Genomic DNA, 1,153,433 nt, shown 5'->3' on the forward strand with positions numbered 1-1,153,433 from the left:
AGCGAAGAAACAGGCCTCGTATCCTTATCTATTTGGATGCGGTTGCCGGCCGCATTAGAATCAGCTGTTTCTCTGTGAAAGCGAAGAAATTAAGCAAAGGACCTAGAGTTATTTAGTAGGTTGCGAGCCCCGGCCACCTCAGTTTCATTTACTCTCTTTCTCCATGTGAGTAAAGCAAAGGACATTTACTAAGTATATGTAAATAGTTTAAAAAGGGAAAAAAGTAATTTGCGCCCGTTATTAAAATAAACTGAATCTTACTTCAAGGAACTTCAGTCGTGACAAAGACTTTAAGGAACAGTAGGGCCTTTTACCAGAAAGATTCCAGGAGTTAGTTCCAGGACTTCTTGGGGGCGCAGCGACAATTACTCTGACGGTGGAGACAGGAGCACAGGAACTTTTGATAACAGTAAGGCTACATGTCTGAGTTGGAATCAGACAAACTCTATTAAAGCAACTGTGAAGAGATTCTTTTCAGCAGAAGTCATTAAATGTTTAAAGCTGAGCACAACTGGGGAATCAACCTTCTGAGTACAATTCCGTTGGTGAAAGAGTTTATTCACTAAGGTGCAAGTTCCAAGGCATCTCAGAATTGTGTATTTTGGTTAACTCTGCGGAAATAGACTGTTTGCAGAGTAAGCTATTAACTTTGTTGAGATTTCTCAGTTCTGTGCAGCACATGAAAATTCCATCCTCTGGGCAAGGAGCAGAGGATTAACAAGTACCAGGTTAACTGTGTATGTTACCAGATCTGGAAATTGAGAGAAATTGTAAATTCTCCAGCATGGGGTCTGGCATGGATTCACATGCTCATGAATATTCCCCGTCATCAGGCTGGGAATCCTCAGTAAAAAAAAATCAGTATCAGTTTCGTTTCTGATCCGTCTTTCGTAGTAGTAACCAATCACTGATCTCTGCGTCATACTGACCACAGCCAATGACTGCCATCTCCCTAAGCCCCGCCTCTGGCAGCCATCTTCAGATTTTTACCGCACGTTCAAGTGTTGGGATCCTCGTGCTATTGCTCTCGAGCGCTAGTCCTTTTTTTGCACTTTTTCTTAGGAAAATTTTCTCTTTTTCGGTCATAAGAGCCTCAAGCTCCACCGTTTCTTTATCCGATCAACGGGGACCCATGTCGGATTCTTCTACGCCCCTCAAGGGTGAAGATTTCGTCGAGCCACGCTTTTGGAGGACTCCAGAAGTTTCTCGGGCCCTTCTCGAGCATGGCCCAGGAGAAGGGAAACTCGACGCCCGGAAAGCTGTTCAGGGTCTGCCCTGGATGCCAGCTTCAGAATGTCTTTAAGGAGGACGAACACTCCCTTTGCCTTTACTGCCTGCATGAAGACAAGACGCATGTGGAGAAGGACTGCGTTTTGCAGCAATATGTTGGAGCGGACCATAAAGGACCGCCATCAGCGTCTCGCCAACTGGCTGGAAGGAAAGAGCCCGTCAGGCGAGAAGAAGAAGAAGAAGTCCGAGCGGTCTTCTAAGACCTTTGAGGGCGCCCCGGTGATGGGTGTCCAACAGAAGGCCAAGCACCGCGAGTCCGCTGGCACCGGGATCGCCGAACGGTCAGACTCTACGGGCACCAGGCAGGGCGCATCCTCCCCGGCGCCATCAACCACGAGCCAACGCTCTGGCTCGGGTAAGAGGAAGGCCGAGCACCCGGCGAAGCTCCTGGAGAGACCCCCGTCGTGCTCGAAGGCCCCATCGGAGGGGGAGCGAGGTGGTGACCCTCCCCCCAAGGAGAAGGCGGTGAGCGCACCTAAGGTGGTGAAAGCCTTGATCCATCCGGCCAAGGCCTCTATCGAGACAGTCGCGGCAGGCCTGGCTCAGCCTGTGGAGGCTACACCAGTGGTGGCGATCTCGGGGCCCAGAATCTCCCTGCCACCGCGGAGGGAGTCCTCTTTCATGCCCATCGACAGGACCCCCGTGAAACCTCCGACGGAGAAGAAATAGGGGGGCAGGAGCTCGTCGTGGATTCAGCCTCAACCTCTCAGGAGGAGCTGATCGAAGTCTTAGGCCACGGCGCTGGCGTGGAAGAAGACCATCCTGTCGGAAGGGACCCCGACGTGGGAGACGACGAGAACGTCGAGGGTGCCGACGGGGCTCCTGATCGCCCATCGGAACCCCCTCAACCAGTGCCGCAAGACAACTCGGCTGCCATTTTGTTGGCTATACAGTCCTTATGCTCGGATATAAGGACGAGACTGCCGTTACCACCAACGGAGGAACCGCTCCCGACGGGGGACCCGGAACCAGGCGCTTCTGGGGGCCCTCCTCTTAAGAGAAGGATTCATCCTCCACCTCCTTTTCAACCATCGCGCCCTGCTCAGCCCTCCTCCCCGTCCACGACACGTGGGGATGATACGGGGACTGACACGGCCGCGACGGGTACAGATGACGAGGTTTACGACGAGGATCTCCCGTCGTCACTTCCCACCCGGGCTTCCCCGCCCGACGAGATTGGATCGTTTCACGCCATGATCGCCAGGGCATCCAAGCTTTTCCAGCTCTGCCCGGAAGAGAAGAAGGAAGGTTTCCTTTATCAACGGCGCGAGACCAAGAGGAAGACGGTCCTCGCAGTGCCTCTACTGGACGATATCTGGGATGAGGGTCTCTCCCTCCTCAAGAACCCATCCACAACGCCGGCTAGAAGGGATTGGTACGAGAAGAAGTACCGGGTCCCGGACGCGGCCCCCTTGTGCCTTTGGGAACAGCCGACCCCGGACTCGGTCGTCTCCGCGGCGGCCAGGAAGAAAGCGGGGGGGGGGGGTGGGGCGCGGCCTCTACGTCAACCTTCCCGCCGGACGGCGAGGGAAAGAAATTGGACACGATGGGACGCAGAGTCATCTCATCGGCAGCGACGACGATTAAGGCTGCCAACGCCTTGGCTATCGTAGCCTGCTACGACAGGGAGTTGTGGTACAAACTCACCTCCCTGCTGGACTTCCTACCAGACGACAAGAGGGTGGAGGCCCTAGAGATCTTGCAGGAAGGGGAAGTGGTGTCGGACCACGCCATTACAATAGCGACGGACATCGCTGACACTGGATTTTGCCAGTTGGGCAACGGCGTGTGCCTGAGGCGGCATGCATGGCTCAAGGCTACTGACTTCCGTCAGGACGTGCAGACCAGAGTCTTGGACATGCCGTTCGATGGGAGCAACCTGTTTGGGAAAACAGTGGACGATTCCCTACAAGCCATCAAGGCGGACATGGAGACGGCCCGGGCTCTTGGTGTTCTCCAGCAACGACGGCCGCCCTTTCGGAGCGGCAGAGGCAAACAGGGTGCCTCCAAAGGTTCCAGCGGCGGATTTTCTACCTATCGTCAAGCGGCCCGTTCGTCGTCACAGGAAGCCTACAGGGGACGAGGCAAGTCGGGCGGACCCCGCCGTCGTCGCCAAGGAGGACAAGGCGGCAAAGCCTCGTCGAAGCAGGACTGAACCGGCCTTGGGGTCGGGCCCCCACCGAAGCACCCCGGTGGGAGGCCGGCTGGCGAGCTTAGTCAGCATGTGGGAGTCCATCTCCACCGACCGTTGGGTGCTAGACGCCCTGGCTCAGGGTCACGCGCTCGAGTTTCTAAAGAGGTGCCCGCGCGTCCCCCCTGTGGCCAGGAAGGAACATCACGTCCCACAACTTCTCTTGGAGGTAAGGGCGATGCTCAGGAAGGGCGCCATCGAGCTCGTCCCAAAGAGGCTTCGGGGCTCCGGAGTTTACTCAAGATACTTCCTCGTGAAGAAGAAGACGGGAGGATGGCGTCCCATCCTGGACCTACAACGACTGAACAAATTCATGAAGGCACAGAAGTTCCGGAAGGTCACCCTCCAACATGTCCTGGGTCAACTGGAGGAGGGCGATTTCCTGTCGTCGTTGGATTTGGAGGATGCCTACTTCCATATCCCCATCCTAAAGGGACACCGAAAGTTTCTCAGATTCATGGTCCAAGGCCGTCACTACCAGTTCAGAGCCCTTCCCTTCGGGTTGAGGTCGGCACCCAGGGTGTTCACCAAGTGCCTCGCACCGGTGGCGGCGCGGCTGCGCCTAGAGGGGATCCACGTCTACCCCTACCTGGACGACTGGCTCATCCGAGCAAAGACGAAGGAGCTCGCCGTGGAGCACACGGCAAGGACCGTCCAACTACTCACGGACCTGGGATTCTCCATAAACTACGCCAAGTCCCACCTGGTGCCCGCACAAGACGCACTGTTTCTGGGAGCGAAGCTCGACACAGTGTCGCTTCTGGCCTCTCCGTCGGAGGAAAGGACGAGGGCCATCCTGGGCAAGGTGCAGCGGATGCTGGTTGCGGATGCGGCCAGGGTGAGGTCCATCAAGTCCCTCCTCGGAATGATGTCTTCTTGCATTTATCTCATCCGCCTGTGCAGGCTCCGGATGCGCCCGTTGCAGGAGTTCCTGGACGCGCTCTGGATCCAAACGACGGGCAGCTTCGAGGAGAGGATCACACTCGACAAGAGTTTCCGACGAGCGATCCGGTGGTGGGGCACCCGTGCGCATCTGACGGCGGGCATGGACTTCCAGACCCCGGGCCACCAGAAGACAGTGACCACGGATGCCTCTCTGGAGGGGTGGGGAGCGCACACCGAAAACCTGCACGCGAGGGGTCTTTGGCTGCCGGCAGAGAGGTCCCTCCATATCAACGTCCTGGAACTCCGTGCAGTGTTTTGGGCCCTCAGGTCCTTTCTTCCGTCCCTCAAGGGCAAGGTGGTGAGGATCTTCACCGACAACACCACCACCATGTTCTACATCAGGAAGCAGGGCGGTACCAGATACCCAGCCCTGTCCAAGGAGGCACAGGATCTGTGGCATTGGGCCGTCGCCCTAGGGATGTTTCTGGTGCCGTTTCATATGGCAGGAAAAAAAACACCACCGCCGACTCGCTCAGCAGAGAGCTGCGCTCGTGCCACGAGAAGGAACTACAACAGGATCTAGTGGACCGCCTCTTCCGACGGTGGGGCACAGCCCAGATCAACCTGTTCGCGACGGCGACGAACCCCAAGTGCCGGAGGTTCACCAGCAGGTTTCCCCAGCCGAGGAGCATGGGCGATGCTTTCTCGTTCCCCTGGGAGGGCCTGTTCCTATATGCGTTCCCTCCATTGCCGCTGCTGATCCGGCTCATCAACCAGCTCAAGAGGTCACGGTGCAGGATGATCCTCGTCGCACCTGCGTGGCCGAGGCAGATATGGTTCCCGGGCCTTCTGGACTTGTCAGCGTCCCCGTCAATCAAACTGCCAGTGGACGCGGATCTTCTCTCCAGGGAAGGAGGCGCCATCCGCCATCCTCCATCACGACCCGAAGTCGCTGAACTTGCAGGCTGAAAGGACTTTGCACTCGCTGGATGTGGCTAGAGCGCTGAAGTTCTACGTGGACCGCACAAAGTGTTTTCGGAAGACGTCACAACTTTTTGTGAACTTTGGACCCGTCAATCAGGGGAAGGCTCTCTCGAAGGCTTCCATTTCCAGATGGCTCTCCGGCTGTATCATGTACTGCCATCGGTTGGCAAACCGACTGCTGACTGGCCGTCAGAGAGCCCATTCCACCAGAGCGATCGCAGCTACCACGGCGTTCCTATCTGGCGTGCCCTTGCTGGACATCTGCAGGGCTGCTACGTGGAGGTTGACGCACACCTTCACGAAATTCTACTGCGTCGTCCAGGGTCGGCCAAGCAGTGCTGCGCAACCTGTTCGCCTAAGGTGTGCCTGGTGAGGAGGTAAGAATTGCTTAATGTTGAGTTTTGATGTAATGCTTAATGTTGAGCCTTTGCCACCTCCCCTGGTTGTGCATGTGTGTACTGCTATGTATTCTTTTATTCATGAGCATGTGAATCCATGCCAGACCCCATGCTGGAGAAGGAACAAGTTACTTACATGTAACTGTTGTTCTCCAGCATGGGTCTGGCATGGATTCACATGCGAACCATCCCGCCTACCCCTCTGCGGCTCTTCACTTGGTCATACTGCCTCTACACGTGCTACCAAATCTGAAGATGGCTGCCAGAGGTGGGGCTTAGGGAGATGGCAGTCATTGGCTGTGGTCAGTATGACGCAGAGATCAGTGATTGGTTACTACTACAAAAGACAGATCAGAAACGAAACTGATACTGATTTTTCTTTACCGAGGATTCCCAGCCTGACGACGGGGAATATTCATGAGCATGTGAATCCATGCCAGACCCATGCTGGAGAACAACAGTTACAGGTAAGTAACTTGTTCCTTACTCACTGTAGTGACAAATGTACTCTTTGTCCATAGTCCCATTTCCTCCATACTGTATGAGCGTCCCTTTCAAGGGATGGGAGACGGAACCTTTTTCACCAAAAAAACCTTTTTCCGCTTTAAATTTAGAGGCGCGCAGGAGTGCGGCCCAGGAAGCATGTGTTCAATGACTCTGCCCCCCGTCGCCACACCTCAGTCCCCATTGACGCGTCGACAATAGATTTAACATAATGACACCAGTATTATTAGGGGGGGAGGTTGGTGGGACGTATGGAGGAAAGGTGTCAGGCTGAGAGAATTCCTGTGTCCGCGGAAGCTGCTGAACCCCCGACAATCCCCCTGAAATGTAATTCTCAGAACCAGATTAAACTCAGCTCTGTTAACTACACCTCAAAGGGAAAGGGGGAAGTGGATAACATAATAAACACCAGGTTAGCGACGTCTAGACTAGCTGATGCTGAACCTGGTTCTTCTCCTAAAGTATCTTAGAGAACATTGGAGGAATTGCTGAAAATATCTTTCTACCTCTTTTCTTGAGTTTCTTGAAATAGACAGCAACTTCTTTGTATTAAAAAAACCATATGAGCCTTGAGCATTGCCTTTAACACTGTATACTGTTCCAGTTGTGATAGGCTTAAATGAATGCTGTTCTTCATTCCATTCTTTTCACTTAACAAGCACACGCTATAATAGAGTACATTGTTTCTTGAAGAACGCGCACACTTGACCAAAAACACGTAGAAACTTTTACCGTGCACACGCTAAAATACACACGTGCTGAAGAACACACGTAGCAGTCTTTTGTCACGCACACCCGCTGAAGAACACACGTGCTAAAGAATTCACGCACTGAAGAGCACACGCGCTGAAGAGAGTTCACGTGACAGTAACTCCACGCGCACCAGTTAGACACTCGCAGGACTCCAATCGTACGCGAGTAGGTAAACACGTCACAAGGGCTAAATACGTAGCGCTCACAAGTTAAACTTTGCGCTTACTTTCAAATGAAAGTCAAAATTCACGCACCCTTTTAAATCAGTAAGACATTACAGTTCAAAACTTGAAATTACTTTTTCTTTCCTAAAATGTCTCAAAGAAAATCTGAGCAACAGATTTACATATCCAAATGAAAGTCACTTAACTTTAGAATGGTTTTCAAAGAACTTCAGAATCTCTCCTGTCAACCTGGATACATCTCCTGAAAACCCCCAAAAGAGTAGCTGCTCGACTGCAAGGACTTCGAAGTTCAAATCCAGAAGGCCCAAGACTTCGGCAGGAGCAGCTACAAACACGTCCTCTCAGCTGGGGCTACGACGATGAAAGGCAAAGAGTGACAGTTTAGAATGTTCATTGTTGTCCTGCTGTCCTCTCTAGCCAATTAAAGCTTCCATTGGGAAACTCCATCTTGTCTTGGGCCAGAACCAGGATTCTGTATTGAGAAGTTTAGGCCAAACCAACCAAAGTAGAAAACTTCCAACCCACACAAAACTAATCTACAATCAAATAAAGGGGAATAAATAAAGGGGACTATGGACTAAGAGTATGTTAGTGACTACGGTGAGTAACTTATAAGTACTCTTACCACCCGTCCCCTTTCCTCCCTACTGTATGGGTGATTACAACTGAATGTAGCCCCAGGGTGGAGAGGAGACCCTCCTTAAGCAAATAGGTTCCTGAGAACCGCCTGTCCGAAGGCCGAGTCTGATCTAGAGCAGCATCCAAACATTAATGTTTACAGAAAGCAGAGTGAGAGGCCCAATTGACCGCCCTGGTTATGACTTATCAAGGGACATGGCGCTGGAATGCGATGGCCGTTGCCTTGGCCCCGACTACATGGGCATACATGTTGGCCGGAAGTGGCTTGTGCTGGCCCTCGTATGCTTCTTTGATGGCAGAGGCCATCCAGCGGGATATGGAGGCCTTAGAGGCCTGATAGCCTGGCCTTGAGCCTCCGAAAGTGACAAAGAGGGCATCCGACTTGCGGAAGCCCTTGGTTATGTCCAAGTAGAATTTTAGAGCACGACTGACATCCAGGCAGTGGAGCACTCTCTGTGCTTCGTCCTTGGGGAAAAAAAGTTTGAAGGACTATTTCCTCGTTCAAGTGGAACGCCGACGGAACCCTGGGCAGAAATGCCGGGTGCGTCCGCATTACTACCATGTCCTTGTGAAAGGTGGTATATGGTTCAGAGGCGACTAGCGCCTGGATCTCGCTGACTCTGCGAGCCGAGGCAAGACCCACTAGTAAGGCCGTCTTAATGGTGACCAGCCTGATATCAACGGACGCAATTCGAGCCGAGGCAAGACCCACTAGTAAGGCCGTCTTGATGGTGACCAGCCTGATATCAACGGACGCAATTGGCTCAAATGGTTTGTGCGCCAGGGCGCCCAAGACTATGTGAAGGTCCAACACAGGGTGCGGTCTCTTGACGGGCGGGTAGAGCCTAGCGAGACCTGTCAAGATGTTTCTTGACTATAGGGTTGGATGAGGAGAAAATGCCCTCCTCAGAGTTCCTGTAAGTCCCAATGGCTGTAAGGTATGTGTGGCAGGTGTCCACCTGCATGCCTGAATGCGCGAGGTGCGCCGAAAAGGAAAGCACGTCGTCCAAAGTGCATGCCAAGAGGTCGATACCTTTGGAGTTTGCCCAGTGGCAGAATCTGGTCCATTTGCTTTTGTACTGGGCCCTGGTGGCTTTGCTCCTGGCGCCCTGTATGATCTCCAGGTTGGCTTGTGAGAGTCTAAGGTGCCAAAGCGTTACCTTCTCAGGTACCACCCTGTGAGGGCTAGTTTCCCTGGGGTAGTGTGGATGACTGCCCTCCTGCTGCATCAGAAGATCTGGGCCCGTCGGAAGGTGAATCGGGGGCACCTACGAGAGACTGAGAAGCTCCGAAAACCATGGCCTGGCCGGCCACTATGGAGCTATCAGAATAATGAGGAGTCGGTGAGACTCCTTCATTTTGCAAATTACCCTGTGGATCAGAGGAGTGGGCGGAAAGGTGTAGGCTTTCATACCTGTCCACTGGAGGTGAAATGCGTTGCCTCGCAGCCGGGGCCTGACCTTGCCAGGATGTGAACTGGGGACACTTCTTGTTGTGCCAGATGGCAAAGAGATCCACGTGGGGGTGACCCCACCTGTTAAAGATCTCCTGTAGAACAAGGTTGTTTAGCTGCCACTCATAATTGTACGCCTTCAGCCTGCTTAGCCTGTCCGCTTCCAGGTTGGATTCCCCCGGGAGGTGGACTGCCGTGAGGTAAATGTTCTTTTCTAGGGCTCACTCCCACATGCTGATCGCCAGTCTGCACAGAGGAGGGGATCTGGTGCCTCCCTGTTTGTTGACGTAGTACATGCTGGTCGAGTTGTCTGTCTGGATGAGGACAACCTTGCCCTTGAGAAGCGGGAGGAATGCTCTGAGTGCTAGCCAGATGGAGTTCAGCTCCAAACAATTGATATGGTATTCCTGCTCCTGTCGAGTCCAGGTGCCGTGGACTGAGAGGCCGTCCAAGGTGGCTCCCCAGCCCTCGAGCAAGTAGTCTGTGGTGATGGTGGCCTGTGGGGACGGTGGCTGGAAGGGCTTGCCCGTCCATAGGTTTCAGTCCCTGTACCACCAGGTTAGATGTGGGTGGAGAGATGGAGGGACGTTGGATCATCTCGGATTGAGAGCCGCTCTCCTGGTTCCATGAGGCCACAAAGTGCAGCTGAATCCTCCTCATCCTTACTCTGGTGTGCAGAACGGCTAATAGGACCGCTGCAAGTAGACACAGAAGATGTTGGTAACACCATGCAGAGGTCACCTCTCTGCTGAGGAAGTGCGTTGTGGCCCTCTTGATGGCCGAGATTTTGTCCTTCGACGGGAAGACCCTTGGGCACGTGTCCCAGATGAGGCCCAGGAAGGTCAGAGTCTGCATGGGCTGTGGCTTCTTGCGATTGAGCGAGAAGCCCAGATCGTGTAGTGTGTTCATAAGGGCATGAGAAGAGTGGTGAACTGCTTCCAGAGATGTAGCCCTGACGAGCCAGTTGTCGAGGTCGGGTAGATGTGGAGACCCTGCCTTCTGAGGAGGGCCGCCACAGCATTCATGAGCCTGGTAAAGATCATGGGGGCCGAGTTGAGGCCAAAAGAAAGGACCTTGTATTGAAAATGGTAGCCCATGATCCTGAACCGTAGGAAAGAATGATGGGGCTGCCAAATCGGGACGTGTAGGTACGCGTCCTTCAAATCCAGGGAGCACATCCAGTCTCCCTTGTCCAATGTCTCCGCTATAAAAGCTGGCATAACCATCTTGAATTTTTGCAGGGGTAAGGAGAGGTTGAGGGTGGAAAAGTCCAGCACAATTCTCAGGCCCGCCTGGTTCATCTTCTGAATGGCGAAAATCCTGGAGTAAAAGCCAAAGCCTCGCTGGGAGGCTGGGACTTCCTCCACTGCCTGGCTCTCTACGAGCAACCGGATCTCTGCCAAAAGAGTTGCTGTCCCAACCTGTGGGAGCAGAGGAGAGGTTGGGATAAGAAGTTGGTACCCTGTGGATACTACGGAGAAGATCCAGGGGTCCGTGAAATTCTTGGGCCAGAAATGTGTATGGAGAGCAAGCCTGCCCCCTGGAGACACGTGGACCCGAAGGGGCGCGTCATGCCTTCTAACCCTCAGAGGCTGCCGCTGAGGGGGGACTTGAAAAAAACCCTAATGCCCCCCTTTTTGAAGCCTGTGCCGGCTTTGAGACAGTGAGCTGTCCGGCTGCCTGGATTTGCGTTCCTGGAATCCGCGAAACCCTCCATATGTACGACCCCTTTCCAAGCGCTGCTGAGATTGGATGTACGATTTGGGCGTGGGCTTTGTAAGGATGGACTTTCCCGTTTGAGAGCTGTTTTTCTTATGGTCCAGCTCCTCCTCCGTAGAGGAGTGGCAGAGGGCCCCACCCCCTTGAACGGTAGATCTAGAATGCGCTCCTGGACATCCGGGTTGAATTTTGTTGCCCGTGAGGTATCGATGAGCCACTGTGGATTCCATGAAAACATGCGCCACGCCGCCAGCTTGGCTTCAACTAGCCCTGCCTTAAAGCATGATTGGCTCTCGGTGGGTAGTTCCGGGAGGAAGTCAGCAATTTCCCGCCATAATCTCTGGTTGGCGGCAGCCAGCATGGCATCGGCCCGACGTAGATGTAAAGAGGCGTTGGAATAGAGTTTCTTGCCATATGTCTCCAAGATCATTGCCTCCTTGTCTAGCAGCGCAACAGAGGAAGAGGCCGAGGACGACTGAGGCTTGGAGTATAGTGATGCCGCAGCGATCGCCGAAGAGTGCGGCTGAGGATGGGTCGAAAGCAAGAGTGTATCGCCCTTCACATGCCTGTACTTGGCGTCCAGGCCTCGATTGACCAGCTAGGCCGAGTGGGGTTTGAGCCAGCCCCTCTTGGCCAGGGAGACTACATCGGTCTGCATAGGAATCCCCGATGTGGCAGAGTCGCGTGAGGACTTCAGCCAGAACCCCCTCTGCCGGCTGCTCAACCTCGGGTTGGGGTAAGCACAGGTACTCCACCAGCCCAGCAAGACGTTTGTGGAAGGCCCTGGCTGAGGATGGCATGTCCGATTCCTCCTCCTCGTCCGTATCCTGCGGATCTGGGGGATCCTGTGGAGGAGGAGTAGTAGATGGCGCCAGAGGCCGGGGTACAGGGAACGCAGCCGGAGGCTGAGGAGGTTGCCGAGTTGGCGGAATGACTTCCCTGATGGCGTCTTTGATAACCCCCATCTGAGGTGACTTCATGAGGCCGAGGAACTTCTCAAAGAGCACCTCCTCACTGGCCATAGAGGTGGCAGCGGGTGCCGACGGGGTAGCAGGGAACTGCTGGATCTGCTGCATTCCCTGTCCATATGGACGCCAAGGAAAGCCGCCCTGCGCAACTGAGGGGTAGACTGTAGGCCACGTATCTGGTTGAGTCCAGTCCCACCATGACACTCATTCTTCGCTGAATTCCTGGAATGGTGTCGGACGGGTGACTTTTTCTGGCACGCTCGCCATTTTGTCAAGCTGCTTGCCACGTTCCTGTGACGTGGTGCTCATCCCGCTGGGCACAGCCTCGTCCAAGACTCTTGCGTATGGATCACAAGGCCTACCCTGCTCCTTGAGCCTAGGCCCGGTAGGTGACACCCTCGACCCGCGGGTCGGTAGAACTGCGTTTATATTGCCGGTATTAGAGCGTAGCCCCTTGGACGTATTGCCGGTATTAGAGCGTAGCCCCTCAGACGTATTGCCGGTAAAAGAACATTCCGGTCCCTCAACACTGCGCCCGGGAGGATCCGAGGATCCCTTTGAACCGAAGGCCAGTAGCTGAAGTAGCCTCAGTGCACGTGCCGGTAGAAGGACCTGACCGGTCCCCCCACGCGGGAGAGTCCCTCGGAAGGAGTCTCCCTTGCGGGGTGCGATGGAGACTATAGGCCCTACGTTGGGCCTAGTTCGATGCTTCAGGAAATTCTTGAGATCCTCTGCAGGCGACCTCTGGAAAAGATCCCTCCACCTGGCTAGTCTGTTCTTCAGCGCCTTCGAGGACAGCGAATCACACGCCAAAAATGATTGCCAACCGTGGTCTGGGCCAAGGCAACGTAGACAGAGGGCGTGGGGGTCTGAAGTTGGGAAGAGCCCGTTGCAGGATGGACACCTGCTGAACCCTGTAGAAGTCGACATGCGCCGGGGAGGAGCGTGACGCCTGAGGACAGAGTACCTGAATGATAGAAAAGACAAAAAAAGAGAAGAAGTATCCGTACATGGAATTACATGGCTGAAGTCAAACCCAGGAGCGCTGGTGAATCATCGACGCGGAAAAGGGGACTGAGGTGTGTGGCGCTGGAGGGCGGAGTCAGGGCAGCGGCCGCTCCCTGGCCCACACCCCACCCTGGGCCGCACCCCACGCACCTCTAAATTTAAAGGGGAAGGTTTTTTCTGGTGAAAAAGGTTCAGTCTCCCATCCCTTGGAAGGGACGTTAGAGTATGTAATGTAGATGTCTGTCCTAATCTTTGCTTCCCTCCATTGCTGCAGATCACCCTGAAGGTCCTGAGGTCCGGAAGGAGCCATTACTTTGCTATTTTCTCCATTTCCCCTTTCCTTGGGGGTGTGGAGTATTTAGCTGTGATTAAAAGTGGTTGAGTGTTCCACACCTTTGAGGGTCTGTCGGGGTTCAGCAGCTTTCGCAGATCGACGGTCAAGATTCAGCCTGACAGAGAGTAAGTAAGTTACAAGCACAATTCTCCCATCTCAAGTTATGGTTATTCAAACTAATTGTGTTTGTTTATATAGGATAGAGACAGTTCGGAAGTTAAGTAAAAGGAAGATTTACTTAATCACAGACTCCAATACAACTCATCTACAAGAGACATTGAAAGAGACTAGTATTTCAAGATATTTAATACAAGAAAGTAAGAAACACTCCTCTGGGCATTCAGAAAAGGATAACAGGTACTAATGATTCTTAGGGATTGATGTTAGGGGAAGACTCTTTTTCACCCCTGCAGATCTTCATGCAGATAAGGCCAGAAGTTTGTTGTTTTATTCACGTCCCCGTTTTCCCCAGGGGTGTCAGATTCACCTCTTGTGTTAGTTAGCTGAGACTGAGATGCTCTTTTGGGTCTGTGGGGTTCAGCAGCTCAGGACTGGACCGGACAGGCGGAGATCACAAAGGGATCCTGCCCCACACAGACCGAGTGCATCACCACCCACCTCATGGAGGACTTCAACACGCTTGGTCACCCAAGTAACTGAGGTTGTATACTTGGTTTCAGCAGTCATTTGGTCATGTGGGGTATAGTGCTAACTCCTACAGAAATTTGTGATATAGAAGTAGGGCGACAAAGGCGATTGTTTGCTGGTGTTCAGGTCTTCCACAGTCCTTTATGTGAAGAGAGAATCCTAGCTCTGGTGACTGCATCACTGCAAGAAGTTCCAGCGTTGATGAACAGTCCTGATGCATCGACTGGAGTGCGGGTTCGGAGCAAGGCAACATCAGACAATTTAGTTAACTGCAGGCACAGCCACAGGGCAAAAGGGGGTAGTTGTGTTACAAGGTGATTTGTAATGCAGTCACTGGTGAATCCCAGGTTTAAAACACATCGGGGAAAAAAACCTGAAAACAAGACAGAACATCTGAACACAATAGGGACATCAAACCAGTGCGACAGATTAGGGCTTTCAGTCTCACAAAGCGTAAGCACCAGTATTAACGAAGAGTAGCATAGGCAGCGGATTTGGCTATGGCTTTGACATCTGAATGCAATTCATGGCAGCGGGTTGAGTACATTGCTACTTGCTAGCAATCCGAGGGAAAGGAGTTGACAAAGAAAAAGTTACCCAAGTCAGGGAACTTGCGTCCACTGCACACTATGGGAGGCTGGAGAAAGCTACATTTTTCAATGTCGATAAGGTTAAGTTATTCAAGTGAGTATAGTGTATTCAGTGGTCATGCTCTACACAAAGCTTGTATACAAAACAAACTTGCAATTATGTTTTTCAAAACAAAGTTTAATAACGAGGCCAACACGTTTAAAGATTTCCATCTCTTCATCAGGGCAATTCATTGACATGTCTGAAAATAATTAAGATACAAATCTCCGTAAGTATATTGACAAATGATTGAATAATCTCATACAACTATAGGTCAGATGAACAAGTTACTTCTTACCTTGTAACGTTCTTTCGACGGGATGTTCCTCCGACGTATTCCTCATCTTAGATATCTCCTTCCAGCTCTGCTGGCCCCGGAAAATTTTTTCTCTAGAGGGCGCTGCGCGTCGACGTCCTCTGAGTCGATGTCCCTCGACAGCCGCTGTATCGACGCTCGACGTCATCCTGCCTATAAAGGCCGCGCGCAGCGTCCGTTGCTCAGTTCCGTTTTGTAGCCCACAGTATTACTGTCTGGACTAGACTAATCACCCTGAAGGACCGTAAGCTGCAACAACAAGGGAAGTAGAACTGCGGGGATGGATGGGAGGGTCGATGAGGAATACGTCGGAGGAACATCCCGTCGAAAGAACGTTACAAGGTAAGAAGTAACTTGTTCTTCGAAGGGATTGTGTCCTCCGACGTATTCCTCATCTTAGATAGGCTCCCATAGCAGTATTCTATATTCGGAGGAGGGAGTACTGACTTCACGCTGTCTTCTATTGATGAATAGAATGCAGTACAGCCCTTCCAAACCTAGTCTCTTGACTGGAGGAGGAATCCAGATTGTAAAAACGTGTAAAGGTATGGACAGACGACCATGTAGCGGCCGCACATATGTCTTTAACCGGCACGCCTCTTTTGAGGGCCGATGAAGCTGCAATACCTCTGGTCGAATGAGCCCTAAGGTTTTGAGGGGGCTCTTTCCCTGCCAGTTTATAACATTCCAGAATGGCTAGAATGATCCATCTGGAAATGGTCTGCTTAGTTATTGGTAACCCCAGCTTGTGACCTGTGTAACCTACAAACAGCTGGTCTGCCTGTCTTATCCTGGCTAGTCTACTAATGTAAAAACTTAAAACCCTCCTAGGGTCTAGTCTGTGTAACCTCTCTTCCTCTTTCCCCGGGTGAGGAGGAGGATAGAAAGATGGTAGGGTAATCTTCTGAGTGATATGGAATTCAGAAACCACCTTTGGGAGGAAATTAGGCTTCACTTGCAGGACAACTTTGTCTTTGTGAAAGATTGTATGAGGGGGTTTACAAGAAAGAGCTTGTAATTCGCTCACCCTTCTAGCAGATGTAAGTGCTATTAATAAAACAGTTTTAAGGGTAAGGAATTTTAACGAACAAGAATGGAGAGGTTCGAAAGGTGTACCCATCAGGAAAGTTAGTACTAAGTTTAAATCCCATAGGGGAACTTGGAATGGTCTTGGGGGATAAACATTGGTTAACCCCTTTAGAAACTGTATTACCAAGGGTAATTTGAAATAGGATGGTTCTTCCGCAGTACGCTTAAAGATGGATAGCGCTGCGAGATAGCCCTTAATGGTGCCAACTTGAAGGCCTGAATTTGCCAAATATAGTAGGAAGGACAAAACCATTGGTGTACCACATGAAAATGGGTCGATATTCTGTTCTCTACACCAGCTGCAAAATCTGTTCCAACGGCAGCGGTATAAAGGCTTTGTAGCTGGCCTCCTTGCCGAAAGCAACACCTCCATAACATCATCAGGGAGGTCCCAATCCTTGTACCTCAGCCTTTCAGAAGCCAAGCGTGAAGGTTGAGGGTTTTGATGTCTGGATGGAGAACCTGACCTCCCTTCTGTGAGAGTAGGTTCTCTCTGAGTGGAAGTCGAATTGGAGGGCAGATGGACAAGTCTAGAAGGTCCGGGTACCACGTTCTCCTGGCCCAATCCGGGGCAATTAGGATCATGGTTCGCCGGAATCTTCTCAACCTCCTGATCATTTGAGGAATGACAGGGACCGGTGGGAACGCGTACAGAAGCGGAAACTCCCAGTCCACTATGAACGCGTCTCCCAGAGCTCCTCTCGGAGGAAATTCCCTTGAGCAGAACAGGTCGCATTTCCTGTTTAGGCTGGTGGCGAACAGATCTACCTGAGGGGTTCCCCAAAGGGCGAAGATCTCTTGAAGGACTTCCTGAGCTAGCTCCCACTCGTGGGAGACTGTGTTCTGCCTGCTCAGAGCGTCCGCTGTCAAGTTCTTCTCTCCGGCTAGGTGAACTGCCGATAGAGAGATTCCTTCTTGGATTGCCCAAACCCAGAGCTGCATCGCCTCTCTGCACAGGGGTAGTGATCCTACGCCTCCTCTTTCGTTGAGGTAATGCATGGCCACCGTGTTGTCCGTCATTACCAGGACGTTCTTCCCTTGTACAGCTGGCAGGAAAGCCTTCAGCGCAAGTCTGATGGCTCTCAGCTCTAACAGGTTGATGTGTAGTCTGGACTCCGATGGAGACCAACGACCGCTGATGGTCAAGTCGTTGGCGTGGGCGCCCCACCCCGTGAGTGAGGCATCCGTGACTACTGTTATCTCCGGCCAGGGTTGCCAAAACTGTTCTCCTTTCAGAATGTTCTCCTGACCGGCCCACCACTGAAGGTCTCGAGCCACCCTGCCGGGAACCTGAAGAAGATCTGTCATTCTCCCTGAGAATTGTGACCACTGAGTCCTCAGTGCCCACTGGAGGGATCTCATTCTCAGGCGAGCCTCTGGCACAAGGAAAATGCAGGATGCCATGAGGCCTAGCAACCTCAAAAAGTCGAAGGCTGGGAGACGTTGGGCATGCTGGAACTTGGTAACCATCTGTAGAATATCTTGAGCCCTCACCTCTGGTGGCGAGGCTTTTCCCAGGGAAGTATCCAGGATCGCTCCTATGAACTGGAGTCTCTGCGATGGTATCATTTGTGACTTCTTTAAATTGAGGGAGAAACCCAGTCTGTGAAGGAAGTGGCACACGTGATTTAGCTGGATCTGAGCTTGTTCCGAAGAAACAGCCCTGATCAGCCAATCGTCCAGGTAGGGGTAGACGTGAATCCCTTCCCTCCTTAGACTTGCAGCCACTACCGACATTAACTTGGTGAAGACCCTCGGGGCGGAGGTCAGCCCAAATGGCAGCACTCGAAATTGATAGTGAGAGTTGCCAATTGCGAACCTCAGGTATTTCCTGTGTTTGAGATGGATAGGCACATGGAAATAAGCGTCCTGAAGGTCCAGAGATACCAACCAGTCCTGGAACTGAAGGGCCTGGAGGATCTAAGAAAGTGTGACCATCTTGAATTTGTCTTTTCTGAGGAATTTGTTCAATTCTCGCAAGTCCAAGATGGGTCTCAGTCCTCCGTCTTTCTTCGGAATGAGAAAGTAAGGGGAGTACCAGCCCTTGTTCCTCTCCGCTACAGGTACCGGTTCTATGGCACCTTTCTCTAGCAGGTCCAAAATTTCCTGCAAGAGGAGCGGATCTGGAGCTTTCTGAGAGCTGATCCCCGGTGGATGACTCTGAGGTATACGTAGGAAAGGCAGGCAGTAACCTTGGCCGACTGTTTCCAATGCCCAAGCATCTGACGTGATAGCCTGCCATACCGTCAGATGTTGAGTCAACCTGCCTCCTACAGGTGTCCTGTGAGGGGAGTCCTCAGAGTGGTTTTGGGGCGGCTGATGCAGATGCCGATGGTAAAGAGGCACCTGCTGTTGCTGCGGCTTTAGAATATCTACCCCGTCCACCTCGGGTAGTTCTTCTTTGACCCCTTTGAGCCTGTCGTCCTCTACCTCTTCCGAATGCGGAGTAGAAGCGAAAGGGCTTGCCCCTCGCAGAGGTTCCAGTGGGACGAAAAGGAGTCTGACGGATTGCAGCTCCTAGGGATTTTGCTGCAGCTTTTGAAGTTTGCAGTTTCTCTAAACTGTCATCCGCCTTTTTCCCGAACAAAGAAGAGCCATCGAATGGCATGTTCAAGAGCCTGGCTTGCACATCTGGGGCAAAACCCGACTTTCTCAACCAAGCGAATCTCCTGGTTGATGTACTTGCCGCCATTGCTCTGCTGATACTGTCAGCCGAATCAATGCCCGTCTGGAGGGATTCGCACATAGCGTCTTTACCGTCCTGTATAATATTCAGGAACGCATCCCTTTCTTCTCCCTCCGGGATGCAGTCAGCCGGTGTAGAAGCACACTCCCAAAGTGTATGGCTGACCCTAGCAAGGGTGCAAGTAGCATTAACAGACTTTAACGCCATGCTACATGCTGAAAAGACTTTCTTTGCCATAGCATCATATTTTTGTCGTCCCTGTCCTGTGGGACTGTAGGATAAGCCGTCTTGACATCGGTAGAGGATGCTGCTTGTACCACCAGACTTTCTGGGGATGGGCGTTTAGACAAAAACTCTGGGTCTGTGGAAGATACCCTGTACTTTGTAGACAGTTTTTTATTTACTGCTGGTATTACATCTGGGGTTCCCCAGTTTGTCATGATCTTTCTCTGAAGAGCTTTATGAAAGGGCACCACAGGATCCTCTTGTGGGCCTTTGTCAAGAATATCCGTGAGGTCATCTTGTTGGAAAGATTGTGAAGGTGCAGACCACCCCATGAACTCTGTAATCCTGGCCATTAAGGCTCTGTAGGGGGTTTCAGCATGCTCCCCCGGGTCTGGCTTAGCAAACTCCACCTCAGGGGAAGTGTCTAACCCACTTGCCTCATGTAAAGAATCATGAAGATCCTTTAATCTGCGCTCTTCAGAGGAAAATTCCTCTCTAACTGGGGTTACAGGTCCCTGTAACTCAAATGTGTCTTGTTCAGACAAATCACCCTCTTCTAAAATTGAGGATATAGTTCTCAATTGTTCTGAACTCATAAAGGGAGTAAATCCCATTTCCAAGGCAGAGGGTGCCGAACTTGTCATTATTGGCCTCGAAAGCGTCGATGTCGTCGACGCCGACGTCGAAGGCTTCGAGCGTGGCGTCGAAAACAGAGGTGGAGGCCTCGAGGACCTCGACAGAATTGGAATTCTACTCGACAATATCGAAGCCATCGACGTCGAGGGCCTGGGGATAGTCACTGGATGTGTGGTAACCGTGACTTTCCTTGGCGTCGACGCCGGTGTCGAGGCCGGCGTCGAGTCGACAGACCCGTGTGTCGAAGGTCCCCTCGACAACGGCGTCGAAGCCATCAACCTCGACGGGACCTTCGTCGACGGCGTCGACGGAACCTTCGAGGAAGGTTTGGAGGTCATAGTCCTGCTCGAGGGTTCGAAACGCACTCGAGAGGTTTCTTTCGCCGGGTACTGCGACTCGCGGCGTTTTTGACCTTCGGGTCTTTCGACCAGAGCATCGCTCTCGGCAGTCTTCGAGGGGGTCGAGGCCGCTTTCTCGAAGACGCTCATCATATTCTTTCGGAATTCCTCCCATTCAGCCCGGGAACTATGTTTCGTGGGGCAAGGGATTCTTTTTGGCGAAACAGAGGAAGAGGAAGACGGAGAAGGGGATCTTCGACGTCTCCTCTTCGAGTGCTTCGATCTCGAGGAGTGATGAGACCCACTCCAAGACCTGGAGCGCGAATGGTGACGAGGAGACGAATGTCTCGACTTCGTCGACGAAGAAGAAGCTTTAAAAGTCTTACCTTTCTCCAGCTTCCCCCTACGCTCCTTCAGGGCCTTAGCTGAACAATGGTGTTCAGCTCCCAAGCACCCAGACAAATTCTGTGAGGATCGGCCAACGACATCTTTTTCCCACAATCTCGACATTTTTTTAAGCCGGATCGAGGAGTTGTCGGTTCCGACGAGGAAGCAATCGAGTACGGATCGAATAACTCGAGGTAAATAGGATTAATCTGACTAAGAACTGAGCAACGGTATTCCGAGGCACTGAGTAAGCGCGGAAAAACGGAACTGAGCAACGGACGCTGCGCGCGGCCTTTATAGGCAGGATGACGCCGAGCGTCGATACGGCGGCTGTCGAGGGACATCGACTCGGAGGACGTCGACGCGCAGCGCCCTCTAGAGAAAAATTTTTCCGAGGCCAGCAGAGCTGGAAGGAGATATCTAAGATGAGGAATACGTCGGAGGACACAATCCCTTCGAAATTTGTTTCTAGAGGGGACCATAAGCACTGTAATTTATCTTATTATTTCCATGGTCTAATCAGCACCAATGGGTATAAATAAGATTAACAAAGGAAATATTCCACTGCTCCTGGGAATTGAAATGCAGTAAATGTATAAGAATACTCAAAGACTGCAGTGTTTTTACAGGATGCCAGTGGAGACAAAGGTAGAGGTGGGAAGTCTCTCATTGTGTATGTAACGTCTAAAGGGAAAACAAGCTTCTATAAATGAAAGAATAAACAGCGAATCACAGTTCTAAATTCTGTGACCTACGAGTAAAATTAATATCGGCATCAGATGTTGCAAGACCTACGTAATACCCAATGCTATAGTGGCCAAGCATTATGTATGAACTCACCTCCTATTTGGAGTGTCCAGAAGACTGTTAAAAGGCAGGTCTAGAGGCCAGGAAATCAATATTCTACACCTAGTGATCCTCAGCAATTCAAGGTGTGTATCTGCTATATAAAACGGATACAAAAAACAACAAAACGTCACCTGTAAGATGTCCTGGACAAAGATTGTGTGATATCATTATGTTTAATGTGTTTAAAAAGAGTCACCCTGGATACTTACAAAGTTGAAAAGAGAAGACAAGAGCTATAACATCCTGTGATACGTGGCAAAGAAGTCAATAGTCAGGACCTTGTGGTCCTCAACAATCCAGTGAGTGCGTTTGCTATATAAGACAGATAAAGAAAGGACAGGCCTGTGAGTGTCTGTGTCATGGACAGAGATTGTTAAACCTTAATTTGTTAATTATGTGTGGTAAAAATCACCCTGAATACTCAGATTCCAAACGGGAAGACAGGAGCCAGAAAAGTGTTAACATGCATGGTTTTGGCTGCTATACGTTGTGCTTACGTCACTAGAGTCAAAATGGTCAATCTAGGCAATATTGAACGGTAAACCCTGAAAGGCTGTGCTCAGATGATGACACTGCCCGACAGTTGTGAGCAGTCCCAAGAGATGAAATGCTGAAAGGTGAGTGAGGAAAAAGCTTTCCACTCGCTCAAGAGAGTTAGAAAAAACCCACTAGTCCAGCAAAAAGTGTTGGGGGACAAACTAAGGGGGTTGAGAATTACACAAGATGGAAAATCTACATAATGCATGTCTAGTGTCATTTTTAAATAATTTGCAAGGCTTAGTCTGTAACACTTGGTCCAACACTATGACAAAGATGTAGGTCCCAAACCTACCGTTCGTACTTCAGCATGGGTGCAATTCTAACTGTTACCATAGCTATTTTCAAGATTGCATTTTCAGACCAACCGCAACACTCTTAATGGGCTGTGAACACAAAATGTTGCGACCATACATCTTCCCCATACCAAAGAAAGTATCCCAATAAATCAATTGGTGTCTGGAATTTTCCCATAAAGAGAGAATTCATATTGCTTTAGTACTAATCAAACCGAAAAGCATCACAGCGGCCCATTCCCTTTGTTGAAATATATTAGGTTGAGAGCCTATCGTCTTCATCCAGCTGTATGACAAGCATTCCAATCATAGAACTAAGGATAGTTTTTGCAGGATAGGGACAATTCTTACTGTTAAAAAACTGTTTACAGTGTTAATAACAAAAAATACATAACGACAAACATTTTCAGTGAAACCCAATTAACGAAAAGAAAAATCGAAATTTTTTATAAAAGTATATGGGGTGGGGGCGTTAAGGGATAAAAACAAAAACAGTGTGGGACTTGGGGAGGACCCCCCCACCCAAATAACAATTAAAAAAAAGAAATGTTTTCGTTATTTAAGCATCACTAAAAATGTTTGTCGTTATTTATTGGGTCACACATGGAACCAAAACAAAAAAAAAAACAGAGCATTTACAGGGTACGGATTATCTAGAGGCCGTGAACACGGTGTAGATGCTCCCAAAATCAAGAGTATAACGCAAATTTCACAATTTTCAGAATTGAGATATAGGGCCCATCGTTCAGAACAGAAAATGTATTCCTTTAAAGGTTCCTGTTGGAAGATGTAGAAAGCATGCACAGTCCCACAAAAGCAATGCAAAAGTGAGAAATGTCACTAATTCATTTACTTAGTAGCTCTACAAAGGCACATTAAGACAATTGGAAACATTTTCACCAAAATCATCAACACAACTACAAAGGCTAGAAAACAAACATTCTAGTGCTACCAGTCAAAAGAGGACATTGCATCATTTCAAAAGACTTGCATTTTTATATAGCCGGAGTAGTTGCTGCAAGTGCATGCAAAGATTTAAATAAAATAATAAAAGCCCATTGGATTATTGACTAATACAGTTCAGGAAAAATAAACAGTTTCATTACTTGCAAAGACACCCCAATGCTGCACAATAGTCTGACAGTTTTGTGCATTTCCAGTGGGGATAACAAGTGCAACATTACATGTGTGATGACTGCTGGTGACGATGCCTGGTGGACAGAATCTAGGTCCGTCTGACACAAAGAGCGCTGCAAGCACATCTTTTCTGATCTATTCACAGTATTAGCGCTCATCCACTTTTTCTTCCATTTATGTATCCACACAATCCACTGGTCAAGCATTCTCTGCTACATGCGTAAGGAACACACTCCTTTTCAAAGCAGGAATTGCTTGTTCCTTTGATCATTCTTAACTCAGCCGACATACCCATTTCTCTAGAGTGGAACTTCTCATTCAACATATACAATTCACTTGCCTGATTTCAGCAAACTCTCAGCACTAGGCGTTTATTTGATTTTGTGAAATCTGTACTTGAAATGCATTCTCCAATTTTTGTTCATACAGTGGTGCTTGATCAGGCAATTCCATGTTACTCATTTACAACCGTTTCCATTTCTCAAAGGAATTCTGCTTCCTACTTATGATCAGCACAAAACCAATAGATGATTGCAGTTTTCAATTCCCTTTCTATTGAAACAAAAAGGAGAAAGCACACCAAACAAACATGCTCTACTTCTAGCTGCATCGGATCAGGAAAAAGCACACATTTGAAAACGCCACTTTAACGTCAGATTGTTCTGTACAAAGACACAAAAAAGATTGCCCATCTTCCCTCCTTTCAACTTTATTCCCAACTCTCTTAATCAACTGTTGGATTTCATCATCTTCTCACTCAGCTCCATTGTTCTTTCGAATTAGAAAAACAAAGGCACACCAAACACATACAAAGGAGGTTGTCAGGACTGACTAGTTTCATAACAGGAAGAGTAACTAGATTAACATTGTGCCTTTAGGGCTGGCTGGGTTAGTTGTGCTTTCAGAACTGGCTGGTTTAGTAACAGGAAGAGTTTGTTCATAGAATTAACATTGTGCTTGCCCAAGTCAAGATGGAGTGAAAGAAACTTAATCTGATTGGTTAAAGAAACAATGATATGTTTGGTTGCCTGATTGGTGGAGAGGACAATGGGTTTGATTCTTGGGAGATGAGCAAGATTCTAAACTGCCTTTCATCCAGAGAAATTCAGTGGCTGGTTGTGTTTTAGTTAAGCTCCTTAAGTAAGGCCTTTTCTGAGCTCAGAAGATCAACTAAAGAAGTAAGAATTTCATTTGCTGATCCATTTGAAAGAAGAAGTCATCAGGTGGGATCGTTTCTTTAAAGATTTAAAATTGTCACAGTGAACTTTCATTTTTTTAAGAACATTTAAAAAGTTAACCAAATTTCAAAGTCATTTTGAGAAAAGAGACATTTACAGTAGAAGTTATTATTAAGGAAGACAAGTTTGAAGATATGCGTAGGAGTTAAAATGAAATTAATTGCGTGTAATGCTCTTAAAGACTGTTAAATGTGTGCGCGAGCTCGCAAGTTGTTGTTTACGTGTTTTTTGAAGACGCGCGGGTATTCGGAGCGATAGAGCGCGTGTCCAAAAGATTGCGCGAGTGAATTTTAGCGCGTGTCCATTTTAACGTAAATGACGTCTCATGGAAAAGCGCGTGTGGGTTTGCGATAGAGCGCGAGTCCATTTTGGTGAAGCGCGAGTGGTTTTAAGCGCGTGAACTGTTTTACGTGAAATCCATTTCGTCTCTCCGCGTGAGTTCGGTAGCGATAGAGCGCGAGTCCATTTTTAACCAGCGCGCGTGATTTTTATCGCGTGTACGTATTTTTTCATGCGCGTGTGTTTGTTAAGAATCGCGTGTGGATTTTAAAAGCGTGCGCGTGTGTTTGTTAAGAATCGCGTGTGGATTTTAAACGCGAGCGCGTGTGTTGCTAGGATTCGCGTGTGTATTTTTAACGCGAGGACAATTCTTCACGTCTTCTGATTTTTACGTGTTTATCGCACACGCTATTTAAGGAAGAAACTATACGTTCTTATGTAAATAAAGAAAACTATTCACACGCATAAGGAAGCAATATTCCAGGAAGTTGAAGAATGCTTATTTTCTTAATGTAATTTATGCAAATGGACTTCAATATTTCAGAGAAAGACTGCCACTATGAAAGCATTGAAAATTACATAAGGTTAAAGAAAACTCTGAAGCAAGAGGAAAGTTTAGTCCAGAAATGGTGTTTGCAAAAAACCATCACTTTAGAATTCTCGAGAGACTAAGTGGTTTGAACTGATACACAACACAAGAGACATCTACAAGATATCACACACAGATTAATAGCCTCTAAGTCTTTTACTGAGGTTAAGAGGTAATGAGTTTAGAGTTTATTTAGAATACTTTTAGAAAATAGAATTTTCTTATTACATAAATAACCAGGTGTATTTGTTTACCACAGATACCAGAGCCTACCAGACGGTTGCAGGGCTGCAGTGTCTCCGTTGTTATTTTATCCAAATTCCCCTTTCCCTTTCTTGGGGTTTTCAGCTCAGCTTATAATTAAGGGTTGAGAGGTGAACTCCTGGTGATTGTCTGTGGGGCCAGCATCAGCTCCTGTGGAATTCAGTCAAGCCGGACCCTGACAGGATGAAAGGCCCACGATAATATTTTCCACCTGAGCTGATATGGATCCCACAGAGGCACTAGCAAGTTCCATAAGGGACATGTTTTCAGAGTTAAGGGAGGAAATGAGGGCTGTGCGAAAAGAAAACCAGGAATTACAAGTTAAGTTTGAAGAGTTAAACTCCAAGGTTACCCGTAAGGGTGAAGAAATTTCTTTGGAGTCAAGAGATTCAGAAAATACTAGTAGGGAATTACCAGTGTTAATCAGAGAGGATTTGGGTGAAGGAACGAGTCTCAGGGAAGAAGTAGGGGAAGTTTGAATGTACCTATAGGTCCAGTCCCCTTAGCACCTCCAGAGCGTTTTGGGGGAGATGTCAAGAAATGCCAGATTTTCCTTACCCAGTGTGAACTTCATTTCCTTTGTACACCTGAAGCTTTTAATACAGACGCTTCTAAAATAGCTTTTATACTGTCTTACCTTACTGGTGAGGCGGCAACTTGGTCAGTATTATTAGTTGGTCAAGAGAATCCTATACTAAAGAACTTGTTAGCCTCCAAGTTAGAATTTAAAAAGATGTTTGATAGACGCCAATTATCTCAAGAAGTAGATGGAGAATTATTAGAGTTAAAACAGGGAACCAAAGATTTGGTGTCTTACATTACACAGTTCAGATCTTTAGTATTAGAGAGCAATTGGCCAGAAGAGAAGCGATCTTCTTTATTCTATAGAGGCTTGAAGGAGGAATTGAAAGATGCATTATCTACAATTGTTAATAGACCTACTTCCTGTGAGGATTTAATTAATCTTGTCATACAAATTGACTATAGATTAGGGGAACGTAAGGCTGAGCGTAGAAGAGGAGGAGTTGAGCAACCCAGAGTTTTCCCTAGAATTGATAAAGGAAGATTAGAATTTGTAAATAAAGAATTGAGAACTGGGAATGTAGAGAGAGTAAATAAAGTGAGAGGTCCTTTAACTAAGGAGGAGAAGGATAGACGAAGACAGAATAATTTATGTTTATATTGTGGGAAATCAGGACACTTTGTTGGAAATTGCCCTTGGTGTCCAAAGACTTCCGCTTCTCCTAACAGTTCCAGAAATCAACAAGTGGCAAATACTATTCAGGCAGCGGTACCACATATTACTTTGAATGTATCCTTATATATTAAAGAGGAATTAAAGGGAAGTGGTCCATTAGTAATAGATTCAGGAGCCACTGGTAACTTCATGGATTGGAATGTGGTTAAAGATATGAATGTGCCTTATGTGGTAAAAAGTATACCAGAGTATGTGAGAGCGGTGGATGGGTCTCAACTGACATCAGGTTTAATTACACACGAAACAATCCCATTGGAAATGGAAATTGGAGGACACTGGGAGGAAATTGTGTTTGAATTGATTGACACTCCACAGTTGAAAATCATTTTGGGAATGCCTTGGTTGACGTATCATAACCCTCAGATTGATTGGGGAAAAAGAGTGGTGAAATTGGATTCTACTTTTTGTGTTACAAATTGTTGTAGAGAAATAATTCAGGAAAATGTTTCTAGTGGTAATTGTTCAGAAGTAGTGGAAGGTTTGGTGAATTTGGGAACTATAGTACATTCTATAGGGGCTGTAATGGGAGAATTACCAAAATGTTACCATGATTTCAATGATGTATTTAGTGAAAAGGAAGCTAATGAATTACCTCCTCATAGAGAGTATGATTGTAAAATTGACTTAGAACCAGGGGCCCACATTCCTTGCAGTCGCATCTATGCCTTAACAGAAAAAGAAAATCAACATTTGAAAGATTACATCCAAGAAAATTTGAATAAGGGGTTCATCAGGCACTCTCAGTCGCCAGCAGCTTCTCCATTATTTTTTGTTCCTAAAAAAGAAGGCACCTTACGAACATGCATAGGTTATAGGGCATTAAACAAGATAACAATTAAAAACAGATATCCGCTACCTTTAATCTCAGTAATGTTAGACCAAATTCAAGGAGCCTCAGTATTTACCAAACTAGATCTTCGTGGAGCATATCATTTGGTGCAAGTACGTCAAGGTGATGAATGGAAAACAGCATTTAGAACAAAATTTGGTCTTTTTGAATATCAAGTAATGCCATTCGGATTGTGTAACGCTCCTGCGGCTTTTCAATTTTTTATAAATGAGGTATTAAGAGACTTTATTGACATCTTTGTAGTAGTGTACATAGACACATGGCTCACATTTTGCAAAATGGAAAGCAGCACAAAAACAAAATGTAGGTATTCAATGGAAAGCAACTTCTTCCGAAACACACTAGATTTCACAAGTCTGAGAACAAACAAGTTGCGCCCCTACGTCTCCCCAAACTCGAACGCTTCCTCAAGTAATTAACAACCAAACAAAAGAGAAATCATATTTTTGTTTGTACTTATCTAACCACGCAGCGTTGCTTTCCCTCCTCTGCAATATTTTAGGCTGAGAGCCTGTAACCCATGGTCCAGGTGTAGGACAAGTGGTCTCAAACATGAAGATCATTTGCAGCATGGGTGTAATTCTTACCATTAGCAAACAAAACTTCAGGGTTGTATTTTAGACCCATCACGGGGACGAGATTCTCACGAGGCTGTGAACACAAAGACCAACAAGTTGCGCCCTGACCACCCCAACTCAAAATACTATACCCAAGCAATCAATTGACTAACAAAGATGTCCTCTGCATTTTGTTTTTTTTACATAAAGAGAGGAGTGGTTTGTGTTTTTGTACTTATCCAGTCCAAAGAATCAGCATCACTATCCGTCCTTAGAAATATTTCAGTCCGAGAGCATGCAACCGTGGTCCAGGTGTGCAACAAAGATCCCAAGCCTAGAGATCATATTGCAGCAGTTGTGCAATTCTTATTGTTACAAAACAAAATGTCACAAATCCTTTGTAGGCCCATCGCAGAGACCAGATTCTCACGAGGCCGTGAACACAAAGACCAAACGTTGTGCCCCAAACCCCTCTACTCAAATACTACCCCAAGCAATCAATTGGCATCCAAAGAACAACGTAAAAAGATAAATTGTGTTTTTTTCTACTTAGCCAAACAAGCAGCATCGCCTTCACTTCTCACAAATGGTAGTCCTGGTCGAGCTGTATGACAAGTATTCCAAGCAAAGCTGTAACACCCAAACCTAGAATTCATAGCACAGCACGGGTGCAATTCTTACTGTTACCAAAGACATGTTAAGGCCAATCGCAGGCACACAATTTTCACGAGGCTGTGAACACAAATACAAGTTGTACACTGAATGTCCAACCCCATCCAAATCAAGTACCCCCCCCAAAAATCAATGGACACAACAGAAATCCTCACCACTTCTTTTAGTGAGATATTGTATTCTTTATGTACTTATCTAACCATGTAGATTTAAAGCGTTGTTTCCTTTCAATTACATTTTTTAGGCTGCCTTAGTCCAGCTGTTATGGCAAAGATGGAGGATTCAAACCTAGAGGTTGTAATGCAGCATATCCAGGCCCATCGCAGGCACAAGATTCTCACGTGGCTGTGAAAACATAAGAACAACAAGATGTCCGCCTCTACTTGTCCCCCAACACAAATACTATCCAGAAATCAATTGACAACCAAAGGAAAGAGGAATCGTACCTGACCACATTGCCTGTAATCCCGTAGACTAGCTGTATGACAAGTATTCCAATCAAAAATTATAGGTGCAAACCTGGAGACCGAATTGCAGCATGGGTACAATTATTAATGCTACCAAAGCTATTTTCAGGATTAACATTGTAGGCTCCTGGCAGGCACTAGATAATCTCGAGGCTGTGAAAACAAAGACCAACAAGCTGTGCCCCAACTTGCCCCCAACTCAAGTACTCTCACAAGGAATCAACCACCAAATAACTGCCCTTCACTTTTTTATATAAAATTAAGAATTGTATTTTTTGTAAAGCCATCTAGTACTTATCTGAACACGTAGCAATGCATCTTCCCTTCCGCAGATTTTTTTTTTTTTTAGAAACCCTTTCGCACATCCGTACAGCAAGTTGTCCAAACAAAAATGTAGGTCTCAAACATCGAGAGTTTAACGCAACATGCGTGCAAGTCTTAGTGTTAAGCAAAGCAATTTTCAGAATTGAGATATAGGGCCCATCGTTGAGAACGGAAAATGTATTCCTTTAGAAGGTTCCTGTTGGAAGATATAGAAAGCATGCACAGTCCCACAAAAACAATACAACAGTGACAAATATGACCAATTCATTTACTTAGTAGCTCTACAAAAGGCACTTTAGGACAATTTGGAAACATTTTCACCAAAATCATTAACACAACTACAAAGGCTAAAATACAAACATTCTAGTGCAACCAGTCAAAAGAGGACATTGCATCATTTTAAAAGACTTGCATTTTTATATAGCCGGAGTAGTTGCTGCAAGTGCATGCAAAGATTTAAATAAAATAATAAAAGCCCATTGGATTATTGACTAATACAGTTTCATTACTTGCAAAGACACCCCAATGCTGCACAATAGTGTGACCGTTTTGTGCATTTCCAGCAGGGACAACGAGTGCAACATTACCTGTGTGATGACTGCTGGTGACGATGCCTGGTCGACAGAATCTAGGTGCGTCTGACACAAAGAGCGCTGCAAGCACATCTTTTCTGATCTATTCACAGTATTCGCGCTCATCCACTTTTTTTTCCATTTAGGTATCCACACAATTCACTGGTGAAGCATTCTCTGCTACATGCGTAAGGCACACACTCCTTTTCAAAGCAGGAATTGCTTGTTCCTTTGATCATTCTTAACTCAGCCGACATACCCATTTCTGTAGAGTGGAACTTCTCATTCAACATATACAATTCACTTGCCTGCTTTCAGCAAACTCTCAGCACTAGGCGTTTATTTGATTTTGTGAAATCTGTACTTGAAATGCATTCTCCAATTTTTGTTCATACGGTGGTGCTTGATCAGGCAATTCCATGTTACTCATTTACAACCGTTTCCATTTCTCAAAGGAATTCTGCTTCTTACTTATGATCAGCACAAAACCAATAGATGATTGCAGTTTTCAATTCCCTTTCTATTGAAACAAAAAGGAGAAAGCACACCAAACACACATGCTCTACTTCTAGCTGCATCGGATCAGGAAAAAGCACACATTTGAAAACGCCACTTTAACGTCAGATTGTTCTGTACAAAGACACAAAAAAGATTGCCCATCTTCCCTCCTTTCAACTTCATTCCCACCCCTCTCTTAATCAACCGTTGGATTTCATCATCTTCTCACTCAGCTCCATTGTTCTTTCGAATTAGAAAAACAAAGGCACACCAAACACATACAAAGGAGGTACAGACACATGCAACAGATGGCTCACATTTTGCAAAATGGAAAGCAGCACAAAAACAAAATGTAGGTATTCAATGGAAAGCAACTTCTTCCGAAACACACTAGATTTCACAAGTCTGAGAACAAACAAGTTGCGCCCCTACGTCTCCCCAAACTCGAACGCTTCCTCAAGTATTTAACAACCAAACAAAAGAGAAATCGTATTTTTGTTTGTACTTATCTAACCATGCAGCGTTGCTCTCCCTCCTCTGCAATATTTTAGGCTGAGAGCCTGTAGCCCATGGTCCAGGTGTAGGACAAGTGGTCTCAAACATGAAGATCATTTGCAGCATGGGTGTAATTCTTACCATTAGCAAACAAAACTTCAGGGTTGTATTTTTAGACCCATCACGGGGACGAGATTCTCACGAGGCTGTGAACACAAAGACCAACAAGTTGCGCCCTGACCACCCCAACTCAAAATACTATACCCAAGCAATCAATTGACTAACAAAGATGTCCTCTGCATTTTGTTTTTTTTTTACATAAAGAGAGGAGTGGTTTGTGTTTTTGTACTTATCCAATCCAAAGAAGCAGCATCACTATCCGTCCTTAGAAATATTTCAGTCCGAGAGCATGCAACCGTGGTCCAGGTGTGCAACAAAGATCCCAAGACTAGAGATCATATTGCAGCAGTTGTGCAATTCTTATTGTTACAAAACAAAATGTCACAAATCCTTTGTAGGCCCATCGCAGGGACCAGATTCTCACGAGGCTGTGAACACAAAGACCAAACGTTGTGCCCCAAATCCCTCTACTCAAATACTACCCCAAGCAATCAATTGGCATCCAAAGAACAACGTAAAAAGATAAATTGTGTTTTTTTCTACTTAGCCAAACAAGCAGCATCGCCTTCACTTCTCACAAATGGTAGTCCTGGTCGAGCTGTATGACAAGTATTCCAAGCAAAGCTGTAACACCCAAACCTAGAATTCATAGCACAGCACGGGTGCAATTCTTACTGTTACCAAAGACATGTTCAGGCCAATCGCAGGCACACAATTTTCACGAGGCTGTGAACACAAATAAAAGTTGTACACTGAATGTCCAAACGCATCCAAATCAAGTACCCCCCCAAAAATCAATGGACACAACAGAAATCCTCACCACTTCTTTTAGTGAGATATTGTATTGTTTATGTACTTATCTAACCATGTAGATTTAAAGCGTTGCTTTCCTTTCAATTACATTTTTTAGGCTGCCTTAGTCCAGCTGTTATGGCAAAGATGGAGGATTCAAACCTAGAGGTTGTAATGCAGCATCCAGGCCCATCGCAGGCACAAGATTCTCACGTGGCTGTGAAAACATAAGAACAACAAGATGTCCGCCTCTACTTGTCCCCCAATACAAATACTATCCAGAAATCAATTGACAACCAAAGGAAAGAGGAATCGTACCTGACCACATTGCCTGTAATCCCGTAGACTAGCTGTATGACAAGTATTCCAATCAAAAATTATAGGTGCAAACCTGGAGACCGAATTGCAGCATGGGTACAATTATTACTGCTACCAAAGCTATTTTCAGGATTAACATTGTAGGCTCCTGGCAGGCACTAGATAATCTGGAGGCTGTGAAAACAAAGACCAACAAGCTGTGCCCCAACTTGCCCCCAACTCAAGTACTCTCACAAGGAATCAACCACCAAATAACTGCCCTTCACTTTTTTATATAAAATTAAGAATTGTATTTTTTGTAAAGCCATCTAGTACTTATCTGAACACGTAGCAATGCATCTTCCCTTCCGCAGATTTTTTTTTTTTTTTAGAAAACCTTTGGGACATCCGTACAGCAAGTTGTCCAAACAAAAATGTGGGTCTCAAACATCGAGAGTTTAACGCAACATGCGTGCAAGTCTTAGTGTTAAGCAAAGCAATTTTCAGAATTGAGATATAGGGCCCAGCGTTGAGAACGGAAAATGTATTCCTTTAAAAGGTTCCTGTTGGAAGATATAGAAAGCATGCACAGTCCCACAAAAACAATACAACAGTGACAAATGTGACCAATTAATTTACTTAGTAGCTCTACAAAAGGCACTTTAGGACAATTTGGAAACATTTTCACCAAAATCAGTAACACAACTACAAAGGCTAAAAAACAAACATTCTAGTGCAACCAGTCAAAAGAGGACATTGCATCATTTTAAAAGACTTGCATTTTTATATAGCTGGAGTAGTTGCTGCAAGTGCATGCAAAGATTTAAATAAAATAATAAAAGCCCATTGGATTATTGACTAATACAGTTTCATTACTTGCAAAGACACCCCAATGCTGCACAATAGTGTGACAGTTTTGTGCATTTCCAGCAGGGACAACGAGTGCAACATTACCTGTGTGATGACTGCTGGTGACGATGCCTGGTCGACAGAATCTAGGTGCGTCTGACACAAAGAGCGCTGCAAGCACATCTTTTCTGATCTATTCACAGTATTCGCGCTCATCCACTTTTTCTTCCATTTAGGTATCCACACAATTCACTGGTGAAGCATTCTCTGCTACATGCGTAAGGCACACACTCCTTTTCAAAGCAGGAATTGCTTGTTCCTTTGATCATTCTTAACTCAGCCGACATACCCATTTCTGTAGAGTGGAACTTCTCATTCAACATATACAATTCACTTGCCTGCTTTCAGCAAACTCTCAGCACTAGGCGTTTATTTGATTTTGTGAAATCTGTACTTGAAATGCATTCTCCAATTTTTGTTCATACGGTGGTGCTTGATCAGGCAATTCCATGTTACTCATTTACAACCGTTTCCATTTCTCAAAGGAATTCTGCTTCTTACTTATGATCAGCACAAAACCAATAGATGATTGCAGTTTTCAATTCCCTTTCTATTGAAACAAAAAGGAGAAAGCACACCAAACACACATGCTCTACTTCTAGCTGCATCGGATCAGGAAAAAGCACACATTTGAAAACGCCACTTTAACGTCAGATTGTTCTGTACAAAGACACAAAAAAGATTGCCCATCTTCCCTCCTTTCAACTTCATTCCCACCCCTCTCTTAATCAACCGTTGGATTTCATCATCTTCTCACTCAGCTCCATTGTTCTTTCGAATTAGAAAAACAAAGGCACACCAAACACATACAAAGGAGGTACAGACACATGCAACAGATGGCTCACATTTTGCAAAATGGAAAGCAGCACAAAAACAAAATGTAGGTATTCAATGGAAAGCAACTTTTTCGAAACACACTAGATTTCACAAGTCTGAGAACAAACAAGTTGCGCCCCTACGTTTCCCCAAACTCGAACGCTTCCTCAAGTATTTAACAACCAAACAAAAGAGAAATCGTATTTTTGTTTGTACTTATCTAACCATGCAGCGTTGCTCTCCCTCCTCTGCAATATTTTAGGCTGAGAGCCTGTAGCCCATGGTCCAGGTGTAGGACAAGTGGTCTCAAACATGAAGATCATTTGCAGCATGGGTGTAATTCTTACCATTAGCAAACAAAACTTCAGGGTTGTATTTTTAGACCCATCACGGGGACGAGATTCTCACGAGGCTGTGAACACAAAGACCAACAAGTTGCGCCCTGACCACCCCAACTCAAAATACTATACCCAAGCAATCAATTGACTAACAAAGATGTCCTCTGCATTTTGTTTTTTTTTTACATAAAGAGAGGAGTGGTTTGTGTTTTTGTACTTATCCAATCCAAAGAAGCAGCATCACTATCCGTCCTTAGAAATATTTCAGTCCGAGAGCATGCAACCGTGGTCCAGGTGTGCAACAAAGATCCCAAGACTAGAGATCATATTGCAGCAGTTGTGCAATTCTTATTGTTACAAAACAAAATGTCACAAATCCTTTGTAGGCCCATCGCAGGGACCAGATTCTCACGAGGCTGTGAACACAAAGACCAAACGTTGTGCCCCAAATCCCTCTACTCAAATACTACCCCAAGCAATCAATTGGCATCCAAAGAACAACGTAAAAAGATAAATTGTGTTTTTTTCTACTTAGCCAAACAAGCAGCATCGCCTTCACTTCTCACAAATGGTAGTCCTGGTCGAGCTGTATGACAAGTATTCCAAGCAAAGCTGTAACACCCAAACCTAGAATTCATAGCACAGCACGGGTGCAATTCTTACTGTTACCAAAGACATGTTCAGGCCAATCGCAGGCACACAATTTTCACGAGGCTGTGAACACAAATACAAGTTGTACACTGAATGTCCAAACGCATCCAAATCAAGTACCCCCCCAAAAATCAATGGACACAACAGAAATCCTCACCACTTCTTTTAGTGAGATATTGTATTGTTTATGTACTTATCTAACCATGTAGATTTAAAGCGTTGCTTTCCTTTCAATTACATTTTTTAGGCTGCCTTAGTCCAGCTGTTATGGCAAAGATGGAGGATTCAAACCTAGAGGTTGTAATGCAGCATCCAGGCCCATCGCAGGCACAAGATTCTCACGTGGCTGTGAAAACATAAGAACAACAAGATGTCCGCCTCTACTTGTCCCCCAATACAAATACTATCCAGAAATCAATTGACAACCAAAGGAAAGAGGAATCGTACCTGACCACATTGCCTGTAATCCCGTAGACTAGCTGTATGACAAGTATTCCAATCAAAAATTATAGTTGCAAACCTGGAGACCGAATTGCAGCATGGGTACAATTATTACTGCTACCAAAGCTATTTTCAGGATTAACATTGTAGGCTCCTGGCAGGCACTAGATAATCTCGAGGCTGTGAAAACAAAGACCAACAAGCTGTGCCCCAACTTGCCCCCAACTCAAGTACTCTCACAAGGAATCAACCACCAAATAACTGCCCTTCACTTTTTTATATAAAATTAAGAATTGTATTTTTTGTAAAGCCATCTAGTACTTATCTGAACACGTAGCAATGCATCTTCTCTTCCGCAGATTTTTTTTTTTTTTTTAGAAACCCTTTGGGACATCCGTACAGCAAGTTGTCCAAACAAAAATGTGGGTCTCAAACATCGAGAGTTTAACGCAACATGCGTGCAAGTCTTAGTGTTAAGCAAAGCAATTTTCAGAATTGAGATATAGGGCCCAGCGTTGAGAACGGAAAATGTATTCCTTTAAAAGGTTCCTGTTGGAAGATATAGAAAGCATGCACAGTCCCACAAAAACAATACAACAGTGACAAATGTGACCAATTTACTTAGTAGCTCTACAAAAGGCACTTTAGGACAATTTGGAAACATTTTCACCAAAATCAGTAACACAACTACAAAGGCTAAAAAACAAACATTCTAGTGCAACCAGTCAAAAGAGGACATTGCATCATTTTAAAAGACTTGCATTTTTATATAGCTGGAGTAGTTGCTGCAAGTGCATGCAAAGATTTAAATAAAATAATAAAAGGCCATTGGATTATTGACTAATACAGTTTCATTACTTGCAAAGACACCCCAATGCTGCACAATAGTGTGACAGTTTTGTGCATTTCCAGCAGGGACAACGAGTGCAACATTACCTGTGTGATGACTGCTGGTGACGATGCCTGGTCGACAGAATCTAGGTGCGTCTGACACAAAGAGCGCTGCAAGCACATCTTTTCTGATCTATTCACAGTATTCGCGCTCATCCACTTTTTCTTCCATTTAGGTATCCACACAATTCACTGGTGAAGCATTCTCTGCTACATGCGTAAGGCACACACTCCTTTTCAAAGCAGGAATTGCTTGTTCCTTTGATCATTCTTAACTCAGCCGACATACCCATTTCTGTAGAGTGGAACTTCTCATTCAACATATACAATTCACTTGCCTGCTTTCAGCAAACTCTCAGCACTAGGCGTTTATTTGATTTTGTGAAATCTGTACTTGAAATGCATTCTCCAATTTTTGTTCATACGGTGGTGCTTGATCAGGCAATTCCATGTTACTCATTTACAACCGTTTCCATTTCTCAAAGGAATTCTGCTTCTTACTTATGATCAGCACAAAACCAATAGATGATTGCAGTTTTCAATTCCCTTTCTATTGAAACAAAAAGGAGAAAGCACACCAAACACACATGCTCTACTTCTAGCTGCATCGGATCAGGAAAAAGCACACATTTGAAAACGCCACTTTAACGTCAGATTGTTCTGTACAAAGACACAAAAAAGATTGCCCATCTTCCCTCCTTTCAACTTCATTCCCACCCCTCTCTTAATCAACCGTTGGATTTCATCATCTTCTCACTCAGCTCCATTGTTCTTTCGAATTAGAAAAACAAAGGCACACCAAACACATACAAAGGAGGTACAGACACATGCAACAGATGGCTCACATTTTGCAAAATGGAAAGCAGCACAAAAACAAAATGTAGGTATTCAATGGAAAGCAACTTCTTCCGAAACACACTAGATTTCACAAGTCTGAGAACAAACAAGTTGCGCCCCTACGTCTCCCCAAACTCGAACGCTTCCTCAAGTATTTAACAACCAAACAAAAGAGAAATCGTATTTTTGTTTGTACTTATCTAACCATGCAGCGTTGCTCTCCCTCCTCTGCAATATTTTAGGCTGAGAGCCTGTAGCCCATGGTCCAGGTGTAGGACAAGTGGTCTCAAACATGAAGATCATTTGCAGCATGGGTGTAATTCTTACCATTAGCAAACAAAACTTCAGGGTTGTATTTTTAGACCCATCACGGGGACGAGATTCTCACGAGGCTGTGAACACAAAGACCAACAAGTTGCGCCCTGACCACCCCAACTCAAAATACTATACCCAAGCAATCAATTGACTAACAAAGATGTCCTCTGCATTTTGTTTTTTTTTTACATAAAGAGAGGAGTGGTTTGTGTTTTTGTACTTATCCAATCCAAAGAAGCAGCATCACTATCCGTCCTTAGAAATATTTCAGTCCGAGAGCATGCAACCGTGGTCCAGGTGTGCAACAAAGATCCCAAGACTAGAGATCATATTGCAGCAGTTGTGCAATTCTTATTGTTACAAAACAAAATGTCACAAATCCTTTGTAGGCCCATCGCAGGGACGAGATTCTCACGAGGCTGTGAACACAAAGACCAAACGTTGTGCCCCAAATCCCTCTACTCAAATACTACCCCAAGCAATCAATTGGCATCCAAAGAACAACGTAAAAAGATAAATTGTGTTTTTTTCTACTTAGCCAAACAAGCAGCATCGCCTTCACTTCTCACAAATGGTAGTCCTGGTCGAGCTGTATGACAAGTATTCCAAGCAAAGCTGTAACACCCAAACCTAGAATTCATAGCACAGCACGGGTGCAATTCTCACTGTTACCAAAGACATGTTCAGGCCAATCGCAGGCACACAATTTTCACGAGGCTGTGAACACAAATACAAGTTGTACACTGAATGTCCAAACGCATCCAAATCAAGTACCCCCCCAAAAATCAATGGACACAACAGAAATCCTCACCACTTCTTTTAGTGAGATATTGTATTGTTTATGTACTTATCTAACCATGTAGATTTAAAGCGTTGCTTTCCTTTCAATTACATTTTTTAGGCTGCCTTAGTCCAGCTGTTATGGCAAAGATGGAGGATTCAAACCTAGAGGTTGTAATGCAGCATCCAGGCCCATCGCAGGCACAAGATTCTCACGTGGCTGTGAAAACATAAGAACAACAAGATGTCCGCCTCTACTTGTCCCCCAACACAAATACTATCCAGAAATCAATTGACAACCAAAGGAAAGAGGAATCGTACCTGACCACATTGCCTGTAATCCCGTAGACTAGCTGTATGACAAGTATTCCAATCAAAAATTATAGGTGCAAACCTGGAGACCGAATTGCAGCATGGGTACAATTATTACTGCTACCAAAGCTATTTTCAGGATTAACATTGTAGGCTCCTGGCAGGCACTAGATAATCTCGAGGCTGTGAAAACAAAGACCAACAAGCTGTGCCCCAACTTGCCCCCAACTCAAGTACTCTCACAAGGAATCAACCACCAAATAACTGCCCTTCACTTTTTTATATAAAATTAAGAATTGTATTTTTTGTAAAGCCATCTAGTACTTATCTCAACACGTAGCAATGCAACTTCCCTTCCGCAGATTTTTTTTTTTTTTTTAGAAACCCTTTGGCACATCCGTACAGCAAGTTGTCCAAACAAAAATGTGGGTCTCAAACATCGAGAGTTTAACGCAACATGCGTGCAAGTCTTAGTGTTAAGCAAAGCAATTTTCAGAATTGAGATATAGGGCCCATCGTTGAGAACGGAAAATGTATTCCTTTAAAAGGTTCCTGTTGGAAGATATAGAAAGCATGCACAGTCCCACAAAAACAATACAACAGTGACAAATGTGACCAATTAATTTACTTAGTAGCTCTACAAAAGTCACTTTAGGACAATTTGGAAACATTTTCACCAAAATCAGTAACACAACTACAAAGGCTAAAAAACAAACATTCTAGTGCAACCAGTCAAAAGAGGACATTGCATCATTTTAAAAGACTTGCATTTTTATATAGCCGGAGTAGTTGCTGCAAGTGCATGCAAAGATTTAAATAAAATAATAAAAGCCCATTGGATTATTGACTAATACAGTTTCATTACTTGCAAAGACACCCCAATGCTGCATAATAGTGTGACAGTTTTGTGCATTTCCAGCAGGGACAACGAGTGCAACATTACCTGTGTGATGACTGCTGGTGACGATGCCTGGTCGACAGAATCTAGGTGCGTCTGACACAGAGCGCTGCAAGCACATCTTTTCTGATCTATTCACAGTATTCGCGCTCATCCACTTTTTCTTCCATTTAGGTATCCACACAATTCACTGGTGAAGCATTCTCTGCTACATGCGTAAGGCACACACTCCTTTTCAAAGCAGGAATTGCTTGTTCCTTTGATCATTCTTAACTCAGCCGACATACCCATTTCTGTAGAGTGGAACTTCTCATTCAACATATACAATTCACTTGCCTGCTTTCAGCAAACTCTCAGCACTAGGCGTTTATTTGATTTTGTGAAATCTGTACTTGAAATGCATTCTCCAATTTTTGTTCATACGGTGGTGCTTGATCAGGCAATTCCATGTTACTCATTTACAACCGTTTCCATTTCTCAAAGGAATTCTGCTTCTTACTTATGATCAGCACAAAACCAATAGATGATTGCAGTTTTCAATTCCCTTTCTATTGAAACAAAAAGGAGAAAGCACACCAAACACACATGCTCTACTTCTAGCTGCATCGGATCAGGAAAAAGCACACATTTGAAAACGCCACTTTAACGTCAGATTGTTCTGTACAAAGACACAAAAAAGATTGCCCATCTTCCCTCCCTTCAACTTCATTCCCACCCCTCTCTTAATCAACCGTTGGATTTCATCATCTTCACACTCAGCTCCATTGTTCTTTCGAATTAGAAAAACAAAGGCACACCAAACACATACAAAGGAGGTACAGACACATGCAACAGATGGCTCACATTTTGCAAAATGGAAAGCAGCACAAAAACAAAATGTAGGTATTCAATGGAAAGCAACTTCTTCCGAAACACACTAGATTTCACAAGTCTGAGAACAAACAAGTTGCGCCCCTACGTCTCCCCAAACTCGAACGCTTCCTCAAGTATTTAACAACCAAACAAAAGAGAAATCGTATTTTTGTTTGTACTTATCTAACCATGCAGCGTTGCTCTCCCTCCTCTGCAATATTTTAGGCTGAGAGCCTGTAGCCCATGGTCCAGGTGTAGGACAAGTGGTCTCAACATGAAGATCATTTGCAGCATGGGTGTAATTCTTACCATTAGCAAACAAAACTTCAGGGTTGTATTTTTAGACCCATCACGGGGACGAGATTCTCACGAGGCTGTGAACACAAAGACCAACAAGTTGCGCCCTGACCACCCCAACTCAAAATACTATACCCAAGCAATCAATTGACTAACAAAGATGTCCTCTGCATTTTGTTTTTTTTTTACATAAAGAGAGGAGTGGTTTGTGTTTTTGTACTTATCCAATCCAAAGAAGCAGCATCACTATCCGTCCTTAGAAATATTTCAGTCCGAGAGCATGCAACCGTGGTCCAGGTGTGCAACAAAGATCCCAAGACTAGAGATCATATTGCAGCAGTTGTGCAATTCTTATTGTTACAAAACAAAATGTCACAAATCCTTTGTAGGCCCATCGCAGGGACGAGATTCTCACGAGGCTGTGAACACAAAGACCAAACGTTGTGCCCCAAATCCCTCTACTCAAATACTACCCCAAGCAATCAATTGGCATCCAAAGAACAACGTAAAAAGATAAATTGTGTTTTTTTCTACTTAGCCAAACAAGCAGCATCGCCTTCACTTCTCACAAATGGTAGTCCTGGTCGAGCTGTATGACAAGTATTCCAAGCAAAGCTGTAACACCCAAACCTAGAATTCATAGCACAGCACGGGTGCAATTCTCACTGTTACCAAAGACATGTTCAGGCCAATCGCAGGCACACAATTTTCACGAGGCTGTGAACACAAATACAAGTTGTACACTGAATGTCCAAACGCATCCAAATCAAGTACCCCCCCAAAAATCAATGGACACAACAGAAATCCTCACCACTTCTTTTAGTGAGATATTGTATTGTTTATGTACTTATCTAACCATGTAGATTTAAAGCGTTGCTTTCCTTTCAATTACATTTTTTAGGCTGCCTTAGTCCAGCTGTTATGGCAAAGATGGAGGATTCAAACCTAGAGGTTGTAATGCAGCATCCAGGCCCATCGCAGGCACAAGATTCTCACGTGGCTGTGAAAACATAAGAACAACAAGATGTCCGCCTCTACTTGTCCCCCAACACAAATACTATCCAGAAATCAATTGACAACCAAAGGAAAGAGGAATCGTACCTGACCACATTGCCTGTAATCCCGTAGACTAGCTGTATGACAAGTATTCCAATCAAAAATTATAGGTGCAAACCTGGAGACCGAATTGCAGCATGGGTACAATTATTACTGCTACCAAAGCTATTTTCAGGATTAACATTGTAGGCTCCTGGCAGGCACTAGATAATCTCGAGGCTGTGAAAACAAAGACCAACAAGCTGTGCCCCAACTTGCCCCCAACTCAAGTACTCTCACAAGGAATCAACCACCAAATAACTGCCCTTCACTTTTTTATATAAAATTAAGAATTGTATTTTTTGTAAAGCCATCTAGTACTTATCTCAACACGTAGCAATGCAACTTCCCTTCCGCAGATTTTTTTTTTTTTTTTAGAAACCCTTTGGCACATCCGTACAGCAAGTTGTCCAAACAAAAATGTGGGTCTCAAACATCGAGAGTTTAACGCAACATGCGTGCAAGTCTTAGTGTTAAGCAAAGCAATTTTCAGAATTGAGATATAGGGCCCATCGTTGAGAACGGAAAATGTATTCCTTTAAAAGGTTCCTGTTGGAAGATATAGAAAGCATGCACAGTCCCACAAAAACAATACAACAGTGACAAATGTGACCAATTAATTTACTTAGTAGCTCTACAAAAGTCACTTTAGGACAATTTGGAAACATTTTCACCAAAATCAGTAACACAACTACAAAGGCTAAAAAACAAACATTCTAGTGCAACCAGTCAAAAGAGGACATTGCATCATTTTAAAAGACTTGCATTTTTATATAGCCGGAGTAGTTGCTGCAAGTGCATGCAAAGATTTAAATAAAATAATAAAAGCCCATTGGATTATTGACTAATACAGTTTCATTACTTGCAAAGACACCCCAATGCTGCATAATAGTGTGACAGTTTTGTGCATTTCCAGCAGGGACAACGAGTGCAACATTACCTGTGTGATGACTGCTGGTGACGATGCCTGGTCGACAGAATCTAGGTGCGTCTGACACAGAGCGCTGCAAGCACATCTTTTCTGATCTATTCACAGTATTCGCGCTCATCCACTTTTTCTTCCATTTAGGTATCCACACAATTCACTGGTGAAGCATTCTCTGCTACATGCGTAAGGCACACACTCCTTTTCAAAGCAGGAATTGCTTGTTCCTTTGATCATTCTTAACTCAGCCGACATACCCATTTCTGTAGAGTGGAACTTCTCATTCAACATATACAATTCACTTGCCTGCTTTCAGCAAACTCTCAGCACTAGGCGTTTATTTGATTTTGTGAAATCTGTACTTGAAATGCATTCTCCAATTTTTGTTCATACGGTGGTGCTTGATCAGGCAATTCCATGTTACTCATTTACAACCGTTTCCATTTCTCAAAGGAATTCTGCTTCTTACTTATGATCAGCACAAAACCAATAGATGATTGCAGTTTTCAATTCCCTTTCTATTGAAACAAAAAGGAGAAAGCACACCAAACACACATGCTCTACTTCTAGCTGCATCGGATCAGGAAAAAGCACACATTTGAAAACGCCACTTTAACGTCAGATTGTTCTGTACAAAGACACAAAAAAGATTGCCCATCTTCCCTCCCTTCAACTTCATTCCCACCCCTCTCTTAATCAACCGTTGGATTTCATCATCTTCACACTCAGCTCCATTGTTCTTTCGAATTAGAAAAACAAAGGCACACCAAACACATACAAAGGAGGTACAGACACATGCAACAGATGGCTCACATTTTGCAAAATGGAAAGCAGCACAAAAACAAAATGTAGGTATTCAATGGAAAGCAACTTCTTCCGAAACACACTAGATTTCACAAGTCTGAGAACAAACAAGTTGCGCCCCTACGTCTCCCCAAACTCGAACGCTTCCTCAAGTATTTAACAACCAAACAAAAGAGAAATCGTATTTTTGTTTGTACTTATCTAACCATGCAGCGTTGCTCTCCCTCCTCTGCAATATTTTAGGCTGAGAGCCTGTAGCCCATGGTCCAGGTGTAGGACAAGTGGTCTCAACATGAAGATCATTTGCAGCATGGGTGTAATTCTTACCATTAGCAAACAAAACTTCAGGGTTGTATTTTTAGACCCATCACGGGGACGAGATTCTCACGAGGCTGTGAACACAAAGACCAACAAGTTGCGCCCTGACCACCCCAACTCAAAATACTATACCCAAGCAATCAATTGACTAACAAAGATGTCCTCTGCATTTTGTTTTTTTTTTACATAAAGAGAGGAGTGGTTTGTGTTTTTGTACTTATCCAATCCAAAGAAGCAGCATCACTATCCGTCCTTAGAAATATTTCAGTCCGAGAGCATGCAACCGTGGTCCAGGTGTGCAACAAAGATCCCAAGACTAGAGATCATATTGCAGCAGTTGTGCAATTCTTATTGTTACAAAACAAAATGTCACAAATCCTTTGTAGGCCCATCGCAGGGACGAGATTCTCACGAGGCTGTGAACACAAAGACCAAACGTTGTGCCCCAAATCCCTCTACTCAAATACTACCCCAAGCAATCAATTGGCATCCAAAGAACAACGTAAAAAGATAAATTGTGTTTTTTTCTACTTAGCCAAACAAGCAGCATCGCCTTCACTTCTCACAAATGGTAGTCCTGGTCGAGCTGTATGACAAGTATTCCAAGCAAAGCTGTAACACCCAAACCTAGAATTCATAGCACAGCACGGGTGCAATTCTTACTGTTACCAAAGACATGTTCAGGCCAATCGCAGGCACACAATTTTCACGAGGCTGTGAACACAAATACAAGTTGTACACTGAATGTCCAAACGCATCCAAATCAAGTACCCCCCCAAAAATCAATGGACACAACAGAAATCCTCACCACTTCTTTTAGTGAGATATTGTATTGTTTATGTACTTATCTAACCATGTAGATTTAAAGCGTTGCTTTCCTTTCAATTACATTTTTTAGGCTGCCTTAGTCCAGCTGTTATGGCAAAGATGGAGGATTCAAACCTAGAGGTTGTAATGCAGCATCCAGGCCCATCGCAGGCACAAGATTCTCACGTGGCTGTGAAAACATAAGAACAACAAGATGTCCGCCTCTACTTGTCCCCCAACACAAATACTATCCAGAAATCAATTGACAACCAAAGGAAAGAGGAATCGTACCTGACCACATTGCCTGTAATCCCGTAGACTAGCTGTATGACAAGTATTCCAATCAAAAATTATAGGTGCAAACCTGGAGACCGAATTGTAGCATGGGTACAATTATTACTGCTACCAAAGCTATTTTCAGGATTAACATTGTAGGCTCCTGGCAGGCACTAGATAATCTCGAGGCTGTGAAAACAAAGACCAACAAGCTGTGCCCCAACTTGCCCCCAACTCAAGTACTCTCACAAGGAATCAACCACCAAATAACTGCCCTTCACTTTTTTATATAAAATTAAGAATTGTATTTTTTGTAAAGCCATCTAGTACTTATCTGAACACGTAGCAATGCATCTTCCCTTCCGCAGATTTTTTTTTTTTTTTAGAAACCCTTTGGCACATCCGTACAGCAAGTTGTCCAAACAAAAATGTGGGTCTCAAACATCGAGAGTTTAACGCAACACGCGTGCAAGTCTTAGTGTTAAGCAAAGCAATTTTCAGAATTGAGATATAGGGCCCAGCGTTGAGAACGGAAAATGTATTCCTTTAAAAGGTTCCTGTTGGAAGATATAGAAAGCATGCACAGTCCCACAAAAACAATACAACAGTGACAAATGTGACCAATTAATTTACTTAGTAGCTCTACAAAAGGCACTTTAGGACAATTTGGAAACATTTTCACCAAAATCAGTAACACAACTACAAAGGCTAAAAAACAAACATTCTAGTGCAACCAGTCAAAAGAGGACATTGCATCATTTTAAAAGACTTGCATTTTTATATAGCCGGAGTAGTTGCTGCAAGTGCATGCAAAGATTTAAATAAAATAATAAAAGCCCATTGGATTATTGACTAATACAGTTTCATTACTTGCAAAGACACCCCAATGCTGCACAATAGTGTGACAGTTTTGTGCATTTCCAGCAGGGACAACGAGTGCAACATTACCTGTGTGATGACTGCTGGTGACGATGCCTGGTCGACAGAATCTAGGTGCGTCTGACACAAAGAGCGCTGCAAGCACATCTTTTCTGATCTATTCACAGTATTCGCGCTCATCCACTTTTTCTTCCATTTAGGTATCCACACAATTCACTGGTGAAGCATTCTCTGCTACATGCGTAAGGCACACACTCCTTTTCAAAGCAGGAATTGCTTGTTCCTTTGATCATTCTTAACTCAGCCGACATACCATTTCTGTAGAGTGGAACTTCTCATTCAACATATACAATTCACTTGCCTGCTTTCAGCAAACTCTCAGCACTAGGCGTTTATTTGATTTTGTGAAATCTGTACTTGAAATGCATTCTCCAATTTTTGTTCATACGGTGGTGCTTGATCAGGCAATTCCATGTTACTCATTTACAACCGTTTCCATTTCTCAAAGGAATTCTGCTTCTTACTTATGATCAGCACAAAACCAATAGATGATTGCAGTTTTCAATTCCCTTTCTATTGAAACAAAAAGGAGAAAGCACACCAAACACACATGCTCTACTTCTAGCTGCATCGGATCAGGAAAAAGCACACATTTGAAAACGCCACTTTAAAGTCAGATTGTTCTGTACAAAGACACAAAAAAGATTGCCCATCTTCCCTCCTTTCAACTTCATTCCCACCCCTCTCTTAATCAACCGTTGGATTTCATCATCTTCTCACTCAGCTCCATTGTTCTTTCGAATTAGAAAAACAAAGGCACACCAAACACATACAAAGGAGGTACAGACACATGCAACAGATGGCTCACATTTTGCAAAATGGAAAGCAGCACAAAAACAAAATGTAGGTATTCAATGGAAAGCAACTTCTTCCGAAACACACTAGATTTCACAAGTCTGAGAACAAACAAGTTGCGCCCCTACGTCTCCCCAAACTCGAACGCTTCCTAAAGTATTTAACAACCAAACAAAAGAGAAATTGTATTTTTGTTTGTACTTATCTAACCATGCAGCGTTGCTCTCCCTCCTCTGCAATATTTTAGGCTGAGAGCCTGTAGCCCATGGTCCAGGTGTAGGACAAGTGGTCTCAAACATGAAGATCATTTGCAGCATGGGTGTAATTCTTACCATTAGCAAACAAAACTTCAGGGTTGTATTTTTAGACCCATCACGGGGACGAGATTCTCACGAGGCTGTGAACACAAAGACCAACAAGTTGCGCCCTGACCACCCCAACTCAAAATACTATACCCAAGCAATCAATTGACTAACAAAGATGTCCTCTGCATTTTGTTTTTTTTTACATAAAGAGAGGAGTGGTTTGTGTTTTTGTACGTATCCAATCCAAAGAAGCAGCATCACTATCCGTCCTTAGAAATATTTCAGTCCGAGAGCATGCAACCGTGGTCCAGGTGTGCAACAAAGATCCCAAGACTAGAGATCATATTGCAGCAGTTGTGCAATTCTTATTGTTACAAAACAAAATGTCACAAATCCTTTGTAGGCCCATCGCAGGGACGAGATTCTCACGAGGCTGTGAACACAAAGACCAAACGTTGTGCCCCAAATCCCTCTACTCAAATACTACCCCAAGCAATCAATTGGCATCCAAAGAACAACGTAAAAAGATAAATTGTGTTTTTTTCTACTTAGCCAAACAAGCAGCATCGCCTTCACTTCTCACAAATGGTAGTCCTGGTCGAGCTGTATGACAAGTATTCCAAGCAAAGCTGTAACACCCAAACCTAGAATTCATAGCACAGCACGGGTGCAATTCTTACTGTTACCAAAGACATGTTCAGGCCAATCGCAGGCACACAATTTTCACGAGGCTGTGAACACAAATACAAGTTGTACACTGAATGTCCAACCCCATCCAAATCAAGTACCCCCCCAAAAATCAATGGACACAACAGAAATCCTCACCACTTCTTTTAGTGAGATATTGTATTGTTTATGTACTTATCTAACCACGTAGATTTAAAGCGTTGCTTTCCTTTCAATTACATTTTTTAGGCTGCCTTAGTCCAGCTGTTATGGCAAAGATGGAGGATTCAAACCTAGAGGTTGTAATGCAGCATCCAGGCCCATCGCAGGCACAAGATTCTCACGTGGCTGTGAAAACATAAGAACAACAAGATGTCCGCCTCTACTTGTCCCCCAACACAAATACTATCCAGAAATCAATTGACAACCAAAGGAAAGAGGAATCGTACCTGACCACATTGCCTGTAATCCCGTAGACTAGCTGTATGACAAGTATTCCAATCAAAAATTATAGGTGCAAACCTGGAGACCGAATTGTAGCATGGGTACAATTATTAATGCTACCAAAGCTATTTTCAGGATTAACATTGTAGGCTCCTGGCAGGCACTAGATAATCTCGAGGCTGTGAAAACAAAGACCAACAAGCTGTGCCCCAACTTGCCCCCAACTCAAGTACTCTCACAAGGAATCAACCACCAAATAACTGCCCTTCACTTTTTTATATAAAATTAAGAATTGTATTTTTTGTAAAGCCATCTAGTACTTATCTGAACACGTAGCAATGCATCTTCCCTTCCGCAGATTTTTTTTTTTTTTTTAGAAACCCTTTGGCACATCCGTACAGCAAGTTGTCCAAACAAAAATGTGGGTCTCAAACATCGAGAGTTTAACGCAACACGCGTGCAAGTCTTAGTGTTAAGCAAAGCAATTTTCAGAATTGAGATATAGGGCCCAGCGTTGAGAACGGAAAATGTATTCCTTTAAAAGGTTCCTGTTGGAAGATATAGAAAGCATGCACAGTCCCACAAAAACAATACAACAGTGACAAATGTGACCAATTAATTTACTTAGTAGCTCTACAAAAGGCACTTTAGGACAATTTGGAAACATTTTCACCAAAATCAGTAACACAACTACAAAGGCTAAAAAACAAACATTCTAGTGCAACCAGTCAAAAGAGGACATTGCATCATTTTAAAAGACGGGAGTAGTTTCTTACCTGTAACTCCATTTCTCCAGCATTGGTATCTTTCATGGATTCACATGCTTAGAATATTCCCCGTCGTCAGACTGGGAACCCTCGGTACACATATATATAGTCATTTCCAATAGGAAAAACTTCTGCCCTATCCCCGTCTGCGTCCTCTACGGGGCCGCCCACGTACGCCCCGTTGGACGTGATGGTATATAAGCCCCGCCCCCGCGGGTCCCTTCAGATTTCGACCCCTCCAAGATAACGGGGGGAAAACTTGCTTACATACCAATCTTCCACATTGCAGTCCGGGGAGGCCGGAGGGCGCATGTGAATCCATGAAAGATACCAATGCTGGAGAAATGGAGTTACAGGTAAGAAACTACTCCCTTCTCCAGCATTGGATCTTTCATGGATTCACATGCTTAGAATAGATTGTAAAGCAGTAACATTAAGAAGGAGGTGAGAGTGCAATGTAACTTACATTCGTAGAGACACCCCCAAACACTACCGTTTACACCATGTATGTAAGCAACAACTTATTATACTGATACGAAACGGATTTCCGCCATACAATGCTATGTCATATGACTCAGTATGCACCCCTTGCGCACATATCTACCCAACCACTTATGTTTAGGTCAATAAACTATGCACATTCATGTATACACTCTGAAAAACCAGCTGAGGCCAAATAATAATAGGCAGCATTCTTCTTGAAACTTTGGCTTACCTCATTGAAAAAGGTGGCGAAGCACTGCCCTTCCCATTTGTACCTCATCCGCGTGCTGCTTTTCCAGGCAGTAGTGGCGCGTAAACGTGTGCGGAACAGACCATGCCGCCGCCTGGCAGATGTCCGTCAGCGGAATTCCTGCCCATAGAGCCACAGAGGAAGATGTCGATCTCGTGGAATGGGCTCTGGGACGATGTAGTAGAGGTCTCCCGGCCTTGGAATGACACAGGGTAATCGCCGAGGAGACCCAGCGAGCCAGACCTTGTTTGGAGATAGCCTTACCCCTAGCCGAGGGGCCGTAGGCGACGAATAGCTGTCTGGTGGCTCTGATATCTTGCGTTTTTTGCAGGTAAAATTTTAGCGCCCTTTTGACGTCCAGAGTGTGAAGAGCCTTCTCCGCCGTCGACGAAGGAGATGCAAAGAAAGTAGGGAGTACCAGGGTCGAGTGCTTATGATAGACCGACGGTACTTTTGGGATGAATGAAGGGTTAGTTGATAAAATAACTTTGTCCTTAAAGAACCTCAGATATGGAGGGTCTATGACCAGTGCCTGTAGTTCCGACATTCTTCTAGCCGAAGTGATGGCAACTAGGAACGCGAGTTTCCAAGATAGAAATTGTAGAGATGAGGAGGACATTGGCTCAAAGGGAGGCTTCATTAAGGCAGCTAGAACCGTGTTCAGACTCCACGACGGTGGGAACCGTTTTTCCGGAGGGAAGGTTCTAAACAGACCCTTCATGAAATGCTTCACTAGCCTGTCACTGAATAGTGGAGGGGACTGTCTTCTTCTGGTAAATCTCGAAACAGCCGCCAGGTGTACTTTGATTGACGATGATGACAGTCCGCTTTCCGCAAGATGAAGAAGATACGGGAGGATTTGCTCCGGAGTTACTTCCAAAGGTTGTATATTTTGTTGTGTTTGACACCATATACAGAACCTTTTCCATTTGCTTACATATGATTTGTTAGTGGACGGGGCTCTGGCCGCCTGCAGAATCCTTCGGCAATCAGTCGAGACTTTTAGGTTCCCGAACTCCGAGAAGTCAGGAGCCATGCAGTTAAGTTCAGGCTGTCCGGATTGTGGTGCCACACGGTCCCCTCGTCCCTGGACAGGAGGTTCGGTACTTTCCTGAATGGTATCGGCTGTTCCAGCGACAGATGAAGGAGGTCTGAGAACCATGGTTGCCTCGGCCAGCGCGGGGCCACTAGGATGACCCGGCAATTGTACCTGTGGATCCCCTGGATCGTCCTCCGTATGAGGGGAAATGGAGGGAAGGCGTAGAGGAACTTGCCTGTCCACGGGAACGAGAACGCTTCCCCCAGGGAGCCTGTTTGGGGCCATCTGCTCGCGAACTGAGCACATTTTCGGTTTCTTTCCGTGGCGAAGAGATCGATCGACGGGGTCCCCCATCTTTCGAAGATTTCCCCGAGTTGAGTGGAGTCCAGCTCCCACTCGTGTATTTGTGACATAGTCCTGCTCAGGGAATCCGCCTGTAAGTTCTTCGCTCCCGGTAGGTGGTATGCCACTAGGGAGATGTGGTGTTTTAAAGCCCAATGCCAGATCTTTTGAGCTTCCTTCGAGAGGGTCCTGGATCTGGTGCCACCCTGTTTTATCAGGTAGAACATAGCTGTCGTATTGTCCGTGAGCACTCTTACTTTTGACCCCTTGATGTGTGGGAGGAAAGATTTCAGGGCCCATCTCACCGCCCTTAGCTCCAGGACGTTGATATGTAGGCGAGAATCGGTCGACGACCACCTGCCTTGGGTTTGGTGGCGTGACATGTGTGCTCCCCAGCCCGACAGAGAGGCGTCTGTAATGATGGTGTTCTGAAATTCCGGCTCCTGCAGGGGGACCCCTCTGTCCAGGTTGCGCGCCACTTTCCACCATCGGATGGCTTTGATAACTCGTTCGTCGTCGACTATTATCTTGTCCGACCAGCGGCCTGTGGCCTGCTTCCATCTGTCTGATAGGAACTCCTGTAGAGGTCTCATGAACAACCGGCAGTTCGCGACTAGGTGGATGCACGATGCCATGGAGCCGAGGAGAGCCGCATATTTTCTTACTGACAACCTTCTCTGTAAACGAAGTTGGCTTGTCAGGTGTTTGATCTTCAACAACCTTTCCAGGGATGGTTTCACTAGTCCCGTGTGGGTGTCGAATTGAGCACCTAGGAACTTCAAGCTCTTCGAGGGCTTTAGTGAAGACTTTTCGTAGTTCACTGCAAATCCCAGACGCTGTAGCAGTCGCAAGGTGGTCAATAGGCTGTCGTTGGTCGACGCTGGGGAGGATCCCCTCACGAGCCAGTCGTCGAGGTACGGGTAAACGTGATGCCCTTCCTTCCGCAGCCAGGCTGCTACGGGTGCTAGGCACTTTGTAAAGGTTCTTGGGGAGGACTTCAGGCCGAAAGGGAGCACAGTAAATTGGTAGTGTGTTTGGCCGACTAGGAACCTCAGGAACCTCCTGTGGTGAGTGCGCACCGGAATGTGAAAATACGCATCTTGGAGGTCCAGAGACGCCAGGAAATCGTTCTTTTGGACCGATCTGATTACCTCCTGTAGGGTAAGCATCTTGAACTTTTGACTCAGCAGGGTTTTGTTGAGGTCCCGTAGGTCGAGGATGGGGCGCCACTTCCCGTTTGGTTTCTTTACTACGAAGCAGCGTGAGTAAACCCCTAAGCCTCTCTGTGAAGCAGGGACTAACTCGATGGCGCCTTTTTTTAGCATGAGCGCAACCTCTCGACGCAAGACGCTTAGGTGTGGTTGAGACAGGCGTATCGGTGGACGTCTTGGAGGTCTGGATTTGAATCTTAGGGAATGTCCCAGTCTCACCGTGTCCAGAACCCACCGATCTGTCGTAATTGACTCCCATTCCTCGACGCAACTTGACACTCTCCCTCCTAGAACGTCATTGTTGATCTTTTTGTTTTCCCGTCGACGACGAGTAAGTGGGACGTCTCTTAGAGGCCTGGAAATTTCTGCGTCGGGTCGAGGACTGTGAGGCGCGTCTATAGCCTTGGGACGGATATGAAGACCTCCCGAATGTTCTATCCCTGGATCCCGCAAATCGTGCGTTTCCCGTAGCTCCTCTAAAGGGGCGAAAGGAACGAAAGGGCTTACCGCTTTGGAGAGAGCCCAGCGAGCGCGCCGTCTCAGAGTCCTCCTTCATTCCTTTCAAGGCCTCATCCACCTTTTCGCCAAACAGGTGGTCACCTTCGAAAGGCATGTCGACGACCTTATATTGCACCTCGGGTCTGAAGTTGGTGCACTTGAGCCAGGCCTGGCGTCGTAGAACCACTCCGTTGTTAATTTGTTTGAACCCCGAGTCTGCCAGGTCCACCGCTATATTGATAGCATGGTTCGAGGCTTCTTCTCCTTCACGAACCAGGGACATAGCTGATTTTCTGTGTTCTTCTGGGAGGTGGTCCAAAATGGGTGCCAGTCTGTGCCACATCTCCCTGTCATACCTGGCCATGATTGCCAGGGAGTTCGCTGCTTTCACTGTTGACGCTCCCACTGACAGGATCTTCTTACCGAAAGCGTCTTGGCGTCTAGCTTCGGAGTCCGGCGGGGTAGAGCACTTATGCTGGGCCTTTGCCTTTCTCGTCGCCGCCGCTGATACCACCGAGTCAGGCGTGGGTTGCGCAGAGAGGCATTTTGGCGTCGAATCTGGAACTTTAAATTTTTTCTCTACGCGGCCTTTGACCGCAGGTTCCGAGAATGGATGCCGCATGGTTTGGACGCCCTCTTTCCATACGTGGTCCAGTATCGGTATCGAAAAAACGGAACGCCTATTCTTGCCCATGTGGTCAAAGAGGAAGCAGTCCTTCTTTTCTTCTTGTTGGGTCAAACCGAACTCCTTGCAGGCTTTTTCCATCATGGAATGGAAGGCCCCTATGTCATCCGGTGGAGATGGGTGAATGGGACTTTTCGGAGGATCCACCTCCACATCCGAAACCCATGACGGGTCTCTCGACGGCGAGAGGGAGATATCAGAAGCTGACCCCTGTTCAGAGAGGGAGTCCGAGAGCTCACCTTCTTCCTGGACTGTTGGAGCAGTTGGGCCCACGACCGATCTAGTCGGGCGGTGTGAAGGTCCGGGCTCGTCGACGAGGGGAGTCGTCGGAACAGGCGGGAGCCTTTCGTCCAGGGACTTCAAGAGCGAGTGTAAGGAGGAAAGTACCTCCATGGAGAGAGTAGCCTGGGCGTTTGGAGGCTGGGTGAAAACTTGAGAGCAGGTTGCACCAGAAGGAAATCTGGGCCGTAGCCCCAGGTCTTCCGGGCTCACTACTATGAAGCCGTCGTCTTCTTTGGAGGCGATCGAAACTGCCTGTTCTTGTAGCAGTGTGTCGGGTAGCCCCATGTCGAACGTTTCTGGCCTCCAGGCCTGGAACTCCGTCGACGAGGGAATCGTCGTCGACGATGAGCCCGTTTGAAAGGCGGGGGACTGTGATGGAGTGGGCACTTGGATCGTCGCCGTCGTCGTCGTCGACGGAGGGCCTGCAGGTGGCTTAGGCGGTCCCGCCTTCGCGGAGCACTCCCTGCGTTTATCCGCCTCTCTACTCGTAGCTGATCTTTTCTGATCGCTCGAGGAGGATTTTGGCCTGTCCTTATCTTTCTTCGACGAAGAAGAAGAGGAAGATGATTTCTTCGTCGATTCTTTCGATGAGGCCTTAGAGGAATGACTTCGAGGCACGTCCTTCTCCGTAGGTCGTGATTTTTTGGCCGGAGGTTCCGACGGATGTGAGCGTCGGGAGGCTTCTGATGTTTTCGCTGAGGCGATACTGCGCACCGATCCTACCTCCGACTGAGGGTACGCTCCAGCGCCGTCGTTCAGCCACGAGACCAGTCGCCGATTCCGGTCCTTCAGGGTTTTTTGGGAAAACCCCTTGCAGATATCACATTGGTCCGCCGAGTGGTGGGGGTGAAGGCAGTAGATGCAGTCAAGATGGCCATCCCCTTCATAAACCTTCTTTAGACCGCACGTGGCACACGGGCGGAAAAGAGGCTTACCCGACATTATTGCCAGACCAACTAACAAAACTCGTAGGAGTTGGAAGCGGACCAAACAGACAAACTCGCAGGAGTTAGAAACAATCGATAAGTATTTGAAGAAAATACACGAGGAGATCCCACTATCTTTGGAGACGGTTGAAATCTGAAGGGACCCGCGGGGGCGGGGCTTATATACCATCACGTCCAACGGGGCGTACGTGGGCGGCCCCGTAGAGGACGCAGACGGGGATAGGGCAGAAGTTTTTCCTATTGGAAATGACTATATATATGTGTACCGAGGGTTCCCAGTCTGACGACGGGGAATATTCTAAGCATGTGAATCCATGAAAGATCCAATGCTGGAGAATTGCATTTTTATATAGCCGGAGTAGTTGCTGCAAGTGCATGCAAAGATTTAAATAAAATAATAAAAGCCCATTGGATTATTGACTAATACAGTTTCATTACTTGCAAAGACACCCCAATGCTGCATAATAGTGTGACAGTTTTGTGCATTTCCAGCAGGGACAACGAGTGCAACATTACCTGTGTGATGACTGCTGGTGACGATGCCTGGTCGACAGAATCTAGGTGCGTCTGACACAAAGAGCGCTGCAAGCACATCTTTTCTGATCTATTCACAGTATTCGCGCTCATCCACTTTTTCTTCCATTTAGGTATCCACACAATTCACTGGTGAAGCATTCTCTGCTACATGCGTAAGGCACACACTCCTTTTCAAAGCAGGAATTGCCTGTTCCTTTGATCATTCTTAACTCAGCCGACATACCCATTTCTGTAGAGTGGAACTTCTCATTCAACATATACAATTCACTTGCCTGCTTTCAGCAAACTCTCAGCACTAGGCGTTTATTTGATTTTGTGAAATCTGTACTTGAAATGCATTCTCCAATTTTTGTTCATACGGTGGTGCTTGATCAGGCAATTCCATGTTACTCATTTACAACCGTTTCCATTTCTCAAAGGAATTCTGCTTCTTACTTATGATCAGCACAAAACCAATAGATGATTGCAGTTTTCAATTCCCTTTCTATTGAAACAAAAAGGAGAAAGCACACCAAACACACATGCTCTACTTCTAGCTGCATCGGATCAGGAAAAAGCACACATTTGAAAACGCCACTTTAACGTCAGATTGTTCTGTACAAAGACACAAAAAAGATTGCCCATCTTCCCTCCTTTCAACTTCATTCCCACCCCTCTCTTAATCAACCGTTGGATTTCATCATCTTCTCACTCAGCTCCATTGTTCTTTCGAATTAGAAAAACAAAGGCACACCAAACACATACAAAGGAGGTACAGACACATGCAACAGATGGCTCACATTTTGCAAAATGGAAAGCAGCACAAAAACAAAATGTAGGTATTCAATGGAAAGCAACTTCTTCCGAAACACACTAGATTTCACAAGTCTGAGAACAAACAAGTTGCGCCCCTACGTCTCCCCAAACTCGAACGCTTCCTCAAGTATTTAACAACCAAACAAAAGAGAAATCGTATTTTTGTTTGTACTTATCTAACCATGCAGCGTTGCTTTCCCTCCTCTGCAATATTTTAGGCTGAGAGCCTGTAGCCCATGGTCCAGGTGTAGGACAAGTGGTCTCAAACATGAAGATCATTTGCAGCATGGGTGTAATTCTTACCATTAGCAAACAAAACTTCAGGGTTGTATTTTTAGACCCATCACGGGGACGAGATTCTCACGAGGCTGTGAACACAAAGACCAACAAGTTGCGCCCTGACCACCCCAACTCAAAATACTATACCCAAGCAATCAATTGACTAACAAAGATATCCTCTGCATTTTGTTTTTTTTTTACATAAAGAGAGGAGTGGTTTGTGTTTTTGTACTTATCCAATCCAAAGAAGCAGCATCACTATCCGTCCTTAGAAATATTTCAGTCCGAGAGCATGCAACCGTGGTCCAGGTGTGCAACAAAGATCCCAAGACTAGAGATCATATTGCAGCAGTTGTGCAATTCTTATTGTTACAAAACAAAATGTCACAAATCCTTTGTAGGCCCATCGCAGGGACCAGATTCTCACGAGGCTGTGAACACAAAGACCAAACGTTGTGCCCCAAATCCCTCTACTCAAATACTACCCCAAGCAATCAATTGGCATCCAAAGAACAACGTAAAAAGATAAATTGTGTTTTTTTCTACTTAGCCAAACAAGCAGCATCGCCTTCACTTCTCACAAATGGTAGTCCTGGTCGAGCTGTATGACAAGTATTCCAAGCAAAGCTGTAACACCCAAACCTAGAATTCATAGCACAGCACGGGTGCAATTCTTACTGTTACCAAAGACATGTTCAGGCCAATTGCAGGCACACAATTTTCACGAGGCTGTGAACACAAATACAAGTTGTACACTGAATGTCCAAACGCATCCAAATAAAGTACCCCCATAAAAATCAATGGACACAACAGAAATCCTCACCACTTCTTTTAGTGAGATATTGTATTGTTTATGTACTTGTCTAACCATGTAGATTTAAAGCGTTGCTTTTCCTTTCAATTATATTTTTTAGGCTGCCTTAGTCCAGCTGTTATGGCAAAGATGGAGGATTCAAACCTAGAGGTTGTAATGCAGCATCCAGGCCCATCGCAGGCACAAGATTCTCACGTGGCTGTGAAAACATAAGAACAACAAGATGTCCGCCTCTACTTGTCCCCCAACACAAATACTATCCAGAAATCAATTGACAACCAAAGGAAAGAGGAATCGTACCTGACCACATTGCCTGTAATCCCGTAGACTAGCTGTATGTCAAGTATTCCAATCAAACATTATAGGTGCAAACCTGGAGACCGAATTGTAGCATGGGTACAATTATTACTGCTACCAAAGCTATTTTCAGGATTAACATTGTAGGCTCCTGGCAGGCACTAGATAATCTCGAGGCTGTGAAAACAAAGACCAACAAGCTGTGCCCCAACTTGCCCCCAACTCAAGTACTCTCACAAGGAATCAACCACCAAATAACTGCCCTTCACTTTTTTATATAAAATTAAGAATTGTTTTTTTTGTAAAGCCATCTAGTACTTATCTGAACACGTAGCAATGCATCTTCCCTTCCGCAGATTTTTTTTTTTTTTTTAGAATCCCTTTGGCACATCCGTACAGCAAGTTGTCCAAACAAAAATGTGGGTCTCAAACATCGAGAGTTTAACGCAACACGCTTGCAAGTCTTAGTGTTAAGCAAAGCAATTTTCAGAATTGAGATATAGGGCCCAGCGTTGAGAACGGAAAATGTATTCCTTTAAAAGGTTCCTGTTGGAAGATATAGAAAGCATGCACAGTCCCACAAAAACAATACAACAGTGACAAATGTGACCAATTAATTTACTTAGTAGCTCTACAAAAGGCACTTTAGGACAATTTGGAAACATTTTCACCAAAATCAGTAACACAACTACAAAGGCTAAAAAACAAACATTCTAGTGCAACCAGTCAAAAGAGGACATTGCATCATTTTAAAAGACTTGCATTTTTATATAGCCGGAGTAGTTGCTGCAAGTGCATGCAAAGATTTAAATAAAATAATAAAAGCCCATTGGATTATTGACTAATACAGTTTCATTACTTGCAAAGACACCCCAATGCTGCACAATAGTGTGACAGTTTTGTGCATTTCCAGCAGGGACAACGAGTGCAACATTACCTGTGTGATGACTGCTGGTGACGATGCCTGGTCGACAGAATCTAGGTGCGTCTGACACAAAGAGCGCTGCAAGCACATCTTTTCTGATCTATTCACAGTATTCGCGCTCATCCACTTTTTCTTCCATTTAGGTATCCACACAATTCACTGGTGAAGCATTCTCTGCTACATGCGTAAGGCACACACTCCTTTTCAAAGCAGGAATTGCTTGTTCCTTTGATCATTCTTAACTCAGCCGACATACCCATTTCTGTAGAGTGGAACTTCTCATTCAACATATACAATTCACTTGCCTGCTTTCAGCAAACTCTCAGCACTAGGCGTTTATTTGATTTTGTGAAATCTGTACTTGAAATGCATTCTCCAATTTTTGTTCATACGGTGGTGCTTGATCAGGCAATTCCATGTTACTCATTTACAACCGTTTCCATTTCTCAAAGGAATTCTGCTTCTTACTTATGATCAGCACAAAACCAATAGATGATTGCAGTTTTCAATTCCCTTTCTATTGAAACAAAAAGGAGAAAGCACACCAAACACACATGCTCTACTTCTAGCTGCATCGGATCAGGAAAAAGCACACATTTGAAAACGCCACTTTAACGTCAGATTGTTCTGTACAAAGACACAAAAAAGATTGCCCATCTTCCCTCCTTTCAACTTCATTCCCACCCCTCTCTTAATCAACCGTTGGATTTCATCATCTTCTCACTCAGCTCCATTGTTCTTTCGAATTAGAAAAACAAAGGCACACCAAACACATACAAAGGAGGTACAGACACATGCAACAGATGGCTCACATTTTGCAAAATGGAAAGCAGCACAAAAACAAAATGTAGGTATTCAATGGAAAGCAACTTCTTCCGAAACACACTAGATTTCACAAGTCTGAGAACAAACAAGTTGCGCCCCTACGTCTCCCCAAACTCGAACGCTTCCTCAAGTATTTAACAACCAAACAAAAGAGAAATTGTATTTTTGTTTGTACTTATCTAACCATGCAGCGTTGCTCTCCCTCCTCTGCAATATTTTAGGCTGAGAGCCTGTAGCCCATGGTCCAGGTGTAGGACAAGTGGTCTCAAACATGAAGATCATTTGCAGCATGGGTGTAATTCTTACCATTAGCAAACAAAACTTCAGGGTTGTATTTTTAGACCCATCACGGGGACGAGATTCTCACGAGGCTGTGAACACAAAGACCAACAAGTTGCGCCCTGACCACCCCAACTCAAAATACTATACCCAAGCAATCAATTGACTAACAAAGATGTCCTCTGCATTTTGTTTTTTTTTACATAAAGAGAGGAGTGGTTTGTGTTTTTGTACGTATCCAATCCAAAGAAGCAGCATCACTATCCGTCCTTAGAAATATTTCAGTCCGAGAGCATGCAACCGTGGTCCAGGTGTGCAACAAAGATCCCAAGACTAGAGATCATATTGCAGCAGTTGTGCAATTCTTATTGTTACAAAACAAAATGTCACAAATCCTTTGTAGGCCCATCGCAGGGACGAGATTCTCACGAGGCTGTGAACACAAAGACCAAACGTTGTGCCCCAAATCCCTCTACTCAAATACTACCCCAAGCAATCAATTGGCATCCAAAGAACAACGTAAAAAGATAAATTGTGTTTTTATCTACTTAGCCAAACAAGCAGCATCGCCTTCACTTCTCACAAATGGTAGTCCTGGTCGAGCTGTATGACAAGTATTCCAAGCAAAGCTGTAACACCCAAACCTAGAATTCATAGCACAGCACGGGTGCAATTCTTACTGTTACCAAAGACATGTTCAGGCCAATCGCAGGCACACAATTTTCACGAGGCTGTGAACACAAATACAAGTTGTACACTGAATGTCCAACCCCATCCAAATCAAGTACCCCCCAAAAATCAATGGACACAACAGAAATCCTCACCACTTCTTTTAGTGAGATATTGTATTGTTTATGTACTTATCTAACCATGTAGATTTAAAGCGTTGCTTTCCTTTCAATTACATTTTTTAGGCTGCCTTAGTCCAGCTGTTATGGCAAAGATGGAGGATTCAAACCTAGAGGTTGTAATGCAGCATCCAGGCCCATCGCAGGCACAAGATTCTCACGTGGCTGTGAAAACATAAGAACAACAAGATGTCCGCCTCTACTTGTCCCCCAACACAAATACTATCCAGAAATCAATTGACAACCAAAGGAAAGAGGAATCGTACCTGACCACATTGCCTGTAATCCCGTAGACTAGCTGTATGACAAGTATTCCAATCAAAAATTATAGGTGCAAACCTGGAGACCGAATTGTAGCATGGGTACAATTATTAATGCTACCAAAGCTATTTTCAGGATTAACATTGTAGGCTCCTGGCAGGCACTAGATAATCTCGAGGCTGTGAAAACAAAGACCAACAAGCTGTGCCCCAACTTGCCCCCAACTCAAGTACTCTCACAAGGAATCAACCACCAAATAACTGCCCTTCACTTTTTTATATAAAATTAAGAATTGTATTTTTTGTAAAGCCATCTAGTACTTATCTGAACACGTAGCAATGCATCTTCCCTTCCGCAGATTTTTTTTTTTTTTTAGAAACCCTTTGGCACATCCGTACAGCAAGTTGTCCAAACAAAAATGTGGGTCTCAAACATCGAGAGTTTAACGCAACACGCGTGCAAGTCTTAGTGTTAAGCAAAGCAATTTTCAGAATTGAGATATAGGGCCCAGCGTTGAGAACGGAAAATGTATTCCTTTAAAAGGTTCCTGTTGGAAGATATAGAAAGCATGCACAGTCCCACAAAAACAATACAACAGTGACAAATGTGACCAATTAATTTACTTAGTAGCTCTACAAAAGGCACTTTAGGACAATTTGGAAACATTTTCACCAAAATCAGTAACACAACTACAAAGGCTAAAAAACAAACATTCTAGTGCAACCAGTCAAAAGAGGACATTGCATCATTTTAAAAGACTTGCATTTTTATATAGCCGGAGTAGTTGCTGCAAGTGCATGCAAAGATTTAAATAAAATAATAAAAGCCCATTGGATTATTGACTAATACAGTTTCATTACTTGCAAAGACACCCCAATGCTGCACAATAGTGTGACAGTTTTGTGCATTTCCAGCAGGGACAACGAGTGCAACATTACCTGTGTGATGACTGCTGGTGACGATGCCTGGTCGACAGAATCTAGGTGCGTCTGACACAAAGAGCGCTGCAAGCACATCTTTTCTGATCTATTCACAGTATTCGCGCTCATCCACTTTTTCTTCCATTTAGGTATCCACACAATTCACTGGTGAAGCATTCTCTGCTACATGCGTAAGGCACACACTCCTTTTCAAAGCAGGAATTGCTTATTCCTTTGATCATTCTTAACTCAGCCGACATACCCATTTCTGTAGAGTGGAACTTCTCATTCAACATATACAATTCACTTGCCTGCTTTCAGCAAACTCTCAGCACTAGGCGTTTATTTGATTTTGTGAAATCTGTACTTGAAATGCATTCTCCAATTTTTGTTCATACGGTGGTGCTTGATCAGGCAATTCCATGTTACTCATTTACAACCGTTTCCATTTCTCAAAGGAATTCTGCTTCTTACTTATGATCAGCACAAAACCAATAGATGATTGCAGTTTTCAATTCCCTTTCTATTGAAACAAAAAGGAGAAAGCACACCAAACACACATGCTCTACTTCTAGCTGCATCGGATCAGGAAAAAGCACACATTTGAAAACGCCACTTTAACGTCAGATTGTTCTGTACAAAGACACAAAAAAGATTGCCCATCTTCCCTCCTTTCAACTTCATTCCCACCCCTCTCTTAATCAACCGTTGGATTTCATCATCTTCTCACTCAGCTCCATTGTTCTTTCGAATTAGAAAAACAAAGGCACACCAAACACATACAAAGGAGGTACAGACACATGCAACAGATGGCTCACATTTTGCAAAATGGAAAGCAGCACAAAAACAAAATGTAGGTATTCAATGGAAAGCAACTTCTTCCGAAACACACTAGATTTCACAAGTCTGAGAACAAACAAGTTGCGCCCCTACGTCTCCCCAAACTCGAACGCTTCCTCAAGTATTTAACAACCAAACAAAAGAGAAATTGTATTTTTGTTTGTACTTATCTAACCATGCAGCGTTGCTCTCCCTCCTCTGCAATATTTTAGGCTGAGAGCCTGTAGCCCATGGTCCAGGTGTAGGACAAGTGGTCTCAAACATGAAGATCATTTGCAGCATGGGTGTAATTCTTACCATTAGCAAACAAAACTTCAGGGTTGTATTTTTAGACCCATCACGGGGACGAGATTCTCACGAGGCTGTGAACACAAAGACCAACAAGTTGCGCCCTGACCACCCCAACTCAAAATACTATACCCAAGCAATCAATTGACTAACAAAGATGTCCTCTGCATTTTGTTTTTTTTTTACATAAAGAGAGGAGTGGTTTGTGTTTTTGTACGTATCCAATCCAAAGAAGCAGCATCACTATCCGTCCTTAGAAATATTTCAGTCCGAGAGCATGCAACCGTGGTCCAGGTGTGCAACAAAGATCCCAAGACTAGAGATCATATTGCAGCAGTTGTGCAATTCTTATTGTTACAAAACAAAATGTCACAAATCCTTTGTAGGCCCATCGCAGGGACGAGATTCTCACGAGGCTGTGAACACAAAGACCAAACGTTGTGCCCCAAATCCCTCTACTCAAATACTACCCCAAGCAATCAATTGGCATCCAAAGAACAACGTAAAAAGATAAATTGTGTTTTTTTCTACTTAGCCAAACAAGCAGCATCGCCTTCACTTCTCACAAATGGTAGTCCTGGTCGAGCTGTATGACAAGTATTCCAAGCAAAGCTGTAACACCCAAACCTAGAATTCATAGCACAGCACGGGTGCAATTCTTACTGTTACCAAAGACATGTTCAGGCCAATCGCAGGCACACAATTTTCACGAGGCTGTGAACACAAATACAAGTTGTACACTGAATGTCCAACCCCATCCAAATCAAGTACCCCCCAAAAATCAATGGACACAACAGAAATCCTCACCACTTCTTTTAGTGAGATATTGTATTGTTTATGTACTTATCTAACCATGTAGATTTAAAGCGTTGCTTTCCTTTCAATTACATTTTTTAGGCTGCCTTAGTCCAGCTGTTATGGCAAAGATGGAGGATTCAAACCTAGAGGTTGTAATGCAGCATCCAGGCCCATCGCAGGCACAAGATTCTCACGTGGCTGTGAAAACATAAGAACAACAAGATGTCCGCCTCTACTTGTCCCCCAACACAAATACTATCCAGAAATCAATTGACAACCAAAGGAAAGAGGAATCGTACCTGACCACATTGCCTGTAATCCCGTAGACTAGCTGTATGACAAGTATTCCAATCAAAAATTATAGGTGCAAACCTGGAGACCGAATTGTAGCATGGGTACAATTATTAATGCTACCAAAGCTATTTTCAGGATTAACATTGTAGGCTCCTGGCAGGCACTAGATAATCTCGAGGCTGTGAAAACAAAGACCAACAAGCTGTGCCCCAACTTGCCCCCAACTCAAGTACTCTCACAAGGAATCAACCACCAAATAACTGCCCTTCACTTTTTTATATAAAATTAAGAATTGTATTTTTTGTAAAGCCATCTAGTACTTATCTGAACACGTAGCAATGCATCTTCCCTTCCGCAGATTTTTTTTTTTTTTTAGAAACCCTTTGGCACATCCGTACAGCAAGTTGTCCAAACAAAAATGTGGGTCTCAAACATCGAGAGTTTAACGCAACACGCGTGCAAGTCTTAGTGTTAAGCAAAGCAATTTTCAGAATTGAGATATAGGGCCCAGCGTTGAGAACGGAAAATGTATTCCTTTAAAAGGTTCCTGTTGGAAGATATAGAAAGCATGCACAGTCCCACAAAAACAATACAACAGTGACAAATGTGACCAATTAATTTACTTAGTAGCTCTACAAAAGGCACTTTAGGACAATTTGGAAACATTTTCACCAAAATCAGTAACACAACTACAAAGGCTAAAAAACAAACATTCTAGTGCAACCAGTCAAAAGAGGACATTGCATCATTTTAAAAGACTTGCATTTTTATATAGCCGGAGTAGTTGCTGCAAGTGCATGCAAAGATTTAAATAAAATAATAAAAGCCCATTGGATTATTGACTAATACAGTTTCATTACTTGCAAAGACACCCCAATGCTGCACAATAGTGTGACAGTTTTGTGCATTTCCAGCAGGGACAACGAGTGCAACATTACCTGTGTGATGACTGCTGGTGACGATGCCTGGTCGACAGAATCTAGGTGCGTCTGACACAAAGAGCGCTGCAAGCACATCTTTTCTGATCTATTCACAGTATTCGCGCTCATCCACTTTTTCTTCCATTTAGGTATCCACACAATTCACTGGTGAAGCATTCTCTGCTACATGCGTAAGGCACACACTCCTTTTCAAAGCAGGAATTGCTTGTTCCTTTGATCATTCTTAACTCAACCGACATACCCATTTCTGTAGAGTGGAACTTCTCATTCAACATATTCAATTCACTTGCCTGCTTTCAGCAAACTCTCAGCACTAGGCGTTTATTTGATTTTGTGAAATCTGTACTTGAAATGCATTCTCCAATTTTTGTTCATACAGTGGTGCTTGATCAGGCAATTCCATGTTACTCATTTACAACCGTTTCCATTTCTCAAAGGAATTCTGCTTCTTACTTATGATCAGCACAAAACCAATAGATGATTGCAGTTTTCAATTCCCTTTCTATTGAAACAAAAAGGAGAAAGCACACCAAACACACATGCTCTACTTCTAGCTGCATCGGATCAGGAAAAAGCACACATTTGAAAACGCCACTTTAACGTCAGATTGTTCTGTACAAAGACACAAAAAAGATTGCCCATCTTCCCTCCTTTCAACTTCATTCCCACCCCTCTCTTAATCAACCGTTGGATTTCATCATCTTCTCACTCAGCTCCATTGTTCTTTCGAATTAGAAAAACAAAGGCACACCAAACACATACAAAGGAGGTACAGACACATGCAACAGATGGCTCACATTTTGCAAAATGGAAAGCAGCACAAAAACAAAATGTAGGTATTCAATGGAAAGCAACTTCTTCCGAAACACACTAGATTTCACAAGTCTGAGAACAAACAAGTTGCGCCCCTACGTCTCCCCAAACTCGAACGCTTCCTCAAGTATTTAACAACCAAACAAAAGAGAAATCGTATTTTTGTTTGTACTTATCTAACCATGCAGCGTTGCTCTCCCTCCTCTGCAATATTTTAGGCTGAGAGCCTGTAGCCCATGGTCCAGGTGTAGGACAAGTGGTCTCAAACATGAAGATCATTTGCAGCATGGGTGTAATTCTTACCATTAGCAAACAAAACTTCAGGGTTGTATTTTTAGACCCATCACGGGGACGAGATTCTCACGAGGCTGTGAACACAAAGACCAACAAGTTGCGCCCTGACCACCCAACTCAAAATACTATACCCAAGCAATCAATTGACTAACAAAGATGTCCTCTGCATTTTGTTTTTTTTTACATAAAGAGAGGAGTGGTTTGTGTTTTTGTACTTATCCAATCCAAAGAAGCAGCATCACTATCCGTCCTTAGAAATATTTCAGTCCGAGAGCATGCAACCGTGGTCCAGGTGTGCAACAAAGATCCCAAGACTAGAGATCATATTGCAGCAGTTGTGCAATTCTTATTGTTACAAAACAAAATGTCACAAATCCTTTGTAGGCCCATCGCAGGGACGAGATTCTCACGAGGCTGTGAACACAAAGACCAAACGTTGTGCCCCAAATCCCTCTACTCAAATACTACCCCAAGCAATCAATTGGCATCCAAAGAACAACGTAAAAAGATAAATTGTGTTTTTTTCTACTTAGCCAAACAAGCAGCATCGCCTTCACTTCTCACAAATGGTAGTCCTGGTCGAGCTGTATGACAAGTATTCCAAGCAAAGCTGTAACACCCAAACCTAGAATTCATAGCACAGCACGGGTGCAATTCTTACTGTTACCAAAGACATGTTCAGGCCAATCGCAGGCACACAATTTTCACGAGGCTGTGAACACAAATACAAGTTGTACACTGAATGTCCAACCCCATCCAAATCAAGTACCCCCCCAAAAATCAATGGACACAACAGAAATCCTCACCACTTCTTTTAGTGAGATATTGTATTGTTTATGTACTTATCTAACCATGTAGATTTAAAGCGCTGCTTTCCTTTCAATTACATTTTTTAGGCTGCCTTAGTCCAGCTGTTATGGCAAAGATGGAGGATTCAAACCTAGAGGTTGTAATGCAGCATCCAGGCCCATCGCAGGCACAAGATTCTCACGTGGCTGTGAAAACATAAGAACAACAAGATGTCCGCCTCTACTTGTCCCCCAACACAAATACTATCCAGAAATCAATTGACAACCAAAGGAAAGAGGAATCGTACCTGACCACATTGCCTGTAATCCCGTAGACTAGCTGTATGACAAGTATTCCAATCAAAAATTATAGGTGCAAACCTGGACACCGAATTGTAGCATGGGTACAATTATTAATGCTACCAAAGCTATTTTCAGGATTAACATTGTAGGCTCCTGGCAGGCACTAGATAATCTCGAGGCTGTGAAAACAAAGACCAACAAGCTGTGCCCCAACTTGCCCCCAACTCAAGTACTCTCACAAGGAATCAACCACCAAATAACTGCCCTTCACTTTTTTATATAAAATTAAGAATTGTATTTTTTGTAAAGCCATCTAGTACTTATCTGAACACGTAGCAATGCATCTTCCCTTCCGCAGATTTTTTTTTTTTTTTTTAGAAACCCTTTGGCACATCCATACAGCAAGTTGTCCAAACAAAAATGTGGGTCTCAAACATCGAGAGTTTAACGCAACACGCGTGCAAGTCTTAGTGTTAAGCAAAGCAATTTTCAGAATTGAGATATAGGGCCCAGCGTTGAGAACGGAAAATGTATTCCTTTAAAAGGTTCCTGTTGGAAGATATAGAAAGCATGCACAGTCCCACAAAAACAATACAACAGTGACAAATGTGACCAATTAATTTACTTAGTAGCTCTACAAAAGGCACTTTAGGACAATTTGGAAACATTTTCACCAAAATCAGTAACACAACTACAAAGGCTAAAAAACAAACATTCTAGTGCAACCAGTCAAAAGAGGACATTGCATCATTTTAAAAGACTTGCATTTTTATATAGCCGGAGTAGTTGCTGCAAGTGCATGCAAAGATTTAAATAAAATAATAAAAGCCCATTGGATTATTGACTAATACAGTTTCATTACTTGCAAAGACACCCCAATGCTGCACAATAGTGTGACAGTTTTGTGCATTTCCAGCAGGGACAACGAGTGCAACATTACCTGTGTGATGACTGCTGGTGACGATGCCTGGTCGACAGAATCTAGGTGCGTCTGACACAAAGAGCGCTGCAAGCACATCTTTTCTGATCTATTCACAGTATTCGCGCTCATCCACTTTTTCTTCCATTTAGGTATCCACACAATTCACTGGTGAAGCATTCTCTGCTACATGCGTAAGGCACACACTCCTTTTCAAAGCAGGAATTGCTTGTTCCTTTGATCATTCTTAACTCAGCCGACATACCCATTTCTGTAGAGTGGAACTTCTCATTCAACATATACAATTCACTTGCCTGCTTTCAGCAAACTCTCAGCACTAGGCGTTTATTTGATTTTGTGAAATCTGTACTTGAAATGCATTCTCCAATTTTTGTTCATACGGTGGTGCTTGATCAGGCAATTCCATGTTACTCATTTACAACCGTTTCCATTTCTCAAAGGAATTCTGCTTCTTACTTATGATCAGCACAAAACCAATAGATGATTGCAGTTTTCAATTCCCTTTCTATTGAAACAAAAAGGAGAAAGCACACCAAACACACATGCTCTACTTCTAGCTGCATCGGATCAGGAAAAAGCACACATTTGAAAACGCCACTTTAACGTCAGATTGTTCTGTACAAAGACACAAAAAAGATTGCCCATCTTCCCTCCTTTCAACTTCATTCCCACCCCTCTCTTAATCAACCGTTGGATTTCATCATCTTCTCACTCAGCTCCATTGTTCTTTCGAATTAGAAAAACAAAGGCACACCAAACACATACAAAGGAGGTACAGACACATGCAACAGATGGCTCACATTTTGCAAAATGGAAAGCAGCACAAAAACAAAATGTAGGTATTCAATGGAAAGCAACTTCTTCCGAAACACACTAGATTTCACAAGTCTGAGAACAAACAAGTTGCGCCCCTACGTCTCCCCAAACTCGAACGCTTCCTCAAGTATTTAACAACCAAACAAAAGAGAAATCGTATTTTTGTTTGTACTTATCTAACCATGCAGCGTTGCTCTCCCTCCTCTGCAATATTTTAGGCTGAGAGCCTGTAGCCCATGGTCCAGGTGTAGGACAAGTGGTCTCAAACATGAAGATCATTTGCAGCATGGGTGTAATTCTTACCATTAGCAAACAAAACTTCAGGGTTGTATTTTTAGACCCATCACGGGGACGAGATTCTCACGAGGCTGTGAACACAAAGACCAACAAGTTGCGCCCTGACCACCCCAACTCAAAATACTATACCCAAGCAATCAATTGACTAACAAAGATGTCCTCTGCATTTTGTTTTTTTTTACATAAAGAGAGGAGTGGTTTGTGTTTTTGTACTTATCCAATCCAAAGAAGCAGCATCACTATCCGTCCTTAGAAATATTTCAGTCCGAGAGCATGCAACCGTGGTCCAGGTGTGCAACAAAGATCCCAAGACTAGAGATCATATTGCAGCAGTTGTGCAATTCTTATTGTTACAAAACAAAATGTCACAAATCCGTAGGCCCATCGCAGGGACGAGATTCTCACGAGGCTGTGAACACAAAGACCAAACGTTGTGCCCCAAATCCCTCTACTCAAATACTACCCCAAGCAATCAATTGGCATCCAAAGAACAACGTAAAAAGATAAATTGTGTTTTTTTCTACTTAGCCAAACAAGCAGCATCGCCTTCACTTCTCACAAATGGTAGTCCTGGTCGAGCTGTATGACAAGTATTCCAAGCAAAGCTGTAACACCCAAACCTAGAATTCATAGCACAGCACGGGTGCAATTCTTACTGTTACCAAAGACATGTTCAGGCCAATCGCAGGCACACAATTTTCACGAGGCTGTGAACACAAATACAAGTTGTACACTGAATGTCCAACCCCATCCAAATCAAGTACCCCCCCAAAAATCAATGGACACAACAGAAATCCTCACCACTTCTTTTAGTGAGATATTGTATTGTTTATGTACTTATCTAACCATGTAGATTTAAAGCGTTGCTTTCCTTTCAATTACATTTTTTAGGCTGCCTTAGTCCAGCTGTTATGGCAAAGATGGAGGATTCAAACCTAGAGGTTGTAATGCAGCATCCAGGCCCATCGCAGGCACAAGATTCTCACGTGGCTGTGAAAACATAAGAACAACAAGATGTCCGCCTCTACTTGTCCCCCAACACAAATACTATCCAGAAATCAATTGACAACCAAAGGAAAGAGGAATCGTACCTGACCACATTGCCTGTAATCCCGTAGACTAGCTGTATGACAAGTATTCCAATCAAAAATTATAGGTGCAAACCTGGAGACCGAATTGTAGCATGGGTACAATTATTAATGCTACCAAAGCTATTTTCAGGATTAACATTGTAGGCTCCTGGCAGGCACTAGATAATCTCGAGGCTGTGAAAACAAAGACCAACAAGCTGTGCCCCAACTTGCCCCCAACTCAAGTACTCTCACAAGGAATCAACCACCAAATAACTGCCCTTCACTTTTTTATATAAAATTAAGAATTGTATTTTTTGTAAAGCCATCTAGTACTTATCTGAACACGTAGCAATGCATCTTCCCTTCCGCAGATTTTTTTTTTTTTTTAGAAACCCTTTGGCACATCCGTACAGCAAGTTGTCCAAACAAAAATGTAGGTCTCAAACATCGAGAGTTTAACGCAACACGCGTGCAAGTCTTAGTGTTAAGCAAAGCAATTTTCAGAATTGAGATATAGGGCCCAGCGTTGAGAACGGAAAATGTATTCCTTTAAAAGGTTCCTGTTGGAAGATATAGAAAGCATGCACAGTCCCACAAAAACAATACAACAGTGACAAATGTGACCAATTAATTTACTTAGTAGCTCTACAAAAGGCACTTTAGGACAATTTGGAAACATTTTCACCAAAATCAGTAACACAACTACAAAGGCTAAAAAACAAACATTCTAGTGCAACCAGTCAAAAGAGGACATTGCATCATTTTAAAAGACTTGCATTTTTATATAGCCGGAGTAGTTGCTGCAAGTGCATGCAAAGATTTAAATAAAATAATAAAAGCCCATTGGATTATTGACTAATACAGTTTCATTACTTGCAAAGACACCCCAATGCTGCACAATAGTGTGACAGTTTTGTGCATTTCCAGCAGGGACAACGAGTGCAACATTACCTGTGTGATGACTGCTGGTGACGATGCCTGGTCGACAGAATCTAGGTGCGTCTGACACAAAGAGCGCTGCAAGCACATCTTTTCTGATCTATTCACAGTATTCGCGCTCATCCACTTTTTCTTCCATTTAGGTATCCACACAATTCACTGGTGAAGCATTCTCTGCTACATGCGTAAGGCACACACTCCTTTTCAAAGCAGGAATTGCTTGTTCCTTTGATCATTCTTAACTCAGCCGACATACCCATTTCTGTAGAGTGGAACTTCTCATTCAACATATACAATTCACTTGCCTGCTTTCAGCAAACTCTCAGCACTAGGCGTTTATTTGATTTTGTGAAATCTGTACTTGAAATGCATTCTCCAATTTTTGTTCATACGGTGGTGCTTGATCAGGCAATTCCATGTTACTCATTTACAACCGTTTCCATTTCTCAAAGGAATTCTGCTTCTTACTTATGATCAGCACAAAACCAATAGATGATTGCAGTTTTCAATTCCCTTTCTATTGAAACAAAAAGGAGAAAGCACACCAAACACACATGCTCTACTTCTAGCTGCATCGGATCAGGAAAAAGCACACATTTGAAAACGCCACTTTAACGTCAGATTGTTCTGTACAAAGACACAAAAAAGATTGCCCATCTTCCCTCCTTTCAACTTCATTCCCACCCCTCTCTTAATCAACCGTTGGATTTCATCATCTTCTCACTCAGCTCCACTGTTCTTTCGAATTAGAAAAACAAAGGCACACCAAACACATACAAAGGAGGTACAGACACATGCAACAGATGGCTCACATTTTGCAAAATGGAAAGCAGCACAAAAACAAAATGTAGGTATTCAATGGAAAGCAACTTCTTCCGAAACACACTAGATTTCACAAGTCTGAGAACAAACAAGTTGCGCCCCTACGTCTCCCCAAACTCGAACGCTTCCTCAAGTATTTAACAACCAAACAAAAGAGAAATCGTATTTTTGTTTGTACTTATCTAACCATGCAGCGTTGCTTTCCCTCCTCTGCAATATTTTAGGCTGAGAGCCTGTAGCCCATGGTCCAGGTGTAGGACAAGTGGTCTCAAACATGAAGATCATTTGCAGCATGGGTGTAATTCTTACCATTAGCAAACAAAACTTCAGGGTTGTATTTTTAGACCCATCACGGGGACGAGATTCTCACGAGGCTGTGAACACAAAGACCAACAAGTTGCGCCCTGACCACCCCAACTCAAAATACTATACCCAAGCAATCAATTGACTAACAAAGATGTCCTCTGCATTTTGTTTTTTTTTACATAAAGAGAGGAGTGGTTTGTGTTTTTGTACTTATCCAATCCAAAGAAGCAGCATCACTATCCGTCCTTAGAAATATTTCAGTCCGAGAGCATGCAACCGTGGTCCAGGTGTGCAACAAAGATCCCAAGACTAGAGATCATATTGCAGCAGTTGTGCAATTCTTATTGTTACAAAACAAAATGTCACGAATCCTTTGTAGGCCCATCGCAGGGACCAGATTCTCACGAGGCTGTGAACACAAAGACCAAACGTTGTGCCCCAAATCCCTCTACTCAAATACTACCCCAAGCAATCAATTGGCATCCAAAGAACAACGTAAAAAGATAAATTGTGTTTTTTTCTACTTAGCCAAACAAGCAGCATCGCCTTCACTTCTCACAAATGGTAGTCCTGGTCGAGCTGTATGACAAGTATTCCAAGCAAAGCTGTAACACCCAAACCTAGAATTCATAGCACAGCACGGGTGCAATTCTTACTGTTACCAAAGACATGTTCAGGCCAATCGCAGGCACACAATTTTCACGAGGCTGTGAACACAAATACAAGTTGTACACTGAATGTCCAACCCCATCCAAATCAAGTACCCCCCCAAAAATCAATGGACACAACAGAAATCCTCACCACTTCTTTTAGTGAGATATTGTATTATTTATGTACTTATCTAACCATGTAGATTTAAAGCGTTGCTTTCCTTTCAATTACATTTTTTAGGCTGCCTTAGTCCAGCTGTTATGGCAAAGATGGAGGATTCAAACCTAGAGGTTGTAATGCAGCACTGTCAGGTTTCCTTCTCTTATTCAAGTTTCCTTTTCATTATTTATCCTTTTCAGATTAGCTTTGTGTGGGTGGGAAGTTTTCCATTATAGTTGGTTAGGCCTTAACTTGATGATTCAGAATCCTGGTTCTGACCCAAGGCAAGATGGAGCCTCACAGTGACAGCTCTGATTGGCTAGAAGACAATGCTGAACAACAATGAACATTCTAAACTGTCACTCTGTGCCTTTCATCATCAAAACCCCATCTGAGAGGACGTGTTCAGTGGCTGCTCCTGCTTTAGTATTAGGCCTGGTGGATTTTATCCTTCAGATCTCAGCAGTTGAGCGGCTACTTTCTTGGGGGTTCAGGAGAAGTCTTCAGCTGGCAGGAATTCGTTTTGGAAGATAGGAAAAGCAGGAAATCTTTGTGAATTCGCTAAGGAGATAAGTGACTTTATTTCTACTGTAAATCTGTTCATCTTAAATACAGTCTCCTTGAAAATTCGTTAAAAGTAGTGTTTTTCAACTAAAACAATTGAACTATCGGTGTGCGCTTGTGTTTCCAGTGCGGTGTTCCTTAGCGCGAGATTTTGACTGTAACGTGCGTATTCAAGTGAGCGCGTGCTTTCTAGCGTTTGTATTCCGAGCGCGAGCAGAGGTTGGTCTCGTGCCATTTTAAAAGCGCGTGTGTTTTATTGCGCGAGAGATCCTTTTCGCCAAAAGCTATACGCAGCGTGAAAACTACAAAGCGCGTGTGAAATACAAAGCGCGTGTGAAATATAAAGCGCGTGTGAAATACAATGCGCGTGTGATTTTTAGCGCGAGTATACAAAGCGCGTGTGAAGTATAAAGCGCGTGTGAAATACAATGCGCGTGTGATTTTTATCGCGTGTGTACAATGCGCGTGTGAAATACAATTCGCGTGTGAAATATAAAGCGCGTGTGATTTTTATCGCGTGTGTACAAAGCGCGTGTGAAATACAAAGCGCGTGTGATTTTAAGCGCGAGAATCTGTTCGTCGCGTGCCTTGTGAGTGCGCGTGTGTTTTTTCCATCGCGAGTAATTTTGCGCGTGACAATCACTTTGTTGCTTTTGAACTCAATAGCGCGGGTGTTCTTATTTCGCGTGTCTCGCAGGAGAATATTATTGCGCGTGTGGACCATTGCGCGTGTGAATTGTTGCGCGTGTGGATTTTTTGCGCGTGTGGATTACTTGGATCGCGCGTCTTCATCCGTTTGCGCGTGTTCTTCAACCAGGAAGATTTCTATGTGAAGTTCAACGATTAATGGAAATAACCTGCGTGTGCAGTTAGCACGTTTTTTCCTCTTTCTTCAAGGATTCAAAGACTCAAGATAATTATAAATAGTTTGAAAAGTTTTGATATTACAAGAAAGAACATTTTAAAGACAATCTAATTGAACTACCAGTGCAAGTTGGAAAAAAGACAAACAAAGAACTAAAACTTCCAGTTTTGCCTAATGTAAGAAGTTGCTGGGAATTTCTAGTATCGCAAGTAAGAGAGATTTTCAGCTTCTTATCCGCTTCTCTAAGAAATTTCAAGAGAAGAACCAGGTAGGATTCTCAATTATTAGTTAAGGATTAATTACTTCCCATTCATAAGGTTAAGTAAGTGAATTAAGAAAGTGTATATGTTATTCTTTATCCTCTGCAGGTTCAGCACTGATTAGCCTTGACGCAGTCTGCCTGGTGTTGTTTTGTTGTCCCATTCCCCCTTTCCCTTTGGGGTGTAGTTTACAGAGCTGTATTGAAAACTAGTTCTGGGAAATACATCTCAGGGGGATTGTCGGGGGTTCAGCAGCTTCCGCGGATACAGGACCTCTCAGCCTGACAGAATGAAAGGCCAATAATTTAGTCCGCCCGAGCTGTCATGAACCCCGACGAATCCATGGAGATGTTAGGATCTTTGATTAGGGAGTTACGGGAGGAGTTGAAAATTTCTCGGGATGAGAATGCTTTACTTAGTCAAAAGGTGGATGACTTAAGTGTTAAAGTTACACAAATTCAACAGAGGGGAGAAAGGAGAGAGGATGAGGTTTCAGGGGGCGCAGGTTCTCCACCAGAGTTAGAAAGAGAAGATCAGTTACCACACATACAACGGGCGCCTACAGTGGCAGAAGGGGTAAGGAGTATAATTATGCCAGTGCCTTTGGCGTCCCCAGAACGTTATCATGGGGATTCCAAGAGATTTAGGGTGTTTTTAACACAATGTGAATTACATTTTATGAGTAGACCAGAATTATTTCCATCGGATGCTTCTAAGATAACATTTATGTTGTCATATCTTTCTGGGGAAGCATCTGCTTGGGCTGGGTTGTTGGTGAGTCAAAAGCGTGCGGTTTTAGAAAATTATACCAACTTTTTAGAGATATTCCGAAAAATGTTTGATAGAAGACAGCTATCTCTGGAAGTGGATGGTGAACTTTTAGAATTAAAACAAGGTAATAGAGACTTGATTGCTTATATAACACAATTTAAGTCCCTTGTGTTAGAAAGCAAGTGGCCCGTGGCTAAACAAGCCTCGTTGTTTTATCGGGGCCTTAGAGATGAGTTAAAGGATGCCTTGTCTGGAGTAGTTGAACGCCCTCCTACTTGTGAAGGTCTGATTGATTTGGTTATTCAATTGGATTTCCGTTTGAGTGAAAGGAAGGCAGAGAGACGTCATGGTCAGAGTGATGTAAAGTCTATACTTAGAGTAGATAGACCCAAAATAGAGAGTAGACCCAAAGGGAATAATTCATCTCCAAGAATCAGAGGCCCGTTAACAGTGGAGGAAAAGACTAGGAGGAGAGAGAATAATTTGTGTTTATACTGTGGAAGAGGTGGGCATTTTTTAGGAAACTGTCCTTACACTCCCAAGAAGACTTCTTCCTCAGCAGTCAAGGTACAACAGATCGCCAATACGGTGCAGACAGCGGTTCCTCATATAACCATAAATGTATCCTTATTTTTTGATTTGGAGTGTAAGGGAAATGGTCCTGTAATGATTGACTCTGGTGCGACTGGGAATTTCATGGATTGGGGTCTGGCCAAATCGTTGGGAATTCCAATTATTCTGAAGGAGGTTGTAGAGCAGGCTAGGGCTGTTGATGGTACATGTTTATCTTCTGGTCCTATTACTCATAGAACTGGTTCTTTAACTTTGGAGTTATCAGGAGGTCACAGAGAGATAATTTCATTTGAGTTAATTGATGCCCCTTTGTTGAAGATTATCTTAGGCATGCCTTGGCTTACTCTTCATAATCCCCTAATTGATTGGAGTGCTAGGACAATTGACATGCAATCCGATTTTTGTAAAGAGAATTGCTTTTCAGGAAGTCTTTTAGAGGAAGAGGTAAAACAAAGTAATTCTGTATCTAGTTTTCTGGCTGAGACTGGAATTGGAGGTCATGATGTGGGAGCTGTAGTGGGTCAACTTCCCCAGTGTTACAAAGATTTCTGGGACGTATTTGATGAGAAAGTGGCAGGAGAATTACCACCCCATAGATCCTTTGATTGTAAAATTGAACTGGAGCCAGGAACAATTTTGCCTAGTAGTAGGGTATATGCTCTTACTGAGAAAGAGAATGATTATTTAAAAGAATATTTGTCGGAAAATTTGGCCAAAGGATTTATTCGTCATTCTAAGTCACCTGCGGCCTCTCCTTTATTTTTTGTACCAAAACCGGATGGCTCGCTTAGAACTTGCATAGATTATCGAGCAGTTAATAAAGTCACTATTAAGAACCGGTATCCTCTTCCTCTCATCTCAGAAATGCTTAATCAAATACAAGGAGCAAATATTTTCTCTAAATTAGATCTGAGAGGAGCTTACCATCTTGTACGTGTGCAGGAAGGGGACGAATGGAAGACAGCGTTTAAGACCAGATTTGGGCTGTTTGAATATCAAGTTATGCCATTCGGTCTATGTAATGCTCCAGCGGCTTTCCAATTTTTCATTGATGAGGTTTTTAGAGAATTCTTGGATATTTTTGTTGTCGTTTATATCGATGATATTTTGATTTTCTCTTCTGACCTAGATCAACATCAGAAACATGTGCGCTTGGTGTTACAAAAATTGCGAGAAAATCATTTGTTTGCCAAATTGGAAAAAAGTCAATTCCATACCGATTCTGTGGAGTTTTTAGGTTTTATAATTTCACCTAAGGGTTTAGAAATGAATCCTAAAAAGGTGCAAGCCGTTCTTGAATGGCCCCCTCCTACTAAGGTTAAGGAAATACAAAGTTTCTTAGGGTTTGCCAATTTTTATAGGAGATTTATAGAAGGTTTTTCTCGACTGGTTGCTCCTATAACGAGACTTTTGAAAAAAGGAGTGAAATTTGACTGGGACCTTGAAGCAGAAAAGGCTTTTCAAGAGTTAAAACAAAGATTTACTTCTAGTCCAATTCTAATTCATCCAGATCTTTCTAAACCTTTTTTTGTGGAGGCGGATGCTTCAAATTTAGCGTTGGGGGCGGTGCTTTCTCAAAGGAATGAAACTACTGGTCAAATACATCCAGTTGCATTCTTTTCTAGAAAGTTTTCTGCTGCTGAAGTGAACTACACAATTGCTGATCGGGAACTGTTAGCAATAAAGTCCGCTTTTGAAGAATGGAGACATTTTCTTAAAGGAGCAAGACATACAGTAACGGTCCTTACTGATCACAGAAATTTATTGTTTTTAAAATCTGCAAGAACTTTGTCTCCACGACAACTTCGTTGGTCTTTGTTCTTTGCAGATTATGATTTCATTGTGACTTTTAAACCTGGAAGTCAGAACAAAAAAGCTGATGCGTTATCTCGCCAATTTCCTGGAAGTGAAGACAAAGAGATTATAGAACCAGAACCTATAATTGCTCCAGAACGTTTTTTGTTAGCTGGAGCCATTAAAGAAATTGATTTTTTGAATGAAGTTCGTCAAAATATGTCCTTGCAGAAGATGGAGGAGTGGGTGAGACTGGATCCAGCTAGAAAGTTGAAAGACAATCTTCCTTTTTTTGATAATAAGCTTTATGTACCTACTGATGAGTTGAGAGAAAAGGTTTTGAGAAATTGTCATGAATCCATTTTAGCAGGACATCCTGGGTTCAGAAAAACTCTGGAACTGGTTCGAAGAAATTTTTGGTGGGAAAAAATTCGCCAAGACACATTGAATTTTGTTAAAACTTGTGTAGTCTGTGCACAAGCGAAAAGTCAAGTTGGGAAGCCGCATGGTTTATTGGAGCCGTTACCTGTTCCTCCTCGTCCTTGGCACACAATTTCTATGGATTTCATAGTAGATCTCCCTCAAGATAAGGGTTGTACTACCATTCTTGTTGTGGTCGATCTTCTTACTAAAGAAGCACATTTTTTACCAATAGAGGGAGAGGTTACCGCGGAAAAACTGGCTCATAGTTTTTTGCAAGGTGTAGTTCGACTACATGGACTCCCAAGTCAAGTTATCTCTGACAGGGGATCTCAATTTATTTCAAAATTCTGGAGGGCCTTCTGTAAGAAACTTGGAGTGGAAGTTAGTTTGACTTCTGGGTATCATCCGGAAAGTAATGGACAAGTGGAGAGAGTAAATCAAGAATTGGAGAAGTTTTTAAGGTGTTATTTACAAGCTAGAGAGGAATGGGTGGATTTGGTGTGGTTGGCAGAATTCTCTTACAATAATTGTGGAAAAGATGCTACTTCTATGTCCCCTTTCTTGTTGGGTCGTGGGTTTCATCCTCGCTTTCTGAGTTTTGAGGTGTTGGAGGAGGATTCAGGGAATCCTAGAGTGGAAGATCGCTTGTTGATAATGAAAAATAACTTGGATAGAGCAAAAAAGGTTCTGGGAGAAAATAAGTTGAAATATAAGAGATATGCCGATTTGAGAAGAAAAACTGGTCCTGAATATAAGGTGGGAGACTTAGTTTGGCTTTCTACCCGATACCTGAAAATTAAGGGGAAGAATAAGTTCAGTCCAAGATTTGTAGGCCCTTTTGAGGTAGAGAAAATCATCAACCCTGTGGCAGTACGATTGAAATTACCCAAGCAGTTGAAGGTACATCCTACCTTTCATGTTAGTCTTTTAAAACCAGTTTGTTCAGGAGCTAGATTCAGAACACCACCTTCCCCTGTGATTTTGGAGGATTCATCTGAGGAATTTGTGGTTAAACAAATTTTGGATTCTAGGAAAGTGAGGGGAAGATTGCAGTATTTGATTGATTGGGAGGGATATGGACCGGAGGAACGCTCTTGGGAAGATTCAGTTGATGTACATGCCCCCCGTTTAGTTGCTAAGTTTCACGCTAAATACCCACACAAGATAGGCCCAGAGACTGGGCATTAGGAGGGGGGTACTGTCAGGTTTCCTTCTCTTATTCAAGTTTCCTTTTCATTATTTATCCTTTTCAGATTAGCTTTGTGTGGGTGGGAAGTTTTCCATTATAGTTGGTTAGGCCTTAACTTGATGATTCAGAATCCTGGTTCTGACCCAAGGCAAGATGGAGCCTCACAGTGACAGCTCTGATTGGCTAGAAGACAATGCTGAACAACAATGAACATTCTAAACTGTCACTCTGTGCCTTTCATCATCAAAACCCCATCTGAGAGGACGTGTTCAGTGGCTGCTCCTGCTTTAGTATTAGGCCTGGTGGATTTTATCCTTCAGATCTCAGCAGTTGAGCGGCTACTTTCTTGGGGGTTCAGGAGAAGTCTTCAGCTGGCAGGAATTCGTTTTGGAAGATAGGAAAAGCAGGAAATCTTTGTGAATTCGCTAAGGAGATAAGTGACTTTATTTCTACTGTAAATCTGTTCATCTTAAATACACTCTCCTTGAAAATTCGTTAAAAGTAGTGTTTCAACTAAAACAATTGAACTATCGGTGTGCGCTTGTGTTTCCAGTGCGGTGTTCCTTAGCGCGAGATTTTGACTGTAACGTGCGTATTCAAGTGAGCGCGTGCTTTCTAGCGTTTGTATTCCGAGCGCGAGCAGAGGTTGGTCTCGTGCCATTTTAAAAGCGCGTGTGTTTTATTGCGCGAGAGATCCTTTTCGCCAAAAGCTATACGCAGCGTGAAAACTACAAAGCGCGTGTGAAATACAAAGCGCGTGTGAAATACAAAGCGCGTGTGAAATACAATGCGCGTGTGATTTTTAGCGCGAGTATACAAAGCGCGTGTGAAGTATAAAGCGCGTGTGAAATACAATGCGCGTGTGATTTTTATCGCGTGTGTACAATGCGCGTGTGAAATACAATTCGCGTGTGAAATATAAAGCGCGTGTGATTTTTATCGCGTGTGTACAAAGCGCGTGTGAAATACAAAGCGCGTGTGATTTTAAGCGCGAGAATCTGTTCGTCGCGTGCCTTGTGAGTGCGCGTGTGTTTTTTCCATCGCGAGTAATTTTGCGCGTGACAATCACTTCGTTGCTTTTGAACTCAATAGCGCGGGTGTTCTTATTTCGCGTGTCTCGCAGGAGAATATTATTGCGCGTGTGGACCATTGCGCGTGTGAATTGTTGCGCGTGTGGATTTTTTGCGCGTGTGGATTACTTGGATCGCGCATCTTCATCCGTTTGCGCGTGTTCTTCAACCAGGAAGATTTCTATGTGAAGTTCAACGATTAATGGAAATAACCTGCGTGTGCAGTTAGCACGTTTTTTCCTCTTTCTTCAAGGATTCAAAGACTCAAGATAATTATAAATAGTTTGAAAAGTTTTGATATTACAAGAAAGAACATTTTAAAGACAATCTAATTGAACTACCAGTGCAAGTTGGAAAAAAGACAAACAAAGAACTAAAACTTCCAGTTTTGCCTAATGTAAGAAGTTGCTGGGAATTTCTAGTATCGCAAGTAAGAGAGATTTTCAGCTTCTTATCCGCTTCTCTAAGAAATTTCAAGAGAAGAACCAGGTAGGATTCTCAATTATTAGTTAAGGATTAATTACTTCCCATTCATAAGGTTAAGTAAGTGAATTAAGAAAGTGTATATGTTATTCTTTATCCTCTGCAGGTTCAGCACTGATTAGCCTTGACGCAGTCTGCCTGGTGTTGTTTTGTTGTCCCATTCCCCCTTTCCCTTTGGGGTGTAGTTTACAGAGCTGTATTGAAAACTAGTTCTGGGAAATACATCTCAGGGGGATTGTCGGGGGTTCAGCAGCTTCCGCGGATACAGGACCTCTCAGCCTGACAAGCATCCAGGCCCATCGCAGGCACAAGATTCTCACGTGGCTGTGAAAACATAAGAACAACAAGATGTCCGCCTCTACTTGTCCCCCAACACAAATACTATCCAGAAATCAATTGACAACCAAAGGAAAGAGGAATCGTACCTGACCACATTGCCTGTAATCCTGTAGACTAGCTGTATGACAAGTATTACAATCAAAAATTATAGGTGCAAACCTGGAGACCGAATTGTAGCATGGGTACAATTATTACTGCTACCAAAGCTATTTTCAGGATTAACATTGTAGGCTCCTGGCAGGCACTAGATAATCTCGAGGCTGTGAAAACAAAGACCAACAAGCTGTGCCCCAACTTGCCCCCAACTCAAGTACTCTCACAAGGAATCAACCACCAAATAACTGCCCTTCACTTTTTTATATAAAATTAAGAATTGTATTTTTTGTAAAGCCATCTAGTACTTATCTGAACACGTAGCAATGCATCTTCCCTTCTGCAGATTTTTTTTTTTTTTTTTAGAAACCCTTTGGCACATCCGTACAGCAAGTTGTCCAAACAAAAATGTGGGTCTCAAACATCGAGAGTTTAACGCAACATGCGTGCAAGTCTTAGTGTTAAGCAAAGCAATTTTCAGAATTGAGATATAGGGCCCATCGTTGAGAACGGAAAATGTATTCCTTTAAAAGGTTCCTGTTGGAAGATATAGAAAGCATGCACAGTCCCACAAAAACAATACAACAGTGACAAATGTGACCAATTAATTTACTTAGTAGCTCTACAAAAGGCACTTTAGGACAATTTGGAAACATTTTCACCAAAATCAGTAACACAACTACAAAGGCTAAAAAACAAACATTCTAGTGCAACCAGTCAAAAGAGGACATTGCATCATTTTAAAAGACTTGCATTTTTATATAGCCGGAGTAGTTGCTGCAAGTGCATGCAAAGATTTAAATAAAATAATAAAAGCCCATTGGATTATTGACTAATACAGTTTCATTACTTGCAAAGACACCCCAATGCTGCACAATAGTGTGACAGTTTTGTGCATTTCCAGCAGGGACAACGAGTGCAACATTACCTGTGTGATGACTGCTGGTGACGATGCCTGGTCGACAGAATCTAGGTGCGTCTGACACAAAGAGCGCTGCAAGCACATCTTTTCTGATCTATTCACAGTATTCGCGCTCATCCACTTTTTCTTCCATTTAGGTATCCACACAATTCACTGGTGAAGCATTCTCTGCTACATGCGAAGGCACACACTCCTTTTCAAAGCAGGAATTGCTTGTTCCTTTGATCATTCTTAACTCAGCCGACATACCCATTTCTGTAGAGTGGAACTTCTCATTCAACATATACAATTCACTTGCCTGCTTTCAGCAAACTCTCAGCACTAGGCGTTTATTTGATTTTGTGAAATCTGTACTTGAAATGCATTCTCCAATTTTTGTTCATACGGTGGTGCTTGATCAGGCAATTCCATGTTACTCATTTACAACCGTTTCCATTTCTCAAAGGAATTCTGCTTCTTACTTATGATCAGCACAAAACCAATAGATGATTGCAGTTTTCAATTCCCTTTCTATTGAAACAAAAAGGAGAAAGCACACCAAACACACATGCTCTACTTCTAGCTGCATCGGATCAGGAAAAAGCACACATTTGAAAACGCCACTTTAACGTCAGATTGTTCTGTACAAAGACACAAAAAAGATTGCCCATCTTCCCTCCTTTCAACTTCATTCCCACCCCTCTCTTAATCAACCGTTGGATTTCATCATCTTCTCACTCAGCTCCATTGTTCTTTCGAATTAGAAAAACAAAGGCACACCAAACACATACAAAGGAGGTACAGACACATGCAACAGATGGCTCACATTTTGCAAAATGGAAAGCAGCACAAAAACAAAATGTAGGTATTCAATGGAAAGCAACTTCTTCCGAAACACACTAGATTTCACAAGTCTGAGAACAAACAAGTTGCGCCCCTACGTCTCCCCAAACTCGAACGCTTCCTCAAGTATTTAACAACCAAACAAAAGAGAAATCGTATTTTTGTTTGTACTTATCTAACCATGCAGCGTTGCTTTCACTCCTCTGCAATATTTTAGGCTGAGAGCCTGTAGCCCATGGTCCAGGTGTAGGACAAGTGGTCTCAAACATGAAGATCATTTGCAGCATGGGTGTAATTCTTACCATTAGCAAACAAAACTTCAGGGTTGTATTTTTAGACCCATCACGGGGACGAGATTCTCACGAGGCTGTGAACACAAAGACCAACAAGTTGCGCCCTGACCACCCCAACTCAAAATACTATACCCAAGCAATCAATTGACTAACAAAGATGTCCTCTGCATTTTGTTTTTTTTACATAAAGAGAGGAGTGGTTTGTGTTTTTGTACTTATCCAATCCAAAGAAGCAGCATCACTATCCGTCCTTAGAAATATTTCAGTCCGAGAGCATGCAACCGTGGTCCAGGTGTGCAACAAAGATCCCAAGACTAGAGATCATATTGCAGCAGTTGTGCAATTCTTATTGTTACAAAACAAAATGTCACAAATCCTTTGTAGGCCCATCGCAGGGACCAGATTCTCACGAGGCTGTGAACACAAAGACCAAACGTTGTGCCCCAAATCCCTCTACTCAAATACTACCCCAAGCAATCAATTGGCATCCAAAGAACAACGTAAAAAGATAAATTGTGTTTTTTTCTACTTAGCCAAACAAGCAGCATCGCCTTCACTTCTCACAAATGGTAGTCCTGGTCGAGCTGTATGACAAGTATTCCAAGCAAAGCTGTAACACCCAAACCTAGAATTCATAGCACAGCACGGGTGCAATTCTTACTGTTACCAAAGACATGTTCAGGCCAATCGCAGGCACACAATTTTCACGAGGCTGTGAACACAAATACAAGTTGTACACTGAATGTCCAACCCCATCCAAATCAAGTACCCCCCAAAAATCAATGGACACAACAGAAATCCTCACCACTTCTTTTAGTGAGATATTGTATTGTTTATGTACTTATCTAACCATGTAGATTTAAAGCGTTGCTTTCCTTTCAATTACATTTTTTAGGCTGCCTTAGTCCAGCTGTTATGGCAAAGATGGAGGATTCAAACCTAGAGGTTGTAATGCAGCATCCAGGCCCATCGCAGGCACAAGATTCTCACGTGGCTGTGAAAACATAAGAACAACAAGATGTCCGCCTCTACTTGTCCCCCAACACAAATACTATCCAGAAATCAATTGACAACCAAAGGAAAGAGGAATCGTACCTGACCACATTGCCTGTAATCCCGTAGACTAGCTGTATGACAAGTATTCCAATCAAAAATTATAGGTGCAAACCTGGAGACCGAATTGTAGCATGGGTACAATTATTACTGCTACCAAAGCTATTTTCAGGATTAACATTGTAGGCTCCTGGCAGGCACTAGATAATCTCGAGGCTGTGAAAACAAAGACCAACAAGCTGTGCCCCAACTTGCCCCCAACTCAAGTACTCTCACAAGGAATCAACCACCAAATAACTGCCCTTCACTTTTTTATATAAAATTAAGAATTGTATTTTTTGTAAAGCCATCTAGTACTTATCTGAACACGTAGCAATGCATCTTCCCTTCCGCAGATTTTTTTTTTTTTTTTAGAAACCCTTTGGCACATCCGTACAGCAAGTTGTCCAAACAAAAATGTGGGTCTCAAACATCGAGAGTTTAACGCAACATGCGTGCAAGTCTTAGTGTTAAGCAAAGCAATTTTCAGAATTGAGATATAGGGCCCATCGTTGAGAACGGAAAATGTATTCCTTTAAAAGGTTCCTGTTGGAAGATATAGAAAGCATGCACAGTCCCACAAAAACAATACAACAGTGACAAATGTGACCAATTAATTTACTTAGTAGCTCTACAAAAGGCACTTTAGGACAATTTGGAAACATTTTCACCAAAATCAGTAACACAACTACAAAGGCTAAAAAACAAACATTCTAGTGCAACCAGTCAAAAGAGGACATTGCATCATTTTAAAAGACTTGCATTTTTATATAGCCGGAGTAGTTGCTGCAAGTGCATGCAAAGATTTAAATAAAATAATAAAAGCCCATTGGATTATTGACTAATAGTTTCATTACTTGCAAAGACACCCCAATGCTGCACAATAGTGTGACAGTTTTGTGCATTTCCAGCAGGGACAACGAGTGCAACATTACCTGTGTGATGACTGCTGGTGACGATGCCTGGTCGACAGAATCTAGGTGCGTCTGACACAAAGAGCGCTGCAAGCACATCTTTTCTGATCTATTCACAGTATTCGCGCTCATCCACTTTTTCTTCCATTTAGGTATCCACACAATTCACTGGTGAAGCATTCTCTGCTACATGCGTAAGGCACACACTCCTTTTCAAAGCAGGAATTGCTTGTTCCTTTGATCATTCTTAACTCAGCCGACATACCCATTTCTGTAGAGTGGAACTTCTCATTCAACATATACAATTCACTTGCCTGCTTTCAGCAAACTCTCAGCACTAGGCGTTTATTTGATTTTGTGAAATCTGTACTTGAAATGCATTCTCCAATTTTTGTTCATACGGTGGTGCTTGATCAGGCAATTCCATGTTACTCATTTACAACCGTTTCCATTTCTCAAAGGAATTCTGCTTCTTACTTATGATCAGCACAAAACCAATAGATGATTGCAGTTTTCAATTCCCTTTCTATTGAAACAAAAAGGAGAAAGCACACCAAACACACATGCTCTACTTCTAGCTGCATCGGATCAGGAAAAAGCACACATTTGAAAACGCCACTTTAACGTCAGATTGTTCTGTACAAAGACACAAAAAAGATTGCCCATCTTCCCTCCTTTCAACTTCATTCCCACCCCTCTCTTAATCAACCGTTGGATTTCATCATCTTCTCACTCAGCTCCATTGTTCTTTCAAATTAGAAAAACAAAGGCACACCAAACACATACAAAGGAGGTACAGACACATGCAACAGATGGCTCACATTTTGCAAAATGGAAAGCAGCACAAAAACAAAATGTAGGTATTCAATGGAAAGCAACTTCTTCCGAAACACACTAGATTTCACAAGTCTGAGAACAAACAAGTTGCGCCCCTACGTCTCCCCAAACTCGAACGCTTCCTCAAGTATTTAACAACCAAACAAAAGAGAAATCGTATTTTTGTTTGTACTTATCTAACCATGCAGCGTTGCTCTCCCTCCTCTGCAATATTTTAGGCTGAGAGCCTGTAGCCCATGGTCCAGGTGTAGGACAAGTGGTCTCAAACATGAAGATCATTTGCAGCATGGGTGTAATTCTTACCATTAGCAAACAAAACTTCAGGGTTGTATTTTTAGACCCATCACGGGGACGAGATTCTCACGAGGCTGTGAACACAAAGACCAACAAGTTGCGCCCTGACCACCCCAACTCAAAATACTATACCCAAGCAATCAATTGACTAACAAAGATGTCCTCTGCATTTTGTTTTTTTTTACATAAAGAGAGGAGTGGTTTGTGTTTTTGTACTTATCCAATCCAAAGAAGCAGCATCACTATCCGTCCTTAGAAATATTTCAGTCCGAGAGCATGCAACCGTGGTCCAGGTGTGCAACAAAGATCCCAAGACTAGAGATCATATTGCAGCAGTTGTGCAATTCTTATTGTTACAAAACAAAATGTCACAAATCCTTTGTAGGCCCATCGCAGGGACGAGATTCTCACGAGGCTGTGAACACAAAGACCAAACGTTGTGCCCTAAATCCCTCTACTCAAATACTACCCCAAGCAATCAATTGGCATCCAAAGAACAACGTAAAAAGATAAATTGTGTTTTTTTCTACTTAGCCAAACAAGCAGCATCGCCTTCACTTCTCACAAATGGTAGTCCTGGTCGAGCTGTATGACAAGTATTCCAAGCAAAGCTGTAACACCCAAAGCTAGAATTCATAGCACAGCAAGGGTGCAATTCTTACTGTTACCAAAGACATGTTCAGGCCAATCCAAGGCACACAATTTTCACGAGCATGTGAACACAAATACAAGTTGTACACTAAATGTCCAACCCCATCCAAATCAGGTACCCCCCCAAAAATCAATGGACACAACAGAAATCCTCACCACTTCTTTTAGTGAGATATTGTATTGTTTATGTACTTATCTAACCATGTAGATTTAAAGCGTTGCTTTCCTTTCAATTACATTTTTTAGGCTGCCTTAGTCCAGCTGTTATGGCAAAGATGGAGGATTCAAACCTAGAGGTTGTAATGCAGCATCCAGGCCCATCGCAGGCACAAGATTCTCACGTGGCTGTGAAAACATAAGAACAACAAGATGTCCGCCTCTACTTGTCTCCCAACACAAATACTATCCAGAAATCAATTGACAACCAAAGGAAAGAGGAATCGTACCTGACCACATTGCCTGTAATCCCGTAGACTAGCTGTATGACAAGTATTCCAATCAAAAATTATAGGTGCAAACCTGGAGACCGAATTGCAGCATGGGTACAATTATTACTGCTACCAAAGCTATTTTCAGGATTAACATTGTAGGCTCCTGTCAGGCACTAGATAATCTCGAGGCTGTGAAAACAAAGACCAACAAGCTGTGCCCCAACTTGCCCCCAACTCAAGTACTCTCACAAGGAATCAACCACCAAATAACTGCCCTTCACTTTTTTATATAAAATTAAGAATTGTATTTTTTGTAAAGCCATCTAGTACTTATCTGAACACGTAGCAATGCATCTTCCCTTCCGCAGATTTTTTTTTTTTTTTAGAAACCCTTTAGCACATCCGTACAGCAAGTAGTCCAAACAAAAATGTGGGTCTCAAACATCGAGAGTTTAACGCAACATGCGTGCAAGTCTTAGTGTTAAGCAAAGCAATTTTCAGAATTGAGATATAGGGCCCATCGTTGAGAACGGAAAATGTATTCCTTTAAAAGGTTCCTGTTGGAAGATATAGAAAGCATGCACAGTCCCACAAAAACAATACAACAGTGACAAATGTGACCAATTAATTTACTTAGTAGCTCTACAAAAGGCACTTTAGGACAATTTGGAAACATTTTCACCAAAATCAGTAACACAACTACAAAGGCTAAAAAACAAACATTCTAGTGCAACCAGTCAAAAGAGGACATTGCATCATTTTAAAAGACTTGCATTTTTATATAGCCGGAGTAGTTGCTGCAAGTGCATGCAAAGATTTAAATAAAATAATAAAAGCCCATTGGATTATTGACTAATACAGTTTCATTACTTGCAAAGACACCCCAATGCTGCATAATAGTGTGACAGTTTTGTGCATTTCCAGCAGGGACAACGAGTGCAACATTACCTGTGTGATGACTGCTGGTGACGATGCCTGGTCGACAGAATCTAGGTGCGTCTGACACAGAGCGCTGCAAGCACATCTTTTCTGATCTATTCACAGTATTCGCGCTCATCCACTTTTTCTTCCATTTAGGTATCCACACTGGTGAAGCATTCTCTGCTACATGCGTAAGGCACACACTCCTTTTCAAAGCAGGAATTGCTTGTTCCTTTGATCATTCTTAACTCAGCCGACATACCCATTTCTGTAGAGTGGAACTTCTCATTCAACATATACAATTCACTTGCCTGCTTTCAGCAAACTCTCAGCACTAGGCGTTTATTTGATTTTGTGAAATCTGTACTTGAAATGCATTCTCCAATTTTTGTTCATACGGTGGTGCTTGATCAGGCAATTCCATGTTACTCATTTACAACCGTTTCCATTTCTCAAAGGAATTCTGCTTCTTACTTATGATCAGCACAAAACCAATAGATGATTGCAGTTTTCAATTCCCTTTCTATTGAAACAAAAAGGAGAAAGCACACCAAACACACATGCTCTACTTCTAGCTGCATCGGATCAGGAAAAAGCACACATTTGAAAACGCCACTTTAACGTCAGATTGTTCTGTACAAAGACACAAAAAAGATTGCCCATCTTCCCTCCTTTCAACTTCATTCCCACCCCTCTCTTAATCAACCGTTGGATTTCATCATCTTCTCACTCAGCTCCATTGTTCTTTCGAATTAGAAAAACAAAGGCACACCAAACACATACAAAGGAGGTACAGACACATGCAACAGATGGCTCACATTTTGCAAAATGGAAAGCAGCACAAAAACAAAATGTAGGTATTCAATGGAAAGCAACTTCTTCCGAAACACACTAGATTTCACAAGTCTGAGAACAAACAAGTTGCGCCCCTACGTCTCCCCAAACTCGAACGCTTCCTCAAGTATTTAACAACCAAACAAAAGAGAAATCGTATTTTTGTTTGTACTTATCTAACCATGCAGCGTTGCTTTCCCTCCTCTGCAATATTTTAGGCTGAGAGCCTGTAGCCCATGGTCCAGGTGTAGGACAAGTGGTCTCAAACATGAAGATCATTTGCAGCATGGGTGTAATTCTTACCATTAGCAAACAAAACTTCAGGGTTGTATTTTTAGACCCATCACGGGGACGAGATTCTCACGAGGCTGTGAACACAAAGACCAACAAGTTGCGCCCTGACCACCCCAACTCAAAATACTATACCCAAGCAATCAATTGACTAACAAAGATGTCCTCTGCATTTTGTTTTTTTTTACATAAAGAGAGGAGTGGTTTGTGTTTTTGTACTTATCCAATCCAAAGAAGCAGCATCACTATCCGTCCTTAGAAATATTTCAGTCCGAGAGCATGCAACCGTGGTCCAGGTGTGCAACAAAGATCCCAAGACTAGAGATCATATTGCAGCAGTTGTGCAATTCTTATTGTTACAAAACAAAATGTCACAAATCCTTTGTAGGCCCATCGCAGGGACCAGATTCTCACGAGGCTGTGAACACAAAGACCAAACGTTGTGCCCCAAATCCCTCTACTCAAATACTACCCCAAGCAATCAATTGGCATCCAAAGAACAACGTAAAAAGATAAATTGTGTTTTTTTCTACTTAGCCAAACAAGCAGCATCGCCTTCACTTCTCACAAATGGTAGTCCTGGTCGAGCTGTATGACAAGTATTCCAAGCAAAGCTGTAACACCCAAACCTAGAATTCATAGCACAGCACGGGTGCAATTCTTACAGTTACCAAAGACATGTTCAGGCCAATCGCAGGCACACAATTTTCACGAGGCTGTGAACACAAATACAAGTTGTACACTGAATGTCCAACCCCATCCAAATCAAGTACCCCCCCAAAAATCAATGGACACAACAGAAATCCTCACCACTTCTTTTAGTGAGATATTGTATTGTTTATGTACTTATCTAACCATGTAGATTTAAAGCGTTGCTTTCCTTTCAATTACATTTTTTAGGCTGCCTTAGTCCAGCTGTTATGGCAAAGATGGAGGATTCAAACCTAGAGGTTGTAATGCAGCATCCAGGCCCATCGCAGGCACAAGATTCTCACGTGGCTGTGAAAACATAAGAACAACAAGATGTCCGCCTCTACTTGTCCCCCAACACAAATACTATCCAGAAATCAATTGACAACCAAAGGAAAGAGGAATCGTACCTGACCACATTGCCTGTAATCCCGTAGACTAGCTGTATGACAAGTATTCCAATCAAAAATTATAGGTGCAAACCTGGAGACCGAATTGCAGCATGGGTACAATTATTACTGCTACCAAAGCTATTTTCAGGATTAACATTGTAGGCTCCTGTCAGGCACTAGATAATCTCGAGGCTGTGAAAACAAAGACCAACAAGCTGTGCCCCAACTTGCCCCCAACTCAAGTACTCTCACAAGGAATCAACCACCAAATAACTGCCCTTCACTTTTTTATATAAAATTAAGAATTGTATTTTTTGTAAAGCCATCTAGTACTTATCTGAACACGTAGCAATGCATCTTCCCTTCCGCAGATTTTTTTTTTTTTTTAGAAACCCTTTGGCACATCCGTACAGCAAGTTGTCCAAACAAAAATGTGGGTCTCAAACATCGAGAGTTTAACGCAACATGCGTGCAAGTCTTAGTGTTAAGCAAAGCAATTTTCAGAATTCAGATATAGGGCCCATCGTTGAGAACGGAAAATGTATTCCTTTAAAAGGTTCCTGTTGGAAGATATAGAAAGCATGCACAGTCCCACAAAAACAATACAACAGTGACAAATGTGACCAATTAATTTACTTAGTAGCTCTACAAAAGGCACTTTAGGACAATTTGGAAACATTTTCACCAAAATCAGTAACACAACTACAAAGGCTAAAAAACAAACATTCTAGTGCAACCAGTCAAAAGAGGACATTGCATCATTTTAAAAGACTTGCATTTTTATATAGCCGGAGTAGTTGCTGCAAGTGCATGCAAAGATTTAAATAAAATAATAAAAGCCCATTGGATTATTGACTAATACAGTTTCATTACTTGCAAAGACACCCCAATGCTGCATAATAGTGTGACAGTTTTGTGCATTTCCAGCAGGGACAACGAGTGCAACATTACCTGTGTGATGACTGCTGGTGACGATGCCTGGTCGACAGAATCTAGGTGCGTCTGACACAGAGCGCTGCAAGCACATCTTTTCTGATCTATTCACAGTATTCGCGCTCATCCACTTTTTCTTCCATTTAGGTATCCACACTGGTGAAGCATTCTCTGCTACATGCGTAAGGCACACACTCCTTTTCAAAGCAGGAATTGCTTGTTCCTTTGATCATTCTTAACTCAGCCGACATACCCATTTCTGTAGAGTGGAACTTCTCATTCAACATATACAATTCACTTGCCTGCTTTCAGCAAACTCTCAGCACTAGGCGTTTATTTGATTTTGTGAAATCTGTACTTGAAATGCATTCTCCAATTTTTGTTCATACGGTGGTGCTTGATCAGGCAATTCCATGTTACTCATTTACAACCGTTTCCATTTCTCAAAGGAATTCTGCTTCTTACTTATGATCAGCACAAAACCAATAGATGATTGCAGTTTTCAATTCCCTTTCTATTGAAACAAAAAGGAGAAAGCACACCAAACACACATGCTCTACTTCTAGCTGCATCGGATCAGGAAAAAGCACACATTTGAAAACGCCACTTTAACGTCAGATTGTTCTGTACAAAGACACAAAAAAGATTGCCCATCTTCCCTCCTTTCAACTTCATTCCCACCCCTCTCTTAATCAACCGTTGGATTTCATCATCTTCTCACTCAGCTCCATTGTTCTTTCGAATTAGAAAAACAAAGGCACACCAAACACATAAAAAGGAGGTACAGACACATGCAACAGATGGCTCACATTTTGCAAAATGGAAAGCAGCACAAAAACAAAATGTAGGTATTCAATGGAAAGCAACTTCTTCCGAAACACACTAGATTTCACAAGTCTGAGAACAAACAAGTTGCGCCCCTACGTCTCCCCAAACTCGAACGCTTCCTCAAGTATTTAACAACCAAAAGAGAAATCGTATTTTTGTTTGTACTTATCTAACCATGCAGCGTTGCTTTCCCTCCTCTGCAATCTTTTAGGCTGAGAGCCTGTAGCCCATGGTCCAGGTGTAGGACAAGTGGTCTCAAACATGAAGATCATTTGCAGCATGGGTGTAATTCTTACCATTAGCAAACAAAACTTCAGGGTTGTATTTTTAGACCCATCACGGGGACGAGATTCTCACGAGGCTGTGAACACAAAGACCAACAAGTTGCGCCCTGACCACCCCAACTCAAAATACTAAACCCAAGCAATCAATTGACTAACAAAGATGTCCTCTGCATTTTGTTTTTTTTTTACATAAAGAGAGGAGTGGTTTGTGTTTTTGTACTTATCCAATCCAAAGAAGCAGCATCACTATCCGTCCTTAGAAATATTTCAGTCCGAGAGCATGCAACCGTGGTCCAGGTGTGCAACAAAGATCCCAAGACTAGAGATCATATTGCAGCAGTTGTGCAATTCTTATTGTTACAAAACAAAATGTCACGAATCCTTTGTAGGCCCATCGCAGGGACCAGATTCTCACGAGGCTGTGAACACAAAGACCAAACGTTGTGCCCCAAATCCCTCTACTTAAATACTACCCCAAGCAATCAATTGGCATCCAAAGAACAACGTAAAAAGATAAATTGTGTTTTTTCCTACTTAGCCAAACAAGCAGCATCGCCTTCACTTCTCACAAATGGTAGTCCTGGTCGAGCTGTATGACAAGTATTCCAAGCAAAGCTGTAACACCCAAACCTAGAATTCATAGCACAGCACGGGTGCAATTCTTACTGTTACCAAAGACATGTTCAGGCCAATCGCAGGCACACAATTTTCACGAGGCTGTGAACACAAATACAAGTTGTACACTGAATGTCCAACCCCATCCAAATCAAGTACCCCCCCAAAAATCAATGGACAGAACAGAAATCCTCACCACTTCTTTTAGTGAGATATTGTATTGTTTATGTACTTATCTAACCATGTAGATTTAAAGCGTTGCTTTCCTTTCAATTACATTTTTTAGGCTGCCTTAGTCCAGCTGTTATGGCAAAGATGGAGGATTCAAACCTAGAGGTTGTAATGCAGCATCCAGGCCCATCGCAGGCACAAGATTCTCACGTGGCTGTGAAAACATAAGAACAACAAGATGTCCGCCTCTACTTGTCCCCCAACACAAATACTATCCAGAAATCAATTGACAACCAAAGGAAAGAGGAATCGTACCTGACCACATTGCCTGTAATCCCGTAGACTAGCTGTATGACAAGTATTCCAATCAAAAATTATAGGTGCAAACCTGGAGACCGAATTGCAGCATGGGTACAATTATTACTGCTACCAAAGCTATTTTCAGGATTAACATTGTAGGCTCCTGGCAGGCACTAGATAATCTCGAGGCTGTGAAAACAAAGACCAACAAGCTGTGCCCCAACTTGCCCCCAACTCAAGTACTCTCACAAGGAATCAACCACCAAATAACTGCCCTTCACTTTTTTATATAAAATTAAGAATAGTATTTTTTGTAAAGCCATCTAGTACTTATCTGAACACGTAGCAATGCATCTTCCCTTCCGCAGATTTTTTTTTTTTTTTTAGAAACCCTTTGGCACATCCGTACAGCAAGTTGTCCAAACAAAAATGTGGGTCTCAAACATCGAGAGTTTAACGCAACATGCGTGCAAGTCTTAGTGTTAAGCAAAGCAATTTTCAGAATTGAGATATAGGGCCCATCGTTGAGAACGGAAAATGTATTCCTTTAAAAGGTTCCTGTTGGAAGATATAGAAAGCATGCACAGTCCCACAAAAACAATACAACAGTGACAAATGTGACCAATTAATTTACTTAGTAGCTCTACAAAAGGCACTTTAGGACAATTTGGAAACATTTTCACCAAAATCAGTAACACAACTACAAAGGCTAAAAAACAAACATTCTAGTGCAACCAGTCAAAAGAGGACATTGCATCATTTTAAAAGACTTGCATTTTTATATAGCCGGAGTAGTTGCTGCAAGTGCATGCAAAGATTTAAATAAAATAATAAAAGCCCATTGGATTATTGACTAATACAGTTTCATTACTTGCAAAGACACCCCAATGCTGCATAATAGTGTGACAGTTTTGTGCATTTCCAGCAGGGACAACGAGTGCAACATTACCTGTGTGATGACTGCTGGTGACGATGCCAGGTCGACAGAATCTAGGTGCGTCTGACACAGAGCGCTGCAAGCACATCTTTTCTGATCTATTCACAGTATTCGCGCTCATCCACTTTTTCTTCCATTTAGGTATCCACACTGGTGAAGCATTCTCTGCTACATGCGTAAGGCACACACTCCTTTTCAAAGCAGGAATTGCTTGTTCCTTTGATCATTCTTAACTCAGCCGACATACCCATTTCTGTAGAGTGGAACTTCTCATTCAACATATACAATTCACTTGCCTGCTTTCAGCAAACTCTCAGCACTAGGCGTTTATTTGATTTTGTGAAATCTGTACTTGAAATGCATTCTCCAATTTTTGTTCATACGGTGGTGCTTGATCAGGCAATTCCATGTTACTCATTTACAACCGTTTCCATTTCTCAAAGGAATTCTGCTTCTTACTTATGATCAGCACAAAACCAATAGATGATTGCAGTTTTCAATTCCCTTTCTATTGAAACAAAAAGGAGAAAGCACACCAAACACACATGCTCTACTTCTAGCTGCATCGGATCAGGAAAAAGCACACATTTGAAAACGCCACTTTAACGTCAGATTGTTCTGTACAAAGACACAAAAAAGATTGCCCATCTTCCCTCCTTTCAACTTCATTCCCACCCCTCTCTTAATCAACCGTTGGATTTCATCATCTTCTCACTCAGCTCCATTGTTCTTTCGAATTAGAAAAACAAAGGCACACCAAACACATACAAAGGAGGTACAGACACATGCAACAGATGGCTCACATTTTGCAAAATGGAAAGCAGCACAAAAACAAAATGTAGGTATTCAATGGAAAGCAACTTCTTCCGAAACACACTAGATTTCACAAGTCTGAGAACAAACAAGTTGCGCCCCTACGTCTCCCCAAACTCGAACGCTTCCTCAAGTATTTAACAACCAAACAAAAGAGAAATCGTATTTTTGTTTGTACTTATCTAACCATGCAGCGTTGCTCTCCCTCCTCTGCAATATTTTAGGCTGAGAGCCTGTAGCCCATGGTCCAGGTGTAGGACAAGTGGTCTCAAACATGAAGATCATTTGCAGCATGGGTGTAATTCTTACCATTAGCAAACAAAACTTCAGGGTTGTATTTTTAGACCCATCACGGGGACGAGATTCTCACGAGGCTGTGAACACAAAGACCAACAAGTTGCGCCCTGACCACCCCAACTCAAAATACTATACCCAAGCAATCAATTGACTAACAAAGATGTCCTCTGCATTTTGTTTTTTTTTACATAAAGAGAGGAGTGGTTTGTGTTTTTGTACTTATCCAATCCAAAGAAGCAGCATCACTATCCGTCCTTAGAAATATTTCAGTCCGAGAGCATGCAACCGTGGTCCAGGTGTGCAACAAAGATCCCAAGACTAGAGATCATATTGCAGCAGTTGTGCAATTCTTATTGTTACAAAACAAAATGTCACAAATCCTTTGTAGGCCCATCGCAGGGACGAGATTCTCACGAGGCTGTGAACACAAAGACCAAACGTTGTGCCCCAAATCCCTCTACTCAAATACTACCCCAAGCAATCAATTGGCATCCAAAGAACAACGTAAAAAGATAAATTGTGTTTTTTTCTACTTAGCCAAACAAGCAGCATCGCCTTCACTTCTCACAAATGGTAGTCCTGGTCGAGCTGTATGACAAGTATTCCAAGCAAAGCTGTAACACCCAAAGCTAGAATTCATAGCACAGCAAGGGTGCAATTCTTACTGTTACCAAAGACATGTTCAGGCCAATCGCAGGCACACAATTTTCACGAGGCTGTGAACACAAATACAAGTTGTACACTGAATGTCCAACCCCATCCAAATCAAGTACCCCCCCAAAAATCAATGGACACAACAGAAATCCTCACCACTTCTTTTAGTGAGATATTGTATTGTTTATGTACTTATCTAACCATGTAGATTTAAAGCGTTGCTTTCCTTTCAATTACATTTTTTAGGCTGCCTTAGTCCAGCTGTTATGGCAAAGATGGAGGATTCAAACCTAGAGGTTGTAATGCAGCATCCAGGCCCATCGCAGGCACAAGATTCTCACGTGGCTGTGAAAACATAAGAACAACAAGATGTCCGCCTCTACTTGTCCCCCAACACAAATACTATCCAGAAATCAATTGACAACCAAAGGAAAGAGGAATCGTACCTGACCACATTGCCTGTAATCCCGTAGACTAGCTGTATGACAAGTATTCCAATCAAAAATTATAGGTGCAAACCTGGAGACCGAATTGCAGCATGGGTACAATTATTACTGCTACCAAAGCTATTTTCAGGATTAACATTGTAGGCTCCTGTCAGGCACTAGATAATCTCGAGGCTGTGAAAACAAAGACCAACAAGCTGTGCCCCAACTTGCCCCCAACTCAAGTACTCTCACAAGGAATCAACCACCAAATAACTGCCCTTCACTTTTTTATATAAAATTAAGAATTGTATTTTTTGTAAAGCCATCTAGTACTTATCTGAACACGTAGCAATGCATCTTCCCTTCCGCAGATTTTTTTTTTTTTTAGAAACCCTTTAGCACATCCGTACAGCAAGTAGTCCAAACAAAAATGTGGGTCTCAAACATCGAGAGTTTAACGCAACATGCGTGCAAGTCTTAGTGTTAAGCAAAGCAATTTTCAGAATTGAGATATAGGGCCCATCGTTGAGAACGGAAAATGTATTCCTTTAAAGGGTTCCTGTTGGAAGATATAGAAAGCATGCACAGTCCCACAAAAACAATACAACAGTGACAAATGTGACCAATTAATTTACTTAGTAGCTCTACAAAAGGCACTTTAGGACAATTTGGAAACATTTTCACCAAAATCAGTAACACAACTACAAAGGCTAAAAAACAAACATTCTAGTGCAACCAGTCAAAAGAGGACATTGCATCATTTTAAAAGACTTGCATTTTTATATAGCCGGAGTAGTTGCTGCAAGTGCATGCAAAGATTTAAATAAAATAATAAAAGCCCATTGGATTATTGACTAATACAGTTTCATTACTTGCAAAGACACCCCAATGCTGCATAATAGTGTGACAGTTTTGTGCATTTCCAGCAGGGACAACGAGTGCAACATTACCTGTGTGATGACTGCTGGTGACGATGCCTGGTCGACAGAATCTAGGTGCGTCTGACACAGAGCGCTGCAAGCACATCTTTTCTGATCTATTCACAGTATTCGCGCTCATCCACTTTTTCTTCCAATTAGGTATCCACACTGGTGAAGCATTCTCTGCTACATGCGTAAGGCACACACTCCTTTTCAAAGCAGGAATTGCTTGTTCCTTTGATCATTCTTAACTCAGCCGACATACCCATTTCTGTAGAGTGGAACTTCTCATTCAACATATACAATTCACTTGCCTGCTTTCAGCAAACTCTCAGCACTAGGCGTTTATTTGATTTTGTGAAATCTGTACTTGAAATGCATTCTCCAATTTTTGTTCATACGGTGGTGCTTGATCAGGCAATTCCATGTTACTCATTTACAACCGTTTCCATTTCTCAAAGGAATTCTGCTTCTTACTTATGATCAGCACAAAACCAATAGATGATTGCAGTTTTCAATTCCCTTTCTATTGAAACAAAAAGGAGAAAGCACACCAAACACACATGCTCTACTTCTAGCTGCATCGGATCAGGAAAAAGCACACATTTGAAAACGCCACTTTAACGTCAGATTGTTCTGTACAAAGACACAAAAAAGATTGCCCATCTTCCCTCCTTTCAACTTCATTCCCACCCCTCTCTTAATCAACCGTTGGATTTCATCATCTTCTCACTCAGCTCCATTGTTCTTTCGAATTAGAAAAACAAAGGCACACCAAACACATACAAAGGAGGTACAGACACATGCAACAGATGGCTCACATTTTGCAAAATGGAAAGCAGCACAAAAACAAAATGTAGGTATTCAATGGAAAGCAACTTCTTCCGAAACACACTAGATTTCACAAGTCTGAGAACAAACAAGTTGCGCCCCTACGTCTCCCCAAACTCGAACGCTTCCTCAAGTATTTAACAACCAAACAAAAGAGAAATCGTATTTTTGTTTGTACTTATCTAACCATGCAGCGTTGCTTTCCCTCCTCTGCAATATTTTAGGCTGAGAGCCTGTAGCCCATGGTCCAGGTGTAGGACAAGTGGTCTCAAACATGAAGATCATTTGCAGCATGGGTGTAATTCTTACCATTAGCAAACAAAACTTCAGGGTTGTATTTTTAGACCCATCACGGGGACGAGATTCTCACGAGGCTGTGAACACAAAGACCAACAAGTTGCGCCCTGACCACCCCAACTCAAAATACTATACCCAACCAATCAATTGACTAACAAAGATGTCCTCTGCATTTTGTTTTTTTTTACATAAAGAGAGGAGTGGTTTGTGTTTTTGTACTTATCCAATCCAAAGAAGCAGCATCACTATCCGTCCTTAGAAATATTTCAGTCCGAGAGCATGCAACCGTGGTCCAGGTGTGCAACAAAGATCCCAAGACTAGAGATCATATTGCAGCAGTTGTGCAATTCTTATTGTTACAAAACAAAATGTCACAAATCCTTTGTAGGCCCATCGCAGGCACAAGATTCTCACGTGGCTGTGAAAACATAAGAACAACAAGATGTCCGCCTCTACTTGTCCCCCAACACAAATACTATCCAGAAATCAATTGACAACCAAAGGAAAGAGGAATCGTACCTGACCACATTGCCTGTAATCCTGTAGACTAGCTGTATGACAAGTATTACAATCAAAAATTATAGGTGCAAACCTGGAGACCGAATTGTAGCATGGGTACAATTATTACTGCTACCAAAGCTATTTTCAGGATTAACATTGTAGGCTCCTGGCAGGCACTAGATAATCTCGAGGCTGTGAAAACAAAGACCAACAAGCTGTGCCCCAACTTGCCCCCAACTCAAGTACTCTCACAAGGAATCAACCACCAAATAACTGCCCTTCACTTTTTTATATAAAATTAAGAATTGTATTTTTTGTAAAGCCATCTAGTACTTATCTGAACACGTAGCAATGCATCTTCCCTTCTGCAGATTTTTTTTTTTTTTTTAGAAACCCTTTGGCACATCCGTACAGCAAGTTGTCCAAACAAAAATGTGGGTCTCAAACATCGAGAGTTTAACGCAACATGCGTGCAAGTCTTAGTGTTAAGCAAAGCAATTTTCAGAATTGAGATATAGGGCCCATCGTTGAGAACGGAAAATGTATTCCTTTAAAAGGTTCCTGTTGGAAGATATAGAAAGCATGCACAGTCCCACAAAAACAATACAACAGTGACAAATGTGACCAATTAATTTACTTAGTAGCTCTACAAAAGGCACTTTAGGACAATTTGGAAACATTTTCACCAAAATCAGTAACACAACTACAAAGGCTAAAAAACAAACATTCTAGTGCAACCAGTCAAAAGAGGACATTGCATCATTTTAAAAGACTTGCATTTTTATATAGCCGGAGTAGTTGCTGCAAGTGCATGCAAAGATTTAAATAAAATAATAAAAGCCCATTGGATTATTGACTAATACAGTTTCATTACTTGCAAAGATACCCCAATGCTGCACAATAGTGTGACAGTTTTGTGCATTTCCAGCAGGGACAACGAGTGCAACATTACCTGTGTGATGACTGCTGGTGACGATGCCTGGTCGACAGAATCTAGGTGCGTCTGACACAAAGAGCGCTGCAAGCACATCTTTTCTGATCTATTCACAGTATTCGCGCTCATCCACTTTTTCTTCCATTTAGGTATCCACACAATTCACTGGTGAAGCATTCTCTGCTACATGCGTAAGGCACACACTCCTTTTCAAAGCAGGAATTGCTTGTTCCTTTGATCATTCTTAACTCAGCCGACATACCCATTTCTGTAGAGTGGAACTTCTCATTCAACATATACAATTCACTTGCCTGCTTTCAGCAAACTCTCAGCACTAGGCGTTTATTTGATTTTGTGAAATCTGTACTTGAAATGCATTCTCCAATTTTTGTTCATACGGTGGTGCTTGATCAGGCAATTCCATGTTACTCATTTACAACCGTTTCCATTTCTCAAAGGAATTCTGCTTCTTACTTATGATCAGCACAAAACCAATAGATGATTGCAGTTTTCAATTCCCTTTCTATTGAAACAAAAAGGAGAAAGCACACCAAACACACATGCTCTACTTCTAGCTGCATCGGATCAGGAAAAAGCACACATTTGAAAACGCCACTTTAACGTCAGATTGTTCTGTACAAAGACACAAAAAAGATTGCCCATCTTCCCTCCTTTCAACTTCATTCCCACCCCTCTCTTAATCAACCGTTGGATTTCATCATCTTCTCACTCAGCTCCATTGTTCTTTCAAATTAGAAAAACAAAGGCACACCAAACACATACAAAGGAGGTACAGACACATGCAACAGATGGCTCACATTTTGCAAAATGGAAAGCAGCACAAAAACAAAATGTAGGTATTCAATGGAAAGCAACTTCTTCCGAAACACACTAGATTTCACAAGTCTGAGAACAAACAAGTTGCGCCCCTACGTCTCCCCAAACTCGAACGCTTCCTCAAGTATTTAACAACCAAACAAAAGAGAAATCGTATTTTTGCTTGTACTTATCTAACCATGCAGCGTTGCTCTCCCTCCTCTGCAATATTTTAGGCTGAGAGCCTGTAGCCCATGGTCCAGGTGTAGGACAAGTGGTCTCAAACATGAAGATCATTTGCAGCATGGGTGTAATTCTTACCATTAGCAAACAAAACTTCAGGGTTGTATTTTTAGACCCATCACGGGGACGAGATTCTCACGAGGCTGTGAACACAAAGACCAACAAGTTGCGCCCTGACCACCCCAACTCAAAATACTATACCCAAGCAATCAATTGACTAACAAAGATGTCCTCTGCATTTTGTTTTTTTTTACATAAAGAGAGGAGTGGTTTGTGTTTTTGTACTTATCCAATCCAAAGAAGCAGCATCACTATCCGTCCTTAGAAATATTTCAGTCCGAGAGCATGCAACCGTGGTCCAGGTGTGCAACAAAGATCCCAAGACTAGAGATCATATTGCAGCAGTTGTGCAATTCTTATTGTTACAAAACAAAATGTCACAAATCCTTTGTAGGCCCATCGCAGGGACGAGATTCTCACGAGGCTGTGAACACAAAGACCAAACGTTGTGCCCTAAATCCCTCTACTCAAATACTACCCCAAGCAATCAATTGGCATCCAAAGAACAACGTAAAAAGATAAATTGTGTTTTTTTCTACTTAGCCAAACAAGCAGCATCGCCTTCACTTCTCACAAATGGTAGTCCTGGTCGAGCTGTATGACAAGTATTCCAAGCAAAGCTGTAACACCCAAAGCTAGAATTCATAGCACAGCAAGGGTGCAATTCTTACTGTTACCAAAGACATGTTCAGGCCAATCCAAGGCACACAATTTTCACGAGCATGTGAACACAAATACAAGTTGTACACTAAATGTCCAACCCCATCCAAATCAGGTACCCCCCCAAAAATCAATGGACACAACAGAAATCCTCACCACTTCTTTTAGTGAGATATTGTATTGTTTATGTACTTATCTAACCATGTAGATTTAAAGCGTTGCTTTCCTTTCAATTACATTTTTTAGGCTGCCTTAGTCCAGCTGTTATGGCAAAGATGGAGGATTCAAACCTAGAGGTTGTAATGCAGCATCCAGGCCCATCGCAGGCACAAGATTCTCACGTGGCTGTGAAAACATAAGAACAACAAGATGTCCGCCTCTACTTGTCCCCCAAAACAAATACTATCCAGAAATCAATTGACAACCAAAGGAAAGAGGAATCGTACCTGACCACATTGCCTGTAATCCCGTAGACTAGCTGTATGACAAGTATTCCAATCAAAAATTATAGGTGCAAACCTGGAGACCGAATTGCAGCATGGGTACAATTATTACTGCTACCAAAGCTATTTTCAGGATTAACATTGTAGGCTCCTGTCAGGCACTAGATAATCTCGAGGCTGTGAAAACAAAGACCAACAAGCTGTGCCCCAACTTGCCCCCAACTCAAGTACTCTCACAAGGAATCAACCACCAAATAACTGCCCTTCACTTTTTTATATAAAATTAAGAATTGTATTTTTTGTAAAGCCATCTAGTACTTATCTGAACACGTAGCAATGTATCTTCCCTTCCGCAGATTTTTTTTTTTTTTTAGAAACCCTTTAGCACATCCGTACAGCAAGTAGTCCAAACAAAAATGTGGGTCTCAAACATCGAGAGTTTAACGCAACATGCGTGCAAGTCTTAGTGTTAAGCAAAGCAATTTTCAGAATTGAGATATAGGGCCCATCGTTGAGAACGGAAAATGTATTCCTTTAAAAGGTTCCTGTTGGAAGATATAGAAAGCATGCACAGTCCCACAAAAACAATACAACAGTGACAAATGTGACCAATTAATTTACTTAGTAGCTCTACAAAAGGCACTTTAGGACAATTTGGAAACATTTTCACCAAAATCAGTAACACAACTACAAAGGCTAAAAAACAAACATTCTAGTGCAACCAGTCAAAAGAGGACATTGCATCATTTTAAAAGACTTGCATTTTTATATAGCCGGAGTAGTTGCTGCAAGTGCATGCAAAGATTTAAATAAAATAATAAAAGCCCATTGGATTATTGACTAATACAGTTTCATTACTTGCAAAGACACCCCAATGCTGCATAATAGTGTGACAGTTTTGTGCATTTCCAGCAGGGACAACGAGTGCAACATTACCTGTGTGATGACTGCTGGTGACGATGCCTGGTCGACAGAATCTAGGTGCGTCTGACACAAAGAGCGCTGCAAGCACATCTTTTCTGATCTATTCACAGTATTCGCGCTCATCCACTTTTTCTTCCATTTAGGTATCCACACTGGTGAAGCATTCTCTGCTACATGCGTAAGGCACACACTCCTTTTCAAAGCAGGAATTGCTTGTTCCTTTGATCATTCTTAACTCAGCCGACATACCCATTTCTGTAGAGTGGAACTTCTCATTCAACATATACAATTCACTTGCCTGCTTTCAGCAAACTCTCAGCACTAGGCGTTTATTTGATTTTGTGAAATCTGTACTTGAAATGCATTCTCCAATTTTTGTTCATACGGTGGTGCTTGATCAGGCAATTCCATGTTACTCATTTACAACCGTTTCCATTTCTCAAAGGAATTCTGCTTCTTACTTATGATCAGCACAAAACCAATAGATGATTGCAGTTTTCAATTCCCTTTCTATTGAAACAAAAAGGAGAAAGCACACCAAACACACATGCTCTACTTCTAGCTGCATCGGATCAGGAAAAAGCACACATTTGAAAACGCCACTTTAACGTCAGATTGTTCTGTACAAAGACACAAAAAAGATTGCCCATCTTCCCTCCTTTCAACTTCATTCCCACCCCTCTCTTAATCAACCGTTGGATTTCATCATCTTCTCACTCAGCTCCATTGTTCTTTCGAATTAGAAAAACAAAGGCACACCAAACACATACAAAGGAGGTACAGACACATGCAACAGATGGCTCACATTTTGCAAAATGGAAAGCAGCACAAAAACAAAATGTAGGTATTCAATGGAAAGCAACTTCTTCCGAAACACACTAGATTTCACAAGTCTGAGAACAAACAAGTTGCGCCCCTACGTCTCCCCAAACTCGAACGCTTCCTCAAGTATTTAACAACCAAACAAAAGAGAAATCGTATTTTTGTTTGTACTTATCTAACCATGCAGCGTTGCTTTCCCTCCTCTGCAATCTTTTAGGCTGAGAGCCTGTAGCCCATGGTCCAGGTGTAGGACAAGTGGTCTCAAACATGAAGATCATTTGCAGCATGGGTGTAATTCTTACCATTAGCAAACAAAACTTCAGGGTTGTATTTTTAGACCCATCACGGGGACGAGATTCTCACGAGGCTGTGAACATAAAGACCAACAAGTTGCGCCCTGACCACCCCAACTCAAAATACTATACCCAAGCAATCAATTGACTAACAAAGATGTCCTCTGCATTTTGTTTTTTTTTACATAAAGAGAGGAGTGGTTTGTGTTTTTGTACTTATCCAATCCAAAAGAAGCAGCATCACTATCCGTCCTTAGAAATATTTCAGTCCGAGAGCATGCAACCGTGGTCCAGGTGTGCAACAAAGATCCCAAGACTAGAGATCATATTGCAGCAGTTGTGCAATTCTTATTGTTACAAAACAAAATGTCACGAATCCTTTGTAGGCCCATCGCAGGGACCAGATTCTCACGAGGCTGTGAACACAAAGACCAAACGTTGTGCCCCAAATCCCTCTACTCAAATACTACCCCAAGCAATCAATTGGCATCCAAAGAACAACGTAAAAAGATAAATTGTGTTTTTTTCTACTTAGCCAAACAAGCAGCATCGCCTTCACTTCTCACAAATGGTAGTCCTGGTCGAGCTGTATGACAAGTATTCCAAGCAAAGCTGTAACACCCAAACCTAGAATTCATAGCACAGCACGGGTGCAATTCTTACTGTTACCAAAGACATGTTCAGGCCAATCGCAGGCACACAATTTTCACGAGGCTGTGAACACAAATACAAGTTGTACACTGAATGTCCAACCCCATCCAAATCAAGTACCCCCCCAAAAATCAATGGACACAACAGAAATCCTCACCACTTCTTTTAGTGAGATATTGTAATGTTTATGTACTTATCTAACCATGTAGATTTAAAGCGTTGCTTTCCTTTCAATTACATTTTTTAGGCTGCCTTAGTCCAGCTGTTATGGCAAAGATGGAGGATTCAAACCTAGAGGTAGTAATGCAGCATCCACGCCCATCGCAGGCACAAGATTCTCACGTGGCTGTGAAAACATAAGAACAACAAGATGTCCGCCTCTACTTGTCCCCCAACACAAATACTATCCAGAAATCAATTGACAACCAAAGGAAAGAGGAATCGTACCTGACCACATTGCCTGTAATCCCGTAGACTAGCTGTATGACAAGTATTCCAATCAAAAATTATAGGTGCAAACCTGGAGACCGAATTGTAGCATGGGTACAATTATTACTGCTACCAAAGCTATTTTCAGGATTAACATTGTAGGCTCCTGGCAGGCACTAGATAATCTCGAGGCTGTGAAAACAAAGACCAACAAGCTGTGCCCCAACTTGCCCCCAACTCAAGTACTCTCACAAGGAATCAACCACCAAATAACTGCCCTTCACTTTTTTATATAAAATTAAGAATTGTATTTTTTGTAAAGCCATCTAGTACTTATCTGAACACGTAGCAATGCATCTTCCCTTCCGCAGATTTTTTTTTTTTTTTTAGAAACCCTTTGGCACATCCGTACAGCAAGTTGTCCAAACAAAAATGTGGGTCTCAAACATCGAGAGTTTAACGCAACATGCGTGCAAGTCTTAGTGTTAAGCAAAGCAATTTTCAGAATTGAGATATAGGGCCCATCGTTGAGAACGGAAAATGTATTCCTTTAAAAGGTTCCTGTTGGAAGATATAGAAAGCATGCACAGTCCCACAAAAACAATACAACAGTGACAAATGTGACCAATTAATTTACTTAGTAGCTCTACAAAAGGCACTTTAGGACAATTTGGAAACATTTTCACCAAAATCAGTAACACAACTACAAAGGCTAAAAAACAAACATTCTAGTGCAACCAGTCAAAAGAGGACATTGCATCATTTTAAAAGACTTGCATTTTTATATAGCCGGAGTAGTTGCTGCAAGTGCATGCAAAGATTTAAATAAAATAATAAAAGCCCATTGGATTATTGACTAATACAGTTTCATTACTTGCAAAGACACCCCAATGCTGCACAATAGTGTGACAGTTTTGTGCATTTCCAGCAGGGACAACGAGTGCAACATTACCTGTGTGATGACTGCTGGTGACGATGCCTGGTCGACAGAATCTAGGTGCGTCTGACACAAAGAGCGCTGCAAGCACATCTTTTCTGATCTATTCACAGTATTCGCGCTCATCCACTTTTTCTTCCATTTAGGTATCCACACAATTCACTGGTGAAGCATTCTCTGCTACATGCGTAAGGCACACACTCCTTTTCAAAGCAGGAATTGCTTGTTCCTTTGATCATTCTTAACTCAGCCGACATACCCATTTCTGTAGAGTGGAACTTCTCATTCAACATATACAATTCACTTGCCTGCTTTCAGCAAACTCTCAGCACTAGGCGTTTATTTGATTTTGTGAAATCTGTACTTGAAATGCATTCTCCAATTTTTGTTCATACGGTGGTGCTTGATCAGGCAATTCCATGTTACTCATTTACAACCGTTTCCATTTCTCAAAGGAATTCTGCTTCTTACTTATGATCAGCACAAAACCAATAGATGATTGCAGTTTTCAATTCCCTTTCTATTGAAACAAAAAGGAGAAAGCACACCAAACACACATGCTCTACTTCTAGCTGCATCGGATCAGGAAAAAGCACACATTTGAAAACGCCACTTTAACGTCAGATTGTTCTGTACAAAGACACAAAAAAGATTGCCCATCTTCCCTCCTTTCAACTTCATTCCCACCCCTCTCTTAATCAACCGTTGGATTTCATCATCTTCTCACTCAGCTCCATTGTTCTTTCGAATTAGAAAAACAAAGGCACACCAAACACATACAAAGGAGGTACAGACACATGCAACAGATGGCTCACATTTTGCAAAATGGAAAGCAGCACAAAAACAAAATGTAGGTATTCAATGGAAAGCAACTTCTTCCGAAACACACTAGATTTCACAAGTCTGAGAACAAACAAGTTGCGCCCCTACGTCTCCCCAAACTCGAACGCTTCCTCAAGTATTTAACAACCAAACAAAAGAGAAATCGTATTTTTGTTTGTACTTATCTAACCATGCAGCGTTGCTCTCCCTCCTCTGCAATATTTTAGGCTGAGAGCCTGTAGCCCATGGTCCAGGTGTAGGACAAGTGGTCTCAAACATGAAGATCATTTGCAGCATGGGTGTAATTCTTACCATTAGCAAACAAAACTTCAGGGTTGTATTTTTAGACCCATCACGGGGACGAGATTCTCACGAGGCTGTGAACACAAAGACCAACAAGTTGCGCCCTGACCACCCCAACTCAAAATACTATACCCAAGCAATCAATTGACTAACAAAGATGTCCTCTGCATTTTGTTTTTTTTTACATAAAGAGAGGAGTGGTTTGTGTTTTTGTACTTATCCAATCCAAAGAAGCAGCATCACTATCCGTCCTTAGAAATATTTCAGTCCGAGAGCATGCAACCGTGGTCCAGGTGTGCAACAAAGATCCCAAGACTAGAGATCATATTGCAGCAGTTGTGCAATTCTTATTGTTACAAAACAAAATGTCACAAATCCTTTGTAGGCCCATCGCAGGGATGAGATTCTCACGAGGCTGTGAACACAAAGACCAAACGTTGTGCCCCAAATCCCTCTACTCAAATACTACCCCAAGCAATCAATTGGCATCCAAAGAACAACGTAAAAAGATAAATTGTGTTTTTTTCTACTTAGCCAAACAAGCAGCATCGCCTTCACTTCTCACAAATGGTAGTCCTGGTCGAGCTGTATGACAAGTATTCCAAGCAAAGCTGTAACACCCAAAGCTAGAATTCATAGCACAGCAAGGGTGCAATTCTTACTGTTACCAAAGACATGTTCAGGCCAATCGCAGGCACACAATTTTCACGAGGCTGTGAACACAAATACAAGTTGTACACTGAATGTCCAACCCCATCCAAATCAAGTACCCCCCCAAAAATCAATGGACACAACAGAAATCCTCACCACTTCTTTTAGTGAGATATTGTATTGTTTATGTACTTATCTAACCATGTAGATTTAAAGCGTTGCTTTCCTTTCAATTACATTTTTTAGGCTGCCTTAGTCCAGCTGTTATGGCAAAGATGGAGGATTCAAACCTATAGGTTGTAATGCAGCATCCAGGCCCATCGCAGGCACAAGATTCTCACGTGGCTGTGAAAACATAAGAACAACAAGATGTCCGCCTCTACTTGTCCCCCAACACAAATACTATCCAGAAATCAATTGACAACCAAAGGAAAGAGGAATCGTACCTGACCACATTGCCTGTAATCCCGTAGACTAGCTGTATGACAAGTATTCCAATCAAAAATTATAGGTGCAAACCTGGAGACCGAATTGTAGCATGGGTACAATTATTACTGCTACCAAAGCTATTTTCAGGATTAACATTGTAGGCTCCTGGCAGGCACTAGATAATCTCGAGGCTGTGAAAACAAAGACCAACAAGCTGTGCCCCAACTTGCCCCCAACTCAAGTACTCTCACAAGGAATCAACCACCAAATAACTGCCCTTCACTTTTTTATATAAAATTAAGAATTGTATTTTTTGTAAAGCCATCTAGTACTTATCTGAACACGTAGCAATGCATCTTCCCTTCCGCAGATTTTTTTTTTTTTTTTAGAAACCCTTTGGCACATCCGTACAGCAAGTTGTCCAAACAAAAATGTGGGTCTCAAACATCGAGAGTTTAACGCAACATGCGTGCAAGTCTTAGTGTTAAGCAAAGCAATTTTCAGAATTGAGATATAGGGCCCATCGTTGAGAACGGAAAATGTATTCCTTTAAAAGGTTCCTGTTGGAAGATATAGAAAGCATGCACAGTCCCACAAAAACAATACAACAGTGACAAATGTGACCAATTAATTTACTTAGTAGCTCTACAAAAGGCACTTTAGGACAATTTGGAAACATTTTCACCAAAATCAGTAACACAACTACAAAGGCTAAAAAACAAACATTCTAGTGCAACCAGTCAAAAGAGGACATTGCATCATTTTAAAAGACTTGCATTTTTATATAGCCGGAGTAGTTGCTGCAAGTGCATGCAAAGATTTAAATAAAATAATAAAAGCCCATTGGATTATTGACTAATACAGTTTCATTACTTGCAAAGACACCCCAATGCTGCACAATAGTGTGACAGTTTTGTGCATTTCCAGCAGGGACAACGAGTGCAACATTACCTGTGTGATGACTGCTGGTGACGATGCCTGGTCGACAGAATCTAGGTGCGTCTGACACAAAGAGCGCTGCAAGCACATCTTTTCTGATCTATTCACAGTATTCGCGCTCATCCACTTTTTCTTCCATTTAGGTATCCACACAATTCACTGGTGAAGCATTCTCTGCTACATGCGTAAGGCACACACTCCTTTTCAAAGCAGGAATTGCTTGTTCCTTTGATCATTCTTAACTCAGCCGACATACCCATTTCTGTAGAGTGGAACTTCTCATTCAACATATACAATTCACTTGCCTGCTTTCAGCAAACTCTCAGCACTAGGCGTTTATTTGATTTTGTGAAATCTGTACTTGAAATGCATTCTCCAATTTTTGTTCATACGGTGGTGCTTGATCAGGCAATTCCATGTTACTCATTTACAACCGTTTCCATTTCTCAAAGGAATTCTGCTTCTTACTTATGATCAGCACAAAACCAATAGATGATTGCAGTTTTCAATTCCCTTTCTATTGAAACAAAAAGGAGAAAGCACACCAAACACACATGCTCTACTTCTAGCTGCATCGGATCAGGAAAAAGCACACATTTGAAAACGCCACTTTAACGTCAGATTGTTCTGTACAAAGACACAAAAAAGATTGCCCATCTTCCCTCCTTTCAACTTCATTCCCACCCCTCTCTTAATCAACCGTTGGATTTCATCATCTTCTCACTCAGCTCCATTGTTCTTTCAAATTAGAAAAACAAAGGCACACCAAACACATACAAAGGAGGTACAGACACATGCAACAGATGGCTCACATTTTGCAAAATGGAAAGCAGCACAAAAACAAAATGTAGGTATTCAATGGAAAGCAACTTCTTCCGAAACACACTAGATTTCACAAGTCTGAGAACAAACAAGTTGCGCCCCTACGTCTCCCCAAACTCGAACGCTTCCTCAAGTATTTAACAACCAAACAAAAGAGAAATCGTATTTTTGTTTGTACTTATCTAACCATGCAGCGTTGCTCTCCCTCCTCTGCAATATTTTAGGCTGAGAGCCTGTAGCCCATGGTCCAGGTGTAGGACAAGTGGTCTCAAACATGAAGATCATTTGCAGCATGGGTGTAATTCTTACCATTAGCAAACAAAACTTCAGGGTTGTATTTTTAGACCCATCACGGGGACGAGATTCTCACGAGGCTGTGAACACAAAGACCAACAAGTTGCGCCCTGACCACCCCAACTCAAAATACTATACCCAAGCAATCAATTGACTAACAAAGATGTCCTCTGCATTTTGTTTTTTTTTACATAAAGAGAGGAGTGGTTTGTGTTTTTGTACTTATCCAATCCAAAGAAGCAGCATCACTATCCGTCCTTAGAAATATTTCAGTCCGAGAGCATGCAACCGTGGTCCAGGTGTGCAACAAAGATCCCAAGACTAGAGATCATATTGCAGCAGTTGTGCAATTCTTATTGTTACAAAACAAAATGTCACAAATCCTTTGTAGGCCCATCGCAGGGACGAGATTCTCACGAGGCTGTGAACACAAAGACCAAACGTTGTGCCCTAAATCCCTCTACTCAAATACTACCCCAAGCAATCAATTGGCATCCAAAGAACAACGTAAAAAGATAAATTGTGTTTTTTTCTACTTAGCCAAACAAGCAGCATCGCCTTCACTTCTCACAAATGGTAGTCCTGGTCGAGCTGTATGACAAGTATTCCAAGCAAAGCTGTAACACCCAAAGCTAGAATTCATAGCACAGCAAGGGTGCAATTCTTACTGTTACCAAAGACATGTTCAGGCCAATCGCAGGCACACAATTTTCACGAGGCTGTGAACACAAATACAAGTTGTACACTGAATGTCCAACCCCATCCAAATCAAGTACCCCCCCAAAAATCAATGGACACAACAGAAATCCTCACCACTTCTTTTAGTGAGATATTGTATTGTTTATGTACTTATCTAACCATGTAGATTTAAAGCGTTGCTTTCCTTTCAATTACATTTTTTAGGCTGCCTTAGTCCAGCTGTTATGGCAAAGATGGAGGATTCAAACCTAGAGGTTGTAATGCAGCATCCAGGCCCATCGCAGGCACAAGATTCTCACGTGGCTGTGAAAACATAAGAACAACAAGATGTCCGCCTCTACTTGTCCCCCAACACAAATACTATCCAGAAATCAATTGACAACCAAAGGAAAGAGGAATCGTACCTGACCACATTGCCTGTAATCCCGTAGACTAGCTGTATGACAAGTATTCCAATCAAAAATTATAGGTGCAAACCTGGAGACCGAATTGCAGCATGGGTACAATTATTACTGCTACCAAAGCTATTTTCAGGATTAACATTGTAGGCTCCTGTCAGGCACTAGATAATCTCGAGGCTGTGAAAACAAAGACCAACAAGCTGTGCCCCAACTTGCCCCCAACTCAAGTACTCTCACAAGGAATCAACCACCAAATAACTGCCCTTCACTTTTTTATATAAAATTAAGAATTGTATTTTTTGTAAAGCCATCTAGTACTTATCTGAACACGTAGCAATGCATCTTCCCTTCCGCAGATTTTTTTTTTTTTTTAGAAACCCTTTAGCACATCCGTACAGCAAGTAGTCCAAACAAAAATGTGGGTCTCAAACATCGAGAGTTTAACGCAACATGCGTGCAAGTCTTAGTGTTAAGCAAAGCAATTTTCAGAATTCAGATATAGGGCCCATCGTTGAGAACGGAAAATGTATTCCTTTAAAGGGTTCCTGTTGGAAGATATAGAAAGCATGCACAGTCCCACAAAAACAATACAACAGTGACAAATGTGACCAATTAATTTACTTAGTAGCTCTACAAAAGGCACTTTAGGACAATTTGGAAACATTTTCACCAAAATCAGTAACACAACTACAAAGGCTAAAAAACAAACATTCTAGTGCAACCAGTCAAAAGAGGACATTGCATCATTTTAAAAGACTTGCATTTTTATATAGCCGGAGTAGTTGCTGCAAGTGCATGCAAAGATTTAAATAAAATAATAAAAGCCCATTGGATTATTGACTAATACAGTTTCATTACTTGCAAAGACACCCCAATGCTGCATAATAGTGTGACAGTTTTGTGCATTTCCAGCAGGGACAACGAGTGCAACATTACCTGTGTGATGACTGCTGGTGACGATGCCTGGTCGACAGAATCTAGGTGCGTCTGACACAGAGCGCTGCAAGCACATCTTTTCTGATCTATTCACAGTATTCGCGCTCATCCACTTTTTCTTCCATTTAGGTATCCACACTGGTGAAGCATTCTCTGCTACATGCGTAAGGCACACACTCCTTTTCAAAGCAGGAATTGCTTGTTCCTTTGATCATTCTTAACTCAGCCGACATACCCATTTCTGTAGAGTGGAACTTCTCATTCAACATATACAATTCACTTGCATGCTTTCAGCAAACTCTCAGCACTAGGCGTTTATTTGATTTTGTGAAATCTGTACTTGAAATGCATTCTCCAATTTTTGTTCATACGGTGGTGCTTGATCAGGCAATTCCATGTTACTCATTTACAACCGTTTCCATTTCTCAAAGGAATTCTGCTTCTTACTTATGATCAGCACAAAACCAATAGATGATTGCAGTTTTCAATTCCCTTTCTATTGAAACAAAAAGGAGAAAGCACACCAAACACACATGCTCTACTTCTAGCTGCATCGGATCAGGAAAAAGCACACATTTGAAAACGCCACTTTAACGTCAGATTGTTCTGTACAAAGACACAAAAAAGATTGCCCATCTTCCCTCCTTTCAACTTCATTCCCACCCCTCTCTTAATCAACCGTTGGATTTCATCATCTTCTCACTCAGCTCCATTGTTCTTTCGAATTAGAAAAACAAAGGCACACCAAACACATACAAAGGAGGTACAGACACATGCAACAGATGGCTCACATTTTGCAAAATGGAAAGCAGCACAAAAACAAAATGTAGGTATTCAATGGAAAGCAACTTCTTCCGAAACACACTAGATTTCACAAGTCTGAGAACAAACAAGTTGCGCCCCTACGTCTCCCCAAACTCGAACGCTTCCTCAAGTATTTAACAACCAAACAAAAGAGAAATCGTATTTTTGTTTGTACTTATCTAACCATGCAGCGTTGCTTTCCCTCCTCTGCAATCTTTTAGGCTGAGAGCCTGTAGCCCATGGTCCAGGTGTAGGACAAGTGGTCTCAAACATGAAGATCATTTGCAGCATGGGTGTAATTCTTACCATTAGCAAACAAAACTTCAGGGTTGTATTTTTAGACCCATCACGGGGACGAGATTCTCACGAGGCTGTGAACATAAAGACCAACAAGTTGCGCCCTGACCACCCCAACTCAAAATACTATACCCAAGCAATCAATTGACTAACAAAGATGTCCTCTGCATTTTGTTTTTTTTTACATAAAGAGAGGAGTGGTTTGTGTTTTTGTACTTATCCAATCCAAAAGAAGCAGCATCACTATCCGTCCTTAGAAATATTTCAGTCCGAGAGCATGCAACCGTGGTCCAGGTGTGCAACAAAGATCCCAAGACTAGAGATCATATTGCAGCAGTTGTGCAATTCTTATTGTTACAAAACAAAATGTCACGAATCCTTTGTAGGCCCATCGCAGGGACCAGATTCTCACGAGGCTGTGAACACAAAGACCAAACGTTGTGCCCCAAATCCCTCTACTCAAATACTACCCCAAGCAATCAATTGGCATCCAAAGAACAACGTAAAAAGATAAATTGTGTTTTTTTCTACTTAGCCAAACAAGCAGCATCGCCTTCACTTCTCACAAATGGTAGTCCTGGTCGAGCTGTATGACAAGTATTCCAAGCAAAGCTGTAACACCCAAACCTAGAATTCATAGCACAGCACGGGTGCAATTCTTACTGTTACCAAAGACATGTTCAGGCCAATCGCAGGCACACAATTTTCACGAGGCTGTGAACACAAATACAAGTTGTACACTGAATGTCCAACCCCATCCAAATCAAGTACCCCCCCAAAAATCAATGGACACAACAGAAATCCTCACCACTTCTTTTAGTGAGATATTGTAATGTTTATGTACTTATCTAACCATGTAGATTTAAAGCGTTGCTTTCCTTTCAATTACATTTTTTAGGCTGCCTTAGTCCAGCTGTTATGGCAAAGATGGAGGATTCAAACCTAGAGGTAGTAATGCAGCATCCACGCCCATCGCAGGCACAAGATTCTCACGTGGCTGTGAAAACATAAGAACAACAAGATGTCCGCCTCTACTTGTCCCCCAACACAAATACTATCCAGAAATCAATTGACAACCAAAGGAAAGAGGAATCGTACCTGACCACATTGCCTGTAATCCCGTAGACTAGCTGTATGACAAGTATTCCAATCAAAAATTATAGGTGCAAACCTGGAGACCGAATTGTAGCATGGGTACAATTATTACTGCTACCAAAGCTATTTTCAGGATTAACATTGTAGGCTCCTGGCAGGCACTAGATAATCTCGAGGCTGTGAAAACAAAGACCAACAAGCTGTGCCCCAACTTGCCCCCAACTCAAGTACTCTCACAAGGAATCAACCACCAAATAACTGCCCTTCACTTTTTTATATAAAATTAAGAATTGTATTTTTTGTAAAGCCATCTAGTACTTATCTGAACACGTAGCAATGCATCTTCCCTTCCGCAGATTTTTTTTTTTTTTTTAGAAACCCTTTGGCACATCCGTACAGCAAGTTGTCCAAACAAAAATGTGGGTCTCAAACATCGAGAGTTTAACGCAACATGCGTGCAAGTCTTAGTGTTAAGCAAAGCAATTTTCAGAATTGAGATATAGGGCCCATCGTTGAGAACGGAAAATGTATTCCTTTAAAAGGTTCCTGTTGGAAGATATAGAAAGCATGCACAGTCCCACAAAAACAATACAACAGTGACAAATGTGACCAATTAATTTACTTAGTAGCTCTACAAAAGGCACTTTAGGACAATTTGGAAACATTTTCACCAAAATCAGTAACACAACTACAAAGGCTAAAAAACAAACATTCTAGTGCAACCAGTCAAAAGAGGACATTGCATCATTTTAAAAGACTTGCATTTTTATATAGCCGGAGTAGTTGCTGCAAGTGCATGCAAAGATTTAAATAAAATAATAAAAGCCCATTGGATTATTGACTAATACAGTTTCATTACTTGCAAAGACACCCCAATGCTGCACAATAGTGTGACAGTTTTGTGCATTTCCAGCAGGGACAACGAGTGCAACATTACCTGTGTGATGACTGCTGGTGACGATGCCTGGTCGACAGAATCTAGGTGCGTCTGACACAAAGAGCGCTGCAAGCACATCTTTTCTGATCTATTCACAGTATTCGCGCTCATCCACTTTTTCTTCCATTTAGGTATCCACACAATTCACTGGTGAAGCATTCTCTGCTACATGCGTAAGGCACACACTCCTTTTCAAAGCAGGAATTGCTTGTTCCTTTGATCATTCTTAACTCAGCCGACATACCCATTTCTGTAGAGTGGAACTTCTCATTCAACATATACAATTCACTTGCCTGCTTTCAGCAAACTCTCAGCACTAGGCGTTTATTTGATTTTGTGAAATCTGTACTTGAAATGCATTCTCCAATTTTTGTTCATACGGTGGTGCTTGATCAGGCAATTCCATGTTACTCATTTACAACCGTTTCCATTTCTCAAAGGAATTCTGCTTCTTACTTATGATCAGCACAAAACCAATAGATGATTGCAGTTTTCAATTCCCTTTCTATTGAAACAAAAAGGAGAAAGCACACCAAACACACATGCTCTACTTCTAGCTGCATCGGATCAGGAAAAAGCACACATTTGAAAACGCCACTTTAACGTCAGATTGTTCTGTACAAAGACACAAAAAAGATTGCCCATCTTCCCTCCTTTCAACTTCATTCCCACCCCTCTCTTAATCAACCGTTGGATTTCATCATCTTCTCACTCAGCTCCATTGTTCTTTCGAATTAGAAAAACAAAGGCACACCAAACACATACAAAGGAGGTACAGACACATGCAACAGATGGCTCACATTTTGCAAAATGGAAAGCAGCACAAAAACAAAATGTAGGTATTCAATGGAAAGCAACTTCTTCCGAAACACACTAGATTTCACAAGTCTGAGAACAAACAAGTTGCGCCCCTACGTCTCCCCAAACTCGAACGCTTCCTCAAGTATTTAACAACCAAACAAAAGAGAAATCGTATTTTTGTTTGTACTTATCTAACCATGCAGCGTTGCTCTCCCTCCTCTGCAATATTTTAGGCTGAGAGCCTGTAGCCCATGGTCCAGGTGTAGGACAAGTGGTCTCAAACATGAAGATCATTTGCAGCATGGGTGTAATTCTTACCATTAGCAAACAAAACTTCAGGGTTGTATTTTTAGACCCATCACGGGGACGAGATTCTCACGAGGCTGTGAACACAAAGACCAACAAGTTGCGCCCTGACCACCCCAACTCAAAATACTATACCCAAGCAATCAATTGACTAACAAAGATGTCCTCTGCATTTTGTTTTTTTTTACATAAAGAGAGGAGTGGTTTGTGTTTTTGTACTTATCCAATCCAAAGAAGCAGCATCACTATCCGTCCTTAGAAATATTTCAGTCCGAGAGCATGCAACCGTGGTCCAGGTGTGCAACAAAGATCCCAAGACTAGAGATCATATTGCAGCAGTTGTGCAATTCTTATTGTTACAAAACAAAATGTCACAAATCCTTTGTAGGCCCATCGCAGGGATGAGATTCTCACGAGGCTGTGAACACAAAGACCAAACGTTGTGCCCCAAATCCCTCTACTCAAATACTACCCCAAGCAATCAATTGGCATCCAAAGAACAACGTAAAAAGATAAATTGTGTTTTTTTCTACTTAGCCAAACAAGCAGCATCGCCTTCACTTCTCACAAATGGTAGTCCTGGTCGAGCTGTATGACAAGTATTCCAAGCAAAGCTGTAACACCCAAAGCTAGAATTCATAGCACAGCAAGGGTGCAATTCTTACTGTTACCAAAGACATGTTCAGGCCAATCGCAGGCACACAATTTTCACGAGGCTGTGAACACAAATACAAGTTGTACACTGAATGTCCAACCCCATCCAAATCAAGTACCCCCCCAAAAATCAATGGACACAACAGAAATCCTCACCACTTCTTTTAGTGAGATATTGTATTGTTTATGTACTTATCTAACCATGTAGATTTAAAGCGTTGCTTTCCTTTCAATTACATTTTTTAGGCTGCCTTAGTCCAGCTGTTATGGCAAAGATGGAGGATTCAAACCTAGAGGTTGTAATGCAGCATCCAGGCCCATCGCAGGCACAAGATTCTCACGTGGCTGTGAAAACATAAGAACAACAAGATGTCCGCCTCTACTTGTCCCCCAACACAAATACTATCCAGAAATCAATTGACAACCAAAGGAAAGAGGAATCGTACCTGACCACATTGCCTGTAATCCCGTAGACTAGCTGTATGACAAGTATTCCAATCAAAAATTATAGGTGCAAACCTGGAGACCGAATTGCAGCATGGGTACAATTATTACTGCTACCAAAGCTATTTTCAGGATTAACATTGTAGGCTCCTGTCAGGCACTAGATAATCTCGAGGCTGTGAAAACAAAGACCAACAAGCTGTGCCCCAACTTGCCCCCAACTCAAGTACTCTCACAAGGAATCAACCACCAAATAACTGCCCTTCACTTTTTTATATAAAATTAAGAATTGTATTTTTTGTAAAGCCATCTAGTACTTATCTGAACACGTAGCAATGCATCTTCCCTTCCGCAGATTTTTTTTTTTTTTTAGAAACCCTTTAGCACATCCGTACAGCAAGTAGTCCAAACAAAAATGTGGGTCTCAAACATCGAGAGTTTAACGCAACATGCGTGCAAGTCTTAGTGTTAAGCAAAGCAATTTTCAGAATTGAGATATAGGGCCCATCGTTGAGAACGGAAAATGTATTCCTTTAAAAGGTTCCTGTTGGAAGATATAGAAAGCATGCACAGTCCCACAAAAACAATACAACAGTGACAAATGTGACCAATTAATTTACTTAGTAGCTCTACAAAAGGCACTTTAGGACAATTTGGAAACATTTTCACCAAAATCAGTAACACAACTACAAAGGCTAAAAAACAAACATTCTAGTGCAACCAGTCAAAAGAGGACATTGCATCATTTTAAAAGACTTGCATTTTTATATAGCCGGAGTAGTTGCTGCAAGTGCATGCAAAGATTTAAATAAAATAATAAAAGCCCATTGGATTATTGACTAATACAGTTTCATTACTTGCAAAGACACCCCAATGCTGCACAATAGTGTGACAGTTTTGTGCATTTCCAGCAGGGACAACGAGTGCAACATTACCTGTGTGATGACTGCTGGTGACGATGCCTGGTCGACAGAATCTAGGTGCGTCTGACACAAAGAGCGCTGCAAGCACATCTTTTCTGATCTATTCACAGTATTCGCGCTCATCCACTTTTTCTTCCATTTAGGTATCCACACAATTCACTGGTGAAGCATTCTCTGCTACATGCGTAAGGCACACACTCCTTTTCAAAGCAGGAATTGCTTGTTCCTTTGATCATTCTTAACTCAGCCGACATACCCATTTCTGTAGAGTGGAACTTCTCATTCAACATATACAATTCACTTGCCTGCTTTCAGCAAACTCTCAGCACTAGGCGTTTATTTGATTTTGTGAAATCTGTACTTGAAATGCATTCTCCAATTTTTGTTCATACGGTGGTGCTTGATCAGGCAATTCCATGTTACTCATTTACAACCGTTTCCATTTCTCAAAGGAATTCTGCTTCTTACTTATGATCAGCACAAAACCAATAGATGATTGCAGTTTTCAATTCCCTTTCTATTGAAACAAAAAGGAGAAAGCACACCAAACACACATGCTCTACTTCTAGCTGCATCGGATCAGGAAAAAGCACACATTTGAAAACGCCACTTTAACGTCAGATTGTTCTGTACAAAGACACAAAAAAGATTGCCCATCTTCCCTCCTTTCAACTTCATTCCCACCCCTCTCTTAATCAACCGTTGGATTTCATCATCTTCTCACTCAGCTCCATTGTTCTTTCAAATTAGAAAAACAAAGGCACACCAAACACATACAAAGGAGGTACAGACACATGCAACAGATGGCTCACATTTTGCAAAATGGAAAGCAGCACAAAAACAAAATGTAGGTATTCAATGGAAAGCAACTTCTTCCGAAACACACTAGATTTCACAAGTCTGAGAACAAACAAGTTGCGCCCCTACGTCTCCCCAAACTCGAACGCTTCCTCAAGTATTTAACAACCAAACAAAAGAGAAATCGTATTTTTGTTTGTACTTATCTAACCATGCAGCGTTGCTTTCCCTCCTCTGCAATATTTTAGGCTGAGAGCCTGTAGCCCATGGTCCAGGTGTAGGACAAGTGGTCTCAAACATGAAGATCATTTGCAGCATGGGTGTAATTCTTACCATTAGCAAACAAAACTTCAGGGTTGTATTTTTAGACCCATCACGGGGACGAGATTCTCACGAGGCTGTGAACACAAAGACCAACAAGTTGCGCCCTGACCACCCCAACTCAAAATACTATACCCAAGCAATCAATTGACTAACAAAGATGTCCTCTGCATTTTGTTTTTTTTTACATAAAGAGAGGAGTGGTTTGTGTTTTTGTACTTATCCAATCCAAAGAAGCAGCATCACTATCCGTCCTTAGAAATATTTCAGTCCGAGAGCATGCAACCGTGGTCCAGGTGTGCAACAAAGATCCCAAGACTAGAGATCATATTGCAGCAGTTGTGCAATTCTTATTGTTACAAAACAAAATGTCACAAATCCTTTGTAGGCCCATCGCAGGGACCAGATTCTCACGAGGCTGTGAACACAAAGACCAAACGTTGTGCCCCAAATCCCTCTACTCAAATACTACCCCAAGCAATCAATTGGCATCCAAAGAACAACGTAAAAAGATAAATTGTGTTTTTTTCTACTTAGCCAAACAAGCAGCATCGCCTTCACTTCTCACAAATGGTAGTCCTGGTCGAGCTGTATGACAAGTATTCCAAGCAAAGCTGTAACACCCAAACCTAGAATTCATAGCACAGCACGGGTGCAATTCTTACTGTTACCAAAGACATGTTCAGGCCAATCGCAGGCACACAATTTTCACGAGGCTGTGAACACAAATACAAGTTGTACACTGAATGTCCAACCCCATCCAAATCAAGTAGCCCCCCAAAAATCAATGGACACAACAGAAATCCTCACCACTTCTTTTAGTGAGATATTGTATTGTTTATGTACTTATCTAACCATGTAGATTTAAAGCGTTGCTTTCCTTTCAATTACATTTTTTAGGCTGCCTTAGTCCAGCTGTTATGGCAAAGATGGAGGATTCAAACCTAGAGGTTGTAATGCAGCATCCAGGCCCATCGCAGGCACAAGATTCTCACGTGGCTGTGAAAACATAAGAACAACAAGATGTCCGCCTCTACTTGTCCCCCAACACAAATACTATCCAGAAATCAATTGACAACCAAAGGAAAGAGGAATCGTACCTGACCACATTGCCTGTAATCCCGTAGACTAGCTGTATGACAAGTATTCCAATCAAAAATTATAGGTGCAAACCTGGAGACCGAATTGTAGCATGGGTACAATTATTACTGCTACCAAAGCTATTTTCAGGATTAACATTGTAGGCTCCTGGCAGGCACTAGATAATCTCGAGGCTGTGAAAACAAAGACCAACAAGCTGTGCCCCAACTTGCCCCCAACTCAAGTACTCTCACAAGGAATCAACCACCAAATAACTGCCCTTCACTTTTTTATATAAATTTAAGAATTGTATTTTTTGTAAAGCCATCTAGTACTTATCTGAACACGTAGCAATGCATCTTCCCTTCCGCAGATTTTTTTTTTTTTTTTAGAAACCCTTTGGCACATCCGTACAGCAAGTTGTCCAAACAAAAATGTGGGTCTCAAACATCGAGAGTTTAACGCAACATGCGTGCAAGTCTTAGTGTTAAGCAAAGCAATTTTCAGAATTGAGATATAGGGCCCATCGTTGAGAACGGAAAATGTATTCCTTTAAAAGGTTCCTGTTGGAAGATATAGAAAGCATGCACAGTCCCACAAAAACAATACAACAGTGACAAATGTGACCAATTAATTTACTTAGTAGCTCTACAAAAGGCACTTTAGGACAATTTGGAAACATTTTCACCAAAATCAGTAACACAACTACAAAGGCTAAAAAACAAACATTCTAGTGCAACCAGTCAAAAGAGGACATTGCATCATTTTAAAAGACTTGCATTTTTATATAGCCGGAGTAGTTGCTGCAAGTGCATGCAAAGATTTAAATAAAATAATAAAAGCCCATTGGATTATTGACTAATACAGTTTCATTACTTGCAAAGACACCCCAATGCTGCACAATAGTGTGACAGTTTTGTGCATTTCCAGCAGGGACAACGAGTGCAACATTACCTGTGTGATGACTGCTGGTGACGATGCCTGGTCGACAGAATCTAGGTGCGTCTGACACAAAGAGCGCTGCAAGCACATCTTTTCTGATCTATTCACAGTATTCGCGCTCATCCACTTTTTCTTCCATTTAGGTATCCACACAATTCACTGGTGAAGCATTCTCTGCTACATGCGTAAGGCACACACTCCTTTTCAAAGCAGGAATTGCTTGTTCCTTTGATCATTCTTAACTCAGCCGACATACCCATTTCTGTAGAGTGGAACTTCTCATTCAACATATACAATTCACTTGCCTGCTTTCAGCAAACTCTCAGCACTAGGCGTTTATTTGATTTTGTGAAATCTGTACTTGAAATGCATTCTCCAATTTTTGTTCATACGGTGGTGCTTGATCAGGCAATTCCATGTTACTCATTTACAACCGTTTCCATTTCTCAAAGGAATTCTGCTTCTTACTTATGATCAGCACAAAACCAATAGATGATTGCAGTTTTCAATTCCCTTTCTATTGAAACAAAAAGGAGAAAGCACACCAAACACACATGCTCTACTTCTAGCTGCATCGGATCAGGAAAAAGCACACATTTGAAAACGCCACTTTAACGTCAGATTGTTCTGTACAAAGACACAAAAAAGATTGCCCATCTTCCCTCCTTTCAACTTCATTCCCACCCCTCTCTTAATCAACCGTTGGATTTCATCATCTTCTCACTCAGCTCCATTGTTCTTTCAAATTAGAAAAACAAAGGCACACCAAACACATACAAAGGAGGTACAGACACATGCAACAGATGGCTCACATTTTGCAAAATGGAAAGCAGCACAAAAACAAAATGTAGGTATTCAATGGAAAGCAACTTCTTCCGAAACACACTAGATTTCACAAGTCTGAGAACAAACAAGTTGCGCCCCTACGTCTCCCCAAACTCGAACGCTTCCTCAAGTATTTAACAACCAAACAAAAGAGAAATCGTATTTTTGTTTGTACTTATCTAACCATGCAGCGTTGCTTTCCCTCCTCTGCAATATTTTAGGCTGAGAGCCTGTAGCCCATGGTCCAGGTGTAGGACAAGTGGTCTCAAACATGAAGATCATTTGCAGCATGGGTGTAATTCTTACCATTAGCAAACAAAACTTCAGGGTTGTATTTTTAGACCCATCACGGGGACGAGATTCTCACGAGGCTGTGAACACAAAGACCAACAAGTTGCGCCCTGACCACCCCAACTCAAAATACTATACCCAAGCAATCAATTGACTAACAAAGATGTCCTCTGCATTTTGTTTTTTTTTACATAAAGAGAGGAGTGGTTTGTGTTTTTGTACTTATCCAATCCAAAGAAGCAGCATCACTATCCGTCCTTAGAAACATTTCAGTCCGAGAGCATGCAACCGTGGTCCAGGTGTGCAACAAAGATCCCAAGACTAGAGATCATATTGCAGCAGTTGTGCAATTCTTATTGTTACAAAACAAAATGTCACAAATCCTTTGTAGGCCCATCGCAGGGACCAGATTCTCACGAGGCTGTGAACACAAAGACCAAACGTTGTGCCCCAAATCCCTCTACTCAAATACTACCCCAAGCAATCAATTGGCATCCAAAGAACAACGTAAAAAGATAAATTGTGTTTTTTTCTACTTAGCCAAACAAGCAGCATCGCCTTCACTTCTCACAAATGGTAGTCCTGGTCGAGCTGTATGACAAGTATTCCAAGCAAAGCTGTAACACCCAAACCTAGAATTCATAGCACAGCACGGGTGCAATTCTTACTGTTACCAAAGACATGTTCAGGCCAATCGCAGGCACACAATTTTCACGAGGCTGTGAACACAAATACAAGTTGTACACTGAATGTCCAACCCCATCCAAATCAAGTAGCCCCCCAAAAATCAATGGACACAACAGAAATCCTCACCACTTCTTTTAGTGAGATATTGTATTGTTTATGTACTTATCTAACCATGTAGATTTAAAGCGTTGCTTTCCTTTCAATTACATTTTTTAGGCTGCCTTAGTCCAGCTGTTATGGCAAAGATGGAGGATTCAAACCTAGAGGTTGTAATGCAGCATCCAGGCCCATCGCAGGCACAAGATTCTCACGTGGCTGTGAAAACATAAGAACAACAAGATGTCCGCCTCTACTTGTCCCCCAACACAAATACTATCCAGAAATCAATTGACAACCAAAGGAAAGAGGAATCGTACCTGACCACATTGCCTGTAATCCCGTAGACTAGCTGTATGACAAGTATTCCAATCAAAAATTATAGGTGCAAACCTGGAGACCGAATTGCAGCATGGGTACAATTATTACTGCTACCAAAGCTATTTTCAGGATTAACATTGTAGGCTCCTGGCAGGCACTAGATAATCTCGAGGCTGTGAAAACAAAGACCAACAAGCTGTGCCCCAACTTGCCCCCAACTCAAGTACTCTCACAAGGAATCAACCACCAAATAACTGCCCTTCACTTTTTTATATAAATTTAAGAATTGTATTTTTTGTAAAGCCATCTAGTACTTATCTGAACACGTAGCAATGCATCTTCCCTTCCGCAGATTTTTTTTTTTTTTTTAGAAACCCTTTGGCACATCCGTACAGCAAGTTGTCCAAACAAAAATGTGGGTCTCAAACATCGAGAGTTTAACGCAACATGCGTGCAAGTCTTAGTGTTAAGCAAAGCAATTTTCAGAATTGAGATATAGGGCCCATCGTTGAGAACGGAAAATGTATTCCTTTAAAAGGTTCCTGTTGGAAGATATAGAAAGCATGCACAGTCCCACAAAAACAATACAACAGTGACAAATGTGACCAATTAATTTACTTAGTAGCTCTACAAAAGGCACTTTAGGACAATTTGGAAACATTTTCACCAAAATCAGTAACACAACTACAAAGGCTAAAAAACAAACATTCTAGTGCAACCAGTCAAAAGAGGACATTGCATCATTTTAAAAGACTTGCATTTTTATATAGCCGGAGTAGTTGCTGCAAGTGCATGCAAAGATTTAAATAAAATAATAAAAGCCCATTGGATTATTGACTAATACAGTTTCATTACTTGCAAAGACACCCCAATGCTGCACAATAGTGTGACAGTTTTGTGCATTTCCAGCAGGGACAACGAGTGCAACATTACCTGTGTGATGACTGCTGGTGACGATGCCTGGTCGACAGAATCTAGGTGCGTCTGACACAAAGAGCGCTGCAAGCACATCTTTTCTGATCTATTCACAGTATTCGCGCTCATCCACTTTTTCTTCCATTTAGGTATCCACACAATTCACTGGTGAAGCATTCTCTGCTACATGCGTAAGGCACACACTCCTTTTCAAAGCAGGAATTGCTTGTTCCTTTGATCATTCTTAACTCAGCCGACATACCCATTTCTGTAGAGTGGAACTTCTCATTCAACATATACAATTCACTTGCCTGCTTTCAGCAAACTCTCAGCACTAGGCGTTTATTTGATTTTGTGAAATCTGTACTTGAAATGCATTCTCCAATTTTTGTTCATACGGTGGTGCTTGATCAGGCAATTCCATGTTACTCATTTACAACCGTTTCCATTTCTCAAAGGAATTCTGCTTCTTACTTATGATCAGCACAAAACCAATAGATGATTGCAGTTTTCAATTCCCTTTCTATTGAAACAAAAAGGAGAAAGCACACCAAACACACATGCTCTACTTCTAGCTGCATCGGATCAGGAAAAAGCACACATTTGAAAACGCCACTTTAACGTCAGATTGTTCTGTACAAAGACACAAAAAAGATTGCCCATCTTCCCTCCTTTCAACTTCATTCCCACCCCTCTCTTAATCAACCGTTGGATTTCATCATCTTCTCACTCAGCTCCATTGTTCTTTCGAATTAGAAAAACAAAGGCACACCAAACACATACAAAGGAGGTACAGACACATGCAACAGATGGCTCACATTTTGCAAAATGGAAAGCAGCACAAAAACAAAATGTAGGTATTCAATGGAAAGCAACTTCTTCCGAAACACACTAGATTTCACAAGTCTGAGAACAAACAAGTTGCGCCCCTACGTCTCCCCAAACTCGAACGCTTCCTCAAGTATTTAACAACCAAACAAAAGAGAAATCGTATTTTTGTTTGTACTTATCTAACCATGCAGCGTTGCTCTCCCTCCTCTGCAATATTTTAGGCTGAGAGCCTGTAGCCCATGGTCCAGGTGTAGGACAAGTGGTCTCAAACATGAAGATCATTTGCAGCATGGGTGTAATTCTTACCATTAGCAAACAAAACTTCAGGGTTGTATTTTTAGACCCATCACGGGGACGAGATTCTCACGAGGCTGTGAACACAAAGACCAACAAGTTGCGCCCTGACCACCCCAACTCAAAATACTATACCCAAGCAATCAATTGACTAACAAAGATGTCCTCTGCATTTTGTTTTTTTTTACATAAAGAGAGGAGTGGTTTGTGTTTTTGTACTTATCCAATCCAAAGAAGCAGCATCACTATCCGTCCTTAGAAATATTTCAGTCCGAGAGCATGCAACCGTGGTCCAGGTGTGCAACAAAGATCCCAAGACTAGAGATCATATTGCAGCAGTTGTGCAATTCTTATTGTTACAAAACAAAATGTCACAAATCCTTTGTAGGCCCATCGCAGGGACCAGATTCTCACGAGGCTGTGAACACAAAGACCAAACGTTGTGCCCCAAATCCCTCTACTCAAATACTACCCCAAGCAATCAATTGGCATCCAAAGAACAACGTAAAAAGATAAATTGTGTTTTTTTCTACTTAGCCAAACAAGCAGCATCGCCTTCACTTCTCACAAATGGTAGTCCTGGTCGAGCTGTATGACAAGTATTCCAAGCAAAGCTGTAACACCCAAAGCTAGAATTCATAGCACAGCAAGGGTGCAATTCTTACTGTTACCAAAGACATGTTCAGGCCAATCGCAGGCACACAATTTTCACGAGGCTGTGAACACAAATACAAGTTGTACACTGAATGTCCAACCCCATCCAAATCAAGTACCCCCCCAAAAATCAATGGACACAACAGAAATCCTCACCACTTCTTTTAGTGAGATATTGTATTGTTTATGTACTTATCTAACCATGTAGATTTAAAGCGTTGCTTTCCTTTCAATTACATTTTTTAGGCTGCCTTAGTCCAGCTGTTATGGCAAAGATGGAGGATTCAAACCTAGAGGTTGTAATGCAGCATCCAGGCCCATCGCAGGCACAAGATTCTCACGTGGCTGTGAAAACATAAGAACAACAAGATGTCCGCCTCTACTTGTCCCCCAACACAAATACTATCCAGAAATCAATTGACAACCAAAGGAAAGAGGAATCGTACCTGACCACATTGCCTGTAATCCCGTAGACTAGCTGTGTGACAAGTATTCCAATCAAAAATTATAGGTGCAAACCTGGAGACCGAATTGTAGCATGGGTACAATTATTACTGCTACCAAAGCTATTTTCAGGATTAACATTGTAGGCTCCTGGCAGGCACTAGATAATCTCGAGGCTGTGAAAACAAAGACCAACAAGCTGTGCCCCAACTTGCCCCCAACTCAAGTACTCTCACAAGGAATCAACCACCAAATAACTGCCCTTCACTTTTTTATATAAAATTAAGAATTGTATTTTTTGTAAAGCCATCTAGTACTTATCTGAACACGTAGCAATGCATCTTCCCTTCCGCAGATTTTTTTTTTTTTTTTAGAAACCCTTTGGCACATCCGTACAGCAAGTTGTCCAAACAAAAATGTGGGTCTCAAACATCGAGAGTTTAACGCAACATGCGTGCAAGTCTTAGTGTTAAGCAAAGCAATTTTCAGAATTGAGATATAGGGCCCATCGTTGAGAACGGAAAATGTATTCCTTTAAAAGGTTCCTGTTGGAAGATATAGAAAGCATGCACAGTCCCACAAAAACAATACAACAGTGACAAATGTGACCAATTAATTTACTTAGTAGCTCTACAAAAGGCACTTTAGGACAATTTGGAAACATTTTCACCAAAATCAGTAACACAACTACAAAGGCTAAAAAACAAACATTCTAGTGCAACCAGTCAAAAGAGGACATTGCATCATTTTAAAAGACTTGCATTTTTATATAGCCGGAGTAGTTGCTGCAAGTGCATGCAAAGATTTAAATAAAATAATAAAAGCCCATTGGATTATTGACTAATACAGTTTCATTACTTGCAAAGACACCCCAATGCTGCACAATAGTGTGACAGTTTTGTGCATTTCCAGCAGGGACAACGAGTGCAACATTACCTGTGTGATGACTGCTGGTGACGATGCCTGGTCGACAGAATCTAGGTGCGTCTGACACAAAGAGCGCTGCAAGCACATCTTTTCTGATCTATTCACAGTATTCGCGCTCATCCACTTTTTCTTCCATTTAGGTATCCACACAATTCACTGGTGAAGCATTCTCTGCTACATGCGTAAGGCACACACTCCTTTTCAAAGCAGGAATTGCTTGTTCCTTTGATCATTCTTAACTCAGCCGACATACCCATTTCTGTAGAGTGGAACTTCTCATTCAACATATACAATTCACTTGCCTGCTTTCAGCAAACTCTCAGCACTAGGCGTTTATTTGATTTTGTGAAATCTGTACTTGAAATGCATTCTCCAATTTTTGTTCATACGGTGGTGCTTGATCAGGCAATTCCATGTTACTCATTTACAACCGTTTCCATTTCTCAAAGGAATTCTGCTTCTTACTTATGATCAGCACAAAACCAATAGATGATTGCAGTTTTCAATTCCCTTTCTATTGAAACAAAAAGGAGAAAGCACACCAAACACACATGCTCTACTTCTAGCTGCATCGGATCAGGAAAAAGCACACATTTGAAAACGCCACTTTAACGTCAGATTGTTCTGTACAAAGACACAAAAAAGATTGCCCATCTTCCCTCCTTTCAACTTCATTCCCACCCCTCTCTTAATCAACCGTTGGATTTCATCATCTTCTCACTCAGCTCCATTGTTCTTTCAAATTAGAAAAACAAAGGCACACCAAACACATACAAAGGAGGTACAGACACATGCAACAGATGGCTCACATTTTGCAAAATGGAAAGCAGCACAAAAACAAAATGTAGGTATTCAATGGAAAGCAACTTCTTCCGAAACACACTAGATTTCACAAGTCTGAGAACAAACAAGTTGCGCCCCTACGTCTCCCCAAACTCGAACGCTTCCTCAAGTATTTAACAACCAAACAAAAGAGAAATCGTATTTTTGTTTGTACTTATCTAACCATGCAGCGTTGCTCTCCCTCCTCTGCAATATTTTAGGCTGAGAGCCTGTAGCCCATGGTCCAGGTGTAGGACAAGTGGTCTCAAACATGAAGATCATTTGCAGCATGGGTGTAATTCTTACCATTAGCAAACAAAACTTCAGGGTTGTATTTTTAGACCCATCACGGGGACGAGATTCTCACGAGGCTGTGAACACAAAGACCAACAAGTTGCGCCCTGACCACCCCAACTCAAAATACTATACCCAAGCAATCAATTGACTAACAAAGATGTCCTCTGCATTTTGTTTTTTTTTACATAAAGAGAGGAGTGGTTTGTGTTTTTGTACTTATCCAATCCAAAGAAGCAGCATCACTATCCGTCCTTAGAAATATTTCAGTCCGAGAGCATGCAACCGTGGTCCAGGTGTGCAACAAAGATCCCAAGACTAGAGATCATATTGCAGCAGTTGTGCAATTCTTATTGTTACAAAACAAAATGTCACAAATCCTTTGTAGGCCCATCGCAGGGACGAGATTCTCACGAGGCTGTGAACACAAAGACCAAACGTTGTGCCCCAAATCCCTCTACTCAAATACTACCCCAAGCAATCAATTGGCATCCAAAGAACAACGTAAAAAGATAAATTGTGTTTTTTTCTACTTAGTCAAACAAGCAGCATCGCCTTCACTTCTCACAAATGGTAGTCCTGGTCGAGCTGTATGACAAGTATTCCAAGCAAAGCTGTAACACCCAAAGCTAGAATTCATAGCACAGCAAGGGTGCAATTCTTACTGTTACCAAAGACATGTTCAGGCCAATCGCAGGCACACAATTTTCACGAGGCTGTGAACACAAATACAAGTTGTACACTGAATGTCCAACCCCATCCAAATCAAGTACCCCCCCAAAAATCAATGGACACAACAGAAATCCTCACCACTTCTTTTAGTGAGATATTGTATTGTTTATGTACTTATCTAACCATGTAGATTTAAAGCGTTGCTTTCCTTTCAATTACATTTTTTAGGCTGCCTTAGTCCAGCTGTTATGGCAAAGATGGAGGATTCAAACCTAGAGGTTGTAATGCAGCATCCAGGCCCATCGCAGGCACAAGATTCTCACGTGGCTGTGAAAACATAAGAACAACAAGATGTCCGCCTCTACTTGTCCCCCAACACAAATACTATCCAGAAATCAATTGACAACCAAAGGAAAGAGGAATCGTACCTGACCACATTGCCTGTAATCCCGTAGACTAGCTGTATGACAAGTATTCCAATCAAAAATTATAGGTGCAAACCTGGAGACCGAATTGTAGCATGGGTACAATTATTACTGCTACCAAAGCTATTTTCAGGATTAACATTGTAGGCTCCTGGCAGGCACTAGATAATCTCGAGGCTGTGAAAACAAAGACCAACAAGCTGTGCCCCAACTTGCCCCCAACTCAAGTACTCTCACAAGGAATCAACCACCAAATAACTGCCCTTCACTTTTTTATATAAAATTAAGAATTGTATTTTTTGTAAAGCCATCTAGTACTTATCTGAACACGTAGCAATGCATCTTCCCTTCCGCAGATTTTTTTTTTTTTTTTTAGAAACCCTTTGGCACATCCGTACAGCAAGTTGTCCAAACAAAAATGTGGGTCTCAAACATCGAGAGTTTAACGCAACATGCGTGCAAGTCTTAGTGTTAAGCAAAGCAATTTTCAGAATTGAGATATAGGGCCCATCGTTGAGAACGGAAAATGTATTCCTTTAAAAGGTTCCTGTTGGAAGATATAGAAAGCATGCACAGTCCCACAAAAACAATACAACAGTGACAAATGTGACCAATTAATTTACTTAGTAGCTCTACAAAAGGCACTTTAGGACAATTTGGAAACATTTTCACCAAAATCAGTAACACAACTACAAAGGCTAAAAAACAAACATTCTAGTGCAACCAGTCAAAGGAGGACATTGCATCATTTTAAAAGACTTGCATTTTTATATAGCCGGAGTAGTTGCTGCAAGTGCATGCAAAGATTTAAATAAAATAATAAAAGCCCATTGGATTATTGACTAATACAGTTTCATTACTTGCAAAGACACCCCAATGCTGCACAATAGTGTGACAGTTTTGTGCATTTCCAGCAGGGACAACGAGTGCAACATTACCTGTGTGATGACTGCTGGTGACGATGCCTGGTCGACAGAATCTAGGTGCGTCTGACACAAAGAGCGCTGCAAGCACATCTTTTCTGATCTATTCACAGTATTCGCGCTCATCCACTTTTTCTTCCATTTAGGTATCCACACAATTCACTGGTGAAGCATTCTCTGCTACATGCGTAAGGCACACACTCCTTTTCAAAGCAGGAATTGCTTGTTCCTTTGATCATTCTTAACTCAGCCGACATACCCATTTCTGTAGAGTGGAACTTCTCATTCAACATATACAATTCACTTGCCTGCTTTCAGCAAACTCTCAGCACTAGGCGTTTATTTGATTTTGTGAAATCTGTACTTGAAATGCATTCTCCAATTTTTGTTCATACGGTGGTGCTTGATCAGGCAATTCCATGTTACTCATTTACAACCGTTTCCATTTCTCAAAGGAATTCTGCTTCTTACTTATGATCAGCACAAAACCAATAGATGATTGCAGTTTTCAATTCCCTTTCTATTGAAACAAAAAGGAGAAAGCACACCAAACACACATGCTCTACTTCTAGCTGCATCGGATCAGGAAAAAGCACACATTTGAAAACGCCACTTTAACGTCAGATTGTTCTGTACAAAGACACAAAAAAGATTGCCCATCTTCCCTCCTTTCAACTTCATTCCCACCCCTCTCTTAATCAACCGTTGGATTTCATCATCTTCTCACTCAGCTCCATTGTTCTTTCAAATTAGAAAAACAAAGGCACACCAAACACATACAAAGGAGGTACAGACACATGCAACAGATGGCTCACATTTTGCAAAATGGAAAGCAGCACAAAAACAAAATGTAGGTATTCAATGGAAAGCAACTTCTTCCGAAACACACTAGATTTCACAAGTCTGAGAACAAACAAGTTGCGCCCCTACGTCTCCCCAAACTCGAACGCTTCCTCAAGTATTTAACAACCAAACAAAAGAGAAATCGTATTTTTGTTTGTACTTATCTAACCATGCAGCGTTGCTCTCCCTCCTCTGCAATATTTTAGGCTGAGAGCCTGTAGCCCATGGTCCAGGTGTAGGACAAGTGGTCTCAAACATGAAGATCATTTGCAGCATGGGTGTAATTCTTACCATTAGCAAACAAAACTTCAGGGTTGTATTTTTAGACCCATCACGGGGACGAGATTCTCACGAGGCTGTGAACACAAAGACCAACAAGTTGCGCCCTGACCACCCCAACTCAAAATACTATACCCAAGCAATCAATTGACTAACAAAGATGTCCTCTGCATTTTGTTTTTTTTTACATAAAGAGAGGAGTGGTTTGTGTTTTTGTACTTATCCAATCCAAAGAAGCAGCATCACTATCCGTCCTTAGAAATATTTCAGTCCGAGAGCATGCAACCGTGGTCCAGGTGTGCAACAAAGATCCCAAGACTAGAGATCATATTGCAGCAGTTGTGCAATTCTTATTGTTACAAAACAAAATGTCACAAATCCTTTGTAGGCCCATCGCAGGGACCAGATTCTCACGAGGCTGTGAACACAAAGACCAAACGTTGTGCCCTAAATCCCTCTACTCAAATACTACCCCAAGCAATCAATTGGCATCCAAAGAACAACGTAAAAAGATAAATTGTGTTTTTTTCTACTTAGCCAAAAAAGCAGCATCGCCTTCACTTCTCACAAATGGTAGTCCTGGTCGAGCTGTATGACAAGTATTCCAAGCAAAGCTGTAACACCCAAAGCTAGAATTCATAGCACAGCAAGGGTGCAATTCTTACTGTTACCAAAGACATGTTCAGGCCAATCGCAGGCACACAATTTTCACGAGGCTGTGAACACAAATACAAGTTGTACACTGAATGTCCAACCCCATCCAAATCAAGTACCCCCCCAAAAATCAATGGACACAACAGAAATCCTCACCACTTCTTTTAGTGAGATATTGTATTGTTTATGTACTTATCTAACCATGTAGATTTAAAGCGTTGCTTTCCTTTCAATTACATTTTTTAGGCTGCCTTAGTCCAGCTGTTATGGCAAAGATGGAGGATTCAAACCTAGAGGTTGTAATGCAGCATCCAGGCCCATCGCAGGCACAAGATTCTCACGTGGCTGTGAAAACATAAGAACAACAAGATGTCCGCCTCTACTTGTCCCCCAACACAAATACTATCCAGAAATCAATTGACAACCAAAGGAAAGAGGAATCGTACCTGACCACATTGCCTGTAATCCCGTAGACTAGCTGTATGACAAGTATTCCAATCAAAAATTATAGGTGCAAACCTGGAGACCGAATTGCAGCATGGGTACAATTATTACTGCTACCAAAGCTATTTTCAGGATTAACATTGTAGGCTCCTGTCAGGCACTAGATAATCTCGAGGCTGTGAAAACAAAGACCAACAAGCTGTGCCCCAACTTGCCCCCAACTCAAGTACTCTCACAAGGAATCAACCACCAAATAACTGCCCTTCACTTTTTTATATAAAATTAAGAATTGTATTTTTTGTAAAGCCATCTAGTACTTATCTGAACACGTAGCAATGCATCTTCCCTTCCGCAGATTTTTTTTTTTTTTTAGAAACCCTTTAGCACATCCGTACAGCAAGTAGTCCAAACAAAAATGTGGGTCTCAAACATCGAGAGTTTAACGCAACATGCGTGCAAGTCTTAGTGTTAAGCAAAGCAATTTTCAGAATTGAGATATAGGGCCCATCGTTGAGAACGGAAAATGTATTCCTTTAAAGGGTTCCTGTTGGAAGATATAGAAAGCATGCACAGTCCCACAAAAACAATACAACAGTGACAAATGTGACCAATTAATTTACTTAGTAGCTCTACAAAAGGCACTTTAGGACAATTTGGAAACATTTTCACCAAAATCAGTAACACAACTACAAAGGCTAAAAAACAAACATTCTAGTGCAACCAGTCAAAAGAGGACATTGCATCATTTTAAAAGACTTGCATTTTTATATAGCCGGAGTAGTTGCTGCAAGTGCATGCAAAGATTTAAATAAAATAATAAAAGCCCATTGGATTATTGACTAATACAGTTTCATTACTTGCAAAGACACCCCAATGCTGCATAATAGTGTGACAGTTTTGTGCATTTCCAGCAGGGACAACGAGTGCAACATTACCTGTGTGATGACTGCTGGTGACGATGCCTGGTCGACAGAATCTAGGTGCGTCTGACACAGAGCGCTGCAAGCACATCTTTTCTGATCTATTCACAGTATTCGCGCTCATCCACTTTTTCTTCCATTTAGGTATCCACACAATTCACTGGTGAAGCATTCTCTGCTACATGCGTAAGGCACACACTCCTTTTCAAAGCAGGAATTGCTTGTTCCTTTGATCATTCTTAACTCAGCCGACATACCCATTTCTGTAGAGTGGAACTTCTCATTCAACATATACAATTCACTTGCCTGCTTTCAGCAAACTCTCAGCACTAGGCGTTTATTTGATTTTGTGAAATCTGTACTTGAAAGGCATTCTCCAATTTTTGTTCATACGGTGGTGCTTGATCAGGCAATTCCATGTTACTCATTTACAACCGTTTCCATTTCTCAAAGGAATTCTGCTTCTTACTTATGATCAGCACAAAACCAATAGATGATTGCAGTTTTCAATTCCCTTTCTATTGAAACAAAAAGGAGAAAGCACACCAAACACACATGCTCTACTTCTAGCTGCATCGGATCAGGAAAAAGCACACATTTGAAAACGCCACTTTAACGTCAGATTGTTCTGTACAAAGACACAAAAAAGATTGCCCATCTTCCCTCCTTTCAACTTCATTCCCACCCCTCTCTTAATCAACCGTTGGATTTCATCATCTTCTCACTCAGCTCCATTGTTCTTTCGAATTAGAAAAACAAAGGCACACCAAACACATACAAAGGAGGTACAGACACATGCAACAGATGGCTCACATTTTGCAAAATGGAAAGCAGCACAAAAACAAAATGTAGGTATTCAATGGAAAGCAACTTCTTCCGAAACACACTAGATTTCACAAGTCTGAGAACAAACAAGTTGCGCCCCTACGTCTCCCCAAACTCGAACGCTTCCTCAAGTATTTAACAACCAAACAAAAGAGAAATCGTATTTTTGTTTGTACTTATCTAACCATGCAGCATTGCTCTCCCTCCTCTGCAATATTTTAGGCTGAGAGCCTGTAGCCCATGGTCCAGGTGTAGGACAAGTGGTCTCAAACATGAAGATCATTTGCAGCATGGGTGTAATTCTTACCATTAGCAAACAAAACTTCAGGGTTGTATTTTTAGACCCATCACGGGGACGAGATTCTCACGAGGCTGTGAACACAAAGACCAACAAGTTGCGCCCTGACCACCCCAACTCAAAATACTATACCCAAGCAATCAATTGACTAACAAAGATGTCCTCTGCATTTTGTTTTTTTTTACATAAAGAGAGGAGTGGTTTGTGTTTTTGTTCTTATCCAATCCAAAGAAGCAGCATCACTATCCGTCCTTAGAAATATTTCAGTCCGAGAGCATGCAACCGTGGTCCAGGTGTGCAACAAAGATCCCAAGACTAGAGATCATATTGCAGCAGTTGTGCAATTCTTATTGTTACAAAACAAAATGTCACAAATCCTTTGTAGGCCCATCGCAGGGACGAGATTCTCACGAGGCTGTGAACACAAAGACCAAACGTTGTGCCCCAAATCCCTCTACTCAAATACTACCCCAAGCAATCAATTGGCATCCAAAGAACAACGTAAAAAGATAAATTGTGTTTTTTTCTACTTAGCCAAACAAGCAGCATCGCCTTCACTTCTCACAAATGGTAGTCCTGGTCGAGCTGTATGACAAGTATTCCAAGCAAAGCTGTAACACCCAAAGCTAGAATTCATAGCACAGCACGGGTGCAATTCTTACTGTTACCAAAGACATGTTCAGGCCAATCGCAGGCACACAATTTTCACGAGGCTGTGAACACAAATACAAGTTGTACACTGAATGTCCAACCCCATCCAAATCAAGTACCCCCCCAAAAATCAATGGACACAACAGAAATCCTCACCACTTCTTTTAGTGAGATATTGTATTGTTTATGTACTTATCTAACCATGTAGATTTAAAGCGTTGCTTTCCTTTCAATTACATTTTTTAGGCTGCCTTAGTCCAGCTGTTATGGCAAAGATGGAGGATTCAAACCTAGAGGTTGTAATGCAGCATCCAGGCCCATCGCAGGCACAAGATTCTCACGTGGCTGTGAAAACATAAGAACAACAAGATGTCCGCCTCTACTTGTCCCCCAACACAAATACTATCCAGAAATCAATTGACAACCAAAGGAAAGAGGAATCGTACCTGACCACATTGCCTGTAATCCCGTAGACTAGCTGTATGACAAGTATTCCAATCAAAAATTATAGGTGCAAACCTGGAGACCGAATTGTAGCATGGGTACAATTATTACTGCTACCAAAGCTATTTTCAGGATTAACATTGTAGGCTCCTGGCAGGCACTAGATAATCTCGAGGCTGTGAAAACAAAGACCAACAAGCTGTGCCCCAACTTGCCCCCAACTCAAGTACTCTCACAAGGAATCAACCACCAAATAACTGCCCTTCACTTTTTTATATAAATTTAAGAATTGTATTTTTTGTAAAGCCATCTAGTACTTATCTGAACACGTAGCAATGCATCTTCCCTTCCGCAGATTTTTTTTTTTTTTTTAGAAACCCTTTGGCACATCCGTACAGCAAGTTGTCCAAACAAAAATGTGGGTCTCAAACATCGAGAGTTTAACGCAACATGCGTGCAAGTCTTAGTGTTAAGCAAAGCAATTTTCAGAATTGAGATATAGGGCCCATCGTTGAGAACGGAAAATGTATTCCTTTAAAAGGTTCCTGTTGGAAGATATAGAAAGCATGCACAGTCCCACAAAAACAATACAACAGTGACAAATGTGACCAATTAATTTACTTAGTAGCTCTACAAAAGGCACTTTAGGACAATTTGGAAACATTTTCACCAAAATCAGTAACACAACTACAAAGGCTAAAAAACAAACATTCTAGTGCAACCAGTCAAAAGAGGACATTGCATCATTTTAAAAGACTTGCATTTTTATATAGCCGGAGTAGTTGCTGCAAGTGCATGCAAAGATTTAAATAAAATAATAAAAGCCCATTGGATTATTGACTAATACAGTTTCATTACTTGCAAAGACACCCCAATGCTGCATAATAGTGTGACAGTTTTGTGCATTTCCAGCAGGGACAACGAGTGCAACATTACCTGTGTGATGACTGCTGGTGACGATGCCTGGTCGACAGAATCTAGGTGCGTCTGACACAGAGCGCTGCAAGCACATCTTTTCTGATCTATTCACAGTATTCGCGCTCATCCACTTTTTCTTCCATTTAGGTATCCACACAATTCACTGGTGAAGCATTCTCTGCTACATGCGTAAGGCACACACTCCTTTTCAAAGCAGGAATTGCTTGTTCCTTTGATCATTCTTAACTCAGCCGACATACCCATTTCTGTAGAGTGGAACTTCTCATTCAACATATACAATTCACTTGCCTGCTTTCAGCAAACTCTCAGCACTAGGCGTTTATTTGATTTTGTGAAATCTGTACTTGAAATGCATTCTCCAATTTTTGTTCATACGGTGGTGCTTGATCAGGCAATTCCATGTTACTCATTTACAACCGTTTCCATTTCTCAAAGGAATTCTGCTTCTTACTTATGATCAGCACAAAACCAATAGATGATTGCAGTTTTCAATTCCCTTTCTATTGAGACAAAAAGGAGAAAGCACACCAAACACACATGCTCTACTTCTAGCTGCATCGGATCAGGAAAAAGCACACATTTGAAAACGCCACTTTAACGTCAGATTGTTCTGTACAAAGACACAAAAAAGATTGCCCATCTTCCCTCCTTTCAACTTCATTCCCACCCCTCTCTTAATCAACCGTTGGATTTCATCATCTTCTCACTCAGCTCCATTGTTCTTTCGAATTAGAAAAACAAAGGCACACCAAACACATACAAAGGAGGTACAGACACATGCAACAGATGGCTCACATTTTGCAAAATGGAAAGCAGCACAAAAACAAAATGTAGGTATTCAATGGAAAGCAACTTCTTCCGAAACACACTAGATTTCACAAGTCTGAGAACAAACAAGTTGCGCCCCTACGTCTCCCCAAACTCGAACGCTTCCTCAAGTATTTAACAACCAAACAAAAGAGAAATCGTATTTTTGTTTGTACTTATCTAACCATGCAGCGTTGCTTTCCCTCCTCTGCAATATTTTAGGCTGAGAGCCTGTAGCCCATGGTCCAGGTGTAGGACAAGTGGTCTCAAACATGAAGATCATTTGCAGCATGGGTGTAATTCTTACCATTAGCAAACAAAACTTCAGGGTTGTATTTTTAGACCCATCACGGGGACGAGATTCTCACGAGGCTGTGAACACAAAGACCAACAAGTTGCGCCCTGACCACCCCAACTCAAAATACTATACCCAAGCAATCAATTGACTAACAAAGATGTCCTCTGCATTTTGTTTTTTTTTACATAAAGAGAGGAGTGGTTTGTGTTTTTGTACTTATCCAATCCAAAGAAGCAGCATCACTATCCGTCCTTAGAAATATTTCAGTCCGAGAGCATGCAACCGTGGTCCAGGTGTGCAACAAAGATCCCAAGACTAGAGATCATATTGCAGCAGTTGTGCAATTCTTATTGTTACAAAACAAAATGTCACAAATCCTTTGTAGGCCCATCGCAGGGACCAGATTCTCACGAGGCTGTGAACACAAAGACCAAACGTTGTGCCCCAAATCCCTCTACTCAAATACTACCCCAAGCAATCAATTGGCATCCAAAGAACAACGTAAAAAAATAAATTGTGTTTTTTTCTACTTAGCCAAACAAGCAGCATCGCCTTCACTTCTCACAAATGGTAGTCCTGGTCGAGCTGTATGACAAGTATTCCAAGCAAAGCTGTAACACCCAAACCTAGAATTCATAGCACAGCACGGGTGCAATTCTTACTGTTACCAAAGACATGTTCAGGCCAATCGCAGGCACACAATTTTCACGAGGCTGTGAACACAAATACAAGTTGTACACTGAATGTCCAACCCCATCCAAATCAAGTACCCCCCCAAAAATCAATGGACACAACAGAAATCCTCACCACTTCTTTTAGTGAGATATTGTATTGTTTATGTACTTATCTAACCATGTAGATTTAAAGCGTTGCTTTCCTTTCAATTACATTTTTTAGGCTGCCTTAGTCCAGCTGTTATGGCAAAGATGGAGGATTCAAACCTAGAGGTTGTAATGCAGCATCCAGGCCCATCGCAGGCACAAGATTCTCACGTGGCTGTGAAAACATAAGAACAACAAGATGTCCGCCTCTACTTGTCCCCCAACACAAATACTATCCAGAAATCAATTGACAACCAAAGGAAAGAGGAATCGTACCTGACCACATTGCCTGTAATCCCGTAGACTAGCTGTATGACAAGTATTCCAATCAAAAATTATAGGTGCAAACCTGGAGACCGAATTGTAGCATGGGTACAATTATTACTGCTACCAAAGCTATTTTCAGGATTAACATTGTAGGCTCCTGGCAGGCACTAGATAATCTCGAGGCTGTGAAAACAAAGACCAACAAGCTGTGCCCCAACTTGCCCCCAACTCAAGTACTCTCACAAGGAATCAACCACCAAATAACTGCCCTTCACTTTTTTATATAAATTTAAGAATTGTATTTTTTGTAAAGCCATCTAGTACTTATCTGAACACGTAGCAATGCATCTTCCCTTCCGCAGATTTTTTTTTTTTTTTTAGAAACCCTTTGGCACATCCGTACAGCAAGTTGTCCAAACAAAAATGTGGGTCTCAAACATCGAGAGTTTAACGCAACATGCGTGCAAGTCTTAGTGTTAAGCAAAGCAATTTTCAGAATTGAGATATAGGGCCCATCGTTGAGAACGGAAAATGTATTCCTTTAAAAGGTTCCTGTTGGAAGATATAGAAAGCATGCACAGTCCCACAAAAACAATACAACAGTGACAAATGTGACCAATTAATTTACTTAGTAGCTCTACAAAAGGCACTTTAGGACAATTTGGAAACATTTTCACCAAAATCAGTAACACAACTACAAAGGCTAAAAAACAAACATTCTAGTGCAACCAGTCAAAAGAGGACATTGCATCATTTTAAAAGACTTGCATTTTTATATAGCCGGAGTAGTTGCTGCAAGTGCATGCAAAGATTTAAATAAAATAATAAAAGCCCATTGGATTATTGACTAATACAGTTTCATTACTTGCAAAGACACCCCAATGCTGCACAATAGTGTGACAGTTTTGTGCATTTCCAGCAGGGACAACGAGTGCAACATTACCTGTGTGATGACTGCTGGTGACGATGACTGGTCGACAGAATCTAGGTGCGTCTGACACAAAGAGCGCTGCAAGCACATCTTTTCTGATCTATTCACAGTATTCGCGCTCATCCACTTTTTCTTCCATTTAGGTATCCACACAATTCACTGGTGAAGCATTCTCTGCTACATGCGTAAGGCACACACTCCTTTTCAAAGCAGGAATTGCTTGTTCCTTTGATCATTCTTAACTCAGCCGACATACCCATTTCTGTAGAGTGGAACTTCTCATTCAACATATACAATTCACTTGCCTGCTTTCAGCAAACTCTCAGCACTAGGCGTTTATTTGATTTTGTGAAATCTGTACTTGAAATGCATTCTCCAATTTTTGTTCATACGGTGGTGCTTGATCAGGCAATTCCATGTTACTCATTTACAACCGTTTCCATTTCTCAAAGGAATTCTGCTTCTTACTTATGATCAGCACAAAACCAATAGATGATTGCAGTTTTCAATTCCCTTTCTATTGAAACAAAAAGGAGAAAGCACACCAAACACACATGCTCTACTTCTAGCTGCATCGGATCAGGAAAAAGCACACATTTGAAAACGCCACTTTAACGTCAGATTGTTCTGTACAAAGACACAAAAAAGATTGCCCATCTTCCCTCCTTTCAACTTCATTCCCACCCCTCTCTTAATCAACCGTTGGATTTCATCATCTTCTCACTCAGCTCCATTGTTCTTTCGAATTAGAAAAACAAAGGCACACCAAACACATACAAAGGAGGTACAGACACATGCAACAGATGGCTCACATTTTGCAAAATGGAAAGCAGCACAAAAACAAAATGTAGGTATTCAATGGAAAGCAACTTCTTCCGAAACACACTAGATTTCACAAGTCTGAGAACAAACAAGTTGCGCCCCTACGTCTCCCCAAACTCGAACGCTTCCTCAAGTATTTAACAACCAAACAAAAGAGAAATCGTATTTTTGTTTGTACTTATCTAACCATGCAGCGTTGCTCTCCCTCCTCTGCAATATTTTAGGCTGAGAGCCTGTAGCCCATGGTCCAGGTGTAGGACAAGTGGTCTCAAACATGAAGATCATTTGCAGCATGGGTGTAATTCTTACCATTAGCAAACAAAACTTCAGGGTTGTATTTTTAGACCCATCACGGGGACGAGATTCTCACGAGGCTGTGAACACAAAGACCAACAAGTTGCGCCCTGACCACCCCAACTCAAAATACTATACCCAAGCAATCAATTGACTAACAAAGATGTCCTCTGCATTTTGTTTTTTTTTTTACATAAAGAGAGGAGTGGTTTGTGTTTTTGTACTTATCCAATCCAAAGAAGCAGCATCACTATCCGTCCTTAGAAATATTTCAGTCCGAGAGCATGCAACCGTGGTCCAGGTGTGCAACAAAGATCCCAAGACTAGAGATCATATTGCAGCAGTTGTGCAATTCTTATTGTTACAAAACAAAATGTCACAAATCCTTTGTAGGCCCATCGCAGGGACGAGATTCTCACGAGGCTGTGAACACAAAGACCAAACGTTGTGCCCTAAATCCCTCTACTCAAATACTACCCCAAGCAATCAATTGGCATCCAAAGAACAACGTAAAAAGATAAATTGTGTTTTTTTCTACTTAGCCAAACAAGCAGCATCGCCTTCACTTCTCACAAATGGTAGTCCTGGTCGAGCTGTATGACAAGTATTCCAAGCAAAGCTGTAACACCCAAAGCTATAATTCATAGCACAGCAAGGGTGCAATTCTTACTGTTACCAAAGACATGTTCAGGCCAATCGCAGGCACACAATTTTCACGAGGCTGTGAACACAAATACAAGTTGTACACTGAATGTCCAACCCCATCCAAATCAAGTACCCCCCCAAAAATCAATGGACACAACAGAAATCCTCACCACTTCTTTTAGTGAGATATTGTATTGTTTATGTACTTATCTAACCATGTAGATTTAAAGCGTTGCTTTCCTTTCAATTACATTTTTTAGGCTGCCTTAGTCCAGCTGTTATGGCAAAGATGGAGGATTCAAACCTAGAGGTTGTAATGCAGCATCCAGGCCCATCGCAGGCACAAGATTCTCACGTGGCTGTGAAAACATAAGAACAACAAGATGTCCGCCTCTACTTGTCCCCCAACACAAATACTATCCAGAAATCAATTGACAACCAAAGGAAAGAGGAATCGTACCTGACCACATTGCCTGTAATCCCGTAGACTAGCTGTATGACAAGTATTCCAATCAAAAATTATAGGTGCAAACCTGGAGACCGAATTGTAGCATGGGTACAATTATTACTGCTACCAAAGCTATTTTCAGGATTAACATTGTAGGCTCCTGGCAGGCACTAGATAATCTCGAGGCTGTGAAAACAAAGACCAACAAGCTGTGCCCCAACTTGCCCCCAACTCAAGTACTCTCACAAGGAATCAACCACCAAATAACTGCCCTTCACTTTTTTATATAAATTTAAGAATTGTATTTTTTGTAAAGCCATCTAGTACTTATCTGAACACGTAGCAATGCATCTTCCCTTCCGCAGATTTTTTTTTTTTTTTTAGAAACCCTTTGGCACATCCGTACAGCAAGTTGTCCAAACAAAAATGTGGGTCTCAAACATCGAGAGTTTAACGCAACATGCGTGCAAGTCTTAGTGTTAAGCAAAGCAATTTTCAGAATTGAGATATAGGGCCCATCGTTGAGAACGGAAAATGTATTCCTTTAAAAGGTTCCTGTTGGAAGATATAGAAAGCATGCACAGTCCCACAAAAACAATACAACAGTGACAAATGTGACCAATGAATTTACTTAGTAGCTCTACAAAAGGCACTTTAGGACAATTTGGAAACATTTTCACCAAAATCAGTAACACAACTACAAAGGCTAAAAAACAAACATTCTAGTGCAACCAGTCAAAAGAGGACATTGCATCATTTTAAAAGACTTGCATTTTTATATAGCCGGAGTAGTTGCTGCAAGTGCATGCAAAGATTTAAATAAAATAATAAAAGCCCATTGGATTATTGACTAATACAGTTTCATTACTTGCAAAGACACCCCAATGCTGCACAATAGTGTGACAGTTTTGTGCATTTCCAGCAGGGACAACGAGTGCAACATTACCTGTGTGATGACTGCTGGTGACGATGCCTGGTCGACAGAATCTAGGTGCGTCTGACACAAAGAGCGCTGCAAGCACATCTTTTCTGATCTATTCACAGTATTCGCGCTCATCCACTTTTTCTTCCATTTAGGTATCCACACAATTCACTGGTGAAGCATTCTCTGCTACATGCGTAAGGCACACACTCCTTTTCAAAGCAGGAATTGCTTGTTCCTTTGATCATTCTTAACTCAGCCGACATACCCATTTCTGTAGAGTGGAACTTCTCATTCAACATATACAATTCACTTGCCTGCTTTCAGCAAACTCTCAGCACTAGGCGTTTATTTGATTTTGTGAAATCTGTACTTGAAATGCATTCTCCAATTTTTGTTCATACGGTGGTGCTTGATCAGGCAATTCCATGTTACTCATTTACAACCGTTTCCATTTCTCAAAGGAATTCTGCTTCTTACTTATGATCAGCACAAAACCAATAGATGATTGCAGTTTTCAATTCCCTTTCTATTGAAACAAAAAGGAGAAAGCACACCAAACACACATGCTCTACTTCTAGCTGCATCGGATCAGGAAAAAGCACACATTTGAAAACGCCACTTTAACGTCAGATTGTTCTGTACAAAGACACAAAAAAGATTGCCCATCTTCCCTCCTTTCAACTTCATTCCCACCCCTCTCTTAATCAACCGTTGGATTTCATCATCTTCTCACTCAGCTCCATTGTTCTTTCGAATTAGAAAAACAAAGGCACACCAAACACATACAAAGGAGGTACAGACACATGCAACAGATGGCTCACATTTTGCAAAATGGAAAGCAGCACAAAAACAAAATGTAGGTATTCAATGGAAAGCAACTTCTTCCGAAACACACTAGATTTCACAAGTCTGAGAACAAACAAGTTGCGCCCCTACGTCTCCCCAAACTCGAACGCTTCCTCAAGTATTTAACAACCAAACAAAAGAGAAATCGTATTTTTGTTTGTACTTATCTAACCATGCAGCGTTGCTCTCCCTCCTCTGCAATATTTTAGGCTGAGAGCCTGTAGCCCATGGTCCAGGTGTAGGACAAGTGGTCTCAAACATGAAGATCATTTGCAGCATGGGTGTAATTCTTACCATTAGCAAACAAAACTTCAGGGTTGTATTTTTAGACCCATCACGGGGACGAGATTCTCACGAGGCTGTGAACATAAAGACCAACAAGTTGCGCCCTGACCACCCCAACTCAAAATACTATACCCAAGCAATCAATTGACTAACAAAGATGTCCTCTGCATTTTGTTTTTTTTTACATAAAGAGAGGAGTGGTTTGTGTTTTTGTACTTATCCAATCCAAAAGAAGCAGCATCACTATCCGTCCTTAGAAATATTTCAGTCCGAGAGCATGCAACCGTGGTCCAGGTGTGCAACAAAGATCCCAAGACTAGAGATCATATTGCAGCAGTTGTGCAATTCTTATTGTTACAAAACAAAATGTCACGAATCCTTTGTAGGCCCATCGCAGGGACCAGATTCTCACGAGGCTGTGAACACAAAGACCAAACGTTGTGCCCCAAATCCCTCTACTCAAATACTACCCCAAGCAATCAATTGGCATCCAAAGAACAACGTAAAAAGATAAATTGTGTTTTTTTCTACTTAGCCAAACAAGCAGCATCGCCTTCACTTCTCACAAATGGTAGTCCTGGTCGAGCTGTATGACAAGTATTCCAAGCAAAGCTGTAACACCCAAACCTAGAATTCATAGCACAGCACGGGTGCAATTCTTACTGTTACCAAAGACATGTTCAGGCCAATCGCAGGCACACAATTTTCACGAGGCTGTGAACACAAATACAAGTTGTACACTGAATGTCCAACCCCATCCAAATCAAGTACCCCCCCAAAAATCAATGGACACAACAGAAATCCTCACCACTTCTTTTAGTGAGATATTGTATTGTTTATGTACTTATCTAACCATGTAGATTTAAAGCGTTGCTTTCCTTTCAATTACGTTTTTTAGGCTGCCTTAGTCCAGCTGTTATGGCAAAGATGGAGGATTCAAACCTAGAGGTTGTAATGCAGCATCCAGGCCCATCGCAGGCACAAGATTCTCACGTGGCTGTGAAAACATAAGAACAACAAGATGTCCGCCTCTACTTGTCCCCCAACACAAATACTATCCAGAAATCAATTGACAACCAAAGGAAAGAGGAATCGTACCTGACCACATTGCCTGTAATCCCGTAGACTAGCTGTATGACAAGTATTCCAATCAAAAATTATAGGTGCAAACCTGGAGACCGAATTGTAGCATGGGTACAATTATTACTGCTACCAAAGCTATTTTCAGGATTAACATTGTAGGCTCCTGGCAGGCACTAGATAATCTCGAGGCTGTGAAAACAAAGACCAACAAGCTGTGCCCCAACTTGCCCCCAACTCAAGTACTCTCACAAGGAATCAACCACCAAATAACTGCCCTTCACTTTTTTATATAAAATTAAGAATTGTATTTTTTGTAAAGCCATCTAGTACTTATCTGAACACGTAGCAATGCATCTTCCCTTCCGCAGATTTTTTTTTTTTTTTTGGAAACCCTTTGGCACATCCGTACAGCAAGTTGTCCAAACAAAAATGTGGGTCTCAAACATCGAGAGTTTAACGCAACATGCGTGCAAGTCTTAGTGTTAAGCAAAGCAATTTTCAGAATTGAGATATAGGGCCCATCGTTGAGAACGGAAAATGTATTCCTTTAAAAGGTTCCTGTTGGAAGATATAGAAAGCATGCACAGTCCCACAAAAACAATACAACAGTGACAAATGTGACCAATGAATTTACTTAGTAGCTCTACAAAAGGCACTTTAGGACAATTTGGAAACATTTTCACCAAAATCAGTAACACAACTACAAAGGCTAAAAAACAAACATTCTAGTGCAACCAGTCAAAAGAGGACATTGCATCATTTTAAAAGACTTGCATTTTTATATAGCCGGAGTAGTTGCTGCAAGTGCATGCAAAGATTTAAATAAAATAATAAAAGCCCATTGGATTATTGACTAATACAGTTTCATTACTTGCAAAGACACCCCAATGCTGCATAATAGTGTGACAGTTTTGTGCATTTCCAGCAGGGACAACGAGTGCAACATTACCTGTGTGATGACTGCTGGTGACGATGCCTGGTCGACAGAATCTAGGTGCGTCTGACACAGAGCGCTGCAAGCACATCTTTTCTGATCTATTCACAGTATTCGCGCTCATCCACTTTTTCTTCCATTTAGGTATCCACACTGGTGAAGCATTCTCTGCTACATGCGTAAGGCACACACTCCTTTTCAAAGCAGGAATTGCTTGTTCCTTTGATCATTCTTAACTCAGCCGACATACCCATTTCTGTAGAGTGGAACTTCTCATTCAACATATACAATTCACTTGCCTGCTTTCAGCAAACTCTCAGCACTAGGCGTTTATTTGATTTTGTGAAATCTGTACTTGAAATGCATTCTCCAATTTTTGTTCATACGGTGGTGCTTGATCAGGCAATTCCATGTTACTCATTTACAACCGTTTCCATTTCTCAAAGGAATTCTGCTTCTTACTTATGATCAGCACAAAACCAATAGATGATTGCAGTTTTCAATTCCCTTTCTATTGAAACAAAAAGGAGAAAGCACACCAAACACACATGCTCTACTTCTAGCTGCATCGGATCAGGAAAAAGCACACATTTGAAAACGCCACTTTAACGTCAGATTGTTCTGTACAAAGACACAAAAAAGATTGCCCATCTTCCCTCCTTTCAACTTCATTCCCACCCCTCTCTTAATCAACCGTTGGATTTCATCATCTTCTCACTCAGCTCCATTGTTCTTTCGAATTAGAAAAACAAAGGCACACCAAACACATACAAAGGAGGTACAGACACATGCAACAGATGGCTCACATTTTGCAAAATGGAAAGCAGCACAAAAACAAAATGTAGGTATTCAATGGAAAGCAACTTCTTCCGAAACACACTAGATTTCACAAGTCTGAGAACAAACAAGTTGCGCCCCTACATCTCCCCAAACTCGAACGCTTCCTCAAATATTTAACAACCAAACAAAAGAGAAATCGTATTTTTGTTTGTACTTATCTAACCATGCAGCGTTGCTTTCCCTCCTCTGCAATCTTTTAGGCTGAGAGCCTGTAGCCCATGGTCCAGGTGTAGGACAAGTGGTCTCAAACATGAAGATCATTTGCAGCATGGGTGTAATTCTTACCATTAGCAAACAAAACTTCAGGGTTGTATTTTTAGACCCATCACGGGGACGAGATTCTCACGAGGCTGTGAACATAAAGACCAACAAGTTGCGCCCTGACCACCCCAACTCAAAATACTATACCCAAGCAATCAATTGACTAACAAAGATGTCCTCTGCATTTTGTTTTTTTTTACATAAAGAGAGGAGTGGTTTGTGTTTTTGTACTTATCCAATCCAAAAGAAGCAGCATCACTATCCGTCCTTAGAAATATTTCAGTCCGAGAGCATGCAACCGTGGTCCAGGTGTGCAACAAAGATCCCAAGACTAGAGATCATATTGCAGCAGTTGTGCAATTCTTATTGTTACAAAACGTCACGAATCCTTTGTAGGCCCATCGCAGGGACCAGATTCTCACGAGGCTGTGAACACAAAGACCAAACGTTGTGCCCCAAATCCCTCTACTCAAATACTACCCCAAGCAATCAATTGGCATCCAAAGAACAACGTAAAAAGATAAATTGTGTTTTTTTCTACTTAGCCAAACAAGCAGCATCGCCTTCACTTCTCACAAATGGTAGTCCTGGTCGAGCTGTATGACAAGTATTCCAAGCAAAGCTGTAACACCCAAACCTAGAATTCATAGCACAGCACGGGTGCAATTCTTACTGTTACCAAAGACATGTTCAGGCCAATCGCAGGCACACAATTTTCACGAGGCTGTGAACACAAATACAAGTTGTACACTGAATGTCCAACCCCATCCAAATCAAGTACCCCCCCAAAAATCAATGGACACAACAGAAATCCTCACCACTTCTTTTAGTGAGATATTGTAATGTTTATGTACTTATCTAACCATGTAGATTTAAAGCGTTGCTTTCCTTTCAATTACATTTTTTAGGCTGCCTTAGTCCAGCTGTTATGGCAAAGATGGAGGATTCAAACCTAGAGGTAGTAATGCAGCATCCACGCCCATCGCAGGCACAAGATTCTCACGTGGCTGTGAAAACATAAGAACAACAAGATGTCCGCCTCTACTTGTCCCCCAACACAAATACTATCCAGAAATCAATTGACAACCAAAGGAAAGAGGAATCGTACCTGACCACATTGCCTGTAATCCCGTAGACTAGCTGTATGACAAGTATTCCAATCAAAAATTATAGGTGCAAACCTGGAGACCGAATTGTAGCATGGGTACAATTATTACTGCTACCAAAGCTATTTTCAGGATTAACATTGTAGGCTCCTGGCAGGCACTAGATAATCTCGAGGCTGTGAAAACAAAGACCAACAAGCTGTGCCCCAACTTGCCCCCAACTCAAGTACTCTCACAAGGAATCAACCACCAAATAACTGCCCTTCACTTTTTTATATAAAATTAAGAATTGTATTTTTTGTAAAGCCATCTAGTACTTATCTGAACACGTAGCAATGCATCTTCCCTTCCGCAGATTTTTTTTTTTTTTTTAGAAACCCTTTGGCACATCCGTACAGCAAGTTGTCCAAACAAAAATGTGGGTCTCAAACATCGAGAGTTTAACGCAACATGCGTGCAAGTCTTAGTGTTAAGCAAAGCAATTTTCAGAATTGAGATATAGGGCCCATCGTTGAGAACGGAAAATGTATTCCTTTAAAAGGTTCCTGTTGGAAGATATAGAAAGCATGCACAGTCCCACAAAAACAATACAACAGTGACAAATGTGACCAATGAATTTACTTAGTAGCTCTACAAAAGGCACTTTAGGACAATTTGGAATCATTTTCACCAAAATCAGTAACACAACTACAAAGGCTAAAAAACAAACATTCTAGTGCAACCAGTCAAAAGAGGACATTGCATCATTTTAAAAGACTTGCATTTTTATATAGCCGGAGTAGTTGCTGCAAGTGCATGCAAAGATTTAAATAAAATAATAAAAGCCCATTGGATTATTGACTAATACAGTTTCATTACTTGCAAAGACACCCCAATGCTGCATAATAGTGTGACAGTTTTGTGCATTTCCAGCAGGGACAACGAGTGCAACATTACCTGTGTGATGACTGCTGGTGACGATGCCTGGTCGACAGAATCTAGGTGCGTCTGACACAGAGCGCTGCAAGCACATCTTTTCTGATCTATTCACAGTATTCGCGCTCATCCACTTTTTCTTCCATTTAGGTATCCACACTGGTGAAGCATTCTCTGCTACATGCGTAAGGCACACACTCCTTTTCAAAGCAGGAATTGCTTGTTCCTTTGATCATTCTTAACTCAGCCGACATACCCATTTCTGTAGAGTGGAACTTCTCATTCAACATATACAATTCACTTGCCTGCTTTCAGCAAACTCTCAGCACTAGGCGTTTATTTGATTTTGTGAAATCTGTACTTGAAATGCATTCTCCAATTTTTGTTCATACGGTGGTGCTTGATCAGGCAATTCCATGTTACTCATTTACAACCGTTTCCATTTCTCAAAGGAATTCTGCTTCTTACTTATGATCAGCACAAAACCAATAGATGATTGCAGTTTTCAATTCCCTTTCTATTGAAACAAAAAGGAGAAAGCACACCAAACACACATGCTCTACTTCTAGCTGCATCGGATCAGGAAAAAGCACACATTTGAAAACGCCACTTTAACGTCAGATTGTTCTGTACAAAGACACAAAAAAGATTGCCCATCTTCCCTCCTTTCAACTTCATTCCCACCCCTCTCTTAATCAACCGTTGGATTTCATCATCTTCTCACTCGGCTCCATTGTTCTTTCGAATTAGAAAAACAAAGGCACACCAAACACATACAAAGGAGGTACAGACACATGCAACAGATGGCTCACATTTTGCAAAATGGAAAGCAGCACAAAAACAAAATGTAGGTATTCAATGGAAAGCAACTTCTTCCGAAACACACTAGATTTCACAAGTCTGAGAACAAACAAGTTGCGCCCCTACTTCTCCCCAAACTCGAACGCTTCCTCAAGTATTTAACAACCAAACAAAAGAGAAATCGTATTTTTGTTTGTACTTATCTAACCATGCAGCGTTGCTCTCCCTCCTCTGCAATATTTTAGGCTGAGAGCCTGTAGCCCATGGTCCAGGTGTAGGACAAGTGGTCTCAAACATGAAGATCATTTGCAGCATGGGTGTAATTCTTACCATTAGCAAACAAAACTTCAGGGTTGTATTTTTAGACCCATCACGGGGACGAGATTCTCACGAGGCTGTGAACACAAAGACCAACAAGTTGCGCCCTGACCACCCCAACTCAAAATACTATACCCAAGCAATCAATTGACTAACAAAGATGTCCTCTGCATTTTGTTTTTTTTTACATAAAGAGAGGAGTGGTTTGTGTTTTTGTACTTATCCAATCCAAAGAAGCAGCATCACTATCCGTCCTTAGAAATATTTCAGTCCGAGAGCATGCAACCGTGGTCCAGGTGTGCAACAAAGATCCCAAGACTAGAGATCATATTGCAGCAGTTGTGCAATTCTTATTGTTACAAAACAAAATGTCACAAATCCTTTGTAGGCCCATCGCAGGGACGAGATTCTCACGAGGCTGTGAACACAAAGACCAAACGTTGTGCCCTAAATCCCTCTACTCAAATACTACCCCAAGCAATCAATTGGCATCCAAAGAACAACGTAAAAAGATAAATTGTGTTTTTTTCTACTTAGCCAAACAAGCAGCATCGCCTTCACTTCTCACAAATGGTAGTCCTGGTCGAGCTGTATGACAAGTATTCCAAGCAAAGCTGTAACACCCAAAGCTAGAATTCATAGCACAGCAAGGGTGCAATTCTTACTGTTACCAAAGACATGTTCAGGCCAATCGCAGGCACACAATTTTCACGAGGCTGTGAACACAAATACAAGTTGTACACTGAATGTCCAACCCCATCCAAATCAAGTACCCCCCCAAAAATCAATGGACACAACAGAAATCCTCACCACTTCTTTTAGTGAGATATTGTATTGTTTATGTACTTATCTAACCATGTAGATTTAAAGCGTTGCTTTCCTTTCAATTACATTTTTTAGGCTGCCTTAGTCCAGCTGTTATGGCAAAGATGGAGGATTCAAACCTAGAGGTTGTAATGCAGCATCCAGGCCCATCGCAGGCACAAGATTCTCACGTGGCTGTGAAAACATAAGAACAACAAGATGTCCGCCTCTACTTGTCCCCCAACACAAATACTATCCAGAAATCAATTGACAACCAAAGGAAAGAGGAATCGTACCTGACCACATTGCCTGTAATCCCGTAGACTAGCTGTATGACAAGTATTCCAATCAAAAATTATAGGTGCAAACCTGGAGACCGAATTGCAGCATGGGTACAATTATTACTGCTACCAAAGCTATTTTCAGGATTAACATTGTAGGCTCCTGGCAGGCACTACATAATCTCGAGGCTGTGAAAACAAAGACCAACAAGCTGTGCCCCAACTTGCCCCCAACTCAAGTACTCTCACAAGGAATCAACCACCAAATAACTGCCCTTCACTTTTTTATATAAAATTAAGAATTGTATTTTTTGTAAAGCCATCTAGTACTTATCTGAACACGTAGCAATGCATCTTCCCTTCCGCAGATTTTTTTTTTTTTTTTAGAAACCCTTTGGCACATCCGTACAGCAAGTTGTCCAAACAAAAATGTGGGTCTCAAACATCGAGAGTTTAACGCAACATGCGTGCAAGTCTTAGTGTTAAGCAAAGCAATTTTCAGAATTGAGATATAGGGCCCATCGTTGAGAACGGAAAATGTATTCCTTTAAAAGGTTCCTGTTGGAAGATATAGAAAGCATGCACAGTCCCACAAAAACAATACAACAGTGACAAATGTGACCAATGAATTTACTTAGTAGCTCTACAAAAGGCACTTTAGGACAATTTGGAATCATTTTCACCAAAATCAGTAACACAACTACAAAGGCTAAAAAACAAACATTCTAGTGCAACCAGTCAAAAGAGGACATTGCATCATTTTAAAAGACTTGCATTTTTATATAGCCGGAGTAGTTGCTGCAAGTGCATGCAAAGATTTAAATAAAATAATAAAAGCCCATTGGATTATTGACTAATACAGTTTCATTACTTGCAAAGACACCCCAATGCTGCATAATAGTGTGACAGTTTTGTGCATTTCCAGCAGGGACAACGAGTGCAACATTACCTGTGTGATGACTGCTGGTGACGATGCCTGGTCGACAGAATCTAGGTGCGTCTGACACAGAGCGCTGCAAGCACATCTTTTCTGATCTATTCACAGTATTCGCGCTCATCCACTTTTTCTTCCATTTAGGTATCCACACTGGTGAAGCATTCTCTGCTACATGCGTAAGGCACACACTCCTTTTCAAAGCAGGAATTGCTTGTTCCTTTGATCATTCTTAACTCAGCCGACATACCCATTTCTGTAGAGTGGAACTTCTCATTCAACATATACAATTCACTTGCCTGCTTTCAGCAAACTCTCAGCACTAGGCGTTTATTTGATTTTGTGAAATCTGTACTTGAAATGCATTCTCCAATTTTTGTTCATACGGTGGTGCTTGATCAGGCAATTCCATGTTACTCATTTACAACCGTTTCCATTTCTCAAAGGAATTCTGCTTCTTACTTATGATCAGCACAAAACCAATAGATGATTGAAGTTTTCAATTCCCTTTCTATTGAAACAAAAAGGAGAAAGCACACCAAACACACATGCTCTACTTCTAGCTGCATCGGATCAGGAAAAAGCACACATTTGAAAACGCCACTTTAACGTCAGATTGTTCTGTACAAAGACACAAAAAAGATTGCCCATCTTCCCTCCTTTCAACTTCATTCCCATCCCTCTCTTAATCAACCGTTGGATTTCATCATCTTCTCACTCAGCTCCATTGTTCTTTCGAATTAGAAAAACAAAGGCACACCAAACACATACAAAGGAGGTACAGACACATGCAACAGATGGCTCACATTTTGCAAAATGGAAAGCAGCACAAAAACAAAATGTAGGTATTCAATGGAAAGCAACTTCTTCCGAAACACACTAGATTTCACAAGTCTGAGAACAAACAAGTTGCGCCCCTACGTCTCCCCAAACTCGAACGCTTCCTCAAGTATTTAACAACCAAAAGAGAAATCGTATTTTTGTTTGTACTTATCTAACCATGCAGCGTTGCTTTCCCTCCTCTGCAATCTTTTAGGCTGAGAGCCTGTAGCCCATGGTCCAGGTGTAGGACAAGTGGTCTCAAACATGAAGATCATTTGCAGCATGGGTGTAATTCTTACCATTAGCAAACAAAACTTCAGGGTTGTATTTTTAGACCCATCACGGGGACGAGATTCTCACGAGGCTGTGAACACAAAGACCAACAAGTTGCGCCCTGACCACCCCAACTCAAAATACTATACCCAAGCAATCAATTGACTAACAAAGATGTCCTCTGCATTTTGTTTTTTTTTACATAAAGAGAGGAGTGGTTTGTGTTTTTGTACTTATCCAATCCAAAGAAGCAGCATCACTATCCGTCCTTAGAAATATTTCAGTCCGAGAGCATGCAACCGTGGTCCAGGTGTGCAACAAAGATCCCAAGACTAGAGATCATATTGCAGCAGTTGTGCAATTCTTATTGTTACAAAACAAAATGTCACGAATCCTTTGTAGGCCCATCGCAGGGACCAGATTCTCACGAGGCTGTGATCACAAAGACCAAACGTTGTGCCCCAAATCCCTCTACTCAAATACTACCCCAAGCAATCAATTGGCATCCAAAGAACAACGTAAAAAGATAAATTGTGTTTAGCATCGCCTTCACTTCTCACAAATGGTAGTCCTGGTCGAGCTGTATGACAAGTATTCCAAGCAAAGCTGTAACACCCAAACCTAGAATTCATAGCACAGCACGGGTGCAATTCTTACTGTTACCAAAGACATGTTCAGGCCAATCGCAGGCACACAATTTTCACGAGGCTGTGAACACAAATACAAGTTGTACACTGAATGTCCAACCCCATCCAAATCAAGTACCCCCCCAAAAATCAATGGACACAACAGAAATCCTCACCACTTCTTTTAGTGAGATATTGTATTGTTTATGTACTTATCTAACCATGTAGATTTAAAGCGTTGCTTTCCTTTCAATTACATTTTTTAGGCTGCCTTAGTCCAGCTGTTATGGCAAAGATGGAGGATTCAAACCTAGAGGTTGTAATGCAGCATCCAGGCCCATCGCAGGCACAAGATTCTCACGTGGCTGTGAAAACATAAGAACAACAAGATGTCCGCCTCTACTTGTCCCCCAACACAAATACTATCCAGAAATCAATTGACAACCAAAGGAAAGAGGAATCGTACCTGACCACATTGCCTGTAATCCCGTAGACTAGCTGTATGACAAGTATTCCAATCAAAAATTATAGGTGCAAACCTGGAGACCGAATTGCAGCATGGGTACAATTATTACTGCTACCAAAGCTATTTTCAGGATTAACATTGTAGGCTCCTGGCAGGCACTAGATAATCTCGAGGCTGTGAAAACAAAGACCAACAAGCTGTGCCCCAACTTGCCCCCAACTCAAGTACTCTCACAAGGAATCAACCACCAAATAACTGCCCTTCACTTTTTTATATAAAATTAAGAATTGTATTTTTTGTAAAGCCATCTAGTACTTATCTGAACACGTAGCAATGCATCTTCCCTTCCGCAGATTTTTTTTTTTTTTTTAGAAACCCTTTGGCACATCCGTACAGCAAGTTGTCCAAACAAAAATGTGGGTCTCAAACATCGAGAGTTTAACGCAACATGCGTGCAAGTCTTAGTGTTAAGCAAAGCAATTTTCAGAATTGAGATATAGGGCCCATCGTTGAGAACGGAAAATGTATTCCTTTAAAAGGTTCCTGTTGGAAGATATAGAAAGCATGCACAGTCCCACAAAAACAATACAACAGTGACAAATGTGACCAATTAATTTACTTAGTAGCTCTACAAAAGGCACTTTAGGACAATTTGGAAACATTTTCACCAAAATCAGTAACACAACTACAAAGGCTAAAAAACAAACATTCTAGTGCAACCAGTCAAAAGAGGACATTGCATCATTTTAAAAGACTTGCATTTTTATATAGCCGGAGTAGTTGCTGCAAGTGCATGCAAAGATTTAAATAAAATAATAAAAGCCCATTGGATTATTGACTAATACAGTTTCATTACTTGCAAAGACACCCCAATGCTGCATAATAGTGTGACAGTTTTGTGCATTTCCAGCAGGGACAACGAGTGCAACATTACCTGTGTGATGACTGCTGGTGACGATGCCTGGTCGACAGAATCTAGGTGCGTCTGACACAGAGCGCTGCAAGCACATCTTTTCTGATCTATTCACAGTATTCGCGCTCATCCACTTTTTCTTCCATTTAGGTATCCACACTGGTGAAGCATTCTCTGCTACATGCGTAAGGCACACACTCCTTTTCAAAGCAGGAATTGCTTGTTCCTTTGATCATTCTTAACTCAGCCGACATACCCATTTCTGTAGAGTGGAACTTCTCATTCAACATATACAATTCACTTGCCTGCTTTCAGCAAACTCTCAGCACTAGGCGTTTATTTGATTTTGTGAAATCTGTACTTGAAATGCATTCTCCAATTTTTGTTCATACGGTGGTGCTTGATCAGGCAATTCCATGTTACTCATTTACAACCGTTTCCATTTCTCAAAGGAATTCTGCTTCTTACTTATGATCAGCACAAAACCAATAGATGATTGCAGTTTTCAATTCCCTTTCTATTGAAACAAAAAGGAGAAAGCACACCAAACACACATGCTCTACTTCTAGCTGCATCGGATCAGGAAAAAGCACACATTTGAAAACGCCACTTTAACGTCAGATTGTTCTGTACAAAGACACAAAAAAGATTGCCCATCTTCCCTCCTTTCAACTTCATTCCCACCCCTCTCTTAATCAACCGTTGGATTTCATCATCTTCTCACTCGGCTCCATTGTTCTTTCGAATTAGAAAAACAAAGGCACACCAAACACATACAAAGGAGGTACAGACACATGCAACAGATGGCTCACATTTTGCAAAATGGAAAGCAGCACAAAAACAAAATGTAGGTATTCAATGGAAAGCAACTTCTTCCGAAACACACTAGATTTCACAAGTCTGAGAACAAACAAGTTGCGCCCCTACTTCTCCCCAAACTCGAACGCTTCCTCAAGTATTTAACAACCAAACAAAAGAGAAATCGTATTTTTGTTTGTACTTATCTAACCATGCAGCGTTGCTCTCCCTCCTCTGCAATATTTTAGGCTGAGAGCCTGTAGCCCATGGTCCAGGTGTAGGACAAGTGGTCTCAAACATGAAGATCATTTGCAGCATGGGTGTAATTCTTACCATTAGCAAACAAAACTTCAGGGTTGTATTTTTAGACCCATCACGGGGACGAGATTCTCACGAGGCTGTGAACACAAAGACCAACAAGTTGCGCCCTGACCACCCCAACTCAAAATACTATACCCAAGCAATCAATTGACTAACAAAGATGTCCTCTGCATTTTGTTTTTTTTTACATAAAGAGAGGAGTGGTTTGTGTTTTTGTACTTATCCAATCCAAAGAAGCAGCATCACTATCCGTCCTTAGAAATATTTCAGTCCGAGAGCATGCAACCGTGGTCCAGGTGTGCAACAAAGATCCCAAGACTAGAGATCATATTGCAGCAGTTGTGCAATTCTTATTGTTACAAAACAAAATGTCACAAATCCTTTGTAGGCCCATCGCAGGGACGAGATTCTCACGAGGCTGTGAACACAAAGACCAAACGTTGTGCCCTAAATCCCTCTACTCAAATACTACCCCAAGCAATCAATTGGCATCCAAAGAACAACGTAAAAAGATAAATTGTGTTTTTTTCTACTTAGCCAAACAAGCAGCATCGCCTTCACTTCTCACAAATGGTAGTCCTGGTCGAGCTGTATGACAAGTATTCCAAGCAAAGCTGTAACACCCAAAGCTAGAATTCATAGCACAGCAAGGGTGCAATTCTTACTGTTACCAAAGACATGTTCAGGCCAATCGCAGGCACACAATTTTCACGAGGCTGTGAACACAAATACAAGTTGTACACTGAATGTCCAACCCCATCCAAATCAAGTACCCCCCCAAAAATCAATGGACACAACAGAAATCCTCACCACTTCTTTTAGTGAGATATTGTATTGTTTATGTACTTATCTAACCATGTAGATTTAAAGCGTTGCTTTCCTTTCAATTACATTTTTTAGGCTGCCTTAGTCCAGCTGTTATGGCAAAGATGGAGGATTCAAACCTAGAGGTTGTAATGCAGCATCCAGGCCCATCGCAGGCACAAGATTCTCACGTGGCTGTGAAAACATAAGAACAACAAGATGTCCGCCTCTACTTGTCCCCCAACACAAATACTATCCAGAAATCAATTGACAACCAAAGGAAAGAGGAATCGTACCTGACCACATTGCCTGTAATCCCGTAGACTAGCTGTATGACAAGTATTCCAATCAAAAATTATAGGTGCAAACCTGGAGACCGAATTGCAGCATGGGTACAATTATTACTGCTACCAAAGCTATTTTCAGGATTAACATTGTAGGCTCCTGGCAGGCACTACATAATCTCGAGGCTGTGAAAACAAAGACCAACAAGCTGTGCCCCAACTTGCCCCCAACTCAAGTACTCTCACAAGGAATCAACCACCAAATAACTGCCCTTCACTTTTTTATATAAAATTAAGAATTGTATTTTTTGTAAAGCCATCTAGTACTTATCTGAACACGTAGCAATGCATCTTCCCTTCCGCAGATTTTTTTTTTTTTTTTAGAAACCCTTTGGCACATCCGTACAGCAAGTTGTCCAAACAAAAATGTGGGTCTCAAACATCGAGAGTTTAACGCAACATGCGTGCAAGTCTTAGTGTTAAGCAAAGCAATTTTCAGAATTGAGATATAGGGCCCATCGTTGAGAACGGAAAATGTATTCCTTTAAAAGGTTCCTGTTGGAAGATATAGAAAGCATGCACAGTCCCACAAAAACAATACAACAGTGACAAATGTGACCAATGAATTTACTTAGTAGCTCTACAAAAGGCACTTTAGGACAATTTGGAATCATTTTCACCAAAATCAGTAACACAACTACAAAGGCTAAAAAACAAACATTCTAGTGCAACCAGTCAAAAGAGGACATTGCATCATTTTAAAAGACTTGCATTTTTATATAGCCGGAGTAGTTGCTGCAAGTGCATGCAAAGATTTAAATAAAATAATAAAAGCCCATTGGATTATTGACTAATACAGTTTCATTACTTGCAAAGACACCCCAATGCTGCATAATAGTGTGACAGTTTTGTGCATTTCCAGCAGGGACAACGAGTGCAACATTACCTGTGTGATGACTGCTGGTGACGATGCCTGGTCGACAGAATCTAGGTGCGTCTGACACAGAGCGCTGCAAGCACATCTTTTCTGATCTATTCACAGTATTCGCGCTCATCCACTTTTTCTTCCATTTAGGTATCCACACTGGTGAAGCATTCTCTGCTACATGCGTAAGGCACACACTCCTTTTCAAAGCAGGAATTGCTTGTTCCTTTGATCATTCTTAACTCAGCCGACATACCCATTTCTGTAGAGTGGAACTTCTCATTCAACATATACAATTCACTTGCCTGCTTTCAGCAAACTCTCAGCACTAGGCGTTTATTTGATTTTGTGAAATCTGTACTTGAAATGCATTCTCCAATTTTTGTTCATACGGTGGTGCTTGATCAGGCAATTCCATGTTACTCATTTACAACCGTTTCCATTTCTCAAAGGAATTCTGCTTCTTACTTATGATCAGCACAAAACCAATAGATGATTGAAGTTTTCAATTCCCTTTCTATTGAAACAAAAAGGAGAAAGCACACCAAACACACATGCTCTACTTCTAGCTGCATCGGATCAGGAAAAAGCACACATTTGAAAACGCCACTTTAACGTCAGATTGTTCTGTACAAAGACACAAAAAAGATTGCCCATCTTCCCTCCTTTCAACTTCATTCCCATCCCTCTCTTAATCAACCGTTGGATTTCATCATCTTCTCACTCAGCTCCATTGTTCTTTCGAATTAGAAAAACAAAGGCACACCAAACACATACAAAGGAGGTACAGACACATGCAACAGATGGCTCACATTTTGCAAAATGGAAAGCAGCACAAAAACAAAATGTAGGTATTCAATGGAAAGCAACTTCTTCCGAAACACACTAGATTTCACAAGTCTGAGAACAAACAAGTTGCGCCCCTACGTCTCCCCAAACTCGAACGCTTCCTCAAGTATTTAACAACCAAAAGAGAAATCGTATTTTTGTTTGTACTTATCTAACCATGCAGCGTTGCTTTCCCTCCTCTGCAATCTTTTAGGCTGAGAGCCTGTAGCCCATGGTCCAGGTGTAGGACAAGTGGTCTCAAACATGAAGATCATTTGCAGCATGGGTGTAATTCTTACCATTAGCAAACAAAACTTCAGGGTTGTATTTTTAGACCCATCACGGGGACGAGATTCTCACGAGGCTGTGAACACAAAGACCAACAAGTTGCGCCCTGACCACCCCAACTCAAAATACTATACCCAAGCAATCAATTGACTAACAAAGATGTCCTCTGCATTTTGTTTTTTTTTACATAAAGAGAGGAGTGGTTTGTGTTTTTGTACTTATCCAATCCAAAGAAGCAGCATCACTATCCGTCCTTAGAAATATTTCAGTCCGAGAGCATGCAACCGTGGTCCAGGTGTGCAACAAAGATCCCAAGACTAGAGATCATATTGCAGCAGTTGTGCAATTCTTATTGTTACAAAACAAAATGTCACAAATCCTTTGTAGGCCCATCGCAGGGACCAGATTCTCACGAGGCTGTGATCACAAAGACCAAACGTTGTGCCCCAAATCCCTCTACTCAAATACTACCCCAAGCAATCAATTGGCATCCAAAGAACAACGTAAAAAGATAAATTGTGTTTAGCATCGCCTTCACTTCTCACAAATGGTAGTCCTGGTCGAGCTGTATGACAAGTATTCCAAGCAAAGCTGTAACACCCAAACCTAGAATTCATAGCACAGCACGGGTGCAATTCTTACTGTTACCAAAGACATGTTCAGGCCAATCGCAGGCACACAATTTTCACGAGGCTGTGAACACAAATACAAGTTGTACACTGAATGTCCAACCCCATCCAAATCAAGTACCCCCCCAAAAATCAATGGACACAACAGAAATCCTCACCACTTCTTTTAGTGAGATATTGTATTGTTTATGTACTTATCTAACCATGTAGATTTAAAGCGTTGCTTTCCTTTCAATTACATTTTTTAGGCTGCCTTAGTCCAGCTGTTATGGCAAAGATGGAGGATTCAAACCTAGAGGTTGTAATGCAGCATCCAGGCCCATCGCAGGCACAAGATTCTCACGTGGCTGTGAAAACATAACAACAACAAGATGTCCGCCTCTACTTGTCCCCCAACACAAATACTATCCAGAAATCAATTGACAACCAAAGGAAAGAGGAATCGTACCTGACCACATTGCCTGTAATCCCGTAGACTAGCTGTATGACAAGTATTCCAATCAAAAATTATAGGTGCAAACCTGGAGACCGAATTGCAGCATGGGTACAATTATTACTGCTACCAAAGCTATTTTCAGGATTAACATTGTAGGCTCCTGGCAGGCACTAGATAATCTCGAGGCTGTGAAAACAAAGACCAACAAGCTGTGCCCCAACTTGCCCCCAACTCAAGTACTCTCACAAGGAATCAACCACCAAATAACTGCCCTTCACTTTTTTATATAAAATTAAGAATTGTATTTTTTGTAAAGCCATCTAGTACTTATCTGAACACGTAGCAATGCATCTTCCCTTCCGCAGATTTTTTTTTTTTTTTAGAAACCCTTTGGCACATCCGTACAGCAAGTTGTCCAAACAAGAATGTGGGTCTCAAACATCGAGAGTTTAACGCAACATGCGTGCAAGTCTTAGTGTTAAGCAAAGCAATTTTCAGAATTGAGATATAGGGCCCATCGTTGAGAACGGAAAATGTATTCCTTTAAAAGGTTCCTGTTGGAAGATATAGAAAGCATGCACAGTCCCACAAAAACAATACAACAGTGACAAATGTGACCAATTAATTTACTTAGTAGCTCTACAAAAGGCACTTTAGGACAATTTGGAATCATTTTCACCAAAATCAGTAACACAACTACAAAGGCTAAAAAACAAACATTCTAGTGCAACCAGTCAAAAGAGGACATTGCATCATTTTAAAAGACTTGCATTTTTATATAGCCGGAGTAGTTGCTGCAAGTGCATGCAAAGATTTAAATAAAATAATAAAAGCCCATTGGATTATTGACTAATACAGTTTCATTACTTGCAAAGACACCCCAATGCTGCATAATAGTGTGACAGTTTTGTGCATTTCCAGCAGGGACAACGAGTGCAACATTACCTGTGTGATGACTGCTGGTGACGATGCCTGGTCGACAGAATCTAGGTGCGTCTGACACAGAGCGCTGCAAGCACATCTTTTCTGATCTATTCACAGTATTCGCGCTCATCCACTTTTTCTTCCATTTAGGTATCCACACTGGTGAAGCATTCTCTGCTACATGCGTAAGGCACACACTCCTTTTCAAAGCAGGAATTGCTTGTTCCTTTGATCATTCTTAACTCAGCCGACATACCCATTTCTGTAGAGTGAAACTTCTCATTCAACATATACAATTCACTTGCCTGCTTTCAGCAAACTCTCAGCACTAGGCGTTTATTTGATTTTGTGAAATCTGTAATTGAAATGCATTCTCCAATTTTTGTTCATACGGTGGTGCTTGATCAGGCAATTCCATGTTACTCATTTACAACCGTTTCCATTTCTCAAAGGAATTCTGCTTCTTACTTATGATCAGCACAAAACCAATAGATGATTGCAGTTTTCAATTCCCTTTCTATTGAAACAAAAAGGAGAAAGCACACCAAACACACATGCTCTACTTCTAGCTGCATCGGATCAGGAAAAAGCACACATTTGAAAACGCCACTTTAACGTCAGATTGTTCTGTACAAAGACACAAAAAAGATTGCCCATCTTCCCTCCTTTCAACTTCATTCCCACCCCTCTCTTAATCAACCGTTGGATTTCATCATCTTCTCACTCAGCTCCATTGTTCTTTCGAATTAGAAAAACAAAGGCACACCAAACACATAGAAAGGAGGTACAGACACATGCAACAGATGGCTCCCATTTTGCAAAATGGAAAGCAGCACAAAAACAAAATGTAGGTATTCAATGGAAAGCAACTTCTTCCGAAACACACTAGATTTCACAAGTCTGAGAACAAACAAGTTGCGCCCCTACGTCTCCCCAAACTCGAACGCTTCCTCAAGTATTTAACAACCAAACAAAAGAGAAATCGTATTTTTGTTTGTACTTATCTAACCATGCAGCGTTGCTCTCCCTCCTCTGCAATATTTTAGGCTGAGAGCCTGTAGCCCATGGTCCAGGTGTAGGACAAGTGGTCTCAAACATGAAGATCATTTGCAGCATGGGTGTAATTCTTACCATTAGCAAACAAAACTTCAGGGTTGTATTTTTAGACCCATCACGGGGACGAGATTCTCACGAGGCTGTGAACACAAAGACCAACAAGTTGCGCCCTGACCACCCCAACTCAAAATACTATACCCAAGCAATCAATTGACTAACAAAGATGTCCTCTGCATTTTGTTTTTTTTTACATAAAGAGAGGAGTGGTTTGTGTTTTTGTACTTATCCAATCCAAAGAAGCAGCATCACTATCCGTCCTTAGAAATATTTCAGTCCGAGAGCATGCAACCGTGGTCCAGGTGTGCAACAATGATCCCAAGACTAGAGATCATATTGCAGCAGTTGTGCAATTCTTATTGTTACAAAACAAAATGTCACAAATCCTTTGTAGGCCCATCGCAGGGACGAGATTCTCACGAGGCTGTGAACACAAAGACCAAACGTTGTGCCCCAAATCCCTCTACTCAAATACTACCCCAAGCAATCAATTGGCATCCAAAGAACAACGTAAAAAGATAAATTGTGTTTTTTTCTACTTAGCCAAACAAGCAGCATCGCCTTCACTTCTCACAAATGGTAGTCCTGGTCGAGCTGTATGACAAGTATTCCAAGCAAAGCTGTAACACCCAAAGCTAGAATTCATAGCACAGCAAGGGTGCAATTCTTACTGTTACCAAAGACATGTTCAGGCCAATCGCAGGCACACAATTTTCACGAGGCTGTGAACACAAATACAAGTTGTACACTGAATGTCCAACCCCATCCAAATCAAGTACCCCCCCAAAAATCAATGGACACAACAGAAATCCTCACCACTTCTTTTAGTGAGATATTGTATTGTTTATGTACTTATCTAACCATGTAGATTTAAAGCGTTGCTTTCCTTTCAATTACATTTTTTAGGCTGCCTTAGTCCAGCTGTTATGGCAAAGATGGAGGATTCAAACCTAGAGGTTGTAATGCAGCATCCAGGCCCATCGCAGGCACAAGATTCTCACGTGGCTGTGAAAACATAAGAACAACAAGATGTCCGCCTCTACTTGTCCCCCAACACAAATACTATCCAGAAATCAATTGACAACCAAAGGAAAGAGGAATCGTACCTGACCACATTGCCTGTAATCCCGTAGACTAGCTGTATGACAAGTATTCCAATCAAAAATTATAGGTGCAAACCTGGAGACCGAATTGCAGCATGGGTACAATTATTACTGCTACCAAAGCTATTTTCAGGATTAACATTGTAGGCTCCTGGCAGGCACTAGATAATCTCGAGGCTGTGAAAACAAAGACCAACAAGCTGTGCCCCAACTTGCCCCCAACTCAAGTACTCTCACAAGGAATCAACCACCAAATAACTGCCCTTCACTTTTTTATATAAAATTAAGAATTGTATTTTTTGTAAAGCCCTCTAGTACTTATCTGAACACGTAGCAATGCATCTTCCCTTCCGCAGATTTTTTTTTTTTTTTTAGAAACCCTTTGGCACATCCGTACAGCAAGTTGTCCAAACAAAAATGTGGGTCTCAAACATCGAGAGTTTAACGCAACATGCGTGCAAGTCTTAGTGTTAAGCAAAGCAATTTTCAGAATTGAGATATAGGGCCCATCGTTGAGAACGGAAAATGTATTCCTTTAAAAGGTTCCTGTTGGAAGATATAGAAAGCATGCACAGTCCCACAAAAACAATACAACAGTGACAAATGTGACCAATTAATTTACTTAGTAGCTCTACAAAAGGCACTTTAGGACAATTTGGAAACATTTTCACCAAAATCAGTAACACAACTACAAAGGCTAAAAAACAAACATTCTAGTGCAACCAGTCAAAAGAGGACATTGCATCATTTTAAAAGACTTGCATTTTTATATAGCCGGAGTAGTTGCTGCAAGTGCATGCAAAGATTTAAATAAAATAATAAAAGCCCATTGGATTATTGACTAATACAGTTTCATTACTTGCAAAGACACCCCAATGCTGCATAATAGTGTGACAGTTTTGTGCATTTCCAGCAGGGACAACGAGTGCAACATTACCTGTGTGATGACTGCTGGTGACGATGCCTGGTCGACAGAATCTAGGTGCGTCTGACACAGAGCGCTGCAAGCACATCTTTTCTGATCTATTCACAGTATTCGCGCTCATCCACTTTTTCTTCCATTTAGGTATCCACACTGGTGAAGCATTCTCTGCTACATGCGTAAGGCACACACTCCTTTTCAAAGCAGGAATTGCTTGTTCCTTTGATCATTCTTAACTCAGCCGACATACCCATTTCTGTAGAGTGGAACTTCTCATTCAACATATACAATTCACTTGCCTGCTTTCAGCAAACTCTCAGCACTAGGCGTTTATTTGATTTTGTGAAATCTGTACTTGAAATGCATTCTCCAATTTTTGTTCATACGGTGGTGCTTGATCAGGCAATTCCATGTTACTCATTTACAACCGTTTCCATTTCTCAAAGGAATTCTGCTTCTTACTTATGATCAGCACAAAACCAATAGATGATTGCAGTTTTCAATTCCCTTTCTATTGAAACAAAAAGGAGAAAGCACACCAAACACACATGCTCTACTTCTAGCTGCATCGGATCAGGAAAAAGCACACATTTGAAAACGCCACTTTAACGTCAGATTGTTCTGTACAAAGACACAAAAAAGATTGCCCATCTTCCCTCCTTTCAACTTCATTCCCACCCCTCTCTTAATCAACCGTTGGATTTCATCATCTTCTCACTCAGCTCCATTGTTCTTTCGAATTAGAAAAACAAAGGCACACCAAACACATACAAAGGAGGTACAGACACATGCAACAGGTGGCTCACATTTTGCAAAATGGAAAGCAGCACAAAAACAAAATGTAGGTATTCAATGGAAAGCAACTTCTTCCGAAACACACTAGATTTCACAAGTCTGAGAACAAACGAGTTGCGCCCCTACGTCTCCCCAAACTCGAACGCTTCCTCAAGTATTTAACAACCAAACAAAAGAGAAATCGTATTTTTGTTTGTACTTATCTAACCATGCAGCGTTGCTCTCCCTCCTCTGCAATATTTTAGGCTGAGAGCCTGTAGCCCATGGTCCAGGTGTAGGACAAGTGGTCTCAAACATGAAGATCATTTGCAGCATGGGTGTAATTCTTACCATTAGCAAACAAAACTTCAGGGTTGTATTTTTAGACCCATCACGGGGACGAGATTCTCACGAGGCTGTGAACACAAAGACCAACAAGTTGCGCCCTGACCACCCCAACTCAAAATACTATACCCAAGCAATCAATTGACTAACAAAGATGTCCTCTGCATTTTGTTTTTTTTTACATAAAGAGAGGAGTGGTTTGTGTTTTTGTACTTATCCAATCCAAAGAAGCAGCATCACTATCCGTCCTTAGAAATATTTCAGTCCGAGAGCATGCAACCGTGGTCCAGGTGTGCAACAAAGATCCCAAGACTAGAGATCATATTGCAGCAGTTGTGCAATTCTTATTGTTACAAAACAAAATGTCACAAATCCTTTGTAGGCCCATCGCAGGGACGAGATTCTCACGAGGCTGTGAACACAAAGACCAAACGTTGTGCCCCAAATCCCTCTACTCAAATACTACCCCAAGCAATCAATTGGCATCCAAAGAACAACGTAAAAAGATAAATTGTGTTTTTTTCTACTTAGCCAAACAAGCAGCATCGCCTTCACTTCTCACAAATGGTAGTCCTGGTCGAGCTGTATGACAAGTATTCCAAGCAAAGCTGTAACACCCAAAGCTAGAATTCATAGCACAGCAAGGGTGCAATTCTTACTGTTACCAAAGACATGTTCAGGCCAATCGCAGGCACACAATTTTCACGAGGCTGTGAACACAAATACAAGTTGTACACTGAATGTCCAACCCCATCCAAATCAAGTACCCCCCCAAAAATCAATGGACACAACAGAAATCCTCACCACTTCTTTTAGTGAGATATTGTATTGTTTATGTACTTATCTAACCATGTAGATTTAAAGCGTTGCTTTCCTTTCAATTACATTTTTTAGGCTGCCTTAGTCCAGCTGTTATGGCAAAGATGGAGGATTCAAACCTAGAGGTTGTAATGCAGCATCCAGGCCCATCGCAGGCACAAGATTCTCACGTGGCTGTGAAAACATAAGAACAACAAGATGTCCGCCTCTACTTGTCCCCCAACACAAATACTATCCAGAAATCAATTGACAACCAAAGGAAAGAGGAATCGTACCTGACCACATTGCCTGTAATCCCGTAGACTAGCTGTATGACAAGTATTCCAATCAAAAATTATAGGTGCAAACCTGGAGACCGAATTGCAGCATGGGTACAATTATTACTGCTACCAAAGCTATTTTCAGGATTAACATTGTAGGCTCCTGGCAGGCACTACATAATCTCGAGGCTGTGAAAACAAAGACCAACAAGCTGTGCCCCAACTTGCCCCCAACTCAAGTACTCTCACAAGGAATCAACCACCAAATAACTGCCCTTCACTTTTTTATATAAAATTAAGAATTGTATTTTTTGTAAAGCCATCTAGTACTTATCTGAACACGTAGCAATGCATCTTCCCTTCCGCAGATTTTTTTTTTTTTTTTAGAAACCCTTTGGCACATCCGTACAGCAAGTTGTCCAAACAAAAATGTGGGTCTCAAACATCGAGAGTTTAACGCAACATGCGTGCAAGTCTTAGTGTTAAGCAAAGCAATTTTCAGAATTGAGATATAGGGCCCATCGTTGAGAACGGAAAATGTATTCCTTTAAAAGGTTCCTGTTGGAAGATATAGAAAGCATGCACAGTCCCACAAAAACAATACAACAGTGACAAATGTGACCAATGAATTTACTTAGTAGCTCTACAAAAGGCACTTTAGGACAATTTGGAATCATTTTCACCAAAATCAGTAACACAACTACAAAGGCTAAAAAACAAACATTCTAGTGCAACCAGTCAAAAGAGGACATTGCATCATTTTAAAAGACTTGCATTTTTATATAGCCGGAGTAGTTGCTGCAAGTGCATGCAAAGATTTAAATAAAATAATAAAAGCCCATTGGATTATTGACTAATACAGTTTCATTACTTGCAAAGACACCCCAATGCTGCATAATAGTGTGACAGTTTTGTGCATTTCCAGCAGGGACAACGAGTGCAACATTACCTGTGTGATGACTGCTGGTGACGATGCCTGGTCGACAGAATCTAGGTGCGTCTGACACAGAGCGCTGCAAGCACATCTTTTCTGATCTATTCACAGTATTCGCGCTCATCCACTTTTTCTTCCATTTAGGTATCCACACTGGTGAAGCATTCTCTGCTACATGCGTAAGGCACACACTCCTTTTCAAAGCAGGAATTGCTTGTTCCTTTGATCATTCTTAACTCAGCCGACATACCCATTTCTGTAGAGTGGAACTTCTCATTCAACATATACAATTCACTTGCCTGCTTTCAGCAAACTCTCAGCACTAGGCGTTTATTTGATTTTGTGAAATCTGTACTTGAAATGCATTCTCCAATTTTTGTTCATACGGTGGTGCTTGATCAGGCAATTCCATGTTACTCATTTACAACCGTTTCCATTTCTCAAAGGAATTCTGCTTCTTACTTATGATCAGCACAAAACCAATAGATGATTGAAGTTTTCAATTCCCTTTCTATTGAAACAAAAAGGAGAAAGCACACCAAACACACATGCTCTACTTCTAGCTGCATCGGATCAGGAAAAAGCACACATTTGAAAACGCCACTTTAACGTCAGATTGTTCTGTACAAAGACACAAAAAAGATTGCCCATCTTCCCTCCTTTCAACTTCATTCCCATCCCTCTCTTAATCAACCGTTGGATTTCATCATCTTCTCACTCAGCTCCATTGTTCTTTCGAATTAGAAAAACAAAGGCACACCAAACACATACAAAGGAGGTACAGACACATGCAACAGATGGCTCACATTTTGCAAAATGGAAAGCAGCACAAAAACAAAATGTAGGTATTCAATGGAAAGCAACTTCTTCCGAAACACACTAGATTTCACAAGTCTGAGAACAAACAAGTTGCGCCCCTACGTCTCCCCAAACTCGAACGCTTCCTCAAGTATTTAACAACCAAAAGAGAAATCGTATTTTTGTTTGTACTTATCTAACCATGCAGCGTTGCTTTCCCTCCTCTGCAATCTTTTAGGCTGAGAGCCTGTAGCCCATGGTCCAGGTGTAGGACAAGTGGTCTCAAACATGAAGATCATTTGCAGCATGGGTGTAATTCTTACCATTAGCAAACAAAACTTCAGGGTTGTATTTTTAGACCCATCACGGGGACGAGATTCTCACGAGGCTGTGAACACAAAGACCAACAAGTTGCGCCCTGACCACCCCAACTCAAAATACTATACCCAAGCAATCAATTGACTAACAAAGATGTCCTCTGCATTTTGTTTTTTTTTACATAAAGAGAGGAGTGGTTTGTGTTTTTGTACTTATCCAATCCAAAGAAGCAGCATCACTATCCGTCCTTAGAAATATTTCAGTCCGAGAGCATGCAACCGTGGTCCAGGTGTGCAACAAAGATCCCAAGACTAGAGATCATATTGCAGCAGTTGTGCAATTCTTATTGTTACAAAACAAAATGTCACGAATCCTTTGTAGGCCCATCGCAGGGACCAGATTCTCACGAGGCTGTGATCACAAAGACCAAACGTTGTGCCCCAAATCCCTCTACTCAAATACTACCCCAAGCAATCAATTGGCATCCAAAGAACAACGTAAAAAGATAAATTGTGTTTAGCATCGCCTTCACTTCTCACAAATGGTAGTCCTGGTCGAGCTGTATGACAAGTATTCCAAGCAAAGCTGTAACACCCAAACCTAGAATTCATAGCACAGCACGGGTGCAATTCTTACTGTTACCAAAGACATGTTCAGGCCAATCGCAGGCACACAATTTTCACGAGGCTGTGAACACAAATACAAGTTGTACACTGAATGTCCAACCCCATCCAAATCAAGTACCCCCCCAAAAATCAATGGACACAACAGAAATCCTCACCACTTCTTTTAGTGAGATATTGTATTGTTTATGTACTTATCTAACCATGTAGATTTAAAGCGTTGCTTTCCTTTCAATTACATTTTTTAGGCTGCCTTAGTCCAGCTGTTATGGCAAAGATGGAGGATTCAAACCTAGAGGTTGTAATGCAGCATCCAGGCCCATCGCAGGCACAAGATTCTCACGTGGCTGTGAAAACATAAGAACAACAAGATGTCCGCCTCTACTTGTCCCCCAACACAAATACTATCCAGAAATCAATTGACAACCAAAGGAAAGAGGAATCGTACCTGACCACATTGCCTGTAATCCCGTAGACTAGCTGTATGACAAGTATTCCAATCAAAAATTATAGGTGCAAACCTGGAGACCGAATTGCAGCATGGGTACAATTATTACTGCTACCAAAGCTATTTTCAGGATTAACATTGTAGGCTCCTGGCAGGCACTAGATAATCTCGAGGCTGTGAAAACAAAGACCAACAAGCTGTGCCCCAACTTGCCCCCAACTCAAGTACTCTCACAAGGAATCAACCACCAAATAACTGCCCTTCACTTTTTTATATAAAATTAAGAATTGTATTTTTTGTAAAGCCATCTAGTACTTATCTGAACACGTAGCAATGCATCTTCCCTTCCGCAGATTTTTTTTTTTTTTTTTAGAAACCCTTTGGCACATCCGTACAGCAAGTTGTCCAAACAAAAATGTGGGTCTCAAACATCGAGAGTTTAACGCAACATGCGTGCAAGTCTTAGTGTTAAGCAAAGCAATTTTCAGAATTGAGATATAGGGCCCATCGTTGAGAACGGAAAATGTATTCCTTTAAAAGGTTCCTGTTGGAAGATATAGAAAGCATGCACAGTCCCACAAAAACAATACAACAGTGACAAATGTGACCAATTAATTTACTTAGTAGCTCTACAAAAGGCACTTTAGGACAATTTGGAATCATTTTCACCAAAATCAGTAACACAACTACAAAGGCTAAAAAACAAACATTCTAGTGCAACCAGTCAAAAGAGGACATTGCATCATTTTAAAAGACTTGCATTTTTATATAGCCGGAGTAGTTGCTGCAAGTGCATGCAAAGATTTAAATAAAATAATAAAAGCCCATTGGATTATTGACTAATACAGTTTCATTACTTGCAAAGACACCCCAATGCTGCATAATAGTGTGACAGTTTTGTGCATTTCCAGCAGGGACAACGAGTGCAACATTACCTGTGTGATGACTGCTGGTGACGATGCCTGGTCGACAGAATCTAGGTGCGTCTGACACAGAGCGCTGCAAGCACATCTTTTCTGATCTATTCACAGTATTCGCGCTCATCCACTTTTTCTTCCATTTAGGTATCCACACTGGTGAAGCATTCTCTGCTACATGCGTAAGGCACACACTCCTTTTCAAAGCAGGAATTGCTTGTTCCTTTGATCATTCTTAACTCAGCCGACATACCCATTTCTGTAGAGTGAAACTTCTCATTCAACATATACAATTCACTTGCCTGCTTTCAGCAAACTCTCAGCACTAGGCGTTTATTTGATTTTGTGAAATCTGTAATTGAAATGCATTCTCCAATTTTTGTTCATACGGTGGTGCTTGATCAGGCAATTCCATGTTACTCATTTACAACCGTTTCCATTTCTCAAAGGAATTCTGCTTCTTACTTATGATCAGCACAAAACCAATAGATGATTGCAGTTTTCAATTCCCTTTCTATTGAAACAAAAAGGAGAAAGCACACCAAACACACATGCTCTACTTCTAGCTGCATCGGATCAGGAAAAAGCACACATTTGAAAACGCCACTTTAACGTCAGATTGTTCTGTACAAAGACACAAAAAAGATTGCCCATCTTCCCTCCTTTCAACTTCATTCCCACCCCTCTCTTAATCAACCGTTGGATTTCATCATCTTCTCACTCAGCTCCATTGTTCTTTCGAATTAGAAAAACAAAGGCACACCAAACACATAGAAAGGAGGTACAGACACATGCAACAGATGGCTCCCATTTTGCAAAATGGAAAGCAGCACAAAAACAAAATGTAGGTATTCAATGGAAAGCAACTTCTTCCGAAACACACTAGATTTCACAAGTCTGAGAACAAACAAGTTGCGCCCCTACGTCTCCCCAAACTCGAACGCTTCCTCAAGTATTTAACAACCAAACAAAAGAGAAATCGTATTTTTGTTTGTACTTATCTAACCATGCAGCGTTGCTCTCCCTCCTCTGCAATATTTTAGGCTGAGAGCCTGTAGCCCATGGTCCAGGTGTAGGACAAGTGGTCTCAAACATGAAGATCATTTGCAGCATGGGTGTAATTCTTACCATTAGCAAACAAAACTTCAGGGTTGTATTTTTAGACCCATCACGGGGACGAGATTCTCACGAGGCTGTGAACACAAAGACCAACAAGTTGCGCCCTGACCACCCCAACTCAAAATACTATACCCAAGCAATCAATTGACTAACAAAGATGTCCTCTGCATTTTGTTTTTTTTTACATAAAGAGAGGAGTGGTTTGTGTTTTTGTACTTATCCAATCCAAAGAAGCAGCATCACTATCCGTCCTTAGAAATATTTCAGTCCGAGAGCATGCAACCGTGGTCCAGGTGTGCAACAATGATCCCAAGACTAGAGATCATATTGCAGCAGTTGTGCAATTCTTATTGTTACAAAACAAAATGTCACAAATCCTTTGTAGGCCCATCGCAGGGACGAGATTCTCACGAGGCTGTGAACACAAAGACCAAACGTTGTGCCCCAAATCCCTCTACTCAAATACTACCCCAAGCAATCAATTGGCATCCAAAGAACAACGTAAAAAGATAAATTGTGTTTTTTTCTACTTAGCCAAACAAGCAGCATCGCCTTCACTTCTCACAAATGGTAGTCCTGGTCGAGCTGTATGACAAGTATTCCAAGCAAAGCTGTAACACCCAAAGCTAGAATTCATAGCACAGCAAGGGTGCAATTCTTACTGTTACCAAAGACATGTTCAGGCCAATCGCAGGCACACAATTTTCACGAGGCTGTGAACACAAATACAAGTTGTACACTGAATGTCCAACCCCATCCAAATCAAGTACCCCCCCAAAAATCAATGGACACAACAGAAATCCTCACCACTTCTTTTAGTGAGATATTGTATTGTTTATGTACTTATCTAACCATGTAGATTTAAAGCGTTGCTTTCCTTTCAATTACATTTTTTAGGCTGCCTTAGTCCAGCTGTTATGGCAAAGATGGAGGATTCAAACCTAGAGGTTGTAATGCAGCATCCAGGCCCATCGCAGGCACAAGATTCTCACGTGGCTGTGAAAACATAAGAACAACAAGATGTCCGCCTCTACTTGTCCCCCAACACAAATACTATCCAGAAATCAATTGACAACCAAAGGAAAGAGGAATCGTACCTGACCACATTGCCTGTAATCCCGTAGACTAGCTGTATGACAAGTATTCCAATCAAAAATTATAGGTGCAAACCTGGAGACCGAATTGCAGCATGGGTACAATTATTACTGCTACCAAAGCTATTTTCAGGATTAACATTGTAGGCTCCTGGCAGGCACTAGATAATCTCGAGGCTGTGAAAACAAAGACCAACAAGCTGTGCCCCAACTTGCCCCCAACTCAAGTACTCTCACAAGGAATCAACCACCAAATAACTGCCCTTCACTTTTTTATATAAAATTAAGAATTGTATTTTTTGTAAAGCCCTCTAGTACTTATCTGAACACGTAGCAATGCATCTTCCCTTCCGCAGATTTTTTTTTTTTTTTTAGAAACCCTTTGGCACATCCGTACAGCAAGTTGTCCAAACAAAAATGTGGGTCTCAAACATCGAGAGTTTAACGCAACATGCGTGCAAGTCTTAGTGTTAAGCAAAGCAATTTTCAGAATTGAGATATAGGGCCCATCGTTGAGAACGGAAAATGTATTCCTTTAAAAGGTTCCTGTTGGAAGATATAGAAAGCATGCACAGTCCCACAAAAACAATACAACAGTGACAAATGTGACCAATTAATTTACTTAGTAGCTCTACAAAAGGCACTTTAGGACAATTTGGAAACATTTTCACCAAAATCAGTAACACAACTACAAAGGCTAAAAAACAAACATTCTAGTGCAACCAGTCAAAAGAGGACATTGCATCATTTTAAAAGACTTGCATTTTTATATAGCCGGAGTAGTTGCTGCAAGTGCATGCAAAGATTTAAATAAAATAATAAAAGCCCATTGGATTATTGACTAATACAGTTTCATTACTTGCAAAGACACCCCAATGCTGCATAATAGTGTGACAGTTTTGTGCATTTCCAGCAGGGACAACGAGTGCAACATTACCTGTGTGATGACTGCTGGTGACGATGCCTGGTCGACAGAATCTAGGTGCGTCTGACACAGAGCGCTGCAAGCACATCTTTTCTGATCTATTCACAGTATTCGCGCTCATCCACTTTTTCTTCCATTTAGGTATCCACACTGGTGAAGCATTCTCTGCTACATGCGTAAGGCACACACTCCTTTTCAAAGCAGGAATTGCTTGTTCCTTTGATCATTCTTAACTCAGCCGACATACCCATTTCTGTAGAGTGGAACTTCTCATTCAACATATACAATTCACTTGCCTGCTTTCAGCAAACTCTCAGCACTAGGCGTTTATTTGATTTTGTGAAATCTGTACTTGAAATGCATTCTCCAATTTTTGTTCATACGGTGGTGCTTGATCAGGCAATTCCATGTTACTCATTTACAACCGTTTCCATTTCTCAAAGGAATTCTGCTTCTTACTTATGATCAGCACAAAACCAATAGATGATTGCAGTTTTCAATTCCCTTTCTATTGAAACAAAAAGGAGAAAGCACACCAAACACACATGCTCTACTTCTAGCTGCATCGGATCAGGAAAAAGCACACATTTGAAAACGCCACTTTAACGTCAGATTGTTCTGTACAAAGACACAAAAAAGATTGCCCATCTTCCCTCCTTTCAACTTCATTCCCACCCCTCTCTTAATCAACCGTTGGATTTCATCATCTTCTCACTCAGCTCCATTGTTCTTTCGAATTAGAAAAACAAAGGCACACCAAACACATACAAAGGAGGTACAGACACATGCAACAGGTGGCTCACATTTTGCAAAATGGAAAGCAGCACAAAAACAAAATGTAGGTATTCAATGGAAAGCAACTTCTTCCGAAACACACTAGATTTCACAAGTCTGAGAACAAACGAGTTGCGCCCCTACGTCTCCCCAAACTCGAACGCTTCCTCAAGTATTTAACAACCAAACAAAAGAGAAATCGTATTTTTGTTTGTACTTATCTAACCATGCAGCGTTGCTCTCCCTCCTCTGCAATATTTTAGGCTGAGAGCCTGTAGCCCATGGTCCAGGTGTAGGACAAGTGGTCTCAAACATGAAGATCATTTGCAGCATGGGTGTAATTCTTACCATTAGCAAACAAAACTTCAGGGTTGTATTTTTAGACCCATCACGGGGACGAGATTCTCACGAGGCTGTGAACACAAAGACCAACAAGTTGCGCCCTGACCACCCCAACTCAAAATACTATACCCAAGCAATCAATTGACTAACAAAGATGTCCTCTGCATTTTGTTTTTTTTTACATAAAGAGAGGAGTGGTTTGTGTTTTTGTACTTATCCAATCCAAAGAAGCAGCATCACTATCCGTCCTTAGAAATATTTCAGTCCGAGAGCATGCAACCGTGGTCCAGGTGTGCAACAAAGATCCCAAGACTAGAGATCATATTGCAGCAGTTGTGCAATTCTTATTGTTACAAAACAAAATGTCACAAATCCTTTGTAGGCCCATCGCAGGGACGAGATTCTCACGAGGCTGTGAACACAAAGACCAAACGTTGTGCCCCAAATCCCTCTACTCAAATACTACCCCAAGCAATCAATTGGCATCCAAAGAACAACGTAAAAAGATAAATTGTGTTTTTTTCTACTTAGCCAAACAAGCAGCATCGCCTTCACTTCTCACAAATGGTAGTCCTGGTCGAGCTGTATGACAAGTATTCCAAGCAAAGCTGTAACACCCAAAGCTAGAATTCATAGCACAGCAAGGGTGCAATTCTTACTGTTACCAAAGACATGTTCAGGCCAATCGCAGGCACACAATTTTCACGAGGCTGTGAACACAAATACAAGTTGTACACTGAATGTCCAACCCCATCCAAATCAAGTACCCCCCCAAAAATCAATGGACACAACAGAAATCCTCACCACTTCTTTTAGTGAGATATTGTATTGTTTATGTACTTATCTAACCATGTAGATTTAAAGCGTTGCTTTCCTTTCAATTACATTTTTTAGGCTGCCTTAGTCCAGCTGTTATGGCAAAGATGGAGGATTCAAACCTAGAGGTTGTAATGCAGCATCCAGGCCCATCGCAGGCACAAGATTCTCACGTGGCTGTGAAAACATAAGAACAACAAGATGTCCGCCTCTACTTGTCCCCCAACACAAATACTATCCAGAAATCAATTGACAACCAAAGGAAAGAGGAATCGTACCTGACCACATTGCCTGTAATCCCGTAGACTAGCTGTATGACAAGTATTCCAATCAAAAATTATAGGTGCAAACCTGGAGACCGAATTGCAGCATGGGTACAATTATTACTGCTACCAAAGCTATTTTCAGGATTAACATTGTAGGCTCCTGTCAGGCACTAGATAATCTCGAGGCTGTGAAAACAAAGACCAACAAGCTGTGCCCCAACTTGCCCCCAACTCAAGTACTCTCACAAGGAATCAACCACCAAATAACTGCCCTTCACTTTTTTATATAAAATTAAGAATTGTATTTTTTGTAAAGCCATCTAGTACTTATCTGAACACGTAGCAATGCATCTTCCCTTCCGCAGATTTTTTTTTTTTTTTAGAAACCCTTTAGCACATCCGTACAGCAAGTAGTCCAAACAAAAATGTGGGTCTCAAACATCGAGAGTTTAACGCAACATGCGTGCAAGTCTTAGTGTTAAGCAAAGCAATTTTCAGAATTGAGATATAGGGCCCATCGTTGAGAACGGAAAATGTATTCCTTTAAAGGGTTCCTGTTGGAAGATATAGAAAGCATGCACAGTCCCACAAAAACAATACAACAGTGACAAATGTGACCAATTAATTTACTTAGTAGCTCTACAAAAGGCACTTTAGGACAATTTGGAAACATTTTCACCAAAATCAGTAACACAACTACAAAGGCTAAAAAACAAACATTCTAGTGCAACCAGTCAAAAGAGGACATTGCATCATTTTAAAAGACTTGCATTTTTATATAGCCGGAGTAGTTGCTGCAAGTGCATGCAAAGATTTAAATAAAATAATAAAAGCCCATTGGATTATTGACTAATACAGTTTCATTACTTGCAAAGACACCCCAATGCTGCATAATAGTGTGACAGTTTTGTGCATTTCCAGCAGGGACGAGTGCAACATTACCTGTGTGATGACTGCTGGTGACGATGCCTGGTCGACAGAATCTAGGTGCGTCTGACACAGAGCGCTGCAAGCACATCTTTTCTGATCTATTCACAGTATTCGCGCTCATCCACTTTTTCTTCCAATTAGGTATCCACACTGGTGAAGCATTCTCTGCTACATGCGTAAGGCACACACTCCTTTTCAAAGCAGGAATTGCTTGTTCCTTTGATCATTCTTAACTCAGCCGACATACCCATTTCTGTAGAGTGGAACTTCTCATTCAACATATACAATTCACTTGCCTGCTTTCAGCAAACTCTCAGCACTAGGCGTTTATTTGATTTTGTGAAATCTGTACTTGAAATGCATTCTCCAATTTTTGTTCATACGGTGGTGCTTGATCAGGCAATTCCATGTTACTCATTTACAACCGTTTCCATTTCTCAAAGGAATTCTGCTTCTTACTTATGATCAGCACAAAACCAATAGATGATTGCAGTTTTCAATTCCCTTTCTATTGAAACAAAAAGGAGAAAGCACACCAAACACACATGCTCTACTTCTAGCTGCATCGGATCAGGAAAAAGCACACATTTGAAAACGCCACTTTAACGTCAGATTGTTCTGTACAAAGACACAAAAAAGATTGCCCATCTTCCCTCCTTTCAACTTCATTCCCACCCCTCTCTTAATCAACCGTTGGATTTCATCATCTTCTCACTCAGCTCCATTGTTCTTTCGAATTAGAAAAACAAAGGCACACCAAACACATACAAAGGAGGTACAGACACATGCAACAGATGGCTCACATTTTGCAAAATGGAAAGCAGCACAAAAACAAAATGTAGGTATTCAATGGAAAGCAACTTCTTCCGAAACACACTAGATTTCACAAGTCTGAGAACAAACAAGTTGCGCCCCTACGTCTCCCCAAACTCGAACGCTTCCTCAAGTATTTAACAACCAAACAAAAGAGAAATCGTATTTTTGTTTGTACTTATCTAACCATGCAGCGTTGCTTTCCCTCCTCTGCAATATTTTAGGCTGAGAGCCTGTAGCCCATGGTCCAGGTGTAGGACAAGTGGTCTCAAACATGAAGATCATTTGCAGCATGGGTGTAATTCTTACCATTAGCAAACAAAACTTCAGGGTTGTATTTTTAGACCCATCACGGGGACGAGATTCTCACGAGGCTGTGAACACAAAGACCAACAAGTTGCGCCCTGACCACCCCAACTCAAAATACTATACCCAAGCAATCAATTGACTAACAAAGATGTCCTCTGCATTTTGTTTTTTTTTACATAAAGAGAGGAGTGGTTTGTGTTTTTGTACTTATCCAATCCAAAGAAGCAGCATCACTATCCGTCCTTAGAAATATTTCAGTCCGAGAGCATGCAACCGTGGTCCAGGTGTGCAACAAAGATCCCAAGACTAGAGATCATATTGCAGCAGTTGTGCAATTCTTATTGTTACAAAACAAAATGTCACAAATCCTTTGTAGGCCCATCGCAGGGACCAGATTCTCACGAGGCTGTGAACACAAAGACCAAACGTTGTGCCCCAAATCCCTCTACTCAAATACTACCCCAAGCAATCAATTGGCATCCAAAGAACAACGTAAAAAGATAAATTGTGTTTTTTTCTACTTAGCCAAACAAGCAGCATCGCCTTCACTTCTCACAAATGGTAGTCCTGGTCGAGCTGTATGACAAGTATTCCAAGCAAAGCTGTAACACCCAAAGCTAGAATTCATAGCAGAGCAAGGGTGCAATTCTTACTGTTACCAAAGACATGTTCAGGCCAATCGCAGGCACACAATTTTCACGAGGCTGTGAACACAAATACAAGTTGTACACTGAATGTCCAACCCCATCCAAATCAAGTACCCCCCCAAAAATCAATGGACACAACAGAAATCCTCACCACTTCTTTTAGTGAGATATTGTATTGTTTATGTACTTATCTAACCATGTAGATTTAAAGCGTTGCTTTCCTTTCAATTACATTTTTTAGGCTGCCTTAGTCCAGCTGTTATGGCAAAGATGGAGGATTCAAACCTAGAGGTTGTAATGCAGCATCCAGGCCCATCGCAGGCACAAGATTCTCACGTGGCTGTGAAAACATAAGAACAACAAGATGTCCGCCTCTACTTGTCCCCCAACACAAATACTATCCAGAAATCAATTGACAACCAAAGGAAAGAGGAATCGTACCTGACCACATTGCCTGTAATCCCGTAGACTAGCTGTATGACAAGTATTCCAATCAAAAATTATAGGTGCAAACCTGGAGACCGAATTGCAGCATGGGTACAATTATTACTGCTACCAAAGCTATTTTCAGGATTAACATTGTAGGCTCCTGGCAGGCACTACATAATCTCGAGGCTGTGAAAACAAAGACCAACAAGCTGTGCCCCAACTTGCCCCCAACTCAAGTACTCTCACAAGGAATCAACCACCAAATAACTGCCCTTCACTTTTTTATATAAAATTAAGAATTGTATTTTTTGTAAAGCCATCTAGTACTTATCTGAACACGTAGCAATGTATCTTCCCTTCCGCAGATTTTTTTTTTTTTTAGAAACCCTTTGGCACATCCGTACAGCAAGTTGTCCAAACAAAAATGTGGGTCTCAAACATCGAGAGTTTAACGCAACATGCGTGCAAGTCTTAGTGTTAAGCAAAGCAATTTTCAGAATTGAGATATAGGGCCCATCGTTGAGAACGGAAAATGTATTCCTTTAAAAGGTTCCTGTTGGAAGATATAGAAAGCATGCACAGTCCCACAAAAACAATACAACAGTGACAAATGTGACCAATTAATTTACTTAGTAGCTCTACAAAAGGCACTTTAGGACAATTTGGAAACATTTTCACCAAAATCAGTAACACAACTACAAAGGCTAAAAAACAAACATTCTAGTGCAACCAGTCAAAAGAGGACATTGCATCATTTTAAAAGACTTGCATTTTTATATAGCCGGAGTAGTTGCTGCAAGTGCATGCAAAGATTTAAATAAAATAATAAAAGCCCATTGGATTATTGACTAATACAGTTTCATTACTTGCAAAGACACTCCAATGCTGCACAATAGTGTGACAGTTTTGTGCATTTCCAGCAGGGACAACGAGTGCAACATTACCTGTGTGATGACTGCTGGTGACGATGCCTGGTCGACAGAATCTAGGTGCGTCTGACACAAAGAGCGCTGCAAGCACATCTTTTCTGATCTATTCACAGTATTCGCGCTCATCCACTTTTTCTTCCATTTAGGTATCCACACAATTCACTGGCGAAGCATTCTCTGCTACATGCGTAAGGCACACACTCCTTTTCAAAGCAGGAAGGGAGTAGTTTCTTACCTGTAACTCCATTTCTCCAGCATTGGTATCTTTCATGGATTCACATGCTTAGAATATTCCCCGTCGTCAGACTGGGAACCCTCGGTACACATATATATAGTCATTTCCAATAGGAAAAACTTCTGCCCTATCCCCGTCTGCGTCCTCTACGGGGCCGCCCACGTACGCCCCGTTGGACGTGATGGTATATAAGCCCCGCCCCCGCGGGTCCCTTCAGATTTCGACCCCTCCAAGATAACGGGGGGAAAAAACTTGCTTACATCTCAATCTTCCACATTGCAGTCCGGGGAGGCCGGAGGGCGCATGTGAATCCATGAAAGATACCAATGCTGGAGAAATGGAGTTACAGGTAAGAAACTACTCCCTTCTCCAGCATTGGATCTTTCATGGATTCACATGCTTAGAATAGATTATAAAGCAGTAACATCAAGAAGGAGGTGAGAGTGCAATGTAACTTACATGCGTAGAGACACCCCCCAAACGCTACCGTTTGCACCATGTAAGCAACCAACTTATTATACTGATACGAAACGGATTTCCGCCATACAATGCTATGTCATATGATTCAGTATGCACCCCTTGTGTACATATCTACCCAACCACTCATGTTTAGGTCAATAAACTAAGCACATTCCTGTATACGCTCTGAAAAAACCAGCTGAGGCCGAATAACAATAATAATAGGCAGCATATTCTTGAAACTTTGGCTTACCTCATTGAAAAAGGTGGCGAAGCACTGCCCTTCCCACTTGTACCTCATCCGCGTGCTGCTTTTCTAGGCAGTAGTGGCGCGTAAACGTGTGCGGAACAGACCATGCCGCCGCCTGGCAGATGTCCGTCAGCGGATTTCCTGCCCATAGAGCCACGGAGGAAGATGTCGATCTCGTGGAATGGGCTCTGGGACGATGTAGTAGAGGTTTCCCAGCCTTGGCATGACACAGGGTAATCGCCGAGGAGACCCAGCGAGCCAGACCTTGTTTGGAGATGGCCTTACCCCTAGCCGAGGGGCCGTAGGCGACGAATAGCTGTCTGGTGGCCCTGATATCTTGTGTCTTTTGCAGGTAAAATTTTAGCGCCCTTTTGACGTCCAGAGTGTGAAGAGCCTTCTCCGCCATCGACGAAGGAGATGCAAAGAACGTAGGGAGTACCAGGGTCGAGTGTTTATGATAGACCGACGGTACTTTTGGGATGAATGAAGGGTTAGTTGATAAAATAACTTTGTCCTTAAAGAACCTCAGATATGGAGGGTCTATGACCAGTGCCTGTAGTTCCGACATTCTTCTAGCCGAAGTGATGGCAACTAGGAACGCGAGTTTCCAAGATAGAAATTGTAGAGATGAGGAGGACATTGGCTCAAAGGGAGGCTTCATTAAGGCAGCTAGAACCGTGTTCAGACTCCACGACGGTGGGAACCGTTTTTCCGGAGGGAAGGTTCTAAACAGACCCTTCATGAAATGCTTCACTAGCCTGTCACTGAATAGTGGAGGGGACTGACGTCTTCTGGTAAATCTCGAAACAGCCGCCAGATGTACTTTGATTGACGATGATGACAGTCCGCTCTCTGCCAGATGAAGAAGATACGGGAGGATTTGCTCCGGAGTTACTTCCAAAGGTTGTATAGTTTGTTGTGTTTGACACCATATACAGAACCTTTTCCATTTGCTTACATATGATTTGTTAGTGGACGGGGCTCTGGCCGCCTGCAGAATCCTACGGCAATCAGTCGAGACTTTTAGGTTTCCGAACTCCGAGAAGTCAGGAGCCATGCAGTTAAGTTCAGGCTGTCCGGATTGTGGTGCCACACGGACCCCTCGTCCCTGGACAGGAGGTTCGGTACTTTCCTGAATGGTATCGGCTGATCCAGCGACAGATGAAGGAGGTCTGAGAACCATGGTTGCCTCGGCCAGCGCGGGGCCACAAGGATGACCCGGCAGTTGTACCTGTGGATCCCCTGGATCGTCCTCCGTATGAGGGGGAATGGAGGGAAGGCGTAGAGGAACTTGCCCGTCCACGGAAACGAGAACGCTTCCCCCAGGGAGCCTGTTTGGGGCCATCTGCTTGCGAACTGGACACATTTTCGGTTTCTTTCCGTGGCGAAGAGATCGATCGACGGGGTCCCCCATCTTACGAAGATTTCCCCGAGTTGAGCGGAGTCCAGCTCCCACTCGTGTATTTGTGACATAGTCCTGCTCAGGGAATCCGCCTGTACATTCCTCGTTCCCGGTAGGTGGTATGCCACCAGGGAGATGTGGTGTTTTAGAGCCCAATGCCAGATCTTTTGAGCTTCCTTCGAGAGGGTCCTGGATCTGGTGCCACCCTGTTTTATCAGGTAGAACATAGCTGTCGTATTGTCCGTGAGCACTCTTACTTTTGACCCCTTGATGTGTGGGAGGAAAGATTTCAGGGCCCATCTCACCGCCCGTAGCTCCAGGACGTTGATATGTAGGCGAGATTCGGTCAACGACCACCTGCCTTGGGTTTGGTGACGTGACATGTGTGCTCCCCAGCCCAACAGAGAGGCGTCTGTAATGATGGTGTACTGAAATTCCAGCTCCTGCAGGGGGACCCCTCTGTCCAGGTTGTGTGTCACTCTCCACCATTGGAGAGCTTTGATAATTCGCTCGTCGTCGATTATTATCTTGTCCGACACGCGGCCTGTGGCTTGCTTCCATCTGTCTGATAGGAACTCCTGTAGAGGTCTCATGAACAACCGGCAGTTCGCGACAAGGTGGATGCATGACGCCATGGAGCCGAGGAGAGCCGCATATTTTCTTACTGACAACCTGCTCTGTAAACGAAGTTGGCTTGTCCGGTGTTTGATCTTCAACAACCTTTCCGGGGAGGGTTTCACTAGTCCCATGTGGGTGTCGAATTGAGCACCTAGGAACTTCAAGCTCTTCGAGGGCTTTAGTGAGGACTTTTCGTAGTTCACTGCAAATCCCAGACGCTGTAGCAGTCGCAAGGTGGTCACCAGGCTGTCGTTGGTCGACGCTGGGGAGGATCCCCTCACGAGCCAGTCGTCTAGGTACGGGTAAACGTGATGCCCTTCCTTCCGCAGCCAGGCCGCTACGGGAGCTAGGCACTTTGTAAAGGTTCTTGGGGAGGACTTCAGGCCGAAAGGGAGCACAGTAAACTGGTAGTGTGTTTGGCCGACTAGGAACCTCAGGAACCTCCTGTGGTGAGTGCGCACCGGAATGTGAAAATACGCATCTTGGAGGTCCAGAGACGCCAGGAAATCGTTCTTTTGGACCGATCTGATTACCTCCTGTAGGGTAAGCATCTTGAACTTTTGACTCAGCAGGGTTTTGTTGAGGTCCCGTAGATCGAGGATGGGGCGCCACTTCCCGTTTGGTTTCTTTACTACGAAGCAGCGTGAGTAAACTCCTAAGCCTCTCTGCGAAGCAGGGACTAGCTCGATGGCGCCTTTTTCTAACATGAGCGCAACCTCTCGACGCAAGACGCTTAAGTGTGGTTGAGACAGGCGTATCGGTGGACGACTTGGAGGCCTGGATTTGAATCTTAGGGAATGTCCCAGTCTCACCGTGTCCAGAACCCACCGATCCGTTGTAATTGACTCCCATTCCTCGACGCAACTTGACACTCTCCCTCCTAGAACGTCATTGTTGATCTTTTTGTTTTCCCGTCGACGACGAGTAAGTGGGACGTCTCTTAGAGGCCTGGAAATTTCTGCGTCGGGTCGAGGACTGTGAGGCGCGCCTATAGCCTTGGGACGGATATGAAGACCTCCCAAATGCTCTATCCCTGGATCCCGCAAATCGTGCGTTTCCCGTAGCTCCTCGAAAGGGGCGAAAGGAGCGAAAGGGCTTACCGCTTTGGAGAGAGCCCAGCGAGCGCGCCGTCTCAGAGTCCTCCTTCATTCCTTTCAAGGCCTCGTCCACCTTTTCGCCAAACAGGTGGTCACCCTCGAAAGGCATGTCGACGACTTTATATTGCACCTCGGGTCTAAAGTTGGTGCATTTGAGCCAGGCCTGGCGTCGTAGAACCACCCCGTTGTTAATTTGTTTGAACCCTGAGTCTGCCAGGTCCACCGCTATATTGATAGCGTGGTTCGAGGCTTCTTCTCCTTCACGAACCAGGGACATAGCTGATTTTCTGTGTTCTTCTGGAAGGTGGTCCAAAATGGGTGCCAGCCTGTGCCACATCTCCCTGTCATACCTGGCCATGATTGCCAGGGAGTTTGCTGCTTTCACTGTTGACGCTCCCACTGACAGGATCTTTTTACCGAAAGCGTCTTGGCGTCTAGCTTCGGAATCCGGGGGTGTAGAGCACTTATGCTGGGCCTTTGCCTTTCTCGTCGCCGCCGCCGATACCACCGAGTCAGGCGTGGGTTGCGCAGATAGGCATTTTGGCGTCGAATCTGGCACTTTAAATTTTTTCTCTACGCGGCCCTTGACTGCAGGTTCTGAGAATGGATGCCGCATGGTTTGGACGCCCTCTTTCCATACGTGGTCCAGTATCGGTATCGAAAAAACGGAACGCCTACTCTTGCCCATGTGGTCAAAGAGGAAGCAGTCCTTTTCCTCTTGTTGGGTCAAACCGAACTCCTTGCAGGCCTTTTCCATCATGGAATGGAAGGCCCCTATGTCATCCGGTGGAGATGGGTGAATGGGACTTTTCGGTGGATCCACCTCCACATCCGAAACCCATGACGGGTCTCTCGACGGCGAGAGGGAGATATCAGAAGCTGACCCCTGTTCAGAGAGGGAGTCCGAGAGCTCACCTTCTTCCTGGACTGTTGGAGCAGTTGGGCCCACGACCGATCTAGTCGGGCGGTGTGAAGGTCCGGGCTCGTCGACGAGGGGAGTCGTCGGAGCAGGTGGGAGCCTTTCGTCCAGGGACTTCAAGAGCGAGTGTAATGAGGAAAGTACTTCCATGGAGAGAGTGGCCTGGGCGTCTGGAGGTTGGGTGAAAACCTGAGAGCAGGTTGCACCAGAAGGAAATCTGGGCCGTAGCCCCAGGTCTTCCGGGCTCACTATTCTGAAGCCGTCGTCTTCTTTGGAGGCGACCGAAGCTGCCTGTTCTTGTAGCAGTGTGTCGGGTAGCCCCATGTCGAACACCTCTGGCCTCCAGGCCTGGAACTCCGTCGACGAGGGAATCGTCGTCGACGATGAGCCTGTTTGAAAGGCGGGGGACTGTGACGGAGTGGGCGCTTGGATCGTCGCCGTCGTCGACGGAGGGCCTACAGGTGGCTTAGGCGGTCCCGCCTTCGCGGAGCTCTCCCTGTGTTTATCCGCCTCTCTACTCGTAGCTGATCTTTTCTGATCGCTCGAGGAGGGTTTTGGCCTGTCTTTATCTTTCTTCGACGAAGAAGAAGAGGAAGACGATTTCTTCATCGATTCTTTCGATGAGGCCTTAGAAGAATGACTTCGAGGCACGTCCTTCTCCGTAGGTCGCGATTTTTTGGCCGGAGGTTCCGACGGATGTGAGCGTCTTTTCGCTGAGGAGGTACTGCGCACCGATCCTACCTCCGACTGAGGGTACGCTCCAGCGCCGTCGTTCAGCCACGAGACCAGCCGCCGATTGCGGTCCTTCAGGGTTTTTTGGGAAAAACCCTTGCAAATATCACATTGGTCCGCCGAGTGGTGGGGGTGAAGGCAGTAGATGCAATCAAGATGGCCATCCCCTTCATAAACCTTCTTTAGACCGCATGTGGCGCACGGGCGGAAAAGAGGCTTACCCGACATTATGTCAGGCTTTCTCAAATCTGATGTTGTCCCCGGAAGCTGCTGAACCCCCGCAGTCCCCTTTGGATGCTAACCTCTTAACTGGTATCAAACAGTTCAGTTGAGAGCACCCCCAAGGGAAAGGGGGAAAATGGGACAAAATAATAAACTTCAGGTTTTGCTCAGCTTCTTTATCTGTCAACCTGTTGGTGAAAATAACAACAAATTCACTTTAGTCACTAACCTTTGAATTCCTTGTCTCTGACTTCTCGTTATAATATTAAGTAAATAAACACGCCACCATACCTGATTATCCTCTGTGAATAACTTAGAGGACGTGTGTGTGAATTCAAATGAAGAAAACAGAAAAATAGAGTCTCAGATGCTCTTACTAATTTCTTCAATTCGGTTGTGAAAAAGCTGCTAATCTCTCTCAGTTTAATGAGTTAATCTTCAAGCAGTTCCAATGTCATTTACCCAAACAACCCGCTGGAAATATTATACATGTAGTTTGTATTGATGATTTCTAGCTGCTTCAATACCAATTCCAAAAATGACACTCTGGCTATTCAAGTTAAAATGGTTTGTTTCCTGAATATATAAAAGTGTTCATTAATTGGATCTTTTGCTGGCAAAGATGATCGCTCATAAAAGAAGCGTTCTTTTAACCAGAATATGCGCATGCGTGAAGATATTGTTTACTCCTTCTAAAATGGAAGCGCACAAAAACAAGGAAATGAGTTCAAAAATGAAACTGGCATGGGCGCATGCGTAAATGAATAGTATTCCACTCTTCTTAATATGAAGTGTTCAAACAGGAAGGAGAAAGTCCTCAGTTCCGGACACTAATCCTTGAAGAGGCAGCCCAGTGATGATCACGCGCCAGGTTAGAATGTTAGTAAATTAAACATAACGCTTCAGAGTCGCGTGGCTACCACACTGTCACTTGCGCAGACAGTGTAAGATTTCTAACGCTAGTCCGACGCTAATAAAAGCACTGTTACCGAAAAAGGGTACAATACTCAATATTTTATACGGCCGAAAAAACACACGACGCTAAAATGATAAACAGACCTCCACACGCCAACCAGCCAATTGCAAAAAATGTGACGCAGTTCAGTAAATTTAAATACAGTTCTAGAAGTTCAAAAATAGATTCATGAAAGAACGAAATGAACTACTATTTTAACAAAAACTAATAAAAACAGGAACAAGTTAATTAATGGAATTAATATTTAACTCCTGCTTGAAAATCACAAAGATCCATAAAAGATAATGAATTCACTTAGCTTGCTTCTTTCTTTCACCGGAACGTTTTCTAAGTTTCTTCTTAAATCTCCAACACTTTCCAGAACCAAAATAACTAATTTTAGGCACAAGGGCCTAACTAAAGTTTTCTAAATCTTAAGAGCTTCAAACATAGGACCTTCCAGCTGGGCTTCTGACAATGAAAGGCGGTTTAGAATGTTCCAACAATGCCTTTCTGTTACTTCTGACCAATCACTGATCCTTTTGGAAGTCTCCATTTTGACTTGGGAAGCTCTCCACACTCTGCACAGAAAGTTAAGGCCCAAACCATACTTTATGTTAATCATATCCTCATTCTACCACATTCAACCAAATCCCATGAAACCTGACAGTACCCCCCCTTAATGCCCTGTCCCAGGGCCAACTTTAGAAGGATACTTTCTATGAAATTTTGAGACTAATTGTGGTGCATGCACATTCACCTCGTCTTCCCATGTACGTTCCTCAGGTCCGAAACCTTCCCAGTCTATTAAATATTGTAGTTTCCCTCTTAACCTCCTGGAATCTACAATTCTTTTCACCACAAACTCTTCGGATGAATTCTCTAACTGAACTGGTGAAGGTGGATGTACAACTCTAGTCCCCGGAATCACAGGTTTTAATAGACTAATGTGAAAAGTTGGATGTATTTTCAAGGAAGTAGGTAGTTTTAACCGTACTGACACTGGATTGATTATCTTTTCTACTTTAAATGGACCTACAAAACGTGGAGTAAATTTGTTTTTGCCCTTAATTCTCAAATGTCTCGTCGAAAGCCAAACCAAGTCACCAACCTTATATTTAGGACCCAACCTCCTTTTTTGATCTGCAAATCTTTTGTACTTCTGTTTACTATCGAAAAGTACCCTTTTTGCTCTTTCCAAATTTTTTCTCATAGTTTTTAATCGAACCTCAACTCCAGGATTTTCTGACTCTTCAGTAATTTCAAAACTTAAAAACCGTGGGTGAAAACCTCTTCCAAGATAAAATGGAGACATGTTAGTTGAATCTTTAGCACAATTATTATAAGCAAATTCGGCAAGCCAAATCAAATCCACCCATTCTTCCCCTGCCTGTAGATAACACCTCAAATACTTCTCCAGTTCTTGATTTACTCTTTCTACTTGTCCATTGGTCTCGGGATGATAACCTGATGATAAACTGACTTCCACACCCAAATCCTTACAAAAAACCCTCCAAAATCTAGAAATAAATTGAGGACCTCTATCTGAGATAATTTGATTAGGCAGACCATGCAGTCTAACTATTTCTCGCAAAAAGACTTTGGCCAAATTGTCTGCAGTAACCTCTCCCTCCATTGGAACAAAGTGAGCCTCTTTTGACAAGAGGTCCACCACAACTAGAATAGATGTACAACCCTTGTCACAAGGAAGATCTGTAATGAAGTCCAGGGAAATTGTATGCCAAGGACGAGGTGGAATAGGTAACGGCTCCAACAACCCGACTGGTTTTCCGGTTTGACTCTTCATTTGAGCGCAAATAGCACAAGTTTTTACAAAATTTAAGATGTCCTGACGCATTTTTTCCCACCAGAAGCTCCTCCTGACCAATTCTAGCGTCTTTCTAAAACCTGGGTGTCCGGACAGCATAGATTCATGACAGTCTCTTATTACTCTCTCTCTCAATTCCAAAATAGGTAAGTAAAGTTTATTTTCAAAGAACGGCAATCCTTTCTCAATTTTTCGAACCGGATCCTTTCGGACCCATTCCTCCATTTGTGCAATTGACATGGACTTTCGAACTTCTTCCTCAACATCCTCAATTTTCTGTATTCCGGCAGAAATAAAACAGCATGGATCGATAATGGATATCATCTCCTTTTCTGATTCCATCTCACTTCCAGGAAATTGACGTGATAAAGCATCAGCCTTTCCATTAAGCCTACCTGGCTTAAATGTCACTACAAAATCGTAATCAGCAAAGAACAATGACCATCTTAACTGCCTTGGTGTGAGAGTCTTGGCTGATTTCAGAAAAAGCAAATTTCTATGGTCTGTTAACACAGTCACTGTATGTCTTGCTCCTTTTAAAAAATGCCTCCACTCTTCAAAAGCAAACTTGATTGCCAATAATTCTCGATCTGAGATCGTATAATTTTGTTCTGCCATAGAGAATTTTTTAGAATAGTAAGCCACTGGATGAAGTTGTCCGGTCTCTCGATGTCTCTGAGAAAGAACAGCCCCCATGGCAAGATTCGATGCATCCGCTTCTACATAAAAAGGCTGAGATGGATCTGGATGAATTAAAATAGGGGCCGAACTGAACCTTTTCTTTAATTCTTGAAATGCCTCCTCTGCCTCTGTCGACCACACAAATTTGGCACCTTTCTTTAAAAGTTTTGTTATGGGAGTAATCAATCTAGAAAATCCTTCAATAAATCTTCTATAAAAATTCGCAAAACCTAAAAAGCTTTGAATTTCTTTTACTTTCGTTGGTGTTGGCCAATCCGTGATGGCTTGAACTTTGTTCGGATTCATCTCCAATCCCTTGGGAGAAACAATGTATCCTAAAAATTCCACTGAATTAGTATGAAACTGAGATTTTTCTAATTTAGCAAACAAATGATTCTCTTTGAGTCTTTGTAGAACCTTTTCCACATGAATTTTATGCGACTCTAAATCCTGAGAATAAATCAAAATATCATCAATGTATACTACTACGAATATATCTAAAAAATCTCTTAAAATTTCATCCATAAAGAATTGAAAGGCAGCTGGAGCATTGCATAAACCAAAAGGCATCACCAAGTACTCATAAAGCCCAAATCGGGTTTTGAATGCCGTCTTCCACTCATCACCCTCCTGGACTCTCACCAGATGATAGGCACCACGTAAATCTAGTTTTGAAAAAATTGTGGCTCCCTGGACCTGATTCAAGATTTCCGAAATTAGAGGGAGAGGATACTTGTTTTTGATTGTAATTCTATTCACAGCTCTATAATCAATGCATGTTCTGAGAGACCCATCTGGCTTTGGTACAAAAAATAATGGAGATGCGGCTGGAGATTGAGAATGACGAATAAAACCTTTAGCCAAATTTTCTGCAAGGTACTCTTTAAGATAATCATTCTCCTTTTCAGTTAATGCATACACTCGACTACTTGGTAAAACCGCCCCGGGCTCCAAATCAATTTTACAGTCAAAACTCCTATGTGGAGGTAATTCTCCTGCCTCCTTTTCATCAAACACCTCCTTGTACCCTTGATAACACTCCGGAAGATGTCCTAACACCGCTCCTATATTATGTCCTGTAATACCTGCGTCAGTCAGAAAAAAGGAAACCAAACCTTGTGTTTCTTCCCTCCCAGGATTACCTTTCAAAAGGCAATTTTCTAAACAGAAACTAGACTGTAATTCTACCACTCGCCTACTCCAATCAATTTGAGGATTATGCAAGGTTAGCCATGGCATGCCTAAAATTATTTTCAAAATGGGTGTATCAATTAAATCAAATGAGATTTCTTCTCTATGACCTCCAAGTAATTCCATAACCAAGACACCAGTTTCATGAGTTATAGGACCTGATGAAAGAGAAGTTCCATCTACAGCCCGAACTTGTTCCACAACTTCCTTCCTCACTAGTGGTATTCCCAATGCCTTAGCTACTCCCCAATCCATAAAGTTCCCGGTGGCTCCTGAATCAATCACTACCGGTCCATACCCTTTCTTTTCCTCCTTCAAATACAAGGATACATTTACAGTTATATGTGGAACCGCTGACTGAACTGTATTTGCAACCTGCTGTGCTTTTCCTCCGGCTGATGAAAATTTTTTGGGTGTAAAGGGACAATTTCCTAAAAAATGACCGCCCCTACCACAATATAAACACAAATTATTCTCACGCCTCCTAGTTTTTTCCTCTTTTGATAAAGGACCTTTTATTCTAATTTGTTGATCATTCACCCTTGGTTTCACTTCTTTACTACCCACCTCAAGCTTTGAACGCTCTCCTCTAATGACTGACCTCACCTCCCCCTGAGTACAACGACGCCTTTCTGCTTTCCTTTCACTTATACGGTAGTCCAACTGAACTACTAAATCAATCAATTCCTCACAAGAAGAAGGGCGTTGGACTACACTGGACAAGGCATCCTTCAACTCCTCCTTGAGGCCTCTATAAAAAAGAGATGACCTCTTCTCTGCTGGCCACTGGGATTCTAAAACCAAAGACCTAAACTGTGTGATATATGTAACCAAGTCTCTGTTTCCTTGACGCAAATCTAATAATTCACCATCAATTTCTAAGGACATTTGTCTTTTATCAAACATTTTCTTAAATTCTTCCATAAAAAGAGAAACATTTTTTAAAGATAAACTCTTCTGCCTGACCAATAAACCTGCCCAAGTAGAAGCCTCTCCAGATAAATAAGACATCATAAAAGTAACTTTGGAAGCATCAGAAGGAAATAGTTCGGGCCTACTAAGAAAGTGCAACTCACATTGGGTTACAAATGTCTGAAATTTACTTGAATCTCCGTAGTAACGCTCTGGAGCTGCCAAAGGTACTGGCATAACTAATGCCCTAAAACCTCCCTCTGCCCCATCACCTCTACCCACACCTCTCTCCTCACCAACCCTTACCAATTCCGGGGGAAATTCTTCTCTCCCAATTCCCTGCGTCTGTGCCATTTTTTCACTTAACTCATCTACTCGTTGTCCCAATTTTTTATTCTCTTGATATGCCACCTTTAATTCTTCCTGTAATTCCCTCACTAAAACACTTAACGCTTCCATTGAGAACTCGGGGTTCATGACAGCTTAGGAGGACTATTTTTTCGGGCCTTTCATACTGTCAGGCTTTCTCAAATCTGATGTTGTCCCCGGAAGCTGCTGAACCCCCGCAGTCCCCTTTGGATGCTAACCTCTTAACTGGTATCAAACAGTTCAGTTGAGAGCACCCCCAAGGGAAAGGGGGAAAATGGGACAAAATAATAAACTTCAGGTTTTGCTCAGCTTCTTTATCTGTCAACCTGTTGGTGAAAATAACAACAAATTCACTTTAGTCACTAACCTTTGAATTCCTTGTCTCTGACTTCTCGTTATAATATTAAGTAAATAAACACGCCACCATACCTGATTATCCTCTGTGAATAACTTAGAGGACGTGTGTGTGAATTCAAATGAAGAAAACAGAAAAATAGAGTCTCAGATGCTCTTACTAATTTCTTCAATTCGGTTGTGAAAAAGCTGCTAATCTCTCTCAGTTTAATGAGTTAATCTTCAAGCAGTTCCAATGTCATTTACCCAAACAACCCGCTGGAAATATTATACATGTAGTTTGTATTGATGATTTCTAGCTGCTTCAATACCAATTCCAAAAATGACACTCTGGCTATTCAAGTTAAAATGGTTTGTTTCCTGAATATATAAAAGTGTTCATTAATTGGATCTTTTGCTGGCAAAGATGATCGCTCATAAAAGAAGCGTTCTTTTAACCAGAATATGCGCATGCGTGAAGATATTGTTTACTCCTTCTAAAATGGAAGCGCACAAAAACAAGGAAATGAGTTCAAAAATGAAACTGGCATGGGCGCATGCGTAAATGAATAGTATTCCACTCTTCTTAATATGAAGTGTTCAAACAGGAAGGAGAAAGTCCTCAGTTCCGGACACTAATCCTTGAAGAGGCAGCCCAGTGATGATCACGCGCCAGGTTAGAATGTTAGTAAATTAAACATAACGCTTCAGAGTCGCGTGGCTACCACACTGTCACTTGCGCAGACAGTGTAAGATTTCTAACGCTAGTCCGACGCTAATAAAAGCACTGTTACCGAAAAAGGGTACAATACTCAATATTTTATACGGCCGAAAAAACACACGACGCTAAAATGATAAACAGACCTCCACACGCCAACCAGCCAATTGCAAAAAATGTGACGCAGTTCAGTAAATTTAAATACAGTTCTAGAAGTTCAAAAATAGATTCATGAAAGAACGAAATGAACTACTATTTTAACAAAAACTAATAAAAACAGGAACAAGTTAATTAATGGAATTAATATTTAACTCCTGCTTGAAAATCACAAAGATCCATAAAAGATAATGAATTCACTTAGCTTGCTTCTTTCTTTCACCGGAACGTTTTCTAAGTTTCTTCTTAAATCTCCAACACTTTCCAGAACCAAAATAACTAATTTTAGGCACAAGGGCCTAACTAAAGTTTTCTAAATCTTAAGAGCTTCAAACATAGGACCTTCCAGCTGGGCTTCTGACAATGAAAGGCGGTTTAGAATGTTCCAACAATGCCTTTCTGTTACTTCTGACCAATCACTGATCCTTTTGGAAGTCTCCATTTTGACTTGGGAAGCTCTCCACACTCTGCACAGAAAGTTAAGGCCCAAACCATACTTTATGTTAATCATATCCTCATTCTACCACATTCAACCAAATCCCATGAAACCTGACACATTATTGCCAGACAACCAACAAAACTCGTAGGAGTTAGCAGCGGACCAAACAGACACACTCGCAGGAGTTAGAAAAACAATCGATAAGTCTTTGAAGAAGACACGAGGAGATCCCACTATCCTTGGAGACGGTTGAAATCTGAAGGGACCCGCGGGGGCGGGGCTTATATACCATCACGTCCAACGGGGCGTACGTGGGCGGCCCCGTAGAGGACGCAGACGGGGATAGGGCAGAAGTTTTTCCTATTGGAAATGACTATATATATGTGTACCGAGGGTTCCCAGTCTGACGACGGGGAATATTCTAAGCATGTGAATCCATGAAAGATCCAATGCTGGAGAATTGCTTGTTCCTTTGATCATTCTTAACTCAGCCGACAAACCCATTTCTGTAGAGTGGAACTTCTCATTCAACATATACAATTCACTTGCCTGCTTTCAGCAAACTCTCAGCACTAGGCGTTTATTTGATTTTGTGAAATCTGTACTTGAAATGCATTCTCCAATTTTTGTTCATACGGTGGTGCTTGATCAGGCAATTCCATGTTACTCATTTACAACCGTTTCCATTTCTCAAAGGAATTCTGCTTCTTACTTATGATCAGCACAAAACCAATAGATGATTGCAGTTTTCAATTCCCTTTCTATTGAAACAAAAACGAGAAAGCACACCAAACACACATGCTCTACTTCTAGCTGCATCGGATCAGGAAAAAGCACACATTTGAAAACGCCACTTTAACGTCAGATTGTTCTGTACAAAGACACAAAAAAGATTGCCCATCTTCCCTCCTTTCAACTTCATTCCCACCCCTCTCTTAATCAACCGTTGGATTTCATCATCTTCTCACTCAGCTCCATTGTTCTTTCGAATTAGAAAAACAAAGGCACACCAAACACATACAAAGGAGGTACAGACACATGCAACAGATGGCTCACATTTTGCAAAATGGAAAGCAGCACAAAAACAAAATGTAGGTATTCAATGGAAAGCAACTTCTTCCGAAACACACTAGATTTCACAAGTCTGAGAACAAACAAGTTGCGCCCCTACGTCTCCCCAAACTCGAACGCTTCCTCAAGTATTTAACAACCAAAAGAGAAATCGTATTTTTGTTTGTACTTATCTAACCATGCAGCGTTGCTCTCCCTCCTCTGCAATATTTTAGGCTGAGAGCCTGTAGCCCATGGTCCAGGTGTAGGACAAGTGGTCTCAAACATGAAGATCATTTGCAGCATGGGTGTAATTCTTACCATTAGCAAACAAAACTTCAGGGTTGTATTTTTAGACCCATCACGGGGACGAGATTCTCACGAGGCTGTGAACACAAAGACCAACAAGTTGCGCCCTGACCACCCCAACTCAAAATACTATACCCAAGCAATCAATTGACTAACAAAGATGTCCTCTGCATTTTGTTTTTTTTTACATAAAGAGAGGAGTGGTTTGTGTTTTTGTACTTATCCAATCCAAAGAAGCAGCATCACTATCCGTCCTTAGAAATATTTCAGTCCGAGAGCATGCAACCGTGGTCCAGGTGTGCAACAAAGATCCCAAGACTAGAGATCATATTGCAGCAGTTGTGCAATTCTTATTGTTACAAAACAAAATGTCACAAATCCTTTGTAGGCCCATCGCAGGGACCAGATTCTCACGAGGCTGTGATCACAAAGACCAAACGTTGTGCCCCAAATCCCTCTACTCAAATACTACCCCAAGCAATCAATTGGCATCCAAAGAACAACGTAAAAAGATAAATTGTGTTTAGCATCGCCTTCACTTCTCACAAATGGTAGTCCTGGTCGAGCTGTATGACAAGTATTCCAAGCAAAGCTGTAACACCCAAACCTAGAATTCATAGCACAGCACGGGTGCAATTCTTACTGTTACCAAAGACATGTTCAGGCCAATCGCAGGCACACAATTTTCACGAGGCTGTGAACACAAATACAAGTTGTACACTGAATGTCCAACCCCATCCAAATCAAGTACCCCCCCCAAAAATCAATGGACACAACAGAAATCCTCACCACTTCTTTTAGTGAGATATTGTATTGTTTATGTACTTATCTAACCATGTAGATTTAAAGCGTTGCTTTCCTTTCAATTACATTTTTTAGGCTGCCTTAGTCCAGCTGTTATGGCAAAGATGGAGGATTCAAACCTAGAGGTTGTAATGCAGCATCCAGGCCCATCGCAGGCACAAGATTCTCACGTGGCTGTGAAAACATAAGAACAACAAGATGTCCGCCTCTACTTGTCCCCCAACACAAATACTATCCAGAAATCAATTGACAACCAAAGGAAAGAGGAATCGTACCTGACCACATTGCCTGTAATCCCGTAGACTAGCTGTATGACAAGTATTCCAATCAAAAATTATAGGTGCAAACCTGGAGACCGAATTGCAGCATGGGTACAATTATTACTGCTACCAAAGCTATTTTCAGGATTAACATTGTAGGCTCCTGGCAGGCACTAGATAATCTCGAGGCTGTGAAAACAAAGACCAACAAGCTGTGCCCCAACTTGCCCCCAACTCAAGTACTCTCACAAGGAATCAACCACCAAATAACTGCCCTTCACTTTTTTATATAAAATTAAGAATTGTATTTTTTGTAAAGCCATCTAGTACTTATCTGAACACGTAGCAATGCATCTTCCCTTCCGCAGATTTTTTTTTTTTTTTTTAGAAACCCTTTGGCACATCCGTACAGCAAGTTGTCCAAACAAAAATGTGGGTCTCAAACATCGAGAGTTTAACGCAACATGCGTGCAAGTCTTAGTGTTAAGCAAAGCAATTTTCAGAATTGAGATATAGGGCCCATCGTTGAGAACGGAAAATGTATTCCTTTAAAAGGTTCCTGTTGGAAGATATAGAAAGCATGCACAGTCCCACAAAAACAATACAACAGTGACAAATGTGACCAATTAATTTACTTAGTAGCTCTACAAAAGGCACTTTAGGACAATTTGGAATCATTTTCACCAAAATCAGTAACACAACTACAAAGGCTAAAAAACAAACATTCTAGTGCAACCAGTCAAAAGAGGACATTGCATCATTTTAAAAGACTTGCATTTTTATATAGCCGGAGTAGTTGCTGCAAGTGCATGCAAAGATTTAAATAAAATAATAAAAGCCCATTGGATTATTGACTAATACAGTTTCATTACTTGCAAAGACACCCCAATGCTGCATAATAGTGTGACAGTTTTGTGCATTTCCAGCAGGGACAACGAGTGCAACATTACCTGTGTGATGACTGCTGGTGACGATGCCTGGTCGACACAATCTAGGTGCGTCTGACACAGAGCGCTGCAAGCACATCTTTTCTGATCTATTCACAGTATTCGCGCTCATCCACTTTTTCTTCCATTTAGGTATCCACACTGGTGAAGCATTCTCTGCTACATGCGTAAGGCACACACTCCTTTTCAAAGCAGGAATTGCTTGTTCCTTTGATCATTCTTAACTCAGCCGACATACCCATTTCTGTAGAGTGAAACTTCTCATTCAACATATACAATTCACTTGCCTGCTTTCAGCAAACTCTCAGCACTAGGCGTTTATTTGATTTTGTGAAATCTGTACTTGAAATGCATTCTCCAATTTTTGTTCATACGGTGGTGCTTGATCAGGCAATTCCATGTTACTCATTTACAACCGTTTCCATTTCTCAAAGGAATTCTGCTTCTTACTTATGATCAGCACAAAACCAATAGATGATTGCAGTTTTCAATTCCCTTTCTATTGAAACAAAAAGGAGAAAGCACACCAAACACACATGCTCTACTTCTAGCTGCATCGGATCAGGAAAAAGCACACATTTGAAAACGCCACTTTAACGTCAGATTGTTCTGTACAAAGACACAAAAAAGATTGCCCATCTTCCCTCCTTTCAACTTCATTCCCACCCCTCTCTTAATCAACCGTTGGATTTCATCATCTTCTCACTCAGCTCCATTGTTCTTTCGAATTAGAAAAACAAAGGCACACCAAACACATACAAAGGAGGTACAGACACATGCAACAGATGGCTCCCATTTTGCAAAATGGAAAGCAGCACAAAAACAAAATGTAGGTATTCAATGGAAAGCAACTTCTTCCGAAACACACTAGATTTCACAAGTCTGAGAACAAACAAGTTGCGCCCCTACGTCTCCCCAAACTCGAACGCTTCCTCAAGTATTTAACAACCAAACAAAAGAGAAATCGTATTTTTGTTTGTACTTATCTAACCATGCAGCGTTGCTCTCCCTCCTCTGCAATATTTTAGGCTGAGAGCCTGTAGCCCATGGTCCAGGTGTAGGACAAGTGGTCTCAAACATGAAGATCATTTGCAGCATGGGTGTAATTCTTACCATTAGCAAACAAAACTTCAGGGTTGTATTTTTAGACCCATCACGGGGACGAGATTCTCACGAGGCTGTGAACACAAAGACCAACAAGTTGCGCCCTGACCACCCCAACTCAAAATACTATACCCAAGCAATCAATTGACTAACAAAGATGTCCTCTGCATTTTGTTTTTTTTTACATAAAGAGAGGAGTGGTTTGTGTTTTTGTACTTATCCAATCCAAAGAAGCAGCATCACTATCCGTCCTTAGAAATATTTCAGTCCGAGAGCATGCAACCGTGGTCCAGGTGTGCAACAAAGATCCCAAGACTAGAGATCATATTGCAGCAGTTGTGCAATTCTTATTGTTACAAAACAAAATGTCACAAATCCTTTGTAGGCCCATCGCAGGGACGAGATTCTCACGAGGCTGTGAACACAAAGACCAAACGTTGTGCCCCAAATCCCTCTACTCAAATACTACCCCAAGCAATCAATTGGCATCCAAAGAACAACGTAAAAAGATAAATTGTGTTTTTTTCTACTTAGCCAAACAAGCAGCATCGCCTTCACTTCTCACAAATGGTAGTCCTGGTCGAGCTGTATGACAAGTATTCCAAGCAAAGCTGTAACACCCAAAGCTAGAATTCATAGCACAGCAAGGGTGCAATTCTTACTGTTACCAAAGACATGTTCAGGCCAATCGCAGGCACACAATTTTCACGAGGCTGTGAACACAAATACAAGTTGTACACTGAATGTCCAACCCCATCCAAATCAAGTACCCCCCCAAAAATCAATGGACACAACAGAAATCCTCACCACTTCTTTTAGTGAGATATTGTATTGTTTATGTACTTATCTAACCATGTAGATTTAAAGCGTTGCTTTCCTTTCAATTACATTTTTTAGGCTGCCTTAGTCCAGCTGTTATGGCAAAGATGGAGGATTCAAACCTAGAGGTTGTAATGCAGCATCCAGGCCCATCGCAGGCACAAGATTCTCACGTGGCTGTGAAAACATAAGAACAACAAGATGTCCGCCTCTACTTGTCCCCCAACACAAATACTATCCAGAAATCAATTGACAACCAAAGGAAAGAGGAATCGTACCTGACCACATTGCCTGTAATCCCGTAGACTAGCTGTATGACAAGTATTCCAATCAAAAATTATAGGTGCAAACCTGGAGACCGAATTGCAGCATGGGTACAATTATTACTGCTACCAAAGCTATTTTCAGGATTAACATTGTAGGCTCCTGGCAGGCACTAGATAATCTCGAGGCTGTGAAAACAAAGACCAACAAGCTGTGCCCCAACTTGCCCCCAACTCAAGTACTCTCACAAGGAATCAACCACCAAATAACTGCCCTTCACTTTTTTATATAAAATTAAGAATTGTATTTTTTGTAAAGCCCTCTAGTACTTATCTGAACACGTAGCAATGCATCTTCCCTTCCGCAGATTTTTTTTTTTTTTTTAGAAACCCTTTGGCACATCCGTACAGCAAGTTGTCCAAACAAAAATGTGGGTCTCAAACATCGAGAGTTTAACGCAACATGCGTGCAAGTCTTAGTGTTAAGCAAAGCAATTTTCAGAATTGAGATATAGGGCCCATCGTTGAGAACGGAAAATGTATTCCTTTAAAAGGTTCCTGTTGGAAGATATAGAAAGCATGCACAGTCCCACAAAAACAATACAACAGTGACAAATGTGACCAATTAATTTACTTAGTAGCTCTACAAAAGGCACTTTAGGACAATTTGGAAACATTTTCACCAAAATCAGTAACACAACTACAAAGGCTAAAAAACAAACATTCTAGTGCAACCAGTCAAAAGAGGACATTGCATCATTTTAAAAGACTTGCATTTTTATATAGCCGGAGTAGTTGCTGCAAGTGCATGCAAAGATTTAAATAAAATAATAAAAGCCCATTGGATTATTGACTAATACAGTTTCATTACTTGCAAAGACACCCCAATGCTGCATAATAGTGTGACAGTTTTGTGCATTTCCAGCAGGGACAACGAGTGCAACATTACCTGTGTGATGACTGCTGGTGACGATGCCTGGTCGACAGAATCTAGGTGCGTCTGACACAGAGCGCTGCAAGCACATCTTTTCTGATCTATTCACAGTATTCGCGCTCATCCACTTTTTCTTCCATTTAGGTATCCACACAATTCACTGGCGAAGCATTCTCTGCTACATGCGTAAGGCACACACTCCTTTTCAAAGCAGGAATTGCTTGTTCCTTTGATCATTCTTAACTCAGCCGACAAACCCATTTCTGTAGAGTGGAACTTCTCATTCAACATATACAATTCACTTGCCTGCTTTCAGCACTCTCAGCACTAGGCGTTTATTTGATTTTGTGAAATCTGTACTTGAAATGCATTCTCCAATTTTTGTTCATACGGTGGTGCTTGATCAGGCAATTCCATGTTACTCATTTACAACCGTTTCCATTTCTCAAAGGAATTCTGCTTCTTACTTATGATCAGCACAAAACCAATAGATGATTGCAGTTTTCAATTCCCTTTCTATTGAAACAAAAAGGAGAAAGCACACCAAACACACATGCTCTACTTCTAGCTGCATCGGATCAGGAAAAAGCACACATTTGAAAACGCCACTTTAACGTCAGATTGTTCTGTACAAAGACACAAAAAAGATTGCCCATCTTCCCTCCTTTCAACTTCATTCCCACCCCTCTCTTAATCAACCGTTGGATTTCATCATCTTCTCACTCAGCTCCATTGTTCTTTCGAATTAGAAAAACAAAGGCACACCAAACACATACAAAGGAGGTACAGACACATGCAACAGATGGCTCACATTTTGCAAAATGGAAAGCAGCACAAAAACAAAATGTAGGTATTCAATGGAAAGCAACTTCTTCCGAAACACACTAGATTTCACAAGTCTGAGAACAAACAAGTTGCGCCCCTACGTCTCCCCAAACTCGAACGCTTCCTCAAGTATTTAACAACCAAACAAAAGAGAAATCGTATTTTTGTTTGTACTTATCTAACCATGCAGCGTTGCTCTCCCTCCTCTGCAATATTTTAGGCTGAGAGCCTGTAGCCCATGGTCCAGGTGTAGGACAAGTGGTCTCAAACATGAAGATCATTTGCAGCATGGGTGTAATTCTTACCATTAGCAAACAAAACTTCAGGGTTGTATTTTTAGACCCATCACGGGGACGAGATTCTCACGAGGCTGTGAACACAAAGACCAACAAGTTGCGCCCTGACCACCCCAACTCAAAATACTATACCCAAGCAATCAATTGACTAACAAAGATGTCCTCTGCATTTTGTTTTTTCTTACATAAAGAGAGGAGTGGTTTGTGTTTTTGTACTTATCCAATCCAAAGAAGCAGCATCACTATCCGTCCTTAGAAATATTTCAGTCCGAGAGCATGCAACCGTGGTCCAGGTGTGCAACAAAGATCCCAAGACTAGAGATCATATTGCAGCAGTTGTGCAATTCTTATTGTTACAAAACAAAATGTCACAAATCCTTTGTAGGCCCATCGCAGGGACGAGATTCTCACGAGGCTGTGAACACAAAGACCAAACGTTGTGCCCCAAATCCCTCTACTCAAATACTACCCCAAGCAATCAATTGGCATCCAAAGAACAACGTAAAAAGATAAATTGTGTTTTTTTCTACTTAGCCAAACAAGCAGCATCGCCTTCACTTCTCACAAATGGTAGTCCTGGTCGAGCTGTATGACAAGTATTCCAAGCAAAGCTGTAACACCCAAACCTAGAATTCATAGCACAGCACGGGTGCAATTCTTACTGTTACCAAAGACATGTTCAGGCCAATCGCAGGCACACAATTTTCACGAGGCTGTGAACACAAATACAAGTTGTACACTGAATGTCCAACCCCATCCAAATCAAGTACCCCCCCAAAAATCAATGGACACAACAGAAATCCTCACCACTTCTTTTAGTGAGATATTGTATTGTTTATGTACTTATCTAACCATGTAGATTTAAAGCGTTGCTTTCCTTTCAATTACATTTTTTAGGCTGCCTTAGTCCAGCTGTTATGGCAAAGATGGAGGATTCAAACCTAGAGGTTGTAATGCAGCATCCAGGCCCATCGCAGGCACAAGATTCTCACGTGGCTGTGAAAACATAAGAACAACAAGATGTCCGCCTCTACTTGTCCCCCAACACAAATACTATCCAGAAATCAATTGACAACCAAAGGAAAGAGGAATCGTATCTGACCACATTGCCTGTAATCCCGTAGACTAGCTGTATGACAAGTATTCCAATCAAAAATTATAGGTGCAAACCTGGAGACCGAATTGCAGCATGGGTACAATTATTACTGCTACCAAAGCTATTTTCAGGATTAACATTGTAGGCTCCTGGCAGGCACTAGATAATCTCGAGGCTGTGAAAACAAAGACCAACAAGCTGTGCCCCAACTTGCCCCCAACTCAAGTACTCTCACAAGGAATCAACCACCAAATAACTGCCCTTCACTTTTTTATATAAAATTAAGAATTGTATTTTTTGTAAAGCCATCTAGTACTTATCTGAACACGTAGCAATGCATCTTCCCTTCCGCAGATTTTTTTTTTTTTTTAGAAACCCTTTGGCACATCCGTACAGCAAGTTGTCCAAACAAAAATGTGGGTCTCAAACATCGAGAGTTTAACGCAACATGCGTGCAAGTCTTAGTGTTAAGCAAAGCAATTTTCAGAATTGAGATATAGGGCCCATCGTTGAGAACGGAAAATGTATTCCTTTAAAAGGTTCCTGTTGGAAGATATAGAAAGCATGCACAGTCCCACAAAAACAATACAACAGTGACAAATGTGACCAATTCATTTACTTAGTAGTTCTACAAAGGGCACTTTAGGACAATTTGGAAACATTTTCACCAAAATCATTAACACAACTACAAAGGCTAAAAAACAAACATTCTAGTGCAACCAGTCAAAAGAGGACATTGCATCATTTTAAAAGACTTGCATTTTTATATAGCCGGAGTAGTTGCTGCAAGTGCATGCAAAGATTTAAATAAAATAATAAAAGCCCATTGGATTATTGACTAATACAGTTTCATTACTTGCAAAGACACCCCAATGCTGCACAATAGTGTGACAGTTTTGTGCATTTCCAGCAGGGACAACGAGTGCAACATTACCTGTGTGATGACTGCTGGTGACGATGCCTGGTCGACAGAATCTAGGTGCGTCTGACACAAAGAGCGCTGCAAGCACATCTTTTCTGATCTATTCACAGTATTCGCGCTCATCCACTTTTTCTTCCATTTAGGTATCCACACAATTCACTGGTGAAGCATTCTCTGCTACATGCGTAAGGCACACACTCATTTTCAAAGCAGGAATTGCTTGTTCCTTTGATCATTCTTAACTCAGCCGACATACCCATTTCTGTAGAGTGGAACTTCTCATTCAACATATACAATTGACTTGCCTGCTTTCAGCAAACTCTCAGCACTATGCGTTTATTTGATTTTGTGAAATCTGTACTTGAAATGCATTCTCCAATTTTTGTTCATACGGTGGTGCTTGATCAGGCAATTCCATGTTACTCATTTACAACCGTTTCCATTTCTCAAAGGAATTCTGCTTCTTACTTATGATCAGCACAAAACCAATAGATGATTGCAGTTTTCAATTCCCTTTCTATTGAAACAAAAAGGAGAAAGCACACCAAACACACATGCTCTATTTCTAGCTGCATCGGATCAGGAAAAAGCACACATTTGAAAACGCCACTTTAACGTCAGATTGTTCTGTACAAAGACACAAAAAAGATTGCCCATCTTCCCTCCTTTCAACTTCATTCCCACCCCTCTCTTAATCAACCATTGGATTTCATCATCTTCTCACTCAGCTCCATTGTTCTTTCGAATTAGAAAAACAAAGGCACACCAAACACATACAAAGGAGGTACAGACACATGCAACAGATGGCTTACATTTTGCAAAATGGAAAGCAGCACAAAAACAAAATGTAGGTATTCAATGGAAAGCAACTTCTTCCGAAACACACTAGATTTCACAAGTCTGAGAACAAACAAGTTGCGCCCCTACGTCTCCCCAAACTCGAACGCTTCCTCAAGTAATTAACAACCAAACAAAAGAGAAATCGTATTTTTGTTTGTACTTATCTAACCATGCAGCGTTGCTTTCCCTCCTCTGCAATATTTTAGGCTGAGAGCCTGTAGCCCATGGTCCAGGTGTAGGACAAGTGGTCTCAAACATGAAGATCATTTGCAGCATGGGTGTAATTCTTACCATTAGCAAACAAAACTTCAGGATTGTATTTTTAGACCCATCACGGGGACGAGATTCTCACGAGGCTGTGAACCCAAAGACCAACAAGTTGCGCCCTGACCACCCCAACTCAAAATACTATACCCAAGCAATCAATTGACTAACAAAGATGTCCTCTGCATTTTGTTTTTTTTACATAAAGAGAGGAGTGGTTTGTGTTTTTGTACTTATCCAATCCAAAGAAGCAGCATCACTATCCGTCCTTAGAAATATTTCAGTCCGAGAGCATGCAACCGTGGTCCAGGTGTGCAACAAAGATCCCAAGGCTAGAGACCATATTGCAGCAGTTGTGCAATTCTTATTGTTACAAAACAAAATGTCACGAATCCTTTGTAGGCCCATCGCAGGGACCAGATTCTCACGAGGCTGTGAACACAAAGACCAAACGTTGTGCCCCAAATCCCTCTACTCAAATACTACCCCAAGCAATCAATTGGCATCCAAAGAACAACGTAAAAAGATAAATTGTGTTTTTTTCTACTTAGCCAAACAAGCAGCATCGCCTTCACTTCTCACAAATGGTAGTCCTGGTCGAGCTGTATGACAAGTATTCCAAGCAAAGCTGTAACACCCAAACCTAGAATTCATAGCACAGCACGGGTGCAATCCTTACTGTTACCAAAGACATGTTCAGGCCAATCGCAGGCACACAATTTTCACGAGGCTGTGAACACAAATACAAGTTGTACACTGAATGTCCAACCCCATCCAAATCAAGTACCCCCCAAAAATCAATGGACACAACAGAAATCCTCACCACTTCTTTTAGTGAGATATTGTATTGTTTATGTACTTATCTAACCTTGTAGATTTAAAGCGTTGCTTTCATTTCAATTACATTTTTTAGGCTGCCTTAGTCCAGCTGTTATGGCAAAGATGGAGGATTCAAACCTAGAGGTTGTAATGCAGCATCCAGGCCCATCGCAGGCACAAGATTCTCACATGGCTGTGAAAACATAAGAACAACAAGATGTCCGCCTCTACTTGTCCCCCAACACAAATACTATCCAGAAATCAATTGACAACCAAAGGAAAGAGGAATCGTACCTGACCACATTGCCTGTAATCCCGTAGACTAGCTGTATGACAAGTATTCCAATCAAAAATTATAGGTGCAAACCTGGAGACCGAATTGCAGCATGGGTACAATTATTACTGCTACCAAAGCTATTTTCAGGATTAACATTGTAGGCTCCTGGCAGGCACTAGATAATCTCGAGGCTGTGAAAACAAAGACCAACAAGCTGTGCCCCAACTTGCCCCCAACTCAAGTACTCTCACAAGGAATCAACCACCAAATAACTGCCCTTCACTTTTTTATATAAAATTAAGAATTGTATTTTTTGTAAAGCCATCTAGTACTTATCTGAACACATAGCAATGCATCTTCCCTTCCGCAGATTTTTTTTTTAAGAAACCCTTTGGCGCATCCGTACAGCAAGTTGTCCAAACAAAAATGTGGGTCTCAAACATCGAGAGTTTAACGCAACATGCGTGCAAGTCTTAGTGTTAAGCAAAGCAATTTTCAGAATTGAGATATAGGGCCCATCGTTGAGAACGGAAAATGTATTCCTTTAAAAGGTTCCTGTTGGAAGATATAGAAAGCATGCACAGTCCCACAAAAACAATACAACAGTGACAAATGTGACCAATTCATTTACTTAGTAGTTCTACAAAGGGCACTTTAGGACAATTTGGAAACATTTTCACCAAAATCATTAACACAACTACAAAGGCTAAAAAACAAACATTCTAGTGCAACCAGTCAAAAGAGGACATTGCATCATTTTAAAAGACTTGCATTTTTATATAGCCGGAGTAGTTGCTGCAAGTGCATGCAAAGATTTAAATAAAATAATAAAAGCCCATTGGATTATTGACTAATACAGTTTCATTACTTGCAAAGACACCCCAATGCTGCACAATAGTGTGACAGTTTTGTGCATTTCCAGCAGGGACAACGAGTGCAACATTACCTGTGTGATGACTGCTGGTGACGATGCCTGGTCGACAGAATCTAGGTGCGTCTGACACAAAGAGCGCTGCAAGCACATCTTTTCTGATCTATTCACAGTATTCGCGCTCATCCACTTTTTCTTCCATTTAGGTATCCACACAATTCACTGGTGAAGCATTCTCTGCTACATGCGTAAGGCACACACTCCTTTTCAAAGCAGGAATTGATTGTTCCTTTGATCATTCTTAACTCAGCCGACATACCCATTTCTGTAGAGTGGAACTTCTCATTCAACATATACAATTCACTTGCCTGCTTTCAGCAAACTCTCAGCACTAGGCGTTTATTTGATTTTGTGAAATCTGTACTTGAAATGCATTCTCCAATTTTTGTTCATACGGTGGTGCTTGATCAGGCAATTCCATGTTACTCATTTACAACCGTTTCCATTTCTCAAAGGAATTCTGCTTCTTACTTATGATCAGCACAAAACCAATAGATGATTGCAGTTTTCAATTCCCTTTCTATTGAAACAAAAAGGAGAAAGCACACCAAACACACATGCTCTATTTCTAGCTGCATCGGATCAGGAAAAAGCACACATTTGAAAACGCCACTTTAACGTCAGATTGTTCTGTACAAAGACACAAAAAAGATTGCCCATCTTCCCTCCTTTCAACTTCATTCCCACCCCTCTCTTAATCAACCATTGGATTTCATCATCTTCTCACTCAGCTCCATTGTTCTTTCGAATTAGAAAAACAAAGGCACACCAAACACATACAAAGGAGGTACAGACACATGCAACAGATGGCTCACATTTTGCAAAATGGAAAGCAGCACAAAAACAAAATGTAGGTATTCAATGGAAAGCAACTTCTTCCGAAACACACTAGATTTCACAAGTCTGAGAACAAACAAGTTGCGCCCCTACGTCTCCCCAAACTCGAACGCTTCCTCAAGTAATTAACAACCAAACAAAAGAGAAATCGTATTTTTGTTTGTACTTATCTAACCATGCAGCGTTGCTTTCCCTCCTCTGCAATATTTTAGGCTGAGAGCCTGTAGCCCATGGTCCAGGTGTAGGACAAGTGGTCTCAAACATGAAGATCATTTGCAGCATGGGTGTAATTCTTACCATTAGCAAACAAAACTTCAGGGTTGTATTTTTAGACCCATCACGGGGACGAGATTCTCACGAGGCTGTGAACACAAAGACCAACAAGTTGCGCCCTGACCACCCCAACTCAAAATACTATACCCAAGCAATCAATTGACTAACAAAGATGTCCTCTGCATTTTGTTTTTTTTTACATAAAGAGAGGAGTGGTTTGTGTTTTTGTACTTATCCAATCCAAAGAAGCAGCATCACTATCCGTCCTTAGAAATATTTCAGTCCGAGAGCATGCAACCGTGGTCCAGGTGTGCAACAAAGATCCCAAGACTAGAGATCATATTGCAGCAGTTGTGCAATTCTTATTGTTACAAAACAAAATGTCACAAATCCTTTGTAGGCCCATCGCAGGGACCAGATTCTCACGAGGCTGTGATCACAAAGACCAAACGTTGTGCCCCAAATCCCTCTACTCAAATACTACCCCAAGCAATCAATTGGCATCCAAAGAACAACGTAAAAAGATAAATTGTGTTTAGCATCGCCTTCACTTCTCACAAATGGTAGTCCTGGTCGAGCTGTATGACAAGTATTCCAAGCAAAGCTGTAACACCCAAACCTAGAATTCATAGCACAGCACGGGTGCAATTCTTACTGTTACCAAAGACATGTTCAGGCCAATCGCAGGCACACAATTTTCACGAGGCTGTGAACACAAATACAAGTTGTACACTGAATGTCCAACCCCATCCAAATCAAGTACCCCCCCAAAAATCAATGGACACAACAGAAATCCTCACCACTTCTTTTAGTGAGATATTGTATTGTTTATGTACTTATCTAACCATGTAGATTTAAAGCGTTGCTTTCCTTTCAATTACATTTTTTAGGCTGCCTTAGTCCAGCTGTTATGGCAAAGATGGAGGATTCAAACCTAGAGGTTGTAATGCAGCATCCAGGCCCATCGCAGGCACAAGATTCTCACGTGGCTGTGAAAACATAAGAACAACAAGATGTCCGCCTCTACTTGTCCCCCAACACAAATACTATCCAGAAATCAATTGACAACCAAAGGAAAGAGGAATCGTACCTGACCACATTGCCTGTAATCCCGTAGACTAGCTGTATGACAAGTATTCCAATCAAAAATTATAGGTGCAAACCTGGAGACCGAATTGCAGCATGGGTACAATTATTACTGCTACCAAAGCTATTTTCAGGATTAACATTGTAGGCTCCTGGCAGGCACTAGATAATCTCGAGGCTGTGAAAACAAAGACCAACAAGCTGTGCCCCAACTTGCCCCCAACTCAAGTACTCTCACAAGGAATCAACCACCAAATAACTGCCCTTCACTTTTTTATATAAAATTAAGAATTGTATTTTTTGTAAAGCCATCTAGTACTTATCTGAACACGTAGCAATGCATCTTCCCTTCCGCAGATTTTTTTTTTTTTTTTTAGAAACCCTTTGGCACATCCGTACAGCAAGTTGTCCAAACAAAAATGTGGGTCTCAAACATCGAGAGTTTAACGCAACATGCGTGCAAGTCTTAGTGTTAAGCAAAGCAATTTTCAGAATTGAGATATAGGGCCCATCGTTGAGAACGGAAAATGTATTCCTTTAAAAGGTTCCTGTTGGAAGATATAGAAAGCATGCACAGTCCCACAAAAACAATACAACAGTGACAAATGTGACCAATTAATTTACTTAGTAGCTCTACAAAAGGCACTTTAGGACAATTTGGAATCATTTTCACCAAAATCAGTAACACAACTACAAAGGCTAAAAAACAAACATTCTAGTGCAACCAGTCAAAAGAGGACATTGCATCATTTTAAAAGACTTGCATTTTTATATAGCCGGAGTAGTTGCTGCAAGTGCATGCAAAGATTTAAATAAAATAATAAAAGCCCATTGGATTATTGACTAATACAGTTTCATTACTTGCAAAGACACCCCAATGCTGCATAATAGTGTGACAGTTTTGTGCATTTCCAGCAGGGACAACGAGTGCAACATTACCTGTGTGATGACTGCTGGTGACGATGCCTGGTCGACACAATCTAGGTGCGTCTGACACAGAGCGCTGCAAGCACATCTTTTCTGATCTATTCACAGTATTCGCGCTCATCCACTTTTTCTTCCATTTAGGTATCCACACTGGTGAAGCATTCTCTGCTACATGCGTAAGGCACACACTCCTTTTCAAAGCAGGAATTGCTTGTTCCTTTGATCATTCTTAACTCAGCCGACATACCCATTTCTGTAGAGTGAAACTTCTCATTCAACATATACAATTCACTTGCCTGCTTTCAGCAAACTCTCAGCACTAGGCGTTTATTTGATTTTGTGAAATCTGTACTTGAAATGCATTCTCCAATTTTTGTTCATACGGTGGTGCTTGATCAGGCAATTCCATGTTACTCATTTACAACCGTTTCCATTTCTCAAAGGAATTCTGCTTCTTACTTATGATCAGCACAAAACCAATAGATGATTGCAGTTTTCAATTCCCTTTCTATTGAAACAAAAAGGAGAAAGCACACCAAACACACATGCTCTACTTCTAGCTGCATCGGATCAGGAAAAAGCACACATTTGAAAACGCCACTTTAACGTCAGATTGTTCTGTACAAAGACACAAAAAAGATTGCCCATCTTCCCTCCTTTCAACTTCATTCCCACCCCTCTCTTAATCAACCGTTGGATTTCATCATCTTCTCACTCAGCTCCATTGTTCTTTCGAATTAGAAAAACAAAGGCACACCAAACACATACAAAGGAGGTACAGACACATGCAACAGATGGCTCCCATTTTGCAAAATGGAAAGCAGCACAAAAACAAAATGTAGGTATTCAATGGAAAGCAACTTCTTCCGAAACACACTAGATTTCACAAGTCTGAGAACAAACAAGTTGCGCCCCTACGTCTCCCCAAACTCGAACGCTTCCTCAAGTATTTAACAACCAAACAAAAGAGAAATCGTATTTTTGTTTGTACTTATCTAACCATGCAGCGTTGCTCTCCCTCCTCTGCAATATTTTAGGCTGAGAGCCTGTAGCCCATGGTCCAGGTGTAGGACAAGTGGTCTCAAACATGAAGATCATTTGCAGCATGGGTGTAATTCTTACCATTAGCAAACAAAACTTCAGGGTTGTATTTTTAGACCCATCACGGGGACGAGATTCTCACGAGGCTGTGAACACAAAGACCAACAAGTTGCGCCCTGACCACCCCAACTCAAAATACTATACCCAAGCAATCAATTGACTAACAAAGATGTCCTCTGCATTTTGTTTTTTTTTACATAAAGAGAGGAGTGGTTTGTGTTTTTGTACTTATCCAATCCAAAGAAGCAGCATCACTATCCGTCCTTAGAAATATTTCAGTCCGAGAGCATGCAACCGTGGTCCAGGTGTGCAACAAAGATCCCAAGACTAGAGATCATATTGCAGCAGTTGTGCAATTCTTATTGTTACAAAACAAAATGTCACAAATCCTTTGTAGGCCCATCGCAGGGACGAGATTCTCACGAGGCTGTGAACACAAAGACCAAACGTTGTGCCCCAAATCCCTCTACTCAAATACTACCCCAAGCAATCAATTGGCATCCAAAGAACAACGTAAAAAGATAAATTGTGTTTTTTTCTACTTAGCCAAACAAGCAGCATCGCCTTCACTTCTCACAAATGGTAGTCCTGGTCGAGCTGTATGACAAGTATTCCAAGCAAAGCTGTAACACCCAAAGCTAGAATTCATAGCACAGCAAGGGTGCAATTCTTACTGTTACCAAAGACATGTTCAGGCCAATCGCAGGCACACAATTTTCACGAGGCTGTGAACACAAATACAAGTTGTACACTGAATGTCCAACCCCATCCAAATCAAGTACCCCCCCAAAAATCAATGGACACAACAGAAATCCTCACCACTTCTTTTAGTGAGATATTGTATTGTTTATGTACTTATCTAACCATGTAGATTTAAAGCGTTGCTTTCCTTTCAATTACATTTTTTAGGCTGCCTTAGTCCAGCTGTTATGGCAAAGATGGAGGATTCAAACCTAGAGGTTGTAATGCAGCATCCAGGCCCATCGCAGGCACAAGATTCTCACGTGGCTGTGAAAACATAAGAACAACAAGATGTCCGCCTCTACTTGTCCCCCAACACAAATACTATCCAGAAATCAATTGACAACCAAAGGAAAGAGGAATCGTATCTGACCACATTGCCTGTAATCCCGTAGACTAGCTGTATGACAAGTATTCCAATCAAAAATTATAGGTGCAAACCTGGAGACCGAATTGCAGCATGGGTACAATTATTACTGCTACCAAAGCTATTTTCAGGATTAACATTGTAGGCTCCTGGCAGGCACTAGATAATCTCGAGGCTGTGAAAACAAAGACCAACAAGCTGTGCCCCAACTTGCCCCCAACTCAAGTACTCTCACAAGGAATCAACCACCAAATAACTGCCCTTCACTTTTTTATATAAAATTAAGAATTGTATTTTTTGTAAAGCCATCTAGTACTTATCTGAACACGTAGCAATGCATCTTCCCTTCCGCAGATTTTTTTTTTTTTTTAGAAACCCTTTGGCACATCCGTACAGCAAGTTGTCCAAACAAAAATGTGGGTCTCAAACATCGAGAGTTTAACGCAACATGCGTGCAAGTCTTAGTGTTAAGCAAAGCAATTTTCAGAATTGAGATATAGGGCCCATCGTTGAGAACGGAAAATGTATTCCTTTAAAAGGTTCCTGTTGGAAGATATAGAAAGCATGCACAGTCCCACAAAAACAATACAACAGTGACAAATGTGACCAATTCATTTACTTAGTAGTTCTACAAAGGGCACTTTAGGACAATTTGGAAACATTTTCACCAAAATCATTAACACAACTACAAAGGCTAAAAAACAAACATTCTAGTGCAACCAGTCAAAAGAGGACATTGCATCATTTTAAAAGACTTGCATTTTTATATAGCCGGAGTAGTTGCTGCAAGTGCATGCAAAGATTTAAATAAAATAATAAAAGCCCATTGGATTATTGACTAATACAGTTTCATTACTTGCAAAGACACCCCAATGCTGCACAATAGTGTGACAGTTTTGTGCATTTCCAGCAGGGACAACGAGTGCAACATTACCTGTGTGATGACTGCTGGTGACGATGCCTGGTCGACAGAATCTAGGTGCGTCTGACACAAAGAGCGCTGCAAGCACATCTTTTCTGATCTATTCACAGTATTCGCGCTCATCCACTTTTTCTTCCATTTAGGTATCCACACAATTCACTGGTGAAGCATTCTCTGCTACATGCGTAAGGCACACACTCATTTTCAAAGCAGGAATTGCTTGTTCCTTTGATCATTCTTAACTCAGCCGACATACCCATTTCTGTAGAGTGGAACTTCTCATTCAACATATACAATTGACTTGCCTGCTTTCAGCAAACTCTCAGCACTATGCGTTTATTTGATTTTGTGAAATCTGTACTTGAAATGCATTCTCCAATTTTTGTTCATACGGTGGTGCTTGATCAGGCAATTCCATGTTACTCATTTACAACCGTTTCCATTTCTCAAAGGAATTCTGCTTCTTACTTATGATCAGCACAAAACCAATAGATGATTGCAGTTTTCAATTCCCTTTCTATTGAAACAAAAAGGAGAAAGCACACCAAACACACATGCTCTATTTCTAGCTGCATCGGATCAGGAAAAAGCACACATTTGAAAACGCCACTTTAACGTCAGATTGTTCTGTACAAAGACACAAAAAAGATTGCCCATCTTCCCTCCTTTCAACTTCATTCCCACCCCTCTCTTAATCAACCATTGGATTTCATCATCTTCTCACTCAGCTCCATTGTTCTTTCGAATTAGAAAAACAAAGGCACACCAAACACATACAAAGGAGGTACAGACACATGCAACAGATGGCTTACATTTTGCAAAATGGAAAGCAGCACAAAAACAAAATGTAGGTATTCAATGGAAAGCAACTTCTTCCGAAACACACTAGATTTCACAAGTCTGAGAACAAACAAGTTGCGCCCCTACGTCTCCCCAAACTCGAACGCTTCCTCAAGTAATTAACAACCAAACAAAAGAGAAATCGTATTTTTGTTTGTACTTATCTAACCATGCAGCGTTGCTTTCCCTCCTCTGCAATATTTTAGGCTGAGAGCCTGTAGCCCATGGTCCAGGTGTAGGACAAGTGGTCTCAAACATGAAGATCATTTGCAGCATGGGTGTAATTCTTACCATTAGCAAACAAAACTTCAGGATTGTATTTTTAGACCCATCACGGGGACGAGATTCTCACGAGGCTGTGAACCCAAAGACCAACAAGTTGCGCCCTGACCACCCCAACTCAAAATACTATACCCAAGCAATCAATTGACTAACAAAGATGTCCTCTGCATTTTGTTTTTTTTACATAAAGAGAGGAGTGGTTTGTGTTTTTGTACTTATCCAATCCAAAGAAGCAGCATCACTATCCGTCCTTAGAAATATTTCAGTCCGAGAGCATGCAACCGTGGTCCAGGTGTGCAACAAAGATCCCAAGGCTAGAGACCATATTGCAGCAGTTGTGCAATTCTTATTGTTACAAAACAAAATGTCACGAATCCTTTGTAGGCCCATCGCAGGGACCAGATTCTCACGAGGCTGTGAACACAAAGACCAAACGTTGTGCCCCAAATCCCTCTACTCAAATACTACCCCAAGCAATCAATTGGCATCCAAAGAACAACGTAAAAAGATAAATTGTGTTTTTTTCTACTTAGCCAAACAAGCAGCATCGCCTTCACTTCTCACAAATGGTAGTCCTGGTCGAGCTGTATGACAAGTATTCCAAGCAAAGCTGTAACACCCAAACCTAGAATTCATAGCACAGCACGGGTGCAATCCTTACTGTTACCAAAGACATGTTCAGGCCAATCGCAGGCACACAATTTTCACGAGGCTGTGAACACAAATACAAGTTGTACACTGAATGTCCAACCCCATCCAAATCAAGTACCCCCCAAAAATCAATGGACACAACAGAAATCCTCACCACTTCTTTTAGTGAGATATTGTATTGTTTATGTACTTATCTAACCTTGTAGATTTAAAGCGTTGCTTTCATTTCAATTACATTTTTTAGGCTGCCTTAGTCCAGCTGTTATGGCAAAGATGGAGGATTCAAACCTAGAGGTTGTAATGCAGCATCCAGGCCCATCGCAGGCACAAGATTCTCACATGGCTGTGAAAACATAAGAACAACAAGATGTCCGCCTCTACTTGTCCCCCAACACAAATACTATCCAGAAATCAATTGACAACCAAAGGAAAGAGGAATCGTACCTGACCACATTGCCTGTAATCCCGTAGACTAGCTGTATGACAAGTATTCCAATCAAAAATTATAGGTGCAAACCTGGAGACCGAATTGCAGCATGGGTACAATTATTACTGCTACCAAAGCTATTTTCAGGATTAACATTGTAGGCTCCTGGCAGGCACTAGATAATCTCGAGGCTGTGAAAACAAAGACCAACAAGCTGTGCCCCAACTTGCCCCCAACTCAAGTACTCTCACAAGGAATCAACCACCAAATAACTGCCCTTCACTTTTTTATATAAAATTAAGAATTGTATTTTTTGTAAAGCCATCTAGTACTTATCTGAACACATAGCAATGCATCTTCCCTTCCGCAGATTTTTTTTTTAAGAAACCCTTTGGCGCATCCGTACAGCAAGTTGTCCAAACAAAAATGTGGGTCTCAAACATCGAGAGTTTAACGCAACATGCGTGCAAGTCTTAGTGTTAAGCAAAGCAATTTTCAGAATTGAGATATAGGGCCCATCGTTGAGAACGGAAAATGTATTCCTTTAAAAGGTTCCTGTTGGAAGATATAGAAAGCATGCACAGTCCCACAAAAACAATACAACAGTGACAAATGTGACCAATTCATTTACTTAGTAGTTCTACAAAGGGCACTTTAGGACAATTTGGAAACATTTTCACCAAAATCATTAACACAACTACAAAGGCTAAAAAACAAACATTCTAGTGCAACCAGTCAAAAGAGGACATTGCATCATTTTAAAAGACTTGCATTTTTATATAGCCGGAGTAGTTGCTGCAAGTGCATGCAAAGATTTAAATAAAATAATAAAAGCCCATTGGATTATTGACTAATACAGTTTCATTACTTGCAAAGACACCCCAATGCTGCACAATAGTGTGACAGTTTTGTGCATTTCCAGCAGGGACAACGAGTGCAACATTACCTGTGTGATGACTGCTGGTGACGATGCCTGGTCGACAGAATCTAGGTGCGTCTGACACAAAGAGCGCTGCAAGCACATCTTTTCTGATCTATTCACAGTATTCGCGCTCATCCACTTTTTCTTCCATTTAGGTATCCACACAATTCACTGGTGAAGCATTCTCTGCTACATGCGTAAGGCACACACTCCTTTTCAAAGCAGGAATTGATTGTTCCTTTGATCATTCTTAACTCAGCCGACATACCCATTTCTGTAGAGTGGAACTTCTCATTCAACATATACAATTCACTTGCCTGCTTTCAGCAAACTCTCAGCACTAGGCGTTTATTTGATTTTGTGAAATCTGTACTTGAAATGCATTCTCCAATTTTTGTTCATACGGTGGTGCTTGATCAGGCAATTCCATGTTACTCATTTACAACCGTTTCCATTTCTCAAAGGAATTCTGCTTCTTACTTATGATCAGCACAAAACCAATAGATGATTGCAGTTTTCAATTCCCTTTCTATTGAAACAAAAAGGAGAAAGCACACCAAACACACATGCTCTATTTCTAGCTGCATCGGATCAGGAAAAAGCACACATTTGAAAACGCCACTTTAACGTCAGATTGTTCTGTACAAAGACACAAAAAAGATTGCCCATCTTCCCTCCTTTCAACTTCATTCCCACCCCTCTCTTAATCAACCATTGGATTTCATCATCTTCTCACTCAGCTCCATTGTTCTTTCGAATTAGAAAAACAAAGGCACACCAAACACATACAAAGGAGGTACAGACACATGCAACAGATGGCTCACATTTTGCAAAATGGAAAGCAGCACAAAAACAAAATGTAGGTATTCAATGGAAAGCAACTTCTTCCGAAACACACTAGATTTCACAAGTCTGAGAACAAACAAGTTGCGCCCCTACGTCTCCCCAAACTCGAACGCTTCCTCAAGTAATTAACAACCAAACAAAAGAGAAATCGTATTTTTGTTTGTACTTATCTAACCATGCAGCGTTGCTTTCCCTCCTCTGCAATATTTTAGGCTGAGAGCCTGTAGCCCATGGTCCAGGTGTAGGACAAGTGGTCTCAAACATGAAGATCATTTGCAGCATGGGTGTAATTCTTACCATTAGCAAACAAAACTTCAGGGTTGTATTTTTAGACCCATCACGGGGACGAGATTCTCACGAGGCTGTGAACACAAAGACCAACAAGTTGCGCCCTGACCACCCCAACTCAAAATACTATACCCAAGCAATCAATTGACTAACAAAGATGTCCTCTGCATTTTGTTTTTTTTTACATAAAGAGAGGAGTGGTTTGTGTTTTTGTACTTATCCAATCCAAAGAAGCAGCATCACTATCCGTCCTTAGAAATATTTCAGTCCGAGAGCATGCAACCGTGGTCCAGGTGTGCAACAAAGATCCCAAGACTAGAGATCATATTGCAGCAGTTGTGCAATTCTTATTGTTACAAAACAAAATGTCACAAATCCTTTGTAGGCCCATCGCAGGGACCAGATTCTCACGAGGCTGTGATCACAAAGACCAAACGTTGTGCCCCAAATCCCTCTACTCAAATACTACCCCAAGCAATCAATTGGCATCCAAAGAACAACGTAAAAAGATAAATTGTGTTTAGCATCGCCTTCACTTCTCACAAATGGTAGTCCTGGTCGAGCTGTATGACAAGTATTCCAAGCAAAGCTGTAACACCCAAACCTAGAATTCATAGCACAGCACGGGTGCAATTCTTACTGTTACCAAAGACATGTTCAGGCCAATCGCAGGCACACAATTTTCACGAGGCTGTGAACACAAATACAAGTTGTACACTGAATGTCCAACCCCATCCAAATCAAGTACCCCCCCAAAAATCAATGGACACAACAGAAATCCTCACCACTTCTTTTAGTGAGATATTGTATTGTTTATGTACTTATCTAACCATGTAGATTTAAAGCGTTGCTTTCCTTTCAATTACATTTTTTAGGCTGCCTTAGTCCAGCTGTTATGGCAAAGATGGAGGATTCAAACCTAGAGGTTGTAATGCAGCATCCAGGCCCATCGCAGGCACAAGATTCTCACGTGGCTGTGAAAACATAAGAACAACAAGATGTCCGCCTCTACTTGTCCCCCAACACAAATACTATCCAGAAATCAATTGACAACCAAAGGAAAGAGGAATCGTACCTGACCACATTGCCTGTAATCCCGTAGACTAGCTGTATGACAAGTATTCCAATCAAAAATTATAGGTGCAAACCTGGAGACCGAATTGCAGCATGGGTACAATTATTACTGCTACCAAAGCTATTTTCAGGATTAACATTGTAGGCTCCTGGCAGGCACTAGATAATCTCGAGGCTGTGAAAACAAAGACCAACAAGCTGTGCCCCAACTTGCCCCCAACTCAAGTACTCTCACAAGGAATCAACCACCAAATAACTGCCCTTCACTTTTTTATATAAAATTAAGAATTGTATTTTTTGTAAAGCCATCTAGTACTTATCTGAACACGTAGCAATGCATCTTCCCTTCCGCAGATTTTTTTTTTTTTTTTTAGAAACCCTTTGGCACATCCGTACAGCAAGTTGTCCAAACAAAAATGTGGGTCTCAAACATCGAGAGTTTAACGCAACATGCGTGCAAGTCTTAGTGTTAAGCAAAGCAATTTTCAGAATTGAGATATAGGGCCCATCGTTGAGAACGGAAAATGTATTCCTTTAAAAGGTTCCTGTTGGAAGATATAGAAAGCATGCACAGTCCCACAAAAACAATACAACAGTGACAAATGTGACCAATTAATTTACTTAGTAGCTCTACAAAAGGCACTTTAGGACAATTTGGAATCATTTTCACCAAAATCAGTAACACAACTACAAAGGCTAAAAAACAAACATTCTAGTGCAACCAGTCAAAAGAGGACATTGCATCATTTTAAAAGACTTGCATTTTTATATAGCCGGAGTAGTTGCTGCAAGTGCATGCAAAGATTTAAATAAAATAATAAAAGCCCATTGGATTATTGACTAATACAGTTTCATTACTTGCAAAGACACCCCAATGCTGCATAATAGTGTGACAGTTTTGTGCATTTCCAGCAGGGACAACGAGTGCAACATTACCTGTGTGATGACTGCTGGTGACGATGCCTGGTCGACACAATCTAGGTGCGTCTGACACAGAGCGCTGCAAGCACATCTTTTCTGATCTATTCACAGTATTCGCGCTCATCCACTTTTTCTTCCATTTAGGTATCCACACTGGTGAAGCATTCTCTGCTACATGCGTAAGGCACACACTCCTTTTCAAAGCAGGAATTGCTTGTTCCTTTGATCATTCTTAACTCAGCCGACATACCCATTTCTGTAGAGTGAAACTTCTCATTCAACATATACAATTCACTTGCCTGCTTTCAGCAAACTCTCAGCACTAGGCGTTTATTTGATTTTGTGAAATCTGTACTTGAAATGCATTCTCCAATTTTTGTTCATACGGTGGTGCTTGATCAGGCAATTCCATGTTACTCATTTACAACCGTTTCCATTTCTCAAAGGAATTCTGCTTCTTACTTATGATCAGCACAAAACCAATAGATGATTGCAGTTTTCAATTCCCTTTCTATTGAAACAAAAAGGAGAAAGCACACCAAACACACATGCTCTACTTCTAGCTGCATCGGATCAGGAAAAAGCACACATTTGAAAACGCCACTTTAACGTCAGATTGTTCTGTACAAAGACACAAAAAAGATTGCCCATCTTCCCTCCTTTCAACTTCATTCCCACCCCTCTCTTAATCAACCGTTGGATTTCATCATCTTCTCACTCAGCTCCATTGTTCTTTCGAATTAGAAAAACAAAGGCACACCAAACACATACAAAGGAGGTACAGACACATGCAACAGATGGCTCCCATTTTGCAAAATGGAAAGCAGCACAAAAACAAAATGTAGGTATTCAATGGAAAGCAACTTCTTCCGAAACACACTAGATTTCACAAGTCTGAGAACAAACAAGTTGCGCCCCTACGTCTCCCCAAACTCGAACGCTTCCTCAAGTATTTAACAACCAAACAAAAGAGAAATCGTATTTTTGTTTGTACTTATCTAACCATGCAGCGTTGCTCTCCCTCCTCTGCAATATTTTAGGCTGAGAGCCTGTAGCCCATGGTCCAGGTGTAGGACAAGTGGTCTCAAACATGAAGATCATTTGCAGCATGGGTGTAATTCTTACCATTAGCAAACAAAACTTCAGGGTTGTATTTTTAGACCCATCACGGGGACGAGATTCTCACGAGGCTGTGAACACAAAGACCAACAAGTTGCGCCCTGACCACCCCAACTCAAAATACTATACCCAAGCAATCAATTGACTAACAAAGATGTCCTCTGCATTTTGTTTTTTTTTACATAAAGAGAGGAGTGGTTTGTGTTTTTGTACTTATCCAATCCAAAGAAGCAGCATCACTATCCGTCCTTAGAAATATTTCAGTCCGAGAGCATGCAACCGTGGTCCAGGTGTGCAACAAAGATCCCAAGACTAGAGATCATATTGCAGCAGTTGTGCAATTCTTATTGTTACAAAACAAAATGTCACAAATCCTTTGTAGGCCCATCGCAGGGACGAGATTCTCACGAGGCTGTGAACACAAAGACCAAACGTTGTGCCCCAAATCCCTCTACTCAAATACTACCCCAAGCAATCAATTGGCATCCAAAGAACAACGTAAAAAGATAAATTGTGTTTTTTTCTACTTAGCCAAACAAGCAGCATCGCCTTCACTTCTCACAAATGGTAGTCCTGGTCGAGCTGTATGACAAGTATTCCAAGCAAAGCTGTAACACCCAAAGCTAGAATTCATAGCACAGCAAGGGTGCAATTCTTACTGTTACCAAAGACATGTTCAGGCCAATCGCAGGCACACAATTTTCACGAGGCTGTGAACACAAATACAAGTTGTACACTGAATGTCCAACCCCATCCAAATCAAGTACCCCCCCAAAAATCAATGGACACAACAGAAATCCTCACCACTTCTTTTAGTGAGATATTGTATTGTTTATGTACTTATCTAACCATGTAGATTTAAAGCGTTGCTTTCCTTTCAATTACATTTTTTAGGCTGCCTTAGTCCAGCTGTTATGGCAAAGATGGAGGATTCAAACCTAGAGGTTGTAATGCAGCATCCAGGCCCATCGCAGGCACAAGATTCTCACGTGGCTGTGAAAACATAAGAACAACAAGATGTCCGCCTCTACTTGTCCCCCAACACAAATACTATCCAGAAATCAATTGACAACCAAAGGAAAGAGGAATCGTACCTGACCACATTGCCTGTAATCCCGTAGACTAGCTGTATGACAAGTATTCCAATCAAAAATTATAGGTGCAAACCTGGAGACCGAATTGCAGCATGGGTACAATTATTACTGCTACCAAAGCTATTTTCAGGATTAACATTGTAGGCTCCTGGCAGGCACTAGATAATCTCGAGGCTGTGAAAACAAAGACCAACAAGCTGTGCCCCAACTTGCCCCCAACTCAAGTACTCTCACAAGGAATCAACCACCAAATAACTGCCCTTCACTTTTTTATATAAAATTAAGAATTGTATTTTTTGTAAAGCCATCTAGTACTTATCTGAACACGTAGCAATGTATCTTCCCTTCCGCAGATTTTTTTTTTTTTTTAGAAACCCTTTGGCACATCCGTACAGCAAGTTGTCCAAACAAAAATGTGGGTCTCAAACATCGAGAGTTTAACGCAACATGCGTGCAAGTCTTAGTGTTAAGCAAAGCAATTTTCAGAATTGAGATATAGGGCCCATCGTTGAGAACGGAAAATGTATTCCTTTAAAAGGTTCCTGTTGGAAGATATAGAAAGCATGCACAGTCCCACAAAAACAATACAACAGTGACAAATGTGACCAATTAATTTACTTAGTAGCTCTACAAAAGGCACTTTAGGACAATTTGGAAACATTTTCACCAAAATCAGTAACACAACTACAAAGGCTAAAAAACAAACATTCTAGTGCAACCAGTCAAAAGAGGACATTGCATCATTTTAAAAGACTTGCATTTTTATATAGCCGGAGTAGTTGCTGCAAGTGCATGCAAAGATTTAAATAAAATAATAAAAGCCCATTGGATTATTGACTAATACAGTTTCATTACTTGCAAAGACACCCCAATGCTGCACAATAGTGTGACAGTTTTGTGCATTTCCAGCAGGGACAACGAGTGCAACATTACCTGTGTGATGACTGCTGGTGACGATGCCTGGTCGACAGAATCTAGGTGCGTCTGACACAGAGCGCTGCAAGCACATCTTTTCTGATCTATTCACAGTATTCGCGCTCATCCACTTTTTCTTCCATTTAGGTATCCACACAATTCACTGGCGAAGCATTCTCTGCTACATGCGTAAGGCACACACTCCTTTTCAAAGCAGGAATTGCTTGTTCCTTTGATCATTCTTAACTCAGCCGACAAACCCATTTCTGTAGAGTGGAACTTCTCATTCAACATATACAATTCACTTGCCTGCTTTCAGCACTCTCAGCACTAGGCGTTTATTTGATTTTGTGAAATCTGTACTTGAAATGCATTCTCCAATTTTTGTTCATACGGTGGTGCTTGATCAGGCAATTCCATGTTACTCATTTACAACCGTTTCCATTTCTCAAAGGAATTCTGCTTCTTACTTATGATCAGCACAAAACCAATAGATGATTGCAGTTTTCAATTCCCTTTCTATTGAAACAAAAAGGAGAAAGCACACCAAACACACATGCTCTACTTCTAGCTGCATCGGATCAGGAAAAAGCACACATTTGAAAACGCCACTTTAACGTCAGATTGTTCTGTACAAAGACACAAAAAAGATTGCCCATCTTCCCTCCTTTCAACTTCATTCCCACCCCTCTCTTAATCAACCGTTGGATTTCATCATCTTCTCACTCAGCTCCATTGTTCTTTCGAATTAGAAAAACAAAGGCACACCAAACACATACAAAGGAGGTACAGACACATGCAACAGATGGCTCACATTTTGCAAAATGGAAAGCAGCACAAAAACAAAATGTAGGTATTCAATGGAAAGCAACTTCTTCCGAAACACACTAGATTTCACAAGTCTGAGAACAAACAAGTTGCGCCCCTACGTCTCCCCAAACTCGAACGCTTCCTCAAGTATTTAACAACCAAACAAAAGAGAAATCGTATTTTTGTTTGTACTTATCTAACCATGCAGCGTTGCTCTCCCTCCTCTGCAATATTTTAGGCTGAGAGCCTGTAGCCCATGGTCCAGGTGTAGGACAAGTGGTCTCAAACATGAAGATCATTTGCAGCATGGGTGTAATTCTTACCATTAGCAAACAAAACTTCAGGGTTGTATTTTTAGACCCATCACGGGGACGAGATTCTCACGAGGCTGTGAACACAAAGACCAACAAGTTGCGCCCTGACCACCCCAACTCAAAATACTATACCCAAGCAATCAATTGACTAACAAAGATGTCCTCTGCATTTTGTTTTTTCTTACATAAAGAGAGGAGTGGTTTGTGTTTTTGTACTTATCCAATCCAAAGAAGCAGCATCACTATCCGTCCTTAGAAATATTTCAGTCCGAGAGCATGCAACCGTGGTCCAGGTGTGCAACAAAGATCCCAAGACTAGAGATCATATTGCAGCAGTTGTGCAATTCTTATTGTTACAAAACAAAATGTCACAAATCCTTTGTAGGCCCATCGCAGGGACGAGATTCTCACGAGGCTGTGAACACAAAGACCAAACGTTGTGCCCCAAATCCCTCTACTCAAATACTACCCCAAGCAATCAATTGGCATCCAAAGAACAACGTAAAAAGATAAATTGTGTTTTTTTCTACTTAGCCAAACAAGCAGCATCGCCTTCACTTCTCACAAATGGTAGTCCTGGTCGAGCTGTATGACAAGTATTCCAAGCAAAGCTGTAACACCCAAACCTAGAATTCATAGCACAGCACGGGTGCAATTCTTACTGTTACCAAAGACATGTTCAGGCCAATCGCAGGCACACAATTTTCACGAGGCTGTGAACACAAATACAAGTTGTACACTGAATGTCCAACCCCATCCAAATCAAGTACCCCCCCAAAAATCAATGGACACAACAGAAATCCTCACCACTTCTTTTAGTGAGATATTGTATTGTTTATGTACTTATCTAACCATGTAGATTTAAAGCGTTGCTTTCCTTTCAATTACATTTTTTAGGCTGCCTTAGTCCAGCTGTTATGGCAAAGATGGAGGATTCAAACCTAGAGGTTGTAATGCAGCATCCAGGCCCATCGCAGGCACAAGATTCTCACGTGGCTGTGAAAACATAAGAACAACAAGATGTCCGCCTCTACTTGTCCCCCAACACAAATACTATCCAGAAATCAATTGACAACCAAAGGAAAGAGGAATCGTATCTGACCACATTGCCTGTAATCCCGTAGACTAGCTGTATGACAAGTATTCCAATCAAAAATTATAGGTGCAAACCTGGAGACCGAATTGCAGCATGGGTACAATTATTACTGCTACCAAAGCTATTTTCAGGATTAACATTGTAGGCTCCTGGCAGGCACTAGATAATCTCGAGGCTGTGAAAACAAAGACCAACAAGCTGTGCCCCAACTTGCCCCCAACTCAAGTACTCTCACAAGGAATCAACCACCAAATAACTGCCCTTCACTTTTTTATATAAAATTAAGAATTGTATTTTTTGTAAAGCCATCTAGTACTTATCTGAACACGTAGCAATGCATCTTCCCTTCCGCAGATTTTTTTTTTTTTTTAGAAACCCTTTGGCACATCCGTACAGCAAGTTGTCCAAACAAAAATGTGGGTCTCAAACATCGAGAGTTTAACGCAACATGCGTGCAAGTCTTAGTGTTAAGCAAAGCAATTTTCAGAATTGAGATATAGGGCCCATCGTTGAGAACGGAAAATGTATTCCTTTAAAAGGTTCCTGTTGGAAGATATAGAAAGCATGCACAGTCCCACAAAAACAATACAACAGTGACAAATGTGACCAATTCATTTACTTAGTAGTTCTACAAAGGGCACTTTAGGACAATTTGGAAACATTTTCACCAAAATCATTAACACAACTACAAAGGCTAAAAAACAAACATTCTAGTGCAACCAGTCAAAAGAGGACATTGCATCATTTTAAAAGACTTGCATTTTTATATAGCCGGAGTAGTTGCTGCAAGTGCATGCAAAGATTTAAATAAAATAATAAAAGCCCATTGGATTATTGACTAATACAGTTTCATTACTTGCAAAGACACCCCAATGCTGCACAATAGTGTGACAGTTTTGTGCATTTCCAGCAGGGACAACGAGTGCAACATTACCTGTGTGATGACTGCTGGTGACGATGCCTGGTCGACAGAATCTAGGTGCGTCTGACACAAAGAGCGCTGCAAGCACATCTTTTCTGATCTATTCACAGTATTCGCGCTCATCCACTTTTTCTTCCATTTAGGTATCCACACAATTCACTGGTGAAGCATTCTCTGCTACATGCGTAAGGCACACACTCATTTTCAAAGCAGGAATTGCTTGTTCCTTTGATCATTCTTAACTCAGCCGACATACCCATTTCTGTAGAGTGGAACTTCTCATTCAACATATACAATTGACTTGCCTGCTTTCAGCAAACTCTCAGCACTATGCGTTTATTTGATTTTGTGAAATCTGTACTTGAAATGCATTCTCCAATTTTTGTTCATACGGTGGTGCTTGATCAGGCAATTCCATGTTACTCATTTACAACCGTTTCCATTTCTCAAAGGAATTCTGCTTCTTACTTATGATCAGCACAAAACCAATAGATGATTGCAGTTTTCAATTCCCTTTCTATTGAAACAAAAAGGAGAAAGCACACCAAACACACATGCTCTATTTCTAGCTGCATCGGATCAGGAAAAAGCACACATTTGAAAACGCCACTTTAACGTCAGATTGTTCTGTACAAAGACACAAAAAAGATTGCCCATCTTCCCTCCTTTCAACTTCATTCCCACCCCTCTCTTAATCAACCATTGGATTTCATCATCTTCTCACTCAGCTCCATTGTTCTTTCGAATTAGAAAAACAAAGGCACACCAAACACATACAAAGGAGGTACAGACACATGCAACAGATGGCTCACATTTTGCAAAATGGAAAGCAGCACAAAAACAAAATGTAGGTATTCAATGGAAAGCAACTTCTTCCGAAACACACTAGATTTCACAAGTCTGAGAACAAACAAGTTGCGCCCCTACGTCTCCCCAAACTCGAACGCTTCCTCAAGTAATTAACAACCAAACAAAAGAGAAATCGTATTTTTGTTTGTACTTATCTAACCATGCAGCGTTGCTTTCCCTCCTCTGCAATATTTTAGGCTGAGAGCCTGTAGCCCATGGTCCAGGTGTAGGACAAGTGGTCTCAAACATGAAGATCATTTGCAGCATGGGTGTAATTCTTACCATTAGCAAACAAAACTTCAGGGTTGTATTTTTAGACCCATCACGGGGACGAGATTCTCACGAGGCTGTGAACAAAAAGACCAACAAGTTGCGCCCTGACCACCCCAACTCAAAATACTATACCCAAGCAATCAATTGACTAACAAAGATGTCCTCTGCATTTTGTTTTTTTTTACATAAAGAGAGGAGTGGTTTGTGTTTTTGTACTTATCCAATCCAAAGAAGCAGCATCACTATCCGTCCTTAGAAATATTTCAGTCCGAGAGCATGCAACCGTGGTCCAGGTGTGCAACAAAGATCCCAAGGCTAGAGACCATATTGCAGCAGTTGTGCAATTCTTATTGTTACAAAACAAAATGTCACGAATCCTTTGTAGGCCCATCGGAGGGACCAGATTCTCACGAGGCTGTGAACACAAAGACCAAACGTTGTGCCCCAAATCCCTCTACTCAAATACTACCCCAAGCAATCAATTGGCACCCAAAGAACAACGTAAAAAGATAAATTGTATTTTTTTCTACTTAGCCAAACAAGCAGCATCGCCTTCACTTCTCACAAATGGTAGTCCTGGTCGAGCTGTATGACAAGTATTCCAAGCAAAGCTGTAACACCCAAACCTAGAATTCATAGCACAGCACGGGTGCAATTCTTACTGTTACCAAAGACATGTTCAGGCCAATCGCAGGCACACAATTTTCACGAGCTGTGAACACAAATACAAGTTGTACACTGAATGTCCAACCCCATCCAAATCAAGTACCCCCCAAAAATCAATGGACACAACAGAAATCCTCACCACTTCTTTTAGTGAGATATTGTATTGTTTATGTACTTATCTAACCTTGTAGATTTAAAGCATTGCTTTCATTTCAAGTACATTTTTTAGGCTGCCTTAGTCCAGCTGTTATGGCAAAGATGGAGGATTCAAACCTAGAGGTTGTAATGCAGCATCCAGGCCCATCGCAGGCACAAGATTCTCACGTGGCTGTGAAAACATAAGAACAACAAGATGTCCGCCTCTACTTGTCCCCCAACACAAATACTATCCAGAAATCAATTGACAACCAAAGGAAAGAGGAATCGTACCTGACCACATTGCCTGTAATCCCGTAGACTAGCTGTATAACAAGTATTCCAATCAAAAATTATAGGTGCAAACCTGGAGACCGAATTGCAGCATGGGTACAATTATTACTGCTACCAAAGCTATTTTCAGGATTAACATTGTAGGCTCCTGGCAGGCACTAGATAATCTCGAGGCTGTGAAAACAAAGACCAACAAGCTGTGCCCCAACTTGCCCCCAACTCAAGTACTCTCACAAGGAATCAACCACCAAATAACTGCCCTTCACTTTTTTATATAAAATTAAGAATTGTATTTTTTGTAAAGCCATCTGGTACTTATCTGAACACATAGCAATGCATCTTCCCTTCCGCAGATTTTTTTTTTAAGAAACCCTTTGGCGCATCCGTACAGCAAGTTGTCCAAACAAAAATGTGGGTCTCAAACATCGAGAGTTTAACGCAACATGCGTGCAAGTCTTAGTGTTAAGCAAAGCAATTTTCAGAATTGAGATATAGGGCCCATCGTTGAGAACGGAAAATGTATTCCTTTAAAAGGTTCCTGTTGGAAGATATAGAAAGCATGCACAGTCCCACAAAAACAATACAACAGTGACAAATGTGACCAATTCATTTACTTAGTAGTTCTACAAAGGGCACTTTAGGACAATTTGGAAACATTTTCACCAAAATCATTAACACAACTACAAAGGCTAAAAAACAAACATTCTAGTGCAACCAGTCAAAAGAGGACATTGCATCATTTTAAAAGACTTGCATTTTTATATAGCCGGAGTAGTTGCTGCAAGTGCATGCAAAGATTTAAATAAAATAATAAAAGCCCATTGGATTATTGACTAATACAGTTTCATTACTTGCAAAGACACCCCAATGCTGCACAATAGTGTGACAGTTTTGTGCATTTCCAGCAGGGACAACGAGTGCAACATTACCTGTGTGATGACTGCTGGTGACGATGCCTGGTCGACAGAATCTAGGTGCGTCTGACACAAAGAGCGCTGCAAGCACATCTTTTCTGATCTATTCACAGTATTCGCGCTCATCCACTTTTTCTTCCATTTAGGTATCCACACAATTCACTGGTGAGGCATTCTCTGCTACATGCGTAAGGCACACACTCCTTTTCAAAGCAGGAATTGATTGTTCCTTTGATCATTCTTAACTCAGCCGACATACCCATTTCTGTAGAGTGGAACTTCTCATTCAACATATACAATTCACTTGCCTGCTTTCAGCAAACTCTCAGCACTAGGCGTTTATTTGATTTTGTGAAATCTGTACTTGAAATGCATTCTCCAATTTTTGTTCATACGGTGGTGCTTGATCAGGCAATTCCATGTTACTCATTTACAACCGTTTCCATTTCTCAAAGGAATTCTGCTTCTTACTTATGATCAGCACAAAACCAATAGATGATTGCAGTTTTCAATTCCCTTTCTATTGAAACAAAAAGGAGAAAGCACACCAAACACACATGCTCTATTTCTAGCTGCATCGGATCAGGAAAAAGCACACATTTGAAAACGCCACTTTAACGTCAGATTGTTCTGTACAAAGACACAAAAAAGATTGCCCATCTTCCCTCCTTTCAACTTCATTCCCACCCCTCTCTTAATCAACCATTGGATTTCATCATCTTCTCACTCAACTCCATTGTTCTTTCGAATTAGAAAAACAAAGGCACACCAAACACATACAAAGGAGGTACAGACACATGCAACAGATGGCTCACATTTTGCAAAATGGAAAGCAGCACAAAAACAAAATGTAGGTATTCAATGGAAAGCAACTTCTTCCGAAACACACTAGATTTCACAAGTCTGAGAACAAACAAGTTGCGCCCCTACGTCTCCCCAAACTCGAACGCTTCCTCAAGTAATTAACAACCAAACAAAAGAGAAATCGTATTTTTGTTTGTACTTATCTAACCATGCAGCGTTGCTTTCCCTCCTCTGCAATATTTTAGGCTGAGAGCCTGTAGCCCATGGTCCAGGTGTAGGACAAGTGGTCTCAAACATGAAGATCATTTGCAGCATGGGTGTAATTCTTACCATTAGCAAACAAAACTTCAGGGTTGTATTTTTAGACCCATCACGGGGACGAGATTCTCACGAGGCTGTGAACAAAAAGACCAACAAGTTGCGCCCTGACCACCCCAACTCAAAATACTATACCCAAGCAATCAATTGACTAACAAAGATGTCCTCTGCATTTTGTTTTTTTTTACATAAAGAGAGGAGTGGTTTGTGTTTTTGTACTTATCCAATCCAAAGAAGCAGCATCACTATCCGTCCTTAGAAATATTTCAGTCCGAGAGCATGCAACCGTGGTCCAGGTGTGCAACAAAGATCCCAAGGCTAGAGACCATATTGCAGCAGTTGTGCAATTCTTATTGTTACAAAACAAAATGTCACGAATCCTTTGTAGGCCCATCGGAGGGACCAGATTCTCACGAGGCTGTGAACACAAAGACCAAACGTTGTGCCCCAAATCCCTCTACTCAAATACTACCCCAAGCAATCAATTGGCACCCAAAGAACAACGTAAAAAGATAAATTGTATTTTTTTCTACTTAGCCAAACAAGCAGCATCGCCTTCACTTCTCACAAATGGTAGTCCTGGTCGAGCTGTATGACAAGTATTCCAAGCAAAGCTGTAACACCCAAACCTAGAATTCATAGCACAGCACGGGTGCAATTCTTACTGTTACCAAAGACATGTTCAGGCCAATCGCAGGCACACAATTTTCACGAGCTGTGAACACAAATACAAGTTGTACACTGAATGTCCAACCCCATCCAAATCAAGTACCCCCCAAAAATCAATGGACACAACAGAAATCCTCACCACTTCTTTTAGTGAGATATTGTATTGTTTATGTACTTATCTAACCTTGTAGATTTAAAGCATTGCTTTCATTTCAATTACATTTTTTAGGCTGCCTTAGTCCAGCTGTTATGGCAAAGATGGAGGATTCAAACCTAGAGGTTGTAATGCAGCATCCAGGCCCATCGCAGGCACAAGATTCTCACGTGGCTGTGAAAACATAAGAACAACAAGATGTCCGCCTCTACTTGTCCCCCAACACAAATACTATCCAGAAATCAATTGACAACCAAAGGAAAGAGGAATCGTACCTGACCACATTGCCTGTAATCCCGTAGACTAGCTGTATAACAAGTATTCCAATCAAAAATTATAGGTGCAAACCTGGAGACCGAATTGCAGCATGGGTACAATTATTACTGCTACCAAAGCTATTTTCAGGATTAACATTGTAGGCTCCTGGCAGGCACTAGATAATCTCGAGGCTGTGAAAACAAAGACCAACAAGCTGTGCCCCAACTTGCCCCCAACTCAAGTACTCTCACAAGGAATCAACCACCAAATAACTGCCCTTCACTTTTTTATATAAAATTAAGAATTGTATTTTTTGTAAAGCCATCTAGTACTTATCTGAACACATAGCAATGCATCTTCCCTTCCGCAGATTTTGTTTTTAAGAAACCCTTTGGCGCATCCGTACAGCAAGTTGTCCAAACAAAAATGTGGGTCTCAAACATCGAGAGTTTAACGCAACATGCGTGCAAGTCTTAGTGTTAAGCAAAGCCATTTTCAGAATTGAGATATAGGGCCCATCGTTGAGAACGGAAAATGTATTCCTTTAAAAGGTTCCTGTTGGAAGATATAGAAAGCATGCACAGTCCCACAAAAACAATACAACAGTGACAAATGTGACCAATTCATTTACTTAGTAGTTCTACAAAGGGCACTTTAGGACAATTTGGAAACATTTTCACCAAAATCATTAACACAACTACAAAGGCTAAAAAACAAACATTCTAGTGCAACCAGTCAAAAGAGGACATTGCATCATTATAAAAGACTTGCATTTTTATATAGCCGGAGTAGTTGCTGCAAGTGCATGCAAAGATTTAAATAAAATAATAAAAGCCCATTGGATTATTGACTAATACAGTTTCATTACTTGCAATGACACCCCAATGCTGCACAATAGTGTGACAGTTTTGTGCATTTCCAGCAGGGACAACGAGTGCAACATTACCTGTGTGATGACTGCTGGTGACAATGCCTGGTCGACAGAATCTAGGTGCGTCTGACACAAAGAGCGCTGCAAGCACATCTTTTCTGATCTATTCACAGTATTCGCGCTCATCCACTTTTTCTTCCATTTAGGTATCCACACAATTCACTGGTGAAGCATTCTCTGCTACATGCGTAAGGCACACACTCCTTTTCAAAGCAGGAATTGATTGTTCCTTTGATCATTCTTAACTCAGCCGACATACCCATTTCTGTAGAGTGGAACTTCTCATTCAACATATACAATTCACTTGCCTGCTTTCAGCAAACTCTCAGCACTAGGCGTTTATTTGATTTTGTGAAATCTGTACTTGAAATGCATTCTCCAATTTTTGTTCATACGGTGGTGCTTGATCAGGCAATTCCATGTTACTCATTTACAGCCGTTTCCATTTCTCAAAGGAATTCTGCTTCTTACTTATGATCAGCACAAAACCAATAGATGATTGCAGTTTTCAATTCCCTTTCTATTGAAACAAAAAGGAGAAAGCACACCAAACACACATGCTCTATTTCTAGCTGCATCGGATCAGGAAAAAGCACACATTTGAAAACGCCACTTTAACGTCAGATTGTTCTGTACAAAGACACAAAAAAGATTGCCCATCTTCCCTCCTTTCAACTTCATTCCCACCCCTCTCTTAATCAACCATTGGATTTCATCATCTTCTCACTCAGCTCCATTGTTCTTTCGAATTAGAAAAACAAAGGCACACCAAACACATACAAAGGAGGTACAGACACATGCAACAGATGGCTCACATTTTGCAAAATGGAAAGCAGCACAAAAACAAAATGTAGGTATTCAATGGAAAGCAACTTCTTCCGAAACACACTAGATTTCACAAGTCTGAGAACAAACAAGTTGCGCCCCTACGTCTCCCCAAACTCGAACGCTTCCTCAAGTAATTAACAACCAAACAAAAGAGAAATCGTATTTTTGTTTGTACTTATCTAACCATGCAGCGTTGCTTTCCCTCCTCTGCAATATTTTAGGCTGAGAGCCTGTAGCCCATGGTCCAGGTGTAGGACAAGTGGTCTCAAACATGAAGATCATTTGCAGCATGGGTGTAATTCTTACCATTAGCAAACAAAACTTCAGGATTGTATTTTTAGACCCATCACGGGGACGAGATTCTCACGAGGCTGTGAACACAAAGACCAACAAGTTGCGCCCTGACCACCCCAACTCAAAATACTATACCCAAGCAATCAATTGACTAACAAAGATGTCCTCTGCATTTTGTTTTTTTTTACATAAAGAGAGGAGTGGTTTGTGTTTTTGTACTTATCCAATCCAAAGAAGCAGCATCACTATCTGTCCTTAGAAATATTTCAGTCCGAGAGCATGCAACCGTGGTCCAGGTGTGCAACAAAGATCCCAAGGCTAGAGACCATATTGCAGCAGTTGTGCAATTCTTATTGTTACAAAACAAAATGTCACGAATCCTTTGTAGGCCCATCGCAGGGACCAGATTCTCACGAGGCTGTGAACACAAAGACCAAACGTTGTGCCCCAAATCCCTCTACTCAAATACTACCCCAAGCAATCAATTGGCATCCAAAGAACAACGTAAAAAGATAAATTGTGTTTTTTTCTACTTAGCCAAACAAGCAGCATCGCCTTCACTTCTCACAAATGGTAGTCCTGGTCGAGCTGTATGACAAGTATTCCAAGCAAAGCTGTAACACCCAAACCTAGAATTCATAGCACAGCACGGGTGCAATTCTTACTGTTACCAAAGACATGTTCAGGCCAATCGCAGGCACACAATTTTCACGAGGCTGTGAACACAAATACAAGTTGTACACTGAATGTCCAACCCCATCCAAATCAAGTACCCCCCAAAAATCAATGGACACAACAGAAATCCTCACCACTTCTTTTAGTGAGATATTGTATTGTTTATGTACTTATCTAACCTTGTAGATTTAAAGCATTGCTTTCATTTCAATTACATTTTTTAGGCTGCCTTAGTCCAGCTGTTATGGCAAAGATGGAGGATTCAAACCTAGAGGTTGTAATGCAGCATCCAGGCCCATCGCAGGCACAAGATTCTCACGTGGCTGTGAAAACATAAGAACAACAAGATGTCCGCCTCTACTTGTCCCCCAACACAAATACTATCCAGAAATCAATTGACAACCAAAGGAAAGAGGAATCGTACCTGACCACATTGCCTGTAATCCCGTAGACTAGCTGTATGACAAGTATTCCAATCAAAAATTATAGGTGCAAACCTGGAGACCGAATTGCAGCATGGGTACAATTATTACTGCTACCAAAGCTATTTTCAGGATTAACATTGTAGGCTCCTGGCAGGCACTAGATAATCTCGAGGCTGTGAAAACAAAGACCAACAAGCTGTGCCCCAACTTGCCCCCAACTCAAGTACTCTCACAAGGAATCAACCACCAAATAACTGCCCTTCACTTTTTTATATAAAATTAAGAATTGTATTTTTTGTAAAGCCATCTAGTACTTATCTGAACACGTAGCAATGCATCTTCCCTTCCGCAGATTTTTTTTTTTTTTTAGAAACCCTTTGGCACATAGTACAGCAAGTTGTCCAAACAAAAATGTGGGTCTCAAACATCGAGAGTTTAACGCAACATGCGTGCAAGTCTTAGTGTTAAGCAAAGCAATTTTCAGAATTGAGATATAAGGCCCAGCGTTGAGAACGGAAAATGTATTCCTTTAAAAGGTTCCTGTTGGAAGATATAGAAAGCATGCACAGTCCCACAAAAACAATACAACAGTGACAAATGTGACCAATTCATTTACTTAGTAGTTCTACAAAGGGCACTTTAGGACAATTTGGAAACATTTTCACCAAAATCATTAACACAACTACAAAGGCTAAAAAACAAACATTCTAGTGCAACCAGTCAAAAGAGGACATTGCATCATTTTAAAAGACTTGCATTTTTATATAGCCGGAGTAGTTGCTGCAAGTGCATGCAAAGATTTAAATAAAATAATAAAAGCCCATTGGATTATTGACTAATACAGTTCAGGAAAAATAAACAGTTTCATTACATGCAAAGACACCCCAATGCTGCACAATAGTGTGACAATTTTGTGCATTTCCAGTAGGGACAACGAGTGCAACATTACCTGTGTGATGACTGCTGGTGACGATGTCTGGTCGACAGAATCTAGGTGCGTCTGACACAAAGAGCGCTGCAAGCACATCTTTTCTGATCTATTCACAATATTCGCGCTCATCCACTTTTTCTTCCATTTAGGTATCCACACAATTCACTGGTGAAGCATTCTCTGCTACATGCGTAAGGCACACACTCCTTTTCAAAGCAGGAATTGCTTGTTCCTTTGATCATTCTTAACTCAGCCGACATACCCATTTCTGTAGAGTGGAACTTCTCATTCAACATATACAATTCACTTGCCTGCTTTCAGCAAACTCTCAGCACTAGGCGTTTATTTGATTTTGTGAAATCTGTACTTGAAATGCATTCTCCAATTTTTGTTCATACGGTGGTGCTTGATCAGGCAATTCCATGTTACTCATTTACAACCGTTTCCATTTCTCAAAGGAATTCTGCTTCTTACTTATGATCAGCACAAAACCAATAGATGATTGCAGTTTTCAATTCCTTTCTATTGAAACAAAAAGGAGAAAGCACACCAAACACACATGCTCTACTTCTAGCTGCATCGGATCAGGAAAAAGCACATTTGAAAACGCCACTTCAACGTCAGATTGTTCTGTACAAAGACACAAAAAAGATTGCCCATCTTCCCTCCTTTCAACTTCATTCCCACCCCTCTCTTAACTGTTGGATTTCATCATCTTCTCACTAAGCTCCATTATTCTTTCGAATTAGAAAAACAAAGGCACACCAAACACATACAAAGGAGGTACAGACACATGCAACAGATGGCTCACATTTTGCAAAATGGAAAGCAGCACAAAAACAAAATGTAGGTATTCAATGGAAAGCAACTTCTTCCGAAACACTAGATTTCACAAGTCTGAGAACAAACAAGTTGCGCCCCTACGTCTCCCCAAACTCGAACGCTTCCTCAAGTAATTAGCAACCAAACAAAAGAGAAATCGTATTTTTGTTTGTACTTATCTAACCACGCAGCGTTGCTTTCCCTCCTCTGCAATATTTTAGGCTGAGAGCCTGTAGCCCATGGTCCAGATGTAGGACAAGTGGTCTCAAACATGAAGATCATTTGCAGCATGGGTGTAATTCTTACCATTAGCAAAAAAACTTCAGGGTTGTATTTTTAGACCCATCACGGGGACGAGATTCTCACGAGGCTGTGAACACAAAGACCAACAAGTTGCGCCCTGACCACCCCAACTCAAAATACTATACCCAAGCAATCAATTGACAAACAAAGATGTCCTCTGCATTGTGTTTTTTTACATAAAGAGAGGAGTGGCTTGTGTTTTTGTACTTATCCAATCCATAGAAGCAGCATCACTATCCGTCCTTAGAAATATTTCAGTCCGAGAGCATGCAACCGTGGTCCAGGTGTGCAACAAAGATCCCAAGCCTAGAGATCATATTGCAGCAGTTGTGCAATTCTTATTGTTACCCAACAAAATGTCAGGAATCCTTTGTAGGCCCATCGCAGGGACCAGATTCTCACGAGGCTGTGAACACAAAGACCAAACGTTGTGCCCCAAATCCCTCTACTCAAATACTACCCCAAGCAATCAATTGGCAGCCAAAGAATAACGTAAAAAGAGAAATTGTGTTTTTTTTCTACTTAGCCAAACAAGGCTAAAAACAAACATTCTAGTGCAACCAGTCAAAAGAGGACGTTGCATCATTTTAAAAGACTTGCATTTTTATATAGTCGGAGTAGTTGCTGCAAGTGCATGCAAAGATTTAAATAAAATAAAAGCCCATTGGATTATTGACTAATACAGATCATGAAAAATAAACAGTTTCATTGCTTGCAAAGACATCCCAATGCTGCACAATAGAGTGACAGTTTTGTGCATTTCCAGTAGGGACAACAAGTGCAACATTACCTGTGTAATGACTGCTGGTGACGATGCATGGTCGACAGAATCTAGGTCCGCCTGAAACAAAGAGCGCTGCAAGCACATCTTTTCTGATCTTGTCACAGTATTCGCGCTCATCCACTTTTTCTTCCATTTAGGTATCCACACAATCCACTGGTGAAGCATTCTCTGCTACATGCGTAAGGCACACACTCCTTTTCAAAGCAGGAATTGCTTGTTCCTTTGATCATTCTTAACTCAGCCGACATACCCATTTCTGTAGAGTGGAACTTCTCATTCAACATATACAATTCACTTGCCTGCTTTCAGCACTCTCAGCACTAGGCGTTTATTTGATTTTGTGAAATCTGTACTTGAAATGCATTTACATGCTTATTTACAACCGTTTCCATTTCTCAAAGGAATTCTGCTTCTTACTTATGATCAGCACAAAACCAATAGATGATTGCAGTTTTCAATTCCTTTTCTTTTGAAACAAAAAGGAGAAATTGTATCGTCTATGTACTTATGAAGCGTTGCTTTACGTCCAATTACAGGTTTTAGGCCAATAGCTATATGGAAGGAATGCCTAGTGCTGCAGATAAGATTTGGAAGTAGGAGTATGTTACTCCCTCTTTTTTAAGTTAGGAGTAAAATGATTTTTAGGGAGTAAAATTATAAGTGCAATTCCCAATGAGTAAGTTATATGTGGGTAAAGATATGGTTTAACTGAAAAACGGAAATGTAATGATTTCTTTGCACCTAGTTATTCATGCACACATAAATACAGGTTTACTTCTTCCCATCAGGCACTATTGTAGGACTGGGCATGCCAAGCCAACATTATGAGGCGCAAATCTTCTTGCTGCTTCCATAGAAATATTCAGGATTCACATTAAAGGCTCATTAGAGGCACTAGATAAACAAAACAACACGAAGGCCAACAAGCTGAGCTCGACTACTCTCACAAGAAAATAATTAACCTAAAAATTGCTTACGCTATAAACTCAATATTCGCCTCTTTTGCACGCTAGGATAACCAGCGAGAACTTATCTGACCACAATGCATTGCAGCTACCCTTTCCCTTCACAGAAATATGCTAGGACGAGGGCCAACCATTGGTACAGCTGTGCTAATGGTGGAGATCGTAACGCACCAAGTCTTCCTGTTGGTAGATATAGAAGCATGTACAGTCCCACAAAAATAATGCACGTCAGGACATTTTCTAATTCATTTGCAATTCCTAGTTCCCGTTACAGGAGCTGACCGACTTATTTACGTCCCAAAATAATCCATGTATGTATTTATCTAGTAAAAAGTCCAACCCAAGCCAGCCGTAAGTGAAGATTAGATGTTTTTGAAACAGTAAAAAATTACCTGTGCGTGTTATGACTGCTATTCTCCCCTTCATAAACTGTGGCCATGCCTTATGGGCAGAATCCTGGCCTGTATGAGGCAAAGAGTTGCAAGTAGATCTTTCCCAAATCATTCACATTAGCAGCTCGGATGCACTTTTATTACTATTTATCGACACAATCCTTTGGTGAAGCATTCTCGATTACATGTTCATGGCAAATTGTCGGCTGAAGGAGGTACTGCTCGGTCTTTTTATAATTCCTAGTTCAACTCAGTATTTTTATAATTCATAATGCAACAGACATGTGAATTTCTGTAGAATTTCTGTAGAGTAGCATGTTTGATGAATTTTTGTCACTTCACAGGTTACAGCAAACTTTTTCCTCAGGCTGTTTATTTGATTTCATATTTCCGCACTTGAAATTTTATCCAGTTGCCAACGATCCATTATATTTGCTTAGCTAGTGATCTTATTTGATTATTGTACGTCGCTCAAACCCTTATGCACAACATGATGCTGTGAAGTGTGTAACTTCTAAGAGGCCTCCTGTTGGACAGATCATAGAAACTGCATAAGCAGATATATGCACTCAAGAAAACCAGGATTTATGGGAAAGAATCACTTAAACAGCAAGTGCTCACTGCCACATTTTTAATAACGGCTTGTCTATGAATAACATTGAGCCAGCCAATGTGCACTATTGCAAAATTATTTCCAGTAAAGGGTTTCCATCTCTCAGAGATTTAACTGTCAGCAAGCACAAAACCCATTGAAAAAAAAGGGAACAAGGTCACCCAACACACATGTTCTACTTCCAACTGCAGTGTATGAGAAACCTTTAACCCTTTGTAGATGGTCTGCTTATGTGCACCAAAAAATATGCTTCTCGCGTAATCCAGTGTGAAACCTCCTCTCCAGAATACACGAAAAGGGGGTAAAATAAAGGGGGTGCAGGGTAGGAGGAGCACGATCAGCCAAGTGGAGAGAGGGGGACAAACAGTCTGGAAAGGCATGGGTGACAAGGAAGTAGTCGTGGTTTCTGGAATGTCCTCTTGACAAGAGGGTGGGGGAGAAGGGAATATGCAGGAGATAAATGGGTGTCCCCAGAGGCAGCTGGGAGGTAGGGAAGAGGTATAGAAAAAATAAAAACAGTTTTATGCCAACAGCGGTGCATTGCAGATGCATTTTGCAAAGACCTGCAAGCAAGACCAAGGATGTCCTTGCATGGTCGGTTGTTAAGGAGTATAAAAGGTACTCGTCATTTTCTGCTTCAATTGTAGATACTATGGCTTCCTCTGGGCCCAACTAGTCTCTCACAGAGTATCTACTTCAAGAATCTCTTTGGCACCTACCTTTTCGTCAGAAGGTTGGCAGGATACTAATTTTGCGGGTGCTGCACTGGGGACCAAACCAAAAGGGTGTCTTCTCATTCAAGGCCTCTTACTGGTAGACAGTAATACACTGATATCGGCACTGCAAGATCGTTTTCAGTGTGGACGTCTCTGGTGCAATCTAGGATCATTGGTAGATGCAGTTATTAAATTGCCACTCCGACTACTGCAACCACATCAATGGTAGAATAAAACAATCTGAAGGCATCAATCTGTGGGGGATCATGGTTACCTGCATGCAAACTGATAGTGTTACAGCAACGTCCGTCTGACCTAACCAACCAATGCATGGCACAATAATTCTAAAGCCTCGCAATCCGGAATAGTAAAATATAAGGTTGAGGGGCTCAGGTGGTGCTAAGGCGTTAGAGTAAGTAGACCATACAGTGCCTTAGATTAAAGAAAAGTAATTGGCAAAGTCTTCAGCAGAGGATGAGGTGAAAGAGTAGAGTCAAAGCAAGGAGCAACTATGATGGATAGCTCGACAATCCCAAGAACAGATAAAATGGGTATGCATGTGACTTAGCAGAGTCCAGAGGTAGTAAAAGAGTCGCCCATGTGGGAAGTAGAGAAATGAGTGGGGTTTATGCCCAGGGTGCTCATCAGCTGTTTTAGGGGGAGGCAATCTACGGCTGTGGGCATGAGCAATGGAGACTTAGGTCAAAGTGCTGAAATTACTCGCCAGACACCCCAATTCAATTGAGTCAGCAAGAGTTGAAATGAAAGCTTGAAGAAAAGCCCTGCAAGGACTAGACAGCCTACAATACTGTCAGGTCTCAATAGTGGAGGGAAAGTTGAGAGCACTCAGTGTCATGGTTCAGAGGCAGATGGAGGGTGGGCTGGTGCGCTTTGGGAGCAGGGGGAAGCAGTTAGAATATGGTCAGAAAGTAGAGTCCAGTCAGAGCTTGTAGACCTTGACTGATTACAAAAAGCTTTGAGGAGGTGGTTAAGATATTGATAGAAAGAGGGGACCAGAGTGCCAAGCAGAAGGCAGGGCAGCATTTGACAGAAGAGATTTGTTGACCAATGAGCGATACACCCTGTAAAAAGTTTGAATACCACTGCTTTGCCCACTGAAGCTCCTGCTATACTGTGCTAACTCCACTGTTGCCAGACCAGACCCTTTACCATCTACCCTCAGTCATAATTCATACTTTATGTCTAACCTTAGAGCCAGCTCGTCCTTTAAATTACTGGTCCTCCATCTAATCCCTCTAAACTTTTCCAAAAAGCTCTTTATTCCCAGCTTTCTCTCAATATTGACTTCCAGCGCACACCTTTCAGCAACACCTATTTTAACACAGCTCACTTAAATGAATCTGCTTTTAAATGTCTTCTATCCACAATAACAAACGTGTGTTCTTTTTTGCTGATTTTCCGCCATAGACATCAATGGGACACCCTACCATTTGCTATTTTGTTGAACCTTTCCTGACCTTGAGGCAAATGCAGCCCTTTGCTTGATTTACCTTACTAAACCCATCTGTTTAGGGGGCACAGATTACACCCTCAGTGCAGGAGAACAGTTCTCCATAATAGTTTATTTGTCTTGCACAAATATGTGAATAGTAGGGACTTTTTGTCTCCCTGTAACTTTGTGGTTAGTTGCACGTTACATCCAGATGGCCACAAATAGTTTAGTGACATTTCCTTTATAGTCTACTGGTCCCATATTCTCCAAAATGGCTGTGGCACGAAATTTGCACCTGTCCTTTGGCCATCTTGTAGTTTAACTATTTTCCTGCCAAAGAGATGCCAGATTGTATGGTGAAGCCCTTTGCAGAGAAAAAGCTTCTGCTTTCCTGGGTGAAGTGGAAGTCTGTGTGTGTGGATGTTGGGGGCTGGCTGGGTGTGTCTGAATTTCACAGATGCAGTGGCCAGGGGATGTGTGGAGTACTGGACCGCCACATTGAATGGTGCAGACCCTTGCTGAAGGGAGGCAACTCCAGCCCTGATCCTAGATTAAAGGGCAACGCCTTTAGCCATTCAACAGATCATCATTGGTTGGGAGACAAAAGCCCATACGAAGGAGCATCCTGCGAAGAACCAAAACGCATTGCTGGACGATTCACTGGCAGCCCTATCTTCTCTTGCCCGGCAAAGTCCTGCCTCTCTTGCAGATGTGCTAGCCAGAGGTCCTAGTTAGCTACTTTGCTGCAACATTCACTGCCTCGAGTTGAGCTATGGTACCCCGCAGATACTCATTCCCCAACTACAAAAATGTGACTTGAAGCACCAGTTTGTTTCCTCACAGAAGGAACGCAATCCGCACATTTTCTTCAAGTGACCATCGCTGTCTCAACACCTGAATCGCACCCTGGGAGTATTCAATGGTTTCACCGAAGTGACATGTGCATCCACAAACCCATGGCACCCTACAACAGAACCAAGGTACAATTCCATTAAGCCCAGCAATTTCATGAACGGGTGTACATTAAAAGAACGTATCCCAAAAGATCAAACTACAAAATTACAGAGCCCACTTTTTGTAATTCAATCTTTAGGTATTTAACTGTTTGGCACCCGCACTCCCTTTAATGTCCCTGCAACCCCCACTCCCGTTCGGTATTATGGGCTTCGATCTAATCTACTATGTGCATTCAGAAATTTAGATTCGATCTGTCTGTCCATTTCCTGCAGGAACTCCTAAGTGGGTAGAGTGCAAAATACAGGGGGTGAGTTAACAGCTTTTTTTTGCTCCAGCCTCCATAAGGTTGTATGGTTGTAAAGCCTTAGCCCGATCCCTCAATAGTAGTGTTCCAGCCTGGTACCCTCCCTCACGCGTCTCCCCCAAGGTGGCTGGATTGGGAGATTGTTTAAGACTTTCCCACTGTTTTTCCTACAATTTGTAATGCCTACAACTAGTTGTTGGCTCAAGCCACTACTTCTTCAATATTCATGAAGGGATTCCTAGCCTCCTACAAAAAGACTTTGTAAGGACTTTTTAATATTAGAACCTTAATCCTATGGTTCTATTCAGCGCTTGCTAACTTTTTCTCAAATTATTGATTACTTACCTGGTTCCATTTCTTTTATTCACTTGCTTTATTATACTTAAGTAAACAGCACACCAAGGTGACTGTATACATCAGTAGTTAATGTTACGTGTTACTTGCCTGTTTTTTTTCATTGGCTAGTTTTCCAATGCTCATATACATATTTTTATTAATTCTGTATTGAGTGCGCTTAACTGAACCCTTCATCATTCTCACGCTCCCCTAAGCAGTGATCGAAGTGCTCACTCTATGCTTCAGTATCCCACACAGATCAGTTCATGGTCCTCAACCATTCCCCTTACAACGGCCCTTTCATATCCACACTTAACAAATTTGTATTCCCTTCCCTCTCTGATAAACTTCACACCTCTATATTGGAGATCTATGCATTAAACTCCAATTCGCTGCAACGTTTTAAACTCCAATTCGCTGCAACGTTCTTGTAATTCAAAGACAAGTTATATGTCCGTACCGCTTGCCTTCGCACCTGCCCCCCACATAATCAGCCATGAGCACTTGATATTTTTCTTGCTTGCTGTAATCCATGCACATTTATTCAGTCTTCCATACAATCCACCCCTTTTGCTCCTTTGATTACAAAAGAGCAAACAATAGAATAAATCAGAGTTGACGGGAAGCAGTGCGCTTCTTACAATGGGGCGAGTTGGAGGGAGATTCTAACAAGGTTGTGGAAGGGAGTAAAAGGAACAGTCACTGGGGACAATATATAAATGGGCATAAAGATGACAAAGGACAACCAACATTGCAGGTAGGCAGTACAGCCAGCTGTGCTCAGGACCAGACCATAAGTGCTAGAATGGAGGCAGAGGAAGTGAGACAGGCAAGTTAGAGGCAAGGGAAACATGTTAGCTAGTAGGCAGATGAGAGGTAGGTTAAGAGGGTATCTCAGAGGTGAGGTAGGTTTTCAGTTTGGTTGAACAAATTGTGTGGACTATTTATCGGATGTCCATGGGAAAACATTTCTACACAAGTGGAGCAAGAACAGAAAGAGCGGAAGCACAAGTAGAGAAGCTAAACGGGTAGTCGAGACAGAGCAGAGATTACGAGAAAGTTAGAGTTGGATAGATGCAAGCTGTGCTTTACCGAGGATAGATTTGTGAAGCAGGAAAAGAAATTTAAATCTGGCCTTATTTTACATCAGCCATTCAACATGGTGACAGTATGAGGAAGGTGGTGTAAAGCGAGGGGGTTCCAAGAGTCCTGGTAGCTATGTTAATGATCTCGTCCAGAGGCCAGAAAGCATAGTTGGGGGATGCAAGCACAGTAGTCCAGTTTAGAGAAGACAAGAGTGGTTAAGAAAAGTGGGTTGGCGGGGAAGAAGAGTACCTCTGTTTTGGTAGTTTAACAGTGTGTGTGAAGCCTTCCAATATTTAATGGCAGAGAGATCAGAGAATTCAGGACATGAGAACATTTGGGTGGCGTCCACAGAGTTGGCACAAGAACCCAAAGGAGATTAGTGCCCCAAAGTGTGAAGAGGAGCAGAGTCTTGTGGAACACCAAAAGTTAGAGGTGTTGTTGCTCCAAGAGACAGAATGGTGCAAGGTAGGATTCAATTCTGGAACAGGCTTGATCATGAATCCCAAGAAGAGTATAAAGGAGATCACAGTGGTACCAAAGGCAGCAAACAGGTCAAGGAGATTTAGGATAGAGCATGGGTTTGAATGCTTCAGAGGCAATTAGGTTGGACACTTTCACAAGAGCAGTTTCCGTGGAGTGACAGGAGCGGAAACCTGCTTGTAAGGGGTTGCGAAGGTTGCGGGTGTCTAAGAAATTGCTAAGACCCTTTCAAAGTTACCCAGTAGGCTCGGGTCAGCCCCTTGCTTTTTTAGGAGGGATGGCCGTGGCTGTAACAGAGGGAAAGCAAGCCGAGTCAGGAGGACAGCATGAAGAGTTCAGCAAGGTGAGCGGCCACAGGCATGACTAGCTGAGGAGCCAGAGGGATTAGCCTTCATCAATCGAGAGCACTTACTAGTGTGACTGAAGTGGGGGGATAATGGCAGAGTGTAAAATGTAGAAGACGGTTCGAAGTCTAATTTTGGAAATGTTTTCAGCAAATTATTCAGCTACATAGCAACACGCCCGACCAAAAAATACCCAATTTGTCACAATACTCTACACCTAAAAGAATACAGTAGATCACTAAGATCCAACGACAACCTCCTATTGGCACCCCCTCGCTACAAAACTACTAGAGCGGGGGCAGCAGCTTCACTATTCTAGCCCCTAAACACTGGAACACCCTCCCCATCAATATCAAAGAAGAATCCTCCTTCCCTAGATACAAGAAATTGCTTTTAAAAAACTGGTTATTTAACCAATATTAGCACCAAGGGACACGTCGCCGCATACGTAACATGCCAGTGAAAACTGTAAATATTGTCTATCTTGTTGTACCAGCTCGCCAGCTATGCTTAAATTTGTACTCTGTAACAATGTATTACCAATTCCTAAGTTGTCTTGTAACCACGCCGTGATACCAGAAGGTCTGGGCGTGTAACAAATAAAATTTATAGGTCATTAGCTGAGTGTGGAGTTGATGAGACTTGTTTATTTATTGTACATTTGTAAGGCACGTAAACATCAGGAAATTGTTTTAGGAGAGTTAAGGGTCCACTGTTGGCTACAATGATGGTTGGAGGGAGTCAATGGGGGTTACATAGAATTCCCTTTTAGCTCGATCAAGAGTGGACGTGAGAGTTCAGGGTAGAGAGTTGCAGGACGTCCTGCAAGTGGGTACACCTATTTGGGCAGCAGCCGAGGCATGTCTGCGAAGAGAGAGCATACGACTAGGTTGAGGATGCCGAGACTCAGGGGTGAAAGAAAGCAGCGGGAATATGTATGGGCGCAATATAAATATATATCATAGTAGGAATTGGAAGCAGGAGAAGGCAGTCTTGGTGGAAAAGGTACCGGATGCGGAGGGGAGAGAACTGTAGGTCGGAAACTGAATGATCAGATTTGGATGGTGCAACACTTAGTGTCTGGGAGAGAGGTGGAGATGTAGAGAGTTACCTCTTGTATGGTCAGGTAGGTTATGGATAGAGTGGAGAGTGTGGTCACCAGGAAAAGACTGAAGTTCAGATGTAGGGGGAAGGTTTAAGTCACCTAAGAGAATGAGGCGACATTTAGTGGAGAGAATCAAGGCGATGCCCAAGATCAAAGAATGGTCCAGTTGGAACAAGAGGGCAATAGATGGAGATGTGAACCGAGCAAGGCAGGGAGGACAACAGTAAGATTGTGAACACAAAAGAGGTAGGCGGGGACATGGCATTGGAGATTTTGAGAGGCATAGAGGTGGAAAGAGTACTTGTCCAACGCACCCACCTCTGCCAGTCAATCGAGGGGAGCGAACAAAGGATAGTCGAGCTGCCAGAGTCCGATAGCAAGACTGTCTAGGGAAGGAGAGTTGGGGTGAAAGTAGTCCGATTAGGGACATTTTCTTACACATAGACTGAACAATCCAGAGTGCAATATTCAGTTGATGAGGTAAGAAGTAGTACACAAGTTGAGTTTCAGAGGACACGAGGCGAGGTGGATAGGTGTTGGAGGCATAGTTAGCTTGTCATGAAAGAGGAAGAGAAATGAGAGTAGCAAGTTTTAATTTGTGAGTTTTATAATAGGGATAGGAAAGAATAAAGTTAAAGCATGATTGGAAAAAGCAAAGGGAGATGAGCAGGAATTAATGAATTGTAGGCTTAATAGCAGTGTGGAGAGAGTACAGTAAATAGGAAGCTTTGGGTGGTTCTTACACCGGCCCTTCCCCACCATCTCAACCTTCCATTGCACCCCCCCATTCCCTTTGAATGGCCATCTTCGGTTCCCTACTCTTCGTATTGTGGTCTAATATCGTTTTTTTAGGTTACACAAGATATCATCTATACTAGCCACTAAATACCGCTTGATCATTTGTCTGCCGCCCCCCCTCCTTTTTGCAGCGACAGCTCATCTTCCATTGACCTCCCACCTGTAAACATTCACATATTTTCTTGTGTACGTCATAAATATGGCATTTTTAAAAAATGTGGATATAAATGGCAGAAGGGCTTTGGCCATGCAAGTAAATAGGGCACAGGGATTGCCATTACTACCTAGTTAGTAAATCTGATCACCCAGGCGGTCTACTGACCTTTGTAAGTACAACTCTTGCTATAACTTTATCTTGTATCCTATTCTTCTTGTAAATTCATTCCTCACCTGTGTCTGTTTTTGATGATCCAGTAATGTAACCTCAGCTGTACGTAACAAGCCTTGCAATCCTCTTGATGCCCTTGCGCCCTGCTACTCCCGGGTTAGGTGCGCACTATAAATACTAAATACCCAACCCCAGGGGCCCAAGTAGCTCCACATGCAAAGGGGCAGCAGCAACTAGGGAGTACAGGACACATTTCTCACAGAATTAGATGTAGATAACACAAATGAAGAATTCAGTCGGTGGCTGCTAAAGGGAGCACCATGAACTTTAGGGTCTAAAACACCCTGCTGGGCTGGAAAAGGCGGTGGCGACTGCAAATACCCATGCCATGGCCACCAACATATATGCCCGGTTACTCAGATGGTGCTAGGTGCAGGCTCAAATGTCATGGCATTTAAGCACAGGTGCACATGCCCGATAAAGCATCATAACCACCTCACCCTTATCTTAAAAACATGTCAGTTTTAACATGGTCACCATCAGGCTCTTCCCTCCACTTGTTCATGTTTTAATATCAAACTTAGCATATGGTGTAATACATTGTAATTATTTGTAGGAAGTGCTTCAAAGCGTGAAGTCATTCTTAGGCATTGATGTTCGCGAATGATCCAACAAAATATAAACTAGTATGCTAGGCCAGAGTAATTCTGATCCCAACAATATGCCCATGGTAGGGTTGGCCTCTTAGGAAACCACTACAAAACAATGTTTTCCTTTGTGCTCCCCCGCCTCATTAGCCATTTTGGGAGTTGTCTGGGAATTAAAAATCAAACGTCTAGTTTATTTGCTAGATCACTGATTTAGGTACCCATGCAATTTTCATCCAGCCTTTTCCCCACTTTCCATGCTGGGTGTACACTAGAAGTTTAAGGGGATGGAAGCCGACTCCAGTGGCACCATCATAAGGATGCATTCTGGCAACTGGAGGGTGCATTCATACAGTGCCCTCAAAAGCCAATCTTCACTTAAATCACTGCCTGTCAGTGCTTTTGTATCATTGTGCAAACATGGTCTCAAAAGCTGAGCAAATGCCACTTCCAACAACCGCCTTGCAAAAAGCATTTGTTGTGGCTCACTCTTACAAACTCAAATAGGACCTTACGTAGTGCATTGCAATCTTGTCAACTTTGTGCGATAAGCAAAAAAGAAGTGTCTGATGTACTCCAAACTCCATACAGAATGTGCCTGTAGCCCAGGCCGCCATTTGATTGCATTCCTAGGACTGGCCAAATGCCTGCATTTCAACCAAGTTAGAAACATCAAGTGCACTAGTGAACAGTCACTATGTATTAACATAGCCACACGTGGCAAGTCCTAGGCTGTGTTTTAGCAATGTTTAAGACCCTTTCTTCCCCAACTGAGCTTCTGCATAAGAAGACCGACCTTTCCCATTTCAAGATAGAAGGTAAAGTGAATGGGTTGGGACCATTTCAGCCAGGCAACAAGCAGTTACTTCAACATGCAGATGCACAAAATAGCTGCATCAGCGCACAAAATCAGTGTAAGTGATCCCTTCTGGACAGGATCCGGTATAAGCAAGTGGTAGAGGGATCCTTTTTTGGGGCCATCGCCCCATTTGAGTTGCAAAGAAACAAGATACCGACAAATTAAAAGACAAGCTCACTATGGCAATGCTTGCATCAACATTACAGACTGCGATTCGGTCAGTCATTTCTTTCCTGTGGTACACGAAATTCAGCCATCAAGAGCATAATCTAAGAGATCACAAAGTTAGCACCTTGCTCACCAGAGGTAGAATAGGCATTCTTTTTTTTTAGCAAATGCTCACCACCATTCAATATTAATTGTTCAACTTGTGACTGCACAGTAGTAGCATTTTAATATGGGGCAAGGTGTGTGACAATGTGCAGACTAACCAGATTGAGTTTTTGAACCGAAAACACCAAGCTCACATTTTAGAATGCTCTATTGCTGAGGGTGTTTGACAGCCGTGATTGGTCAATCTGTGTGCTATACAACCGACATAGCCCGCAGATTACAGCCCGGAAAAATTTAAGCAAAGCCCACATACGAGACGGTGGCAGTTGATTTCAACATGGCACACAGAACAAACAGTTAACGTTCCATGCTGCCTTTGCAGCATATGCCTGGCGTGGCCCGCCTCATCAAAGAAGCAAACTTCCTTTCATTTTCAGTTGGCAATATCCAGCTGTACTGTGTGCTGCACTGAAACAGCCACGTTATAAGAAAAGACATTGGGATGCAGAAGATTGCTAGGAAGGCACTGGAGAAATATAAGTACCTCACAGTTAGTAATAAAAGCTACAGCTACATAGTTAAGATGGGTAAAATAGCTGTATTACACATTTAAGATTTTTAAATGACATGCAAGTAATTTGTTAAGAAGTCCAACCCTATATTTGCACACACTAAAAGATGAAACATTTTGCATTTATTTCTACTTTAAATGTTTCTCATTTATTGTACTTAAAGCACTGAGGGTGCTCCAATAGCTTTATAGACCTGCAGCTTGGGCCGTACTGGGCGTAGGGTGCTCGGGCCATGCCCCCACTGAGGTTGTCAGTGCTATGCCTGGCTTCTGCGCCATTCGCAGAATGGCCTCCGGCGGGGGCCCCCCTTAGTGCCGACACCCTCATTGGACATGGCAGGGAAGGGGCGGCCACAGCCACCTTGCCTTGCCACGCCCCGAAGGGGTGACATCACTCAGGTGCGACGAGGTTGGCGTCAGCCGAGTCCTATAAAAGGGGACCCAGCACGTGAAGTAGGACTCTTGCCCTCGTGCGGATTTTGTTGCCCTCCCACCCACCTTTCATGTTATGTTTTTGATGTTATGCTTTCTCTTTCAGACATGCCCAGTGGATGTTACATGGTGTTCCCTTTAGAAAGTACTGGCGGACCACAAGGGAACTGCACAGCCATCAGTTTATAATGAACGGCGCCCAGGAGTATTACTCAGGGGAGGCCCTAACTCCAAACAGGGGGGGGGGAGGGGAAGTGCATCAATGGGAAAGATAAAGGAGAGTAACAACGAATACAACTAAGGGAGGGGAATGTAAAAAAGAATCTTAAGAGGAACTGGCTCGGCCAAGGTGGAAAGGTTGGGGGGGGGTGAAATGGGGGGGGTGAAATGGGGGAGGGGAACCTGGGACGTGCGATCGGCTAATGGCGGGTTAGGAGGAGATATGGGGGCAGCTACAAGGGGCCGCTTATGGAGAACTCTGGGTAAGGCATTTGGCAGCCGGTGGGTGGAGGCATAAGCAGAGCAGGGGGGAGAGCTGGGGGGGACCTTGTTAAGCATGGTTAAGGGGAGTATGATGGGGGTGGGAGGGACTTTGGGTTCCGGGGGTAGGTAACTAGGGGTGGGCTCGGGAGAGCAGGAGGGCAGAAAAGGGGGGGGGAGACAGCTAGGGGGTCTAGGGCAGTAGGGCAGCCCCGGGTTTCGACGTAAGGGGGGATTCCAGACAGGAAAAGGGATGCTCGCAGGGGGAACCACAGTGGTAGGAATAGAGAGACCACCCAAGGGAAGGGAAGAAAAGGATATTTAGGGGAAAAGGGAATCAGGATGAGGGCAAAAGGAGAAGTGGACGATCCTAATGAAAGAACAAGAGAAACTAAAAGGAAATGAAAATGCACTTAAATAGAATGGGGGAAAAGAAAATGAAAGAAAAATGAAAGAAAAATTAAAAACAAAAAGGGCAAAAAGGGTAGAGAGGGACAGATAAGGAGGGACGGGGTCCTCAACGGGTCTGCAAGGACCGGAAGGGGCGGGGTTAGGATGCTATTCCTCAGCGCAGGGCAACCCGCTTATAGAATTGTATGCTCCAAGGGCCAAGACCAAAGGCAGGTCAATAAATAGAAGCCATTTCTATTTTGACACCCTAACAGCACTGCATTCTTTTCCAGTTAAGTGAATTTACTTCCTCTGGTTTTATTTGCCCTTAGAGCCCTCATCCTCTCAACTCTCTGGAGGCGAGCCGCTTTTCCAAACAGATTTGGGGTAAATCCCCATCCTCGCAGGAGCCTCCCCCTGGGACAGCCTTGCTGCCTCGCCGAGTCTTGAGCTGTACCTCAAGTTCCAGAAACTCCTTAAGACCTGCCTCTCCATGGCTAACCCTTCTCTTCCAAACATGCTCAGCTTGCTAACTGGTTACATGGTGCAACACAGGTCCCAGGAAAGTCCTGTACTTGCCTCCAGGCCTCTGCTTGGCACTACCGCACTCTGAATTTGCTCCATGAGTCGCAACCACTTGCACTTAAAGCCAGGCCCTTACCTGCCCCCTCCCTCCCTGAGCACTTGCACAATCTTTAACATACTAGCAAGTCTGTCCTCCCTTCGGCTCCCCACCCATGCTTGGTTGTACCCGAAATACTCGAGCATAGGCGTATTAGAGGCAGCCGAGTATGGTAGTTTATTGCATGCCCCCTACATTGCCAGTCATGAACTTGCACGAGCTAAAATGCCTTGGCCTAGTATGCTAGATATTTTGGCCCAAGAATGGTAAACTTTTCCATAGTTTTATTCCCCCTTTGAAGCACTTATTGTGTATAAGCCTCTTACAAATAAACAATTCCATGTGTGGGATCCACTCATGGACTATGCCTCAAATAACCCATTCAATGGGATCACTGCACGAACAGGAGGTAGTCTGATTAACGCCAATCCACACGGGGAGCAGTTGGAGATATCTGGCTGCCTTTACTATAATTGCAAATTAATAACACGCTTCAATACCCAGGTTTCTAAGCACGGACCCGGGGAACAAACCTAAGTTGCTCTGCATTTTGCTTCCAAGGCGAGCGTGTTGCCCGTGCAGTAGCACAACGTTCCCTGGAGGGGACGTCCCCTGCAAGTGAGACCTGTGATGCCCAGAGCCATATTTTCAGAATTGTATAGGGTCCCATTTGCTCGTCACACACCTTTCAATAAGCAAACTCCATCATGGCATTTGTAACACAAAAGCCCACATCTATCTAAATTCTTGTATTGCGCCACAAACCAAAGGGCCCCAGTGCGCACACAGGAGAAGGAAAAAAACAGACAACAGAGAACAAGAACAATCAAAGAAACATAAGACGCAATAGAAGCAAAAGGAATCCAGTACTCATAGAAGCCAGAGTAAAGGTAAAATATGACGAGATACAAGATTCAGTGCAAAGGCACTATACAGGGAAGATGAATATGTCTTAACCTTTGTCAAACAAGGAAGTCTTTCTTTGTTTCTTAAAGATGAACAAGGAGCCACTATTAGCGAGGTGTTTGGGAAGTGAATTCCATAGGGCCGGGCCCATTAATCAAAGCTTGTGCCTCCAAATCTTTTCAAGGTGAATGGGGGTGAACCAGGATAGTGTCGCTGCTTGAGCGCAGAGAACCACCAACTTATTTCTTTTTTAGTCTAGCAGCAAGATAAGATGGAGCTTTACCATATAGGCATTTAAACACAATGGTTGAACCGTTATGTTGTAACCGCTGTTGAACTGGCAGCCAATGTAAGCTACGCCTAGCATCAGAAACATGCACATTTCGCTGAGGCCCATTACAGCACGTACTGCACTATTCTGTATGACCCGAGTACCAATCAGAAGACTGTTGCAGTAATCCAACTTACAGTTAACAATTGCAGCTGCAATCAAAGCATGATTTTCTTTGGACAGATATGGACGTTATCTGCCATAAGAGGATTTACGGTAGTTGGTCTGCCGGGTAAAAGATAACTGTGGGTCAAAAAAGACCGAGTTTTTACAGATTTTGATTTTAGATGCTCACCAGTAAGTTTGATGACAATCTGCGTGTTATCAGCATAGTTGGCGAAATAAATGCCCATAGCTGACAAAAGAGCGCAGGGGAGACATGAGTAAATATTAAAGAGTAAAGGTAAAGACATGAGCCCTGTGGAACACCACATAGCAGTAAGGATGCCATAGAGTAAGCATTGTCCTTTGTTACATTCATGTTCCGTGGACCCAGGAATGATTTAAACCAGGCTGATGCTTCAGATGAGCATTTATCAATTGTAATTAGTATATCCGCCAGAAGTTGATGATCGACTAAATCGAACGCAGCAGATAGATCTAATAGCAGCAAGGCTGTATGGCCTTCATCAACAAGACCAGCAATATAGGATTTTAATTCCAGCAGCGCACTCAGTCCCATAATTAAGACGGAACCCTGACTGTTGGGTGGCTAATATATCATGTCCCTCGAAGGTTTAATATTGACAATACGCAATTTTGTCCAAGATTTTCAACATAAAGGGAACATTGGTGATTGGACAATAATTCCCCGCCCCAGCAGGGTCCAGGTTTTCCTTCTTGAGCAGTGGTGTGACCCAGGCTTCCTTTATATCCTCAGGGACATAGGATTCCTGAAAGGATCTATTGACAAAGGTAGTGATCCATGGGGCAAGAGTAAGGATATGATCTTTGAATAGGGAGGCTGGAAAAACATCTCCTTTGCAGGAGGTAGGTTTAAGTTTAGAGACAAGTGTCAATGACGTCTATAGAAACAGATCTAAAGAAATCTCCAGTATTATCAATAGTATCTATAGCAGATATATTGGCAGAAATGAGTTTGACCTAAGTACTGATATTATTTTGATGAGTTTATTTACAAAGCTGTTGTGGATGTTTTGACACCATGCACTGTCCGCCGGAGGCAATGATGTAGTAGTGCAACCATTTCGCTCCCGAAGAATAACAAAAAGCTCTTTAGAGCTAGATTTAGAAATCTGGGAATTGAGATGGGATTCTTTAGTGGAGCGAATAAGTGACTTGTAGTGTCTGAGAGCATGCTTATAAGTGAAGCTAGACACAGATGGTTGTTTGTGACATTGTCGTTCCAGTTGGCATTTTTTAGAGCGAGCTTCAGTTATTTCAGCTGAGAACGGAGTATAAGATACATTTTCCCCATTTTAGAGGATTTAAGTTGAGCAAGTATTTCAAAAGCATCAAGTGCAGATCTTACATTTGCTACAAAAACTTCAAGTGGCACGGACTTCTCCAAAGATGTAATAGAGGTATGACTGTAGCACGAAAAGCATCTTGTGATTTTGCGTATATTCCTTGACATATCAGGTGGAGCTGACCGATTGTTAGTATGCATCGGTCTGGAAACTTACAGACAAGTGATCTGACCAGATGCATCTATCTACATTGATGTTACTAATAGGAGCATGTTTTGCCATTACCCAATCCAATACATTACCACCTATATGGGTGGGAACCTTGACATACTGGATAAAGGATAATGAATAGAGATTCAGATAGGGAGGCACATGGTACACCCAGTAGATTATCAGCCCAGGGGTTAATATCTCCTAGTATAATAGTGGGTGAGTGAGGCTTACAAGAGTTGCCAATAAAAGCCAACAGTTCTTCAAACAGGGGACTGTTGGTAGGAAGTTTATAAAGCACTACAAAATTAAGACTGTTGGGTCAAACTAAGTTTGATAAAGTCTCACATTGGTCAAAGACTGGTTTATTTTAAGGGCAGTTCTATAAATTACTGCCACACCTCCGCCACATTTTTCCTGTCTATCAGAATGAAAAAAGAACCAGGGGGAGTAGCCATTTGTAGAGAATGAAAGGCAGCATCATGGACCCATGTTTCAGTAAGAGCACATATATCCACTTGTTTCTGTACAATGACGTCCGCAACCTCATGACAATGCTTGACTAAGGAACGTGTATTAAGCAACAAGTATTTCATTACAGTCCCTGTTGGTGTCAATTTACTAGGTGGGTTTGAGGCCAGCCTAATGATAGATTGCAATGGCAAAATCTGCTCACATTCACTAAGATTAAGGTCTAATCAAGTGCGTCGGAACAGGAGCAATACGGCCGCGCATGACCAATAAAAACCTATTTCTACGATTGCGTGAAATAGAAGAGACAAGGTCACAGCGAGACGTCACGTCTGATCAGTTATCAATAAGGAGATATAAACAGGAGGTGGCAGATACAGATACACACCACCACAAACCGCCCCAGACGCGTCCAACGTGTCAAGAAGTACAGTGCAGGACTATAGAACGGCTGGTATTTGTAGTTCTATATTCCTACAGATATACGAACTGCTTCACGTTTTCCCCTTAGGAGGAGCGATTTATAACAGCAACAACAGAGTATAAAATGCAATCTAAATAAAGTCCTGCCACTACCACTGTTGCATGCACGTTAGTGCTTACTGTCCAAAATCTAAAACTGGGCTTCTAACAAACAAGATCTAATATTTCTAATCCTACAGGAAAAAGGGTGGTAATTTTAGCACCAATTCAGCAGGATACCAATTGTAATGAGGCCCAATGTGTCCACATTCTGTATTGTATAAAAATTGGTCTCCACTTATTATGTAGGTAGTGAATTTATATGCATGGACGGCCGAGATTTGCCCAACTAGTATGGAAAACGTGGTCTTAATTAGCATGGAATGTGGTAGTTTGTTTATTTTACCTTAAATGACATTCATCCAAGTGCTTGACTCTGGATTTCAGCAAGTCGCTATAAATAAAGTTTTCAATTATCCGTACTTAAGAGAAACTAGTATAACATTTTACACATTTGGGGCTAGACATGCTAAACCTACCAACCAACTATGGGACTTAAGCATGACTTGGTGTCTTGTGCACCTATAGCAACTCTAGAAAGGGGTTTAAACTAACGTTGACAAGATAGCCGCATTTAGTTAAGTATTACTTGTGCGTCGCCGCACCCAGAAACTTAAGTTTTAAAGCATTCTTAAGAGGGTGGAACAGGAACCCATGTTGTCAGCAATTTTTACAAGACCCCAGACTCATTTTCCCCTCAAGGTCACAGGAATTCAACCCTACATGCCTGGCACGTCAGATGTTTAAAAGTGGATCCAACCGCAGTCAAACCTGTTGGGCATGGCATAGGTGAGCATTAACAGTGAGTGCGTACACGTGCCTATGGGTGATATTAAAACCCCAACCCCCAAGTGACACCCCCTCATGCGACAGAAAAACCAGCAACATTTTTACATGTCCACATCTGGCAGACGTAGTTAAGACCACAAGACATTTATACTAACCCACACCCAAAAATGCAACTCCCCTTTTAACACTAGGATTAAAAGCAGCTCCACCAAAACGGCAAATATTACCCACCCGCCATTCTGATGCAAAGAGCCGGGGTCACCGCTTCCTTACCTGCATGTGCATCAAGAGGGTAGAGACCCTGCGAAACCCTCGATAAACGAAGGCAACTCACAAGCCAGACTTCATGTAACGCGGTCAGTATATGAGGGCAAACTATCAGTGCTCCAATCCACACCTTAGACTAATCTTAGAAAGCTTCATGTCTTATCTGAAAGCAAACACCAGTGAACCACAAAGAAATAGGCGTGAACGCAAGCCAAATGTTACCAACAATTTGAACATTCATTTTAAAGCGACTGCCCACTAGCTCCCCCCAAATAACGTGTTACTGGTCCCCTTTCCCGATTAACGATTGTAGATTCAAGTCAGTATACAATTTATTCAAATGTGTTTGTGAGCCATGCCCCCACAACAGCATTAAGGGTTCATAAGTAATCATGTGTAAATATATATGTCCTTAATACACAAAACGCATTAAGATTTTTAAGTTGGAATTTTTAAGTAGTCAATTTTGTTCACTGGCGTGTGCGCCCAATGTGGGCACACAACCATGTAGTCTTATACTTGTGTAAATTATGAGTTTACCTTTGTAGTCAACAGCGGAGTCCATTTTCCCTTGCCTATTTAAAAAGTACTTATAGGTGACAACTTGGCCTTAAATGCAGCATGAGGCGTTGATGTTTTAGCTGATTTGGTATTGCACCAACTGCTGAAATCAAAAAGAATGTGTTATGCACTGGTAAGGAACAATCCGGTTTTGTTTTCCGAGGGAAGGGCTACAAAACGTGTGCACGTTTACCTTTTCGATTGGCACCAACCAGGTAAGTGACGTTACAACGAAAAATTCCAACTACCTTCCATTACATGCAGGTTGAAGCTACGGTCAAGGCGCCGAATACAAGACTGCTACCAGAGCAGTTTACCTCCATTAATTGATCCACATGAAGAGTTGGAACCATGCGCCCTCAAGTGTTCCCTTAACGCCTAGATCAAGCCAATAGAATTCCCACAACTGTCCATTTTATATACACTGATTTTCCGACAAAGACCAGTACGTCGGTAATGTATGGTACTTCACCAGCTGTTGGAACCAAGAAAAAGAAAAGAGCTGGTTGTTAAAAGTAGAACGTGGCTGTGCGTTTATATTAATTTCAGCAGCAAAACGTATAAACATTAACTTAAACAATCATGATACCACACACTCGCCCTTCCAAAAATAAAGTGAAAGTTCCGTTGTATTCATTTTATTGGAAACGTACCGATGTTAAGTTTAAACGTCTTTACATTACACATTATGTACAGCACATCACAAATGAAAAACGCGTGTTTGATAAAAACATTTGCTAAAGGTCAGCAGATGGACAAGTATTCAAACTCGCTAGTTTCTAAAAATAACTTACTTAATAACCTGAAAGCGGCAAAACGATGACAATGTAGCATTACTGTAACCAAACATTTACTACCATTACAATTGAATTCTCTGGCTAAGAGGTAGGTGGGTTCAAGGGGGAGAATTCTTCGGGACTGAAGGGCAAGTCAGTGAGACGGGAGGCAATAAGCCTGCGAGGACCCTTTAAAAAAAAAAAAAGTGGTGTAAGATATGCCGAAGATCAAATAGTGCAGTTGACCAGGAATGGGAAACTCGCGGGCGGGCGAAGTTAGTTAGCCGTTACCCCCCACTAGACTTATTCAGTAACTGCATTTCCCATTCAAGTAGATTCTTTCAGTAATTCACCCCCTCCAAAGCGGACAATATTTAACATGCTCGGCTCAACCTTTGCAAAGGGTGCTCCAACATCGGCCTTGGTGGTCCATGAGAAGCAGCAATGCCACCTTCAGGTAGGGACAAGTCCTAAAAGAGAGCATAGGTTTAAATAGTGTGCTAGCAACATGAAACCGCAAATCCGACACACGAGAACTCCCGCCACCCACAAAAGCCGGGTCCTCAGAGGCTGGAGACAGGTATTGGGGCATGACAGTTTAATATGAGTCTTGAAAAAACTGCAGCATGGTTTACCAAGGCAATGCCCCACGGGGCCAGGTAGTAACTGAGAAATGGGGAGAACGGAAAAGCACCAGTCCGGGAGTCAGTTCTCAAAAGTTCAGTGGCGAGGCCACATTGCGGTCAATGTTCATAGTGCTGATGGAGTAGTGCTGCGGTGCTCGGCTCAGTTCGTGAAAAGCTTCGATGTCCAAGGTGCTTTCCAGCTTCTGTGCGCGAAGTTCACAAGTTTCCGATGCAGACGCTCGTCGTGGTGTGGGGGCTGTGTGCCCGTGGAAGATGTAGTACCTGCACTGCCTTAACGCCCCCTCCAAATATTGAACAGCACACGTCGGTGGCCACTGTTTCCAAACACGCTAAACGCCCCCCATATTGGAATACTAACGTTTACCACCCACCAGTTTCAAAATTCGCGATAGCCCCCACCCCACAAAAACGGGATGTTCACAATCCGTTCCTTAGCTTGTTAAACAACCACCTCCACAAAGCGAATTCACCCGAATCGGATCCTACGGCAATTAAGACTCGTCCGGGCCCAGATTTACGGCCGGAGGTCCGGTCACCTAGCGCCATCTTGAAGGCTATACGAGCGCGATAACCCGCAAATGAACAAATAATCAGCACACCCATCAATACATACTGCGCCTTCTTATGTTACAACATCACAACAATCGACCGCCTTCATCGTCGTTTGATGCAGCCTGCGCCCGCTCGCCATTTTATAAACACGATTAAGTTAATCTCAAGAAACCGTATTTAAAAAGACTGCCACCCATGCCATGCAATGAACGCCGCTTTAGGAAAACGATACCGCCGTCTCAGTCAGATCAGAAACACCCGGCCACTATTTAGGTGCAAGCCTACGCCCGGCCGCCATTTTAAGGTGCAAGCATACGCCCGGCCGCCATCTTAAGGTACAAGCATACGCCCGGCCGCCATCTTAAGGTGCAAGCATACGCCCGGCCGCCATCTTAAATTGCAGCCTACGCCCGGCCGCCATCTTAAATTGCAGCCTACGCCCGGCCGCCTTATTACGACTCGGGTAAAAAAAAGAATGCCGAAACAGCCCTTGAAACATAACAACCCCACGTATGCTTAAAACGAACGAGCCGCCCGCCTACTGACAAATGACATTGCCTTCTCCCATCAGTAACGTCCAAACGCAATCTCACCAAGCAAACGCGGCCATTTTATTACCCTCGTCTGCCATTTTATGAGCATAACCCCAAACTTAATTTCGCGTTCAAAAAGTCGTGTCATCCCAAACCCCGATCTCATAACCGTTAAACGCACATTAAATCCCGCCTTCATTGCATGTTAAATAAGAATTTACGGCAGTCTAATGTCGCCATTTTATGGTTGTCGCTCGGTACCTCGACCTCTAAGTCAATAAGCACCTTTACTGGATAAGTTAACACTAAAAACAAACGACCCGTTAACGCTGTCGCCACTACGAAAACAAACCACGGAACCAATACGGCACAATTAACCAGAACCCTCCTCCGATGTAAAACGAACCGTCCCGAAAACGTCCTCATGCGAAACTTATCTCGATGTGCCACCCAATCCAATTACGGGTTGATTACACCTCCTAGCCACTCACGAAAACCCCACCCCACCAGCTAACTTACCTAATAGAGTTCCCTGGTCAAACTGCGTATAACACCTATGTCAGTGGCCTTTATAGATTTTAAAGTATCCATCCGCGAAAGAAACATGAAATATAGTCCCGATGGTGATAGGTTAAACTGTGCCTTACTTCCCACACCCCGTCCTCCCATTGGGTATAGGGTGAACGGCCGGGAGCCGCCTCTGTGACTAGGCGGTGATATCACTGTGACGTACCTATTATTGCTGCGTATTGTCTTTCTGTTGACGCATGGGTGCGTGAGTAAGGGCGTGACTGGTTTTGCAGTCTGCGTATGCGGCATTTCTTCCATTTTAAAACTGCCCTTTCCAGGAATTATATTAGGGTTCGCACAAACGAACCGGTCCGGTGTGCAACATATATAATACAAAGACTAGATTTTAATATTCTAATTAACTGTGAAAGCACAGTCATCGGACTGCCATTTATTTATTTTTATTGAACATTGTATTACATCATTTAGTTGTATTCAGCTTCAGACATGCCATTGTATGGATGAGATTAATTTATAGCCATACTTGCCAAACCTTCCGATTCAGGTGGGAGACTCAGGATGCTATTATACAAATTTTTGCTATTTTTTACTTTCCTTCCTAAAATAATGTGATGTCCCCTTTAAAGTTGTAAGTCATAACCACGTCATGATGTGCTGCCCTTAAAAGGATCCTCGCGCCAGCACGTTAGATAGTATGGCGGCGGCGGACTGTGTCTGTTTTTATGTCCCTTATTCCGGCCGAGGCGTCGGCGGGAAGCAGGGAGGGTAGGCCCGGACAGCTAGGCCTCGCTGCGCAGCTCCCGTGGGAGCAGTAAGGACACGGACACTCTTGTGTTGCTGTCCTGCCTCGGAACTGCCTGCGCGGAGCGGTGGCGGGGCTTTTATTAGAACGCCTTGCATCACCGCGTAGCGGGACGCAAGGCGGATATAACATTCCTCCTTTATTTTAACAACAATGACAATAAAACATTTCTCAGCCAACCGGGCTTGCCGCTTTTCATTATTTAGTCTCTCGGTGGGGTCTTCTGCCACTCAGAGGCCCTCATTACGACCCTGGCGGAACGTGTTAAACGGCGCCGTAAAAGGTGATGGCACCGTTCAACCCGTTCCGCCACATTTCGGGGTCCCCTCGCGGGACACGGTAAGCACGTCTGGGGAAACCGGGTCCCGCGAGGGGAAGAGGGAGCAAACAACGGGCCATCTCGTTATGGCCCGTTGTTTGCTCCCTCTCCCATTCCCATTCAGCCCTATCGGGGCTGAAATGGGAATGGGGAAGGACCGGGTCCTTGAGGGAGGAATTACCGGGCCATCTGAACTCAGAATGGCCCGGTAAGTCCTCATTCCGAGGACCCAGACACGGATGCGATTTCGGCGGCAGCCATGCCGCCAATAGCAGCATGGCTACCGGCCCAACTCGTAATGAGGGCCATAGTCTCTGAGTCTGGCCGGGGGCCAGGTCGCAGTTCTTAGGCTATATCTTCCACCTCTGGGTGCAACCCCTGTCTCCCCTCGGGTTGCTCACCTTCACTGTTCGGCTCACCCAGTTCTAGTTCACTCGGTTCCTCTGTCCGGATTTTCATGTCCCTCGTCCCTAGGCGGATTCTCTTCTTCCTCAGGGGGACACTCGCCGTCCGTCCATAGATTATTTGGCACTGCCTTGAACCATGAAACATTTCTCGTTACTTGTCTTTGCCCCCTTTTCGCGGTTATCATGGTGCCATGCCGCCGGTTTATTGTCCATGCGGCAGCGTCATATCAGGTGTCTAGTTTAGATTTAGATGGGTTCCTCACCATGCCCACTTCATCACCGACTCAGTGGTCGGACCGCATGGCATTCCTCTTGTTGCTCATGTGAGCGTTTGCCCCTGTTCTTATTAGTTCGGTGCGCTCGTGGTCGAACGTGTCTGTGCTCCTGCTCGGATGGTGTGGTATGGAGGAGTTAATGATTGTGCCATACATTAGGTCTGCCGGCGGTATTCCCGTTGTGCTGTGGGGTGTAACTCTGTAATTCCGTAGGAATCGGTATAAGTCCACCTGCCATGGGTTAACGTTGACGCGCGACAGGCGCAATACCTTGTTTATTGTCCGCATGTAGCGTTCCACGTCGCCGTTTGCCTGTGGCCATCTCGGCATTATGTGGTGGTAGCGGATGTTGAGTTCCATGAGGTATTTTTTGAATTCTTCACCTTGGAAAGGTGGGCCATTGTCGCTCCTGATTCCCCTTGGGAGGCCATGTGTTGCAAACATTTTTTCGATCGCGGGTATAACCGCCTCTGCTGCTGTGGAATTGATGATCTCGACCTCCGGGTGTCAGGTACTGTTAGGATACAGTGACATAATCTGAGACATTAGGTCTGGGGAAAATTAGTATAGAAAGGTTTTTGGAAGTTATTATGAGTTTAATTTTAAAACAGCCAATTTTGCCCTTAACATTCATTGCAGTCTATGGAGAATGCCCCAAGCCAAGATGGAGGTCCTCAGTCTAAGTTCTGATTGGCTGGGGATTGTTTATAGGGAAGACAATGAACATTCTAAACTGCCTTTCATCGTCTTTGCCCAGCTGAGAGGTCGCATATTAAGCTGCTCCTGCTTAACTTGTTCAGGGGTTTCAAGTTTCAAGCGGTCGAGCGGCTTATTTGGAAAAGCAAACAGGAATCTTGCGGAGATTCATTTTGGCACTGAACAGGAGTAAGAAGATTTCGAGTTATCCAAGAAAAAAGAAAGGTTTCAAAGACTCTCCACAAGATAAGTCCTTTTAAAACTCAAGACTCTTTCTATAATGTCATTGTAGAAGATTTAATCTGATTTTCAAGTTCATATGAAAAATATTTACTAAGAACTTTATTGCTGTCGCATGTTTGGCTTTGTTACGCTACGTTTTCTATCAAGCGCGTGGTTTTTTCGTTAACAGAAGCCTGCGCGTGAGAGACTTCGTTTGAGTATCTAGCGCAAGCTCTTTGGTGTCGCGTGATACTCTTTTGCGTGTGTTTTTTAACCGCGGTTGAACTTCAGCGCGTGTGCTCGCATATTGGATTAAGCGCGTGTGGATTTTTACCCGCGGTTTGTCGTCAGCGCGTGTGCTCGCATATTGAATTAAGCGCGTGTGGATTTTTACCCGCGGTTTGTCGTCAGCGCGTGTGCTCGCATATTGGATTAAGCGCGTGTGGATTTTTACCCGCGGTTTGTCGTCAGCGCGTGTGCTCGCATATTGGACTAAGCGCGTGTGAATTTTTACCCGCGGTTTGTCGTCAGCGCGTGTGCTCGCATCTTGGACTAAGCGCGTGTGGATTTTTACCCGCGGTTTGTCGTCAGCGCGTGTGTTCGCATCCTGGACTAAGCGCGTGTGGATTTTTACCCGCGGTTGAACTTCAGCGCGTGTGCGTGCTTTCGTTTAATCGCGTGTGGATTTTTTCTGTGGTTTAATCTACAGCGCTTCAACGATCTTCACTCAGTTTGGATCCCTATGCGAGTTCAAGAGATTTCTACGTGAGATTTTTGACGCAAGTTTCAAGAACTGTTAATTTAAGTAAAAACACTCTAAAAAGAAATAAATACTTTCCAGAAACACTAGAACTTCCATTTACTTTTAATGAACTTAAGACTTTGTTCAAGCTTCTTGAGTTTAAAGAAGATTACCTGCAAAGTTAATTTCACATTCATGGACCTACTAAGAAGGCTGAATGATCGTTGAGATTCAAGTCAACTAGTAAGGAAGTCTAGTCAGCTTATCACTTCTCTGGGCATATTGTAGAGAAGTTCCAGGTATGGTTTTTTACTTTATTTGGTAAAGGATATTGATACTAAGGTTAGTATAGTGCCTCATGAATAACAAGGTGTATTATATGTTTATGTTTTACCACAGGTGAAGAACCAGCTAGTCTTAGCTTCCAGCCTGGTGTTTGTTAATTTGTCCCTTCCCCCTTTCCCCTGGAAGTGAGGTAAACTGAGCAGTTTATAGTATCAGCTCAGAGTGCCACATTTTGGGTGGATTGTCGGGGGCTCAGCAGCTTCTGCAGACACCAGGATCTCAGCCTGACAGAATGAAAGGCCCAGGGACTGGGCGTTAGAAGGGGGGTACTGTCAGGTACTGTTAGGATACAGTGACATAATCTGAGACATTAGGTCTGGGGAAAATTAGTATAGAAAGGTTTTTGGAAGTTATTATGAGTTTAATTTTAAAACAGCCAATTTTGCCCTTAACATTCATTGCAGTCTATGGAGAATGCCCCAAGCCAAGATGGAGGTCCTCAGTCTAAGTTCTGATTGGCTGGGGATTGTTTATAGGGAAGACAATGAACATTCTAAACTGCCTTTCATCGTCTTTGCCCAGCTGAGAGGTCGCATATTAAGCTGCTCCTGCTTAACTTGTTCAGGGGTTTCAAGTTTCAAGCGGTCGAGCGGCTTATTTGGAAAAGCAAACAGGAATCTTGCGGAGATTCATTTTGGCACTGAACAGGAGTAAGAAGATTTCGAGTTATCCAAGAAAAAAGAAAGGTTTCAAAGACTCTCCACAAGATAAGTCCTTTTAAAACTCAAGACTCTTTCTATAATGTCATTGTAGAAGATTTAATCTGATTTTCAAGTTCATATGAAAAATATTTACTAAGAACTTTATTGCTGTCGCATGTTTGGCTTTGTTACGCTACGTTTTCTATCAAGCGCGTGGTTTTTTCGTTAACAGAAGCCTGCGCGTGAGAGACTTCGTTTGAGTATCTAGCGCGAGCTCTTTGGTGTCGCGTGATACTCTTTTGCGTGTGTTTTTTAACCGCGGTTGAACTTCAGCGCGTGTGCTCGCATATTGGATTAAGCGCGTGTGGATTTTTACCCGCGGTTTGTCGTCAGCGCGTGTGCTCGCATATTGAATTAAGCGCGTGTGGATTTTTACCCGCGGTTTGTCGTCAGCGCGTGTGCTCGCATATTGGATTAAGCGCGTGTGGATTTTTACCCGCGGTTTGTCGTCAGCGCGTGTGCTCGCATATTGGACTAAGCGCGTGTGAATTTTTACCCGCGGTTTGTCGTCAGCGCGTGTGCTCGCATCTTGGACTAAGCGCGTGTGGATTTTTACCCGCGGTTTGTCGTCAGCGCGTGTGTTCGCATCCTGGACTAAGCGCGTGTGGATTTTTACCCGCGGTTGAACTTCAGCGCGTGTGCGTGCTTTCGTTTAATCGCGTGTGGATTTTTTCTGTGGTTTAATCTACAGCGCTTCAACGATCTTCACTCAGTTTGGATCCCTATGCGAGTTCAAGAGATTTCTACGTGAGATTTTTGACGCAAGTTTCAAGAACTGTTAATTTAATTAAAAACACTCTAAAAAGAAATAAATACTTTCCAGAAACACTAGAACTTCCATTTACTTTTAATGAACTTAAGACTTTGTTCAAGCTTCTTGAGTTTAAAGAAGATTACCTGCAAAGTTAATTTCACATTCATGGACCTACTAAGAAGGCTGAATGATTGTTGAGATTCAAGTCAACTAGTAAGGAAGTCTAGTCAGCTTATCACTTCTCTGGGCATATTGTAGAGAAGTTCCAGGTATGGTTTTTTACTTTATTTGGTAAAGGATATTGATACTAAGGTTAGTATAGTGCCTCATGAATAACAAGGTGTATTATATGTTTATGTTTTACCACAGGTGAAGAACCAGCTAGTCTTAGCTTCCAGCCTGGTGTTTGTTAATTTGTCCCTTCCCCCTTTCCCCTGGAAGTGAGGTAAACTGAGCAGTTTATAGTATCAGCTCAGAGTGCCACATTTTGGGTGGATTGTCGGGGGCTCAGCAGCTTCTGCAGACACCAGGATCTCAGCCTGACACCGGGTACCTGAAGTGGTCGTTGTCACACCGCCCCCCGCACAAAAGACACGCCCCTCTATGTCCTCCTCTCAAGCAGCACTCAAAACCACACATCCCAACAGAGGTACCTTTCTGCCTCAACAGGTTCCACATTGTAGGGCACGACATGGCACGCTTGACAAACCTGGAGTTTATCGCCCTTCACGTTTGTGGCAAGTTAATTGGAGGCTCCTTCATCACAAACCATCACGCTGTTCACGGAGGACTGTCCGACACAACACGGCGCGGATCACGTGACTAGTTGCCTAGCAATACTGCAACGCTTTGGTAACTGGCGTCACGTGACCGTTGTCACGTGTTTCCCTACGTCGGATAAAAGGAGTCCAGTTACTGACAGCCTTGCTTCACAGCTGTTCTTTTGGGATCACGTGTTGCTCGCGCTTCGTTCAGGACTTTTTTCACTTTGGACCACGGCTTTTGTACTACGGATTATTCTTCGTCTAAACCCTGTCAACTTTGGAACTTTGGATTTATTTGGCTGCCGAACTGTTTTTCCATAACGGACTGCCTCGTGTCTTGCCCTTAATTGCCTTGGAACTTTGATCATCTGTTGTCGACCTCCACGCTGCTCTACGGACTGCCTTGTGTCTAGCCCTTATTTGTTTTGGACCTCGGTCCTGCCTTAGGTGGTTGCCTGCCAGGACTTTATCAAGCTTCACCCGGACCTGTTGTCCTTAGAACCTCCCTGGGTCCACGCTCCAACTCTCACAGGTATTTCAGTGGTTCAGGTGTTTGTACTCAGATACTGCATTCTGTAACATTACATAACCATATACCTTCCCTTACAGCTCTCCAGGGGTTCTTCCGGTTGTTCCTGCGTCCTGACTCCACGGACTACCATCTTTGGCCCTAACATTCATTCTGACAGGTATTACTGTGGATGTCAGTTTGATATTCGGGGACTGAGGGATAGCCCATACTCTGCACGACCATCAACTTTGTAACAGTCGTCAATTGCCACCAATAGGTAGGTTCCTTCCTGTATTTGGCTGAAGTCTATGCTTATGGCATCCCATCTCGCGGAACCTCGCTCCGCTGATTGAATGGGCTCCGGATTGGGCGGTGGCCCCGTTATTTGACATGGGAGGCAGGTGTTGACTAGCCGCTCAACTTTTCCATCGATATGGGGAAACCATACGCGGTGCCTTATCTGGGCCTTGGTCCTTACTATCCCCTGGTGGCCTTCGTGTGCCAACGCCACTATTTTGTCCTGTAGGCTTGGAGGGATGACGATTCGGGTTCCTCATAGGATGAGCCCTTCTTCTGTGATGGATAGGTCCTGCCGGACTGTGAAGACTCCAGTGAGGAATTCTTTGGCTTCCGCTGTTCTATTGTGGATGTTCCGTAGGAACGACTTCCATTCCTCTAAGATGATTGTGTCCTTCACCAGATTACAGCAAGGGTCACTTTGGCGCTCCCGTTTTATTGCTGCGTTGGGGAGGCGCATGTCTATGCATGTTCTGACCTTCCCCGGTTGTTTGGGCTTCTTGGTGATGACCATGGGAGAGACCCATGGCGTGGGCCCACTAACTTCCTCGATGATGCCCGCTTTCTCCAGTGCCCTTAGTTCTTTTTCCACTTGGCTACGTATGTGGAACAGCATCTTTCTGTATCGCGCTGCTCTCGGTTGGACTGACTCATCGATGTGTAGCCTGATTGACTTTCCTTTTAGGCATCCGATCCCCTTGAGGAGGTTCGGGTATTTCTCGAGAATGTTGTCGACTTCTTGTGAGTCGGTCACTTTGCAAATGAAGCTTATCAACCCCAGGTCCTCTGCTGTGTCTCCGCTCAGGAGGCATTCGATGCCTGCGTTTACCACGTATATTTTTGATTGCAGTGATTTTTTTCCCTTGGCTGATTTTGGTCCGGAATCTGCCTACTATGGGCAGTGGGGTCTTGCACCCGTATGCAAATAGTAGTGTATCCATCGATTTCAGGGCAGGTTGGGGCTGTAGTTTTCTGAACGTCGTCAGTGGCATGACATTCACGGATGCCCCCGTGTCTATGGTCATTAGTATGTTTGTTTTGGCCCTGGATCACTACCTGGCATTTTTGTCTTCTCAGTTTCCTTTTTGGTGTAGTGCTTCCGTTTTTGAGGGCTGAAACTAGGTATACTTTCTTTCCTTTTTTTCCAATGTTCATTTGCAGCTTCCTGTTGGATATGTGCTGCGTCGTCCCCTGTCGAGGAATTGGTGGTTTCGACACGTCGGGCACTGGCCTGTTTTTTTTTCTTTCCTGCACTCTTGTCCTGGGGTGCTTGCGGTAGTTGCTGTGGCACTCCTGACGATCTGCATACCTTGGCGTAGTGGTCTTTTCTGCCACATGCACCGCATGTGGTTCCTTGAGCCGGGCAGTTGCGTCGTCCGTGGCGAGGCCCTCCGCACCACCCACATTCCATGGGTTCCGGGATTCGGTGTTGCCATTTGGAGTGCGTGTTGTTTCCACTGGCCTCGTTCCTCGTGAATTGGCGATTCGTGATATGGGCCACAGTTGCCGTTGTGAGGGCCGGCTGTAGTTTCTGTAGGGTCGTGCCCATGTGGGCCGCCCTGGCATGTACTAACTCCCTCTGGTGGCCAAGTTCAAGGATTCGGGTCAGTGATATTCCCTTCTCGCTCAGCACCATCCTCCTCAGTTTTTCTGAGTGAATCCCATTTATGAGTTGGCGTCCGATTTCCTTCTCTATGTCCGTGAATTCACATGAGATTGCGAGCTTCCGGACTCTGGTGTGGTAGGCATCCAGCGTTTCCTCTTCCATCTGGATGGTTGTGCAGAATATAAATGTCTCATAATCTGGATTAAGCTGGGGCATGAAGTGGGCCGTCAGGGCGTCCTTCGTTTGCTGGTAGATGTCAAGGCCATCCGTGATTGCCAATGAATTGAAGATGCGTAATACTTTATCCCCCACATTCAGTAGTAGGTGCAACCTCATTTTTCTCGATGTAGTAATGTCTTTGCATTCCATTGCCATCTCGGACTTCTGTAACCACAACTGCCATCGTGGGCCAACTGATGACGGGTCAGTGTATGGGTCAAAAGGGTAGAGTGCAACGGTTGATCCACCTTGCGGGAGGGCCTGCGGCGTGGACGGTGACAGGTTGTGGCCATTCTGGAAGGCGTGCCGGGCTTGGGGGTGGACGTGCCTGACGTCATGTTGATAGTCAGTGCGCACGTGTGGCAACCGTTCTCTCACCTTGGGGCGCTCTTGGGAATGTTCTTGGCATCCCCTGCGTGTGTCCACGTGTTGGGCGTGATGTTACTCCTCCCCATCCAATGCTCCCGCTGTGTGGAGTGGATACTATCAGGACTCGTCTGGCAGTGTGGTTGAGATTAGTCCAGGACGAAAGAGGAGAGAAAAAGATTTTAAAAAAAAAAATGTTTTTTTTGGTTGGGGGTTTGGGTGCCCCCGCTGTGTTCCCAAAAATTCCACCCGTGTGAAGGGCTTTTAGTGCTGGGCGGTGGCATCACACGTGCCGTTGTGTTCGCTTCCTCATCGCCAGTGTTATGTCCCTGATTCCGGCCGAGGCATTGGCGGAAAGCAGGGAGGGTAGGCCCGGACAGCTAGGCCTCGCTGCGCAGCTCCCACGGGAGCAGTAAGGACACGGACACTCTCGTGTTGCTGTCCTGCCCCGGAACTGCCTCCACAGAGCGGGGGTGGGGCTTTTATTAGAACGCCTTGCGTCACCGCGTAGCGGGACACAATGCGGATGGATATAACACCTGTCTCATTCATGTGCAACGTGTGATCTCGGCCTGGTATTTGTTAGTTCCGTGTGACCTGGGAACTTTTGGGGGCGAGCCTATGTGATCACATCGCCCCACACAACAGGTGACTGGGGGTTTCGACACCCTGCGATGCTGATGCGGTCGCCTGGTAACTTCTGGTGCCCTGCAGCTGCCAGCGTCGCGTCTCACCTGGTGTGCCTTCCAGTGTTGCCATATACATTTACAATAAGCAGCTTTGGATTTCTTTTTTGCTCAACATCGCTTATATTTTTTTTCAGGTTGGTTTTTGTGTTTTTTGTCCGCCTATTAGCCTTATTTAACGCTTATTGTTGTGCATGTTCACTTAACTGCCATGGCCCCGCTAAACTTCATTAACGTGACCGCTGCTGCTAAGTTTTATTAGCAGCATACGTCGTTGTGAAGTTAATGTTAAAGGGTATTTGTACTGTACACTCGCCACTGGTGTGGTCCCCTGGCGGATCTCAAAAGGAGGCTGTATAATGTTTGGGGGTGTTGTATAATGATGCGTGGGAAACCTTGGTGAGGCTGGTTCGACCCCTTTATTGTGGCTGCAACATTAGCTTTATTACTATCACACACTCAACAGTCCATGAGTCCTGGGGCAACTGGCCCTCTACAATGTTGGATGCTGTGGACAAGGTAATGTCTCAAATGGAAGTGATTCTAGTCCATAAGAGGAGCACCGGGAGTTCAACCTGCTCTGTGCCCTCTGCTCCGGCTTCCGTGAACTCTCTCCCCCCTGCTTCCAGTTCTTGTTCTCGCAAAGTCTCTCTGTCAGGGCCTTCATAGGGGTTGGATTCCTCATGTGGCTTTTCTCCTTCACGATGCTTCTCAAACATGGCTACTCGCTCCATGTTCCATGTGCGGCCATCCTTGGTGCGGACATGGTTGGTTTCTCTATGAATCACTCTTATGGGTTTAGTTTAATTTGTTTATTTATACCGCGCACCGAACCCTAGGGTAACTGGGCGCCAGAGACTTAGAGGTGGTTTCAGCAGAGTAAATACATACAAGCAGAGTATAGACATACAAGCTAATGACAATAAGTGCACATGACCGGGATACATGGTGGTCCATAGGCAGACATAGGATAAGAGTACATTAGTTAGCATGTCAGACAGAGGTGGAGTTCTTGTTGGAGAGCCAGGCCTTCACTTTCGCTCTGAAGGTCCAAAAGTAGGGTTCTGCTCTAAGGTTCAGTGGCATGGCATTCCATTGTTTGGCGGCTAGGACCGGGAAGCTGGATACGCCTGCTTTTTTTAGTGAGAATTTGGGGATGGAAAGACAGTGAGAGTACAGCGTTCTGGTTGGTCTGGTTGAGGTGTGTTTGTTGAACTTAACTGGAAAGTATTTGGGGGCTTCGTTAGATAGGCATTTGTGGACGATAACAAGGGATCTAAGGGTGATCCTGTCTCATACCGGGAGCCAGTGGGAATCATGTCTGAAGCTAGAGATGTGTGAGTGCTGTGGGATGCTCAGAGCCGCTCTGAGGGCATTATTCTGCAGGACCTGCAATTTGTTCAGGTTACGTTCTGAGGTGCCAAGAAAGAGGGTATTACAGTAGTCAATTTTTGAGAGCACTAGTGCTCTGGCTAGTGTAATGCAGCTGGATGGCGATAGGAAGGGTTTGCAGGCATTGATGAGCTTATTTGTATAAGCTGCGGAGGAGGCTGTGGCATTCACCTGTTTTTTGAGCGAGGGAGTAGAGTCTAGATAGACCCCTAGGGTTTTCATTTCTTTTGCCACAGTGATTTGGTTACCATCTATGTTGATAGACGTGTAACAGGGGTCCAGTTTGTTTAGCCGTGGTTGGGAGCCAACGAGAAGGAGCTCAGTTTTCTCGTCGTTGAGGCATAAGCCATGTTCTGCCATCCAGGCTTGGATCTCCAGGTAGAGGTTGTTGATCCGTAACGCGTCCTCTTTATAGCACCCTGATAGGGTGATGAGAACCTGGGTATCGTCAGCATAGTTTGTGTATGTGACACCCAGGTTGTCAAGGCGGTCGAACAATAGCTTTAAGAAGATATTGTATAAGGTCGGTGAGATGCACAAGCCTTGTGGGACGCCACAGAGGATGGGGATGGAGTGGGCTGAAGCCCCTGGTGAAAATTACGGGAGGTTCGGTCGGCTAGGAAGGATTGGACCCAGGCGGTCGCCTGGCTAGAGAAGGCAGTTGAGGCCGTCAGATGTTCCGTGAGGATCTGATGGTCGACGAGGTCAAATGCTGCCGAGACGTCAAGCAGCAGGAGGATGGCTATGTTGCCTTTATCCTTTGCCTCGTCCATCTGGATTTTTAAGTCCAGGAGGGCTGACTCTGTTCCATGCTTAGGTCTGAAGCCAGATTGTCTAAGGCCTAGGAGGTTGTTCTCTTCCAGATGCTTCTGGATTTGCAGGTAGGCCACACTGTCTAAAATCTTTAAGATGTAAGGGACAGTGGTAATTGGCCTGTAGTTGGTTGGGATGTAAGGGTCTAGGTTAGGTTTTTTCAGCAGGGGCATGACCCAAGCCTCCTTGAGGCTGCAAGGGACTAGGCTTGTTTTGAAGGAGGTGTTGATTAGGGCTGTGTTATGATGTAAGTGTAAGTTAAAACAAGTTCATAAAAATGTATTACCAGATCCTAGTTAAACATTGAGCTGCGCTATGAGCTCATTAAGTTCTAAGAATGTTATTCTAAGAATGTTGATGAGTTACAGTAGAGACTGCAGGGAGAGAGCCATGTTGGCACTCGGCTCTCATAGGCCGCTGTCGCTGTAATGAAATAAATTACTGTTTCTTCATCACTGCTGCCTGGAGCCCTTATTTCCTCATTGGCGACGAGGATGGCTCTCAGCAGTGTCTCCGTACTCCTTTGAAGTCTCGTCATAGCGCGGCCTGCATTATTCCACACTCCCGTGCGACAGCGGACGCTGCAGGAAGGTCAGGAGGAGCAGAACAACAGGTCAGCAGGCGCGTCCCCTGGGGGTGTAATCTTGCCTTCCCCATTACTGTATTGACTCTGTCTCAAAGCAACAGTGTTTACTTTCAAGGATCCCTAGCATTGACATTATCGTTGCTGAGCAACCTGCCCATGCAGTTCTGGCAAGTTTCTGGAGCCAGCCATTATGACATGTATCCATTCTGTGGATGAGCAGCCATCACGTTCCAATTCAGACTGATGTAAGGAGGATTGTGACATCATACACAAGGGATTGTACTCATACAAGGCTGATCCCTTTGTCGGCATAGCACAGCACTGTCACTGCTCAGTCTGTGCATCCACTGGGCATACTTGAACTGATCCAGAGTCTATTGGTTGCATCTAGCAAGCCCACTCTTTACCACCTTTTTACCGCTTAAGACATGGCAGCTTCAATACCTCCGCCAATGTCATTTATGAATGAACCTGGACGCCCCCAAGTTAGGTGGGACAGGTGGAAAGACATGTTTGAAAACTACCTGGTGGCAATGGGAGGAGAGAGATTCAGCTCAACTCGCAAAAAGGCATTATTACTTCACAATCTTGGTGTGGAAGGCCGTGCAGTGTTTGATGGGTTAGGCAGGGCACAAGCTGGTGAAGCGGAGGACACAGATGAATATGCCCTTGCGATTAAACAACTCAAGGATCATTTTGAGCCTAAAAAAAATGTTACATTCGAGAGGCACAAGTTCTTTCAGCGTACACAGGAGGCCTCAGAATCCGTGGGATCGTACATAGCCTCATTAAGAACATTAAGCCACTCCTGTGAATTCGAACATCTATCTGACTCGTTAATTAGAGATCAGTTAGTGAGGTGCACAAATAATATTAGGATACAGGAGAAATTGTTGGCAAAAGACATGAAGTTGGATGAAGCAGTGGACCTAGCCAGAAGCATAGAACAAACCTCACAATATGTCAAAGAACTGAAGCCTGACAAACAGAGTACCCAAGCTGTGTGCGCAGTTGATAACAGGAAGAGACTTAATGTCAATACAAGCAGGAAAGGAACATGGGGTGCGAAGTGTACCAGATGTGGCAGTGTGAAGCATGGTCCGAATTACCCTTCGTGCCCAGCAAGGAATGCTGAATGTTTCAAGTGTAGGACCAGAGGACATTTCGCTAATGTATGCAAGAGGTCATCAATAAATCTCTTAGAAACCAGAGACAACGAAGAAGAAGGTGCTCACTCAGCTTGCAACATACCTGAGGTATACTCTTCGCAAGACAACCCCAGACATGTCTTCGAGATTTCGACCATTGGAGGGGGAGACAGCAAAGGTCCAACAGATGTTTTTTGTTACGCTCACCGGACTCCCACGGAGGCGCTGGCCAGGATCGTGCTGCTGTGACCTCTTCTAAGGTGTTGCGCGGGGCTCAGAAGATGGACTGGACCGGACTCCCAACTCCTGCTTGTCCGGCTTGCAAAAGTATCCTTCTTAGGGTCTTGAAGGGCGAGCTCTCCTTCCTGCTTCTGATGCAGGGGCGCGTTGGTATCCAGTTACTTCACTGGATTCTTGGTTTTATGAGAACCAAACTTGCTTGGCTTCCAGGTAAGTTCCTTGAAAGGTTCCCCTTTTGTCCTTGCATCAATATGCTAATGTCAATGGGCCTCATTACGACCCTGGCGGTCCGGAAATAACGGTGGCGGTAAACCCGCCGCCACCGTTGTTTCCGGACCGCCTGATCCCGACCCCTGCAGGCGGGAGGTGATGTTCCCGCCAGGTCTGTCCTGGCGGGTTTAACACCTCCCGCATGCAGGCGGACGAGGAAACACCGGCAGCATTACGAGATGCTGCCGGTGTTTCCATGATCCCCATTTCCATCGAGTCCCATAGGACTCAATGGGAATGGGGATTTACACCATTCCGCCTCCGTGATTCCCGGAAAACCGGGGTTGTAATGCCCAGGTAATTCCGGGAATCACGGAGGCGGAATGGTAATACGAGTCCGGCGTTAACCAGGCGGTTTTACCGCCTCGGTTAACGCCGGACTCGTAATGAGGCCCAATGTCTTTTTCCCCATAGGGGCCGGGGTACGGAATGCCGGGGAAAAGGCACCGACCCGAGATGCGAGGTGCAATCCCTGTAGAAATCAGGTAAGTCTTGATGAGCGTTTTTGGGTAATGTCTTTTCATTCGCTCATTGACGCTAATGTCTTTTTCCCCATAGGGGCCGGGGTCCGGAAACGCCTGGATGCGGCGCGGACCCGAAATGAAGAGGGAATGACCCAACAGGTAAGTCTTAACATGGAGGTTTAGGTTTCCTCATTCCCTTCTCTCTCTCACCTTTGCTCTTGTCTTTTTCTCCCTGGGCGTGGAAGCGTGGCTGTGAATCCGGGTGATCGCTGCTGAACATGGAGGCGCCCTGTGAAGGTGAGTGGAGTGCGGCGCTGCGGCGGTCGATGCCATGTGCTTTTAAATTAAGTGTCTTCCTTTGCAGGATCGTCAGCGAGCTGACTCCGGAATGCGGATCTTGCAGGTAAAGTCTTTTCCTTCCCCTATTCTCTCTTTCTCTTCCTTTGTAGGTGATCAGGATGCTGGCAGGCGTGGCAGAAGTCCGAATGCAGGAGCAAACACGGTGAGCGTCCAGCTGCTAGATGCAGAACAACGCGAAGCATGTGCTGCTCTTCGGGTGTGGTTTAAATAGCCTGTAAAGTAGTTCCAGGTATGTATCCTTCCACTCAGGTATGTATTCTTCCTCAGACCACACCCGAGTGATAAAGTAGTCCAAAAGATAAAGTAGTCCCATTCAGTCCTCAAGAGGGCCTGGATGTAGCAGCACGGTCTGCTTCAGGTAAGTGCACATTAAAACACTTACACACATGTCTTGCTTTATGAGCCTGGCGCCTAAGGCGCCAGGACTGGGGTCGAGAATGAGCCTGGCGCCAAAGGCGCCAGGACTGCATCCAAAAGGCACCAACTTGGGCCCGCTGAGACGTCCTTGGGGAAAATGATGTCTGCCTCTGGGGTTGCTGGGCTGGGCCTGGCTCCTTGGAGGTAGGCATCATGACATTTTTGTAATTGATGGTCAAGAAATACTCATGAAAGTTGACACATGTTCCCCATGGACCATCATTTCTAAAGAGACATTTAAAGATGTTCTAAAAAAGGATGAATCAATGCTGGATCCACCAAGAATTCGGCCCTGCGGCTATGCGGAATCCCCTATTGAGATGCTGGGACAGTTTACTGCAAGTGTGCAATACAGAGGTGGAGAATGCATAGCTGACATTTTGGTTGCAAGAAAGGGAGCCTCCCTTTTAGGTTGGGAGGAACAAAGGAAGTTGAGAGTCAGGGTGCAAGCTAGTGCCACTGAGCCTTTCACCATTGCCGAGATTGATGATATGTGGTCAAGAGAGTTCCCAGAGGTCTTCACCGAAGGTCTGGGCAGACTCAAGAACTTCGAACACCATATTAGACTAAAGAAAGAATCTCAGCCTATTGTTCATAAAGTGAGACATGTGCCGTTAAACATGAGAGCGCAACTATGCAGTGAACTCGATAACTTAGTAGATAAGGGTGTCATTGAACCTGTTGAAGCCACAGAGTGGTTGTCCCCCATTGTTTTAGTGGCCAAAAATAATGGTAAATTAAGACTGTGTGTAGATTTGCGCAGTCTTAATCACAATATTCTGGTGGAGAGACATCCCCTACCCAACATTTCCGAGACACTCTCCACTCTTGGCGAACCCAAATTGTTCTCTGTCATTGATCTCTCTGTTGCCTATCACCAAGTTCCCCTTTCCCGAGAATCGCAACATCTCACTGCCTTTATCACACCTGAAGGCACTTATAAATACAATCGCATGCCATTTGGGTTGGCCTCGGCCGCATCTGTGTTCCAAAAGGTGATGGAGGAAGTGTTAAAAGGGTTGGAAAATGTTAAGGTGTTTCAAGATGACATTCTGATTTTTGCAAGTAATGAGCATGAGCATGACAGAGTACTTAGGGCAGTACTATGCAGACTAAAAGAGGCTGGGTTAACGGTCCAAAGAAGCAAATGTAAAATAAGTGTTGAGGAAGTAGAGTATCTGGGACACAAAGTTTCGAAAGAAGGTATTTCTCCCAAAAAGTCACTCATAGAAAGCATTAGTAATACTCCTCAGCCCAAGACAAGGACCAACTACGTTCTTTCATGGGACTAGCGGAATATTACCATAAATTTGTGAATGGCTTTACATCCATCTCATCTCCATTGAGGGAGTTACTAAAAAAGAACGTGAAGTACACATGGTCCAAACAGTGTCAGGAAGCATTCTTGCAAATCAAAGATTGTATAGTCAAGGCCCCATCCTTAAGTGGATTCATGTTTGGCAGGAAAACGTTGCTTTCAGTTGATGCTAGTACCCTTGGTTTAGGAGCAGTTTTGACTCAGTTTGACTCAGGTAAAACTGAATACACAATTGCATTTGCATCCAGGCCACTTAGAGGAGCAGAAAAAAATTACTCGGTCATTGAAAGAGAGGCACTAGCAGTATTTTGGGCAGTCACGCACTTCAAGTTCTTTCTATGGGGTCGACCTTTTATTGTCAGATCAGATCACAAGCCTTTGGTTCAATTGATGAACGGTTCTGAGTGGGCCAAAGGGTCTCCAAGAGTTTCGAGGTGGATGGTAGAACTCTTGGGTTATAATTTCAAGGTGTGTTACATTCCCGGGAGGGAGAATGTGGTACCAGATTGTTTATCCAGATTACCTGTGTGTGATGGTGAATTGGAGGGAGCACCTGAATTTCAAGATGTGAGCATTGCAGAAATTGAGCATGATGCCATTGATAAAGAGATGTGGATAAGAGCTGGTGAGGAGGATTTAATATTGAATCAAGTTATGATTTGGACCAGAGAAGGATGGCCTCACAAGAATATTGTGGGAAAAGAGTTTGACAGATATTTTGGTGTGAAGGACGAGTTAAGTATGTCTGAGGACTGATGTAAACATAGAAAAGGAAATAGGATAATACCCCCCAGTGGAGTCAGATCTCATTTAGTAAATATAGCACATCAAGGTCACCTGGGCATGGGAGGAACAAAGAGATATTTGCGGCAATATTTCTGGTGGCCCGGGATTGACAGCGATGCAGAGAAGTGTGTTAGGGGTTGTAGAGAGTGTGGTAAGAGTGACAAGACCAAGATGGTTAGAGAAGTACCAATAAATCCTGTCAAAGTACCGAGTGAACCATGGCAAAAAGTTGCAGTTGATTTGATAGGACCATTACAAAACCTTGACAATGGGTATAAATACATTGTTGTGTTAGTAGACTACCATTCCAAATGGATTGAATGGAAGGCTTTGCGTGAGGCAACCACTGCAGAGATGGTGTTATTCTTCGAGGAAGTGTTTTACAGGGAGGGTTTCCCGACAGAATTAATCGCTGATAACGGAGTACAATTCTGTTCTGAAAGGATGTTAACTTTCTTGCAGAAATTTTGCATCAAACACACTAGAACTGCTTTATATCATCCAAGGGCCAACGGCCTCGTTGAGAGAGCCAATAGGTTCATAAAGGGTGGTTTGCAATTGGCCATGGCTTCTAATCTAAGATGGTTTGGTGTAGTAAGAGAAATGATATGGAACTACTGTACCACACCACACTCAGTTACAAATGTATCTCCGTTCATGTCATTGAAAGGGAGACAACCTGGAACAAAACTATGTCCAGGGTGGATGGACTTAGCCAAGAGTTCCAACATTGATCGCGAGAGAATTATGACTCTCATCAAAGAAGCACAGGAGGTGTACAAAGAAAGATTTGATGAGGACAAGAGTGTCAAAAGTAATACCTGGAAAGTGGGAGATTGTATTCTCATAAAGAACCCTAGATTCACTCCCAAATGTGTAGAAAGCAAATACATTGATCCCAAGAAAATATCTGCGGTAAGAAACAATGTAGTCATTGTAGAAGGGGGGGAGTGTTGGTCAATGTCCAGAATTGTGAAATGTCCAGAATGCACGAAGGACAATGCACATGATAAACATGACAATGGTGAACATGACAATGGTGAATTTGCTAATAACAGTATCAGAGACTCTAGTGTCATAGATAAGTGTTCCAAGGATGACAACAATTCAAGGTCTGCAGCAGAGACACATTCAAATAGAGTCAAGAACAAACCCAGCTGGTTTAAGGATTATTATGTGGAGTAAACAGCTGTATGCACATAAGGGATGAGATGTGTTATGATGTAAGTGTAAGTTAAAACAAGTTAATAAAAATGTATTACCAGATCCTAGTTAAACATTGAGCTGCACTATGAGCTCATTAAGTTCTAAGAATGTTATTCTAAGAATGTTGATGAGTTACAGTAGAGACTGCAGGGAGAGAGCCATGTTGGCACTCGGCTCTCATAGGCCGCTGTCGCTGTAATGAAATAAATTACTGTTTCTTCATCACTGCTGCCTGGAGCCCTTATTTCCTCAGGCTGTTATGAAGGGGGCCAGGTCGTTGGCGCCTTCCTGGATGATGGGAGCTGGGCAGGAGTCCCCTTGGCATCTGGATGGCTTGAGACCTTTGATGATGCCTTCCACTTCATTTGTGGACACTGGGGTGAAAGAAAAGGGAGGACATGATGGAGTTTTAGAGGTGGATGGTAAAGGAGCCTTTTCTTTTTTGGCTAGGCTGAGCTTTTTCAGTTCAATTTTGGATTGTAGCATGGCAATTTTGTCTGCCAAGGCTTTTTGGATCCTCTCACACCAGTCTGCGTCTTTCACGCAGATTTCTGAAGGAGGGGAGGGGGACTTGAGTTCCCTGAGGATGATGATTTGTTGGCCTGGTTAGGTGTTTTTTTCCAGGTTGTTTCAGCCGCTCGTTTGGCGTTCCACAGGATTTTTACCTCTGGGGTGAACCATTTGTTCAGATGGGCTGTTGATTTAGCTTTAGTGAGTTTGATAGGAGCGATGATATCTACTGCAGATTCAAGTGTTTTATTATAGAGTTCAGCGAGTTTATCCACATCTAGGTTGGAATAGTTTGCAGAAGTAAGGATCTTGTGGATTAGAGGGCGAAGGGTCAGCCATGACTCTCGTTTCCAGGATGTTTATTTTGATGGCACAGTGGGGCTTTTCTCTCCTGGCTCGTGGGCTGTTCACCATTAGCACCATGGACCGCCCTTCTTCGTCGGAGGTGGATTCCCTTTCTGCGTTGCATTCTGCATTGACATTGCTGACCTTTTTGCTTTGCCATCTACACACAATTGAAAAATGCCTGATCTTCTTGCACACCGAGCACTCTTTGTCTCTTGCAGGACATTCTCTGTCATTGGCTAAGTGTTTGGTACTGGTGCACATGTGGCACTTCAATGGTTCTTTCCTTCCCCACTTCCTGTCTCTTGTGTCAGCGACTGGTTTCTCCTTCTTGGTCCGGAAAGCTATAGCCTGTACCTCTGCAGGGCTGGGTCCGCCTGCCTATTCTTTCCATCTTCCTGCGGTTTCTTCTACCGCCCTCGCGATCTCTACTGCCTTTTCCAGCAGTAACTCTTTTTCTGAAATGAATTTGTCCTGCACCTTCCTGCTGTTGGTATGTACTGTTAGCTTATCGCAGATCAATCCTTCAGCGTTATTTCCAAAATTGCACAGTGCGGCCAATTCGCGTAGTTTGGTCACATAGTCGTCCACTAGTTTGGATGCTCCCTGTTTGCGGCTGTAAAACCTTATTCTGTGCAGGACGGTATTCTCCTTGCTGGCAAATCGGTTGACGATTCTCCTGACCGCCTCCGTAAAACACATTGTCATCTTCACCGGTTGTTAGTTCGGGCGTGAGGCTTGCGAACACACATTGGCCTTCAACGCCTAGTGTATTCAATAACATGGCTCTGCGCCTTGCCGCCGTGTACCCTGCACCGCCTAATGCCTCCAGGTATGTAGTGAATGGGGGTTGCCATTGTGGCCATGGGATGGCAGGCCTACCTGGCGTTCGAAGGAACGGCGGCGGTGGGGTTGCTCCTTGCATGGTGCTGCGTGGGTTCACGCCCTGATCCTCGTTGCCAATTATGTTGTATAATGATGCACAGGAAACCTTGGTGAGGCTGGTTTGACCCCTTTATTGTGGCTGCAACACCAGTTTTATTACTATCAAGCACTCAACAGTCCATGAGTCCTGGGGCAACCGGCCCTCTACAATGTTGGATGCTGTGGACAAAGTAATGTCTCAAATGCAAGTGATTCTAGTCCATGAGAGGAGCACCAGGAGCTCAACCTGCCCTGTACCCTCTGCTCCGGCTTCTGGCGCTTTGCACTCTATTCAGCCGGCACTTCCTTGTTCTCCTGAGATCTCGCGAGACTACAGGCCCCGCGATATCTCTACAGGGGGACAGTGGGAGGGGTTAGTAGGGCATAGTGGGAGTAGGAAGAAGCGCAACAATATTTTATTTATTTTTGCATTTTTAAAGTGCTCACACAGCCCGGGGGCATCGAGGCGCTGTTACGGGAGTTTTTGTCTTAGTTGCGTATAACACGCTTAAATCCTGTCAGGGCTGGCTAGAGTAGTGACCTGAAAGAGTATGTACATAGAATTAACATTGTGGTAGCCCAAGTTAATATGGAGAGAAAGAAACTTAATTTGATTGGTTTAAGGAACAATGCTATGTTTGGTTTGTCTGATTGGCTGAAAGGATAATGGGCTGATTCTGGGGAGGTGAGCAAGATTCTAAACTGCCTTTCATCCAAAGAAATTCAGTGGCTGGTTGTACATTTGTTAAGCTCCTTAAGTAAGGCCTTTCAGAGTTCAGAAGATTTACCAGAGAAGTAAGAGAATCGTTTGCTGAGCCAGAGTGAACAAGAAGACCTCAGGTGGGATCGTTCTTTTTAAAGCTTAAAGATTTTCACAGAGAATTTCCACTTTTCTGATAAGAAGTTAAAGTGTTAAGAAGTTTAAAATTAACTGAGAGAAGTTTACATTTTAAATACAGTAAGCAGACCAGTGTAAAGACTGTGCGCACAAGTTTTAAGGTTATAAATTACATGGAAAGTGTTTCAAGACTGTTTAGCGCGCGCGCGCAAGGCCTCGTGACTTCAGCAACGTCGTTATGGGAGCGCGCGGGTATGCAGCGCGATAGAGTGCGAGCCCATTTTTACAGATCGCAAGTTGTTTTTAGTGAGTGTACAATTTTCGCGTGAGTGACGTTGCGTACGACAGCTGGTGTTTGGTTGCGATAGAGCGCGAGTCCATTTTTACATCGTGTGTGATTTTTTATTGCGTGCATGTTTTACACCCGTACGTGAATTAGTTAAGGTGCGCGTGTGCTGTTAGCGCATGTATGTGTTTTCTCTTTATTACGGTGCGCGTGTGAATTTTAATCGCGTGCACGTTTTACATGCGTACGTGAATTATTTCAGGTGCGCGTGTGCTTTTAGCGCGTGTACGTGTTTTCTCTTTAATACGGTGCGCGTGTGATTTTTTCAGCGCGAGGACAATTTTCACGCCTTGTGAATTCGCCTGTTCATCCAAAAACGTTCGCACTTTTAAAAAGGAAAGATTCACACGCAGAAGCAGGAGTAGCAGCATTCAAGAAAGTTAACGAGTTTCATTTAAGTAACCTTCACGCAAAAGGAATTCAATACTTCATTAGAAAAGACTGCATTGTTTTTAAAAGCATTTAAAACTCAAATCTCATAGAGTTTAATGTTCTTAAGGAGCAAACAAGAATATCTAAGTCAGTGAACTGCTTGCAAGAGTCATTACTTAGGATTATAAAGAGACTTCAATGGCTAGTAACAATATGCTCTAAAGTACTACAATTGTTCTATACTCCATGCAGATAATTAACCTCTAAGTCTTAAACAGAGGTTTAAGAGGTAAAGAAGTTAGAGTTGTTTCCAAAATAATTTAGGATAAGAAGTCTACACTAATGAATAAGTAACTAAGTGTATTTGTTTACTACAGATACCAGAGCCTACCAGACGGTTGCAGGGCTGCAGTGTCTCCGTTGTTATTTTATCCAAATTCCCCTTTCCCTTTCTTGGGGTTCTCAGCTCAGCTTTACTTTAGGGTTGAGAGGTGAACTCCTAGTGAGGGTCTGTGGGGCCAGCATCAGCTCCTGTGGAATTCATTCAAGCCGGACCCTGACAAATCCCCAGAGGTTTCTAAGTGCAGACCCGGGGATTGAACCTTTGTTGCTCTTTGTCGTCTTGCTTCCAAGGCGATCACGTTGCCGCTGAGCTATCCTCCTGGGACAATAAGGCACAACCACAGGAAAGTTAACTCCTATTTGAAATGGGAGTTAACTTTCCTGTGGGCGTGGATACAAGTCCTTACTTTTCACCGGCGTGCGTTTGAATTGCTTGTGCGGAATCTTTCGAAAGCTGTCAGTGGGGACATACGGATGATTACTAACTCTGAAAGGAACAATCTCACCGAAGAGGAGGATGGAGCACACTGTGGAAACAGACACACATTTATCGAGCCTTCGCATCCGTTCTTCTTTCCAGTCTCTCTCGGAGATGGGGTGCTTTTGTCTATTGCAGAGAGTAAAGTGGCCCCTGCGTTCTCTGAGGTGGTAGTTTGTCTGCTCCTCGCGCTTTGAGCTGCTTACTGACGGTCTGTAAACTACAGGGTCGGTGTCTGTATCCAGTGCTTTTCAGAGCTGCAGGAGCAACGTCCTTATGTGTCAGATCCCACTACCCTGAGCAAAATGCACCCTGCACTGCTAACCCCTGCTCCATAAAACAAAAGTGAGAAAATCGTGTTCTCGGTATATGCCAACGTTTCATAGACGTAAGGGAGATTTTTTTTAAAAAAAGCCAAATCGTTAAAATTGCCAATGGTTGTTGGTGTCTGTTGTTTTTCCCAATGGTAGCGACCAGAGCTATCAGTTCTGGAAATTGAACACCTTTACTGCGAGAATCCTCTCCCCCGGTCAAAAGCAGGGAGCTTACCAGGCAATAAAGCATGCTGTCCATACGTGTTTAATGTGTGCCCCCGATTAGAGGCATGGTCTGGTCTTAGTGACAGAGGTGTCGTTCCAGTGCTAGTTTATGTGTTTTAGGTGAATGGAGCGGCGTGTGTATCGAGTGAGAGGGGGCAGCGATAATAAGTGAAGTGTATTGTTTTTATTTTGAAAGCAGTTGAAGACACTTTACCAGGTGTGTGTGTCTTTTGTTGGAAAAAAGGAAGCATTTATGGTTTTTGTACCAAGCAAGGGGATCTCCGTACTAGGTGATGGACAATAGTTGGGTCCACCTAAAAGCAATGGAAAAAAAAGAATAACAGAGAACAGGAATCTCTTATCTATTAATTTCTTTCCATAGGACCCGCCCGATGGGGTTATAACCCCACCTCTGACCCGGCCATCTCACTTACCTAAACCTAGTCAATTCGTTGTTCAACCAGGTCTGGAGGGATAGGTGAGACTAGAGTACTGAGACTAGGAAGAGTATGACTAGGAGTAATGAATTTTACCAGTAAGTAATTCCCCCATTACCTCCACGTCCCTCTTCCTCGTCCCAGTGCTCACATATGAGGAATACCAAAGATATGCATTGAATGACGAATTAACACATTCCAGGAGAAAACGTGCATCCCATTACCGATTCATTGAGAGTAAAAATGCAGCAGATAGCAGGAATCACGTGGTAACACCCACAGACCCTGCAACGAAAGGCACTTGCCCCCGCTCTGCGAAGAACAAGGCAGCAGTGCCACACAAAAGAACTGCCAATAGCCCAGGCAGCCGTCCCACAGAACACCTCAATGGAAACACCCAGCGCCCAAGGGAGAAAGAGCACCAGCAGACAGAAAACAGCCATCCACAACCATCTATGAACGGTAGGAACAGAGGCCATGTACCCCAGACAAAGGCCTCCTAAATCAACAAAGAGACTGTCAGCTTGTCAATAGGGCTCAAGAAGCCAAAAACCAAAGGAGAGCGACTCACTAAGGACCAGTTGGGTGATGGACCAGAGAAGCCACTTACATGCTTTTAAATGCCATATATACAAGAAATGGAAACGAGATATACTACATTTCAGAAACATGTAATTATTGTAAAATATTTTTGTTCTAACACAATATGTCACTTTTCTTTCTCTGTATGTTTATGCTATGTTATGTTTCTTACTTTTGAGACCTACCCACACCGTTTTAGGTGTGCACTTGTTTTTTCTGCTTATGTGGATAGGAGTCAGCTTGTTTTGGGCAGGTTTTTGGAAGGGCGTTCAGCTTATTTTTTCATTCCAACCTGGCAACACTTGTGCCTTCACGCTGTTCCGCTCGTGACAGAGAGTGCTCCTCTCTGGGGATTCCTCGGCCTTAAGGGCGGTGCATGCTGTGTGCTCCGTGATCAGAACTGTAAAAAAGAGCGTGCCCCTCCCTGGGTGTTCCTGGGCCTCGAGGGCAGCAAATAATGTGTACACCGCGAACAGAGCTGAGAAAACAAATCAGATCTTAAGAATACTAAGGTGCTTCCTGTGGGCTCCGTGAACGGACTGGGAAAAATAAACATGGGTGATTATTGCGCACTCTGTGACTAGAGCTGGAAACAAGTTGGTAAGCAGGCGCACCTGCCCGTGAGAAGGACGTAATTAAGGTCTCCGCTGCTCGGATGGCAGGGTTATCTAGCACATGCTTGGAGTGTGTGTCTCTGAGAGTTCCCTCTCCTTGGGAGTGCTCATGTGCATTTTTTCATCTGTATCTACATTGTGGCACACAGCAGCTGAGGCCCCACAAGCCAGTCAAGGAAAAGGAGAGAACTCAGATGATCAGGACCTGCCAGACACTGACGTGTTCATCGTTGCAAGCCTATACAGTTTGCGGCTCCACTCTGAGGTGCCTAGGACAGCTATACAGCACAGTTTTTCAATGGTGAAAGGGCTTTGATGTACATTTCAAGAGGAAAGCTATGCCCTGACTGTTCCCCAATACTTGTACATGCACTCATAAAGCCCTGGCACAGTGAGGCAAAGAGGTGTGGTCAAGAGCCAGATTTGCTCACAGGGACGCAGTTGTCCACCGGTGATTTCAGCTCTGCAGATTGCTTCAGCCCCGCGTTGTGCACACAAAGCAAGTTGCCCTATCGGAGCCTCTCACATCACTCCCATGGTTGATGAAGATAGAGCAGCTGGCTAAGTGCCTCGACAGCAGGGATCACTAACACTGTTAGTTGAATTGGACGTATCTCTGGTCCCATCCAGCCTTGGGCCTCAGTGGACTGCATGGTTGGGAAGACTGGAAATGTATTTTGAGGCTTGTGAAGGCACCATGAAGTCAACACAGACAACATAAATTAAGTTTGAGATACAAACGTATTCAACATAAAAAGGGTTGGAAAAGGGCATATCTTGCACTATTCTAAGGTGGGATTCCTCAAACTAACTGAAACTAAGGATAGTCTGCGGGGATCAAGTCCTAGAAAAAAGTGGGGGACTCATTAACATACCAATTGAATGTGGCATCACCCGAAATTAGCATATGAAGGGCCCCTCTGAAAAAACTGGGGGGACTTCAGTCACCCACGTGTACCCTCGACTTGAGCCCTGATAGTCTGTGTCAGGAAGTCCAAAGCAAATGTTTGTCTGTGTCAAAAACCTATACTTGCCTTCACACCTATATCTGTACATAAAGTGTAGGGATATCAGCATCAAAAGTGAAAAGGTTTCACCACCAGGTTTAGAGCTTCTTCCAGCTCCTAGCATGCAACAGGATTCCCTTCCCCAAGCTTCAAGACAGTTCACAATCCAACAGGGGTTCCCTTCCCCAAGCTTACAAGATAGTTCACAATGCAACAGGGGTTCCCTTCCCAAAGCTTTCAAGTCTTTCAGTGTCTTTAATATTAAATTACCTGGGATACGTCCAGTTCCTCTAATTATCATTCATAAAGTTGACAAAATGAAAGTTTTTTCAATTGAAACACAAAAATTCCATTAACTTTGATTGCTGGTTTCTTGTAACACAAAACTTCCTTTATATTCAATAGACATGTGTCCTCATTCTGGGCACAGTTACACACCCAATACACAATATTTGGTGCTTCTCATAAATTTCTTTACGCACATGTTGCCACTGTTTCCATTATACAGTGTAGTCTGGTTTATGCGCCTGCCAGGCTAAAGGATTTCTCTTAACTCAATCTTATACCCACAAGACTGGCATCAATACTCTTTTTCAACGTTCTCTCAGGCTGGCCAGTGTCTGCTGTGTGATTCATTCGCTGCTTCTGTCCACGTTCATTCTTAAAGTTCAATGAGCCTCATTACGACTCCGGCAGTAGCCAATGCCGGTAGAAAATGCAGTGTTTTTTCCCGGCGCCTGGCTTTAGGGAATCACCGGGGCATTACAGCCCCAGCGGACTCTGAAGCCAGGCACCGTAAAATGTTACTCCCCATTCCTGTTTGAGTCCCATAGGACTAAATGGGAATGGGAAGGACGGAAGCACCGGCAACGTGTGCAACAGTGCCGGTGCTTCCGTTAAAGTCTGTGGGCGGGTGCCGTTCCGCCCGCCAGGTCTGACCTGACGGGCGGGACGGCAGCTGCCCACAGAACTCAGTGTGTGCCGGTCCGGTAACAATGGTGCACACTCGTAATGAGGCCCAATGTCTTTCCAACACATTATTTCTATCAACTTTCTTCCTTGTTCAGTTTTCAATCTTTCAGGTCGGTATTCAAAACTACTACAATCGTTCAGGTCGGTATTCAAAACTACTTCTATCAGGTTGGTATTCAAAAATACTTTAAGTTCAGCACTTCACACATGCCCAGTCATCCTCTCGCCGTACCTGTGCCCCCTTCGCTAGGCAGACTCACCGGCTTCTGCATACATCGGTTCTGTGAGTCCTGCTTTCTGGTCCAGTACAGATGGATTCAGTCGAAATGGCCGAACACAATTTACCTACCCCACCAAAAGACCTAAAATGCATACCACCAAAAGTTTGAATACCAAAAGTTCAAACCTTTTGTGGTATGTATGTTTTGGTGGGGTAGGTAAAAAAACAGAAAAACTAAGGCGGCAGGGGTGTGTTATGTATCATATTGCTGGCTGATGTTATGTATAACATTCTAAAGGTGAATATGAATGATGTAATAGAATGTAGAAGGAGCTGGAAAGTCTGGAATGTGGTGGGAGGCGGAAGGCAATTGAGTTGATGATTAAATAAGTGAAAGACGTACTTTAAGGACTCCTCTGTATACTATATTCAAGTTATACCAGGCATATAACAATGGCGACAAGGGGAAACGTGATTGGAGATGAAGAAGAGGAACGGAAACCTTGAAGTAGAAAGGAAGAAAACGAAGTACAAATAATCAGCAGGAGTACGGAAGGGAACGGAACATAACGAAACGTTGGAAAGCGAAACAAGAAAAAGAACGGTAAGGCGCGCATGTATGAGGCGGCTGCCGTATGAATGGACAATATTAACATAACGGATGATCGTGGATGCATAAATAAAATTGGAAAGGAAGTGCATCTTTTAAACATAAAAGGGTAAACGGATAAAATACATGAAGAGCGAGCAGCAAGCGATGGACGTGTGTGAGTGGATGCAACATTAGAGAAAGGCACCTAAAACGTAGGAAAAAGTGCCGCCATATTGGGACGTAGATGCATATAAAAAGACTGTCATAGCAACGCGTTACACAACATAATAACGAAACGGCACAGCAAAACATCGTTGATACGTGAACACAGAAAAGAAAGGAAATGATCTTCAAGATAGATAATAAGTGAGAACACGGAAAGAAAAAGAGAGAATATATGAAATAAACAAAGCCAACAAAATAAAAATACATTTAAAAGCATATCAATCCTAGTGACAAAATAAAATAAAGCAATATACAGAAGCTTTAATGCAAAATAAAATATAATTATTAATCAAAAGTGGCAAATAAGTGAAAAATAAAAGTGAAAGCACAACAAGAAGAATAAAAAAACCTGTAAAACACACACAAGATGAAGAAACAACAAGATAAAACAAGTCAAACAAAATAACAGTTAAGAAACACACAGACAATAATTAAACATGTCTTCTGAAAATGCGAGTGGGGACATGAGCTCATCCCAACCCACGCTGGAAACAGTCATGTCTGCAAATTTAAGCAATTATCTACGCAGGCCAAATCCATTCAACTTGGAACAACAGGATGACCAGGGACAGAGATGGCAAGAATGGTCAGATGAATTTGAGGAATTTTTAAGGGCAATTGGAAACCAAAATGCCATTAAAAACCTAGTTGGAAAGGAAATGAAAACCATTATTAAAACAATTTCTGAAGAGGAAAAGGTGACATATCATGTTCTGGTGGAAGCAATAAATACTAGGATAATAATTCCACCAAATGGGGATTATGAGAGATACATTTTTAACCAGTGCACACAAAGCCCACATGAAACCATAGCGCAGTTTGCGCTACGCCTCCAGCAAAACGCAACATACTGTGACTTTCACATTTTAATGATGATGAGACAATCAGACTGAGAATTATGGAAGGTTGTGTATCATCGCAGTTTAGAAAACATCCACTAAAAAAACCTCTTCCCTTGAAAGAAGTATTGGAGTTGGCAAGAGTTTAGGAAAGTGTTGACACGCAAGCGGCGAATATGGAAAATCCAAAAAAGACTGGACACTATTGCTGCTGTGGGCCAAAATCAAAATGTACAGTGGCAAAGAAGATATTCCAATGCATCAACTGGGTTAATACCTCGCCAAGACGTAGGGAATAATTGCAAAAATACCATGGAAAGACATTGCCACAGATGTGGATTTGAGTTCCCGCACAGAGGTCAGTGTACTGCCATAGGCCAATGTGCAGAGAAAGAATGCCGTCAGTGCCCATATATAAATCAAATGTACAAACATTCCCAAATCGAAGGTATGAAATTCAGAGGAATATTAATGCAGGAATGTATCCAGAAAAGGAATAGGAAAGACCAAGTGGAAGTCAAAAAACAAATCCAAGTCAACAGGTCCAGCAACAGGGATTTGTTAGAGCTATGGATAATCTACAAATGGAAGACACAAAGCAAATGGAGCAGGAACAAATCCAAGCCTCACAATCATATCAAGATCAAGGACAAGAAAGAATGTCATATGGAGATCTGTATGAGAATCCACCACTAGAAGAAGAGTGCGTGAGTAGTAGGGAAGACCAAGAATATGACAGGTACAGCAAGGAGTATGTGAGACTAATCTATAATACTTCGGATGGAAATGTAGCTATAAAAGTCACAGTGGGCCTCATTACGACCCTGGCGGTAGCTGTGCCCTTATTAAGGGTACTGCTGCCACCGGTAATGATTTTTTACCGGGGCCCAGAAAAGGGCATAAATAACCGGGTCATGCTGACCATAGGGGACCCGGTAATTGCCCTTTCCTGGGCTCCGGTAAAAATGAATCCCCATTCCCATTTGGGAGGATGCTAACAACGCCTGGTCTAACCAGGCATTTCTTAGCGGGACCCGCTGCAGACCTCGTAATAGGGCGGCCCAGAATGAACGGTGCCAGTCCCTTACTGGCACCATTCATTCTGAGGCCGCCTGGGTCCTAATGAGGCCCAGTGAATATAAGTGGACAAAACATACAATTTTTAGTCGACACTGGTGCTACGGTGAATGTGATGAGCGAAAAGGCATATGGAAAGATAGCTCAACTATACCGATTACAACCATCGAAAGCTAATATTTTCCAATGGGGAGCAACACAACCATTAAATTCCAAAGGAAAATTTAAATGTGATTTGATTCATAAGGATAACTGTGTACCGATTGAAATGCACGTCATAAACAGTCCGGCGGTGGGAAGATGTCTCATTAGCTGCAAAACTGCTACGAAACTACGACTCATTAATATCAATTACAGTCAATTGGAAATGATAAAAGGGATGCCTTCACAAAGTCATAAAATACAAACAATGATAGAAGAAACGTGGGATCTGGAAAAGTTAAAAGAAAAATATCCTAAATTATTCAGCGGTGTAGGAAAATTGAAAGGAGAGACGATACATTTGCACATTGATCCCAAAATTCATCTGGTTCCTCAACATCCAAGACAAATAGGTTTCCATCTACAAGTGAAGGTGTCTAAGGAACTGCAACAACTTATCAATAATTATATCATTGAGAGAGTGTCATGACCCTTGCCCCTGGCCCTCACCGGCAAGTCAGCTTCCAGTTAGGGCCAGGTCAAAGGCCTTAAAACCTCATCCAAGACTCTCTTGGAGTCAGTCCTGGCACCTTTGGCGCCAGGCTCATAACCACCATGAAGACCAACATTAGAATGGGACTATTTACTTGGGACTATTTAACTTGGGGGGGTTCAGCCAACATAGAGGCACACACATAGCTCAGTTACAAGGAACTGAGCTATGCGGTCTAGTCTTTTGGGTGTGGCAGGCCTGGGACTATTTTACCTGGACTACTTTACCTGACACTATTTAAACCACACCCAAACAGCAGAATACGCTTTGCGTTATTCTGCTGTGGGCAGCGTAACGCTCACCGTGTCCAGTTCTTTGATGCCATTTTACCTGAAACCAAGGACCTGCAGAGAGAGAAAGAACACAACGAAATTTACCTGGAACAGTATCCTGTCTTCAATCCATCGCTGACTTCAGTTCCACTCACCTGAAGGTACGAACTCCATCATCCGGCACCGCATGCATCCTGGAATACCATAACCTGGAAAGAGGAGAAAGAAAGACAGCATTAGTAAGCGTTTACTCACGTTTCCTCCCGAATGAAGAAAGCCACACAATTCTTACCTGGGTAGTCATCTCCTGGTCGGTATCATTGCTGGAACATTACGGCACTTGGCGAGGAACATCGCAACCTGCAAGTAGAGAAAAGACACAGGTTAGCAAGATAAAAGGCGAAACAGCGCAGCGCATCGCGCATTACTCACCGAACAGCATCGCGCACACCGCGCTTTCGCCTACTGGCCCATGCTCATCTTCAAACTGCATGACAACACCAAAATACCTTTCCATACCTAAAAGGAAAGAAGCAAGACATTATTATTAAAACTAAAAGGAACGGATTCAAGATGGCCGCCGGTGCTGAGTAGACGCACCAACGGCGTTCCCCCGACCCGAAGGCAAAAGGTGCCCACCACCCCGCCAACGGACCAGGGAAGAAAGCCCCATCAGGCATCCTGGGCGTAGAGGACTCGGAGAGCCCTGTGAGAGCCGGCGGTCAGCGCTAATAGCACGGCCTCCGTGACAATCTGTGGCTGCACGGAACGAGCGGGGAAGGAGGGGGACCACGGTCGGACCTCCGGCTGCGACGTGCGCCAGACGTGTGGTCGGCGGACCCCAGTGGCAGGGGTAGGAGGGACCCGGACAGCATCGGAGGTGGCCAGCTGCTGGACCCCAGAGCTCGGAGAAACCCTGCTGTGCTGACAGTTGGAGGAGCAGGGAGCATCCGGCGGTGAGCCTCGGCAGGCAGCATACTCTGAAGACAGCCCCGGAGAGGAGCGAGGCTCCAATACTGCTGCTCCCGCCTGGAGGCAGCGTTCAGCGGTGCAGTCCCCCCGGCTGAGGGGGGGCCCTGGGAGAGGCTTCCAAGCATACGCAGGCCGCCCCCCTGGGGTGGACAAGTCCCGTCTGGTGACAGGTGGAGGACAGATTTTACAGACGGTGAGTGAGGGCCCCTTAAGCCTTTTTGTGAGACGGGAAGCCTCCTGAATCAGAAGACACACAGTGAGAGGTGACGCCATTGAGGGGATCAGGAGGGCCGCCCCGTATGTGGATTATTTAGTGGCAAGGTCCTGGGCTCGTGGGGGAGGAGAAGGGGATCCCCCCGGAAAAGCCTGTGAGAGGAGGACCCAACGGGGTGTATGGGACGATAGGTCCAAGAGACCCCCCTCCCCTGCAGCCTCTCCCCCTTGTGAAGTCCATGGCTCATCGGGGGTTCCCCCTGCCACCAGGGCCCAGGCGGCGGGTGGACCACTGACTGAAGACATTGACCAAACATGCTGTATTAAAGCTAGGCCCTGGAAACCATTTTGTGAAATCAAAATGGTTTGAGCCCTGTGCACCACAGCGCGGCCCCCACCCTTGGAGAGTCTCACTTGTCCCTGCGGCCGCAGCTCCCTGGCAGATCCGCTGAGAGTCCGTTCCCACGAACAGACGGACATGAGCTAGCGCTAGATGCAAACACTGTAACATTCACCTTCCGCAGTGTATCACTGTACTCAGTATGACCCGGCCAGCAGGGCCGGGGTGGAAAAGAACTGTAAAATGGTCCCCCGACAAAAGCAGAGCCCCCAAATACTAATGAGCAAACTACCTGTGATGAAACTCTTCTCTCCATGACCTTTTTTACTAAAACATGTAGCCTCCATGAAGATGGCAGAATGTGTGTTTATATGGCATTCTGGTTGAAGTACCCACATCCCCGTAGCTATGCGCAAATGGTAAAAGTGTCCCGGGGTTTTCATGTTATATGTTTTGCCGAGAAGAATGCACCCCACGGTCCCATGCCATAACTGAACTAATGCTGCTAGAGTGCAAAGGAAGACAAATTTAACCCCATGGGGAGATCATGTAAATGGTGCACGAAAAGGCACAATATGTATGTCTAAGCTCACCATGTGTCACTGCCATCAGTCTCATTGGCCAGTTGTTCCTGCGTGCTCCACCAACCTTGCTACTACCTCATTTACCGCGCATGTATAGAAATGTAACAAAATGTTGTGGTTGCTAAATACTTAACATATAGGTAACGCATTTGAAATGGCCATGTAATAGGCACTAACAATATAGAAAACATAAGCTTTGAAAAGACTCAATGAGTATTTTGTGTATTATATGAATGTTTATGCCTCTTCCACTTAATCTGCAACGCACAAGGAAAATACCATTGTGGGCATATCCAAGGCCATTCCCCCTTCCTCCCCATTGAAGCCTGCCAGACGGAAAGCAGGGCCTGTGCTGCTCGGCTTCACCTCCCCCAATTCGGCTGGAGCCGCTTCAAACATTCACGTTCCCCCGCAGCTCCCAGGGCTGCGGCCAGCCACCCGAATTATTTACAACCCAGCAGTAAACCCTGGCCATAAACGCAGGCCCAAAGGCGCCCTTTCTTAGGCTCCACGACCCACCAGCTCACCCCAGGTTAATGGCCCATGTAAAATTAGGACACCCAATATTATAGCAACACTGTAGAAACACATTCATAATGACTTCTAACGGGACATGATAACTTGGACAGCTCGTCCCTTGCCCTAAGACCCAACCTCGCGACCTATAATACCCGGTCAACAGGACGATGGTAACCATGTATTGATGTATCACCAAAAGACCCCACTCTAGGTGCATTCCTCCTGTGTTGCATTAACCTGTACAATAACCTATTGGAAGATTTACCGGGGAAGATAATATTGCAATGTTGAATGAATGCGGTGTGCGTGGCCTTAGGGCAGAAAGCCAAGAAAGACGTACATCACTGACACTGGTCGCGGCTGGCACAACAACACCGCCCGGATGAGCCCAGCTGACCTGCCCGGCCCGGCCCGGCCCACGTGGGTAACCAGTGACGTCCACCAACCACATCACAGCTGCACCTATAGTTAGTCGTCGCCACCCAATCCCCACGAACTTGTGCCCCCTATAGTGGGTAGGTTCTTATGACGCATGTTGTAAATATATACGCCTGTCTTTGGTATTGTCAGACAGAGCGCTCTCGGAGTTTGCAGAGTCCTTTGCATGCCCTATTTTGACTTACATAAAATCCCATTAAGCTCACCCGCACTTTGTCTTAGCCTTATTCCCATCTTGGGAGAGTTCATTATTGTCTCTCATTGTGGGGAGGATCGTGCTATCTGGGGACGCTCGCCTTCAGTGTTGACCCAGACAGCGTGATGATTATTTTTCCTTAACATACATATCCCTATCGTCCCCTTTGGCACGAAAATCTCCGGTCGAAAAGGGATACGCACGGTGCGCCGGCTCCGGAAGGCTACCCGCCAACGGCGACCGGTACGCTCAGAAGTGCGCACTCAACAGAGAGAGGGTACGGGATCCCGGTTGAAAAATCCCCTTTGAGTACCGCTCGCTGGAGCCGGGGCTGACCGTTGAGCGTACGGCAACACTGCCTGGATGGACCCAGTTCGGAGACTCTCAGTTCAAGACGGGCACGTGAGTATTAAGTGCGAGCGACCATAAAGGGAGCAGGGGAGGAAAACAGGACAGGGAACGAGGTTGTTTGAAAGGGGACACTTTGGGACTACTAAGAACCACTCTAGGCTTTCTTTACTTTTTCTTTGCATATGGCCATTAGGATCAAGAGGTGAAAAGAGATAAAGAGACGGGAACCTAGCTCTGCGAGGGGGTAGAAGGCGGCGCCGCATAGTGCTATCTTGACTAGTACTGGGAATATAAGAAGAAGTGAAAATAAGATAAAGGTGTCTGGTAAAAGGGAGACACAGTGAATACATTAGTGACTGCTATTCTTTCTATTCTTCTCTCTGGGTTTATGGGGAAAAAAAAGGGTTAGTACGGAAAAAAAAAAGGAAAGATAATCTAAGTAGAAAGACGAGTTTATATCAAAACTACAAGACGAATTGATATCAGATTAAGAAAGAAAGGGACAGCTAGCAAGGGAGGAAAGGGATTATAAATTGAGCTGTGAATAGAGTGTTGCCTATGGGTGTGTACGCATCACATGTACCAGAACATATTTATTACGATGTAAAAGTGGTCATAAGTGCATAATTATGGTGTGGTCATGGTAAGTGCGACCAGAAGAAATTTTACAAGGAAGAGCGCAATGCAGTAAAGTGACTGTTTTTTTTGGATAAATTTGCTGAAGATATTGGTGGTGTACGAAGGGTGGTTTGCTTTTGTATGTGCCCCCCAAAAGTATACAGAATAAAGGCTGTGCGCAGCCATTCTTATATTGTTCAGGTGGCGGAAACACACGCAAGTCCCCACACGCAGTGATACACAAATACTTAGATATATCTGGTGATACATCTATATAAAGATATATATATAGATATACATCCGTATCGAGCAACCACGAACTATGGGGGCAGAAACACCATTAGCCCATATTTGTAAGAATCTACCTGGGTATGCTGAACGCATTAAGAAATATCACGATCAGTGGATTACAGAGCTAAAGGGGGAAGGGTTACCCCAAATATGGCCAGAAGGGGGATCGTTTGACAAGAGTGTCCTAGATATGGTAGCGACATGCATTTATTTAAAATACAAGGGGAAGCAGTTACATAATAGGAGAGAAATATTAGACCTATGGAGATTGTTTGAAGAAGTACCCCCACCCAAGAAAAGGGAGTTAGGTACTGATCTGCCATCTACCACTGACAATCCCTTGCTGATACCAAAAGACGACAAGGTGTTGCCAGAAGGGGAGACACCAGTAGAGGTAATTAGGTTGTACCCAATACTAAATAAGCCAGTGCCCGCAGAAGGATACAGTGACCCAACATATGTACCCCCAACAACAGTCACTACGACTCGAGGGCCAACAGCACCCCCACCGTATGAGAGTCATAGAGAGCGCGACCAGGTAAGTACACCAATAGTGAACATAGAGAAACTAACAGAAGACCTAGAGTGCAGGCTCTCTGTAGCAAAAGACGAGCTCTCAAGGATAAAAAGCATATGTGAACAGACTGCGACTAATGCTGCTAGGTCAGAGCTCACATCAAGAGCACAGAGTCATGATAAAACCATTGAGGAAGGGTGGAAGAAGGGGGAGATATTGTTTAGGATACAAGAAGAACCGGCCCGAATAATTGAACTGGAGGAGAGGGGGGAGCGTACTGACGATGAGATAAGGACCACAGGAGGTAGAGAGGAGCTATTGTGTGATATAGAAGAGGACTTAGAGGAGAGTGAAAGATTAAGCATGGCAATGGGAGGAGGAAGTGAGGGGGTGGATGGCGCATGTTCAGGGAGAACCATGGAAGAAGAGTGGACAGGACGACTAAGGAATAGGTTGGGGAAAATGGCGCCACTAGAAAAGAATGGACTGAAGATGAGTACAGATAAGACAACAAAGGGGAAGTTACAACACCCACTAATACACAGGGGAGGAGGGAGGCCGAATTACATACCCTGGGCTCAGATGGATAAGGCCAATCTGTTAAAGCTACTACCACCGCTATCAGGTGGGGCAAGCAAGTGGATATATGCATTTGAGAAACACACAGCCGGGGTACCTCTAGCAATAGGTGATGTAAAAAGTCTGCTAGTATCAGCAGTCGGAGATCAAGCTGACAGAGTATGGGTAAAGGCTGGCTTCCCGGGAGTAATGTTAGACTGCGATCGCCATGATGGTGCCTCTTTTAACACAGTACGTGCAAGGGTGTGGGATGCATTAAGAGAGACATTCCCAGACACCCCAGATTTGCAGTCAGTGATGCAATGTACGATGAATGATGGGGACAATGCTATGGATTACATTTTTCGGGTCCAGGAGATGTGGAGAGCGGAAACGGGCACGCCCTGGTATCAATCAACATCGTTATTTTACTTTATAATAAAGAGAGGGCTCCCTAAAGAGGTACAAAAGGCACTTGACAAAATTGCAGGTATTGAAGCAAAAGGGTGGCCCGAAATACAGAGCATAATAGTTCACCATTGTAAACGAATAAAAGAGAGGGAAAAGGAGATAGCGCAAAAACGATTGGCAGACGAGGCAAAGTTAGTACAGACAAAACTGGTGAAGGTCGCTGCAGCAGTAGCCGCGCTCCCACACAACAGGGAGGGAGAAGAGGAGGAGGAGGGGCTGGTAGCAATACAGGGGAGGATGGCAACAAATTGGGCAGGAGCAGGGCAACGACAGTGGAATGAGCAGGAGCAGAGTGGAGGTCCGCAGTGGCAAGATTGGGACCCTCGAGGGGGACGAGATGGGTACAGGGGTCACAAAGGGGGTGGACAAGGGTACGGGGGAAACGGAGGAAATGGATGGCAAGGTCCCAGAGGTGCGCAGGGAAGCTGTTGGAACTGCGGGAGGTGGGGGCACTTTTCCAGAGAGTGCAGGAGTAGATCAAACAACGGATTTCCAGAGATAGAACACTATGGCAACCCTCACCCGGGAAGCCCATATGGCCTTCCAATGGGGCGACAATAGAGGGAACAAGAACAGGGGTACCTAGAGCAAAGGCAAGCGCATCATTACAGAACACAGAATCACCCACAAAACAACGATACTATGCACTACACCCCAGGCAACCCTTTCGCAACAAATGCCAATGGGGCGCCAGCCCCAGCCCCCTATAGTGGTGTGTCAGTAGTTTCAGGAAGCGTCTTCAGCCAGGGGGGGGACAACGAGACAACCAGCATAGGAGAGCCCACAGAGAACTCTTGCGTGTCCTGTTCTATCTACCACCTACGAAGCAGCGGAGGAACCATTGGTAGGGGCGCAGATAGGAGACAAGCAGTTCATATTCATGGTGGATTCGGGAGCCGAGAAATCATGTATCCGTGAGGGCCGGTTTCCGTTATCTAACCGGAAGTTAGAGATGCAGGGGTTCTCTGGGGCTGTAATTGAAGTTCCTTACACAGAAGATTTGGATGTGACAGTGGGGGGTAAAATGGTAAAGACACCCTTACTGTATTATGAACAATCGCCAATAAACCTGCTCGGAAGGGACCTTCTTAGCAAGCTTAACATGACAATATCATTTACAGAAAGAGGGATAGTGTGCTCAACCCCAGGAATATGCCCATTACGCGTAATGCTGGTGGTGCAGGCTTGGGCAACAGCACCGGAAATACGCGGCATGCCAGTGGACGAAAGAATGTTCATCGAAGGTTTAAAAACACTGGCCCAAGTAGTTCCCGAGCTAAAAAAATTAGAGTGGAGAATACCCACAGAATTTATCTTCCGCCCAATAGTACACCCAGACATAGCACCAGGATCAGTGGTATCCTTAGACCTGCATGCTGTACAGGTATGAGGAAAAAGGATTGCAGTAATTGGGATGGACATAGACGGGTGTGAATGGCGCACTGTACTATGCATCAATGCTGATATTGCCCTACAAGACTTATCTGATGAGGATCTCTTTTCTGATGCGGAGAGTGATGGCGAGATAATAATGGAAATAGCAATGCCCTGTGACATTTTGATTCAGACAAGACAAGTACCCGTCCAGTTGATGGCAGTGGTGGGAACGCCACCGTCCTTTTTTGATGATGACATGCGACTGGTGCCAAACAATTTGTGGACAACAGGCCCCCATGATGTAGGTTTGTTGCATGGAGTGACACCAGTGGTAATAAAACTCAAACAAAGGGCAATTGTGCCCCGAGTGAAACAATACCCATTGTCCCGCGAAGCTAAGGAAGGGATAAAAGAGACAATAAATGCATTGCTAGCACAGGGGATAATAGTGCCCTCAAACTCCCCATGTAACACCTGTATCTACCCGATCAAAAAAGCAAAGGGAGGGGCTTGGAGGATGATCCAAGATTTACGCCCCCTAAATGACGTCATACAAAAAGAATTCCCTTTGGTCCCGAACCCTGCATCCATACTGTGCAGCATACCAAAAACGGCATCACATTTCACAGTAGTTGATTTGAAAAATGCATTCGTCTCCATCCCCTTGGCAGAAGAAAGCAGATACTTGACAGCATTCACATTAGGGGGGAAGAGATACGAGCATTGCAGGTTACCTCAGGGGTACTGTGAAAGTCCAAGCATATTCAACCGCATACTACACGAAGACCTGGGAAATTTATCAGTTGAAAGCACGATCATTCAGTACGTAGACGATTTGCTCGTCTGTGCACAGAGTGAAGAGATGTGCAGAAGAGACTCAGTAACACTCTTGACGCTGCTGGCGAATAAAGGGTACAAGGTGGACAAGGGGAAGATACAATACTGTCAGTCAGAAGTGCTGTACCTGGGACAGCTGATATCAAAAGACGGGAAAAGAATAATACCTGACAGAGCAGAAGCAATAAGGTCAGTGAGAGAACCAACCACAGTGAAGGAAATGCAGTAATTCTTGGGAATGTGTAACTATTGTAGAGCATGGATACTAGATTATGCAGCCTACACCAGGCCATTACTGCAAGCATTCAAAGAGGCCCAGCAAGAGAACAGGAAAATAGAGTGGTCAAAAGAAATGAGTGACTCGTTTGGGTCACTAAAAGAGCTGATCTCGAGTGCTCCAGTACTCGCCAATCCTGATTATGAGCGCAAATTTTACCTGTTCTCACATTGCAAGGGAATTCCTATGACAACTGTACTGACACAAAAAACTTCCCTAGGACACAAACCATTGGCTTACTATAGTGGCACATTAGATGCAGTGATGCAAGGCCACTTCGCATGCGAGCAGTCTCTCGCCGCCGCAGCGTTTGCCATTGAGAAAAGTGACACAATGGTAATGGGGTGCCCTGTCACGTTGTTTGTGGAACACTCATTATTTGCAATACTTGAAAGATCAAAAAGCACATTGACCACACATCGAGCAACTGCCTATGAGATAATATTGTCCAGCGCCAATATTCACGTGGTAAGGTGTAGGACAGTAAACCCGGCAACATTCATCACAGAACAATGCACACTAGAGGACATACAAGAACACAATTGTGCAACATACACAGGAGAAGCGGGGGAGGGCACGGTGGTGTGTGAAAATGCCCTGAGCGAGGGAGAGGTGTACTTTGTGGATGGGTCAGCATCGATTGACATGGACACAGGAGAGAAACATGTGGGACTAGCAGTAGTGACGCTAGAAGAAGGTGAGTATGAAGTAGTAGTACAGTATCGCCTTCCGTCCCATTTCTCAGCCCAAGCAGCAGAACTTATCGCCCTAATAGAAGCATTACATGCAGCTAAAGGATGTGCAGTAACAATATATACAGATTCAGCCTACATGACGACAACAGTACACGGAGGTCTAGCCCGGTGGGGGCGGAGAGGGTTTCGAAGGGCAGATGGGACCCCAGTGCAACATGCTGAACTGCTGAAGGAATTGATTGAGGCCCTAAAAGATCCAACAGTGGTAGCAATAGTGAAGTGCCAAGCACATACGTCCAACACCGACGTTGTATCTTTGTGGAACGCGGCAGCAGACGCTGCTGCCAAGGAGGCTTCGAAATTTTGAGAGACATGGAACAGGCGAGTACCTATTGCAGCACAAAATGAACAAAGAGCTTCCAGAAGGATACAATGCCATGCCCATATCACAAATACTAGAGCTGCAGGAAGGGGCTAGTTGTGATGAAAAGATGGTATGGGAAAAAAGGGGGTGCAGCCATCTGCAACAGACTTATTGTGGCGCCAAAATAACTCAGGAAAAGTAGTAATGCCCATCAAACTGTTAGAGATAGCATTTCAGCAATTACACTTTACAGCGCATAATACTAAACAACACATTGCAGCAGAAATACAGGAAGACTGGTTTGTGCCATGTCTCCAGGAACACATATCTAGATTGACAATGGAGTGCACAACGTGCCAAATATATAACTCTGGGATGACGCTACGGACACTCAGGGGGACAATTCCAAAACCAACAGGGCCCTTCAGAGAACTGCACATTGATTATGCAGACATGGGGGAGAGGTGTAATGGGGCACGCTACATGATAGTGGTTGTATGTCCATTTTCCAGGTGGGTGGAAGCGGGTCCATGTGCGCGACCAGATGCTAAGAGCGCTGCAAAGTTCCTAGTAAGGGAAGTGTTCCCGCGCTGGGGAATTTGCAACGTAATTCGCACAGACAACGGTACTCATTTTGTGAACGAGCTCTTCAAAGAAGTGACCGCGTTATTGGGAATAAAGCATAAACTATGCTCGATTTATCATCCTCAAAGTAATGGCGTTGTCGAAAAGATGAACGGTCTGTTAAAAGGGATATTGTCTAAATTGTGTTTTTCGTTGAAGAAAAACTGGATCTACTGCTTACCCCTTGCACTGTCTGAGCTGAGGAATCAGCCGAGCAAGGATCACCATCTGTCCCCACATGAAATTGTGACAGGGAGACGGATGCACACAGCACATTCCCCACTACGCCAACACTCAGATGCACACAGAAGCGCCACCATATTGGGAGATTAATTCACAGAATACCTGAAGAAGCTAACTAGGGCAGCGCGTGCAATCTCAAGGCAGCTCTCACCACCATTTACAAGAGAAGAAGGGAACACAAGAGTGTCCCTTGCGGAACCTGAAACACAGGTACAATTAATGCCAGGAGAGTTCATTTATGTCCGGAGCTTTGTGCGCCGGTGGAATGCCCAAGGTTCCATGAGCCGTACGAAGTTGTATTTTGTACAACTACAGCTGTAAAAGTAAAGGGGCTCAGATACTGGATACATTTGACAGATGTGCGAAAGGCATATAATAGTGTACAGGAAGAGGTGGATGGGAAGGCACAGACAATAGCAAACAAAAGTAATGAAAATGATGAGTGAACGTGAACAAATGAATGGAGGAGTGTAACTGATAGATAAAACTGAAAGAATTCTATTACAGGTTATTGATCGAGATAAATGAAAAAAAAATGTGTTTAAGTGAAAATAACGGAGTAAAAAATATATATTGTCTGCTCCCTTCTCTGTACATTTCCCCCCCGCCCCCACCACCCTACCCATCTCCCTTTTATGAACTCCTGGTACATACAGTGCCAACAAAAAATGTTTACATTCACGCACTTAATGCACTTTTATATCTCAAACAGGAACTACCATGGCAACAAATGGGCAGCCTGCAACGAATAGATTGGTTAGATATAGAGAAGTTTTAGCTAAAAGATGTAGATATTCGTATGAGTGTGGGTTGTCTGTATGCATGTCCGGTTTTGTCTCCCTCTCCCCCCCACTCTCCTCACCTTTTCGGTAATCCTCCAACTCTTCCGTATTGAGATGCCGACGTGAGCAGAAATCTCTCTTCGTGGTCGAAGATACTTGTCTACCACGAGAGGAAGCCACAGTGAATGCTTGAAACAAGCAGTCCTGGGACTCCTCTCCCGTAGTAGCCGACAAGGGAAAAAGCCTTGACGGCAGAAAAAACCCTTGAAAGGAACGAAGCCAATCCGGAGTCTTCCAAGGAGATTGATGGTACGTCGTCTCCAGTGGTTGCAGAAGAGTAGGTAACCAGCTACTGAGGATTGGAGGAGGTAGACGACAGCTGATGGTGGCAGAAACAAGGTTGTCCTCGCCTCGCAAGAATGAGTAGCGAGAGAGACTCGAGCCGGCAGCGAGAGAGAGCCGCAGGAGCTGAAAGAAAGCCAAAGTGAAGCAAAGGAGAGAAGAGAGAGAGAGAGAGAGAGAGAGGAAGAAGCCTCGCTCGAAGCTAGGAGAGGCGAAGGGAAAGGCACGGACCAAGCCGCGATAAGGAAAATACTAGCGTTCTCACCCAAAGCAGGAAACAAAACACTACGGGGGTTGCAACGCTGGGAGTGAGAGACTGAAATACTTCCCAGCGACCGCCATGTTGCCGGAGAACTAGACCGCGGCTGCACGTAAGTGAAAGCAACGTGCTGGAACTACGGTCTGCGCCGGAGCCTCCAATGCGGAAGTACCCGCCAATCGGCCCGGCTGCGTATGACAATGCATTACATTGTTTTTTACAATACTGTTTGGCTTGGTTACTTATTGGTTTATAGCGTTCATCTCTATCGAGATGAAGGAGGGGGGAGGGAATAACGGGATTAATGTAACAAATCAAACCACAACTGTAAATACTAAAGAAGGTGATTTTTTGGTGTGGGACGGATCTAAACTTGTATGGGGATATTACACGACACCGCCCAATGTTGCTACTTCACCAAATGAAAGACTGCAGGAAAAAATGCGAAACAGCACAACTTCCCCATCAAAAGCATCTAATTACAATGCCCACAGTTTAAATGATTGCAACCCTTCTGTTATATCATGGCTGTACAACACCCCCACCAGCGTGCCCACCCCCACAACAGAAAACACACTGCTTGATAGTATAAAGAAAGAGAATGAAGAGATGACAGTGAGATACAAAGCATTATACAATGAATGGGGAAAGAGAGTTGTTATGTCTGCTCCCTCATTCCCCATGCTTCAGGTACACCCAAAGTATTGCTGCCAAAAGAGTTGCCTATTGTGGATGCCCAATGTCTCCTTCATCTAACGTTGTGCAGAATTAAGAACACCTTCCAGGCACACGAGGTAACTTTTAAAAAGCTGCAGAATGAGAAGACCTGTTATCCGAAAGCGGTAGGAGTGATATGTTTGGAAGAACCATTCTTTATAATACAAGGGACATTATTTTCAGAAAATAAGTGGAAAGATGAAGAAATAATGTGCAAAACTGAAGCGCTGCGAGGTGTGGCACCAGAGAAACTGCAGTGGATAGAGAAAACATGCACACCAGTATGGAAGGAGCACATCTCAAAATTGACTTGGGTGACGGCCATTGAAAAGCCCTTCAAGCTACAGAAAGAAAGAAACTATGAACTGTGTTTCAAGGGAGACGGGAAAGCTATCATGGGGGTAAACAAAAATTGCAACAAGACCCTCACCATCCCGGATATGAGAAAAGGAACAGCGGCCCTCATGGACACTTATTGGGTATGTGGCAACCAGGCATACCTGCACCTCCCACAATCCTGGAGTGGCAGCTGCTCATTGGCCACCCTACATTCCGCACTAATGGTGATACCGGAAAGCCACATTGATGGGAGCAAGAAAATGCGAGAGACCCTTCAGCAGAATGAGGCCCAGCCAACTGCAGAGTCACAAGTATATGTCCTGTCTTCCGGTAACAAGGGGGAGATGCTATCACGAAACAGACGATCATCGAACTACATATCAAAAGCATCATCAGAGCTACTGGCACAGATCCCGGACAGATATCGATTATTCAGCTCTGCAGAGACTTTCTTTGCCTCACTCATCCCTAGCATCCAGGCACGAGCAAATGCAAAATGGCTCCAAATTACACGCTGGGAGCTGATCCAGCTGGCAAACGACACTGAAGAAGGATTTAACGTAATAAAAGTGGAACTGCGAGCACTGCGACTAATGACAATGCAAAATAGGTATGTCTTGGACCTGTTAACAGCGATGGACGGAGGTGTTTGCTGAAAAATTGGAAGTGCCCGCTGCACTTTCGTACCTTCCGAAGACGCAGATAATGGTTCCTTATCACACGTGATCGAAGCCGGACATAACCTAGGAGAAAGAATGAAAATAGAAGGTGGAGCAGAAGCCAGCACATGGTTCGACAACATCTTCTCCGGGGTCCCATCATGGCTGGGAATGACTGTTAAATTTTTGATGCCGACAGTAGTGTTCCTCCTTTTTATTTTTTGTGTGTGCCATGTGGGCCTTCGATGTTGTGCAAACGCAGTACCAAACGGTGCAATGATGATAGTGACAATGGGCAACGCTCGCGGTACGATACAACATATGCAGGAAGTAGAGGTACAAACAGGAACAGAAAACACACCAAGATTCCAGATGGTGCCCAGGTACCACAGCGGAGATGTAGTAGACAGGCTGTGGCACACTACAATTAAAGAGCCCCGTGTACTTGAATGGTATGAGGAGGTGTGGGTGGATTTGGATGAGGATGAAGGTTGTATATATCTGACCTGCACCCCGGACGAGTATGCTAGAAGGGGAGAGAGTCTGCGAGGAGTGTGTAGGGCATGGATGCCCATAAAAGGCACCCCTGCATGGGATGAGGCTGTAGCTGAAGAAGAAGAACGCAAGAGGTTGAGGGAGTTACAGTATTCGTTACTTAAGTAACGAAAGGGGGGAAATGTATGGGAGGATAGGTCCAAGAGACCCACCTCCCCTGCAGCCTCTCCCCCTTGTGAAGTCCATGGCTCGTCGGGGGTTCCCCCTGCCACCAGGGCCCAGGTGGCGGGTGGACCACTGGCTGAAGACATTGACCAATCATGCTGTATTAAAGCTAGGCCCTGGAAACCATTTTGTGAAATCAAAATGGTTTGAGCCCTGTGCACCACAGCGCGGCCCCCACCCTTGGAGAGTCTCACTTGTTCCTGCGGCCGCAGCTCCCTGGCAGATCCGCTGAGAGCCCGTTCCCACGAACAGACGGACATGAGCTAGCGCTAGATGCAAACACTGTAACATTCACCTTCCGCAGTGTATCATTGTTCTCAGTATGACCCGGCCAGCAGGGCCGGGGTGGAAAAGAACTGTGAAATGATCCCCCGACAAAAGCAGAGCCCCCAAACACTAATGAGCAAACTACCTATGATGAAACTCTTCTCTCCATGACCTTTTTGACTAAATCATGTAACCTCCATGAAGATGGCAGAATGTGTGTTTATATGGCATTCTGGTTGAAGTACCCACATCCCCGTAGCTATGCGCAAATGGTAAAAGTGTCCCGGGGTTTTCATGTTATATGTTTCGCCGAGAAGAATGCACCCCACGGTCCCATGCCATAACTGAACTAATGCTGCTAGAGTGCAAAGGAAGACAAATTCAACCCCATGGAGAGATCATGTAAATGGTGCACGAAAAGGCACAATATGTATGTCTAAGCTCACCATGTGTCACTGCCATCAGTCTCATTGGCCAGTTGTTCCTGCGTGCTCCACCAACCTTGCTACTACCTCGCTTACCGCGCATGTATAGAAATGTAACAAAATGTTGTTGTTGCTAAATACTTAACATATAGGTAACGCATTTGAAATGGCCATGTAATAGGCACTAACAATATAGAAAACATAAGCTTTGAAAAGACTCAATGAGTATTGAATATTATATGAATGTTTATGCCTCTTCCACTTAATCTGCAACGCACGAGGAAAATACCATTGTGGGCCTATCCAAGGCCATTCCCCCTTCCTCCCCGTTGAAGCCTGCCAGACGGAAAGCAGAGGCCTGTGCTGCTCGGCTTCACCTCCCCCAATTCGGCTGGAGCCGCTTCAAACATTCACGTTCCCCCGCAGCTCCCAGGGCTGCGGCCAGTCACCTGAATTATTTACAACCCAGCAGTAAACCCCGGCCATAAACGCAGGCCCAAAGGCGCCCTTTCTTAGGCTCCACGACCCACCAGCTCACCCCAGGTTAATGACCCCTGTAAAATTAGGACACCCAATATTATAGCAACACTGAAGGAACACATTCATAATGCCTTCTAACGGGACATGATAACTTGGACAGCTCGTCCCTTGCCCTGAGAACCAACCTCGCGACCCATAATACCCGGTAAACAGAACGATGGCAACCATGTATTGACGTATCACCAAAAGACCCCACTCTAGGTGCATTCCTCCTGTGTTGCATTAACCTGTAGAATAACCTATTGGAAGATTTACCGGGGAAGATAATATTGCAATGTTGAATGAATGCGGTGTGCGTGGCCTTAGGGCAGAAAGCCAAGAAAAACGTTCATCACTGACACTGGTCACGGCTGGCACAACAACACCGCCCGGATGAGCCCAGCTGACCTGCCCGGCCCGGCCCGGCCCACGTGGGTAACCAGTGACGTCCACCAACCACATCACAGCTTTACCTATAGTTAGTCGTCGCCACCCAATCCCCACGAACTTGTGGCCCCTATAGTGTGTAGGTTCTTATGACGCATGTTGTAAATATATACGCCTGTCTTTGCTATTGTCAGACAGAGCACTCTCGGAGTTTTCAGAGTCCTTTGCATGCCCTATTTTGACTTATATAAAGTCCCATTAAGCTCACCCGCACTTTGTCTTAGCCTTATTCCCATCTTGGGAGAGTTCATTATTGTCTCTCATTGTGGGGAGGATCGTGCTATCTGGGGACGCTCGCCTTCAGGGGCCTGGCAGCTGCGGGTCTCCCTTCTGGGTGACTCCTTGGGGACATTGGCTTAGTAAGGGGGAGGAAGGAGAGGAGATCCTTCCGGCACCGGCATATGTAAGGGACCCGGCGGGCAAGTGGTGATTTGGAAAGAGGAGCCCCCGACGGGGGGAGAAGACCAGGGGTGGTCCCTGGGGGAGTTCACCAGGAAGCAGACGAAGGCTGGAAGGGACTGGTTCCCACAGGGGAGTCATGGTCTCAAAAACAAAGGCTAAAGGGGGAAGGGCACCCCTTACTTCGAGTGACATGGCGGGCACTCGCCATTCTTTGTGGCCCCCACAAAACGTTGTTCAGTCCTGATGTCGAAACAGGACTCTTTGGTGAAGTGCATAACTTGCAGGTCAATTTAGCCAAAACCTTTCAAGAACAATTCCAACTTATGCGGTCAGACCTGAATGAGGCTTTGGGGGAGATTCGGCAGGACCTGAGACAATTAGGGGAAAGAACGGATCTCCTGGAGAAGGGCCTCCAAGACATGGATAAGGACACGTCGGCTCACAGTGAGGCCATCGAGAGGCTGGACGTGGCCACCCAAAACCTGGAAACCCAAATGGAGGACTGAAAACAGATCCCGCAGGATCAACATTAGGGTGAAACTGCTGCCTGAAACTGTCAAGGACAAGGATTTAAAAGTGGAAATACAGGCTATTTTTGCAGAAATCGTGGGAGAGGAGCCTCCGGACAAGATTGAATTGGACCGAGTTCATAGGGTGGGAAGGTTACCCAAAGGCGCAGCAGCTAAACCACGAGATGTACTAGCTTCCTTCACCAGGTACGCGCAGAAGGAGGCCGTCCTCCAGACGGCAAGGAAGCGGGAACCCATCTTATACAAGGGTCAGCAAATAGCCCTGTATCAGGACCTGGCAAGCAGTACGTTGGTGAAGAGGAACCAGATGGGGCCCATCCTTAAGGTGCTCAACGAAAAAGGCATTTGTTATAATTGGACTTTTCCATTTGGCCTTGTGTTTGAATGGGAAGGAATTCAAAAGCGTGTTACAACGGTACAGGAAGGAGCAGAGTTGTTACAAATTGATTTCGAGGGTAATCTGGTACGAAACAACTTCCAAATAAGTGATTCCCAGACCCCGCATGAGACCGTGGGAGTGGTCTACAGTGGGGGAGAAGAGGAGAAGGTCTCTTTGCCACTCAAGTGCCTGACTCATAATGTTAGGGGGCTAAACTCCCCTCTCAAGAGGAAGAAATTGGAACAGTTTACTAGTAAGGAAGTGCCTGATGTTCTGGGGCTGCAGGAAATGCACCTATTTTGTAAGGACCAAGGTAGGCTCTGCTTGAGGGGTTTTGATCTAATATTGCACGCATCAGGGCAGACTAAAACTGCGGGGGTAGCCCTGGCCATTAAAAACACGTTCGATTATAGGGTCACAGAGACATTAAGGGATAAGGAAGGCAGGTATTTGATAGCTAAAGGTACATATTTGGATATCCCTTACAACATAGTTGTGGTGTATGCCCCAAATACGGGGCAGGAGCAGTTCCTTAGGCGACTCTTGTCGCTACTGGAAGAGAAAGCCTTAGGGCACATCATCCTGATGGAGGACCTTAATATAACCTGGGATAGGGGGCGAGATAGGTCTGGGGGCCTGGTCAGGGGGGAGGAGCGGTAATGTCTGCGGATTTAAGCGATAGAATAAGGAGAGTGGGCCTGCGTGATGCCTGGTGGGAGCTGAAGGGGGAGGAAGAAGGCTTCACTTTCCTGTCAGGAGTGCATGGGTCCCAGTCGAGGATTGACTACATATGGGTATCAGCGGGCCTGGTGTGCCCTATAGGGATAGCGGACCACAAGACAGTAGCCATCCACATTGTAATGGGACGTAAGGACAGAGGGGTTGGAAATATCCGAAATCCTTACTTAGAGACCCAGTTATCAGAGAGGAAATGAAAGGGAAAATACAAAACTTCTTCTTAGATAATGATAAAGGGACCACGGGGGAAGACATAAGGTGGGCTGCCTTTAAAGCTACGCTTCGGGGGGAGCTCATAGCGTCTTCAGCACAGAGGTTGAAACAAATGAGAATGATGGAAAAGCAACTTGAAGAAGAGGTTGAGCAGGCTAGAGGCAAAAGGCGGGTTCCACCCCTTCTGGGAAGGCTATGAGGGAATATAGGAGGGCGATAGGGCAATTAGAGGTCCTTCGTACTAAAAAGGCTGAGGGAGCGTTACTCTCAGTGCGTCAAAGATTTTACACTAAAGCTAATAGGGCAGATGGGCTCCTGGCACGTTTGTTGCAGAGTGCAGCCTCGAAGAACGCAATTACAGCTTTAAAAACGACAACGGGGGAGCGGATCACGCACTCCGGGGACATCTAGCAAGCTATAGTGGAGTTCTACGAATCCTTTCACACATCCCAAAACCCGCAGTCAGACAGACAAGTGGATTTTCTAAAGAGGGTGCAGCTTCGTAGGATAGGGAGGGAGGAACATGGGGTTCTCAATCAGGAAATCTCGGAGGATGAAGTAAGAAAGGTAATAGGGAACCTGCCGCTAAATAAGGCCCCTGGCCTGGACGGCTACTCTGCTGCCTTCTATAAGACATTTGCAAGCACTCTCATCCCGCACATGACGTCTCTCTTCAACACCTTTAGATCAACAGGTAGGCTAGCCCGATTATGGAGGAGGCTAAGCTAACCCTAATTCTTAAGCCCAACAAGGATCCAGAGTTGAGGACATAATATCGTCCTATCGCACTGATAAATGTCGACGCTAAGATTTACACAAACATCCTAGTAAATAGGTTGGAAGCGTGCCTCGCCGATCTGATCCATCCAGATTAGACAGGTTTTATCTGGGGCAGGCAGACGGCGGACAATATTCGGCGAGTGGCACACCTGGTGGAAAAAGCTCACAAAACAGACACTCCTGCGGTCTTATTGTCATTGGACGCAGAAAAGGCATTTGACCGCGTGGAGTGGTCCTTTCTCTTCCAGGTACTGCAGCAGATGGGCATGGGGTGGGAATTTTTGACAATGGTGCAGGCAAACTATCAGTCACCATTGGTGAGAGTGGCGGTGAATGGCACATTATCTAGGCCTTTTAGGTTGAGCAGAGGGACAAAGCAGGGTGAGGAGCATCCCATTCGGAGGGCACAATGTAGCGGCCTTCGCGGACGACATGCTCCTCACTCTGACGACACCCATCGAATCCATTAGGGCGTGTAACATCATACTGAGCAAGTTTGGAGAAGCCTCTGGCCTAAGGGTGAACATCAATAAATCAGAATTACTAAACCTCACCGTGAAGGAAAGGCAGCGGGAAGCTCTAAGGGCATGTACCTCCTTTGTATGGAGTGCAGGGGGAATTAGATACCTGGGGGTGAAGATTACGGCGAAACTCGGGGGTTGGTATGGGGCCAATTATCCACAATTGTTAAAAGATATTAAGCAGGATTTTCACAGGTGGAGGACCATTAGGATCCTAGGATCTCCTGGTTGGGTCGGCTAGCGGCAGTGAATATGGGTACTCTTCCAAGATTGTTATAACTGTTTCAAGCAATACCCCAGGAGGTGCCAGCAAGCTTTTTTAGGGAGTTGAGGACCCTCACCAATGAATTCATTTGGGAAGGGAAAAGAGCAAGGATTAGTAGGTTTTTGTTGGAGGCACCCAACATTTTCAACAATACTATGAAGCTGCGCAGCTCAGGGTGATTAGGGAGTGGCTCCAGGAAGGGGAAATGGGTCAAAACAAGCTGTGGGTTAAAATGGACAGGGTTGTAGCGCATCGTGGTCTGGCGGAGGTTCTGTGGTTGCCAAAACATGGTAGACCAACACATTTATAAATGAGCGCGGTGACCAAATTGGTAGCAGATAACTGGGACAAGCTGGTGAGAACCAAGGGGATAACAACATTTCCGTCCCCCTTCACGCCCCTTTTCAACAATGGGGACTTCACTCCAGGGATGGAGAAGGGGGCATTTACACAATGGCAGAACGGGGGATGTAGGAGGCTGGCCGATATGTTCAGAGGGGGGGAAATACTATCCTTTGTGGACTGTAAAAGGGAATTTGGGGTGAAGGAGGGAGAAAGGCTCCGGTATGCGCAATTAAGACACTGGGTCTTGAATCCTGAGATAAAGGGGGCGGCGAATAGGGAGGCAACGCCCTTTGAAAAATTCCTCCTGTCAAATGATGGGTCCAAGGGGTTAATCTCGAATCTATATAAGATATTGGATAATGCAACCGTCAGGCAGCAGTGGCTTTACTTGAGGAGATGGGAGGAGGTACTGGGGAGAGAGATGAGCAGGGAGGAGTGGGAAAGGTTGTGGAGAAAGATTCCAAAAGTTGGCTAGAGCTTCTCAGCTGCAAGAAGCTTGGTATAAGATCCTATTAGGTTGGCACTACACCCCAGCTCGTCTGCACAGGCTATACCCGGGTGTTTCCAGGGATTGTTGGAGAGGATGTGGGATGATTGGCACGGCAGGTCACACATGGTGGGGTGCCCGAAACTCGGTCCCTTCTGGAAAGAAATTAAGAGGGCGCATGAGCAGGCCTTTGGTCCTGGGGAGACTCAACCGCCGGAGCAGATTTTGCTGGAGTTGAGGGAAGGCCTTGCAGGAGGAGAATCTAGGGCCCGCGAGAAAGCACAGGTTTTTCTGACATTGGCTGCCATGCTGTTCATTGCGCAGAGATGGAAAAGCACAGAGATTTCCAGGTTGCAGGACTGGCTCCCTAAGATATGGGAGTTCATTGCACTCGAATGGGCGACATACGACACGAATGACAATATTTGCAGCTTTGCTCACGACTGGGGAGAAATCTTGGCTTTCCTCAAGGACGATTTTCGGGTGGTGTGGTGCCCGCAACGTTTAAAACTGTTGGATTTGCAATGAGCTTTGGTGACTGGTACAAGGAAGTGTTGAGCGGGAAGCTGAGCGGATGTGCCTCATTGGGTGGCGGGGGGTGGGGCGGGGTTAGTTGTTTGGGTTTTCTTGTTGTAAATTAAAAAAAAAAAACTAAAAGGAACACAAGAACCGCATATAAAGACTGTAAAGCAGCAAACCTACAGAGTCGCAGCAGGCCTGGATTCCCACAGGGGAGTTTGCACCAGTGAAGTAACTTGGTCCCTGCTCGCCCCCCACATCTACGTTCCCCTGCCATGAGGAGCAGGATGGAGAATCCACCTTTTACAATATTAAGGAGAGGAGAAGGCCCAAGGGGGAGGAAGGAGTTGAGGCCAAGGGAGGTGAGAAAACACAAAGACAATCTGGTGTTGAATCCAGCTCTACTATATTGCAGACCCATCTTTAACCAGAGGCCTTACCAAGGGACCGGGAGAGGGTTCGAGAGTGCAAATCATCCAACCAGGGCCTGGTGGCGTCCCCGTGGATACCAGGTGAGCGTAACAGAACGCAAAGCCTCAATAATATTATCCACCTGGGCGTCATGAGACTTCAGAGACTGACAAGTTAGTTCAGTTGTTGGGACAATTACGCGCTGAAGTACATTCAGCCAAGCAAGAAACCAACGCTCTTAGGAGGGATTTGATTGTTACTAAGAATCGTACCGACGAAATAAGTAAACAATTGCTCCAATCACAGGCAGGACAGACCCCCATTGCTGGTAACATTCAGCCAGCACCTGTACCAACTTCTTCCACCAAACCAGTACAAATAACCTTTCCTGGGGCAGTTCCTTTAGCTCCACCTGAACGATTTACAGGGGACCCCAAAAAGTATGCAACATTCATGAACCAGTGTCGTCTTCATTTCCTTTGCAGACCTGGGGCTTTTCCTATCGACCAAGCGCGGGTTGCTTTTGTCTTGTCATATCTGAGTGGCAGTGCTGCGGATTGGTCGGTACCATTGGTAAGTCAGGTTAATCCGTTGTTACATGACTTTGGGGGTTTCTAGATGGAAATGGAAAAACTCTTTGCTCGTCATACCCAAGGCCAAGCATTATACAACAAACTTTTGTCACTCCGTCAAGGAAGTCAAGACTTGCTTACATATATAGCAACATTTAACAGACTAGTTGTTGAAGCTGGGTGGCCTGAGGAAAAAAGGACCACACTATTTCATCAGGGTCTACGATGGGAACTAAAGGATCTCCTTGCACAAGTGGTTAACCCACCTAAAGACTGTGGGGAATTCATCAACCTTGTGGTCAGGGGAGTTGCTAGGTCTGGAAAAGACCCGGGGCTACGCTGATGTCGAAACTGTTGGGACTGGGGGCTAGCTAATCTTTTGGCTGTAGCTCCTGAGATTCTATCCGGGGCTACAACCAAAAGATCAGGGGCTTTAGCCCCCTTAGCCCCCCCCTAGCAACGCCCCTGCTTGTGGTGCAATTAGATCACAGATTACAAGACCGAAAAGCGGACCGGATAAGGTTAGACACTCGAGCTGTGTATGTCCGGTCAAAGGATAATGTTCCACGTACATTGGAAAACACGGTAGAATCCATGCAAACCGGAGGTGTACGGCACCCATTTAATAAAACTGAAAGAGACAAGAGAAGGCAACAGCAATTATGATTATATTGCAGAAAATCAGGCCACTTCCTCAAAGAATGTCCAGTGAAACCACCAAGGAGAACTGTTGGAGCCACAGAGAAGGAAGATAATAACAAGGACTCGGAAAACTACCAAGCCCGGCAAGCGTAGAGGTCCGCTTGTTGAGCGAGAAGGATGAGCCACAGACCTCACACTTTGCATTACCAGTAATTTTGATCAATCACCAACAACCTTCTCGGATGCATGCTGTCGAAGCATACATAGACAGAGGAGCAGTTGGGAATTATGTAGACCAAGATCTGGCAGCAGAGATGGGGCTTCCCTTATGCTCTAAGTCGACTACTGAAAAAGTTACTACTGTTGATGGCACAGAAATAGCTTCCGCACCAGTAACCCAATGAACAGCAGCACTAACCCTACTGTGTCACGATGTACACCGAGAATCTATTGCGTTCGATCTCATCAAAGCTCCTCAGTTTCGACTAATCTTAGGGATGCCATGGTTGGTAACTCATAACCCTCTAATAGATTGGCATGCCAAGAAGTTGGCCTTTTCCGATAATTGTGCTCGCACATGTTATTACCAAGAAAAGGGGAAAACAGACTTATGTACATCTGCTACTCCCAGTACGGCGGCGATTGTACTAGGTGTGACTAGTACTCTACTAAATGAATACCAAGATTTTCAAGACGTGTTCCAGAAAGAACAAGCCAATAATCTACCACCGCACAGGCCCTACGATTGTCAGATCGATCTCATACCTGGTGCGCAAATTCATTGTAGTCGAATCTATGCACTTACTGAACCAGAAAACCTCCATTTGAAATCTTATCTTGATCAGTACCTGGCAAATGGATTTATCTGCCCTTCTAAATCACCGGCACCCAATCCCTTATTCTTCGTACCAAAGAAGGAAGGAGATTTGAGGACTTGCATCGACTATCGCGCATTAAACCAGATCACAGTAAAAAAACGTCATCCACTGCCCCTTATTCCTGAATTATTGGATCAAGTCAAAGACGCCCAAATCTATACCAAACTGGACCTTAGGGGGGCGTACCATGTTGTTCGAGTGAAGAAAGGAGACGAATGCAAAACCGCCTTTCGTACCAAATACGGCTTGTATGAATACCAGGTAATGCCTTTTGGACGTTGCAACGCGCCTGCTGCATTCCAGTACTTTATGAATGATGTTTTGCGTGAGTTAATCGATGTTTGCGCCCTGGTTTACATTGATGACATATTACTGTATTCTGCTTCAAAAGAAGACCTGTCAGGCATGTCTGCTCCGTCCTTACTAAACTCTGCCAACATAAACTGTATGCTAAACTCGAAAAATGCTCTTTTCATGTCACCGAAGTGGAGTTCCTCAGTTTTATCCTCACACCAAAGGGTATCAGAATGGATAGGCACAAGGTAGATGCCATTCTTAACTGGCTGTCACCAACTTAATTTAAAGGAATCCAGAGTATGTTGGGCTTTGCAAACTTTTACCGCCGTTTCCTCCCAGATATTTCCCAAATAGTGCATCCAACTACATCACTATTGAGAAAAAACAATAAAAAGTTCCACTGGACCGAAGAAGCAGAGAAGGCCTTTTTTCAAGAACTTAAGAAAAAATTCACTTCTGCTCCATTTCTACGGCATCCTCGCCCAGACCACCCTTATATAGTTGAAACAGATGCCTCTAGCATGGCTAGCATGGCTATGGGACCTGTTCTCTCACAAAGGGACCCAGGAACTGGCCAGTTTACACCCTGTGGCCTTCTGGTCACGAAGATTCTCACCTCCCGAACTCAACTATGCTATCACAGACAAAGAACTCTTGGCTATAAAATCAGCTTTCAAGGCATGGCGACACTATCTCCTTGGTGCTAGACATACTGTCACGGTCATAACTGATCATCAAAACCTGCAATACCTAAAAACAGCAAAGGCTCAATCATCCCGTCAAATGCGGTGGGCTCTATTCTTTGCTGAATATGACTGTGATCACCTACCGGCCAGGAGTCCGAAACGGAAAGGCTGACGCATGGGTGTTGATGAAAAGGTATACATAACTCCACATCCAGTAGCCATCATTCCAGAAGACAAACTCCTGGGTCTTACGACAACATTGACACAGGGTGAACTCCAAAACAAGATCCAACTCTTAATGGATCCCACTTTCTCACAAGAGTAGTGTACTCAAGGAGAACATTATACCATTAAAGACCAGTTACCTTATTTTAGGAACCATCTATACTTGCCAAGTAAAGATTTACAAGAGCAGGTTATCTCGGGTTATCACGACTCCCTGATTGAAGGTCATCCTGGAATTGCCAAAACTCTAGCTAAAGTAAAACAAAACTATTGGATGCCCGCATGGCATAAAGATATCATACAATGTATCCAATCTTGCGGTGTGTGTGCACAAAACAAGTCCCAAAAGCAGAAACCAGCTGGTCTTCTCCAACCATTGGAAATTCCTCCCGCATCATGGCACACACTGTCCCTTGATTTCATTACAGATCTACCTCCCATTCAAGGATTCAACACCATCTTAGTAGTTGTAGACTTGTTCTCTAAAGTGGCATACTTTATTCCTTTTAAGGGTCTTCCAAATGCATCCAATTTAGCAAAAGTATTCCTGGAGGAAATCATACGGCTACATGGCTTTCCATCGGTCTTGATCTCGGATCGAGGTAGTCAGTCCGTATCCAACTTCTGGAGGAAATGCTGTTCCATGGCCCAAATTGACATTTTTCTATCCACAAATCACCATCCTTAAACAGATGGCCAAACAGAAAGAACAAACCAAACCCTCGAGCAATACTTATGTTGCATGTTACATCAAGTGGAAAGAAATTGGAAGGACTTGTTATGGATAGCTAAATATGCCTATAATAATTCATTACACACCAGCACTGGACAAACCCCTTTCTACACTATATATGGTAGACATCCACGTACTTCAGAATTGGATCTCCCAACCCCTTTGGAAATGCCAGTGGTTAAACCCTACATACGACTATTTCCCAGGCCTTCAAAGAAGCAGCAGAGCATTTACTCCAAGCCAAGAACAGACAAAAGAAATTTGCTGACCAACATCATAGTAAAGCCCCCGACTATCAAATTGGAGACAAGGTCTGGTTAGCATCAAAATATGTGCCTATAAAAGAGACTCAGACCTTTCGTCCCCGATATCTGGGACCTTATTCTATAGAATCCATAATAAATCCAGTTGCAGTTAAATTAGCCCTACCACCCACTATGCAGATTCATCCTGTGTTTCACGTATCACTCCTGAAACCGGTACAACCCGGCACTCGGGTTACAACACCACCAAAACCAGTATTAGTTGACGGAGAACCAGAGTTTGAAGTAAAGGATATCCTAGACTTATTTACACCAGATCCAAACTATACTACTTAGTTGATTGGAAGGGATACGGCCCTCAAGACAGATCATGGGAACCTAGTGAATACATCCATGCAGCTCGCTTAATTAAAATGTTCCATCAGAATTACCCAGCCAAACCAGGACCAGACAGAAGTGCCACCGTGAGAGGGGCCTTGAGGGGGAGTGCTGTCATGACCCTTGCCCCTGGCCCTCACTGACAAGTCAGCCTTCCAGTTAGGGCCAGGTCAAAGGCCTTAAAACCTCATCCAAGACTCTCTTGGAGTCAGTCCTGGCGCCTTTGGCTCATAACCATCATGAAGACAAACATTAGAATGGGACTCTTTACTTGGGACTATTTAACTTGGGGGGGTTCAGCCAACATGGAGGCACACACATAGCTCAGTTACAAGGAACTGAGCTATGCGGTCTAGTCTTTTGGGTGTGGCAGGTTGGGACTACTTTACCTGAGACTATTTAAACCACACCCAAACAACAGAATATGCTTTGCCTTATTCTGCTGTGGGCAGCGTAACGCTCACCGTGTCCAGTTCTTTGATGCCAGCTTACCTGAAACCAAGGACCTGCAGAGAGAGAAAGAACACAATGAAACATACCTGGAACAGTATCCCGTCTTCAATCCATCGCTGACTTCAGTTCCACTCAACTGAAGGTACGAACTCCATCATCCGGCACTGCATGCATCCTGGAATACCATAACCTGGAAAGAGGAGAAAGAAAGACAGCATTAGTAAGTGTTTACTCACGTTTCCTCCCGAATGAAGAAAGCCACACAATTTGTACCTGGGTAGTCATCTCCTGGTCAGTATCATTGCTGGAACATTACAGTGCTCGGCGAGGAACATCGCAACCTGCAAGTAGAGAAAAGACACAGGTTAGCTATATAAAAGGCGAAACAGCACCGCGCAACGCGCATTACTCAGCGGACAGCATCGTGTACACCGCGCTTTCGCCTACCGGCCCATGCTCTTCTTCAAACTGCATGACAACACCAAAATACCTTTCTATACCTAAAAGGAAAGAAGCAAGACATTATTATTCGAACTAAAAGGAACATAAGAACTGCATATAAAGACTGTAAAGCAGCAAACCTACGGAGTCGCAGCAGGCCTGGATTCCCACAGGGGGGCTTGCACCAGTGAAGTAACTTGGTCACTGCTCGCCCCCCACATCTACGCGCCCCTGCCACGAGGAGCAGGACGGAGAATCCACCTTTTACAATATTATGGTGAGGAGAAGGCCCAAGGGGGAGGAAGGTGTTGAGGCCAAGGGAGGTGGGAAAACATAAAGGCAATCTGGTGTTGAATCCAGCTCTCCTATATTGAAGACCCATCTTTAACCAGAGGCTTTACCAAGGGACCGGGAGAGGGTTCGAGAGTACAAATCATCCAACCAGGGCTGGGTGGCGTCCCCGTGGATATCAGATGAGCGTAACAGAGAGTAGAGGATGGTCCCACACCGTGGGTATCTCCGTTAGTGGTTTTTCCAAAAGCAGATGGATGTCTACGGCTATGTGTAAACATGAGGATACCTAACACAGCAATACTGAGAGAAAGGCATCCAGGTCCCAATATTGAGGACATGATTATTCGTCTAAATCAGGCAATCAGATTTACAAAGCTTGATTTAAATCAGGGATACCATCAGTTGTAAATTGATCCGGAATCCAGACCTATAACCACATTTACCACGCATGATGGCCTACTTAGATATAAGCGATTGAGCTTTGGCATCTTGTCTGCTGCAGAGATATTTCAAGAGTCAATAAGGAAAGTGATAGCACCAGTAAGAAATGCGTTCAACTACGTGATGATATACTTATTCATGGAATTAATCAAAAACAACATGATGAAGCATTAGAACAAGTATGTGAATTACTGCAGAAGAGCAGTTTGACTCTAAATGGCCCGAAATGTGAGGTGAACAAACAAAGTTTGAAATTCTTCAGGCACATTTTCTCAGGAAATGGAATAATGGCTGACCCAGAGAAGGTGAATGTCATTCTTGGATTAGAACCGCCAAAAGATGTGGCAGAATTAAGATCATTTTTAGGAATGACCGGTTATTGTGCTAGGTATGCCCAAATATGCAACATTAACTGATTCCCTGAGACAGTTGTTGAAGAAAGCAGTGGTATTCACATGGGATGAGAAATGCAAAGAGAGCTTTGAGTCGATCAAGAAAGAACTTGTCAGTGACCAACAGTTATCTTATTTTAATCCAGAGTGGGAAACTGAGATTACAGTGGATGCCAGCCCTGTGGGGTTAGGAACGATTTTAGCGCAAGTGGAACCAAGGAAGGAAGGTGCAAGGCACATTGTGACGTATGCAAGTTGTGCCCTGAATAAAAGTGAGCAGGCATACTCACAAGTGGAAAGGGAGAGTTTAGCTGCTGTATGGGCTTGTGAAAAATGTCCTCACATTGTAGTAGGAAAACCTTTTACTCTCATCACGGTCCTTCAAGCCCTGATCTCACTCTTTGGAAATCCAAGAATCAAAATGCCTCCACGTATTGAAAGATGGGGAATACTCTTGCAAAAGTACGACTATGTTATTATACATAAACCAGGAAAAGAAGCTAATCCTACGGATTATTTATCCAGACATCTGAAAGAAGAGCCCGATGTTGCGATGCAAACAGAGGCAGAGGACTATCATATTCATCTATCAATGCTCTACCACCAGCAGTCTCCAAGGAAATGTTTATGGAAAAAAAGTTAAAATGAGCCTACGATTCAGGCAGCAATTCGGCTCACCAGGTCTGGCAAGTGGAGGTGGCTGGACAAGGAGCAAAGTGCAGAAGACGGGGTGGATAGGAAGTATTTTCAAAGGTTGGCGAGGATAAATAGTGAATTGACGGCAACAGACAAAGGAATACTTCTGAGAGGAAGTAGACTTGTGGCACCAAAATGTTTGAGGAAAGTCCTTGTGATGCTTGCACATGAAGGACATTGTGGAGTGGTAAATACAAAGAAGATATTAAGAATCAAGTATGGTTCCCTTGCATGTATGTGATTATTGAGGACATTCTAAAAAATAGTTTTGCATGCCAATTGTCTTCCTCTAATAGTAATGTGACTCTTCTTCAGATCGTGCCGTTACCTGATGGTCCATGGAACAGAGTGGCTATTGATTTTTATGGAACCTTAGAAGAGGGAGGATATTTGTTGGTGGCCATGGATGAATACTCCCGATTTCCTTTGGTGAAACATGTAATGTCAACTGCATTTCATCATGTGGCAGTGGTTTTGGTTAAATTATTCAGTGAATGGGTTATTCCCAAGATAGTCAAAACTGATAATGGCCCACCATTTCAAGGACATCAATTTGGAAAGTTTGCGTTACACCTAGGTTTAAAACATCAAAAGGTTACACCATTGTGGCCCGCAAGCAAATGGTATGGTTGAGAGGTTTATGATTAATTTGAAAAGAGCTTGACAGAAGGCTATTGTAGATGATATGTCATTGCCACAGCTGTTTCACAAATGTTACAAAGCTACCATAATACTCCACATGAAATGACTGGGTACTCTCCATCGAGTTAATGATGCAGTATAAACCTCGAACAAGGATTCCGCAATTGGATGACTATACCCTAAAAGAAGATGATGAGATTAGAGAGCGTGACCTGATGAAGAGGAGAAAAATAAAGGAATGGACTGATCGGAAGAGAAAAGCCAAGGATGATCATATTGGAGTGGGTGAGGCTGTATTAGTGCGACAAAGGTTGCGTAAGAAATTGGATTCAAGATACAGGCCTATGGTTCTAAAAGTGAAAAAAATTAAGGGATCCATGGTTACAGCAGCTGGAGAAGACAATTATGAGGTTACGAGAAATGTCTCATTTTTCAGGTGAATGTTTTAAGAGTATCCTAGTGATGGCTTTAAAAATGGTGAAGAACCTGATACAATGGTAACAGACAATCCTGTGTTGGACGATGTCTTCATTGATGCAGAGGACATTCCTGTCTGTTATGAACAATCTGACTCTGTGAGCAGGGAAGAACATGCCGGAAAGTTGGCAGGCTGCTGGCGGAGCGGTAAGCGGTGGCTCTTTACGGGGACTTCAGGTGAGCACTACAGCTGATGGACGGACTTGTCTGAGGGGTCTGGGGGGGTACAGAGCTTGCTGTCTAAGGCCTCACTCCTTTGCTCCCTTTTCCTTTAAATTTCCGTTCATCAGATCGTTTACATTCCCTCTACACAGCCTTTTGGTAACCGCAAAATGAAATCTAAAAAACTACACCGCTTTACATTACACAGCGATTCTCGCCAAACAGGAAAGCGCTCACACATCCCACAAAGCAAAAAGCGCAATTTAAACACATCTGCCCGCAGCATAAAAGACAACAGGGAGACTATGGGCCTCATTACAAATCGCCCGGTATGGAAACAACGGTGGCGGTAAACCCGCCGCCACCGTTGTTTCCATGCCGGGCGATCACAACCCCTGCAGGCGGGAGGTGATGTTCCCGCCAGGTCTGACCTGGCGGGTTTAACACCTCCCGCCTGCAGGCGGACGAGGAAACACCGGCAGCATTACGAGATGCTGCCGGTGTTTCCATGATCCCCATTCCCATCGAGTCCCATCGGACTGAATGGGAATGGGGATTAACACCATTCCGCCTACGTGATTCCCGGGAAACCGGGGTTGTAATGCCCCGGTAATTCCGGGAATCACGGAGGCGGAAAGGTAATACGAGTCCGGCGGTAACCAGGTGGTTTTACCGCCTCGGTTACTGCCGGACTCCTAATGAGGCCCAATGCATATTGTAGATACACTCAAGCTGAAAATAAAGGATTACTTTTAAAATACTGCGTCCGCTAAAGTGGAGGAGCAAGGAGCTTTTATTCTTGACCACAGCACTCAAAAAGAAGTCGAGTACGTGCCAGACTCTAACATTTCAATTGACTATAACAGCTCTGTATTAAAGCTCTGCAGGGTTATCCAACTGAACTCTATGGGTCCCAAAGATTTTAATCATGACAACATTATAGGAACACATTTATCTCTGAGCCCTAACTTGGAGAAGTTACTCGCAACATCAGAATCATCATCCAGCGAAAGTGACTCAGGGGAAGAAGCTCCGACTGATGGTGTTACTCCTCATCTTGATCATTATAACATTCAACCTTCTACCATAGCTCTACTGAGGGTCCTGGATTAAAAAATGTATGCATTGTTCCAACTATGCAGTAACATGGGGTCTGAGCAACAAGGTCTGAAGGAAGTTGTGGCTAAAGTGGTTGATGTAATTCTTTTGGCTAGCACTGACCCTGCTTCTTCTGATATCCAGTTGGCGGAACAGTCTCTTGTATTGATGCCTGCCTCCCTTCCTCCAACTGATGCAAATCTACCCTCCAAATCGGAGACAGTGGTAGATCTGCCGCTCACAGATGACGGTTCAACTAATTCTCAGGCATTGCCATCGCAATTTGGAGTGGAATTACAGCATGGACCAGCTTATGCTGTGGCAGACACAGAGAGCTGTGCCCTGGAAGCTTTATGCGCAGACATGTTTCTTCTTAACAGCCTTGTGAGCTCCCGTAAGCATAAGCGTCATGCCCCCGTCAGCCAGAAGCCCCAACTTAAAGATGGGAGGAGTAAGCAAGCAGTTCCTCTTAGTGGGGTGGCCAAATCGGGGGAACGCCACTTACCTACCTCTTCGGTGGGTGCGAAGATCATCACTAAGGTTATGGGGGATGGATCGGTTAGATGGGTCTACCTACAGGGCCCTTTGGATAGGTGGTTTAGCCTATGGTGGAGCCCGAACCGCAATCCATGTCAAATTTATTGGTGGCACCCACCAACCTAGAAGCTGTGCCAGGACCAGCCTTACCTATAGCCTCTTCCTCTCGCCCCTGTTTTTTGTTCTCAAATATCTACCCCAGACTTCCCGCCTACTGCATTAGGCACAGCTCCTGGGGGTGCGGTGAGTTCTTCATTGCCTTGCTGCAATTGCTTACAAGCCCCGTTTCGGTACCTAATTGATGTTGACAATTACTACTTGTGAAGTTGATGATAAAGCGTAATTCATAGAATTAAAAGAATAGTCGACAATTGTTAAGTGCAATGAAGGGAGGATGGGATTGTGAGTGGTGGGTGGGCCAGTGGCGTGAGTCTGGGCGAGTGATGGGGAAGTAGTGCAGACACAGTTGGGTAAGGTAAGCAGGTCATTGGCTGTGAAAATAGGGGGACAGGTGTGGAGAGGGTTATCGGGTGAGTGTGTGAGGAAGGTGACTAGCATGGTGGGGGGGTGATACTGGGCAGCTAAGGTATCTGGTCAAGTGGGAAAATACCTAGAAATGTGGTGTGACTGCTGGTGGAATGTCGGCAGTGGGGGAAAGGACGTGTAGGGAGACTCCTAGGGAAGTGGAGTAAATGATGTGGGTGAGGGGTGGCTGCTGCAACTAGGTCTGCTAGGTATCTGGCAATGGGGGGTGAAATCAGGGTAGGTGTGGTTTCAAGGGGGAGGGGGTCTGCTGGGTGGAGGAAGTCTGGCAGAGTCAGGGGGAGTGTCTGCTGGGGAAGTGGGTGAGCAGTATCTGCTGGGAGAGTCTGGGGGCTGGAGAGGAGAGAAATCAGAAGCAAAGAGGAATGTCTTGAGGTGCTTCCAGAACCAGAGATGGTTCTCCTCAGGTTTCAGAGAGGTAGGGAGGCTGTTCCAGAGGGAGGCCCCAGCTGAAGAAAGAGATTTAACACCAACTCGTTGCTTGGAGAACCGAGTGACCCTGAGGGAGTTGGAGGTGGAGGAGCGAAGAGCTCGAGTAGGAAGGTATTTACGAAGAGAGAGTTGGAGGTTTTGAGGACCCAGGCCGCAGAAGGCCTTGTGGAAAATGCAGAGGGTCTTGAACTTAATCCTTGCAGCCACTGTGAGCCAATGCAGAGATTTCAGTGCTGGAGAGATACGATCCCTGGGCTTGAGGCCAAGGACAAGTCTCGCAGTCCTGTTCTGGATGAGTTACGTAGAGTAGAAGCAGGCAGATTTAGAAAGAGGCTGTTGCAGTAGTCCAGCCTAGCGAGAACCAGAGCTCTGGAGACAGTGAGCTTCTGGGGGAAGGAGAGGAAAGGAAGAATACCTCTAAGGAGGTGGAGCTGGTAGTGTGACTTCTTAGAGACGTCAGAAATGTGAGGAGAGAAGGAGAGAGTGGAGTCGAAGATGACCCCAAGGTTTTTAGCCTCAAAGGTGGGAGAAGGAAGAGGGCCAAGAGAGGCCGGCTGGAGAGTAACAGGAAAGGTGGGAGCAGGTGTGCCGATGAGGAGAATCTCAGTCTTACTGGCATTAAGGTAGAGATCGTTGGCGGAACACCACTCCTGGATAGCGGACAGACAGTCAGAGAGGATAGAAGGAGAAGAGGTGGCGGATGGGAGCCTGAAAATGAGCTGAGTGTCGTCCGCATAGCACTGAAAGTTGGGGCAGAGAGCGACAATGCGGTGGGCAAGAAGTGCCAGGTATTTGTTGAACAGCCAGGGAGAGAGGTTAGACCCCGGGGGAACACCACAGGTAGAGATAGAGATAGAGGAGAGTAAGGACCCAATTTGGCCTTTGGAGGGTCGATCCAGGGCCTGGTCAGTGATACCCAGGTTACCACAGAGACGGTTGAACAGGATGGCATGGTTGACCCTGTCAAAGGCAGAAGAGAGATCAAGTAAAATGAGGACACAGGGGGTATTGGAGTCAAGGTTGGGGAGCAGGTCTTCACGGATGTTCAGGAAAGCAGTTTCCATGCTTCTGGCAGCTCTGAAGCCAGACTGATGGTCATGGAGACAACCAACCAATTCCGTATGAAGATTAAGCAGGGAGAATGCCAGCTTTTCTAGGAACTTGCCCAAAAAGGGAGTAATGGAGATTGGGCGATAGTTAGCTGGACAAGAGGTATCAGCTGTGGGTTTCTTGAGGAGAGGTTACACAAGGGAGTGCTTCAGAGGGGAGGGGAAACATCCAGAGGCAAAAGAGAGGTTGCAGAAATCGGCAAGGTCAGGAGCAAGGGTATCAATGTGGTCCTCTGTCTTCGACGGGGGCCTCCCTCTGGAACTGCCTCCCTGCCACCTTGAAACTTGAGGAGAACCATCTAAGGTTCCAGAAGCTCCTCAAGACCTTCCTCTTCGCCTCTGCCTTTGACCCTCTCTCCCCTGCTGATCTGCTTGGTCTCTCAGCACTGCTGCACTTGGCCACTCTCTACATTCGGGCCCAGGTTACCTGCTGACCCTGCCAACATCCTGCACTGCCTCCTGGCCACCCCTTGCACTTGGGCCTGTATCTGTACCCATACAGCCCCCCCAGTCTTTTTCTGCACTTATCAGATACTCCCTATCTGACTAACTTTGCACTTGGCCACTCACAGGCTGTACTACTACTGCTTTGGATCACCTTATTTATGTATTTATTTATTTCTTTATTTGTTTACTTATTATTTATCTTGTCCTCTCCTATGCTTTGCACTTTCCAATTTCTCCCCCCTCCCATGCACTTTTCCCCTTTTCCCTTCCCCATGCACTTGCGCGTTCTCAATGTCACTGGGCCTAGTAAGATTGTTGTTTTTGTTTTCTCCCCTGTTCCCCTCCCTTTACCTGGTCACGCTCTGAAACACCTGTGTACGAGCGCGATATAAATAAAATATCATATCATATCATAAAACCACAGAAAAAGATCTCACTAACATTTACACATGCTCAAAATAATCTTTCCTTTTCTGAACATGTCTGCCAGAGTGGAAGTGACTAGAGCCATGGTCTGGCATGCAATGATAAAATCGTGGCAAAAATGTCACCTGTGCAAAAAATCGCAGCAAAAATGCTGTGGTTTGACCCGGTAAAGGTGTACCGCATTATACCATTTAAGGGCGGTGGACAATTGTTGAAGAAAGAGGTGATATTCACATGGGATGAGAAATGCAAAGAGAGCTTTGAGTCGATCAAGAAAGAACTTGTCAGTGACCGACAGTTATTTTATTTTAATCCAGAGTGGGAAAATGAGATTACAGTGGATGCCAGCCCTGTGGGGTTAGGAGCGATTTTAGCGCAAGTGGAACCAAGGAAGGAAGGTGCAAGGCACATTGGCCCTCATTACGACCCTGGCGGAGTGGGTTTCCGCCAGCGTTATTCGCGGCGGACCCGTCCGCCCTACTACGAGTTCCCGTAGCGCCATGGAGCCTTTCTCCGCCTGGTTTTACCGGGCGGAGAAATCCATGGCGCTAAGGGACCTCGTTGTTAATTGCGCCACCGTACTTTACGGTGGCGTAATTAACGCCTTCCCCACTCCCATTATACCCTATGGGGCAAGAATGGGAATGGGGAAGGGCAAAATGGGGATTGGGGATTTACCGCTCCGCCAAGGTCGGCATGGGGTGGTAAATCCGCCAACCCCCATGGCGCTATCGGCGGCTTTCCGCCGTGCTCCGCGGTGCATTTAGCACCGCGAATTCCGCCAGGGTCGTAATGAGGGCCATTGTGACGTATGCAAGTTGTGCCCTGAATAAAATTGAGCAGGCATACTCACAAGTGGAAAGGGAGAGTTTAGCTGCTGTATGGGCTTGTGAAAAATGTCATCACATTGTAGTAGGAAAACCTTTTACTCTCATCACGGTCCTTCAAGCCCTGATCTCACTCTTTGGAAATCCAAGAATCAAAATGCCTCCAAGTATTGAAAGATGGGGAATACTCTTGCAAAAGTACGACTATGGTATTATACATAAACCAGGAAAAGAAGCTAATCCTGCAGATTATTTATCCAGACATCCGAAAGAAGAGCCTGATGTTGCGATGCAAACAGAGGCAGAGGACTATATATCATATTCATCTATCAATGCTCTACCACCAGCAGTGTCCAAGGAAATGTTTATGGAAAAAAAGTTAAAATGATCCTACGATTCAGGCAGCAATTCGGCTCACCAGGTCTGGCAAGTGGACGTGGCTGGACAAGGAGCAAAGTGCAGAAGAAGGGGTGGATAGGAAGTATCTTCAAAGGTTGGCGAGGATAAGTAGTGATTTGACGGCAACAGACAAAGGAATACTTCTGAGAGGAAGTAGACTTGTGGCACCAAAAAGTTTGCGGAAAGTCCTTGTGATGCTTGCACATGAAGGACATTGTGGAGTGGTAAATACAAAGAAGATATTAAGAAATCAAGTATGGTTCCCTTGCATGTATGTGATTATTGAGGACATTCAAAAAAATAGTTTGGCATGCCAATTGTCTGCCTCTAATAGTAATGTGACTCCTCTTTAGATCATGCCGTTACCTGTTGGTCCATGGAACAGAGTGGCTATTGATTTTTATGGAACCTTGGAAGAGGGAGGATATTTGTTTGTGGCCATGGATGAATACTCCCGATTTCCTTTGGTGAAACATGTAATGTCAACTGCATTTCATCATGTGGCAGTGGTTTTGGTTAAATTATTCAGTGAATGGGTTATTCCCAAGATAGTCAAAACTGATAATGGCCCACCATTTCAAGGACATCAATTTGGAAAGTTTGAGTTACACCTAGGTTTAAAACATCAAAAGGTTACACCATTGTGGCCCGCAAGCAAATGGTATGGTCGAGAGGTTTATGATTAATTTGAAAAGAGCTCGACAGAAGGCTATTGTAGATGATATGTCATTGCCACAAACTGTTTCACAAATGTTACAAAGCTACCATAATACTCAACATGAAATGACTGGGTACTCTCCATCGAGTTAATGATGCAGTATAAACCTCGAACAAGGCTTCCGCAATTGGATGACTATACCCTAGAAGAAGATGATGAGATTAGAGAGCGAGACATGATGAAGAGAAAAATAAAGGAATGTACTGATCGGAAGAGAAAAGCCAAGGATGATCATATTGGAGTGGGTGAGGCTGTATTAGTGCGACAAAGGTTGCGTAAGAAATTGGATTCAAGATACAGGCCTATGGTCCTAAAAGTGAAAAAAATTAAGGGATCCATGGTTACAGCAGCTGGAGAAGACAATTATGAGATTACGAGAAATGCCTCATTTTTCAGGCGAATGTTTCAAGAGTATCCTAGTGATGGCTTTGAAAATGGTGAAGAACCTGATACAATGGTAACAGACAATCCTGTGAAGGACGATGTCTTCATGGATTCAGAGGACATTCCTGTCTGTTATGAACAATCTGACTCTGTGAGCAGGGAAGAACATGCCAGACAGTTGGCAGGCTGCTGGCGGAGCGGTAAGCGGCGGCTCTTTACGGGGACTTCAGGTGAGCACTACAGCTGATGGATGGACTTGTCTGAGGAGTCTGGGGGGGGGGTACAGAGCTTGCTGTCTAAGGCCACACTCCTTTGCTCCCTTTTCCTTTAAACTTCCGTTCATCAGATCGTTTACATTCCATCTACACAGCCCTTTGTTAACCGCAAAATGAAATCTAAAAAACTACACCGCTTTACATTACACAGCGATTCTCGCCAAACAGGAAAGTGCTCACACATCCCACAAAGCAAAACGCGCAATTTAAACTCATCTGCCCGCAGCATAAAAGACAACAGGGAGACAATGCATATTGTGGATACACTCAAGCTGAAAATAAAGGATTACTTTGAAAATACTGCGTCCGCTAAAGTGGAGGATCAAGGAGCTTTTATTCTTGACCACAGCACTCAAAAAGAGGTCGAGTACGTGCCAGACTCTAACATTTCAATTGACTATAACAGCTCTATATTAAAGATCTGCAGGGTTATCCAAATGAACTCTATGGGTCCCAAGGATTTTAATCATGACAACATTATAGGAACACATTTATCTCTGAGCCCTAACTTGGAGAAGTTACTCGCAACATCAGAATCATCATCCAGCGAAAGTGACTCAGAGGAAGAAGCTCCGACTGATGGTGTTACTCCTCATCTTGATCATTACAACATTCAACCTTCTACCATAGCTCTACGGAGGGTCCTGGATTAAAAAATGTATGCATTGATCCAACTATGCAGTAACATGGGGTCTGAGCAACAAGGTCTGAAGGAAGTTGTGGCTAAAGTGGTTGATGTAATTCTTTTGGCTAGCACTGACCCTGCTTCTTCTGATATCCAGTTGGCGGAACAGTCTCTTCTATTGATGCCTGCCTCCCTTCCTCATACTGATGCCAATCTACCCTCCAAATCGGAGACAGTGGTAGATCTGCCGCTCACAGATGACGGTTCAACACATTCTCAGGCATTGCCATCGCAATTTGGAGTGGAATTACAGCATGGAACAGTTTATGCTGTGGCAGACACAGAGAGCTGTGCCCTGGAAGCTTTATGCGCAGACATTTTTCTTTTTAACAGCCTTGTGAGCTCCCGTAAGCATAAGCGCAGTGCCCCCGTCAGCCAGAAGCCCCAACTTAAAGATGGGAGGAGTAAGCAAGCAGTTCCTACTAGTGGGGTGGCCAAATCGGTGGCAACGCCACTTACCTACCTCTTCGGGGGGCGCGAAGATCATCACTAAGGTTATGGGGGATGGATTGGTTAGATGGGTCTACCTACAGGGCCCTTTGGATAGGTGGCTTAGCCTATGGTGGAGCCCGAACCTCAATCCATGTCAAATTTTCTATTGTTTGCACCCACCAACCTAGAAGCTGTGCCAGGACCAGCCTTACCTATAGCCTCTTCCTCTCTCCCCTGTTCTTTGTTCTCAAATATCTACCCCAGACTCCCCTCCTACTACATTAAGCACAGCTCCTGGGGGTGCAGTGAGTTCTTCATTGCCTTGCTGCAATTGCTTACAAGCCCCAGTTTGGTACCTAATTGATGTTGACAATTACTACTTGTGAAGTTGATGATAAAGCGTAATTCATAGAATTAAAAGAATAGTCGACAATTGTTAAGTGCAATGAAGGGAGGATGGGATTGTGAGTGGTGGGTGGGCCAGTGGCGTGAGTCTGGGCGAGTGATGGGGAAGTAGTGCAGACACAGTTGGGTAAGATAAGTGGGTCATTGGCTGTGAAAATAGAGGGACAGGTGTGGAGAGGGTTGTCGGGTGAGTGTGTGAGGAAGGTGACTAGCATGGGGGGTGATACTGGGCAGCTAAGGTATCTGGTCAAGTGGGAAAATACCTAGAAGTGGGGTGTGACTGCTGGTGAAATGTCGGCAGTGGGGGAAAGGACGTGTAGGGAGTCTCCTAGGGAAGTGGAGTAAATCATGTGGGTGAGGGGTGGCTGCTGCCACTAGGTCTGCTAGGTGTCTGGCAATGGGGGGTGAAATCAGGGTAGGTGTGGTTTTAAGGGGGAGGGGGTCTGCTGGGTGGAGGAAGTCTGGCAGAGTGGGGGGAGTGTCTGCTGGGGAAGTGGGTGAGCAGTATCTGCTGGGAGAGTCTGGGGGCTGGAGAGGAGAGAAATCAGAAGCAAAGAGGAATGTCTTGAGGTACTTCCAGAACCAGAGATGGTTCTCCTCAAGTTTCAGAGAGGTAGGGAGGCTGTTCCGGAGGAAGGCCCCAGCTGAAGAAAGAGATTGAACACCAACTTGTTGCTTGGAGAAACGACTGACCCTGAGGGAGTTGGAGGTGGAGGAGCGAAGAGCTCGAGTAGGAAGGTATTTGCGAAGAGAGAGTTGGAGGTTTTGAGGACCCAGGCCGCAGAAGGCCTTGTGGAAAATGCAGAGGGTCTTGAACTTAATCCTTGCAGCCACTGTGAGCCAATGCAGAGATTTCAGTGCTGGAGAGATACGATCCCTGGGCTTGAGGCCAAGGACAAGTCTCGCAGTCCTGTTCTGGATGAGTTACGTAGAGTAGAAGCAGGCAGATTTAGAAAGAGGCTGTTGCAGTAGTCCAGCCTAGCGAGAACCAGAGCTCTGGAGACAGTGAGCTTCTGGGGGAAGGAGAGGAAAGGAAGAATACCTCTAAGGAGGTGGAGCTGGTAGTGTGACTTCTTAGAGACGTCAGAAATGTGAGGAGAGAAGGAGAGAGTGGAGTCGAAGATGACCCCAAGGTTTTTAGCCTCAAAGGTGGGAGAAGGAAGAGGGCCAAGAGAGGCCGGCTGGAGAGTAACAGGAAAGGTGGGAGCAGGTGTGCCGATGAGGAGAATCTCAGTCTTACTGGCATTAAGGTAGAGATCGTTGGCGGAACACCACTCCTGGATAGCGGACAGACAGTCAGAGAGGATAGAAGGAGAAGAGGTGGCGGATGGGAGCCTGAAAATGAGCTGAGTGTCGTCCGCATAGCACTGAAAGTTGGGGCAGAGAGCGACAATGCGGTGGGCAAGAAGTGCCAGGTATTTGTTGAACAGCCAGGGAGAGAGGTTAGACCCCGGGGGAACACCACAGGTAGAGATAGAGATAGAGGAGAGTAAGGACCCAATTTGGCCTTTGGAGGGTCGATCCAGGGCCTGGTCAGTGATACCCAGGTTACCACAGAGACGGTTGAACAGGATGGCATGGTTGACCCTGTCAAAGGCAGAAGAGAGATCAAGTAAAATGAGGACACAGGGGGTATTGGAGTCAAGGTTGGGGAGCAGGTCTTCACGGATGTTCAGGAAAGCAGTTTCCATGCTTCTGGCAGCTCTGAAGCCAGACTGATGGTCATGGAGACAACCAACCAATTCCGTATGAAGATTAAGCAGGGAGAATGCCAGCTTTTCTAGGAACTTGCCCAAAAAGGGAGTAATGGAGATTGGGCGATAGTTAGCTGGACAAGAGGTATCAGCTGTGGGTTTCTTGAGGAGAGGTTACACAAGGGAGTGCTTCAGAGGGGAGGGGAAACATCCAGAGGCAAAAGAGAGGTTGCAGAAATCGGCAAGGTCAGGAGCAAGGGTATCAATGTGGTCCTCTGTCTTCGACGGGGGCCTCCCTCTGGAACTGCCTCCCTGCCACCTTGAAACTTGAGGAGAACCATCTAAGGTTCCAGAAGCTCCTCAAGACCTTCCTCTTCGCCTCTGCCTTTGACCCTCTCTCCCCTGCTGATCTGCTTGGTCTCTCAGCACTGCTGCACTTGGCCACTCTCTACATTCGGGCCCAGGTTACCTGCTGACCCTGCCAACATCCTGCACTGCCTCCTGGCCACCCCTTGCACTTGGGCCTGTATCTGTACCCATACAGCCCCCCCAGTCTTTTTCTGCACTTATCAGATACTCCCTATCTGACTAACTTTGCACTTGGCCACTCACAGGCTGTACTACTACTGCTTTGGATCACCTTATTTATGTATTTATTTATTTCTTTATTTGTTTACTTATTATTTATCTTGTCCTCTCCTATGCTTTGCACTTTCCAATTTCTCCCCCCTCCCATGCACTTTTCCCCTTTTCCCTTCCCCATGCACTTGCGCGTTCTCAATGTCACTGGGCCTAGTAAGATTGTTGTTTTTGTTTTCTCCCCTGTTCCCCTCCCTTTACCTGGTCACGCTCTGAAACACCTGTGTACGAGCGCGATATAAATAAAATATCATATCATATCATAAAACCACAGAAAAAGATCTCACTAACATTTACACATGCTCAAAATAATCTTTCCTTTTCTGAACATGTCTGCCAGAGTGGAAGTGACTAGAGCCATGGTCTGGCATGCAATGATAAAATCGTGGCAAAAATGTCACCTGTGCAAAAAATCGCAGCAAAAATGCTGTGGTTTGACCCGGTAAAGGTGTACCGCATTATACCATTTAAGGGCGGTGGACAATTGTTGAAGAAAGAGGTGATATTCACATGGGATGAGAAATGCAAAGAGAGCTTTGAGTCGATCAAGAAAGAACTTGTCAGTGACCGACAGTTATTTTATTTTAATCCAGAGTGGGAAAATGAGATTACAGTGGATGCCAGCCCTGTGGGGTTAGGAGCGATTTTAGCGCAAGTGGAACCAAGGAAGGAAGGTGCAAGGCACATTGGCCCTCATTACGACCCTGGCGGAGTGGGTTTCCGCCAGCGTTATTCGCGGCGGACCCGTCCGCCCTACTACGAGTTCCCGTAGCGCCATGGAGCCTTTCTCCGCCTGGTTTTACCGGGCGGAGAAATCCATGGCGCTAAGGGACCTCGTTGTTAATTGCGCCACCGTACTTTACGGTGGCGTAATTAACGCCTTCCCCACTCCCATTATACCCTATGGGGCAAGAATGGGAATGGGGAAGGGCAAAATGGGGATTGGGGATTTACCGCTCCGCCAAGGTCGGCATGGGGTGGTAAATCCGCCAACCCCCATGGCGCTATCGGCGGCTTTCCGCCGTGCTCCGCGGTGCATTTAGCACCGCGAATTCCGCCAGGGTCGTAATGAGGGCCATTGTGACGTATGCAAGTTGTGCCCTGAATAAAATTGAGCAGGCATACTCACAAGTGGAAAGGGAGAGTTTAGCTGCTGTATGGGCTTGTGAAAAATGTCATCACATTGTAGTAGGAAAACCTTTTACTCTCATCACGGTCCTTCAAGCCCTGATCTCACTCTTTGGAAATCCAAGAATCAAAATGCCTCCAAGTATTGAAAGATGGGGAATACTCTTGCAAAAGTACGACTATGGTATTATACATAAACCAGGAAAAGAAGCTAATCCTGCAGATTATTTATCCAGACATCCGAAAGAAGAGCCTGATGTTGCGATGCAAACAGAGGCAGAGGACTATATATCATATTCATCTATCAATGCTCTACCACCAGCAGTGTCCAAGGAAATGTTTATGGAAAAAAAGTTAAAATGATCCTACGATTCAGGCAGCAATTCGGCTCACCAGGTCTGGCAAGTGGACGTGGCTGGACAAGGAGCAAAGTGCAGAAGAAGGGGTGGATAGGAAGTATCTTCAAAGGTTGGCGAGGATAAGTAGTGATTTGACGGCAACAGACAAAGGAATACTTCTGAGAGGAAGTAGACTTGTGGCACCAAAAAGTTTGCGGAAAGTCCTTGTGATGCTTGCACATGAAGGACATTGTGGAGTGGTAAATACAAAGAAGATATTAAGAAATCAAGTATGGTTCCCTTGCATGTATGTGATTATTGAGGACATTCAAAAAAATAGTTTGGCATGCCAATTGTCTGCCTCTAATAGTAATGTGACTCCTCTTTAGATCATGCCGTTACCTGTTGGTCCATGGAACAGAGTGGCTATTGATTTTTATGGAACCTTGGAAGAGGGAGGATATTTGTTTGTGGCCATGGATGAATACTCCCGATTTCCTTTGGTGAAACATGTAATGTCAACTGCATTTCATCATGTGGCAGTGGTTTTGGTTAAATTATTCAGTGAATGGGTTATTCCCAAGATAGTCAAAACTGATAATGGCCCACCATTTCAAGGACATCAATTTGGAAAGTTTGAGTTACACCTAGGTTTAAAACATCAAAAGGTTACACCATTGTGGCCCGCAAGCAAATGGTATGGTCGAGAGGTTTATGATTAATTTGAAAAGAGCTCGACAGAAGGCTATTGTAGATGATATGTCATTGCCACAAACTGTTTCACAAATGTTACAAAGCTACCATAATACTCAACATGAAATGACTGGGTACTCTCCATCGAGTTAATGATGCAGTATAAACCTCGAACAAGGCTTCCGCAATTGGATGACTATACCCTAGAAGAAGATGATGAGATTAGAGAGCGAGACATGATGAAGAGAAAAATAAAGGAATGTACTGATCGGAAGAGAAAAGCCAAGGATGATCATATTGGAGTGGGTGAGGCTGTATTAGTGCGACAAAGGTTGCGTAAGAAATTGGATTCAAGATACAGGCCTATGGTCCTAAAAGTGAAAAAAATTAAGGGATCCATGGTTACAGCAGCTGGAGAAGACAATTATGAGATTACGAGAAATGCCTCATTTTTCAGGCGAATGTTTCAAGAGTATCCTAGTGATGGCTTTGAAAATGGTGAAGAACCTGATACAATGGTAACAGACAATCCTGTGAAGGACGATGTCTTCATGGATTCAGAGGACATTCCTGTCTGTTATGAACAATCTGACTCTGTGAGCAGGGAAGAACATGCCAGACAGTTGGCAGGCTGCTGGCGGAGCGGTAAGCGGCGGCTCTTTACGGGGACTTCAGGTGAGCACTACAGCTGATGGATGGACTTGTCTGAGGAGTCTGGGGGGGGGGTACAGAGCTTGCTGTCTAAGGCCACACTCCTTTGCTCCCTTTTCCTTTAAACTTCCGTTCATCAGATCGTTTACATTCCATCTACACAGCCCTTTGTTAACCGCAAAATGAAATCTAAAAAACTACACCGCTTTACATTACACAGCGATTCTCGCCAAACAGGAAAGTGCTCACACATCCCACAAAGCAAAACGCGCAATTTAAACTCATCTGCCCGCAGCATAAAAGACAACAGGGAGACAATGCATATTGTGGATACACTCAAGCTGAAAATAAAGGATTACTTTGAAAATACTGCGTCCGCTAAAGTGGAGGATCAAGGAGCTTTTATTCTTGACCACAGCACTCAAAAAGAGGTCGAGTACGTGCCAGACTCTAACATTTCAATTGACTATAACAGCTCTATATTAAAGATCTGCAGGGTTATCCAAATGAACTCTATGGGTCCCAAGGATTTTAATCATGACAACATTATAGGAACACATTTATCTCTGAGCCCTAACTTGGAGAAGTTACTCGCAACATCAGAATCATCATCCAGCGAAAGTGACTCAGAGGAAGAAGCTCCGACTGATGGTGTTACTCCTCATCTTGATCATTACAACATTCAACCTTCTACCATAGCTCTACGGAGGGTCCTGGATTAAAAAATGTATGCATTGATCCAACTATGCAGTAACATGGGGTCTGAGCAACAAGGTCTGAAGGAAGTTGTGGCTAAAGTGGTTGATGTAATTCTTTTGGCTAGCACTGACCCTGCTTCTTCTGATATCCAGTTGGCGGAACAGTCTCTTCTATTGATGCCTGCCTCCCTTCCTCATACTGATGCCAATCTACCCTCCAAATCGGAGACAGTGGTAGATCTGCCGCTCACAGATGACGGTTCAACACATTCTCAGGCATTGCCATCGCAATTTGGAGTGGAATTACAGCATGGAACAGTTTATGCTGTGGCAGACACAGAGAGCTGTGCCCTGGAAGCTTTATGCGCAGACATTTTTCTTTTTAACAGCCTTGTGAGCTCCCGTAAGCATAAGCGCAGTGCCCCCGTCAGCCAGAAGCCCCAACTTAAAGATGGGAGGAGTAAGCAAGCAGTTCCTACTAGTGGGGTGGCCAAATCGGTGGCAACGCCACTTACCTACCTCTTCGGGGGGCGCGAAGATCATCACTAAGGTTATGGGGGATGGATTGGTTAGATGGGTCTACCTACAGGGCCCTTTGGATAGGTGGCTTAGCCTATGGTGGAGCCCGAACCTCAATCCATGTCAAATTTTCTATTGTTTGCACCCACCAACCTAGAAGCTGTGCCAGGACCAGCCTTACCTATAGCCTCTTCCTCTCTCCCCTGTTCTTTGTTCTCAAATATCTACCCCAGACTCCCCTCCTACTACATTAAGCACAGCTCCTGGGGGTGCAGTGAGTTCTTCATTGCCTTGCTGCAATTGCTTACAAGCCCCAGTTTGGTACCTAATTGATGTTGACAATTACTACTTGTGAAGTTGATGATAAAGCGTAATTCATAGAATTAAAAGAATAGTCGACAATTGTTAAGTGCAATGAAGGGAGGATGGGATTGTGAGTGGTGGGTGGGCCAGTGGCGTGAGTCTGGGCGAGTGATGGGGAAGTAGTGCAGACACAGTTGGGTAAGATAAGTGGGTCATTGGCTGTGAAAATAGAGGGACAGGTGTGGAGAGGGTTGTCGGGTGAGTGTGTGAGGAAGGTGACTAGCATGGGGGGTGATACTGGGCAGCTAAGGTATCTGGTCAAGTGGGAAAATACCTAGAAGTGGGGTGTGACTGCTGGTGAAATGTCGGCAGTGGGGGAAAGGACGTGTAGGGAGTCTCCTAGGGAAGTGGAGTAAATCATGTGGGTGAGGGGTGGCTGCTGCCACTAGGTCTGCTAGGTGTCTGGCAATGGGGGGTGAAATCAGGGTAGGTGTGGTTTTAAGGGGGAGGGGGTCTGCTGGGTGGAGGAAGTCTGGCAGAGTGGGGGGAGTGTCTGCTGGGGAAGTGGGTGAGCAGTATCTGCTGGGAGAGTCTGGGGGCTGGAGAGGAGAGAAATCAGAAGCAAAGAGGAATGTCTTGAGGTACTTCCAGAACCAGAGATGGTTCTCCTCAAGTTTCAGAGAGGTAGGGAGGCTGTTCCGGAGGAAGGCCCCAGCTGAAGAAAGAGATTGAACACCAACTTGTTGCTTGGAGAAACGACTGACCCTGAGGGAGTTGGAGGTGGAGGAGCGAAGAGCTCGAGTAGGAAGGTATTTGCGAAGAGAGAGTTGGAGGTTTTGAGGACCCAGGCCGCAGAAGGCCTTGTGGAAAATGCAGAGGGTCTTGAACTTAATCCTTGCCGCCACTGTGAGCCAATGCAGAGATTTCAGGGCTGGAGAGATACGATCCATGGGCTTGAGGCCAAGGACAAGTCTCGCAGTCCTGTTCTGGATGAGTTACGTAGAGTAAAAGCAGGCAGATTTAGAAAGAGGCTGTTGTAGTAGTCCAGCCTAGCGACAACCAGAGCTCTGGAGACAGTGAGCTTCTGGGGGAAGGAGAGGAAAGGAAGAATACCTCTAAGGAGGTGGAGCTGGTAGTGTGACTTCTTAGAGACGTCAGAGATGTGAGGAGAGAAGGAGAAGGTAGAGTCGAAGATGACCCCAAGGTTTTTAGCCTCAAAGGTGGGAGAAGGAAGAGGGCCAAGAGAGGCCGGGCAGAGAGTATCAGGAAAGGTGGGAGCAGGTGTGCCGATGAGGAGAATCTCAGTCTTACTGGCATTAAGGTAGAGATCGTTGGCAGAACACCACTCCTGGATAGCGGACAGACAGTCGGAGAGGAGAGAAGGAGAAGAGGTGGCGGAGGGGAGCCTGAAAATGAGCTGAGTGTCATCCGAATAGCACTGAAATTTGGGGCAGAGAGCGGCAATGCGGTGGGCAAGAAGTGCGAGGTATTGGTTGAACAGCCAGGGAGAGAGGTTAGACCCCAGGGGAACACCACAGGTAGAGATAGAGATAGGGAGAGAAAGGACCCAAGTTGGACCTTGGAGGGTCGATCCAGTGCCTGGTCAGTGATCCCAGGTTACCACAGAGACGGTTGAACAGAATGGCATGGTTGACCCTGTCAAAGGCAGAAGAGAGATCAAGAAAGATGAGGACACAGGGGGTAATGGAGTCAAGGTTGGGGAGCAGGTCTTCACGGATGTTCAGGAAAGCAGTTTCTGTGCTTCTGGCAGCTCTGAAGCCAGACTGATGGTCATGGAGACAACCAACCGATTCAGTGTGAAGATTAAGCAGGGAAATGGCCTGCTTTTCCAGGAACTTGCCCAAAAAGGGAGTAATGGAGATTGGGCGATAGTTAGCTGGACAAGAGGGATCAGCTGTGGGTTTCTTGAGGAGAGGATACACAAGGGAGTGCTTCAGAGGGGAGGGGAAAGATCCAGAGGCAAAGGAGAGGTTGCAGAAATCGGCAAGGGCAGGGGCAAGGGTATCAATATGGTCCTTAATGGTTTTGGAGGAGAAAGGATGAGAATTTCATAGATCGGACTTGTCTAGCGACCTCATCAGGGGAGAAACGAGGAAAGGTAGAGAAAGAGGGAGGGGGTTAGCTGAGGGTGGGTCAACAAGCAGAGAAGGAGAGGCGAGAGGAGCGGGAGAGGAGGAGAGTGCGGACAAGATGTCCTGGGTTTTAAAGATGAAGTGTGAGGCAAGGTCATTGCAAAGAGCCTGAGAGGCGAGAGGAGGGGTGGATACTGCAGCAGGGTTGGCCAGCTCCTTGCAGATTTTAAAGCGTTTGGCCGTGTTGTTAGATGGCGCAGAGACATACAGGCTTGAATATGGACTCGCTTCTTGGTGCGTACAGAGAGACGGTATTGCCGTTGGAGTAGGCGGCAGGGCAGTTTGTCAGAGGAAGAGCAAGAGGCCCTCCATTTCTTCTCAGAAAATGAAGTTATTAAGTGAAGGAGAGCAGTCCGTCAAATCCAATGCCAGGTACCTTTGCAGAAGAGATGGTGGTGGGAGGGGATCCAATGGTAAGATGCCAGATAAATGGGAACTGAATACGGATAGGGTGGCTAAATGGCATAATATCACACTTACAAAACTTCCGGCAAATACTGTTGTTTGTCTTCGAGTCCAGAACGAGGGTGATGGTATTGCTAATAGCGGAAGAGCCCTCTTGTCTGAACATATGCTTGGTGTCATCTGCTTATGTTTAGAGTACCAAGCGGAAAGGTGTAATGAGGTTCGATTACAGCTTACTGCAGGTTTTGAAAAACTAAGGAGAAAGAACAGTTGTTGACAAGGGCCTTGGAAAAGAAGAATCCTGAATTGATTTGGGACTCTCTATTATTAAGGAAATATAAGCTTCATGTTATAACACCTCGTTCAATATTAATATAACTGATTCAAGATGCTCTGGAATCCCTTCATTGGCTCCCTGTGGTTGCAAGGATTACATTTAAAACCCTTTGCATTGTCCACAAGGCTTTCTGGGGCCTAGGGCCAAATTACCTTCAACTATCCCGCCATAAATACCTCCCTTCTAGAGCCCTTCGCTCCTCTACCTCTAACTCCCTCAGGGTCAGTCGTTTTTCAAAGAAACGAGCTGGTGGTAGATCTCTGTCTTCAGCGGGGGCCTCCCTCTGGAACTGCCTCCCTGCCACCTTGAAACTTGAGGAGAACCATCTAAAGTTCCAGAAGCTCCTCAAGACCTTCCTCTTTGCCTCTACCTTTGCCCCTCTCTCCCCTGCTGATCTGCTTGGTCTCTCAGCACTGCTGCACCTGGCCACCCTCTACATTCGGGCCCAGGTTACCTGCTGACCCTGCCAACTTCCTGCACTGCTTCCTGGCCACCTCTTGCACTTGGCCCTGTATCTGTACCCATACAGCCCCCCCACTCTTTTTCTGCACTTATCAGATACTCCCTATCTGACTAACCTTGCACTCGGCTACTCACAGGCTGCACTTCTACTGCTTTGGATCACCTTATTTATGTATTCATTCATTTATTTATTTACTTATTATTTATCTTTTCCTCTCCTATGCTCTGCACTTTCCAATTTCTCCCCCCTCTCATGCACTTTCCCCCTTTTCTCTTCCCCATGCACTTGCGCATTCCCAATGTCACTGGGCCTAGTAAGATTGTTGTTTTTGTTTTCTCCCCTGTTCCCCTCCCTTTACCTGGTCGTGCTCTGAAACACCTGTGTACGAGCGCGCTATAAATAAAATATCATATCATATCATATCATATCATATCATATCATAAGACCGCAGAAAAAGATCTCACTAACATTTACACATGCTCAAAATAATCTTTCCTTTTCTGAACATGTCTGCTAGAGTGGAGCCATGGTCTGGCATGCAATGATAAAATCGTGGCAAAAATGTCACCTCTCCAATAAATCGCGGCAAAAATGCTGTGGTTTGACCCGGTAAAGGTGTACCGCATTATACCATTTAAAGGGGATGGGGGTGTCCCCCGCTACCCTTAAATGGTATAATGGGTCCAGGGGTTGCAGGAGTGTCCCCTGCATCCTTTACATGGATTGCGGCAGCAAAACCACTGCCTTTTTGCAGCAATATTTGCTGCGATTTTAACACATGGAACCCATGTTCCTTTCCCATTTGCACTACTGTAATGCACTCTATCTGGGCCTTCCTAAAACCCTGACCCACCAAAAACAACTAAGTTAGCAACTGACCACAGAGAAGGAACATTTATGGATTTCCCACAGGGTGCTAATAGCAAAAATCATGCGTTGGTGGTTTCATCAGCCGGTAATGGCCTGGGGTCCAAGTTATAGGTATTGAGCGTGCCCTGGTGCTGTTACAAGCCAGTGCAGCCTCTCTCAATGCGTGATTATTGCTTTTAGCACACAAGGGAAACACATGCGCACTTCGCGGCCTACGGCGGGAGGAAGAAGTGACTGGTTGCCATGGAGATGGTACATTGAGCTTCACTTGGTGCCCCGCATCCATTTCCATGGCAGATGAAGGAAGTATTAGCACCAGTGGCTGAGGAGAGCCATGCAAAGGTAAGGAGGCCTGGGGAGTGCAGGACTTTTTTGGGTTTCGGGCAGAGGTCATGAGGGTGGAGGTTGAAGGTAAGGGTCCTAGGCAATAGGCAGGCTGTAGCTTGCAGGGGGTAGGTGTGTCCGCCACATGGCTTGCTACAAACTCAGGTTTGGATCATGAGATTCTGCCTCGGTTTTAAACAATCTGATTGGCTTAGGCCCACGTCCAGGGTGCTAATAAAGAATATGTCAGGCAGACTTATTTTTTAAATAAAACCTAGAGACCACATTACTACTACTTTAAAATCCCCCAGTGACCTCATGTTCAAGTGAAGATTGAGTCTAAAACCATCTATTATATTCGATTTGCATGTGATGGTCTCACGCCTAGCTATTTTCCACAGAAAATACAAAAAGCATTAACATTCCAGACTCGTCAGTGAAGCCAGCTCCATGACCCTCAACAAGGCCAATGTCAAGAAAAGGATGTTCTGCAGCAGCTGGTGGTACCTTGTGGAACAACCTCCTTATTGGCCTCAGTTATGAAGAGATACACCTACAACTACAAACCTTGGTCTTTAAGAACGCTTTTGACATTCTACTTTGTCCTCCTCCGTGGTCCGTTGACACACTATCCCTGGAATTGGTCCACCTAAGACCCAGAAGTGTTGTATTTTCCATGAGCCAAGATCTCCTCGCCCTCCAACACAGGTTGCTAGCTATAATTATGAACTGAATGATCACAGTCCTCTGCCTTCCACTAACTCTCCATTTGTTCTGCTGTCAGCACTATTGTAAACCACACTTATAATTCCACTCTAGCACTTTGTACCCTTGAATTTCACTTTTCCACTCCCTTTGCACTTACCTCATCTCGAATGTTCTAATGCTGTGAATGATGAGAGTCCACCAACCTCTCCACATCTTGGAGAAGAGGTTGCGGTCTGTCACAAAAAGAAACTACACAGTCCAAAATGTAATACAGTGAAAAGTCAATACATGCACAGGGCCACATCGCAGCTATCATTGTGATTGAACTTGTGTGGAAGAGTACCATTGCTTGGCTGGGAATACTTAGTGCTAGTGTCAATTAGGGAATGATCAATTTAACTTTGTAGAAGTAGTTCCAGGTTAAGAATTATAAAAGAGGGAGGCTTGATTTGTACTTTTGCCTACCAACATGATTATCCTCTCCTAGTGAACGGAGTCCTCGCTTATCCTGGAGGAAGCTGGCTGATTGCTGCGCTCCTGATTCTTACATAATGGATTTTAATGGAGAAGACAAGTGAGGTCGTCTTTACAGATATCATTGTATTAGGAACAGCCCATTCTTATTTGACACACATCTGGAGTAAACAAAGAAACTGGATCCTGAAATCCACTGAGACTCAGGTTCTAGCGATCTTCTTGAAATTGCAGAACATACAACCTAAGGGATTTAAGGTTTGATTTGTTCATGTTTGTAGTCCTTTGAGATAAAAAAAAGTTGATGTCTTTTTGCAGGGAAATCTCCAGGGATGAACTGAACTCCAAAACCACTGCAGAGTGTCATTCCAGCTAATATGATCATACTAGTACCACATTCTTCCAGAGGTTTTTGGGTGGCAGCCCAGAGTAATATGGATTGCCAGCTCTTCAGGTCACTTAGATACATTCATTTTTACAGTACTTTCTTTACAAGGTAAAACAAACAATTATTCCCAATCATAGGCATCACACCCCAATTTGTTTCTGTGTTGTCCCAAAGGGTGATAAGCACGAGACAAGACACATTTAGGGAAGATTGTAGAAAAAAGGACATGTTTCCTGCTTCTCTGCTTTCTTGAGTGTAACTGTTCCAGTCACTACCAAACTTCACACCGCAACCCTGACCTTAATCCGATCTTTAAGGGAGACCAAATATTTACATGCTTATGCACTGAATATCTCTCTGCCAAGCATTACCTTTTCATGTGATGATAGTGCCATATCCTGGATTCAGACCTCCGCTCTAGGGTGAACAGTGCTTTCTTTGTAACACTAAACCTTTCACCACTTGTTCCCCCTGTGCCCACCTCATTCCCCAGATTGATTTACTCCACAACAATACCAATTGATATGATATATCCACATTAAAAGGAGGATAGGATAGCTAGGGGCAGGGAGGATAGCTTAGGGGCAAAGTGCTCACCTTGGAAGCAAGACGACACGGAGCAACACAGTTTCGATACCCAGGTCCGTGCTTAGAAACCTCTGGGTATTAAGCGTGTTTTAAATAACATATCATATCATATGATAAGTCATTTATAACGCAACTGTACACATTTGTTACTAGGCGCGACAAGACAAAGGAAGATACGGAGGACAAGCCAAACGATCTTACTAAGCCTTGTGCCATTCAGATCGTGAAAGTGCGGTAATGCAAAGTGCAGAGGAAGGGAACAGGGAAGTGCAAGGGGGAGGGAATGGGAAAGTGCAATCAGTGCAGCATTGTTCTGAGTAAGTGCAGCCAGTGCAGCGTGGCTCTGGGTAGGTGCAAGGAGGCAGGGGACTGTAGATGTTACAGTTACAGCCCCTAGTGTGAAGCAGTCCTGGAGGCGGTGCAGGGGAAACTGGTCAAAGAGGAGGCGAGTACCCAGTGAGCCTCTGAGGGTAACCAAGCAACCAGTCGGCGCAGCAGACAGGTAGGTTAGCAGGGGAGGAGGAGAGAGAAAGCAGAGGAGATAAGGAAGGTCTTCAGCTGCTTCAGGAACTTCAGGTGGTCCGGCTCAAGTTTGAGAGGGACAGGGAGGCCGTTCCAGAGGCAGGCACCTGAAGGGGAAAGTAATCTATCCCCTACTCTCTGCCTGGAGAAGCGCCTGACCCTAAGAGAGTTGGAGGCAGCAGAGCAAAGGGCTCGATAATGAAGGTATCTAGGAAGGGAGTGTTGAATGTATTGCAGTCCCCAGGCCCATAAGGGCCTGTGGACGATGAAGAGGGCCTGGAACTTAATTCTTGCAGTCACCAGGAGCCAGTGGAGCGGGTTCAGGGCTGGAGAGATACAGTTCCTGAGCTTGAGGCCAAGCATAAGTGTTGCTGTCCTGTTCTGGATTAGTTGCAGAGGGCGGAAAGTAGAAGAGGGCAGCTTGAGAAAGAAGCTGTTACAGTAGTCCAGCCTAGAGAGAACTAGGGCTCTGGAGACAATGATCTTCTGGGGGAAAATTAAAAAAGGAACAGTACCTCTGAGGAGGTGCAGCTGGTAGTGGGCCTTCGTAGGAAGGTATGTGATCTGCAGAGAGAAGGAGAGAGTGCAGTTGAAGATGACACCAAGGTTTTTTGCCTCGCAGGAAGGTGAAGGAAGAGGCCCCATTGAGGGGGGCCAGAGTGAGAGACTGAAAGCGGGGGCAGTGGTCCCGATGGGAAGGATCTCTGTCATACTGGCATTAAGGCAGAGATCGTTGGAGGCGGACCTTTATTGAATTGCAGATAGACAGTCTGGAATGTGCTAGAGCAGAGAGGAGGCTGTAGGGAGCGTGAAGGAGAGCTGCATGTCATCCGCATAACACTGAAAGGTAGAGCAGAAGGTAAATTGGGACATTAATCCTAGTTGTGTTTAGTACTTGACACTTCCAGCCATAACTGCGACTCCCTACTTCATTCCAAAAATAAGTGTTTCATAGGTCCTCTGTCCCCACCACAAGATCACCATTCATCACTGTAAATGAATCCACTGCTCCTCTTCTTCACCGGGGCCCAGAACTTGTCAAATTGGGTCCTCTGTTGAATGTAAAGCAATGGAAATTCAAATGTGGATGTAAAGTTCACTCCAGGAAAAGGTTTAGCCATTTCTTCCCCTACCACTAGGTCCATGACTGTGGCCCACCTCTGAAAGTATGCTTTGTAAATCTCCTGCGCTTTCAATCCCACAAACAAATTATATACAATTGATAATTCTCCCTCTTTCTACCTTCAAAATCACTAGCAGTTAAGACAATCCTAATTTCATGCCCCGCCATCATCCAGCACTCATAAGCGAAACTCCTTCAAAACTTGATATCTGTCATCTTTAGTCAATGGCAGTTCATAGTTAAACAGCAGGAACTCAAAGCTTAGCCTGAAAACACAGCCTCTCTAACCCAAGTGTAGCAAAACCTCCTTCCCCTATTTTAAGAATGTATTTTTTCCATTCAGTTAACGCTTTCCAGCAATGACCTGCTTGTCCTTATAATTTTAATGCATCAAGCCAAGTAGCCATTGCTTTTGTGATATACATGTCTCTTCTGTTCTGTTCTGTAAGTCACCCCTCTATTAGCAAAACATTTGTTAAATCCCAGTATCCCAACGCTCCAGACTCTATTTCCTTCCATGTATACACATTGCCCCTACTCAGACAATCTACAGCTGACCCAAGACACATGCTTGATGGTAGCATGCAAAATAAGGAAAACCACTCTTACTCCGGGACTTTGGAAGCACATGCACCGTACACTACACAGTAAAATTAAGCATCAACAATCTCATAAAGTCCTGATCAATATCCTCTAGCACTCTTGTCAATTATGTTTCAGAGTCACATTTAGGTCAGTTCTTATCTTAATAATTAGATAATTAAAGTCCTCTCTGCAACACCCAAACCACGCACCCCATAAATGGCCCACCTGACAAACCTTTACAAATCTGAAACAAATAGACGAGGTAGGCGACAGCTATATGGGTCACAGGAGAAGCGTGAAGATCTGGCACACGTACACGAGAACAACTATGCAGATCACATGGCAAGCTTACACACACACATAAGAACTACTCTAGAGATAACATAATAAGGTGGTTTAATATATTATACAACACAGATCTGTAACTCTTCATAGCACACATGGTTGTGTTGGTCTGACACAAACAACCCCCACACACACTCTCGCTCTTTCTCTCTGCTACACACGGCACTCAGAATGTGGGTGAAACTGTGAGAAACACATATCACAGAACAACAGCTCCACAGAGCAGGTTTGTGACAATATGGTACAAACAAGCTTTGCCAGTTACTTGAGGTGTGTGAAGATCTGACACCAACATATAACAGACCATAAGCTCTAGAGGTTTCAGAAAATATGCAGTTCTGTGATATAGACCCAACACAAACAGACTGTTCTCAAGGGTCAGCGGGGTGTATAACGATCTAAAACAAGCACACAACACAGGTCAAGAACACTTCAGTCACAGGAGGTGTATAATGAGATTCTTACAACTATTTAGTGAACCACAAATGCCCTTATAAACTCTGATCTTCCTGTTGACTCTGGACAGTGCTCCGTTATCACCACGTGCCAGTCACAGTCATATTTGCACACAGAGTCAACTGTGGGGGTTACCTACTCAAGACTCCAGATCCTTTGATTTAATCCATGATTGTTTTTAGTGTCACTGAATTAATGGTGGTCGACATGTGTCACAGATTCAAGATGATCACTCATGGGATCAGAGATGTATGAATCCAAAGACAGTGGCATTTGACCGAGCTGGGTGAGTAAAAGGGTCAACATTCTTTCAAAGCCTTCACAATTCTTAGCATATGTTAGTTAACAAACAAGGGGCCATGCCAGTAAACAGGATGTGCCTCAGACCCCTTGCTTTTCAGAGACATTGGCATGTCACGGAATCTGCTGATATTAAGACAGGCCATTCACTTCTAATTAATGTGTAGCAGCCTATGAAGTCTGACTGTATAACTTCTATATGGTTTTAAGTGAAGTGGGCTGAGGTTGTGAGGCAAGCTCTCTCCCTCAAAAACCTCTTTAAGCAGCAGTTCATGCTATGCAGTGTTTTGCTCAAGCAGTTTGTGCATCACACTGTTATCTCTTACTAAAGTAAATCTACCTTATTTCTCCAGTGGATTTCTGGGCGCTGAGCATAGAGACAAAAACCAACCTCAGAGCCTTGCCAGTTGGGAGGATGATAGGAAAACACTTCAGCAAACCCATAAATCTGAGTGTCCACATTTACAGAGTCTACAATCCATTGTGTTTCCCTATGTATAAACGAAGAAGTAGGGTCTCTGTTCTGAATGGGAGCTGTGAGAAACCTGAGGGTGTCCTCACTTCTTTCTGCGCATCATCCTCTACTCAGGAGGCCAGGGAAGGGCCATCGCTCTTGGATCCCAACTGTAGGTCTGGAGACGTGAAGGAGGATCACCTGGGTAGAGAAGACTTGGGGAATGGCAGGGGGATGTCCTTGGGTGAGACACGGTATCCCCTATTTCCATTCCATGATGAACCCCTTGCTCCCACCTACATTTTTGAGATATTGCATTCCTTTTCCCTCTGCCCAGAAAAACATCATAAAACCTTCAAAAAATGAGAACCTTAGAAGGACGGTGAAGAAGGGGAGGTCTTCAGGCGAGACAGGGTATCCCCATTTCCCTTATGAGAAGGAATCTCCTCCTGCCCGGTCCTTTAGGGGCCATTGCCAAACCTCTCCCCTTATTTCCCCTCATCCAACTCACTTTAATACTGGGATGAGGAAGAGGCGATTAGGAGTAGTGAACACTAGTAAGACATTTCACCACTTTAGTATTGAGATGAGGAAGAGGCCTGCAGAGTGCTTTAAAGGTCAGGCATGTGTCAAGTGTTACACTAATTGCAGCCAGGCAATTACAGTTTGGGACTCACACCTGCAACCTGTCAAGTGGTTGCTGGTGTATAACAAGGGAGGAGTCCAGCAGCAGAGAGATCAGCAGGGAATCCTGTGTGTGAGGAGGCAGCCGAGGCATACAAGGAGAAGAGGAGTGCATGTGAACCATCACACAGGTACAGATACAGAAGAACCTGTGTGGGCTATAAAGCCAATGGTTCCTGGTGGCGCAACTTGTAATGTGTGGCCTGACAACTGCGCCTAGACCGGGAAACCCCCCAATTGTGAAAGCTAAATAGGTTGCTGAAGTGAAACAAGAGAAAGCAATCTGATTGAACTATTAAGAAATCAGAAGGAGTGTAACAATGATTTGGAGCTGGTTTTGTACATTGAAAGCTTGAGAACCAGTACAAGTTGACTGTCTTGAACTTGGAGAAGGGAGCCCCAAGGTTTTGTGAAACTGTCCTGAACTTGGGGAAAGGAACCCTGAAGATTTGTGGAACTGTCTTGACCCTGGGAAAGGGAATCCCGAGATATTTGTGCAACTATCTTGAACATGGGGAAGGGGAGCTGAATAGTGAGCCAGGAGGTGGAAGACGCTCTGAACTTTCTTTGGAACACTATTTATTTTATTGTTGACATCCCTATACACATTGTTTAGCTTTAGTTGTGAGGACAAGGATAGGTTTTGGATACAGACAGACCTTTAAGTTGAACTTTCTGACACAGACGTTCCTTAGTTTCTTTGGGAAGGGAAATCCCACCTTTGTATAGGGCAATTTAGGCCTTCAACCATCCTGACATTTAACTTAATAAAATGATTCTCTTTGAACTTTTAATCTATTGTCTGTGTCTTGCTTCATGATGCCTTCACAGGGATAACCCACAAAGTCTATGGTGCTATAGCTATTGGTTCAGTAGAAAGCTTTTCATGAACAATTAGTGCATTGCCTACATATTTCAAGTATCCCATTTTTAGAGTTTTTCAATAAAGAACACATTAAAGAAAAAGTTCTGGCAGCAAAGCACGCCTGTCCTTTATTAGTGATTCATTTGATTTCAAGTGGACACATCTTCAGAGTCCTACAAATGCAGGTGTGTGCTTGTTTGCCCCAGAGTTCGGTCTTCTAACACAATGGGTCTCAATCTCAGGATAGTTTGAAAACAATATTTAAAAGCGTACTAGAATAGCACCAGAAATAAATGTTGCAGAAAACAGATGTCCCAAAGGAGTATGGGAAAGATATGGAATGTTGAAGAAGTTTATCAGCAGGATGTTAAAGAAGCACCAAAAGGTTCTTTGGAATATTATTAACAGTTTACACAGAAAGCATTGGAAGTGTTTCACAAAGGACGAGTTCTTCACAAAGGACTTCAGGAATGACGTCCTTCATTGACTAATGGGGTGCTAAAATGAAGTGTCTTTTCAAAAGCTTGCTGGAAGGTTCTCAAGAATAAAAATCCAAAGAATTTAGGGGATGCAGCCTAAAATGGCCTCCTTCATCGCTTCTTCAAAGGTGAATGATAATGGGTTTCTTCCAAACTTACTGGGATGGACATGACCAGGATTAACTCAAAGGCTGTAGAAAATGGGCAAGTTGAAACCTTACTGAAAGGTCCTCAATAAAAGGCATATCCAGTACTTTCAGGAACATCATTGAGGATAGGTAGCTCCAAAACCTACTAGAAGACCCTTGACAGCAGGCATCTCCTATCCTTAGTTGAAGGTCAGCATGAATGGGCAGTTCGAGAACTCATTGAAAGGCCATCGAGAGTGCTTTGTAATTGGCTTCTCAAGAGCTTTATGTAATCGCTGTCCCTCAAGCTAAACTAGAAGATGTTTGGGAACTGCTTCCCCCATGACTGGAAGGTCTTCACGTAACGTTTTTATTCAGTACTGAAAATGCTGCCTCGAAAACATGCATCTTTCCCGCTAAAAAGTAAAGTTCTCTTAAACATGCTCCTGTTGGATGCAGGGAAGGTCTTTGAGCTCAATGCAAAGTCTAAGAATAGCCCTGCTGAGATTTTTCTTCTTGTTCTCTTCAGACATCCGCTTTCTGACATCATCATCGCAACCTAAAATAGAGTAGGGGGCTTTAGATGATCCTCCTTAATATACAATTTAAATTTGACTAACAACACCAAATCAGCAGTAACATCAAACACTTGAGTATTGTGTTTCTTTATTGTCCAACCAGATGTGATATTTACCTAGGGATTTTTTTCTCAACATTCTCGTAATCAGGATTATCATCATCTTCACTCTCACTTGTGTCATCTGAAAGAAATGTACACGGTTTACAAATATCCTTCATGCAGCAACAGCCTCTAAAAGTCAATCCTTCAAACAAAGCTAAATGCTAAACATAGGGGTAGGGGTAAAAGAAAACAAGCACGAGAAATGTATTGGAAAGGTCTCAGAAGCAGGTAATGCTCTAAACCTTACAGGGAGTACAACCCAGGAACCAGCCATCTAAAGCCAAGAGCATAACAATGCAAAAAGTAAAGACCCATGCAGTATTCAGTACAAATACGCTATTGTTATGTTGGCAGTTGATCTGCAATGCTTTCTTGAGCTCATCAGGCCACTGGGGAAACTAACCTGAATTTCAGAATAATTATCCTCCACCACAAATAAGTTCAGCTTACTTAAATCATACACCAAAATATTAATTTCTTTCAAATGTCTACTAATAAGCAAGATTAAGAATTAAGCAACTTTAAGAATTAAGCAAGCTGTACTTATTTGAGAATTAAAGTTAAACGTCTACAGTCACATTAAAACTAACTGGGAATGGATCCCAATTTGGACAGAAATCAGACTAAAAGGAACAAAACAAATCTGGCCTCCTCAAAACTAGAACAGGTACTCAAAGGTATAGGCTTGTTGGACATTTAGCGGACATATGTTGGATATATATTAGGCGGGGGGACTTTTTGTTCTCATGTTCATTACAGCCATAGTCAAATTGATTATAAACCTGCAAGCACAATATTCAACTCAGACCCCAGCAGCTAAAACATTCAAATGCTACCCTATCAGATACCTTACCAATGCTTCTGGGGACCCTTTTGCTTTCCTTGAAGAGAAGTGGGGTCAATAACTCCTAATGTAAGGCTTCTGCTGATACAGCCAATATCATGGCTCAAGCAGGGATTTGTATGGTAATTATGAAGATGCTAATCCTGGAAATAGATGGGATACATATAAGGCGGCTTTGAGAGAGAACATTTTAGCAGCAACTTAAAAAAAACCCAGCACTGACAGCAGGTCAACTATTGAAGCTTTCTCAGCTGGGGAAAAACAGAAAGAAACTAGATCTTGGAGAATGCATAGACAGCTAACTATGGTTAGGGAGCAGCTAAATGTTGTACTTTCTAATGAAGCAGAATGCATGTGTCTCAGAGTAAAACAAAACTATTATTATAAAGGCAATAGACCTGAAGCAGAATACTTTTGTCTCAGAGAAATACACAAATATTATTATAAGGGCAATAGACCTGACCACCTGTTGGCACACAAAGTGTGGTCCAGCAGACATTATGGATATTGCCATGAGGTTTTTTCTGGAGATAGGTAACACATTTCTAAGGAATCTGGAAGTATTTAGATTCTATGAAAAGGAATGCCTTCTGAAAGCCTGCCCAACGAAGATATGGATAGATAGTGTGACGAATCCCAAGATGTCGTCACTTCTCCCCGAGGGGGAGCCCATTCTCAAGAGGCCAGGGAGGTGAGGCTGCTACCCGATAGTCCCCCTGGGAGTGGTACTCAGTGGGAAGATCTTATGGGAAGGGACTTCCCCTCTGAGGACAAGAGAGACCATCTCGGAAAAATGTGGTACACCAACCATCCACCCACACCCTATACATCTTACGATCCCATGAACCTCACCTCCACATCCCATACTTCTATGTATGTCTGTAAGATGACAAGTTTAAAATCCACTGAGACGAGGAAGCGTAGGGATTGCCTGAGGACGACTTCCTTGACAAGTGCTGGGACGAGGAGGTGCGGAACAATAAAGAGCCAAGCTGAGGACTGGAATAAACATTCTAGTTGTTTTTACCCACACATCATAAAAAGGAAAGAAGGACTGAAAAATAGGTCAAGCCATCCCAGGGGGAGCCACGAGCATGGAGACGGCCCAACATGGAAGACAGAAGAGTCGAGGGACCGGGACGCTGGTGAGAAGGCAGAGACGTAACTGATAGTTCCGACATGGAGAGACCAAACTGAAAGCAGAAAAAGCAGAAGCCCTGACCCGTGGGGAAGTCAGCCTGAACGGTCAAGCAGAGACACGCAGACGGTGAGAGCTCCAAGACTACAAAGCCACCACATTATGCCGGAGAGAGAGAAAAGGCCCGGGAAGCCAGAGAACAGGAGAATCCGAGCCTGAGACCAACCGGAGCACACCGGCAGAAACCCTAAAGGTACTAGGGTTACAGGACGGTTGGTGAGGCCATAATAGGGTCATGGGGAGTAAGGAACAGATAAAGACCCAGCACCCGCTCTACAGTGGCAAGAAGGGAAACCCTGGAGGCAAAGAAGCTATTGAGAACACCAAACAGAGAAATATCAAAATACGGGTCTGGAACCCACACCCACAAAAGAAGAGAGCTACACGTCATCTTCTTTGTGGCAGTACCTGGCAAGAGAGTGAACCAGGTCTGCCAGATTACAATAGTAGAGAAACATGGGTCTGGGACCCCCAACCACAAGGAAAGAGACGCATAAGCCATCTTCCTCGCACCAGTACTTGACAGGAGAGGGAACCAACTCTGCTTAAGTTCAAAGACGAGGAAGCCTTGGTCTGGGATCACAAAGTGAGAGAAAAGCCAGGGGATGTGAGTCATTCCCCCCTGGTGGTGTTTAACTGTGCTACATAAGTGAAATAGAGGCCAGGAGAAGGGAGTCATTCTCCCTGGAATTGTTGAACTGTGTTACCAAAGTGAAAAGAGGCCAGGGAAAATGAGTCATCCCCCCTGGTGTTGTTGAACTGTGAAACCAAGTGGAAAGAGACCAGAAGAAGGACGTAATTTGTCCTGGTTATATCAAACTCAGAGGCCAAGATACCAGGATAAAGGAGTCATTCTTCTGGTAACCAAGACCAGGTGACGGGAGTCATTCCCCCTGGTTGTGTTGAACTCTTAAATCAATATACCTGGAGAAGGGAGTCATTCTCCAAAGTTGTAAAGACTTTCTGATACAGACTGTTCAAAGACAGAGAGTGCATTTGCCAAGGAGAAGTGCTTGAACTTTTGCCTTTTGTGTTGGAGGACAATTGTACCCGGGGAAGGGAGCCATTCCCCTCAGAAGACGCCAACACCTGGTAACAAACTTATGTTCCCAGTCCAGAAGAAGAGAGTCATTCTTCCGGACCAAGAAGGTCTACTTTATCTATAGTGTAGTTTTAAGTGTAAGGGACAGATGTAGGGGTTTTGACACAGGACGCTGGACTATAGATACTGACACTGACATTCTGACAGAACCCTTGGTGTTTTAGTTGAGGCAGGGAGACCCCTCTTAGAGTTAGGGAAAGTTATGTTTTCTCTTTATTATTTTACTAATAAAAATCTATAGCATCATCATGCCACCTGTGTGTCAGTCTCCTTTTTCTGCACCCTTACAATACCTAGAAAATATTCCTTTTCCCAGAATCAAAGATCATATTAAAGACCAACTAGAGTACGCCGTACACATAGAAGTGATCCAGAAAGCGATTTAATTGCTTAAAAGAAATAAAGCTGTGTCGGCCCTTGGAGTTTTACAGCAGAATTCTACAAGCAGTTTTCTCCCACTTTGTGCACCCATTCAACCACTCTATTCAATGCTTTTGGGAGGACACCTGCTATTGCTTATTCAACAGGAGAATCCCCAACTTCATTGCTCCCTAATCCTGGAAAGGGTCCCCTCTTCTGTACGTTAAACAGACCAATCACACTTCTAAATGCAGAAACTAAGTTGCTCAGCAAGAACTCAGCAAATAGATTTGCTGCACATAGGGATTGGATGAAAATATCGTATATATAAGACCGAATGCACAAATAGTGTGCATTCGGTCTTAAATCAAATACCTACTACCAAAATACTGAACGAGGGAAGCAGGGGTGTCCCCCGCTCCCGTAGTTTGGTATTATGGTCTGCAAGGGTTCCGGGGGTGTCCCCCGCATACAATACATGTGTTGCTGGGGACCACAAAAAAAAAGTTGGAATTACAATATGCGGACTAGTGGTGTCCACAATTTTGTAATTCTATCTTTTCGTTTACGGTTTTCTGACGTGCATCCCTGCAAATCAACCAGATATTATACTTGCTAAACAATTTGGCTTGCTGACCTAATCACAGAGTCTGCCCTGCTTTACCTCAGTGCTGAGAACACATTTAATAGACTAAAATTGGCTTTTCTTTATCAGGGTCAGTGCATTCCAGAAGCCAAAAGCCCGCATTCAGCACCAATAACACCTGTCCATTCCCATATGTAGTGGGAGCTCAGCCGAAGAAGATGCCTGAATTTGGACCACCATTTTGCCCAGCCTTTTTGACTTCAGCAGCCATCTTGGAAGTATTCATCTCCCTAATTTGCTCTTCCTGCTCAAGTATTTACAAGTCGGCATATCAGGTTTTACCAGCATTTCCCTGTGAAGCAGTGAGCTTTTCAGTGCATCCCAAAAGCAACAAATCTGCAGTCATCACCAACATTATCTGTCCATTATCTGGTGTAACTTTGGCTCAACTGAAAATATCTCTGCATTTGGACCACCATTTCGCCTGGCCCTTGTACATTTAGAAGCCATTTCGTAAAAAGCCAGCTTTTCCGTTGGCCCTTTCAGCCCATATGCCATCCAGTAAATCCTTGTACAGAATTGCCCCACTGCTCGTCGCCCACAGAAAAGGGATATAAAGGTAAGTGTCATGATTTATATCATACACTGTATTCCAGAGCCTAACCTCTACCACATATGCAGTCTAAATTCCAACCTGGTGCTGTGGCATATTTTGCAGCAGGGAATAGTGATGTACCTCAAGCAAGGCTTTGGAGAAAGTTAGGTCTCTGTGCTTTAGTGCAAGAGAAGGTATTACCCCAGAGCACCCGACAGTCTTACCATAGGACAGCAATATTGTTGTGGGTCTAGCTAATGGGTCTATCTATGCATCAACGCTTAATTTTGTGTACATGATAAACAACAGATGCTATTGAAATCTTCCCTACTCAGTTTTGTCACTAACCCAACAAGAGTCTGCACTTGAAAAATAGTCTTTTATTCTTATAAATGGAAATACATTAATAACGCTTTCACTCTCTTGTTTAGCATTTATGTATATGTATTCACTTTTATGAGCATTAAAAATGGAATAATCAAACAATATACAGTTCCTAAAATTAGCAATAAAGTAGGTGAGCAGATACCCAGAATCCTACTCTAATATTCAATGTCTACTACCAATCAACAATGTGTGTGTAACCACTGTGGCCCAATAAAACCTTAAATCATACTCACAAGTGTGCTGCTGTGGATTGCAATGCCAGGGGACAAGTAAGGTTATAGTGACCAACCTCTGTATAACCCATTAGGTGGAAAGGGTAAACATAGCCGTCAAACAATCCATGTCGTATATGGGCAATTAACAAAGAACAATCTAAAACCGATATTCAGCCATGGATCAAAAATATATGTTGGGGAAAGATAGGTAAACATTGATTATTTCAGCCCCCAAAATATTGAAACAGTAAAACAATGTGAATTTGGAAAAAAATGCCCATTAGCAGTTTTCTGTTTAAAGTGGGGGCACCTGAACGCTGTTTGCTGCTTGTTTCTAAAGAAGTTCATCTTTGTAATTTACTCTGCCTCCAATTTATTGAAGCAAGCATTAAAAACTTGATTTGGATGAACTGGTAAAGTGTCAAGTTTAAGGCCCTAAGACTAGAATTACAGTTTTGGCCTAGTCATCAAAGTTTTTGCTTTTCTTTGTAGGTCAAGATCTTGTGGGTCAGCAGTGTCCTCCAGGCCTGGATTCTTTGTGGGCCACAATGTTGTAATTGCTGGTGAAATTTCAGGAACTCCATGATGACTGCTAAAACAGCTGGTTTATAAAGGGTTAATCCCACCCCTGTTCTCTTATTAGCCAATGAAATTCCACCAGATAATGTCATTCTTGTAATCAGTGATAAAGTACAACTGAATATCTTGTTTGTTTGCATTTAAAATGAAGCCAATCTTGTCATTATCAGCTGCTTATGTACGAACTGACAAGTTTGTATTTGTATTTATTGTGTTTATATAGCTCTTTAATCCAAACGCTTTACATTTTAACAACTGGATACATATAACATTATAACAGTAGAAGCAATTTACAATTATGAATCAAACCAACAAAACAGTAAGTAGAGCAATTAAACTGTGAGGGAAGAGGGAAGGGTGAGGAAGGGACGGAGGAGGGAAACAGAAGGGGTATAAGGGCGAGAATGGGGGGGTGGAGGGAAGGGGAAGGTAGAGGATCATAGGGAAGATTCAAGGGAAGGAGAGGGAATGAGAGGCGGGAAAGGTTTCATGGCGGGGAATGGAGAAGGAGAGATTTCAGGGATGTGCAGAAGGAGGAGAAGGTAGGTATAGAGCGCATTGAGAGAGGTAAGGAGTTCCAGTGCAGGGCGGCTGGGAGCAGGAAGGAGCGGAAACCGGAGGGGGCAAACAGGAAAGGAGGAACAGTGAGAAGGAAGTGGTCAGCTGAACGAAGGGAGCGGGAAGGAGTGTAGAAAGAGAGGAGAGATAAGGGGGAGCAAGGTCATGGAGAGATTTAAAGACTAAGCAGGGGAAATTAAATTTAAGTTGGGAGTGAAAGGGAAGCCAGAAAAGGGAGGAAAGCGAAGTAGAAATGGAGTCTCGGGAGGCAAGGAGACAGAGGGTACGAACGTCAGAATGGTAGATAGATTTGGGGGGGCGAGGTGAGAAGCAGGTAATCCAAACAGTAAGGAGGATCAGTAGAAGAGGCGAGAGAAGATAAGGGAGGAGATTAAAAGTTTGGTAGCATGGAAAGTGAGAGAGGAGTGGACTTTGCGAATATTAAAGAGGTGGTAGCGACAGGCGTGAGAGGTAAGAGAAATATGATGGGAAAAGGAGAGGGAGGAGTCAAAGTGAATGCCTAGATTGCGAGCGTGGGCAGAGATGGGAAGATTAGAGGGGGGAAAGTGAATGAAAGGTGGAAGAGAGGGATGGGGAAGAGAATTGAAAGGGAAAAATAAGACTTCAGTCTTATCAGTATTGAGGGAAAGAAAGCGGGATGATATCCAATTTTTAATGGCAGTAAGACAGAAAGAGAGTTTAAGGTGGAGATCGGAAGAGAAGGAAGAGAAGGAAAGGAAGAGTTGGGTGTCATCAGCATAGAAATTGTGAGAAATACCGAATGAAGAGATAACAGGGGCAAGGAGAGCGGTGTAGAGTGAGAATAGGAAAGGGCCAAGAACCGAACCTTGGGGTACGCCGTATTCCAAAGGCAGGGTTGGCGAGTTTGAACAAGATGGGCCTTGACCAAATGATGAAAGACATCAGTACTTCATCTATGACATTTTCGGCTATCAAAGTGTCCTAACGTAAGTGTCCAACCTTGTTTGGTGTTTTATCTATATAAGCCTAGACTTCTCTTTCATGTTTACATAAACATCAAATGTTTTTTTAGCACATGCTGCATTTGTTCTGTAATTTGCAATTAAATATTTTCAAAATAATTATCTTGCTTAATAGAACATTGCATTTGTTTTGAATTAATGCACTCAATGCTGCTATATCTTACTAACAATGCTGACAATGTGACTCATTATAGAACAATAAGGGCATTATTTGTTTTAAAAATACACTTTTATTCCTCTTGCATTCCAATAATATTCATCATATATGTTTATTCTGATAAAAGGCATCAAACTAGCATATTATACACATAAAACATCAATAAACAACAAAAGCCAAGCTTAAAATGCACTCAAATATAAAATCGATCCATTATACGTGTTTGCTCGGAAAGATATGCAAAGAACCAAATATAATGATACAAAAAGCACTTAAAAGAGCCTTTCTTTTCCACATTTTTAAAAGGGCCCATGCAACGTATGGAGAATCAACTAAAAGGACACAAAATAAAGAAGGACGACATTGTCTGAAATTAAAATGCCTAAGCACAGGAAGGATAGTTGTTTTCCTAACGGACTTATAAGCCGAGCAAAACAATACAAAATGCAAAAGATCTTCCTCAGCAACTCCGCACACAGGACAAGTCGATATATCAGGAAAGCCTTTTCCAACTTACACTGTCGTTCCTTAATATAAGACAATTAAATTGTGCACAAGTGATTGGCCAACGTTCAGTTTTATAATGACTCAAACTAATATAAAACTAAATGGAATTGACACTGCTAATGGCTGCGTGCTGTCTATTAGACCTAACACGCAGCTCCTTACACTCGCGCCTCTCACTTGCAGACAAAGCAAACAAATGTTTATACCATTTTTGTTGTTCACATGACAGCAACATACTCGGGGAAAAAGTGCAGATGCATGTGATTGTGGGAGAGACCTACTTATAAAAGAAAGCCAGGGGATACTATGCCCGTTTTCTTTCACCAATAAAGATTTAATAATAAAATGAGCTAGGCCTGCATGGACATTTGACCACAAACGTAGCCAATAAAAAAATCGGAGCAAGTGTCCACTGATCCTCCAAAAATAAACAATCCAAGTTCTGTATGGATGGACAGCAAAATTAGGAGAAGACCCAGGAAGTCCCAATAATTGTTTAAGAAATGTATTTTCCTGGGTCTGTATATCCACCATTTCTGTATAGCCCCAAAGAGGGGCACCATACAAAACTGCGGTCTTAGTCTGGCCCTCAGAAACTTTCAAAACTTCGGAACACAACCTGAATAAACTCCAGGTGCTAAAGAATAATGCGCTCAGAGCAGCATTGAGTATCCCAAGCCATGCTCAAATTACCTCCTACAGACAAAATGCACACTGGCTCCCAGTCCGGGACAGAATAGCCCTTAGATCCTTGGTCATCACTCACAAATGTCTTTCAAACGATGCCCCTAAGTACCTAGCAGACAGATTTAACAAACAGTCATCAACCAGACCTACCAGGTCTAGATACTCTCACTGCCTCAACATCCCTAAATTTGCCTTAAGAAAAGCAGGAGGGTCAAGCTTCCCGGTCCTAGCAGCCAAACAATGGAACACGATCCCGCTCAATCTCAGAAATGAACCTTCCTTCTGGACGTTCAGAGCAAAAATGAAATCTTGGCTCGCCAACAATAAATGTGCTACTGTCTGATTAATATGCCTGTAACCTACTACTACTGCGACCACTATGTAACCCGGTCATCTGCACTTAATTCCTATGTATTGTATTGTATTTGCTCAAAATATGCTTGTTAACTGTTGTAACTCGTCCTAAATCTCTGGTGCCCAGTTACCCCAGGGTTCGGCACGCGATACAAATAAAGAAACTAAACAAACTAAACTAAAATCAAATCCAAAAGTTGACCCTGCAACATGGCCATAAAGTGAAATGATACTGACTCATCTTAAGCTTTTGTTTACGAAGGGGAGCTTGACCGGTTACAACAGTGGAAAAGCACAAGCCCAGGCAATCAAATTCCTTAACCCTGGGTATGACTGCCCCTTTACAAATCATTGGGTACATCTTCACTGACTTGCCCCCCCTTGCACACCCCATCATGGCTGTCTTAGAGGTATTCATCCTCCAATCCAGGTCATTCATAAACCTAACAGAGGCAGAAATCAGCTTTTTTAATGCAATAGGGGTCTGAGCAATCAGGACAGTATCATCAGCATAGGCCAAGATAGGAAAGGCCGTGCTTCCCATTCTTAGGAAGTCAGCCTGAGGGTCCACCAGGACATAGTGTAGTCCATTATTATATAGAGCAAACAGGAATGGTGCTAAAACACAGCCCTGGCGGACCCCTGATTGACCTAAGAAGAATCAGTGCACTGCCCCTTCATCCCCCATCGCACGCAAGCCCGATTTTCCACATGAACTGCTTGCAATGCACCAACGATCTCCGCCGGACAATTCACGGACCCGAGCCCGGCCCAGAGTTTGGCCCTGTTCACTTTATCAAAGGCCGTGCTCAGATCCATGAATGCAAGATACATAGTTTCACCCTTACAAAAAACAGAGTGAGTAATCAAAAGGTACACATTCAGAGCATTATCAACAGTGCCCATCCCAGGTCTAAAACCATATTGTATATCTGAGAGAATAGCCTTTCCAGTAATCCAGGTGACCCAATAGCATTCTCCCAGCTATTTTGAACGCAGTGTCCCGCAAAGAAATGGGTCTATACGAGAGCAGGCTCGCAGGGTCCCCTTTCTTAAAAATTGGAAATATAATGGCAGATTTCCAAGAAGATGTCCAGTCTCCAAAAAGTCATTAAACACAATGGTCAACAGCGGTGCCCATAAGTCAATGCAATTTTGAAAGAGGTCTGCTGGGATAGCATCTGGACCTAGGGCATGATTACGTGCCTGCTTTGTAATCACCAAAGAAACCTCCTTAATCAAAAATAACAAGGATTTAACAGGCTCTTTAGATGCTGTTGAAAAAATCAGAACATTATAAAGACTAGAAAAGTGGCCGGTTCAAGCATTTACATCTAGAAAGGATCCCTTTGTCCTCTTTAAAAATAAGAACCGACAATAGGACAAGGTTATCTCTTATCTACTGCTTAATGCATAGGAAGAAAGAAATGTATTTTTAAACGCATCAAGAGTTTTTGTGGCTTTCAGGGAACACATTAACCCTGTTATGCATTCTGAAAGGTTGAGTAATGTTCTGTATATTTCCAATTGTGTTTGAAAAGAGAAGGCTGTCAAGTCAACAATTCCGAGTGGACATTTATGGAATGCATCCCTGCAAAAGCATGGAATGTTTCATTTATGGCTTAACTGAGACTTTATAGATGTTCCTATTGTCAGTATATAATGCAATGTATGATACACGGATAGGTTCAGTTTGCCCTTCGTGGGCCTGGTATATCTGGGGCTACTCATTTTGCCTTATTGCCATCTTCCATACATTTTCTCATCATAGCAAAACTACGACGTGAGTCCAATTTCTTAAATGTGCGATGACTGTTATGAACTTCCACCCATACATGTAACAATTGCAGCTTGTAAATTTAATTTCTTGTTTGCGTAAGACACTGCTATTTCTTAAATTGCATTCCTTGGTCGCGTACAACCCTGTAATTTCTTAAATCGCATTTCTTGGCAACAAGGACCCACTGATTTCCTAAATTGCATTTCTTTTCTCACCTAGGACCTTGATGTCTCCCCTACTCCTTTGAGCATATCTTGATCTAACGTTGCTCTCCCACCCCTCTTACTAGCCTCCTCATATACCACCCACTGAGAAAACATTCATGGAATTAATGTGCGCCGAAAATTCCCGCGCAGAGGTGCCAAAACGTGCGATTCGCAGTAAAAGTGCGAAAATCGCAGTATAAGTGCGAAAATCGCAGGGAAACCAGCGCACATCGATTCATGGAAGGCCGTGCGCGAGAAAAATATCGGATGTGCGCTGAAAAAGTGCGTGGCGCACGCCGGCACACAGGATATCTAACGGCGTGCACCACGGCCACAGCGAAATCGCACATAGCGCGGCGCACACAACAAAAGTAGGCAGAACACGGGGCGTAACACTCGGAATGGGGAACAACTCATCAAAATGTGGGCGTCACGGGGGAAGTACAGGAGCCAAGTGCGCGGAACGCCCACACGCTCGCATACAACACGTATTCATGGAATCCAATAGGGCAAACCAGCGTACGGTCCAACCAGCGCACAGGCCCAAACACGTCAGCCACAAGAAAGCAGGCGGTAGTGTCCCTGCCCCTGAAATAAATGTGCGCCAAAATGTGCGTCAACAAAAAGCACCTATATACAGCCATGATGAATGTCACATACTGTGGCCCTCTAGGACAAATGACGTGCAAAGGGGTACCCGACAAACACGGACACCCGCTGTGTGAAAAATAGTGTGTGCGTGCATTCTGTGCTGCGCGGAAAGTCCCACACGCGAATTGCCTGGGTCCGTGTATTCCGGGGTGCAGGGGAAGTCCCACACGCGAAATGGCTGGGTCTGTGTATTCCGGGGTGCGCGGGAAGTCCCACACGCGATTGGCCTGGGTACGTGTATTCCGGGGTGCGCGGGAAGTTCCACATGCTAATTCTGCAGGGTACGTGGATTCCGGGGTGCGTGTGAAGTTCCACACGCTAATTCTGCAGGGTACGTGTATTCCGGGGTGCGCGAGAAGTTCCACACGCTAATTCTGCAGGGTACATGGATTCCGGGGTGCGTGTGAAGTTCCACACGCTAATTCTGCAGGGTACGTGTATTCCGGGGTGCGCGGGAAGTTCCACACGCTAATTCTGCAGGGTACGTGGATTCCGGGGTGCGTGTGAAGTTCCACACGCTAATTCTGCAGGGTACGTGTATTCCGGGGTGCGCGAGAAGTTCCACACGCTTATTCTGCAGGGTACATGGATTCCGGGGTGCGTGTGAAGTTCCACACGCTAATTCTGCAGGGTACGTGTATTCCGGGGTGCGCGGGAAGTTCCACACGCTAATTCTGCAGGGTACGTGGATTCTGGGGTGCGCGGGAAGTTCCACACGCTAATCCTGCAGGGTACGTGCATTCTGGGGTGCGCGGGAAGTCCCACACGCGATTTCAGCAGGGTACGTGTATTTCGGAGGTGCCGGGTAGTACTACACGTGAATTGACCGTGTGCGTCCTCCCAGGTGTTCCCTCTACACCCTCCACAGCCCTTGCAGGCAGCCCACACCACAGGGGACTACCCTGCACTCCTGCACATATCCCGCAGGCAGCCCATCCACCATGGCCATGCCCCCCAGCCAACCCACATGTCACCTCGCACTACTGATCACCAACGCGTGTCCCCCTGCACCCCCACCCCCCAGCAGCCAAGGGCACCCTCCACCAGGCCCCCACTCATGTCCCCCTGCACCCCCACCCACCAGCATCCAGGGGCACCCTCCACCAGGCCCCCACACATGTCTCCCACCACCCCGACCCCCAGCAGTCAGGGGCACCCTCCACCAGGCCCCCATCCATGTCCAACTCATGTCTCCCACCACCCCCACCCCCCAGCAGTCAGGGGCAACCTGCACCAGGCCCCCACACATGTCTCCCACCACCCCCACCCCCCAGCAGTCAGGGGCACCCTCCACCAGGCCCCCACACATGTCTCCCACCACCCCCACCCCCCAGCAGTCAGGGGCACCCTCCACCAGGCCCCCACTCATGTCCAACTCATGTCCCCCTGCACCCCCACCCCCCAGCAGTCAGGGGCACCCTCCACCAGGCCCCCACACATGTCTCCCACCACCCTCACCCCCCAGCAGTCAGGGGCACCCTCCACCAGGCCCTCACTCATGTCCAACTCATGTCTCCCACCACCCCCACCCCCCAGCAGTCAGGGGCACCCTCCACCAGGCCCCACACATGTCTCCCACCACCCCCACCCCCCAGCAGTCAGGGGCACCCTCCACCAGGCCCCCACACATGTCTCCCACCACCCCCACCCCCCAGCAGTCAGGGGCACCCTCCACCAGGCCCCCACTCATGTCCAACTCATGTCTCCCACCACCCCCACCCCCCAGCAGTCAGGGGCACCCTCCACCAGGCCCCCACTCATGTCCAACTCATGTCTCCCACCACCCCCACCCCCCCAGCAGTCAGGGGCACCCTCCACCAGGCCCCCACTCATGTCCAACTCATGTCCCCCTGCACCCCCACCCCCAGCAGTCAGGGGCACCCTCCACCAGGCCCCCACTCATGTCCAACTCATGTCTCCCACCACCCCCACCCCCCAGCAGTCAGGGGCACCCGACATCAGGCCCCCACTCATGTCCAACTCATGTCCATCTGCACCCCCACCCCCAGCAGTCAGGGGCACCCTCCACCAGGCCCCCACTCATGTCCAACTCATGTCCCCCTGCACCCCCACCCCCCAGCAGTCAGGGGCACCCTCCACCAGGCCCCCACTCATGTCCAACTCATGTCTCCCACCACCCCCACCCCCAGCAGTCAGGGATACCCTCCACCAGGCCCCCACACATGCCTCCCACCACCCCCACCCCCAAGCAGTCAGGGGCACCCTCCACCAGGCCCCCACACATGTCTCCCACCACCCCCACTCCCAGCAGTCAGGGGCACCCTCCACCAGGCCCCAATCATGTCCAACTCATGTCCCCCTGCACCCCCACCCCCCAGCGGTCAGGGGCACCCTCCACCAGGCCCCCACACATGTCTCCCACCACCCCCAGCCCGCAGCATCCAGGGGCACCCTCCACCAGGCCCCCACTCATGTCCCCCAGCCAACACGTCATCACAATCCAGATCCCAGGCTCCTATGCCCACCAAAATCCCACCCCACGACACCCCAGTCCAAACACCCAACCAAGCTTCACATCCATTCAAAATGGAAATACCCATTACATGATAAATAACAAATAAGCAGTATGCGCATGAGTACGAGTCCGTCAGACCCACACAATGGCAACACATGACTGTGAAAACCCACAATCTGACAGGCATGAAACCAATGAGAGAAGTCCACACATTGAAGTAAGAGTAAGAAAAAAAAATGTATTACAGTGTAAATGAAGTGAATGAAATATAAACAAACAATAATGGCAACAAAAATCAAAAAGCAGCATGTCCACAAAAATAATAAATAACGAAAATGGGACTCCAAAATAACCGCAAAGAAATTGTGTCCAAAGTCACTGTCCAACAAAGCAAATCCAAAGGGAAAGTAAAGTGAAAATCCATTGCTCCATGGTGAAAAAAATAATAAAAGATGAAGGCCCCAAATCCACTGTCAAACTATGTACAAAGAGCAAATCCAGGGTCCATGATCCCAACGATGTAAATGAAACCTAAAATAAAAACTACCTAACTAATAACTATATACAAAAAAGTGGGGCATAGTCCAAGCGCCCCAAATTAAAAAAAAAAAATAAAACCTAACACTAATTAACTATGTACAAAGGCGGCGGGCTAGTCCAGCGGCTCACTCCGTGGTGTCCCGGGCCAGGGGGAGTTCGATGTCCCTGAGGCGGTCCTGTTCCATGGCCACGAGGGTCCGCAGGGACGCCGACATGTCCTCCTCCAACTCCCTGCGGATTCCCTCGAGGCACTCGGCCCGCCTCAGGGCCCTCCGCATGGAGTTCTCCGCCCTGACCATCGTGAGCCACGCCTCTTCCGCCCGCCGCCGCTCTGCACCTATCTACTGGCCCAACCGCTGCCACACGGAAGACACTTCCCGTCCTGGGTCCTCCTGCCCTCCGGCCGATGCCTGCCCCTCTGATGTAGATTGCCCCGAGCCATGATGCCTCCCACGTTGACTCCGCTGCTGCCTCTGACGCAACTGCCTCTGCCAGCATGACGGCATCCAGGCTGATGGAATCCACCGACGCCGTCGTGCACGTGCCCTGCCCAATGATGCCGGCACATCCTCCATCTGCTGGGGTCCAGTTGTTGTGGTGTCCACCCCTGCTGAACCTCTGACTCCCGACTGTGGCAGGGATGGGATCCCCACCAAGCCAGCTGCCTTGGTCAGGCAGGTCCACAGGGGGCCCTGGTGGCATCTGGGCCGGAAGACGGCATGGAGAACGACTGGCGTATAGTCTCCACAGAGGAGGAGAGGGCCGCCAGATTGGCCGACACATGTATGAAACCCCCGACCACGGCTGATCCCAACTGGGCCACGTTGGCACGGTGCTCTTCGTGATGACGTGCAAGCTCCTCCCGGGAAGCATGCACATCATCACGAATGACACCCGTGCGCAACGCGACACCAATCAGGACCTTCTCCATACGGCCACGGGTCCCCTCGTCCGCAGGTGGAGGGGAGTCAGATGACATGGACATCCCCCCTACCTGCGGACGGGACTGGGATGGGGCATCCCTGCTGGTGCATGGTGGCGCAGTCACAGTGTCAGGGACAGTGACATGCACAGGCCCCTCCACGGCGACCTGTGCTGCCTCCTGCCCCTGCACTGTACCACTTGCACAAGCAGGGATGCCCCCACCAGGCCCCATGAGCGCCTCAGTAGCGGCCTCCTCCTCTGTGGAAACCACCAACCTGGATGGCTCCACACCGTCTTCCGCCGTTGCAAGCCCCTGTGGGGGCTCACCCACCCCTTCCGCTGCACCCGTGGGGGCATCCCCACCGCTTTGCTCCACAGCGCCGTCTCCGCCCTCTTCTTCACTTGCCGCTGTGTAGAGGGAGACATAGAACGCAAGCATTAGGGTACTGTACAATGGTCCCCTAGACAGGAAGCAATAGCAGATGAGTGGCACTGTCAAAGATCACTTCCATCATGTCCCTCCACAACACATGGGTCAGTACAGGCAAAACACACGCAGTAACAGGCATGGCACATGCTATGGACATTTGCATAAATGTCCAAGGGACTCTCCAAACATACAATGTTGTTATGGAACTCACATGCATCATGGGTCATGCCTATCACATGCACACATATCAACGTAATTTCATCCATCTGGCCTTGTACACCCCAGACACAGTGGATACAAGGATAACTAGGCAGCATCTGTGAATCTGTACATTGTCACAGACATGTGTCATGCATCCATGGCATTCACAAGTCCCAGACACGGAGGTCAGACACACAGACATGGATAACATACATGTACATGGCATCAGCACCCATTCCTCACCCCCACCCATGTCCAGGAACAGAGACTGGCATGCTCTCATGTGTCCAATCCGCATAGGGCTCCCCATGATGCATTCAAACACATGCACCAACCGTGTGGTTCACACATTACTGGTCTAACATGCATGACCATGATGTCCCTGCACACATACATGCGTACATGGCCTATGTCACACATGCAGGCAAGCATCAGACAACCAGCACACTGCAACATGCCCTGTCTCACACAGCAATGCTTGCCCACTTACCGCTCAACTCCAGACGGGTCTGCCTCGCAAGAATCTGGGCGTGGAGCGCTGGGTCTACACGTTCCAGGACCCTCACCTGGATGGTACTCATGCGGCCCCGGCCCCCCTCCACAAGGTGCCAGGCCTTCAAGAGGGTCCTGGACCTCAAGTCCTCCCAGCGCTTCTTGACTTTCTGGATGTTGCGGGTTGCCACCCCCTCCGCGTTGATGGCAACCACCAAGTCGTCCCAGATCCTGTTCCGTCCTTCCTTGTTGGCGCGTGACGATCCGAAGAGGGCATCATACTGCCCCAGGACTTGCTCCACCAGGACACCAACTTCGGTGGCAGTGAAGCTGGTGCCCCTCTGCCTCTCTGGCCGGGGGTTGCCACTGGTGCCAGATGTTGCAGTGCCCGACATGGCAACCCCAGATGCAGGAGTGGGTGGGCAACTGGGTCCTGGGGCTGGGCTGTGGAGCGATGGTATAGCAGTCGGGAGTCTTCTGTTCCAGCAGGGGTGGACACAGCAACTGGACCCCTGCAGATGGCAGATGTGTAGGCACAAAATGGCAGGGCACGGTGGCAGCAGGCAGGCAGCAGCAGATGGCTCGTGGGAGGCTGCTCGGGGCTCTGGGGGACAGTAATTCGGCCTTCTGGGCAGGAGCGTGGTCTTCCGTGTGCTTACGCGTGGCCAGCTTGATACGGAGTGAATTGGCACGTGAAAATCCTGCACGTCAACCTGAAATTCGAGGAAAGGGCCTTAGCGCGTAAGCACGTCAGCATGCATACGCGATTCCATTGGACCAAAGGCCCTCAGCGCGTAAGCGCGTCTGTGACGTTGAAGTGGGAGAATGGAAGAACAGGCTCCCGTCCTTCACCTCTCGCGCTTGGCCTAGAGGGTCACGGCCCAGACACCCGCCGCGAGAAGAGTTTGTCCATTTACCAGACGACCAGGTACCCTGGTACAGGAACATACGGATGTGTCCACCTGCCTGCCCAAAAGCCCGCACTGGCCATGCCGACCCCTGCGGCTCGGATCAGCTAGACTAAAAACCACACGTCGTTAGAGATGCCATGACGACCTAGACAACGGGAAGCACATCTGTACAAGTATACACACTTAACATTTCCACACCAAGCTACACGAAGAACATACTCAGTGCTCTGACGTAGGCGACAGGCATATTCACGGACGTGCATCTTTATTATTTTTACATAGGCTTTCAGAATGCAGAAACGCAAGATGCATCATGAACTCATCTATAACGCTTGCTCACGCTTCCCTTGAAACCCGTTACCACCATGAGAGGTATAATGGAAACACGATACTGGTCATGGAAATGTATGCTACTATAATCTAAAGCACCTATGAACCAAACAGACTACTTAAGCACCAGGCCCGAGTAGGCCGCAAACAAGAGCTCCCGTGGACGTTAACAAAGCAAGAGTCAGGTTGCTGATCCTGCAGAAAGAACCCGATGGAGCAACCAGCCAAGGTCGCAATGTTGCAAGCCCACATCCAAGAACAAATCATCAAAGGCACGATGTTGCAACCTCGCACTCCGCGTACCAACGTTAAAGTCATATCTACAAATTAAACCAGACACACAGTGGAAAAGCAATATTAATTGTGCAGAATTCTGCCTCAAACACGGTCCCGCCTCACGTGACCAAGCCGAATCTGACGAGATGCCAAAACCCAGGAGAGAAAAGGCGTCTGGGTCCCTCACTACGAGACACAGGCCGAGACACTTGAAAGGCTCAATGGACACCTGCTACAGTGGGAGCGGTCAGCCTTCCACCTATGAATAAATCCTCACATTGTCTGCACGTACCCATATTGAAACATTGTTGCAAACACAGGTACACCGAGAGCTGGGAACAACGGTGGTCCCAGGCTGGGGAGCTCACGGATGCACCAATCAGAACATGGGGCTCTTATCTCAGACGTCAGTAACATTAGCCAATCCTCAGGAGCCTTCATGTAACAATTCTTATGTATCCAATTATAGGGACAACCCAGATATACCACCTGACTACACCTTGTCCACTAATATCATTCTCTATATGTGTACTATACTAACCCTACCACTCGAGCAACCAATTAAGAGTGGCGATAGGTTTTTTGTTAACTTTCTGAAGTGACGCAAGTAGCGCGTCATAATGCAGTAAAAAGGGCCTGCGAGCCCCACGATTGTGTGTGTGTCAGGACGGACGCGTACGCTCCTTGACCCATCCCTGCCGTTTTGTGTAAATAAACAGCAGAGTCGCCTTGCTCCTTGTGTGTGTCTCATACTCTATCTCATCTGGGATATACGGGAGGAGTTGGGGCCTCCCTGCCCGGAGGTCTGCGGACGGCCCGGCCGACCCCGGCAGAATTTCCCCCCGACAAGTTGGAGGCACTGCTGAGATCTGTTTAAGATCAACTTTTATTTTTAGTTTTTCCAGGCACTCCCGTTGCGAGGAGGCCCGGCGGCGCGGCCCCCTCTGCCGTTGCCCCCTTCTGAGGACTGCAGGACCATCGCGGAGCCGCGAGAAGACCGGACAGCGCAATCCGGATATTGGCCCTCGGGAGCCGGTTGAGAAGTATCCCGCCCGCGGTCGGCGAGTGTCCAGACGTGGTCCAGACGAGGGGAGGTGGCGAGCCGCTTGGAGGGTGCACGCAGTCGAGTGGCCCTGCATCGAGAGAACTTGGTGAGCATGACACGCACAACAAGCAATGCGAAATTGTGAGGGAGGGGGAGGAAGTAAATAAGGGAGGTATTGTAGAGATGTGCGGCGAAGGTTTAACTGAGTGTTGCTAATGGAATGAATGGTAGGAAAACGAGTGCGAGAACAGTCGGCTAACGTTACGCGAAAGAGGGGGGCGGGGCACGAAAACATCACGTGCAGCCGCTCGTAACAAGTGAGCTAACGTTACGCGAAAGAGGGGGGCGGGGCACGAAAACATCACGTGCAGCCGCTCGTAAGACACTGATGGTCTAAATTGCGATTAAGTGTGAGGATGGGTGTGTGTGGTTTCCTACGACTTGACATTTATTGATCAATGAGTAGATGAGGTTCCCTATTGTTCGAGCAAGAAACTCGATAGGTAGATGACGTTTCCCTGTGGCCGGTAGCTAGTCACATAGTTGCCCAAAACGGAAGATAATTGGCTGGTTAAGCCCTCCTGTTGAGGGGCGTATCACACGCGAGGCGACGCAGCCTGCGCAGTCCGGTTATAATATTGATGAGATTACCTTGTTCCAGGAGAGACAGGAAGACAGCTGTAGGGTTAGCGGGGTAGATTGTAAGTGTATTTTGAACTTAAAAAAACCATAACAAGAATATACCAGTAGCTCGAAGAAATCGGTGACGTCACCAGTAGGGATTTAATAGGATATCGCTAGCACAAGGAATTTTGGGTCTGAGAGTGGTGGGGAAGAGAAGCACGATAAAGGAGCTGGTACGGAGATAAACTATAAACCAAAGGGGAAAGGGGCGTGGCTGCGCACGGAGAACGCCGGCCACGGCAAGTGTAAACGGGGGAGGAGAACGGAGAAACAGGACGACTGTATAAGATCATCGTAAGGGGTACGCAGCCGCAGGGGGCTGCGTGCGCTTCGGCCGCAGGGGGCCGTAGGGGAAGGAATATAATATAACATCATATTTATTATTATTGCATAATTTGTCAAAAGGAGTGTCGAAAGTCCCCACACTTGCGGGGCGAGGTAAGCAATACAAGGTTGTATATCGTAAACTGCTAGTAAGGGGAAGGGTAACAAGGGGAGTGAATTTATGTCATACGGGAGAGGGTCGGGAGGGTGGGGGAACACCCTCACTACCCCACTACAGCACATATGCACCACACTGCCACCACATAGGGAGAAGTTAATTAAGTACAGCATAGAGTGGACCCAGGGGACAGATAACAAAATGTTAACACCATGGCCGCCTAATGGTAGTTTCGATCCATATGCCCAACATTCACTACTGAACCATCTGCACAATACATACAAGGGGAAGAAGTTGGCAAACCATGTGGAGGTGTTTAACTTATGGAGGATGTTCCAGGGGTCTCGACCAGGACCAAATGGAATGTTCACTATGGGGGAAACACCGGAAGAAAAGGAGATTAAGAAAGAAGGAACGGGTGGGGAAAAGGAGTGCGAAAGCACAAAGAATACGGGGAACGAAAGACAGGGAGGAGAAATGATTGATAAATCAGACGACATAAAAAAGGAACCGAGCAATGGGATACCCATAACACCGGGAGTGAAAACAGAGGGAGGAGGGTTGTACCCTTTAAGAGAATTAGGAGAAATAGCAGGACAGTTAAGGGCGGCTGAAGGATACTCAAACCCGGCATACAGCCCTCCACCATATGTGGCTCATGGGAAGGTACCAATGGGGGACAGGAGGATTAGAGAAGAGCAGACTGTAGAGATAGGAAACGATGAGTGGATAGCTGCACAGATATTGTTGAAATTACGAGGCTCACTAACTGGAGAAGAAAGGGAGGCGGTAAGGAGAACAAACGAGGATAGTGCCAGAGAGAGTGAAATGAGGGGAGAGGAGCTACTACGGCAGAAGGAAGAGATTTTGGAGGAAAGATTAGCAGAACTAAGGGATGAGCAGAATGAACTGATCAAACAACTTGAGCGGGAGGAAAGAGAGAGAGTGAGGAAAAGGAAAGAAGGTAAGGACGAATTGGAAAAATTAAGGGAACGAAGTGAGGAACAAAAGAGAGAAGCTGAAAGGGTAAAAGGAGCAGCAGATAGGGTATCAAGAGTAGTGCTGAGAGAGAAGAAGAAGGAAGAAGAAGAAAAGGAAAAAGAAATGGAAATATGGAGGAGGAGGATAATATCAGAGGCAACTAAGAAATATGAAGAGGGGAAGGTAATAGAGAGTATAGTAGAAAGAGAAAGGGTGAAATGGGAAAGGAAGAAAGAGGATGAAAGGATATTGGAACAGATGAGCAACGAAGTAATGGAGGAGTTGAAAAGGAAAAGGGAGGAAAATAGTAGGGAAATGGAGGAGAGGAGTGAAGGAGGAAGAGAAGAGAGGGGTTGGGAGAGTGAAAGATGGGGAGATGTATATAAAAGTAGAGAGGTAGCAACAACATCAGCACAAAGGGGAACAGTTGGTAACAACGGAAAGGGAGAAAGAGACCTAATAGACTTAAAAACAGTAACAATAAAAGGAAAAAAGGCAGAGTGGGGGGTGCCATTTATGAATGATTTTTGCAGTGAGGAGGAAGGAGGAGTGGAGAAGGATGGAAGGAAGAGTGAAAGGGAAAGCTTAGATAAACTATACCTTACTAGAACAAACATAGATTCGCCCTGGATGAGTAGAAGATGGGAGGAGCTGGAGAGAAGTAAGGAGGAAGTGAAAAGAATAGGGGAAACACAAACCAATGAAACCACGCCACCCACATCACCATCGCACCCTCCCACGTCACGCCCTACATGTTCAACTACCGCGCGCTCTCTGCACAGAATAAAGCTCGCGCCCTCCATGAATGAATTTACACCTTATGCATGTCGGCTTAGGGACCTCCCTAGTCGCAGGCAAGACAGACAAATAAACATACCCATATTGAACACAGGAAATGATGAAAAAAGGGGAAAGGAAGAAGAGGGAGGTAGGAGCAGAGGTAGTAAGGAAGAATTTGAAGTAGTAAAAGAAATGGGGGAAGAGGAGGGGTGTGAAGACTCAACATTATGGAGCGTAAAGGGTGACACAAGACAGAATTTAATGCCACTGCTGGAGAGAGGAGGGGTTAGACCACAGTATGTACCTTGGAAACATACGGATAAGGAAAATATAAAATGTAGGCTCCCATCACTAAGTGGAGGTGCGGGTAAGTGGATATATGAAATGGAAAAACACACCGCAGGACAGAAACTAGCAGTAGGAGATGTGAAGGGCCTGTTAATATCAATATTAGGGGATAGAGCGGATGACATTTGGAAAAGAGCGGGATTCCATGGGGTAACAATAACGAACACATCGCATGATGGGGCACCATTTGCAAACTGCAGACATGCGCTATGGCAGGCACTGAGAGTGCAGTACCCAGACACATCAGACATAGGAGCCATTACTTCCCGTAAAATGGGTGAAAATGAGGATCCTGTTGATTATATCCAGGATGTTCAAGAGAAGTGGCGCATGGAAACTAGAGAACAATGGGACAAAACACCAGCCATATTTTATCATATACTAGTACAAGGGCTCCCAGAAGGAGTTCAAAAACAACTAAAGAAAGTAGTGGGGATGGAAGCAAAACCATGGCCAGAAATACAACTGACTATAGTACATCACTGCAGAACATGGCAAGGAAAAATGAAACAAAAGGAAGAGGATAGGAAAACAGAAGAGGCCAAATTAGTACAGAAAAAACTTACTAAATACACAATGGAAGGGGCACTAATAACTACGCCCACACCAATGGCCCAAAGCCCAACGCAAGTAGTGGCTGCACAAGATCCCGCACAAATAACGCCTCCACAAGGTGTAATACAGCAAGTGCCGCCTCTGCAATTACACGCACCAAACATGGGAGGAGGGTACCCAATGCAAGGAACTGGGTATTATAGTTATAACAGAGGGAGAGGAGGGTTTATGAGGGGGAGAGGATATGGATATAATACCCAACAACAGGCTGGGGGACTAAGAAATAACTACCCCACAGGGCAACCCGTATACCAGGACAACACAGGGAGCTTCCCATGGCAAAACAGGGAACCACCCGTGTGTTGGAGCTGCGGACTATTAGGACACATGTCACGTACATGTAGGGTCAGGCCAGGAACACCAGCATGGAATGAACAAGCACAACCTAGAACATTACAAGAACAGCAGGGCATAAAACAACAGCAGACGTCACAAAAAGGGAGTGACCCACAACAACAAACAACACAACAGCCACAAACCTATTCACTGCCACAACAACAAATAACACAGTACCTGCCACCGCCACAACAACAAGTAGCGTTAATACAACCACCACCCCAAAATGAACGAACACAATTGGGTGGGGTGACGGTGTTGGGACACAACCCTTACACAGGGAATGGCCAATCATTGTACCCCCAATAGGCCAGCCCACAGACGGCCTTGGTGTGTCCCATCCTGTCAGTAACACCTAATAGTGCGGAGGAACCACGCATAGAGGTAACGATAGGTGACAAAAAATTATCATTTCTTGTTGACACCGGGGCAACCCGGTCTTGCATAAGGGAAGGTAAATTTAAGATGTCAGGCGAAGCCATGAACACCCAAGGATTTTCTGGGGCTAAAGGGTTGGTTCCATTTACTGATAATGTTCCCTTATCTATTGGAGATTATGATCTGTCAGTTCCACTCTTGTATTATAGTGCCTCACCAGTAAATATACTGGGGAGGGACATAATGAACAGGTTGAACATGACGATCTCCTTTACAGAGGATGGCATAATTTGCTCTACTCCAGGGATTAACATGCTCGCAGCACGACAGATTTTGCAAGCATACTGTGGACAGACAGCGATTAGGGCGGAGCCAGTAGATGGCGAGATATTCCAATATGGCACTGACATGGCATTTGCATGGATGCCAGGGATAGAAGGGAAAATATGGAGGAGACCAGCAGCCTATCTATTCCGACCAGAAACACCAGTTAATGAACTAGAAGGGAAGGTGTTTGTAGTGGACATTGAGAGCATTATTGCAACAGCTGATTATGTTGCTGTGCACGCCCAAGATAAAGAAGGGAGAGCATGGAGGGCGGTGATAGCACTAGCAGAAGGATGTAGGCTGACACAGGTGTCAGATGAAGAGCTGTTCTCAGAAGAAAAGGAAGAAAATGAAATGGTGTTCATGATGAGTGTAGAAATGTGGCTAAGAGTGGCTCACAAACAAGTAGCACAGAAAATTGCAATGGCACTTGAGGCACCCGCAGGCACCCCAGTCCCATTTTTTAAGGAGGATATGTCAAAGGTGCCCAAATCATTATGGACTATTAGCCCTTATGACGTGGGATGCATAAAAAGCATAGGGGGTGTAAGGATAAAATTGAAAAAAGGTGCCATACTACCAAGAGTTAAACAGTACCCATTGTCAAAAGAGGCAGATGAGGGCATATATGAAACCATAACGGCCCTTATAAACAATGGCATATTGGTCCCCTCAGAATCACCATGTAACACAGCTGTGTACCCGGTGCGCAAGGCTAAAGGGGGGTCTTGGCGCTTCATACAGGACCTCAGACCCTTGAACAACATAGTAGAAGCAGAGTATCCAGTAACAGCAAACCCGGCCACAATATTGTGTGGCATTCCAGCAGAAGCATCACGATTTACAGTGATTGACCTTAAAAATGCTTTCTTCTCAATACCATTACACCCAGACTCACAAGATTTGACAAGCTTCACTTACCGAAATACAAAGTGGAAACATACCAGATTACCACAGGGGTATTGTGAATCACCCTCAATTTTCAATAGAGTAATACAGATGGATTTGGGTAACGTTGAGGTGGAAAGCACAGTGTTACAGTATGTGGATGACATAATAATTTGTAGTACAAACGAAAGCAAATGTAGAGAGGACTCCTTAAAAATGTTGACGATACTGGCAGAAAAGGGGTACAAGGTAGACATGGAAAAGATACAATACTGTCAGGAACAGGTACTTTACATTGGTCAACTGATATCCCAACATGGAAGAAGGATTGCACCACAAAGAGCACAGGCCATCTCAAGCACTCCCGTGCCACAGACTGTGAGAGAACTGCAGCAATTTCTGGGGCTGTGCAACTACTGTAGAGCATGGGTATTTGATTACAGCTCATACATAGGACCCCTGCTTGAGGGTTTGAAGGAAGCAAATAAAGGGGAGAAAAAGTTGGGATGGACTATGGAAATGAGGGAGGCATTTGACGAATTAAAAGACGCGATATCAACTGCTCCAGTACTTGCATCCCCAGACTATGAGCGGCGCTTCTTTATATTTTCACATTGCGACTCAGCCGTGATGAAAGCAGTATTGGCCCAAAAAACTAGCATGGGCTATAAACCAGTAGCATTTTACAGCGGTCACTTAGACCCTATAATGTTAGGCCACTTCTCTTGTGAACAAGGTCTTGCTGCAGCTGCTTTTGCAGTAGAAAAAGCATCAGCAATAACTATGGGGTGTCCAACTACACTATTTGTGGAACATGCACTATTTGCGATATTGAATAAACCTAAGTCCACATTAACGACACAGAGGGCATCAGGTTATGAGATTATTTTGTCTAAAGCTGAACTGGCAATTGTTAGATGTAGCACGGTTAACCCTGCAAGGTTCCTAGCAGAAGTAATTGAAGAGGGAGATTACGCCCACGACTGCACCCAAGTAACTGAAATGTACTCATGTACTAGGAAAGTTGAAGAAAACGCACTAGAGGGAGGTGAGCTTTTGTTTATTGATGGGTCATCAACTATTGATCAAGGAGATGGGATACGAAGGACTGGGGCAGCAGTAGTAAAAATGATGGAGGCGCCGGTGTGTGTGGCTATGAAGTGTGTACAATTACCACAGCATTACTCTGCTCAAGCGGCGGAACTCGTTGCACTAATATTGGCATTAAAGGAAAGTTTTAATAAAAGAGTAACTATATATTCCGACAGTGCATATGTTACATCCACTGTCCACTCAGGGCTATCAAAATGGAGAAGGAGAGGGTTTAGGAGAGCTGATGGCACTCCAGTACAACATGCCCTCTTGTTGGCTGAACTAATTGAAGTAATAAACGACCCCCAAGAACTAGCCCTAGTAAAATGCACCGCACACACCAATGGAGAAGACTACGTTTCAAAAGGAAATGCAGCAGCAGACGCACATGCGAAATATGCTGCATATTTTGGTGAGATATGGAACCCCACAGACTCACAGAGAGGGAGAGGGAGGGGTATAGCGAGGGAGATGTTAATAAGAGAAGGGTACACCCATCTCCCAGCCACACAGATTATGGAGCTACAAGCGGCTGCACCAATGGCCGAAAAAGAAGTATGGGTGAAAAGAGGATGCACAATGTCACCAACCGACGCACTATGGCGCCAGGGTGGCACTGGGAAAGTTGTAATACCGTTGGCACTGTTAAATACCGCCTTAAGCCAATTACATCACCCTGCCCATACAGGCAAGGAAATAATTGCAGCACGAATTAGAGAAGATTGGTTTTGTCCCGAGTTAACCTCCCATGTGTCAAATTTTATCAGCAATTGCCTCACATGTCAACAGTTTACGGCCGGTCATACTCTAAAAGTGATAAGAGGTACAATACCCCGGCCAGAAGGACCTTTTCAGCACCTTCACATTGACTATGTTGATATGATCAACATCTGTCAAGGCAATAGGTATATGATTGTAGTAGTAAGTCCATTTTCTAGGTGGATTGAAGCAGGGCCCTGTTCACACCCTGATGCGTTTAGAGCAGCCAAATTCATAGTAAGGGAGGTCTTCCCCAGGTGGGGAGTGTGCGAGGTGTTAAGATCAGACAACGGCCCCCATTTCGCAAATGAAATGTTCCAGCATATTACATCCCTGCTGAACATTAAACACAAATTTGCATGTGCATACCACCCACAGGCTAATGGTGTATGTGAACGCCTAAATGGCCTATTAAAGGAGGCAATTGCTAAAATACAACAAACAACAAAGAAAAGTTGGTTGTATTGCCTTCCGTTAGCATTGTTTGAACTTAGAAACAGGCCAGGGTCCGACCACCACCTCACCCCTCACGAAGTGGTTACTGGACGTCAAATGCGCCTTCCCCTAACACCAACGTCAAGGGCATTCACCGATAACGAAAGTTCAGCGAATGTGTTAGGAGATGAAATGTATCAATATGTGTCTTCTTTGATTACTAGTGTCGTGTTTGTGTCTCAACAGCTCGAGCGCACACGGGGCGGGTCTACCAGCAATCAAGAAAAAGACGAAAGTACGGAATTGGGAAAGGAGAACTCGTGCAAACTTGCCAAAGGTGACCACGTACTACTTCGCAATTTCAATAGAAGGTGGCACGAGAAGAGGTTCACTGGCCCCCATCTGGTAGAGGACGTATCAACAAGAGCAGTAAAACTAAAGGATAAGCGTGCCTGGAACCACCTACATGACGTAAAGATCTACAAACTGCAGACCCGCCCCAGCGCCAACGACAGGTCCATTGGAAGAACAGCAACAACATCGCCGACAGCGGAAGAAAGTTCCACCACAGACAACGACCCAATTGTTCCCTCGGAGACAATAACTGACGAAGAAGGGGGTGACCCCCATACTGCCCACCCCATGATCACTCGCTCAAAGAGTAAAAATACTTCCGCCATCTGAGCGCAAACCCCCCCCCCATTGACTGCTAAGTACAGTTGTAACTAAAATTGAAGGACATTGCTTGCACCAATACACATGTAAACACGTGAATGTTCTCTTTTTCTCTCGCACATACAGGAACTGCGTAATATTGTATTGTTAAGAAAAGCTAATTAACAAGTTCAGTGTGCAGGTGTAGATGGTGCTGCCAGACGATAACTACCCAGAAGAATTGTCACACCAATTTGTATACGAAATAAAGAGGCCAACATACTTAAAAAGGAGAAGGGTACGTGTATACTACACAGCCTTCCTCCTGGCCATAGAATATTACATGCCCCACCTCCGCCCATACTTGCCGGTCCTAAGAGACCCATCACTTAGAGTAGCGTGGGAGCAGCTCTTCGCCTGGGCACTGAATGACCACTTGATAGGGAGAGCTTAAAGGAAACAAAACTAACATTTAATAACGAGCACTTTTGAGAATTTTTAGGCGGGCAACTGTAACGTCGCAAGAATAAGCTGCCAGGACCGCAGCAAGGTAAGAGCAAAATGCCGGTGAAATTAGCATATGTAATAAAAATAATAGGGATTTTTATGATCACCGGATTCTTGGCTGCCTCTGTCTGGCAGTACAGCTATGCTATTGATTTTATTGCTGCACCCAAACTTAATATACCCCCGTCCCCTGCTGCAACAGGTGTTACGTCAGGTGGTAATCGTAATTTTGCACCCAAGCAAAATAGAGTTAAACGCAGCACGTACTCAGACAATAAAGGTATTGATAATTATGTACAAGATTCAGCACACGTCACAAACAACATATGGTACCAACACATGACCCGCATTGGTAAGCAGACAACTGAGGATAGCTGTTACGTTTGCTCATTAATACCATACGCCATGAGCGCTTCACGAACATTTGTTGCCACAGAAATAGATGAAAAAACAGCACAGTGCATAATATATTTGGCCCTGTTCCAAACAAAAGGAAGATTTCAAGGAACAGTAGTGCACATGACATGGAAAACACGAGATTCATACCCATATGAAAACAACTTCCTCAAGACCTATCTGAGTTATCACAAGACCAGTTTACATGCTGAAGCATTCAGGTACATAACGAGTGGCCCTGCAAAAGGAGAAACAAAGAAGGTAACACTGCAGTATCTACCATGTGATTGGTACGCAACTGAAGTTCCGGGTAAACAAGGATGCTGGGAGAGGCCGCTACTGACGATAACAGGAAAGGTGTTCCTGGGCAACAGCTGGGAGATAGGAGTGGTTGGCAGCAACATGGTAACAAAAGAAACTATCTCAACTATCGAGACACACAATCATCGATGTTGGACGACGTGGATCAAGTATGTACCAATGCTCACGTGGGTAGAAGAAGATGAAGACCCGATAACTATACTACCATTGACTGCGCCTAAAGTATGCTACCAGCATAAAGGAGAGGTGGACGTAGGATATAACACCAATTGTGCAAGCGTGATGGAGTTGCCTGAGGGGGGAGCGGGAACAGCAGTAATAATGGACCATTATTGGGCCTGTGGAGAAAAGGCATATCATACACTGCCTCCCCTGTGGAATGGTGTGTGCACAATGGTACACGTCAATGTACCATCACTAGTGGTACCTAAGAAGCATGTCGATGTGGCGAAATTTCCTAAAATGGATGAAGGGGATAAGAGAAGAAAGAGATCTGCACCACTTCAGAAGGAGCAAGAAAACAGGACCAACAGCAATGATACTGTCCTAAACAGGAGAAAAAGACAAGGAGAGCCATTGACAGGAAATTACCTGTGGGGAAGGTCGGAAACGGAACTAACATCAATACCGCCAGAACACAGACTATTCAGCAGAGCAGCAATGTTCTTCTCCTCAATAATACATCCGGGACTGCAGGCATACGCAAACGCAAAATGGCTCCAAATAACAAGGTGGGAACTAATGATGACCATCAATTCAACAGTAAATGGGTTCAACGCAATTAAAGAGGAGCTGCGAGCTGTAAGGATGGTAGCACTCCAGAACAGATATGTATTGGACCTTCTCACAGCAATGGAAGGAGGAGTTTGTGCAAAAATAGGACAATCTTGCTGCACGTTCATACCTGCCAACGATGCTGACAATGGTACACTGACAGAAGCAGTTTCACAATTGGCCCAGATGCACTCCAAAATGATGGACGAAAGTAACGGTGTAAACAAGGATAAGAGCTGGTTTTCACTATTATGGTCATGGATGCCATCTTGGCTGTCAGATGGACTGAAAATAATAGTGGGATGTGCTATTTTGGCTGGAGCTACCCTGATCATAATTAGATTTTGGAAGGCCCGGAAAGCACGAACGACTGACGAGTTGCTGGAAATGGTGGGAATGCACCCCTTAATGCCAGCAGATGACGGCCAGCATACAGGTGTGATAATACAAGAAAGGGAGAAGTTGCGCACCCAAATCATCACCAATCATCTAGACCCACCATCAGTGAAGATTGAGAACCCAAGGAACCCCAGGAGCTACATAGGAAGATGGGTATACTGTACTCCTGCAGGAACCTGTGAATACATGTATTGGTCATTTGAAGATCATGTAAATCATTATGGACATCTCGGCGGGATAACTAAGATATGGAGGGTAAGAGGAGATAACGAAAAGGATATGTTTGTGGTCGACAAGTCGACCAGAGGGGGGACTGAAGTGGGAGAATGGAAGAACAGGCTCCCGTCCTTCACCTCTCGCGCTTGGCCTAGAGGGTCACGGCCCAGACACCCGCCGCGAGAAGAGTTTGTCCATTTACCAGACGACCAGGTACCCTGGTACAGGAACATACGGATGTGTCCACCTGCCTGCCCAACAGCCCGCACTGGCCATGCCGACCCCTGCGGCTCGGATCAGCTAGACTAAAAACCACACGTCGTTAGAGATGCCATGACGACCTAGACAACGGGAAGCACATCTGTACAAGTATACACACTTAACATTTCCACACCAAGCTACACGAAGAACATACTCAGTGCTCTGACGTAGGCGACAGGCATATTCACGGACGTGCATCTTTATTATTTTTACATAGGCTTTCAGAATGCAGAAACGCAAGATGCATCATGAACTCATCTATAACGCTTGCTCACGCTTCCCTTGAAACCCGTTACCACCATGAGAGGTATAATGGAAACACGATACTGGTCATGGAAATGTATGCTACTATAATCTAAAGCACCTATGAACCAAACAGACTACTTAAGCACCAGGCCCAAGTAGGCCGCAAACAAGAGCTCCCGTGGACGTTAACAAAGCAAGAGTCAGGTTGCTGATCCTGCAGAAAGAACCCGATGGAGCAACCAGCCAAGGTCGCAATGTTGCAAGCCCACATCCAAGAACAAATCATCAAAGGCACGATGTTGCAACCTCGCACTCCGCGTACCAACGTTAAAGTCATATCTACAAATTAAACCAGACACACAGTGGAAAAGCAATATTAATTGTGCAGAATTCTGCCTCAAACACGGTCCCGCCTCACGTGACCAAGCCGAATCTGACGAGATGCCAAAACCCAGGAGAGAAAAGGCGTCTGGGTCCCTCACTACGAGACACAGGCCGAGACACTTGAAAGGCTCAATGGACACCTGCTACAGTGGGAGCGGTCAGCCTTCCACCTATGAATAAATCCTCACATTGTCTGCACGTACCCATATTGAAACATTGTTGCAAACACAGGTACACCGAGAGCTGGGAACAACGGTGGTCCCAGGCTGGGGAGCTCACGGATGCACCAATCAGAACATGGGGCTCTTATCTCAGACGTCAGTAACATTAGCCAATCCTCAGGAGCCTTCATGTAACAATTCTTATGTATCCAATTATAGGGACAACCCAGATATACCACCTGACTACACCTTGTCCACTAATATCATTCTCTATATGTGTACTATACTAACCCTACCACTCGAGCAACCAATTAAGAGTGGCGATAGGTTTTTTGTTAACTTTCTGAAGTGACGCAAGTAGCGCGTCATAATGCAGTAAAAAGGGCCTGCGAGCCCCACGATTGTGTGTGTGTCAGGACGGACGCGTACGCTCCTTGACCCATCCCTGCCGTTTTGTGTAAATAAACAGCAGAGTCGCCTTGCTCCTTGTGTGTGTCTCATACTCTATCTCATCTGGGATATACGGGAGGAGTTGGGGCCTCCCTGCCCGGAGGTCTGCGGACGGCCCGGCCGACCCCGGCAGAATTTCCCCCCGACAACGTGATGGGCGCGGGTGTTTTCCTCATAGCACGTGATGACAGAGCACACGTGGAAACACTGCACGTCAGAGTATCATTGCGTGTAATTGGATGAAAGTGCGCGTACACGCAAATGGCCTGGGTACGTGTATTACAGGGGTGCGCGGGAATTCTCACACATGATTTGCTTGGGTATGTGTATTACAGGGGTGCGCGGGAATTCTCACACGCGATTTGCTTGGGTATGTGTATTACAGGGGTGCGTGGGAATTCTCACACGCGATTTGCTTGGGTATGTGTATTACAGGGGTGCGCGGGAATTCTCACACGCGATTTGCTTGGGTATGTGTATTACAGGGGTGCGGGGGAATTCTCACACGCGATTTGCTTGGGTACGTGTATTACAGGGGTGCGCAGGAATTCTCACACGCGATTTGCTTGGGTATGTGTATTACAGGGGTGCGCGGGAATTCTCACACGCAATTTGCTTGGGTATGTGTATTACAGGGGTGCGTGGGAATTCTCACACGCGATTTGCCTGGGTATGTGTATTACAGGGGTGCACGGGAAGTTTTACACGCTCGCCAACAACACGTATCAATGGAATTGAACGGGGCTAAGGCATGCGCACAAAAAAACGTGCTAATCCGGAAACACGTACGCCAGCAGGAAGCAGGCGTAGGTCAACCTGCGCAGCATAAAAGTGCACGCAAACAACAAACAAGCTCAGACGCCAGGATGAATATACCGTTCCTAGCAGCAGTGGCCGTGGGTTACCAAAGGAGGAGGAGGAGGATAGTGAGGGCCCGAATTTTCACTCCCAGAACCAGCCTTTTTGGGATGCCTGATGACCAGGTATATGGGAGGTACAGGTTTCCACCTCACATAATACTGGACCTGGTGAGAGAGTGGGAGGATGACTTCACATCACCCACCCTGTGCTCCCAAGCACTCAGCCCCCTGGAGAAGGTCCTTGATGTACTGCACTTCTTGGCCAGTGGATCATTTCAGCGGACAAGTGCCATAGTGGGTGGGGTGTCACAGGCTACGCAGTCACGCTGCCTACACCAGGTGTTGGCCATCTAGACTGCACGCCCATCAGTCCGCAGGCACATATACCAGCCCAGGACACCTGCAAAAGGCAGGCTGCCGCCCTGGATTTCTATGGTGTGGCACAATTCCCCAAAGTGCTAGGTGCCATTGACTGCACCCATGTGGCACTACGTCCCCCCAGGGTATCTGAGCACATCTATAGGAACCGCAAGCACTGGCATTCCATCAACGTGCAGGTAGTATGTAATGCCAAGGGAATCATCACCTCAGTATATGCCAACTATCCAGGGTCCACCCACGACAGCTTAATTTACTGAATGTCTACCCTAAGCCGGGACCTAGAAGCTGGGCGGCATGGCGATACATGGCTGCTTGGTGAGTATGAATGCCACTGCACATGCATGCATGTCAGATGCAGAGTTATGTCACTACCCCACTAATGATACCCATCACCTCCTCACCAGGGGACAATGCCTACCCTCTGAGCACCCACATGATGACGCCAATTCGGAACCCCATCACGCCTCCCGAGGTAAGATACAACACAGCCCATATTGCAACCCGGGGCATAGTGGAGCGCACATTCGGAGTGCTGAAGTCACGCTTTCGCTCCCTTGACCGTTCTGGCGGGCAGCTGTTATATGCGCCCCCAGTAGTGTGCAGGATCATAGTGGCAGCATGTGTCCTGCACAATGTTGCAACACGCCGGGGCCTAGCTGTGGACATGGTGGTGCCCCCACATCCCCAACCACATGCACGCCCGCTGCGCATGGGAGGGGAAAGGGCACGGGGTGAGGCAGCCCGTACACAGCTGGTGGCTAATTACTTCACATAGAAATCACACCCCTGTGGAGTGCACACAGCCCTGGCACATACCATCTGATAAGCAATGATGACTCGACCTGACAATTATGACGAACAAAGGGACAGTCAACTGTCAGAACCATAGCAGCCTGAGATTGTTCATGTGGAAGTGTCATAATGTGTGCATCCCTACCTGCACAAACACCACCAATGCAGTGTCATCAAAAGACACACTTCCATACAGCCGAAATGAATACCCATTTGCAAAATACTACATGAGAACAGTGCCATGTCACCCAACCTCTCCCCGGCACGGCCACACAACACACCATGGCATGTCATGCAATGTGAGAGCAAACAAATTAATCCCCACAACATGCCCCAAGTGTCACCAACTACAGTGTCCCTAATGGAAACTGGCCACACATGAAATGTTCACAGTAATGCAGGACCTACAACACACATTACCAAATACTTACCAAGAATACCAATCACCTACACAACCTCCAACCTACCTTAAACATGACAGTACAGACTTAAAAAATTGGTAGCCTCACTACCTGATAATGCCAGCACTTCGAACACTTCCAAGTATACAGTGTTAGCGCCACGCAAGAGTGTAGGTGCACTGCTTACAACATGGACTCCAGTTCCAAGGTAGACCGCCTTGTGAAGACATGAGAAATGGACCTGCAAATTAGGAGGATGAGGTGGATGCAGAGGCACATACCAATACACCATGCAGTGTACAATACAACAATATGCACTATGAATGTATACACAGTATTGACTACAGACTGCCCACACATCAAATGGGAGTCCAATGTCACCATGTACGTCAATGTCACTTGGGCACACCCTTTGCAAGCCCATGGAAACGGGATGCAGGAGGGGTGTGTGTCACACAAACCCAAGCATCTGACCCAAATTCATGACAAGCCTGCATGTGCCCAGCCACAATACAGCGTATGCCCACGGGAGCCACACAAGGCAACACACTGCCCAAAAAAAAAAAAATTAAAAACAAAAAAAAAATCAAAAATGGCCATTAATGGGCCCAGGGGGGTGGGGGAGGCCACCCAGGAGGTCTGAGGACAGGGTGCACACCAAAACCCACCTTTGTGGATCTTGCGAGAAAAAAAACACCTCCATGGGCTCATGGCCTGCACGGCTACCCTATTGTGAGAGAATCACTGCTGTCGCTCTCCTCACCGTCTGCAGCTGCATCAGGAGGTGGTGGCACTATGGGAGGCAGCCCACGCAAATCCTAGTCAGGTGCTCCATGGCAGCAAGCATGCGGGTGTGGAAGGTCTCGTTCTGGAGGATAATTGTGCGTAGGTCCCCATGCAACAACTCACTGGATGCCCGGAACTCTGCCCTAGTTGCCTGCATCTCAGCTGAGAGCTTACGTGTGTGACGCTCCAGCTGCTGTTTGTCCTTGTGTTTGTTGAAGCCTCAAGCTCAACAAGAGTCGCCCTGAGGTGACAGAGTTCCACCCTCAGGGCTTCCCTGTGGCCCTGGGACTCTATGGAAATGGCTTCCCGCAGAGTCGCCAGTGCCGCCCGCCTGTCCCTGTCAGACGCCAACATGTCCTCCCTGTGTGACTGGCAGATGGAGTCTGTTGCCTGCTGTAGTCGGTCCATCAGCCTTTCAGGGGGGACAATGGAAGTGGCCACCCTATCCATGGCCTGAGCCATCATCTCTGATGATGCTGCCTGTTGGGTTGCCATACCGTATATGGATTGCTCCCATGCAGTATTGCCAGGTGGCGTATGGCCACCACGTCGGCGGGCACCACACCTGTCTGGGGCAAGGCGAACTGCGCCTTTCTGTGCCGGCACTGCCTGAGGCTGCAGGACTGCATTCCCCCTCTGATCTGCTGGCCCAGGAACAGGATCAGATGTTGCGGAGTGTGACCCTGCATCCGTAACCACCAAAGGCGTACCTGCCAACACTGACATCCCCATTGAGGGTTCTAACCCTGGTGCAGGTGGGTCAGACAGAACAGAATCCCTCCCAGGAACACTCACCTGCGACGGCACATAGGTCTCATCATCCGAATCGACACCTGAATAGAGCTCGGGGGAGGTGCAGCCAGAGACACCCCTTGAGAGCACGACCTGCAGCAGTTGTGGGTTCTCACCCACCACCACACCACGTCCCTCAGTGGTGGTCGGTCGGCACTGAGACCCCTCCTGGGTCTGCACCATCTCAACAACTCCAGCAGTATCAAGTGCGTCATCCCCTGCAAAGACATAAAAGAAAAGAAATGGAAACAGGCATTAGCACTATGGCCCACAATTAGGGCTGAGAAGCTACAGAAACAGTACTTGATTGACACATGTCCCACATGACTAAAACCCTCCCATGCATGCACCGTTACTGCGTGTGAAGGGGAGGCAGATGGCACACATTGATGACATCAAGATGGAAGATGAACACATTTGATGCATGCTGCCTAGCAGTGGTATCCCACATTGGCCTGTGATTGGCAGGTCAAATACACATGCCATCACACAGATGGCATGTACCCTAGCCATAAAGTGAAGAGGGAGAGGAGGGCACCAATTGTTCATTCAGTCTAGTTTGCTCATGAAATTGATTTTTTCATTGAAATGGTTCAAATGTTTAACCTGGAGCTGCCAGTCCAAAATGGTCCTATAGCACAGGGACATGTCTAAACAAATCATATCCAGGAAGCAAAGTCAGTCCACTGTACCATAGCCATGTGTAACGCTCACCTGATTCCCGCAGAGGCGCCGGTCTTGACTGGGTGAATGCCGTATCTTCAAAGGTGATGTGTAACACACGGTTGGCTCTTTGGGCTGGACCTCTGTGCACTGTATGTCTGACTCGAAGAGTAAGATGTCTGCAGATAGAAAATATGGGATTAATGAACTGGGGTTATTGGGTGCCTCTCTCCTCTTCCCTTTCTCTTCTCCTGTAGAACCCCAAAGGTTAACGCCCTCACCTTAGGTAAGTGAACGCCGAGCTCTCCATCTGCCTCGGGGCAGGGTGCCGTAACCAGTTACACTGGATAAGGGTGCAGAGGACTGCTGTCCGTCGTTAACTGCACGAACGGTAAGTTCTGGGCACTTCAAATGTCTTAAAAGTCTTTTGTAATGCTATCTCTTGTTTTGCAGGGTTCCGGCGATGGCGGATGGCGGGCTGATGAGAGTTGAGGATCGAACCCGCGTGAGGAATAGAAGCGCCTGGAAGCACGTAAGTAAGCGCTTGTAGCCTGCTTCACGATGCGCACTAACTGTCCCTTTTATCTTGCAGGTACAAGTTCGGAGCTTTAGAGAAGCTGAAGGGTGCTGGAATACCCACTGGATTCGGCGTGGGAAGGAGTAATGGCACGTGAGTAATAAAGTTGCCCAATGTCTTTAAACGCACCTTCTTTTGTCTTTCAGATGCGGGATGCAGCGCCGAAGGCCTCCGGAGCGTGCGAAGAGCTGGTAAGCTTTTGTCTTTCAGATGCCGGAATGCAGTGTGAAGACCTCCGGAGCATGCGAAGAGTAGGTAAGCCTTTGTCTTTCAGATGCCGGAATTCAGCGCGAGGCGTTGGTGACAGCCGATGGACCAGGTAAGAGATGCGCTGCCACTGAAGACCGTAGTGCTAACCTGTTCTTTCTTTGTCTTTACAGGTGCTGCTGAAGACTGGATTCCAGGATGGTAAGCCTTTGTTCCCTTAGGCCCAGGATCAGAAGCAGAAGACACGATGAGCGTTCTGCTGCAGAGAATGCAGAATAACGCAAAGCAAGATTCATCCATCGGGTGTGGTTTAAATAGCCTCCTGTAGTGCTTAGGTGTCTCCTTCCACAGCCACGCCTAGGTAAGAAAAGAGTTCCTGCTTTCCAGAAGAGTTCCAGTGTTCTGAACCTAGGGAGTGGCTCCTGCCCCACCCAACAGGAAAAGTAGTCCCAAACAGAAGAGGATCAGGGGTTCAACTGGCAGGTAAGTAAGCAGCATGGTCTGCTGCAGGTAAGTCCACCCAAGCATTATGAGCCCGGCGCTTCCAGCGCTGGGACTGGGCATCTTTATGAGCCTGGTGCCACTGGCGCCAGGACAGGGTCCAAAAGGTCCCAATTGGGACTGGCTGGCACTCGGAACCGGGGTTATGGATCTGCTTCCAAGGGAGTCGGGCAAGTCCTGATCTTTTGGAAGCAGAGATCATGACACCATGTCAGACATGTGACAATAGGACTGAGAAATGCCTAGTAAAAGTGGTGGTATGCAAACAATCTGCCTGAATAAACAGAGAAAAATAAGCAACAATGTTGTGGCAAGATGACACTTCAAGGGCAACTGGCGTGGTGTTGGGCTAGATGTCTAATGTTGGCAGAAGGGATACTGCTATACCCAAATACTGGTTTGCAGAATGTATTGGATGAGGTACATGGGTGACCCAAACCACTCAGGCACACACACCCTCACCTGGCACCCAAACAGAAGCCCTCACGCACACACCATGCACATGGATGACGCACACATGCATGTGCACTCACCGGACAATGCCTCGTAATCTGCCAGTTCTCCCACGCCTTGGATCTGTTCCTCCGTGACGTAGGTCCCAGCAACATGCTCATGTGGAGTGGGTTCTATGTCCTCTGCTGGAGACCCACCTCCAGTCACTAGAGTAGCGGCATGACTTGAGGCCAGCTTATTCTTTGCCCTGCGCTTCAGGTCATTCCAGCGCTTGTAGCATTCAGTAGCTGTGCGCCTCACGATTCTGAGGGCACTTATGATGTCCGCGATGGTCTGCCAGTGTGCCAGATGTTGTGCAGGTGTGGTCTTGGATCCTGCAACAATCACCATTTCGTGGTCATGTGCGGACACATACTCTACAAGTGCATTCAGTTCGGCCTCATTGAAGCTGGGCTTCCTTGACGGGCCGGACTGTGTAGCCGTGTCTGGGGCATCAGCCTCTACTGGACGAGCACTCTTCCTCTTCCGCTTGGAAGGTGGTGGGGATCCTGAGTGTCCTACGCCGCTCTGGACACTAGGGGCAGGAGCCCCGGTGGACTCTGTATTAGGAATGTGGGATTGCACACACAGCATGGGAGTTGGTGCAGGCATTAGCTCAAGTGTGATGGTGTCAGGGGGAATGTCAGCAGGATGGACTTGGACCGACACTGTCCTGGCTGGGTGTGTGAGAGGTGGGGTGGATGGAGCCGCAGCTGCCCCTGCAGCCTCCCCAGCCTGCCTATGCGGGGCAGCAGATGACCTAGCTGCCCCTGATCCATGTGGCCTGATGACACCAACGTGCACCGGCACACGTGGCCTAGACCTGCTGACCTGGAAGTCAGCCATGGAGTCACCCTGTGCCAGGTCTGGTTCCACAGTGGGCTGCTCCAACAAGGGCAGAGCATGGATGGTGTCAGCCACGTTACCCTCAACCGGGGGGGGCATGGGTGTCCCTGACTGGTCCTCCACACATGGGGGCTAGGGGCACCCTGCAAGTCACGGCCACGTCCCCTACCGGATCCACCACGGCCACCACTTGGGGCTCGGCCACCTTTGCCACCCTTACGGCTTGTTCGCCTCCCAGCCATGGCACTGATGTTATTGTGCGTATGGGAGTCACTGTGAACTATTGTCCTGGGCAATTGGGTACCAGATGGTAATCGTACCCTAGTGCTCTAGCAAGGCTGTATGTCACCCCTGGGGAAAGATGACGGGTCACGCAACGCACAGGCACCCCAAAAAAGGGAAGTAAGGTGCACGCAACCCCTCCTAGACCACGTGTGTGGAAAAATAAACCTGCACTACGCTGTGGCACCCAGAAACACAAGAATGAACGTATGCGTGTCACACGCAGCCTAGAATGACCTCTGAAGGGGTATGCGACACACGGGGCAAGCACAGATGTTAAATACGTGCAAGATTTACCGTCTGCCAGGAACAAAAGCGTGAAAAATATGCGTGTGTGCGCGTTGGCAACACCCCCGCCAAAAGAAGAATTGTACGTTGTCTGAGGAGACAGGACAACAGTAGAAGGGAACGCTGTTTGAGGAAACAGGCCCAGGAAAAAGAGGAAAAGAGAAAAAGCTGTCGGAGGTAACAGGGAGTACGAACTTGAAACGCCGTGAAGTAAATCGCGTGTGAACCGACAAGAAGTACAGAGTTCACCCACTCGCTCTCCACGAAAAGCACGTACAAGGAAATGGCGTTCTACACGTACCTTTTATACACACGTCACAGACGCGCATACGCGATGAGGCCATTTCCACCAATTACACGCTTTGACACTCCGACGTGTATAATTTTTTTTACACGCGCCATTCTCTACAGCCATGCGCGTGACGTCATAGATGCGCATGGGGGCCTTTGGGCCAATGAATTAACGTACGTGTGCTGACGCGCTTATGCGCTAAGGGCCTTTCCTCGAATTACACGCAGACGTGCCGGATTTTCACGTGCCAAATCACTCCGTATCAAGCTGGCCACGCGTAAGCACACGGAAGATCACGCTCCTGCCCAGAAGGCCGAATTACTGCCCCCCAGAGCCCCGAGCACGCTCCCACCTGCCATCTGCTGCTGCCTGACTGCCCGATGCCCACGTGTCCTGCCATTTGCTGCCTGCACATCAGCCAGGGGTGCTGTTGCTGTGACCACCCCTGCTGGAACCGAAGACTCCCGACTGGGATACCATCGCTCCACAGCCCAGCCCCAGGACCCAGTTGCCCACCCACTCCTGCCTCTGGGGTTGCCATGTCGGGCACTGCAACATCTGGCACCAGTGGCAACCCCCGGCCAGAGAGGCAGAGGGGCAACAGCTTCACTGCCACCGAAGTTGGTGTCCTGGTGGAGCATGTCCTGGGGCAGTATGATGCCCTCTTTGGAAGGTTGCGCGCTGACAAGGAAGGACGGACTCGGATCTGGACGGACATCGTGACTGCCATCAACGCGAAGGGGGTGGCAGTCCGACTATTCCATCATTTGAAGAAGCGCTGGGAGGACTTCAGGTCCAGGACCCTCAAGAAGGCCCGGCGCCTCCTGAAAGCAGCGGATGCTAAGGGGCGCCGGGGCCACTTGTCGGAAGATCAGATGAGGGTCCTGGAACGCATATCCCCAGCGCTCCACATCCAGGTCCTTGAGAGGCAGACCCGTCTGGAGTCGAGCGGTAAGTGTACATGCATACTGATTGTAAGCTGTGCGTGTGTTGATGTGGCAGGAGTGTGCAGGTTGCACATGTGGTTTTATGTGGCCAAGTATGGCGGGGTACAGGGCCGTGAGGCTGACACATGCGAGGGCTCTCATGTGTGACACATGGATGGTGCTTGTGTGTGTAGGCTTGCATGGCAAAGGATGTGGAAGAATGATTGGCAGGTGTGACATGGATGCTGATCTGAACACTGCGACAGTTGGCGGAGGTGTACACATGCATGCAAGTGTGGTGGTGTGCGTGCATGTGTAGTGCACTCCCTGTGTCACATGTGATGTCTTGCTCACCTTTGCCTGCTCATGCTGTTGTATGTGTATGGATGGTGCTGGCTGTTGCAATATGGCTGTGGTATAGCTCATGTGTGCAAGTTGAAATGACATGTGTGTTGGGGATTGTGATGGCATGTCTGAGGTTTGCCAATGCCACTCATGTACAACTGTCATGTGTTTATGAGTCCATTATACAGTGCCCTGATGCCTGTGTTTTATTTCTCCCTGTCTGCAGCGTCAACTGATGAAGAGGGCGGAGAAGGTGCTCTGGAGCACAGCGGCAGGGGTCGCACCACCAGCCGGAGACGCAAGGCCCGGCTCCCCTCCCAGGTTGTGATCTCGTCGGGGAGTGAGGAGTCCGGTGCCGCGTCCGAGGCCGCAGCTGCCGAGGGGAGGTCCAGGAGGCGGAGGTTGGAGTTGGCCTCCCCGGCAGCAGAAGGGGCAGCTGGGACCCCACAGGGCCCAACGGAGGAAGATGGCACAGAGTCATCCAGGTTGGTGGGGTGTTTGGTGGAGGAGGAGGCCGTGCAAGCACCAGAGGCGGGGTCTGGAGGTGGGGATTCCACTGGTGCTAGTGGTGCAGTGCAGGACCAGGGACAGGTGGCAGCACAGGCCACCCCGGAGGTGCCTGTGTGCAATCCTGTCCCTGCTCCTGTCACTGCATCATCTTGCACCAGCAGGGATGCCTACCTCCAGACCCGTTCTCAGGGAGGGGATTGTCTTACACCAACTGGCCTTCCTCTCCCTGCGGATGTGGCTATCCTGCAACAGGTTGAGCCTGTCCAGGGTGGGGTGGCGTTGCGTCAATGGGCCATGCGAGCTGACCTGCAGTCTTTCCATGATGAGACTGCACGTCTTCTCACATGGCTCGTTGACCGCGTTGACCCACTGGGACAGCTCACCATAGCCGGATTCCTCTGTTTCCTGGACCTTGTTCCGACCCCCTCCTCAACGGAACCCCCTATGCCCCAGTCGTCCTCCATGCCATCTTCCCACCCATGTATCACCTGGGTGCCCTGTGGAGCTGCCTCTGACCGTGCGGCCAGGCTGGTGGACAACGGATCCCTGCCACAGTCGGGAGTCGGACGTCCAGCAGGGGTGGCCACATCAACTACTGCACCCCAGCTGGAGGAGGATGTGCAGGCACCATCGGACAGGGCACATGGACAGCAGCAGCAGCAGCAGGAGGCTTTAGGTGGGAGCCAAGATGGCTCAGGGCCTTCGACATCGGAGGGGCAGGCATCGGCCGGAGGGCAGGAGGACCCAGGACGGGAAGTGTCTTCCGTGTGGCAGCGGTTGGGCCATGCTATAGATGCGGAGCGGCAGCGGGCAGAAGAGGCACGGCTCACGATGGTCAGGGCGGAGAACTCCATACGGAGGGCCCTGAGGTGGGCCGAGTGCCTCGAGGCAATCCGCAGGGAGTTGGAGGAGAACATGTCGTCGTCCCTGCGGACCCTCGGGGCCATGGAACAGGACCGCCTCCGGGACATTGAGCAGGAGTTCGATGATGCCCTGGCCCGCAACATCCAGAAGTGAGCCGTTGGACTAGCTTGCTGCCATTGTATATAGTTAATTAGTGTTAGGTTTTATTTTTATTTTTTTAATTTGGGGCACTTGGACTATGCCCCACCTTTTTTGTATATAGTTATTAGTTAGGTGGGTTTTATTGTAGGATTCATTTACATAGTTGGGATCATGGACCCTGGATTTGCTCTTTGTACATAGTTTGACAGTGGATTTGTGGCCTTCATCTTTTATTATTTTTTCACCATAGAGCAATGGATTTTCACTTTGCTTTCCCTTTGGATTTGCTTTGTTGGACGGTGACTTTGGACACAATTTCATTACGGTTATTTTGGATTACCATTTTCATTATTGATTATTTTGGTGGACATGCAGCATTTTGATTTTTGTTCCCATTATTGTTTCTTTTGAATTCATTCACTTCAGTTACACTGTAATACATTTTTGTTTCTTACTTCAATGTGTGGACTTCTCTCATAGGTTTCATGCCTGCCACAATGTGTGTTTTCACAGTCATGTGTTGCCATTGTGTGGGTCTGACGGACTTGTACTCATGCGCATACTGCTTATTTGTTATCTATCATGTAATGGGTATTTCCATTTGGAATGGATGTAAAGCTTGGTTGGATGTTTGGACTGGGGTGGCGTGGGGTGGGATTTGGGTGGGCATAGGAGCCTGGGATCTGGATTGTGATGACCTGTTGGCTGGGGGACATGCGTGGGGGCCTGATGGAGGGTGCCCTGCACTGCTGGGGGGTGGGGGTGCTGGGAGACATGAGTTGGACATGAGTGGGGGCCTGGTGGAGGGTGCCCTGCACTGCTGGGGGGTGGGGGTGCTGGTAGACATGAGTTGGACATGAGTGGGGGCCTGGTGGAGGGTGCCCCTGGATGCTGGGGGGTGGGTTGCAGGGGGACATGAGTGGGGGCCTGGTGGAGGGTGCCCTGCACTGCTGGGGGGTGGGGGTGCTGGGAGACATGAGTTGGACATGAGTGGGGGCCTGGTGGAGGGTGCCCTGCACTGCTGGGGGGTGGGGGTGCAGGGGGACTTGAGTGGGGGCCTGGTGGAGGGTCCCACTGACTGCTGAGGGGTGGGGTGATGGGGGACATGAGTGGGGGCCTGGTGGAGGGTGCCCTGCACTGCTGGGGGGTGGGGGTGATGGGAGACATGAGTGGGGGCCTGGTGGAGGGTGCCCTGCTGCTGGGGGGGTGGGGGTGCTGGGAGACATGAGTTGGACATGAGTGGGGGCCTGGTGGAGGGTGCCCCTGGATGCTGGGGGGTGGGGGTGATGGGAGACATGAGTGAGGGCCTGGCGGAGGGTGCCCCTGACTGCTGGGGGCTGGGGGTGCAGGGGGACATGAGTTGGACCTGAGTGGGGGCCTGGTGGAGGGTGCCCTGCACTGCTGGGGGGTGGGGGTGCTGGGAGACATGAGTTGGACATGAGTGGGGGCCTGGTGCAGGGTGCCCCTGTATGCTGGGGGGTGGGGGTGATGGGAGACATGAGTGGGGGCCTGGTGGAGGGTGCCCCTGACTGCTGGGGGGTGGGGGTGCAGGGGGAAATGAGTTGGACATGAGTGGGGGCCTGGTGGAGGGTGCCCCTGGATGCTGGGGGATGGGGGTGATGGGAGACATGAGTGGGGGCCTGGTGGAGGGTACCCCTGGATGCTGGGGGGTGGGGGTGCTGGGAGACATGACTTGGACATGAGTGGGGGCCTGGTGGAGGGTGCCCTGCACTGCAGGGGGGTGGGGGTGCAGGGGGACATGAGTGGGGGCCTGGTGGAGGGTGCCCCTGACTGCTGGGGGGTGGGGTGATGGGAGACATGAGTGGGGGCCTGGTGGAGGGTGCCCTGCACTGCTGGGGGGTGGGGGTGATGGGAGACATGAGTGGGGGCCTGGTGGAGGGTGCCCCTGGATGCTGGGGGGTGGGGGTGCAGGGGGACATGAGTGGGGGCCTGGTGGAGGGTGCCCTGTACTGCTGGGGGGTGGGGGTGGTGGGAGACATGTGTGGGTGCCTGGTGGAGGGTGCCCCTGACTGCTGGGGGGTAGTGGTGGTGGGGGACATGAGTTGGACATGAGTGGGGGCCTGGTGGAGGGTGCCCCTGACTGCTGGGGGGTGGGGGTGCGGGGAGACATGAGTTGGACATGAGTGGGGGCCTGGTGGAGGGTGCCCCTGACTGCTGGGGGGTGGGGGTGCAGGGGGACATGAGTGGGGGCCTGGTGGAGGGTGCCCCTGGATGCTGGGGGGTGGGGGTGCAGGGGGACATGAGTGGGGGCCTGGTGGAGGGTGCCCTGTACTGCTGGGGAGTGGGGGTGGTGGGAGACATGTGTGGGTGCCTAGTGGAGGGTGCCCCTGACTGCTGGGGGGTAGTGGTGGTGGGGGACATGAGTTGGACATGAGTGGGGGGCCTGGTGGAGGGTGCCCCTGACTGCTGGGGGGTGGGGGTGCGGGGAGACATGAGTTGGACATGAGTGGGGGCCTGGTGGAGGGTGCCCCTGACTGCTGGGGGGTGGGGGTGCAGGGGGACATGAGTGGGGGCCTGGTGGAGGGTGCCCTGCACTGCTGGGGGATGGGGGTGATGGGAGACATGAGTGGGGGCCTGGTGGAGGGTGCCCCTGGATGCTGGGGGGTGGGGGTGCAGGGGGACATGAGTGGGGGCCTGTTGGAGGGTGCCCTGCACTGCTGGGGGGTGGGGGTGCTGGGAGACATGAGTTGGACATGAGTGGGGGCCTGGTGGAGGGTGCCCTGCACTGCTGGGGGTGGGGGTGATGGGAGACATGAGTGAGGGCCTGGTGGAGGGTGCCCTGCACTGCTGGGGGGTGGGGGTGATGGGAGACATGAGTGGGGGCCTGGTGGAGGGTGCCCTGCACTTCTGGGGGGTGGGGGTGTAGGGGGACATGAGTGGGGGCCTGGTGGAGGGTGCCGCTGACTGCTGAGGGGTGGGGTGATGGGAGACATGAGTGGGGGCCTGGTGGAGTGTGCCCTGCTGCTGGGGGGTGGGGGTGCTGGGACACATGAGTTGGACATGAGTGGGGGCCTGGTGGAGGGTGCCCCTGGATGCTGGGGGGTGGGGGTGATGGGAGACATGAGTGAGGGCCTGGCGGAGGGTGCCCCTGACTGCTGGGGGGTGGGGGTGCAGGGGGACATGAGTTGGACATGAGTGGGGGCCTGGTGGAGGGTGCCCTACACTGCTGGGGGGTGGGGGTGCTGGGAGACATGAGTTGGACATGAGAGGGGGCCTGGTGCAGGATGCCCCTGGATGCTGGGGGGTGGGGGTGATGGGAGACATGAGTGGGGGCCTGGTGGAGGGTGCCCCTGACTGCTGGGGGGGTGGGGGTGCTGGGAGACATGAGTTGGACATGAGTGGGGGCCTGGTGGAGGCTGCCCCTGGATGCTGGGGGGTGGGGGTGCTGGGAGACATGACTTGGACATGAGTGGGGGCCTGGTGGAGGGTGCCCTGCACTGCTGGGGGGTGGGGGTGCAGGGGGACATGAGTGGGGGCCTGGTGGAGGGTGCCCCTGACTGCTGGGGGGTGGGGGTGATGGGAGACATGAGTGGGGGCCTGGTGGAGGGTGCCCTGCACTGCTGGGGGGTGGGGGTGATGGGAGACATGAGTGGGGGCCTGGTGGAGGGTGTCCTGCACTGCTGGGGGGTGGGGGTGAAGGGAGCCATGAGTGGGGGCCTGGTGGAGGCTGCCCCTGGATGCTGGGGGTGGGGGTGCTGGGAGACATGACTTGGACATGAGTGGGGGCCTGGTGGAGGGTGCCCTGTACTGCTGGGGGGTGGGGGTGCTGGGAGACATGAGTTGGACATGAGTGGGGGCCTGGTGGAGGGTGCCCCTGGATGCTGGGGGGTGGGGGTGATGGGAGACATGAGTGGGGGCCTGGTGGAGGGTGCCCTGCACTGCTGGGGGGTGGGGGTGATGGGAGACATGAGTGGGGGCTGGTGGAGGGTGCCCCTGGATGCTGGGGGGTGGGGGTGCAGGGGGACATGAGTGGGGGCCTGGTGGAGGGTGCCCTGTACTGCTGGGGGGTGGGGGTGGTGGGAGACATGTGTGGGTGCCTGGTGGAGGGTGCCCCTGACTGCTGGGGGGTAGTGGTGGTGGGGGACATGAGTTGGACATGAGTGGGGGCCTGGTGGAGGGTGCCCCTGACTGCTGGGGGGTGGGGGTGATGGGAGACATGAGTGGGGGCCTGGTGGAGGGTGCCCTGCACTCCTGGGAGGTGGGGGTGCTGGGAGACATCAGTTGGACATGAGTGGGGGCCTGGTGGAGGGTGCCCCTGGATGCTGGGGGTGGGGGTGATGGGAGACATGAGTGGGGGCCTGGTGGAGGGTGCCCTGCACTGCTGGGGGGGTGGGGGTGATGGAAGACATGAGTGGGGGCCTGGTGGAGGGTGCCCCTGGATGCTGGGGGGTAGGGGTGCAGGGGGACATGAGTTGGACATGAGTGGGGGCCTGGTGGAGGGTGCCCCTGGATGCTGGGGTGTGGGGGTGATGGGAGACATGAGTGGGGGCCTGGTGGAGGCTGCCCCAGGATGCTGGGGGGTGGGGGTGATGGGAGACATGAGTGGGGGCCTGGTGGAGGGTGCCCCTGACTGCTGGGGGAGGGGGTGCAGGGGGACATGAGTTGGACATGAGTGGGGGCCTGCTGGGGGGTGCCCCTGGATGCTGGGGGGTGGGGGTGATGTGGGGGCCTGGTGGAGGGTGCCCTGCACTGCTGGGGGGTGATGGGAGACATGAGTGGGGTCTGGTGGAGGCTGCCCCTGGATGCTGGGGGGTGGGGGTGCTGGGAGACATGACTTGGACATAAGTGGGGGCCTGGTGGAGGGTGCCCTGCACTGCTCGGGGGTGGGGGTGCAGGGGGACATGAGTGGGGGCCTGGTGGAGGGTGCCCCTGACTGCTGGGGGGTGGGGGTGGTGGGGGACATGAGTTGGACATGAGTGGGGGCCTGGTGGAGGGTGCCCCTGGATGCTGGGGGGTGGGGGTGATGGGAGACATGAGTGGGGGCCTGGTGGAGGGTGCTCTGTACTGCTGGGGGGTGGGGGTGCTGGGAGACATGAGTTGGACATGAGTGGGGGCCTGGTGGAGGGTGCCCCTGAATGCTGGGGGGTGGGGGTGATGGGAGACATGAGTGGGGGCCTGGTGGAGGGTGCCCTGCACTGCTGGGGGGTGGGGGTGATGGGAGACATGAGTGGGGGCTGGTGGAGGGTGCCCCTGGATGCTGGGGGGTGGGGGTGCAGGGGGACATGAGTGGGGGCCTGGTGGAGGGTGCCCTGTACTGCTGGGGGGCGGGGGTGGTGGGAGACATGTGTGGGTGCCTGGTGGAGGGTGCCCCTGACTGCTGGGGGGTAGTGGTGGTGGGGGACATGTGTTGGACATGAGTGGGGGCCTGGTGGAGGGTGCCCCTGACTGCTGGGGGGTGGGGGTGATGGGAGACATGAGTGGGGGCCTGGTGGAGGGTGCCCTGCACTCCTGGGGGGTGGGGGTGCTGGGAGACATCAGTTGGACATGAGTGGGGGCCTGGTGGAGGGTGCCCCTGGATGCTGGGGGTGGGGGTGATGGGAGACATGAGTGGGGGCCTCGTGGAGGGTGCCCTGTACTGCTGGGGGGGTGGGGGTGATGGAAGACATGAGTGGGGGCCAGGTGGAGGGTGCCCCTGGATGCCATGGGGTAGGGGTGCAGGGGGACATGAGTGGGGGCCTGGTGGAGGGTGCCCTGCACTGCTGGGGGGTGGGGGTGCTGCGAGACATGAATTGGACATGAGTGGGGGCCTGGTGGAGGGTGCCCCTGGATGCTGGGGGGTGGGGGTGATGGGAGACATGAGTGGGGGCCTGGTGGAGGCTGCCCCTGGATGCTGGGGGGTGGGGGTGATGGGAGACATGAGTGGGGGCCTGGTGGAGGGTGCCCCTGACTGCTGGGGGTGGGGGTGCAGGGGGACATGAGTTGGACATGAGTGGGGGCCTGCTGGGGGGTGCCCCTGGATGCTGGGGGGTGGGGGTGATGTGGGGGCCTGGTGGAGGGTGCCCTGCACTGCTGGGGGGTGATGGGAGACATGAGTGGGGGCCTGGTGGAGGCTGCCCCTGGATGCTGGGGGGTGGGGGTGCTGGGAGACATGACTTGGACATGAGTGGGGGCCTGGTGGAGGGTGCCCTGCACTGCTCGGGGGTGGGGGTGCAGGGGGACATGAGTGGGGGCCTGGTGGAGGGTGCCCCTGACTGCTGGGGGGTGGGGGTGGTGGGGGACATGAGTTGGACATGAGTGGGGGCCTGGTGGAGGGTGCCCCTGGATGCTGGGGGGTGGGGGTGATGGGAGACATGAGTGGGGGCCTGGTGGAGGGTGCCCTGCACTGCTGGGGGGTGGGGGTGATGGGAGACACGAGTGGGGGCCTGGTGGAGGGTGCCCCTGGATGCTGGGGGGTGGGGGTGCAGGGGGACATGAGTGGGGGCCTGGTGGAGGGTGCCCTGCACTGCTGGGGAGTGGGAGTGGTGGGAGACATGTGTGGGTGCCTGGTGGAGGGCGCCCCTGACTGCTGGGGGGTGGGGGTGGTGGGGGACATGAGTTGGACATGAGTGGGGGCCTGGTGGAGGATGCCCCTGACTGCTGGGGGGTGGGGGTGATGGGAGACATGAGTGGGGGCCTGGTGGAGGGGCCTGCACTGCTGGGGGATGGGGGTGCTGGGAGACATGAGTTGGACATGAGTGGGGGCCTGGTGGAGGGTGCCCCTGGATGCTGGGGGGTGGGGGTGATGGGAGACATGAGTGGGGGCCTGGTGGAGGGTGCCCCTGGATGCTGGGGGGTGGGGGTGCAGGGGGACATGAGCGGGGGCCTGGTGGAGGGTGCCCTGCACTGCTGGGGGGTGGGGGTGATGGGAGACATAAGTGGGGGCCTGGTGGAGGCTGCCCCTTGATGCTGTGGGGTGGGGGTGCTGGGAGACATGGTTTGGACATGAGTGGGGGCCTGGTGGAGGGTGCCATGCACTGCTGGGGGGTGGGGGTGTTGGGGGACATGAGTTGGACATGAGTGGGGGCCTGGTGGAGGGTGCCCCTGGATGCTGGGGGGTGGGGGTGATGGGAGACATGAGTGGGGGCCTGGTGGAGGGTGCCCCTGACTGCTGGGGGGTGGGGGTGCAGGGGGACATGAGTTGGACATGAGTGGGGGCCTGGTGGAGGGTGCCCCTGGTTGCTGGGGGGTAGGGGTGATGGGAGACATGAGTGGGGGCCTGGTGGAGGGTGCCCTGCACTGCTGGGGGGTGGGGTGATGGGAGAAATGAGTGGGGGCCTGGTGGAGGCTGCCCCTGGATGCTGGGGGGTGGGGGTGCTGGGAGACATGACCTGGACATGAGTGGGGGCCTGGTGGAGGATGCCCTGCACAGCTGGGGGGTGGGGGTGCAGGGGGACATGAGTGGGGGGCTGGTGGAGGGTGCCCCTGACTGCTGGGGGGTGGGGGTGATGGGAGACATGAGTGGGGGCCTGGTGGAGGGTGCCCTGCACTGCTGGGGCATGGGGGTGATGGGAGACATGAGTGGGGGCCTGGTGGAGGGTGCCCTGCACTGCTGGGGGTTGGGGGTGATGGGAGACATGAGTGGGGGCCTGGAGGAGGCTGCCCCTTGATGCTGGGGGGTGGGGGTGCTGGGAGACATGGTTTGGACATGAGTTTGGGCCTGGTGGAGGGTGCCCTGCACTGCTGGGGGGTGGGGGTGCTGGGAGACATGAGTTGGACATGAGTGGGGGCCTGGTGGAGGGTGCCCCTGGATGCTGGGGGGTGGGGGTGATGGGAGACATGAGTGGGGGCCTGGTGGAGGGTGCCCTGCACTGCTGGGGGGTGGGGTGATGGGAGACATGAGTGGGGGCCTGGTGGAGGGTGCCCCTGGATGCTGGGGGGTGGGGGTGCAGGGGGACATGAGCGGGGGCCTGGTGGAGGGTGCCCTGCACTGCTGGGGGGTGGGGGTGGTGGGAGACATGTGTGGGTGCCTGGTGGAGGGTGCCCCTGACTGCTGGGGGGTGGGGGTGGTGGGGGACATGAGTTGGACATGAGTGGGGGCCTGGTGGAGGGTGCCCCTGACTGCTGGGGGGTGGGGGTGATGGGAGACATGAGTGGGTGCCTGGTGGAGTGTGCCCTGCACTGCTGGGGGGTGGGGGTGATGGGAGACATGAGTGGGGCCTGGTGGAGGGGGCCCCTGGATGCTGGGGGGTGGGGGTGCAGGGGGACATGAGTGGGGGCCTGGTGGAGGGTGCCCTGCACTGCTGGGGGGTGGGGGTGATGGGAGACATGAGTTGGACATGAGTGGGGGCCTGGTGGAGGGTGCCCCTGGATGCTGGGGGGTGGGGGTGATGGCAGACATGAGTGGGGGCCTGGTGGAGGGTGCCCTGCACTGCTGGGGGGTGGGGTGATGGGAGACATGAGTGGGGGCCTGGTGGAGGGTGCCCCTGGATGCTGGGGGGTGGGGGTGCAGGGGGACATGAGCGGGGGCCTGGTGGAGGGTGCCCTGCACTGCTGGGGGGTGGGGGTGGTGGGAGACATGTGTGGGTGCCTGGTGGAGGGTGCCCCTGACTGCTGGGGGGTGGGGGTGGTGGGGGACATGAGTTGGACATGAGTGGGGGCCTGGTGGAGGGTGCCCCTGACTGCTGGGGGGTGGGGGTGATGGGAGACATGAGTGGGTGCCTGGTGGAGTGTGCCCTGCACTGCTGGGGGGTGGGGGTGATGGGAGACATGAGTGGGGCCTGGTGGAGGGGGCCCCTGGATGCTGGGGGGTGGGGGTGCAGGGGGACATGAGTGGGGGCCTGGTGGAGGGTGCCCTGCACTGCTGGGGGGTGGGGGTGATGGGAGACATGAGTTGGACATGAGTGGGGGCCTGGTGGAGGGTGCCCCTGGATGCTGGGGGGTGGGGGTGATGGGAGACATGAGTGGGGGCCTGGTGGAGGGTGCCCTGCACTGCTGGGGGGTGGGGTGATGGGAGACATGAGTGGGGGCCTGGTGGAGGGTGCCCCTGGATGCTGGGGGGTGGGGGTGCAGGGGGACATGAGCGGGGGCCTGGTGGAGGGTGCCCTGCACTGCTGGGGGGTGGGGGTGGTGGGAGACATGTGTGGGTGCCTGGTGGAGGGTGCCCCTGACTGCTGGGGGGTGGGGGTGGTGGGGGACATGAGTTGGACATGAGTGGGGGCCTGGTGGAGGGTGCCCTGCACTGCTGGGGGGTGGGGGTGATGGGAGACATGAGTTGGACATGAGTGGGGGCCTGGTGGAGGGTGCCCCTGGATGCTGGGGGGTGGGGGTGATGGGAGACATGAGTGGGGGCCTGGTGGAGGGTGCCCTGCACTGCTGGGGGGTGGGGTGATGGGAGACATGAGTGGGGGCCTGGTGGAGGGTGCCCCTGGATGCTGGGGGGTGGGGGTGCAGGGGGACATGAGCGGGGGCCTGGTGGAGGGTGCCCTGCACTGCTGGGGGGTGGGGGTGGTGGGAGACATGTGTGGGTGCCTGGTGGAGGGTGCCCCTGACTGCTGGGGGGTGGGGGTGGTGGGGGACATGAGTTGGACATGAGTGGGGGCCTGGTGGAGGGTGCCCCTGACTGCTGGGGGGTGGGGGTGATGGGAGACATGAGTGGGTGCCTGGTGGAGTGTGCCCTGCACTGCTGGGGGTGGGGGTGATGGGAGACATGAGTGGGGCCTGGTGGAGGGTGCCCTTGGATGCTGGGGGGTGGGGGTGCAGGGGGACATGAGTGGGGGCCTGGTGGAGGGTGCCCTGCACTGCTGGGGGGTGGGGGTGATGGGAGACATGAGTTGGACATGAGTGGGGGCCTGGTGGAGGGTGCCCCTGGATGCTGGGGGGTGGGGGTGATGGGAGACATGAGTGGGGGCCTGGTGGAGGCTGCCCCTGGATGCTGGGGGGTGGGGGTGCTGGGAGACATGAGTGGGGGCCTGGTGGAGGGTGCCCTGCACTGCTGGGGGGTGGGGGTGCTGGGAGACATGAGTTGGACATGAGTGGGGCCCTGGTGGAGGGTGCCCCTGGATGCTGGGTGGTGGGAGATGGGAGACATGAGTGGAGGCCTGGTGGAGGGTGCCCTGCACTGCTGGGGGGTGGGGGTGATGGGAGACATGAGTGGGGGCCTGGTGGAGGGTGCCCCTGGATGCTGGGGGGTGGGGGTGCTGGGAAACATGAGTTGGACATGAGTGGGGGCCTGGTGGAGGGTGCCCCTGGATGCTGGGGGCTGGGGGTGCAGGGGGACATGCGTTGGTGTGCAGTAGTGCAAGGTGACATGTGGGTTGGCTGGGGGGCATGGGCATGGTGGATGGGCTGCCTGCAGGACATGTGCAGGGTAGTCCCCTGTGGTGTGGGCCGACCTGCAGGGGCCGTGGAGGGTGTAGAGGGAACACCTGGGAGGACCCACACGTGCAATTCACGTGTGGTGCTCCCCACGCACCCCTGGAATACACGTACCCTGATGGAATCGCGTGTGATACTTCCCGCGCACCCCTGAAATACACGTACCCTGCTGCTTTTGCGTGTCATACTTCCCGCGCACCCCTGGAATACACGTACCTTGATGGAATCGCGTGTGATACTTCCCGCGCACCCCTGAAATGCACGTACCCTGCTGTTTTTGCGTGTGATACTTCCCACGCACCCCTGGAATACACGTGCCCTGATGGAATCGCGTGTGTTACTTCCCGCGCACCCCTGATGTACACGTACCCAGGACAATCGTGTGTGAAACTTCCCGAGAACCACTGAAATACACGTTCCCCGCTTGGCGTTTGCTGTTTGGCAGCCCTGTGAACTGGTCCAGGGTTAGCGCAGCCCTTTGCGATGATTTGGGAATTTTGAAGGCTTTTCCTTGCGCAAGGGCGTTCTTGGGGGCATAACTGGCGCTGCTGCAGGGTCGCTGCGCCACTCTGCGCCACAACTGGTTTCGGAGGCTAAAATCCATGAATATGCTGTGCGGTGAAAAGGATTTTATCGCACGCGGCTGGCGCAGTTTATCGCACGGGGACACTGTGCGCCAGCCGCGTGCGCCACTTTTGTGCGAATTTCAATGAATTGCCCTGTCAAGCTCTTCTTCTCGGATCTTGATCTGTTGCTTTAATTGCTCCCTGCTGATGTCCCTGCTATCATCATTGTTGACCTCAACATCTCTACTATGACTAATGCCTAACAGCTCAAACTTGACTTCATTCTCTCTGACAAACTTTAGTCAGCCTATGTAACCTTCGAACACACACCCAAGCAAACTCTCTCAATCTCATATTCTGTCTTCCACCCTGGCCTCCTCTTTTTCCATAATTGATCCCTCCACCTCTGACCACTCTGTTATTCACTTTACCCTCCCTATTCCTTGCCACCTAATTCAAGCCTACCTCAACCAAGTCAACATCTTGTTTCAAGCTCTCTTGCCTCCATTTGCTCACTCCATTCAACTTGCAGTTATTGAATTCAACCGTGCACTGCCTATTCCCTCTCTACTGACCCTGACAAAAGCTCTCGACACAGCCAAATCTTCCTATCACACAAACTGTATTTATTTTCGCCACTCGCACCCCACAAACTATTCATTACCCTACAGACCATACTTTACCCGTAATAACCACTTCATTTCCTAGCTGTTCTCTGCCAATGACTTTTGCCTTTTATCGCTCTACTAAAATCACCCAAATATGGGACACCTTGTCTATCCGTATATCTCTCCCACCACCTCTCTCAATCTCTTCTCCTACCATCTTTCCCACACTCTCCTGTCTATCTCGCTTCTCCCTCTACTCTCCAAGTGAACCTCTTCCCATCCTTTGCTCTTCCAACCCATTCTGCACTCCATCTATCAACTGACCCCTTTTCACCACAAATTGTTAAGGAACTTGCACATGTCACCTCCGCTCACTTCTCGTTATTGGACAATGCTTCTAAAATCTTCGCCAGTTATCTGGGTGTTAGGCTTGAGCTATGGGCGAGGTGAAAATATATATGTACATATTCTTTAACTAGTTTATTCAATTTACCATAATACAAATATATATCAGAATACATTTCAGTCCTTTAAGAAGTACTATACATAATAAAACGATAATTCTTCCCCCTCCCCTTTAATATAATCTGATGAAACATAGAAGGTTAAATGAATGAGTGAGGACAAGAGGATAGAAAGGAAGAAAAGTGCAGTGAGAGAAGAAAGAGAAAAGGCTTTAGAAAAGGTTTTACAGCAGTTGACCATGTGTTTGTCCTCACAACTATACTTGACAAATATGTGTGGATAAGAGCAAGGCGCACTATATGCTGGCTTTTTAGATTTTGCAAAGGCTTCGACTCCCTTGATCATTCTTTCTTGTGGAGCAAACTCCATAAACTAGGTGTGCCGATTTCTCCTCTGCAGATAATTATCAGTCTCTATTCTAATAAAAGGGCTTCAGTTATCGGCCACTCTAGTCATGGGGCATACATGAATAGTATGATAAACCTCTCCTCAATTAATGATGGCACATTGTACTCACACAGATAATGTCTCTGTGAGCTCAATTCGGTCACCTACTCAAAGACGTATTCTAGCTATAACAAGATTAAATGTCTTGCCATTAAAGGGTCAGATTTCATGGCAATTTAAGACTAGGTATTGTACCTGTGGTAGCGGTGCAATCGAGGATCTACCTCACTTTTTGCTTATTTGCACAAAATTATTAGATCTAAGAAGGAAGTGGCTGAGAAGGCATTTGTAATATTAGAACACCCTAGTGGTGTTTCTGGGAAGCTGATTGGTCAATCTGTGGGCTATACACACTGATATAGCCCGCAGATTGATTACAGCCCGCAAATCGGGTGTTTGCAAAGCAAGCAGCTTCAACGTTGTATTCTGCAACGTTGAAGCTGCTTGCTTTGGTGTATATGAACATTTTCATACACACCAAAGTAAGCAGCTTCAACGTTGCAGAATACAACGTGGAAGCTGCTTCCTTTGGTGTATATGAAGGTGTTCATATACACCACATGGGTGTATATGAACACTTTCACATACATCAAAGCAAGCAGCTTCAACGTTGAATTCTGCAACGTTGCAGCTGTTTACTTTGGTTTATATGAATGTGTTCATATACACCCATGTTCTCAGCAGCATTTTTGTAAAATAACGAATATGTCGTTATTTTACAAAAATGCTGCAATGATTCCAGGATTGCGCACGTTATGAAAAAAACAGACGCAATCCTGAAGGTGCACTGTTGTGCACTACGAGAATGCCCAGGCCCACTTGAGAATATGGGTGGAGCCTGGGCGTCCTGATTTGGGGCAGTGAATCCTGCTTTTTAGCACATTCACTGCGCCAAGTTCAGAATCGGGTCCTGAGGGTGTTCTAATAGCTTTATAGACCTGCAGCTTGGGCCTACCGGGCGTTATGGTCCCTCATACCTCGTTAAAGGCTCTCGCTAGGGCCATTAACTCGGTCTTCAGGGCCCAAAACGCCCGGTACAGCCCTCGCTGCAGGTCTATAAAGCTATAATATTAGGTCAGTCTGCAATGTTTTTTATTCTGTCTTGTGTTGATGTCAATTTTGTAATTGATTTATGTGAATGTGTTTCTGCTTCATTTAAATGTTTGGAAAGAAAATCTTAATTACGTTGTATTACTTGCATGGCTTTTTAAGGTGCTTTCAGCACATTTTAAGTTGATTGAAATATCACTTGTTTTAATGTGTCTAATTAGTGTATGTTTGTATGGAGTGTTTATTTTGCAAACGGCGCAAGCCAAAATAAAGTATTTACTACTTACTGCTACATCTCTCCTCCTTCATCAACCTATGTCTCTCAACTGGTATCTTCCCAGCCTGTTACAAAACAGCCGCCGTCATACATCTTCTACAGAAACCAACTGCGGACCCCAACAACCCCCCCATTCTACAGACCTGCATCTTTACTTTCCTACAACTCTAAAATCCTCAAGAGGGTTGTCTTCAGCTGCATAGTCAAATATCTTGAGGTGCACTTGCTTACTGAGCCCCTTTAATCTGGATTCAGGACCAAACGCTCCACCAAGACGTGCTCATCCATCATTTCCCTTACCACTGCCTGACCTTCACCTCTCCTCAATCCTCATCCTTCTGGACTTTCACCTACCTTTGACAGTGCAGATTATCCCACCCTCTTTCAGACTCTTTCTGAATCTGGCTTCAAGGAAATGACATTGAACTTGGTGTTCTTCTGACTCACTGACGGCTTCATCTCTATCTCATGGGACTACAGTACCTCCTCTCCAATGTTCCGTTCCATAGGTGTTTCTCAAGGATGAGCACTAGGCCCACTTCTCTTCACCTTATATACCTGCTACTTATTTTCTCCTTTGGCCTTAACAATCACCTCTTAACAGATGATACTCAGACATCCTTCTCCTTCCTCTCCTTAATCCCTGCAATTTCTGAAAGCATAACCAACTGCCTAACCACCATCCACCACTGGATTGCTCTGTGCTGCCTCATGCAAAATTCTTCAAAGATAGAGGTCATCTTTCTCCCGCACCCAGTGCAACCCTACTATCCCGATTGCCACCCACTTCCCTGCTGTCCTTCTTACCCCTTTACCTGTGGTTCGCAACTTTGGGGTTCTCTTTGTCAGCAACCTGACACGTCAGTTCCTCAAATCCACTGGCACAGCAGCCATACTGAACCTCCTAAACATTTGAAAAAACTGCTCACACCTCATGCACCACTCACCCAAAATGTTTAACTCTACTACTGTACCAACACTGCCTCAATCCTACTTTGCTGTCTACCACTCTACTCGTTTGCACCGTCAACAAAATCATCAACTTTCAACCCGCACCTTTTTTTTGACCTACAGCTGTCCTCCCCAACCTAAAATTACTAATCTGGGTGTTCTCCACGAAAATTCACCCTCACTTTAAATTCCTGCTACTCTATACATCCATCCATGGTCTTGCTCCCACTACCGCACTGAATGCATCTCATCGTAGGCTCCCTCTCAAACTCATCACTCCTCATCTCTTCACTTTAATACATTAATAATTCTCAGGTGGGTATTTTAAGAGGATTCGTATTGTTGGATCTAAAGGTCCTTATGCTAGATTTATTAACCAATAATTCACTCAAATATAAAGAACTTGACCCTACCAGACATTTATGAGTGATCAAAGGGAGGCGGAATTCAATTCTTGCCTCTATTGGCAGCCAGTGCAAGTTGCGTCTTGCATCTGATCCATGATCTCTCCTATTTATACCTGTGATAACCCTCACCACGCCATTCTGTAGGGTTTGCAATCTTGCACAATCTGTCTTGGTTAACCCACTAACAGGCTGCTACAGTAGTCAATTTTTAACCCTACAATAGCTCTTGCTACAGTCTCAGAGTTGGCACGCAAGATGTATGGGTGGAGCTGCGCTAACACCTAAACATAGCAGGCAGTGGAGGAGACCAAACTACTCACGTGGGCCCGCATATTCAGTTCTGGTCTAAGTACACCCCCAACGTTTTAACTTTTTCTTTAGTCTCAATATCGCATCCTGCCACTCGAAAGTGGGTATAGTCTGTTCCCAACTTCCATATTTTTGCCTCTGTGCCTATCACCATCAGTTCGGTGTTTTCTTTGTTAAGTACCAAACCATTTCTTACAATCCAGGTTTGGATGAGTTTGTATATCTTATTCATGGTTTTTTCATCATCTCGATAATTGCCAGACAGTAGGACGACACATTTAGTGTTGTCAGCATAATTTGTAAAACCAACACTGTTTTCTTCCAAGCGATTGAAGAAGGGCACAGTAAAAATGTTGTAGAGGGAGGGTGATAAACAGGCCCCCTGTGGCACCCCATAAGCCAGGAGAGCTGGTTGAGCTTGCGCATCCTTGCTACAAACTCTGCACCATGGATTATTGTGTACTATTATGTGTTGCATTAAATTTGCTCGTAAGATCCTCTCTTTTACTTACCTTGTGAAGTGTAAGTTGAAGCAGAGCATTGTATTTACTCTGCACGCACTGTACGCATCACTGAACTACATTACCCAGCAAGGTTTGTAGTCCTCTGACGCATGCTTCCCTCCAAACCCGGCGCAAACACGCCGGGGCACAAAGGACCAGCTAGTGTGCGCTAGTCCGCACTGGTACGTGCTGGGAGTGCTCTATTGTTTATCGCCCTCCGTGGATATGGGTTTAGCCGAGGTACTTTCTGCAATCGCTGCTGCAAGAGGTATGTTTGATAGGCATCGACTTGCTCATATGAATATTGATGCCAGTACAAACTCATTGAACACTCCACATGACTCGCTTAACACCTTAAAAGTCTGCAATACGGATTGTGTGGAGAAGGATTTAACCCCTGTTATGGTAGCTCCATCTACTAGGCCCTGCTTGCCCATGTTTGAATCACCGATTGGACTCTCCTGTCACTAACCTTAACACAATCTCTGATACCATAAATAAGTCCACAGCAGGTGCCATCTCTACTGGAGATCCCATTAGATCTAATATCATGACGGATATAACATATGAAGCAGCGTCTTGGAAAACCAAGACCAATCAACTGACTACCTCTCATATGTGCAATTTTGGAAACATGGGCACATGCAGCCACCGGGCCCTCACTCAACTTGGCTATAGCTCCAGGCTATGGGATGATTAGATGTGATAGGAAGGAGGGCAGGGGCGAGGGGGTGCTTTTATTTATAAATTGTCCTTTGATATATGGGAGACTAAGGGACATATCATGGAAGGCGTTGAATCTCTTGGGATTAAAGTCGGAGTAAATGACGAAAGTACATTGAACGTTCTCCTGCTATATAAACACCCCACTTTGTGGCAAATATTTCCAGCTTCCTCCTCTCCTCCCTTAAGACTAATTCGAGTTTTTTGATTATGGGAGATTTCAATCTATGGCTCAATCATAAGGAAGATCATGAAGCAAGTGAGCTACAAAGCATTTTAGAGGAACTCGGATTTGAACAATTTATTCACCAATCAACATATAATTTGGGAAATACATTGGACTGGTAGTGGGGCACAAAATTAGATCAAGAGAAGTATTTGTTCTTCGCTGCTCTTGGTCTGACCATTTTTTCTTACAATTTACAAATCGTAGCGGATTTTCCCATAAAACTTAAATGTATAAAAGGCACCGAATTTTTATCACGCAATTTGAAAAATATTAGTGTGGATAAAACTGAGCCATTAGTACTAACTCTGCTGAATTCTTCCAAAGCAGAAACTCCTGAGAAGCTATCAAGAGTTATCTCAGCTAATCTGGAAATAACTGTGAACACACTAGCCCCATTAAAAAAGAAAACAGCTAAGGCAGAGACTAAGCGTAATGCATGGTTCACGCCTGACATCCAAGGCTTGAAATCTCTGACCCTCAAAACTTTCTATGCCTGGAAAAATATTAAAACACAGGAGCATCTCGGTATATATAAGTCTGCCACCAGTAACTATAAAAGAGCTATCCTAGATGCCAAAAAACATTTCTTTAATAATAGAATAAAAAATGCCCAATCAGACACCAAGGAGCTTTTTAGTAACTTAAAGGAGCAAAAGGCTACAAATCACTCTTTACCTAAGAGGATTATTATAGATAATGATGTCTGGTGTACTGTGAAGATGAAAGATCCTGCGAAATCATTGAAGTACGTGATAGTAATAACTCACTGCCTCCCACGGTTTCCAGCCCGGTGTTACTCACACTGGACGAGAAGAGAAAACAGTGCTTAGCCAATTCTCAAGCTGCCAGACCTGGGAGGTCATGGTCGATTTCAGGTCAAGTCAACAAAAGAACAAAAGAAAACCATCCCCGTAGGCCGTCGAATGGAAGTACTGAGGTCGAGGCTCTGGAAGACAATCGAAGAAAGGTGAAAGGGTTGGTGGCTGATAGACGCCCACAAACTCCAAAGGAAAGTGTCTTAAAGTCAGTGCCAAATAAGGGCCATAAGCTGATTATTGAGAGCTTAGAATCAATAGACAACTTGATTTTGAATCAAGGAACTGTACTTAAGCTACTTCATCTTGTACCAAGTCTACGTTCCATAACTTCAAATGACATAAAAATCGTGGATTTTCCAGCTGAAGGAACGAACGACATGGTGGTGCTCCATCTATCCTCAAACTTATTAATTACATCCATCTTGGAAGAAAATGTAGCTTTGTTTTCACTGGGCTTTGACGTTTACAAATTGAACGAGCCTGAGGCGCCTCAACCATCCTTCAATGGAACCTCGGATGACCAAAGGGAAGCGTCCCCGAGTGTACTTATAGCAACGGTTCCAACAAAAGACACGGCGACGAAGAACTCTCAAGGGCACTCGGCTTTGAAGCAAACAGGTGATCTGAAACAAATTCAACCACAGTGCCCGCTAAGGATAACTCACTCATCAACGAGTGATGGTAGAGTGAATTCTGATGGCCAAAATGCGCAAATAAGAATCACAATTAAAAGAAATGAACTTTCCGATGAAATCAGCAAAGAGAATCATCAAACTTCGAAATCTGTATCTGGAAATCATGAATGGCATTGGCTAGCAGGGGCCTTAAACACAAAAAATGGCCAATAATGCCAGGATCCTGAAGCCCCCATGGTCTGCTGTTTAGCTTCCTGGAACACACAAGGGTTTACACACCTGTTTAATACAATCTGGCTAGACAATCTACACATCGTGTGCTTACAAGAAACATGGTTAAGCGAGATGCCAGTAAATTCGGACTTTGAGATTGCAATAAATCCAGCCATAAAATCGAAACAGGGTCGCCCTATGTCAGGGTTACTAACGATGGTGATAAGAGCATCGGGTTGGCGTATTACAAATTCTGTCAACCATTCCCCCTATATTCAGGAGACGGCTATTGAAAGAGTTGGTGGACATGAGCATACACAAGACAGGATTGTAATACTGAACTTGTATTGGAATCATCTACGGGCAGGAAAAATTGAGTTTATTGACCAGATAACAGGATTAATTGATCATCGAATGGAATCATTAGACTCGTCCAAGATCCTTATTTGTGGTGACCTAAACATCGACCTAATTAAGGAAGCAAACACAGATCTAGGCATATTGGCACAAGCATGGATAATCGAAATGGGTCTACGTAACTTCCAGATGTTGAATGGAAGCACCTGTGGTGACATACCATCTGTTCCCACATGGCATCGTGCGGATTCATCCTCTACCATAGACTACATGTACGTGTCCGAAGCTTTTCATCCTAGGATCCATTCGCTGAGGATCCGTGAAAAAGCAAATAGTGATCATGACATGTTACTCATGAAATTTGTGATACATGGATCAGCCCAAAGGCCTAAGTGGGCACACAAACTCCAGGTCGAATCAAATAGAGTTTGTTTAAGATTGGAGGAGAGTGAAGTCAACGTTGTGATGACCCAGTACTGTCAACTGAATGCAGATCTAGAATACGATCAATTATTGACACAATTCAAAACTGTAAAGGTAGGCTTAAAAAACCCTAACATGGTTCGAGCTCATCACTTCGTTCGCGAGATCCTCATCCAAAAACGAAGGATGTGTGCTGCACTTAGGAGAACTAAGTCCCTTGATGTTGCCATTCGAAAATTGGAAATAAAGGTGGTGAAACAAAAATATAAGAACTGGTTGAAGATGTACAAAAATACCCTAGTGCAAAATGATGCGGAGCAGATGCTAGCCATATTGAGGAACAAACATTCGAGGGACTTCTGGAGACTTATCAATAACTTTCAAGCTCCTCAAATGGCATTGCAGTCTTGCATGGTCTTGGAAGCCGCTTGGATAGCCCATTTTGAAGTCCTTTACAAAGCAGAGGATCATGGAATTATCCCATTGGAAACATCTTTGAAACCGTGGGCTTTGTCGTTTCCAAGAGAGGAAATTGTGTCTATAATTAAGAAGGCTAAAAACTCCCGAGCGCCTGGCCCTGATGGTCTTACCAACTTCACGATCAAACATCCTGAGGTATGGGCATCCATATGCGTAGCTTTATTCGACAGAATAAGTAAGTGCCACAGGACCCCTAAATCCTGGAAATCTGCTGTTATTGTCCCTATATTTAAGAAGGGGGACAGAACATGCCCATAAAATTACAGCCCAGTGGCATTATTGGATACTCTGGGGAAAATGTATGCCACAATGTTGCAGCAGAAATTGGTAGCATGGGCAATCGAGTCTAATCACGTAGACAAAAGACAATCTGGTTTTGTAAAGCAAGTGGGCTGCTTGTTAAATCTGTTACTTCTGAACCTGATGAAGATGGAGGCTATAAAGTCGAACACAAAGGTATATTTGGCCTTCATTGACTTCTCATGTGCATTCGATACCATCGACAGACCTCTTTTGTGGCTAAAACTACAAAGTTGGGGATGTCCAGCTGACTTAGTAGCAGCAATCCGAGAACTACACTCCGAAACCTCCATAAAAATCCGGCTGGATCGGTCTGGAAATCTAACAGCCCCAATCAAAACCTATAAAGGGGTAAAACCAGGATGTCCCCTAGCTGCCGCAATATTCAGCTTATTCATATCTGATATAGGGTTTAGCGATCGACTCAGTAAGTTCTTTTCCACCAAAAGTAGCTAAGGCCCATCTAAGCTGGTTGTTATACGCTGACGATTTGGTCCTGATGGACCTAACACCTGTCGGCCTTCAGAGGAAGCTGAATGTGGTTGCCCAATATGTTGCATCTAACCATTTGGTGATAAACACAAAAAAATGTGAAATTCTGGTGTTAAAGAACCTGAATAATGAAGGCAGAAAAAAATGGAGTCAACTAAGATGGCACCTGGGTCAGGAGGCCATTCAGATAGCCCAGAGCGTAAAATACCTCGGCATGTTAATAAATTCATCAATCAACAATGGTCCATGGATTGCTGAAAAGAAAAGGAATTGCAAGCAACTGGCAAGTCAAGCTGTCATCATGCATAAGAAATTTGGGAAATGTTCACTAAAACCAGTGCTAGCTTTTTACCAGCAAAAAGTAATCCTAGTTTTACTATATGGTGATGAAAACGCCTTGGGTTGCAGTCACGAAACATGGTCATCGCTGGAGCATTGTTTCTGGTCTAAGGTCCTGTCTCTCCCAAGGGGAATTCTGACATCATGTGTGAGATATGAATTGTCGCTCATTTCGCTTCATGCTAGGGTATGCTGGTCTCTGAGCGCGAGCATATACCACAATTTGACATCTTTTACGATCTGACGCCAACAAATAATAGCATGGTGTCACTTTGGTCTAAAAGATGCGAAGAGATCTTGTGTGAATATGGAATTATTCTGGACATGCTGCATAATGACCCGAACGCTGCCAAACTAAAAATCTGGCGTGCGGATTGGGATCAAACTTGCTCACAACGAGCTGGAGCTAAAATGATGAGGGACGTGCCGCTCGATATACAGGCATTTAACGCTCCTCAACGCTACATCGAGTTGTTTCCAGATTCTCAGGCTCGAAGAGTGTTCATGATGCTGCGTTTAAACGTATTTAAAACTAAAGATCGGTTGGCTTCATGGAAAAGTAATAAAATCTCAAATATAATGTGTAGACTATGCACTAAGGATAAGGAAACCCTTAAACATTTGGTGCTATTCTGCACGGCTCTTCGATCAGAAAGGACAATCCACCTGGGGCCTTGGGGCCTAAAGTACCCCTCCTTTTGTGCCGACGATTGGTGGGCCAATATGTTTCAAGGTTTGGACATGAAATTGATATTACCATTAACTCGTTTCCTAATGTTAATCAAAAATCGCCTGAATGCATTGTCGGTTGATGAGTAATGAGGATAGTGACCAGACTGTTTGATAGAGAATATGCGAGGGGTATTCCTAAAGGATGACGTTATTATGTGTTGTGTTTTGTGTTTCTGTTTGTAAACATTTTAAAGGTTTGTGATAAACCGATAAAATTAAAATTAAAAAATAAAAATAAAAAATGTGAAGCAGCAGGCCATGCATGACAAGCTACACACCATTAAGGAAAACATCACTGAGAAAATTAATAACCTAAAAAGTATAGAAATCGCAAGCTCTGATTGGACTTTTGAAAGATCAGCACTTGTACCAATCTTTAATTGTATGCCAATTGCGGTTGAAGAATTGGAATTAATAATTAAACAATTGAAGACTACTAAGTGTAAAAATGACATCCACACAGCAATGATCATCAAAACCTGCTCCCCAACTTTATTAATGGCTATTTGCAAATTCATTAATGCCTCTTTAAAGACGGGAATGGTTCCCCAAGATCTTAAGAATGCCTGGGTTGTGCCCATCTTGAAGAAGTCAGTTCTGTCAGTGGATCTTCCCAACAACTGCAGGCCGATCACAAATACTGCTTTCTTATTAAAGATCTTAGGCTAAGTGGCTTACCAACAAATCTCAGAACACTTCAAAACCTATCCTTTACTAAATGACCATCAGTCGTGGTTCTGAGTTGGTTACGGAACTGAGACGGCTCTCTTGGAGCTTAAATCCAAGTTACTGGCTCGTATAGATCAGAACAAATCCTCCTTACTTATGCTGCTTGATCTTTCTGCGGTATTTGACCTGGTGGACCATTCCATAATTTCCACCAGGTTAAATGAGGTCGCAAATTTTTGCCCACTGGCTATTCAATGGGTCTGTTCGTTCCTTCGCAATCGCGACAGCAGGGTGTTCTGCGGAGAGGCGGAATCCACGCCTATTACCATCACGTGTGGTGTGCCTCAAGGAGCCTGCACCTCTCTGTGGTTCTATAATATCTTTACCGCGCCTTTAATCGCCATGCTGGATCATGAGGATGAGATGTTCACCAACTACGCAGATAACACGCAATGTGTCATCCCGCTGTCTGGCTCGCATTATTTGGGTGAAGCATCTATTCATAAAGTTTTTGCTATCATTGAAACCTGGATGGTTTATAATAAACTAGCGCTCAATAAATCCAAAACTGAGCTTCTAGTGATTGGATCATCGTATTTGCTACAAAAACCTGGTCCAGACTATGATAGCTTTCTTTTAGGGGGTGAAAAAATTGCTCCCCTGAATAAAGTGAAAACGTTAGGCGTAATACTTGATCAGCGCCTCTCTATGAAACAGCATGTGAGCAGCTTAGTTTCATCTTGTGCTTACTATATAAAGCTGCTGGCACACTTAAGACCCCTTATCTCACAAGATAATGCTGCAACTATTGCGAGAGCGATCATAGGGGCAAAAATTGATTATTGCTCAACCCTGCTTATTGGTGTGTATAAAAGTGATAGCAACAAACTTCAAGTTTGTCAAAATGGAGCCATAAGAGTGGTTATGAGGTTGAAGCATAGAGATCACGTTACAGCAGCTAGACGTCTCTTCATTGGTTACCTGTGGAATCCAGAATCTTATTCCGAACTCTGACCATAATATAGAAATGCAGACTAGGACATATGCCCACCTACTTACAGCACCTGCTTCCCGTAATAACCTGTAGTAGAGCCTTGAGATCAAACAACCAACATCTTCTACTCGCTCCTAAATGCAGAAGCGCAAAAGTATCTAACTCAGCCTTCTTTGCCATTGGACCCAAAGTCTGGAATTCGCTCCCCCCAGAGCTGAGAGGGATTGATTCTCTTGAGATAAAAAAAAGTTAATGCCCCATCTTTTTAATTAGACTATTGATATTCTCTTTTGACCCGCACTGGTAACTGGATTGTGAGACTAGATTCTATTTGTTGACTGTTTGTTACGTCTTGTAGTGCCCTCAAGCCCCAGGGTCCATGGCCGCGCTATATAAATAATATAAACTAAAGTAAATAAAGTAAAGTAAAGTGGACTTATTGAGTGCCCCTAACCACACTCAGTTTCCTGAGGCCCTAATTACAAGTTTGCCGGTCTGGAAATAAGTGCCGGTAACAACTGTTTCCGTTACCTTTTCTGGACCGGCAAACTACAAGTCTGCCAGTAGAGGCACTGAACTATGGGACTTACTGTTCCTCTGCCACCCGTAATATCCCGGTATTACCCGGTAATGCGAGTCTGCCGGTAACCCGCTGGTGCTACCCGTGGGTTACTAGCAGACTTGTAATGAGGGCCAAAGCCATGAATGCTCATCCACGTACCTTGATTGGGTTTTGTCTAAGAGCTCTGTGCTCATTATAACTAGCACAGCCTCCTAAAATCTGTCCAGCAGGCCATATTCTAGAAATCCATCATGGTGCTCAGCTGTGAGGATAAGGACTTGGGTACCCAGTGTAGTTCACTGGTGTAGTACTATAGTTCGGTTTACACAGAACACTGAAATGTAAAGGTAATAGGCTGTCTAACAATTACCTACTCTTAGTACAAAATGGAAATGTTCACCATAACTACTCTTGCTGCTCTCAAGGTAGAACATTTGAAAATGTTATGTTCAGAAAGAGGATTACCCTCCGTTGGAGTGAAAGCTGATCTGATACAGAGATTAATGGATAACCATGAATCTAGAATGATTCCTTTATCTGTGGTTAGTGATGCAGTTGATACTGGGGCAGGGCCTAGCTGTAGCAATGGTATTGTGGTAACTGCTAGCATTGAAAACACAGATTAGGACGAGGAGAAGGCACCTGACACCTCTATCACTACTTCTGAAGCTGAAGCTTTGTATGAGTGGAATAAAGAACTGAAGTTTAAGAAAGCAAAGCTAGAATTTGATAGGGTTGAAAGGCAGAACGACAGAGAATTCCGACTAGATCTGGCCAGACTACAAGGGTCTCAAAGCTCCACCAGAGGGACTTGAAGTGGCTCTGGGCCCCCCTCTCATCTAAGATCTATGGAGCATGCATGATGAGAAAAAAGATATCATAGAGTGGGTGACTGCTTGGAACATGCCTTTGAAGTGCAAGAAGCAGGAGAGCCTGACAAGATTGCATGGTTGCTCAGCAGACTCCCCCACAGTGGCTGTAGTACCATTGAAAAGTTGTCTAAGGCTGTCACGATTCGCTTCCTTAGCTCCCATTCCCACCACTTGAGGGCATGATTTGGGGTTTATTCCCTACTGGACTTTCCTTCCGAACCTTATCCTATCGTGCTGTGATGAAGTGGGAGCGCTAAATCCTTATTTTCCAAGCTACTTCCATTCTGGATCCATTCCAGGTTTTTAGCGGTCAGCATGCTGCTTTAATCGAATGAATATGCTTCCCAGAATGCCTGGCCCACTGCTTCATCTCCACCCTTGCAGGACAAGGTTAGGTGGAGGATAGGCAACACCTGTGGCTGCAGGTGCAGCAAGCAGCACACCTGAGGCGTGTGCTCGTTAAGCAGCTTTAAAAGCCTCAGTTTGCTTCAGTCAAGTGCTGGTCACTGATGCAGTGTTCCTGTTTGTGACTGGTCCCTTGTTCCTGGTTCTTAGTTTCTATTTCTTGTTCCTTTTTCCCTGGATTTCAAATTTAATGTGCTTAATTGATTTCTGCTTCCTAGATTCCCTTTCTGTCTTCCTCTGTTAGCAGGCAGCTTTTGTCAGTGCTGTCCTTTTTGGTGCAGCCCAGTTTGCCTGTGTTCTATATTTCCTTGACTTTGCCCTTTGCTGCTGTAAACCTTGATGCTTTAGTCTTTCCTATTTATAGATTTAGCTTCCTGCCTTTTTCCTTGGATAGGTGGGGGAGGTTTGCCTTTGTATTACGTTTTTCTCTGCTCCTGTTCCTTTCCTTTCTCTTGGAACCCATTCCAGGTTTTCCCTTGCACTTCTGCATTCATTTCCCATTGATTATTAGGTGTGGTGTGCTGTTGTAGCTAGCTCCTGTGTGAATGCCTATGTTTTCCTCACTATTCTGTAATCACTATTCCTACTTACCCCTTGTCTTGAGTCTTATGTATTCAGTGATCCTCCCATTGTTGTTATAGCCTTTCTGGGTCCCTGTTTGATCAACAGGGTTTGTGGGCTTGCTGACATTCAAGTGGTATTTCTCGTCCTTGTGAGTACTGTTTTTAAGTTACCTTATTCAATACCACCAAGAGTGTTAGCTCACAGATCCTGTCGTTGCTTGCCCTGTACGTGGGCTTAGCGCTGTCAGTACCTGTAACAGCAATTGTGGGTAAGGAGCTTGCCGACTTTCCTTGTAATCATAAGGAGCTTCTAAGTGCTTACTCCACATTCCTTTTCATATATTTGTATTGTTGTCACACTCTATTTGCACTCCTGGGTTTTAGTATACATCTATCTTGGTTCCTGTGTGCATGTTGTTTGACTCAAAGCTATTCACTGTGTGATCTTGTGCACATTTCCATTGCCATATTCACTGCCTTTGTACACACCTGACAAAGGCTGACAGAACAGACTTTGAGAAAGAAATTGAAACAGGCTCTGCTCTTGAAGTTTGGTAAAACCCCTGCCCTCAAGAGATTTAGAGACCACAAAAAGAAACAAGTGAATGGGCTACGCCTATGAATGACTCTTTGAAAAACACGTGTGTGTGGAATGCAGGGCATAGAGTAACCACTTCTGAGGGTATGGTCAACCTTGTCATGCATGAACATATTTATGCCTCTTGTTCCCCCGGAGCAGAAACAGCACCTGACAGATTTGAAGGACTTAGATCCTAAGATGTTGGCCATTGCTGCTGACCCGCGGTTGTCACATAGAGTGTCCCATAAGGATAAACATGCTTCTGGAAAGCATAAGGAAGGGAAAACCCCAAAAGACAAAGAAAGCAGGCATTCTGAAAAATCTTCTTCCCATAAGGACCATAGAATGTTTAATAGGGGGGTAAACCACATGAACATGAAAGGGCAGAGGGATTCACCAGCCCAAGCAAGAAGGTGGACACTATAAGCCTGCCTACATATAGAGGTCCAGCGGATCCTTTTTAACCTGTGGTGCAAGTGACCAGGTGAATGGGGACCCCAGATGTAAGGGTAAACCCTTAGGGGTCCATTCTCTGAATCTGGCACTTCCTTATGAAGAGCAAGAGATTATCATAGGAGTATCCTTCTCTTCAGACTCTTTGCACTGAGGCATTGGATCTGAAGTGGATTTAGTTTCCCTGGGAATCTAGAGTTGCTGAAGCTCCTGCTTCCATACATGTTAACACCCAGAATTATGTTCAGGCTAGAGTACTGGTAGCTGGTAGCTACATTTAAGCACACTGGGGCCAGTGAAGCTGTGGTGGATTCCACATTGGTAAACCCGGAGGCTCTAGCCAGAGCTCCTCTGAAGCCCAATCAGTTGATTGACCCCCTTCCAACTTAGCTGTTAATAGAGAAGTGGACAGGACACCTTTAAGTGTGAGGAGGAGAGATCAAAGAAATGTTCTGTTAGAGAATGTCGCCAAAAACCTGTGGAGGAGACAGTAGGTTTTTTATGTACTAGGTCTCAACAAAAGGCTGTCTTAGCCAAGTCTAAGAACCAGCTTAGGCCAGGATCACTTGATCATAAAGGCTACCAAGTGCCATATTGGTCAAGGTTCAGTCACCTACCTTGGGCATGAGGCTGGTGGAGGAAAGATTCAGCATCTACTCAGTAAAGTACACGCTATACAAGACTGGGCAACCTCCAAAACCCAAACTGCAGTGAGAGCTTTTCTAGGTCTCACTGAGTAAGACAGGAATTTCATGGCAGACTATAGTACAATGGCAGCTCCTCTGGCTGCCCTGACTACTCCAAAGAAACCAAAGAAAGTCTCTTGGTCTGAGGAATGTCAGAAGGCTTTCCAAGGCCTAAAGGATTCCCTTTGTTAGTCCCCTGTTCTCAGGGCACCTAATTACCAGGTACCTTTTATTGTGGAGACAGACGCTTCTGACTCTGGGATAGGTGCTGTCCTCCCTCAGTTAGATGACAAATGCAGGGAACTCCCTATCTGTTTTATTAGTCACCAGCCTAAGGATAGAAGCCCGGGGGGCAGCTGTGAAGAAGGAGTGCTTTATTGTGTCGCCTCTTAGGAAAATTGACCCTATCTCTTTGGGACTCACTTCATTGTGCATACTGACCATAAACTCTTAAAGTGGCTAATGAACATGAAGAGAGAGAATCATAGACCAGGCGCTCAACTTAGCAATGGTGATGGGCTGTCCAGGATGTATAACCGCTTGTAACAGGAAACCCATCCAGGGATGGATTAGATCCCCCTGTCCTTTGTCTTGGGAAGGTGAGTGTTAGGAAATATTTTATTTTTGCAACTTCTCCACCATAGTTTCATATGGAACCCCATTCTTTTTGCTCTGTTTTTAATCCTGTCCTTTATATTTTAAGGGGAGTGAAGCCTTGATTTTCACTTCCCTTGCCTTTTGGTCAGCTGTCATGGGGAAGCTGATCAGTCCTTCAGACGATCAGTACTGGGAAACATCATTTCCCTTTTGAATTCTGGTATTTTTAACATTGGACACAGCACCTTACAGTGTAGTGAAATAGGATACGTTTTTGTATCCCCCTACCTTTTACACAGAGGATTTTTGGTTACTTTTATATGTGCCTTGCAGCAGTTCCATTTTTAATGTTATTGTATTCTTTTTGGTGTGCACATTCGCCTTTACCACAAATGGCTACTAAACATGGCTATTGCCCTAAAATTGGAGTGCCACAAGATTTTCTCTTATTTTTTAGTCATATTGTAGTTTGGGCATCTTCCTGCCTTCTCAGGCCAGACAAGTCCTTACATGGTCATGTACTACACTGGGAAAGCTGTTGCATTCGCGGCCCAGTGAAGATGTGTGTGTGTGTTGCGCTGGAAGGGGGCTGGGGCTCTCTAGTCCCAGTTCACATTCCTGGTGCCAGAAAGTCTGCTTCTGGGGCGGATGTGAAACCAGTAGTTGTCCCTGATTGGACAACTACTGGCTGTTTGAAAGGTGTAGATCCTTACTACTGGTGGGCTTGGGCTTGCTTCCAGCTCAGGTCTTGGATAAAAGGAGGATCTCTGCAGCAATTCTTCAGATCTTTGAAGAAGAGCAGACCATTGATGACCCAAAGACGACCCCTAAAGTGGCCCAGCATCCATTCCAGTGTCTGGCCCTGTCAAACCTTGCTCATTTCCTGACCTCTGAAGACCCTGAGCGGTGCTTCAGCCCTTGGAATAGTGGCACAAAATAGTCTTATTTAATTATTTATGCATTTGTAGAGCACGCAAAACCCTAAGGCATCAAGGCGCTAGTTAAGAACAAAGGGAGGGTCGGGGGTGGAGGGGCTGGTTGGAGTCTAGGATGGAAGGTGGGTGGGAGGGGGAGGTAGGAGGGTGTTGTAGTACAGATCAGGCAAGTAATTGTTGGCAGAATTAAAGTTCAAATATTCATAGTGAGGTCATCACAGAGTCAATATAATAGATTTGTTTTTAGTTGGCCAGTATGAGGTTTCAGCACGTAGGTGGGGAGGTAGGTTGTGCCACAGCCGAGAGGCAATGACTGGGAAACTTGAAATTCCAGCTCTGCTGCGCTTGAAGCATGGTTGGAGAGTCTGCGACTTTAGCAAAGTCTTGTGTGTCGGGACGAGCTTGTCTCAGAGATTCTCTACGACTGGTAGGGTGGTGCTGAGTTGGAGAGGCAACAATGACTAGTGTAGAGTACTTTGAAGTTGATCCTCTCTCTTACAGGGAGTCGGTGAGCTGCTTTTCTGTGGGTAGCCACATGGTCACATCTGGAGAAACCCATGGCAGATCGAAGGGCATTATCCTGTATGTCATGTAACTTGGTTAGGTTGCGAGTTGCACTAGTCGAGGCGTGAGCCTACTACCGCTCTGGCAATGGTTAGGCGGTCTTGTGAGGAAAGAAGAGTTTGGATGCATTCAAGAATTTTATGGTGTATGCAGCTGTGGGGGGAATGGCATTGACCTGGTTGGTCATGCACATGTTGGAGTTCAGGTAGACGGCAAGTGTTTGGACTGCCTGCAAGACATGAATGGTGCAGGCGTCGATTGTGAAGGCATGGTTCACTTGTTAGAGTTTGGCATGGTGGGCTGGTGGACCTACGATCAGGAGCTCTGTCTTCTCATCATTGAGACAGAGTTGTGATTGGCCATCCAGGTTTGGATAGTGTCGTAGATTATGATGATGTGACTGGAGTACTGTTCATAGTTGCCAGAGAGAGGGATGAGGATCTGAGTATCGTCAGCGTAATTTGTGTAGAATATACCCAGGAAGTCAAGGTGCTCAAATAGTGGCTTTGTATGTATGTTGTGCAGAGTGAAAGACACACAGGAGCCATGTGGGTCACCACAGGAAACCTGTGTAGGGTGGGGCACTACACTGCTGTGTAAACACAGGCTGTTATGTCTTCCAAGAAGGAGGCAATCAATTTACAGGCCATAGAGGATACGTTGGCGGCAGAGGTGAGATGGTGGCAGAAATTCTGGTTGTTGACCAAGTCAAATCCTGCCGATAGATCGAGCAGTAGGAGATGGGCAAGGTTGCCTGCATCTCTGATGTCATCTAGCTGATTCTTTAGTTCCAGGAGGGCCCACACAGTGCCATATCCCAGGCAGAAGCCCGACTGACGTGGGCTCAAGATGTTGTGTTGTTCAAGGTAGGTTTGTATTTGGACATACGCTGTACAGTCTAGGAGTTTAAGAAGGAAAGTTACCATAGAGATGGGCCTGTAGTTAGTAGGAATGGTGGGATCAAGGGAGGCTTTTTTATGAGCAGAGCGACCCAAGCTTCCTTGAGGGCAGGTGGGATGAAGCTGTTGGCAAGTTGATGTAAGCTTTGATGATAGGGATGAGGGCTGTGGTGCAGTCCTTGAAGGTGTCAGGGCAGATGTTGCCTTGGCAGCGGGAAGGTTTCAAATGTGCAATAAGGCTGGCGGTTTCTGCCTCTGACAAAGCCCTGAAGCTAAAGGAGGCAACAGTGGAGGTAGGTGGGGTGAGGGTCTCAATGGGGGGTGGGCTTGAATCCAACTTGTGTGCTTTGGTGTGGATGGAGGCCCTCTTGGCTTTGACTATTGCTTGTAGGGAGGTGATATTATTGGTGAGGGCATCCTGGATGTTTTGGCACCAAGTATCATCTTTGGTGAAGTTGACAATGGGTGCTATATGGGATTCTAGTTAGAGAAGGATGCAGAATAATTAGCATGATTGGGATTGGGCTGTGGTGAGCATGTTGGAGAGGGAAGAGGCTTTGGCAAAAAGGATGGCTTGTTCCTTAGAGAACTGAAGGAAGTTTGACATGTTGACTGGAGACAGAGAGTTAACCCATGTGGTTTCTAGCGGTTCCATGTAATAATGTCGCCGAAAAATTGTCATTTTTTGTGGCAACATTATTGCATGGAACATGCGGGGACACCCCCGCAACACCCATATAATATATGTGGCGATATTAATACCTGATACCGTTTCTAGCATGCTCTTTTTTGGCTCTCATGGTCCGGACATTTGGGGTGAACCAGGAGTTGATATGAGTGGATAGTTTGGCTCTACAAAGTTTGAGAGGAGCGATAGCACCTAAGGTTATCTGGATGGCAGTGCTATAGGTTTTGGCCAGGCTTGTTGGGCCAGAGGGCAGAGTGGCTGTGGCGAGGGTGCAGTCCGCTGCTAGGATGGGTAAGCGATGATCTTTGGCAAGGTTATGGGGGCACCTAGTTCTCGCAGGCAGAGTTGAGGTGATACTCCTCGGGTCATGGTGGGGAGTTGCAAGAAGGTGATAGTATGGTGGTCCGACCAGAGATTAGGGGTAATGGCTATGCTAGTTATGGTGCAATTGGTGTCTGCGAGCCAGTGAAGTGATTGGCCTAACTGGTGAGTTGGGCTAGATATATGTTGGGTGAATCCAAGGAGTCAAGGGAGATGGAGAGTAAGTAGGTGTCTTTGTCAGAGGGGTCATTATGGCCCAAGTTTAGATCTCCAAGGGGGTGGATTTTAGATGTTGGTTTGATACTTGTGCTAATGAGTTGTGTAAGGTCATCATCAAAGGAGGTGGTGAGTCCTGAAGGGCGGTAGATAATATGGAAGGTTATAGTGGAGGACAGTGATATTGTGAACTTGGTGCTGAGTAGGTCGCAGGACCGAGGAGCAATGCTAGTGAGAAATCTAAGAGTAAGTGAGTCTTTGTGAATGAGGGCGACTCCACCTCCTGTGTGTGTTAGGTGGTCTGCATTCTCAATGCCTTCTTGAGGATCCTGTCCTTTAGAGCCTTCAGAAGTTTCCCTGGACTGTCCAGTGGAGTGGGCTCACCAGCTCTCTAGTGGGCTACCTCACCAGAGGTGTGCAATTCTACATTCGTACCCAGAGTTTTGGTGGTCATCAGCGGGTGCCACAAGTCACCTTCTCCTCGAATTCCAGCTTCCTATGTTTAAGGGAACCTGTCCTGGAGCAGCTCCTATGACTGGGAATGGAAGGACGTCTGCAAACAGTGATCATCGCTGGAAGTCACCTTACTCCATCCTGTGAAGTGCCCTAAGGAGGGCAGCATCATTGGAGTCTGCATTCCATTGCCGCCAAGGAATGCATTTTGCAGTTGCACCCTACCGGAAGAATCCTCTAACCCGTAATTCCTGGGCATCTCTCATGGGAACAAAGGCAGAAGATCAAGCACCCAGCTACCCCAGGAATGATCCATAATGATATATAGGAAAATCAGAATTGGGGGGAAAGCAAGCATCAGTGTGTCCCGGTCGATCATAAATAGGGTGGCTTCCTAATATTTACCACCACGCCAGATTCTACAAATCCACCTTAACATCATCTTAAAGTCAGGACATTAAATATGTGGTTTGAGTGTGCATGCTACAGGCTGCCTTTGCAAGGCACTCTTAGTCTGTCACCTCAGCCCCTCCTAGTATTCAGCAACATTCTTATCACCTTGTTGCTTTTTTTACTCCGGTTTTGTCAACATTATCCCCTTGCTGACAAAAAGCGATGAATAGCTTTTTAGTGGACATTTACTCTTTCAGCTCCCTGCTGACTGCTTATCCCATGAGATAATCTGCTACTATTAACTCCTTGCTGAATTCCTTTTTCTCTAACAGGTGACTCATTGTTTTTCCAACTGTAAAATAGGTGCCCCCAAACATCATGTTGAAATTGGCCCACACAAGCTCTCACATCTCGAGCCCTGCACACTCCCAGCAAAGGTGTATTTGTAATAACATTAAAACTATGAATGTGGAGTTCAAAGGCGGCCTTCCAAGCAACAATGTTGGAAATAAATAGTTTCTCCTTTACAGAAGCAGAATGTAGGGGAATTAAAGGCTACATAGAATTGCAGGATATAAATGACATTGATATATTGTTATAATTCTACTATTGAGTGGGTGCAAGTAGGCACACTGACGAGGTAAACAGATATTAAAATGAAACTATTTTTTGTTGCCATTTCAAACATAGAACAACTTGTGACTTAAGAGCTAGGCTGTTTCTACAGTGTTAACTAGAGTAAGTGTTTCCCTTTCCAACATGGCAGCTGCAATGATAACACAGAAAAGGATGAGCTGTAAGTGGAGTGGGTGGGGAAATGTATCAACCATCTTATGGGGGTTGAGTATGTGCATGTAGTAGACAAAGGACATCTGCAAATTGCCATCTTCCCACTTAGCCACAAATGTCAGTCCTACAACTAATAATAATAATAGTAATAATAATTGAAAAAATTGAAAAATGAAAATAATGCAGCACAAAAGTCAAAAAATACAAAGGCATCTTTCAACACTTCCCTCCAACCTAGGCAGTTCCACTGACTCCTACAAAGCGGCTGCCAGTATAACATAGCTTTCACCATGATAGTGTTGTTCTGCGTCACAGAGATGCGGACTGACCCCAGGACTTCTCTAATATGTATCTTCAAAGGTCTGACAGAGAGCTGAAGATCTCCCAGACTTGAAAAGTGATGGATGGTTGGCTTTGAATGAATCGTAACAAGTGACAATTGCTTTGGTTAGTCTTTCATTCTACTATGCATCAAATCATTTGTACAACGCCTTTCCGAGATCAGCGGTCATCTTACATATATTTGAACTGGGCATATATCTAAGATCAAGATTTGTTCTATGGAAAATTGATTATTAGTGTATTCAAGGGTGGAACGAGTTTACCTTAACAGATAATTGTTGAAACAGATGATAACTGGGTATTGTACCAAATGGCCCATTTCAGGAATGCCTTGTTTGGTAGTGGGTTTGAATTTGTGTATGGCCCATAAACTCCCTTAGGGACCGCAAAACACTTAAGGGTGGACATCTTGATAATTGTAAAGGTTCACCACATTTTGACTCAGGAACATATCTTTCTGTGCATGTCACCTAGTGAGGTAAAGTTCCTTTGTTTCACCCACCCTTTCTTAAATTGCCATCAGGTTCTTTCCTACCGGGGAGATCTGTTGGCCAAGTGGCTTGATTGTGTTGCTGTGTACAGTTGTTCCATGGCATACACAGTCTTTGCATCCATTTAGTAATCATGTTGTGGATCTATAAAGCTGGAATCATCACTGTATGTTTCCTTGAACCGAGAGGTTGCTTGCCACCTCCCGCCTTGCAATATTCTTCAGTGGGAATTAGTGCACCACTTTTCTTGGCGACTTGAGATAGAATCTTGGAGAAAATATTCTTGCAGTGGACTGGGATTCCTAGAAGAACTACTGTTTGACGGAGGCAGCAATAGGACGAAAAGCAAAACCAAAGAGCATTTAAGATTATGGGTTCATTACAAGTTTGGTGGAAAATCCACTGAAATACCACCAAACAAATTCACTGTCACTTGGTACGGCAGTATTACTGTCAGATTACAAGTGGCGGTATGGAGTTGTTAGTCTCCATTTATGGGGATTTTGGGGGAATTACAAACAGCGGTAATTCTGCCGAAATGGCTGCATTTTGTCAATAAGGTGGTGGAAATTACCTCCAGCATTTTGGTTTTCCTCCACCCCACCGCCAAAACCGTAGTTGAGCGGTGCGGTAATGCAGTGGTAACTCTGCATTACCACTGATTTCAGCCACACCGCCTGACTTATAATGAGGCCCAATGACATTCATTGATTTGGCAGACATTAGGTTTCTTGTCTTGGGAGGATAGCTCAGGTGCAACGCGCTCGTTTTGGAAGCAGGTTGCCGCAGAGCAACACATGTTTGATCCGCGGGTCTGCACTTATGTGTCTTAAGCGTGTTATAAATAATTAATTATAATTATGAAGCTAAAAGTGTGGTTTCTAATCTTACAAAGGCAGCAGGCTTGCACTCTATATTCTTTACTGATCCAGTAGATAGAATGTAATGTTTTTGGATAATAGCATTTGAGGTGTTTCCTCCAACCGGAAATGCAGTGCACTTCACGAGGTAGAAGAGAGGACCCCTGTCTGTCGTTGCTTCCTCAAGGAGGTAGTTGACCTCCTTGAACACCATACTTGATAAGCGGATTGTGCTAGAATCATTAGAGTGACCAGTGCTTCCCAAGACGTAGGGGACGCAAACCAGTATTTTCATATTCTCTTCTTCCGTGGAACACTTATCTTCGTAACAGCTGAGCCCGTTGCTCAAGCAGGCTCAAATCATGCAAATCATTTCTAAGTAAGTCCTCAAAGAAATTGAAATTGATAAGTAATTAATTTTAGAACAGCAAACAGATAACAGTGTTGTCCAGGATCCCGATTTGAGCATTATGAAGTCCAATAAACAGACCTACAGCCATGGCCCACTGTACACAGAATAGTACAATGCATCAGAACCTAGTGGGCTCTCAAATGTCGAAATGTTCAAAGTTAAATAAGAATAAACCACATTCTAGTCGTAATCTGCTGACTGTGACAGACGCACGCAATGCGGAAGACATTTCCCAGTCCATCCTTATATGTATGGAGAACATCAACAGGTAGCCATTGCTAGCTTCTCGTAAGATTACAATGATGCTCTGCTGGGATTGCTCAAGGTAATTGATTGATTGATATTTTATTTCTATCGCACTCATACACAAGTGTTTCAGAGCGCGAGGAATTAATGGAATTTCACATATGTATACTTATGTCATGTAATGGCACTTGGCCCCTATTGCTGTATCCAATGTATGTCTGTCCCTAGTCTCTGTCCCTGGCATGTGCCAATGTTTAATGCTGCTACATCCACTGGTTTACTCTCTTTCAGACACCCACCTCTATTGTAAAAGCCCACTAGGTAGGGAATACCGCTGCCATCTTCATGGCTTTCTAAGTGGGACATTTCAGATCGAACTGCTATGCCCATTGTTGAAGAAATACAAATACACATTTAGTACGAATTCACACATAGGCTGTTTTGGTGCATAGCAGTCAATTATAAAAGAAAGCCAACATGTATGTCATGACTCCTTAGGACTTTAAATCATGTTAACTAGAACATAACAATCCATAGAAATCCTACAAACAAATTGGTTGTCTCTTCAACAGTTGTATAAAGACCCAAACGTTCGCTGTGAAAATTGGGACAGAATGATATGACGCTGTGGACACAACTTTAATGATTGTCAGATGTGGGTGGAAATAAATTAAGTGCTATATACTTGAACCCGTAGGCCCTTTAAGAGAGGTGGCGGTCTATGGGATGGATGGGGATGCAGATCTTGCTCTCGCACCAATACTCAGACGGACCCAGGAAGTTGGAAAATCTTTAGCTGTTTTATTAACAAGTATCTAAAACAGGGAGTAAAACGGGCATCAACGGATGCCGCACAAGCATTCTCAAAGTGTTTCATAAAAAATGACACTTTTATTACAAAAACCCGTCCTACGTGACGTCATACTACGTGGCAAAATAAGCTAAAACCTACTTGAGATTGTGGTTGGCTTAAGGGGAACATCTATGTATATGTTCTATGGGGTATGGGATCGTGATTGGATCTCTAAGGTCAGGTGGACAGCTATGCCCACCCCTAGTGCAAGTCATCGTCCGTGTCATATAAATACATGTTTCATTGGCTTTCAAACTATAGGGCTCTTTGCTACGTGGCCCTCTACTATTGGTTGGCATGCTTGTACCCTTCTGGAATATTCCACTCACTAGCAGCACGCAAGCTGGTAGCCAGGTGCTGGAGGGTTGGACTTGATCATGCCTCACCAACCAATTAGCCCATCATACATCATCACTCCTGCTGTCTGCCATTCAATTAGTCCTTTGAACTCGGCCTTGCAAGTATCACTGTGTCTGAGAATAAAAGGAAGTGAGAGCATGGTCTTATCTTCTGGTCTCCCTGCACCTCACCCAAAGTCTATTTTCATCTGACCATGTGACAGGAGACTGTGTTTTGAGCCCCATCTTCGCATTTAACACTATTAAATGAATAAAACCTGGCACTTCAAGGGTTTTTCCATTACGCCTCAACAGAAGGTTATCTCGCTTCTCATTTTCATTGTATCTTCTCGAATAGATAATCAGTTTCTTGGCTGCCCCAACCCTTGACACTGGGCCACACAAACCTTCTCAAATCTTCCTTCGCCGTCAGCTGTTTTCTTTAACTTCGCCAAACTTTCAGCTCTTCTGTTCATGAGTTCCTAGTTTGTTAAAATACATTGTAGAACATCCAGATTCTATTCACACACATATATATTGGCGGCACCGCCTACTGTCTATTCACTACGTGTAGACAGCCTTATGATTACTTAGTCTACTTGCGTTACAGCATCTGTACAATTATAAAACGGCTTTGCATTTTCTTCAGTGCTCTCAGCAAGTGCAATCTTCATTTTGCTCATGTAATGTTGCTCAGTTCTTTACTTCACCATCAGATTCTATAAGGTCTATTCACCTTCTTCATTGCCATCTCTTCTGGGTGCGTCATTTCTGCTTCATGTGACGTCACCAGTCTTCTCTTTCATTCATCTTCACACTTCTTCCGGAACTTCCTTCAGAAGACTGTCATTTCTTTGCAGGTACATCATATAGGGTTTTCTCAATGGATACCTTGTTTCGAGGACTCTTTGCGGTATAGGAACCATTACTGGCGTTGCGCATGTCGCAATTTCTGGTTTCCAACATATAGGCAAAATGGGGCGGGACTTCCAGTAGAGGCACTTGGCTCCGTCTCTAAACTACTATCTCTGGAGAAATGCACATGAAGGAACAAAATGACAGGTTAGATTACAAAAACATATATATATAATTTCTAAATTATGGTGCAGTTTACCAAAGTGCCGTCATAGGAACCATATGTAACCCGACTGGGCAACCGGAGAGATAATCCCTGTCAAAGTAAGTGAAGAACTAATTTGCTTGTTTACTATGGCTCTAAAGTAAATTTTGGCCCAACCTGTTCTGTAACAGTCATTACAGCAATCATGTTTTAAAAGGAGGAAAAAGACATTGCTACAAAGGTGCTCATACATGTTATCTTTGTTATTCTGCCCAATCATCTCTGGTTACTATGTTACAGAGTGCACTAGCAGTCCAATAGCCTAGTGGATGGTTACTCATTCTGCAGCTCTGCAGATGTTATACATGTCACCCCCCATGCTTCCTAGTCAGCATAGACACTGGTGACGGATACTGGGAGCTGTAGCTCAGAATGTGTGGAGGGTTGCATAATGAGAAACCATGGGGACCAATTTCATGGAGTTCATATGTCATTCTGAGGTGGCGGCAGTAGATTTGTCCCATGCCAACATTAGAATGCAGTCTGTTACACAAAGTTTGTGTTGGCACTGGAGATGACTGCACCCCAATTCATTCTAAGTACACATGTAGTGTGCACGTTTGATTATGCAAGTGTTGTTAAGTTTTATAATAAAAAATAACCCAGTCTTCATATTCTTCCTGTCATCAGTAATGAAGGGTCTCCATCACGAGGCCTGTTTAGAATGTCAGTAATTATTACATGTGTTGTTTCATGTCACTAGACAGTATCTGTCATGCCGTTTGCACGACGGCCCTGGCGTCTAGGAAGCCGATGGCACCATCTCCGCCATTAGAATGTTCCACATTGACTTTCACTTCCTGTTGTGTCGCGCTAGACTTTTCTGTTTACCTATCTCCTACTTCCGTATTTAACCACGCCTTCTGGTTGGGTTCAGTGCGTTGCAACTTTTGCTGTAACGCTCTGTTTTCCCGTACTGTGACTAGCTTACAGTTTTCCATTGTTTTCTCTGCTTTACCGTTCCCAGTCTGGTGCTGCCGCTTCCTTCCCGCTTCTATTTTTTTTGTCTTTTCTGCCTGCGGTTGGAAGCTCTTCTTCTTTCATTTCTGCCTCTATTTTTCCTTACCGTTTCCTCCGTTTCCTCCTTTTCTCTCCCCTTCGTTTCGGCTCTCGACTCCTCCCTCGCTGGCTCTTCCTGTTCTCCGACCCTGCTCGGGGTTTTAATATACTTCTCTTACCTTATTTCTCTTGTCTGTCTTGTGCCTTCTGTATTCCTTTGTTTCTTTCGGCTCCTTAGCCACTCTTCTCCCGATCCGGGTCTCCCCCCCCCTGTGGAAATCCGCACTAACAGTGTTCTCGTACACCACAGCCTACTAATTTCATCACGTGATCCTGTCTGCAGTCTCAAGAGCAGTCTCTTTATCCTGAATGGGATCAGGATAAAGACAGTTCTAGTGGTGAAAGATCAGACAACCTTGACAGTTTGCAACGCCAAGACAACCCCACAATGGTCACACCTGAACAGGTTCAGGAATTGCTGACTGCTGTTCATAATCTCACTCAGGAACTACAGACCGTAAAGGCTGAGAACTTTGTTCTTAAACAACGTGTGGACAACCAAGAAAGAGCCCGTACTGAACTTCCTCCAATCCCCTTGGCCTCGGGGAAATACGATGGCTTACCACATAAATTTAAAGAATTCATGGAGACGTGCATTATACATTTCACCTTTCGGCCCCAAACATATGCCTCTCATAATGCCCGCATAGGATTCCTCATTTCGAATCTTACCAGAAACGCCTTGGCTTGGGCAACGCCACTAGTTATCAGTGCCAGCCCGCTACTACAAGATTACAGTGGATTTACTGCTCAGTTTAAAGACACCTTTGAGAGACAAGAAATAGCATTGGCTGCTAGCGAACAGTTACTTGACATCCGTCAGGGCAACTCCGATTTGCTGTCCTACATCTCTCGTTTCAAGTGGGTTGCTGCTGAGACCGGATGGCAAGAGACATCCCAGTATGCCATATTCCGCCGAGGTCTCAGAGAAGAACTGAAAGACGAACTAGTACGGGTTCCTAGACCCGCAACCTTGTCAGAATTATGGTCAACCGTCCTACAGCTGGATTTCCACCTTTCCGAGAGGCGGACAGAATGACGAAAAGGCCGAACCTTTCCAACACCCCCTGACCTTTGTTTTGCCACTCCCTCCTCACCTAAACAAACCCAGGAAGAACTCATGCAGATTGGTACCACACGGGGACCCTAACTCCTGATGAACGGAAGAAAAGGAAGGACAATAATCTGTGCCTGTATTGTGGATCTAAACTGCACCTACTCAGAGACTGTCCTGAAGTACCACCACGGCGTTCGGGAAACACCACTCCTCAGAACTAGCAGGGACCTGGTCCCTATATCTCGATGTCAGTTACATCTGTAGCCTCCACTGAGGATAATCGTCTCATGGTCCTGGCCCTTCAACTTTCCCTTCGCCAAAAGACCTATGACGTCATGGCACTACTGGATTGTGGCGCCGCAGGATGTTTTATGGACATCATGTGGGCGGAGAAGACCAGTATTGAACGTCTGGAGCAGAACGAAGACCAAAAGGTGGAAGGGGTGGATGGCAAGCCCTTAAGTTCCGGTCTGATCACCCATACTACACCTCTCATGACTATGAAGTTATTGCATCATACAGAGACAATCCAGTTTGATCTCATCCGGGCTTCCCACTTCCCTGTCATTTTAGGGGTTTCCTGGCTTCCCAGACACAGCCCTACCATAAATTGGAAAACAAACCAAATGTCTTTATCGTCCGACTATTGCCTAAGAACATGTCTTCCTGAGACCAGTTACACCACCATCCAGGTTATTACTGCTTCTCCTACAACAGCCAATACCTTGGGTATCTATACCCTTCCCATCGACTTGGCCCAGTACAGCGAGGCCTTCCAAGACAAAGAACCTCAAGAGTTACCGCCTCACAGACCTGAAGACTGCGCCATAGACTTGGTTCCGGAGGCCCTGGTGCCTTTTGGGCGTATGTTCTCACTTTCCCTTAAGGAAAAAGAGGTTCTCAAGAAATACCTGGATTCCAACTTGCAAAATGGTCTGATCCAACCTTCACATTCTCCAGCTGGGGCATCCTTGTTCTTTGTCCCAAAAAGAGATACAACCAAGCTAAGACCTTGTATCGACTACCGAGGTTTGAACAGAGTTACTATCAGAGACCGATATCCCATGCCATTGATCAAAGATGTACTAGAAGCTGTTCAGGGGGCCACTATGTTCTCCAAGATCAACCTCCGTAGGGCATACCATCTACTACGCATTCGGTCTGGAGACGAGTGGAAGACCGCCTTCAGGACCCCTTTCGGTCCAATCAAGGCCATAGAGAAAAGCTACAGCTAATCTACAAAGTCCCCGTCAGTTAGACCTTCAGAGGATCTTCTTCTACAGGATGGTCTATATATATTCAAACAATGTTTGTATCTACCAGATTCTAAATCCCAACAGAGTGTCTTGAAATGGTGTCATGATGATCCGGTGGCAGGACATAGAGGGGTCAAAGGCACTCTCAACCTTCTCAAATGTCAGTTTTGGTGGTCTGGAATGGAGAAGGAGGTAAACGACTATGTCTTGTCCTGTCCAGTCTGTTGTAGGTCTAAACATAGCACTCATAAACCGGTAGGTTTCCTCCAACAAGAAGATCCACCTAGGAGACCATGGATGGTGATCTCCACAGACTTTATCGTCGATCTACCTCCCTCGGAGGGTTGTTCATGTGTAATGGTTACTGTGGACAGCTTTACCAAGATGGCACATTTCACTCCTTTAGCCGGACTTCCTACAGCTGCAGAAATGGCTTCCATATTTGCCAAAAAGATATTCCGATTACATGGACTACCAGATAAGATCATTTCCGACAGAGGATCCCAGTACGCCTCACGCTTCTGGAAGGAACTCTGTCAAAGATTGGGGATAGAAAGAGCTATGTCTTCAGGGTTCCGCCCACAGACTAATGGTCAAACTGAATGGATCAATGCCTCGCTAGAACAATATCTTTGCTGTTTTGTGAACTCTCAACAGGACAACTGGGTGACTGTTACACTTCGGGCTTCCTTGCAGAATACGACTCCTTTACAAGCTCCTCTGTGGAGCAGATACAGGTTGCCTTGGCGCCTGTACAAACTACGACGGAGTCCGTGTCAGTTGACACGTTCTGTACGTGGAAGACGTACGGCAAGACACGCCCCCATACGGCTTTAAAACCACCGTCTTTCAAGGGGCTTGTTGCTGCTAATTAGCGTTACAAGCTACAGCGGTTGCGTCCGTTTACTCCTTCGTGTTTCCTCTGCACGAATTCCTAATCTGCTTACCTGGTTCTGACCCTTGCCTGGCTTCTGGATTGGCTTTCTACTGACCGCTACGTTTCTGACCCGGACTTCTCCTGTTTTGGCTTGCCTCCTCCTTTATTCCTGTCGTGCTCGCCTGGCTTTTGACCCGGAACGTTATTGGATTATTCTTCCTGCTGCTTCTTGCGGTACCTCATCCCAGCTAGCTGTTACCAGACGCGGAATGACTTTACCCTCCTCGCAGGTGACTTGGTATCAACCACCCGGAACTCTTCCACACCTTATCTGGATGCGTGTGTGCTCAGGTAAATATTTGTAGTTGGCAACTCCATCTCTGCTATTTGTTATCATTTCTCTATGATTTTAACTTTTGCTGGATTTTGGGACATTGAGTGATCTACCCTGTCTTATGAACTTGTCTTCAAGGTCATATAAACGCTTTGCTGATTCTGCACCAACCCGGCACTAGTGCGACCCTCGTGCCGCTCGGGTTTATTTCCCTATACTAACATTCCTGTTTGTTGTTTTCTCCTATCGTTGTTTCCTGTTTCCTGGACTATTATCCGTTCTCATAATACCCATATTTCAGGTTGGTTGTCATTGGTTCAATACTTTAGGAAGTCTCTTTAGAATTCTTTCCACTCACTGTGCTTATTCATATTCTTGTAGATTCACGCCAGGGAAGCTCCACTCCAATACTTACCTAGATATTTCCTGTATTATACTGCTGTTCTGATTGCTTGGTTTATTATCAACACTGTATAATATCTTTGTATTCTTTAGCAGCATTGGTATTGGCGGTGTGTGTTCTCCCCGCTTTTTTATTCAATTGACACCTCTGTCTGTCCCAATCGAAACAGCAGAGAGGAACATTGTAGAAAAGAGCCCCTCTTTGAGGAAGCCTGAGTCTTGTAGTCAGGGGAGCTGGGATGGAAGGCTGAATATTGATTCTTGTACAACCATCATCTCCAAGGTCACTCATTCACGTCTTGGGCCTGCTTCGGAGTGGTGAGTAACAGTGACCTATTTACCCACAGCAGAATTTGCTTATAACAACTCTATTCATAGTGCCACTAAGCTTAGTCCTTTTTTTTGTACCTATGGATATCACCCTTGTTTCTTACCCATGAATACCTTTCCTCCAGCTGATACTCCATCTGTTGATGCATTGCTTACCAGCCTAACCGAGGCTCACAAGACAGCATACAAATCTTTTCAAAACAGTAAGACTCGGTATAGCTCTTCCAGTAATCTCTGGCGTCTCCCTTCTCCTCAATGGCAAAAGGGGAACAAAGTGTGGCTGTCCACAAAGTTTCTTCCCTGATGGTTACAACCTTCCAAACTTACCCCTCGATATTTGGGTCCATATACCATCTTGGACAGAATTAATTCAGTTGCATACAGACTTCGGTTACCCAACTATATGAAGCGCATTCATCCTGTGTCGTTTGCACCCCGGTAAGCCGGGTGGGGTTCCCCTCAGGAGGGGGCATACTGTCATGCCGTTTGCACGACGGCCCTGGCGTCTAGGAAGCCGATGGCACCTTCTCTGCCATTAGAATGTTCCACATTGACTTTCACTTCCTGTTGTGTCGCTCTAGTCTTTTCTGTTTACCTACCTCCTACTTCCGTATTTAACCAGCCTTCAGGTTGGGCTCAGTGCGTTGCAACTTTTGCCGTAACGCTCTGTTTTCCCGTGCTGTGACTAGCTTACAGTTTTCCATTGTTTTCTCTGCTTTACCGGTCCCAGTCCGGTACGCCGCTTCCTTCCCGCTTCTATTTTTTTTTGTCTTTTCAGCCTGCAGTTGGAAGCTCTTCTTCTTTCATTTCTGCCTCTATTTTTCCTTACCGTTTCCTCCATTTACTCTGTTTCCTTCTTTTCTCTCCCCTTCATTTCGTCTCTCGACTCCTCCCTCACTGGCTCTTCCTGTTCTCCGACCCTGCTCGGGGTTTTAATATATTTCTCTTACCGTATTTCTCTTGTCTGTCTTGTTCCTTCTGTATTCCTTTGTTTCTTTCGGCTCCTTAGCCGCTCTGCTCCAGATCTGGGTCTCCCCCCTCTGTGTAAATCCGCACTAACAGTGTTCTCGTACACCACAGCCTACTAATTTCATCACGTGATCCTGTCTGCAGTCTCAAGAGCCTGCACTTACCTGGAGCATTACCTGGAGCATACCCTTTCTTGGATCAACGCTTACCTGGATTCAACCCTTGCCTGGGAAGACCGCCACTCTGCAACAAGAAACAACATTAAGAGAGGTTTTTTTGAAGCACCCGCTTTTTTTCCTCTCTCCGTGGCTTCTTTGGAAAGGAGTCCCTTGCATTCCTGTTCTACCAGGAAGACAGGGTGGCTTCTAACCGCAGATGGCCGTTTCTCTTCACTAAAAAGAAATCATCACGGAGAAAGGGGCGAAGAGACAAGTCATCTCCAGAATATTCAGGTGAGGAGGAATGGGATCAGGATAAAAACCGCTCTAGTGGTAAAAGATCAGACAACCTTGACAGTATCCCTACAGACAAGCAACATTTAACGAAGGCCAGCAAATGGTGACAGTGTGGCGAATAACAAAGTCCATTATTTTGATACTTCTGGTATGCACAATGAATCAGCCCTCTCTCACACAGCACGCATCTTATAATCTAATGTTATCTATATTCAGGCCTAGTGTAGATCTAACCTGCCTCCTGCCTGACCAGAGGTTTCTACCTCTTTTGTGTGGTTATATGTGCTGGATGCCCATGAAATGCATAGCAAGAAGTGACCTCTGAACCAAAGTACCTATTGAGCATTCGGGTTTCGAGATTGTCTCTTACGGTGCCTTACTTTATTTATTTATAAAATAAGGCATATATATATTTTTTTTATTGTTTATAGCTGATAAATCAACTTTACAATTACATTCATTTTTAGTTACATAATATCAAAAAGAGTTTTTACAGTATTAATAACAAAAGGAAAGAAAACAGTAGCAAAAGATGAAAACAATGAAAATGCAAAATACAGAATACAAAATTCCAAAGGCCAATTCATTTCTTTGCATTTGTCTCAGCAGTTTGGTGAATTATTTACATCCTGTCACAATTCTCTTATGTCATTATTAATTTTCAAGAACATCTTCCAAGTAATTCTTGGTTGCATTGCGAACTGACATTTCACGCTGAACTCAAATTTCACTTCCTTTGCCTTGTCTTCAAATCACTACATGGTCTTGCTCCCCCTTATCTCTCCTCCCTCATCTCTCTCTACTCCCCCTCCCGTTCCCTTCGGTCTGCTGACCATTTCCTTCTCACTGTACCTCTGTCCCCTTGTGCCCCCTCCCGTTTGCGCTCCTTCCAACTCCTAGCCCCCCTGCACTGGAACTCCCTACCTCTTGCAATCCGCTCTACCCCCACCTTCTCCTCATTCCGCACCTCCCTTAAATCTCTCCTTCTCCACTCCCCTCCTTGAAACCCCTTCCCTTCCTGCCTCCCCTCCCTCCCTCATCTTTCCCCTTGACCAGTTCCCTCCTCTCTCCCACCTCCCACTCTCTCCCTTCCCCTTCCCTCCTCCTACGCCTCACCCGTCCCCACCCCACCCAGTCCTACTCCACTATTCTCCCTATCTCCCTTCAGTTAATTGCTCTTCTTGCTGTTTTGTTGACTGATTCATATTGTAACTTTGCTTCTACTGTTATATTGTTTACGTTTATGTTTTATGTATTAAGTTGTTCACTTGTACAGCGCTTTGGTGTAAAGCTCTTTATAAACCAATAAATACAAATACAAATACAAATACATACGGTTTGTTGAAAAGAACAATTCCCATATTTCATCATCGTTGAGAGTTGATAAATGGCTGTAGTATTTAGATAAATACATTTCTCTTTTATCAACCAGTTCAGTACACTCCAACATAATGGGCCTCATTACGAGGTAGGAGGTAGCCATGGTGCTGTTAGCACCATGGCTACCCCCTTACTGCATTCCAGGTCCGGGTTCCTGAAATAGGGACTTACCGGGTCATTCCAACCTTGGAGGACCCGGTAAGTCCCCATTCCGGGAACTATTCCCCATTCCCATTCGAGCCCCCATAGGGCTCAATGGGAATGGGGATGGAGCTAATAACGGTAACGCAATTTGCGGTACCGTTCTTAGCTTTGAAGTCCCTTAACGGGTACCTTCCATAACACCTGGTAAAACCAGGCATTAAGGAAGGGACCCGCTTAGAGACCTCGGAATAGGGTGGTAAGGGATTACCGGCACCTGTGTCCTTACCGCTCTACCCCCACCTTCTCCTCATTCCGCACCTCCCTTAAATCTCTCCTTCTCCACTCCCCTCCTTGAAACCCCTTCCCTTCCTGCCTCCCCTCCCTCCCTCATCTTTCCCCTTGACCAGTTCCCTCCTCTCTCCCACCTCCCACTCTCTCCCTTCCCCTTCCCTCCTCCTACGCCTCACCCGTCCCCACCCCACCCAGTCCTACTCCACTATTCTCCCTATCTCCCTTCAGTTAATTGCTCTTCTTGCTGTTTTCTTGACTGATTCATATTGTAACTTTGCTTCTACTGTTATATTGTTTACGTTTATGTTTTATGTATTAAGTTGTTCACTTGTACAGCGCTTTGGTGTAAAGCGCTTTATAAACCAATAAATACAAATACAAATACAAATACATACGGTTTGTTGAAAAGAACAATTCCCATATTTCATCATCGTTGAGAGTTGATAAATGGCTGTAGTATTTAGATAAATACATTTCTCTTTTATCAACCAGTTCAGTACACTCCAACATAATGGGCCTCATTACGAGGTAGGAGGTAGCCATGGTGCTATTAGCACCATGGCTACCCCCTTACTGCATTCCAGGTCCGGGTTCCTGAAATAGGGACTTACCGGGTCATTCCAACCTTGGAGGACCCGGTAAGTCCCCATTCCGGGAACCATTCCCCATTCTCATTCGAGCCCCCATCGGGCTCAATGGGAATGGGGATGGAGCTAATAACGGTAACGCAATTTGCGGTACCGTTCTTAGCTTTGAAGTCCCTTAACGGGTCCCTTCCATAACGCCTGGTAAAACCAGGCATTAAGGAAGGGACCCGCTTAGAGACCTCGGAATAGGGTGGTAAGGGATTACCGGCACCGGTGTCCTTACCGGTGCTAGTAATCCCTTACCAGCTACCTCATAATGAGGTCAAATGTGTCTTAAGGATTCTGTTTGGGTTACATTTTTACAGAATCGACAAAAGCCAAATACACTATGGATTTGTTTTCATTTGCTCAATATCTCTCGAGTTGGCCAAAGATTATATCTAAAATGTACAATTGCTGCTCTCAAGGTAACTGATGGGTAACGGAGCAAATAGGGTTCACATTGCCCACATTGTATTCTTCCAAACGGGTTGTTCTTAAAGTCTTTGGGCCTCATTATGATTTTGGCGGTAGCCATGCCGCCTATGGCCGGCATGGCTGCCGCCAAAATCGGGTCCGGGTTCCCAGAATGGGGAATTACCGGGCCATTCCGAGTTCGGAGGGCCCGGTAATTCCTCCCTCCAGGAACCCGGGCCGGACCTTCCCCATTCCCATTTCAGCCCCCATAGGGCTGAAATGGGAATGGGGGTTTGGGAGCTAACAACGGGCCGATTACGAGCGGCCCGTTGTTTGCTCCCTCCTCCCCTCGCGGGACCCGCTCTGCACTTCTGGTAAAATCAGACGTGCAGAGCGGGTCTCGCAAGGGCACCTCGTAATGAGGCAGTACGGGGTTAACGGCGCCGGCACCTTTACCGGCGCCATTAACCCCTTACCACCTCACTTATAATGACGCCCTTTGTATCTAGAACATTGCTTACGTGTTTTAATCCAATCATGTAAATATAGTTTTTTCTTTGCTCTGTTTGGATCTTCCAACAATGTTTGTAGGGAGACATCAGCCTCTGCCATGATGTTAAATACTGCTGTTTTCCATTTTTTTAGCAAAATCACAATCAGTTGTCAACATAAAACAGGCAAGAGCCGTAAGCAGGGTATTTGGCAATGTTGATATTTGATCGCTAGTGATAGTAAACCAAGCTCATGGCACACAAACACCACTGGAACACATTGAGGTAGATTCAATACCGACTTCCAATATTTTCCCTCGAGTTTTTGTAGGATGTCATTCTAAGGTTAGGCCATGATTCTAGTCCATATGGCAATATCGGAGTTGTTTTTTTGATCATAGTATGTAATAGCAGATGAAATTGAAAATTTACCATACTTATATAGAATGACTTTGGTTTGAGAAATAGCAGTTGTAACTCTTGATTGCAGAAGCTCCAAATGGGCTTCGTTAGAATGTTTGTTATCTATCTTCATTCCCAAATAGGTATACTGTGTTACATCCTCGAGCTCTGCATCCTGTAGTTTCCAGTGGGGTTTGTTTGACCTGCTCCTTGGTGCATTACAAATCATGATCTTAGATTTGGAGATGTTAATCGTAAACTGGTTGGTTGTCATATATGCTGACAATGCTTGCAATGAATTTTGTCGGCCGCTTGGAGTTTTGGAGATTATGATCAAATCATCCGCGTACATTAACGCCGTCACTTTCTCCTGACCCAATCTCGGAGCATCAGTGATCACCTCAGTGAATATCTCAGGCATACCATGTAAGAAAAAATTAAATAAGGCAGAGGCAGGGATACAACCTTGCCTCAGGCCTCTAGTAACTTTGAGTGGAACCGAAAGCATACCTTCTATATTTAATCTAACCTGCATTATAGTATCAGTGTGTAGTTCGTGGATCATGTCCAAGATGGTCTCTGGGCAATCTGCTTTTTGATTAGCAGTTCTCGTGAAATGGAGTCAAATGCTGCATGTAGATCAATGTAGGCCATATAGAGTGGTTGATTTGTTCTGTGATGTTCATGTTTGATGGCATGCAGTGACATGAGATTGACAACCGTCCCCATACCAGCCAAAAATCCCGCCTGATGTGGATCTTGTTTTCTTTCTTTCTTGGTCCATGTATTGAAATCTCGAAGAATGAAGCGAGAAAAGATTTCCCCATTACATCTATAAGTGAGATTGGCCTATAATTGTGAGGTGCCGTGCGATCCCCACTTTTGAAAATTGGTATGACCACCAATGAGCGCCATGATTCCGGTATCGACTTGTTCTCGATGACATTATTGAATATGTTATGTAGTATTTTGGCCCAGCTGCTCGGGTTGGCTTTAAGGGTGGCATTACTTAGCCCATCCGGGCCCGGCACTCGGGAACCGCTTGAATTCTTGATGAAGTCTTCAATATCTTCAACCAGCATTTGCATTTGCCAGGTGAAACAGGTTGTTTGTGATTTAAGAATCTCATTCTCTTCTCCAATTTTATATAGTTCTCCGAAGTGCTGTAACCGCTGGTCTTCAGAAACACTGTTTGTTTGAGCTGCTGTTTGTGTGTTTCCAGCGGTGTTGTTCAGCATTCCCCAGATTACTGCTGTACTTTTGGAATTTAAGGCTCTTAACATATTTTCTCCGTCCCATTAGTATCTCATAGCTTGGCAATTTCGAGTCCAGTTCCTCTAGTGGTACTTAATTGATTTTAGTGCTGCCGCTCTTTCTTCACATGGTAACTTGAAAATTGCTTTTTTATTCCTTAGAAATTCGTCCAAGGAGTGTTTTGGATGCACACCTGTTTTTAGAATTGGGTTGTTATTTGTCTTGAATGACATGACAGCTGGGATATCGACTATTTCCATACATTTCAAGATTTTTTGATATGATGGAATTTAATGTTGTTAGGCGACGGTCACTCCATTGAATATGTGATTCCCCATTGTTGACATGCACATTGGTTTCATAATACTGTCTAGCTTGTATCTCACTAAGTTCCCAGTTCCAAATCAGGGTTAGTATTTTGTGGTCAATATAAGTTTGATCGAGGATTACAAATGTGGTTGCTTGATTATGTAAGGTTTTATCCATATATACAAAGTCAATTGTGCTGTTTGAAGTGCCTCTAGACCACATGGCACTCGGTGGAATGTCTCCTGGTATCGAACCATTGGCCATCAAAGAAGTCCATTTGGATGAATTAATTTGTTGATCTGAGGACTCGTCGAGACATCATAGATTCAGGTCTCCCGCTAGCACAATATTAGTGACTTGCGAGTCCACAGCTACTATATCTAACAATTGCTTGAGGTCTCGAAAGAACTTGGAATCGGTTATGCCAGATGGATTCCTATAGATATTAATTCGCGCTATCACTCGTTTGTGATGGTGGATTTTGACCAATTGTAAAACGTCTTTTGGTTCTGCCCAGGGCTGTATGGTGAATCCTGCACTGAACTTTACAGCAACCATTAGTCCCGACATTGGTCGTCCTTTTGAAGCAGCGATAGCTGGAAGTAATAAAATGTTGTAGTCAGTCCACGTGGGCGTGTGTAGCAGCCAAGTTTCTTGCACGACTAATATATCGTAATCAATCAAGTTGGTTCCTAGCGATCTCTCAAAATGAGCATTCCCACGGATGTTCCAACTGGCCAATTTAATGTTACTGATTGCTTTCAGAGACTCAACTGTACAAGGTAGTTATGCTTGATTTGTTAGGTCACATATTTGTAGCACAGGATTTCAATGAAGTGAGATGTATTTCTCTATAGTTGGTTGATATTGACATTGATATTCTATTTCTATCATGCTCGTACACAAGTGTTTCAGAGCGCGACAAGGCAAGGGAGGGGAACGGGAGAACAAAACAGCGATCTTACTAGGCCCAGTGACATTGAGAACGTGCAAGTGCATGGGAGAGGGGGAGAGGGGGAGGGGAAAGTGCATGGAAGGGGGAGAAGAGGAAAGTGTGAAGCAGAGAAGAAACCGATAAATAACAATAAATAAATAATAAAGGCAACAAATAGTGGTAGTGCAACCAGAAAATTGCAAGTGCTAGGTTTAAGGCAGCAGAGAAGGTAGGTCTGATAAGTGCAGGAAGAAAAGGGGGGCGTGTATGGGTACAGATACAGACCCCAGTGCAAGGGGTGGTCCGGTGCAGTGCGGGAGGGTGGCAGGGTGAGCAGGCACCTGGGCCCCGAGGACAGAGGGTGGCCAGGTGCACAGTGCCAAGAGAGAACAGATCAGCAGGGGAGAGGGGGAGCGAAGGCAGAAGAAAAGAGGAAGGTCTTGAGGTGCTTCCGGAACCAGAGATGGTTCTCCTCAAGTTTTAGAGTGGCAGGGAGGCCCCAGCCGAAGACAGAGATCTACCCCCAGCTCGTTTCTTTGAAAAACGACTGACCCTGAGGGAGTTGGTGGTAGAGGAGCGAAGAGCTCGAGAGGGGAGGTATTTGCGGAGGGATAGCTGAAGGTATTTTGGACCCAGCCCCAAGAAAGCCTTGTGGACAATGCAGAGGGTTTTGAATTTAATCATTGCATCCACTGGGAGCCAATGGAGAGATTTCAGAGCTGGAGAGATACGATCCCAGGGCTTGAGGCCAAGGACAAGTCTCGCAGTCCTGTTCTGGATTAGTTACAGAGGGCGGAGAGTAGAGGCAGGTAGATTTAGAAAGAGGCTGTTACAATAGTCCAAGCTAGAGAGAACCAGAGCTTGGGATACCATGAGCTTCTGGGGGAAGGAGAGGAAAGGCAGAGTACCTCTGAGGAGGTGCAGTCGGAAATGTGACTTTTTAGAGACCTCAGAGATGTGGGCGGAGAAGGAAAGGCTGGAGTCAAAGATGACCCCGAGGTCCTTAGTCTCGCAGGTGGGGGTAGGAGGAGGGCCAATGGAGGCTGGCCAGAGAGTGAGGGGAAAGGATGGTGAAGGTGTGCCGATGAGGAGGATCTCCGTCTTGCTGGCATTCAGACAAAGATCATTGGTGGCACACCAATCTTGAATGGCAGTTAAGCAATCAGAGATGAGAGAGCGAGAGGAGGTGGCAGAGGGCAGCCTGAAAATGAGTTGAGTGTCGTCAGCGTAGCACTGGAAATTTGAGCAGAAAGTGGCAATGCAGTGGGCGAGAGTTGCCAGGTATTAGTTGAAAAGCCAGGGCGAGAGGTTAGACCCCTGGGGAACACCACAGGTAGAGAGGAAGATGGATGAAAGGAAGGACCCAAGTTGGACCTGGGAGGGTCGATCTGAGAGGAAAGAGGTCAGCCAGGCCAGAGCCTGATCAGTGATACCCAGGTTTTCACAGAGACGGTTGAGCAGGATGGTATGGTTGACCGTGTTGAAGGCAGAAGAGAGATCGAGGAGGATGAGGACAGAGGGAATGTTAGAGTCAAGGTTGGAGAGCAGATCTTCACAGATGTTCAGGAGAGCAGTTTCCGTTCTTCTGGCAGCTATGAAGCCAGACTGCTGGTCATGGAGACAGCCAACAGAATTGGAATGAAGGTTAAGCTGAGAGATGGCCAACATCTCCAGGAGTTTGCCAAGAAAGGGAGTAATGGAAATTGGGCGATAGTTAGCTGGACAAGAAGGATCAGCTGTGGGTTTCTTGAGAAGAGGATGCTCAAAAGAGTGCTCCAGAGGGGAGAGGAAGGATCCTGAGGCAAAGGAGTGGTTGCAAACATCTTATCTCAAGAGGCGTTCTCTGGATCTTGTTGGATGATAAATCCTAGGTTGAATAATTCCACTCTAGCCATCCAGATGGCATTAGACACTATGCCTGATGGAATCCATAATCTGACCGCTCTGGCTCATATACATTAGGTAATTCAACTTGGGCTATGTCAACTGTGGTCACTTTACCTAGAATGGAGATGTCTTTGAATATACTTAAGATATTGGCTCGACATAAGGTAAATTGTTTAAATGGAGCTGGCCGGCATGTCATGATGTCTGTGTGTTGGGCCATTTTATTCTTGCTAGTCTCTTTCTTTGCCATTCCGTCATTACGTGTGACCGATACTTTTGTATCTTGGTTTTTTGGCAATCGATTTTTTGTTGGCACTGAGCGGTACATTTTTCAGTCACCTGTTGGGGGATATTGGAGGGTCTATTTGAATTTAATTGAAAATTGCAGCCACAGTGATTACTCTCTGGTTTAGAGTTTTCTAAGTGGTGAGAATGGGACAAAGTTTTCACTGTTTGCAGTGAATTTTCACCAGACTGCGAAGCCAAATAAGCATCAACAGCTTCTTGTATTTCTTGGCTGCGAGCTTCTTTGTCTCTTTGTCCTTCATTGCCTTTGCAGTTGGCATTAGTTTTCCCTCCTTTCTGGTTTTGTTTAGTTGTAGCCTTTTGAGAGGCTGAGCTCTTGCTCACTGTTTCTTCCGCTAATTTTTTCTGCAAAAGCTATTTCAGAAATTAGGTCATCTAAAGGTAAGTGATCTGTTCCAGTGGGCATAACTCCTTGTGCATTTGTATTCTTGGTAGCTTTTGGGATGTTTTTATATTTGATCATGACTGTCAGGCTTGCATTTTGTTTTTGCACTGCAATAAGTTTCTTGATGAATTGGCAAGATGCCGATTTGGTACTGCCACCAGTTGTTTTGATGTTCTTAGATTTTTTTATTTGAATTACTTTTGGTTTAGTGAGTGCTTTATTATTTTTCGGTGCAACATTGGGCACTCGTTCTGCTTGAAAGATGTCATAATTTTGTTGTTTTGTTGGACTTGCCGTTCCGCGAATGCCATCATTCTGCATACGCAGGTTTTGGGTTTCATTTAGTATGATGTGTTCTTCACTGACTGGACGAATCACTTCAGCAAACGCCAGTAAAGTTGACTTCAACGGTCTTTCTTTTGATGATTGAAGCTGTGGCTCACTCTGTGGTGACTTACTCAGAGTACTAGACTCTTTTGGAGCTATTTCAGCTTCTGTTTGCAACTGACCATTTTTGGACATCCAGTCCATAATTTGTTTTATTTGAATTGATTGTAAGGTCAGTTTGTCATCTGATGCAGCAAACAATCTGCTCAGGCTGGTTATAGCTACATTGATTGATGACAATGTAATCTCAAGCAAGGATTGTTGGTTTATTTGTTCTTGCTGTTTCGAGTGCCCGTTGTAACATGATGACGCAGTTGGGCGTCTTGGAGTTGGCGCAACAAAGAAAATAGACACTATGGGGGAAACGCTACCGTCTTGCTGAAACATAGAAGGTGAACTTGAAAGATTCAGATTATCAATTGGTTCAGCAAAACTTGCCTGAATTGAGATGTCAAGTGAAGGTGAGTATGCCAAATCTATCGTGGGAGGCTTAATGTTCTTTTTGGGAGTTGCAAGCTCTTTGCTTTCATTTACAGACATAGAATTCTCGCACGAACAAGCTGAATTATGGACCTGAGAGCGCTTGAATTTGATGCCTTTAGATCTTGTATGAGGCCTGGTAGTTCCAACCTCTAGTTGTTCGAGCCTCTCCTGCCAGGGCTGTCACAGGGTGATGTGAGGCCCAGGGCAAACACTTTTGTGAGGCCCCTTTATTTTTTGCACTTGGCCAGCGGGCGCCACAAACGAGCAAAGTGAGTAATCTCCATTTGAGTTTATGCATGGAAGAACCCATATATGGTTTATTATTATGGCTGCAAATCAACTAAAGCAAAGCAAAGCCATTTTTCTATGCTGAATATTCCAGCCTTATTTTTGTATCATAGCGGGCGGGGCTGGTTAATGTTAAGGGACTAAGCACCCGGAAGCATGACCCAGGTCATGATGCACTTTGAAGTTCACAATATGGAAACAATTGCCAAAAGTTTGGGCTTTTGTGTAGGCATGGGAAAGCACTTGCCAGGCACAGCCATAATGGTATTAACTGGCCATTGATAGTAGCATACGCAAAATGGTGTGACTGTCCTGGGCATCTAATAGCAGTGCCTGGCAAAAGTGTAATACCTAGACACAAGCCAAACCCTTTTGACTTTGCCAATGGTTGGTTTTAACAGGATTTCAGTGAAGGAAACACAGAGTGCTTAGAACTCGAGTGGCTGAAGGCAGGCCTGGTAAAACATGTTGTATGACACGAGTAGCACGGTTACAATTCCAATTGAGCCACTAACCTTTAGAAGACTGCTTTGAAAACACACTGGAGGGCACTTGAGTGCATAGTTCGATGGTAAGACTTGAGAAAGCTAGCTCAAATAGTTCCCATGAAGAGGTGTTTTGGGTGGGGAGGGGCAGGAATGGCCATAGGGATTAGCATGGCCCTGGGCAGTCAATGGGTGGGCACACAACCTACCGAACAGCACCTACAGACTGCCCCTCACCTCATATGCCATTCCTCCCTATCTTCACTCTAATACAACAGTGGTTGGCTTAATTTTCCTGGAGGAGGATTGTAACATTCACAACTCACAAGTGTCCAATGAGGGGACATTTTGGTATGCTGCTCTTTTCAGGTTTTGTCTCACAATCAATTACTTCAATGCAACCATTTTTTCACTGAAGGGGAGGGTTAACATTGCCACCTATTTAGTGAAAATTAGCACAGTTTCCCAGCATGCCCTTGAGAATTCTGGTGGGTCACACAAAAACATTTTTTTAAACAATGATTTGAAATAATGTATTTTGCCGCACAATATGTGATAAACATTTGGTAAAAGCCTTATCATTTACAGTGAATTTGGTAGGTAGTACACAGGCAGCAGTTTAATTATGGAGGCCTAACTGCATAGATGTTATGCCAACTGACTGATACATGCATACAGTAAGGTGCTGGCGACACATGATCAAACTAAGTGTCTCTCCTGTATGAAGAGAGTGCTTTGAAGTCTGGGCAGTAAGGCACTTTATGCAATGCAAAACTATCACCCCGAAGGCAATGGCACAGAAAATGGGCCACTTGGAGTTGGCAAAATAATTCCAGTCCTTTTACCCAAGACTTTGAAAGCAGTATTGAAGGTGCTGTAGCTCCTTGATTCGAATAAAGAAAGCAGAGAACAGGAATTATGGGCCCCTGCCCTTGAAGGTTGACTGGGCCGTTGGTACATTACCATAAAGTCCCAAGTCTAAACTATGCAACAGGACCACAGCCGGATTAAGAGACTGTCACTCACAGTTTGGAACACTGCTAAGGCTCAGTTAAAATGCTGGACTTGCCTAAATCAGTACATCTGTGTAACACACAATTCTTAGCCTGAAAAATGATTCCTCAGCCCATTATGTACATTTCTCTCATGTGGGAGAGTGAGCACACAAAGCACTTTTGTAACCTGAATTGCCTCTAGGCGCTGTACTGCTCTGGTCCTGCTTTTTAATCAAAGAGGCGCGGGCCAGAGAACCACAAAGATGTTAACCAGATCAAGCAAGTGTGGCGTGGAATGTGGTGGGTGCTTCGGGCTTTTGTCACCAATTGCAAATCTGAAAACTTTTGTGAAGAAGATTAACATTATTTGAGCTCATTGGACTTCTCTTCCCTTTGCTTCCAATCTTTTACACCCTCTTCCTGTTAATCTCTATCTCTGTCCCACTGTTGTTACCTCCTGCCCCCCTCCTCACCATTTCTTTTTCAATGGTCTTTCTCCACCTCTCCTTCCTCCATCATTGGTTAACCTCCTCCTCACTTCACTACACTCGCTGTCTTTTCCCCATTTCCGCCACACAACCTTCATCCACTCTATGCCCCTTCATTATACCATTTTCATTTCACTGTCTTTTCTGCATTCTATGCCCCCACACATACCTGAGCTGTTTCCTGTGTTTTACTCCTGATGGTATATCATGTAATTTAAATGAAGGTGAACCTGGAAAGCTCATCCAGCTGTGCAAAAGAATGCTTGCAAACAGGGTGCACCGATGTCGCTGAGGAGTCAAAGCACAGTACAAGGCCAGTCCAGGCACTCAGGAATGGTGGAGGTCGGAGTGGGGTGAGAGACGGCTCTCTACCCTAGGTAATTTGGAGTTTTGTAGTCTTTTGAAACTGACACACTGCTTGGAGTAAACTATTGTTAAGACAAAATTACTTACAGTCGCACAATCGGAAGGAGAGATCGTATCTGGTTCCACAAGGAGGCCACGCAACATGCACAAAACCCTGCAAGGCCCACCCGAGGCCGAGCCGAGCTGATACCTTCACCTTCGCTGCCTGTGCCTGCCTTAGGTTTCGGTCCCCAAATCTTACTTCATTGCCATCTGATGACCTCTCTGTTAATCTCTCTGTGTCTCTCTCGTGTCCCTCTTAACCCCTTCAGTCCAGCTGCCTCTTTCCTCGCAACACTCTCCATTGCTGGAGTTCTGAAATCAGCTCTCTGTTCTGGAAATAGCCACTGACTGTGCACTGCAGCAATATATTTAAGTCACGGCTGCACTGAAGGGCCGGGTCCTCTGGGCAAAATTCGCTACAAAAAGCACATGGGGGATTCGTCATGACCTCTCTCGGAGCTCCCCACACCTGCCTTCTTTCACAGCTCCAGAGAATCTCCATGGGGAAATGAAACTGACGATGTGATTTCCAATACATTCTAGCCCTGGGCCCTGCCCAGGCAGCAGCGTTTCTCAAGGCCACTGCATATACAAACAGACATTTTCATCAAGAAAGGATGACTGGAAGCAGAGTCACTGAATGCAAAGCCAGGCTGGGGCTCAGCTCTCAGTTTGACTGGGCCCTGGGGTTTGTGATCATTTTGATCTGTGCAATCTCGGAACAAAAAAGTAAATAACACTGACTGAGCTTCTTGATATGGGTGACAAGGGCGCGAGGCCCCCCTGAGGGCGAGGCCCGGGGCAGTTTGCCCCCTCTGCACCTCCCTCGTGACGGCCCTGTCTCCTGCAGTCGTTCGGCATTGGATGTTCCTGTAATGTGAATAGGGAACGTTGCGTCAGGAACATCAGCTGTTTGATTCTCTTCGCTCATTTTTGTCGTTCGCGGGGGTGCTGATGTTAGTGAGCTGCTGCTCTGCAATGGTGGATTATTTTTCGTTGGACTGCGACTAATGCAGAAATCTCGGATATCCAGGGAGGCTGGTGGTTTATTGCTCACCGGAGTTAAGGTAACAGATTTCTTTGAGGTACGTCTTTGCAGTGCTGGCGTTGGCTGTTTAGCCGTCTTTGATGTATTTATATAAGTCGGCATATCAGTTGTTAATGTGTAAAGCTGCACCATTTGTTTTCTGTTAGTGAAAGGTGCTTGTATTACTTCAGAGCCTCCCGCTATTTTGCACCAAGGTAGTTGTGGTCTTTATTACGCTGCACTGTTTCACTTCAGTTGGGTCAAATTGAATTGTATTATCAGCGATAATTCTTTTCTTTCGTGCTTCAGGTGCACAATTTATCACAGTGGTCCCCTTGTGGGCAACACCAGAATACGAAGTCTAAAATAGCGTATTGGAGGGGCTGCTCATTATACTTAATGATGGATTAGTACATATAAATACTTTGCAGTACAGTAAAGCAATGAATCATACCAGTTTGCAACATAGAGAGGGCCCCCCCTTCACCAGATGTGGACTCCCTGCTCACTGTGCTCAGAGAGACAAAGCTTCACCTCACTGATAAGGCCCAACACGGCTGAAACACTTGTATGGGGTTGCTTTTGGTACTCTTGTTCAGAGAGGAATTGCCATAGCATTTCGGTGCTGGACTGCCCATGTGGTCGGGACAAAGACTGATAGGCAAATGGATATTTCCCATCTGTGAAAGGTACAGTGAGAAAAAAGCATGTGCTGCAAACTCTCATCTCAGAACAGGTTATCATGCCATGTTCTTTCTGGAGAGGAGCGCCTGCTACCTTCTTTGCAATAACTGTTTGAGCCCTTCCCCATGCCAAAATCATCAATTTTTTCTTCAGTAAAGTTATGGCGTATTAATAATGATTTGTCTATTGTAAATGTGCCATTGGGCTGTGAAGCAGGAGTCTATCTCGATTTGTGTGCCGTGTAGCGTTCTCATAGGCTCACAAGCTTCCCACCTGACTGCCCCAAGGGGTGGAAGTGGTAGAATCTTCACCTGTTCACTAAACAGATGATCAAAAACCTCAGGCTTATGTCAAACCTTAGATTCTGGCCATCATGTTTTAGAATCGTGGCTGCTGATGTCCACAGATGGGTTTTGAAACCCTGTAATACATTCACGATCAAATCAAAGCTCGTGACTTGGTTGTCAAATACATTGTTTCAGGAAAGCAGTTAGTTTGATTCTGGGTTGATTGTTCGTGCCGCATTTGTTCGTGGCCGAACTGCCCTCAGCCTATTTGCTCGGGCCCCGTTTTTCTCATTCATTTTTTTTTGTGCTCGCCGCCAATGCTATGGAAGCGGGGGACACCCCTGCACCCCCGAAACCCCAAAATACTGCACATGGGGGATAGGGAACACACCCGCAGCCCCCGCTCCTCATTTTCGGTTATGTGCAAACAAAAGAGTAAAAGGTCAAAAGGTTCAGGGTAAATTCAGTCAGATGAAGCATGTGAACAAAAAAATTCAAACAAAATGGGTAATACCGTTAGTTCACCTCCAGCAGCCAATCAGCCCATAATGGAATATCTCCACCCACTGGTTCTGAAAACACACTCCTGCCTCAGCATATGAACTCTTTTCGCCCAAGCAACAACCTCTCTTATCCGCCCCGCCCTCCAAAAACAAACCCACACCACAGAAAAGAAAACATTGAACAAAGTCAACATGTCTTCATGTGACCATCAGGAAATACCATAATTAACACTGGCATGTGCTGGCTCCTTCTTCTCTGGAACATTCTCGTACTCCAGATTGTCCCCTGTGGAGGTAGGAAAGTAGACTGTCAGTGGGCAGCGACAGACCGATGTGTACATAGGAAAGGATGCTGCCAGAAAGAGATGGACAGAGGGACCTATGAAAGAAGTACTCACATGGAACCTCCAAAAGCTTCTAATGGAATTGACTGATCTATTTTAGAAGGAGTATTGAAGGAGAGGTGATTGGTCTCAACAGGGGCAATGGAGAAGTGGCCGCATGTGTGCTTTGGCTGGCGACAGGCATGTCCTAGGAGTGTGGAGAGCAGAATGTGCAGGAGAGCAGAGGTTCAGTGGTTAGCAGTGTCAGGTGGAAGTGAGTGACCCTCTCTGTGACGGGCTAGAGTGCGAGCGAGTGAATTGGGGAGATAACCCAGCCCGACTCAAGATCTAAGGCCTGAGATTGCACAAAGTGGATCTCTTTCTGCCGCTTGCTATTTGGTTTATCTGGCTCCTATTCTGTGTCCTTCCTGTGCCTTAGCTACAAATGCAATGTTCTGAATATTTGCACCACCTGAGCAGGTTCAATGGAGAAGTGGCCGCATGTGTGCTTTGGCTGGCGAAAGGCGTGTCCTAGGAGTGTGGGGAGCAGAATGTGCAGGAGAGCAGAGGCTCAGTGGTTAGCAGTGTCAGGTGGAAGTGAGTGACCCTCTCTGTGATGGGCTAGAGCGCGAGCGAGTGAATTAGGGAGATAACCCAGCCCGACTCAAGATCTAAGGCCTGAGATTGCACAAAGTGGATCTCTTTCTGCCGCTTGCTATTTGGTTTATCTGGCTCCTATTCTGTGTCCTTCCTGTGCCTGAGCTGCAAATGCTATGTTCTGAATATTTGCACCACCTGAGCTCTGAGCACTGAAACATCCAAGTTCTGAAGCAACAGTTACTGAGAACATAGAACATTGGTGTATCTGCTAGGTTCAGTAAGATATGAGAACAGTGGTACATAAGCCATGTAATAAAAGAGCTTTTCGCTTATTGTTCTAAATTGTTGGGGGTACTATACATTTCTTGTGCCAGCTGCAAAACAAGTCCCTATCTTGTTTGTGTCCTGCATTTATATCGCTAGCTGTTACCCCATAATGACTCAGCAACTTCAGCTCTTCTAATTTGGCATCTTTACTTCTGCATTTACTACAGGCTACCACATTGTGTAGCTGTTTCCTGCTTTTTATATACTTTGCAATATTATGTTTACTGTGTTCACTTGCATATTTCCTCTACCCACCATCATGCACCTTGATTTCAGTCCATTCCTCCTTGTACTCCGTATACTCCTCCCCTTCTCTAATAGCCTTTAGCAACAGTTGGGTCTACCTTCCAATTCACTCTGCCCCTTGCCATCTCGCTCCATCTCCCTCCTCTTCCCCTGCACCCACCCCCCTCAAACCCGATGTTCCCGTTCTTCCAGGTATCCAACCTCATCTATCTCCATTGCCTACTGCAAAGAAACAGATTGTTCCCTGCACCTTCTGCACTGCTTCACACGGCCTCTAGAATGCACACTTCCTCTGCAACAAGTCTTCCTACATCACTGACCACTTTGACTAGTATGACAGTCAATATTTACTTGTTGCTATTAGAAGAACCTGGATCTTTCCTCATAACTCTGCTACACTAGTACCCCTCCAACCGACTCTGCTGCCTCCTCCCACCCTCACCTTCCTGTTGGGAAGGGTGGTGGAGTGGGGTTCCTTATCGATAAGGCCCTCAACACTTCCCGCGATCCCACCTTACATCACCCCTTCCACTTTTGAATATGCTATTATTCAAATCCTCCCTCCTCCTACTCTCACTGTTCTGGATCTCTGTTGACCCCGTGGCTCTCTCAACATCGTCATCTTGAACTTTCTCCTGGACTCATTTCCTGCAGGCATACCATTTTCATGCTGGCGGACTTCAACCTTCTCAAGCCCTCACTCCACAACCACTTTGATGGGAACTCTCTTGACCTCTCTACTTTTCTCTTCTTCTCTGATCTCTCCATTGACCACCCTCCCTTTGATCACTCCATTGTTCACCTTAGCATCTTGGTCACGCTTTTCACCTCCTCTCATCTCTTCAATTACCAAGAGGAAATTCAACAGAGCTCTCTTGCCCCTAACCTTGCTGATGTGAGGTCCTCTCTCCGGTCTCTCTCCCTGATCCATGTCTCTTCTAATGACCTGCTTTTTCTGACTTTCACTATGCACTTAGGACTCCCTTTGACCAATACTTTCCTGCACCCATAGTCGCACCTTCCAATCCCCAGTCCAAATTCATCTCTGAGATCCAGACCCTCAAAACAAATATGCAATGACTTAAGACACTGGTGCAAATCATGGAGCCACACCCTACTCATAGCCTACAAAAATCCCCTTGAGGCTCTCACCCATGCACTGGGCTCTCCCAAATCCTCCGACTTCACATATCTAATCTCTTAACCTTTGCAATCACCCCCCATAAAGTATCATCTATTCTCCAAGCTGTGATCACACAACACAAGCCAATATCCGCTGCCCCCTCTGTTAATGACTTTGCCCAATATTTTTCTGTTAAAATCTCTAAAATCTGTTGTACTCCCCGAAACATCCTTGTTCTCCCTTCCCACTACCCCTTCTACTCTGAAATACGCCCCCTCCACCTCTCCTATGGAATTAGCACTCATCCTTTGCAGCGCCAACCCAGCTTATGTTCCTATAAACCATATCCTTGACCCAACCGATCACTTCCGTGCCACGTAATAATGCAAACATGTAATTTTGTATATCTGTATATAACTCTTCTTGAGTTGGCACTTGCCCCTCTAGATTAATGTTATCTTTGCAAATCACTGGTTTCTTATATTTGTATTGTTTGCTTTGTCCCTGGCCTATGTCCCACCTAGTATACACTGTCATAAACTGGCTCACCACTTGTTCTCATATTTGTGCTATTGCACAGGCATTGTTCTGGGGAGTGCCTCTGCTATCTGTAAATGTGTTATTGTAAGTCACTTTGTATCGAAATGTACATCATTTTTCTTCAATTAAATACAAATACAGACATAAAACGGGTGAATCCGCTGTCATGGATTGTGAGACAAAGCTTAGGCGCTACCTAACACATGAGGCTGCAGTCTCTGTCAGCTCCAGGGTCGATTGCCAGGACCCCTGCTGCCCAACCTGCAACATACAAAAGGCTCCAATCGTAAGGCAGAAATTACCTGGGCCCCTGTCTAGGCTTGCTGGTGGTAGGCGGCAAGCTTAAATAAATGTTAGGTGCAACTGTTCCAGGCAAGCTGCTTAGGGAGAATGGAGAGCAGTCCCCAGCTCTTGTGCTTTATGGCACTTACGTTTTATAGTGGTTACTGTTTGCTACACAATCAATTTTGCCATTTAAGTATGATCAACAGGATTTCTTAGGATTGCACGAATTTTGTGTGGTGAGGATGCCAGTGAAGGAACCTATTTCTTCTGTTTTAAAGTCATAACTTTAGTTCTAAAAAATTATCTTTATAAAACATTGCTGCAGCTTCCATAATTTAATATAAACCCTCCCACCCAAGTATACTTATTGCATATTGGATTGAGGTTTGTGATTGACCTACATCTTTGCATTATTATTCACGTTTTGAGGACCATGCGCTCGTGTCATGTCCTGCATTTCATTCACAAATGAGCACAGCTTTTTCAGTGGCTCCTAGCATAAAACTTGAAATGTTTTAAACAGATCTTAGTGAATGCAACTCCCAATTATCAAAACTGTTTTACACACACTATATTTTTGCCATATGCTCAAATAGTTCTAAGTTGCTGACGCAATTTTCCAAATTCAAGAACATTCCGTTTAGAAGTGTTCACCTTTAGGTTTTTTGTGACATTTAACTGAGATAAATGTCACCCAATAACAGGAGACCTTCGGAATTGCAGGTTGGCACTACACAATCATTAGCATTTTCCAAAATAGGAATATTAAAATATCAAAACCTTTGGTAGATAAATAACATTTCCAGTTCCTGGGTCATTATATTACAGGATTAAAAATCAGGGCTGCTAAAAGACACACCTCATTTACATCCTGAGAATAAGGAAATACTGGGGTTAGGTCACCAAAAAGTGTATACTGAACACTAAACAAAAGATCAAAAATATTATCCAATATCTATTTGTGTAAAAATTATATAGGTTACCCTTTTTCCAGGGTTCATGTTGATTGCTTGCCACCGCCAGCTGTATTTCAATAAATCTGAACACATAATTTAAAGACTAACCCAAAGTGAGTATAATAATTTCCCAAATAAAATATCTGCTCGGTAGCCACCATTTTAATTTTTCCTATTATGTCCCAAAAAGGAGGCGGCTTGGGATGGTGATACCAAAACACATTGATTAAATGGCAAATGTATAGTGCATTCTCGCTGCTTTCAAAATCAAGTGAGATTTCAATCAAACCCAAAATCCGTTTTTGAGCTTTGTGGACAGCGATACAGATAGCATTTTATGCAGTCTGCATGCATGTCTTTGTAAATTGTAATCTCATTAAATTGTACCCAAAGGATTTTCATATAAATAGTTCAGAGAAAAAATCCTATAAGATTAATGAGTTTATAGAACATAATTATACTGGTAGTGTACCGGCCACAGTGCAAGGTTTTCAAGATGGTACACATTCTAGCCTGGAGGTAGAGCCTTTTTCTTCTTCTTTTCTGTATTGAAGAAACTTGACAGAGGTGCAGCTACTAAACAATCTGACAGTCACAGGTGGCCTGAAGGCGAACTAAATGCATTGACAAATCTGTGAAACACTGCTTCTGTCCTCCTTGGATGAGATCATTAAAAATCTGCCCACCTACACTTTTGATGGGTGATGACTTTGAATCTTCACAGAAAGGTTTTTCTTCTCACATTTTAGAGTCTGAGCTAATTGAGCATTTTGTGTGAGCATGCAGTTTTCTGGAGTTAGGTTTCTAGGATGTTTGCTTTATATCAATAAACCTAAATCTTAATGAATTTCCACTGGTACTTTGTTCAAATTTTCATACATTTGTCTACAAATCAAATCCATGGTGGGGACCACCTTCCCCAGTTTCATTTTCACATAAGTAGTTAATATTAAGCAGGCATCCGACCATAGTTTAAAGATACGATATGATATGATAGGTTATTTATAACACGCTTAATACCCTGAGGTTTTTAAGCGTGGAACCGGGATCAAACCTGTGTTGCTCTGTGTCGTCTTGCTTCCAAGGCGAGTAAGTTGTCACTGAGCTATCCTCCCTATGAAGATCTGATTGATAATGTGTGATCCGTGAAGGCCATAGCTATTTGAAAAGGAATGGGAATTGAGAGCCAGTGTAATTGTGTCATTTCTACTGCCATAAAAATGATGCAAATGCATTCTCACCGGTTTGGCGGATGAGTCAAAATACTCTGTGCATTCTAAATTGACAAAACCGATTCCCTAACCCAAACCTGCAACATTAACCTGCGATGCATAATAGCCTACATTCATAAGCTAGAATCCCACAACCCCACACTTAAACTAGGGGAAACTAATAGATGTGAAGGAATATAAATAGGATTCCATAAATTGTTGTGTCATTGGGAAAAGCAAAGTTCTTTGATCCATTTGTAAATTTAACTTTGTGTAATTTGGAGACAGCTTGCAAGTGGTAGGATTAAGTCTGGAATGTCTAGAATGTCTATTGCTATTCAGAATTAAACATTTAGATATATCATTATGTAAAAGGATATTTGTGTGTGAGAAATAGTGAGATTCAATCGAGCAGGTTATTTCCATTATTGCGGACAAGCTGCCTGTGATTGTGTAATACTGTGGTGACTTCCCCTACATAAAGATTTGGGACCACCTTTAATTAATTAATTTAAATGCATGTGAGTTTGATCCGATCGTTTGTTTGCCCAGAATTGGGGGTGGGACTGTATACTAGAGGACATTAGATCGGGGTGCCCTCTTAATAAAGTGGACATGCATTAACCAAAATATATCTAATGTTGTGAAGTTATTTTACCTTTAATTGACCTCTACTCTCTCTTAGGTTTCTTGCCTGATCGTGAGTGTAGATATTTAAATGTCATTGGTACCCATAAGAGAGAATATTATACACATTCTTGTACACTTTATCACTTCATCACTGCTCATAGGATTACATAGTTCATTGTTTTTTATTAGGTGATACACTTCCATATAACCAGTCCTGTTTCCCTTTGACTTTAGCTGGACATCGGATTACAAAGACCATGGGCCTCTTTACGAGTCTGGTGGTCCGGAAACAAGGGTGCCGGTAAGCTTACCGGCACCCTTGTTTCTGGGCCGCCACACTAGAAGTATGCCTGCCGGGGCCGGTGCGCCCGGCAGGTCTGACCCTGCCGGGAGCAACAGCCTCGGTAGGCAGCGTTGTCATGGAAGCACCAGCACCATTAGAAACGGTGCTGGTGCTTCAGAGTCCCCATTCCTGTATGGGACTCCACAGGAATGGGGACTTATTGAATCCCCCGCCTGACTACCCGCTCTGCTGGGACTTGTAATTTCTAGTGGCACCGGGAAGTCAGGCAGCGTATTTGGTGTTTCGAGGTTGGTGGCAACCCGCCGGTAGCACCGGCGGGTTACCGCTGACCTCGTAATGAGGCCCATGGTCAGCAAACATATATAAACACAGAGTAAGCAAGGCTAGGAGGCAGAGTGGACAAAAAAGAAGACAGGGGGTATAGATATATCTACATGAAAGGGGGCGTTTAGATTGCACAGAAAAGCAGGCAGGCACTTGAAGTAGGGTGTCAGTAAGCACAGACTGCAGGTGAACACAGAGGAAAAGACAGGTTAATCGTGTTACCCAATGAGTCTCTCTCCTGCTCCGGGACATTCTGATAATCCTCTGTGACTGTAGTTAAAAGACAAAGAAGCAATTCAAAATATAGTATACACCATTACATCTTTCACTTTTACTGCTCAGTACTCTCGACGCAACAGTGTCATTAACGTAAGAGCATTTCTTAAAACAGTGCCAATAATGTGAGCTCATTTTTGCCGACGTTTCAGGCAGCGTGCCCACGGACATAAAGGGTAGCAAGAGAGTACATTCATTAATTGATCTCCCCAATTAATTCCATTCATGTATTGGGAGACTTCTAGAAGCTCATATTGGCGTTAACGCTTTGTGTCTGTGTGTGTTCTGACACTATGGCATTGGGAATCTGTGAGAGTTGTGAGATTTATGAAGATGCCATCAAAACGCTCTGCCATTTACACTTTAAACTGCATTCATGTCCCCTCCGTTCCTACTGATGGGTTCCCTTACACCATTGTTTTTGTTGCAAGGGCGAGGCAGCTCTGTTCTGCCAGCAGTGTTCTATGTCTGTGTTGCTGAGGAAGGTTACTCATCTTTTGCTTTACTGGAGATCCGAGGCATGTGTGTGCTGCTCTTCTGTGATTTATATCATGCTATGTTCATGGGTGAACGTACAGACACTAGCCGCAAGCAGGGGTGAGGAGGATCTGCCCACAAAGTCTGCGTACACGTTGTGGCAATTGCAGTCTTTGGTACAATAGAGCTGAACATTCCAAATCTACCAGGTTTGGTTATATAGGTACTCCTCTTTCTAGGGTTCTAAGCAGCAGTGGCGCGGGATGCCCCATCGAACTGCATGTCGGGGGTTGTTTATGGTTGTATCTGGCAGGTTGCTGTTCTAATTGGCCAGGCCACCTGTTATCTTATCTTATCTTTTTATTTATTTATTTATTTATTTATTTATTTATTTACTTCTTGGGTATTTATAAGGCGCCTATACAGCAAATTGTGTTTCAAGGCGCAACAAGGCAAAGAAAGGGGGGGATCTAGGGGTGAAGCAAAACAAAAACGGTCCCACTAGGCCATGTGTCATTTGGATAGGAGGGATAGGAAGTGCAGGTCGGAGCCCCGAGCGCACACATGCTGGGGGGTTGGGGGAAAGGCCCATGGATTAGGGAATGTGGAGAGTGCAGGGGAAAGAAGGTCCTTGGGCTAAGTGCGAGGAACAGGGCTGAATGGGCTCAGAGGTGGAGACCCAGCCAGGCAAGTGCAGGGGGAGGGAGCTCGATAGGGCAAGTGCAGCTAAGGGGGGGAGCTCAGGGGAGACCAAGTGCAGTGGTAGACTTGTCGAGGAGGGCCTGGTACCCTGTAAGAATCAGAAGGAACCAGGCAGCCAGTCAAAGTGAGACAGAAGAGGACATTAGCAGGGGAGGGGGAGAGAGAAGGAGGAAGGGAAAAAGAGGGTATTGAGAAGCTTCCAGAGATCCGGTTCAAGTCGGAGAGGGGCAGAGAGGCCATACCAGAGGGAGGCACCTGCGGAAGAGAGATCTACCCACCACTCTCTGCTTGGAGAAGCGTCTGATCTGCAGAGAGTTAGAGCTAGAAGACCAAAGTGCTCTAGCAGGGAGGTACTTAGGGAGAGGGAGTTGGATGTAGCGGGGTGCCAAGCCCCTGAAAGCCTTGTGGACGATGCAGAGGGTATTGAACTTGATCCTCGCAGCAACCAGGAGCCAGTGGAGAGATTTTAGGGCTGGAGAGATACAGTCCCTGGGCTTGAGGCCAAGGATAAATCTTGCAGTCCTATTCTGGATTAGTTGAAGGGGGCAAAGGGAGGATTTAGGAAGATTGAGGAAGAAGCTGCTGCAGTAGTCCAGCCTGGAGAGGACTAGAGCTCTGGAGACATTGAGCTTCTGGTGGGAGGTGAGGAAAGGGAGAATGCATCTGAGGAGGAGCAGCTGGAAGTGTCCTTCTTGGCACGGTCCGCGATTATAATTATAATTTTATAATGAATTTAATACCAGAAAGTGGATTCTAAGCAAGGCATCGCAATTCAAACCTGTGGTGCATTGTGTTGTCTTGCTTCCAAGACAAAATCGTTACCCCTGAGCTATCTTTCCTCCCCATGTGAGGGGAAAAGGAGACAGAGGAGTCAAAGATGACACCAAGGTTCTTTGCCTCATAGGAGGATGAGGGGGGGCATAGAGGGCAGCCAGAGAGTAGGATGGAAGGAGGGAGCAGGGGTCCAAATGATAAGGATCTCACTCTTACCGGCGTTAAGGCAGAGATTTTTTAACAGCACACCATTCCTGAATAGAAGTCAGACAGTTGGGAATGAGAGAGGAAGAAGAGGAGGCAGTGGAGGGAAGCTTGAAGGAGCTGCGTATCATCCGCAAAACAATGAAAGTGAGAGAAGGCGGAGATCGAATGGGCTAGATGTGCAAGGTAGATGTTGAAGAGCCACAGTGAGAGGATACATCCCCATGGGAAGCCGCAGGTGAAGTATGTGATGAAAGAGATATAAGGGTCCAGTTAAACCTGGCATGGTCAGTCAGATAGGAAGGAGGTCAATCAGTCCAGAGCCAGGTCAGTAACGCCAAGGGTATCACGGAGCCAGTTTATAAGGGTGGCATTATTGACTGTATCATAAGAAGAGGAAAGGTCAAGAAGGATGAGAACGGAGGGACAGTTGGAATCGAGATTTGAGAGCAACTCTTCACTGGTGTTCAGGCATGCAGTTTCTGTACCTGTGGCTCCTCTCAAGCCAGACTGGTGGTTGTGGAGAAAACCAACAGATTCAGTGTGGTAGATCAGCTGGGAGATGACCAGCTTCTCCAAGAGATGGCCCAGGAAGGGGTTAATGGAGATAGCAAAGTAGTTAGCCAGACAGGAGGGTTCAGCAGAAGGCATTTTGAGGAGAGGGTGTGCAAGGGAGTGCTTGAGGAGTGGAGGGAAGGAGCCAGTGGCAAAGGAGTGATTTCGAAAATCAGCCAAGGCTGGAGCAAGGGAGGCAATGTTGTCCTTGGCAGTACTGGAGGAGAAGGGGACCACCTTCTCCTCCAGAGGGATCACCTTCTCGTCCTTTCATAGAGGGGGCTTGTCTAGAGACCTCATATGGGCAATATTAGGCAAGATTCAATGCAGCACCCTGTGGGAGACTGCACCAGCCCTGTCCTCTTGGCAATAGTTGACCCACGTTTGGTATAAGCATGTACTACACAAGTAGGTAGAGTGACTGAGCAACCAGGCTTATCTCAAGAGGGGTCCATGTGAGCTGTAGGGTTGTAACACATAGTTTCACAGTGACAGTAATTCAAATAAACACTTACACTTAAGGTTTCTTGATTAAACAATTATTAATTTACCAGTCAGTTGTATAAACCTTCTTTAGAAGGGAGCAATTATATGTAACCCAAAAATGTATTTCAAAATACACACTCTCAGTTTCTTTAAATCAGTAGATTGCCATTGCGGATGACACACAGCCAATTCCTACACCCTGACGTGACTTAAATAACTAGGACACTGTGGACATTGATATATTACTGGCATATTTAGAGCAATACTGAGGTTAGTGTCAAAAGAGAAAGATGAAGGAATAAAACAATGGTTAACAAATATTCTTAAGCAAGTACATACTTTTTGAACCCTCCAATACAAAGTAAATGAACCCTTTCCCAGCTACACAAGTTATCTAATGTGTGACCTTTGTTGAGGGTTGGGTAAAGCACAGAGTTAGAGGTAAGAAGAGTCTTTCAGGGAGCCAGGACAGCCAATGTTAGTTGAGCAAAAGTCTAGGTGAGCTGACCACTTCTTGCAGGTGGGCAAAAGGTCTTGCACACTGTTTTAGAAGTCTTTGTACAAAATGAAATCACTGTCCACAAGCTGGGAGGCTTGTGAGGGGCAAACCTGCAAGCAACTCAGCAAAAGCAACCAAGACATCTCAACTGATAGCTAGCAAGGCTATACAACAAGAGGTAAATATCCCTTGATTTACAGTACCTTAGGTCTGAAGAAATTGGCTCCAGCTGGCTTCTGTTCCAGTTGTAGTATGGCAGATCCTGTTGTTCCTGGGCCTCAGTCATGGAGACAAGAGGGAGGACGTCTGAGGACTCCTGAACTATGGTTTGAAGGTCAGCGGCAGCAATGGGCAACCTTCAGATCAGCGGCACTTTGCGGTTTCAGCTTCTCGCAAATAGCACCACTGCAGTTCTCGGATACCTTATGGACTTTCCTTGCATCTGGGGTCCGGCACTCTATTGAGGTGGCTCAGGCTTGGTCAGTCCTGCTTCATGGGCATCCGGAGGATCTTCCTGGAGCTCGGGTACGACTTTGTGATCCACAGAGCAGGGTATGGGCTGGTGGAAGCTCCATGCTGATTTTGACAGGTGCTCTGAGTGTCCTCCATTTTGGGATACCCAGGCCCTGCCATTGGAATCACTTGATTCCTGATAGGAGACAAGATGGCCCATGTGGCCTCTTGCTTTCTATTGCCTGTTACCTTGTATTCCCAACGTCGCGGGAAGCCCTGACTCTGTCCCTTCCCCCTGACTGGCTGTTTGGTGGAAGTTCCATATGGTATTGTGGGGAAGTCCAGGCCAGACCGGCTGGAGCCTTCCCAGTGACTGTACGTTGTGGCTACGCCTGTGGGGTGGGACCTTGGTGAATGGAGTGTGTGATGAATACGCATTTCATGTTATGGGTGTCTAGTATCTGGTGTTTGACACAATGACAGAGAGAGCCCTGCCCGAGATTGGGTGTATTGCTCTCCCCAGAGTGCACGGAAACTCATAAATCACCAATGCAATTATAGAGCCAATACTTTGAACGCAGAAGGACGCAATAACTCGCAACACACACTCTTAGAAGATAATCAGCACTTATACGGCTATTAATTCAAAGTTTACGAGCAATCAGTAATAACATGGAAATAACTCACAGAAGTAATATAGACATAAATCACAGACGAAGCAAAGAAGTCAAAAGGAAATACATCACCGTGAGCGTAACTGGATTCCTCATCTCGCCCAGAAGCGGCTGGAAGACCACGGGAACAGCCAGGCCGAGAGCACTACAGCTCACAGGAATGCCGGACGTAAGCGTCCTCCTCTGGCTGACGTCTCACCTGACCACCTCCGGGTTTTCGCATATATACACACTCCAAAAAGGTGTGGCAGTTCTCGAATCTTCTGGAAATGGCACTTGCGCAGTTGATGAGCAGCCGTCGGTTGCCAGCTGGGGCAATCGACAGCCACCCTCAAGGAGCAGAGTGCCTCCCTCCTCTAAAAACACGCTCCACGGAGAACAGTAACAAACCATAACAAAGTTAGCTTTCCCAGCAGAAATGTCCTTGACCGCATACTAGGTTTGGAAAACATGTTTTTCTCAGCACCGTGAATCTAACACTCAGCAAAATGTGTGCAGCTTTTCACTGCGGCATGAAGTAAATATCCATCATGGCTCCGAGCTCTCCCAGAATGCACTGCGCACCAGCGCCATTTTAGTTCAAGCATAACAGTTCCACCCTTGGATATTTACCTTCCATAGCCCGGTGGCAAAGGAGCCGGTCTATGAAACCTACGAAACATTAAAACTAAATTGGGAATACATTGAATACAACAACAACAAGCTATTATGATAGCTAATATAATGAAAATGCAAGCAAAAGCGTATCATAGTGTACCCCAATATCAGGTATCCATAAGAATAACCAATCCCACCAATTCCCAGTACGATCTTGAGACACTTGAGAAATGAGATCCCTCAAACCTCGAATATGACTTTCAATGGATCGTGAATGGTCACTTAGATTAAAACAACACATACCTACAAATGCGTTACACCCTAAATTATGCTTTAGCAATAGATAATCAACAGCAGCTCTGTTCTGCAAAGTTGCTTTTCTAATAACTTGACTATCAAGGAGTAATTCTTCTAATGCCTGAGAAGTATGATTAAGGCTTTTGACTACTAAACATGCTAATTTCATCAAAGATTAATAACCCCCAGCAGCTAAACCCCAAACTCCTACTAATGAAAGGGTTAATGCTAGAACCTCAGCTTCTGATAATAAGTGTACCTGTGAATCACAATCAGGAGATAGACCCACAGATTCGAAAGTTGACCTTTTACCTCGAGTTATCGCTGGATGTAAAGGAAACATCATTAGTCCTAATCGAGTTAAAGCACATGGACCTCCGGAAATGTTAGCTGGAATATAAGTGTATGTGATGTTGCCACATGAAAAGAGCCATCCTGTTGGAAGTTTCACATGATTCAAATGACTGGCAGCTATCACTGTATGATTACAAGACATAGTATTATTTACACTGGTGCATGTGCATGGCACTCGCGAAAACAGTCGCTGCTCAAACCTTGTATGATTGTGCTGTTTGGGTAAATCGATCTGTTGGCATTTGCCAATTTCTTGTGCATTGCATGTCATGAAATAACATACATCACCTTGGGTTATATTATAAGTGATAACACGTGTCAAATTTCTCCATTTGCGATCGGTTTCTTGACAAAACCTACAGTGCTCATAAATGGAAAAAGATTGCCTAATGTCCAAATCTTTAACTAAAGCATCATTGTGTGTGACGCCGAAGATATGTTTTAAAACCGGAACAGGCGTCGGCACTGCTACTAAACACGTAGTCAGTAAAGCTTCAGCATTGGGCACATCAGTAAGACAGAAGTGCGATATGTTGAGCACCAGCTGTGCCAGATATATCCACATATTCTCCGTCTGGGTGATCATAGGAGAATGTTTTCGCCGTCCTGAAAATGCTTCTCGCATGATTGGCATCAAAGTTGTTTTCACTTGCTCCTGACGTGTTTGCCGCATTTCACGAATCCATGTCTTCAGTCTGGCTGGCTTTTCTACATCGGCATGAGGCTGCTTTGGGACAACACTATTCATCACTATCAGTATCCCCTTGATCACTGGCACAGATGTGACATTTTTCGTTGGTAGCAGCAGGCTGTTTAACTCTCCCAAAAGGAGTCCATTTAGTACCACAATTACACCAGCCAGACACAGGATCTACAAGGCAAACCCAGAAAAGAGATATCAGTGTTGCACATCCCTCTCTCAGGTAACATTTGTCTGCGGGCACATATTGCCATTTCTTTCTACCAGACTCCATGACTAAAACTACTTGATCTTTGCCTGATGCAATGACATCTGCGGGCACTGGTGGGCCACTTGGCTTTTCCACCCACACCTTTGCTCCTGGTACCATACTGACTGAAGAGCTAAAACCACAATCCCCACGGGTAGTTAACACTGTAGGAGGCTCCCCCTTCTTAATCATGGATAACTTAACAGGAATAATGATCAATTGGGCCACTCGATCACCCTTGTGGATCGATAACAATTGGTCCCCACTATTCATTATGATGACTTTAATCTCGCCTTGGTAATCAGCATCAATTACCCCTCCCAACACTTGAACTCCCTTCAATGCTAGGCCAGATTTAGGGGCAATCCATCCCATATGCTCTGGGTGAATTTGTACTCCAATCCCGGTTTCAATTACAACTATCCCTCTCGGGTCTAATCTGATTTCTTCATGGGAATGCAAGTCTACCCCTGCTGACTCTGGAGTTGCTCGATAGGGAGCTAAAGAACCTGGAGTAATTTTCCAGTACAATAGTGTTTCCCTGACTGAATTGGGTTGAACCTGTAAAGTAGGAGTCATTTGTCACATCAAAGGAGTTTCATGCTAATTCACAGGTCTATTGTTTAATACTTGCACCGCATCAAACACACGATCATGCCAGCCTGCCAGATTGCCATCTCCAGATTTGCGCAACTGCTCTTTCAGTAACCCATTCATTCGTTCAATTAACCCGGAAGCAGCTGGGTAATATGGTACGTGATACAACCACTCAATGCTCTTTTCCTGACAGTACTCCATAATTAATTTGCCTTTGAAATGTGACCCATTGTCACTTTGAATCTGCAAAGGCACTCCATAATGTAGTATGATCTGATCTAACAACCTGATGGTGTTCAATTGTGTTGCATGGCAAAACCATCAAATATCCTGAGTATGTATCCACAATAGTGCATGCATACTGACAACCTCTACTGATTGGCATGGGACCGATATAATCAATCTGCCAAATTTGACATGGTAATTCTCCTCTTCGCAATGTACCTCGGACAATCTGAGGGATAGGTCTATGCAGTTGGTGTTGGCACACTGGACATTGCAAAATTATCGTTTTCACTACTTCTAAAGGAAGACTGATTCCTCGAGCTTGTGCCCACCTGATAGCCTTTTCTCCAAGGTGCCCACATTTCTGATGAGCCCATTTGGTCAAACCCTCCAAATCGTCTTCCTGAGCCTCTGCATCCAAAGATGAAATCTTGGTGTGTTCGTCTGCAACAGAATTAAACCAACGTTCTAATGAGTCTGTGGCACAATGCGCGTCCACATGATATACAGTGACTTCACTTTGTGATAACATTTCTGCAATATCTTGCCACAGTTCTTTTCCCCACAACTCTTTTGAATGAATCTTCCACCCATTCTTTTGCCAGGTTGGCAACCACACCGCCAACCCATTTGCCAATGACCATGAATCCGTGTACACATGACATCGACCAGGGGTCTCTTGTTTCAATGCCTGGTAAACTGCGTAAAGCTCTGCAAACTGACTGCTCTTCCCTTTCCCTGACGTTGTCAAAATCTTTTTCGTCTTGGGATTGTACGACACTGCTTTCCAGTATCGCTCAGTTCCCACATATCGGGCTGAGCCATCCGTGAACCAAGCAAGCTCTGTTTGTTCCACGGTCAAATCGCTGTAAGGTACTCCCCATTTCACGGGAGACTCACGTTTTTCAGGCACTTCCGATGGTATGTAATCTGAGGGCGGTATGTTGGCTACTTGCTCATGTAATTTTGCAACTCCACCCTTCCCTGATTTGGCTCCGTCTTGAATATACCATTTCCATTTAATTATGCTGGCTTCTTGAGCATGTCCTATTCTATGCGTTTAGGAGAGCTCAGTACCCATTGCATGATTGGTATTTCTGGCCTCATTAATACATCATGGCCCACCGTCATTTGCTCGGTATCAACAAGGGCCCAATAACACGCCAGCAATTGCTTCTCAAACGGAGTGTATGAGTTACCAGCATCGGGCAATTTACAACTTCAAAACCCCAATGGCACACGTTTCCTGTCTTGTTTCTGCCACACACTTCAGTTAGCATAATTGTCTTGTACAGACACATTTAATTCCACTTCGCCTTCCTTCAATGGCCATAAATCAAGCACCTGCTGCACAGTGTCTTTCGCCAGCTCAAAGGCTTTCTGCTGCTCCTCCCCCCACTGAAACTCATATTTCTTTCGTGTCACTTTGTAAAGGGGGGCCAATATCTGCCCTAAATGGGGAATGTGCTGTCTCCAAAACCCAAACAGCCCTATAAACTGCTGAGCTTGCTTTTTGTTTATTGGAGTGGTGAATTCAAGTATTTTCTGTCGGGCTTTTGGCACCATTTCTCGATGCCCATGATGCCACTGAATCCCTAGGAATATCACCGTTTCAGCTGGACCTTGAATTTTACTCGGGTTAATCTCCCACCCTTCCTTCTTCAATCCTTCCATAATGACATCCAACTGACTTTGCACACTATGCTCATCCTTGCCCTGAATCAAAATATCATCAATGCAATGAGAGATTTGTATGTCAGGTTTACACAGTATCTTGTCTAAGTGCTCTGCCACCAGCCGATGACAGATAGTCGGGCTATGTATGTACCCCTTTGGTAGCCTCGTGAAAGTGTACTGCCGTCCACTCTACGAAAATGCAAACTGCTCTTGACACTCTTCAGCAATTAGCACAGAGAAAAATGCATTGGCTAAATCGATCACTGCATACCAAGTCCCCTCAAACTTTTGGACATTCTCAATCAAGGTAATGGCATCTGGGACTGAGGGCACTAAGGGAGGAGTGTGTTTATTCAACTCCTGATAATCCACTGTCATCCTCCATGACCCAACTCCCTTTTTAATAGGTCAGAGAGGATTGTTCTATGCGGTGGTAATAGGGCGTAATACACCCGCATCCACGTACTCTTTGATGGTGTCTGAAATTTTCTTGTTCCCCCCAGGAATGCAGTATTGTTTTATTGCTACCCGCTTGGTTGCCACCGGCACTTGCACTGGGGGCATCTTCAATTTGCCTACGGTAATGGGTGTACAGATCAATGCCCTCACCCCAAACTGGTACGTTTTACCGCCAAGTCCCAAGGTTAACCCTTCCAAAATGTCAAAGGCAATTATATATTCAGGAATCGGGACAGTCAACACTTGGTATTTCTGCCTATTCAATTTGCCTATTTTCATCTCCACTTTCGTTTGTACTGCGGCGGTCTCCTTTCCCCCTAGACCTGTAATAGTAAACTGTTTGCCTTTAAATCGTGTTGGATTGCTATGCACCAAAGAGGCCTCCGCCCCGGTGTCTATCAATGCTCGCACCCCTTGTGTATTTCCTGGCCCCCCAAAAAATCTTAACATCAACATGAGGCCGCCTATCAATTTTTATGCGGGCAGACGCTGCCGGAGCTTGGCCGAAGCCCTAGTCAAACTTCGAATGAGTGTGACTCGACTCCGCCTCTAACATCGCACTCACCACCTTTCTCAAATCAGCGTATATCGGCTGGTACGGGGAAGGTGTCCCCATAGACCCTTCGTCTTGTTCTTCCACAGGGGGAGCAGAAGGTGAGGTGTCCCCCTGTGGCGTGGTGACTACCTGTTTCTTGACCTGTTTATAGTGCTCTTTGGCTGCCAGTCCTCGTTTTTTGTATAATTCATAAATTACTCTGGTTTCGATGCCATCAATTTCTTCGTGTGGCACACCATCTTTTAACAAAGCCAAAAACATGTCTTTTCGGGACACTCAGGAGTCTCTGCTTGTAACGCTCACCTGATTCTCGCAGAGGCGCCGGTCTTGACTGGGCGACTACCGTATCTTCAAAGGTGATGTGTAGCACCCGGTTGGCTCTTTGGGCTGGACCTCTGTGCACTGTATGCCTGACGTGCAGAGTAAGATGTCTGCAGATAGAAAATATGGGGTTAATGAACTGGGGTTATTGGGGTGTCCCTATCTCTTTCCTCTTCTCCTCTCCTGTAGACCCCCAAAGGTTAACGCTCTCACCTTAGGTAAGTGAATGCCGAGCTCTCCATCTGCCTCGGGGCAGGGTGCTGTAACCAGTTTCTTCACTGGATAGGTAGCGCAGGCCTCTTGACTTCAGGGGACTGCTGTCCGTCGTTTACTGCACGAACGGTAAGTTTCGAGTCATTCAAATGTCTTTAAAGTCTTTAGTAATGATGTCTCTTGTTTTGCAGGGTTCCGGCGATGGCGGATGACGGGCTGAAGTGAGTTGAAGATGGAGCCCGTGTGATGAATAGAAGCGCCTGGAAGCACGTAAGTAAGCGCTTGTTGCCTGCTTCACTATGCGCTCTAACTGTCTTTTTATTTTGCAGGTACGAGTTCGGAGCGGCTGCAGGGTGCCGGAATACCCACTGGATTAGATGTGGAAAGGAGTAATGGCACGTGAGTATTAAAGTTCCCCAATGTCTTTAAACGCACCTTGTTTCGTCTTTCAGATGCGGGATGCAGCGCCGAAGGCCTCCGGAGCGTGCGAAGAGTTGGTAAACGTTTGTCTTTCAGATGCCGGAATGCAGTGTGAAGACCTCCGGAGCGCACGAAGAGTAGGTAAGCCTTTGCCTTTCAGATGCCGGAATGCTAACCTGTTCTTTCTTGTCTTTATAGGTGTTGCTGAAGACTGGATTCAGGATGGTAAGCCTTTGCCTTTCAGATGCCGGAATGCTAACCTGTTCTTTCTTGTCTTTATAGGTGTTGCTGAAGACTGGATTCAGGATGGTAAGCCTTTTTCCTTAGGCCCAGGACCGGATGCAGAAGACACGATGAGCGTTCTGCTGCAGAGGTTGCAGAATAACGCAAAGCAAGATTCATCCACCGGGTGTGGTTTAAATAGCCTCCTGTAGTGCTTAGGTGTCTCCTTCCACAGCCACGCCTAAGTAAGAAAAGAGTTCCTGGTAAGAAAAGAGTTCCTGCCTTCCAGAAGAGTTCCAGTGTTCTGAATCTAGGGAGTGGCTCCAGCCCCACCCAACAGGAAAAGTAGTTCCAAACAGAAGAGGATCAGAGGCTCAACTGGCAGGCAAGTAAGCAGCATGGTCTGCTGAAGGTAAGTCCACCCAAGCATTATGAGCCCGGCGCTTCCAGCGCTGGGACTGGGCATATTTATGAGCCTGGTGCCACTGGCGCCAGGACTGGGTCCAAAAGGTCCCAATTGGGACTGGTTGGCACTCGGAACCTGGGTTATGGATCTGCTTCCAAGGGAGTTGGGAAAACCCTGACCTTTTGGAAGCAGAGATCATGACACTGCTATCTTGCCGCCTGCCTTCGGTTCTTCTCTCACTATGCCCCTCTCTCTCCCGTGGCTTGTTATCGCTCTTATCCCACTCCCCTAAATCTGCAAGTTGCCGAATGGCATCCGCTACTTCATCAGTAGCTTTGCCCGTCATGCCTACGAGCAAAGTCATAATGACACTTTTGAATGCGGGTGGCGTGGTTCTAATCACCATGTTTCGAGTTGAAACTGAGAGCGGCACGGCTCCCATGTGATCAGGAGCATCTATGTGAATCGCCTCTTTCATCGCATGCTCTCTGACTTTTTGAATTGCTTCTCTCAACGTATACCACTTCGTTTCTTCGCTAGGCCAATCTGTGGTAATGGGGTATTTACGGTTACATGCTTGGGCTACCAGGTGCAACAAAGACACCTGTGTATCTTGACCATTTGTGTCAGGGGGCTGTCCTGCTCTTAAGACCTCCTGTACATTGGTTTCAATTGACAGGGGTAAAAAACACAGTGAATCCGAAGAATCTACCAACAACCCTGCAGCACCCCATCTAGCAATCTCACCATCCATGTCAATAAAGCTTCCCCTGATTTTTGCCTCAAACGGGTAATAATTTCCCCAACCTCCTGCTGTGTGTAATCCTCCAGCGTGGTTAAATCCACCATTCCGCCAGCAGGATTCTGCGGGTGGGGTCCGGCTCGCCGTCTTCTAACGGGCTTAGCCGTCACTGTTTTCTGTTTCACTTCCATTTTGGGGTCAGACTCATTTGCGGAACTACTTTCTAGACTGGTTGAGTCGAAAATATCACCATCGCACTTATCTGGATCCCAGTCCACACCAGCGGTAGCGATTACAGCTGCCACCTTTCTTTTGTTGACCCCTCCCCGTCTTTTCCTATACTTATACCGGGCTATTCTGACTGCTGCCCTCTCGGCCACAGCCTGATATGTGTCAGCCTTATCTTTAAACAGTTTCATTTGAATCTGTTGCATTAAAGCAGTCTGCCGTTCTGCAGCCAGCTCTCTCTCTAATCGCAAAACCTCATTTTTCATTTCCACCTTCATTTGATGTATTTTCCTATAAGCATGCAACAGAACCCAACCTCGCCTACCTAATGCCGCACACTCTCTGCCACGTTCCACTGGAACTTGTTGCAAGCATGCCATTAAATCAGACGGATCGGCATCTCCCAATCCTTGATCCCATGTTTCACTTAGCCCTGCACCACATGCCCACGCCTGGGCCAATTTATCATATGGACTCTTAGTCCAGCCTGGAATAACAACATCAGAACAGTCACTGCCAGCGGTAACGCTCTTTTTCCTGAATAAACTACTCAAAACAAAACCTATTTATATTTATATATTGTTTCTCTCAACACTGCAATCACTCCCACAGGCACGCACACACCAACAAAGGAAAAAAAATCTTCACGACTCAAAAACTTCACTTTGCAAGATAACCGAATCCTATCTACGTTCAAACAGATTCTTGAATACTCTGAACAACTCATCACAAGTATCCTGTTTGTGACGTCAAAAATGTATTGCTCTTCCCAGAGTGCACCGAAACTCATAAATCACCAATGCAATTATAGAGCCAATACTTTGAACGCAGAAAGACGCAATAACTCGCAACCACACACTCTTAGAAGATAATCAGCACTTATACGGCTATTTATTCAAAGTTTAGAAGCAATCAGTAATAACATGGAAATAACTCACAAAAGTAATATAGACATAAATCACAGAAGAAGCAAAGAAGTCAAAAGGAAATACATCACCATCACCGTGAGCGTAACTGGATTCCTCATCTCGCCCAGAAGCGGCTGGAAGACCCCGGGAACAGCCAGGCCGAGAGCACTACAGATCAAAGGAATGCCGGACGTAAGCGTCCTCCTCCGACTGAAGTCTCTACTGACCACCTCCGGGTTTCCGCATATATACACACTCCGAAAAGGGGTGGCAGTTCTCGAAGCTTCTGGAAATGGCACTTGCGCAGTTGATGAGCAGCCGTCGGTTGCCAGCTGGGTCAATCGACAGCCACCCCCAAGGAGCAGAGTGCCTCCCTCCTCTAAAAACACGCTCCACGGAGAACAGTAACAAACCATAACAAAGTTAGCTTTCCCAGCAGAAATGTCCTTGACCGCATACCAGGTTTGGAAAGCATGTTTTTCTCAGCACCGTGAATCTAACGCTCAGCAAAATGTGTGCAGCTTTTCACTACGGCATGAAGTAAATATCCATCATGGCTCCGAGCGCTCCTAGAATGCACTGCGCACCAGCGCCATTTTAGTTCAAGCATAACAATTGGATGAATGCAGTGTGGAGTGCTGAATGGCAGAGTGCTTGTCCGAATCCACATTCCGTTTTGTGAGTGTCTGGATGGAGAAGAGTGGCCTGATTGCCATGTGAGCCGATTGGCTGCCTGACTGCATGAATACCCTTCTGAATGATTGGTTGCCTGAGTGTGACCCACCAGAGTGAATGGGAGATCAACAGTATATCCGGGGGCCTCTCACTAATGGAAATCGTTCAGAAGCTGACGTTGATACTTGATGCTTACTCTCGAAGCCGAGCCAGAAGAAGAAGGTGAACCGCTGTTCCCTTCAGTGCAATCTGAAAGCTGCTGTGCTTTCAAGACCTGATCCAAGAGAGGACCTAACTAGGAGACCTCTTCCCGAGCTACGAGGGACCATCGTGCACCAGCTGATCTTTGCCAAAGCTTCCTGGACGTCAGACCCTCGAAAGGCTGCTGACCGGAGACGGGGACCGCTGCAGAATCATGAGGCAAAGCACCTGGACATTGAAGTCCATCAGCGTCAACGACCGCTGTTGGCGACCGGAGCCGCAGTGCTCCTTTGCTTAAGAACATTGAAACAAGGACTCCCTTGCTCATCATCGTCGACTGCTTTGTCCTGCCGGAGAAAGCCAAGCCTGCCGACGACTGAGGAGAATCCGCCGGTGGGTTTCCCGCCCCCCGAACACCGTAGAGAGGCTGACGACTCAACACGCTTGCTGGGCCAAAGTTCTTCATTGACTCCTTGTGGCAACGAACACTTGTCGTTGAGGTGCACTGCACGCCTCAGCTTGCAGGACATTTTCCACTGATCATCAACGAGCACTGCAAGAACCATAGCTGCTGCCCCCAGGACAGTGTTCACCCTTTTCTTCACTGACTCTCGACGACCCGTGGCTCCTGCCTTAAAGGGAGTGCACTCAAGAAGGGCCCATCGAAGACTCACCAAAGAACTCTACGAAACCAGGTACTTTGGGGTCATAGAACCTTTGGAAGGAATCAAGACTATATTAAGCATACTTGGGTTGGGCTTGTCAATACGCTTTATTTACAGGTTGCCCAGGTGGGGGGATCCTCGCACAGAACTGTCTCTAGGTTGACGGGTGACTGTTCTGCCATTGCTTGATTTAACTTGCTTTCTTTCTGTGGTCTATCGTTGATTCATCTTACAATCTGATTCGTATGTTATTGGGTCTGTTAGCCGTGGCACATTTTAAAGAAATTGATATTTTAGAGTGGTACCAAGTGGACTTGTATATATTTGCCATTATAGTATTGCCAGAGTACAAAGTGTGTTATTATGATTGTGTATATAACCTTGAACCTTATTTATATAAAGACTGTGTTTTCACTAACATAGTGTGTGGACATTCATTTGTGGGTGCTAAGCCTTGATTGCTCGACTACGTTACCAGTAATAGAGAATCTTGGCTCGGGTGCTCTGTGCCTCTCCTCTGCCATATAGAGAGCAGGAGTACAGACGCCCCCCTTCAGTACTTTGCAAGTGGCATTGGAAATACAGACCGCTCCGAGAGGATGTCAGACGAGTTCGCTTTGGGGTCGATTGGTCCCACCAACCCAAGGGAAGAAGTCGTCCTATGCAGGGCTTCTCTAGTCGTGGCGAATTCTGAGCTTCAGCACTGCAGCAGGGCTTCACCGGGCAAACCAACGGTCTAGGAGTTGCAGGAGGCCTCTCTTCCAAGTTCTTCTTCGGATTCCATCGTCCAGTGGTCTACTCTGCCTTCCAAGCAGAAGACCTTGCCTTTTATGCTGGTTTCTCACATTCAATCGCAGCCTAGCTCTCAATCACATAGCAGGGTGGCTGTCCTCCGAGGACAGCCAGCCGGTCAATCACCTTGGGTGCATTCCTGTAACCAAGGTGATTAAGCACAGGGAGTTTCAGGAACCTCCGCCTGCTTCCTGCCCTACCAGAGATGCTGGAGCCAGAGGCGGGCCCAAGACAAAATGAACAAAGCGGCCAAACCTGGTGATGATGCCTATGGAGTTTGTCAGACTCCAAAACCAAAAGAAACACAGTGTTCAAATTAAAGAAAAATGCATGAGAGAGTGGGAAAAAAGGTCTCACTCTCTCCAGGATAAAAATCCAAAGTCCTAAAGTTCAGCAAAAGTGCTGGGGGTCTCTAAGGTAGAAGGAAACTAGCACATTTCTAAGAATTCTCCCTAACACTCGCCCCCCCCAGACTAAGGGACAGGAGGATTCATTCCACTCCTGGAGGAATCTCCTTACGTTAGTCGATCATACTCTCTGCAGAGACCATCAGCATTTTGGTGATTACACCCTGAACTGTGTTCTATGGTGAAATGAATCCCTTGAGGATGATTGACTATCTTGACCAGCTTGATTTTATATACATTCAATGTGTTAGTTTTATTAATTGTCCAATGTGCTAGTTTTATTAATTGTTAAATATATTGAAAAGTTGATTAATTTCAGCTAAATCAATAAAAAAAATGTAAATAAAGACCATCTTAATAATTTAGGATTCTCCCCTTTCATCTGCATTACCCTTCCCAAGGGTTAGTGGTCCGTTTGAATTAAAAGTTAAAGTTAGTGATCAGTTTGATCCACACAAGTATGGTCTAAACTTCTTCAAAGACCACACAATGGCAAAACATTCACATTCAATTGTTTCCCACCTTGTTTCATGGTCCTTCAGTTTCTTAATGATGAAGCAGATAGGGTGTTCCCTGCCTTTCACATCAAACTGACTCAAAACTGCACCTATTCCTGTATTTGAAGTATCAGTTTGTACAATAAATGACTGGTTGTAGTCAGGAGCTCTCAAGACTGGAGCTTGACAAAGGCTTTTTAGGAAATGTGGGTGAGGAGATCACATTCATGGGAGAAGATATGGTCCCATAGTTCCCAATTAAGTTCCTATAGTAACCTCTGAGACCTAGAACGGCTCTCACTTGGGTTTGAGTAGTAGGGGTGGCCCAGTCTTGTACAGTTTGTACTTTGCTAGGAAATGGCCTTATTTCACATCCTCGTACCTCACGTCCAAGGAAGACACTTTACTCTGACCAATTTGACATTTGCTTGCCTTTATGGTCAGATGGGCCTGCTCAAGAGCCTGAAAAACATATCCAAGGTGATCAGGATGCTCTTTCCAAGTGGGGCTGAACACTGCAATGTCATCCAGGTATGCCATGCAGAAGTTCTCTATCCCATTCAGAACATGATTTACCATCCTTTGAACTGTAGCAGGTGCATTTTTTAAAAGGCATAACCTTAAACTGGTAGAGGCCTCCTGTGGTAGAAAATGCAGTTTTCTCCTTGGCATGGTCTGTCAGAGTTATTTGCCAATAGCCTGATGTTAGGTCAAATGTACTGAGGTACTTTGCTGAACCAAGTTTATCCAGCAGCTCATCTGTCCTAGGTAAAGGATGGGACTCAGCCATGGTGACTGCATTAAGAGCTCTATAGTCCACTCAGAATCTCAACTCCTTGGGTCCTGCCTTTGGCACTAGCACAAATGGACTAGCCCATGGACTTGTAGATGGCTCTATTACCCCGAGATCAAGCATCTTCTTGACCTCTTCCTTTATGTGGGTTCTTACATGGTCTGACATCCTGTAACCCCTTCTATTGACAGGGAGACAGTCACCAATGAGTATATCATGCTGGCCCCAAGGGGTCATGCCTGGTGTCAGTGAAAACAGGGAGGCAAACTGATTTAACAGAACTTTGCACTCCCCCTGCTGTTCCAGAGTCAGATCAGAAGAGAGATTAACTCCTTCTATTGTGTCCATCAAAAGGCTGTCCCCTGAGAAGGTCAGGTAGAGGTTCACTCTCCTCCTCCTCTTGGTCAGATGCTAAGAGCAAAGCTCCCAGTTCTGGTCTGGATACATATGCCTTTTAGGCAGTTAGTATGAAATACCCTAGAGGCCTCCTTGGGATTGCCCAAGTCCACTAAGTAATTGACCTCTCCATGTTTGCCCACAACCTTGAAGGGTCCAAACCATTTGTCCTATAAGATCCTCTGCCTTGTAGGCACCATAACTAGAACTAGCTGCTCTGGTGTAAACTCCACTATATTGGCCTTCTGACCATGCACATTTTTAACCACAGCCTGGCTTGCTTTCAGGTCATCAGAAACTTCTGTCATCATTTGTGTCATTCTCATTCGGAGACCTAACACATAGTCACTGACTCTGACTGGGTTGAGGGAAGGAGCACTCTCCAACCCTTTCTTGATTAGGGCCAATGGACCTCTAACCAGATGACCATAGAGGAGCTCAAAGGAGCAGAAACCAACCGCTTCCTGAGGGACTTCTCTATAAGCAAAGACAAGGCATGGCAGTAGAAGGTCCCACTTTCTTCTAAGGGGTTCCTCTAAAGCATCTATAATGCTCTTCACAGTTCTATTAAACCTTTCCACCAACCCATTGGTTTGGAGATGATAGGCCGTTGATAACTTGTAGGTCACTCCACAGTTTTTCCACATGGCCTGCATGTAGTGGGACATACAATTGGTCTCCCTGTCTGAGATAACCTCCTTAGGAAAACCAACCCTGGTAAAAAAAAAATACCAAGAAGGACCTTAGCCACTGCCTGAGCAGTAACAGTCCTCGCAGGTATGGCTTCAGGATGCCTGGTAGCATGGTCTACCACAACCAATATAAATTGGTTGCCTGAAGATGTTGGAGGGTCTAGAGGACCACCAATGTAACTCCCTACCCTCTCAAAAGGAACTGCCACCACTGGAAGGGGCACCAAAGGTGCCACGTTCATGGCTCCATTCTTGCCAGATGTTTGACAAGTGTGACAACTTCTACAGAATTTATCCACATCAGGCCCCCATTTTGGGCCGGAAGAAATATAGAGAAATCCTTTCTGTTGTCTTCTTAAAACTTCAGTGGCCAGCTAAAGGAATCTCATGGGCTAACTGTAGAAACTGGGGTCTCACCACCTGAGGCCCTACAAGTCTTCTGTAGTCCCCTGGGGTAGACTCAATAGGCTCACTGTAAAGGAGGCCATCCTCCCAGTACAGCCTGTGCTTCCCTGGCTCTTGCCCTTCCAGCTGGGAAGCTGCCTGTTGGCGAAGTCCTTCAAGAGTGGAACACTCTCTTTGATCTCTGCGGAAGTCTGCCCTAGAAGGTCCACCTTCTGCAGGCAAAGTCTGCAGCCCAGGATGGTCTTTATGATCCAGATCTCCAACATAGGGAAGGGCTTCTTCCAGTTCTGTTTCATCAATAGCTGCTTCACCATTCTCTGGTAGATCCTCACACTCAGCGTCAGCGGGTGGAGGAGTCACAGGTGTGACCTTGGACTGTCCTCTCGGGGATGTCCTTGTCCTGTGAACAGGTATGACACCTTTCATTTTTCTTGAGACCTTGGGTTTCCCCTTTATTTCCTTCTTTGTCCTAGAAGTAGAAGGATGTCCTTCCTGTGAACTGGCAGTTATACAAGTTAGCTTTTGCTAACTTCTTGGGATCAATCTCTTTTAAGTCAGCCAAGTGCTGTCTCAGCTCAGGAGAGCAGGCATCAAAAATAGACTCTAACAAAAACAGATTTCTCAATCCTTCAAAAGTGTTCACCCAGTAACCCTTAAACCAACCACCTAAGTTTTTCAAACATTCACACACTCAGGTAGCCCAAGGGGTACTATCAGTCTTTTTGAGGGTCATAAACCTCTTCAGGTACTCGGAAGGAGTTTTCCCAAATCTGTCTATCAAAGCCCACTTAACATTCTCATACTCCAGTCTTTCAAGTTCACCCACCTCCATTACAGCATTAGTTGCAACCTGGGGAAGCCTAGACAAAAGCCAGGGAATCAGATGATTCCCTGTGAGACCCTGAATCCCATGATTGTACCCAAAGGCACCCAACCAATCCAAAATATCAAGTTTCACATCATCCATACTCACTGCTTCATTAGGCAGGTGAGGCCTCTTGGGATTGGAAGACCTAGAGGACTCTGGGAGGGAAACCGTTTCAAGAGACATTATTTTCATTTCAAGAGCATGTTGCATTTCGAAATCCTTGAGTTTGATGTCTTGATGTTTGGCTTCAGCTTGAGCTTGCAACCTTCCAAATTACAATTCAAGTCTCATTGTTTCAAGAGACATATATTCTGGACTCAGTGTTGGACCTTGTGGGGTCCCAGTGACATGGTTTGAGGCAAAAGGGCAGGCTGAGGCAAAGAGGGACTCCTATCATGGGACTCCTCTCGCTCCTCTGACTCTTCTGAGACATTAGAGTTAGACTCTGAATTATCATCCTCATTATCAATTTCCATATTTTCTTGGTTAGTAGGTGTGACAGGCCTACTATCCAAACTTTGGTGTTTCAATAACCTTGCAATCAATTCATTTATCTTTCCTTTAACAGGGAGATTCCTGTCTACACATTTCTTTTTTGTGACAAAATATTTTTATTGAAATATCATACAATCATAAAACCATCAAATACATTCATGTGGAAGCTTATTAGGAATCATTACAAACAATCAACTCAGCGATATTTCATTTTCATCAGAATAAAGTCAACAAAGCATCTAATTCATTAATAACTGGCATCATATGAGAAAGGTTTAACTCAAGCTGAACACTTTTAAAACAAAACACAGACAGAGAGAAGGGAAAAAAAAGAAAAAAAAATCTGTTCCATGTTGTCCTCCAATTAAAACACAGCCTCAGGGTCTAATGACCTCATCCCAGTTCAGCGATCTCCTCGATATTCCCCAGTATCCACATTAGAGGGCCCTTAAGGTTTCAGGAGGTATTTGATCAGGCAAGGTTGAAAAAACATATGTTCCCTCTCGGCAACATGTTCTAGGAAAGGTCCCCAGATTCTTGAGAACTTAGCCGTCTTTCTTTCCAGTGTGGCCGTTAACTTTTCCAAGCCCAGCAAGTCCCATACATTAACCCTCCAGTATGTGATATAGGGGCCTTCAATGTCTTTCCAAAATCTGGCACGAGTGAGCTGGGCTGCCATAAGCAGATGAGTTATGAATTCCGCTTTGGGACCTGACTGAGGGTATGTACCGTTGTCTGGGATGGCTACCAAAACCATTAACAGCGGATCCATGGGGAGAAGAGTACCACAAATGTCTCTAATCTTGGATCTGACCTCCAGCCAGAAAGACTGGATGATTGGGCAATACCACCACAGATGGCTTAGGTCCCCCTTTGCCCCACAGCCATGCCAGCAGGTATCGGGATAATCGGGAATAATTGCATGGAGTTTCTGCAGGGAAAAGTACCAACGAAAACACATTTTAAGCGCACACTCCCTCACCGTGGTGCATCTAGAGTCTTTGTGGGCCCTTCCCCATATCCTTTGCCAGGACTCTTGATCAATTTCTCTACCCAGCTCCCTTTCCCAAGCTGTCATATAGGGCATTTTCTCTTCTCTCGTCTCCTCCTCTAGAAGACGGTAGCATGTAGCCACCCTTCGGGTGAGTTGACCTTCCATCAGCCTCAGCTCTAACCCTGTGGGGGATCTAGTTGCTGCCTTTTTTACACCTGGATTGGTTATCCAGTGACAGAGCTGGATGTATGTAAACCTTTCGGTCTCAGGAAGATTGAATTTTGCTTTGCACTGGTCGAAGGTTAGAGGGGAGTTGTTCTCGTAGAGATCCCTTAGTGTTAGAGGTTTCTCTTTCGACCATAGTAGGAAAGACTTAGGTTGGAGCCCAGGAGTGAAAGCTGGATTTTGCAATACAGGAGACATTGGGCCCAGACCCGACGCGATCCCTCTTTGAGCACAGAATCTATCCCATGCACGGATTGTGGTTTTTGTGGAAGGTAAAAGGGCTCCTCTGTGGATCCGCGTTTCCCGGGGAGAAAGGGCAGATGACTTAGTGGTGTCCCGGTACAGTGTTGCTCGATGTCCTGCCATCTAGGGGGCTCTTTTGGGTGAGACCATCTCAAAATGGCGGCCAATTGGGAAGCACGGTAATATCTAACAACGGAGGGGAGACCCAGCCCTCCCGTCAAGTTGCCTCGGGTCAGGAGTTTGCGTTGGATGCTGGGGGTTTTGCGCTTCCAAACAAAGCGACATATTTCTCTCTGAAGTCCCAAGAGATCCGGTCAGGGATCAGTATGGGGAGGGCCTGGAATGTATAAACAAGCCTGGGAAGTAAAACCATTTTAATAGTGCTTATTCGCCCCAGCCAAGATATTTCCTGAAGCGACCACCTCCCTAGGGATTCTTTGGCTTCTTTTCATAGTGTCGGGATATTGGCCTTTAGCAGACCCGCAAAGGTCGGCATTAGCTGAATTCCGAGATATTTAATGGAGGTGTTCGTCCAGTGGATGGAGGAGAGACTCCGCAGAACCTTCAGGGACTCTGGAGTTTCAGACAAACTTAACCCCATTGATTTGGCCATGTTTATTGTGAATCCTGAAATCCTCCCGAATTGAACAAGGAGGTCCATGAGGGGAGGAGTGAGGTTTGAGTTTCTTTCAAAAAGCAGAGGATGTCGTCTGCGTATAACGCGACATTGTGACATTGGTTCCCAACAGTAAAGCCCTTAATCTTTGGATGTAAACAGATATGCTGGGCCAGTGGTTCAATAGCCAGGGCAAAAACTAACGGGGATAGGGGACAATCCTGCCTAGTTCCTCTGCCCAACGAAATTTGGTTTGACCAGAGTGAATTCATTCAAATTTGGGTTGAGGGAATCTGAAAGTTTGAAAGGATCAATTTAGAAAATTTCTGGCCGAATCCAAAACATTTCAGCGCTAAAACCAGATAATCTCAGGCCATGCTATCAAATGCCCTATGGGCATCTAGGGATAAAAGGGATAGCGGGCCCGGGATAGTGGAGGCCAAGGCCACCAGTTCGACCGCCCTGCGAATATTATCATGTGCCGAGCGTTCCAGAATAAATCCGGACTGGTCTTTATCTATAATAGCTGGGAGTACCTCACCTAAGCGCTGGGCTATCATTTTGCTAAATAATTTTGCATCTGTATTAAGTAGAGCTATGGGGCGGTATGAGGTACACTCGGTCGGGTCTTTCCCAGGTTTCAAAAGTAGAGTAGTGGAGGAGGCTGCCATGGAATGGGTGACTGAGCCCGTTTCCCATAAATGATTAAATATTTCTGTGAGATGAGGTGTAAGCTTGGGCGAGAATACTTTATAGAATTTATTGGTGAAGCCATCTGGGCCTGTGGCTTTGCCCAAGGGGAGTGTCTTAATGGCCGACTCCACTTCTTGCGTGGTTATCGGAGTTTCCAACGACTCTGATAAGGCTTGGGAGATTTGTGGGAGATTTGCTTTAGCTAGGAAGTCTTTAGAGATCTGTGGATTTCCTAGGTGGGGAGCCGATTGTTCAGCAAAGAATTTATCGACAATTTGGAGTTTGCCTTCCTCTGAATAGATGCACTTCCCAGCTTCGTCTCTCAGAGCGTCTATTCTGTTTTGTCGGTTCTGCTTTTTTAATTTGGCAGCAAGGAGTTTGTTCGCTTTATTCCCCTTCAAATAAAAATATTGTTTGGTGAGCAGCATCGATAAAGCCGCTTTACCCATGTGATGTGCTTCTAGCGCCCTCTTTGCTACTCGCATGTCTCTCAGAGACCGTTGAGACCCGGTTGTTTTATGTATCTCTTCGAGCCTGCGAGCTTCTTCTTCCAGTTGTACTCGCAGTGCCTTCCTGGCCCTGCCTGTCTGTACTGCCTGGTCAATCAGATGACCGCTGATTACCGCCTTGGCTGCATCCCAGATTGTTCCCAAATTCACGCCTCCCGTTTTGTTCTCACGAAAGTAGGAGTCTATGGTTTCTCTTATATGTGTGCGCACTAATGGGTCTTCAAGTAGAAAATCATTCAGCCTCCAGGGAGGCTTCTGAGGTGAGGTCTCGTGAAAGGATGAAAACTCAAGATTCATCGGTGCATGGTCAGAGAGAGCCTCAGGCAGAATCTCCACTGCCCTCACCAGTGGAACCAGGGAGTCAGTGATCAGAAACATATCTAACCTAGAGAAACCCCCATGTGTCGCTGAAAAATAAGTGTAATCCCGCTCATTTTGATGACAATAGTGCCAAATCTTAATAAGGGAATGATCACGCAATAAAGTGGTAAGTGCTCGAAAGTTGTTCCTGTCTGTTGAGGATGGGGGTAGAGTTTTATCTATAAGAGGGTTTATAACAGCGTTAAAGTCTCCCCCCAGGAGAATTTCCCCATCCACATGATCAAACAGGGCGTTGGATAGCTTTGCAAAGAACATATCTTGTTTAACATTTGGACCATAAATCGAGACTAGTGTGACTTTGCGTCCATCTAATAGCCCCACCACCAACAGGAACCTCCCCCTCTTCGTCTCGGACCACTTCCAGAGTCTTAAACCGAGTACCTTTGCGTACCAGGATGGCGACACCTAATTGTTTAAGCCCACTGGAGGCAAAACATTTTGTGGGGTAAAATTTGTTATTAAGACGCGGTTCATCCGCAGGACATAAGTGGGTCTCTTGCAGAAATAAAACTGTCGCTTGTAATGTAGCCAATCTGTGAAAGAGCGCTTTGCGTTTTAAGGGAGAATTTAAACCTTGCACATTCATTGTAACACATGTGAGGAACGGCGGCGCCATCTCTGGTTCGGGCCGGTCCCCTTGCCCCGCATCAGGACAGCCCGTCACACCCATTATCTCTCTTTGTGACCTATAATCCAGCTTGGGGGGATCAAACAATCTGCTAGCACCTCTAATTCCATGGGGCGGGGCATGTATAGTTTACAATGAACAAGGCCATGGAGCTGAATTGTCAGGACCAACCGGGAAAAGAGAACATATGAAAAAACAAGGAGAAAAAGGAAATACTGCAGGAATTAATAAAAATAACAAATTAGCATATGTAGCCATCCCAAGAGTCTAGAACTATTTAAGACCCCAGTTACTTCTTCCCAGCTAATAAGCAATCCGCACAGGCGCCCGAAATTGCAGATTGAACTGAATTTTAATCGCCCCAATCCACCTGCATTAAACCTCAGGCGTGTCGGGCATGCAGATGAAAACTTGCAAACAAAGCGAACTAAAAGGCAAAACTACCAAACCAAGCTTTCAAGTAGGAGAAACCCAAACGGGGACCCTCACTCGAAGAGACCCGGACTGGCTTCCAATGGAGAGGGTGAGGGGTAGATCCCCTCTGTTCGCCAAATCCAGGAGCTTGCATCACTTGAGAATTCGGCTCAACCATTCGCCATGTCATCCCCCTCTGACGCTACAGAAATTTTTTCAGGGATCCGAATCTATGGGTTCTCCGTGCCTCCCCCTTCCTGCTGAGGAGATGGTTCCAGATGACGCCAGTCACGGGGCTTCCTCCGCTTATCTCTTGGTGAGGCAGCAAAAGTTAATTCAGTTGAAGCCTGAGAGCAGGAGCCCATAGAGTTGGACCCGACTGCTTCCGCCATCAAGGCACTGGCCTCCTCCTCTGAGGAGATTGCGTGATGTTGATTCTGGAACTCAAAGAGTAGTTTACAAGGATATCCCCAGCGATAACGGATCTGCTTAGATCTCAGCCAAGCCGTAACGTTGCGCAGTCGTCTCCTGTTTGCAAGTGTATATGGAGAAAGGACTTGAAAGAGCTGAAGTGTCGCACCTCTAAATTGCACTGTGGAAGAGCCCCTAGTGGCTGCCATAAGCTTTTCCTTCTGTTGGAAAAAGTGCACCCGAGTAAGGACGTCCAGAAGGAGGCTTCTTTTAAGTTGAGTGGCAGAATAAACACTAAGAGTTCTGTCCAGGAGTAGCTCCTCTGATGAGGGGACCTTTAAGATGGATCTGAACACTGCCTCCACGTAGTCAGGTAATTCCTGATCAGTAACCTGCCGGGGGAACACCACAGAGACAGACATTATTTCTTCTTGACCTATTTTCAAGGTCCGCTTATTTTGCCCAGACCTTCTCCAGATGATCCTCGATGGACCTCATTCTTTCGGTCAACACTTCGACCTCATGTGCGTGCTCACATGTCACATTCTCCAGCTCATTAATCCTGGTTTCCAGGCCTGTAAGGTGAATTGTCAGGTCTGCTAGCGAGCGGGCCAAAGAGTCTTTGGAGGTTTTGATTTAAGATTTGATTTCAACCGTAATTTCCTGCTTGAAAGATCTGAGTAAAGCTTCGAAATCCTCCTTGGAGAGGGCCATGTTCAGATCTTGACCAGAGGGCGGAGGTGGATGTATTTCCGCCACCAGGGTGCGTGAGCAGGGCGAGGTTGTCGTCTGCGGTGACAGAAAAGCTCGAATACCTTGTGTTCTCCGTTTAGCCGCTGTTTTAGGCATTGACAGGACGCGCACCAGTTGATTGTCCCCTCAGTTGTGGCAGAGGGATCTCCGCATCAAGAGTGGGGAGTGAGGAGGCGGGCTTCTTCCTGTCAAGACCGAGGAGAGGATCTCCCACCCGAGGAACCGATCCCAGCGGATTACCTCTCAGCCCAAGACCCCTCATACCTGGGGCTGTGCCATGATCTGAGGTGTTATCACTCCCAACCCAATCCCTACACAATCCCCTTTGCCATCAGGCTGTCTCACTCTTCCAATCTCCCTTCTACCTGCAAACAGTCAATCTTCCTATACGCTGTAGACCTCTTCTCCTCAAGTAGATCCTCTCATCTACCACCTGGTTTTGCCGGGCATGCTTCTACGGCTGGAGGACTATCACAAGTCCGGCAGGCGAGCCGGGCCCTGTGCCCAGGCGAGGGCTTCCACTCTACCCGGGCCACCGGAGCCAGCTGTACAGCGGGCTCTGGGGATGTGCTCCGGCGCCCCGGGCTCGTCAAGGTGTTATTCCTCCAGTGCGCGGTTACATGCGCCCTGCCCCAGCATCCAGCGCTACCAGGTCCTCGCGGTCCCGCAGTAGAAATCAAGCCACGAGGGGCTCCGCTCTCACCCGACGGAGAGTATCGCAGGCCACTTCGTTCCGGCAATCAGCGCCGGCAGGGCTTTGGGAGCACAGCAGGAACTCCTCCTCTGCTGCAGGCGCCGCGGTCCGCCGAGCCAGAGGGTACCGCTGGTCGCTCCGCTCCGGCCACCAGCATCAGCAGGGCTTTGGGAGTGCCGCAGGGGGGAGCGGGCGCTCCCGCAGTGACGATCAGGCCTCGAGGGACTCCGCCGAGCCACGCGCCCGGAGCTCCGTAGCTGCCATGGGTCACGGCTCCCCTCGTCCAAGCCTCCCCACCCCTCCGACGGAGTCCAACAAGCTGGTGGGGGGCCTCAAGACGCCCGCTCTCCCTTCTTTCCGCAGGCGACGCGGTCCACTGTACCAGAGTGTGCAGCAGGCTGCTCAAATATTCAACAGCCGGCGGGAAACCTCCATCAGACGCCGAGCGAAGTTCTCGGCAGGCGTCATTTTTGCCGCTCGTCCTCGGGATGATCTCGAGCAAAAATACCGGCTCCCACAGGCATCAGGGGCTCATCTCGGTCTCCAGAAGTGCCGCGCTGTGCTGTCTCATCCTAGGACACAAATCAGCCAAAAATTTCGGTGTTAGGCCATGTTTAAAGCAAAAATTCGGGCGCCTGCAAACGGAGCTCACGGCAGAACAAAGTTCTGAACAAAAGCAAAGCAAATACTCAGTGTAACAACTCTACAATAGATCCCACCGCTGCTACCAGTGTTAGGCAAGATTGTATGAAGTACCCTGTTGGAGACTGCACCAACCCTGTCCTCTTGGCAATAGTTAACCCAACCTTTGGTGTAAGCATGTACTACACAAGATGGTAGAGTGACTGAGCAGCCAGGCTTATCTCACAAGGGGTCCATGTGAGCTGTAGGGTTTTAACACAGATTTCTTTAGAAGGGAGCAATTATATGTAACACAAAAATATATTTCAAAATACACACTCTCAGTTTCTTTAAATCAGTAGATTCCCATTGGGGATGACACACAGACAATTCCTACACTTTGAGGTGACTTAAATAACGAGGACACTGTGGACATTGATACATCACTGGCACATTTAGAACAATACTGAGGTTAGTGTCAAAAAAGAAAGTTGAGGGAATAAAACAATGGTTAACAAATATTCTTAAGCAGCTGAGTACTTTTTGAAACCTCCAAATGCAAAGTAAATTACCCCCTTTCCCAGCTACACAAGTTATCTAATGTGTGACTTTTGTTGGGGGATAGTTAAAGCACAAAGGCAGAGGTAAGAAGAGTCTTTCTGGGAGTCAGGACAGCCAATGTTAGTTGAGCAAAAGTCTAGGTGAGCTGACCACTTCTTGCAGGTGGGCAAAAGGTCTTGCACACTGTTTTAGAAGTCTTTGTAGAAAATGAAATCACTGTAGAGACACAAGCTGAGAGGCTTGTGAGGGGCAAAGCAGCAAGCAACTCTGCAAAAGCAACCGAGGTAAGTCTCAACTGAGAGCTAGCAAGGATACACAACAAGAGGTAAGTATCCCTTGGTTTACAGTAATTTAGGTCTGAAGATATTGGTTACAGCTGGCTTCTGTTCCAGTTGTAGTATGGCAGATCCTGTTGTTCCTGGGCCTCAGTCAAGGGGACAAAAGGGAGGACATATGGGGAGTCCTCCACTACGGTTTGAAGGTCGGTGGCAGCAATGAACAAACTTCAGATCAGGGGCAGTTCGTGGTTTCAGCTTCTCGCGAATAGCACCACTGCCGTTCTCGGATACCTTATGGACTTTCCTCGCATCTGGGGTCCAGCACTCTGTTGGGGTGGCTCAGGCTTGGTCAGACCTGCTTCATGAGAGTCTGGGGAATCTTCCTGGTGCTCGGGTCAGACTTAAAAATGAGACACTTGATTCTGGTGTTCGTCCCCCTGGCAATCGGATCCTGCAGCAGCAATGGAAGTATAGTCAGCTCCGAGAGGATGTCCAGACGAGTTCGCTTTGGGGTTGATTGGTACCACCAACCCAAGGAAAGAAGTCGTCCTTTGCAGGGCTTCTCTAGTCGAGGTGAATTCTGAGCTTCAGCACTGCAGCAGGGCTTCACCGGGCAAACCAACGGTCCCTGAGTTGCAGCAGGCGTCTCTTCCTAGTTCTTCTTCGGATTCCATCGTCCAGTGGTCGACTCTCTTCTTAGCAAAAGACCTCGCCTTTTATGAAGGTTTCTCCCATTCATTCACAGCCTAGCTGCCAATCACATAGCAGGGTGGCTGGCTGGCCAATAACCTTTGGGTGCATTCATGTAACCAAGGAGATTAAGCACAGGGAGTTTCGGGAACCTCCCTCACTTCCTACCCTGCCAGACACGCTGGAGCCAGAGGCGGATTTCAGCAGTGTAACCCGCCAAGTCAAAACGAACACAGGAACAAAACCTAGTTTGTCACGCAGAGTAAATCTCAAGAAGGACCTTTCCAACAAGAAATGGCAAAAAAGAAGACCAGGGCCATTTCGACAAAATGGGCACCCATGGATGCTTTACTGCAGCTGCAATTGCAGCCTGTGGTAGAAACACACAATGGTAGGAAAAAGTAAACCACTGCCACCAGCCATTAATTGTAGAAAGGGTAACATAAACATGTTACATGAGAAACTAGACAAAGGGGATACTAAGTAACCCCCCCCAGCACCCTATTGTAATATAGTGTGTGCTGGGTCTAGAAATTTACAAATGTAAGTAAAGTCAATTTCACTTCACTGTTCTTGGAAACAGTAGTGTAACCAAGAGAAGGTATTTAAACCTTTGGGAAATCTGTGAGATTTCCCTGTGTCACTGCACTAAAGGTGCTGTGCGACACAATGTAAAAAGATGATGCCTATGGAGCTTGTCGATCTCCAAAACCAAAAGAAACACAGTGTTCAAATTAAAGAAAAATACACGAGAGAGTGGGAAAAAAGTTCTCACTCTCTCCAGGATAAAAACTAAAAGTCCTAAAGTCCAGCAAAAGTGCTGGGGGTCTCTAAGGTAGAAAAGAATTAGCACATTTCTGAGAATTCTCCCTAACAGGCGAGAGAGAGGAGAGTAGGAGGGAAGGGGAAAGGGTGGCCAAGGGAGGCCTGAAAGTGGGTGAAGGAGAAAGGAGGGGTGTAGAGGAGAGTGAGGACAGGATGTCCTGATGTTTGGTTATGACGTGAGAGGCCAGAGCAGTGCAGAGATGCAGGGACAGCAGAGGAGAAGTGGAGACTGCAGTAGGATTGGCGAGTTCGTTGCAGATTTTGAACAATTCAGCCCTGTTGTTAGTGGCCCCAGAGATGTGGGCCTGGATAAAGGCCATTTTCTTCGAGCGGATGGAGAGTTTGTATTGCCTTCAGAGCAGGCGGAACTCCAGTCAGAGGATGTGCTCGAAGCCTGCCACTTTACTCAGCATCTTTGCACTTGCGTTTCAGAGAGGCTATGTCGGAATTATACCAGGTGTTACGGTTGGAGGCAGGTTTGGGGCAAGGATGTCCAGAGTGTCGGAGATGGAGAGGTGAAGGTTAGCAAAGGCTGTGTCAGTGGGAGGGGGAATGAAAGTGGTGGCAAAGGCAGCAACTGACACTCGCTTCATATGTCGAATGCCGGAGAAGATGACTGGCAGGGTGGGTGGAGGCTTAGTCAGGGGACCCAAGAGATCCAAGTGAGAGGACAGGAGGCCATGGTCAGACCAGGAGAGGGGTGTAGTGAGAGGCATGGAGATGGGGATGTCTGCTGAGATGAGAGCATCCAAGGTGTGTCCGGCTGAGTGTATTTTACCGGACGGAAGAAGGGTGAGAGAAAGAAAGTCACAGAAGCTGCAAAAGAGTCCAGCGGCTGCATCAGGAGAGCCAAGGTGAATATTGAAATGTCTGAGGAAGAGAAGCTTGAAAGTGGAGGCCAGGAGAGAAGAGATGAGGTTAGACCACTCTGAGAGGAAGAGGGAGACCGGACCAGGGGTCATGTAGATGGTGGCAAGAGTCAGTGAGGGGATTGAAGAGACACCAAACCTACAGAGGAGGCATTCAAAGAAAGAGTAGGACTGAGTTGGTATTATAGTAGCAGGGACACACTCAAGGAAGATCAGGGCCACTCCACCCCCAGATCGATTTTGTGCCGGGCTTGGAGAGGATCTTGTAACCCTCAGGAAGGAGAGTGTCAAAGGTAGTGACATAGCTGGGTGTGAACCACATCTCAGTAAGTGCAAGGACGTCAAGGCTGAGGTCTTCAAGGAGGCAGCAGATGTCAGGAAGTGTTTAGTGGCAGAGCAAGAGTTGAGGGTAGCTAAGTGGAGCTGGTTGTCACCTTTGAAGGTCTTCAAAGGAGGGGTACAGAAATGTTGTATACCCGTTGGTGGTGGCGAAGGGGTCAGAGGGGTGGCAGAAATTGATGAGAGACAGAAGTTGCCTATCAAGAAGAAGGAGGTTGGCCTTAGAGCTCTGGATCATGACAATGCCATTTTGGTAGACATTAATGATGACTCTAGAGGATGGGAAATATGCCAGGAGAACTTCCCATCAGGTTCCACCATTAATGGGAGAAGAAGAGAAAGGGGAGAGCACTGAGACCCAATGAGAAGTCCAAAGGTCCGGAGAGGGAACGACAAAGAGCATTTCAGTGACAGTCTGTATGGAGGAAGCATTGACATAGGTGTGAGCGATGGGGGCGGCCTGGATTGGAGACGAGGAGATCTTTCATGAACATTGTCCTTCCAGGCAGAAAGTATAGGTGATAGAGTAACAGTTAGAGAAGATAGTGGAGATGGAAAGCACCATGGAGGAAGAGAGCAGAGAGATGGAAGGAGGAGAAGAGATGGAGGGGGAGAATGCACAAAGCATTTATTTTTAAAAAAAATTATTTTTGGATTTTACATGCACAAACAAACACATTTGCACCACCCGGGTGCAGTCATAACAGTTTCAACTTGCCATCTTCACTGCTCTCGTCCGCCCCACCCCTGACGCACATCTTAAAGATTACTTGTTATTTGCTAGTCTCCATTAACTTAGTCTGTTTCGAGCAGCACTCCTCGTCGATACCCGTCCTCCCTCTTTGTTTATGTAGCCTGAGTTTGTGAATCTGAGATCTCAGCGCTATTTAGCAGGTAAGCTATGTATGGACCACAGATGTCGGGTCAGCGTGCATGCAATGGTAGTGTCCGTATAAATTCAGTGTCCATATCCTGACAATATAGAATGTCTTTTTTCCATGCTGCGAGTGTAGGGATTGGGCCCCGGCCCCATGTCATAGAGATTCTCCTGCGTGCCAACACCAATAGCAGGGCTGCTAGTTTCCTTGCTGTGGGCTGTAGGTATTTGGTCAAGCCCAAGAGGGCCACCATCGGAAGAGGGGGCATCACCTCTCCCAGTATGTCGGCCATGGTTTGTAAGACGGAAGCCTTGAACTGATATATCCCGGGGCAGTCCCAAACGAGGTGAAAGAAATCTGCGACGGTGGTGTCGCACCTTTCGCATTGTGCCGACAGTTCTGGATGGTGTCTGTGTCTTTTCGTAGGGGTATAGTAGGTTTGGTGCACAAAATTAAAATGGATTTGCTTGAAGCGTGTGTTTATAGCGACTTTATGGGTTTGTCGAAGAATGTATGTCCAATCCTCTTCAGGTATTGTAGTGTGGATGGCTGCTTCCCACCTTGATTCCGTTCGGGGATCGATAGTTACTGTGTCTGTTAATAGGGTTTTATATAGTAGTGCCACTAGTCTCCCCCCGCCTTCGCCTGGATTACATTATGTGATAGGTCCCATGTCTCTGGTTGCTTAGGGAACGATGGGAACATGCCTTGTATGGTATAGCGTAGTCTGAAATATAGGAACGTGTCGAGTGAAGTGGTACCTCCCCTTTCTTTAGCCATCTGAGGGGTTAAGAATGTGCCCTCAGGGAAGAAGTCACCAAGGGATTGGATGTTAACATTGTCCAGCCATATAAGAAATACTTTTTCGGCTGTTAGGGGGATCCCTGGGATGAATTTGATTGGCAATAGGGGGGAAAACCTTATGCTCACTTCGAATTTCCGTGCAATCTTCTTCCAGATTGCATAAGTGGATAAGACAGTGTTCAGCGTGTTATGTGGGACTGGGATGTGCCTGATAATGACGGCTCTCTGCAAGTTGGGGGATGCGAGGGCTCGTTCCACCTGAACATGCAGACGGATGAAGTGTATTGTGTACCAGTGACTTAAAAATTGTGCCTGGGCTGCCCTTTAGTAGTTCTCCATGTCTGGAAGTGCGAGGCCGCTGCATGATGTAGGTAGTGTTAGTGTTGCGTGGGCTACCCGTGCTGGTTTCCCCGCCCATAGTAGTTTCAGAATGAGGCATTTGACTTTTTGGAAAAAGGATCTTGGGAGGAGTATTGGTATATTTGTAAATAAATAAAGGAGTTTGGGAAGAATAACCATTTTGGCCAGTGAGGCTCTACCCTACAGTGTTAGTGGGAGCGACTTCCACCTATGAACCTGTTCCTGCAGGGAACTTAGCGTTGCCTCATAATTATCTTTGAATATGTCATTGTAGCTGAGGGACATGTAAATACCAAGGTACCGGACCCGTGAGCTTTCCCACTTGAAACCATGATCGTCTGTAAACTTAGTGGTGTTCGGAGTCAATGGGAATACTACTGATTTTGGATGATTGGTTTTGAGGCCAGAGACGTGGCTAAACTTGATCACTTCCCGCTTTATTGGGTTAAGGTTAGTTTGGGGGTCGCTAACAAATAACATGACATCATCAGCATATAGGGAGACCACTAGTTTATGGGGACCTAGCGTAAGGCCTCTGTGTAGTTGGTATGCCCTCAGTCTAGAGGCCAGGGGCACCATCACTAAGGCAAAGATGAGGGCTGATAGGGGGCAACCCTGTCTGGTCCTACGTTCTAATTTGATGCTAGGAGATCTTGTGTTACCTAGAGTGATATAGGATTTTGGGTTATTGTAAAGCAGAGAAACCAATTTATGAAAGAAGTTCCCCAGTCCCATTTGTTTGAGCGTTGCGAAGAGGAAGGGCATTCAACTGAGTCGAAGGCCTTCTCTGCGTTAAGTAAAACAGCTATTGCTTGCTGTGTTGGGTCGAGTGCCTCTATGACGCCGAAGTGCCTTCTGATGCCGTAGGTTGTATTGCGCCCTGGGATAAAGCCGGCTTGGTCGCCCAACACCAGTGCCGGCATGAGGGGAAGTAGACATGCTGCAAAAATTCTGGCTAGAATTTGGTTGTCCAGGTTGATCAGGGAGATCGATCTGTATCATGCACAGTCCTCCAGGGGTTTACCCTCTTTATGTAGTAATATCACATTGGCTTCGCGTAAAGTGGGTGGGAGAATCCCTCGATCTATGGATTCTTCGTAGACCTGGAGTAATAGAGGGGCTATGGTGGTCGCATGTGCTTTATAGAATTCTCCTGTGAGCCCATCGGGGCCAAGTGCCTTGGTGTTCGGGAGATATTTGACTGCTTCTAGGATTTCTTCCAGTGTTATCGGAGCGTTTAGGGGTTCACGTAGTTCATTGGCTACCCAATACAGTTCGGTGTTGTTGAGAAAGTTTTGCAGTGTCTCAGGGTCTAGGCTACTCCTGGAGCTGTATAGGTCTTGGTAGAAGTTACGGAACGCGTCAACTATTCCTTCTTCTGTGTAGACTAAGGTTCCATGTGCGTCTTTGATGTGTTCCACACGGGTAGGTTTTTTGTCGATATTTAGTAGACGGGCCAGTAGCGCTCCCAGTTTCTGGCCCTCACCGTAATGACGGATTTGATGTCTGTGCCCTAGGAACTTCAGCTCACGCTCAGCTTTTTCTTTGAATTTTAGTAGTTTTTCTTTTAGATCATCTTGGGCTGCTGTTCGCTAGAGGAGGTGCATTTAAGTTCCAGCTCCTTTAGGCGTGTTTCGCTCTCAGCCAGTTCACCACGTATCAGTTTTAGGATACTGTTCTCTTTTGCCATGCATACTCGAACAAAGCACTTTAGTGTTTCCCACACAGTGCCAGCAGAGTCGACGGAGGTCTGATTAACCTCCAAAAATGTTTCAATTTCTTGCTGTAGCTCGGCTGCGAACACGGAGTCAGATAGTGAACCTGGCTTAAATCTCCAGTTGAACCTTGGCGCTGTAGCTCCAGATAGCGTGAGCTCTAGCGTTACCATTGAGTGGTCTGAGAAGGATCGCAGGTGGATTTGACCAGGTCCCCAATTGAATGGGCTGTGGGCTGATGCCAGAATATAGTCTATGCGGGAGCTGGTTTTGTGGACGGCTGAGAGGAACATATATTCTTTTACATCTAGGTTGGAGTGTCTCCACAAGTCGATCAGATCGAAAGTGTGGCATATTTCCTTGACCTGGAGGCTCGCTTTAGATGGTCTACCTGTCGTTTTATGAGATTTATCGACTCTGGGGTCTATTGGTGTGTTGAGATCTGCTCCCCAGATGATCGTCATTGTGTTAGCCCTTCCCAGCTGTGCCATGACCCAGTTGAAATTGTTTGGTCCGTTCGTGTTGGGAGCATACAAGTTCACAAGGACAATTTCTTTTTCTGCCAGGAGGCCTTTCACTAGCAGGGCTCTCCCCTTAGTGTCTTTCTTCGATTCGATCAAGCTGAAATTGGCTCTCTTGTCTATTAAGATGGCAACCCCTCTAGCATATGATGAATATGATGAAAGTACCTGTGGCACCCCCAGGACCGGGACCAGTGTTGTTCCGAGGTTGGAAGGAGGTGGGTCTCCTGAAGCATGGCTACGCTGATTTTGTGTCTCCTGAGATATTGGAGGATTCTTCTGGTTTTTGCTGGTAGGTTGCCGCCTCGAATGTTCCAGGTAGCAATTTCAAGCAGTATTACCATAGGATGGGTGGATAGTTGGTGCTGGACTTGACGCGGTCGGCGGGTCTCGGCTGGAGCTTGAATATACTTGGGGATCTAATGGCTCTTATCGATATCAGAGTGGGGTTCAGTAGTGTGGACATGGTGGTTTGTGGTTGAGCATTCAATGGCGTCTTCTTGTTACTCTTGTCCCTCCCTTGCGTGGGCAACCCCCAACTGGCCCACGGTGACCCTTCCCTTATGAACAAAACAGTCAACATTGCTGCGCACAGGGCGCTAGTAGCCTTCCAAGAGGGGAGTGGGATCCCTAGTGTGTAGAACAGAGAATCTGTGGCTCTAGTTTTCAGGTGTTGGCGATGACTTGATGCTCACGCCATTTGTTGCTTATGTGGGGTGGTTTATGGTGGGTCTCTTCTCATCTGGTCTCTTCGCTGCCGTCTCCCGTTATTAGAGGCAGGTCTGTAGCTGGCTCGGTCTAGATAGTCACTGGCTTCTTCAGGTGTATTAAAAAAATGAGTTTTACCTTGTGCTGGATGCAGAGTTTTGCGGGGAAGAGCATTCAATATAGTATTTGATTGTCCTGTAGTCAGCGTTTGACGGCTGTGTATGACCTTCTTTGCGCCTGGACCGCTTGGGAGAAGTCAGTGAAGAATTGGATGTGATCACCCTCGTATTGAAGGTCTCCCTTTTCTCTCGCCGCCCTGAGTATTGCGTTGCTGTCTTTAAAATTTAGGAGCTTTGCTATAATTGGACGAGGATTTGTTCCTGGAATTGGTCTGTTTTTGGGACTCTGTGCGCTCTTTCGATAACAAACAACTGAGAGAGGGACTCAGCTCCAAATAGATCCATGCAGATCTTTTCCACATGCTCTTTCATTTTAATCTGAAGCTGTTGCTCTCTGACCCCGACAATTCTAATGTTATTTCTACGAGAGCATCCCTCTAAGTCTTCGTTTTTGGCGCACACAGCTTTCATCTGGGACTCCAGCGAAGACACCCTGGAGGTGAAGGACGTTGCACCATCATCAAGGTCCGATATGCGCTGTTCCACTGCATCCAGTCTGTCTGCTTGTTTGTCCAGCCGATGCTGGAGTTGGTCGACCTTCGAGGACAGTGTGTCTAATTTGCTACCTAGGCCCCCGATTCCAGCTTTCAGCTCTAGCAAGATCTCTCTGATGTCAAAGTCCAGCGATTATTCTTCCGCCTGGGGGGCTTCTTGTGTAGGTGACGGTGGTCTCCTATTGGGATTAGTTGGTTTGGCGGAAGAGCTGGCTTCAAAATTTAGTTTCCTTTGGGACTTGTCTGTTTTCCCCATAATCAACCCTGAGGTGGTCGTTGCTTGGGTGCCGACTACGTACGATGCTGAGGGTAGTGGCTAGGCGTGGCCACCAGTGTATTGCGGTTACACCAGTGTTGTATGCAGGTTGTGAGGACTGGTTTCTCGGTCTTGCGTGGTTTGATTAGCCTGTACTTCCGATAGGCCTGTGGGTTTGCGCAGGACCCCCTCCGCGGGCGGCGTGGAGTCAAAGTTCTGGGGGCAGCTGACTCTAGAGCTGTCCGTATTCAAAGTGTCACTGTCTGAGTGTTTAGGGTAGTTTGATTGGCCATGTCAATGGCAAGTATTTATGTAGGCCTGTTGAGGTTTCAGTGAGGCGAGGCCTTCAGGTTCTTGAGGGGGTCTTGGGTGCCTGAGAGTGTTGTTCTCTGCCTATGCACGGGCTGTTGTCCTGCGACCTTGTTTGGTAGGCAGGAGGCTCAGGTGGATCTGTGCTGGTTCGTCCGGGGGCAGAGGCCGCCTCTTCTATCTGTATAAGGATTGATCCGTTTGTGAGGCAGTTGTTCCGTGCTTTTCTTTACTGGGTTATGGTCATGTGGTCCAGTAGTGCTGTTGGCCATGTATATCAAGCAGGGTAGAGGGGGTTGCTGTATGGTTCATATAGTGTTGGCGGTATTGGCGTTGTGCTATTCTGGGGACCTGCGTAAGGTGCCTCAGCCACGTGGAGCGGATCCGCTCCGAGTGTGCTGTGGAGCGTCCCTGTTGTCTCGCGCAACTGCTAGTCTTATGCGAAGCAGGCCAGAGCGCCGAGGGGCTGGGCGCAGCAGGCGGCGATTCGGCGGCAGTACGTTTAGTTGTCCGGGGAGCTCCGCACGTCTTGGAGAGAGTGCCAGACCCAAGCGGGCGGGGTGGGCACTCCACCTCCACTGTGTTGTTCGTGAGGTGTTTGTGGCGGCTGTGGTCCGCCGCGCAGGGGCCCGCTGGGGACCCATGTGTGATGACTCCACCAGGGGTCCACTGCGGTAGTGAGTAGCCGCTATTGCTTGGGGCGTGACCGTCTAGGGGCTGTGTCGGCCTCGGAGCGCTTCTACCTTGGCTTCTTCTGGGGCTGGTTCAGGCACAGCTACGCCGACTCCCCACTTTGCGAGGGGCTGATGGGCGGGATCCACCGCAGGAAGCCGGATCGTTCGTGCACCTTCAGGTGCCTGGGCCGCCCTCGCTTCTTGGGCTTATGACGAGCTGCTCTCGCCTCTCGCAGCTTCTCCTGTCCAGCGTGCGTCTCAGCCCACGGCCGTGTCTTTTCTTTTGGCTGTTGGTTACGCCGGCTACGCGGTCCACTCCGGCAGGCGCCCCAGCGGACCGCGGGTGAGTAGGCCTCTGTCGGCTGAGCTTCTGGTTCGCAGATCTTGGGACCACAGCCATTTTAGGTTCTATGTGGACAGCAGGGTTTCCCACGAGCTTCAGGCAGCAACCGGCGGGCGAAAAGGATGCCACAGAGTTTAGATGTTTCAGGATTGATTGGGAGCTGCACAGAGCTCTTTAGGGAGCCGCCATCTTGGTCAGCTCTCTAGCGCCCTCTAAGATTGCACAAAGCATGACAACACATCAGGTGGCCTAGCAGCAAGTCAAGAAAAAATGCCTAACCTTCAGACACAACCCTCAAACCAAAAAAACACAGCAAATGCAACATCACCCATTTTCAAATTTCCTAGATCAAGGGAAAAAAGCCTAACTCTCAAAACACACAGCAAATGTAAAAACACCCAGATTCGAATTTCCTAGATCAAGGGAAAAAAGCCTAAATCTCAAAACAGACAGCAAATGCAAAAACACCCAGATCCGAATTTAAAAAATCGAGGGGAAGCCTACATCTCAAAAAAACTCAGCACATGCAAATCCACCCAGATGCGGGATTCCTGGATAGAAGCCTGACAGCCAAAGTGGCTAACTCAGAAAGAGGCCTAAATGCCCGATATGGATAACATACACTATGGGTGACGTTTTTCTAACAGTAGTAATAGGGGCGGTGGGAGGGCTGGAAGGCGGGCGGGTTTAGACAACGGGGAAGTCGATATGGATGGAAGGGGATTCTGGAGGGAGGCGCGGGAGAGTGCGGGGCTACGTAATTTTACTTTTAAAAGAAGAATTTGGGCCAAGGATTAAACAAGGGCACTCGGGATATCACTTACCCATCTAGGCTGCAGCATCTTCAATGCTATGTTGTCCATAAAGTTGTAAGCAATATATTAATTAGTTGAGGCGAAAAGATAGTTTAGCTTTACATTTTAGATCACATTGGTGTTTGCAGACGTTTGTCCCTATTGTTGTAGCAGAAGCAGAACTGATTGTGTAATTTCAGGATTGGAGCATAGCTTTCTGGTCTCATTATAGATACCTGATGAAGGGCATACTTTGTTAGAAGTCAGCATGTCACATGAAAGGCATGCTTTATAAATAATTTGGCACTGATTTGTTTGGAAGTGAACATTCCATCCATGGATCTGACATAACACCGCTGATGCTTTATTGCATTACAAGATGCAGAAGATGAGAAATCCTCAGCTACTGGTGGATAAGTAGATGGCAGAGTTTCAAGGTCCTCTTTAGAAGCTGGGGGAACAAGTCATCACCTTCAGGCAAATAATTGCAGCACAAATGAGAGTGTTGTATAAAACAGGTTTCCATTCTATATTTTTTTCATAGTTGTTTATGATTGGCTAGTTTTTTTTCTCAATTCTTCTGTCGCGTATCTAAAGCATTTGCTGGGTGAGGAAATTGTCAGCATAGCTAGTAACAAGCCATCAGCTATTTCATTGTTCATCAAACTGTAATTTTGACCACGGTTGGTCAGCCAATACCCTTATTAGGTGGATCCTTGGAGGTTGGTGTACGATAAGTAGAGGCAGCGGCCTGATGCCAGGAGGCCACTTGATCTCAGTAAATTCACTGCAATATATTTTCTGTTTTACCTTGCTTATGCAAGTGGAAATGCAGCTTTGTATTCTTTTTTTAGGTTGCTTGTTCAATTGCATTTTTTCATGACTTTTCTTTAGTGCCCAGATCCAAGTCCATGCCATAGGTGTTTGTCAGTTTTCTGATTTACACATTAAGGGACTGTTAGTCTTGATGGGTTTACCCTAATCCAAGACTCATCAGATGGGAACCGAGGTAATTATCCATTCACAGTCGTCTTGCCGATGTTCAGTGGCAAAGGAGTTCTTATCAGTATGATAGTGGTGGTCCATCAATTCCCCATTATGATATGATATGGCATTTATAAAGCGCCTGTACACAAGTGTGTTTCCAGGCGTGGTAAGACAAGGAGGGGGAAACAGAGAGAGCACAAAAACAGCGATCTTCCTAGGCCTTGTGTCATTCAGATTGCGCAAGTGCAGGGCAGTGGAAGGGGAGAAGAGCCGAGGGGAAGGTGGGGGTTTGGGGGCTTGACACCCAGCTCTGAAATTCACTTTTAAGAAGGCAGACTGCAATTCTTTCCAAAAAGCAGAGATTGAGTCTGCCAGATTCACATCTCATTTTTAGATGATGGAGACATTTTATTTTATTTATTTTTATTTCATTACATGTTGGTAATTCGATAAACATCAGGGCGTGGGTCACATGTATATGCAGGACAGAAACAAAAAGGCACAAGACCTCAAGAGGTCATGAACTGCGAGCGAGATTATCCAGTGTTTATTCTAATAGGTGGGTTTTCAGACTTTTTCAAAAAGATAAAAGGTTGCTTTCAAGACGCAGGTCAAGTGGGAAAGCATTCCAAGCAAAAGAGGCCCTATAAGAGAAGGACTTTCCATTTCCTTTTATTTTCTGAGGGCAAGTTAGTAGCATCATATTACTAGATCTCAGCTTTCGATTTAGCAAATAGTCATTGATTCTTTCTTTTAGGTAGTCTGGGGTAGAGCATAAGTTATTTTATGCACATAGACTAGGGTCTTGAACAAACTTCTGGCACTGATTGTCAGCCAATGGAGTGATCTTCGATGTTCAGAGATATGCTATCCTCGTGGTACTTGATTTATGATGCGGACCACATCATTTTGTGTTGTTTGCAGAGCTTGCAGAACTTTCTTTGAAGCCCCGTCCAAACACAGCATTACAGTAATCCATCCAAGATAGGATAGTGGGTCTAGCAAGGCTGTCGCAATTTTTATCGGATACCAGGTGTCTGATTTTCCTTAGAAGCTTTAAGTAGTAATGGGAGTTTTGTATTATTTAATTTACTTGGGCTTCCGAGCTGACCGAGCAATCCAAGTAAGTGCCCGATGTTTTTACTTTCAATTGTGTTTTTATGATGTATTCGTCTAACTGAAAGTTGTCATACTTTGGATCTAATTTAGCTCTGAAGTGGTTGGAGCAGAAAATAAGCGGCTCTGTTTTAGCATCATTTAGACACATCCATTGCTTCTGCATCATTGCTCTACTATCAAAAAGACAGCATTTAGCTTGGAGCTATCCTGCACATAGTCTCCAGTCAGTTCTACCACAGTATCTTCAGCATAATTTATAAAAGTGATGTTTGTGTCTTCTAACAAGTCACACAGCAGTTTCATATATACATTGAAAAGGGCTGGTGATAGGCAGATCCCTGTGGGACTCCACAAGTAATGGGTATATAGCCCAAAGTCAAATCTCCCTAATGAATGGCAGATACTCTATCCGTCAGGAAGGAATGAATCAACTCTGTAGCTTTAGGTGAAAAATGTCCAAATCTCTCCAAGGTGGCTAATAATATATCATGATCCAATTAATCAAATGCCGCTGATAGGTCCAATATTTCCAGCATACCACATCTACCGGAATCCATCAAATCCAACATGTTCGATTGTAGATCTAATAGAGCACTATCAGTGCTGTGCTGTGTTCTAAAACCAAATTGTTTAGAATTGAGGATTTTATTTGTTTCCAAGAAATTCTGCAGTAGTCTGGCAGCTACTTTGTCCAATACTTTTAATAGAAATCAAGTATTGGTAATTGGGCGTAGATTGGCACTATCTGCAGGGCTTTTGTCTGTTTTTTTAACAACAGCGGTCACATTCACTTTTTTATTGCTCTACGTACTTTTTTGTGCTGAAAAGAGGCATTCATAAATCGGACCAGAAACGGGCCAAAGATGTTTTTATGATCAAGTATATTCTTGGAGGGAAGGCTGTCTCCTGACCAGGAGGTCGGATGCATAGAGTGCAAATATTCCATTAGTGCCACTGAATTTATATTTCTAAACAAGAAAGCTGTTTTTTCCTCCTCTAGGTTTTTCTTTAAATTGTGTTTGTGAACATCAATTGAGGTGTCAGAAGATGACAATTTGATTTTCTCATGAGCATTTAAAACTTTGTCAGAGAACACCTTTTGAACACTAATGCAGTCCTCCTTTAATGGGGCAAGAGAGTTTTTTTGTTGGTGTGGGTTTTCAGTTTTCTTTAGAATACTGAATAGTTGCTTGGCTTCATTTTTAGCATTTGTTATTTAATGCTCAAAGAACTTTTTCTTTGTGTCTACTATTGCACATTTAAAGATGTTCTTATGTTCTTTCCAAGCTAGTTTAGATTAATCTTTATTTGTTTTATGCCACAGGCGTTCAGCTTGCCTTTTGACTTTCCTTAATTCCTTTAGTTCATTATTGAGCCAGTCATTGTGTTGGGTCTTTTCTCTAAAAACAGATGTTTTGAGTGGAGCCACCTGAAACAACATTTGGTTCATGTAAACTGTATGGATGTTTACTAAGGTTTCAGGAACGTTTTCATCCAAGGTATTTTCCATCACTAGAGTAATCCTTTTACTCAAGTCTGACAGAGCGATTTTCTTAAAATTTCGGGTTTGGATTTTCTTAACAGGTGCCTGGTTTTCTTACAGTTTTTTGTTTATGAAGAACTTGGAATTGCATAGTACAAGGGTCTGACCAAATGCAAGTGTTTGTCTCACCAATCTCTACTTGGAGGTTTCTGCATGCACCCCAATCCAGGATCTTGCCTTTAGAATGTGTGGGCTCGTTGTTGATAATAAAGAAATCTGTATTTCTAAGATTGCGATCTAACAAGATTACATCCTTGTCTGCTTTGTCCTGAAACCAACGATTAAAATCTCCCAACAACAAGATTGCACTTCCAGGCTAATTTAGAGGGTGCAAGATCTGTATTAATTCACCATTCAAATCTGGCATGTTCTTGGGTGGTCGACATAATAAAATTACATTGATGCAATTCGTTGCATCTAATTTTAACTTAAGGTGTAAAATGTTATTTGGACCTTATAAAATCGTAACTCTTCTTTCATAATGATCGCCACCCTCACCTTTCATATTTGGACATTATGCATGAAGAATTTATATTTTTCTGACACAGATAGTTATAGTGCGACAAGGTTCTTGCAGTCAAGTCTCTGTTAAACCGATCCTATCCAGATCCTAATCTAATATATAGTCATGTATGTCCAATGCCTGTGCATTCATAGATCTGGTATTTAGTAATGGGGACTTAATGCAATAATGTATTTCTGCAGCATAATTGGGTTGGGGTCATAATGAGAAAGATACACCAATGGAAATCGGATTTCTATGAATTCTACGTGAAGCCGTATGTATTATGTTGAAAGGACTCTGATTGTACCTCCTATAGAGGCTTTGCATTTGGATTGTTCAAGTTAACCTGGTCCTGCGTGAAGCAGAGTTGGGTTGTTGTTGCTAACCCCTTTGTTTTTTCTTTTACTTTACCTCATTGAGTACTTCCTTGACAGCAAAGTGTGGCAAAGTATGTGTGAGCGCTGGGACACTGGTGTATCAAGAGAGCAGTCTTGCACCTTAAGGAGCCTGCGTTCCCAGATCAGTGAAGGGTCAACACGATCACATTAGCCTGACATTGGCAGAGTCTGTCCAGATCATTTTCAGCCAGCCATGACAGGCCAGCTGATCATGCGGCATCCAGGTAGTAATGATTTGGAAGATCTTGTGCTCAGGTGCTCTTGGCATCCATGAGGAAGCTGAGAGCTGAAATATCCAGGCTCAATTTAGATAAGAGCATCGCAGAAGGTTATTGAATTGTCTAATTAGATGCAAATATATGTTACATTGCAATGGAGTGAACATTTCCAGGTAAGGGGTTGAAGATTTTATTCACAAGACTGTTCTCACTGATCTGTAAGCCATGTCTTCCCATCAGCTTCTCTCAGCCCAGAATGAGAAAACAGAACCTGTTGTACACTGGCCAAAACAGATGTTTGCTCCCTTATTGTCTGTGGCGGTCAAGTGGTTTCCTTCAAAGTTACGATTGGGAGCAAGACTTTGGGACTTCATAACATGGCGGGAGGATATTAAAGAGGTGTTTGTTATTTTTACTGCATGCCATGTGAACTGAAAGTTACTTTGGGGACATTGGTGAATTTGAAATAGCTGGTGCTTCCTTGCTTCTCTGTTCTTGGAAAATGTGCAGTTGATGTGTCCAGTGAGGGAAAATAACTTTTTTCGTTTTGCATATCCTGCTGTTGAATGGGAAAGGAAGATTTTCAAATGTGCTGTTCTGACACAATGAGGGGTAGGCATTGCTTTGCAATATTTGATATTTTCTGGGGAGTGTAGCAACAATCCGTGCTGGATTTGTGGTTGCGATTAGGAGTATCTCCTGCTGTCTTTTGGGGCCTTGACAAGCTTGGTCTGGCAATTTCCTGTCTTCAGACCCCTGTCTGGGTGTATCTCACACCCTCCTCACCATAACCAAAAGTGGTATTTCCACCGAAAGCAATGGGCTGGGTCTTTTTTATATGTGGGAGTTGTGCAGGGAGGACTCTCCAGCCATCTGTCTGGATCATGGTGAGTATGGCAGGACTCTCAGGATCCTCGTCATGCTGCCTTCAGAGGATGCATTTTGGGCTGGCAGCTTCCCCGTCACCCAAAGTTTCCTGGTCCTGTGCAATTGGTCCATCTAATTTGGCTTTGTCACACCACCCTCACTCACAAGGGGCAAACCATTCTGGTAACTCCAATGTGTATCATACCCAAGTCCAGTGCTTGTATCATTTCCATGTGGACTAGTACCTATGGAGATTTTGATAGCTGTTGTGTCGATTCGAGGGAGAGCAACCTTTGACTGGCTACCTAGGGTGCAGAAGCACCTTAGTAATCCCTTCAGTGTTCAACCTACCAGTTGCCTTCACAGGTGTATTCTAGTGTTGGACTTGACTAGGATCTTAGGCTGTGTCCCTGTGCTCGTAGAAACAGCAGGCACCTCAGAGTGCACCCTGGCACCATCAAGCATAAGTGAAACTTTGAGGAAGACCCTGTAGGCTTACCTCAAAGAAACTCAAGGGATTTAGGCCTTGGAGGTCTTTAAGATGAAGCCACTCAGTTAGGTACAGAATATTTCTAGGCCTAATTGAAAACCTAATAAAATCAGTACCACTACTTTAACAATACATTTCATTAAAAAACTGTGTATGAACTTCAATGATTGACGGATATGAATCTGAACGAGAGATTATGGCCACATAGACCAAAGATGTTAACCAACGGCTCACCGTCCACTGTAGAAAGCTATGCTAAGGAGCCGTATTAGCTGTAAAGAACATCCTGCAGCAATGTGGGGAACTAATCATATGGATATTGCATGAAATTAATACAAATGTGTTAAGAAACAATGCCATTCTATGTGTTGCATTGATAGAGAGACTTCGGGTCTGGTTTACAAATATGTTTTAACATGGGAAAGTCCCATTCAAAACTTATGTGTAAATCAGGCCCTTGAGTGTCATTGTCAAACAGTTGTGACTTGGAAACCTTTCCTCACTTTGTTTGTTTCCTTCTACAATCACGGGTTCCAGTTCTAACTGGTCCGTGACTCGGAAAGCCTTCCCTCAATTTTCAGGATTGTGATATCTCTGGAAGCCAAATTCAACCGATTGGGTAAAGATGTCCAAGAGCAAATGTTTTCTAACTGAATCTGCTTACATCTTCCAAATGGCTGAGAAAATGCAAAAATGATTAGCAAGACAAGAAGCATGTTGCAAAGGGACCGAAACCAAAGCATTAACTTCAGAAAACTGAACTGACAAAACTCAAGCAGTGTCACTTGACGTTTATCATCAATGACATAAGACATAAGAACAGATCATGAGATATCCAAGAAGCTGGCAGAGGAAGCTGAACGGAACAACATATGCAGGAACCACACGCAATACTAAGACCTTACGGGGCGAGCAATGGAAGAAAGGGATTGAGGTGCAAGAGTCAGGTGATGCTTAGTGAGCTGGACCCTATGACCACACATACCTGTTAGGCTCCCCTTCCTGATTTCTTTGTTTGCCGTGAAATGAATATTGCAGCCTGTTCAATTTATAAGGCTGGAGGAACGGGGATTGGGTGCAGCACAAACTACTAATAGTGAGTACAGTTTGAGTACTCACTGTATGAGTACCTTACGCTGTGGCTCTGAGAAGCCTGGTAGCACTGTATTACAATTTGGATCTATGCACAAAAAAGGAGAGGCTGTCACTGCATGTCTCTAGAGTAAGTGTGTGTGGTCTTGGCGGTGCCCAGTGGAGCATGAGAGTCAATAAATAGAGGAGATGTTTTAAATTTAAACAAAATTAAAATACTTTTCTCATGGTTTGAACTCACCCACAGATGAAAGGCTGGCACTTTTCCTATCGTCATTATGTGCTGACTGGGAGACAGAAGGATCCACGTTATCTGGTAGCACATCTCTAGGAATTAAAAGAGTTAGAGATTAAATCCTGATCCATTAATTTAAAGTTATGAAGTCCTGTTGGGTGGGGCATGGGGTCCGTGGATCATTTGGGCTTGGGTACCTTTGTGTGTCAGCATGTCTGTGTCCTGTAATGTCACTGAGGGGATCTAGTGACAATCCAGAGCAAATGCCAACCCCACAGACAGCAAGATGCAAGAAAGGAGCATGATTGTATGCCCATAGCTGATTTGCATTGCATGTCTGAGAGGGCCCATTTGAATTGATTAGCAGAAACGTTATCCTCTGGAATTGAATCTCCTTTGTATCAAAGAAGCCACTCTGTTTCTCTCTTAAATCCATTGACATTGAACAGTTATAAAATCATAGGACAAAAGGTACTCACGTTCCTTCTCATTCCCGATCACATGGCAATACCGCAGCGTTTCTCAAATTGAACGGAGATGGGGCACTAGACTGGTTCGCCAGATCGACGCCTCCTCTCCCGTACTCAGAAATACAGGGACGTTAAGAATCTGTGTGAAGGGGTCGGATACTATAGCAGTGACAGGGATGGGTGAGACTATGGCCATACCTTTGTTTCTGGCTTTACTTTGTGGCTGTGAATTGGGATTTTAGTCACTTTACCTTAAGGTCTTGGAGAACATTTGTAACTACTGGTTACAAACTTTTCTGTTTGGTTAATCTCCCATTCGGTTGATTTCTACGGCTAAGCGCATTCCGTTTTTACTTTACAGGAAGTTGTGAGATCTGTTGTAGATTTAAGTACGTGGACTCATCTTGCTTTGACCACCAGTTTGTGTAGGTGAAAATGTTCACATATTTGTAGATTAGATAGATTTAGTTAGAAACATGAGTATCACACAACATAGTTGACATATCTGTGTCCTTTAATTTACAGAGAATAGAACAAATACATATTGACTCTACAGACTAAAGTTTGGTGAACATATGCCTGACACCCATTGGAGTTGTATTGTGAAGAATCACTATGTAAAAAATCGTTATGAAATGATGATATGGTTTGAGTTCCCTTGAAAAAGTATAGGTCATTACCCGAAACGCTTCGGGTGTTTGAGACTCTAAAATACTAATGGATTACTACCATTATCTCATGCCATGTTTAGTAGAATGTGAATGATTAAGGTGGATGTAGGAGAAACCTATGTTACACACTTCTTAAAAAAAACCAAAAACGTTATATAGCAAATGGTGTGTTGACATTTGAGCATGAGTTTCTTTGGACAAAAATCCCTTGTGTGAAATAATAATCTCGTTTGTGTAAAAACATTTCTGTATATCAATCAAAAAACATTTCTATGTTTAACTAAAACAACTCTTTTTTTAAGCACATTTCTGAGTGGTGAAAAATCATTGAATTGTTTGTTTTCTATATATCTGTCTAGACACTATTTTAGGAATTTGTTTGAGTTTCCTTAAGTACCTAAAGGGAATGTATTCCACCAATCGAGTGCATTTGGATTTCTCATTATGATAACAAATCCACATGTGAAAAATAGATCCACGCTGACATTTGAATTAAATACATGAATCCTATCCCTACTTTTTCTTTATGTGGAATGCTCCCGATCCATTCTCCTTCTACAAAACTCATAATGAAGATATTCCAATCTGGTAATATTCATTACACCTAGCACTATTCTTATTCATCAAATGCTCTATCGACCCCGTGCCTTCATTACAGCAATTATTTCAAATACCTTTTTCTTTTTAATTCCGTCCCTTAACCTGGGAGCATAAGACTCCCAGTACCTATAACAATAATGAGTCATTCATGAAGTGCTTTTTTTATCCAAAGTGCTTTGCATAGAACGTATGCATATATATTATTACCCAATTGAAATTGGTACTCACTTTATCAACTTCAGAAGGATGAAAGGCTGAGTCGACCTTGCTGGGATTTTAACCTGCGACCTACAGATCAAACCCGCATCACAGCAACAAGTGCTTAACCTGCTGAGACATCTTACAAGCTATGCACTCGTTGTTTAACTTAGCACCTTATGGACCTATACATCCCACATTGTGTGGGTGCAGAGGTTCGCAAGTACTATGACAAGGAACCAGAAATGATGAAGATTGCAAGTATGTAATCCCTGCATTTCCTCCATATCCCTCTTCCTCGTCCCAGTACCTTCTCAGTGAGGAATTCCCAAATTCTATATGGCTGGGTCTAATAATGTCTCAGACCACTGGATGCTGCAAACACATCATGCTACCATCTGTATTTGTAGTATACCATAACTTTCACATTTCATTTTCAGCAGGCCCCCCCATACCAAAGGTCTTGGTATTCTGACCCAGAAAGTTCCAGTGATAGTGATATAGAGTAGTATGGGGCCAACGCATGTAGTCTCAAAAAACATTTCTTGGATAGGGATCCCTTGCCCTTTTGCCCAGGGCTTAGATATTCCTTTGGTTGAACATCCTTGAATAGCAGCTGGGAGAGTATGCCCTGCCAATTCATAAGCATCTGTGATGGTTCCACAAATCCATCTGCTATTCGAAGGTAATGATGCCATCCTACCTGGATCAGATCCCTGAAGGTGATGAATAGGTCGTCAAAATGGCAAAATAACTCAGTCCTATCTAAATAAGTGAAGGCTGGCCTCTTTACATCCAACAGATGCTACTTTTGTTCCTCTGGGGAAGAAGGATTCTGAAAGAAGGCTGGAAGGACCACTTTCTCACTTCCTGAGACTGATGAAATGTTGTCAGGACGTTGGGTAGAAAACCTGAATCACAGCATAGTACGAGAGCATCTGTGAGAATCTGGAGAAACAGGGGTTTACGCAAAAGACCCAAGAGAGTGGCAGAGAGGGACCCGCGAGATTCAGTGCAAGGACTGATAGATTGGGTTGGTGTGGTTGGGCTGCAAGTGAGAGCAGTAGTGGGAACCTGCCAAGTTGTACAGTGAGTAAGTTATGCAAAGGAGGGTTGTTTGCAATCACACTGCATGCACAAACAATAGTTTAATCAATTGATTTGCAATTTTAATCAGAAAGTGATGCAGCCTGACACGTGTTTCGAGCGAAAGGCTCTCCTACTTAGGCTTGGAATCATGAACTCCCGGTACAGGTCACCATATAATGGTGAAAAATTTGATTAAGTGTTGTAACAAGTCACAGGCTCCACTATATTAATGCTGTTGCAAAGCAGTCATTTTAGTGAAAGTTTAGAGTCAGCGTTTCCGCTACAGGTAAGAAACTGGCTCCATTTTCTTATCTGTAGCGGAAACGCTGACTCTAAAGTTTACACAAGACGGCAACAATTTCTCATCATTTGTGGGCTGAAAGTTACAGCTAACAGAAAGACTACTTTCATGGTCAGATATTCCAGACTAACAGTATCCAAAGGTTCAAATGGAAGACTGTGAAGAGCCTAAAAAACAGAGTTACATCCCAGGCTGTTACTCCTTTCAGAGCGGATGAACATGAGTGTGAGAAGCTCCTGAGAATGTTATTAAACCCCAGATTTCCCTGGAGTCTTGGATAGCAGGCTATTGAGCTCTTAAGGGCGAGGCGGTCAACCCTAACTCAAAACCTTCTTGTAAGACTGAAGTCTCAGAGGGACTGGGAAATGCACATGAAGCGTATTGTGCTTTTCACAAACTTGAGCATTATTTTCAATGTTTATCCTAGGTGTTTTGTATAGGGGGCCTCCTGGAATTTTGGTCAATAGCTGCTAGCTGAGGGAAAACTGCTCCAGCCACTTTCTCCAGCTCCCCTCCCCTCCCCCCCCATTGATACACTATGCCGCACCTGGTTCCTGTGGTGTTTAAGACTTGTTATGGAGAACCTGTTAATGGGAATTTGGGAGTGGTCACCAGACCCAGAAAAAGTGGAAAACAGGATCCTTTGGCTACAATGGATCCACTGAAATGATGCTGATTGCAAATCCCTGAATTTCATCAACACTATGGGCAGAAAGGATACAGCCACTTGGCAATTGTGTCATCCTTGCATCTACCTCCTGGCATTGGTATCTGGAAAACAACCTGGGCACCTTGGCATTGAAAGGATAGGCAAGCGAATCCATTGCCAGACACTGGAACCTTCCATATATTTATTGGAATCTGACTGTGTTCAGTTCCGAGAAAGATGAGCCTGGATATTGTCCACTCCCCTGATATGAATGTCCCTGAAAGGCAATAGAGTGCACTCTGCCCGATCCCTTATCAGCCCCCCTACTAGGTTCAGGTGGCGTGAGTTTGGACCCAAGTGCAGGTTTACATTCATCATGGTTGTGGTATTGTCTGTTGCTACCACTGTTGCTTTCACTTGAAAGATAACAGAAAAGGCTAGTAGAGCCCTGTATATGGCCAACAGTTCCCTCCAATTGGAGGACTTGGCTGATTCCTGTTGCAACCATCTGCCCTGTACCTGCAGATCCGCATGGGTTGCTCCCCAACCCAGGCTGCTAGCATTCCTCATAATCATGGTGTCAGAGGGCCAAGAGAGTGAAAACCTCATTAATAGATGTTTCTTGCATTGGAGTCTGCTCCCCAGATCCTCCAATATGGATACTGTGCCTCCATGTCATGTGACTCAGGATCCGAGAACCAGAGGAGATGGTCCACTAATGGCTTTCGTATGAAGCCTTGTACCACAAAGAGACACTGGAGGCCATGTCTCGGGAGGACAGCTCAGCAGCAACGTGCTCGCATTGGAAGCAAGACGACACGGAGCAACACAGGCTCAATCCCCGGGTCTGCACTTAAAACCTCTGGGTATTAGGCACGTTATGAATAGCCTATCATATCATATATGGTTTATAGTGATAATGGAGAAATCAATAATGTCGAAAGTCATTTTTTAGAAAATAAAATGTCGAATTTATTTTTCAATACTTTTTTTTGTTTTAAATGGGGGGTCCCCCCCAAGCACCCCTTTTTTTTATTTTTTTTATTTTACCCATTTTTTATACTTACCAAAGCCAAAAAATACATATAAATAAAAAATAATACATTCAACATTTTTTTTTTCAACATTATTTTTTCTACATTTTTGTTATTCGACATTATTTTTTCTAAATTATGACTGACCACCATCATATATAATATCATGTGGTGTCTTGCCATAATCTGGCAGCTCCAAAGGGTAGATATCAACAGTCGGAAATCTGTCTGCACATTCCTCCAGCAGCAGCAGTCACCCTTGGTGTCCAAAATCGGACATACATGAATTTTAGATCCTGTGATGGACTGAGGTGTGGCTTGTCCCAATAATACAAATGTGCCATTGCTGCCAGTGTTCTGCATGTTATCTCAAGATATTCTGATAATCAGTGACTCAATAAGTAGCCAATGGTCCAGATGCGGAAAGATAAATATACTCTCCCTATGGGCTCCATTTCCTCTGTGAATACTAGAGGTGTTGTCATCAGTCCGAAAGGCAGGATTTTGCACTGAAAATGGCATTAAGCTACTGCAAGCCCCATGCACCTCTGTTGGAAAGAGTGGACTGATGAGTGAAACTATGCACCCTTGAGTTTAAGCAATGCAAGGAAATCATGTTCCTTGATCATTCGTTTTATTTGTGAAAGGTCTTCACCTTGAACTTACTGGACGTCACACATGCATTTATCCTCTTCAGATCCAACATCTCACACAATATTTCCCAATCAGCTTCAGGGTCAGGAAGATAACTTAACAGGACTCAAAATCCTTCTTCTTAGGTACCCACAAGATTGCATTCTTTTTCCATAGATCTTGGATTCCTATGTTGGATGCCAGATGTTTTACCTTGCTCTTGAGAACCTGGGCGATGCTCTGGCCGAATGGTGCTGGTACTTCTGAGCATCCTAAAACTGTTCACCCAGGCATCTGATGATGTTGTCTTCCATGTGCAGAAGAACCACAGGGTTGTCACCCCATTGGCCTGACATCAGGACTTCTGGCTGCTCCCTGGAAGAAAATGGTTTCCCAGATTCCTGTTGCGACCTCTATTTTGATTTATATGCTTGACCAAAAACGGATGTGCCCTTTAAACACTTTGTGCCCTCTGACCTCCAATCAGTCTTCAAACAAAAGATGATGCTCAAAAGGAAATCTGATTGCTCTAGTCTTTTGATGCGAATCTGTGTGCCAGTCTCGTAAATGTAAATGCCAGTGCTCATTATGACATCTGCAGTAGCTGTGTCTGTAATACAGGCACGGCTGCCACTGGTGTCATTTTACTTTCGGCGCCCGCAAATGGGCAATTACTGGGTCCTGGTAATTGCCCCATAGGGCCTGAATGGGAATGGGGAGGTCGGATGCACCAGCACCGTTTATAACAGTGCCGGTGCATCCGACATGCTGTGCTCGCGGGTGTCGCTCTGCCTGCCAGGTACGACCTGGCGGGCAGAAAGGCACCCGCAAGCACAACTCGTAGTTTACCGGTCCGGGAACTACGGTACCGGCAAGCTTACCGGTACCGTAGTTCCAGGACCGGCAAACTTATAATGAGGCCTGCCGTCTTCCCACCAGGACCTCCACAGTTAAAATGGATGGTCTGTTAGCAGTCATGCCTGTGGCTGTAGTGTCTCTATGATGGGTGCACAATGTGTTCCCTATTCTACAGCTTTGGAAACTTCCATGAATACTCCAGTCACTGCTGTATAGGACTCATATGTGCTACTTCTAAGGGACAAATTTGTCCTGGCATCGATTTCTTCATATTAGAGTCTTCCTTCTTACCAAAGACATTTTTAATGGTGGCTTCCCCAGGGCAACATGCCAGAATGCCATCTATCTGGAGAGACGAGGTCAAGCCTTGTCCTCTCATTTTAGAGGATAAGGTTTTGCCACACATCTGGGAAGATTAATCCTGTGTGGCTCAGCCCATTCCTTCAGGATTTCCTTATTTTCTTCAGGTAACAGAGGTAATCCCAGCTTCACAGATTTACTGAACTGCTTTGGGCAAGGGTGGTCGCTTCACTCGCTCTTCTGACACTGTGGTCACTTCCTCTTGAAATCCTGTGTAATCAGTGGACTGGGATGTTGCTTTTGCAGTGGATTCCTTTTCTCGGTGCACCCCCCTTTCCTTTTTATCTCCTTAATGTGATGACGTTAATAAGGAGGAAGAGGAGAATCGAAGGTGATTGAGGCTTGCCTTTCCAATTCTTAGATCCCTTTTTTGGAATGTTCCTCTGTTACCATGGAGAAGAGGAAGTCAAACTAAATGATGAAGCCTCCCCCAAGCGTTTCCCTTTGTGAGAAGCTTCCTGGAAACAAGAAATAACAATGTTTCTCTTTTGGCAGAGTTACATATAGTGCACCCTCACTGCAGATGCACGGCTCCGCTAGAGATTCACCCTAACCCAACAAGTCGCCATTACCTTTGGATCGGCCCGGACAATATAACACCAACCATGTCCCCAGGCTTTCAGGTAAGCCAGATCACTTTGGTGAACTATCCACATGAAGGCCCCCAACTCCTCACCTCCAGCCACGCATGCATGAGCATCAGTAAATACTTACCAAAGGCGCTCGCGATCTTGCCCGTGCTTTGGCAAGCTCCGCCTCCTTGCCACTGACTCTGTCGGCCCCTGAGCATGTTTGTGCCTTAGTTGGACTTCCATGCTTCTCAAGTTCCCCGGTAAACTTTACCCATGGAGCCAGCTCCTGCACCCACCCAACATAAAGATGTTAAGTTGTACCTCAAAGTACCTCAAATTGTTGCACGGTGAAGCCCAGCAGCAAACAGGATCCCTGCCAGAAGGCAGAGAATACAAATACAAATAAACGAGTCTATCATGGATACTGGGGAATCTTATCCTACCAGTGGAAATGTGGTAGAGTTATAAAGAAAAAAGGTTTTGGGAAGGTTCTTTCTATGGGGAACTGGGCCTCCCAGAGCAAGTACTGGGACAAGGCAGAGGGATGCAGAGAAAACAATCTACTGCAACTACGCGCATCAATTTCATAAACGGCTCACATGTCATTTCCTTCTGTACAAATGATACTTCTCTGCTGTCTAAAATTATTTTAAGCAATTCTCCATGGAAGAAAAGGTCGTTTTAAAAGAATGCGTTTTCAATTGTCAATTTCAAAACGGAACCATCCAAAGGTAAACGCCCCCCAAACCTCTAACAATTCCCCCAAAAGGTCAGTAGGGGTTAACAATGCTTTACTTCGTAAGATGTTCGAGTATTGTTTTACATAAGTGCAGGAATGGATGCGGTATACCGTGGTTTCCTGTTATTGTACGGCTTTAGTACTGAAGGCAGTAAGTTCAAACTGAAAATGGGTTTCTTTTAAAGCACTGTACAGACTTATGGCAGTCCCCAGCAAATGGTGGCAGAGTGGCCGGATTGGGACACAGAAGGTCTCAGAAAAAACAAATGGCAAGGCACGACTGTGGGGAGGGATGGTGGGTGATCGTGAGAGGGATTGCAAAGTGGTGGCAGTGGAATGGGGTGAAGGTGCCAAATTAGGGGCGTGTGGGAACATTTACACAAACGGGAAGGAAAAAAACAAAACTTCCACTAACATTTGCATTTGTGGAAAATCATTTGTTCTGACTTCAAACTGCAATACTTAAGTATTTTTTATGGAAAATGTTAAAATGGTTTCCTTATAGTTTTTCGTTACATCTCCTTTCGTCATTGAATATGCATAGAATTGAGATTCAAATAGACTGTCTATGTGAAGCAGTTTTGAAGAGTAATAGGTAGTTAATATGAGAATCCCCTCCCCTGTTTCATGAGTGCTAAGCTTGCAACAGACCCATATCGGCTCCATGGCAGCCCTTCCTGAACTGTTTCTCTCCGTCTGCTTTCATCTTTCACAAAGTCTATTCTCTAATAAAGTAACATGAAAACGGCCAAAACTGTATTGATATTACCACTACCTGCTAGGAGCCCAACAGACCTCGGAAGGGGTCATTATAGATTGGAATAAGGACCCTTCTCAAACTTATGACACCAGCTATACATTGGGCCATAACTTGGTGGCAGGTCATTATCCCACGATAATGACCCCTTCCATGCTCTATAAGGGTATATTAGCACATGGCGATCGCTATTGACATCCCCTCATCCAATTAGAATGTTCAGAGTTCTGTCAAAAACTACTACTATGGACTACGTTCAGAACATTCAGTGGCGGACTTACAAAAAAGTTTAACATGGGAAAGTCTCATTGAAAACATTTGTGTGAATCAGGCCCTCTGTCTTCAAAAGTAAACAGGGAAACAACAATGCAATTTCCAGGCAAGATTTTTTTCAACAAGCCTCTTCCGCTCTGGGAGGCGATTTTTTTGCTGCAACGACCTATTGAACACTAAAAAGAGAAAGCTTCATGGGAAAATGCTTTACTTGCTTTTAGAGAAATCTTTTAATTTTACATGTCACATAATGCATGCTTACTTTTAACTTGCTACCATAACCAAGTTTGCAATTTAAGTACTTAACCTATGAAGACATCCTTTTAAATACAACATAAAAGCACGTCGAATTTACTAACTCAGTTTGTCTATTTATTTTACTCACTATTAAAGTAGCCTTTTTACTTCACCACAAAACTCCAAAACATGTTTTGCCATTAGCACCATGTGCCAATAGCCTTATAGACCTTGGGAGGGGTAGCTATGGCTTAAGATAACGACTCCGTGATAATGACCCCTCCCGCAGCAGTCTATAAGGCTATAATATACTGGACCTCATTACGAGGCTGGCGGTAGCCGTGCCTGTAGTACAGGCACGGCTGCCGCCGGTATTCATTTTTTTCCGGCGCCCAGAAAAGGGCAATTACCTGGTCATTCCGACCTTGCCGGACCGGGTAATTGCCGTACTCTGGGCGCCTGAAAAAAATCTTCCCCATCCCCATTCCCATTTGAGCCCCATAGGGCTCAATGGGAATGGGGAGGGTGGTAGCACCGGTACCGTTAATAGCGGTACCGGTGCTAATATCATGTTCTGCTCGCGGGTGCCGGTACGGCCATCAGGTCAGACCTGGTGGCTGCAAGGACACCCGCGAGCAGAACTCCTAGTATGGCGGTATGGTAGCAACGTTGCGGCAGCGATACCAGCGCCATTGTTGCCTTACTGCCATACTTGTAATGAGTCCCTGAAAGTGCAGTTGCTTAACAGCTCAGAGTTCCTGTGCAGGGGGCTGCCTGTGTTATGCGATTGCTACAACATGAAATTATGACAGACTCTCTTGATGCTTGTCTGGCGCTTTATTTCACAGCATGCCCAACTCACAGCCCTGAAGAGCAGGGAGTGGATCTTTCAGGCTGCAAGCAAACAACATAAGCACCAGTGTGTCTAAAGAGGATCTCTGAAGAGTCCCTCTGCTCAAAGGGATACCTGGGTGCCTTCCAGACACCTCCACGTTAGGATAGCCTTCAGTATGTAGGTTCATTGCTGAGAATACAGTGTTTAAATAAGGCCTCAGATATGCAGTAAAAGGCAACCCCTTTCTGCTCAGACTGGTGGGAGGAGAATTCACGCTTTATATTATCCACTGACACGCGTCCGGTGCTCCACACATGATTAGCGCCCTCTGCTGGGGTGGGATACACACTCTTGATTTACGCGCCAAACGTCAATCCCCAGGCTCACTCAGCACTCACACAAACACCTGGTATTTCACCGGTCGGGTTCAGTGAATTCAGTTCCCTTATCAGGAGGGAGGGAGCACAAGCGAAGGCGAAACAGGACTCACAGGTATTCAGGGATGGAGTCCTTATTAGAGTAATCAACGTCAGCCTCTGCGGAAAAGAAGAAAACAAAAGTGAGTTGTCAGAAACCATGTATTAATGGACGTCGAGTGATCCCCTCAACCCCAGCCTTGCATAAAGTCCGGCTGACTTTCCTCAAACCAACCACTTGCTGGAGAGTGAGTCATCCAAACTGTCATTTCCAAATCCAACAGAAGTGAGAGACTACACTCACTCCATAACTGACTTTTAAATCCCTAAATAGGCGATAGCTTTCTGCCCCAAATCTCACAATGATGAGGAAACCCCGCCCTTCAAACCTATGAGCAAAGGGACCACCACGGGAAGCCCCCTCCCAAAAACTATATAGCTTTAGGGTGGAAGGCTTCCTAAATTCTCCTGCCATGACCTCTACACCTTGCAGAGGTGGGATATTGGTTCCGCCAGCATTGAACCCAATGAATGTATAGTTGGGGGGCGGGGGGTGCTATCTTTAGCCCTCATCCCCAATCTGTGCAAACCTGGGCATGGAGCACGTCATTAGCCCCCCAGCATTGGGACTCAATCTACCGAGGCAAAGGGAAAGTGGCCCCTTCTGCATTGACCTTTAAATTGAGTACAAGGTGATCGAGACACAGCACACAAACTCAAACGCTGCTTTCAGACCCTGCAGATGACAAGAGAAAGAAGCTCCAACTCCTTAATCTGACAGAGATGGAAGAGAGGGTATCTAGTCTATCCATCGAAAATACTTTAATTGGAATAAAATCCAATTAAAGGTTTTAATTGAAATGCATTTCCATCGAAATGCACTTTCATTGAATTAATTTCAATGGATTTCGATGATGGGTTGAGGAAAGGGTTCATTTTTGATTTCTGAAAAAGGGGTTTGCGGGTATGGTAGGGGGGAGGCCCCTTGGTGGTTGAGGGGGGTTTGAGGGGACCCATCCAATTAAACCCCTTCCCCCAAGCTACGGGGAGCTGTGCAGTGCTGAAATGCATTAAAGATTGCAGCACTGGACAAGGGTTACATTTTTAAAGTGGGGGTTGGAGGGTAGGGTTTAGGGGTGGAGGACTCCTGCGGTTGAGGGGGATTTGGGCCCCCCCAATAAACAATAGAAACCCCAATTTACAAGGTGCTGTCTAGTGTTAAAAATATAGATTGCAGCACTGGACAGATGCCTGTAACGTTATATTTAATCGAATTTCCATTTAAAAAAATGTAAAGTGTTTATCTTCGATGAAAGGGTTTCGATGCATAAACAATTTGCAGTTTATGTATGGGAATTCGATGGAACATTTTTCGTTGGAATTAATTCGATGCAATTTACCTTGGAGGGAAAATCTTCGATGGAAAGACCATAAACCGGAAGAGAGAACCACCCCCACACCCCACCCCCCCACCTCCCTCAGCCTTAACGCAAAATTCTGCTCTGGTAGCAGAGAGGACTCTCGAACCTGAGGCTCAAATCATTAACATGTGTGCAAGAAAATCCACCAGTCAGGATAGACCTACAGTCAGGCCCCCATAGGCCAGAGAGGAGGGGGGAGAGGAACCCCCATCTATGAACTCGAAAGCTGCACTGGTGGTAGGTAGGATTCTCCGGTCTTGCTTTTGAAACTCTGCATAGAGTGAACTGAGCAACAGAGGACCCCTTCAATCCACACACATGTGGGCCTCATCAAAAGTTGGGATGTAGCCCTTAAATGTGGAGGTAACAGTATTACTGCCACATTTAACGACTGGACCTATCACAAATCGGGCGCAAAATGGCCTGTTTTACTTCCAGTTTTTTTCTAGAGGTGAAAATCCCATTTAGCGACCTGTATTACCACCGGCTGCATTGGCGTGCAGTATTACCGCCGAAAATGCCCCTTTGGATCCAATGCACCCAATGGGGAATGGGGATTTACCGTTAGTGCCCAACCCGTGATCCAGCGCTAATGCCGCCGGACCGGTGGGCGCTAACGCTATTACAGTTGGCCGGTATTACAACAGGGATACCGGGCAACTCGTGATGAGGCGCACAGACTAAGAGCACAGCTTGAAAATACAAAAAGGCTGGTAAAGACATGATCCCACTCTTAAATACTGCACAGAGGATAGCAGGAGGGCGTGTACGCAAGAGCACACATGTGGAAAAAAGGATCCCGTAAATTCCTCGCAGCTCTTACACACAAACCCAGAACTGAACGAAAGAGAGACACGCCAGCGCGGACAGCTAGTAAAAGCACATAGGACAGAATGCACAATGAGATACTGGTGGGAGAGTGCAAACCCTTACATCATCCCTGACCATGAGAAGGAGAGGACATTTCACGGGCAAAACTCAAACCTGGTCAAGAAAGAGAGAATGCCCAGTGAATCACAAACCCCAGCCTTAAACCCTAATCAGGCACAAGCAAACCTCCACACATTCACCTGCAGAGGCTGTCTCCCAGAACTCTACCGAATACATTGCCCCCTCTTGAAAACTCTGAGCCCCCTCTGATCTTGAGGCTCAGTACTCACCATCATTTTCATAGCTGGGAACGCTGTCTGTAAAAGGAGAGAGATTAGAACCATAAAGCGAGTGCAAAGTCCGTATAGAGGGCGACATAGCAGAGTGACGTTGGAACAATGGATATATCTCTTCAGAGTATAGTTAACTGCTTTTGGGAGTGGCATATTCTCATTTTTGCATTGTTTGGGTGTGGAACCTTTCAGTATATAGTGCCAATTACTAAAGGCCAAAGGAGGAAGTTTGAGGCGGAAGTAGACTCCTCGTGTAGCATTGGAAGAAAGGTTTGCTAAGAACGCCAATATGGTTTGGAAAGTTAGACATTCTTCTCAAGACAGCTCGGGCAAAATGAGACCCCGGGCAGCTATGCGCTTGCTATACAGGCCTTATTGTCCAGGCACACATTTATTGGCATCAGAAATAAATACATTAGGGTGCAGTTATTCATGCAAACTTTAAATATAAATTCAGGTTGCCCCCTCTTGTTTTGCCCCAAAGCAAGAGCGTTACTATAATGGTTTCCAATCATAACATCTCTGTCATGCATAGTATAATCAAAATATCTTATAGAAATGTTGCATTTTTTGGTTAGCTAGCATTCAGTATTGGCAAATACAAGTTGGGGACCCTGTCAAAATGGACTAAGTACCCCAGACTAAGTACCCCAGAGAGGGTGTGTGGAGAGTTGAGGAGGACCCGAGCTGTTCATGTCCATTGGTGCCGCTGTCTGACCCGTTGTCCGTTGGACTCTGTCCTGGCCTGGTCTCTTTCTTTGATCTTTCTTTGATCTTTCAGGTCTTTCCCAGAGGAGTGGAGTTCAGAGAAGCCTGATGTGCCAATACAAGACCCATGAACTACAGTGACTAGCATGCACCAAACTCCTCCAAAAGCGATGGATGGATAGTGGCTCATTGGAAGCAAATGCAAATGGACCAGGAGTCCCCATTCAGGATTTATCTGCTTTTCGTTCGGCTGTTTGCACAAAACGTTCAAAGCTACCTTTACACAAACTACATCTTGGGATCATTTTCGTCTTGAAACTAAATTTACAAAACCCAGGTTTTTTTTTAGCGCCATGCTAGTTTTGCATTCAAGGTGGGGTGAAATAACAGCTACAGTCATCTTTTTTTATCGACATTCTCTAAGAATGTATATACCTGTCTGAGTGGCTTTTTATTATGTGTGTACTTTTTCAAGTCATCTCTTCAGAAAACTGAGTACTGTTGAAAACCAAACATACAGATGCGTAAAAGCAAATGGGTCCTGAATCTGAAGAATTTATCTTCGTGGTGAACTGAAGCTTGCAGACTGCTTTCAATTCAAATCCCAGTTTTGCGCCACTTAAAGTGTGCGCAGTGCTCGACCTGGGCAAATCACATTATCCCACTGGTCACGGTCACAGCACGATGAACAGTGCGTGTACATCCCTCACCAATACAGAGAACACCCACTGTCAACATCAAAAACATAGCAGGCATCCCTGTTGTTCCACGGATACGTCAATCATGTTTCCTAGCAACATTAGTACTCCTGCCAGTTTACTCCCATTAGGCTAATGTGCCAAGACATGATGAGCGCGCATCCATGGCACTACTGCATGGCATCTGAAATTAACCACACTTGTCACACTTCGGGCACACATTCACACCCACACCCGCCAGTCCCAAGCACACAGGCAAACACCTGCAATCCACCCTTGTTCACAAAGCAGACAGCATCGTCAAGACCCAGAAAGGCCAATCCGTTTTTCTTTCAGGGGTTGAGAAAATGTGCGCCATTAAAATGGCCGACATTAATACCAGTGCCGTAAAGCAGCGTTAGAAGCACTATATAAAACAACCTATTATCATGTGTGTTTATTTTTACCACTTGCTGCTGCACCCCACCCATGGTGATGCTTTACAAGCAAAGTTCGATATGTTTTGCGGGTTCTATGTTCTTTCATCGTCAGGCTTTCTAACGCCTGCCTTTTAAATGTGGAGAAAATAACGAAAAAGTTTGATAAAATGTTTTTTTTGGGGCGGTTCCCCCCACAAACCTCACCCCCCCCCCATGTTTTACTATTCCCGAATCCCCAACCCCTTATCTGCCCTTGCCCACAGCCCCCCCAAAAATTCGATGAACTTTTTCGTTTTTTTCTCCACGTTTAAAAGGCAGTCGTTAGAAAGCCTGGCAATGAAAGGACTGAAAGGACGTCATGTGGTTTTGCGGGTTTATTATAAAGTGCCTTGCACTGCCCAAAGGATGCTTTCAAGCACTAAAGAAGAAGATGAGAGAGGGGATGAGGGAGGGTGGAGGAGCACTAAAGGAGAAGATGAAAGGGGAGCGTGGAAATCAACCGGTGGGTGACTAGAATTAGACCAAAACACCATGATGAACCGAAACGGTACCACTACATATTATCCCCACCAAAAATATCGCTGTATATATGGTCGCCTGGAACGACCATAGGTGATATTTTTTGGGGGGAACATTTTTGGGGTTTTTGGGAGTGGGGGTTGCAAGGGTGTCCCCCGCTCCTTTAAAAATAATGCAGGGGTTGCAGGGGTGTTCCACCGCGGGTTCCATGCCTTAATATCCACACAAAAATATGGCGATATTTTTTTAAGCCAATATTTTTGCGGGGATATTAACACATGGAACCGAAGAAATGGTACAGAAGACTTGCGAGTTGCGACAGGTGTACACGTTTGCTTCTCTTGCCTGGATCTGCCCTACACTGCTAAACAGGCACAGTAGACACCAAACGGTGAGGTGGCTGGGTGGTCGCACAGGTGTGTCTCTGCAATGGAGTGGAGGTGAGGTGCAGTTTCATCGTCACACCGTACAATTCAGCCCATTGCACAGCCCCGGCACATCCCCACTGCACAAAAAGGAACAGGAGACACCCGGGGGCAAGCACACATCTTAGGTGCTGGGGAGCCTGCCACCACTAGGGTTCGTGCATCAGTGCACGATAGAAGACTTAAAAAAAGGCTATGTTACACTACTGCGCGGTCTGAATGACACCTGGCCTAGTAGGATCGTTGTCTGTCTTCCCCTTGTTCCCCCCTCCCTGCCTCGTCGCGCCTTGAAACACTTGTGTATAGGCGCGTTACAAATGCCATATCATATCATATCATACTTAAAAGTTGGGATTAAGGGGGATCCCAATTGGACAGTACATCTAAAGAGAATGAGAAACGAAAGTGAAAAAATCCTGTGGCCCTCTCACTCGCAGTCATATGTACCATGAATGAACAAACTGCTCCTGAGAAATAAGCCATGCAATATGAGTTGCTAGTATTATAGCCTACCCCCCTCCTCCTACCTGCCCTTAACATTAATGGCTCAAACTCGAAGTACTACTGACCTGTGTACAGACTATGATGATCTGATCGCGAGTCAGTCTGAGTCAGCCCTCTACCCCCCTCTTCCTCCTCCTTGTTTTGCTAATTGGATGTCGCGCGCTGACACCTCCCTCCCTTGTTTCCTGCAGACTGATGGAATTGCTAGATCCAGATCTGGCTGGCATTGCTACTGGTACCTGCCTGGCACCCAGGCCCAGCAGCATCATCATGCCCATGCAGAAACCTTGCTTGCTTGCGTTTCAATCTAAATTCAACACGAACGAACCCGAAAACGCAATGTAAATCATGCCAATTGCAAGAAGAGCTGGTGCCAATGTGGCGGGAGACACGGAAGAGCAGATCACAGGGATCTGCAGGGCGGGTGGAGGGCAGTCCAGCCTTTTGTCGTTTCGTTACCCGTCCATTACAAGTGTTAAAAAATAGTTGAGAGAAAATAAACACTTGAGAGGCAGGCAGCCTGGGGGAAAACAAGTTATAAAGTCGTTTTAAAGGTTGTATACTAATTGACCTTTTCACAATTGACCTTGGGAGAATTAACCTCAGGAGAATTGAGCTAATTTAGAAGGTCAATTTTGACATATATGCGGGGGAAATCCCCCGCAACCCCCACACCCAATCCAAAAAACCCTGAAATCCCCCATCCAATCCCCTTATATTATTTATAATCCAAAACCAACCCAATACATATATAGAATAACTAAAATAATATAAAGGTCAATTGTGCAGAAGGTCAATTAGGACCACTATAATTAGGTCAATTGTGCAAAAGGTCAATTGTAAAAGGTCAATTTGGGTAATACCATTTTAAACACACACACCACTGAATGGGGTGGTGTGCATTTGTTTGGCCCCCACTCCTGATTCTCCTGTCAATCGGCCCAGGGCTGAATGCCTGAGTGGCCTGTCCACCCTTGCCAACATATCTATGCTTCTCCATTTCATGAAGCTCCAGCATCCTTTCCCCATAGGTCTCCCAGGAAGCATCCCTCAACAAGGCTCTGTCTTTGGCTCACTCCTTTTCACCCTGTACACCTTTTCCCTGGGCAAACTAATCTCACCCTTCGGCTTTCACTTCCACATCTTCACTGATACGCAGATCGTTTTCTGCTTTCTCTTCTTCACGCTTGCTATCTCAGAGCATAGCACCAGATGGCTCTTCGTTATCAGCCACTGGAAGTCTGAATGATTCATGATGTAAACTCCTTCGAGACGGATGTCAGATTCCTCCCTGACTCTAATGCTAACCCCATACAACATCCCCCTACCTCCTGGCCTCTGCACTCCATTACCCAAGGCTTTTCAACTTTGGCTTCTCTTTGACAGGCACTTTACATTTCAGCAGTTCATTGCAGCTGCTGCCACTTCCCAAACATAGTGAAGACCACCCTCACCTCGTCCATCACTTCACTAAAAGTCAGATGTGTACCATGTTGCTCACCAAGCTGCATCCCTACTACTTGGGCTGGACCTATACTCCTTTACTCATTACAAAGTTCTCAACTTGGCTTCAAGCAACCTCTTCAACTCTCTCAGATCCTCTCCCACCTCTACAGGCCATCACCATTCTGAATGTGCTCCATGCAAAATCACTCTCTCTTCAAGTTCCTAATCCTGATCTTCAAATGTATCCATGGTTTTCCCCTGCTCCCACCCCTTTACCCTACTAGCTGCATATCTCCCTATGTTCCCTACTGAGCTCTACAATTCTCCTCTCCCCATAACTATTCTATCCTTCACATCACCTCCCGCTCCTTCTCCCTAATTGCCCCAGTCCACTGGAATGATCTTCTCTAGGCCATCAAAGCTAGCCCAACAGTAGATTTGAACAAGACACAGTTCAAGCTCCAATAGCTTGGTGAAGGGACGTCACCTACCTCCGTTGTGCGACTCGCCATCCGACCCCCAGCCTACCTCACTGGATAATGTTATATGCTAATGCATATATGTAAATTAGACCCATGTACAGTTCCCTGTCCAGTCCTGCATTTGATATATCGAGGCAGCGGAGTGCCTGCAGGAGCCGAAGCATGATCCCCCTAAACATCAGGAAAGCCCTGTTGGGCTTTTGAATTAAGTAATATTGAGCCCTGCAAATATGGCCGCCTTCACTGCAATGACAGTTTCTGATTACCTGAGCCCTGAAGTGCGCCCGCCTCTGCCTACCTCCCATAAGCTAGCTGAGCATTATATATCACTTCCCCCTGGGAGCTGGGAGGGGATGCCTTCCCCCATTAAAGGCCGACATTTGAGGCTTGATGCCAAGTTCCCTGTATGGCCCTGTGCGGCCATGGACGGCTTTTTGGAAACATCTACTGCAAGGTACTATATAACACATTCCTTTAATGTTCTTAACCTCTCCACTTCACGTCTATTGCCCTGCCATGACGCCATCCCACTTACAACCTTTCTACCATCTTAACTGTGAAGTCCTGGCAGCGAAGCTCACCCCTCTTCTCCTGCCATCTACCCATGCCGTCGGCAAAGCTTTGCGCGACTCCTGCTACCTGACACAATCCCTGATTGCATATAAGCCCTGCCTGAGCTTCTTACCATTCCATTTGTGCCAGCGTTGCACTGGCTCCCCATGCTTGACTTAATCCTCCACTGTAACACTACTGCCCTAATCACCTTTCCTGCTACCTGCCAGTGGATTGCAAGGTGCACCTGCCCCCTAGCATGCTGTGGCACCTCACCTCTCGCCCAACACCCTGCCACAGCGGCACAAGCTCCTCAGATCCCAAGCACTCCTCTGAGATTCACATCGCGACCCTGCCTAGGTCACGATAGATGAAGGCGCCTCACGACATGCGCCTCCCACTCATTCCAACATTCCTCCTCAACCATGAACCATGAATAGGACATCTAGTGAGCCCTTAAGCACCATCCTCCCCTCCTTACCACTGAACCTGCAGGATACTACATTGCTGATCACAGGGACGATTTGGGCCATCAACCTGACTCACACCCCAGTGGTTTCCAACCTCTCATTAATTACTGGCTCACCTGATCCTACAAATTCTATGAATGAAGCCAAACGCCTATGCCTCATCTCCATGGGTTAACTCTGTCGCTCATAAGACTGCCTCCTCCAGACGAGCTTCACAATACTACCCTCTTGCTGCTTTGCACTATTACTAACACCACCACCAACCTTCCTGATTCCAACACCTTCAGTACTTTAAGTGGGAACACCTCAAATAACACCACACCTCTCAGTACTCCTGCAGCTACCCAGCCAGCTATTATAACCGCACACTCCTGTGCTGTATCCCACTCACGTAACAACCACTTTAAGAACGCCTCTGCTGGGACTCAGAACTGCCAAACCATGGCTCGCCCCCTCACTCAGGTCAACTCATGCAAACCTATTACCAATCCTACTGCCCTCTCACTGAAATGTGCATTAGTAAATGCTAGGTTACTCGCTTCCCACCCCTTGGATATTGCTGACCTCAGTATAACTAACAACCTTGATCTACTAGTGATCTCGTAACCACAACTTCACACTGCCACAGGCCCAACCATATCCATAGCAATACCGCCTAACTACACTATCTATTGCCAAGACAGACTTGACACAAGAGATGGTGGTGTTGCCCTCATAGCGAGAAGCTCACTACCACTCAAAGAAATCAGAAACCCGAAATCAGAAACCCGATTTTCCCTACTGGAGAACTCCTAACTCAACCTGCCGCGCACATCCACAGTAACTATACATGTGGTGTACTGTGCTCCTGGCCCTATCTGCACTTTTGAAGAGGAAATCCTACACCTCCTTGCTGTCTCCAAACCCACGTCCAAGACTATTCTCCTTGGCGACCTTAATTTGGGATACAACAACCAAGCTGATTTAAATGCACTGTCCCTAGCTAACTCTCTTTATGCACTAGGCTTTGCACAATGCATCATCAGCCCTATGCATTCTAAAGGTCGGATCCTCGATTGGCTCGCCGACTTCAATTACAATATTGACATCACCTCCAATCAGCCTTGCCCTTGGACTGATCACAACATTATTTATTTTACATTCTCTGCGTCCAACCTCCCTCCTTCTGCGGCACCACCGCTACCCCCTACATTCTCCCTAAGCACCACATCCTGCCCATACTGGATGAGTTACTCCCTCCACGTATGCTGGCCAATGACCTGGCTGTCCTGATTGACCGCTATAACCTCACACTTAACCAGACTATCAACACTGTGACCCCTCTCGCCCGGCGAAAAGCCTAAGCAATCGCGCATAACAATGCATGGTTCTCACCTGACCTCACAGCCCTCCGCCTACTCAAATACCAGGCAGAAAGCAAGTGGAAACACAACCCTACTGAACCCAACAAAGCGTGCTTCTCTCTGGCAGCAAATGTTTTAAAAAATGGCTATTCTCCAAGAACAAATATCTGTCTATAACACCAGAATTGAGAAAGCAAAATACAGTACCAGGGAGCTCTTCGCCATCATGCGTGAACTTGTTTCGCCCCTTGACCCGGCCAGCCAACTGCACCCAGGACAGCAACTGGTGCAGTAACACTAATATCCAAAATTCCCTACTACTTACAATTGACACGCTCCAAAATAAGATCATCAGTAAAACAATGATAATTGCTGATCCTGTGCCCCCACCCCAACCTACCTGACAAAATCCTCCCTCTTTCAGCTTTAAACCCATCACAGAACTAGAGGTCACTCTGATTATCAAAAGCCTCAAACCTCCTTCTGCTAGGGAGACATCTGTCCAGCAGCAGTGCTGAACCACTTGCACCCTTCATTGTCACCTTTATAAATGCCTCCTTCACCTTATGTTCAGTACCATCCAGCCTTAAGGATGCATACTAAATACCTACTCTGGATTCCAACATCCCTACAAACTACCGTCCATTCACCACCATCCCCTTTCTCTTGAAAATCTTGGATTGTGCAGCAAACTTCCAGATTCAGCTGTACCTGGAATCTAACAACCTTCTGGGCCTGCGCCAATATGGCTTCCACCCTGGGCATGGTACTGAATTTGCCTTGCTGGATCTAAAGAACCAATTGGATGAGATTAAAGATGCTGGCAATTCAGCCCACCTTCTGCTGCTAGACTTGTTGGCCGCCTTTGACTTGGCGGACCACCAAATACCATGCCAACACTTGGCTTCAGCAGCCCACTTTTCCCCAGATGCTATTGTGTGGCGTTCTTCCTTTCTATCTGAGTGGACTATGAGAGTCTTCTCAGCCAGCACTGCAACCCTTCCAGCCCCTGTTAAGTGTGGTGTCCCTCAAGGCTCATGCGTGTCCCCCACCGCATACAACATATTTACAAAACCCTTATTGGACTTGCTCAATGACAAAGGAATTTCTTACATGAACTATGCAGATGACACACAGATCCTTCTCCTGCTCACCAGGAACTATGCTACGGACACCACCAACGTGCATTCAGTCTTTCACGCCATCTAGGCCTGGATGGCATCCCACCACCTCTGTCTAAACGATGAAAAGACTGACATTCTCTTAGTGGGATCCCACAATTCACTTAGCAAGCTTAACCAATCTTACAAATCCTTCACCATAGACGGCATCACCATCCAGGCTCCAGCAATGTCAAGACCCTGGGTGTCTATCTTGATGCTACCCTGTCCTTAACTAGGCAGGTCAATGCTATTGCCTCGTATGCTGCTCACATTTCCAAACTAATTAACGCATGCAGACCCTTCCTAACTACTGAAAGCTGTGTCACCATTGCGAGAGCACTAATAGGTTAGAGACTGGACTACTGTAATGCCTTATTTATAGGAACATCTTTGCATGACCTTAACAAGCTTCAAATCATACAAAATAATGCCCTCAGGGCAGCACTCAACATCCCAAATTGGGAACATATCTCAGCTGCAAGAAGAAGCACACACTGGCTACCAATCAGCAGATCCCATCATCTTTAAATCTTTATCTATCACGCACAAATGCCTCTCCAATGCGGCACCAATGTATCTCTCCCAGAAATTCTCTAAATCTCAGTCTGCCAGAACCACCCGTTCTACCTACTCTCACCAATTTACCAAGTTTCAAACGAAAGATCTGGAGGGTCCAGCTTCCCGGCCATTGCTTCCAAGAACTGGAACTCACTACCTCTGTCACTGAGAGCTGAACAATTATACTGGGTTTTCTGGAAACAGTTCAAGACCTTACCCTTTTCTGCAAATCTTTCCCTTGTCTGAGCCTCTAATGTTATGATATGATATGATAGTTTATTTATGTCAAGCTGATTGGCCCGAGAGGACCGCGTACCTGTAGTCTTGGTGGTTGGTCTCGCAGAGGTCGCCAGTCTGGAGTCCAGGAACTGATGAGATAGCGGCACGAGGAATCAGCCTCTCCACCACCCAAATGAGGAACTGGGTGAAGGATGGACCAACCCCCAATGTCACAAAGGCACTCTCCCAGGTAAGCGTGACAAGAGGATGTAGGCTCAGATGGAGGGAACCATAGTCCAGGTAGAGCTTGTTGTCCAGACCATGAATCTTCCAAAAACCTCAGTGCAGCGACAGTTGATAGATAGACCAGTGTAGCAGATAGGTATTCGTAGTAGGCAAAGGAGCTTGACTGGTGCAGATAGTTCCAATGGTACACAGGATGAGATTCGGAGTCAGGCAAGACAGGAAAGAGTGAGGACAGTTGGAACTAGTTGTCTGGCCAATTAGAGAACTGTAGGAACGTGCCCAAGATGGAACAGGGGAATGCAGGCTAGTGTGGGATAAGTCCCCTCTACACAATGATGACTCAGGACAGAACTCCGGAATGGGCTGAGGGAAGACTGACCCAGGGCAAAACCTAGGTAGTAGCTGGAGGCTGGCTGGCCCAGGGCCGAACCCAGGTGAGGATTGAAGGCAGGCAGGCCCAGGACAGGACCCGGATAAAAACTGGAGTCAGGCTGGCCCAGGGCAGGCCACAGGTAAGGACTGGAGGCAGGCAGGCCCAGGACAGGCCACAGGTAAGGCTGGAGGCAGGCAGGCCCAGGACAGGCCACAGGTAAGGCTGGAGGCAGGCAGGCCCAGGACAGGCCACAGGTAAGGCTGGAGGCAGGCAGGCCCAGGACAGGCCACAGGTAAGGCTGGAGGCAAGCAGGTAAGCCCAGGACAGGCCACAGGTAAGGCTGGAGGCAGGTAGGCCCAGGACAGGCCACAGGTAAGGCTGGAGGCAGGTAGGCCCAGGACAGGCCACAGGTAAGGCTGGGCAGGAACAACGAGGAAAGCGAAGCGAACCGCGTTGAGACGCGGCCCGCTTTGACTCGCGGCCTCTTTTATGGGCCGCCGGCGCCCGAGAGGCCTGGAACGCAAACCGTTCCGTTTCCGGGCGCCGGCGAACCCAGAACGAGGCTTGGAAGGCAAGCCCCCACGGCGCATGCGCGGAACCGAGAGAGAGGACCTCCGCGCATGCGCCGAAGGCCGCCGGCCCTGTAATCCGTTGCTCCCCTCCCGGCGAGTCCCCAGACGCGAACGCGCGGGTAGACTCGCCAGGAGGAAATGGGAGCGGCAGACCCCAGTCTCCCGCGTGACATGACACTATGCCCCCTCCCAGGAAGACCCGGGGCCCCAGGCTTCCAGGGAAACCGTACGTAGAACTCACGTATCAGCCGGGGAGCATGCACGTGCTGGCGCGGTTCCCAGGTACGATCACAGGCCGGGTACCCCTTCCAGTCAACCAAATAGTGGAGCACCCCTCTACGGTACCGGGCATCACAGATCTCGTGTACCTCAAACTCAGGGACCCCCTGTACCAAAACAGAGGCCGGACGAGGAGAGGTGCGGCCATAATCATCGACCACATAGGGTTTTAACAGGGACACGTGAAAAACGGGATGTACACGCCAGGAAGAGGGTAGGTGAAGACGGAAGGCTACAGAGGACAACCGTTTGGTGATAACAAAGGGTCCCAAATATCGAGGGGCCAGTTTGACGGGCAGATTGCGGAGAGGCAGGTTCTTTGAGGACAACCACACCTTGTCGCCCTCCTGGAAATTAGGTTCTGCACTCCTCTTCCTGTCTGCCTGTCTCTTCATCCGATCCTTGGCTTCACTTAAGATCTTGTGTGCAAGTTCTTGCTGTTCCCGGATGTGTAAGACCAGACCATCAGCAGAGGGAACAGTACTAGATGGAACTGGTTGAAAAGGCATTAACCGAGGATGTAGACCAGTGGAACAGAAGAATGGGCTGACTCCAATGGAGGCATGAACAGTGTTGTTGTAGGATACTTCGGCCAGATCTAGCCCACCTTTCCAATTAGACTGTGTGGCATTGGCAAAACAGCGGAGGTACCCCTCCAAAGTCTGATTGGTCCTTTCGGTTAGCCCATTTGTCTGTGGGTGATAGCCTGAGCTTAGAGCTCTATGTATTCCCAGATGACCACACACCTGTCTCCAAAATGATGAAAGGAACTGGGTACCTCTATCCGATATGATTTTCTCTGGTAGGCCGTGCAACCGGTAGATGTCGTGCAGAAACGCTGAAGCCATTTGAGTAGCTGTAGGGATTTTCCGGAATGGGATGAAATGGGCCAGTTTGGTGAAGCTGTCCACAACCACCATTATACAGGTGTACCCTTCAGATGGAGGCAAATCCACAATGAAATCGGTGGCGATGGTATGCCATGGATAGGGAGCCACTTCGGTGGGCATTAACAAACCCAATGGTCGTCTTCTGGGAACCTTGCACTGGGCACATATTGGACAGCTGTCAATGTACTTCTGGACCTCGGTCGCCCAACCAGGCCACCAGAACTGTCGGGATATCAACTCTCGAGTGGCTCTGACCCCGCGATGTCCTCCTATGGGTGAATCATGGAATCCGTGTAGAATGCCCCTTCTAATGGCTCCTCTGGGTATGTAGAGTCTTCTTTGAAAAAACAACAGTCCGTCTCGTTCTGATACTAGTTGCCGACTAAGAAGGGACGTTCTTTCTGGATCCGACCGAGTGGCTTCCGCGATGGACTTAAGGTGAGAGGACAAGGCCAGCAGAAAATGGCGAGGAGAAATCAGTGGCTGTTCTGGACAGGGCGTCCCATCTACGTTTTCCAGGGACCTGGAAAGCGCATCCGCTTTCGTATTGGAGGTTCCCGGGATATAAGTAACATGGAACTCAAACGGAGAGAAGAAGAAGGCCCACCGGGCTTGACGAGGAGTCCGACATTGCAGAGAGCGAAGATATTGCAGATTGCGATGGTCTGTCCGCACCTCCACAGAAAAGCGTGCTCCGAGGAGAAAATGTCTCCATTCCTCGAACGCGGTCTTGATGGCTAACAGTTCCCTTTCAATCACCGCGTAGTTTCGTTCGCTGGGACTCAACTTGCGAGAATAATAGGCTACTGGATGTTCTACCAACGTGATAGGATCTTTCTGAAGAAGGACTGCCCCTACAGCAAAGCTGGAAGCATCGGCCTCCACTATGTAAGGCAACTCTTCCTGGGGATGGCGCAGGATCGGGGCAGCCATAAAGGCCGACTTCAATACGTCGAAAGCCCGGGAAGCCACGGGATCCCATTCGAACGTGATCTTGCTGCTGGTTAGCCTGGTGAGGGGCGCCGAGATCTGTGAGAACTGTGGGATAAAGCGCCTGTAAAAGTTTGCGAATCCCAGGAAGCGTTGGAGAGCCTTGATATCGTGTGGATGTCTCCATTCTTGTATGGCTCGCACCTTCTTGGGATCCATCCCAATGCCTTCTTGATTGATAACAAATCCCAAGAATTCAATGCTGGGTTGGTGAAAGCTACATTTCTCCGCTTTGGCGAACAGGTTATTGACGGACAGCCGATGAAGGACCTCACGAACATGTTCCACATGCTCGTCTAAGGATTTAGAGAATATCAATATATCGTCCAGATAAACCCAAACGGATAATCCTAACAGGTCACCAAAGATGTAGTCCATGAATCGTTGAAAAACAGCGGGAGCATTACATAGGCCGAAAGGCATAACCCTGTATTCAAAATGCCCAAAAGATGTCTTGAAAGCTGTCTTCCACTCGTCCCCACTCCTGATGCGCACCAAATGATAAGCTCCGCGGAGGTCCAATTTGGAGAAGATTCGCGCAGTATGCAGGGTTTCAAGGATATTGCGAATTAAGGGTAAAGGATACCGGTCCTTGGCTGTTATGTCATTCAACTGCCGGTAGTCGACACAGGGTCTCAATGTACCTTCTTATTTCTTTACAAAAAACAGGGGGAATCCTGCAGGCGATTTCGATGGCACAATGTACCCCTTTTCTAGACTCTCCGACAAATACTCCTGAAGAACTAGCTTCTCGTCACGTGTCAAAGCATATAGTTTCCCATGGGGAATAACGTGGTCCGGTAGCAGGTCAATGGAGCAATCAAAAGAACGGTGTGGAGGAAGGGGTATGTTGCCAGGTTCAGAAAACACTTGTTTGAATTCGGAATATTCCTGTGGGACCAGAGACGTGGAACATAGATGAACCCCATTGCTGTCCGTTATTAGTGAAGTCGAGACGGTCCTGGTGGGAACCGGTAGCTTGCATTCTTGAGCACACCGTTCGGATGAAAAGGTCAAGGTCTGGGTTCTCCAGTCTATCAAAGGATTGTGGTGTTGCAACCAAGGTAATCCCAAAACCATCTTGTAGTTCGGTGACTTGATAACATCAAAGGCTAGTTCCTCGTAATGATCAGCAATCAGAAGGGCCAGTCCAACTGTGAACTGACTAACGGGTCCAGAAGACAAGGGAGTACCATCAATAAGCTCCACCGACAGAGGCGTGTGTCTGGAAACGAGTGGTATCTTATGTCTGGTGACGAACGTTTCGTCGATGTAATTGCCGGAAGCCCCACAGTCCAGTAGACCGGATACTTCCAGGTTCTTGTCTGGTAGTTTAATTCGGACCTTCAGGGTCTGTAGTACCGCTGGTTGCATGGGCAGACGTATAGAACAAATAACAGAAGGGTCTGAGGAAGGAATGGGACCTGTCGTTGCCCTTCCTGTATACGACAGGTCTCCTAGTTTCCCGACTTCTTCTTCTGCGGACGCAAAGGACACGTACCCAAATAATGTCCAGCTGCTCCACAGTAAAGACACAAACGCAAAGACCTCCTTCGTTTCTTCTCTTCTTCCGTCAAAGGTCCCCTCATGGCTCCTACTTGCATGGGCTCAGGTCCGGACTCGGTCGACCCAAACGAACCAGCAGGTGTGTTGGTTGTCCGGGGACCGCTTCTGTCAAGCCGACGTCTCTCAGCCTTTCGTTCGGCTAGCCTTTGGTCAATACGGAGTACTTGATCGATCAAGAGTTGAAGGCTCTCTGGTTCAGGGATGTGAAGTAACTCATCCTTGTACTCCTCTCTCAGGCCTCGACGAAACAGTGTCTTCTGTGTAATTTCGGGCCACTGGGAGTCAGTAGCCAAAAGTCGGAAACGGCTGATGTAGGTGATGACGTCATTGCTTCCCTGTTTGTAGTCCATCAATTGATTCTGTGCAACGGAGGCCAGGTTCGGCGTCTGAAATACCTCAAGAAAGGCCTTTTCAAAGGCAGCAAAGTCATTCAAAATAGGACTGTTCGTAACCACAAACGGAGTTGCCCAAGCTAATGCGTTCCCAGTTAGGTTCCCCAAGATGTAACCAATCTTGGCCCTATCAGTGTTGAAGTAGGTAGACCTGAAGAGAAAGTGTATTCTGCAGTGGTTACAAAACTCCGCCACCCATCTAGGGTCTCCGTCGAATTTGATGGGTGTTGTATGAGCCAATGATCCCTCTCCTTGAGAGGTACTAGGTGCTCCTTGCGTTATCATTTGTCGTAATGTTTGATTCTCCTGACGCAGGGCGGTCATCTCGGCCCTGAGCGCTAGCAACTCGTTCCTCATGTCCTGCGATTCATCCATCTCTGAATCAGGAGGAAGGCGTCTCAATCTGTCAAGCTGATTGGCCTGAGAGGACCGCGTACCTGTAGTCTTGGTGGTTGGTCTCGCAGAGGTCGCCAGTCTGGAGTCCAGGAACTGATGAGATAGCGGCACGAGGAATCAGCCTCTCCACCACCCAAATGAGGAACTGGGTGAAGGATGGACCAACCCCCAATGTCACAAAGGCACTCTCCCAGGTAAGCGTGACAAGAGGATGTAGGCTCAGATGGAGGGAACCATAGTCCAGGTAGAGCTTGTTGTCCAGACCATGAATCTTCCAAAAACCTCAGTGCAGCGACAGTTGATAGATAGACCAGCGTAGCAGATAGGTATTCGTAGTAGGCAAAGGAGCTTGACTGGTGCAGATAGTTCCAATGGTACAGAGGATGAGATTCGGAGTCAGGCAAGACAGGAAAGAGTGAGGACAGTTGGAACTAGTTGTCTGGCCAATTAGAGAACTGTAGGAACGTGCCCAAGATGGAACAGGGGAATGCAGGCTAGTGTGGGATAAGTCCCCTCTACACAATGATGACTCAGGACAGAACTCCGGAATGGGCTGAGGGAAGACTGACCCAGGGCAAAACCTAGGTAGTAGCTGGAGGCTGGCTGGCCCAGGGCCGAACCCAGGTGAGGATTGAAGGCAGGCAGGCCCAGGACAGGACCCGGATAAAAACTGGAGTCAGGCTGGCCCAGGGCAGGCCACAGGTAAGGACTGGAGGCAGGCAGGCCCAGGACAGGCCACAGGTAAGGCTGGAGGCAGGCAGGCCCAGGACAGGCCACAGGTAAGGCTGGAGGCAGGCAGGCCCAGGACAGGCCACAGGTAAGGCTGGAGGCAGGCAGGCCCAGGACAGGCCACAGGTAAGGCTGGAGGCAAGCAGGTAAGCCCAGGACAGGCCACAGGTAAGGCTGGAGGCAGGTAGGCCCAGGACAGGCCACAGGTAAGGCTGGAGGCAGGTAGGCCCAGGACAGGCCACAGGTAAGGCTGGAGGCAGGTAGGCCCAGGACAGGCCACAGGTAAGGCTGGGCAGGAACAACGAGGAAAGCGAAGCGAACCGCGTTGAGACGCGGCCCGCTTTGACTCGCGGCCTCTTTTATGGGCCGCCGGCGCCCGAGAGGCCTGGAACGCAAACCGTTCCGTTTCCGGGCGCCGGCGAACCCAGAACGAGGCTTGGAAGGCAAGCCCCCACGGCGCATGCGCGGAACCGAGAGAGAGGACCTCCGCGCATGCGCCGAAGGCCGCCGGCCCTGTAATCCGTTGCTCCCCTCCCGGCGAGTCCCCAGACGCGAACGCGCGGGTAGACTCGCCAGGAGGAAATGGGAGCGGCAGACCCCAGTCTCCCGCGTGACATGACAATTTATATAGCACCTATACACCATGTTTTTCAAAGCGCTTCAAGGCAAGGGAGTGAACAAGGGAAAATACAATGAAATTCTTACAGGCCATGAACAATAAGAATGTGAAATTAACTATCGTACTCGGCCTGGTGACATTTCAGATAGTGCAAGAGCTAAGACATAGTTAAGGAAGGGAGGGGGAGAGTGGGAAGGAAAAACAGACAGGCAACTACCGTACAAGGCCTGACAACATTTATGGTAGAGCCGGAGATTAATAAATGGTGAGGGAGAGGGTTGCAGAAAGGGAAGGGAGGAACAAAACAAGTGACAAACGTACTAGGCGTGACAACATTTCAGATAGTGCTGGGGGGAGGGAGGGGAAACAAGTAGAACAGGGGGAGGAGACAAACAAGGTTGCTATCATACTAGGCCAAGGTCAATTCTGATAGAGTAAGTGCATAGAGGGGAGGTGGGGAGGAGATAGGAAAAGGGAGAAAGGGAGAGGAGGAGAGAACAGTGAGTGAGCAGTAAAAAAGTGGAGAAGCAAGAGGGGAGAGCGAATACAATTGTACAACAAGAAGTCAGTAGTAACACATAATGTTGCGAGAGAACAGCAAATACAAGCCAGGATTCAAGATGAAAACGTGAAGAGCATGATTCAGGGTCACCGTGAGTACAAGATGCAGGGGAAATCCAGCATGAGAGTTGAGAGAGGGTGACGCACCATGAGTCAATGAAGTCCATAAAAGTCAAATCCGAGCATTGGCAAAAGGCATTGATGGTGAAACCAGAATGCATCAGGACAGACTCCTGCAGAGGTAGGATGTAGGGTGGCGGAGATGACTGGAAGGGGGGGGAAGCAGAGTAGAAGAACCAAGCAAAACAGGCAACACCTGTATGCGAGAAGGGGGGGCACAATGGAACATCACAGGGGGACCAGAGGGAGAGGGGGGTACAACAGAACATCACGGGGGGAATAGAGGGGGAGGGGGGACAACAGAACCTCTCAGGGGGACCAGAGGGGGTGGGGGGTACAACAGAACATCACAGGGGGACCGGAAGGGGTGTGGGGCACACCAGAACATCACAGGGTGACCAAAAGGGGTTGGGGGGGTACAACAGAACATCACAGGGGGACCAGAGGTTAGGGTGGCCTGTGGGGACAGAGGGAGTAAACACATGTTGGTGCATGCTTACCTGCAGTCTAGGCAGGGGTTCTGGCCCTGGGTCCTCCTGGTCCAAACAGGAATTACCCTTTTCTTCGACTGCCCTTCGCATCAGATGCCCGGGCGAGAGACGCTCTTGATCTAACAGTTAAGAGCAAAAGGAAGAGGCAGGGCTAAGAAGGTGGGCAGGGCTCAGGCCAGGTGACCCAGATCCACTTGCACTTGCTCCCCAGCTGCAAAGGAAAAGAGGCTGGAGGGATGCTTAAGTAGGCAAAAAGAGCAGCAACCAGTAAGGCACAAGGTGGGCAGGGTTTAGGCCAAAAGAGCGGCAACCAGGAAAGCACCAGGTGGGCGGGGCTTAGGCCACAAGAGTGGCAACCAGGAAGGCACCATGTGGGCGGGGCTTAGGCCAGGTGACCTAGATCCACTTGCACCTGCTCCCCATCTGTTCTAATGTACTTTCCATTCAGAATCTTGTCTGCTATGTCTGTATGTAACCAGTGACTTGATGCCTTTGGGCTTAGTGTGCTTACCAAATGCAAAAATAAATAAGTAAGTAAAGTCTGGCACTACGTTCTCAATGGATATGCTTGCTCTGTGATCACTTTTCTAGGTCTATGAACCATTATACTACCCCTCTACCACCTACTATATTAACATATAGACAACCAGCGTGTATTATTAAGGTAGCCTACTGAATGCTTCCCGCTATTATAGCGTATTTCGTAGTGCATCCGTCTGTAAGTCATTTCTTTCAGAAAGAACATCCTTTTGAAATAAATAAATAATCAAAAATATGTTGAATAGCCGCAGAGATTAGCACCCCAGTTATCTTCTTGATGCAGCCATCTTTCCCACTGCTTCTGTTGAGGCCATCACTCCTGCTACAAAGCATCAATAATAGACTTCACTGGTCACTGCAAGAGCCTTTCCAAAGGTTTGAGGCTTATGTTACAAAGTACAAAACACCACCAGCCGCGTAGAGATGGGACCAAATCACCATCCCACTCACCAATGCACTACAGTTATTACCAAACCTACCTCTGATCTCCCACAACCACCTGCCCCACCCAAGCCCTCTCCACCACCTCCCACATCGGCCCCAACACAACATAAACACACGCTCCATCTGTGCCCACGCCCCTGACATTTACTACCGTATACTTGATAACGAGCTTGACCTGCTGGCAATAACGGAAACCTGGCTTCACGAAGCAGCAGGCCACCCCCCATCTCTCACTCTACCCTGTGTATATTCCATCCATCCTACGAGCTGACTGAGAGGGCAACCAAGGTGGTGGAGTTGCCATCATCACTAAATCCTCCCTCCCTATCAGAGCCTCCCCTGCACGGGCTACAAACTCCTGCTAGCTAAGATCAAATTCACCCCCCAGACGACCATCAACAGCCTACTACTCTACCACCAACCTAACAATATTGGAACACCAGATGCTGACATCACCCTGCTCAAGCCCAAAACCAAATTTATACTCCTAGGTGACTTTAAACTATGCTTCAAAGACCATTCTGAACAGAAGGCTACTGCCCTCACTACAGCTCTCGACGAGATGAACGTCTCCCAAGTTGTTCTCACCCCCACTCATGATAAAGTAGGGATCCCTGACTGGATACTTTCCACCAACACATCCATCCAAGTCTCTTCCATTGGCCCTGTACCATGGACAGACCACTCACTGATCTGTCTCACCATGGCCATGCCTCCACCACCACCCACAAAACATGTGACCTCCCACTTATTACTGCCAGACACACCTGTAAACTTACCAATGACTAATGGAACCCACCATCCGGGCCTCCCTCGAGACACTGCCCAACAGCACTAACCCCAAAGCCATTCTTTCGGCCTATAACACTGCACTCCTGAGCATTCTATGCCGGCATGCCCCCCTCAAAACTACAACTCGCAAAAAAGTAACTACCAGAGCTGGTTCACAGAAGAACTAATCTCCCTCTGCAAATTAAAACGTGCCCATGAACATCTATGTAGAAAAAACCCTACCCTTGCAAACAAGGTAGCGTTTAGCCGCTATGCTAGTGCATACAAAACAGCCATCCTCACCTCTAAAGCCAACATGTATAACTTCAGAATTACCGAAGCGAGTTCCAATACAAAAGAGCTCTTCAAAATCCTCAAGGGGCTCGAAACCCCATTCCCCCCTACTGACAGCTTACCTATAAACAAAGCCTGGTGCTCCCTCATTCAGTCAGCCCTAGCTACCAAAACCCAGAGCCTCAGGGACAAAACCATGCTCAAGGAATCTCCTCCCCTCCCTCAGTGTTGGTCCCCTTTGAATCCATCACCCCCCCCCCACGCCCACTACCGCCCTGCTTCACTTCTCCTCTCTCTCCCCAATAGAGGTGCTGACTACCATCTAACGCCTGAAAGCCTCAAACTGCTCAAGCAACATCTGCCCAGATCACCTTGTTAAAATGTGTGCTGATCCTCTGGATACCACCATTGCCAACTTCATCAACGCCTCCTTTGATTCCAACACAGTACCCAGCTCCATCAAAGAAGCCTGTGTCACGCCACTCCTGAAGAAACCCTCTCTCTACCTCAGCCTTCCCACCAACTACCACCCCATCATGACGGTTCCCTACCTCCTGAAAATTCTGGGCCGTAACGCCTTCTTACAACTCCAATCCCACCTTGAAGCCCACAATCTGTTGAGCAACCGCCAATCTGGGTTCTGACCCAGACACAGCACAGAACCAGCCCTTGTTGACCTAAACATTTAGCTCATAACATCTGTGATGCGGGGGAGCTCCTAATCCTCCTCCTACTAGACCTTGCAGCAGCCTTCGATCTCGTTGACCACACGATTCTGTGCCATCACCTCACTGCCACCTTCAACCTCTCCCCCTAAGCGGGCAACTGGATCAAGTCCTTCCTGACTGGACGCTCCACCGGGGTCTTTGTGGGAACAAAAGCAGCTGACCCCAACCCTGTCTCCTACGGTGTCCCACCAGGATCCTGCCTCCCTCCAATCCTGTACAACATGTACATCAAACCCCTCTTTGATCACCTGGACAGCCAATGTATCCCATACACTAACTTTCCCGATGACATGCAGGTCCTCGTCAAACTCACCGGCAATTACAAACTAGACTCAGCCAACATTAACCACATCTACAGCATTAGCCAGGAATGGACGGCAAGCCACCATCTCTGTCTGAATGACAAAACAGAGCTCCTTATCGTGGGCCCGCTGCACTGCCTCAAACATTTTAAACCTGCCTTTAACTCATTCTACAGCAATGGGAACATTACCCCTGTATTCTTCCATATCAAAACTCTGGTAGTCTACATCGAAGCAGAAATAAACATGTAGAAACATGTCTAGGCAGTCGCCTCATCTGCCGCCTACTGAACCAAACTTATCAACCTCTCTAGAAAATTCCTTACCTCCAACAACTGCCTCAATCTAGCCAGGGCTTTCAATGGAAGTAAACTTGATTATTGCAACGCTATCCTGGCCGGAAATTCAATGAAAAATATCAACAAACTAGAGCTGATCCACAATAATGCCAGCTGAGAAGCCTGAGGCATGAAACGATCTGATCACATTTTGCTAATTAGATGCGAGGCGCACTGGCTCCCCACTAAGATGCGCATTGAGTTCAAACTCCTTGCCATCACCCATCGCTGCCTGCACAACACTGCTCACCCTTACCTCACTGGCCGCATCACAAAAACCCCAAAATACACAGCCTATGCCCCTCCTCCTACACCTCACTTACCACCCCAAGATTCAACAGAAAGAGAGCTGGAGGCTCCAGTTTCACCGTTGAAACCTGTGAAATGCCTTAACTCCCTGTTTCCAAGAAGAATCCTCATTCCCGCTTTTTCATATAAAAGTAAAAACGGCTCTGTTTAATAAATGCACTTGATTCTCCTACATGTAATGTACTGTCAGAAACCTACATATGCCTCCTCACTATAACGTCCACACTATACTGTTCTGCCTGTAATAAATGTGTAACACCTATTACTTGTACTGTACCATTCTTCTAGTGCCGTGATACCTCCAGGTCTGGGCACTATCAACAAATGCAATAAATAAATAAAATCAACAAAAGGTACCTCACCTCCAAGGCATCCACCTTAACACTCATCCAGTCTTCCTCTTCTCCCTCATATGTTGCACAATCGTGGACAATGTCATCAGGGTTCAGTGGCTCTGCTACAAATGTCGCAAGATTGAATAGGTGACACCTTACGGGATGTATTGATGCATTCGATAAAATAACCGCATACCCAAAAACTCTTTGGGTCATCAAAGTCGACTTGGACTTTTCCAAGATCGCAAATACTGCATGCTTCACATACAATGGGCCTCATTATGAGTCTGCTAGTCCGGAAACAAGGGTGCCAGTAACAACGTACCAGCACCCTTTCTGGACCGGCATACTACAACTCTGCCTGCCAGAGCAAATGTTCCTTTGCAGGTCTGACCTGCCAAGCACATCCGCCCCGGAAGGCAGGTTTTCCGTGCACCCATTGCCATGGAGTCTTATGGGACTCCATGGGAATGGGGCACACCATTTTCAGCCGCCTGATATCCTGGGCTGTCGGGACTTGGAATGTCCCAGTGGCACTGGGATCTCAGGCGGCGGAAACAGTGTTACAGGGCTGGCGGCATCCAGCCGGTGGCACCAGTGGGTTACTGCCAACCTGGTAATGAGGCCCAATGTCATCGGGCAACCCATGGTAATGGTTGAAGACTTTTGAAATGCAAAAGCTGCTGCCACTAAAGCTTGCTCATTAGGGAACTGCCCCTGCATCACTGGGTCTAGTAGTCCTGCAATAGTATGCTAAAGGTTTATAGCCCAGCAAGGTTTGCTGGGTCAGGACTGCTGTCATCACCTGCCCATTCTAGTGGGAAAACAAATAAAATGGTTTCTTGTAATTAGAGTTCACCAAGTCCGGAGCATTGCTGATCGCAGCCTTGAGTTCCAGGAAGTAAGGCACCATTTCTTCAGACCATTCTATTAGGCTGTTCTCCTTCTGCGCTTGTTTAAGTCCCTGCAGTAAGGTCCTCATAAAACTACAGTGGACAAAGATCCACTATCTACAATAGTTACAGAATGCTAATTGCTGCATTTATTTCACTGTGACTGGCTGAGGCATTTTCTGAACTACAGTGGCTCTCTTGGGCATTACTTTCCTTCCTTCTGGTAGTATCACTTGCCCCAAATACATTACCTCTGTCTCGCAGTGCTGCAATGTTCCTTTGTCCACTTTGTACCCCTTCTCTACAAGTAGGGTGAGGAGCGTTATCAAATTTCCTCAACATTGCTCTTCAGAAAGTGCTACAGATTAGCAAATTATCCATGTACTGGATTACTGTACTGGACACATGTAAATTCCCCAAATCCATTTGACCATCCTGTTGAAAACACATGGGGCCTCATTACGACCCTGGCGTTAAGGGTTTGACGGCGCCGTAAAAGGTGTCGGTGCTGTTAAACCCTTAACGCCTGTTTACGAGGTCCCTTTGCCGGACCCGACCTTAACGGCTGGTTTTACCAGCCGTTAAAGTAGGGTGCCGCAAAGGGACTTTGGGGCTAATAACGGTACCGCAATTTGCGGTACCGTTATTAGCGCCTTCCCCATTCCCATTGAGCCCTATGGGGCAAAAATGGCAATGGGGAAGTGCCATGGCAGCATGGGGAATTACCGCCCCACCAACCTCGGAATGGGGTGGTAATCCCCCATTCCGCCATGGCGGACACCGGCATGGACCATGGTGCTAATAGCACCATGGTCCTCCGCCTGGGTCGTAATGAGGCCCATGGAGATTCACAGTACCTCTGGGGCAACATTGTGTGCTCAAATCTCTGAACACGATACATAAACGCTCTGATGTACTGATAATAGGGTTCTAAGGGGACTGAGAAAAATTAATTCTTTAAATCAATCGCAGGATTGACCCAGTAGGGATATTACAGAGTATGGTAGAATGATTCGGTGCCAATGGAAATTCCAAGACCGAGTATCTAAAAATGAAAAGAAAAGTATAAACAGATAGAGTTTAAAGAGGAAATCGTGTATATAATAATAGAGATAGATCACTCTACTGCTTTTAATTTATAACACCAAGAATAATATAGAAAGAAGTGAGCAGTGAGAAAGAAATGTATCAGCTGATTTGAGAGAGGAGCAGTGATTGGAAAAAATTGATTATTACTTAGTTTATGTCGTGAATTCATCATATATTTTTTTCTTCTTTTGTCTATTCATTTTGTTGTGTTTGTCAATGGTATTTCTTTTTAGTTTTGCAACTTGATAATTATTACTTCACATATATCTTCAAACAATTATAACAGAAAAAAGACCCAGAAGAAGATCATAGCAGTGGTTGTGCTATGTTAAAACTCCCCTGTGTTCCATAAATAAAAATTTTAAAAACAAAATAAAAAAAAAATTTACAAAATAAAATAAAACACATTTTTAAAATACACTATGTGAAACAGGTGTAGGCCAATGATGTCCATTTGAACTTTGTTTAATGACCAATGATGGCTATTTGAATGTTGGTTTAAGTACACTAAACACAATGAATGTGTATATTGAATGGCAAGGCCAATAATGTTTATTTGAATTTTGGTGAAAGGACAATGTTATCCATGTGATCTTGTGATCTCCGGTTTAAGTACACAACCAATTATTTGTAGCTGTATGATGTATTGTACCTGGTCAAACACATGGGATTACATTAAAATTGCACATATAAGATATTTAAAAGGATAGGAAGCAGGCTGTAAATATTTGATGAGGCTCAGTTAGATTTACTTTCAACGACAATAAATGTGTATGTTGATTGGTAATAGTCTGTTCTACACATATAAAGCAGAGTGTCGAATAAATGCTATACATTTACATTGTTTATAGAATGGAGCAGTAAAGTCCTAAGAGTGCATGCAATAAGGATGGAATGAGTAGTATTGAGTTAACATGCTACACTAAAAAGGTCGAGTGTAAAAAATAATTCACGCTGCAGCAAAAAGAATTTAATAAGTTGAACTTTTTTAATTTCACGTATATAACAAATAGACAGAGCACAAGCATACCCCAAGTAAGACCTTAAGTATATTTGTCAGTAGAGTAAACGTTTGCTATTGATGTGAAACAGTAAGTCATTCAGTGAGAAGTGCTGAACAAATGGCACTGACATATAGAAAATGATCACTTTTATGTGCTGGAAGATGACATCAATATGGTTTCACAGCTGCCCATGCATGATCAGTACTGTGTTATTTAACAGTAGCAAGCATTGTGTGCCATTACATGAACATTGGAGGTTTTTGAAGTTCAACCGAGTTGTAGGAAGACCTTTGCCTTCTTTGCAGGTTTGCCGTTGCGTTAAATAGTGCCAGTAACAACAGTTACCGACACCCTTTCCAGACCAGCAAACTACAAGTCTGCTGGTAGGGGCTGTGAACTACAAGCAGGCTTGACCTGTAATGAGGGCCCATGTCTGGATTACCAGGGGGAAAACCCAAGTTTTAAAAATTAAACAAGGGTGTGGGAGCCACACTGATATGCAAATAGTTAAGGAGCATCTTTTACAATAACCTAGTCCATGGGATTTTGAATGAAGTGAAGATATGCCTACTGGGGATGCATTGATAATGAGGCATCGGCATACAATCATGTACTACCAGGTGTTTTGTCTGAATTTGTGGCAGAGGACCCGTGTGACATCATTATTCCAAGATGGCCACCGTTACAAATACTAATTTCATTTTCTGGAGCTCTAACTGCTGTTAGGGTGGTTCTATGAAAGATTTGCTAAGTAGGTAAGGAATAGAAAAGTTCACACAAGCAACTTTGTTTTATATCTTTTACTGTTTCCGAGCTATTGCCTTGAAATGATTGCTACTTCATCGCAAACCTCCAACTGTATGCTCACTGAATTAGAAAGTTTGAAATATTTTGCAACTTTCTTGTTGAAATATACTATTTATTAAAACTGCAACAGCTATTTACATTTGAAGAGAGAAATTAAGGTTTTACAGGTCATCTTCTGAGTCCCAGAGTTCATTTTCATCATTTACAAAATCATTGTAATCACAGAGCTCTTCATTGCAACCATATTTACACAGTTCTATGCACCTTAGTGACTGAGCTCAGCATTTTAATGCGCAGCACACCGTCCTTTCATGCTTGCACACCGTACCAGCTGTATGATTGATTGTGGTGGATATGGAAGTAGACACATAGTAGGAGAATATGGATTATCGCCTTCTCCCACCCAAAGGTTCTTATACCATGCACTGTTGCCACCTGCATGGTTTCTTGGCGTTCCTGGCTGATCTGTAAAGCAAGTTAGTAGGACTGAGCAGGAGAAAAGAGCAAGAGATCTCTGGTGTGCTGTTGGCAGCTTCAGTTCGGTTGACACCGTTCACTGAGCATAGGTGTGTTTTTCGGTTGCTAGCCGCCATGTGCTGTTGGGTGAGGCTTTGTGTGCTTTATTTCATTGTGGTGTAGTGAAGTGCGTGTGATTTGTTCTACTGAAGAGGTATGGATGTGTTTAGTTCAGAGTTTGAGAGGTGTATGCAGAAGGATGAGTTTTTCAGTAGGGTTGGTTAGTGACAGTACCCTTTCCTACATGACTAACTGTGGCCCATATCACTTCCCCCGTCGTACATTCTGGTGTGCTGCAATTACCACCCATATAGTGTAAACAGAAGTGTGGGGTTTTAGTAGGTCTATTCAGTGATAGTACCTTTTCTAGCACCAATGTTCGGACTAGGTGCTGCCCCTATCCCTTCCCCTTTAGTAAATTTTGGAGTGCAGCTATTACCACCCTCACGGGTTCCTCCCACTGTAGATGTATTCCCTGCGCCCTGTGATTCATCCGTTCCTAGGTTAGGACACCTCTCTCTCACCAGTTCCATCTTGGGCCCTCTATTAATGTGATAAAAACGCCCAAGTGTGAGACACATAAGCAAGTAGACAACACCTTGATTTTAGACACTTGACAAGTGGGGAAAAAACGCCTACATTTGAGACACAGCAGCAAGTAGACAACACCTAGATTTGAGACACCTGGCAAGTGGGGAAAACACGCCTACATTTGAGACACAGCAGCAAGTAGACAACACTTAGATTTGAGACGCCTGATAAGTGGGAAAAACACCCATGGTTGAGACACATAAGCAAGTAGACAACACCTAGATTTGAGACACATGGCAAGTGGGCAAAACACCTAAGTTTGAGACACAGCAGTAAATGGAGAATCACTTGAAATTGGGACCATTAGTGATTGGAAAACTACTTACCAGCTGGCTAATATCGGTATGCTATCTTATGTAAGGTATGTAAAGGCCGGCAAAGGGCTCAGGCTGTTTGGAGGCTACAGGGGATTAAGCGTTTCAACACTCTCACCTGCTGTAACCAGCCATTCCCACAGCATAAAACATAAAGATGAATAAAGCCTCCTCTGCCGGCAAAGCCCTCAGGCAAGCAAAGTGCTCAGGCTGTTTGGAGCCTGTGGCTGTGCGGAGCCCTGTGAGTGTAGGGCTCACGAGCTTTTCATCCAAGCAGCGTGAGGTTAGGGCAGCCATTTGACTTTCTGCCTTTGGTACATGAGGGCAAGCATGGATTTGCAGGTTGTCAACATATAACAGTGAGTAAGATTCAAGCTGCTGAATGTAAATTAGTCCATAAACAATTCTGACTGGCAAGTAAAAGGACTAAAACTGGGCGATGTCCTGCCTGTATTTTTTGCCTGTGTTAATTCCTTGTGACAGCTTTGTGTGAACGACCGTGACTGAAACTACGATCTAATTGCCTGCTCCCTAGCCGGTCTGTATTTTGATACATCCTGTCACGTCGTGAGCGTGACTAATTAGTCTTTCCACATCGTTGTGTGGGACGGCCTGTGCTTGGGGTAGAGCATGGATGTGACATTGGGGTTGGGGAGGCGGGTGTTCAAGGGGAAGTTAGTTACTTTTTAAAAGAGAAATACATGGACTTTCCCAATACCAGCTCTGGCTCCTGGTAGTTATTCTCACTGCAGTGAGACTCTGTAGTGTGGCACGGCACCCGGGCAGTCCCCGCGTGCCTGGAATGCGACATTGACGACGAGGAGACTGATGGATGCATGCGAAGCAGTGAAGAAGGCTTTGCTGGTGTGCACGCTGCTGCAGGTGGATTCAGGAGGGTGCCGTAGGCCTGCCCCTCCCCAATGAGCAGCTGCAGCTACAGCCTGCGCCGCACAGACACACAAGGGTGCAGGGCGACATCTCTCCTTTCAACCCGTCCCGGCGGCTGACCCGCCTGTTACATCGCACGTGAAAGGATGTTTGCCGTGCCAAGCAGCAAGTCCCCTGGGAAGAGCGCCATCGATTTACTCCATGGAGCGGAGTGAGAAGCCATGGGGTACGGTCCATGCTGACTTTGGGTCGAACGGAAGGGACATGTACTTCTTAGTGGTCGAGATATCCGGAGGTGGAGCTCGTGAATTCAACGACCAGTGACCATACTATCCTGGCGTGAGAAAAAATGTTTGCCACGCATGGCCTCCAGGAAGTTCTCTGCTTGGACAATGGACCAGCATTTACTGGACACCAATTTGGGCAGTATCTGAGAGAAAGGGGTATACAGCACCGGAAGGTGTGGCCACTGTGGCCCCGGGCGAATGGAGAGGCCGAAACGCTTATGAGAACGCTCAACAAGGTGTTTCGCATCGCAGCAAACAGTGGAGGGGAACTTAAAAGGAATCTTTTTGAGTTTCTCAGAGAGTACAGGACGACCCCTCACCAGTCCACCGGAGTGGCCCCAGCAGAGGCTCTGTTTGGGCGATGTCCGAGAGGGCTCTTCCCGGAAGTGGGAGGGCGTGAGCCAGGGGTTATAGACAATGACAGAGTGAGAAAAGAGCGTGAGGCCCACAACGAGAAGGAGAGCGCAAGGAGAAGACTGCAAGACAAGGAGATAGTGGTGGGAGACTCAGTGCTGGTAGGCAACCGCAGGCCCGAAGGAAAGTTGTCTTTGCCTTATGAGCCACAACAGTGGGCTGTCACCCATGTCAAGGGGTCCATGATTTCCGCGCCAGCGAAAGAGGAACTATCACCCGCAACCAATCATTTTTCAAGAAGATCGACATCCAGCCCGGGGATGCTGAGCCAGTGGGGCCCTCACGAGACAAGAACAGTGCTGAGCTCCCTGAAGAGGACCCGTCCGTGGATCTGCCACGGGCAGTCGGAACCCCACCACCAAGTCCGAGAGTGGAGCGGCAGTATCCTGCACGACAAGGACGCACCTTACCTGTTCGGCTCCAGGACTATGTCCTGGACTCAGGAGACTGGACAGGTGACTGCCCGAGGCCAATAAACTACTGTTAAGAAAAGTTAATGTTTGTTATTTAAGTCCGTTCAAGTTGCGAGTTTTGCACTATTTTGTTTAAAGAAAAAAAGGGATGTTACGTCTTTAACTGGGTGTGCGCATGCGCGAGCCTCGTTATGGCCACGCATGCGCGTTTGAAATAAAGACGGTCCGTGCGGCAGATGCCGCCGGGACCTTGGAACGAAAGGACGTGTGTTAACTGTTGTCTGAGTGTGCATGCGTGCGGGTGCTAGTACGGGGCGGCCCGAGGCACCGGGGACACCATCACACCACCCATAGAAGTCTTGTAGTGCGTCGGTTTTCACCGCGAATGCACGGGGCAGAAAGGAAAACTCTCCCCCCCCCTTGTAGCCGGGAATCACCAGCCCTGGGGTCAACAGCCTGCCAGGGAAGCTGCTGTACCGCCCCTAACAGCAAAGAAGCACAAAAAGAAGGGGTGGAACCCAGTACATAAAGGACAAGGAGTCCTGGGCACCTACAGACTGGCACACCCAGAAGGGTGACACACACAAGCAAGAAGGCCACAAAGCCCAGCAGGAGACACAGAAAGTGGGGGGCTAGAAGATTGCAGAGCCCAGTGTTCAAAGGGACAGAGTGTCCTGGGCACCCACGAACTTGCCAACCCAGAAGAGAGAGTCACAAAGAGTGGTTGACCACAAGAACGGAAATTAAAAAGGGAAGTGCATAATCAACTGTCAGGAACGGAAATTTAAAGACAGGCCTCACCATGTCAGACCAGGAGACCTCATCCGCCTCAGCTAATGGCACCACGGGTAGTGCGGCAGGGCCTATGAACCCTGCCGGAGGCGCCTCACAGGTGCTGCACCTACCCCATGCCTTCGACCTACGAGACACCAGCAATCTAGGGCCTCGAGGGCTATCTAGTTGAGGGATTTCAAATTTGATGTGGGGGCCATCGGACTCACGGACGATACCCGTTTAAAGAACACTCTGTCCATGGCAGTTGGTGCGGCGGTATGAGACATCGCAGGAGAGTTACTCAACCTCGAGACTGCGTCATACCGCAACCTGAAAGAAAAATGATCTGAGTACTTTGCGCCCCACACCAACATGGACTATGAGAGGCACATCTTTCATACCACTCGTCAGGACAAAGGAGAGTCCCTTGACAATTTCGTCATGAGGCTTCGCATCAAGTTCAAATATTGTGAATTCCTTCTCTACTCCAACGAGGAGGCTCTGCGGTCCCAAGTCATCACGGGCTGCGAGTCGCAAATGTTCCGGAAGAAGCTACTTCAAAAGCAGAGGTCGCTGGAGGACATCCTAGCACTGGCTCGGATGGAGGCTGCGGTTGAGTCCCAACTGGACAACCTAGGAAAAATCACCATACAACACAAGCCGGAAGACGTAGACACTATAAACAAACTGTCCACCACGCTGAGTCAACTCAGCCGAAGATCAGAAGCCACCTGCTTCCGGTGTGGATATGAGTATCCCCACAATGGAGAATGCCCTGCCCTGGGGCAGCAGTGCGCTGCATGCGGAGGAGAAGGCCACTTTCGAGCTGTCTGCAAAAATGCCCCAGTCATCGCGCCAAGCAGACCAAGGTTGCAAGAGCAGCGAAGAAGTACTAGGGGCAGCCCTACAACAACAGACAAGAATGGGAGCCCTGAAATCAGAGGTAGGAAGAACGAGACCGCCGAAGCACACATACCGGAGAAGACCGGCGGCCCTCCGAGGGCTCCAGGCGCAGCGGCAGGAGAATGTTTGTCAGGTACATAGAATTGAGGTCTCCCTCCAGCAGTGAATCCCAGTCATCCGGAGATGACCAACAGAAGAGGGCTATGTGTGGGTGCTCAACAATACTACAGCCACCCAACACAGCCCCATCTTGACGCTCCACGTCAACGATACCCCGGTGGAGTTTCTCATCGACACAGGGGCGACGGTCAATATCTTAAGCGAAGACGCCTACAAAGCCCTCACTCTGCCCCCAAAGATTTGAAAGTCGATGGTGGACATCTACCCTTACGGGTCGAGCACGCCCCTACTTTGCAAGGGCACCATCACCGCCTGGTGCACGCACAAGACCCATGCAGCGAAAATCCCGCTACACATCTTGGAGATGGAAGCCAAGAGTGGATGCATCCTGAGCTTCAGGACGGCGGTCGACTTGGGACTGGTGCACATTCTATACTAGCTAATGGCCCACAAGTACTTCAACATCTCAGACATTGTGGAGGCGGCATTCCTGAAGCTGTTCAAAGGGCTAGGGAAACTGAAACACAGGAAGGTACAACTGCACATCAACCCCGAGGTCCGGCCAGTGGCCCAGCAGCCCAGCACTACCGGGCATTCCCTTCAACATTTAGCGACAGGTGGAGGAGGAACTGGACAAACTCCTGGAACAGCAGGTGATTGATCCGGTCTCTGGCCCCACCCCGTGGGCCTCACCCATAATCCCAGTACCCAAAAAGTCACCGGATGGATCCATATGATTGTGCGTAGACATGAGGAGAGCCAATGAGGCAATTGAACGCGAATGACACCAAGCGCCAAGGATCACAGGCATGACCCACCTACTCCACGGAGCAAAAGTGTTCTCCAAGATCGACCTCACAAAAGGGTACCACCAAATTGAGATTGCCCCCGAATCTCGAAATATCACCACATTCGTGACTCACCTGGGGCTGTTCCAGTTTAAAAGACTCTGTTTCGGGATCTCGTCGGCTGCCGAGATATTCCAGGAAGAGATCCACAATGTCAAACGACATGTACCTAACTGCCTCAATTATTCTGACGATGTCCTGGTTTTCGGAAAAGTCCAAAGAAGAACAGGATATGGCGTTGCACAGGGTGTGATCCGCACTGGAGGCGGCGGGTCTCACTCTCAACAAGTCCAAATGCGAATTTGGAAAAGGCTTGCTTCGTTTCTTTGGGCACATCTTCTCCAAAAATGGCATGCGCCCTGATCCAGACAAAGTGGCAGCCCTCAACATGGCCCAACCACCCCAGAACACGTCAGAACTACGGTCCTTCCTTGGCCTGCAAGCTACTGCTCCAGATATCTCAAGGACTATGCCACTGTGAGTAATCCCCTGAGATTGCTCACCCGCAAAGTCTAACCATTTGAATGGTCCAGAGACTGTCAAAGTGCTTTTGAGACGATTCGCAACAACATCGCCAGAGGGGAGGATATGCCCAACGCAAGACTGAAGTGATAGTAGACGCCAATCCTGTGGGACTGGGGGCAATCCTTACCCAAAAAGACCCGGCTGATCCCTCAAACATATTCATCGTAGCCTATGCCAGCAGGAGCCTCACGGCTACAGAACAAGCGTACTCTCAGGCAGAGAAGGAGAGTCCGGCGGTGGTATTGGCCTGTGAGTACTTTCACCTGTTCTTGTACGGGAAGGCATTCACGGTCGTGACAGACCATAAGGCCTTCTTGACGATTTATGGGGACCCTAAAGCCAGAATGCCTCCCAGGATTGCCAGATGGGGTTTACGCCTGGAAGACTACAAATTCAATATCAAACATCACCCAGGCAAGGAAGAAAACCCAGAGGACTATCTCGCCCACCACCGAACGGGCTCGGCCCGTGTAGGGCCATCCAGTGCAGACGCGTACATCAACTATGTCGTACACCATTTGCAACTGCTCCCAGTGGATTGGGCCACCCTGGAAGCCGCATCAGAGTAGGACAAGGGCCTCAGCATCGTGTCCCACTGCATCAAGTCGGAGAAAATCCTGCACTTGAAGCATCAAGCCAGACATAAAAATGAGTCCATACGGGACAACATCCGCTGTTTAGACCTAATAAAAGATGAGCTGTCCATCGTAGACGACCATATTGTCCTAAAAGGGTGCAAGGTGATCATTCCGGAAGCCCTACGAGAGACGATAGTCAGGCTGGCGCATGAAGGTCACCGGGGGGGTGGTGTCAACGAAACGGCTTCTCTGACAGAAGGTGTGGTTCCCCAAACTGGACGCCTCGGTAGAGGAGATGGTAGGACAGTGCCCAACATGCACTCAGGTAGCGCCACCTCCCCACCCCAATCTACTGCAAATGTCCCCCCTCACAGAAAATGTCTGGAACAAACTGGCAGTGGACTTCTTTGGCCCTCTCCACAACGGCACCTATGTGTTTGTACTGATAGATGAACACTCCAGGTTTCCGGAGGCCCAGCTGAATGAGAGCACGGCCGCCACGTGCGCAATCCCCACGCTGGACTGCATGTTATCGACATACGGAGTCCCCAAGGTCATAAAGTCAGACAATGGCCAGCCGTTCTCCAGCCACGACTTTCAGAACTTTGTGAAGTACATGGGGTTCCAGCACAGGAAGATAACCCCAAGATGGCCTCAAGCCAATGACACGGTTGAACAATATTATAGCAAATTAATCAAGCACACAGACGTGTTTGCAAGATTTCATTCCAAGTACTACAAATGGTATGGGCAAGTTGAGCTTAAAGCTCGAAGGGCTGATTTTGGAAACTAAGGAGGCAATCAATAATAGTATGGAAACCGATTTGTTTTATTGTCTGCTGATCTAAAGGCCATAAAGGATAAGGTTGCCTCACTGACCACTGCAAAGGAAACTCTCCCTAAAATAGCAAACACGTCCTCTGTAATAAGCAATAATTTAAACATCCTACCAGGAGGGAATAGTAAAGATACCTGTGCCCCCCCAAGAATATTCAATTTCAGCAAGCCAGAAAATGGCACAAACCAACTGTGAATATGGACAACGAAGGCCCCAGAATCAGTCCTGGAATTCAAACACTCTTCCAATCACCGGCCCCAATCAGATCCCAGTCGGGAGACCCAATTGGTCCTCTTGTCCCAGAATAGGATACAGAAGCTCAACCAACACTGAACCCAAAAGGGGGTACCCGTCGATAGTAATAATCAATGTGCCGCGACTAACTGTAAACTTATGAAGATCAGGATGCTCTGATCAATGAAACCACATATTGGTTCAGACACACTAGAGGTTGTCTGGCTGTGATCAGAGAAGATGTCAAAGGCGCAAGGGCATCCATCCCACAATCCAGCTTTGACTGTATGCAGGTGTTTTTGAAATTGTGGAGTCTGATTGATGGGCTTCTGGGCTTAGAAGTTCGATCTTATTTGCCAAAGAACATCAATACCATGCTTAAATCTGCAGGACCATTCTTATCTAAGATCCAAGGTGCAGGGATTGGGCCCATTGAGCAAAACCAAGGAACCTCGATGAGAGGGAATAGAGACAGGGGGCCAGCAACCAGAGGTTCTGCAATTCAAGGGCAGGTTGCAGATGCAGAGTTAGATTAAATAGATTGACTAATGCCTTATGAACCAAAAAAGGGGAAACCTGAGGCATACCGGTTTGTATCTTGGAACATAGCGGGTTTAGCCAAGTGTCTTGAAGATCCAGAATGGATAGCCTTTATAAGGAGTTTTCATGTAGTCCACGCACAAGACAACTTGTACCAATAGATCTATAGTGCCATCAATCCTATTGTGTAGCAGCTAGAGAAGGGCCTAAAGGAAGACTGTACAGTGGTTTTCTGATTTGGAAAGACATAGCACTGAACTGGGTGGTGACAGCCATTTACACAGGCATGTCTGATCTCCAACATCTGACAATTCAGATTAATGAAGCTGAGGTACTGTTGTTGTTCAATGTCTATAATAGACCTGCTGGAATTGAAGGCATGGACATAATGGAAAGCCTGCATAGTCAAGGGGAGAGAGGCCCCTTTAAACGGGCTGCAACGTTGTAACTTTGGCCACAGGCGACCTAAATGTACAGATCGAACCAATAAAACAGCTAGAGGCGAAATGTGAGGATCAGGATTTGGCATGGGCTCTGCCAATCGCAAAAGCCAACTGCCCCCCCTTCCCAACTAGAGTTCATCGTAGAGCATTGGAAACAGCAAGGCTGTTATTTGACCTGCATTTTAGGGCCTGCAATGGTAGATTCATTGAAGGTCAACCTACCAAACATACATTCAAGGGCTACAACGGTAAGTCAATAATTGACTACATACTGATTTTGGGGAAAGACTGGGGTCAAATATAAACATTTCAAATTAGCAGTATGTCAGGAACTGATCACAGTCCTGTCAGCTTAAATGTGCTTTTAAATAGCATCAGATGGGGAGAGGCAGAACTGAGCCTAGGCTAGGGCTCGAGAAATCACTCTCTCTGGACATGCCCGGAAGGCTGTTAGATGGGTGAAGATATTTGACACAGACTTGAAAACAAGCATGTATGGAGAAATTCAGGACAGCATAGGGATCATTTGTAGTGAATTACAATCCAATACTGACATTTTGACCGAATTCGATACTCTAAAAGATAAGTTGGAATATGTTTCCACCTGACCAGGCCACCTCATAGAAAAGAGAGCCATCAGCGAATTACGCTGAATGCCGCCAAATGAAAAAGAGGATTGTTGGAAATGTTAAAGGTGGTGGCAAGGTGAACAAGCCCAAATTTATATCATTGAGATCGAAATATAAAAAAATTGGTATCTAAGAAAAAGAAGGAATTTGCTGCCAATCAGTGGAGCAAGCTACACTCAGCTAGTCTCGAGAAAGATAATGTCCTTTTCTGGAAGTTGGTGTCAGGTAAGGAGTAGGGAGATGACCAAGACCCAATTAGGAGATAGGTGGTCCCATTTTGGCAGCCTATTTAAAAACCAGGTTGAAGACTATAATATGGTTAACATACACACAGAATATCCACTATTGGGTTCTGCAGAAATTAGCATTAGTGTCAGGGACGTAGTACAAGCCATAAAATCGCAAAGAAAATGGCAAGGCAGCTGGCCGGATTTTGTTCCATCAGATTTAGGCAAAGATGAAATAAATATCTGGGCGCCTGTTCTGTGCACAATCTTTAACACGATAATTAGGTTGGGGAAAGTACTGTGCTCCTGGCAAAAGGCTTTGTTAGTCCTGAAATACAAAAAGGGAGGGCAGGCCTCACTGGCGAATTATCGCCCAATCTCCTTACTTGACAGCTCAGGAAAAAATATCTGGAAAAGTTATTTTAAATTGATTGCATGAGTGAGTAGACACAAATAGTATATTCACTAATTTACAGGCACGGTTCCAGAAGAACAAGGGAACCATGGACCAATGTTTAGTCTATTCCTTTTAATACAGAAATACATAACGTTACACAAGGTCAAAGCATACGCTGTTTTTTTAAATTTAAGAGCAGCATTTGACAGTTGTTTTTTTCTGGAAAACATTTATGGAAGATTATGTATGAAAGGAAGGACCCGGTCCTCTTGATTTTTCTAGTGTAACAGCTCTATTCCGGGAACACTGCGGAAGTGAGGTATGGCTTGGGCGGATCTAACACTGACCTTTGCTGTAGAAAAGGGGGTCGAACAAAGATGCGTGATTGTCCCGCTTTTATTCTGTGCATACATCCAAGAGGCAATCAATGTATTATTAAAGGGTTATTTGGACTGTCCCAAGCTGCGCAAGGAAAGGTATCCAACTGTATGTTAAGCTGATGACGCTGTGATCCTGGAAACCTCACCTGAAGGCTTGAGAACCTCCCTTGATGTCTTCAAAGCAAAATGTAAAGACCTTGAGATGGTGGTAAACACAGAGAAGACAAATGTGATGGTTTTCAAACCAAGTCACTGAAATGTTCTCTCTTTATCACTGGAAATAGAGGGCTCTGTATTGGAACAAGGAAGGTATTTTGTCAATCTAGGTATTCGATTCCAGAAAAAATGGGCAATGGGTAGCTCAGATTGATATCTAATTTAAATTTGAGCAAACATAGCGGTGCAGTGAAGTCCTTTTTCTACAAGCTTGGGAGCGGTGCAGTCTCTCCAGCTTTAATTTTGCACAAAAAACAGTCCATCCCAGCATCAACAAATGGGCGGAAGTCTGGGCTGCGGAAACACAAGGTCACTGGATGTCACAGAATCTACATTTATTTTAAAACTGCTGTAACTCCCTTTGAGAGCTCCCTAAGCGTGTGTGCGTATGGATCTAGATGTTACGCCAATATTCAACACTATTTCATTGAAACCAATATTATATTTGTTAATGTTATTGCACTTTATTGTCCATGGGTGAACACACCCTATGGGAGACGGCCCTAGTTGTAAAGGACCAGATCCGGTCCAGAATCAAAGAAAACATGCATGTGACATCTAGGACCTGCTTGGTAGAAGCAGCAAAAACATTACAGTTGGGTCTGGAGTATCTTTTACACAAAACAGTAACAGGTTTTGAATGGTACTTAGACTCGATTGGTCCATCGTCTGAAAGGGCAATGTTCCTACGGTTTAGGAATACTGCCCCGGGAGCCACTTACCAAAGTATGAAGATCTAATAACACTGAGGAATGCCTGCTTCACATATGAGTCGGTCACTCACTTCCTCCTAATTTGTCCAAAGTCTCTTAAACTGAGACGATTGTATTTATGCCCGATTTTGATAACAGACGAGATACATCAGACTAGTGAGGCACTAAGTTTCTGTAAACTGTCTACCTGCCCTTATGTGATATTCGCAACATCACGCTACATTTTTAGAAGTTGGACACTTAGACCTAGGAGACAGAAGCACATTAGTTACAGATTAGAGGACAACCCAAATGTCTCTATGTATGGAATAGCTTACTAATTCTGATTGAATATACATTTTTTAGAATAGTTTTAGTTGAGGATTTTAAAATCTATCCTTTTTATGGAATTTTTACTTTTTACCTTTGCATTCTAGTTATTTATAGCCAGTTGCCATTTTGAAAATGATAAAAGATGAAATTAGAAATCCCCCGAAATTAACTAAGGTTATAAACCCTGTAATGATAATGTGTCCTGAATTGTGTTATGTAAATGTGTTATGAATTGTTATGCGTTTATGGCTTTGTCCCGAAAATAAAGCTTGATTGATTGGTAAGTTAATGAGTCCTTACAATATATGGTATTAGAGAGGATCGTGTTGGTGGCAGATTTTCACTTTGCATCTCTTTTTTTGTGAACATCCATCAACGCAGTTGACCAATATCCGAAATCTTTGTTCCTGGCGAGTAGACTTGACAAATTAATCGCTCTATCAATCGTTCATCTTCCTTCTTAAATTCTTCTAGATGTCCAAGTCTTTGCAAAGCTTCAACGATTTCTTTTTCTGTAGTCTTGAAAACTTTCCAGAAAGATAGTTTTCCTTTCTTCACAAAGCAACCGGTAACATAACACCCTGAAAGAGCATGAAGGCCTAGTAATACCTGCACTTTTGTAGGCCCTAAGCAGGAGCACACACATTTGAGATCTATAAATCTTCTATTAGTCCCAACTTCTGTGCCAAACATGCTGTCAGATGGGAAAAACAGTGACCACCATAGTGAAAGGACAAAAACATCAGCATCAGTGTATAAAATTGTGGAGGTAGTAACGTGACAACATGATACATAAAGGGAGTGAAGAATTATTTTTGTGTCTGCAACATCATTTCCATCTGATGACTTGGCTTCATTTTTCCAACTGGCTAGCAGGCTTCTTTTTATCCTCTGCGTATGCAGAACTGCTTTATTTGAGAGCTAAACTGTTAACTCATCTTTAGTTTTAGAATGCAGTAGGAAGGTTCTCATGGAAAAATGTTCAACATTGTAGCATCCGTGATTTTGTACTCAACAGGTGTTGCTTTTCCTGCTCTTTTCCTTCATGGAGTTATTGAGTGACTTTTCTAGGTAGGCATCAAATACTTAATGAGTTTCATCATACTTCAGCAGATAAGGTTGTATTTTCTTGTTGAATTCAATTGCAAGGTCATCGCATGTCTTCACAAATGACGCCTTCTGCAGTGCTTGCAATTCTGCCATTCCATCACGGACAGCTGCTGAATATGTTTGCTGTGGTACAGATAACCTGTCCTCAGTAACAAATGAAGAGACCTCTGTCATGTTGTCAGAAACCGATGTATGTTGTTCCTCTTCCAGTATCTTCATCAGCTTGCTTTTGTTTGCAGCTAAAATCATTGTACCATCTGCAGAGAATTCGTAGTTACTCGGGCATTCCTGTAGATCAATGTCAGTTTGACGTTGTGACGCAATCAGCAAACGTGGGAACAAAGAACAATCTGCCTTCAACTGCACTATGGTGTCTGATACTTTTGACTTTACAACTTTGCATGCACTTTTACACAGCTGAAGGTTCTCTTTCTTCATTAGTGCCCACAGACTACAACTGTATGATCAATCTGGTCTTCTTTTAAGCTGTACATTTTTCAACCTTTTTCTGTCATTCTTCATGTGTCCTTCTGAATTTGTTCATCAAAAACTGCCTTTGTCGTGCTGTTGATGAGCTTATTTCCATCATAATTCACAGCATTAGTCTATGTCATGATCGAGTTGCTGATGTGTTAAACATATTCCTTTTGGTGTGTTGCTTTGGATGCTGTTAGGTGGTGATGTTTCAACCGTTCATAACCTGTGATTCAGACAATTGTTTTTGCTTCTGTAGACAGCCGTAACAGGTCGGAGAGGCTAAAACGAATCGTGCTAGAGCATGTTTCGTTTGAGTAATATTAATCGCACTACCAAGTACTTTAATCGCCCTGTTTTGATGTTCCAGAGCTTCATGTGCATCTGAATCAGAAAAGGGTACGTTTGTCTTGCTTACTACCCAATTGCCTTTCTGTAACTCACTCAAGTCAGGGTGTTAGCTTTCAAGCTCTTTCATTTCTGCTAAGTACCATCCTATCACACTTGCAAGAAACACTTGTGTATGAACGCGATATAAATAAAATATCATATCATATCATATCATAGTTTATCGAATTGAGGGTGAAAAAGTACTTAAACTCTTCAAGTGATGCAAGGTGTGAATCCCAGTTTGCCTTTTGGATCTGATAAATGAAAGCATTATGTCCACCATATGAATGTACTGAGGAGCAACTGAGTGTTGGTTTTCTTGAGATTATTTAGCCTCAAATGCTTCCATTTTGGCCATCACATTCAAATTTGTCAGAACTGTCAGAACATAATTATGGACTGATTTTGTTTCTTGGGAATCATCCACTTGTAAACTTTTAAGTAACTTCTTAAATTCAGGTTCCATCCTTTCCTTGATTTCAACATGCTCTTTGTAGAAGTCATTGATGATGAATTTGAAAAGTGCAAGCCTTAGTAACATGTGTGCTCCAACTGCTCTCCTTATGCCCTTGCCTGATAGAATCTTTGAGACAACATTTGCATTATAAAGTACAGTTAAGGTGGCCTCAATCCCTGTACCATCCAAGAAAGAACCAATCGCTCGAAGCATTGCCATTATTATTTGTAGCTCACCTGGTCTAAGCATCCAGTTCTTTGACAAGTCTTTTTTGGCCATAGCTAATTTTAAAACAGTCATGTAAAGGCCAGATCCAATATTACAAGTTTTTTTGATTCTGGGGTGACAACAGATGATATTTTCTCCAACCTCTTCATGAATATGAGCTGTGTGTATGTGTGTGCTTGTTTGGCTGGCATCTATGAGTGGGAGTACACAGACCCTAGTTTCGTTAGTTGGAGGATCACTTATAATGGAATTGTAAACTGACCAAGTCGAAACTGTATTGACTCTGTCTCACATTCATCAGTTTGGTTTCTTGAGTGAGATTACAATGTGTATCCAGCAACTTTTCATTGAAACATTCTTGAAAATCACTCAACTGCAAGACTCCTGCCATCATCCAAAGGCGTCCTCAAGCCTGTTGGAATCTAAAATAACAGCATTCCTCTCTGTACATGATTTGATTGCTTACAGGATTCTGCGGTCTACACCCTTTGAGAATGTTGCAAGACATGATGACCTCAGCCAGGAACTGAGGAATCTTCGGCAGTAATCAAAGTGATGATGGGCCTGATATTTCAATTAGGCTTCTGACATCTGACTCCTCCTTCTCCTGATAGACCCCCATAACTATACTGTGCAATGTTCATTTACCATACTGAGTATCCTCAAGGAAGTCAATGTTGTCAGCAGCACAATAGACAAATCCGCCTCTGACCAACTCTGAGGGAACGTAAGAGCCTCCATACTCATCCATGCATTTTATTACCTCTCTGGCTATCTGTGTCTCAAACCAAAGGACTCTGGCATAATCTATAGAAGCTCACATGCTATGTATAAATGTAATGATGATTTTGCTGCACATAGCTGTGTGCATTGTGAGTCCAACTATAACTTCGAAGGGCGCGGATATGCTGTGTGGTAGAAGTGCTGATAGCATTTCATATTTTAACATCTGTGACAATTTATGAGTCCTGTTCATTACAGTGGTATCCCGCTTTTCTGAATTACTTTTCATATCCATGTGTCCTTGACAGCACCACTTGTAAAAAAGAACAACATCCTTTGCAACAACATCTACCAAATTCACCTGATCAAAACTTTCAGCGAATTTCCATTTTTCACAAATTAGTATGGCTCTCTGTAAAATCGTAGCTGCTTCAACAAGGGGTCTCATATTTTTCTCAATAGCCTCAAATTCTTCTACATGAGACAGTGCAACATTTGCGGTTACTTTCAGTGAGACTCGTAGCGGTTCTTTACACTTTTGGGATGACTAAAAATAGTGCCAATACATTCAAGCTTTTCTTCTATGAAACATTTGATTTGTCTTCTTGTTTTCATCTGTCCTCCTTCTAAACCCTTTATAGCTGCAATTTATAGCTCATTTTCCCACATCATTGTTATATTGCCTTCAAAGAGAAAATCACTGATTGAAAACACAAATTCAACATTTGTTGCTTCATAATTTTACTTCTTCTTCCACCTCATGTACGCTCGCGCCTTAAGGCATTCACTACATGTGTGTTCCAACATAGCTTGTGATAAGCAATTTCCCTTGCGTGTTGGTCTGCAGGATCTGTACAATCGCTAAGGCCAACCTTCAATGTGTCATTCTTAGACAATTCTATTGCTCTCTTCAGATGACTGCTGAATAATTGTTTTGTTCCTTCTTTATTGAAAAAGAAGCATTTATTTCTGTCGTAAATAAGTATTTTGTAGTGTAGTTTTTTTCTAGTTCTTCCTATTCTTGATGGCTGGATATAGACGGCTTTGGCTCACATAACTACTCTCCATTCAATCTTTTGCTTCAATCCATGTTTGCCTTATGAGTACATTTCTTTTAGCATTCCAAATGCCATGATGTTTTTTTCATTTTTCAGATCTTCACATGTTAAGTTGCCTAATTGTAGATTTATGTTCAAGTACTCATTATTGTTCCACTCGGCTCTCTTCTTAATACACTCTAAAACGTTTTCATAATATTTTGGATTAACCTGGGCAGATTTCTTTCTTTCTTGACATAAAATACACAAGGAAAAGTCAGTTAACCATTTTCTTTTTTTGCTGATGGTGGAAGTTCTACTTTTGCAATATAGAGAGGTATTTGATATTTTGAAAAATTGATTTGACTGGAAGATAGAATAAAATTTCACGCTTCAACTGCTCTTAAATAATGTTCAACAAAATAGGACATTTTTTTTTAGAAATCATGAAAAACGAACTGCGAACAGAAACTTCTAAACAGTAAGAGATATCAAATTCTTGTAAGGACCTTCTTTATTGAGTTTTATGGTGAACAAAAAAGGTTCATAGAAAATATTTGCTAGGATCACTTTGAAAGGAGTTATAGATCAAATTCTGATTCAGCGCCAGCCATCTTGGATTAATGATGTGACACTGGTCCTCTGCCACAAATTCAGACAAAACACCTGGTAATACATAATTATATGCTTCATTTGTAATACACCCCGGTATTCATAACAGGGATGTAATTTTGGGGAAACCAGGGGTAGTAACTGCTACCCTTGGCTCCCCCTCTGCTACCCCTAGACCTGTCCTTGTGACCCCTCGGCCACTGTACAAAGAGGCAGTGCCAAGAGCAGGTATCTCTGTTGCACCTGAAAAATGTGGTTGTAAATGCAGCTAAATCTGCCACAGATTGTTTCACCAAGAATCTAGATCTAGTTAGCTAGAGAAATAACAGGCATGCAGGAAAAACCATGAGACCGCCATCACTAACAGGTTGGCAGTCTGTTAGTGAAGAATGCCTGAATGGTTGGGTTCAGAGGTGGGGCTGTCTGTGCAGCTCATACCCAGTACTGTAGCAACAGGAAGGGTATGGGGGGTAGGTCTAGCTAGCTGGGTATGGGTAACAGCAGCCTGCAGTAATCAGTGACAACACAGCATGAACGCAAATGTTATCAGTGTTTCCCGTTGTCTGCTTTGCATATCCAGTGCGCCACTGGGCCTGTGATGAGAAGGATGTGCCCCAGTGGCTTCTGCCACCAATCCTGCCTGGGCACTGTGTCACCTGACCCAGGTCTGCCAGATCTGCATCACAGGCACACTGTGGATAGACGCATAGGGAGATAATTAATTTACATGAGGTTGCCCTCCGCCTTTGAAGTAAACCATCTGTTGCTTCCTCAAGCAAAAAATATAAACATTTGGAAGGATAGATCAGGGGCAACACACTTGCTTGTAGAACAAGAGGATGCAGTGCAACATGGGTTCAGTTCCTGTTCCAGTGTTTGAAGCTGGAGGAGGCTGGCAGTAAGCAATATATAAAGGACCAAAGAAAATAATAAAATTGACCTTCTCTAGGGGTGATGTCATGGAGCTGTTGCTGCTGTTGACATAAAAAGAAATTAAATTGCAATTACTGTTACCTGCAACACACCCTTCCCCTCTATCTCCCATCTAACAAAAAAACTGTGGCTCTTTCTCCCTCTCCCCTACTAACCTCCTCTCTTTTCTCTCCTGCCTCACTCCTCCTTCTCTTCCCTAACTCTGTTCATGTTTGCTGACTGGTCGCCTGGTTCACCTCCAGAGCCTCATGGATCCCAGGCTCCCCGCCACTTTTTGCACTTGTCTCTGGGCCCCTGCACCATGTTCATCACTACTGCACTTTCAGCATACGTTCCATGAGAGGGGTAACCTCTCTGCACTTAACCCAGGGCACTGCTGGACTGGACACACTTGTCCACCCCCTCGCACTTCTGTCTTTACACTTGCATACTGTATTCCCTTACTCCCTTTCTGCCTTGAAGCGCTTTGAAGCACTTCACTTGTGTATAAGCACTGTACAAATAAACAATAACAATTACAATTTACTTACCAAATAGGCAAAACAGAAGGGTGATGGCTGTTTTTTTTCAAATCATTCATAACCACTGACGAAGCTCTGGGCAACACTCCAGACCATTGTTTTTCTGGTTGGACATGTTGCTGTTTCCAGTCTGTAGCCAGATACTTTGCAGGCACTGAATGTCTGTGCTTTGGGGATTAGGCCTCTTCGAGTTTACAGTTTAGCCCGAGTGATGTACAATAGTCTATGTTGTTGTGTTGGACATCTGCTTCATTCACACTCATTTGGTAATATGGGCCTATACACACTGATATTAATGCTACATATAGTGATCCATTCTTGTATGAAATGTATAACATGTTACAATGATATTGTAACCATATTTTTCTTAGCATACTTGGGAACAATGCTATGTTAGCCCACTTCCTGTTTGTCAAGGGGTGAAAGGTCATGTGCCATCAGTTCCCTAGATGTCACTTGGGGGCAGGGGCAAATGACATCACTGCCTGTGATATCATCAGAGGCCAAGGGATGTGTGATGTCACTTCTGCTACCCCTGGCATTTTAGTGAAATGACATTCCCTAATTCTCAACTTCCCTTCATTCAAAATCCCATGTAATTACATATGCCCCTGAAATGGATACTTCTCCTCTGTGAAGGGTGCAGTACAGCTAAAACACTCCCACACCATTGTTTCATTTGTAAAAGTTGGGGGTTTAGCCCAAGTAACCCAGGGTAATCCAGACGTGGACCCCTTGCTCACTGTGCCTTAGAGAGGCTCAGCTTCACCTCGCTGAGGAGGCCCAAGAAGGGTGAAACATGTGTCTGGGGTTGCTGATGGCACTCTTGTTCAGAGGAGATTTGCCTAGCATTTCGGTGTTGGACTGCCCTTGTGAGTGGGACCAGACTGACATGCAAATGAGTATTTCTCCTCTGTGAAGGGTGCAGTGAGGTAAATTGTGGTTGTAGGCCCTACTGAGTGGGAGAAATTTCATAGAACAGGGTATTTGACCCATGTTCGTTCTCAGTAGAGGGACTCCCAATCCCTTGTTTAATAGTTTGTGCGTTGGCAGAACTTCTGTAGCATTTTCAAATTTCTGTGTGTTTTGCAGTGATCATGTGCAATAGCCAAAGTTGATATGCGTACTGATAAAATGGTTGATATGCATCTGAGTGTAGCAATGGTTCAGAAGATAGCTCAGCGTGTTAAGCACTTGTTGCAGGAATCTGTGTTCGTATGCAAGATTACAATACCAAATTCCAGGAAGGCAGAGTCAGCCTTTCATATGTCTGTGATTAACCTGCATGTATATGTACTTTGTTTTGTAGCACAAGAGTTGGTGTTATCACCAATGCACCTCCACCAGATATCGGTTACTATAGAAACTAATACTGAATCAATATGGTGAAGGTCTAGAAATTGGTTTGCTCAGATGGGGAGTTGTAAAACCTAGGCAGGCACCTACAAAGATGAGCATAATATGTTAGTTAGTTCATAGAGGTGATTAGGTATCTAAATTCGAAACTGTGGAACCCAAGCGTTCATATTTGTGTCCTGGCTTTGCCACTGTCAGCAGACGATACAGTGATCCTTGACAAATAATCTTATATCACTGACATTAATGTGCTGTCATTGAAAAGGTTTGTCTTCTCACATGCTGGTGGTATTGTTTGGCCCATTACCTGATCTTTCTTTTTATTTAGGCCATTTGAGTGGAATGAGTTCTAGACAGGAGAGAGCAGACTATATATTGCAGACCTCTGTCAAACATATTTTAAAGTCTTATTATTTGACATAAGAACGGTTTGCTTTTTTGTTCAATTCAAAGGTTTTTCTGCATATTCTTAAATAACAAGCCTATGTGTTTTAAATAAAAGCCTGTGTGTTTGGGTGTATTTAAAGCTTTAGACTACAAAAGAGAAACCAAAGATATATCAATTAGTGTGCTGTATACTTCCCTTGATGATGGAGACAATGAAGCTAGGATTATTCCTATTTTGCATACATTTTTAAAAATGTCCATGCTGAGTTATGAGATGTGTGTACTTTCCAAGTCAGTTCTATAAAATGGGATTATTTTAGTTCATGTAAAGAACTGGAAAAGAAAGTGATAAGTTGCAAAAATTGCAGAGTAGGCATGTATCCCAGCTTCACCTCCTAAGCCATGTGTAATCCTAGGTATCTCTTCTAATATGTATTGCGTAACCTGTCAAACGTGCCAGTCCCTAAACCTTTCAAAAAGGTCATCCCTTCAGAGTGATTTCATTCTCAGGGTCTGGTATTTCCAAAAAATCTCACTTGTGGTTTCACAGGTTGCTTCCTCTAATAATACTGCACATTGACATATTGTACCCCACAGCCACTTATTTATTTGCTCTTTACTGACAGCACTGCCTGGAAACCATGTGTCTCTTCTAATCTCAGTCTCTCTGAGTACAGACACCTTCCCGGTAGCGTCTAATGTCCATCCACTATCTATGTTATGGTGTGTGTGGCTTTCTCCTTGCTTCGAAGTGGTCTTGTATATCAATGCTTGAGCACGCTTGCATTCTGTGAGGCTGCTAATCGGAGGCATCTGCCTATTCTGGAATATGTGCTCCTTTTTCATACGACCTGTGTCCTGCATTTATATTATCGGCAGTATACCTTCCTTGTGGCTGCTATTCGTGAAACAGTTCCTATACCTATGGATGAAATACAAATATCCTTGTTGTGGGCTGCAACGTGCTTATCATTCCGATTACAAGAATGAAAGGGGTGAGGGGATTGAAAGGGAGGTCCCCATGCTTATTTTGATCACGAGGAGGAAGCATATCAAGCTATGGGTGGTGATCGCAATAAGACCATAGCGAGCATATATTCTAGATCCCTTGATGACTTTGGTAGGGTGTGGTGGGGCCCAAAGGTGTCCATGCCCCGGGCCCCACAAGTGCTTGAGAAGGTTTACACAATAATGCATGTGCTATAGGTAAGCAATGTCACTAAATGGTATCATTTTGATATTGCACAAGCCGGTTTTGTAATATCAAATTCAATGGTTATTGAGAGGTTGCTTATTTGGTGCAATGGTATGGCGAATTAGAAATGCCATTTTGGCTGCGTTTGTTTACAGGTCAACAGACTAAATAAACAGTGGATTTATAGAAATGTGGTGGGTCAGAGGTCTAAAGGATTAATGTGGAAAAATAACATAATTTGGTGGAATGGAAAAGAACTCGGGTAATTACACTTCACTTATCCAAGGTCAAATTTGAAAGTTTTCGAGTATATTTTTTTCTGCTGATGCTCGCTATATTGTTTTGATACATTATGGTTTTATGAGAAAGAGAAGATCTGTGGAGGTGTTTGTTTACTTCTTTGTCAAGTAACTTCTCCTCCAGTGCATAAAACTGTGTGACGCCAAGTTGCACTGTATTTAAACTCGCATTGTTATATACAAAGGATTACCAGAGCAAATATAAAAGAGTTCAATTATTCCTCCGCTGACCGCACTGAGCACTAAGCTGGGACTGGAACACCTGCCAGCAGTGCTAGTCCTGACAAAAAGCTGAACAAAAGCTTAAAGCAGGCATAAGGAACTACGGATATTTGATTTCACTTGAAACTTGAATTTGATACAAAATGAGTCCAAATTTAGACATACACAACAAAGACAAAAAATACAAAAAAATAAAAATTGCATACAATATTATCTTTTGTTTCATGTGTGTCCATTAATTTCATAATAAACATAATGTTGTAACTTGCATTTGGTTCTCCTGATTTTTTCCCTATAATTGTTAATGTTCTATACATTTTTCAAGAAATGAGTGTTTAACATGAGACTGCCTCTTGCAATTGATTATTAAGCCTCTCTTCCTGTACCAAATACATGCCTCACACTTAGTGGACCACATGTGCTTCTTCAGGGTCTTGTTGTAAATTAACCATTCAAAGTAAAGCTGGATGTAAGTCCAAAGAATAACTCGGTTATAGAAACACTTGAGTACAGGCGCGTTATAAATGACTTATCATATCATGAAGTAGTGTGTGCCAAGTTTTCTGTATTGATCTTTTAAGATGAATCCACTTAATGCCATCGTCATCTTCAGGTATGGGTCTCTTTATATGCTTAAATTGGCTACATTGGCCAAATATCACCTTTTTTTAAATGTTATTGTTGAAATCAGGTATGCTAGCATGTCAAACTGATGGAAACTATGGTCTACTTGCCCATTGTCTCTAGGGTGTCTGCAAATAAACAGCCTATCTAGTAAACTAGTTACTGGAAGCAGCAGAGAGGAGAGTACTCATGCACACCTGCCTGTGGACCATCTGTGACGTTTCGAATGTCCCCAGGCCAGTCTTTTCTCTACCTCAATTCTCTTTTCCTTTCTAGAGGAGAAGTGGTTGGCACCACCGGTTTGGCTGTGGCTACGGTTCAGACCAAACTGCCGACCCTCTATTCTGTCGTGACTGGCATCCATTTTGGAATGCATAGGTCCAGTGATGGTGACCTGGTGAGAACAGCACTTATCAGACCCATAACCGGGCCTGTGTGCAATTGTGACATGTAAAGAGGCGTGGCTAGGACTTTGGGTGACGCAGTGGCAACATAAAGAAGCACTATTCCCCAGGACAGGCCCTAATAAAGAATTACTGCAAGCCCGTTCAGCAAAGGCGAGGAGGTGACACCGCAGGGCTTCTCGAGGCCAAGCCACTGCTGGATGCCCCCTTTGAAGAAGCTTTAAGAGCTTTCAGATTCAAAGCAAATTTAAGGGGTGAAGGACAGCTGCATCACCCGCTGCCTGCCCACCCACCTATCTCTATCTGGTATCCCCCATCTGCCTACGAAGACCCTCTGGTGTCCGCAGGCCTACCCATTTCTCCTCATTCTTAAACAGCGGTGTCTCACCATTATCCACTGCAGGCTTTGCAAATGAGTTTTTCCAGCTTTCAGGGGCTGGCAAGGAGCTGTGGAGAAAAGCGAGAGGAGCCACAATAAGACCGTTTATCAATGGCAAACAATTCCTCAAAATACATGCAACAAAATATAGGAAGTGACGCCATAGCAAGGCAAGTGTTAATTTACAGGTAATCAAGTACACACTTCAACACACAGACACTCGCCATAGTGTATGCACCCTTTTAATTAACATCACAAACACCCAGTTCACAGTTAAATAATCACACACATGTATTCTGCAGGTACACAAGTATACAAACCATACAGAGAGTACGCACAAACACATTAAATACAAACACACACACAAATACAGACACTAACAGCAGTCACACACATACACAATCAAGCCTCACAAAGCTAGTGTCACAAAAGCAACTCAAATAAACGAATACAAGCATCTACAAAATGGGCTTCTGCCTCTTGCTCCACCAGCTCCTAGTTTAATGCCTGAGACAACTCACTGGGGGCAATGGAGGAACAAAAAAAACATTCAGAGCCGAAATGCTGCACTCTACCCATGGCTCAGAGTTGTTCAGGGGCATGATTCAGTTTCAGACAAAATGCATCTATCGAAATCGTTCTCTATTGAAATAGGAGGGTCTCATGCAGAGGTCTTTGGGCAGGGAGGATCTTTTGCTGAGCAAAGAAATGCAATCTTTAGTTGTGGCTCTTTTCTGGTGTCTGTGATATCAAAGAGACAAAATAACAATTTCTGTTGGCACACATTGATTCACAGAGGCCTACCCACTGCTCTATGAACATGGACCATGGTAGAAGCAGAGAAAGGAGGCCACACGCTTCTCCGCCTCCTCTCCGAGTATAGCAGGAGGAGTTGGCGGTTTCCCTGCACTCCCCTGCCCCACATGTCTCCCTTAACTCTACACTTTGGACATTTTGGTTGTGGCGACAAGCGGGGCATGGGGAGTGTATGGATGCTACGTGTGCTGAAGCCAGGGTAAAGGAAGAGGGAGTCAAGGTACACAATGTTCTTCCACCGCAGCCAGCTCTTGTAAAGTGCTGGCCAGGGGACAGTACTGCTGCATCCCTGTTCCTTCTGTGGTGCAGCCAAAGGTTGCGCGCCATGCTTGTCCGCAAAGACAAAGAGGCTGTGAAGGCAGGCGGTGCAATCAAAGCCTGGGATCCCATGCCCCAGTGGTTTTGCTCTCATCCTGCCTCGCCTGCCTTTCCAGCCATACTTCCAAAGCTAGAGGTTGTATACCAATTTAACAATTGATCTCGGGAGGATTGACCCGTGGAGAATTGACCTAATTTAGAAGGTCAATTAGGACATATATGGAAACCCCCCGCAACCCCTCACCCATTCCAAAAACCCTGCAACCCCCACCCAATCCCCTTATATTATTTATATTCCAAAACCAACCCAATACATATATAAAGTAACTAAAATAATATAAAGGTCAATTGTTCAGAAGGTCAATTAGGACCACTATAATTAGGTCAATTGTGCAAAAGGTCAATTTTAAAAGGTAAATTTGGGTAATACCAAGCTAGAGAAACCTCTGGGTGGATGGGGACGCTCGTCCCTGCAGCCAGATCCTTCACATTCTGGAAGTGGAAAAGAAACGCTGCTTCGCTGCATCTTCTCCAATTAGGCAGACTGCACTAGAAAGGAATTTGACAATGGTGGGAATACCTGGACCTTTAAGATCAAGGCCTGGCAATGGTAGGAGTACCTGAGCTTCTGATGTAATTTTTTTCAAAATCGTATGTCTACTTAGCCTCTTGCTGGCAAGGCATAGCAATAGGTAGTTACTGTTTATACAGAATACCTAAAATGAGCAAATCTGCTTGAAAACTGAAAATCAAGTTCCTTTTAAGGAGCCGCACAGCCTCAAAAAAGACATGGAGAGCACCTGATCATGTCATGCCATTATCTAGCAATCTATGAGAGTCCCCAGGTTTAGCACTGCAATGTAAGGTATAGATTCCGGGCAATTGGAGGAGCAGGTGCTTGTCCATTTCATATTAAAATATGGCTCATGGTGTAAAGGCATATGATAGGCAAGCCTGGCATATGGTTGCAGTACCTGGGCATATGATAGCGGGACATGGAGAATGGTCTGAGTAGCATTTGAAGGCAACACCAGGATCTGTCGGTTTCATCTTGTTAATAGGCCCTTTCTTACGTTTAACGCCACTAAACCTTTGAACAACTCACTTGTTTTCTCACGTCTCTTCTATTGCTCTAGTACACTCTTTGGTCTACCTGCTCCTCGCTTAGCTCCTCTAAAGTCTGTCTTCAAAGCTTCCATATTCCTTTCACATTCACTCTCTCCTCGTGACTCTATTTCACTCTCTCTAGCTTTCTTTCCATTCTGACCTCAAATTCGATTTTCTCTGTATTGCTTTTAAACCTCTCTATGGCCTTGAGCCTTCTCATTTTTCCTCCCTTTTCTCTTTTTATCTTTCCTCTCGTTCTCTTCATTCTCAGTCTTTATTGTTATTATCAGTTCCTTGGCCCGCGTGTGCTCAATCACGAGTTCGTTCTTTTTTGTTGCTTGCTTGCTTGCCACTGGAATACTCTCCCAGTCTCTCTTCATTCTGGTACTTCTTACTCTTTATTTTGTACTACTCCTAAGAGCCACCTCCTCCACTCTTAATATAGATTTTGTAAATTTTCTATAGTCTACAAACCTAATTTTATTGTTTTATTAGTATGTTCGGTACAGCGCTTTGGAGTAACGCGCTATTTAAATGTTCAATAAATACAAAATTCAAATTGGAACGGAGTGCCTTAAAATATGGCAATACCTGACAAATGATGGTCGTATATACCATAGGATATCAAGATCTGAAATAGGGTGTGAGAACATAAGCATTTAGCATTAATACCTTACAAATGGTGAAAGCATCTGACCTTTTCATGCCAATAACTGGCAATTGTGTGAGTAGCAGTACTAGGACAATCTTTCCAGCACCTCAAAATGGTGGTGCTGAAAACTGATCGACTTTCTACACTACACTAATTGTATCCCAAGCTCAGAATTGGGCCCTGAATGTGAACCTACCCTTGTGAAGAATTGCCGTCTGGCTGGAAGGTTTAGAATTAATCTTAAACCTCTGACAATTGCTCTGGGCAACCCTCCAGACCATCGTTCTTCAACTGCCAAGCCATTACAGAAAGGGAAAAGACCATATGCAAATCAGACTTGCTCCCACATCTCTTCCACGCGAGACCACAAGCATCCCCAGACATGTTTTGGCCTCATGGCTTGGCAGGCGAAGAACAATGGTCTGGTGGGTTTCTCAGAGCCACACCAGAGTTTAAGATTCATTCTAACCCTTCCAGCCATCACCTCTTTTGTTTTGCTTAGTCACTCCCAGTGGAAAGGATATGCCCAGATCTGGGGCCCATGCTTGTGGAGCCTAGAGACCCATGCGCAAAAAAACAATCTCTCATACAATATTTGAATATCAAATTGATGTTGCTCAACACGATTTATTCAAAATGATGACTGTTTATTTAAATAAAAAGTACAAAATATTAAAGTGCATCATTAGTGACATCTGTAGTGCAAAGATTCACAAGAATTACAATTTCATCATGTATAATTTCCTTCAATCATACAAAATCACATATGCTCACTCATACTCACAAACTACTGGACTCACCAACCACACAATCAAACCAAATCACAATAGACATATATGCACACAAAACAGCATAAATGTGCAAAGAATGCAATATGATACAAACAAAACAAAAGTTCTAATATATACAAAGAAGTTGACTGTTATTATTGCATTCTGGCAACAGTGATAGACGAAGGTTTGTCATACAACAATATTTTGGCCTATATCGCAGCTGCCAACTGCATGACTAAGGCAAACGTTACTTAAGAGTCCCTTAGTTGAATAGATATCACTATAAATTGGTCTATTCGAGTTTCGGCTAAGGGCCTTAAGTATTTGCCAGACCAAGCCTTCATCAGGGTGACAGAATATTTGGATACACAAGGTGAATGCAGTCCTCATTAAGTGGGACAAGGCACTCATGTCAACAAGTAACACAACTGTCCACAGAAACGTGCTGGACCAGTGCCAAGGTTGAACAGGAGAACATAATTTGCATATAAAAGAGGGAAAGGGAGCAATGTCTCTCTTTGTGAATTCACCCACTACGCACAACCCGACTTCCCTCTTGGAGATCGCAGCTCCACCGTCTCATTTTAGTGCAAAAAAACACCTTCAATCATCATCTGTATGAAGTGGAAACTTGCAACATACATTCGTTCTGGGTGAAACGCCATGTTTTTTCTCTCATCCACGCCCGTGTAAACGTGGTGTATCCTTAGGCTGTATGGTACAGTTGTCCCGTTCCTCAGAGAACAGCTGTGGACTGACAACATCCCGAATAGCAGCTCATGCCAGCGCTCAACGCATAGAGACCCAAGCTACTCCTCACTGATGAGGCCCAACAATGCCGAAACATGCTTGGGGAAACTTGTGGTCTTGTGCAGAAGGTATGTGACCAAGTGGTGCGGGCTGGACTGCCCCTTTTGAGGTGGGACCAAGCCTGATTTGCATATGGCCTTTCCCCTTTTGTAATGGCTTGGCAGGTGAAGAACGGTGGTCTGGAAGGTTGCCTAGAGCAATGCCAGAGGTTAAGATTCATTCTAAAACTTCCAGCCATCACCTCTTTTGTTTTGCTATAGTCACCCCGAGTGGGACAGGTATGCCCAGACATGGGTCCCAGCCACCACCTCTTTTGTTTTGCTAGGTCACCTGTGTACTTTTTCTCCCAAGAGATATCTTTTTACAACAAACATTGTGGTTGCTAAAATTGCCTTCTCACCCCTCTATTCTCGCCCAGAGTGTTGCATTCTCTCCATTCTTGCATCTCTTTTGTCCTTTTCTACCGAGGTGGGTTTTTGTACAGTTTTTCTATTTAGTTTTCTTGCAGATGGTGTGTTTAATTAAAGTATATATTTTTTATAGAACCTTGATTCGACATTCCCTTTTGCCTTTATTTTGAGCTGTGATGCTTTGCTGTTTGGGTCACTAATAAATCACATTCAAACCACTCTTAAGAGTATACCCTTACCTCGGTCCACGTTACCACAAAAGGTGAAAGGTGCATTTCATCACTGTGCCTGTTTTACATATATGAATGTGTTGGCTCCTGGTTTATAGAAGAGTAAGGCCTGAGTGGGCGCTTGCGCCTCCACTCACCCTTCTATTCCTACAGGACAGAAGTCAATTTGTCAAACCCCCATCACCCATCACCTATTTTCCGTTAATTGATGCCTGCCGGAAAGCCCTTCTTTGACAAGAGAGCTTTAAATCACAGGTTCAAGGACACCAAAAGTAAATGAGAGCCTGGCAGGAAGCACATTGACGACCACTCTGGCTGACACCCACCATAAAATCCCACATGCAGCTCCTGCTACGCCCCCTGTCTTCTGAGTCTTGAAACTCAGACTGCATCCCATGGCAGAGATAAAATCCTAAATCCAAATACATACGAGCGGGGAGGCAACCATAGGCATAAAGTAACAAAGCACACTATTTAAAGGGGCATCAAGCCCTTTCAAATGCCACCGAAGGATAGCATTTTAAAAACTAAACTGAGGCCTCAATGCCTATGTCTGGCGTGGTACACTACTCAATGAACATGGAAGAAAGACAACAAGTAATTAGTTTGTATATGAAGACTGAAACAGTGAACAGGATGCACGAAGGTGCACACATAGCAAGAGTGTATGCATGTTTACACAAACATGTGGGTACACATTTAAAAACACGCCCACCCACAGTAAATTCTATCTATAGTATGCCTTACTGTGATCAGGCATTCTATAATACCAGTACAGTGTGCGAGACGCTCAAAACTGAGAAACTTAAAGTAAAACGAGACTGGTGTACTGCAATTACATCATGTAGTAAGGAAGGGGTTCAAGAAACCCAGACATTGCGAATAAATGCAGACAATAAACCATTAGATTGTGAGAAAAGTACAACACTCAGACAGGTGTGAAGGACAGTTGGACTGTGAAGACAAAGACAAGGACATAACCGTCACCCTGCTCAGACGCTGAGGTCATTTGAAATGAAAGGTAATACTCACGAGACAGACAGGAAGGCGTCCATGCGGTCCATGCGCAGGCCAGTGTCTCCTCTTTGCTGGCCATCTAGTTTAAGACAATTGAAGAATTAGGTAATTGAGAATAGCTCGTTTCAACTCTTGGGTGATACTGCAGAAAATCTATTGCGTACTTAGGCCTACCTCTGCCAAAAGCTACAAGCCGGTGAAATTCAAAGCAAGGGGAGTAGCATAAGCTTCCTTCCGGCGCAAAGTAGTTACAGCAGCAGCACACGCTTAGCAGATCACACTGCATGGCAGAAACGTTTCACGCGCTGCTGACACACTCAATAGGTAGATTGGAGGCAGCACGACACCATCTCTCTAACACTCACTGCTGGCACCTCACGAGCAGCAGCCGTGCAAATTAGCCTCACACAGATCAAACGACAGCACAGATGTTGGTTATTTAAATGCATATTTTCCTGCTGGTTCAGCTCTCAATGTAGTGGATGTCATATCTATTTATTGTCACTGTTGTATGAGGCTCCACAGGCACACACACACACCTGTTCAGAGCACCAATATACCATGCTTTGCCTTCAAGTCCTGAGATGCTCTTTGTATTGAATGAATATTTATTTATTACATTTATATAGCGCGCAGGCAGCCCAGGGGCATTGTGGCACTGTTACTTGTAGGGAGACTTAGTTACAATGGGTGCAGGTTGTGCCTTGGGTTACAGTGAGGCAGTGACCTGTGATCAGATATCGGTGGTATCATACGAAGTAATACATCATACATCAGACATTCATGAGGGCAAGGCCATATGCCAAAACCTCAGGTGGGTCCGACCTATTTCAGAGCAAAAGCCATAGTTCATTACCTCCACGTCCACTCTTCCTCGTCCCAGTACTTACTTCATGAGGCACCCGCCTCCGACACAGGACCTTCTTCTATTTCTTTAAATCCCTATAACTCCTCCCCCACATCCATGTCACTCAGTTTTAATTTTTCCTGCCTCCGGCAGGTTGGACTTTTTCTTCCCGGTGCGGGGCACCAGGGAGCACCGATTGCTGGCCCCCTGGGGGGGGCTGTGTGGCGGGGCCCTCGGCTCCCTCAGGTGCGGCACTGCTCCTGGGCCCCCTGCGGGGCTTGGGGTCACAGTTGAGCTGGATTGCCTCGCTCGGTTCTTTGCTGGGCTCCGGACCGCTGCGTGAGCATTGTGTCCCGGGTCCTGCACGGCCCGGGGGAAGGTAAGGAGAGGGGAGGACTGGGCTTGATGTTTTTCCCCTCTCCTCCTGTTTTGGCCATCTTGATTCGACTTGGCAGTGTGGGCTAGCCTTCCCTTTTGTTGTGAGGCCTCTCTGCTTCTTGTCGTGGGGTGACAGTGGCAGAGAGTCTTTGGGAGTGCGGGGGCTCTGTTCTGTCGCAGGCATGTCACATACCACCCGCTCCTCAGACACACACAGCACAGGATGCACCGGATGTTAGCTGCATTATCTGGGGGAAGGTAAGGAGAGGGGAGGACTGTGCTTGATGTTTTCCCCTCTCTTGCTGGTATGGCCATTTTGACTCCTTCGACATGCCGTTTTCCTCGTGCTTTGTGTGCACATCTTTATTGGAAATGATGGCAAGCACTTGGCAGTGTGGGCTAAGCCTTCCCTTTTGTTGTGAGGCCTCTCTGCTTCTTGTCGTGGGGTGACTGTGACAGAGTATTTGAAAGTGCGGGGGCTCTGTTCTGTCGCAGGCATGCCACATACCACCCGCTCCTCAGAGACACACGGCCCAGGATGCACCGGATGTCAGCTGCATTCTCTGGGGGAAGGTAAGGAGAGGGGAGGACTGTGCTTGATGTTTTCCCCTCTCTTGCTGGTATGGCCATCTTGACTCCTTTGAAAGGCCGTTACCTCGTGCTCTGTGTACACATCTTTATTGGAAATGATGGCAAGCACTTGGCAGTATGGGCTAGCCTTCCCTTTTTGTTGTGAGGACTCTCTGCTTCTTGTCGTGGGGTGACTGTGACAGAGTATTTGAAAGTGCGGGGCTCTGTTCTGTCACAGACATGTCACATACCACCAGCTCCTCAGACACACACAGCCCAGTATGCACCGGATGTTGGCTGCATTCCTTGCGTGCTGCCTGTGAATACGGCGCAGATTTTGGACACGTCTGCAAGCGGCCGGAAGGGTACCGGCCTGGCATAGTCTACACTTCGGGTTCGAGTCTCAGCGGTGCTGACTCGGTCCTTCATCCTTCCTAGACCGACGCATTGGAACGATTTAGAGCATGGGGCTACCAGCTACTGGATACAGGGCTCAAGCCACCTCTCAGTCATGTGGTGTGTTAGTGGTGTGTTTGGGTCTGTGCTAGCTATGGACGCAGACTCCTTGTCCTGTCCTCTTCCTCTAAACTGCGCAAGGGAAAGTCAAAGGAGTTGATTTGCTTTTCCCTTTCCAGCATGGGATTATGGAAAATGCATCATGGAAGTAACGGCCATGCAGGGGGTTCCCAGTGTCTCTTCTTTTAGGCCCTAGGTCCTCCGGTGCTGACGTGTTGCTTTCACACCTCCTCTCAGACTTGTGGGAAGTGATAGGGCACATGGTGGCACATGTCTGTGCTTAGAGGGGTTCTCAGAGCCCCTGGTGCCGGTGGAGGGGGATGTCACTTCAGTGGGTTTTCCAGTATAGGCATACCTCAGGTAGGGGGTTGCCTTTGATGTCGGCTATCCGGGATTGCTTTGCCCCACTTTGTGACAGTACTCTGCCCTTTTGACTCCAGCCTGGTGGCTCCTCTGTCGGCTGAGGGGGCCATAGTCTGCTGGACTTCTGGGCTGTCCAGTATCTTCCTTTTGATAGCTCAAATCTTTTTGTGGGCTGACAAGCATGCTGTTATATTGTGGCGCAGGCCTGTTTCAACGTTCTGTGATTTCCCTCTGGTGCAAGTGCAGTGACTGGCGGTTTTCCCTGGCTCCTCGTCTCTATCTTCTCGGAGGTGTATGGGACCGGTGGGGTTCGGCTTCCTGGGTAATGGGCTCCTTCTGGAGGGGGTATCAGTTGCCGTTCCTGTCTCCTCCTGTCCAGGTTTGCATGGTTAGGACTTAGGTACCCAGCTCACGGTCCAAGTAGTTGGCCATGGGATCCGTTCTCTCCGAACGGTTGTTGTGGGTTACCGTCTTGCCTGTTCCTCTCCCTGTTCAGGGTCAAGTTTTCTACTTGCGGGTGTTCCTGGTCCCTATGCCTTCTAGGATGTGTCACCTGCTTATGGGTCTCAAGACCCTGCACTGCTTGTCCGGACGTCTGGGGAGAGCGTACTCTGGATGTTGTGCAGGAGGGGCGCTTGCTGGCTGTTCTGGGCTGGGTTCTCAGAAGGCAGTATGTCTCGACTCACCTGTTGCTGAAGTTACGGGGCACGTGGCGTCTTGCATGTTTTCCAGTTCCTTGAGCCTGTCTTCGGTTACGTCTCCTGGTGTCTTATACTCTCTCCCACTGGCTCCCGACATCTCGGCTTTCGTAGTTTTTGTTTTCAGTGTCCCCAGCGCTGTGTGTGTCCCTGCTATGGTGGCGGGGGGTTTCAGGTCTACAGGCTGAGGTGTGCATGGTCCTTCCTCCTGTGACCTCTCCTACTACCAACACCAGCAGAAAGGGTATACATTGGGGGTCCTCTCAGCTCAAGGGTTGTGAGATCTGGGGAGAGCCGGTGATCATCCAATTGGCAAGAGTTGTGCCATTGTGCAAGCTCTGGTGTACTTCGAGGAGTTGCTGGACGGTCGGCGGTTTTTGGTCCGATCGGACAATACGACGGCCTTGGCATATGTCCACTGCAAAAGGGGTTCCGGCTGTTCCTTGAATGCTCTGGCAGCGCTGATAGGCACCTGGGAGGAATATCATCTGGTGTATCTGCTGGCCTCACGTATCAGAAGGGTGGACAATGTTCAAGCGGATCTTCTCAGACGCCAGTTTCACTCCTCTGCAGAACTGGTCCTGTTGGCCCAGGTCTTTGCAGTGACCTGTGTCAGATTAGGGTCCTTGGTTCTAGACCTGTTTGCATACGATTAGGGTCCTTGGTTCTAGACTTGTTTGCATACCCGGCCTCAGCAGAAGTTCCCCTCTTCTGCTCTCGGTTTCAGGTTGAGGGGATTGGGGGATGGACGCCCTCTCTGTACAGTGGCCTTGGGGTTTTCCTTTATGCCTTTCCGCCTATTCCCCTTCTGCCCCGGGTGGTTTGGCGCATCTGAGTGTCCAGGGTGACTGTGTTGTTGTTAGCTCTGTTCTGGTGCCGCCGGAGTTGGCTCCCCTCTCTGTTGGAGCTTCGTTCCTAGGAACCTTGGCTGGTTCCGAGGTGGCCGTGTCCCCTTCAAGGGGATCTGCGGTTAGAATTCCACCGGATGCAATGGGCGGTGTGGCTATTGCTCAGTCTAGGTTGATATCTCAGGGGTTCTCAGATCCTGTAGTTGAGTCCAAATGGATGCTCTTAGACCCTCCACTCTGAAGGTGTTAGGCAGACATTGGGGCCATTTCCGAGACTGGTATGGGCGGTCTGGGATCCCTCCCCTGCGTTCTGGCCTCTGCTATCCTTCGGTTCCTCCAGGAGGGGTTTTGACAGGGGCCTGGCAGTTTTTCCAGGCTTCGCTCTCAGTGGGCCTCCAAGAAATTCCTTTTGGGGGACTCTGACGGTCACTTGGATGGGGAGGTGTTGGTGGGGAAGTTGATCCAGGGTTTTTTCTTCTTCCCTTCCTTGTGCTGATAAAGGGCTTTCCTCTTGGGATCTCCCTCTTGTATTACGGTTCCTTCATGGGCCTCTTTTTGAGCCCTTTTCCGGGATTGATATCAAACATCTTACACTGAAATCTGCTTTTCTTATTGCCCTCACTTCTGCCCGTAGGCTTGGGGAGATTGGGGCTCTCTTATGTCATGCTCCTTTCCTGAGGGTGCTGCCAGACTCGGTGGTGCCGGGGTGTGGTCCGATGTTTCTCCCTTCAGTTGTCTCTCGGGTTTCACACCTCTCAGGGTCTGGTTCTCCCTGACTTCTTTCATGATCCAAGAACGCCTGAGGAGGTGGCTCGGCTTAACATTGATGTCCGGCGGGACGCGTTGGAGTATTTGGCTTGGTTTGCCTTTTCCACCAATCCGATAGTCTTCTGATTGCTTGTGGTCCGGCTGGGGCTGGGCATAACGCATCTGTGGTTTCCATTTTCCGGTGGTTCCGGGTTGTGATCTCTAGGGCCTATGTGGCTTCTGGCCTGCCTGTGCCTGCGCACAATCAGGGGTGGTCTACCAGGGGTTTCGCGGCTTCCTGGGCCGATGCAAGGAGGGTTTTTCTCTGCAAGAGATTTGTATGGCTGCCGCCTTGGCTGGTCTAGGCATTTTCATCAGCCGCTATGGGTTGAGTTTCTCCCACTCGGGGGTTGGTTCCTTCGTGGTTGGAGTTTTTGTCTGTGGGGATGTGATTTAAGAGTTATTGTGGGTGTGTTTTGCTGCACTGTTTTTGGCTCTGTGTCTCATTGGGACCTTTTCCCCGTTGCTGCTTTGGTATACCTCATGAAGTAAGTACTGGGACGAGGAAGAGTGGACGTGGAGGTAATGCTCTGATTACTTACCGGTAATCTTCATTACTCCTAGTCCTACTCTTCCTCGTCACAGTACTGACGACCCTCCTCACCCTCCCTGCGGGGAAGGTCCCATGCTCCAGCTTGGTAATATGAAACTGAGTGACATGGATGTGGGGGAGGAGTTATAGGGATTTAAAGAAATAGAAGAAGGTCCTGTGTCGGAGGCGGGTGCCTCATGAAGTAAGTACTGTGACGAGGAAGAGTAGGACTAGGAGTAATGAAGATTACCGGTAAGTAATCAGAGCATGTTTTGCTCCTCTGTCTGGCCATGGGCAGCTCCCGTAGAAGCAGTGCATCATTTGTAAAAAAAATAAATAAATAAGTGCCAGGTCCCAGATATTTCCTAACACTCCTGTGCCTATTGATGCCACACCCACAGCTCCTCTCAACAATGCCAACATACTTAGGGTTGTCCCAACAACTCCCACGGCCTGACTGAGTGTGATGGGGGCACTGCCCACATCACCTTAACAAACGCTAATCAACATTTCATAAAGTAACATAACATATTAGTTGTGCCTTGAGATGAGACAGGATATGGTTAACTGCTTCTTTAAAAACATCATCCTAGTCATTGTCCTCTGATATAGGTGGGAAGTGGAACATGGTGATACTATGTCCACCGAAAATAGAGCGAAAGTCCTTTCTGCCGAAAGTAAAGGGATATACAAATGCAGACAAAATCATTGCCACGCTGATGACTCTTCCTGTCAAACTATGCAGCAAGCTCTTGTAATGTATGTGGGCGTGTCTAAGAGTTCAGTCAGTGAGTTAGTCGCCTGGAACACACCTGTATATAGAATACCAGAAACAAAGAGTAGCCGTGTCCAGCATAACATGGCCCTGCCGAGTCCAGCAGAGCCACAGATGTGTGTGTCATTTGGCAGCCATGCCACTTACACTGGCATATGTGCATGCCCGCTGAACTAGTTAGTCGCCCATAGGACAGCGTCTGCCTGGTTGCGGCCTTCACATGCCCAAGACACCCAGCTTGCAGCACACAGTGCGATTTTTCTACAGGCTTAGTAACTGGACTGCAGGCATGGCCAGCATGAGCGCCCAGCACTGTCACCTTCCAGCTCGTTGTTATTCATGAAAATTGGCGCCTGCTGCTTCAATTTCTACTGGCATTACTGCCTTGTTGTCATGCAAGCTGTAACATCACCCTACGCATTGCGCCTTCTTGCCCGATAGTAAGTTGGGTGTGTCTATCCCTGGCCATGTCCACCCCTGCGGGCCCTGCCTCTGCTGCCCCAGCTGCCCCGGCCAGGTTTCTCAGGCTCCACTCGCCCTCACTACTGGTGTTTGACATGGTAGCGAATGCTTCGTTGCAGAGAACACAATGGGCAATTTGTCTGGAACTCTTTAACAACTACTTCAAGGCCACGAGGGAGTTAGATTCAGAAGTGAAATGGTCAATGCTCTTGGCTCTCATTGAGGAAGTGCACAACCTTTTAGATTCACTTCCAGGCCGATGACGGCTATGCTGCCTCCACAGGTGCGATTTAAGCCTTGAAATGGAGGGACATTATAATCTGACTGATTCACACGCCTCCGCCATGTAAGTAACAATAGCAATGCCTGTGTGCGAAAGAGCAAATGCAACATGGTGTACAGTGTTTATAACGGGAAAAAATATCGAATCGTTTTTCAGTGAAACATAAATAACAAAACATAGGTTGCATTTTTTGTAAAGGTATATATGGAGGGTGGAGTGAGGGATTAAAAAGGTTGGGGAGGTTGGTGGTAGGTAAAAAAGCTGGGTAAACATGGGGTTTGGGGTGACCCACATTAAAAAAGAGAAAATATGTGACTTGTTTTCGTTATTTTTATTTCACTGAAAAGTTTTCGTTATATTTGTATTCGTCATAAAGACATGCAACATATTACCCATGCAGCTACAGCTCCAGAGAGTCCGAAGCCCCACCACGTAGAACAATTGAAATTGTAGGTCAGACGAGGACCAGCTTTATGAGAAACAAAACTGACCATTTCACACATTTAGCAAAGCACTGTGCCTTGCTCTAGGATTCGGGGATGGGATGAAGCAGGTGGCCGGATGCCACTGCTTGCCACATGATGCTGGGTCTGGGCGTGGCATGAGGAGGATCCACTGGGCAACCCCACCTGTGAGTTTGTCAGGAACTTGCACACAAGGGCAGCATAATTGACATGGACCCTTTAAGGAGGTTACAGCTGCAAACAGAGGTGCAGCAAAAAGCGACAGTAATGCCTGTGGAAACCCCCCTTATACAAACCTGAGACTCTCAAGAGCACATTCGTCTGTTGGCAACTTGGGAACTTTGCGTCCAAATTAAGCTCAGTGTGCCTGAATTCCCCCACATTGAACAGCTTCATCCACCCACACGCAACCGTGTGACTTCTGGAGAATGCAGAGAAGGGTTTGCTGGGTCTGCCAACAACTGGCTGCTCCATCCTGGTGTACATGTATTCTGAGAATCCAAATGGGAGGCCACCAAGAAAGAACCTTGATGCCAGAGCCAGAAATACCAACTGGCCAACCTGCCTACGAAGAAATGTGAACTAATCAATAATCAAAGGGCTAGACTCTGCACACCCGCAGACCATGAACCTGAGACCAACCGCCCGGGTGGGTTGGTAGAGCTAAAAGGCATGCAAGGAAAAATGACATTGTTGGAGTCTGCCTTTGAATAGTCCTAGAGAAGGAGAAGGGCCAGACCTGAGCAAATGAAAAGTAATTCTAGAGGTTTCTGGAGGAGAGGAGGTGACAGGGAGAAACACTGAAGAGAAGGAGAACTAGTGAAGAGGAGATGATTGAGGAGGTAGGAGGAGAAGAGCAGGAGTTGAGAAGAGGAGGTTAATTGTAGAGCTGAGGAGGCGAAGCGGGAGAGTTGGAGAAGAGCAGAGGAAATGGTTTGGGAGTAGGAAGGAGGAGGGAAAGAGCATCAAAGGAGATCTGGACTATAGGTTGGGGAGAGAAAGACCCCAGAGGATGGGGAAAGATACACCTCAGAGGTTGAGGGGGCTGATACACCCCAAATGTTGGAGAATGGTATACCCTTGAGATAGGGGCAAGATATACCAGAGTGGGTATGGGTAGAAATACCGCAGGGGTTCAGAAGAAAGATTACTTATGTGGACACGTTTTTGTGTGACAAGATCTATTGCATTTCCGCTTTGCGCTGAGAATCTATTACCACAGATCTGTGTATTTAAACCTTTTCCACACATTAATTTTATTTGTGGATGTATGTATGTTTGTATATTTTTTATTAGTTTTTTTAATTCAGTATTATATAGAGCGGTACATATGAATTTTAAAAACATGTTTATGATTCTTTGTTTTGATAGTTATTGGCCTTGTACTTTTATGGAGCTCACCTCTGAAATCAATTTTATGAATGACGGGTCATTCAGTAATAGTTGTCGAACTTGCCACACCATAAGCAATGCAAGTGATGGATCAGATTCAGGAAACGGATAAAGATGAGTGCCTACAAGTGATCTTACTAAGATTGCAAGAGGTTCTTGGGGCAAAAGGAATTGCCCTATTCTGCATCGCATTGTTGTTGCTGCAAGTCCAGAAACCACTCTCATGGGTGCTTTTAGATCACCGCCTCACAAACTGACATGCATAGAACCATAATGATCCAGCCTCTTGTCTCTTCTCTTCATCATTTAAATGATCCCACCCCTGGATCTCATCAGAAAAACATGCTTCACATGCTTTGGTTATACAGACGACATGCATATAATTTACAAACACGCCAACGACACAACAACAGAAATGCCTGAGCTCAATTCCTTGCGCATGTCGGCGTTTGGATGACCTCGGGGAGGCTTACGCACAAAGCACACAAACAGAATGTATAAAATGACGAGTGATAACACCTAACCCTGCAGCAATACCTTGGCCAAGCAAAGGGCCCTCTCCCACCAGAGGGCTGGGAGGATAGCTGCGGGGCAAAGCGCTCACCTTGGAAGCAAGACAACACGGGCCAACACAGGTTTGATCCCCGTGTCCACGCTTAGAAACCTCTGGGTATTAAACACGTTATAAATAACCAATTACAATTACACACCTCTTCTTTGGGGAACCTTAGAATCATTATGTACAACAAACGTACATTAGAACCACAGGTTAAAGGCATCTTAAGGAGCTTCTTGTTTCAACTCTGTACGTTAAATCACATTATGCTCTACCTGATCTTCAAACACAAGGTAATTCAACAGATGGCAAAGAGTCAAAAATTCTAAGTCTGAAAACACACAAACACAGTAGTGGCAGCCCGTCCAAACAATTCAAAATCTCTCCTTAAAAGAGGATCCACTTCAAAATGCAATGCATCGCTGAACGCGGCCGCCACAGCAGGGGCCTGGAATTCATCGTTGGACACTCACAAACTGCACCTCATCAAAAACACTCTGATCCAGTAATAACGCAATAGAAATGGTACCAAACCAAAACTGGAAACTGAAGTGAAGGTCCTCATTCTCCCTGCTTGAAACCAAAATATGGCATTTCCTGAATAAACATCTCAGTCCCCAGGAAGACCACCTGACTTGACATGACCAGCACTTGGACTCAACCTTACACCAGCTAATCTCACTCCCACCCCAAGGAAGGCATCTTTCAAAATATTGAAACTATCAGGAGCCCAGAGACAAACCTATCAGAAACACGTTCCCTCAGGTTGGACTTCTAACACCCGAAGCAGATTCAAATGATTATCAGTGTGAATATCTGACAAATCACATATTCACTTCACCAGCAGGGGCATACTACGTCAACTTCCGGAGGGCAACCAACATTTTAATTCCTCAATTACTACTCATACCCCTTTTGTCACCTCACCTCAACTAACCTATCCCCTCTAAAATCTGCTACCACCTCAGAGTACACACTGAAAGGGAGTCATGGTATCACAAGTATGACACTGTCACAAAAGGTACCATTTGAAAAACCTTTATTCAATTTTCGGGGTTTGGAAAAACCCCTATTTTGCTAGGACGGGAGTAATCTTGACCATCAAATAATAAATAAAACAGTCCTAGTTGAGTCTGTCAAATCAAAATGGCCTATACTAACACAACCTAATGCCTGCCCTATCTCTTGTACAAGAAGTGTTTAAAGGAGAATGTGTTTGCAAAGGAAAGTCAGTGTTCAACTATAAACAATTATTGTGGCTGAGTCAGCTCTCCTCCCGACGTTCGAGAGCAGGGAGTAAGGCAGCCCACTCTGGCGCAAGTTCTTAACACAAAGGCAGTTCAAAACGTGGATCGAGGCCTACCTGGCCTTCCACGTTAAAGTCTCTCTTCCCATCTTTCAAAACACAGTTCAACGCTGGTCTCCCTATATCGGGCTCAGACCTCTTAATGCAAAAGTTCACGTCGGTCTCCCTCAGTCCGCCTCAAACCTTTCTAGGCAAAAGTTAAAAACACTTGCAGGGGTTCCCTTCCACAAGCTTAATTCACATCCTTTAGGGGTTCCCTTCCCCTAACTTATTACACTTCCGGTCTTCCTCAGTCGGGCTCCGACCATTTCCCAGTGTCGAAGACTTTCGAATGTGCGTGGCTTTTACTTAGACCTCCGCAGGACCACTTCGACTTTCCTTTTAGCTCACACTCTTGTGTTATTTCCCCAAGTGCTTCTTGGTCTGGGTAGTTCAATGTAGTAAGCACCAAAGTTCAACGTTTACCTTTTTACTCTCCCCTTTCCTCAGGGTTCATTTTGATCACTTTGCTTTTACAGTTCATTCACTTTATCGCTACAAACATTTCACCTTTCACAGAGACTTTCGAGTGGGCTACTTCCTTTCGCCAGACCACTCCATTGCTCAGTATTGCTGGTTTCACAGCTATCGTTACTTCAAAGTTCATTCACAGGTCTGCCTTTCTTTGCGTCTCATCCACACACGTGCAGCCTTCAATTGTGTGATATAATGTTGCAACTTCAATCTTTCCTTAACACACACCAGTTTTTCATGTCACTTGCCAACTCACTGGCTGTGTGCGTTTCTTTCTTGTCTTAACAGTTTTTCAATTCACAAGTCAAGGTTAGCACAAAAGGCTTAGCGTAGCCTCCCCAACTCTGCCGTTCACCCGTGAGGGTCACTGGCGTCCTTGAAACACAATGCCTTCTTCACATGTCTTTCGCCAGCCTTTTGGAGGCAACAACCTCCTGCAGGGAAGTCCTGGGGTTCTCCACCCTCTTCTCTCATCCCTTGATCCGTTGCTTTGCTGCAGTAGGTTATCCTTCGCCCCAGAAGTTCTGTTCTGCTTGTGTTACACCTTGCTCAGAGTGTGTCTCCATGTTCCACCTTTTACACATGTGGGGAGTGCTAATTGGTATCAGATGTATGCACTTAGAGTCAAGTGCCTGACTTTGCCTGACCAGATTAGCAGGGTATGTCTAATGGGATATGCAAGGGTTATCCTCATTGCTTTAGTCGCCTTCGTCCTCGGCCTAGTGTTTTGGTGGAAAAGGGGGTTAGTTGAAACACTGGAGAATCCTAAAAAATGGGATGGGTCATGTGTAAGGCAAAGGGGGAATACCGCATCTCACCATTGGTTGCCTCACCCCCACGCCCTGAAGACCCCTCATCTAGGTGATCTTCCCTCACTGATCCACCCCAGGAACTGGATCAAAAAGTGATGGCTGTGTCCTCGCCACCTGGATGACAAGTCCCTGAGGACTAGTGGGTGAGACACCCGTTGGTTTCTCACAACACTCACATATTCACAGATGTCAGCTAGAGGTCTATTTCATATACCATGAACACTCAGGAGCTACGACCAAACACTCTTTGGTCCTATCACACTACCTAACACACAACCAAAAGAGCATTTGCTTCCACACATCTTGGGCTCTCCCTGCCAGGTAATATAACCCCAAGGGTCTCCATTAAACCAAAGAAGCCTACCAGCACTCAGGAACAGGGTACATCTAATCTGCAGACATAAACATCACAGGTGTTCCATATGCCTCTCATGCTATCCCACTAATTACCCCTCTGTCTTTCTTTACAGAGCTACACATAAGGTAAACAGCAATTGGTACAAGGCAACTATAAAAAACAACCTATTATTATTATTAGTTGTAGCAGCACTAGTTGAAGTAGTAGAATCTTGGCAACATAAGATAATTATTTAAGCAAATGGGCATCAGACACAGAAGTCCTGGACTCACTTAAAATTGCTACTTTACGAAAAGAACCCTCTAAATCAGCAGCAAGTCTTCTCCTAGCAGACACCAGAAATATACTGTAAATACAACAGCCATACTCATGGAGAATAAGTGGTTCCCCAACATTGATAACATGATCCAAGCGGCCAGAGTCAAATGCATCACATAGCAAGTCAGTAACTTAACCCCTCCCATGCACTCACTAGTAACTGAACTGGCAGTAGACAGTGGGACAAGGTGAACACCGACTTCTGTTAACTGCCGAGTGGAAACTACCTACTGATCTGATATCTCACAGAATCCTGGAGTTGCGCTCTTGCACTCCACATCCACAGATTCCGTACTGCCAAAAGCTAGAGGAGATCGCCGGAACCCAAGAAAGACTCGAGGAACTACAAAGAGATAATGGCCTGCCTGTTCTGCTCAGGGAATTTCATAACTACACAGATCATCTCAGGATTCAATATACCAGAACGACTCTGCACTAGCTTCAAGCCCAGGGCAATGCTGAATGCCTAATGTGCACTCTCAACAAGGTGATCTGAATAGCCACTGAATGGCAGAGCAATCTCTAACAAGAAATATATTTGGTCATATGTAGTTCACGAGAAAATCACTTATACCTCCAATGGATGCTCTAGTGACTCTGCTGACAGACTGTCTCTCTCCCATCAAAGTTCCCTGTGAACCTAGATAATAAGCTGGTTGGATCCCAACACAGGTGTAACAATGACCGCATGAGCACCGTGAGGCAACCAAGAGAGCACAAAATCGAAGTTTGAAACAATGTGCATGTCAAACTAGGCACCACTGAAGGAAAACAAGCCTGCCTTTTGAATCTATGCCCCCAATGTCACCCATCAACAAAGGGTCCAGTCATCCATAACATGTCTCTCTTCAAGGTCCTGGAAGGAAGGTTGCAGGAAGAAAAGAGACTAGAGCACAAATGGACACAGAGTGCCGGGAGAGGAAAGCACATGACCCTAGTGTCGACTATGCTTTATGATTAAACCCTAGATGAGCTCTGCCACCATGACTGAATACATGATAAAAATGTCAGTGCGGCTCCTGCCCCAGTATCCAGCAGTGACAAGCTCAGAGGCAGCATGCAACATAGCCATCAGGCTCCTAAAAAAAGTAAAAGTATGTGTTGCAGTCAATATGGCGGTCACCACTCATAAGATTCACATATTTTTTGTATTTGGATCATGTTTTGTGAGAGCGTGATGAAGTGACTGCTGTTCTGGAGGAGTACATAAATGTGCAGAGTTTAAGACACCTCTCAGCCCCACACTATACTAAACCAACAGTGATCCCAATCTTAAATGTGAAACAGGCACAGCCCCACAGGTGTTCCTCCTTCACTGCTTGAGATAACATGTGCCATGGGAAGGCTGTACACTACAGGAGGGGTGTGAGCTTGTAATGGATTTAGAACACGGCACACTTCAGCCAGACTGAAAATGAATGAGGGGCACACAAAAAATCTTTTTTATCTTTATTGATTCTCGGGTTCTACTTTGAGAAGGCACCCAACCCATCTCACACCCACCTTAAGAAATACCCTGTGTCGCAATGGACTATGAACCAGGCTGGTGTGTAACAATTAAATATTTATTAATTTTTATAATTCAAAGAAAATCAAGCAAATCAAAATTTAGGACAGCAGTCACCACTTCTTTGGCTATACAATGCAAAAACCCTACAAAACAATTAATTCAAATTCCTAACATCATCTACACAACCTTTAATAGAAAGCAGAAGCAAAATTACTTTTCTTCAAAATGACACATGACACAGTGGTTATGCACTTCCTCTGCAACACTTCCCCCAAACACCTACTAACGAAATTCTTTGTGGATGGAAAGTAGTGGCAAGGAGCCAGTATAAAGAGGGAAGAATCGATTTCTAAATTCAGCCTACCACCCCAGGATGGGAGGCCAAAGAACAAAATGAAAACCTTAAAAGGGAGCAAAATGGCATACTCTGTTCTGTTCTTTTTACTTGTATATCAGTTTACAATTGCAGTGGGAAAATAAATGTGTGTGGCTTTACTTAAGAGACAAGGAAGCTTAAAGACTACTGAGCAGGGCACCAAAGCAACGTGACACAGGTAAGAAAATCGCAATGCAGATAAAAACACACGCGGCAGAATTGCAACTTTTATTTTACAGAGGCTTTAAAATGACAAGCAGCTAAAAAAAGGGGCTTAGCTGTCAAAATCGGAAATCGGTTTTTGGGATGAGAAACAAAGGCACATAATAGATAGGATTCTGAGGGGAAAGAATGACTCTTAATATGGTGATGGTGTGAGTTTTCCTATGGGAAATGCAAGTCAGATTTTAAAGAAAAGCGCTATACACTGGCAAATTCGGTTTTGTTAGCACAATGACTAGTTTTACTGAGACTATATGTTAAGGACTATAGTTATTAAAGAAAGGCACTTGCCATGAGGTGGTTGGGTTTGAATTGCAACCAGCTCACCGTGAATCTCTTCATAGGGGAATTAATACATTTATTTCAAAATGGTACTAAGGACTTACACAGATAACTGAAATAATTATCATAAGGAATATACTAACAGATATGGACTAACACAGATTTTTCTGTGGAAAGGAAAGGTGAATAGATGATACTGGCAATTCGGGATTTTGTATGGGATATTAATGGGATTTGAATAGGATGCAAGGGTAAAAGAGCGGAATATGCAGTTTTTGGGTATTGGGCGATATGATACTTACAAGATAAGCTTGAGTTTGGTAATTTGGACAGCCAGCGAGGTCTCTGGACAGCAGGGCCAAGGATATGGTCACTGGGACAGTAGGGCCAAGAGATCTGGTCACTGGGACAGCTGGGCTCTCCTGGATGGGATTAGCTGGGCAAGGTCTGGTAACTGTGGACAGCGGGATGGGTCAGCTGCCTTTCCTCTTTTCTCCCTGGATCATTGGGTATGGTTGGATCTGGAGGGGTGGGATAGTGGGATGTGTCGTGGGATAGTGGGATGTGTCTCTGCTTTCCTGTCAGGTTTCCCTGTCTCCGGCTTATATAGGCAAAGTAACATCAGAGAATTTTACAATCTGGGCGACCGCCAGCAGAGTTTTCATAATTGCTGTCACTTTGTTTTCAAGTTTCCTGAGCATGGGAAACTGAAAAGAAAGTTGCAGGAATTATGAGTACTCTGCCGGTGTCTGGCAAAGTATTCATAATTGCAGCGACTTTCGTTAAAAGGAAAGGCACAACAATTATAAATACCTCACTGCACACCGATCGCGGTGTGCAGTGAGATTATTATGATTGCCAGGACTTTCGCTTTAAGTCTTCTGTGCTCCCCCAGGCCTTGCGAGCCCGGGAAAGCAGGCAACAAAAACAAAGAAAAACTCACCTGTAGCACACGCTGAAAGCATTCTCTGCTCTCCGGCTGTAATAAGCAAAAGCTCCCAGTAGGGTGCTTTTGCTTAATTATTGCCATGAGAGCAGAGCTTAACTTAAACACAGGAGGTTCATTCATTTCAGAAAATGGAAGCCTCCTAGTGCTTAAAACATATGACTTTGAGCCTCATTTCCTTAAAATTTTACATAGGAACTTTCTTCAAAAATATTTTTTATATATATTTTGGAATATGGCCCATCTTTTTAAACAATCAAACTCCCCTTTAAGAAAGCAAGTGACCGATGCTTATTTGACAGAGTTTGACAAAAGGGCCTGCAAGGGAAGTCCCGAAGGGGAGTTGGTGACTGGAGGCTGGAGTGGTCAGAGGTTCTGGAAAGCAAATATGTACAGCTTCTTTTAGGTGTCTAGGTTTGTTATGTTCAGGGTGCGAGTTCAGATTAGGCTCACCTGATCACGTGGGTTTTTGCCGCATTTTTCACTTGTTTTTTCATGGGGGCCAGTGACATATAGGCCCATTATCCTGCCAACCCCTCCCACATCCTCCTCATACCTAAGAAATCCCTTTACAATTCACCCTACCCCAGCCCACCGCCTACAAAATGGCAGTGAAAAATGCAGCAAAAGAGCTATTTCACTAAGGAACTCAGCGGCTTCATACATTAAATCCATTACCAGTAATTAATTTAACTGGGTGTTGCTTGGCATGTAAGTCCTAAATGTACACCTCTACCAGCGTGTCCTACTGGTGCTTGTGAGACAGTGTTTCTTTGGATGTAGGCACCCTGATTGTGTCCATACTACAGTGCCCCATCAGTAGGAGGTGGAGAAGACCTAGAGGAAGTGGTTATAGGTGGCAAGAGTCAGGAGGGGGCAGTGGTGCACCCGAGGAGAAGTGTATAAGAGCTGGTGGAGGTGATAAGGAAGATATTAAGAGCAGAAAGGAATGAGAAAGCAGGATTGGCACAAGAAGGGTTGAGGGGGCCGGAATGGGAACAAGAACAGGAAAGGAGAATAGAGCTCTAACAAAGACGAATGGGGTAAGTAAGAAGGATGGTGGTGAGGGGACTTGGGAACTAGAGTTTGGTAGAGGGAACACCAAGCTCTAACCCCAGCCACTGGTGAAACTCGAGTTGTACCATGAGGGACCTCATGTCAGGGTATGTTAGGATAATTTGATGTTAGATAGACATATGTACAGAACCCCGGAATGCGTGTTAGCCCACAAGGATTCGCCACCACCGTGGGACGAGTGGCCTTGTGTCACCCAAGGTTGAGTAACTTGATTAGAATTGGCGCTGGTACTTTTCTGTTTGCTATTTTGGGCCTCATTAGGACCCAGGCGGTAAGGGGTTTACGGCGGCGTAAACAGCGCCGACCCTTACCGCCTGATTCCGAGGTCCCTTAGCGCCATGGAGGATTTAACACCTGCTTTTAGCAGGTGTTAAAATCCATGGCGCTAAGGGACCTTGTTGTTAATTACGCCACCGTAATTTACGGTGGCGTAATTAACGCCTTCCCCACTCCCATTATGCCCTATGGGGCAAAAATGGGAATGGGGAAGGGTAAATGGGGATTGGGGACTTACCGCCCCGCCAACCTCGGAATGGGGCGGTAAGTCCGCCAACCACCATGGCGTAAACATAGTTTACGCCATGGTGGTAAAGGTACGACCCAGGCGGTAACTTACCGCCTGGGTCGTAATGAGGCTATGTTTACTCTTTTTCCCAATGCTAGCTTTTGCGTCCATCCGTGTGTGTGTCCTAGGCGGCTTGAATACTATGTCTCTTGGTAATCTGCCTGGTGTGAAGAAGTGAGGGAGGGAAGTTTAAGGTGAGTAGTGATTGTTCAGAAGCTACTGCTATTGCCCGTCCAGCAGTGAGAGAGGGGTGTGCACCAAGAAGGCCAACCTCTCAGGATCAAGGTTACCATTGCCCCTGATTGAGAACTGTGCCTCAGATTTGCAAGTACATCGTAGTGTATAGTAATGTATGGGAACATAATGTATGCTGAATGATAGTGCAACTAAAACAATCCAGGCATTGACTAACATAAATAAATAAACTGGAATTGTATAGACAGGAATCCTGGTGTTCCCTGACACCTGGGACCAGAAAACTAGTAGGGTTTATATCTCATAGTATACACTTGAGAACAGATGCCAAAGTAGGCCTCGGCCGGTTCCTATCAACTAGTGATGCCTTTACATGCATTTTTTGGAATTGAGCCCTGTGTTTATATCTGTTTCAGTAAAATAGCTCAGCACAGCCGGTAAAATAGCTCCGCGAGTTAAGCACTCACTGTGTGATATCTGCAGGTCGCAGTTTTCAATTACGGCACGGCTATTTCAGTCTTTTCTTCTAGCGTGGTTGATAAAAATGAGTACCAATTTCGGTTGCAATAATTGTATACAACAACGTTTGATGTAAGGCTCTTTCACTGAGTAGATACAAACTCAACTGCGTCAGCCGTTCAAGAGTTAAAAGCCCTGCATGCGAAACGTCTTGACTGGAATTGAGCATTGTGCATAAGGTAAGTACTCCATAAAATAAGTCTATTCTTTATACCTACATGTTTTAATATTAGCATAGACTCCAGGTATAAAGAAAGCCTCATTTGACCACAGTGATATATTGTTTTCTATGGCCCTCATTACGACCCTGGCGGAGTGGGTTTCCGCCAGCGTTATTCGCGGCGGACCCGTCCGCCCTACTACGAGTTCCCGTAGCGCCATGGAGCCTTTCTCCGCCTGGTTTTACCGGGCGGAGAAATCCATGGCGCTAAGGGACCTCGTTGTTAATTACGCCACCGTACTTTACGGTGGCGTAATTAACGCCTTCCCCACTCCCATTATACCCTATGGGGCAAGAATGGGAATGGGGAAGGGCAAAATGGGGATTGGGGATTTACCGCTCCGCCAAGGTCGGCATGGGGTGGTAAATCCGCCAACCCCCATGGCGCTATCGGCGGCTTTCCGCCGTGCTCCGCGGTGCATTTAGCACCGCGAATTCCGCCAGGGTCGTAATGAGGGCCAATGTCTTTATGCAGGCCCCAAACAAGTATTAGACTTATGGCTGATGGGGTGAATCGAACTAACATCTTATTAACCCCAGTTCATTTAGGGTTTCCCAGGCATGCATGCATCCTTACCCACGAGCACAGAAGCATGAAAGGAGTGATGTATGCTGTGTGACTAAACATGGTGCACCCAGCTGTGCTGTGTCCAGCACGTGCAGGTGCGGGTTCTTCCATCCCTGCTGAATGGCAAGGAGCCCACATCATGAGGAGATGGTGAGCAGCATCTCGCGAGGCTATATTGGCCACTGGGGCCAAAACAGTGGTGAGATGTGTTCAGCCGATCAAGAAGAGAGAAATATACAGAGGACGCTCTCCAGTAGAGTATTTCTAAGCACAGAAATATGTCTGAGAGATGAAACTATCTATTGAACAGGATGAACAGAGGGTCGTCGTATCTTTGAAATAGTTATCCAGTGGGTTCAGTGTGTCCTGATCTGGATGGATTAACTGTAAGAAACAGTAACATAGTTTATGAAATAAAAAAAACGGAATTTGGTAAAGAAACAAAAGACATGCGGGCGTTAAAACTTCAGCAAAACCACTCTGTTAAAACGGCGACACTCTGATCAGAGAGGCTGGGTGTTTGTAAAGAAGAAACAGTTCTAGGTGTTACACTTGTGGCAGCCACTTACTTTGGTAGTTGGCGTAAGGAAAACCTTATCGCAGTGTGCTCAGATATAACTGCTGGACCCATATGCACGCAACTTACCTTAGTGCTTTTCGTAACAGTGGTTGTGGTCTACCGGGACCCTTTCCCTCCCCAGAGAAAGGTTAGACCACACGTTTGTCAAGTGTTGGCAATAAAAGGCCATAGGATTTTATTGTTACAGATATGGAAACAATAACAATAATCACATATCCTAATAATATCATACTTTTGGGCACCAGGTCCTGAGGTTACCCCCTCTGGCCCGTGCCGCCTTCTTTTCCCACGACTTGTTGTAGTCACCGTACAGTGTCCTGTATTTCTCTTCCTTATTCTTCTCCCTTCTTTTCTAGGGTGGGAGGGCTTTGCGGAAATAAGAAGAAAGAGAGTGGAGGACGCTGAGTGAACAGGGAACCTCCTGACTACTTGGGTCCCCGTTCAGGGTCCACAAACAGTTTGTATTTTTCTGTGAGCTGTGCAGCTCTTATGCTGGCGCAGCCCCCAGGCCGGCTGTAGCCGACTGTCTTGCCCCCTGAGGGGGGTGGGAGGGGCAGGCCTTTGTACTCCTTCCTGCCTCATGTTGGTTTCCTCTCAATGATTGGCACCCTGTTGCTTTGTGGAAAGGGTGAGGTGTTGTTCACACCTCACCCTTCCTGCGCTTTGTAGTGCGGGGAGACTGCGTGTCTCTGTGTTGTGGGGGAGAGGGGAGCAGGCTTGGGGGGTAGGCAGCTGCCCCTTTCCCATGCTTGCCGGATGGTACCAGCAGTTACCCTGCCTCGCTTTTGGTGGCCCTGCAGCATTGCCCATAACTGCTGGACCCATATGCACGCAACTTACCTTAGTGCTTTTCGTAACTGTGGTTGTGGGCTACCGGGACCCTTTCCCTCCCCAGAGAAAGGTAAGACCACACGTTTGTCAAGTTTTGGCAATAAAAGGCCATAGGATTTTATTGTTACAGATATGGTTATGGAAACAATAACAAGAATCGCATATCCTAATAATATCATACTTTTGGGCACCGGGTCCTGAGGTTACCCCCTCTGGCCCGTGCCGCCACAACCTGAATGGGTTACCGGCTGTCCAGGTTTCCCCCAAAAGTTGTTGCTTGCTTTGTCCTAGCTGCCTTGCCTGTTCCCCTTAGTTTGACTGTTCCTTTGATCGTGCTAAATCTGGCCCAGCTTGGGGGAGCCTTATGGCCCCTACGCTGTCTCTGTTTTATACTTCGCTTTCAAACTTATGTTAGTGTTTTGCGCATGTTACCGGCGAGCCCTGGTTGGTTCCCCTGGATTTCCCGTGTTTTGCTCATGCGTCCAAAAACAGTTTAGGTAATCTGCTAGCTTGGCTATTTACTGGCCCTGGCCTTTGTGGGAGCGTTGGCCTGTATGTCTATAAAAAACCTATAGTTTTGCGCTTCTGGAAATGTGGCCCCGGCCCTTTGTGGTGTTGGCCTGATTATTTATCTACAAAACGTTTATTGAGTTTTGGAGCGTTTTTAGAAGCATGGCCCCGGCCCTTTGTGGTGTAGCCTGTTTGTCTATTCAAAACTTTACGTTTTGGGCTTCTAGAAGCGTGGCCCTGGCCCTTTGTGGTGTTGGCCTGATTATTTATCTTAGAAACATTATTGAGTTTCTTATGTTTTTTAGAAGCGCAGGCCACGGCCCTTTGCGGCGTTGGCCTGTTTGTCTATGCTGTGTGGTGTCTGTCCACCCAGGTACTTTTCCCCCACTGCTTATTAATTGTGTTCAACGTGTTTTCCGGTTCCCTGCTATTTGTAGCACACTGGCCCCCGGCCCCGGGCGTTGGCCTGTTGTGCTATGTGGTGTTTGTTCCGTACTGCATCCTAATTTTGTTGAACCAGTTTTCAGGTTCTGTGCTAATTGTAGCACTCTGGCCTTAGCCCTCGTGCATCGGCCTGCTGTGTTGTGCGTTGTTTATTCCTCACTGCTTATTATTTTTGTAGAACCCGTTTTTGGGTTCAGTGCTACTTGGTGTTTTCAGGCCCCAGTCTTCGTTTGTTGGCTTCGTGTCTTCTTCTATTTCTCGCTTGTATTTTCCTCTGCGTATTTTTTGCTGCCTGGTAGGCTGTGACCCTATTCTCAAATATCTTGGTGTACTGTCAACCTGACTTGAGATGTTACCCATGTGTTAATGGTCTTTCTTTTGCCAAATACACCTTTTTCTCTTGTACGAACTATTCTGTTCTGGACACATATGCATCACATGTTTTGTTTTTGTTACTTATATGGTCCTGCAGACCCTCAGGCCTCTGGGTGCTGCTACTTTTCCACGGTGTGTGGTGCTCATTTATCGACCTTGGAGAAAACTGAAAAGCTGAGTTCGGCCCTGCCGGGGTTCAACCTTGCGTCAGCAGGACCTGCCCTGATGTCAGGGTGCACGCTCTACTTGCAGTGCTAGCTGACTCGGTGTACCATTTTGGAGGATGTGACTATGTTTTGGAAATATATCCTCTATCTTGTTACCTTGGCTGCTCTTAGCGGCAAGCCTGGGTTTGTATTCTGGCCCTTGGTTTGTGCTTGTTTGTCCTGTCACCTGTGTTGATGCTGTTCTGTTCCAATCTCGGCCACCTCCAACCACTGAGGAAACTGGTCATCCGCTTGCGTACTACCTGCATGTTGCGGGATGTCCTGATGGTCTGGAACACTTCTCGCTTGTTGTTGCCTTAGTTTCTGGGTTCTGTTATAGTCGTTCGGCTCTCACTTTGGTTCTGCGTATTTATTATTGCCCCTGAGGTGTGACGTTGGTTGTGCTAAAATGGCCCGGCACTGTTATTCTGTGCGGGTTTTCCATATTAGACCGTACATCATTCGATGTTTGGGGGCTGTTGGGATGTGTTTGGTATGGGCTGGACAGGGCTCTGGGACCACCCTCTAGTGCGAGTTGTGGATGCAAGACGCTCTGCTTGCTGTGTTACCTGACTGTTAGGGTTGTCTGTCCTGTCCTAGCTGTTTGTTTCAGCTCTTTGAACTGTTTGTGGGGCTGGCTCGCCGCTCGTCTCCCTGCATGTGTGTGTCTTTCGGGACCCTGGCTGGTTGTGCCATTGGAGGGTGTGCAGGATCTGTGTCTTCTAGTGCCCTGTGTGGGTGCTATCTTACTTACCTTGCCGTGTGGCTTTGGTGTCGTCGCCCCTTCTTCACCTGGCATCTTACCGCTAGCCCCCGATGTCCTGGATGCTTCTTTGCTCTTTTTTCGTATTGTCGTTGCCCCCTTCTGTGCCTGTGGTCTGGATCTGTTGCGCTACGTCAGTAGTGTTGTTGCAACTGGATCCCCTGAGTACAGGTTTTCCTTAGTTGTGTGTTGTTTTGGACCCAGTTTCAGGGTTCTGTGTTTATTCCGCGTATACAGAAATTGTTTGGCCAGCTCCATTTTTTGGATAGCTGTATTTAGTTGGAGATCCCTTTCAACGGGTTCTCTTTCTTGTGGTCTTTATTTCAGGCTGACCCCGTTTCAGGGTTCTGTGTTTATTCTGCTTATACAGAAATATTTGGCCAGCTCCGTTTTTTGGATAGCTGTATTTAGTTGGAGATCCCTTTCAACAGGTTCTCTTTTTTGTGGCCTTTGTTTTAGGCTGATGCTGATACACATTGACTTGTGTGTCGTCTCTGCCAGGCTACAAAACAGCACTAGTATGCTCTGCCCTGTGCTTATGTTGGCTTTTGCACGAGCGGTTTCACAATTCGTTCCTGCGGTCCAAGGTATCGTCTTGGCCCTTGGTTCACCCTCAAACTTCTTGTGTTATGCGGGAGGCTTGTGTCTTGGCACTGGCTGTGCTGCAACACATATGGCAATTCGAGAAACTGCCTTGTTTGATGGTGATTTGGCTTGTTGCGTGTTGTCCATGGCCTACCCCTGTTGTTGGGTGGCATGTTCCACGCCTTGCTGTGCCCCGTATCAGGGTACTGGTATGTGGGTAACAAAGCCTTGTCTCCTGGGCATGATAACCAATTGCTTCATTTTGTTTGGTTTGGCATCTATATGGCTCTAAGAGCCCTGGGGCCTCTGCCGCGCTGTTTATGCCGACTGGTGTGTGATGTTTATTTATTGACCTTGGAAGGATGAAAGGCTGGGTTTGGCCATGATGCAAGGCTGAGCCTGGGCCTGATGAAAAGCTGAGTTTGGCGCCTGGCGGGATTCGAGGCTGTGTTGGCAGGCTCTGTGCGGATGCCACAGACGGGCGTTCTAAACGCTGTGCTCTCCGATCTGCAGTTTGAAACACTGTCTTTTTGACAGTGCCCGGCTAACTGTGCGCCATGCCCCGTATCAGGGTACTGGTGGATGCTGCAGTGTTTTAAAAAACAATAGAACTACTCAACTATTGCGAGATTGCATCGCATTTTTGGGTTTGCTTGCCCGTGTTTCCACCGGAGCATATTTATGGTGCAACTACCATTCTTTATTCATTTATCTTCGGACGTCGGCCCCTTGCTTTTGTGTCATATCGTCTCCCACTTGAATTTTCTGTAAACTTTTCCCCGGGGAGGCACGTCCTGCAGTGCAAGCAGGGTTGGGTCGGGGTCAGCTCCTCTGCTCCTTTGCTTCCCTTTGCTTTCTTGGCTTCCCCACGGGAGCCTGCCATGTCTGGTGATTAAATAACCGTGCTGGGGTGTCTGGCATGCCGGGGTCCAGTGTTGTTTTATTGCACCACTGATGGCCTGTTCTGTGTGTGCCAATGTCATTATGATAAACATGGGAACATTCCCCAGTTTCTCTCCCTTAGTAGCAACAAACTATGATTTACTATTTTTTGATTTTATTGCTCCTTCTCGGCCGTTTTATCAGCCTCGAAGGCTAAAAACTGAGTTTGGGCCTGCCTGTATTTGAAATGCGTTGACAAGCTCTAACAAACCTTGTCCAGAGCCCGCCCTCTGCAAATAGTTATTTAGAATTTATATAGCGCTACGAACCCCCCGGTATCTAAGCGCTGCTCATTATTACACATGGTATGTGGTGCTCATTTATCACTCAGAAGGAAAAAATTGTAATTATATTTCACAACGAGTTCAGAATGTTGGGGCTGGGTGATTGGCTTGAAACCGTAACCTTTCAGGTACCAATCCGAACACTTACAGACTGTGCTGCAGAGAATGGCTTAGGAGAAAAGCTGGGTTTGGCCCTGCCGGGATCCGAAACTGCGTCAGCGGGGTCTGCACGCTCAGCGCTTTGCTCGCTGTGCTACTGGACCGGCTTGCCGACAAGGCTGTTTACATTTTTCAAATAGTCTTTTAAATGCATCGAAAGCTTTCCCCAGCCTACTGCCCGTTTTCTATCCAAATGGAAATGTGATGTTCAGGTACAAGTTCTTACATACAAAGTTTTTGTTTGTCACCTGTGTTAGGTGATTGATGCTTCTATTCCTGGACAACAACAGGCAAGGTATTTAGTTCCCCTTGTCAGGTAACCGACATGCTTCTGCACCCAAAAGTATAGGGTATGCCGTTTTATTTATCCGGCAGCCCCCCCGAGTTCCTGATAAACTCATATTTTCACTGTAGATTTATTTTGTTAGACTGATGTTTATGCATGGAAAAACAGCCCTGTTGTCACGGGCCTGGCAGTTATTTTGTTCATTTTTATTCTTCCTTAGTTATGCGCCTGCAAAATAGGTTTGTTTGTGGCATGACACGTGGGTCTGCAGATGCTTTATTTTTTTCTGCACCTTTGCAGATTTTAACAACACAACCCTCATGGAGTAAAACCTTCACGTGCTACTGCACCCAAAATTATAGGCCTGCTGTTTCTACTCCGGCCGCCCCCCGTGTTTCTGTTAATTTTACAATTCGTTACTGTTTTGTAACTCGGCAAACAATGCTAGTTTCTAGGCATAAAATTTCAGCCACGTTATCGCGGACCATGTTGTTTTGTGTTGCCTTGCTTCCACTGGAAGTGAAATCAAAACCGTGCTGAAAAGAATTTCTTCCTGTGGCGTATGCGCCCCCTTTTATCAAGTAGGGCCGGCCGCGTAAGAGCAAGCCTGTTAGCTTTGCGTTGCCTTGCCTCCAACGGAGGTTTAGTCTATTTTGTTCGGTCGCGCTGTTAATAAGCAGCAAGCACCGTAACCTCTGCCCAGCGCCGCGGCTGTCTTACTTGAAATAGTATTGCAATGTCGCTGCGGCACTGGGTTCCTTCCTTCCGCGCTTCACTCGACCGCTCTGCTGCAGCTTCATGACTCCCTGGGGGCACAGCTGGGCCTCACATGCTTGTAGATTTTCCACGCTACGCGAAGCGTGGAAGCAGGGACTCAATTGAACAGTACAATGTTCAAAGCAAAGGAAATGTACGCCGTGTGTACGGTGAAACACGAAAATTAAGAAGTACACGATGCTGGGTGCACAGCAAATGTGAAAGAAAAGAAGAAAGAGAGTGGAGGACGCTGAGTGAACAGCGAACCTCCTGACTGTTTGGGTCCCTATTCAGGGTCCACAAACAGTTTGTATTTTTCTGTGAGCTGTGCAGCTCTTATACAAGACCCAGGGGTAGCCCTGGGTCTTTGTGTGTAGCTGTGGGGGCTGGCCCAGGCCGACTATCTTGCCCCCTGAGGGGGGGGGAGCAGGCCTTTGTACTCCTTCCTGCCTCCTGTTGGTTTCCTCTCGGTGATTGGCACCCTGTTGCTTTGTGGAAAGGGTGAGGTGTTGTTCACACCTCACCCTTCCTGCGCTTTGTAGTGCGGGGAGACTGCGTGTCTCTGTGTTGTGGGGGAGAGGGGAGCAGGCTTGGGGGGTAGGCAGCTGCCCCTTTCCCATGCTTGCCGGATGGTACCAGCAGTTACCCTGCCTCGCTTTGGGTGGCCCTGCAGCATTGCCCATAACTGCTGGACCCATATGCACGCAACTTACCTTAGTGCTTTTCGTAACTGTGGTTGTGGGCTACCGGGACCCTTTCCCTCCCCAGAGAAAGGTAAGACCACACGTTTGTCAAGTTTTGGCAATAAAAGGCCATAGGATTTTATTGTTACAGATATGGTTATGGAAACAATAACAAGAATCGCATATCCTAATAATATCATACTTTTGGGCACCGGGTCCTGAGGTTACCCCCTCTGGCCCGTGCCGCCACAACCTGAATGGGTTACCGGCTGTCCAGGTTTCCCCCAAAAGTTGTTGCTTGCTTTGTCCTAGCTGCCTTGCCTGTTCCCCTTAGTTTGACTGTTCCTTTGATCGTGCTAAATCTGGCCCAGCTTGGGGGAGCCTTATGGCCCCTACGCTGTCTCTGTTTTATACTTCGCTTTCAAACTTATGTTAGTGTTTTGCGCATGTTACCGGCGAGCCCTGGTTGGTTCCCCTGGATTTCCCGTGTTTTGCTCATGCGTCCAAAAACAGTTTAGGTAATCTGCTAGCTTGGCTATTTACTGGCCCTGGCCTTTGTGGGAGCGTTGGCCTGTATGTCTATAAAAAACCTATAGTTTTGCGCTTCTGGAAATGTGGCCCCGGCCCTTTGTGGTGTTGGCCTGATTATTTATCTACAAAACGTTTATTGAGTTTTGGAGCGTTTTTAGAAGCATGGCCCCGGCCCTTTGTGGTGTAGCCTGTTTGTCTATTCAAAACTTTACGTTTTGGGCTTCTAGAAGCGTGGCCCCGGCCCTTTGTGGTGTTGGCCTGATTATTTATCTTAGAAACATTATTGAGTTTCTTATGTTTTTTAGAAGCGCAGGCCACGGCCCTTTGCGGCGTTGGCCTGTTTGTCTATGCTGTGTGGTGTCTGTCCACCCAGGTACTTTTCCCCCACTGCTTATTAATTGTGTTCAACGTGTTTTCCGGTTCCCTGCTATTTGTAGCACACTGGCCCCCGGCCCCGGGCGTTGGCCTGTTGTGCTATGTGGTGTTTGTTCCGTACTGCATCCTAATTTTGTTGAACCAGTTTTCAGGTTCTGTGCTAATTGTAGCACTCTGGCCTTAGCCCTCGTGCATCGGCCTGCTGTGTTGTGCGTTGTTTATTCCTCACTGCTTATTATTTTTGTAGAACCCGTTTTTGGGTTCAGTGCTACTTGGTGTTTTCAGGCCCCAGTCTTCGTTTGTTGGCTTCGTGTCTTCTTCTATTTCTCGCTTGTATTTTCCTCTGCGTATTTTTTGCTGCCTGGTAGGCTGTGACCCTATTCTCAAATATCTTGGTGTACTGTCAACCTGACTTGAGATGTTACCCATGTGTTAATGGTCTTTCTTTTGCCAAATACACCTTTTTCTCTTGTACGAACTATTCTGTTCTGGACACATATGCATCACATGTTTTGTTTTTGTTACTTATATGGTCCTGCAGACCCTCAGGCCTCTGGGTGCTGCTACTTTTCCACGGTGTGTGGTGCTCATTTATCGACCTTGGAGAAAACTGAAAAGCTGAGTTCGGCCCTGCCGGGGTTCAACCTTGCGTCAGCAGGACCTGCCCTGATGTCAGGGTGCACGCTCTACTTGCAGTGCTAGCTGACTCGGTGTACCATTTTGGAGGATGTGACTATGTTTTGGAAATATATCCTCTATCTTGTTACCTTGGCTGCTCTTAGCGGCAAGCCTGGGTTTGTATTCTGGCCCTTGGTTTGTGCTTGTTTGTCCTGTCACCTGTGTTGATGCTGTTCTGTTCCAATCTCGGCCACCTCCAACCACTGAGGAAACTGGTCATCCGCTTGCGTACTACCTGCATGTTGCGGGATGTCCTGATGGTCTGGAACACTTCTCGCTTGTTGTTGCCTTAGTTTCTGGGTTCTGTTATAGTCGTTCGGCTCTCACTTTGGTTCTGCGTATTTATTATTGCCCCTGAGGTGTGACGTTGGTTGTGCTAAAATGGCCCGGCACTGTTATTCTGTGCGGGTTTTCCATATTAGACCGTACATCATTCGATGTTTGGGGGCTGTTGGGATGTGTTTGGTATGGGCTGGACAGGGCTCTGGGACCACCCTCTAGTGCGAGTTGTGGATGCAAGACGCTCTGCTTGCTGTGTTACCTGACTGTTAGGGTTGTCTGTCCTGTCCTAGCTGTTTGTTTCAGCTCTTTGAACTGTTTGTGGGGCTGGCTCGCCGCTCGTCTCCCTGCATGTGTGTGTCTTTCGGGACCCTGGCTGGTTGTGCCATTGGAGGGTGTGCAGGATCTGTGTCTTCTAGTGCCCTGTGTGGGTGCTATCTTACTTACCTTGCCGTGTGGCTTTGGTGTCGTCGCCCCTTCTTCACCTGGCATCTTACCGCTAGCCCCCGATGTCCTGGATGCTTCTTTGCTCTTTTTTCGTATTGTCGTTGCCCCCTTCTGTGCCTGTGGTCTGGATCTGTTGCGCTACGTCAGTAGTGTTGTTGCAACTGGATCCCCTGAGTACAGGTTTTCCTTAGTTGTGTGTTGTTTTGGACCCAGTTTCAGGGTTCTGTGTTTATTCCGCGTATACAGAAATTGTTTGGCCAGCTCCATTTTTTGGATAGCTGTATTTAGTTGGAGATCCCTTTCAACGGGTTCTCTTTCTTGTGGTCTTTATTTCAGGCTGACCCCGTTTCAGGGTTCTGTGTTTATTCTGCTTATACAGAAATATTTGGCCAGCTCCGTTTTTTGGATAGCTGTATTTAGTTGGAGATCCCTTTCAACAGGTTCTCTTTTTTGTGGCCTTTGTTTTAGGCTGATGCTGATACACATTGACTTGTGTGTCGTCTCTGCCAGGCTACAAAACAGCACTAGTATGCTCTGCCCTGTGCTTATGTTGGCTTTTGCACGAGCGGTTTCACAATTCGTTCCTGCGGTCCAAGGTATCGTCTTGGCCCTTGGTTCACCCTCAAACTTCTTGTGTTATGCGGGAGGCTTGTGTCTTGGCACTGGCTGTGCTGCAACACATATGGCAATTCGAGAAACTGCCTTGTTTGATGGTGATTTGGCTTGTTGCGTGTTGTCCATGGCCTACCCCTGTTGTTGGGTGGCATGTTCCACGCCTTGCTGTGCCCCGTATCAGGGTACTGGTATGTGGGTAACAAAGCCTTGTCTCCTGGGCATGATAACCAATTGCTTCATTTTGTTTGGTTTGGCATCTATATGGCTCTAAGAGCCCTCGGGCCTCTGCCGCGCTGTTTATGCCGACTGGTGTGTGATGTTTATTTATTGACCTTGGAAGGATGAAAGGCTGGGTTTGGCCATGATGCAAGGCTGAGCCTGGGCCTGATGAAAAGCTGAGTTTGGCGCCTGGCGGGATTCGAGGCTGTGTTGGCAGGCTCTGTGCGGATGCCACAGACGGGCGTTCTAAACGCTGTGCTCTCCGATCTGCAGTTTGAAACACTGTCTTTTTGACAGTGCCCGGCTAACTGTGCGCCATGCCCCGTATCAGGGTACTGGTGGATGCTGCAGTGTTTTAAAAAACAATAGAACTACTCAACTATTGCGAGATTGCATCGCATTTTTGGGTTTGCTTGCCCGTGTTTCCACCGGAGCATATTTATGGTGCAACTACCATTCTTTATTCATTTATCTTCGGACGTCGGCCCCTTGCTTTTGTGTCATATCGTCTCCCACTTGAATTTTCTGTAAACTTTTCCCCGGGGAGGCACGTCCTGCAGTGCAAGCAGGGTTGGGTCGGGGTCAGCTCCTCTGCTCCTTTGCTTCCCTTTGCTTTCTTGGCTTCCCCACGGGAGCCTGCCATGTCTGGTGATTAAATAACCGTGCTGGGGTGTCTGGCATGCCGGGGTCCAGTGTTGTTTTATTGCACCACTGATGGCCTGTTCTGTGTGTGCCAATGTCATTATGATAAACATGGGAACATTCCCCAGTTTCTCTCCCTTAGTAGCAACAAACTATGATTTACTATTTTTTGATTTTATTGCTCCTTCTCGGCCGTTTTATCAGCCTCGAAGGCTAAAAACTGAGTTTGGGCCTGCCTGTATTTGAAATGCGTTGACAAGCTCTAACAAACCTTGTCCAGAGCCCGCCCTCTGCAAATAGTTATTTAGAATTTATATAGCGCTACGAACCCCCCGGTATCTAAGCGCTGCTCATTATTACACATGGTATGTGGTGCTCATTTATCACTCAGAAGGAAAAAATTGTAATTATATTTCACAACGAGTTCAGAATGTTGGGGCTGGGTGATTGGCTTGAAACCGTAACCTTTCAGGTACCAATCCGAACACTTACAGACTGTGCTGCAGAGAATGGCTTAGGAGAAAAGCTGGGTTTGGCCCTGCCGGGATCCGAAACTGCGTCAGCGGGGTCTGCACGCTCAGCGCTTTGCTCGCTGTGCTACTGGACCGGCTTGCCGACAATGCTGTTTACATTTTTCAAATAGTCTTTTAAATGCATCGAAAGCTTTCCCCAGCCTACTGCCCGTTTTCTATCCAAATGGAAATGTGATGTTCAGGTACAAGTTCTTACATACAAAGTTTTTGTTTGTCACCTGTGTTAGGTGATTGATGCTTCTATTCCTGGACAACAACAGGCAAGGTATTTAGTTCCCCTTGTCAGGTAACCGACATGCTTCTGCACCCAAAAGTATAGGGTATGCCGTTTTATTTATCCGGCAGCCCCCCCGAGTTCCTGATAAACTCATATTTTCACTGTAGATTTATTTTGTTAGACTGATGTTTATGCATGGAAAAACAGCCCTGTTGTCACGGGCCTGGCAGTTATTTTGTTCATTTTTATTCTTCCTTAGTTATGCGCCTGCAAAATAGGTTTGTTTGTGGCATGACACGTGGGTCTGCAGATGCTTTATTTTTTTCTGCACCTTTGCAGATTTTAACAACACAACCCTCATGGAGTAAAACCTTCACGTGCTACTGCACCCAAAATTATAGGCCTGCTGTTTCTACTCCGGCCGCCCCCCGTGTTTCTGTTAATTTTACAATTCGTTACTGTTTTGTAACTCGGCAAACAATGCTAGTTTCTAGGCATAAAATTTCAGCCACGTTATCGCGGACCATGTTGTTTTGTGTTGCCTTGCTTCCACTGGAAGTGAAATCAAAACCGTGCTGAAAAGAATTTCTTCCTGTGGCGTATGCGCCCCCTTTTATCAAGTAGGGCCGGCCGCGTAAGAGCAAGCCTGTTTGCTTTGCGTTGCCTTGCCTCCAACGGAGGTTTAGTCTATTTTGTTCGGTCGCGCTGTTAATAAGCAGCAAGCACCGTAACCTCTGCCCAGCGCCGCGGCTGTCTTACTTGAAATAGTATTGCAATGTCGCTGCGGCACTGGGTTCCTTCCTTCCGCGCTTCACTCGACCGCTCTGCTGCAGCTTCATGACTCCCTGGGGGCACAGCTGGGCCTCACATGCTTGTAGATTTTCCACGCTACGCGAAGCGTGGAAGCAGGGACTCAATTGAACAGTACAATGTTCAAAGCAAAGGAAATGTACGCCGTGTGTACGGTGAAACACGAAAATTAAGAAGTACACGATGCTGGGTGCACAGCAAATGTGAAAGAAAAGAAGAAAGAGAGTGGAGGACGCTGAGTGAACAGCGAACCTCCTGACTGTTTGGGTCCCTATTCAGGGTCCACAAACAGTTTGTATTTTTCTGTGAGCTGTGCAGCTCTTATACAAGACCCAGGGGTAGCCCTGGGTCTTTGTGTGTAGCTGTGGGGGCTGGCCCAGGCCGACTATCTTGCCCCCTGAGGGGGGGGGGCAGGCCTTTGTACTCCTTCCTGCCTCCTGTTGGTTTCCTCTCGGTGATTGGCACCCTGTTGCTTTGTGGAAAGGGTGAGGTGTTGTTCACACCTCACCCTTCCTGCGCTTTGTAGTGCGGGGAGACTGCGTTTCTCTGTGTTGTGGGGGAGAGAGGAGCAGGCTTGGGGGGAAGGCAGCTGCCCCTCTCCCATGCTTGCCGGATGGTACCAGCAGTTGCACTGCCTCACTTTGGGCAGCCCTGCAGCATTGCCCAGAACAAAAAGAGTTTAGCTATAAGGAAAAAACGATAGGACATCTCCGTTCAGGAGAACACTTCTTAGATCGCATAAATGTCTTGGGCATATTGTTTTCCAAACAGAAGCAGCAGCAGGCGGCGGCGCTTACCTCGCACAAAGACGTGGAAGCTTCTCGAAGACAAAACATGCGCAGCAGGCAGAGCTGAGAGTGAAAGCAAGAAGCACATCTGTTTAATGAGGGCAAAGCTGCGAGGGCAAGAGCTAGGCCGGGAAGGGAAAGGCATCAACAGTAGTCCTCTTACAGTTGGAAGGCCTCAGCACGGTGAAACTCGAGTGTGACGCAGGAGACATCATATCATGAGGCCTGAAAGAGAAAAGAACATGATTACAAAGCAGGCCTGTGCATGGCAAACTACATCAAAGTCAGCAGCTGGAGGTAGCGATGCTGGCTGCCAATTCAAGGACAAGGCAAGCAGCAATCTAGGGCTTGCATCGGAAAAAGATCAGTCCGAGGGGCACTTTAATACATATATGGATGTCACACCTGTGCAGCCCTCGTAATTACCCGCCAGCCTCCATTGGAAAGAGAAGTAAGACAGCTCAACCAGGAGATGTATACATTCACAGCGACCTTTATTACCAAGGACATCCAGACAGCTCACCCAGTGGAGCTACAAACTCAAGTCGATAGTGCAAAGTTTTGTTTAAAAAGCTTCTCACTAGTCTCTGAACACCCCATAGTTGGTGTCTATTGGACACTTGGCAAGGCAACCATGGGGAATTGTCCTGTTTCTTGCTCTTGTGTCCAGGTACTATGTGTGTCGCCCTGATTGAATGAGTTTTGCTATTTTGATGTATTATTCTGAAGAAATATGGCCCATGGTTAATGCAAAAATGTTGGCCAGGGTATGCATCCATCCTACAAGTGCCACAAGAGGTTATAAACCGGGATGGATTGTGGCATAGGATTGACAGCCGAGTATATTGCATGGGCGCCAGAAAGCGGCCACATCTCCTCACAAATCCTATATATCGGTGCATACCGTCTAATGCTCAACGCCTATGTGGCTTCCGTTGAGACTTTGGGCCTCATTCCGAATCCAGCGGTTACCCTGCCGATGCTACCGGCGGGTTGCCGCCGGACTCGGAATGAATTACCGTCGCATGACTTCCCGGTAACACCAGTGGATTACAACCTCAGCAGCCGGGATGTCAGGCGCTGGCAATTTCGTAAATCCCCATTCCCGGAAAATCCTATCGGACTCTATGGGAATGGGGAGATGGCAGCACCGGCACTGTTAACAACGGTGCCAGTGCTCACCGTGACAAGTCTGCCTACCATGGTCGCTGCGCCTGGCAGGGTCAGACCTGTCAGGCACAGCCGCTCCGGCAGGCAGAATTGTAGTTTGCCGGTCCGGAAACAACGGTGCTGATAGGCTTACTGGCACCGTTGTTTCCAGACTGGGAAACCTATAATGAGGCCCTTTGACTTTTTCACTTGATGTTGTGCTAGTTCCTGTGATCTTTGCAAGGGGAAATCCCTCGGTATGAACTGATTCTTGACACAATAGCACAGGGCATGGAAACAAAATCGCAACCATGAAACCGTTGTCAGTTCCACAACGCAGTCTCACCGCAATTGTGCAGGTCATTACAGGTCATCGTGGTGAAGCAACACAGACTCCTATAATAGTCATTTCCTGTCTCAAATATGTGAGAATGGGGAAAGGGCAGACAACGCAAGTGCCACTCACACTTAAAGGGAGTCCATCTTATTTTATGCTCATAAATTACTCGTCCAAGACATGCGGGGTCCTGATCAATGGTACTATTTTATGGGATATGATCTCACAAAGCAATTCCCTGAGCTAGGCACATTTAATCTAGACAAAATGCCCATTTACAGAAAGCTATGAAACAATAAACTGAATCTAAAATCTGAGGCCCGAAAGACGCCCAAGGGAACCTACAAGATCAGCTGAAGAAACTAAGACGTTCAATCAAATTGGGCCATCCCGAGAAATACGGCTTTATACATCAATGCAAGGTATTTCCTACCTAAAGAGTCTCCTCAAAATATGTTTAGCTCCTTCAATCCAGCAATACTGAAACCCACTACCTGATCAAGCACAACCACCGGCATCTGCACCCCCACACCAACCAGATGAACAGACTGGAATACACAGCCCAGATTTCAACATGAGTGAACCTCCGGCATACTGCCATGCCACATCACTCTCAGCCTTCAATACAGCAATACTGAACCCACCACCTGATCAAGCACAACCACCGGCATCTGCACCCACACACCAACCAGATGAACAGACTGGAATACACAGCCCAGATTCCAACATGAGTGAAACTCCAGCATACTGCCATGCCACATCACTCTCGGCCTTCAATCCAGCAACACGGAACCCACTACCTGATCAAGCACAACCACAAGTATCTGAACCCCCACACCAACCTGATGAACAGACTGGAATACACAGCCCAGATTCCAACATGAGCGAACCTCCAGCATACTGCCATGCCACATCACTCTCTGCCTTCAATCCAGCAATACTGTGCCGACTACCTGAACATGCACAACCACAGGTATGTGAACCCCCACACCAACCTGATGAACAGACTGGAAAACACAGCCCAGATTCCAACATGAGCGAACCTCCAGCATACTGCCATGCCACATCACTCTCAGCCTTCAATCCAGCAATACTGAACCCACTACCTGATCAAGCACAACCACTGGCATCTGCACCCCCACACCAAGCAGATGAACAGACTGGAATACACAGCCCAGATTACAACATGAGTGAACCTCTGGCATACTGCCATGCCACATCACTCTCAGCCTTCAATCCAGCAATACTGAACCCACTACCTGATCAAGCACAACCAACGGCATCTGTATCCCCACACCAACCAGATGAACAGACTGGAATACACAGCCCAGATTCCAACATGAGTGAAACTCCAGCATACTGCCATGCGACATCACTCTCGGCCTTCAATCCAGCAATACTGAACCCACTACTTGATCAAGCACAACCACAGGCATCTGCAATCCCACAGCCACCTGAGGAACAGACTGGAATACACAGCCCAGATTCCAACATGAGTAAACCTCTGGCATATTGCCATGCCACATCTGTCGTGATTATCAGGGTTGGTTGAACTATCCCCTCCTTCCTCCTCACCTGAATCGACTGTGGACCTTTCTGGTAGTTCCGGCCTTCTTCCAGGACGTCTTTGGGTCTGCGCTTTATCAGTCTTCCTTGCTTCCTTCTTTTGCCGTAAGTAGGGGCGAGCTCCCTGGGATGCCACACTGTCGGGTAACTAGAGAACACGAACAGCGGGGACTCCCGGGAGCCGGCACCAGAACAGGGAAAAAGCCCAAAAGGGCAGAAAAAACCCTGCAGCACTTGTTCCGATGAAAGAGTCAGTGGCAATGAGAAGTCCAGGCGAACGATCCTTCAGCGTAGAACAGAACCATAGAAGGGATCGGAGAACAGCTGTGGTAAGGGCACCAGAAGTAGCCCGAATGTCTCACAAATAGCTCCAGGAGGAATGGAACCTCTAGCGCTCCGGCTTCGATGAATGTAGAAACAGGGGCGAGGGAAGACAAGCCGAAGGGCAGAGAGGCAAGGGAAAGAGAAGGAGAGAGACCAGTACGAGCTGTACCGAAGCGAACAGCCCAAGAGAGAGAACAAAAGGATGACGAGACACGGGAAGCAACACAGGAGTGAAACACACGTAGGAGGGATACACCAAGCGTTACCTTCGAGGCGGGGGAACACAGTGAAGGTGCAACGCGAGGAACGCCACAGTGAGCCGGCTGTAAGTAACGCCGGCGGCCATCTTGGAAAAACACTAGAGCGGTGCTCTCAGACGGCCGTCAGACGTGGTGGAACAAATTAATGGCGTCTCCATAGAGAAAAGAAACGCCGCCCGACTGAAGTCATGACAGTATGCCCCCTTCTACATGGGGGGCCCCCAGGCTTGCCTGGATACAGTCTGTGAACTTTCTAATGAGTCGAGAGGCGTGAATGTGTCTCACAGGCTCCCATGTCCGTTCTTCGATGGGATAACCCTTCCAGTGAACCAAATATTGTAGACTACCGTGATGGTAACGGGAATCCACCAGATGTGAAACCTCATATTCAGCTGGACCAGATTGCATCTCAGCAGAATGCCTCTTGGATCGTCTCTTGTATGGATCCGGAAGGTATGGCTTCAAAAGGGAGGTATGGAACACGGGATGCACCTGTTTAAGGGAAGGGGGTAGCTGAAGGCGAAATGCAACAGGGTTTACCTTCCTGATTTGGAAAGGTCCGATATATCGTGGTGCAAATTTCCCTATGTGCGTCCAGCGAGGTAGAAATTTAGTGGCTAACCAAACCTTATCACCTTCCGACCAAGAAGGTGCAGCCTTCCTCTTCTTGTCAGCCCATAATTTATACACATGACGGCTAGCGTCCAAGGTTTCACTGGCTAGCGCATGGGTGTCTTTGAGTTCCTTCAGGAGGTGGTCAAGAGTGGGTGACTTTGAGGGTTGGATGTCTGCCAACGGCAGATGTTTCGGATGGTAACCAAATGTGCAGAAAAAAGGGGACATATTAGTGGCTGTATGTTTGGTATTGTTATAGGTGAACTCGGCCATAGGGAGAAAGACGTTCCAGTCCTCTTGCTTTCTGCCACAGAAACATCGAAGATATTGTTCCAGCGTGTGATTGAGCCTTTCCGTCTGACCGTTGCTTTGTGGATGGAACCCAGATGAAAGGGCTCTTTGAATCCCCAGTTGTTTACAGAGGGCACCCCAAAACTGGGAAGTGAATTGAGGACCTCGATCGGACACCACGGTCTCGGGAAGGCCATGCAGTCGCACTATTTCTTTCAGAAAGGTTTTGGCTGTTTCAGGGGCTGTAGGTAGTCCTTTCAAGGAAGTGAAGTGAGCCAATTTGCTTAGAGAATCCACAGTCACCATGATGGCAGTGTTCCCTTCAGAATTAGGCAGGTCCACAATGAAGTCTGTAGAAACGTGGGTCCATGGTTGTTTGGGAGCAGGTTCCTGTTGTAGAAGACCTAGGGGTTTGGTTGAATGATACTTATTGGAAGCACAGATGGCACAGGTAGATACATAAGAATGTACGTCTTGGTTCCAACCTGGCCACCAAAATAGCCTGGACACCAAATCCTTGGTGGCTCGAATGCCCTTATGACCAGCCATGGGCGAATCATGACACCATGAAAGGGCCAGCCTTTGGTGTTTCTTGTTGGGCAGGTACAAGGCTTGCCCCTTGAAAAGGATTCCTTCTCTTTCTTCCAATTTGGAGGCTGCTTCTGTCTTCATCGGTGCACGGTGCTGTTCGCACTGGACTTCGCGTAAAAAAGTATTTGCCACAGTCCGTACCTCTTTGCCTGCTAACAATAATTCATGGCTAGAATCTGCCTCATAGTCCGACCCCAGATTGCGTGATAGGGCATCAGCTAAGATATTCTGTTTGCCTGGTAGATAGGTAATCACAAAGTCAAACTGAGAGAAGAAATAGGCCCAACGGGCATGTCTAGCATTGCGACATTCCATCTGTTGGAGTATACGAAGGTTACTGTGGTCGGTACGAACTGTAAACTTATGCATGGCTCCCTGAAGAAGATGACGCCATTCTTCACAGGCATGTTTGATAGCCATTAATTCCCTCTCGATGACGGAATAATTTCTTTCACTGGGTGACAGAGTCTTTGAATAATACGCCACAGGATGTTCAAGACCGTCCTTGCCCTTTTGCAAGAGAGCCGCTCCTATGGCTCCGCCTGAGGCATCCGTCTCTACAATGAAGGGAAAAAGTTGATCCGGTTGTACCAATACGGGAGCCGAGGTGAATGCCTCCTTTAAGGTTTGGAAAGCTAAATCCGCTTCTTGTGTCCAAGTGAAGATAATACCCTTCTTCAAGAGTGATGTAATCGGAAGAACCATATTTGAGAAACCTGAAATAAATTGGCGATAGAAGTTGGCCAGACCGAGGAAACGTTGTACTTCCTTAACGTTTCTTGGAGCGGACCAATGGGTGATTGCTTGTATCTTACAGGGATCCATACGAATGCCCTCATGGGAGAGGATAAAACCCAAATAAGACACCGTACAGGCCTCGAAGACACACTTTTCAGGCTTTACCAGTAGCTTGTTTTCCCGTAGACGTTTCAGCACTTGTCGGACCTGTCTTCTATGTTCAGGAAGAGAGGAAGAATAAATGAGGATATCATCTAAGTATACCACTACTGAAGAGAATAGGAGGTCGGCAAACAATCTATCCATAAAGCGCTGGAAAATGGCAGGAGCGTTTACCAAACCGAAAGGCATAACTCGATATTCGAAATGCCCTAGTGGGGTTCGAAATGCCGTCTTCCATTCATCACCCTGTCTTATACGGAGCAAGTGGTACGCACCCCTGAGATCCAATTTTGTAAAGATAGACGCACCTTGGACAGCTTCTATTATTTCTTTGATTAGCGGCATAGGGTAACGATCTTTAACCGTAAGGCGATTTAGGCCCCGGTAGTCGATACAAGGACGGAGTTCCGATGACCCCTTCTTCGGGATGAAGAATAGCGATGCTCCAGCGGGTGATTTGGACTCCTGGATGAGCCCATTCTGTAGATTGCAGTCCAGGTATTCCTTAAGAGCCTTCCGCTCGGGTAAAGATAGGGGAAACATCCTTCCAAAAGGAACAGGCGCATCTGGTAGGATCTCAATAGTGCAGTCTTCTCTTCTGTGAGGAGGAAGGGAGTGAGGTTGTTTGTCCATGAAGACCTCAGCATACTCCTGATAGTGTTCCGGTACTTGATGGAGAGAAGCTGTCAGCACAGATGCGCTCTTCTGCCGGGAGTCTAGGGGGTATTTATTGTTTAAGCATTCATTAAGACAAAGATGCGACTGAAACTGGATAGTATTGTTAGACCAATCGATCTTTGGGTTATGTTTACGCAGCCACGGGATCCCGAGGATCACCGGGAAATGCGCTGCTTTAATGAGATCGAATGCCATTTCCTCCTGATGTTGAAACAATTGGACCCGAAGTGGCAGAGTCTCTTGAGTAACAGGTCCTGAGGACAGAGGCTGGCCATCCACCCCTTCCACCGGAATGGGTAGATTCTTTGGGACGATGGGCACACCATTCTCTTGAGCCCAGGATACATCGATGAAATTTCCTGCTGCCCCACAATCCAACATGGCTAAGGCTTCCCAGAAGGTAGAGGAGTCCCGGGACAGTATAACCTGAAATACCATAAGACGATTGTCTTCCCGGGGAAGAGGAGTCAAAGTGTTGGCACAGGGATTCATCCTAACACCCCCGGACCTATCCCTGTTTAGGTTCGGGGTGAATCGTTTCCCTGGCGGCGTGGAGGAACCTCAGGGCAGTTACGGAGCAGATGTTTGCCAGAACCGCAATACATGCAGAGGCCTAGCTCCCTTCTTCTCTTCTTCTCTTCGGCTGTTAAAGGTCCTCGGGTGGTGCCTATTTGCATCGGTTCTTCCCCAACGGATGAGATTGGATGTTCCCTAGAAGGGTTTGGGGAGAATGTTGAGGGAGAAGATCGTGGTCGTTTCCTTTCTTGTCTTCTTTCTCTCAATCTATACTCAATCTGGAGAGCGAGGGATACTAGTTCCTGAAATGTCTGAGGTCGTGCAATACGTGCCAGTTCATCCTTTATCTCTTCATGCAAGCCGCGACGAAACAATGTCTGTTGAGCAGAATCAGGCCATCCGGCATTTGTGGCAAGCTGCATGAAGGAGGTAACATAAGTATGTACGTCGTGCGTACCCTGTCTGATATCGAGGATTGCTTCATAAGAGGCATACTGTACCTCGGGTCGGTCAAAGCGAGACTTTAGGAGTTGCACAAACAGATCGTAATTAGCAGTAGCTGGGTCAGCCTGTAACACCAACGGTGAAGCCCATGCCAAGGCACTTCCCGTTAAATTAGACACTAGGAAACCCACCTTGGCCCTGGTAGTCTCATAAGTACGAGGGCGGAAGGTGAAATATAACTGACAGGTGTCCAGAAATGCCTTCAATGTTTTTGGATCTCCGTCGAATTTCCTGCAAGGTAAAGGAAGGGGAGGTAGATCTCCACGGGCATCCTCACGAGCTGCTACCTGTTGTCGCAGAGACTGATTTTCGGACCGGAGGGATTGCACTTCTACGGTAAGTCCCTGTATGGCTGCCACCAATTCTTGGTACTGCTCGAGAGATGCCATGGGGGTCCTTTGGCGTTGCACTCTGTCGTGATTATCAGGGTTGGTTGAACTATCCCCTCCTTCCTCCTCGCCTGAATCGACTGTGGACCTTTCTGGTAGTTCCGGCCTTCTTCCAGGACGTCTTTGGGTCTGCGCTTTATCAGTCTTCCTTGCTTCCTTCTTTTGCCGTAAGTAGGGGCGAGCTCCCTGGGATGCCACACTGTCGGGTAACTAGAGAACACGAACAGCGGGGACTCCCGGGAGCCGGCACCAGAACAGGGAAAAAGCCCAAAAGGGCAGAAAAAACCCTGCAGCACTTGTTCCGATGAAAGAGTCAGTGGCAATGAGAAGTCCAGGCGAACGATCCTTCAGCGTAGAACAGAACCATAGAAGGGATCGGAGAACAGCTGTGGTAAGGGCACCAGAAGTAGCCCGAATGTCTCACAAATAGCTCCAGGAGGAATGGAACCTCTAGCGCTCCGGCTTCGATGAATGTAGAAACAGGGGCAAGGGAAGACAAGCCGAAGGGCAGAGAGGCAAGGGAAAGAGAAGGAGAGAGACCAGTACGAGCTGTACCGAAGCGAACAGCCCAAGAGAGAGAACAAAAGGATGACGAGACACGGGAAGCAACACAGGAGTGAAACACACGTAGGAGGGATACACCAAGCGTTACCTTCGAGGCGGGGGAACACAGTGAAGGTGCAACGCGAGGAACGCCACAGTGAGCCGGCTGTAAGTAACGCCGGCGGCCATCTTGGAAAAACACTAGAGCGGTGCTCTCAGACGGCCGTCAGACGTGGTGGAACAAATTAATGGCGTCTCCATAGAGAAAAGAAACGCCGCCCGACTGAAGTCATGACAACATCACTCTCGGCCTTCAATTCAGCAATACTGAACCCACTACCTGATCAAGCACACCACAGGCATCCGCACCCCCACGCCCACCTGATGAACAGACTGGAATACACAGCACAGATTCCAACATGAGTGAACCTCCAGCATACTGCCAAGCCACAACACTCTCGGCCTTCAATCCAGCAATACTGAACCCATTACCTGATTAAGCACACCACAGGCATCCGCACCCCCGCACCAACCTGATGAACAGACTGGAATAAACAGCCCATATTCTAACATGAGTGAACCTCCAGCATACAGCCATGCCACATCGCTCTCAGCCTTCAATCCAGCAACACTGAACCCACTACCTGATCAAGCACAACCACAGGCATCTGCACCCCCACGCCCGCCTGATGAACAGACTGGAATACACAGCACAGATTCCAACATGAGTGAACCTCCAGCCTACTGCCAAGCCACAACACTCTCAGCCTTCAATCCAGCAATACTGAACCCACTACTCGATTAAGCACAACCACAGGCATCCGCACCCCCACGCCCACCTGATGAACAGACTGGAATACACAGCCCAGATTCCAACATGAGTGAACCTCCAGCATACTGCCATGCCAGCAATACTGAACCCACTACCGAATCAAGCACAACAGGCATCTGCACCACCACACCAACCTGATGAACAGACTGGAATAAACGGATGTACGTGATTATTTCAAATACAAACATTTTGAAGACAAACATTTCGCTTTTCTAAATGTTCGGAGTCAAAAAAATCCCCACACTACTAAATGGGCTTTCAACAACCTGTTTCTCCAACCCCCTTATTTACCTTTTGGTGGCACACCTCGCTGTGTGCCGCCCAGTCGCTGCAGCTCCAGTTCCCTTCAATTCCGTGGATGGGAACCGGCGCTGCAGGGTCCTTTTCTTTTTCTTTTCCAAAAACGTTTTTTTTTTAATGCGGTGGGCTCCCCTGCCACCCCCGATTTCATTGTAGCGAACAAGGGTGCAGGGGACACCCCCCACCCCTTGCTTCCCTTGCTTGCTATAATGAAACCGAATGGTTGAAATGTTCGGCATTTTCGCTCTACGGAATTTTGGTACAGCCGAAATCCAAACATTTCTGCCATTCAGTTTTTTATTTACACATTTTTGGGCCATTACCAGAATACACAGTCCAGATTCCAACATGAGTGAACCCCCATCATACTGCCAATTCACCCCATTACAATTGCCAACAATCCCTGCCACATCACTCTCAGCCTTATCCAATACGCTACAGATGGCTAATGTGTTACATTGTTAGTGCCTCAGCCTCTGCAGGAATGCCTTCTTTTGAAGGCCTTCACTAACTCCAGGTGATAACAGACTTGTATAATCCGCAATAAGCTGCTATTAGTCAAGATATATTTACCCTACTGCGAGAAAAATGAGTCCCCCAGAATTCCCAAGAGGAAACGTGAAAGAATTTACTGACAGACTTCACCACCCAGTTCTAGAATCTGCCCTAAGGAAGCTGAGTGAACAAAAATAAATGTGTGTGTAAACAGAATAAGTGTGAAAATCCAGCAGATTGTCTCGAATGGTTAAAAGGCTCTCATGGCCACTATTCCCAGATATCCCCAGGTGGCTGAACCAGCAGTGCAAGCTTTTGTGTCTGCAATCATAATGGGGCTGTGGCGCAAGAACGCCAGTGGGGTAAAAGGAATTCTCATAGTTTAGAATGGAAAGAATCTCACCGAAGTATTACGGATACCCAGCATTTTCATGTAAATGCAGAAAGACACAAAAAAAGCTATTGGGTGTAAGTTAATGGTGTTGCACATCCATCAACTACAGGCACCCACAGAGAATGGGACACATATGGAGGCTGGGACAGAGAGGGCTAGAGCGGGGAGAACCAGTGTGAGGGGTACATTTGATCCAGGTGGAGCCCTGAATAGACAACAAACTGCCCCCAACCCATACAAGGACCAGTGTATTTACAGCAAGGTGTTTGGTCATTGGTCATCAGAATGTCTGAATCTGCCAGCTCAAAAGATTTGTTCCCCAATTCTTTCCTCCGCCTATATCCGCTGCTTCCTTCTATTCCCAGCCAACGGGCCAGCAACTTCACGGCACCACTAATTCCGATGGACTCATCTGCCTGTATGTAAAATGGTCTGTCATTTGTAAACATGTAGATTGTCCACAAGACACTCGAGCTTCCCGCTCTGAAATCCTCTGAATTTCTGCATGCTCCATGTTCAGAGGAAGTTAAACATTCTGATGGTATTGGTGGTCAGCATTTACCCCAGCCTGTTTCCTGACCTCTGACTGTTAAATCTGAACATCAAGCCTTTCTGCTGAGCTCTTTGACACGTCTGAACCTTTTGGGATTAGGCCAACTATGTAGAATGGGTTACACTATTTAGTATTTGCCCAATGGTATCTATTTGGACAACCATGTACATAGGGAACAGACTCATCCTGCTTATCCACTTCACATGCACAGAAAGCATAAATAGCATATGCATAAATAGCCCCATATGCACCCTGTATTACTTTATCTGTCCAGCCATCCCCAGTGGTATGTCTCCACAATCCACATGTTCCTCTGAAGGCAGTGCCCTATTCTCCATCCACCGCCCAACCCCACATAGGAATAGCAGCACATCCCACTGTAACATTCCCAACTGGCCACATATATGTTTCCCCAATCCATCCCTCATAGGCATACACCCATCCTCTAGTCAGCCACAATTTGAAATGCCACAGTTGTACCTTCCAGCTATGCTACTACAGGCGCATCAACATCCACCCATGCCACCTCACTGAAGCTGGGAGGCAGGTGAGGATGGAGATTATTTACTGGATAAGTTACCAACTTTGGAACCAGGCAATCCGATTGCTAGTCCCAGCTCCTGCTTATAACCACAATTGTATGTTCTTGGCCAAATCACTATCTCTGCCCTTCTGTTTACTCTTCTGATAAATGTGGGACTGCTTAAAAAAAATCCACCACATGTAAAGTACTTTATTAAACCAAATTCGCTGTGTAAGAGGAGGCATATGGTTTAGTGGGTAAGCTGCAGACATTTTAGACACACAACATGGTTCCTAAATCATGGCTTTGCCATTTGGCCAAAACCTGAGCACATCACTTTACCTCTCAATACTCCATTTTCCTTACCTGATAAAATGATGATCACTTGGAAATAAACTGAGCACTAGTATAATGACCTTCATTTATTCAAAGAAATTACATTTCTTCTCCTGATTCACACAAAAAGCACCACTGTATCGATTCTCCTCTTTCCAACTCTACAAGCCTTCTCATAATCTCCACTCTGCTTCCTCGACTATCCTTGTGACACATCACTCCCCATGTACTTCCTGTCGCTCCACTTGCACGGATTTCTCTTCCCACGTGCATCCGAGAAACAGTCCACACCGATTTGTTCAAAAACCAAACTAAAAACCTACCTCGTCTGAGTTACCCTCTAAACCTACCTCTCAGCTGCCTTCTAGCCAACATGTTTACCTTGCCTCTAATCTGCCTCTGTAAATTACAGAACTTGAGTATTAAGCACAATATTGTACCAAAGAAAACTGGGAAACGTTGGTAGAGGGGTACGCCTAGTAGTAAAATTAACCACTCTGGTACCAGAATGTCTGGCTCATACTCATAGGTATCATATCAGTGCCAGGATAGTTGGGGCCAGTGAAGTGCAGGGGTTCTTGTATAGGTAGGTAATGGTAGTGGGCTCATGTAGAAATACAAACATTCATCATAAATGAAATGCACACATTCTGGCAGTGGGCACACATTTTAAAATGGTCAAGTTCAGGGTAACAGATCATCTGTCCGGTTTGCCCAATGTTCATGAATACTAACAAGAGCTAATCAACTAACAACCTCTTCCCAATAACTTGTAAACTGTCATTAACAAATGACTGCAAAATGGGTTCAGATGAGATAAACTGAAAATTAGTGCTCATCTGCAATGGAATTAAAACGTGCAAGCAGAATGGCTGTGTGATTTCTTTCAGCATGGCACAAATTGCAAAGATGGAATGTGCCCTGCTGAAAAACACTATTGTTAAGTCAGGAAGCCAAAGGAAGGGAAATGTATCGTTTTGTTGTCCAGGAGTAATACCACGTGGGTTTCAGTGGCATGATTGTCAAAGGGGAAGGATTCTGTTGACTGGCATGGTAAGATTATAAAAGACACTGGCCCTCATTACGACCCTGGCGGAAATCGAAAAACGATGGCGGAAATGTAATACCGCCATCGAATACCGCTCGGTGCGATTATGACGCGTCACCGTAAAGTACGATGCCATCAGCGACACCGTAGTGAACGCCAACGCTAACTGCACCAAGTACGCGCACGCGCGCCATGCAAAACCGTAATTACCACCATGGCGCAACGGTACGCGAATGCTGACCCTAGCGGACATTTACTTAACGCCATCAAGCATGGCGGAAAGTACCATTCCGCCATGGTGAGAATTACGGCATCGTGAACCAACCGTAAATGGCCCTACTGAGTGCCTGTACACCACTCCCTGCCCACATTGCACAACTCCTCGTAGGTACATCGCTCCACAAATAGGAATATGCTACATTACTTGCAAAGAATAACGCTACACGGTTGACATCAGAATCAAATTTTAATGCACATCAAATTCACCAAGCCCATACAGCTATTAGGTCATAAACTCCAAAATATTTTTCATTACTGTGGGCTGCATCCGCAATAAATGACCAGCTTCTTCTTGTGTGACGCCCTGTTCCTTCATGGTACACACGGGCTACATTCACGTTCAAAAAGGCAACATGGAAGCGCCTAGAACCGCAGGGCCGTCCCATTAGGTAGGCACTAGTCCAGCTGAAAGGTTGATATGTAGCTCCTAGCCACTAGTACTGCGTAAGGGCACGTGGCCCATTGGCGATCGTCCCATAAGATCGTAATGGTGCTCCACTGATTAACTCGAAGCAGCAGGTGTCGGGAGTAAAAGCCATCTGCGGGAGTGGCATACAGATGGCAGCGGCAAAAGGGGAGGAGATACCTGTCACCCAAATGAAATGAAAAAGAATAGAATGGGCATCAGAACTTCATTTGTATTACTCACTTCAATGATCACACTAAATCTACAGCCATATGCATGCTAGCCCACTCAAAAGGATTATTTCCACCCAAAAATCACTTGCGAATCATAACTATATAAATCGAGGTGAAAACACTATTACAAACGAGTGTTTGTGTGCATGCGTCTGTTAAGACAGAATCCATTAGATGGGATTAGTAACGTGCATAGACACAAGTGTTTGAAGGCGCGTCGAGACAGGGAGGGTTCAACAAGGGCAGATCGACGATGGTCCCACTATGGCAGCTCTGCATCACATAGCGCAGGGGAAGGGGATAGATTCCGAAAAGCCATGTACATGGCAAACTCTCAATTAAATCATCTGTCCATGCATCCATACATCATTCCCTCATCCCGGTATAAAAACGCCTGATTATTTACTCACATCACATTAGAAATTTCCATTTAGTCTGTGCGTAATGCAGTCTGCAAAATCCACTGTGCTCCAGCCCGGAATCCTAGTGTTGTGAAGTAACATGTATTTGGGAACGTCCTGCCTTATCGTCCACTACGCTATTGCGCATCCCATACTATTCATATCAATCATTGCATTCTCGCCATGGCCCCTGTCCCAAGGACATTAAACAATAGAACGTTATATTTGCAGTCAGACCTGTGGGCGTCTCCTCGCCGCTAGCTGAAAACCGAAAGCGCTGTCCTTCGAATTCCTCATTTGCAACATCACGTCGAAAAGGCATCTGTGACCGATTGAAATCACAAATTCATCCATGTAGTGCGGCAGTGTGTGAAAATGGCAACCGGCTTCACTCACAAATGGGACGCCCCGCCCGTCGGTGAACCTCGGTACAGTGCTGCATGAGGGTCCACCGTTAATCGAGTACTACATTCCACTGACCCTTCACAAGTTTGTTCGCGACTGCAAAGATAGTATGTGAAACAATGGGACCATAGCAGAATGAACATATAAACCAATATTTCACTGCCATCGGGATTAAATACATGATTGTAATAGCAAGATGCCATGCGTCACATTGCAGCGTTGTGTGCGGGACGTGCTCGCCCAAAGGGGATTGCAGCTGGCACAGGTGGAATGAATCACCACAGGTGGAGGCTATACAGCCTGAAAACACATAAATTGCACACCCAACCCCCTCCCACAACCACACCCACTCCAAAATGCTACCGGCAGGACTAGCGATGTTGGCCCTGGGGGACCTGATAGCACTGCAAGTACTACAACTTCAAGAAGAAGACGAACACCAACTACTACAACAACCGGCCGCACAGAGGAGACACAGGAGGAGGAGGAGGGCAAGGCAGGGCCAGCAAGGGCCACCAGCACAGCCACTACCACCACGCAGGCAGCCCGCAATCCCACGCCTCCGAGCTCATCCGTTCAACCTCACTGCTGAGCAGATCCACACCCTCTACCGTTTGGACGGGGACACCATAACCGCCATTGTGAACATGACACACGCTGACCTTGTCAGCATGATAGATAGCCCAACCGCCATCCCACCCCTACTGAAGGTGGTGTCTGTACTCCACTTCCTGGCCACAGGCACCTGCCAGCACACAGTCGGACAGTTGCATGGCATTTCACAGCCACTGTTGTCACGGACACTATCGCAAGTGCTCGATGCCCTCCTGAAGCACGCAGACGACTACATCTCTTTACCACGCTCGGAGCAGGAGATTACAAACACAAAAGTGGGATTCCATGCACTGGCCGGCATACCGGGTTGCATTGGTGCCATCGACTGCACCCATGTGGAATTGGTTGTCCCACATGCCATGGAGGCCCAGTACCGCAACCGGAAACAATATCATTCTCTTAATGTACAGATGGTGTGTGACTCCAACAGGATCTTTACACATTGTTGTGCCCGATTTCCTGGATCAACCCATGATTCTATGGTCTTGAGGAACTCTACAATACCACGCTACATGGAGCGACACGCAGGGAACAGATCCTGGCTACTCGGTGAGTCTCATTTCATGCATGATAATGTGGGGTATGTGATGCAGCAATGACCTGGCAGGAAGGGGGGGGGGATGCGTACGTAGCAATGTCATTCCACAAACATCCTTTATTGTCCACATACAGGTGATGCCGGGTATCCACTGAAGAGATGGCTCCTTACACCACTCCGGAACCCACAGAACCAGCATGAGGAGGACTACAACCATGCCCACTCACGTACCCGTGTAGTCATTGAACAGGCATTCGGCCTACTGAAGGCTCGTTTCCGCTGCCTCAGCAGGTCTGGCGGGGCACTCCTGTACCACCATGAGAAGGTTGCAAAGATGGTCATGGCATGTGTCATGCTACACAACATGTGCGTACGTAGAAATGTGCCCATGCCCCCTGACGCAGAACTGCAAGCACCTGAAGATGGTCATGATGAGGGTGGGGATGTGGCAGCACCTCAAGGAGTCCGCGAGGCACAGGAGGCCCGTGAAATTTGTCAGAATATCATAGATTCATGCTTCTAGCACTCACGCCTGGTGGCTGATACATGGACACAGGACTTGTGGCACTGTGTGTGTCTGGAACATGCACAATGTGGACTGTACGCCAATAAAGGCCTCGTACACACAGATCAATGTCCACACATCTCATTGGATGATTATGTAATGTTTATTGCATATGTGAAATTATATTACACACCCCATCGACCCGCCACCCAAGAAAGCCCAACACCCCCCCTCCACCCTCCTACCTCCCCCCCGAACACCAGTGTCCAAAGATGCTCATTGTCAGTGGGCAGACGCTATTGCAAGCCCCCTCTCCGGGTATCAGGGGCACCCCTGCCTGTGGAGCGCAGGTTCCTCCCAGATCTACGTTGGGGGCTGCCCTGGACGGAACTTGCAACGGATGATGTCTCTGCCTGCTCACGTCCATGCATGTCCCTAATGGTTTGTGAGAGCTCAGTGAGCACACGGCGCACAGCGGCAAGTTCACCACATACGTCTTTGGACGTCGCATGCAGTTCCCCCCTCAGGCTCTCGGTGCTTCTCTCCATTTGTACCCTTAGTGTCTCTGTACTTCTCTCCATTTGTACCCTTAGTGTCTCTGTAGTTCTCTCCATTTGTGCCCTAAGTGTCTCAGTAGATGTTTCTATGACTGCCTTAGAACCCCCACATTCATCAGCATGCTCCTTGAGGAGCGTGGCCAGTTGCTGCTGTTGCACGATCACCTGGTCGAGGGACTGTTGCCTCTGCTGGGCCATGGCCATTTGCGGTGGTGTCACAGAGGGGCTGATCACCTCATGTTGCCTTGCCACAGGGCTTGTGGGGGATGGCCAGTCGTCGTCTTGTGGGTGCCCCTGCGTGGTATCCTCATGGTGTACGGGATGAAACAAACAGGGGGATTGAGACAGGTCATGGATGGGTCCTACATCGACAGCACCGTTTTCTGTGTCGGAGCATGCTGCCATTAATGCAGTGTCACCTATGGTGCTGCTGCCACCAGAAGCAGTGCCTTCTGTGGCATCCATTGGGGGTCCTGTGGTGCTGCTGTTGTGGGCATGCTGGCTGCTGGGGTGCCTGTTGAAGTCCCCTCCTGTGTGCTGCCACTTGATTTGTGCTGCTGCCGTGTCTTGATCCGTGCAGCTGAGGTGGAGGGTCTTTGGCCGTTGGTCTTGGCCCTCTTTGCAGGTGTGCTGGTAGGGGTGTCCTGGAGCTCGTCGTTTGAATCGGACCCTGTGGTGGAGTAAAGGAGGGCGAGCGTTATTTATGGGTCTGTGGAAATTGGAATGGCAATGTATCACATGCATTGGGGTGGTACCTGAGGGTGATTTGGGTCAGGGCCTTGGAGGTGGTTTCATTTTTGTGTGGATTGAGGATGCAGTTGTTTTGCAGCCTGCAGTTAGGGTGTGCATGCTGCACGTGTAGAGGGTGTTTTTAGGATTTTTGATTATTCATGTATTTAATGTGAGTTTTAAAGTGCGCTATCAGGCCAATGTATGTGGACGTTCTCCTGGACATGTGTTTCTGTTGCACTATGTGGACACATGGTACTTCACATGATTGGACATTGTGGATTTAGCATTGTTTTATTTGGCCCACCTACCTGATTCTTCGGATGTCTGCACTCCTTTCTCCATCCCTCCGACTCCCTCTATACTCTCCATTCCAATGGTGGAGGCACAGATTTCTTCCCAGGGGGTCAACTTGATGGGTGATTCCGATCCTCCCCCGGTAGCTGTTGCAATGTTACGGTTGGCTGACAGTATGCTCCGTACGCGTATCCGCAAGTCGTCCCATCGCTTTCTGCATTGCTGTGGGTTGCGGGGTGCGGTCCCCACCGCACTTACCCGCTGTGCCACCAGGGCCCATATGGCCTTCTTGTTCGCAAGTGCCGTCCTGGTCATTTGCGTCGAGAAGACGACGGCAGCATTCTCCTGGAGGGTCTCTGTGAGCACGGTGAGTTCCTCATGGGAGAAGTGGACCTGCCGCTTGCGGTCGCACGCTTTTTTAGCAACTTTTCCCATTTTGATTGTTTTGACTAGGGTGGCTTACGGGTTGGGATGTGTCTCGGGGTCGGATTTGTAATGGTTGTGTTGTGATTCTGATTTTGTAGGTGTACGGCGTGCTGTTTCCCGTTCCATGTTTTTACTTCCGTTTCCGTATATTTACGGTCACCGTATTTTGCGATTACCGCTCATTACGGTGACCGCTATGATGGGTGGCGGAATTGCACCTAGGGCGCCGTACGACGGCGGTGAGGGGCGTTTTGGGGACATTTCCGCCATCGCGGACTTTGCACTTCCGCCATGGCGTAATGCTCGTGCCCGATGGGTCGGAATTAGCCGCACTTTACTCCATCGTGCAATGGCGGAAACGCTATTTACGCTATGGTGGTCAGGTCAGTTACTTTCCGCCAAGGTCGTAATGAGGGCCACTGTGAGTGGGTGTAAGGTCAGATGCTCAGAGACGTGCAGTTCAGAGGTTCAGAAACTTCCTGGCAGACGGCAGGCTGAGTTTGAGGAGACGGGCGCAGACTGGGGAAGCAGAGATCCTGGCATCCAAGTCTTGTCCTTCTTGTGGGCTGCCCGGGTGTGCTGAGGTCCCGATATTTCTTATCGGGAGCAAAGCCCAGAAGGGAGGGTTATTCCAGAGATAGCAGCGCAGGAATCTCGCCAACTTCCAAGTTGAATATAAGCCAGTCATAAGTGAGATGGATGCCTGAATGTATGCGTTTTTATAGTTAGTCAGGGCTGGCAGGTTTCTTTCATGTGTAATGTTCCTTTATGTGAAATGAACTCAGCATTGAACATTCATAAAAAGGGTTTGTTTTGCTGTCTTTTTTTTTCCCTTCCCTTTTCTTTCTCAAACTGCGTCTGCTGCCAAGTGTATCAGAGTACAAGATTGGTGGTAAGATTAAAGACAAGGGTGTCTATTAATGAAAGGGGGTCTTTTATACCCAAGTTTATACCGCATGACATGTTTTCTGAATAGATCCAAATAACAGTGTACATAAAAAACATTTTAAAACTAAAACAATTTGAGTTGAGCCTTTCTGTGGATAAATGCTTCACTGGCACAGAGATTTTGATGGGACAGGGAAGAGCCCCAGTTTACTGCTGGTGGTAATAAGTTTTACCACATGTGGTAAAACCTGAAATCAATTTTGGTGTTCATAGTAAGCACTTTTATGTGTGTGATGCATGTGTATCTGATGACTCATTCATAATAAAAAATGTTTTGTCATTGGGCTGCTAGAGTATAGCTCAGCATCGTAGATATGTTGCTGAGGGGAAACAGTGGCACTGTCAAATATAAGTGTAATAAGTCTGGTAACTTTTACTTCGGGAGGCCCAGGAATGAAATACAGGCGTTAGGGTATATTCTAAGGTGAGCATTACTGCTCTAAATAGGGAAGATACCAATGCATTACCACAATAAAATACACCACCATTATACCACAATAACAAAATGCCACAAGATTAAGTGCATCTCTTCCAGACAATGGCCCTCATTACGACCCTTGCGGAAATTGACTGACCGGACCGCAACAGCGTAAATAGCGTTTCCGCCATTGCACGAAGGAGCAAAGTGCGGCTAATTACGACCCATCGGGCACGAGCATTACGCCATGGCGGAATCCGAAAGGCTGCGATGGCGGAAATGACCCCAAAACGGCCCTTACCGCCGCCGTACGCTGCACCAGGTGCAATACCGCCACCCATCTTAGCGGTCACCGTAATGAGCGGGCACCGTAATGAGCGGGCACCGCAAATTACGGGCACCGTAAATATACGGAAACGGAAGTAAAAGCATGTGGCCGGAACGGGAAACAGCACGCCGCACAACTATAAAATCCGAATCCCAACACAACCATTAAAAATCCGACCCTGACACACATCCCAACCCGTTAGCAACCCCAGTTAAAAAAATAAATATGGGAAAGGTAGCCAAGAAAGCGTGTGATCGCAAGCGGCAGGTCCACTTCTCCCGAGAGGAACTGACCGTGCTGACCGAGACCCTGCAGGAAAATGCCGCCGTCGTCTTCTCCAGTCAAATGACCAGGACGGCCCTTGCCAACAAGAAGGCCATATGGGCCCTTGTGGCACAGCGCGTAAGTGCGGTGGGGACAACACCCCGCACGCCACAGCAATGTCGCAAGCGGTGGGACGACCTGCGGATCCGCGTACGCAGCATACTTTCTGCGAACAGGAACATCGCCACAGCTACCGGGGGGGGATCAGAGTCGCCCATCAAGTTGACCCCCTGGGAGGAGATCTGCGCCTCCACCATAGGAATGGAGAGCATAGAGGGAGTCGGAGGGATGGAGAAAGGAGTGCCGACATCCGGAGAATCAGGTAGGTTTGCCAAGAGAAACAATGCGAAATCCACAAACCACGAACATGTGCAGTACCATGTGACCCCATAGTGCAATACATACTTTGCCCTGACAGCGCCCTCTAAAAGTCAGAATGAATAAACAAATTAATCAAGATGCCATAAACAACCCCTACATGTGCAGCATGCACCCCCTAACTGCAGGCAGCCAAATGAATGCATCCTCAATCCACACGAAAATGAGACCACCTCCAAGGCCCAGTCCCATATCAGCCTCATGTACCACCCCAATGCATTTGATACGTTGCCATTCCAAATCCGACAGACCCATAACTAACGCTCGCCCCTCTTTACTCCACCACAGGGTCCGATACCAACGACGAGCTGCAGGACACCCCTACCAGCACGCCTGCAAAGAGGGCCAGGACCAACGTCCCAAGAGCCTCCACCTCAGGTGCAAGGATCAAGACACGGCAGCAGCAGGAATCAAGTGCCAGCACACTGGAGGGGACTGCAACAGGCACCCCAGCAGCCAGCAAGTCCACAACCCCAGCACCACAGGTCCCCCCAAAGAACGTATCTGATGGCACTGCCTCTGGTGGTAGCAGCACCATAGGTGACACAGCTGTCATGCCAGCATGCTCCGACACGGAAAACAGTGCTGGCGACGTAGGTACCATCCATGACCTTTCCCAATCCCCCTGCATGTTCCATCCCCTACACCATGACGAAACCACGCAGGGGCACCCTGAAGACGACGACTGGCCAACCCCCACAAGTCCTGTGCCAAGGCAACATGTGTTGAGCAGCCCCCCTGTCACACCACCGCAAATGTCCATGGCCCAGCAGAGGCAACAGTCCCTCGACCTGCTGATCGAGCAACAGCAGGAAGCGTCCACGCTACTCAAGGACCATGCAAATGAATGCGGGGGTTCCAGGGCAGCCATGGAAACATCCACCGAGACACTCAGGGCACAAATAGAGAAAAGTAGTGAGAGCCTCAGGGGAGAAATGGAGAGAAGCACCGAGAGCCTGAGAGCACAAATGGAGAGAAGCACCGAGAGCCTGAGAGCACAAATGGAGAAAAGCACCGAGAGCCTGAGGGGGGAACTGCATGCGACGTCCAAAGACGTTTGTGCTGAACTTGCTGCTGTGCGCCGTGTGCTCTCGGAGCTCTCACAAACCCTCAGAGACATGCATGGACGCGAGCAGGCAGAGACGTCATCCGTGGCAAGTTCCGTCCAGGGCAGCCCCCAACGCAGATCTGGCAGGAACCTGCGCTCCACGGGCAGGGGTGCCCCTGATACCCGTAGAGGGGGCTTGCAATAGCGTCTACCCACGGGCAGCATGCATATCTGGACACTGGTGTTGGGGGGGGAGGAAGTAGGGTGGAGGGGGTGTGTTGGGCTTCACTGGGTGGCGGGTCCATAGGGTGTATGAATCAAATCACATTAACAATACAGCACTTCATTATCATCCAATGACATGTGTGGACATTGATATTTGCGTACGAGGCCTTCATAGGCGTACAGTCCACTATGTGCCTGTACTACACACACACAGTGCCACAGGTCCCCTTTCCGTGTAATAGGCACCATGCGTGGTTGCTAGAAGCATGCATCTATGATGCTCTGTCGGATTGCACGTGCATCCTGTGCCTCATGGACTCCCTGGGGTGCCTCCACATCCCCACCCTCATCATCATCATCTTCAGGTGCATGCAGTACAGCGTCAGGGGGCATGGGCACATTCCTACGTATGCACATGTTGTGCAGCATGACACATGCCATGACCATCTTAGAAACCCTCTCATGGCTGTACATGAGTGCCCCGCCAGACCTGCTGAGGCTGCGGAAACGAGCCTTCAGTAGGCCGAATGCCTGTTCAATGACCACACGGCTACGTGAGTGGGCATGGTTGTAGTCCTCCTCATGCTGGTTCTGTGGGTTCCGGATTGGTGTAAGGAGCCATCTCTTCAGTGGATACCCGGCATCACCTGTATGGGACGAATAAAGGGTGTCAGTGGAATGATAGTGCTAAGTAGCCCCCCCCCCCTCCTGCAAGGTCATTGACGCATCAAATGGGCCACGATGTCATGCATGGAATGAGACTCACCGAGTAGCCAGGATCTGTGCCCTGCGTGTCGCTCCATGTAGCGTGGTATTCTTGTGTTCCTCAGGACCATAGAATCATGGGTAGATCCTGGAAATCTGGCACAACAATGCGTAAAGATCTTGTTGGAGTCACACACCATTTGCACATTGATTGAATGAAATTGTTTCCGGTTGCGGTACTGGACCTCCATGGCATGTGGGACAACCAATTCAACATGGGTGCAGTCGATGGCACCAATGCAACCCGGGATGCCGCCAAGTGCATGGAATCCCACCTTTGCGTTGGTAATCTCCTGGTACGTGCGTGGTAGTGTGATGTGGTCGTCGGCGTGCTTCAGGAGGGCATCGTGCACTTGGGAGAGTGTCCGTGAGAACAGTGGCTGTGAAATGCCATGCAACTGTCCCACTGTGTGCTGGTAGGTGCCTGTGGCCAGGAAGTGGAGTACAGACACCACCTTCAGTAGGGGTGGGATGGCGGTTGGGCTATCTATCATGCTCACGAGGTCAGCATGTGTCATGTCCACAATGGCGATTATGGTGTCCCGGTCCAAACGGTAGAGGGTGTGGATCTGCTCAGCAGTGAGGTTGAACGGATCAGCTCGGAGGCGTGGGATTGCGGGCCGCCTGCGTGGTGGTAGTGGCAGTGCTTGTGGGCCTTGCTGACCCTGCCTTGCCCTCCTCCTCCTCCTTCTCCTCCGTCTCCCCTGTGCGCCCGGTTGTTGTACCTGTTGTTGTTCGTCGTCTTCTTGTAGTTGTAGCACTTGCAGTGCTATCTGGTGCCCCAGGCCCAACATCGCTAGTCCTGCCGGTAGCATTTTGGAGTGGGAGTGGTTGTGGGAGGGGTTTGGGTCTGCTATATATGTGCTGTCGGCCTGTATGGCCTCCACCTGTGCTGATTGAATGAATCTGTGGCAGATGCAATCCCTTCTGGCCGAGCACGTCCCGCACGTAAGGCTGCATTTGGCCGCATGGCATCTTGGGATTGGAATCATGTATCAAATCCCGATGGCAGTGTGATGTACTTTGACTGATTTTCATGCTATGCTCCCATTGTTACACATGCTATGATTGCAGCCGCTTACATACCTGTGAAGAGTCAGTGGTATGTAGGGCTCGATCGATGGCCGACCCTCATGCAGCACAGTATCGTACTTCACCGACGGGCGTGGCGTCCCATTTGTGATTGCAGCCAGTTAGCATTATGACACACAGCCGCACTACATTGATGTAATTGTGAATGCAAGCGTTCACAGAAGCCTTTTCGACGTAATGTTGCAAGTGAGGAATTCGAAGGCCAGGATTTTTGGTTGCGAAGTAGCGGTGAGGAGACGCCCACAGGTCTGCCTGGAAATGTAACGTTCTATTGTTGAATGTCCTTGGGACAGGGCCCATAACGAGCAAGCAATGAATGACATGAATTGAATGGGATGCGCAATAGCGTAGTGGACGATAAGGCAGGACGTTCCCAAGTCCATCTAGCTTCACGACACTACAGATCCGGCCAGGAGCACAGTGGTTTTTGCAGACTGCATTACGCACAGACGCGATGGAAGTTTCACATATTATGTGAGTGAATGTTCATGCGTTTTCATTGCGGGATGAGGGAATGATGAATGGATGCATGGACAGATGATTCCATTTAGGGTCTGCCATGTACATGTGTTTTTTGATTCAATCCCCTTCCCCTGCGCTATGTGATGCAAGGCTGCCATAGTGGGACTTACGTCTATCTGCCCTTGTCGGATCCTCCCTGTCTCGACGCGCCTTCATACACTTGTGTCTAGGCACGTTACTAATCCCATGTCATGGGTTCTATCTTGACGGACGCATGCACAGTAACCGACGTTGCCAATGGTGTATTAACCTCGATTGGTTTCGTTATGTATCGATACTGATTTAGGGGTGTGTATATTCCTTTGGAGTGGGCTAGCATGCATATGGGTGTGGATTTGGTGTGTTGAATGAAGATAGTGATGCATCATGTGTCATGTAGTGCAATCGGTTAATTTGTGTTTCATTTTGGTGACAGGTATCTCCTGCCCTATTGCAGATGCCATCTGTACGCCACTCCTCCAGATGGTTTTTACTCTCGACACCTGCAGCTTCGGGTGAATCAGTGGAGCAGCATTACGATCTTATGGGACGATCGCCAATGGGCCACATGCCCTTACGCTGTTCTGGTGGCTAGGTGCAACATTTCGGCCTTTCAGCTGGACTAGTGCCTGCCTCATGGGACGGACCTGCGGTTCTTGCCGCTTCCATGTTGCCTTTTGGAACGTTGATGTTGGCCCTGTGTGCCATGATGGTACAGGGCGTCACACAAGTGGAAGCTGGTCAATTATTGCAGATGCAGCCCTCGGTGATGATGGATGTTTTGGTGTTATTTTACAAATTGCTGTGAGGCCTTTGTCATTTGGATGTGCATTTAAATTGTATTCCGATATTTGGCGTGTTGCGTTATTCTTTGCAGGTGATGTGGCGATTTTCGATTTGTGGCGGTATGTATTGCGAGATGATCTGCATTGTGTTCCGCCTTCTGAGTTGAGTTGTGTGGTACAGTACTGGCCGCTTTTGCCTACGTAGCACAGTGTGGTCACGGATAGGGGCTGCCATTGTGACTGTTTACATGATGTGCTGTTCAGGGGCGGGGGATTGGCTTTTGGCCGACTGGTGCCTGTCAGCCAGGTCGATTGATGGTATGATGGGATGTTCAGAATGTGGCTGGTCACAGGTGCCTGTGTTTGCGTGCGTTTGTTGGAGGGGGACTGGGGTCATGTCCATTGGAATAGCTTCTGTATTCATGCCATCTGTGCCCTGCAGCTCCCATCGGCCCCTCTTGGGATGTGCCTGGCTGCTCAGTCACTCTGCCAACTTGTGTGGTACATGCTTCTGCTGATGGTTGGTTTGTTTACTGGCAAGAGTACAGGTCTGGTGCAATCCCCCTCAGGATGCTGTTTTGGATGTTGCCTTGCGCTGGTGGCAAGCGATGGGGGACTACTGTTGTTTTGTGTCATGTGTTCTTGATTTCCATTTTGATGTCTTGTACCTTCACATGCCTGTGCTGCATCAGTACGGCTATGGTGAAATGCCGTACATGGATGCCCACTCACGGGGCGCTTCGAACACCTGCATGCATTTCTACGTTGGCATGCATGGGTGAATTGTAGATTTCACTGGTTGCATGGTGTGAGTACATTGCGCCTGCCAGGAGTTGTGCAATGTGGCCAGGGAGTGGAGTACAGGCACTCAGTGGGCCATTTACGGTTGGTTCACGATGCCGTATTTCTCGCCATGGCGGAATGGTCCATTCCGCCATGCCTGATGGCGTTAGGTACATGTCCGCTAGGGTCGGAATTGGCGTACCGTTGCACCATGGTGGTGTTTGCGGTTTGGCATGGTGCGCGCGCGCGTGCTTAGTGCAGTTAGCGTTGGCGTTCACTACGGTGTCGCTAATGGCTTCGTACTTTGCGGTGACGGGTCATAGTCGCACCGAGCGCTTTTCGATGGCGGTATTGCATTTCCGCCATCGTTTTCCCCTTTCCGCCAGGGTCGTAATGAGGGCCAATATCTCTAACACCTTGCAGTTTAAATAGCTGTGTGCTAGGGTCCATTTACAATCAATGTTTCTTAACATGCTGCAGTCTCAGTTTTCAAATAAATATTTGATACAAAGCATGTAGCAGCCCTTTATCAGGTTTGGAGGTCCATTAATATCCCCTCCTTTGATGTAGTCTATGGGGTCCAGTGTTGCACAATGTTGTTACAATATCCTTTTGATTCTGCTTCGTCTTTATCTGACCAATGGGGAATGCTTTGAAGTAAACAGGAAGGAGGCCAATATGAAGTGCTGCTGTATCTGTAACAGCCAGAGGTTTCCTAGATAATGATAATAATGATATGTTATTTATATAGCGCCTTAATCCAAAGTGCTTTACAGAGCACATATTTACATACAATATCACCCAACCGAAATTGATACTCATTTATCAACCTCGGAAGGATGAAAGGCTGGGTTGGCCTTGCCGGGATTCGAACCTGCGACCTGCAGATCACGCTCAGTCCGCAGCAGCGAGAGACTCCACACATTTAGTGGTGGGGAAAGCGGTATATGGACTAATTGTGACAGGTTTGCATAAAACTGCACAAAAACAACACAGGAACAGGGTGGACTAGTTTGTATCGATGTATACAGCATGGCTACAAAACCATAAAGCAATTTTCTCACTTTTACTTTTCAAAGTCTATTATAAATCAACAAAAATGAACACTCTTCTAAACCAGGCAGCACGAAAGATTTTCAACAAGTGCTTCCTTTCTCTGATTCAGGTATGAATTCTATTTACAGGTATGACTGCAAACAAATAGTTTCCTTTTGCCTGTAGTTTCCCTTTTCGCATCACCGCAGCTTTTGCATGGGGTCTCTCTGAGCTCCAGACAAACAAGCAGCTATGCAAGTCCACTCAAGAACATAGACATTCTGCATTATCTGTGGATGCAAGGTGCTGACTAACCTAGTGTGTCTTTTAGCTAAAGAGGTCTCTCTAGAGCCAGACAGGATTTCCCACAAACATGACGCTTGATATACAATCTGCAAAAACAAACTACAAAACTCTTTCTTCGGCCTCCCACCTCACAAAATCACATGGGCCACGCTGACCCACAATCCTGTGCAGAAGCAATTAATAATAATCAGGAGTTTTCGTTCAGCAAAGCCATCTTCAAAGACACACTTTTTTACAGTACATTTCACACTCTTAAAAAGCATCACAAATATTCAAATGAAGACTGAATAGTTTCAAACCCCAAGGAAAAGGCCACAAATATCCAAATCAGTTCTCAGCACAAAAACATGGGCAGCACAGAAATGCAATAGCAACAAGAGAGATTTTGGATGTGGTTAGAGGTACTGCACCAGAACAGAATCACAAAGTGGGAAGCTATGCAAGAGTGAGTGCAAAGCCATCTATTAATGGCCAGAGGTTACTACACCAAGGTTAAGCAAAGCACATACATCAAAGCAGAGGAATCTGTATGTAAAAAAGGGGGAAATTAAAGGGGATGTTTAGGCTAGGCAGTAGACAACCCACATGGGTTACAAAGGAGGGGGCTCTGTCCAAGCCCTTTAGGATACCCACAAGCATATATTACTGGACAAAGGGAGTAGCATCAGCATGGAGCAGTGTGGTCACATGAAGTCATGCACCACAGCAGCTGCAGAGATCCCAACAGTCGCAGGATGGGAAGCAGCAAAGCAGCACACAGAAGCACTAATGGGCTGCCAGGTGGATAGGCCTCCAGCAGCAGGGGAACAAGACTCAGGCAGCCTGACAGTGGAACATAGCCTACTGCAGAGTCTCTCCAGAAGGTCGCTAGGGAAAAGCTCTGCAAGACCAGGGGCTTAGTGCTAAAATACCCAACGGAACACACTGAGTGGATGTGGTTACGTGGGGGCACGGGGACATTACCACATCCTATAAAACTGCAGCAACAGCAGAACAATAAATAATAATATGCAAATGAAGTGCCAACTGAATGATACATATTAAAACAACATTCATAACATTAATAATTATACAATGAAATTAATAACTAACAACATTACATTAACTTTTTGGTGTCCAAAAAATTAAATAAATATATGCAAGTTCCAGAAGGTGTCTAACTGACAGCCTGCAGTAAAGTACCGATTGGCTATCTCTTCCTGATGGGGAAGGTGGCCTAAAACCGTCCTCCTTAATAGGGGTAGGAAGGATGGAAACCATCCAAAGTCACATTTTTCAAATGTCACATCTGAAAAGTCACACATGATCTGGAGGCTGGGATGAAAGGTAAAGCTGGTGTACTGGAAAAGTTTTGTCCATTCAAAGCAATGTAGTCCTTTGAATACAATGAAGGTCCATAGGAAATAATAGCTGTCCATGAAAATATATATCATTTCAAAGCACTCTTTGCATGGACGTTTTCCATTCAGCCAAAATCAGTTTGACTCAAGATATTCTTGAAAACCCTTTCTGTTCTAGGGTCCACCTGCACCTGGGCAGGTCTTAATTATCAGGAGCTGCAAATAGCTAGTGTTGAAAGCATGACAAATGTAGACACTGACCTGGGCTCTGAATGTATTGAGGTGGTGCGTCCAGTGAGACTTAGGGAAATCCAGTCCCACCAATGAGCCTGATAAGGCTACGCCAAGGAAATGTTTTCCCCGGGATGAAAAGGAGAATCTGACTGTTGTGTGGGCAAGAAGTTACTATCATCCATTTCACTAAAGAAAAGCTTTCACCATCATTACAGAGCTTAAAGTTCATGTGTAAGAATGCCCCCTAGAGTTGATGGTTGCGGTCTGCATCTTCAAGACTCCAGATCATTAGTAAAAAGTTAAGAAACATAATCATGCAGTTTAATCTATTAGTCACCCGGTCTCCTTTGTCTCAAGCATACTCTGAGTGGCTGAGGACAAGGAATACTTCAACTACACAGTGAATAATTCATTGCCTCTCTTTGTCACTCTAGAAGTCTAAGTGAGATCCTACAATTGTGGTAAGAATGAAGTTGGTTCATATGGAAAGATGGAGCCAAGGTAACAAAAGTGAATGTGGAAGAGATAAAGTTACTGAAATCCGCTGTGTTTCCACAACGCAAGAAAGTCTTCTTAAGAGATACAGAAGGGGTTTCAGCGCTGTAGATACAAGGCAGCTTCTTGTGGATGCAGCTCATATAGGGCACTGAGACATTCTGACCTCATGAGACTGGTGAGGTAAAAGGCGTGGTTCATAAAAATGGATAAAATGGTAGCAATCACACTTACACATTGTCAAGTCTGCCAAAGTGTCAATTGTCATCAGAATCCTTAGCCTCTATACATGTCGACTCTTCCAGAAGGGTTCTGGAAAGAAGCGATCATTCACTTCTATGGACCCCCACACAAAATGAAGCTAAGCTCTAGTAGCCACTGAAGAATACTCAAGTTACCATGAGCTTCCATTCTGGCTCTCAAAGAAATGTTGTTATAAGGTGTCCCAAAAAGGTATGCAATCATATCATCAGTGCAAATAATATTGTTCTAAAAACAAAGCCAAAAATATTTGCTTGCCTTTTACCTTGCCAGAAACTTGCCAAATGAACTCGGACAAAGGCCCACCAATCAATGGTGAGGCCATTCCTTTGTGGAACGTTTCATGAGTAATTTGAAACAAAACAACCCAAATATGTAGCATACTTCCTAGATCCTTGGCTCAGGATGTGTGTCAACTGCTCCGAAACTACCAAAACACCACTCATAGTACCATGCATCAAAGCATTTCAGAACATATTTTCAGCTGCACTGTGAATGTGATTAACTCATCTTGAGTTGCCTGGCCAGATTCAATTAGGACTTCTGTCTGCTCAAAGGAAGAGAGGTTCAGCTGAGAGAGTACATGAAGGTGTATTATGATCATAATCTAGAGAGCCAAACTTGACCTAGGTGGCACAGTACTAATTAGACAGCCCACAATGGAGAAAACTATGCCTACCTTTGACATTCATCCTCCACTTGTCACATTAATAAAAGGGTTTCATGTCGTGGGCAGGAGAACTGACAAGACAGTGATGAGAAACTCCTCACATTTCAGAAGATGTGATTGCATTGAAAATATAATTTCAGAGAGCAATATTTCCATTGGCAACAAGAAAGCAAAATCTATAGCTGCAGAGAAACATTGTGCGGTTTATAGAGACCTAACAGAGGTGTCTCATGTGCATGAGAATCCGATTATGCTATGTAGTGCCCTAAGAGACAAATTGAACAAATGGAACAATAAGATTGTTTCCTCCGCTAAATGGGAAATACTGGAATGTCCCCACAACCCTGTGTCAAAAGTGGCTGCAGAGACAGCCTGCATGCTAGGTACTTCCATTGTGGGCAAAACGGTATGGCAACATAGCATTTGGAGACATTAGCAACCGCCATCTCCCTCCTAGTGAGTGTCGTCACGCATTTCTCCCCCTCATCCAATGCGATCTTACCTATGAGAAATTAGTTTTTTAATAGGTAATTTAGTTATTGGGGGATGTGACGAATCACAAGGTGTCATCACTTCTCTCCAAGGGGGAGACCGTTCTCATGAGGCTAGGGAGGTGAGGCCACAACCCAATAGTCCCCCTAGGGGTGGTTTAATGCGGTAGGACTTCATGCAGAGGGACTTCCTGCTTGGAAACAAGGATGACCATCTTGGGGTGGTTAGCACAGGGAATAATAAAACACCTCAACATTCTCAATTCCATCCTTCCATCCTCAACCTTCTTGTTGAAAGCAGAGCCAAATACTACTGTGATGCTAAAGAAACAAATGGCATCAAAAACAGCAAGACGAGGAAGAACGCAGAAAACACAAAGACTGCTCCCAACACAGGTACTAAGATGAGGCATAGAGATTAACCTTTCAAAAGTAACAAGGGACCTTTACAGCCTGCCACTCAAAAACGGGGTACATTGTATAAAAACTGACAATGGACTAGTAAAGTCGACAACCCCAGCGCGGAGCTCAGCTGCAGTGCCTACTGGGAGAAACAACAGACGCGGAGCGCGTTCGGCGCAGGAAATCCAAAATCTGGTTGCAGACCTGAGGAGAAGAGGGACCAAGCACAGTGGCGGTCAGCCACGTGAGTCCTCACAGGGTACCGCAGGAGCTGACCTATGCACAATGCTAAGGGTAAGAACAGTCGAGCAGCCCAGAAGCTGGAGACGCAGAAGCAGATGGAGAAAGCTGAGGCAAACAAGAAAATGGACCGCCATCTCTGGATGCCCAGCTGACAAACCAAAGCACGAAAGCAGGTAAAGGGTGGGACGGGAGAACCAGAAGGGACGCGGGGCCACAGGCAGGAGGCGTGCAAGAAATCCCAATGTGGATTCATACAAGGCATACCCGCCGACAGACTCAAGGGTCTAGAGTGCATCCAACCTCCTCCTCCTAATAGTGAGGAAGAGCAGCACACTGGCCACCAGAGAAGGGTCTGAGACCATGTCCACCATAACAGTGGAGAAGAGACGCCTACCGGCCACCAGGGAAGGGTATGGAACCCCGTCCACCATAAAAGTGGAAAAGAGGAGGCCATTGGCCATACAAGAAGGGTATGGACCCTAACGTAATTAAACCAAAGCATAGAGGAAGTCTTCCTCATTAGAGTGGTAGAGTGGTGAAGATAAGTCCACTAGTGATAAGAGAGGGGTCTGAAAACCCCAGCATGAATGAGCAAAAACTCACAGGAGAGTCTTCCCCGTCACAGTGGTCAAGAGGAGACCACCAGAACCCAGGGTTCCTAACAAGATTTGGGACATTGTTGAAAACAAGTCACAGAGGCAAACTGAAAATGAAGCTGGAAGCAATAAGAAGGAATGTATCAAGCTACACCAGGAGAAGGGAGTCATTCTCCTGGTACCAAAACAGAAGTTGTGACAGAGATGGCAGTGGAAAGGAGTCATTCCTCCTGGCTTTGTCTTGAACTGTGTCAAAGCAGACTAAGAAAAGGGAGGCATTCTCTTGATCCAAAACTGAGAGTTGAGCTGGGGACGCCAGGGGAACCCTGGCCTTGCGCTGAATTGTGCCAAAGCAGACAAAGAGAAGGGAGGCCTTTTCTTGGTCCTGAACTGAAAGTTGAGGTGAAGTCAGGGGAAGGGAGTCATTCTCCTGGAGAGAACATTGTGCAAAGACTGTCTGAAACCTGCAAGCCCAGGGAAAGGAGTCATTCCCCCTGGCATATCTGTTTTGAAGGAACATTTTGTTGAACTCCATCCAAGAAGCAGGAGAAGGGAGCCATTCTCCTTAAAGAAATATTTTTCTGTTAGTTACCTTTTTAATTGTAGTGTATGGGACAGAAGTAGGTTTTGGCACAAGGGTGGAATTTACTTCAACAGACCTTCCGACAGACCCTTTTAGTATTAGTTTTGAGTCAGGGAAACCACTCTTAGCAGTTAGGGATAGTAAGTATCCTCTTTTCATTTAAAAATAAAAGTCTATAACCAAAATCATGCTACCTTTATGTCAGCATCCTTCTTCGAAACCCTTATATGGAGTACACCAGCATTTTAGATTTACAGACCAGGAGCCATTTTCTCGAAAATAAAAAAGTGGGAAAATCTGAGATTTACTACAAATCTGCCACAAATGCTCCAGAAACAGATGTGCCCCATTCACAGAAGTGTGTATCGCAGAGATACGCCACTTTAGAAAAGGAGCGCAAAGTGTAAGCAATAGATATACAAAGATAGTGGAAAGCATGCATATACACCAAATTATCAGAGATCTTGTTGGGAGGGGGTCATGCACCAGCTCTGGGATAAGTTTTTTCCTTTATTACTGGTAGGGTCAGTTAGAAAGAGGGCATAGGTTGTTATTTATTTTAGAACAAGACATTGCCACAATAGCAATAGGGCTATGTGAGGGTCTTTCTTTTATTTTAAAAAAGCTGGGAAAATTGAACAATGTCCAGTTGTGCGTGTCCGATCTCTGACTTACCACAGTACTTCATTTTGTAAATGCAATTCCACATTAAACTGGCACCAAAATGTATTCATTTTAAAATTTCATTTCTCAATGCCAAATAGAGTGAGCTTCAAAGGAGTACCTCATTTTGTGTTCAGCGTAAATGGGGGAAATCAGGGCATTTACATATCAGCACCTGTTTTCCTGTTTTTAAATTACTTTTCCAGCAGATCCCTTTCCTTTATCATGTCAGACTTTATCCATGCCAATCAATCTGGACATTTTGGGGTTGATTAGGGCTTGATTTACTTTTTTTCGATGGGACTTCTGATTTTGAGAGCAAGTTGGAGACCCAGTCTGGAATCATTCCTTCAGCAAACCCTCTCTTTAGGTGGCGTATCTGAAGCCCAAAATTCAAAATAGACTGGTCATCCCCTCAATGGACTGGCCTCCAAAATGCCTAGGGCCAATCCTTCTATGTTCACATTCTTATATTCCATAATCATAATCATAGTCTCCATGTCCTAGGAATATGCAGCTATATATCTTTCTGACTCCGTTTGTGCCTTTTGACAGGGGTGTGGATACCCAATCCCGGAGGTGGGAGGGAACACCAGTCCTATTGACGAAAAGCCTATTTTGTTTTTGGACTCTTATTTTTGATTAACACATGTGAAATAAATAAAATATTTTCAGATGCTGTTTTGTTTTGTACTTGTCATTTGCATAGCACCCTTTTACCATTATTATACACTCAATGCGCTGTTAGTGGGAACGCCCTCAAAGGACTGAGTCTTGGACGTCATGGAGTGCGATTAGGATGCGTACGTGCATTTGGCCAAAAAAGGCTCAGCAGGGATGGCCAGGCTCTGTTAGAGAAGCAACCCAAAAGGTCAGGCATATGGATGGGTGCTGTATGGGTGGCATCAGTGCTAGAGAGTCAGCATGTGTTCAGCATGACCACATTTATCGTAGGTTTGCACTGCATTCTGCTATCAGAGGTGTTGAGGCATAGTCTGGTATAAGTAGGCAGAGAATTATGTGAACAGCACCATCACATTTTTTTGTAGTCCTTGCTGTACAGTGATGTGTATGGATAGCCATGCCTGCAGCCAACAGAGTGGTGTATTATAGGTACCTTGCCACCATTGAGGGCGTTTTGTGTTAGGGCGCCCGCTCAGGTACTTGGCTTCTTGAGTCGGTTCATGCAGCTGTGATAAAAATGGTTAGCAGCAGTGAAAGTCTATACTCCAACAATTTGCCCTCAAGGATCATGGGTAATGCTTCCAGATTCTTCTTAGACTGGTTGAGTGGCGAGTCTACCCTGATATGGAAAGCTTACTTGATCATTTTAAGGAGGTACCTTTAACAAGGGCTGCCCGTCCTATGGTTCTTATTTGCTTCGTACCTTGCCAATCCCCCCCATTCCTTCCAGTTCGATGCTGAGCTGGTTCTAGATTGGCCCAGTGTGGAGGTGTTACACAGGGGACTCCCATCAGGCTTGCTGTATCGGAATATGGATGTGGTGGCCCGGCTTCACATGAATCCCCTGCAGTGCATCTCAATCTGTACGATTGAGATGGTGATGGCGGTGGTTCTATTACACCACTGTGCTTCTACCATTATTGTTCCGAGTTGCCTGTTTTCTGTACATGTCTGGTGCAGTCATTCGTTAGGCAAATGCCATAACATATATGAGTTCGGTGATTCCACTGGTGGCGATTGAGGGAAGGTAGGGCTATGATAGTTGTGTGTTAGTATGTGCGAATCTTGGCCGCCATGAACACAGCCAGCAAAGTCATGAGATTGTAGGTCGGTGATGCCACAAATGCAGCCAGCACGGTCTTGGTGGATTGTCTGTATACTCTGGATTAGAAGTCTTTTAGCAGATTTTCATAATAGTTCGGTAAATAGCCAGATGTTAAGAGATTTTTTGAAGCAGAGGTAGTTTTCGGTATGGCAGATGTGTAGTGGGAGTGTGTTCCAGATGGTGGGTGCTCGGATAGAGAAAGCCGAGCCGCCATCTCTGGTGGCGTAGTGCAGTGGAATAGCTAGGAGGAGAGCAGAGCCATATCGGTTGTTTCTAGGGGGATGGAAGTGGATGATTTTGTGCTGAATGAACTCGGATCCTGTGTTATGGAGGGCTCACTGTGTGATGCACATGGCTTTGAAGGGTGCTCTTGGGCTAACTGAGAGCCAGTGCAAAATTCTGAGTGTGGGGTGATGTGTTCTCTGGACAAGAGGGCAAAGAGCAATCTGACTGCTGTGTTTGGGAAATGTTGAAGTTTCCTGAGCTAGTGATAGAGGGAGTTGCATAGTCCTGGCGGGAGATGATAACGGGCAGTATAGTGTAGACTTTTTGAGGGTAAGCAAGGTAAGGAAAGATTTGTTTTAGGAGGCGTAGGTGGAAGAGGCAGGATACATAGTTGATCTGTTTTGAGAGCGATAGTTCTACGTCCATGGTGCATCTAAGATTTTTGACTGAGTTGGAGGCAACAGGTGGGGCTCGAAGGGCAGCCAGCCATGGTAAATGTTGGGGGACTAGACAATTTCTGCTGCATATTAGGACCTATGATTTGCCCGGGTTGAAGATTAGGTTGTTGTTAGTCATCCAATAGTCGATCTCTAAGAGACAAGAGGTGAGGTCATGAGAAAGGGAGGCTTGGAGTTTGGGGAGTTTTAAAATGATCTGCATATCATCTGCTTAGTTGTAGCAGGTAAGGCTGTGAGAGCGGATGAGGGCTGGCAGTTGGCATAGGTAGAGATTGAAAAGTGGAGAAAGGGATGCTCCTTGTGGCACCCCTTTTGTGACTGGGAGAGGGGCAGAGGAGAAAGGGGGAAGGTGAATGATTTGTGAGTGATTGGAGATCGAGGAGGTGATCCAATTAAGGGTGGGGTCTTTGATGCCTAGGGCGAGGAGTCTGTTCCTCATTATTGTGTGGTCAATTGTGTCAAAGGCCACAGATAAATCCAGATAAATCCAGGAGGATGAGTGCAGCACACCCTTCTGAGTCAGCAGTTCTTTTTGGGTCGTCCCAGATGGAGACCAGAGTAGAGTCCGTTCCACAGAGGGGTCAAAACCCTGATTGGGCTGGGTCAAGGAGGTCATTGGCTTCTGTGAAAAGGCCATGTTGCTTTTTTATGCTGTGCGTCAGTAAGTTTGGCAATGAAGTGGGTATTGGAGATTGGGCAGTATTTTGATGAAGAGAGCAGGTCGAGGCTGGATTTTGACAAGCTGTTTTATATGAGATGTTTTGAAGGCCTCTCGGAGGGTGTCTGATGCAAGCAAGTTATTTACAATAGAGTGGGCTACACTGCCAGCACAGGTGGATGAGAGGGTCTTTTTTAGAAGGGGGTGTGGGCAAGTGTTTTGAGGCGAGCTTGAGGGTCAGCTAAGTTCCTAAAGGTTTCCAAAATCAGCCTGGGAAAGGGGGGTGAATGAAGAGAAAGTAGGTTGGGCGGATGTGGAAGGTTTCAAGTTTGTGGGAGGTCCAGATGTTGGTGGCGGGATCAGAGCAAGTTTTGTGGTTATGGTGTAATGTTTTTCGGGCACAATGTTATGAAAGTGGTTCAAGAGCTTATCGCAGAGAGCTTGTGAGTTCGGAGAGGAGGGGGTAAAACAGCTGGGGGCATTACATTCCCCTGGAATTTTGTGGAGTTCCCTGCATGGGTTTTTGGAGATGGAGATTCTGTTCCAGAATCTTGATTTTGTACAGGTATGCCCTGTTCAGTCTTCAAAGGGACGTTTTACTAATGGGGTGGAGGTGGTCCTCCACGCTCCCTCTAGGCAATGCTTGAGTTTTTTGAGTGCTTTGAGAGGGGCGGGGGGAGTACCACTTTTGGTGTGGGTTTGATCGACGGGAGTGGCTGTGGGACGGTTTGATGGGGGTCATAGCTATACAGAGCTAATGGTCAAAGAGATCGATGGAGCAGTGTCCTTCCTTGCGTGAGAGATCTGGAAGAGAAAGAAGAAGGGAATTGGCCAGGTCTGGAGATGATTTTATTCCAAAGAGGGAGGGTGGCTGGGGGTAGTTGAAGGATTGATCGGTGGAAGTGATGGAGAGGGGGGAAATATTGAAGTGAGAAAGGGACAGCGTGATTAGTCCAGATGAGTGAACGAGGCATGAGTGGGGAGACTTGACCAAATGTGCAGAAAAGTGAGTCATGGGTGTGTCCTGCGATGTGAGTTGGGTGTCAGATCAATTGTGACAGGCCAAGAGCATCCAAATTGTCAGTGAGGGAAGCGGGTCATGGGGTTGGTGAAGACATCAAACATATGATGAAATCTCCTGACATAGTGAGTGCAGGGTGCTGGATAAGCGTGGGGGAGAGCGAGTCACAGAGAGCATCAGAAAAGTGTCAGTAATAGCCGTGTAACCTATATAGGAGAAGGAAACTAGGGATGACTGAAGGGCTGAGGTGGACTTTAGCAAGGAAGGATTTACATTTGGTGTTGCCAGGAAGACTCTCCCTGGAAATTACTGACAGAATGTGCAGGATGGCTAGGCCCCCCTCTGCTGGGCCTGTTATGTACGAGCAGGGAGTAGCCGAGAGGGAAGGCTTTGTGTGCAATAGGGTCGAAATCATCAGCAAACCAGGTTTCAGTGTTGAATAGAATGTCTGGGTTTTCAGTTGATATGAGTTCAAAAAAGTTGTGTTAATTTCTGGCAACTGATCTGGCCTTGACGAGTATGCAGGATAGAAGAGGGTTTTGATGTGCGGAGGGCATCAGGAGAGGGAGGTGGTTTTGCGTTGGGGCTTGGGAGGCCTGGTAGTCTGACTGTGTAGTGGGTGGTTCAGAGGAGGGAGAGGTTAGCGGGATAATGGTCAGGCAGGGGTGTTTTGGAAGGGATGCGAAAGGGGCTAGGACAGGGTTGGGAGTGGGCGTGGTAGGGTGTAGAAAATAGGGTCAGCGTGCCGGAGGTGACCTGTGGAGGAGAAGGAGGGAACAATTTGAGTCTGGTAGTTTGCCAGCAGTACATTCCAAGCAGTTTGCAGGGTGCTTAAATTGATCGTAAAGCCCGAAACCTTTCGGAATCGTTCCAATAGCATAATAATGTGCGGTATTGTGGTTCTGGAGTTCTCTGTGTAGAAGAGGAGGTCGTCCGCATACAAAGCTAGTTTAAGATGGTAGCCCGCTATTTAAATCCCTTTGATGTCTGCGGATGAGCGTACCTGACAGGCTAAAGGTCCCATAGATAGGGGGAATTACAAGGGGGGCATTGGGCACCCCTGGCGAGTTCCCCTATGTAAGTACACTGGGTTAGAGAGAATCCCATTTACTTTGATCCTTGTAGTCGGCAATACAAAGTTGGCCAGGAGCAATCTACGAAAGCGCTGGCGTGACCCGAACCCCTCTAAGACTTTAGATAAGTATGACCAATCAACGCGATCTAACGATTTCTCAGCGTCAATTGAAAGTATGTCCATTGCTCGCTTGTGTATATGGGCCCAGGCCGAAATGTCTATTGTTCGCTGGATATTATCATGTGCTCGGCGCCTGGGTATGAACCCTGTTTGATCAGGCATCACTAATTCAATCCAAAACCGTGCTATTCTCGTGGCCAATACTTTTGAATATATTCAGCAGTCATAATTGAGGACTGTGATCAGCCGGAAAGATGAGCAGACGGTAGGGTCCCTATCCGGTTTAGAGAGTAGCGTTAATTTTGATTCCCCCATAGTTGGTGTAATCGTAGCTGTGTCTGCAAAGGAATTAAATAAAGTTGCCATGTGAGGGGAGAGGACTGTTGAGAATTTTTTTGGAAAGGTGGCTGTGAAGCCGTCTACTCTGCTGGGCGCTTTATTGCCCGGGAGGGAGCGGATAGAACATGTCATTTCTTCTGCCGTGATCAGTGCTTCTAGAGCTTGTCTCTGCTCATCTGTGATCTGGGGGAGTGGAGCCTCTCGAATGAAAGCTTCTTGTTGTGGACTCGCAGAGGGGTCTGCAGCAAACAATTCGGAATAGTACTGTGACAGGATCCGTGTTTTCTCTGATTCATCAGTTTGTAACTGACCGCTATTATTTTGTAGGGCACCTATCGCTGTACTACTCTGTTGTGTCTGTAGTTTGTAAGCTAGTATGCAAGACGCCTTATTGGAGGTGCTAAAATAAAAATGCTTAATGCGGAGCAATTTATGTGAAATGTCCCTGCCCATAATGCCTTCAAGTCCGCTCTGGCCACTTGGAGTTGCCGATATGTTTTCCTGGCCCCATCTCGTTTGCACTGGGATTCCCATTCAGTCACCTTCTTCTCAGCTTGCTCTCTCTGAGCGGATACTAACTTTTTCCGGGCTGCAGCTATACTAATTAGTTCTCTTCTAAGTGTAGGCTTAAGGGCCTCCCACCCTTCCGAAATAGACACCTCCTGTGTACAATTTTCTTGAAAATATTGTGTAATCTGTTTGGTGATGTCGGAGCATATGGCTGGATTGGTGAGGAGTGAATCATTCAATCTCCATCCCATGGATTCCTACCTCCCAGGCCATAACCATCTAAGTACAGTGCGATGGGGGAATGATGCGATACTAAAGCCACTTCTATGGTGGCCGCTGAGATACCTGCAAATAGGGATTGGGACACCAAGAAAAAGTAAATTCCAGAATAGGTGTGATACACGTGCAAGAAATTAGAGTACTCTCAGCTTTGAGGGTGAAGGCTCCACCAAGCATCAACCAGGTTCAGGTTGGCTATTGCCCTCTTGAGAGGGACCGCCTTTGCCAACTCAGCTGAGGACTCCGGGCCTGATCTATCTATGCCTCCCTCCAATAATAAGTTAAAATTGCCCCCTAGCACTAGTTCTCCTTGCTAAAATTGTGTAATTTGAGGAAATAAGTCAGTGTAAAACTGTGCTTGTTGTTGATTAGGACCATATACTGATACCACTGTAAGGTCTTTTCCCCCTATGCGCATTGCATCCCCGATGTATCTCCTCTTTGCGTCTTTTACCACTTTAACATGCTCAAATTGTAGGGATTTCGCTATTAGGATAGCCACCCCTTTCCTAGTAGCTGAGGAGGCAAAGTATTGATCCGGGAACCAGCGTGATCGCATTCAAATCTCATCTCTGCTCAGTAAGTCTCTTGAAGAAGGGCAATGTCCGATTTGAGATCTGTTAATTTCTTAAGAACTCCTTTCCTTTTCCTCAGTGAGTTAAGCCACTGGACATTTATGGAAACTATTTTCACATCAGCCATAATCTATAGCCTTGCAGTACCTGCTTAACAAATTATTAGAATATATAGAGGCTGTTTGCGCATGTAGGACCAATTTACACCCTTGACCTCTTGGGTCATGATCCTCCTCTCAGGGTGTTGTACCATATTCCAGCTCTCAATTAAGTAATCCTTCCTATCGCATTCACTGGCCACACAGTAAAAATATAAAAAGGGTGGGAAAAAATACAAAAACTCAAAACTAAAGCGACCACAAACAAGGTTGTCGACATCAAGCACTTTGCTTGAATAAGGGCACGTGTTCCTATCGCCCTTTTAAATACGAACAATTGCAAAATAACCAATCTGCTGCTGCCGTTCCAATTAGTATCATTGGTGCGCAGCTTCTTTGGGACCACAGTTTCAAAGTTACCTGGACCCCCACAGATACAATGCCACCCCTAGGGGAGCAACATTCAATTAACTCGCCCAGTCTGCCATTCAGTTCGTTGCTTCTTCGTCTCTGCTCCTCTCTCTTTTATCCATTGATGACCTCCTATGGTCGCGGCATCTGCTTTTCCTTGATTTTGTTTGTGTCCATGGGGGTGCTGATGCTTCCGATGCCTGCTCATCCGGCACATGTATCTCCGCTTCAGGGATCTTTAGGGTTTCCACCGCTGCCTTAAACAAAACAAACTGATGCTGGGTCCCGTCAATTTGAAACAAGATTCGGAACAGATAGCCCCATTTTTTAGCGTATCCCCTTTTCAAAGAGCCGTGTGGTCAATGGCTTCATTTGTCTGCAGTGTTGCATTGTCCCCCGAGAGAGGTCCTGGAAAAGCTGGATTCTCGATCCGCAAAATAGTATTTTGCCCATCGCCCTGGACTTTTGAAAGAGGAGATCCTTAGTTTTAAAGAAATTGACCCGTACTAGAACATCTGGGATGAGATTTTGCCTCGTCTGAAAGTTAGAAAACACCCTATGTGTACGGTGCAGCGTAAGATCCACGGTTTCGTCACCCAATACTTCCCTCTTTCGTACATAGTTTCTGCAGCATTGATTTTCGGCATCCTCCAGTTTTTCTTCCACTGCTTCCCTGTGGGATTCTAGTGCTGTCACCCTCTGCTTGAGTTGATCATAAAATTGTGTCTGCTCGCAGAAGGCTGTTTCCAAGTCATCCAGCATAGATTCATTTAGTTGAACAGTATGTGACAGTTCTTGAAAAGAGCTTTTAAGATCTTTTGCTCTTGATGCCATTTCTTTTTGCAGAGATTGAAAACAGGCACTGAATGTCTCCCTTAGTGGCGGGCTGGGCTTCCTCCTCTTGCGTCGACGGTATCTCCGGTGACGGCTCCGAGTGCTGGAGCAGATCTCTGATCGACGCTCCTGACTTTTCTTTAGCTTTACTTGTCTTCATCTTGCCCATATGCAAGGCTACCGAGCAGGGTATGTATCAAGGTTATTCCAACCAGGGCCGGATGGGGAGGGGGGCTTTTCAATCTCTATTGTCCCTTGATTCAGACTGTCTCCAGGATTCCCTACCAAAGAGGGGCGCTCAGGGTCAACATCCACGGGGCCTTGTGCTTGCCAGAGGGTCCTCCATATATTGAATATGTATTAGATGCACTCAATCACTCTCACATTCACCCTTCTGAATCAAATGCTTAATCACTGCTCTGCTAAGAGAACCTGAGCTGCAAGGTCCTGGTGCTCTGATAGAGGCACTTACATGTGCTTAACGTGGTCTCAGAACCCCGGTTGTTTATGGTATTGCAGTTCCATGTAAACTGTAGGTACAGGGGTAATCGCCTGCCAGATAGCTCACTGTGTTGCCTTTCTTCTTCATGAGGCTCTGGTATATGCCCACTCAGCCCCTCCTTAGTGCACTCTGATGCCACAGACACTGTGGTATGCTACTAGAGCTGACTCGGGTCGTCATGCATCCTTTGTTTCCCCACTCGCCAAGGCAATCCCTGCGCACTACTCTCAGTGCAGCACGAGGGGCCGGGGGGTTTGCTCCTGCTATCAATGCACTATGCGCCTCATGGACCTGTAATCTCCGACTGAGTTCCGTTCAGCAGGGCAATGCCCTCCGTGATGGCCTCTGGAGGGGAATGCTGGTATTTCACCTCGTAGGAGGGACACGAAGCTTAGATGTCCCAGCCGCGGTTGCCTGCTCCACCACGCTGTCCTCGGCTGAGAAGTGAGGGAGGGAGGCGGGTCATCAGCTCCTCCGCCACATAGCCCTCTCCCGAGGAGGACTTTGACTTTTCCCCATTGTGGTTTCTCACTGTGGCGTCTGCGGTGCTCCTCCCTCTGTGCCGCGCTGGAATACTGCAGCCATCTTTATTTCGGATGCCGGCCCGGCTCCGGTGAGAACGGAGATACATTCTGTATATTCTCGAGGCACTCGAGTGCTCAAACTCGGTATAGAGCTGGCCAACACCTTTCGAGCCTTAAATGCAACGCAGATGGAGCGCCAGAATTTTTTTTTCGTACAGCAGCAGGTCAGTGAACTCGTAGCACTGCGAAGCCTCGGAGAGTCATTCCTCCATTAAGTGCTAGCCAGGCCACGCCCCTCCCCCACCCCGGGCATTGTATTTTGATAGGTTTTGCGTCACCTTGAAAAGACGAAATTGGCACCCGTCAATTATATTTATTTTATTTCTTGTATTTATTGAGTATTTGTAAGGCGCCTATAACGCAAAAGTGTTTGCATGCACCACAAGACAAAAAAGGGGAGGGAAGAGGGGAATACACAACAATAATGGTCCTACTAGGCAGTGGCATTCGGATCGTGCAAGAAAAGCGGGTAGGGTTGGCCCAGGTGCTAGGTGCAGAGAGGAGCCCACGGGGTGGTAAAGTCAAGGGGATTCCAGAGGTGAGGCCCAACGACTAAGTGCGAGGACGGGGTGGATCGAACTCAGGGGGGGTGCTAATCAGGGAGCGGTGCCAGAGAGGGTAGTGCAGGTAGGGGAAGTGCTGGTATAGATGGTCAAGGAGGGTCTGGTAGCCTGTAAGACTCATAGGGGACCAGGCCGCCAGTTGCAGCGGCAGAAGTGAAATTATCAAGGGAGGGAGAAAGGGAAAAAGGTGGAGAATAGCAGGGTCTTGAGAGGTTTTCAGAATTTAAGGAGGTCCGGCTCAAGTCTGAGAGGGGCAAGAAGGCACCTGCCGAGGAGAGAGATCTACCCCCCTCTCTCTGCTTGTAAAAACGTCTGATCTGCAGAGATATGGAGCTAGAGGACCAAAGGGTTCTAGCAAGAAGGTACTTAGGGAGAGAGAGTTGGATATAGCAGGGTCTCAGGCCCCAGAAAGCTTTGTGGATGATGCAGAGGGTCTCGAATTGTATCCTTGCGGCCACCGGGAGCCAGTGGAGTGATTTTAGGGCTGGAGAGATGCAGTCCATGGGCATGAGGCCAAGGATGCGTCTTGCAGTCCTGTTCTGGATTAGCTGAAGGAGGTAAAGGGAGGAAAGAGGTAGATTGAGTAAGAGGCTGTTACAGTAGTCCAGCCTGAAGGGGGCTAGAGCTCTAGAGACATTGAGTTTCTGGGGGAAGGTGAGGAAGCGGAGTCTGCCTCTAAGGTCGTGAAGCTGAAAGTGGGACTTCTTGGTGAGGTATATGATGTCAGGAGAGAAAGAGTCGAAGATAACACTGAGGTTTTTTTCCTTGCAAGATGGTGAGGGGAGAGGACCCAAGGAGGGCGGCCAGAGAGTGGGGGGAAAGCAGGGAGCAGGGGTCCCTATGAAAAGGATCTCAGTCTTACTGGCATTAAGACAGAGATTGTTAGCAGTGCAACATGCCTGAAAAGCAGTCAGACAGTCGGGAATGAAGGAGGGGGAAGCAGAGGAAGTGGAGGGATTCGGGAACCTTGAAGGAGAGCTGTGTGTCATCAGCATAACACTGGGAATTAGGAGAGAAGGAGGCGACCAAGTTGGCAAGAAGGGCGGGGTAGATATTGAGGAGCCACGATGATAGGATGGAGCCTTAGGAATGCAGCAAGCAGAGAATAGGGTGAAGGAGAGGAAAGGAGCCAGTTGCACCTGGGAAAGACGATTGAATAGGAAGCAGGTCAGCCATTCCAGTGACTGATGCATGTTTCCAAGGGTATCACAGAGCAGGAGTTGGAATCAAGGTTAGAAAGCAGATCATCACAGGTGTTCAGGAGAGCAGTTTTCATGCCTCTGGATGCACTAAAGCCGACTTGGTGGTCATGGAGGCAACCAACCAGTTTGGTGTGGTGGATCAATTGGGAGATGACTAATTTCTCCAAGAGTTTGCCCAGGAAGGGAGTGGTGGAGATAAGGCGATAGTTGGCAGTGCAGAAGGCATCAGCGGATGGCTTTTCTAGGAGAGGCTACACAAGGGAGTGCTTGAGGGGTAGCAGAAAGGAACTAGTGGCAAAGGAATGCTTACAGAAATCAGCCAAGGCAGGAGATAGAGAGAAGATGTTGTCCTTGATAGTTCTGGAGGAGCAGGGGAGCACCTGTTTGGCAGAGACTTTCATAGAGCAGACAATTTTAGAGATAGAGACTTCATCCAGTGTTATGGGGGAGAAGGAGTAGAGTGTGGGGGGAGGGAGAGAGGGGGCCAAGGGAGGCCTGATAGCCGGTGCGAGTGTAGGGAGGGGGTAGAGGAGAGTGCAGACAGGATGTCCTGTGTTTTAGTTGTGAAATTGGAGGCCAATGCAGTACGGAGGGCCTAGTAAGGAAGAGGGGAGGTGGAAACTGCAATAGGAATAGCGAGTTCCTTGCAGATTTTGAACAGATAGCGAGTTCCTTGCAGATTTTGAACAGTTCAGCCGTGTTGTTGGTGCCTCCAGAGATGCAGGCTCAGATGGGGGCCCTCTTCGTGGAGCAGATGGAGGAACCGCATTGCCTTTGGAGCAGGCGACAGGCCAGTTTGTCTGTGGATGTGCCCGAAGTCTGCCACTTCCATACAGCAGCTCTGCACTTTCGTTTCAGTGAGGCTAAGTCAGAGTCATACCAGTTGTTGCTCTTGGAGGCAGGCTTAATGCGGATACTCATGATGGGGGCCAGGGTGTCAAACAGGCCGGAGATGGAGAAGTGAAGGTTAGCAAGGGCTATATCAGTGGAGAGTCAATAGCCGGAGTGAGAGAGTGGATGAAAGTGGTGGCAAAAGCAGCTCTGACACTCTGTTCATTGGTCAAATGACAGCGAAGGAGACTGGCAGCGCGGGCAGCGGCTAAACCAGAGAGCCCAGGAGCTCATGGTGTGTAATGCTAGTGTGAAATATGCAAGCCAGAATAACATGGCATCAACGCGCAGCCAATTTGAACACTCATCTCCCATTACAGTAATAAAGTCTGCGTTTCCGCGGGCCTCACAGAATGAGCAAATAGCAACGAAAACAGAGCAAGGTCATATAAATATTATCTGAGTGGACTAACTGCGCAGAATAGTTATGGTATTGTCCATTGAAGGACGAATACAGAAAGGGAGTCGGAACAAACTGCAGGTGCATAAGGGGTCTGGGAATGCATGAGAGAGAGGGACACTGGGTTTTTCCACTTCTAACTGGATTATTCCACCCTCTGTCCCTTCGACTTGTGATCTGCTCTTTGGGCCGAGAGTAGAATGCAATTGGGAAGGGCGGGGCAATGCCCCCATAAAGGAGAGGGCATTACGGAGAGAGTTAGTTGGACGTTGGAACCCCGGGTGAGGCAGTCTCGCTGGAAGGGAGGACCCCGTTGGACGTATTCATCTCTTTGCCCACCTGCTGAGGGACTAAGCAGTGGTGCTGGTGGCCAAGATTAAGTTTTCTTCTGCTCCCTTCCTAACGGTGAAGTTAGCTATATTTTCATTTCTATATATAAATATATTTGCTTGTCTATGTTTATTGCTGTTTGTATAGTTATATGGTATAAATAAAGGGCCTATAATGAGCCGTTTTATAACCTTATATGATGTATGTGTGTTTTTTCTGCTAGTCTGAGTCCAATCACTTATTTTTTGCAAAAGGGGCCGGGGAGACGTAAGTGTTAGTGCTTTCCCCTTAGGGCCAAACAGACGCAAAACAAGGTGGGAGGAGGGAGAACATGATCTGACCTAGAGAGGATTAGTGAGCAGGTTAGGGATAAGGATATCTGCTGAAATGATCGCATTAAGGTGTGCCCGGCTGAGTGGGTTGGACCAGAGGGAAGAATAGTGAGGGAGACAGAGTTGCAGACGTCGCTGAAGAGTCCAGTGGCCACTTCAGGAGAGGGAAGGTGGATGAAAGAGGGAGATCAGGCCAGGGGGTCTGTAGATGGTGGCAAGAGTAAGCAAGATAGAAGGAGAAACACAAAGCCTGCAGACAAGGCATTCAAAAGAAGAGTAGGATTGGGTGGGTATGGTAGAAGCAAGGACCCATTCCGGGAAGATAAGGGCCACTCTGCCACCAGACCGGGTGGGCCTGGGCTTGGAGATAATCTTATAGCCCTTGGGAAGAAGAGTGTCAAGAGTAGTGACAGTGCTGGCCTTGAACTATACCTTGGTAAGGGCAAGGACATTGAGGTCCAAGCCTTCAAGAAAGAGACAGATGTCAGAGGAGTGTTTAATAGCAAAGCAAGCATTCAGGGTAGCTAAGTGAAGCTGATTGCCACCTCTGAAAGTTTTCCAAGAAGGGGCACAGGGGTGTGGTACGCCTGCCAGTGGTGGCGAAGAGGTCATGGGGGGGGGGGGGGCAGCAGGAGTTGTGGCAGGAGAAGGGATGCAGATAATGAGAGACTGGGAGATGCTGATCAAGAAGCAGGAGGTTGGGTTGAGAACCCAGGGCCATGACAGTGCCATTGTGATAGACATTAATGATACACCTTGAAGATGGGAAGTTTGCCAATAGTATTTCCTATGTGGTTCCATCATTAATGGGCAAAGAGGAGAATTGGGAGAGGATAGAGACCATATAGCCGGTCAAGTGGCACAGCGAGCAGAGCGCTCGCTTTGACACCCGTGCAGAGCCTGTTAACGCAGGTTCGAATCCCGGCGGGGCCAAACTCAGCCTTTCATCCTTCCGAGGTCGATAAATGAGCACCACACACCGTGGGTAATAATAAGCAGCGCTCGGATACCTGAGGGTTTGTAGCGCTATATAAAAGCCTAATTATTATTATTATTATTATTATTATATCGGGAGTTCATAGATCTGAAGAGGTGGAAACAAAGAGGATGTCAGTGATAGTCTGCCTGCTTTCTGGACTTTTTCCTTCCAGGCTTAGAGAGAGAGGTAGGATAGGTGACAGAGTAACAGTTGGAGGAGATAGGGGAGATGGAGACCACCATGGATGTAGGGGGAGAAAAAACAGACAGAGAAACTGCACAATGCATGAAGAAACTCATAGGCGGCCTAGTAGCCACAGATGTCGATCAACATAGAAGATGGTGTCCTATCCACACTCTTCAGGACCACCTAGCCAGTTAGGCCCTCCTTCAAGCAGGACAGATAGAGGAGGATGTAGCAGGTGAAGGTCATAGGATTTTTGAATCTTCAGGTAGATGGAATTCCTCAACAGTGAAGTGCCTCGCAGAGGAGATAGTTGTTTGTTGGAGGTGCCCTACTGTGAACAGTACATAAAAAGCGTTGGTGCTGCAAGATCAAAGGAGAAGGGGCCGCCATTTGTGGTGTTGTGAGAACAAAAGTGAAAGTGCCACCAGTAGCTGCTGCGCAGGATTGAGTGACTCAGAAGAAACGAAGTGAAGATCACACACAGGTGCAAGTAAGGGCGAGGTGAGGCCCATGAGGATGCAAAGTGCAAAACACATATTCGCTGCTGATGTATGATCTTGGTGGTGCCATACCATTGAGGAACAGGCTCAATGGGATACCTGGAGAACAAAAAGGGAATATGAGGGTGCCCAGAGGGAGGCCAAGTGAATCACCCTTTTGCTGCTGGTTAAGGTCTTGGTGTCACCATCAGGATGTGGAGCAGGCTGAGGCAACAGCCGGATATATGAAAGAGCACACAAGGTTGACCATGCAGGCGAGATGGGCCTGGAGGGAGGCAGGAAAATCACCCCTTCATTGATATGAGCTAAATTGGTTCTGTCATCAAGTTGCTGGAGCGGAGTACAACTGTAGTGAGTGACGGGTACACAGGGTTCAAATAGGGTGAGAACTAGGCGAAGGCCCAAGTGGAACATTCCTTCATTGAAGATGTATGAATGGTGCCATTATCAGAGCACTCAGAATGCATGAAGGGTGAAGTAAGGCCCAAGGAAGGCCTAAATGGGATACACCTTCAGCAAATTTACAAAATGTATGCTGCCTTCCAGCACAGTTGGGTGCGGGAAGGGACAAGTAACGGTCCTGGAGAAGGCCCAAGTGAGACACCCCTTCAATGGATTTAGACAAATGGTGCTGCCATCAAGGCACAAGCTGGTGCAGGAACGGTGAAGGTAGGCGCAAATGGGATACTCCATCAGCAAATTTACAAAAGTGATGCCGCCATCTAAGCACAGGTGGGCGCGAGTAGGGGCAAGCAACAGCCCAGGAGAAGGCCCAAGGGAGAATCCCTTCAATGGGTTTAAATAAAAGGTGCCGCGGAGGCACACGCAGGTGTAGGAAGTGCGATATAAGGCCCAAGCAAGGCCAAACGGGATGCCGCCATCCAAGCACAGGCGGTGCGTGTAGGGGCAGGTAAAAGCCCAGAAGAGGGCCCAAGTGAGACACCCCTATAAAGGATTTAAACCAATGGTGCCCCCATCAGGGCAAACGCAGTGTCAGGAAGGGCGATGTAAGGCCTAGGTTGGATGTCCCTACAGGGATTTTACAACATCGAAGCCGCCGTCTGAGGACGCACGGATGCAGGAAGGGTGATATAAGGCCCAAGCAAGGCCCAGATGGGAGGTCCCTTCGGGGATTTTACAACATTGAAGCCGCTATCCGAGCACACGTGGGTACGAGAAGGGAAATGTAAGTCCCAAGCAAGGCCCAGATGAGATACTGATTCAGAGATGTAACAATAATGTTGCTGTAAAATTAAGGCAATGGTGCCGCCATCATGGTTGCGAGCGGGCTAGGGTAGCGGCAATGAAGGGTCTGAAAAACACATGCGGGTGCCGCTGCAGCAGTAGCATAGAGGCTGCAGCAGTGTGTGCTCTCAACAAATGAATGCGTTAGATGCGCTGAAAAATTAATTGAATGCAGGCCTTACTTGAGAGGCAAGAAGATACCTCGAGGATCCATAGGCGAGTGGTGAACGCCAGTGAACTAATTTAGCAGCGGGGGAGAACAGGCGGAATACAGCAGAACCAGGGGCTTGGGCCCAAGGTCAAACACTACAATCCACCCAATGACCAGACACACTCTCCACACTCCACACGCCCATCACCAGATGGAGACGAGGGGCTGGCCCTGGGCCTCCGAGACAGCAATGGATGAAAGATTACCAGGCTGGGAGCAGCAGATGAAAGTATGCCCCAACACCAGACACTCTCCACAGCTCTGCGCGCAGAGTGCCGGATGGAGATAATGAGGGACTGGGCCTGGGCCTCTAGGACAGCAATGGATGAAAGACTCCCAGGCCGGGAGCAGCAGATGAAAGTATACGCCAACACCAGACACACTGTCCACACTCCGCGCATTCTGCGCTGGATGGAGATAATTTACAGTAGCTCAAGGGTCAATGACATACTGGGCCAGCTTGCCCCAGCATGTGGAGTGCACTTTTTGGCGAGTTTTCTTCATCCACCTCTTCTGTCATGCTGTGAACATATTTGTCATGTTGTTCTAGGATTTGCACTGTTCAAATGTCAGGTCGGAATCTTCTTGTCAAGGTTCTTCAGTCTCCAGGTGGCGTATTATTTGTCTGTGTTGGTGTGAGTTATATAACTGTTGTGTGCGAAACGGGCGACGATCTCTGCACAATGTTTGGAAATGTCCTATCCAGCCACATTTGCTGCATTGTTGAGTCAATGCTGGACATGGGTTTCAATGAGGAAATGGGAAACCACATCTAGAACAGAGTCATGTCCTTCTTTCAGCAGAGGATCTGAAATTGGTTGAGGGATGCATGGACATGATTTCTGTAGGTCGCATCAGCATGATGGGACGCTGGTGTGAGTTATCTCTTGTGTTTCCCCTGGTCCGCATCAGTGTCACTGGGCATGGAAGTACATTATCTCTTGTCATATGGTTGGTATTGTACATTTTTTGCATCATTGCTACCACGCCTGCCACTGATTTCTGAGCTTCCACGACAGCCACTTGAGAGTATATCCATTCATCGACTCTTGCTAGGTCAAGTATCTCTGCTAATGGAAGTGGTTTCTTCAGTAACTGTTTTCAGAATGTGGAAGATGTGCACCTTTCGATAATGTGTAATCTGATACCTTCTTCTTCCGAAAGATAGTCAATTTGTCACTGTGCAACCTGTTTTTGCTGATGGAGGATGTACTAATCCATTGTTTCCTGAGCCCCTTGGCTACATTGGTAATTGGAGATTGAAGGTAAGTCCAACGCGCTAATCCTGTGTAGTATTGTTATGCTGGTGTCCAAATGGCAAGGAAAAGAAATGATTCTTGAACATCGGATCTTATGATAAGAGTAATCTTTATATTGGTATCAGATATTGCATGGAATCAGCCGACACATGTTTCAACCCTCACAGTCGTTGTCAAGGCTGTGTAGCAATCAAACGCATATTTTCATAAATAACCATGACATTAGTATCAAAAAATCATGTAACATAAATTCAATTGAAAAATGTGAAACATTAGACAAACAAGCATCATTCCATAAGCAAAATGAAAAAAAATTATGAACAAAAAGATCAGAGAATGGTACAATATAACATGATATCAAAAAAGTAAAATAAAAAGGCCATTCATACCATGATTCAGTAGTGGAATAATGTAAATAAGGCAGGGAAGCTCTATATAGGGAGTGTTACACTTTTCCGATGTTGGACTTGGTTGCATCAGAAACGAATATGTGGATCGATTCGTCCTGATGTAGTACCAAGAATAGGAAGGGTGAAGTATTCAGGCATTAGAGGTATAGTTCTTTCACGTTCTCCAAGAACGACTGCCACGAGTCACATGATGTCGCCACGCTTCCAGCAGAGGGCGACGATGAATCACATGATCATATTTAAGGATCGGAGACGGTCTTTGCAATGGGTCGCTACTGTGATAGATAAGTTCAAAAAATAGGCTCTTTTCCTTCTGTCAAGAACCGATTGTAATCTAACCCAATCTATTCTCCCTTACTCTCTCCTCAGAATTTCCATTCCGTGCAGGCTTTCGGGAGTGCTTCTGAAGGCGTCTTTACTTCCGGGTTTGCTTTCACTCCCCGGTCCGCTTCCCGTATTATCCCATTCAATCTGCTTCGCATTCCCCGTGTGGTTAACTGCAGTGAGTCTTCTCTCTTTCAGTTTGGAGGAACTTTCTTTCCCCTTGTTCTTGTTTCTTCTTTACTTACCACTTTTTCCTCTCTCAGACCATTCAGGAGGATTCAGGACTGCTCTCGCACTCGCCATCTTACCTCGATAAGAGCCAGCTCACTGATAGGATCCGAATTCATCTTGGGGCCTCCCGTAAGCTTCTGAACATCCTTCCTTCTATTTTCTAACACTTACCTTTTCCTCATACTTACCTGTCATTTCTCTCTTCAGAGGACTGCAAGCTACGGATTTCCCAGGATCCCATTCACTAGAAGTTTCCCATCCGAAGCTCCGGTCATCATCGCCTCCCAGGGTTTTCTTCCCCAGAGGGTTTCCCTGGGGTTCGTGCTCCTTCCTCGCTGGTTCTGAGTTCCGGGTGAGGGGAGGAGCAGGGACCTCGGGGCGATTCTTGTCGGCTGCTCTTGCTGCTTCCAGACCAACCAGTTTCAATCAGGTTAGTGTAACTTATTGGAAATATTCCGTGTGTTGACATTCTTCAGACCGGAAGGGCTAACAGGGAGCACTATTCGACAGTTCGAGAATACGTGTTAGGGAACATCTCTCCAATCTCAGTAAATCATACGCAAACCTGCCACTGGCACTACATTGGCAGTCAGAGCATCAACTGGACAATAAGGCTGATATACGCTTTATAGGCCTTATTAAAGCTAAAAATGTGAAACGAGATGGCAACCTGTGCTTGAAACTAAGACAACTAGAATCCAAACTTATCTGTCTCTTATGTTGTACCACTATTGGTTTAAATTCAGACCACAAAATGCATGTGTTTTTATAAGGTATCTCACTACTACTTCTTTTGTCTGCATTGATAGTGTTTTCACACTTTCAAAAATAGACATTTGATTCAACTAAGAGCTACACAAATCACGTGTGTAATCAGTGTAACTTTTTGGTTAACGTGTACATTGCCAGCTATTACTTGTGTCGCTGTTAAGATATGATTTAAGGTAGAGCCAAACCAACCACAATGTGGAGTCAATTTCAATTGCAGCAATGTGTATTACTAAAGTTGCTCTCCCCTGTCACACCTCTCTCCAACTATCTAGTTGAGTTAAGTTCAATCTTAATCATATGCACAATTGGACTATTGTCAGTAACATATTACTTTCAATTGTTATTTTGTCGGGGTACTCCTCGTTCTATCTACCTCTCTCATAGGTGTTATCCACTTATTCACATACCACATATTAACCCCGTCCTGCTGTAGTGGGAATATCTCATTTGGCTTTAATATAATTATGAATTTTAGCTTTCATTCTTTCTCTCATCTGGCATCAATTCACAGAATTTCTTTCATGTGCCAAGAATAGACTGCAAGCACTATCAACATTGTGCTAACCAACAACTTTCATTAACAATTTTTCATTCAAACGAGCCACATGCTTTTGAATCTTGTTTCTAAACGAGCATCAGCTTACTGTTACATTTCTCATACCTAAGAATTTCTACTGGCCTAATTACCCAAATAGTGGACCTAAGTTGTCGACATCAACAGGACTATTTGTTTATTATTTACATGCAGTCGTTGTGCGTTGCCCGCGTGCACGTGATGTCATGCGCATGACATGCGTGTGACATCACAGACGCGGAACTCGCATGACGACAATAACGCTTTTGATATAATCACGAACCTGATTTCGCTACTGCTGATTCTGTGCTCATGCTGCTAGGGGATTGGGCCCCTTTATAACATCACACAGGTAACCCATACCTTATTTCTTTTTTATCTTAGCCCAAGCTGTTACACTGCACTATTTACATTTTATAGACACCAGTGTGTTTATCAATTTTCCTGTTCTTTTAGGGTTCTGACTAACAGTTACCAACCGTATTTACTTCATCCTACTTAACTTCTGCTATTTGGCATATAGGGTAAGTTACACTTCACATTGACTCACTTCCATTTCTGAGTTGATAATTGTCACTATGAATCTTATATTTGCCATTTCTTCTAAAATAATATCCATTTCTTGCTAGGTGGCCTCTTACTGGTTATAAACAGCCATCCTATCCATTTTACCATATTATATTTTCACAGACATACGGTATGACAATCTTATTATCATTCGGACCTTTCTACATTGCTCTACTGCTAACTACTCACGGTTCATTTGAACCCTAAGGACATGCTGCTTGCACATGGGTACTGGTGCTGAACATAACACTACTATCTAGATATCTTACTAATCTTCTACCCATGAGATGTTCCCTCTATTTCTCCATCTTTACACATTTCCCGCTCTTTTAATCACTTGTGGTACTCCAATTTTGGATCAGGTAGAGTTTTGTCCCTGTTTGATTTAGGTGCGTATCAATATTACATGATTTTCTTTCTTCTCTCTCCATCTGATGTGTGCCGTCATGACCATCCCTGCCTTACTTACATTATTCCACTACTGAATCATGGCATGAATGGCCTTTTTATTTCACTTTCTTGATATTATGTTATATTGTACCATTCTCTGATCTTTTTGTTCATCATTTTTGTTCATTTTGCTTATGGAATGATGTTTGTTTGCCTAATGTTTCAAATTTTTCAACTGAATTTATGTTACATGATTTTTTGATACTAATGTCATGATTATGTCTTCATTTTATTTATGAAAATATGCTTTTGATTGCTACACAGCCTTGACAATGACAGTGAGGGTCGAAACACGTGTCGACTGATTCCATTCCATGCAATATCTCATACCAATATAAAGATTACTCTTATCATAAGATCCAATGTTCAAGAATCATTTCTTTTCCTTGCCATTTGGACACCAGCATAACCATACTACACAGGATTAGTGCATTGGACTTACCTTCAATCTCCAATTACCAGTTCATGTTTCCTGGTACCTTCTAGGGGGGCCAGTGGAAGTCCACTGACGCTGCAGATCCAAACTGTAACAATTATTTTTTAAGAACGGTAATTGGTGATATTCATTTAGCACACTGTCTCCTCACGACCCCTAGTCATTCTTTTACACTTTGGCTACATTGGTTGAACATACATCTCCCATAGCCTAGATTCCACTTGGAAACACATTTCTGGTTGTTATTAGTGTTAGGTTATCTTGCTTCTCTATTTCTTGTAGTGTTTTGAGGACTGACTTCAACTCTCTACCCACCAAATTAGTGAATATGTCTATTTTGTCAGCTGTGTCATTGTCTCCTACTGCTTTGCAGAAGTCCTTGAAAACCTCCACCAATTCAGATCATCTAGAACCTAAATCTGCTTGTGGCGTTAGTTCAAAAGGCAGTGGTTTTCTCATGAATGTTGCTCTGTTTGAGGTTCAGCTTACATTATGGTGGTGGTACCTATTTCTTCCTGTGCACTTGTCTGCCTTTCTTGAGTGCCCTCTTAGATTTATTAATATGTATTGCTTGTCGAGATGTGCATGTCTTGGAGCACTTACAGCTACATGTGTTTTTCATTTCTTCTGCAACGGAGCTGGATTGGCTGTCCGATTGTTATGTTGTATGTTTGCCAGAAGGATAGCCCCTCGCCATCAGGGAGGCCCCTAAGTACCCTTTTGATGATGTCAGTATGTGGACATTTATGGCTTTACATGGTGCTGCCATCATGAGGAGGGTGGACACGAGGCCGGAAATGGCTCCGCCCCCTCGAAGACGACCCTGGACTGCCATGGCATGGAAATGTTGTATCTGTGCATGGACGGGGTTCTCCAACTGGCGGTGTCACGGCGGTTCACCTGTTGCCGCCACAGACTTCAGGGGGAACAGAGGATTATGCCAATGAGCACGCCTAGGAGGAGAGTGAGTGGAGGATATGCAGAGGCCGGCCCAGGCTGGGGTCTGCCTTGAAGACTTGATGCACGGTGGAGTGCAAGCATCAGAGAAGTGCACACATGGTTCGCCTCTTCATTGGCAAGTTGTTTGGTCTACAGCACACTCACACAAGCAAGTACAGGAGCGGAAATGGTTTAATCGTTAGATATAGATATATACATTAATTGAAAAACATTAGTTAAAGTGTAGTTAAGCTGAGAAGATTGAACACAACAAAACCCTTGAAATTCAGTGGATGTGGGAAGTCATGACCAGCTTAACTCAGCGTGTTCCGGTTTTTTGAGCACGTACATATTATAAGAGAAGGAAGTTACAATGACATATACAATGGCAATAGGGGGGACATAGCATTATAGGGGGTCATCTACAGGAATGCCCTGAGTTAGCCTGATCATGACTGCCTACATCCAATGAATTTCAAGGGTTTTGTTGCTTTAGATCTTTGTAACTTCACTACACTTTAACTAAAATTATTGAATTTCAAGGGTTTTGTTATACCATAGTTTTTTTTTTACAGACCACTAGCAATGGCCTTCGGCCATGTCCATGTCAGAACTCGCCCACACTCCCCACACCACCAGCTGAAAGTCAAGGACACAATTAAATTACCTGTCTAGAATAGCTGTAAACGTGCAATGCAGAAGGACAAACAATGAGGGCTGACCTGTATTTGGCGTAGTGAAAATAATTATAGCCAGGGTATCCCTTGTGTCAACCTGAAGGCAGTGTACCGTGTAACAGATAGGCCCAGGTTAGTGAGGAAGAACTAGAGAGCAGTGGCTAATGTGAGATAAGGATTGCACTGGGTTCTTACCGAAATGTGGCCTCCAGGGAAAAATTCATGAAGGGAAGGCCAGGTGTTACTCTGTGAAGGTTATTTAATCCAGCAAGGGAAAGCAATCCTCCCGGCACGCGGATGCCTAAAAAGGTCTGGGAAGTGCACTCGTAGGACTCGTGTCCACTCGGGGCACCCTCCACCAGGCCCCCACACATGTCCCCCTGCACCCCCACCCCCCAGCAGTGCAGGGCACCCTCCAACAGGCCCCCACTCATGTCCCACTCATGTCCCCCTGCACCCCCACCCCCCAGCAGTGCAGGGCACCCTCCACCAGGCCCCCACTCCTGTCTCCCTGCACCCCCACCCCCCACCAGTCAGGAGCACCTGCCAGCAGGCCCCCACTCATGTCCCCCAGCACCCCCACCCCAGCAGTGCAGGGCACCCTCCACCAGGCCCCCACTCCTGTCTCCCTGCACCCCCACCCCCCACCAGTCAGGGGCACCTGCCAGCAGGCCCCCACTCCTGTGACCCTGCACCCCCACCAGTCAGGGTCACCTGCCAGCAGGCCCCCACTCATGTCCAACTCATGCCCCCCAGCACCCCCACCCCCCAGCAGTGCAGGGCACCCTCCACCAGGCCCCCACTCATGTTCAACTCATGTCCCCCTGCACCCCCACCCCCCAGCAGTGCAGGGCACCCTCCACCAGGCCCCCACTCATGTCCAACTCATGTCTCCCTGCACCCCCACCCCCCAGCAGTGCAAGTCACCCTCCACCAGGCCCCCCCTCATGTCCAACTCATGTATCCCTGCACCCCCACCCCCCAGCAGTGCAGGGCACCCTCCACCAGGCCCCCACACATGTCCCCCTGCACCCCCACCCCCCAGCAGTGCAGGGCACCCTCCACCAGGCACCCCAATCATGTCCAACTCATGCCCCCTGCACCCCCACCCCCCACCAGTCAAGGGCACCTGCCAGCAGGCCCCCACTCATGTCCCCCTGCACCCCCACCCCCCCAGCAGTGCAGGGCACCCTCCACCAGGCCCCCACTCATGTCCAACTCATGTCTCCCTGCACCCCCACCCCCCAGCAGTGCAGGGCACCCTCCACCAGGCCCCCACTCATGTCCACTCATGTCCAACTCATGTCCCCCTGCACCCCCACCCCCCAGCAGTCATGGGCACCCTCCACCAGGCCCCCACACATGTCTCCCAGCACCCCCACCCCCCAGCAGTGCAGGGCACGCTCCACCAGGCTCCCACTCATGTCCAACTCATGTCCCCCTGCACCCCCACCCACACCAGTCAGGGGCACCTGCCAGCAGGCCCCCACCCATGTCCCACTCATGTCCCCCTGCACCCCCACCCCCCAGCAGTGCAGGGCACCCTCCACCAGGCCCCCACTCATGTCCAACTCATGTCTCCCTGCACCCCCACCCCCCAGCAGTGCAGGGCACCCTCCACCAGGCCCCACTCATGTCCAACTCATGTCTCCCTGCACCCCCACCCCCCAGCAGTGCAGGGCACCCTCCACCAGGCCCCCACACATGTCCCCCTGCACCCCCACCCCTCAGCAGTGCAGTGCACCCTCCACCAGGCCCCCACTCATGTCCAACTCATGTCCCCCTGCACCCCCACCCCCCACCAGTCAGGGGCACCTGCCAGCAGGCCCCCACTCATGTCCCACTCATGTTCCCCTGCACCCCGACCCCCCAGCAGTGCAGGGCACCCTCCACCAGGCCCCCACTCCTGTCCACCCTGCACCCCCACCCCCACCAGTCAGGGGCACCTGCCAGCAGGCCCCCACTCATGTCCCACTCATGTCCCCCAGCACCCCCACCCCAGCAGTGCAGGGCACCCTCCACCAGGCCCCCACTCCTGTCTCCCTGCACCCCCATCCCCCACCAGTCAGGGGCACCTGCCAGCAGGCCCTCACTCCTGTCTCCCTGCACCCCCACCCCCCACCAGTCAGGGTCACCTGCGACCAGGCCCCCACTCATGTCCAACTCATGTCCCCCAGCACCCCCACCCCCCAGCAGTGCAGGGCACCCTCCACCAGGCCCCCACTCATGTCCACCTCATGTCCCCCTGCACCCCCATCCCCCAGCAGTGCAGGGCACCCTCCACCAGGCCCCCACTCCTGTCTCCCTGCACCCCCACCCCCCACCAGCCAGGGGCACCTGCCAGCAGGCCCCCACTCCTGTCCAACTCATGTCCCACAGCACCCCCACCTCGCAGCAGTGCAGGGCACCCTCCACCAGGCCCCACTCATGTCCAACTCATGTCCCCCTGCACCCCCACCCCCAAGCAGTGCAGGGCACCCTCCACCAGGCCCCCACACATGTCGCCCTGCACCCCCACCCCCCAGCAGTGCAGGGCACCCTCCACCAGGCCCCCACTCATGTCCAACTCATGTCCCCCTGCACCCCCACCCCCCAGCAGTGCAGGGCACCCTCCACCAGGCCCCCACTCATGTCCAACTCATGTCTCCCTGCACCCCCACCCCCCAGCAGTGCAAGACACCCTCCACCAGGCCCCCCCTCATGTCCAACTCATGTATCCCTGCACCCCCACCCCCCAGCAGTGCAGGGCACCCTCCACCAGGCCCCCACACATGTATCCCTGCACCCCCACCCCCCAGCAGTGCAGGGCACCCTCCACCAGGCCCCCACACATGTCCCCCTGCACCCCCACCCACCAGCAGTGCAGGGCACCCTCCACCAGGCCGCCCACTCATGTCCAACTCATGCCCCCTGCACCCCCACCCCCCACCAGTCAAGGGCACCTGCCAGCAGGCCCCCACTCATGTCCCCCTGCACCCCCACCCCCCAGCAGTGCAGGGCACCCTCCACCAGGCCCCCACTCATGTCCAACTCATGTCTCCCTGCACCCCCACCCCCCAGCAGTGCAGGGCACCCTCCACCAGGCCCCCACTCATGCCCACTCATGTCCAACTCATGTCCCCCTGCACCCCCACCCCCCAGCAGTCATGGGCACCCTCCACCAGGCCCCCACACATGTCTCCCAGCACCCCCACCCCCCAGCAGTGCAGGGCACGCTCCACCAGGCCCCCACTCATGTCCAACTCATGTCCCCCTGCACCCCCACCCACACCAGTCAGGGGCACCTGCCAGCAGGCCCCCACTCATGTCCCACTCATGTCCCCCTGCACCCCCACCCCCCAGCAGTGCAGGGCACCCTCCACCAGGCCCCCACTCATGTCCAACTCATGTCTCCCTGCACCCCCACCCCCCAGCAGTGCAGGGCACCCTCCACCAGGCCCCACTCATGTCCAACTCATGTCTCCCTGCACCCCCACCCCCCAGCAGTGCAGGGCACCCTCCACCAGGCCCCCACACATGTCCCCCTGCACCCCCACCCCTCAGCAGTGCAGTGCACCCTCCACCAGGCCCCCACTCATGTCCAACTCATGTCCCCCTGCACCCCCACCCCCCACCAGTCAGGGGCACCTGCCAGCAGGCCCCCACTCATGTCCCACTCATGTTCCCCTGCACCCCGACCCCCCAGCAGTGCAGGGCACCCTCCACCAGGCCCCCACTCCTGTCCACCCTGCACCCCCACCCCCACCAGTCAGGGGCACCTGCCAGCAGGCCCCCACTCATGTCCCCCAGCACCCCCACCCCAGCAGTGCAGAGCACCCTCCACCAGGCCCCCACTCCTGTCTCCCTGCACCCCCATCCCCCACCAGTCAGGGGCACCTGCCAGCAGGCCCTCACTCCTGTCTCCCTGCACCCCCACCCCCCACCAGTCAGGGTCACCTGCGACCAGGCCCCCACTCATGTCCAACTCATGTCCCCCAGCACCCCCACCCCCCAGCAGTGCAGGGCACCCTCCACCAGGCCCCCACTCATGTCCACCTCATGTCCCCCTGCACCCCCACCCCCCAGCAGTGCAGGGCACCCTCCACCAGGCCCCCACTCCTGTCTCCCTGCACCCCCACCCCCCACCAGCCAGGGGCACCTGCCAGCAGGCCCCCACTCCTGTCCAACTCATGTCCCACAGCACCCCCACCTCGCAGCAGTGCAGGGCACCCTCCACCAGGCCCCACTCATGTCCAACTCATGTCCCCCTGCACCCCCACCCCCAAGCAGTGCAGGGCACCCTCCACCAGGCCCCCACACATGTCTCCCAGCACCCCCACCCCCCAGCAGTCATGGGTACCCTCCACCAGGCCCCCACTCCTGTCTCCCTGCACCCCCACCCCCCACCAGTCAGGGGCACCTGCCAGCAGGCCCCCACTCATGTCCCACTCATGTCCCCCTGCACCCCCACCCCCCAGCAGTGCAGGGCACCCTCCACCAGGCCCCACTCATGTCCAACTCATGTCTCCCTGCACCCCCACCCCCCAGCAGTGCAGGGTACCCTCCACCAGGCCCCCACACATGTCGCCCTGCACCCCCACCCCCCAGCAGTGCAGGGCACCCTCCACCAGGCCCCCACTCATGTCCAACTCATGTCCCCCTGCACCCCCACCCCCCACCAGTCAGGGGCACCTGCCAGCAGGCCCCCACTCATGTCCCACTCATGTCCCCCTGCACCCCGACCCCCCAGCAGTGCAGGGCACCCTCCACCAGGCCCCCACTCCTGCACCCCCACCCCCACCAGTCAGGGGCAACTGCCAGCAGGCCCCCACTCATGTCCCCCAGCACCCCCACCCCAGCAGTGCAGGGCACCCTCCACCAGGCCCCCACTCCTGTCTCCCTGCACCCCCACCGCCCACCAGTCAGGGGCACCTGCCAGCAGGCCCTCACTCCTGTCTCCCTGAACACCCACCCCCCACCAGTCAGGGTCACCTGCGAGCAGACCCCCACTCATGTCCAACTCATGTCCCCCAGCACCCCCACCCCCCAGCAGTGCAGGGCACCCTCCACCAGGCCCCCACTCATGTCCACCTCATGTCCCCCTGCACCCCCACCCCCCAGCAGTGCAGGGCACCCTCCACCAGGCCCCCACTCCTGTCTCCCTGCACCCCCACCCCCACCAGTCAGGGGCACCTGCCAGCAGGCCCCCACTCATGTCCCACTCATGTCCCCCAGCACCCCCACCCCAGCAGTGCAGGGCACCCTCCACCAGGCCCCCACTCCTGTCTCCCTGCACCCCCACCCCCCACCAGTCAGGGGCACCTGCCAGCAGGCCCTCACTCCTGTCTCCCTGCACCCCCACCCCCCACCAGTCAGGGTCACCTGCGAGCAGGCCCCCACTCATGTCCAACTCATGTCCCCCAGCACCCCCACCCCCCAGCAGTGCAGGGCACCCTCCACCAGGCCCCCACTCATGTCCACCTCATGTCCCCCTGCACCCCCACCAGGCCCCCACTCATGTCCACTCATGTCCAACTCATGTCCCCCAGCACCCCCATCCCCCAGCAGTCATGGGCACCCTCCAGCAGGCCCCCACTCATGTCCAACTCATGTCCCCCTGCACCCCCACCCCCCACCAGTCAGGGTCACCTGCGAGCAGGCCCCCACTCATGTCCAACTCATGTCCCCCAGCACCCCCACCCCCCAGCAGTGCAGGGCACCCTCCACCAGGCCCCACTCATGTCCAACTCATGTCTCCCTGCACCCCCACCCCCCAGCAGTGCAGGGCACCCTCCACCAGGCCCCCACACATGTCGCCCTGCACCCCCACCCCCCAGCAGTGCAGGGCACCCTCCACCAGGCCCCCACTCATGTCCAACTCATGTCCCCCTGCACCCCCACCCCCCACCAGTCAGGGGCACCTGCCAGCAGGCCCCCACTCATGTCCCACTCATGTCCCCCTGCACCCCGACCCCCCAGAAGTGCAGGGCACCCTCCACCAGGCCCCCACTCCTGTCTCCCTGCACCCCCACCCCCACCAGTCAGGGGCAACTGCCAGCAGGCCCCCACTCATGTCCCCCAGCACCCCCACCCCAGCAGTGCAGGGCACCCTCCACCAGGCCCCCACTCCTGTCTCCCTGCACCCCCACCCCCCACCAGTCAGGGGCACCTGCCAGCAGGCCCTCACTCCTGTCTCCCTGCACCCCCACCCCCCACCAGTCAGGGTCACCTGCGAGCAGGCACCCACTCATGTCCAACTCATGTCCCCCAGCACCCCCACCCCCCAGCAGTGCAGGGCACCCTCCACCAGGCCCCCACTTCTGTCTCCCTGCACCCCCACCCCCACCAGTCAGGGGCAACTGCCAGCAGGCCCCCACTCATGTCCCCCAGCACCCCCACCCCAGCAGTGCAGGGCACCCTCCACCAGGCCCCCACTCCTGTCTCCCTGTACCCCCACCCCCCACCAGTCAGGGGCACCTGCCAGCAGGCCCTCACTCCTGTCTCCCTGCACCCCCACCCCCCACCAGTCAGGGTCACCTGCGAGCAGGCACCCACTCATGTCCAACTCATGTCCCCCAGCACCCCCACCCCCCAGCAGTGCAGGGCACCCTCCACCAGGCCCCCACTCATGTCCACCTCATGTCCCCCTGCACCCCCACCCCCCAGCAGTGCAAGGCACCCTCCACCAGGCCCCCACTCCTGTCTCCCTGCACCCCCACCCCCACCAGTCAGGGGCACCTGCCAGCAGGCCCCCACTCATGTCCCACTCATGTCCCCCAGCACCCCCACCCCAGCAGTGCAGGGCACCCTCCACCAGGCCCCCACTCCTGTCTCCCTGCACCCCCACCCCCCACCGGTCAGGGGCACCTGCCAGCAGGCCCTCACTCCTGTCTCACCCCCACCCCCCACCAGTCAGGGTCACCTGCGAGCAGGCCCCCACTCATGTCCAACTCATGTCCCCCAGCACCCCCACCCCCCAGCAGTGCAGGGCACCCTCCACCAGGCCCCCACTCATGTCCACCTCATGTCCCCCTGCACCCCCACCCCCAAACAGTGCAGGGCACCCTCCACCAGGCCCCCACTCATGTCCACCTCATGTCCCCCTGCACCCCCACCCCCCAGCAGTCATGGGCACCCTCCACCAGGCCCCCACACATGTCTCCCAGCACCCGCCAGCAGTGCAGGGCACCCTCCACCAGGCCCCCACCCATGTCCAACTCATGTCCCCCTGCACCCCCACCCACACCAGTCAGGGGCACCTGCCAGCAGGCCCCCACTCATGTCCCACTCATGTCCCTCTGCACCCCCACCCCCCAGCAGTGCAGGGCACCCTCCACCAGGCCCCCACTCATGTCCAACTCATGTCTCCCTGCACCCCCACCCCCCAGCAGTGCAGGGCACCCTCCACCAGGCCCCCACACATGTCCCCCTTCATCCCCACCCCCCAGCAGCGCAGGGCACCCTCCACCAGGCCCCCACTCATGTCCAACTCATGTCCCCCTGCACCCCCACCCCCCAGCAGTGCAGGGCACCCTCCACCAGGCCCCCACTCCTGTCTCCCAGCACCCCCACCCCCCAGCCGTGCGATTTGCCTGGGTACGTGTATTCCAGGGGTGCGCGGGTAGTCTCACATGCAATTCCATCAGGGTACGTGTATCATGGGTCCGCGTGAACTTCCACATGCGATACCAGCAGGGTACGTGTATTTCGGGGTGCGCGGGAAGTTTCACACGCAAATTTGCAGGGTACGTGTATTTCGGTGTGTGCACGTGAAGTTCCACACGCGACTGGGCCTGTGAGAGTGGGGTACATGTATTCCAGGGGTGGGCGGGATTATTTACTCGCGACTGGGCCTGGGAGAGCGTGTTACGTGTATTCCTGGGGTGGGCGGGAAGGTTTACCTGGTCCCCTACAACGCGCCAAAAAATAAAAGGACCAATCCTGAAATACGTATGCCAGCATGAAGCAGGCGCACGTCCCGCGCAGCATAAAAGAGTGCGCAAACAACAAACAAGCTCAGACGCCAGGATGAATATACCGTTCCTAGCAGCAGTGGCCGTGGGATACCGCAGGAGGAGGAGAAGGATAGTCAGGGCCAGAATCTTCACACCCAGAACCAGCCTATTTGGTATGCCTGATGACCAGGTGTATGGGAGGTGCAGGTTTCCACCACACATAATACTCGACCTGGTCAGTGAGTGGGAGGATGACCTCACATCACCCATCCTGTGCTCCCAAGCACTCAGCCCCCTGGAGAAGGTCCTCAATGTACTGCACTTCTTGGCTACCGGATCATTTCAGCGGACAAGTGCCATAGTGGGGGGGGGTGTCACAGGCCACGCAGTCACGGTGCCTACACCAGGTTTTGGCCATCATCACTGCACGCCCATCAGTCCGCATGCACATATACCTGCCCAGAACACCTGCAGAAAGGCAGGCTGTCAGCCAGGATTTCTACAGGGTGCCACGATTCCCCAAAGTGCTAGGTGCCATTGATTGCACACATGTGGCTCTACGTCCCCCCCCCCCACTCTGAGCACATCTATAGAAACCGCAAGCACTGGCATTCCATCAAAGTCCAGGTAGTATGTGATGCCAAGGGAATCATCACCTCAGTATATGCCAACTATCCACTCACGACAGCTTCATTTACAGGATGTCAACCCTAAACCGGGACATGGAAGCTGGGCGGCATGGCGATGCATGGCTGCTTGGTGAGTAGAAATGCCACAGCACATGCATGCATGACAGATACAGAGTAATGCCAATACCCCACTAATGATCCCCATCACCACCTCCCCAGGGGACAGTGCCTACCCTCTGAGCACACACATGATGACGCCAATTCGGAACCCCATCACGCCTCCAGAGGTAAGATACAACACAGCCCATATTGCAACACGGGGCATAGTGGAGCGCACATACGGAGTGCTCAAGTCACGCTTTCGCTCCCTTGACCGTTCTGGCGGGCAGCTGTTATATGCTCCCCCAGTAGTGTGCAGGATCATAGTGGCAGCATGTGTCCTGCACAATGTTGCAACACGCTGGGGCCTGGCTGTGGACATGGTGGTGCCCCCACATCCCCAACCACATGCACGCCCGCTGCGCATGGGAGGGGAAAGGGCACGGGGTGGGGCAGCCCGTACGCAGCTGGTGGCTAATTACTTCACATAGAAAGCACACCCCTGTGGAGTGCACACAGCCCTGGCACATACCATCTGACAATCAATGATGACTCAATCTGACAATTATGATGAACAAAGGGACAGTCAACTCTCAGAACCATAGCAGCCTGAGATTGTTCATCTGGAAGAGTCACAATGTGTGCATCCCTACCTACACAAACACCACCAATGCAGTGTCATCAAAAGACACACTTCCATGCAGCAAAAATGAATACCCACTTGCAAAATACAACATGAGAACAGTGGCATGTCACCCAACCCCTCCCCGGCACGGTCACACAACACACCATGGCATGTCATGCAATGTGAGAGCAAACAAAGTAATCCCCACAACATGCCCCAAGTGTCACCAACTACAGTGTCCCTAATGGAAACTGGCCACACATGAAATGCTCACAGTAATGCTGGACCAACAACACACATTACCAAATACTTACCAAGAATACCAATCACCTACACAACCTCCAACCTACCATAAACATGACAGTACGGACTTAAAAAATCGGTAGCCTCACTACCTGATAATGGCAGCACTTCGAACACTTCCAAGTATACAGTGTTAGCGCCACGCAAGAGTGTAGGTGCACTGCTTACAACATGGACTCCAGTCCCAAAGTAGACCGCCTTGTGAAGACATGAGAAATGGACCTGCAAATTAGGAGGATGAGATGGATGCAGAGGCACATATCAATACACCATGCAGTGTCCAATACAACAACAATATGCACTAGGAATGTATACACAGTATTGACTACAGACTGCCCACACATCAAATGGGAGTCCAACGTCACCGTGTAAGTCAATGTCACTTGGGCACACCCTTTGGAAGCCCATGGAAACAGGAAGCAGGAGGGGTGTGTGTCACACAAACCCAAGCATCTGACTCAAATTCAGGACAAGCCTGCATGTGCCCAGCCACAATACAGCGTATGCCCACGGGAGCCACACAAGGCAACACACTGTCCAAAAAAATAAACAATAAACAAATAAATAAAATTTAAAAAAAGGCAATTAATGGGCCCGGTGGGGGAGGCCACCCAGGAGGTCCGAGGACAGGGTGCACACCAAAACCCACCCATGTGGATCTTGCGGAAAAAAAACACCTCCATGGGCTCATGGCCTGCACGGCTACCCTATTGTGGGAGAATCGCTGCTGTCGCTCTCCTCACCCTCTGCAGCTGCATCAGGAGGTGGTGGCACTATGGGAGGCAGCCCACGCAAAGCCCTAGTCTGGACCTCCATGGCAGCAAGCATGCGGGTGTGGAAGGTCTGGTTCTGGAGGATAATTGTGCGTAGGTCCCCATGCAACAACTCACCGGATGCCCGGACCTCCGCCCTAGTTGCCTGCATCTCAGCTGAGAGCGTACGTGTGAGCCACTCCAGCTGCTGTTCTGTCCTCGTGTTAGCTGAAGCCTCAAGCTCAACCAGAGTTGCCTTGAGCTGACGGAGTTCCACCGTCAGGGCTTCCCTCTGGCCCTGGGACTCAATGGAAATGGCTTCCCGCAGAGTCTCCAGTGCCGCCCGCCTGTCCCTGTTGGACGCCAGCATGTCCCCCACCCCCCACCAGTCAGGGGTACCTGCCAGCAGGCCCCCACTCATGTCCCCCAGCACCCCCACCCCCAGCAGTGCAGGGCACCCTCAACCAGGCCCCCACTCATGTCCAACTCATGTCTCCCTGCACCCCCACCCCCCAGCAGTGCAGGGCACCCTCCACCAGGCCCCCACACGTCCCCCTGCACCCCCACCCCCCAGCAGTGCAGGGCACCCTCCACCTGGCCCCCACTCATGTCCAACTCATGTCCCCCTGCACCCCCACCCCCCACCAGTCAGGGGCACCTGCCTGCAGGCCCCCACTCATGTCCCCCTGCACCCCCACCCCCCAGCAGTGCAGGGCACCCTCCACCAGGCCCCCACTCCTGTCTCCCTGCACCCCCACCCCCCACCAGTCAGGGGCACCTGCCAGCAGGCCCCCATTCATGTCCCACTCATGTCCCCCAGCACCCCCACCCCCCAGCAGTGCAGGGCACCCTCCACCAGGCCCCCACTCCTGTCTCCCTGCACTCCCACCCCCCACCAGCCAGGGGCACCTGCCAGCAGGCCCCCACTCCTGTCCAAACCATGTCCCTCAGCACCCCCACCCCGCAGCAGTGCAGGGCACCCTCCACCAGGCCCCCACTCCTGTCTCCCTGCACCCCACCCCCCACCAGTCAGGGGCACCCTCCACCAGGCCCCCACACATGTCTCCCAGCACCCCCACCCCCCAGCAGTCATAGGCACCCTCCACCAGGCCCCCACTCCTGTCTCCCTTCACCCCCACCCCCAGCAGTGCAGGGCACCCTCCACCAGGCCCCCACTCATGTCCCACTCATGTCCCCCTGCACCCCCACCCCCCAGCAGTGCAGGGCACCCTCCACCAGGCCCCCACTCATGTCCAACTCATGTTCCCCTGCACCCCCACCCCCCACTAGTCAGGGGCACCTGCCAGCAGGCCCCCACTCATGTCCCCCTCATGTCCCCCTGCACCCCGACCCCTCAGCAGTGCAGGGCACCCTCCACCAGACCCCCACTCCTGTCTCCCTGCACCCCCACCCCCCACCAGTCAGGGGCACCTGCCAGCAGGCCCTCACTCATGTCCCACTCATGTCCCCCAGCACCCCCACCCCAGCAGTGCAGGGCACCCTCCACCAGGCCCCCACTCCTGTCTCCCTGCACCCCCACTCCCCACCAGTCAGGGGCACCTGCCAGCAGGCCCTCACTCCTGTCTCCCTGCACCCCCACCCCCCACCAGTCAGGGTCACCTGCGAGCAGGCCCCCACTCATGTCCAACTCATGTCCCCCAGCACCCCCACCCCCCAGCAGTGCAGGGCACCCTCCACCAGGCCCCCACTCATGTCCAACTCATGTCCCCCTGCACCTCCACCCCCCAGCAGTGCAGGGCACCCTCCACCAGGCCCCCACTCATGTCCACTCATGTCCAACTCTGTCCCCCTGCACCCCCACCCCCCAGCAGTCATGGGCACCCTCCACCAGGCCCCCACACATGTCTCCCAGCACCCCCACCCCCCAGCAGTGCAGGGCACCCTCCACCAGGCCCCCACTCATGTCCAACTCATGTCCCCCTGCACCCCCTCCAGTCAGGGGCACCTGCCAGCAGGCCCCCACTCATGTCCCCTTGCACCCCCACCCCCCAGCAGTGCAGGGCACCCTCCACCAGGCCCCCACTCATGTCCAACTCATGTCTCCCTGCACCCCCACCCCCCAGCAGTGCAGGGCACCCTCCACCAGGCCCCCACACATGTCCCCCTGCACCCCCACCCCCCAGCAGTGCAGGGCACCCTCCACCAGGCCCCCACTCATGTCCAACTCATGTCCCCCTGCACCCCCACCCCCCAGCAGTGCAGGGCACCCTCCACCAGGCCCCCACTCCTGTCTCCCAGCACCCCCACCCCCCAGCCGTGCGATTTGCCTGGGTACGTGTATTCCAGGGGTGCGCGGGTAGTCTCACACGCAATTCCATCAGGGTACGTGTATCATGGGTCCGCGTGAACTTCCACATGCGATACCAGCAGGGTACGTGTATTACGCGGTACGCGGGAAGTTTCAAACGCAAATTTGCAGGGTACGTGTATTTCGGTGTGTGCGCGTGAAGTTCCACACGCGACTGGGCCTGTGAGAGTGGGGTACGTGTATTCCAGGGGTGGGCGGGATTATTTACTCGCGACTGGGCCTGGGAGAGCGTGTTACGTGTATTCCTGGGGTGGGCGGGAAGATTTACACGGTCGCCTACAACGCGCCAAAAAATAAAAGGACCAATCCTGAAATACGTATGCCAGCATGAAGCAGGCGCACGTCCCGCGCAGCATAAAAGAGTGCGCAAACAACAAACAAGCTCAGACGCCAGGATGAATATACCGTTCCTAGCAGCAGTGGCCGTGGGATACCGCAGGAGGAGGAGAAGGATAGTCAGGGCCAGAATCTTCACACCCAGAACCAGCCTATTTGGTATGCCTGATGACCAGGTGTATGGGAGGTGCAGGTTTCCACCACACATAATACTCGACCTGGTCAGTGAGTGGGAGGATGACCTCACATCACCCACCCTGTGCTCCCAAGCACTCAGCCCCCTGGAGAAGGTCCTCAATGTACTGCACTTCTTGGCTACCGGATCATTTCAGCGGACAAGTGCCATAGTGGGGGGGGTGTCACAGGCCACGCAGTCACAGTGCCTACACCAGCTTTTGGCCATCATCACTGCACACCCATCAGTCCGCATGCACATATACCTGCCCAGAACACCTGCAGAAAGGCAGGCTGTCAGCCAGGATTTCTACAGGGTGGCACAATTCCCCAAAGTGCTAGGTGCCATTGATTGCACCCATGTGGCTCTACGTCCCCCCCGGGCATCTGAGCACATCTATAGAAACCGCAAGCACTGGCATTCCATCAACGTCCAGGTAGTATGTGATGCCAAGGGAATCATCACCTCAGTATATGCCAACTATCCAGGGTCCACTCACGACAGCTTCATTTACAGGATGTCAACCCTAAACCGGGACATGGAAGCTGGGCGGCATGGCGATGCATGGCTGCTTGGTGAGTAGAAATGCCACAGCACATGCATGCATGCATGACAGATACAGAGTAATGCCAATACCCCACTAATGATCCCCATCACCACCTCCCCAGGGGACAGTGCCTACCCTCTGAGCACACACATGATGACGCAAATTTGGAACCCCATCACGCCTCCCGAGGTAAGATACAACACAGCCCATATTGCAACACGGGCATAGTGGAGCGCACATTCGGAATGCTCAAGTCACGCTTTCGCTCCCTTGACCGTTCTGGCGGGCAGCTGTTATACGCTCCCCCAGTAGTGTGCAGGATCATAGTGGCAGCATGTGTCCTGCACAATGTTGCAACACGCTGGGGCCTGGCTGTGGACATGGTGGTGCCCCCACATCCCCAACCACATGCACGCCCGCTGCGCATGGGAGGGGAAAGGGCACGGGGTGGGGCAGCCCGTACGCAGCTGGTGGCTAATTACTTCAAATAGAAAGCACACCCCTGTGGAGTGCACACAGCCCTGGCACATACCATCTGACAATCAATGATGACTCAATCTGACAATTATGATGAACAAAGGGACAGTCAACTGTCAGAACCATAGCAGCCTGAGATTGTTCATCTGGAAGTGTCACAATGTGTGCATCCCTACCTACACAAACACCACCAATGCAGTGTCATCAAAAGACACACTTCCATGCAGCAAAAATGAATACCCACTTGCAAAATACAACATGAGAACAGTGGCATGTCACCCAAGCCCTCCCCGGCACGGCCACACAACACACCATGGCATGTCATGCAATGTGAGAGCAAACAAAGTAATCCCCACAACATGCCCCAAGTGTCACCAACTACAGTGTCCCTAATGGAAACTGGCCACACATGAAATGCTCACAGTAATGCAGGACCAACAACACACATTACCAAATACTTACCAAGAATACCAATCACCTACACAACCTCCAACCTACCATAAACATGACAGTACGGACTTAAAAAATCGGTAGCCTCATTACCTGATAATGGCAGCACTTCGAACACTTCCAAGTATACAGTGTTAGCGCCACGCAAGAGTGTAGGTGCACTGCTTACAACATGGACTCCAGTCCCAAAGTAGACCGCCTTTTGAAGACATGAGAAATGGACCTGCAAATTAGGAGGATGAGATGGATGCAGAGGCACATATCAATACACCATGCAGTGTCCAATACAACAACAATATGCACTAGGAATGTATACACAGTATTGACTACAGACTTCCCACACATCAAATGGGAGTCCAACGTCACCGTGTAAGTCAATGTCACTTGGGCACACCCTTTGCAAGCCCATGGAAACAGGAAGCAGGAGGGGTGTGTGTCACACAAACCCAAGCATCTGACCCAAATTCAGGACAAGCCTGCATGTGCCCAGCCACAATACAGCGTATGCCCACGGGAGCCACACAAGGCAACACACTGTCCAAAAAAATAAAAAATAAACAAATAAATAAAATTTTAAAAAAAGGCAATTAATGGGCCCGGTGGGGGAGGCCACCCAGGAGGTCCGAGGACAGGGTGCACACCAAAACCCACCCATGTGGATCTTGCGGAAAAAAAACACCTCCATGGGCTCATGGCCTGCACGGCTACCCTATTGTGGGAGAATCGCTGCTGTCGCTCTTCTCACCTTCTGCAGCTGCATCAGGAGGTGGTGGCACTATGGGAGGCAGCCCACGTAAAGCCCTAGTCTGGACCTCCATGGCAGCAAGCATGCGGGTGGGGAAGGTCTGGTTCTGGAGGATAATTGTGCGTAGGTCCCCATGCAACAACTCACGGGATGCCCGGACCTCCGCCCTAGTTGCCTGCATCTCAGCTGAGAGCGTACGTGTGAGCCGCTCCAGCTGCTGTTCTGTCCTCGTGTTAGCTGAAGCCTCAAGCTCAACCAGAGATGCCCTGAGCTGACGGAGTTCCACCCTCAGGGCTTCCCTCTGGCCCTGGGACTCAATGGAAATGGCTTCCCGCAGAGTCTCCAGTGCCGCCCGCCTGTCCCGGTTGGACGCCAGCATGTCCCCCACCTCCCACCAGTCAGGGGCACCTGCCAGCAGGCCCCCACTCATGTCCCCCAGCACCCCCACCCCCCAGCAGTGCAGGGCACCCTCCACCAGGCCCCCACTCATGTCCAACTCATGTCTCCCTGCACCCCCACCCCCCAGCAGTGCAGGGCACCCTCCACCAGGCCCCCACACATGTCCCCCTGCACCCCCACCCCCCAGCAGTGCAGGGCACCCTCCACCAGGCCCCCACTCATGTCCAACTCATGTCCCCCTGCACCCCCACCCCCCAGCAGTGCAGGGCACCCTCCACCAGGCCCCCACTCCTGTCTCCCTGCACCCCCACCCCCCACCAGTCAGGGGCACCTGCCAGCAGGCCCCCACTCATGTCCCACTCATGTCCCCCAGCACCCCCACCCCCCAGCAGTGCAGGGAACCCTCCACCAGGCCCCCACTCCTGTCTCCCTGCACTCCCACCACCCACCAGCCAGGGGCACCTGCCAGCAGGCCCCCACTCCTGTCCAAACCATGTCCCCCAGCACCCCCACCCCGCAGCAGTGCAGGGCACCCTCCACCAGGCCCCCACTCCTGTCTCCCTGCACCCCCACCCCCCACAAGTCAGGGGCACCGTCCACCAGGCCCCCACACATGTCTCCCAGCACCCCCACCCCCCAGCAGTCATGGGCACCCTCCACCAGGCCCCCACTCCGTCTCCCTGCACCTCCACCCCCACCAGTCAGGGGCAACTGCCAGCAGGCCCCCACTCATGTCCCACTCATGTCCCCCTGCACCCTGACCCCCCAGCAGTGCAGGGCACCCTCCACCAGGCCCCCACTCCTGTCTCCCTGCACCCCCACCCCCCACCAGTCAGGGGCACCTGCCAACATGCCCCCACTCATGTCCCACACATGTCCCCCAGCACCCCCACCCCAGCAGTGCAGGGCACCCTCCACCAGGCCCCCACTCCTGTCTCCCTGCACCCCCACCCCCCACCAGTCAGGGGCACCTGCCAGCAGGCCCTCACTCCTGTCTCCCTGCACCCCCACCCCCCACCAGTCAGGGTCACCTGCGATCAGGCCCCCACTCATGTCCAACTCATGTCCCCGAGCACCCCCACCCCCCAGCAGTGCAGGGCACCCTCCACCAGGCCCCCACACATGTCCCCCTGCACCCCCACCCCCCAGCAGTGCAGGGCACCCTCCACCAGGCCCCCACTCATGTCCAACTCATGTCCCCCTGCACCCCCACCCCCCACCAGTCAGGGGCACCTGCCAGCAGGCCCCCACTCATGTCCCCCTGCACCCTGACCCCCAGCAGTGCAGGGCACCCTCCACCAGGCCCCCACTCCTGTCTCCCTGCACCCCCACCCCCACCAGTCAGGGGCACCTGCCAGCAGGCCCTCACTCCTGTCTCCCTACACCCCCACCCCCCACCAGTCAGGGTCACCTGCGAGCAGGCCCCCACTCATGTCCAACTCATGTCCCCCAGCACCCCCACCCCCCAGCAGTGCAGGGCACCCTCCACCAGGCCCCCACTCATGTCCAACTCATGTCCCCCTGCACCCCCACCCCCCAGCAGTGCAGGGCACCCTCCACCAGGCCCCCACTCATGTCCACTCATGTCCAACTCATGTCCCCCTGCACCCCCAGCAGTCATGGGCACCCTCCACCAGGCCCCCACACATGTCTCCCAGCACCCCCACCCCCCAGCAGTGCAGGGCACCCTCCACCAGGCCCCCACTCATGTCCAACTCATGTCCCCCTGCACCCCCACCCCCACCAGTCAGGGGCACCTGCCAGCAGGCCCCCACTCATGTCCCACTCATGTCCCCCTACACCCCCACCCCCCAGCAGTGCAGGGCACCCTCCACCAGGCCCCCACTCATGTCCAACTCATGTCTCCCTGCACCCCCACCCCCCAGCAGTGCAGGGCACCCTCCACCAGGCCCCCACTCATGTCCTGCTACACCCCCGCCCCCCAGCAGCGCAGGGCACCCTCCACCAGGCCCCCACTCATGTCCAACTCATGTCCCCCTGCACCCCCACCCCCCAGCAGTGCAGGGCACCCTCCACCAGGCCCCCACTCCTGTCTCCCAGCACCCCCACCCCCCAGCCGTGCGATTTGCCTGGGTACGTGTATTCCAGGGGTGCGCGGGTAGTCTCACACGCAATTCCATCAGGGTACGTGTATCAAGGGTCCGCGTGAACTTCCACATGCAATACCAGCAGGGTACGTGTATTTCGGGGTGCGCGGGAAGTTTCACACGCGAATTTGCAGGGTACGTGTATTTCGGTGTGTGCGCGTGAAGTTCCACACGCGACTGGGCCTGTGACAGTGGGGTACGTGTATTCCAGGGGTGGGCGAGATTATTTACTCGCGACTGGGCCTGGGAGAGCGTGTTACGTGTATTCCTGGGGTGGGCGGGAAGATTTACACGGTCGCCTACAACGCGCCAAAAAATAAAAGGACCAATCCTGAAATACGTATGCCAGCATGAAGCAGGCGCACGTCCCGCGCAGCATAAAAGAGTGCGCAAACAACAAACAAGCTCAGACGCCAGGATGAATATACCGTTCCTAGCAGCAGTGGCCGTGGGATACCGCAGGAGGAGGAGAAGGATAGTCAGGGCCAGAATCTTCACACCCAGAACCAGCCTATTTGGTATGCCTGATGACCAGGTGTATGGGAGGTGCAGGTTTCCACCACACATAATACTCGACCTGGTCAGTGAGTGGGAGGATGACCTCACATCACCCACCCTGTCCTCCCAAGCACTCAGCCCACTGGAGAAGGTCCTCAATGTACTGCACTTCTTGGCTACCGGATCATTTCAGCGGACAAGTGCCATAGTGGGGGGGGGGGGGGGTGTCACAGGCCACGCAGTCACGGTGCCTACACCAGGTTTTGGCCATCATCACTGCACGCCCATCAGTCCGCATGCACATATACCTGCCCAGAACACCTGCAGAAAGGCAGGCTGTCAGCCAGGATTTTTAGAGGGTGGCACAATTCCCCAAAGTGCTAGGTGCCATTGATTGCACCCATGTGGCTCTACGTCCCCCCCGGGAATCTGAGCACATATATAGAAACCGCAAGCACTGGCATTCCATCAAAGTCCAGGTAGTATGTGATGCCAAGGGAATCATCACCTCAGTATATGCCAACTATCCAGGGTCCACTCACGACAGCTTCATTTACAGGATGTCAACCCTAAACCGGGACATGGAAGCTGGGCGGCATGGCGATGCATGGCTGCTTGGTGAGTAGAAATGCCACAGCACATGCATGCATGACAGATACAGAGTAATGCCAATACCCCACTAATGATCCCCATCACCACCTCCCCAGGGGACAGTGCCTACCCTCTGAGCACACACATGATGACGCCAATTTGGAACCCCATCACGCCTCCCGAGGTAAGATACAACACAGCCCATATTGCAACACGGGGCATAGTGGAGCGCACGTTCGGAGTGCTCAAGTCACGCTTTCGCTCCCTTGACCGTTCTGGCGGGCAGCTGTTATACGCTCCCCCAGTAGTGTGCAGGATCATAGTGGCAGCATGTGTCCTGCACAATGTTGCAACACGCTGGGGCCTGGCTGTGGACATGGTGGTGCCCCCACATCCCCAACCACATGCACGCCCGCTGCGCATGGGAGGGGAAAGGGCACGGGGTGGGGCAGCCCGTACGCAGCTGGTGGCTAATTACTTCACATAGAAAGCACACCCCTGTGGAGTGCACACAGCCCTTTCACATACCATCTGACAATCAATGATGACTCAATCTGACAATTATGATGAACAAAGGGACAGTCAACTGTCAGAACCATAGCAGCCTGAGATTGTTCATCTGGAAGTGTCACAATGTGTGCATCCCTACCTACACAAACACCACCAATGCAGTGTCATCAAAAGACACACTTCTGTTAGGGAGAATTCTCTGTTTAGGCTGAATATCCTAACCTAGTGAGTCCCCCAGCAGCTTTGCTGGATTTCTGGAGTTTGTTTTTTCCATCCTGCCAAGAGTGAGACTCTTTTCTCCCACTCTTGGACATGTATGTGTGTGTAGTTCCTTTGAAATGTCAATGTGTTCGATGGGCTATGGGGTCTTTTACTCCATAGGGTCTCATATGTTTTTCTATGTGTGTTACACCGCACCCTACGTGCCGTAACACTGGGGCGTCCTGGCGGACCCCCACCATAGACTCCATACCCGGGGACTGACTACTGTCTCCCCGGGCATGTAAAGTCACCATTGGCTTTACTAGACCTAAATTTACTAACAGGACTAGTACAAACCATCTTATTGTGGACGTACTAGTAGGGGTAATTCGATTACTCCTAGACCTGTTACTCGAGGGGGCACTGTCCCGTCCCCCCTCGTCGAGTTTTGGCTGGTGGCAGTGGAAACTACTTGTTATGTTTGACCCCGAGCATAACCCTATGGGTTTCGTCCCATTGTTGGAGATAACTACTTTTTCTCGTTAATCTCTAACGTACCACCGATCTACTTATCGTAAATAAGTTTATCGGATGGTATTTTCTGCCAGAACTCGGTTTGTAAAATGGCGTCTGTGTTCGTCTCTGTGACTCCTAAACCAAAGGTTGAGCCCTTTGTTCCACCTTTGGCGGGCCTCTGTACAGAGACCCTCCAAGGTGGTGCCATTCTGTCTGGGTTACCTCAGGGGTGTGGGAGGGGGTTTAGGCACCCTGGACCGAGTTGCCTTGCCAACTCAGGTCGCACTCTGGAGTGATTGGCCCAAGTGGTGAGCGTTCCCGCTCACCACTTAGCATGTGTTGATTGGCAGCTAGGCTGAATGAATGGGGGTTTTCTGCATAAAAGCAGGGCTTTTGGGACTGGATCTTCAGAAGTCGCCACAGGACCTAAGAATCCGATGAGGGTAACGCTGAGCCGACCTGCAACGACGACACCTCCGGTGGAGCCCTGCTGAGCCGACTCACCACTTCCCGACGACAGAGGAGATCTCCCTGCCGGAGAGACTCTTCCCCTGACTGGTGGGAACAACCAGTCCCCTTTGCTTTTTATTCGCCTCAGGACACAGTGGTCGAATTGCCAGTGCAGAGCACTCCGGCAACCGGATAGCCACTAACCCTGTACCGCGACCAAAAGGTGGTGCCTTGTGACGGAGCACTCCGCGGCTGGTCTCTTCCCTGGTGGTGCACCGGACTTCACTTTCCTTCGACGACAAGATCATCTCTACTCGTGGCCAAGACCCGACGTGCATCCACCACCAGGAACAACTGCCCCCGCATGAGCTGCCCTCCACAACAAGGTACCGTGTCCGCCTGGCTTCCCTTTCGTTCGGTTCGAGTGAGGTGTCTTAATCCTCTCCGTTCCGTTGGGTCGCCACCAAGCTTTTCTCATTCTTTGTTCTGAACTGGTTCAACCTGCCGATAACAATTTGCTACACAGACTTGAATGCATCTCCACTAGAGACTTTTTGGGACATCGCGCCTTGCCTCTCTCCGAGTGGGCCTGGCCTCTGAACTTCATGATCTATTGTAATACTTGGTTTCCTGCCTTGCATTTTATCCGCGTAGGATTGAACTGTGTTGATTTCATAACCTGCCTATCTTTTTCTTTCCCTTCCTAACTAATATTCGAGTGTCATCTAGGTTGAGGTATACACCTCTGTCTGGAAATAAGTGGTACCAGTAGAACCTAGAGTTGTCGATATTTTGCTAGGGGGATTGATGGTTTTCTACTTCGTAGAGTAATTGTGTTTGGGATTGTTTGCCGTGATTTGCTTTAGTGTTTTCCATAGATGTTGTGTTATAAATTAATACCTTGATATCTTTACACTAAGCCTCGTTGCGTGTTGCTGTGAAGAATTGCCCTATTTTGTATACTCCACATACTGCTCAACTTTTCTTGAGAGAAGTCTGGCTGCTCAGCCACAGCTACCACGTGAATCTGTGTGGTGCAGACTGCTACCAAGTGGGTTCACCGCCAACGCCTGTAGTCCTAAATCTTTTGCAGTGGTCCCAGAGGGAACTGCACAGGTCTCCGCCTAACAACTTCCATGCAGCAAAAATGAATACCCACTTGCAAAATACAACATGAGAACAGTGGCATGTCACCCAACCCCTCCCCGGCACGGCCACACAACACACCATAGCATGTCGTGCAATGTGAGAGCAAACAAATTAATCCCCACAACATGCCCCAAGTGTCACCAACTACAGTGTCCCTAATGGAAACTGGCCACACATGAAATGCTCACAGTAATGCAGGACCAACAACACACAATACCAAATACTTACCAAGAATACCAATCACCTAGACAACCTCCAACCTACCATAAACATGACAGTACGGACTTAAAAAACTGGTAGCCTCACTACCTGATAATGGCAGCACTTCGAACACTTCCAAGTATACAGTGTTAGCGCCACGCAAGAGTGTAGGTGCACTGCTTACAACATGGACTCCAGTCCCAAAGTAGACCGCCTTGTGAAGACATGAGAAATGGACCTGCAAATTAGGAGGATGAGATGGATGCAGAGGCACATATCAATACACCATGCAGTGTACAATACAACAACAATATGCACTAGGAATGTATACACAGTATTGACTACAGACTGCCCACACATCAAATGGGAGTCCAACGTCACCGTGTAAGTCAATGTCACTTGGGCACACCCTTTGCAAGCTCATGGAAACAGGAAGCAGGAGGGGTTTGTGTCACACAAACCCAAGCATCTGACCCAAATTCAGGACAAGCCTGCATGTGCCCAGCCACAATACAGCGTATGCCCACGGTAGCCACACAAGGCAACACACTGTCCAAAAAAATAATAAATAAATAAATAAATACAATTTAAAAAAAGTCAATTAATGGGCCTGGTGGGGGAGGCCACCCAGGAGGTCCGAGGACAGGGTGCACACCAAAACCCACCCGTGTGGATCTTGCGGAAAAAAAACACCTCCATGGGCTCATGGCCTGCACGGCTACCCTATTGTGGGAGAATCGCTGCTGTCGCTCTCCTCACCCTCTGCAGCTGCATCAGGAGGTGGTGGCACTATGGGAGGCAGCCCACGCAAAGCCCTAGTCTGGACCTCCATGGCAGCAAGCATGCAGGTGTGGAAGGTCTGATTCTGGAGGATAATTGTGCGTAGGTCCCCATGCAACAACTCACGGGATGCCCGGACCTCCGCCCTAGTTGCCTGCATCTCAGCTGAGAGCGTACTTGTGAGCCGCTCCAGCTGCTGTTCTGTCCTCGTGTTAGCTGAAGCCTCAAGCTCAACCAGAGTTGCCCTGAGCTGACAGAGTTCCACCCTCAGGGCTTCCCTCTGGCCCTGGGACTCAATGGAAATGGCTTCCCGCAGAGTCTCCAGTGCCGCCCGCCTGTCCCTGTTGGACGCCAGCATGTCTGGCTATTGGAGTCTGTTGCCTGCTGTAGTTGTTCAATTAGCCTTTCTTGGGGGACAATGGAAGTGGCCACCCTATCCATGGCCTGAGCCATCATCTCAGTTGATGCTGCCTGTTGGTTTGCCATACCGTATATGGATTGCTCCCTTGCGTTATTGCCAGGTGGCATACGGCCACCGCGTCGGCGGGCACCACACCTGTCTGGGGCAAGGCGAACTGCGCCTTGCTGTGCCGGCACTGCCTGTGGCTGCAGAACTGCATTCCCCCTCTGATCTGCTGGCCCAGGAACAGGATCAGATGGAGCAGAGTGTGACCCTGCATCCGTAACCACCAAAGGCAGACCTACCAACACTGACATCCCCATTGAGGGTTCTACCCCTGGTGCAGGTGGGTTGGACAGTACAGAATCCCTCCCAGAAACACTTACCTGCGACGGCACATAGGTCTCATCATCCGAATCGACACATGAATACAGCTCGCGGGAGGTGCACCCAGAGACTCCCCTTGAGATGACGGCCTGCAGTAAGTGTGGGTTCTCACCCACCACCACACCACGTCCCTCACTGGTGCCCGGTCGGGCCTGAGACCCCTCCTGGGTCTGCACCATCTCCAGAACCCCAGCAGTATCAAGTGCGTCATCCCCTGCAAATACATGAAAGAAAAGAAATGGGAACAGGCATTAGCAACATGGAACACAATTCGGGCTGAGAAGCAACAGAAACAGTACTTCATTGACACATGTACCACATGACTACAACCCTCCTATGCATGCACTGTCACTGAGTATGAAGGGGAGGCAAATGGCACACATTGATGACACCAAGATGGAAGACCAACAAATGTGCTGCATGCTGCCTAGCAGTGCCATCACACATTGGCCTGTGATTGGCATGTCCAATACACATGCATGACACATGCCATCACACAGATGGCATGTACCCTAGCCATGTCACACATGTGACAATAGGACTGAGAAATGCCTAGTGAAAGTGGTGGAATGCAGACAATCAGCCTGAATGAACACAGAATAACATGCAACTATGTTGTGGCAAGATGACAATTCAAGGGCAACTGGCGTGAGGTTGGGCTGAATGTCTACTGTTGCCAGAAGGGATACTGCAACACCCAAATCCTGGTGCGCAGAATGTATTGGATGAAGCACATGGGTGACCCAAACCACTCAGGCACACACCCCCTCACCTGGCACTCAATCAGAAGCACTCACACACACGCCATGCACATGGATGACACACACATGCATGTGCACTCACCGGACAATGCCTCGTAATCTGGCAGGTCTCCCATGCCTTGGATCTGTTCCTCCGTGACGTAGGTCCCAGCAACATACTCATGTGGAGTGAGTTCTATGTCCTCTGCCGGAGACCCACCTCCAGTCACTAGAGTTGCGGCATGACTTGAGGCCAGCTTTTTCTTTGCCCTGCGCTTAAGGTCATTCCAGCGCTTGTAGCAATCATTAGCTGTGCGCCTCACGAATCCAAGGGCACTTATGAGTTCTGCAATGGTCTGCCAGTGTGCCTGACGTTGTGCAGGTGTGGTCTTGCATCCTGCAGTAATCACCATTTCGCTGTTATGTGCGGACACATACTCCACAAGTGCATCAAGTTCGACCCGATTGAAGCTGGGCTTCCTTGGTGGGCCGGACTGTGTAGTCGTGTCTGGGGCATCAGCCTGTACTGGATGAGCACTCTTCCTCTTCCGCTTGGAAGGTGGTGGTGATACTGAGTGTCCTACACCGCTCTGGACACTAGGGGCAGGAGCCCCGGTGGACTGTGGACTAGGAGTGTGGGAATGAACACTCACCATGGGACTTGGTGCAGGCATTAGCTGAAGTGTGATGTAGTCAGGGGGAACATCAGCAGGATGGACTAGGACCGACACTGTCCTGGCTGGGACACTCAGAGCTGGGGTGGATGGAGCCGCAGCTGCCCCTGCAGCCTCCCCACCCTGCCTACTCCGGGCAGCAGATGACATAGCTGCCCCTGATCCACATGGGCTGGTGACACCAACGTGCAACGCCCCACGTGGCCTAGACCTGCTGACCTGGAAGTCAGTCATGGAGTCACCCAGTGCCAGGTCTGGTGCCACAATGGGCTGGTCCAACAAGGGTTGAGCAGGGATGGTGTCAGCCACGTTACCCTCAACCAGTGGGGGGCATGGGTGTCCCTGACTGGTCACCCACACATGGGGGGCTAGGGGCACCCTGCAAGTCCTGGCCACGTCCCCTACCGTATCCACCACGGCCACCTCTTGTGGCTCGCCCACCTTTGCCACCCTTACCGCGTGCTCGCCACCCAACCATGGCACTGATGTAGTTGTGCGTATGGGAGTTGCAGTAAACTATTGTCCTGGGCAATTGGGGGTCAAAGGGGTAGGGTACTAGATGGAATTCGTACCCTAGTGCTCTAGCAAGGCTGTATGTGACCCCTGGGGGAAGATGACGGGTCACGCAACGCACAGGCACCCCGAAAAAGGGAGATAATGTGCACGCAAACCCTCCTAGACCACGTGCATGGAAAAAAAACCCTGCACTACGCTGTGGCACCCAGAGACACAAAAATGAACGTATGCGTGGCACACGCAGCCTAGACTGACCTCTGAAGGGGTAGGCAACACACGGGGCAAGCACAGATGTCAAATACGTGCGCGACTCACCGTCTGCCAGGAAAAATTGCGTGTAAAATACACGCGTGTGCGCGTTGGCAACACCCCCGCCAAAAGAAGAATTGTACGCTGTCTGAGGAGACAGGACAACAGGAGAAGTGAACGCTGTTTGAGGAAACAGGCCCAGGAAAAAGACAAGAAGAGAAAAAGCTGTCAGAGGTACAGGGAGTACGAACTTGGAACGCCGTGAAGTAAATCGCGTGTGAACCGACAAGAAGTACAGATTTCACCCACTCGCTCTCCACGAAAAGCACGTACAAGGAAATGGCGTTCTACACGTACCTTTTAAACATGCCCACACGTCCAGCGTCACTTCCGCGTGTACGCGCTAAGGCCCCATCCTCCAATTACACGCGCTGACACTCTGACGTGTAACATGCACCCGTGTACAGGGAAAGGCCCGCGCACGCACCTCACAGACGCGCATACGCGCTGTTGGCCTTTGGGCCAATGAATTCGCGTACGTGTACTGACGCGCTTACGCGCTAAGGCCCTTTCCTCGAATTACACGCAGACATGCTGGATTTTCACGTGCCAAATCACTCCGTATCAAGCAGGCCACACGTAAGCACACGGAAGACCACGCTCCTGCCCAGAAGGCCGAATTACTGCCCCCCAGAGCCCCGAGCACGCTCCCACCTGCCAACTGCTGCTGCCTGATTGCCTGCTGCCCACGTGCCCTGCCATTTGCTGCCTGCACATCAGCCAGGGGTGCTGTTGCTGTGAGCACCCCTGCTGGAACCGAAGACTCCCGACTGGGATGCCATCGCTCCACAGCCCAGCCCCAGGACCCAGTTGCCCACCCACTCCTGCCTCTGGGGTTGTCATGTCGGGCACTGCAACATCTGGTACCACTGACAACCCCCGGCCAGAGAGGCAGAGGGGCACCAGCTTCACTGCCACCGAAGTTGGTGTCCTGGAGGAGCAAGTCCTGGGGCAGTATGATGCCCTCTTCGGAAGTTTGCGTGCCGACAAGGAAGGACGGACTCGGATCTGGACGGACATCGTGACTGCCATCAACGCGGAGGGGGTGGCAGTCCGCGACTTCCAACATGTCAAGAAGCGCTCAGAGGACTTCAGGTCCAGGACCCTCAACAAGGCCCGGCACCTCTTGAAGGCAGCAGATGCTAAGGGGCGCCGGGGCCACTTGTCGGACGATCAGATGAGGGTCCTGGAACGCATATCCCCAGCGCTCCACGTCCAGGTCCTTGAGGGGCAGACCCGTCTGAAGTTGAGCGGTAAGTGTACATGCATCATGATTGTAAACTGTGCGTGTGGTGATGTGCCAGTAGTGTGCAGGTTGCACATGTGTTTGTATGGGGCCGAGTATGAGTGGGGGTGTACAGGGCCGTGAGGCTAACACATGCGAGGGCTGTCATGTGTGAGACATGGATGGTGCTTGTGTGTGTAGGCTTGCATGTCAAATGCAGTTGTGTGGGCACACATGTTTGGATGAATGTGTATGTAAGTAGGCATGTTCGTGATGTCACACATGGATGTTGTTTTCAGCTGCATGTATCAGCACTGTGTACATGTGCATGTGTGTGTATTTGACAAGGGTGCAACAGTGATGCAACATGGATGCATGTGACAGCGGGATGTGGAAGCCTGATTGGCAGATGTGACATGGATGCCCATCTGAACACTGCGACAGTTGGCAGAGGTGTACACATGCATGCAAGTGTGGTCGTGTGTGTGCATGTGTAGTGCACTCCCTGTGTTGCATGTGATGTCTGGCTCACCTTTGCCTGCTCATGCCGTTGTATGTGTATGGATGGTGCTGGCAGTTGCGACATGGCTGTGGTATGGCTCATGTGTGCAAGTTGAAATGACATGTGTGTTGGCGATTGTGATGCCATGTCTGAGGTTTGGCAATGCCACTCATGTACAACTGTCATGTGTGTATGTGTCCATTGTACAGTGCCCTGATGCCTGTGTTTTATTTCTCCCCGTCTGCAGCGTCAACTGATGAAGAGGGTGGAGAAGGTGCTGTGGAGCACAGTAGTGGGGATCGCACCGCCAGCCAGGAGACGCAAGGCCCGGCTCCCCTCCCAGGTTGTGATCTCGTCAGGGAGTGAGGAGTCCGGTGCCGCGTCCCAGGCCGCAGCTGCCGGGGGGAGGTCCAAGAGGCGGAGGTCGGAGTTGGACTCCTCGGCAGCAGAAGGGGCAGCTGGGACCCCACAGGGCCCAACGGGGGAAGATGGCACAGAGTCATCCAGGTTGGTGGGGGGTTTGGTGGAGGAGGAGGCCGTGCAAGCAACAGAGACGGGTCTGGAGGTGGGGATTCCACTGGTGCTAGTGGTGCAGTGCAGGACCAGGGACAGGAGGCAGCACAGGCCGCCGCGGAGGTGCCTGTGTGCAATCCTGTCCCTGATCCTGTCACTGCATCATCTTGCACCAGCAGGGATGCCTACGTCCAGACCCGTTTTCAGGCAGGGGATGAGCTCACGACAACTGGCCTTCCTCTGCCTGCAGACGTGGCTATCCGGGTCCGGGTTGAGCCTGTCCTGACTGGTGTGGCGTTGCGTCAACGGGCCATGCGAGGTGACCTGCAGTCTTTTCATGAGGAGACTGCACGTCATCTCGAATGGCTGGTTGACCGCGTCGGCCTACTGGGACAGGTCACCCAGGCCGGATTCCTCCGTTTGATGGGGCTTGCTCAGACCCCCTCCTCAACTGAACCCCCTATGCGCCAGTCGTCCTCCGTGCCATCTTCCCACCCATTAGTCACCTGGGTTCCCTGTGGAGCTGCCTCTGACGGTGCGGCCAGGCTGGTGGAGGAGGCATCCCTGCCACAGTCGGGAGTCGGACGTCCAGCAGGGGTGGCCACATCAACGACTGCACCCCAGCCGGTGGAGGATGTGCAGGCAGCAGGAGCCAGGGCACGGGCAGAGGCACAGCAGCAGCAGCAACGAGGTGGGAGCCATGATGGCTCGGGGCCTTCGACATCAGAGGAGCAGGCATCGGCCGGAGGGCAGGAGGACCCAGGACGGGAAGTGTCTTCCGTGTGGCAGCGGTTGGGCCACGCCATAGATGCGGAGCGGCAGCGGGCGGAAGTGTAATAATTCAGACTGTTACGAGAGATGTGAATGACCGAAAGGTTACCTTAGAGAAACACTCGTCGTTCTCCCTCCTTCGCCTCCTTCTTCGGAAATGGTTCCGACAGGGGTAGAGAATGAGTGCCTCCCTGAGACCCTTCCTCCGCCTCAAATACAAAGATTAAGGAAGGGAAGGATTCCAGGGAAACCCTCTGGGGAAGAAAACCCTGTGTCGATGTCCACTGGATGGATGTCGTCTGTCCGGAGAAGTTCTTGGTAACCAGAACGTCTGCTGGAGTGGGCCGTCTGATTGGAGACAGAGGAAAGCGGTAAGTTGGAGCAAGGAAACTAGAAAGCAGAATATAGGTTGAGGAAATGAGGAGTACCTGATGGGAAGGGGGAAGCACCTATAAGGCTATATTGCAGGTCTTCCGAAGAGCCGCGGACAGAAGTAACTTCGAGGACGTTCCCGAAAGAAAATGGTTCTCAGATTTCTCTGCACAGGTAGAGAATATTAGGTGTAACTTCTGGTCTATTTCTAACCTTTGATATATTACGGATTGAATGGCAATATTCACGTACCGCACGCCAGGGAGGGAGTCTCACTAGCGAACCGGTCAGTGAGCTTCAATTCGGAACGATTGATGCAGAGGGAAACCACTCGAGACTTAGATGTCGTGTATGAGTTGGGAGAAGGAAGCGAGTGAAGCGTTGTTGTTGAAGAGTAGCAACGCATCCGCGCGTTGTTCGCAGGACCAGATGAACCGGCTCCGGAGTCGGGGGGCGGTCCTTCCAGCGCGCGGCAATGGTGCAAGCCTAGACCCACACATTCTGTAGCGGCGGCCATCTTGGGAGTAAAGATGGCCGCAACCCGTCTAATCGACCATCTATGCCAGAGTGACCAAGGTCTCCGTAGGGGCGTGACAGTATGCCCCCTCCGAAGGGCAGGGCCCCCCGGCTTCCCCGGATGATTACGGAAGAAACGGCGAATAAGGGCCGGTGCATGCACTGCAGATGCAGGTTCCCAGGAACGGTCCGCCGGAGAATAACCTTGCCAGTCAATCAGAAACTGCAGGCGACCCCGAAAGATGCGAGAGTCACAAATACCCGCCACCTCATATTCAGGACCCGACGGGGTAGACACCGGAGGAGGGTGAGCATTCCTTAACCTTGAAAATCGATCACACACATCCTTCTTAAGTTGGGACACGTGAAACACGGGATGAATACGGGACCAAGAAGGGGGAAGCCTGATTTTGAAAGCAGAGGAGCCCAGCACCCGTAAAATGGGAAAAGGTCCGAAATATCTAGGAGACAGCTTGGACGGGACCAGATGCCGTGGTAAGAAACGAGAGGCAAGCCACACCATATCTCCCGCCTTCAGGGAGGGTGCTGGAGAACGGTGCCTGTCCGCAAACCGTTTGACTCTATCCTGAGCCTCAAGTAGCGAAGATTTCGCCGCCAAATGACCTGTCTGGATAGCTCGAAGTAGGTTATCCGCATCAGGAAATCGTGACGAAGAAGGAAGTCCAGTAGGAAAACAGGAAGGGTGAAATCCATAGGAACAAAAAAAAGGACTGGAACCCAGGGCGGAATGACGGGAGTTGTTGTAGGCAAACTCCGCCAATGGTAATAGAGAAACCCAGTTGTCCTGTGAAGCTGAAATGTAGCAGCGTAAATAGCCCTCCAATGTCTGGTTCAGGCGTTCCGTCTGGCCATTAGTTTGAGGATGGAAGCCAGAACTCAAAGCCCGGGAGATTTTGAGGCTTTTACATATCTGTTGCCAATAACGTGAAGTATATTGGGGACCACGATCGGAGACGATAGTTTCTGGAAGCCCATGGAGCGTGAAGATCCGCGAAAGGAAAATTTTCGCCATCTGAGCTGCAGTGGGAATGCAAGGTAAAGGAATAAAGTGTGCCATCTTCGTGAAGTAGTCTATGGTAACCATGATTACTGTACAACCTTCCGAGATAGGGAGTTCGACTATAAAATCTGTCGAAATTATCTGCCAGGGTCGATCAGGAATCGGCATCAATGATAGGAGACCCACTGGGGCAGACCGAGAGGTCTTTGTCTGTAAACAAATGGCACATGCCGTCACATAGTCTCTGATATCTCGGCTCAGCTCTGGCCACCAAAAATGGCGTTGAATCAATTCCTTGGTATTAGCCATACCGCGATGTCCAGCCATCGGAGAATCATGACAGAGTTGAAGTACCACTTTTCTCAGTTCTTCGGAGGGAATGAATAACTGTTTGTTTCTATAGAAACATCCCTGAGATGAGTTAAGCTTCCAGATAGCGGCAAACCGAGGATTAGTCTGTATAAATCGAGAGGTCTCCGTAGCTACTAGTTGAAGAAAGGTGGTGACTTCCTGCAAAAATCTGGCCTTGGGAAACAAGGGTTCAGAACGGAAAGGATTGGTAGAGTTGTAATCCTTTCTGGATAATGCATCTGCCTTGAGGTTAACTCTTCCCGGTATGAAGGAGAAGATGATATTATAGGGTGAAAAAAAATGAGCCCAACGAGCTTGGCGACTATTTCGTGTTTGAGAGTATTGTAAGACTCGGAGATTGCTGTGATCGGTCCGTACTTCGATGGCATATTTGGCCCCTAGCAGCAGATGTCGCCACTCCTCAAAGGCTCTCTTAATAGCCAATAATTCTTTTTCGAGGACCGAGTAGTTGATCTCCGAAGGCGAGAGCGTCTTAGATAGATAGGCCACAGGACACTCGTCTCCTTGTTCATTTTCTTGCAGTAGAACGGCACCTATAGCATGATGCGAGGCGTCTGATTCTACGATGAACTTCTTGTTTTGGTCCGGGGTCAGGAGTATAGGTTCCTTGGTGAATTCTTCCTTGAGACTCTCAAAGGCTATTAGAGCCCTGTCTGACCAAAAGAACCTTGCATTCTTCTTAAGGAGAGTCGTCATCGGGAGAATCTTCTCCGAATAGTGGGGAATGAAACGCCTATAAAAATTGGCGAATCCTAAGAATCTCTGCAGATCTTTAACACATAGTGGAATTGGCCATTCCTTTATAGCAGAGACTTTTCGGGGATCCATGGCAACTCCTTCAGCGGATAGTATATAACCCAAATACGCCACTTTATCCTTGTGAAACTCACACTTGTCAGGTTTACAAAAAAGATGATTCTCCTCCAGTCTCTGTAATACTTCCTTCACATGTCGGATATGGTCCGACTTGGAAACTGAGAAGACCAATATGTCGTCCAAATAGACAATGACGGTGTGTAGAAGGATATCCGAGAATATGTGATCCATGAAACGTTGGAAAACAGCTGGCGCATTGGAAAGTCCGAATGGCATTACTTTATATTCATAGTGGCCCAAGGGAGTACGAAAGGCGGTTTTCCATTCATCTCCTGCGCGGATTCGGATAAGATGGTAAGCTCCGCGTAGGTCTAGCTTGGTAAATATCTTGGCTCCCTTTACTGCCTCAAGAATATCTGGGATTAATGGCATCGGGTAGCGATCTGGAGTAGTGATTTTGTTCAAACCCCGATAGTCTACACATGGTCTGAGTTCTGTCGAATCCTTCTTAGGAATAAAGAACAGCGAGGCGCCAGCAGGAGAAGTGGATTCCTGAATGAGGCCGTTATGTAAGTTCTTCTGGAGATACTCCTTCAGGACTTCCCGTTCGCGTGCTGATAGTATATACATGCGACCAAAAGGGATTGGAACACCCTGATCTAGTTCTAGGGCGCAATCATCTCTACGATGGGGAGGTAATTCAGCGAACTCTGAATTGGAGAATACTACTTGGAACTCTTGGTAGTCAGGAGGAATCTCCTGTATGTTATGTAACACTGAAGTAGTGCTATTCCTTTCTTGGACGGGGTGTGTAGAACAGAACCCCAACGCTCCACCAGAAAGGCAATGTGTAATGCAATGTTCTGATCCTAGAAAAATGGTGCCGGCCTTCCAATTTATGTATGGATTGTGGGCTCTAAGCCACGGTAAACCCAGTATTAAGGGGTAATGTGCGGTGCGAATGACATCGAATACGATGGTCTCGTGATGAGACGCAATCTTCATTCGAATAGGTCTTGTTTGTTCCCGGATAGGACCGGAAGTCAATGGACTTCCATCAACCGATTCTACTGGAACAGCAATGGTCTTAAGGGAACATGGTATACTTCTGTCATTCTTCCAATGGGTGTCTACAAAATTCCCTGCAGCTCCGCAATCAATCAATGCTGGAACCAAAATTGGTTCGGAGGTGCCCCATTCCATTGAAACCTGTATGACAATCATTAGAGGATCAGGAGTGTCTGTGACTTGAGAAGACACTGACATGGATGAGGAACCCGTTATTGGCTCCCTAGCCGCGGTTCCCCGTGCGGTTGGGAAGAAGCGTTTCCCTGTCGTTTGATAGGGGTGATGGGGCAGTCCTGTACTCGGTGGTCCTTGGAACCACAATACATACACAAGTCTTTCGCCCTCCGTCGATTACGTTCTTCCAAGGTGAGTCTACCTCTTCCTCTTGTGATTCCTATCTGCATAGGTTCATCAATTGGGGTTTTCATAGGACTAGAAGGCTGCATAGTAAATGGTCTCACAGAACGATTACGACGTCGTTCTCTGAGTCTTTCCTGTAGACGGTAGTCCATCTGCATCACTAAGGTAATCATTTCCGCTAGGTTTGGGGGTCGAGAAACCCTAGACACCTCGTCTTTAAGTTCCTCATTCAAACCCCTGCGAAATAGTGTTATCAGAGCATCATCAGCCCAAGAGGTTCCAGCAGCAAGCTGCTTAAAGGAGGTGATATACGACATTAGATCCTGTGATCCCTGTTTGAAGTCTAATAATTGCTCTTGGGAAAAAACAGTGATCTCTTGTCTATTAAACATGGACCTAAGACTGTTCAGAAAGGCAGGATAGGAGTCTAGCAGAGCATTGTTTGTCACAACCAGTGGTGTAGCCCATGCTAATGCCGGTCCAGTCAGGTTAGCTATCATATGTCCCACCTTATCTCGATCGTTCGGAAAGAATGCCGTTTTAAATGAGAACTGGACCGTACATGCTTCGATAAAGGCCTTAAGCTTGTGAGGATTCCCATCATATAAACCCCCTGGAATGGGACCTGGAGGTAGTTCTGAACAACTAGGTACCCTTCCAACCTGTTGCCGCAAAAAGGCATTTTCCTGCTTTAATGCCTGAACTTCCGCAGTCAGAGACTGGACTGCAGAAACCAATTGCTGCTGTTGGGCAGCGTCCATGGTATCACCTAGAACTATCGAGTTCTCCAAGGCAACCGTTCAGCACCGGGGAAGCCCCAGTATTCCTTCTATATTTTGGGCGTTGCTAACTGTAATAATTCAGACTGTTACGAGAGATGTGAATGACCGAAAGGTTACCTTAGAGAAACACTCGTCGTTCTCCCTCCTTCGCCTCCTTCTTCGGAAATGGTTCCGACAGGGGTAGAGAATGAGTGCCTCCCTGAGACCCTTCCTCCGCCTCAAATACAAAGATTAAGGAAGGGAAGGATTCCAGGGAAACCCTCTGGGGAAGAAAACCCTGTGTCGATGTCCACTGGATGGATGTCGTCTGTCCGGAGAAGTTCTTGGTAACCAGAACGTCTGCTGGAGTGGGCCGTCTGATTGGAGACAGAGGAAAGCGGTAAGTTGGAGCAAGGAAACTAGAAAGCAGAATATAGGTTGAGGAAATGAGGAGTACCTGATGGGAAGGGGGAAGCACCTATAAGGCTATATTGCAGGTCTTCCGAAGAGCCGCGGACAGAAGTAACTTCGAGGACGTTCCCGAAAGAAAATGGTTCTCAGATTTCTCTGCACAGGTAGAGAATATTAGGTGTAACTTCTGGTCTATTTCTAACCTTTGATATATTACGGATTGAATGGCAATATTCACGTACCGCACGCCAGGGAGGGAGTCTCACTAGCGAACCGGTCAGTGAGCTTCAATTCGGAACGATTGATGCAGAGGGAAACCACTCGAGACTTAGATGTCGTGTATGAGTTGGGAGAAGGAAGCGAGTGAAGCGTTGTTGTTGAAGAGTAGCAACGCATCCGCGCGTTGTTCGCAGGACCAGATGAACCGGCTCCGGAGTCGGGGGGCGGTCCTTCCAGCGCGCGGCAATGGTGCAAGCCTAGACCCACACATTCTGTAGCGGCGGCCATCTTGGGAGTAAAGATGGCCGCAACCCGTCTAATCGACCATCTATGCCAGAGTGACCAAGGTCTCCGTAGGGGCGTGACAGGAAGAGGCACGGCTCACGATGGTCAGGGCGGAGAACTCCATTCGGAGGGCCCTGAGGCGGGCCGAGTGCCTCAGGGCAATCCGCAGGGAGTTGGAGGTGAACATGTCGACGGCCCTGCGGACCCTCGGGGCCATGGAGGAGGACCGCCTCCGGGACATTGAGCAGGAGTTCGATGATGCCCTGGCCCGGAACATCCCGAAGTGAGCCGTCGGACTGGCCCGCTGCCCTTGTAAATAGTTCTTTAGTTAGTGTTGGGTTTCCTTTGGTTTTGCATTTTTTTGGACCTTTTAGACAATGGGCCACATTTTTGTATATAGTTTTTTTTATTAGGTAGTGTTATTAGATAGGTTTCATTTCTTCTGTTGGGATCATGGGCCCTGGATTGTTTATCTGTATATAGTTGACTGTTGGATTTTCAATTTTTTTTTATGATTTACCCATGGAGCAATGGTTTTCGATTTTAATTTTTCATTGGATTTACTTTTGTGAACTGTGACTTTGGACACCTTTCCTTTGGATTATGATTTGTGGTTTTACATTATTTTACGGACATGCTGCTTTCTTTTTTTTAATTCCCATTTTCGTTTGTTTATTTTTGATTCAATTTATGTTGCTTTTAATACATATTTTTTCTTCAAACTTCAATGTGTAGTATCATCTCATTGGTTTCATGCATATCATGATATGGGTTTTGACATTCACTGACACCCATTGTGTGTATGTGAGGGACATGTGTTCATTTACAAACTTGCCATTGGGGTTGTATCATGTAATTGCCATTTCTAAGTGGGTGGATGCAATACTCGGGTGGGTGTTTGGCATTTGGAGGCTGCCCATTAGGCCCAGGGATCTAGATTGTGATGACATGTTGGCTGGGGACATGTGTGGGGGCCTGGTGGAGGGTGCCCTGCACTGCCGGGGGGTGGGGGTGCTGGGAGACATGTGTGGAGGCCTGGTGGAGGGTGCCCTGCACTGCTGGGTTGTGGGGGTGCAGGGGGACATGAGTTGGACATGAGTGGGGGCCTGGTGGAGGGTGCCCCTGGATGCTGGGGGGTGGGGGTGCTGGGAGACATGTGTGGGGGCCTGGTGGAGGGTGCCCTGCACTGCTGGGGGGTTGGGGTGCAGGGGGACATGATTTGGAAATGAGTGGGGGCCTGGTGGAGGGTGTCCCTGGATGCTGGGGGGTGGGGGTGCAGGGGGACATGAGTTGGACATGTGTGTGGGCCTGGTGGAGGGTGCCCTGCACTGCTGGGGGGTGGGGGTGCAGGGCGACATGAGTTGGGATTGAGTGGGGGCCTGGTGGAGGGTGCCCATGACTGCTGGGGGGTGGGGGTGCAGGGGGACATGAGTTGGACATGAGTGGGGGCCTGGTGGAGGGTGCCCCTGGATGCTGGGGGGTGGGGGTGCTGGGAGACATGAGTGGGGGCCTGGTGGAGGGTGCCCTGCACTGCTGGGGGGTGGGGGTGCTGGGAGACATGTGTGGGGGCCTGGTGGAGGGTGCCCCTGACTGGTGGGGGGTGGGGGTGCTGGGAGACATGAGTGTGGGCCTGGTGGAGGGTGCCCCTGGATGCTGGGGGGTGGGGGTGCTGGGAGACATCCGTTGTTGATCAGTAGTACAAGGTGACATGTGGCTTGGCTGGGGGGCATGCCCAAGGTGGATGGGCTGCCTGCGGGACATGAGCAGGGGTGCAGGGCAGTCCCCCGTGGTGTGGGCTGCCTGCAGGGGCCGTGGAGGTTGTAGAGCGAACACCTGGGAGGACCCACACGGCCAATTCACGTGTAGTACTCCCCGGAAACCCTGAAATACACGTACCCTGCTGAAATCGCGTGTGAGACTTCCCGCGCACCACGAAATACATGTACCCAGGACATTCGCATGTGGAACTTCCCGCGCACCCCTGAAATACACGTACCCTGCTGAATTTGCTTGTGAAACTTCCCGCACACCCCAGGAATACACGTACCCAGGACATTCACGTGTGGAACTTCCCGCGCACCCCTGAAATACACGTACCCTGATGGAATCGCGTGTGGAACTTCCTGCGCACCCCTGAAATACACGTACCCTGCTGAATTTGCGTGTGAAACTTCCCGCGCACCCCTGAAATACACGTACCCTACTGAATTCGCGTGTGAAACTTCCCGCACACCCCAGGAATACACGTACCCAGGACAATCGCTTGTGGAACTTCCCGCGCACGCACACCCCAGGAATACACGTGCCCAGAACAATCGCGTGTGGAACTTCCTGCGCACCCCAGAAATACACGTACCCTGATGGAATTGCGTGTGAAACTTCCCGCGCACCCCTGAAATACACGTACCCTGCTGAATTTGCATGTGAAACTTCCCGCACACCCCAGGAATACACGTACCCAGGACATTCGCGTGTGGAACTTCCCGCGCACCCCTGAAATACACGTACCCTGCTGAATTCGCGTGTGAAACTTCCCACGCACCTCGAAATACACTACACAGGACATTCGCGTGTGGAACTTCCCACGCACCCCTGAAATACACGTACCCTGATGGAATCGCGTGTGAAACTTCCCGCACACCCCTGAAATACACGTACCCTGCTGAATTTGCGTGTGGAACTTCAAGCGCACCCCTGAAATACACGTACCCTGCTGAATTTGCATGTGAAACTTCCCGCGCACCCCTGAAATACACGTTCCCCGCTTGGTGTTTGCTGTTTGGCAGCCCTGTGAACTGGTCCAGGGTTAGCGCAGACATTTGCGATGAATTGGGGATTTTGATGTCTTTTCCTTGCGCGAGGGTGTTCTTGGGGGCGTAACTGGCGCTGCTGCAGGGTCGCTGCGCCACTCTGTGCCACGGCTGGTTTTGGAGGCTAAAATCCATGAATACGCTGTGCGATGAAATGGATTTTATCGCACGCGGCTAGCGCAGTGTATCGCAGGGGGACACTGTGCGCCAGCCGCGTGCGCCACTTTTGTGCGAAATTCTATGAATTACCCTGATAATGTGTTATTATGTTATGAATTAAGAGCAAACATTTAAATAAAAAAACTAAAAGAATGCAGTGGACATCAGTACAATCCTCTGCTGTGCATATTTGCACTGCAACTGCATTGAAAGGAGTTCGGTCGAAATAGCATCACTGATGGGCAGATTAAGAGACCGGCCTCATTACGAGTCCGGCGGTAAGCCTGCCGGTGCTACGTGGATCGTCATGTTTTTAAACACACACACACCTCAAATTGGTCATCCTAATTTTAGTAACATGCTACCTTCTACAGAACACTGATTTAAAGGTCCACTTTGGATTTCATATAAAGATCCTTTTTCAAGACCATGAACATACTGGAAAAACTACAACCTTAAGACTAACATTCACAAATGCAAATACATATGCCATAAATAAAAGCCAATTGCATTCTGAAATTACAAAAGCACTCCCAAATGAGATTGTTAAAAGTTCCCTCTATTAATACAGAACATATCAAGCCGTGCTGTACACATCTGCCCGTCACGATACTATTCCTTTGCTCCACTGCACACAGACGTTGCACTCCTTCAATCAAACCACAAACCTATTTACAGTTACCGCTACTTGGTGCTGTGGGTTTACCTCAGGATTTCACATTGTGGTAGGGTGGTATTAGCGCAGAGTTCGGCAGTGAGTCCAGTCTGCCCCAGATCTTATCGGTGAGAGGAGCTGCAGCGACTGTTTTCTTCTACTGGACCAATTTGGTTGCTGTGTCTTTAATTCGTAAGGCCAGCCTACATAAACCACTGCCGGGCGCGGAGCAGAGTTCGGCAGTGAGTTCAGTCTGCCCCAGTCCGCCCCGGTGTCCACATCTGCAAGATGACACGTGGTGCCCCGGTTGTTACTGCCGCCGCGGCACCCCAAAAACAGTTTGCATCATTGCCGTCGTCATCTGGACCACAAACGCGACACAAAGTGCTGCAGTTGCGTCGGAATATGATCAATGGAGCGGAGTCTGAGGTAAGCAATAATTCCATTATGGAAATGCATGTTGCCCCCTCCGCTAATGACATTTTCAATGACATTCCTGCAATACCAACACTAAAACTTTGAGCAACGGCAGCCGCGAACGAGATAGCAAACAAGGCAGACTCCATCACATTATATAAGCCACAGGACGCGCACACCATCGATGCACAAGTGAATCACGACACTCGATTTTCAGAAATCATGAGAGATACTGCAACTGTTTCATCACGCGGCCTCCCAGCAACAAGAAAAACGCCCTCGGTTTCAATCTTACCGTCGCCGTCAGTTTACATCGATGCCAGCGAATCTCCCTTTGACATAACTGATGCCGAACTGCTGTCATTTCGACTGGAGAGCGAGCCCATTGCTGAAGAGGCCACCGTGAAGCGTATCAAAGCTGTAGATTCCGTTGGCGCCCTTAATGTGTTTCATCGTTCAATTGGCGTCTTGGCTGAGGACTACCCGCTTTGTCAAGTTGCGAGTGGGCGTGTGGTTAGCTGTAACGCTCACCTGATTCCCGTAGAGGCGCCGGTCTTGACTGGGCGTATACCGTATCTTCAAAGGTGATGTGTAACACACGGCTGGCTCTTTGGGCTGGACCTCTGTGCACTGTATGTCTGACTCGAAGGGTAAGATGTCTGCAGATAGAAAATATGGGATTAATGAACTGGGTTATTGAATGTCTCTCTCTTCTTCCCTTTCTCTTCTCCTGTAGAACCCCAAAGGTTAACGCTCTCACCTTAGGTAAGTGAACGCCGTGCTCTCCATCTGCCTCGGGGCAGGGTGCTGTAACCAGTTTCTTCACTGGATAAGGGGAGCAGGCCTCTTGACTTCAGAGGACTGCTGTCCGTCGTTTACTGCACGAACGGTAAGTTTCGAGTAATTCTAATGTCTTTAAAAGTCTTTAGTAATGATGTCTCTTGTTTTGCAGGGTTCCGGCGATGGCGGATGACGGGCTGAAGTGAGTTGAAGATGGAGCCCGTGTGATGAATAGAAGCGCCTGGAAGCACGTAAGTAAGTGCTTGTTGCCTGCTTCACGATGCGCTCTAACTGTCTTTTTATTTTGCAGGTACAAGTTCGGAGCGGCTGCAGGGTGCTGGAATACCCACTGGGTTAGATGTGGAAAGGAGTAATGGCACGTGAGTATTAAAGTTCCCCAATGTCTTTAAACGCACCTTGTTTTGTCTTTCAGATGCGGGATGCAGCGCCGAAGGCCTCCGGAGCGTGCGAAGAGTTGGTAAGCTTTTGTCTTTCAGATGCCGGAATGCAGTGCGAAGACCTCCGGAGCGCACGAAGAGTAGGTAAGCCTTTGTCTTTCAGATACCGGAATGCAGCGCGAGGCGTTGGTGACAGCCGATGGACCAGGTAAGTGAAGCGCTGTCACTGAAGACCGTAATGCTAACCTGTTCTTTCTTGTCTTTATAGGTGTTGCTGAAGACTGGATTCAGGATGGTAAGCCTTTTTCCTTAGGCCCAGGATCAGATGCAGAAGACACGATGAGCGTTCTGCTGCAGAGGATGCAGAATAACGCAAAGCAAGATTCATCCATCGGGTGTGGTTTAAATAGCCTCCTGTAGTGCTTAGGTGTCTCCTTCCACAGCCACGCCTAGGTAAGAAAAGAGTTCCTGCTTTCCAGAAGAGTTCCAGTGTTCTGAACCTAGGGAGTGGCTCCTGCCCCACCCAACAGGAAAAGTAGTTCCAAACAGAAGAGGATCAGAGGCTCAACTGGCAGGCAAGTAAGCAGCATGGTCTGCTGCAGGTAAGTCCACCCAAGCATTATGAGCCCGGCGCTTCCAGCGCCGGGACTGGGCATATTTATGAGCCTGGTGCCACTGGCGCCAGGACTGGGTCCAAAAGGTCCCAATTGGGACTGGTTGGCACTCGGAACCTGGGTTATGGATCTGCTTCCAAGGGAGTTGGGAAAACCCTGACCTTTTGGAAGCAGAGATCATGACAGTACCCCCCTCAAGGCCCCTCCCAAACCGGGCTTCTCCGGGGGTTTTGGCTTGTCAGAAAATGTTCGGTGAAATCTTTTGATTAGGCGAGGAGCGTGGACATATTCAGCAGGTTCCCAGGATCTCTCTTGGGGGCCGTAGCCTTTCCAGTCAATTAGGTAAAATAGTTTAGATTTGGAGATCTTGGAGTCCAGAATGCTTTTGACTTCAAACTCGAGTTCTCCATCAACTAGGATGGGTTTTGGAGATTTAGTTAGTCAGGTTTGAGGTTGCACGGGTTTTAATAGAGAGACGTGGAAGACCGGATGTATCTTCATGTGCGGGGGCAAGTCCAACTTGACCGCTACTGGGTTTACTATGGTAGTGATGGAATAGGGACCAAGGTATCTTGGGTTGAATGTGCGTGGCCCTTTTAGAGGTAGATATTTGGTGGATAACCAGACTTGATCCCCTACTTGATATTGAGGGGCTTCCTTCCGATGTTGATCTGCTCCTTTCTTGTATTGTTCTTTAGCCCTTTGAAGGTGAGAAACGGCTTCCTTAAAGGCTTGGGTGATTGTAGAATGCAGGTAGTCTACTGCTGGTGTTTCAAGATCTTGGAGGGGATCCAACTCCGAGGTTCGAGGGTGACTGCCGTATAAAAGAAAAAACGGGGTTTTCCCAGTTCCCGAATGGACAGAGTTATTGTAGGCATATTCGGCTATCCAAAGGATGTCTTTCCAAGTTTTTTCAGTTTGTTGCAGCATGCAGCGTAAATACTGTTCCAGAGTTTGATTGGTCCTCTCGGTTTGTCCGTCGGTCTGAGGGTGGTGACTGGTCGATAGTCTCACATCAATTTGAGCCGACCGACAGCAACTTCGCCAAAAATGAGAAATAAATTGACTACCTCGATCCGAAATTAGAACCAAAAGAAAACCGTGCAGTCGGACGATGTTTTCGAGAAATTCTCGGGCCAGAGTTGCTGCTGTTGGCAAGCCTTTGAGCGGAATGAAATGCGCCATCTTGGAGAATAAGTCCACGATTACTAGAATCGTATTGTATCCGGAGCATGGAGGTAGATCGGTGATGAAGTCCATAGAAAGCGTATGCCAAGGGCGAGGTGGGATGTCAATAGGGCGTAAGAGGCCTGCTGGTCTTTCCTTTTGACTCTTGTTTTGGGCGCATACTCCACAGGACATTATAAAGACTCTGATATCTTTTTTCCAAGACGGCCACCAGAAGTAGCGCTTGATCTTTTCTGAGGTCTTGGCCATACCGGGATGTCCTTCCATTAAAGAATTGTGATAACAAGAGATTACTTTTTTCTGTAAATCTGTGCTGGGCAGGTATAATCGTTCTTGGAAATACAATAAGTTGTCCTTTACTGCAAAGTCCTTTCCCTGCAGATGCCAATTCTGTATGTCTGCTGGAGTTACAAGTTGCCTGGCTTTATCCTTAACTTCCTCTATGGATTGTGTGGCGATTACACCCAGAATTCTTTGTTCGGGAATGATTGGTACAGGTTTAGGGTTGATCAAGTGTTCTTCCACTCCCATCCGAGAAAGGGCATCAGCTTTACCGTTTTTTGTACCAGGTCGATAGGTAATTATGAAGTCAAACTCGGCAAAGAATAATGCCCAACGGAGTTGTCTAGAGGATTGGGCTTTTGCGGTTTTCAAATATTGCAGGTTTCGGTGATCCGTAATCACAGTAACGGTGTGTCGGGCCCCCAGCAGATAATGCCGCCAAGCCTTAAAGGCAGACTTGATAGCCAGAAGTTCCTTGTCAGTAATCGTGTAATTTATTTCAGGAGGCGAGAATTTGCGGGACCAAAATGCCACGGGATGCAACTGATTGGTTACCGGGTCCTTTTGTGATAGAACTGCCCCCATGGCAAGGCTTGAAGCATCAGTTTCCACGATGTAGGGGAGTTCGGGGCGAGGGTGTTTTAAGATTGGTGCAGAGATGAATTTAGTCTTCAAATCCTGTAAAGCTTGTTCCGCCTCGGTAGACCATTCAAAACGCTTGTTTTTCTTTAACAAGGCAGTGATGGGCTGGACTATTCGAGAAAATTCGGGGATAAACCTGCGGTAAAAGTTAGCGAAGCCTAACATGCTTTGCACACCTTTTACGGAGGATGGTGATGGCCATTTGAGAACTGCATCGACCTTCTTTGAATCCATACGCACTCCGCTAGGTGATAATATGAATCCCAAGAATTCAACTTCAGTCATGTTGAAAACACATTTTTCCAACTTAGCGAAAAGTTTGTGTTGACGCAATCTTTCGAGGACCATTTTCACGTGTTTCCGATGTTCAGATTCCGATGAAGAATAAACGAGGATGTCGTCAATGTAAACAACAACACACACATCTATGAGCTCTCTGAGGACATCGTTCATAAAATATTGAAAGGCGGCCGGGGCATTGCAAAGTCCGAAGGGCATGACCTGATATTCAAATAGCCCATATTTGGTGCGGAAGGCCGTCTTCCATTCATCGCCCTCTTTTTCTCGTACCAAGTGGTAGGCTCCTCTAAGATCCAGCTTTGTATATATGCATGCTTTTCTGACTTGGTCAGGGAGTTCAGGGATCAAAGGTAACGGATATCTATTCTTGACGGTGATCTGGTTCAGGGAGCGATAATCTATACAAGTTCTAAGGTCTCCTTCCTTTTTTGGAACGAAGAACAAAGCTGAAGAAGCAGGGGACTTGGAAGGACGAATAAACCCATTTGCCAGGTATTGATCCAGGTATTGTCGAAGGTGAAGGTTCTCAGGCTCGGTGAGGGCATAAATTCTACTACAAGGAGGAGTAGATCCAGGTATCAGGTCTATCTGGCAGTCATAAGACCTATGAGGAGGTAGAGAGTTAGCCTGATCCTTCCGGAAAACATCTTGGTATTCTAGGTATTCGGGAGGTAACTGGGGAGTCTCTGAAGAAATTGCTGCCAGTGCAACACCAGGTGGAGGGTGACAAGTAGAGACACATTCTGGAAACTGGACCGTTCTTGCTCGCCAATCGATCAGAGGATTGTGTTTCTCTAACCAAGGTATTCCTAGAATAATCTGAAACTGAGGAGCCTTGATCACATCGAACACGATCTTCTCATGGTGTCCATCTTGACTTACTAGCGTCACTTCTTGAGTGGTATGCGTTACTGGTCCGGAGGCTATCTCCGTTCCATCCACCGTAGTAATGACGTCCTTTACAGCCTTGGGACAAAGAGTTAGATTCATCCTCAAAACCATTTCATGATCCACATAATTGCCGATGGCACCGCTGTCGACGTAAGCTTCAATTGCATGTAATCGATCCGGATTATCAGGGCTAATGAGGACCATAGGTATCACCAAATGCGAGGTCACGGAACTGGTTTTCACGCTCGGCAAGAGGACCTCTATTCTTGTCGGGCGAGGTCGTTTCCCTGCTCAGAGTTTGTAACTTTGGTAACTGCAGCTCCTACTGCCTTCTTGGCAGGTTTCACCGGACAGTCTCGAAGAAAGTGCCCTGAGTTTCCGCAATAGAGGCATAATTGCAACTGTTTTCTCATTTCCCGCTCCTTTTGTGTTAGAGGACCTTTCAGGCCCCCTATTTGCATGGGTTCCCCGGAGTCTACTCCTTTGGAAGGAGTCGGCGGTTTGGAAAATACTCGAGCATCAAACTTGGAACGATCGGCCTTCCTGTTCTGCAGTCTGTGATCTATTTGAACGACTAAGTCTATATAGTCCGAACAATCTTGTGGGGGATTCACTACTTGGGCTAACACATCTTTGAGCTATCCACGTAGACCTCTATAAAACAGCGTAATCCTTTTGTCCTCAGGCCATTGAGTTTCCACTATCAGTCTGTTGAAAGACGCAATATAAGCCAAAAGGTCTTGATTACCTTGTCGCAACGAAAGAAGCTCATTGTCCAAGGCCTGCCCCTGTGAATGTCTTGCGAACAGTTTTTCCATACTGAGCTGAAAAGCTTGAAAATCATGGAGGACCGGATCATCTTGATTTACTAGAGGGATCGACCAGTCTGCCGCATTGCCACTAAGGTACGAAAGCACGAAAGCTTCTTTAGCTTGATCAGTTGGAAAGGCTGCTGGCCGGCATAAGAAATGCAACCGGCACTGATTGATAAATACTGCAAACCTCTTTGGGTCACCAGAAAATCGTTCGGGCGGAGCCAGAGGTACATTCCCAGGTAGGTTGATCTGCACTGGATTCATAGAGGATGTAGAAGGAAGATTTCCCCCAGATGCGGGTAACGGGGTCTGTCCGGCTTGTGACTGAAGCAATTGTCTAGCGAGATCATCTGTTCGCTCCTTGGAAATAATCAGTTCCCTTCTTAGAGCGTTCGTTTCCTGACGGGCTGCATGCACTTCTGCCCTTAGTTCCCCAAGTAACTGGGCTAGCTGGTCGGTATCCGAGGTTTCCATAGCGCCTGGACGGGAGTTTTGCGGTAGGCTTTGCGTTCTGTAACGCTCACCTGATTCCCGTAGAGGCGCCGGTCTTGACTGGGCGTATACCGTATCTTCAAAGGTGATGTGTAACACACGGCTGGCTCTTTGGGCTGGACCTCTGTGCACTGTATGTCTGACTCGAAGGGTAAGATGTCTGCAGATAGAAAATATGGGATTAATGAACTGGGTTATTGAATGTCTCTCTCTTCTTCCCTTTCTCTTCTCCTGTAGAACCCCAAAGGTTAACGCTCTCACCTTAGGTAAGTGAACGCCGTGCTCTCCATCTGCCTTGGGGCAGGGTGCTGTAACCAGTTTCTTCACTGGATAAGGGGAGCAGGCCTCTTGACTTCAGAGGACTGCTGTCCGTCGTTTACTGCACGAACGGTAAGTTTCGAGTAATTCTAATGTCTTTAAAAGTCTTTAGTAATGATGTCTCTTGTTTTGCAGGGTTCTGGCGATGGCGGATGACGGGCTGAAGTGAGTTGAAGATGGAGCCCGTGTGATGAATAGAAGCGCCTGGAAGCACGTAAGTAAGGGCTTGTTCCCTGCTTCACGATGCGCTCTAACTGTCTTTTTATTTTGCAGGTACAAGTTCGGAGCGGCTGCAGGGTGCCGGAATACCCACTGGGTTAGATGTGGAAAGGAGTAATGGCACGTGAGTATTAAAGTTCCCCAATGTCTTTAAACGCACCTTGTTTTGTCTTTCAGATGCGGGATGCAGCGCCGAAGGCCTCCGGAGCGTGCGAAGAGTTGGTAAGCTTTTGTCTTTCAGATGCCGGAATGCAGTGCGAAGACCTCCGGAGCGCACGAAGAGTAGGTAAGCCTTTGTCTTTCAGATGCCGGAATGCAGCGCGAGGCGTTGGTGACAGCCGATGGACCAGGTAAGTGAAGCGCTGTCACTGAAGACCGTAATGCTAACCTGTTCTTTCTTGTCTTTTTAGGTGTTGCTGAAGACTGGATTCAGGATGGTAAGCCTTTTTCCTTAGGCCCAGGATCAGATGCAGAAGACACAATGAGCGTTCTGCTGCAGAGGATGCAGAATAACGCAAAGCAAGATTCATCCATCGGGTGTGGTTTAAATAACCTCCTGTAGTGCTTAGGTGTCTCCTTCCACAGCCACGCCTAGGTAAGAAAAGAGTTCCTGCTTTCCAGAAGAGTTCCAGTGTTCTGAACCTTGGGAGTGGCTCCTGCCCCACCCAACAGGAAAAGTAGTTCCAAACAGAAGAGGATCAGAGGCTCAACTGGCAGGCAAGTAAGCAGCATGGTCTGCTGCAGGTAAGTCCACCCAAGCATTATGAGCCTGGCGCTTCAAGCGCTGGGACTGGGCATATTTATGAGCCTGGTGCCACTGGTGCCAGGACTGGGTCCAAAAGGTCCCAATTGGGACTGGTTGGCACTCGGAACCTGGGTTATGGATCTGCTTCCAAGGGAGTTGGGAAAACCCTGACCTTTTGGAAGCAGAGATCATGACATTAGCATTACAGGCCCAACGATCGAACTTGATATCTCCACATCCCGACAACTCTTGTGCTCGAACATGTCGGTTCCAACGACACAAAGAACTACAGACAATACTGAAAACTGTTCTCAGAGTCTTTCCACCCTGAGAAGCAATGCGAAAATGGGAATCGATTTAAGACCCATTAAACGGCCGCATGTCGACGGAATAAGACATAAAGACTCACCAGCAGAAAAACTTGCGAGGCTTGACATAAATAATGAAATGTCAAAAAAAGTGGAAATCGGTCTCGGAAGCATTGCCGTGCCAATAAACACATGTCCAAAAAATAAAGAACTGCTTGCATCTGAGTTAGCCGCTAGAGAAGAGCGTATAACAGAAAGATTGAAGGCAGACTTTCATACGATGCGAGAGAGACTCGAAGAGAGCTTCATCCACAAATATGGAAAGGCTTGTGATATGACCAATTCCGACAATAGATCGGACTTAAATTCTCCGCTCTCAAAGACAAGCACACCCCAAAGGAAAACATCTGTTGGAGGCAAAATTACCAACGAAGACAAAAGGAAAACAACTCCATGCTCAAAAACAAATGAGACCCCCAAAGTGAGCATGCAATCTTCCAACGCCTCGGTCACACATGATAATGACTCAGATATGGATTCTAAAAACAAAGCCCATCTCTCTACAGCTGCCGGGCTGCAAATTCATAACAACGTCCTAGCTGCAACATCTATTGCTATGCTACCATTTATGAAGTTGTACAAGGCGATACACGACTCCCTAAATGACCAGATTTAATTGCTGGCCACAATAAACAGTAAAATGTGCTGATCTTATGCAGGCTGTCATAGAATGTACAAAATGGATGCGACATAATATGACATCAAAGCACGATGCCATGGCCGTCTTGGCAGACAAACCAGCCACAAACAAGCTTACGAAGAAGCCAATGTCAAAATCTCTTGAGACAAATGATACCTCTAGAGAACCCCCTATTATTGAGACCATCGATACGCAAGTTGTAACACAGCCTTCTGTTCCCTGCAGAACGTCAACCACACAAGTAACACCAATGATCGCCCCGGCCTCAAAGGAGGGAACTGATCCAGCGTGTTCAGAGAAGACAACTTCAGAGCCTGTCCTAATGTGCTCTGCAAAGAACATCCAATCAAACGATGAGGCTGAGAATACAAAGGCAAATGAAACCATAGACTCAAACATGAGGGACTCTCAAGCATCAATCGACCCAGGCCTGCAAGACCTGACTACTAAACTATCCTTTGGAATATTCAGAGGCCAAGCAAAAACGATAAAGGCACTAGATAAGCAAAACATTCAACAAGGAACAAAAGCAAAGGCAAAATCCACCGAAAGCAAAGAAACCAAGAACTAATGAGGCAAAAAGATTCATCAGAAACATCACAACCCCTCCTCCCATCAGCATGTAGAACCGAATGATAAAAAAGGGAAACAGCTCGAATGAAACAAAAAAGGTCAATAAACCGAACATGATGGTTGCACCACATACTAAAAGAATGAGAGAAGAGCAAAATGAGGATGAAGACGCAGAGAACAAATCTTCGATCGATCTCTGCGATCTTTCAACTTATTCTGTCGAAGATGATGAGGATGATTTAACAAAGGCGAACGGGGACATTACAACTAGTGAAAAAACAAATGTGTATAAGATGACCGATGTGAATTCTGGAAAGAGGTCACAAAACTCACCTCTAAAAATAGTGGAAATGAAGAACAAAATTACCAAAAGTCAAGCCTCAGCAGAGAATGTCAAAGTAACAAGTATAATTACCTGCCAAAAAGGAAATAAGGCAAGTAACAAACCGATCTCACTTGTAAATTTAAATCCAAAATTGACAATGGCACAAATGGCCAAAGGCCTAGGGCAAAATAAAACAAGTGCTGATCAATTTGTTAAATCTGTAAAATCTAACAGTTGGAAACTACAACTTGAGAATATTTTAAATGAACAAAATTATGTGAATCTAAATCGTCGAAATATTATCAAGCTTCTACATAGTATACCCACTCTGCGCACAATAGATTCTGACGACATTGCAGTTGTTGAATATATGTCGGAGGCACGATTAGACTGGGTTACTCTTCACCTTAAGTCAAAACTAATTGTTAGGCAACTTCTTGACGCCAAAGAAGACCTGATGTTCTTCGGCTTTGATGTACACTATTGCAGAGGAAGGTTTATTCCATCAAAGCAGTTCGAATATAAGTCAGCTGGTTCAAAGGAGCGATGAAAAAAAACGTGCAGACCTAAGAGATCGGTTGAGAGCTTCACCGGAGCCTGTTCAAACAGGCCCCTGATGTTCACGATGGAAATCCCATGGGCAGAAGATAGGTGACCACTAGGATAACATCCTAGGAAAGACTGTTATCCATCGTTTGGTATCCTGGAACACAAGAGGCTTCGTCCACCTTTTCAAAGAGAGATGGCCACAAATAGATGAATGCATGCTTATATGCCTACAAGAAACGTGGCTCCGACACAAACCAACAAGCGACGGATATACATTACTGTTTAATGCAGCTGGGAAGAACAAGTTTGGTCGCCCATTCGCTGGGCTAATCACGATGATCAAAAACAATCTAAATTGGAACATTCTAAAGACCGTAAATCCGAACTTGTTCACTCCAGCAACCACGGTAAAACTCCCTGCGAGTAATGAGAGTACTGGTTGCCATTTACTAATAATTAATGTATACTGGAACCCAGCGATGATTTCCCAAAACAATCTAATAGCGACCGTCACCGCATTAATCGATGAATGCTTAATTAATTACAACAATCCAATAATAATCATATGTGAAGATCTAAACTACTCCTGGGTCAAGGAACGAAGTCTATTTTATAAAACAAACACTTCGACAAGTACTCAACTAGCAGATAGAGGAGTCCGTTGGATGAATGAGATGACGATAAGAAACTGTACCATGATAAATGGATGCACGAACGGAGACACCCCAGCTGCACCCACATGGGACCGTGGATTCAGCTCAAAAACACTTGACTATATTTGGGTGTCAAGAAATTTAAAAAGCAAAATCACTCACTTGACAACAGCAAAAACCACAAAAAGTGATCACAATGCCTTAGTGATGACGTGGTATGAGATAGAAAAATTGACCTCTGAAGCCAAATATATGGGACCTATAATAACAAACCATTCAGTATCTAGGTTGAGAATTAACACCAAACAACTAAACACGTTCATTGAAAAATACATGTCAACCTCTACACTGGCATCAAATACCAACTATAGCCCGCTATTGATGCAGTTCAGAGTGAAAACAACAAATCAAAAGGTACACCAAATATCTAACAGGCATCCCTTTAGCGTAACCATCTGCCAAGCAAATAAACAACTGCAGGGTGACCTATTGAAGATAAAAAAAAAGGCAAAGGGAATTATAGTGCAATTTAAATGAAAAAACGACGGCTCCAATATAGAAATTGGCTAAAAGCCTTTAACACCAAGCGTGACCAGGAGCAAGATGAAACAATGCTACAGCTCATCATGCGGAAAGACACGAGATTGCTATGGGAAATAATCAACACTGGCTCAGTAAAAGCAGCATACGATATGTCAAATGGGGTAAATGATGCAAGATGGGTTTCCTATTACACAACTGTTTTCGACTCACAGAGTACTCCATGCCCAATACCAGACATTGAAGGTACATGTAATTGGCTCATTGTTGAAAAAACGGAGAACATAAAATGTGCCATCCAAAAATTAAATAACTCCAGAGCAGCCGGTCCAGATGGCATTTCCAACGTAATGCTGAAAGCAAACAGTCTTCTATGGGCAAAATTCATCGCCACCTTGTTCGAGAGGATCGCAACGAGTAAGTCCCTACCTGAGTCCTGGGGCACGGCAATAGTAGTGCCCATATTCAAAAAGGGTGACTGTAACGATCCGGCGAATTATCGTCTTATCACACTCCTCGATACAATAGGAAAAGTGTTTGCCGCATTCCTTCAAAAGAAGGTAGCGCTCTGGGCCGAACAAGCAAAGGTAATCGATAAACGACAAACAGGTTTCACAAAGGGGGTCAGCGTCGAAGTAAATTTGATCATCTTAAATACCATAAAACTAGAATCCATGAGGAAAGGCAAAAATGTGTTTCTTGCCTTTATAGACTTGAAACAAGCTTTCGACACTATCAATCGTCAGAAATTATGGGAGAAACTACAATCATGGGCATGCCCTCCAGAGGTATTGCAACCTATTATGGCACTATACTCTAACACCTCCTTCCGAGTAAGACTGAACACAAGAGGGGATATTCCCTCCAAAGATAAACAACCAGCATGTTTCCTGGGTCACATATCGACATTGTTTTGTTGGATACCACACAAATCGGCCTGCAACAATCGTTAAATGCACTACAAATGTACTGCAATAACAACGACCTATTAATAAATACAAAGGAATCAAAGATTATGCCAATTATTAGTGGATGTTCACAAAGCAAAAAAAACTTTAGTTGGTAATTAAATAGCGAAAAATTAGACGTCACAAATTCCATTTGCTATCTTGGTGTGCAGTTCAACATCTCAATACGTGAATGGAACTGGACCCAAGAGCTGTTAATGCGAATAACAATGTTCGCTTTACAAGGACTCAAACTTCATGCATCATACGGCAAATTCACGCTAAAACCATTACTCTCCTTTTACCTACAAAAAGTTGTTCCAGCCATAACGTTTGGCAGTGAAGGCGGATGGAATATACCTGCAGACATCTGGTGCAAGTTAGAGGGTAAATTCTGGCGAAAAGTGCTATGCCTACCCCAGAATCTTTCAATAACAGTGATCCGCTATGAGCTGGGCCTAGATTCTTTATACGGCACTGTGCTGTAGAAGTTCATTTCCGCATGGCGGAAAATGAGAATGGTATCAGTAGCTGACCCTTATGAAATTCTACAAAAAAATTCAAGTACCAACATGACGGATCTAACAAGTACGTGGGAACAAAAAATCCTCGTGTTAATGAGAGCTGCAGATCTGACGGAAGAGCTTGTCATAAAAATGCCACAAAGAGCCAAAATAAAATTAAGACGCTGGAATTGGATTCAGAACAACAACAAACGAAAAAAGTTGATATCTATACAAGACCTGGGAACTTCGTCGCATGGTCTCGATGAAACCCCCAAATACTTATGCAAATTTCCCTCACGTCATCACCGCAATCAATTTATGAGACTGTGTTTTAATCTGTATAAGACCAAAGCAGTTCTAATGATGAGGCGTGACCCGGACACCGTTGATAATCAATGCAGATACTGCATCAATGCAGTGGAATCAGCCAAACATTTGATAATTTAATGTCCAGCTACTAAAGCCCAAAGGTCTTTACATCTTGCTAACTATGCTCCAATAAACAACAATTTAGAAGAGTGGTGAAGTTATTTAATCTCAAGAGCAAATACACGGTTGACCTGCGCAGTGATAAACTACATTGACTCCATATTACCAGAAAAAATGACGAGGATCTGATTAGTTCCTTCAAGCAGTAATATGATGGACTGTCAAGCAAAGGATAAATGTAACTGTAATAAAAAGTTTGTTTTTTTGTAAACTAAACAAAAAATTACAATTAAAAAAAGAACACACCATTTTTGGATTCCATAGGGCTCTCCATGGGGATGTTCTGGGAATTACAGCGAGCAGTAATTTATCTTAAAGTACCAGATTTAGCTCCAATATGATGCTGGTTGAGAATCCTCAATTTTAAGGTCAAACATGTAGTTCTGGAGTGCGGTAAAATCAGCAATCAGCGGTAATTCCATTAGCAAATAAAGTGGTGGTAACGGAATGACCACCTGTTTTTTCCTGCACCGCCAAACTTGTAATGATCCCCATTGTCAATTCAGTCTTGTTACTCTCAGAGTGCTCCCATTCCTACTATTAAATGCACATTCTGTGCACTACCTTTCACAGAGTTCAGACATCAAAGGTTTAACAAATGTTAAAGAAAGAGAAGGCAGTGTTTAATCTAGCAGCCAAAGCTTTCAAAGTTGTTTAAACCATTGTGTATGCACCCGATTTCCTAAAGTCTTCCAATCATACTCTGGAGTGTGAGCAAAAGGTTTTTAAATGATATACTGATAATAGTCTGAGAGATAGATACCGAATGCAATGAACCGTACTGTATTGTATCTGAAACATTTTTAATACAATTTTTTTAAAATAATGGAGTCAACAATTTTTGCATATTTTGTCCTGCTTACTGAATAATGGACCAAGCAGGTGAAAAAAATGCTCTTAAAGGCATCACTCAAAAGTCTCTCCCCAACTTGAAATGTTCCATTCACTTGTACAAAATGGCCGCAACTATGACAGATACAGGATACTGTCGTCCCTTAATCTGTGGCAGCTAGTAGCAGCGACCCTCTCTAATTAGCATCTTCAAGAGCTCTGGCACGGAGCTAAAGCTCTATTGAACCAGACCGAAACGGACCACATTTTTAAAGTACCATTTTAAAAGCACACTTGAAATAATCACAAGTATTCAGAAAAGGAAAAGAAAAGATTCAATAGATTTCTGGCACGTAAAGACTGATGTCAATGGTCCCTCTCAACACACCCCATCTAGGAACCGTCATATGATTGCAACTTCTACTTACATCTGGCTTGCCTGTGTTCTTCCCCTCTTCTATTTTGGGATTGAGGGCTGATGCCCGCGGTGTAGTGGAAGACCACTCCGCCATCACACTGGGACCTCCAGCGCTCCCTCCTATCAGACCACTGCAGTAGACACTGCTGCGTCGCATTCAGGAGTGGTGACATGACAGATAATCCTCACCTACATCTTCCAGCTCCCGTGAGCATCCTCCCTGCAGATGTCCTTATAAAAGGGTGACCTGTCTAAGGGTGTTCTGCTTTCCCTATTGCATTCATTTTGCCATAACTCGTTTTTCACTCTATCTCTGATTTGTTTGTAATGTGATTCCTGTTGCTGTTTCATCTACTTCACCAAATACCCTGCCCCCTAAATTGCTTTTCTCGTGGCATTATCAGTCTCCGCTCTTCGTCCTTTCCTATTCTGCTTTTCTGCATCATGGTCTTTCTTTCTGGCTAACACAGTAGTGTCTTACCTCATGACTTGCACTATTCCAGTTCACCACTCTACGAGTCCCTCTTCTCCTTCATCTGCCTGCACTTGTAACCTGAAAAGCCTTGTTTATCACAGTTTATCTCTTCCCCTAGAGCCTCCATTTCTATTGGATTGTCTATAAAAAATCTCATGTTACTCTAGATCTCTTCTTTCGCCTTAACATGCATTTTCTTTGTATCACTGAGACCTGTATCTCTCCTACTAAGTCTATTACTCCAGCTTCCCTTTGCTCTTCTACCACAACGTTCTCTCATACTTCCTGCTGGAAGAGGAAAAGCGGTGGTGTTGGATCACGCCTACTAAGTCTATTACTCCGACTTCCCTTGGCTCGTCTACCACAAATTTCTCTCATACTTCCTGCTGGAAGAGGAAACGCGGTGGTGTTGGTATTCTTTATCACAGTTCCTGTTTCCTATCATCTCATAGGGTCCAACTACTACATTTCTCTTCCTTTGAATACCATTTCTCTTCTTTTGCTAAACCTCTGTCTCTTTCCTTATATAACATTTATATACTTTCTGGCCCACTACTGAACTTGTATAAGGACTTTTAAAAATGATCATTATTAGTATTATGGTATTTATTGAGCGCGGACCTAGCTTTGAGAAGCAACGGAGCATTTTACAGAGGTTTACAACAGTACCGAGTGCTTTCCAGAGGTAACAACAGAACAGATATACAGTAGGGGTAGGATACAGAGGGGTACAGAGGAGGGGTACAGTTGTACCGGGTGGCAGGGATGAGAGAGGGGTGGGATGATGGCCTAGGTGTTGAGAAGGAGAGACTCCTTGTAGAGGTGGATCTTGAGTTCTTTTCTGAATTGTAGGAGTTTGGGGGCGAGTCTGATGCTGACGGGGAGGAGCTTCCATAGACCTGGGGCTTAGGCAGAGAAGGCTTGTTTTCTGGTCTTTCCTTTTTGCAGTGGTGGATTTAAAGTCTGCACATGTCCTGGCTTCTGGTGGAGCGCTGTCATCCAGAGATGCTGAGTTTCTCCATGTGGTAGCTGGGTGACTTGAGGGCGACTGTCTTATTGATGATGCAGCAAGACTTGAAGGTGATTTGTGCATGCAGTGGGATCCAGTGAAGATCGATGAGGGCCGGAGTGATGTGGTCATATCTGTGTAAACCCTTGATGAGGTGTGCAGCCGCTTGTAGGAGGACATTTCTCAGGGGCACTAGCGAGGACGAGGGAATGCCTTCGTGGAGTGCATTGCCCCCAACCAGGTGGGATAGGACCTGTGCTTGGATAGTGGAGTTTTCTTAGCTATGTTTGTCTTGATGGACACTTTGACTCTCACCTCTCTACACTCCTATCCATTTCTTCCAACTTTCTTCTTGGAGATTTTAATCTCCATCTCACCTCTGTTTACTGCTCTTTTGCACTGTTTTCTCTCCTCGACTCTTCATCTTGGTAAAATTCCTTCCACCATCTAATATCTCTGCCTCTTCTCTCAATCTCATCTTCTCTTCCTTCGCACTCACTACTCCTGTCATTGCTCATCATCTGTATCTATCCGAACATTCCCTCCTTTCTTTCCCTACAGTTCAACCTCCTACTCCAACCTCTGTACCTTCTTCTGTACTTGTTTTATGTTGTGATTTTGACTCCTCCTCTTTCTATCCTTACTGACCTCCTCTTTACCTCCCATTGATACAATTGCTTCTCTCTGACCTGATCAAGCTGTGTCAACCCTTCACTTTAATCTTCAATCTACTCTTGATTCTCTTCCTCTTGCTAAATCTTGCTCCCCATCACACAGACCGCATCAACCTTGGCTGTCCTCCTTACATTTTAATCTGATATCTGATATATTGTGACATCCTCTTTAAACATGCTATAGTTATTCAGATACAAACAATACTCCCTGGAACCTACCCTGCTTGTTATTTATCCATATATTTCTCCCTTTCCTTTTATCTCCAACATTTAAGAAAGGATTGTCTATACTCAAGTTTCTTCTCATCAAAACCTTCACTCTTTACTCCCTCCTAACAATCTGTTTTTTTATCTCACTTTCCTGAACCTGCTTTTCTTCATGTCTCTAATTCTGTACTCGTAGCTCGTCATCTTTTTTTTTTTGTAACTGTTTTGATTAGTTTCTAAATTCTTGGTACAAATCGAAAAACTGTTCAGCACATAACTGCCCCACAACCCCTTGCTTCTGCCCCACCCACCGACAAAAGTATAAGAACAATTACAGCCAAGGAGAGAAATAAGCTGACCAATTCCAGGCAGAAGGATCAATTTAGCAATCGGATCCCCCAGTGTCACTGTTACCATTTGACAGTAAATATGCAACATATGGCCCTGAGATGTCTTTAGGTTTCGAGGCTGGGTGTATCACAGCACTATAGTCTCTTTCCAGTCGTGACAATGAGCGATGTCTGTCTTCCACTACTCATATACAGTGGTGCGGCCCCTCCCCCACAAAATAGCTACCCTTCTTTTGGCCAGTAGTAACAACAAACCAAGAAAAATCCTAAACTACTTTGCCAGCTCCCGTGTGTGGCCCAGGAGCCCTACAACGGGGGATGGAGCCACCCGTACTCCAGCAGTTCTCTCAAGCATTTCAAACACAATTGCCCAGAAGGAATGTATTTGGGGACATGACCAGGCCAGATGTAAAAGGTTTTCTGGAGAGGCACCACATCTCCGGCAGGACTCTGGTGACTTCAGGAAGAACCTGTGAATATCCACAGGGGTTGAATAAAACTGGTGCAGAAACTTAAAATTAATTCACTTAAAATGGCCACCTTTCCAGTCTGCTTACAATATCTCCAGACATCATCCACTAGTGGAACACCCAGCGCCTTCTGCCATTGAGCCCGAGAATCTCCAGCCCACCTAGCGGACCTATCAACTATAGTGGAGTATATTTTAGAGACAGCTTGGGCCTAGCCCCTGTGTCAATCAGCTTGTGCAATAACTGAGAAACAGGAGGCTCCTGTGGAAAGTTTGCAAACCTATCTTTCAACCCAACTCATAGCCTGAAGTAAGTAAATAATGTCTAGTGCCGTCACTTCCCTCTGGCCTTAAATTCTTCCAGCGTTAAGAACTGCCCATTTGGAAAGAGATCATGCCAAAAAGCAAGACCCAGCCTATCCATCCTTTGTACAAAGACCTTCTCCCCTGTAAGGGGTATACCCGGAATGTGTTTAATAGGGAGAAGTGGGGAATAAAGTATCTCATCCCTTGATCTGCCCTCAATACGCTTCCACACACTGCTCCTAGCTCGTCATCTTACACTCTTCTATTCATATTCTTATTGACCTATTGTAATATCTTGGTACCTGAAGAACACCCAGACCAGCAGGTAAGATATTAAGTAGGTTTATTGTAAGATAGTATCCAGGAACAACATTGGCATGTCCCCTTCAAGCCAGCATACCTCTTATCTGTCAAGCATAGAACCCAGCTTCAGATAACAACACCCCAACACTCCACTCATTCTGACCTCACCACATTCCATGTACAGTGATGTCATCACCTCATCCAAGATACATTACTACACTTCTCACTCCACTCATACTGACCTCAGCACATTCCATGCAGAGTGATGTCGTCACCTCATCCAAGATACATTACTACACTATGTTGCCCAATTTGTTATGGCACAGTTAGATAGTATTTGGGGGTACCATGTAAGTATTAATGTGTTCCATGATTTTTGGTTGAGCACTTTTCCTGTTTCATAGATCTGGATAGATCTGGAGTGTCCTTGGAGTGTTCAGGGTATAGGTGTTCTCTGGGTGACGGCTTCTTGTTGTCAGTGGAGTTTGGTAAGTTGGTGCATTACGTGCTGGCCACACGTGTATGCAGGGGTTTGTCCGGTGGTGGTTTTGGTGTGGAATTTCTCTTGTTTCAACAAAGGAAAGCAGGGAGAAGTGTAGTAATGTATCTTGGATGAGGTGATGACATCACTGTACATGGAATGTGGTGAGGTCAGCATGAGTGGAGTGTTGGGGTGTTGTTATCTGAAGTTGGGTTCTATGCTTGACAGTTAGAGGTACGCTCTGATCTAATGTAAATGAGGCAAAGGTTTGCTGAAGATGTTCTATCAAATCAAAACAGGTTAGAAATGACGTTTGCAGGGATATAAATAGTTCAGCAAACCGGGCATCAAGAAATACTCAGGAGCTTAAGTTCAGTTTTTACGGAACACCAAATTTCTGTAAAAACACCAAAGGTTTAACTAGCGTCACAAATTGTTCAATCAGTTCTTGCTAAAACGCTGATAACAGTTCAATGCTAATGAGAATAGCAAGGCACAACTAAAATTTGGGCTCAGACAGTTCCAACAAAATAAAGGTTATTTCGACCCTACAAACAAAATTCACAACAATCGCACAGGTACAGCAGGTGTTGTGCAACCTCAAATGTCCACATGCTATAATCACATGCCAAGAAAATGCCTCAGTATGGCAGTAAATACCTTCAACAAATTGTAGATCACCACACGTAAAGTAAATCCTCATGTCCACTTGCAAACGTATGCCCAGACAAGTGCGTCCTCAAATGCCCTGATAATATTCTTCTTAAAATGTTTGAATTAGGATGCTTCAATATTAGGATGCACTCACCAGATGAAATGTGTGGGCCAATGCCACCTCTGCCCTCACTTGCCTTCCTCTCCCAGCAACACTATTGCTCATTTGCCAATTCCATCTCTGGGCCAAAGTTGCTTCCATACTCTGCTTTTGTGCAATTCAACTTTTGCCATTCTCCAACTGCACCAACTTTTGCCATTCTCCAAATGCAATCCGATGGCTGCTCTGCTCGGGCTGAGGAATGGCCCTTGTTTCAACGACTGCCTTGCGCACCACATCTACATCGGCATGATATCGTAGTCAGAACCGGAGTTCATACCCCATGTTCTATCCTCAGTCTTATTGTAGCCAATAAAAGGCTGCTGAGGGAGGCACACATGGTGGGAGATGTGGAAAGTAAAGAGTGCTCTCCGCAGGGCCATCTTTACGTTTGGTTTCTCAAGTAATGCATTCAAGCTTTCTACTGCCGTAGGCCCAACAAAGTAAATGCACCCCACTCAGTTTGACACCACCACTTCGGCAAGGTTGGGGAAAGGCCTAACCTGTCCTAAGATAAGGTGGCATTTCCCTACCTAACTGAAACTAAGGAGAGTCTTTGTCAGGAAGTCCAAAACAAAAGTCTGTCTATGGCCAAAACTTATACTTGCCCACACAGCTACTATAATATAATGTGTAGGGATGTCAGTATCAAAATGGGAAATGTTCAGATAAAAGTTCAGAGCTTCTTCTAGCTCGTGGTTGGAAAAGGGATTTTCCCATCTCCAAGATTCAGGATGGTTCACTTTGTCAAAAAGAGGGGTTCCCTTCCCTGCACTTTCAATTCTCTCAATGTTTCAAAAACCAACACAACTCTTTGGGATTCTTCTCAGCTTTTCTGGCAGGGTTGCCTTTCAATATTTCACCAATATTACAAAAGTACATTTCAACAATTTCAGATCACCCAAGTTCTCCTTGACAGTCAAACACAAGCTTATGGGTGAGTTAAGTGGTTTTTCCTTTAGGTCAGCGTTCTTGGTCTAGACGCAGTTTTTCGGACCACAAGGTCCACCCAATACAGGTCATGCAACTGACACACCCTACTTGCTTCTTCTTCACAGTTACACTACCACTGGTTCAGCTTCACAGTGATATTGGGGTTTCCTCTTGAAACTCTCTCAAGACTTGTTTTGAGACCATTCGCTTGTTATTCTTTCAAAAATTCTCAAAGCCGTTTACCACAGCTTATTCTTTCAGTGTACACAGTTCTTTATATCGTTATGGCACTTGCCAATGCTTCTTTTCTTCAGTTTACACAATTCACAGTTCCTCTGCATCAGGGAATATCACCAACTGGTTGCAATTCAACTCGTATTTAGTCACACTTGTTTTCTTTCTGTTTGGTATTCAAAACATACAGCTTCATTTCATTCCATTCAAGCACACTGCATACATTGCCATCAAATTCCCAGTTTACTCTCGTGGTGGGAATTTTCACTCTGCTCATGGGCTTTTTCACACTTTGCAAAGACTTCAGTTTCTCCGGCCCTTTCCTAGCCTTGTCAATTTCATCTGGTTCACAGTTCGGTATTCACAAGCCTTTCTATTCAAATTTCTTAGCCTTTGTGTTATTGTATCATCAAAAGCCTTTGATTTAAGCTGAACCAGCATTCACTATACCTAAATGGTCCCTCGCTCACTCGTGAGTGAGCCAAGCTGCACAAAACAGAGTACGCTGTCTCTGGGTACTGCTCTCCGTGTCGACAGGCTCTCTGGAGCTGTCGCTGCTCCCTCTACCTCCTGGAGGTTTTGAAGAAGAACTTTGCCACCGGAGACCTTTCCCGCTTCCGCTGTGACAACTCTGCAGCTCCTGGACCCTTTGGCCATGCGTCCCCTGGTCTCCCCTCTGGCTTCTCCTGCAAGCGTTCCACAGGCGATCTCATTAACCTCACCTGAGCGGGCCAATCATACCACCCTCCAGGCCCCAGGTGCAGGCAATGTTCTATTACTGAATTACTGTCATAGAACTCGGCATCCCTCTTCCTCGTCCCTGTATCAGAGTGGTGTTTGTGCATGTCTGTGTCAATAAAGAAAGGATGTATGACTCTGGGTTGTCTCTTCATCATCTCAGTATCTGACTGGTGCATATTGGGAGAGTGTTTTTTCGAATAATAGGGAAGAGCTTGATAATACCTGATAAAGGCTTGGGGGATGTTTGGGTCCTTGTAAAAAGGAAATGGGGGATACTGTGTCTCACCCAACGGTGTCTCATGCCCACTCCACAGGTATCCTCCACCCAGGTGATCCTCCCTTGCATATCCACCCTCAGGGTCAGGATCCGAAAGCGACAGCCTTTCTCTGGCCACCTGTGAGGAGGATATATTGGGGAAAGAAGTGAGGATGCCCTCATATTCCTCACAGTTCCCAAAAGAAAGCAGAGTGCTGGATAATGGCTTTCACCTCCACTGTGGGGGACGGAAATGGGCTTTAACAGCCTGCCAGCCCAAGCCCAAGTAGCGCAGAGCGAAGCAAGGACCTCAGTGATGGATGTGGGCCATTAAAGCCCATGTCCGCCCCTCACAGAGGGGGTGAAAGCCATTTGCACCCTGGGGTTTATCTAAGGTGCGTAAGGAAGGCATGGTATCAAACAGTAAAACAGACACAGGTGATCGCAGTTCAAGGGTGTTTATTGAACTTCAGTTGGGTTTGAAAAACACCTATCTGATCCTAAATCTAAAGATCGAAGCAAGCTACGACCATCAAATAATAACGAAGTCCTAGTCAAAATAAAAAGAGCCTACACTCATATACCTATTGCCAATCTTTACTTCGAAATACAAAGATTGAGGGAAACAATGTTATGCAAAACAAAAGTGTTCAAGAAATGATATGTCAGGATATTCAAGCCGTTGGCTTCCCTTTCCCACGTTTTCAGCAGAGGACAAGGTGGCACTATTGAGCTTAGCACAGTCTATGGCTTGTCAAGCACGAGGATGTAGTTCAAATCTCAGAATCAGGGCCTTCTGTGTCAAAGTCTCTTTGCCATCCAGAGTCTCTTACTTCAGAGGGCCTGATGCGACAAACAAACATTCAAAAGTTCCTTTCTCCTCAGGAGTCTCATGTACAACTTATTGTGTGATTTTCGATTTACCCTGGATCCCCCTCTGCCGGGCTCAGACCCACTTTAACTCAAAGATTTAAATTGATCTCCTTCTGTCGGGCACGGACCAACTTTCTCTACGTTTCCAAGCTTTCTTACTCATGTACAACTTCTTGGGTGATGTTCGATTAACCCCAGATCCCCCTTTGCCGGGCTCAGACCCAATTTAAAACAAAGCTTTCAATTGATCTCCCTATGTCAGGCTCGGACCAACTTTCTCTACTTCAGAAATCAAAGACTTTCGACTGTGCATGGGATTTTGCTCAACCCGTCGCAGGACCATGTCGATTCACAATTACTCACTCTTTTCTTGATATGCTCTCTTTCTCATTTTCACTTTGCCAATTCTCAGCTGGACCTTACAGAGACTTTCGACTGAGCACACACATGATGCCGGACCACTCTGTCAAAGGTATTGTATCTTGCTATGAAAGTTCAATCACTCATCAGCAGTTCAACTTTACTTGTGTCTCGTATCACACGTGTTTTAACAAAGTTTGTTCCAGCACTCGCCATACAACGTTGCTGCTTGAAACCTTGGCTTCAACAGAGACCGGTCTTGTATCAGTCTCCCCAACTCACCGGCTGTGTTGATTTCACTGACGCTGCTTTGTTCTTGGAGCCAAGGTCAGTATCACGGCGACTGGTGCTTCTACACGCCTTGATTATTAACAGGGGAAGGTCACACAATGCAGGATTCTTCAGCCTGGTTTCCTGGTCTTACGCTTTCTATTCTCGAGGTTTCGTGAAAGTAATGGTTCTTTGTCGAAAATGTCAAGGGAACTTCCCTCCTTGCGACCCCCTTCTGTTTTGCCGTCTTCTCTCGTTAAACTGCCATCTTGGAACTGCTGTTTCCTCTGGTGCTTTGCCTCGCTCCAAGTGTTCTCTCATGCTCCGCCTTGTCCGTGAGAAAGTGCTTTTGTTGTAAAAGGGAGGGGGGGGTAGAGTTCCTAAATATCCTACCTGGTAGGATGGGGTGAAGGTATTACAAGGAAGGGTATACCGCGGCTCACCATCTGGTGTCCCACTCCCCGAAGACCCCTCACCCAGGTGATCCTTCCACACTCGTCCACCCCCAGGAACTGGTTCCAAAAGCGATGGCCATGTTCTGGCCACCTGGAAGAAAGATCCCCGGGGACTAGTGGGTGAGACACTTTCTGGTTTCTCACAGGTGAAAATGTTTTTCCCCCTTGGAAGTAAAAAAAAACAGAAGATGGCCACTGCTATGGGTAAAAGGGACTAAGTCCCTTTTGCATTTCTGCGGCGGCGGATGGAAGATGGGAGATGCTCCGGGACTGGAGCACAAAGTAAGGATTGGTTTGGGGTGGAGGGGTCAACAGGGAGAGGCTTCCTGTTGCTTCTTGACATTAAAAAAAATTGGACCACCTGGGTAAGGGCCTCGGGTGGCTTGAAGCAATTGGCAGAGAATGTGTATTCACGCACATTCTTCCAGCCACCTGATTGGCTAAGCACCCTTGCCTGGGTGCACATTCTATTTAATTAAACTATTTTAAAGGCTTGAATGCTGCCATCTGGATGCTCGAAATAGAGGCTTTTTAACGTGCTGCAGTGAAAACTCTAATGCAGAATGCATTGCAGAGACTTTGAAAATGACAAGTGGATGGGAACTCAGTTTAAAGGCTGGATTTTTTAAAGTAGCACAATGACAAGGGGTGTTTGTAAACCTGGAAAGGTGCCTCAGCTCAGATAGCATGTGGAAACCTATCCCGAACAAAAGCACCCAAACCCGATTATAAAGCTGTTTAATGTGTAAGTTGCCCCTCACCCTCGCCAAATCTATATTTACTTACAAGCTGCATTTTGGTATGTGGGAATGCTGGACCAATCCCGCGCTTCGCTCTTCTACTAGACTCAAGGCGTAATGACAGCCCAGGCCAGAGCAGAACCTGCATATGTGGCTCTAGAGACAAAGATTGGTGCAGGTGGTTTGCTTCTGGGCGTCCCTGGCTGCCTGGGGCTCCGTCAGCCACAATACACAGTACAGGCCACAATATAGAATTTTAAGTGGATACGTTTAATACATGTGCTGCCTCAATGCAGTCAGCCGCTTAGGTTGGGGTGCAGTGACCCTTGCAGTAAATACCCACTGGGCCTCATTCTGTCAAAAATTACTCCCCATTCCCATTTGAGTCCCATTGGTGCATCCGCCTAGGTCTGCGAGCGGGTGCTGTTCCGCCCGCCAGGTCCGACCTGTCGGGCTGAAAGGCACCCGCTCGCAGATCTCGGAGTATGCCGGTCCGGTAACAACGGTGCCGGTAGTTTACCAGCGCCATTGTTACTGGACCGGCACACTCGTAATGAGGCCCACTGTGTTTCTATCTGCCTCTGTGATTCCCGTAACAGGGGTCATGAAGGAAAGCCCACAGGTCACTGGGAAGTCAAGGGTCGCACCTGTTACCCTTGGCCACCCCCAAATGGCGTCCATGCTGAAGCAAACCCTCAACTCAGATACTATGAACCTGGACAAAAAAAAACAAACATCTCTCGGACAAGACTCAATGCAGGCTTAATCCTCAAACACCGGATGCTCCCAAACGTATAATCCTCATTCAGGGAACAAGAGAATCTGTTTTGCTTACTGGTCACAATCGTTTAGTACAGGTGTTATGTAACATTGAAGTAGTAACAAATAAAAGAAAATCATTATAAATGCAACCTGAATAAAGAAAGAAGCCAAGAATATTGAGGTTATCGGAGTGGCAGTGCATCCCTTTGGAAACTTTCAACATGAACTTTGAAAGAGAGGGAACAACGAAAAGTACTCACTTATACTCATAATCGTCGATAGACTGGGGAATTCGAGCTGCAAGAGAGATAATTGAGAGTTCGTTATTTAGCGAGAGAAAGCAAGGAGAATCCTAGCATCTCACCTTGGGGGTTCTTTGTTAACACTAACAGCAGACATCAGAATTCTCACTCCTTGACAGTTCTGGCTCTATAGTTTTTACTGTCTCAATCGAAAATGTCAACGTGCGCCCCAAAACCCTCCAATCTACCTTATCATGCAGTCACAGGTGGGGGAGGATCATGGCGGTTGCACTGTAGACCAACTCCTAAAAAAGTGCCACACATAGTCTTTCACTAGGAAGTGGGGAAAAGAACTAGTGGTACTCTGGTTGCATCCAAACCTGAGGAAGTGGGATTGCCTGTGAGGTAGGGGAAGAGCGGATGGGGCAGAACTGGGCATTAGCTAGACTAGGCAATGCCTGGAATGATAATAAAAATCACTATGTTGAACTGCATTCGGCCCTAAATAGTGTCAGTAGGTAAACATTTCATGTTCCTACATGAATGATATGATTTGATATTCATAAGTGTTTTTTGGTGCCACAAGACAAGGAAGGGGGAGACAGTGGGAAGACAGGACAAACGATCCTACTAGGTCATGTGTCATTCGGATCATGCAACTGCAACAACAAAAGTGCCAGGAGGAAAAGAAGGTGGGGAAGTGTAGGGCAGAGGGTAGAGGAAAGTCCGGTCAGAGCGCCATTGCTCTGAGTTAGTGCAGCAAGTGCAGCATAGCTCTGGGTAAGTGCAGGAAGGCAGGGGGCAGTAGGAGATACAGTTACAGCTCCTGAGTGCCCAGTAGGCCTGGAGGCAGTGCAGGAAAACGGTCATGGAGGGACCTGGTACCCTGTGAGACTCTGGGGGTACCTGGCAACCAGTCAGAGCAGGCAGACAGGATATTTAGCAAGGAAGAGGGGGAGAGAAGGCAGAGGAGAAAATGAAGATCTTGAGCCGTTTCGGGAAATTCAGGTGCTCTGGCTCAAGTTTGAGAGGGGCAGGGAGGCCGTTGCCAGAGGGAGGCAACTGTAGAGGTAAGAGATCTACCCCCCCCACTCTCGTCTGACCCTTAGAGAGTACAAGGTAGCTAAGCAAAGGGCTCTAGAAGGAAGGTATTTAGGCAGAGCGAATTGGATATAGTATGGACCCTGCCCCCAGAAAGCCTTGTGGACGATGCAAAGGGTCTTGAACTGGATCCTTGCAGCCACCAGGAGCCAGTGCAGAGATTTCAGGGCTGGAGAGATGCAGTCCCTGGGATTGAGGCCAAGGACAAGTCTTGCAGTCCTGTCCTGGATTAGTTGAAGGGGGCAAAAAGTAGCGTTAGCCAGATTGAGAAAAAGGTTGTTGCAGTAGTCCAGTCTGGAGAGAACCAGAGGCCCTTAAGGAGGTCTGGCTCAAGTCTGAGAAGGGCAGGGAGGCTATTCCAAAGGGTGGCACCAGCCGAGGAGAGAGACCTGCAACCTCTCTCTGCTTGGAGAAGCATTTGACAGTCAGAAAGGTGGAATTAGAGGAGTGTAGGGCTCTAGCAGGCGAGTATTTAGGGAGGGAAAGTTGGAGATGGCGTGGTCCCAGGCCCCGGAAGGCCTTGTGAATGATGCAGAGAGTCTTGAATTGGATCATTGCAGCCAACAGGAGCCAGTGAAAAGATTTTAGGGCTGGAGAGATGCAGTCCATGGGATTGAGGCCAAGGATAAGTCTTGCAGCCCTATTCTGGAGTAGCTGCAGGGGGCAAAGGGAGGAAAGAGGGAGATTGAGAAAGAGGCTGTTGCAGTAGTGCAACCTGGAGAGAACCAGGGCTCTGGAGACAGTGAGCTTCTGGGGGAATGTGAGAAAAGGAAGAGTACCCCTGAGGAGGTGCAGCTGGAAGTGGGAAATAGTACAGGAAGTCAATTCAGCTACACAGATGAAGCTTTAATGTTAATTTTAAATGACTAAACAGCATCATTTTCTCTTTATAAATCATTTTATTTATGAATATAAGTTGTTCAAAACAAATTAATTACTTTGGGCAACCCCATACCTGTACCTTAAACTCAACAGACTTTGTATTTGCAAATAATCATCGGGCTGCAGTCACTTCAACTGAATGTAAAGATTATCAAAGACAAAAATGTTGATTTCTGTGTAGACAAAGCACTGGTATATTCAAGGCACTGCCATAACAGTACTATCTAGCCATAAGAGGTCCACATCTGGAAAATGGTTTGATTAACTGGGCATATTAATAGGAGTGCTTGTCCATGCCTATTGACTACTGTGAGAAACCTGGGGGTATTCTCCCATGTAGACCCTGAGAATCCTCTATTCAGGTGGCCAAGGGAGGGACATCACTTTTGAATCCCAACGCTGGGGGTGGATGAGTGAGGTAGGATCACCTAGGTAGGGCAGACTGCAGTTGCGCCCATGGGAAGACCCCATTGAGCTGCGGTATACCAAAGGGAAGATGGGCGAGGAGGAAGAAGTCCCTGAAGCCTTCATGGTATATGCAGGTCCCACTGCCCCTGATCCAGGAGGAAAGCAGAAATATCGTACCAGAACAGAAACAGGCAGTAAGGAGGGTCAGATGAGACAAAAGCATGGCTTTGACCTCAACACCTTTTTATCTTTCCCTAATTCATACCATAGGGGGTGCTGTCAAGACCAGTATTTTCATGTCAGGGTTCCAGGTGTAGGGAGTGACTTAACAAAGGGGTTATCAGCCGATTTGTATAAAAACAGGGCCAGGGGATTCCCCTCTCTCCTCTGTCTATCATCATATGATTATGCAGCCCATAAATATCAATTTTCGTCTTGTCCTGTCTCCCCCTCCCCATTTCAAACATGTACTGGGATGAGGAAGAGGCAACTGAGAGTTAGAAAGATTACCCATAGGAACAGTACTGTTCAGAGGAATATGACTGGAGAGGCCTACACTACACCAGTAGGGTGGCCCTTTAATAGAGTCAAGCAGGGTCAGGCATTTGACACTAACCATACACACCTGATTCCAATTGACCCTCTGTTAAGGTATAAAGGTGGAGTTTCTGCCAGAGTAATTGAGTGAGCTCGGGTTGCTGGATAGATCATGGAAGCCAGGGAACAGGGGGCTGCAGCAGGAGGAGCACAGAGGATCCGTAGGAGAACGGGACGCCAGGACGCTGACCCGGTGTGTCAGAGGGATCGGTGTGTCAGAGGGGTTGCAGCGTGGCGAGGGGACCATGTCTCCATGGAGCCAGATTGGGGAAAGCGGAAAGCTGTGACTTCTTGGCCATATCCAGGCCAGTGCTCATTCCCCTGGGGCATGTGCAGGTCCCATGGATGTGTGAGGGGCATGTGGTGAGACCCTGACCTGGACACACACATCCCGAGGAAACTGCCCGCAGATGCTGCGCTACTCTGTGAGTTTCAATGAAAGAGAGAAACTCAGTAGCGAAATCGCCAAAGTGAAAGAAAGGCTGTTAAAAATTCACAAGAAGAAACAGTGCTTTGAGAGGTACATCCTGACAAGATTAACATTTGTGTTTAGTGTTTGTGAACTTTGATGTGAGTATTTTGGGAACCCTGAGAGGCCTGAAAGGAACTGTGAATATTTATTTAAGACAAGAGTGGCCTAGGCTTTGGGTAAGGGAACCCTGAGAGGCCCAAAGGAAACTACAAGAGACATTGTTGGAAAGAGAGAGACCTAGACTTGGGGAAGGGAACCCTGAGAGGCCTAAAAGGAACTGTGACTCTTCGTTTTGGGAACAAGAGGGGTCAGAGCTTGGAGAAGGGACCCCCAAGAGAACCAGAGACATTGTAAACTGTACTCTCTTGCTGCAAGATCCCTATCCGAAAGCTCCCAGGGGCACCCCTTTGTGTTGAACTATTTTTAAACTGATAGTACTAAACCTGACAATAAGGCTACCTGAAACCATCCTTGGTTTGCATTTCTTTTTGACCCACCATTTCTTTTCTTTAAGAAGACCTAACATCACATTTCACATTTGTTTTAAGAGTGAGGGCAAGCATAGATTTTGACACAGACAGACTTTGATTTTGGACTTACGGACATCGACGGCCCTTAGAAGCATCAGTTGAGAGAACAACCCCATTAGAGTTAGGGAGCGATAGGCATTACAACAACCCTACAAACAGTTATAAGTAAGGTTTTCAAACTGTTACTTTTGAGTCTGTGTCTCTCTTGATACCATGCCTGGCTCACACTACTTCTACACCAGCTAAAACAGCCGACTTTGCCAATGCTTGTTTAAACTGGCCCACTGTGCAAAGAATAGATATAAATCAAGTGGTTGAAGGCACACTTGGTTAAGACCTTTTTATTACAGCCTTTGGACATTTACAGCAGACATTTACGGCAACGCTCATCAAACTATTCAGATATAACACTGGCAGGCCAAGGTTGTATGTTACTATTTGATAGAGATAACTCAAAGAGATCCCAGACGGATGTGTTTTAGGACGAGAGGGTCAGATAGTGGGTAGGAATCACCATAGATATTAACATGGACATGGGCAGTCAATGGGTGGGCAAACAAAACAAAAAAAGTAAAACTGTGTGTACCAGCTTACATATCATCTCCCTTCTAGCTGTACTCTCTGGTTCGTGGCTGCTCTGGTGAGTCACTCTCCTTTGGTCACTGCCTCCCTTGTCAGTTGCACCTCTGGTGCTCGGCTTCCAGCTGAGTCGCCGACAAATAAAATAAAAAATCAAACGTTTCCTTTTTCTGTGTGCCTTTGCTGTGTAAAATGCACAAATTCCCACACTTGCATGGTGTGTTCATGCAATCAAAATTGCCACTGACCAAGAGAGATATTTTAACAATAACCACTTCAAAATCATACTATCTCTACCTACCTGACAATTTACCATAACACACATCCTATGTACCAAAACAACAGAGGCTAAATACACAATGTAATATGCACCATCCTTAGGCATGTGTCTGCACTAAATATCCCTAAACCCCAAATAAACCCACCACACATACACCAACACAGCTCCCCACAAACCTTTGGAGCCTTTCTGACAGAACCATGTACAACTACACAAACAATTACTGTAGCAACCTGTAGCATACTTTACCTTCTGCTCCATTTATTTTAAAATAGTGAGAAATTAACCACTTATAAGGAATCCATTGTGTCTTTTGAGTCAGAGTGGAATTACATTATTTGCCCAGGATCACACACTTAAGCTAAACAGTGAGCAGAGATTTTAACCTCTTTCTTTTCTCAGCTTCCCTCAAAAGCTCAATGTCTCCAGAGCTCTAGTCCTTTCCAGGCTGGACTACTGCAACAGCCTCTTTCTAAATCTCCCTCTTTCCTCTCTTCGCCCCCTCCAGCTAATCCAGAATAGGGCTGCAAGACTTATCCTTGGCCTCAAGCCCAGGGACCGTATCTCTCCAGCCCTAAAATCTCCCCACTGGCCGACAATAATACCACCTTATGGAGTTTACTTGCAAAGTACACAAATTACATTGTAAAGAAATATGACTACATGTAAATCCATATAGAAACACGTTAAACCAAAAGAATATAATTGCATCTTTATTTTCCATATCCTGAATGGAAAACTATAGAATGCAAAATAATACAAGCCTGAACACAGGGGTGCACTTGTATTGCCTATGTCTTCACGAAACACACATTGAATTATACAAAAGGTACTAACTACATCATTTGGAGGTAATTAGGCTGCAGTTTATTTCAGAAAAATTCTCAGAGATCATGACAGGGACCCACGGGTTTTACATCAATCATAATCGGTTACCATGACCTTGGCCCAAGCAGCCCTGCCGACCTGCTAGCGGCCAGTTCGGTCTACTAGCTGTCTGAGCTGTTCCAGAGTTAGAAATCCAGTGTGTAGCCGGCCAAAGCCTGGGCTATATTTCAACCCAATGTGAGCCCAAGGGGGCACCGCCATGGTCTTCGTTGGCTTGGCCTGTTGAATAATCCAAACATTTCGATAATCCATTGTGTAGGCCCCCGTTAACAGCGCCACAGGGTTGGTGGGCTACTGCCCGGAAGCCCTCCCCCCAGTGCTAGGGTACAGGTACAGCTCAACCCCCCCATCAAATTGTAATTTAAAACATGAATTCCCTTTGCTTATTTGAAACATATCTTACCACTTTGTTAAGCTCCCACTGTGTTAATTATTGTCACTTGGCCACCAGCGTGCTTGACCCAAAAACCACCCCGGACACTAAGCCCGCACGGCCATGACCTTGACCCTAGAAACCCACCAGCTGACAGTTTGGCCTACTAGTTGTCTGAGATGTACCAGGGTTAATTGCATAATCCAAATGTCAATGTCCAGCTGGACAGTACAATGCCCAAGCCTAGGGTAAATTTCCACCCAATGGGCAACCCGAGGCGCCACTCTCCCTGCTGGCCTGGCCTATTGGACAAGTGTGGACCCCTCCACCCACAACCCGGATAGCAAAATTATATAGTTCAACATTAGGTCATGGTCAACAAGCAGACACATTCAGTATACTCGGCATAGGACACTGAATACAGAAACAGCCAAAACCTCACATATGAGCTCCTTCCAGTGGCAAAATACAACCATAAGGGTTTGCCGTGCCAAGCCTTGTAGGGCTATACTGAGCCTCGACCGCCCAATACTGCATACACCGGTGCGCCACGAAATCTGCAGAACGACCACTTACCGGAAAACTACTCCAACCAACCTGGGTACAGCCATAGAGAAGACTCTTGTTCACCACACCATTATTTGAAAAGAGAAACAAAACCCATATGCAGAAGGCTATCTCCTAGGCTACCCCTGCCAGGAAGATAAGCCACTGCTAACTAGACACTACTACCTTCTGATAACTAGACACTACTACCTACCGTCCAAAGAGAAATAGTTCCTTTATCTGCTGACAGTATTCATCAGCGTAAGACATTTAAAACGAACACAGGGAGAAATTATTCGCCAGGTCTGCCAACCAGCAGGATAAAACTACTTTGGCCAGCCCAATAACAGCTAGAATCCTCCTCGACTCCATGGGACGATCAACCATTGCGTTGCACCCTCTCATTGCATAAGTAGATACATCATGGATTCAAGCGCATGCCCTTGGAGAAAAAGAAAACCCTTCTGGCGCTGTCCGCCCTTATCAGATGGATTGCATATTCCAAGCACCGGAAAAGAGTTTTACGCCCATGAACTGTCTGAGTGTGCTTACCGTGTGTTTGTCATCCCTCCCTAAAAATATGATGCCTGTAGGCGGAAGGAAGGACAGAAAGAGAGAAAGAGAGAAAGAAAGAAAGAAAGAGAGAAAGAAAGAGAGAAAGAGAGAAAGAAAGAAAGAAAGAAAGAAAGAAAGAAAGAAAGAAAGAAAGAAAGAAAGAAAAGAAATCTATCTGAGGGAACTAACATGGCATACCCAGCAGTGTAATAAAAATAGAAATCTGACTTTTACTTACTGGGTGCTGCTGCTCTACAATGGATGCATAACGCTGTAGTGATAATGATAGGAAGAAGCACGATGAATGCCCACATAATGATGAGTGAGTCCATTTTCCTGCCAGTGCCTAGAATGGAGAAAAGAAACTCAGTAATTAATCATACTGCAGCAACCAATCAACACAAGAAAGGCCCACACAAATCCCACATAAAAGTCAATAACAGAATAGTCAACACATTAGTCAAAAACAAAATGTGACTAGGCCTTTTGGAGTGAGCATTGGCAAAGCCAATAATTTGGGCTCTTCTTGGTATTCAATATTGGTACACACATCAGGTATTGTTATAAAATGCCTATGTATTCACACCATTGCTCCTCCTTCCTCTCTGACCAACCATCCCAGGTTCAAATAGGCCCTTTTCTCTCCTCCATCACACTCTCCACCCGCGGCGTCCATCAGAGCTCTATCATCTCACTGTGGCTCTTCAACATCTACCTGGCCCCTCTAGCCCATTTGACCTCTGCCTTCTCTCCTCACTTCCAGTGCTATGCAAACGACGCGCAGCTCCCCTTCAAGCTGTCCTTCACTGCCTCCTCTTCCTCCCCTCTCATCTCTGACTGTCTGATTGCTATTCAGGTATGGGGTGCTGACAATGATCTCTGCCTCGATGGCTGTAACACTGAGATCCTGCTCATTGGGACCCCAGCTCCATTCTTCCCTCCTATACTCTGGCTGCCCTCTATGGGTCCCCTCCCCTCGCCCTCTTGTGACGCAAAAAACCTTGCTGTCATCTTCAACTCCTCTCGCTCCTTCTCACCTCACATTGAGGACCTTGCCAAGAAGACACACTTCCAGCTCAACCTCCTCAGAGGTATTCTCTCTTTCCTCACCTTCCCCCAGAATCTCAAGGTCTCCAGAGCTCTGGTCCTCTCTAGGCTGGACTACTGCAACCGCCTCTTCCTCATTCTGCCTCTATGCTCCCTTCACCCCCCAACTAATCCAGAATAGGACTGTAAGAGTTATCCTTGACCTCAAGCCCAGGGACCGCGCATCTCTCCAGCCCTAAAAACTCTTCACTGACTCCCGGTGGCTGCGAAGATCAAGTTCAAGACCTTCTACATCATCCATAAGGCTTTCTTGGGCCTGAGACCCCGCTACATCCAACTATCCCCCTAAATACCTCCCTGTTAGAGCCCTTCAGTCTTAAAGCTCCAACTCTGCAGATCAAACGCTTCTCTAAGCAGAGAGTGGGGGGAAGATCTCCCTCCTCTGCAGGAGCCTCCTTCTGGTATAGTCTCCCTGCCCCTCTCAGGCTTGTGCCGGATCTCCTTAAGTTCCGGAAGCTCCCGAAGACCCTCCTTTTCTCTTCTTCCTTCCCTCGCCCCCTCCCCTGCTAACGCCCGTCTGCCGCTGTGACTGGCTTCCTGGTTTCCCTCTGATTCATGCAGGGTACTAGCCCCCCCTGCCCAGTCCACCCCCTTCCTCGCACTTAGCATGTGGACCCTCACCCCCTGCATCCCATGCAATCCCTGGCACTTGCCCACCTGGCCTCCCCGTAGCACTCGCCTAGCACCTGTGGCACTCTCTACCCCACTTGTCCCTGGGGATATTTAGGAGACAGAACTTCCCTCTGCCTTGGACTCTCAGTTTTCACTTCACTGGCAGAGGACTTTGAGGAGATCATCTCTACCAACAAAGGTCAAATGAAATCTTCTTGAAAGGTTAGGGTCCAAAAGATGATTCAAAGCTGATTCAATGAAGTGGTGGGACAAACCTTCTTTTAAAGGCAAAAGCCAGGAGGTGATTGCACTAAAGCTTGCCTGCCTTCCCTTCTCATTAGGTTCAAAGAGCTTTAGAAATGCAGCACCCTGGTGTGAGGCTTCTCCCTTTGAATGGGTGTGCTCCTTTAATGCCTGGCCCAGGACAGCTGCCTTTTGTGCAGCTGTCACTGGTGGAGGGAGTGACCTTACTACACAAGGAGATCAAAGAAGAGACATGGCCATTCAGTTTCCTGTCCTGTCATTTGGCATGCTCAGCCATCTGGCCAGAATACACATCACCTTCCACAGCTGAGCTGACTCACAGGATCTGACACATATGAGATATCAATTGGATGTGGCTGCAATGGTCGTAAGTAGAGCCATGCATCATGCCTTAATTCAGAGATACCATATCTTTAGAGTTTACCCAGCCACAAACATGTGTTACTTATGATCATCATAGTTTTGATACAGGGATGGATATATATTCAATGCAACCCCTGGCTGCAGAGACTTAGCTGTCACTGCAGCTGTCAAATGGGCAACTGTGGCTGCTGAACCTGCTCTGTGCCACCCGTAGAGTAGGTGCTGCAATCAGGATACTGATACAGCAGGACACAGATGCACACTATACTTTTGGCATGGAGCTTATGAAAGGGGAATCTGATCAGCAGATTACCCTTTTAGAGATGTAATTACTGCATCATTTTATTATTTAAGAATAATCAAAGAAGCCAGGGCATCTACACCCTTGCCAAATAGCAATCCGTCACATACCCCACAGCTAAAAAAGTTAAGAACCACCCTTTTAAGGGTCAGGCTCATCCGTATGGTGAGAAAATAACTGGATGCCATTTGCAATGCCCATTTTAACATTTTTCTCAACCATGGCCCAGTTTTTCCCTGATTCCTTCAGCCACCTGTGAAGAGAGGCTTTGGGCTGATCAGCAACTTCACAGCTCAGCAGCACGGACTCTACTCCAATCCTAGTTTTACAGGTGCCTATCTGGCGTTTATTTCCCTGCCCATAGTCTGGGAGTCCTAGAACAGACGTCCTGTGGAAAACAGCCTTCCAACGTTGGAAGGGTGTTTGTCTGGCAGAGGGCTGCTGATGTCTCTGCGGTGTTTGCACAGTCACAGACAGGGGATGGGATGCCCTACAAGCTATGACACCTTGGGGGATCCCACTACAGAGAAGTTACCTTTCCTTTCTCAAAACCACCCAGGCCTAGGTAGTGGATTTAAAGGGGTCTGTTGTGCCCCTCTGATCCTGTCAGTGCCGAGGTGGAACTGGATAGAGGTCACAGATGTTCTTTATCCACACAGGGATTATTACAATAATCTGACAAGCAGTGAGAAGTCCCAGCCACATTTAAGTGAAAAGCAAGGGTGTCAGGAGCCAAGTCTGGTAGTAAACTCCTGATGCTTGAGTGAACAACCAGCTCCTGATTGTCCCTGGCCCCAGAATTCGTGGGCCCCTTGATGTTGAACTGGTCAGGGCTTTTGCCTTGCACCAGCTCTTGGTTTCCGAAGAGGCCAGGGCTTTCACTCTGCGCTTCTTACCCTTTTCGGAGTGGCTCAGGACCTCCGTCCTGTGCCTGCTCCTGTGTCTGCCTCAGCAGACTCGCTAGACTAGGACAGATTGCCTGTACCCGACAAGAGTCTGCCTGGCCTGTGGCTCCAGCTGAAGACAGCTCACTCAGTTCCTGCAGGTTATTCAGGTCTAAAACCTCTCTATCCACCATCTAAGATTCCTTTTCTATGCCGGTAGGTAACCCTGAGATCACTGAACCCAGAGCTAACAAAATAGCCACCTCAGTGGCTGCTGAGTCCTCTATCACAACTATAGGAACAGGGACTTAAGGTTTTGGATTGGGAGGCAACAGTGTGTCTGGTCTCTCGGATTCACAAACTGCTGACCCCTCTTGTTCGTAGAACAGGCCAGGGCTTTTGCTTTGTGGCTGTTCCCTTGTTGGAGTAGTCCAGGACCTTTGCCCTGTATCTGCTCCATGGTCTGCCTCAACAGACCAGTTAGATAGGAGAAAACCTGCTGTTCCAGGCAATAGTCAGCCTGATCTGGGACACCAGCAGGTGACTACTCACTCAGTCATAGCATACCCTTCAAGCTAGAAACTACCCTGCCCACCATCTCAGGTTCCTTTTCTATGCCAGCCCTGAGATCACTGAACCTGGTGCTAACACCATAGTCAACTCAGTGGCCACTATCTCACAGGAGTAGGCATCTCAGGGGACTTCAGGCCTGAACAGGGAGCTACCAGGGACACTGGTCCCTTGCACTCTCTGGTTGAGGAAATCGCAGGGCCAAGGCACTCATTCCTCCTGTGCTACTCCCAAAGCTCCCACTCTAGTAACCACAATGACTAAATCTGGGTCAGGGAAGTCATTAGCTAACAGACAACATAGTGGAATGGAAGCCTTTGCTGCAATATGGTGCAGGGAGAGTAACCCCACCCAACTAATCCCTATCATTTCCACAGGATATTAACTCAGATCATCAAACCCAAGTGAGTTTGGTCTTGTGGTATACTACCCTACCTTCACCAGTTGTTGGACAGCTGTGACATTAGCAGCAGTGCAACGCAAGGTGGAAGACTTTTCTCTGTTTCTAGAGACACAGACAAAAAACATCTGAGCTTTGGCAGGAAGTGGGGGCTTCATTGTTCAGGATGGATAGCAGCTGAAAGTGGGGTATGAGGTGTTGGAATATTTCATTGATGCATTTACATTGAGTTCCCAATGCCAGAAACATAGCTTGCAACAGTGCAATTAGTACTGTTTCAAGACAGTACGCAGAGACACCAGCCCAGTCTTTAAGGCCAACAGTGTCTTTGAAGTCTGACACAATCATGTAATTTGCAATACAGTACTACTGCGTTGCTTTGGGAGCTGATTTTAAATGTTTTGCAGGGTAATTTTCCAAGCATCAAACGTTCGTGTTAACGGGCGTCAGAAACATTGGTTCTGGTGGTTATGCCGTGGGAGGTGATTTCAGTCTCCAGTTGGTGGGAAGGTTGTGTTTCCATATCCCTGCAGTAAAGGGGCAGATGGGCATACCCAGTGGCGGTCTGTTAATTTGGATTCAGGTGACATTGGGATGGGCAATACAGGTAATAACATTATCTAACTGTGATCTCCAACTGTTGCTTATAAAGACTAGCCAGGACAAATACTTCTGCTTGGTGAATATTTACAACAGACCTCGGAAAGCGCGTGGAATGGCCAATTTGGTGTGCCTCCAAGATCTCCTAAATAATAAACATACCTGTGGTTCTTCACTCCAATACACTATATTGGCTGGCGACTTTAATCTGCAATTGGAACCGTTGAAAGATCTGGAAGGGTCGTGCAACAATCAAGACCTGGCTTGGGATATCCCTGCTCTATGTGAAAGTTATCCTGCAAGGACTCATCACTTCGCAGTAGAATCCTCATGCATTATGTATATCCTGAATCTAAGACCTGTAAACCGAAGATTTGCTACAGACCAACCAGCCAAAAAGGCTTTTGACGGCCACAAACGGAGATCATTGATTGGCTATTTATTTTCATGTCGGTACCCAATCGGGCAAAAGTGGATAGCTTTGAAATAATTGACCGGACTGAAAGAGACCATCTGCCTCTGTCCATCTCCATTTTAGGAAAAAAACAGGGGGTGTTTAAAGAAAATGTTGGCATCAACCAACAGCTGATATTGATTGAGGGCCAAGCCCTTAAATCAGTGAAGTGGGCGGATGCTTTGACACGATCAACAAAGCAGTCCATTTACATTTCTATTCTGGATAATCTTTGAACCATTAACAAATTCGGAACTACGGATTCAGACATTTTAGAGGAGTTTGAGAAACTCAAGATGAATATCTTACCATATCCTGCTGACTTGATCAGACGGAAGTGTCTAGTTGTTGTTGGTTGGTACCAAAGGAGAAGTTGTTGTTGGTTGGTACCAAAGGAGAAATCAAAACATTTATAAACTCTCTCCTGGGTGTAGACAGGTACGAGCTGTGCTCTTTAAGAACCAAATACAAGAACCTAATTGCCGACAAAAAAGAGTTTGCTGCTGAGAAATCGGGGGCGGGGGCTCTTCACAACGCATTGCAGGAGGCAGATATTTTGTTATTCTGGAAATTGGTCTCCGATAGGGAGCTGAAAGGGGATCAAACTTGGAACTGCTGCATTAACAAGGAGGATTGGGGGTCCCACTTCTCAGCATGATACTGTTCCCTTGATCTATCTAATCCCCTCGATCTGCCTACCTGGCCAGACCATGCCGTTCCCTTCATTTTGGTAAAAGAAGTGGAAGAAGCCATTGGCTCTACCAAGAGTAACAAGGCCGCTAGCCCTGATTTGATCCCGGCAAACCTCTTCAAAGATTAGGCTTCTATTTGGGCGTCGATCCTATGTAAACTTTTGAATGCTATTCTACTTCAGGAGAGGTTTCCAGAATCCTGGCGCAAAGCAATTATAGTTCCTATATATAAGATGGAGGAAGGGACTGTCCGTCCAACTACAGACCGATCTCCCTCCTAGACAGTTCTGGAAAACTGTTTGCTAAAATTATATTAAACCATTTGTAAATATGGGCGGATGATAATTGTTTGATTAGAGGTCTCCAGGCTGGCTTTAGGAGGGGAAAAGGCACGGTGCACCAATGTTTTCTGCTCTTCTTGTTAATTCAAAAGTACACTGTTTTAATGAAAATTAATGTGTATGTTTTATTTTTGGACTAAAGAACAGCATTCGACTCTGTCTCTAGGTCAACTCTTTGGCAAGTATTACTATCCCGTAAAGTCCCCCACTACCTATTTTCCATTGTCATCAAAGTATATTTTAATAACAGAGCCCGAGCTCACTATGGGCTGGGTGGTAAACAGACAAGATCTTTAAAGGTAGAAGCGGGTGTCAGACGGGGCTGTGTCCTGGCCCCCTTCTATTTGGTATACAGTCTTTATAAAGACTCATTTTATGTCGAATAATTTTACAACAAGCCGCAAACACTATGATCTGGAAAAAGGGAAGACGAACGGGGAAGAAATCTACCCAATGCTCTAAGATTCATGCAAACCAACAACAGAAGAACCATGTAACCACAGAATTCTTCTGCATTCTAAAGCACTAACCAAAAGGTCCTTGCTAAGAAACGAAGAACTAAGTTGAATATAGTCAGAACTATGACAGTAACCCTCCTGAGGAACTGCTACAACTAATAAGCAGAGAAACACCTGTCGAGGGACCTATTTGTTTTCACCAACTTGTCAAAGTGCCCATACAATTACTTATCTCTTTTCTTTTGGAACTGTGCACATTTGTACTAAGGGCCTTTGTGTGTGTACCTTAAAATTAAAATCAAGAGTGGCGCAATCTATCGGATCTCATTTTTGATTCATTGCCACTTTTGGATACTGGTCAGCCTCAGTATCAGGGATCCGAGTGCTGCCTCACTTTAAATCTAAATATAAACTTGTTACAAATTAAATCAAATATAAGGACTATAAAATCGCCATCAGCTGCTGTAAGGCTGAATATATCATTGTGTACTCACATTTTACAACAAATTCTTTATAACGAATACTACATATAAAGAATAGGTTCTATATCGAATCTTTTTTTATTAAGAATACATTTATAGATAATTAATTATAGTTTTAGTTTAAATAAACTGTTTTAAATAACCTTTAAAATAAATACATTTACTTTTTGTAACATGCAATATTTTATTTGACCAGTAGGTGTCGCTCTATAGTTCATTTTTCACATTAGGATACACTGGAACCTTCATGGCCATTTTGGATTTCCTGTGTTCCTTTTCATTTTGGGATTTTGCCTGGTATTTTGGGATTTATTTCACTTTGCTTTTTTCATCTAACAGCTTTTTGCTTTTTGTAGATTTCCTGGACTGCGGATTGGCTGCTATTTTTTTGTCATATTGTTGCTCTTTTTTCATAATAATTTTTTGAAGTCAGTCGTTTTTTCAGGTTCGGAATGACTTTGGATTAGTTTTTTTTCTTGTTTGATGGATACCTTTGGCATTTTTCCTTTCGGATTTACTTACAGTTCGTTCTACTCTTTAATATTCAGTGTTCCAAATTTTGGTGTTTGCAGTGGTAAGTGAATTTTACTTTTTTCAATAGTTGATATTAAAAGCAATGCTGTTCAGATATGACAATTTTTCCTGCTTTTCGAATTGAAGTACACATTCTTTTAGACATAGTTGGTTGTTCTCTTTTTCTCAGTTCATAATAAAGCCTTTCATAATTTATTGTTTGTTCTCTTTTTTTGATTTAATATATTGTAGTGTATCACTCATTACGCCAAACTCTAAAATGAATGAAAAGCATTCTTTTATTAACTGAAATGTCAATTAAGAACCCTTTTTAAATGATCTATTGCCACTTTCATATGTCCTAATCACTAATGTTTTTCCTTATTTGCACGTTATAAATCTTGCCTCAGTTTTTAAAACAGTGCTTTTCTTTTTGCTTTTTTTCTCTCTTTACTCTCTTCATTCACTTCACCTCAGTGTTTTTCTCACAATGAACTGTTATTGAACCGTTGCTTTTGTTTTCAAACATACTTCCTGATTAGGGTCCTTTTCTCTGAGCTGTGTTCACTATCGATATATAATGATTTTGTTATACACGTTTCATTATAAAAACTCCTCTCATGATTTCGAATGCATTTCAGTAAATTTGTTTTCGTTACATAGTATTCGTTATATTGTGGTGTTGATATATGGGATTCGTTATAAAGACATGTAACCCTTAATAACTCTTGCACTCAGCGTTGTCCACATGCATTCCTTAAAGGCATGGTCTAGTAAAAAATGTTATTTAAAAAGTAGATTGGCAACATAAAAAAAAAATACTAGCATTCTCTTTTTTAAAACTTCCTATGTACAATTTTGAGCTATTCAAGCTCAAAATTTGCAAAAGCAAGCACATGTGCACATCCATTTTGTGAAATGGATGCCCTCCTGTGCTGGCTTTGCTTTTGCGGCCCTAATGAAGGAAAAGCCAGCCAGCTGTAGTAAACAAAAGCTACCGCTGGGTGGCTTTCCCTTCATTAGTGCTGTACACGGAGGACGGGGACCGGAGACCAGAGCAGGAAAGCTGCAGCTGAATCTCGGTAAGTGCTATTTATTTTTTTTTAAAAATAAGCACTAGCTGCGTTTTTTTTTCTAAGTTTTCCGGGCTGGAGGAGCCCGGAAAACTTAGAAATAAAACCGCAGCTTTAAAAACATTGTATTTATGTTTGCGGTCGCTTTTGAAGCGACCGCAAACATAAATACAAGGTTATTGTGTTGGAAAACGCTGCAGTTTTTCTTTCCAAGTTTCTCAGGCTCCTCCGGCTCGGAGGAGCCTGAGAAACTCGGAAAGAAAAAACGCAGCGTTTTCCAACACAACCGTGTTGTGTTTCTGCCTGCTGTGGCTATCACTTTGGGTCTCCAGTGCTCCCAGGGGAGCACCGGAGACCCAAAGTGATAGCCACAGCAGGCAGAAACACAACGCGGTTGTGTTTACATGCCGCGTAGTGTTTCTGCCTACAGCTGATTTCCCATTTGGGGCTCTCGGGCTCCCCGGGGAGCCCGAGAGCCCCAAATGGGAAATGCTAAATGCTGCGTTGTGTCTGCCTAAATCTGCTTTCCCATTTGGGGCTCTCAAGCTCCCCGTGGGGAGCCCGAGAGCCCCAAATGGGAAAGCAGATTCCGGCAGAAACAACGCGGTTGTTTTCCGCAATGCCGCGTTGTTTCTGCCTGAATCTGCTTTCCCATTTGGGGTTCTCGGGGTCCCCGTGGGGAGCCCGAGAGCCCCAAATGGGAAAGCAGATTCAGGCAGAAACAACGCGGTTGTGTTGGAAAACGCTGCGGTTTTTCTTTCCAAATTTCTCAGGCTCCTCCTGCTTATTTTTTAAAAAAAATAAATAGCACTTACTGAGATTCAGCTGCAGCTTTCCTGCTCTGGTCTCCGGTCCCCGTCCTCCGCGTACAGCCCTAATGAAGGGAAAGCCACCCAGCGGTAGCTTTTGTTTACTACAGCTGGCTGGCTTTTCCTTCATTAGGGCCGCAAATGCAAAAGCCAGCACAGGAGGGCATCCATTTCACAAAATGGATGCGCCCATGTGCTTGCTTTTGCAAATTTTGAGCTTGAATAGCTCAAAATTTTACATAGGAAGTTTTAAAAAAAGAGAATGCTAGTTTTTTTTTTATGTTGCCTATCTATTTTTTAAACAAAATTTTTTACTAGACCATGCCTTTAACCCTCTGTACAGCTGCCATTTATCACTTCATTTGGGGAGGATGTATAGCTCAGCGGCAACGTTTTGTCTTTGAAGCAAGACAACAAATAGCAACACATGTTTGAATCCTGATCCTGCACTTAGAAACCACTCACTGGTATTAAGCGCATTATAACAATTATAATTATAATTTGCACCGCTCTTCCTGTCTCTGGTACTCAGAGCGGGGAACGGGGAACCCACCCTCCTCAAGCACTTCAGGCGAATTGGTGCGGAAGACCTCCCTTGGCATAAACCACTGCATACTTCAGACCAGGTGGGGCTAAAAAGGAGTGAAATCTGCGGATGCATTGGTGATATATAAATCGGATAGGTTTATTCGTTGGTCGGGTATGTTTTAGCTGGGAACCTATACATGAGAAGGTTTACTGTTTGTAGCAGTACACTTTTGCATGTTCATTGTGCTAGCTTTACATCAAATGGGTATTCAGATTGTATGTTGTAAGCAACATTTTCCTTATATTCCGGGTATCATCCTTGCTGTGATGAGATAGAATTTGCTCACAACTAAAGTGCTGTTCTCGGACATGAGGGCAGCCTCCACTTCACAAGTTGAAATTGCGCAGGAGGTCTAGCTTAGCATTTTATCCTTCCAAGGTGAACAATTGTAACCATAAAAAAACAGGGGAATACAGGTATTATTACAGCGCTTAGAAGGAGGAAGAATATGGCATAAAGTGCTACATTATGTTATAAAGTCCTGTCTTTGTATATAGCCATTAGATGATGCACCCGTGGGTGTGATAGGGAGGAACCTCTGTGCATTCTCCCATGGTCCGGGCCTCTTGGCCGGGGACAGTCACATTGGGATTAGGAAACCTCGGCCCCTAAAGGTATGCTAGCCAGGGTCGGACTGGGACAAGAAATAGGCCTGGACACCCAAGAAACAGTGGCCCACCCCTCACCTCAAAAAAGTGGCCTCACGACCCTTGACCTCTGATGACCCCACCCGAAAGTGACATCCCGGGAAGCGATGAAACGCGACCTTTCACCCCTTAACCAAATAGCATTGTTCTAAAGTACACTACCAAAAATATGTTTATGATTTCACTAATGTGATATACGTAGATCCATATTGTCAAATTACTGTGAATGCAAGCAGCCGTCCAAGGCAAAATGATCATAATGCCAAATGATCATATGTTATTGTATAGCACTTACACTCTTTTTATAGAACAAATATGCACACAATATCACCCACCCTGTGTTGGTACTCATTTATCGACCTTAGAAGGATGAAAGGTTGAGGTGGCCTTGCTGGGATTCGAACCTGCAATCTGCAGATCACATACACATCGCAGCAGCAAACCCTCAACCCACTGATCTAGCATATCAGCTATAGTAAAATGAGCAATTACTCTGTAGTGGATACCTTTAAACTGTTAACTGAGATTTAATAGCAGACCAGTTCATCTGCAGGTCTGGTGAAAAGTTGGCCGCATGCTGCAGCAGCATGTTAATGATGCATGCATCATAATTTATGATTCACACATCATGCATGCAAATCAATCATCAAAGCAAGGTAACAGCTGTTACCTTGCTTTGATGAATTACGCGGGTGCGGGTGCTTGTGGTTTGTTTCAACAAAAATCGTTTTTTCTTTTTTTTAAACCCGCTGAGGCATGGGCAGAAACTGGCCCCCAGGGACTACACATGATTTCGGCCCGGCCACGGGCTGACTGGCAGATGGGCCAATCCGACCCTGATGCCAGCCATTAGGAAGTCCTTCATCCCCATCATTTCTACAGAACAAGCTCTTCCCAGAGTTTATGTCGGCTTCCTAAAAATATCCCCAATTCTCTTGGCAAGCATCCATCAGGTTCATACAGCCGCATGAGACTGTCGATCTACTCTCAGAGACCACAAGCGGACTCACTAACAAACAACACAAACTCGATAGATTTTCAAACCTTGGGACAGGTGTACAGTCCGTGGAACCTCTGGAGAACTCAAGACAACCCAAGGGGTAAGCTAGGTACCCCAAAAACTATTCACATATGCTCAGCACTAGAATAGCAAGTTTGAAAAACCAACACATAGGGCCTCATTACACGGATGGCGGAGAACCATGGCGCTATTAGCGCCATGGTTCATGCCGGTAAAATACCGGCACCGCCTTGGCGGAAAGGGGAATTACCGCCCCATTCCAAGGTTGGCGGGGCAGTAATTCCCCCTTCCACCATTGCCCTTCCCCATAGGGCATAATGGGAATGGGAAGGCGCTAATTACGGTACCGCAAATTGCGGTACCGTAATTAGCTCCCTGGGTCCCTTTGCGGGTTGGTTTTTAACGCCTGAAAAAAACAGGCGTTAAATTCCTCTCTGTCCAGATGTGTAAACAGTCAAATCCAAAATGGACATCATAGTAAATATAAATTTAGGATGGCCCCCTAAGCAAGTAGGGGCAGAACCCTGCCAATCGCAACCTTCAAACACTTGGTGCCCACAGTTGCAGATCATCAACCCTCGTCCCATCCAAGCGAAGGGAGATTCTTGCTATAAAGACCAGCTAGCCCAGACCTCAGGTTTTGATTGTAGGAAGTGGTAGTTCATAGGGTACCATGTCATTTAATCGTGGGGTTTTTTGCCGTGAATTCTTTTACAAAAAAAAACATCACATTTTTTTATTATTATTTTCGGGGGTTCCCCCACCAAGCCCCACATTTTCTTCAATTTGTATTTATTCCCAAACACCCACACCCCATATATATAATTTACTAACCCTCCTAGAAAATTTGATGGGTTTTTTTTTTCGAAAAGAAATTCATGGTAAAAAAAACCCTGCCAAAAACATCCCGCGATGAAAGGACATCGTACCATTCATAATGAGAGAATGCTCAAGTTTGGAAGATTCTGAAAGCTGAGGATGCTGCATGAGTGGAAGAAGCTAAAAAGATTGTGGAAAAGAGCTGGTGGATGATGTTACATCTGGAGGAGGAGTTAGAGGGATGTAGTTGGAAGAGAGGAGTTGGTGAGGGATGTAAAATTTAGAGGAGGTGGTTGGTAGAGAAGAGTTGTTTGAGTAGGTTCCATCTGGAGGAGGTGGTGATAGTAGTTGGTAGTTGGAGTTGGTGAGGGAGGTTACATCTGACATGGGAGGTGGTGGTTGGTAGAGAGTGGTTAGCAGAGCAAGCTACCTCTGGAGGAGGAGGTGATAGTAGGAGATGGTTGGCAGAAGAGCGTTACTAATAAAGGTTACATTTAAGGGAGGAGTTGCTAGCAGGAGGCAGTTGGAAGAGGAACTTATATCTGGAAGAGGTGGTGAGAGTAGGAGGTCGTTGGCTGAGAAGGGTTGGTGAAGGATATTCTATGCAGAGGCGGAGGTAGTTGGCAGAGGAGTTGGGTGGAGGTTAAATCTCTGAGGAAGAGGTAACAGTATGAGGTATTTGGAAGATGTTGGTGGAAAAGGTTACATCTGGAGGAGGAGATGAGGGACAGGAGGAAGGCAAGAAGGAGGTGTTTACAGTAAGAGAGAAGAGGAGGGAGGAGGCAGCATCAGAGTCAGGGAGTGATAGAGAACCAATTGTGACATAAGTCAACAAATCATTTTGATTCGTAAATTGAAACAAAAAACACTAACTAAACTGTCTCTAGCCCTCATCGAAGGACTACGCTATCCCTGCTGGTAATATGACCGTAGCAAGAGGTGTTGCATCACCTGTCAAACAGGGATAGCAAAAGAGGAAAAAATTCCTCCACTAAACTCAAATATTTAAATCATACAAGCATCCTTAATGCATGGTCACCAGTGAGATCTTGTTGTTATTCACCTCTGTACTCCAAGAGTGCAGGCTGTATTACACATGGACAAATCTTATGCTCCGTTCACTTAGTGCTAGCCAAAAAGATACGGGACAGAAAGTCATTCATAAGACACACAGTAAAATCAAAAACACACATGAAAAGGTCATTGTCGCTAGGCAAACCTGTCTGCATTTATGGAGGGGATTTTAGACTTTATTATACCCATCCTCAGTGTGCATCAGTGTGATATCAGCCCAAATCAAATGTTCCTTACATTGTGATGTCATCTTTGATGTCATGGGTGTTAATCTTAGCAGTGCACGGTGGTGGCACAAGTTATGGTTGCTTAGCTGACCATAACTGGTGAATTTCTGGGGTTTTTCGATTTTACTTGTAGCCATAATATCCCTTTAACACACCTTTTCCACTGGTTTTGATACTTTTCACTGAATTTGATAGGTTTTTATTAGCGTAACCTAACCATAACGTCCCTTTAACACATTTCTTTTACTGAATTTCACAGGTTTTTTCCAGGATACCCTTAATTTGAGTACATGTGCCATACAACATATTGACCCCCCTGGCTCAACATGATAGTCACAGAGTCTGCAGATTGTGCGACTGTCCGCGAACATCGGGCAGCATCCAAAAGCTCAGGGGTTGTCTTATATTTTTGTAGTGTGCAGCAAACAAACAGAAGATGTTGAAAGGGCAACACACATATATATATAGTACAATCAAAACATAAGTAAGTCTACAAACTCTGTAAGTAGAAGTGCAATTACATAGGTTGTGCAACATAATGGAATGCACCAAGAAGAAAAATTACCTGTGCATCTAATAATATTACCTCAGTGAGAAGCAACTGTCACAAGGAAGTCCAACGTACTAAGAAGAGAACCATACAAACATAGTAAGTACACTATATTTCTCCCTGTAACTGTGGAGTTTGTTGTGTGTACATTACTAGTAAAAAACATTATTTTTGTTTACACAGAAATGGCAAGCACCCTGGAGTGGCTTGAGGAAAATTTCACTCATGATGAAATGAGTGACGATATCAACTCTAATGGTTCACAGTACAATTTTTAAAGTAAGAAAAGTAATGCACATTGCTTCACATGTCACTGAAACATGCTTCTTTATTAACAGTACATACTGAAAATGAAGAAAATGGGCCGGAAGCACCAGCTAATGTGCAAGAAGATAGGCAGAGAGAGACAAATGTGGGAAATTAACTGATAAGGCTGTGTGCAAAAATTGATCAGTTGAACACCAATTTTGCAGGCTTGAAAGCATTTGTAGAAAGGCAAAGGCATATAATGGACAATATTTAGTAGCATTCCCTCACTTGTACCTGTGTCCGTTACCCCTGTCCCAGCCAACCATCCCCACAAATTCTCTTTAGTCAAAGACGCTATGATGAGACATCAATGCCTTCCTCTCCTGTTGAGCAGCCTGTGCAAAACTCCAATTCCCCTGTATGTTTCCCATTTCGCTACCCCTTCCCTTTCCTAACTGCATGTTTTTGGTCTGTGTTAATACATTTCTATGTGTTCACTGTTGTTGTGTTTGTGGTATTTTTTTTGTTTAAAGCCCCGTTTGGAGTCTGCGGACACTGCAACTGTCCGGTCTGTCCGTAGTCAAAATGGAGGTACCCTCGAACAGCATGCCTTTCCGGACATGCCCGCAAAATGATGATGAACCTTTATATGGTTCGGGGGCCCACGCCCTGTCCTGCTGACACCTGGGTGCATGCGCATCCGATCCCATGTGCCCTCCGAACACCGAGCCTGTCTGCAGATGTCCGTACAGGCGTGACGTACTTTAATCAGTTTGGGGGTCCCAACCCTGTCTTACGGACACCTAAGCGCATGCGCATTTGATCCCCTGTGCCCTCCTAACACTGTGCCTGTCCACAGATGTCTGTAAAGGTGTGGCATACTTTTGATTAGTTCGGGGGTCCCACCCATGTCCTACGGACACCTGGGCGCATGCGCGTCTCATCACCTGCGCCCTACGAACACAGCGCAATTCCACAAAAGTCTGTAAAGTTGTGGCATACTTTTAATTAATTCAGGGGTCCCGTCCCAGTCCTACGGACACATGGGCGCATGCGCATCTGATCCCTTGTGCCCTTCGAACACTGCGCCTGTCTGGAACTAGCTGCTGCACGTGTCACACTTTTAATTAGTTTGGGGATCCCGCCCCTGTCTTACAGACACCTAGGCACATGTGCACATCGCATCCCACACAATAGGTGTCCTGCAGACAGCCGTCCCATTCGCGAATGTTCACAATGTCATCATGAGGCTGCACGCATGCTGAACGTCGGTTCTTATCTGCGGATACTGTTTGTACATCTGGATACCTAAAAAGTGCTTTTTGACCAATCCGGGGTGTTTTAAGGTGAAACTTCACCCTTGCAGAGATCCTAGAGCATGCCCTGATCAATCTCAAAACGTTTTGGGACTTTTCTAGCCCAACCTAGGGCTCAAAGTGTCTGCAGAGCGCACGACTGTCCATGGAGTGCTCCCCTTCACTCCTATAAAAGGCCATACCCCACTGCTGCTCCTCATTCTGTTTCTGGCTGACCAGGACTACTGAGCACTGCTGCAGGTTGCTATTTGGCTGTTTTGCAGATTGCTGTGTTCCTGGTTCCTGATTACTTGTATAATGGCATCCATGACTGCTCCTGCTGCTGCCTCTGCCTCACCACCAACCCCACCTGCACCACCACCACCTTCTGGAGTGCTTGGGATGGGAACAAGCATGGTGAAGTAGAAGGGGATATAGAAGAGGAAGAGGATGAGGTAGTAGAACTCCCTACTACCAGCTGCCAATGTGAGGCTTGGGTGTGGAGGCTCTTTACCGCCATTGGGGGGTGTTCCCAAAGTGCGTGCGGCCAAGGTTCACTGCAATCAGTCGTGGCAAGCCTGGGCTGTGCAGCTATGGGACCACCTCCATGGGGCGACACCTCAGGTCAAACCACAAGGCAGCAGCTTGGAGGGTTGTCCCCTTTGAAGGCGGTAGTAGGTTAACTTCTTCTATCACATCCTCTGCATCTGCTCCTATCACCACAGGAGACACTCCTTTGGGGCAGCGGATACTAGACCAGGCCATACACAATGCAGTGGACACTTGCCTTTCGAGGGTCACTGTACTGTGTATGTACTGCGACTCAGCAATCTGCAGGGGGGAACAATTTTGAAGTGCTTTCAAGGCTACAGTCCGGGAGCACGAAAGACACTGCCCCCCCTTCTGTGAGGCCCACCCAACATCTTCCTCTCTCCACCTGCCCCTTTGTCCCTGTGGTTGGTGCCCCTCCCTAACCCTCCGTTCCCCCTTCTGTCTCATGTCTAAAAAACCAAAAAATATTACAGAACACAAAAATCCCCAAAAAACGGTTCTTTTCAGAGCCACCTTTCAAAGTAAAAAAAATCCAAGTGCCAATGAAATGGTGCAGGCCCCTGTGCAGCCTGCGAAATCCACGGACAGTGCGGTAGTCCGCGGACATCTAAAAAAATGTGGGTGAGGGTACCATCTAAACCATTGCACTCTTTTGCGGGAGAAAGTGGTGGCTGTGAAAAGAGCCTTTTTGTGTTGTTTTTTTTTGTTTTTGGAAGGTTTTTTTCAAAGGTTTAGAGAAAAAGTAGGCAACACGTACCGGAAAATGCTTGCTATACTTGCAAAGAAAGGCTGCAAAGTATTTTGAATATTTTGCCAGCATCGATAAGATGGACTCCATCTCTGCGAAAAGTATTGGTACTACGAAATGTCATGTTTTCATTGTGGAAGGACGACATGACAACATCGCTCAAAAACGTGCAAACAGCCCTGATCCTTGTTGACATTGCGCCTCTCTTTCTCCATTTACGGACCAAATGAAGAGGAGCGCAGCCACATCTGTCTCTGGGCAATGCGAGAAAAAATTACTCGTGAGTTAGGAAACATGTCCATGAATTTCCAAAATGCCTCCTTCATCGCAAACTGCTGTGAGATTGCGGTAACAAGGCCTAAACTGTGCCCTCTACAATGAACAATGATAATGGCTGGATGATGGCCCATCACCCAAGTGGCACAAAGGGGACACTAGTCCACCCACTTCATGCCGCGCACACTCCATACCAGTGCACATCCACATATTCAAATCCAAGATGTGTGACCCCTCCACAGTGCTCTGCATACACCTGCAACCAATGTATCCACGAATCCTCCAAAATCTAGACACTCTGCCGCTTGAAAGACACAGCCATAGCCATAGCCATCTACACTCCTCTCAGCAAACAGACCTTCTGCCACACTCTCTCCTTGCACACCACACCTTATTGGCCAATCCTTATTGGCCAATCCCCTGTCCTCCACAGTCCCATTTCCATGCCTGCCATCCTCAAAAGCTCTGGATGTGGGACATGCGATCCGAGGACTACCGCAGTGTCCGCAGATAAATCGGCCAATTCAAGGGGTGGGGACAGAAATGTAAACCAGGGTAGGAGATTTCCTCTTTAGTGGTGGCTCTGAAAACAGCCTTTTATGTTTGTTTGTTTTTTGAAGGTGCTAGTAAACAAATACATTGTGTTTTGATTTTCTTCCGCCTTTTCTCTTCTTTTCTTCCTTACAGTCTTACATGAACCTCTTCAAAGCATCCCTTAGATTGTAAAAGAAAATGGCATTTCCAATGGTGGACAAAGAAATGCCATCTGCAGTGAAAAAGTTCACACTAAGAGAATTAATGTTCTCATTGTGGAAAGAGAACATCCCAGCACTATGAAAAAATGCAGACATGCCTCTGTTTACAAGACACCTTCTGGCATCTTGCTGAGGACCGAGGACATTGGGGTTGTTCCATACTGTTCTAGGTGGTATGTGTGAGAAAACCTCATTTGCAGTGGGAAAAGCAGCATCAGTGCCTTCACCAAGTTCTTCAGTGCACTGAGCAAACTTGGAGCACTGATATAACCCAAATGCACTGCTCCACAATGCACCACTAGAACATCAGGAGTACTGAAAGTGGCCATATCTCTGCGAAGTGCAAGCACTCCTTGCAAAATTACAGCCAGGCACATCACACCACAAAGCCTCCACTCCTTGAAATCCAAGATTGGCAGGAATGCCTCTTACCTCTACATACCTCGACTGATCACTTACAAAGAAATCTCGCATCAACACACTGACTCTCTGCATCTCTGCCATCTTCACTGCACACACCAATGGAAAAAAAGTATTACCCTCTCTTCCTATAAAGCAGAACCTCAACACCTGATTGGCTAATTCCTACAGTCCCATTTCCATGTCAGGCATGCTGAGAAGACCTGGATGTGGCACGCCCTGTCCGCGGACTTCCGCGGTCTCCACCGCAGTGTCCACTGACTGCGTAAAACAGGGGCAGCCCTTCTTCCCTTTCCATTTGACTCTTTGCAGCACTCCCTCATTGGCTACTGCTAAGCAGTCACACACCCATCCACCAATCACATCGAAGAACTCTGCATCTAACTCTGTCATCACAGTTCAACACTTCAGATGTACTGTTCAACACTCAGAGTACAGGTGTCCTGTTATTCCAAAGCACCTCCATCAAAAACTACTGTAAAACTCTCCAAGATTTCTACTTCCAAATTCATCCACATCTGCATCCATCAACACCAACTACAGGTATGCATATATTTTGTACAGTACATTTCCAACTCTTTTACAAACGCATATGAACAGAGTTACCACCACTTACTCTGCATAACCTTCTCAATAATCATACTCTCATTTGTCCCATCTCCTGACATTAAGTGGCAGTTACTTGCAATGCTGTGTGCTTTCAAAGTTTTCTTTCAATGCCCACTTTCATAACAGTTTCAAACCTCATATTTCAATTTTAGCAGCACTTTCTGTGATGTCTTTGTAAAAAAATAAAACACATTGGGAACATTTCCACAGAATGTTCAAGTGTCAGACACTATGTGAAACTTCAATATATTACCACAACATGCATGCTTGCTCACATCACCCATTCGAATGTGCAAACTCTTATTTTCTTCTTGCATTCTGTCACTTTTAAAACCACTTCTCTCACTAACACACCTGCAGTAAAACTCCCACAATTCACATAGAAAACGAAAAGTGCATGAATGTTATGCCAGGGACATGGATTGCAAAATTAACAAAATGCACTGTGCTTACAATTACTGATTTAAGCACCATTGAAGGAAAACCAATGAATGCATGTGTACATTTACAGCACTGCTGTCTGTAAATATGATCTGAATAAATAAATGAAAGGAGCAGGGAAGGATTTCTCCAACATACTGCAGTTGGACTCATGTAGCAAGCATCCATGTGTGGGAAAGTTAATAAAATTGCACACATTAACATTCTTCTTTCTAACATGTACATCTTTCTGGGCTTCTGCCTTTTTCTCAGCCTACTAGGACTTGCACTACTCCATTTCCAATACAAACAGTGCAACAACAACTCTCACACTTGGAAAACTGAAGCTACGAAGGACATACTTATCACAGGACCACCTGCCCCAATACCAATAATGCTGATGCTCCCAAGTCCCCATTCCTATACAGTGTTGCACAATTGCACACACAGACTAACATTTTACAACACCTGACTTTCCAGGCCAACAGGGGCTGTAATATCCTATTGACAATGGGGATCTTGCTGCCGAACAAGCATTAGGAATCTAGTGGCAACCCGTCTGCACCAACAGCAGTTTTACAACCACATTCATAATTACATGCAATGTAACTAAGTCTTCTTCCCAACAAATACTCCTACAGTGTGAAATAATGTGTTCTCTTAATACAGTCATTTTGCCATTAACAGACATACCCACACCCTGACATTCAGACACTCATGCACAGTGCTCTCAAATACATTGTACAACTTTGAAATGCACACTTACTTTTTTTCTCCAAATGCCAGAAGAGAATGCCTACCAAAAAGCAACCCTGTAGAAAACAACGCAAAAATAGAGCATATTAAACTAAAAGCATGCAAAATAGTCATCCACCTCTAGCACAGTTTGTATCAAATGTTCAAACGAAACAGCTAATAAAGTCACTGAACAAAATTGAACCACCTAACAGGAACAAAAGTATGGCTCCTCTTCCAAAATGTAAAAATAAAAAGAAATGTATTAAGAAGAATAAAACAACCAGTAGTGCTAGCACTGCACCTACCAATGTTAATGTAGCCACAGAGAAGCATTCTAAAAAGAAATATTTTACAAAAAATGTTCAAACGTAGTGTCCTTCAGAATCTTTTAAAAACAGCAGAGAAATCACGCTCAACCCTTAAAACGTACAGCAGAAAACGAATCCTGGAAACTCTTATTGACAATGCAATTTTTAAACAGAATGAAATCACTAACAAGATTAATCCGTAAACTACAAAACGTACTTTTCAACATGTGCAATATCAACATAGATACCTTTGCAAACTTCTGTGCAGGTGAGTGGATTCACACAACCAGCACAGACCCATATTTCAATGGTATTACCCAAATAGTTTGTTTACAATTGTTCGAATGAACAATTGACCGAATTTAAAGGGTCACAATTGACCTTTTCACAATTGACCGAATATATATATATGGGTTTTGGGGGGTCTGGCGTTGGGTGGAGGGTTGTGGGTGGTTTCCCCCCACATATATGGTACAATTGACCTTCACAATTCGGTCAATTGTGAAAAGGTCAATTGTCATTCGAGCAGTTGTAAAATGAACAATTTGTATACAACCATTTCAATGAAGAGGCATACAAACAAGAGCAGACAAACCCAATTGACATACATAGCAGTGGCCGAGGGTATGAAATTGTAGACAACACCATTATAGGAGAAGAAACCCTCCTTGAAAGAATGTCCCCAACAAACTTGCAATCAACTCTCCATTCCACCGGACCAATCTGTCCTGTCTACAAATGGCCCAGCACCTCAATGTGTAATGTACGAAAACAATCCTTCAAATCTTAACAGAAATTCCTCAATCACTTTGTGAAAGCAAAAGAGAAAATGAGAATGAAAATGTTGCAAACCATGGACTCCTGTCAAGTGCCCAAATAAACAGGACTTCGAGGACATTCATTAGCCTGCATTTCCAGGGTTGCTTGCAAAAGCACATTCCACCACACCAAAATCTTAGCAGCATACAATTCCACTATAGGGAATCTTGTCCATAGGCTGTACTATAAAAAAAAGTCCTGCTTTACAACTGGAATATTTTAATCACTTTCTCCTACATGGCACAGCCAAAGAACTCCTTGAAGAAATAGACCGCATCCAAAGCAAATATTCTGGAAGCGAAGAGCAGTTAGAAAATCTCTATTAACTTTACAGACGAGTTGCGACAACCTTACAGATGCCAACCTTCTAATGCACACATACAGAAAAGAAATAGCAAAGTTGTGGCCCCATCGTCTTTGCATATTGTTCAAACAACTGTCCAAGTCCATCAAGACGAAGCTCCCTCGGTCATTAGCGGTACTGACACTGTAGACATTGTTGGGCCAGTCGATACTAGCCTGATTCAAAGTCCAACTTGCACAGCGTCCTCTCAAAACCCGCTCAAACCGCTTACCTTGCTCTCCCTTACTGACCTTGCCCCGATGCCGTCGATGCCAGTGGAGTACGTGGAAGCGAATGCTGTTTCATCAATGCATTTTCCTTTTACTGAATTGTACTCTCCATTTGATCTAACGGATGCAGAAATTATGAGTGCTACTTCTGCCACACAGGAAAAAATAATAGCTAAAGAAATCCCGGTTGCTCCACCCAATATTTCATCTACGCAAGACAATGTTGGCGGCCGATCACTTAAATTTCCTCTGCTCCAGTTACCAGTGATGCCAGTGCTGCTTCTGCTGTCCAACATGATGGTGGCAATGTCATGGCGGCACATGCTCACCTTATTTCAGGCAGTTGCTCGCTCGCTTCAATAAATAAACCTCTCCTAATACCAAGACTCACGCCAACTGAAGATATGCTCTCAACCTCAATATCGCTACAGAAGCCATTAGCAACGACTCAGACTCCAATTGCTTCCAAAAAAGCCCCTGCAGTTCAAAATGCAGTAGATCCGGCTCCGGCTCTGGCTACGGCGATTTCTGGTGGCATATGTGACAAGGCACTCTCTGCCCTCCCGCCGTTTATTATCGACAGGACAGCTCAAACTTTACCCCAAAAAGGGCAATTCCACGACTTCCCGCATAATCAGCTACTGAGTGGCGACCGTGCAAACCCAAACCTGAATATCTTGCAGCCACGTATTTCTCAGAAAAAATTGGAGCATTTGCCCACAACCTTGATGGTCCCTTCTACACTGAAAACTCAATTATTGTCACGCTTTGGGCCTTATGATAAAGGAAACGTCTTGCATTTGCAGGGCGATGCAAGTTCATCAGAAGCCAGCAGCAGTGCAAAAAGGCAAAATATCTCAGATACACCAGCAAAAAGGAACAATACTCCAGATTTACCAGCCACGCCTGCAAAATGCTTAACTTCTTCCATTGATCACTCAACTGTTCTAACCCCAGGTAAAGAAAACTTAAAAACCCCGAACTCTAAAATCAATCTGTCAATGGGTGCGGCAATCCCGTTGCATAACAATGTGCTCGCGGCATCGTCCCAAGCGATGATTCCGTTTGTTAAGCTATACAAGTCTTTAAATGAGACCATTAGGGATCAAGGGGTCCTTCTATCGAACTTATTGTCGAAATTGGATCAAATTGACTCCTTTACTAAGTTCATTCAGCACAATGTGCAAGCTGGAAAAGACTCTAGCTCTTTCTGGCAATCCCGGCTCAATGACCTCGTGACTTTACAAGAGGAGAGACATGACCTTCAGTTAAAATGTCTTTTGGAGGTGTTGAGCGAGATTGCTCCTCTGTTAAATCCAGGTCACAGACCGGAACAGCCCAAAATCGACATGCAATGCTTTGCTCCACAGTCTGTCTCCTGTTCAAGGCCACTACCTGTGATGCAACGTGGAACACACTCCGATCAAACGGCTTCTCAAACGGAGTGCATCACATCACAATCTATGGATAATCCAAGTCCTCACCCTCCAACAGTGGCCAGAGTTTCTTACCCCCCAGACTGTGCTCCTCCACAAGTCCTGTCAGCGCCCCATCAGCCTATGGAGGCGCAGGACGTGCTTACACATGATGTAACTCTTCTGAGTAAAGCCACAACTCAACTAGACCACCATGAAAGCGCCTCATCCACTTTTGGTATTTTTGCAGGCCCGGCAAAACTTTTACCATCAAGGCTTCTGCCAAGCCCATGGCTCAAGCAAAATCTGCCAAATTGACTACAAGAGCCAAGAAAGCAAAGGAGGCATCTCATCCAGCAACGAAAAGTTTTGTAAGAAACTTGACAACTCCACCGCGGATAGGCCTTTTCAAGCGCCCCAATAAGGGTGCGAAAGACTCCTCATCATCACACAATAATACAACGATGCTGCCTTTAAACCATGGTGTAAAGCGTCGACGCTTAATCTCCGAGGATTGTGCCTCAGTTATCTCAGTGTCTTCGGACTCCCAAGATCTGTGTAACCTTTCTACTTACTCGAATCCAAGTGATGCTGATCAGTCGCAGCATCTTAATGAAGATCAGTCATTGGAAACGCAGCTCCTCGCGAGTGCTGCCCATACCAGGAAAAGCCTCTCTACATCGAAGTGGCAAGTAGTGCAAGGACGTCGAACTACTATTTCGAAAAGGGAAGATCTGAGTCGCTTGGCAGCAAATTCTAGGTTGAATCCAAAACTTACCTCAAATCAACGCAAAAATCAAAACTGCTCCCCATTGAGGTCACATGTTTTACCTCAACACCGTGCAAATGACTGTAGGCGCAAATTGAGACTTCAAAACATACATAACGATGATAATGAGCTGAACCTTAATCGCGCAAATGTTTTGCGACTATTTAAACACATTCCACCTCTGCGGCTGATTAATTCGGACGATATCAAAATTGTCGAATATGTGACAGAAAGCTGCTCCGATGCTGTCCTTCTACATATCGACGCTGCTGGCATACGGAACACACTTCTCAAAGCAGCCGAAGACTTATTGTTATTTGGCTTTGACATCTCTGTCAAACCTGACACGCCTCGGAGAAGCCTTAATTCCGTGCTGCCGGCTGACCATCCAACTGAAAAAAAAACAGCAGTCGCGAAATCTTTATGCAATAACAAGCCTGCTGAGGTGCGACCAAAGGATTCTCGCTTTCGATTTGAGAAAAAGTCGAGCGACCTGAGACTGCAGAATCAGGACTAGCCATGATTGGGTTTGGAGGATGCCATGCTCTCCATCCTGTCGTGGAACACCCGAGGGTTCCAGCATTTGTTTCAGGACTTTGATGTTCCACTAGATGATGTGTTTGCTGTCTGTCTGCAAGAGACTTGGTTAGTTGATGCTCCGATGCGAGACGGCTATGCCACACTGGTCAATCCTGCAATTAAAAACATACAAGGCAGACCATGCGCAGGCCTATTGACTATGGTCCGTCTATCTCAAGATTGGTCCACACCAATATGCTCCAATCCTAACCCTTATGTTCAAGGATCAATTATGCACTCACGTCTGCCAATTCAAAAGCAGTTTTGTCCTTGTTGCTTATTAACTGCTACTGGAATCCTGCAAAAATAAACAAATTTGTCTTTACCTCAGCGATAAGTACTTTAATGGATGAAGCAATCGTGAATTATAATAATCTGATTATAATCTGCTGCGGTGATCTAAATGGCTCGTGGTTTAAGCATGACCCACACACCAACTCCTACTGCCAGCTCGCTTATGAGGAGCTGGGCGAGAAAGAACAGTGCTGGACTGACGTAATGGAGTTGCATGATTGTGTATTGCTGAATGGCAATGCGCGGGGCGACATACCGGCCCAGCCTACCTGGCATCGCCAAGCAACGCATAGCATCATTGACTACTTCTGGGTTTCCAGCAACTTTGAGGCGAAGGTCATTTCACTACATTCCTTGAAAACGTCTAAGAGCGATCATTCACTGCTAAAACTCGATTGCCTACTGACGGAGTCGCCCTCTTTGCCCTTATATTCCGAATCGGTAGAAACAAATTCAAGTGGCAACCGATTAAGACTAAAAGTCAAAGCGATCTGTTCCTTAACGGAAAACCTGCTTGATTCGCCAAATTGTATAGACTACACTCAGCTTCTCATGAATCATATCATAACCATCAAAGATAGCTTCCAGCAACACAAGTTCCATAATCATCTGTTTAGCAAAATGCTTGATGACAAAAAGAAAGAGCTCAGAAAAGATGTCCACAGAATAAAAAACCAAAAAAATTTACCCATTTTGATTAAGCTGGAGGAAGTAAAAGCTAGACGCACGACTTATAGAAACTGGATGATATCCCACAGAGCTATTGTTGATCAAGATCGTGCTGAACTGATGATGAAGCTACTGATCACAAAGAATACACGCAACATTTGGAAAATACTAAATATGGGCCCGTACAGCGGAGTAAATTTGACGCAGAACACCATCTCTGGCGACACCTGGTGTAAACATTTTGGGTCAGTGTTCAACAGCTATTCAAAATTTCCAAAAATCGATTCTGTTGCCACGTCAGCACCCTGGGATGTGCAAATGCTGCCCTCTGACATTGTGGATGCTATTAAGTCACTCAAAAATTCACGCGCTGCGGGGCCAGATATGATCAGCAACGTGACGCTAAAGAAAAATCCACAAATCTGGGCCCCCTTCATTGAGTGTCTTTTCCAAAAGATTGCGGAATCCAATCGTTTGCCTGAGTCCTGGCTAACTGCTATTGTGATCCCTATTCACAAGAAGGGCAGTTGGGACAAACCTGAAAACTATCGTCCTATTGCCCTCTTGCACTCTATTGGCAAACTTTTTGGATCCAATTTGAGACTGAAACTTGTGAATTGGGCGAAAAACTCAGGAATCCTTGATATTCGTCGAACAGGGTTTTCTAAGGGCACAGGAGTAGATGTAAACCTTTCAATTTTAACTGCCCTGAAACTGAACACTCTTAAACGCAAAACCAAACTTCATCTAGCCTTCATTGATATGAAGCAAGCGTTTGATGGAATCAATCGCGATTTGTTATGGGCAAAATTAATTAAATGGAAATGCCCTATGGCCATTCTCAATCCAATAATGGCGCTGCATACGAACACTTCTTTTCGAGTTCGCATCAATAAGAATGGCGTTCTATCTGACAGTATTCCAACTACAAGAGGAGTCAAGCAAGGGTGTCCGCTCGCGGCAGACCTATTTAAATTATTTTTAGCAGATCTTCCGACTCACCTCGAACAAGCCCACTGTTTTCCCCATGTCTAAATAAGACTTCTGTTCGTTATATCGCTTATGCTGATGATCTCGTTCTGATTGATAGCACACAGATCGGCCTCCAACGCCTTCTAAGCTGCTTGAACAACTACTTAGTCAATAACGAACTTGTCATCAATACTGAAAAAACTTAAATCTTGTCTATTGGACCTACATCAGGCAGAAGAGAACGTGCATTCAAGTGGGCTGTTGGTGGTCAGCCGTTAAATTCAGTCAATTCGATCCGTTAATTGGGTATTGAATTTAACAACTCAATCTGTGAAGCACAATGGCTAAAAGGTCTAAAACAGAAAGCCGTAGGTCTAGCGCTACAAGCAGCCAAGATCAACAAAATCTTTGGAAAATTTTCCCTGACTCCAGTCCTAACGTTCTACCTCCAAAAGGTAGTACCCATCTGAACATTTGGTGCAGAAGCGGGATGGAATATCAGCGAGCAAAATTGGAATGTATTAGAGGATCTCTTTTGAAGACGTGTCCTCAACCTTCCGAACTGTATTCCAATTATGTTGATACCTCATGAACTATCGCTGAATTCACTCTTTACCCATGTGATCTGGAAGTCCATCTCGTTGTGGCGTAAAATGAGAGAAGCGCGTGGTGCGCCAGCCTATAGAATATTCACCACCTCTGACGACACTAAAATCAGTTGCCTGTTGGATCAATGGAGTATAAGAGTTCAAGAGTGGATTGCGGCAGCAGATATCAACAATTTTGATCTATTTTCCCGTCCTCAAGTGGCCAAAAGAAAATTTGAAGCATGGGCATGGATTGTTAATGTGGAAAAACATACAAACCTCGCTGCTTCCCAATGGCTAGGCAACGCTAAAAAAAAACTAAACTGCCAGCCCTATTACCTGACTCAATGCTATACTCGTCATTACCGGGAACAATTCCTTCGCTTCCGCTTAAATAGGCTGAATACGAAGGAAATTCTACTTCAAAGGAATCAGCCCAATGTAAATAATAACCTTTGTCGCTTTTGTGCAGTTTCGGTTGAAACTTTGAAACATTTAATTCTAATATGTCCAGCCATTGATGACCTTTGTTCTATTCATCTAGGCAAATATGCCCCTAAGGATGGAGATATGTCTACTTGGTGGCTTTTGATTTCTTCTGGACAAAATGCCAAATATGTTTGCGCGATCGTAAACTACTTGAACGCTATCCTGAGGTTTCCCCCCCACTACAAGGAACGTCCAACCTGAGGGCTGAGATGGTTGCGTGTACGTCTGACTCTTTCTGTAGCCACAGTCGAGGCTCGTTATGCTACGACGTGTGGAAGATGAAACAAAAGTTTGAAACAAAAGTTTATTTTTTTCTTTTTTGATAAAAAAAAAGAAAAAAAAGAAACTGTAGTAGTTTTTCAATAAAATTTTTTTAAAAAAATAAATAAAAATAGCAAAGTTTAAAAGCACATCTGCTGAAGTACCAAACCAAGTATGTGTGTGTTGTCGTAGAACTTTTTAAACAAAGAGCATAAAAACTGTAGATATAATGTACAAATAGAAGACAATGAGGAATCCCAATGGTTCCAATTGGCTCTCTACCTTATAGCAGAAAACAAATACGAAAAAACGAACCCCTCAATACTTTGCACATACTGCACTACAAAGCTTGATAATAACCAAATGCCTTCACGGGCTATCACTAATAACTTGGAAATAATCCCACTTCCAAAATCACTCCAACGGCTTAATTTATATGAGAGCATTATAATCCAAACAGTACACTCATTTCAAGCTATAATATGCCTTCAACCTAAAACAGCCAAGTTCCCTCCTTCTGAAGTAGTTTATTTGCCAATAGATCTTAAAGAAAATGTAGACTCTCTGGGAGTGCAACGGCCAATAGATCAATCTTTGATTATCCTAGTGAATGGTGTACCTATGAAAGACAAATAAATTGGCAGCAACTAGTAGACTTAAACAAAGTAGAGAATCCCTACAATATCTTAAAGAGAACAATGAATACTACAAAGAAATAAACATTGAGGAAAACCTAAGGGGAAACCACCGAAATAATTCTGGATTCTGCATCAACTGGCTAATTTGAACATGTAGATCCTATTACAGCATCCAATATTTTAGACCGCTATACAATTCGGCCACTGTACTCCAAAGACATCATACACGATGCACTAGAAACATATCAAATGCTGCAAGTTAAAAGAATCTCCAATCAGCATATGGGAGAAAAGTATAGAAGCACAAGACTTTCCTCTGCTCTTTCGTACTGGAAAAGGGGAAAGGTATGATGAAAGATGCATACAAATACAAGCATCTGAATACCGCTCTTTACAAATTTATTCTGAAGACCCCAGATTCAGACAAAATGTTGAATACATATTCCACCTCCTGTTTGAAAGTGAACTAGCAACAATATGTTACAGAGTTGTACACACATTGAAAACAGGTTCCAATTCTTTAAACATGTCGGCTACGCAACTAATTCAAAAGGTACAAGACAAAGATGATGTTTTGCAGTCAGGAATCACAAATCTCTTGGCAAACATGCATGGCACAAACCAATACTGGTTCCGATGTCACGCAGATGTGCAGTGTATGGTACGGAACCTTGGCCCACCTACATAATTTGTAACTTTAAGTTGTGCAGGGTATGCATGGCAAGACTTGCACGACTTCCAACGCATAGCAAATGAAAACAAAGCAGGGAGAGACATAAAAACACCAGAAGAACTCTGCTCTTTTGACCCTGTAAATGTATCAAGGTACTTCCACCACTGCTTTATTGCCATGCTGCACTTCATCTGTAATAAAGAAATTCCTCCCCTGGGAGAAGTGAGACACCTCTTTTGGAGAAAAGAATATAACTCCAGAGGAGCATCACACATCCACATGCTTTTGTGGTTAAAAGATGACCCTAAATTTGGTCATGACAGTGGTGGCACTGTTTTGCAGTTTATTTACAAATATGTAACCTGCGACATCCCTTCAGAAAGCACACATAGTGAGCTACATACACACATTTTACGCTTCCAAAGACATAAATGTGGCAAATATTGTCGATGCAGGTATAAAGACAAAGGCAAATACTATATCAAATGTCACTTTGGTTTCCTTAGACCAGTTTCAGTAAAAGGACAAGTAAACAGCTTCATGTCTTCCGTTAGGCACATTGTAAAAGACAAATCGTCTAAAAACATACACTGTATTAAAAGAAACAAAGCTTCAAAGTACATCAATGATTAAAATGCAATTGTTGCCCTCTTGTGGAATGCAAACACAGATATAATATACATTGCAGACAAGTCCACTGCTGTTGCAAGATATGTCACAGCCTACCTAACCAAAGCTGAGAAAATACAGCTAAAAGACATCTAGGATGACATATCATCTGACAAAACACTGTCACAAAAATTGTACAGCTTTTTCATAAATATGCTCTACCATATAGAACGTGGATTCTACAAAGCTGCAGACCATTTAACATGGACATCCTTGTATGACAAATCTGAACACATAGTCTGGCTAGGCTTTGGTCCTGCTGTATCCAGGAAAAGAGTGCTCAAATTGTACCAAGACATAGAAACAATAGCTAAAAACGATCCCAACAGCCAGGACATTTTGAAAAACAATGTATTGGACACATACTACCCAAATAGGAGTACTGCTTTGGAAAAAATGTGCCTATACCACATAGCCCAACATTTCTCATACAAGAATAATATTAAACCAGATGAAAGAAAAGGTAAATACTTAGTCAAAACTTGTGAAGGCAGCCCCGTTAAACTTACCAAACCCAGCCTGATTAATCATTTAAAGCTATAATTTAAAACTCCTCAAGATAGAGAACTTTACTACATGTCCCTACTCCAACCTTTTAAACCATGGAGAAAAGAAGACAATTTATTTGGTACCAATTACTCCTATGAAGATGCTTTCAATGAAAATGAAAGCAGTATAACAAATATCAATTTCAAGCAGTACAAAAACATGTTGCACAATGAACGCCAAAAAGAGGAAGAAGTTCAAGCACAACTAAATGAAGACACTCCTGATGGCAGTTACCCTTCTGTTAAAGGAAGCCAAGAACCATTTGGAGAGCCGCTCATAGTAAATGAAGCAGAATTAGCCATGACTAAAGTAGAAGACACCATGTGTCAATATGAGGAATCTGAAGAAAACTTTGCTCTGCTGAAATCACAACTCAATGATGGGCAACGTAGCATTTTCCTGGAACTAACTAAAGAAATCGAACATGGTGCGCAGCACAAAACAAAAACTTGTAGCTGTCAAAATTATAAGCCTGTACTCCTGTATGTAAGTGGAGAAGCTGGTTCAGGCAAAACATTCTTAATAAAAATCATCAGCAAGTTCCTCTGAAAATTAACAAATAACAAGCTTTCAGCTGTTGTAACAGCACCCACCGGTTTAGCTGCCTACAACATAGGTGGTGTTACTTTACACCGACTGCTGCTCCTTTCAGTAGAACACCACAACAAATTAGAGTACTACAATCTTTCAATAGAAGCTGCTACGGAGCAACACAGAATTCGGAAACAAATGAAAATGCTCCTAATAGATGAGGTGAGCATGTTCTCCAACCTAATGTTGGCTTTGATTCACCTCAGATTGCAAGAGGTCCTTAAAATGAACTGCAAAGAACTCTTTGGAGGAAAGCAGGTTATTGTTTTCAGAGATCTCCTACAATTAATACAAGTGAAAGGTGAACCTATTATTAAAACCTTAGGACACAAACTGTGCCATAACACACTTGGCAGCATAGGAAATGTAAATCTCTGGCAACATTTCCAATACAGAGAACTAACTCAAAACATACATCAGTCTGCAGACATCACCTATGCTAACATTTTAAAATGCATTTGGATTGGTCTTCTTTCTAAGGATGCACAATTTATCTTAAATAGTATACTCATCCAAGAGCTATATGTGCATAACACATCTGCTGCTGATGTCATGGAACAATTAGCACACACAAATGTGAAATGTATGTCCTTAATGGCAACCCTAGCAAGCTGTACACAATTCAATGAGACAATGTTTAAAAGAGGAAATGCAACCAATAGTGGAAATTAATTCCACGGACAAACTGGAAGTGCATGGTTTGACACTGCCTATGTGTCAACAAGCCGCAGCACGACTAATTAGCTTAGAAATCTGTATGTCCAACACAGCTGGTTTGGAGAAAATGTTAACATTGTGTTTAAACTGTAGAGTAATTCTAAAACATATCCTTGATGTGGAGCAAAGTTTAGTTAATGGAGCACTTGGTACAGTTGTTGGCTTCCAGACATATCCACATGACAACAACATTCAGTTTGTCAACATCCACTTTGAAAAACATTCAGAAGTTAAAAGCATAGGACGCTCTACAGCACGATTCCTTCTTTTCAAAGACATGTATGTACGCAGAGAACAGTTCTCTCTCTCTCTTGCATATGCAGTCACTATTCATAAATCGCAAGGTCTAATCCTAGATCAGGCATTGATTGACATTGGCAACACAGTCTCTAAAGAAGGTATAAGTTATGTAGCACTGTCATTGCTACATACACTTGAAGGACTATTTCTAGTCAATTTTGATACAAACAAAGTCAAGGCTGACATTCCTTGCATCATGGAGTACAACAGACCACGTGCACTCTACACACCCCATCTCAATATGTACGCTGTTCCTCAAAATCCAAGCAGAACTTATAAGAGATCTCCCAACAGTACCACCAAAGAAAATGAAAGCAGCTGCTACTCCATCAACTAGCACAACCACAAAAGGATGTAGTGCAAATGCAAGTGCACAATCAACAGCACAACAAAGAGAAGTATGTCTTCTAAATAAACAAGTGGAGCTCCAGCAAATGGCACAGACACAGAACTATCAGGTCCATTCAAATTGTCCAACACAACTGGTGTAAATTGCTATGCAAATGTAGCAATCAATGTTCTGTTCCAATTGCCACCAATTGTTCAAAATATTTACTTGAACGGCGCAGACCACTTGTGTTTGCAAATGCTATTCCATCATAGAAATGCAACAAACAATCCTGACAACACTTACAATGTCTCAGGAATAAGGGAGGAATTGGACTACTGTGCGGGAATGGTGAGATTTACCATAAACACACAAGAAGATCCACAAGAATTTCTAATGTACTTACTGAAGTGCTAGAAAGCAAAAATATACCTATAAATGAAATCTTCCAGATTTCATATATGTGGAAACATACATGCACTCTCTGCAACCATGTTGCGCAGGATCAAGTCCGTAATGAGCGATTTGTATATGTATCTATACCTAATTGTGAATCCATTCATTTTCAGCAGTAGTAGTAATGCTTTTAAGATTGTACCAAAAACAACTGCAAGCTTACCAGCTTCATGCACGGGCAAGTATCACTTCGCAAGAAAACCTTCACAACAGTAGGCATAATCTACCACACGCGTGCGACAACCAGTGCAGGTCACTACACTGCATACATTACAAAGAAATGTGGGTGGTTTGAATGCAATGATACTTCCATTATTCTGAAACAGATTACCAGCAAATCTAACAAATGCCTACTTAATATTCCTGAAACTTAAATGTACTCACTGACCTGTAAAGGTAGCATAAGCTACTGCCCGATGGACACCAACAGGTATGTAAGGGCAAAATAAAATACCATTCTGCCGTGTGAAACTGTAAGAACTTAGCATACACCAACTGGTCCGTGGTACATCCATTGCACTACAATGCTGTTTTGAAATGGAAAATAGTTTCAATATGGCAACAGATGTGCATGTTGTACATTTTTCATAATGCTATACAATTTTTTCCCCAATGACCCAATGATTATAGACACAGAAACAACAACTGTGGAAAACACACACTAATATTGTTTCACCCATAGTACTTAAAATGTACTGGGTATGAGGGTCTACAAACTGTCTTCACTAACCAGTAAAACTAGCAACTGTTTGAATATGCCAACTGCTATCTAACTGTGACCATGTCACTGCAATGAATACGGCAACTGGCATCTAACTTCACCCATAATACTGCAAAATCACTTGCCAATAGTGCAAAACTTGAAATCCACCAACAGGAATGAAAGTGCTTCAAGACATACAAAACTGTGAAACTATGAACAATTAGAAATAGCCAACCATTATCTAACTACACCCATAATACTGCAATATTACTTTACATTACTATGAAAGTTAAAATCCACCAGCAAAAATTAAAGTTCTTCTGAAGATGCCCTTCAAGAATCGTAAAGTATCAACAGTCAGAATACGCCAACTGGTATCTCAGTACACCCATAGTACTACAATATTACTTCCAGTAGTGAAACTGCTAAAATCCATCTTCAGGAATCAAACTGCTTCAAAACATATCCTCACAAACTGTGAAACTAGCAACAGTTAGAATACGCCAACAGGTATCTAACTGCCCCCACAATACTACAATATTAGTTTTCAATAGTACAGTACTTGGAATACACCAACAGGAATCAAACTGCATGAATGGATAGTGTTAAAAAGTGAAAAAGGATAAACTGTTAGAATACACCAACTGGTATCTGACTGCAACATACCACCACCACTTCCGAAAAGCAAAACACATGCACCATTTCAATTCCTCCTACTGCAACAGTGCTTGTAACAGCAAAAGAACATAGTTGTGCGCCTTAAACATTCCTGTAAGTACTGCACACTTCAATGAAAGACAGGTAACATCAAATAAATGTACTAGGTTTTTTATCCTGCATGGATTTTATTTCCCACAGACCCAATGATTATGCAACCGAACACAGGAACTGTGCACATTGCACAGTAAAGTTGTTTGAAGCATAGTACTTGTACTAATTATGAGGGTCTACAAAGTACATGAATATGTGGAATTGTGTAGAATACATTATGAAGTACCTCAACTAACATATTATGCTGTTTTTTTTCACAGAGAAAGAAACAAAGATTTCTCCTGCATACCATGTGCAAGGAACAGAATGTGTGCCCACAATGGCACATTAATCAAAAATGCTATTTCCACTTCAATGGTATTCTGTCACTGTGTTTCAAAAAGTATACAGTGCCTGGACAGTATGCATAATGAGTATACACAAATTAGCGTCATGCTTCTTTCCAATGGGCAAATTGCCTTTCCACACACATATTTCTGCAATGATTGTGGCAGTGGGCACATTCTTGGGTGCATGGGCGTATTATGATGTGGTGGTTGAGGCCAGCCCCTAGACTCTTGGGTGCATGGCCTATGGCCTACGGGCTCCGGCCATGCACCCAAGAGTCTAGGGGCTGGGCACAACCGTCACAGCATAATACGCCCATGCACCCAGGAATCTGGCTAGTGGCCACAACCCACACACAGCAATTTGCTCTTTTTCACCAATGCCAATATCACCATATCATCTAGATTGCACTACCCTAGAATAACAGGCCGGCGTGGGGTCACCAATCAACCCCAAACATGTTCCTCCAAGTGCCCACCAAACACTACGTACTACAATAGTTCTAGGCAAATTCTTGGTTGCATGCCCGAATGATACTGCAGTAGTTGTGCCAGAGACTAGATTCTTGGGTGCATGGCCTATTATAACCTACACAACCATCCTCATATCATCTACATTCCACTCCCCTCCCCTAATGAAGCCTGCCTGCATTCACAAGACAAGCCACCCGCCTAATATCCTGTCTGCGGACTACCGTGGTGTCCGCAAACTGCTGCGCTCCACACAGTCTTTTTGCACCTAAACAAATACATGATATCAACCATCTTCCACTCCCCTACCCTTCCCAGCCCCTCTTCCCAACTCCAAATGGCCCAAAACATGTTTCTGCGGATACAACATGGCGGGCGTTTCGGAAAAATATGACGCACATCACGCTTTCCACCAGCCAATCAGCAGGCACGTTCGATATCCGCGGACATCACGCTGCCCTCTGGACCAATCTGAGGCCTGTCAGCGGAGTGAACAGGGAAATGGGTCCACGGATCGGACCCAAATATCACTAATTTCTTTGGACCTACAGTTTGTCTGTTTTAAAGAAAACTACTGGATGGATTTAAACCAAATTTACAAAAGCACGCTTTTGGGATGAAGCCACCGCTCCTATCGCAGATTTGGTGAAAATCCATCCAGCGGTTTGGGCTCTAGGCGTGAGCAATTTTTTTTTACATTGCATCTCTAGAAAATATACATGGTTGGGACCCCCTATAACTTTGGCCACCCTTGATGAAACTTAAACAATCTGACCAAAAAGATTCACAGCGGGCCATATACCTTTTTTGCAAAGTTTGGTAAGGATTCGTACAGGCGAGTGAATTTATAAGCCATCCAAAAAGTGCTTTTCCTATGAGTTGAGCCAAATTAACCATAACTACATGGCCGCTACCGCAGACCATATAATATATATATATATTTATCATTGCAAGACTGTATTATCAGACTTCATGCTCAATGGTGGTGTGATGTACAAATCTGTCATGATTCCCTGTGCTTACCAGTGGACTCTGTGCCACCATTGGCAGATTTTTGTGTCCACCGCATACTACCAGCATTGTACCTCTTGATGCAACAGCTTGCTCCTCAGTGATGTTTATGCCCCAACCATCATATCGGCACATACATCCTCGACGCAGACACGTCACTCCAGGAAAAGGAACCAGTTACTATGACAATAACAAATGCCAGAAGTGTAGCACGTCTCAATGCTAAGGCTTCTTAGATTAACGTTCCCCCTTAGCACTTGATTTCCTTTTCTGCTTTCTTACTGCAATCCTATTTGTTCCTTCATTTTTCATCCTTCTTGCCTTAACCCTTCACTCCGGGCTGCCTTTCTACAGCAACCTCCTTTGGAAGTTCCTGAACTCAGTGCTGCACAACTCCAACAACTTCCTTTGATGATCCCTTCCTCTGGACTCCTTTTGTCAACCAGAACATGTTTTTCCCCCACAATGTTTCTTTGCCCGTTATTCTGGAGATTATCTCTTGACCTAACCCGGCTTGTTACACTAACACAAGCAGGGTGGCGTCTAAAGCGGTATGTCAATTTCTTCATGATACTAGAACCAGAGTGAAACCATAGTCCAGCTCATCACCTAAATCTCCATCTGCCATCCAGCATCAGGTAAGCCAAGAACCTGGCAAAAATCAGAGCGCCATTTGGGCGCAATCATACGGTCACTGACTGAGTCAAGAATAAGAGTACTCGTGGACTTGCTCTCTCATGGTATTCCCTATACATAGGTGTTAGGGGGATGTGTGTATATCAGGGTAGAAAGGGTCCATCACTTACTCCTAAGTTGGACTAAAGTATCTATGTTGCCACAAAGAAGTGTAACCAATAATGTGCAGATATTAGTTGTTTTCCACTGCCGGTTCATGCAATTGGATCTCGTCATTTAGCCCACTCATGTGTGTCTTGAGCTTAAAAATCCATTGTTGTTCCCTTTTGAATAACACTTCAGCATAGTTGCCACCCCTCCTGGGTAATTAGATTTTTTCAAGCACTGGCTCTGTAAGGTCATCGGCTGCATGGCCGTGCTTGACAAACTGTTCACTCAAAGGTGCTGCCAAGCGTTTTGTCCTTATGCAGGCTTTGTGCTCTATTATCAATTTTTTGATTGCCCGTTTGGTCATTCCGACATATTTGAGTGAGCATGGGCATGTTATCAAATAGACAACTCCACTGGTGTTGCAATCGGTGAAAGATTTCTGTACCCAAGGAAATTGCCATCCAGTGTCAATGGCTGTGCTTCTACGTGTATCATCGCATACAGAACATGTTCGACAGGTTGCATGAGCTGTGGGTTTGCCTTGTGTCCATAATGACCCTTGCCTCCAATCTCATCAGTATCGCTATTCATCCAGGCATTGTGTGGACTAATTTGTTCCTGAGTTTTGTCTACGTTTTATCGCAAATCGCAGTCTGTTAAGGGGTACTTTCCTGGTGTTCAAAATAGGCCAGAGTTTTAGGATCTGACTAAATGAGTTAGGATTGTTATTGTTAAGATGAGAATCATGGGAGAGTTACGTACCTGAATTCCTGGTTGATCTCGACGGGGCAGCCAGACTGACGAGAAGATCATGTGACACAAGCAACCAGCCTCTCCACCACCCAGAATGGATACTGGGTAGAAGATGGGCCGACTCCCAACGCCACAAGCTGGTTTCAGTGACGTCTGAGCTGTGCAAGCACAGACCGGAGAAGTTGAAGGAGATAATCCTTGATGAGGAGAGGCTCCGGAGTTCAAAGATGTGAGAGCAAGACTCCAGAAGCTAGCACTGGATGTTAGAGAAGTTGAGAGTCCCAAAGAGTGGGAGTCGTACTCCCGTAGCTGGCAATGGATGTTCTGGTGACGAGAGTCCCAAAGAGTGGGAGCCATACTCCCGTAGCTGGCAATAGATACTGTGGTGACGAGAGTCCGAAGAAGTGGGAGCCTACTCCCGTAACTCACACTGATGCGGTGGTGATGAGAGTCCAAAGGTGTGGGAGCAGTACTCCCGTAGCTGACACTGGAGGCTGTGGTGATTAAGGGCCAAAGGCGTGGAATCCGTGCTTCTCTAGCTGGTACCAGAGGCCGTGAAGAAGAGAGTCCAAGGTGTGGGAGCAGTACTCCCGTGGCTGACACTGGAGGCAGTAGTGATGAGAGACCAAGGCGTGGAAACAGTCCCAAGGGAGTCACTGGAGAACCACTGAGAAGGGGTCTGGCCAGGGAGGAGAGGAAGGGGAAGGCAGGCAGGTAAACTAAGGCTGGCAAGGGAGAGGAACCAGGAATAGAGGGAAAACTAGCTAGGACCTGGGGAGAAGACCTGGAAAGGGACCAGAACTGGTCCTGGGAAAAACCAAAATGGCAGCAGGCAGGAGGGGAAGGAGAGCTGAGAAAGAAGTCTAGGACTGGGCCGCACAGGGCGAAGCAAAGGAGAGCGAGGACACGATCCGGAACAGAACGCGTTGAGACGCGATCTGCTCCCGACCGCGCCTCCCCCTTTATGGGCCGCCGGCGCCCGCGAGGCCCGGAGCGCAAGCCTGATCGTTGCTAGGCGCCGGCGGACCCAGAACGAGGCTTGAGCAGCAAGCCGCTCCGAACCTGGGCAACCGCCCCACGGCGCATGCGCGGAACCGTGACCGCGGTCTCCGACGCACACGCCGAGGAGCTGCAGCCCCCGTCCCCGGAACTCTCCTCCCGGCGCCTCCCCAAGCGCGAAAGCGCGAATAGAGGCGCCAGGGAGGAAGAGCGCGAGCAGCGAACCCCGGTCTCCCGGTAAGCGTGACACTATACTCCCTCCCAGGAAGGCCCGGAGCCCCGGGTTTCCAAGGAAACCGGTGATAGAACTCGCGCAAAAGACGCGGAGCGTGCACCTGCCGAGAGGGTTCCCAAGTGCGATCACAGGCTGGGTACCCCTTCCAATCCACCAGGAAATGGAGCACCCCCCTGCGATAGCGGGCATCACAGATCTCCTGATCTTCGAATTCCGGAACCCCCTGTACCAGAACAGGGGCTGGACAAGTACTGGCACGACCATAAGGGTCCACCACATAGGGCTTCAGAAGGGAAACATGAAAGACAGGATGAACATGCCACGAATGGGGCAGCTGGAGACGAAAAGCTACAGAGGACAGGCGTTTTATAATCCTAAATGGGCCAAAGTACCGAGGAGCCAATTTAACAGGTAAGTTGTGAAGAGGCAAATTCTTAGAGGACAGCCACACCCTGTCTCCAACCTGGAAATCAGGTTCCACCCGCCTCCTATGGTCAGCCTGAGCCTTCATATGGTCACGAGCGGCCTTCAAGGAGTTACCTGCCAGTTCATGCTGCCGTTGGATAGTTGAAACCAAAGCATCAGCGGAAGGAACCGTACTGGTCGGTACAGGGCGGAAAGGTATTAACTTGGGATGTTGACCCATAGAGCAATAAAAGGGGCTGGTTCCGATGGAAGAATGAAATGAATTATTGTAGGACACCTCAGCTAGATCTAGACAGGCACTCCAATTGGTTTGCGTGGCATTTGCAAAACTACGGAGATATGTTTCCAGTGTCTGGTTCGTTCTCTCAGTGAGACCATTGGATTGTGGATGATAACCTGAGCTTAAGGCCCTATGAATACCAAGATGACCACAAACCTTACTCCAAAAGGAAGAGAGAAACTGAGCCCCTCGGTCAGAGATGATCTTTTCAGGAAGACCATGTAAACGATAGATTTCGTGGAGAAAAGCGGTGGCCATCTGGACCGCAGTAGGTATCTTCTTGAAAGGGATAAAATGGGCATACTTCGTAAAACTGTCCACAACGACCATAATACAAGTGTGCCCTCCAGAGGGAGGAAGGTCGACAATAAAGTCAGTGGCAGTTGTGTGCCAAGGGTATGGCGGCAATTCAGTAGGAGAAAGCAACCCCAAAGGATGTTGTCTGGGAACCTTGGATTGAGCACAGATTGGACAGGCCTGTACATATTTCCGAACCTCCCCAGCCCAGCCAGGCCACCAAAATTGTCGTGATAGTAACTCTTGTGTTGCTCGAATCCCTCGATGGCCTCCAATAGGGGAATCATGGACACCGTGTAAAAGGCCATCACGAATCTCCCCTTCAGGGATGTACAGTCTTTTCCGAAAGAATAGGAGGCCATGATTTTCAGATATTGAGGGCCGTTGAAGCAAAACTGACCTCCGAGAATCAGACCGGGTGGCATCTGATATTGACTGTAGGAGTGATGATAAAGTCGATAGGAAATGATGAGAAGAGATCAGTGGTTGAATCTGACTGAAGTTGTTCTCTTTCTTCTCAATCTCCAAGGACCGAGACAAGGCATCTGCTCTTAAATTCGAAGATCCGGGGATGTAAGTGATATGAAACACAAACGGAGAAAAGAAGAAGGCCCACCGAGCCTGCCTTGGTGTCCGACATTGCAAGGAGCGCAAGTACTGCAGGTTATGGTGATCTGTACGGACTTCAACAGAGAAGCGGGCTCCCAACAGGTGATGTCTCCATGCCTCAAACTCCGTCTTGATAGCCAACAGTTCCTTTTCAATAACTGCATAGTTCCTTTCACTAGGATTCAGCTTGCGAGAGAAGTAAGCCACGGGATGTTCAACCGATGTAGCGGGATCCTTCTGTAAAAGCACAGCCCCAACAGCAAAGTCCGAAGCGTCCGCTTCAACGATGAAGGGCAAGTCATCCTGTGGGTGACGTAGGATCGGAGCGGCCATAAAGGCTGACTTCAAGACGTCAAAAGCTTGTGTGGCGGAAGAGTCCCACAGGAAAGCAATCTTGCTGCTCGTCAGTCTAGTGAGAGGTGCAGAGATCTCAGAGAAGCGAGGAATAAATTGCCTGTAAAAGTTAGCGAATCCCAAAAAGCGTTGCAAGGACCTTACATCATGAGGCTGTTGCCACTCTTGAATTGCCTGGAGTTTCTTGGAATCCATCTCAATACCAGCCTGACTTATTACGAATCCTAGGAATTTTATCCTTGATTGATGAAAGGAACACTTCTCCGCCTTCACAAACAGATGATTGTGGAAAAGCCGATCGAGGACCTCTCGTACATGACTTATGTGTTCCTCCCTTGATCTGGAAAAGATTAAAATGTCATCCAGATAAATCCAGACAGAGAGTCCAATTACGTCCCCAAAGATATGATCCATGAGACGTTGGAAAACCGCAGGGGCATTGCACAGGCCAAAAGGCATCACCCTGTATTCGAAGTGCCCAAACGGTGTCTTAAATGCTGTCTTCCATTCATCTCCGCTCTTGATGCGGACCAGATGATAAGCCCCTCGAAGATCAAGCTTAGTAAAAATCCGAGCCTGATGTAGGGCCTCAAGGATACTTCGAATCAAAGGTAGCGGGTACCGGTCTTTGATGGTGATATCGTTTAATTGCCGGTAATCTACACAGGGTCTTAAAGTGCCTTCCTTTTTCTTTACAAAAAACAAAGGAAATCCAGCGGGAGATTTGGATGGTACTACGTACCCCTTACTCAAACAGTCCGATAAGTAATCCTGCAATACCCGTCTCTCCTCCCAAGACAAGGCGTACAGTCTGCCATGGGGAATCTCAACACCAGGAGTCAGTTCTATGGCACAATCGAACGACCGATGAGGTGGCAGTGGTATGTTACTTGGTTCGGCAAAAACTTGTTAAAAGTCGGCATACGCTGGGGGAATCAGTAATGCGGAACAAAGGCTGGTCCCCTTGTCACGTAGTTCCAAAGTAGTCGAAGAAACCAGAGTCTGGACTGGCAAACTGCATTTCGGAGTACAAGAAGCGGAGGAAAAGGTCAAGGTGTGCGTCCTCCAGTTAATAACCGGATTGTGATGCTGGAGCCAAGGTAACCCCAAGACCAACTTGTAGGTAGGTGACCTGATCACGTCCAGAGCAAGCTTCTCCACGTGATCGGCGATCTGGAGACTCAATCCTATAGTGTGCAAATGAACCGGTCCGGAAGACAAAGGAGTACCATCGATAACCTCCACAGGAAGGGCAGAGTGTCTGGGCAAAAGAGGAATCTTGTGGCTGCTAGCAAAATCCTCGTCGATGTAATTACCAGACGCTCCACTATCCAATAGCCCAAAAACTTCAAGCGTCCGGCCGGGCAATTGAATCTGAACCTTCAAGGTTAGAAGGATAGCAGGTTGCATGGGAAGAAGAATCGAGCAAAAGGTGGAAAGGTCTGAAAAAGGGGTGAGACCTGTTGTTGCCTTTCCTCCACACGACAGGTCCTCTAGTTTCCTGACTTCTTCTTCTGTGGCCGTAAAGGACACGTTCCCAAGTAGTGTCCGGCAGCACCACAGTAAAGACATAGGCGTAAAGTTCTTCTTCGCCTTCTTTCCTCATCAGATAACGGCCCTCTCACCGCTCCCAACTGCATAGGTTCAGGTCCTGATTCTGTCGAACCAAAAGCCCCGGCGGGAAGACTGGCTGTTCTGGGACTGACTCTCTCCAGCCGACGTCTCTCAGCCTTTCGTTCGGCTAGTCTCTGGTCAATACGAAGCACCTGATTGATTAAGAGTTGGAGACTCTCAGGTTCGGGGATGTGAAGTAGTTCATCTTTATATTCCTCCCTCAACCCCCGGCGAAACAGGGTCTTTTGTGTGACTTCCGGCCATTGAGAATCCGTAGCTAGCAGGCGGAAGCGACTGATGTACGTTATTATGTCTGAACTACCCTGCTTGAAGTCCATTAACTGATTCTGCGCCGCGGCTGCCAGATTGGGTGTCTGAAAGACCTCCAGGAATGCCTTCTCGAAAGCAGCAAAATCATTCAAAATGGGGCTATTTGTAGCCACAAAAGGTGTCGCCCAGGCTAGAGCATTCCCAGTCAGGTTTCCCAAGATATATCCGATCTTGGCCTTATCGTTATTGAAATAGGTAGATCTGAAAAGAAAATGGATACGACAGTGGTTGCAGAATTCCGCCACTCGACGTGGGTCTCCATCGAACCTGATTGGGGCGGTATGGGCCAAAGAACTTTCAGCCTGTGGAGCGCTTCCTGTCCCCTGAGTAACCATCTGACGTAAAACTTGGTTTTCTTGGTGTAAGGCAGTCATCTCTGCTCTGAGGGCTTGCAACTCATTCCTCAGATCCTGTGTGTCTTCCATTTCAAGATCGGAAGGTAGGCGTCTCAATCTGTTAAGATGAGAATCACGGGAGAGTTGCGTACCTGAATTCCTGGTTGATCTCGACGGGGCAGCCAGACTGACGAGAAGATCATGTGACACAAGCAACCAGCCTCTCCACCACCCAGAATGGATACTGGGTAGAAGATGGGCCGACTCCCAACGCCACAAGCTGGTTTCAGTGACGTCTGAGCTGTGCAAGCACAGACCGGAGAAGTTGAAGGAGATAATCCTTGATGAGGCGAGGCTCCGGAGTTCAAAGATGTGAGAGCAAGACTCCAGAAGCTAGCACTGGATGTTAGAGAAGTTGAGAGTCCCAAAGAGTGGGAGTCGTACTCCCGTAGCTGGCAATGGATGTTCTGGTGACGAGAGTCCCAAAGAGTGGGAGCCGTACTCCCGTAGCTGGCAATAGATACTGTGGTGACGAGAGTCCGAAGAAGTGGGAGCCTACTCCCGTAACTCACACTGATGCGGTGGTGATGAGAGTCCAAAGGTGTGGGAGCAGTACTCCCGTAGCTGACACTGGAGGCTGTGGTGATTAAGGGCCAAAGGCGTGGAATCCGTGCTTCTCTAGCTGGTACCAGAGGCCGTGAAGAAGAGAGCCCAAGGTGTGGGAGCAGTACTCCCGTGGCTGACACTGGAGGCAGTAGTGATGAGAGACCAAGGCATGGAAACAGTCCCAAGGGAGTCACTGGAGAACCACTGAGAAGGGGTCTGGCCAGGGAGGAGAGGAAGGGGAAGGCAGGCAGGTAAACTAAGGCTGGCAAGGGAGAGGAACCAGGAATAGAGGGAAAACTAGCTAGGACCTGGGGAGAAGACCTGGAAAGGGACCAGAACTGGTCCTGGGAAAAACCAAAATGGCAGCAGGCAGGAGGGGAAGGAGAGCTGAGGCAGAAGTCTAGGACTGGGCCGCACAGGGCGAAGCAAAGGAGAGCGAGGACACGATCCGGAACAGAACGCGTTGAGACGCGATCTGCTCCCGATCGCGCCTCCCCCTTTATGGGCCGCCGGCGCCCGCGAGGCCCGGAGCGCAAGCCTGATCGTTGCTAGGCGCCGGCGGACCCAGAACGAGGCTTGAGCAGCAAGCCGCTCCGAACCTGGGCAACCGCCCCACGGCGCATGCGCGGAACCGTGACCGCGGTCTCCGACGCACACGCCGAGGAGCTGCAGCCCCCGTCCCCGAAACTCTCCTCCCGGCGCCTCCCCAAGCGCGAAAGCGCGAATAGAGGCGCCAGGGAGGAAGAGCGCGAGCAGCGAACCCCGGTCTCCCGGTAAGCGTGACAGTTATTATGAAAAACAATTCCTTGTGTCATAGTTGACCATCACATTATGGTGCTCTCTGACTTCTAACCTTCTGGAACAATAACACTGCCTGACCTGTAGGATGTTTTAATCGGGTGACCTCTAGTTTGGGGGTATTTTCCACCCACCCAAAATCAGGCAGTAACAATTTTTATGTATTTAATGAAGCCCTTTTTATGATCCTGCAACCCCCAATTTAACAATATTGGTTTCCTACAGCCTCCTTCAGGACAAAAAACACACAGCGTTGCACTGAAGATCTACTTAATAATACAATAGAAATAATGTATTCAATTAAGTATAAACAAATTATACATCTGTGAAATTCCAATACCAATGGTGACTCCCATGCAGGGATGTCATTTCATCAAAACGCCAGGGGTAGCGGAAGTGTCATCACACAACTTTTGACCTCTGATGACATCACAGGAAGTGATGTCATTTGACCTCACCCCAAAGTGACATCACAGGAATCGATTGACAAAACAGGAAGTATCATCACATAGCATTGTTCCTAAGTACACTATGAAAAATATGGTTACAATATCACTGTAATGTGATATACATTTCATACAAGAATGGATCACCATATGTATCGTTAATATCAGTGTGTATAGGCCCATATTCCCAAATTGCTGTGAATGCAAGCAGATGTCCAAGGCCAAATGATAATGATGTGTTATGTTATAGCACTTACCCTTAAGCGCTTTATATAGAACAAATATGCATACAATATCACCCAACCTGTGTTGGCACTCATTTATCAACATCAGAAGGATAAAATGCTGAGTTGGCCTTGCCGGGATTCAAACCTGCAACCTGCAGTCACACACATATCGTGACAGCAAGCGATCAACCCCCTAAGCTATCTAAATTGGCTATAACTATCTTACCGGCTATAGTAAAATGAGCAATTACACGTCTGATTGTTCTCAAAGTCAGAAAGCAAATTGCACTCTGTAGTGCATACCATTAAACTGCTAACTGAGATTTAACAGCAGGCCATCTGCAGGTTTGATGCAAAGTTGGCCACATGTCAAGCCTGCGTGGATCTACTCTTCAGGCTTCAAAGGTTGGCAAAATACATACCATTGGGATGGTTGAAAACTGCATTAAAGAATTTAGAGTAGTGCAGGGAAAGCAGCGCACTCACACGGCATCCCGTACTCTGGGCACTCATTACCTCCTAAATGCAAACAAATGTCCTGAACAGCATCCCATGAAGATAAGAAAGATAGACACATTACAACAAAGCATTAATAGTGGCACAATTAAATCAAGGGCCACTTTATGTGATATAATATGATGTGACATTTATAAAGCGCCTGTACACAAGTGTTTCTAGGCGCGATAAGACAAGAAGGGGGAAACAAGGGAGGACAACATAACAATCTTACTAGGCCTTGTGTGATTCAGATCATGCAAGTGCTGGGAAGAGGGAAGGGGGAGAAGTGTCAGGGGGCAGGGGAATGGGGAAGTACAGTTAACTCAAAAGTACAGCCAGCAGGTGGCTCATAAGTTTCCGAGAGAAGGGATTGTGGGGTTGCAAATGCAGACTATTAAGTGCTGGGGAGCCCGGAGGCAGTGCGAGGGCAAGTGGATATGTTGGAGCCTGTGCTCGAGTTCAGAGGATGACCAGGTGACCAGTACGCTGAGCAGTCAGGTGCATCAGCAGGGGAGAGGAAGAGAGAAAGCGGAAGAGAAAAGGAAGGTCTTGAGTTGCTTCCGGAACTGGAAGTGGTTCTGTTTAAGTTTGAGAGAGGCAGGGAGGCTGTTCCAGAGGGAGGCCCCAGCCGAGGAGATAGATCTACCCCCAACTCTCTGCTTGGAGAAACGTCTGACCCTCAGAGAGTTGGAGGTGGATGAGTGGAGAGCTCAAGAAGGAAGATGTTTTGGAAGAGAAAGTTGGAGGTAGAGCAGTCCCAGGCCCCAGAAAGCCTTGTGGACAATGCAGAGGGTCTTGAAGTTGATCCTTGCACCCACAGGGAGCCAGTGAAAAGATTTCAGAGCTGGATAGATACGCTCCCTGGGCTTAAGGCCAAGGACAAGCTATGGTCAAACATTTCTACACTGTACACAATCTTTTAGGCGCGCCTAGAAACACTTGTATACAGATGTGTTATAAATGACTTATCATATCATATATCATATCATAACATACATCATATCACAAGGATTTTGTCAAGTGACTGAGGATACCGAGATGGAATGTCTTGTGATGATCGTAACGGAGAAAATGGCAGAAAACAACATGCTAGAACTGCCACTTGCGAAAAGCAAAATACATAGGGCCTGATTCACAGAAGCGTTTTATAATGGCGCAACCCCATAAGAAACCGCTCTGTGAATCAGTGCACACCCACCGTGGATCGAAAAATACTACAAGTTTAGGATAAAGCTTCATTTCATAAAAACAAAATTAAATCAGAACATCCCTGCCTATCTAAATATTACTACTTATTAAGCCCCATGGTGATGGTTTTTTATCAAGGTTCTGATTTTCTCTGGTGTCCACTGTTTGATGCTGGATGCCCTTTCTTCTGGTTTTCTTTTCACAAACGACAAAAACAGTGGAGCCGTTTCCAACACCTCCTTATTTGTCGTACCTTCAATCCGACAGGCATGCGAAGGGAAAGGCAGTTGGGATTGAAGGTATAACAAATAAGGAGGTGTTGGAAATAGCTCCACTGTTTTTTTCATTTGTGAAAAGAAAACCGCAACAAGGGGCATCCAGCATCACACAGTGGACCCTTGAGAAAATCAGAACCTCTATTAAAAAAACACTGCAACGATGAAGCGCCAGTGATTTACAGCAATGTCCAGAGCACGAAGAAATCATGCGATGGGACAGTGGTAATGGCAAACAGAACATAAAACTAAGGTCGTTCACAATCTATGTTTGGACCGACCGTCCTGACGAAGGTGCTAACAATTATCTCTATCCCACCGAAACCGGTTGACGCTACAAATGGCTATATTTACAAGTGAAGGGTCTCCCCCCACTTGCCTCTTTCTATTTTGCCACTGAAAGGCATTTTTTAAGAAAAACTTGTTAGAAAAACAAGCCAGTTTCTTAGTTTATTTTTTAAGCTCTTGTGACAATGGTTGATAATAAAAATGATAAATGACCAGTTGGGAACCTTTGTATGTTTAGAAATATCTTAGACAGGGATAGCTACCTCTCTCTGTCTTTCACCTAGATAGGCGGCCCACCACCACAATCTAGGGACAGCAGACCGACACACAGGGAAAGTTAGAGTCTGTGCAGGGACATTTCCCTTGTAATACAGGTTTACTACATGAAAGTTAAAGTTCCTCTCCAGTGTTTTCATGATATAATTAGGGCACCAGAGAGGTAACACGCCTTGCCCTACAGGCTTATTGTTTTTTTCTTTAACAGCTATATGGTGTCAGTTCCTTTAGAACACAGAGCTGGTCATTTATGACTGCTGATAAGGCTGATTGTTATAGCGCAAGTCCTTTGAGGTTTAGTTTATCAAAGCCACATGTTCATATAGCTCTGACTCGTTGAATGACTACAGCCACGTTCTGTCACTTTAGCGAGTCTCTTCGAAGGTATGACTTGCATCCCCCTGGAAAGATTTGACTGATGGGAAGATTTGATTACATGGAGAGCACACTTCTGCAGGCCACTTCCCAGAGCATATTGCTTTTATTTTTAATGCGTTTTTGCACAGGCCCTGTGTAGCTGTAAATGGGCAGCCTTTGTTTGTATTGCCTAGGCATGTCTCAGAGAACAGAGAATCAAGCAGTGACAGATTATATAGCCCCTCCTCTGGGTTTCATTTCCTTAAAGAAAGCTGTCCCTATCAGCCGTGGTTGGGGGAGGTCAAGAAAATGCGACTTTACTTTCCCAGCCTAATCTAATTCCATTCACAAATACAAAATGCAGCATTTAAAAGTTATTTTATTCCCCACTTGTCCCCACTGTGATTGTCACTACAAACAGCGCGACATAACATGTTCTTTGTAATCAATCTCCTGTCAAATATTTACTTTTTTTATTCTGTATAGATTAACAGGGTAATTCATAGAATTTCGCACAAAAGTGGCGCACGCGGCTGGCGCACAGTGTGCGCGTGCGAATGTCTGCGCCAGCCGCGTGCGCTAAAATCGATATCCGCGTAAAGCGTATTCATGGATTTCAGCCTCCAAAACCAGCCGTGGCGCAGCGACCCTGCAGCTGCGCCAGTTACGCCCCCAAGAATGCCCTCGCACAAGGAAAAGCCATCAAAATTCCCAATTCATCGCAAAGGGCTGCGCTAACCCTGGACCAGTATACAGGGCTGCCAAACAGCAAACGGCGAGCGGGGAACGTGGTTACTGGGGTGCGCGGGAAGTTCCACACGTGATTTCAGCAGGGTACGTGTATTTCTGGGGTGCGGGGAAGTTCAACACGCGATTACAGCAGGGTACATGTATTACAGGGGTGTGCGGGAAGTTCCACACGCGATTCCAGCAGGGACGTGTATTTCTGGGGTGCGGGGAATTTTTACACGCGATTTCAGCAGGGTACCAGTATTACTGGGGTGCGCGGGAAGTTCCACACGCGATTTCAGCAGGGTACATGTATTTCTGGGGTGCGGGGAACTTTTACACGTGATTTCAGCAGGGTAGGTGTGTTACAGGGGTGCGCTGGAAGTTCCACACGCGATTCCAGCAGGGTACGTGTATTTCTGGGGTGCGGGGAATTTTTACACGCGATTTCAGCAGGGTACCAGTATTACTGGGGTGCGCGGGAAGTTCCACACGCGATTTCAGCAGGGTATGTGTATTTCTGGGGTGCAGGGAAGTTTGACACGCGATTTCAACAGGGCACGTGTATTACAGGGGTGCGCGGGAAGTCCCACATGCGATTCCAGCAGGGTACGTGTATTTCTGGGGTGCGGGGAAGTTTCACACGCGATTACAGCAGGGTACGTGTCGTGGAAGTGTAACACGCGATCACAGCAGGGTACCTGTATTACTGGGGTGCGCGGGAAGTCCCACACGTGATTCCAGCAGGGTACGTGTATTTCTGGGGTGCGGGGAAGTTTCACATGCGATTTCAGCAGGGTACCTGTATTACTGGGGTGCGCGGGAAGTTCCACACGCGATTACAGCAGGGTACGTGTATTTCTGGGGTGCGTGGAAGTGTAACACGCGATCACAGCAGGGTACCTGTATTACTGGGGTGCGCGGGAAGTTCCACACGCGATTTCAGCAGGGTGCGTGTATTACTGGGGTGCGCGGGAAGTTCGACACGCGATTTCAGCAGGGTGCGTGTATTACTGGGGTGCGCGGGAAGTTCCACACGCAATTTCAGCAGGGTACGTGTATTACTGGGGTGCGGGCAAGTTTCACACGCGATAGGCCCTGTGGGAGTGGGGTACGTGTATTTCGGGGGTGCAGGGGAATCCTACACGTGAATTGGCAGTGTGGGTCCTCCCAGGTGTTCCGTCTACACCCTCCAAAGCCCCTGCAGGCAGACCACACCACAGGGGACTACCCTGCACCCCTGGTCATGTCCCGCAGGCAGCCCATCAACCATGGGCATGCCCCCCCAGCCAAGCCACATGTCACCTTGCACTAGTGATCACCAACGCATTTCCCCTTTGCACCCCCACCACACAGCAGTGCAGGGCACCTGCCAGCAGGCACACACTCATCTCCCCCAGCACCCCCACCCCCCAGCAGTGCAGGGCACCTGCCAGCAGGCCCCCACTCATGTCCCCTTGCACCCCCACCCCCCAGCACTGAGGGTCACCTGCCAGCAGGCCCCCACTCATGTCCCCTTGCACACCCACCCCCCAGCAGTGCAGGGCACCTGCCAGCAGGCCCCCACTCATGTACCACTCATGTTCCCTTGCACCCCCACCCCCCAGCAGTGCGGGGCACCTGCCAGCAGGCCCCCACTCATGTCCTCTTGCAACCCCACCCACCAGCAGTGTGGGGCACCTGCCAGCAGGCCCCCACTCATGTCCCACTCATGTCCCCTTGCACCCCCACCCCCAATAGTGTGGGGCACCTGCCAGCAGGCCCCCACTCATGTCCCACTCATGTCCCCTTGCACCCCCACCCCCCAGCAGTACGGGGCACCTGCCAGCAGGCCCCCACCCCCCAGCAGTGTGGGGCTCCTGCCAGCAGGCCCCCACTCATGTCCCACTCATGTTCCCCAGCACCACCACCCCGCAGCAGTGCAGGGCACCTGCCAGCAGGCCCCAACACATGTCCCCCAGCCAACACGTCATCACAATCTAGATCCCTGGCCCTTATGGCCAGTCTCCACATGCCAAAGACCCACCCAAGTATTGCATCCACCCACATAGAAATACCAATTTCATGATACAACCCCAATGGCAAGTATGTAAATGAACACATATCCGTCACACACGCACAATGGGTGCAAGCGAATGTCAAAACCCATATCATGACACGCATGAAACCAATGAGATAATACCACACATCGAAGTATTAAGAAATAAATGTATTAAAAGCAACATGAATGGAATTAAAAACAAACAAACGACAATGGGAATTAATAACGAAAAGCTGCATGTCTGTAAAATAATGAAAAACAACAAATCATAATCCAAAGGAAAGGTGTCCAAAGTCACAGTACAAAAAAATCAAATTCAAGGGAAAACCATTGCTCCATGGGTAAATAAAATAATAAAAAAGATGAATCCAATAGTGAACTATATACAGAAGAACAATACAGGGTCCATGATCCCAACTGAAGAAATGAAACCTATCAAAAATACTGCCTAATGAAAAACTATATACAGAAAGGTGGTGCATTGTCCAAGCGCAACCAAAATAAAGGCAACCAAAATAAAGAAAAAAACAAAGGAAACCTAACACTATCTAACTATTTACAAGGGCAGTGGGCAAGTCCAACGGCTCACATGTTGATGTTCCGGGCCAGGGCATCATCGAACTCCTGCTCAATCTCCCGGAGGCAGTCCTCTTCCATGGCCTCGAGGGTTCGCAGGGACGATGACATCTGGAACTCCAGGTCCTTGCGAATGGCCTCGAGGCACTTGGCCCGCCTCAGGGCCCTACGCATGGAGTTCTCCGCCCTGACCATCGTGAGCCGTGCCTCTTCCGCCCGCTGCCGCTCTGCATCTATCGCATGGCCCAACCGCTGCCACACGGAAGACACTTCCCGTCCAGGGTCCTCCTGCCCTCCGGCCGATGCCTGCCCCTCCCATGATGAAGGCCCCGAGCCATCATGGCTCCCACCTTGTTGCTGCTGCTGCTGTGCCGCTGCCTGTGCCCTGGCTCCTGCTGCCTGCACATCCTCCTCCAGCTGGGGTGCAGTTGTTGAGGTGCCCACCCCTGCTCGACGTCCGACGTCCGACGTCCGACTCCCGACTGTGGCAGGGATGTGTCCTCCGCCAGCCTGGCCGCAGGGTCAGAGGCAGCTCCACAGGGCACCCAGGTGACACATGGGTGGGAAGATGGCTTGGAGGACGATGGGCGCATAGGGGGTTCAGTTGAGGAGGGGGTCGGAACAAGGTCCACAAAACGGAGGAATCCGGCCATGGTGAGCTGTCCCAGTGTGTCAATGCGGTCAACGAGCCATGCGAGAAGACGTGCAGTCTCCTCATGAAAAGACTGCAGGTCAGCTCGCATGGCACGTTGACGCAACACCACCCCACCCAGTACAGGTTCAACCTGGTGCCGGATAGCCACATCCGCAGGGAGAGGAAGGCCAGTTGGTGTAAGCCAATCCCCTCCCTGAGAACGGGTCTGGATGTAGGTATCCCTGCTGGTGCAAGATGATGCAGTCACAGGATCGGGGACAGGATTACACACAGGCACCTCCGCGGCGACCTGTGCTGCCTCCTGTCCCTGCCCCTGCACTGCACCACTAGCACCAGTGGAATCCACACCTCCAGACCCCGTCTCTGTCCCTTGCATGGCCTCCTCCTCCACCAAACCCCCCACCAACCTGGATGACTCTGTGCCATCTTCCTCCATTGGGCCCTGTGGGGTCTCAGCTGCCCCTTCGGCTGCCGAGGAGTCCAACTCCAACCTCTGCCTCTTGGACCTCCCCTCGGCAGCTGCGACCTGGGACGCGGCACCGGACTCCTCACTTCCTGACGAGATGACAACCTGGGAGGGGAGCCGGTCCTTGCGTCTCCGGCTATCGGTGCGATCCCTTCCGCTGTGTTCCACAGCACCTTCTCCCCCCTCTTCATCAGTTGACGCTGCAGACAGGGAGAGATAGGAGACAGGCATCAGGGCACTGTACAATGGACTCATACACACATGACAGTTGTACATGAGTGGCATTGTCAAACTTCAGACATGGCATCACAATCCCCAACACACGTCATTGCAACTCACACACATGAGCTATTCCACAGCCATATTGCAACAGCCAGCACCATCCAAACACATACATACAGCATGAGCAGCCAAAGGTGAGCCAGACATCACATGAAACACAGGGAGTGCACTAGACATGCACGCCACCACAATTACATGCATGTGTACACCTCTGCCAACTGTCGCAGTGATGAGATTGGCATCCATGTCACATCTGGCAATCAGTCTTCTACATATCAGTCTCACATGCATTGATGTTGCATCACTGTTGCACCCATGTCAAATACACACACATGCACATGTACACAGTGCAGATACATGCAGCTGGAACCAACATCCATGTGTGACACCACAACCATGCCAACTTACATACACAGTAATCAAAACATGTGTGCTCACACATCTGCATTTGGCCTGCATGCTTACCCACACATACACCATCCATGTGTCTCACACATGAAAGGACTTGCATGTGTCAGCCTCACAGCCCTGTACATACACATCCATACATGGCCCTACAAAATCACATGTACTACCTGCACACTACTGGCACACCACCACACGCACAGCTTCCAATCAGTATGCATGTACACTTACCGCTCGACTCCAGACGGGTCTGCCTCTCAAGGACCTGGACGTGGAGTGCTGGGCGTATGCGTTCCAGGACCCTCATCTGATGTTTTGACAGGTGGCCACGGCGCCCCTTAGCATCTGCTGCCTTCAAGAGGTGCCGGGCCTTGTTGAGGGTCCTAGACCTGAAGTCCTCCCAACGCTTCTTGACATGTTGGAAGTCACGGACTGCCACCCCCTCCGCATTGATGACAGTCACGATGTCCGTCCAGATCCGAGTCCGTCCTTCCTTGTCGGCGGCCGACCTTCCGAATAGGGCATCACACTGCCCCAGGACTTGATCCACCAGGACACCAACTTCGGTGGCAGTGAAGCTGGTGGCCCTCTGCCTCTCTGGCTGGGGGTTGCCAGTGGTGCCAGATGGTGTAGTGCCCGACATGGCAACCCCAGAGGCAGGTGTGAGTGGTCAACTGGGTCCTGGGGCTGGGCTGTGGAGCGATGGAATAGCCGTCGGGAGTCTTTGGTTCCAGCAGGGGTGGTCACAGCAACAGCACCCCGGGCTGACGTGCAGGCAGCAAATGGCAGGGCATGTGGGCAGCAGGCAATCAGGCAGCAGCAGATGGCAGGTGGGAGCGTGCTCGGGGCTCTGGGGGGCAGTATTTCGGCCTTCTGGGCAGGAACGTGGTCTTCCGTGTGCGTACGCGTGGCCAGCTTGATACGGAGTGATTTGGCACGTGAAAATCTAGCACGTCAGCGTGTAATTTGAGGAAAGGCCCTAAGCGCGTAAGCGCGTCAGCATGCGTATGCGATTTCATTGGACGAAAGGACCTTAGCGCGTAAGCGCGTCTATGACGAGCGCGCGCGGGCGTTCCCCTGAACCCGGGTGCATGTTACACGTCCAAGAACTGCACGTCCGAGTGTCAGCTCGTGTAATTGGAGGTTAGGGCCTTAGCGCGTATACGCGGAAGTGACGTTGGACGTGTGGGCCGGTTCAAAAGGTGCGTCATTTCCTTGTATGTGCTTTTCGTGGAGAGCGAGTGGGTGAATTCTGTACTTCTTGTCGGTTCACACGCGATTTACTTCACAGCGTTTCTAGTTCCCTGTTACCTCTGGCAGCTTTTTTCTGATTTTCTGTTGGGCCTGTTTCCTCAAACAGGTTCACTTCTTCTTTTGTCCTGTCTCCTCAGACAGTGTACAATTCTTCTTTTGGCGGGGGTTTTGCCAACGCGCACACGCGCATATTTTTCACACTCATTTTCCAGGCAGACGGTGAGTCGCGCACGTATTTACCAACTGTGCTTGCCCCGTGTGTCGCGTACCCCTTCAGAGGTCATTGTAGGCTGCGTGTAACACACGTACATTCATTTTTGTGTTTCTGGGTGCCACAGCGTAGTGCGGGTTCATTTTTCCATTCACGTGATCTACGAGGGTTTGCGTGCACGTTATTTTCTGTTTTTGGGGTGCCTGTGCGTTGCGTGACCCATCATCTTTCCCCAGGGGTCACATACAGTGTTGCTAGAGCACTAGGGTACGAATTCCATCAAGTAACCTACCCCTTTGACCCCCAATTGCCCAGGACAATAGTTTACTGCAACTTCCATACGCACAACAACATCAATGCCATGGTTGGGAGGCAACCAAGCGGTAAGGGTGACAAAGGTGGCCGAGCCTCAAGAGGTGGCCGTGGTGGGCGCGGTAGGGGACGTGGCCGGGATTTGCAGGGTACCCCTAGCCCTCCATGTGTGGAGGACCAGTCAGGGGCACCCATGCCCCCCCATAGTTGAGGGAAACGTGGCTGACACCATCTCTGCTCAGCCCTTGTTTGACCGGCCCATTGTGGCACCTGACCTGGCAGAGGTTGACTCCCAGGCTGAATTCCAGGTCGCCAAGTCTAGGCCACGTGTGGCGGTGCAAGTTGGTGTCACCAGGCCACGTGGATCAGGGGCAGCTATGTCATCTGCTGCCCCGAGTAGGCAGGGTGGGGAGGCTGCAGGGGCAGCTGCAGCTCCATCCACCCCAGCTCTGTCTCTCCCAGCCAGGGCAGTGTTGGTCCCAGTCCATCTTGCTAACATTCCCCCTGACTACGTAACACTTCAGCCAATGCCTGCACCAAGTCCCATGCTCAGTGTGCATTCCCACACTCCAACTAGCCAGTCCACCGGTGCTCCTGCCCCTAGTGGCAAGAGCGGCATAGGCCACTCAGGATCCCCACCACCTTCCAAAAATAAAAGAGGAAGAGTGCTTGTCCACTACAGGCTGATACCCCAGACACGGCTACGCAGTCCGGCACGCAAAGGAAGCCTAGCTTCAATGATACTGAACGTGATGCACTTGTGCAGTATGTGTCCGCACATGACAGCGAAATGTTGATCACTTCAGGATGCAAGACCACACCTGCTCAACGTCAGACACACTGGCAGACTGTCGCGGAAATCATAAGTGCCCTTGGATTAGTGAGGTGCACTGTTGGTGAGTGCTACAAGCGCTGGAATGACCTTAAGCGCAGGGCAAAGAAAAAGCTGGCCTCAAGTCATGCCGCTACTCTGGTGACTGGAGGTGGGTCTCCACAAGAGGACATTGAACTCACTGTACATGAGTCTGTTGCTGGGACCTACGTCACAGAGGAACAGATCCAAGGTGTGGTAGAACTGCCAGATTATGAGGCATTGTCCGGTGAGTGCACATGCATTGTGTGTGTGATCCATGTGTATGCTGTGTGTGTGAGGGGTTCTGATTGAGTGCCAGGTGACGGTGTGTGTGCCTGAGTGGTTTGGGTCAGCCATGTGCTTCATCCAAAACATTCTGCACCCCTGGATTTGGGTATTACAGTATCCCTTCTGCCCACAGTAGACATTTTGTGCAGCATCACACCAGTTGCCCTTGAAATGGCATCTTGCAACAACATTGTTCCGTATTTGTTTCTCATTGTTCATTCAAGCTGATTGTTTTGATCCCCCCACTTTCACTACGCATTTCTCAGCCCTATTGTCAAACGATATGTGACATGCCTATGGTACATGCCATCTGTGTGATGGCATGTGTCATGTACGTGGATTGGACATGCCACTCACAGGCCAATGTGTGATGGCTCTGCTAGCCAGCATGCAGATAATGTGTTGCTCTTCCATCTTGGTGTCATCAGTGTCTGACATTTTCCTCCCCTTCAAACTCAGTGACAGTGCATGCATGGGATGGTTATAGTCATGTGGGACATGTGTCAGTCAAGTACTGGTTCTGAAGCTTGTGAGGCCTAATTGTGTGCCATGGTGCTAATGACTGTTTCCATTTTTTGTCTTTCATGTTTCTGCAGGGGATGACGCACTTGATGCTGTTGAGGGTGAGGAGATGGTGCAGACCCAGGAGGGATCTCAGGCAGGACCGGGCACCAGTGGGGGACGGGGTGCGGTGGTCGGTGAAAACCCACTCTTGCTGCAGACCGTTCTCTCCAGGGGTTTCTCTGGGTGCACCTCCCCAGACCTCTATTCAGGTGTTGATTCGGATGATGAGACCTATGTGGCTTCGCAGGTAGGTGTTTCTGGGAGGGATTCTGTTCTGTCCGACCCACCTGCACCAGGGGTACAGTCCACTATGGGGATGTCAGTGTTGTAGGTCCGCCTTTGGTGGTTACGGATGCAGCCCACACTCTGCAACATCTGATCCTGTTCCTGGGCCAGCAGATCAGAGGGGGAATGCAGTCCTGCAGCATCAGGCAGTGGCGACACAGCAAGGCACAGTTCGCCTTGCCCCAGACAGGTGTGGTGCCCGCCAACGCGGTGGCCGTACGCCACCAGGCAATACCGCATGGGAGAAATCCATATACGGTATGGCAAACCAACAGGCAGCAGCATCTGAAATGATGGCTCAAGCTATGGAGAGGGTGGCCACTTCCATTGTCCCCCCAGAAAGGCAGATGGAGCAACTACAGCAGGCAACAGACTCCATTTGCCAATCACTCAGGGAGGACATGTTGGCGTCCAACTGGGACAGGCTGGTGGCCCTGGACACTCTGCGGGAAGCCATTTCCATTGAGTCCCAGGGCCAGAGGGAAGCCCTGAGGGTAGAAGTCCATCACCTCAGGCAGACTCTTGTGGACCTTGAGGCTTCCACTGTCACGAGGACAGAACAGCTGCTGGAGCGGATCACACATACGCTCTCAGCAGAGATGCAGGCAACTCAGGAGGAGGTCCGGGCATCACGTCAGGTGGTGCATGAGGATCTCTGCACCATATTCCTCCAGAACGAGACCTTCCACACCCGCATGCTTGCTGCCATGGAGGACCAGACTAGGGCTTTGCGTGGGCTGCCTCCCATAGCACCACCACCTCCTGTGGCGGCAGCAGCACAGGGTGATGAGAGCGACCACAGCGATTCTGAATCTCTCACAATAGCGTAGCCTTGCAGGCCATGAGCCCATGGAGGTGTTTTTTTTCGCAACATCCACACAGGTGGCTGTTGGTGTGCACCCTGTCCTCGGACCTCCTGGGTGGCCTCCCCCACCCCCCTGGCCCCCACATGGCCATTTTTGATTTTTGATTTTTGAGTTTTTGTTACAGTGTGTTGCCTTGTGTGGCTCCCGTGGGCATCCACTGTATTCCGGCTGGGCACATGCAGGCTTGTCCTGAGTTTGGGTTAGATGCTTGGGTTTGTGAGATACACACCCCTCCTGCTTCCCGTTTCCATGGGCTTGCAAAGGGTGTGCCCAAGTGACAGTGACTTACACAGTGACGCTGGACTCCCATGACATGTGTGGGCAGTCTGTAGTCAATACTGTGTATACATTCCTAGTGCATATTGTTGTAGTATTGTACACTGCATGGTGTATTGATGTGTGCTTATGCATCCATGTCTCCCTCCTAATTTGCAGGTTCATTCCTCATGTCTTCACAGGGCCGTCTACTTTGGAGATGGAGTTCATGTTGTAAGCAGTGCACTTCCAGATTTGCGTGGCACGAACACTGTACAGTTGGAAGTGGTCGATGTGCTAGCATCACCAGGTTGTAAGACTACATATCCTTTAACTTAGTACTGTCATGTGAATGCTATGTTTGGGGTTGGCTAGCTGCATTGTATTGTGGTAAGTCTTTGGTCATGTGTGTTGTCAGTTCTACATTAATGGGAGCATATTGTGTGTGGCCATTTTCCATTCGGGACACGGTACTTTGTGACACTTGTGTCATGTTTTGGGTATTCCTTTGTTTGCTCTCACATGGCATGACATGCCATGGTGTGTTGGGTGGTGGTGCTGGGGAGGTGTTGGGTGACATGGCACTGTTGTCATGTTGTATCTTGCAAGGGGGTTATGATTTTGGCAGCATACAAGGATGCCTTTTGATGACACAGCATTGGTGGTGTTTGTGTTGGTAGGGATGCACACAATGGAACACTTCCAGGTGAACAATCTCAGGCTGGTATGGTTGTGACAGTTGACTGTCACTTGACTCATCTTCATTGATAGTCAGCTGGTATGTGCCAGGGCTGTGTGCACTCCACAGGGGTGTGATTTTAGGTGAAGTAATTAGCCACCAGCTGCGTACGGGCTGCCTCACCCCGTGCCCTTTCCCCTCCCATGCGCAGTGGGCGTGCATGTGGTTGGGGATGTGGGGGCACCACCATGTCCACGGGCAGGCCCCAGCGTGTTGCAACTTTGTGCAGGACACATGCTGCCACTATGATCCTGCACACTACAGGGGGAGCGTATAACAGCTGCCCGCCAGAACGGCCAAGGGAGCGAAAGCGTGACTTGAGCACTCTGAATGTGCGCTCCACTATGACCCGGGTTGCAATATGGGCTGTGTTGTATCTTGCCTCGGGTGGCGTGGTGAAGTTCCGAATTGGTGTCATCATGTGGGTGCTCAGAGGGTAGGCACTGTCCCCTGGGGAGGTGGTGATGGGTATCATTAGTGGGGTTGTGACATTACTCAGTATCTGACATGCATGCATGTGCTGTGGCATTTATACTCACCGATCAGCCATGTATCGCCATGCCGCCCAGCTTCTAGGTCCAGGTTTAGGGTTGACATTCTGTAAATGAAACTGTCGTGGATGGACCCTGGATAGTTGGCATATACTGAGGTGATGATTCCCTTGGCATCACATACTACCTGGACGTTGATGGAATGCCAGTGCTTGCAGTTTCTATAGATGTGCTCAGATGCCCTGGGGGACGTAGAGCCATATGGGTGCAGTCAATGGCACCTAGCACTTTGGGTAAGTGTGCCACCCCGTAAAAATCCTGGACGACAGCCTGCCTTTCTGCAGGTGTTCTGGGCAGGTATATGTGCCTGCGTACTGATGGGCGTGCAGTCATGATGGCCAAGACCTGGTGTAGGCAGCGTGACTGTGTGGCCTGTGACACCCCCCCCACTATGGCACTTGTCCGCTGAAATGATCCAGTGGCCAAGAAGTGCAGTACATTAAGGACCTTCTCCAGGGGGCTGAGTGCTTGGGAGCAGAGGGTGGGTGATGTGAGGTCATCCTCCCACTCACTGACCAGGTCAAGTATTATGTGAGGTGGAAACCTGTACCTCCCATACACGTGGTCATCAGGCCTCCCAAAAAGGCTGGTTCTGGGTGTGAAAATTCTGGCCCTGACTATCCTCCTCCTCCTCCTGCGGTATCCCACGGCCACTGCTGCTAGGAACGGTATATTCATCCTGGCGTCTGAGCTTGTTTGTTGTTTGCGTGCACTTTTATGCTGCGCGGGGCGACGTACGTCTGCTTCCTGCTGGCGTACGTGTTTCCGGATTAGCGTGTCTTTTTTGGCGTGTGGGCGTTCCGCGCATTTGCCTCCTGTACTTCCACGCCCACCACAGTAATACACGTACCCAGGCCCAATCGTGTGTAAAACTTCCTGCGAGCCCCTGAAATACACGTACCCCGCTTGCCCGGGCCCAATTGCGTGTAAAACTTCCCGCGAGCCCCTGAAGTACACGTACCCCGCTCGCCCAGGCCCAATCACGTGTAAAACTTCCCACGAGCCCCTGAAGTACACGTACCCCGCTCGCCCAGGCACAATCGCGTATGAAACGTCCCGCGCACCCCCGAAATACATGCTATTTTTGACACAGCGGGTGTCCGTGTTTGTCGTGTACCCCTTTGCACGTCATTTGTCCTAGAGGGCCACAGTATGGGACGTTCATCAGAGCTGTATATACGGCTTTTTGTTAGCGCACATTTTTTTAATGCGCAGGGACGCATGTTGATGTACATAGTTGACTTTTGGTTTGTGTCATGGGGGTGCAAGGGGACATGAGTGGGGGCCTGCCCTGCACTGCTGGGGGGTGGGGCTGCAAGGGGACATGAGTGGGACATGAGTGGGGGCCTGCTGGCAGGTGCCCTGCACTGCTGGGGGGTGGGGGTGCAAGGGGACATGAGTGGGACATGATTGGGGGCCTGCTGGCAGGTGCCCTGCACTGCTGGTGGGTGGGGGTGCTGGGGGACATGAGTGGGGGCCTGCTGGCAGGTGCCCTGCACTGCTGTGGGGTGGGGGTGCAAGGGGACATGAGTGGGACATGAGTGGGGGCCTGCTGGCAGGTGCCCTGCACTGCTGGGGGGTGGGGGTGCTGGGGGACATGAGTGGGGGCCTGCTGGCAGGTGCCCTGCACTGCTGGGGGGTGGGGGTGCAAGGGGACATGAGTGGGACATGAGTGTGGGCCTGCTGGCAGGTGCCCTGCACTGCTGGGGAGTGGGGGTGCAAGGGGACATGAGTGGGGGCCTGCTGGCAGGTGCCCTGCACTGCTGGGGAGTGGGGGTTCAAGGGGACATGAGTGGGACATGAGTGGGGGCCTGCTGGCAGGTACCCTGCACTGCTGGGGGGTAGGGGTGCAAGGAGACATGAGTGGGACATGAGTGGGGGCCTGCTGGCAGGTGCCCTGCACTGCTGGGGGGTGGGGGTGCAAAGGGACATGAGTGGGACATGAGTGGGGGCCTGCTGGCAGGTCCCCTGCACTGCTGGTGGGGGGCCTGCTGGTAGGTGCCCTGCACTGTTGGGGGGTGGGGGTGCCGGGGGACATGAGTGGGGGCCTGCTGGAGGGTGCCCTGCACTGCTGGGGAGTGGGGGTGCAAGGGGACATGAGTGGGGGCCTGCTGGCAGGTGCCCTGCACTGCTGGGGGGTGGGGGTGCTAGGGGACATGAGTGGGGGCCTGCTGGCAGGTGCCCTGCACTGCTGGGGGGTGGGGGTGCAAGGGGACATGGGTGGGACATGAGTGGGGGCCTGCTGGCAGGTGCCCTGCACTGCTGGGGGGTGGGGGTGGAAGGGGACATGAGTGGGGGCCTGCTGGCAGGTGCCCTGCACTGCTGGGGGGTGGCAGTGCCGGGGGACATGAGTGGGGGCCTGCTGGAGGGTGCCCTGCGCTGCTGGGGGATGGGCATGCAAGGGGACATGAGTGGGGGCCTGCTGGCACATGCCCTGCACTGCTGGGGGGTGGGGGTGCTGGGGGACATGAGTGGGGGCCTGCTGGCAGGTGCCCTGCACTGCTGGGGGGTGGGGGTGCAAGGGGACATGAGTGGGACATGAGTGGGGGCCTGCTGGCAGGTGCCCTGCACTGCTGGGGGGGTGCAAGGGGACATGAGGGGGGCCTGCTGGCAGGTGTCCTGCACTGCTGGGGGGTGGGGGTGCTGGGGGTGGGGGTGGAAGGGGACATGAGTGGGGGCCTGCTGGCAGGTGCCCTGCACTGCTGGTGGGTGGGGGTGCTGGGAGACATGAGTGGGGGCCTGCTGGCAGGTGCCCTGCACTGCTGGGGGGTGGGGGTGCTGGGGGACATGAGTGGGGGCCTGCTGGCAGGTGCCCTGCACTGCTGGTGGGTGGGGGTGCTGGGGGACATGAGTGGGGGCCTGCTGGCAGGTGCCCTGCACTCCTGGGGGTGGGGGTGCAAGGGGACATGAGTGGGGGCCTGCTGGCAGGTGCCCTGCACTGCTGGGGGGTGGAGGTGGAGGGGGTCATGCGTTGGTGATCAGTAGTGCAAGCTGATATGTGGCTTGCCTGGGGGGCATGCCCATGGTGGATGGGCTGCCTGTGGGACATGAAGTCCCCTGTGGTGTGGGCTGCCTGCAGGAGCCGTGGAGGGTGTAGAGGGAACACCTGGGAGGACCCACACTGCCAATTCACGTGTAGGACTCCCCTGCACCCCAGATATACATGTACCCTACTCGCACAGGGTTGTCGCGTGTGATACTTCCCGCGCACCCCTGAAATACACGTACCCCGCTCGACCAAGGCCAATAGCGTGTGAAACTTCCCGCGCACCCCAGATTTACACGTACCCAGGCCAATCGCGTGTGATACTTCACGCGAACCCCAGGAATACACGCACCCCACTCGCACAGGGCCTATCGTGTGTGAGACTTCCCGTGAACCCGAGATTCACACGTACCCAGGCCAATCGCGTGTGCAACTTCACGCGAACCCCAGGAATACACGCACCCCACTCGCACAGGGCCTATCGCGTTTGAAACTTCCAGCGAACCCCTGGAATACACGTATCCCGCTGCCCCAGGCACGATCGCGTGTAGAACTTCACGCGCACCCCTTAAGTACACGTACCCCGCTCACCCAGGCCCAATCGCGTGTAAAACTTCCAGCGAGCCCCTGGAGTACACGTACCCCTCTCGCCCAGGCCCAATCGCATTTGAAACTTCCCGCGAACCCCTGGAATACATGTATCCCGCTCCCCCAGGCACGATCGCGTGTAGAACTTCACACGCACCCCTGAAATACACATATCCCTCTCCCCCAGGCCCGATCGCGTGTAAAACTTCCGGTGCACACACGAAATACACGCACAAGCTAATTTTTCACACAGCGGGTGTCGCTGTTTGTCGCGTACCCCTTTGCACGTCATTTGTCCTAGGGAGCCACAGTATGGGACATTCATCAGAGCTGTATATTCGTGCTTTTTGTTAGCACACATTTTGGCGCACATTTTTTTCCAGCGCAGGGACGCTACTGACTGCCTTCGTGTGGCGGACGGGTTTGGGTCAGTGCGCGTCTTTGCCCGTGCGCTGGTTTGCCCTATTCGATTCCATGAATACGTGTTGTAGGCGAGCGTGTGGGCGTTCCGCGCACTTGCCCCCTGTACTTCCCCCGTGACGCCCATATTTTCACGAGTTGTTCCCCATTCCGAGTGTTACGCCCCGTGTTCCGCCTACTTTTGTTATGTGCGCCGCGCTATGTGCGCTTTCGCTGTGCCCTTAGCGCATGCCGTTAGATGACCTGTGCGCCGGCGTGCGCCGCACACTTTTTCAGCGCACATCCCTGATTTTACTCGCGCATGGACTTCCATGAATAGATGTGCGCTGGTTTTCCTGCGATATTCGCACTTGCACTGCAATTTTCAATCTTTCACTGCGAATCGCACCTTTTCGGCGCACATTAATTTCATGAATCGGCCTGTAAATGTTCTCATACTGATTCTTACCCATAAAAGGAAATAAGCACAAAGAATACAGGCCCAATTCGGTTTTTACTTTTCTGTAACATACTGTGCTTTTACACTCCACAATGTCTGTTTTTCCACTAGACAAAAGTTAGCTACGTATTTTCTGGAAAATTAAAAGTGTGATTGTTACGGACCTTGTCAGTTACTCTGGACAAATACACCTGTTGTAGATGGTGCAATGACTCCTGCAGAGTCATCACTAAACCCCACCCTAAAGTCTCCTCCCATGTGGCCAGGGGAAGGCAGCTGCTACCTGATCTTAACCCTGGGGGTGGCATCAGGGATGAAGATCACATGGGAGGAAACGGCTATCAAGAGGAAATGGTGACTCCATTAGTCTTCTTCCGATGATGAAAGTCAAATCATTCCTAAATATCTAATGTTGTATTATCCATGCACAGGTCCCACCGATATAACTATTCAATGAAATTGTCATGGGAAATTATCCAGACTGAGTAATGTTGATGGTTCAGGAGTTCAAGAACTGAAAATCAAACCTTTGAGTTATCCCATTTTCTCCTTAAATGAAAGTCCTCACTACAATGTTGTATTAGCTCTAAGTACCTAAAACAGTCTAACCTAATAAAGGTAAAACTGGACAAACTAATATCATACCATCTAATATGGACTTCATTAACCCTAATGCAAATAGTAGTGGGACGAGGAAGAAGGGCCCAGAGGTGATGAAGATTCAAAGTGCAACTTGTCAAAAGGTGCGCTCTAGTTGTTACAGAGGTAGGCACCTCAGCGGGATATTTTAATCCCAGAATGAGAGACAGGTGAGGAGAGAGCAGGGAGGAGATGAAGGTGACATTGAATGCCGTGCAGCAGGCGTAGCTGATGTGAAGCTGAAGTGATCCGTGGGGCCGGAGCAGCCATGGACAGAAGAACGCCTGGAGAACCTGCTACGAAAGGTGAAGGCCCAGCAGAGTACACGCAGTGGAAAGCGGCATGTGAAGAAGAGGGCAAGCAGATTGCACAGTACACACACGGGAAGCGGTGTGTCAAGAAGAGGACCAGCAGATTGCACAGTACACACAGTGGGAAGCAGCATGTCAAGAAGAGGCCCAGCTGAAGAAGAGGCATGCTCCCAGTTCAGCATACAGCAAGTCGATGAGAGAGAGGCAGCAGAAGATCCACAGATCTTTCACAGCTCCCAGAGACCAATACGCAACTCACTGAAGGTACACAGTGGCCAGAGAAAAGGTGGACGGGAGACCAAAGACCCGCCAAATCACCTAACCACTAGACGGAGTTTCACAATGCAACCAGTGAGTTGGCTAAGTGTCAATGCTGAACCCCCTGCCCTCTGTAAACGAAAGTGATTAAAGATTAATGATTTTGAATATAGAACTTTTAACGAAAGAAAGCAGAAACTGCAGAGTTTTGAATACCAAAAAATGAGTGAAAGAAAGCTGAAATCATACGATTTTGAATGCTGAATACTTATTGAAAGAAAGCAGATCTTCCTAATTGTGACTACCCAACAATTAAAGAAGTAAAGCCGAAGTGGCAAGAACGTGAATTTCCTCACGGGGGGTTAAAAGTAGGGAAAGCTTACAACCGGCATTGCCAACATCCAAGAGGCTGTGAGGAAAAGGCAATAAATCAACACAGGCATCAATCCCCTTTCAAGAGACACATAGTGGGGAAAGCTTATACCTCACATTACCAACAGCCAAGAGACTGAAACCATACCAAGGCGACAAGGGTGCAAGTCTACCTTTGTGGGATATCAACTGGGGAAACTTGTAACCCACTCTGCCAACAGTCCAAAGGTTGTCAAGAAGCAATTCAGCAACCCTTTGGAACCTATATTGCCATCAAAACTGAATGTAGATTTATGGGTTTTTTTCCTTGCAGGCAAGTATACCTGGAAAGGGATAATAATTGTTTGTCCTGACAGTTGAGTGAACCAGGAAACAAGAAGATGGTTTAATGAAGTATATCTGTGGTAAAAAGGTGTGGTGGAAAGACCTTTGTGGAAGCAAAGAATTATTAAGATTTTCTTGTGTTCGACAAACTGTGGTAGCCTGACAACAGTAGTTTATTTGAAGGTGTGCCAAGAGAAGGTATTATTCTATCCTGCCGTGACAAAAGTGGTCCTTTTAAAGCAAGCGAAATAAGTCAATAGTTGTAGGACATTTTGCAAATGACACTTATTTTGTGGTTTGATCTTGTGTTCTGGAAGAAGAACAATTACCTTTGGCAGAAGGATATTGTGGAAAACATCAGTTGTTTGAACTGTGAACAAACCTTTGTGGCAGAGACATTTTGTTGTGCCCCAGGAGGAGACACAGTGTTTGGAAGAGACTATTTGTGTTATCTTGAACAGATCTTTGCTAAATCAAACTGTGCTCAAGTAGTGCTTTCAAGACTTTTTAGGTTTAAATTGCAAGATTGTTGTGTTATACTAAAGTTAGCTATATTTTCCTTGTTTTATTTTGTTGTGTGTATTAGTGTGAAGGTGAGAGACGTTTTGGACATTAGGTCATTTTTAGTTAGCTTTAGTTTGCTAGGGAGGGACTTTCTTATTAGGTTAGGGAAAGATAGGCGTTGATCCAACTCTTTTTTCTTTAATAAATGACACATTTTGAAGAAATTGTATCTCTGTGTCCGCGTCGCAATTCTGACCCTTCACAATGGGCTGCTGACTTCACAGCACTTCCTTGCATGTGTCTTTTTGAGATGTGTTGCACAAGATGTAGTTCACATGTTGATATGTAAGTGGGAGGTTTTGCTTTGCATCCTTTTCTTTTGCATAGATTTCCATATAGACGTCTAAAAGGGCCTTTAATATGTTTGCTTTAAAGACTGTGCAATAGCTGCATCTGACCAAACTCTATTCCAGACTCTCACAACATAAGGCCATGTTCAACCTAATCCTAATAGAGCATAGATTTATTTGAATGGAAACATAAATTTAGCACCTAATAATGAACAAACTACAATGCTTACATTAAGCCAGCTCAGTCCGACTCAGTATAAGAATCGCTTGGTTTCTAATATAGCCCAGACTCATTTTAATGCACAGGCTCACTCAGGTGTAGACTCCTTGTAGTGGACACTTTCTATCAGATGTTAATAAACCCATGTATGGAGGGAACTTTATCATGGGGAAAAAGAATGCTCCTTTTATTCACCTGTTCATAACTCATACTCGAGAATTGACTATTTTTTGTCAGTAATACATTAGTTAGTCAGATAGTGAGCTCAAATATTATGGAAAGAGGTATATCGGATCATGCTCTACATGATATGCAGTTAAATTTTAGGGGTTTAGGGGAGAAATCTAAAAGATGGAGGATGCAAGCAAACATACTTAAGGATACTTTGGTTATAACAGAGTTAGAAGATTTTATTAGACATTATTTTGAGGATAATAAAGATACAGCTGCTGTTAAATCTGTTTGGGATTGTTTTAATGCGGTACTGAGGGGTGAACTGATAAGTAGGGCTACACATGCTAAGAGGAAAAATCAAGAAGAAATTAGGAAATTAGAGGAAGAAGTTAAGGGGATGCAGAAGGATTGTGCAAATGGAGATTCAGACCAGAAAAGGTTACGATTGAACAAACTACAGGCTGAAATGAATAACTACGTACAGACAATGGCGGATAAAGGGATGTTTTATTCAAAACAACGGTTTTGGAAATATGGTGATAGGAATGGCAAGTTGTTGGCCAACTAAACATTTTAACTAAAATGTGGGCCAATAGATTGATGTCATGTATAGGGGAACTGATCGATGAATCTCAGGTGGGTTTTACCCCAGGACGTTTTGGGTATGAAAATATAAGGACCCTGTTGAATGTAATTGGGGCACATTATGGAAAGGAGTCAAATGGAATCATAGGGTTTTTTGACACTGAAAAAGCCTTTGATAGGATTGATTGGAAATTTATGGAATACACATGGTTGAAAATGGGGTTTGGACCAGTGTGTATGAAGATGGTTGAGTTATTTATCGTGATGTTAGGGCTCAGGTATTGGTTAATGGATTGATTTTGAGGTAATTTCCTCTATCTAAAGGTACACAACAAGGATGCCCATTGTCACCGTTTTTGTTTAATTTGGCACTGGAACCTTTAGCTGCGTACATCAGGCAATGTGAAATAGTTGAAGGAATTAGTGTGGGGAATACTGAGGTCAAAATATTGTCTTATGCAGGTGATATGCTGCTTTTACTGTCAAACCCAGAAGTATGTGGATCTATATTAAAAGAAATCTTTGAGGAAGCGGGCAAATTATCGGGACACAGGGTAAATTGGGACAAAACTGGGATTTTTTCCATTATCTGGGACAATCGATAACATTTTTTTGGAATCATGGAATTGTAGATGGTCGCACATATATATATGTAGGGTGTTACATATTTAGGAATACGTATTATAGGAGATTTAAATAAAATAATTCAATGTAATGTAATGTACTGTCCGAGAGTACAAGTCGTTTGGAAGGATGTAGTTGATAGAATTGATTTCATTTTTGGAATCAGTTTGCAAAGATCTGCGGCAGACATAATCTTGCGTTTACATAAGGATAGATGTGTGAACACTATAAAACGCAATTTCTGGATTGACAGGGCCGGGATAGTAGCGATTAAGCTAATCCTTAGGATTTGGAAGACGAGAAAGAAACCTAATATTGAAGATTGGTTGGTGGAATTACAGGTTCTATTAAAGTGTGATAAGGTCTCAATGATGAATAAGGGTACAGAGGAAGACTACTTAAGGTAATGGGGATCGATTGAAGCCCTTTATGATTGATATACTAGTGAGACTGTGAGAGGTGGGTAAGATAGATGTGAGAAAATGTAAGTTTACTCCCACCCCCCCTTTTTTTTCTTCGCTTTTTTCTTTCTCTTATTTGTTGATGTTGTCTTTTGTGATGTCTAGTGTGGGTTAGTGAGTACCTTTGGTAATGCTTTATCATTTTATGTTTCACATAGAGTGGTTATGTTAATGAAGTGGACGATGTGAGATGTTCATAAACTTTGGTTATTGAATGCTTATTGCAATATTTTATTGGATCTATGTGATGTTGTTATGAATTGCTGAAAATCTAATAAAGAGATTTAAAAAAACAAAAAGATCAGGTGCAGATCAGAACTCATATTGGGTTAGTTCTTAACTAAGTCTCCCAGACACAGTATGATGCAAATGTTTAAACAGTTGTTAACACAGCGCAGATTTGATATAAGTCTAACATGTTCTCAGTTCTTTGTAAAGCTCAGAGTCATCATGATATTAGGTTATGTTGCATTTACGAAGTGTAACATTCACCATTTGAATGGCCTAGATGATGATGATGGCTGCATGACTCACATTCACTGAATTCTTAAACATCTCAGTTTAATGAAGATATTCACTCATCTCTTGATAAAGCTCACACTGTTGCTTTAATGCTCACATTCAAAACCATTGACAATTGTTCTCACCACTTACCAATTAATATGTTTTTCGGCCCACTTCTCCCTCACTATAGGGTAAATAAATAGCAAGTCAGTATTTAACTTTCCCGCAAATGGGCTAATTATCTCAAACAGCTACTGATATCCCTTCTACATAAGAGCATTTGAGTTTCCCTAGGTGCCACTGATCTGCCCATATGCAGCTCCACGTGTTGCAGTTCATAGAGCCCAAAGCTGCACCCCACTGAGTCTGATTTGAATGTGGTCTTCCCTCTATTGCAAATGCATGGCTGGTGGAAAAATAATGGCTTGGGGGATGAGGTTGCCAAAAGCAATGCCAGTGTTTATGATTTATTCGAAACCTTACATCAATCACTTGTCAGTTCTTCATGCTCGCATTCACTCAGATTTAATAAAGCCCAGATCTTTATTCATAAAAGACATCCTAAGGGGTCGGGCCAAATTAAAACTATACTTTTAACCCATAGATGGCTTTTTTCATAGGAATGATTGCTGCTGCCCCATAAGCAGATTAGTAACTGGGGGAATATATAATAAGCTCTGTCTCTCAGTCTCTGAATCACGTTTTCTTGGTCGCCCATGCTTTATCAACTCTGTGAACTACAGTGCTACCAGCTGAAATCCTAGCAATGTCTATTGCAAGGCTTAGTCAAGTTCAAAGAGTGGAGTGTACTCAGTATTTTATCCATTTTATACAACTCATTTGAAATGATAATGTTGGCTTTGCTGTCTGTCTCAGGTCCATGATAGTAAAGGTAATCGGATGTACGTTCAAATATCGTAGACAAAAAGCTCGAATTGCAAAATACTGAAGCCCATACCTACCTTGCCTCATTTTGCAATTTCAGCTTTTCTTTTTTTGTGTTCCCTGCATTGTTTCTTGTGTGAGGGGGACACCACTGCAGCCCTTAAACCTGAAAATACCAAAGTAGGAGTGCAGGGGACACCCCAACAACCCCTGCTCACCTACCTCAGTGTTTTCGGATTCAGTATTTTATGCCCATGCCGAATGCGGCAAAAATGTATATATGATCTGTTAGATACAATCTTTTTGGTCGATACCAAGGTAATCCACTGGATTTATGTTTCGTTATACATTGATCCATCTGGGAGGTTTAGGTCCTGCAACCTTCCCCACGACCACTTTGTTTGTAGGAAGTCAATAGTTGATAGTTGAGGCTTTTACACTGACTTCTGTCTGAGCTAATAAACAGTAGCTGTATAGCTTCCGTGCCCGGCGGGCCGGTGAGTGTGCTTGTTCTTGCAATCGCTGTGACAAGAACAAGCAGACTCAGCGCCCGCCGGGCACGGAAGCTATACAGCTACCCACACAGGGCACTACTTGATCCAGACCTTGACAGGAGGACCTGATGCACATATGTTCACACCTTGAGAAAAACCTACGGTTGAAAGACGTGTCGGCACAGCAAGCACAAGCAAGCAGCTTACGACATAAGTCCAAATGTACGCCGAGATGCACGTCACACATGTGGCAACTATTTCTGACATAACGTACAACTAATCACACGGTATAATAAATACATCTATTCTCAAAGAAAATGCTGTCACTAACCATTGAAGACTGAACTTTGAGTACAAAAATTAAAACAGGTTAACACCAGATCCAGCGCCATTGTACAACAGGGTTCCAAACCCCAAAATATGTACAATTCAAAAAACCGGGACTTCAGGAGCACTGTCCCAATGGAACCCTATGCACAGGCAGCAGGAAATATAGCTACGAATAGAAAACACTTATTGATCACCAAAAAACCACTGTTTGTACTCTAGCACAGATATCCGCAGTTCCTTAAAGCTCCAACCCAATGTAATACTGATTGGCACTTCAATTGGAGTGCCTTTGCAGTGTCAATTGGTAGAATCGCATAGCCTTACCTCACCTCAAATAATATATAATAACATGCCCTAAAAGTTGGAGAAAGAATATTTGCATGGATACAAGCAAATACATGCAACCAACCCTGATGTTTCCAAAGTGATAACGGTTATCCCTATATATTGGGTGGTCTGTTGGACAAGATATGTTAACAATAACACTGCAAAATCATTCTACCTCCCAACCTAAATTACAACACCTCTTGACGCACAACTCCCCCACTGAAATACCGGTTACAAAATGGAACGTAAACCAACTGAACACATCAGTGTACACAAAATCTCCCTAAACACCACACTAAACCACCACAGCTAGACCAATACCATTTTCCACTGTCCTTTAACACAACTGTGATAGACACCACAGACAACCACAAAAACTATCTGCATTAGCAACCTGGATTACACATTTGGCCTAATGACGAGTTTGGCGGTGAGTGGTAAAGTTGGCGGTCTCTAGTTATCACCAACTTTACCACTATGCCAAATTACGTGTTTGGGCCTGGAGTGGAGGATTTGCCTCCAGGAAAATCCTGGCGGTAAATTCTCCAACTCACAGCCGAAAAATCGACAGAATTGGCAGAATTACTGCAGTGAAAATTCTGCCGCGGTAATTACTCCAAAAATGTCCCATTGAGTCCAATGGACTCAAATTGAATGGGAAATTACACCACCACTTGTAATGTGGCGGAAGTTTTGTCGAACCAAGTAGCGGTAACAGTAATTCGTTTGGACGGTATTTCGGCAGATTTGCCACCGGGACACTGCCAAATTCGTAATGAGGGGTATTAACCACTGCTCCAGAAAAGTCACAAAATATCTAAAACTGCACACCACAGAGAGCCCTATCATTTCAGATTGGCACACATCAACATTGCAACAAAGTAATCTCGCCCGCTTCTTATATTAGTCCTTTATCCCAACTTTTGCAGAGCCTGAAGCTCCAAGAAACCATAAAAATGCCAGATGGCACTGCATATGATTCAATAATATAGCATAACCGCGAATAGCAAAGCGTATCACTCACTCTCCTATGGGACAATACACTGGATGCCCGAATGAACTTTGGTGCCTGGCAGCTACAGCAGAGGAAAGGAATGTTGGCTCTGCCACAGTCAGTCCTTTATGCTAGAATCTCTTTTGCATTGACTAGCTGGTGACAATATATATTTGGATATAGATTCAAGTGATATGGGAGTAAGGGAGGGCTAATGGAACAGTAATTAATTTCTAGGGGAAGCATAGGGGCCACTAACAGAGAAGCACGGTAGCCCATGCTGTCCCTTAAATAATTCAATATTCCTCATTGTAATGGAGTCTTTTACCGACCAGTGTGAATTTGAGCACTCCTTCAGACTCCAATCCTTTGTTGTTAAGTAACAATGTGATTACATACACGTTCTTAGCATGTCCCTCCTCCTCATGTTCAGATTGCTATGCCATGTCACTTGTCCATGTTGTTTTGAGTGGTGTCCCTAAACCCACCCGTTTGGCATGTCTCCTTTCCTTCTCGTGTTTACGTGGATCATCTTGTGTCCTGCTTGCCTGTGTGTATCTGTTGTTCCTTTGTCTTTGCCTCCCTCTCTCTTGCTTTCAGTTTGTGTTGGTCTGCATACCCTCGTCAGTTTCCTGGGTCTGTCACTCCTTTGTGGTCTTCTTTCCGTTTTCTCTTTCCAGATCATGCAGTGGGGTGTGGACTTGTGAGATCTGACCTTCGCTTGTGGTTTTTATCCACACATCCTCCCCAGCTGCAGAGAGGGACAAGATCTCCCCTCAGAACGAGAGCAGGGCAGTCTCAGAGTCGGGTTCTGCCAGTGCTTCCTGATCTCGGTAGTCTGTGGATGTGCACGCCAGTGCCTCCCAATCGCCTTCTTATCCCCTGCTCTCATTGGTGCCTAATGACCTACAGCTTATGATGCACTCACCCTTGCCTGCTGCCCTGCTAATTTGATTGCCCATTTACAGCAGTGGCTGGGGCTCCCTATTTCTCCAAATTCACCCAGATTCTAGCAGTCCCTTCCTATTTCTGTCGGTCTCCCTTCCCATTCCCCAGTTCTCTCAAAAGTGCCGGCCACCTAATCCCCATTCCTCTTAATTGGCATTGCTAGTCTCTATCCTAGCAGCTCTCTAAATCACCTTACCCTTGCTGGGCATAAGTCACTTCTCAACAGAGTCACCTGCTCTCTCTCTTTTGCTGTTCTAATATTTGCATCAGTGCCTTCTATTGTCCCAATCACCTTCACCACCCTCATTTTTCAGAGCAGAGTCTTTAGCTCTGTTACTCACCTACAATTGCCATTTACCCCACTCTCTCAATGTGCCCTCCATTCTCCCTGTGCTCTGCAGTATCCTGTTCGCTATGCAATGCCTTCCTTACTCAATCGCCTTTGCCACATTCTGCAATCTCACCAGCAGTTACAATTTCTACCACAATTTCCCTTCACTTTCTACATTTTCTCAGCATTGTCTGTTAACCCCCCCTTTCCCCTTTCATTGTCAGCATTGTTTTCCACTTCCACTCAATCACTCATGTCATTCCTCCTGATAACCCAATGGGCTCTAACAAAATGGCTCCCGGAGCTCTCAATCGGCACACACGTTTACTTTCCTGCATCGCACCAGCGCCTGATGTCTCTTACCACACCCTGGTAATCAGCAATAGCTCATCATGTAACCACTGTCTCAATCACCTCTCCTATTTTTTGTATCCAGTAATTGTCTCCTCCTCGGTTACATGGTAAACCCCTGTTTACCACCCTTAAAAACCTCAAGTATTTCTCCCAAAAAAATAACCCTTTACCACACCCAAAAATACATTCGGTGTACAGGTATTCGTTATAAAATCCTCCATACATATGTGTGTTTCTCCATATACATTTTCCATATAAAGACTGGGTACCCTCCTCCGCACTCTCATTCTCCTTTCTCAACCACCCAATCTCAGCTGGGTTGGCTGGCACCCGTGCCTTCTCTCTGGTTCTCCCATGATCACAATACTGCCTTTTGCTTTCTATCAAACCTTCATGTATTGGCATCTGCTCAGAGATCGAAGTGAGCGGGCTAGTAGTTCTACTCCTTTTATTGATCTCAAAGGTTTCACCGACCCATAAGGATACGATGGGAGGATTAGTTGCCGAAAGAATCACATTTCTGGTTTCCCATTCCGGCAAATGGTACAATTATTGATGAGTCAAAAACAATGATTTAATTTAACATTTAATTTAATTTTTTTTTAAAATGTATCAGATACATATTGCTACAGGTGTGTAATTCTGCAGTGCAAGAGCATCCAAGTCTACCCTTGAGTAAAGCTAACTCAACTGGAAGGCTTGGAAACTGGGACAAGAAGCAGCATGACCCCCAAAGTGTGAAAGGGTGCACCTCTTTTACATTACCCCCAAAGTGTAAAAGGGTGCACCTCTTTTACATTACCCCCAAAGTGTGAAAGGGTGCACCTCTTTTACATTACCCCCAAAGTGTAAAAGGGTGCACCTCTTTTACATTACTTGCAAACGTTTACAAATACACGTTATACATTTAAAAAAGAAAAAAAACGTTTACCAATGCCTGCAGACAGAGATAAACGGGCAGCATAGGAACCATAGGAATTGTATTCATTTTTATTTGCATTTATTTCATTTATGTAACGCCCAAACTCGGAGGTATCCCGGTGTTTGTACCGAGGTAGGAAAACAGTAGACAACAGATGTTACAGAGAAATAGAGCCATTACTCATATTTGTTAAATAACACAGTTTTCGCGGGTTTTGTAAAAGGTGAGTAATAGCGTTCCTTTCTGATGTTGGGAGGTAGGGTGCTCCAGATAGTGGGCGCTGTGACACAGAAGCTCGCGCCTCCTGCTCTTTCGTTTTTGTAACGAGGTGTGAGCAGGGTGAGGCTAGCGGATGATCGTCGCGGGTGCACACGGTGTTTCTGGCCAATGCTGTTGTTGAGGTAGAGAGGGGCCTCTTTGTAAATACAACGGTGTGCAATGTTTAAAGTTTTAAATTCATTGCAGATATAATGGGCAGCCAGTGGACCTCTCACCTGGTTGCTGAGATGGAGTCAGATGAAATAGGTCCAAAGCTGCACACAGGCCTTTATTTTGAAAGAGTTGGAGTTTGGAGAGGTTTGTTGCAGAGGTACCCATGAGCAAGGCATTGCAGTAATCCAGTTTGCTCATGGTGATGACTCTTGCAAGTGTCAGGCAGTGGAAATAAAGAAATGGTCTACTCAAGGAGATGAGCTTAGAGGTGTAGGCCGTGAATGAGGCCAAGGCATTGATGTGTTTGGTCATCGATAGATCCGCATCCAGATAGACATCAAGGGTTTTGACATGCTCCGGAACAGGTATGACAGTGCCATCAATGGCAAAGGAGGAGAAGGCAGTCTCTACGTTTTTTGGATCGGTAAGGGGAGCCCACAATGAGCAGTTCTGTTTTGACGTCATTCAGGCAATGATTATGGATAGCTATCCAGCTTTGCATCATGCTATAGACCCTGTTGATAGCGACAGTATCACTGGTATGGTTGCCTGTAATAGGGATGAGGATTGTGTGGGTGTCGTCCACAAAGTTGGTATAGGTAATACAGAGGGACTCGAGATGTTCAGTTAGTTGCTTGGTGTAAGCATTGCAAAGGGTCTGTGAAAGGCATTAGCCTCGGGGGACTCCAAGAGGACACTAATGGGATCAGCTGCTGAGTCTCCAAAGATGACTCTTGAGGCGCGTTTGCTAAGGACAGTGGTCGAAGTCAGTGGGAACGGCTGGGAGCGGTGTTCCACTACTTTTATTTTTTACTGTTAACAGCTCCAATACGTTTTACAACCATTTTCACCATTCTGGAACTGTTCTTTGTGAAGTTAAAGCACACTTCTCCACTTTATCACCGGGTCACAGTTACAGCTAAACTGAAATCTGTTTCGAATCAATTGGCCGTCAACCAGCATGGCTGCAACTGACTGCAGCCCTGGAAAATATGTTGCACCTTTCTCACTTCCTTCCTACTCTGTCCCACGCCAGAGTCACAGTCCCACTTCTTTTTTGGTACACTTCTATCACTGGCTAAGCAAGGATCTAACCCATGTGGTGGCCTCAGCAGCGAAGTGGAAGCTCAAACTAAGGTGCTGGCATAGTGTATCACGGTCCACTAGGTTGAATGCTGCAGAGAGTTTGAGAAGGAGGAGAATGGCCAAATTGGCCAGGTTACCCGCATCCGGGATGTTATTTCATTGGATTTTAAGGTCAAGCAGGGCTATTTCAGTGCTGTGTTTCAGGTGGAAGCCATATTGTCTAGTCCCTAGAAGGTGGTGGTGTTCTAAGAACAGCTGGATTTGTGAGTTTGCCATACAGCCCTGTATTTTGAGCAAAAGGGGAAAGTAGTGATGTGGCAGTAGCTAGTGGGCAGGGTCAAGTCAAGTGAAGGTTTCTTGACGAGAGGGGCAACGCAGGCACCTTTGATGTTGTTAGGGACCAAATTGGATACAAAGGAGGCATTGATTTATTATTTAACGATGGGAGTCAAGGTAGTGGCACAGAGCTTGACTATGTGATCAGGGCAAGTATCACCCTTGCAGTTAGACGGTTCGAGTGATTGTTGGTTTCCAGTACATTTGCTTGAGTTACTAGAAAGAAACTGAAAGGTGGGGACAAGGGATGTTTGGAGGGGATGCACCACGGTATCAGATGATGGAAGTTTGGCGGCGAGTTGTGCTTTTTTCGCAGTGATTTTATCACGCAAGGTCTTCATTTTGTTAGCGAGGGATGTTTGGATAGTGGAGCACCGGGCTTTATCAGATCAAGTACTGATGGGAACTGGGTTTTCTAACTCACTCAGTATGGAAAAAAGTCATTTTGCGTTGGAGCTGGCATTGGAAAATCTAGAGTAGTAGGCGTTAGCTCTGTAGGTAACTACAGCTTTTTTGTAAGTGTTGGTGGTGTTGGAGAGGGTTTCAAAGTTGTTAGAGGTGTGATGTTTCCTCCATAGATGTTCTACGGCTCTTTTACTTTGACAGAGTGTTGAAGAGCTCTTTTGTGAACCTGATGTTGACTGGTGTGTGGGGTTTGGGTATTTTAGTTTTGAGAGGGGCATGTTGGTCCATAGCGTGGAAGAGGCTCTGATGGTAGAGGTTGGCTAAGGCTTGGGGGTCCTTGGTAACTTGTATCAAAGGGGGGGAGTACGGTCTGGAGAGCGGGCCTGAGTGTCTCATGCGTGAGCTTGTGGGTGTTGTGGGCCAAAATGATTGGTAAGTGGGTGTACTAATGAACACTCCTTTATAGTTAACACATTTCTGTGAAAAAGAATTGCAGAACAGAAAATCGTAACTGCAGCAAATCATGAGGTTTTATTATTTTTGACGGTCATCTGTTTTCTCATAGTTTTTTGCTGTGGTATTTTTTATCGGTTTTGATGTTGTAAGGGCATGGGGATGGACTGGCTCTAAGCATGTTTTAAAATGACTTGTGTGTTTTTAGTTCATTGCTTTTCATGACTGTAAAATGCAATGTTAAATTCACCTTCGGTGAGAAATGTAAAAAATCTTCCCCTTTTACTGTTAACCGTTCCAATACTTTTTCCAACAATGTCTAGAGTTCCAGAATTGCTCTTTATGCAACCAAATCATACCACTTCTGTTTACTTGATGGACCTTTTGAAGCTAAAAGTTTCATTTGGGCTTCTGCTCAACTGGCGGTTAGCAGTAAAACACTGCCCTTGCTGAGTGTTGCTTTCAGGCTCCTGTGTGGTCCTGCATGGAACCCTAGGGAGAGCTTGCTCTGCTTAGAGAGAACCGGTTTGGAAAGTATGTTGTACGAGGTCATATTCATTACCCATCTTTGCTATTTTTTTTTTTTTTAGAAATATTGGAAGAACCTTTATAGCAAAAATAAAAACCCATTTCTTGGTTCTATGGATCCCTTTGGTGTTCATGTTAACACCCTTTCAATTTTCGGCCGACACAAAGGTTTGTGCATTTATTTTTCAGGTGAAAACAAGTCCCCCTAAGCAACTTCCTGTCATGATCATCACCTCAAACAGCATCTTCCAGAACAATTCCAGAGCATGCGGGCACAGTTAAAAAAAAAAAACAGTGGAGGTCATAACAAGTATGACAGTCCGGTAACAACTGTGCCGGTAAGCTACCCGCAACGCTGCTACTGGACCAGCATACTCCGAGTACTGCGGCCAGGTGCCTTTCCTCCCGCCAGGTCTGACCTGGCGGGAGGAACGGCACCCGACCGTAGACTCTGACGGAAGCACCGGCACTGTTGGACTCAATGGGAATGGGGTGTCATATTTTCCGGCGCCCGGCAATGGGGAATTACCGGGAACACCGGGGCCATAATCACTCCGGCGGCAGCCGTGCTGTTTTTACCAGCACGGCTACCGCCAGAGTCATAATGAGGCCCACCCTGTGACAGAGTCGGGACTATGCTGCCCCGCACTCAATTTATATTTTTCGGATACAGAGGTCACTGTACGAGTAGTTTTCTTTTTTTAAGTGTGTAAAAGTGATTGACAATATAAAATGTCATATCAGACTTGACAAAGAAAAACGAATGAATGAGTGGCCACCTCACGGCACTTTTACAGAATCGCTAGAATTTACAGGCGGAAAACTCCCCCGAGTCCTCATAGCAGTTGCATCTGAGCCAGAAACACACTGTCCGGGCAATAACTTAATTCTTCATTATTCATTTATTTCTCATGTTTTCAAATTATCCAAAAGAAAGAATACTTTTGTTTTCCAATTTTCCTTGTTGTTTTATACATGTCGCAACATGTTATCTCTCCACACGTGTACCACCATATAGTTAACATGGATCTTCAGGAGAGAATCCTGCTCTTAATTCTGGGCCTATTTGTCTGTAAAGTGACTCGTTGTCTGATGTTTTTTGTCTCTTTTTCCCCTCACTGTTCATTCGCACAGCTTGTTCAAAACCTTTGTGACTGGCCATACGCTTGTCCCTTTCACCGCCGTTCTGCGATACTAAACAGGTTGAATTTACCCTCAACATAATATTCCATAAAAAAAACGGTTATCTACAATGAAAACTGGACAAGAAGGTCACCCGAGACTGATTAACCCACATGATTACCATTAACCACTTGCACTGAGAAATCAGGCAAGCCTGGCAGAACACTGTCCTCATGAACTCTGCTTGACTCCTGCAATACACTGAGTGGTCTATGCACTTACTGTGGTGTGGTCAAATGCAATGAAACTGCACATCTATCATAAATCACAACCGCAGAACTCATCTATGTACCAGGCTTGGGGTTGGAGTAAGTACCGGGGCTCTGGGTCACATCGCAATTAAAAGTACAATATTCTCATGGTTTCCTATACTTGCACCAAAGGCAGACATTCATCCATTTTCATGTTCATTTTGATCAACTTTGCAGCTTTGTAATTCTGTTTGAAACGGTTTGTGGAAACTGCATAACCTGTAACACACACTATTTCATGGGTGGGCCGAGGCGTGACGAACGCTGCTGCTCTATAAACGCAGATTGCGCCCATTCATATCTATGAAAACTCTCACTCACAGCCAGGGGTGGCCTGGCCTATAGGGAACTCTGGAGGTTTCCCAGTAGGCCTCTGCTCCCTGGGCTTCTTTTGTGTGGTATTTCCAAATGTTCCCATATGAACAGCGTTGGCCTTGCTGCACATCTGTAATGTGGGGACACTTTGGGAATGATTTCCAGGGCCTCTTTTGGTTCTCAGTAATTATTTCCAGGGCCTCTTCTGGTTCCCAATCCACTCCTGCCCACTGACACATTTCCCAGGCAGAGGAAAAGGTTTGAAAGACTATTTTGAAGAGTCAGAGCAGGAAAAGGGTGATTGAGGTACTTTAACGAACCATGATTGAAGAACCCTCATCTAACCTTCCAAAAGAGGTTCACTTGACTGAGTATGGTCTCAGGATTCTCATTTTAACTTCGACTGGTTCAGATATATGTATAAAGCTTAGCTGAGACAGCTAAGGCACTGGAAAAAAGGCATGTAAATAAAGCAGTCTAGTGATTGGTAAATAACGGAAGTGACCTAAGAAAAGATATCGTAGGCATCATCATCATATTACAATACAATTTAAAAAAAAGGTGAGTTTGTTTACCAGTACCCCTATGCTCTGGTAACTCCCCCAATTTCATGCAACGGTGAAAACCAATATTTGACAGGATGCACTGCAAAAAAAGGCAGCTTGTGTTGGACTGAAAGCTAGCTTTTCAGAACACATCCCAGGGCCATGTTGCCATTGGGTTGTGCCGATATTATGTGTATTAATAAATTCAGTAAAGAGTCTTTCCAAAAGATGCTTTTGTAATCTTTGCTTCAGGGTGAGATTAGATTGCTCATTGTATGCCAGGATGATGGTGTTTGTGAATCATCAATCCCATGCATGTGGCCTAGAGTGCAGCAAAGAGGATGTCACCCCCATATCCTTCCATGCCCTGCAGAAAGATTGATGTTAGTGGGCCCCGCAAACAGTGCATGTTCTGATCTGCTGCATGGTTTATAGTCATTTGGTCGAAAACAAAAATGTCGAAAGTCATAATGTCGAAAAAAAAATGTCGAAAATTTCGAAATGGGGGGGTTCCCCCCAAACCCCCTTTTTTATTTTTTTTTATTTTACCCATTTTTTATACTTACCAAACCCAAATAATACATATAAATAAAAAAATAATATATTCGACTTTTTTTTTTGACATTTCTTTTTCTTTTTATTTATTAGTAATGTGTTACAGTTTATATTTAAACTTTACACATGCTGATAAATTATATATGTTCATCATATTACTTATTACATATTAGTTCTAGTCAGCTAGTCAACTGATCAATTATAAAAACAGAAATATAATATAATATAAAAAAAAGGAGAGAATATTTAAAATACCATTAAACACAAACATAGTTTGGACTTATTACACTTACAATTCTTCGGATCATTCAAACTTAATAATGATTGCACATACTAAGAATACTAAAACACATATGACAGAGATCATGAACCCACTACCGTAATCATCAACCTGCTGTTTAGGTAATTCATATAGAGATCTTCAAGGTTCTTTCTATTTCTAACCATACTCTAAAGGTGGCGATCTGCAACTGCATACTCTGAGTGTTCATGAGGCGTTGCCAAAAGGCAGGATCCCTTATGTACTCCATGTCATGTACAAAGTTGCTGAAATTTACTAAATAAGTATCCATCATATTTGCACATCTGGAGAGAACATGATAAGCTGTTTCTTTACATCCTTTATTCTTACAAAGTCTGCAGTATCTCTCTGTAGAGATTAAACCATTATATTTGCTTTTATTAGTCAGCAGCGGTAGATTATCAACCCTCAGTAAAAGTAGAAATCGTCTAAGTCTACTAGAGGGGGAGAGAGATAAATATGGCTGCATTTGTTTAAATGTATAGAGCATGTAATGAATAAATTTGTATTTTTGAAGCTTCTCAAGATGTGCATAATTTTCTAGCCAGTCCCAAAGGTCGATTTTTTTAGATAATGCTTTTTTTTGAGGATCAGTAAGTTTCTCACCACTCATGGTCCAACATATTGTCCTCAGAAGGGCTTCGGTCTCCTTTTTCATATGACATTTGGTGGATTCCTTTATACTTTCCATACTGAATTCTTTTAATAGCCGAGACTCTGGATGATTGGACATCTTTAAATACAATTCTGCTCTCCTTTTCAGGACAATAGACCCCAGTGAGGAATCCCCAACTTCCAATCTTAGCAGTGCCATTGGGATAGATTGAGGGAGACCTAGTAATCTTCTCCAGAACTTCCCCTCAATCACTTGCAGCCAGCTTAAATCTATCTGTAGTAGCGCTTCCAGTCCGTAGACCACCATTGGGGTTAGTACCTGGGTGTAGATTTGACGGATACCATATAGTGACTTTCCACAGTTCTGCCTTGCAAATTGGCTGATCAATGACGTTACTTGTGCTGCCCGATGTTTTCTTGTTTGGATGCAGATATTGTAACCCAACTTGGCCTCTATTTCGACCCCTAGATATTTATATTGTTGGGTGTATTTAATTTCTATGTCATGCAGAAATAATCTGGGTCGTGCTATCTTCTTATTTGAAAAGGCCATCACCTGAGTTTTCTCCTGGTTGATGATTAGATCGTTATTTATAGCATATTCCCAGAGCTTCAGTGCGGACCTCCGTAAGCCACTAAATGTGTGATCCATAATAATCAGATCATCGGCATATGCCAGTACCGCACAGTGAATGGTACCGACGACAGGAGGACAATTATGTTCACTTAAAATAACACCTGGTAGATCGTATGTAAACAAATTGTACAGGAATGGGGCCGTCACACAACCCTGCTTAACACCTCGGTTTTGTGGGATCTTCGCTGTAAAGTCCCCCTGATTACTAAGTCTACAGGCCACTGTGTTATCCTCATGCAGTAATTTTAAATAGTACAGGAGGATCTCGGGGCAGCCTAATAGTTCAAGTTTTGCCCACAGTTTTTCACGACGAACCGAGTCAAAAGCTGCTTTAAAATCTACAAACAGAGCATATAAAGGTGGATTTCCTTTCCTCATTGCTTTTGTGCGCAGGGTGTCCAAGATAATAATATTATGGGTTGTTGAATATCCTCTCCGGAAACCACTTTGAAATGTATTAAATATTTCAGTTTTGGACGCCCATTCTTCTAATTTCTCCAATAGAAGTGCTGCAAAGAGTTTCCCAGTGCAGTCTAACATTGAAAGTAGTCTGTAATTACAGGGATCCTTCTTGACTCCTTTCTTAAAGATTGGAATTAAATAGGCATGTTGCCATGATTTAGGAATCCTCCCGACTGCTAGTACTTTACCAAATAATATGCTTACAAATTTAGCCCAGAATTCCGGCTGGCTCCTCAATACAGCATTTGAAAGACCATTGGGCCCAGGAGCCCTGGATGACTTAAGCTTTTTAATTTTACAAATTAAGTGTTCATTTGTTAAGTTAAATGGGACGGACCTTGGTGTCATCTTTTCTACCGGCTTGCCCACCTCTTCATTGGCGATATTTCGGCATGTAAGGAAGTCTGACCATTCATTTGCACTTATCGGGTTGATCAGATCCCTACAACCACTGCCCCTTGCTTGGCCCAGTAACGACCATATGCTTCTCGAGTTTTTGGAGCATATGATTTGAACCATTGACTGCCATTGCTTAAGTTTTTGCTCAATCCTTTTGGCTTTAATCCACCCTCTGTATTTGTTTTTTAGGGTCCTGCATACTCCATGGTAGTCTCCAAAGGTTGTGCTAGTACATTTAGCCTGTCGAATTTCAGCTCTCAACTTGCGTTTGGCATCTCTTATACTTTTATCGTATGTTACTGATATTTTATCATCTGTCGCTATTTGGTTTACTGCAGATGTCGCATGTACAGAGGAAAAAGTGGTGGCCCATTGCTCCAACTCATTTAAAGACATGCTTTGGAGCTGGGACAGTATGTTATCGTCCATAGTTTGTACCGAGTTAACAGCTGCGTTAATGTTTTTATCCGACCAGCGTATTCGAGTGCCTGTGTGATTAGATGACATGTCCCCCAGGGGTTTAGTATGTGTAGCTGTCACACCTATATTACACATTAACACGAGAGTAGAGTGATCACTCCATTCATTTGTGGTGATCTTTAAATCTCTTACATTCAGGGCCATCTGAGGGCTCACAAATATATAGTCCAAGGCACTTTTTGCTTTCCTACTATGCCAGGTGTAGTTTCCAGGATTGTCACTTGGAGTTCTGCCGTTTATCATCTCCATTTCCCATTCATTGAAAAATGACTGCCAAGAGGTACCAATTGGATCTTTAATTTTATGCTTCAAATTATTTGTTGGATTCAGCAGAGGATTACTCGTAGGGACAGTTGCGCCTGGCATATGACAATTAAAGTCCCCAGCTATAATTACCGATTTATTAATTGGATCGATCACCCATGCTGCTAGTAATTCGTGAATAGCTTCTTGAAGAGGTTCGGTTCCATTTCCATAAGATGGGCTATATAGATTAATGATGAGTATGTTTTCTTTGCCTCCATCACTTATGCTCTCCATTTCCACTGCAATCACTTTATCGCTGGATAATGTCTCCAGCTGTCTAGATTTAACAGTGTTTCTAATGCCTATGATCAGCCCTCCATAAGGTCTCCCTCTCCTTCCCTTTGTCGCAAGAGATTGGTAAATTGAATAACCGTTAAGGATAATAGATGTCCTCAGCCAGGTCTCTTGCAGACATATACAAGTGTTTTCAGTTAAGAGCTGGAGAGAACCTGCCGCGGCAAATAGATGCTTAAAACCTCTGCAGTTCCATGATACAAGTGTGGAAGTTCAATTTGAATTCACCACCTTTGGTAATGCTGATACTAGCCAAGTTAACACATTTTGGACATCAGCTATCGCTACCTGATCACTTTTCAATTTAGGCAGACTTTCGGTGGATTCTTTTACCACTAAGGGGATTTTTCGTGGCCAATTTGGATCCTCCTGGTCAGGATCGGTATCTACTTCGATGTCAACATCTCGAAGACTTTCTTTGTAATTGCGTATCAGTTGAGCAGAAGAAATACATTTGCAATGGATGGCGGAGACATTGGCATTGGGCACTTGCAGCGGCTCAACAAATTCAAAGTCGTCTGATCTTAGTACTCGTAGTTGTGGAACAGCGTGGAATCTAGTCATTAGCTCAGTTCTAGCAAGCCAGCAGTTTTCACTTTGTTGGTACACATTTTTAATGAGGCATATCCTGTTCTCTTTAGGAGGAACCTCCTTATTCTTAGGATTGACCACAGGTTCCATATTGCTTTGATCGCTATCAGCTGGTATGTTACCTTCACCATCCATTACATAAATTTCCTCTGGCTGTTCAGTGTCAGCTATATTAACAGGTACAGGAGTAGTGCCACCTTCTATATCGTGGTCCCCTTCATCATCTGACAGTGCCCAGCTTGTTAGATAGCCTGCTTGCTTCTTCTTACGTTTGCCCCCACCTGCAATTGGTTTCCTAGGTTTTTTCTTATTATTCCCTAGTGTCTCGATCTCCAATACCGGGGGTATCACCTCACCAGCCTTCTTTCTCATTGCAGCTCTTTTAGCCAGTCTCCGCTGCTTACGGGAGAGAAATACTTCAAATGTGCTAACTGTATTAGGAGACCTTTCCGGGTTTTCCACTATCTCAGGTACTGTTGGAATTGGGCCCGAGCTCTCCTCTGTAGGTCTGACAATAGTTATTTCTGCAGCAGGGTTTTGTGTATGTAAACTTAATGTGGTTTCCAATATGCGTCCACATAGTTTTAGCAAAATCTTGAGTGCAAATTGTACAGATGCAACCGACGATTGTAATTCAGCCAGGTCTATGGGGCTGGGTGATGTAATACAGCTTGCGTCCTCCTTTCTGAGTTCCGGCTCGGAGTCATTGAGGATTTCTAAATTAGGTGTTGTTGATAGTCTCACAAGGCCAGCTTTCTGTGATTGTGTAGCTCCCTCAATTTGATCTCTCGGAGCCGGTTGTAATGCTTTGGTCGCCGCAGGTGTCATCGATCTTTGCATAGAGAGGCATAGCTCCAATAGAGAGTTGTTATCAATATCTCCAAAGCTCTCTTGATCCTGCAGGTCCGTCTTATTCGCCTCCCTCTCATCCATAATGGTAGAGTTATTTTCAGGATGCAGGTTCACTGGGAAAAAGTCTGTTATTGCACCTTTGGTGACCGGTGCTAGCTTTGTTAGCTTCTCATTATCCATCGTTCTCTCGCCTTTCGTTGGGCTATTCCCTATTTTCCGCTGTCGCAGATTATAGGGTGCTTGAAGCTTCTTACGTGGAGGCATAGGGCTATTTTGTTTTAAGTCGTTATTAATATATAAAGCTGGACTGTCTGGTATTAATCCACTCTAGACGTTTTATAAGTTCAGCAGCACAATAATAGCTTCAGGGTCACAATAAGAGCGCTTAACTTTCAATGCTCTTCTCCAAAATTCAGACCCCAATGCTCTTATCTTAAGAATAAAGTAAGTAAAGCTTGTGATGTGCTGCTGAAGATCCAAAATTTTTAAAATAGGACCCTAAATAGTGTTTTTACCGCCCCCCTGAAGTCAGATTCCTATGGCGGTACCTCTTTTACTCGCCTCCAGCAGGCTGCCAACAAGCCCAGAGCTCTCCGGGCGCCGCACACGCTCGCGCCCCGGCTCCAGCTGTCAAGTGTTGCTGAGGGGTGGGACGTGTCAGGATAACCCCCCGTAACACAACAGCTCACTTACTTAATTCAGGCCTCCAACAGAGCCACAAAACTCCAGATGCCGCGGTTTCAGTCGTCCGAGATTGTGAATGCCAATCCGCGGCAAGCCTCCAACAGAGCCACAAAAGCTCCAGAAGCCGCGGTTTCAGTCGTCCGAGATTGTGAGTGCCAATCCGCAGCAAGCCAGCCCTCCAGCGAGCCTCCAGCAAGCCAGAGCACTCCGGGCACCTCACACGTTCAAGCCTGTTCAATCGTGTCAGGCTGGCCCGCTGTGACCGCCGCGACGCTGCAACTCACTCTCGGCTCACAACTCGCGGCCCCCTCTCACTCCTAGCTCCGTCACAGCTGCAAAAGCTCGAGCGTCCGAAACCTCGAGCGTCGCAGATCGGGAAGTCAAGCCGCACCTCTCCAGCGTACGTACGTAGAGATCACGCTGAGGCCGCTTCCGACTCTCTCACAATGTGTACTGGCACTGCAGCAGTTTGGCAAGGGAGGCAGGGGGTATGGGACACGGATGTGAAAGACTTGAGAAGATCGAAAATGATCAGTTAACATTTCTTTTTCGACATTTTTGTCATTCGACTTTTTCTTTTCGACATTATGACTGCACACCCTGCTGCATGTTTACCTAATTGGGCGATATCTGCTATGAGGGCTGTTGGCTCTAGTCCCATTTTATGAGAAATAGACTCACACCTCAGCGAGGAAACCCACTTTTCAATTGACTGCTCCGCATCTTGCTTTTCAAACTATATGCGTGTCTCCTCAGTGTCCTTGATTCTCAGTATTTTCACTCATGCCTTATTTGTCTCTCCCTTAATCGGTTCTATGTCATTTCATCGCCAGTCATGGAAAAAGTAATCAGAATTCTTATTTTTTATTTTTGCGGCGGGTTCCCCCACCAAGCACTCCCATCCTCCACTATTTTTAATTATTCCCGACACCCCAACTCCTTGTCTGCCCTTTCCCAACCCCATAAAAAAATGGGATGACTTTTTTCATAATAGTGTACTAGTAGAAAAAGGCAGTCGTAAAAATGACTGCCGATGAAACGACAGTATACTCCTTAATCTGTATTCCTTCCATGCAGGGGAGTTGCTAGGCCTGGAAAAGATCCAGGGCTAAGCTGATGTCGGAACTGTTGGGACTGGGGGCTAGCTAGTCTTTTGGCTGTAGCTCCTGAGATTCTATCCGGGGCTACAACCAAAAGATCAGGGGCTATAGCACCCTTAGCCCCCCCTAGCAACGCCCCTGCTTCCATGTTTTCCCTCACGATACTCTGCACTCCCTAACCACTCACCCCTCCTTTTCCTTTTCTCTCTCTCTGTCTCCTTGTGCCATTCCTCATTTTGCCTATTCACAGCAGCATCTTGGGCTCTCCCAGAATTCCCTCTGCACTCATACACGGATCCCTCTCTATGCGGGAATAAAATACAACTTTGGCCTTAAAATATAAAAATGAAAGCAGTCAATCCGCAGTGCGTCAAACTATTTACAAAGCAGTTCAATCTACAAAAATCACAAGATCACCCAAATCTATAATCATTATTAATTGATCAACCCGTCTTCGTCAGATCAAAAAATATTGACATTTATCTTTTAAATAAAAGTTGAATTTTATGCAAAGATACTTTAATGTTGATGCTGCTGCTGCATTTTTGACAAAACATTTTTAGGGTTAACAATGGTTTTTCCTCCTTCTAATCTGCCATCTCTACATATTGTAGGGCTGGTATGATTATATAAGAAAACTCTCGTCCTATAATATATGGTGAAAATTATTGGCGCCAAACATGTGTTTCCCGGTGATATAATGAGTTTATATCGAAAATTCACATAGAGAAACCACCATATATCGAGGATTTTATAACAAAAACCTGTATACCGAATGTATTTTTGATTGGGGTAAAGGGTTAATTTTTGGGGGGAAATGTTTGGGGTGGATTTTTAAGGGTAGTAAACGGGGGTTTGGGACACCCCTTCACCCCCACAAAAAAACAAAAACAAAAAAAAACTGCATTCGGTATACAGGTTTTTGTTATAAAATACTCGATACATGTGTGTTTAGTTATTAACCTTTTCGATAAGTTTAGCTATTAACCTTTTCGATACAAAGACATGTAACCCGATGCGGTTTCCCAATAGCTGGATACATTTAACTTACTACCTTAAACGTACAATAGTGGCAGGACCTTGAAATAAGAAAATAAAAGCATCGCAAATGGCATGAATATTGCACTCGTTAAAGAGACATCAACCCAATGTTGCATGACAGATTTAACAGTACATGCCATATTGTCTCCATGTACAAGGAGCATAATCTACAGAGCCCTTCATGTTTCTTAATTCCTTTCCAGGTGCCTTCTATTTCGAAAGTGTAATTCCACATGTATCTAAATAATAACACAAATGTGGCGGACCTTGTTCACTATTGTTTCTACTATCACCAATAATTGTCCAACATGTTCTAAAAGGCTGCAAAGTTTCTTTAACTCTTAGTATTAGCGTTCCCAGTATTCCATGTTAGTTCATACTACTTAAGCAGAGTGCCAAATAAGAACCATAACTTGTGCAAGCAAAACGTTTAGCTGCGTTATTTTTCTGGTGTCACAAAGTAGCCAACCGGCTTGCATTACTTTTTAACCCACACCATCAGCGGTCTCTGCGGGGCAGGCATTCAACAAGTTTAACATCACTAGAATAGAAGTCATACTCTGACTTCATTTGGATTAGCAAGGTGCTACTAATCTCCCACAGGGACACCAAGGATCAACAAATGGGAATACTTTAAGAGGGTGCTGATTTTAGCACCTAAGCTGGCAGGTATCTCATGATTTACAGTGGTCAACTATCTAGTTCCAGTCCTGACGTAAGGTGTTCCACAGTCTGCTTGCTCCTCAGGAGAAGACACTTATAGCAGCTTTCTGATATACATTTATATTGATGGTTTATAATAGAGTTAAGGTTAAACCAACAAAACTTAAAGTCTCCAAACCTCAGAAATAATAACGTTAAGGTAACAATTATATAACATTTATTAATACTAAAATATATTAAAATCAAATATCATGGTAACCTTAACTCACTCTGTTTTTGTTTTGCAATATTTTGTTTTTGCACCAAAACGCTTCATAGTGAATGTAATTTAATGTCTTGTGTGAATATATTTTTAAATAAAATGTTAAACATTTTATTTATGTTTTTAATGTGCATTACATTCCTGCTGCTTTTGTTAGTATTTACAGTTTGTATTATTCACTAAATGTAATTTACCACACATATTACATATATATATATATATATATTTGTATGCATTGGACATATTATTATTTGTAGAAGTAAGTGTTACTAAGCTGAGGAGTAGGGATAGAATAGGGGTGTCAGGGTGGTAGTGGTAGCATAGGTGGTAGTAGTTGTGGGAGTAGTAGAGTGCTAGTGGGAGGAGGAAGTGCTAGTTGGTAGTAGCAGACAGTAGTAAGTGTTAATGAAGATTAGCTGCATTGGAGAGACCAGCAAGAGCTAGTAGTGAGAGGGAGTAGAGGAATAGTAGTGGTAAGAAAGGAAAGGGAGTAGTGGTAGCAGAAAGTGGTAGGAGCGAGGAGGTAGGGTAGGAGGGACGAATGTATAACACCGGAGATAACAGGAGGAAGCAACAGTAAGAAGTGATAGAGTTGAGAAGTGAGAGAAGTTAGAACAAAGGGTGGAGGTGGAAAGGTGGAGTGAGAGACCAGAGGGGCTGTAGTAAGGTGGGAGGAAAACATCTGTTGAGACCAGGGTAGAAAAGGGTCAGGAGAGAACAGGCGTGAGAGACAGAAAAGTGACAGAGGGTGAAAGAAGACATCATCCCTAACCCCCTAAGACTACTAAGAAGGATAGGTCAAGTAAAGACTAAAAGATGTCTGGAGAGTCCGGTAGCCACCGTATTATTGAAAATGCCATTAGCTCCAGGAAGAAGAACAGACAGTAGGGGTCACCTGGCGGTAGTACTAACATCATGTTATGTACGCCTGGGCTAGGGAGGCGGGAAAGGCTGAGGTAGTCAAGACCTAATGTCAAGTTTCCAAAAGACCCCGGTAGCCTGAAAGATCTGCCATCAGGCCCACAGCCAATCTGTCTGGATTTCCACCTAAACACCCTTGGACTTGCTACCCAAGTCTGCATGTTTATTTGTGGCAGGCCACCCTGTCACAATTGCCTTTAAAATGAGTTTTCAGGAGATTTTAATTGTGTAATGTTACAACTGTTAAACTAATACACTCTGCATGCATGATTGCAGCACATGTTGTGGAAACCTCCGTGGTAGGAGTCTGTGTTGTAAGAAGGTGTATTGTAGGACCATGCATTGTAGGAGCACATATTTTAGGAGTGCATGTTACAGGAGCATGTGTCGTAGGAGCATGTGTCTAGTAGGAGTCTGTGTAGTAGGAGCATGTGTAGTGGCTGCATTTGCCATAGGAGCGTGTGTTGTAGGAGTGTGAGTCGTAAGAGTTTTTCCTTGGAGCGTGTGTCATAGAAGCATGTGTCGTAGGAGCATGTGTCATAGGAACCCGTGTCATAGATGCATGTATCCTAGGTGCATGTTTCCTAGGTGCATGTGAGAGCACTTATACATATACATGTTATGTGTAGTAAGCATGTGTGTATTAGGTGCATGTGTCATAGGAACATGTGCCATAGGAGTGTGTGTGTGTCATAAAAGTGTGTAAGAGTATGTGTTAAGTATGCATCATAACAGTGTGTGTGGTTGAAAGATGTGTTGTAAGAACATGTGTTGTACGTCCATATGTTATGTGTAGTAGGTGCGCTTGTCATCGGAACATGCATTATAGGAGTCTGTGTTGTAGGAGTGCATGTTACAGCAGTGCGTGTTGTAGAAACAAGTGTCATAGGAGTGTCCATCAGAATGTGTGTCGTAAGAGTGTGAGGTGTGTGTCATAAGACTGCATGTGTGGTAGGAGCTTGCATGGTAGGAGCACATGTTGTAGGTGCATTTGTCATAGGTGCATGTGTCCTAGGTGCATGTGAGAGTACGTCTGTAAAGACTGGAGGGTGGTATCTGTACTTCTGCCCTCTATATGGTAGGGTAAAGGCACATTATACCCCAACAAGGCTCTCAATTGGGTAACAGTGGATGAGCAGCCAGGCTCTAGCTTTCTGGGGGTGATGCAGGCTGGTTCTTAAGTACACTGTTTACACACACTATGTTAGGTGATAGCACAGCTTCTTTATAAAAAAAATAAGGTTTGCTACCAGTACCAGATATACATATAGATAGTAACACTTTGTACTTGGAATGCTTATTCAAGAATGGCAACTATATACACTCTTTGTGGTACCACACAACACTTAAATTCAGTGATAGATGCACTAACTGCAGACAGTTTTAAATGGGCATGTAGATTCTTAAGTGCGGTATAACAGCATAGAATAGGGAAGAAAGGCATGTTAGATGTGAATAGTGGCAAAATGCTTTCTTTAGACTAGATATACAATTCTGTGTGAGGATCCCCCCAGCTGGGCAACCTGTAATCGAAAAGTTAGGAATAAACTTATTTTGTCTTTTACAGCCCAGTCCAATAATGTTCAATAACCTTCTTCATTCTTTTAAAAAGTTCTACCACCCCAAAGTACCCGAGAGGCCATAGGAGAACAGGATCTACGACAATTCTGGGACCCCTGAGACTAGAAGATGCTCTTGCTTGTCAAAGTACCCTTGGTGCCTTGGCAGGCAATGTGGCAGAGCTTCTCGGTTTCACTCGAGGATTCCCTCCGAGGATGGACCCCCCTTGGAAGAAGGAGACTCTGGGATGCAGAGTCCAAGAAGAAAAATTGAACCAAAGTCTTTCTGAAGTGCAGACGTTTTACTCTTCACGGTGCTCTCCTTTGGTCGGGAGTTTCTCTGACTGTAGAAGTCCTGTGAAGATGAAACTTGCTATGGGCTCCTTTAAGGCTTGGCAGATGATAGACAGTAAGACCCTTGGGTCCCTTCAACGACTTCTGGCAGTGACAGTGCATAGGTCACCTTTGGTGTCGGGATTCAGAATATCGCGGTTTTCAGATTTTCGGTTCTTCAGTGCTGCAGCCACAGCACAGACCTCTGGGTGGCTTTTGGCAACCTAGACTCGACCACTGGAGTGGACCTAGGACCCTCACCAAGTCTGAAACCTCGATGCATCTTCATTAACTTCTGGTGGCAGGAAGCCCACAGTCAGACCTTCCTCTGCACTCAGCGACTCTGGACTCTTTCTGGTGGGAAAAAGTGGTCAGTGATGATGGCAAGGATGTCCCTTAAAATATTCATAGGCAGTTTGGAACTTTCACAGCTCCGGGTATGCCAGCATACCCCCTCTTCTGGGCAGTAGACAGCAATGACTTCAGGCTGACATGTTTTATGGCATCCACATGCCAGCAACCACATATTCAGTATACAAATATCAGGTAATCTAATCACTTCTGCCCATTTCCACTGTGCTAACAGTCGAAATTCTGCAGTGCATAGGGAAAATTAGATGATTGCTAGTGGCTACAATATTATGTTTAATGTGCTTTAAATTGTGCACTCTGGATCCAGGATATCTCTATTCTAATCCCAACTTCTCAACATGACCTTGTTGTATGATCCTGCGCCAATGATCTAATTTGTCTGTGGCTATGTTCCCAGGTTTAACAAAATTTGGAGCGCTTAGAAATAGCCTCCAACTAAAGTGCCATATTGTTACCTTGCCATTTACATTGATTAAAGGTGTTTAGGAATGCTGGTCATTCCTGTATATCTTAGACAAGGTACCCTTTATGGGGAATTCCATTACAGGACTACAACTAAGAAATAACTTAAATTATACATAAGGAGCTGTGAGGATAGCATAGGCAATACTTTAGAAGTGTTTATAAACCAGTAAAGGGTGACTCCTCAGATCCCAGAGGACTTGGTTGATTCCCCCCCCCCCACCTTTTCTGCACCCACTAGAAGAATATTTTCAGTTTGAGCCTTTTGCAGCATTGTGAACGTATTCTATGGAGAAACAAGAGTTTGAACCCCAAACGTTTTCACAAATTCTGATTTTCTACCTCACCCCTCTACTCTACCTCCTCTATGCCACCCATTTTATCCCCACTATCCCCATCTCTATTTCACTTCAAAAACTTCAACCACTCCACCCCACTCTGTTCCACTGTACACACTCCGCATACCACTACTATAGACTACTATATCCCACTAGTCTACCAGACCCCACTTCTCAACCCATGCCTCTACTCTACCACATCCACTGTACGCCAATGCACACCACCCAAATCTACCCCAATTGTGCCTAACCCTGCCCACTCTACCTTACCAACCCGCTATATTCCCACCAATCCCACCAATCCCCCTGTACCCTTTAACTCCACCCACCCCCACATCACACCAAACCCAACTATTCCCACCCACTCGGCCCTACCCTCCATAGCCCACCACTCCCCACCATATCTACTGCACCCATCAACAATAGGTCAACCTCAGCCTATATCAAGCACACCCATCGTAGCTCATCCAAGCCTATCCCCCTCACCCAGGCTCGGCCATGCACTTCCAGGGTCCCCCTTGCCAGCTGCTCCCACCTTAGCTCGCCCCTTCTCCTTTCCAGTTTAGCACAAACAGTAGCTCCTCCTTTGTACCCAGTTCACATCGTTAAGGCATCCGTGCAGGCACACAGCATAAATGTTTTTATTAAAAGAATTGTGCATGCATGCGTAATTGTGTAGTGTCTAGAAGGTTGCTAAGCAACCACGTAGATTAGCAGCACCAGCGCACTTCACGTATTCTAATACTTACGGGATGTGTTGTGCGCTGCTACTGGCTGGACTCATTCACGGCCGATGCCTGGGGACCTGAAGGTAAGAAAGTGTGTTTTTTAGTGTATGCTTGCGTGCATTTCTTTATGCAATGCACCCCTAGATGTCCCTCATGACTAGCCTTAGCTGGAGCTGGTGCATCGGCTATCTAGGGTTAGGGGACAGACCAGAAAAACTTTCCCTGTCTTATTGTAGACCAGATTCTCAGAAGAATGCAATGAGCTCAAAAATAATGTCATAGATTCATAGAAGAGGTGAGCTGAAGGTAGTGGAAACGCTGGGAAACATGGTGGAGGCCGGAAGAGGAGATACAAGTTAAGTCGACGAGGGACGTCCAGCCCCTTCCCCTCTACCTTACATACACTAGTGTGTACTATCCTATTGTGGGATATTGGATGATAAGGCACCCCCTGTAGAGTATAACTCCAGAAGGGACAGCTGTATTGGGTATTGTAATCAAACACAAAACCACTGCGTATCCGGGTCTGGGAGCTCCTGAATGGCCCTAAGTGGGCGACCGCCCTAATCGCTGCTACGAAGTGCACTGGGGATATACGTCTCAGAAACCTCTTGCTTGGACTTGTGACAAGCCTAATGACCCCTATGCACTGTGAGGGAGGCATGGCATCAAAGTAAGACAAACACAAGTGATCACAGTTCAAGGGTGTTTATTAAACTGTAAAGTGGGTGAGATAAACACCTAATCTAAATCTAGATCTAAGATGGGAGCAAGCTACGACCATCATATAATAGTCATACAGTCCTAGTGGAGACTAGTCAAATAAAAAGGGCCTATACTAAAAGAACCTATTGCCAATCCTTACCGCTATGCTACAAAGAGTGTGGGATAATGTTCACAAGAAAAGTGTTCACAAAATGATAAGTCAGGATGTTACGGCCGGGGTCTCCCTTCCCCACGTTTTTAGCACGTGACAAGGCAGGACTCTCGAGCACAGCACACTCCTGGGTTTCTCCGGCACAAGCTTACAGTTCCTTTTCTCAGTATCAGGGCCTTCTGTGCCCAAGTCTCTTTATTATGCAAAGTCTCTTGCTTCAGAGGGCCTGATACACCAAAACAACAAAACACAAGTTCCTTTTGTTAACCTTTAGGTCAGGAGATTAGCCTTTACCCTTGGATCCACCTCAGCCGGGCTCTGATCCTTCTCTCAGTAGTCAGTCTCCCTCAGTTGGGCTCAGACCAACCAGAGCACTAGCCAATCCAAACAGAGACTTTTGAAGAGCAATCTCATCTAAGACACCAAACACTGCTGCAACAACAAACCACCATTGCATTACCACTAGGCCATGGTTTCATATTCTTTAAAAACACTGCCACATATTACAAATACATTACACCAAAAAAACATAACTTCTTCTATTAAAATCAGCAGCACAAAAATAACCTAGATATGCACATTCTTATCACACCCTTCATTACCCTGTTCCTTCTAATGTGTCAAACAGCACTACTCATGCTCCAAATCTTTTAACAACATAGTTAACACACTTTCGTATATCACCCATCACGCAACTGTACCAACTAGTTTTCCCAACAATGACTCCTACCTTCATAAATAAAAACATTGCTTACTAAAATAATTTTGCCATTACCACATATACCCACTAACCTTCTTTTACAGATACAGGAAAGAAGAAGATTGCCAAATACACCTACTGACAAAAAAACACTCCTCACATCCTACAAAGTAAGTTCATCAATATATAGCATGTATATTTTACTTATTGTGACAATGTACTTTCACTATATATTAGTCTAGAGTATTCTTTTTGAATCAACACTATTTATTTCACTCTTACTCGTTATATTGCAACATTCACACCATTTCCATCTAAACACCACCATTATAACAATCACTGTTTTCCTCAAAATATCATAATGTCCCTACTTATTCAATCACACCGCCACTCCATTACTCACTAACCCAAGCCCATCACACCACCAGACTCCTAGCAACCCACTACACAATTACACAGCACTCTCTTCATCTCTACAATCACACCCACACACCCATCCACAATACACACACATACATTCCACAACTTTCAAACCCAAACTTTATTTTTTCCCAACAGACAGAACAGAATGGCTACTAAAAGGCAACTCTGTTAAAAACAAAGAATACATAGAGCATATAAGAATAAAAGCAAGCCATATAGTCATCCGCCTCTAAAACAATGTATAGAAAACATTAAAGCAAAACAGCTAGTAACCTCACTCAACAAAACTAAACCAACCAAACCTAAAAAAAAGTATGACCCCTCTTTCAAAAACTAAAAGTAAAAAAAGATGTACAAAGAAAACCATGCAATTAACACTATACCAATGTTAACTTAGCCACAATAAAGCGTTCCAAAAACTTTATTTTACAAAAACAAATTCATTGTAGAGTACTTCACAATTTTATAAAGACAGCTGAAAAGTCACAATCTACCCTTAAAAACTAGTGCAGAAGACTAATCCTCGAAACTCTAATTGACAGTGCATTTCCACTAAAGAGATAGTTGTTTATATTGATTTTAAACAGAATGAAACCACTAACATTACAAAAAGCATATGTAAACATGCGCAATGTCAATATAGATACCTTTTAAAACTTCTGTGAAGGTGAATGGATTCACACAAGCAGCACAGAATCATATTTCAATGAAGAGGCTATAAACAAAAACAAAACGACCCAATTGCCATAGACAGTAATGGCCACGAGCATGAAATGGTAGAAGACACCATTGTGGCAAAAGAAACTCTTATAAAAAATATCAACAGCCAACTTTCAACCAAATATTCCTTTCCGAACCGTCCAGTATATAAATGGACATACAGCTCAATGTGTAGTGTATGCCAACTATCCTTTAAATCTTTATGACAATTCCTCAATCACAAAGTGAAAATAAAAGACAAAACTAAAATTAAAACTTTACATACCATGGACTCTTGTTCAGCGCACAGCCACACTGGACTTTGCGGGCATTCATTAGCCTGCATTTCAGGAACTGCTTGCAAAAGCATCTTCCACCACATCAAAATGTTAGCAAAAGACCATTCCGCTATACAGAATCTTGTGCATAGATTATACTATGCAAAAAGTCCTGCTCTAGAACTACAAAATTTCAATTACATTCTCCTACATGAAACAGCCAACGAACTCCTTGGAGAAATAGAGCATATCCAAAGTAAATACTTCAGAAAACATTAGTGAAAGCCTCACAAACACCAACCTAAAGCCTTCAAGTGAAAACAGCCAAATTGCCTCCATCTGAGTTACTAAAAGGCATCAATGGCAAAGTAGTATAAACAATTTGGCAACAACTAGTCAACTTAAACAAAGTTAGAGAAGCCCTACAATATCTGAAAGAAAACAATGAATACTACAAAGATATAAACATAGAGGAAAACTGAAGAGAAATCACCCAAATAATTCAACATCACCAGCAACTTGCCAATTTGAATGTGTAGATCCTGTTACTTAAGCCATCATTTTAGATCAGCATAGAGCTCACCCACTACAATCCAAAGACACCATTGAAGATGCATTAGAAACATATCAAATGAGTCAAGCCAAAGGATCCCCAATAAGCACATGGGGAAGAAAGTGTAGAGGCACGTTCTTTTCCTCTACTCTTTCCTACAGGAAAAGGAGGAAGATATGATGAAAGATCCACGCAAATTAGTGCATCCGAATATCGCTCTTTACAAATGTATTCTGAAGACCCCAGATTTAGACAGAATGTAAAATACATTTTCCACCGCCTGTTTGAAAGTGAACTAGCAACTCTATATTATGGAGTTGAACACACAAAAGAACTCCACAAAATCATCTCCAAATTCACCAATCCGGCTTGCAACACGACCGTCCCGACTCCCTCACAATCACTGTGCGACTCACTCTCCCTCCACTTTTTCACCACGGCTCTCGAAAGAACAAATAATCTAGCCACCAAACTGGCTCTCTTACATCCACCAAGCAATTCTCTCCCCATACTGACCGGCCCTCCAGCTGCGACCACTACGCAAACAACATTTGAATCCTTTAGTCCAATATCGCCAGAGCAATTTCTCAAACTTCTATCTGCCCGCAAACCTTCGGGCTCGCCGCTGGACCCTTGCCCAGCCACAACCCTCAAAGAAATGTTTGCTTCCACCTGCGCAGGTGAACACGCAAGATCCATCATAAATGCCTCCCTTTCCTCTGGTATCTTTCCCGACGCATTTAAAACGGTTCATGTCAAGCCTCTAATTAAAAAACCTTTGCTCGACCCTCTCGAGCCCAAGAACTACCGCCCCATCTCAAACACCAGATTCCTTGCCAAACTCATTGGCCGAACCGCCTACTCCCAACTAAATGCCTTTGTCGAAGCCAACAATCTCCTAGACCCCGCTCAATCAGGTTTCAGAGCTCGCCACGGAACTGAAACCACCCTAACCTCAATTTGGGATGACCTTAAAATCGCGGCAGGCTCAGCGGGATGCGCGGCACTAATCCTTCTTGACCTATCCGCCGCCTTCGACACAATCAATCACTCAATCCTCCTAGACCACCTCCACTCCCTAGGAATACGTGGAACCGCTCTGAAATGGATAGCTTCATTCCTCAAATATCGGTACCAAATAACGATACTCTCCACCCCCACTCCCAAGCCCGACCAGTCGACATGGGAGTCCCACAAGGAGCATGCCTATCTGCCCTCCTGTTCAATCTCTACTTGATCACCCTCCCACCAATAATTAGTTCGCACAACATCCTGTGCTACAACTACGCCGACGACACTCAACTAATTCTAAAACTCCTGAACTTGAAATCCAACTCCCGACCTAACCTGGCCTCCTGCCTCCTTGACATAGAACTCTGGATGACCCAAAGCCACCTCCTGTTAAACCCCTCCAGAACGGAATTCATGGTATGTGGCAACCCCAAACTTCTTCCACACCCACTACCCTGGCCATCCACCATGGGCAACTCACCGACCCCCTCCAACTCAGTGAAAAATCTTGGATGCACCCTTGACTCTGACCTAACACTCTCGCGCCAAGTCAGCAACGTCTCAAAGTCCTGCCACTACCACCTTAAAACCCTTAGGCGCATCTTTCCATATCTCTCCTTTCCCAACAGACTCTCCGCAGTTCAATCAATCATTATATCAAGACTGGACTACGCAAACCCCCTATACCTCGGAGTCCACACGTACCAACTGAATAAACTCCAAAGAGCACAAAACGCAGCGGCCAAATTGCTTCTTGCGCTCGGCCCAAGAGACCACATCTCCCCAGCCCTTAAGACGCTGCACTGGCTTCCAGTAGCCCGAAGGGTGACTTTCAAAACCTTGTGCATCTCCCATCGAGCACTGCATAAGACCGGACCTCAGTATCTTCAAGACAAGCTAAAACCCTACCACCCCCCACGCACCTTAAGATCAAGCTCAGTCGGCCTCCTAGTCATACCAAAGACAAACTCAATCAGGTTAGGCGGATCATCATTCTCAGCATTGGACCCCATGCTATGGAACTCACTCCCACCCCTCATCCGCCTAACTGAGGATTTAGTGTCCCTCCGCAAACTGCTGAAAACCTGGCTCTTCCCCTAAAACCAACCCGTACCAAACTAACTCAATCAGACCAACAGCAACTCAATGACACCAATCCATTCAAACCACCTGATGCGAGAAACTGACAGCTAACAACCCCTAATATAAACTGGAAGGACAAACAGAATTAAACAGATAAAGTAGATCAAAGCAATGAAACGGTTAATAAGAGTAAATCATATGGAAACAGTAAAGAGATTTTAACTCCAGATATGGACAGAATGCATGCGGAGTGAACGAAGTGAATGGCGTGGATGAATTACTTAGAATCGATGAAACAGGTGGAGCAAATGAATGCACTGAATGGAAGAATAGATGAGGGGAAGAACAGATAATTACATAGTTCGAATGAGTGTGGAAATCGAATGAATATGCTGATCGGATGAGTGTATGGAATGGATGAACATATTGAGTGGATGAGTGTGTAAAGCGGCTGGGTGTGTAGTACGGACGAGCGTGTAGCACGGATGAGTGCGTAAATACAGAGAAGCGAGTAGAACGCAGGAGTGCGTAAAACAGATGAATGTCCAGAACGGATGAGCGTAAACGGGATAAGTGTGTAGAATGGATGAGTATGTGGAGCAGATGAGTATGTAGAGCACATCAGTGTGGATAACGGATGAATATGCAAGCGCAGAGAGTGTGTAGCTCGCTGAAGCAGATAAATATATAGACCTGGCGAATGTACAGAGTGGATGAGTGTATAGAACGGATGAGTGCATAGAGCGGAGGAGTGTATAGAGCGGAGGAGTGTATAGAGCGGATGAGTGGATAGAGCGGATGAGTGGATAGACCGGATGAGTGTGTAGAGCAGAGGAGTGTATAGAGCGGAGGAGTATATAGAGCGGATGAGTGTATAGAGCGGATGAGTGGATAGAGCGGATGAGTGGATAGAGCGGATAAGTAGATAGAGCGGATGAGTGGATAGAGCAGATGAGTGGATAGAGCGGATGAGCGGATTGAGTGGATAGAGCGGATGAGTGGATAGAGCGCATGTGTGGATAGAGCAGATGAGTGGATAACTGTACAAAGAGAATGAGTGTACAGAACCGATGAAGGTATAGAACAGATGAATGTAGAGATGAATATATAGAACAGGATACTGCTGTTGAATGCGTGAAAAGCACGAATGCTTAAAGCGGATGAGTGTGAGGAGCAGATGAGTGCGTAGAGGAGATGAGCACGTAGAGGAGATGAGTGCGTAGAGGTGACGAGTGCGTAGAGGTGACGAGTGCGTAGAGGTGACAAGTACGTAGAGCGGATGAGTGCGTAGAGGTGACGAGTGCGTAGAGGGGACGGGTGCGTAGAGGGGACGGGTGCGTAGAGGGGACGGGTGCGTAGAGGGGACGAGTGCGTAGAGGGGACGAGTGCGTAGAGGGGACAAGTGCGTAGAGGGGACGAGTGCGTAGAGGGGACAAGCGCGTAGAGGGGACAAGCGCATAGAGGGGACGAGCGCGTAGAGGGGGTGAGTGTGTAGAGGGGGTGAGTGTGTAGAGGGGGTGAGTGTGTAGAGGGGGTGAGTGCCTAAGGGGGTGAGTGCCTAGGGGGGTGAGTGCCTAGAGGGGGTGTGTGCCTAAAGGAGGTGTGTGCCTAAAGGGGGCAAGTGCCTAGAGGGGGCGAGTGCCTAGAGGGAGCAAGTGCATAGAGGGGGTGAGTGCGTAGTGAGGATAAGTGCGTAAAACAGGTGAATGCATAGTACATGTGAGGGCATAAAGCGGACGAATGCTGGAGCGAACGAGTGCCTGGAGCGAACGAATGCCCAGAGTGAACGGACGTGTTGCGTAGAGCAGGCGAGTACATAGAACGAACAAGCACAGATTGCATCCAATACTGATGAGTGCCTAGAATGGATGAACACGTGGAGCTGCCGAATGCATTGAGCATGGGGCAGACAGGAGTGCATGCGTGGGATGGACAGGAGTGCATGCGTCGGGCAGACAAGTGTGCATGCGTGGGGCAGACAGGAGTGCATGCGTGGGGCAGACAGGAGTGCATGCGTGAGGCAGTCAAGAATGCATACTTGGGACAGACAAGAATGCATGCATGGAACGGACCGGAGCACATAGAATTGCGCTATGTATATAGTATGGTTTGGAATGCAGAGAACGCTTGAAAGAGCATATAACCCACCATGACTTGTGTACGCATGGCCGACTGGAGTGCGCGGAGCGGACTCGAACGCGCGCGGCAAGCCGGAATGCATGAAAGCATGGAGCGGACCAGAGTGTATGGAGCAGATTAGGTTGCATGGAACGGACTGGAGCGCATATAATTGCACGACGTATATAGTATGGTTTGGAATGCAGAGAACGTCTGAAAGAGCATATAACCCATCATATCACACCACCACGCTTACTCTCTCCTTACATCACCACTCAACTAGAACACAGAGATACTATGACACCATTCGGTATAACTGTTCTCATACCAACATCCGCCACTCACTCCACATCATTCTAAGTAATCACTGCTTGTTACACACCCCTCAGCCAGGCGTCCTCCTCAGGCCTAACGCAGCCACATCCGGTCTGGCTAAATCCTGCCAGAACGAACACATACTCCTGATCTCTCAACCATCACACCTACCGCTAAAAAGCAGCTATTACACGGATACTGCACGAGCTGCACACATACCCGGTGCTCACACGCACTTTTGACTCTCTCTACTCTCTCTACTGATCTGAACTTCGGTTCCCAAGGGCGTTCAACCAACCAGCGCCTTCAGACCATACCAATGGTATATAAGGTGCTATATAAATGCAAAATAACAATAACACATTAAAAACAGGCTCACCCCTAATATCAGGATTGGAATAAACCAAAGAAAAGCTGCTTAAACATTCCATAATATGCTACGAACCCAAATTGACATTATGTCCTGCTGATGACAAGTTGGGCCCTGTTGGCCACATTTGCTCGATGTTGGAGCGCTACCAGTTGCCCCGTTGGGTAGGATGGTTTAATTCCTATGGGTTCATGGGTTTGGGGGGGAGGGGAGGGTTAGGGATGGGGGAGCAATAACAAGGATGGAGAGTGCACCAAAAGTCACACTCCCGCAAGTAGTGAAAAGGAACAATAACCTGACATCTAAAGACATCACAATAAAATGCAACCAGAAAAATACCCCACAGGGAACGTGAATAGGGGTTGACAAGAAAATAGGCAAAATCAAACCCACTAAGGAACCTTATGGGGTCGGATGATGAGAGGGAAATTAGAATCCTTACGTGGAATGTCCAAGGCCTCAATTTCCCGGGGAAGCGTAGATCAGTGGAGCACAAGCTCAATCTACTGGCGGGCGATATAGTGCTCCTCCAGGAGACTCGCCTGTTACAGACTGACGAAACGCGCGTCAGATTCAAAAGATTCAAAAAGACATTCTTTGCCGCATCTAGGGAGAAAAAGAGAGGAGTGGCAATTTTATTGAGCGAGAATGTCCCTCTAACAGGAATCACAGTTAGGCGAGATCCGGAGGCAGATATCTTTCAGTGAAGGGGATACTAGTAGAGCAACCTATCACTGTTGGGGTTGTTTACTGTCCAAATAGCACCGAAGACAAGTTCTTAGCGAACCTAATCCTAATTATCCTGGCGTTCATGTAGGGATACCTCCTTATAGCTGGAGACTTCAATATGGTCCCTGATCCTCTATTAGATAAAACTCTCCACCCAACTAGATTGGACTACATACAAGTATTATCTTTTGTAAGTTCTTCAGGGAAACGGAGATGGTTGACGCATGGAGGCTGGCCAATATGAGAACCAGTTGTTATACCCACTACTCCCATGCGCATAGGGGGTTCTCAGGAATAGACCTTTTGTTGGTCACAAATGCAATATACCCAGGCTTGGACAAAGTAGACATACACACCCGAGCATCTCGGATCATGCCCCAGTATCTGCTGTCTTGAGTATAAAAGGTTTCCCCCGGCCCCCATTAAGATATTGGAAGTTATGCGATACCATGATGCTAGACGAGAGCATTAAAAAGGGAAACCGATGAAACATATCCAACTATTTTTCGGAAAACATGATAGCTGACACAGCCATAGACGTAATCTGGGACGCCATGAAAACTGTAGTGAGGGGAACACTCATTAGTGCAGGGACTGAACAGCGGAGGGTCTCGTAAATCCTGGTAATCAAACTAGAGGGAACGGTAGCATCACTAGAAAAAGAATTACAAACCCACTGGACAAGAAAGGGGAAAGGACATTGAAAAAAGCCGAAATAGCACTAGAGATGCATTGGGCTGACCGATCAGCAAAATCACTGGCCTACACAAAACAATTTTATTACAATAAAAGTAATAAAGCAAACCGGATACTTGCATATAAACTAAAAAGGATACATAATAGGAATAATATATCATGCCTTTTAGGAGAGGACGGTAAAGCCCGGTACATAGAGGGGGACAAAATGGAAGTGCCGGTGAACCACCATAAAGCAGTAATGATAGGGTCGCCCACATCCCTCGATAAACTGCCCAGCTACTTGCGATCTAGCAAGGCTCAACAAAACAGAATGCAACTGAAAACCCTAGACGACCCTATTACACTGGAAGAAACTGTGGAGGCCATAAAATCACTGAAAAACACTGCCCCAGGACCTGACGGGCTATCTGCGAAATTCCATAAGACCTACTCACACATACTAGCTCTGTGACTGACTACCCTATATTTAACTCCTTCCTGACGACAGGTACCATCATAAAATCAATGGAAGAGTCACTAACGATACTAGTCCACAAACTTCATAAGACCAATAATGTTGATGAACAACAATGGGAAAATATTTTCTACGGTATTAGCACCAGGCTAAAAACACAACTCCCAGACAGATTAGCCCGAGACCAGACGGGATTTATCCCAGGGAGGGGGACACACGACAATATTAGGTGCACCATAAACCTCATAAAAAGTGCGGGCAGGATGGGGGAAGAAATTCTGGTCATCTCATTAGATGCCCACAAGGCATTTGACTTAGTGGACTGGGGCTACATTTGAAACGTGTTATCATATTTGGGATTTGGCCCGAATTTCATTAAATGGACAATGGCTAACTATCAGACCCCTACTGTGCAGCTATGGGTTAATGGCATCAGATCAAGAACAATACATATCTCCAGGGGAACAAGGCAGGGCTGTCCCCTATCGCCTCTGGTTTTTGCTTTGTCCATGGAGCTGTTTGTAAACAGGATCTGGCAAAACCCAGAGATAAAGGGGCTCACAGTGGGGAGCCATGAATACAAAATTGCGCTATACGTGGACAATGTACTTGTAACCGCGACCATACCAAATGCATCTCTGGGCCCCCTCTGGGAGGAGATCGAGGAATTTGGTAGGGTGTCTGGGTTCAGGGAGAATCTGGATAAGTCGGCAGCAATGGCAATTAATCTTACAAAGAAACAAAAGGCGGACCTTAGCCCCTCACTACCGATCCCCTGCACAGAATCTGCGATCGGATACTTGGGGGTTCAGATCCCCAAAGATACCTCTCGTATATATGAAAGCAACTTCCCGCAGCTGTTCAATGAGTTCAGGCACGACCTAGAGCATTGGAAGACACAAGAAATCTCCTGGCTCGGGCGAATAGCCGCAGTAAAAATGAACCTGATACCCAGACTACTCTACCAATGTGCGGCACTCCCGGTACATATCCTGGAAAGTGAGCTACTCTCCCTGCAGAGAAACATACAAAAATGTGTCTGGGGAGGAAAGAACCCTAGAATAGGAGGGCTCTGGGGAGTTTGGGAGTCCCGGATGTGTCAAGGTACTCGCTAGCAGCACAACTATTTTATGCATACACGTGGGTTCAGTCAGTACATCAACCGCTCTGGAGTCCAATAGAGGAAGCTTGGTGCCTGGTCCTCCTGGCTGGTCTCCTGCACATACCAACCCTAAAAGCCCAGGCAAGTCAAGAAACCCTCACAGCAATGAAAAACACTGCACAAAAGTGGAAAACAGCAGCTCGGAAATGGGGTTGTAAAGGCACACTAGGTCCACTTACACCACTCTGGAATCACCCGGATTCACGCCTGGAATTCCCCCACATGGCTTTGAAGCATGGAAGGAGGGAGGTCTGCAAAAACTATCAGATCTCCTAGAGGAGGGCTCCCCTATAACTTTTGAAAAATGTGAAGAAAAATTAAAGGTAGCAGAAACAGAAAGGTTCCATTATGCCCAGCTACGGCATTCGATCTCACACAGAGCAGTCAGGGAAAAGGGGGCGAGAGACCTGACAGCACTAGAAACCACCCTTTTATCAGCAACTCCAAGGGGGGAAAATGTCCACGCTCTATCGCCTCCTTGATAGAACAGACCCTGCCAAAAAAGAAAAGTATATGCTTGATTGGGAGAGGGTCGTTTGCCGAGAAATAGATATAGAAGAATGGGGAAAGATCTGTACTAGGCTAAACAAAAGCACCCAATGCATCTCGAACAGGTCAGGGGGATATAAACTGTGTTATAGATACTATGCTACCCCAGATCAACTAAATAAATCTAACCCGGACATCCACCCCCAAACTCCTGGAGAGGATGCACAGTCAGGGGCAGGAAACTACCATCCAATCACTAACGTCCCCGGTCCAAAAGCAGAGGGGTATTGGAGAGAGGTGGTGGACCACATTAAAGCGATCACTGGACTGAGAATCCCGTGGGATCCTGGAATAATACTCCTGGGGGAAACCGGGGGAGCGGAATTCCCGTTCTCGGGGCAGATGGCGCACCTGTGCACACACCTCCTCCTAGCCACGAAAATTGCAATGGCCCGGCTATGGAAGAATGCAGATGGCCCCTCAATCCCGCTTTGGTTGTCGAAATGCTGGGAAATCGTAGTGGCGGAGAAGATAACAGTGATCAGCTCTGGGAATCTGAACACTTTCCTGAACACTTGGCCACCTTTCATGGACTACTCCGAAAGATACCCAGGACTCACTAGAAGACCCCCACTAACACGCTGGCTCCAGGGCGGATTGAACTATTACTCTAATGGAGGGTGTAGTGCGCAATCAAAAAATGAATACACAGAGGAGGACATACAGAGCATTGCACCCTCCCTAACGTCCCCTGCAGAAAGAAATTTGGTGTTGAGCCTGTTTAACAATCGGTGGTATAGATGAATGCTATGATGATATCAGTGTACTTTTCTGTTGAAATGTTTAATAAAATATATTGTTGAAACTTGCAGTCAAGTATCACAAATCTCTTGGCAAACATGCATGGTACAAAAGAATACTGGTTCTGACATCACACTGATCTACATTGTATGCTAAGGAATCAAGGCCCACCCATATAGTTTGTCTCTTTAAGTTGTGCAGTGTAGGCATGGGATGACTTCTTACGCACTGGAATAGATATAAAAACACCAGGAGAACTCTCTGATTTTGACGCTGTCATTGCATCAAGGTACTTTCACCATCGCTTCATTGCCATGCTGCACTTCGCCTGCAATTAAACTACCCCTCCGCTCTGACAAATGTAACACTTCTTTTGGAGAAAAGAATATCAACCCAGAGGAGCACCACACATCCACATGCTTTTGTGGATAAAAGATGCTCCCAAATTTGGCCTTGACAGTGATGCCACTGTTTTACAGTTTATTAAAAAATACATTACCTACAACATCCCCAACACAGCTGGATTAGAAAAAGTATTAACTCTGTGTCTAAACCGCAGAGTAATTCTAAAACATAACGTTGACGTAGAACAATGTTTAGTCAATGGAGCAATTGGTACAGTTGTTGGCTTCCAAACATATCCACATGACAACAATATTCATTTTGTCAACATCCACTTTGGCAAACTTGCAGAAGTAAATAAATAGGCTGCACAACAGCAGTTTTCCTCCTTTCCAAAGACATGTACATACACAGAGAACAATTCTCTCTATCTCTTGCATTTGCTGTCACTATTCAAAAATCACAAGGTCTAACCCTAGACCAAGCATTGATTGACATTGGCAGCACAGCCTTTAAAGAAGGCATGAGTTATGTAGCACGTTCATATCTGTGTACATTCAATAATCTAGTCCTAGTTAACTTTGATGCAATCAAAGTCAACGCTGACATTCCTTGCATCCTAAAATACCACAGGCTACGTGCACTGTACACCCCGATCCAGAAATGTACCTGTACCTCAAAAAAGAAAACCTATAAATGAAAAGTAATACAAACAGAACCCATAACTGATCTCCCAACAATATCACTAAAGAAACAATGACCAACTGCTTCTCCATCAAATAATACAACAAAACTGTCTAGTACAAACTCAAGAGCACGTCCATCAGAAGACAAACAGACCAATATCTCTTCTCAAAAAAGAACTGCAGCTCCATCATAGGATGCAGAGGCACAACTCTCTGGTCCATTCAAATTCAGAAACACAACTATATTAAATTGCTATGCAAATGTAACAATCAATCTTCTATTCCAATTGCCACCGATTGTTCACAACATTTACTTAAACGGCTTGGACCACTTGTGTTTGCAAATGCTCGTCCTTCATAGAAATGCCACAAATAATCCTGACAGCACTCACAGTGTCTCAGATATAAGGCAAGAATTAGACTACTGTGCAAGAATGGTAAATTGTACCATAAACACACAGGAAGATCCACATGAATTCCTAATGTACTTACTACAAGTACTGGAAACCAAAAACATCCCTATAAATGAAATTTTCCAGATTTCATACATGTGGAAACATACATATTATACCCTTTTTGCAATTCAGACAATCGTTCCAGCATACAAATAAACTCGCATAATCAATGTGTCATACTAATGCTTCTAAAATACAACGCAGATGGTACCAAAAATAACTGTAAACTCACTAGCTTTACACACAGCCAAGTATCTGTTGGCAGGAAAACCTTCACAACAGTAGGCATAATACACCACACTGGTGCCACAACCACACCAGGCCACTATAATGCATATGTCAAAAAAGAAGTGGTTGGTTTGAATGTAACAACACCTCCCTTACTCCAAAACATGGGTTACCAGCAAATATAACAAATGCCTACTTAATATTTTTTCCACCCAAAATGAGTCACTAAACTGTATGATAATAAACAGTTAGAATACACCTACGGGTATCTAACTACATCCATAATACTACAATAGTACGCCAAAAGGTATCCAACTTCAAAAATGCCCTTCAAAAAAAGGGCACTTCAAAAATGCCCTTCATTGCAATTCACTTCAAATACGCCATCACAGGTCTTGTTACTGCAAAACTTCTTGTAAACTCTGATATAGTTTGGATATGCCAACAGGTATCTAAATACTTTAAACAGTCCCTTAAGTACAACACATTTCAAACAAACATAATGTCACAGTTACACTCACATAATTATAATAGATTTGTTATCCTCTATAGATTTTTTTTTCTCCCAATGACCCAAATATTATTTCATGGCACTACAACAACAGTGTAGCACACACTAATGTTTACCAAACATAGTACCTAGAATGCACTATTTATGAGGGTCACAAAAAGTAAATGTATATGTAGAATTGTATGCATTTAAAGTATTTCAACTATCCTGCTTAACACATTATACTGTTTGTTCCACAGTAAAATAACCAGATTCCAACTTTATTACTGTATGCAACTAAGTAAACATACCAAGAATAAACAAATACATATTCCATAAACACTGTCCTCAATTGTACTACAATCATAAACAGCAAACACACTTAAATTACATAATTCCACCATAATACAAACATTGTATACTCCCACTACATTACCTATAATTATTATACACATCTTACTATAGTACTATAGAATCTGGCCACTGGCCACAACCACCACAATATAATTAAACCAGACAACAAGTACGTGCAATACACCTTCAAATAACAAAACTCGCCCTGAATACCCTGCAATTGAAATGATGTCTGCGGACACCAAAATTGACCATGGACTCGCCGGCACCTGCATACCCTTTTTTCACCCAAAAAAACAGCGCCATATCATCTTTATTTCACTCCCCCACCCTTTTCAGGCCCTCTTTCGGCCACCAAACAACCTCAAATGTTTTTTCCAAACTGTTTGCAGCGTTGTCCGCATACTACCGAGGTGTCCGCGGACTCGGCGGCACATGCAAGACCCTTATTCATCTATAAAAACAGCTCAATATCATCTTTATTCCACACCCACACCCTTTCCAGGTCCTCTTTCGGCCACCAAATAACCCCAAATGTGTTTTCCAGACGTTTTCCCCACTGTGCTATCCGCGGACACAGGCATTTATCCATGGATCCAACATGGTGACCGTTTCAAATAATATGAAGCACCTCACGCTTATCAGCTGGACATCACACTGCCCTGTGATTGGTCCAAATGTGTCCGCTGACACCAAATCGGGAAGTGAGTCCATGGACCGGACCCAGATTTCACAAACATTTTTTACCTATTTGTCAGTTTAAAAAAAACTACCGGACGGATTTACACCAAATTTACAAAAGCATGTTTTCAGGACCAAGCCGCCGTTACTGGTGTAAATTAGGTGAAAATCCATCTGTAAGTGCAAGCAGAAATCTTTTTCCATTGCATCTAGGAGGATTTCCACACATTTTGAGCCCCCCCTATAACTTTGCCCCCCTTGACGAAAACACACCAAATTTTGCAGAATCATTCTGAGGGGACCAAATCCTATTTCTGCAATGTTCATGAGGATTCGTCTAGGGGAGGCAAAGTTAAAAGCTGCCCAAAAAGTGTTGTTTCTATGAGTTGAGCAATTCAACCGTAACTACTGGGCCGCTACTGCAGGCCCTGTAATATATATATATATATATATATATATATATATATATATATACATATATACATATATACACACACACAAAAACAGATGTGCAATGCCAAACTTATAGATAGATATATACAGACATTCTATGATAGAATTGGTACTTTATATAAAGGAAATTCTCTGTGAGCCAATGTAGAGGCTATGCCACATTTGCACAGTGCAGCAATTTGCCTATTTCATATATAGGAGAGTGCCGCCAACGTCTTACCTCATTGTGAGGCTGCAGTGAAATGAAACAACAAAATCTAAACTGTACATGGACTAGTACAGATGCCTCCTTTCCATATGTATGGGGGTGGAACCCAGATAAGAGCACTGGGCCAGGTTTCCTGTTGCTGATGTGAGCATTAAGTAAGTTCGGAATGTAGCAGCCAAAAAAACGCTGTAGGAGAGAAAGAGCTGCTTTGTTTGCAAAACACACCAATCCCTATTTCGCTTAAAGGCATGGTCTAGTAAATTTTTTTATTGTCCCTACGGGTCGGCCATGTTTTTTTAAGCCTAAGTGGCTCGATTTTAGAAAACTTTCCTATGGACCTTACCCGAGCACGCGAAAACAAGCACCAGGGAGCCGCCATTTTCCTGATAATCCTATCTTTTCCCTGATCGCCCTGGCTGACCTGCTTTTGCGGCACTAAATCAATTCCCCCGCCCCTGAGCCTGACATTATCAAAACATTCATATTCCCCGCCTCTCTCCGTGATGTTACTGTGCTGCATAGGCAAACGCGCCCAGTCGTCTTCTGCGCGACTCCACACAGAACCCGGAAACCAACACAGATCAACTCACAACACAGCGCGCTACAATTCGGAACATGAAACTGTACTTTAAAATGAAACAGCAACACGGTACATTTGGTAAAGTACATTTATTTGACATTAAATGTTTAGAGAATATTCAGCAATTGCCATATGAACTCCGAAAGCCATTTATTTTCTTTTATCTGTATCCCCAATAACTGTTCCGTTTAATCTTGAGTCACGCGCTGTTCCTTTATGGTACACAGGCTGTTCAGTTTCGTAAAAAGAATCACTTTGGAAGCACAGTGAACCACAAGGCTGTTCCATCAAGTAGGCACTAGGCCAGCGTAAAGGTTGATACGTTGCTTCTAGCCACTAGTACAGCGTAAGGGCATGTGGGCCCTTGGCGATCGTCCCATAATATGGTGATCGTGCTCCAGTTGTTGACACGAAGCTGCAGGTGTCTGCTGAAGAATCCATCCGCCGGTGTCTCAAACAGATGGCAGTGGCAACATGGGATCAAATACCTGTTATGAAAACAAAAAAATTATAATTAGTCTCGCTAGCCGAACTTCATTAATATTACTCATTTCATTTATTACGGCCGATCAGAAACTATTTGCTTGCAAGGATAGTTCAATGGAGTATGTTTGTCTCTAAAAATCAATGCGAAAAGTAACGAGATAAATCGAGGCCAACACACAATGATAAACGACAGTTAGTCTACATGCGTGAGGAATGATATGATATATGATATGGCATTTGTAACGCGCCTATGCTCAAGTGTTTCTAGGCGTGACGAGGCAGGTGGGGAACAAGGGCAGACAGACAACGATCCTACTACGCCAGGTGTCTTTCTGATCGCGCATGGGGAAGGGCTATACATGGTTAGTTGAATACAAATTAAATAATAGGGCCAGCTGGTGGCAAATGCAAGGTAAATGCCGGGAGAAGGGGCTGAAGGATACAGAGACAGTCCCGTAGTGCAGGTAGGCAGTGCAGGGAAAAGTGGCTGGGCCAAGGACCGAGATCGGTGAGACCAGTGGACCTGCATGCCCACGTGCCCACTACGAACACGTTTTACTTGCTTTTCCTAGCTCTTCATTCATTCATTTATTCATGCATCCATTCATTAAATCTTCATTCCGGTATAAAAGCGTGTAAAGATTTACTTACATTATATTTGAAATTTCCATTGTGTCTCTTCGTAATGCAGTCTGTAAAACGGACCGTGCTCTTGACAACGATTTTTCGTATACTGAACTAAAATGAAACTCGGTCTAGTTTCTGAATTTACTGCCTTATCGTCTCTTACGTTATTGCGCACTCCCTTCAAATGTAGTTCTTTCGGCATGGTCCCTGTCTCAAGGTCAAAAAACAATAGACCCTTATACTTCCAGTGTGACTTGTGGGCCTCATCTGGGCGCTGTCCTTCGCATTCTTTATTTGCAACATCACGTAGTATAGGCATCTGTGAGAACTTGAAGTTTAGAATCCGTCTATGTAGTGCGCCTCAATGTGCAAATGCGAACTGGCTTCTCTCCCAAATGCCACGGCCCGCTTGGCTGGCGCGTTCTAAGTGCCCCAATTTTGTCCCCGTTGTCTGCGAGCTTTGCAGCCCAAATTGAGACATTTAATTTTTTGTGGAAGGTCAGGGAAAGTATAAAGTACCACAGGAGTTGAGTTAAAAGTGAGATTTATTGTTTGTTTGTTTTATTATTTGCAATACGCAAGCCTCCCCTCCGTTAACAGTGCGCAGCATTTACATGAGATGAGACATGAGAAAAATATATACATACACATATGTGAGGTGAATAGAGAGAATTCAAAGATGACACCCAGCTTGTTCGCCACCCATGATGGTGAAGGTAGGGGTTAGGTTTACAGGTACACTGTACAATAACATTTATTTACAAAAAGACAATCGTATTGCAATTATTTAAACCGGGATTTGTACTTCACAATCAGCTGTGCTTGGAGTGGGCATGGCACAGTCGCAATGTTCGGTGGCAATGGATCACTGCTCTGCACAGAAACGTCCAAAATTCCATATCTGTGCTTCTCTAACACAGCAACAATAAGGCCTTTCACAAAGTCGAACTGCATTTCATCATAGACTGGGTTGATCACCCATTGCTTACTTCGGTTTGAAAACACCTTAGTGTAGCAAGGCATCCTTACTTTACCCCTAGTCCTAGATTGTTCACGTCCGACATTGCTGTTATGGGCCAAGACTGCTAGTAGAGTGCGATGTTTCATGCCCCGAAAGCTAAAATGCAAGCGCTTTGGCCTGTACTTTAGGCACATATTGTGGAACACCTCCAAATCGCCTGTGTGACAGAATTCTGTCAGTCCTCTCAAATCTCTTGATAGAGTTTTGTTGAAAACAATCTTCTCAATGGCTTTGTGTGTCGGTGAAGATGGAATCAACCACTTCTTCTTCCGTGCCTCCTCTAGGGACAAAGGGCCATGTTCACATTGGTGGAAATGTTCATTTGCTGTCCAGCGGTGAACGTTGGTACAGTGGTGCATCAGTGACCGCCATTTTTCAAGTAGTATTTCCACTGACACCTCACAAGTTTTTGAGCTCCACCAAAGATGGTTGGTGATAGAATGTGACCACTGCAAAATACTTTCAAAACCTTTTTTTTCCCCTGCAGCCGAGATTTTCTTATTGATTGATTTAGCAAGATGCCATACGTTAAATTGATGTTTAATATGTGGGGACTGCTCTCTCATTGTCTTGGCAATTGAAACTTGTCTATCCGTGGCTATGAGGTCGATGTGCATTCCCCTTGATTGTAGATATTCCACTGATTTTATAAATCCTAGTTTCTCCATGGCCACTGACAATGTACATTGTGTTACCTGCACGACCACCGAACTCACAATCATTTTCTTACTATCCATGTCCTGAAAGTGGTAGGTGCAGTACTTGGCAGAAAATCCAGGGCTGTCGCACTGTCCATCGCCGGCTAGCCTGAATCGTTTGCCTTCGAATGTACTTGCTAGAGACAATTGTTCAATTTTCCAAGCATCACTAATGGCCGGAAACAGATAATCACGTTGGTATATGTAGTACAGCGCTTTAGAAATGAAATGGAGTCCCACAAACTGAACGAAAGTGTAACGCTCACCTGATTCCCACAGAGGCGCAGGTCTGGCTTCGAGTGCTGATGCTTCTTCAATGGTGAAGCGCAGGACTCTGAAGATGGACAGGAAGGGCCCCTCTACTCTGGCTTCTCCGGCTCGCAGGAATATTCCCCTGTGCGCGAAAAGGGAGTATTACCTACTGACTGAGTTATGCTCAAGCCTCCCACTCTCTTCCAACCCTCCACGATACCCTTCCACGATTCCCTGTGAAGTCTCACCTTAGGGCCAGGAAGGATGAGCTCTCCATCCTGCGTCTGATGCAGGGGCGCGTTGAAACCCAGTTACTTCACTGGATTGAGGATTATGGGAGTTCAGGTAAGCTTGACTATTCAGGTAAGGCTCTGTAAAAGTTCTGTTGCAAGTTCAAAAGTCCAAGCTTAATAATAATGTTCATTATCTTTTTCCCCTTAGGGGCCGGGGTTCGGAATGCCGGAGATATGGCGCCGACCCGAAGTGATACGTGCAGTTCCAGTAAATGACAGGTAAGTTCTGGATGAGCGCTCGGGTAATGTCTTTGCATTCGCTCATTCAATGTCTTTGTCTTTTTTCCCCATAGGGGCCGGGGTCCGGATGCCTGGAAGCGGCAAGACCCGAAATGAAATGGGAATGACCCAACAGGTAAGACTTAGAAGGAAACTGAGCTTTTCCTATTCCCTTCCTTCTCTCACCTTGTTCTTGTCTTTCTCTCTAGGTTCTGGGAAGTGGCTGTGGATCCGGATGATCACTGCTGAAGATGGTGGCGTCCAGGAAAGGTGAGTGAAATGCAGCGCTGCAGCGATCGTAGCGAAATGCTTTTAAAATGATGTCTTCCTTTTCAGGATCGTCGGTGTGATGCCTCTGTGGTGCTGATTTAGCAGGTAAGGTCTTTTGTCTCCCTTTGCAGGTGACCCAGGATACTGACAGGCGTGGCTGAGGTCCAGATGCAGGAGCTGACACGGTGAGCGTCCAGCTGCGAGGAGCAGAACAACGCGAAGCGTGAGTTGCTGATCGGGTGTGGTTTAAATAGCTTTGGAAGAAGTTCCAAGTGTGTATCCTTCCTCCGATCAGGCATGTATCCTTCCCCGACTACACCCGGGTGGAAAGTAATCCCACAGGTAAAGTAGTTCCATTCAGGCCTCAAGAGGGCCTGGATGTGGCAGCATGGTCTGCATCAGGTAAGTGCACATTAAAACACTTGAACACATGTCTAGCTTTATGAGCCTGGCGCCTAAGGCGCCAGGACAGGGGTCCAACATGAGCCTGGCGCCTAAGGCGCCAGGACTGCGTCAAAAGGGCCCCAGCTTGGGCCCGCTGGCACTCCCCTGGGGGAAATGATGCCTGCCTCTGGGGTTGCTGGGTCGGACCTGGCTCCTTGGAGGTAAGCATCATGACAGAAAGCCTCTAACTTTCTAAAACTGGAGCTACTAAAAAGTGATGCAGCTGCACACAGTAGATTGCTTGCTGGCAGTTTCCCCAGCATCGGTTGTGCAGACCATGAGAACCTATGATTTAATCTACAGGCGGCATTTATTTTGACGTTACTGCCTTTTATTTGACGAGTCACATTAATCAATGGCTTCCCACATACTTTCCCTCTAATGGAATGCACACATTTCAGCATACTTATAATTTCCATCAAACAACTGTCGAATACAATGTATTTGCTCTCTTTCATTAGACTGTCATTCTGCGTCAACGTTGTTTCGGCCTGTGACGTTGTGGAGATTTCAACACATTGGAAAGTAATATCGCTGATATCAAGTTCTGATGCGTCTATGGATGCTGCGGCTGGTTCATTCTCTGTCATTTCGACATCTATTACTTCAACATTGATGGGAGAACACAACAATGTCGACAGGTTTTTTGGTGGCAAATTTTTGGCGGGTGTAGATTGTGTAAATTGATCTGCAACTACTTCAGAGCTATCTTCAATACATTCAATAACATCTTCTTGTGGTGGTGCGGTCACACTGTGGCTATGGTCTAATGCAACTTTGCTGTAGTCTCCAAACACAGTTAATTCATGTTCTGGCCATTGGACATGAGCATCTCGAGCCTGAACACGCCTCGCCTCAATTAATAGTTCCTCCAGAGTGTACACGGTCTGGCAAGCCACATCTCTCATTCGCTTCACTGTCTGTGTGTGTATAGTTCTGACACCCACGGGTAACTGGAGGAGAGATTGGAAAAGGGATGTTCAGTTTAAACACAAGATGGAGTGTAGTAGAATTGACTGGAAAAAAACATAAAATAGTCCCCAGCACAAACATTTTTTTAAAGTTATGAACTGTTTGTAACTAACCTTTTTTTGTTTTTGTTCTTTGCAACTTTTTTGACTCGACCTTCAACATCTGCACGCTGTAGCTCCGATTCGTTTCCGCATGTCCTCCCTTCCTCTTGCGCTGCAACGACTATATTTTCTGTATCCGCATAGACAGCACGGAATGAGGCTCCATCGTCTCCCTGAAACATAGTACTTTCATTACTATGTATCAAAATATTGTTAGCATAAAACACACGTGAGGACGAACACACAGGTACATCTCAATAGCCAAACACGATTTAAACATTGTGTGCAACAATCAAACGACAAGTATTAGACCAGTGATGATCTATTTCGATGGAACTGTCAGTATCCATACCTCTGGCTCTGCATGGACTGCCATGAATGGTTGTATTGGAGAGGAGGCATCCGCATCTCCCTGAAACACAGTACTTGCATTAGTATGGTTTTCAATATTGGAAACATAACACACACCTGGGGTCGACAGCACAGGTACATATCAACGGCTAACCACGAATGAAACATTGTGTAGAACAATCAAACGACAAGAATTCCAGCTCTGATGATGACACTCGATGGAGCTGCCAGTATCCATACCTCCTGCTGTTGAAGAACATCTAAAAATGTTGTAGATGTGGCGGACGCTTCAGCATCTCCCTGAAAGACAGTACTTGCATTAGTATGGATAACACTAATTATAACTGAAAACAAACACCAGTGGACGATAACTAAGGTGTATATCAATTGGAAAGCACTAACCAAACATTCGGTAAAATGATTACACGATAAAATAAAAATATTACTTGACATGCCTAAAACAAGTCTGTAGCGGATTAGCCTAGTAAGATTACCTGATACGCGCTAGAAGTGGTTGATAACTGCGACCACGTCAAGGATGTAGAATGTTCTTGCTTCAGATTCAAGAGATAGTCAAGAAGTTGTAAAGGTAAATTAATGATTGATAATGAAATGCCAATATTAAAAATAGCCATGTAAGGCGACAGAATACTTGTAAAATGCTCAATACAGCACAGTTCCCTGTTCCCATATATATACATTGCGTTTGTGGGTTATGAAATCGAAAAAGAATATATTGGTAAATGTCATTATTCAAAAAACTATACACTCATATCAATATCGAAATTATTACAAGGGATAGAACACCTACAATATCAATTAATCCGTTCGGATACCTACACACTACCGCAAGGCCTAAAGCTAAATCCGGACACTTGACTCACCGGTGGCGGAATGTGGACGAATAGAGTGGGAATAGCGTTTTCGAGCAATTTCCGTGTCGTTTGCCGTTTATTCTTCTTTGTTACCCAAGATGTTGTGTACATGTCCAAGGAAAAGTGCCGGCTGCAGATGCGGTATCGATCACCCCTCTTGTCCTGTAAGACTTGTTGGACTCTACTTTCCAGCTAATCCAGTGGATATCCGCAATGTCTGACCCATTCTCTTATTCGATCAACAGTTTTCCGGAATACATGCATTGTAGTGCCTTCAGATTTAGCATGGGTCTTCGAAGGGCAACCGCTAATCGAACAGGCAGGCATTGTTGATAAATCTGAAAAGTAAATATCAACATTATTATACAATCTTCAAGAATAAAGATTTGATACAAAAGTAAATGAATCATACAATGATCAATGCAAGGTTTGTTTTGGTCGCAGGAACTATACCAGTTCATTATGTGCGGCTTAGTATTTGCATAAGTTGCAGAAATGTATAAATAATGTGACTAAAAACTGAACATGTGACTCATCCCTTGGATGTTCTGTATTGCACGAGAAGGAAACATGCTTACATTATAGACTGGACCCCCGAAGGGTGCAATTCGATGACAATAGACACAGATGAAAATAAATAGATCTATTGATAGCATAGCAATGGAAACTCAAGTCAATAGCAATGACACCAATGAACCTAGCACTATTGTGTACTCAACTCGCAAATAGATAGAAATTTAAAAATCTGCGAAATATGACTAGGATACATGGCCTTACCTTGACCAACAAACAGTTGGATTCAGCAAGCAGAGCAGTATGTTGCAGGAGAATAGGTGGGTGGCCACAGGTAGCACACTGATGGGTTTGCTCTAAGCGGTCACAGAAGTTCACGGATAGCACGACGACGAGCAGATTAGCGTAGATCTCAGTGGTTGCCAGGTAACACGTTCAGGAGTTGACTTGCAAAGCACAAAGATGTTCTCATGAGACATATCAAGTGGTTTATAAAGTATTAGAAACAGGGGTGTGTTTGTGAATGAATGACGTATGTATGTCGTGGTCTTAGGGGGGCGGCCTGCTTGAAGGGGAGGCCTGGCTGGAGACACGGAGTCTGAGGAGGCCATGTGACCGATGGCCCCTTGGCGTGGGATACCTTTTGAAGTGTACATGCTGTTTGGCACCATGGCCTTTCGCGTCCCTGACAGCCCCCCATGCCAGCGTGCATCCACTGGGGCGAACCGCCTTTGATACAGGTGGGTGGGATGGATGGGCCTGTGGCGTGCAGATAAGGCACAGGAAGACTGCTGAATGGAGACACACTTATGTGGATTGCAGGGTGGCGGCCTGCTTGAAGGAGAGGCCTGGCTGGAGACACGGGGTCTGAGGAAGCCATGTGTCTGATGGCCCCTTGGCGTGGGATACCTTTTGAAGTGTACATGCTGTTTGGCACCTTGGCCTTTCGCGCCCCTGACAGCCCCCCATGCCAGCGCGCATCCACTGGCGCGAACCGCCTTTGATACAGGGGGGTGGGATGGATGGGCCTGGGCCGTGCAGATAAGGCACAGGAAGTCTGCTGAATGGAGACACACTTATGTGGATTGCAGGGGGGCGGCCTGCTTCAAGGGGAGGCCTGGCTGGAGACACGTGGTCTGAGGAGGCCATGTGACCGATGGCCCCTTGGCGTGGGATACCTTTTGAAGTGTACATGCTGTTTGGCACCTTGGCCTTTCGCGCCCCTGACAGCCCCCGATGCCAGCGCGCATCCACTGGCGCGAACCGCCTTTGATACAGGGGGGTGGGATGGATGGGCCTGGGGCGTGCAGATAAGGCACAGGAAGACTGCTGAATGGAGACACACTTATGTGGATTGCAGGGGGGCGGCCTGGCTGGAGACACAGGGTCTGAGGAGGCTATGTGACCGATGGCCCCTTGGCGTGGGATACCTTTTGAAGTGTACATGTAGTTTGGCACCTTGGCCTTTCGCGCCCCTGACAGCCCCCCATGCCAGCGCGCATCCACTGGCGCGAACCGCCTTTGATACAGGGGGGTGGGATGGATGGGCCTGGGGCGTGCAGATAAGGCACAGGAAGACTGCTGAATGGAGACACACTTATGTGGATTGCAGGGGGGCGGCCTGCTTCAAGGGGAGGCCTGGCTGGAGACACGGGGTCTGAGGAGGCCATGTGACTGATGGCCCCTTGGCGTGGGACACCTTTGGGACACCTTTTGAAGTGTACATGTAGTTTGGCACCTTGGCCTTTCGCGCCCCTGACAGCCCCCCATGCCAGCACACATCCACCGGCGCGAACCGCCTTTGATACAGGGGGGTGGGATGGATGGGCCTGGGGCGTGCAGATAAGGCACAGGAAGACTGCTGAATGGAGACACACTTATGTGGATTTCAGGGGGGCGGCCTGCTTCAAGGGGAGGCCTGGCTGGAGACACGGGGTCTGAGGAGGCCATGTGACTGATGGCCCCTTGGCGTGGGACACCTTTTGAAGTGCACATGTAGTTTGGCACCTTGGCCTTTCGCGCCCCTCACAGCCGCCCATGCCAGCGCACATCCACCGGCGCGAACCGCCTTTATATCAATATATAGTATATCGTCTTTAAATCAATGATAGCATATCGTTGCTTATCAATAACAAATGCCACATACCGGAGATTCTTGTGAGCACAGACCCACACTTCAACCGGTGTATTATAGTGGTCAAGACCCAAGGCCTGTATAATCCAATGGTAATTGTTAGTATAGACATATGTGTGACTTTTATAGAGACCTAACCCACTGAAAGACTTTGAACAAGTGTTATTTAGTGCATGCATTATCGAGAATATGTTATGTTAGCTTAGATAGATAGTGACCACCCTGCTTCACAGCGACCAGACCTTCACCCATTCGGAGCACAGATGTCTGACGTCCATCCTTGAATGGAGACACACTTGATTCATTTAAAAAATCGAAACAACCGTTGTTAAAATATATGTGGTGTTTTATTTTGTATCTTATTTTGATGACACAAAAATACAAGACTTTAAACATTGTACAGTTCAGGTTGCAACACAGCGAGAGAATATCCCCTGTACTGACCGCTGTCACTCGGGAACGTTTCTCTAATGGCACGAACGGCACAGGCGGGTATCACTCTTCGAACGCGGTGCCCAAGCCTCCCGTGGAGCCACCATGTAAAGGAACGATAGGCCACCAGCCTGTACCACCTGTGAAAAGGAATGAAACAAACTGTTTTTAAATGACCAAGATAAGTTTAATAAACGTTTGTTGTCAATGACAATTCTTGTAACTAATGGCATTCTGCACGGACAAATGCTATCTAGACAATGCACACTATTGAACGACTTACATGCGTTACAATGATATGTAGATGTAATTTTGGATATAGTAGAAGAACATGAAATAGGAGTGGCATGACAAGCAGAGTATACTTACTCGTTACTCGGATTACAAGGACGAACAGTTGCGCGAAGTTCGTGCATAAGCACCATCATTATTCTCAACACGGCCCGTGTGAGGCAGGCTGCCCTGAAGTCTGGCAGCTCGGTGATGCATTGCGGTCGTGGCTCACCTTCCGAAATGTAGGCCAGGCATCCTGAGTTTTCTCGGCAGCAGCAGTTCTCCTCCTCGGTCGGCATTAGCTCGCACCGATTGCATGTGCACCAGGCGGGGACGCCGTCCATTCGACTAGGCCCAGGCTCTTCATCTGTTGATTCGTCCTGCCAACTGCCGTCCGAATCCCCATCGTTTTCGCGTGCTTCCCTTTCCAGTAGTTCCTCCTCGGTATACTCGGACTCGTACATGTAGGGCATTATTGTAGCCATTGTGTGTTAAACAAACTAAAATAATTTATAGCGGTGGTACTGGTATCTGTTCACACGGGCTACAAGCGGCGAAGGTAGCTGACCAGAGCACTGAAACGAGTCACAGAATACTCAAAGTAACACAGAGAGAGGAATGGAATCGAAAATCTGCTGCTGTGTGTTGTGAAACGGTCTGTTTATACTTATTGAGGAAAGAGGCGTCCTGCCATTTCCATGGCGACACGTCATTAGCTGAAGCACAGCGAATGTTGGCACGAGATGTGCTTTGGCGTTGGGAAATGGGCGGTACGAGTCTGCTGATGACAGGCTCAGGGGCGGGGGAATTGATTTAGTGCCGCAAAAGCAGGTCAGCCAGGGCGATGGGGGAAAAGATAGGATTATCAGAAAATGGCGGCTCCCTGGTGCTTGTTTTCGCGTGCGTTTAATGGACGAAAACTCGGCTAAGGTCCATAGGAAAGTTTTCTAAAATCGAGCCACTTAGGCTTAATAAAACTTGGCCGACCCGTAGGGACAATAACATTTTTTACTAGACCATGCCTTTAATCTCTCCCACAACGTTTTATAGCAGTACCTATTTTGAACACTGGAACAATCCCTGCTTACTGGCAACTGGAAGGGAACAAGATATTGCTATTTACAACATTAAAATGTTTTAAGAGAATAGGGATCTACAGGCATGGTACGTTTTAAGTTTGGGCTATTAGGTGTCACTTGCAACACCTATAATAGCCCAAACTATTGCATTCAAATACTGATTCATGTCTATATAGGGAACAGGACTTCTGACAAGAGGCACACACGAATGACACACACGAATGACATTTGAGGAGGGACACAAAGTGTATTCAGTGTTGTTTGGTTATTGATCCCTCCCATTCTCTGTCCCTAGCCATGCTAATCCCTATGGCTTATACCACCCCCTTCCTGCCCATCTCAGGGAACTCTTTGCACTCTGAGCTCTTCCATGGCAGTGGTCAAAATGGGTAGAAGTGGTTGGGAATGGTGCTCCTCTACTTTTTTTTAAATGAAGTTTTACTGTTGCTATACTTTTATTTTAAAAAGAAACCATTCCGGAATGGTTTCGTTTTGAAATTAAAGTGTAGGAAGAAGTTGAAACCTGCACGTCAGTGCACTGCACTGAACGTTCCCTTAAACAAGCAGCCACATGTGTTTGAGGGTTTGTATTGTGCTCGGGAGAGGGCATGGTGATGGGGTTTGCGGGGACCAGGAGCAGATCTTTAGGGAACATAGTTCCACTACCTCTTTTCGTACACTTTTACCATTGTTCCATGGTGGCAGCCATGTTCAATAAACGGTTCAGTTCAGTGCTCTGTCAATGCAGGGGCCAACACAGTGTGCAGTGTGCTGATGTAAGGTGCAGGCTGTCAACTGCTATGTCTGTGATAAACTCATGCACTGCATGTAGCACTCTTCATCTTACAGAAAGCGAGCGCATGTGTTCAAACACTAACTGTTCCCTGACTTAACAGAGCATGCAAAATCATCCACTTGGTTGGCAGCTTTGAGGGCATTTATTTGCTCATTTTGGTATCAGAACTGTGAAAGTAAACTGGAAATACACTCGTTGGTGTTTTTAAATGTAGAGTGCTTCATCTCTGCAGTGATCAGAACAACTTCATGGTCTAAGCTAATGCCTAATTATATCGGCATTACAGGTTTGATTCAGGGCTGCGCCTCATGTTTGCGACCTTCGTAGATCCATTAGAAGAGTGCCACTAATTTATTTTAGCAGCATCTAGTCAAAAAACAGGTGCTATGAAAAAGGGAGGCACAACACTAATAATTTGTTTGCTGATTGACTAATTTCAAAAATAGCTGTGCAAGTAACCGAAATTGACTATGATCGCAAGAATATTTCAAACCAATAACTCGACAAACTGAGTGCAAATGTACCATGAACAGCAGGACTTGACTGCATTAAAACATTGGAAGACTTCAACAAAAACAAGACCAAAATTCGAGTCATCTTCATCAAAATAATTTTCCCTCTATAGCCAGTAATCACTTTCACCAAAATAGTAAAGTGAAAACTTAAACAAGTGCAGCATACTGTGAGAAACGAGGTGTCCCACCCACTAGTCCCCGGAGATCTGTCATCCAGGTGGCCAGAACACGACCATCGCTTTTGGATCCAGTTCCTGGGGGTGGACCAGTGCGGGTAGGATCAGCTGGGTGAGGGGTCTTCAGGGAGTGGGAGTGGGACAGCGGATGGTGAGAAGCAATATCCTCTTCCCTGTAACACCTTTACCTCATCCCACCGAGTACGATATTTAGGAACTCTACCCCCTTTTACAACGGGAACACTTTCTCACGGACATCCTGCTACAAGGGAAAACAAACTAACACCCGAGCCGTGTACCTGACATGTCCCAACACTATGGTCAGGCAAGGTCAGGCATCATCGACAATCGCTCACATCTGACTTCCATTACACTTCCGCACACAAATAAAAGGTGGAGCATGAGAGAACACTTTGAGCGGGGCAAAGCACATGAGGAAACAGGGGGAAAGACGGCAAAACCGAAGGGGATCACAAGGCGGGAAATTCCCTTGCCATTTTTGACAAAGAATCATTACTTTCCAGAGACCTCGAGAAAAGAAAGCGTAAGACCAGGAAACCAAGCTGAAGAATCCTGCATTGTGTGTCGGAGATACAAAGGGCCCTCCCGCGTCAGTAATCAAGGCAGGGAGAATCACCAGCCACCGTGGTACCGTCCTTGACTCCAAGAACAAAGCAGCATCAGTGAAGTCAACGCAGACGGTGAGTTGGGGAGACCGATACAAGACCAGTCTGTGTTGAAGCCAAGATTGCAAGCAGCAACACTGCGGGCCTCATCATGAGTTGGGCGGTAACACCAGCGCTATTAGCCCTACCGCCAAACCCCCCAGCGCTATTAGCGCCGGATCACGGGTTTGGTGGGAATTCCATTCCCCATTGGGCTCAATGGGGAATTTTCACGCTCTACTGCCGGCGGATTTCCCGCCGGCGGTAATAGTGCACATTTTCAGTGGATTTCCCCCCAGCTCAGAGCTGGGGAGAAATCCGCCGAAGCCCTGATTTGGCGGACCCTTAAATCCGGCGGTAATAGCGCGACCGCCAGATTTAAGGGTTACCGCCAGACTCGTGATGAGGCCCTGTATGTAGAGCGCTGAAACAAACATTGTTAAAACGTGTGTGATAAGAGACGCGCGGGACATTAAACTGCTAATTAGTGATTGAACTTTAAAGCAAGTTACAATACCTTTGATGGAGTGGTCTGGCACTGCGTGGGTGCTCAATCGAAGGTCTCTGTAAGGTATCCAGCTGAGCAGTAAAAACAGTAGATACATTTGGTCTGAGTCCGGCGGAGGGAGACCAATTGAAAGAGAATGAATAAATGTGAATCAAAGTGATCCTGCAACGGGTCAAGTAAAATCCCACGCAGAGTCGAAAGTCTTCCATTTTGATGAAATAGAGAAAGTTTTGAAATGTACGTGAACTTGGTCTGAGCCCGGCAGCGGGAGACCAATTGAAGGTTTTGTGTTAAAGCGGGTCTGAGTCTGGTGCAGGGGGACAGTGGGTGAACAGTAAACCACCCGACAAGTTGTACAAGTGAAAATCCTGAGAAGAAAGGAACTTAACTGTTTTGTCGTGTTGCATCAGGGCCTCTGAAATAAGAGACTTTCAATGACAAAGAGAATGTCACAGAAGGCTCTGATGTTGAAGTCTTGAACTGCATCCTTGTGCTAGAAAAGCCAGAGAGTGTGCTAAACTTGAATGTGCTGCCTTGTCCCGTGCTGAAAATGTGGGGATGGGAAGCCAACGGCTTGAATATCCTGACATATCATTTCTTGAACACGCTTCTTTTGCATAACCTTGTCTCCCACACTATTTATATTTAGAAGTAAGGATTGGTAATAGGTTTATTAGTATAGGCACTTTTATTTTGACAAGACACCACTAGGAATGCGTTATTATTATTTCATGGTCGTAGCTTGATCCCATCTTTAGATTTAGGATTAGATAGGCGTTTTGCAAACCCAATTGAAACACCCTTGAACTGTGATCACTTGTGTCTGTTTTACTGTTTGATACCATGCCTTCCTTACAATACGAATGGGTAGCCTTTTTCAGTGTACAGATCTTTAGCTCTTGTAGCCTTACGTAGAGGGACTGTGTGGCCAGTCAGCTGCTGTGTGATACATGTAGGAGTGCATCATAGAGAGTGTGCTGTTGATAGGCTTGGCCCTATTGTAGAAACCACGGCTACTGTGCAAGTTTGTTTGGCGAGGCACTGGGGTGTTGAACATTGTTTAATCTAAGAGCACCTTTTAACTACCCTGCTAAAGCAAGGATATTGTTTTCCTACCTAGGTGATGCATTTGTATTTAGTCTTGGTCCTTTTTTAGTTTTGAAGTGCCACCTAAAAGACAAAACTATTCCAATAGAGTACAGCATAGAGGGAGGTGACCTGTGAGGTGGAATAGACAGCTTGTGTGTTTTTTGGTTACCCACCCATTGACAGCACAGGGCCATGCTTATCCATGTGGCCGTTCCCAACCACTACCTCCGAGCCCTAAAAAGATCCTCCTGGATTAAATTTGAGCTTGCTCTATCAAGCAGTAATATCAAAACTTAGCCTACCAGTGTTTTTTTCCACGCATTCTGCTGAGAGTTAAGCCACTAGATTTCAGCCACTAGATTTATACTTCTGCCATACACTGTAATCCTAATAAAAACAAGCAATGGCAAAGCTGACAGGTTTGGCTTAAGGTATTATAAGGTTATCTAGGCATTTGCCAGGTACTGAAATCAAATGCCCATGTAATCGCTGCATTTTCCAGCTGCTGTGATCTTATGGCCAGGTGGTAACATTATTTCTGTGTCTAGCCCATGCCGACCCAAAAACCCAAACTGTTGACTTTGCCAATGCTTGGTTTTTAAGATTCCTGCTGGCTGGCTGTCTAGTGTAATCGGCGGCTATTAACCTTATCCTGGTTGCCGTTGTGATGTATGCACCCCACGGGTGCCTCAGACTAATTCGGCTCTCATAAGCGGACCCCCAATCATCTTGCTGAAAAGGCCGGGCCCCCACTTATCTACTGTCGAGCCGATACATAATGTGTGCCATGCTTTGGTTGCAAGCAGGGCCCAGTTTCTAATGCCCGGTAAGATATTAAGTTATAATAAATTTGTAATTTCGTGTTTAGGAGAAAGGGTCGAAACGTACAGCTGAAATAATATCCTTTGAAATATTATGGATGCGTGCAAAGCGATCATAAAACGTGAAAGGAGAGAGCACTACAGGAATGCAGACTAAGACAAAGATGGGACTCCTGTTGCAAAGGAATTGTGTCACGTTTGGCATTTTGCGGTATGGTAGTTGCGCATTAGAAGGGGTGCTTTTGTCTTGTATGTCCATCCACCGTCACAAAAAAAAAAGTTATGTTACGTTTTGACAGTTGGTACAGTTGGTATTACGGTGGGATCTATGTAAAATGTCTGAGTCCCAAAAGTCTGTTTTTTTTAGTTTTTTTTATTATTTCCCATTGGTTTGTGTATATATATATATATATATATATATATATATGTATATCTATGTGGGGGGACCCCTGCAGCCCCCCCCACCTTACCCCTATACATTTTTATTAACTTTACCCCCCCCCCCCCCACATATATATATTCGAAGAAATAGGGGTGGGACTTTTGGGCTTCGAACTTTTTGCCCTCTGTAATTTCGTACAATATCATTACGGTGGCTCGGAAGCACTTAACAGGTGGTATTATATCGACTAAAATAAGGCATGACATTGGTAGGAGACAGGACTTATCACAGCTCAGTACAAAAAAACCATTCTCAGTTGGGTCAGTGCCATGTAATTGTGAATATCGCTTGTATTATTGTGAAAAGAGGGAGTGCAGGCATAAGTCATATCTTTAATCCTTTTAACTGAAGTGCGTCCGCGATTACGAGCTAAACTACCCGCCCTGCTGTAAGCCACGAGGTCGGCTCCTTCCCAAATGCTGCCAGTACCTCCTTCCTTTCAGGTGCTTACAGCGATTTAGGTTTCACAAAAGATGCTAATCAGGGGAGGAGTAGGCAAGCTCAGAACTGAGCACAGCGGTTTATACTCTGGCTGTGATAGGCAAACAGACATGGATGATACAACAGAGATGAGGTGAACATGGAAAACTAGGCAAATAGGCATGGATTATACTGCAGAGGGGAGGTGAACATGTAACAGGTGGGCCATTACTGTATCTAAGATCAGTAACAGGCCTTCTTTGAACAATTGCACATAGTACATATGGAGAAAAATGGCATCTGAGGAGGAACACAAAGCATTTACGTGTTTGGTTACTCACCATTCCCACCCAGTTCCTGGCAGAACACAGCCTCATAGGTACTCTTTTGAGCTCGCTTTAAACCAGCCTTACCATCAAACGTTGCTTTGAAAAAACACTGGCAGACACTTGAGTGCCATCTTCTGTGGCAATAAGCCACGAGACTGCGGGCCAATACCGCCCCAGGTAATGCCCCCGGGGCCGTAGTTACAACGAAGCCCCGGGGGCATTACCGTGGGCGGTATTGGCCCCCAGTCGAGGGGCTTATTGACATTAGTACCCTGGCCCGTTAGTCCTTTAACACGTTTCGGAACAGGAAAAAAAAAAGAAAAAATAAACGCCAAGAAACATGGCCGCCGGGAAAGGGAAAACGTAGTCTGTTTTCCCTTTCCATGGCGGCCATCGGGAGCGGGCGCGCTCGGGAACACTCTGTTCCCAGCGCGTCCGTTCCCGAGAAAAGAAGAAAAAAGAAGGTAAGTGGGGTGGGGAAGAAACGTACCGCGGTCTCCGGCGGGGGACGATGGAAGCCTCCAGCCATGGGGAGGCTCGGAGTGGGGATTGCCCAGTTTCGAGCCTCCTCATTGGCTGAGGGGCTGCCACGCCCCTCGCCGGGAACAGAGTAGCCGGCACGCACGGCGTAAAAGGGAATACCGTGTGGTATGGCTCGCAAATGAGCCAATCACCACGCTGTATTCCCGTTGCGCCGTGCGTGCCGGGTACTAATGAGAGGTAATGACTTGATTGGAGCTGTAAATGCGCTACCGGTGTAATAACCATGTAAGCATGTCTTAAACAGGCCTGCCTTCAGACACTTTATAAGCACTGCATGTCCTTCACAGAAGTCCTGTTAAAAATAAGCATTGCCAAATCCAACCGTTTTGGCTTGTCTATAAGTATTGCGCATTTGCCAGGCACGGCTATTAGATGCCAAGGCACTCTCACCCAGGGAAGGATTTGGGCCGTAACAAGATGGAGATGTGCTCCGGCAAAAACTGTCTTCCAGTAGCACTGTTCCACATAGACCCGAGTCTCCTGAACGCTGTTCGTCTGGAGTCTCAAAAATGCGACAACTTCCCCAAACTGCCTCTGAAAGTCATCCTCTGCTCACCAGTACAGCCCAAACACAGACCATGAAAGTCCAGAGCTGCATATATGGCTCATGCTTGGTTGCTTTATATTGTGAAACCATGAAAGGCTGAATGTTGCTGCGGTTAAAAGTGTCAGTGAGTCGTGGTGGGCTGTCGGGAGGGGATCTCTAACCAGTTGATTACGAATTGCATGTTCAGAATTCACACTTGCAAATAACCTATGCCTATATCGTAGCCTTACCCAGAACTGTGCATCGTATTTCATCACACTGTGGCAAATCAAAATGCGCAACAAATTAATGCTTGCACTGAAACCCTGGTCACAACAAGCATTGACAAAGCCAACAGTGTTGGCTTCTGTATAGTTACTGCTCTCCTCTGCCCAAGTAATCCCACTATTTTCCAGCAGTTGCCACTGTATTGCCAGATAGTACGATTAAGGTAGCGCATTGAACATGGCTATCCTATCCCTACACACAAAAGCACAAAAGGTTGGCTTTGCCAATGCTTGTTTAACAATTCTACTGGCAGGAAATCTGGCCCGGGAGCCGTGTTGAACTTTTGTGCTCCTATGGCTACCGAAAGCTCCATAATAGCCTTTTATCCTTTAACATCTGTCAGCGGTTGCTGAACAGCGATGGGATGGCATCCCAAATTAGTTGCTGGATTCACAGCTGTGCTTTGCTCATAAAGGAGTTTTGTAGTATTGGACTTGCATAGAGTGTTTATATGCAAGCCATGGAATGTTAGCTGTGTAGAACCCCATGTCACCCAGGGTTCCACGAAGGACAGTTGTGAGACAGGATGGGACAGATAACCTGGAAAGATGTATTTGACATAGCTCCCATTCCCCTTCCTCTCCAATCCCTGTAACTTAATAAAGCGTGCTTCTATTTGTACTCGCTAGCTTCAAGAGTCTTTTCTTCTTCCTGCATATATATATATGTGTGAACCCGGATACTACAAGTGGCGACGAGGATGGGATTTTAAGCGAGCTTAGAGAGGAAGGGGAAATTCATTGTGATCAAGATGGAATGACACAGCGGCCGCCAGATATTGGCTTCACAATTCTCTACAAGAAGGTGACTTTAATCATAAAGAAATAGCACTGGAGAAAAACATTTAATATTCCCCCTGCAAAACACTTTCAGGCCGATTCATGGAATTAATGTGCGCCGAAAAATCCGGCGCAAGCGTGCAAAAACGTGCGATTCGCAGTGAAAGAGCGAAAATCGCAGTGCATGTGCGAATATCGCAGGGAAAGCAACGCACATCTATTCATGGAAGTCCGTGCGCGAGGAAAATGTGGGATGTGCAATGAAAAAGTGCGCGGCGCACGCCGGCGCACAGGCCATCTAATGGCGTGCGCTAAGGCCACAGCGAAAGCGCACATAGCGCGGCGCACATTACAAAAGTAGGCGGAACATGGGGCGTGACACGCGGAATGGGGAACAACTCGTGAAAATGTGGGCGTCACGGGGGAAGTACAGGAGGCAAGTGCGCGGAACGCCCACACGCTCGCCTACAACACATATTCATGGAATCGAATAGGGCAAACCAGCGCACGGGCAAAGACGCGCACACACCCAAACCCGTCCGCCACACGAAGGCAGGTGGTAGCGGCCCTGCGCAGGAAAAAAATGTGCGCCAAAATGTGCGCTAACAAAAAGCACGAATACACAGCTCTGATGAATGTCCCATACTGTGGCCCCCTAGGACAAATAACGTGCAAAGGGGAACGCGACAAACACGGACACCCGCTGTGTGAAAAATAGCGTGTGCGTGAATTTCGGGGGTGCGTGGGAAGTTTTACCCGCGATGGGGCCTGGGGGAGCGGGGTACGTGTATCTCAGGGGTGCGCGGGTGGTTTCACACGCGATCGGGCCTGGGGGAGCGGGGTACATGTATCTCAGGGGTTCGCATGAAGTTTCACACGCGATTGGCCTGGGGGAGCGGGGTACGTGTATTTCAGGGGTGCGCGGGTGGTTTCACACGCGATTGGCCTGGGGGAGCGGGGTACGTGTATTTCAGGGGTGCGCGGGTGGTTTCACACGCGATTGGGCCTGGGGGAGCGGGGTACGTGTATTTCAGGGGTGCGCAGGAAGTTTTACCTGCGATCGGGCCTGGGGGAGCGGGGTACGTGTATCTGAGGGGTTTGCGTGAAGTTTCACACGCGATTGGCCTGGGGGAGCGGGGTACGTGTATTTCAGGGGTGCGCGGGTGGTTTCACATGTGATTGGGCCTGGGGGAGCGGGGTACGTGTATTTCAGGGGTGCGCGGGAAGTTTTACACGCGATTGGGCCTGGGGGAGCGGGGTGCGTGTATTTCAGGGGTGCGCAGGTAGTTTCACACGAGATTGGGCCTGGGGGAGCGGGCTATGTGTATTTCAGGGGTGCGCGGGAAGTTTTACCCGCGATCGGGCTTGGGGGAGCGGGGTACGTGTATCTCAGGGGTTCGCGTGAAGTTTCACATGCGATTGGCCTGGGGGAGCGGGGTACGTGTATTTCAGGGGGTCGCGTGAAGTTTCACACGCGATTGGCCTGGGTACGTGTATTTCAGGGGTGCGCGGGAAGTTTTACACGCGATTGGGCCTGGGGGAGCGGGGTACGTGTATTTCAGGGGTGCGCGGGTGGTTTCACACGCGATCGGGCCTGGGGGAGCGGGGTATGTGTATCTCAGGGGTTCGCGTGAAGTTTCACACGCGATTGGCCTGGGTACGTGTATTTCAGGGGTGTGCGGGAAGTTTTACACGCGATTGGGCCTGGGAGAGCGGGGTACGTGTATTTCAGGAATGCGCGGGAAGTTTTGCACGCGATCGGGCCTGGGGGAGCGGGGTACGTGTATTTCAGGGGTTCACGGGAAGTTTTACCCGCGATCGGGCCTGCGGGAGCGGGGTACCATTCACCTTCTGCCTTGCGTGTAGAAGAACGCGTAGCCAACACCCACCCGCTGTGAAGTAATGGCGTGTGTACCCCAACGCCTGGAAAACACACGCACCGCACTCCACGAAAAGCACGTACAGAGCAATGGAAAAGCACGTGGGATCTTCAAGCCCTGCCAGGGCAACGCCCGTGCGCAATACATCACAGACGCGCTTACGCGCTAAGGGCCTTTGGTCCAATGAAATTGCGTATGCGTGCTGACGCGCTTACGCTCTAAGGCCCTTTCCTCGAATTACACGCTGACGTGCAAGATTTTCACGTGCCAAATCACTCCGCATAAGCACACGGAAGACCACGCTCCTGCCCAGAAGGCCGAATCACTGCCCCCCAGAGTCCCGAGCAGCCTCCCACCTGCCATCTGCTGCTGCCTGACTGCCTGCTGCCCACGTGCCCTGCTATTTGCTGCCTGTACATCAGCCAGGGGTGCAGTTGCTGTGACCACCCATGCTGGAACCGAAGACTCCCGACTGGGATTACATCGCTCCACAGCCCAGCCCCAGGACCCAGTTGCCCACCCACTCCTGCCTCTGGGGTTGCCATGTCGGGCACCACACCATCTGGCAGCACTGGCAACCCCCAGCCAGAGAGGCAGAGGGCCACCAGCTTCAGTGCCACCGAAGTTGGTGTCCTGGTGGAGCAAGTCCTGGGGCAGGATGATGCCCTCTACGGAAGTTTGCGCGCTGACAAGGAAGGACGGACCAGGATCTGGACAGACATCGTGACTGCCATCAACGCGGAGGGGGTGGCAGTCCGTGACTTCGAACATGTCAAGAAGCGCTGGGTGGACTTCAGGTCCAGGACCCTCAACAAGGCCCGGTGCCTCGTGAAGCCAGCGGATGGTAAGGGGCGCCGGGGCCACCTGTCGGAACATCAGATGAGGGTCCTGGAACGCATATCCCGAGCGCTCCATGTCCAGGTCCTTGAGAGGCAATCCCGTCTGTAGTGGAGCGGTAAGTGCAGATGCATACTGATTGTAAGCTATGCGTGTGGTGGTGTGCCAGTAGTGTGCAGGTTGCACATGTGTTTTTGGAGGGCCATGTATGGATGTGTATGTACAGGGCCGAGGGTCTAACACGTGCGAGTCCTCTCTTGTGTGAGACACATGGATGGTGCATGTGTGTGTAAGCTTGCATGCCAAATGCAGATGTCTGAGCACACATGTTTGAATGACTGTGTATGTCAGTTGTCATGGTTGTGGTGTCACACATGTATGTCGGTTCCAGCTGCATGTGTCTGCACCGTGTACATGTGCATGTGTGTGTATTTCACAAGGGTGCAACAGTGATGCAACATGGATGCTTGGGACACTGATATGTAGAAGACTGATTGCCAGATGTGGCATGGGTGCAAATCTCATCACTGCGACAGTTGGTGGAGGTGTACACATGCATGTAGGTGTGGTGGCGTGTGTGCATGTCTAGTGCACTCCCTGTCTTTCATGTGATGTCTGGCTCACCTTTGGCTGCTCATGCTGTTGTATTTGTATGGATGTTGCTGGCTGTTGCCATATGGCTGTGGAATCGCTCATGTGTGTGAGTTGACATGCCATGTGTGTTGGGGATTGTGATGCCATGTCTGAAGTCTGACACTGCCACTCATGTGCAACTGTCATGTGTGTATCAGTCCATTGTACAGTGTCGTGATGCCTGTCTCCTATCTCTCCCTGTCTGCAGCGTCAACTGATGAAGAGGGCGGAGAGGGTGCTGTGGCGCACAGCGGCGGGGATCACACCACCAGCCGGAGACGCATGTTGTCATCTTGTCGGGGAGTGAGGAGTCTGGTGCCGCGTCCCAGGCCGCAGCTGCCGAGGGAAGGTCCAAGAGGCGGAGGTCGGAGTTGGACTCCTCGGCAGCAGAAGGGGCAGCTGAGACCCCACAGGGTCCGACGGCGGAAGATGGCACAGAGTCATCCAGGTTGGTGGGGGGTTTGGTGGAGGAGGAGGCCGTGCAAGGGACAGAGACGGGGTCTGGAGGTGGGGATTCCACTGGTGCTAGTGGTGCAGCGCAGGGGCAGGGACAGGAGGCAGCACAGGCCGCTGCGGAGGTGCCTGTCTGTAATCCTGTCCCCGATCCTGTGACTGCATCATCCCGCACCAGCAGGGATGCCTCCGTCCAGACCCGTTTTCAGGGAGGGGATGAGCTTACAACAACTGGCCTTCCTCTCTCTGCGGACGTGGCTATCCGGGACCGGGTTGAGCCTGTTCTGGGTGGGGTGGCGATGCGTCAACGGGCCATGCAAGGTGACCTGCAGTCTTTTCATGGGGAGACTGCACATCATCTTGAATGGCTCGTTGACCACGTCAGCCTACTGGGACAGGTCACCCAGGCCGGATTCCTCCGTTTACTGGAACTTGTTTCGAATCCCTCCTCACCTGAACCCCCTATGCGCCAGTCGTCCTCCGTGCCATCTTCCCACCCATGTATCACCTGGGTGCCCTCTGGAGCTGCCTCTGACCGTGCAGCCAGCCTAGTGGAGGAAAGATCCCTGGCACAGTCGGGAGTCGGACGTCCAGTAGGGGTGGCCACCTCAACAACTGCACCCCAGCGGAGGAGGATGTGCAGGCAGCAGGAGCCAGGGCAAAGGCACAGCAGCAGCAGCGGCAACAAGGTGGGAGCCATGATGGCTCGGGGCCTTCGACATCGGAGGGGCAGGCATCGGCCGGAGGGCAGGAGGACCCAGGACGGGAAGTGTCTTCCGTGTGGCAGCGGTTGGGCCACGCCATAGATGCGGAGCGGCAGCGGGCGGAAGAGGCACGGCTCACAATGGTCAGGGCGGAGAACTCCATGCGGAGGGCCCTGAGGTGGGCCGAGTGCCTCGAGGCCATTCGCAGGGACCTGGGGGTCCGGATGTCATCGTCGCTGCGAACCCTCGGGACCATGGAAGTGGACCGCCTCTGGGACATCGAGCAGGAGTTCGATGATGCCCTGGCCCGGGAAATCAGGAAGTGAGCCGTCGGACTAGCCCGCTGCCATTGTATATAGTTAATTAGTGTTAGGTTTCCTTTTGGTTTTCATTTCATTTGGGGCGCTTAGACAATGCCCCACCTTTTTGTATATAGTTTTTTCCATAGGTAGTTTCTTAGGTTGGTTTCTTTTCTTTCGTCGGGCTCATGGACCCTTGAACATTGCTTGTAAATAGTTGGCATTGGATTCTTGTGGACTTATAATTTGGATTTCACCATGGAGCAATGGATTTTACTTTTTACGTTTCCTTTGGATTTGATTTGGTGGACGGAGAGTTTGGACAATGGATCATTAGGATTTCTTTGGATTGCTTATACTTTTCATTTTCTTATTTTTTTTACTTGCTTTTCATTTCATGTTTGACTTTTTTTATGATTTCATTTCATTGCATTGATTTTGGTCATAATACATTTTTATATTTTACTTCCATGTGTGTGATTTGCTCATTGGCTTCATGCATGTCAAAATGTGGGTTTACAGTATCAATGGCAACCGGTGTGTGTGTGTGTGTGACGGACATGTGTTGATGTACATAGTTGACTTCTGCCTTGAGATGGCCAAGTCAGTGAGGGGTGGATTGGGAAGATCATTGCGTGTCAAGACTGGGGTGGCGTTCTGTGGTATTTTGGTGCACATGAGGCCCATGATTGTGCATCTTCATGTCATGTTGGGGGGGACATGAGTGGGGGCCTGCTGGCAGGTGCCCCTGACTGCTGGGGGATGGGGTTGCAGGGGGACATGTGTGGGGGCCTGCTGGCAGGTGCCCCTGACTGCTGGGGGGTGGGGGTACAGGGGGACATGTGTGGGGGCCTGCTGGCAGGTGCCCCTGACTGCTGGAGGGTGGGGGTGCTGGGAGACATGAGTTGGTGATCATATTGCAACGTGACATGTGGCTTGGCAGGGGGGGCATGCCCATGGTGGATGGGCTGCCTGCAGGACATGACCAGGGGTGCAGGGTACTCCCCTGTGGTGTGGGCTGCCTGCAGGGGCCGTGGAGGGGGTAGAGGGGACACCTGGGAGGACCCACACTGCCAATCGCGTGTGAAACTTCACGCGCACCCCTGAAATACACGTACCCAGGCAAATCACGTGTGAAAACACCCGCGCACCCCTGAAATACACGTACACAGGCCAGTCGCGTGTGAAATCACACGCGCACCCCTGAAATACACGTACCCAGGCCAGTTGCGTGTGTTTTCACACGCGCACCCCTGAAATACACGTACCCAGGCAAATCGCGTGTGAAAACACCCGCGCACCCCTGAAATACATGTACACAGGCAAATCGTGTGTGAAACTTCACGCGCACCCCTGAAATACACATACCCAGGACATTCGCGTGTGAAACTACCCGCGAACCCCTGAAATACACGTACCCCACTCGCCCAGGCGCAATCGCGTGTGAAACTTCCTGCGCACCCCTGAAATACACGTACCCAGGCCAGTTGCGTGTGAAAACACCCGCGCACCCCTGAAATACACGTACACAGGCCAGTCGCGTGTGAAAACACACGCGCACCCCTGAAATACACGTACCCAGACCAATCGCATGTAGAACTTCCCGCGCACCCCTGGAATACACGTACACCGCTCCCCCAGGCCCGATCGCATGTAAGACTTCCCGCGCACCCCTGAAATACACGTATCCAGGCCAATCGCGTGTGAAAACACACGCGCACCGCTGAAATACACGTACCCAGGCCAGTCGCGTGTGAAAACACACGCGCACCCCTGAAATACACGTACCCAGGCAAATCGCGTGTGAAAACACCCACGCACCCCTGAAATACACGTACACAGGCCAGTCGCGTGTGAAAACACACGCGCACCCCTGAAATACATGTACCCAGGCAAATCGCGTGTGAAAACACCCGCGCACCCCTGAAATACACGTACACAGGCCAGTCGCATGTGAAAACACACGCGCACTCCTGAAATACACGTACCCAGGCAATTCACGTGTGAAACTTCACGCTCACCCCTGAAATACACGTACCCAGCACATTCGCGTGTGAAACTACCCGCGAACCCTGAAATACACACACCCCACTCTCCCAGGCCCAATCGCGTGTGAAACTTCCTGCGCACCCCTGAAATACACGTACCCAGGCCAGTCGCGTGTGAAAACACCCACGCACCCCTGAAATACACGTACCCAGGCCAATCGCGTGTAGAACTTCCCGCGCACCCCTGGAATACACGTACACTGCTCCCCCAGGCCCGATCGCGTGTAAGACTTCCCGCGCACCCCTGAAATACACGTATCCAGGCCAATCGCGTGTGAAAACACACGCGCACCCCTCAAATACACATACCCAGGGCAGTCGCGTGTGAAAAAACACGCGCACCCCTGAAATACACATACCCAGGCCAGTCGCGTGTGAAAACACCCGCGCACCCCTGAAATACACGTGCACAGGCCAGTCGCGTGTGAAAACACACACGCACCCCTGAAATACACGTACCCAGGCCAATCGCGTGTAGAACTTCTCGCGCACCCTTGGAATACACGTACACTGCTCCCCCAGGCCCGATCGCGTGTAAGACTTCCCGCGCACCCCTGAAATACACGTATCCAGGCCAATCGCCTGTGAAAACACACACGCACCCCTGAAATACACGTACCCAGGCCAGTCGCGTGTGAAAACACACGCGCACCCCTGAAATACACGTACCCAGGCAATTCGCGTGTGAAACTTCACGCGCACCCCTGAAATACACGTACCCAGCACATTCGCATGTGAAACTACCCGCGAACCCCTGAAATACACGTACCCCACTCGCCCAGGCCCAATCGCGTGTGAAACTTCCTGCGCACCCCTGAAATACACGTACCCAGGCCAGTCGCGTGTGAAAACACCCGCGCACCCCTGAAATACACGTACACAGGCCAGTCGCGTGTGAAAACACACGCGCACCCCTGAAATACACGTACCCAGGCCAGAAATACACGTACCCAGGCCAGTCGCGTGTGAAAACACCCGCGCACCCCTGAAATACACGTACACAGGCCAGTCGCGTGTGAAAACACACGCGCACCCCTGAAATACACGTACCCAGGCCAATTGTGTGTAGAACTTCTCGCGCACCCCTGGAATACACGTATCCAGGCCAATCGCGTGTGAAAACACACGCGCACCCCTGAAATACACGTACCCAGGCCAGTCGCGTGTGAAAACACACGCGCACCCCTGAAATACACGTACCCAGGCCAATCGCGTGTGAAAACACATGCGCACCCCTGAAATACACGTACCCAGCCCAATCACGTGTAACACTTCCCGCGCACCCCTGAAATACACGTACCCAAGCCAATCGCGTGTGAAACTTCCCGCGCACCCCTGAAATACACGTACCCAGGCCAATCGCGTGTGAAACTTCACGCGAACCCCAGTTATACACGTACCCGCTCGCACAGGCCCTTTCGCGTGTGGAAGTTACCGCGAAACCCGTAATACACGTTCACCGCTTGGCGTTTGCTGTTTGGCAGTCCGGTAAACTGGTTTTGGGTTGTCGCAGACCTTTGCGCTGGATTGGGGATTTTGATGCCTTTTCCTTGCGCAAGGGCATTCTTGGGGGTGTAACTGGCGCTGCTGCAGGGTCGCTGCGCCACTCTGCGCCACGGCTGGTTTGGGAGGCTAAAATCCATGAATACGCTGTGCGCTGAAATGGATTTTATCACACGCGGCTGGCGCAGTCTATCGCACGGGAACACTGTGCGCCAGCTGCCTGCGCCACTTTTGTGCGAATTTCCATGAATTACCCTGTTTATTGCTGTGTGCTGTCGAGGAATGGAAACTTTGCTTGGCGATACAGTCATTGCTACGTGCTATCAAGGAAATGGTCACCATAAATAGAGACAGTTTATTGCTACGTGCTGCCAAGGGAAATGTTCACCGTAAATAAAGGTTGGCGAACGTGCTGGCAAGAAAAGTAATCGCTGTCAATGCAGGTCATTGTCGGAATTGGGGGTTTACACTCATAATGCAGATTAATGCGGGCTCAGCATATACCCTGAATTTCGTTAAGTGCCGGGGAGCAACAGACTTTTACAATGAGCGCACGCCGTTGTTTACATTGAAACTATTCATTGCCACTTATGACCATTTAAAAGTGTTGTGATGGTGCAACCAACACTGACTGTTGGAGAAGACAGATGACCACATTCTCTCAAACAATGGTGATGTCATTATGATTTGCGAACTTGGCAATGGAATGAATGTCACTCGTGACTGTTTATGTCTAAGATTATACGCGTTGTGCTGCGAGTAAAGCACTGCCATATACGTGGCAACCGTGATGACGGAAAGAATATGAATTTGACCTCGACAACGAGGCTTGACAAGCAGAACAAGGAAAGGCCTTGAAACCATACACGGAGTCAACAATGCTTGGGTGACAAAATGTCTGCGACTTTGATTTCGTATGGAATAAGGAATGGCAAGTATTATTTGCGTGCGATACCATTCAGCTGTTTTTTTTAATGATATTTGCGTGCAATATCATTCAGTTTTTTTTAATGATTCTACTACAAGAGGCCATCCAATCACAGGTCCCATAAAAGAAGCTGCGGCAATGTTTCAAAGCGCGAAATTGGAAAGGCAGCAATTTAAAGCCATGGTTGCGAGGAAATTTGACTATACTGATGGATTGGTGTGCCAATGCTAGAGGCGTGATGATGTATAGCGCCAAGTGTTGAAGAGGTGCCATTTGCCTTTTGTTTTAATTACTGCATTGCCATGAAAGTAATATGCTGCCTGACCACAATACTTGTTTGCATTAGTATTCACGTGGTGAAAATATTTAGTGAAACGTGTGGATATTTGAATTGCACAACTTCAACGGAACTGTCATGGAATCGAACTCTGACACTATGGAGAACTACAGTTTCTACATATTTTATTTTGCAGTTGGATAGTGTTCGAGTTCTACTGAGTTGCACTATGGCACGTGCATGCATGTTATTTATTTACAAATGCCTGTGACATTTATTTATAGATGCCGATTTATTTACAAATACACAATTGCTGAATTTGAGGTCACAAATGCAGATTTATTTACAAATGCACAGTTGCAGACTTTTAGGCGGCTCATTCAAAAAATAATTCGACGTTTGTGATGGAGAAATATGTATATGAATCTTTCTTCTGTGCAAAGGTGTACAGTGAAGGAGTATTTAACACTTTTGAACAATGAAAAGTACTGATTTTTACATGAAGCACAGCAATATCGATGACCACATGTAATATGTACATATTTTTACATTTGCAACAGTTTGATAACGATGCTAATAACCATTATTTTCAGGTATTGTGTGTTAATATATGTGGGGAAGGTGTAACATGCCCGGATGAGCATGCATTCGTGATCGTGTACGAGCGTCATTTCCTATTAGTGATCGCGTGTAATACATAAGTATATATATATATAATCGTGTATTATATTTATGTTTTAAATGCCTATGTGAACTTCTCTCTCTGTAATTGGGATGTTATGTCACATTTTGCTATGTGCGTTAAAGTATTGTGGGAGTTAGTTCAAGTATATTGCACGTGTGCATTCTAATGAGACCATAGGTGTTGTTTACTCAACGTGAAGTGATGTTCACGTAGCATCGATAGTTATGGGATTATTGTGTGGGCTTGACAACACATTTTATAATGCCCATACATTTAAACATGCACCGACGTTTCACTGGTGTACATTGGAAGTGTGTGGTACAAGTACATACCACCATTTGTATGGATAGGAGAGATTCAATATTTAGTATAACATTACATTCATGGGTAACCTTTGAATGACCTGATTTTATGGGTGTAACATGTTCAGTGAGAATCCTGTTTGAATCTTATGATGCCGTTTATATACATATGCCAATTTATTTACAAATATACAATCGCTGAATTGTTTACCACTGGTGGACGTTAGAAGTGTCTGGTGCAAGTGCATGCCACTATTGATACAGAGAGATAGAAGAGATTCAATATTTAAGATTACATTTGTGGGTAACCTTTTAATGAACTGATTGTATAGGTGTATTGCAATAATGCACACGAGCCTGCTCCGTGAGAATCCGGTGGTAGAGGGCAATATTAATGAATGTATTGCATGGAGGAAGTCCATGATATAAATTGATTGCACGGATTACATAAAGATCCATTGATTTAATATATATATTTCAGAGCAAATATTATAAATGCAAACTTTTCAGGGCCAATATTATTGTAAGTGTTATATCTCGGGTAGTCTGTTTCGTGAATTGTTATTTTGCTACCAGTGTAAAAGTATTTCAGGGCCAATACTGCTATTATAAATATTATATATCACTGCCAATATCGGTAGGAACGGCCATGTTATAAATATTTATCTCTGCCAGTATCGGTAGGATAGGCCAATATCATAAATATATATTTATCTCTGCCAGTATCGGTAGTAGATGCCAATATCATAAATATATATATATCTCTGCCAATATCGGTAGTAGAGGCCAATATCATAAATATGTATCGCTGCCAGTATCGGTAGGATAGGCCATGTTATAAATATGTTCGCTACCAGCATCGGTGAGTCGGACCAATGTCATGTATCTCTGCCAGTATCGGTAGGAGAGGTCATAAATGGGTGTTGCTGCCAGTATCAGTAGGTTAGGCCAATATCATAAAGGTGTTCGCTACCACCATCGGTGAAACGGACCAATATCATAAATATGTAGCACTGCCAATATCGGTAGGTAAGGCTAAAATGTTATAAATACATATCGCATATCTCTTCCAGTATTGGGGGGAGAGGCCAATATCATATAGATGTATCTCTGCCAGTATCGGTAGGAGAGGCCATAAATGGGTGTTGCTACCAGTATCGGTAGGTTAGGCCAATATCATAAAGGTGTTCGCAACCAGCATCCTTGAGAAGGACCAATATCATAAATATGTAGCACTGCCAATATCGGTAGGTGAGGCTAAAATTATATAAATACATATCACTGCCAATATCGGTAGTAGAGGCCAATATCATAAATATGTATCGCTGCCAGTATCGGTAGGATAGGCCATGTTATAAATATATTCGCTGCCAGCCTCGGTGAGACGGACCAATATCACAAATATGTAGCACTGCCAATATCGGTAGATGAGGCTAGAATTATATAAATAAATATCGCTGCCAATATCGGTAGTAGATTCCGATATCATAAATATATATTGCTGCCAATATCGGTAGGGTAAGTCATGTTATAAATATGTTCGCTGCCATCATCGGTGAGGCGAACCATTATCATAAATTTGTAGCACTGCCAATATAAGTAGTGGGGGGCAATAATATAAGTATAATATAAGTATGTATCGCTGCCAGTATCGGTATGCATCATAAATGGGTATCACTATATGAAAGAGTCTGCGTGGGATAATAGTTGACATGACATGTTAGATTTTGACATTTCACAGGTGAACAACCCATACTTTTAGTTATGATGTTTGTTACATTACACATCAATCATTAATGGTTTTGATATATGTTGGTTGTTTTTTTTTGTTATATTTCAGTGGTTTGTGGGGGGAGTAGTTTTACACATCACAAAATAGTGTAGTGAGGATGCAATTCTACTTTAGCATCTCTCCTATTTCTGTTCATTTGAGATCAATAGTTGTTCTAGATGTGCATGGTTGTCATCGTGTTTTTCCGAGACCCTCATTTATTAGTCTTCATTGGTCGTTTGTGAAAGACATTGTTGTGTTTGTTCTTCCCTTATGAGGAAGGAGGGATGTGTAGTATTGGACTTGCATAGAGTGTTTATATGCAAGCCATGGAATGTTGGCTGTGTAGAACCCCATGTCACCCAGGGTTCCACGAAGGACGGTTGTGAGACAGGATGGGACAGATAACCTGGAAAGATGTATTTGCCATAGCTCCCATTCCCCTTCCTCTCCAATCCCTGTAACTTAATAAAGCGTGCTTCTATTTGTACTCGCTAGCTTCAAGAGTCTTTTCTTCTTCCTGCATATATATATATATGTGTGAACCCGGATACTACAAGTTTAAAGTGGCAAAACCAGTGATCTTGGTTGTTACTTTCCACATTCAATCTTAATAAATCCTGTTTCCTACCATACTCGCTGTCCAGTTTTCTAATTGAGATTCTGATCTCACTGCATGCCTTAAGTTTTGATAGCTACTATAAATTTGTTATTTGGCAATCTTGAACGAACCAACAACTGGGGTGTGGTATTATATACCAATCTGTACCCCAGATCAAGCACAACAGAGGTTACCCAATTTAGAAAGGCAGCAGGCCCGTTGGGGCATTCCTAGAGTGGTGGTCCAAAATAGAGCTCTATTTGGCAACCTTTTAAGACATTTCGGTGGAACAGTGGATAAGCAACCTCAGACAGATGGTCAAAAGAGAAAGCAGAACAACCTATCAGGAGGAATATTAGGCAATCAAAGCAATATGATAGGATATGATAGAAAAGGTTATTTATAACGCTTTTAATACCCAGAGGTTTCTAAGCGCAGACCTGGGGATCGAACCTGTGGTGCTCCGTGATGTCTGAGCACATTGCCCCTGAGCTATCCTCCAAAGAGTCCTATGAAAGGACTCCTATAAAAGAGCACAGGACTCAGACATTAGCGTAACAGCCCAGGCTACCAACTACAGAAAGGAAAAAGGTGAGGAATGCAAGGGGGAGCCAAACCCTGAGAGAGACCAGATCCAGAGAAGGAGAGAAAGTCCAGAGCCTGCTGAAGGCTACATCTCAGACACTGGCAAAGACCTAGACAGAGAGGAGAGAAAACCAACAAGCAACAGGGCCCTGTATCTCTGACAATGGTGGCGCACAGAAAGAGTGGAAAAAGGAAGACAGAAGCCTGAGGATGCCTAAGGATCAGACAGTGGCAGAGACCAGACAAAGAGAAAGAGAAACACCAAGATCTAGCTGCCAGGTACTGAACCCAGACCTAGTGAAGGAGGAACCAGAGAACCTGGTGAGTTATATCACTGGTCCTAGTAGAGACAGAGGAGAAAGCAAAAGAGCCAAAGCCACAAGTCTGCCAGGAGCTACATTTCAGACCCTAGTAGAGACCAGACGTGGAGAAAGATAGACACGCAGCAGCGCGGTCAGTGCTATATCTGAGACATTGAAACAAGACCTTGACCTGGGAGGGTGACCTGTGGCTGGAGGGTTACAATAACACATCCCGACAAAAACCATAGGCAAGGGGGAAGACATATTTGCATGTAGGAGCACAGTACAAGGTGCCACTGTTGACCGAGGTGGGTGATCAGTGCCAAGATGGTTAGAATAAAAGAGCCTAACACGTGCCTTCAGGCAAGTGGGGAGAAGTACTTGGGGGCAGGTGAAGTCGAGAAGCAAGGGCGGCACTGTGGCACAGAAACTATGAAGCCAAGGAGTATGCTAGGTGTTATGGACTAAGCTGGAGTCAGGAAGCTTTCTAATCACTGTATACCCTGAGACGGTGTACTCCTTAGGAACTCTAAGGGAAGATCAGTATTCCCATGGCTAGGCCTTTTCATTACACTTTCAACTCAGTCGTTAGTACTAGTATCCTGCATTGTTTCTGGAGTGCTTTTGGTAGATTATACATTGTTCTCTTTCACTCATCAATTTTGCAAAAAACAGCATTTCTCTGATTCAAATAAATCATCCTTTCTCCTTCTGCTTTCCTGCCATCTCTTTTCATGTTCTCCATTGAGTTGCCTGTCAAAATGGACCTCTCACCTGTAAATGGCGTAAATATCTAACTGCCTTTGGGCCCATTTCCCTTCCCACGGCACACTCCTACTCAGTTCATCTGATGAATCTACCACCCCGAAACCTCAGCTTTCCGCCTTTGCCTTGCCAGCCTCATGACGTACTTCTTAGTTCAGTACATCCCTGCGACTACCCCATATTTCTCTCTCTGCTCACCTTGATCTCCACCTATCACTAGTCCTTCAGGCTTGCACATCAGACAATGCTGCAGACATGCATCTGCAAATCTGCACAACCTTGCCAGCTGGTTCCGGGTTTGCAGAGAGCAGGCAGACACCACAAGCCACAGCTACTGTTATAAGCAGGAAACCAGGGCCTTCTGGGAATCGAAAGGAAGGGGGGCCGGAGTCACAGGGGAGAATGTGAAAATGTTCACACACTTGAACACTTCTAAATGCCTCACGTGTAGACTGAACTAGGAAACTCGTTCAGGAGACTAGTACCTTTCTCATAGAGTCAACCATAATACCCCTTTGACGGAATGACGACAGAGCCCCGCCTGACCAATTAATACCAGAGGCAATCAGTGGCCACAATACAAAGACTTGCCTAAAGAAAACCACAGAACATGACCACAGAGCAATCATTTGATCAGAGCAATAAAGGGGTCATTAGCACCTAGAAAATAAAAATCGAATTAAAGAATATCAGAGGAAACGGATCACTACAGGACAAGCAACTGAACAAAGGATATAAGAAAATGAGTGACCAAAGAAACAAAAATGCCAAGCAATAGCAGAGGAAATGTGTAACAGCAGAACAATCAACTGTCCAGAGAACAGAGGCCTGTGCAATCTCAGAATAAATCATTGACTGAACCATGCCAGAGGATGTGTGTAGCCCATGGCACAAATAGGGCCTGGCTAGATAGGGCTATGGGCTTGTACCCTAAGTGAAAACTAGAAATAAAGACAGACATCAGGGTTTGTAAATCCAATACTTTAATTGGTGTGTTTATTATGTGTAGTATTTGTCTGTATGTATCCACCTAGACTGATCCATCCAGCCCACCATGGGGCTGGGTGAAATGTTAAAAAGAAAAGGACCAAACTCCCCTGCTGAAGAATGGGATGGGGAGAAGAGATTAAAATAAATAAGAGGAGAACACCCCAGAGAAGGCAAAGGAGGAAATCTTTGGCTCTCTGGTGGCTGTGGCCTCAAGCAGCCCCCGCGGGCATAAAAACAATGTCTCATCAAGCTACAGGAGGGAGAAACCTAGATTGGTTACAGTGAGCCCCGGGCTATTTGCCGGGACCAGCCCGAGTAGGCCGACTTCAACAATAGCACTCTATCCCAAATCACCAACAGCGCCCACCCACGTGTCTGACCTTTGGGCTGCTTAGTGAAGCCTAGCCAGCCACCTAAGTCCTATGCACACAAGCATCTCTTAATCTAAACTCTTAGAACCTCCACCACATTGAGTGAAGTCACCAAGGGCGTTCAAACCAACAAAGCGCATAGAGGCCATACAAATGGGGAAAGAGTGCTATATAAATAACCAAATACACTACAATACAATACAGGGCCGATGCCACTGTAGGCCCATGTGGGGGTTAGATCAGATGGGCTCTCAAAAGCCCAGGGCAACATACACAAGGCTGCCCAGGGCAAAGAATAAAGAGCTACCCATGACCCTTGTCAGCCAACCTTGTGTCCTGTGAGATGGGCCCTGCAGAAACGTCCTCCCAGGCAGCCTGGGAGGTGAAACCCACACTCCACCCCATCGGGCAGCCCCATTGAAGAAAAGTTCCTGGCTGCCATGGCATAGCAATCCAGGTGAAGAGCAGCGGCCCAGCCCCTGCGTCCCTTTGATGCAGAGAAGAGAGGGGACAGGGCCATGAGAGGGGGCAGGGCTGGTGTTGAGGTGAACAATGGTGGCGTCCCTATACTAACAGGGAGGCTGCCTGAAGCAAGATGGTGCCTGGGTGCTTGGTGGTTGATAATGGCAGCATCCCCATAGCAGCAAGCACGCCGCCTGAAGTTTAAATGGCACCAATGGCGTGGTGGTGTTTGCAGGCGGCCCACCAGGGCATAAGGGAGCCTAGAAGGGAAAAGGTGGCAATGGTTGTGGTGGTGAGATCGGGCGGCACTCCCATGGAATGGGGGCCCACAGAAGAGCACCTAATGTGCTGCAGTAGTAGCTGTGATGATGGCGGGCCTCCACTTGGGCTGCCAGGAACTGATTGGCCCCACATGGTGGATGGGACAGCCCACAAGAGGGAAACTGTGGGGATCAGACCCCTACCTTCATTAGCCATCAGACAGATTCATAGAGGTGATGAAAATGGGTGGCTGACTACAGCAGTGACCATAGTGTAAAATAATGTTTTTAATGTTTTATTTGTTGTATGCCTATATTTATATTTCTTGAAAAGATATAGTTGTATAGATTATCTGTATAGTAATGTGTATAGTTAAATACTTACCTATAGTTATGTATATGTATAGGGTAGGTTAGTGTTTGATTAGGGGAGTTATAGTTGTTTTATATATAGTTTATATATAGTGTCTGTTTATAGTTATAAGAATGCTTAGTGTATAGTTGTAGTTAGGTAGGGGGGACAAATTAGGGGGAATGTTAAGTGGGTGCATGTATATAGCGTTAGTTATTAAGCCATCGAGGGCATTTGTACTATGGTGTGAAGCAAGTAAGGAAAGTGGTGGCGTGCCTGAGGTTGCCTAGAGGGTGGGACCACACATGGAGGCCATCCTCTGGCCTTGCACTCCTGTGGGTGATACCAGGGGTAGGGTAGGGGTCTGTTCTGTCTCCCTTTTTAAATCTCTTGTCCCCTGCCCAGCCCATTACAGTGCAGGGGAGTTATGTCCTTTATCTGTTTTCTAACATTCCATCCAGCCCCATGGAGAGCTGGATAGATCAGTCCAGGTAGGCACATACACAAACACAATACACAAACTATACACCAAACACATTATTTTATTTACAAAACCTGGCTTGTCTGTCTTTATTTCTTGGTTTTTTGTAGGGGACAAGCATGTAGCCCTATCTAGCCGGGCACTATTTGGGCCAGGGCCTACATATGGCAGAGGAGAGAGCCAATGTGTGACCCAAAGAGCCAATGTCTTGCCAAAAGAATAAGAAACATTAGTGACTAGTGAGAAAACGTACAACCATGGGGGCAAATGAAAAATCAATATGCACACATCCAAAATTTGACCACAACATTTTTAAGGAAATGGTGGCCACTGAAACCAACATCTCAGCACAAGAAACACATAGAAATGTGTCACTGGATAACTAATATTGGACCACAGGAAAATAATGGCTACAGAGGCCCATTTGACCACAAGAGAAACAAAAAAACCTCAGAACCAACGTCTGACAAAAAACAACCACTAAAATTCATGAGAAGAAAGCCAACATCTAACCACGAGAATGATATATAAATCGGTGAACAAAAACATGTATCCACAGTACAACAAAACAAGCATTGGCAATGCCAACAGTTTGAGATTTTGTGTAGGCATCAGAAAGGCACTTGGCAGGCACAGCACTAGTGGTATTAACTGTCCATTGACGGAGGCAAGAATGGTGCAAGTACCTGGGCATCTAATAGCAGTGCCTGGCAAATGCCTAATACTTATACACAAACCAAAACTGTTGGCTTTGCCAATGCTTGTTTTTAACAGGACTTCAGCGAAGGACATGCAGAGTGCTTATTAATGGAGGGGTTAAAGTCAGACCTGTTTAATATATTTGTATCACCTCAGTAGCGGGTAAATAACTCTAATTAGGTCATTAACTCTCAGAAGACTGCTTTGAAAAAAAACACTGGCCGGCACAGAGAGTGCAATGTCTGATGGTAAGGCAGGATTAAAGCGACAATCCAACATCTGTACACTAAATAAGAACATCCTGGGTGATCACAGAGCCAACATCTGGGCCCAAAAATAGCGATTTGATTAACTTTATTTCGGTCAGAGACCATAACAAGTAATGTCACAAGCAATTCAAAACCACAAATAATCGATTTCATAATATATTATGAAAGCAGATATAAGCAGATATAAGCATTAAAACATTTCACAATACTGCCCCGCCGCCCCCGTGATCCACAAAGCAGAAAGGTCACAGTGTATTAAGATAGCAAAAAGACAGAGGGCCTCATTACGAGTTGGCAGGTCCGCGAACAAGGGTGCTGGTGAGCTCACAGGCAAACTCAGAGTCTGCCTGCCGTGGCCGCTGTGCCCGACAGGTCTGAACCCCACTGTGCCAGCGCTTCCGAGGCCCCACTCTATGGGAATGGGGACTTGCATTTTAGCACCGCCAGGCTTACCGCTGGACTCGTAATGAGGCCCATAGTCATAAAAGTTCATTAAAAACTCCTAAAACACAGACATAAAAATATCAAATGCAGCTGTTAATGTTGTGCCCAAATAAAGAGCAAGTCTAGTAAAATAGCAGACTCACTACTTCAATAGATGACGCCCAATCCCCTCCCCCTCCCCCACGCTTTCATGAGAGAGGCCATGTTAGGTGAGAAAAAGATAATGGACTACCGGCAGATAGGGAGTTGATGTCCTCGCTTAGGGGAGGCTTTCATGCATTATGTGGAGCAATAAGCATTGATGATGATAAAGGACAGTCAGCAGCCACAAGTTTTATTAATACTAGCGCCTAACCTTTAACATTAGTAAGCGTATTTTGAGCCAGCAGGCAGCGGGTGCATTGATGGAGGCCGCCCCCACAGGGTATTAATGCTCGAAGGCTTTACGTACCAAGCCAGTCAGAAGGAGCAAGGGGATGTTTCCAAGGCTGTGATTAGAGGGGTCCTAAGGTGGCGGATGAGTGGACAGTACGCAAGATCTGACAGACTGTTCTAAGATAAGTATGCTCCGTAAAATGCGAATTTCCTTTGTGTATACTTATCATCTGAATGACATGCACTTATTTTATAGGTAGCTGGTGGACCTTATGCACTCCTCGTGAGACCTTTTGGCATTTTGAGGACAGTCTGGGCAGTGGCAAGCCCAACGACTGCAAACCATTTGGCATAATGACAGGCAGGCAGGCGGTGGCGCAAGCCTACCAAAATGCTCTGGACTGCTGAGGCCTGCTTATAAGCTTGGTTGTCCGCTCACAAGCGTGGTTGTGATCTGTAATTATTAGTTAAAGGTGGTATAACTAGCAGTTTAACCAGTAAAGGGTTGAAATGGTGACCCTTTTTCTGTATGCTTGGTCCCTTTTTAGGTTTACTAACAGAGGGTGGCAGCTAATAACTACCCGCGGAATCCAACGTTTGTTGTGAGGCGACGCAGAACCAATCTCCTTTTAGGTCCTGAAGAAGGTGGCATCCCAGTGTACCTGATCACTGAAACCGGTGAACGGACCATTCTACAAATATCCTTTTGTAACAAGCTGAATACATTGTTAGAACTGGCCACCAGGGGTGCCTTGAGTGGGTGGCACAGACCAGTGGCATATCGAAATAGATGAGGGGGTACATACTCAAAAAAAGGGAAGAATAAAATCGAAGAAGTATCCCTTCCTGATTGTATTCTTTCAGCAGTCTCAGCCCAACTCTGCTGCTGTTTTGCAGAAATCAGCATTTTTAGAATGTTTTGGCATATTTTTGTTACAGGGACATTTCCTACGGCTACCCCAGTTAGATAGGCGACACAGCAGTGTGGCCTAGGGATAGCTGGTACACAGGGGCAGTTGAGTTTTTCATGAGGGACTGGGGGAGTTTAGAGGTAGGAACGATGTTAAAGATGTGGATGTATCCATCCATTGTTGTGATATACTGACTACCCCACGAGTGGATTCTCCCCATATTTGGAGGGGTGTTCTGTTGTATGTTTATCCATAATTTGCCACTCTTATTCAGTGATGTTCACTGCAGCAAGTATTAGAAGGGAGCCGGAACAATGGTACCTTACACTTCTCAGTTGGAATGTTGCGCATTGACCTATGTTCTCAAAGTCAGAAAGATTGTAGTGCATGTGGCAAGACAGGGCACCAATATGTTTATGCTTCAAGAGCTTATGGGTACATCGAATGAAGCCTTCATTAAGTCCTGGGGACTCGCATGTTATTACACCACATGCTTTTGTCATTCAAAAGGTCTGATCACATTTTTCCACAAATAACTTGATTTCAAATTTGGTGCGGGAGTGGAGGAACATGATGGGAGGTCTCGGTGACTGACCTTACATGTATTCTGAGTCGTGTCTGGGGTGAGGCAGACAACTGCTTGTGATATTCTCAATGTTTGACATTTTATTAATACCAAAAAGTGCAAAGAAATCCTAGTTCCTTACCTAGTCTAGGTTCTAAGGGAAATACTCGTAGCATGCACACAACAGGCCCTCGCTATAAACAACAGAACATACAAAGAAGATAACAAACAACATAAATCAATAATAATCAAACAACCAATTACTTGGATAACCTTCACTTGTCCTGGGTAGATTCCTTTCCCATGATTTCTCAAAGTCACTCTCTCCAAGCGCTCATAAAGAAAACAAAGTCTTGAATCAGTTCTTTAAAATTTCAAAAGAAACAAATGTTCACCCAAATAAAAATCCACTGGTAGCAGTTCTTTATCCATCTGTTGAAAATTCCCCTTTGATATTGATATTTTATTTCTATCGCGCTCGTACACAAGTGTTTCAGGGCGCGACAAGGCAAGGGAGGTGAACAGGGGAGAACAAAACAGCAATCTTACTAGGCCCAGTGACATTGAGAACGCACAAGTGCATGAGAGTGGGGGAGGGGGAAAAGTGCATGGAAGGGGGGAGAAGTGAAAAGTGCAAAGCAGAGGAGAAACAGATAAATAATAAATAAATAAATGAATAAATAAATAAAGGCAACAAACAGTGGTAGTGCAGCCAGCAATTTGCAAGTGCCAGGTTTAAGGCAGCAGACACGGTATGGTCTAATAAGTGCAGGAAGAAAAAGGGGGGGCTGTATGGGTACAGATACAGACCCCAGTGCAAGGGGTGGCCCGGAGGCAGTGCGGGAGGGCGGCAGGGTGAGCAGGTGCCTGGGCCCACAGGACAGAGGGTGGCCAGGTGCATGGTGCCAAGAGAGAACAGATCAGCAGGGGAGAGGGGGGGCGAAGGCAGAAGAAAAGAGGAAGGTCTTGAGGTGCTTCTGGAACCGGAGGTGTTATTCCTCAAGTTTTAGAGTGGCAGGGAGGCTGTTCCAGAGGGAGGCCCCAGCCGAAAACAGGGATGTACCCCCAGCTTGTTTCTTTGAAAAAGACTGACCCTGAGGGAGTTAGAGGTAGAGGAGCGAAGAGTTCGAGAGGGGAGGTATTTGCGGAGGGATACCTGAAGGCATTTTGGACCCAGGCCCCAGAAAGCATTGTGGACAATGCAGAGGGTTTTGACTTTAATCCTTGCATCCACTGGGAGCCAATGGAGAGATTTCAGAGCTGGAGAGGTATGATCCCAGGGCTTGAGGCCAAGGACAAGTCTCACAGTCCTGTTCTGGATTAGTTGCAGAGGGCGGAGAGTAGAGGCAGGTAGATTTAGAAAGAGGCTGTTACAATAGTCCAACCTAGAGAAAACCAGAGCTTGGGATACCATGAGCTACTGGTTGAAGGAGAGGAAAGGCAGAGTACCTCTGAGGAGGTGCAGTAGGAAGTTTGACTTTTTAGAGACCTCAGAGATGTGGGGTGAGAAAGAAAGGGTGGAGTCAAAGATTACCTCGAGGTTCTTAGCCTCGCAGGTGGGGGTAGGTGGAGGGCCAAGGGAGGCCTGCCAGAGAGTGAGGGGAAAGGATGGTGAAGGTGTGCTGATGAGGAGCATCACCGTCTTGCTGGCATTCGGACAAAGATCATTGGCGGCACACCAATCTTGAATGGCAGTTAGGCAATTAGAGATGGGAGAGGGAGAGGAGGTGGCTGAGGGCAGCCTGAACATGAGTTGAGTGTCGTAGGCGTAGCACTGGAAATTTGAGCAGAAAATGGCAATGCAGTTTCAATAAAGAAAACAGCACCAATGGTAATCCTGGATATCATCTTTCCAGAATAGAACAGATATAGTTCCAAAGACATAAGTACTGCTCCTGCTTCAACCACTGTCCAAATACCTATAGTCTCTGCAGCATTTTTAATATACTTTGTCCGGATGCTTTTTCCGAGGGTTTTGCTCTCCTCTCGTCAACCCCCTGTTCTGTTAGTGTCACTGTGGAAACAGACTTCTTTGCTCCACCATGTTCTACTGCTTCGACAACTTTAAATATAATGTTCTCTGACAATATTATAGACAACCACAGTTCTGATATCTCTGCTGCAACTTCAATTAATGACTGTTAGGCAACTGTGAGAAACCTGAGTGTACGCTTACATCTACTTCTCAGGGATCTTCTGTTTAGGTGGCAAGGGAAAGGTCATCGCCTTTGGATCCCAAACCTCGGGTGGACAAGGGAGGGAGGATCACCTGGGTGGAGGGTCCTTGGGGTTTGGGGAGAGAGTGCCTGAGGGCGAGACATGGTCTCCCCCTTTCCTGACACTGACATATCAGACCCCTCCTCAGACTTTATGGGTTATATGCAATCCCAACCCATAACTCCCTGTTCACCCTCAGCTGGTACTGAGACAAAGAAGAAGGGATTAGGAGTAATGCACACTTCATATGTAAAACACCACTATAGTAATGGGACGAAGAAGAAGAGTATGCAGCCCTCCACTACTGAAGATTATGCATGTCCCAATAATTGCACTTGTAATGGTCAGGCAGTAGCAACTAACAGCATACACCTGAGACCTGTTAACTAGGCACAGGTGTATAAAAAGTGGAGCTCAGATCAGTGCAAGAGATGAGAGCAGCCTTGGTGCAGGGAGAGAATGTGACCTTGGTGGCAGGAGATCCAGATGTCGGGAGACTTGCCACTATTCCAGAAGCCCCACAAGACCAGAAGTGAGCGAGCGGCATGGTGTGTGCAGGACCGGGAACCCATTGCTGTGAAAGAGGACAGCGGGAGCTGTCAAACTAATGAAAAGCAGAACGGCTGTAATTCGCAGCCGCTCTGGGCGCCGACATATGCAGAGAGGAGGCGAAGTGAAACAGTCCACGTCCTGGCTCGCCAGGAGGTGAAAGAAAGCAACAGGGAGCGCCACGGTATAGCGGGAAGAGCCTGTGAGGTTCAGAGGACTCAGCAGCAGCAAAGTGCTTACAGGGAACCGCAGGCAAGTAGCGGTTCACAGAATTGCAGGCAATCACTCAACCTTGAATAACAAACTGAACGAAAAGCACTACTTGAATAGAATTGCTTAATTTTAAATATTGAACTGAACGAAAAGATCAAATCTAACGGAAGACACTGTTTGAATGCAATTACTCGATCTTGAATACCGAACTGAACGAACAATACTGTTTGAAAACAATTATACAGAAAAATACAGAACTGAAGGAGAAATACACTGTGAATAAAAAATATGCAATATTAAATACTGGGCAGGAGAGAAAATATTGTTTGAAGTAAAACCAAGACATATTAAAAATTGGCATACTAAACACTGAACCAACATTGGCAACTAAACTGACAAAAATTGTCAGATTGAGCAAACGCAGTGTTGCACACATAATTCAAACAAATAGGTTAACAAACCAATGTGAAGAAGACTTGCAAAAGACTGATCTACCGGAGTGTAACAACGGAGGCCAAAGGGGAGGAACTAAAGGCTGGCACATCTTGTGCTGGGTGGACAGTGTGGTCCGACAATTGCGCCTAGACCTGGGAGCTCCCCACTGTGAACTCCACCTACAGTGTAAATCATGTCAAGGAGAAGCATAGGGCTCCTGGTTGTGTGACCTGTGAGGAGTGGATTGTGTGGTCCGACAACTGTGCCAAGACAAGGGGTCCCTAAATGGTAAGAAGCTTGAGACCTTGTGGCAAGTCAATTGAGTCCTAGAGTACATTCTTGGGGAAGGGGATCCTGAGAACTTAAAGAACTGAAAAATGCTGTCTTGGAGAAGGGAACCTCAAGACCCCCTTTTTTGTGAACTGTGCTAAATTGAACTTGGGGAAGGGAACCTCATTATTTGATAGAACATTGGGTAGATTGACAGCTACTGGAACTATATTAAGCCCGAAGTATAACGCCCAAGAAGAACTTAAGCTGAGAGCAGCTAAGACCTGAATTTTGAACACTATTTTAGTTAAGAGAAATCCCACACTTAGTTTATTTTTAGATGTGAGGGCAAGCATAGGTGTTGGGACACAAAAAGAACTTTGATTTGGATTGCCAGACTCAGACTTTCCTTAGTTTTCTTTAGGATATAGAAATCCTCACATTAGTTGTAGAGCAGGTTAGGCCTTACACCATCCTGACATTTTAATAAAGTTTGTTGAAACTGGAGTTCTGTTGTCTGCTTCGTCTCTCTTGATACCATGCCTGTCTCACAGAACATAAAGACAAGACCCTTCAACTTCTACAGTTAGGCAAGGCATTCTTCCTTCCTATGCCACAAGAAAGGGGCATCCTCTTTGCCTCTGTCTGTCATACTGATGGCAAAAACAATATGCATTTGCTCCCAAACTGCTTTCTTTCTCAGCTTCAACAGTCTCAGCTTCCCAAATTATGTTTTTGTTTTCTTACAAACACCAAGCTCCCATCCCCAGCTTTATGCACTCCTTCTGGGTTCCGGTAGCTACCCCAAAACTGTGTTGCTACTCTTCCAGCTTTGGATAACCTTGTCACCCTTGGACCAGAGGACACTTGATCTTTATCAACTTTAACAACTTCAAAAGACATGTGGCTAGATCTTAATAGGGCTGGTTTCACTGTAGAAAGGTTTTGTCTACTGGCTTGGGTAATGCTTGCTCTTCTTTGTACTTCAGCAACTTCTACAGTTTTATAATATTTCTTCTGGATGTTACAAGATTGAAGCTTAACAAGAGAAACTGATTTAAATACCACTCTTTGATAAAGAATTTCAGCATCAAATAATTATAAGGACTTATATTCTCCTTCAAATATGCAGAGTGATACTTTGACTCTTGTCGGGAATCGTAATTGTCCATACACGCTTTCTCCTTGATGTGATAATACTTGCAACATTTCAAAACCTTCAGTTTTAACCTTCCGGTTGATTTCAAACAGTGTTCTGCCTAAGACACAAGGACACTCAGGTAAAGTTAATCAGTCGACAACGGAAGAAAGAAAAGCTTTTCTTATATGCAAGCACATTAGCAGGTATTAAATGTGCGCATAATACATTTCCTTTGTTGAAGGAATTTCTTATAGCAACAAACATTTTTTACTCGATCTATCTTATACGCGAGTTGTATTTGAGCTGGTTAGAGGGACCAGCAGGGGATTTTCACTGATTCGCAGTACAGAGCTTCCCTCACTGGCTCCAGAAACACCAGGGTAGCAGGCAGCTCACACTTCCTGATTTTTCTTCCGGCTACTACCACTTCAGGCACTCTTGGGACCCACACCCCTCTGCAGCATGGGTGCCCCCAATCCGGCCTCGACCACAGGAGTCCCCTTCACTCCTCTGTCCTTCAGCTTGCTTCTGCGCACGGGCCTCGGGTTGCAGAAGGACATCAGCTCTGCAGTCACTCTGATTAGGCGCACCATGGGAACCCTTTAACTTTTCCACGTTTCTCTCAGTACAGCCACAGCCAGACAGGGTTTGTGAACACAGGACCAACTGAGAACCTGCCGGTGAAATCTGCTCTTCTCTTGTCCCAGGGTCCCTTAAGTGGTCACACTTCCGCGTGAACTGCCAGCCTTGTGCTCTTCTCCTTCTGCTACTACTGCCAGCCTTCCAACTCCTGCTCCTTCTCCATACTCCTTCCTGCTGCAGCCTTTTATGCCTGTCAGGTGGGGCAATTGATTTCAGGTGCAGGCTCTTAATGTTAATGACCCTAGCAAATGCTATTAGGCTTACTTACCTGTCCTTTCCTTCCACATGCATTATCATGCCTCTTCTCCCTCACAATCCCTGTGGGATTATGGGGCACATAGTTCATTTTAAGAAAATTATGTTCTCCAACTTCTTAAGATTGGCAAAGGGCCATCAAAAGGGAGGTATTATGGGGAAAGGTAAAAATGGGTTCCTCCCAGTATTCCTGGTCTAATACCCCCTGCCCATGTGATCCTCCCACAATACACCACTCCCTGAGTCGGGATCAGGGAAAAGGAAAACCCCTGGCAATAATGACTGGAATGGTTCAGCAAGGACCATGGATTGCTTTTGGGCAGGTCCGCAGTCTGTGAAGACAACAGCCAGCAGTGAAGATCAGTGAAAAGCCAAGGCTGGATAGATTCAGCACAACCAGCAAGAATGAGTAGGAAAGAAGGTAGAATCAGCACTTACGAAAGCAAGGAAAAATAAGGAATGGGAACCGGAGATAAGGACAAGGGAACAAGGTCTAGAGGCAGGAAGGAATGCATTGTGATGTGTCAGTTCAACAATGAATGCACAGGAAATAGGATGTGTGACAACGTTTCAGGAACTGGAAGTTGGCCATGACGATGAGCACTAGAGTTCTACTCTCCACTTCCAATGGTTCATGGAAACAAGGCGGGTCACCATAGTCCTGAGTCTCCATCGCCATTGTTTTCACTGCCAACAGACGAGTATGAAATTCTGACAGATTATGGCAGGCTATATTAAAGGAACCCATGTCACATTGCTCAATGTGTTTACCCTGAATTTTAATGTCCCCTCTTCTTTCGAGACCTTTCCTGCAGATGTGATAGTGGTTGGATCCCTCTATATCTGGGCAGGGGATTGAAGTTCTGTTCTTGATACGTTTAAGGACAACAACAAATCCCTGTAACATACTGCCAGGGAAATACTTTGGGCCTCATTACGAGTTGGGTGGTATCCCAGCAGTAAATCCGCCAGAATACCGCCCAAACAAATGACCGTTACCAAGTGGTGATGGTGGTGTAATTCCCCATTTAATTTGAGGCCATTGGACTCAATGGGGCTTTTTGGCGGAATTACCGTGACTGATTTTCCACCACAGTAATTCCGCCGATTCTGCCGATTTGATGGCAGTGAGTTGGAGGATTTACCTCCAGGATGTTCCTGCAGGCAAACCCTCCACTCCATGCCAAAACTCGTAATTTGGCATAGTGGTAAAGTTGGCAGTAACAGAGTTACCGCTAACTTTACCACTTACCGCCAAACTCGTAATGAGGCCGTTTGATTCCTTTCTACTTTCAACTAGGTTGATATCTGGTGCACATTGCACTGCAAGGCCCTTTATTCCTCGGTGCATGATGTGCATTCTGGGATTCATTTGATTCTTGCTGTTTCCATGATATTTTGTGACTCCATGGAGTGTTCCATTCTCCCTTAGACCTTCGCAGATCACTCCCCAGTTTTCTTTTACAATTGTGTCTGATCATTTGAGCACCCGTGTGGCAATTCAAGCAGATAGTTCACTTTTAAATACCATATTGGAAAGGGCTAAGACCTAAGATAGCCCACTTTTGTGAGACCAACAGAGGATCATTTGCTGTGGCCTTCCCTCTTTGGGAGACATTCACGATTTTCATAATGGGAGTGTGCATGGGAGACGAGAGCTGTATTCTAAAGTATCTACGACATAAGCCATTGTACATGGGTTGACACAGTTACACTTGGTTAAGAGAGAGCTACAAGATGGCAGAATTCAGACTGGCCCCTGGGAATGTTCAGCTTTTGTCTGCCCTTCATACCCCTGCCTGATGTATTGGCTTACTCTCGACAGTCTGGAATGCAGCCACTCCCAATATAAGGCATGGGTCAAGGAAAGATGCAAAAAAAATGTCAATGCTTTCTTTTATGCATTTTATCACAAAATACTGACAGTAGTTGTTGCACCAGCTGTGCAATGTCTGACTCGCCTGTGCTTTCATGGTCTATTGTTTTCTTTGATAGGTTAATTTCCGTATTTTAATGGAAGCACCTCATTAAGTGATACAGTGCTAGGGCTCACACAATGTGTGGCTTTCTCAAAAGGGCATAGGACACAGCAGACACTGTGCATGAGCTGTGTGACCAATCAAGGAAATTCATACTTTTTCTTTGAGGATAGGGTGGTAAACCCGCTCCACAACACCTTCCCTAGGGGTAGTGGCAAGTGAGATCTCACTGGGAGAGACACCCACTTAGGAGACATGGAATTCCCTAAAGCTGTGCACACCATGGCCTACATGGGATGCTCCAAAATATCAGAGACTTCTAAACCTCAAGACTGGGATGAAGAAATACTTTGTGGTGAATGGTGCAATTCAATCTCTTTCTCCCCTGTAAGCGCACTCTCCTCACCTGAGCTGTCTGAGTTGTCGGTCTCTTGTAGGCGTCGCCGTGCAAGGTAGTCTGTCCCCTTCTTAAGATGGATGTGCTTGTCACGGAGGGTAGCCACAGTGACTGCTGTTTAAACAGCTATCCTGTGACTCTCTTTCCGGAACCAAGCCAGAAATCAGGGAAAACCCAAAAGGGAAAAAACCCTGTGATGTTGTGTTGACTCTTCTGATCCAGATGACAGGACAATCGCTGATGAGAGCAATGGTGCGAGGCGGGCAGCAGAGTTGTAGATGTTCAAGAAGTCAAAGCCAAGGAGTAGCAGTGTCAGGGAAGTCGGAAGTTCCTTGTGGTAGTTCGAAGATATGGCACTGGATCCAGGAAGAGGAAGAAGGTATGAAGCAAGCACAGCTCAGAGGAGCCCAGCAGAAAGAGAGTACGGTAAAATTCCCGAAAGTCAAGAGAGAGAGAGGGGGGGAAATGTTGCCGGAACAGAATAAAGCACAGCAGTGTACCGCTCGGAGCAGCGGCAGGAAAGGAAGCGAGGAATAGCGTTCTGAGGAAAACAGGAACACAGGAGGACAGGGAAACCCTCTGGCAGATCCGAAAGGCGGACGGCAGAGGATCGGAGCAAGGAAACCCGGAAACAAGAAGCATCCAAAGAGGGCTGCAACGCAGCGTCTACCAGGAGGCGGGGAGTTAAATACTCCCAGCGGCGCAGCGTCACGTAACTGAGGCTGGAAGCAAGAACACAGAGAAGGGACTAAAACACCCTACCTCTGTGTCTCCAGCTCCAACGCGGAAGTATCTGCCAATTTCGGCTATGGCCGTGACGGTGGATGACACACTTAAGAGATGTTATTGTAAGCGAGAGAAAGAACACGTCCCTTTAAATGGAGATATCCAATCCACTGGGACGAGTATGTTCAACAACGTGTACTCAACGGAGTTAATCATCTAATAGAAGATAGATAAAAGACAAGTTTTAGGATTTTTCAATGACAATATTCTCAGAGGATTTACAACAGTGGAACAATGATTACAGTTTACAATTTTTCTAATCTCTTCCTCACATTTTGACAATAACATCAAGCAAATTATTCAACAGGGCAAGGACACCACTTGACTTTCAAACATTTTTTTTCCATTTTCATTTTACAGTAACATGAAATTAAAATACTCCTCTTATATAAATGTAGACGGTTTAGGTTGAAATGGTGACAAGTGCTGCAGGCTGCACTGCAAGCCTGTTAGTTAATTTGTAAAAATAACCTCGACCACTCTAGAATATGAGATTGGAGAGGGGTTGTAAATTTGCAATTTTTGCACTTTCTTATTTTCTATTCTTAATTGATGGAATAGTTGCAATTAGACTCAGAATTAATCTTTGGACTATGCATGTAGTTTGAGACTGGGGTCAGCTTTATGACCCTAACAAGGTATCCTTCTCTTTATCTTTATGCTCCCCCGTCTCTCGCTTTCTTTTCAATTTGCTTCGACCCTTCTGCAAGACTGTTTGTCTTTTCTTTTTTCTTGGGGGGCGATTGCACTTTGCACTTTGTACTCATCCTGCATTGCAGGGAGCTCCGTTGGATGTCATGCACTTTATTTGTACATATTCCATATTTATTGTCTGTTTTTATGCTGTTGTGACATGGATTCCGCACCATGTGTTATGTGATTTAATATGTGGATAATAATAAAGATTACTTGATTTGATACTATCCTTGACCTGGCCTATTCCCTCATTGGGCTCTCACATTGATGGTTACTTACCTTACTTGATTCTTCTAGCTGTTTGTCCCGCGTCACCCCCTCTCCCTTGTTCACTTATATAAATCTACCTAGGCATCTAAATACTTCCTTCTGCTTTTTCTTTTCCTTTCTTCTCATTCTTCCGACAGATCCTCTGCTTGGTTTTCCCTTGGCTCATCAATCAGCTGCAAAGTGTGTCTAGGGTGACAACTTTTTAACTGATTGATGTGGACCCATTTCTCTTCAGACAGCTCTCCTTTGAGGATGCGGATCCTGTAGGCAACAGGTGAAATTTCATCTACAATTTTAAAGGGACCGCGCCAGGAGGGGAGACATTTCCTCTCCTTAGTCTGGTTCCTCTGAAAATTGTACAAGGAGACCCTGTAACCTGCTTGGTATTCTTTTTTAGTTATTTTTAAGTCATAGTGGGTTTTCATTCCCTCTGCCGATTTCTACAGATTCCGCTGAGCGTACGGAAAAGCATGTTGAAGATGTGTTGTGGAGGCGTTAATCAGTCTCTTCTCTTGTGTTCTATAGAGCAGATGCTGGGGTAGCACAATGTTTCATCCAGTCATGTGCTCAAATTGAGACATTTTGGTCACAGAAGATGGTGTATGGTGTAGATATGATGGCCATTAGGACAAGCGGTAATCGGATGTCCCAACTAGGCCCAGAGTCCGCCACAAACTTCTTAAGAATGCTCACAATGGTTTTATTGTACCTCTTAACTCCCCCACTACAGTTGGTAGGCAATATGGAGCTTCCTTTTTATCCCAAGTATCTCCCGCATCTTTGTCATCACTTCGCTGGTGAAGTGACTTCTTCAGTCTGACTCAATTCTTTGGGGAAGGCCAAAACGTGAGAAGATATGGTTGCTCATCAGGGCAGCTGCTGTTTCTGCCTTGCAATTTGGGTCCGGGAGACATTCCACCCATTTGGTAAACAAGCATGTTACAGCTAACATGTACTTGTTCCCACTAGAGGAGTGAATCAGAGGCCTGATAAAATCTACTTGTAAATCTGAGCAAGGCAATGTCATCCCCCTCTTCTGGAGTGAGTGAACTTGGCTGAAATTGGGAACACACAAGACACCCCTTCAAATATTGGCTGAGGTTCCGCCCCATGTGTGGCCAGTATGCGACCTCCAGCAAGATTTCAAAAGTAGTATGAAACCCCCGATGACCGGCTGTGGCCGCATCATGGGCGTGACTTATCATGGCTTCGGAATGAGGTGGGTACCACCCACTGGTCACATCCAGAGATGGATCTCCTCACCAAAAAACCATCTTGGATTCAGAACATTTTGGGAAACTTCATCAACACCTGTAGATCCTCCTTCCCAATGTAATTGGTTTCCGTCAGAGGAAAGTTCCCGGGGTCCTCAATCTGATGGTAAAATACCCCAGAAGCTCATGGTATCCCAAGCTCTGGTTCTCTCTAGCTTGGACTATTGTAACAGCCTCTTTCTAAATCTACCTGCCTCTACTCTCCGCCCTCTGCAACTAATCCAGAACAGGATTGTGAGACTTGTCCTTGGCCTCAAGCCCTGGGATCGTATCTCTCCAGCTCTGAAATCTCTCCACTGGCTCCCAGTGGAGGCAAGGATTAAATTCAAAACCCTCTGCATTGTCCACAAGGCTTTCTGGGGCCTGGGTCCAAAATACCTTCAGCTATCCCTCCGCAAATACCTCCCCTCTTAAGCTCTTCGCTCCTCTACCTCCAACTCCCTCAGGGTAAGTCGTTTTTCAAAGAAACAAGCTGGGGGTAGATCTCTGTCTTCGGCTGGGACCTCACTCTGGAACAGCCTCCCTGCCACTCTAAAACTTGAGGAGAACCATCTCCGGTTCTGGAAGCACCTCAAGACCTTCCTCTTTTCTTCTGCCTTCGCTCCCCCTCTCCCCTGCTGATCTGTTCTCTCTTGGCACTGTGCACCTGGCCACACTCTGTCCTTCGGGCCCAGGTACCTGCTCACCCTGTCTCCCTCCCGCACTGCCTCCGGGCCACCCCTTGCACTGGGGTCTGTACCTGTACCCATACAACGCCCCCCTTTTTCTTCCTGTACTTATCAGACCTACCCTGTCTGCTGCCTTAAACCTAGCACTTGCAAATTGCTGGCTGCATTACCACTGTTTGTTGCCTTGAATATTTATTTATTGTTATTTATCTGTTTCTCCTCTGCTTCGCACTTTACACTTCTCCCTCCCTCCATGCACTTTTCCCCTCCCCCTCTCCCATGCATTTGCGCGTTCTCAATGTCACTGGGCCTAGTAAGATCGCTGTTTTGTTCTCCCCTGTTCCCCTCCCTTGCCTTGTCACGCTCTGAAACACTTGTGTACAAGCGCGATAGAAATAAAATATCAATCAATCAAAACCAATAATCAGATGTCTTTTTTGTGCCGTGATTAAATCAGCATCTGGGGTCTCTTTACTCCACTGGCAAGTTGAGAGGTCATTGTGGGCAAGTGTTTGGGACCTGGTGACAGCAGTGACCTGGATTTCCCCCAGCAGGGATTTGATCTCAGGGAGGTCCCCCTGGATGACTTCGGTTTTGGCTAACTGATCAGCCATGTCGTTTCCAGTTTTGTCTGGTCTCTCTATTCTGGAATGACCCTTAATCTTTTTCCAATAGATGGTCATCCCATTAGAATTGGCTCGGTGCGACCACAGTCGTATGAGTCCACAGCAAAGATATCTTGAAAATACAAAAACACCTGTTTCAACTTTTGCTTTTGTTCCTCGGTCTCACAGGCATCAGCAAGGTTGACCCATTCTGCAACCATCTTTCTGAAGCCTGGGAAGACCTCAGGGTTTGCGATCTCAGCGGTCTCCTCCAGCTGTGTGGAGAGATCTCTGGTGAGGGTGTTGACCTGGACAGAGGGATTCAGGTAGGAGAGGCAGTCATTATGGACCTGGAATATTACATCATCCTTCCTGATGTCACAGGTCACTTCTACCCCCCGTAAGGGCAGGAAGTGTACACCAAGAAATACCCCCTTGCCGGGTCAAGATCTTTTCTGGCGGTATGTCATCGCAGTCATTGGAGATTGGTACTATGATTTCATTTCATAAATCCATGGAAAAATGCTTGTCATCAACCACCATTCCAATAAAGGTGCCTGCAACCAGAGTAATATTCCTAGGGTCGCTGTTATGCATCAATATTGGAATGGTGTGTTCTAAGTCCACTAATGGTGTCGGGTTCAACCCCAACCCCTGCTGTTGGAGAAGGGAATTTTGGGTTTTGGGGTTTCTGTCCCCTCTTAATTTTTAGGTAGACTGGGAAATGTCGGGCCCATCCTGGGATGGTGACCTCCTCTCCAATTTGAATTTCAACTGCATACGGTAGCAATTGAGCTGACCAAAATGCCTTTTCAGAAGCATCAAAGCCCATAGGGTTCCCCCTAGTCGGGACCAGGCCTTGTAATTTATGAGGTCCAAATTAATTGTGAACTGATTGAGAAAGTCACTGCCTAAATAAAATGCAGAGGGGACATCTTGCATGACCCAACAATTATGCTCTATGCATTTTTAGCATGCACTTGCTAGACAGGAGATATTTGGAATTGGGAGTTTCCAGGCCCATTTACCACTTATCAACCAATTTAAATGTGGGAATGGTCGGATCTTTTGGGAGTTTCCTGAACAACGCTTCACAGATGAAGATTTTTCCATTATTCAGGCACACCCTAGCGAGAACAGGCTCCTTCCCCTCATTTAACTGAATAGGGAGGAACAGCTGTTCACCCATTTTCTGAATATCAACCAAGCTTTGAGCTGGTTTTTCATCACTTTTTATCATGGGACTTGGATTTTCAAATTGTGGATCAGTATAAAATTTCAAGGTATTTCCTTCCAGTGTGGAACGCCACTTGAAACTTGAAGGAAGATTGGTGATGGGAACTCCTCTCCATTCCTGAAAATCAGTTTGTTGTCCTACAGCAATTACTGTAATGTCAGGTATTTGATTGTTTTGAAAATGGAAGTCAATTTGGTCAGATCGTTGTTCAACCATGTGGCATGTGCCATTTAAACTGACATAGTTGATGGTTTGTTTTAATTTTATTGGCCGGTTAGCCTGAGTCCAGAGCACCTTGTTCACACAATCTATCAGGGGAGACAACCTCCAAAGGAAGTCATTTCCCAATAGACAGGGGGTTCCCTCTGGAGTCACGACTATAAACAGGTGTTTCACCTTGTGTCGCCCAATTTTGATTTCCAAATCCGCAGTTCCCCTCGACGGGAATTTCATTCCTGTCGAAGTTCTGGAGTTGTCCAGGAAGAGGGGTGAGAGGGATCTGCTGTCTCTCCCCCTTTTCTGAATTTAGCTGCTCAAAGGCCCTTTTGGACAGAAGTGTGTCTTGGGATACAGTGTTCACAGTGCTAAAAATGCCCATTGCCCTTGCACTCAGACGGGGGCATAGAACCTACCTTCTTTCTCCTCCAAGGGGAAAAGGAAATGGGCATTTTGGGCAAGCTGGGCAGTTTGTTTCTTTATTTTGGACTCCGACACTGTTGGTTCTCGGAGTTTGGGAAACTGTAAAGAAAATTTGGCATCCTGAAATAGATGTGATTTTGTAAACCCCTTTCTCCCTTAGGTCTGTGCTGTCCCCCTTTACCTCAATACAGTCACTAAAACCGGTTTATGGGGGGTAACCTCAGGGGAATACCTCAGTGATCGTTATGTTCTCTGGATGACAATTCTGGGGTTCTGGGATGGGCGATTCTGAATCCGTCCCCACACCAACCCAGTCTGGGTTATGGTCTTTTGGGACCCATTTTTCTTTGGGAGGAATTCCCCATCCTTGAAGGAGAAGACTTTCTTCCCAGAATCCTTCAAGAATTCTTCCCCTTCGAACTGGAGGACACTGACTTCCTCCACAAAATGGGTCTTTTTGGTCTCTTTGTTTCTCCTACCCACCCCCTGTTCCCTGGGTTGCAGATTTTCGGGGGCAGGAGATTTAAGTTGCAGTTCTGTGGCGACTAGGGGCTTTTCACGGGTGAGAAAGGAAGCTTCCTCTAGGGCTTTGCATCCCCCTTCCTCCTGTGCCTCCTCCTCTGGAACCGGTGGGTTATTGGGGTTCTCTCCCGGTCATTGTTCCGGGGTGCCAGACCCTTGGTTTGAGTTATTCGGGGCCGCCATGTTCCTCTGAGGGTTCTGCTGAGCCCTCAACATGCGATTTAGATCTTGAGTTAGGTTCTAGACATGGCGCTCCAGTTGGGACACCCGCTCCGGCTGGTACAAGGGTCTTGAATCAACTCTGGGTGGCTCTCTGGAAGGGTAACTATCCTTTCTCCCAGAGTAACCTCTGTACTGGCGGTTCCCCTGGTAGCCCTCCACCCTTGGCCTCCCCTCTCCTGGATTTGGTGGTCTGGACACCTGAAAGCGGGGATATTAAGGAGGGTTGTCCTGCATATTGGGGTTCTGAGGGTACCTGGTAAAGAAACAAACCAGGATTTGGAAGGTTATTGCCTTCCTGAGGGAAGTTAGGAGGGAGGTTTCCTGGGGCCGTGCTCACCCGATTGGATCCCCCCCCGGGCCAGGGGAGTCCACACGTACCCCAAGATGGGTCTGTTGACCTTGTACCTAGGGCTGATGTAATTGGCAGAGTTAGAGGGCACATTTGTGGGGTACCCTACCTGACTACTGCCTGTTTGTGTTTGGTCAGAGGGTCTTCTCTACCTCTGATTTGGTTGGTTTTGGGAAGGTGTATTTTTAGCCCTCCCCATTTCTATTTCTAGGTCCAAAATGAGGGTAACCTTTGCCACCTTGGCAGCAGTGGGGGTTTTGGTTTGTTTGGGGCTATTTTGGGATTTTTGTTTTCTATGGGTTTTTGGGCCTCGTAGATCCGGGTAGCTTGCTCTATTACCCATTCCAGGGTCCTGTCCTCATGGAAATCTCTTACCAACTGGGTCATGATGTACTTTGGGAGTGCATGAAAATAGGTATTTATACATTTCCTACTATTCGTGCGCACCCACCTAGTAGTAGGCGCAAATGCCTGTTTTAGTTCCTGAACAAATTCTCTTGGGTCCTGACCCTCTCCACACTGCAGAATGCAGGCTGCCTTGCGGGCCTCCTGGGGGTTTCTGTGCGTGGAGAAGTGCTTCAAGATGGCCGCCTTGTAGGTGCACCACCATGAATGGTTCTGGTCTTCCAGCCCAGCAAATAAGCTGGAGTACTCTGGAGAGAACATCCATTTTGCTAATTCTATACAATTCTGATAATATTTAATGTCAAAAGATGTCATCACCTGTTCATATAGCTCCAGATGCTCCCAAGCAGAATATTTGGCATTCTTATGGTACAAAGTCATGACACTTCTAATATCTTTAATCTGTTTAATGGGGTCTTTCACCAGAGTCCTCTTTCATTTGTTCGCCCTCGGACTCAGAACTGCTGCTACTTGAGGTTCCATTCCTATCCTCTAGGTGCTCCCTAATTCTTTGAGCTTGGGATTTCCCCCAGAATGACGGAGCCTAGTCTTTTCTCCCCTTTTGTACTTTGGGCTCTCTGGGTCACTCCCCTTTGACTCCCTCTTTCTCACAGGGAAGTAGTCTTCTGACTCCCCCCAGCTTCCAGGGTTGGTGGAGAACTCCCCCTACCTTCCTGATTGGGTGGAGGTTTTCAAAATACTCTTTTGGGGCCTCAACTCAGTGGCTCCTTTGTAGCTGATGTTTCTGCAAGTCTAGCTTCCCAATTTTATCCTCATAGTTGCTTTCCTGGTCAGATCCATCAGCCATGACATTTTTTAACCTGAACAGGGACGCCCATCTATCAGTCTCTGATGGACGCTGACCTGTCAGCTCAATCATGCTAGGCCTATATAAGTCCGGCTTAGGCCTATATAAATTGGCTGCCTCAAGGTTTCTGGTTCGTGTGAACCTGTGGGCATGAAGTGAGAAGTGCCTTGGGCATACAAGGTTGTAAATGGGTTTGGGGCCCTTGGTACAGAAGGCATCCCACTGTGATCAGGGGTACGCCTGTCCCTCTTTACTTGTTCGGGGTCCCTCAAATTTTGTTTCTATTTAGCACACTCTTTTTCCAACTTCCCAAGTTTTTCCTTCTCAAATTCTCAGTCCCTACCTCTTTATAGCAGGAAAAGGCCTGGGCCTTTTGTTCTGCTATCAGGGCCTGACTGACCTCTATTACCTTCTCTTGCACTGCTACCTGGCCCTGGAGTCCCCTGTCCTCACCACAAAGGGCCTCATTGTCTTTTTGTGCTTCTTGTATTGCTTGGGAACAGTGAGACCATTTTTGTTGCAGAAGATACATCCCCTCCTTCTGAACATTTTTGGTTCGGGTGGTCTCTTCCAGATCACCTTTTGCTTGTCTTATTTGCCCCATTAAATGTTCATATTATACTTTTAATTCAGTCAGTTTCTGGAGGTCCGACTCTCTTTTCTGTAGGTCTTTTTTTATTTTGCACACTTCCTCACATAGGGCATCTCTTTCTTGATACAGGGTGCCCCTCCGTTCAGCCAGGTCATCCCTCTGTTGCTTTATAGCGCCTTAACTTCTGGCGTTCTTGGTCAAATTCTGTTTGGGAATGACCTGCTTCAATTATTAACTTATTATTCTTCTTGTCCAATTTCTCAATCTGTTTTTGTAGAGCATCCATGTCTTCTAAGCAGACTCTATAATATGTTATTTGTTGCTTTAATTTGTGATGACTATTTTTAAGGGACTCTTTTCCTGACACTCTTCTTTTAATGTAGCTAGTTGGGCCTCCTGTTTTGAATTAATTGCTGTACTGCCAACTCTTCTATTAACTGTTTAATAAGGTTTCCCAATTCTACCTCAGAATTTTGTCTCTCTCGCAATTTTTCTTCTACCTGCTTTAATTCACTTTGGGTTTGATTTAAGAGGTCAGACTGGTTTTGTGCAGAGGTTATACTTTCTTGGTATTTTTCTTCCACAACGGTTAGGTAGGAATATATGTATGTAGTGAGTTTGGGCATTTTAGGCTGCTCCTCTTTGATATTCTGAATCATGTAAAACTCAGTCAAGGCCTGATGTAACAGGCCACTGTCCTGACACACATCCGTGCCTGTGGAGGTGACCTTTTGCATCATGCTGGATAGCCGGGCTTCCTGCTCCAGCTCTGCCCATTCCCCAAATGAATAGTCTGGACAGAAGGTGCTCCCTAGTCATGTTAATCTCCGCTGTGGTCATTATTTAAAGTGTTCTTCCTTTATTTTATTAACTATGCAAGGACAAGTCTGTACCTTGCTCTTGCGCAGTTTAGGGTTAACTTTACTTTATTTTTATACACAGGCCTGATACCTCGGGCATACGTTTTGGGATGGCGCTTTTACAGTGTAACTGTCATAAAACACTTCACTCTTGTCCAAATCTGAGTCCCCCTTCTTCTCCTCACCTGATTTACTGGAATCCGTACTGTATCCGATGATCTCACGATACTGTTGTGGAGACTGGAACCGGCCTCGATATGAAGTCACAGTTGCCACCAGTGGCCCCACTACCGAAGCAGGTAACATTCTGGGGAAAAAGCCTTTGGCGACAAAAAAACCCCAACGTAGATTGTACAGGTCTTGAAAGCTCTGGTGACTGGTTGCAGAAGTAATGATGTCAGCAAACGGGTGAAGTAGCCTCTCCGCTCAAGACAGAGGCGGGAAGCCGGTGCCGAAAGAAGATCCGAGGAAAGAGATGGGAGAACTCCTGGGCCACTCTTCGGAATGCGAAGAGGAAGAATGGCAGCTAGCAGCCTGCGGCTGATGGGGAGAGAGTGACCGGAAAGCGCCAGGCAACAAGCTCCGAGAAAGGGAGCCCCCGGCAGGTAAGGAAGAGAGAATGCCCTGGGGGAAACCAGCAGAAAGACGAAGAAAGGGACAGCACTAAGGCTGCCGTCCAGTGACGAGGGAAAAGAGAAATAGCGAGGCAGCTCAAAAACTAGCGGGGCGATGAAACCAAGCAAAGCACTCGAGTAGAGAAACTCTGACGTTGCAACGCCAGAAGTGGGAACAGTAAATGCTGTCCGGCATTCCGCACGATGGACGGAGCGGAAAAAAGACTAGACCGTTACCCCGGTGCCATAGCTTCCACGGGCAGGCACCCATGACAGTAACACAGTTTTATAACCACCAAAAGTATCACTACCTTTTCTGGGTTAGACTGCTGTGTTAAGCTGTGATGGGTGGAAACACTTACCTCAATCACAGCACAAGCCCCCACTGTGTAACGGTTTTATGACAAGGCACATGTCAGCCAGGGACTTCTTCCACTGACCATGAATGTGGCGCACAATAAAATTGCCTTTTTATTTTTATTTACACCCTGGGTTCTTTACTGAGAAGGCACCCAACCCGTCTCACACCCACCTTAACAAATACCCTGTGCCACAATGGACTATGAACCAGGCCGGTGGGTAACAATTAAATATTTATTCATTTTTTGAACTCAATGGAAATCAAGCAAAATCGAATAATAGGACAGCAGCCACCACTGTTGTGGCAATACAAATGCAACAATCCTATAACACATTCATTCAAATTCCTTACATCATCTACATAAACCTTTAATCGAAAACAGAAGCAAAATCACTTTTTCTCAGAAATAACAGATGGCACACAGATTATGTACTTCCCCTGCAACACTTCCCTCAAACACCTGATAACTAAATTCTTTGTGGATGTGAAGTATTTGCAAGGAGTCAGTATGAAGAGGGAAAATCGATTTTTAAATTCAACCCACCACCCCAGGATGGGAGGCCAGAAACAAATTGAAAACCTTCAAAAGGAGCAAAATGGCATACTCAGATTTTACTTGTTACTCGTCTATCAGTTCACAACTGCAGTGGGAAAACTAGGACATAAATTTGTGTGGCAGCACTTAAATAATATGGAAGCTTACAGACTACTGAACAGGTCACCAGGGCAATGTAAAAACAGGTAAGAAAATCGATTTTGGGGAGAAAACAATGCAGCAGAAAACACGCAGCAGAATTGCAATTCGTTTTTCACACAGGGCCTCATTACGACCCAGGTGTTAAGGGGTTAACGGCGCCGTAAAAGGTGTCGGCGCCGTTAAACCCTTAACGCCTGATTACGAGGTCCCTTTGCGGGTTGCACTTTAACACCTGCTTTTAGCAGGCGTTAAAAAACCAACCCGCAAAGGGACCTAGGAGCTAATTACGGCACCGTAATTTACGGTGCCGTAATTAGCGCCTTCCCCATTCCCATTGAGCCCTATGGGACAAAAATGGGAATGGGGAAGGGCCATGGCGGCATGAGGAATTACCGCCCCGCCAACCTCGGAATGGGGTGGTAATTCTCCATTCCGCCATGGCGGACACCGGCATGGACCATGGTGCTAATAGCCTGGGCAGTAATGAGGCCCACACGCTTTGAAGTGACAAGCAGCTAAGGGGCTTAGCTGTCAAAATCGAAATCGGTTTTGCGGATCAGAAACACAGGCACATAACAGATAGGATTCTGAGGGAAAGGTATGACATTTAATGGGATGTCAGTCTGGGGTTTTCTATGGGAAATGCAAATCGGAATTCATAGAAAAGCACAATGCACATGCACATTCGTTTTTGTTAGCACAATGACTAGTTCTGCTGAGGCTATATTTTAATGACTATGTTATTAAAGAAGGACACTGCACGCAAGGGGGTTAATGTTGGATTTTTACCAGCTCGCACTGTGAACCTCCTTATAGGGGAATTAATTAATTTACCTAAATGGTACTAAGGCCTTACACAGATAACTGGAGAAATTATAAAAGGAATACACTAACAGATATGGACTAACACAGATTCTTCCGGGGAAAGGGAAGACAGATGATACTGGTGCTTTGGGATTTGATTGGGATTTTAATGAGATTTGAATAGGATGCAAAGGTCAAAGAGCGCGATATGCAGTTTTCGGGACTGGGTGATGTGATACTTACAAGGTAAGCTTGAGCTTGGTAATTTGGACAGCCAGCGAGGTCTCTGGATAGTGGGGCCAAGGAATCTGGTCACTGGGACAGTAGGGCCAAGAGATCTGGTCACTGGGTCAGCTGGGCTCTCCTGGATGGGATCAGCTGGGCAAGGTCTGGTTACTGTGGACAGCTGGGCTCTCCTGGATAGGATCAGCTGGGCAAGGTCTAATCACTGTGGACAGCTTGGCTCTCCTAGATGGGATCAGCTGCCTTTCCCCCTTTCTCCCTGGATTATTGGGGATGCCTGGATCTGGATGGGTGGTTCTGCCTGGATGGATGGATCTCTGCTTTCCTGGATTTTGAATGGATTTCAGTGGCTTGTCCCTTGTGTTTCTCTGTCTCCCACTTATATAGCCAAAGTGACATCAGAGAATTTTACAGTCTGTGAGGAAGTACTCTGGACTTACCCCTCTACTTGGTAGGCCAGGCTACTGGTGTTCTCTCCTCCCTCCAGGCTGATTGATTCAGGGGAAATTACATCATTGTATGTGTGTGCATTTTATGACTTCCTTTGTCTCACAAGGTCTATTTCTTGACAAAAATGAGTTATGGATCAAAACATCAGATTTACACTAGCCACCGTCATGAAAAATAGATATGCAGATTCAATGGGTCAAAGGGAATTGGACAGTCTGATCGCCAACTCTGTGTGATGTTGCATCGCTTTTTGGCAGCTTTTTGCCCTTTGTATGAGATACATAGCATTTAAAATTATGGCAATGGGTACAAATGTTCTTAAGTACATTTCGCATATTTCCTCCAAGTTTCATATTATTATTATAGAGCAGCCAGAATCGCATTTTTCCTGGCCATTTCAGTTCACTATGGTCTAAAAAGATACAGATGGTCTCTTTCTATTCACCAAACATTTACATAGAAAACTAGCATAACTTCATAATTCTTATTCATTCAGAACGCTAAGAAAAATGTCTTAATGTACAACCGTTTTTTAAATCAATGGGCTGGATTAGTCACTGTGTGGGCGGTCTTGCAACCCTCAAAGCCAAATTGTCTTCCTCTTGGGTCAGCTTGCACCAAGAGCTTTTATGATGTCTTTTGAAGTTTTTGACAGTTCCCCCTTCATAGTGTGCTGGTTGAAATCGCACCTCACTGTCATGCCCAGCCTAACTGGCCTCCTTTGTTCATTCAGGGAGGGCTGCCAGTCAGTGTAGTGGAACAGTGACTTTTCTCACTCGGGGTCTTTTCATGCGTCCTTGTGGGCTGGTTCCCTTCGGGATGCAGTTTTTCCCACTGTTGGAGGCAGGTCTGTGTCATTTAATTTAGTGCCTGGGCCAGAGAAACCAGTCTAACAGGTTTCTGAGTCTTTTACCAGGAAACCAAGTCTTGTGGAAACAAACATACTGTACATTACACAGCCAAACCCCCACCCAATGTTGACTAATATGTCTGTGCGAGCAAAACGCTGTCATTTAACATTTGGCTTTTGAATGACATTTTTCCTTATTTTGAAGAACAAAATCACACGTGTACAGGCTTTTTCACAGACACACAGACACAAAAGGGATCCCGCAAAGAATTTCTTTGAAATCGACATGGCCAGAGAAAGCCGCGCTATTTTTCTTTGCTATTCCTTGAGAGCGATGGTTCATTTCCAAAAGAAAGCAAAAGCCGTATTGAGTGACAACAGAATCCTTTGCTCTTCAAGTGATTTCAGTGAAACAATGTTGTTCCTGAGATGGATTGCCCTGCTCCTTGACAATTTGTAGAAATAAAGCACGGAGGGCTGTGTTTACATGGAGCACACATTTTATAGTGTTTAAGAAAGAAAGAACAAATTGCAATGCCTTCTTGAATGGAGTGTGTAGCCTTTAGTCTCTAAATGACAGCAATGTAGAGCCATTCTGAATTTAGGTTATTTTCTCTGGATTCACATGAAGTAAAACAAAATGCAGCCATTCTTGGGGTTGCTGTGTTCAAATCTCGCCACACATGTGCTAAGTAGACACAAGCACCACTGTCGTTGCGGTCCTGTGTAAATGAGGTCTTTGGTTGTAGGGGAGTTCTGTTTTCGGCTTTAAATGTACACCACAGGTTTTCAACAATTTATTTATTTGTTTATTTCAAATGGGGAAGAGGGGTTTCAACCAAATATTGTCTTGCCGGTGTGCCCTTCTGTGTAGACACGAGGGACAAAATCCACACACACCCCATACCCCCACCAAGTTGAGAAAGGTCTCTGCCCCCGACTGCCATTACTCTCCTGAATGCTGCGTCTGTGGTTCAGGAAACTTCAGGGTGTCTCAGACACAGCAATCAGGAAACGGGCAGTTGCAGAGAACTTCCTCAACTTGGGAGGGGTTTACAGCACTCATTGCATATTGCAGGCTCAGCTGCATGCATTGAGACACAGTGCCTCTGTGCGTGCAGCTTTGCCACAATATGCAACGACTTCACAGACTGCATCTAAAAGTTGTCCTTTGCTCCACGGCGCCAAACTCAAAAATTGGAAACGTCCAAAGCTGTGTATAATATTCACTGTAAAAACTTAGTTAAGGGTACGTTAAGGTTAAGTTGCACTAATAAAAACCTATGAAACTCAATGAAAAAACGTTGTTAAAGGGATGTTACGGTTGCAAGTAAAACCGGAAACCCCCAGAAATTCCCCAGTTATGGTAAGCTAAGCAACCACAACTTGCGCCACCACCATGCACTGCTAAGACTAACGCCCAGGACATCAAAGATGACACCCCCCTCTGATTTAGCCCCCTCTTGACAAAATCCCACCAACCTTTACATATACATGAACATCTAGATCTAAAATCGTTTTGCAAACCTTTGTACAGATACTTCAAATGGCACCACATTTATAAGCCTTTACAATATTTTGGGACCCCCCTCGAATTATGTTCCCTCTTGACAAAGCAGCTCCACACCTTCCAATACCATTCAGAATAAGGTCTAGAATAAAATTCCAGATTTTCATGAAGTTTCATTGAGTGGTGCTCAAGGTATAAGCCATCCAAAAACTGCTTTTCACCAACCCAGTAATGCAGAACTAGGCATAGATGTCCCCGAACATCTGAAGTGTTCGTGAACATCACAGGACTGCATCCGAACGGGACCAAGCTGCTGCTCCTGATGCAAATTTGGTGACATTTTTGGACCCCCCTACAACTTTGCCCCCCCCCTTGATGAAACCTCACCAAACTTGCCCATAAGTTTCAGACGGGGCCATATACTTTTTTTGGAATGTTTGGTAAGGATCCGTCCAGGGGGAGCAAAGTTATAAGCTGCCCAAAAAGTGCTCTTCCTATAAGTTCAGCAACTTAACCATAACTACAGGGCCGCTACCGCAGGCCGTGTAGTTTGACGAATGTGCACAAACGTTTTCAAAAAGATTAAAGACCCAACCTTGAATGTTTGTGTAAAGTCTGAATGGATTTTTTCAGGTTGGGGGCTAAGTTATATGACTATTGTATGTACATACATTTTGACACTTTTGAAGAAAAAAAAACATGGGCAAAGTCGTGTAAGGAGCATTTGCAAGGACCTGAAAGCAGGGTTTTGCAAATGTACCTGTATTTTATTTTTTGACAAGTGTCATAATGTAGGTACAAAAAATTGTGATCTACCTTTGGTGACTGAAGTATAGCCTGTGGCTATGGGCAGTGGCCAGATTGTTCGGGTCATGGTATAAGGTCATGACCCGGACAATATGGCTATTGGCCTTGACCGCAAGGGATGAAAAATAGTGTTAAAGTGGCCATGTGCACCTGGGACCGGCTATGTGATAAAGTTATTAGAAAGTACGAAAGGTTTGCAAGGGAAAAAAATGTGCTTGTGGTAATATGGTCATAGGGTTCCGACTTTGCCTTCTACAGGCTGCCATGGAAAGGGAAGAGGGGCTCTGCACTGAGCCCCACCTTCGATTTCCATGGTGGCCATCTTGGAAAAGGATTTTCCTATTTTTTTGCACCCCGGGTTCCCACTTTGGGAACCCGGGGTGCTAATGGCCTTTATCCCTCCATTGCAGGGGCTGCAATGGAAGATAATGGTCCGGAGCCCTTGTTATTTATTTATTTATTTATTTGTAACACACCGAAGCCCGCAGGCATCAGTGTGCACACAGGGACACTTCAATTTATTTTTTGACAAGTGTCATAATGTAGGTACAGAAATTGTGATATACCTTTGGTGACTGAGGTATAGCCTCTGGTCATGGGCAGTGGCCAGATTGTCTGGGTCATGGTATAAGGTCATGACCCAGACAATCTGGCTACTGGCCTTGACTGCAAGGGATGAAAAAGGGTGTTAAAGTGGCCATGTCCACCTGGGACCGGCTATGTGATAAAGTTATTCAAAAGTAGGATAGGTTTGAAAGGGAAAAAATGTGCTTGTGGTAATATGGTCACAGGGTTCTGACTTCACCTTCTGCAGGCTTCCATGGAAAGGGAAAAAGAGCTCTGTACTGAGCCCCGCCTTCTCTTTCCATGGTGGGCATCTTGGAAAAGGATTTTCCTTCCTACATCGGGATGCCGCAGGCGTCCCACTGTAGGAAGACATTTTCTAGCACCCCAGGTTCCCGCTTTGGGAACCAGGGGTGCTAATGGCCTTTATCCCCCATTGCAGGGGTTTGCAATGGAGGATAATGGTCCAGAGCCCTCATTATTTATTTATTTATTTACAACATGCCGAAGCTTGCAGGCATCAGGCTGCACATAGACACACTTCACTTTATTTTTTGACAAGTGGCATAATGTAGGTACAAAAAATAGTGATATACCTTTGGTGACTGAGGTATAGCCTGTGGCCATGGGCAGTGGCCAGATTGTCCACATCAAGATATAAGGTCATGACCCAGACAATCTAAATACTGGCTTTGACCGCGAGGGATGAAAAATGGTGTTAAAGTGGCCATGTCCACCTGGGACCAGCTATGTGATAAAGTTATTCGAAAGTAGGATAGGTTTGGAAGGGAAAAAAATGTGCTTGTGGCAATATGGTCAAAGGGTTCTGACTTCTCCTTCTGCAGGCTGCCATGGAAAGGGGAGAGAGAGAAAAATCTTTTTCTTACCACCCCGGGTTCCCGCTTTGGGAACCCGGGGTGCTAATGGCCTTTATCCCCCATTGCAGGGGCTGCAATGGAGGATAATGGTCCGGAGCCCTTGTTATTTATTTATTTATTTATAACACACCAAAGCCCACATCAGGGCGCACACAGACCCACTTTGGATGTGCCGATAACTTGGGCTAACGGGCTGTTATCCCCCGTTCCAGTCCCTGGAACAAGGGATGAACGCCACATTATTTCCATTAGCATAACACAAAATGCTAATGGAAATGTTGGAAAAACGTATTGAGTCTATGGTCACGTGGCACTGTCAGGAAGGTCCACAGTGACGTCAGACGTTCGGGGACATCGACGGAAGCAAAAACAGTGGAAAATGTATAGAAGTGTTATAAATTATGCTAGAAGGTGGGAAATGGCAGAGTTTTAAGGTGAAACGTTGTAAATTGGACAAAAATGTTGCCATTTTGGGGTAAGTATAATATATGTATGTTGTAGAAAAATAGCATGCACTGTAAAAACCCATGGAATTCTCTGAAAAACACTTTGTTAAAGAGACGTTATGGTTAAGTTGCACCAAGAAAAACCAATATTATTCAATGAAAAAAACGTTGTTAAAAGGGACGTTATGGTTAAATTGCCCTAGTAAAAATCTTTGAAATTCAATGTAAAAACTTAGTTAAGGGGATGTTATGGTTAAGTTGCACTAATAAAAACCTATGCAATTCAATGGAAAAACATTGTTACACGGTCGTTATGGTTACAGGTAAAACTGAAAAACCTCAGAAATTCCCCAGTTATGGTAAGATAAGCAACCATAAATCACGCCACCACTGTGCACTGCTAAAGTAACACCCAGGACATCAAAGATGACATCCAAATGTCATTCAGTGCATGCACACCATTGACAACCCCCCCTCTGTGAAGTGGAGTGGGAGGGATAGTTTGCCCAGTCAATTTGATCCATCTCCAGCACTCCTCCCAATCCGCATCTGACCCACACCCACCACCTCACCCTGGCACCCACTACCCCAATCTCCTACCCGCTACCCCAAACACACAACAGATATATATTTTCTTAAATTAAATTCTGTGAAACGAGAGCAGTGAAAACTGCACGTTTGCAATGCAAACCTGTAAAGTGCCTGCAGCAAAAACATGGCTTGTGCGTATCATAGGTCATTATATCATAACTGAAATGAAAAGGCAAAAAGAAAACTACTAGTTAGCGAAGCAACATCTGACCACGGAAACCACAGGTAAATTAGTGACCACAGAACCAACATCTGACATCACAAACACACACTAAAATCAGTGACCAGAAACCCAAAATGTGACAGTCAGAATGCAGGGAACATAACGTCAACAAAGACAACTTGTGACCAAAGGAAAACACAGTTGGTCTGGGTTATCAATTTACCAATTTATCAATTTACGTTATTTGTAATGGATTTGGTATGTTGGGGCAGACACTTCTAACAAGATGCAGATATCAGAGAAAGTCCCTAATCAGGGTGACTTCACACAGATGTAGAGGGGGTTTTAATGGTGATGGAGAGCTGGGTGTACAAGGGCAAAGTGATGATCCATAAAAACAGGGAATTTGTTGTCAAAGATACAAATATACATTGGTGATACATTCAGATAATGAGTTTGAAATGACATAGCTTCCATTTTTATATATTTACATACACGACACTTCGAAGCAGCTTGCTCGCAACGTAGCACATTATGTAATTCATACAAATACAAATATACATTTGTTATGCATCTGGTAGGGTGGCTGGGTGAAGGATAGCAGGGCAGAACAAGGCTACCCCTTCACTGACTAGCTAGCGGAGTGTTCACCTAGCCTCGAGAAGCTCCATAGATTAGGTTGCGCGACGCCTGTAGTTTGTATTTAGTTAATGGGGCCAATAGAGGCGAGTATAAGCGAGAGACAGTGCAGATGGGCATGGGTACAAATAGGTTGTTTGCGTTCAGCAAAGGGAGAAGAGAGGGTGATGCAGTCAGAAGGACCTTAATGGTGCTAATCCTGCCACACTTGGATAACCAACAACCTCTTTGCAGGTGCGTTCAAGTACCAGATTAGTCGTCTGGCCACTGATTCCTGGAAACCCAAGAGGATCTCCCCTATTTTGAAGGAACTACAATGGCTACCAATGAAATCACGCATAGCAGTCAAGGTATTATGCATGTCCGATAGGGCCAGATAATCATTTGAACAGCAGTCATCCACATCCACAGCCATCCACTCGCCTGACTCACCTAGACTAGCATCCCAACTGGCCCAAGTTGGAGTGGCCTAGCAGCCAAACCTCTGAATGTCAACTACAGTCAGGAGCCCGCCAGAATGTCTGGACACTCCAACAGAACCACCTAGCAGTCACTGAGGATCTACCTATATTTCGGCATGCTTCCCACCTGGTGCTCTACATTACATATGTATCTAATGCAAAATGGTCATCCCCCAGGCAATGCGACTTTAGTGAGCACAAATGGGCCGTGATGTCTCCCCATGCCCTAGCTCCCCATCTCTAGGATTCCCTCCGGAGCCGAAGCTCAGAAGTGGGTTCACCTGTTGTGGTCTACAAAACCCCAGTAAAAAAATTAATAACTGATGCTCATTAAAAAATACGGATTGATTTCCTTCTATTGGAAAACACTAGTATTTTATTAATTCTAATATAGTTCACGTGGCAGTCCGAAAATAGTCTTGTCAACATTCTTTGAAATCCAATCACTGTTTTCTCTAGAATTACAATGGCATCCGAGTACATTAGGCATGGAACAGGAATATCATTTTCTTTTGGCTGAAGACTGTGTGCCCCCAGTCTGCTCGGTAGAAGTAAAATAAAACAAGTGCCAAGACTCATCCCTAGTGGAGACCATTGGCTGTCCCTGTATTTTCCATCAATCGGTTTTCTGCACATAACGTTACTGTTAACCAGGTGTTGCTATGTTGCTCCTTAAACAAATGCCAGAGCCTAACCGAACAGACTAACATTTCCATCTTATTGCACAAAATATCATATAATTCACAACATCAAAATACCATATGGTCCACAACATCAAAAGCCAAACTAAATTCCTCAAAAAGCTGTACACAATGGAAATGATGGAGTTTGGCCTGAGAATTTTGAGCATGCTAAAGGCAAATTACCGGACACTGGTCCTGCGGCGTGTCATCAATGGTCATGTTTGGCAAGGGATTAGGGTATCTCAAGGTACAAAACAGAGATGTCCGTTATGTTAAGGATTTCAATCAGGCGACACACACCTTGGTCTTGGCCTAATATGCAGCGCACGACTGAAATGCTTATCTTTTTATATTGATTCAATATTGAGATGGTACACCACTCATATCACACCCCCTTTTCAAATACCCCGGGTCATAACGGACCATGAACCAGGCTCATTGGTGAAATACAATATTTATTTACTTATTTTAAAATTCAAAAGAAATCATACACTTTTAATATGGGGGCAGCAATCACCAATGGGGTGATAATTACAATAAGAATGTGAGCAATGCACGGGTTTAACCTGCTAGTGGGACATATACACAGCAGAGTGGAATAGGAACACTTTTTGATTTAGGACAGATAGCACCCAAGTTAGAATTTCCCCCTGCAATGTTACCTCAACCCACAAATAATCAATTCTGAGTGGATAAAAAGAAGCAGCAGGTAATCAGGAATGAGAAATAGGAAACAGAATACAAATCTGACCTTCCCTCCCCAAATAAGAGAAAAAAACGGATTTTAAACCCTGTGCACTGTGATGAACTGACAATCGGAAATGGACATATAAATAATGAATGTGTGTTAAAAACCTTGAAGCAAATACAATTCCTCACTAGAGCAACAATGCAATGACATTAACAATCACAATCACAAATAATGCGTTACCAAAAGCATATAGTTTGAAAATGAGTGGAAAGTTTAAAACAGATTGTATCAAAATGACACGTTGGAAACTTTCATTTTTTTAAATTCCCGCCTGAAATTACCCAAACGGTTTTTAATAAAAACGGGTAAAATACACTGATTTAGAGTGCGTTTTTGGTTGGGTATAGCTACAATATGGAAGTGAAAGTAAGTCTCTAGCTGGTAAATTGAGAGATATGGAAGGTCGAGTGAGGTTCATTTTTAGGAAAATAAAGCCGTGAAAAGAGGAATCGGCTTTAAAATTGAAAGGCAAATCTCACTTAAAGTAGATTTCATAGCTAAGAAAAGTGGAACGCCAACCGTGAATATCAAAAGTTACGCTGCAGTTGTAACCCTTCACGCAGTGTACCCCTTTTCTTAAAGGAAAATTAATTTATTTAAACACAATACCAGTGATGACTTAGGATCTATGCAAGACAGAAATGAAGAGAAACGTGGCGCTAACACTAGAACTAAAGGGCAAAGTTGCAAGAATGATTCTGATAACAAGTTAGCAGGGTAAGGATAGGATGACTTAGAGAATGGGATAAGTACACAGACAAGATATGCTGTGAGTGTCTATGGGGTGACGATACTCACAGTCCACTTTTAGTTTGGACCATCAAGGGTTCTGGTCACTACACAGCAGCACGCCTGGCAAACAGCTGGGCAGTTCTGGTCACCGGTTGGCACTTCTGGACTGGCAATTCTGATCACTGGATACTAAAGGTCAAGTGGATGGCAGGATAGCAGTTATGCAGTCAGAGGATCAGGATGCTTCCCAAAAACACCACACCTTTCCCTTTTGGTTATTTGGGAATTTTAGTGGGATTTCAGAATTGCAGTCTTGCTGGAGCAGGATCAGCAAGGCTTGGGTTTTGCAGTGGGCCCTGGAGTAGGGTCAGCAATGTTTTGGACTTGCAGTTGGGATCAGGAATCTGGATGGATGGAACAGGAACGCAGCGCAGGAAAGTCAGGAAGAGTGTGTGTCTAGAGACTTGTCAGGGACTCTTATTTATAATGCCTAGTGACAACATCAAAGTAATTGGACAAGGGTGATAGTCTTCGCCTCACTCTAAGATGGTTGGATTTCAGGAAAATGATGTCAGATTTATGAGGTGAGTTTTACAATGTCCAAAAACCTCCCATAGTTACTTTAACTAAAATCTGATTTTGCCACAAACATACATTTATACAATTGCAATCTCTTAGCAAATTATATGCACAGGTTACATATTTTGTGCAGCACATTGCAGTCCAATCCTCCAGTCCGTGAGACCTTGTTTCGCCCTTCTACCAGTTTTTCGCACTTTTCAATGGGATTTATATTACTCAAAATTATATAGCTTTATACATGGGTGTGGATTATCATAAGGGATGCATGTATAAAAATGTGCATTTGCCACATGGATGCTTTTCTTGCAATCCGCCATACTTTGTCCTTTCTGTCCCCAAGGTGTCAATGAATTCTATCAAGTCTTAAAAGATAGCCCACAAAATCATGTTTACACTGCGAACATTTTACATTTTTACAAAGTCTTGCTGCAGGGATAAAAGTCTTTAAAGTTTATTTATGAAAAAGTCTTTGGAAGCAAATGGCAGTCCTTTGTCCTGCACTGGACAATTGTTTTCTTTTTTAGCTGTAACAAACTGTCACTTCAGCCCTGTGTGGGTTCCCAGTTTGATTGAAGGTTTTATGGCCCCCTCCACTTCACAGGTTAGTGCCCCAGGACTTCTATTGTCCCAGCCTGGAACACAGACGAATGTCTGATGAGCATGTGAACTTTCTTTGTCCTGGCCCATTCAAAGTTTTTCAAGCTGGCAATTATCACTTTCGTGTCCTGGAAGTTTATGGTGTATTTCCCTTCCTAGGGGGAAGTTTCAGGGCTTGCAACTGGAATAACTGGTTTTTGGGAGTTTGCATTTTTTACACGTGATGAAAACTGCTAGCATTTCCTTTCAAATTCAATTTTGCCATCTGACTTCCCAATATTGCCTTGCACCCACAGTTATTTTCTTGAATGCAGGAGTTTTGTTTTTGAAGCACAGATGCCTTGAAATTGACCTGACTCAGAGAGTTAGAGTCTCTTTAAACTTCTGAGCTTTGGGATACTTTTTGTAAAGAAATAAACGCGTGTTCCCATGCAAGTAAAAGTGGTGTTCCTTGTTAATTTCTCTCAGAGTTGGTTTGACAGGGCCTATCATTCAGGAGTCATGTCTGGTTTTGCTGAGGCACAATGAACTATCCTGGGCATGGCATGGCCTTTTTAATCACAGTAGTTTAAGACAGAACAGATGGAATTAGCGTCAAAGCAGCATTTTTAAAGGGTGAAAAAGTTTCATTTTGAAGGGGAATTTTGGGGTTTTGCAGCCAAGCAGTGCTGCCTTTGCACTTTCTTCCTTTTGTATGTGTCAAAACACACTGGCACGCTCCTTCAGTGTGTCCCCTGGTTCCATCCTGCCCAATATATGCTTGGCAGGACGGTGCAGCCATCTTCTTGTTGCTGCAAAAATGCAGTTTTGAGGTCCTGGTGCGCACAGGAGCCAGCGCAGCCATTTGCTGTTTTCTGCAGACAGGAAGCTTGGTGATGTGGTGAAATACTGTTGAGTGGGTCATGATATCCTACAGTTATCCCTGGTGTTATATGCTAGACATCTGGAGCTGTTCTTATCTAAGATCCGGGAGGAGCAGAATGTCAGAGGCATTCAATTTGGAAGAGTAGAATTTAAAGTGATGGCATTTGCTGATGACTTGATTATCACGGCAACAGAGCTGGTTAATTCTCTCCCAAGGTTAGCATCAGAACGGGAGAAATTTGGCAAAGTAGCAGGACTAAAGATTAACACTCATAAATCGGAGGTAATGGTTTTATAAAGGGGATAATATTTCAATGTAACAGTCCATAGATGTGGGTCAGTATTTGAGGACAGAGAAAGGGCTAAAATACCTGGGAGTTAAGATAGCAAACTTGTTGGAATCACTGTATCAGGCTTATTTAGCCCCCTTTGTTAGAATCAATTAAAAAGTGGCTGGAAGAGCGTAATCATCTGTAATTTCATGGATAGGTGGGATCAATGTTGTTAAAATGGTAGTGCTCCCAAGGGTATTATATTATTTCCAAGCTCTGCCAGTAGTAGTCCCTCGGAAATTCTTCAAGGACTTAAATAGGATGCTGGGGATTTTTATATGGAAAGGGAGAAAACCAAGAGTGGCTTGGAAGATGTTGGTGGTGCCCATAACGTGTGGAGGGATGGAGGTCCCAAATGTCAAAATGTACTATCAAGCGGCCAAGTTGCCGATAAAACAGGAATGGTTTGGGGGGAATCAAGAGAAAATATGATTATGGATGGATAGAGATGGTAGTTGGCAGGCCCCTAGAGCAAATATTATGGTGTCAGAAAGTTGATAAACTCGCTAACATGTATAAGAGTAAAATCACAGCTTTGATTGGTGACATATGGGATAAGGTGGTGCGGTGGGTGGGTATAACTACATTCACATTCCCGTTCACGCCCCTGTTTCGTAACCCCCAGTTTGTATCAGGGACGGAGCCAGGAGCTTTTAGGCAATGGGAGGAGGCAGGTTGTCAGAAGATGGGAGATATGATCGAGGACAGGAGATTAAACATTCCAACAGTGCAAACAGGTGTTTGATATATCCGAAAAGGAACGATTTCGATATTCCCAGTTGAGACATTGGTTGCAGGCGCTAGGAAACAAACGGGCGGCAACCAGGGACCTTACCGCATTTGAAAAGTATTTGATTACCAATTCAGGCGATCATCATATGGTCGGAGCATTATATAAAATGTTTATAGAATCTGCAACCCATGTGTATTGGGGGGTATATGGATCAATGGGAAAAAGTCTTGAACACCCCAATATTGGAGAAGTGATGGCAGGAGGTGTGGCAGGGTATTCCAAAACATGTGAGATTGCTTAAGATTCGAGACATGTGGGTTAAGGTAATGGTATAATGGCATCAAACACCCAAATAATTACACACATTTTACCCCAATGTGTCTGGGGAGTGTTGGGGGGAGGGGGTTTGCACAGCTGTCGGGACTTGGGTGCCCATATGGTGGGATTGCCCAGTTTTGAAACCGTTTTGGGAGAGTGTTAATGCAGCAATGAAGGGTATATTTGGTCCTCAGACACAAAGAGGAAGGCGTATATGATTCCCAGTATGTCAGCTGTTTCGTTGACTACTCAGAAATAGAAACTGATGTCGGCTCCCACGGAATATGAACGGCTGGCGAAGATGTGGCATTATGTTTCTTTGGAGTAGGTAACTTATGTGGTACATGGATACCAGCAACATTTTAAGGAGGACTGGGACTTGGTATTGGACTTCCTCCACAAAGATTACAGAGTCAATTGGTGTCCGCAACAAATTTGTTTATTGGACTTGTTTTGATGATTGAACTAAGCACATGGTGGAATGGTGATTGGTTAAAATTTAATTATGTGCAGCCATCCGGGGGGTGGGAGGAAACGACAAGGGAGGCGAGGGGGGGGGGTCAAAGGGTTGTTTATGTTTTGAAAAGATAAATGCCAAATCAAAAGTATTTTATTTTAAAAAAGATGTACAGAGTACCCTTCTATTCCTTTATAAATATTGTAGAGAGAAGGGCTGATGGATGGTCCTGAATTTCGTCTCTAAAACCAACCTGGTAGATGAAAAGACTATCTAAATTCAATCCATTCTTGTATAATCCCAAGGTAACACTCTTTGAAGAGTTTTCCAGTAACATCTACTAGCAAAATAAGTCTATATGATGCCGGATCAGACTTATTCCAAGTTTAAAAAGCGAAATCTTTACTGACACATACTCTTTCAGTCATACCGGCTTTATTAATTCCATTATACAGGTGGATCAAAATAGCTTCCCACCAAGCCTTATCATTTTTCAGTATAAAGTTTGACAATCTGTCCAGTCATGGGGCAACACTATTCTTGAATATGTGTATTAAATCTGAAATGTTGGCTTGTGTCAGGCGCCTTGAAGTGGGATATAAAGATGTTCTCCACCCTCTTGTGCTCTACCATTGGTTACATATAGAATCTATAGAGATATTTGACATGTCTCTGACATGATTTGGACCGTTGAATTACCAGCTGCTTTCCAGGATTCACTGGCCACCAGATGCTAAAATAACCAGCTATTTTGTAAAGTGCATGAATCGTATTCTGCCATTTCCTATACTGGCACACAACTGCATTTGCATTTTCTACTCTGCGTTTAAGGTCTCAAAACTCCTGCCTTGAATACATTTCAGCTGCCATTTCCCTCTTTGCCAGCCTACATATATCATTGAACCAGCCTTTTTCCCTTTGGTTCTTAGTGTCCAAACCTTACCTTTTTCTCCCACAGAAGGAAAATCAAGCTTCTCCTGGCAAAGTTCAAAACTGCTGCCTCCGTATTTTGGTACACACAATCCTATATGAATAATCAGTTCTTTATGTTGTATTGTCAATTAGTTTCAAATTAAACTTTTTTTTACAAAAAGTATCAAACATAAAAAGAAAAGTAAAAGATCACATATTCATAAGATAAATACACCAGAAAAGTTAAAATGTCTATGTCAAAGAACATATATCCTAAAATTGATAACTATTTACATTTTAATAACACTACCACAAAAATCAAGGGGATCTGTTCACCATTTACAATGCAATGCCAAAATTTATCTGATTCAATACATTTTACATTATGTACATAATGTTTAAATACCAAACTTTGAAATTCTGTTAAATTTTCACATTGAACAAATATATGTTTCAAGGTATTGTCATGGCCTACAGAACGCGCCCCTTTTGGACTTCCTGGTCCTTGTCTCAACGGGTCTTGCATTCCCTGGTACTCCCAACATGGCCATCCAGCGTGAAACAACTTCCTCGCTCTACACGTTGGACGTAGCGTGTTCTATTAATAGACCACGCCCCCCGTGGCTACGCGCGTCTCAATGCTATTGCAAAGTAGAGACCAGACGTGTGCTCCGTAGCTCACGGTATTGTTTCCTTGATTCTACCCCAACTAACTCCATTCCTAGTCCCTTTCCCTTCTTTCTTATTTCCTGAACTTGTGTGCTGAGTAGTGCACTCTCTTAAATTCCTGGATTCCTGGATCATTGCATCCCGGAACTTGAACGCACGCTGGAGTCGGAAGAGACTCGTGCAGCCTTATTCAAGACCTGATCCGGCCGTAAGAAGGCATCGACCAAGAAATCCAGCAAAGATCGGACTCAGGTGAGAAGGGGGGAACTCCTTGAGAGGTATCTGATATTCTGGCACAGGCGGCAATATCTCACTTCTGTTTCATCCCTTTTATTGGGCCTTGAACAACTAAAGTGCAATGTGCATTCATTTTAAAACATAAGTATATTATTCTATTATCCCTATCAGGGAATCTTAAGTATTTGGGTAAAGCATTCGGCAACACTAAGTTTTTGCATACTCCTTGTATTTTTTATAGGTCTTATTTATACACCAATCCCATTCATATAATTTCCTCTTCACATATTGTTGCTTTCCAATAAGTGTTTAAATAGTGTATGCTATCTCCACCAAAATGTATTCACAGTCCTTCACAAAACTCACTAGTCCCTTAGATGTTTTATGTTGCATAATCCCATGTAAATCTTGAAAGAAACTTTCCTCTGCCTGTAATGATTTAGCCTAAATTACATTGTTTTCCATTTCACAAAAATTACCATAAAGTATAAAGTGAATTAATTGCGTATCAAAACCATGGGTGTCACCGTAGGTACATTTTCATTTCTTTTCTATAGCATGCCCTCAATTCTGTCTAAAAATGACCAGTTTTTTTAGATATATTTATTTATTTAGGCATTTGTTAAGCACACCTAACCCGAAGGCATCTAGCCGCTAGTTACATAAGATTGACAGTTACAGAAGTTACGACTTGTCAATAGATACAATTGTTACACATGATCAATATAACCTCAAGTCCATAAATCCGGCTGGGTATAACGTTGATTCTGTAAGATTGAACCATAGGGATCATTGACCACCGACAGTATTTGATTTTTTTCTTCATTTGAGCAGGCAAAGCAATGGCTTTTGCTTGTAAGCAGCCTTGATGAGAGGCCTCATGATACCTTCCATAAACTGGTATACCAAGATATGTAAGATTGTAAACTTTATTTATTCCTTTAACCTCCACTTTCCACGTAAAGCTTATCTCCTTTAGAATAACCAATTCACTTGGATTTATCTCAAATTTTATTCGGTCTTGTAAAAACTTCTAGTGTGTTAAGTAAGTTAGCAAGTCATCCAGCGTGAGATCACCTAATGTAGGAGGAAAGGAATGGTTACATTCCTGCACTTCATACAGGTCTGATGTGTATAGATTAAACGAGTGAGGAACAAGGACACAGCCCTGTCTAAGGCCCATGCCTGTCTGAATTTCTTTTGAAACTGCACCTTTGACATTGAATCTTACTTGCAATCACTTTGCATGGAGACACGACAATACAAGTTTTAAAAGGTGCCCTGGAATCCCCCAATTTCTTAGTTTCTGCCATACAGTTTCTCTGTCAACTTTAGCAAAAGCTGCGGTGAGATCGATACATGCTGCATGAACTTTATTTTTGTCTCTTTCCCAGGCTTGACTCTTTCGAATTCAGCATAAATCCATTTAATGAAGATCCCGTCACTTTCCTAAACTCGGTCTGCAATTTAGTTAGCCTACCCCTTTCTAAAGCTCAGTCATTACGATTGCCCAGCAAAATGTTGGCAAACACTTGCTCCAAGAATCAACTTTGGAGGAAGAAATATCTTGAACACAAACTCCTACACCTGATTAACAATCTGATGGGAAGCCAGGTAAAAATGTTGATTTGTAAACCACCTTTCCATTTGATTATGTAAACAAATATTGTGCTTATAAATATTTGCAGCAGATCATGCAATTTTGTTTTTAGCACCAATCACTTCTAAGAATACCAAATTGGGATTCATAAGGAAACCTTTCTTCTTCCAAGATATGCTTAATGCTAAACAACAATGGTCACTATTATTGGTTGCTTCCAGAGAAACACAATGATTAAATACCACCAGATAAACACAATGATTAAATATTTCTGCAGAGCAGAATAAGTAATCAATTATCGATGCACTATCTACCCGTCCCCAGGTGGTTCTAGCATTCTTCCATAACAATGACCAAAAGTAGTTATTTAATTCTCTCCCAAATGAGTCAGTTGTTTTTGAAGGTGTCAAAATTCACAGTCGAGTTTATCCTGCCCTCATAAGGCTCAAGATTTGGACAATAGCAATTTAAATCCCCCCTATAATGGACCAGTCCGATTCCGACTCAGTATGTCATTCTAGTAATATATCATATACCTCCTGCACAAGGGCGAATTTGTCAATTGTAACAGGGTTCCAATATATGTTTATGAGTAACAGATCCTTATAATCTGTATATTTTCCCCAATTTAGAGTACTGCCAGAACTGAGTCAGAGGTTATATCCCATTGTAATGTGGGGGCCCCTGAAGCAAGCTCTATTATGGTAAGGAGTCCACCACATGGCCGACCCCTGGTACCCTCTGTTGTGCATTTCAAAAATGTCATCTGATCAACCCATATTGGTTTTTCTTGCAACCAAACCTCTTGGGGAATTATGAGACGGGAAGAATCAAATTTTGGGGCAGCAACATTCACATCTAAAAAACTAGCGTGGCCTTGCGTATTCCATGAGTCCATTCTGATCAGGCAATTTCCATGCCTTTTGAATCAACATCTCCTTAGGACGAAGGAGAAGTTAAATAAACTGATACCAGGTCCAAGCCAGCTTCTCAGCAATTTTTTGCATTTTTTAATTGATTAATGGCTCTGTCCAAAAGCCCCCTTTTTGTAAAGAACAATTAGTTAGAGTACGGCTTGCCTCTTTCACTCCTCACTCCTAATATTGTTGGGGACCAATCAATTTGAATAAGTGTGTACAGTGATCACTGCGACACGGGGGACCTAGGGAAAAGTCCAAACAATTCTTCAAATAACCAACGTTAAAAAAGGAGAAATCAATTTGAAAGGATGCCATTCCACACAAATAAGATGGTTTAGCTGGCAAATCCTCCTTAAAGCAACCCTTCAAGCAATGAAATCCAAAGACTAAGATTTTCAAAAAGATACGTCCATCTGCTACAATTATGTCCACCCTCAAACAAATGGATATTGCCTCACTTTGATAATTCAATGATTTCACAGTACGCAGGAGTTCAATTCTCTGTAATAATGATATTGCATTTAGCATTAAAGGCTCCTGTTACCAGAACTAAATCATTAGAAAAGCCTAATTCATATATTAAGCAGTTCAATCAACCTTGCCATAATGTTATTTGTCGGCGCAGTAAAGTAGGGATTGGTGTATACTACTTCAATCAGCAGGGTAGTACATTTTGAAGCCATATCCACCGAATTCGGAAAAAATGTATTGTCATCCATAATTTTGCAAGCAGAATTCCTGTTAGTAAAATTATTGGCAGGAAACAATCCAGCTTTTGGCAGCACAAATTCAGTCAGTCAGTCAGTCAAACAAGTTTATTCGGATTTGAAGAATCCATCAAACAACATAAAATGAATACATACAGCCAAAGGATTACACAATTCATATATTGTTTCTAAAATCTTATACGAAGAACAATTAAAACATACTAAAACGGGGCACAATGGGGTAAAAACAATAATTGTTGCATGATCACTGATCCATAAAATCCAGGTTTTACAGGAACGCAATTAAATCATTGTAGACAGAGTAATTCCACCAATGTTATACTTTTCATAATTGGCCTCCATCACCCTGAAGCCTCATCAGACAGATTTTTTCTAAAATACATTGCTCTTTTTTAAATAAGTGAGCAATGCCCAAGCCGTAAGGACAGTATCTGCACACAAAGGAAAGCGAGTGCAGCTTTATAATGACGTATCTCAGACTTCTTTAGGGTTGGTAACAGAGTTGCTTTGCGAATACCTGCATAACCAGTACAAAAAAAATTAGGTGAGCCAAGTCTTCCAACTGATGGCCGCAAACCGGACAGCCAGCCCCATCAGGAAATCCTTTCCAACTGGCTGTATTTGCTTGCAAGAGGAGGGAATCAATCCGTGCCCTCGTTATTAGCCACCTATCTTTTTTGTAGGGACTCCAAGTTAAATAAGGTTGGATCCCAGAGGGCCTACTTATCGTGGAATGGAATTTGTCAGATTTATTGCCATATTCCAAAAGTATTCTTGTCCTCACTATAGCCTCACTTACCACAGATTTATGGCTTGACCCCTTGGTCTTGGTTTTAAGTAAGGCTGGTGGGAAAAGAGCTTTTAGGTTGACCTCCCCAAGGGCATCAGAAATGTAGGCAAGCCATGGAATTTTTTGCCACCCCACTCTGCCCAACACAGTCCGGATAATAAAATGGCACAGGGAAGCAAATTCGTTGGCCCACAGCCGGACCCAAAATAAAATCGGGGCCAACGCCCACTGGTCCTCCCAAAACTCCATTCCCAGTTCTCTATGTATTGACACGCAGGCTGCTGAGTTCGGGAGCCCCAACCGTTGCCTAAAAAATGTGTTCTCTTTAGTTTGGATTTCTGCAGCCCTTTGAAATCCCCATATAGGGGGACCATACATAGGGCCTCATCACGAGTCTGGCGGTAACCCTTAAATGCGGCGGTAGCGCTATTACCGCTGCATTTAAGGCTCCACCAGATCATGGCTTTGGCAGATTTCCCCCCAGCTGTAAGCTGGGGGGAAATCCGCGGCACAATTGCCGATTTTCGGTGCTATTACCGCCGGCGGGAAATCCGCCAGCGGTAATAGCACAAATTTTCCCCATTGGGCCCAATGGGGAATGAGGAATTCCCGAATGGGTCCAATGGGGAATGGGAAATAACCCTTCCGCAAAACCCGTGATCCGGCGCTAATAGCGCCGGGGGGTTTGACGGTAGGGCTATTAGTGCCGGTGCTAATAGCGGCGGCGTTACCGCCCAACTCGTGCTGAGGCCCAAAGTGACGGACAAAGTTTGGGTACCGTAAATCTTTGTAATCACTTCCAGAGGCTGGCCCTTACACCTTGACATAAATCGGAAAATGCCCCCAATTTGCTGGCTCATTTTGGCCGATTGTTTAGCCACATGTGCCCTACCAGTCAAGGCTTCTGAAAAGCTGATTCCCAAATAGTCAAAAGCCTTGACTCGGGGTATAATTTCTCTGGCACAGAGCATCGGTTTCATAGCCACTGGCCGTTTTCTGCCCACACATGCCATCACTGCGGATTTTATAGTATTGATTTTTAAGCCCAGATCACACATGAAGGTTGTGTAGGCATTAATCAAGGCCTGTAAAGCTCTTGGGGTTCTTGCTAGCAAAACTGTGTCATCAGCATATGCTAAAACTGGGAAACCCCCGTCCCCCCAAGACTAAAAAGTCTGCCAAGATATTTGTGAGATCCAGTGAGAGGCCATTAATGTAAAGGCAAAAGCAGATAGGAGCTAGCACACAGCCCTGCCGTACACCACACCCCACCCTAAAACAGGCCGTACAGTGTCCCCCTGGACCATTATGCACACATGTCTCATTATCTGTGTCTAGATCAACCAGTACCCTCAGGATATCCCCCGGCACCCCAAGGACCCGAGCACGGCCCAGAGCTTTGCCCTGTCCTCCTTATCAAAGGCAGTGCTCAGGTCCATAAATGCCAGATAAACTGCCTCTCCCCTACAAAAAACCGAGTTGGCCACTAGGAGATATAGGTTAAGACTCTGTTCCATTGTGCCAACCCCAGGACGGAAACCAAATTGAATATCCGAAAGAATCGATTGTTCCCCAACCAGGATTCAATGCGAGCCAATAAAATTCTCCCAAAGATTTTAAATGAAGAGTCCAACAGAGAAATTGGTCTGTATGCACTGGGGCTGGCCATATCCCCTTTTTTAAAGATTGGGAAAATGATAGCCCTTTTCCATGGGGGGGTAATTCCCTGATTGCATACAGCCATTGAACACCACCATTAATAGTGGTGCCCACTAGTCCAGTGGGTCTTGAAACAGGTCTGAGGGGATCATGTCCGGTCCCCGATTATGGGCTTGCAGGTTAATGGCCTTTCTAACCTCCTCCACCTCAAATTTTAGACCAGACGCAGTAATTTCTACACAGTCCTCAGTATTCACCACCCCAAACAGGCTCCCAAAATGTTTTAACCAGTCCCCTTCCTCCACGTGTGACCCACTGCCAACGTTAGTCCAGCATCCTTCTGAACCACCCTTTACGAATTCCCAGAATGCCTTCTCGTCTCTTCTGTTGCCAGCGTTTAGGAAACCCTCCCAGGCCACCCCTTCGATTTCTTGTTTTCTTCTCTTTAACTCCCGCTGGTAGACAGTTCTGGCTTGAGCTATCACTCTTCTACTAGATGTTGGGTCCTTGAGTAACACCAACAGGGCTGGCTTGGCCCCTTTACAGGCCACATTGAACCACCCCCTCTGCGGTGATCTCCCCTTGACCATAAATGTTGTTGTGAATTTCAATGTAAGAGCACCCACCAGTTCTACAAATTTGTCAACGACCACCCTTGGGAGTAGACTATTCCCCAATATGTCCACCAAAAGGGGTTTGTTCTCCCTGATTGCATTAACATGTAGTTTCTCTTCTAGAATGGTCCCGTATTTAATTCTTCAGGAGCCAATGGGCACACCCAACATTGGACAAGGCGCAATGACCTTGGAGACCCCCATCCCCAACAGACCCTTCAACGACAAACAGATAGGGTGGTGATCACTATGTACATCGGCGATCACCACAAAACTCACAATGCGTTCCCATAAGCTTGCAGAAATACAAAAATAATCAATTGTTGAGGAACCCAAGTGGTTGTTAAAGGTCACCTCGCCCGGTATATCCGGAGCTAGGCGACCATTTACAGAACGTAAACCCCATTTAATCAGCCACAAGGTCATTTGCAGGCCCTTGGGACACACTCTCACATTCCTCATACTAGGAGCCGGGATGTTCAGTAGCAAATCCTCCAATTGATCCAATGCATCCCTAGTCATAAAGAGACTATAATGGCCCCGCTAGTCTTTCGATTTCTTGTTCTACTTGAACCCAGAGAAGAGATCCCAAAGCATAGCAATATGGGTAATTTCTCCAACCAAGTCTTCTGTGATACAAAAATATAGAATATACCTAGTTAGACCACCCATTTTGAGTCCAGGCATCTGCATTCTGATCTATATTTCCTTTAACCCACCTTTTTTCCATTGGCCTCTAGTCTGTATCAGAACAAGATAATTTGGAATGTCTTCATTAATACATTCTAGCTGTTCAATCACTGCTGCAATGAGCAGGGCATCACTGTCTCTCAGCTGAGATGGCCATATACCAGCTTTTTGGAATTCCCTCCTGTATTACTTAAAGACTCCCCTGCCGAACATACTTCCTTGGTTTTATCCAAATTCAGCTGAACACTATTCCCTTCATATTTGCTCTGATGTCAGGAAAGGAAGAAGGCGATGGATATGGCAGGGGAAATGTGCACAAAATACACAGTAAACAACCTTGAATATAACAACGTGCATTCAATACCCAAGACTCGTGTATACCACTATATGAAAAGGAATGTAGGGTAAGCACTTAGAACCTCCTTATGACTGAAAGTAAAGTCGGCAAACTCCTTACCCACTATGCTATTACAGATACTGACAGCGCTAAGCCCACGTAGAGGGCAAGCAGGGACAGAATCTGTAAGCTGACACTCTAGACGGTACTGAATAAAGAATTTGAAAACAGTACTCACAAGGACCGGAATGACCACATGAATGCCAGTACTCATGAAGACCGGAAAGACCACTTGGATGTCCGTATTCACGAGGACCGGAAAGACCACTCAAAAGTCAGTACTAACCCACAACCCTGTAAATCAAACAAGAACCCAGAAGGCAGTAAATGCAAAGAGTGAGGATGACTAAATACCTAAGCCCAAGTCAAGAGGCAAGAAGGAATAGTACAGTGTGGAAAACAAAAGATAATCACACAGGAGCTAGTTATAACAGCTTCCCACACCTAATAATAAATAGGAAATAAATGTAAAAGTGTAAAGGAAAACATGGCATGGATCCCAATAGAAGGCAAGGATCAGGAGCAGTGAAAACGATATCAAAAGGGAAACCTTCCCACCCATCCAAGGTGAAAAGGCAGGAAACTAAACCTGTAAAGGAAAGATTAATGCAACAAGTCTTTCAGTAGCAAAGGACAATTTCTAGGAAGCAGTGAACACAGGCAATTGGGCTACAGCAAAAGGAAAGCTCAGAGAAAGGCTGCCTGCAGACAGAGAAAGGGAGAAAGGGATTTCCAAAAGGCAGAAATCAATTAGGCATACAAATACGAATTCCAGGACAAGGAACAAGAAACACTAACTAGAAACTGGGCACAAAAACTAGGAACCAGGAACAAGGGACCAGTCAAGACAGGAACGCTGCAACAATGACCAGCGCTGGACTGAAGCAGACTGAGGCTTTTAAAGCTGCTTAACGAGCACACCCCTCAGGCGTGTCGCCTGCTGCACCTGCAGCCACAGGTGTTGCCTATCCTCCACCCAGCCTTGTCCTGCAAGGGAGGAGGTGAGGCAGTGAGCCAGGCATTCTGGGAAGCATAGTCATTTGATTAGAGTAGCAGTAGCATGCTGGCTGCCAAAAACCTGGAATGGATCCAGAAGGGAAGTAATTTGGGAAATAAGGTTTTAGCGCTCCCAATTCATCAGGACACTGTAGCATAAGGTTCGGATGAAATGTCCAGTAGGGAAGAAACCCCAAAACATGCCCCCAAGTGGCAGGAACGGGAGTGAAGGGAGCGAGCCGTGACACTATACCCCCTTCCACGGCCGACTCCAGGCGGCCGTTACTCGCACAAAACATCTTCTTTCCATGACAGGAGCGTTTTGTCTTCAGAAGTGGCACTGACGGAAACGATGACCCACGGGCAGAAGCAGAAGGACTGGAATGAATAGAATCAGGCCGCAGTCTATAAGAGCCATAGGTGGGTTTTCGGTGAGGAAGAGACTCATGGGTCGAAGAAAGGCATGAAGGACTTGCAGGACCCGAAGCAGAGTTGGAAGGTCCAGGAAGCTTAGTCACTGGAAGAGGATATGCATACATCCTTGAGGAGAGAGGCAGGCTGGTGCTACATGCCTTAGACAACGGTAGAAGTTCTGTTAGTCTCACTGCCGAGAGTGGACACACAGGAGGTGAGGAAACAGCAGGTTTCAGGAAATGTTTATGTTCGGAAGAGGAAGGTGGCGGCTGAGGTAGAGGTTCGGATACTCTGTCATCCATCTGGATAAAGGTTTGTGGTTGAAAGTGACAAAGATTCGCCTGCATAAGTTCCTTGCCTTGGAGGTCTGGAGATCCAATGGGTTGTACGAGGCTGGCACTCCCATTGACAGTCATGTAGCCAGTCAAGTAGCCACCTTGTTGCACGTGGGATACAACCGCAGGAACGTTTGGCATACTGATAGGAGTGTTAGACACAGTACTCGGAACATCAGGCATACTAGCAGCGGGAGCAAAAACAGGCACATCTTGAACTGCAGCAGACATTCCCCTCCTTTGGCTACTAGCACCCAACTGGCGCTGCAGCTGGAGGGCCGTGCCCGTCCCTTCCCTCAGGCTCATGTGGGATCCGGCAACAAAAGGGTTGTCAAGTGGTTGATCCAAACCGGACTCCAAACGCGGACCGTCCAGCCCGCTATCCTGGTCAGCTACTCGTTCGGTGACTGGGCCGTGGTGGATGGCATCCGTTTCTCTCTCGTAATACTCCAGGCAAGTCCAGCGGCCTCGCATGTAAGGCCCTCCCGAGTCGTGAGCCGGCTTGATGTTTCTGAAGAGAGAGCTGGCAGAAGTCTCAGGCTCAGATGTTGCATATTCGGGAGGCGCTGATGCTACAGTCAAGTAGTTGGGAGAATTGTTTTGTGTACAAGGCAGACATTCTGGTGATCCCCCTGAAGCATAAGAAGGGCAAGATGGACGTTCATCAGTAAATGGTTGGGATTCAGGAGGAATCTCTGGAGCAGAGGAATATGCAGCAGGATCTGACAGTGTAGACAGGTACACCTCCGATATTGGCAGCGAGGCTGAGCAGGATACAGGTCTCTCATGAACTGAAGCCAAACTAGCAGTAGGCTCTGGGACCGAAGACATGCACTTAGAATGTACTACCGGAGGCTCCATGGCTGAAGGATAATCTGCTGGATGAGTCACTGTAGCCGAAGACAAACATGCCAGAGGAAATTCTGAGGCTGAGGGCATGCAAGCTGGAGCCGTCTTGTTAGCTGAAGACAAACTTGTCAAGGTCTTTGGCTCTGACTGCGTACATGGTGAAGGCTCTTGGGTGACTGGCAGACATAGCACTCCTTTATTGATCGAAGATACGTGTGCCAACGATGACTGCAGAGCTGTGGACAGGATTATTGAAGAGTCAATGGTAGTAGGAGGACAGTCTGAAGTCCCAGAAGTCGACAGACACACTTGTGGTTCAGGAATGGAAAGCCCCTTTAAGGCAGTTGACCCCTTGGCACCAGTAACCAAAGTTTGAGCTGTACCCCTGCCGTCCCTCTCCTTAGTGGATGACACAGAGTCTCTTCCTTTGTAGAAGTCAAAATCAACCAGAGGAATCACCATAGTAAAGTCTCTGTTAATCAGGATTTCGTCAATTGACCATTCCTCTGTCTTAGCTTCTGAAAGTGGCTGATTAACAATCAACAGTTCAGGGATCGCCTGCCGGGTTTTTGGTTCAGTAATCTGTGGAATGAGTCCATCAAAACATGAATTCTGCACTGTCTTTGACTGCTCGTAGTGACCGAAATTGGCAGAAGGAAGAGCGAACACAGAGGTAGCATCGTTTTCCACATCAGCTTGAATGTCTACTTCAGTCTCAGCAGCTAGATCAAGGGCAGAACCTAAGCCTACAGTTGTGACTGATTCTGTGTATGCCACCATTGTGGATTGTGTTTGGAAATCAGAAGCATGTATGTGTTCAAGCTCAGAGTTATGACAAACTGCTACACAGGAAGCTTCAGGTAAAGGAGTGGCTTGTGAATCTTCAGCTAACAGCAATTCCTGACAAACGGTAGGACAGTTGTCAGAACCTGTGCCCTGAATAAGCGCTGTGCTTGAAAAAAGACTTTCACTCCCAATAGATCTTACATATTGACAAGTATCATGATTTACAAAAGTCTCCGCACTCAGGGACTGAACAGTATTCACTTCATCAACAGATAAAGTTGGAGGTGTATTCAGAAAAGACTGTAACATCTTATTCTCCTCTTTTAAGGAAATGTATTCTTGTTTTAACTCCTCAAATTCTGCTTTTAGCATGTCCCGCATTAACTGTACATCCCTATCAGTAGGCACAGGGGAAGGCATGGTGGCATCAGGGCTGGATCCTGCCCTATCCATCTGGAAGTGCATTGATTGTATATTGTCATCTACTGCTTGCAGGTCTTGTGATCTATACTCTCTCTTACCGACGTGGTCTGTGTTTCTTTTAAGCAGACTATTGGCATCAGACCCCTTGGCATTAGTGACCACAGTAAGAATCTGTGCAGAGGAGTAAGCTGTAGACTGAGGGCAGAAAACAGAAGATATGCAAGGAACCCCTCCATTCTTCATGCTTGAATCATGAAACTGTTCAATCTGAGGTAAAGCACAACCGGAGTCATGGGGTTCAATAACAGAGGTACTTGTGTGTATAAATTCTAGCAGTGTGTTGTTTTCCACTGCTAAGGCTTGTGCGGACATAGACTCTGGATCAGAATTAAAGACAGAGCTAGGATCAGGCAATGTACGATGGGCCACCCAGTGGGAAAAATACTGTGCACGTAAATACCCATTCGTGTCAAGGAGTTCATTTAAGTCAGGAGCAGAGATTCTATTTTCACGGGTAATTGTAAGGTAAGCTTTCTGTATAAACTTGTTAGAGGCCTTGCTGCCTTTCCTTCGTAATCTGGCCATGTTCAAACGGGAACAACGGCTGGTCATTCTGTCAGGAAAGGAAGAAGGCGATGGATATGGCAGGGGAAATGTGCACAAAATACACAGTAAACAACCTTGAATATAACAACGTGCATTCAATACCCAAGACTCGTGTATACCACTATATGAAAAGGAATGTAGGGTAAGCACTTAGAACCTCCTTATGACTGAAAGTAAAGTCGGCAAACTCCTTACCCACTATGCTATTACAGATACTGACAGCGCTAAGCCCACGTAGAGGGCAAGCAGGGACAGAATCTGTAAGCTGACACTCTAGACGGTACTGAATAAAGAATTTGAAAACAGTACTCACAAGGACCGGAATGACCACATGAATGCCAGTACTCATGAAGACCGGAAAGACCACTTGGATGTCCGTATTCACGAGGACCGGAAAGACCACTCAAAAGTCAGTACTAACCCACAACCCTGTAAATCAAACAAGAACCCAGAAGGCAGTAAATGCAAAGAGTGAGGATGACTAAATACCTAAGCCCAAGTCAAGAGGCAAGAAGGAATAGTACAGTGTGGAAAACAAAAGATAATCACACAGGAGCTAGTTATAACAGCTTCCCACACCTAATAATAAATAGGAAATAAATGTAAAAGTGTAAAGGAAAACATGGCATGGATCCCAATAGAAGGCAAGGATCAGGAGCAGTGAAAACGATATCAAAAGGGAAACCTTCCCACCCATCCAAGGTGAAAAGGCAGGAAACTAAACCTGTAAATGAAAGATTAATGCAACAAGTCTTTCAGTAGCAAAGGACAATTTCTAGGAAGCAGTGAACACAGGCAATTGGGCTACAGCAAAAGGAAAGCTCAGAGAAAGGCTGCCTGCAGACAGAGAAAGGGAGAAAGGGATTTCCAAAAGGCAAAAATCAATTAGGCATACAAATACGAATTCCAGGACAAGGAACAAGAAACACTAACTAGAAACTGGGCACAAAAACTAGGAACCAGGAACAAGGGACCAGTCAAGACAGGAACGCTGCAACAATGACCAGCGCTGGACTGAAGCAGACTGAGGCTTTTAAAGCTGCTTAACGAGCACACCCCTCAGGCGTGTCGCCTGCTGCACCTGCAGCCACAGGTGTTGCCTATCCTCCACCCAGCCTTGTCCTGCAAGGGAGGAGGTGAGGCAGTGAGCCAGGCATTCTGGGAAGCATAGTCATTTGATTAGAGTAGCAGTAGCATGCTGGCTGCCAAAAACCTGGAATGGATCCAGAAGGGAAGTAATTTGGGAAATAAGGTTTTAGCGCTCCCAATTGATCAGGACACTGTAGCATAAGGTTCGGAGGAAATGTCCAGTAGGGAAGAAACCCCAAAACATGCCCCCAAGTGGCAGGAACGGGAGTGAAGGGAGCGAGCCGTGACATCTGATACCAAATTTACTTACTAAACTACAGCAATCTAAACATTACCTATTCTATATAATGCTGCACCTACACATTTTGCGCCCTTCCTTCCACAGCATATTATTACAGTCTGTAACTTTTTTTCCTTTTTTATTTGTCTACCCTGTGGCTTTCTTGTTTTTTTTCTTGCACTGAAATTCCCTACCATGTCCTTTTAGTTTGTCCCTCTTACTTCCACACACTCTATCCCAACCCATTCCACACCCAAATCGTCTTGCTGACTTGCGCACAGCAGGCAAAACTCTAATTCCTGAAGGTCCCCATTACCATGCTCATCATTTGCTAAGAACGGTTATTCATCAATTGCTCCCTTTTCTCCCAACTTTGCAATAGCTATAATAACCTCCTGTTGCAGATTATCACTTTGTAAAGTAGATGCAATGTCTTTTAATATTTTCACCTTGTGTTCCCTCTCGACCATCTTTCTTTACTACATTTCTACCAGAGTATTTAATGCTTCAACATATACGCACAAACAAATTAATTGAACATTCAGCTTTATAATTCTCTACCTTACTATTAACTAGTATCATTTCTGAAACCCACTCCTCCGGATACGCAAGTGATTCCGCCATTCTGCAGCAGCTGGTTTAATCATCAATTTCAGACGCTTACAAGCTCCCTGTCCAGCTTCCAGACTAGTCTACGCTGAATATATTCCCAGATTGAAATGTACACAGAGCTTCCTCAGAAACAGTCCTATGTGTCAGAGTCGGTTTCAGCTTTGGCTAAATACTTCAGCTCTACCTGCATTGAATAGGGCACCAATGTCTTCATTTCAGGCTAACAATAAACCTTTTCCCATAGGTTTTGTTTTGGCAGACAGATATAACAGTGGAAATACCCTAATATCATTACACTGTTTTCCCCACTAGCTGTGGTTTGGAGGCTTTAGGTGCTGCTACACTCAAAGCTTGAATCATTGCAAGCATCCCATTATCATTATTGATTGAGCTGTCGTTTTTTTCCTTTCAATAGAATTTTACCAGTGTTAATAAGGCTTTTCATAGTTGTGTCTCGAGTGGACAGTGTCATTTTCTGTGATGTCAACATTAGCATAATTATGTATTTTTATGTATTTAATATGTATAGTGTGAAGCAAGGGCCCTGAGGGATGAAGGCACTTAAACAAGACAAACAGAACATCAAAAACAGTTAACCAGGATCATACCAATATAAAAGATTATCCACGGTCAACAATCAGTTTAAGATCAGATGACATGTTAGAGAAATGGCTACAATTTGTTATAAAAGATGGAAGGTTACTAAGGCCACAACAAATAATGATACAATCCCTGCTGGCTCGTGTACACCATTTGTCCAACTTAATCCTATGCAGGACTTTAATATCCAGGCTTCTAACAACCTCATGTCCAGATCTTGGTTGCAACCAAGCCAAAACCTTATTCCTGAGGGGATCTCTAGGTGCAGGCCTCATGGATGGCATCACGTTGGTAATAATAGGATTCCTTGGATCCATGGCCAGCTCTCTCAAGGATTTATCTACAATAAATGGCATCTGAGACTTACTGAGATGTATAGTTCTAAATGGGCTAGAATTTAGCTTGGTGCCAACACAAGAATCAATACATAATGTGGCCAGTCCTAGATCAGCATTAGCTGTCACCTGCCCAACAAGGACTTGCCCAGCCAAAACTCCAGGTTTGTATTATAATTCCCTTATCCTGAGGTCACAGTTTCTCTGCCAGAACTCATTATTATTATGCAGAGCTCAATAAAGTATAAAAACACAATAAGAAATAAACTTGTAAGGTTGACTGAAGAGGAATAATAACCCAAAAATCCTGTCACGTACCTCCTCAAAAATAGATACTTATAATAGTTAAGTTGTGTAGTTCCCATATACAGATTATTACCAATAAATAACAGGTAATGTCAATCAAGCCCCATAAAACCAAAAGGAATACTCAAAAAACAATGATGTCAGGAGCAATGAAATCCAATGAACATCACATCAAATGTCTAAAAGCGTCATCAATAAAAAAAAAACAATCATGCAATTCAAAAAGTCTTATTCACATCTTTTTATTTTTGTTTTATTGTGTTTAGTGAAAACAAATTTTAACCTTTTACAAAAATATCTAAATTACACAATTACATTATTAATAAACAAAATAGATCAAATCCATATATATACAAATAAAAAATAGGTATAATTTAATGTAAAATCCCACATTAATATCAGATACAATTGTTCAATACATCAATTATTAAATTAACATCTATCATATAAGTTAAAACTTTTTAGAAAACCCAATACGGCTATCACCTGAAGTAGGATTACCCCCCCAACAATCTTTGCCACAAATGGTCATTATCCACAAATTCCAGACTACACATACGAGATCTAAAGTGCAAAATGTGTTTCTAGTTTAAGTCAGGACAATCTCCAACCAAATGTTTAATGCTTTCAATCACGTTCTTATTGCAGCAGTAATGCCAAAAGGCCAGATCACTAGAAATCATTCATTTCCTAAATTGTATTTCTCTTGTGGGAAGAAGGACGAACCTAAATCTCATAAAATTCTGGCCTGCAAAATGACTTGGAAAAATGTTTAAATAAAATGCTATGTCAGATATATGGCTCACTTAATGCTGGTCGTCCAGCGGAGATGTAGGGGATGAACTGGTCTGTCCTCTTAGACGTGTTTGAGTGGTGTGGAGGAATGAACAATCCGCTCTGGACGCCACCCGGCCTGTGACTCTCAAGGCAAGACGGATGACGTGGGAAGTGAACCTTCTTTACGAAGGGACAACAAACTAGATGGGTTAAACCCTTAGATGGATGCAACGCGGAGAAAACATGTGCAAAATTCCAATATAGTCGGAAAGAAGGTGGAAGGCTTGAACAGGACAACGAGGGAAGCAGAAGCAGGAACTAGCTAGCAAGGCAGCAGGGGAGGCTAGCAAGGCAGAAAGGGGCAAGGAGCGAGTAGCCTGGAGATCCAGAGGAAAACAGAGAATGAGTCCAGGAGTATTCAAGGAAAGGGGGAAAACAGGAGGAAATTATGAGGAAGTACTGAGTTAAGGAACCAACCTTAGCATTAATACGCACCAATCCTTTTGCGTCAGTGCTTGAGGTAATCTCCCGTTTGCCAAACAGAAGCACCATAGCTGCATCAGGACCGACATGGATGCCGCTATGATGGATGGGGCACAAAAGTGACAAGTGGATGTATCGAAGCCGCCATTTTAGAGGGGGCATTATATAGCAAGGAAGCATAAGCATGCAGTAGATTCTTAGGCATTCTCCATCTATACCACACAGACTAGTGAAAGACACAGGGAACCAAGACAGTAGTCCTCATCCTAAACTCCACCCCCCCCCCCCAGGTTTCCCTGGGTGGAGCTGATGAAAGCTTTGCAACAGGTTGGGGGCATGTACATTTGAACTAGGCTCCCAAGAATGATCACTAACCGAATAAACATCCCAGTGAATGAGGAATGGAGATGACTTTCTCGGTAACGTGAATCACAAATACAAGAGATTTCAAACTCAGGAGTGTCATCCAAACGAACAGGTGCAGGTGGCTTCTTGTTCTGTACTGAGGAAGGACAATTTTATTTCAGTAAAGACACATGAACAACAGTATGTGTACTTTTCCAAGATGGTGGTTATTGGAGACAGAGGCCACCGGTTTATGTCGCTAGCCCCACCGGTCCACATCAGGGTCATGGGCAGCAGGAGTGGGCTGGAGCACTGCAGGGCGGGAGTGGTGAGTCTGCCTGCGGCTCCGTTTTGGGTAGACTGCGGTGCACATTGCACCCCACCAGGGGGCAGTGTGTAGCCCTCACATCCTCCTGCAGTATTTCTTGGCCAGAAGCCAGGTTGGCTTGGGTGTTATTTAGGAGGTGGGGGTTCTTAAAAATAAATATATAATTGTTCATTGACAATATAAAAGATTATAGACAAGTGGTGGGAAATCAGCATATAGCAGGGGTCCTACAATGAAGGGCTCTACCTTGTTACTGCATCCCAGTGCAACGGCCACATGCATGGTACGGGGCAGTTGGGTGAGGGGTTCTACCCGGGGGGGGGTGTATATGGGCAGGCACGTGGGCAAATAACTGCACTGCATGTGTGTTCAATATTAAAAAAGGGGCACTACCCATCATTTAGGGGTGGGTGCACCGCATAAGTCGGTCTAAGGTTCATAGGTGGGGCAGCCAGAAGAGTAGGTGATAGGAGGGAGATGGCCCAGAGGACGTAGTGGGTAGGGTCTTAGGTTGGCAGGGCAGGCAACTCCCAGGAGGGCCCCGGGAGAAATAGATGGTTGCCATGGTTTGCCCATCAGGGGTTGGGGAATGCCTGTTTCTTGCCCCTGGTTGTTTTAAAAGGAGGGGGGGCAGATGACGGGAGTTAAGGGGGCAGATGGGCTAGTTAGGTATTGGGAAGGGGTGCAGGGAGCCATAGGGGGATATGCTAGGATGGGCGCCACCCAAGGAGGACCACAGGGTCACCTTGGGGGTTGATTTTAGAAGGGGTCAGTACGGCCCCAGGTTTGTCCAAAAGTGTGAAGAGAGTTTGCGAATGCCATCATTCCTGGGTGCAGCAGAAAGGGGAGGGGCTAGGGTGCCCCCCCCTCCTACAACAGGAGCAGAAGGGAATAGTACTTCCCTGGGCCGGATATATTGGTGTAGGGAGATGGCCGGAATACCGTCACCTGCACTGAGAGTGAGGAGAGATTTTGGATGCCCCCCCAGCGGCTGTGCAGCAGTGATGGAGTTTGCAGTGAGTGGGGAGAGATTTGGATGGCTCCATCCTCAGCGGCAGTGCAGGGGCGATGGGGTGTATGCACCATTCTACAACTCTTTGGACCAAGAAGTTTGCAGGATTTGAACTGAAGGTGCATTGGTGTTTGGGAAGGGTAAGGTTGGTGGTGTGAAGGTGATGTGGAAGGTGTATTTGGTGGTCAAAGGATGAGATTAAATAAATATAATACACATTAAAAGAATACAGGAAAATAAAGAATAATTATGAAGGCTGGTAATATTAATAAAAGAAATGGCATTGGAGAACTGGAGGGCAAGGAAGGGTGGTTGGAAAGGGATGATGAGGTGGAAGAGAGTAACAGTTGGTATGAGCTGGGGGTGGGGGAGGAGGATATGATATGTCATTTATACCGCGCCTGTACACAAGTGTTTCTAAGAGGGACAAGATGAGGGAGGGAACACAATGGGAGAACAAAACAATGATCTGTCTAAGCCTTGTGTCAGTCAGATCGTGTAAGTCAGATACAGCCCTTAGTGTGCACTAGGCATACAGGCAAAGCAGGGATATTGGTCAAGGGGTGGGGCTGGTATACGTGAGACTCTGAGGGTAGCCAGTCAGTGCAGTATACAGGATGGTCAGCAGGGAAGAACAAGAGAGAAAAGCAGTAGAAGAGGAGTAAGGTCTTGTGCTGTTCCGGAATTTCAGGTGGTCTGGCTAAATTTAGAGCGGGACAAGGAGGTCATTCAGAGGGAGGTAACTGCAGGTGGGAGAGATGTACACCCCAATCTCAATTGGCAAAGAGTCTGAACATCAGATATTTGGAGGTGTCTAAGGAAAAGGGCTTGAGAAGGAAGGAGCGAGCGGAGGGAAGGTGAAGATAGTTTGGTTCTATTTTAAAGTGAGGACAGGGATTGGGTGGTAAGGTAAAGGGTGATTGGTTAAGGGAGAGAAAGGGGCAGCAGTTAAGGTGAAATAAAGGGTGGCCTACTCTAATCTTAGGGGGCATGAGGTATTGGGCCCAGGTCCGGCAAAGAGCAAAAATGTGGGTGTTGTGGTTGTACGGCTCCTCTGGGCCTTATGTTTAAGAGCTTGTTGATACCACATCCCACCCCAGGACCTTTGTGCGGCCCGTTGTTGATTGCCCCCACCTGGAACAGGGCTTGGGAGGACAGGAGGAAGAGGGCATCAGCAATCTCTGGGAGAGGGGTTGCAGCGGGAGGTGTAGTGGCAATAAGGTGGAAAGGTTTCCTACAAGGAGGAATAGTGGGATAAACATATCGGGTCAAGAAGTTGCTGGGGTTGCATGAACGGCAACACAGGACTAATTTGTTGTGCCTCTGTTAGTTTTGTTATTTTGGTAACAGGGGTGAATACAGGTCAGCAAAGCAGTTTAATCTAATGGGGAACTCGTTGATCGAGAAGGGGGAGAATGTCAATTTACTGGGAGAATGGGGATGGGGAGAAGTACGGTTTAAGGGGAGGAGACGAGCATTGTAGCGGTGTGGAATTAGATTATAGGTCAACAAAGCAGTTTAGGCTAATGAGGAACTTGGGGGATCAAGGAGGGAGAGAATGTCAATTTACTCTAAAGTTTGGGTAGGAGAGTTGAATGAGAGGGGACAAACATGATGACGGTGTGGAGTTATACATTCCCGGCACAGGGATGGAGAGGGTGGCTTGAAAAAAAAGGAGAAAAGAAAATGGTAAGAAAGGACAAGTTTCAAGTATTTATAAAAGAAAGAAAGATGGTGGGGTGCAAAGAGGGGCTATATCAGAGAATGGGCGCTCGGGTGAAGGAGCGAAGCAGAGCAGCATACCAGGGGATAAAATGGGCAGTGTTGCTACGTGCAGTAGAAGATGGTGTGGATTGAACTGCATGGACTGGGGTGCACGGACGGCCCCTGATGCAGTGGAGGAAACAGCACTGATATGGAACATTTGTAAGGGTGAGCATGGGGGCATAGTGGCCTAAGTGGAGGAAGGTGGTGTCACGGCGTGCAGTGCGCAGAGGGCATTGAACTGCACAGACAGAAGAGGCAGGTTTGGCAACCGGGCAAAGGGGGGGGACAGCATGTGCGGTGCGTAGCAGAGAGCAGGGGAACAAGTATTGGCGAGGGTGAACACGGGGTAAATGTACAAATTAGGAGGGGGTGGAGTTACTGCTTGGGGGGAATTAAACTGCCTGGATGGAGGGAGCAGGTATGGCCCCCGGTGCACCAAGGGATCAATAGGAAGGGTGCTATGAGGAGTAGTGAGCAAATGGGTTTGGTCGGGGTGAGGACAGGGTAGTTCCCATGCAAGAGTACATTGGTTGGTAGATGGCCATATGATGCTGGTCAATCTGCTGGCCCCTAACAAAATGAGGTTGGGTTTGGTCAAGGGTTACAAGGTATTACATGGATTGGAAGGGGAGAAGAGTGGAGACAGTTTGGGGTAGGAGTGATGAGTAAGGGAGCGGAAACGGTTTAGTGGCAGCAATAGTTGGGGTTACTTGAGTGGAGCGAATACAGTGGATTGAGGAGTTTGGGGCGATGTCCTCAATAAAACATAATTTAATGCATTCACACCACACAGGCCAGGGCTCTTAGTGGGTAGGAAAATTAAGTACATAAATACATTAATAAATAAAACAATATAATAACAATAAGGGGAGCATGGGGGGCTAAGGTTTTCAGAACAAATATGTTGGTGGCAGCCAAAGGTTGGTGGGCAGATGGTATCGGTGAGCAGTGTGTAGATGGGCATAAGGAATAAGGGCAAGAGGGTATGGCTCTAAAAAATAAATAATAAAAAATAAATGAATAAATAATATTATGTTTTTTTTAAAGGGAAATAGGATATTAATTCAAAGGGTCCAGTGTGTGACAAGGACCTATTAGGGCTCTGTTGGCGGGGAAGCAAATAGGGTACATGGATCGGAAGTAGAAGAAAAGGTTTGGTGAAAATGGGGTGGGTTTAGCAGATTAGAGGGGGAGAGGTTGGACGAGGTGGGAGGAACAACATTTTGGGCATAGGGTCCAATGGGGGTGGTGCATAATAAGGGTGCTGGTGCAGAGTTACGATGGTTTTTTTGCAGAGGTTTGGGATAGGGCAGCTGGTATGAAAAATAATAAATAATTAATAAAAAACCTCGATAAATAAGAAGGCAAAATAAGCCATTTGAAACGGCAGTGGTGCCCTGTTATGAAACAGAACATGGGGCAGACACGTGGAATTAGAATAGGTTTTGGTTATCTGGTCAGGTGGGAGAATAGGACATCGGAGAAAGGTGGTAAGTGGTTGGGTGGTGAGAGTATGAGCAGTACGGGAAACGTTAGGAGGTTTGGGGGGGTTGCCAGAAAGGGAACTTAGTGAGCAAAAAGGAGGAGCAGGGTTCTGAAGTGCAAGGAAAAATTGGGGGGCGAAAGGTAATGCTAGGCTTAGGGTGACAACCATTAGGTGGGGTAGAGGAGGAGTAACGGAGTACAGTAGGGTGGCTTGAGTTCAATTACGTGTGGTGCTTAATTTGTTTTTTCTTTCACAGATGCGGCAGAAGGTGCTGGTCTGAAGAAAATTATAAGGGACCGGTCAATGTATATAAGGCGTCTGTTAATGTAGGGGTATAAAGGTTTGTTTTTTCCCAAGTTAATGTTTTGATGGTGGGGATTAAGGGCATGAGGGCTATTGGATTATGTAGAGAAGTAAGGTGGCCATGGCAGTTGGAGGAGGTTTTAGTTATGAATGTTACAGAAGGGGTTAGCAGGCTGGGACAGGTTTATGAAGAGTTGCTATCGGTATAAGAAAGAGCACAGAAAAGTGATGTTGTCATGGCGAGGAATGTGAAGGGGTTGGGTTGAAGGAAAGGAAGTAGGGTGAATTACAAAACAGGAGGAAATAAAGAACGGTTCTCTCAGTTTGGTATGTTATATCTAGGAGCAGGGCTGTTGGGGGGAATGTTTTTTTTTATTTTTTATTTTAATTTTATTTGGTTGGTTCAAAATATTGAACCTTTCAAACAAATACATTGTTAATTACATATCTGATTGATAGATTAATACATCCTTACAAAGCTAAAACTAAATCATCATTGGTATAACGAGCAAACCAAATGTATACAATTAAAATACATAACATATAAAACAAATACTTTTACAAAATCTTGAACCGAAGGACAGAAAAAAACTCTTAGTACAATTGATTGCTTATTTTCCTTCAGTTTTGAATAGTGCACTAAGAAATTGAATGATTGCAATTCGTACAGATAGATTAGTATTGGTAAATAACCATTGCCAAGGTTGAGTCTGGTTCATAGGGAGTATTGAACCAGACTTTTTTTTAAAAAGAGAAAAGGGAAGGAAGAAGTAACATCTAAACAGGAGTTAAATAGGAGGATTATAGGGGCGTGGGGCAGAAAGAACACATCTGGGGAGGGTTTTTCTGGTGCCGGGGACACGGTTGGTTAAATGATGGTTGGTTGAAGCCGAAGGATTATTATCATGGTAAAGAGGGTGGATAGTGCTGTTTGCACGAACAGGCTACCCCGGGGGTACAAAGAGGGGGAAGAGATATTGAAGGACGAGGGGCGTGGCCTCGGGGAGAAGATGGGAGAAGCAGGAATGAAGGTTGAGAGGAACTGAGGGGAAGGGGAGGGAGCAAGGAACAGGAAGTGATGAATTTTAATTGTTTCTTTTTTTTTGGCGATTATTAATTTATCTGTTAGTCTGTTAGGCCAGGTAGCCAGCTTAGCCTGTTTTTATAAGCCACGGCCTATCATACGAAAGTAACCTTTTCCACTAACGGCGAGTCTAGGTATTTTGTTCAGTCAGCTCAATGAAGTTAATATACCACCTGCAGCTATGGCTACAAATCAAATGTTCGAAACACTTGAACATTGTATTAAGACCATCGAGAGGGCTAACAAAAAACGACAATGAATGCTAACTAACTTTTTTCTTTCATAGGAAGAGCTCATTCTATCAATTACATCTTTACTGGTGAATACCCCCAAAGAAGATTTTTTTCAGAGATAAGGTGAGCAGCTGATGGTTTCCACGTTTCACCACGATGGGTACCAATTAGAAATGCATTGGTCTAATTAATGTTATTTTAATCGGAGACACATGGGGGATTGATAATCTGTGATTTATATTGGTTTTATAATGATAACATTTATAGTCAGACTCTGTAATAACTCTAAGGAACTCCTAAAACATTACCGGTGCACACTTCAGGTGACTTTGGGTTAACATGGGTAGCAGGATAATCAGTTTGTGATTCAAGTAACACTGCTGCCACGGGATGTACGAAATATGACTTTACATATAAAAAAAAGGTTTTGAATTGTAAAGAGCCAAAAAGATATATTGATTGTAACTTATATTGTTTTCCTCTTTCTGTAATTGTATGTGTTTTCCTATTTTAAATTAGTCTAATTTTGTTAAAATGACATTAAATCAGCCCAGCCTTGAGAAGGAACTAGTTAAGGTCGAAACACGTGTTGGCATTTGGGTATTTTTTGGCATTTGGGCACTTGAAATTTGAAAACCCATTTGTGGGGTGTTGCTTTTTTCTTTTCTTTGTATTGAACTAACACATAAAATATGTCATTGAATTGAAATAATTCGTTTTTCTCATCTGTGGGATGAAACACAAACCTACTAAAACTGCTAGTTTACATCATTTGAATCTAACAAAAAGCCGAAAGAGCTTTGATATGTCAAGGACTAGTGTCAACAGGAGGTGCCACAGACCAGATTATTTCAGAATAACATCATATACTCTCTTAGAGGCGATGTCCGTGGTAACCAAATCCATTCTATGGTCATCAATAAATTCCACTATGCCGATCCCCCTTGTGGATATTGCTCTCAAATTCGGGACCTCTGAAAAGAGGGCCAGTATATTGATCTGTTCATCCCAATAGGCTGATCATCAGGAAAAATACTTTCTAGGAGCCGTCTGTTAGGGCGTTTAGAATCACTGATAACATGGTCTTCCAAAGACTTTGAGTCTGTCAAATTCAATAATGTATCTCTAGTTAAACTAAGCTCTTTGGGGCCACAAAACAAGGATGAGGAAACGGCACCTCTCAGAATACTACAGGTCTGTTTTTGAGTAGATCCAGACGCTCTGGGGTATTCACATCACTTTTAACCCTGTTCTTTAAAGATAAGTGAGCCAAATGCAAGACAGAGTGGCAACTAACCAGAATAGACAGCAATTTGAAAAAGAGACAGTTAAGCCACAAGTACTGCCGATGCTCAAGGAGGGCTGGGAGGAATATCAAACCCCCAACTCTGCTCAGGCAATATTGATATTGACATTTTATTTATATTGCGCTCATACACAAGTGTTTCAGGCTCAGGATAATTAGGAACAATTCAGCTACAGTTGAAATAGGAGTCCTGTGAAGCAAATATGTCAATCATAAGAGACATTAGAAATAGTAAAGATGGACAGGCCTGGACCAAAACAGTTGGTCTTTCGGTTTCAGGATCACTTAGAATATAAGCAGTACTATTGTGCAAAGTTGGCAATCCTCATTGAAGTGCAGCAGCGACAAGAAGCGCAGCCCAACTGTAAATGCCATTTGCTCCCCAATTCCATAAAAAAGAATAATCCAAGCAGTACTTTCGGTCTCAGGATCACTTAGAATATAAGCAGTACTATTGTGCAAAGTTGGCAATCCTCATTGAAGTGCAGCGGCAGCAAGAAGCGCAGCCCTACTGTAAATGTAATTTTCTCCTCAATTCAATCAACAAAGAATAATTTAAGCAGTACTATTGTGCAAAGTTGGCAATCCTCATTGAAGTGCAGCAACGACAAGAAGCGCAGCCCAACTGTAAATGCCATTTGCTCCCCAATTCCATAAAAAAGAATAATCCAAGCAGTACTTTCGGTCTCAGGATCACTTAGAATATAAGCAGTACTATTGTGCAAAGTTGGCAATCCTCATTGAAGTGCAGCGGCAGCAAGAAGCGCAGCCCTACTGTAAATGTAATTTTCTCCTCAATTCAATCAACAAAGAATAATTTAAGCAGTACTATTGTGCAAAGTTGGCAATCCTCATTGAAGTGCAGCAACGACAAGAAGCGCAGCCCAACTGTAAATGCCATTTGCTCCCCAATTCCATAAAAAAGAATAATCCAAGCAGTACTTTCGGTCTCATGATCACTTAGAATATAAGCAGTACTATTGTGCAAAGTTGGCAATCCTCATTGAAGTGCAGCGGCAACAAGAAGCGCAGCCCTACTGTAAATGTAATTTTCTCCTCAATTCAATCAACAAAGAATAATTTAAGCAGTACTATTGTGCAAAGTTGGCAATCCTCATTGAAGTGCAGCAACGACAAGAAGCGCAGCCCAACTGTAAATGCCATTTGCTCCCCAATTCCATAAAAAAGAATAATCCAAGCAGTACTTTCGGTCTCATGATCACTTAGAATATAAGCAGTACTATTGTGCAAAGTTGGCAATCCTCATTGAAGTGCAGCGGCAACAAGAAGCGCAGCCCAACTGTAAATGTAATTTTCTCCTCAATTCAATTAACAAAGAATAATTTAAGCAGTACTATTGTGCAAAGTTGGCAATCCTCATTGAAGTGCAGCAGCGACAAGAAGCGCAGCCCAACTGTAAATGCCATTTGCTCCCCAATTTCATAAACAAAGAATAATCCAAGCAGTACTTTCGGTCTCATGATCACTTAGAATATAAGCAGTACTATTGTGCAAAGTTGGCAATCCTCATTGAAGTGCAGTGGCAACAAGAAGCGCAGCCCAACTGTAAATGTAATTTTCTCCTCAATTCAATTAACAAAGAATAATTTAAGCAGTACTATTGTGCAAAGTTGGCAATCCTCATTGAAGCGCAGTAGCGACAAGAAGCGCAGCCCAACTGTAAATGCCATTTGCTCCCCAATTCCATAAACAAAGAATAATCCAAGCAGTACTTTCGGTCTCATGATCACTTAGAATATAAGCAGTACTATTGTGCAAAGTTGGCAATCCTCATTGAAGTGCAGCGGCAACAAGAAGCGCAGCCCAACTGTAATTGTAATTTTCTCCTCAATTCGATCAACAAAGAATAATCCAAGCAGTACTTTCGCTAGTGCTTATATTCTAAGTGGTCTCAGGATCACTTAGAATATAAGCATTACTATTGTGCAAAGTTGGCAATCCTCATTGAAGCACATCGGCAACAAGAAGCGCAGCCAAACTGTAAAGGCCATTTTCTCCCTAATTCAATCAACAAAGAATAATCTGTTAGTTCTGCAAAATCAGTGAAACTAATATTTTAAATGAACAGTAGAACTCCCGCTTAAGCTGTTTCATAGCTTAGTCATAAGGTGTTGTTCGACAGGACAAAGCATAAAGTGCTCATTAGTGTAAAGTTAGGGTGACTAGGCATGCCGGTTTTGCCAGGGCTGTCCTGAAATTGGATCCTCGACCAAAAGCCTTTCCCTGCCCCCTTGCCCCACTGGCCCTGGAGGTTTTTTAAATTAAAAAAACCCATCAAGGTTTTGGGAACGGAATGGTGACTGCTGCAGGGATGCAAAAAACAAATTGCCATTTTGACTTATGTTTGCCATTTATACTTAATAAGCAGTGTAGTAGATCCCTAACTTCACATTATCACCTTGTCAGATCTCTGTCATCCCAGAGTAGGCCCAAAACCTCCAACCTTACTGTTCCTAGCCACATGCGTTTACTGATTGAGCGAAGGAGACTGGATAAGAAACAACCATAGCAAGACCTAAAATAACAACCAAAGTAAAGGATTATTTCTGTTAAGCATGGGTACTGTCACGGTTGATTCGCCAATTCTTATATATAGGAGAAGTGCTGGGACTGGGAATTATTTTATTTTGCGATCTCAGTGGAGGATGTGTTAGGGGTAGTTTAATGGGCTCGGGACGCTAGTCCTACTTTAATGTTGGTGGTCTGATGTGTTAGGGGGAGTTCAATGGGCTGGGGACGCTAGTCCTACTTTAATGTTGGTGGCCTGTCTCGGTTTTTTATTTTCAAAATCTGGTCCCTTACTGGCGGGCAGTGCAGACAAAGAGCAAAAGAAAATCAGCATTGACAACAGCAAAAGTATGGACTTTTGTGCTGGAATGGGAAAGACACTTGCAAACAATGCCATTGTGGTATCAACTGCCCATTGATGGTAGCAAGTGCAAAATGGTGCGAGTACCTGGGCATCTAATATGGGCATCTAATAGCAATGCCTGGCATCTGCTGAATACTTGTACACAAGCCAAAACCGTTGGCTTTGCCAATGCTTGTTTTTAACAGGACTAAAGTGAAGGAGATCATATTGCTTATAAATCGAGGGGCTGAAGGCAGACATGGTCAAGACATTTTTATTATACCAGTAGCTGGTTTGCCGCTCCAATTAAGTCATTGAGCCTCATTATGAGGCTGGTGGTAGCCGTGCCTGTAATACAGGCATGGCTGTCGCCGGTATTCATTTTTTTCCAGCACCCAAAAATGGACAATTGCCAGGTCATTATGGCCTTGCCGGACCCGGTATTTGCCCATTCCTGGGCGCTGGAAAAAAATTCTTCCCCATTCCCATTCAATGGGAATGGGGAGGTTGGATGCACCGGCACCGTTTATAACTGCGCCGGTGCATCCGACATGCTGTGCTCGTGGGTGTCGCTCTGCCTGCCAGGTACGACCTGGCGGGCAGAAAGGCACCCGCCAGCACTACTCGGAATTTGGCGGTCCGGATACAACGGTACCGGCAAGTTTACCGGTACCATTGTATTCGGACCGGCAAGCTCGTAATTAACTCTCAGAAGCCTGTCTTAAAAAAACACTGGCAGGCATTTTGAGTGCAAAGTCTGATGGGAAGGCTTGGGAAAAGCGAGCTCAAAGATTCCCATGAGGAGGTGTTTTGGGCGGGGAGGGTCAGGAACTGAGTTGGAATGGGCAGAGGGATTAGCATTGCCACGGGCAATTCATGGGTGGGCAAATAACCAAGCAACGCCTACAAGCTGTGTGTCTCTTATATGCCATTTCTCCCTGTCTGTACTCTAATGCAATAGGTCTGGTTTATAGAGCGACATAATAGCCCAAACTAACGATGAAACTTATCAGCATCCAAAGATTGCCTTTCGTAAAAAACAGTAGTCACTAGAACTCAATGTCGTGTTTTGCTCTTGCTGCTCACTAGGCATTTCCGACTGCAAAGACTGCTTAAAATGAAGCTTATTACAGGACTACCAGTTTCTGAAAACAGAGGTAAAGGGGAGCAGCATCTAGGTAACATCTTGACATTGGCTCCAAAATCTGGAGGATTTACCACAGGCGAAAATCCCCACGGAGTCCTATGGAGTCCACACGTGGAGACTAACTGCCACAACACCATTTGAAATGCACCAGACTGGGCCGTACTTGAGGCCCAATATCTTAACGGGAACTGCGCCACCATCCAGAGATCTGCATTTCGCGCTATGCTGCTGTCCTCCAAAACCTACCTTGGAACGTGCTACTCCGAAGTCTTCAGGTCCACGTCACCTGCTGTCTGTCCAGGTATGTGGCAGGACTGCTGTCACATGGCCCCTTCCCGAGAGTGGCTGCACTGCTGACTTTGTGCTTTCACCACAGAGAGGGCTACGCTGCTGTTGCCGAAGCTTGCTTCACTTGTATGATTATGCGAGTCTCTGCACAATACCAGGCAGGAAGTTGTGGTGAGCCGAGTGGCACTAGCAGGAAGTTTAAACTTTGAACTCAAGGAACATCTCTATGTAACTTTTGCGCATACCTGTACACTCGAAGGTGCACCACACACACAGGGAGGGCATATCTGAACATGTGGCAAGTTCACCACAAGAGCACAGACACACATGCGCAAACACCAAAGCACAGCTCTCAACCTTTTAATTCCCTAGGGCAGGTGAAAAAGAAGAAGGTTGTTTTGGGCAGGTCGGAGCCTTGAAAAGAATGGACGGGCAAGAGGCCTGGCGGGTGAAGGAATGAATTCCAAGGTGGGTGACTAAGGCGTGAGTGTTGAGAGTTATGACCAAACACTGAGTGAACTGATTGATGAACGGAGCGGGATGGATGAGCTGTGTGGAAGAATGTGTAGAGTGGAGGACTGCATAGAACAGACTAGTGGGTAAGGTCGGCAAAAATATAGAACAGACGAGTGCATATGAGCGAATGAGTGCATATGAAAAAAAGGGGTACGTAGAGGGGATGAGCACGCAGAGGGGATGAGCGTGCGAAACAGATGAATGCATTGTACGTGTGAGGGCATAAAGTGGACGATTGCCTGGAGCGAACGAGTGCCTAGAGTGAAAGGACGTGTTGCGTAGAGTGGGTGAGTTGCGTAGAACAGATGAGTATGTAGAACGAACGAGCGCAGATTGCATCCAGTACTGATGACTGCGTAGAATGGATGAGTACGTAGAGCTGTTGAACGCGTTGATCGTGGGGCAGACAGGAGTGACAGGAGTGCATGCGTGGAGCAGACAAGAATGCATGCGTGGGATAGACTGGAGTACGCAGGGCGGACTGGAGCGTGTGGGGCGGACTGAATACATGAGTGCGCCGAGCGGACCGGAGTGTGTGGAGCAGACTGGGGTGCATGGAGTAGATAGGAGTGCATGGAACGGACTGTAGCGCATAGAATTGCGTGACGTATATAATATGGTTTGGAATGCAGAGAACATTTGAAACAGCATATAACCCATCATATCACACCACCACGCTTACTCTCTCCTTTACACCACCACTCAACTAGAACACAGAGATACTATGGCACCATTCGGTATAACTGTTCTCATACCAACATCCGCTGCACACCACACATCATTCTAAGTAAACACTGCTGGGTACACACCCCCAGCCAAGCGTTCTCCTCAGGCCTAACGCAGCCACACTCGGTCTGGATAAATCCTGCCACAACGAACACATACTCCTGATCTCTCAACCACCACGCCTACCGCTAAGAAGCAGCTATTACACGAATTACCGCACCAGCTGCACACATATCCTGTGCTCACACGCACCTTTGACTCTCCCTACTCTCTCTACTGATCTAAACTTCGGTTCCCTAGGGCGTTCAACCTACCAGCGCCTTCAGACCATACCAATGGTATATAAGGCGCTATATAAATGCAAAATAACATAACATAACTTATGCACAAAAGAGCATGCATAGCATCTACCCAAAGATATAATTTTGGTTTGCAATTTTTCCTTGAGACAAAAGGTTATCACTGAAGTACTGTTGTAAAAGAATACATATTTGTGTGCAATGAAATCTCAAGCAGGATACCTGGGCCTAGTATCTCTGTTTGTTTACCAGTTCTGGACTATCAGTTGCCCCATCATTATTAATCATGGACCATACACGTCTCTTGCCACTTTCAGTTTTCTCTGGGCATGTGTCAGGTTACAACATAAGCCAGGGACTCATTTCACCAAAATGCCAGGGGTAGCGGAAGTGACATCACGTGGCCCTTGACCTCTGATGACATCACAGGAAGTGATGTAATTTGACCCACCCCAAAGTGGCATCACAGGAAGCGATGGAACACAACCCTTTACCTCTTGACAAAACAGGAAGTGGCATCACATAGCATTGTTTCTAAGTACACTATGAAAAATATGGTTCCAATATCACGGTAACGTGATATACATTTCGTACAAGAATGGATCACCTTATGTATTGGCAGAAAAAAACATGCTAGACTACAACTTGCGAAAGGCAAAATACATAGTCCGAATACATGCTTATTCTACTCTAAATGCTTTTTGGAGGATTTTGTCTGCATTGTGAATTTGAGGTGTTTAGGAACAAACGAAATCAGTGACTCGCCCCCTGAAGTGTGCCTGATATAAACCTTTAATTAGTCTAGCAATTATTGTTTAGAATTCCAGAAAGACACATTATTTGACATTCCCATTCGTTCTTATTTAGGGTCACTGCTCAAAGTGTTACACTTGTAGAACCCCCTGTTTTTTAAGAAGCCTGAACAAGAAAGCCAGCCAGTCTAGAAAAAAAAGGTATGTGGCATTGGCCACAGCGCAGGAGCTTCAATTTGTAAAAAAAAAGAAACATGTAAAAAAAAAATCTTTTTTTTTTAGGGGTAGCAAGGGAGACTACAGGGGTAGCAAGGGAGACCTCAGGGGTCGCAAGTGCGACCACTGGTCACCACTAAATGATGTCCCTGACATAAGCAACTTGCTTTAGTCACCTTTAGTCTCGGAGTGTATTTAGTCAGACGTGTGTTAGTTCCTTTCGACTTGAACTGATAGCGTCCTATTGAACTCACACGTGTGTGAGTGACTGTGCGGTGCACAGCAAGGGCCGCACGCCTAGATGCATGGGGAGGGAAGGGTGCGGGCTGTTCCCCCACGGCTCCCCCGCTATTCCATGTCGCAGTTAGCTGCTACCTGTTTTAACAACGTGGAATTTGAAGGCTCCGTTGTCTGTACGCTCTCATTTGAAGCCACAAACTAGTCTTGCTTTGACCTCCACTAACAATGGTTTGTGGATACAATTACCCGAACCTATGGGAATCGCGTCAAAATTACACCTTTACGAATGTGACACATTGAAATGCACACAGCATGCATTGAAATGAGTGAGGCTCGTTGTTGGCTTTTAAGTGATGGCGATTGCTAACTCATACCTTGCCAAACCGTAAGGAATTGCGGTTGTTGTATTTTCATGAGCAGAACCCCACAAAAGTGTTCATTATTTTGCTGGCCAAACATTTAAAAAACATCTTGGCTAATAATTACAAAACATAAACCCACAGCTCAAAAGTTTAGTGTGAAGGGGAGGGCAGAGGGACTGGAGCAAGCCCTCTAAGGCTTTCGGGCCTGCCCCACAAAAGCTTTCCTCGAGCTTGTGCATTTGATTTCAAAGTACTGTGGATCTGAGGGGAACAGTTTACACACTGCCGCCATCTTTATCTGAGCCTGCAGGAATATATCCCATCTTATTCTGTAAACATGCGACTGACTGGGTTGGTTTGCCCCCTAGACCCGAAATATAAATGTTGCTTTTTTGCACTCCTTTTTATGGGCTTTCAAACACGAACAAGGTTTTATATCATGTATTATTCACTTTTGCCCATTTCAAATGGGCTTCGTTGCTAACGGTTGTTTGTTTACTCTGATTATATGCTGAACTTGGACCTGCCCGTTTAGAAATGTGTAGATGGCAGATCTGTACATATTTATTAAAATGGGTGAAAGGAAAACCAACACAACGCAATGTTCCTTGGCTAGTAAGAAGCCTTGGAAATCAAATTGTGTAACTCTCATGTAACCATCATGGGGCCTAAGGGGCATAAGTATTTTCCTGACACTTACTGAAAGGAAGTCTCTGTTAAGCCTGAAGAGAACATTTTAAGAGTTGAATAGTCACTTAAAGGAAGTGTCTGTGTGCCATCCCCAATGTGTATCATCTGATTGAGAGAAACAGAGTGTGTTTTGAAGTGTATTATACGTGTTATGTATATATTGTTCCCTTCTGAAGAAGGCTTATACAACTGAATGTGAAATAAATCATGATTTCCCCCAGGGAGCCCAATTTATCTCCACAAGGGTTGACTCTTCAAACTGCGGATGGATAAGCCACATGTGGGAAAACAACAGTAAATACTATCGCTACTAATAATACCAAAGGCCAGATTATTGCTGGGTGTGGAAAACCCCGATCTGGTGTACCAGGGGGGGATGGCTGCACCCAGGCTGATAATTACCATCATACATTCAATTATGACAATTGTACTTCTATAGCTAAGGTTATGACCACCCGTGAGGGACTCAACAAGAAGATGAACTCTATGGCTACTAATGTCTCTAGATTTTTGGACTTTCAAAAAAACCTATTAAAAATCATATTTGATTAAATCACCATAATTAGTAATCCAATCAGAAACTTGAGGGGGTGTAACTTTGCTCAAAGAAAAGGATTATATGTCTAGCACAGTAGATTAAAAGATTAAATGCTGTAGACGGGCAATTAATCATACCCAATGATGTACACCATCTGCCTCCAAGACCTGCATCCTCAGAACTCCAAAAAATTGCAGTAAAGGGAACCCTGAATAAATCATATGTGGAAACTCAGACTTTTGATCATTTTGATCTCCACCCGCTTCTGTTCTATTGATGTATTTATGTACTGTGCATTGTTAGGCACTTATACATCAAGCGCCCACAGGGCAACAAGGAGGAAATATGGGAAAGAAAAGTAAATAGAACAATGAAAGAAAGAGGCAGACCTATTAGGCCTTGTGAGCATCCAGACTGTGCAAGTGCAGAGAGAGAGACGGGATGAGGACATGGGGGGTAAGTGCTAGGTATACCAAAGAGGGTAAGTGCTAGCTAGTAAGCAGCTATAAAGTGATTTGGTGAGAGTGGTCAGCTGCCAATAGGCCATTGGGTGCCAAGGCAAGTGCTGGGAGCGGCAGAGGCTGAAGGAGATTGGGTGTGTAAGGCCAGGACCCAGGAGGACACATAAGGGCCCTGGTCACCAATCTCAGCAACTGTGTGGTTTAGCAGAGGATGGGGGAAGGGAAGGAGGGGGTGAAAAAGAAGGTCTTAAGGAGCTTCTGGAATTTGAGGAGATCCGGTTCTAGAGAAAGAGGAAGGGGGAGGCAGTTCCATAGGAGGGAGCCAGCCGAGGAAAGAGATCGGCCACCAACTCACTCTTTAGCGAAGCGCTTCACACACAGAGAGTTGGTGCCGGAGGAACGTAAACATCTGGAAGGGGAGTATTTAGTGAGAGCCAGTTATATATAGTGTGGTCTCTGGCCCCAGACAACCTTATGGATGATGCACAGGGATTTGAATTTGATCTTTGCAGCAACTGGGAGCCAGAGGAGAGATTTTAGGGCTGGAGAGATGCAGTCCCTGGGATTGAGGCCAAGGATAAGTCTTGCAGCTCTATTCTGGATTTGCTGGATGGGTCGTAGAGAAGAAGAGGGTATATTGAGGAAAAGGCTATTGCAGTAATCTAGCCTAGAGAGAACCAGAGCTCTAGAGACATTGGATTGGACCACATTACGAGTTTGCCGGTCCGGATACAGCGGTACGGGTAAGCTTGCTGGTACCGTTGTATCCGGACCGGCAAACTCCGAGTTGTTCTCACGGGTGCCTTTCATTCCACCAGGTCACCGCGAGCACAGCAAGCCTGTAGCAATGGCATGGTAATAAACCGTGTCGGTGCTACAGGCATCCCCATTGATCCCGTTGGGGCTCAAATGGGAATGGGAATCTACCGGTTCCGGCACCGGCGAAGGGGCAATTACCAGGTCCAGCGGGGCTGGAATACCCCAGTAATTGCCCATTTGTGGGTGCCGAATATTTTTGGGAGTTTGGCGACAGCCTGCCGGTTTTACCAGCAAGGCTAGCGCCAAACTCCTAATGAGGGCCATTGAGTTTCTGGGGGAAGGTAAGGAAAGGAAGAATTCCTTTGTGGAGGTGGAGTTGAAAGTGCGACTTCTTGGCAAGGTCCTGAATGTGAGAGAGGAAGGCAAGAGAGGAGGAGTTGAAGATTACTCCTAGGTTTCTGGCTTCAGATGACTGAGAGGAGGGAGAGCCGATAGAAGATGGCCAGAGTGAGGGGAAGAAAGCGGGAGCAGGAGTCCCAATAGGGAGGGTCTCAGTCTTGCTAGCATTGAGGCAGAGGTCATTGGAAGTATACCAGGACTGGAAGGCAGTCAGGGATGACGGAAGTAAGGAGCAGATCAGAGGGAAGCTTGAAGAAAAGTGTGCGTCATCTGCATAACACTGAAAGTTGGGGAAGAAGGTTGAGATGAGGTGTGCAAGTGGAGCAAGGTAGGTGTTAAAAAGCCAAGGAGAGAGGTTGGATCCCTGGGGAACACCGCAGGTGGAGTTACAGGTGGGTAGAAGAAAGCCCAGGATAACCTGGGAAGGATGATCTTTGAGGAAGGAGGTCAACCAGTCCACTGCCCGCTCCAAAATACCTAGGGTATTGTGGAGATATTTTATGAGGATGGAGTGGTTGACCAAATCAAATGCAGAGGAGAGATCAAGTAGAATGAGAACATCTGGAGAGTTGGAGTCAATCAGGGTTGGATTGGCCCCTCGGCCTTTCGGCCTGTGGCTGGGCCAAAATCATCCCTGGGGAGCGGGGACCGGTTTCTGGCCATGCCTGGACCGGTTTGGAATAAATATAAATAAATAAATAAATAAATAAATAAATAAATAAAAATCGAGAAAAAAAATGTTCTTTTTTCTATTTTTTTTAATTTTTTCAAAAAGCCTTTCATCCTTCTTAGGTCGATAAATGAGTACCAACACAGGTTGGGTGATATTGTATGCATATTTGTTCTATAAGTGCTATACAATAACATATCATCATTTGGCCTTGGACGTCTGCTTGGATTCACAGTCATTTAGTGTACTTAGGGTCAATGCTATTTGATGCCACTTCCTATTTTGTCAAGGAGTGAAAGGTCGTGTTTCATTGCTTCCTGGGATGTCACTTTGGGGTGGGGTCAAATGACATCACTTCCGGTGATGTCATCAGAGGTCAAGGGTCGTGAGGCGAGGGGTGGCCCACTTTTTTTTGGTTGACCGGGCCTATTTCTTGTCCCAGTCCGACCCTGGAGTCAATAGATGCGAGCAGTTCCTCAAAGGTGTTCAGAATAGCAGTTTCCGTGCCTCAGGATGCTCGGAATCCGGATCAATAACCATCAACCAACCAACAAGTTCCGTTTGCTCGGTCAGTTTGGGGAGGGCCAGCTTCTTCAGGGGTTGCGAGATATGGGGCGGTAGTTTACTGGACAAGACAGGTCTGCAGAAGTTTTTTTTCAGGAGGGGGCGAAAAGGGAATGCTTGGTTGGGGTTATGGTAAATGTAGAGCCAGTTATGACTGAATTTAACAAAACGACTGCTTCCCTAATTAATAAGGTGACACACTGATTGCATATCAACTTAAGAGGTCCACATATGAGCTCCTAGGAATGTTTTGATGGCTACACATATACCATGGGTATTAACTGTGATTGTATTGCGGTCACATTTCTATGCAATAAACTAAATGACCCAGATTACCAAGAGTTTATTAAAAGCCATGACACCATTTGCTTCCAGGAAACGTAGTTAATGGGCCCACTGAAACAAAATGCTTTTAGTACATTTAGTACTCCAGCTACAAAAAGGCCCAAGTGCAGACCAAAAAGATAGTCTGACTACCTGGATAAGGGTGGCATTAAATGTAACATGTAGTTATATAGACATTGGCACTGAGGATATATTAACCACATAAACTGTACTCCCATGTAAATTCAGTTACCTCCTCGTTAATCTTTAATGCCAAACCCAAATGCATCAGAAAAACTGGAAACCACAATTTGAACCTTCTTGATATTAAAAATCCAAGTGATAGTGTTGGGAGGGGAGCGACTGTAAATACTGGAGGAGGGTATCTGTACTCCTGCTCTCTATATGGCAGAGTCGAAGCACAGAGCACCCCAGCCAAGAGTCTCTATTTGGTATTGTGGACAAGCAATCAAGGCTTAAGCTCTCAGGAGGTGATGCAGGCTGGTTGATAAGTACAGTGTAGTCCCCAAGCACCCACAAAGGAATGTCCACAAACTATGTTAGTGAAAACACAGTTCTTTAACTAAATAAGGCTTTGATTATTGTAAACATACAATAACGCACTTTGTGCTCAGGTAATTCTAAAATGGGAAATATACACAGGTCTACCTGGTACTACTCTTAACTATCGATTCCTTTGAAATGCATCAACTGCTAACAGTTCAAATGGCATACGAATCAGATTATAAGAAGAATCAACGATAGACACAGAAAGAACGCAATGTAAATTAAGCAATGGCAGAACAGTCTCCCGTCTACCTAGAGACAGTTCTGTGTGAGGATCCCCCCACCTGGGCAACCTGTAAATAAAGCATATTGCCAAGCCCAGTCCACAAATGCTTAACATACTCTTAATTACTTCTAAAGGTTCTATGACCCCAATGTACCTGGTTTTGTAGAGTTCTTCGATGAGTCGTCAACTGGCCCTACTTGAGTGACCTCCCTATAAGGCAGGAGCCACGGGTCGTCGAGATTCCGTGAAGAAAAGGGGAACACGGTCGTTGAAGCAGCAGCGTCGGTCCTTGCGGTGCTCGTTGATGATTGGTAAAAAAAAATCCTTCAAGATGAGGCGTGCAGTGCACCTCGACGATGACAGTTTGTTGCCGCAAAGAGTCAATGAAGAACTTTGGCCCAGCAAGGGCGTCGGCTCGTCAGCGTCTGGCGTTGGCGATCGGGACGTGACCACGGCGGACTCTCAGCTCTTTGTTGGCATCTTTGGGGTCTTCGGGTGGCGGGAAACCCACCGGCAGATTCTCCTCAGTTGTCGACGACCTTGACTTTCTCCAGTCGGACAAAGTGGTCGACGATGATGAGCAAGGGGGTCCTTGATTCAAATGCCTTAGGCAATGGAGCGTTGCGACTCCGGTCAAGCTGTCCCTGCTTCTAGGCAGTGTCAAGCTGTCCCTGCTTCTAGGCAACACACTTCGACGGGCAAACCTGCCAACCCTGGTCAACGATGGTGGACTTGGATGTCCGGTTGCTTCACTTCAGATTCCGGGGTGGTCCCCTTCTCTGGTCGGCAGCCTTTCGAGGGTCTGATGTCCAGGGAGCTTTGGCAAAGATCCGCTGGTGCACAATGGTCCCTCATAGCTCGGGAATAGGTCTCAGAGCCAGGTCCTCTCTTGGATCAGTTCTTCAAGACGCAACAGCTTTCAGTTGGTGAAGGAATGTGTCAGCAGATCTTCTCGTCCGGCTGCGCTTCAAGGTTAAGCATCAAGTTTCAACTTCAGCTTCTGAACGATTTCCATCAGTGAGAATTCCCCAGATATACTGTTTGGTCTCCCTTTCAATCTGCTGAGTCACACTCAGGCAACCAATCATTCAGAAGGGCTGGCAGGCAGGCAGCCAATCAGGCTCACAGTGCATTCAGGCCATTCACTTCCCTCCAGACACTCAAAACAAGGAATGTGTATTGGGACAAGTACCCAGCCATTCAGCACTCCACACTGCATTCATACCAGTTTCAGGCAGGGCTGTCTCAGTCATTGTGTCATACACCAGAAACTAGGCACCCATAACATGAAATGCGTATTCGTCACACACTCCATTCACCCAGGTCCCACCCCATGGGCGTACCCACAACATACAGTCATTGCGAAGGCTCCAGCCAGTCTGGACTGGACTTCCCCACAATACCATATATGGAAATTCCACCCAACAGTCAGTCTGGGGAAGGGACAGAGTCAGGGCCTCCCAGGATTTTAGGAAAACAAGGTAACATGCAATAGAAAGCAAGAGGCCACAGGGGCCATCTTGTCTCCTATCAGAAATCAACCGATTCCAATGCCAGGGCCTGGGTATCCTAAAATGCAGGATACTCAGAGATCCTGTCAAATTCAGCATGGAGCTGCCACCAGACCATAACCTGCTCTGTGGCCACACACAGGTGCCCAAAAACATACACTAGGGATACAGGTTTCTACCCCCACCCATGGTGCCATAACGGTATCCCAAGGGTCTGTTCCCCATGACCAAAAAGAGGAAGAGCTGCACTGCCAAGAGTCCAGCATGGACACCTGTGCAGAAAATAACACAGAACACACATGATAAAAGGACTACAGGACAAGGACATGGAGGCCCTGTCCCTCCAATGCATTTCCAGCATCACAGCGACCCCATCTCACCCCCTAAGCACTTTACAGTAAGGTGAGCTGCATTCAAAGCACTATGACGAGCCAGTGGGGAGGGGGAATGGTGGTAGGACCCCACCCCAATATAATCAACCCACAAAGTGTTGTACAGGGCGCAAGCCAGACTGCCATTTTGTGTAGTTGTTAATAACCATACTTCGGAGAAAAGGCCTGTACGGCGAATGCAGCATTTCATGCACTCTGCCCTAATTGCGAGACAAGGGAAACTTCCAGTCATGTCCAAGCTCCCATGAGGACAAACCACACACCCAACCACCATAAAGCTCATTCATTGTTCTAACACTGTTGCAAAGATGTTTTTCTACCCGAAAGAAATGTGCCCTACAAAGCCGCGATCATAGACCGGTGCCTGGTGTGCATGTTATTTCACACTGGCCAAAGCCTGACCCGGCCTACCCCTAGACAACCACGAGTTATAGCCCATATAAATGACTAAGCCCCAATATATTTGAATTCCATAGCACCAGGTGACCTTCGACCACTAACCCTTAAGTAACAAGTCCTGAATGTTCAAGAAGAATGGACATTGCATGTTTTTGAGCTACAATCATATGATTTGTATTGTGAGGTGCTGGGACGGATAAATTATAGTTCAAAACAAGGGTGGATACGTTGGAGCTGGATTGCGTGAAAGGGAATGAATGAAATGTGTGGGTGGAGGTCAGAGGGCCCCAAAACCTCCTTTGTGCCAGTCTTAAAGCCTGCCAGGTGCACAGTATAATGATGAAGTAGCATTGTGTTAGGAGTGTAGTTAATTTGTTGTTTGACCTTCGTCTGTGAGAAGAAGATGATCTTCCCAGCACACACATGATGGAAGACCGCCGGACTGAGCTGGGACCAATGGCCTGGCATCCCTTATGGAGCAGGCAGATCCTTTATAGGCGCACACCAACCAGCCACGCAGGCTTTTACTGTATGGTATTGTGCAAAAATGACAATGTGTTTCCTCTTAAGCCTTGGTTTGTACTCTTTTTTGGCAGAACGTTCTTGGAAGCAGAGTTCTTTGCTGTTGCTCTCATCTTTGTGTGAGATTAAAACTTGTTATCCTTACAAGATTGACTTGGGCCTTTCTTCCCTAGAGGGTTGTATTCTCTCTGGTGTGAGTGTTCTGGGGTATGCCTTCAATAGTTTGGTGATTATTGGCAATTTTGATATGCAATTGGAACCTGTACCAACCTTAAACGATTCCATAAATGATTAGGATGAATTTTATGGAATTACGTCGCTCTCTGCTAATTCCCTACAAAATGTCTATCGCTTCACATAGAGGGTGGCATCTATAGTGTTCTCAGTAGGTGTATAGACCGGCAACAGAAGGTTCCCACGTGTTAGTCCTGCCCAACCAACTTACAGGATGTATTACAAAAATGCTCTTATCAATTATAAATTCATCAATTTAAGAGCTTGGTGGCAGGTATCAAATCTTAAAGGGGTAATAAAACCCAAAAGCGATCACAACCTCATTTTGTTTACCCTAATTATGCCACATGTTTATGAGAATACATCAGGAAGTAGATTATTTCATATGGTACAATGGTCCAAGTTATGTACCAAACATGATATACCGTCTTTATATAGAGATTTGCTACCTGTTTAAGTGATTTTTCTAACACAGTGGCACATATAGAATCACAAGGTTTTCATAATAAGCTGACAGAACTAAGAACTAAACCTAACGTGACATCCAAAGAGAAATCATCCTCCAATCGACGATCCAGCAGCACTAAAGTAAATTGGTATGGGACAGAGTGTAGATTGGTTAAAAATATCTTGGGGAAGGATAAGCTTACTATGACCAGGCTAAGGGTATGATACAAAAAACGTACATTTCAGAAATATTTGAAATATGCACATCAGGCTTGGTCGACTCTGACGATGGCTGCTCAGTTTAATCACAAGAACGTATTCTGACAACTCGTTCAGAACTAGGTTAGTCTTTCTGACCATGCTATAAGACTATGGTCAGATTATTTTGTCACCTTCTATAAAAGACACTATAGTGAACCATGTCCCAGTGTTAACTCTGCCAGACACGATACACCATGATATAACATTACCTCTATTACACACTCAGAAATAAAGGTAGCACTGCTGTCACAAAAAGGGGGCAAGGCACCTGGCCCTGACTTCATAGCAGTTGACCCTTTTAAAGAACAACCTAACCTGTGGGTACCATTTGTAACCAAATTTTAGAACGACATCCTGCAGTTTGACATGCGTCTCCAGAGTTGGCAGGGGCCGTACTGTTACCAATATACAAGAAGGGGGGCGCACATTTACCAGAAAACTATTACCATTTCTCACTGCTTGACTCACTGGGTAACATTTTTGGCACAGTGTTTCAGATAAGACTGGAAAATTGGTGTAGTGAGAATCGGGATCCTTTCTCTTTGCAAGCAGGCTTCAGGAAAGGGGTTTGCACAACAGATCAAGAATTTCGCCTTTTGCTTGTTATATATTAATATGTATCAATTAAAAGGCAATCAATCTACCTAGCTTTCATTGATTTGGAAAAAGTGTTTGAGACGGTAGCACGTCCCAAACTCTGACGCCAGCTGGAACAGTTAATGATCCTAGCTTCTCTCATACCAGTTGTATACTCAAAATTTTGCAACAGTGAAAGATGGATCTAACCAGGGACCAGGCCCTGCGTGTAATATACACATAAGTTTCCGTCAGGTATGTTTTGTCACCCCACCTATTTTCACCGTTTATCAGTGACATGATAAATAAAATACCTGAATTGGATGCTGATGCCCCGTGGTTAGGCGGTCAGAAAATAGCAATCCTATTTTATGCAGATGATGCTATTTTATTATCTAAAACAATGATGGGCCTGCAAAGTGAACCGTCCCTTTTCAACGGTTTATCAAAGGACAAAGGCCTGAAATTAAATATCACCAAAAGTAAGGTCTTAATTTGTCACCCTTGAAGGGGTACGAAGCCACCTAAGATGAAGTTCGTAATGGAAGATATCACAGTAGACATTGTAAAAGCTTTCGATTATTTAGGCGTCAGAATTGGCAATGTGATTAATTGGAAACCACAAATCGAGGAAAGTAGCATTATTTTAAGTCAAAGGGGGGAAGCGCTAGAATGATCAGGTATTATCCAGTGCACTGAGGTCTGTAATTTCCAGGCTATAGAACGTTTAGAACAAAGACGATATGATATTTATAACGCGCTTAATACCCAGAGGTCTCTAAGCGCGGATCCGGGGATTGAACCTGTGTTTCTCCGTGTCGTTTTGCTTCCAAGGAGAGCATGTTGCCCCAGAGCTATCCTCCCGTGATGATGACAAATCTGCGCAGTTATAATAGGTTGTATCTGTTCGTACAACTGATGAACTGTAATTTTCTATTTAGATGATGATTGTTTTATAGGATGTGTTTTCAATAATATTCATTATGTGTGTTTGTTTTATGGTTATGCAAAAATAAACAATTAAAAGAGTAAAACTTAATATATTGCCCTATTTGTATAACTCCAAACTTGCGTTTAGTACACGTTATGTTTAAGCTTTATTAAGTGCAACAGTCACCAGGACGGGTATCTCAGTGCTGTGAAGCATTGAATGATGATCCCAGAAACACACCTATGCTAAGAAGCAGCTGTGATAATAGGTTGAAGAGATAAGTCTTTAACTTTTTACTAAATGCTTTAAGGTTTTGCTCCTTCTGTTAGAAAGCGTGTAGGATGTTCCAAGATCTGATGGCCTGTACCACAAAAGCATGTTCGCCCGCGTTCTCTTTGCTGTAGAAAGGTGGGATAAATCATCTGTCCTGTGTGTGGGTGTGGAAGGAGGAGACTGACACACAGAAGAACAAGTTACTTACCAACTTGTAACGTTCTTTCGATTGGATGTTCCTCCAGCGTATTCCACGTCTTGGACATGTAATGTCCACAGCTGTGTACTTCGGAAACTTTTTTGGCAGAGGGCGTCCTGCGTCGATGGCGTCGGGTCGATGTCCCTCGAAGGCCTCCGTCAAGGGCGACGTCACTGGATGTTATAAGTAGGACGCATGGCGCCCGTAGCATCAGTTTATGTTTTTTCCTCCATAATGTGTGACATGCACAAATCCAATGCCTGCTTGACTGCACGTAGCCTTGCTGAAACGTAAGCTGCAATCGCATAAGAAATTCTCCAGAGGGGCAGACTGGAAGGGCGATGTGGAATACGTTGGAAAAAACATCCAATCGAAAGAATGTTACCAGTTGGTAAGTAACTTGTTCTTCGAAAGGATTGTGTCCTCCAACTTATTCCACATCTTTGACAGACTCCCAAAGCAATACCTGAAAATAGAGGAGGGAAAAGAATTTATAGGACCAAATCAGATGGCAGAATAAAGCACCGCCTTACCAAAGGCCATATCCTGACCATGGATAGTATCCAGGGAGTATTGTTTAACAAAGGTGTGGATAGAAGCCCACGTGGCTGCATCAAAAATATTCCTAATAGGAACTCGCTGCTGCAGGGCTGTGGAAGTAGCCACACCCCTAGTGGAATGAGCTTGCAACCCTTCAGGAGGGTCCTCACCCGCCAAACGGTAACATTCAGTAATGGTGAGGATAATCCACCTGGACAAGGTCTGTTTTGTAACAGCCTGGCCCAATCGGTGACCAGCATACCCCACAAAATGTTGATGGTCCTCTCTGACCCTGGACATCCTAGAAATATAAAAGCTCAGAGCTCTCCTAGGGTGCAACCAATGAAGTCGCTCCTCTTCCTTACCAGGATGAGGAGGAGGATAGAAAGCAGGAAGAACCAATTTCTGGCTCAAATGAAATTCAGACACTACCTTAGGTAGAAAGGAAGGACGTACCCTCAGTACAACCCTATCCTTGTGGAACACAATAAAGGGCGGCTTAGATGCAAGTGCCTGCAATTCACTCACTCTGCGAGCGGAAGTAACCGCAACCAAGAACACTTTCTTGAAGGACAATAATCTAAAAGGTCAAGAGTGCAAAGGTTCAAACAGAGCGCCCATGAGGAATTTCAAAACCAAATTCAGATCCCAAACCGGCACCTGGAAAGGGGATGGCGGGAACACATTAGTGAGCCCTTTAAGAAATTGGGAAATCAAAAGGAATCTTAAAGTAAGAACATTCTTCAGATGAGTTCTTGAAGATAGACAGTGCTGCCACGTAACCCTTAATGGTACCCACTTGAAGGCCCCTGTGGGCCAAAGAAAGCAAGAAAGAAAGAACCATTGGAATGGAACACTGAAAAGGATCAACATTTTGTCCTATGCACCAGTCGCAAATCTTACACCAATGGCAACAGTATAGGGATTTCTTTGCTGGCCTCCTGGCCGAAAGCAACACCTCCATCACGTCATCTGGGAGGTCCCAATCCCTATACCTCAACCTTTCAGATACCAAGCGTGAAGGTTGAGAGTCCTAACCTCTGTATGGAGAACCCGACCCCCTCGTGTGAGAGCGGATCCTCTTGGTAGGGAAGATGGCGTGGATGGCAGATGGACATTTCTAGAAGGTCCGGGTAGCACGCTCTCCTGGTCCAATCCGGAGCAATGAGGACCATGTGGAATCCGAAACTCCGTAACCTCCTTAACACTTGAGGAATGACAGGGACTGGAGGAAACACGTACAGCAGTGAGAATGACCAATCCACTACGAATGAGTCTCCTAAGGCTCCTCTCGGATGAAATTCCCTTGAGCAGAATCTCTCACACTTCCGGTTGGCACTGGTGGCAAAGAGATCCACTTGTGGGGTTCCCCAAAGGGCAAAAATCTCCAGAAGGACTTCCTGTGCCAACTCCCACTCATGAGAGATCGTGTTCTGCCTGCTCAGAGCATCCGCCGCTGCAATGTCCTCTCCGGCCAGATGAACTGCCGAGAGCGAAATTCCCTGCTGGATTGACCAGAACCAGAGCTGCATTGCCTCTCTGCACAATGTGAGTGACCCTACCCCCTTTTTTGTTGAGGTAATGCACGGCCACTGTGTTGTCTGTCATGATCAGGACAGTTCTCCTGCACAGATGGCAGAAAAGCCTTCAGGGCCAGCCTGATGGCCCTCAACTCTAACAGGTTGATGTGGAGTTTGCACTCCGACAGACACCAATGACCACTGGCAGTCAAGTCTGCAGCATGAGCTCCCCATCCTGTGAGGGAAGCGTCCGTCACTTTAGTCACTTCCTGCCACGGTTGCCAAAACGGCTCCCCTTTCATCAGGTTCCCCTCGTTGGCCCACCACAAAAGATCCTGGGAGACCGAGAGTGGAATCTGAACGGGATCCGACATCTTGCCTGAGAATTGCAACCAATGCATATTGAGAACCAATTGCAGGGATCTCATCCTCAGCCTGGCCTCTGGCACCAGAAAAATGCAGGATGCCGTGAGGGCCGAGCAACCTTAAGAATTCGAAAGCCGGGAGACTTTGGGCATGTTGAAACTTGTTCACCATCTGCACAATGTGATGTGCCCTCACCTTGGGAGGCTAGCACTTCCCCAAGGACGTGTCCAATACAGCCCTGATGTACCAGAGCTGTTGGGAAGGTGTCAGATGCGACTTCTTGAAATTGAGGGAGAAGCTCAGCCTGTGGAGGGAGAGGCAAGTGAGACAGAGGTGATCCAAGGCTTGCTCGGCAGAACACGCACAGATCAGCCAATCGTCCAGATAGGGCTAGACGTGAATCCCCCCTCGTCTGAGATACGCTGCCACCACCATCATTAGCTTAGTGAAGACCCTCGGGCGGAGGTCAATCCGAATGGCAGGACCCGAAACTGAAAGAGCGAGTCGCCAGCCACAAACCTCAGGTACTTTCTGTGCTTGGGATGAAACGGCACATGAAAGTAAGCATCCTGTAGGTCCAGAGACACCAACCAATCCTGACGTTGAAGGGCTTGGAGGACTTGAGAAAGAGTAACCATCTTGAACTTGTCCTTCCTGAGAAAACTGTTCAACCAACGCAAGTCCAGGATGGGTCTCCATCCCCCATCTTTTTTGGGATAAAAAAATAAGGGGAATACCATCCCTTGTTCCTCTCCGCTACAGGCACCAGTTCTATAGCACCTTTCTCCAGCAGGGTCAAGATTTCCTGCACAAGTAGAGGATCCAGAAGCTTCAAAGAGATTCCCTGTTGGATTGTCGTGAGGCCGCTGCAGGAAGGGAAGGCAGTAGCCGTGGGCGATTGTATCCAGAACCCACATATCCGAAGTAATGGCTCGCCACTCTTCGAGATGCTGAGACAGTCTGCCCCCAACGGGCGAACCATGGGACATGGCCTCATGACTGTTTTGGAGCAGCTGCGGCAGTGCCTGAAGGCAAAGAGGCAGCTGCCTGAGCGGCTTTGGCACCTCTATTTCCCTGACCACCATGGGTACTTTTACGCTGACCCCTTTGACTGGCAGCTCCTCTCGTTCTACTGAAGGAGGAGTAGTAATGAAAAGAGCCTCCCTTCCACTGCTGGCCCCTAGGACGAAAAGGTAGAGGTTGACGCACAGCTGCACTTAAAGATTTTGCCGCAGCTTTTGAGGTCTGCAATTTCTCAAGGCTCTTGTCAGCCTTGCTGCCAAATATATGTGCACCATCAAAGGGCATGTTCAAAAGACGGGCTTGCACATCCGGAGCAAAACCCGACTTCCACAACCACGGAATTCTGTGTATAACGTTGCTCGCAACAATGGACCGGCTAACACTGTCGGCCGTGTCCAAACCTGACTTAAGGGATTCATCCATGCCATCTTGCCCGAGAGCAAGGAATCCATCCCTTTCTTCCCCCACAGGAATATACTCAGCGCAAAAGAAACAGTTCCACAGAGTGTGTGAAAATCTTGCCAAGACATACGTGAAGTTGGCTGATTTTAGTACCATACGCCCCGCAGAAAACACCTTGGTGCCCAACCGTTGAATCGTTTGTCGTCCCTATCAGGAGGGATGGTAGGGTACGCTGCCTGCCTTGAGGTGGCCGTAGCTGCCTGAACCACCAAACTCTCGGGAGTAGGGTGAGATGAAAGGTAGCTGGCGTCGCTACCGGAAGGGCAATATTTTTTAGTTAACGATTTGTTAACTGCCAGAAGCGATTCCGGGTCAGAGGGCGGACCTTGATCCAAAATGTCTGTTAAGTCATCCTGAATAAAAGCTTCAGGAGGACTGGACCAAACAAGGTATTCATTTACACTAGCCATAAGTCTCCTGTACGATGACTCAGCATGAGCCCCAGGCTCAGGCCTGCCAAATTCCACCTCAGGCGAAGAGTCCAGGCCACTAGCGTCACAAATAGATTGTCTCAAGTCTTCCAATTGGCTATCCCCTGAAAAGCCAGGAGCCACATCATGTTCAACAGGGTCAAGGTCTAAATCCGACCTCTCCTCCTCCTCATAGATGTCATCCAGAGGTAGGTATACGTCCTGTCTCGGAACAGCCGAGGGTCTGGAGTCCATAACAGGCCTAACAGACTTCGATGTAGCGTTCCTTGAAAGATCCACAGTACCAGGGATCTCCGACGGTAAATTACAGTCTAAAGTCCCCGAAGGTTCTGAGGGCGCCAACGGCTTCGGCGTTGATGTCGACAAGGGCGCCGGTGGCGCAGAGGGCTGATACGAAGGCAAAGCTTCGATGTCCGTATCCGACAGACACAGAGTCAACGCCAACCTGGAGCCCTTAGCAGGTTTCTGTGGTCTCACTGGGGATGAGGACCGAGACCTGGAAACACGTCTCTTGCGACCATCCTGAGCTTTGCCCAAAAGGCACCTCGAATGTTCCCGATTAGGATCGCACTGAGGACCTGAGCCAGAAGGCGTGCGAGCCACGTATCGAAACCGTTCCTTGCCGGCTACGTTAGAAGGCACGGACGGAACTGTGCCCTGCAATTGGAAAATCACCAACATCTGCTCCCTAAAGGCAGCCCATTCCTCTGGAGTCGAGGACTTAGTTGGACAAGCCACTTTCCTCGCTGCGCCATCCTCCGAGGACGGGGAAGGCGACCAGTGAAGGCGCTTCCTAGAATGCTGAGACGAGGAGGACGAATGGCGGAAACCACTCCAGGACCGAGACCCCCCGGGACTCCTTCCGACACAGAGTCACCACTTGAATCGTCGGTGGACATACCTTTGGACTTGGATTTACGGGACTTACTGGGTTTCGAACCCTTACCTACCTGAAGCTTTCCATTACACTCCCAGAAGGCCTTAGCAGTTAGCGACTGGCATTTGGAACAGTCGTCAGTGTTGTGACTCTCACCAAAGCACCACAAAAAAATGCAATGCGGGTCGGTAACCGACATTTTTGACTTGCAGTCCCGGCAAGTCTTGAAGCCAGACCACAGAGTCGGATGGGTTGAAGAAGAAGACATATTTACGAGGAATACACGAGTGGCGCTGAGTCTCCAAAGCAAACACGTTTGCAGAAAAAACAGAACTGAGGCTACGGGCACCGTGCATCGTATTTATAACATCCGGTGACGTCGCCCTCGACGGAGGCCTTCGAGGGACATCGACCCAACGCCATCGACGCAGAACGCCCTTTGCCAAAAAAGTTTCTGAAGTACACAGCTGTGGACATTACATGTCAAAGATGTGGAATACGCCGGAGGACACAATCCATTCGAAGGCATGCTTTTGGGCAAAGACGTTTATTTTATACCAGAACAAAGAAAGCTAAAGACTTGGTTGAGACTCTCCCAGGGGCCATCCACTCAAGAACAGGTCAGTGGGCTGTGTTTGTGCTGGTAGAGAGACTCCCAGAACCCCCTTTGTTTTGCATATTAAGTAACTTTGGGTCTCACTCTAAGTTACCAGGGGAATCCAGACGTGGACCCCTTGCTCACTGTTCTCAGAGAGGCACAGCTCCTCCTCACTGATGATGCCCAACAAGGCTGAAACACATGTATGGGGTTGCTGTTGGTACAGAGGAGAATTGCCTAGCATTTCAGTGCTGGTCTGCCCCTGGGCAGGACAAAAACTGATATGCAGGGATATTTCTTCTCTATGAAAGGGACAGTGAGCTAAAGACTTGGTTGAGACTCTCCCAGGGGCCATCCACCCAAGAACAGGTCAATGGGCTGTGTTCGTGCTGGTAGAGGGACTCCCAGAACCCCCTTTGTTAAACCTATCTAACCCTAACTCTAAGAGTGGTTTCTCAGCCTCAAACAAAACTAAGGAAATGTCAGAATGTCCATAACTAAAAAGTCCACCGTCCTCTGCAAAATCCCACTTCTAACCCTCTAACCACTTATAACAAAATTAACATGGATGGGTCTCATCATGCCTTTCTTAGGCTTCTCTTGACAGTCTACTGTGGTTGGGGGTTCTAGGTAAAAGGATGGACAGTAAAAGGGCCGAGAGGTCAAAGGATCGACACCAAAGGGTCGACAGGTCAAAGGATCGGAAACATTTTTTTTTCACATTTTTTTGGGGGGGGGGGGGGGATCCCCCCAACCCTCCTTTTTTTTGCTAAAAACCATAAAAATGTGAAAAAATAAAAATAAAACAAAATCAATCCTTTGACCTGTAGACCCTTTGGTGTCGATCCTTTGACCTGTCGACCCTTTATATTCGATCCTTTGACTAGACACAGTGGTTGGGGGGTGTCACTCTTTCTGGCCCTTTCTCAGGCTTCTCTTGACAGTCCACTGTTGTTGGGGAGGGTGTCACCCTTCCCCGGGGCTTTCTCGGGCTTCCTTTGAAAGTTCACTGTGTTTGGGGGAATGTCTCCCTTCCCCAGGTCTTTCTTAGGCTTCTCTTAGCAGTTCACTGGACAGCCCTCGTGTACACTCCTGCTCTCCTGCTCGTGGCTGTATTTCTCATGTGTGGGTCCTAGATCCCTTCTTGTGCTTTCTCTTAATTTTTCACTAGGCAGCCCTGGTGTACTCTGCTTTCAGGATCTGCCTTTCTCAAATGTGGGTCCCAGACTCTTTCTTCAGCTTCTCATATACAGGTCCCAGACCCCCTTGTATCAACTTCTTATCTGTGGCTCCCAGACGCCTTTATTTAGGCTTCTAAATTGCGGGTCTGATACCCCTTCATACTAGTTTCTTAAATGCATCCCCAAATCCCTTTCTATTGACCTCTCAAGTCTGGGTCCCACACCCCTTTGTATTGATTTCTCAAGTGCGGGTCCCAGACCCCATTCCAATGGTTTCTTAAGTGTCCCAGAGAACAAGAGCAGCCCCAGTACCTCCTCTTGGGGCTCCCAATCCTTTGCATCCTTCCCGGGTCTCTGTTCGTCTTCCTGCAGCTCTTCTCAGCTGTTTCCTGTTCTTGCACTGACTTCCGCAGCTCTGCCACTCTACTGTGGAGCCCTGCCACATGCACCCGCTCGCCTGCGTTGTGCAATGCTCTCCTGCGCCATGGACTTCAGTCTTGCTCTTTCTCAGCACATCGCACTCTGGTAGAGCAGGTAGGGACTCCGGATCTCTCCCTGTTTCGTCCCGGTCAGCAGATGCAACCTTGGCTCTTCCTGATGCGGGCAAGGACCTTCGCTCGCAGTGCCTCAGGGAGGGACTGACAACGATGTTAATCTCTCTTCCATCTTTAAGATAATTGTGACTGGATAACTAGACAATTCACTCTGTTTTCCTGAGAGGTTGGTTAGGACTCTGTGTATCTTCTTCATCACAGTACTTTGAGAGGATGACTTGGTGGAGTCATTCCTGCTCTTCGTCATCCCAGTACTTTGAGAGGACAGCTCATTGTAGTTAGCCCTACCCTTCCTCGCCCTAGCACTAATATCGCTGTTATAACAATCAGGGGAAGGCAAATGAGGAAAGAAGGGTGGGTGACGCTGTATTGTACTGTGTTGGCTTCTAAGGGCCTCCCTGTTTCCAAGAGGGGAATCACTCCCGATGGGATCCACCTGCTAAGTACCACCCCCACGGGGACTATCGGGTAGCAGTCTCACTTCCCTCATGGAAAGGGTCTCATCCTTGGGGAGCAGGGACGACAACATGAGATTCATCACACCAGCCTTAGTCTGGCTGAGTGTAACTCAGCAAAGGTGTTAAGCTTTATTGCAAGGGGAGTGCTAGTTGGGTGTTCCGGGCATTTAAAGACTATGCACATAAGGTGATTTGATTTTTCACAGACAACTAATGCGGAGGACGGATCACTGGTGTGATGTGTTGAGATTTCTTCCACTTACTTAGAAGCCTAGCTGACACGTTGTGTACCTTTTGCAGCTTGTTAATGGCATAGGCTGGCAGACCCAGATACATGGTGTTGTTAAAGTCCGGGTGTGAGGAAACTAGGGCCTGGTAAACCCGCCTAATGTGATTGAACTAGATAAGGGAATATTTTCTTTAGTTTCCTGATGACAAATAGCATGACTTTGTCACAGCTGTAACTTGTAAATTCAGTGACAGGTTCTCATCAATAATAACTCCTAGGTTCTTCACCTGTGGGAAGGGTCTGGGGCACTGCCCAAAGGTTCTGGAACCAGGAGACAAAACTACCAAAGGCCCTGATACTGATAGGAACTGCTTTGGGGATCCAAACCCGGAAGAGGGAGATCCCGGGGGTGAAAAAGCTATCATCCAACAACACGAGGAGCAAGGGTCATCGCCCAAAAGAGGGGGACCCAGAGGCAATACCATCATCCAACAAACATTTAGAACTGAATTTATCTCGTTTATTATTTTCCGGCCCTCAAAGGCAAGAGACTGGTAAAAGAGACTTGGCCATCGAAGTTCCTAATAAACTGAAAAAGAACTGTCGACTTGTGCTGGGAAGGCTCGAGTGTGTGCTGTGCTCCAAGATCCCACCTTACCCCATGCTTAAATTGTGGTCAAGGGAGACCCAGGGTACCGCATCCCGACATATTATTTGTGAACACTTCTTTCTTTTCTTGAAAACTATCCCACACCCTTTTTGTACTAGTTGTAAGGATTGGCAATAGGTATTTCTTAGTGTATGGGTTGCATACAGGTGGAAGTAATACAAATCATGAAGCAAGATAGAAATAGTAGCACCAAGGAAGGAAAGGAATAGGAGATTTTGTTAGTTTTATTTATTTTAATTTCATTGTATACACTTATAAAGCGCCAAAGCCTGCAGGCATCAGGGCGCAAAAAATAAAACAAACAAACAGAAAAAATCCACAATCTAACATCAACTGTCTAAACTGACCAAGATCAAATTGACAATATGCTCTTAGGTAACAAAAAAATGTAAGCACAACATACAAAGGCTGGGGAATTTAGTTCAAAGCAATTCTTATTTTTGTAGGTGGAAACATATCCTGCACATTTCTGAGTCTGTTTATGAAAGCAGGCAGACTGCTAGAGCCACATCCAATAAGAAGGCAGTCCATATTCTCTTCCATGCACCAGTTGCCGATCTGCAGTCTGCAAAGGACTTTCAAGTCCTGAGATCTAATGCACATTTGGCCCACTCTGGGATTGAGTCACGCTAAGATTTTGTTTTCAAGTGATTCCCTTGATTCCTCTTGGCTGGGCTTGACCACATTTGTTAATATGATATTTATTGAGTCTAGGGCAAAACTCCTCACTTTGGGATCCAAAATTCTGGTCATTGAGGATTTTCTTTGACAGATGTAATTCGGAAAAACAGGGGGCCAAGGTGAATGCAGTATTACTACAAGTTAACGCGGAGGGCAGAGTACCATCTTGGGCATGAAGGAATTGATTTTACTTGCAGAGGTGGGTCAGTGTATGGAGGCTCGCTGGGGTCGGTTTGACTACCCGAATGAACCAAGCCTGAAAGACAGATGTTTGAGAGACCTTATCCACTCTTGCTGGCTCAACATGGACGGACTTCTGTGGAGAAGGTGGATGTAACAGGGGCAGCTTCAACCCTACCGTGCCCGCCCAAGACTGAAAGTCTTCAAAACTAGAACATATCGAGGTCCAGTAAAATGAGATCCTTGAAACGCAGCCAGTTACCTGGTGTTCTAGGAACATCCTGCCCCCTCACTGCGCTTATTGCAGTGGCTTCTTCAAGCTGCTCTTCAATTTCCTCGTGATGGCCTAACAACGCCTGAAAACTCATTAACACCGTACTTACTACTTTGTCTAACGCCTTGTCTTCAAGTGAGGCCACAGTTATCTCTCAATTAGCATTGTAAGAATCCAAGACCTTAACCGATGGATGCATATGCATACTAAGAGGGGAACCAGCGGTGCTGTCAGTAGTCTTTGTTTCTGAGAAGAAAGTCCGTAAGCAGAAGATGCTCCTTCTGTAAATTCCGTCTTCTTTTGGCACTCAAGGCCAAAACTTCAGAAAAACGGCTACCACTCCTACTTGGGGCTCTAGGTGGTGACTGACTATATGGTTTACCCGTACTCCTAACAGCAGGCTGGATGTCCACAGGTCCTGCTCCCAAACTAATAGCAGTGGAGAATTCAGAGTAGGAGACTGTATCTATGTCCTTGCTGGACAATGTTTGTAATACTTGCAGTCTCGTAACTGGCATGATTATGAGTGGTTGGATATGAAAACAAGGAGTAAAGCAAAAGAAGCACAATGTTTAGATAAAAGAGCGCACTTTCCCCCAGTCAGCTATCAAAAACCTGCTGAGTACTCAGCAAGGCAACGTTGAAAGCAAGACCCCCTTCAGGAGTCAAAGGGCTGACAGGCCCGAAGTACAGAGAGACTGAGCAGAAACCCCAGGCTGCAAGATAGCACGGCCAGGCTCTCCACCCAAGGTAAACACCACAGCTGGACTTGCGCCGCCGACAGGGAAATGAAAAAGGGGCCGAGGCCACAGGCCGTAGACCAGACAACCTGACTGTAAGAGGCACAATGGTTTAACATAGACCAGAGAAGCGTTATTCATTGTTGGAGAAGGAAGCATCAGTGTGTCATTAGGCCGTAGAAACATTTAGACATTTTGTATGGGGGCAGCATTTACCTTAAGAACAGATCATAGACCCCTAAGCAATTTTTTAATCAAAAGGTTTATAAGTATAAAGATAGGTTGCCAGTTGGGGAGCAAGGATGCAAAGCCATGCACATAAAATGGAAGTGATGTTGGGCCGTAAAAATGTTTTGGCAGATCACTTATCAAGATTAGGTGGTTGAGAATATGGAGAGAGAAGGCAAATGATAGAGCAGATGTATGCGGCGCACAATGGTGTGATCAGTCGCATTGAGTGGGAAAAAGAAAGAAGGGAAGATAAGGAAATAAATGTCTGCAGTACACAGTGTGGAGTCACGACAGGTGCACAAATAGAGATTAAAGAAGGGAAAAAGAGCATACTGGCAGGTGAGGGATGGGCTTAGTGTTGAGAGAGGACGGTTGAAGTAGTGGGGTAGAGTTGTAGTTGCTAGGAGGTTTAGGGAAAAAAATAACTGGGATATTGCCCATGCGGGTCATATAGGGATTAGAAGGACCAAAGCTGTATTGAGAAAAGACTATTGGTAGCCAGGAGTTTATAAAGCAATTGAGAAGAGAATAGAAAACTGTGTGGAGTCTGAGAAGGCAAGGAAGGGCGTAAAGGCTGTTGCCCAACCCTTGATAAAGACGGAAGTGACAAAAGGTGTACGGGATGAGTTGGCAATTGACATATCAGGTCCAGTGGATGTGGGAGGTAGCAATTGAAAGTTCATTATTGTTTTGATGGATTTATTGTCAAAGTGGATTGAGTCTAAAATTGTGAGGCAAGTACACGCGCAGACAGTGATTTTTGAGGAGACTTTTGAAAGGGATGGATACCTGGGGAGTATCCCTACCAATAAGGGAGCATATTTGTGGTGGAAATTATGAGAGAGTATTTGTAAAGGTGTAAAACAGTGAACAAAAAGACAGCGCTGTATCACCCAGAAAGAAGTGGGGCTGTTGAAAGGGCACACAGTTGCAACATGGATGCAATAAGGCTAGCCAGTGTGTGGCGTGTAGATAAGAAGGAAGTGATGAAGGAGTGGATATGTGCCCTCAGGATGTCACCACATGCAGTGATGGTTATGAGTCCATTTGAGATGATGGGGAGCAAGGGGAATACACAAATATGTTCTCCATGATTGGAGAGGGAAAGAGCCACTGAGGTCGATGTAGAGGATTTGAGGAGAAGAGTGGATCGGAGGAAAGAGGAATCATTGGGGCATGCCAATAAAAGGAAAGCCTGTAAAACAATAGATACACATGTTGGTAATTTGGTAAGGATAAAGAAGGGAGTTGTGATGAGAAAAGGTGATCTCTTGTATAGTGAGTCAGTATGTGTGGATGAAGTAATGAGCAGTGCTGTGAGGATCAATGGGGGTCAAGTGTGGAACTTAGGTAGGATGGCGAAGGGGAAGGAACCCAAAATAATAAGGGCTAGGGTTAATGAGTTAGGAAGGAAGGGAGATGTGTTATTTATTGGGCTGGTAGCTATTGAGAATCTATGAGGACCTGGTTGGGGCTGTTCCTATATTACTATATAACTACCAGAGTCAAATAAATATGCTTACTTGATGTGGATCACGTCATGAAGCCTTATTTCAGAATGTAAACTGTACCAGACCCAACCACTTGGATGAGTACATTGTATTTGCTCGACTCATAGAATGTGTCGATGGTAGATATCATTTCGAAAGGTGGGCAGTTCATGATTAAAAGTTTTTGTTTGTTACGATAAAGGACCAATGTTAGAACTTGATGTTTATCCCTCAAACCACGATGTCCCTTTATGCATCATCAAGCTTGTAGAATAAAAGCGGGCACAAAGTATTCCCGCAGATAGTCTGTACACCCCCAACCCTAATTAACCTATTGTGTGGGAGGTATTAATTGCTGTGAGATTACAGCACTGAAAGCAACCCATCAACCAAAGATCTGTATCGCTGCAGATACTAATAGCGCTTCGCTACAAAGCCAAACGGACCTATTGAGAAATATGTTTACTAATGGTGGAATACATTATGAAAGGCGCTTAAGAAATGGCATGAAGGAAGTGAAGGTGCCTGTTGCCGGGTGGTATTCTCTGTTCTTTTGCTAAGTCTATATACTCTAGTATGTACAACATAGCCAGAGCATGCACAATGCACACACAACTTACAAGGCATTTGTTTTGGGTGCCTAGGTACATGATGACTAGCCATGCTATACTTGGTGTGAAGCGGGTGGGGTGTTAGAGTGCTGGTGGTGATGGCAGTCCCATCTTGGACATTGTCTTCTGAAAGTTGCCGAATAGCTGTGTGTAAGTTACCTGTTTTCCCTGCTGCCTTTGTTAGTATGTATGGAATGTTGAGCGAGCGACAGAACGCAGCCTGTGAGAACGTTGATGTATCCGTGAGAGTTCTGAGTGAGTCAGTTGGTGAGATGTAGACCCCTTGAGAGGATGGCGGTGCATGTTGCCCTAAGCTTAATGTACCTGACTCGATGTACATAATAACATGTACAAGAACTTAATTAAAGAAGTTACTAGTACATTCCAAGATGTCAGAGTTATCATTAGAGAGAGAAGCCACACTTTAACTCTGTGCTCACAGCTGGACATTGCCTGGAGTAGGAGGATACATTACAATGCAAAACGTAGGCCTAAAGTGTCAGCAGTTATCTAAGATGTCAGTCAGTCGTAATGCCTGTGGAGAGTAGGTGGAATCGGCCCATCAGCAGTCAAGTACTGTATTGATCACGCCTTGCAGATTCAGCGCTGCCATTCACATTTTCTTTTTGCACTGACGGAATGATACTGTATTTGTTTTGTGTTACAGATCAAGGGATGAACAGATGACTCAGGGGTTAAATAAACAATTTGTATTCAGCTCAAAACACTGCAGTTGGAGTACAGGCACAAACACAGAGAGTTCTCCCTGAGAAAGCAGGGAGGACAAAACAAGGGAGAGGAACGTTCCTAGCTGTTAATGGTACTTTATTATAGGACTGAGGTCCTAAGCCCCAAATGTTATGGCTTATATAGTTATTTAGTAAAGGTGTCCCTTTCTTGAAGGATTTTTAAAAGTCACTCATAATTCTCTCGGGGGTTGTTACTCCTGGACCCCTCCCTTGCTACTATAGCAAACAAGGGCTGCAGGGGTGTCTCCCGTACCCTTGTTCGCTATAATGGCACCCCGGGCTGCAGGGGTTACACCACACACAGTACAATAACACTTTTTTTTAAAAAAATAGGACCCTGCAACACCGGTTCCCATGCAGGTCAGTGAAGCGAACCGGCATCTGAGAGGGATGGTGGAGGCAGCGGCACATGCAGCCAAAAGGTAAGTAAGGGGATGCAGAGGTGCGGGTTGTCGGAAATGTCCCCAGGAGAGAAAACCGAATGTCATTTGGGTTTAAATTACTTTCGGTTTACTCTCCCTCAGACATTTCGGTTTCGATTTATTCATGGACATATGTTGTCATATAAGGCCCAGAGATTCCGCCATAGATCCATTCCACCTGTGTATTGTGATTAATCCAGTGGTGTCATCACAGATTCCCCAGTGGGAATCCCCTCCCATATGGCCAGGGTAAGGCATCCCCTACTGATCCAGACCCTGGGAGTGGCTTTATGAGGGAGGATCACATGGGAGGAGATGACTGCCGGGGAGATGTTATGACTTCAATGAATGAAGCACAGAATTCCCCCCTTTTCCCTAAAGAAGACCCTCTAACACCAACGCATTAATGGCATATTTTCATTTAACGGTTCCCCCTTTGAGAGGAAATCAAGAAACCTTTTCTTTACAGTATTCTAGTCAGGCCCCATCTTTAATCCAAACACCCACAACTCACACATACCACCTTCTGTTTCTAATATACTTTGTATTTTTTTAATTATAGTGCTATATTGGTTAGAATTGTGCAACCATAAACACTATATTAATCATTTACAGTATCATACATTACATGTTCATGAATACAAACACATTAATTTCAACAAAGAGCATATTTTGTCAAATCCAAATTTCATAAATCTGAAACTCTGATTTAAAAGTCTCCAAATCCCCATTCATTTCCTATTGGCTATAAACAACATTAAGAAAAAAAGTTTTTATTTCATGTAAACAATCAATATGCCATAGGACCCTTTAACAATTACCCTTTCAGGGAGTCTTTAACAAGCATTAAAAAATATGCTTTATTGTAAACATCCTTAAAAAAACTAGTTGGAAAGTAAAAGCCCAAAGATATCTATGAACACAAACTCCCATAATCACTCATGTACTAAGGCTAAAAGGATGAGAGAGTTTGTGCAGAGTTATCAGTGCCCAACGTTGTTTTTCATAGACTACATTGCGCAGGACATTTAAAGATGCTGTCTGCTGTAAGGAAGGCATGGTATCAACAGTAAGACAGACACAAGCGACCACAGTTCAAGGGTGTTTATTGAACTACAAAAAGGGTTTGAGAAATGCCTATCCAACCCACAATCTACTGATGGGAGCAAGCTACGACCATCAAATAACAATAACGCAGTCCTAGTGGTGTCTTGTCAAAATAAAAGCACCTATACTAATAAAACATTTGCCAATCCTTACCTCTAAATACAAATAGTGTTACGAAAAAGAAAAAAGTGTTCACAAAATGATATATGTCAGGATGTTCAGGCTGTTGGCCTCCGATCCCCATGTTTTCAGCATGGGACAGGGCAGTACACTCGAGCTCAGCACAATCTCTTGTGTCTCTAGCACGAGGATACAGTTTAATCGTAAGCATCAGGCCTTCAGTGCTCAAGTATCTTTGCTTTTCAAAGTCTCTTCTTTCAGAGGGCCTGATGTGGCAAACAATACGTTATTTTCCTCTTAGGATTTCACAAGTATTCCAATTCAGGGTTTTGCTTGACCTGCTGCAGGACCACTTCGATTCACAATTCTTTGTCACTCTTTCACCTTAGCCACCTTTCAGTTGGATACCTTACAGGGGTCTTTGAATGAGCACACACGCAGTGCCAGACCACTCTGTCTTGGTTTCTAAGTTCAATCCCTCATCTGGTGTTCAAACTTACTCACACTGATTATCACATATGCTTCATACACTGTTTGCTTCAGCGTTCACTATAAATTGGTGCCGCTTGCAACCTTGGCTTCAGTACCGACCAGACTTGTATCAGTCTCCCCAACTCACCGGCTGTGCTGACTGCACTGGTGCTATTTTGTTGTAGGAGCCAAGGACAGTACCATGGCAGCAAGTGATTCTCCCCGCCTAAACTATTGATGCGGGAGAGCCACGGGTACCTCCGACACACAATCCGGATTCTTCAGCCTTGTTTCCTCATCTTACGCTTCCTTTTCTCAAGGGCTCATAAAAGTAACGGTTCCTTGTCGAAAAGGTCAAGGGCACTTCCCTTCTTGAAATCTCCTTTTGTTTTACCGTCTTTCACCTTGCCATCTTGGAACTGTTGCTTCCTCGTGGGCTTTGCCTCGCTCAGAGTGTGCTCTCGTGCCACGCCTTTTATCCGTGTGGGGATAGTGTAATGGAAGTCAGGTGTGTGTGTAATGGTCAGTAATGGCCAGACCATTATGTTGAGACATGTCAGGTATACAGCGTGAGTGTTAGTCCATTTTCACATAGCGAGCTGTCCGTAAGAAACTGTTTGTGTTGGGAAAGAGGGGTGGGGGGTGAGTTCCCAAGTATCCTATCTGATAGGATGGGGTAAAAGTGTTAGAGGGAAGGGGATACCGCGTCTCACCATCCAGTGTCCCCTTCCCACTCCCAAAGACCCCTCACCTAGGTGATCCTCCCGCACTGGTCCACCCCCAGGAACTGGATCCAAAAGCGATGGCTGTGTCCTGGCCACCTGGATGACAGATCCCCAGGGACTAGCGGGTGAGACGTCTTCAGGTTTCTCACACTACACTCCGAAGTTGAGCAGTGCAGGAGAGGATGGTACACTCCCTTACCTCGCCAGAGGGAGAATCCAGAACCACTCTGATGAATTGGAGCATTCGGGAAGGTGTCACTTGAGACTTCTTGAAGTCCAGTTTGTGGAGGTGGCAGCAGGTGCAGTCTAAATAATTGAGAACTTGAGCTGGGGACCACACCCTGATTAGCCAATCCACCAGGTAGGGAAAAATGTCAATTCCTCCATTCCTTAGACTGGCTGCCACTACCGATTACAGCTTGGTGAAACCCCTTGGGCGGAGGTGAGCCCGAAAGGCAATACCTAGGACTGGTTTTGGGCATCGCCTATGACAAACCTCAGATATGTTGTGTGCTTTGAATGAATTGGCACATGAAAATATGCATCTTGGAGGTCGAGTGACACCAACCAATCTTGAATTTCCAAGACCTGGAGGATCTGAGTGTTTTGAGATAAATTTCGGGAAAACAAACAAAATTGTTTTTAAATTGCAGAATAAAAATACTGAGATTAAATATTGAGATAGGAGGTAATGCTATTAAGCAAGTGGATAGTTTCTGCTATCTGGGTATCTATTTCTCGAATGATTACACATGGACTACCGATTTTGAAAAGGTCAGCTTGAAATTTAAGTGAGGTTGCACTTGAACTGCTTGGGTGGTGCGTTTGCACCAGCTCTTTATGTCTTTAGCAAACAAATAAGCCGGCAGCAGTTTATGCTGCAGCCCAGCCTGCAGACTGGCAGTCCTGGAACAAATATTTTTAAAAAGGGGGCTGTGCTTACCACCCCACAACTCCAGGCTGATATTGCAATCTGAGCTACGACAGAAGAGTATTATGAATGATATGTCTATAAGACCTGTACTTTATTGTCTCCAACTTTGGTCATTACTTCATCGAATGAAATATAGGGAAGCAGTCCAGGGCGTATTAACCTAGACAGGAGGGTTATCAGTCAGTCCCATGGTGCATGTATGTAAAATCCACTGTATCGAACTTGAGTCTAGTGCACCTGTGGTCCAATAAGGACTACATAAATAGAAATGCAAACATTATTGTGAAAGGGGCTCACGAGTTAAACCTTAGAACTGGAATGGAGACTACAAGTGCTAGTACAAGGCAGATGAGCAAATATTGGTCCCATTCGTCCAGCATATATTGACTTGATTGATCCCCCCTTTGCTAGGTTGTTTATGAAGTTCAGCTTTGGAATATTACATACTGCAGCACTTATGAAAAATTGGAATCCAGGGATCAGCGATCTCTGCCCAACTTGTCTATTGTTAAAAGAAACCCAGGTACATTTTCTTTTCTTTTGCATGGGTTGTGCTAGATTAAGATCATCCTATCTAAGACCACTATTAAGAGGAAGGAGTACAGGAACAGCAAGGGATGTGATGATATTGTGTAAATCTACTGATGAAGATATAGTTATTGTAAGGGGGTACATTTATAGAGCATGGCCCAAATGAAGATCTTCTATAAAACACGTGGTTTAAACATGACAACCAGAAATGTACAATAACATGCTACCCGCTGACTAGTTATAAAGCAAAGTTTGAGATTCTATAATTGAATTTGCATTAGCTTGGTATAGATAATGAATTTATGCACTTTGATTTTATAGTTTTATGTTTGTGTCATTAATATTTATGTGTGTAATTTCTGTAACTCTTTCCAGTCGAATAAAGTGAATGAATAAATGAATGAAAAATGATCTGAGAGAGTGTCACCATCTTGAACTTGTCCTTCCTGTGGTCTTGGGTCCAAGAAGGGTTGCAGCTCTCAGTCAATTTTTGGGACCAAAAAGTAGAGGCAGTACCACCCCCTTTCCCTTTCTTGACCTGTAACAGTTGTTTAACACCCTTTCCCCAGAAGAAAGGCAACCTCTTTCTCAAGCAGTGGTTCGGAAACAGGGAGTGATCTGGAAAGAGGGGTGCAGTTCTTCAGATGCTTCAGAAACGGAAAGAGTATCCTTGGGAGACCACCTGCCTTGCCCATGCATCTGTGGTGATAGTGCACAATCCTGCAGTGCACAATCCTGCAAAATAGGGTGAAAGAGGTCCGACCCAACCGGAGTAGAATGCCAGAAGTACTTAAAGTGGTTTTGCAGCTGGATCTGCACTGGAAAGCACTGAGGCAGGAATAGTCTGGGTGGACTTACCACCTTGACCTCTTGAGTACATGGAAAATCTTCTCTGACCCTTGTAAGTAGTAGTTTGTTTCCCTCTTTTGGTCATAGCTGTAGTACTGAAAGAGTTTGCCTTTTCACTGCCTGTAGGAGTTCGCAATGGCTTTGTAGGCCTACAATTTGTCCAGGCTGTCATCAGCCTTCGGTCTAAATAAATGGGGCCCATCACAGGGCACGTCAAGAAGTTTTGACTGCACATCTTGTGCAAAGCCGGATTTCCTCAACCAAACAAATTTTCTTGTGACAGAAGAACAAGTTACTTTCTTACCTGGTAATGTTCTTTCGATGGGATGGTCCGACGACGTATTCCATATCTATGACATGTAATCACCACAGCTGTGCTGCTTCGGAAACTTTTTTCGGCGTCTGCGTCCTGCGTCAATGACGTCGATGCGCCGTCGTCGAAGACCTCCTCCGACGTCCGACATCATCCGATGTGATAAGTAGGACGCACAACGCCCATAGCCTCAGTTGTAGTCTTTTCCCCCAGAACGTGTGACATTAGTCAACTGCCAGTCAGACACAAAGCCTTGCGGAACGTAAGCTGCAATCGCAAAAGAAATTCTGTAGCGGGGAAGGCAGGGCGGGAGCGATATGGAATACGTCGTCGGACCATCCCATCGAAAGAACGTTACCAGGTAAGAAAGTAACTTGTTCTTCGAGGGGATTGGGTCCTCCGACGTATTCCATATCTATGACAGACTCCCAAAGCAGTACCAGAGCAAGGAGGAGGGAAAGAATTTAGAATCAAAATTTAGAATAGCCAATCAAATAGAAGAGCAAAGGACCGCCTTGCCAAAGGCCAGATCCTGTCTTTGGATGGAATCGAGGGAATAGTGACGTACAAATGTATGTACTGAAGCCCAGGTGGCTGCAGCACAGATGCTGCGAATAGGAACACCCCTCTGCAGGGCAGTAGATGCAGCCATACCCCTGGTAGAATGGGCCCGCAAGCCAGCCGGGGGGTCCTTACCCGCCAAGCGGTAACACTCCGAGATGGCCAAAATAATCCAGCGAGACAAAGTCTGTTTCGTCACAGCTTGCCCCAAACGCTTTCCAGCGTAACCAATAAAGAGTTGATTGTCCACTCTGACCCGGGACATGCGTGAAACATAAAAGCTTAAAGCTCTCCTAGGGTCAAGCCTATGGAGCCTCTCTTCTTCCTTACCAGGATGCAGAGGAGGGTAGAATGCCGAAGAACAACCTTCTGGGCCAAATGAAATTCCGTCACTACCTTCGGAAGAAAAGAAGGACGAACTCTAAGGACAACCCTGTCCTTGTGAAATACAGTGAAGGGTGGCTTAAGTGAAAGTGCCTGTAACTCACTCACTCTGCGAGCGGAAGTAACCGCAACTAAAAACACAGTTTTCAGAGTTAACAGCCTCAAAGGGCAAGAATGTAAAGGCTCAAAGGGAGCACCCATAAGAAACTTAAGAACAAGGTTTAAATCCCAACTGGGCAGCAGGAAAGGTGACGGAGGGAACACATTAGTGAGCCCTTTCAGAAACTGTGAAATTAAAGGGATTTTAAAGTAAGAACACTCTTCAGACGAGCGCTTAAAGATGGACAGCGCCGCCAGGTAACCTTTAATGGTACCCACTTGCAAGCCCCTGTGGGCCAAAGAAAGTAAAAAGGACAGAACCATGGGGATGTCACATGCAAAAGGATCCACATTCCGAACTCTGCACCAGTCGCAGAACTTACGCCATTGGTACAGAGACTTTGTTGCTGGCCTTCGGGCCGAAAGCAACACCTCCATCATGTCTTCAGGGAGGTCCCAATCCTTATACCTCAACCTTTCAGAAGCCAAGCGTGAAGGTTGAGGGATCTGACCTCTGGATGGAGAACCTGACCCGCCTCCCGTGAGAGCAGATCGTCTCGGTAGGGAAGACGACGTGGAGGGCAGATGGACAAGTCGAGAAGGTCTGGGTACCACGTCCTCCGAGCCCACGCCGGAGCAATGAGGATCATTCGGGAACCGAACTTCCGTAACCTCTGCAGCACTTGCGGGATGACGGGGACTGGAGGAAACGCGTACAGCAGCGGGAATGACCACTCCACCACGAACGCGTCTCCCACGGCTCCTTTTGGAGGAAATTCCCACGAGCAAAACCTTTTGCACTTCCGGTTGACACTGGAGGCGAATAGATCCACTTGAGGGGTCCCCCAAAGGGCGAATATCTCCAGGAGAATCTCCTGAGCCAACTCCCACTAGTGAGAGATTGCGCTCTGCCTGCTCAGAGCGTCCGCCGTCACGTTTTCGTCTCCGGCCAGATGAACTGCCGAGATCGAAACTTCCTGCTGGATGGCCCAGAACTCGAGCTGCATCGCCTCCCTGCACAGAGGAAGTGACCCTGCCCCCCCTTTTTGTTGAGGCAGATTGATATGGAGTCTGGACTCCGACGGAGAACAACGACCGCTGACTGTCAGCCCGTTGGCATGAGCTCCCCATCCCGTGAGGGATGCATCCGTCACGATCGTCACCTCCGGCCAGGGAAGCCAAAATGGAGCCCCCTTCATCAAGTTGCTTTCGACGGCCCACCACAGAAGGTCCCGGGCGACCGAGGGCGGCACCTGAACCGGGTCCGACATCCTGCCGGAGGACTGCGACCATTGCGTCTTGAGTGCCCACTGCAAAGATCTCATCCGCAGGCGAGCCTCTGGCACCAGAAGAATGCAGGATGCCATGAGGCCGAGCAACCTCAAGAACTCGAACGCTGGGAGCGTCTGGGCATGCTGAAACTTGTGCACCATCTGCTGAATGTGAAGAGCCCTCACCTGGGGAGGAAAACACTGCCCCAGGGAAGTGTCGAGCACTGCTCCGATGTACTGGAGCCGCTGTGTTGGCGTCAAATGGGACTTCTTTAAATTGAGGGAGAAGCCCAGCCTGTGAAGGGAGTGGCAGGTGACGGACAGATGATCCAGGACTTGCTCGGGAGAGCTCCCTCTGATCAACCAATCGTCCAGGTAGGGGTAGACGTGGATCCCCCCCTTGCCTGAAATGCGCTGCCACCACCACCATGAGCTTGGTGAAAACCCTCGGGCGGAGGTCAATCCGAACGGCAGGACCCGAAACTGAAAGTGTGAATCGCCAACCGCGAACCTCAGGTACTTCATGTGCTTGGGATGGATCGGCACATGGGAGTAAGCATCCTTGAGGTCGAGTGACACCAACCAGTCCTGAAGCTGAAGGGCCTGGAGGACTTGAGAGAGAGTTAACATCTTGAACTTGTCCTTCCTGAGGAGTTTGTTCAAACCGCGCAAGTCCATGATGGGTCTCAATCCCCAGTCTTTCTTCGAAATAAAAAAATAAGGGGAATACCATCCCTTGTTCCTCTCCGCTACAGGCACCAGTTCTATGGCGCCTTTCTCCAGCAGGGCTTGAATTTCCTGCGCAAGGAGCGGATCCGGACTCTGCAAAGAGAGGTTCCCCGGTGGATTGTCGCGAGGCCTGTGCCGAAAGGGAAGACCGTAGCCGTGGGTTATGATCTCCAGAACCCACACATCTGAAGTAATGGCTTGCCACTCTACAAGATGCTGTGCCAGCCTTCCCCCAACCGGCGAACCATGGGACATGGCCTCATGACTGAGTGGGAGTGGCTGCGGCGTTACCTGAGGGCAAGGAGGCAACTGCCCGAGCGGCCTTGGCACCACGGGTACCTTGTCGTCCACCTCTGGTACCCCTGCATTGGCCTCTTTGACTGCCAGCTCCTCTCGCTTTACTGAAGGATGAGTAATAGCGAAAGGAACCACCCCTCCACTGCTGTCCCCTAGGACGAAAAGGCAGAGGTTGGTTAACTGCAGCGCCCAATGACTTTGCTGCAGCTTTTGAGGTCTGCAACCTCTCAAGGCTCTCGTCGGCCTTGCTGCCAAAAAGGTGTTCACCGTCAAAGGGCATGTTGAGGAGCCAGGACTGCACATCAGGAGCAATCCCCGACTTCCGCAACCACGCAAACCTGCGTATCACAGTGCTCGCCGCCATGGACCTACTGACGCATTCAGCTAACTCCAAACCCAACTGAACGGACTCACACATGGCATCCTTACCATCCTGGACCATAGCAAGGAAACCATCCCGTTCATCCCCTTCGGAAATATGTTCAGCCACTAACGCAACACAGCTCCACAGAGTGTGTGTGAAACGAGACAAGGCACAAATGGAGTTGGCCGCCTGAAGCGCCATACCACCAGAAGAAAACACTTTCTTCGCCCAGCCATCAAAACGTTTGTCGTCCCTATCAGGAGGGATGGTAGGGTACGATGCCTGCTTTGCCGGGGCCGTGGCCGCCTGCACCACCAAACTCTCCGGAGTGGGGTGCCTGGTCACGTAGCAGGGGTCGCTACTGGCTGGATGGTATTTTCGCGACAAGGACCTGCCCACCGCCGGGAGACTCTCCGGAGCAGTCCAAGCCGCCACCACCCTTCTCTGTAAAGCCATATGGAACGGCAGTACCGGGTCAGTTGGGGGACCAACATCAAGGATGTCCGTTAGATCATCCTGCACAAACTCCCCTGGGGGAGCAGACCATCCCAAGTACTCAGAAACCCTAGCCATAAGGCGCCGGTATGAGGAATCGGCATGAGAGCCAGGCTCAGGCCTACAAAACTCCACCTCCGGAGAGGTGTCCAGTCCACTGGCATCATGCAGTGACTGTCTCAAATCGTCAAACTGACTATGGCCCGAGACAATTTCATCTGGAACCTGACTAGGAACCAGGCCATCAGAATCCTCATCCGCCTCTGAAATATATTCCAGGTGGCGAGAAGAAGGCACCCGAGAGTGCTTGCTCTTAACCAAAGCCTTCCTAGGGGGTTCCCCCGTGCCACGGGGTACCTCCGACACGAAAGGCGTCGATGGCGTTGAGCGAATCGGCGTCGAGAGAACAGGCATCGGCGCCGAGAGGATTGGCGCCGACATCGAGTAAATCGGCTTCAACGTCAGATGCAGCGCCGCCAGCATCGGCGGCGTCGACACAGCCCTCGAAGCCGGAGCCCCGAGCGTGTCCTTCGACGACCTGAGCGTCGACGGCTTCGACGACTTCCTCGGAGCCAGAGCCTCGAGAAAGCCTGTCGATGCCCTCGACGCCTCAGACGTCGATGTCTTCCTCAAAGACCTCACAGGTGCACACGGTCTCGAACGCGTCGAGGACCGGGACCTGGAACGGGTACGTCGAGAACGAGTCTCCTTGTCCGAACGGGACCTCTCCCGTGACTCGTGCCGACCACTTCTGCGAGCGGTGTCTTCCGACCTCTCATGACCGACCCCACTCGGGGGCGCGGACGGCTTAGTACCCTGCGACTCGAGAATCGCCAGCATTTTCTTCCCGAAGGAAGCCCATTCCTCCGGCGTCGCACGGCTGGTGGGGTAAGCGACGTGCCGGGCAGAGTCCTCCGAAGAGGACCTGGAAGACGACCGGTGTCGGTGCTTCCGAGAATGCCTCGAAGAGGCTGAGGAGTGGCGAGCCGACTCCTAGAAGGAGACCCACGAGACTTCTGACGATGACGCGGAGAGTCACCTCTCGAATCATCCGTCGAAAGCCCCGCAGACTTCGACTTCCGGGGCTTGGACACCCGACCTACCGACAACTTCTTCTTGCGTTCGCGTAAGGCTTTGGACGTGAGCGACTGGCAGTCGATACAGTCATCCGTGTCGTGGGCCTCCCCGAGGCACCAGAGGCAGGCGTCGTGCGAGTCCGTCACCGACATCTTGGACCCACACTCCCCGCACTTCTTGAAGCCCGGACGCGGGGTCGAAGACGAAGTAGAAGACATATTCACACGAAGGATTGTCACAAAAACGAACAGGTTCGAAGAACCGAGAAGAACAGAACTCCAAAGAGTCGAGGCGTTAACCGAGATTCACAAAGCAACACGTTTGCTGAAAAAACGGAACCGAGGCTACGGGTGTCGTGCGTCCTACTTATCACATCGGATGACGTCGGACGTCGGAGGAGGTCATCGACGCAGGACGCAGACGCCGAAAAAAGTTTCCAAAGCAGCACAGCTGTGGTGATTACATGTCATAGATATGGAATACGTTGGAGGACCCAATCCCCTCGAACTCAGTGCCATAACCCTTCTGACACAATAAGCTGTGTCAAGTCCCGAATTGTAGGGCTTGGAACATAACCTCCTTCCCATCCTCAACAATATTCCAAAAGCCATCCCTCATTTCCCCTACGGGAATATGCTCTCCCGCCTCAGATAGGATACACCATAAAATATGAATATACTTAGAAAGTGCACCAGGGGCATTAACCGACTTCAAGTCCATACTGCCAAAGGAAAATACTTTTTTGGCCAAATCATCGTACCATATGTCATCCCTGTTTGGGGGTAAGAGATGGCCTTAGTGTTGAAAGTAGCTGCCTGAACTGCAAGGCTATCATGCGTAGATTATCTGGTGAGGTACTCTGGGTCGTAGGGTGCTGGCTTGTATTTTCATGCAAAATCCTAATGGCCTGCTGGCACTGAGCAGGGAGTCTTCCATAGCACCAGCAATGTATTTTTTAATAGCATTATGGAAAAAGATGATGCGTTCCATCTGTGTGCCCTTGTCCAGAATGTCAGTCAATTCACATTCAATGTTCTCCTTTGCAGGAGGGCTTCAACCCAAGGCATCACTCGTTTTGGCAATCATTTTACTAAATGCCACATTGGGGTGAGCTTGAGGATCGGCTGGGAAAAAATCAATCTCTGGGTATGTGTCATCTTTCCTTGTTTTGGAATTCTTCAGGTTGTCAAGAATGACCTATGGGTTCGAATCCAAAAGGAATCGGGTCATCATTTCATCAAAAATGCCTTGTAGGAATTCAAAGCAAATCTCTCATTTTAGAATTCATTAACTGTTGATGCCAATAGGTCCAGCAAAGCAGATCCTGGCATAGCCGACGGGGCATCGAAGAAGCTCTTGAATTCTTGTTGAGGCTTGTACTACTGTTGTTGTTGGACTCTTAGGCGCATGCAGATGATGGTGCTCTGAGGCCCTGCCAGCTTTTTCGAGTGCGGAGGGCTTGTAGGCCGTCTTCATCAAAGAAATGGGCGGGAACCACTTTCTCGAAAACCTGCATCATTATTAAGCACAATTCTTCCCACTTTTCCCTCAAAGTAGTTTTCAAAGGAAAGTGTACCTGTATATTAGGTGAATCCATGGACGAGTGTCTTATCCTTCTTTTCATCTACTTCGAGGATGAAGACAATGAATGTCAGGAGTCACACCTTGAGTAGGATCTTTTGCAATGTTATTGGACCATTTCTTTTCCCTCTCAGGCAATTTTTTCATTGTGGAGCTTTTGCCTCGCCAGAATTGCACTTCGACAGCTCGTACTGGGCGACTCTGATATCGAGCATCCTAGTGGCAATTTTGAATATCTCTCTTTTAGGGCCTCAGTCGTCATGTTCTGGCATGAGTGACAGTCCGCCACTACATGATCGGCACTGAGGCACCATAGACAAATTTAAAGTGGGTCACAGTCAGTGACATTTTGTTGTCGTAGAAGCAGAATTTTTTTTAAAACCTGAAGGTTTTGGAGTCCACATTGTTAACGAATTGGAAAGATTTGGAAGGATTTCGAAATGAGTCAGAGAACAAAATTCTCTGACGCATCTAAGTGTGTTCCCGAGAAGTGTGCTGCGGATGCTGAAAAACGGAACTGATGTCATGGGGTGATGTGTGCTCGATTTGCAACAAGGTCGTCATGTTCAGCACAAGGCAGTCAACATCGAGGATCCTCAATTCAGTACAGCACAGCATCCTATGCTGGGTTTCTGAGAACTGCTAATGGCAGGACAGAATATCTAAGATGAGGAATCCATGGGAGGACACAATAGAAGAATGGTCTCTGTCAGCCGATATATGCCTGGCCCCCTGTACATCAGGAAATTAACATCTCACCCCACAGTGGAAGGATGAGGAGAACCAGTTGCTGGCAGATGGCTGATGCGTTCTGAGGGCTGTGGGAAGGAACCACGAGGCCTAGGAGACAGGTCACTCAGAGGGCGTCCGGGGTCCGGGACACGGATGAATATTAGACTTTCCCCACAAGAGCGCAGCCTGCAGGATAGTAGAATACCTGAAAGGCTAGGGGCTTGAATGAAAAGACAGGAGCAGTAACAGAGCTAAGGAAAAAAGCAGATACAGTGGCTATAAGTATCAATAACTGACAAGAAGTCCCAGCCGCAGCGCCCTCAGCAACCCCACTCTTATCTGCTAAATAGCATGGATAAGCCAGAAACCTACTGTAGTCAAAAAATGGATCACCACAGGTGTTGGAGTGTAGTACCTGAATAACCAAGTCCCAAGAGGAGTGTCTGTTACAGTGAACCCTGACCCTAATTGTACAAGGGTGCAAGCTAAAGGAATCTTGTACTGCCGAAGAAAGTGTACACGCAGGAAGAAAGCAGCAGAGCATCCCAAAAATGTCCAGCAAGTAGTCCAAAGTAGTAACCTGTGTTTAAGTACTGCAGAGCGTCCAACAGGTTACCATACATATGAGTGAAACAGCAGAAGAGCGTCTGTTAAGAAAACAGTGTTCAAATCCTTTGGTGCTTGTGAAGAGTGAACCTGTGTGGTTATGCAGCACAGCGTCCTTAAGCAAGGCCAGTGGTATTTAGAAGCGAAAGGCAGAACAGTAGATGGAAAGCAGCGTTGGAGCAGTGCCCAATCGTTCGAAGGGTAACGTTGAAACTGTAGCAGAAATGAGAGCGAAGATGCGGGGGACTGGGAATAGGGCGTCGGACATGGAGGATCAGGTATTGGAGTAGCCGAGGGACAAAGTCAGGGGTCGAGTAGCCACGTAGGGGGCAGTGAAAGGGAACCAGGAGCCAGAAACCAACAAGGAAATACCAGGCGCAGAGTCCGCGTCAACAGTCCTGAGTTCGTTGAGCAAGGTAATCCAGAAAATCAAAAGACAACTCGAGACGCAACTTTCCGGGCCGTGAACAGCAACGGTTAAGGAGCACCGAGCAAGCTGTTAAGCATGCACAGGAGTGTGAGCATGTTTTCATTGTCACTAGATGAATAAACATGTGGATGATCCTACAACTTATAAACACTATCAGCAACCTAGATCTATAAAGATGAAGGATTGAGCTCTGGATAAACAGTTGCGCACATACATCAACAACAATTTAACATCTTTCCGATTTAACAGATACTATACATAGTATAGTGTTTATTACTCATACATACACAGTGGGCCTCATTACGACCCAGGCGGTAAGTTACCGCCTGGGCCGTGACTTTACCACCATGGCGTAAACTACGTTTACGCCATGGTGGTTGGCGGACTTACCGCCCCATTCCGACCTTGGCGGGGCAGTAAGTCCCCAATCCCCATTTACCCTTCCCCATTCCCATTTTTGCCCCATAGGGCATAATGGGAGTGGGGAAGGCGTTAATTACGCCACCGTAAATTACGGTGGCGTAATTATCTCCATGGTCCCTTAGCGCCATGGATTTTAACACCTGCTAAAAGCAGGTGTTAAATCCGCCATGGCGCTAAGGGACCTCGTACTCAGGCGGTAAGGGTCGGCGCTGTTTACGCTGCCGTAAACCCCTTACCGCCTGGGTCGTAATGAGGCCCAGTGATGCTAATTATTTCACGCATATGAACCTATACACTTTGGTAATTAGGATCTTACAGTTCTCTAGTAACACCATGTAAACTTAAATCGGTACAAAAAATGTTTTTGTTTTTGGATTCCTTTGAAATCTATTTGAGAACGGATTTACCTGATGCATATCCAACGCAGCAGATATTAAGGGAGTCTTTAAACAGATATAGTCCCTGTTGGCATTTAAGCACACGATCATTACATAATGATAGCCGATGACACTGTGTTTGTTTACACAGGTCATACGCAGATATAATTGCATCGTGACATCATCACGCCGGTGCGCGATGACATCACTATATAAATAGCGCCCATTTTTGGACCTAAACGATTACCGTGAGGATCAGGATCGGAAAAAGGCAAACAAACCAAAGGCTAAAGGTAAGAGGATAACAAATAATCGTGAGCAGGATCAGGCCCTACCTCATTTAATAGGAGATGAAGGATTCTAAACATTCATTTCCATATCTTTGACTAGGAGAGTGAGTCCTTAATGCCCATTAACCACAAGCAACTAACTACTGATTGTTGTACCACACCTGAGACTATAAGCCATCATTCCAGGTGCACCAATGTGGATGATGGTGAGAAACTTTGTTCTAATTAGGGGTTGTTTAGTCATCGGCAACATCCACATCACCTAAAAGGATCGCTGTATATATTTTTTCTATAGATGGGGCACTAGGATACACACAGCCCATAAGCTATCGAGGAGTTTCCTTATCTATCCAGGAATAGGAGATATTATTGACCCTATGGAGATATTACTAACACAAGGATTTGCGTGAATCTTTTCAAACCATAAGGTAAACCCCCTTTCTTCTCTCCGAATAGTAGAGTTATTTCATTTACAGGCGTATTAATAACAATTCTTTTAAATTTATGTGTAAGAAATGCACATTCCTTTTTACAACAAACTCATCTCATACATTTTTTAGGGTACTTATCTATAAAGAATATGAAAACCTTTTTTGGTATGAAACAGAATACAATTGGTTAAAAGAAGAAATTCACAGTGGAGAATGAATTGGACATCCAGGTGATTATTATGAAATAGTGATTTATGAAAACATGACAGATACCAGAAATATAGAGAATACTATTTGATTATTATATTATGCTTCATAGGGGAACTAGGTGAAAAAAAGAAAAGAGGGTGAACAAAACCTGAAGACGGGGAGATAACTTACCCCGAAACGTGCAGATTATCATACATTGACATTTTCCATGATAACATATGATTTATTAACTTCTGGACATATGTGAGGAAATTGTGAGGAATATATTGTTTACCCATGAATAACTTTGGGAGAAATTGAAGTTTGATTCAATGTACTGTGGGAATTTTTCTACAATTCAACTAATATTTCTAAACTGTGAACAATTTGGTATCATACAAATAAATAAATCAAACAACTTTATGTATTAAGGTGAACATATTAATGTATAACTTAAGTAAAACCAAAATTAGTTTTTACAAAATACTTATTTAAAAAATCATTGTACTATATGAATAAACATTGATTGTATTTACAATTGAAAGGGTGTGCAGGGGACGGGAGAGTTCCACAAGAATATGGACATCTGTTGGTTTCACATTGATTAACACAACCCAGTTTCAAGGTTGTTTTTCTCCCCGGCACCCCACTAACTACCCTTTAATTTTCTTGAACTATCTACCTAAAAGGTGTGCTCTGGGCATAATAGGAATTCAGTAGCTGAAGGACAAAGCCAGGAGTTGAGTAGCTAGGGCAGGGGGGGCAGTGAAAGGGAACCAGCAGCTAGAAACCAACAAGGAAATACCAGGCGCAGAGTCCGTGTCAACAGTCTGGAGTTCGTTGACCAAGGTAATCCAGAAAATCAAAAGACAATTCGAGACGCAACTTTCCAGGGCCGTAAACAGCAACGGTTAAGGAGCACCGAGCCGCGGCTGTCAGCTGTGTTAAAATCCGTAGCGCTGGGAGGTGTAGAGGGCACGTTGCGCACGCCCCCACATGATTTAGGTGATACCGAGCCTGCTGGGAAAAGTAGTTCGCCTACGCCTAGGAAAGGTGCCAGGCCAGCCTCCAAGAACTGCAGGGACTGCCCTGGTGTCCGCCCAGAAGAACCCAGGGCATGACAATGGTATGGACACTGCAGTTCAATCTCGGAATCCAAAATGCAGAACCAAAGACAGTCCTGATCGCCAATTGCACTCACCCGGAGAGTTTTAGTTTCACAACTCAAAACCAAATCACAACACATGCACAGACCCTTTTTAAGCATGGAGACCTTTGATCAATTAAGCACCGTGCAGCTCATCCCACACTTGGATAAAATGAGAATTGAGGCAGAGAAGAATGTGGGAGCAAGGAGTACAGTGTGTGAGGTGGAGGATAGTGTGCGGATGCGCAGCAAGTAGGAAACTTTCTGGGAGATATGAGCTAGGTGAAATAGTAGAGGACTGTGAAAGAGGTGGGAGAGAGCGAGTTAAAAGACGAGAATGAGGTGGACAACATGAACACATACAAAGAGGAGAGTGACCAGTGCAAAGGACTGTGAAGGAGGGGAAGAGTGTTGACAGGGAAGGTGGGAGCAAAGCGGAGAGTGAAGTAGGAATTGAGAGAGTTCAAAGTAAATTCAAATGTCATGATTCCTGCCCCTCATGTCCCCAGCCCTCCAAGATGTCAGGCTGGAGTCAGGCCACGATCACCTACATGGCCCTCAAGGGCCTCTCCATTCCTCCAAAGACCCACTTTGAGTCAGACTTGGCGATTGCGGCACCAGACTCACTCACTCACTCACTCCCATAGGATAACATTCGGGATTGGACTTGTAGTGCTTTGATGGGGACAAGATGGATGACCCCCACATATTTCGGTTCCCAGAACTACCTGGCCAGTCTAGTCCTTTGGGTGTGGTTCAGCCCAGAGACACCTGGGAGCAGAATCTGCATTGCACGTTACACCAAGCTGAAGGAAGCTGGTTCGACCTATTATGGATAGCTGAATATGCTTATAATAATTCCCTACACACCAGCACTGGGCAGACACCCTTTTATACCATGTATGGCAGACACCCACGTACTTCTGAGTTGGACGTTCCTACAACCCTGGAAATGCCAGCAGTCAAAACCTTGCACACAACCATTTCTCAAACCTTTTAAAGGGCAGGTGAACACCTACTTCAAGCTAAGAATCGGCAAAAGAATTTTGCTGATCAACACCGAGCAAAGGCCCCTAACTACCAAGTGGGAGACAAAGTCTGGCTGGCATCTAAACACGTGTCCATTACAGGAACCCAAACTTTCCGTCCAAGATACCTGGGTCCATTCACCGTCACCTCTGTGATAAATCCTGTGGCGGTCAGACTAGCTTTGCCGTTAGACATGCAGATTCATCCTGTGTTCCAGGTGTCTCTCCTTAAACCTGTTCAACCTGGGACCCAGGTAGCAATGCCACCGCAGCCAGTAGTAGTCGCCGGGGAGCCAGAATTCGAAGTCAAGGACATCCTGGATTCAAAGTACATCAGATCCAAATTATACTACTTAGTAGACTGGAAGGGGTATGGTCCACAAGACAGGACATGGGAGCCTTGTGAGTACATCCATGTACCTCGCTTGCTTAGACGATTTCATCAAAACCATCCAAACAAACCAGGACCAGACAGAAGAGCGGCCTTGAGAGGGGCCCTGGGGGGGAGTGCTGTCATGATTCCTGCCCCTCATGTCCCCAGCCCTCCAAGATGTCAGGCTGGAACCAGGCCACGATCACCTACATGGCCCTCAAGGGCCTTTCCATCCCTCCAAAGACCCACTTGGAGTCAGACTTGGAGCTTGTGGCACCAGACTCACTCACTCCCATAGGATAGCATTGGGGATTGGACTTGTAGTGCTTTGATGGGGACAAGATGGATGCCCCCACATATTTCGGTTCCCAGAACTACATGTGCAGTCCAGTCTTTTGGGTGTGGTTCAGCCCAGAGACACCTGGGATACCCAGAGACTATTTAAGCCGCGCCCAGGCTGAGATACATGCTTTGTGTTTTCTGCACCTGCAGCGTGACACTCACCGTGTTCGAATCGGTCTCCAGTAGGCCTGCATCTTTCTTCTGCGCTCAGCTCCTGCAAGAACAAGAACACAGTTAGGAACAGCCTTACCTTGCGGCGCTTCTGCACATCATTCATCGCTTCTTCTGTTCTGTGGGCATCTTCGGCGGTGTCATTCCCATACCAGCACGCCGCTTCCTAAGGAAAAGGGAAAAGAACAGAAAAAAGGCATTAGTAAGCATTCAGCAAATCTTTGCTTATTTTTAAAGACTGTAAAAGCTTCAAACGCTTACCTGAATCCCAGCTGCTCTGGGGGAACTCTGTCTCAGGAACTTCTCATCCATCTGCAAGAAGGAAAAGACACTCCAGGTTAGCGTGGAAACATCTAGAGGCGCCACATACCGCATTTACTCACCGCATTTCTTCTTCATAACCGGCATCCACGCTGAAAACGTTGCGGCACCTAAAAGACACAGAAAAAGAACTCAGTTCAATACAAATATGAAAGGGTCGCATCGCGCTCTCACTCACCTTCAGCGCTACTCATCTCAGCAGCATGTCGCCATCTCCAGACGCGGCCATCATCTAAAGAAGGAAAGGAACGAAGTTAGAGAACTGTTCAAAAGACTCATTATACTTACCTGTCGGACTCTTGCCAGTGAAGTAACTAGGCAGCAATGAGCCCGCATCAATCAACGCGCCCCTGCACTGAAAGCAGGACGGAGAGCACACTTTCCAAGAAAACAAGGTGAGCTGTGGATCAAAGGGAAGGGAATAGTTTCTTACCTGTAACTCCATTTCTCCAGCATTGGTATCTTTCATGGATTCACATGCTTAGAATATTCCCCGTCGTCAGGCTGGGAATCCCGGTACATTATATAGACCTTTTCCCGTAGGAAAAATTTTTCGACGCTTATGCGTCCTATCCACCTCATTTTGTATCATGCGTGCCCGCGCCGTCAGGGCGTCATGATATAAATACAGGCCCCGCCCCCGCGCTCCCTCAGATTTCGGCCCCCAAAGTAGTGGGGGAACCGGTTTGCATGTTCAGGGGAGGCAGGTGGGCGCATGTGAATCCATGAAAGATACCAATGCTGGAGAAATGGAGTTACAGGTAAGAAACTATTCCCTTCTCCAGCATTGGATCTTTCATGGATTCACATGCTTAGAATAGATTACACAGCAGTACCACCCCCAAAGAGGAGGCGTGCATGCAAACCCATATACCTTGTTCGCAGAGCCCGTTCCCTATGATCATGTATACATCAGTAATAGGTAACACAGGAAAACGAACCACATACAGTCACAAATTCCATAGGATGCAACCCCTCAGCCGGGGCTTACCTTACTGGAATAGGTGTCGAAGCACCGCCTGCCCCATCCGGGTATCTTCGGCATGTTGCTGCGACAGGCAGTAATGGCGGGTAAAGGTGTGTGTAGCCGCCCAGGTAGCCGCCATGCAAATGTCCCCCAGAGGGACTCCGGCCCACAGTGCCGTCGACGATGCCGCTGCTCTAGTAGAGTGAGCTCTTGGCCGTCATAGAAGAGGTTTCCCTGCCCTAGAATGGCAGTACGAAATGGTAGATGACACCCATCTTGACAGTCCTTGTTTCGAAATGGCTTTTCCTTTAGCACCCAAACCATAGGCCACGAACAGCTGTCTTGTTTCTCTGAACGGTTGCGTACGATGGAGATAAAACTTAAGGGCCCTTTTTACATCCAATGTGTGTAGCATGCGTTCCGCACCCGAGCATGGCTCCGGAAAAAACGTAGGCAACACAATAGAGGAGTGTTTATGGAACACCGAAGGAGCTTTTGGTATAAACTGCGGGTTAGTGGCTAGGACTACCTTGTTCTTGAAAAATCGTAAGTATGGCGGGTCTACCATTAGAGCCTGAACTTCTGAGATACGTCGTGCTGAAGTGATGGCGACTAGGAAGGCCAATTTCCACGACAGAAACTTTAGAGACGATGATGACATTGGCTCAAAAGGAGGCTTCATAAGAGATGTTAAGACCAGATTGAGGCTCCACTCCGGCGGAAATTTCTTCTCTGGTGGGAAACTCCAAAAGAGGCCTTTAAGTAAGTTTTTAATCAGGCGGTCGCTGAACAAAGGTGCCGATTGCCGTCGACGAGTAAACCTGGAAATGGCTGCTAGGTGTACTTTTATTGAAGATACCGACAGGCCCTTTTGGGCTAAGAGCAGCAAGTATGGAAGGAGCTGTTCTGGCTTAATCGATTGCGTGGCCAAGCCTGGTTGATCCTCACACCATTGACAGAAACTTTTCCATTTGTATGCGTATGAGGCGTTTGTGGAAGGTGCTCTTGCCGCTTGTAGGATACGCCGACAGTCCTCCGGAATCGTTAGCCGACCAAATTCGGCGAAGTCAGGAGCCAGGCCGTCAACTGGAGGCTGTCCGGGTCGTGATGCCAAACAACGCCGTCCTGTCGAGACAGAAGGTCGGGGGTCTTCTTGAATCTCATCGGTTCCGCCGCCGCTAAGTGAAGCAGGTCTGAAAACCACACCTGTCTGGGCCAGTATGGGGCCACCAGAATTACACGACATGGGTACCTGAGGATCCATTGCAATGTCCTCCGGACCAGGGGAAATGGAGGGAATGCGTACATGAAATTGTTCGTCCATGGGAAGGAGAACGCATCCCCCAGAGAGCCCTTCTGAGGCCATCTGCTTGCGTACTGATGGCATTTTTTGTTGTTCTTCGTTGCAAACAGGTCTATGGGCGGTGTCCCCATTTCTTGAATACTTGTTGTAGTTGCTGGTCGTTCAGTACCCACTCGTGAACTTCGTTCATTTCTCTGCTGAGGGCATCTGCTTCCACGTTTCTCACGCCTGGTAGGTGGAACGCTAAGATTTTCATGTTGTGTTGAATGGCCCAATGCCAGATTTTCTGTGCCTCCGTCGATAGGGATCTGGAACGTGTCCCTCCTTGTTTTCTCAAGTAGAACATCGTAGTGGTGTTGTCCGTCATGACACGCACCACCGAGTCCCTCAGTTGCGGAAGAAAAGATTTTAGAGCCCATCGCACTGCTCTCAGTTCTAGCAGGTTGATATGCAGGGAGGACTCCTGCAAGGACCACCGGCCTTGTATCTGTAACATATCCAGATGAGTTCCCCATCCGCTCAGCGATGCATCCGTCACCACCGTCTTTTGAAACTCTGGTTCCAGAAGAGGCATCCCTTTCGTTAGATGAGTAGACACTCTCCACCAGCCGAGTGCTTGAACTAGTTGTTCGTCGACGACCAGTCTGTCGGACCAGCGACCTCGGCTCTGCGCCCAACGGTCCGCTAGAAATTCCTGACAAGGCCTCATAAACAGACGGCAGTTGTTTATTAGCGGAATGCAGGACGACATGGTCCCTAGCAGAGACATGTACTTGCGCACTGAGACCTTGGTACCGCCTCTCCATTCCGAAGCCTTGTTTTGAAGTTTCTGAATTCTTTCGCTGGATGGTCTCACCAGGCTTGTGTGTGTATGAAACTCCGCTCCTAGGAAGACCAAGGTCCTCGAAGGCTCTACGGAGGACTTGTTGAAGTTGATTGAGAAGCCCAGTTCCTGTAAGAGGGACATTGTGGCTCGTAGACTGTCTCGTGTTTGTTCCTTGGATGAACCTCTGATCAGCCAGTCGTCTAGATATGGATAGACATGATGACCGTCCTTCCTTAAATGGGCCGCTATAGGGGCCAAGCACTTGGTGAACGTCCTGGGGGAGGACTTGAGCCCGAAAGGGAGGACCTTGAACTGAAAATGCTTTTTCCCGACGACGAATCTTAAATATCTCCTGTGTCTTGGGCGTATTGGAATGTGAAAATAGGCATCTTGAAGGTCTAGTGATGATAGATAATCCATGGGTTGCACCGACCTGATAACCTCTTGGAGCTTTAGCATTTTGAATTTTAGGCTCTTTAGCCACTTGTTGAGTACCCTCAGGTCGAGAATGGGCCTCCATTTGCCGTTTGGCTTTTTTACAACAAAGAACCTGGAATAAACTCCTTGTCCTTCCTGTGCTACAGGAACTCTCTCTACCGCCCCTTTTTGCAACATAAGCGCCGCCTCTTGTCGTAGGACTCGGAGGTGGGGCTGTGTCGAGAATAAAGGAGGAAGACGCGGAGGCTTGTCTTTGAATTGCAGCGCATGACCCATGCGAATCATGTCTAGGACCCATCGATCTGTGGTGATGCATTTCCATCGGTCGAAGTGATGAGAGACTCGACCCCCCAGGACGTTCCGAAGGCCGTCATTGGTTGTTGGTTTGCTTGGTCTTCGTCGACGACTGACCTGAGCCTCGTCGTCTGGAGGCTTGATAATCCCTGCTTCTATGAGCCGACTGGGACGCTCGTCTGAACCCTTGTGAAGAGTAAGAGGGCCTGTTGAATCCACGGTCCCTCGAGGCTCCAAAGCGGGAGTTTCCAGAAGCACCCCTGAAGGGGCGAAAAGAACGAAAATTTCTACCCGTTTGCAGGGCGCCGAGGGACCTAGCAGTATCCGTGTCTTCTTTCATCCCTTTCAGCGCTTCATCAACCTTTTCGCCAAACAGGTGTTCCCCTTCGCATGGCATGTCAAGGACTTTGTACTGTACTTCAGGACGGAAAGTAGTACATTTGAGCCACGCTTGCCGACGAAGCACTACTCCATGGTTGATTTGTTTGAACCCAGATTCTGCTAGGTCAACTGCGATATTGATAGCGTGGTTCGAGGCCTCTTCGCCATCCCGCACCAGTAACATAGCTGCTTTCCGGTGTTCGTCTGGCAGGTGTTCTAGGATAGGGGCTAATTTGTGCCACATTTCCCTATCATATCGTGACACGATTGCTAAGGAATTGGCTGCTCTTACTGTCGTCGCTCCGACCGAGAGCACCTTCTTTCCAAAGGCATCCTGTCTCCTAGCCTCGCTTTCAGGTGGCGTTGAACATTTTTGCTGGACCCTGGCCTTCCTAGCCGCTGCCGCCGACACCACCGAGTCAGACAGAGGCTGTGAAGTTAGACATTTTGGAGTGGACTCCGGAGCTTTAAACTTTTTCTCAATCCGTCCCTTTATGGCCGGCTCCGAGAACGGATGGCGCATCGTTTTGAGACCTTCTTGCCACACGTGGTCCAGGATTGGGATGGCAAAAACCGATTTTCTCCTTTGACCCATATGGTCAAAAAGGAAACAGTCTTTCTTCTGCTCCTCCGGAATCAAGCCGAATTCGGAACAAGCTTTCCCCATCATTGCATGGAAGGCTCCCACATCATCCGGGGGAGATGGCTGTGACTGGCTCCTCGTAGACTCTACCTCTACATCCGAATTCCATGTCGGGTCCCTCGAAGGTGACAGGGAGATGTCTGACCCTGAGTCACCCAGTACAGAATCGGACTCCGACAACTCACCCTCCTCCTGCGCTCGAGGACGATCTTTTACTGCCTGGGGAGCCGATGGGTGTTTCGTCGTCGATCGAGCCGTGCAAGTTTGCTCGTCGACGGAAGGTACAGACAGAAGTGACGATGACGTCCCGGGCTGCGGGAACTGCGTATCCAGCCGCTGCAGGAGCTTCTGAAGAGTGTTAAGCACATCCAGAGACAAAACCGTCTGGGGGGTCAATAACGTGGACGATATCGGTACCACACCCCCGTTTGCGCTCGTCGCCGTCGTAGTCGACGTGGAAGGCCGTAAGCCTAAATACGATGGTTGCAGAACCAGATCACCTTCTCCTTCCGCCGAGCCGGCCGTGTCTGGCTGCAGTAAGACCTCCGGGGGGATCGGGTCATAGACCTCGGGCAGCCAAGCCATGGACTGAGTCTCCGTCGACGGGGGAATCCCCACCGCTGCTGTTTGAACGGTAATAGGCATCGTCAATGACACCGAGGTCGACGAGCAAGTCGTCGTCGTCGTCGAGCCCTTAGACTTCGTCGTCGATTTGGATGCCGACTTCCCGGCTGAGGCTTCCCGACTCATGGAAGACCTGAGACGGTCTCCTGAGGAGGATTTCGACAGCGCTAGCCTCTCCGTCTTAGATGATGAGGAGGAGGAGGACTTTTTATGTGATGAGGAGGAACCATCCTGTTTCCTCTTATGCTTGTCCTCAGAGCGCATTTCAGCTGGCCGTACCTTCTTCGATGGAGGTTCCGACCTACCCCTGGAGGCCGTGGAGCCAACTTCCGAAGCTGGGTAGGCCCCTGCTCCGTCATTAAGCCAGTCGACCAGCCTTCTTTTTCGGTCCTTAAGGGTTTTTTGGGAGAAACCCTGACAAATTTCACATGTATCCGCCGAGTGGTGCGGGTGGAGACAGTAGATACAGTCCATGTGGCCATCACCTTCATAAACCTTTTTGAGGCCACAGGTTGCACACGGGTGAAATAACGCTTTTCCAGACATAATTCGCCAGAATTTGAACTTCGCCGAAGCGAAACAGACAAAAACAACCTAGTTTTCACTAGTAGTAAAACGCGAGGATCCCACTACTTTGAAAGACGGTTGAAATCTGAGGGAGCGCGGGGGCCGGGCCTGTATTTATATCATGACGCCCTGACGGCGCAGGCACGCATGATACAAAACGAGGTGGATAGGACGCATAAGCGTCGAAAAAGTTTTCCTACGGGAAAAGGTCTATATAATGTACCGGGGATTCCCAGCCTGACGACGGGGAATATTCTAAGCATGTGAATCCATGAAAGATCCAATGCTGGAGAAGGGTTGGACCCCGGGGAAGAAAGGGTTCAAGCACACAGACAATAGGGAGTTAAACTCTACCAATCCTGTGTTTCAGGCCCAGTCTCCGGTCGAGTAGACTCCAGGGAAGGGTTCGAGATCGTAAGAGGTCAGAACAGGCTGAGTGACGTCCCTGTGGATACCAGGTGAGCGTTACATCAAAAACAGAGAAGAACAAGTTACTTCTTACCTGGTAACGTTCTTTCGATGGGATGTTACTCTGACGTATTCCTTATCTATGATAATTGTATCTCCAGCTTGCTGGCCTCGGAAAACTTTTTTCCCAGTAGAGGGCACTGCACATCGACGTCCGTCGAGTAGGTGTTCCTCGACAGCCACCGTATCGACGCCGACGTCATCATGTCCTTACATAGCCACACGCAGCATCCGTTGCTCAGTTCCGTTTTGTAGAGTAAGATAGTCTTTGCATGAATTGGTTATTACCCTTGAAGGAGCGTAAGCTGCAACCACAAGGAAAATGTTACTGCGGGGATGGATGGGAGGGGCGATAAGGAATACGTCGGAGGAACATCCCATCGAAAGAACTTTACCAGGTAAGAAGTAACTTGTTCTTCGAAGGGATTGTGTCCTCTGACGTATTCCTTATCTATGATAGACTCCCATAGCAGTGGCATGTGATTGGAGGCGGGAGTAAGAGATGCCATGTTACCCTTTAATAATGGACAGAGTGTAACACAGCTTTGCCAAATCTAGTCTCTTGACTAGAGGAGGAATCCAGGCTATGGAATTTGGTAAAGGTATGTGCGGACGACCATGTGGCAGCCACACATATGTCTCTAATTGGTACCCCTCTTTGGAGAGCTGAAGAGGCTGCGATACCCCTGGTCGAATGAGCCCTTAGATTTTGAGGGGGCTCTTTCCCTGCCAATTTATAACATTCCAGAATGGCCAAAATAATCCATCTGGAAATGGTTTGTTTCGTTATTGGTAATCCCAACTTTTGTCCTGCGTAACCTACGAAGAGTTGGTCTGCTTGCCTAATCTTAGCAAGTCTGCTGATATAAAAACTCAAGGCTCGCTTAGGGTCCAGCCTGTGTAGTCTCTCTTCCTCTTTCCCCGGATGGGGAGGAGGATAGAATGAAGGTAAAGTAATCTTCTGAGTGATGTGAAATTCAGAAACTACCTTTGGGAGGAAGTTAGGCTTCACCTGTAGAACAACTTTGTCCTTATGAAAGATTGTATGAGGAGGTTTACAAGATAGGGCTTGTAACTCGCTAACCCTTCTAGCAGATGTTAATGCTATTAATATGACAGTTTTGAGGGTGAGAAACTTCAATGAACAAGAGTGGAGTGGTTCAAATGGAGCACCCTTTAGGAAGTTTAGAACTAAATTTAAGTCCCATAAGGGAACTTGGAATGGTCTTGGAGGATAAACATTAGTTAATCCTTTCAAGTATTGTATTACTAATGGAATTTTGAAATATGATGGCTCCTCTGCAGTGCGCTTGAAGATTGACAGCGCTGCAAGATAGCCCTTAATAGTGCCAACTTGAAGGCCTGAATTTGCCAAGTAAAGTAAAAAGGATAACACTGCAGGGGTACCACATGAAAAGGGTTCGATATTCTTTTCTCTGCAACAGCTGCAAAATTTATTCCAACTGCAGCGGTATAGAGTCTTAGTTGCTGGCCTTCTGGCCGAAAGCAACACCTCCATGACGTCATCTGGAAGGTCCCAATCCTTGTACCTCAACCTTTCAGAAACCAAGCGTGAAGGTTGAGGGTCTTGATGGCTGGATGGAGAACCTGACCTCCCTTCTGCGAGAGAAGATCTTCTCCGTATGGAAGACGAATTGGAGGGCAGATGGACATTTCCAGAAGGTCCGGGTACCACGTCCTCCTGCCCCAATCTGGGGCAATTAGGATCATGGTCTTCCGAAACCTTCTCAGCCTCCTGATCATTTGAGGAATGACAGGGACCGGAGGAAACGCGTACAGAAGTGGGAACTCCCAGTCCACTACGAACGCGTCTCCTAGAGCTCCTCTCGGGGGAAATTCCCTTGAGCAAAACCGGTCGCACTTCCTGTTGATACTGGTGGCGAACAGATCCACTTGAGGGGTTCCCCAAAGGGCGAAGATCTCTTGAAGGACTTCCTGAGCTATCTCCCACTCGTGGGAGACTGTGTTCTGCCTGCTCAGAGCGTCCGCTGTCAAGTTCTTTTCTCCGGCTAAGTGAATTGCCGATAGAGAGATTCCTTCCTGAATTGCCCAAAACCAGAGCTGCATCGCCTCTCTGCACAGTGGTAGTGATCATACACCTCCTCTTTTGTTGAGGTAGTGCATGGCCACCGTATTGTCCGCATTATCAGGACATTTCTCCCCCGTACAGACGGCAGAAAAGCCTTCAGTGCCAGTCTGATGGCTCTCAGCTCCAAGACTCCGATGGAGACCAACGACCGCTGATGGTCAAGTTGTTCGCATGAGCTCCCCACCCTGTGAGTGAGGCATCCGTGACTACTGTTATCTCCGGCCATGGTTGCCAAAACAGTTCTCCTTTCAAAATGTTTTCCCGACAGGCCCACCACTGAAGGTCTCGAGCCACTCTGATCGGGATCTGAAGGAGATCTGTCATTCTTCCTGAGAACTGTGACCACTGAAGAGATCTCATCCTCGGGCGAGCCTCTGGCACAAGGAATATGCAGGATGTCATGAGGCCTAGCAACCTCAAAAAGTCGTAGGCTGGGAGACGTTGGGCATTTTGAAATCTGGTGACCATCTGCAGAATATCTTGAGCCCTCACCTCTGGTGGCGAGGCTTTTCCCAGGGAAGTGTCCAGGACTGCTCCAATGAACTGGAGTCTCTGTGATGGTATCATCTGTGACTTCTTTAAATTGAGGGAGAAGCCCAGCTTGTGAAGGAAGAGGCAGACATAATCTAGTTGGATCTGAACTTGTTCCGAAGATACCGCTCTGATCAACCAGTCGTCCAGGTAGGGGTAGGCGTGAATCCCTTCCCTCCTTAGACTTGCAGCCACAACCGACATTAGCTTGGTAAAGACCCTCGGGCGGAGATCAGCCCAAATGGCAGAACTCGAAATTGATAATGAGAGTTGTTAATTGTGAACCTCAGGTATTTCCTGTGCTTGAGATGAATTGGCACATGGAAATAAGCATCCTGAAGGTCCAGCGATACCAGCCAGTCCTGAAGCTGGAGGGCCTGAAGGATCTGAGAAAGAGTTGCCATCTTGAACTTGTCCTTCCTGAGGAACTTGTTCAATTCTCGTAAATCCTAGATGGGTCTCAGTCCTCCGTCCTTTTTCGGTACCATGAAGTAGGGGGGGGAGTACCAACCCTTGTTCCTTTCCGCTACAGGTACCGTTTCTATGGCACCTTTCTCAAGCAGGTCTAGAATGTCCTGCAGGCGGAGCGGATCTGGAAACTTCAAAGAGTTGTTCCCCGGTGGATGGCTCTGAGGGGTGCGTAGGAAAGGCAGGCAGTCGCCTTGGGCCACTGTCTCCAGAGCCCAAGCATCTGACGTAATAGCCTGCCATTCCATCAGATGGTGAGTTAACCTGCCCCCTTCAGGTGTTTTGTGAGGGGAGACCTCAGAGCGGTTTGGGAGCGGCTGATGCAGATGCCGAAGATAAAGAGGCTCCTGCTGCTGCGGCTTTCTTTCCTCTACCCCGTCCACCACGGGTAAATTTTCCTTGGCCTCTTTGAGCCGGCCGTCCTCTGCCTCTTCCGTATGTGGAATAATAGCGAAAGGACCTTCCTCTCCAAGAGGATCCTGAGGGTCAAAAAGTAGTATGATGGATTGCAGCTCCTAATGATTTTGCTGCTGCTTTGGATGTATGTAGTTTTTCCAGACTGTCATCCGCCTTTTTACCAAAAAGGGAAGAGCCGTCAAAGGGCATATTCAAAAGTCTGGCCTGTTCGTCTGAAGCAAAGCCAGACTTTCGTAACCACGCATGCCTGCGAATTGTGGTACTTGCCGCCATGGCCCTGCTGATACTGTCAGCAGAATCAATGCCAGTTTGAAGGGACTCGCACATTGCATCTTTACCATCTCTGATGATATTTAAAAATGCATCCCTTTCTTCTCCTTCCTGGAGGCAGTCAGCCGCTGATGAAGCACACTCCCAAAGAGTGTGGCTGAACCTAGCGAGCGTACAAGTAGCATTAATAGATTTCAATGCCATGCTACAAGCAGAAAAGACTTTCTTAGCCATCGCATCATATTTTTTGTCATCCCTGTCCTGTGGAGCAGTGGGGTATGCAGATGTACTGCCTGATGAAGTTGCTGCTTGGACCACCAGACCCTCTGGATTCGGATGATTCGATAGGTATTCAGGGTCAGCAGCAGATACCCTATATTTTGTTGACAACTTCTTATTAACTGCAGGGACAACTTCAGGAGTTTCCCAGTTAGTTAAAATCTTTCTTTGTAAAGCAGAATGAAAGGGAACCACAGGATCCTCCTGTGGACCTTTATCCAAAATATCTGTTAGGTCATCCTGTTGAAAAACAGGTGAAGGCGCAGACCAAACCATGAACTCCATAATTCTTGGCATTAGGGTTCTATAAGGGGTTTAAGCATGTTCCCCTGGGTCTGGTTTGACAAATTCCACTTCTGGGGAAGTGTCTAGGCCACTTGCTTCCTGTAATACATCCTGAAGGTCTTTCAACCTTCTTTCCTCAGAGGCAAAAGTCTCTGGTTCAGGTGATGTGGTCCTCTGCAGCCCAAAAGGCCTTTCTTGATCAGAATCTTCCCTTTCTTCATAAATTGAAGTTAAGGGGGGATGCTCTGGCCTGTGAAATGGTATAAAACCCATCTCTAAAGCAGAGGGAGCCATCATCAGTGGCCTTGAAAAGGTTGATGTCGTCGACGCCGATGTAAAAATCCTCAAAGGCGCCGACAAAGGCGTCGAGAAAACTGGATGAGGCCTCGAAGAACTCGAGAGGATTGGAATCCTGCTTGAGGACGTTCTCGACGTCGTGTCGGAGGCTCTCGGTGTAACCATTGGCTGTGGAGTAGCCGTGGGTTTTCCTTTTATCGGCGTCGATGTCGGCGTCGACTCGATCGACGGATGCGTCGAAGAACCCTTTGATAATGGCGTCGATGGCGCCGAGCCATGCTTCGAGGGGACTTTCGACGATGGCGTCGAAGATGCTTTGTTTCCCGATGGCCCGTGGCGCTTTCGGGTAAACTCTTTCGCCGGGTGCTCGACTCGCGGCGTTTAGATTTTTTGGGCTTTTCACCCGGGGTATCACCCTCTGCTGTCTTCGAGGGGGTCGAGGCCGCTTTCTCGAATACGCTTAGCATCTTTTTTCTGAATTCCTCTCACTCAGCCTGAGAAGTGTGTTTTGTGGGGCAAGGTACTTTTTCAGGGGAATTAGAAGAAGATGATGAAGGGGATCTTCTACGTCTCTGTTTCGAGTGTCTAGATGTCGACGAGTGGTGGGAGCCACTTCGAGACCTAGAACGAGAGTGTTTTCGACGGTGAGGAGATGAATGTCTCGACTCTACCTCGGAAACTTTCGAGGAAGTTTTAACTGACCTACCTCTCTCGGGCTTCCCCTTACGCTCCTTCAAGGCTTTCGCCGTCATGGACAAGCATTCCTCACACTCCGAACACTGGTGCTGGACTCCCAGACACCACAAACAGATCCTGTGAGGATCCGTCAACAACATTTTCTTCCCACAGTCCTGACATTTTTTGAAGCCGGACCGAGGAGTCGTCGGGGCAGAGGAGGAAGCCATTGAGTATGAGTCGGTATTCTCGAGGAATAATGAAGTATATTTCGACTGAAGAACTGAGCAATGATATTCCGAGGCACACGAAGCGTGGAAAAACGGAACTGAGCAACGGACGCTGCGCGTGGCTATTTATGGACATGATGGCGTCGATACGGTGGCTGTCTAGGAACACCTACTCGACGGACGTCGACGTGCAGCACCCTCTACTGGGAAAAAAGTTTTCCGAGGCCAGCAAGCTGGAGATACAATTATCATAGATAAGGAATACGTCGGAGGACACAATCCCTTCGAAGAAGAGTATTGAGGAGGGGGGAGGAAAGAGTTAAAACCAGAAGAGTGGGGGTCAAGACAAAGAATAAGAGAAGGGAAGATTGGCGGGTGAGCTATTTAGAGTGTAGAGGAATGTAGAGGACGGAAGAAGAGTAAATAGGGAGGTGGAGAGAGATGGCACAACAGAAAGAAGGGGACAGCACTAAGTGGCAGAAGGTGCCAAAGAAGAAAGGCAGGGATGGAACATGCCGGTTAAGATCATGTCACAGATGGCTCAAGAAATATCAAAGTCCCACAGAAGGTTTTATTGAATTTTTCTGCAGCTCACTAAGTCCATCCGTCAAACTCTCTTCTATAGATTGCATTCCCACCCTAATCCAGGCGTCCCTAGTCCCAGAGTTAGTAGATAGTGAACATTGACCACTACTGCTAATTTCTATACAAGCTGGTTGGGTTAAACTAAAGTAAATTTGCCTTCTCTGTCTAAGCTCCCTCCCCAGGACTTTCTAGACTATTCCTACAGTATCACTTTAGTTAGTCACTGAAAGAGAATAGGGAATGTGCCTTCCAGACACACTATCCAACTTGATTTCCTTCCTATTATTCCCTGCTGCTGGTATCCATGTCTCTAGATCCCATTGCCCACTCTCTAATTTCCAGCATCCAACTCCACCCACCTTCTCTCTTTTTCCCCCCTAGGCCTTACACCTCTGCTCCTCTGGTATCTTTCATTCCAACTACTCCCTCTTCCACACTACCACCACTCCTACTCCACTGACCTTCTACTCAGTCTCCCTCTTTTCATTCTGACAGGCACGTTCCACTCACTCTGTGTACCCCCTCTAACACACTTATCGACCTTAAATCCCCACTCACAACACAGAATCGCCGGCCCACAGTCCTTCCTCCTGCTGGTATTTTGGTCTGCTACCTCCTCCTCGGACTCCACCCGCACAACTTCCTGTTACTCTTTGTATCCTCCCCCATCTTATCCCATTGGGTTTCTAGCCCTGTCAAATCTGGCTCAGTTTTCTCAGCAAGGGAGGTGTTACAATGATGGGAAGTAATATTTAGCAGGTTAAGCTGTGCGCCTTTCTGGTGCTTGGAACTGCCCTGTTGCCAGAATGGCAGCTCATCGTTTAGAGTGTTCGCATCAGGGTGCCGCAGGGTTGCAATGTCCAAGCTAAGTGATGGTTTGTTTTGTGAGCGCTGCTCCATCTCAAGTCCGCTGAAGCTTTCTGATGGCTCTGTTTTCCGGTTCAGGGATTCTTACTTGGGGAGCTGATGGATTGTGCCCTCGCCAGTGGTTTCTCCATATTGATCTGGAGTTCATTTCGGGTCTAGAAAAGAGAAAAATTGGCTGGCATGGGGTGATGCAAGTGGGTACTGCCCATGTATAAACTTGCACTTGTGGAGGGGGCAGGAATTGGGGCCTTGGACTGCCACTGTCCCATTCTGGAGTAGAACTGGCTCTGTTTTCCACCATGGTAGGGATCCCTCCCCAGGCTGAGAGGGATTCCCATCCCATCCCAACCTGACAAGGTCATATTACTGACCATGCCACAACCAACCACAGGTCCCAACAAGGTTCCTAGGTTAGTGGGAAGCTGTGGGGAAAGGTGGCCTAGACAGTCTGCAGAGTGAACTCTTAATGCAATCTTTAAGAGGAGGACACCAGATTCACGTTTGCATGACCCGAGATACCAGAAATGGGGAATGCCTGGTATTGTAGACGGAGAGCACAATTCTGAAAAATCCTACATTAGCCATCACCCTAAGCCAAGAAAGAAAAGCAGCACAGGTAAAACCCAAGAGACCACGAGGGCTCCTTTCCCACTGAAGAATTAGAGCTTAAAAGAGAGAGGGGTGAACTGAACAACAGAGCGCTAAGAGCATTTTAGTGAGCTAAAATATGGTTGCAGATGCTCCTCAGGTTGAACCTACCTATAGAACAGGTTATTAGTAGGGGGTCTCCCACACTTTTGCAGAATTCAAAGAGAAGTTTGAGCACTGTGACCTCAGTTAAAACAAAACCTTTATTTACTGGTTGTAATAAAACCCTCTGAACCACAAAGCTTTGAGTTGTCCGTTGATCCATGGGCATGGCAGCAGGTAGCATGAAACAGAAGAGAGATCCTGGTGCATCCTCCAGAGCTGACATGAAGAAGTAGCCTTAGTTACTAAGCTGTAACTGTATTTCTCCAGCATTGGTATCTTTAATAGATTCACATGCTTGAATACTTCCTGTCGTCAGACTGGGAACCCTCCTTACATTAAATAACAAAAATAATATATCAAAAATTTCCCTTGGGAAATAAAAAGAAAGAGAGCTACGCCCATAGGGCCCCATAGAGCTTGTGTAGCCTTTCACTTGTGGAGTTCCTCCACCTCCTTTTTGTCCTTTTAGGCCCAACCAATCAGGGGCAAGCTCACCAGTCAATTCTCAATCTCAGGGGTGCCAGCAGCCCCAGGAAAAAGGTGTGCCACCGGGCTCAAGATGGTGGAACTCTTTCCTTCACGTCTCTCCATCAATTCCTTGCTGCCGCCTCACTCAGCACCGCGTCTTGTACGTGCACTACTCTGCAACTTCGAGTTTCTCATTGGGATCTGCCAGGCAGGTGGAGACACCCCCACAATGACAGCGGAGGGGGGTCCTGGACGACGCAGCAACGTCAAGCTTCCCCGGCTTCTTGCCGCTCCTCTTTATGCACCTCATGGGTGGCATCCGGTCTCAGACTTCACCCCCAACATGGCGGCTCAAGAAAATAGCGGGCGTCGGCTCCTGCCGGTTTAATGGTCATCAGCGCTTTGCACAATCTGCCATCACTGGGCTGCATCCAGAGGGCCCCACGTGGTTCCAGAGGCTTTTCTGTTCATCAGTGTCATTACAGGTGACCAACACCATCTAGGCATAGGGAAAGGCAGTCAACTGCTTCTGGGCAGATACGATAACAATAAATGGTGAGTTGCGGTCAGGCCAGAGTTTACAACTTGGTGCTATTGTGGAGAGGAGATGTGATCTTTCTAAATACATGGGAGTTTGTTATTCAGTGACCAGGGAAGTCCAGCCACGTGGTAGGATTGACTTGAGGTGGGTAATAAACTTGGTGCAAGAGGTGTTTAAGGGCAGAGTTTGTCAATGGTTAATGGGTTTAGATCAGGTTCTCAGTAATGAACAGGATGTGGCGAGAGACCTTGTGTGCCAAAATGGTAGTCGTTATAGATTAGCGTGAAATGAGAGGTATGAGAGATGCCAGCAAGTCTAGGCAGATAAGAGGTCTATCATCAGTTCAAAGGGAATTTGTTTTTCTCCCTCCTCATATTGTTGAAGTGATATCATAAAGCCATGTGCATCACGACTGGGGTTAGAGTCCCCGACCAGATGCAACTTGTATTAAATTTGGTTTGTTGCGCATGAATGCGTAACCATGTAATGATAGCATGACCAACTACGGAATGATCCGAAAAAGAGGTGTGCTGTTATTATGACTTCAGGCAAATATGTGTTGAAAGGAGCTGTTGATTAAATGAATGTATCCAATGAGAGTGCGGAAAATCGGGAGAATTAGATTTCCTCGTATAGGGCTAACCAATCATGTCTGGGGGATGACGTAGTAATAAAATATGCGCAACTATGTTAAAATGTAGCAAATGTATATACTGTGAAATCATTGTGCCGTTCGGAGAGAATCTGGTTAGTTCTGACTCCACAGCATCGTCCAGACCCTCCCGGATGTTTGTATACAATACATTTGCTTTACAGACAAACCTGCACTCACTTCTTAAGATGTGAGGTTTATTTTGGGTAAGGAGATCGGAGGAACACACCTACACGGACTTCTATAAGAGGTGGAAACAAGGAAAGGGTACCTTTAGGTCCCAGCCTTGTAACTACCCCATCCCTGCCCTCGGATAAACCCTTGTGCTGTCCTTTGGTAAGTCTAATCCAGATCTTCTACAGAGATCTCACAATACCATTGTTTTTGGCATCAGTACGTTTTCTTAGGCCAGCAGGCTTAGAGCTTATAGTGGACTGCACAGAACTTTGGCTACTCTGTTTTCTAGATCAGTCTGCTTGGTCCTTGCTCAGCGGTCCACACATGGCCATGTGGGCTCTCTTTTCCAACTCAGGCCACATAATCCCCATGAAAGATTCAAGCACAGTGCTGCATTTATCCTTGTTGTAGAGGTAATTAGAGTATGTAATCTACTCAGGGTAAATTCTCAATTACTTTTCATGTGCTGTTTGGATCTGTTAAGATTGCCCCACAGAGATTATATAAATGACCAAGAAGAAATGTGGAGGAAACAGGCTTAAACCTAGATGAATAAAAGTATCATCAGATGTGATGGCCCCTGAAACTTATGGAACGCTGCTTTAGGTGGGATTCAACCTTAGTGCTCTACCAAAACTGAAAAATGCCCATGACTGTTATATAAATGAAAAAGAAGAAGAACAAGTTACTTACCAACTGGTAACGTTCTTTCGACTGGTTTTTCCTCCAACGTATTCCACATCTTTGACATGTAATGTCCACAGCTGTGTTACTTCGGACGTTTTTCGGCAGAGGGCGTCCTGCGTCAATGACGTTGTGTCAATGTCCCTCGGAGGCCTCTCAGATGTTATAGCTAGGACACACGGCGCCCGTAGCCTCAGTTTATGTTTTTTCCTCCATAACGTGTGACATGCTCGAACACAATGCCTGCTTGACTGCAAATAGCCTTGAGGGAACGCAAGCTGCAATAGCATAGGATATTCTCCAGAGGGGCAGGCTGGGAGGGCGATGTGGAATACGTTGGAGGAACATCCAGTCGAAAGAACGTTACCAGTTGGTAAGTAACTTGTTCTTCGAATGGATTGTGTCCTCCAATGTATTCCATATCTTTGACAGACTCCCAAAGCAGTACCAGAAAATGGAGGAGGGAAAAGAATTTAGAATACCCAATCAGATGGCAGAATAAAGAACCGCTTTACCAAAGCCCATATCTTGACCATGGAGCGTAGCCAGGGAGTAATGTTTGACAAAGGTGTGAATAGAAGTCCATGTCGCTGTGTCACAAATATTCCTAATAGGAACTCCCCACTGCAGGGCTGTGGAAGTAGCCACGCCCCTAGTGGAGTGAGCGCGCAACCCTTCAGGAGGGTCCTTACCCGCCAATCTGTAATATTTAGTAGTGGTGAGGATAATCCTCCTAGACAAGGTCTGTTTGGTAACAGCCTGGCCCTATCGGTTTCCAGCATACCCCACAATGAGTTGATCGTCCACTCTGACCCTGGACATCCTAGAAATATAAAAGCTCAGAGCTCTCCTAGGGTCCAACCAATGGAGCTGCTCCTCCTCCTTACCAGGATGAGGAGGAGGATAGAAAGCAGGAAGTACCACTTTCTGGCTTAAATGAAACACTCAGACACTACCTTGGCTAGAAAGGCTTAGATGAAAGTGCCTGCAATTCACTCACTCTGCGAGCGAATTTAACCGCAACCAAGAAAAACCGTCTTGAAAGACAACAATCTCAAAGGACAAGAGTGCAAAGGTTCAAATGGAGCACCCATCAGGAATTTCAAGACCAAATCCAGATCCCATACCAGCACCTGAAACGGGGACGGAAGGAACACATTAGTGAGCCCTTTTAGAAGTTGGGAAATCAAAGGAATCTTAAAATAAGAACATTCCTCAGACGAGCACTTGAAGATAGACAGCACTGCCAGGTAACCTTTAATGGTACCTACTTGAAGGCCCCAGTGGGCCCAAGAAAGCGAGAACCATGGGAATGGAACACTGAAAAGGATCTACATCTTGTCCTCTGCACCAGTCGCACAACTTAAGCCAACAGTACAGGGATTTGGTTGTCGGCCACCTGGCCGAAAGTAACACTTCCATCACGTCATCCGGGAGGTCCCAATCCTTATATCTCAACTTTTTAAATACCAAGCGTGAAGGTTGAGAGTCTTGACCCTGGATGGAGAACTCTCTCGCACTTCTGGTTGTCACCGGTCACAAAGAGATCCACTTGTGGGGTTCCCAAAGGGGCGTAGATCTCCAGAAGGACTTCCTGAGCCAACTCCCACTTGTGAGAGACCGTGCTCTGCCTGCTCAGAGCATCCGCCGCTGCATTCTCCTCTCCTGCCAGATGTACTGCAGAGAGTGATATTCCCTGCGGATTGCCCAGAACCAGAGCTGCATCGCCTCTCTGCACAAAGGGAGTGACCCTACCCCCCTTTTGTGTTGAGGTAATACATGGCCACTGTGTTGTCCGTCATGATCAGGACACTCTTCCGCCACACAGACAGCAGAAAAGCCTTCAAGGCCAGCCTGATGGCCTTCAGCTCTAACAGGTTGATGTGGAGTTTGGACTCCAACGGAGACCAACGACCGCTGGCGGTCAGATCGGCGGCATGAGCTCCCCATCCTGTGAGGGAAGCGTCCGTCACTACTGTCACCTTCGGCCACGGTTGCCAAAACGGCTCCCCCTTCATCAGGTTCCCATCGTTGGCCCACCACAGAAGATCCTGCGAGACCGAGAGTGGAATCTGAACGGGATCCGTCATCTTGCCTGAGAATTGTGACCACTGCATCTCGAGGACCCATTGCAAGGATCTCATCCCCAGCCAAGCCTCTGGCACCAGAAAAATTCAGGATACCAATCGGCCGAACATCCTTAAGAATTCGAAAGCTGGGAGACGCTGGGCATGTTGAAATGTGTCCACCATCTGCACAATGTGATGATTCCTCACCTTGGGAGACAAGCACTTCCCAAAGGACGTGTCCAACACAGCCCTGATGTACTGTTGCTGTTGGGAAGGTGTCATATGCGACTTCTTGAAATTGAGGGAGAAGCCTAGTTTGTGGAGGGAGCGGCAGGTGAGACTGAGATGATCCATCGCTTGCTCGGGAGAATGCGCAAAGATCAGCCAGTTGTCCGGTAGGGGTAGACGTGAATCCCCCCTCGCTTGAGATACGCAGCCACCACCATTAGCTTGGTGAAAACCTTCAGGCGGAGGTCAATCCGAATGGCAGGACCCGAAACTGAAAGTGCGAGCTTTCTGTGCTTTGGATGAATCGGCACATGAAAGTAAGTATCCTGTAGGTCCAGAGACACCAACCAATCATGACATCGAAGGGCCTGGAGGACCTGAGAAAGAGTGACCATCTTGAACTAGTCCTCCCTGAGGAGTTTGTTCAACCAACGCAAGTCCAAGATGGGTCTCAATCCCCCATCTTTCTTTGGAATCAAAAAATATGGGGAATACCATCCCTTGTCCCTCTCCACTACAGGCACCAGTTCTATAGTGCCTTTCTCCAGCAGGGTCAAGATTTCCTGCACAAGGAGCGGATCCGGAAGCTTCAAAGAGACAGTCCCCTATGGATTGTCATGAGGCCGCTTTAGGAAGGGAAGGCAGTAGCCGTGGGCTATTGTATCCAGAACCCAGACATCCAAAGTAATAGCTCGCCATTCTAAGATGCTGAGACAGTCTGCCCCCAATCGGCGAACAATGGAACATGGCCTTATAGTTGCTCTGGATTGGCTGCGGCAGTGCCTGAAGGCAAAGAGTCAGCTGCCTGAGCGGTTTTTGTGCCTGTATTTTCCCAACCACCACGGGTACTTTTACGTTGACCTCTTTGACTGGCGGCTCCTCGCGTCCTACCAAAAGAAGAGTAGTAACGAAAGGAACCTCCCCTTCACTGCTGTCCCCTAGGATGAAAAGGCGGAGGTTGTCGCACAGCTGCGCTCAAAGATTTAGCCGCAGCTTTTGAGGTCTACAACCTCTGAAGGCTCTCATCAGCCTTGCTGCCAAACAAATGGGTGCCATCAAAAGGCATGTTCAGAAGATGGGCTTGTACAACCGGAGCAAAATCAGACTTCCGCAAACCATGCAAATCTGCGTAGAACGGTGCTCGGCCGTGTCCAATCCCGACTGAAGGGATTCACACATGGCATCCTTGCCATCTTGCACGAGAGCAAGGAACCAATCCCTTTCTTCCCCCTCGGGAATAGGCTCAGCCGCTAGGGAAATAATTCCACAGAGTGTGTGAAAATCTTGCCAAGGCAAGAATGAAGTTGGCCAACTTCAGCGCCATATTCCCTGCAGAAAACACCTTGCATGCCCAACCATCAAAGCGTTTGTCGTCCCTATCAGGAGGGATGGTACAGTACGCTGCCTGCCTCGAGGTGGCCATAGCTGCCTGAGCCACCAAACTCTTGGGAGTGGGGTGAGAGGAAAGGTAGCTGGGGTCGCTACTGGAAGGGCGGTATTTTTTAGTTAACGGTTTGTTAATCGCCGGAAGAGATTCAGGTGCCTGCCAAGCAGCCGCCACCCCTTTCTGCAAAGTGAAATGAAAAGGTAACACTGGGTCAGAGGACAGACCTTGATCCAAAATATCAGGTAAGTCATCCTGATAAAAATCTTCCAAATCTGACCTCTCCTCATCCTCATAGATATTATCCAGAGGAAGAAAGAACTCCTGCCTCGGGACAGAAGAGGTTCTGGAATCCTTAGCAGGCCTCATAGACTTGGAAGTAGCCTTCCATGGAGGATCCACAGCACCAGGGGCCTCCATCAGCAAATTCCGGCCAAAAGGCCCGAAGGCATCGAGGGCGCTGACTGCTTTGGCGTCGACAATGGCGCTGAGGGCTGGTGTTGAAGGCAAAGCTTCAACATCCGAATCCAGCGGAGTCGATGCCGACCTCGAGCCCTCACTAGATTTCTGCAGCTTAGATGGGGACGAAGACCAAGACCTGGATGCAGTATGTCTCTGGTGATCAACCTGAACCTTGTCCGAATGGGACCTCGAAGGTTCCTGATGAGTATTCCGCCAAAGACCCGGGCCTGAAGGCGCACGACCCACGGACCAAGACCGTTCCCTGCCAGCTTCTTCCAAAGGCACGGCGGAACTGTGCCCTAGGATTGAAAAATCACCAGCATCTGCTCCCTGAAGGCTTCCTATTCCTCCGGAGTTGAGGACTTAGTGGGACAAGCCACTTTCCTCCCGACGCCATCCTCTGACGAGGACGGGGAAGGCAACCGTTGACGGCGCTTCCGGGAATACTGAGACGAGGAGGACGAATGGCGGGAACCACTCTGGCCCTCCTCAACAAGGCCCACGAGAATAAGGCTGATGCCTGTTCTCAGCCTGTGGTCCTTCATACTGCAAGCTGCCTAGGAGCTGGAGCTCCTCCATCGGGATCGGCCACTGCAGGAGCAGTTCGGCGGCCGACACAAAGTCTAGCTGACCCCTGCATAATTTCTACGAAGCGCGGTAAGCGCAGCGCCCGCATCGGCGCCCTGGAGCACCCCACAGCCTTGATATTTCATCCCTGATGCTGCGGATGAAATTCCCCGGCCGTTGCCCTCAGAACTGAATTATTATTGCCCTGATCACTGCAGACGCCATCAAGGTACACGAGGTGTCTTACAATTCAAAGATAGCCGCCCGCACAAATTTGGAAGCCTTCGGAGCCTAGCCAGGCCCACATCAGCTCCTGCTGACCGCCCATTGGCTGTCCTGCCCTTCTTCAGCCGGATCGGCTGCCGGCAGGCACAGCCGGCCCTCCTCAAACAAGGCCCACGAGAATAAGGCTGATGCCTGTTCTCAGCCTGTTATCTGCCTAATCTGCCGTCTGCCAGAACCCCTGGCCCTCCACTGATGCCTGCTAAGGTAACATTTTGCGCCTGTTGCACTGCTGAGACTGCTACTCTTTAGCCTCTTCACAACATACTCTGAACGCTGATGCATCTACCCTCATCCTGCATTTAAGCTAATAGATACACTTCAGCCTGCTAATACACACCCTTGATGATGCTGTTGATTCCTGTATTTGGCTCTCGTGTACAACGTGGTGAAGTCTTCTTGCACCTCACTGTTTTCATATTGCTATCTATGACCTATATACAAGTTATACATTGACTGCATGTCTACATTGTTGACACTAGTATACTTCCCCTCTTGCCTGATTGATGCCTACCACATATAATTTGATGTGTCTGCCTTGTTGCACTAACACACCACTCTGCCCCATTTGCTCTCTAGTAGGCTATTTGCATCTGTTTGTAAAATGCTCTCCCTGCACCCATGGTGATCTTCAAATCTAGATGTTCCAGTGCCCCCATTGTGATTTTCGAACTCAGGTGCTCTAGTGCCCCACCGCATCTGTTTAAAAATGCTTTTCCAGCACCCATTGTGATTTTCGAATTTAGTTGTTCTAGTGACCCACCGCAAGTTACATTGCCTCTGCCTGCTAATGTGTGCCGTGCAATACTCAGACCGCCATGTCTCACCCTATCCACGTTGCCTTGCTCCTTACCTGCTCCGCCTACATTTGATGCAAGCGCCAGTGTACCTGTAGAGCCCAATTTTTGTGTGTCTCATGGTCGCTAACAGACCACATTTGATTGTGTTGTGCCTTACAGTTGCTAACAGACCACATTTGATTGTGTTGTGCCTTATGGTTGCTAACAGACCACATTTGATTGTGTTGTGCCCCATGGTCGCTAACAGACCACTTTGATTGTGCTGTACCTCATGGTCGCTAACAGACCACATTTGATTGTGTTATGCCTTATGGTCGCTAACAGACCACATTTGATTATGTTGTGCCTTATGGTTGGTAACAGACCACATTTGATTATGTTGTGCCTTATGGCCGCTAACAGACCACATTTGATTATGTTGTGCCTTATGGCCGCTAACAGACCACATTTGATTGATTGTGTTGTGCCTTATGGTTGCTAACAGACCACATTTGATTGTGCTGTGCCTTATGGTTGTTAATAGAGCACATTTGATTGTGTTGTGCATTATGGTCGCTAACAGACAATATCTGATTGTGCCACGAGCAAGCATCAAACTTTGCAAGTGTGCTTCAAGTCCGAAACTAGCGCTACCTCTAACTAGCCTGTCTGCCCCAGGGCTTACAAGCATTAGCGTAGCCAATAACATCCACCATCCCTCTAGTATCCCGCCCCAAATCCATATCTGAACTATGCCAGCCTGGCTAGTACTCATCATGTTCCCTTTCTGCATTATGCCTGATTGCACGCCATGTAGCAGAAATAGTTATATCCCATTTAGTAATGGACTCGCCCAGCTTGGCTGTCCCAGACACCACCCCGTTCCCTGCCCCACACCCTTCCTGCCCTCCCGGCCTCCTTTCCCCACAGGGCACCTACAGACCACAGTACTAAAATCAGCATTACTTTAGGTAACACTCCACCTAACCTCATCACAGATGGCCATTCTGACAATACCCAGAACTCATGCAATATGCTAGAAGATCGCCCTACAGCCTACCCTAACCTCATGACCTGTAACGACAGTCTAGGCTATAGACTCCCTACTTTACTTAACAACATGACCAACAATCCTACAACTAAAGTCACTAATAAAAACTTCACTGTTGGCTCTAAAGGCTTTCTAAGTACTCTTGGATAAAAGTGAAGAGAATTGGAACATTTGCCATATGACAGTTTAATACTGAACATAGACCCTGCTTCGTCATTTCCCTTTACTCTGAAAAATAGTGGCTCAAAAGATTCACCTAAATTCGCCTTTGTGCAACGCCATGCTTCTTCCTTCGGCGAAGCAGAACCTTCAAGAACCTCTGCATGAGCACTTAGTTGCACTTTGCTTGCCGATTGCATCTGTTGAGGTACAGAAAATTAGCCTGGTCAAAGCTGAAGCTTTGCATGATCATGCATGTGCATGTCACAGAATCACAAATGCCTTGTTTGGGCATGCCCTCTGTGCCCAAAATCTGTGAATACTAAAATGTTTGCAAAGTAGGAAAGCTTCAGAATTGTTCGAAGGCAAATGGGGAATGAACAACCGGGTGCATTTCAGAGAAGCAAACCTTACCTGTATCGCATCACAGAAACTACTGCATCCATCCCTACTGCTAGAATATACCCTTAGTTGCTCAGTTGATGTTTCTCCTCAACATCAAACAGCACTGGTCTAGTGTCATGCCCCCTTCGTCAATTTACCTGTTGTTTTCACTAACACATAGCAACTACTCTTCAATTTGAGACTATGAAAAATAAGTCAACATTCCTGGATCCATGGTTTCAAACCATCATGTGCGAAAAGGTGGCCTTTTGCAAAGTTGATGGGATAAATCAAAGTTTGTGCTTGAAGACTGGTCTTTTAAAAGAGATCGCACAGAAGAATGCCATTCTTAAATTGAATTGAATGTGTGCTATTCGCAAAGTGAATAATGCTAATCTTAACAGTGTTGACGTAAAGCTCAAATTATAACCAATATCACTGCTTCAGAAGGTTACTGTACAATGAACAGCCTTCTATAACCCTTTCTGGATTGGTTTTCCACTTAAGATCTTGCTCTAGCTCGGTATCAGACAATGCACTACTTAAATGGCCTCAGCACATCACCCAATGTTTTTCCTTATGTAGGAATTTGTAGCACGTTCCAAATGTAGCCATATCATAACCCCATGGAAGTCAAAGATTTAGATGTTATGTTTTCCAAGCCATTAGAACAATTTCCACTCTTTAGACAACATGTTCCCATTACTACCACACTGCAGATTTCTAGACCTCATCCCAGAGAGTCGCTGAAGCAACGTGTCTATCATTCGTATATTTCAATTTACATTTCTGAAACCAAAAACAAGATAGAAGGAATATTTACAGTGTGTTAATCACATGTTATCTAGCGTTCCTAGCAGGGTTGCTCTTGCTGCAAATCACTGCTACGATAGGTGTTGTTATTACGCATGATAAAGGGTTGAGTCTGCGATGCTAGGATTCAAACCTGAAACCTGCAAGCTGAACAGAAAGGACTGCTGGGATGCTTAACTCGCTGATCTATCTTGTTGGTATATCTAAAACCTTTGTGCTGCACAATTAAAATAGAGTCGTCAGCCAACATGATGAAATTGAAATAAAGTCTCCCACAACTTCACCCACGTTTATGACTGGCTATCACTGCCCCATATATCCAAGTGAGCTGCAATTGCAAGAATAGTTTAACACATACGTTGATGAAATAGAAAGATATACATATTAACCATTTTATTATTGCAAAATACATTCAAAAACTGTACCAAAGTCTTAGAAAAACAACAAAGGGGACTCGTGTGAGCCAGAGAGAAGCAGCTATTCTGCACAAGGGTAGTTCATAGGGTAATCAACCCAAGAAACAGGTCCCAAGAAGAAGCATCAGAAAATGAAGAGACAGTTAAACAGGAAGGAGTATTTTAGTAAATATGGGACACAGAGTCTGTCCGATAAGATGTGTTGAGCGTGAGCCATACAAGACAGAGGAAACCTGTATACAGGATGGGATACGTCAGCTGCTACTCTCCACAAATCTGATCATCTCAATTGTTCACTCAAATTTCCATCACTGACCGGAGACTGGCGCATCACTCATTCTCTCATATATTATTAGGAAGCATTCCCAAATCAGTAAAGTCATGTTCACACACTTGTGGCAAAATTTCCATCAATGTGGCACTTGGTCGCCAATCTGGTAGCCCAGAATCAATTTCTCCATTTCTTTACATCTTTTCCTTTGTGAATTTGCACTCTATTATAAAAACCCTAAATATTTCCTACACCCTCCTCAATGATGAAAGGCAACAAGCAGACATTACCAGCCAGCAGGGAAATCACTCACAGCTATTCCAGATATTGTCCAAAAGGCTGCCGAGTCTGCTACCTTGATGGCGCTCACCCTTTAGTCCCATTTCAAGCCGACCATTCCGAGCGAAGGTCTAGTGTCAGAGAACACCTTAATCATAGCGCCACTTGAAAGTCTAAGAGTGTTTGAACTACACTGCATCTGGCTTTCCTCTAGGGAGGGTGGGTATCCAGGATGCACTCCCAAGACATGGCACAAAGGCCTCCCTTTGTCCTTAGAAAAACTGGATGTTTCACAGAGCATCCCCAGGCATCATTTATAAGGTGAATTGTAGATAAATTGGAGCTTCTTAATGGGGAGTACATCTGAGGCAGAATTAGTCCTACAGACCCAAGGTGTGTGACCGCTCATGACTGGTATCTGTAGTCACAGACAGATGGCCAAATCTACTTGGCAATTTTTTTTTTGCAAAGGCATTTTCTCAATACTCTTTGAAAATCTAATATTTTTTGCATTTGTTTTTGTATTTGTTATAATTCCAGGTGGAAGAGGTCAAATACAGATATTAGACTGTTCCCCTGTCTCATACTTGGTGAGCAAGGTACAACAGCTCTGAAAGGTGCGAAGTGTGTAATCCTTGCACCCTCCAAAAGTGGTCTTTAATAAAAACACAAGTGGTCTGTTGCTCTTGGTACCAGACTGGGTTCATCTAGTAGAAAGACACACGACTCGTGTCCCATGCAGGGCAGTACACTCAAACCTCCATGTTCACATAACAGTCTCTCAACTCGCCTCTCAGTAGTATCTGGTGGGTATTGAGCTTTTTCGGTGCCAGAGAAGTAGATTCAGGATTCAGTTAAGTAGCATCATCTGTGAAAGGCATTTAAAACACAGTTAACACTCCACAACACCCCTCAAAAAACCCCCAGTTACCCCACTCTCCTTCCATGTGTGCAAATTCACAAACACTCCTTACCCATCAAGATTTCATATAGACATACCTCACCACTTTCCGCTCAAAAACATGCACTCACACCACACACACACACATAGACATACACACATCCACAGCACTCCAGCCATTACACATACACACACCCTCCTACAGTGCAGGGATTAGCCCAGGTAAGACTGTCAATGTTCTTTCGCAGACTCCAACCACTTTAAATGGAAATAAAGTGCAAAAGTAAATCCAGTGGCCAATGCAATATTCTTGGAGCTGGGCTATTGGCAGAGTCTGCTATTTTCAGATCAGGACGCTAGACACCGGGACCTTGGTAGACCTTCCTCTCCGGGGGACAACGATACGCTCATCTTCCTCCTCCTGTATCAGACCTGAGTTGTGTAGGAAAAGGTGAAACACATACATGGTGTTATAAGTTTCGAATTGAATGATACAATTATCGGTTATGCACAATGACCGTGGAAAGAAGCAGTTAAAAGATTGCAGGTTGCTTTCTTTCATTCTGTCGGGAAATAACTTTAATTGACTAGTGACTGAATAAAAACATCAACAACATAGGGCACAGTTAAGCCAGAAGAGTATGCATATTGTGCAGACAAGTTCTCAATCAACCTTTGCTGCCATATTGCAACATATCTGCATTTGGATTAGAAGACATAAGTTGCTCACCGCAGCAGTGGCAGCTTTCCATAAATTGTAGCTGGGCCATGACATGTCACCCCATTATGGACAACCCAGAGGGCATGTGAAACCTGAATGACCCTCAGCACAGCAGCAGCTTTGGAAGTTCTCCTGGTTCAAGGGAACTTCCACTGAAGAAAACAGCTGCTTGAGGGCTGAGCTTCCTCTGCTCTCTGGAGGATCCTTGACTCGAGGAAGGATAGCTTAGGGGCAACACGTTTGTCTTGGAAGCAAGACAACACAGCACAACACAGGCCAGACAAAAGTAGCAGATCAAGGAAGCTAACCCAAGACCTCAAAAATCCAAATTATTGGCTTTCCTGGGCAAATGTAGAGAAGAAAGCCATGGGTATTTCTGCAGACAAATGGTCCTTCCCTGACTGCTTGAGTTGACCCCCGGGAAGCCCTTAGAAATATAAAGGCTTTGTAGAACATTTGCTCTGATACCGTAGCTAGGCAGCCCCCTAGACCCTTTCTTGTCATATACCTTCAAGAAATATTATGAAGCGAGCAAGGAGAGTTCAAAACAGTGATGTGGGGAGATCATCAGAAATATTGTTATTCAACAACTATGCCAAGAAAACTTTGTTGTAGTTGGCATTACTCATGATGTCACTGATCACAAAGAAGCCCTTCAATAATTAAATTATTTGTGAACATCTCTGGCATTCTGTAGGGTGTCCAGACATTCATTCGAAAACAAAAGGATCAAATAGAATACATTCGAGTCAAAAGTGCCGAAAAAAAAGACTGAATGCCTTTTTTTTAACGTATTCTTTTTGGTGGGTTTTGGTATAGGTAAAATTAATGGTCTTTGGCCTAAAAACAGCAGTTTTGGGGGGGGGGGGCACCAAAAAAAAATGTGGTTGTTTTTTTCTCGGTCCTTTTGACTCAATTGTATTGCATTTCGATCCTTTGTATTCAATCCTTTCACCCATAACCATTCTGTAGTAGGGGAGAGTTAACTTTGAGGATTATTTATTATTATCGGTGCACTAGTTTCTACTTTTCACTGTGAGATTCCCAAGAAGAACAGTTGGGGAACTGTTTGGTGAGCTGTGTGGATAAATGGGGGCTCCCTGATGATATGCCCACTGAGAAGGAGAAAAGGCGAGCTGCGGCAACAGAAACAAATATGGGAGAGAAATATATTTTTATTTATTCTTTCCTCTCTTCTTAAACACTTTACTCAGTTGGCCTCAAATGTCATAAGATAATATAGAGCTCAAGATGGAGGCACGTAACGGCTTAGAGGTCCGGTACTTTTACAGTTTAGACACTGCCCGGGATATGGATTAATGGAGAAGGTGGCCTAACGTTATGAGTTCCTTACACTCCGCTTCTATCCGTTTTTGTCTGACCTCCACCACGGTTCCAGGCTAATATGTACATGATGGAAATGGCTATGTTGTTATATTATGTTATACAAATTTATAGAGCGCACAAACGCCCGAAGGCACCATGGCGGTAACACGTGCGCAGAGTAGATTAACACCAGAATTAAAACACACATTTTTTCAGCAGACGTCGAAAGGAAAGGTGATCAACAGTCTTAAACAATGGGAGTGGAAGGGCGTACCAAGCCTTAGCGGCAGCAGCCAAGAAGGCACGTCCATTTGTACGCATCAATCTAAATCAGGAAGCCACAACAAGAAATGCGGACGGGGATCGGAGACACCGAGTAGGAGTATAATGGTAAAATTTGTTTGATAAGATAGCGTGGTTGGGCTAGATACAGCGAGTTGCAATAATCTAAGCGACTCATAACAAGTGCGGCAAACACAGGGGCCCGAAAGTTTTCAAGCACATAAGGAAGAACTTTCCTAAGTATGCAAAGTTTAAAATGACCGTTCTTGCATACTGCCGCAACCTAACCATCCATGGCAAGTGTGTAAGAAATAATGACCCCCCCAGATTCCTAATCGATAGAACAGGTACCAGAAGAGGACCCAAGGATGCAGGCCAGCAGTCATTAGTCCAGAAAAGAAGAGGAGAGTTAGTGCCAACAACCAGGACCTCAGTCTTGCTGCCATTTAGTTTCAGCCAGTTAGACGTCATCCATTCCCCCACTTCCCAGAGACACTTCCTAAACCGACTGGCCGTATCAGACTAATTTAAGTCAAGACGGACCAGGATTTGCGTGTTGTTGGCGTAGGAAAAATATCGAAAGCCATGGGATTGGATAGAGACAGCAGAGGCCTGAAATCAAGATTAAACAAAATAGGGCATAAAGCAGATACCTGCGGAACACCACAGGAAAGTGGGACCGAAGTAGAGTGAAATGGAGGAAGAGAGACCAATTGGGAGCGATCGGCAAGAAAGGAGATGAACCAGTCAAGTACTTTACCAGACAGCCCGGCGGTAGACAGCCCAGAGATCAGGGTGGGATGGTCAACTGTGGCGAACGCAGCTGAGAGGTCTAATAGAACAACTGCGCTGACACCCCCCCCGGTCCACCAGGCGGGCCAGGTCATCAAGTACCGATTTGAGGTCTGATCCAGTTCCCCTTCCCAGCAGAAACCCTGATTGAAAAGAATCAAAATAAGAAGACGATTCAAGAAAAGTAGACAGCAGGGGAGAGACCAGGACTTCCAACAGCTTCATGAGGAAAAGCAATAATGAGATGGGTCGATAATTAGCCAACACCTATGGGTCCAGCAAGGGTTTCTTTAATAACAGAATCACCAGGGCATGTTTAAGTGTAGAGGGATTCACTCCATTCATAAAGGATGCATTAACTCCTGCAGTAATGTGAGAGATGAGTGCACTCAAGTTTTCCTTCAACAGAACCAAGGAGATGGAATCAGCCAGGGAGGCAGATTTCAAGCGTTAGATAGCAACAAGAATGTCTGAGTCTGAAAAAGTAGCAAACGAAGACCAAGTTCCCTTAATAGAAGAGCGCTTGCCCGGCACATCAACAGCAGGAAGATGTAGTGCTCCAGTGTTGATGTTAGCATGAATAGAAGAGATCTTAGACACAAATAAGGAAGAAAGTGAGTCACAAACAACTTGTGATGGTGTAACCTGAGCAGCCGCCATAGCGGGGGTAGATAAAGATTGAACAAGCTGAAAGAGAGCCCTAGGCTGATTCAAGGCTCCTTCAACATTAGAAGCAAAAGTTTTCCTCACATCAATAACTGACTTATGATAAGCAGTGAGTGTGCAACGAAAAACAGACTTGGCCACTGCAGAGTAATTTACACTCCATTTTCTTTGAGCTTGTCTGCAGCGTAACCTATAAATTCTAAGCTGTTCAGTATACCAAGGCTCAGAACAGCAGGCTTTCTGCTTGCATATCCTAAGAGGAGCTAGCTGATCAGCAGTGGCTGAGAAGGCATACTCCAGTGTAGAAAGGGAGCATAAAGTAGACTGGCCGCAGTATGATAGCAGTGCAGCAGTTATGGAAGGGCTGGGCACCCTGTGCCAATTGCGTTTCAGAATAGCCGGTATGGGTTGCAAGGGAATAGGAGCAAATTGAGGAATCACAATGTTCGGACCAGATAATAGGACTAGGGGGAGACAGAATAATAGACTTCTTAGGTGCAAAATCAAAGTCCAGAATATTACCACGTTGGTGGGTACGTTCAGTCACCCACTTACAAAGGCCTAGATCCAACATTGCATCCGAAAATGTTTTCATCTGCCCACTGGTGACATGATTATTAGGAAGGTTGAATTCCCCCATAATAAGTAGATTGGGGTATTGGGTCTGAAATTCCAATGCCAGGGCAGGGAAGTCGGTACAAAACGCACTATCCACCCCAGGGGGCCGGTATATTAGCATCACTGAGAGTGTCGATGTAGGGGAGGACTAGAATGCGAACGAGGAGACATTCCATTTTGAAAGTGTGGTTAGGGATAGAATAAGTAACTTTAAACTTAGTATTGTGAATGATGGCCAATCCGCCGCCCGTATGGGAAGCCTTCCGGTCAACATGTACCAGTTCATACCTAGGGGGGAGAGACTGCACAATAGCAGGGCCAGATGTCTCATTCAGTCAGGTCTCGGAAAGGAACAAGAGATCCAGTCCCAGGTTGGATATCAAAGCTGGTTGATTAACCAGACATGACTGAGAATGCCATTATTGTATGTGCACAGGCAAATTGCCCAAACATTTCACAATATGGCTGCCCATTCACTACAACTCTTTGCCCCACCCAAATAATGAATGAAGCTTATGGTGAGAGGGTTGGAAGGAAGGGAGGGGGTTGCTACTTTTGACCCCGCAGTCCACTCACTGGCAAATGTTAATGATGAAGCGGGTACTGGGGGTGATTAAAACTGCATTTTACTTTGCAAGGTCTATTATAGGGAATATGAAGAATAATTGGCACTAGTGGGAAGTATTTGGCCCTTACAACTGCTTCTTTACAATGAAAATAGATATAGCCTGAAAAAAGTGCATGGTATGGGGGGGGTGTTTCTGGTTCTTTCCAGATTTTTGTTGTACCTTGGGGTACTTGTGTGTGTTGGATGCGAGCCCTAATAGGATGGTGGGTTTTTACATAGATATTGCTTTTCCTTGTTGGTCTTGTGTCCTTTTGTAAGTTTAATTTGCCCTTGTCTGAAGTACAGGAAATGGAAATGATTTTCTGTGGGATCCCATCAGCGGTGGAAGGAGGATGGTGGTAGTTGGGGGAAGAGCTGGCAGGCGACGACCGGTGTCCTTCCAGTCACTGTCACAGAAGCTGCTTCAAGACAAGTTTCCTTGACAATAGGAAGCTGGATTTTAGGGAGAAGATGACTTGTCGCACAAGCTGGCATCCACCAAAGTTCTGGGCTTGAACGCGGAACATTGATGGTTCTGGCGAGGTAGCCCACGAGGGAGATAGGCCGTCCACCGCCAGTTCAGGGAAACTTCAGAAGGCTCTGAGAAGCTGGATTGTTTAGGTGTCAAGACTAATTGGTCCAAGGGTTCAAGCACTGACAAGGGTCTTCAGAGATCAGGCAGAGGATCAGGGCTTCACCAGGCCGGTTACTGGAGAGGTTGCTGGGGCAATGCATATGTCGTCCTCAGGTCATCAATGGGCTGCTCTGCTTCAAAGGATTCTTGGCTCCAATGTAGATGTGAAGAATGGCTGCAGGAGTCGTCCTCTTAGCCAAAATCCGAGCTGGAAGCAATTCCAAACCCACCAATTGTATGGATCTGCACCATTCAAACAGCCAGTAGTTTTCCAATCAGAGCAACTACTGGTTTCACATCCGCCCAAGTAGCAAACTTTCTGGCACCAGTGATGTGGACTGGGACTAGACAGTCTCCGCACCTCCTGGGCCACACACACACAAAGGCTCATTAGCCTGTGAAAGCAGCAGCTTTCCTAGGCAAGTGCATGACTGTATAAGGACTTTCCTGACCTGAGAAAGCAGGAACAAGGGCAAACTACAAAATGGCCCAAAAAAGCAAAACAGTTGTGGCACAGCCCTTTTAGGGCACTAGCCACAATTAGTAGCCATACACAGTAAACGCAAATGTGCACACCAAAAATAATGCAAAAACAGTAAAAATGCCACTAGCTTGTCTTTAGGCATATATGAAAGTAACCAAAAATGTGTAAAATTCTAGGGTGATACAAACGTATCCCCATCGCGCTGCACTGTATGGTGCTGTGTGCAATGTAAAAGGAACAAGTTACTTACCTGTAACTTTTGTTCTCCAGCATGGGTCTGGCATGGATTCACATGCTCATGAATATTCCCCGTCGTCAGGCCGGGAATCCTCGGTATAGAAAAAAAATCAGTATCAGTTTTGTTTCTGATCTGTCTTTCTCAGTAGTAACCAATCACTGGTCTCTGGGTCATACTGCCCCCAGCCAATGACTGCCCTCTCCCTAAGCCCCGCCCCTGGCAGCCATCCTCAGATTTGGTAGCACGTGAAGTGGCAGTATGACCAAGTGAAGAGCCGCAGAGGGGTAGGCGGGAGGGTTCGCATGTGAATCCATGCCAGACCCATGCTGGAGAACAACAGTTACAGATAAGTAACTTGTTCCTTCTCCAGCATGGGGTCTGGCATGGATTCACATGCTCATGAATATAAGAATACATAGCAGTATACACATGCACAACCACGGGAGGTGGCAAAAGGCTCAACATCAAGCAATAGAACAACTCAACATTAAGCAACTCTTACCTCCTCACCAGGCTCACCTTAGGCGAACAGGTTGCGCAGCACTGCCTGGCCGACTCTGGACTCCTCCCTGGAATCCCGGTCGACGCAGTAGAATCTCGTGAAGGTGTGCGTCGACCTCCACGTAGCAGCCCTGCAGATGTCGAGCAGGGGCACACCAGACAGGAACGCCATAGTAGCAGCGATCGCTCTGGTCGAATGGGCCCTCGGACGGCCTGGCAACGGTTGGTTTGCCAACCGGTGACAGTGCATCATGCAGCCGGAGAGCCATCTGGAAATGGAAGTCTTCGAGAGAGCCTTCCCTTGATTCACAGGTCCAAAGTTCACAAACAGCTGTGATGTCTTCCGAAAACGCTTTGTGCTGTCCACGTAGAACTTCAGCGCTCTAGCTACATCCAACGAGTGCAGAGTCCTCTCAGCCGGCGACGAAGGCGACGGGAAGAAAACTGGCAACACCAAGGGCTCGTTGAGGTGGAAGTCCGACGGCATCTTGGGCATGAAGGAGGGGTGCGTCCTCAGCACCACCCTCGTGTCGTGAAAAGTCAAGTATGGAGTCTTGCAAGACAGGGCCTGGATCTCTCCCACTCGTCGTGCAGAGGTGATGGCCACGAGGAATGCTGTCTTCCACGACAGAAACTTCAACGGCACTGAATGCATAGGCTCAAGTGGGGCCCCCATGAGCCTAGTTAGCACCACGTTGAGCTCCCACGCCGGGGCAGGGGCCTTCACCGGTGGGAATGATCGGAACAGTCCTTTCATAAATTCCTTCACCAGTCGATGAGACCACAAGGATGCCCGTCCTGTAGTTCTGGTGTAACGGGAGACGGCAGCCAGATGTACCTTGATGGAAGCGTGAGATAGGCCAGCCTTGGCCAAAGACAATAGGTACGGCAATACTTGAGGGGCCGTAATCCGCAGAGGGTTAATCTTCTGTGCACGGCACCAGACAGAGAACCTCTTCCATTTGTGTCCGTAGCACTTGAGAGTTGAGGATGCCCTGGCCTTCGCAAGAACCTCTCTACAGTCGGCCGGGATGTCGTATCCTCCAAACTCTAGTGCTGCAGGAGCCAGGCCTGCAAGTTCAGCGACTCTGGTTCGTGATGAAGAATGGCGCCTCCTTCTCTAGAGAGAAGATCTGCGCCCATCGGCAGCTTGACTGGTGTGGACGCTGACAAGTCCAGAAGGTCCGGGAACCAGATCTGCCTCGGCCATGCCGGGGCGACGAGGATCATCCTGCACCGGGACCTCTTGAGCTGGTTGACGAGCCGGAGTAGCAACGGCAACGGCGGGAATGCATAAAGGAACAGACCGTCCCAGGGGAACGAGAAAGCATCGCCTATGCTCCTCGGTTGGGGAAACCTGCTGGCGAACCTCCGGCACTTGGAGTTCGCCGCCGTCGCAAAGAGATCGATCTGGGGTTCGCCCCATCATCGGAAGAGTCGGTCCACTTGATCCTGGCGCAGTTCCCACTTGTGGCACGAGCGCAGCTCTCTCCTGAGTGAGTCGGCGATGGTGTTTTTTATCCTGCCAGATGAAAGGATACCAGAAACATCCCTTGGGCGACAGCCCAATGCCACAGATCCTGGGCTTCCTTGGATAGGGCAGGGGATCTGGTTCCGCCCTGCTTCCGAATGTAAAACGAGTGTTGATGTTGTCAGTGAAGATCCTCATCACCTTGCCCTTGAGGGACGGAAGGAAGGACCTGAGGGCCCAGAACACTGCACAGAGCTCCAAGGTGTTGATGTGGAGTGTCTTCTCCTCCGGGAGCCAAAGGCCTCTCGCGTGGAGACCCCCGGTGTGCGCTCCCCAACCTTCCAGGGAGGCATCTGTCGTCACCGTCACCTGGTGGGCTGGGGCTAGGAAACCTGTTCCCGCCGTCAGATGAGAGCGGATACCTTACCATCGTATCGCCTGACAGAACGCTTCATCGAGCGGGATCCTGTCCTCGAAGCTGCCCGTCGGCTAGATCCAGTGGGCGTCGAGGAATTCTTGCAAGGGCTGCATCCAAAGTCTGCAGTGGCGCACCAGATAAATGCAGGAGGACATCATTCCGAGGAGGGACTTGATAGACCTCACTCTTGCCACGTCCGTGGCCACCAGACATTGCACCTTTCCCTGGATGGTCCTTATCCTTTCCTCCGACTGTGTCGAGCTGAGCTCGCAGAAACAGGGCGACTTGCGACGGGACCAGGTGGGATTTTGGAAAGTTGATGGAGAACCCCAGGTCGGTGAGCAGCTGGACGGTCTTCGCAGTGTGTTCCACGGCAAGCTCCCTTGTCCTTGCCTGTATGAGCCAGTCATCCAGGTAGGGGTAGACGTGGATGCCCTGCAGGCGCAGCCGCGCCGCCACCGGTGCTAGGCACTTGGTGAACACCCTGGGCGCCGATTTTAAGCCAAACGGGAGGGCCTTGAACTGGTAGTGCCACCCTTTGACCACGAACCTGAGGAACTTTCGGTGTCTCTTTAGAATAGGGATGTGGAAGTATGCATCCTTAAGTCCAACGACAACAGGAAATCGCCCTCCTCCAGCTGTCCCAGCACGTGCTGGAGGGTGACCATCCGGAACTTCTGTGCCTTGATGTATTTGTTCAGTCGTCGCAGGTCCAGGATGGGACGCCATCCTCCTGTCTTCTTCTTTACGAGGAAGTATCTTGAGTAAACTCCGGAGCCCCGAAGCCTCTTTGGAACAAGCTTGATGGCACCTTTCCTGAGCATCGCCCTTACTTCCAACAGCAGTTGAGGGACGTGATTTTCCTTCCTGGCCACGGGAGGAATGCGGGGGCACTTCTTCTGGAACTCGAGGGCGTGCCCCAGGGCCAGGGCATCCAGCACCCAACGGTCGGTGGAGATGGACTCCCACACGCCGACAAACTTCGTCAGCCGGCCTCCCACCGGGGTGCTTCGGCTGGGGCCCAACCCGACGGTCGGTTCAATCTTGCTTGGAGGCCGCTTTGCCTCCTTGACCACCTTGGCGACGACGGCGGGATCCACCTGACTTGCCGCGTCCCCTGTAGGCCTCCTGCGATGAAGATCTTGCCGCTTGACGGTACGTAGAGGAGCTGCTGCTTGCTCCCTTGGAGGCACCCTGTCTGCCTCCGGAGCTCCGAAAGGACGGCCGTCGCTGTTGGAGCACACCCAGTGCACGGGCCGTCTCCGTGTCCGTCTTGATCGCCTGAAGGGACTCATCAACCGCCTTGCCAAAAAGGTTGTTCCCATCGAAGGGCATGTCCAAAACCTTGGTCTGTACGTCCTGGCGGAAATCCGTCGCCTTGAGCCATCCTCGTCGTCTCAGGCAAACGCTGTTGCCCAACTGACGGAAACCGGTGTCGACGATGTCCGTAGCCACCGTAATGGCGTGGTCCGAGGCAATCTCACCTTCCTGTAAGATTTCCAGGGCCTCAGCCCTCTTGGCATCCGGAAGGAAGTCCAACAGAGGGGCGATCTTGAACCACAACTCCCTGTGGTAGCGGGCTACGATGGCCAGGGCGTTGGCCGCCTTGATGGTCGTCGCCTTGATGAGAGGACCCGTCGTCCCATCGCATCCAGCTTCCTACCCTCGCTGTCCGGCGGGGAGGTTGAAGTCGAGGCCGATGCCCCCCCCGCTTTATTCTTGGCCGCCACCGAAACGACCGAATCCGGGGTAGGTTGCGCCCTAAGGCAAAAGTGGGCAGCGCCAGGGACCCGGTACTTCTTCCCGAACTGGTCCCTCTTTGCAGGAGCCGTGGCTGGGTTCTTGAGAAGGGCGAGCCCCTCATCCCAGATGTCATCAAGAAGCGGTACGGCGAGGACCGTCTTCCTTTTAACCTCGCGCCGTTGGTAAAGGAACCCTTCCTTCTTCTTTTCTTCGGGACAGAGCTGGAAGAGCTCGGATGCCCTGGAAATCATAGCATTGAAGGATCCAATCTCGTCGGGCGGGGACTCCCGGGCAGGGGGCGACGGGGGACACGTCCCGTCGTCACCTCCGTCGTCATCCGTACCCGTCGTAGTCGTGTCCATGCCTGTATCTTCCCGTGGGTAGTGGACCAGGGGGAAGGCAGAGAAGGCCGCAGAGGCGGGAGAGGAGGCCTAAGATGCGTCCTCCTCCTCTTAGGTGGTGGGCTCTCTGAAGGTCCTGGCTCCGGTTCCCTCGTCGGGTCTGGCTCAGGTACCTCTCTCTCGGGGGAAGGGGCAACCTAGTCCTTATCTCCGAGCATAAGGACTGGATGGCTGACAAAATGGCAGCCGACGTGTCCTGCGGCGCCGGAAACAACGGGAGCGAGTGCTCCTGAGGAGACTTGTCTGCGACACCGTCGCTCTCGTCGTCGCCCTCGTCGGGATCCCTCCCGATGGGCTGGGCCTCTTCCATGACTTGGATGAGCTCCTCTTCAGAGGTCGTGTCCGTATCCACGATGGCCACCAGCCCCTCCCCCACCCTTTCCAACGAGGACTTCGTGGGGGTCTTCTCGATGGGCCTGAAAGACGACTCCCTCCGCGGTGGCAGGGAGACTCTGGTACCTGAGGGCGCCTCCACTGGTGTAGCCTCCACAGGCTGAGCCAGTCTCAGATTCAGTCTGATCCTTACTGTCTCCACCAACCCCCTCCTCACCTGAAGTCTTTATGGCTGAAGTACCGTCTGAATCAGAGTCCCAGGATTCATCCGTTGGTATCTCCTTTCTTCTCTGTCTCCAAAATTCGTTGGGCTTCTTGTGCGTCCTTACCCCTGGTTTGGTGCGATGGGAATGAGCTCCACTAGAGGCCACTTTGCCAGAGATGCAATTTGCCTGGCAGCGGGGACCCCAGGGAGCCCACCCCAGACCAGGGAAAAAGCCTTGCCGAAAAAACCCTGGTAGGTTATGATTTCTTGCTGGGACAACAAGTCCCAGAATGCACTTGAGAAACTGAAGTGTCCGAAAGCTCCACAGAATCCTCGAGAGAGCAGCAGCAGAAGTACCGGTAGTCAGGAGGGGCAAGGTAGCAGAAGAGTAGTAGGTGCCTCGCAAGGACTGTGAGCAAGGAAAGAGAGAGGGTACCCAAGAGGGTAAGTAATAAACAGCAAACAGAGGAACAGCCGTCTGAGAACGGCAGAAACTGCAGAGCAAGGCCGTTCGGAAAGCGGCCAGAAGGGAAGAGTAGAAATACACGTGAGCGTTGGAGAACACTGTCCAAAACACTGGAAGTTGCAACGCGAGTGCGTTAGCGACTTCCGGAAATATAAAGTCCAAAGACTAGAATGCGCCTTGCGATTCCTGGAATTGAGTCCTTCTTCTATCTCCTTTTTAGTCTCCATCTTAGGTATAGTTTCCAAGGCAGGCGAGTTGTGACAGTATGACCCCTTCTCAGGCCTCCACCTCCTGGCTTTCCTGGGTGAAGGCGATGGAATCTCCGTAGTAAACGAGGAGCAGAAATGTTCTTAACAGGTTCCCATGTGCACTCAGACCTTGGGTATCCCTTCCACAACACCAAGTATTGCAGTACACCTCTTTTGTATCTGGAGTCCAAAATGTTGGAAACTTCGTATTCCTCAGTGGCATTTGTGGTCTTTTGAGGAGGTCCTTTTGTCTTTCGGGAATGAGGGTCCTCAATATATGGTTTAAGGAGTGAGGTATGAAAGACAGGATGAATTCTTTTGAGAATCGGGGGAAGATCCAGTCTATAAGCCACAGGATTGATCTTGGCTGAAATACGAAAGGGCCCAAGATACCTGGGTGCAAACTTTCCTGGATGAACCCATCTGGGTAAGTACTTGGTGGATAACCATACCTGCCTTCCTACCCCCCACTGAGGATTTGGACTTCTCTTTTGATCCGCCCATCTTTTACAGTCTTGTCGTGCTCTTGCGAGATTGGATTCTGATACTCGATGCATCCTCTGTATGGTATCCAGTAGATGATCCACTGAAGGTGTGTTTGTAGGAGGGATACCAAAGAGGGGTATATGCTTTGGGTCATAACCATAGGTACACTTGAACGGACTCATACCTAGGGAGGTATGTCTTGTGTTGTTATAAGAGAACTCTGCCATGGGCAGAAGATGGAACCAGTCGTCTTGTTCTTGGTTACAAAAACATCGTATGTACTGTTCAAGAGTGGCGTTTAAGCGTTCAGTTTGCCCATTGCTTTCAGGGTGAAACCCCGAGGAAAGAGATCTCTTGATTCCTAATGTTCTGCACAGAACTGTCCAGAATTTGGACGTAAATTGAGCGCCTCTATCAGAGACTATATTGACAGGTATCCCATGAAGCCTGACTATATCCTTCAAAAAGATTTCAGCAGTCTTGCTGGCAGTGGGAAGTCCTTTAAGAGGAGAGAAGTGAGCCAGCTTGCTAAAGGAATCGATTGTAACCATTATGGCGGTGTGTCCACAGGATTCCGGCAGCTCCACTATGAAATCCGTGGATATCTGTTGCCACGGTCCTTCGGGTTGTCTTTCTTGTTGAAGAAGTCCTAGGGGTTTGTGGTAATCGTACTTGTTTTGAGCACACACGGGACAGGCCTTTACATACTCCTTCACATCCTTAGTCATGGACGGCCACCAAAATTGACGAGATGTTAGCTCTAGCGTGGCTCTTTGACCCTTGTGTCCAGCAGAAGGAATATCATGGCACCAGGACATTGCTTGTACTTGGAGTTCTCGGTTTGGTACATACAAAGCTTCCTTTTTAAAGAGAAAATTACCCTTCCCCTTCAAGTCCAATTTTGAACTCTTGTGGTTCTGTTGTTCTGCCTTTACCCGTTGCAAAAATGTGTTTATGGTGGCGATGAATGACTTTCCTGCTAACATGAGTTCCTGTTCTGGTAGATCTCCTGAATCTTCACTCATACTCCGAGAAAGAGCGTCTGCTAGAGTGTTGTCCTTTCCGGGAAGATAGGTAATCACAAAGTCAAATTGTGAGAAGAAGTACGCCCACCTGGCATGTCGTGAATTGCGGCATTCCATCTTTTGAAGGACTTTAAGGTTTTTATGATCCGTACGGACCAAAAACGGTACTACAGAGCCTTGTAGCAGATGCCTCCATTCCTCGCATGCTTGTCGGATGGCCAGGAGTTCCTTTTCTAACACGGAATAGTTGCGTTCACTAGTGGTCAACGTGCGTGAAAAATAAGAGACAGGATGTTCTAAACCGTCTTCCTCCTCTTGTAATAATGCTGCCCCAATGGCACCGAGGGAAGCATCGGTTTCCACTATGAACTGGCAGGTTTGATCTGGTTGTCTTAGGATCGGAGCTGTTACAAAGGATTGTTTCAAAGTTTGGAAGGCTTGTTCTGTGTTGGAATCCCAGAGAAATTTCACCCCCTTCTTTAGAAGATTGGTGATAGGAAGAATAATCTCTGAGAAATTTGGGATAAACTTTCTATAGAAGTTCGCTAGTCCTAAGAATCGTTGGATTCCCTTGACATTAGAGGGTACAGGCCAATTTGTGATGGCATCAGTCTTGGCTGGATCCATCTGTATGTTATCTACAGACAATATAAAACCCAAATATGGTACTGTGGATGCCTCAAATATGCATTTTTCAGGTTTAGCTAGTAGACTGTTTCTCCTTAAACGCTGTAAGACTTCTGTTACCAATACCCGATGTTCAGCCAAGGTGGCGGAAAAGACAAGAATGTCGTCTAGGTAAACAACCACTGAGGAGTATAGCATATCCGAAAACACATTGTCCATAAATCGTTGGAATTGTGCCGGTGCATTGACTAGTCCAAAAGGCATTACTCTATATTCGTAATGTCCTAGAGGTGTCCGAAAAGCCGTCTTCCATTCATCTCCTTCGCGGAGTCTTAAAAGGTGATAAGCTCCTCTCAAATCCAGCTTGGTGAAGATTTGGGCACCCTGGACAGCTTCAATAATGTCCTTCATCAATGGCATAGGATATCTGTCTCGCACCGTAAGACTATTCAGACCTCTGTAATCTATGCATGGGCGTAGTTCTGTTGTTCCTTTTTTGGGAATAAAAAATAGAGACGCTCCTGCTGAGGAAGATGACTCTCTAATAAGGCCGTTCTCTAGGTTGGTGGCAAGGTACTCTTTCAGGGCCTTCTTTTCAGGTAGTGACAACGGGAACATTCTCCCGCAAGGTACGACTGCTTCCGGTATCAGATCAATCTTACAGTCTTCTCTGCGATGTGGTGGTAGAAGACGAGGCTGTGTATCTGTGAATACATCTATAAATTCCTGATAAGGAGCTGGTATCATGTTGACACTGAAGGAAGGATGCAGTGTTGCTTGAATAATCGGGGTGTTTTCAGTGGTTAAACAATGTTGATCGCAGTATTGCGATTTGAAGTCAACTGTATTCCAACTCCAATCAATGTGGGGATTATGTTTTCTCAACCAAGGGATTCCCAGTATGACCGGAAAATGTGCCGCCCTGATCAGATCGAATGAGAGGTATTCCTGATGATTAGCCATCTTTACTTTCAACTCCTGTGTTTCGTGACTAATGGGACCTGATGTTAGTGGGGTACCATCGACTCCTTCCACCGGAATAGATTTGATCTTCGGTCGTCTTGGTAAGAGATGTTTCTTGGCCCACTTGTCGTCCACAAAGTTGCCCGCCGCTCCACAGTCCAACATGGCGATGCACTCCACGGACCCTGTCGGTTCCCACTCTATTAGTATCTTGATTACCATAAGACTGTTACAGTCCAACGCCAAAGATTGTGCTAAGTGACAGGGATTTATGGTGTTCACCCCTTCCCTTTCCCTGTTTAAGGTTGGGGTCCTTCGTTTCCCTGTCTTCTGGAGGGAATTTCAGGGCAATCTCTTAATAGATGACTGTTTGACCCACAATACATACACAAGCCAAGGTCCCTTCTTCTCTTACGTTCGCTAGTAGATAGAGGTCCTCGGGTAGTTCCGATTTGCATAGGTTCCTCCATAGATCTTTTTTCAGGTATCGAAGAGGGGTTTGGTCCTAATACCGAACTGCGTGGTCTTCTTCTTTCTGCCTTCCTTTCTGCCATACGGAACTCTACTTGTAAGACTAAGGAGACCAGGTCTTGGAAAGAATTAGGCCTAGCTACTCTCGCCAGTTCGTCCTTAATATCTTCGTGGAGTCCTCTTCGGAATATCGTCTGTTGGGCAGTTTCAGGCCATCCTGCTTCTGCTGCTATCCTTTGAAATCTCGCTAGGTACGTTTGGACATCCGATGACCCTTGTCGTATGTCGAGTAGATCTTCAAAGGCGGTATATAAAACCTCCTGTCTTTCAAACCTTTCTTTTAGTCGTTGTATGAATAGACCGTAATCCCTGAGAATCGGATCTGAAGTGGTAACAAAAGGCGTAGCCCATGCCAAAGCGTTGCCTGTCAGATTGGATATTAAGAACCCAATCTTGGTTCTGTCTAACTCGTAAGTTCTGGGGCGAAAGGTGAATTGGATTGTGCAGGCATCCAAGAATACTTTTAATTTCTTCGGGTCCCCATCATATTTCCCACACGACAGGGGAAGGGGAGGTAATTCTCCTCTGTTATCATCCCGTTGAGGTACTTGTTGTCCCAGCTGTTGGACCTGTTGCTGTAATGCCGAGTTGTCAGCTCTTAGGGACTGCACTTCAGCTGTTAGAGCCTGAATGGCGTTTACCATTTCCTGATATTGTTCTAGAGAGGCCATCTTTTCTGGGCGTTGCAATCTCTCAGATTCAGTCTGATCCTTACTGTCTCCACCAACCCCCTCCTCACCTGAAGTCTTTATGGCTGAAGTACCGTCTGAATCAGAGTCCCAGGATTCATCCGTTGGTATCTCCTTTCTTCTCTGTCTCCAAAATTCGTTGGGCTTCTTGTGCGTCCTTACCCCTGGTTTGGTGCGATGGGAATGAGCTCCACTAGAGGCCACTTTGCCAGAGATGCAATTTGCCTGGCAGCGGGGACCCCAGGGAGCCCACCCCAGACCAGGGAAAAAGCCTTGCCGAAAAAACCCTGGTAGGTTATGATTTCTTGCTGGGACAACAAGTCCCAGAATGCACTTGAGAAACTGAAGTGTCCGAAAGCTCCACAGAATCCTCGAGAGAGCAGCAGCAGAAGTACCGGTAGTCAGGAGGGGCAAGGTAGCAGAAGAGTAGTAGGTGCCTCGCAAGGACTGTGAGCAAGGAAAGAGAGAGGGTACCCAAGAGGGTAAGTAATAAACAGCAAACAGAGGAACAGCCGTCTGAGAACGGCAGAAACTGCAGAGCAAGGCCGTTCGGAAAGCGGCCAGAAGGGAAGAGTAGAAATACACGTGAGCGTTGGAGAACACTGTCCAAAACACTGGAAGTTGCAACGCGAGTGCGTTAGCGACTTCCGGAAATATAAAGTCCAAAGACTAGAATGCGCCTTGCGATTCCTGGAATTGAGTCCTTCTTCTATCTCCTTTTTAGTCTCCATCTTAGGTATAGTTTCCAAGGCAGGCGAGTTGTGACAGCCAGGGCCGTGGCGACATCCTCAATCGAGGTCTTAGCAGGGTGAATTAAGGCCAACGTCACCTTCTGTACGCCTGGGGCCTTCACCTTGGGGGGAGGGTCCGAGCCTCGCTCCCCCTCTGCCGGAATCTTCGAGATCGACCTGGGCCTCTCCAGAAGCTTCGCCAGGTTCTCGGACTTCCTCTTACCCAAGCCAGAGCATTGGCTTGTGGTTGATGGCGCTAGGGAGGATGCGCCCTGCCTGGCAGCCAAGGAGCCCGACCGTTCGGCGCTACCGGTGCCCGTGGACTCGCTGTGCTTAGCCTTTTGTTGGGCCCCCGTCGCCGGTGCGCCCTCACAGGACTTAGAATACCGCTCAGACTTCTTTTTCTTCTTCTCGCCTGACGGGCTCTTCCCTTCCAGCCAGTTGGCGAGACGGAGGTGGCGATCCTTCATGGTCCGCTCCGACATGTTCCCACAAAACGCGCAGTCCTTTTCCTTGTGCATCTTGTCCTCATGGAGACAGTAGAGGCATAACGAATGCTCGTCCTCCTTGAAAACGTTCTGAAGCTGGCATCCAGGGCAGGTCCTGAACAGCTTCCGGGGCGTCGAGCTTCCTTTCGCCTGGACCATGACCGGGGTAGGCCTCGGAACTTCTGGAATCCTCCAAAAGCGTAACTCAACAAAATCTTCACCCTTGAGGGGCGTAGAAACTCCGAAACGGATCCCCGTTGATCAGAGCGTGAGGCTCTATTTGACCGAAAAAATGAGAAAATCTCCTGAAAAAAGCGTGAAAACGCAACAAAAGCTCGAGAGCTACAGCACAAGGACTCCCAACACTTGAACGTGTGGTAAAAATCTGAGGATGGCTGCCAGGGGCGGGGCTTAGGGAGAGGGCAGTCATTGGCTGGGGGCAGTATGACCCAGAGACCAGTGATTGGTTACTACTGAGAAAGACAAATCAGAAACGAAACTGATACTGATTTTTTTTTCTATACCGAGGATTCCCGGCCTGACGACGGGGAATATTCATGAGCATGTAAATCCATGCCAGACCCCATGCTGGAGAAATACAAGAATTCAAAAGGGAAACAAAGTTGCCCAGTACTGACAGTCTGAAGGACTGATCAGTTTCCCCATAACAAATGAAGAGGTGAAGATGAAGGCTTTACTTCACTTCAAAAGGTCAGGACAGGATCAAAAACAAAGCAAAAAAGAATAAGGTGTGCAAGGGTGTAGAAGGAGACTGACAAGGAGGGGTCATGTTTGGGGTTACAAACCTTTTCTTTATCAGAGAAAAATCTCTCTCTCCCTAATTCTAAGGGCTTGCCCTTCCTCAACCTAGGAAAACATTAGGGGCCAGTCAGAATGTCTCTCCATAAATAATATGTTCTCTGTCCTCAAAACCTAGCAATCTAACTCTAGCACTGAAACCAAAATCCCATAACACAAGCATTGTTTCTTCACCAGGAAAATGACTACCTTCTCCTGGTGTCTTGCTTCAGTTTTATCGTGATAATAGTTCTTTCAGAGTCCTTTCAAAACAGGGCCAGGGGAACAGCTCCATTCTCCTGGTTCATTTATGAAAGTCCTCCACTGCAATCCTTCAGCACTTTTACAGAAAGGTTGTATCAGTCCCTTCAACTCTTTCCAGGAAGTAGAAAAGCTCATGGCCTTATTCGACTTCCCTTTACTGTCTGGGTGATGAATATCTTTTTCAGGCTCCTCTGTATCTTTGTAAACCCTTGACCAGTCTACTTGAGCAGTGGTAGTGGTGAAGCCACTGCGACAAGGGAGATGACTCCCACTGCCCTCTGCTGAAGCAGTGGTATTAAGCTTGGCGATTGTGACGAGGGAGATGACTCTCAATGCACTCTGCTGGAGCAGTGGTATTGGCTTCACCACTGCAACAAGGGAGACGACTCCCATTGCACCCCGCTTGAGCAGTGGTATTGGCTTGGCCACTGCGACGAGGGAGATAACTCCTCATGCAGTCTTTCTTAATCTCTGTTTTAGCAGTGGTGTGGTACTGGCATGCGGTCCAAGAAAAAAGTAAATATTCAAGCCTGCATCTCCGCGGCATCCAACACCACGGTCAAACTTTTCAAAGTCTGTAAGCAACTGGCTAATCCTATTGCAGCCTCTTCCTCAACCGCACCCACCCAGGCCCTTTGCTCGGCCCTTGCTGCACACTTCACCACCAAAACACAGGACATCCTGTCTTCTCTCTCCTGAGCACCCTCTCGTGCACCATCATTGCCTGGGCCCCCCTCAGCCATCCCCACCACTCCCCTTCTACTCTCCTCCCTCTCCCCTGTCACACTTGAAGAGGTCTCTAGACAAGTCCGTTCTATGAAAGCCTCCTCTAAACAGGTGGACCCCTATCCCTCCAAAACTATCAAGGACAACATTGACTCGCTAGCTCCAGCCTTGGTAGACCGCTGCAAAGTCTCCTTCGCCAATGGAGTCTTCCCCACTTCCCTCAAGCATTCTCTTGGGCACCCTATGCTCAAAAAACCTTCTGCCGACCCTACCATTCAAGCTATCGCTCGATCTCAATCACTCCTTACCTGGACAAAAATTCTGGGGTTCATTTTCGACTCTACTCTCTCCTTCTCTTCTCAAATCTCAGACATGTGCAAAAAGCCCCACTACCAACTGCACCTCCTCAGAGGTATTCTACCTTTTCTCACCTTCTACCATATGCTCACTGTCTCCCAAAGTCCTGGTTCTCTCCAGACTGGACTACTACAACAGTCTCTTTCTCAATCTTCCCACCTCTACTCTTCGACCTCTTCAACTTATCCAGAAAAGAACTGCAAAACGTATCCTTGGCCTCAAGCCCAGGGACTGCATCTCTCTGGCGCTGAAATCTCTCTACTGGCTCCCCATGGCTGCAAGGATTAAGTTGAAGTCCCTCTTCATAGTCCACAAGGCTTTCTGGGGTCGGGGCCCCCACTATCTACAACGCTCCCTTCCCAAGTACTCTACTTCCAGAGCCCACTGCTCTGGCTACTCCAAACCCTCTGCGGATGAGCAGCTTTTCCAAACAGAGATTTGAGGAGAAGATCCTTATCCTCTGCAGGTGCCTCCCTCTGGAATAGCCTACCTGCCTCTGTCCATCTTGAGCTGGACCTCCTTAAGTTCCGGAAACTCCTCAAGACATTCCTCTTCTCCTCTGCTAACCTACTTTCTCTTCTCTCCTGCTTCCCTCCATGTTCTCATCCCCAACCGTCGCCTGGTGCACCTCCAGAGCCTCACACGTCCCAGGCTCCCCCGCCTGTCCTGCACTTGCATCCGAGCCTCCGCACTCTGCCTGCATTACTGAGCTTGGAATCTGTTCCATGAGCACTTGGTCCCCCTACTCCCTAACTCGCTCATCTCTTTGCTCACTTGCACAACCTTGAATGTACTTGGCTTAGCATGTCATCTGTCCTGCCTTCCTCTTTCCCCCCTCCTCAGCTTTGCTGTGCCTGCACGCAGGGGCGCATTGAAGAACAACCTATTGTCTTGTATGCTCCTCGACCCCGCCCCCACTTCTCCCCCCAATTCTTTGTCTCGTGCTTATTCTAGCAGAAATGGCCTGACCTAGTATGCTTGTTATTGCTGTTGGATCATTCGGAATCCTCAAGGCCTAAGAATGACAATGATATCCCCTTGTTCCCTTCCCACCTTGAAGCGCTTTGAAGCACTTCACTTGTGTAAAAGCACTTTACAAATAAACAAATAAAGTTTACAATTACAACTCCTGATGCACTCTTGATTTACTTTTTCTTCACCCGGTCCCCACACGGACTTTCAGTCTTTATCATTAGCTGCTTTTCAGGAAGAATTCACTGGTTCTTCAAGGGGCTGTAGGTCTTGCATCTTGCTGTCTGTTCTCTTGCACGGCTCCATGACAGGTTACTGCTGGCGGTCAATGTGTCGTTCCAGGACCATCCTGTCCACCCGCTATGGGTCACGTCACCACCACGGTCCTTCTCTGACCTCAGGGTGCCGGTTCCTTTCCGACCAGTTGGATGTGCCACTTGCGTCGCTTGGGCCGCCTCTTCCATCATGAGGGCTTACTCGGCTTCTGCTCCAAAAAGCCCAGTTTGAACTTCCAGGGCTGCATTCTCGGACTGGAGTCTTCCGCAATTGATCTGCCTGAGCCATTTCTTGCTTGTTTTATTTTGTTGACCTTGCCCTCACATAACAACAACACAATATTTAAGAGTTCCTTGTTCCCACCTCGCTACGGAAGGGGGTTGCTTTTCAACATATCCATTCCAGGTGCTTTTCGTGTTCTTCCTCGTCCCAGTATACTTCGCATTTGGAACATTCAGTGTCTCCCATTAGCACGTGGTCCCACCATCAAGTGGATGAAAAGGGTGGCAATGATGGTAGGGGTTTGTGTGTTGTGGTGGTGGTATGGATGCTTTTCCCAAGGTCGACGTCCTTATTCCCGGGAGGGGAGTCTCTCCCTATGAGGTCCTCCTGCATATTACTACCTCTAGGGGGGACTATTGGATAGTGGCCTCACCTCCTTAGCCTCATAGGAATGGGCTCACCCATGGGGAGAGGTTATGAATCCTGGGGAATCATCACAGGTGCCATAGGAAACCATGGAGGGAAAGTTGCAAAAAGAAAATCTTTCCTAACACTGCTCTGCTACCTACCTTGATTAGGTTTGGCTAGACTTCTGTGTCTTTCCTGTTCACCATAAATGGTTGCCCTCCCAAAGTCCACCCCTAGGGTTGCCTGATGCAGGGAAGAAGGCACAAGGCACCATGACCATAGGCATAGAGAAATCATAAGAGTTGTGCAGATAAAGAGGGTGACCAGGACAGATTTGGTACTATGTATAGGGAGGAAACTAGCTTGAATGGAGCGCAAGTGGGGGTCTGATTGAGAAATAAATGGTAGTTCGTAAGTCACAAAGGCTTCCAGTATTTTGGCTGGGGGCAAGGAGTCAGCTGGTGGGATTAAAGAATGCAAGGGTAGAGGCACCAAGAGATGGATCTTAAGGAGGAGGAATGCAAAAGAAGTTTTAAAGAAGGGAGAGGCATGAGAGTGGTTGAGCAATACAATGTGAAGGTTGGGGTCAGAGACATGGCTTTCAGAAATCTGATCAGGCATTTGTCAAGTGGGGAACCAAACTGTAAGAAAGCTGAAGGGAAAAAGTGGAGCATTTTTTACGTGTCAGGAAAGCAGTCATTGTAGAAATAGAATAGGCAGATTTGAAATAATTATTAGTTATTTTCAATTGTTGTATGCTAGGATGAAAATAAGGAACAAGTTACTTACCTGTAACTGTTGTTCTCCAGCATGGGTCTGGCATGGATTCACATGCTCATGAATATTCCCCGTCGTCAGGCTGGGAATCCTTGGTAAAGAAAAAAACCAGTATCAGTTTTGTTTCTGATCTGTCTTTCGTAGTAGTAACCAATCACTGGTCTCTGCGTCATACTGACCACAGCCAATGACTGCCCTCTACATAAGCCCCGCCTCTGGCAGCCATCTTCAGATTTGGAAGCACGTGAAGTGGCAGTATGACCAAGTGAAGAGCCGCAGAGGGGTAGGCGGGAGGGTTCGCATGTGAATCCATGCCAGACCCATGCTGGAGAACAACAGTTACAGGTAAGTAACTTGTTCCTTCTCCAGCATGGGGTCTGGCATGGATTCACATGCTCATGAATAAAGAATACATAGCAGTACACACATGCACAACCATGGGAGGTGGCAAAGGCTCAACATTAAGCATTACATCAAACTCAACATTAAGCATCTTACCTCCTCACCAGGCTCACCTCAGGCGAACAGGTTGCGCAGCACTGCTTGGCCGACCCTGGACTCCTCCCTGGAATCCCGATCGACGCAGTAGAATTTCGTGAAGGTGTGCGTCGACCTCCACGTAGCAGCCCTGCATATGTCCAGCAGGGGCACACCAGAAAGGAACGCCGTGGTAGCTGCGATCGCTCTGGTGGAATGGGCTCTCGGACGGCCAGGCAGCGGTCGGTTTGCCAACCGATGACAGTACATGATACAGCCGGAGAGCCATCTGGAAATGGAAGCCTTCGAGAGAGCCTTCCCCTGATTGACAGGTCCAAAGTTCACAAAGAGTTGTGACGTCTTCCGAAAACACTTTGTGCGGTCCACGTAGAACTTCAGCGCTCTAGCCACATCCAGCGAGTGCAAAGTCCTCTCAGCCGGCGACGAAGGCGACGGGAAGAACACAGGCAAAACCCAAGGGTTCGTTGAGATGGAAGTCCGACGGTACCTTGGGCATGAAGGAGGGGTGCGTCCTGAGCACTACCCTCGTGTCGTGAAAAGTCAAGTACGGGGCCTTGCAGGAAAGGGCCTGGATCTCTCCCACCCGTCGTGCGGAGGTGATGGCCACAAGAAACGCTGTTTTCCACGACAGAAACTTCAACGGGGCCGAGTGCAGAGGCTCGAACGGAGGTCCCATGAGCTTGGTCAGCACCACGTTGAGCTCCCACGCCGGGGCCGGAGCCTTCACCGGCGGGAACGATCTGAACAGTCCCTTCATAAACTCTTCCACCAGACGATGAGACCACAAGGATGTCCGCCCCGTGGTTCTGGTGTATCGGGAGATCGCAGCAAGATGAATCTTGATGGACGCGTGTGCCAGTCCAGCTTTGGCCAGCGTCAGCAGGTACGGCAGTACCTGGGGAGCCGTAATCCATAGAGGGTTAATCTTCTGTGCGTGGCACCAGACAGAGAACCTCTTCCATTTGTGTCCGTAGCATTTAAGAGTCGAGGACGCCCTGGCCTTTGCAAGAACCTCTCTGCAGTCGGCCGGTATGTCGTATCCTCCAAACTCTACCGCTGCAGGAGCCAGGCCTGCAAGTTCAGCGATTTCGGATCGTGGTGGAGGATGGCGCCTCCTTCCCTGAAGAGTAGATCCGCGTCCACCGGCAGCTTGATTGGCGGGGACGTTGACAAGTCCAGAAGGTCCGGGAACCATATCTGCCTCGGCCACGCAGGTGCGACGAGGATCATCCTGCACCGTGACCTCTTGAGCTGGTTGACGAGCCGGATTAGCAGTGGCAACGGAGGGAACGCGTAGAGGAACAGGCCCTCCCAGGGGAACGAGAAAGCATCGCCCATGCTCCTCGCCTGGGGAAACCTGCTGGCGAACCTCCGGCACTTGGAGTTCGTCGCCGTCGCGAACAGGTCGATCTGGGGTGTGCCCCACCGTCGGAAGAGGCGATCCACTAGATCCTGCCGTAGTTCCCACTCGTGGCACGAGCGCAGCTCCCTGCTGAGTGAGTCGGTGATGGTGTTTTTTATCCCTGCCAGATGAAACGGCACCAGAAACATCCTTTGGGCGACGGCCCAATGCCACAGGTCCTGCGCTTCCTTGGACAGTGCTGGGGACCTGGTTCCACCCTGATGATGTAAAACATGGTGGTGGTGTTGTCGGTGAAGATCCTCACCACCTTGCCCTTGAGGGACGGAAGGAAGGACCTGAGGGCCCAGAACACTGCACGGAGCTCCAGGACGTTGATATGGAGGGACTTCTCTGTCGGGAGCCAGAGGCCTCTCGCGTGCAGATTCTCGGTGTGCGCTCCCCACCTGAAGGTGCCGGGGAGGGTGCGCCCTGCCTGGCGCCCGTAGAGCCCGACCGTTCGGCGCTCCCGGTGCCAGCGGACTCGCGGTGCTTGGCCTTGTGTTGGAACCCCGTCGCCGGGGCGTCCTCAAAGGTCTTAGAAGACCGCTCGGATTTCTTCCTCTTCTTCTCGCCTGACGGGCTCTTCCCTTCCAGCCAGTTGGCGAGGCGTTGGTGGTGGTCCTTCATGGTCCGCTCCGACATATTGCTGCAAAACGCACAGTCCTTCTCCACGTGAGTCTTGTCCTCATGTAAGCAGTAGAGACAAAAGGAGTGCTCGTCCTCCTTAAAGACGTTCTGCAGCTGGCATCCAGGGCAGACCCTGAACAGCTTTCCGGGCGTCAAGCTTCCCTTCTCCTGGGCCATGTCCGGGCCTGAGAAACTTCTGGAGTCCTCCAAAACGAAGCTCGACGAAATCTTCACCCTTGAGGCGCGCAGACGAATCCGACACGGGTCCCCGTTGATCTGATGGAGAGTCGGTGGAGCTTGAGGCTCTTTGACCGAAAAAACAAATTTTTGGAGCAAAAAGCGTGAAAAAATAGCACTAACGCTCGAGAGCAATAGCACGAGGATCCCAACACATGAACGTGCGGTAAAAATCTGAAGATGGCTGCCAGAGGCGGTGCTTAGGTAGAGGGCAGTCATTGGCTGTGGTCAGTATGACGCAGAGACCAGTGATTGGTTACTACTACGAAAGACAGATCAGAAACGAAACTGATACTGGTTTTTTCTTACCGAGGATTCCCAGCCTGACGACGGGGAATATTCATGAGCATGTGAATCCATGCCAGACCCCATGCTGGAGAAACATTTATCAGCCAACTGTGGGATGTACAGATGTTTTGATTGTGATGCAGATAGAAATAAAGATCAAAACAAGCATTCACAGAATGTTAACAATGTCTGCTCAGGATGAGATGCTGCTGAGAAGCTTTGCTTCAAAAACGTGTACTCCATTGTGATGCTATCACCTCTTCAGTTCACTGATCTAAGGAGGCGGGGGGCAGAATCTGCTCGGTGAGAAAAGACAGGTGATTGCTTCTATTGACATGTTCTCCCAACTTGTGCCCTGCTAGAATGCATCATACATGCTGCAATTAAATGTTTTCAGACATACTGAATGCAAACATTGTCACATAGCTGACACAAAGAAGTAGCAATAACAGTGTGAGGCATTTTATACCATTCCAAGATTGTGCCCATTATATTATTGAACAGCGGCAGCCATAAACAAATATAAACCAAGTTCTAATGACAACAAATAACAAAATCATCAATGTACCAAGCAGCATAAATACTAAGAATAGCAAAATAGGATGCACTGTAGAAAAACAAACACAAAGTTCTTAAAAGCAATATTTGACAACTCTCCACCTACCTAAAACTGTTCAACTTTCTTCTACAAATGAGCTGCCACTAGAACACATTTTCCCCATGATGTACCTGTTCTGCTTCACAGGGAAGCTGATTGACAACAGGGGCCCTCTACTATCCACATGCAAGAGCTCCAACTAAGTGCTAATGTTCTCTGCAACTAGACAGTGTGAGGAACCTGAGGCGATCCTCACTTCATTCTCCCAAACATCCTCTGCTCAGGTGGCCAGGGAAGGGCCATCGTTTTCGGATCCTGACCCTACGGGTGGAGATGCAAGGGAGGATCACCTGGGTAGGGGAGACTCGGAGAGTGGTAGGGGGATGTCCTCAGGTGAGACACGTTATCCCACTAGTCCATTCCATGACGAACCCTCAGTCCCAGCCGCCGTTATGGGATATTGTTACTCGCACCCCTCTGGCAGGGATAACCCAAGAAAACGTTATCAATATAAAAACACAAGGAAGAGGGAGAAGAAGAGGAGGCCCACTGAAAAAAAACATGTTATCCCGCTTTTCCTTTTGAGGACCAACCTCCCCCTCCCCCTGCCTTTATAAGCTATTGTAAACAATTTTACTTCATGTCACCTCATTCATACCATTATAGTACTGGGACAAGGAAGAGGCAACTAAGAGTAGTGCACACTAGCATGTCATTTCACCACTCTAGTACTGACACTAGGAAGAAGTCTTCAGACTGATCTAAGGGTCAGGCATGTCCCGAGTACTCCACTAACTATGGTCAGGCAATTGTACCTGAGGACTCACACCTGTAAAACCTGTCAAATGGCAAAGAAGAAACTGGCAAAGAAGGAATCTCGTGGCAAAGCAAAAAGGTTGGCATGGAGAAAGCCAAGTGAGTGTGAACCAGAGCACAGGGGCAGTTACAGAAAAACATGTGTGGGCAAGCAAGCATAGGGTGACCGGTTGCGTGACCTGTGATGGTTGGAGCGTGTGGCCTGACAACTGCGCCTAGACCGGGGATACCCTAGCTGCGAAAGCCAAAAAAAAATACAGAGATACAGAGAGCAAATAACAGTGCATGAAATATTGCTGAAGTGAAGCAGGAGAAAGCATTCTGTATGAACTGTCAAGTACTAGAAGGAATTTAAAGTTGACTTGGAACTGGTTTTGAATATCAAGAGACTGAACTTAAGTACCAGTTGGCAAGCTGTGCAAGCTGATGTCTTGGGGAAGGGAAACCTGAGACCTTATGAACTTGGTGTCTTCTTGGTAGAGGGAATCCTGAGAACATTTTGGAACTGTGTTACCTTCTTGGGGGAGGGATCCCCAAGACTTTGTGTAACTGTGTTGTCTTCTTGGGGAAGGGAACACTAGGACCATTCTTGAACAGTGTTGTCTTCTTGGGGAATGAAACCCCAAGACTTTGTGAAACCGTTTTGAAGATGGGAAAGATGGGAAAGAGGAGCTGGAAAGCAAGCCCGGAGCTGGATGAAGCTCAGAACTTTGTTTGGAACACTGTTCCTTTTATCTCTACACATTGTTTAGCATTAGTTGTTAGGCCAAATATAGGTTTTGTTCACAGACAGACTTTTAAGTTGAACTTACTAACTCAGACTTTCCTTAGTTTCTTCAGGTAGGGAATTCCCACATTAGAATAGGGCAAGATAGGCCTTAAACCATCCTGACATTTAAGTTAATAAACCATTGTTGTTTGAACTTTGAATCGGATGTCTGTGTTTTGCTTCATGATGCCTTCACAACATTAAATTGTTTGTTTATTACTGATTTAGGAATCGGAAACCAGGAGTTTTTATATGGCAATGGCCTGTGTGCAGCACCCGAATTCTGATGTAGGAAGCCCCTTTTCACCCGTATCCCGTTTGCCGGAGCACACATGTCATGTTGTTTGCTCTGAGAAGGTACCTACACTCTGTGTAGGGTTACAGTACACTAAAACATTGTTACCTTGTGAATAGAGCTCAGCCTTAGTGCGGTCTTTCTCGATGTAAACAGCGGTAGCGAGGAAGAAGGCCCCTCCAATAACTCCAACGAAGGCGCAGAGCATGAGGGCATATTGCAGGCTGCGGAACTCCCAGAGATAGGAGGATGGCTTCCCCTTCCGAATGCGATCTGAGATCTGAAACAGAGTCCCGGAGGCAAGGAGGCGAAGATTAGAGAATGATAAAAGGTCAAACTATAGTGGCAAACAGATGAAACGGTGTTAAATGGGTACGTAATTTAAAATTCAGGAGTCAAAACATTCAAGGACACCAGAAATTAATGTGCAGGCAGAAGAAGTGTACGGGATGCAGAGAGTGCGGCAGATCAAGAAGGGAATGGAGGGTGCAGTTTAGACAATGTTGGGGGAGCAGCAAAGGAATAACACAATGTGGACTTAGTAACATAGCAATTGCAAATCCCTTCAACCTCTTTGATTTCAAGGAAATCTCTCAATCACTTTTTTGAATCATAAGCACTAGTAAAACAAGAACAAATCATGAATTAAATACAATATTAGTAAATTGTGAAGATAGACATTCGTAAACTAAGATATGCTTAAAGAATGTAAAGGAAACAGATGAGACGCAAGAGCTCATTACAAAGGAACAGCTTGATGCTAAAGAACAGTAGACATGGTTTATGTAAATGAACCACTGGGGCTTTTTTGCAGAAACAAGGGTATCACCTATTAACAATAAATCAAAAGTATTCAGCATATATTAAACACAACTGAAATGCTTCTAATTTCTTGTAATCTGTATGATGTGATCAGTGCAATAACACAGCAAAGAATAACTTGAAATGCAATAGTGTACATTTTTTGTTTTTTATTCTTGTGTTTAATCATTAAGAATTTTACAAGTACAGTAATTACAGTAGTGTAATTAAAAAGAAATCAGGACTAAAGTAAAATGTCAAGCTCATTGCCATTTGCATATCAGCAATAAATAATAGGTGCAGACAAACACACGAGGTACTATGTTGGCCATTACTGCAAGGTTTTCAAAAGCAAACCGAAAAAACATGCATCACTTCATCATCTAGTAAAAGCAATATACAGAATAATACTTTATATAATCGAAGACCTAAGAACTGTACTAATCAAGTTTAAATTTCAATTTAAATTGAACGTTGTATAAAAAATCTTATTTTAAACAAAAAGCCTGAAATTAGTCACAATCTTACCTGATCTGTCAAAGGACAACAAATGTGCCTTGGGTTATCAATTATTTACATCTAAAGGAGTGTTTTGAAACCTCTATAACTTAAGTATCCTCTATTTCAAAGGAATGTATTTGTTTACCGATTTCATAAGGAAGTCAGAAAAACCCACCACCCTGGAAATGTTATTAAAGGGTTTCCCTTTGAATAGGCATTCCTACCCCGCATTTGTCAAGTTTTAAGTTTCCCTCACAGTAAGGCCACCCAAATGAAATTTGCGAGCATCAAAGAAAAAAGAATACTTGAAGTTGGAAAAATTACCTTCAAAGTGATTCTGGGTTACTCTTAGTCGTTCCCCTCCCTACTTCATAACTGGTTAGGTAAGCCTGCAAAACAGAGTGGACGGGAAAAAAAGCGACCCTGAAAGAGGATGCAGTCACTTTCAGAACTTGGCAATTGGGACGGCAGGAGCGTGCATCCATCCGTGCACCAGCCCATGCCCCAACCTGTGTCGGCAACTTTCACAGTTCATCTCCACTAGTATATATTCCGGCATGGAGGTTATGGCAAAGCATATACTTGCAGGAGACAGCTGGTAGACCATTGTGAGGAGGGAAAACCAGGATTAAGAGTATCAGAATCACCATGAAGGCATTATTTTTGTTTGGCCCCAAAATTATTTTTTTCAGCAAATGACAGTGGATTTTGTTTACTGTTGGAGGTCAATGGCACCATTACATGATTATCTTCCGTGGTCAATGACGCAGGAGGTCTCCTCTGTGACTTCACAGAAACCACTGCGTCAGGTTGGGTAGGTTTGTCCTCTAATGTCTTTGTATGTCCAAATGGTGAACATACAGGTGTTGCTATGAAGTACTGGCATTGGGGATGCCGTTATTCATCTTAGGAACAATATGAATGAATTTACGGTTTATGGCCACAGATGTATAAAACCCTGTCTTGGGGGTTACTTAAGTTTCTTGGTGATACTACTAGTGAGGCTGATCTACAGTACTTCACTTTCAAGGTGTGTATTTATTTGGGGATCTGGAACATACGTCATGACTATGAGACTTTTTGGAGCAGCCTTAGCAGAGTCATCAATAAACCCTGCAGCAAAGCAAGTCTGCAGCCAAACCATTTTCCATGCAAGTCTGCAATGTCCTGGGCTTGAACTGTCTGCAATCAGTACCTTCAATGCAGTAGTGGTGCATTAGTAAACACAGATTACAAATGTACTGCTTATCAATACAAGGAAACCGGTGATTACACCCCTAACAAACCCCTACAAAAAACCTAGAGGGAGTGGTCTTCACTATGCCAATGAACTTTGAGTTGGGAACAATGGAATTCATAGAAACCTTCATATGAATTCTGATACGAACTGTCTGGTACCGATAGCTGGAACAAAAAACGAATATTCTAGATGCAGCCTTTAGTTTTGTGGCAAGCCAGAAGGAGGACTCAGATCAGAGGACATACTTTTCAAGTAACTTTATTCAACTTAAAAGTAAGACACCTCACTAACCCTATTGCTTAAAGGGTGTTCCCTTCCTATCAATCTAAACTAAGGTGCTTGTCAATAGTTAAAAAGAAAAATAGTCCTCCATTCAAACCTATCCATTAAACTGGCTCAACCACTTAGACAAAATAGAAGAAAGTTAGGTGGAGTGCCCTGCATGCAGTTTTGCATACTAGAATATTTCCCAGGTGTTTGAGGGATTCCTCTGAGCTCTGGATTCTGCAATGTAACAGCTCTCCTCATTTCACAGTTCTTGGCAGTTTATCTAAGTTCCTCAAGACTCCCAAGTTCAACAACAAAAAGTCTTAAGTTCCAGAAAAAACAAAATGTTCAAAGTTCTTTAGATGGAGGGATATTTCTCTGATCTCCTTCCACCACTTGTGTTGCTCTCTCCCCACTAGATTCTGGTTTTGGGTACCTCCGGGGTCTCTTGTGTCTGTTCTTGACTTTCCTTATTGGTTCCCTCTGGATACCTTGGGTTTCTCTGTCCCCACTCTTCACTTAGCTATCTGGGGTATTGATAACCCCTCTCTTCTTGTGTTTCACTCAGCTCTTGTGGGTTTTTGTGACCCTTGTGGAGGTTTATCCTCTTTGGGTTTCTGGGGCTCCCATAACCCTTGCCTTTCACTTGTTCAGTCTTTCTCTCTGGGTCTCTCCGATGCTCGTATAGGGTTATTAGACTCCTTTCCTTCCCAACTCGCCCTTTCTTCTCTCTGCCCCCCTTTGACCTAGGCAACCCATGTACCTTCCGTGTTGCAGGTGAGGGTGTCTCTTTTCGGCTGCAGTGGCTTTCTTCATAGCTTGACGCTCTTCCAGACTGGAAGAGTGTGATTTTCGGGCTCCCCTCGTTGGGAGCGCAGGATTCACTACTCCCTCGGTTCCTGGTTTCAGTGTTCGTTCGCAGTCATGGGGCCCACTACATCCTTGGTGTGGACGCACCGCAGGTAAGCTTTGTTTTGGTTCGTCTTGGCTCCTCAGGCTCAGCATGCCTCGGTAATGGGACGGTAGCATCTCCCTTTCGCATTCGCCTTTCACCGCAACGCAGCTCAGCCCCTCGCCGACATACTGACTTCAGAGGTTCAACTCTGCACATGGTTTCTCCTCCTCCACTCAAGGGTCGTTAGTCCTTTATTCTTGATCTGGCAATGATAGTGGGCGTATTATTCACAGGTTGCCAAATACATGTAAAGTTCATCATTACCTTGAGCCAATCAGAGAAGTTTTGTCTGTATTATCTAGAGGCATACACATAGATATATTGTCAGTATTACGGACTACCAGGCAGGCCGATAATATCTGGTGTATAGGAGTTCACTATGGGAATGAGAGTCCTTGGACACTGGAGAGGAGTCACTCTCAGTGTGGCCCTGTTTTCCCAAAACCCTAGGGAGGTTTTTGCTTAATGGGCTCACCTGTCTAGCCTCAAAGGTGGTAGCTACACCTAGGGAAGAAGGGATGAAGTCTCCATATTGGTTGAAGTTTCCATTGCTTCTTGTTTTAGAGGCTGCATTCAATGAGCCATCTTTCCATAAGTAATGTAATCATTACCAATGTCTTTACCTCTGCATTCTTCTCTGCGACTATACAAGTTGACTGACAATAGTTAGTACTTACTAGTACTATTAAACGGTGTTGGACATTATACAGTAGCTTATTAGATATCCACTCATATCAATGCCTTTTTTTTTACTCTGAAAAGCAAACAAGTTCCACCTACTGGAAACAGTTCCCCAATTAAATTTCACGCAGGACCATGATATTTATCCAATGCTTTGCATGCATTGTGTCCAAACACTTAACCGCAAGTCAAATAAGTTGGACCCCATATGAAAAACAATGATGGTATTGTACAGAATTTCCAAGAAGACATGCAGTTTAAAAAGAAATGTGTTTCACACCTTCTCCACAAAGTCTCAAGGATTTCATGTGGGCATGAGACTTAAAATTCTATTGATTCAGCCTGCATCCAGTCTTTCCAAATACAATATTTGTCTGCATCTGCCTGGTTGGTCTGCATCGTCCTGGCACCCACACCCAAACTGTGGTGATTGCAATGCCCAGTGACCTAAGAATGGCACACAACAAACATGATTTGAAACTAAAAACGGTCAGAGGCAAGTGAGTGTCTTTTTCCAATGTCTTCCTCATGCTGCGTCCCACTTACTATGAGTGTTTGGACACAAAGCATTGCATTAGTAACGTGGGCCTTCTTAAAAATCAATTTACCAACACTGGAATTGAGAACAGTTTTTCAGTGTGTCTCTGCTTTTTTACTGTTTTTCAGTTAAAAGGGTCCTCAAAGGACGGAATTCCTTGCAAAGCTTTTGCTACAGCCAATGAGTTAAAGTGAAAGATTATTCGTTCATTTACACTTTATTTCGAGTAAAATTTCCATAAGTCAACAAATACAATGCACATCAATAAAAGACACAATAGACAGGTCAAACATGGTAAAAAAACAGTACTAATAAAAAATAATACAAATCTGCGTTTTAAATACATCATTTGGATCATAAAAAGCTGTTCTTGAGTCGTGCAAATATGAATTCACGTCTGCCAGTTATTTAGCGCTCCATGGATCTGGGTTCCCCAACAAAGGCTAATCAATTCACCAGGCGACCCACTTTTACACAATAGCTAGCCGGCACCAGGAAATTGAGTTTGTCGCACAGGAATTCAGACAGGTTCAGGAAACCATCAGTGGCCTATTGCTCTTCTCCAAGCCCTCAACAAATACGAGCCCCTGGTGAAGGTTGCAGCCTTATCTTTGGCTGCCAAACAAAGGTACAAGGCCTCTGCCACAATATGCATTCCATGGTCTTTAAAGCAGCCTCTCCTAAAATCGCCATAATATGTGCCGTTTTACACCTTTCACAATGCTGTGCATTATTTGGCCTGTGGGGGTTTGAGATAATGGAAGGAGTGACGCGAGAGGGGCGCCTGCTACCTTTTTTGTACTTTAGACTGGGCATGTTGGGTCTTAACAGGCCTTGCCCCGGGCAATGGTAGCTATGCCTCACGTAGTGTCCGCACCTCAAGTTTCAATTTTTTTAATTCAAGGTGTAAGGCTTTGTTAGCGGCCTGCAGATCCATTATTAAAGAACCTAGATGATTACAGCACACGCAATCTACATTTTTTGTCAGCTCGCCTCCTGGTAAAATAAGGTAACTCGTATGATGGTTGGGTCTACAAGAGGGCTAAACCGATTAGAAGTGTAAATATTCACGGCAACTCCAGGGGAAAAGGTCACCAGGTCTTGAGCTTCGCAGAGTTCGTTACTAACTCTAGCCGACCCAGTGAGGTTTTTTTCTCCTCCCCCTGCCGCATACCATTTGAATCTACTGGGATATTTTATCTTTCTACCCTACTTTGAACTGGAGGGTTTGGGACTTCAAACCCAGGCAGAATCTTTCCCACACCTGCCAGTGCAGATAGAGTTCTCCACTTTGTTGTTGAATCTTCCTGGGCCAAGTTCTTCATAGCCGTAAGGGACACCTTTTGTTTACATTGGGATCCATTTTTCATATCAGTGGTTCCTACTACCAAGGCCTCTGTTCGGGATCCCAATTGTATAATTTCTTCATCGACACTATAGCACAATTGTTGGTCGCTTTGTTTCGCTCGCTTTCCCAGATTTCTTTGCGGTTTTGGATGATGGGTTGGGGGGAGGAGGGACGTGTAAGAATGGGCTCGATCTCATACAGCAAGGAGGCTATTTCGTCTATCATGGCCGTTGCTTCTTTGATGTGCGAGGACAAGATGGCCGATCTCTTCCCCGCCTGAGCATTGGGAAGGGATGTAGTCGCTTTACGCTTGACCATGGTAAAATAGTACAATTTAGTGCAGATTTTGATACAGGATATCGCACCCCAATCGGGCGATCCCCACCTCCAATTCAGCAAAAGCTGCCAATAATGCAACACCCAGCTTACTACCCACGAACACCCCAGTAAAAACATTGCCTCTAAAAGCGGGTTACATGTGATTTTACCAACCACAATTACAGGGTGGTAAATTTCATTGCGGACAAAATACCGAAAAACACAGAATTTAAATTTTTTTTATTTGGGGGTCCCCCCCCCCCCCCAACTCCCATGTTTTTTACCCTTATTACACCACCTCAACCCGGCCCATTTTAACCCCTTCACCTCACTACCACCATTTATTTAATTAATGTTTGCTGTGTTATTCTTTGTTATGGTCCACTCTGAAATGTACCATGTTTTAGCTATATTGACTGGATACCCTAAACGCGCATCAAACAAATCATCCGCACAAGAACAATGTAAAAATTAGCATAATTAAACTACATTAAAAATAATATTATGCCAACGTTGAAATGTCTCCCCCATGGTCACAACCGTCCAGGCGAGGCACTCTCGAGTGCTAGAGGGGCACCAGAGTCCGTCTTCCCTCCCTCGCTTGCAATTGTGCGCGTGGGGTTCAATTAATTGTCAATGGAGAACAAGCCAATAGCAAAAAGTGAAGTGTCTCCTGTCCAAGTGACTAGAGCACATACAAAGTACTAATAAAAAAAAGTCCCAGCTGTGGAACAGTTTCCACTTTTTGGATTCACACGAGTCCAATCTTGAGAACCAATCACAAGGCACCAGCCCCAATGGCTCACAGGTGGACAGCAAAGGGGAAAGCCAGAAATGTTAAAGTTATTCAGGCTTTTTGCCTTTTTGGGTCCTCAAACCATGACCAAGGGCTGTAACTTGTGGTTTGTAGCGTGTGCAAGCTCCCGGCATATACGTGGCGTCGCTGCCACATAATGGAGATGGCATAGGGAAATAGTGATCACACCTCGTAGCCAACAGAGCCGAGAAAAAGCACAAAAAAAGCCTTCACTTGGAGGGGGCTGTTGGTCCTTTGGTGGCAAATAACACAACTAGCGCATAGCCTGTGATCCTCGCGGGCAATGTCCAGTCAGGCACTACGCTTATACAATAAACCAATATGGGTGAATATAACTTGCTGACAGCAAAGGGAGCACTTCACCTCACGGCTCCCAGCAGCCACCTTGTCCGCCGAGCGCTTGGCTGTAACAAAGTTAAAACAACAAAGTTAAAATAAAAAGGGACATAGAAATAAGTGCATTGTCAGTGCAGATGGGCTTCACAGCTCACATCTCCTGGCGGCTTTCAGCACCCCTTGTCCGCCAGCGTATAGTCAATGAGCAGGCCGCACTGGATCATGCCCACAGTCTACGCTGACACCACCAAACAGCACAACAAACAGCAGCTGTGGGCTCCTGTCAGCTCATCAGCTGGGAGGCAGGACTACGATCCGGCAACAAACAGCAGCTGTGGGCACCCGTCAGCTCATCAGCTGGGGAGACAGGACTACGATCCGGCAACAAACGTCAGCTGTGGGCTCCCGTCAGCTCATCAGCTGGGGAGGCAGGGCTCTGATCCTGCAACAAAAGGCAGCTGTGCGCGTGCATGCTAGGCTTTTTATGTAAAAGATATGTCCACTCCTGTGTTTTTCCCTACTGCTCATTTAATCGTGCGACCATCCTCGGAAGTAGTAGTCTACAGAACTTCTAAATCTTATGCATTTTACCATCTCCTTATGATATTTGAATCCCAAAAAAGATATCAAACCTTGGATTTTGTTAGACTTAAAAAACTTGACTAACACCGCATGAAACGTTTCTCTGCACATTACATATGACAAAACGAATATAAAAAATCCAATAAATATTAAATATGCACAGAAGTTGCATCTAAATCACTGCAAATCCAACAACATATGTTTGCATTGAATTTAAGTAGCACTTAATAGATGATGTGGCGAGAAGGAATCCGTAGGGGAACATTGCAATCCAGGTCAACAGAAAGACATTCCCAGTGGACAGCTTTCTGTCAGGCTACCATGAGACAGAGACTGCAATTGGAGGTTGATTGTATTGAGCCAGGCCCAAGGGACCAGACTCCACAAATCCTGATGTAACCTACACATTCAGTGTGAGGCACCAACTTATGTGGAGGATACGTTCAGCCTATACAAGCCATCTACAGTCTCAATGGTTTCCACATGCTGGCTTATGACCCAAATCCTTATTTCTGTTTCTGTTGAGCAACTTCTCGCGATAGGATGCAATTCTGCATGAGATCCAATAAAACACACCAAGCAAACCCGAGGAGTCAGCGGTTACAGAGATCTCAAGCACCAGACGAACAAAGGACACATCAACTGAATATGGTATTAAACTGGAAGTGCTTTAATACTGCAACACACATTGCTATCTGATGTGATTGTGGTATGTTGACTGTCTCAATTTGACGGCTGTTCCGACTCTGCATTACTCACTAGCAAGTGGAAAAAGGAGACCAACTGTACATAAGAGCCTATATGATCCCACGCTCAATGAATACCTATCTTACGGCATACCACCCAGCTTATAGCGATTTCACAATTGCAAAAAGACAGAGGATTTGGCAACTTTTAAAAAATCAACGAAAAATGACATGTTTGCAAAAACACCTGTGACATTTTTTTTTTCTAAAAAGGACGTTTTTTAAAGGACACAAAAACTGAATTTTATTTTTTAAAGTAACGCTAACATGGGCAAGAAAGGGAGTGGTAGGCCAGAGGAGGAGCAGAGGTCCAGAGAAGGAGCAATGGACAAGAGGAGCCAGTGAGGCATTGGTGGGTCAGAGAGGGAGCGTTGCCAGAGAAGAAGCAGTAGGTCAGAGAGGAAGCGGTAGACCAGAGAGGAAGCGGTAGGCCCGAGAGGAAGCGGTAGACCAGAGAGGAAGAGCGGTAGGCCCGAGAGGAAGCGGTAGGCCCGAGAGGAAGCGGTAGGCCTGAGAGGAAGCGGTAGGCCTGAGAGCATGTGGTTGGGGTAGAGTGACCCCTTCCAGCTTGGAGCAGGAGGTTTCTAAATAAAAATTCAAAACAAGCCATGCCCTAGGTATGACAAATGGGAGTTGGGGGCTCACTGATTCAATGAAGCCCGAAAAAATACCCCCTTGTGCCAATTATGACAACAATGCCACTCATAATATCTCAATGTCTCCCGGTACAGTTGCTCACCACAGTTCTCTTGTTTTTTCACAAATGCAACTCGCAGTTTGCTCTTCCAGGTACCAAAAAACTCACCCTCCAAGCAGAACATTGAATCTCCAGCCCACAGCCGAACAGAGAAACACCAGAACCGTTTGCAAAAACCGTGCTGGAAAAGTGGGAGGGGCTAAGAGATGTTTAAAAGCCTCCCAGCTATGTAGCCCTCTCCTGGGCACGGATTGGTGCAGGAGATCAGCTGAGCACTGTAACCAATGGGGAGGCGAGACAGTCACTTCACACAGAGCCCGGTACTATAAAAGCAGACTGTTACGAACCCTCAGGGCATCTTTCGGAAATGGTCATTGTGGCGCCGTTGGCGTTGTATCTTGAGCATTCAGATCCCCATACCTAAAATGGCCGCTGTATCGCAGGGTGACGGTACAGTGGTTATGAAGGCAGTAGATCATGCTCCTCCCATCCGTGCTGAGAAAGTACTTCCGGTATCGAATACAGTACGGCATCGCGTTGCTACTGAATACAGAAGCCACGCTTCCCGAGTATCGCAGCTAGGGACTCCTAGGGGTTCATTCTGAGGTTGGAGGTAAGTATTGGTTTTTACCGGCATGGCGGAAAGAGGGAGTCCGATCTGGTACCACGCCGCTATTTACAGGCTATTCCGACCTCGCAGGCACGAGCTTTCCGCCATGCCGGTAAATCCCCTAGCGGCATACCGCTAAAGGGCCCGTTAAACCCCTTACCGGCATGAAGCGAGACGTTCTTAACAACACCGCCATCGAAACTTCGCCGTCCGTAATTAGCGGTGACCGTAATTTACAGATACCGTAAATTACGGTCACCGCTAATTAACGGATATGGAAATTACGTCATTGCACAGGAACGGGAAGGAGCGCGGCGGCCATCTTTAAAAACACAATCCATTGCCATCCTCTTCATACAGGACCCGGAGGCATATTTGGATCGGAAAAATAGCCATTAGAGACCAGCATCATGCCGAAAGCACTGAAAAAGCAGCCGCCCGCATAAGGAAGGAGCGCTTTACACAGGACGAGCTCCAGGTACTGGTGGACACTCTGCACGAACATGCAGAGATAGTATTCAGCTGTGACATGCGTAGGCCCACCATCGTCAGGAAGAAGGAGATCTGGGACTTGGTTGCACAGAGGGTGAGCGCCGTAGGAAACACCCCCCGCACCACAAAGGACTGCAGGAAACGGTGGGATGACCTCTGTCTCAGGGTGCGGGCCATCCTATCGGCCAACCGAAGTCAGGCCCTGGAGACAGGAGGAGGCCCAGCTTCTCCCATCAAAATGATGCCCTGGGAGGAAACGTGTGCAGACATGATGGGCACAGAAGCCATAGAAGGGGTTGGCGAAATGGAGTGCGGTGCTCCGTCATCCGCTGATGGAGGTGAGTGTCATGAGTCAAGACAGTAAATGTATTCCTAATGTAAGGCACCGCCAAGGGCTGGGTAAGCTGTTACATCATGTATGGGAACCCCCCCCCCCCCAATGAAATCATGCCGTAACAAGTGGGACCCAGGCTGATGTCAGGTGCAAGGCTGCAACCCATATTGGCCATACCACACAAAGAGGCTGTCAATGTGAGTCACCACAGTACTCCGCCAACATGAGTGACCCAGACATCTGCATGCATTTTCCATCCAAGCCCAGATCACTGTCCCACTCACCACCCAAATGTCAACAAAACGCTGCAAACCCATTGTGATACCATAGGCTTGAAGAAATGCTGACCCCCAAATCATTGCTCATGCTGTCTCTCTCTTCCCCCCCACAGGCAGCGGGCATGAAAGTGAGGACCGGGAAGCCACCCGGGCCAGTACCTCCAGGGGCAGAGCCAGGGGACACCGTATACCTGCAAGCAGGAAGAAAACACATGCAACACCACCTGCTCCAGCAACCCCCATGGAGGGTGCACAACCCCCACCCGCACCCCTACCCATGCCTGCAGTGCCGCCGGACACATGCCCCACGGTGCACTCTGAGGAGTCCAGTGTGGCAGGGGAAAATGCTGCCATGTGCCTCCTTGATGTGCCAGACAGCCCCACATCAATTTCCGTGGCCAACGTGGAGGACACCAATGACATTGGACATAGCCCAGACACTCCATCATACAGCCAGGTGGCACACAGTGACTCCGGGGAGAGTGACACCCCAGGGCTCACAGGCCAAGGAGTACCACCTGCCTTTCCTGGATCCACTTCCCCTGCAGAAAGTCCCGAAAGGGCTACAGGCTCAATACCAAGCCTGCCAAGCACATCGGCCACACCGGCCATGGGTGCAGTGCGCTCCCAGCACCTCACGGGCCTGATTGAGGAGTTCATCCGGGACAACTGCGAATCAAGGTTGGAGTGGCACAATGACCTTCAGGCTCTGAGCGAGGTGATCACTGAGAGCACAAACCGGCTCTGTGAGGTGCTGGGCCGGATCGCAGATGCCCTGGAGGCAGCACCCCCCAGACCACAGCCCCAGTGGGAGTACCCACCCTCCCAAAGCTCCTCCACGCAGACCAGCCCTGTCAGTCGGTCACTGCGTACATTGCGCCGCCACGACATGGATCCCCCCTGGCTCTGGGAGTGCACATTGACCATACTGCCACACACTTGTGGCCTATGTTGCACTGATCGGACTATTGTGGGGTTGTTGTGGGGGGAGGTGAAGGGGGGTGAGGGTGTGTGTGGGAGTTGGGGGAGGAGGGGTGAGGGTGTGTGTGGGAGTTGGGGGGGAAAGGGAAGGGGGGTGAGGGTGTGTGTGGGAGTTGGGGGGGAGGCGGAGGGGGGTGAGGGTGTGTGTGGGAGTTGGGGGGAGGTGGAGGGGGTGAGGGTGGAGGTTTTGTTGTACACGTTTCTACATTATTATTCAATGCACTGGTTGATCATCCCTAAAAAACAGAGTGGACATTGATCATTGTGCATGTGTCTTTTAATGTCTCACAGTGCATGGTGTATATGTATCCCCACACCCAGTGCCGAATGTCCTGTCATCCTCACACCCTCAGCTGACTTGTGAGTCAGAAATATTGTCCGATCAATGATTGCCGCACGGAACGTCCCTCCTGTGCATCGGCACCGTGATGCTGTCCTGCCATTCCTTCCTCCTCCCCCTCATCATCATCTGGTGGTAGCAGTTCTACGTCAGGGGGCAGTGGCACGTTCCGACGGATGCACATGTTGTGCAGCATTACACATGCCATGGTGATCTTGGACACCTTCTCGTGGCTGTAGATGAGTGCCCCACCCGACCGGCTGAGGCAACGAAATCGTGCCTTCAACAGGCCGAAGGTCTGTTCTATCACCACCCGTGTACGGGTATGGGATCTATTGTAGTCCTCCTCGTGCCTGTTCTGTGGGTTGCGGACCGGGGTCATGAGCCACGGCTTCAAAGGGTAGCCAGCATCACCTGCATGAGAGTGGAATGAAGGTAAGTGTTTGTGCATTCATGGTGGAGAATTGTACTAGTCTTACATGGCCGCAGGTGATTACTGGCCATACACACATGTCCCAGGATACAGTCACCCCCTTACTGGCCCGGCTATGTGTCATGTGCAATGGAATGATGGAGGGGGTAGCTTCTCCCTGATGGGTCATGGTGTGCACTCACGTCTTGTTGCATGTGCATCGTATATGCATGCAGCAGTGTTGGACTGCATTCATTGATGTCTTGCGCGAGACTTGGTGAAAGGGGGTGTTGGCTGTAGTTGGTAGCATACTCGTCATTCTGCACGGATCCCTACCATGGTGACTTGCAGCAATCCTATGGGGGTGCAGGACCAGTGACACGCTGTAGGATCCCTGTTAGACTCACTTCTATGTATTCCCAGGGATGACTGTCCTGTGTGTTGAGATGCAGGAGTCAGCGACATGGTGCTATTGCACTGCATGGTGCACGATGCCCCTACGGTGTGTAAGGGCCGCCGATGAGTGGTGCATGTGTTGTGGTATCTGGCCAGGTTTCCTGTTAGTCATGTAGTGTTAGATGTCGGCTCGAATGCATCACTGTGTGGTTATGTGGTCATGTGCCATGTCACTTGCCTTGGAGCACAGTGTGCTGTGAGGTGCACATCGTGCACTGGCGTGAACATTCCCACCCAGGTGGAGTATGCATCTCCCCCCCCCCTTTCCCACCCAGGTGGATTATGCATCTCTCCCCCTCTTTCCCACCCAGGTGGAGTATGCATCCCCCCCCTTTCCCACCCAGGTGGAGTATGCAGACAATCTACTCACAGCCCCAATGCACTGCCATGGCCCATTCAGGTTACTCACCAAGCAGCCAGGCACGTCGTCCAGCATGTCGCTCCATGTAGCGTGGCAGTGTTGAGTTCCGCAGGACCAAGGAGTCATGAGTTGATCCGGGGTATCGGGCATTGCAATGTGTGATGGCTTTACTAGCATTACACACCATCTGGACGTTGATGGCGTGGTATTGCTTGTGGTTGCGATACGGCACCTACATGGCATGCAGGACCACCAATTCAACGTGGGTGCAGTCGAGGGCACCTATGCAATTTGGCATGCCTGCCAGTGCATGGAAGGCAACTTTGGTGTCATATATCTCCTGGGGAGTCCGGGGTATGGATATGTAGTCCCTTGTGTGGTTGAGGAGGGCATCCAGCACTTGGTTGAGTATCTGGGAAAATATGGGCTGTGAAATGCCATGCATGTGCCCCACTGTATGCTGGTAGGTGCCTGTGGCAAGGAAGTGGAGCACAGACACTACCTTCAGTAGAGGGGGGATGGCAGTACTGATTTCTATGCGGCTCACTATATCGTCATGTATCAGGTCCACTATGGTGGTAATGGTGTCCCGGTCAAGCCGGTACAGGGTGTGGATCTGCTCTGGTGTGAGGTTGAAGGGGGTGGCTCTGATGCGGGGGATTGGTGGCTGCACCGGTAGGGCATGCTGGGCCTGTCTCACCCTCCTTCTCCTCCTGTGTATTCTCTGTGGTGGGGGCTGTGGTTGTTGTTGTTGCTGTAGTTGCTGCCTTAGCAAGCAGGGCCTCCAGCTCCAGGAATGCTGCTACAATTGGTATCATCTTGGTGAGGGAGGGGGTGTGGTGTGTGGGTATGCTCCTTTTGTGCTGTGCCAGACTCCATTGCCTCCACCTGTGCTGATTGAGTGCACCTGTTCCTCTTGGTATTTACTCCATGGCGGTAAGGTACTTTGCGGTCTTGTGGAGGCCGTTTTTCCATGTCCGCTTTACTTGGGATCAGCTCCGGTTTACGCCATGCCGCTAATTTCAGCATGGCGTGTCGGGCACGCGCCACTAAACCGCTATTTACGGCACCGTAAACAACGGTCTGGTGGGTCAGAATGGGCCGTAACGGGAAACGATGCCGGTAGTGTTTTACCGGCATCGTTTTTCCCTTACCACCCAACTCGGAATGACCCCCCTAGACTTTTGCTTACATTCTGAACCCTTGATTCACTGTTCCTTTTCTTTCTTTCCATCTATCAGGAACTTATTCATTTCCCCCGTGTCCAACGGCTCGCCAATCCGAGGATCATCAAACCCAGATACTTCCCGGGAACTTCACAACTTAAGTAGACATACAACTACTTCACATCCATAAAGAGCTGATTTAGGATACACAAATTTACCATCTTATTTCCTCCTTTAATTTAGCACCACGCGGACTACGTCTCCAAACCGCCATCTCTACCCACTTGCGGAACGTTTCCCTGGGTATATCTTTCCAATCTCCATTCAGGATTTCGGTACAAGTATTTCCCATTACTAGTTGCTTCTATTTCCCCGTCATCTCTTTATTTGATTAGTGTTTGTATTCCCACAAAGATCCTCTCTCCCATCTCCCTTTGTGGATTCAACCTACTTTAGCCACGACAACAACTAGCTTCAAGGGTAGGATATTTATCCATTAAATAAACTTACCTGTCTCCTATTTTCTCTTGTATCCGTGTTAGCTTGTCATTTCTCGTTGTAGCCATTGCTGGAACCGGATAGAACGCTCTGACGTCTCGAGGACGATCCGATGGCAACTAGCTACCCCCTGAAGACACACACCAGAGACAAGCTCTGTCCCGCTTCCAGCGATCACCATCTTCAAAGGTTTTCTTCCCCTCGAGGGTTTCCCTGGTGTTTTCACACTGTGCTCTCTTTACCTGCACAGTGAAAGTACGCCAGGTGAATCACTCCTGTCCACAATCTATTGTTTGAAGATCAGGTAGGATTTCGTATTCTTGTACGTGAGGGTGATTGTGTGCGTCTCCCAATTTATTGGAGCGCAGTAACCAATTGAGACATAACACAGACATCAGCAGAGGCTCAGTGTGGATTGTACAGGTGAGGTCGCAGATGGAGTTGGAGAGGGACCAGGAGACCAGGCAGAGAAAAGATGGCAGAGCCAAGTGTTGGAGAGGGGGAGTTTGAAAAGTTAAGGTATTTGACAGAGGGTGGTATCAGAGGTATGTAGTGTGGAGTGGTGTACTGTGGTAGCAGTAGAGGAAGGTGGTAGCCAGGGCGATAGTAGCAGTAATGCAGGAAGTACTTTTCTTAGTGGTAGAGCAGGAAGAGTTGCAGTAGTGTGGAGAAAGTAGAGAAAAAAGGAGAGTTGTAGGGAGAAAGGTTACTGATACCTAAGAGTTGTGGGGAGAAGAGACGATGGGTGAAGTTGGTAAGGCAGAGGAGAGAAGGGGAGGGAGCAGAGTAAAGAGAAAGGGGCTGGGAAAGATCAGGACGCACACGTACACCACCCTCCAGAACGAACATATGTTGTAGTGTAGAAGTAGGTAATAAGTCTCTGGGGGAGTCAGATAGCCAGCACCTCAGGGAAGTTACCTTAAGATCAAGTTGCTTAAGGCAATAGGTGTTACTGGGCGGTAGCACGAACCACGGCTGCGGCCGCCTGGGCTAGGCTGGGTAAACAGAGGGAATTGAGAGGGACAGCCTTAGTGCCACCTCCCCAAACCCCTTTTCTAGCCAGAGCGCCTCTTGTGTGACAACCAATGCCTGTCTGGTTCAGCAATTCTACTGAAGCTATCAGGTACCACATCATAGCTCTACTGTGTGCTATAGTAATGAATACCCCCTTGAAGTAGGAACGAGACTCTGTTTCATTCAGGCCATCCATCACACTATTGAGGAAGCGATGCGTGTTGGGTTAAATGGCAGAAAGGGAGTGGTGGGTAAGAGCAAGCGATGGGTCATGGAGGGAGCGATGGGCAAGAGGTTAGAGAGACAGCAGTGGGCCAGTGAGGGAGTGGTGGATCAGAGAGAGATTGCTGGACAAAAGGCTTAAGAGTGAGCGTTGGGTGGGAAAGAGAGTGTGGTCCAAAGAGGGAGTGTTGGGTGATAGAGGGAGTTATAGGGAAGAGGTCATAGAGGAAGTGGTGTGTCACAGATGGAGCAGGTGGGAATGGGTCAGAATTGGAGCAATGGCCCAGAGCTGGAGCGATGGGCCAGAGAGGGAGTGACTTGAGGAAAGAGGGAGCGAGCAGCAGATTAGGAGAGAGAGGATGGAAGGGCGAGAGCAATAGACTGAAAGGCCGTGAGATGCAGTATGAGCACAGCATTGGGGGAACAAAGGATAGAGTGGGCCAAAAAGATACTGAGAAAGAATGAAGAACTGGAGAGTGCAAGAGAAAGTGGAGAGGCTAGTTGGGAGCCCAGTTGCGAGCAGGGTAGGGACTGGGGAGTGCGAGTTACTTCGTAGTTTGACAGTGCTAGTGAGTACGGACATGACTGGAAGAGTGGGAGGTATGGGTTTAAGTTGTGATTGCGAATTGGTGAATGTGAGGGATTGTTAGGCCAGTTTTTCTGTAGTACAACTAATGGCTTAGTAAAACCTTTCAACTGAAACAGTACAAGACTCCACTCTTAGTATAAGGCTGTACCACCTGAGTTCATGGTAGCTTAGGCAGAGCAGCCAGGCTTATCATAGGAGGGTGAGAGGGCAGCAGAATCAGTACAAAGAAATTGTATTATACATATGGGCCAAAGAAACACTGATACCCTATATATTGTAAAAAAAATAAAGGGTTTATTTTATATACAAGCAGACCAAGAGATTATAGGGTAAGTAAGTACTATCATAAAGCATATAAACACATTATAAAAACACAACACTATGCTTTAAAACCAAGATCAAAGCACAGACCTTATTTAGAACAGATAGCAGTATTTCTAGGGGGCGTAAGATTACATTCAGTAAAACAAGGGTAGTAGACGCTGTCAGTTATGCAGTGAAACTCAACAAGGAAATCACATAGTCAACCAATTTGCAAATATACTTTTCTGGATAGTGGAACACAGATTCAAGGAACAGTATATACCTCTACTACTTTTGTGATAACACAGTTATACTAGGTGAGTAAGGCCCGTTTGGTGTAATATACAATTACAGTTGCTTTTCAGCTCAGTGGAACACAGTCTAAGATAAGCAAGAACTCTTTCCACTAATTTTGGATGCCCCAGGCAGATGAAGGTCAGCTACATCTAAAGGAACACTTTTCAGGAATGGTACACAGCTATTCTAGGCCGGTAAGACCTAATGTTGTAATATTCCATTACAGTTGCTTTTTAAGAGCAGTGGAACACAGATTTGAGGTAAGCAACAACTCTTTAACTTGTTTTAGGATGGCACAAAGCTAACACAAGGTAAGTAAAACCTATATACTTTTTAAAGGAGCTATCAGTAATTTAAGAGGCAAGTATAACCTAAGGCAGACTTATTCTGGACAGGCTAACAGCAAGTCAAGGGAGGCAAGACCCTATTGGGGACACACACATTTATCCTAACAGAAATAGTCAAGTGAAACCAACAGCATTACTTTCGGGGAAGAGGCACAACCAATTCACAGGTGAGTAACTTAACCTTAAATATACTTTTCAGAATAGTGCAACACACATTAAAGGTAAGTAAGAACCTTTGTAACTGTGCACTCTCAGAGTTACAGTTACCAACCAACTTCTTTTACAAGTAAGTAACTTATGCACATGTGTTATTCTTTTCATGGCAGAATCCTTTTCTTATCCAATCCTTCCCTTATTCTATAGCATGAGTTCACTCAAGAGGCAGTAGAGGGACCCTAGTGGTCTAGGTGCCAGCTGTAGGCAGGGTGAGATAGGGTTCAGTTGCAGGCAAAGTCAGAGTTCCAGAGGAAGACTGTTAAACAAGTAAGTATTTTAAGTTAAAGTTAGTTGATGGTCCAGGGACTTCAGAGAAGACACCCTAGGAGGATTCTGCAGTGGGCCTAGGTGAACTGGATGAGTGGCCCCCCAATCACACACCCCAAAGCTATACAGAAATCACAAAGGCTTAAGGTAGGTAAAATACCCCAGCCAACACAGTACCTCAAAACAGAAGAAGAGTTTCAGCAGGAAGACTTCAGGACCTGCAGCCAAAAACCCAGTAAATGGATTCCTTTGTCAAGAAGATGGAAGACAGGACTTTGGAAGGACCTTAGCAGCAGGGATCACAGAAGAAGGCTTCAAGCAAGAGTTTCCTCATGGCTGGATGCAGCTCTGTGGATTTGGTGCCTTTTCAGGAGCACAGAAGAAGACAGAATATCGCTGGTAGGATTCTCGTCGTCTGCAAGGTCCAGCGCTCTGCTGAGGGGACTTTTCGGAACTGAATAGTGCCTTTGGAGATCCCGCAGAATGCCCACGAAGTTTCAGCAAGATTCGGAATTCGGAAGATAGTGCACCGCTAGATGGCTTAAGGTCCTAGGGTATTGAGGTATTGCAGCCTGCAAGGTCACAGCACAATGTGAGGTGGCTCAAAATGAAGGTCTTCCTGATTCTTGTGGGTCTCACCAGCCGCTGGGTCGGGGATGTCGTTTTCAGAGTCACCAGGTCAATTGGAAGGAAGGGCTACAGCAGGCTACAGTTATACAACAGGCTCTCTGGTCGCTGGAAATCATCTCCGCTGCGGTTTCTTCATCTTCTTCTTTGGTTTTGGTTCCAGTGGTCGACTACCTCTTCAGATTCCAGGATCAGACTTTTATGCAGGAACCCAGCCAATCAAACAGCCTTGCAACATTCAAACTTGGGCGGGGTGGTAATCCTTTCAGGACAGCCAGCCTTCCAGTTTGAACTGGATTCTCGCAGTCAGGCTGGAAGACAAAGGGCTGCAGAGTTTTGGCCTCCTCCCTCACTTCCTGCCTTCACAGACACTCTGGAGCCTGGGCGGGAAACCCACAGGATTTCTGCCGGAGATCAAAATCACACAACAGAATGTCCTGCCTTGGATGTCAGGAGATGGAACAAGAAAGGACAAGGGATGTTGAAATGTCGAAAAAAAAAGGCGGGTGCCATTTTGGTAAAATGAGCACCCATGGGGGCCTTTACCGGGGCTGTGGAAACAGCCCACAGTAAAGGTGCACCGAATTAATAAAAACGTTCACTGCCACCAGGCATTGAAGGTAAGTTTGTCCTTGTAACATAAATGTTGCATTTAAAATGAGAAAGGGGATACTCAATATCTCCCCAGCACTCCACATAAGGTGGGGGGTGCTGGTCTCACCTAATTATATGTAAAAGGGATCTAAAGATCCTTTCTACCCTTGGGAACAGTAGTTCTCACAAGGTTAGCCAGAGAAAGTTAAAAGGGGAGCCCCTAGGGCAACCCAGCAACAATAGGCACTTTTTACCAAAAAGTTGTCAAAGAGGATCACTTCTAAAGGACACTATGGAGAGTCGTAAAAATGACACCCATAAAAAGAGTAAAAAGATTTCCACTCACTGAGGTATAGGGGAAAATAATCTACCAGTCCAGCAAAAAGTTCTGGGGTTGACAAAGGTCAGGAAGATCTATCATTCATATGAAAATGTGATCTAACAGGGGTGTTGGTGAGTGTAAGGAGTGTGGATAACTGGGGGATTAGGAGAACACAGAAGGGGTATATTTGTACCATTAAAAGTGATGACAATCAATACATTTATTAATGTAAAATAGACACGCATACCGAACAAAAAATGTTGAGAAGAACAAACTCTGTTGTATCGTCAGGCACATCTGCGACTCTTTCCATTCAATTGATAGCACAGACAACATACGAAATGTGCAAATAATGATAACCCGGCATGCTTGCAGCCTTGCACACACTTCCCCCGCTTCCTACTACCCTGGCACTTTGCCCTCAAACCCTCCAGTCAATAAAAATCTGCCGCAAAAATGCTGAAAAACATAGAATGTTGTGCAGCAATATTTGCTTTTTTATGCCACAACATCCTAGGTCTGTTAAAGTGATAAGATGTTCGATCAGAAGGACGGCCAAGTCTTTTTCCAAGAACACAATAATACATTGGAGTCTCTTCATTGGAATCAATGTGGCCTCACTGAAAGACCTAACTGATATAAGAGGTTTAGGAGAGACATTCTTAAGAGAGATTACACTTGAATGAAGGGCACTGTTAGGAAATCCTTTCCTTTTTTGCACCTTTCCTGCCACAGATTCCTATTCGACCACCAGTGTTTTTGCAAGTTTTTTTTAACCCTGTCCTGACTTTTGTAGGTCAGCAAAGCCTTCTGCTTTACTTCCCTCATTCTTTTGGGGAAGCTGACTTGTCCCTAAGACTGTCAGTACTGAGAGGCTTCATCTCACTTTTGGAATTCTCATATTTTTACGTTTGCACAGATCACCTTACAGTGAAGTGCAGTTAGGATACTTTGTATTCTTATAACTTTTCCCCTAATTTATTTGTATTACTTTGTCAATGTGCTTAAGACATGACGATGTCAGCGGTGTGATTTTTACTGTTTTTTGTGATCTTTTTCTTGTGCACTTTTGCAATTGCCACAATAGCTACTAAAGGTGGCTAGGAAAATATCTGTGCCATGAGATTTTCTCTTGTTCTTTGGCCATCCTATAATTTGGCCTTCTTCCTGCTTTCCCAGGTCAGGAAATGCCATATATGGTATCCCCTTTCCCGGTGAAAGCTGCTGATTTCGCAGGCAAGGTGGCTTTGTGTGTGTGTGTGTGAGCCAGAGGATGGAGCGGGGACAGTGTGGTTCCAGTGCACATCCTCTCGCGCCTTAAAGTCTCTTACTGGACGGATGTGATGGCCAGTGGTTGTCCAGTATTGGACAATCCTGGGCTGTTTGAATGTTGCAGATCCTTGGCATTGATGGGCTTGGGGCTAGCTCCCAGCCTGATTCTTGGATAAATGTAGGGCTCCTGGAGCTATTCGACAGATCATCGCTAGAACCAAGACTTCTAACGAAGAAGAGCAACTCGCTGACGACCCGAGGACGGCTCCTGCAGCTGACCATCATCGACTCCAGTGACTGGCCCGGTAAAGCCTTGCTTCTCTGCCTGATTGGTGCTTCCATCCTTGGACTGGTGGGAACAACCAGTCTCTACCCCTTCTCGAGGATCCACAGCTTGGAAGTATTTGGAAGTGTTCATGGACCACACAGTGGACTCACAAGCTCCCTTTTGGGCTGCCAACCTGCAGCCGTCGCCATTCCAAGCAGACCCTAGGAACTTGCAAGATCTTATGCTTAGGCCATAATTCACCTGTCATCACATTTTCAGCCATCTCACAACAAGGGAAGCTGTGCTAGGGCTGTTTCTCTGTTCACCACTGGAAGATCGCCTTTTGCAGCCTGAACGTAGTGACCTCCACTGGAACAATCTCTCTGCAATTCCAGGAGGTGCTCTGAAGGGTCTGAACTGCTGAAGTCTGCTTCTTTTATTCATTCAGGGGTATAATTCAAGAAGTTCCATCGTACAGTCTGGTGAGAACCGTGACCAGCTCCCAACCCGAAAAGTGACCCCAGCACCCGCCACCCCTTGTCTTCCCTCACACAAACGAAGGACAGATGATTGTGTGCCCAGCATCCGGCACACCTCATTGTCACCTGCAAGAATCAGAGTCAGGGGGGTAAGTGAACATAACTGTTTTCTGTCACCCCCCACCTCCTGCCTCCCATAGGGTAACACTGGGTGCAGAGCGGTTGTCTCTAAACTCCCTCTGACCTGTCCTTAGGTTGCCGAACCTGGGCTAATAATCCTTTCCTAGGACTTACCTTAGGAACAGGCTAGAGAGGGGGTACTTAACTGACTTGAAGTAAATACTTACCTTAAAGAACTTACTTACCTGTGATGCTTTGTGCGTTTATAAATGCCTAATAAATAATTGTATTTTTATATACTTACTGCCTAACTTGAATTATTGGTGTTGCTCTGTGTGGACTTATTGTAGCCCAAGACCACTCACATTTTTCTGGAAACTAAGTTTTAACTGCTCATCCACACTACCTTGATTGAGTTTTGGCTAACCTCTCGGTGTCTTCCCTGTTTACCATAAATAGGGTGCCTCCCCAAGGGGATTATTTTAGAAATCCATCTCAATATCCACCAATACCATTTTGTTGACAATACAAAGAAGTGTCTAGCACCTGAAAGGAAGCACCTGCAATGCTCGTGACATGCGTGGAATTTTAGGGAGGGCTTGCATGGTGGCTATATAGGTATGTACATATAGGCGCTGCCCAGAAAAATGGCACATAAGAGCATCCTGGCAGGCAGATCTGGGCCAGGCGGCATGAGATGAGCAATGGTGTGGTTATAGAGTGCAGGCTTTACGAGAAAGTGTATCTGATGCTAAGACTACTGACAAGGAAGGTAGCATTTAGATAATATTGGATCCTGGGAAAAATGTTACAATTAGGACTTTCTGAGTCTAATAAATGCCAGGGATGTGATCAATATTGTGGCACAGAATAAATATGATCTAGTGTTGCTCTAGGGGAGCAGGGTTTTGGCAGTATATATCAATTAGGATTTACCTGCGGCTCAAGGCGAAATTCTCCCGTACTCAAGTGAGGGTGACCCTGCACCTAGGAGAAGGTTTAAAGTGGAGCTGTAGGTTGAATATTTGTTTAATGAAAGCTTTTTCAGTAGCCACTAAGCAGGTCATGAGTGTGTGTGGAAACATGTAAGAAGCAGAGCATAGATGAAAGAGTAGAAGATATGCTGCGACTCACAAGCTATGAGAAGAGAATGTTTGAGAGATCTGATTATGAAAACGGTTACACAAGAATATGGTCTGCTTTTACTGCCCTCCAAACTGCAGTGTATGTTATGTTGTCTGCTCCCCTTAATGCCATACCCCATGGATCCTCCAATCGCATGGTAAGGGGTGTATCCCCCCCCCCCAGTCCCCTCCAAGCTGGTAATTTTCTTTTCCAGTTAACTCTCAGAGTTGACTATAGCCAGCACTGTTAACCTTCCTCCTAGGGTTTCCTTCACAGATAGTACCCTCTTCCAAATAACAACTCCCTCTTAGATGCCGCCCTCCTCCAGCATAACCTCCTCCTCCCAGCCTCCAACTTCCCTCTCAAATCCTGCATCCTCAAAAAGCCTCTAGCTTGCCGCTCTCCTCTATATACTCCTCACCAGCTCCTACACAAATATCTACATCTTAAAGACTATCCAGGACTGCATTTATACATTGAGTCCCCTACTCCTGAGGTGGAGTCTAGGGAAGACTGCTGCACCTGGGTGCTATGGGCTTGCTTGGCTCATGTGCTTAAGGTCAGGTATTCGGAGAGGGTCTGGGCTTAGGTTATTTTAAGGCCAGTCGCCATTTTCAAACTGTGGCTGACTATGTGAAAGCTTCCCTCCTTCTCCCCCTGAACGGTGTGGTGAGTTAGTTTTTTTCCAGCGGCTTCTGGTTTGTCAATGTGTACAAGAGGAGGCATAAAGTTCCCAGGGAAGCCTTTCCATTTTGGAAGGCCTTTGCTGTGGAAGAAAGTATATTTGATGTCTTCCGCAGCATTCATTGTAATAGTCACACAATTGGAGGGATAGAATGTATTTGCGCCAGACCAGAGGACCGCACTGAAAATGCCTTCCTCAATTGTTTGTGATGTAACGGAATACATGTCGGTTGAGCAGATATAAACACAGGATTCCCATGTTTTCTATGGTGCTGAGACTAACAAATTAAGACATTTCGTGCGACTTAAGATTTTGCCGGCTGCATTGCAGGAGAATGCATCAGGATTTCCGTCTGGAATCATACCTTTGGCTCAAGTATTCAGGGAAAACCTGAGTCCTTACAATAATTATTCAATTGCGAACCATGCAGCTTGGATCCCTTAAAAGGGAAGGCCTTTTTGATACCAGGTGACAGAGCTTCTGTGACTGAAGGGACAACCTCTCTGGAATCAAAGAAGGACAGACAGAGTTACTGCCAGGTCCTTAGTGATCAATGAGGTCTCTGACTGGATTCATGCAACAGTTCCTCAACTGACTCGGGGTGCACAGCGAGGGTGGACTTGGGGTGGAATAAGTTACTTACCTATAACTTGTTCTCCAGCATCGGTCTGGCATGGATTCACATGCTCATGAATATTCCCCGTTGTCAGACCGGGAATTCTCAGTAATAAAAAAGAAAGCAGTCTTGCTTTAAAAGGTTGACAACTGCCTTTCTCCTACTCCAATCACTGGAAACTGGGTCATACTGCACCCACCCAATGACGACCGTCTCCCTGAGTCCAAGCCTCCGTCGGCCATCTTCAGATTCAATGCACGTGAGGCGCCAGTATGAACCCAGAAAAGCACAGCTGTGTATCCATGCAGACCCATGCTGGAGAACAACAGTTACAGGTAAGTAACTTGTTCCTTCTCCAGCATGGGGTCTGGCATGGATTCACATGCTTGTGAATACGATTATACAGCACTACACACACACAACCACAGGAGATGGCAAGGCTCAACAGAAGTACAAACACTTACCCCTGGAACAGACTCACATCAAGCAAACAGGTTGCATAGCACCGCTTGGCCGATCCTTGTGAAGGTGTGCATAGACCTTCACATAGCAGCACTGCAGATGTCCAGCAGGCGCACCCCCGAGAGAAACGCTGTTGTTGCAGCAACGGTTCTGGTGGAATGAGCTCTAGGCTGGCCCAGAAGTGGTCTGTTGGCCAGACAATGACAGTGCATGATGCAGCCAGAGAGCCACCTGGATACGGAAGCCTTTGACAGGGCATTTCCCCGATTCATAATTCCAAAGTTCACAAAAAGTTGAGAATTCTTCCGAAAAGCCTTTGTGCGAGCCACATAGAACTTCAAGGCACAAGCAATGTCCAGAATATGCAGTGACCATTCAGCAGCTGAAGCAGGATTCGAGAAGAAGACTGAACACACCAAGGGTTCTTTAAGGTGGAATGCAAATGGAATATTAGGCATAAAGGAAGGGTGGGTTCGAAGTACCACCTTTGCAGCATGAAACAGGTATGGGCATTTGCAGGAGAGAGCTTGAATCTCCCCGACCCTCCTGGCCTAGGTGATCGCTACCAGGCACGCCATCTTCCAAGAAAGAAACTTTATGGTAGCCTGATGCAACGGCTCGAATGGTGGCCCCATGAACCTGGTGAGGACGACATTGAGCTCCCTTGCTGGGGCAGGGGCCTTCAATGGAAGGAATGATCTTAAGAGTCCCTTCATAAATTCTTTGGCAAAGCTGTGGGGCCACAGGGATGGTCTTCCCGGCGAGCAGGTGTATTGTGATATAGCTGCCAGATGCACCTTGATGGAGGCGTGGGCCAATCTAGCCTTGGCTAGCAACAGTGGGTACAGCAGGAGCTATGGGGTCATGACATCCAAAGATGTGATTTTCTGGCACCTGCACCACACCGTGAAGCTCTTCCACCTGTGCCCGTATCACAATAGTGAAGGTGATGCCCTGAGCTTGGCAATAACCATTTTACATTCCATAAGAAGATCATAGTGGCCAAACTCTAGTGCTGCAAGAGCAAAGCCTTGAGGTTCAATGATCCTGGGTTGCGATGCAGAATGGTCCCCCCTTCTCTGGAGAGTAGGTAAAAAATGGAGGCGGACGGATGGCTGGAGCCACTGACAAGTGGAACAGGTCCGTGCACCAGATCTGGCGGGCCACGATGGGGCGATGAGTATCATCTTGCAGTGACAGAGTTTGAGTGCAATTGTGTTGATGACACGCAGTAGAAGTGGAATTGGGGGTAAGGCATACAAGAACCGCCCTTCCCATCTGAGTGAGAAGGCGTCCCCTAGGATCCCTGGCTGGGGAAACCTGCTGGCGAACTCCTAGCATTTGGAATTTGCTGCTGTGGCAAAGAGGTCGGCCTGGGGACGGCCCCATTTGCTGAAGAGGGAAGACACCTGCTCTCGTTAAGGTCATCCGCTACAGTGTTCCTGATGCCTTCCAGGTGAAACGGGACAAGGAACATGCCTTGGAAAATCGCCCAGTGCCACAGAGCCTGAGCCTCTAGTGAAAGAGCAGGAGATCGGGTCCCGCCCTGCTTACTGATGTAGAACATCGAGGTGGTGTGGTCTGTGAATATTCTCACTACCAGGCCCTGCAGAAGCGGCTGGAATGACATGAGAGCCCAGAACACAGCCTGTAATTCCAGCATATTGATGTGCAGATTCTTCTCTTCCGGCAGCCAGAGACTCCTGGCGTGGGACTGCCCGGTGTGAGCCCTCCCATCCGTTCAGAGAGGCATCTGTGGTGACTTAGCGTGGAATGGTGGAACTTGAAATGGGGAACCCTGAGTGAGGTGCGAGCGCATTCCACACCATTCCCCACCATTCCCCACCATTGTATGGACCGTCCGAAATCCAGGTTGAGGATAATCTTGTCTGTACATTTCCATGTGACTTGGTGCCACCTGGCGCCCAGAAACGCTTGAAGCAGCCTCATCTGCAGCCTGCAGAACGGTACTAGGTGGATGCAAAAGGACATCATGCCCAGTCGTGACTTGATCGCTAGGATCATCCAGGATTGCATCATGGAAAGCCGATGTACCTTCCCAAGTATGGCCACCACCCTCTCCTCCGAGGGGTATGCCAAGAATGCCCCTGTGCTGAGGCTGGCACCAAGAAACAGAGCGTAATGCAATGACACCATGCAGGATGTTGGATAATTGATGGAGAATTCGAGCTCCGTCAGTAGGTGTATGGTCTCCTCTGTGTGCTGCATCGCCAGGTCCTGAGAACACGACCGGATGAGCCAGTCGTCCAAGCATTATGTGAAGACCCTTGGCGCCGATTTCAGGCCAAAGGGTAGAGCTCTGAACTGATAGTGATGTCCGAGAACCACAAAGCCCAGGAACTTCCGGTGCTTTGGGTGTATGGGGCCATGAAAGTAGGCATCCTCCAGGTCCAGGGTTGTCATGTAATCCCCTTCCTCCAGTTGGCCAAGCACTTGCTGCAACGTGTCCATCCTGAACTTTTGGAATGTTAGGTATTTGTGGAGGCGTCGCAAATCCAGGATCGGGCGCCACCCTCACGATTTCTTTTGGACCAGAAAAAATCTGGCGTATACTCCTGAGCCCCTGAGGTGCAGAGGGATGGGTTCTATTGCCCCTTTTGCCTGCATGGCTTGCACTTCTTGGAGCAGCTGGGTGATGTGTAGCTCCTTCCTCGCTACAGGGGGAATACGAGGGCACCTGTGTTCGAACTCTAGGGTGTGTCCCTGACGAAGTATGTCCAGCACACATTCGTCAGTGGACATGTCCTTCCACGCGGGGACGAAATTTAATAGACAACCCCCCACCGGGGTACAAAAGTGGGCGTTTCCGGCCTTGGGCAGAGTCAGACCTGCGTGGGTGTTTGTGTCTTGCCTTGTGGGCGTCAGGGACGTGTCGACCCTCCTCTGAAGGCCTTGGACCAGCCTCTGTATGCTTCCTGCAACATGGAGTGGGAGGGCTGATGGTAGAAGCGTATCCTCTGGAAGATCTGCTGAACATTTCCCATGAAGATCGAAAGGAAGAGGACCGACGCTGTTGCAGGGTCCCTAGGGATCGTGCCGTCTGTTTCTATCGACTGCAGCATCTCATCCACAACCTTTCTGAAGAGGTTATCCCTGTCAAAGGGCATATCCACCACCTTGGCCTGGACGTCAGGTCTAAAGTTGTTGGCGTTCAGCCAGCCTTGGCGCCTGAGCGCCACACCATTACCCATCTGAGGAAAACCTGTATCTGCGACATCCATGGCTACTGTGATGGCATGGTGGGATGCCGCCTCTCCTTCCTGAAAAAGGGCAAGAGCCTACGTATTTTTGTCGTCTGGCAAGAAATCTAGGAGTGGGCCCAGCCTAAACCACAACTCCCTATCATACGGGGCTAGAATGGCCAGAGCATTGGCAGCTTTGACAGTTGATACTGCAGTGTATATGATACGCTTCCCCATTGCATTGACCTTCTTTCCATCTTGGTCTGGTGGAACAATAGACTTGGAGGACGAGTTAGCCGACCACTTGCTTGCTACGGCTGACACTATGGAAACCGGTGATGGCTGTTATCTGAGACACTTGGGGGCCGAGTCTGGCACACTGTATTTTTTTCTCTAGCATGTCCCATTTTGCTGGTGTGTATCTTTGGGTCTTCATCAGCACAAGGCCTTCCTCCCACACCTCGTCAAGCAAAGGGACAGATAATATTGTCTTCCTGGCCGCCATGCACCTTTTGTAAAGGAAACCCTCCTTTCTCTTTTCTTCAGGTGTTAAGTTAAAGAGGGTAGATGCCCTTGCCATCATGGAATGGAACGGCCCCCATGCCCTGTGGTATAATCAACACCTATTGGGTCCCCATACGCTGTAATAAAGTCGTCAAACTCATCCGTGTCTGTGGTACTGATATCCATGTCCGTTGCAGTATCCGTCTGCGGTGCATCCCCTGCTGGCGCTGGGACAGAAGGTGGCACTGGTGGCCACCTCGTGGTAGCTGAACGATGCCTGTGCGAAGGTCTTGGAGGGCTGAACCTGGGGTTGCTCCCCTACGGGGCTGCTATTGGAGGCAATCACTGTTGTATTTTCAAGACCAGAGAACTTAGCACAGTGAAAATACCTTGAGACATGTCTCTAAAGGCTTGTGGGGGGTCACAGGCAGAAGCACTGGCAGAGGGCTAAAATGTTGCACTGGGCTAGTATGTCTTGGTGACTGCACACCTAACGGACTGTTCACATCTGTGTCCAGGCCTTCCTGCAACGTCACCTCCTCAGAACTCGTGTAGATCGCCTTGATCGGGCCGCTCACAACTTCCTTCCGACCCCCTCCTGGTCTAAGAAGAAAATCCATTGAAGGCAACAGATCCTTTGGTCTTGCTGCCTTCTTCGAAGCAGAAGACACCATCAGAGTCTTTACCGACTGGGTAGTGATAGTTGACGAGGCAGTAGTCATGACTGTGGCGGTCATGATGCTTGTGGGCCTGGGGGGCAGCGACACCCTGGATTTTTCCATGGTCGTTGACGGGGTAACTGTTGACAGGGTCACCAACGGGATCGTCAACGGGGGTGTGCCGGCCACAGTAGTAGACGGGGCAACTGTCAATGGGGGCCTGGTTGTCAAAGTCGTGGTCGAAAGTAACATTGATGGGGGCCTCTTATGCAGCAGCGCCGCCTATGAAATCGTGGTCGTAGACGAGGACTATGATGAGGCCTCCTTACAGGCCTTTTTTGGTTTATCCTTCGACAAAGAGCCATTCTTCGAAGATCTCACAGACGATAACACCACCCACCGGCAAGCTTACTGTGCACGGGCATAGTGACGGAAAGTGCGTCTGCCCCAAACTAAGACTCGCAGCCGCAGCATCTCTAGATGGCTCCTCAGCACGGCACTTGGCCTTAAGGACAACCTGCATGGATACATCCTCTGCCGGTCCCAACCTCTTACCCGAGGTAGAGTGCTCCAGAGGCCGACTGGATCTGGGACCTGCCTGAGCATGTCCGAGACCACACCAGGGGCCCTGCCTTCTTTCAGCCACACCACCAACCGCCAGTAACGGTCCCTCTTAATCTTGGCTGGGAAACTTTGGCAGATGTCACAGCAGTCTACCTCATGGTCGGGATGCAAACAATAGAGGCACCTCGTATGCCTGTCCTCCACATAGATGTTCCTAAACCACACCGGGAGCAGAACCTTAACAGACTCCTTTTGCCTTCCTCTGACATGGCGAGTCGCATAGTAGGTCTCACTAGGACTTCCCACGAAGATCCGATGGTGTCGATCTTCACTGGCAATGGCTCGCCGCTACCGGCATTGACTACGAGTCAGCGGACGAGAAATTTAGGACAAAAATTTGAATTTATTTAGTCGAAAAACAACAAGAAAAATAGCTCGAAGAGCAACTCACGAGCAGTTCCTGCACTGAAACATCTGGTAAAAATCTGAAGATGGCCGCCGGGGGTCGACTCAGGGAGACATTCGTCATTGGATGGGTGCCTTAGGGCCCAGTCTCCAGTGATTGGATAGTAGGAGAAGAACAAGTTACTTACCCCTAGTAACTTTCTTTCGACTGGATGTTCCTCACACATATTTTTCATCTTATGATATGATATCCTTCAGCTTCTTCAGAAAAATGTTTCGGCAGAGGGCGCTGTGCGTCGATGCGGTCGGCTCAATGGCCCTCAATGGCTTCGTCTTGTAGTCGACGTCAACGTCAGTATATATTGCGCGCGCAGCAGCCGTTGGCTTCAGTTCTGTTTTTACACCTTCCTTATACAGAATTACCAGCATCAGTCAAACCTGGACAGTACTAGACTCAGAAAGAGCATAAAGTGTAATAAGTGAAAATTCTACAGCAGGGTAGGCGGGATGGGGCTATGAGGAATGCGTGGGAGCAACATCCAGTTGAAAGAACATTACCAGGGGTAAATAACTTGTTCTACAAATGGATTGTGTCCTCCCACATATTCCTCATCTTATGATAGACTCCCAAAGCAGTGTTAGGTTTTGGAGGAGGGAGTAAGAATTTTCAGTTTCAAGATTTGTCATGAATCGAGTATAAGACTGCTTTCCCAAATCCTCCTTCCTGGCTAGAGGATGAATCCAGACAGTAATGCTTTGTAAAAGTGTGGATGGTAGACCAGGTGGCAGCCGCTCAAATGTCTTTTATAGGCACCCCTCTCCCTGGAGGGCGGAAGAAGTTGCCATGACCCTTGTGGATTTAGCTCTCAAGCCTTCTGGGGGATCTTTCCCGGGCCAATCTGTAGCATTCTGCAATAGCAAGAATTAGCCATCTGGACAATCTTTGTTTAGTAACTGGAAGATCCAGTTTGTGGCCAGTATAGCCAATAAAAAGTTGGTCATGTTGAAGTATCTTTGTCATTCGAGAAATGTAAAAGCTCAAGGCTCTTCTTGGATCCAGTCTATGTAGCTTTTCCTATTCCTTGCTAGGGTGAGGTGGCAGATAGAAAGTTGGAAGCACGATGTTTTGGGCCAAATGGAAATCTGATACAATTATTGGTAAAAAAGAAGGTTTAACCCTGAGGACAACCTTATCCTTCTAAAAAATGGTAAATGGAGGCTTACTAGATAGGGCCCTGGAATTCACTCAACCTGCAGGCTGATGTTAACGCCACCAATCAAATGGTTTTAAATGTAAGCAGTCTTAACGGACATGAGTGAAGTGGCTCAAACAGAGCACACATCAAGAATTTTAATACCAGATTAAGATCCCAAATTGGGACTTGGACAGGCGTAGTAGGGAACACATTAGTGAGTCTCTTAAGAAACTGTATGACTAATGGCATTTTAAAATAAGATACCTCTTCTGAGGTGTGCTTAAAGATAGAAAGCGCTGCCAAATATCCCTTAATGGTCCCAATCTGGAGCCCCAGATTAGCCATATGTAACAAAAAGGACAACACCATAGGAGTACTGCACATAAAAGGGCCTACATCCTTTTCCCTACACCAGCTGCAGAATATGTTCCAACGGCAGCAGTACAAGGATTTTGTTGCTGACATTCTGGCCGAAAGCAACATCTCCATTATATAATTCGGGAGGTCCCAATCCTTATATCACAACCTCTGAGAAACCATGCGTGAAGATTGAGTGTCGTGACCTTTGGATCGAGAACCCAACCCTCCTCTTGCGAGCAAAGCTCCTCTCTTTGCGGAAGACGCAATGGAGGGCAGGTGGACATGTCCAGAAGGTCCAGGTACCACGTCCTCCTGGCCCAGTCTGAGGAAATTAAGATCATGGATTTACCAAACTTTCTCAACCTCCTGATCACGTGAGCAATGACGGGGACTGGAGGAAACGCGTACACAAGTGGAAACTCCCAGTCCACTACGAAAACATCCCCTAGAGCTCCACTTGGGGGAAATTCTCTGGAGCAGAACAGTTTGCACTTCCAGTTGACACTGGTCACGAACAGGTCTACTTGAGGGGTTCCCCAAAGGGTGAAGATCTTTTGAAGTACTTCCTGAGCTAGTTCCCACTTGTAGGAGACTGTGTTCTGCCTGCTCATAGTGTCCACTGCATGTTCTCCTCTCCGACTAGGTGAACCGCAATTCCTTCTTGAATTGCCCATAACCAGAGCTGCATTGCCTCTCTGCACAGTGGTCGTTACCCTACACCTCCTCTCTTGTTGAGGTAGTACATGGCCACTGTGTTATCCGACATTATCAGGACATTCTTTCCCCGTACAGAGGGGAGAAAGGCCTTCAGCGCAAGTCTGATCGCCCTCAGCTCCAAATGATTGATGTGTATTTTTGGACTCGGATGGAGACCAAGACTGCTGATAGTCAGATCGCTGGCGTGGGCTCCCGACTCCGTGAGAGAGGCGCCCATCACTACAATTATCTCTGGCCATGGTTGCCAAAAGGGTTCGCCCTTCAGAATATTGTCCTCGCAGGCCCACCACAGGAGATCCTGTGCGACCCTGTTTGGAACATGAAGTAGGTCTGACGTCTTGCCTGAGAATTGAGACCATTGTGTCCTGAGAGCCCACTGAAGGGATCTCATTCTGAGGTGAGCCTCTGGCACCAGAAAAATGCAGGATGCCATGAGGCCGACCAACCTCAAAAAGTCAAAGGCCGGAAGGTGCTGGGCACTATGGAATTTGGTGACCATCTGCAGAATATGCTGCACCCTCACCTCGGGTGGCAAGGCTTTTCCCAAGGTTGTATCCAAGAGTGCTGCGATGAACTGGGTCAGTCTCTTGCAACCAGGACTAATGTCTGGCAGAGGGACTCCCAGGACCCCCCTTGTTAATTTGCGATGAACTGGAGTCTTTGAAATGGTATCATGTGGGACTTCCTGTAATTGAGTGAGAAGCCCAGTCTGTGGAGAGTGTGGAAGGTGACGCTGAGATGTTCCAGGACTTGTTCGGGAGAACGTTGCCTGATCAGCCAATCGTCCAGCTAGGGGTAAACGTGAATTCCCCCTCTCCCGAGTCTCGCTGCCACCACTGCCTTCAAATTGGTGAATACCCTCGAGGCGGCGGTCAGCCCAAATGGCAGAACCCTAAATTGATAATGAGAACCTCAGGAACTTTCTGTGCTTGTGATGGATCAGCACATGAAAGTAAGCAATCTGAAGTTCTAATGATACCATAAATCCTGTAGCTGGAGGGGCTGAAGGATCTGAGAAAGGGTAACCATCTTGAACTTGTTCTTCCTGAGGAACTTGTTCAAGTTTCTCAAGTCCAAGATGGGTCTCAATCCTCTGTCCTTTTTGGGGATTAGAAAAAAAGGGAGAGTACAACCCTTTGTTCCTCTCCGTCATAGGTACTGGTTCTATAGCACCTTTCTCTAGAAGGCTCAATATTTCCTGCACAAGGAATGGATCTGGAACCCTGAAAGCGTGGTTCACCGGTGGATGGTCATGAGGCCTTTTTTTTTAGAAAGGGGAGGAATTAACCAGGGCTATTGTTTCCAATGTCCATGCATCTGAAGTAAGACCCCGCCATTCTTGCAGATGCAGTAAGAGTCTGCCTCCCACCAGGGACTTGTGGGCTAAAGCCTCGGAGAGGTTTTGAGGCAGCTGAAGAAGCGGCTGATGGTAAGGTAGCCGTTGCTTGGGCAGGGTTTGCACCTCTCCTTCGTCTACCACGAGGGAATCTTCTTTGGCCCCTTTGACTCGCGAATCCTCTTGCTCTTCCAACTGAGGAGAAGCAAAAGGACTTACCCCCCCCCCCCCAAAATGATCCACTGGGATGAGAGGGTTGAGGCTGTCTGATAGTGGCTCCAAGGGACTTGGCCGCTGCCTTTGAGGTCTGCAGCTTCTCCAGACTTTCATCAGCCTTGCTGCCAAAAAGCTGGGTTCCATCAAAGGGCATGTTGAGGAGCCTGGATAGCATGTCCGGTGCAAAACCTAACTTCCTCAACCACGCAAATCTGCATATCACCATGATTGCTGCTATGGCTCTGTTGATATGATATATTTTATTTGTATCGTGCTCGTACGCAAGTGTTTCAGAGTGTGACTAGGCAAGGGAGGGGAACAGGGGAGAATACAACACAACAACAATGATCTTACAACGATGTGGAAATTGGGTGATAGTTAGCCGGACAGGAAGGATCAGCTGTGGGTTTCTTGAGAAGAGGATGCACAAGGGAGTGCTTCAGAGAGGAGGGGAAAGATCCGGAGGCAAAGGAGTGGTGCACAAATCGGCAAGGGCTGGAGCGAGGGTGTCAATGTAGTCCTTGATGGTTTTAGAGGAACAGGGGAGAAAATAGGAATGGAAGAGAAGGACTGTGGAGGGGTGGTTAAAGGGGGGTCTGCAAGCACAGAATGAGAGGGAATGAGGGCGGCAGGGGAGGAGAGGGTGGACAGAATGTCCTGGGTTTCTTAAATAAAGTGCGAGGCAAGGGCATTGCAGAGAGCCTGGGAGGCAAGAAGAGGGGTGGAGACTGTCGCAGGGTTGGCAAGATCCTTGCAGATTTTAAAGAGTTTAGCCGAGTTGTTAGATGCTGTAGAGACATGGGCTTGAATGTGGGCTCTCTTCTTATTGGGGACAGAGAGTCGGTATTGCCTTTGGAGCAGGCTACAGGCTAGTTTGTCAGAGGATGAACAAGACCTCCATTTCCTCTCAGCCGCCCTACACCTAGGTTTAAGTGTAGCTAGGTCGGAGTCATACCAGGAATTGCACTTGGCTTTGGACTTCAAGAGGATCCTCATGACAGGGACAAGAGCATCAACAGTATCAGAGATAGAAGAGTAGAGAAGGGACAGGTTGTGCCGGGGTGTGAGTCAGCCGGAGGGGGAGAGAAGGTGACAGCGAAAGCCTCAGCTGACACACGCTGCATAGGTCGGATGTCCGAGAAAGTAAGTGGCAGTGTTGGGGTGGGGTTGGCTTGGGGGGAAGAGGGTGAGAGATGGGAGGAGAGAAGGCAGTGGTCGCTCCAGGAAAGAGGAGTGGTTGGAGGGATAGAGAGGGGGAGGCCAGGGAGATCAAGACATCAAGTGTGTGTCCTGCAGAGTGCGTCGGGCCAGAGGAGAGGATAGAGAGGGAGCGGGAATCGCAGAGGTTGCGAAATAGCAGAGGTGAGGGACAGGGAGAATCGAGGTGGATGTTGAGGTCACCAAGGAGGACTGGTTGAGGCCAGGAGGGAGGAGGAGAGGCCAGCCCAATCAGAGAGAAAACTGGTGATTTGCCCGGGGGGCCGGTAGAGAGTAGCAAAAGTAAGGGAGTGGCTGGGAGAGATTGAGAGCCTGCAGACAAGGCATTCAATAGAGGAGTAAATCTGAATCAGGATGATAGTGGCGGGAATCCACTCAGGAAAGATCACGGCTACGCCCCCTCCAGGTCAAGTAGATCTGGGTGCGGAGAGGATCTTGTAGCCCTCAGGGAGTAGAGTGTCAAAGCTTGTGACAGAGCTGGCCGTGAACCATGTCTCTGTAAAACCGAGGACATCAAGGTCCAGTTCTTCAAGGAGGTGGCAGATGTAAGAGGAGTGTTTGACAGCAGAGCGAAAGTGGCAAGATGAAGAAGGTTGCCGGCCTTAAAGACCTTCTGGGGAGGGGTACAAATCAGAGGTACGCCCTGCAGAGTTGTGGAGGTAGCCTGAAGAGTGGCAGAGGAGGAGGAAAAAGTGGGCAAGGTAGCCAAGGAGTGAGAGGAGGGGACAGCTGGAGATGAAAGGAAGTTGATGAGGCGAGGGAAGCGCCTATAGAAGAGGATGAGATTGGCCTGAGGACCTTGGACCATGACAGTGCCATTTAGGTAGACATTAAGGATGACTCTGGAGAAGTCAATAGAAGCCATGATGGCATCCCAGTGAGTGCCACCATTAATGGGAGAGGAGGAGACAGGGCAAAGCACAGAGATCATATGGGGGGTCCATAGATCCGGCAAAGGGACAACAAAGAGGATGTCAGTGAGGGTCTGTTGTATATGTATCAGCGATAGGGAGACCAGGGTTGGAGGCAAGATATCCTTTTTAAATTTCCTTTTTCCAGATTTAGTGAGAAGGGAAGGATAGTTGATAGAGAAGCAGTTGGAATAGATGGGAGAGACAGAGAGTGCCATGAGTGGAAAAGAGTGGAGGCAGAGGGAGGAGTAAGCAAGTAAGGCAATTTTGAACAGTCACTGGGCCAAAGTTAGATGCAAAAATACACCGAAGTTTAACTTGCAAATAAATGCAAAAATACACTCAGGTTTGACTTTCAACTACAAATTACAGACCCATCACCATTGCCCCCTTCCTGCTTAAAATACTAGATAAGATAGCCTATTTTCAAATACAACAATATCTAGAAAAAACCCACCTCCTGGGAATCCGTGAGTTGGGCTTCAGACCACAACATGGGACTGAGACAGCTCTCATTGACCTCAAGGCACAAATCGACACTCTCAGAGACAATGGGAAAACTGCTCTACTACTTCTACTTGACCTCTCAGCGGCATTTGATTTAATAGATCACAAAATACTCTGCAACCACCTAGACTCAGCAGCTCACTTCTCACAAGAGGCAATCAGCTGTATCCAATCCTTCCTCAACAACAGATTGATGTGTGTCTTCTCTACTTCAGCTTCTGCTGACCCCATCCCCATCACCTGTGGGGTCCCCCAGGGCTCTTGCGCCTCCCCCACTCTGTACAATTTGTTCACGAAGCCCCTGTTCGATGATCTCGATGATCTTGGTATCACCTACACCAACTATGCTCATGATACCCAGATCCTCATCCTGCTGACGGGAGATTACGACAAGGATTTGGCCTTGGTGAACTAAGTGTACCTCATCATCCAGGCATGGATGGCCTCTCATAGTCTATGCCTGAATGGTGACAAGACCGAGCTCATTACCCTTGGCACCACCCTCAATCTAAACAAACTTGATCACAAATACTCAAGCTTCATCATAGACGGTAACTCTATTATTGTAGCTAAAGAAGTTAAAACGATAGGATTCTATCTTGACCCCACCCTTTCCTTCTGCAAACAGGTTAGTTCCATGGCCTCCTCCACAGTCTACACCTGTAAATTAATTAGAGCAGCTAAACCCTTCCTCTCGACCCATAGCTGCACTACTCTAGCTATAGCCCTAATTCTGTCAAAACTGGATTGTTGTAATGCCTTAGACGATTTCTCATTGTGTTGAGTTCTTGAAGGGTCTTTGACTTACATTCCGGACTTGAGGGCACGCGGAATGTAGTCTTTGATCTTTCCTTGTCTGCCTTATGCGGCCAGACAGGAGCATGGCTTTTTACCTTTTCCTTCGAGGGAGTCGGGGCCTCTTTCTCGAAGATTTTTAAGATAGCCTGTTTGAAATCTTCCCACTGAGCTGGAGTAGAGGAGTTTGTAGGACAGGCTATACTTCTCTCCGGGGAGGAATCAGATGAACTCGAAGGGAACTAAATGCAAAAATACACTCAGGTTTGACTTTCAACTAAATGGGAGACCAGTAGTTAAGGAATTTAGAGTGGTAATCAGATGGTAGAAACCAGAAGGTGTCTCACCCACTAGTCCCCGGGGATATGTCATCCAGGTGGCCAGGACACAGCCATCGCTTTTGGATCCAATTCCTGGAGGTGGACCAGTGTGGGAGGATCACCTGGGTGAGGTGTCTTTGGGTAGTGGGACACTGATTGTGTGGGACGCGGTACCCACTTTCCTGTAACACCTTTACCCCCATCCCACCTGGTAGGATATTTAGGAACTCTACCCCCACCTTTTACAACATAAACACTTTCTCACAGACAGCTCGCTATAAGGGAAAACAGATTGAGCCGTGTCCCTGACCTGCCCCAATACTATGATCAGGCGAAGTCAGGCAATTATCGAAAATCACTCACACCTGACTTCCATTACACTTCCCCTCTCCGATAAAAGGCGGATTAAAGGCAGTGCACGAGAGCACACTTTGAGCAAGGCAAAGCACACGAGGAAACAGCAGTTTCGAGACGGCAGCTGAGCAAGAGGGGAAAGACGGCAAAATCGAAGTGGATTGAAAGGAGGGAAATTCCCATAACCTTTTCAACAAAGAACCATTACTTTCCAGCGACCTCGAGAATAGAAAGCGCAAGACCAGGAAACCAGACTAAAGAATCCGGCACTGTATGCCGGAGATACACGGGGCCCTCCCGCGTCAGTAATCAAGGCAGGGAGAATAACCAGCCGCTGTGGTACCGTCCTCGGCTCCAAGCAGCATCAGTGAAGTCAACACAGCTGGTGAGTAGGGGAGACCGATACAAGACCGCTCTGTGTTGAAGCCCAGGTTGCAAGCAGCAACATTGTATGGCGAGCGTTGGAATGAACATTGTTAAAACTTGTGTGATAAGAGACAGGAGCACAGTTAAACTGCTGATGAGTGATTGAACTTTAAAGCAAGTTACAATACCTTTGACGGAGTGGTCCGGCACCGCTTGGGTGCTCAATGGAAGCTCTCTGTAAGGTATACAGCTGAGAAGCAATAACAGTAGATACATTTGGTCTGAGCCCAGCGGAGGGAGATCAATTGAAAGAGAACAAATAAACGGGAATCAAAGTGATCTTGCGACAGGTTAAGTAAAATCCCACCCACAATCGAAAGTCTTCGATTTTGATGAAATAGAGAAAACTAGGAAATGTAAGTGAATTGGTCTGATTCCGGCAGAGGGAGACCAATTGGAGCTTTAGTGTTAAAGTGGGTCTGAGCCCCGTGGAGGAGGACCAGGGATGAACAGAAAATCACCTGTGAAATCCATTTGAAAAAGGAACTTTGATGTTTGTTGTGTTGCATCAGGCCCTCTGAAATAAGACTTTGGCGGTCATTACGAGTTAGGAGGTAGCCATGCCGCTATTAGCGGCATGGCTACCCCCTTACCAGATACCGGGTCCAGGTTCCTTGAATGAGGAATTACTGGGCCATTACAGGTTTTACCAGGCGGCCTTAGCGGGTCCCGCGAGCAGAACTCGTAATGGGGTGGTAAGGGGTTGACGGTTCCGGAACCTTTACTGGCGCCGTTAACCCCTTATCACCTTACTCGTAATGACCCCCTTTGAATGGCAAAGAGACTTTGGCACAGAAGGCCCTGATGTTGAAGTTTTGAACTGCATCCTTGTGCTAGATAAGCCAGAGACTGTGCTAAGCCATTGTATGCCGCCTTGTTCTGTGGTAAAAACGGCTTTAATATCCTGACATATCATTTCTTGAACACTTTTCTTTTGCATAAACATAGTTTCCCACACTATTTAAATTTAGAAGTAAGGATTGGCAATAGGTTTGTTATTATAGGACCTTTTATTTTGACATGACACCACTAGGACTGCATTATTAATTTTAGATGGTCATACCTTGGTCCCATCTTTAGATTTAGGATTAGATAGGTGTTTTTCAAACTCAGTTGAAGTTCAATAAACACCCTTGAACTGTGATCACTTGTGTCTGTTTTAACATGCCTTCCTTACAGTACACAGTCTGTTTTGAGGTTGACATTGCTGCCTGCACAACTAGGCTTTCAGGTGTAGGATGTTTCGACAAATAGGTAGGGTCTCTCCTAGATGGCCTATATTTTCTTGTGAGATTCTTGTTCACCGCTGGGTTCACTTCTGGAACCTCCCAATTTGCCACCCTTTTCTGGAGAGCTACATGAAAAGGAAGTATGGAATCCTTTTGTGGACCTTTATCCATGATATTTGTTAGGTTGTCTTGCTCAAATGGTGGAGCAGGCTTGCTCCATCCCATAAACTCTATTACTCTCGTCTTCAGATGCCTATAAAAAGCATTGGCATGGTCTTCTGGACCCAGCTTGCCAAACTACATCTCAGGTGAAGTGTCCACTCCACTAACAGACTACAAATCCTTTAATCTGCATTCTTGTGAAATCAGACAGACATTAGGTGTGATCTAAACCAAATGGTGGTGTTTCTTGATCTGAAATTGAGGGTAAAGACTTAAAGAAATCTTTCTTTGGTAATGACTTGTAAGATTTCTTAATTTCTTTTGGTTTTGAAGGTAAATGTGTCAATGGCTTTGATAAAGCCATTGATAACGTTGACACTAACAGCATCAATGTTTTTGACTACTTCTCTGTCGATTTTGCCTTTGTTGAAGGACTTGACCCTCGACTCGAAGGAGTCTTTGACGATTTCTCATTGTGTTGAGTTCTTGAAGGGTCTTTGACTTACGTTCTGGACTTGAGGGCACACGGAATGTTGTCTTTGATCTTTCCTTGTCTGCCTTATGCGGCTCGACAGGAGCATGGCTTTTTACCTTTTCCTTCGAGGCAGTCGGGGCCTCTTTCTCGAAGATTTTTAAGATAGCCTGTTTGAAATCTCCCCACTGAGCTGGAGTAGAGGATTTGGTAGGACAGGCTATACTTCTCTCCGGGGAGGAATAAGATGAACTCGGGTCCGTTAGGGGCATCTTGGTACAACAATTGTAGCACTTTTTGAACCCCGGGTTGTCAGAGCTGAAGAAGAGACCATAACTCGACGTTTTTCTGACAAAAACTGAAGCGTGTGGTAATTCTCGAAGCAAATGCTGTAGCGGAAAAACGGAATTGAAGCCAACGGGCGCTGCGCGCACTTTATATACACCGAGACAGAAGCTCTCGAAGGACATTGAGTCGACCGCATCGACGCACATCGCCCTCTATTGAAAATGTTTTCTGAAGCAGCTGAAGCTGAAGGATATATCATAAAATGAGGAATATGTGGGAGGACACAATCCAATTCGAAAGGCAGTCAGTTTTCAAACTTTTAAAGCAAGACTGCTTTCAATTTTCTTACCGAGGATTCCCAGCCTGACGACAGGGAATATTCATGAGCATGTGAATCCATACCAGGCGCCATGCTGGAGAATTCCGACTTACCTCCTGTGGGTCCAGCATCCACTAGATCATGGTGGTACCTGGCCCCTTTGATCACCCCGCTGTCAGTATCCATGTATAAACAGGGAATGCAGTTCAAACAAATCTGATAATTCCCAGTCCTTGGTACATTCAGATCAGTAATAGTGCAAGGAAAGGGAAGGGGGAAGAACTTTCTTAGAGACCCATGAATGTAGTGTGGGCTGCAAATATTATTATGCTAGGTGGATCCCTGCATGAAGTGATGTGTGGAAACCAATGTCTTTTGTAGTTTTGGATTGGGAAGGCCGCAGGTGTCCAGTGAATGAGTCATGCCGACTTGAAGCGTAAGATTAACATAAAAGTTCTTTGCTTTTCTGTGCATCAAACACTGCTGCTGTCAGCAAGGAGGATCTGTATGTTGAGCAGAGCATTTGAGAGAGAGGGTTTGCTTGAGGAAATTGTGTTAGAATGATTTTCTGAATTTGTGGTGGTTTTCTTCCTTTCTAATGTTGGGCAGAGTGGATGGCTTCATGTTGTGACACTCTCCACTGTCAACAGTCCTGCATCCTGTTGTCTTTATCTTTAACCAATCTTTGTGAGCCTTTTGCGGAAGGTGACCTTACATTTCTTGATGTATCTTACTTACCTATGCATGCCCTTTGTATAATGCAAACTGTTTTATTGATTTGATTTTGTATTGATATTTAATGATATGTTAACAACCCTAATGTACCTTAAGTGCAAGACCAAACACAAAACATGGGAATGGATACAATGAAATAGGAAACTTCCACTCAAGGAGAAACAAATTAAATCCAAATTCCTTACTAATTTTTTCTACAATAAAAAAAAGAAAATCAACAATTTAGATCTGAATATATTTACTGCTCATCATCATTAAGCTATCAAACTTTCAAAAAACAAAATAACACCAGAAACTCTGTTTTTCAGATAAAGCCCCCAGATGGTGATGGGGCGAATCATAATTTTAAGGCTAGATGCTTTTGGTTGCCAACCAGTACACATCTGCAGGAACTCTGGTAGAATATTCACACCACACAACCAATAAAAATACAGTCAATGTGCAGGTGCCATTTTGGAAGAAGAACTCTTTTCAGGCTAACCAAGTCACTAAGTGGGACAGGTAGCCCAAATATTCTCCTTTAGCCACAACATGATGTTGTTCAGAATTATCTCTGAGGAATAATATCAATATTGATGGACAAACTATAATAATTTATTTTGAATCGTTGAGCTATTAGCTAACTGGATGTCCAGTATTTTTGGCATGTCTTCTTTAAATCTTAAGATCCTATCAGACTACTTAATAGTAGGAGAGAAAAATGGTGAAACTGCAATAGTCAAGGTTCAACATTGAACAGTAAGATGGAGTTGCATGTAATGCTAGATGAGAACTAGAGTTGGATGACTTTAGGAAGCGGTTTGAAGACTAAGGCAGAGGTAGATCGGTGCCTCAAAGCTCTTGTGTCTTCAACTTCTTGTTAACTCGAAATCCAACGGGTTTGGAGTCAATGCTCACTGCCTAGCAGGATTGTATATATGAAGTCTAGTAATTCATATGGGATTTACTCATTGGTCATTTTAATCTAAGAGTCTTCATTGACTTTTCTATCATTCCACTCTTTGGATCAATTCTCCCTGGAGATGAGCCTGATTCAAAGCTACTATTTTGGCTCTCTGGGTAGCATTAGTACGGTTTAAGGCCCTGCCTACTACAGTGCAGCAGTTTAGAGTAACTCCTGCAACATAGGTATCAGAATGGCACCTCAATACTAAGTACCCATTCTTCCTCAATGACCCAAGCATATTGTGTACTTTGGCCCAAATGATTTGAGCTGCTAGGTGGCAAAGCAGTGGGTGAAGGAGTGGTGGTAGATGTGCTGAATTCAGTAGTAGACATATTACATTGTGAAGTAGATTGATTCTGGCTCTCCAGAAGCTCCATAAGGTTGACCTTAACAGCAAACTACATCAAAGTGATCCTCCTCCCAGAGAAGACGGCACAGTTCTCAGGCACTGTGCCCCTCTACCACTCCCAGCTGTAACTGCTCAACTGCTCTTACCAATAGATTAAAGAAAACATACATTGGAGGCAAGCCACAAATAACCCATCAAGCGTCCATCCTGTAGAGCGGCCAAACAAACAGCTTAAGAGGGCTCAGGTGAACAACGGCTGATAAAGTGCAGGACAACAGAAGGACCACATGCTGACATGGGCAACCACCTACAACAGTGTCCGATGATACAGCATAGACTTGGCACCCAGGTGTTGACCACATCCGCAACGGGAGTGGGAATGAGGCAGAAACAGGAAATCTGTGTCTAAGGGTGTGGAGTGCAAAGACAGAGATGATAGCAACCGCCTCTGAACTCTGCAGAGTTGGCAAAATTGGTTACTTTTTCAGTGTTACAGTTAGCGGTAGGATTTACATTTTGGGGTGATGTAGCTCTAAGTTTTCAGCTTCAGAATTAGTCTTGTCACCTTGTTCTGAAGTTGCAGGAGGTGGATTAGATTTTTGGGAGATCCAGTTTTAGGTTGCTCCAGTAATCTATCTTAGAAAGCATCATGCTCTGATCACTTCTACCGTGTGACATGTTCAGAAAAAGATAAACTTTAATAGCTAAAGGTGGAACACCTGTTTGATGGTTCTCAAATCTGTTTGTAGAACAAGAGCTTGTCATAAAAGATGGATGTTTATTAATTTGTACCTCCGACACAGGATGTGGTGACCCAAAGTAGTAAATCAAAGGGAAGAGATGGTCTGATGCACATACCCAAGAATATGCTGACGATATTCAACACGTTCAGAAACAGGTGTTGTCAATTATCCAATCTTGTATTTGAGCCTGGCAAGTGAAGGTGTTTTTTAAAAGGCAAAAGTGAAATTCTGCAACTTTAAGGTGCTTTGTGAAGGGTGGTAAAGGGGAGTGGAAGTCTATGCCCAAGAACTACGATGGACCAGAACTAAGTGCCCTGTGTAATGTGCATGCAGCCACACATCTAAAATGTGATACTTACCCCTATTGTGAAGTGATGCCACGGCTTCAGAAGGGAGATCCGGCCCTTTTTCCCATCCAAGTAGGATGACAATAATACGCTGAGAAATGTCTTGCTCGCACGTTTAACAACAACCTATCCTAGCTCTGATGGCAGGCCTGGCATGTCCGATTAGCAATGTTTTGCCTCAGAATACTTCTGGACTGACTGGAGAACAATTTGAAAACACCTTGAAAATCACAACGAATGACTTAGCATTTGTTATGAAAGATTTTCTTTTTGCTGCTTTTCTCCCATAGAATTCTATGAGACTCCCTTTCTTTTTCTTTGACTGCTGGCCTGACTTTTGGGAGGCAAGTACAGCCTTTTGCTTTACTCCCCGTGTATTTTTGCTGTTCGCGTGGGGCAACTGATTAGTCCATCAGAATATCAGTACTGGGAGACAGTCTCCCTTAGTGGATTTCTTGTACTTTGAAAACTACACACATCACCTTAAAGGGAAAATTAGGATACTTTGTATCTTTATAACGTTTTCCTTTTGTGGATTTTTTATTACAATTGCAATGCCCAGGATGGGCTGGTGGCAGCAGCTATTGTTCTACCTTATTTTGAACTTTTTACTTGTGCACTTTTGCAAGTGGCTAGCACTCTAAAATGTCTGTGCCACTAGATTTCCGCCTGTTCTTTGGACATAGTTTTCTTTCGCTGCCTGCCCTCTCATGTTCAGAATTGCCATATATAGGAAGCCCTTTCCCGGGGGAAGCTATTGCTTTCCCAGGCAAAGAGGCGGTTTGTGTGTCAACCCTGATGTGGGGGCTGGGACTGTCTGATCCCAGTACACATCCTGGTACCTGCATGTCTGTTGCTGGGCAGATGTTGAGGCTAGTGGTTGTCCATGCTTGGATAGCCACTGCCAGTTTGAATGGTGCAGAGCCTTACCATGGGTGGACCTGGACAAGTAGCCATTCTGGAGATTGAGACGGATTTCTAAAATCAGGCCTGGTGGATAGATTTACGGAGGCCACCCTAGTTAAAGTAGACAGGGAGCTCTGACAAATTAGGCAAACCCCAATAAAGGTAGAGTGGAGCGCAGTCAAGGCTTAGGGCCTCATTCCGAGTGCGGCGGTAAGGGGTTAACGGTGCCGTTAACCCCTTACTGCCGCATTACGAGGTCCTTTAGCGGGTCCCGCTAAGGGCGGCTGGTTTTACCAGGCGCCCTTAGTGGGAGCCGCTAAAGGACCAGGGAGCTAACAACGGGCCTGTTATTAACGGGCCTGTTAGCTCCCTGCCCATTCCCATTCGAGCCTTACGGGAGCTCGAATGGGAATGGGGATGGGCTCCCTGAATGGGGAAATACAGGGTCCTCCAAGGTTGGAATGACCCGGTAAGTCCGCGTTCTGGGAACCCGGACCCGGTATTCGGTATGGGGGTAGCCATGGTGCTAATAGCACCATGGCTACCTCCATACTTGTAATGAGGCCCTTAAGTCTTTGGAGAGTGTGAGCGTGGTCAGGGGCCCTCAATGAGTCCAGACATAATAACACACAATAATTCAGTTTAGACAGAGTTATAAAAATGTATTTATTTATTTAAGCCTTTAGAACAAACAGAAAAATGAAACAAGTAGGTAGTATTATTACGCAATACGTGATAATACATACAACAACCAGTATGTTCATTCAAAATGCATCAACTAACCAGCCATGTAATACGGGTAAGTAATGTAGCTGCAGTTCAAATGATGACACTCAGTCGCAAATTCAGTTCCCTATACTTTAGAAGTCCAAACCCCAAGATGTATGGGGACTAGTGCCCAAATGTCACGTGTTCCAATACAAGGTTTCTCACAGGTATGTATTCTCTAAAGGGATGCAATGGACTTGCGGTGGTGATTCAGAATAGTTTCAAACTATTTTAAAGTTCAATACCATTTAATAGAAGGCAGGTAAGCTCTCCTCTCTCTTGCAGACCCAAGGCTAACCCAGGGGCGGGATACTTGACCCAAGGAATGTAACGGAGTAGAAGTAAGAGTCTGACACAGTGGTGGCTCGTTGATTCATAAACGTATGAGATAAGGAAAAACCTATCTTGCCCTATTTCTATGAGGGGTTGCCCTACCTCAACAAAGATACTAAGGACTCTGTCAGGATATCCAGTAAAGTAAAATGTCCACCGTCCTGTGTCCAAATGTATTTCTGTCCCTTACACTCTAGACTAACTGGGTGTGTTCTTGATCCAGAAGGAGGCTCCTCTCGTTCTGGATACAAATTCAAATGTTCATTTCTTGAGAAAGCCTAATTAATGATTCCCTAACTTAAAAGTTCTTTACATTGGGTGCTCCTCCACATGTCTACAAAATGCACCAGAATTTAACAGAGCTTTCTCTCCCCTCTTCCTTCTTTCCCAGTCTCTGTTTAATATAAGGAAAAAAACACAGTTCCCCCAAGGATTGGGCTGCACCAACATAACATCAAATTGGGTTTTCTGTCCTGCCAAACCTGACTGTAGATCTTCCTTTGGCAAAGCACAGTTCCCAAATGTCAAGCGGGAGTCTCTTCCCCTACTCACTCTCTCCAGCTCACACAATGTAACCTCACATCTGGTTCACTATCCTGCCAGGCTTAACTGTAGACCTGTTGATCACAAAGTACAGTTCACAGATATCAGGGGGGAGTCTCTTCCCCTGGTCTTTCTCTAGCTCACAAAATAATTCCAGAAAATGTCTCTTTCTTTGGCAATGGGTCCCAGAACCCTTGTTCTATCTTCTTGCCCCTCTCTTTCTCTCGTACATGGGCCCCAGACCCCTCTGGCCTGTTCTGCGACCTCTCTGACTTGTTTTGTAGCCGGTTTATCTTTAGTGTGGGTCCCAGACCCCTTTGAATTATCTCAGGATCTCCCCGACTTGCTTTGGAGCCCAGCTCCTTGAGTGTGTGCTTTTTTGGGCTCGTGTGAGTCCTTGACCCCGGTATACTTCTTTTGCGGGCCTTGCCCTACTTCGTATTGGTCCAAGACTCTGGTGTGCTGCTTTTGCAGGCCTTCTGCCCCTGCTTCACTCAATGTCCAATTGAACTAACGTGGCGTACTCTCCTGCCAGGTACTGTTCCACATAGTATATTTCGTAAAATTAATTCCTGTTTGTACCGTTCTTTTGCTATCACTTTTTGCTTCACGTGATAGCTCCCCCTGTTTCCCACCAGCCGGCCTGACCCTTTTCCTACCTTCGGGAAATGTTGCCTCTCCAGGAAATGTTGCAGTCTCCGGTCTGTCCTTGAAGCAGAACGGGCGGGGCTTCGGTGCTGCTTCTGCATTTGGCGTCCCGTCCTCGGCAGATCTGCAGCGGTACGCTCTCTCACGCGTCCTCGACTGCACACCTTCTTTTTGCTTTGGCTTTGCCGGACAGGTTTCCTCTTTCTCAGTACCTGGACAGGCCCCTTTTGCATGGACCTACTGGAGAGACTTGTTCCTCCTTGATAGCGTCTTGCTCTCTTCTCTCTGGGTCCCTTGCCACGGAACCAGTGTCTGCTTCATCGTTGGGGATGCCTCTAGTAAACTGTACCCTGTACATTGGTTCCACCGTAGGCTTTGGCCTCCTTGCCTGATCTTCTTTGTGCCAGTGATTGTAGGCACTCCACCTAGGTAAGCCTCACTCTTCCTCGTACCAGAATGATGAACACAGTCCTCTACTCTACTCTACTGAAATACACAGAGGTGTGGGGAACCACAGGAGACTGAGTTGGGTGAGAGGATAGTGGGGACAGAAATGGAGGGGGGAGAATACAGCGTTCTCTCAAAGCTATTGTCACTGGTCCCATGGAGGGCTTCCCTCCCCCATGAGATCCACCTGCTGAGTACCACCATCAGGGGCTACCCCCATGGGAGCAGTGAAGACACTCTGGGATTCATCACAGTAAGTAAGAGGGAGAAATAAGGCAAAGGGATGTGTTCCCAATGTTATCCTATGGAGGACGGGGCACAGGCACAATTATGGTTATTTCGCCCCAGACCCAGATTTCCCTGGGTTTATGATGGGTTGACTGGGGGTCAAAGGGAGCGCATACATCTGTCCTTTGTTCCAGTGAGAGGTGCAATGGGGTTGCAGGTTCAAGGACACTTTTGGTCAGGTGCAACTGTAGAATGCATTCCCTGTTGATGAAGAAATGCAGATTCCAACAATGCAGATCTCTTCAGGAAACTTCACAGAATGGGGGAAGGCAAGTTCCAGCGACAATCGTTTGAAACTATGTCAGGTGTCCTTACAGTAGTGGTCAGAGAAGCTGCTCCAGGGACAAGATCCTTTGAAGAAAGGAAGCTGGAATTTCGGGAGAAGGTGACTTTTGGCACAAGCTGGCGACAACCAAAATTCCAGGCTTGAACGCAGAACAGCAATGATTCTGGCGAGTTAGCACACAAAGGAGCTGGTCAGTCTACCAGACAGTCCAGGGATACTTCTGAAGGGCTGGATCCTTGAGAAGGCATTGAGACTACTTGGTCCCACTTTTCCAGGGGCTGAAGCACTGACTAAAGTCTTTTCTTTTTGAGATCAGACAGAGTAGGAGAGCTTCACCAGGCCGGTAACCGGAGAAGTTGCCAGGCCACTGCATAAGTCGTCCTCTGGTCATCAAGATAATGCTCATCTTCGAAGGATTCTTGGCTCCCTCATAGATCTCAAGAACAGCTGCAGGAGCCCTTCTTTAAGCCAAAATCTGAGTTGGAAGCAAATCCAAGTCCACAAATAGTCAGAATTGGCACCATCTAAACAGGCAGTGGTTGTCCAATCAGGGACAACTACTGGTTTCACATCTGCTCCAGTAGCAGACTTTCTGGAATCACTGATGTGGACTTGGTCTAGACAGTCCCAGGCCCCTTCCTGGGCCACACACTGTAAGGAACTCATGGTGGCAACAGTAAAGACAGACACAAGTGATCACAGTTCAAGGGTGTTTATTAAACTGTAAATGCGGGGTGAAAAAATGCCTAACCTAAACCTAAATCTAAGATGGGAGCAAGCTTCGACCATTAAATGAAAAACAAGGCAGCCCTTGTGGTGTCTTGTCAAAGTAAAAAGGCCTACACTAAAAAAAAAACTATTGCCAAATCCGTACAACTAATTACAGAAAGTGTGTGGGATAGGGTTTCAATAAAGAAAGAAGTGTTCACAAATAATGAGTCAGAATGTGATTTCCAGGGGTATCCCTTCCCCAGGTGTTGAGAACGGGACAAGGTGGGTCTCACTCACACACTCAAGCTTTCCCAGCCAGCACGAGCTGACAGATCCGTTCCAGCTATCAGATTCTTCGATGGTTAAGTGTCCTTTCAAAAAAGTGATCCTCCCCCACTGGTCCACCCCCAGGAACTGGATCCAACAGCGATGGCCGTGTCCTGGTCACCTGAATAAGGAATTCCTGGGTTATACCTGGGGAAGTACCCTTAGGTTTCTTACAACACACACAAAGGCTCACTAGCCTGCAAAAGCAGTAGCTTTCTCGGGCAAGTGCATGACCTTTTAAGGGCTAACGTGAGCTGAGAAGGCATAAAACAGGCCAAACTATAATATGGTTAAAGAACAAGTACAAATCTCAGAGCATGTCATTTTAGGGCACTAGCCACGTTTAGTATCCATATGCGGTAAACTCTAATGTGCACACCAAAAAATAATGCAAAAACTGTAAAAATTTAACTGCAGCCACCAACCTTTTCTTTAGGCACATACATAAAGTAACCAAAAATCCCATATGTAAAAGGCTTGGGTGATACAAAAGCATCCCCATTTCACTGCAAGGTGTTGTGTGCAATGTAAAATACAAGAATTCAAAGGGGAAACAACATTTCCTAGTACTGAGCAAGGCAAGTGAAGCTGAAGGGTTTACTTCCCTTCAAAAGGACAGGATTAAAAACAAAGCAAAAAGAATGGGGTTCCATAGAAAACTATGGAGGGAAAATTACAAAAGAAAATCTAACCTAACAGAGATCATCGCTGGAACCAAGTCTTCTACGAAGAAGAGCAGCCCATTGACAACCCTTGCAGCTGACCACCACCCACTCAGTGAAGTCCCGGTGAAGCCCTGTTCCTCTGTCTGATCTCAAGAAGACCCTCATTGGTACTCGAGGAACTGTGCCTTCTAAGGCTTCGGAAGTGTCTATGGTCTAACCGGTGTACTGACCAGTACTCCTCCTGGGCTACCTTGCTGCAGCTGTCGGCATTCAAGTGCATCCTCAGAACTTGTAGGATCTTCAACTTATAGAACAAGATGCCTACTCCTGTATTTTCAGCCTTCTTGCATCAACAAAGGTTGTGCAGGATCTGCTCCTTTATTCGTCACTGGAAGATAGTCACCTGACCGTGGTGACTCCTGTTGCAATCTGTCTTTTTTCGCATCCTAAAGGTATCCTGAAGTATATTACCTTGATTGGGATTGGCTATTCTTAGGATCTCCCTCTTTTCCATAATAGACTGGCCTGCCAAATTCCACCATGAGGGTGAATTTCGGAAATCCATCTTAAACATCAGCTTGAGATCGAGAGAGATTTGGAGGTGGTGGTGGTAGAAGGATATCAGGAGGAGGTGGAAAGAGATGTGGAGGAGACTTCAGGCAGGTAAGCTTGGCCAAAGTCAGGTAGAAGGGGTGAGGCTCCAAAAACTAAAATTAAGGCCCTGCCTTCTCAATGCTCAGTACCTCCTGCAGTTCCCAAATTACAAACAGACACTGAATAGGAACCAATCACAGCTCCTTTCTGATCCAACCTCACAGGTGCTGAGCTTCACAATATGTCCCACCCAAAAGGAGGGGTTGCAAAGTTATGTAACCCCAAACTCTCAGTCTAGATGTGTGGGCAAAAGGAACAGGAGCTGGACACGGGTGTTTGGTGGAGGTTGGGGAGTGTGGAGAAAGTTAGGCAATTTGAGGGAACGGCATGAATGCGGATGAGGAAGGTGGGAATAAAGTCAAGAAATATCAGGCGGGGGTAACGAGAGATTGCAAGGACATAGTAGAAGAACATCAGGAGGATGAGATTTGGAGGAGATGGCACGTGGAACAGCAGGATGAGGATAAGAGACACATGGAGGAGGTGGGAGACCATCTGAGGAAAGAGAGAGAGAGCCAAGCCAGTCAGCTCAGGAAGATGTAATAGGGCAAGCTAGGCCAGGAGTTAGAGGTGAGTCCTGATCTGGAGGTGTCAAGCTTACAAAGGGGAGAGTAACAATCACATAGCATAGTAAAGAAGGGACAGGATAGAACAGAGCAGTGGAGTGGCAAAGAGGGCAAGAGTCGGCAACCTGGGTGAGGGAGGTGCTGAGGGTTTTCGAAGGCCAAGCCGAAGGTATAATGGGTACGGAACTTGTTAAACATCTGACCGAGAGATCAGCCAGAGGGGACCACAAAAGAAGGGTGAATAAAACCCTTAAAAAGGAGACTGGTAATTGAGGAGATACTTTACTACTTAGTGCAGCTGGTGCTGGAAACCCAATGATACCTGATGTCAACAAAGTACTACTGCAAGTTATGGGGAAGTTCCCCAGATGTTATGAACTGAAATTGCATGCCACCCCCGACTTGTGACTCGGGTTTAAAGTATACATTTCTGTGTCCTCTGTTAATTAAAAACCTTTTCATCCACATATTGTGTCCAGCCTGTTTATAGACTCTAATTGCCCCATTGTTAGTTCCTTTCTAGGCAAACACTCAAGATATGGATTCTACATAGGAATACCAGACTTAATTCAAGCATCCAGCTAGAGCATGTCTTGCCTTTTTCCTGCCACACCGTATCGAAGCAGACAGAAGCCACGCTCACATATATGACTATTAGTCTCATTTTACATAAGGGGAACAAAGTTACGCTGTGAAATGCATACTGGGTTTCTAATACAGGAACACCCTGTAGAGCCCACTTGTGCCCCCTCATGGTAATGTCTGCAACAACCAACACAAGTGACAGGTAAAGCTGAGTGGGTAATGGTCTTTCATGAGCATAACATAGAGCTATCTTCGTGATATGGCCTCAGATTAAGACTCACTATATGGTAAAAGATTTAGTAAATCAGTAAGGAAAAAGCAAAACGTCACTATTACAAACCACTCCACTTTACACACTCTTGTCCACATTGGTGGTGTGCCAATGTGTCAGTTGTTGTCCTAGAATACTCAAACACAACTCCAAAGACAAAGAGGACATGACAAGATGCGGGCTCCTAGGTAAAGCTTACCAATCCAATGAGATAGGGGCTGGTGGCATCTCCCAGGAGATGGGACACAACTATCTGGAAGGCTTCAGCAGTGGAGCGCCGGGTAGGGATCACAACATACTGTAAGAGAAAAGAAGTCAAAGCAATGGTTTAGTTATGAAGCGGGGAATGCATAAGTATTTACTAGACAGGTAAAACAGAAATGGAGTAAAGAAAAATAAAATGAAGTCTTCAACAAAATATTCTTGAAACAAGCAGACTAATAAAGAAAATGCTTATCAAATAAAATGGAAATGCCTTGGATATGCCTTTTGTTCACTAAAGTGCTCAATATGACTGGCCATGTTCTTTATGTCCTGTTTTGTGGTTCATGTCCTTTCAGGCGTCTTCCTCCCAGGCGTGGATAGGTAAGGTCCATATATGGTCATTCTCTTTGTAGGCTCTTTGTAGGCTCTGTACAGAGCCTGGGAAGATGTGTGTGAGTGAGAGTGTGAGAGTGAGAGTGTGTGTGAGAGAGTGAGAGTGAGAGTGTGTGTGAGAGAGTGAGAGTGAGAGTGTGTGTGAGAGAGGTAGAGTGTGAGAGAGTGAGAGTGTGTGTGAGAGAGTGAGAGTGAGCGTGTGTGTGAGAGAGTGAGAGTGAGAGTGTGTGAGAGAGTGAGAGTGAGCGTGTGTGTGAGAGAGTGAGAGTGAGTGTGTGTGAGAGAGTGAGAGTGTGTGTGTGAGAGAGTGAGAGTGAGAGTGTGTGTGAGAGAGGTAGAGTGTGAGAGAGTGAGAGTGTGTGTGAGAGAGTGAGAGTGTGTGTGAGAGAGTGAGAGTGTGTGTGAGAGAGTGAGAGTGAGCGTGTGTGTGAGAGAGTGAGAGTGTGTGGGAGAGTGAGAGTGAGCGTGTGTGTGAGAGAGTGAGAGTGAGCGTGTGTGTGAGAGAGTGAGAGTGTGTGAGAGAGTGAGAGTGAGCGTGTGTGTGTGAGAGTGAGAGTGAGAGTGTGTGAGAGAGTGAGAGTGAGAGTGTGTGTGAGAGAGTGAGAGTGTGTGTGAGAGAGGTAGAGTGTGAGAGAGTGAGAGTGTGTGTGAGAGAGTGAGAGTGAGAGTGTGTGTGAGAGAGTGAGAGTGAGCGTGTGTGTGAGAGAGTGAGAGTGTGTGAGAGAGTGAGAGTGAGCGTGTGTGTGAGAGAGTGAGAGTGAGTGTGTGTGAGAGTGAGTGTGTGAGAGAGTGAGAGTGAGTGTGTGAGAGAGTGAGAGTGTGTGTGAGTGTGAGTGTGAGTGTGAGTGTGAGTGTGTGTGTGTGTGTGTGTGTGTCTTTGTCCCCCCTCCCAGTATAGGCAGCGGAAGGGGCTGGAGGTTGTAGCTGATCTTGCTGTCCATGACTGGGCAGCCACCTAGAGTTTGAATATTGCAGGTCCCCTGATATGTGATTTAAAGTACCACAGCCCAATATTCTGTATAGCAGAAGAGGATCTGGAGCAATGCCTTTAGTACCACTGGACCCAGGAATTGAATGCATGAGAATCTGTATAGGGGATTGCTGGAAGCCTGCTGCTAGGACAAACATTGTCGAAGCTATTTAGCAATAGAAGAAACTCTGCTCTTTCTTCAACAGAATGCAGCCCTGCCTTGAACTGGTGGGAATAGACCACTCTGAGGCCTAGATCACAGAAATCTGAGATTCTCCCCCTCGAGCTCAGAAGAGTGATGGTCTTGTGATGAATCGCAGGATTCAGTCACTTCTCCCCAGGGGGGAGCCTTTCCCTGTGAGGGTATGCAGGTGAGCCCGCTATGTGATGCCCTCCCTAAGGGAAGAGTCAAGCGGGACCTCACTGGGAGAGACTGCACTCTTGGGGACAATGACTCCCATTCGGAGGAGGAACTTCTTAAATCACTTACTCACAATCCAGTGGCAACCATGACTACCAGAATAAGACATGCAGAACAAGTTGATGTTTGTTACTGCTAAATAGAATCTGTGAGGAAACCTGAAAAACCATACTCCATTGGTACTGAGAAGAAGAAAACCCCTAGCATAATACTGATTGCTAACAGAACACTGAAGAAGGAATTTTACGTTGCATGAGGGAAGTCCCAAGCCTGTGTCATGAATCAAGCAGTAGTAGTGCTGGGAGAGAGAGAAGCCCGGGAGTTTAAAGTCAGTTTTTCGAGTGAAGCCGACAGAAAGAGGGTTGTGTAGTTCTCAAGTCAGGATGAAAACTGGCATCCAACCCGAACCTGGAGGAAAAATGCAGCAAAAGGAGTTAGAAGACAATAGTCTGTCACGGGCGAGTTAACCCGAAGTGGTGGCTTGACTGAGTCAGACGACGAAGGATTCCGACAACCACGCAGAGATCACTTACCAAATTGCACCACGGTGTGTGCACAGTTAAGGAGAGAAAGATTATAAGTGGCAAGAGGCCAACCTGGCCAAAGGAGAAGATCCCATCCTGAATGCAGTCCTGTTGACGCCCACCCTAAGAGAGAAAGGTAACAGGAATGGTGGGAGACCCTAGAGGGATACCGAAAATAACGAAGGGAACAATCATACTTGCCCCAGTAAAGAACAAGTATATAAGAAGAGCGAGAATCATCAGTGGGTTACTCATTGTCATCCGAGTAAGGAACCAGAGTGGAAGAAGAGCAAGAACATTACTGGCCTACTCACACTCATCCAGTGCTTAATTCGTGGGGGTGTTTGCCAGGGCTCAGCCCTGGCACTTATTTCTGAGCCCAATTTGAGTAAGTTGGGGCATTTTGACAAATGTATTATTTTAATGGTCAGTCGTAGTAACACACCAAGCAACAACAGTGGGGCCTAGGTTGGCAGGTCATGGCTAATTATCAATTTTAATGAAGAAAAAGGAGTTGGAAGTTGACAATGCTGGTCACTCATGCTAGCCATGCCTGCACGCTGCTCCGCTCAGCCTGTATGGCATTGGTGTAAATTTGCTACCATAATAACCAGCAGCACTTCCACAGCAGGGTGGGTTGGCAACAACAGGAAATGAACCAGCGAGCAGCCCCAACACAGGAACAAGGTCAGTGAAAAGGCCAATGTCGAAGAGGAGTGCCTGTCATGAGTGACAACCTATACAAGACCTTATTGCAGTGTTTGACAGGAAATTCCATTAGTTCAGTATTGATTTTGCCTGTATTTATCCATCAATTTGCCATAGGAGGAAAGCATGTTAACTCCTTTGTCTGTGGTTAGATAGCCAATGTGTTCCACTTGCCACTGACAGAATTAGAGCAAAATGTTAGCGATGATGTGTTTTAAAGAAACACTTAAACATTTGTTATTTCGAGCCACAACTAGTATGTTAAGTTGACACTGCCGAGTCGGATAATTCATCTCATTCATTGTCATTGAACTGGTGGGAGTTGTAGCTTTAACCACAAATATGTTGATATTGTATGGAGCCAATGTGAGTGCTGTCCACCCTTGTGTGTACCAGTGGTGCTAGAATACATTTGTGCCCTGGCACTTATTTTCTTACAAATTAAGCACTGCACTCGCCCCAGTAAGGAACCAGAATATAAGAATAGCAGGAAGCATCACTGGAATACTCATACCCGTTCCACTGAGGAACCAATGTACAGAAAAACTGACTGAGAATCATCACTGGGTTATTCATTGCCGTCCCAGTGAAGAACAAGGATAGAGAAAGATTAAGAATCAACACGGGGTTACTCATAGTGGTCCCAGTGAGGATGGAATATATAAGATGAGTGAGAATTATTTTGTGACGGTCCACACCCGTCCCAATAAAGAGTTTGTGGGGGAAGAAGAATAAGACAGTACCAGTGTGAGAGGAAAGGTGAGAATTAATATAGAGGCAACTACTCTTATATAAGAAAAATAAATAGTGTTGGAAGCACATATGAAGAGTAAACCTGATAATTGGAACCATAGTGGCTATCCTATACAAGGAAAAGATTGGACAGTGAATCAAGAGTGTCAAGTTTGTTAAATCAGAGGAAAACAACAAGACAGCAAAGCCTGAGAAAGAAGTGGAAAAATCTCATTGATGAACTGTTTGATTTGATCAAAATGGTCACTACAAATGACCTTTGACTACTTTATTAAAGTAAACGGTTGCAGAACTTAGTCCACAGGAGAAGGGATTCATTCTCCTGTACCTTAGTTATTTTTATAGTGATAGGGCCAGCACAGATTAGGTTTGGACAGTGGACAGATCTTTCTTTAAGGACTTACTGATGAGCAATCTTGTTAGTTTTGTTAGGTAGGGAAACAGCATTGGTTAGGGAAATCCAGGCAGTTATATATTTTCTTTAAATAAATATTGAGTCAAAATGGAGGAGCTCAGGACGAATCCTTCTTCAGACCCGCCACAGGCTGTAACTGGCACACATCATTAGGAGTGGGGCCAACTATTTCTTTGATCTCACACAGCCTGGTTTTCTGAAACTCACAGTGCATTCTCATTGCTGGACCTGGGCACAATAGATCTGGCTGCTGCTGTTGTCTGCCAAACAAAGGAGATGCACTGAGGCCTTCTTCTGCTCATATCATCTGCGTATCATGATGATCCTCCACGTAATCAAAAACAGAACTATTTCAACATGAGCCCGAGTCCAGCCTGGACAAAGACCTGAAGCAGCTGTCCATTGTCAAAAGAAGACATCCCTGCACATGATTTTTTCGAAAATATTTTACCTAATGGAGAAGTTACCAAATGTATTTAACCTAAAAACGAAAATCACTTTTTACTTGTTCTTTTTTTATAATGTGGGGTGGAGAATCCCCGCAATCCCTCATTACTGCTCCCTACCCTCACTTATGTTTATGTTTATTGTGTTTATATAGCGCTTTACGCCAAAGGGCTTTACATTATAACAACAAGAATACAATAACAGTAGAAGCAATTACAAAATATGAGTCAAACCAGTAATACAGCAACTAGAACAATTTGCCAGTGAAGATAAATGAGGGAAGAGGTGGTGGAGAGGGGGAGGAAGTGGGGAACACGAAGTGGAATAAGCAGAAGACAAGAGAGGAGGAGAGGGGACTTAAGAGGAAACGAAGCAGGGGGAGAAAGGTAAGAAGAGGATAAAAGGGGGGAGGGGATGGTGGAGGAGGATCAGAGAATCAGGGAGGGGAGTGGAGAAGAAGAGATTTTAAGGAGACACGAAAGGAGGAATAGGTGGGGATGGAACAGATAGAGAGAGGAAGGGAGTTCCAATGGAGGGGGGCAAGGATCTGAAAGGAGGGAAAACTAGAGGAGGCACATGGGGACGGGGTAACAAAGAGAAGGAAGAGATCTGCAGATCGGAGGGAACGGGAGGGAGTTTAGAATGAGATGAGAGAGGAGAGATATGGGGGAGCAAGAACATGAAGAGATTTAAAAACAAGACAGAGAAAGTGGAATTTGAGTTGGGAATGAAAGGAAAGCCAGCCAAGATGTGAGAGCGAGGAGATGGAGTCGTGAGGAGAGAGAAGACAGAGGGTACGAATGGCAGAGTGGTAGAGGGATTTGAGGGGGGCAAGATGAGAAGCAGTGAGTCCGAAGAGGAGAGAAGAACAGTAGAAAAGATGAGAGAAGAAAAGAGAGGAGATTAAAAGTTTAGTGGCGTGGAAGGTGAGAGGGGAGCGTACTTTGCGAATATTGAAAAGGTGGTAGCGACATGCGCGGGAAGTGAGAGAAATATGGTATACTTACACCCTTACCCCACACCCCAACTATCATGCACTATACATATACCTCATTACCTACCATTTCCGTCAAATACATTTGGTCACTTCTCCTTAGGTGAAATTGTACTCGGTGAAATCTACAGCAACGTGCACCCAGTACCCCTAGACAACTAACATGGAACAAGTTACTTACCTGTAAATGTTGTTCTCCAGCATGGGTCTGGCATGGATTCACATGCTCATGAATATTCCCCGTTGTCAGGCTGGGAATCCTCCGTAAAGAAGAAAATCAGTTTCATTTTCGTTTCTGAACTGTCTTTCTCCTAATAACCAATCACTGGTCTCTGGGTCATACTGCCCCCAGCCAATGACTGCCCTCTACCTAAGCCCCTCCTCTGGCAGCCATCTTAAGATTTGGTAGCATGTAAAGTGGCAGTAGGACCAAGAGAAGAGCCGCAGAGGGGTAGGAGGGAGGTTTCGCATGTGAATCCATGCCAGACCCATGCTGGAGAACAACAGTTACAGGTAAGTAACTTGTTCCTTCTCCAGCATGGGGTCTGGCATGGATTCACATGCTCATGAATACAAGAATACATAGCAGTACACACATGCACAACCACGGGAGGTAGCAAGGCTCAACATTAAGTATCTCTTACCCCTTCACCAGGCCCACCTTCAGGCAAACAGGTTGCGCAGCACTGCCTGGCCGACTCTGGACTCCTCCCTGGAATCGCGGTCGATGCAGCAGAATCTCGTGAAGGTGTGCGTCGACCTCCACGTAGCAGCCCTGCAGATGTTCAGCAGGGGCACACCAGACAGGAACGCTGTGGTAGCAGTGATCGCTCTGGTTGAATGGGCTCTCGGACGGCCGGGCAACGGTCGGTTTGCCAACCGGTGACAGTGCATGATGCAGCCGGAGAGCCATCTGGAAATGGAAGCCTTCGAGAGGGCCTTCCCTTGGTTCACAGGTCTAAAGTTCACAAACAGCTGTGATGTCTTCCGAAAACTCTTTGTGCGGTCCACGTAGAACTTCAGCGCTCTAGCCACATCCAGCGAGTGCAAAGTCCTCTCGGCCGACGACGAAGGCGACGGGAAGAAAACAGGTAACACCAAGGGCTCGTTGAGATGGAAGTCCGACGGCACCTTGGGCATGAAGGAGGGATGTGTCCTCAGCACCACCCTGGTCTCGTGGAATGTCAGGTAGGGTGGTTTGCAGGAGAGGGCCTGGATCTCTCCCACTCGTTGTGCGGAGGTGATGGCCACAAGAAACGCTGTCTTCCACGATAGGAACTTCAGCGGTGCCGAATGCAGAGGCTCAAATGGTGGCCCCATGAGCCTGCTCAGCACCACGTTGAGCTCCCACGCCGGGGCCGCAGCCTTCACCGGCGGGAATGATCGGAACAGTCCCTTCATAAACTCCTTCACCAGGTGATGAGACCACAGAGATGATCGCCCCGGAGTTCTGGTGTAGCGGGAAGTCGCGCTAGATGTATCTTGATGGAGGCATGAGCTAGCCCCGCCTTGGCCAGCGACAGTCGGTATGGCAACACTTGAGGGTCCGTAATCCGCAAAGGGTTAATAATCTGTGCACAGCACAAGAGAACCTCTTCCATTTGTGTACATAGCACTTGAGAGTTGAGGATGCCCTGGCTTTTGCAAGCAACTCCTTGCAGTCCGCCGGGATATCGTACCCTCCAAACTCTAGTGCTGCAGGAGCCAGGCCTGAAAGTTCAGTGACCCCGGGTCGTGGTGGAGGATGGCGCCTGCTTCTCTGGCAAGGAGGTCCGCATCTGTTGGCAGTTTGACTGGGGGGGTGCTGACATGTCGAGAAGTTCCGGGAACCAGATCTGCCTCGTCCACGCCGGTGCAACGAGGATCATCCTGCACCAGGACCGTCTGAGTTGGTTGAAGAGTCGGCAATGGTGGGAACGCATACAGGAACAGGCCGTCCCAGGGGAATGAGACGGTATCACCCATGCTCCCCGGCTGGGGAAACCTGCTGGCGAACTTCCGGCACTTGGTGTTTGTCGCGTCGCAAGTAGGTCGATCTGGGGATTGACCCATCGTTGGAAAAGTAGATCCACTTGATCCTGACGCAGTTCCCACTCGTGGCACGAGCACAGCTCCCTGCTGAGCGAGTCGGCAATGGTGTTCTTTATTCCTGCCAGATGGAAGGGTACCAGAAACATCCCTTGGGCGACGGCCCAGTGCCACAGATCCTGGGCTTCCTTGGATAGGGTTGTGGATCTGGTGCCTACCTGCTTCCGGATGTAGAACATTGGGGTGGTGTTGTCAGTGAAGATCCTTACCACCTTGCCCTTGAGGGATGGGAGGAACAACCTGAGGGCCCAGAACACGGCTCGGAGCTCCAGGACATATATGTGTAGTGACCTCTCCTCTTGGAGCCAAAGGCCTCTTGCATGGAGATCTCCGGTGCACACTCCCCATCCCTCCAAGGAGGCATCCGACGTCACCGCCTCCTGATGTGCCGGGGTCTGGAAGTCCATACCCACAACCAGATGCGCACGGGTGTCCCACCACCGGATCGCTTGGCAGAAGGTCTTGTTGAGCAGGATAATGTCTTCGAAGCAGCCCGTCGCCTGCATCCAACAGTCGCCGAGGAACTCTTGCAGTGGACGCATCCGCAACCTGCACAGGTGCACGAGGTAGATGCACAAGGACATCCTGCCGAGCAGGGACTTGATGGACCTCACCCTGGTCATGTCCATGCTCGACAGCTGTTGCACCTTGCCCGGGGTGGCCTTTGTCCTTTCCTCCGACAGAGAAGCTAATCACGCCACTGTGTCGAGCCTGGCTCCCAGGAACAGGGCGACTTGCGACGGCACCAAGTGGGATTTCGCGAAGTTGATTGAGAATCCCAGATCTGTGAGCAGTTGGATGGTCTTCGCTGTGTGCACGACGGCGAGTTCTATTGTCTTTGCTCGGATGAGCCAATCGTCCAGGTAGGGGTAGACGTGGATCCCCTGCAGTCGCAGCCGTGCTGCCACTGGTGCTAGGCACTTGGTGAATACCCTGGGCACCGACTTCAATCTGTAGGGAAGAGCCTTGAACTGGTAGTGTCGCCATTGAACTACGAATCTCAGAAACTTTCGATATCCTTTTAGAATGGGGATTGAAAGTAGGCATCCTCCAAGTCCAGCGACGATAGGAAGTCGCCTTCCTCCAGCTGTCCCAGCACGTGCTGGATGTGACCATCCGCAACTTCTGGGACTTGATATACTTGTTTAAACGACGAAGGTCCAGGATGGGTCGCCAGCCGCTGGTCTTCTTTCTTACGAGGAAGTATCGTGAGTACACTCCGGAGCCCCGGAGACCCTTTGGGACGAGCTCAATGGCTCCTTTTTTCAGCATCGCCCTTACTTCCAGCAGCAGTTGAGGGACGTGGTTTTCCTTCCTGGCCATGGGTGGAATGCGGGGGCACTTCTTTAGAAACTCGAAAGTGTGCCTGCGGGCCAGGGCATCCAGCACCCATCGGTCGGTGGAGATGGACTCCCACACGCTGATGAACTTCGTCAGCCGGCCTCCCACTGGGGTGCTCAGGTGGGGGCCCGATGCTACGGCCAGTTCAGTCCTGCTTGGCAGCGGCCTTGCCGCCTTGGCCTTCTTGGTGATGATGAGATCCTCCTGACTTGCCCCATCCTCTGTAGGCCTCCTGCGACGAGGAGCAGGCCGCCTGGCGGTACATCGGAGAGCCGCCGCTGAATCCTCTGGAGGCACCTTGCTTGCCTCTGGAGTTCCAAAAGGGCGGCCGTCGTTGTTGCAAAACCCCCAAGGCCCGAGCCGGCTCTGTGTCGGCCTTGATGGCCTGCAGTGACTCGTCCACTGTCTTGCCAAACAGGTTGTTCCCGTCGAAAGGCATGTCCAGAACTCTGGTCTGCACGTCTTGGCAGAAATCGGTTGTCTTGAGCCAACCACGCCGGCAAAGGCAATCAATGTTGCCATCTGGCGAAAACCGGTGTCAGCAATGTCCGTGGCCACCGTTATGGCGTGGTCCGACACCGCCTCGCCTTCCTGTAGGATCTCCAGAGCCTCAGCCCTCTTGTCGTCCAGGAGGAAGTCCAGCAGGGGAGCGATCTTAAATCACAGCTCCCTGTCGTAGCGGGCCACAATCGCGAGGGCATTGGCCGCTTTAATCGTCATCGCCACCGACGAGATGACACACCGTCCCATGGCATCCAGTTTCATCCCCTCGTCGTCCGGCGGGAAGGTCGAAGTTGAAGCCGTCGCCCCGCCGCTTTCTTCTTGGCTGCCGCGGAGACGACTGAATCCGGGGTCGGCTGCGCCCAAGGCACATGGGGCAGAATTTGGGACAAGGTACTTCTTCTTGTACCGGTCTCTCTTGGCAGGAGTCGTGGACAGGTTCTTCAGGAGCAACAGCCCCTCGTCCCAGATGTCGTCAAGTAATGGAACCAAGAGGACCGTCTTCCACTTGGCCTCACGCCGTTGATAGAGGAAACCTTCCTTCTTCTGTTCCTTCCAGAGTTGGAAGAGCTTGGCTGCCCTGGTGATCATGTTGTGGAAGGAGCCAATTTCCTTGGGCGGGGAGGCCCGAGGAGGTGGTGATGGAAGGCCCATCCCGTCGTCACCACCGTCGTCATCCGTTCCCGTCGTGGCCGTCTCCGTTCCTGTGTCATCCCTCGGATCAGGAGAAGGAAATGAAGGCTGCAAAGGCCGTGAAGGCTGGAAGGGCGGGGGGTTTGTGGGGGATGAATTCTCCTCTGCTTGCTTGGAGGGCTTCCCGACGGTCCAGGCTCCGCTGGATCGTTCGTTGGGGGTAAGGGCAACCTTGTCCTTATCTCCGTACACAAGGCCTGGATCGCCATCAAGATTACTCCCGAGTTGTCCTGTGGCCCAGGTACCGGCTCCTCGTCGGCACCACCGTCGCTTTCTTTGTCCGCCTCGTCGGGATCCCTCTCGTGGGACCGGACCTCCTCGAACTTCTTGTGCAGGATCTTCACGACTCCAGCGAGCTCCTCTTCAGAGGCTCTATCTGTGTCCGTGATGGCCACCACCCCCCCCTCTTTTTCCACTGGGGGTTTCACGGGGGTCTTATCGATGGGTTGAAAAGAGGATTCCCTCTGTGGTGGCAGGGAAACTCTAGGCCCGAGGTCGCCTCCACAGGGGTAGCCTCCACAAGCCTCACCAGGGCCGCCACGACTCCATCGATAGAGGCCTTAGCCGGATAAATCAGGGCCTTTGCGACTTTGGGCGCGCTTGAGGCCTTCACCTTGGGGGGAGGGTCACCGCCTCGCTCCCCCCAGCTGTCGCCGTCGGGATCGACCGGAGCTTCTCCCGAAGCTTACCCGGGTTCTCCGATTTCCTCTTCCCCGAGCCAGAGCGTTGGCTCGTGGTTGATGGTGTCGGTGAAAGTGCGCCCTGCCTGGCAGCCGAGGAGCCCGACCGTTCCGACATGTTCTTGCAAAACGCACAGTCCTTCTCCACGTGCGTTTTGTCTTTGTGAAGGCAGTAGAGGAATCTGGAATGCTTATCCTCCTTGAAGACATTCTGCAATCCGCATCCAGGGCAGCTCCTGAACAGCTTGGATCCGGGCATCGCGTTTCCTTTGTCCTGGGCCATGTCCACGCGGGGTAGGCCTCAAAGATCTTCCGGAATCCCCCAAGAAGCGAAACTGGACAAGAACTTCGCCCTTGAGGGGCGTAGAAAATTCCGAAACGGGTCCCCGTTGATCGGAAGTAGAAACGGTGGAGCTTGAGGCTCGATTGACCGAAAAAATGAGATGAAACTCTTTGAAAAATCGCAAAACGCAGTAAAGCTCGAGAGCTATAGCACGAGGACTCCCAACACTTGAACGTGCGGTAAAAATCTGAAGATGGCTGCCAGAGGAGGGGCTTAGGTAGAGGGCAATCATTGGCTGGGGCAGTATGACCCAGAGACCACTGATTGGTTATTAGGAGAAAGACAGTTCAGAAACTAAACTAAACTGAAACTTATTCTTTACTTTACCGAGGATTCCCAGCCTGACGACGGGGAATATTCATGAGCATGTGAATCCAAGCCAGACCCCGTGCTGGAGAATGTAAATAACAGTCAAGGCATGTGTCACCAAATCCTTGACTTACGTAGGGTCTTTTTTCATCCCGATTGAGATTCAAGGGGCTGCTGAGGATGCCTGTTTTTGAGTCTCCCTTGTCTCGATTCAATCCTATTAGGTGTACATTTCTACCCTGCAGCTATCATGGCCTTACCTTTAGAATAGGAATATGGCATATGTAGGTCACATTGGCACCTAGGATTGGTAGCTCCACCCTCCTAAATGGGAAAACTATATTTAACATAGTATAAAAAGGAATTGGTAACTTGCCAGTAGCTCCTCTTCTCCGGCATTGTTATTTTTCATAGATTCACATGCTGTATGAATATTCCCCCGTCATCAGGTTGAGAATCCTCTGTAACAGAGCAGTTTATTTTTAAAACTGAAACTTCAGTCTCTTTAGTTCTCTAGCCTAGTCATTTTTGGGTCATGGTGCCCACAACCAATAGAAAGAGCTCCCTTAGCCCCACCCCTGGAAGCCATCTTAGATTTTGACATAGTGCATATAAAGTGGCAATATGAGGCAAGAATGCTGAAGAACAGAAGTTACAGGTAAGTAACTTATTCCCTCTCAAGCACTGGAATTTTCAAAGATTCACATGCTGTATGAATAGATTACAAAGCAGTACCACATAACCATAACGGTAGGAGGTAAACACATTGTAGAAAACACTCACCACAGGAGACACTGACTGTATGCAAACAGGTTATGTAGAACCGTCTGGCCTACTATGGACTCTGCTGCAGAATCCTTGTCGACACAGTAAAAACTTGTGAAGATGTGTACGGATCTCCAGGTTGCAGATTTCCAGCAGGGGAACCCTGGAGATAAATGTTGTGGCGACAAAAGCCCTTGTAGAAGGAGCCCTGGGTTTACCAGGGTAAGGCCTACAACCTTCTAAGGACAGAAGAAAATGCAGGAGGAAATCCACCTGGCAACTGACAATTTACTAAGTGTGTTCCCCACTGCATAGGGCCCAATTGTCACAAAGAGCTGAAAGGTCTTCCGAAACGATTTTGTGCAGGATACATATTTCAAAGCGCGCACCACATCCAGAGAATGCAGCGAGTGTTCTGTAGGAGAGGAAGGTGAACCGAAGAAAACTGGTAACACCACCAGCTCATTGAGGTGAAATACTGAAGGAACTTGTGCAAAACCAGGTAGGGGGTTTTGCAGGAAAAAGTCTGAACCTCGCTTACAAATCTAGCCGACGTGATGGCGACCAGTAGAGCAGTCTCCCAGGACAGGAACTTGAACGGAACCTTATGCATAGGTTTGAAGGGAGGTATCTTGAGTCTGGAAAGGACAACATCATTTTCCAAGACAGAGGCGGGCCACCGGAGTGGCGGGAAGTAACAGAAAATCCTGTAAGGAATTCTTTGACCAAACTTTTGGACCACGGAGAAAGCGCGGAAGAGAAGAGCATATCGTGAGAAAGCCTCAATGTGTACTCTGATGGAGGTATGCACCAGGCCTGTCTTAGCCAGGGATAGCAGGTAAGACAAGATTGTCCTTAGGCTGAATGTTAATCGCTCAAGGTCTCGTGCTGCAAACCAATGCGAACATTTTTCCCATTTACTCCTGTAACAGGTAAGCATTGAAGAAGCACATGCTCTAGCTAGAATGTCCCTGCAGTCTTATGGAAGTGGGATATCAGTGAATTCTAGGCTTGCAGGATGGCTGTCAGATTCAGGGACGCTGGTTGTGGTGTAGCACTGCACCGTTGCAACTGGAAAGAAGATTGCACAGAGGTGATAGCTTCATTGGTGGGTCAGAGGACAGGGCGAGGAGGTCAGAGTACTGGAACTATCTCAGCCAGGCAGGGCCACTAAGATTAGGCATGCTTATCTCTGCAAAGTCGTGGATTGTTGGTTAGTTGTAACACAGCGAAAATACAAATATTACCCAATGATAAAAGGGACTGTCCAGTCAAGGTTGTATAAAAATATCTACTTTATTATTAATACACAGACAGTTTTAGCACACTACAAAATACAACCCCAACCCTGTAAAGGAACACAGAGGACAGACAGTTTCACAAAGGAAAGGGATGCACTCTGGATACTGACAGGAGTTTAGCTGATAAAGTAATCATTCTCACTGTTCAAGATTATTTGGTTCTAGCACCAAGAGGGCAAAGGGTCGTAACTGTCTCTAGGGGCCTTCGGAGAAGGACCAGGAGGGCAGAACCACAATGTACCTGGTGCTGAAGAAGTTCTTGGTGCTTGAAAGCGTTGAGGCAGTTCCAGGGCGCTTTGCAGCCGTGAGACAGAGTTAGTGGCGGGAGACATCTGCAGGTACCGGGTGGCAGGCAGTTCGGCAAGCGAGGCTGTACGGACTTCTGAAGGCTGTCCAGTGCGGCGGCTCAGCGGCAAGAATCGTCTGTGCGCTGGTTGGCAGATCTGGAATGCTGGTCGAGGTGGCTCGGACGGCTCTCGTGACTGCGGCATGACAGCAGGACTCGACTGCCTCTAAAATGTCCTTAAAAGATGGACGCTGGATGATGCTTGTGTGGCACTCCTCCCAGCTTCTTCGCAGGGCTCATATCGTCCTTTCAAGGCGGACGGCCCAAAGTTCAGGAGAGTGGTTGCAGGCAATGGCCTTGTCCTTTGTCCAGAGACTCTCTGGCACTTCCCACCTAGGAAGCTTGCTGGCAGAACCTAGCAGGGCACGCTGTGTGCTGGCTGGGTACCGGTTCTGGAGCTGCTGGACAGTCCTCTGAGTCCGGTATCTCCCTCTGTTCCCTGGGAAATGTTTAGGGGAGGGATCTTGCTTCCCTCTTGGAACTCCTGGTCTTCCTTCAATGGCAGAAGATGTACTTTCAGCCCGGATCCAAATGAGTCCTTCTTCTTACTCCTTTCAAAGTCGCCAGATGATCTGCTAAGTGAGGGGTTCAGCCTTCTTTTAAAGCCAAATGGGTCCCAGTGATTGGTGCAGGCTAAGCCTACCGTAAATGAACCAATCCTGGGTCCCCACCAACAATCTTCTGTTATGCATGAGGTCAGGACCAGAGTGCTCTGCAACAGGACAGACAGGGGGTGACAACATATACCTAAGTGCCACCCATCTTCCTGTCTGTTGTAGATCAAAGTGTCTCCCTGGTTAAATGAGCCCTCTGTGACTCTTGATAAAAGTGCAGGTTTCGCTTGAAGTTTGTGCTGGGAGCATACTTCCTGACCCGCCAAATCACATACTTTTCGCCTCTGAAAGAGGTCAGCTCTGCAGGGGTTTGCCTATGGTAAATAGTGGACCCAGACATGCAATTTCACTGCCTTTCATACATAGGTGTGGGAACTACCTTCAAGTTGACACATTGCATACCAAAGGGGTGTTCGTCTTGCCTTCCTGTTGTTTTATTCAGCAACCAAGCCCCTTCAGGCTTGCCTCAATTATCTCTTTAGTATGCACTGCAACCAGCCGAATTAGACAAAAGGAATGCAGATCCATGGAGCCTTTGATATTTAAATTATGCTGCTCATGGCAGGAGGAAGGTGTGCTTTCCCCCTTCTTGGAATGCTTTGATGTACCCGGGGCTGTCACATTCCAGCTGAATATGACAGGGGAAGACAGCACCTGTAGACTGTGTCTTCCCGGAGTACATGTGACTATGCGTTTTGTGCAGAAAGCAGATGAAATGTGCGCAGAATGTCCTTGCACATTTCTCGGAGGCTGATCTCCCATCGTTCATTTTCATTATTAAAAAATCAAAAAGCTCAGACGAGTGCACTCTCCCCGTGCGGATGGTCGACTTCCTCACACCTGGTGCAATCCCCTCCTTGCGGACATAAAACATTATGGTGGTGTTGTCTGTGAAGATCCAAACCACCTGGCCAATGAGCTGAGGAAGGAAAGACTTGAGAGCCCAAAATACAGCACCCAGCTCCAGAAGATTGATCTGGAGATTCTTGTCCTCATGTATCCATAGACCACTGGCATGTATATTTCCTGGATGCACGCCCCCGCCCTCGAGGGAGGTGTCTGCAGTGACAGTGACTCGATGTAGGGGCGGGCAAAAGTAAGTGCCTTGGACGAGATGAGTCTGAATCGACCACCAGCGCAGGGCAACCTTGAACTGCATGTCAGCAGGATCTTGTCCTCCCAGGAGGCTTGTTGCCACCATTCATAAGGAATTCCTGGAGGGGCTGCATGCAAAGCCAGCAGTATGGAAGCAGAAGAATGCACAAATATATAATCCCTAGCAGCAATTTTAGGAGGTGGACTGAGGCCTGCAACCTCTCAGACTGGGTCAAGCAGGATTTTGAAAAGTTCATATAGAATCACGATTATAGGCCTTGGATAGTTTGTGCTGTATGACAGGTCGCCAGGACGAACAACTCCATTCATACCAGTTCATCGTCTAGGTAGGGGTAGACATGTGCACCTGTGCGACAAAAGTGTGCCAGGCATTTAGTGAAGACCCGACGGGCTGATTGGAGTCTGAAGGGCAGAGGCTTGAACTGGCAGTGGCGTCCTGCCACAGTGAAAATGCAAGTAGCAGTTGTGTTTTTGATGAACAGGGAAATGGAAATATGCATCCTCTAGATCCAGGGATGCCAGATAATCCCCTACTAGCACTGGAGACAAAACCTGCAGGGTTACAATTCTGAAAGTTTGGGCTTTGAGGAATTTGTTGTTGAGGACCTGAAGTTCTAGGATGGTCTCTAATCTCCCGATTTCTTTTTTAATAAAAAGTACCTGGAGTACACTCCACCCCCCACCCCCTGTTGAGCGGTTGGAACTTGTTCAAGGGCTTCTTTTGACAGGCACGACTGGACCTCCAGTAGCAATAGAGGCAGATATTTCTCTACCTTCTGTACGGTAGGGTCCAGGGGTGGTCGTTTGTCAAACTCCAGCATATGGGCCTGCTGGATAAGACACAACACCTACCCATTTGTGGAGATGGACTGATGAGCCAGCCATTCCTGCGTAAAACAGCCCAGTTTCCTAGATTTCAAAAACCGTAGTCTGCGAAGTACTAGAGAAAAAGATGGTATGGTCTGAAGCTGCTTCTCCCACATAAAAAAGTACAAATGCTGCCTCCTTCGTCTCCACCAGAAGGAATTTACAAATAGGTCCCATCTTAAACCGAAGTCCACCGTCACACCTGGACAGAATGCCCATTGCATTTCCCGCCTTGGTGGATGTAGAAGCAGTCGAAACTATGCGTTACTCGAAGGCATCAAGGTGTTTGCCTTCTTTTATTTTGATAACACATTTTATTGTTTTTCATCTTAACAACATTAAACATACATTCTTCATATGAACATTCCACCTATGTAACCATCAAAACAATTCTTGGTTAGGTGATAGAAGAATAAAGGAAAGAAAAATAAAAAAGAAAAAGAAAGGGAAGAAAAGGGTCTTGCAATGTTCATTGTTTCTCACGCTATGTGCCAAAGTGGATTACTTTTGTACTACTTTTGTGCACTGTGCTTTATCGTCCTTTATTCATGTTGGTACAGTCGTTCACTGGGCCTCCTCCCATTTATTCCATATCTTGTCCGCCTTCCTCGGGCACCCCCTGGCTGTATATACCCTTCGTTCCATTGCAATGCAAATGTTGACGTCCGTCACCCATTGTTCATACTGCGGTGTTGTTTCCGATCCCCACAGTTGTGAAATGTTCCTTTTGATTATTGCTGATGTCATCGATAGAAGCAACCTCTCGTATTTAGACATTTCCCCCTCTTCCTCCACCCCAAGCAGGAATAGCTTTGGATCTCTGTGTATTGTTCTCCCCAGTACCCGCGAGAGTTCATCGCAACATTTTTGCCAGTACTGTTGTATATGGTTACAGTCCCACAGTATGTGGAAGAAGGTGCCCTCTTCCCTCTTGCACCGTAGACAGTGTGGGTCAGTTGTTTTCCCCCAGCGATATAGCGCCACCCTTGGGTAGTAGATCCTATGTAGTATTTTGAGCTGGATTAGTCGGAGTCTGGCCGAAATGGCCACCTCCCGAGGGAACATGAGAGCCCCCACCCAGTCTTCCGGTTGTATAGGCCCTATCTCCCTTTACCATTTGTTTTTTAGGCTGGTTAGTTCGGTGGTGGCAAAGGATGTAATTACATTGTACATGGTGGACGTTACTTTATTCTTGATGTTTGCCTCAACTATGTTCCTTTCTAGGGGAGTGCTTTCAGCCATGTCTTCTAGTGCTGGGAGGTGTGCTTGCAGGGCATGCCGCATCTGCGCATATTGGAACCGTTCAGTGCCTGGGAGGTGAAATCTGGATTCAAGGGTTTCAAAGGATACCAGTCTACCCCCCTCCACAATATCGCCCACTGTGTTGATATCATGTTGTGACCATGTGCGCCACCTCGGAAGCTTATTCACCTCAGGTAGATTCCTGTTGTTCCACAGTGGTTGTAGTGGGGTGATTTTCCCTTCCCATCCCAGGAATCTGTGTGTGTCTTTCCAAATTTGGGCGATGTGTGAGTGCATGGTCTGTGGGGTTGAATTACCTATTGCTCTGTAAAGGAGTTCAGTTCGAGGTCTGTCGCGTCCTCCGATGCTCCCCAGTCTATTGTGTGGCAACGTGGTGTCCCCGTGCAGTAAGTCATTGACCACTGCCATTTGGCTGGCCCAGTAGTAGGATTGGAGGCGGGGGAGTCCTATTCCTCCCTCCCATATGGAGCGCTGCAGGGTGCTCAGTGCAATGCGTGGATGCCCATTGTTCCAGAGGAGTTTCCCTAGTGCGCTGTCTATCTTTTTGAATTCTTTCGCTGGGATGTGTAATGGGGCGTTTTGTAGTATGTATAAAAAACGTGGGGGAGCCATCATTTTGAATAATGCTGCCCTTCCTAATAGGGTCAACGGGAGAGAGACCCAGTGTCTGGTATCTTCTGTGAATCTGGTTGTTATCGGGTGGAGATTGTTGGTCACATATTTGCTTAAGTCGTTAGTTATCTGAATGCCGAGGTATTTAAACCGCTCAGTTTCCAAGCGAAAGGGACAATTGGCTGGTAGTATAGAGGTTGTGGTGCCTATTGGGAACAGAGTTGATTTGGACCAGTTTACTCGCAGCCCGCTGAAAGCACCGTAGCCCTGTAGTATGTCTACAATCACAGGGCAGGCGTGGTTTGGGTCTTTTAAGTAAAGAAGCAGGTTGTCCGCGTACAGAGAGACTCTATCCTCTCGTCCGTCTTCCCATTGAATACCGCGCCAGGCCGGTGATGTTCTCAATGCCTCTGCTAGCGGTTCTATGGCCAGGGCGAATATCATGGCGGACAGTGGGCACCCCTGTCTGGTTCCCTTCACAAGCTTAAAAGTATGCGACGGCCACCCATTCACCCTCATTTGTGCCTCAGGGGATTTGTATAGGAGTTGTACCCAGCTCAGGAACTGGGGGCCAAACCCCATTCTGCGCATTATTTCCCAGATTGCCTCCCAACACACAGAGTCGAAGGCCTTTTCAAAGTCAATCGCAAGTACGGCCAGGGGACCTCGGGTGGTGGGCGCTTCCTCTATTACTGTATGTAGCCTGTGAATGTTCATGCGGGTGGACCGTTTAGGCATAAAGCCGCACTGGTCAGGGTGGATTAATGTCGTAATGACCTGTTGCAAGCGGTTGGCTAGCACTTTGGCTAATATTTTGGTCTCGCTATTTATGAGTGAATTTGGTCGATATGAGCTACAGAGGTCCAGCGGTTTGTCAGCTTTGGGGATCACAATTATTGTGGTTTTCCGGAGGTCTGCCGGTAGACATCCTCGCTCTTTGGATTGTAGGAACATTCGTAGCAGGTGGGGGGCAGTTTCGTTCGTACCCAATTTACGCCACATCTCAATCGGGAAGCCGTTTGGCCCTGGTGTTTTCCCTGTCTGGAGTTCCGATATGGCCGCTATCAATTCCTCCTCTGTAACATCTCTCTCAAGTAGAGCCTGCTGTTCTGTGTCGAGCATGGGGAGGGTTATGTCGTTTAGTACCGAGCTGTTGCGCGACAGTGTGGGTGGCCTGTATAGCTCTGTGCAGTAAGCTGCGAAGCCCTCGGCTATATCTCGGTCGGTCAGTAAGGGTTCCCCACTTTCTGATCTTATCTCTCTGACCTGGCTGCTGCCTGTTTCGCGTTTTTCTAACCAAGCTAGCATTTTGCCGGCCTTATCACCGGTCTCATATATTCTGGCTCTCATCGTCTTATGCGCTTGTCTAGCATTATCTAGTGCCACGTTCTATAAACGTTTTTGGGCAAGTATTGATGCTCGATTTGTTGCCGGTTGGTCTGCCGTCAAGTGGTTTAGCTCAGCTTGTGTCACTTGGTCTTCGGCTTCTGTTAATTTCTGTTGATGTTTCTTTTTATGTGCAGCAGACCATGACAGAATCTCGCCTCTCAGCACCGGTTTGAGCGCCTCCCACAGGGTCTCGGGATCGTCCACCGATCCCGTGTTTAACTCGAAGTATGTTTTAGTCGCTTCTTGCATTTGCTCCAGAAAGTCTGGGAGGCCTAAGTAGTAGTTATTTAAGCGCCAGGAGGGAGGCGGACGTGGTCTAGTCATGTTAAGCTCGATTAGCAAGGGGGAGTGATCTGATATGCCACGTGGCAGTAGAGTTGCCATTGCGGCCCTGTGGGTCTCTGGCCCCGGCAGAAAGAAGTAATCTAGTCGTGATAAGGAGGCGTTTACCCCTGAATGGAAGGAGTATTCTCTCTTGCCGGGGTGTAGGTCACGCCACACGTCTCGCAGCCCCATCGCCGCGGTAAACGCTGCTAACTTGGTTCGCGCAGTGGGGTTTCTACCTCTTAAGTGTGAGCGGTCCATCCCCACCTCCATGACTTCGTTGAAGTCGCCCCCAATTATCATTAGGTCTGAGTTATCTCCCGATATCAGAGGTGTAATATCCTGTAGCAATGTGGTAATCAGTGCTGGTGGCGAGTAGATCCCGAGCAGGGCTATCGTCTGGTTCCATAGTGTTCCCGAAATGAGTGTATACCTGCCACTAGTGTCTTGGATCACCCGTGTCATGGTCAGGGGCAGGCGTTTGTGAATTAGTATAAGTACCCCACGAGATCCTGTAGTGAACCCAGCGTGTATTGCAGCTCTGTAGTTCGTGCGTTTGAACAAATTACATGTAGTACCTGCTAGGTGGGTCTCAGTTAGGAAGGCTACATCAGGTGTGTGCCGATTTAGGAGCTGTGTGATGAGTCGCCTTTTGATCCCACCTCCCATCCCGTTAACATTCCAGGTTAGGAGTCGTAGGGCTCTGCCGTCTACGTTAGTGGCGGCCATTTAGCGAGGAGTAAGGGTTAGACACTGTTTCATAGCACCGTGTACATGTGTCATTTGCTGGTGGTGTTGTGGCAAAGCGTTCTGGATGTGGACCCTGGATCCCTTTCTTAACAGTACTAACGTTTAACAAACTACCCATCCCCCACCCTATACTCCTTCCAACTCGAAGCATCTGTCGCCCGAACATTTAACTTTAAACCTCAGCTAACCGTAGCTGAGTGAGCCCGCTAACAAATAAACTGCTTGGACCTGTGTCCCTGTGCGTAACTTCCAGACATGTCCCGGTGTGATGTCGCACAGTGACATCCCAGGGGAAGGGGGGGCTTCCGTCTGGGCTGGCCGCTTAGCTGTATGTTTCTACGTGGCTGTTCTGTACCCATATTCAGCATTGAGTTAATATACAGTACCTTAAACCCCATATAGTAGGGTCCCAAGTGTTCCTTCTCTCATACATTTCAGGAGTCGATGCTCTCATTCCTGCGGCTGTAGTGCGAGTCCTGGTGCAGGTGGTCGTTGGTCTGGCAGGTCTGGACCTGGTCGAGCACGGAATGGTCTGCCTCTGTTTCTGTTGCCCCTCCGTGGTAAATTTTGAGTTGGGCAGGGAACATTAGGCCGTATTTCACCTTGAGGGACTGCAGCTGTTTTTTCAGTTGGTCAAACAATTGTCTAGCCTTCTGTACTTCTCTGGTGTAGTCCGGGAGAAATGCTATTTTGGATCCATTGTAGGTAAGAGTGCCTTACGCCCTTGCGGATTGAATCAGTGCATCGCGATCACGATAGTTCAATAGTTTGGCGATCACTGTTCGGGGTGGGGCGCCTGGCAATGGACGACCCGTTGGTACACGATGGGCTCGTTCAATGGAGAAAAAGTTAGAGAACGTATTTGCTTCGAACGTATCTGTGTGCAGCTGCTCCAGAAATAGCTCCATCTGTGGGCCTTCTGCTTTCTCCGGTAATCCCAGGATCCGAACGTTGTTGCGCCTAGATCTTCCCTCGCTCTCATCCACACGCTCCTCCATGGTTTTCAGGCGCGTTGTGACTCTAGCCAGTTGTTGTTCTATGTTTCTTATTCCATCCTCCGTGCCAGATATGCGTTGTTCTGCCTCTCTGGTGCGTGATGTCAACTTCTGGAGATCGTGGCGCAGGAGGGAGACGTCTGTGCTGATCCCGTCCATTTTCTGTTCCATAGAGGCGCGCGAGTCCGCTATGGCTGCCATGATGTCCTTTAATGTTATTGTGCTCTCCGTGTCTGCCATGGTGTCTAGTTGATCTTGCTCTGGCTGGCTGTTCATTGATGGCGTGATGAATTGGTCTATCCTGCTCTGGGAGATCAGCCTTTTAGATTTGTCCTTGCCCATGCTGGATATCTGCCTGTGATGCTATTTGGAGGGTGACTCTCAATGTGTCGGTGGCGGGCGTGTGGTCTGACTGATGCGGGCACCCGCTGTCCTTAGTGATTCCCCGTCCTGCTTCTCTTGCTCCGCTGCGGCCGGGTTGCAGGTATGCAGATGCAGCCGTCGACGCTTCTGCTCTGTGAACCGTTCCCGCTCAGCGCGGATGCTGCGCCAACGTGTCGGGGGTGGGGGGGAGATAAAGGAATCCTGTTTCTTGCACCTGTGGTCGCGGGTAACTTCCAAATACTGGCAGGCCACCCCCGGTTACAGCCCACCATTCAAGTATGCATGCGGTGGATTCCGCGTATCTGTTCTCCACTTCTGGGCCGTATCGTGGGTGTGGGCCAGTGGTGCTGTGCCGTGCTCCGGACCGTTTGTTTTCCCCCCTCTTTTGGGGGGAGGGAAGAGGGGGAAGGGCCCCTGGCCGCGGTCGGCTGTTGACCGTGGACAGGGGGGCAGCCTCCCCAGGCTAGATCGTGGCTGAGTCCGGCTAGCGCGTTTCAGGTCGCGCGTCTGCTGGGCCCTCACTTCCGCTGACACCTCCGCTGCACCCCTGCGCTGCGCCGTCCACACCCGGCGTTGGGGTTATACTTGTTTATCGGGCACGCAGCTCCCCCTCTCCTGAAGGCCGCGGCGTCTGTTCCCGGACTCAGAAGTCTATGAGGTTCGTTCCGATGCGGCACACAGCCCGGTCCTCTCCCAGCGCTGAGGCCGTCTCGGCTCGTCGCATTGCCTGCCGAGGCTCTCGCCTGCTTCGTCTCTCCAGCCAGAGACTGCCGGGGCTCCCGTGCAACAGTTCGGGTAGTGTAGTGGGATGCGGTCGACGGCCTATCCACTCACCATCCAGGGTGGGCACAGTCGCGGGTCTCTTTCAGTGCGGCTCTCTTCTTCCCGGTTCCATTCCTAAGGGCGCGGCCATTTTGTTCGCGTATTGCCGCGCTCGTGTCGTCTTTACTCCGCCACACCGAACCTGCTCAGAATGTCGCGTTTTGGCTTGCAACTTTGTCCGTGTGTGCCCGAGGCGCTTACCCACAGGAGGAGAGCTTTTTGGGTCGATTAGCCTCTCGTAGCAGGCTATTCAATCAGGATGTTTGCAGCGGCCGCCGGAGCTCCAGGGGCTCACGTCCTCATCGCTCCGATGTTGGCCACGCCCCAAGGTGTTTGCCTTCTTAATCACGGTGGACAGAGCAAGGTGAAGAGGGGTTGGACGAACACTTGCAGGCTACTACAGATCCACATAGTCAGGGTTGGGCTGTGTCCTGAGGGGTTTAGGCACAAAGTTTGGCACTCTACACTTTTTATCAAACCTCTCCTTCTTGGGGGGTGCATAGGATGGGTTGGCCATGGTTAGCAGACCATCCTACCAAATATCTTCCAAAACAAGAATAGCAACCATCGATTTTCTGGGTTGTTCCCGACGCTGCTAGAGGAAACATTTCTTCCTCTGTTTTTCCAGAGACAAACCAAACATCTTCGTGGCCCTTGACATCAGGGAATGGAAGGACCTGATCTCATTTGGAGGGGAATCACAAATTGGCACATCATCTGGTTCGCCGGCTTCCGGCACCAGAACAACAAACCCATTCTTGCCCGTGTGCGTGGAGGCATCCCCTTGTGACACACTGTCGTCTGTGTCTGTAAGGTTGTGTACTGGGATGTGTGGTGGCCGGTCAAAGGGGGATAAGGAGGAGCAGCAAGAGCGCCACTCGGGCCTTGTTGTGCCACAGATGATCCACTCTGTTCTTGTGGTGTGGACGGATTAGGCAGCATGTGTTGTAACTCTGACATCAAGGACTGCAAGGTGGTGAGAATATCCAAGGAGATGATGTCCGTATGAGGCTCCGCCCTAGTAGTTGGGGTTTCAGGAATGGTAGGAGGAACTGTCACTGATGGCAGGGTTGCCCTTGGTGTCTCAGTTCAGCTAAGTAACTTAGTAAACACTTAAGACGTTAAAGCATTTTACCCACATTCTGCCATAGTTTTACAATAAAGTGAGGTAGGTTCTCTTTCTACATCAAAGCAGGATGGGAAACCAGTCAGAAGGAACCACAGAGAAAACACTCCAAAAAGTGATCCAGCCCAAAGTTCCAGAACCATCAGGCCAGGAGGAGCTGGTTGCAAAATGAGCACATAGCTTACTTTAAGAAACCGACAACTATGGTGGGGAGGACGGACTTCAAAACACAAATACTCCTGGACCCAGGGAACCCCTGCAGATGAAACCAGTCATAGAATCAGGGACCCAAACTTTGGGGACAGTACTCACAGCACTGAATCTGAGGAAATAGAGGCAGAAACAGCGTGTTCATAAGCGAGTTTGGATTTCGGGTTTAGATCTGGCTTGCTGCAGTTGAGGTCTCAGTAGTACTCACTCAAAAACACATCCCAGATAGGACCCTGACAACAAACAAAAATGATTCCTGAGAAGACAAACCATGAGGCAAAAACATCAGCATCCATAAGGATCGCAATAGGAACATGGAAAAATCAGACCAACTTTCCAGGACAGTGAAGAGGTAGCCAGGCAGCAAAGAATGGTCCCACGAAGAGGCGAATGGCAGGAGATGACCCCAGACATCCCAAGAACAGAGCTGAGGCAAGGCAGGAGCAAGCCATCCAATGCCCAGGCCCGCAAGACTGCCTTGCTTGGGCACTTTGCCAGAAGGATTTATGTTAGGGAGAATTCTCAGAAATGTGCCAATTCCCTCCACCTTAGAGAACCCCAGCAACTTTGCTGGATTTTTGAGGACTTGTTTTTTTCACCTGAAGTGTTATGACACAAAAGCTCAGTATACTAGTGGTGGCTTGACACGTCGTGATGCAATTTAGGCTTTCTGACAATATACCCCTCAAGAGTACAAAAGGACAGATTGAGGTGAGTATTGGCCAAAAATATGGTACACCCTGGTACTCCAACAGCTGGATGCAAGAAAAATTAACCAGATATTAACATGTGGGTTAAGGCAATGGACTCTCCAAAGCAAGATACTGAACTGATACTCACAAACAAGAAAATCATACTGGGACTGAATAGTTCCAAGTTAGACTGGTGAGTACCTTGAAAACGAGGAAAATCACTGTTACCAAGAATACAGAAATAACAAGAAAGTAAGAAACTAATAGTCTTGTGCTTAACAAATGAGTGCCCTGGATAGGTGGTGCAGGAGAGTTGGAAATGGAGTGACAGTCCGGGAAACACAATGTTTTGTTTTCCTATACCCGCCGGCACGAGGACGCCTAAAGAGTTAAATGCTCTGGTGCGCCATTGCGCTGGTGTCCTTCGATCCTCGCGCTGATTCGCCAATGTCCTTTGGTCCTTGTGCCGATGCGCGACATTCCTGAATGTTCCAAAAGTGTCTTTGACAGTTCCAGAAAGAAGATATGACACAGGCGAGACTCACGAGATGAGATGTATGCAGTCTGTGGTTTTCCGATTGTAACGACAAGCAGGTAAGACTTGTGAAATGAGAGAACTGCAGTTCGTGGACGTTCCGGTTCTGGTATGAGCAGGAAAGACTTGAGAGATTAGACAAATGCAGTCTGTGACAGTTCCGGGTCTGGTATGAGCAGGTAAGACTTGAGGGATTAGACGATTGCAGTCCGTGGACGTTCCGGGTCTGATATGAGCAGGTAAGACTTGAGGGATTAGACCATGGGTGCACAACATATGGCCCGCGGGCCAGTTGCGGCCCGTCATGGTGTTGTTCTGTCCGGCCCACGAGGCACAAACACTTTCCTAATGGAGGGCGGCCCGCAAGCAGCATCGGCCGCCCTCCATTAGGAAAGTCTTTGTTGTCTTCCGGGCCGGACAAAACACTGGCCGTCATTGGCTCAGCACACACGCACCACGTCGCTCCTACGAGCCACGTAGTGCGTGTGTGCTGCACAAATGGAGGGCCAGCACTACAGCTGGCGTGGCCAGTAAGGCTTGATGCCGGAAGGCATTTCAGCCTTGCTGGCCATGCCAGCCGTAGTACCACTCCACTTACCTCGCCAGCGTTCCAGCTTATCTGCCTTCCAGCACGAACGGTAAGTGGTCTGTTTGTTTGTGTTTGTGTGTCGGGTCTGTTCTGCTGTATGTTTGTGTTGTGTATGTTGAGATGGGGGGTGGGGGTGTCAGATGTGTATGAATGTTTTTGATTGTTTGTGTTGTGTATGTTGAGATGGGGGTGGGGGGGTGTCAGATGTGTATGAATGTTTGTTTTTGAATGTTTGTGTTGTGTATGTTGAGATGAGGGTGTGGGGGGGTGTCGGATGTGAATTAATGTTTGTTTTTGAGTGTTTGTGTTGTGTATGTTGAGTTGGGGGTGTGGGGGGTGTAGGATGTGTATGAATGTTTGTTTTTGAGTGTTTGTGTTGTGTATGTTGGGGTGGGGGTTTTGGATCTGTATGGGTGCATGCTTGAGAGTGTGTGTGCTGAGTTGGGGGGTGGGGGGTTCGGGTCTGTATGGGTGCATGCTTGAGAGTGTGTTTGCTGAGTTGGGGGTGGGGGGTTCGGGTCTGTATGGGTGCATGCTTGAGAATTTGTGTGCTGAGTTGGGGGGGTGGGGGGTTTGGGTCTGTATGGGTGCATGCTTGAGAGTGTGTGTGCTTAGTTGGGGGTGGGGGGGTTCGGGTCTGTATGGGTGCATGCTTGATGCTTGAGAGTGTGTGTGCTGAGTTGGGGGGTCGGGGGGTTCAGGTCTGTATGGGTGCATGCTTGAGAGTGTGTTTGGGGCATAGTGTTTGGTTGGGGGTGAGGGGGACATGGGGCATAGTGTTTGGTTGGGGGTGGAAGCCATGGGGCATAGTGTTTGGTTGGGGGTGGGGGACATGGGCATGGGGCATAGTGTTTGGTTGGGGGTGAGGGGGCCATGGGGCATAGTGTTTGGTTGGGGGTGAGGGGGCCATGGGGCATAGTGTTTGGTTGGGGGTGGGGACATGGGCATGAGGCATAGTGTTTGGTTGGGGCTGAGGGGGCCATGGGGCATAGTGTTTGGTTGGGGGTGAGGGGCCAGGCGGCATAGTGTTTGGTTGGGGGTGGGGGACATGGGGCATAGTGTTGCACTCCAAGAGTGAACCCAATAATAAAGCTAAAACATACACAGTTAGGAGATGTACATCCTTTGCTTTTTTGAGGAAACCTGACTCAACGAAGGCCATACTCCTCTTGAGCCACCCAAACAGCAAACTATAGCAGTCCAAAATAACGGAATGTCCAATCAAGGGTCAATAAAATATATATAATTTAATTAAACAGACGATATACAATAATTAAATCGAAATAAATTATAACAATGGAAAATGTGTAGTACAAAATGTAAGTTTGAAATGCAATAAAAATCGTTACCCCTCAAAAACATATTCTTTTTCCATGTGTTTAATATAAATTGGGGGTTGAAAAAGCCTCCTGAAACGCCCCGCCTACCGCCCCACCCACATTTACTTTTCGGCCCACTATAGCCCTCATGTAAGGTACTTTCGGCCCTCTGTCAAAATTAGTTGTGCACCCCTGGATTAGACGATTGCAGTCCGTGGACGTTCCGGATCTGGTATGAGCAGGTAAGACTTGAGGGATTAGACGATTGCAGTCCGTGGACGTTCCGGGTCTGGTATGAGCAGGTAAGACTCGTGGGATTAGACGAATGCAGTAAGTGGACGTTCCGGGTCTTGTATGAGCAGGTAAGACTTGAGGGATTAGACAAATGCAGTCCATGGACGTTCCGGGTCTGATATGAGCAGGTAGACGTGAGGGATTAGACGAGAGCAGTCCATGGAGGTTCCGGGTCGAGTTTGAGCAGGTAAGACTTGAGAGCGATGACAAGAAGGAAGCAAGGATGGTCACAAGGCGGGCCGGGGATTCAAGGAGCCAAGAAGACAAGGCACAAGGTACGTAGCTTTGAAAACAGACAAATTCAGAAGCGCCGCCGTGCGCGGGTGCGCAGCTTAAGTACTGGTTACCTGACCGTACGCACAGGACGGCGCCATAGGCCTGAGCACCTACGCGAATAAAATGGCCGCCAGCGTTACCATGGCAACCCATAGCGTTTTGTAAAAGGATGCACCAGAAACGATGCAGCACGGTTCTGAGGCTTAGCAGACCACCTCGATTTGGAACCAAAAACGTTTGCTCCCTTGGGTTTACTAGGTAGGTTGTTATTACGCGAGCTCCGTCTATGTTTATCCAACGAGGCATTCAATGGAACCCTGACAGTGTCCTCCCCCAAAGATGCCTCCCCGGAGCGAGCAGCCAGGAACTCGGACGAGAGACGAGGAGCATGTACATTAGACTCGTGCTCCCATGTTCGCTCCTCCGGACCATAACCTTCCCAATTAATACTGAAATGACGGACTCCACGTATCACCTTAGTATCCAGAATGGCTTGGACCACGTACTCCTCCACCCCCTTGACTATCACTGATGCCGGAAGAGATGAGAGGCAAGTACCCGCGGGACATGGCCTCAGAAAGTGAAACGTGAAAGACTGGATGAATCTTCCATTGGGAAGGTAAATCTAAGCGAACCCCCAAAGGATTGATCACTTCCTTAATGGGGAAAGGTCCCACAAAATGAGGTATCAAACATCTACGACCAGGCAAATAGAGGTTCCTGGAAGATAACCAGACCAACATTCCAGGTATCAAACACACGGGTCATAGCCGTAATCAGAGCCTCACAATCATACAGTAAAGGGCTACTCTTTTCGAGCAAGGGATTGGCCCACACTGCAGTAGTACCCCCAAGGTTAGACAGAACAAACGCTTCCTTAGTAGTAGCATCAGGGAGGATGCAGGCCTACACAGGAAATGTAAACGGCACCGATTAATGAATGTTCGAAAGGTCTTAGGATCCCCTAGGAACCTTTCTGGAGGGGCTAATGGAAACTGTGTTGCCATGTAGACTGGGCTTGACTCAGTTCTTGATTGAGCCCTTCCTGAAGTTGAATCCACTCCAGGACTAGATGCTCCAGCCCCTGACTGCAGACCAGCATGTAACTCATTAATACGACTTTGAGTTGCATCATGTGCGGCTGTCATGTCAGCCCTAAGGTCTTCCACCACTTTGGATAGAGCCGCCAAATGGTCAATGGCCTCTTCCATTTTGTAAAGGCTTCTGAATATGTTATGACACAAAAGCTCAGTATAGTAGTGGTGGCTTGACACGTCGTGATGCAAGGAACAAGTTACTTACCTGTAACTGTTGTTCTCCAGCATGGGTCTGGCATGGATTCACTTGCTCATGAACATTCCCCGTCGTCAGGCTGGGAATCCTCGGTAAAGAAAAAATCAGTATCAGTTTCGTTTCTGATCTGTCTTTCTTAGTAGTAACCAATCACTGGTCTCTGGGTCATACTGCCCCCAGCCAATGACTGCCCTCTCCCTAAGCCCCGCCTCTGGCAGCCATCTTCAGATTTGGTAGCACGTAAAAGTGGCAGTATGACCAAGTGAAGTGCCGCAGAGGGGTAGGAGGGAGGGTTCGCATGTGAATCCATGCCAAACCCATGCTGGAGAACAACAGTTACAGTTAAGTAACTTGTTACTTCTCCAGCATGGGGTCTGGCATGGATTCACATGCTCATGAATCTAAGAATATATAACAGTACACACATGCACAACCACGGGAGGTGGCAAAAGGCTCAATATTAAGCATTACATAAACTCAACATTAAGCAACTCTTACCGCCCCACCAGGCCCACCTTCAGGCGAACAGGTTGCGCAGTACTGCTTGGCCGACTCTGGACTCCTCCCTGGAATCCCGGTCGATGCAGTAGAATCTCGTGAAGGTGTGCATCGACCTCCACGTAGCAGCCCTGCAGATGTCCAGCAAGGGCACACCAGACAAGAACGCAGTAGTAGTAGCGATCGCTCTGGTCGAATGGGCACTCGGACGCCGGGCAGCGGTCGGTTTGCCAACCGGTGACAGTGCATGATGCAACCGTAGAGCCATCTGGAAATGGAAGCCTTCGAGAGAGCCTTCCCCTGGTTCACAGGTCCAAAGTTCACAAACAGCTGTGATGTCTTCCGAAAACTCTTTGTTCGGTCCAGACAGAACTTAAGTGCTCTAGCTACATCCAGCGAGTGCAAAGTCCTCTCGGCCGGGGACGAAGGCTACGGGAAGAAAACTGGTAACACCAAGGGCTCATTAAGATGGAAGTCCGACGGTCCCTTGGGCATGAAGGAGGGGTGCGTCCTCAGCACCACCCTTGTATCATTAAAAGTCAAGTATGGGGGCTTGCAGGATAGGGCCTGAATCTCTCCCAAGCGTCGTGCGGAGGTGATGGCCACCAGGAATGCTGTCTTCCACGACAGGAACTTCAAAGGAGCCGAATGTAAAGGCTCGAATGGCGGCCCCATGACCCTGGTCAGCACCACGTTGGGCTCCCACGCCGGGGCTGGAGCCTTCCCTGGCGGGAACGATTGGAACAGTCCTTTCATAAATTCCTTCACCAGCCGATGAGACCACAAGGACGGCCGTCCTGTAGTACTGGTGTATCGGGAGATCGCTGCCAGATGTATCTTGGTGGAGGCGTGAGCTAGTCCAGCCTTGGCCAGCGACAGTAGGTATGGTAGCACTTGAGGTGGGCATAATCCGTAGAGGATTGATCTTCTGTGCACGGCACCAGACAGAGAACCTCTTCCACTTATGTCCGTAGCACTTAAGAGTTGAGGACGTCCTAGCCTTTGCAAGAACCTCTCTGAAGTCAGCCGGGATATCGTACCATCCACACTCTAGTGCTGCAGGAGCCAGGCCTGCAAGTTCAGTGACTCCGGGTCGTGATGAAGGATGGCGCATCCTTCTCTGAAGAGAAGATCTGCGTCCGTCGGCAGCTTGACCGGTGGGGACGCTGACAAGTCCAGAAGGTCCGAAAACCAGAACTGCCTCGGCCACGCCGGTGCGCCGAGGATCATCTTGCACCGGGACCTCTTGAGCTGGTTGATGAGTCGGAGCAGCAACGGCAACGGAGGGAACGCATATAGGAACAGGCCGTCCCAGGGGAACGAGAAGGCATCTCCCATGCTCCTTGGCTGGGGAAACCTGCTGGCGAACCTCTGGCATTTGGAGTTTGTCGCCGTCGCAAACAAGTTGATCTGGAGTTTGCCCCATCGCTGAAAGAGTCGATCCACTTGATCCTGGCGTAGTTCCCACTCGTGGCACGAGCGTAGCTCTCTGATGAGTGAGTCGGCGATGGTGTTTTTTATCACTGCCAGATGAAACGGCACCAGAAACATCCCTTGGGCAATGGCCCAATGCCACAGAACCTGGCCTTCCTTGGATAGGGCAGGGGATCTGGTTCCGCCCTGCTTCCGAATGTAGAACATCGTGGTGGTGTTGTCGGTGAAGACCCTCACCACCTTGCCCTTGAGGGACGTGAGAAAGGACCTGAGGGCCCAGAACACTGCACAGAGCTCCAGGATGTTGATGTGGAGCGGCTTCTCCTCCGGGAGCCAGAGGCCTCTTGTGTGAAGCTCTCCGGTGTGCGCTCCCCACCCCTCCAGGGAGGCATCCGTCGTCTCCGTTACCTGGTGGGCCGGGGTCTGAAAGTCTGTCCCTGCCGCCAGATGAGCGTGGGTGTCCCACCACCGGATCGCTCGTCGAAAGGTCTCGTTGAGAGGGATCCTGTCCTCGAAGCTGCACGTCGCTTGGATCCAGCGGCCGTCTAGGAACTCCTGTAGAGGGCGCATCCGAACCCTGCACAGGCGCACAAGATATATGCAAGAGGACATCATCCCGAGGAGGGACTTGATGGACCTCACACTGGCCACGTCCGTAGCCAGCAGACACTGCACCTTGCCCAGGATGGCCTTTGTCCTTTCCTCCGACGGAGAGGCCTGACGCGTCACTGTGTCGAGCTTGGCTCCCAGAAACAGTGCGACGTGCGAGGGGACCAGGTGGGATTTCGGGAAGTTGATGGAGAACCCCAGGTCCGTGAGCAGCTGGACGGTCTTCGCTGTGTGTTCTACGGCGAGCTCCCTTGTCCCTGCACGAATGAGCCAATCGTCCAGGTAGGGGTAGACGTGGATCCCCTGCAGGCGCAGCCACGCCGCCACTGGTGCGAGGCACTTGGTGAAAACCCTGGGTGCTGACTTCAATCCGAACGGGAGGGCCTTGAAATGGTAGTGCCTTCCTTGGACCACGAAACTCAGGAACCTTCAGTGTCCTTTTAGAATGGGGATGTGGAAGTATGCATCCTCCACATCCAACGACGACAGGAAATCGCCCTCCTCCAGCTTTCCCAGCACGTGCTTGTGTCATGACCCATAGAACCTGCCCTTTCTGGACCTCCTGGTCCTTATCGCACCAGGGCTTCTATTCCTTGTTACTCCAAACATGGCCGCAACAAGTGACTGGCTTCACACCAGCTTTCACGACGCACACGGCACGTCCTATAAATTGGCCCAGCCCCCGCGGCCTGCGCGTCTCAACGCTATCATTAGGTAGTGACTCGACGTGTGTGTGCTGTTCGGCGATCCTTCTATCCGAGATCCTGGTTCCCTTCCTCCTTCCTTCTTCCTTTCCCTCTACTCAACTCCTGGAATCCCCATTCTTAGCGACCACTACCTACTTCCCTGGACATCCTGGAACAACGACCTTCCCGGAACTCTGAACGCGCTCTGCAGCCGGACGAGACTCGAGCGACTCTATACAAGACCCGATCCGTCCACAAGAGGAATCCTCCCGCGGAACAGAGCAAGAAGCGATCCCAGGTGAGACGGGGGAGATTTATGACAGTTTGAGACGCCACACGACCGACATTGATACTGCTATGGAGAAAGCAGTCCAGGACCTTATGCATGGCATGCAAGAGCTCACAACTGAAGTACAGAACTTAAAGGCTGAGAATGCTGCACTAAGGCAGCTAGTGTTATCTCGCGACCCCGCTAACAAGGACAGTGTGTTACTTGGTGGAGTGGTGGACAAATACGATGGATCAGTAAAATCCTTACATGGATTCCTGGATTCCTGCTTGGTGCATTTTACCTTTAAGCCCTATTATTTTTCAACTTATAGGGCGAAGGTGGGCTTCATTATCTCGCACCTCACAGGGAACGCGTTAACCTGGGCTCCGCCCTTAGTTAACTCATGGGATGCCCTCCTGGATGATTATGATGGATTCATTCAGGCACTCAAGACTATGTTCGACCGCCCAGAACAGGTTTTTAGTGCTCAAGAATATTTACTTGATTTTCGACAGGGTACCCAGGATATGTTAACATATGTTACTAGATTCAAACAACTGGTCAAGGAAGCGGATTGGTCCTCTGAAGCAAGTTTCACTCTATTTCGCAGGGGTCTAAACGAGGACATTAAGGACGAATTAGCCCGGGTAGCTCATCCTAGTTCCTTCCAGGCTCTTAAGGATCTAACCCTACAGATAGACTTTCGAATCCAGAAAAGAAGGGCTGAAAGAAGAAAGACCAAGACACCTTTTCAAAAGAATTCCCTTGAGACCTCTGTTAAAACCGATTCAGACCCAACCCTTGACACAGATCTGGAACCCATGCAAATCGGAGTCTTCTGTGGGCCTATTTCCCCTCAAGAAAGGATGAGAAGGATCCACACAGGCCTGTGCATGTATTGTGCCTCGGATAAACATCTTGTAAGAGAATGCCCTCTAGCTCCTCCACGGCGTTCAGGAAACTCCAGCTCCTGATCCTAGATGGAGCGAGGTGTCGGGAGAGAGATGTTTGCTCCGCATCAATTCCATCCTTGAACTCTCCTGGACAAAGTAGTTTGGTGATTCTACGGGCCTTCCTTTCGCCCTCCAAAGACGAGACCTATCACATTCTGGCCTTGGTGGACTGCGGAGCTATGGGAATTTTCATTGATCAAGACTGGGTAGTTAGTCATCAAATTCCGTACGAGACACGAAACACCACGCAGCCGGTGGAAGCAATTGACGGAAGACCCCTCTCTTCAGGACCCATAAGCTTGCAGACCAAAGAGATCCAACTTTTCATAAATCATCATCACGAGCGGATTACATTCGACATCATTAAGTCAGCCCATTACCCCATGGTTTTGGGTATGCCCTCGCTACAAAATCACAATCCGTATATCAAATAGACAGCAGGATCTTTATTCCTGGGCTCTGAGTTCTGTATGTCCCACTGTCTATCCCTGGACCCTTCCTCGTTAACTCCTAAAGAACCTCCAAGAGACCAAGAAACACCACTCATGGTTTCCAATATCATACAAGTTCCAGAGACCTACCAGGAGTATGCTGATGTATTTTCTACCGCCATAGTCCAAGCATTACCCCCTCACAGGCCTGAAGACTGTGCCATAGATACAGCTCCCTTAGCTGTAATTCCTTTCGGCCGAATGTTCATCCTTTGCGAACCTCAAAAAAGGCCCTTCGGGAATACCTCGACACCAATCTTGAAAACGGCACCATAAGACCCTCGAAATCTCCAGCGGGTGCTTCGTTGTTCTTCGTTCCCAAGAAGGACACCAAGGAACTCGGACCTTGCCTCGACTATCGAGGCTTAAAACAATGCATCCTCAAAGATCGATACCCACTACCCCTGATATCGGATATCCTGGAAGCTGTGAGAGGAGCCGTAATTTTCACGAAGCTGGATCTCTGGGGTGCCTACCTCTTAATTCGAATCCGGGAAGGGGACGAATGGAAGACAGCCTTTAGAACACCCTTTGGTCACTTTGAATACCTAGTCATGCCTTTTGGACTAGCCAATGCTCCTGCAGTCTTTCAGCGTTTTATGGACAGGGTGTTCTCGGATATGTTGTTCCTCTTCGTCATTGTCTATCTGGATGACATATTGATTTTTTTCAAAGATCCTCTAAAACATGAAGAACACGTAAAGGCAGTACTACAACGACTTCGTGAAAACAAACTGTTAGCCAAACCCGAAAAATGCTTGTTCCACGTTACTTCTGTTCACTACCTAGGATTCATTCTTAGCCCAGAAGGAATTGGCATGGACCCTTCAAAGGTAAAGGCCATACTGGCTTGGCCCGCTCCCACTTCTGTGAAACAGGTGCAATCCTTCCTGGGGCTCGCCAACTTCTACCGGAAGTTTATTTCTACCTTTTCAGAGATTGTTCAGCCGATCGTAGCTCTATTGAAGAAGGACACCCACTTTATCTGGTCTACATCGCAAGATCGGGCATTCCAACGATTGAAGACGGAGTTCACGCAAGCCCCCATCCTGACCCAACCCGACACTAATCGCCCATTTCTAGTGGAAACGGATGCCTCCAACTATGCCATAGAGGCGGTCTTGAAACAGGAACTTGAGGATGGACTGGAACACCCCATTGCTTACCTTTCACGAACCCTGACCCCCAGTGAGACTCACTATTCCGTCCAGGAAAAGGAACTCTTGGCCATCCGCCAAGCCTTCACTGAATGGCGAAACCCACTTCTGGGTGCTAGATATCCAGTTCAGGTCCGCACAGATCATCGGAATCTCCAAATCCTACAGTCTTTGGAGTGTAGGAACAGTCGTCAGGCCCATTGGGTCTACTTCTTTGCCCAATACCAGTTTCAAATCACTCACGTTCCCGGATCACAAAACATGATTGCCGACGCCTTATCAGGACGTCTGGACTACGCAACCACTGAGGATAAGGCCTACCCTAAGATGTTTCCCCAAACTATCTTTGTAGCTCAGGCAATCAACCTCCTGGAAGAAATCCGAGCTCAAACCCAGTCCTCTGACCTCTGGAAGGAGATTTCAAGGAAGAATCCATGGAATCTAAGAGTCAAGGAAGAATATCTATTCAAGGACAATGCACTGGTCATTCCTACACAGAAATTACAACACAAGATAATAAACCTCTGCCATGATACCCCTCACTCCGGTCATCGTGGTATTACTAACACCCTCCGTCTTATACAAAGACAGTTTTGGTGGCCTCAAATGAAGACCGACGTACAACAGTACGTCAAGGCTTGTACTGTCTGCAGTCAAAACAAACATGATAACAAGAGACCGGCGGGTCTTCTACTGCAACCATCGCTGCCAACAAGACCATGGGAGTTTATTGCTACAGACTTCATTGTGGAGTTACCACCTTCCCGAGGGTACACGACCATCATGGTAACAATAGACTTGTGCACCCATATGGCTCATTTCACACCTTTGTATAAGTTGCCATCCTCCTCAGAACTTGCTGGAATCTTCCTGGAACATATTTTCCGTCTCCATGGACTTCCTTCCAAGATCATATCGGACCGAGGACCTCAATATGTCTCACAATTCTGGAAACATCTCTATCGCATTCTAGGGATCCAACACGCTCTCTCATCAGGTTATCACCCACAAACCAACGGGGCCACGGAACGTATAAATCAAACGCTGGAGCAATATCTTCGTTGTTTTGCCACCAAGGTTCAGGATGACTGGTCTCTCCTCATACCCCTGGCCGAGTTTGCCTACAACAATTCCGATCACTCTGCACTCAAGGTCAGCCCTTTCTATTGCAGTCAAGGTTTTCACCCGTCCGTTTTACCTTCTGTTCTTCCACATCCCACTCCAGTACCTACTCTCGACTCTTGGATACAGACTCTCATCAACATACACAAGGAAGCCAAGGAACATTTGAAAGAGGCCCAAACACGCACTAAGCTCTACGCGGATTCCAAGAGAAGACCAGCGCCCTCCTATTCTGTTGGTGATCAAGTCTGGCTGTCCTCGAAACTTTTACCCCGACATCTACGGCCAAAGAAATTGGCTCCTCGGTACTATGGACCATTTTCCATAAAGGAGGTCGTCAATCCTGTCTCATTCCGACTCAAGCTACCCGATTCCTGGAAGAAAATACACCCAGTTTTTCACACCTCCCTATTGAAACCTTACACCCAATCCTCCCGAAAATCCTGCAGGCCCAGTCCTGTTGTTGTGAATGATCAGCTAGAATATGAAGTGTCCCAAATATGCGATTCCAGGTATAAGCGGGTCGACTTCAATACCTGGTTGAATGGAAAGGATACCCTCCTAGCGAGAGAACCTGGGAACCAGTTTCTAACTTAAATACCCCTCGACTGCTTAGAAGATTCCATCTCATACACGCGGGCAAACCTGGTGGAACAGGTCTTCGGAGGAGGCATGCTGTCATGACCCATAGAACTTGCCCTTTCTGGACCTCCTGCTCCTTATCGCGCCGGGGCTTCTATTCCTTGTTACTCCAAACATGGCTGCAACAAGCGACTAGCCTCACACCAGCTTTCACGACGCACACGGCACGTCCTATAAATTGGCCACGGCCCCGCGCGTCTCAACGCTATCATTAGGTAGTGACTCGACGTGTGTGTGCTGTTCGACGATCCTTCTATCCGAGATCCTGGTTCCCTTCCTCCTTCCTTCTTCCTTTCCCTCTACTCGACTCCTGGAATCCCCATTCTTAGCGACCGCTACCTACTTCCCTGGACATCCTGGAACAACGACCTTCCCGGAACTCTGAACGCACTCTGCAGCCAGACGAGACTCGAGCAACTCTATACAAGACCCGATCCGTCCACAAGAGGAATCCTCCCGCGGAACAGAGCAAGAAGCGATCCCAGGTGAGACGGGGGGAGATTTCTGACAGCTGGAGGGTGACCATCCAGAACTTCTGTGCCTTGATGTACTGTTCAGTTGTTGCAGGTCCAGGATGGGCCGCCATCTTCCTGTCTTCTTTTTGACGAGGAAGTACCTTGAGTATACTCCGGAGCCCCGGAGCCACTTCGGGACGAGCTCGATGGCACTTTTCTTGAGCATCGCCCTTACCTCCAGAAGTAGTCGAGGGATGTGGTTTTCCTTCCTGGCCACGGGAGGAATGCGGGGTTCTTTTTTAGAAACTCGAGGGCGTGCCCCTGTGCCAGGGCGTCCAGCACTCAACGGTCGGTGGAGATGGACTCCCACATGCTGACGAACTTCGGCAGCCGGCCTCCAACCGGAGTGCTTCGGTGGGGGCCCAACGCCACGGTCGGTTCAGTCTTGCTTGGAGGACCGCTTGCCGCCTTGGCCTCCCTGGCGACGACGGCGGGATCCACCCGACTTGCCTCGTCCCCTGTAGGCTTCTTGCGACGAGGAGCGGGCCGCCTGGCGGTACGCAGAGGATTCACTGCCAAATCCCTTGGAGGCACCTTGCTTGCCTCCGGAGTTCCGAAAGGACGGCCGTCGTTGCTGGAGAACCCCTAGGGCCCGAGCCATCTCCGTGTCCGCCTTGATGGCTTGGAGGGACTCATCCACTGTTTTCCCAAACAGGTTGTTCCCGTCGAAGGGCATGTCCAACACCTTGGTTTGTACGTCCTGGCGGAAATCCTTCGCCTTGAGCCACCCTCGCCGTCTAAGGCAAACGCTGTTGCCTAGCTGGCGGAAACCGGTGTCGGCAATGTCCGTTGCCACCGTTATGACGTGGTCCGACGCCACCTCACCTTCCTGCAAGATCTCCAGGGCCTCAGCCCTCTTGTCTTCCGGTAGGAAGTCCAACAGGGGGGCGATCTTGTACCACAATTCCCTGTCGTAGCGGGCCATGATCGCAAGGGCGTTGGCCGCCTTAATCGTTGCTGCCGCCGACGAGATAACTCGTCGTCCCATCGCATCCACCTTCTGTTCTTCACCGTCCGGAGGGGAAGTTGACGTTGAAGCCGATGGCCCCCCGCTTTCTTCTTGGCTGCCGCTGAGACGACCGAGTCAGGGGTCGGTTGCGCCCTAAGGCACAGGGGGGCCGCGTCGGGGACTCAGTACTTCTTCTCTTACCGATCCCTCTTAGCAGGCGTCGTAGACGGGTTCTTGAGAAGGGCAAGTCCCTCGTCCCAGATGTCATCCAGCAGAGGCACGGCGAGGACCGTCTTCCTCTTGGCCTCGCACCGTTGGTAAAGGAACCCCTGCTTCTTCTTCTCTTCGGGGCAGAGCTGGAAAAGCTCGGATGCCCTGGCAATCATAGCGTAGAAGGACGCAATCTCGTCGGGCGGGGAGGCCCGAGTCGGAGGCGATGGGAGATCCGTCCCGTCGTCCCCGCTGTCGTCATCCATGCCTGTCGTGGGCATGTCCGTTCCCGTGTCATCCCCAGGGACGGGGGCAAAGGTTGAGCAGGCCGAGAGGGCTGAAAAGGCGGGGCTGGATGGGTCCGTCTCCTCTTGCTTGGGGGACTTCCCGACGGGCCTGGCTCCGGCTCCTCCGTCAGTGGTAGGGGCAATCTCGTCCTTATCTCTGTACATAAGGATTGTATTGCCAACAATGGCTGCCGAGTTGTCCTGCGGCTCCGGAAGCGACGGGCGCGACGGTTGACTTGGAACATCGCCGTCGCTCTCGTCGTCCTCTTTGTCGGGATCCTTCCTGTGGGACCGGGCCTCCTCAACGCCCTAGTCGAGGCCCTCCAAGACTTCAACCAGCTCCTCCCCGGAGGCTGTGTCCGTATCCACGATGGCCACCGGCCCCCCCTTCTTTTTCCACCACCCCCCTTCTTTTTCCGCCAGGGTCTTCACGGGGGTCTTCTCGATGGGCCTGAAAGAGGCTTCCCTCCGCGGTGGTAGGGAAACTCCGGGCCCCCAGGACGCCTCCACTGATGTAGCCTCCACAGGCTGCATCAGGGACGCCACGACTTCCTCGATAGAGGCCTTAGCTGGGCGAGTCAAGGCCTTCACCACCTTCTGTGGGCCTGTGGCCTTCACCTTGGGGGGAGGGTCACCGCCTCGCTCTCCCTCGGCTGGATCTTTCGAGCCCGACCGGGGCCTCTCCAGAAGCTTCGCCAGGTTCTCGGCTTTCCTCTTTCCGAGCCAGAGCGTTGGCTTGTGGTTTAATGGCGCCGCAGAGGATGCGCCCTGCCTGGCAGCCGAGGAGCCCGACCGTTTGGCGCTCCCGGTGCCCCCGGATTCGCGGTGCTTTGCCTTTTGTTGGGCCCCTGTCGCTGAGGCGCCCTCACAGGACTTAGAAGACCGCTCTGACTTCTTCTTCTTCTTCTCACCTGACGGGCTCTTTCCCTCCAGCCAGTTGGAGAGGCGAAGATGTTGATCCTTCATTTTTTCTTTTTTTTTTTTTATTTTCAAATTTGTTTATTGGCATTTGTTATTTGTTACAAGCACAGGATAATTACCCTGACTGCCATCAAATAATAAATCACATTGCATCTCAGATTATTAACATTTACAACTTAACATTGAAACTTTAACTATCTCCAAGTATTTTGTGTCCTGGGAAGCCGGTGCCGAGTGGGGGCACAGGGGGGGAGTAGGACTTTCAGGGGAGGGGAACCTCCCTTAGCAGGGATCGCATGAAGTTATGATTGGGCTGCCTCGAGGACTCCAATTCTGTCCGTAGGTTTTTCTACTGTAGGTTTGTGCTGGCTCAAGGTGGCTTATCGTCGGAGGGGTAGGTCAAGGGGTCTGTGAGTCCTTTCCAGGCGTCTAAGGTCATACTCGAGGCATCTGTGGATCTGGCCACACTTTCTTCCCAGGCTTTCGTTTCCGCCAGCACCCATCGTTTCAGTTCTCTGTGCCAAATTTTCTGTTGTGGTCCTGATGGTTTCTTCCAGGACATTGCAATTGTCCTCTTAGCCAGGATACACATAATGTCCATTAATCTAACGAGGTGCTTTAGCTTTGCTGGTCTAGGGTATGTGCCGAGTAGGCACTCCGCAGGAGTCCATTCATATCTGGTCAGCCCCAGATTTTCACTTGTCTGCTGTATTGAAGACCACAGGGATTGTGTCCTGACACACCGCCAGAATGCGTGGAGCAGGTCCGCATTGTCCATTTCGCACCAAGTGCATTTGGAGCTCTGAGTTTTATGGAGTTTGGCCAACCTGGATGGGGTTAGGTATGTCCGATGCAGAAGATTCAATTGTATTTGCCTAAATCTATGATTTCTGGATACTGTTTTAGGAAATGTCAGAGCCCTTTCCCATTCCCCATCTGTTAATTCTCGGCCTATGTCTGCTTCCCATTTGGATTTCAGTCCAGCACTGCGTGGGTTGGGGATGTCATTTAGGTGGCTATAGATCTGAGACACTGGTCTCCCTCCTTCTCCCAGTTCATACAGTAGCGTAATCAGGGGGTTTGTGTCTGGTTCCTCTGGCCATGTCGACCATCTGGCACGTGCCGTGGATCTTAAGTTTTGATACCACAGAAACTGGCCTGTGTGAACATCATTTTCTTCTTAAAGCGTTTCAAAGTCTTTGAACTCCCCCCCCGTGTACAAGTCCCCCCATGAGTATATCCCTTTCTGTTCCCAGTGCCTGAGGTGTTGCAGGTCCCCGGGGGATCTGCATAGGTCCGAGACCAGCGGTATGTTCGGGGAGTATTGGTGTTTGACATGGGCGAGGGATTCGGTCCCATGCCAGATTTTGCGTCCAAGGGTGACCATTAGGGGGGCATTCCTTATCAGGTGGGTGGGGGCCCAGGAAAGTTCTTTCATGTACAACGGGGAGACCAGTGGCTGCAGGAGTGGCGTCTCCGATGTGGCATCGTCCGCTAGCCACTTGGTGACAAAGCTAAGCTGTGCTGCCAAATAGTATTTTTCAAAGTTTGGGAGTTGGATCCCCCCTGAGTATACGGTAATGACAAGGTGGTAAGCGCTATCTTACGTCTTCCCTTCCCCCACAGGAAGTCTCTCAGCATACTTTCCAGTAGGTGAAAGAAGGGCGCTTTGATGTAGAAGTGTACATTCTGAAATCCATATAAGAATCTGGGAAGGACAATCATTTTGATTATGGAGGCCCTGCCCATCATGGATAGGGGAAGTTTCGCCCAGAAGGCCATAGATTTCCTCAAGGTCGGGAGAGCAGACTCAGTGTTGCGCTTGTGCATTTGTTCCGGGGAATGCGTTATATGTATGCCTAAGTATTTGAACGAGGTGTGTTCCCACTGTATTCCCACCGAAGGAAGCTCCGATGTTTCCTTTCCCTTAAGATTTGCCAGGGGGAAGAGGCAGGATTTTGCCCTGCTGAATTTTATTCCAGAAACCTTCGCGAAATTGTCTAGGACTTCCAGCATCGTGGGCACATTGTAGTCTGGGTCCCTAACAAATAATAGGACATCGTCCGCATAAAGAGAGATAATGTGGTCAGTGTCTCCCAGCCGGATCCCAGCATCAAAAAATTGCTTTCGAAAATAGATAGCGATGGGTTCTAGGCCCAGTACGTAGAGCATGGGAGAGAGGGGACAACCCTGTCTGGTTCCTCTGCATATGTTCCAGACCTCCGATATATGCTTCCCAGTCTTTACTCTGGCTCTAGGTTTCGTGTATAGTATCTTGATCCACCTAATGAACCTCGGGCCGAAGCCAAACCCCTCCAGAACCGCCAATAGCCATTCCCAAAAGATCGAATCGAACGCCTTGATGGCGTCCAGGGACAGCAGTGCGTATGCTTCTGTGCAAGCTTCAGTTTGGGCGATAACATGCTGCACTCTGCGCAAATTCATGGTTGTGTTTCGGGCTGGTATAAAGCCGCATTGGTCTTCATGTACTATCTCCCCTATAATTCTGGCCAGTCTATTTGCTAACACTGTTGTCAGGATTTTCGCATCGTAGTTAAGCATTGCTATCGGACGGTAAGAGTCGCATCTATCAGGGGGTTTATTAGGCTTAATAATCGGGATCAGGAGGGTCTCTCTCATGCTATCGGGTAGTATCCCTGTCTCGTGTGCTTCCTGAAAGACCTCGTGTAGCAGGGGCGTTAGGGTGGAATCATACGCCTTATAAAACTCAGTGGGCAGACCGTCGCTCCCAGGCGTCTTGCAAGTGGCTAGTGATCTAATAGCTTCTGTGATGTCCTCAGTTGTGATATCTGCATCTAGGGCCTCAGATTGTTCTGGGGGCATCTTGGGGAGTCCTATCTCTTCAAGGGTGTCCATGATTTTCTCTAGGGGGATCTGGTCATTATGAGAGTAAAGGCGTTCATAGAAGCCCTTAAAGGTATCGTTTATGGCTTGCTGTGTCTGTGCTACCCCCCCCTCTTCAGTTTGTACCCCAGTTATTGTGTGCCTGGGGTGTTCTTTCTTGCAGAGCCAGGCTAGCATTCTGCCTGGTTTGTCTGCCTCCGTATGAATTCTATTAGTTTTGGTGGCATAATCAAATTTGGCGAGCCTATTCCATGCTAAGGTAGAGTTAGTTCTAAGTACTTTGAGGTTATCCTCCCTTTGTTCCGTAGCAACCGGGGCTGCTTCCAATTGTTCTATCTGCTGCTCCAAGTGGATCAGCTCGCCCCTAAGTTGTTTCTTAACGCCCCCTGCCTTGGCCATGATTTCCCCTCTCGTTACTACTTTTAGGGCGTCCCACATTGTGCTTAAGCGGTCCACGCTTCCGGTGTTTCTTTCAATGAAGCTTTCTATGAATTCGTGTAGGTCTTCCCTAAATATCGGGTCTCCCAGGGCATCTATCGGCATTCTCCACATTGGAATAGGAGGTCTGGGGCCAGTGTGATTCCAACCCACCAGAAGTGGCGAGTGGTCAGAAATAGTTCTGCCCAGATATTGGGCTACTTCTATTTGTGGCAGATGTTCGTTGCTTATGAAAACATAGTCCAGTCTGGTGTGGAGACCGTGCGGAGAGGAGAAATATGAGTACTCTCGAGCGTCAGGGTGACACTCTCTCCAGGTGTCTGCCAAGTGTAACCTATCGGTTAATAGGGAGAGGGCTGTTGTAGCCGCTGAGGGCCCTTTTGGATGCGGGAAGGACCTATCAAGTATCGAATCATGGACACAGTTGAAGTCCCCCCCCCAAAAAAGGATACCATGCCTATATGGCGCAATCCTGGCGTACATGGAGTTTAGGTGCGATGGGATGTTAGTGTTGGGGAGGTAAGAGTTCACTATGCAAATATCTATTTGTTCTAGCCTGCCCCATAGTATTACAAATCTTCCCTCTGGGTCTGACTCAGACTTAATTACTTGGAAAGGGAGTTGTGGGTGAATCCAAGTATATACCCCTCTTGCATACTTAGAGTACGAAGTTCCGACCCCCTGGCCTCCCCAGTGTTCACTTAGCCTCGCTAGGGATTCAGCCGTGCAGTGTGTCTCTTGCAGTAGCGCTATCTGCACTCTCTTTCTGTTCAAATAGGACTTGATTCTATTCCGGCGTAGGTATGAACCCAGACCCCTCACATTCCAGGTCAATATCTTTATATTTATTTTAGCCGCCATTACAGGGTAATTGAGTAACACTCACAGTTGTCCGACCCCTGTTGACCTCGTTTGTCCTACTATCCTGTCCTGGTCCTCTCCCCACCCGTCCTCCCGTTCCGGCCCCAAGTCCTTCGCTGGTTGGCGATTTTTGAACTTGTGTAAATCCCATTGTGTTGAATGGGGGAAAAACTAAACAAAACTTTCCAAACTGCCCCTAGCAGTTGCTTTTAACTTGCAGCGCTCAGGGGTTCCTGAGCCTTCCAGGCCACTCCTGGCCTTCCGGATCAGGTTGTGTGTGAGCAAACTGCTTACACCTTTTCTGGTGGGGTGGGTTGTTTGTCCGCCGCTTGCATGCTCCTCCGATCTCGCGTCCGATGTTGCGAGATTTGTAGTAGGACTTTCATAGTGATTCGTTCGTCTACAGTTCGTGTTCATTACCTTTTGCCTTCTGCAGGGACTGCCCATTGCTTGCGTTCTCCGGGGGGTGGGTGGTCATCCTCGGTCTGAGTTCAGTGATTCTTCCTTGTCGTCCGCCAGGTTGTTATGCTCAAGCCACATGTTAGCTGCGGCTGGGGTCTCTAGAAACGTTGCTTTCCCTTTATATAGGATCTTGAGACGT

The 1,153,433-nt window shown here is 46.2% G+C and overlaps 2 protein-coding genes and 2 long non-coding RNA genes across 9 annotated transcripts in view; all 4 read right to left on the bottom strand.

The window, feature by feature from the left end:
* Nucleotides 1-13,599: 13,599 nt before the first annotated feature.
* On the bottom strand, nt 13,600-23,452 carry LOC138581098 (uncharacterized). 2 transcript variants are annotated; one of them, XR_011304430.1, is made up of 3 exons: nt 21,325-23,452; nt 21,107-21,209; nt 13,600-14,791 (listed from the first exon to the last, which is right to left on the bottom strand). It is a non-coding gene; the product is annotated as an uncharacterized lncRNA (long non-coding RNA). The 2 variants fall into 2 exon arrangements; XR_011304431.1 differs by having other exon boundaries at nt 13,600-14,332; nt 21,325-23,450.
* Nucleotides 23,453-238,560: 215,108 nt separating this feature from the next.
* On the bottom strand, nt 238,561-260,766 carry LOC138581099 (uncharacterized). Of its 4 annotated transcripts, none has more exons than XR_011304432.1 (3): nt 257,725-260,766; nt 257,191-257,347; nt 238,561-240,956 (listed from the first exon to the last, which is right to left on the bottom strand). It is a non-coding gene; the product is annotated as an uncharacterized lncRNA (long non-coding RNA). The 4 variants fall into 4 exon arrangements; XR_011304433.1 differs by having other exon boundaries at nt 238,561-239,990; nt 240,797-257,347; XR_011304435.1 differs by lacking the exon at nt 238,561-240,956 and having other exon boundaries at nt 246,544-257,347; nt 257,725-257,845; nt 258,063-260,766.
* Nucleotides 260,767-349,470: 88,704 nt separating this feature from the next.
* Nucleotides 349,471-953,533, bottom strand: LOC138581100 (uncharacterized). Its single transcript, XM_069652175.1, has 13 exons — nt 953,379-953,533; nt 737,305-737,412; nt 729,874-729,910; nt 609,055-609,116; nt 576,091-576,154; nt 569,952-570,010; nt 520,905-520,931; nt 518,398-518,443; nt 507,638-507,723; nt 460,463-460,510; nt 453,592-453,657; nt 350,670-350,736; nt 349,471-350,534 (listed from the first exon to the last, which is right to left on the bottom strand). The coding sequence occupies exons 2-13, from the start codon at nt 737,396-737,398 to the stop codon at nt 350,525-350,527; spliced, it is 666 nt and encodes a 221-aa protein (XP_069508276.1). The 5' UTR covers nt 737,399-737,412; nt 953,379-953,533; the 3' UTR covers nt 349,471-350,524.
* A 72,352-nt stretch (nt 953,534-1,025,885) lies between these two features.
* SPNS1 (SPNS lysolipid transporter 1, lysophospholipid) overlaps nt 1,025,886-1,153,433 on the bottom strand; it is an 824,969-nt gene continuing 697,421 nt past the window's right edge. For both annotated transcript variants that reach the window (XM_069652177.1, XM_069652176.1), the window contains exons 11-13: nt 1,108,457-1,108,555; nt 1,055,507-1,055,678; nt 1,025,886-1,027,806 (exon numbers count right to left, since the gene is read on the bottom strand). In XM_069652177.1, the coding sequence (XP_069508278.1) occupies nt 1,027,718-1,027,806; nt 1,055,507-1,055,678; nt 1,108,457-1,108,555 (360 nt within the window). In that variant the 3' untranslated portion in view covers nt 1,025,886-1,027,717. The remainder of the gene's footprint in view (nt 1,027,807-1,055,506; nt 1,055,679-1,108,456; nt 1,108,556-1,153,433) is intronic.

Source organism: Ambystoma mexicanum, chromosome 3p, assembly GCF_040938575.1.
Source record: "Ambystoma mexicanum isolate Mex_15411 chromosome 3p, UKY_AmexF1_1, whole genome shotgun sequence".
In the NCBI taxonomy this organism is placed as follows: domain Eukaryota; kingdom Metazoa; phylum Chordata; class Amphibia; order Caudata; family Ambystomatidae; genus Ambystoma; species Ambystoma mexicanum.

Excerpts from the sequence above, each read along its gene's own strand:
- LOC138581100 (XM_069652175.1), bottom strand. The coding sequence starts at position 737,398 with ATGGACTCACTCATCATTATGTGGGCATTCATCGTGCTTCTTCCTATC. Across the intron at positions 518,444-520,904 it reads TCCCAGCTATGAAAATGATG|AGGCTGACGTTGATTACTCT; the intron begins GTGAGTACTGAG and ends TCTTTTCCGCAG. Across the intron at positions 460,511-507,637 it reads TGCCAGCCTTTCATCTGTGG|TCACAGAGGATTATCAGAAT; the intron begins GTGAGTTCAAAC and ends TTTTAACTACAG.